We start from the raw sequence: 1,153,433 nt of genomic DNA on the forward strand, positions 1-1,153,433 counted from the left end.
GATAGCCACGTGATCAGTGCATGATCAGTTACATGACCAGTGTATGATCAGCCACTTGATCAGTGCATGATAGCCACGTGATCAGTGCATGATCAGTCACATGATCAGTGCATGATCAGACACGTAGTCAGTGCATGATAGCCACGTTATCAGTGCATGATCAGTTACATGATCAGTGCATGCGCAGTCAAGGAATCTATGCATGATAGCCACGTGATCAGTGCATGATCAGTCACGTGAGCAGTGCATGATCAGCCACGTGATCAGTGCATGATCATCCACATGATCAGTGCCTGTGCAGTCACGTGATCAGTACACGATAGCCGTTTGATCAGTGCATGATCAGTCACGTTATCAGTGTATGATCATCAAAGTGAAGATTGTGTGCTCAGTCACGTGATCAGGGCCTGCTGAGCTGCGTGATTCCTGTCTGAGAGCTGCTTGACAATTGCCAGCTGAGCTGCGTGTTTCCTGCCTTCTCATCTGCTTGATAATTGCCAGCTGAGCTGTGTGATTCCTGCCTGCTCATCTGCTTGATAATTGCCAGTTGAGCTGCGTGATTCCTGCCTGCTCATCTGCTTGATAACTGGCAGCTGAGCTGCGTGACTCCTCCCTGCTCCTCTACTTGATAATTGCCAGCTGAGCTGTGTGATTCCTGCCTGTACATTTGAATATTGCTTCCTGAGGCACATCATCAGTGCATGATAGCCACGTGATCAGCGCATGATCATTCACATGATCAGTGCCATTCAGACATGTGATCACTGCAGCCTCAGTCACGTGATCAGTTCATGATCAGCCACGTTATTAGTGCATGATCAGCAACGTGGTCACTGGATGATCATCCACGTGATCAGTGCATGGGTAGTCACGTGATCAGTGCATGATAGCCACGTGATCAGTGCATGGTCAGTCACATGATCACAGCCATTCAGACACGTGGAGACTGCAGCCTCAGTCACGTGATCAGTTCATGATCAGCCACGTTATTAGTGCATGATCAGCAACGTGGTCACTGGATGATCATCCACGTGATCAGTGCATGGGCAGTCACGTGATCAGTGTATGATCAGCCACGTGAACAGTGTGTGCTCAGTCTCGTGATCAGGGCCTGCTGAGCTGCGTGATTCCTGCCTGTAATCTGCTTGACAATTGCCAAATGAGCTGGGTGATTCCTGCCTGCTCATCTGCTTGACAATTGCTAGCTTAGCTACGTCATCCTACCTTCTCATCTGCTTTATTATTGCCAGCTGAGCAGCATAATTCATCACAGTTGAGCCCCATGATTATTGCCTGCGGATTGCGTGATTGGTGACAGCTCACCTCTTTGATTATTGCCTCCAGAGGCACATCATCAGTGCATGATAGCCACGTGATCAGTGCATGTTCACTCACATGATCAGCACCCTTCAGTCACGTGATCACTGCATGCTCAGTTACCTGATCAGTTCATGATCAGCCACGTGATCGGTGCATAATCAGACACGTGATCAGTGTATGATCAGCCACGTGATCAGTGCATGCTTAGTCAACTGATCACTGCATGATAGCCATGTAATCAGTGCATAATCAGTCACATGATCAGGGCATGATCAGTCACGTGATAAGTGAATGATAGCCACGTGATCAGTGCATGTTCAGTCATGTGATTAGTGCATGATAGCCACGTGATCAGTGTATGATCAGCCACGTGATCATTGCATGCACAATCACGTGATCAGTGTATGATCAGTCACGTGAACAGTGTATGATCATCCACGTGATCAGTGCATGGGCAGTCACGTGATCAATGCATGATAGCCACCTGATCAGTGCATGATAGCCACCTGATCCGTGCATGATCAGCCACGTGATCAGTGCATGATCATCCACGTGATCAGTGCATGATAGCCACGTGATCAGTGCATGATAGCCACCTGATCAATGCATGATCAGCAACGTGATTCGTGCATGATCAGCCACGTGATCAGTGTATGATCAGCCAGGTGATCAGGGCATGATCAACCGGGTGATAAGTGTATGATCAGCCACGTGATCATTGCATGCACAATCACGTGATCAGTGTATGATCAGTCACGTGAACAGTGTATGATCATCCACGTGATCAGTGCATGGGCAGTCACGTGATCAATGCATGATAGCCACCTGATCAGTGCATGATAGCCACCTGATCCGTGCATGATCAGCCACGTGATCAGTGCATGATCATCCACGTGATCAGTGCATGATAGCCACGTGATCAGTGCATGATCAGTCACCTGATCAGTTTATGATCAGCCAAGTGAACAGTGGGTGCTCAGTCACGTGATAAGGGCCTGCTGAGCTGCATGATTCCTGTCTGCTCATCTGCTTGACAATTGCCAGCTGAGCTGTGAGATTCCTGCCTGCTGATCTGCTTGATAATTGCCAGCTGAGGTGTGTGATTCCAGCCTGCTCATCTGCTTGATTATTGCGAGCTGAGCTGCATGATTCCTTCCTGCTCATCTGCTTGAAATTGCCAGCTGAACTGCATGATTCCTGCCTGTAATCTGCTTGAAAATTGCCAGAGGAGCTGCGTGATTCCTGCCTGCTCATCTGCTTGACAATTGCTAGCTGAGCTGCGTGATCCTACCTTACCATCTGCTTTATTATTGCCAGCTGAGCAGCATAATTCATCACAGTTGAGCCCCATGATTATTGCCTGCGGATTGCGTGATTGGTGACAGCTCACCTCTTTGATTATTGCCTCCAGAGGCACATCATCAGTGCATGATAGCCACGTGATCAGTGCATGTTCACTCACATGATCAGCACCCTTCAGTCACGTGATCACTGCATGCTCAGTTATCTGATCAGTTCATGATCAGCCACGTGATCGGTGCATAATCAGACACGTGATCAGTGTATGATCAGCCACGTGATCAGTGCATGCTTAGTCAACTGATCACTGCATGATAGCCATGTAATCAGTGCATAATCAGTCACATGATCAGGGCATGATCAGTCACGTGATAAGTGAATGATAGCCACGTGATCAGTGCATGTTCAGTCATGTGATTAGTGCATGATAGCCACGTGATCAGTGCATGATCAGCCACGTGATCAGGGCATGATCAACCACGTGATAAGTGTATGATCAGCCACGTGATCATTGCATGCACAATCACGTGATCAGTGTATGATCAGTCACGTGAACAGTGTATGATCATCCACGTGATCAGTGCATGGGCAGTCACGTGATCAGTGCATGATAGCCACCTGATCAGTGCATGATAGCCACCTGATCCGTGCATGATCAGCCACGTGATCAGTGCATGATCATCCACGTGATCAGTGCATGATAGCCACGTGATCAGTGCATGATCAGTCACCTGATCAGTTTATGATCAGCCAAGTGAACAGTGGGTGCTCAGTCACGTGATAAGGGCCTGCTGAGCTGCATGATTCCTGTCTGCTCATCTGCTTGACAATTGCCAGCTGAGCTGTGAGATTCCTGCCTGCTGATCTGCTTGATAATTGCCAGCTGAGGTGTGTGATTCCAGCCTGCTCATCTGCTTGATTATTGCGAGCTGAGCTGCATGATTCCTTCCTGCTCATCTGCTTGAAAATTGCCAGCTGAACTGCATGATTCCTGCCTGTAATCTGCTTGAAAATTGCCAGAGGAGCTGCGTGATTCCTGCCTGCTCATCTGCTTGACAATTGCTAGCTGAGCTGCGTGATCCTACCTTACCATCTGCTTTATTATTGCCAGCTGAGCAGCATAATTCATCACAGTTGAGCCCCATGATTATTGCCTGCGGATTGCGTGATTGGTGACAGCTCACCTCTTTGATTATTGCCTCCAGAGGCACATCATCAGTGCATGATAGCCACGTGATCAGTGCATGTTCACTCACATGATCAGCACCCTTCAGTCACGTGATCACTGCATGCTCAGTTACCTGATCAGTTCATGATCAGCCACGTGATCGGTGCATAATCAGACACGTGATCAGTGTATGATCAGCCACGTGATCGGTGCATGCTTAGTCAACTGATCACTGCATGATAGCCATGTAATCAGTGCATAATCAGTCACATGATCAGGGCATGATCAGTCACGTGATAAGTGAATGATAGCCACGTGATCAGTGCATGTTCAGTCATGTGATTAGTGCATGATAGCCACGTGATCAGTGCATGATCAGCCACGTGATCAGGGCATGATCAACCACGTGATAAGTGTATGATCAGCCACGTGATCATTGCATGCACAATCACGTGATCAGTGTATGATCAGTCACGTGAACAGTGTATGATCATCCACGTGATCAGTGCATGGGCAGTCACGTGATCAATGCATGATAGCCACCTGATCAGTGCATGATAGCCACCTGATCCGTGCATGATCAGCCACGTGATCAGTGCATGATCATCCACGTGATCAGTGCATGATAGCCACGTGATCAGTGCATGATCAGTCACCTGATCAGTTTATGATCAGCCAAGTGAACAGTGGGTGCTCAGTCACGTGATAAGGGCCTGCTGAGCTGCATGATTCCTGTCTGCTCATCTGCTTGACAATTGCCAGCTGAGCTGTGAGATTCCTGCCTGCTGATCTGCTTGATAATTGCCAGCTGAGGTGTGTGATTCCAGCCTGCTCATCTGCTTGATTATTGCGAGCTGAGCTGCATGATTCCTTCCTGCTCATCTGCTTGAAAATTGCCAGCTGAACTGCATGATTCCTGCCTGTAATCTGCTTGAAAATTGCCAGAGGAGCTGCGTGATTCCTGCCTGCTCATCTGCTTGACAATTGCTAGCTGAGCTGCGTGATCCTACCTTACCATCTGCTTTATTATTGCCAGCTGAGCAGCATAATTCATCACAGTTGAGCCCCATGATTATTGCCTGCGGATTGCGTGATTGGTGACAGCTCACCTCTTTGATTATTGCCTCCAGAGGCACATCATCAGTGCATGATAGCCACGTGATCAGTGCATGTTCACTCACATGATCAGCACCCTTCAGTCACGTGATCACTGCATGCTCAGTTACCTGACCAGTTCATGATCAGCCACGTGATCAGTGCATAATCAGACACGTGATCAGTGTATGATCAGCCACGTGATCAGTGCATGCTTAGTCACCTGATCACTGCATGATAGCCATGTAATCAGTGCATAATCAGTCACATGATCAGGGCATGATCAGTCACGTGATCAGTGAATGATAGCCACATGATCAGTGCATGATCTATCATGCGATCAGTGCATGACAGCCACGTGATCAGTGCATGATAGCCACCTGATCAGTGCATGATAAGTCACGTGATCAGTGCATGATCAGTCATGTGATCAGTGTATGATCAGCCACGAGATCAGTGCATGATAGCAACGTGATCAATGCATGATAGCCACGTGATCAGTGCATGATAGCCACCTGATCAGGGCATGATCAGTCACGTGATCAGTGCATGATCTTTTCACGTGATCAGTGTATGATCATCCAAGTGATCAGTGCATGCACAGTCACGTGACCAGTGTATGATATCGACTTGATCAGTGCATTATCAGTCACGTGATCAGTGCATGATCATCTAAGTGATTAGTGCATGATAGCCAGGTGATCAGTGCATGGTCAGTCACGTGATCAGTGTATGATCAGCCAAGTGATCAGTGCATCATAGCCACCTGATCAGTGCATGATCAGTCATTTTTTATCAGTGCTTGATCTGTCACGTGATCAGTGTATGATATCCACGTGATCAGTACATGCGCAGTCATGTGATCAGTGCATGATAGCTACGTGAACACTGCATGATCAGCTCCGTGATCAGTGCATGATAGCCACGTGATCAGTGCATGATAGCCACGTTATCAGTGCATGATCGTTTACCTGATCAGTGCATGCGCAGTCACGTGATCAGTGCATGATCATTTACATGATCAGTGCATTCGCAGTCAAGGAATCAATGCATGATACCACGTGATCAGTGCCTGATCAGCCACGTGATCAGTGCATGATAGCCACGTGATCACTGCATGATCAGCCTCCTGATCAGTGCATGATAGCCACCTGATCAATGCATGATCAGCAAAGTGATTCGTGCATGATCAGCCACGTGATGAGTGCATGATCAGTCACGTGATAAGTGTATGACCAGCCACGTGATCAGTGCATGATAGCCACCTGATCAGTGCATGATCAGTCACTTTATCAGTGCATGATCTGTCACGTGATCAGTGTATGACCAGCCACATGATCAATGCATGATAGCCACCTCATCAGTGCATGATAGCCATGTGATCAGTGCATGATCAGTTACATGACCGGTGTATGATCAGCCACTTGATCAGTGCATGATAGCCACGTGATCAGTGCATGATCAGTCACATGATCAGTGCATGATCAGACACGTAGTCAGTGCATGATAGCCACGTTATCAGTGCATGATCAGTTACATGATCAGTGCATGCGCAGTCAAGGAATCTATGCATGATAGCCACGTGATCAGTGCACGATCAGCCAGGTGATCAGTGAATGATAGCCACGTGATCAGTGCATGATCAGTCACGTGATCAGTGCATGATCAGTCATGTGATCAGTGTATGAACAGCCACGTGATCAGGGCATGATCAGTCACGTGAAATTGTATGATAGCCACGTGATCAGTGCATGATCAGCCACTTGATCAGTGCATGATAGCCACCTGATCAATTCATGATCAGCAGCGTGATTCGTGCATGATCAGCCACGTGATCAGTGTATGAGCATCCACATGATCAGTGCATTCGCAGTCAGGTGTCCAGTGCATGATACCGACGTGATCAGTGCATGATCAGTCACGTAATCAATGCATGATCAGCTACGTGATCACTGCATGATAGCCAGGTAATCAGTGCATGATCAGCCAGGTGATCAGTGTATGATCAGCCACGTAATCAGTGCATGATAAGCACGTGATCATTGCATGATCTGTCATGTGATCAGTGTATGATCAGCCACGTGATCAATGCATGATAGCCACCTGCTCAGTGCATGATCAGTCACGTGATCAGTGCATGATCTGTCACATGATCAGTGTATGATTTCCAGGTGATCAGTGCATGCCCAGTCATGTGATCAGTGCCTGTTAGCTACGTGATCAGTGCATGATCAGTCACGTGATCAGTGCATGATCAGCCACGTGATCAGTGCATGCACAGTCACATGATCATTGTATGATCAGCTTCGTGATCAGTGCATGATCAGCCAGGTGATCAGTGCATGATCAGGCACGTGAAGAGTGCATGATCAGTCACGTGATCAGTGTATGATAGCAAGGTTATCAGTGCATGATCAGCCACGTGATAAGTGCATGCACAGTCACGTGATTATTGGATGATCAGCTTCGTGATCAGTGCATGATCAGCCATGTGATCAGTGCATTATCAGTCACGTGATCAGTGCATGATCAGGCACGGGATCAGTGCACGATCAGGCAGGTGATCAGTGCATGATGAGTCACGTGATCAGTGTATGATCAGCCACGTGATCGGTGCATGATAACCACGTGACCAGTGCATGATCAGTCACGTGATCAGTGCATGATCAGCCACGGGATCAGTGCATGATAGCCATGTGATCAGTGCATGATAGCTACGTGATCAGTGCATGCACAGTCACGTGATCATTGTATGATCAGCCACGTGATCAGTGCATGCACAGTCACGTGATCATTGTATGATCAGCTAAGTGATCAGTGCATGATCAGCCACGTGATCAGTGCATGATCATGCACGTGATCAGTGCATGATCAGGCACGTGATCAGTGCATGATCAGCCACGTGATCAGTGCATGCACAGTCACGTGATCATTGTATGATCAGCTTCGTGATCAGTGCATCATCAGCCACGTGATCAGTGCATGCACAGTCACGTGATCAGTGTATGATCAGCTTCGTGATCAGTGCACGGTCAGCCACGTGATCAGTGCATGATCAGGCACCTGATCAGTGCATGATCAGTCACGTGATCAGTGTATGATCAGCCACGTGATAAGTGCATGATCAGCCGCTTGATCAGTGCATGATTAGCCAAATCATCAGTGCATGCAGTCACAGGATCAGTGTATGATCAGGTTCGTGATCAGTGCATGATCAGCCACGGGATTAGTGCATGATCACTCACGTGATCAGTGCATGATCAGTCATGTGATCAGTGTATGATAAGACACGTGATCAGTGCATGATTGCCATGTGATCAGTGCATGATCAGCCACGTGATCAGTGCATGATCAGGCACGTGATCAGTGCATGATCAGTCATGTGATCAGTGTATGATAAGACACGTGATCAGTGCATGATTTCATGTGATCAGTTCATGATCAGCCACGTAATCAGTGCATGATAGCCACCTGACCAATGCATGATCAGCATCGTGATTAGTGCATGATCAGCCACATGATCACTGCATGATCAGCCACGTGATCACTGTATGATCAGCCACGTCATCAGTGCATGTGCAGTCACGTGATCAGTGTATGATCGGCCATGTGATCAGTGCATGATAGCCAAGTTATAAATGCATGAGAGCTACGTGATCAGTGCATGATCAGCCACGTGATCAGTGAATGAGAGCCACCTGATCAGTGCATGATCAGTCACGTGAGCAGTGCATGATCAGCCATGTGATCAGTGCATGATCATCCACGTGATCAGTGAATGAGAGCCACCTGATCAGTGCATGATCAGTCACGTGATCAGTGCATGATCAGCCACGTGATCAGTGCAGGATCAGCCACGTGATCAGTGAATGAGAGCCACCTGATCAGTGCATGATCAGTCACGTGAGCAGTGCATGATCAGCCACGTGATCAGTGCATGATCATCCACATGATCAGTGCCTGTGCAGTCACGTGATCAGTACACGATAGCCGTTTGATCAGTGCATGATCAGTCACGTTATGAGTGTATGATCATCAAAGTGAAGATTGTGTGCTCAGTCACGTGATCAGGGCCTGCTGAGCTGCGTGATTCCTGTCTGAGAGCTGCTTGACAATTGCCAGCTGAGCTGCGTGTTTCCTGCCTTCTCATCTGCTTGATAATTGCCAGCTGAGCTGTGTGATTCCTGCCTGCTCATCTGCTTGATAATTGCCAGTTGAGCTGCGTGATTCCTGCCTGCTCATCTGCTTGATAATTGCCAGCTGAGCTGCGTGATACCTGTTTGCTCATCTGCTTGATTATTGCCAGCTCAGCTGCGTGATTCCTGCCTGCTCATCTGCTTGACAATGGCCAGCTAAGCCGTGTGATTCCTGCCTGCTCAGCTGCTTGATAATTGCCAGTTGAGCTGCGTGATTCCTGCCTGCTCATCTGCTTGATAATTGCCAGTTGAGCTGCGTGATTCCTGCCTGCTCATCTGCTTGATAACTGGCAGCTGAGCTGCGTGACTCCTCCCTGCTCCTCTACTTGATAATTGCCAGCTGAGCTGTGTGATTCCTGCCTGTACATTTGAATATTGCTTCCTGAGGCACATCATCAGTGCATGATAGCCACGTGATCAGCGCATGATCATTCACATGATCAGTGCCATTCAGACATGTGATCACTGCAGCCTCAGTCACGTGATCAGTTCATGATCAGCCACGTTATTAGTGCATGATCAGCAACGTGGTCACTGGATGATCATCCACGTGATCAGTGCATGGGTAGTCACGTGATCAGTGCATGATAGCCACGTGATCAGTGCATGGTCAGTCACTTGATCACAGCCATTCAGACACGTGGAGACTGCAGCCTCAGTCACGTGATCAGTTCATGATCAGCCACGTTATTAGTGCATGATCAGCAACGTGGTCACTGGATGATCATCCACGTGATCAGTGCATGGGCCGTCACGTGATCAGTGTATGATCAGCCACGTGAACAGTGTGTGCTCAGTCTCGTGATCAGGGCCTGCTGAGCTGCGTGATTCCTGCCTGTAATCTGCTTGACAATTGCCAAATGAGCTGGGTGATTCCTGCCTGCTCATCTGCTTGACAATTGCTAGCTTAGCTACGTCATCCTACCTTCTCATCTGCTTTATTATTGCCAGCTGAGCAGCATAATTCATCACAGTTGAGCCCCATGATTATTGCCTGCGGATTGCGTGATTGGTGACAGCTCACCTCTTTGATTATTGCCTCCAGAGGCACATCATCAGTGCATGATAGCCACGTGATCAGTGCATGTTCACTCACATGATCAGCACCCTTCAGTCACGTGATCACTGCATGCTCAGTTACCTGATCAGTTCATGATCAGCCACGTGATTGGTGCATAATCAGACACGTGATCAGTGTATGATCAGCCACGTGATCAGTGCATGCTTAGTCAACTGATCACTGCATGATAGCCATGTAATCAGTGCATAATCAGTCACATGATCAGGGCATGATCAGTCACGTGATAAGTGAATGATAGCCACGTGATCAGTGCATGTTCAGTCATGTGATTAGTGCATGATAGCCACGTGATCAGTGCATGATCAGCCACGTGATCAGGGCATGATCAACCACGTGATAAGTGTATGATCAGCCACGTGATCATTGCATGCACAATCACGTGATCAGTGTATGATCAGTCACGTGAACAGTGTATGATCATCCACGTGATCAGTGCATGGGCAGTCACGTGATCAGTGCATGATAGCCACCTGATCAGTGCATGATAGCCACCTGATCCGTGCATGATCAGCCACGTGATCAGTGCATGATCATCCACGTGATCAGTGCATGATAGCCACGTGATCAGTGCATGATCAGTCACCTGATCAGTTTATGATCAGCCAAGTGAACAGTGGGTGCTCAGTCACGTGATAAGGGCCTGCTGAGCTGCATGATTCCTGTCTGCTCATCTGCTTGACAATTGCCAGCTGAGCTGTGAGATTCCTGCCTGCTGATCTGCTTGATAATTGCCAGCTGAGGTGTGTGATTCCAGCCTGCTCATCTGCTTGATTATTGCGAGCTGAGCTGCATGATTCCTTCCTGCTCATCTGCTTGAAAATTGCCAGCTGAACTGCATGATTCCTGCCTGTAATCTGCTTGAAAATTGCCAGAGGAGCTGCGTGATTCCTGCCTGCTCATCTGCTTGACAATTGCTAGCTGAGCTGCGTGATCCTACCTTACCATCTGCTTTATTATTGCCAGCTGAGCAGCATAATTCATCACAGTTGAGCCCCATGATTATTGCCTGCGGATTGCGTGATTGGTGACAGCTCACCTCTTTGATTATTGCCTCCAGAGGCACATCATCAGTGCATGATAGCCACGTGATCAGTGCATGTTCACTCACATGATCAGCACCCTTCAGTCACGTGATCACTGCATGCTCAGTTACCTGATCAGTTCATGATCAGCCACGTGATCGGTGCATAATCAGACACGTGATCAGTGTATGATCAGCCACGTGATCAGTGCATGCTTAGTCAACTGATCACTGCATGATAGCCATGTAATCAGTGCATAATCAGTCACATGATCAGGGCATGATCAGTCACGTGATAAGTGAATGATAGCCACGTGATCAGTGCATGTTCAGTCATGTGATTAGTGCATGATAGCCACGTGATCAGTGCATGATCAGCCACGTGATCAGGGCATGATCAACCACGTGATAAGTGTATGATCAGCCACGTGATCATTGCATGCACAATCACGTGATCAGTGTATGATCAGTCACGTGAACAGTGTATGATCATCCACGTGATCAGTGCATGGGCAGTCACGTGATCAGTGCATGATAGCCACCTGATCAGTGCATGATAGCCACCTGATCCGTGCATGATCAGCCACGTGATCAGTGCATGATCATCCACGTGATCAGTGCATGATAGCCACGTGATCAGTGCATGATCAGTCACCTGATCAGTTTATGATCAGCCAAGTGAACAGTGGGTGCTCAGTCACGTGATAAGGGCCTGCTGAGCTGCATGATTCCTGTCTGCTCATCTGCTTGACAATTGCCAGCTGAGCTGTGAGATTCCTGCCTGCTGATCTGCTTGATAATTGCCAGCTGAGGTGTGTGATTCCAGCCTGCTCATCTGCTTGATTATTGCAAGCTGAGCTGCATGATTCCTTCCTGCTCATCTGCTTGAAAATTGCCAGCTGAACTGCATGATTCCTGCCTGTAATCTGCTTGAAAATTGCCAGAGGAGCTGCGTGATTCCTGCCTGCTCATCTGCTTGACAATTGCTAGCTGAGCTGCGTGATCCTACCTTCTCATCTGCTTTATTATTGCCCGGTGAGCAGCATAATTCATCACAGTTGAGCCCCATGATTATTGCCTGCGGATTGCGTGATTGGTGACAGCTCACCTCTTTGATTATTGCCTCCAGAGGCACATCATCAGTGCATGATAGCCACGTGATCAGTGCATGTTCACTCACATGATCAGCACCCTTCAGTCACGTGATCACTGCATGCTCAGTTACCTGACCAGTTCATGATCAGCCACGTGATCAGTGCATAATCAGACACGTGATCAGGGTATGATCAGCCACGTGATCAGTGCATGCTTAGTCACCTGATCACTGCATGATAGCCATGTAATCAGTGCATAATCAGTCACATGATCAGGGCATGATCAGTCACGTGATCAGTGAATGATAGCCACATGATCAGTGCATGATCTATCATGCGATCAGTGCATGACAGCCACGTGATCAGTGCATGATAGCCACCTGATCAGTGCATGATAAGTCACGTGATCAGTGCATGATCAGTCATGTGATCAGTGTATGATCAGCCACGAGATCAGTGCATGATAGCAACGTGATCAATGCATGATAGCCACGTGATCAGTGCATGATAGCCACCTGATCAGGGCATGATCAGTCACGTGATCAGTGCATGATCTTTTCACGTGATCAGTGTATGATCATCCAAGTGATCAGTGCATGATCAGTCACGTTATCAGTGTATGATCATCAAAGTGAAGATTGTGTGCTCAGTCACGTGATCAGGGCCTGCTGAGCTGCGTGATTCCTGTCTGAGAGCTGCTTGACAATTGCCAGCTGAGCTGCGTGTTTCCTGCCTTCTCATCTGCTTGATAATTGCCAGCTGAGCTGTGTGATTCCTGCCTGCTCATCTGCTTGATAATTGCCAGTTGAGCTGCGTGATTCCTGCCTGCTCATCTGCTTGATAACTGGCAGCTGAGCTGCGTGACTCCTCCCTGCTCCTCTACTTGATAATTGCCAGCTGAGCTGTGTGATTCCTGCCTGTACATTTGAATATTGCTTCCTGAGGCACATCATCAGTGCATGATAGCCACGTGATCAGCGCATGATCATTCACATGATCAGTGCCATTCAGACATGTGATCACTGCAGCCTCAGTCACGTGATCAGTTCATGATCAGCCACGTTATTAGTGCATGATCAGCAACGTGGTCACTGGATGATCATCCAAGTGATCAGTGCATGGGTAGTCACGTGATCAGTGCATGATAGCCACGTGATCAGTGCATGGTCAGTCACATGATCACAGCCATTCAGACACGTGGAGACTGCAGCCTCAGTCACGTGATCAGTTCATGATCAGCCACGTTATTAGTGCATGATCAGCAACGTGGTCACTGGATGATCATCCACGTGATCAGTGCATGGGCCGTCACGTGATCAGTGTATGATCAGCCACGTGAACAGTGTGTGCTCAGTCTCGTGATCAGGGCCTGCTGAGCTGCGTGATTCCTGCCTGTAATCTGCTTGACAATTGCCAAATGAGCTGGGTGATTCCTGCCTGCTCATCTGCTTGACAATTGCTAGCTTAGCTACGTCATCCTACCTTCTCATCTGCTTTATTATTGCCAGCTGAGCAGCATAATTCATCACAGTTGAGCCCCATGATTATTGCCTGCGGATTGCATGATTGGTGACAGCTCACCTCTTTGATTATTGCCTCCAGAGGCACATCATCAGTGCATGATAGCCACGTGATCAGTGCATGTTCACTCACATGATCAGCACCCTTCAGTCACATGATCACTGCATGCTCAGTTACCTGATCAGTTCATGATCAGCCACGTGATCGGTGCATAATCAGACACGTGATCAGTGTATGATCAGCCACGTGATCAGTGCATGCTTAGTCAACTGATCACTGCATGATAGCCATGTAATCAGTGCATAATCAGTCACATGATCAGGGCATGATCAGTCACGTGATAAGTGAATGATAGCCACGTGATCAGTGCATGTTCAGTCATGTGATTAGTGCATGATAGCCACGTGATCAGTGTATGATCAGCCACGTGATCATTGCATGCACAATCACGTGATCAGTGTATGATCAGTCACGTGAACAGTGTATGATCATCCACGTGATCAGTGCATGGGCAGTCACGTGATCAATGCATGATAGCCACCTGATCAGTGCATGATAGCCACCTGATCCGTGCATGATCAGCCACGTGATCAGTGCATGATCATCCACGTGATCAGTGCATGATAGCCACGTGATCAGTGCATGATAGCCACCTGATCAATGCATGATCAGCAACGTGATTCGTGCATGATCAGCCACGTGATCAGTGTATGATCAGCCAGGTGATCAGGGCATGATCAACCGGGTGATAAGTGTATGATCAGCCACGTGATCATTGCATGCACAATCACGTGATCAGTGTATGATCAGTCACGTGAACAGTGTATGATCATCCACGTGATCAGTGCATGGGCAGTCACGTGATCAATGCATGATAGCCACCTGATCAGTGCATGATAGCCACCTGATCCGTGCATGATCAGCCACGTGATCAGTGCATGATCATCCACGTGATCAGTGCATGATAGCCACGTGATCAGTGCATGATCAGTCACCTGATCAGTTTATGATCAGCCAAGTGAACAGTGGGTGCTCAGTCACGTGATAAGGGCCTGCTGAGCTGCATGATTCCTGTCTGCTCATCTGCTTGACAATTGCCAGCTGAGCTGTGAGATTCCTGCCTGCTGATCTGCTTGATAATTGCCAGCTGAGGTGTGTGATTCCAGCCTGCTCATCTGCTTGATTATTGCGAGCTGAGCTGCATGATTCCTTCCTGCTCATCTGCTTGAAAATTGCCAGCTGAACTGCATGATTCCTGCCTGTAATCTGCTTGAAAATTGCCAGAGGAGCTGCGTGATTCCTGCCTGCTCATCTGCTTGACAATTGCTAGCTGAGCTGCGTGATCCTACCTTCTCATCTGCTTTATTATTGCCCGGTGAGCAGCATAATTCATCACAGTTGAGCCCCATGATTATTGCCTGCGGATTGCGTGATTGGTGACAGCTCACCTCTTTGATTATTGCCTCCAGAGGCACATCATCAGTGCATGATAGCCACGTGATCAGTGCATGTTCACTCACATGATCAGCACCCTTCAGTCACGTGATCACTGCATGCTCAGTTACCTGACCAGTTCATGATCAGCCACGTGATCAGTGCATAATCAGACACGTGATCAGGGTATGATCAGCCACGTGATCAGTGCATGCTTAGTCACCTGATCACTGCATGATAGCCATGTAATCAGTGCATAATCAGTCACATGATCAGGGCATGATCAGTCACGTGATCAGTGAATGATAGCCACATGATCAGTGCATGATCTATCATGCGATCAGTGCATGACAGCCACGTGATCAGTGCATGATAGCCACCTGATCAGTGCATGATAAGTCACGTGATCAGTGCATGATCAGTCATGTGATCAGTGTATGATCAGCCACGAGATCAGTGCATGATAGCAACGTGATCAATGCATGATAGCCACGTGATCAGTGCATGATAGCCACCTGATCAGGGCATGATCAGTCACGTGATCAGTGCATGATCTTTTCACGTGATCAGTGTATGATCATCCAAGTGATCAGTGCATGATCAGTCACGTTATCAGTGTATGATCATCAAAGTGAAGATTGTGTGCTCAGTCACGTGATCAGGGCCTGCTGAGCTGCGTGATTCCTGTCTGAGAGCTGCTTGACAATTGCCAGCTGAGCTGCGTGTTTCCTGCCTTCTCATCTGCTTGATAATTGCCAGCTGAGCTGTGTGATTCCTGCCTGCTCATCTGCTTGATAATTGCCAGTTGAGCTGCGTGATTCCTGCCTGCTCATCTGCTTGATAACTGGCAGCTGAGCTGCGTGACTCCTCCCTGCTCCTCTACTTGATAATTGCCAGCTGAGCTGTGTGATTCCTGCCTGTACATTTGAATATTGCTTCCTGAGGCACATCATCAGTGCATGATAGCCACGTGATCAGCGCATGATCATTCACATGATCAGTGCCATTCAGACATGTGATCACTGCAGCCTCAGTCACGTGATCAGTTCATGATCAGCCACGTTATTAGTGCATGATCAGCAACGTGGTCACTGGATGATCATCCAAGTGATCAGTGCATGGGTAGTCACGTGATCAGTGCATGATAGCCACGTGATCAGTGCATGGTCAGTCACATGATCACAGCCATTCAGACACGTGGAGACTGCAGCCTCAGTCACGTGATCAGTTTCATGATCAGCCACGTTATTAGTGCATGATCAGCAACGTGGTCACTGGATGATCATCCACGTGATCAGTGCATGGGCCGTCACGTGATCAGTGTATGATCAGCCACGTGAACAGTGTGTGCTCAGTCTCGTGATCAGGGCCTGCTGAGCTGCGTGATTCCTGCCTGTAATCTGCTTGACAATTGCCAAATGAGCTGGGTGATTCCTGCCTGCTCATCTGCTTGACAATTGCTAGCTTAGCTACGTCATCCTACCTTCTCATCTGCTTTATTATTGCCAGCTGAGCAGCATAATTCATCACAGTTGAGCCCCATGATTATTGCCTGCGGATTGCATGATTGGTGACAGCTCACCTCTTTGATTATTGCCTCCAGAGGCACATCATCAGTGCATGATAGCCACGTGATCAGTGCATGTTCACTCACATGATCAGCACCCTTCAGTCACATGATCACTGCATGCTCAGTTACCTGATCAGTTCATGATCAGCCACGTGATCGGTGCATAATCAGACACGTGATCAGTGTATGATCAGCCACGTGATCAGTGCATGCTTAGTCAACTGATCACTGCATGATAGCCATGTAATCAGTGCATAATCAGTCACATGATCAGGGCATGATCAGTCACGTGATAAGTGAATGATAGCCACGTGATCAGTGCATGTTCAGTCATGTGATTAGTGCATGATAGCCACGTGATCAGTGTATGATCAGCCACGTGATCATTGCATGCACAATCACGTGATCAGTGTATGATCAGTCACGTGAACAGTGTATGATCATCCACGTGATCAGTGCATGGGCAGTCACGTGATCAATGCATGATAGCCACCTGATCAGTGCATGATAGCCACCTGATCCGTGCATGATCAGCCACGTGATCAGTGCATGATCATCCACGTGATCAGTGCATGATAGCCACGTGATCAGTGCATGATAGCCACCTGATCAATGCATGATCAGCAACGTGATTCGTGCATGATCAGCCACGTGATCAGTGTATGATCAGCCAGGTGATCAGGGCATGATCAACCGGGTGATAAGTGTATGATCAGCCACGTGATCATTGCATGCACAATCACGTGATCAGTGTATGATCAGTCACGTGAACAGTGTATGATCATCCACGTGATCAGTGCATGGGCAGTCACGTGATCAATGCATGATAGCCACCTGATCAGTGCATGATAGCCACCTGATCCGTGCATGATCAGCCACGTGATCAGTGCATGATCATCCACGTGATCAGTGCATGATAGCCACGTGATCAGTGCATGATCAGTCACCTGATCAGTTTATGATCAGCCAAGTGAACAGTGGGTGCTCAGTCACGTGATAAGGGCCTGCTGAGCTGCATGATTCCTGTCTGCTCATCTGCTTGACAATTGCCAGCTGAGCTGTGAGATTCCTGCCTGCTGATCTGCTTGATAATTGCCAGCTGAGGTGTGTGATTCCAGCCTGCTCATCTGCTTGATTATTGCGAGCTGAGCTGCATGATTCCTTCCTGCTCATCTGCTTGAAAATTGCCAGCTGAACTGCATGATTCCTGCCTGTAATCTGCTTGAAAATTGCCAGAGGAGCTGCGTGATTCCTGCCTGCTCATCTGCTTGACAATTGCTAGCTGAGCTGCGTGATCCTACCTTACCATCTGCTTTATTATTGCCAGCTGAGCAGCATAATTCATCACAGTTGAGCCCCATGATTATTGCCTGCGGATTGCGTGATTGGTGACAGCTCACCTCTTTGATTATTGCCTCCAGAGGCACATCATCAGTGCATGATAGCCACGTGATCAGTGCATGTTCACTCACATGATCAGCACCCTTCAGTCACGTGATCACTGCATGCTCAGTTACCTGATCAGTTCATGATCAGCCACGTGATCGGTGCATAATCAGACACGTGATCAGTGTATGATCAGCCACGTGATCAGTGCATGCTTAGTCACCTGATCACTGCATGATAGCCATGTAATCAGTGCATAATCAGTCACATGATCAGGGCATGATCAGTCACGTGATAAGTGAATGAAAGCCACGTGATCAGTGCATGTTCAGTCATGTGATTAGTGCATGATAGCCACGTGATCAGTGCATGATCAGCCACGTGATCAGGGCATGATCAACCACGTGATAAGTGTATGATCAGCCACGTGATCATTGCATGCACAATCACGTGATCAGTGTATGATCAGTCACGTGAACAGTGTATGATCATCCACGTGATCAGTGCATGGGCAGTCACGTGATCAGTGCATGATAGCCACCTGATCAGTGCATGATAGCCACCTGATCCGTGCATGATCAGCCACGTGATCAGTGCATGATCATCCACGTGATCAGTGCATGATAGCCACGTGATCAGTGCATGATCAGTCACCTGATCAGTTTATGATCAGCCAAGTGAACAGTGGGTGCTCAGTCACGTGATAAGGGCCTGCTGAGCTGCATGATTCCTGTCTGCTCATCTGCTTGACAATTGCCAGCTGAGCTGTGAGATTCCTGCCTGCTGATCTGCTTGATAATTGCCAGCTGAGGTGTGTGATTCCAGCCTGCTCATCTGCTTGATTATTGCGAGCTGAGCTGCATGATTCCTTCCTGCTCATCTGCTTGAAAATTGCCAGCTGAACTGCATGATTCCTGCCTGTAATCTGCTTGAAAATTGCCAGAGGAGCTGCGTGATTCCTGCCTGCTCATCTGCTTGACAATTGCTAGCTGAGCTGCGTGATCCTACCTTACCATCTGCTTTATTATTGCCAGCTGAGCAGCATAATTCATCACAGTTGAGCCCCATGATTATTGCCTGCGGATTGCGTGATTGGTGACAGCTCACCTCTTTGATTATTGCCTCCAGAGGCACATCATCAGTGCATGATAGCCACGTGATCAGTGCATGTTCACTCACATGATCAGCACCCTTCAGTCACGTGATCACTGCATGCTCAGTTACCTGACCAGTTCATGATCAGCCACGTGATCAGTGCATAATCAGACACGTGATCAGTGTATGATCAGCCACGTGATCAGTGCATGCTTAGTCACCTGATCACTGCATGATAGCCATGTAATCAGTGCATAATCAGTCACATGATCAGGGCATGATCAGTCACGTGATCAGTGAATGATAGCCACATGATCAGTGCATGATCTATCCTGCGATCAGTGCATGACAGCCACGTGATCAGTGCATGATAGCCACCTGATCAGTGCATGATAAGTCACGTGATCAGTGCATGATCAGTCATGTGATCAGTGTATGATCAGCCACGAGATCAGTGCATGATAGCAACGTGATCAATGCATGATAGCCACGTGATCAGTGCATGATAGCCACCTGATCAGGGCATGATCAGTCACGTGATCAGTGCATGATCTTTTCACGTGATCAGTGTATGATCATCCAAGTGATCAGTGCATGCACAGTCACGTGACCAGTGTATGATATCGACTTGATCAGTGCATTATCAGTCACGTGATCAGTGCATGATCATCTAAGTGATTAGTGCATGATAGCCAGGTGATCAGTGCATGATCACTCACGTGATCATTGTATGATCAGCCAAGTGATCAGTGCATCATAGCCACCTGATCAGTGCATGATCAGTCATTTTTTATCAGTGCTTGATCTGTCACGTGATCAGTGTATGATATCCACGTGATCAGTACATGCGCAGTCATGTGATCAGTGCATGATAGCTACGTGAACACTGCATGATCAGCTCCGTGATCAGTGCATGATAGCCACGTGATCAGTGCATGATAGCCACGTTATCAGTGCATGATCGTTTACCTGATCAGTGCATGCGCAGTCACGTGATCAGTGCATGATCATTTAAATGATCAGTGCATGCACAGTCAAGGAATCAATGCATGATACCACGTGATCAGTGCCTGATCAGCCACGTGATCAGTGCATGATAGCCACGTGATCACTGCATGATCAGCCTCCTGATCAGTGCATGATAGCCACCTGATCAATGCATGATCAGCAAAGTGATTCGTGCATGATCAGCCACGTGATGAGTGCATGATCAGTCACGTGATAAGTGTATGACCAGCCACGTGATCAGTGCATGATAGCCACCTGATCAGTGCATGATCAGTCACTTTATCAGTGCATGATCTGTCACGTGATCAGTGTATGACCAGCCACATGATCAATGCATGATAGCCACCTCATCAGTGCATGATAGCCATGTGATCAGTGCATGATCAGTTACATGACCGGTGTATGATCAGCCACTTGATCAGTGCATGATAGCCACGTGATCAGTGCATGATCAGTCACATGATCAGTGCATGATCAGACACGTAGTCAGTGCATGATAGCCACGTTATCAGTGCATGATCAGTTACATGATCAGTGCATGCGCAGTCAAGGAATCTATGCATGATAGCCACGTGATCAGTGCATGATCAGCCAGGTGATCAGTGAATGATAGCCACGTGATCAGTGCATGATCAGTCACGTGATCAGTGCATGATCAGTCATGTGATCAGTGTATGAACAGCCACGTGATCAGGGCATGATCAGTCACGTGAAATTGTATGATAGCCACGTGATCAGTGCATGATCAGCCACTTGATCAGTGCATGATAGCCACCTGATCAATTCATGATCAGCAGCGTGATTCGTGCATGATCAGCCACGTGATCAGTGTATGAGCATCCACATGATCAGTGCATGCGCAGTCAGGTGTCCAGTGCATGATACCGACGTGATCAGTGCATGATCAGTCACGTAATCAATGCATGATCATCTACGTGATCACTGCATGATAGCCAGGTAATCAGTGCATGATCAGCCAGGTGATCAGTGTATGATCAGCCACGTAATCAGTGCATGATAAGCACGTGATCATTGCATGATCTGTCATGTGATCAGTGTATGATCAGCCACGTGATCAATGCATGATAGCCACCTGCTCAGTGCATGATCAGTCACGTGATCAGTGCATGATCTGTCACATGATCAGTGTATGATTTCCAGGTGATCAGTGCATGCCCAGTCATGTGATCAGTGCCTGTTAGCTACGTGATCAGTGCATGATCAGTCACGTGATCAGTGCATGATCAGCCACGTGATCAGTGCATGCACAGTCACGTGATCATTGTATGATCAGCTTCGTGATCAGTGCATGATCAGCCAGGTGATCAGTGCATGATCAGGCACGTGAAGAGTGCATGATCAGTCACGTGATCAGTGTATGATAGCAAGGTTATCAGTGCATGATCAGCCACGTGATAAGTGCATGCACAGTCACGTGATTATTGGATGATCAGCTTCGTGATCAGTGCATGATCAGCCACGTGATCAGTGCATTATCAGTCACGTGATCAGTGCATGATCAGGCACGGGATCAGTGCACGATCAGGCAGGTGATCAGTGCATGATGAGTCACGTGATCAGTGTATGATCAGCCACGTGATCAGTGCATGATAACCACGTGACCAGTGCATGATCAGTCACGTGATCAGTGCATGATCAGCCACGGGATCAGTGCATGATAGCCATGTGATCAGTGCATGATAGCTACGTGATCAGTGCATGCACAGTCACGTGATCATTGTATGATCAGCCACGTGATCAGTGCATGCACAGTCACGTGATCATTGTATGATCAGCTTCGTGATCAGTGCATGATCAGCCACGTGATCAGTGCATGATCAGGCAGGTGATCAGTGCATGATCAGGCACGTGATCAGTGCATGATCAGCCACGTGATCAGTGCATGCACAGTCATGTGATCATTGTATGATCAGCTTCGTGATCAGTGCATGATCAGCCACGTGATCAGTGCATGATCATGCACGTGATCAGTGCATGATCAGGCACGTGATCAGTGCATGATCAGCCACGTGATCAGTGCATGCACAGTCACGTGATCATTGTATGATCAGCTTCGTGATCAGTGCATCATCAGCCACGTGATCAGTGCATGCACAGTCACGTGATCAGTGTATGATCAGCTTCGTGATCAGTGCACGGTCAGCCACGTGATCAGTGCATGATCAGGCACCTGATCAGTGCATGATCAGTCACGTGATCAGTGTATGATCAGCCACGTGATAAGTGCATGATCAGCCGCTTGATCAGTGCATGATTAGCCAAATCATCAGTGCATGCAGTCACAGGATCAGTGTATGATCAGGTTCGTGATCAGTGCATGATCAGCCACGGGATTAGTGCATGATCACTCACGTGATCAGTGCATGATCAGTCATGTGATCAGTGTATGATAAGACACGTGATCAGTGCATGATTGCCATGTGATCAGTGCATGATCAGCCACGTGATCAGTGCATGATCAGGCACGTGATCAGTGCATGATCAGTCATGTGATCAGTGTATGATAAGACACGTGATCAGTGCATGATTTCATGTGATCAGTTCATGATCAGCCACGTAATCAGTGCATGATAGCCACCTGACCAATGCATGATCAGCATCGTGATTAGTGCATGATCAGCCACATGATCACTGCATGATCAGCCACGTGATCACTGTATGATCAGCCACGTCATCAGTGCATGTGCAGTCACGTGATCAGTGTATGATCGGCCATGTGATCAGTGCATGATAGCCAAGTTATAAATGCATGAGAGCTACGTGATCAGTGCATGATCAGCCACGTGATCAGTGAATGAGAGCCACCTGATCAGTGCATGATCAGTCACGTGAGCAGTGCATGATCAGCCATGTGATCAGTGCATGATCATCCACGTGATCAGTGAATGAGAGCCACCTGATCAGTGCATGATCAGTCACGTGATCAGTGCATGATCAGCCACGTGATCAGTGCAGGATCAGCCACGTGATCAGTGAATGAGAGCCACCTGATCAGTGCATGATCAGTCACGTGAGCAGTGCATGATCAGCCACGTGATCAGTGCATGATCATCCACATGATCAGTGCCTGTGCAGTCACGTGATCAGTACACGATAGCCGTTTGATCAGTGCATGATCAGTCACGTTATGAGTGTATGATCATCAAAGTGAAGATTGTGTGCTCAGTCACGTGATCAGGGCCTGCTGAGCTGCGTGATTCCTGTCTGAGAGCTGCTTGACAATTGCCAGCTGAGCTGCGTGTTTCCTGCCTTCTCATCTGCTTGATAATTGCCAGCTGAGCTGTGTGATTCCTGCCTGCTCATCTGCTTGATAATTGCCAGTTGAGCTGCGTGATTCCTGCCTGCTCATCTGCTTGATAATTGCCAGCTGAGCTGCGTGATACCTGTTTGCTCATCTGCTTGATTATTGCCAGCTCAGCTGCGTGATTCCTGCCTGCTCATCTGCTTGACAATGGCCAGCTAAGCCGTGTGATTCCTGCCTGCTCAGCTGCTTGATAATTGCCAGTTGAGCTGCGTGATTCCTGCCTGCTCATCTGCTTGATAATTGCCAGTTGAGCTGCGTGATTCCTGCCTGCTCATCTGCTTGATAACTGGCAGCTGAGCTGCGTGACTCCTCCCTGCTCCTCTACTTGATAATTGCCAGCTGAGCTGTGTGATTCCTGCCTGTACATTTGAATATTGCTTCCTGAGGCACATCATCAGTGCATGATAGCCACGTGATCAGCGCATGATCATTCACATGATCAGTGCCATTCAGACATGTGATCACTGCAGCCTCAGTCACGTGATCAGTTCATGATCAGCCACGTTATTAGTGCATGATCAGCAACGTGGTCACTGGATGATCATCCACGTGATCAGTGCATGGGTAGTCACGTGATCAGTGCATGATAGCCACGTGATCAGTGCATGGTCAGTCACATGATCACAGCCATTCAGACACGTGGAGACTGCAGCCTCAGTCACGTGATCAGTTCATGATCAGCCACGTTATTAGTGCATGATCAGCAACGTGGTCACTGGATGATCATCCACGTGATCAGTGCATGGGCCGTCACGTGATCAGTGTATGATCAGCCACGTGAACAGTGTGTGCTCAGTCTCGTGATCAGGGCCTGCTGAGCTGCGTGATTCCTGCCTGTAATCTGCTTGACAATTGCCAAATGAGCTGGGTGATTCCTGCCTGCTCATCTGCTTGACAATTGCTAGCTTAGCTACGTCATCCTACCTTCTCATCTGCTTTATTATTGCCAGCTGAGCAGCATAATTCATCACAGTTGAGCCCCATGATTATTGCCTGCGGATTGCGTGATTGGTGACAGCTCACCTCTTTGATTATTGCCTCCAGAGGCACATCATCAGTGCATGATAGCCACGTGATCAGTGCATGTTCACTCACATGATCAGCACCCTTCAGTCACGTGATCACTGCATGCTCAGTTACCTGATCAGTTCATGATCAGCCACGTGATCGGTGCATAATCAGACACGTGATCAGTGTATGATCAGCCACGTGATCAGTGCATGCTTAGTCAACTGATCACTGCATGATAGCCATGTAATCAGTGCATAATCAGTCACATGATCAGGGCATGATCAGTCACGTGATAAGTGAATGATAGCCACGTGATCAGTGCATGTTCAGTCATGTGATTAGTGCATGATAGCCACGTGATCAGTGCATGATCAGCCACGTGATCAGGGCATGATCAACCACGTGATAAGTGTATGATCAGCCACGTGATCATTGCATGCACAATCACGTGATCAGTGTATGATCAGTCACGTGAACAGTGTATGATCATCCACGTGATCAGTGCATGGGCAGTCACGTGATCAGTGCATGATAGCCACCTGATCAGTGCATGATAGCCACCTGATCCGTGCATGATCAGCCACGTGATCAGTGCATGATCATCCACGTGATCAGTGCATGATAGCCACGTGATCAGTGCATGATCAGTCACCTGATCAGTTTATGATCAGCCAAGTGAACAGTGGGTGCTCAGTCACGTGATAAGGGCCTGCTGAGCTGCATGATTCCTGTCTGCTCATCTGCTTGACAATTGCCAGCTGAGCTGTGAGATTCCTGCCTGCTGATCTGCTTGATAATTGCCAGCTGAGGTGTGTGATTCCAGCCTGCTCATCTGCTTGATTATTGCGAGCTGAGCTGCATGATTCCTTCCTGCTCATCTGCTTGAAAATTGCCAGCTGAACTGCATGATTCCTGCCTGTAATCTGCTTGAAAATTGCCAGAGGAGCTGCGTGATTCCTGCCTGCTCATCTGCTTGACAATTGCTAGCTGAGCTGCGTGATCCTACCTTACCATCTGCTTTATTATTGCCAGCTGAGCAGCATAATTCATCACAGTTGAGCCCCATGATTATTGCCTGCGGATTGCGTGATTGGTGACAGCTCACCTCTTTGATTATTGCCTCCAGAGGCACATCATCAGTGCATGATAGCCACGTGATCAGTGCATGTTCACTCACATGATCAGCACCCTTCAGTCACGTGATCACTGCATGCTCAGTTACCTGATCAGTTCATGATCAGCCATGTGATCGGTGCATAATCAGACACGTGATCAGTGTATGATCAGCCACGTGATCAGTGCATGCTTAGTCAACTGATCACTGCATGATAGCCATGTAATCAGTGCATAATCAGTCACATGATCAGGGCATGATCAGTCACGTGATAAGTGAATGATAGCCACGTGATCAGTGCATGTTCAGTCATGTGATTAGTGCATGATAGCCACGTGATCAGTGCATGATCAGCCACGTGATCAGGGCATGATCAACCACGTGATAAGTGTATGATCAGCCACGTGATCATTGCATGCACAATCACGTGATCAGTGTATGATCAGTCACGTGAACAGTGTATGATCATCCACGTGATCAGTGCATGGGCAGTCACGTGATCAATGCATGATAGCCACCTGATCAGTGCATGATAGCCACCTGATCCGTGCATGATCAGCCACGTGATCAGTGCATGATCATCCACGTGATCAGTGCATGATAGCCACGTGATCAGTGCATGATCAGTCACCTGATCAGTTTATGATCAGCCAAGTGAACAGTGGGTGCTCAGTCACGTGATAAGGGCCTGCTGAGCTGCATGATTCCTGTCTGCTCATCTGCTTGACAATTGCCAGCTGAGCTGTGAGATTCCTGCCTGCTGATCTGCTTGATAATTGCCAGCTGAGGTGTGTGATTCCAGCCTGCTCATCTGCTTGATTATTGCGAGCTGAGCTGCATGATTCCTTCCTGCTCATCTGCTTGAAAATTGCCAGCTGAACTGCATGATTCCTGCCTGTAATCTGCTTGAAAATTGCCAGAGGAGCTGCGTGATTCCTGCCTGCTCATCTGCTTGACAATTGCTAGCTGAGCTGCGTGATCCTACCTTACCATCTGCTTTATTATTGCCAGCTGAGCAGCATAATTCATCACAGTTGAGCCCCATGATTATTGCCTGCGGATTGCGTGATTGGTGACAGCTCACCTCTTTGATTATTGCCTCCAGAGGCACATCATCAGTGCATGATAGCCACGTGATCAGTGCATGTTCACTCACATGATCAGCACCCTTCAGTCACGTGATCACTGCATGCTCAGTTACCTGACCAGTTCATGATCAGCCACGTGATCAGTGCATAATCAGACACGTGATCAGTGTATGATCAGCCACGTGATCAGTGCATGCTTAGTCACCTGATCACTGCATGATAGCCATGTAATCAGTGCATAATCAGTCACATGATCAGGGCATGATCAGTCACGTGATCAGTGAATGATAGCCACATGATCAGTGCATGATCTATCCTGCGATCAGTGCATGACAGCCACGTGATCAGTGCATGATAGCCACCTGATCAGTGCATGATAAGTCACGTGATCAGTGCATGATCAGTCATGTGATCAGTGTATGATCAGCCACGAGATCAGTGCATGATAGCAACGTGATCAATGCATGATAGCCACGTGATCAGTGCATGATAGCCACCTGATCAGGGCATGATCAGTCACGTGATCAGTGCATGATCTTTTCACGTGATCAGTGTATGATCATCCAAGTGATCAGTGCATGCACAGTCACGTGACCAGTGTATGATATCGACTTGATCAGTGCATTATCAGTCACGTGATCAGTGCATGATCATCTAAGTGATTAGTGCATGATAGCCAGGTGATCAGTGCATGATCACTCACGTGATCATTGTATGATCAGCCAAGTGATCAGTGCATCATAGCCACCTGATCAGTGCATGATCAGTCATTTTTTATCAGTGCTTGATCTGTCACGTGATCAGTGTATGATATCCACGTGATCAGTACATGCGCAGTCATGTGATCAGTGCATGATAGCTACGTGAACACTGCATGATCAGCTCCGTGATCAGTGCATGATAGCCACGTGATCAGTGCATGATAGCCACGTTATCAGTGCATGATCGGTTACCTGATCAGTGCATGCGCAGTCACGTGATCAGTGCATGATCATTTACATGATCAGTGCATGCACAGTCAAGGAATCAATGCATGATACCACGTGATCAGTGCCTGATCAGCCACGTGATCAGTGCATGATAGCCACGTGATCACTGCATGATCAGCCTCCTGATCAGTGCATGATAGCCACCTGATCAATGCATGATCAGCAAAGTGATTCGTGCATGATCAGCCACGTGATGAGTGCATGATCAGTCACGTGATAAGTGTATGACCAGCCACGTGATCAGTGCATGATAGCCACCTGATCAGTGCATGATCAGTCACTTTATCAGTGCATGATCTGTCACGTGATCAGTGTATGACCAGCCACATGATCAATGCATGATAGCCACCTCATCAGTGCATGATAGCCATGTGATCAGTGCATGATCAGTTACATGACCGGTGTATGATCAGCCACTTGATCAGTGCATGATAGCCACGTGATCAGTGCATGATCAGTCACATGATCAGTGCATGATCAGACACGTAGTCAGTGCATGATAGCCACGTTATCAGTGCATGATCAGTTACATGATCAGTGCATGCGCAGTCAAGGAATCTATGCATGATAGCCACGTGATCAGTGCATGATCAGCCAGGTGATCAGTGAATGATAGCCACGTGATCAGTGCATGATCAGTCACGTGATCAGTGCATGATCAGTCATGTGATCAGTGTATGAACAGCCACGTGATCAGGGCATGATCAGTCACGTGAAATTGTGTGATAGCCACGTGATCAGTGCATGATCAGCCACTTGATCAGTGCATGATAGCCACCTGATCAATTCATGATCAGCAGCGTGATTCGTGCATGATCAGCCACGTGATCAGTGTATGAGCATCCACATGATCAGTGCATGCGCAGTCAGGTGTCCAGTGCATGATACCGACGTGATCAGTGCATGATCAGTCACGTAATCAATGCATGATCATCTACGTGATCACTGCATGATAGCCAGGTAATCAGTGCATGATCAGCCAGGTGATCAGTGTATGATCAGCCACGTAATCAGTGCATGATAAGCACGTGATCATTGCATGATCTGTCATGTGATCAGTGTATGATCAGCCACGTGATCAATGCATGATAGCCACCTGCTCAGTGCATGATCAGTCACGTGATCAGTGCATGATCTGTCACATGATCAGTGTATGATTTCCAGGTGATCAGTGCATGCCCAGTCATGTGATCAGTGCCTGTTAGCTACGTGATCAGTGCATGATCAGTCACGTGATCAGTGCATGATCAGCCACGTGATCAGTGCATGCACAGTCACGTGATCATTGTATGATCAGCTTCGTGATCAGTGCATGATCAGCCAGGTGATCAGTGCATGATCAGGCACGTGAAGAGTGCATGATCAGTCACGTGATCAGTGTATGATAGCAAGGTTATCAGTGCATGATCAGCCACGTGATAAGTGCATGCACAGTCACGTGATTATTGGATGATCAGCTTCGTGATCAGTGCATGATCAGCCACGTGATCAGTGCATTATCAGTCACGTGATCAGTGCATGATCAGGCACGGGATCAGTGCACGATCAGGCAGGTGATCAGTGCATGATGAGTCACGTGATCAGTGTATGATCAGCCACGTGATCAGTGCATGATAACCACGTGACCAGTGCATGATCAGTCACGTGATCAGTGCATGATCAGCCACGGGATCAGTGCATGATAGCCATGTGATCAGTGCATGATAGCTACGTGATCAGTGCATGCACAGTCACGTGATCATTGTATGATCAGCCACGTGATCAGTGCATGCACAGTCACGTGATCATTGTATGATCAGCTTCGTGATCAGTGCATGATCAGCCACGTGATCAGTGCATGATCAGGCAGGTGATCAGTGCATGATCAGGCACGTGATCAGTGCATGATCAGCCACGTGATCAGTGCATGCACAGTCACGTGATCATTGTATGATCAGCTTCGTGATCAGTGCATGATCAGCCACGTGATCAGTGCATGATCAGGCACGTGATCAGTGCATGATCAGCCACGTGATCAGTGCATGCACAGTCACGTGATCATTGTATGATCAGCTTCGTGATCAGTGCATCATCAGCCACGTGATCAGTGCATGCACAGTCACGTGATCAGTGTATGATCAGCTTCGTGATCAGTGCACGGTCAGCCACGTGATCAGTGCATGATCAGGCACCTGATCAGTGCATGATAAGTCACGTGATCAGTGTATGATCAGCCACGTGATAAGTGCATGATCAGCCGCTTGATCAGTGCATGATTAGCCAAATCATCAGTGCATGCAGTCACAGGATCAGTGTATGATCAGGTTCGTGATCAGTGCATGATCAGCCACGGGATTAGTGCATGATCACTCACGTGATCAGTGCATGATCAGTCATGTGATCAGTGTATGATAAGACACGTGATCAGTGCATGATTGCCATGTGATCAGTGCATGATCAGCCACGTGATCAGTGCATGATCAGGCACGTGATCAGTGCATGATCAGTCATGTGATCAGTGTATGATAAGACACGTGATCAGTGCATGATTTCATGTGATCAGTTCATGATCAGCCACGTAATCAGTGCATGATAGCCACCTGACCAATGCATGATCAGCATCGTGATTAGTGCATGATCAGCCACATGATCACTGCATGATCAGCCACGTGATCACTGTATGATCAGCCACGTCATCAGTGCATGTGCAGTCACGTGATCAGTGTATGATCGGCCATGTGATCAGTGCATGATAGCCAAGTTATAAATGCATGAGAGCTACGTGATCAGTGCATGATCAGCCACGTGATCAGTGAATGAGAGCCACCTGATCAGTGCATGATCAGTCACGTGAGCAGTGCATGATCAGCCATGTGATCAGTGCATGATCATCCACGTGATCAGTGAATGAGAGCCACCTGATCAGTGCATGATCAGTCACGTGATCAGTGCATGATCAGCCACGTGATCAGTGCAGGATCAGCCACGTGATCAGTGAATGAGAGCCACCTGATCAGTGCATGATCAGTCACGTGAGCAGTGCATGATCAGCCACGTGATCAGTGCATGATCATCCACATGATCAGTGCCTGTGCAGTCACGTGATCAGTACACGATAGCCGTTTGATCAGTGCATGATCAGTCACGTTATGAGTGTATGATCATCAAAGTGAAGATTGTGTGCTCAGTCACGTGATCAGGGCCTGCTGAGCTGCGTGATTCCTGTCTGAGAGCTGCTTGACAATTGCCAGCTGAGCTGCGTGTTTCCTGCCTTCTCATCTGCTTGATAATTGCCAGCTGAGCTGTGTGATTCCTGCCTGCTCATCTGCTTGATAATTGCCAGTTGAGCTGCGTGATTCCTGCCTGCTCATCTGCTTGATAATTGCCAGCTGAGCTGCGTGATACCTGTTTGCTCATCTGCTTGATTATTGCCAGCTCAGCTGCGTGATTCCTGCCTGCTCATCTGCTTGACAATGGCCAGCTAAGCCGTGTGATTCCTGCCTGCTCAGCTGCTTGATAATTGCCAGTTGAGCTGCGTGATTCCTGCCTGCTCATCTGCTTGATAATTGCCAGTTCAGCTGCGTGATTCCTGCCTGCTCATCTGCTTGATAACTGGCAGCTGAGCTGCGTGACTCCTCCCTGCTCCTCTACTTGATAATTGCCAGCTGAGCTGTGTGATTCCTGCCTGTACATTTGAATATTGCTTCCTGAGGCACATCATCAGTGCATGATAGCCACGTGATCAGCGCATGATCATTCACATGATCAGTGCCATTCAGACATGTGATCACTGCAGCCTCAGTCACGTGATCAGTTCATGATCAGCCACGTTATTAGTGCATGATCAGCAACGTGGTCACTGGATGATCATCCACGTGATCAGTGCATGGGTAGTCACGTGATCAGTGCATGATAGCCACGTGATCAGTGCATGGTCAGTCACATGATCACAGCCATTCAGACACGTGGAGACTGCAGCCTCAGTCACGTGATCAGTTCATGATCAGCCACGTTATTAGTGCATGATCAGCAACGTGGTCACTGGATGATCATCCACGTGATCAGTGCATGGGCCGTCACGTGATCAGTGTATGATCAGCCACGTGAACAGTGTGTGCTCAGTCTCGTGATCAGGGCCTGCTGAGCTGCGTGATTCCTGCCTGTAATCTGCTTGACAATTGCCAAATGAGCTGGGTGATTCCTGCCTGCTCATCTGCTTGACAATTGCTAGCTTAGCTACGTCATCCTACCTTCTCATCTGCTTTATTATTGCCAGCTGAGCAGCATAATTCATCACAGTTGAGCCCCATGATTATTGCCTGCGGATTGCGTGATTGGTGACAGCTCACCTCTTTGATTATTGCCTCCAGAGGCACATCATCAGTGCATGATAGCCACGTGATCAGTGCATGTTCACTCACATGATCAGCACCCTTCAGTCACGTGATCACTGCATGCTCAGTTACCTGATCAGTTCATGATCAGCCACGTGATCGGTGCATAATCAGACACGTGATCAGTGTATGATCAGCCACGTGATCAGTGCATGCTTAGTCAACTGATCACTGCATGATAGCCATGTAATCAGTGCATAATCAGTCACATGATCAGGGCATGATCAGTCACGTGATAAGTGAATGATAGCCACGTGATCAGTGCATGTTCAGTCATGTGATTAGTGCATGATAGCCACGTGATCAGTGCATGATCAGCCACGTGATCAGGGCATGATCAACCACGTGATAAGTGTATGATCAGCCACGTGATCATTGCATGCACAATCACGTGATCAGTGTATGATCAGTCACGTGAACAGTGTATGATCATCCACGTGATCAGTGCATGGGCAGTCACGTGATCAGTGCATGATAGCCACCTGATCAGTGCATGATAGCCACCTGATCCGTGCATGATCAGCCACGTGATCAGTGCATGATCATCCACGTGATCAGTGCATGATAGCCACGTGATCAGTGCATGATCAGTCACCTGATCAGTTTATGATCAGCCAAGTGAACAGTGGGTGCTCAGTCACGTGATAAGGGCCTGCTGAGCTGCATGATTCCTGTCTGCTCATCTGCTTGACAATTGCCAGCTGAGCTGTGAGATTCCTGCCTGCTGATCTGCTTGATAATTGCCAGCTGAGGTGTGTGATTCCAGCCTGCTCATCTGCTTGATTATTGCGAGCTGAGCTGCATGATTCCTTCCTGCTCATCTGCTTGAAAATTGCCAGCTGAACTGCATGATTCCTGCCTGTAATCTGCTTGAAAATTGCCAGAGGAGCTGCGTGATTCCTGCCTGCTCATCTGCTTGACAATTGCTAGCTGAGCTGCGTGATCCTACCTTACCATCTGCTTTATTATTGCCAGCTGAGCAGCATAATTCATCACAGTTGAGCCCCATGATTATTGCCTGCGGATTGCGTGATTGGTGACAGCTCACCTCTTTGATTATTGCCTCCAGAGGCACATCATCAGTGCATGATAGCCACGTGATCAGTGCATGTTCACTCACATGATCAGCACCCTTCAGTCACGTGATCACTGCATGCTCAGTTACCTGATCAGTTCATGATCAGCCATGTGATCGGTGCATAATCAGACACGTGATCAGTGTATGATCAGCCACGTGATCAGTGCATGCTTAGTCAACTGATCACTGCATGATAGCCATGTAATCAGTGCATAATCAGTCACATGATCAGGGCATGATCAGTCACGTGATAAGTGAATGATAGCCACGTGATCAGTGCATGTTCAGTCATGTGATTAGTGCATGATAGCCACGTGATCAGTGCATGATCAGCCACGTGATCAGGGCATGATCAACCACGTGATAAGTGTATGATCAGCCACGTGATCATTGCATGCACAATCACGTGATCAGTGTATGATCAGTCACGTGAACAGTGTATGATCATCCACGTGATCAGTGCATGGGCAGTCACGTGATCAATGCATGATAGCCACCTGATCAGTGCATGATAGCCACCTGATCCGTGCATGATCAGCCACGTGATCAGTGCATGATCATCCACGTGATCAGTGCATGATAGCCACGTGATCAGTGCATGATCAGTCACCTGATCAGTTTATGATCAGCCAAGTGAACAGTGGGTGCTCAGTCACGTGATAAGGGCCTGCTGAGCTGCATGATTCCTGTCTGCTCATCTGCTTGACAATTGCCAGCTGAGCTGTGAGATTCCTGCCTGCTGATCTGCTTGATAATTGCCAGCTGAGGTGTGTGATTCCAGCCTGCTCATCTGCTTGATTATTGCGAGCTGAGCTGCATGATTCCTTCCTGCTCATCTGCTTGAAAATTGCCAGCTGAACTGCATGATTCCTGCCTGTAATCTGCTTGAAAATTGCCAGAGGAGCTGCGTGATTCCTGCCTGCTCATCTGCTTGACAATTGCTAGCTGAGCTGCGTGATCCTACCTTACCATCTGCTTTATTATTGCCAGCTGAGCAGCATAATTCATCACAGTTGAGCCCCATGATTATTGCCTGCGGATTGCGTGATTGGTGACAGCTCACCTCTTTGATTATTGCCTCCAGAGGCACATCATCAGTGCATGATAGCCACGTGATCAGTGCATGTTCACTCACATGATCAGCACCCTTCAGTCACGTGATCACTGCATGCTCAGTTACCTGACCAGTTCATGATCAGCCACGTGATCAGTGCATAATCAGACACGTGATCAGTGTATGATCAGCCACGTGATCAGTGCATGCTTAGTCACCTGATCACTGCATGATAGCCATGTAATCAGTGCATAATCAGTCACATGATCAGGGCATGATCAGTCACGTGATCAGTGAATGATAGCCACATGATCAGTGCATGATCTATCCTGCGATCAGTGCATGACAGCCACGTGATCAGTGCATGATAGCCACCTGATCAGTGCATGATAAGTCACGTGATCAGTGCATGATCAGTCATGTGATCAGTGTATGATCAGCCATGAGATCAGTGCATGATAGCAACGTGATCAATGCATGATAGCCACGTGATCAGTGCATGATAGCCACCTGATCAGGGCATGATCAGTCACGTGATCAGTGCATGATCTTTTCACGTGATCAGTGTATGATCATCCAAGTGATCAGTGCATGCACAGTCACGTGACCAGTGTATGATATCGACTTGATCAGTGCATTATCAGTCACGTGATCAGTGCATGATCATCTAAGTGATTAGTGCATGATAGCCAGGTGATCAGTGCATGATCACTCACGTGATCATTGTATGATCAGCCAAGTGATCAGTGCATCATAGCCACCTGATCAGTGCATGATCAGTCATTTTTTATCAGTGCTTGATCTGTCACGTGATCAGTGTATGATATCCACGTGATCAGTACATGCGCAGTCATGTGATCAGTGCATGATAGCTACGTGAACACTGCATGATCAGCTCCGTGATCAGTGCATGATAGCCACGTGATCAGTGCATGATAGCCACGTTATCAGTGCATGATCGGTTACCTGATCAGTGCATGCGCAGTCACGTGATCAGTGCATGATCATTTAAATGATCAGTGCATGCACAGTCAAGGAATCAATGCATGATACCACGTGATCAGTGCCTGATCAGCCACGTGATCAGTGCATGATAGCCACGTGATCACTGCATGATCAGCCTCCTGATCAGTGCATGATAGCCACCTGATCAATGCATGATCAGCAAAGTGATTCGTGCATGATCAGCCACGTGATGAGTGCATGATCAGTCACGTGATAAGTGTATGACCAGCCACGTGATCAGTGCATGATAGCCACCTGATCAGTGCATGATCAGTCACTTTATCAGTGCATGATCTGTCACGTGATCAGTGTATGACCAGCCACATGATCAATGCATGATAGCCACCTCATCAGTGCATGATAGCCATGTGATCAGTGCATGATCAGTTACATGACCGGTGTATGATCAGCCACTTGATCAGTGCATGATAGCCACGTGATCAGTGCATGATCAGTCACATGATCAGTGCATGATCAGACACGTAGTCAGTGCATGATAGCCACGTTATCAGTGCATGATCAGTTACATGATCAGTGCATGCGCAGTCAAGGAATCTATGCATGATAGCCACGTGATCAGTGCATGATCAGCCAGGTGATCAGTGAATGATAGCCACGTGATCAGTGCATGATCAGTCACGTGATCAGTGCATGATCAGTCATGTGATCAGTGTATGAACAGCCACGTGATCAGGGCATGATCAGTCACGTGAAATTGTGTGATAGCCACGTGATCAGTGCATGATCAGCCACTTGATCAGTGCATGATAGCCACCTGATCAATTCATGATCAGCAGCGTGATTCGTGCATGATCAGCCACGTGATCAGTGTATGAGCATCCACATGATCAGTGCATGCGCAGTCAGGTGTCCAGTGCATGATACCGACGTGATCAGTGCATGATCAGTCACGTAATCAATGCATGATCATCTACGTGATCACTGCATGATAGCCAGGTAATCAGTGCATGATCAGCCAGGTGATCAGTGTATGATCAGCCACGTAATCAGTGCATGATAAGCACGTGATCATTGCATGATCTGTCATGTGATCAGTGTATGATCAGCCACGTGATCAATGCATGATAGCCACCTGCTCAGTGCATGATCAGTCACGTGATCAGTGCATGATCTGTCACATGATCAGTGTATGATTTCCAGGTGATCAGTGCATGCCCAGTCATGTGATCAGTGCCTGTTAGCTACGTGATCAGTGCATGATCAGTCACGTGATCAGTGCATGATCAGCCACGTGATCAGTGCATGCACAGTCACGTGATCATTGTATGATCAGCTTCGTGATCAGTGCATGATCAGCCAGGTGATCAGTGCATGATCAGGCACGTGAAGAGTGCATGATCAGTCACGTGATCAGTGTATGATAGCAAGGTTATCAGTGCATGATCAGCCACGTGATAAGTGCATGCACAGTCACGTGATTATTGGATGATCAGCTTCGTGATCAGTGCATGATCAGCCACGTGATCAGTGCATTATCAGTCACGTGATCAGTGCATGATCAGGCACGGGATCAGTGCACGATCAGGCAGGTGATCAGTGCATGATGAGTCACGTGATCAGTGTATGATCAGCCACGTGATCAGTGCATGATAACCACGTGACCAGTGCATGATCAGTCACGTGATCAGTGCATGATCAGCCACGGGATCAGTGCATGATAGCCATGTGATCAGTGCATGATAGCTACGTGATCAGTGCATGCACAGTCACGTGATCATTGTATGATCAGCCACGTGATCAGTGCATGCACAGTCACGTGATCATTGTATGATCAGCTTCGTGATCAGTGCATGATCAGCCACGTGATCAGTGCATGATCAGGCAGGTGATCAGTGCATGATCAGGCACGTGATCAGTGCATGATCAGCCACGTGATCAGTGCATGCACAGTCACGTGATCATTGTATGATCAGCTTCGTGATCAGTGCATGATCAGCCACGTGATCAGTGCATGATCAGGCACGTGATCAGTGCATGATCAGCCACGTGATCAGTGCATGCACAGTCACGTGATCATTGTATGATCAGCTTCGTGATCAGTGCATCATCAGCCACGTGATCAGTGCATGCACAGTCACGTGATCAGTGTATGATCAGCTTCGTGATCAGTGCACGGTCAGCCACGTGATCAGTGCATGATCAGGCACCTGATCAGTGCATGATCAGTCACGTGATCAGTGTATGATCAGCCACGTGATAAGTGCATGATCAGCCGCTTGATCAGTGCATGATTAGCCAAATCATCAGTGCATGCAGTCACAGGATCAGTGTATGATCAGGTTCGTGATCAGTGCATGATCAGCCACGGGATTAGTGCATGATCACTCACGTGATCAGTGCATGATCAGTCATGTGATCAGTGTATGATAAGACACGTGATCAGTGCATGATTGCCATGTGATCAGTGCATGATCAGCCACGTGATCAGTGCATGATCAGGCACGTGATCAGTGCATGATCAGTCATGTGATCAGTGTATGATAAGACACGTGATCAGTGCATGATTTCATGTGATCAGTTCATGATCAGCCACGTAATCAGTGCATGATAGCCACCTGACCAATGCATGATCAGCATCGTGATTAGTGCATGATCAGCCACATGATCACTGCATGATCAGCCACGTGATCACTGTATGATCAGCCACGTCATCAGTGCATGTGCAGTCACGTGATCAGTGTATGATCGGCCATGTGATCAGTGCATGATAGCCAAGTTATAAATGCATGAGAGCTACGTGATCAGTGCATGATCAGCCACGTGATCAGTGAATGAGAGCCACCTGATCAGTGCATGATCAGTCACGTGAGCAGTGCATGATCAGCCATGTGATCAGTGCATGATCATCCACGTGATCAGTGAATGAGAGCCACCTGATCAGTGCATGATCAGTCACGTGATCAGTGCATGATCAGCCACGTGATCAGTGCAGGATCAGCCACGTGATCAGTGAATGAGAGCCACCTGATCAGTGCATGATCAGTCACGTGAGCAGTGCATGATCAGCCACGTGATCAGTGCATGATCATCCACATGATCAGTGCCTGTGCAGTCACGTGATCAGTACACGATAGCCGTTTGATCAGTGCATGATCAGTCACGTTATGAGTGTATGATCATCAAAGTGAAGATTGTGTGCTCAGTCACGTGATCAGGGCCTGCTGAGCTGCGTGATTCCTGTCTGAGAGCTGCTTGACAATTGCCAGCTGAGCTGCGTGTTTCCTGCCTTCTCATCTGCTTGATAATTGCCAGCTGAGCTGTGTGATTCCTGCCTGCTCATCTGCTTGATAATTGCCAGTTGAGCTGCGTGATTCCTGCCTGCTCATCTGCTTGATAATTGCCAGCTGAGCTGCGTGATACCTGTTTGCTCATCTACTTGATTATTGCCAGCTCAGCTGCGTGATTCCTGCCTGCTCATCTGCTTGACAATGGCCAGCTAAGCCGTGTGATTCCTGCCTGCTCAGCTGCTTGATAATTGCCAGTTGAGCTGCGTGATTCCTGCCTGCTCATCTGCTTGATAATTGCCAGTTCAGCTGCGTGATTCCTGCCTGCTCATCTGCTTGATAACTGGCAGCTGAGCTGCGTGACTCCTCCCTGCTCCTCTACTTGATAATTGCCAGCTGAGCTGTGTGATTCCTGCCTGTACATTTGAATATTGCTTCCTGAGGCACATCATCAGTGCATGATAGCCACGTGATCAGCGCATGATCATTCACATGATCAGTGCCATTCAGACATGTGATCACTGCAGCCTCAGTCACGTGATCAGTTCATGATCAGCCACGTTATTAGTGCATGATCAGCAACGTGGTCACTGGATGATCATCCACGTGATCAGTGCATGGGTAGTCACGTGATCAGTGCATGATAGCCACGTGATCAGTGCATGGTCAGTCACATGATCACAGCCATTCAGACACGTGGAGACTGCAGCCTCAGTCACGTGATCAGTTCATGATCAGCCACGTTATTAGTGCATGATCAGCAACGTGATCGGTGCATGCTTAGTCAACTGATCACTGCATGATAGCCATGTAATCAGTGCATAATCAGTCACATGATCAGGGCATGATCAGTCACGTGATAAGTGAATGATAGCCACGTGATCAGTGCATGTTCAGTCATGTGATTAGTGCATGATAGCCACGTGATCAGTGCATGATCAGCCACGTGATCAGGGCATGATCAACCACGTGATAAGTGTATGATCAGCCACGTGATCATTGCATGCACAATCACGTGATCAGTGTATGATCAGTCACGTGAACAGTGTATGATCATCCACGTGATCAGTGCATGGGCAGTCACGTGATCAGTGCATGATAGCCACCTGATCAGTGCATGATAGCCACCTGATCCGTGCATGATCAGCCACGTGATCAGTGCATGATCATCCACGTGATCAGTGCATGATAGCCACGTGATCAGTGCATGATCAGTCACCTGATCAGTTTATGATCAGCCAAGTGAACAGTGGGTGCTCAGTCACGTGATAAGGGCCTGCTGAGCTGCATGATTCCTGTCTGCTCATCTGCTTGACAATTGCCAGCTGAGCTGTGAGATTCCTGCCTGCTGATCTGCTTGATAATTGCCAGCTGAGGTGTGTGATTCCAGCCTGCTCATCTGCTTGATTATTGCGAGCTGAGCTGCATGATTCCTTCCTGCTCATCTGCTTGAAAATTGCCAGCTGAACTGCATGATTCCTGCCTGTAATCTGCTTGAAAATTGCCAGAGGAGCTGCGTGATTCCTGCCTGCTCATCTGCTTGACAATTGCTAGCTGAGCTGCGTGATCCTACCTTACCATCTGCTTTATTATTGCCAGCTGAGCAGCATAATTCATCACAGTTGAGCCCCATGATTATTGCCTGCGGATTGCGTGATTGGTGACAGCTCACCTCTTTGATTATTGCCTCCAGAGGCACATCATCAGTGCATGATAGCCACGTGATCAGTGCATGTTCACTCACATGATCAGCACCCTTCAGTCACGTGATCACTGCATGCTCAGTTACCTGACCAGTTCATGATCAGCCACGTGATCAGTGCATAATCAGACACGTGATCAGTGTATGATCAGCCACGTGATCAGTGCATGCTTAGTCACCTGATCACTGCATGATAGCCATGTAATCAGTGCATAATCAGTCACATGATCAGGGCATGATCAGTCACGTGATCAGTGAATGATAGCCACATGATCAGTGCATGATCTATCCTGCGATCAGTGCATGACAGCCACGTGATCAGTGCATGATAGCCACCTGATCAGTGCATGATAAGTCACGTGATCAGTGCATGATCAGTCATGTGATCAGTGTATGATCAGCCACGAGATCAGTGCATGATAGCAACGTGATCAATGCATGATAGCCACGTGATCAGTGCATGATAGCCACCTGATCAGGGCATGATCAGTCACGTGATCAGTGCATGATCTTTTCACGTGATCAGTGTATGATCATCCAAGTGATCAGTGCATGCACAGTCACGTGACCAGTGTATGATATCGACTTGATCAGTGCATTATCAGTCACGTGATCAGTGCATGATCATCTAAGTGATTAGTGCATGATAGCCAGGTGATCAGTGCATGATCAGTCACGTGATCAGTGTATGATCAGCCAAGTGATCAGTGCATCATAGCCACCTGATCAGTGCATGATCAGTCATTTTTTATCAGTGCTTGATCTGTCACGTGATCAGTGTATGATATCCACGTGATGAGTACATGCGCAGTCATGTGATCAGTGCATGATAGCTACGTGAACACTGCATGATCAGCTCCGTGATCAGTGCATGATAGCCACGTGATCAGTGCATGATAGCCACGTTATCAGTGCATGATCAGTTACCTGATCAGTGCATGCGCAGTCACGTGATCAGTGCATGATCATTTACATGATCAGTGCATGCGCAGTCAAGGAATCAATGCATGATACCACGTGATCAGTGCCTGATCAGCCACGTGATCAGTGCATGATAGCCACGTGATCACTGCATGATCAGCCTCCTGATCAATGCATGATAGCCACCTGATCAATGCATGATCAGCAAAGTGATTCGTGCATGATCAGCCACGTGATGAGCGCATGATCAGTCACGTGATAAGTGTATGACCAGCCACGTGATCAGTGCATGATAGCCACCTGATCAGTGCATGATCAGTCACTTTATCAGTGCATGATCTGTCACGTGATCAGTGTATGACCAGCCACATGATCAATGCATGATAGCCACCTCATCAGTGCATGATAGCCACGTGATCAGTGCATGATCAGTTACATGACCAGTGTATGATCAGCCACTTGATCAGTGCATGATAGCCACGTGATCAGTGCATGATCAGTCACATGATCAGTGCATGATCAGACACGTAGTCAGTGCATGATAGCCACGTTATCAGTGCATGATCAGTTACATGATCAGTGCATGCGCAGTCAAGGAATCTATGCATGATAGCCACGTGATCAGTGCATGATCAGCCAGGTGATCAGTGAATGATAGCCACGTGATCAGTGCATGATCAGTCACGTGATCAGTGCATGATCAGTCATGTGATCAGTGTATGAACAGCCACGTGATCAGGGCATGATCAGTCACGTGAAATTGTATGATAGCCACGTGATCAGTGCATGATCAGCCACTTGATCAGTGCATGATAGCCACCTGATCAATTCATGATCAGCAGCGTGATTCGTCCATGATCAGCCACGTGATCAGTGTATGATCATCCACATGATCAGTGCATGCGCAGTCAGGTGTCCAGTGCATGATACCGACGTGATCAGTGCATGATCAGTCACGTAATCAATGCATGATCAGCTACGTGATCACTGCATGATAGCCAGGTAATCAGTGCATGATCAGCCAGGTGATCAGTGTATGATCAGCCACGTAATCAGTACATGATAAGCACGTGATCATTGCATGATCTGTCATGTGATCAGTGTATGATCAGCCACGTGATCAATGCATGATAGCCACCTGCTCAGTGCATGATCAGTCACGTGATCAGTGCATGATCTGTCACATGATCAGTGTATGATTTCCAGGTGATCAGTGCATGCCCAGTCATGTGATCAGTGCCTGTTAGCTACGTGATCAGTGCATGATCAGTCACGTGATCAGTGTATGATCAGCCACGTGATCAGTGCATGATAGCCACCTGACCAGTGCATGATCAGCAACGTGATTAGTGCATCATCAGTCACGTGATCAGTGTATGATCAGCCACGTGGTCAGTGCATGATCAGCCACGTGATCACTGTATGATCAGAAACGTGATCAGTGCATGTGCAGTCACGTGATCAGTATACGACTAGCCAGGTAATCAGTGCATGTTAATCACGAGATAAGTGCATGATAGCCAACTGATCAGGGCATGATCAGTCACGTGATCAGTGCATGATCAGTCACGTGATCAGTGTATGAACATCCACGTGATTAGTGCATGATAGCCACGTAATCAGTGCATGATAGCCACCTCATCAGTGCATGATCAGTCACGTGATCACTGCATGATCTGCCATGTGATCAGTGCATGATAGCCACATTATCTGTGCTTGATATCCACCTGATCAGTGCATGATCAGTCACGTGATCAGTGCATGATTAGTCACGTGATCAGTGTATGATCAGCCACGTAATCAGTGCATGATAGCCATGTGATCAGTGCATGGTAGCCACATGATCAGTGCATGATCAGTCACGTGATTAGTGTATGATCAGCCACGTTATCAGTGCATGGGCAGTCACATGATCAGTGCATGATAGCCACCTGATCAGTGTATGATCAGTCACGTGATCAGTGTATGATCAGCCACGTGATCAGTGCATGCTTAGTCAACTGATCACTGCATGATAGCCATGTAATCAGTGCATAATCAGTCACATGATCAGGGCATGATCAGTCACGTGATAAGTGAATGATAGCCACGTGATCAGTGCATGTTCAGTCATGTGATTAGTGCATGATCAGCTACGTGATCAGTGCAGGATAGCCAGGTCATCAGTGCATGATCAGTCAGGTGATCAGTGTATGATCAGCCACGTGATCAATGCATGATAGCCACCTGATCAGTGCATGATCAGTCACTTTATCAGTGCATGATCTGTCACGTGATCAGTGTAGGATATCCACGTGATCAGTCCGTGCACAGTCATGTGATCAGTGCATGATAGCTACGTGAACACTGTATGATCATCCACGTGATCATTGCATGCACAGTCACGTGACCAGTGCATGATATCGACTTCATCAGTGCATTATCAGTCACGTGATCAGTGCATGATCAGCTACGTGATCAGTGCAGGATAGCCAGGTCTTCAGTGCATGATCAGTCAGGTGATCAGTGTATGATCAGCCACGTGATCAATGCATGATAGCCACCTGATCAGTGCATGATCAGTCACTTTATCAGTGCATGATCTGTCACGTGATCAGTGTAGGATATCCACGTGATCAGTCCGTGCACAGTCATGTGATCAGTGCATGATAGCTACGTGAACACTGCATGATCAGCTCCGTGATCAGTGCATGATAGCCACGTGATCGGTGCATGATCAGTCACGTTATCAGTGCATGATCAGCCACGTGATCACTGCGTGATAGCCACATTATCAGTGCATGATCAGTTACCTGATCAGTGCATGCGCAGTCACGTGATCAGTGCATGAGCAGCCACGTGATCAATGTATGATCAGCCACGTGATCAGTGCATTATCAATGACGGGATCACTGTATGATCAGCCAGGTGATCATTGCATGCCCAGTCACGTGATCAGTGTATGATCAGTCAGGTGAACAGTGTATGATCATCCACGTGATCAGTGCATGGGCAGTCACGTGATCAGTGAATGATAGCCACGTAATCAGTGCATGATCATTCACATGATCAGAGTCTGATCAGCCCCGTGATCAGTGCATGTTAGCCACGTGATCAGTGCATGATAGCCACCTGATCAGTGCATGATCAGCCAGGTGATCAGTGTATGATCAGACACCTGAACAGTGCATAATAGCCATGTTATCAGGGCATGATAGCCATCTGATCAGTGCTTGATCAGTCACATGATGAGTGCACGATCTGTTACATGATCAGTGCATTTTAGCCAAATGATCAGGACATGATAGCCACGTGATCAGTGCATCATCAGCCACGTGATCAGTGCATTTTAGCCAAGTGATCAGGACATGATAGCCACGTGATCAGTACTTGACCAGCCACGTGATCAGTGCCTGCACAGTCACGTGAACAGGGACTGCTGGGCTGCGTGATTCCTGCCTGCTCATCTACTTGATAATTGCCAACTGAGCTGCGTGATTCCTGCCTGCTCATCTGCTTGATAATTGCCAACTGAGCTGCGTGATACCTATTTGCTCATCTGCTTGATTATTGCCAGCTCAGCTGTGTGATTCCTGCCTCCTCATCTGCTTGACAATGGCCAGCTGAGCCGTGTGATTCCTGCCTGCTCAGCTGCTTGATTATTGTCAGCTGAGCAGCATGATTCATCACAGATGAAGTCCATGATTATTGCCTACTGATTGCGTGATTCGTGCCTGCTCAGCTCTTTGATTATTGCCTCCTGAGGCACATCATCAGTGCATGATAGCCACGTGATCAGCGCATGATCAGTCACATGATCAGCGACATTCAGACAAGTGATCACTGCATGCTCAGTCACATGATCAGTTCATGATCAGCCATGTGATTAGTGCATGATCAGCCACGTGATCAGTGCATGATTATCCACGTGATCAGTGCATGCACAGTCACGTGGTCAGTGCATGATAGCCAGGTGATCAGTGCATGATCAGTAACGTGATCAGTGTATGATCAGCCACGTGATCAGTGCATGATAGCCAAGTGATCAGTGCATGATAGCCACGTGATCAGTGAATGATCTGTCACGTGATCAGTGTATGACCATCCACGTGATCAGTGCATGGGCAGTCACGTGATAGGTGAATGATAGCCACGTGATCAGTGCATGATCAGTCACGTGATCAGAGTATAATCAGCCACGTGATCAGTGCTTGTTAGCCACTGATCAGTGCATGATCAATCACGTGAGCAGCGTATGATCAGCCAAGTGAACAGTGCGTGCTGAGTCATGTGATCAGGGCCTGCTGAGCTGCGTGATTCCTGTCTGCTCATCTGCTTGACAATTGCCAGCTGAGCTGTGTGATTCCAGCCTGCTCATCTGCTTGATAATTGCCACCTGAGCTGTGTGATTCCTGCCTGCTCATCTGCTTGATAATTGCCAGCTGAGCTGTGTGATTCCAGCCTGCTCATCTGCTTGATAATTGCCAGCTGAGCTGCATGATTCCTGCCTGCTCACCTGCTTGATAATTGCCAGCTGGGCTGCGTGATTCTTGCCTGCTCATCTGGTTGAAAATTGCGAGCTGAGCTGCGTGATTCCTGCCTGCTCAGCTGCTTGATAATTGCCAGATGAGCTGCGTGATTCCTGCCTGCTCATCTGTTTGATAATTGCCAGCCAAGTTGCGTGATTCCTCCCTGCTCATCTGCTTGATTATTGCCAGCTGAGCTGAATCATCCTGCCTTCTCATCTGCTTGATAATTGTCTGCTGAGCTGTGTGATTCCTGCCTGCTCATCTGCTTGATTATTGCCAGCTGAGCTGAGTCATCCTGCCTTCTCATCTGCTTTATAATTGTCTGCTGAGCTGTGTGATTCCTGCCTGCTCATCTGCTTGACAATTGCCAGCTAAATTGTGTGATTCCTGCCTGCTGAGCTGCTTGATTATTGCCGGTTGAGCAGCATGATTCGTCACAGCTGAGCTCCATGATTATTGCCTGCTGATTGCGGGATTCGTGCCTGTTCAGCTCTTTGATTATTGTCTCCTGAGGCACATCATCAGTGCATTATAGCCACGTGAGCAGCGCGTGAAAAGTCACATGATCAGTCCCATTCAGTCACGTGCTCCCTGCATGATAGCCACGTGATCAGTGCATTCCCAGTCACGTAATCAGTACTTGATCAGCCACGTGATCAGTGCATGGTCAGTCACGTGATCAGTGTATGATATGCCATGTAATCAGTGCATGATAGCCACGTGATCAGTGCATGATAGCCACCTGATCAGTGAATGATCAGTCATGTGATCAATGCATGATCTGTCACGTAATCACTGTATGATCATCCACGTTATCTGTGCATTTGCAATCACATGATCAGGGAATGATAGCCACGTGAGCTGTGCATGATCAGTCACGTTTTCAGTGCATGGTCAGCCACGTTATCAGTCATGATAGCCACATGATCAGTGCATGATCAGTCACATGATCAGTTTTTGATAATCCAGGTGATCATTGCATGAGCAGTCACGGGCTCCAGGCATGATAGCCCATGATCGGTGCATGATCAGCTACGTGATCAGTGCATGATAGCCCCTTGATCCGTGCATGATCAGTCACATGAACAGTGTATGATCAGCCACGTGATCCGTGCATGATAGCCACGTGATCAGTGCCTGATCAGTCACGTGATCAGTGCATGATCAATCACGTGATCAGTGTATGATCATCTACGTGATCAGTGCATGGGCAGTCACGTGATCAGGGCCTGTTGAGCGGCGTGATTCCTGCTGCTCATCTCCTTGACAATTGCCAGCTGAGCTTCGTGATTCCTGTCTCTCAGCTGCTTGACAATTGCCAGGTGAGCTGCATGATTCCTGCCTGCTCATCTGCTTGACAACTGCCAGCTTAGCTGCGTAATTCCTGCCTGCTCATTGGCTTGATTATTGCCAGCTGAGCACCATGATTCGTCACAGCTAAGCTCCATGATTATTGCCTGCTGATTGCTTGATTCGTGCCTGTTCAGCTTGTCAATTATTGTCTCCTGAGGCACATCATCAGTGCATTATAGCCACGTGATCAGCGTGTGATAAGTCATATGATCAGTCCTATTCAGTCACGTGCTCCCTGCATGATCACCACGCGATCAGTGCATGCGCAATCACGTAATCAGTACTTGATCAGCCACGTGATCAGTGCATGATCAGTCACGTGATCAGTGTATGATCAGCCACGTAATCAGTGCATGATAGCCAGGTGATCAGTGCATGATAGCCACCTGATCAGTGAATGATCAGTCACGTGATCAGTGCATAATCTGTCTCGTGATCACTGTATGATCATCCACGTTATCTGTGCATGTGCGAGATTCGTGCCTGCTCAGCTCTTTTATTATGGCCTGCTGAGCTGCGAGATTTGTGCCTGTTCAGATCCTTGATTATTGTCTGCTGAGCTGCGTGATTCCTCCCTGCTGAGCTCCATGATTATTGCCTGCTGAGCTGGGTGATTCGTGCCTGCTCAACTCCTTGATTATTGCCTGCTGAGCTGCATGATTCCTGCCTGCTCAGCTCCATGATTATTGCCTGCTGAGCTGTATGATTCCTGCCTGCTCAGCACCTTGCTTATTGCCTGTTGAACTCTGTAATTCGTACCTCCTCGGCTCCTTGATTATTGCCTGCTTAGCTGGGAAATTCCTGTCCTCTCAGTCACGGCTTTAGTGCCTGCAGAGTCACTTGATTAGAGTCTGCTTAGCCACGTCATTACAGTCTGCTCAACTCCATGATTATTGCCTGCTGAACTGCGTGATTCCTGCCTGCTCAGCTCCATGATTATTGCCTAGTGAGCTGCGTGATTCGTGCCTGCTGCGCTCCTTGATTATTGCCAGCTGAACTCCGTGATTCATGCCTGCTCTGCTCCATGATTATTGCCTGCTGAGCTGCATGACTCGTATCTGCTCAGTCACGGGATTAGAGCCTGCTGAGTCACGTGACTAGTGTCTGCTTAGCCACTTCATTACAGTCTGCTCAGCTCCATGATTATTGCCTGCTGAGCTGGGTGATTCGTGCCTGCTCAGTCACGGGTGTAGACCCTGCTGAGTCACGTGATTGGAGTCTGCTTAGCCACATCATTACAGTCTGCTCAGCTCCATGATTATTCCCTGCTGAGCTGGGTGATTCGTGCCTGCTCAGTCACGGGTTTAGACCCTGCTGAGTCACGTGATTAGATTCTGCTTAGCAACGTTATTAGAGTCTGCTCAGCTATATGATTATTGCCTGTTCAGCTGCGTAATTCTTGCCTGCTCAGCTCCATGATTATTGCCTGCTGAGCTGCGTGATTCCTGCTTGTTCAGCTCCTTGATTTTTTCCTGCTGAACTGGGTGATTCATGCCTGCTCAGCTCCATGATTATTGCCTGCTGAGCTGCATGACTTGTATCTGCTCAGTCATGGGTTTAGAGCCTGCTGAGTCACGTGACTCGTGTCTGCTTAGCCACTTCATTACAGTCTGCTCAGCTCCTTGATTATTGCCTGCTCAGCTGCGTGATTCGTGCCTTCTCAGCTCCTTGATTATAACCTGCTCATCTGCGAGATTCGAGCCTGCTCAGCTCCTGGATTATTGCCTGCTGATCTGCGAGATTCGTTCCTGCTCAGCTCTTTTATTATGGCCTGCTGAGCTGCCACATTCGTGCCTGATCAGCTCCTTGATTATTGTCTGCTGAGCTTCGTGATTCGTGTCTGCTCAGTCACGGGTTTAGAGCCTGCTGAGTCACGAGATTAGAGTCTGCTTAGCCACGTCATTACAGTCTGCTCAGCTCCCTGATTATAGCCTGCTGAGCTCGTGATTCCTGCCTTCTGAGCTCTATGATTACTGCCTGCTGAGCTGGGTGATTCGTGCCTGCTCAGCTCCTTGATTATTGCCTGATGAGCTGGGAGATTCGTGCCTGCTCAGCTCCTTGTTTATTGCCAGCTGAGCTGCGTGATTTGTGCGTGCTCAGCTCCATGATTATTGCCTGCTGAGGTGCGTGACTCGTGTCTGTTCAGTACCGGGTTTAGAGCCTGGTGAGTCACGTGACTAGGGTCTGTTTAGCCACTTCATTACAGTCTGCTCAGCTCCATGATTATTGCTTGCTGAGCTGCATGACTCCTCTCTGCTCACTCACGGGTTTAGATCCTGTTGAGTCACGTGATTAGTCTGCTTAGCCACGACATTACAGTCTGCTCAACTCCATGATTATTCCCTGCTGAGCTGCGTGATTCCTGCCTGCTCAAGTCCATGATTATTGCCTGCTGAGCTGCATGATTCCTGCTTGCTCAGCACCTTTATTATTGCCTGTTGAGCTTCATGATTCGTGCCTGCTCAGCTCCTTGATTATTGCCTGCTTAGCTGTGTGATTCATGTCCTCTCACTCAAGCGTTTAGCGCCTGCAGAGTCACGTGATTAGAGTCCTCTTAGCCATGTCATTACGTCTGCTCAGCTCCTTGATTATTGCCTGCTGAGCTGCGTGATTCGTGCCTGCTCAGCTCCTTGATTATTCCCTGCTGATCTGCGAGATTCGTGCCTGCTCAGCTCTTTTATTATGGCCTGCTGAGCTGCGAGATTTGTGCCTGTTCAGATCCTTGATTATTGTCTGCTGAGCTGTGTAATTTGTGTCTGTTCAGTCTCGGGTTTAGAGCCTGCTGAGTCACGTGATTAGAGTCTGCTTAGCCACGTCATTACAGTCTGCTCAGCTCCCTGATTATAGCCTGCTGAGCTGCGAGATTCCTGCCTTCTGAGCTCTATGATTATTGCCTGCTGAGCTGGGTGATTCGTGCCTGCTCAGCTCCTTTATTATTGCCTGCTGAGCTACTTGATTCATGCTTGCTCAGCTCCATGATTATTGCCTGCTTAGCTCCGTCATTCCTGCCTGCTCAGCTCCATGATTATTGCCTGATGAGCTGCGAGATTCGTGCCTGCTCAGCTGCTTTATTATTGCCTGCTGAGCTGGGAGATTAGTGCCTGCTCAGCTCCTTGATTATTGCCTGGTGAGCTGCGTAATTCGGGCCTGCTCAGCTCCTTGTTTATTGCCAGCTGAGCTGCGAGATTCGTGCCTGCTCAGCTGCGTGATTATTGCCTGCTGAGCTGGGAGATTCGGGCCTGCTCAGCTCCTTGATTATTGCCTGGTGATCTGCGTGATTCGTGCCTGCTCAGCTCCTTGATTATTGCCTGCTGAGCTGCGTGACTCCTGTCTGCTCAGTCACGGGTTTATAGCCTGCTGAGTCACGTGACTATAGTCTGCTTAGCCACTTCATTACAGTCTGCTCAGCTCCATGATTATTGCCTGCTGAGCTGCGTGATTCGTGCCTTCTCAGTCAGGGCTTTATACCCTGCTGAGTCAGGTAATTCGAGTCTGCTTAGCCACGTCATTACAGTCTGCTCAGCTCCTTGATTATTGCCTGCTGATCTGCGAGATTCGTGCCTGCTCAGCTCCTGGATTATTGCCTGCTGAGCTGCGTGATTCGTGCCTGCTGAGCTCCTTGATTATTGCCTTCTGAGCTGCGTGATTCATGTCCTCTCAATCCAGGGTTTAGAGCCTACAGAGTCATGTGATTAGAGTCTGCTTAGCCACGTCATTACAGTCTGCTCAACTCCATGATTATTGCCTGCTGAGCTGCCTGATTCCTGCCTGCTCAGCTGCATGATTATTGCCTGCTGAGCTCGATGATTTCTGCCTGCTCAGCTCCTTGATTATTGCCTGCTGACCTGGGAGATTTGTGACTGCTCAGCTCCTTGATTATTGCCTGCTGAGCTGCGTGATTCGTGCCTGTTCAGCTCCTTGATTATTGCCAGCTGAGCTGCGTGATTCGTGGCTGTTCAGCTCCATGATTATTTCCTGCTTAGCTGCATGACTCGTTTATTTTCAGTCACGGGTTTAGAGCCTGCTGAGTCATGTGACTAGACTCTGCTTAGCTACTTCATTACAGTCTGCTCAGCTCCATGATTATTGCCTGCTGAGCTGCGCGATTCGTGTCTGCTCAGTCACTGGTTTAGAGCCTGCTGAGCTGCAGGATTCGTGCCTGCTCAGCTCCCTGATGATTGCCTGCTGAGCTGCGAGATTCGTGCCTGTTCAGCTCCTTGATTATTGCCTGCTAAGCTGCGTGATTCGTTCCTGTTCAGCTCCTTGATTATTGCCTGCTGAGCTTCGAGATTCGTGCCTGCTCAGCTCCTTGATTATTGCCTGCTCAGCTGCGTGATCCGTGCCTGCTCAGCTCCTTTATTATGGCCTGCTGAGCTACGAGATTCGTGACTGCTCAGCTCCTTTATTAATGCCTGCTGAGCTGCGTGATTCCTGCTTGCTCAGCACCTTGATTATTGCCTGTTGAGCTGCGTGACTCCTGCCTGCTCAGTCATGGGTTTAGACCCTGCTGAGTCACGTGATTCGAGTCTGCTTAGACAAGTCATTACAGTCTGCTCAGCTCCATGATTATAGCCTGCTGATCGGCGTGATTCCTGCATGCTCAGCTCCATGATGATTGCCTTTTGAGCTGTGTGATTCGTGCCTGCTCATCTCCTTGATTAGTGCCTGCTGAGCTACGTGATTCGTGCCTGCTCAGCTCCATGATTATTGCATGCTGAGCTGCGTGATTCGTGTCGGCTCAGTCACGGGTTTAGAGCCTGCTGAGTCACGTGATTCGAGTCTGCTTAGCCATGTCATTGCAGTCTGCTAAGCTCCTTGATTATAGCCTGCTGATCAGCGTGATTCGTGCCTGCCCAGCTCCTTGATTATTGCCTGCTGAGCTACATGATTCATGCCTGCTCAGCTCCCTGTTTATTGCCTCCTGAGCTCCGTGATTCCTGCCTGCTCAGCTCCATGATTATTGCCTGCTGAGTTGCATGATTCGTGCCTGCTCAGCTCCTTGATTATTGCCTGCTGAGCTGCCAGATTCGTGCCTGCTCAGCTCCTTGATTATTGCCTGCTGAGCTGCTTAATTCCTGTCTGCTCAATCACGGGTTTAGAACCTGCTGAGTCACGTGTTTAGAGTCTGCTTAGCCACTTCATTACAGTTTGCTCAGCTCCTTGACTATTTCCTGCTCGTCTCCGTAATTAGTGCCTGCTTAGTCAAGTGATTAGTGCCTGCTCAGCTCTTTGATTATTGCCTGCTGAGGCTCGTGATCAGTGCATGATAGCCACGTGATCAGCGCCTCTCAGTCACGTGGTCAGCGCCTGCTCAGTCACGTGATCAGTGCCTGAGAGCCACATCATCAGTGCATGCTCAGTCACCCAGAGCAATCCCCAGCTCTCTGGGGCAACTCAAATGGAAGATTGGACTTCCCTGGGCCAACACAAGAGGCATCCTGAATTCCCCGTCGTAACTCAAATCCCACAGCAACTCGACAAAAACCACGTGGTTCCCCCGTCTTCGCAAGATGAAGCCATTTCCCGCTACAGCGTCTCAGGAGATGTCCCACCTTCTGTCTTGAAGTTCCAAACGGTACTTGGCACCCTTGATGCGACCGAAGAAACTTCCCAGACATACCGGACTCCCTCGAGAGGAACACTGAGGTTCCTGGCACCACTTCCTCTGAGCCCCATCTCCCCTCCTGATCTGGACAGGAGGGTCGATTCCCCTGCCTTGTCTGGAAGGGGTTCACGACCTTCCCGTGGCACCTCAGAATGAGGCCGGTCGCACGAAGAAATTCGAGACGTAGCCTCGTGGGTGGTGCCACATTCCAAAGGACCCCGATGTCCCGGTCCGCTCTTGACAAGAAACCCATGCCCAGACACCTCTTCGAATGCAACCCCATGGATGAAGTCGCAACACGTAGGGGCATTGACACCCCCATGCAACGTCCGGAAAAACCCCCAGGTTCCAAATACAGCTGGACAAGTGGCCTGACACCCCGAGAACACCTCAAGAGGCAAGCGGAGTTCCATGCCTCAACACAAGACGAGGCCTGACTCTCCTGTAACAACTCTGCAGGGACCCTGCGATCGGAGTCAGAAATGGAGAGGAACCCTGAGGTTCCTGCCTCAACTGGAGATGAGGCCCTCTTCCATTGCACCAAACCCAGTGGAGTCCCGAGAGGCCCCTACCAACTCCACATTATTCCTGACTTCTCAGAGGCACCCTGAGAAGCTCCCTGAGCTCACCGGCACAAGTCGAGGGAACCCAGGGTTTCCTGCCCCAACCCGAGAAAGACCTGGAAAGTCCTTCTTCAACGCGTCTTGAAGCCCGATGCCCCTACCATGACTCGAGTGCAATGACGCGCTCTTCCTCGCCACTCGAATGGGTGACCTGACTTCCCTGACGCCACACGAGAGGCTCCCTGAGCTCCCCCTCGTACCTCGTGGGAAAACCCACACTGGCGCCACAGAAGAAGGAAAACCACGGCGGCCCGTCATCACGAGATGAGGTCCTTCGTTTCCTGCATGGCCTGGAGAGTCATCCCGAGACTTCTGTTCAAACTCCACAGGAGGTTTGACTCCCTTTAGGCCACTCAGGGGGCTCCAAGACATACCCGGCGAGACTCGAGAGGAGACCGGAGTTCTTTGTTTCCACTCGAGATAGGCCTGACTCTCCAGGTGAGTCTGGAATGCAACCTCGAGATCCCTGTGGCCCCTGGAGAGGAACATTAGCTTCTGGACACAAGCCTAGATGAGGTCTATTTGCCCTGCAGTGACTCGAGAGCAATCCTCAGCTCTCCCTCGCAACTCGATTGGAAGATTGGACTTCCCTGGGCCAACACAAGAGGCATCGTGAATTCCCCATTGTAACTCAAGAATCCCGCCACAATTCAAGAAAAACCACGTGCTTCCCACACCATCGGAAGATGAAGCCCTTTCCCGCGACTTCGTCTCAAGAGAAGTCCCACGTTCCGTCTTGAAGTTCGAAACGGTACTTGGCAGCCTTGATGTGACCAACAAAGTTCCCCGACATACCGGTCTCCCTCGAGAGGAACACCGAAGATTCCAGGCACCATTTCCTCTGAGCCCATTCTCCCCTCCTGATCTCGACAGGTGTGTCGATTCCCCTGCTTTGTCTGGAAGGGGTTCCCGACCTTCCCGTCACACCTCAGGATGAGGCCGGTCTCACGAAGAAATTCGAGACAGGGCCTCGTGGGTGGTGAAACATTCCGAAGGACCCCGATTTCCTGGTCTGCTCTTGATAAGAACCCTATACCTGGACACCTCTTCGAATGCAAACCTGTGGATGAAGTCACAACACGAAGGGGCACTGACACCCCCGTGCATCATCCAGAAAAAACTGCAGGTTCCAAATACAGCTCGACAAGTGGCCTGTCACCCCGTGAACACCTCGATAGGCAAGTGGAGTTCCATGCCTCAACCCAAGACGAGGCCTGACTCTCCTGTCCCAACTCTGCAGGGACCCTGCCATCGGAGTCTGAAATGGAGAGGAACCCTGAGGTTCCTGCCTCAACTGGAGATGAGGCCCTCTTCCATTGCACCAAACCCAGTGGAGTCCCGAGAGGCCCCTCCCAAATCCAGACTATCCCTGACTTCTCAGAGGCCCCCGGAGAGCTCCCTGAGGTCACCGACACAAGTTGAGGGACCCCAGGGTTTCCTGCCACAACACGGGAAAGCCCTGGAGAGTCCTTCTTCAACGAGTCTTGAGGCCCAATTCCCCTATCATGACTCGAGAGTAATGATGCGCTCCCCCTCGCCCCTCGCATGGAGACCTGACTTCCCTGGTGCCCCACGAGAGGCTCCCTGAGCTCGCCATCGTACCTCGTGAGAAATCCCACACTGGCGCCTCCAATCAAGAAAAACCCAGGGACTCCCCCTTCATCCCGAGATGAGGGCCTTCGTTTCCTGCATGGCCTAGAGAGCAATCCCGAGTCCCTTCTCCAAATGCCACAGGAGGCTTCACTCCCTTTAGTCCACCCCGTGGGCTCCAACAGATACTCGTCGCGACTCGAGAGGAGAGCGGAGTTTTTTTTCCACACGAGACGAGGCCTGCTCCCCGGATGAGTCTGGAACGCAACACCGAGATCCTTGTCGTCCCTGGAGAGGAATATTAGCTTCTGGACATAAGCCTAGATGAGGTCTATTTGCCCTGCAGTGACTCGAGAGCAATCCCCAACTGTCCTTCACCACTCGAATGTAAGACTGGACTTCCCTGGGCCAACACAAGAGGCATCCTGAATTCCTCCCCATCGTAACTCGAGAATCCCACCGCAACTCGAGAAAAACCACGTGGTTCCCCCGCCATCACAAGATGAAGCCCTTTCCCGTGACGGCGTCTCAAGAGAAGTCCCACGTGCTGTCTTGAAGTTCGAAACGGTACTTGGCAGCCTTGATGCGACCCACAAAGTTCCCCGACATACCGGTCTCCCTCGAGAGGAACACCGTGGTTCCCGGCACCACTTCATCTGAGCCCCTGCTCCCCTCCTGATCTCGACAGGAGGGTCCATTTCCCTGGTTTGTCTGGAAGGGGTTCCCAACCATCCCGTCACACCTCAGGATGAGGCCGGTCTGACGAGGAAGTTTGAGACGGATCCTCGTGGGCAGAACCACCTTCCGAAAGATCCCGATTTCCCCGTCCGCTCTTGACAAGAACCCGATGCCCGGACACCTCTTCAAACGCACCCCTGTGGATGAAGTCACAACACGAAGGGGCACTGACACCCCCGTGCATTGTCTGTAAAAACACGCAGGTTCCAAATACAGCTCGACAGGTCGCCTGTCACCCCGAAAACTCCTCAAGAGGCAAGCGCAGTTCCATGCCTCAACCCAAGACGAGGCCTGACTCTCCTGTCCCAACTCTGTAGGGACCCTGGGATATGAGCCTGAAATGGAGAGAAACCCTGAGGTTCCTGCCTCAACTGGTGATGAAGCTCTCTTTCATGGAACCAAACCTAGTGGAGTTCCGAGAGAGCCCTCCCAACTCCACAGTATCCCTGACTTCTCAGAGGCACCCTGAGAAGCTCCCTGAGGTTATCGGCACAAGACGATGGAACCCAGGGTTTCCTGCCGCAACCCGAGAAAGACCTCGAGAGTCCTTCTTCACCGCGTCTCGAGGCCCGATACCCCTACCATGACTCTAGAGCAATGACGCACTCCCCCTCGCCCCTTGCATGGAGACCCGACTTCCTTGGCGCCACACGAGAGGCTCCCTGAGCTCGCCGTCCTACCTCGTGAGAAACCCCACACTGGCGGCGCCGCTCGAGAAAAACCCCGAGACTCCACCGTCATCGCGAGATGAGGGCCTTCGTTTCCTGCTTGGCCTAGAGAGCAATCCCGAGTCCTCTCTCCGAACTCCACAGGAGGCTTGGGTGCCTTTAGGCCATTCAGTGGGCTCCAAGAGATACCCGTCGCGACTCGAGAGGAGAGCGGACATCTTTTCTTCCACGCGAGACGAGGCCTGACTCCCTGGGTGAAACTGGAATGCAACCACGAGATCCCTGTCGCCGCTGGAGAGGAACATTAGCTTCTGGACCCAAGCCTAGATGAGGTCTATTAGCCCTGCAATTACTCGTGAGCAATCCTCAGCTCTCCTGGGCAACACGAATGGGAGATTGGACTTCCCTGGGCCAACACAAGTGGCATACTGAATTCCCCGTCGTAAATCGAGAATCCCGCCACAACTCAAGAAAAACCACGTGGTTCCCCCGTCATCGCAAGATGAAACCCTTTCCCACTACAGCGTCTCAGGAGAAGTCCCACGTTCCTTCTTGAAGGTTGAAACGGTATTGGGCACCCTTGCTGCGACCCAAAAAGTTCCCCGACATATTGGTCTCCCTCGAGAGGAACACCGAGGTTCCCGGCACCAATTCATCTGAGCCCCTGCTCCCCTCCTGATCTCGACAAGAGGGTCTATTCCCCTGCTTTGTATGGAAGGGGTTCCCGACCTTCCTGTCGCATCTCAAGATGAGGCTGGTCTCACAAGGGAATTCGAGACGTGATCTCGTGGGCAGTGCCACGTTCTGAAAGACCCTGATTTACCGGTCTGCTCTTGACAAGAACCTGATGCAGGGACACCTCTTCGAATACAACCATGTGGATGAAGTCAAAACACAAAGGGGCACTGACACCCTCTTGCATCATCCAGAAAAATCTGCAACTTCCAAATACAGCACGACATGTGGCCTGTCACCCCGTGAACACCTCGAGAGTCAAGCGGAATTCCACGCCTCAACCCAAGACGAGGCCTCCCTCTCCTGTCCCAACTCTGCAGGGACCCTGCCATCGGAGTCTGAAATGGAGAGGAAACCTGAGGTTCCTGCCTCAACTGGAGATGAGGCCCTCTTCCATTGCACCAAACCCAGTGGAGTCCCGAGAGGCCCCTCCCAACTCCACAGTATCCCTGACTTCTCAGAGGCACCCTGAGAGGCTCACGGAGGTCACCGGCACAAGTTGAGGGAACCCAGCGTTTCCTGCCGCAACCCGAGAAAAACCTCAAGAGTCCTTCTTCAACGCGTCTCGAGGCCCGATTCCCCTACCATGACTCGAGAGCAATGACGCACTCCCCCTCGCCCCTGGCATGCAGACCCGACTTCCCTGGCGCCACACGACAGGCCACCTGAGCTCACCGTCGTACCTCATGAGAAACCCCACACTTGTGCTGCCGCTTGATAAAAACCCAGAGATTCCCCCGTCATCGCGAGATGAGGGCTTTCGTTTCCTGCGTGGCCTGGAGAGCCATCCCGAGTCTTTCTCCCAAATCCACAGTAGGCTTGACTCTCTTTAGGCCACTCGGGGGGCTCCAAGAGATACCCGTCGCGACTCCAGAGGAGAGCGGAGTTCTTTGCTTCCACTCGGGATGAGGCCTGACTCCCCGGCTGAGTCTGGAATGAAACCCCGAGATCCCTGTCGCCCCTGGAGAGGATCATTAGTTTCTGGACACAAGCCTAGATGAGGTCTATTTGCCCTGCAGTGACTCGTGAGCAATCCCCAGCTCTCCCTCACACCTCGAATGGAAGATTGGACTTCCCTGGGCCAACACAAGAGGCATCCTGAATTCCCCCGTCGTAACTCGAGAATTCCGCCACAGCTCGAGAAAAGCAGGTGGTTACACCGTCATCACAAGATGAAGCCCTTTCCCGCTACAGCGTCTCAGGAGAAGTCCCACATTCCATCTTGAAGGTCGAAACGGTATTTGGCAGCCTTGATGTGAGACAAAAAGTTCCCAAACATACCGGACTCACTCGAGAGGAACACAGGGGTTCCCGGCACCACATCATCTGAGCCCCTGATTCCCTTCTGATCTCGACAGGAGGGTCCATTCCTCTGCTTTGTCTGGAAGGGGTTCCCGACCTTCCCGTCGCACCTCAGGATTAGGCAGGTCTCACGAGGGAATTCGAGACTGAGCTTCGTGGACGGTGCCACCTTCCAAAAGACCCCGATTTCCTGGTCTGCTCTTGACAAATACCCGATGCCTGGACCCCTCTTCGAACGCAACCCTGTGGATGAAGTCGCAACACGAAGGGGCACTGACACCCCTGTGCACCGTCCTGAAAAACCCCCAGGTTCCAAATACAGCTCGACAAGTGGCCTGTAACCCCATGAACAGCTCGAGTGGCAAGCGGAGTTCCATGCCTCAACACAAGACGAGGCCTGCCTCTCCTGTCCCAACTCTGCAGGGACCCTGCGATCAGAGTCAGAAGTGGAAAGGAACCCTGAGGTTCCTGCCTGAATTCGGGACGAGGCCCTCTTCAATTGCACCAAACCCAGTGGAATCCCGAGAGGCCCCTCCCAACTCCACAGTATCCCTGACTTCTCAGAGGCACCCTGAGAAGCTCCCTGAGCTCACCGGCACAAGTCGAGGGAACCCAGGGCTTCCTGCTGCAACCCAAGAAAGACCTCGAGAGTCCTTCTTCAATGCGTATTGAGGCCCGATGCCCCTATCGTGACTCGAGAGCAATGACGCGCTCCCCCTGGCTACTCGCATGGGAGACCTGACTTCCCTGGAGCCACACGAGAGGCTCCTTGAGCTCCCCATCGTACCTCGTGGGAAACCCCACACTGACGCCACAGCTCGAGGAAATGCACGAGGCACCCCCGTCATCGCGAGATGAGGGCCTTCGTTTCCTGCATGGCCTGGAGAGCCATCCCGATTCTTCTCTCCAAACTCCACAGGAGGCTTGACTCCCTTTAGGCCACTCAGGGGGCTTCAAGAGATACCAGTCGCGACTCGAAAGGAGAGCGGAGTTCTTTGCTTCCACTAGAGACGAGGCCTGACTCCCCGGGTGAATCTGGAATGCAACCCCGAGATCCCAGTCGCCCCTGGAGAGGAACATTAGTTTCTGGACACAAGCCTAGATGAGGTCTATTTGCCCTGCAGTCACTCGGGAGCAATTTCCAGCTCTCCCTCGCAACTCGAATGGAAGATTGGACTTCCCTGGCCCAACACAAGAAGCATCCTGAATTCCCCATCATAACTCGATAATCCCGCCGAAACTCGAGAAAAACCAAGTGGTTCCCCAAAATCGCAAGATGAAGGCCTTTCCCGCGAAGGCGTCTCAAGGAAAGTCCCAAGTTCTGTCTTGAAGGTCGAAATGGTACTTGGAAGCCTTGATGCGACCCACAAAGTTCTGCAACATACCGGCCTCCCTCAAGAGGAACACCGACGTTTCCCAGCACCACTTCCTCTGAGCCCCTTCTACCCTCCTGATCTCGACAGGAGGATCGATTCCCCTGCTTTGTCTGGAAGGGGTTTCCGACCTTCCCGTCCCACCTCAGCATGAGGCCGGTCTCACGAAGAAATTTGAGATGGGGCCTCCAGGGTGGTGCCACATTCCGAAGGACCCCGATTTCCCAGTCCACTCTTGATAAGAACCCGATGCCCGGACGTCGCGACTCAAGAGGAGAGCGGAGTTCTTTGCTTCCACTCGAGACGAGGCCTGACTCCCCGGGTGAGTCTGGAATGCAACCCCGAGATCCTTGTCGCCCCTGGAGAGGAATATTAGCTACTGGACACAAGCCCAGATGAGGTAAATTTGCTCTGCATGACTCGAGAGCAATCCCCAGCTCTCCCTCGCAACTCGAATGGAAGATTGCACTTCCCTGGGCCAACACAAGAGGCATCCTGAATTTCCCGTCGTAACTCGAGAATCCCGCCGCAACTCGAGGAAAACCATGTGGTTCCCCCGTCGTCGCAAGATGAAGCCCTTTCCCGCGACAGCGTCTCAGGAGAAGTCCCACGTTCCGTCTAAAAGTTTGAAACGGTACTTGGCACCCTTGATGAGACCCAAAAAGTTCCCTGACATACCAGTCTCCCTCAAGAGGAACACCGAGGTTCCCAGCACCACTTCATTTGAGCCCCTTCTCCCCTCCTGATCTCGACAGGAGGCTCAATTCCCCCGCTTTGTCTGGGAGGGGTTCCCGACATTCCTGTCGCACCTCAGGATGAGGCCTGTCTCACGTGGGAATTCGAGACGGAGCCTCGTGGGCGGTGCCACCTTCCAAAAGACCCCGGTTTCCAGGTCCACTCTTGACAAGAACACCATGCCCGGACACCTATTCGAACACCACCTTGTGGATGAAGTCGCAAAACGAAGGGATAATGACACCCCCATGCATCATCTGGAAAAACCGCAGGTTCCAAATACAGCTCGACAAGTGGCCTCTCACCCCGTGAACACCTTGAGAGGCATGCGGAGTTCCATGCCTCAACCAAAGACGAGGCCGGACTCTCCTGTACCAACTCTGCAGGGACCCTGCGATCCGAGTCTGAAATGGAGAGGAACCCTGAGATTCCTGCCTCAACCGGAGATGAGGCCCTCTTCCATTGCACCAAACCTAGTGGAGTCCCGAGAGGCCCCTCCCAACTCCACAGTATCGCTGACTTCTCAGAGGTACCCTGAGAAGCTCCCTGAGGTCACTGGCGCAAGTCGAGGGACTCCAGGGTTTCCTGCCAGATCCCGAGAAAGACCTCGAGAGTCCTCTTCAACGTGTCTCAGGGCCTGATTCCCCTACCATGACTCGAGAGCAATGACTCGCTCCCCCTCACCCGTCGCATGGAGACCCGACTTCCCTGGCGCCAGACGAGAGGCTCCCTGAGCTCGCCGTCGTACCTCGTGAGAAACCCCACACTGGCGCCGGTGCTCGAGAAAATCCCGAGACTCCCCCTTCATCGCGAGATGTGGGCCTTCGTTTCCTGCATGGCCTAGAGAGTCATCCCTATCTTCTCTCCAAACTCAACAGGAGGCATGACTCCCTTGAGGCCACTCAGGGGGCTCCAAGGTATACCCGTCGCGACTTGACAGGGGAGCAGATTTCTTTGCTTCCACTCGAGACGAGGCCTGACTCCCCGTTGAGTCCGGAATGCAACCCCGAGATCCCTGTCGCCCCTGGAGAGGAACATTAGTTTCTGCACACAAGCCTAGAGGAGGTCTATTTGCCCTGCAGTGACTAGAGAGCAATCCCCAGCTCTCCCTCGCACGTCAAATGGAAGATTGGACTTCCCTGGTCCAACACAAGAGGCATCCTGAATTCCCCATCGGAACTCAAGAATCCCGCCACAACTCGTGAAAATCCACGTGGTTCCCACGCCATCACAAGATGAAGCCCTTTCCCCTGACGGCGTCTCAAGAGAAGTCCAACGTTTTGTCTTGAAGTTCAAAACGGTATTGGCAGCCTTAATGTGACCGACAAAGTTCCCTGACATCCCGGTCTCCCTTGAGAGGAACACCAAGGTTTCCCGGCACCATTTCCTCTGAGCCCCTTCTCCCCGCCTGATCTCGACAGGAGGGTCGATTCCCCTGCTTTGTCTGGAAGGGGTTCCCGACCTTCCCGTCACCCCTCAGGATGAGGTGGGTCTCACAAAGAAATACGAGACCTGGCCTCGTGAGTGGTGCCACATTCCGAAGGACCCCGATTTGCCGGTCTGCTCTTGATAAGAACCTGATGCCTGGACACCTCTTCGAATGCAACCCTGTGGATGAAGTCGCAACACGAAGGGGCACTGAAACCCCCGTGCATGGTCCAAAAAACCCGAAGGTTCCAAATACAGCTCGCCAATGGCCTGTCACCCCGTGAGCACCTCGAGCAGCAAGCGGAGTTCCATGCCTCGACACAAGACGAGGCCTGCCTCTCCTATCCCAACTCTGCAGGGACCCTGCGATCGGAGTCAGAAATGGAGAGGAACCCTGAGGTTCCTGCCTCAACTCGGGACAAGGCCCTCTTCCATTGCAGCAAACCCAGTTGAGTCCTGAAAAGCTCCTCCCAATCCCACAGTATCCCTGAATTCTCAGTGGCACCCTGAGAAGCTCCCTGAGGTCACCGGCACAAGTCGAGGGAACCCAGGGTTTCCTCCTGCAACCCGAGAAAGACCTCGAGAGTCCTTCTTCAGTGCGTCTTGAGGCCCGATTCCCCTACCGAGACTCGAGAGCAATGACGCGCTCCCCCTCGCCACTCGCATGGGAGACCTGACTTCCCTGGAGCCACACGAGAGCCTCCCTGAGCTCGTTGAGTTCCCATCCGTACGTCGTTAGAAAAGACATACTGGCGCCACCGCTCAAGAAAAACCCCGAGACTCACACGTCATCACGAGATGAGGGCCTTCGTTTCCTGCATGGGCTAGAGAGCAATCCCGAGTCCTCTCTCCAAACTCCGGAGGAGGCTTGGCTCCCTTTAGGCCACTCAGTGGGCTCCAAGAGATACCCGTCGCGACTCGAAAGGAGATTGGTGTTCTTTGCTTTCACAAGAGACGAGGCCTGTCTCACCGGGTGATTCAGGAATGCAACCCTGAGATCCCTGTCGCCCCTGGAGAGGAACATTACCTTCTGGACACAAGGCTAGGTGAGGTCTATTTGCCCTGCAGTGACTCGAGAGCAATCCCCAGCTCTCCTTCGCAACTCGAATGGAATACTGGACTTCCCTGGACCAACACAAGAGGCATCCTGAATTCCCCGTTGTAACTCGAGAATCCTGCTGCAACTCGAGAAAAACCACGTGGTTCCCCCGTCATCGCAAGATGAAGCCCTTTCCCGCTACACAGTCTCAAGAGAAGTCCCACGTTCCGTCTTGAAGGTCGAAACAGTATTTGGCACCCTTGATGTGACCCAAAAAGTTCCCCGACATACTGGTCTCACTCTAGAGGAACACCGAGGTTCCTGGCACCACTTAATCTGAGCCCCTGCTCCCCTCCTGATCTCGACAGGAGGGTCTATTCCCCTGCTTTGTATGGAAGGGGTTCCCGACCTTCCCGTCGCACCTCAGGATGAGGCCGGTCTCACGAGGGAATTCGCGATGGAGCCTCGTGGGTGGTGCCACATTCCGAAAGACCCCGATTTCCCGGTCCGCTCTTGACAGCAACCCGATGCTGGGACACTTCTTCTAACACAACCCTGTGAATGAAGTTGCAACACGAAGGGGCACTGACACCCCCGTGCATCGTCCGGAAAAACCCGCATGTTCCAAATACAGCTCGACAAGAGGCCTTTCACCCCATGATCACCTCAAGAGGCAAGCGGAGTTCCATGACTCAACACAAGATGAGGCCTGACTCTCCTGTCCCAATTCTGCAGGGACCCTGCGATCGGAGTTTGAACTGGAGAGGAACCCTGAGCTTCTTGCCTAAATGGAGATGAGACCCTCTTCCGTTGCACCAAACCCAGTGGAGTCCCGAGAGGCTCCTCCCAACACACAGTATCCCTGACTTCTCAGAAGCACCCTGAGAAGCTCCCTGAGGTCACCGGCACAACTCGAGGGAACTAAGGATTTCCTGTCACAACCGGAGAAAGACCTCCACAGTCCTTCTTCAACGCGTCTCGAGGCCCGATACCCCTACCATGACTCGAGAGCAATGACGCACTCCCCCTCGCCCCTCACATGGAGACCCGACTTCCCTGGCGCCCCACGAGAGGCTCCTTGAGCTCGCCGTCGTACCTCGTGAGAAACCCCACACTGGCGCCGCCTGTCGAGAAAAACCTCGAGAAGCCCCCGTTATCGCAAGATGAGGGACTTCGTTTCCTGCATGGCCTAGAGAGCAATCCCGAGTCCTCTCTCCAAATGCCACAGGAGGCTTGACTCCCTTTAGGCAACTCAGTGGGCTCCAAGAGATACCTGTCGCGATTCGAGAGGAGAGCGGAGTTCTTTGCTTCCACTCAAGACAAGACCTGACTCCCCGGGTGAGTGTTGAATGCAACCCCAGATCCCTGTCGCCCCTGGAGAGGAACATTAGCTTCTGGACACAAGCCTAAATGAGGTCTATTTGTCCTGCAGTGACTCGAGAGCAATCCCCAACTCTCCTTACCAACTCGAATGGAGATTGCACTTCTCTAGGGCAACACAGGAGGATCCCTGAATTCCCCGTCGTAACTCGAGAATCCTGCCGCAACTCGAGAAAAACCACGAGGTTCCCCCATCACCGCGAGATAAGGCTCTTTCCTGCTGCAGCGTCTCGAGAGAAATCCCACGTTCTCTCTTGAAATTTGAAACGGTACTTGACACCCTTGACGCAACTCAAAAAGTTCTCCGACATACTGGTCTCCCTCGAGAGGAACACCGAGTTTCCTTGCACAACTTAATCTGAGCCCCTTCTCCCCTCCTGATCTCGACATGAGGGTCGATTCCCCTGCTTTGTCTGGAATGGGATCCCGACCTTCCCGTCGCACCTCAGGAGGAGGCAGGTCTCACATTGACACTCGAGAGGAAGCCTCATGGGTCATGCCACATTTCAAAATACACTGATTTCCCCATCCATTCAAGGTAATTCTTAATGCCAGGACAACTCTTCAAATGACATCCTGGGATGAAGTCACAACACGAAAGAGCACTGACACCCTGGTTGCATCCTCCGGAAAAAGCCGCAGGTTCCAAATACAACTCAACAAGGGGGTGACACCCCATGAACAACTCGAGAGGCAAGTGGAGTTCCGCACCTCAACACAAGGCGAGGCCTGACTCTCCTGTTCCAACTCAGCAGAGACCCCGAAGTCGATGTCAGAAATGGAGAGGAACCCGGAGGTTCCCGCCTCAATTCGAGGTGAGGACCTATTCATCTCTGCAGCAATGTTCGAGGAATCCTGCGGTGCCCCTGCAAAGCCAAAGGAGATCTAACTTCCATGAGGAGACACGAGCAGGTCCCCCAGATCGACACACAACTTGAGAGGAAGCATAAGCTTCCCGCCACAACTCCACGCAAACCATGATATTGTTCCCTGCATGCTTGAGGAGGCCCTTGTACGCTGAAGCATTTCCAAAGAAAGCCCACGTTCCCTCTTGGAACTCAAAAGGGTACTTGCCACGCTTTACGAAACTCTAGAAGTTTCCCCAGATACCCGTCCCCACTCGAGAGGAATGCTGAGTCTCCTGCCACAAGTCAAGAAGAGCCCCGTTTTCCCATACTGAAGTCGAGATGAGGGTCGATTGCCCTGCTTCACCTTGGAAGGAATGCCAACGTCCCCGTCGCACCTCAAGAGGAGGCCCGTATCTACTTGACACTGGAGGGGAACCCTGGGGTCTTGTCACAATTCGAAAGCCACTTATTTCCCCTCCACTCGACATCAGGCCTGATTCCCTTGCACCAATTTCAATGTCAGCCGAGAATCAACTCACAACACAATGGGAGTTCCGATACCCCGGTTGCTAATTCGAAAAGGGCCCCAGGTCCCAAATTCAACTCACCTGGAGGCCTGAAACCCCTTTGACAACTGGAGAGGAAAGCAGATTTCCATGCCTCCACACAAGTTGAGACCTGACTCCCTGTTTGAAATGGCATAAACACCCGGAGACCCACGTCAGAACAGGAGAGGAACCCTGAGGTTCCTGCCTCAACTCGAGAAGAGGCCTTCTTCTATTGCACCGACCCCAGTGGAGTCACGAGAGGCCCCTCCCAACTCCAAAATATTTCTGATTTCCCATAGACACCATAAAAAGCTCCCTGAGTTCACCATCACAAGTTGAGGGAACCCAGGGTTTCCTGCCGCAACTTAAGAAAGACCTTGAGATTCCCCCTTCAACGCGTCTTGAGGCCGGATTCCCCAGCCATGACTTGAGAGAAATGCTGTGCTCCCCCTCACAACTCGAATGGAGACTGGACTTCCCTGGGGCCACACGAGAGGCTCCATGAGTTCCCAGTCATAACTCGAGAGAAACCCCACATGTCGCGCCGCAGCTCGAGAAAAACCACGAGATTTCCCCATCTTTGTGAGATGAGGCCCTTCTTTTCCTGCAGGGCCTAAATAGCAATCCCGAGTCCCTTCTCAAAACTCCACAGCAGCCTTGACTCCCATTAGGCCATTCAATGTGCTCCAAGAGATACCTGCCGGAAGCCAGCGTGAGGAACTCCACCCGTGGCAAAGGTCATGAGGAAGGAGGCTTGGAATGTGCAAAGGCGGGATCGAGCCTCAGGAGTCACCCTGGAAATTCTCGAGCATATACCCCCAAAACCAGAGTTTTTACTGCTTTGTGCTCTCACCTACACCTCTGACTTTATGGGGGGCTCTCCCCCACCACCTCTCTCTGAAAAAGAGTTAACTTACAGTTCCAGTTCATAAAGTTCCTGGGCGTGATAAGAGTGTTTCAACCTACAAACTCCTCTGAAGGTTATTCCAGCCACATGTGATGGTTCACAGCCTCCCAACCGTGAGAGGCATGAGATGTTCTAAACTGTCTAAATACAGATTCATTTGAGCAGTTAAAAGATTGATTAGAAATTGTATTGGTGAAGGGTTTTTCACTTGTTGGGCCAATGTTTGCTGCTAAGTTTCCATATCCCTTACCTACTGTGTCCCTGGCAGTGTATTGATTAATATAATTGGTGTATAGGAATGTAAGTAGTAGCTTTAATGTTTGTAACCTTGGATCCTTGAGTTAATTCTTTTCTTGTTATAGCCCACCACACCTTTGCCCTATAGGAATGCAACTTTATCTAATGCTCTTGGAGGGTGGCGCCTGACTTTAGAATAATCAACTTTAGAGAAAAATAAGTTTTCTGAAGAAAGGATCTTAAAATGTTAACAGGCCTCTTGGCCAGAAGATTATGTAATTCACTTAAACTCTTGTGTATGATAAGTTTGCAGGAAGAAAGCCTGGTTTACTGCTGACTCCACCCCTTCCCCCATTATACTCTATACACAAGTTAAGGTATAAAAACTACTTTGGAAAATAAAGTGTGGGCCTTGTTCACCAAAACTTGGTCTCCCCATGTCGTTCTTTCTCTCACCTTCTGGCTGAATTTCCATCTGGGGCATGGAGGCTCGTCAAGCCTACTAATTTTGCCTGGGCTTTTAAGATCTGACTGGGGAGGTTTTAGCATCTCCTCTCCTTCGGGAGAACGGGAGGACGCCTGCGGCCTACGTAGTTGACATAAATTCCTTATTTTGGAATTTTATTAACTTTCCACGTAAACCAAGTTATTCGGCCTCTTTTCCCCACTGAATTTTCTCACTGAGCTATCCTTATTTACCACTCTTTGTATCTTTAATTCTATCATATCCGGATCGCTGAAGCCGTCTCCCCTTCGAATTCCCTGGATCCACCAGGGCTGGACCCTTGCTAGTGGCACCTGGACAGGCTTTTCAAAGTTAGATCCCCTCGGAGCAATTAGGGTCATCATCCCTATTGCTCCCCCCTAGGAACAATTTGGGTCATCAACCCTGTTGGTCCCCCTCAAAGCAATTAGGGTCATCAGCCCTATTGCTCCCCTCTCTGAACAATCTGAGTCATCATCCCTGGTTGCTCCCCCTCGGAACAGTTAGGGTCATCAGCCCTGTTGTTCCCTTCCCGCCCCCAGAGCAATTAGGATCATCAGCCCTATTGCTCCCCCCTCGGAACAATTAGGGTCATCAGCCCTCTTGTTCTCCCTGTGTTGAGTTTTCAGGACGGCTAGGACCCCACTCAGGGTGCCACGGACCCCCCTGTAGGATAGACAGGGCGAGTAGGAGTGGGAAGTATTGACAGTCTTAAAGGGTTGAGGAAAATCCTATTTCTGAAGACTAAAACTAAATCTTTTACTATACTTAACTTTCTGACATGGGTAACAGTGAATCAAATGAAAGGCAGCTCTTTATAGGAGTAATTTTTCAGCTATTAAGTAAGACAGGAATTAAAGTTAAAAAATCTACTATTCATTCATTTTTTTTTTTCATTTGTGCAAGAACATTGTCCCTGGTTTCCAGAAGAGGACATGGTTAACTTAGACACCTGGGAGAGAGTAGGAAAACAGCTGAAAACTTACCATGCCGAACATGGCTCAGAAAAGGTGCCTAATGACGCTTTTTCCTTATGGAATATCATTAGAGATGATTTAGACCCTGCCCCAGAATCTGAAAAAGTACATTTTAAAGAGGAAAGTGAGGGGAAAACTGCAGTTAAACCTGAGGAGGATGAGAAAGAGGAGGGCCCACCTGACTATCAGCAACTAAGAAAAATGCTAGCCGCTATGACTGCTCAGGAACAAATTAAAGATAGGGAAGAGAAACAAGATCAGCTTTCCCCTCAGGATGAACATTTAGACGAGATAGCAGCTCGATATCACTCTGACAAAGATTGGCCTCTTTTAAATGAAAATGCCCCAAGGAGCTTAAGAGAAACTCCCCCCATCAGGCCATCTGCTCCAAGGAGCTTAAGAGAAATGTCTCCTATTAGGCCATATGCCGCTATGAGCTTACAGAAGACATCCCCAGTTCAGTCATCCATAAAATCTGAACACCAAACAGTCCAACGAGCCCCAGAGTACAGAGCAAGAGACATGAGACCCATACCTTTGCCACCACCTCCTAGAGTGGGGTGTGTGGGACCCATACTTCTGCCATCACCTCCTAGACCAAGCAATATAGGATCCATTCCAAGGGATATGAGACTTACGCCGTTGACATCACCCCTTTATCAAGGAGGAAGAGCTTCATTATCGGCTCCATGAGGAAAGGTTTTTTCTGCCCCTAACGATAAATTTGATCCCCAACTTGAGGCTTGTTTTCCTATAATATTTGAGCCGACTGACAACGGAAGCACTATCAGATGGGAAACCGTTCCTTTAAAACTGGTAAAAGAACTTAAAGGTGCTTGTGCTTTGTATGGGCCTAAAGCCCCATACACAATGCAGCTTGTACAAGCCTTAGCAGGCAAATGGCTGACACCCCATGATTGGAAATCAGCCGCTAAGGCCTGCCTGTCTGGAGGACACTTTATACTTTGGAAAGCTGAGTATGACGATCTTGCTCTCTGGCATGCCAATAATAATCAACAGGGACATTTAAACTATATCACTGAAGGTATGCTAGCTGGAAAATATGATTACCCCACACTTAACGAGCAGATGAAACTAGATAAATACGCTCTACAACTGGTAGCTGATTGTGGTTTTACTACTTGGCACTCATTGCCCAATGGTAGAGAATCAAATTCTGCTCTACCTAATATTAAACAAAAGTCAGAGGAGCCATATGAAGACTTTGTCTCATGGCTTTCAGAGGCTGTCCAGAGAATAATCTCTGATTCTGAGGCAGCCGGAATATTGACAAAACAATTGGCTTTTGAAAATGCTAACTCTACCTGCCAAGCTATTTTATGCCCTATAAGAAGATCTGGAGACCTAATTCATTATATAAGGCAATGTGCAGATGTAGGGCCGTCCATGCTGCAAGGTGTTGCTATAGCTGCAGCAATAAAAGGGAATTCTTATCAGCAGGCAGTCCAATCCTTTGTTACTAACAAGAATAAGCCACCACAAGGTGATCCCAGTAGCCAAGGCGGGAATTATTTGCCCAGAACTTGTTTTTCCTGTGGCCAGGAGAGACACAATTTCCATGCTTGCCTTCAAAGAACACTTGGTTCTTATCCGCCTAAACCTGCCCCACCGGCTGTGTCTGCTCTGCAAAATCCTGCTCCCCCAGCCACGAACCCTAGGTCTCTCTGCTCTCGCTGTCAAAGAGGATATCATTGGGCAAGGGACTGTAGGTCAAGATTCCATAGAAATGGAACCTTTTGGGGCCCCTACCAGCAATCGAGAAACGGATTGAGGGGCCAGCCCCAGGCCCTGACAATGATTGGGGCAGCCTCACTGAACCCATTCATTCCCTTCGTCCCGTCGCAGAATTCATCAGAGCAACCCCAGGCAGTGCAGGACTGGACCTCAGTTCCACCACCTCAACAATATTAACACCAGATAGCCCCACTATAAACATCCCTACAGGAGTTAAAGGTCCATTACCGAAAGGCTTGGTGGGAATTATATTAGGCAGAAGTTCCTTAGCTATGCAAGGTCTTACAATTATCCCTGGAGTAATTGATCAGATTATACAGGAGAAATTCAGATAATGATTTCACTCCCTACTAAAACTTTCCAAATACATCAGGGACAGAGAATAGCCCAACTTTTACTTTTGCCTTACCATACTGCAATTGGGCATTCAGCTACTCAAAATGAAAGGCAGGACAAAGGATTTGGGTCTAGTGATATGGTTTTTTGGGTAACAAATTTCTCAGAAACACCCTATGAAAACTATTTTTGTCAGTGGCAAGTCTATTGTAGGACTATTAGATACAGGAGCAGATGTTTCTTGTATTTCTGGGAAAGACTGGCCCAGCTCCTGGCCCACCCATATTACTGAAAGTGAGTTGGTGGGCATAGGAAGAGCCCATGCAGTAGCTAAAAGTGCAAAGATTTTAGACTGGCAATTTGATGATACCCGTGGAAAATTCCAACCGTATGTAGTTCCTTCGCTCCCCTTTACCCTGTGGGGGAGGGATGTGTTGTCTCAAATGGGAGTGTTACTTTTTAGCCCTGATGATAAAGTGATCTCTCAAATGCTACATATGGGTTATGATCCTTCAAAAGGATTGGGTAAACAGCAGACAGGAATAATTGAGCCAATTTGCCCAACTCCTCGAAAGCTACATACTGGATTGGGGTATCCAAATTTTTAATGGAGGCCATTGTTTTTGCTGCCGATCCCATTACTGGAAATCTTAGGACCCTGTGTGGGTAGAACAATGGCCTCTGCCTAAAGAAAAATTACTGGCAGCTAAAACGTTAATTTTTGAACAACTAGAATTGGGGAATATTGAGCCCTCCAATAGCCCTTGGAATACTCCTATTTTTGTCATTAATAAAAAATCTGGTAAATGGAGACTTTTACAGGATTTAAGAGCCATTAATGCCACCATGGAGGACATGAGGGCCCTACAACCTGGGCTCCCTTCCCCTGTAGCCATTCCAGAGGGACACAATGTAATTATAATTGATTTACAAGATTGCTTTTTCACCATTCCCTTAAATACTGAGGATAAAAAGCGATTTGCTTTTAGTCTGCCATCAGAAAATCTTAAGCAGCCTTATTTACGGTTTCTATGGAAGGTTTTGCCTCAGGGAATGAAAAATAGCCCCACCCTATGTCAAAAATTTGTTAATGCTGCTTTAGAAGATGTTAGAGCTAAATATGAACAAATCTATATGATTCACTATATGGATGACATTTTAATAGCTCATCCTGATAAAGCTCATTTACAAACTGTCCTCCAAGATTTGACCCAGGCAGAGGCTTAAAAATTGCCCCAGAGAAAATTCAGGTAAATCCGCCCATAACTTACTTAGGACAGGTTATCAATTCAGAAACAGTGACTCATGCCCCATTACAATTAAGAAAAGATCACCTTGTTACTTTAAATGATTATCAAAAACTTTTAGGTAATATTAATTGGATTATACCCCATTTAAAATTAACCTCTGCTGAATTAAAGCCTCTTTTTAATATTTTACGTGGTGATCCTGACCCAACTTCTAAAAGAAAATTAACTGCTGAGGCTCGGGAGGCTTTAGACAAAGTAGAAGCAGCCTTATCTGATAGCTATGTAAAAAGAATTGATTTACAAGAAAACTGACAATTCCTTTGCCTAGCTACTCCAACTGCACCTACGGGAGTCTTATGGCAAAACGGCCCCCTAGAATGGGTTCATCTCCCCGTCCAAGCTAAAAAAGTAGTAGCTTCTTATCTAGGATTGATAGCTACGTTGATATTAAAAGGAAGAAAGTGGAGCATTGAATTGTTCAGTAAAGAGCCATCAGAGATTGTAATCCATATAATAAAGAACAACTTGATGCTTTTCTAATGTTTGATGAGGATTTGGAGATTGCCATTGGAAATTATTGTGGTCAAATTTTGCATCATTTACCCTCGCATGTTTTGCTGAATTTTATGTCTAAACATCCAGTTATTTTTCCCGTCATGTGCAAACAGTCTCCTATTCCAAATGCTCAGATAGCCTTTACTGATGGGTCAGCAAACAGTAAAGCCTCCATAGTTACTAAAAATCATCAGAAAGTTTTAGAAACACAGGAAACTTCAGCTCAAAGAGCTGAAATAACAGCAGTCATAGAGGCTTTTGCTATGTTTGCAGATGAGGAATTTAACCTTTATTCTGATTCTCAGTATGTAGTCAGGCTGTTTCCACACATTGAAACTGTGGTTTTGCTTGAAAATAAGACTACCATATTTCATTTGTTAAGTGAATTACAGCAACAAATTTGGAAAAGAAATAAAATATTTTTCACTGGACACATTTGGGCTCATTCCAGATTGCCCGGCCCTTTAAATGCCTTTAATGATTTGGCTGACTCATTAACCAGAAATACAGTGGCTACTGTGATTTAGGAGGCCTGAGCCTCTTATTTACTTCATCACCAAAATGCTACGGCCTTAAGATATCAATTCCAAATTCCCAGAGAGACTGCTCGAGAGATTGTGCATTCTTGCTTACACTGCCCCACTGTTTATAATAGTCTACCTATGGAAGTTAATCCTCACGGTCTCAAACCTAACATACTCTGGCAGATGGATGTAACTCATGTCTCTTCATTTGGAAAACTGTCTTTTGTTCATGTAACTGTTGATACTTTTTCTAACGTTATTATTGCAACTGCTCATACCGGAGAGGCAGTTAAAGATGTGATACAACATCTCTTTACTTGTTTTTCATATTTGGGCCTGCCAAAAGCTCTGAAAACTGATAATGCCCCTGCTTACACTTCTAAGTCTTTTCCGGAATTTTGTATAAAGTTTCAAATTAAACCTAATACTGGCATCCCTTATAATCCCCAGGGACAGGCCATTGTGGAAAGAGCACATCAAACATTAAAAATCCAAATTCAAAAACTAAAAGAAGAGGAGTTTAAGTATAGTTCTCCCCCATCAAATCTTGCAACATGTTCTTTTCGTAATAAATATTTTAAATACTGATTCAGCCGGAACTACTGCAATGCTTCGCCACTGGTTCCCGGAGCAATTGAATGCAAAACCATTAGTTAAACGGAAGGATCTCTTCTCCGACAATGGAAAGGTCCCAACCCATTGTTAACCAGTGGTCGAGGATATGCTTGCAGTTTTCCACAGGACGCAAATTCTCCAATTTGGGTTCCAGACAGATTGATTCGCCATGTCTCAGCCCCTCGGATATCGGATTCCCCGGCCGCCATGACCCCGAAAAAGGAAGGGACCTCCTCTACTTTCGCAACCCCCACCAGCACGAGAAACGCCACCAGCGTCGGGACAACTGACATCAGAGATCCCGGATGAGCAAGGAACGGATCTGCCCACCAAGCAGATGTCTCAACTTCACATACAGGATATTACTCCCCTGGATCCCCTGCCCCACAGGAAGATGCCAGGTCGCCTGACTGGGGTGACTCAGCACGCCCCCATACCCACTTGGGGACAAATGAAAATACTCTGCCACCAGGCACGGGGAATAGCCTCCTTACAAGGATCTCCAGCTTCTCCTGAGAAAATGTTTATTGCCATGCTTGCTTTGCTTTCCTGCCAGGTAAGCACCTCTCCTATTCCAACCAAATATTGGGCATATCTCCCAGTTCCTCCAACTTTCCAAGTTGTTAATTGGAATAATGAGCCTATACGGGTCAACACAGACCAACCTCAGATTTTGGGAGGATCCTATACTTCTTACACTAGAGATAAATATCCTATTAACTTCAATTATACCTTCAGGGGATTAACAGACGATTTCCCTGTTTGCTTTAACTTCCCCAATAATCCTAGAACTTTATTACCACCACCAAAGAAGGATGTGTTGGGGCCTCTAAAAAATTAATTATAACAGATTCCTGGTCTCTACATCATCGGTCAGCTTGGGTATTATTGGCTTGTATGCCCGGGATTCTTGACCCCTATGTAACCCTGCATTTCAAATCTCCAGCAAAATATCCGAATTGTTATAAGGTTGCTCCTTCAGACAAAATATGGAACACCATAGACAGTCGTACAGGATATCCAACTTGGACATCTTGTACTTATGATTCAAGGATTGATTATAGGATACCAGGAGGTGGAGATTATACTATTCAGGACTGGAGCAACCTGAATCCAGGAGAGGATCCATTGGCTGATGATACATTTGAGGGCAGATTCGAGAATTGGGATAGGATTCCTCTTCCTTGGCCAAAACATGCCACTAGATGGCATCATAATCAATTTGTTCCTCCTATGCTGTCTTATACTACTAAGAAACAGACCTATTGGCAACCTGAAATTTGGAGAGCCCTTGCTGCTACTGCTCCTGTTTCCTTATACCTCCCAGATAGCAATTCTACTTATTCTGTTTTAGCTTGTCTACCCTCCCCTTATGTTTTTCTTTTTACTAATGACTCCAAGAGACTTAATGTATGCATGAATTATTCAGGTGGACCTAATATAGTAACTTGTGAACAATGTATGCTTTCATCTTGTTTGACCCCATAATATAATGTCTGCTCTTTTGTGGTGTTACAACGCCCACCCTATCTCATGATACCTGTGACCGTGACTAGCCACTGGTATGACAATTACGGCCTCATCGTGTTACAACAACTGCAAGATTTAATGCGACAACGACGATTTGTGGGCTTACTTATTTTAGGAATATCAGCTTTAATAGCAGCAATTACTTCTGTTACTGCGGCAGCAATATCATTGACTCAACAAGTGCATACTGCCCAATATGTTGATATCATGTCTAAAAATGTTTCTCTAACTCTAGCAACACAGGAAGTTATAGATAGAAAGTTGGAGATGAGGGTAGATGCCTTGGAGGAGGCAATAATGCATATTGGGACTGAGTAACAGGCTTTAAAGGTGAAAATGGCTCTGTCATGCCACGCTGATTACCGGTGGATATGTGTGACATCTTTAAAGGTAAACGAGACAGATTATGAATGGGAAAAAATTAAAAATCATATTTCAGGTGTTTGGAACAGCTCTGACATTGGCCTGGACTTAGGGAAACTTCATAATCAAATACAGACCTTGGAACACTCTTGACTGGATTTTACCACCGCAGGAGCAGCTAATGACTTTTTTCACACTTTCTCTAACTTCATTTCAGGGAAAAAAACATTCTGTCTAATATCTTTAGTTATGTTGAGGTTGGTGCTCTATTTTTGCTACTCATAATCATTCTTCCTTGTATTGTCAGGATTCTTCGGCAGAACATTCAGAAGCTCGTGACTGAGCTGCATTTGGCTGTTTAAAGAAATAAAAAAGGGGGAGATGCCGGGACTCAGCGTGAGGAACTCTGCCCATGGCAAAGGTCATGAGGAAGGAGGCTTGGCATAAGCAAAGCCGGAATCGAGCCTCAGGAGTCCCCCTGAAAATTATCGAGCATATACTCCCAAAACCAGAGTCTGCCTACTTTACTGCGTTGTGCTCTCACCTACACCTCTGACTTTATGGGGGGCTCTCCCCCACCACCTCTCTCTGAAAAAGAGTTAACTTACAGCTCCAGTTGATAAAGCTCCTGGGTGTGATAAGAGTGTTTCAACCTACAAACTCATCTGAAGATTATTCTGGCCACATGTGATTGTTCACAGCCTCCCAACCGTGAGAGGCATGAGATGTTCTATACTGTCTAAATACAGATTCATTTGAGCAGTTAAAAGATTGATTAGAAATTGTATTGGTGAAGGGTTTTTCACTTGTTGGGCAAATGTTTGCTGCTGTTTCCATATCCCTTACCTACTGTGTTCCTGGCAGTGTATTGATTAACAGAGTTGGTGTATAGGAATATAAGTAGTAGCTTTAATGTTTGTAACCTTCTACCCTTGAGTTAATTCTTTTCTTGTTATAGCCCACCACACCTTTGCCCTATAGGAATTCAACTTTATCTAATGCTTTTGGAGCATGGTGTCTGACTTTAGAATAATCAACTTTAGAGAAAAATAAGTTTTCTGAAGAAAGGATCTTAAAATGTTAACAGGCCTCTTGGCCAGAAGATGATGTAATTCACCTAAACTTTTGATTATAATAAGTTTGTAGGAAGAAAGCCTGGATTACTGCTGACTTTACCCCTTCCGCCATTATACTCTATGCACAACTTAAGGTATAAAAACTACTTTGGAAAATAAAGTGTGGGCCTTGTTTATCAAAGCTTGGTCTCCCCATGTCGTTCTTTCTCTCACCTTCTGGCTGAATTTCCATCTGGAGCATAGAGGCTCCTCAAGCTTACTAATTTTGCCTGGGCTTCTAAGATCTGACTGGGGAGGCCTTAGTGTCTCCTCTCCTTTGGGAGAACGGGAGGACGCCTGTGGCCTACGTAGGTGACGTGAATTCCTTATTTTGGAATTTTATTAGCTTTCCACGTAAATCAAGATATTCAGCATCTTTCCTCCACTGAATTTTCTCACTGAGTTATCTTTATTTAACCAATCTTTATATCTTTAATTCTGTTGTATCCTGAACACTGAAGCCGTCTAGCCTTTGAATTCCCTGGATCTGCCGGGGCTGGACCCTGGCAAATGCCCATCACAACTCAAGAGGAGAGCAGAGTTCTTTGCTTCAACTCGAGACAAGGCCTGACTCCCCGGGTGAACCTTGAATGCAACCCTGAGATCCCTGTCACCACTGGAGAGGAACACGGAGTTTCTGGACACAAGCCTAGATGAGGTCTATTTGCCCTGCAGTGACTTGAGAGCAATCCCCAGCTCCCCCTTGCAACTCGAATGGAGATTGGACTTCCCTGGGACAACACGAGAGGCTCCCTGAGTTCCCCATTGTAACTCGAGAATCCTGCTGCAACTCCAGAAAAAACACGAGGTTCCCCCATCATCTCCAGATGAGGCCCTTTCCGACTGCATCATCTTGAGACAAATCCCACTTTTCTTCTTGAAATTTGAAACAGTAATTGACACCCTTGATGTAACTCCAAACGTTCCCCAACATACCAGTCTCACTCGAGAGGAACACTGAGTTCCCCGGAACAACTTAATCTGATCCTTTTCTCTCCTCCTGATCTCGACATGAGGGTCGATTCCCCTGCTTTGTCTAGAAAACGATCCCGACCTTCCCGTCGCACCTCAGGAGGAGGCCGGTCTCACACTGAAACTCGAGAGGAAGCCTCGTGGGTCATGCCACATTCTGAAAGACACCGATTTCCCCGTCCACTCAAGGTAAGTCCTGATGCCCGGGCACCTCTTCGAATGTAACACCGAGGATGAAGTCAGAACACGAAAGGGCACTGACAGCCCAGTTGCATCCTCCGGAAAAAGATGCAGGTTCCAAATACAACTCGACAAATGGCCTGACACCCCATGAACAACTCGAGAGGCAAGCGGAGTTCCATGCCTCAACACAAGACGAGGCCTGACTCCCTTGTTCCAACTCCTCAAAGACCTCGAGGTCAATGTCAGAAATGCAATGGAGAGGAACACTGAGGTTCCCATCTCAACTCGAGATGAGGCCCTATTCATCCCTGAAGCAATGCACGAGGAATCCCGAGGTGGCCCTCGCAATGCCAAAGGAGATTTAACTTCCCTGAGGAGACATGAGTGGGTCCCCCAGGTCGACACGCAACTCGAGAGGAACCCTAAGCTTCCCGCAACAACTCCAAACAACCCATGGAATTCTCCTCTGCATGCTTGAGGAGGCCTTTTTAGGCTGCAGCGTTTCCAAAGAAAGCCTGCGTTCCCTCTGGGAACTCAAAAGGGTACTTGACATGCTTTAGGAAACTCCAGAAATTTCCCCAGATACCCGTCCCCACTCGAGAGGAATGCTGAGTTTCCTACCACAAGTCAAGAAGAGCACTGTTTTCCCCTCCTCAAGTGGAGATGGGGGTCGATTGCCCTGCTTTGAGTGGAAAGGAATGCTGACGTCCCTGTCGCACCTCGAGAGGAAGCTGATATCTACTTGAAAGTGGAGGGGAACCCAGGGGCCTTGTCACAATTCGAAAGCCATGTATTTCCCCATCCACATGAGATCAGGCCTGATTCCCTTGCACCAATTCAAATGTCAGCTGAGAATCAACTCAGAACACGAAGGGAGTTCTGAAGCCCCGGTTGATAACTTGAAAAGAGGCTTAGGTCCCAAACTCAACTCTCCTGGAGGCCTGAAACCCCTTTGACCACTAGAGAGGAAAGCAGAGTTCCATGCCTCCACACAAGTCGAGATCTGACTCCCTGTTTGAAACAGCAAACACACCCCGAGAAACACATCAGAACAGAAGACGAATCGTGAGGTTCCCATATCAATAAGAGATGAGGCCCTCTTCCATTGTGCCGACCCCAGTGGAGCCCCAAGAGGCCCTTCCCAACTCCACAGTATTCCTGACTTCCCATTGACACCGTGAGAAGCTACATGAGATCACTGTCAGAAGTCTAGGGAACCCATGGTTTCCTGCCTCAACTCGAGAAAGACCTCGAGATTCCCCCTTCAACGTGTCTTGAGGCCAGATTCCCATGCCAAGACTCTAGAGCAATGCGGCGTTCCCGCTCCTAACTCGAATGGAGACTGGACTTCACTGGGGCCACACTAGAGGCTCTCTGGGTTCCCCGTCGTAAATCGAGAGAAACCCCACACGTCATGTCACAGCTAGAGAAAAACCACGAGATTCCCCCGTCATCGAGAGATGAGGCCCTTCTTTTCCTGTAGGACCTAGAGAGCAATCCCTTCTCAAAACTGTTTTGAGTCTCTTCTCAAAACTCCAAAGGAGGCCTGACTCCCTTTAGGCTACTCAATGGGCACCAAGAGATACTCGTCGCAACTCGAGAGGAGAGCAGAGTTCTTTGCTTCAACTCGAGACGAGGTGTGAGTCCATGGGTGAATCTTGAATGCAACCCTGAGATCCCTGTCGCCATTGGAGAGGAACACGGAGTTTCTGGACACAAGCCTAGATGAGGTCTATTTGTCCTGCAGTGACTCGAGAGCAATCCCCAGCTCCCCCTCGCAACTCGAATTGAGATTGGACTTCCCTGGGGCATCACAAGAGGCTCCCTGAGTTCCCCGACGTAACTCGAGAATCCCGCCCCACCTCGAGAAAAACCACGAGGTTCCACTGTCATCGTGAGTTGAGGCCCTTTTCCACTGCAGCGTCTCAAGAGAAATCCCACGTTCCCTCTTGAAATTCGGAAGGGTACTTGACACCCTTGATACAACTCAAAAAAGTTCCCCGACATACTCGTCTTACTCGAGAGGAACATCGAGTTTTCCGGCACAACTTAACCTGAGCACCTTCTCCCCTCCAAATCAGGACATGAGGGTTGATTCCCCTGCTTTGTCTGGAAAGGGATCCTGACCTTCCTGTCGCACCTCAGGAGGAGGCCGGTGTCACATTGAAACTCGAGAGGATGCCTCGTGGGTCATGCCTCATTCCAAAAGACACCGATTTCCCCGTCCATTCAAGGTAAGTCCCGATGCCCAGACACCTCTTCGAATGTAATCATGAGGATGAAATCACAACACTAAGAGGCAATGACACCCTGGTTGCAGCCTCTGGAAAAAGCCGCAGGTTCCAAATACAACTCGACAAGTGGCTTGACACCCCATGAAGAACTCGAGAGGCAAGCGGATTTCCACGCATCAGCACAAGACGAGGCCTGACTCCCCTGTTCCAACTCCACAGAGACCCCGAGATTGATGTCAGAAATGGAGAGGAACCCTGAGGTTCCCGCCTCAACTCGAGATGAGGCCCTATTCATCCCTGAAGTGATGCACGAGGAATCCCGAAGTGCCCCTCACAATGCCAAAGAAAATCTGACTTTCCTGAGGAGGCAAGAGCTTGTCCCCCAGGTCGACATGCAACTCGACAGGAACCCTAAGCTTCTTGTCACAATTTCACCCAACCCACAGAATTCTCCCCTGTACGCTTGAGGAGACCCTTTGACGCTGCAGTGTTTCCAAAGAAAGCCAACGTTCAGTCTTGGAACTGGAAGGGGCAATTGACATGCTTTAGGAAACTCCAGAAGTTTCCCCAGATACCCGTCCCCACTCAAGAGGAACGCTGAGTTTCCCGCCACAAGTCAAGAAGAGCCCTGTTTCCCCTCCTTAAGTCGAGATGAAGGTCAATTGCCCTGCTTCGCCTGGAAAAGAATGCCAACGTCCCCGTCACATCTCCAGAGGAGGCTAGTATCTACTTGACACTGGAGTGGAACCCTGGAGTCTTGTCACAATTCGAAAGACACGTGTTTCCCCAAGCACTCAAGATCAGGCCTTGCACCGATTTGAATGTCAGTCGAGAATCAACTCACAACACGAAGGGAGTTCTGATGCCCCGGTTACTAATCCAAAAAGAGCCCCAGGTCCCAAATTCAACTCGCCTGGAGGCCTGAAACCCCTTTGACAACTCGAGAGGAAAGCAGAGTTCCATGCCTCCACACAAGTCGAGAACTGACTTCCTGTTTGAAACGACATACACACCTCGAGACCCACATCAGAACAGGAGAGGAACACTGAGGTTCCCGCCTGAACTGGAGATGAGGCCCTTTTCTATTGCACCAAACCCAGTGGAGTCCCAAGAGCTCCCTCCAAACTCCACAGTATACCTGACTTCCCATAGGCACCATGAGAAGCTCCCTGAGGTCACCGTCACAATTTGAGGGAACCCAGGGTTTCCTGCCACAACTCGAGAACGATCTCGAGTTTCCCCCTTCAATGCGTCTTGAGGCCCGATTCCCCTGCCATGACTCGAGAACAAAGCCGCACTCCCCCTCGCAAGTCGAATGGAGACTGGACTTCCCTGGGGCCACATGAGAGGCTTCCTGAGCTCCCTGACGTAACTCGAGAGAAACCCCAAACGTTGCACTGCAGCTAGAATAAAACCACGAGATTCCCCCTCATTGCGAGATGAGGCCCTTCTCTTCCTGCAGGGCCTAGAGAGCAATCCCGAGTCCCCTCTCAAAACTCCACAAGAGGCTTGACTCCCTTTAGGCCACTCAATGGGATCCAATAGATACTCATCAAAACTCAAGAGGAGAGCGGAGTTCTTTGCTTCAACTCGAGACGAGGCCTGACTCCCCGGGTTAACCTTAAATGCAACCCTGAGATCCCTGTCGCCACTTGAGAGGAACACAGAGTTTCTGGACACAAGCCTAGATGAGGGCTATTTGCCTTGCAGTGACTCGACAGCAATCCCCAGCTCCCCCTCGCAACTCGAATGGAGATTGGACTTCCCTGGGGCAACACGAGAGACTCCCTGAGTTCCCAATCACTACTCGAGAATCGGGCCGCAACTCCAGATAAACCACGAGGTTCCCCCATCATCTCCAGATGAGGCCCTTTCCCGCTGCAGCATCTCGAGACAAATCCCACGTTCCCTCTTGAATTTCTAAACGGTACTTGACACCCTTGATGTAACTCCAAATGTTCCCCAACATACCAGTCTCACTCGAGAGGAACACTGAGTTTCCCAGAACAACTTAATCTGATACACTTCTCTCCTCCTGATCTCGACATGAGGGTCGATTCCCCTGCTTTGTCTGGAAAGGGACCCCGACCTTCCCATCGCACCTCAGGAGGAGGCCGGTCTCACATTGAAACTCGAGAGGAAGCCTCGTGGGTCGTGCCACATTCCGAAAGACACTGATTTCCCCATCCACTCAAGGTAAGTTCTGATGCCCGGGCACCTCTTCAAATGTAACCCAGAGGATGAAGTCAAAACACAAAAGGGCACTGACACCCCAGTTGCATCCTCTGGAAAAAGGCGCAGATTCCAAATAAAACTCGACAAGTGGCCTGACACCCCATGAACAACTCAAGAGGCAAGCGGAGTTCTGTGCCTCAACCCTCTCACCTCCCGCCCACCACCCTCCAACCACCATCCCACAACCCTCGCACCATCATCCCACCACCCACCCACTACCCTCCCAGCTCCCGCCCACCACCCTGCCGCCACTCTCCCACCTCCCCCCACTACCCTCCCACCACCCTCTCACCACCCTGCCACCACCCTCCCTCCTCCCGCCCACCAACCTCCCACCACCCTCCCACCCACTGCCCTCCCACCTCCCTCCACAATCCTCCCACCATCAGCTCACCCCCTTCCCACCACCAGCCCACCTACCGCCCACCACCCTCCCACCACTCTCCCATCTCCTACCCACCTCCCTCCAATCCACCCTCCCATTCATCTTCCCACCCCTGTGGAGTAGGATCGAGTTGGATGAACCTGTTTTCTTATACATAAAGTGGGAGCATCTAGCTCGATCTGTGGTTTATAAACTTGACCTTTTGGACCTCTAGGGTATCTAGGATTTATTGGCTTTCTGTGTTGTGATTCTGGGTGAGATTTCATCCAAAGAATGATAGAGGGACACCATATGGCTTCAATATCTGCACTCTTCTGGAAAAGGGGTCGCTGTGCCATGTTCATTATTGCATCACCAGTGTCTACTGAATCCCACAGTAGACCCTCAATAAATACTATATGGAAGGAAAGACATGAAGGGAGGGAAGCAAAGAGAGGGGTGATGAGAGTGTGGGTGGATAGGAGGAGAGATGGGAGGATGGGTGAGAGGATGGTGGGAAGGTGGATGGGGGGTGGATGGAAGGTGGATGGGAGGATGGTGGGAGGATGATGGGAGCGTGCTGTAAGGATGGTGGAAGGATGGTGGGAAGGTAGATGGGAGAATGAATGAGAGGATGTGAGAGGATGTGAGTGGATGGATGGGAGAATGGATGGGAAAGTGATTGGGAGGGTGGTGGGAGGAAGGTGGGAGGGTAGTAGGAAGATGAATGGGAGGGTGGAATGGAGGGTGGTGGGAAGATGGTGGGAGGGTGGTGGGAGGGTGGACTGAAGGGTGGTGGGAGATTGGTGGGACGGTGGTGGGAGGGTGGTGGGAGGATCGTGGGAGGGATGGTGGTTGCCGTGGGGCTCCTCTTGAGTTGCAACGGGGATCTCAGGGACCGGCTTGTGTTGCCTCAGAGAAGTCAAGTCCCTTTTCGAGTTGCAAGGGGCCCGTTGGGATTCCTTTCGAGTCACTACCTGTGAATAGGTCCGTGTCTAGAGTTCAGTCTGGAAACTCAATGTTCCTCTGCAGCGGCGACTGGGATCTCGGGCTTCCTATCAAGGTTCAACTAGGGAGTCAGGCCTCATCTGGTGTTGAGGCATGGAACTCTGCATTTCTCTTGAGTTGTTAAAGGGCTGTCAGGCCTCCAGTCGAGTTCAGGTGGGGAATTTGGGCTTTTTCAAGAAGATAGGCAAGGTCGACAGTCCTCCCATTGTGTTGTGAGGGGATACTCAGTATTCCACTGGAGCCGGTGCAGGGAAATCAGGACTTATCTGGAGCGGAGGGGGAAATCAGCGTCCTTATTCCTTGCAGCAGGATCCGCGGGATTCCACTAGAGATTCAAGTGGTGATACAGGCCTCTTGTGGTGCGAGGGGAAGTTGGGATTCCTCTTGAGTTGAAGCAGGGGATGGACCCTCATATCCAGATGAGGTGGGACACACGGGGTTCTAGTCGAGTTGTGGCGGGAAACTCGGCTTTCGTCCGGGTTGTGATGGGGATCTCTGGGCCCCCATGAATTGGTTAAAGGGAGTCAAGCATTCTCTCGAGTTTTGAGAGAGCACCTGGGATTGCTCTCACAGTGCTGCAAGAAAAAAGGCCTCATTTTGCGTTGATGGGGGCATCTCGTGGTTTATCTCGAGTTGCAGCTGGAGGCTTGAGATTCCTCTCCAGGTACCACGGGGAACTCAGGGAGCCTCTCGTGTTGCCGCAGCAAACAAGACGAGGCCTGACTACCCTGTTCCAACTCCGCAGAGACGCCAAAATCGATCTCAGAAATGGAGAGGACCCTCGGGTGCCCACCTCAACTCGAGATGAGGCCCTATTCATCCCTGCAATGATGTGCGAAGAATCCCGAGGTTCCCCTTGCAGTGCCAAAGGAGATCTGACTTCCCTGAGGAGACACAAATGGATCCCCCAGGTCGAAGCGCAACTCAAGAGTAACCCTAAGCTTCCTGCCAAAGCTCCACACAAACCACGAAATTCTCCCCTGCAGGGTTGAGGAGGCCCTTTTACACTGCAGTGTTTCCAAAGAAAGCCCACGTTCCCTCTTGGACCTCGAAAGGGTATTTGACAAGCTTTAGGAAACTCCAGAAGTTTCCCCAGAAACCCGTTCCCACTTGAGAGGAAAGCTGAGTTCCCCACCACAAGTCAAGAAGAGCCCCGTTTTCCCCTCCTCAAGTCGAGATGAGGGTCGATTGCCCTGCTTCACCTGGAAAGGAATGCCAACGTCCCCATCGCACCTCGAGAGGGGGCTGGTATCTACTTGTCACTGGAGGGGAACCCGGGGGTCTTGTCACAATTCGAAAGCCACGTATATCCCCATCCACTCGAGATTAGGTCTGATTCCCTTGCACCAATTCAAATGTCAGCCGAGAATCAACTCACAACATGAATGGAGTTCTGGTAACCCAGTTGCTATTTGAAAAATTGCCGCAGGTCCCAAATTCAACTCGCCTGGTGGCCGGAAACCCCTTTGACAACTCGAGAGGAAACTAGAGTTCCATGACTACACACAAGTCAAGACCTGACTCCCTGTTTAAAATGGCATATACACCTCGAGACCCAGGTCAGAACAGGAGAGGAACCCCGAGGTTCCCACCTCAACTCGAGATGAGGCCCACTTCCATTGCACTGACCCCAGTGGAGTCATGAGAGGCCCCTCCCAACTCCACAGTATTCCTGACTTCCCATAGGCACCATGAGAAGCTCCCTGAGGTCACCGTCACAAGTCGAGGGAACCAAGGCTTTCCTGCTGTAACTTGAGAAAGATGTCAAGATTCCCCCTTCAATGTGTCTTGAGGCCCGATTTCCCAGCTGTGACTCGAGAGCAATGCCACGCTCCCCCTCGCAACTCGAATGGAGACTGGACTTCCCTGGGGCCACATAAGATGCTCCCTGAGTTCCCCGTCATAACTCGAGAGAAACACCACACGTTGTGTCGCAGCTCGAGAAAAACTACAAGATTCCCCTGTCATCGTGAGTTGAGGCCCTTCTTTTCCTGCAGGGCCTAGAGAGCAATACCGATTCCCCTCTCAAAACTCCACAGGAGTCTTGACTACATTTAGGACACTCGATGGGCTCTAAGAGATGCCTGTGGCAACTTGAGAAGAGAGCGGAGTTCTTTGCTTCAACTCCAGATGAGGCCTGACTCCCGGGTGAACCTTGAATGCAACCACTAGATCCCTGTCACCACTGGAGAGGAAAAAGGAGTTTCTGGACACAAGCCTAGATGAGGTCTATTTGCCCTGAAGTGACTCGAGAGCAATCCCCAGCTTGCCCTCACGACTGGAATGGAGATTGGACTTTCCTGGCCCACCAGGAGAGGCTCCCTGTGTTCCCCATCATAAATCGAGAATCCCACCACCACTTGAGAAAAACCATGAGATTCCCCCGTCATCGCGAGTTGAGGCCCTTTTCACTGCAGGGTCTCAAGGGAAATCCTACGTTCCGCCTTGAAATTCGAAACGGTACTTGACACCCTTGATGAAAATCAGAAAGTTCCCCGACATACCGGTCTCACTCGAGAGGAATACCGAGTTTCCCGGCACAGTTTCATCTGAGCCCCTTCTCCCCTCCTGATCTTGACATGAGGGTCGATTCCCCTGCTTTGTCTGGAAAGGGATCCTGACCTTCCCGTCGCACCTCAGAAGGAGGCCGGTCTCACAATGAATTTCGAGAGGAAGCCTCGTGGTTCATGCCACATTCTGAAAGACACCGATTTCCCCGTCCATTCAAGGTAAGTCCCGATACCCAGGCACCTCTTCGAATGTAACCCCGAGGATGAAGTCACAACACGAAGGGGCATTGACACCCCAGTTGCATCCTCCATAAAAGGCTGCAGGTTCCAAATACAACTCGAAGGTGGCCTGACACCCCATGAACAACACGAGAGTAAGTGGAGTTCTGTGCCTCAACACAAGACGAGGCCTGACTCCCATTTTCCAACTCCGCAGATACCCCGAGATTGGTGTCAGAAATGGAGAGGAACCCTGAGGTTCCTGCCTCAACTCGAGATGACGGCTGACTCCCTGTGTGAACCTTGAATGCAACCCCGAGATTCCTGTCACCACTGGAGAGGAACACGGAGTTTCTGGACACAAGCCTAGATGAGGTCTATTTGCCCTGTAGTGACTCGAGAGCAATCCCCAGGTCCCCCTCGCAACTCCAGTGGAGACTGGATTTCCCTAGGGCACCACGAGTGGTTCTCTGTGCTCCCCGTCGAAACTCGAGAATCCCGCCGCAACTAGAGAAAAACCACGAGGTTGCCCCATCATCACGAGATGAAGCCCTTTCCCACTGCAGCGTCTCAAGATAAATCCCACGTTCCTTCTTGAAATTCGAAATGATACCTGACACCCTTGATTCAACTCAAAAATTTCCCTGACATACGGGTCTCACTCGAGAGGAACACCGAGTATCACGGCACAATGTAATCCGAGTCCCTTCTGCCCTCCTGATCTTGACATGAACGTGGATTCCCCTGCTTTGTCTTGAAAGGGATCCCGACCTTCCCATCCACCTCAGGAAGAGGCTGGTCTCGCATTGAAACTCGAGAGGAAGCATCGTGGGTCATGCCACATTCCGAAAGATACCAATTTCCCTGTCCACTCAAAGTAAGTCCCGATGCCCAGGCACCTCTTCGAATGTAACCCCAATGATGAAGTCACAAATGAATAGGCACTGACACCCAGGTTGCATCCTCTGGAAAAAGCCGCAGGTTCCACATGCAACTCGACAAGTGGCCTGACACTGCATGAACAACTTTAGAGGCTAGCAGAATTCCGTGCCCCATCAAAAGACGACACCTGACTCCCCTGTTCCAACTCCACAGAGACCCTGAGATCGATGTCAGAAATGGAGAGGAACCCTGAGGTTCCCACCTCAACTAGAGATTAGGCCCTATTCATCCCTGCAGCACTGCACGAGGAATCCCGAGGTGGCCCTCACAACGCCAAAGGAGATCTGACTTCCCTGAGGAGACATGAGTGGGTTCCCCAAGGTTCACACGAAACTCGAAAGGAACTCTAAGCTTCCCACCACAACTCCACACAACCCACGAAATTCTCCCCTGCACGCTTGAGGATGCCGTTTTACGCTGCAGCATTTCCAAAGAAATCCCACGTTCCCTCTTCGAACTTGAAACGGTACTTGACACGCTTTATGAAACTCCAGAAGTTTCCCCAGATACCCGTCCCCACTAGAGAGGAACGCTGAGTTTCCCGCCACAAGTCAAGAAGAGCCTCGTTTTCCTCTCCTCAAGTCGAGATGAGGGTCGATTGCCCTGCTTTGCCTGGAAAGGAATGCTGACATCCCCATCGCACCTCGAGAGGAGGCTGGTATCTACTTGACACTGGAGGGGAACCCGGGGGTCTTGTCACAATTCGAAAGCCACGTATTTCCCCATCCACTCGAGACCAGGCCTGATTCCCTTGAACCAATTTGAATGTCAGCTGAGAATCATCTCATAACATGAAGGGAGTTCTGATACCCTAGTTGCTAATTCAAAAAGAGCACCAGGTCCCAAATTCAACTCACCTGAAGGCCTGAAACCCCTTTGACAACTCGAGAGGAAAGCAGAATTCCATGCCTCCACACAAGTCGAGACCTGACTCCCTGTTTGAAACAGCATACACACCCTGAGACCCACGTCAGAACAGGACAGGAACACTGAGGCTCCTGCCTCAACTCGAGATGAGACGTCTTCCAATACACCAACCCAAGTGGAGTCCCAAGAGGACTCTCCGAACACCACAGTATTCCTGACTTCCCATAGGCACCATGAGAAGGTCCCTGAGGTTACCATCACAAGTCGAGGGAACCCAGGGTCTCCAGCTGCAACTCGAGAAAGACTTTGAGATTTCCCCTTCAACGCATCTTGAGGCCCAATTCCACTGCCATGACTAGAGAAAAATGCTGCTCTCCCCCTCCCAACTCGAATGGAGACTGGACTTCCCTGGGGCCACACGAGAGGCTCCCAGAGTTCCCCATCACAACTCGACAGAAACCCCATACGTTGTGCGGCAGCTCGAGAAAAACCACGAGATTCCCCCATCATCGCGACTTGAGGCCCTTCTTTTCTTGCAGGGCCTAGAGAGCACTCCCGAGTCCCCTCTCCAAACTCCACAGGAGGCTTGACTCCCTTTAGGCCACTCAATGGGCTCCAATAAATACCCGTTGCAATTTGAGAAGAGAGCGAGCACTTTGCTTCCACTCAGGACGAGGCCTGACTCCCCGGGTGAACCTTGAGTGCAACCCCGAGATCCCTGTCCCCCTGTCGAGAAAAACAATGAGGTTCCCCCATCATTGCGAGATGAGGTCCTTTCCCGCTGCAGTGTCTCAAGAGAAATCCCACGTTCCCTCTTGAAATTTGAAATGATACTTGACACCCTTGATGCAACTCAAAAAGTTCCAGGACACACCGGTCTCACTCGAGAGGAGCACCGAGTTTGCTGGCACAACTTAATCTGAGCCCCTTCTCCCCTCCTGATCTTGACATGAGGGTCGATTCCCCTGCTTTGTCTGGAAAGGGGCCCCAAACTTCCTATCACACCTCAGGAGGAGGCCGGTCTCACATTGAACCTCGAGAGGAAGCCTCGTGTGTCATGCCACATTTTGAAAGACACCGATTTCGGCTTCCACTCAAGGTACGTCCTGATGCCCAGGCACCTCTTTGACTGTAACCCCGAGGATGAAGTCACAACATGAAGGGGCACTGTCATTCTGGTTGCATCCTCCAGAAAAAGCTGCAGGTTCCAAATACAACTCGACAAGTGGCCTGACACCCCATGAACAACTTGAGAGGCAACTGGAGTTCCGTGCCTCAACACAAGACGAGGCCTGACTCCCCTATTCCAACTCCACAGAGACCCTGAGATCGATGTCAGAAATGGAGAGGAACCCTGAGGTTCCCACCTCAACTCGAGATGAGGCCGGATTCATCCCTGCAGCGATGTGCAAGGAATCCCTTGGTGACCCTCTCAATGCCAAAGGAGATCTGACTTTCCTGAGGAGAAACGAGCGGGTCCCCCAGGTCGACACGCAACTCGAGAGGAATGCTAAGCTTCCCCCCATAACTCCACACAAACCACGAAATTCTCCCCTGCATGCTTGAGGAGGCCATTATACGCTTCAGCCTTTCCACAGAAAGCCCATGTTCCATTTTGGAACTCGAAAGGGTACTTGTACGCTTTATGAAACTTCAGAAGTTTCCCCAGATACCCTTCCCCACTCTAGAGGATCATTGAGTTTCCCACCACAAGTCAAGAAGAGCCCCGTTTTCCCCTCCTCAAGTCGAGATGAGGATCAATTGCCCTGGTTCGCCAGGAAAGGAATGCCGAAGTCCCCGTCGCACCTCGACTGGAGGCTGGTATCTACTTGACACTGGAGGGGAACCCGGGTGTCTTGTCACAATTTGAAAGCCACGTGTTTTCCCTTCCACTCGAGATCAGGCATGATTTCCTTGCACGGATTCTCATGTCAGCCGAGAATCAACTCACAACACGAAGCGAGTTCTGATGCCCTGGTTGCTAATCCGAAAAGAACCCCATGTCACAAATTCAACTCTCCTGGAGGCCTGAAACCCCTTTGACAACTCCAGAGGAAAGCAGGGTTCCATGCTTCCACACAAGTGGAGACCTCACTCCCTGTTTCAAATGGCATAAACAGCCCGAGACCCAGGTCAGAAGAGGAGAGGAACACTGAGGTTCCCGCCTCAACTCGAGATGAGGTGCTCTTCCATTGCGCCAACCCCAGTGGAGTCCAGAGAGGGCCCTCCCAACTCGACAGTATTCCTGAATTCCCATAGGCACTATTAGAAGCTCCCTGAGGTCACCTTCACAAGTCAAGGGAACCCAGGGTTTCCTGCCGTAACTCAAGAAAGACCTCGAGATCCTCCCTTCAACCAGTCTTGAGGCCCGATTCCCCTACCATGACTCGAGAGCAATGCTGCGCTCCCCTTCACAACTCGAATGGAGACTGGACTTCCCTGGGGCCACATGAGAGGCTCCCTGAGTTCCCCATCGTAACTCGAGAGAAACCCCACACGGCACGTTTCAGCTCGAGAAAAACCATGAGATTCCCCCGTCATCACGAGATGAGGTCCTTCTTTTCCTGCAGGGCCTAGAGAGCAATCCTGAGTCCCCTCTCAAAACCCAACAGGAAGCTTGACTCCCTTTAGGCCACCAATGGGCTCCGAGAGATACCCGTGGCAACTCGAGAGGATAGCGGAGTTCTTTGCTTCCACTCAAGACGAGACTTGACTCCTCGGGTGAACCTTGAATGCAACCCCAAGATCCCTGTCACCACTGGAGAGGAACTGGGCTTTCTAGGTAGAAGACTAGATGAGGTCTACTTGCCCTGCAGTAACTCGAGAGCAATCTCCAGCTCCCCCTCACAACTTGAATGGAGATTGGACTTCCCTGGGGCAACACGAGAGGCTCCCTGAGTTCCCTGTCATAACTGGAGAATCCCACTGCAACACGAGAAAAACCACAAGGTTCCTCGTCATTGCGAGATGAGGCCCTTTACCAGTACAGCATCTCGAGAGAAATCTCACGTTCCCTCTTGAAATTCGAAAAGGTATTTTACACCCTTGATGCAACTCAGCAAGTTCCCTGACATACCGGTCTCACTCGAGAGGCACACCAAGTTTCCCAGCACAGCTTAATCTGAGCCCCTTCTCCCCTCATGATCTCGACATGAGGGTCAATTCCCCTGCTTTGTCTGGAACGGGATCCCGCACTTCCTGTCAAACCTCCGGAGGAGGCCGGTCTCACATTGTAACCCAAGAGGAAGCCTCTTGGGTCGTGCCACATTCAGAAAGACGCCGATTTCTCCCTGTCAACTCATGGTACATCCCGATGCCCGGGTACCTCGTCAAATGTAACCCCTAGGATGAAGTCACACACGAGGCAGCACTGACACCCATGTTGCATCCTCTGGAAAAAGCTGCAGGTGCCAAATACAACTGAACAAGTGGCCTGATATCCCATGAACAACTTGAGAGACAAGCGGACTTCTGTGCTTCAACACAAGACAGGCCTGATTCTCCTGTTCCAACTCCGCAGAGACCCCGAGATCAAAGTCAGAATAGGAGAGGAACCCTGAGGTTCCCATCTCAACTCGAGATGAGCCCCTCTTCCATTGCACCAACCCCAGTGGTGTCCGGAGAGGCCCCTCCCAACTCCACAGTATTCCTGGCTTCCCATAGGCACCATGAGAAGCTCCCTGAGGTCACCGTCCCAAGTCGACGGAATGCAGGGTTTCCTGCCGCAACTCGAGAAAGACCTCGAGATTCCCCCTTCAATGCGTCTTGAGGCCCAATTCCCCTGCCATTAATCAAGAGCAATATCGCGATCCCCCTCGCAACTTGAATGAGATTGGACTTCCCTGGCGCAACACGAGAGGCTTCCTGAGTTACCAGTCATAATTCGAGAATCTTGCCAACACTAGAGAAAAACAACGAGGTACCCCTGTCATCGCGAGATGAGGCTATTTACCACTGCAGAAACTCGAGAGAAATCCCACTTTCCCTCTTGAAATTCGAAATGGTACTTGTCACCCTTGATGCAACTCAAAAATTTCCCCAACATACCAGACTCACTCGAGAAGAACACCAAGTTTCCCGGCACAACTTAATCTGAGCCCCTTCTCCCCTCCTGATCTCGACATGTTGGTTGATTCCGCTGCTATGTCTGGAATGGGATCCCAACCTTCCAGTTGCACCTCAGGAGGAGGCCAGTCTCACATTGAAAATCAAGCAGAAGCCTTGTGGGCAGGCCACATTGCAAAAACACCGATTTCCCCATGAACTCAAGGTAAGTCCCGATGACCGGGCACCTCTTCAAATGTCACCACGAGGATGAAGTCACAACACGAAGGGGCACTAACACCCCGGTTGTATCCTCCGGAAAAAGCCGCAGGTTCCAAATACAACTCAACAAGTGACCTGACATCCCATGAACAACTCGAGAGGCAAGCGGAGTTCCATGCCTCAACACAAGACATTGCCTGACTCCCCTGTTCCAATTCCCAGAGACCCCGAGATCAATGTCAGAAATGGATAGGAACACTGAGGTCCCCACCTCAACTCAAGATGAGGCCCTATTCATCCCTGCAGTGATGCGCGAGAAATCCTGAGTGCCCCTCACAACACCAAAGGATATCTGACTTCCTTAAGAAGACATTAGCGGGTCCCCCAGGTCAACACGCAACTCGAGAAGAACCGTAAGCTTCTCACCACAAATCCAAGCAAACCACGAAATTCTCCCCTGCACCCTTGAGGAGGCCCTTTTATGCTGCAGCATTTCCAAAGAAAGGCCACGATCACTCTTGGACCTCGAAAGGGTACTTGACATGCTTTAGGAAACTCCAGAAGTTTCCCCAGAAACCCGTCCCCACTCGAGAGGAATGCTAAGTTTCCCACCACAAGTAAAGAAGAGCCCCGTTTTCCCCTCCTCTAGTCAAAATGAAGGTCGATTGCCCCGCTTCGCCCAGAAAGGAATGCTGATGTCCCCGTCACACCTTGAGAGGAGGCTCGTATCTTGGTGATACTGGAGGGGAACCCAGGTTCTTGTCACAATTCAAAAGCCACGTATTTCCCCTTCCACTCAAGATCAGACCTGATGCCTTTGCACGGATTCGAATGTCAGCTGAGAATCAACTCACAACACAAAGGGAGTTCTGATGCCCTGGTTGCTAATACGAAAAGAGCCCCAGTTCCAATTTCAACTCAGCTGAAAGCCTGAAACCCCTTTGACAACTCGAGAGAGAAGCAGACTTCCATGCCTCCACACAAGTCGAGACCTGACTCCCTGTTTGAAATGGCATACACAGCCTGAGACCCATGTCAGAACAGGAGAGGAACCCTGAGGATACCGCCTCAACTCTAGATGAGGCCCTCTTCCATTGCACAAACCCCAGTGGAGGCCCCAGAGGCCCCTCGCAACTACACAGTATTCCTGGCTTCCCATAGGCACCATGAGAAGCTCCCTGAGGTCACTGTCACAAGTCGAGGGAATCCAGGGTTTTCTGCCACAACTCGAGAAAGACCTCGAGATTCCTCCTTCAATGCGTCTTGAGGCCTGATTCCCATGCCTTGACTCGAGAGCAATTCTGCGATCCCCCTTGCAAGTGAATGGAGATTGGACTTCCATGGGGCCACACGAGAGGTTCCCTGAGTTCCCCGTTGTAACTCGAGAGAAACAACAGACGTCACGCTGCAGCTCAAGAAAAACCACGAAATTCTCCCGTCGTGGCGAGATGAGGCCCTTCTTTCCTGAATGGCCTAGAAAGCAATCCTGAGTCCCTTCTCAAAACTACACAGGAGTATTGACTCCCTTTAGGCCATTCAATGGGCTCCAAGAGAAACCAGTGGCAACTCGAGAGGAGAGCGGATTTCTTTGCTTTAAATTGAGACGAGGCCTGACTCTCCGGGTGAAACTTGAATGTAACCCTGAGATCCCTGTCGCCCCTGGAGAGGAACACTGAGTTTCTGGACACAAGCCAAGATGAGGTCTATTTGCCCTGCGGTGAATTGAGAGCAATCCCCAGCTCCCCATTACAAATCGAATGGATATTGGACTTCACTGGGGCAACACGAGAGGCTCCCTGAGTTCCCCATTGTAACTCAAGATCCCACCGCAACAGGAGAAAAATCACGAGGTTCCCCTGTCATCGCAAGATGAGGCCCTTTCCCACTGCAGCATCTCGAGAGAAATCCAACTTTCCCTCTTGATATTCGAAACAGTACTTGACACCCTTGATGCAACTCAGAAACTTCCCCGACATATGGGTCACAATTGAGAGGAACACAGAGTTTCCCAGCACAGCTTCATCTGAGCCCCTTCTCCCCACCAGATCTTGACATGAGGTTCAATTCCCCTGCTTTGTCTGGAAAGGTATCCCGACCTTCTCAACGCACCTCAGGAAGAAGCCGGTCTCACATTGAATCTCAAGAGGAAGCCTCGTGGATCGTGCCACATTCCAAAAGACACCGATTTTCCCATCCACTCAAGGTAAGTCCCAATGCCCGGGTACCTCTTCAAATGTCACCGCAAGGATGAAGTCACAACATGAAGGGGCACCGACACCCTGGTTGCATCCTCTGGAAAAAGCTGAAGTTTCCAAATACAACTCGACTGGTGTCCTGAAACCCCTTTAAAAACTCGAGAGGAAAGGAGAGTTCAATGCCTCCACACAAGTCGAGACTTAAGTCCCTGTTTGAAATGGCATAGACAGCCTGAGATCCACGTCAGAACAGGAGAGGAACCCTGAGGTTCCCGCCTCAATTCGAGATGAGGCTCTCTTCCATTGCTCTGATCCCAGTGGAGACACGAGAGGATTCTTTGAAGTCCAAAGTACTCCTGACTTCCCATAGGCACCATGAGAAACTCCCTGAGGTCACCATCACAAGTCGAGGGAACCCAGGGTTTCCTGCTGCAACTCGAGAAAGACCTCGAGTTTCCCCCTTCAATGTAACATGAGGCCCAATTCCCCTGCCATGACTCCAGAGCAATGCCACACTCCCTTCATAATTTGAATGGAAACGACTTCCCTGGAGCCACATGAAAGGATCCATGAGTACCCCATCACAACTCGAGAATCAGGCCGCAATTTGAGAAAAACCACGAGGTTCCCCTGTCATCACGAGATGAGGCCCTTCTTTTCCTGCAGGGCCTAGAGAGCAATCCCGAGTCCCCTATAAAAACTCCACTGGAGGCTTGACTCCCTTTAGGCCACTCAAAGGGCTCCAAGATATACCCGTCGCAACTCGAGGGAAGAGCGGAGTTCTTGAATCAACTCTAGACGAGGCCTGAATCCCCGGGTGAACCTTGAATGCAACCCCGAGATCACTGTCGCCACTGGAGAGGAACACAGAGTTTCTGGAGACAAGACTAGATGAGGTCTATTTTCCCTGCACTGACTCAATAGCAATCCCCAGCTCTCCCTTGCAACTTGTAAGGATATTGGACTTCCCTGGGGCAACACGAGGGGCTCCCTGAGTTCCTTGTCGTAACTCAAGATTCCCGCCCAACCTCGAGAAAAACCACGAGGTTCCCCCATCATCCCGAGATGAGGCCCTTTCACACTGCAGCGTCTTGAGAGAAATCCCGTGTTACCTCTTGAAATTCGAAATGGTACCTAATATCCTTGATGCAACTCACAAAGTTCCCCAACATACCGGTATCACTCGAGAGGAACATCGAGTTTCCTGGCACAACATAATCTGAGCCCCTTCTCCCCTCCTGATCTCGACATGAGGGCAATTCCCCTGCTTTGTCTGGAAAGGGATACCAACCTTCCCGTCGCACCTCAGGAGGAGGCCAGTCTCACATTGAAACTCAAGAGGAAGCTTCATGTGTTGTGCCACATTCTGAAAGACACCGATTTCCTGGTCCATTCAAGGTAAGTCCCGATGTCTGGGCACCTCTTTGAATGTAACCCTGAGGCTGAAGTCACAACACAAATGGGCACTGACACCCTGGTTGCGTTCTCTGGACAAAGCCACAGGTTCCAAATAAAACTCGACAAGTGGCCTGACACTCCATGAACAACCCGAGAGGCAAGTGGAGTTCCATGCCTCAACACAAGACGAGGCCTGACTCCCCTGTTCCAACTCCACAGAGACCCAGAGATCGATGTCAGAAATGGAGAGGAACCCTGAGGTTCTCGCCTCAACTCGAGATGAGGACCTATTCATCCATGCAGGGATGTGCGAGGAATCCCAAAGTGCCCCTCACAATGCCAAAGGAGATCTGGCTTCCCTGAGGAGACACAAGCAGGTCCCCCAGGTCGACACGCAACTCGAGAGGAAGCCTAAGCTTCCCGCCACAACTCCATGCAACTCACGAAATTCTCCACTGCACGCTTGAGGTAGCCCTTTGACGCTGCAGCAATTCCAAAAGGTGACTCTGCACCTTCCTTCTTGGAACTCGAAAGGGTACTTGACATGCTTTATGAAACACCAGAAGTTTCCTCAGATACCTGACCCGACTCGAGAGGAATGTTGAGTTTCCCGCCACATGTCAAGAAGAGCCCTTTTTTCCCCTCCTCAAGTCGAGGTGAGGGTCGATGTCCCTGCATCGCCTGGAAAGGAGTGCCAATGTCCCAGTTGCACCTCGAGAGGAGGCTGGTATCTACTTGACACTGGAGGGGAACCCAGATGTCTTGTCACAATTCAAAAGCCACGTATATCCCCATCAACTCGAGATCAGGCCTGATTCCCTTGTACCGATTCGAATGTCAGCCAAGAATCAACTCACAACACGAAGGGAGTTCTGATGCCCTGGTTGCTAATTGGAAAAGAGCCCCAGGTCCCAAATTCATTTCGCCTGGAGCCCTGAAACCGATTTGACAACTCAAGCTGAACGCAGAGTTCCATGTCTCCACTCAAGTCGAGACCTGACTCTGTTTGAAACAGCATACACACCCTGAGACCCACGTCAGAACAGGAGAGGAACCCTGAGGTTCCTGCCTCAACTCGAGATGAGGCCCTCTTCCATTGCACCGACCCAGTGGAGTCCCGAGAAGCCCCTCACAACTCCACAGTATCCCTGACTTCCCATAGGCACCATGAGAAGCTCCCTGAGGTCACCGTCACAAGTCGAGGGAACCGAGGGTTTCCTGCTGCAACTTGATAAAGACCTCGTGATTCCCCCTTCAAAGCTTCTTGAGGCCCGATTCCCCTGCTGTGACTCGAGAGTACTGCCGCGCTCCCCCTCGCAAATCAAATGGAAACTCGACTTCCCTGGGGACACACGAGAGGCTCCCTGAGTTCCCCATTGTAATTCGAGGGAAATACCGCACGTCCCTCTGCAGCTCGAAAAAAACCACAAGATTGCCCCGTCATCGAGAGATGAGGCCCTTCTTTTCCTGCAGGGCCTAGAGAGCAATTCCGAGTCCCCTCTCAAAACTACACAGGATGCTTGACTCCCTTTAGGCCACTGGATGAGCTCCAAAAGATACCCGTCACAGTTCGAGAGGAGAGCGGAGTTCTTTGCTTCAACTCGAGACGAGGTCTGACTCCCTGGCTGAATCTTGACTGCAACACTGACATCCCTGTCGCCACTGGAGAGGAACATGGAGTTTCTGGACACACGCCTAGATGAGGTCTATTTGCCCTGCAGTGACTCGAGAGAAATTCCCAGCTCCCCCTCGCAACTCGAATGGAGATTGGACTTCCCTGGGGCAGCACGAGAGGCTCCTTGTGTTCCCCATCATAACTCGAGAATCCCGCCACAACTCGAGAAAAACCATGAGGTTCCCCCGTCATTGCAAGATTAGGCCCTTTCCCACTGCAGCATCTCGAGAGAAATCCCACGTTCCCTGTTGAAATTCAAAATGGTACTTGATACCCTTGATGGAACTCAAAAAGTTCCCCGACATACTGGTCTCACTCGAGAGGAACACGGAGTTTCCTGGCACAACTTAATCTGAGCCCCTTCTCCCCTCCTGATCTAGAACTGAGGGCCATTCCCCTGCTTTATCTGGAAAGGGACCCCAACCTTCCCATCGCACCTCAGGAGGAGGCCAGTCTCACATGGAAACTCAAGAGGAAGCCTCGTGGGTCGTGCCACATTCCGAAAGACACCGATTTCCCCGTCCACTCAAGATAAGTCCCGATGCCTGGGCACCTCTTCGAATGTAACCCCGAGAATGAAGTTACAACACGAAGGGGCACTGACACCCTGGTTGTGTTCTCCGGAAAAAGCCGCAGGTTCCAAATAAAACTCAACAAGTGGCCTGACACCCCATGAACAACCGAGAGTCAAGCGGAGTTCCCTGCCTCAACAAAAGATGAGGTCTGACTCCCCTGTTTCAACCCCGCAGAGACTCCGAGATCGTTGTTAGAAATGGAGAGGACCCTGAGGTTCCCGCCTCAACTCGAGATGATGTCCTATTCATCCATGCAGGGATGTACGAGGAATCCCGAGGTGCCCCTGGCAATGACAAAGGAGATATGACTTCCCTGAGGAGACACGAGCGGGTCCTCCAGGTAGACATGCAACTTGAGAGGACGCCTAAGCTTCCCGACAGAACTCCACCCAACTCACGAAATTCTCCCCTGCACGATTGAACAGGCCCGTTGACGCTGCAGCATTTCCAAAGAAAGCCCAACTTCCCCCTTGGAACTCGAAAGGGTACTTGACATGCTTTATGAAACTCCTGAAGTTTCCCCTATACCCAATCCAAAAACGAGAGGAATGCTGAGTTTCCCGCAAAAAGTCACGAAGAGACCCGTTTTCTCCAACTCAAGTCGAGATAAGGGTCGATAGCCCTGCTTCACCTGTAAAGGAATGCTGACATCCCCGTCGCACCTCGAGAGAAGGCTGGTATCTACTTGACACTGGAGGGGATCTCGGGGGTCTTGTCACAATTCAAAAGCCATCTATTTCCCCATCCACTCGAGACCAGGCCTGATTCCCTTGCACTGGTTCAAATGTCATCCGAGAATCAACTCACAACACGAAGGGAGTTCTGATGCCCCGGTTGCTAATTCGAAAAGAGCCCCAGGTCCCAAATTCAACTCACCTGGAGGCCTGAAACCCCTCTGACAACTCGAGAGGAAAGTAGAGTTCCATGCCTCCACACAGGTCGAGACTTGACTCCCTGTTTGAAATGGCATACACACCCCAAAACACACGTCAGAACAGGAGAGGAACCCTGAGGTTCTCGCCTCAACTTGAGATGAGATCCTCTTCCATTCTACTGACCCCAGTGGAGTCCCTAGAGGCCCCTCCCAATTCCAGAGTATTCCTGACTTCCCAAAGGCACCAAGAGAGCTCCCTGAGGTCACCGTCACAAGTCGAGGGAACCCAGGGTTTCCTGCTGCGATTCAAGAAAGACCTCAAGGTTCCACCATCAATGCTTCTTTAGGCCCAATTCCCCTGCCGTGACTCAAGAGCAATGCTGCGCTCCCCCTCGCAACTTGAATGGAGACTGGACTTCCCTGGGGCCACACAAGAGGCTCCCTGAATTTCCTGTCGTAACTTGAGAGAAACCCCACACGTCGCACTGCAGCTCGAGAAGAACCACAAGATGCCCCCATCATTGAGAGATGAGGCCCTTCTCTTCCTGCAGGGCCTAGAGAGCAATCCTGAGTCCACTCTCAAAACTACACAGGAGGCTTTACTCCCTTTAGCCCACTCGATGGGCTCCAAGAGATACCCACTGCAAAGTGAGAGGATAGTGGATTTCTTTGCTTCAGTCGAGAAGAGGCCTTAGTCCCCAGGTGAACCTTGAATGCAACCTCGAAATCCCTGTCGCAACTGGAGAGGAACATGGAGTTTCTGGACACAAGCCAAGATGAGGACTATTTGCCCTTCAGTGACTCGAGAGCAATCCCCAGCTCCCCATCGGAAATCGAATGGAGATTGGAATTCCCTACAGCATCATGAGAGGCTCCCTGTGTTCCCCGTCATAACTGGAGAATCCCTCTGCAACTCGAGAAAAATCAGGAGATTCCCCCGTCATCGCGAGATGAAGCCCTTTCCCACTGCAGCATCTCGAGGGAACCCTCACGTTCCCTCTTGTAATTTGAAATGGTACTTGACACCCTTGATGCAACACAACAAGTTCCCAGACATACCAGTCTCACTCGAAAGAACATCGAGTTTCCTGGCACAACTTCATCTGAGCCACTTCTACCCTTCTGATCTCGACAAGAGGGTCGATTCCCCTGCTTTGTCTGGAAAGGAATCACGACTTTCCCGTCGCACCTCAGGAGGAGGCCGGTCTCACATTGAAACGAGACGAAGTCTCGTGGGTTGTGCCACATTCTGAAAGAAAACGATTTCCCTGTCCACTCAAGGTAAGTCCTGATACCCGGGCATCTCTTCAAATGTAACCCCGAGGATGAAGTCACAACACGAAGAGGCATTGACACCCTGGTTGCATCCTCCGTAAAAAGCTGCAGGTTCTAAATTCAAATAGAATGTGGCCTGACACCCCATGAACAACCCGAGAGGCAAGCAGAGTTCCGTGGCTCAACACAAGACGAGGCCTGACTCCCCTGTTTCAACTCCGCAGAGACCCTGAAATCAATGTCAGAAATGTGGAGGAACCCTGACGTTCCCGCCTCAACTCGAGATGATGGCTGACTCCCCTTGTGAACCTTGAATGCAACCCTGAGATCACTGTCGCCACTGGAGAGGAACACGGAGTTTTTGGAAACAAGCCTAGATGAGGTCTATTTGCCCTGCAGTGACTCATGAGCAATTCCCAGGTCGCCCTCACAACTTGAATGGAGATTGGACTTCCCTGGGGCACCACGAGAGGCTCCCTGTGTTCCACGTCATAACTCGAGAATCCCGCCGCAACTTGAGAAAAACCACGAGGTTCCCCCCTTGTCACCAGATGAAGCCCTTTCCCACTGCAGTGTCTCGAGAGTAATCCCACGTTCCCTCTTGACACCCTTGATGCAACTCAAAAAGTTCCCTGACATACTGGTCTCACTCGAGAGGAACACTGATTTTCCTGGCACAACTTAATCTGAGCCCCTTCGCCCCTCCTTATCTCAACATGAGAGTCGATTCCCCTGCTTTGTCTGGAAAGGGATCGCGACCTTCAAGTCCCACTTCAGGAGGAGGCCGGTCTCACATGGAAACTCGAGAGGAATACTCGTGGGTCGTGCCATATTCTGAAAGACTGATGTCCCCGTCCACTCATTAAAAGTACTGATGTCCGGGCACCTATTCGAATGTAACCCCGAGAATGAAGTCACAACACGAAGGGGCACTGACACCCCGGTTGCATCCTCCAGAAAAAGCTGCCGGTTCTAAATACAATTCAACAAGTGGCCTGATACCCCATGAACAACTAAAGAGGCAATTGGAGTTCCATGCCTCAACAAAAGACGAGGCCTGAGCACCCTGTTCCAAGTCGGAAGAGACCCTGAGATCGATGTCAGAAATGGAGAGGAACCCTGAGGTTCCCGCCTCAACTCGAGATGTGGCCCTGTTCATTCTTGCAGTGATGTGGGATGAATCCTGCATTGTCCTTTGCAACGCCAAAGGAGATCGGACTTCCCTGAGGAGACACGAGCGGATCCCCCAGGTAGACACGCAACTCGAGAGGAAACCTAAGCTTTCCACCACAACTCCACACAAACCACGAAATTCTCCCATGCACGCTTGAGGTGGCACTTTTATGCTGCAGCATTTCCAAAGAAAGCCCCGTTCCCCCTTGGACTCAAAAGGGTACTTGACACACTTTATGAAACTCCAGAAGTTTCACCAGATACTCATCCCCACTCTAGAGGAATGCTGAGTTTCCCAGCACAAGCCAAGAAGAGCCCCGTTTTCCCCTCCTCAACTCGAGATGACAGTCGATTGCCCTGCATCACCTGGAAAGGAATGCTGACATCCCCGTCACACCTTGAGAGGAGGCTGGTATCTATTTGACACTGGAGCGGTAACCAGGGGTCTTGTCACAATTCAAAAGCCATCTATTTCCCCATCCATTCGAAATCAGGCCTGATTCTCTTGCACCGATTCGAATGTCAGCCGAGAATCAACTCACAACACGAAGGGAGTTCTGATGTCCCACTTGCTAATTCGAAAAGAGCCCCACGTCCCAAATTCAACTCTCCTGGAGGCCTGAAACCCCTTTACAACTCGAGAGAATAGCAGATTCCATGCCCCAAACAAGTCGAGACCTGACTCCCTGTTTGAAATGGCATACACAGCCCGAGACTCACGTCAGAACAGGAAAGGAATCCTGAGGTTCCCGCCTCAACTCGAGATGAAGCCCTCTTTCATTGCACCGACCCCAGTGGAGTCCTGAGAGGCCACTCGCAAATCCACAGTATTCTTGAGTTCCCACAAGCATCATGAGAAGCTCGCTGAAGTCACCGTCACAAGTCAAGGGAACCCAGGATTTCCTGCTGCAACTCGAGAAAGACCTCCAGATTCCCCCTTTTACGTGTCTTGAGGCCTGGTTCCCCTGCTGTGGCTCGAGAGCAATGCCACACTCTCCCTCGCAACTCGAATGGAGACTGGACTTCCCTGGGGCCACACAGGAGGCTCCTGATTTTCTCTTCGTAACTCCAGAGAAACTCCACACGTTGTGCCGCACCTCAAGAGAATCCAGGTAATTCTCCCGTCATTGCGAGATGAGGCCCTTCTTTTCCTGCAGGGCCTAGAGAGCAATCCCGAGTCCCCTCTCAAAAATCCACAGGAGGCTTGACTCCCTTTAGGCCAGTAAATGGGCTCCAAGAGATACCCGGCGTATCTCGAGAGTAGTGCAGAGTTCTTTGCTTCAACTTGAGATGAGATGTGACTCCCCTGGTGAACCTTGAATGCAACCCTGAGATCTCTGTCGCCACTGGAGAGGAACACAGAGTTTCTGAACACAAGTCTAGATGAAGTCTATTTGCCCTGCAGAGACTCGAGAGCAACCCCCAGCTCCTCTTTGCAACTCGAATGGAGATTGGATTTCCCTGGGGCAACACGAGAGGGTCCCTGAGGTCCCCGTCGTAACTACAGAATCCCACTGCAACTCGAGAAAAACCACAGGTTTCCTCGTGATCGCGAGATGAGGCCCTTTCTCGCTGCAGCATCTTGAGAGAAATCCCTCGTTTCCTCTTGAAATTCGAAACGGTATGTGACACCCTTGATGCAACTCAAAACGTTCCCTTACATACTGGTCTCACTCGAGAGGCACACCAAGTTTCCTGGCACAGCTTAATCTGAGCCCCTTCTCCCCTCCTGATCTCTACATGAAGGTCGATTCCCCTGCTTTGTATGGAAAGGGATCCCGACCTTCCCATTGCACCTCAAGAGGAGGCCAGTCTCATATTGAAAGTCGAGAGGAAGCCTCGTGGGTCATGCCACATTCAGAAAGACACTGATTTCCCCATCCACTCAAGGTAAGTACCGATGCCCATGCACCTCTGAATGTAACCCCGAGGATGAAGTCACAACACGAAGGGGCACTGACACCATGGTTGCATCCTCCAGAAAGAGCCGCAGATTCCAAATGCAACTTGACAAGTTGCCTGACACCCCATGAACAACTCGAGAGGCAAGCGGAGTTCTGTGCCTCAACACAAGACGAGGCCTGACTCCCATGTTCCAAAAGCACAGAGACCCTGAGACTGATGTCAGATATGGAGAGGAACCCTCAGGTTCCCAACTCAACTGGAGATGAGGCCCTATTCATTCCTGTAGCTGCACGAGGAATCCTGAGGTGCCCCTCTCAACGCCAAAGGAAATCTGACTTCGCTGAGGAAACACGAGCGGGTCCACCAGGTTGACACGCAACTCGAGAGGAACCCTAAGCTTCCCGCCACAACTCCACACAACCCAGGAAATTCTCCCCTGCACGCTTGAGGAGGCCCTTTTACGCTGCAGCGTTTCCAAAGAAAACTCATGTTCCCTCTTGGAACTCAAAAGGGTACTTGACACGCTTTATGAAATTCCAGACGTTTCCCCAAATATCGTCCCCACTCCAGAGGAACGTTGAGCTTCCCACCACAAGTCAAGAAGAGCCCTGTTTTCCCGTCTTCAAGTCGAGATGAGTGTCGATTTCCGTGCTTCGCCTGGAAAGGAATGTGGACGTCCCCGTCACACCTTGAGAGGAGGCTGATATCTACATGACACTGGAGATGAACCCTGGGATCTTGTCACAATTCGAAAGCTACTTATTTCCCCATCCACTCGACATTAGGCCTGAATCCCTTGCACCGTTTCGAATGTCAGCCAAGAATCAACTCAAAACACAAAGGGAGTTCTGATGCTCCACTTGCTATTTCAAAAAGAGCCCAAGTCCAAAATTCAACTCTCCCAGAGGCCTGAAACCCCTTTGACAACTCGAGAGGAAAGCAGAGTTCCATGCCTCCACACAAGTCGAGACCTGACTTCCTGTTTGAAATGGCATACACACCCCGAGACCCATGTCAGAACAGGAGAGGAAGCCTGAGGTTCCCACTTCAACTCGAGATGAGGCCCTCTTCCATTGCACCAACCCCAGTGGATTCGGAGAGGCCACTCGCAAATCCACAGTATTCCTTACTTTCCATAGGCACCATGAGAAGTTCCCTGAGGTCATCATCACAAGTCGAGGGAACCCAGGGTTTCCTGCCACAAATCGAGAAAGACCTTGAGATTCCCCTTTCAACGCGTCTTGAGGCCCGATTCCCCTCCCATAACTTGAGAGCAATTCCGCCTCCCCCTTCCAACTCGAATGGAGACTGGAATTCCCTGGTTACACACGAGAGGCACCTTGAGTTCCCCGTCTTAACTCAAGAGAAACCCCACATGTCGCACTGCAACTCAAGAAAAACCTCGTGATTTCCCCGTCATGGCGAGATGAGGCCGGTCTTTTCCTGCAGGGCCTAGAGAGCAATCCCGAGTCCCCTCTCAAAACTCCTCAGGAGGCTTAACTCCCTTTAGGCCAATCAGTGGGCTCCAATAGATACCCGTTGCAACTCAAGGGATAGCGGAGTTCTTTGCTTCATCTTGAGACAAGGCCTCATTCCCTAGGTGAACCTTGAATGCAACCCAGAGATCCCTTTCACTAAAGGAGAAGAATACGGACTTTCTCAACACACGTTTAGATGAGGTCTATTTGCCCTGCAGTGTCTCAAGAGCAATTCTCACCTCCCCCTCCCAACTCGAATTGAGATTGCACTTCTCTGGGGCAACACAAGAGGCTCCCTGAGTTCCCCGTCATGACTCGAGCATCGTGACGCAACTGAGAAAAACCATGAGGTTCCCCATCATCACTAGATGAGGCCCTTTCCCACTGCAGCAACTCGAGAGAAATCCTACGTTCACCTTTGAAATTCGAAATGGTACTTGACACCCTTGATGCAACTCAAAAAGTTACCCGACATACCGGTCTCACTAGAGAGGAACACTGAATCTCCCGGCACAACTTAATCTGAGCCGCTTCTCCCCTCCTTACCTCGACATGAGGGTGATTCCCCTTATTTGTCTGGAAAGGGATCCCGATCTTCCTGTCGCACCTCAGGAGGAGTCTGGTCTCACATTGTAACTCGAGAGGAAGCCTCAAGGGTTTTGCCACATTCCAAAAGACACCTATTTCCCCCTCCACTCAAGTTAAGCCCCGATGCCAGGGCACCTCTTCGAGTGTTACCCTGAGGATGAAGTCACAACACGAAGGGGCATTGTCACCCTGGTTGCATCCTCCGGAAAAAGATGCAGATTCCAAATACAGCTCGACAAGTGGCATGACACCCCATGAACAACTTGAGAGGCAAGGTGAGTTCCGTGCCTCTACACAAGATGAAGCCTGACACCCCTGTTCCAACTCCACAGAGACCATGAGATTGATATCAGAAATGGAGAGGAACCCTGAGGTTTCCACCTCAACTGGACATTAGGCTCTATTTATCCCTGCAGCGAAGCTCGAGGAATCCTGAGGTGCCCATCTCAATGCCAAAGGACATCTGTCTTCCCTGACGAGACACGAGTGGGTCCCCCAGGTCAACACGCAACTTGAAGGGAACCCTAAGCTTCCAGCCACAACTCCACGCTATCCACGAAATTCTCCCCTGCACGCTTGTGGAGGCCCTTAAACACTGCAGCGTTTCCAAAGAAAGCCCACGTTCCCTCTTGGAACTCGAAAGGGTACTTGACACACGTTATGAAACTCCAGAAGTTTCTCCAGATACCTGTCCCCAATGAGAGGAACGCTGAGTTACCTGCCACAAGTAAAGAAGAACCCTGTTTTATCCTCCTCAAGTCGAGATGAGGGTCGATTGCCCTGCTTTGCCTGAAACGGAATGCTGACATCCCTGTCGCACCTCGAGAAGGGGCTGGTATCTACTTGACACATGAGGGGAACCCGGGGGTCTTGTCACAATTCAAAAGTCATGTATTTCCCCATCTACTCGAGATCAGGCCTGATTCCCTTGCACCGATTCGAATGTCAGCTGAGAATCAACTCAGAACATGAAGGGAGTTCTGTTGCCCCGGTTGCTAATTGGAAAAGAGCCCGAGGTCCCAAATTCAACTCGACTGGAAGCCTGAAACCCCTTTGACAACTCGAGAGGAAAGCAGAGTTCCATGCCTCCACACAAGTCGAGACCTGACTCCCTGTTTGAAATGGAATACACAACCTGAGACCCACGTCAGAACAGGAGAGGAACCATGAGATTCCCGCCTCAACTGGAGATGAGGCCCTATTCATCCATGCAGCGAAGCATGAAGAATACCGAGGTCCCCCTCGCAACACAAAAGGAGATCTGACTTCCCTGAGGAGACACGTGTGGGTCCTCCAGGTCAACACGCAATTCGAGAAGAACCCTAAGTTTCCCGCCACAACTCCACGCAAGCCACAAAATTCTCCCCTGCACCCTTAAGGATGCCCTTTAATGCTTCAGGGTTGCCAAGAAAGCCCACGTTCCCTCTTGGAATTCGAAAGGGTACTTGAGACTCTTTATGAAACTCCAGAAGTTTCCCCAGATACCCTTCCCCACTCGAGAGGAACACTGAGTTTCCCATCACAAGTCAAGAAGAGCCCTGTTTTCCCCTCCTCAAGTCGAGATGAGGGTTGATTGCCCTGCTTGGCCTGGAAAGGAATGCCAACATACCTGTCACACCTCTAGATGAGGCTGGTATCTATTTGACACTGGAGGAGAACCCGGGGGTCTTGTCACAATTCGAAAGCCACATATTTCCCCATCCATTCGAGATCAAGCCTGATTCCCTTGCACCGATTCGAATGTCAGCCGAATATCAACTCACAACATGAAGGGAGTTTTGATGCCCTGATGCTAATTCAAAAAAAGCCCCCTGTCCCAAATTCAACTCGCCTGGAGGCCTGAAACCCCTTTGACAATTCGAGTGGAAAGCAGAGTTCCATGGCTCCACACAAGTCCACACCTGACTCCCTGTTTGAAATGGCATACACACCAGGAGACCAATTCAGAACAGGAGAGGAAAACTGAGGTTCCTGCCTTAACTTGAGATGAGGCCAATTTCCGTTGCACTGACCCAAGTGGAGTCACGAGAGGCCACTCCCAACTCCACAGTATTCCTGAGTTCCCATAGGCACCATGAGAAGCTCCCTGAGGTAACCATCACAAGTTTAAGGAACCCAGGGTTTCCTGACGCAACTCGAGAAAGACCTTGAAATTCCCCCTTCAACGTGTCTTGAGGCCCGATAACCCTGCCGTGACTCGAGGGAAATGCCTCATTCCCCCTCTCAACTCGAATGGAGACTGCACTTCCCTGGGGCCACACGAGAGGCTCCCTTAGTTCCCCATCGTAACTCGAGGAAAACCCCACACGTTGTGCTGCAGCTCAAAAAACACGAGATTCGCCCGTCATCGCGAGAGGAGGCCCTTCTTTTCCTGCAGGGCCTAGAGAGCAATCCCAAGTCCCCTCTCAAAACTCCACAGGAGGCTTGAATCCCTTTAGGCCACTCAATGGGCTCCGAGAGTTACCCGTCGCAGCTTGAGAGGAGAGCGGAGTTCTTTGCTTCCACACGAAACGAGGCCTGACTCCCTGGGTGAATCTTGAATGCAACCCCGAGTTTCCTGTCCCCACTGGAGAGGAACACGTAGTTTCTGGACACAAGCCTAGATGAGGTCTATTTGCCCTGCTGTGACTCGAGAGCAATCCCCAGCTCTCCCTTGCAACTCGAATGGAGATTCGACTTCCCTGGGGCAACAAGACAGGCTCCCTGAGTTCCCCGTCATAACTCGAGAATCCCACTGCAACTCGAGAAAAACCACGAGGTTCCCCAGTCATCGTAAGATGAAGCCCTTTCCCGCTGCAGCGTCTCAAGAGAAATCCCACGTTCCCTCTTGAAATTCGAAACTGTACTTGACACCCCTGATGCAACTCAAACAGTTCCCTGACATACCAGTCTCACTCAAGAAGAACACCGAGTTTCCCAGCACCACTTCCTCTGAGCCCCTTCTCCCCTCCTAATCTCAACATGAGGGTCGATTCCCCTGCTTGGTCTGGAAGGGGATCCCGACCTTCACGTCTCACCTCAGGAGTAGGCCGGTCTCACACTGAAACTCGAGAGGAAGCCTCATGTGTCATGCCACATTCCGAAAGACACCGATTTCCCCGTCCACTCAACAAAGGTCCCGATGCCCGGGCACCTCTTTGAATGTAACCCTGAGGATGAAGTCACAAAACAAAGGGGCACTGACACCCTAGTTACATCGTACGGAAACAGCCGCAGGTTCCAAATACAACTCGACAAATGGCCTGTCACCCCGTGAACAACTCGAGAGGCCAGCGAAATTCCAACCTCATCACAAGACGAGGCCTGACTCTCCTGTTCCAACTCTGAAGAGACCCTGTGATCGAAGCCAGAAATGGAGAGGAACACTGAGTTTCCCGCCTCATCTCAGAATGAGGCCCTATTCATCCCTGCAGCGATGGGCAAGGAATCCCAAGGTGGCCCTCGCAATGCCAAAATAGATCTGACTTCCCTGAGGAAACACGAGCGATCCCCCAGGTCGACAGGCAACTTGAGAGGAACCCTAAGCTTCCGGCCACAACTCCTCACAAACGACGAAATTCTCGCCTGCCCACTTGAGGAGGCCCTTTTATGCTGCAGCGTTTCCAAAGAAAGCCCACCTTCCACTTGGAACTCGAAAGGGTCCCCGACACGTTTTACGAAACTCCAGAAGTTTCCCGAGATACCCGTCCCCACTCGAGAGGAACGCTGAAACTCCTGCTTCAAGTCAAGAAGAGCCCCGTTTTCCCCACATCAAGTCGAGATGAGGGTCGATTGTCCTGCTTCACCTGGAAAGGAATGCCGACATCCCTTTTGCGCCTCAAGAGGAGGCTGGTATCTATTTGACACTGGAGGGGAACCCGTGGGCCTTGTCACAATTCAAAAGCCACTCATTTCCCCATCCACTCGAGATCAGGCCTGATTTCCTTGCACCAAATCGAATCTCAGCCAAGAATCAACTCACAACATGAAGGAGTTCTGATGCCCTGTTTGTTAATCCAAAAAGAGCCCCAGGTCCCAAATTCAACACAGCTGGAGGCCTGAAACCCCTTTGACAATTCGAGTGGAAAGCAGAGTTCCATGGCTCCACACAAGTCCACACCTGACTCCCTGTTTGAAATGGCATACACACCAGGAGACCAATTCAGAACAGGAGAGGAAAACTGAGGTTCCTGCCTTAACTTGAGATGAGGCCAATTTCCGTTGCACTGACCCAAGTGGAGTCACGAGAGGCCACTCCCAACTCCACAGTATTCCTGAGTTCCCATAGGCACCATGAGAAGCTCCCTGAGGTAACCATCACAAGTTTAAGGAACCCAGGGTTTCCTGACGCAACTCGAGAAAGACCTTGAAATTCCCCCTTCAACGTGTCTTGAGGCCCGATAACCCTGCCGTGACTCGAGGGAAATGCCTCATTCCCCCTCTCAACTCGAATGGAGACTGCACTTCCCTGGGGCCACACGAGAGGCTCCCTTAGTTCCCCATCGTAACTCGAGGAAAACCCCACACGTTGTGCTGCAGCTCAAAAAACACGAGATTCGCCCGTCATCGCGAGAGGAGGCCCTTCTTTTCCTGCAGGGCCTAGAGAGCAATCCCAAGTCCCCTCTCAAAACTCCACAGGAGGCTTGAATCCCTTTAGGCCACTCAATGGGCTCCGAGAGTTACCCGTCGCAGCTTGAGAGGAGAGCGGAGTTCTTTGCTTCCACACGAAACGAGGCCTGACTCCCTGGGTGAATCTTGAATGCAACCCCGAGTTTCCTGTCCCCACTGGAGAGGAACACGTAGTTTCTGGACACAAGCCTAGATGAGGTCTATTTGCCCTGCTGTGACTCGAGAGCAATCCCCAGCTCTCCCTTGCAACTCGAATGGAGATTCGACTTCCCTGGGGCAACAAGACAGGCTCCCTGAGTTCCCCGTCATAACTCGAGAATCCCACTGCAACTCGAGAAAAACCACGAGGTTCCCCAGTCATCGTAAGATGAAGCCCTTTCCCGCTGCAGCGTCTCAAGAGAAATCCCACGTTCCCTCTTGAAATTCGAAACTGTACTTGACACCCCTGATGCAACTCAAACAGTTCCCTGACATACCAGTCTCACTCAAGAAGAACACCGAGTTTCCCAGCACCACTTCCTCTGAGCCCCTTCTCCCCTCCTAATCTCAACATGAGGGTCGATTCCCCTGCTTGGTCTGGAAGGGGATCCCGACCTTCACGTCTCACCTCAGGAGTAGGCCGGTCTCACACTGAAACTCGAGAGGAAGCCTCATGTGTCATGCCACATTCCGAAAGACACCGATTTCCCCGTCCACTCAACAAAGGTCCCGATGCCCGGGCACCTCTTTGAATGTAACCCTGAGGATGAAGTCACAAAACAAAGGGGCACTGACACCCTAGTTACATCGTACGGAAACAGCCGCAGGTTCCAAATACAACTCGACAAATGGCCTGTCACCCCGTGAACAACTCGAGAGGCCAGCGAAATTCCAACCTCATCACAAGACGAGGCCTGACTCTCCTGTTCCAACTCTGAAGAGACCCTGTGATCGAAGCCAGAAATGGAGAGGAACACTGAGTTTCCCGCCTCATCTCAGAATGAGGCCCTATTCATCCCTGCAGCGATGGGCAAGGAATCCCAAGGTGGCCCTCGCAATGCCAAAATAGATCTGACTTCCCTGAGGAAACACGAGCGATCCCCCAGGTCGACAGGCAACTTGAGAGGAACCCTAAGCTTCCGGCCACAACTCCTCACAAACGACGAAATTCTCGCCTGCCCACTTGAGGAGGCCCTTTTATGCTGCAGCGTTTCCAAAGAAAGCCCACCTTCCACTTGGAACTCGAAAGGGTCCCCGACACGTTTTACGAAACTCCAGAAGTTTCCCGAGATACCCGTCCCCACTCGAGAGGAACGCTGAAACTCCTGCTTCAAGTCAAGAAGAGCCCCGTTTTCCCCACATCAAGTCGAGATGAGGGTCGATTGTCCTGCTTCACCTGGAAAGGAATGCCGACATCCCTTTTGCGCCTCAAGAGGAGGCTGGTATCTATTTGACACTGGAGGGGAACCCGTGGGCCTTGTCACAATTCAAAAGCCACTCATTTCCCCATCCACTCGAGATCAGGCCTGATTTCCTTGCACCAAATCGAATCTCAGCCAAGAATCAACTCACAACATGAAGGAGTTCTGATGCCCTGTTTGTTAATCCAAAAAGAGCCCCAGGTCCCAAATTCAACACAGCTGGAGGCCTGAAACCCCTTTGACAATTCGAGAGGAAAGCAGAGTTCCTACCTTCATACACGTAAAGACCTACCTCCCTGTTTGGAATGGCATACACAGCACGAGACCCACATTAAAACAGGAGAGGAAACCTGAGGATCCTGCCTCAACTCGAGATAAGGCACTCATCCGTTGCACCAAACCCAGTGGAGTCTGAAAGGCTCCTCCCAAGTCGCCAGTATGCCTGACTTCCAATAGGCACAATGAGAAGCTCCCTGAGGTCACCTTCACAAATCGAGGGAAGCCAGGGTTTCCTGATGCAACCCAAGAAAGACCTCGATATTCCCCCTTCAACGCATTTTGAGGCCCGATTCTCCTGCCGTGACTCGAGAGAAATGCTGTGCTTCCCCTCGCAACTCAAATGGAGACTGAACATCCCTGGGGCCACACGAGAGGCTCCCTGAGTTCCCCGTCGTTATTCGAGAGAAACCCCACACGTCCCGCTGCAGCTCAAAAGAAAAAACCACGAGATTCCCCCGTCATCGCGAGATGAGGCCCTTCTTTTCTTGCAAGGCCTGGAGAGCAATCCCGAGTCCTCTCTCAAAACTCCACAGGAGGCTTGACTCCCTTTAGGCCACTCAATTGGCTCCAAGAGATACCCGTCGCAACTCGAGAGGAGAGCAGAGTTCCTAGCTTCCACTCGAGTGGGGCCTGACTCCCCAGGTGAACCTTGAATGCAACTCTGAGATCCCTGTGGCCACTGGAAAGGAACACGGAATTTGTGGACACATGCCTAGATGAGGTCCATTTGCCCTGCAGTGACTCGAGAGCAATCCCCGGCTCCCACTTGTAACTTGAATGGATATTGGACTTCCCTGCACCAAATCAAGAGGCTCCCTGAGTTCCCCATCATAACTCGAGAATCCCTCAGTAACTCGAGAAAAACCACGAGGTTCCCCTGTAATCGTGAGATGAGGCCCTTTCCCGCTGCAGCGTCTCAAGAGAAATCCCACGTTCCCTTGTAAATTCGAAACGGTACTTGAAACCCTCGATGCAACTCAAAAAGTTTCCCAACATACTGTTCTCATTTGAGAGGAACACCGAGTTTCCCAGCACAACTTAATCTGAGCCCTTCTCCCCTCCTGATCTCCATACGAGAGTCAACTCACCTGCTATGTCTGCAAAGGGATCCAGACCTTACCGTCGCACCTCAGGAAGAGGCAGGTCTCATACTGCAATTCGAGAGGAAGCCTCGTGGGTCATGCCACTTTAAGAAGGACAACGATCTCCCTGTCCGCTCAAGATAAGTCCCGATGCCCGGGCACCTCTTCGAATGTAACCCTGAGGATGAAGTCACAACACCAACGGGGAATGACACCCCCGTTGCATTGTCCGGAAAAAGGTGCAGGTTCCAAATAAAACTCAACAAGTGGCCTGTCACCCGGGGAAGAACTCCAGAGGCAAGCGGAGTTCCATTCCTCAACACAATACGAGGCCTGACTCTCTTGTTCCAATCTGCAGAGACCCTGGGATCGAAGTCAGAAATGGAGAGGAAGCCTGAGGTTCCGGCCTCAACTCGAGATGAGGCCCTATTTATCCATGCAGCGATGCGTGAGGAATCCCGAGGTGCCCCTCGCAATGACAAAGGAGATCTGGCTTTCGTGAGAAGACATGAGCGGTCCCCCAAGTCGAAACGCAACTCGAGAGGAACCCTACTCTTCCCACCACAACTCAAGGCAAACTACGAAATTCTTCCCTGCACGCTTGAGGAGGCCCTTTTATGCTGCAGCATTTCCAAAGGAAGACAACGTTTCCCTTGGAACTCGAAAGGGTCCTCGCTATGCTTTAGGAAACTCCAGAAGTTTCAAGAGATACCCGTCCCAAACGAGAGGAACACTGAGTTTCCCACCACAAGTCAAGAAGAGCCCCTATTTCCATGCCTCAACTTGGGATGAGGCCCTCTTCCTTTGCACCGACACCAGTGGAGTCTCAAGAGACCCCTCCAACTCCACAATATTTCTGCCTGCCCATAAACTCCCTGAGAAGCTCCATGAGGTCATTCTCACATGTCGAGGGAAGCCAGGGTTTCCTGCTGCAACTCCAGAAAGACCTCGATATTCCCCCTTGAACACATCTTGAGGCCCAATTCCCCTGCCGTGACTCAACAGCAATGCCGTGCTCCCCCTCGCTACTTGAATGGAGACTGAACTTCCCTGGGGCCACACAAGAGGCTCCCTGAGTTCCCCATTGTTACTCAAGAGAAACCCCACACGTCCCGCTGCAGCTCAGAAAAACCCACGAGACCCCCATCCATGTCGTAATTCGAGAATCCCGCCATAACTCGAGAAAAACCACGAGGTTCTCCCGTCATCGCGAGATGAGGCCCTTTCCTTCTGCAGCGTCTCAAGTGAAATCCCACATTCCCTCTTGAAATTCGAAACTGTACTTGACACCCTTGATGCACCCAAAAAGTCCCCCAACATAGCGGCCTCACTCGAGAGGAACACGGAGTCCCCGGCACCACTTAATCTGAGCCGCTTCTCCCCTCCTGATCTCGACATGAGCGTTGATTCCCCTGCTTTGTCTGGAAAGGTATCCCAACCTTCCTGTCTCACCTCAGGAGGAGGCTGGTCTCATAAAGAAATTCAAGAGGTAACCCCGTGGGTCATGCCACATTCTGAAAGACACCAATTTACCCGTCCACTCTTGATAAGAACCCGATGCCCGGACACCTCTTCGAATGTAACCCTGTGGATGAGGTCACAACACCGAGGGGCATTGACACCCCAGTTGCATCGTCTGGGAAAACCCGCAGGTTCCAAATACAACTCAACAAGTGGCCTGTCACCCCGTCAACAACTAAGAGGCAAGTAGAGTTCCATTCCTCAACATAAGACGAGGCCTGACTCTCCTGTTCCAACTCTGCAGAGACCCTGCGATCAAAGTCAGAAATGGAGAGGAACGCTGAAGTTCCCGCCTAAACTCGAGATGAGGCCCTCCTCCATTGCACCAAACCCAGTGGAGTCCCGAGAGGCCCCTACCAACTCCACAGTATCCCTGACTTCTCATAGGCACCCTGAGAAGCTCCCTGAGGTCATGGCACAAGTAAAGGGAACCGAGGGTTTCCTGCCGCAACTCGAGAAAGACCTCGCGATTCCTTCTTCAATGCATCTTAAGGCCCGATTCCACTTCCATGACTCGAGAGCAATGCCGCACTCCCCCTCGAAACTCAAATGGAGACTGGACTTCCCTGGCATCACACGAGAGGCTCCCTGAGTTCCCTGTTGTAACGTGTGAGAACCCCACACTCCTGCCGCAGCTCGAAAAAAAAACCCACAAGATTCCCCCGTCATCATGAGATGAGGCCCTTCTTTTCCTACAGGGCCTAGAGAGCAATCCCGAGTTCACTCTCAAAACTCCACAGGAGGCTTGACTCCGTTTAGGGCACTCAATGGGCTCCAAGAGATACCCGTTGCAACTCGAGAGGAGAGTGGAGTTCTTTGCTTGCACTTGAGATGAGGCCTGACTCCCCAGGTGAATCTTGAATGCAACCCGGAGAACCCTGTCGCCACTGGAGAGGAACATGTAGTTTATGGACACAAGCCTAGATGAGGTCTATTTGCACTGCCATGACTCGAGAGCAATCCCCAGCTCTCCTTCGAAACTCGAATGGAGATTGAACTTCCCTGATCGAACACAAGAGGCAACCTGAGTTCCCCGTCTTAACTCGAGAATCCCACTGCAACTCGAGAAAAACCATGGGGTTCCCCCGTTATCGCAAGATGAGGCCCTTTCCCGCTGCAGTGTCTAAAGTGAAATCCCATGTTCTCTCTTGAAATTTTAAAAGGTACTTGATAGCCTTGATGCACCACCAAAAGTTCCCCGACATACTGGTCTCACTCGAGGAACACCGAGTTTCCCGGCACCACTTAATCTGAGTCACTTCTCCCCTCTTGATCTCGACATGAGGGTCAATTCCCCTGCTTTGTCTGGACGGGGATCTCAACCATCACGTCCCACCTCAGGAGGATGCCGGTCTCACACTGAAACTCGAGAGGAAGCCTCGTGTGTCATGCCACATTCCGAAAGACACCGATTTCCCTGTCCACTCAAGAAAGGTCCCGATGCCCGGGCACCTCTTAGTATGTAACCCTGAGGATGAAGTCACAACACGAAGAGGCACTTACACCCCAGTTGCATCGTCCAGAAACAGCCTAAGGTTCTAAATACAACTCGACAAGTGGCCTGTCACCCCGTGAACAACTCGAGAGGCCAGCAGAGTTCCAAACACATCACAAGACGAAGCCTGACTCTCCTGTTCCAACTCTGCAGAAACCCTGCGATCGAAGTCAGAAATGGAGAGGAACGCTGAGGTTCCCGCCTCATCTTGAGATGAGGCCCTATTCATCCCTGAAGTGATGCTCGAGGAATCCCTAGGTGGCCCTTGCAATGCCAAAGCAGATCTGAATTCCCTGAGGAAACACAAGCGGTCCCCCAGGTCGACAGGCAACTCGAGAGGAACCCTAAGCTTCCCGCCACAACTCCACGCAAACAACGAAGTTCTCGCCTGCACGCTTGAGGAGGCCATTTTATGCTGCCGCATTTCCAAAGAAAGCCCACGTTTCCCTTGGAACTCGAAAGGGTTCTTGACACACTTTACAAAACTCCAGAAGTTTCCAGAGATACCCGTCCCCACTAGAGAGGAACGCTGAAATTTCCACCACAAGTCAAGAAGAGCCCCATTGTCCCCAGCTCAAGTCGAGATGAGGGTCGATTGCCGTGCTTCACCTGGAAAGGAATGCCGACATCCCTGGCGCACCTTGAGAAGAGCCTGATATCTACTTGACACTGGAGGGGAACCCGGGGGCCTTGTCACAATTCGAAAGCCACTGATTTCCCTATTCCACTTGAGAACAGGCCTGATTTCCTTGTACCAATTCGAATGTCAGCCGAGAATCAACTCACAACACGAAGGAGTTCTGATGCCCTGGTTGTTAATCTGAAAGGAGCCCCAGGTCCCAAATTCACCTCGGCTGGAAGCCTGAAACCCCTTTGACAACTCGAGAGGAAAGCAGAGTTCCATGCTTTCACACATGTCGAGACCTACCTCCCTGTTTGAAATGGCATACACAGCCCGAGACCCACGTCAGAACAGGAGAGGAAACCTGAGGTTCCCGCCTCCACTCGAGATAAGGCACTCTTCCATTGCACCAAACCCAGGGGATTCCGAGAGGCCTCTCCCAAGTCCACAGTATTACTGACTTCCAATAGGCACAATAAGAAGCTCCATGAGGTCACCGTCACAATTTGAGTAAACCCAGGGTTTCCTGCTGCAACTCGAGAAAGACCTCAAAATTCCCCCTTCAGTGCATCTTGAGGCCGGATTCCCCTGCAGTGAATCCAGAGCAAGGCTGAGCTCCCCCTCACAACTCGAATGGAGACTGGACTTCCCTGGGGCCACACGAGATTCTCACTTAGTTCCCCGTCGTAACTCGAGGAAAACCCCCACACGTTGCACAAACAGCTGGAAAAAAACCACGAGATTTGCCCATCATCGTGAGATGAGGCCCTTCTTTTCCTCCAGGGCCGAGACAGCAATACCAAGTCCTCTCTCAAAACTCCACAGGAGGCTTGACTCCCTTTAGGCGTCTCTACGGGCTCCAAGAGATACCCATCGCAACTGGAGAGGAGAGCGGATTTCTTTGCTTGCACTCGAGACGAGGCCTGACTCCCCGGTTGAACCTTGAATGTAACACTGAGATCCCTTTTGCCATTGGAGACGAACACGGATATTCTGGACAAAAGACTAGATGAGGTCTATTTGCCCTGCAGTGATATCCCCAGCTTCCCCTCACAACTCGAATGGAGATTGGACTTCCCTTTGGCAACACGAGAGGCTCCTTGAGTTCCCCGTCCTAACTTGAGAATTCTGCCGCACCTCGAGAAAAACCACGAGGTTCCCTCATCATCATGATATGAGGACCGTTCCCGCTGTAGAGTCTCAAGAGAAATCCCACGTTCCCTCTTGAAATTCAAAACGGTACTTGACACCTTTGATGAAACCCAAAAAGTTCCCTGACATACCGGTCTCACTCGAGAGGAACACCGAGTTTCCTGGCACCACATAATCTGAGCCCCTTCTCCCCTCCTGATCTCGACACGAAGGTCGATTCCCCTGCTTTGTTTGGAACGGGATCCCGATCTTCCCATCACACCTCAGGAGGAGGTAGGTCTCACAAAGAAATTATACAGGTAGCCTCGTGGGTCATGTCATATTCTGAAGGACACCGATTTCGCCATCCACTCTTGATAAGAACCCGATGCCCGGACACCTCTTCGAATGTAACCTTGTGGATGAAGTCACAACACGAAGGGGCACTGACATCCTGGTTGCATCATCCAGAAAATGCCGAAGGTTCCAAATACAACTCGACAAGTGTCCTGTCACCCCATGAACAACTCTAGAGGAAAGTGGAGTTCCATTCCTCAACCCAAGACGAGGCCTGACTTCCTGTTCCAACTCTGCAGAGACCCTGCGATTGAAGTCAGAAATGGAGAGGAACCCTGAGATTCCCTCCTCAACTCGAGATGAGGCCCTCTTCCATTGCCCCAAACCCAGTGGAGTCCCGAGAGGCCCCTCCCATCTCCACAGTATTCCTGACTTCTCATAGGCACCCTGAGAAGCTCCTTGAGGTCATCGGCCCAAGTCGAGGGAACCCAGGGTTTACTGCCGCAACTGAGAAAGACCACGAGATTCCTTCTTCAACGCCTCTTAAGGCCTGATTCCCCTACCGTGACTCAAGAGCAATGCCGCGCTCCCACCTCGAAACTCGAATGGAGACTGGACTTCCCTGGGGCCACTCAACAGGCTCCCTAAATTCCCCGTAGTAACTTGAGGAAAACCCCACACGTTGTGCCGCAGCTCGAAAAAAACCACGAGATTCGCCCGTTGTCTCGAGATGAGGCCCTTCTTTTGCTGCAGTGCCTAACAGCAATCCCGAGTCCTCTCTCAAAACTCCACAGGAGGCTTGACTCCCTTTAGGCCACTCAATGGGCTTCAAGAGATACCCGTCGCAATTTGAGAGGAGAGCGGAGTTCTTTGCTTCCACTCGAGACGAGGCATGACTCCCCGGGTGAATATAGAATGAAAGCCCGAGATGCCTGTCACCACTGGAAAGGAACACGTACTTTCTGGACAAAAGCCTAGATGAGGTCTATTTGCCCTGCAGTGACCCGAGGGAAATCCCCAGCTCTCCCTCGCAACTCAAATGGAGATCGGACCCCTGGACCAACACGAGAGGCATGCGGAGTTCCCTGTTGTAACTCGAGAATCCCGCTGCAACTCGAGAAAAACCACGAGGTTCCCCTGTCATCGCGAGATGGAGCCCTTTCCTGGCGCAGCGTATCAAGAGAAATCCCAAGTTTCCTCTTGAAATACGAAACGGTACTTGACACCCTTAATGCAACTCAAAAAGTTCCCCAACACACAGGTCTCACTCGAGAGGAATACCGAGTTTCCTGGCACCACTTAATCTGAGCCCCTTCTACCCTGCTAATCTCGACAGGAGGGTCGATTCCCCTGCTGTGTCTGGAAGGGGATGCCGACCTTCACGTCCCAACTCAGGAGGAGGCCGGTCTCACACGGAAACTCGAGAGGAAGCCTCGTGTGTCGTGCCACATTCTGAAAGACACCGATTTCCCCACCCACTCAAGAAAGCTCCCGATGCCCGGGCACCTCTTCGAATATAACCTTGAGGATGAAGTCACAACACGAAGGGGCACTGACACCCCAGTTGCATCGTCTGTAAATAGCCGCAGGTTCCAAATACAACTCAACAAGTGGCCTGTCACCCCGTGAAACTTGAGAGGCAAGCGGAGTTCCATTCCTCAACCCAAGACGAGGCCTGACTCTCCTGTTCCAACTCTTCAGAGACCCTGCAATTGAAGTCAGAAATCGAGAGGAACACTGAGGTTCCCGCCTCATCTAGAGATGAGGCCCTATTCATCCCTGTGGCTATGCGCGAGGAATCCTGAGGTGGCACTTGGAACGCCAAAGGAGATCTAACTTCCTTCAGGAAACAGGAGCGTTCCCCCAGGTCAACTGGCAACTCGAGAGGAACCCTAAGCTTCCCGTCACAACTGCACGCAAATGACAAAATTCTAGCCTGGACGCTTGAGAAGGCCCTTTAACGCTGCAGCATTTCCAAATAAAGCCCACGTTTCCCTTGGAACTCGAAAGGGTCCTCGACACACTTTACGAAGCTCCAGAGGTTTCCCGAGATACCCGTTCCCACTCGAGAGGAATGCTGAAATTCCCACCAAAAGTCAAGAAGAGCCCTATTTTCCCCTCCTCAAGCAGAGATGAGCATTGATTCCCCTGCTTCACCTGAAAAGAAATGCCAACATCCCTGGTGCACCTCGAGAGGAGGTTGGTATCTACTTGACACTGGAGGGGAAGGGGGCCTTGTCACAAATCAAAAGCCACTGATTCCCCCCTCAAGATCAGGCCTCATTTCCTTGCACGGATTCGAATGTCAGCCGAGAATCAACTCACAACACGAAGGAGTTCTGATGCCCTGGTTGTTAATCTGAAAAGAACCCCAGTTCCAAACTCAACTGGGCTGGAGGTCTGAAACCCCTTTGACAACTCGAGAGGAAAGCAGAGTTCCATGCCTTCACACACGTCGAGACCTACCTCCCTGTTTGAAATGGCATACACAGCCTGATACCCACATCAAAACAGGAGAGGAAACCTGAGGTTCCTGCCTCAACTCGAGATGAAGCCCTCTTCCATTGCACCAAACCCAATGGAGACCGAAGGGCCCTCCCAAGTCCACAGGATTCCTGACTTCCAATAGGCACAATGAGAAGCTCCCTTAGGTCACCGTCACAAGTCGAGGAAACCCAGGGTTTCCTGCTGCAACTCGAGAAAGACTCGAAATTCCCTCTTCACCGTGTCTTGAGGCCAGATTCCCCTGCAGTTAATCGAGAGCAATGCTGCGCTCCCCCTCGCAACTCGAATGGAGACTGGACTTCCCTGGGGCACACGAAAGGCTCCCTTAGTTCCCCGTCGTAACTCGAGAAAAACCCCACACGTTGCACTGCAGCTGGAATAAAACCACGAGACGCCCCCGTCATCGCGAGATGAGGGCCTTCTTTTCCTGCAGGGCCTAGAGACCAATCCTGAGTCCTCTCTCCAAACTCCACAGGAGGCATGACTCCCTTTGGCCACTCTATGGGCTCCAAGAGAAACCCGTCGCAACTCGAGAGGAGAGCGAAATTATTTGCTTCCACTCGAGACAAGGCCTGAATCCCCGGGTGAACCGTGAATGTAACACCGAGATCCCTGTTGCTGTTGGAGAGGAACACGGATTTTCTGGACAAAAGCCTACATGAGGTCTATTTGCCCTGCAGTGACTCGAGAGCAATCCCCAGTTCTCCCTCGCAACTCGACTGGAGATTGGACTTCCCTGGGCCAACACGAGAGGCTCCCTGAGAGCCTTGTCATAACTCGAGAATCCTGCTGCAACTCAAGAAAAACCACGAGGTTCCTGGATCATCGTGAGATGACGCCCCTTCCCGCTGCAGCGTCTCAAGAGAAATCCCCTGTTCCCTCTTTAAATTCGAAACGGAACTTGACACCCTTGATGCAACCCAAAAAGTTCCCCGACACACCTGTCTCACTCGAGAGGAACACGAGATTTCCGGCACCATTTAATCTGAGCCCCTTCTCCCCTCCTGATCTCGACATGAGGGTTGATTTCCCTGCTTTGTCTGGAAAGGGATCCCGACCTTCCCGTTGCACCTCAGGAGGAGGCCGGTCTCAGAAAGAAATTCGAAAGGTAGCGTCATGGGTCATGCCACATTCCGAAAGAAACCAATTTCCCCGTCCACTCTTGATAAGAACCCGATGCCCGGACACCTCTTCGAATGTAACCCTGTGGATGAAGTCACAGCACGAAGGGGCATTGACACCCCAGTTGCATCGTCCTGAAAAACCCGCAGGTTCCAAATACAATGCGACAAGTGGCCTGTCACCCTGTGAACAACTCGAGAGGCAAGAGGAGTTCCTTTCCTCAACACAAGATGAGGCCTGACTCTCCTGTTCCAACTCTACAGAAACCCTGTGATTGAAGTCAGAAATGGAGAGGAACCCTGGGGTTCCCGCCTCAACTCGAGATGAGGCGCTCTTCCACTGCACCAAACCCAGTAGAGTTCCGAGAGGCCCCTACCAACTCCACAGTATCCCTGACTTCTCATAGGCACCCTGAGAAGCTCCCTGAGGTCATCGGCACAAGTTGAGTGAACCCAGGGTTTCCTGCCACAACTTGAGAAAGACATCGAGATTCCTTCTTCACCGCGTCTTGAGGCCCGATTCCCCTACCGTGACTTGAGAGCAATGCCGCGCTCCCCCTCGCAACTCAAATGGAGACCTGACTTCCCTGGCGCCACATGAGAGGCTCCCTGAGTTCCCCGTAGTAACTGGTGAGAAACCCCACATTCGCGCTGCACCTCGAAAGAAACCACAAGATTCTCCCGTCGAGAGATGGGGCCCTTCTTTTCCTGCAGGGCCTTAGAGAGCAAACCCGAGTCCTCTCTCAAAATTCCACAGGAGGTTTGACTCCCTTTAGGCCACTCAATGGGCTCCAAGAGATACCTGTCACAACTCGAGAGGAGAGCGGAGTTCTTTGCTTCCTCTAGAGACGAGGATGACTCCCCGGGTGAATCTTGAATTCAACCCCGAGATCCCTGTCACCACAGGAGAGGGAGGGGAACACGGAGTTTCTGGACACAAGCCTAGATGAGGTCTTTTTGCCCTACATTGACTGGGGAGCATTCCCCAGTTCACCTCACAACTCAAAGGAGATTGATCTTCCCTGGGCCAACACAAGAGGCTCCCTGAGTTCCCCGTCGTAACTCGAGAATCCCGCCACAACTCGAGAAAAACCACGAGGTTCCCCCGTTATTGGGAGATGAGGCCCTTTCTCCTTGCAACGTCTCTAGAGAAATCCCACATTCCCTCCTGAAATTCAAAACGGTAGTTGACACCCTTGATTCAAATCAAAAAGTTCCCTGACATACCGGTCTCACTCAAGAGGAACACGGAGTTTCCCGGCACAACTTAATCTGAGCCCCTTCTCCACTCCTGATCTTGACATGAGGGTCGATTCCCCTGATTTGTCTGGAAAGGGATCCCGACCTTCCTGTCGCACCTCAGGAGGATCCTATCTCACACTGAAACTCGAGAGGAAGCCTCGTGGGTCGGGTCACATTCTGAAAGACACCGGTTTCCCTTCCACTCAAGATAAGTCCCGATGCCCAGGCACTTCTTCGTATGTAACCCTGTGGATGAAGTCACAACACGAAGGGGCACTGAAACCCCTCTTGCATAGTATGGAAAAGCCACAGGTTCCATATACAACTCGACAAGGGGCCTGTCACCCCGAAAACAACACGAGAGGCAAGCGGAGTTCCATTCCTCAACACAAGAGAAGGCATGACTCTCCTGTTCCAACTCTGCAGAGGCCCTTTGATCGAAGTCTTAAACAGAGAGGAACCCTCAGGTTCCCACCTGAACTCTAGATGAGGACATATTCATCCCTGCAGCGATGCGCAAGGAATCCCGAGGAGCCCTTACCAACGCCAAAGGATATCTGACTTCCCTGAGGAGACACTAGCAGTCCCCCTGATCGACACGCAACTCGAAACGAACCCTAATCTTCCTGCCACAACTCCACGCAAACTACGAAATTCGCCCCTGCCTGCTTGAGGTGGCCCTATTACGCTGTAGCGTTTCCAAAGAGAGCTCACGTTTCCCTTCGAACTTGAAAGGGTCCTCGACACGCTTTACAGAACTCCAGAAGTTTCCTGAGATACCCGTCCCCACTCGAGAGGAATGCTGAATTTCCCACCACAAGTGAAGAAGAGCCCCGTTTTCCCCGCCTCAAGTCAAGATGAGTGTCGATTGCCCTGCTCACCTGGAAAGGAATGCCGTCATCCCTGTCGCACCTCGAGAGGAGGCTTGGATATAACTGACACTGGAGGGGAACAAGGGGGCCTCGTCCCAATTCGAAATCCACGTATTTCCCCATCCACTAGAGATCAGGCCTGATTTCCTTGCACCGATTCGAATGTCAGCTGACAATCAACTAACAACACGAAGGGAGTTCTGATGCTCTGGTTGCTAATCTGAAAAGAGCCCCAGGTCCCAAATTCAACTCGGCTGGAGGCCTGAAACCCCTTTGACAACTCGAGACGAAAGCAGATTTCCAGGCCTCCACACACGTCCAGACCTGACCCACTGTTTGAAACGGCATACACAGCTCGAGACCCACATCAGAACAAGAGAGGAACCATGAGGTTTCTGCCTCAATTCGAGATGAGGCCCTCTTCCATTTCACCGAACCCAGTGGAGTCCCAAGAGGCCCATCCCAACTCTACAGTATTCCTGACTTCCCATAGGGACCCTGAGAAGCTCCCTGAGGTCATCATCACAAGTCAAGGGAACCCAGGGTTTCCTGCCGCAACTTGAGAAAGAGCTCGAGATTCCCCCTTCAACGCGTCTTGAGGCCCGATTCCCCTGCCATTATTCGAGAGAAATGCTGCGCTCCACTCGCAACTCGAATGGACATTGGACTTACCTGGGGCCACACGAGAGGCTCCCTGAGTTCCCCGTCGTAACTCCATAAAAACCCACACGTCGTGCCACAGCTCGAAAAAAACAACGAGATTCCCCCGTCATCACGAGATGAGGCCCTTCTTTTCCTGCAGGGCCTAGAGAGCAATCCCGAGTTGTCTCTCAAAACTCCACAGGAGGTTTGACTCCCTTTAGGCCACTCAATGGTCTCCAAGAGATACCCGTTACAACTGGAGGGGAGAGCGGAGTTCTTTGCTTCCACCCGAAACAAGGCCTGACTCCCTGGCTGAAGTTTGAATGCAACACTGAGATCCCTGTCGCCATTGGAGAGGAACATGGAGTTTCTGGACACAAGTCTTCCTAAGGTGTATTTGCCTTGTAGTGACTTGAGAGCAATCCCCAGCTCCCCATCGCAACTCGAATGGAGATTGGACTTCCCTGAGGAAACACGAGAGTTTCCCTGAGTTCCCTGTTGTAACTCGAGAATCCTGGCACAACTCAAGAAAAACCACGGGGTTGCCCCGTCATTGTGAGATGAGGCCCTTTCCGGCTGCAGCGTATCAAGGGAAATCCCATGTTCCCTCTTCAAATTCGAAACGGTACTTGACACACTTGTTGCAACTCATAAAGTTCCCGAAATACATTTCTCACTCAAGAGGAACACCAAGTTTCCCGGCACATCTTAATCTGAGCCCCTTCTCCCCTTCTGATCTCGACATGAGGGTCAATTCCCCTGCTTTGTCTGGAAAGGGATCCCGACCTTCCCGTCGCACCTCAGGAAGAGGCCGGTCTTACATTGAAACTCGAGCAGAAGACTCGTGGGTCGTGCCACATTCTGAAAGATACCGATTTCCCCGTCCACTCAAGATAAGTCGTGATGCCCAGGCACCTCTTCGAATGTAACCCTGAGGATGAAGTCAAACACGAAGGGGCACTGACACCCCAGTTGCATCTTCTGGAAAAAGACGCAGGTTCCAAATATACTCAACAAGTAGCCTGTCACCCCGTGAACTACTTAAAAGGCAAGTAAGTTCAATTCCTCAACACAAGATGAGGCCTGACTTTCCTGTTCCAATCTGCAGAGACCCTGCCATCTAAGTCAGTAATGGAGAGGAACCCTGAGGTTCCCGCCTCAATTCGAGATGAGGCCATATTCATCCCTGCAGCGATGCATGAGGAATCCCGAGAGGACCCTCGCAATTCCAAAGGAGATCTGACTTCCCTGAGGAGACGTGAGAGATCACCCAGGACGACACGCAACTCGAGAGGAACCCTAAGATTCCCGCCACAATTCCACGCAAACTATGATATTCTCCCCTGCACGCTTGAGGAGGACCTTTTATGCTCAGCATTTCTAAAGAAAATCCACGTTTCCCTTGGAACTGGGAACAGTCCTGGACTCGCTTTGTGAAAATCCAGAAGTTTCCCGGGATACCCGTCCCCACTCGAGCTGAACGCTGAGTTTCCCGCCACAAGTTAAGAATGACCCCTTTTTCCCTGCCTCAAGTCGAGATGAGGGTCGATTGCCCTGCTTCGCCTGGAAATGAATGCTGACATCCCCATTGCACCTCGAGTGGAGGCTGGTATCTACTTGACACTGGAGGGGAACCCGGGGGCTCTGTCACAATTCGAAAGCCACGTATTTCCCCATCTACACGAGATCAGGCCTGATTTCCTTGCACCGATTCAAATGTCAGCCAGGAATCAACTCACAACACGAAGGGAGTTCTGATGTCCCAGTTGCTATTTCAAAAAGAGCCCCAGGTTCCAAATTCAACTCAGTTAGAAGCCTGAAACCCCTTTGACAACTCGAAAGGAAAGCAGAGTTCCATGCCTCGACACATGTCGAGACCTGACTCCTTGTTATAAATGGCATACACAGCCCTAGACTCACGTCACAACAGGAGAGGAACCCTGAGGTTCCCGCCTCAACTCGAGATGAGGCCCTTTTCCATTATACCAAACCCAGTGGAGGCCTGAGAAGCCCCTCCCAACTCCAGAGTATTCCTGATTTTCACAGGCACCCTGAGAAGCTCCCAGAGGTCACTGTCATAAGTCGAGGGAACACAGGGTTTCCTGCCGCACCTCGAGAAAGACCCCGCGATTCGCCCTTCAATGCATCTTGAGGCCCAATTCAACTGCCGAGACTCGAGAGCAATGCCGTGCTGCCCCTCCCAACTCGAATGGACACTGAACTTCCCTGGGGTCCCACGAGAGGCTCCCTGAGTTCCCCATCGTTATTCGAGAGAAACCCCACACGTCCACTGCAGCTCAAAAAAAAAAAAAGAAAAAAGAAAAAAAACCCACGAGATTCCCCCGTCATCCCAAGATTGGGCCCTTCTTTTCCTGCAGGGCCTAGAGAGCAATCCCGAGTCCTCTCTCAAAACTCCACAGGAGGCTTGACTCCCTTTTGGCCACTCAATTGGCTCCAAGAGATACCCGTCACAACTCGAGAGGAGAGTGGAGTTCTTTGCTTCCACTTAAGCGAGGCCTGACTCCCCGGGTGAACCTTGAAGGCAACCTGGAGATACGTGTCGCCACTGGAAAGGAACACGGAATTTGTGGACACATGCCTAGATGAGGTCTATTTGCCCTGCAGTGACTCGAGAGCCATCCCCGGCTCCCACTGGTAGCTCGAATGGAGATTGGACTTCCCTGCGCCAAATCCAGAGCTCCCTGAGAGGCTCCTCTCGTAACTCGAGAATCCCGCCGTAACTAGAGAAATATCACGAGGTTCTCCCATCATCGCGAGATGAGGCCCTTTCCTGCTGCAGCGTCTCAAGAGAAATCCCATGTTCCCTCATAAATTCGAAAAGGTACTTGAAACCTTCTATGCAACTCAAAAAGGTCTCTGACATACCGTTCTCATTCGAGAGGAACACCAAGTTTCCCCGCACAACTTAATCTGAGCCCCTTCTCCCTTCCTGATCTCTATACGAGGGTCGACTCGCCTGCTATGTCTGAAAAGGGATCCAGACCTTACCGTCGCACCTCAGGAAGAGGCAGGTCTCATGCTGAAATTCGAGAGGAAGCCTCGTGGGTCGTGCCACTTTAAGAAAGTCAACGATCTCCCTGTCCACTCAAGATAAGTCCCGATGCCCGGGCACCTCTTCGAATGTAACCCTGAGGAAGAAGTCACAACACCAAGGGGAATGACACCCCCGTTGCATTGTCCAGAAAAAGGTGCAGGTTCCAAATAAAACTCAACAAGTGGCCTGTCACCCGGGGAAGAACTCCAGAGGCAAGCGGAGTTCCATTCCTCAACACAATACGAGGCCTGACTCTTTTGTTCCAATCTGCAGAGACCCTGGGATCGAAGTCAGAAATGGAGAGGAAGCCTGAGGTTCCGGCCTCAACTCGATATGAGGCCCTATTCATCCCTGCAGTGATACGTGAGGAATCCCAAGGTGCCCCTCGCAACGACAAAGGAGATCTGACTTCCCTGAGGAGACATGAGCGGTCCCCGAGGGTGACACGCAACTCGAGAGGAACCCTACGCTTCCCGCCACAACTCAAGGCAAACTACGAAATTATCCCCTTCATGCTTGAGGAGGCCATTTTACGCTGCAGCCTTTCCAAAGAAAGAGAACATTTGCCTTGGAACTAGAAAGGGTCCTCTACATGCTTTAGGAAACTCCAGAAGTTTCAAGATATACCCGTCCCAACTTGAGAAGAATGCTGAGTTTCCCTCCACAAGTCAAGAAGAGCCCCCCTTTCCCCGCCTCAACTTGAGATGAAGCCCTCTTCCTTTGCACTGACCCCAGTGGAGTCCCAAGAGGCCCCTCCAACTGGACAATATTCCTGACTTCCCATAAACACCCTGAGAACCTCCCTGAGGTCACTGTCACATATTGAGGGAAGCCAGGGTTTCCTGCTGCAACTCCAGAAAGACCTCGATATTCCCCCTTGAACGAATATTGAGGCCCGATTCCCCTGCCGTGACTCGAGAGCAATGCCGTGCTCCCCCTCACAACTCGAATGGAGACTGAACTTCCCTGGGGCCACACAAGAGGCTTCCTGAGTTCCCCGTTGTTACTCAAGAGAAACCACACAAGTCCCGCTGAAGCTCAAAAAAAAACCATGAGATTCCCCCATCATCACAATATGACGCCCTTCTTTTCCTGCAGGGCCTAGAGAGCAATCCCGAGTCCTCTCTCAAAACTCTACAGGAGGCTTGACCCTTTTTAGGCCACTCAATTGGCTCCAAGAGATACCCGTCGCAACTCGAGAGGACAGCGGAGTTCTTTGCTTCCACTCGAACAAGGCCTGACTCCCCGGGTGAACCTTGAATGCAACCCTGAGATCCCTGTCGCCACTGGAAAGGGACACGGAATTTGTGGACACATGCCTAGATGAGGTCTATTTGCCCTGCAGTGACTCGAGAGCCATCCCCGGCTCCCACTCGTAACTCGAATGGAGATTGGACTTTGCTGCGCCAAATCAAGAGGCATCCTGAGTTCTCCATCGTTACTCGAGAATCCCGCCAGATACAGAGAAAAACCTTGAGGTTCCCCCGTCATCGCGAGATGAAGCCCTTTCCCCCTGCAGCATCTCAAGAGAAATCCCACGTTCCCTCTTTAAATTTTAAAAGGTACTTGATACCCTTGATGCACCTCCAAAAGTACCCAAACATACCGTTCTCATTCGAGAGGAACAACGAGTTTCCCAACACAACTTAATCTGAGCCCCTTCTCACCTCCTGATCACAACATGAGGGTCGATTCCCCTGCTTTGTCTGGAAGGGGATCCCAACCTTCACGTCCCACCTCAGGAGGAGGCCAGTCTCCCACTGAAACTCGTGTGTCATGCCACACTCCGAAAGACACCGATTTCCCTGTCCACTCAAGAAAGGTCCCAATGCCCAGGCACCTCTTCGAATGTAACCCTGAGGATGAAGTCACAACACGAAGGGACACTGACACCCCAGTTGCATGGTCCGTAAACAGCTGCAGGTTCCAAATACAACACAACAAGTGGCCTGTTACGTTGTGAACAACTCGAGAGGCAAGCGGGGTTCCAACCTCATCACAAGACAAAGCCTGACTCTCGTGTTCCAATCTGCAGAGACCCTGGGATTGAAGTCAGAAATGTAGAGGAAGCCTGAGGTCCTGGCCTCAACTTGAGAAGAGGCCCTATTCATCCCTGCAGCGATGCACAAGGAATCCCGAGGTGGCCCTCGCAATGTCAAAGGAGATCTGACTTCCCTCAGGAAACACAAGCGTTCCCCCAGGTCGACCGGCAACTCGAGAGGAACCTTAAGCTTCTCGCCACAACTCCAGGCAAACGACAAAATTCTTGCTTGCATGCTTGAGGAGGCCCTTTTACACTGCAGCGTTTCCAAAGAAAGACCACGTTTCCCCTGGAACTCATAAGGGTCCTCGACACGCTTTACGAAACTCCAGAAGTTTCCCGAGATACCCGTCCCCACTCGAGAGGAACGCTGAAATTCCTGCCGCAAGTCAAGAAGAGCCCCGTTGTACCTGCCTCAAGGCGAGATGAGAGTCGATTGTCCTGCTTCCCCTAGAAAGGAATGCCGACATCCCTGTCGCACCTCGAGAAGAGGCTGGTATCTACTTGACACTGGAGGGGAACCCGGGGGCCTTGTCACAATTCGAAAGCCACTGATATCCCCATTCCACTCGAGATCAGGCCTGATTTCCTTGCACCGGTTCGAATGTCAGCTGAGAGTCTCTCACAACACGAAGGAGTTCTGATGCCCTGGTTGTTAATCCAAAAACAGCCCCAGGTCCCAAATTCAACTCGGCTGGAGGCCTGAAATCCCTTTGACAACTCGAGGGGAGAGCAGAGTTCCATGCCTTCACACACGTCGAGACCTACCTCCCTGTTTGAAACGGCATCCACAGCCCGAGACCCATGTCAAAACAGGAGAGGAACCCTGAGGTTCCTGCCTCAACTCGCGATGAGGCGCCCTTCCATTGCACCAAAACCAGGGGAGTCCGAGAGGCCCCTCCAAGTCCACTGTATTCCTGACTTCCAATAGGCACAATGAGAAGCTCCCTGAGGTCACCGTTACAAGTTGAGGAAACCCAGGGTTTCCTGCCGTAATTCGAGAAAGACCTCAAAATTCCCCCTTCAGTGCATCTTGAGGCCGGATTCCCCTGCAGTGAATCAAGAGCAAAACCGCGCTCCCCCTTGCAACTCGAATGGAGACTGGACTTCCCTTGGACCACACGAGAGTCTCCCTTAGTTCCCCATGGTAACTCAAGGAAAACCCCAAACGTTGCACAGCAGCTTGAAAAAAACCACGAGATTTGCCTGTCATCACGAGATGAGGCCCTTCTTTTCCTGCAGGGCCAAGACAGCAATCCTGAGTCCTCTCTTAAAACTCCCAAGGAGGCTGGACTCCCTTTAGGCCACTCTATGGGCTCCAAGAGATACACGTTGCAACTGGAGAGGAGAGCGGATTTCTTTCCTTGCACTCGAGACGAGGCCTGACTCCCCAGTTGAACCCTGAATGTAACACCGAGATCCGTGTTGCCATTGAAGACGAACACGTATATTCTGGACAAAAGCCTAGATGAGGTCTATTTGCCCTGCAGTGATATCCCCAGCACTCCCTCGCAACTCGAATGGAGATTGGACTTCCCTTTGGCAACACGAGAGGCTCCTTGAGTTCCCCGTCCTAACTTGAGAATCCCACCGCACCTCGAGAAAAACCACGAGGTTCCCCCGTCATCCTGAGATTAGGCCCCTTCCCACTGTAGAGTCTCAAGAGAAATCCCACGTTCCCTCTTGAAATACGAAACAGTACTTGACACCCTTGATCCAATTCAATAACTTCCTTGACTTACCGGTCTCACTCGAGAGGAACACCGAATTTCCCTGCACCACTTAATCTGAGCCCCTTCTCCCCTCCTGATCTCGACATGAGGGTTGATTCCCCTGCTTTGTCTGGAAAGGGATCCCGACCTTCCAGTTGCACCTCAGGAGGAGGATGGCCTCACGAAGAAATTCGAGAGGTAGCCTCGTGGCTCATGTCACATTCCGAAAGACACCAATTTCCCCATCCACTCTTGATAAGAACCCGATTCCCAGAAACCTCTTTGAATGTAACCTTGTGGATGAAGTCACAACACGAAGAGGCACTGACACCCCAGTTGCATAGTCCAGGAAAATTTGCAGGTTCCAAATACAACTCGACAAGTGGCCCGTCACCCCGAGAACAACTCGAGAGGCAAAGGGAGTTCCATTCCTCAACACAAGATGATGCCTGACTCTCCTGTTCCAACTCTACAGAGACCCTGCAATCGAAGTCAGAAATGGTGAGGAAACCTGAGGTTCCCACCTCAACTCGAGATGAGGCCCTCGTCCATTGCACCAAACCCAGTGGAGTCCCGAGAGCCCCTCCCAACTCCACAGTATTCCAGACTTCCAATAGGCACCCTGAGAAGCTCCCTGAGGTCACTGTCACAAGTCCAGGGAACACAGGGTTTCCTGCCAAAACTCGAGAAAGACCTCGAGATTCCCCCTTCAAAGCGTCTTGAGCCCTGATTCCCCTGCCGTGACTCGAGAGCAATGCCGCTATCCCCTTCGCAACTCGAATGGAGACTGGACTTCCATGGTGCCACAGGAGAGGCTTCCTGATATTGAAGTCGTTACTCGAGAGAAACCACACACGTTGCGTGGCAGCTCGAAAAAAACTACGAGATTCCCCCGTCATTGTGAGATGAGGCCCTTCTTTTCCTGCAGGGCCTAGAGAGCAATCGCGAGTCCTCTCTCAAAACTCCACAGGAGGCTTGACTCCCTTTAGGCAACTCAATGAGCTCCAAGAGATACCCGTCGCAACTCGAGAGGACAGCTGTGTTGTTTGCTTCCGCTCGAGACGAGGCGTGACTAATGGGTGAAACTTGAATGCAACCCCGAGATGCCTGTCGCCACTGGAGAGGAACACGGAGTTTCTGGACAAAAGCCTAGATGAGGTCTATTTGCCCTGCAGTCATGCGAGAGCAAACCCCAGCTCCCCCTCACAACTCGAATGGAGATTGGACTTCCCTGGGGCAACACGAGAGGCTCCCTGAGGTCACTGTCGTAACTGGAGAATTCCGGCCAACTCTAGAAAAACCATGAGGTTCCCCTGGCATCGCAAGATGAGATCCTTTCACGTGGCAGCGTCTGAAGAGAATTCCCCCGTTCCCTCTTGTATTTCGAAACGGTACTTTACAACCTTGATTCAACTCCAAATGTTCCCCGACACAATGGTCTCACTCGAGAGGAACAGCAAATTTCCTGGCACAACTTAATCTGAGTCCTTTCTCCCCACTGATCTCAATCTGAGCGTCTCTTCCCCTGCTTTGTCTGGAAAGGGATCCTGACGTTCCCGTCACACCTCAGAGGGAGACTGCTCTCACATTGAAACTGGAGAGGAAGCCTCGTGGTGGTTACACATTCCAAAAGATACTGATTTCCCTGTTGACTCAAGATAAGTCCCGATGCCCGGGCACTTCTTCCAATGTAACCCAGAGGATGAAGTCACAACACGAAGGGGCACTGACACCCCAGTTGCATCGTCCAGAAAAACCCACAGGTTCCAAATACAACTCGACAAGTGTCCTGTCAACCAGAGAACAACTGGAGAGGCAAGCGGAGTTCCATTCCTCAACACAAGACGAGGCCTGACTCTCCTGTTCCAACTCTGCAGAGACCCTGCGATCAACGTCAGAAATGGAGAGGAACCCTGAGGTTCCCGCCTTAACTAGAATTGAGGCCCTCTTCCATTGCACCAAAGCCAGTGGAGTACCGAGTGGCTCCTTCCAACTTCATAGTATTCCTGACTTCCCATAGGCACCTTGAAAAGCTCCCTGAGGTCACGGTCAAATGCCAAGGGAATCCAGGGTTTCCTATTGCAACTTGAGAAAGACCTGGAGATACTCCTTTCAACGAGTCTTGAGCCAGATTCCCCTGCCGTGACTCGAGAGCAATGCCGCGCTCTCCCTCGCAACACGAATGGAGACAGGACTTCCCTGGAGCCACACGAGAGGCTCCCTGAGTTCCTCATCATAACTGGAGAGAAACCCCACACGTCGAGCAGCAGCTCGAAAAAAAACACGAGATTCCCCCGTCATCACGAGATGAGGCACTTCATTTCCTGCAGGGCCTAGATAGAAATCCCGAGTGCTCTCTCAAAACTCCACAAAAGGCTTGACTCCCTTTAGGCCACTCAATTGGCTCCAAGAGATACCCGTCACAACTCGAGAGGAGAGCGGAGTTTTTTGCTTCCACTCGAGCGAGGCCTGACTCCCCGGGTGAACCTTGAATGCAACCCCAAGATCCATTACGCCACTGGAGATGAACACAGAGTTTCTGGACACAACTGTACATGAGATCTATTTGCCCTACAGAGACTCAAGAGCAATCCCCAGCTCCCCCTTGCAACTCGAATGGAGATTGGACTTCCCTGGGGCAACATGACAGGCTCCCTGAGTTCCCCGTTGTAACTCGAGAATCCCACCACAACTCGAGAAAAACCATGAGTTTCCCGCATCATTGTGAGATGAGACCCCTTCCCGCTGCAGCGTCTCAAGAGAAATACCACGTTCCCTCTTGAAATTTGAAACAGTACTTGACACTCTTGATGCAACCCAAAAAGTCCCCCGACATACCGGTCTCACTCAAGAGGAACACCGAGTTTCCCGGCACCACTTAATCTGAGCCCCTTCTCCCCTTCTGATCTCGACATGAGGGTTGATTCCCCTGCTTTGTCTGGAAAGGGATCCCGACCTTCCTGTCGCACCTCAGGAGGAGGCCGGTCTCACCTTGAAACTTGAGAGGAAGCCTCATGGGTCGTGCCACTTTCCGAAAGACACTCATTTCCCCATCCACTCAAGATAAGTCCCACTACCGGGGCACCTCTTCAAATGTAACCCTGAAGATGAAGTCAAAACACGAAAGGGCACTGACACCCCCATTTCATTGTCTGGAAAAAGCCATAGGTTTCAAATAAAACTCGGCAAGTGGCCTGTCACCACGTGAACAACTCGAGAGGCAAGCAGAGTTCCATTGCTCAACACAGGACAAGGCCTGAATCTCCTGTTCCAACACTGCAGAGACCCTGTGATCGAAGTCAGAAATGGAGAGGAACGCTGAAGTTCCCGCCTCAACTCGATATGAGGCCCTATTCATCCCTGCAGCGATGCTTGAGGAATCCCGAGGTGCCCCTCACAATGCCAAAGGAGATCTGACTTCCCTGAGGAGACACGAGCGGTCCTCCTGGTGAACACGCAATTCCAGAGGAACCCTAAGCTTCCCACCAAAACTCCTAGAAAACTACGAAATTCTCCCCTGCACACTTAAGCAGATCCTTTTACGCTGCAGCATTTCCAGAGAAAGACCAGGTTTCCCTTGGAATCGAAAGGGTCCTTGAAATGCTTTACAAAATTCCAGAAGTTTCGCAAGATACCCATCCCCATTCGAGAGGAATGCTGAGTTTCCCGTCACAAGTCAGGAAGAGCCCAATTTTCCCCGCCTCAAGTTGAGATGAGGGTCGATTCCCCTGTTTCTCCTGGTTAGGAATGCCGATGTCCCCATCTCACCTCGAGAGGAGGCTGGTATCTACTTGACACCAGGGGGCAACCTGGGGGCCTTGTCACAATTTGAAAGCCACGTATTTCATCATCCACTCGAGATCAGGACTGATTTCCTTACACCGATTCGAATGTCAGCCGAGAATCAACTCAACATGAAGGGAGTTCTGATGCCCCAGTTGCTAATCCGAAAAGAGCCCCAGGTCCCAAATTCAAGTCTGCTGGAGGCCTGAAATCCCTTTGACAACTCGAGAGGAAAGCAGAGTTCCATTCCTCCACACATGTCCAGACCTGACTCCCTGTTTGAAATGGCATACACGGCCCGAGACCCACGTAAGAACAGGAGAGGAAACCTGAGGTTCCTGCCTCAACTCGAGATGAGGCCCTCTTCCATTGCACCAAACCCAGTGGAATCCCAAGAGACCCCTCCCAACCCAACAGTATTCCTGACTTCCCATAGGCACCCTGAGAAGCTCCCTAGGTTACCGTCACAAGTTGAGGGAACCCAGGGTTTCTTGCCGCAACTCGAGAAAGACCTCAAGATTCCACCTTCAATGTGTCTTGAGGCCCGATTCCACTGTCATGACTCGAGAACAATGCCGCCCTCTGGGTCACAAATCAAATGGAGACTGGACATCCCTGGGGCTACACGAGAGGCTCCCTGAGTTCCTCATCTTAACTCGAGAGAAACACCACATGTTGTGCCACAGCTGAAGAAAAACAACAAGCTTCCCCCATCATCGCGAGATGAGGCCCTTCTTTTCCTGCAGTGCCTAGAGAGCAATCCCGAGTCCTCTCTCAAAACTCCACAGGAGGCTTGACTCCCTTTAGGCCACTCAATGGGCTCCAAGAGATACCCGTCGCAACTCGAGAGGAGCACGGAGTTCTTTATTCCACTCGAGACAAGGCCTGACTCGCCAGGTGAACCTTGAATTCAACCCGAGATCCCTGTCGCCACTAGAGAGGAACAAGGAGTTTCTGGACACAAGCCGAGATGAGGTCTATTTGCCCTGTATTGACTCGAGAGCAATCCACAGCTCCCCCTCGCAACTCGAATGGAGACTGGACATCCCTGAGGCCACACGAGAGGTTCCCGGGGTTACCCGTCGTAACTCAGGAATCCCGCCCCAACTCGAGGAAAACCACGAGGTTCCCCCGTCATTGCGAGATGATGCCCTTTCCCAGTGCAGCGTCTCTAGATAAATCCCACGTTCTCTCTTGAAAATCGAAACGGTATTTGACACTTTTGAATCAACTCAAGAAGTTCCCCAACATACCATTCTCCCTCAAGAGGAACACAGAGTTTCCCGGCACAACTTAATCTGAGCCCTTTTTCCCCTCCTGATCTCGACATGAGGGTCGATTCCTCTGCTTTGTCTGAAAAGGGATCCCGACCTTCCCGTCGCACCTCAGGAAGAGGCCGGTCTCATACTGAAACGCGAGAGGAAGACTCGTGGGTCATACCACATTCCGAAAGACACCGATTTCCCCATCCACTCAAGATAAGTCCTGATGCCTGGGCACCTATTCGAATGTAACCCTGAGGATGAAGTCACAACATGAAGGGGCACTGACACCCAAGTTGCATCGTCCCGAAAAAGCCTCGGGTTCTAAATACAACTCGACAAGTGGCCTGTCACCCCGTGATCAACTCCAGAGGCAAGCGGAGCCCCATTCCTCAACACAAAACGAGGCCTGACTCTCCTGTTCCAACTCTGCAGAGACCGTGCTATCAAAGTAAGAAATGCAGAGGAACCCTGAGGTTCCCACCTCAGTCGAGATGAGGCCCTATTCAACCCTGCAGCGATGGGCAAGGAATCCAGAGATGCCCGTCGCAATGCCTAAGGAGATCTGACTTCCCTGAGGAGACACGAGTGGTCCCCCAGGTCGACACACAACTCTAGAGGAACCCTCAGCTCCCTGCCCCAACTCCACACTAACTAAGAAATTCTCCCCTCCTCCTTGAGGAGTCCATTTTACACTGCAGCGTTTCCGAAGAAAGCCCACGTTTCCCTTGGAACTTGAAAGGGTCCTTGGCACACTTTACCAAAAATGAAAGCAGAGTTCCATGCCTCCACACACGTCGAGACCTGACTCACTGTTTGAAGTGGCATACACAGCCCGAAAGCCACATCGGAACAGGCGAGGAACACTGAGATTCCCCCATCAACTCGAGATGAGGCCCTCTTCCATTGCACCAAACCCAGTGGAGTACCGAGAGGCCCCTCCCAACACCACAGTATTCCAGACTTCCCATAGGCACCCTGAGAAGCCCCCTGAGGTCACCGTCACAAGTCTAGGAAACCCAGGGTTTCCTGCTGCAACTCGAAAAAGACCTTGAGATTCCTTCTTCAACGTGTCTTGAGGCCCGATTTCCCTGCTGTGACTCAAGAGCAATGTAGTGCACCCCATCGCAACTGGAATTGAGACTGGACTTCCCTGGGGCCACACGAGAGGCTCCCTGAGGTCCCTGTTGTAACTCAAGAGAAACCCCACACTCGCACCGCAGCTCGAAAAAAACCACGATATTGGCCCGTCATCGTGAGATGAGGCCCTTCTTTTCCTGCAGGTCATAGACAGCAATCCTCAGTCCTCTTTCAAAACTCCACAGGAGGCTTGACATCCTTTAGGCCACTCAAGGGGCTCCAAGAAATACCCATCGCAACTCGAGGAGAGCGGAGTTCTTTGCTTCCACTGGAGACGAGGACTGACTCCCTGAGTGAAGCCTGAATGCAACCACGAGATCCCTGTCATCACTGGGAGGAACATGTAGTTTCTGGACACAACCCTAGAGGAGGCCTATTTGCCCTGCAGTGTTTCGAGACCAATCCCCAGCTCCACCTCGAGACTCGAATGGAGATTGGACTTCCCTGGGGCAACACGTGAGGCTCCCGGAGTTCCCCGTGAAACCTCTGAATCCCACCGCAACTCGAAAAATACCACAAGGGTTCTCCCGTTATCGGGAGATGAGGCCATTTCCTGCTGTAGAGTCTCGAGAGAAATCTCACGTTCCCTCTTGAAATTCAAAACAGTACTTGACACCCTTGATGCACCTCAAAAAGTTCCCCGACATACCGGTCTTTCTCGAGAGGAACACCGAGTTTCCCGGCACCACTTAATCTGAGCCCCTTCTCCCCTCCTGATCTCGACAAGAGGGTCGATTCCCCTGCTTTGTCTGGAAGGGGATCCCGACCTTCACGTCCCACCTCAGGAGGAGGCCGGTCTCACACTGAAACTCGAGAGGTAGCCTCGTGGGTCGTGCCACATTTCAAAAGACACCGATTTCCTCGTCCACTCAAGAAAGGTCACGATACCTGGGCACTTATTCAAATGTAACCCTGAGGATGACCTCACAACACGAAGGTCACTGACACTCCAGTTGCATCATCTGGAAAAACAAGCAAGTTCCAAATACAACTCGACAAGTGGCCTGTCACCACGTAAACAACTCGAGAGGCCAGCGGAGTTCCAACCTCATCACAGGACCAGGCCTGACTTTCCTGTTCCAACTCTTCAGAGACCCTGCAGTCCAAGTCAGAAATGGGGAGGAACACTGAGGTTCACGCCTTATCTCCAGATGAGGCCCTATTCATCCCTGCAGCGATGCGCGAGGAATCCCGAGGTGGCCCTCACAAAGCCAAAGGAGATCTGACTTCCCTGAGGAAACAAAAGCGGTACCCCAGGTCGACAGGCAACTAGAGAGGAACACTAAGCATCCCGCCACAACTCCATGCAAACGACGAAATTCTCGCCTGCACGCTTAAGGAGGCCCTTTTATGCTGCAGTGTTTCCAAAGAAAGCCCACGTTTCCCTAGGAACTCGAAAGGGTCCTCGACATGCTTTACAAAACTCCAGAAGTTTCCCAAGATACCCGTCACCACTCGAGAAGAATGCTGCGTTTCCCGCCACAAGTCAAGAAGGGCCCCGTTTTCCCCATCTCAAGTCGAGATGAGGGTGGTTTGCCCTGCTTTGCGTGGAAAGGAATGCCGATGTCACCATCACACCTCGAGAGGAGGCTGGTATCTACTTGACACTGGAGGGGAACCCGGGGGCTTTGTCACAATTCGAAAGCCACTGATTTCCCCATCCACTCGAGATCAGGCCTGATTTCCTTGCTCCGATTCGAATGTCAGCCGAGTGTCAACTCAAACACGAAGGAGTTCTGATGCCGTGGTTGTTAATCCAAAAACAGCCCCAGGTCCCAAATTCAAGTCGGCTGGAGGCCTGAAACCCCTTTGACAACTAAAGACGAAAGCAGAGTTCCATGCCTTCACACACATAGAGACCCACCTCCCTGTTTGAAAAGGCATACATAGCCCGAGACCCACGTCAAAACAGGAGAGGAAACCTGAGGTTCCTGCCTAAACTCGAAATGAGGCGCTCTTCCATTGCACCAATCACAGTGGAGTCTGAGAGGCCCCTCCCAAGTCCACAGTATTCCTGATTTCCAATAGGCACGAGAAGCTACCTGAGGTCACCGTCACAAGTCGAGGAAACCCAGGTTTTCCTGCCGCAACTCGAGAAAGACCTTGAAATTCCCCCTTTAATGCGTCTTGAGGCCAGATTCCCCTGAAGTGATTCGAGAGCAATCCCCAGCTCCCCCTCTCAACTCGAATGGAGACTGGAATTCCCTGGGGCAACACGAGAGGCTCCCTGAGTTCCCTGTCATAACTGGAAGAAAACCCCACACGTTGAGCCACAGCTCGAAAAAAAACCACGAAATTCGCCCGTCATAGCGAGATGAGGCCTTCTTTTCCTGCAGGGCCTAGAGCGCAATCCCGAGTCCTCTCTGAAAACTCCACAGGAGGCTTGACAACATTTAGGCCACTCTATGGGCTCCAAGAGATACCCATTGCAATGGGACAAGAGAGCGGAATTCTTTGCTTCCACTCGAGACGAGGTCTGACTCCTAGGGTGAATCTTGAATGTAACACCGAGATCCCTGTTGCCATTGGAGAGGAACACAGATTTTCTAAACAAAAGCCTAGATGAGGTTTATTTGCCGTGCAGTGACTGGAGAGCAATCCCCAGCTCCCCCTAGCAACTCGAATGGAGATTGGACATCCTTGGGGCAACACGAGAGGCTCCCTGAGTTCCCCGTCATAACTCGAGAATCCTGCTGCAACTTGAGAAAACCAGGAGGTTCCCCCGTCATCATGAGATGAGGCCTCTTCCCGCTGCAGTGTCTGAAGAGAAATCCCACTTTCCCTCTTGAAATTCGAAATAGTACTTGACACCCTTGATGCAACCCAAAAAGCCCCACAACATACCAATCTCACTCGAGAGGAACACCGCATTTCCCAGGACCACTTAATCTGAACCCCTTCTCCCCTCCTGATCTCGACATGAGGGTCGATTCCCCTGCTTTGTCTGGAAAGGAAGGAGGAGGCCGGTCTCACAAAAAAATTCGAGAAGCAGCCTCGTGGTTCGTGCCACATTCCAAAAGACACCGATTTCCCTGTCCATTCTTGATAAGAACCAGATGCCCGGACACCTTTTTGAATGTAACCCTGTGGATGAAGTCACAACATGAAGGGGCACCGACACCCCAGTTGCATCATCTGGAAAAACCCGCAGGTTCCCAATACAACTCAACAAGTGGATTGTCACCCAGTGAACAACTCGAGAGGCAAGCGGAGTTCCATTCCTCAACAAAAGATGAGGCCTGACTCTCCGGTTCCAACTCTGCAGAGACCCTGCGCTGCAAGTCAGAAATGGAGAGGAACCCTGAGGTTCTCACTTTAAGTCCAGATGAAGCCATCTTCCATTGCACCAAACCCAGTGGAGTCCCGAATGGCACCTCCCAACTCCACAGTATCCCTGATTTCTCATAGCCACCCTGAGAAGTTCCCTGAGGTCACCAGCACAAGTCGAGGGAACCCAGAGTTTCCTGCAGCAACTCAAGAAAGACCTCGAGATTCCTATTTCAATGCCTCTTGAGGCCTGATTCCGCTACCGTGACTCGAGAGCAATGCCGTGCTCCCCCTCGCAATTCGAATGGAGACTGGATTTCCCTGGTGCCACACGAGAGGCTCCCAGAGTTCTCCGTCGTAACTCGTGAGAAACCAAACACTCGCACAGCAGCTCGAAAAATTACCATGAGATTAATCCACTTTCGTGAGATGAGGCCCCTATTTTCCTGCAGGGCCTAGAGAGCAATCCCCAGTCCTTTCTCAAAACTCCACAGGAGGCTTGACACCCTTCAGGCCACTGTATGGGCTCCAAGAGATACCCGTTGTAATTGGAGAAGAGAGCAGAATTCTTTGCTTCCACTCGAGACGAGGCCTGACTCCCCGGGTGAACCTTGAATGTAACACCGAGATCCCTGTTGCAATTGGAAAGGAACACGGATTTTCTGGACAAAAGCCTAGATGAGGTCTATTTGCCCTGCAGTGACACGAGAACAATCCCCAGCTTCCATTGCAACTCGAATGGAGATTGGATTTCCCTGGGCCAACACGAGAGGCATCCTGAGTTCCCTGTCGTAAGTCGAGAATCCGGTCGCAACTTGAGAAAAACCACAAGGTTCGCCCGTCATCGCGAGATGAAGCCCTTTCCTGCTACAGCGTCTCAAGAGAAATCCCACATTCCCTCTTGAAATTCAAAACAGTACTTGACACCCTTGATCCAATTCAAAAAGTTCCCCCAACAAACCGGTCTCACTCGAGAGAAACACCGATTTTCCCGGCACCACTTAATCTGAGCCCCTTCTCCCGTCCTGATCTCAAAATGAGGGTCGATTCCCCTGCTGCATCTGGAAAGGGATCCCGACCTTCCTGTTGCACCTCAGGAAGAGGCCGGTCTCACAAAGAAATTCAAGGTAGCCTCGTGGGTCAGGCCACATTCCGAAAGACACTGGTTTCCCCCTCCACTCTTGATAAAAACCCGATGCCCAGATACCTCTTGAATGTAACCCTGTGGATGAGGTCACAACACAAGGGGCACTGACACCCCAGTTGCATCGTCCGGAAAAACCCACAAGTTCCAAATACAACTCGACAAGTGGCCTGTCACCCTGTGAACAACTCGAGCGGCAAGTGGAGTTCCATTCTTCAACACAAGACGAGGCCTGACTCTCCTGTTCCCACTTTGCAGAGACTCTGCGATCAAAGTCAGAAATGGAGAGGAACCCTGAGGTTCCCGCCTCAACTCGAGATGAGGCCCTCTTCCATTGCACCAAACCCAGTGGCATCCCGAGAAGGCCCTCCCAACTCTACAGTATTCCTGACTTCTCAGAGGCACCCTGAGAAGCTCCCTGAGGTCACCAGCACAAGTGGAGGGAACCCAGGGTTTCCTGCCACAACTCAAGAATGACCTTGAGATTCCTTCTTCAATGCGTCTTGAGGCCGGATTCCACTACCATGACTTGAGAGCAATGCCACGCTCCCCCTCACATCTCAAATGGAGACGGGATTTCCCTCGTGCCACACGAGAGGCTCCCTGAGTTCTCCATCGTACCTCGTGAGAAACCACACACTTGCACAGCAGCTCAAAAAAAAACCCACGAGATTCCTCCCCTTTCGTGAGATGAGGCCCTTCTTTTCCTGCAGGGCCTAGAGAGCAATCCCGAGTCCTCTCTCAAAACTCCACAGGAGGCTTGACTCCCTTTAGGCCACTCTATGAGCTCCAAGAGATACCCGTCACAACTGGAGATGAGAGCGGAATTCTTTGCTTCCTCTTGAGACGAGGCCTGACTCCCCGGGCAAACCTCGAATGTAACACGGAGATCCCTGTTGCCATTGGAGAGGAACACGGATTTTCTGGACAAAAGCCTAGATGAGGTCTATTTGCCCTGCAGTGACACGAGAACAATCCCCAGCTTCCATTGCAACTCGAATGGAGATTGGATTTCCCTGGGCCAACACGAGAGGCATCCTGAGTTCCCTGTCATAAGTCGAGAATCCAGTCGCAACTTGAGAAAAACCACGAGGTTCCCCCATCATCGTGAGATGAAGCCCTTTCCCGCTGCAGCCTCTCAAGAGGAATCCGACGTTCCCTATTGAAATTCGAAACGGTACTTGACACCTTTTATTCAACCAAAAAAGTTCCCGGGACATACTGGGCTCACTTGACAGGAACACAGAGTTTCCTGGTACCACTTAATCTGAGCCCCTTCTCCCCTCCTGATCTCAACTGAGGGTCTATTCCTCTGCTGTGTCTGGAAAGGGATCCTGACCTTCTGGTCGCACATCAGGAGGAGGCTGGTCTCACAAAGTAATTCGAGAGGTAGCCTCATGGGTCGTGCCACATTCCGATAGACACCAATTTCCCCATTCACTCTTGATAAGAACCCGATGCCCAGGCACCTCTTGAAATGTAACTCTGTGGATGAAGTCACAAAAGGAAGGGGCACTGACACCCCAGTTGCATCGTCCGGAAACAGCCGCAGGTTCCAAATACAACTCTACATGGGTCTGTCATCCCGTGAACAACTCTAAAGTCCAGCGGAGTTCCAACCTCATCACAAGACGAGGCCTGACTCTCCTGTTCCAACTCTGCAGAGACCCTGCGATCCAAGTCAGAAATGGAGAGGAAGACTGAGGTTCCCACCTCATCTCGAGATGAGGCTCTATTTATCCTTTCAGTGATGCATGAGGAATCCCGAGGTGGTGCTCGCAATGCCAAAGAAGATCTGAGTTCCCTGAGGAAACACGAGCAGTCCCCCAGGTCGACAAACAACTCAAGAAGAACCCTAATCTTCCCGCCACAACTCCACGCAAACTACGAAATTCTCACCTGCATGCTTGAGGAGGCCCTTTTACGCTGCAACGTTTCCAAAGAAAGCCCACGTTTCCCTTGGAACCCAAAAAGTCCTAGACACGCATTACGAAACTCCAGAAGTTTCCCGAGATACTCGTTCCCACTCGAGAGGAACGCTGAAATTTCTGCCACAAATCAAGAAGTGCACTGTTTTCTCCGCTTCAAATTGAGATGAGGGTCGATTGCCCTGCTTCGACTGGAAAGGAATGTCGACGTCCCATCGCACCTCAAGAGGAGGCTGGTATCTACTTGAACTGGTGGGGAACACGGAGGCCGTGTCACAATTCGAAAGCCACTGATTTCCCCATCCACCCGAGATCAGGCCTGATTTCCTTGCACCGATTTGAATGTCAGCCGAGAATCCACTCAGAACACGAAGGAGTTCTGATGCCCTGGTTGTTAATATGAAAAGAGCCCCAGATACCAAATTCAACTCGGCTGGAGGCCTGAAACCTCTTTGACAACTCGAGAGAAAATCAGAGTTCCATGCCTTCACACACGTGAAGAGACCTACCTTCCTGTTTGAAACAACAAACACAGCCCGAATCCCACATCAAAACAGGAGAGGAAATCTGAGATTTTCGCCTCAACTCGAGATGAGGTGCTCTTCCATTGCAACAAACCCAGTGCAGTCCGAGAGGCCCCTTTCAAATTCACAGTCCTCCTGACTTCCGATAGGCACAATGAGAAGCTCCCTGAGGTCACCGTTACAAGACGAAGAAACCCAGGGTTTGCTGCCGCAACTCGAGAAAGACCTCGAGATTCCCCCGTCATCGCGAGATGGGGCCCTTCTTTCCTGCAGGGCCTAGAGAGCAATCCCGAGTCCTCTCTAAAAATTCCTCAGGAGGCTTGACTCCCTTTAGGCCACTTAGTCGGCTCCAAGAGATCCCCGAGGCGACTCGAGAGGAGAGCGGAGTACTTTGCTTCCACTGGAGACGAGGCCTGACTCCCTGGGTGAGTCTGGAATGCAACCCCGAGATCCCTGTCACCCCTGAGAGGAACTAGTTTCTGGACACAAGCCTAGATGAGTTTTATTTGTCTTGTGGTGACTCAATAGAAATCCCCAGCTCTCCCTCACAACTCGAATGGAAAATTGGACTTCCCTGGGCCAAGATGAGAGACATCCTGAGTTCCCTGTCGTAACTCGAGAATCCCACTGGAATTCGTGAAAAACCATGAGGTTCACCCGCAATCCCAAGACGAAGCCCTTTCCCGCTACAGCATCTCAAGAGAAGTCCCACGTTCTGTCTTGAAGTTCGAAACGATACTTGACAGCCTTGATTCGACCCAAAAAGTTCCCCGACATACCAGTCTCACTCAAGAGGAACACCGAGGTTCCCGGCACCACATCATCTGAGTCCCTTTTCCCCTCCTGATCTCGACAGGAGGGTCGAGTCCACTACTTTGTCTGGAAGGGGATACCGACCTTCCCGTCACACCTCAGGATGAGGCTGGTCTCACAAAGAAATTCGAGTCATAGCCTAGTGGGTGGTGCCACATTCTGAAAGACCGCAATCTCCCGATCCACTCTTGAAAAGAACCCAATGCCCAGACTCCTTGTTGAATGCAACTTTGTGGATGAAGTCACAACACGAAGGAGCACTGATACCCCAGTGCCTCGTCCGGAAAAATCCACAGGTTCCAAATACAGCTCAAAAAGTGGCCTGTCACCCCGTGAACAACTCGAGAGGCAAGCGGATTTCCATTCCCCAACACAAGATGAGGCCTGACTGTCCTGTTCCAACTCTGCAGGGACCCTGCGATTGAGGTCAGAAATGGAAAAGGACCCTGAGGTTCCTGCCTCAACTCGAGATGAGGCCCTCTTCCATTGCACCAAACCCAGTGGAGTTGCGAGAGGCCCCTCCCAACTCCACAGTATCCCTGATTCTCAGAGGAACCCTGTGAAACTCCCTGAGGTCACCGGCACAAGTCGAGGGAACTCAGGGTTTCCTGCCGCAACCCGAGAAAGAACTCGAGAGTCCTTCTTCAATGCGTCTTGAGGCCCGATTCCCCTACCATGACTCTAGAGCAATGCCGCACTCCCCCTTGCAACTCGAATGGAGACTTGAGTTCCCTGGCGCCACACGAGAGGCTCCCTGATTTCCTCGTCGTTCCTCGCGAGAAACCCCACACTGGCGCCGCCGCTTGAGAAAAACCACGAGACTCCCCCGTCATCGTGAGATGAGGCCCTTTCCCAATACAGCGTCTCAAAATAAGTCCCACGTTCCATCTTGAAGTCCGAATCGGTACTTGGCACACTTGATGTGACCCAAAATGTTCCCCGACATACCGGTCTCACTCGAGAGGAACACTGAGGTTCCCGGCGCCACTTCATCTGAGCTCCTTCTCCCCTCCTGATCTCGACAGGAGGGTCGATTCCCCTGCTTTGTCTGAAAGGGGATCCCAGCCTTCCCGTTGCATCTCAGGATGAGGCCGGTCTCATGAAAAAATTTGAGGCGTAGCCTCGTGGGTTGTGCTACATTCCGAAAGACCCTGATTTCCCGTTCCACTCTTGATAAGAATCCGATGCCTGGACACCTCTTCGAATGCAACCCTGTGGATGAAGTCATAACACGAAGGGGCACTGAAAGCCAAGTGCGTCGGCTGGAAAAACCACAGGTTCCAAGTCTGTTCGAAAAGTGGCCTGTCACCCCGTGAACAACTCAGGAGTCAAGGGGAGTTCCATTCCTCAACACAAGAGGAGGCCTGACTCTATTGTTCCAACTCTGCAGGGACCCTGAGATCGAAGTCAGAAATGGAGAGGAACCCTGAGGTTCCTGCCTCAACTCGAGATGAGGCCCTCTTCCATTGCACTAAATGCAGTGGAGTCCCGAAAGGTCCCTCCCAACTCCACAGTATTCCTGACTTCTCAGAGGCACCCTGAGAAGCTCCCTGAAGTCACCCACAAAAGTCGAGGGAAACCAGGGTATCCTACTGCAACCTGTGTAAGACCTCGAGAGTCCTTCTTCAACGTGTCTTGAGGCCTGATTCCCCTACCATGACTCGAGAGCAATGCCGGGCTCTCCCTGGCAACTAGAATGGAGACATGAATTCCCTGGAGCCACACAAGAGACTCCCTGATTTCCCCGTCGTACCTCGTGAGAAACCCCACACTGGCGCCACAGGTCGAAGAGAATCACGAGATTCCCCCGTGATCGCGAGATAGGGCCCTTTTTTTTCCAGCAGGGCCTAGAGGGCAATCCCGAGTCCTCTCTCAAAACTCCACAAGAGGCTTGACTCCCTTTAGGCCACTCAGTGGGCACCAAGAGATACCCGTCACGACTTGAGAGGAGAGTGGAATTCTTTGCTTCCACTTGAGACCAGGCCTGATTCCCCGGTGAGTCTGCAATGCAACCCCGAGATCCCTGTCGTCCCTGGAGAGGAATATTAGTTTCTGGACACAAGCCTAGATGAGGTCTATTTGCCCTGCAGTGACTCGAGAGTAATCCCCAGCTCTCCCTCGCAACTCAAATGGAAGATTGCACTTCCCTGGGGCAACACAAGAGGCATCCTGAGTTCCCCGTCATAACTCGAGAATCCCGCCGAAACTCGAGAACAACCACGAGGTTCCCCTGTCATCGAAAGATGAAGCCCTTTCCCGTTACAGCGTCTCAAGAGAAGTCCTACGTTCCGTCTTGAAGTTCGAAATGGTACTTGGCACCCTTGATGCGACCCAAAAAGTCCCCAACATACAGGTCTCACTCCAGAGGAACACCGAGGTTCCCGGCACCACTTCCTCTGAGCCCCTTCTCCCTTCCTGATCTCGACAGGAGGGTCGATTCCCCTGCTTTGTGTGGAAGGGGATGCCGACCTTCCCGTCGCATCTCAGGATGAGGCCGTTCTCACGAGGGAATTCGAGACGTGGCCTCGTGGGTGGTGCCACATTCCGAAGGTCCCCGATGTCCCAGTCCACTCTTGATAAGAACCCAATGCCCGGACACCTCTTTGAATGCAACACTGTGGATGAAGTCGGAACACAAAGGGGCACTGACAACCCCGTGCATGGTCGGGAAAAACCCGCAGGTTCCAAATACAGCTCGACAACTGGCCTGTCACCCCGTGAACAACTCGAGCAGCAAGCGGAGTTCCATGCCTCAACACAAGACGAGGCCTGCCTCTCCTGTCCCAACTCTGCAGGGACCCTGGCATCGGAGTCAGAAATGCAGAGAAACCCTGAGGTTCCTGCCTCAACTCGTGACGAGGCCCTCTTCCATTGCACCGAACACAGTGGAGTCTGGAGAGGCCCCTCCCAACTTCAGAGTATCCCTGACTTCTCAGAGGCACCCTGAGAAGCTCCCTGAGGTCACCGGCACAAGTCAAGGGAACCCAGGGTTTCCTGCCTCAACCCGAGAAAGACCTCGAGAGTCCTTCTTCAACCTGTTTCGACGCCCGATTCCCCTACCATGACTCGAGAGCAATGACGCGCTTCCCCTTGCCCCTCGCATGGAGACCCGAGTTCCCTGGCGCCCCACGAGAGGCTCCTGAACTCCCCGTCGTACCTCGTGGGAAACCCCACACTGGCGCCGCAGCTCGAGGAAACCCACGAGGCGCCTAGTCATTGCAAGATGAAGGCTTTTCCCCCAAAGGAGTCTCAAGGGAAGTCCCACGTTCCGTCTTAAAGTTCGATACGGTACTTGGCAGCCTTGATGCGACCCACAAAGTTCCCCAACATACCGGTCTCCCTCGAGAGGAACACCGAGGTTTCTCGGCACCACTTCCTCTGAGCCACTTCTCCCCTCCTGATTTCGACAAGAGGGTCGATTCCCCTGCTTTGTCTGGAAGGGGTTCCCGACCTTCCCGTCGCCCTTCAGGATGAGGCCGGTCTCAAGAGGGAATTCGAGACGGAGCCTCGTGTGCGGTGTCACCTTCTGAAACACCCTTATTTCCCGGTCCGTTCTTGACAAGAACCCCATGCCAGTACACCTCTTCAAACGCCACCCTGTGGATGAAGTCGCAACACGTAGGGGCACTGACACCCCTGTGCATCATCTGGAGAAACCCGCAGGTTTCAAATACAGCTAGACAAGTGGCCTGTCACCCCGTGAAAATCTCGAGAGGCAAGCAGAGTTCCATGCCTCAACCCAAGACGAGGCCTGCCTCTCCTGTCCCAACTCTGCAGGGACCCTGCGATCGGAGTCTGAAATGGAGAGGAACCCTGAGGTTCCTGCCTCAACTGGAGATGAGGCCCTCTTCCATTGCACCAAACACGGTGGAGTCCTGAGAGGCCCCTCCCAACTCCATAGTATCCCTAACTTCTCAGAGGCACCCTGAGAAGCTCTCTGAGGTCACCAGCACAGGTGGAGGGAACCCAGGGTTTCCTGACGCAACCGGAGAAAGACCTCGAGAGTCCTTCTTCAACGCGTCTTGAGGCCAGATTCCCCTACCATAACTCGAGAGCAATGACGCGCTCCTGCTCACCACTCCCATGGGAGACCTGACTTCCCTGGCGCCACATGAGAGGCTCCCTGAGCTCCCCGTCGTACCTCGTGAGAAAACCCACAATGGCGCCGAAGCTCGAGAAAAACCACGAGGCGCCCCCATCATCGCGAGATGAGGGCTTTCGTTTCCTGCAAGGCCTGGAGAGCCATCCCGAGTCTATTCTCCAAACTCCACAGGACGCGCTCCCCCTCGCCCCTCACATGGAGACCCCAATTCCCTGGCGGCACACGAGGGGCTCCCTGAGCTCGCCGTTGTACCTCGTGAGAAACCTCACACTGGGGGCGCCGCTGAAGAAAAACCCGGAGACTCCCCCGTCATCGCGAGATGGGGGCCTTCATTTCCTGTATGGCCTAGAGAGCAATCCCGAGTCCTCTCTGCAAACTCCAAAGGAGGCTTGGCTCCCTTTAGGCCCCTCAGGGGGCTCCAAGAGATACTCCTTGCGACTCGAGAGGAGAGCGGAGTTCTTTGTGTCCAGGCGAGACGAGGCCTGAATCCCCAGGTGAGTCTGGAATGCAACCCCGAGATCCCTGTGGCCCCTGGAGAGGGACATTAGCTTCTGCACACAAGCCTAGATGAGGTCTATTTGCCCTGCAGTGACTCGAGAGCAATACCCAGCTCTCCTTCGCAACTCGAATGGAAGATTGGACTTCCCTGGGCCAACACAAGAGGCATCCTGAATTCCCTGTCGTAACTCGAGATCCCACCGCAATTCGAGAAAAAACACGTGGTTCACCCGTCATCGTAAGATGAAGTCCTTTCCCGCTACAGCGTCTCAGGAGAAGTCCCACGTTCCATCTTGAAGGTGGAAACCGTACTTGGCACCCTTGATGCGACCCAAAAAGTTCCCCGACATACCAGACTCAATTGAGAGGAACACCGACGTTCCCAGCACCACTTCATCTGAGCCCCTGCTCCCCTCCTGATCTCGACAGAAGGGTCCATTCCCCTGCTTTGTCTGGAAGGGGTTCCGACCTTCCCATCGCACCTCACTATGAGGCTGGTCTCACGAGGGAATTCGAGACGTGGCCTCCTGGGCGGTGCCACCTTCCGAAAGACCCCGATTTCCCGGTCCACTCTTGACAAGAACCCGATGCCAGGACACCTCTTCGATCGCATCCCTGTGGATGAAGTCGAAAAACAAAGGGGCACTGACACCCCCTTGCATCGTCCAGAAAAACTCGCAGCTTCCAAATACAGCTCAACATGTGGCCTGTCAACCTGTGAACACCTCAAGAGGCAAACGGAATTCCATGCCTCAACCCAAGATGAGGCCTGACTCTCCTGTCCCAACTCTGCAGGGACCCTGTAATCGGAGTCAGAAATGGAGAGGAACCCAGAGGTTCCTGCCTCACTGGAAATGAGGCCCTCTTCCATTGCAACAAACCTAGTGGAGTCCCGAGAGGCCCCTCCCAACTCCACAGTATCCCTCACTTCTCAGAGGCACCCTGAGAAGCTCCTGGAGGTCAACAGCACAAGTCGAGGGAACCCAGCGATTCCTGCCGCAACCCGAAAGACCTCGAGATTCCTTCTTCAACGCGTCTCGAGACCCGATTACCCTACCGTGACTCAAGAGCAATGACGCGCTCCCCCTCGCCCCTCGAATGGAGACCCGACTTCCCTGGCGCCACACGAGAGGCCCGCTGAGCCTGCCATCATTCCTCGTGAGAAACCCCAAACTTGGGCCGCCGCTCGAGAAAAACCCTGAGACTCCCCCATAATCGAGAGATGAGGACTTTTTTTCCTGCCTGGCCTGGAGAGCCATCCCGAGTGTTTTCTCAAAAATCCACAGGAGGCTTGACTCCGTTTAGACCACTCAGGGGGCTCCAAGAGATACACATCGTGGCACGAGAGGAGAGCGGAGTTCTTTGCTTCCACTCGGGATGAGGCCTGACTCCCCAGCTGAGTCTGGAATGAAACCCCGAGATCCCTGTCGCTCCTGGAGAGGAACATTAGTTTCTGGACACAAGCCTAGATGAGGTCTATTTGCCCTGCAGTGACTCGAGAGCAATCCCCAAATCTCCCACCCATCTCAAATGGAAGATTGTACTTCCCTGGGCCAACACAAGAGGCATCATGAATTCCCCGTCGTAACTCGAGAATCCCGCCCCAACTCGAGAAAAGCACGTGCTTACCCCATCATCCCAAGACGAAGCTCTATCCCACTACAGCGTCTCAGGAGAAGACCCACGTTGCGTCTTGAAGGCCAAAACGGTACTTGGCACCCTTGATGCGACCCAAAAAGTTCCCCAACATACCGGACTCAATTGAGAGGAACACAGAGGTTCCCGGAACCACATCATCTGAGCCCCTGATTCCCTTCTGATCTCGACAGGAGGGTCCATTCCCCTGCTTTGTCTGGAAGGGGTTCCCGACCTTCCCGTCCCACCTCAGGATTAGGCCAGTCTCACGAGGGAATTCGAGAAGGAGCCTCGTGGGTGGTGCCACATTCTGAAAGACCCCAATTTCCAGGTCTGCTCTTGAAAGAACCCGAAGTTTGACCCATCTTCGAACACAACCCTGTGGATGAAGTCGAAACACGAAGGGGCACTGACACCCCCGTGCATTGTCCTGAACAACGCCCCGGTTCCAAATACAGCTCGACAAGTGGCCTGTCACCCCGTGAACACCTCGAGCAGCAAGCGGAGTTCCGTGCCTCAAACCAAGACGAGGCCTGACTCTCCGGTCCCAACTCTGCAGGGACCCTGCGATCAGAGTCTGAAATGGAGAGGAACTCTGAGGTTCCTGCTCAACTGGAGATGAGGTCCTCTTCCATTGCACCAAACCCAGAGGAGTCCCGAAAGGCCCCTCCCAACTGCAGAGTATCCCTGACTTCTCAGAGGCACCCTGAGAAGCTCCCGGAGGTCACCAGCACAAGTCGAGGGAACCCAGCGTTTCCTGCCACAACCCGAGAAAGACCTTGAGAGTCCTTCTTCAACGCGTCTCCAGGCCCGATTCCCCTACCATGACTCCAGAGCAATGATGCGCTCCCCCTCATCTCTCACATGGAGACCTGACTTCCCTGGTTCCACAAGAGAGGCTCCCTGAGCTAACCGTCGTACCTCATGAGAAACCCCACACTGGCGCCACCGCTCGAGGAAAAACCCGAGACTCCCCCGTCACCGCGAGATGAGGGCCTTCGTTTCCTGCATGGCCTGGAGAGCCATCCCGAGTCTTCTCTCCAAACTCCACAGGAGGCTTGACTCCATTTAGGACACTCATGGGGCTCCAAGAGATACCCGTCGCGACTCGAGAGGAGAGGGGAGTTCTTTGCTTCCACTTGAGACGAGGCCTGACTCCCCGGGTGCGTCTGGAATGCAACCCCGAGATCACTGTCGCCTCTGGAGAGGAACATTAGTTTCTGGACACAAGCCTAGATGAGGTCTACGTGCCCTGCAGTGACTTGGGAGCAATCCCCAGCTCTCCTTCGCAACTCGAATTGAAGATTGGACTTCCCTGGGCCAACACAAGAGGCATCTTGAATTCCCTGTCGTAACTCGAGAATCCAACCGCAACTCGAGAAACACCACGTGGTTCCCCCGTCATTGCAAGATGAATCCCTTTCCCTCGAAGGCGTCTCAAGAGAAGTCCCACATTCCATCTTGAAGTTCAAAATGGTACTTGGCAGCCTTGATGTGACATACAAAGTTCCCCGACAAAGCGGTCTCCCTCGAGAAGAACACCGAGGTTCCCGGCACCACTTCATCTGAGCCCCTGCTCCCCTCCTGATCTCGACAGGAGGGTCCATTCCCCTGCATTGTCTGGAAGGCTTCCCGACCTTCCCGTCTCACCTCAGGATGAGGCCGGTCTCACGAGGGAATTCGAGACGGAGCCTCGTGGGCGGTGCCACGTTCCAAAAGACCCCGATTTCCCGCTCGGCTCTTGACAAGAACCCGATGCCCAGACACCTCTTCGAAAACAACCCTGTGGATGAAGTAGCAACACGAAGGGGTACTGACACCCCTGTGCAACGTCCGGAAAAACCAGCAGGTTCCAAATACAGCTCGACAAGTGGCCTGTCAACCCACGAAAATCTCGAGTGGCAAGCGGAGTTCCATGCCTCAACCCAAGATGAGGCCTGACTCTCCTGTCCCAACTCTGCAGGGGCCCTGCGATCGGAGTCTGAAATGGAGAGGAACCCTGAGGTTCCTGGCTCAACTCGAGATGAGGCCCTCTTCCATTGCACCAAACCCAGTGGAGTCCCGAGAGGTCCCTCCCAACACCACAGTATCCCTGATTTCTCAGAGGCACCCTGGGAAGCTCCCTGAGGTCACTGGCACAAGTCGAGGGAACCTGGGGTTTCCTGCCGCAACCCGAGAAAGGCCTAGAGAGTCCTTCTTCAATGCATATTGTGGCCCGATGCCCCTACCGTGACTCGAGAGCAATGACGCAATCCCCCTCGCCACTCGCATGGGAGACCTGACTTCCCTAGTGAAACACGAGAGGCTCCCTGAGCTCCCCGTTGACCCTCGTGGGAAACCCCACACTGGCGCCGAACTCGGGAAAAACCACGAGACACCGCCGTCATCGCGAGATGAGGGCCTTCCTTTCCTGCAATACCTGGAGAGCCATCCCGAGTCTTCTCTCCAAACTCCACAGGAGGCTTGACTCCCTTTAGGCCACTCAGGGGCTCCAAAAGATACCCGTTTCGACTCGAGAGGAGAGCGGAGTTCTTTATTCCATTCGAGACGAGGCCTGACTCACCGGGTGAGTCTGGAATACAACCCTAAGAGCCCTGTCGCCCCTGGAGAGGAACATTAGCTCCTGGACACAAGCCCCGATGAGGTCTATTTGACCTGAAGTGACTCGAGAGCAATCCCCAGCCCACCCTTGCACCTCGAATGTAAGATTGGACTTCCCTGGGCCAACACAGGAGGCATCCTGAATTTCCCGTTGTAACTCGAGAATCCCGCCGCTAATCGAGAAAAACCACGTGGTTCCCCAAAACCACGTGGTTCCCCGCCATTCCAAGATGAAGCCCTTTCACGCGACGGCGTCTCAGGTGAAGTCCCACGTTCCTCCTTGAAGGTCGAAACGGTACTTGGCACCCTTGATGTGCGACCCAAAAATTTCCCCGACATACCAGTCTCACTCGAGAGGAACACCGAGTTTCCGGCACCACTTCATCTGAGCCCCTGCTCCCCTCCTGATCTCGACAGGAGGGTCCATTCCCCTGCTTTGTGTCAAAAGGGTTTCCGCCCTTTCCGTCGCACCTCAGGATGAGGCCGGTCTCACGAAGAAATTCGAGACATGGCCTTTTGGTTGATGCCACATTCCGAAGGACCCCGATGTCCCGGTCCGCTCTTGATAAGAACTGGATGCTCGGATACCTCTTCGGATGCAACCCTGTGGATGACGTCGCAACACGAAGGGGCCCTGACACCCCCGTGCATCGTCCAGAAAAACCCGTAGCTTCCAAATACAGCTCGACAAGGGGCCTGTCTCCCCTTGAACAATTCGAGCGGCAAGCGGAGTTCCATGCCTCAACACAAGACCCGGCCTGCCTCTCCGGTCTCAACTCTGCAGGGACCCTGTGATCGGAGTCAGAAATTGAAAGGAACCCTGAGATTCTTGCCTGAACTCAAGACGAGGCCCTCTTCCATTGCACCAATCCCAGTGGAGTCCCGAGAGGCCCCTCCCAACGCCACAGTATCCCTGACCTCTCAGAGGCACCCTGAGAAGCTCTCTGAGCTCACTGGCACAAGTCAAGGGAACCCAGGGTTTCCTGCCACAACCCGAGAAAGACCTCGAGAGTCCTTCTTCAACGCGTCTTGAGGCCCAATTCCCCTACCGTGACTCGAGAGCAATGACACGCTCCCCTCTCGACTCACATGGGAAACCTGACTTATCTGGCACCACATGAGAGGCTCCCAGAGCTCCCTTTCGTACCTCGTGAGAAACCCCACACTGGCGCCGCAGCTCAACAAAAACCACGAGACTCCTCAGTCATTGGGAGAAGAGGGCCTTCGTTTCCTGCATGGCCTAGAGAGCAATCCCGAGTCCTCTCTCCAAACGCCACAGGAGTCTTGACTCCCTTTAGGCCACTCAGGGGGCTCCAAGACATACCCGTTGTGACTCAAGAGGAGAGCAGAGTTATTTGCTTCCACTCAAGATGAGGCTGACTCCTCGGGTAAGTCTGGAATGCAACCCCCTGATCCCTGTCTCCCCTGGAGAGGAACATTAGCTTCTGCACACAAGCCTAGATGAGGTCTATTTGCCCTGCAGTGACTCGAGAGCAATCCCCAACTCTCCTTACCAACTCGAATGGAAGATTGGACTTTTCTGGGCCAACACAAGAGGCATCCTGAATTCCCCTTTGTAACTCGAGAATCCCACCGCAACTCGAGAAAAACCACGTGGTTCCCCTGTAATCGCAAGATGAAGCCCTTTCCCACTACAGCGTCTCAGGAGAAGTCCCACTTTCCCTCTTGAGGGTCGAAACGGTACTTGGCTCCCTTGATGAGACCCAAAAATTTCCCCGACATACCGGTCTCAATCGAGAGGAACACCGAGGTTCCTGGCACCACTTCATCTGAGCCCCTGCTCCCCTCCTGATCTCGACAGGAGGGTCCATTCCCATGCTTTGTCTGAAAGGGTTTCCTGACATTCCCGTCGCACCTCAGGATGAGGCCGTTCTCACGAAGAAATTTGAGACGTGGCCTCGTTGGTGGAGCCACATTCCGCAGGACCCTGATAATCCGGTCGGCTCTTGATAAGAACCCGATGCCCGGACACCTCTTCAAATGCAACCCTGTGCATGAAGTCGCAACACGAAGGGGCACTGACACCCCCATGCATCGTCCGGAAAAACCCCCAGGTTTCAAATACAGCTCGACAAGTGGCCTGATAACCTTTGAACACCTCGAGAGGCAACCGGAGTTCCATGCCTCAACACAAGACGAGGCCTGCCTCTCCTGTCCCAACTCTGCAGGGACCCTGCGATCGGAGTCTGAAATGGATAGGAACCCTGTGGTTCATGCCTCAACTGGAGATGAGGCCCTCTTCCATTGCACCAAACCCAGTGGAGTCCCGAGAGGCTCCTCCCAACTCCACAGTATTCCTGATTTCTCACAGGCACCCTGAGAAGCTCCTTGAGGTCACCGGCACAAGTCGAAGGAACCCACGGTTTCCTGCCACAACCCGAGAAATACTTCAAGAGTCCTTCTTCAACGGGTCTCAAGGCCCGATTCCCCTACCGTGACTCGAGAGCAATGACGCGCTCCCCCTCGACTCTCGCATGGGAGACCTGACTTCCCTGGCACCACACGAGAGGCTCCCTGAGCTCGCCGTCGTACCTCGTGAGAAACCCCACACTGGCGCCGCAGCTCGAGAAAAACCACGAGATGCCCCCGTCATCGCAAGATGTGGGCCTTCGTTTCCTGCATGGCCTAGAGAGCAATCCAGAGTCCTCTCTCCAAACGCCACAGGAGCCTTGACTCCCTTTATGACACTCAGTGGGCTCCAAGATATACCGTCGCTACACGAGAGGAGAGAGTTCTTTGCTTCCACTCGAGTTGAGGCCTGACTCCCCGGGTGAGTGTGGAATGAAACCCCAAGATCCCTGTCGCCCCTGGAGAGGAACATTCGCTTCTGGACACAAGCCTAGATGAGGTCTATTTGCCCTGCAGTGACTCCAGAGAAATCCCCAGCTCTCCCTCGCAACTCAAATGGATGATTGGACTTCCCTGGGCCAACACAGGAGGCATCCTGAATGCCCCGTAGTAACTGAAGAATCCCGCCGCAACTCGAGAAAAACCACGTGGTTCCCCCTCCATTACAAGATGAAGCCCTTTCCTGCGACGGCGTCTTAAGAGAAGTCCCACGTGCCATCTTGAAGTTCGAAACGGTACTTGGCAGCCTTGATGCGACCCACAAAGTTCCCTTACATACCGGTCTCCCTCCAGAGGAACACCGAGGTTTCCCAGCACCACTTCCTCTGAGCCCCTGCTCCCCTCCTTATCTCGACAGGACGGTGGATTCCACTGCTTTGTGTGGAAGGAGTTCTCGACGTTCCCGTCCCACCTCAGGATGAGGCCCGTCTCACGAGGCAATTCGAGACATGGCCCCGTGGATGGTGCCACATTCCGAAGGACCCCTATACCAGGTCCGCTCTTGATAAGAACCTGATGCCGGGACATCTCTTCGAATGCAATCCTGTGGATGAAGTCTCAACACGAAAAGGCACTGACACCCCCGTGCATCATCCGGAAAAACCCTAAGGCTCCAAATACAGCATGACAAGTGGCCTGTCACCCCGTGAACAACTCCAGTGGCATGTGGAGTTCTATGCCTCAACACAAGATGAGGCCTGCCTCTCCTGTCCCAACTTTGCAGGAACCTTGAGATCCGAGTCAGAAATGGAGAGGCACACTGAGGTTCCTGCCTCAACTCAGGACGAGGCCCTCTTCCATTGCACCAATCCCAGTGGAGTCCCGAAAGGCCCCTCCCATCTCCACAGTATCCCTGACTTCTCAGAGGCACCCTGAGAAGCTCCCTGAGGTCACTGGCACAAGTCGAGGGAACCCAGGGTTTCCTGCTGCAACCCGAGAAAGACCTAGAGAGTCCTTCTTCAATGCGTCTTGAGGCCAGATGCCCCTACCGTGACTCGAAAGCAATGACGCGCTCCCCCTCGCCACTGTCAAGGGAGACCTGACTTCCCTGGCACCACACGAGAGGCTCCCTGAGCTCCCCGTCGTACCTCGGGGGAAACCCCACACTGGCACCGCAGCTCGAGCAAAACCACGAGACGCCCCCATCATCGCGAAATGAAGGCCTTCGTTTCCTGCATGGCCTGGAGTGCCAGCCTGAGTCTTCTCTCCAGTTTCCACAGGAGGGTTGACTCCCTTTAGGCCACTCAGGGGGCTCCAAGAGATAGCCGTCGCGACTCGAGAGGACAGCAGAGTTCTTTGCTTCCACTCGAGAGGAGGCCTGACTCCCCGGATGAGACTGGAATGCAACCCCAAGATCCCTGTCGCCCCTGGAGAGGAACATTAGCTTCTGGACACAAGCCTAGATGAGGTCTATTTGCTCTGCAGTGATTCGGGAGCAATCCCCAGCTCTCCCTCGCACCTCGAATGGAAGATTGGACTTCCCTGTGTCAACACAAGAGGCATCCTGAAATCTTCGTTGTAACTCGAGAATCCTGCCGCAACTCGAGAAAAACCACGTGGTTCCCTGGCCATCGCAAGATGAAGCCCTTTCCCTCGACCGCGTCTCTAGAGAAGTCCCACGTGCTGTCTTGAAGTTCGAAACGGTACTTGGCAGCCTTGATGCGACTGACAAATTTCCCCGACATACCGGTCTCCCTGGAGAGGAACACTGAGGTTTCCCGGGACCAATTCCTCTGAGCCCCTTCTCCCCTCCTGATCTCGGCCAGAGGGTCGATTCCCCTGCATTGTCTGGAAGGGATTCCCGACCTTCCCGTCGCACCTCAGGATGAGACCGGTCTCACGAAAAAATTTGAGACGTGGCCTCGCGGGTGGTGCCACATTCCGAAGGAGTCCGATGTCCTGGTCCGCTCTTAATAAGAACCCTATGCCAATAAGAACACCTCTTCCAATGCAACCCTGTGGATGAAGTCGCAAGACAAAGGGGCACTGACACCCCCGTGCATCGTTCAGAGAAACCTGTAGGTTCCAAATACAGCTCGACAAGTGGCCTGTCACCCCGTGAACAACTCAAGCGGCAAGCGGAGTTCCATGCCTCAACATAAGATGAGGCCTGACTCTCCTGTCTCAACTCTGCAGGGACCCTGCGACCGGAGTCTGAAATGGAGAGGAACCCTGAGTTTCCTACCTCAACTAGGGACGAGGCCCTCTTCCATTGCACCAAACCCAGTGGAGTCCTGAGAGGCCCCTCCCAACTCCACAGTATTCCTGACTTCTCAGAGGCACCCTGAGAAGCTCCCTGAGCTCATCGGCACAAGTAGAGGGAATCCAGGTTTTCCTGCCGCAACCCAAGAAAGACCTTGTGAGTCCTTCTTCAACGGGTCTTGAGGCTAGATTCCCCTACTGTGACTCGAGACCAATGACCTGCTCCGCCTCGCCTCTCCCATGGGAGAAATGACTTCCCTGGCGCCACACGAGAGGCTCCATGAGCTCCCCGTCGTACCTCGTGAAAAACCCAACATGGGCTCCGCTGCTCGAGAAAAACCACGAGGCGCCCTTTCATCGTGATATGAGGGCCTTGGTTTCCTGCTTCGCCTGGAGACCCATCCCGAGTCTTCTCTCCAAACTCCCCAGGAGGATTGACTCCCTTTAGGCCACTCAGGGGGCTCCAAGAGATACCCGTCGCAACTCGAGAGGACAGCAGAGTTCTTTACTTCCACACGAGTCGAGGCTTGACTCCCCGGGTGAGTCTGGAATGCAACCCCGAGATCCCTGTCGCCTCTGGAGAGAAACATTAGTTTCTCGACACAAGCCTAGATGAGGTCTCTTTGCCCTGCAGTGACTCGAGAGCAATCCCCAGCTCTCCCTCGCACCTCGAATGGAAGATTGAACTTCCCTGGGCCAACACAAGAGGCATCCTGAATTCCCCGTCGTAACTCGAGAATCCCGCCACAACTCGAGAAAAACCACGTTGTTCCCCCGCCATCGCAAGATGAAGCCCTTTCCCGAGACGGGATCTCAAGAGAAGTCCCACATTCCTTCTTGAAGTTCTAAGTCGTTCTTGGCAGCCTTGATGCGACCCACAAAGTTCCCCGACATACCGGTCTCCCTCGAGAGGAACAAAGAGGTTCCCGGCACCACTTCACCTGAGCCCCTTCTCTCCTCGTCATCTCGATAGGACGGTCGATTCCCCGCTTTATCTTGAAGGGTTTCCCGACATACCCGTCGCACGTCAGGATGAGGCCGGTCTCATGAGGAAATTTGAGATGTGGCCTCGTGGGTGGTGCCACATTCCAAATGACCCTGAAGTCCCGGTCCGCTGTTGATAAGAACCCGATGCCCTGACACCTCTTCGCATGCAAACCTGTGGATGAAATCGCAACACGAAGGGGCACTGACACCCCCGTCCATCGTCCGGAAAAACCCGCAGGTTCCAAATACAGCTCGACAAGTGGCCTGTCACCCCGTGAACAACTCGAGCAGCAAGCGGAGTTCCATGCCTCAACCCAAGACAAGGCCTGACTCTCCTGTCCCAACTCTGCAGGAACCCTGGGATTGGAGTCTGAAATGGAGAGGAACCCTGAGGTTCCTGCCTCAACTAGACATCAGGCCCTCTTCCATTGCACCAAACCCAGTGGAGTCCCGAGAGGCCCCTCCCAACTCCACAGTATCCCTGACTTCTCAGAGGCACCCTGAGAAGCTCCCTGAGGTCACCGGCACAAGTCGAGGGAACTCAGGGTTTCCTGCCGCAACCCGAGAAAGACCTCGAGAGTCCTTCTTCAACCTATCTCAAGGCCCCATTCTCCTAGCATGACTCGAAAGCAATGACGCGCTCCCCCTCATCACTCACATGGAGACCTGCCTTCCGTGGCGCCACACAAAAGGCCCCCTGATCTCCCTGGCCTACCTCGTGAGTAAACCCACACTGGCGCTGCAGCTCCAGAAAAACCACGAGACTCCCCCGTCATGGCGAGATGAGAACTTCGTTGCATGCATGGCTTAGAGAGCTAATTGAGTCCTCTCTCTAAACTCCACAGAAGGCTTGACTCCCTTTATGCCACTCAGTGGGCACCAAGAGACATCCATCCCGACTCGAGAGGAGAGGGGAGTTCTTTGCTTCCACTCGAGACGAGGCCTGACTCCCCGGGTGAGTGTGAAATGCAACCCCGAGATCGCTGTCGCCCCAAAAGAGAAACATTAGCTTCTGGACACAAGCCTCAATGAGGTCTATTTGCCCTGCAGTGACTCGAGAGCAATCCCCAGCTCTCCTTCACACCTGGAATGGAAGATTGGACTTCCCTGGGCCAACACAAGAGGCATCCTGAATTCCCCGTCGTAACTCGAGAATCCCGCCGCAACTAGAGAAAACCACGTGGTTCCCCCTCATCGAAAGATGAAGCCCTTTCCCGCTACAGCATATAAGGAGAAGTCCCACGTTCCGTCTTGAAGGGCTAAACGGTACTTGGCACCCTTAAGGCGACCCAAAAAGATTCCCGATATACCGGTCTCACTCGAGAGGAACACCGAGTTTCCCAGCAGTACTTCATCTGAGCCCGTGCTCCCCTCCTGACCTCGACAGGAGGGTTCATTCCTCTGCGTTGTTTTGAAGTGTTTCCCGACCTTCCCGTCGCACCTCAGGATGAGGCCGGTCTCACGAGAGAATTCGAGACGGAGCCTCGTGGGCTGGGCCACCTTCCAAAAGACCCCGATTTCCCGATCCTCTCTTGACAAGAACCCGATACCCGGACACCTCTTCCAAAGCGGCCCTGTGGATGAAGTTGAAACACGAAAGGGCACTGACACCCCCATGCATCGTCAGGAAAAACCCACAGATTCCAAATACAGCTCGACAAGGGGCCTGTCACCCCGTGAACACCTCCAGAGGCAAGCGGAGTTCCATGCCTCACACAAAACGAGGCCTGCCTCTCCTGTCCCAACTCTGCATGGACCCTGTGATTGGAGTCTGAAATGAAAAGGAACCCTGAGGTTCCTGCCTCAACTCGGGACGAGGCTCTCTTCCATTGCACCAAAACCAGTGGAGTCCCGAGAGGCCCCTCCCAACTCCACAGTATCCCTGACTACTCAGAGGAACCCTGAGAAGCTCCCTGAGCTCACCGGCACAAGACGAGGGAACCCAGGGTTTCCTGCCGAAACCCAAGAAAGACCTCGAGAGTCCTCTTCAACGCGTCTTGAGGCCCGATTCCCCTACCCTGACTGGAGAGCAATGACACGCTTCCCCTCTCCCCTTGCTTGGAGACCCGACTTCACTGGCACTAACCGAGAGGCTCCCTGAGCTCACCGTCTTACCCCGTGAGAAACCCCACACTGGCGTGGCTGCTTGAGAAAAACACCGAGACTCCCCCTTCATCGCAAGGTGAGGGCCTTCGTTTCCTTCATGGCCTGAAGAGACATCCCGAGTCTTCTCTGCAAACTCCACAGGAGGCTTGACTCCCTTTAGGCCACTCAGGGGATCCAAAAGATTTCCATCGCGACTCGAGAGAAGAGCAGAGTTCTTTGCTTCCACTCGAGACAAGGCCTGACTCCCTGGGTGAGTCTGGAATGCAACCCCGAGATCCCTGTCGCCCCTAGAGAGGAACATTAGCTTCTGTAAACAAGCCTAGATGAGGTCTATTTGCCCTGCAGTGACTCGAGAGCAATCCCCACCTCTCCCTCGCAACTCGAATGGAAGATTGGACTTCCCTGGGCCAACAAAAGAGGCATCCTGAGTTCCCCGACGTAACTCGAGAATCCCGCCGAAACTCGACAAAAACCATGTGGTTCCCGTGTCATTGCAAAATGAAGCCCTTTCCCGAGACGGCGTCTCAAGAGAAGTCCAAAGTTCGGTCTTGAAATTCGAAATAGTACTTAGCAGCCTTGATGCAACCCACAAAGTTCCCCAACATACCGGTCTCCCTCGAGAGGAACACCGAGGTTCCCAGCACCACTTTCTCTGAGCCCCTTCTCCCTTCCTGACCTCGACAGGAGGGTCTATTTCCCTACTTTGTCCGGAAGGGGTTCCCAACCTTCCCATCGCACCTCAGGATGAGGCCCGTCTCATGAAGTAATTCGGGACGTGGCCTCGTGGGTGGTGCCACATTCCGAAGGACCCCGAGGTCCAGGTCCATTCTTGATAACTACCTCATGCCCGGACACCTTTTCGAATGCAACACTGTGGAAGAAGTCGCAACACGAAGGGGCACTGACACCCCCGGGCATTGTCCAGAAAAACCTGTAGGTTCCAAATATAGCTCGACAAGTGGCCTGTCACCCCATCAAAAACTCGAGCGGCAAGCGGAGTTCCATGCCTCAACACAGGACGAGGTCTGCCTCTCCTGTCCCAACTCTGCAGGGACCCTGCGAATGGAGTCAGAAATGGAGAGGAACCCTGAGGTTCCTGCCTCAACACGAGATGAGGCCCTCTTCCATTGCACCAAACCCAGTGGAGTCCCGAGAGGCCCCTCCCAACTCCACAGTATCCCTGACTTCTCAGAGGCACCCTGAGAAGCTCCCTGAGGTCACCGGCACAAGTCGAGAGAACGCAGGGTTTCCTGCCGGAACCCGAGAAAGTACTCGAGAGACCTTCTTCATCGCGCCTCCAGGCCCGATTCCCCTACAATAACTCGAGAGCAATGACGCCCTCCCCCTCGACCCTCGCATGGAGACCCGACATCCCTGGCGCCCCAGGAGAGGATCCCTGAGCTAGCCGTCGTACCTCGTGAGAAATCCCACACTGGCGCCGCTGCTCGAGAAAAGCACCGAGACTCCCCCGTCATCTCGAGATGAGGGCCTTCGTTTCTGCATGCCCTAGGGAATAATCCCGAGTTCTCCCTCCAAACTCCACAGGAGGCTTGGCTCCCTTTAGGCCACTCAGGGGGCTCCAAGAGATACCCGTCGCGACTCGAGAGGAGAGCGGAGTTCTTTGCTTCCACTCGAGACGAGGCCTGACTCCCCGGCTGAGTCTGGAATGCAACCCCGAGATCCCTGTCGCCCCTGGAGAGGAAAAATAGTTTCTGGACACAAGCCTAGACGAGGTCTATTTACACTGAAGTGACTGGAGAGCAATCCCCAGCTCTCCCTCGAAACTCGAACGGAAGATTGGACTTCCCTGGGCCAACACAGGAGGCATCCTGATTTCCCCGACGTAACTCGAGAATCCCGCCACAACTCGAGAAAATCCACGTTGTTCCCCTCTATCGCAAGATGAAGCCCTTTCCCGCGATGGGGTCTCATGAGAAGTCCCAAGTTTTGACTTGAGGTTCGAAATGGAACTTGGAAGCCTTGATGCGACCCACAAAGTTCCTTGACATACCGGTCTCCCTGAGAGGAAACCAAGTTTTCCGACACCACTTCCTCTGAGCCCCTTCTCTCCTCCTGAACTCGACAGGAGGGTCCATTCCCCTGCTTTGTCTGGAAGGGGTTCCCGACCTCCCCATCGCACCTCAGGATGAGGCCAGTCTCACGAGGGAATTCGAGACGGAGCCTCGTGGGCGGTGCCACCTTCCAAAAGACCCCGATTTCCCGGTCTGCTCTTGACAAGAATCCGATGCCTGGACACCTCTTGGAACGCAACCCTGTGGATGAAGTCGCAACACGAAGGGGTACTGACACCCCCGTGCATCGTCCAGAAAAACCCGCAGGTTCCAAATACAGCTCGACAAGTGGCCTGTAACCCCGTGAACACCTCCAGCGGCAAGCGAGTTCCATGCCTCAACACAAGATGAGGCCTGCCTCTCCTGTCCCAACTCGGCATGGACCCTGCGATCAGAGTCTGAAATGGAGAGGAACCCTGAGGTTCCTGCCTCAACTGGAGATGAGGCCCTCTTCCATTGCACCAAACCCAGTGGAGTTCCCAGAGGCCCCTCCCAACTCCACAGCATCCCTGACTTCTCAGAGGCACCCTGAGAAGCTCCCTCAGGTCACCGGCACAAGTCGTGGGAACACAGGGTTTCCTGCTTCAACCCGATAAAGACCTCGAGAGTCCTTTTTCAACGCGGCTTGAGGTCCGATGCCCCTACCATGACTCGAGAGCAATGACGCCCTCCCCCTCGCCCCTCCCATGGAGAGCCGACTTCTCTGGCACCCACACGAGAGGCTCCCTGAGCTTGCCGTCATACTTCGTAAGAAACCCCACACTGGCACCACCGCTCGAGTAAAACCCCGAGACTCCCCCGTTACCCCGAGATGAGGGCCTTCGTTTCCTGCATGGCCTAGAGAGCAATCCCAAGTCCTCTCTCCAAACGCCACAGGAGGCTTGACTCCCTTTAGGACACTCAGTGGGCTCCAAGACATACCCGTCACGACTCGAGAGGAGAGCGGAGTTCTTTGCTTCCACTCAAGACGAGGCCTGACTCCCCGGTGAGAATGAAATGCAACCCCGAGATACCTGTCGCCCATGCAGAGGAACATTAGCTTCTGGACACAAGCCTAGATGAGGTCTATTTGCCCAGCAGTGACTCCAGAGCAATCCCCAGCTCTCCTTCGCAACTCGAATGGAAGATTGGACTTCCCTGGGCCAACACAAGAGGCATCCTGAATTCCCCATCGTAACTCGAGATTCCCGCCGCAACACGAGAAAAACCACGTGGTTCCCCCGTCATCGCAAGATGAAGACCTTTCCCGTTACAGCGTCTCAGGAGAAGTCCCACCTTCTGTCTTGAAGGTCGAAACAGTACTTGGCACCCTTGATGCGACCCTGAAAGTTCCGGGACATACCGGTCTCACTCGAGAGGAACACTGAGGTTCCCGGCACCACTTCATCTGAGCCCCTGCTCTCCTCCTGATCTCGACAGGAGGGTCCATTCCCCTGCTTTGTCTGGAAGGGGTTCCCGACGTTCCCGTCCAACCTCACGTGAGGCCGATCTCACGAGGGAATTCGAGACGGAGCCTCGTGGGCGGTGCCACGTTCCAAAAGACCCCGATTTCCCGCTCCGCTATTGACAAGAACCCCATGCCCGGACACCTCTTCTAACGCCACCCTGTGGATGAAGTTGCAACACGAAGGGACACTGGCACCCCGTGCATTGTCCAGAAAAACCCGCGGGTTCCAAATACAGCTTGACAAGTGGACTGTCACCCCGTGAACACCTCGAGAGGCAAGCGGAGTTCCATGCCTCAACCAAGAAGAGGCCTGACTCTCCTGTCCCAACTCTGCAGGGATCCTGCGATCAGAGTCTGAAATGGAGAGGAACCCTGAGGTTCCTGCCTCAACTGAAGATGAGGCCCTCTTCCATTGCACCAAATCCAGTGGAGTCCCGAGAAGCCCCTCCCAACGCCACAGTATCCCTGACTTCTCAGAGGCACCCTGAGAAGCTCCCTGAGGTCACTGAACAAGTCGAGGGAACCCAGGGTTTCCTGCCGCAACCCGAGAAAGACCTCGAGAGTCCTTCAAAGCGTCTCGAGGCCCGATTCCCCTACCATGACTCGAGAGCAATGAAGCGCTCCCCTTCGCCCCTCGCATGGAAACCCGACTTCCATGGCGCCCCACGTGAGGCTCCGTGATATCCAAGTCGTACATGGTGAGAAACCCAACAGTTGCACCGCCGCTTGAGAAAAACCCCGAGACTCCCCCGTCATCGCGAGATGAGTGCCTTCGTTTGCTGCACGGCCTGGAGAGCCATCCCGAGTCCTCTCTCCAAATGTCACAGGCGGCCTGACTCCCTTTATGCCATTCAGTGGGTTCCTAGAGATACATTAGCGACTCCAAAGGAGAGCGGAGTTCTCTGCTTTCACACGAGACAAGGCCTGACTCCGCGGGTGAGTCTGGAATGCAACCCTGAGATACCTGTCGCCCCTGGAGAGGAACATTAGTTTCTGGAGACAAGTCTAGATGAGGTCTATTTGCCCTGCAGTGACTCGAGAGCAATCCCCAGCTCTCCCTCGCAACTCGAATGGAAGATTGGACTTCCCTGGGCAAACACGATAGGCATCCTGAATTCCCCTTCGTAACTCGAGAATCCCGCCGCAACTTCAGAAAAACCACGTGGTTCCCTCGTCATCGCAAGATGAAGCCCTTTCCCGCTACAGTATCTCAGGAGAAGTCCCACGTTCCGTCTTGAAGGTCGAAACGGTATTTGGCAGCCTTGATGTGACCCACAAAGTTCCCCGACATACCGGTCTCCCTCGAGAGGAACACTGAGGTTCCTGGCACCACTTCATCTGAGCTCCTGCTCCCCTCCTGATCTCGATAGGAGGGTCCATTCCCCTGCTTTGTCTGGAACAGGTTCCCGACCTTCCCGTCGCAACTCAGGATGAGGTCGGTCTCACGAAGTAATTCGAGAGGTGGCCTCGTGGGTGGTGCCACATTCCGAAGGACCCCGATTTCCCGGTCCGCTCTTGATAAAACCCCGATGCCCGGACACCTCTTCGAATGCAACCCTGTGGATGAAGTCGGAACACGAAGGGGCACTGACAAGCCCGTGCATGGTCGGGAAAAACCCATAGGTTACAAATAGAGTTCGACAAGTGGCCTGTCACCCCATGAACACCTCGAGAGGCAAGCGGCGTTCCATGCCTCAAGCCAAGACGAGCCTGACTCTCCTGTCCCAACTCTGCAGGGACCCTGTGATCGGAGTCTGAAATGGAGAGGAACCCTGAGGTTCCTGCCTCAACTGGAGATGAGGCCCTCTTCCATTGCACCAAACACGGTGGAGTCCTGAGAGGCCCCTCCCAACTCCACAGTATCCCTGACTTCTCAGAGGCACCCTGAGAAGCTCCCTGAGGTCACCAGAACAAGTTGAGGGAACCCAGGGTTTCCTGTCGCAACCTGAAAAGACCTCGAGAGTCCTTCTTCAATGCGTCTCCAGGTCCGATTCCCCTACCTTGACTAGAGAGCAATGAAACGCTCCCCCTCGCCCCTCGCATGGAAACCCGACTTTCCTGGCGCCCCACGAGAGGCTCCCTGAGCTCGCCATCGTAAATCGTGAGAAACCCCACACTGGCGCCGCCACTCGAGAAAAACCCTGAGACTCGCCCGTCATCGCGAGATGAGGGCCTTCATTTCTTGCATGGCCTAGAGAGCAATCCCGAGTCCTCTCTCCAAACACCACAGGAGGCTTGACTCCCTTTAGGCCACTCAGTGGACTCCAAGAGATACCCGTCGCGACTCGAGAGGAGAGGGGAGTTCTTTGCTTCCACTCGAGACGAGGCCTGACTCCCCGAGTGAGTCTGGAATGCAACCCCGAGATCCCTGCCGCCCCTGTAGAGGAACATTAGTTTCTGGACACAAGCCTAGATGAGGTCTATTTGCCCTGCAGTGACTCGCGAGCAATCCCCAGCTCTCCTGGGCAACTCGAATGGAAGATTGGACTTCCCTGGGTCAACACAAGAGGCATCCTGAATCCCCTGTCAAAACTTGAGAATCCTGCCACCACTCGAGAAAAACCATGTGGTTCCCCCGCAATCGCAAGATGAAGCCCTTTCCCGCGACGGCGTCTCTAGAGAAGTCCATATGCCGTCTTGAAGTTCGAAACGGTATTTGGCAGCCTTGATGTGACCCACAAAGTTCCCCGACACACTGGTCTCCCTCGAGAGGAACATCGAGGTTTCCCGGCTTCACTTCCTCTGAGCCCCTTCTCCCCTCCTGATCTCGACAGGAGGGTTGATTTCCCTGCTTTGACTGGAAGGGGTTCCCGACCTTCCCATCGCACCTCAGGATGAGGCTGGTCTCACAAAGAAATTCGAGACATGGCCTCGTTGGTGGTGTCACATACCGAAGTACCCTGATGCCCCAGTCTGCTCTTGATAAGAACCTGATGCCCGGACACCTCTTCGAATGCAACCCTTTGGATGAAGTCGCAACACGAAGCGGCACTGACACCGCCGCGCATCGTAAGGAAAAAACCCGTAGGTTCCAAATACAGCTCGACAAGTGGCCTGTCACCCCGTGAACAACTCGAGCGGAAAGCGGCATTCCAGTCCTCAACACAAGACGAGTCCTGCCTCTCCAGTCCCAACTCTGCAGGGACCCTGCGATCGGAGTCAGAAATGGAGAGGAAACCTGTGGTTCCTGCCTCAACTCAGGACGAGGCCCTCTTCCATTGCACCGAACCCAGTGGAGTCCCGAGAGGGCCCTCCCCACACCACAGTTATCCTGACTTCGCAGAGGCACCCGGGCTCACTCGAAAGGAACACCAAAGTTCCCGGCACCACTTCATCTCTGCCCATTCTCCCCTACTGATCTCGACAGATACGTGGAGACCGGTATGTCTGGGAACTTTTTGGTTCGCATCAAGGGTGCCAAGTACCGTTTCGAACTTCAAGACGGAACGTGGGACTTCTCTTGAGACGCTGTAGTGGGAAAGGTCTTCATCTTGCGATGACGGGGAACCACGTTTTTTTTTTTGGAGTTGCGGAGCCAGTGTGGAGGTTCTCACGGGGTACATCGGGGAGCTCAGGGAGCCTCTCCTCTGGGACCAGGGAAGTCAGGTCTCCATGCGAGTGGCGAGGGGGAGCACGTCATTGCTTTCGACTCATGGTGGGGAATCGACTCTCCTAGAGATCAGGAAGGGAGAAGGGGCTCAGATGAAGTGGTGCCGGGAACCTCAGTGTTCCTCTGGTTTGAGACCTGTAAGTCGGAGAACTTTTTGGGTCGCATTAAGGGTGCCAAGTACCTTTTCGACCTGCAAGACGGAACGTGGTACTTCACTTGACGCTGTACGTGAAAGGGCTTCATCTTGCGATGATGGGGTAACCACGTGGTTTTTCCTCCAGTTGTGGCGGGATTCTCGAGTTACGATGGGGAATTCTGGATGCCTCTTGTGTTGGCCCTGGGAAGTCCAATCTTCCATTCGAGTTGCGAGGGAGAGCTGGGGATTGCTCTCGAGTCACTGCAGGGCAAATAGACCACATCTAGGCTTGTGTACAGAAACTAATGTTCGCCTCCTGGGGCGACAGGTTCTCGGGGTTGCATTCCAGACTCACCCGGGGAGTCAGGCCTCATCTCGAGTGGAAGCAAAGAACTCCACTCTCCTCTTGAGTCGCGACGGGTATCTCTTGGAGCCCCGTGAGTGGCCGAAAGGCAGTCAAGCCTCCTGTGGAGTTTGAAGAGAAGACTCGGGATGGCTCTCCAGGCATTGCAGGAAAGGAAGGCCCTCATCTTGTGATGACGGGGGTGTCTCGTGGTTTTTCTCGAGCTGTGGGGCCAGTATGGGGTTTCCCACGAGGGTCAACGGGGAGCTCAGGGAGCCTCTCCTGTGGCGCCAGGGAAGTCAGGTCTCCCATGCGAGTGGCGAGGGGGAGCGTGTAATTGTTCTCGAGTCAAGGTAGGGGCATTGGGCCTCAAGACGCTTTGAAGAAGGACTCTCGAGGTCTTTCTCCGGTTGCGGCAGGAAACCCTGGGTTCCCACCACTTGTGCCCAGTGACCTCAGGGAGTAACTCAGGGTGCCTCTGAGAAGTAGGGATACTGTGAAGTTGGGAAGGGCCTCTCGGGGTGCCACTGGGATTGGTGCAATGGAAGAGGACCTCGTCCCGAGTTGAGGCAGGAACCTCAGAGTTCCTCTCCATTTCTGACTCTGATCGCAGTGTCCCTGCAGAGTTTGGACAGGAGAGGCAGGCCTCGTCTTGTGTCGAGGCATGGAACTCCACTTGCCGCTCGAGTTGTTCATGGGGTGACAGGCCACATGTCGAGCCATATTTGGAACCTACGGGTTTTTCAGGACGATGCACGGGGATGTCAGTGTCCCTTCGTGTTTCGACTTCATCCACAGGGTTGCATTTGAAGAGGTGTCCAGGCATCGGGTTCTTATCAACAGCGGACGGGGTAATCGGGGTCCTTCGGAATGTGGCTCCGCCCAGGAGGCTCCGTCTCGAATTCCCTCGTTAGACCAGCCTCATTCTGAGGTGGGACGGGAAGTTCGGGAAACCCTTCCAGACAAATCAGGGAAGTGGACCCTCCTGTCGAGATCAGGAGGGGAGCAGGGGCTCAGATGAAGTGGTGCCAGGAACCTCAGTGTTCCTCTCGAGTGAGACCGGTATGTCGAGGAACTTTTTGGGTCGCATCAAGGGTGCCAAGTAGCGTTTTGACCTTCAAGACGGAACGTGGGACTTCTCTTGAGAAGCCGTCGTGGGAAAGGGCTTCATCTTGCGATGACGGGGGAACCACGTGGTTTTTCTCGAGTTGCGGCGGGATTCTCGAGTTACGATGGGAATTCAGGATGCTTCTTGTTTTGGCCCAGGGAAGTCCAATCTTCCATTCGAGTTGCAAAGGTGAGCTGGCGATTGCTCTCGAGTCACTGCAGGGCACATAGACCTCATCTAGGCTTGTGTCCAGAAGATAATGTTACTCTCCAGTGGCGACAGGGATCTCGGGGTTGAATTTCAGACTCACCCGGGGTGTCAGGCCTCGTCTCGTATGGAAGCAAAGAGCTCCGCTCTTGTCTCAAGTCACGACTGGTATCTCTTGGAGCCCACTGAGGGGCCTAAAGGGAGCCAAGCCTCCTGTGGTTTGGAGAGAGGACTCAGGATTGCTCTCAAGGCCATGCAGGAAACGAAGGCCCTCATCTCGCCATGACGGGGGAGTATGGGGGTTTATCTCGAGCTTCGGCGCCAGTGTGGGGTTTCTCACCAAGTACGATGGGGAGCTCAGAAAGCCTCCCTGGTGGAGCCAGGGAAGTCAGGTCTCCATGGGAGTGGCAAGCGGGAGTGTGTCATTGCTCTCGAGTCATGGTAGGGGAATCGGGCCTCAAGACGCATTAAAGAAGGACTCTCGAGGTCTTTCTCGGGTTGTGGCAGGAAACGCTTGGTTCCCTTGACTTGTACCAGACCTCAGGAAGCTTTTCAGAGTGCCTCTGAGAAGTCAGGGATACTGTGGAGTTGGGAGGGGACTCTCGGGACTCCTCTGGGTTTGGTGCAATGGAAGAGGGCCTCATCTCGAGTTCAGGCAGGAACCTCAGTGTTTCTCTCCATTTCTGACTCCGATCCAAGGGTCCCAGCATAGTTGGGACAGGAGTGTAAGGCCTTGTCTTGGGTTGACGCTGGAAATCCGCTTGGCTCTAGAGTTGCTCACGTTGTGACTGGCCACATGTCGAGCTGTATTTGGAACCTGCGGGTTTTAAGGACGATGCACGGGGGTATCAGTGCCCCTTCGTGTTGTGAATTCATCCACAGTGTTGCATTCGAAGAGGGGTCCGAGCATCGGGTTCTTCTGAAGAGCGGACCGGGAAAATATGAGTCTTTTGGAATGTGGCACCACCCAGGAGGCCACGGCTCGAATTTCTTCGTGACACCGTCCTCATCCTGAGGTGCGACGGGAAGGTCGGGAACCCCTTCCAGACAAAGCAGTGGATTTGATCCTTCTGTCAAGATCAGGAGGGGAGAAGGTGCTCAGAGGAAGTGGTGCGGGGAAACCTCGGAGTTCCTCTCCAGTGAGACCGGTATGTCGCGGAACTTTTTAGGTCGCCTCAAGGGTGCCAAGTTCCGTTTCAACCTTCAAGTCGGAACGTGGGACTTCTCCTGAGATGCTGTGGTGGGAAAGGGCTTCGTCTTGCCACAACGGGGGAACCGCGTGGTTTTTCTCGAGTTACGACAGGAAATGCAGGATGCCTCTTGTGTTGGCCCAAGGAAGTCCAATCTTCCATTCGAGTTGCGAGGGAGAGCTGGGGATTGCTCCCGAGTCACTGCAGGGCAAATAGACCTCATCTAGGCTTGTGTCGAGAAGCTAATGTTCCTCTCCAGGGGCGACAGGGATCTCGGGGTTGCATTCCAGACTCACCCGGGGAGTCAGGCCTCGACTCGAGTGGAAGCAAAGAATTCCACTCTTCTCTTGTGTAGCGATGGTATATCTTGGAACCCACTGAGTGACCTAAAGGGATTCAGGCCTCCTGTGGCATTTGGATAGAGGGCTCGGGATTGCTCTCTAGGCCATGCGGGAAACGAAGGCCCTCATCTCTCTATGAAGGGGGAGGTTTCGGGTTTTTCTCAAGCGACTGCGCCAGTGTGGGGATTCTCACGAGGTACAACGGCAAGCTCAGGGAGCCTCTCGTGGGGTTCCAGGGAAGTCGGGTCTCCATGTGAGGGGCGAGGGGGAGTGCGTCATTGCTCTAGAGTCACGGTAGGGAAATCGTCCCTCGAGACACGTTGAATAAGGACTCTTGAGGTCTTTCTCAGGTTGTGGCAGGAAACCCTGGGTTCCCTCGACTTGTGCTGGTGACCTAAGGGGGCTTCTCATGGTCCCTCTGAGAAGTCAGGGATACGGTGGAGTTGGGAGAGGCCTGTCGGAACTCCACTGGGTTTGGTGCAATGGAAGAGGGCCTCATCTCCAGTTTAGGCAGGAACCTCAGGGTTCCTCTATATTTCAGACTCCGATTGCAGGGTCCCTGCAGAGTTGGGAAAGGGGAGTCAGGCCTCATCTTGGGTTGTGGCATGGAACTCCGCTTGCTGCTCGAGTTGTTCACAGGGTGACAGGCCACTTGTCGAGCTGTATTTGGAACCTGTGGTTTTTTCCGGACGATGCACAGGGGTGTCAGTGCCCCTTCGTGTTGCGACTTCATCCACAGGTTGGCGTTCGAAGAGGTGTCCAGGCATGGGGTTCTTGTCAAGAGCGGACCGGGAAATCAGGGTTTTTGGAAGGTGGCACCGCCCACGAGGCTCCGTCTCGAATTCCCTCGTGAGACGGGCCTCATCCTGAGGTGCGCCGGGAAGGTCGGGAACCTCTTCCAGACAAAGCAGGGGAATGGACCCTCCTGTCGAGATCAGGAGGGGAGCAGCGGCTCGGATGAAGTGGTTCCGGGAACCTCGGTGTTCCTCTCGAGTGAGACCGGTATGTTGGGGAACTTTTTGCGTCGCATCAAGGGTTCCAAGTACGGTTTCGACCTTCAAGATGGAACTTGGGACTTCTCCTGAGATGCTGTAGCGGGAAAGGGATTCATCTTGCGATGACGGGGGAACCACATGGTTTTGCTCGAGTTGCGGCGGGATTCTTGAGTTACGACGTGAATTCAGGATGCCTCTTGTGTTGGCCCAGGGAAGTCCAATCTTCGATTCGAGTTTCGAGTGGGATTGATCTCGAGTCCCTGCAGGGCAAATAGACCTCAACTAGGTTTGTGTCAAGAAGCTAATGTTCCTCTCCAGGTGCGACAGGGATCTCGGGGTTGCATTCCAGACTCAGTCGTGGAGTCAGGCCTCGTCTTGAGTGGAAGCAAAGAACTCCGGGCTCCTCTCGAGTCGCGACGGGAATCTCTTGGAGCCCACTGAGTGGCCTAAAGGGAGTCAAGCCACCTGTGGAGTTTGGTGAGCAGACTCGATTTGCTCTTTAGGCCATGCAGGAAATGAAGGCCCTCATCTTGCCATGACAGGGGAGTCTCTTGGTTTATCTCGAGCTGTGGTACCAGTGTGGGGTTTCTCAGAAGGTACGATGGCGAGCTCAGGGAGCCTCCCTTAAGGAGCCAAGGAAGTCAGGTCTCCATGCGAGTGGCGAGGTGGAGCGCGTAATTGCTCTCGAGACATGGTAGGGGAATCGGGCCTCAAGACTCATTAAAGAAGGACTCTCGAGGTTTTCTCGTGTCGTGGCAGGAAACCCTGGGTTCCCTTGACTTGTGCCAGATCTCAGGGACCTTCTCAGGGTGCCTCTGAGAAGTCAGGGATACTGTGGAGTTGGGAGGGGCCTCTCGGGACTCCACTGGGTTTGGTGCAATGGAAGATGGCCTCATAAGAGTTCAGGCAGGAACCTGAGGGTTCCTTTCCATGTCTGACTCCGATCGCACGGTCCCTGCAGAGTTGGGACAGGAGAGTAAGGCCTCGTCTTGGGTTGAGGCATGGAATTCCGCTTGCCTCTCGAGTTGTTCACGGGGTGACAGGCCACCTGTCGAGCTGTATTTGGAACCTGCGGGATTGATGGAAGATGCACGAGAGTGTCAGTGCCCCTTCGTGTTGTGTCTTCATCCACAGGGTTGCATTGGAGGAGGTGTCCGGGCATCCGGTTTTTCTCAAGAGCAGGGGAAATCGGGGTCTTTCAGAATGTGGCACCACGCACGAGGCAACGTCTCGAATTTCTTCGTGAGACCGGCCTCATCCTGAGGTGGGACGGGAAGGTCGGGAAACCCTTCCAGACAAAGCAGTGGAATCGACCCTCCTGTCGAGATCAGGAGGGGAGAAGGGGCTCAGACGAAATGGTGCCGGGAAACTCGGTGTTCCTCTTGAGTGAGTCCAGTATGTCGGGGAACTTTTTGGGTCTCTTCAAGGGTGCCAAGTAGCGTTTCGACATTCAAGACGGAACGTGGGATTTCTCTTGAGACGCTGTATCAGGAAAGGGCTTCCTCTTGTGATGACGGGGGAACCACGTGGTTTTTCTCGAGTTTCGGCGTGATTCTCGAGGTACGACGGGGAATTCAGGAAGCCTCTTGTGTTGGCCCAGGGAAGTCCAATCTTCCATCCTAGTTGCGAGGGAGAGCTGGGGATTGGTCTCGGGTCACTGCAGGGCAAATAGTCCTCATCTAGGCTTGTGTCCAGAAGCTAATGTTCCTCTCCAGGGGCAATAGGGATCTCGGGATTGCATTCCAGACTCACCCGGAGAGTCAGGCCTTGTCTCAAGTGGAGGCAAAGAACTCCGCTCTCCTCTCGAGTCGCCACGGGTATCTCTTGGAGGCCAGTGAGTGGCCTAAAGGGAGTCAAGCCTCCTGTGGCGTTTGGAGAGAGGACTCGGGATTGCTCTCTAGGCCATGCAGGAAAAGAAGGCCCTCATCTCGAGATGACAGGGGATTCTCGTGGTTTTTCTTGACTGGCGGCGCCAGTGTGGGGTTTCTCACCAGGTACGACGGCGAGCTCAGGGAGCCTCTCGTGGGGTGCCAGAGAAGTCGCGTCTCCATGCTAGGGGCAAGGGGGAGCGAGTTATTGCTCTCGAGTCATGGTAGGGGAATCCGGCCTGGAGACGTGTTGTAGAAGGACTCTAGAGGTCTTTCTCAGGTTGCAGCAGGAAACCCTGGGTTCCCTCGACTTGTGCTGGTGATCTCAGGGAGCTTCTCAGGGTGCCTCTGAGAAGTCAGGGATACTGTGGAGTTGGGAGGGAACTCTCGGGACTCCTCTGGGTTTGGTGCAATGGAAGAGGGCCTCATCTCCAGTTGAGGTAGGAACCTCAGGGTTCCTCTATATTTCAGACTCCGATTGCAGGGCCCCTGCAGAGTTGGGAAAGGGGAATCAGGCCTCGCCTTGGGTTGAGGCATGGAACTCTGCTTGCCTCTCGAGGTGTTCACGGGGTGACAGGCCACTTGTCGAGCTGTATTTGGAACCTGTGGGCTTTTCTGGACGATGCACAGGGGTGTCAGTGCCCATTGGTGTTGCGACTTCATCCACAGTGTGGCGTTCGAAAAGGTGTCCGGGCATGGGGTTCTTGTCAAGAGCGGACCGGGAAATCAGGGTTTTTGGAAGGTGGCACCGCCCACGAGGCTCCGTCTCGAATTCCCTCGTGAGACGGGCCTCATCCTGAGGTGTGACAGGAAGGTCGGGAACCCCTTCCAGACAAAGCAGGGGAATGGACCCTCCTGTCGAGATCAGGAGGGGAGCAGGGGCTCGGATGAAGTGGTCCCGGGGACCTCGGTGTTCCTCTCGAGTGAGACCGGTATGTTGGGGGACACTTTGCGTCGCATCAAGGGTGCCAAGTACCCGAACGACCTTCAACTCGGAACGTGGGACTTCTCCTGAAACGCTTTAGCGGGAAAGGACTTCATCTTGCCATGACGGGGGAACCACGTGGTTTTTCTCGAGTTGCGGCGGGATTCTCGAGTTAGGACTCGGAATTCAGGATGCCTCTTGTGTTGGCCCAGGAAGTCCAATCTTCCATTGTAGTTGCGAGGGAGAGCTGCAGATTGCTCTCTAGTCACTGCAGGGCAAATAGACCTCATCTAGGCTTGTGCCCAGAAGCTAATGTTCCTCTCCAGTGGCGACAGGGATCTCGGGGTTGCATTCCAGACTCACCAGGGAGTCAGGCCTCATCTCGAGTGGAAGCAAAGAACTCCGCTCTTCTCTCGAGTCTCGACGGGTATCTCTTGGAGCCCCCTGAGTGGCCGAAAGGGAGTCAAGCCTCCTGTGGAGTTTGGAGAGAAGACTCGGGATGGCTCTCCAGTCCATGCTGGAAACGAAGGCCCTCATCTCCTGATGACTGCAGCTCCTCGTGGTTTTCCTCGAGCTGTGGCACCAGTGTTGGGTTTCCCACGAGGTACTATGGGGAGCTCACGGAGCCTCTCGTGTGGTGTCAGGGAAGTCAGGTATCCCATGAGAGGGGCGAGGGGGAGCGAGTCATTGCTCTAGAGTCATGGTAGGGGCATCGGGCCTCCAGACGCATTGAAGAAGGAGTCTCGAGGTCTTTCTCGGGTTGCGGTAGGAAACCCTGGGTTCCCACGACATGTGCCGGTGACTTCAGTGAGCTTCTCAGTGTGCCTCTGAGAAGTCAGAGGTACTGTGGAGTTGGGAGGGGCCTCTCGGGACTCTACCGGGTTTGGTGCAATGGAAGAGGGCCTGGTCCCGAGTTGAGGCAGGAACCTCAGGGTGCCTCTCCATTTCTGACTCCGATTGCAGGGTCCCTGCAGAGTTGGGACAGGAGAAGCAGGCCTTGTCTTGTATTGAGGCAAGGAACTCCGCTTGCCGATGGAGTTGTTCATGGGGTGACAGGCCCTTGTCGAGCTGTTTTAGGAACCTACGGGTTTTTCTGGACAATGGACGAGAGTGTCAGTGCCCCTTCGTGTTGCAACTTCATCGATAGGTTTGCATTCAAAGAGGTGTCCAGGCATCGGGTTCTTATCAAGAGTGGTCCGGGAAATCGGGGTCCATCGGAATGTGGCACCACTCATGAGTCCCCGTCTCAAATTTCTTCGTGAGACCAGCCTTATCCTGAGGTGTGACGAGAAAGCCGTGATCCCCTTCCAGACAAAGCAGGGGAATCGACCCTCCTGTCGAAATCAGGAGGGTAGAAGGGACTCAGATGATGTGGTGCCAGGAACCTTGGTGTTCCTCTCGAGTGAGACCAGTACGTTGGGGAACTTTTTGGGTCGCATCAATGGTGCCAAGTACCGTTTCGACCTTCAAGACGGAACGTGCGACTTCTCCTGAGACGCTGTAGCCGGAAAGGGCTTCATCTTGCGATGACTGGGGAACCACGTGGTTTTTCTCAAGTTGCGGTGGGATTCTCGAGTTACAACGGGGAATTCAGGATGCCTCTTGTGTTGGCCCAGGGAAGTCCAATCTTCCATTCGAGTTACGAAGGAGAGCTGGGGATTGCTCTTGAGTCACTGCAGGGCAAATAGACCTCATCTAGGCTTGTGTCCAGAAGCTAATGTTCCTCTCCAGGGGCGACAGGGATCTCGGGGTTGCATTCCAGACTCACCAGAGGAGTCAAGCCTCCTCTTGACTGGAAGCAAAGAACTCCACTCTCCTCTGGAGTTGTGACCGGTATCTGTTGGATCCCACTGAGTGTTCTAAAGGGAGTCAAGCCTCCTGTGATGTTTGGAGAGAGGACTCGGGATTGCTCTCTAGGCCATACAAGAAACGAAGGCCATCATCTCCCAATGAAGGGGGAGTCTCGGGGTTTTTCTCGAGCTGCGGCACCAGTGTGGGCTTTCTCATGAGGTAGGACGGTGAGCTCAGGGAGCCTCTCCTGTGGCGCCAGTGAAGTCGGGTCTCCATGTGAGGGGCGAGGGGGAGCGCGTCATTGCTCTCCAATCATGGTAGGGGAATCGGGCTTCGAGACGCGTTGAAGAAGAATTCTCGAGGTCTTTCTCGGGTTGCAGCAGTAAACCCTGGGTTCCCTCCACTTGTGCTGGTGACCTCAGGGAACTTCTCAGGGTGCCTCTGAGAATTTAGGGATACTGTGGAGTTGGGAGGGGCCTCTCGGGACTCCACTGGGTTTGGTGCAATGGAAGATGGCCTCATCTCCAGTTGAGGCAGGAACCTCAGGGTTCCTCTCCATTTCAGACTCCGATTCCAGGGTCCCTGCAAACTTGGGACAGGAGAGTCAGGCCTCCTCTTGGGTTGAGGCATGGAAATCCGCTTGCCTCTCGAGGTGTTCACACGGTGACAGGACACTTGTCGAGCTGTATTTGGAACCTTCGGTTTTTCCGGACGATGCACGGGGGTGTCAGTGCCTCTTAATGTTTTGACTTCTTCCACAGGGTTGTGTTCGAAGAGGTGTCCAGGCATCAGATTCTTGTCAAGAGCAGACCGGGAAATCAGGGTCTTTCGGAAGGTGGCACGGCCCACGAAGCTGAGTCTCGAATTCCCTCGTGAGACGGGCCTCATCCTGAGGTGGGACGGGAAAGTCGGGAACCCCTTCCCGACAAAGCTGGGGAATCGACCCTCCTGTTGAGATCAGCAGTGGAGAAGGGGCACAGAGGAAATGGTGCCGGGAAACCTCAGTGTTCCTCTCGAAGGAGACCGGTATGTCAGGGAAATTTGTGGGTCGCATCACGGCTGCCAAGTACCGTTTCCAACTTCAAGACGGCACGTGGGAATTCTCTTGAGACGCCGTCGCCGGAAAAGGCTTAACCTTGCCATAACGGGGGAACCACGTTGTTTTTCTCGAGTTGCGGCGGGATTCTCGAGTTACGACGAAAATTCAGGATGCCTCTTGTGTTGGCCCAGGGAAGTCCAATCTTCCAATCGAGGTGCAAGGGAGAGCTGGGGATTGTTCTCGAGTCACTGCAGGGCAAATAGACCTCATCTAGTCTTGTGTCCAGAAACTAATGTTCCTCTCCAGGGGCGACAGGGATCTCGGGGTTGCATTCCAGACTCACCCGTGGAGTCAGGCCTCGTATCGAGTGGAAGCAAAGAACTCCCCTCTCCTCTCGTGTCGCGACGGTATATCTTCAAACCCACTGAGTGGCCTAAAGTGAGTCAAGACTTCTGTGGCATTTGGATAGAGGATTCGGGATTGCTCTCTAGGCCATGCAGGAAATGAAGGCCCTCTTCTCGCAATGACAGGGGAGGCTCAGGGTTTTTCTCGAGCGACAGTGCCAGTGTCGGGTTTCTCACGAGGTACGACGGCAAGCTCAGGGAGCCTCTGGTGGGGCGCCAGGGAAGTCGGGTCTCCATGAGAGGGGTGAGAGGGAGCGCGTCATTGCTCTCGACTCACGGTAGGGGTATCTGGCCTCGAGACTCGAAGAAGGACTCTGGAGGTCTTTCTCAGGTTGCGGCAGGAAACCCTCGGTTCCCTCGACTTGTGCCGGTGACCTCAGGGAGCTTTTCAGGGTGCTTCTGAGAAGTCAGGGACTCTGTGGAGTTGGGAGAAGACTCTCGGGACTCCACTGGGTTTGGTGCAATGGAAGAGGTCCTCATCTTCAGTTGAGGCAGGAACCTCAGGTTTCCTCTCCATTTCAGACTCCGATCGCAGGGTCCCTGCAGAGTTGGGACAGGAGAGTCAGGCCTCGTCTTGGGTTGAGGCATGGAACTCCGTTTCCCTCTCGAGGTGTTCACGGGGTGATGGGCCACTTGTCGAGCTGTATTTGGAAACTGCGGGCTTTTCCGGACGATGCACGGGGGTGTCAGTGCCCTTCGTGTTGCGACTTCATGCACAGGATTGCGTCCGACGATGTGTCCGGGCATTGGATTCTTGTCTAGAGCGGACCGGGAAATGGGGGTCTTTGGGAAGGTGGCACCGCCCACGAGGTTTTGGCTCGAATTCCCTCTTGACACCGGCCTCTTCCTGAGGTGGGACGGGAAGGTCGGGAACCCCTTCCAGACAAAGCAGGGAAATGGACCCTCCTGTCGAGATCAAGAGGGGAGAAGAGGCTCAGAGGAAGTGATGCCGGAAAACCTCGGTGTTCCTTTCGAGGGAGACCAGTATGTCGGGGAACTTTGTGCGTCGCATGACGGCTGCCAAGTACCGTTTGGAACTTCAAGAGGGAGCCTGGGACTTCCCTTGAGATGCCGTCAGGGGAAAGGCTTTCATTTTGCGATGGCGGAGGAACCATGTGGTTTTCTCAAGTTGCGGTGGGATTCTCGAGTTACGACGTGGAATTCTGGATGCCTCTTGTGTTGGCCCAGGGAAGTCCAATATTCCATTCGAGTTGCGAGGGAGAGCTGGGGATTGCTCTCGAGTCACTGCAGGGCAAATAGACCTCATCTAGGCTTGTGTCCAGAAGCTAATGTTCCTGGCCAGGGGCAACAGGGATCTCGGGGTTGCATTCCAGACTCACCCGGGGAGTCAGGCCTCGTCTCGAGTGGAAGCAAAGAACTCCGCTCTCCTATCGAGTCTTGATGGGTATCTTGTAGCCCCCTGAGGGGCCTAAAGGGAGTCAAGCCTCCTGTGGAGTTTGGAGAGAAGACTCTGGATGGCTCTCCTGGCCTTGCAGGAAACGAAGGCCCGCATCTCTCGATGTCGAGAGACTCTCGGGGTTTTTCTCGAGCTGTGGTGCCAGTGTGGGGTTTCTCACGAGGTACGATGGCGAGCTCAGGAAGCCTCTCGTGTGGCGCCAGGGAAGTCGGGTCTCCCATGCGAATGGCAAGGGGAAGGGCGTCACTGTTCTTGAGTCACTGTAGGGGAATCGGGCCTCAAAACATGTTGAAGAAGTATTCTCGAGGTCTTTCTTGGGTTGCGGCAGGAAACCCTAGGTTCCCTCGACTTGTGCCGGTTAGCTCAGGGAGCCTCTCATGGTGCCTCTGAGAAGTCAGGGATACTGCGGTGTTGGGAGGCGCCTCTCGGAACTCCTCTGGGTTTGGTGCAATGGAAGAGGGCCTCGTCCCGTGTTGAGGCAGGAACCTCAGGGTTCCTCTCCATTTCTGACTCCGATTGCAGGGTCCCTGCAGAGTTGGGACAGGAAAGGCAGGCCTCGTCTCGTGTTTAGGCATGGAACTCTGCTTGCCGCTCGAGTTGTTCATGGGGTGACAGGCCACTTGTTGAGCTGTATTTGGAACCTACGTGTTTTTCCAGAAGATGCACGAGGGTGTCAGTGCCCCTTCGTGTTGCGACTTCATCAACAGGGTGGCATTCGAAGAGTTGTCGGGCATTGGGTTCTTATCAAGAGCAGACCTGGACATCGAGGTCCTTCAGAATGTGGCACCACCCACGAGGCCAGAAGAAGAAGTGGTACCAGGAAACCTCGGTGTTCCTCTCGAGGGAGACCCGTATGTCGGCGACCTTTATGGGTCGCATCAAGGCTGCCAAGTAAGGTTTCGAACTTCAAGACTGCACGTGGGACTTCTCTGGAGCCGCCGTCGCGGGAAAGGGCTTCATCTTCCGATGGTGGGGGAACCACGTGGTTTTTCTCGAGTTTCGGTGGGATTCTCGAGTATGACAGGGAATTCAGGATGCCTCTTGTGTTGGCGCAGGGAAGTCAAATCTTCCATTCGAGTTGCGAAGGAGAGCTGGGGATTGCCCTCGAGTCACTGCAGGGCAAATAGACCTCATCTAGGCTTGTGTCCAGAAGCTAATGTTCCTCTCCAGGGGCGACAGGGATATCGGGGTTGCATTCCAGACTCACTCAGTGAGTCAGACCTCGTCTCGAGTGGAAGCAAAGAACTCCGCTCTCCTTTCGAGTCGTGACGGGTATCTCTTGGAGCCCACTGAGTGGCCTAAATGGAGTCAAGCCTCCTGTGGCGTTTGGAGAGAGGACTCGGGATTCCTCTCTAGGCCACGCAGGAAAAGAAGGCCCTCATACGCGATGACGGGGGAGTCTCGGGATTTTTCTCGAGCGGCAGCGCCTGTGTGGGGTTTCTCACGAGGTACAACAGAGAGCTCAGGGAGCCTCTCGTGTGGCGCCAGGGAAGTCGGGTCTCCATGCGAGGGGTGACGGGAGTGCGTCATTGCACTCGAGTCATGGTAGCGGAACCGGGTCTCCAGACGCGTTGAAGAAGGACTCTCGAGGTCTTTCTCGGGTTGTGGCAGGAAACCCTGGCTTCCCTAGACTTGTGCTGTTGACGTCAGGGAGCTTCTCAGGGTGCCTCTGAGAATTCAGGGATACTGTGGAGTTGGGAGGGGCCTCTTGGGACTCCACTGGGTTTGGTGCAATGGAAGAGGGCCTGGTCCCGAGTTGAGGCAGGAACCTCAGGGTGCCTCTCCATTTCTGACTCTGATCGCAGGGTCCCTGCAGAGTTGGGACAGGAGAGGCAGGCCTCGTCTTGGGTTGAAGCATGGAACTCCGCTTGCCGCTCGAGTTGTTCACGGGGTGACAGGCCACTTGTCGAGCTGTGTTTGGAACCTACGTGTTTTTCCAGACGATGCACGGGGGTGTCAGTGCCACTTCGTGTTGTGAATTCATCCACAGGGTTGCATTTGAAGAGGTGTCCGGGCATGGGGTTCTTGTCTAGAGCGGACAGGGAAATCGGGGTCCTTTGGATTGTGGCACCACCCACGAGGCCAAGTCTTGAATTTCTTTGTGAGACCGGTGTCATCCTGAGGTGCGACGGGAAGGTCGGGAACCCCTTCGCGACAAAGCAGGGGAATGGACTCTCCTGTCGAGATCAGGAGGGGAGAAGGGGTTCAGAGGAAGTGATGACGGGAATTTCGGTGTTCCTCTTGAGGGAGACAGGTATGTCGGGGAACTTTGTGGCTCACATCAAGACTGCCAAGTATCATTTCGACCTTCAAGACAGAATGTGGGACTTCTCTTGAGATGCCGTCGGGGGACAGGGTTGCATCCTGCGATGGCGGGGGAACCACGTGATTATTCTCGAATTGTGGCGGGATTCTCGAGTCACGACGGGGAATTCAGGATGCCTCTTGTGTTGGCCCAAGGAAGTCCAATCTTCCATTCGAGTAGCGAAGGAGAGCTAGGAATTACTCTCGAGTCACTGCAGGGCAAATAGACCTCATCTAGGCTTGTGTCCAGAAACTAATGTTCCTCTCCAGGGGTGACAGGGATCTCGGGGTTGCATTCAAGACTCACCCGGGGAGTCAGGCCTCGTCTTGAGTAGAAGCAAAGAACTCCGCTCCACTCTTGAGTCCCGAGGGGTTTCTCTTGGAGCCCCCTGAGTGGCCTAAAGGGAGTCAAGCCTCCCCTGTAATTTAGAGAGAAGACTCGGGATGGGTCTCCAGGCTACGCAGGAAACGAAGGCCCTCATCTGGCGATGACGGGGGCGTCTCGTGGTTTTTCTCAACCTGCGGCGCCAGTGTGAGGTTTCTCCCGACATACGATGGGGAGTTGAGGGAGCTCGTGTTGCCCCAGGGAAGTCAGGTCTCCCATGCGAGTGGCGAGGGGGAGCGCGTCATTGCTCTCGACTCACGGTAGGGGTATCGGGCCTCAAGACGCATTGAAGAAGGACTCTGGAGGTCTTTCTCGGGTTGCGGCAGGAAACCCTGGGTTCCCTCGACTTGTGCCCCGGAGCTCATTGAGCTTCTCAGCGTGCCTCTGAGAAGTCAGGGATACTGTGGAGTTGGGAGGGGCCTCTCAGGACTCCACTGGGTTTAGTGCAATGGAAGAGGGCCTAATCTCCAGTTGAAGCAGGAACCTCAGGGTTCCTCTCCATTTCAGACTCCGATCGCAGGGTCCCTGCAGAGTTGGGAGAGGAGAGTCAGTCCCCGTCTTGGGTTGAGGCATGGAACTCCGCTTGCCTCTCGAGGTGTTCACAGGGTGAGAGGCCACTTGTCAAGCTGTATTTGGAACCTGCGGGTTTTACCAGACGATGAGCGGGGGTGTCAGTGCCCCTTCTTGTTGTGACTTAATCCACAGGGTTGCGTTCGAAGAGGTGTCCGGGCATGGGTTTCTTGTCAAGAGTGTACCGGGAAATCGGGGTATTTCGGAAGGTGGCACCGCCCACGAGGCTCCGTCTCGAATTCCCTCGTGAGACCAGCCTCATCCTGAGATGCGACGGGAAAGGTCAGGAACCCCTTCCAGACAAAGCAAGGGAATCAACTCTCCTGTCGAAATCAGGAGGGGAGAATGGGATCAGATGAAGTGGTGCCAGGAACTTCGGGGTTCCTCTCGAGTGAAACCGGTATGTTGGGAATGTTTTGGGTCGCATCAAGGGTGCCAAGTACCATTACGACCTTCAAGACGGAACGTGGGACGTCTCTTGAGTCTCTGTAGCAGGAAAGGGCTTCATATTGCAATGACGGGGGAACCCGGTGGTTTTCTTCAAGTTGCGATGGGATTCTTGAGTTACGAAGGGGAATTTAGGATGCCTCTTTTTTTGGCCCAGGGAGGTACAATCTTCCATGCGAGTTGCGAAGGAGAGCTGGGTATTGCTCTCGAGTCACCGCAGGGCACATGGACCATATCTAGGCTTGTGTCCAGAAACTAATGTTCCTCTCCAGGGGCGACAGGGATATCGGGGTTGCATGCCAGACTCACCCGGGGAGTCAGGCCTGGTCTCGTGTGGAAGCAAAGAACTCCGCTCTCGTCTCGAGTCGCGATGGGTATCTCTTGGAGCCTCGTGAGTGGTCGAAAGGGAATCAAGCCTCCTGTGGAATTTGGAGAGAACATTCGGGATGGCTCTCCAGGCATTGCAGGAAAGGAAGGCCGTCATCTCGCGATGACAGGATCGTCTCTTGGTTTTTCTCGAGCTGAGGCACCAGGGTGGGTTTTCCCCCGATGTTCGACGGGGAGCTCAGGGAGCCTCTCGTGTGGCGCCAGGGAAGTCAGGTCTCCCATGCGAGTGGCGAGGGGGAGCGCGTCATTGTACTCGAGTCACGGTAGGGGCATCGTGCCTCAAGACGCGTTGAAGAAGGATTCTCCAGGTCTTTCTCGGGTTGTGGCAGGAAACCCTGGGTTCCCTCGACTTGTGCCGGTGACCTCAGGGAGTATCTCAGGGTGCCTCTGAGAAGTCAGGGATACTGTGGAGTTGGGAGGGGGCTCTCGGGATTCCACTGGGTTTGGTGCAATGGAAGAGGGCCTCATCCCGAGTTGAGGCAGGAACCTCAGAGTTCCTCTCCATTTCTGACTCGATCGCAGTGTCCCTGCAGAGTTGGGACAGGAGAGGCAGGCCTTGTCTTGTGTTGAGGCATGGAACTCCGCTTGCCTCTCGAGGTGTTCACAGGGTGACAGGCCACTTGTCGAGCTGTATTTGGAACCTACAGGTTTTAAGGACGACTCACGGGGGTGTCAGTGCCCCTTCGTGTTGCGACTTCATCCACAGGGTTGAATTCAAAGAGGTGTCCGGGCATCGGGTTCTTATCAAGAGCGGACCAGGAAATCGGGGTCCTTCGGAAGGTGGCACCGCCCAAGAGGCTCCGTCTCGAATTCCCTCGTTAGACCGGCCTCATCCTGAGGTGCGACAGGAAGTTTGGGAACCCCTTCCAGACAAAGCAGGGAAATGGACCCTCCTGTCGAGATCAGGAGGGGAGCAGGGGAACAGATGAAGTGGTGCCGGGAAACTCGGTGTTCCTCTCGAGTGAGACCGGTATGTCGGGGAACTTTTTGGGTCGGATCAAGGGTGCCAAGTACCGTTTCGACCTTCCAGTCGGAACGTGGGATTTCTCCTGAGACACCGTCGCAGGAAAGGGCTTCATCTTGCAATGGCGGAGAACCACGTGGTTGTTCTTGAGTTGTGGCAGGATACTCGAGTTACGATGGAGAATTCAGAATGCCTCTTGTGTTGTCCCAGGGAAGTCCAATCTTCCATTTCAGGTGTGAGGGACAGCTGGGGACTGCTCTCGAGTCACTGCAGGGCAAATAAACCTCATCTAGGCTCGTGTCCAGAAACTAATGTTCCTCTCCATGGGCAACAGGGATCTTGGGGTTGCATTCCAGACTCACCCGGGGTGTCAGGTCTCGTCCCGAGTGGAAGCAAAGAACTCCGTTCTCCTCTCGAGTGGAGAAGGGTATCTCTTGGAACCCCCCGAGTGGCCTAAAGGGAGTCAAGCCTCTATGGAGTTTGAAGAGAAGAGTCTGGATGGCTCTCCAGGTCATGCAGGAAACGACGAAGGCCCTCATCTCGCGAGGACGGGGCAGTCTCGGGGATTTTCTCGATCGGCGGCGTCAGTGTGGGGATTCTCACGAGGTACGACGGTGAGCTCAGGGAGGCTCTCGTGGGGTACCAGGGAAGTCTGGTCTCCATGCGAGGGGCGAGGGGGAGCGCGTCATTGCTCTCGAGTCATGGTGGGGAATCGGGCCTTGAGACGAGTTGAAGAAGAACTCTCGAGGTCTTTCTCCGTTTTCGGAAGGAAACCCTGGGTTCCCTCGACTTGTGCCGGTGACCTCAGGGAGCTTCTCAGGGTGCCTCTGACAAGTCAGGGGTACTGTGGAGTTGGGAGGGGCCTCTCGGAACTCCACTGGGTTTGGTGCAATGGAAGAGGGCCACATCTCCAGTTGAGGCAGGAACCTCAGGGTTCCTCTCCATTTCTGACTCCGATCGAAGGGTCCCTACAGAGTTGGGACAGGGAAACAGGCCTGGTCTTGGGTTGAGGCATGGAAATCGGCTTGCCTCTCGAGTTGTTCATGGGGTGACAGGCCACTTGTCGAGTTGTATTTGGAACCTGCGGCTTTTTGCCGACGATACACGTGGATGTCACTGCCCCTTCGTGTTGTGACTTGATCCACAGAGTTGCATTCGAAGGGTCCGGGCATCGGGTTCTTCTCAAGAGCTGAACGGGAAATCGGGGTCTTTTGGAATGTGGCACAACACACGAGGCTACGTCTCGAATTCCCTCGTGAGCCCGGCCTCATCCTGAGGTGGGAAGGGAAGGGCGGGAACCCATTCCACACTAAGCAGGGGAATCGACACTCCTGTCTAGATCAGGAGGGGAGAATGGGATCAGATGAAGTGGTGCCTGGAACTTCGGGGTTCTTCTCGAGTGAGATCGGTATGTCACGGAACTTTTTGGGTCGCATCAAGGGTGCCAAGTACCATTACGACCTTCAAGATGGAACGTGGGACTTCTCTTGAGACTCTGTAGCTGGAAAGGGCTTCATATTGCAATGATGGGGGAACCCCGTGATTTTATTCAAGCTGGGACGGGATTCTCGAGTTAAGATGGGGAATTTAGGATGCCTCTTTTGTTGGCCCAGGGAAGGCCAATCTTACATTCCAGTTGCGAAGGAGAGCTGGGGATTGCTCTCGAGTCACTGCAGGGCACATCGACCATATCTAGGCTTGTGTCCAGAAGCTGATGTTTCTCTCCAGGGACGACAGGGATCTCAGGGTTTCCTTCCAGACTCGCCTGCGGAGTCAGGCCTCGTCTAGATTGGAAGCAAAGAACTACACGCTCCTCTCGAGTCTCGACAGGTATCCCTTGGAGCCCACTGTGTGGCCTAATGGGAGTCAAGCCTCCTGTGAAGTTTGGAGAGAGAACTCAGGATTGCTCTCTAGGCCATGCAGGAAACGAAGACCCTCATCTCGCGATGATGGGGGAGTCTGGGGCTTTATCTCGATCTGCAGCATCTGTGTGGGGTTTCTCACGAGGTACGACAGGGAGCTCAGGGGGCCTCTCGTGTGGAGCCAGGGAAGTCATGTCTCCCATGCGAGTGGTGAGGGGGAGCGCGTCATTGCTCTCGAGTCACCGTAGGTGCATCGGGCCTCAAGGCGCGTTGAAGAAGGACTATCAATGTCATTCTCGGGTTGAGGCAGGAATCCCTGTGTTCCCTCGACTTGTGCCGGTGACTTCAGGTAGCTTCTCAGGGTGTCTCTGAGAAGTCAGGGATACTGTTGAGTTGGGAGGGGCCTCTTGGGACTCCACTTGGTTTGGTGCAATGGAAGAGGGCCTCGTCCCGAGTTGATGCAGGAACCTCAGGGTTCCTCTCCATTTCTGACTCTGATTGCAAGGTCCCTGCAGAGATAGGACAGGAGAGGCAGGCCTCGCCTTGTGTTGAAGAATGGAACTCCGCTTGCCGCCCGAGTTTTTCAATGGGTGACATGCCACTTCTCGAGCTGTATTTGGAACCTGCGGGTTTTTCCGGATGGTGCACGGGGGTGTCAGTGCCCCCTTCGTGTTGCGACTTCATCCACAGGGTTGCATTCGAAGAAGTGTCTGGGCATCGGGTTCTTATCAAGAGCGGACCGGGACATCTTGGTCCTCCGGAATGTGGCACCATTCCGCTCTCCTGTCGAGTCGCGACGGGTATCTCTTAGAGCCCACTGAGTGGCCTAAAGGGAGTTAAGCCTCCTGTGGTGTTTGGAGAGAGGACTCGGGATTGCTCTCTAGGACATCCAGGAAACGAAGGCCCTCATCTCGAGATGACGGGACAGTCTTGGGGTTTTTCTCGAGTGGCGGCTCCCGTTTGGGCTTTCTCATGAGGTACGACGGCGAGCTCAGGGAGCCTCTGGTGGGGCTGCAGGGAAGTCGGGTCTCTATGCGAGGGGCGAGGTGTGTGCGTCATTGCTCTCGAGTTATGGTAGGGGAACGCGTTGAAGAAGGACTCTCGAGGTCTTTCTCAGGTTGCAGCAGGAAACTCTGGGTTCCCTCGAGTTCTGCCGGTGTTACGTCAGGGAGCTTCTCAGGGTGCGTCTGAGAAGTCAGGGATACTGTGGGGGGGGGGCGCTTCCTGGGACTCCACTGGGTTTGGTGCAATGGAAGAGGGCCTCATCTCCAATTGAGGCAGGAACCTCAGGGTTCCTCTCCATTTCAGACTCCAATCACAGGGTCCCTGCAGACTTGGGACAGGAGAGTCAGGCCTCTTCTCGGGTTGAGGCATGGAACTGTGCTTGCATCTCGAGGTGTTCACAGGGTGACAAGCCACTTGTCGAGCTGTATTTGGAACCTGCGGGTTTTTCCAGACAATGCATGAGGGTGTCAGTGCCCCTTCGTGTTGGGACATCATCCACAGGGTTGCATTCGAAGAGGTGTCCGGGCATCAGGTTCTTATCAAGAGCGGACCGGGACATTTTGGTCCTCCGGAATGTGGCACCACCCACGAGGCCACGTCTCGAATTTCTTCGTGAGACTGGCCTCATCCTGAGGTGCTACTGGAAGGTCGGGAATCCCTTCCAGACAATGCAGGGGAATCGACCCTCGTGTCGAGATCAGGAGGGGACAAGGGGCTCAGAGGAAGTGGTGCTGGGAAACCTCTGTGTTCCTCTAGGGAGACCCGTATGTCGGGAAACTTTTTGGGTTGCATCAAGGCTGCCAGGTACCGTTTCGAACTTCAAGACGGAAGTTGGGACTTCAGTTGAGACGCCGTCACGGAAAAGGGCTTCATCTTGCGATGGCGGGGGAACCACTGGTTTTTTCTCGAGTTGCGGCAGGATTCTCGAGTTACAACAGGGAATTCAGGATGCCTCTTGTGTTGGCCCAGGGAAGTCCAATCTTCCATTCGAGTTGCGAAGGAGAGCTGGGGATTGCTCTCGAGTCACTGCAGGGCACATCGACCTCATCTAGGTTTGTGTCAAGAAGCTAATGTTCCTCTCCACGGGCGACAGGGATCTCGGGGTTGCATTCCAGACTCACCCGGGGAGTCAGGCCTCGCCTCCAGGGGAAGCAAAGAACTCCGTTCTCCTCTCGAATCGCGACGGGTATCTCATGGAGCCCACTGAGTGGCCTAAAGGGAGTCAAGCCTCCTGTGGAGTTTGGAGACAAGACTAGGGATTGCTGTCTAGGCCATGCAGGAAACGACGGCCCTCATCTCGGGATGTCGGGGGAGTCTCGGGGTTTTTCTCCAGTGGCAGTGCCAGTGTGGGGTTTCTCACGAGGTACAACTGCGAGCTCAGGGAGCCTCTCTTGGGGCGCCAGGGAAGTCGGGTCTTCATGCGAGGGGCGAGGGGGAGCGCGTCATTGCTCTCGAGTCACAGTAGGGGAATCGGGCCTCAAGACGCGTTGAAGAAGGACTCTGGAGATCTTTCTCGGGTTTTGGCAGGAAACCCTGGGTTCCCTCGACTTGTGCCGGGGACCTCAGGTAGTTTCTCAGGGTGTTTCTGTGAATTCAGGGATACTGTGGTGTTTGGAGGGGCCTCTGGGGACTCCACTGGGTTCGGTGCAATGGAAGAGGGCCTCATCTCCAGTTGAGGTAGAAACCTCAGGGTTCCTCTCCATTTCAGACTCGGATCGCAGGTCCCTGCAGAGTTAGGACGGGAGAGTCAGGCCTCATCTCGGGTTGAGGCATGGAACTCCGTTTGCCTCTCGAGGTGTTCACGGGGTGACAGGCCACTTGCCTCGCTTTATTTGGAACCTGCGGGTTTTTCTGGATGATTCACGGGGGTGTCAGTGCCCCTTCGTGTAGCGACTTCATCCACAGGGTTGCGTTCGAAGAGGTGTCTGGGCATCGGGTTCCTGTCAAGAGCGTACCGGGAAATCGGGGTCTTTCGGAAGGTGGCACCGCCCATGAGGCTCCGTCTCCAATTCCCTCGTGAGACCGGCCTCATCCTGAGGTGGGACGGGAAAGTCGGGAACACCTTCCAGACAAAGTAAGGAAATGGACCCTCCTGTCGAGATCAGAAGGGGAGCAGTGGCTCAGACAAAGTGGTGCCGAGAACCTCGGTCATCCTCTCGAGTGAGACCGGTATGTTGGAGAACTTTTTGGGTCCCATCAAGGGTGCAAAGTACCATTTCGACCATCAAGACGGAACGTGGTACTTTTCTGGAGACACTGTAGAGGGAAAGGGCTTCATCTTGGGATGACGGGGGAACCACGTAGTTTTTCTCGAGTTGCGGTGGGATTCTCGAGTTGCAACGGGGAATTCAGGATGCCTCTTGTGTTGGCCCAGGGAAGTCCAATCTTCCATTCGAGTTGCGAAGGAGAGCTGGGGATTGCTCTCGAGTCACTGCAGGGCAAATAGACCTCATCTAGGCTTGTGTCTGGAAGCTAATGTTCCTCTCCAGGGGCGACGAGGATCTCGGGGTTGCATTCCAGACTCACCAGGGGACTCAGGCCTCATCTCGAGTGGAAGCAAAAAATTCCGCTCTCCTGTCGAGTCGCGACGGGTATCTCTTAGAGCCCACTGAGTGGCCTAAAGGGAGTTAAGCCTCCTGTGGTGTTTGGAGAGAGGACTCGGGATTGCTCTCTAGGACATCCAGGAAACGAAGGCCCTCATCTCGAGATGACGGGGCAGTCTTGGGGTTTTTCTCGAGCGGCGGCTCCCGTTTGGGCTTTCTCATGAGGTACGACGGCGAGCTCAGGGAGCCTCTGGTGGGGCTGCAGGGAAGTCGGGTCTCTATGCGAGGGGCGAGGTGAGTGCGTCATTGCTCTCGAGTTATGGTAGGGGAACGCGTTGAAGAAGGACTCTCGAGGTCTTTCTCAGGTTGCAGCAGGAAACTCTGGGTTCCCTCGAGTTCTGCCGGTGTTACGTCAGGGAGCTTCTCAGGGTGCGTCTGAGAAGTCAGGGATACTGTGGGGGGGGGGGGGGCGCTTCCTGGGACTCCACTGGGTTTGGTGCAATGGAAGAGGGCCTCATCTCCAATTGAGGCAGGAACCTCAGGGTTCCTCTCCATTTCAGACTCCAATCACAGGGTCCCTGCAGACTTGGGACAGGAGAGTCAGGCCTCTTCTCGGGTTGAGGCATGGAACTGTGCTTGCGTCTCGAGGTGTTCACAGGGTGACAAGCCACTTGTCGAGCTGTATTTGGAACCTGCGGGTTTTTCCAGACAATGCATGAGGGTGTCAGTGCCCCTTCGTGTTGGGACATCATCCACAGGGTTGCATTCGAAGAGGTGTCCGGGCATCAGGTTCTTATCAAGAGCGGACCGGGACATTTTGGTCCTCCGGAATGTGGCACCACCCACGAGGCCACGTCTCGAATTTCTTCGTGAGACTGGCCTCATCCTGAGGTGCGACTGGAAGGTCGGGAATCCCTTCCAGACAATGCAGGGGAATCGACCCTCGTGTCGAGATCAGGAGGGGACAAGGGGCTCAGAGGAAGTGGTGCTGGGAAACCTCTGTGTTCCTCTAGGGAGACCCGTATGTCGGGAAACTTTTTGGGTTGCATCAAGGCTGCCAGGTACCGTTTCGAACTTCAAGACAGAAGTTGGGACTTCAGTTGAGCCGCCTTCTCGGAAAAGGGCTTCATCTTGCGATGGCGGGGGAACCACTGGTTTTTTCTCGAGTTGCGACGGGATTCTCGAGTTACAACAGGGAACTCTGGACGCCTCTTGTTTTGGCCCAGGGAAGTCCAATCTTCCATTCGAGTTGCGAAGGAGAGCTGGGGATTGCTCTCGAGTCACTGCAGGGCACATCGACCTCATCTAGGCTTGTGTCCAGAAGCTAATGTTTCTCTCCACGGGCGACAGGGATCTCGGGGTTGCATTCCAGATTCACCCGGGGAGTCAGGCCTCGCCTCCAGGGGAAGCAAAGAACTCCGCTCTCCTCTCGAGTCGCGACGGGTATCTCATGGAGCCCACTGAGTGGCCTAAAGAGAGTCAAGCCTCCTGTGGAGTTTGGAGACAGGACTCGGGATTGCTGTCTAGGCCATGCAGGAAACGACAGCCCTCATCTTCCAATGACGGGGGAGTCTAGGGGTTTTCTCGAGCGGCAGCGCCAGTGTGGGGTTTCTCACGACGTACAACTGCGAGATCAGGGAGCCTCTCTTGGGACACCAGGGAAGTCGGGTCTCCATGCGAGAGTCGAGGGAGAGCACGTCATTGCTCTCGAGTCATGGTAGGAGAACTGGGCCTCGAGACGCGTTGAAGAAGGACTCTTGAGGTCTTTCTCGGGTTGGGGCAGGAAACCCTGGGTTCCCTCGACTTGTGCCGGTGACCTAAGGGAGTATCTCAGGGTGCCTCTGAGAAGTCAGGGATACTGAGGAGTTGGGAGGGGCCTCTCGGTATTCCACTGGGTTTGGTACAATGGAAGAGGGCCTCGTCCCAAGTTGAGACAGGAACCTCAGAGTTCCTCTCCATTTCTGACTCCATCGCAGTGTCCCTGCAGAGTTGGGACAGGAGAGGCAGGCCTCGTCTTGTGTTGAGGCATGGAACTCCGCTTGCCACTCAAGTTATTCTCGGGGTGACAGGCCACTTGTCGAGCTGTATTTGGAACCTATGGGTTTTAAGGACGACTCACGGGGGTGTCAGTGCCCCTTCGTGTTGCGACTTCATCCACAGGGTTGCATTCGAAGAGGTGTCCGGGCATCGGGTTCTTATCAAGAGTGGACCGAGAAATCAGGGTCCTTCGGAAGGTGTCACCACCCACGAGACCACCTCTCGAATTTCGTCGTGAGACCGGCCTCATCCTGAGGTGCGACAGGAAGTTGGGAACCCCTTCCAGACAAATCAGGGGAATCGACCCTCCTGTCGAGATCAGGAGGGGAGCAGGGGAACAGATGAAGTGGTGCCAGGAAACTCGGTGTTCCTCTCGAGTGAGACCGGTATGTCAGGGCACTTTTTGTGTCGCATCAAGGGTGCCAAGTACCGTTTCGACCTTCAAGACGGAACGTGGGACTTCTCCTGAGACGCTGTAGCGGGAAAAGGCTTCATCTTGCGATGACGGTGGAACCACATGGTTTTTCTCGAGTTGCAGCGGGATTCTCGAGTTACGATGGTGAATTCAGGATGCCTCTTCCATTGGCCCAGGGAAGTCCAATCTTCCATTCGAGTTGCAAGGGAGAGCTGGGGATTGCTCCCGAGTCACTGTAGAGCAAGTAGACCTCATCTATGCTTGTGTCCAGAAACTAATGTTCCTCTCCAGGGGTGACAGGTATCTCGGGGTTGCATTCCAGACTCACCCGGGGAGTCAGGCCTCGTCTCGAGTGGAGGAAAAGAAGGCCGCTCTGCTCTCGAGTAACGACGGGTATCTCTTGGAACCCCCTGAGTGGCCTAAAGGCAGTCAAGCCTCCTGTGGAGTTTGGAGATAAGATTCGGGATGGCTCTCCAGGCCATGCAGGAAACGAAGGCCCTCATCTCGAAATGACGGGGCGTCTCCTGGTTTTTATCGACCTGCGGCGTCTGCGTGGGGTTTCTCACGAGGTACGACGGGGAGCTCAGGGAGCCTCTTGTGTGGAGCCAGGGAAGTCAGGTCTCCCATGCGAGTGGCGAGGGAGAGCGCGTCATTGCTCTCGAGTCACGGTAGGGGAATCGGGCCTCGAGACGTGTTGAAGAAGGAATCTCAAATCCTTTCTCGGGTTGGGGCCCAAAACTCTGGGTTCCCGAGACTTGTGCCAGTGACCTCAGGGAGCTTCTCAGGGTGCCTCTGAGAAATCAGGGATACTGTGGAGTTGGGAGGGGCCTCTCGGGACTCTATTAGGTTTGGTGCAATGGAAGAGGGCCTCATCTCCAGTTGAGGCAGGAACCTCAGGGTTCCTGTCCATTTCAGACTCCGATCTCAGGGTCCCTGCAGAGTTGGGACAGGAGAGTCAGGCCCCGTCTTGGGTTGAGGCATGGAACTCTGCTTGCCTCTCGAGGTGTTCATGGGGTGACAGGCCACTTGTTGAGCTATATTTCGAACCTGGGGGGTTTTCCGGTCGATGCTGTCACTGCCTCTTCGTGTTGCGACTTCATCCACAGGTTGGCGTTGGAAGAGGTGTCTGGGCATGGAGTTCTTGTCAAGAGTGGACCGGGAAATCAGGGTCTTTCGGAAGGTGGCACCGCCCACGAGGCTCCGTCTCAAATTCCCTCGAGAGACCGACCTCATCCTGAGGTGCTATGAGAAGGTCGGGAACCCCTTTGAGACAAAGCAGGGGAATGGACCCTCCTGTCAAGATCAGGAGGGAAGCAGGGGCTGGCCGGGAGCTGGTGAGGCATTCCACTCATGACAAAGGTCATGAGGAAGGAGGCTTGGCATATGCAAAGGCGGGATCGAGCCTCAGGATTCCCCCCGGATATTCTTGAGAATCTACCCTCCTAAAACCAAAGTCTGACTACTTTATTGCTTTGTGCTCTCACCTCTGACTTTACTGGGGGCTGTCCCCTTCCACCATCTCGCCCTCTCTGTCAAAGAGTTAACTTACAGCTCCAATTAATAAAGTTCCTGGGCAATTAGGAGTGTTTAAATCCAAACCCCTCAGATGGCTCTCTAACTCACCTGACAAGTTTACCCGGACTCGTACAGTTATGCATACAATTGTTTACAGTCTCCCAGCCTCGGGAGGCATGGGAAGCTTAAGATATTCAAATAGCTTAAAGCCTCTCAGAGAGTTAGAAACTGTCAGAATAAACTAGTAAAGGATTTCATTGATGAGCCAATGCTTGTTGCCAAGTTTTTACATCCCCTGAATTGTATCCTTGAATGTGTATTAATTAAAATAGTTGGTATATAGAAAAAATAAGTAGTGGCCTTGGTGTTAGTAACTTTAGACCCTTAAGGTAATACATTCTTTCCTTTGTTGTAAACCCATTACACATCCACTCTATAGAAATGCAATTTTATTTTTGGAAGATGGCACCAAACCTTAAAATAATTACTCTTAGAGAAAATAAGCCTTTGTTGATAAGTCCTTGTCAAGAGTCATAAAATGTTAATAGGCCTTCTGGCCAGAAGATGATGTAAATCACCTAAACCATTTGTATATGATAAATTTGCAGGAAAGAAACCCTGGTTTTTGATAAGGGTCAAAGACTGCTGACTTTGCATCCCCTATTATCCTCTATGTGTAACTTAGGGTATAAAAGCCCCTGTTGAAAATAAAGCTACGGGCCTTGCTCACCAGCGCTTGGTCTCCCCATGTCATTTTACTTCTTAACTTCCAGCTGAGTCTCCATCTGGAACGCGGATATCCTCTGCGGCCATTTATTTGCCTGGGTTTCTAAGACCCACTCGAGAAGGTGTCTAAGGTGGGGCACCTTCCGCTATTCGAGAGGGCGCCTGTGGCCTCCGTGGTCAGAGTTAACCTGGTGTCACAGGTTATATTGATTTTCCGCGTAAACCAAGCTACTCAGCCTCTTTTCTCCACTGAATTTTCCTACTGAGCTATCCTCATTCTCTTACTCTTTGTATCTCTAATTAACATATAAATAGTCGCCTAGGCCATCTCTCCTTCGAATACCCTGGATCAGCCGGGGCAGGATCCCGGCAGGTGGCGCCCAAGACAGGTGTTTTCGAAGGTAAGCTCCCCAAAGCAATTAGGGTCATCAGCCCTATTGCTTCCCATTCTCGGAACAACTGAGTCATCAGCCCTCTTGTTCCCCCACGGAGCAGTTTGGGTCATCAGCACTACTGCTCCTCCCTTGGAACAGTTTGGGTCATCAGCCTATTGTTCCTCCCTCAGAACAATCTGAGTCATCAGCCCTATTGTTCTTCCAGTGTTCGGGACAGCTAGGACCCCACTCAAGGTTGCCACGGACCCCCCTGTAGGATAGACAGGGCGAGAAGAGTGGGAAGTGTTGACAGTGTTAAAGAGTTAGACCTAGAGAGAGAAAACAGTTTCTGAAGTTAAAAGGCCAAAGAAAAGCCTGATCTTTTGATAGCTTAAAGCAAAATCTTTTACTATACTTAATTTTCTGACATGGGTAACACTGAATCAAATGAAAGACAGCTCTTTATAGAAGTAATCGTACAGTTATTAAATAAAAGAGAAATCAAAGTTAAAAAATCTACCATTCAATCATTTTTAACATTTGTACAAGACCACTGCCCTTGGTTTCTACAACAGGGCACTGTTGACTTAGATATCTGGGGAAAAGTAGGTAAACAGCTAAGAGCTTATTGTGCTCAACAAGGCTTGGAAGAAATCCCTACTTACACCTTTCCTCTGTGGAATATGATTAGAGATGCTTTAGATCCAGCTCATGAATTTGAAAAGATAGCTGTTAAAGAGGAAAGTGAAGTTGCAAAAACACCTTTTAAACAGAAAAGCGAATCTGAAAAGGTACCTGTTTTAAAAGAAAGTAAAAATGAAGAGGCTATACCTAGCTATTGGCAGCTAAACAAATGGCTAACCACTATGACTGCCAATAAGCAATTAGAAGATTGGGATAAAAAGAAAGATCAGCTCTCCCCTCAAGATGAAAAAGATTTAGAGAAAACAGCAGCTCAATACCATTCTGATGACGATTGGTCTTTTTTAGCTAAAGATGCTCCTAAAAGTTTAAGAAAAACATCCCTAATCAGGCCATCCACTCCTAGGAGATTGAGGGAAACATCCCCAATCAGACAGTCCGTAAGATTTAGTCACCAAACAGTTAAAGGATCTCCGGAACAGGAGAGGAGAAATAGGGGACGCTCCCATCCCCCCATGCCTCCTCTTCTGTGTGGGGGTAAAGGGCCTCCACTAGGAGTTTCCCGGAGAAGGATTTTCTCTAGTCCCAAGGATAAATTTCATCCTCACCTTGAGGCTTCTTTTCTAGTCCCCTCTACAGTTTAGATAGGGTAAAGAGGGTACAAAATAAATTAAAATATTCTCAAAAAAAAAAAAAAAAGGTTTCTCTACATCTAAGAATAGACAAATGTTTATTGGCTCTGTGAAATATGATTAGAAATGTCCTGGACCTCCGTCATGAGACTGTTAAATAGCCTATGGGAGAGGCTATAGCGGTAGATGGTGGTGAGTCTCCACTTTCTGCACAGATCATAATTTCTGCTATTGGAAAAAAAACAGGAGGGAGAAAGTGCTTTACCTCCCGAGGAAGGAGAGGGCTTACAGGACGCTGCGGCCGAGTGCCCTGGCAAGCTCCCTCCCCCTCTGTGCAAACCTTTAAAAAACTTATCCACCACTTTCTGATTTAAGGTGATCGCCACCGCCTCCGTTTGTGCCTCCCAGGACCCAGGAGCTCCCCACTTTGCCCCCAAAGCCTCTCAAAGCGTTGCCTAAGCCTGAGGAAGATAAAAAGCTTTTTGAACAGTGGAGCTTTTAAAATGGACTGAGTGCACAATATGCAGAGCGTGCTCCTTGGAGAAAACCCCCTCAGGGGGGTCTCATCCAGGCTAGGAAAAAAGCGAAAGCGGATTTAGCAACAATATTAACCCCTGATGTGCCGCTTACTCCAATTTCAACGGGAGTGGCTGGCCCCCTACCCGAGGACATTGTAAGATTTGTCCTGGGGCGTAGCTCGCTTTCTTTTCAAAAAAGAAAAAAAGAAATTTCGGTGGTGCATGGTGTAGTAGATTCTGATTATATTGGAAAAATTAAAGTCTTGATCTCACCGCCTACCAAAACTGTACAAATTAATAAAGGTCAAAGAGTAACACAGCTTTTGCTTTTACCTTATTATCAGACAAGAAAAAACTTGACTTCTCAAGCTAAGAGCCACAAAGAATTTAGATCTAGTAGTCTAGCCTTTTGGGTGCAGGAAATTACAGCTCCAAGGCCTTTAAAAGATCTTTTAATTCAAGGGAATAAAATGTCAAGACTGAGTTACGAGCAGTTATTTAGGCTTTTCAACATTTAGGAGACCACACCTTTAATCTTTTGACTGACTCCAGATATATTGTAGGGTTATTTCCTCATATTGAAACTGCTAATATTCCAAAAAATAAAACTACTATCTTCTTGTTATCTGATTTACAAAAAGAGATTAAACACAGAGATAAAAAATATATTGTGGAACATATTAGAGCCCATTCCAACTTGCCCAGCCCTTTACATGAAGGAAATGCTTTGGCAGATGCATTGACTAAAGTAATTGTTTTAAACTTACATAAAAAGATTGATAAGGCCAAAAATTCTCGCAAAATTCACCACCAAAATGCAGCTGGTTTAAGGTATAAATTTCATATCCCTGGACAAATAGTTATGTCCAAATTGTAATTAATCACTTAAACGTAAACACAGGGGCAGACTACAATGATGAGACACTAGATGCCTGAATTACAGGCTATGACTCGGCCCCTGGTCAAGTAAAAAGACCTCCTTACTGGAGAGTGGAAAAGGCCAGATGTGTTGCTAACTTGTGGAAGAGGGTATGCTTGTATATTTCTACAGAATGCAGATTCTCCGATTTGGATCTCAGAAAAATTCGTCATGTCACATTCCCCAAAGACCAGGTTCGCGGCGCGCGCACATGCTCGCTCCCCCTCCCCCAGCCAGCTCTTGCCTCTGCGCCACCAGCGGCGCCCCCGCACCCTCCTCGCTGCACCCCATGACATAGAGCAAAGAAGTCTGTGCGGCGAGTGAGGGCCAGAGAGGAAAGCGCACCCGCAGAGTACCGTCTAGACCAGTGTGCTCCCACCGGCGAGAGGGGAAAGCCCCGAGCCCAAGTCGCGGCGGCTAGCCCAAGGCCACGAACCCCGCCCCTCCGCCTGCCATAAGCGCAGCGGCCCACAGCCTGCCATTCGCGTTCTGCCTCCTGATGCTGGGGACACTGCTCCCCTGGGCCGACACCTATAGCTGCTCCCTGGTTCATCTTGTTTAAATCCTCAATATAATGTTTGCTCCTTTGTGGTGGTGTTGTGAACAATGTATGCTCTCATCTTGTTTAAACCCTCAATATAATGTTTGCTCCTTTGTGGTGGTGTTGTGAACAATGTATGCTCTCATCTTGTTTAAACCCTCAATATAATGTTTGCTCCTTTGTAATGTTACAACATCCACCTTATCTTATGATGTAACCACTTATTGAGTTATGCTCTTGCTGTATTACAACAACTACAGGATTTAATGTGAACACGATGGTTTGTGGGCTTACTTATCTTGGGAATAGCAGCTTTGATGAGTGTAATTACTTCTATTACTGTGGCAGCAATATCATTGACTCAACAAGTATATACTGCTCAATATGTTGATTCTATGTCCAAAAATGTTTCTTTAGCATTGGCAACACAGGAAGTTATAGACAGAAAATTAGAGATGAGGGTAGATGCCCTACAGGAAGCAGTAATACATATTGGGACTGAATTGCAGGCTTTAAAGGTGAAAATGGCATTGTCTTGTCATGCTGACTATGGGTGGATATGTGTAACACCCCTGAAAGTAAATGAGAGACTTTGAATGGGAAAAGATTAAAAACCATATTTCAGGTATCTAGAACAGCTCTGACATTGGCTTAGACTTAGGGAAGCTTCACAGTCAAATAGCAACCATGAAACACTCCTGATTAGATTTTACTGCCGCTGGAACAGCAAATGATTTCTTCCATACTTTCTCTAACTACATTTCAGGAAAAAATATTCTGTCTACCTTCCTTGGCTATGCTACGGTGGCTGTTTTAATTCTGCTTATAATAATCATTCTTCCTTGTATTGTCAGGATTCTTCGGCAGAGGAGCATTCAGAGGCTTGCAACTGAGCTACATCTGGCTGTTTTAAGAAATAAAAAAGGGGGAGATGCCAGGAGCCAGTGAGGCATTTCACTCATGACAAAGGTCATGAGGAAGGAGGATCGGCATACACAAAGGCCAGATCGAGCCTCAGGAGTCCCCCCGGATATTCTTGAGAATCTACCCCCAAAAAACCAGAGTCTGCCTACTTTATTGCTTTGTGCTCTCACCTCTGACTTTACTGGGGGCTGTCCCCTTCCACCATCTCGCTCTCTCTGTCAAAGAGTTAACTTACAGCTCCAATTAATAAAGTTCCTGGGCAATTAGGAGTGTTTAAATCCAAACCCCTCAGATGGCTCTCTAACTCACCTGACAAGTTTACCCAGACTCCTACAGCTATGCATACGATTGTTTACAGTCTCCCAGCCTCAGGAGGCACAAGAAGCTTAAGATATTCAAATAGCTTAAAGCCTCTCAGAGAGTTAGAAACTGTCAGAATAAACTAGTAAAGGATTTCATTGATGAGCCAATGCTTGTTGCCAAGTTTTTACATCCCCTGAATTGTATCCTTGAATGTGTATTAATTAAAATAGTTGGTATATAGAAAAAATAAGTAGTGGCCTTGGTGTTAGTAACTTTAGACCCTTAAGGTAATACATTCTTTCCTTTGTTGTAAACCCATTACACATCCACTCTATAGAAATGCAATTTTATTTTTGGAAGATGGCACCAAACCTTAAAATAATTACTCTTAGAGAAAATAAGCTTTTGTTGATAAGTCCTTGTCAAGAGTCATAAAATGTTAATAGGCCTTCTGGCCAGAAGATGATGTAAATCACCTAAACCATTTGTATATGATAAATTTGCAGGAAAGAAACCCTGGTTTTTGATAAGGGTCAAAGACTGCTGACTTTGCATCCCCTATTATCCTCTATGTGTAACTTAGGGTATAAAAGCCCCTGTTGAAAATAAAGCTATGGGCCTTGCTCACCAGCGCTTGGTGTCCCCATGTCATTCTTTTCACATTCTGGCTGAAGTCTCCATCCGGAGCATGGAACCCACCATGCTTACTAATTATGCCTGGGCTTCTAAGACCCACTCGAGAAGGTGTCTAGGGTGGGGCATCTTCCGCTATTCGAGAGGGTGCCTGTGGCCTACGTGAGTGGTGCAAACTTCTATCTTGAAGTTTTATTGGTCTCCCGCGTAAACCAAGCTACTCAGCCTCTTTTCTCCACTGAATTTTCCTACTGAGCTATCCTCATTCTATTACTCTTTGAATCTCTAATTAGCACATAAATAGTCGCCTAGGCCGTCTCTTCTTCCAAAAGCCTGGATCAGCCGGGGCAGGATCCCAGCAGGGGCTCAGATGAAGTGGTGCCGGGAACCTCGGTGTTCCTCTCGAGTGAGACCGGTATGTCAGGGAACTTTTTGGGTTGAATCAAGGGTGCCAAGTACCGTTTGGACCTTCAAGACAGAACATGGGACTTCACCTGAGACGCTGTAGCGGGAAAGGGCTTCATCTTGCCATGACGGGGGAACCACGTGGTTTTTCTGGAGTTGCAGGGGGATTCTCGAGTTACGACAGGGAATTCAGGATGCCTCTTGTGTTGGCCCAGGGAAGTCCAATCTTCCATTCGAATTGCGAAGGAGAGCTGGGGATTTCTGTCTAGTCACTGCAGGGCAAATAGACCTCATCTAGGCTTGTGTCCAGAAGCGAATGTTCCTCTCCAGGGGCGACAGGGATCTCGGGGTTGCATTCCAGACTCACCCGGGGATTCAAGCCTCATCTCGAGTGGAAGCAAAGAACTCCGCTCTCCTCTTGAGTCGCGACAGGTATCTCTTGGAGCCCCCTGAGTGGCCTAAATGGAGTCAAGCCTCCTGCGGCTTTGGAGAGAGAACTTAGGATTGCTCTCTAGGCCATGCAGGAAACCAAGGCCCTCATCTCGCGATGACAGGGGCGTCTAGTGGTTTTTCTCAAGCTGTGGCGCTAGTGTCGGATTTCTCACGAGGTACGAAAGGGAGCTCAGGGAGCCTCTCGTGTGGCACCAGGGAAGTCAGGTTTCCCATGAGAGTGGCGAGGGGGAGTGCATCATTGCTCTTGAGTCACGGTAGGGCCATCGGGCCTCAAGATACGTTGAAGAAGGACTCTCGAGGTCTTTCTTGGGTTGCGGCAGGAAACCCTGGGTTCCCTTGACTTGTGCCAGTGACCTCAGGGAGCTTCTCAGGGTGCCTCTGAGAAGTCAGGGATACTGTGGAGTTGGGAGGGGCCTCTCGGGACTCCACTGGGTTTGGTGCAATGGAAGAGGGCCTCGTCGGGAGTTGAGGCAGGAACCTCAGGGTTCCTCTCCATTTCTGACTCCGATCGCAGGGTCCCTGCAGAGTTGGGACAGGAGAAGCAGGCCTCATCTTGTGTTGAGGTATGGAACTCCGCTTGCCGCTCGAGTTATTCACGGGGTGACAGGCCACTTGTCGAGCTGTATTTGGAACCTACAGGTTTTTATGGACGATGCACGGGGGTGTCAGTGCCCCTTCGTTTTTCGACTTCATCCACACGGTTGTATTTGAAGAGGTGTCCGGGCATCAGGTTCTTATCAAGAGCGGACAGGGAAATCGGGGTCTTTCGGAATGTGGCACCACCCACGAGGCTACATCTCGAGTTTCTTTGTGAGACCGGCCTCATCCTGAGGTGCGACGGGAATGTCGGGAAACCCTTCCAGACAAAGCAGGGGAATCAACCCTCCTGTCGAGATCAGAAGGGGAGCAGGGGCTCAGATAAAGTGGTGCTGGGAACCTCCGTGTTCCTCTCGAGTGAGACCGGAATGTCGGGGAACTTTCTGGGTCGCATCAAGGGTGCCAAGTACCGTTGCGACCTTCAAGACGGAACGTGGGACTTCTATTGAGATGCTGTAGCCAGAAAGTGCTTCATCTTGCAGTGAAGGGGAAACCACGTGGTTTTTCTCGAGTTGAAGCGGGATTCTCGAATTACAATGGGGAATTCAGGATGCCTCTTGTGTTGGCCCAGGGAAGTCCATCCTTCAATTCGAGTTGCGAAGGAGAGCTGGGGATTGATCTCGAGTCACTGCAGGGCAAATAGGCCTCATCTAGGCTTGTGTTCAGAAGCTAGTGTTCCTCTCCAGGGGCGACAGGGATCTCGGGGTTGCATTCCAGACTCACCCGGTTAGTCGGGCCTTGTCTCGAGTGGAAGCAAAGAACTCTGCTCTCCTCTCGAGTAGCGACGGGTATCTCTTGGAGCCCACTGAGTGGCCTAAAGGGAGTCAAGCCTCCTGTGGAATTTGGAGAGAGGACTCGGGATTGCTATCTAGACCATGCAGGAAACGAAGGCCCTCATCTCGCGATGACGGGGGAGTCTCGGGGTTTTTCTCGAGTGGCGGTGCCAGTGTGGGGTTTCTCACAAGGTATGACAGCGAACTCAGGGAGCCTCTCCTGTGGTGCCAGGGAAGTCAGGTCTCCATGCGAGGGGCGAGGGGGAGCGCGTCATTGCTCTCGTGTCATGGTAGGGGAATCAGGCCTCGAGACGTGTTGAAGAAGGACTCTCCAGGCCTTTCTTGTGTTGCAGCCCAAAACCCTGGGTTCCCGCGACTTGTGCAGGTGACCTCAGGGAGCTTCTCAGGGTGCCTCTGAGAAATCAGGGATACTGTGGAGTTGGGAGGGGCCTCTCGGGACTCCACTGGGTTTGGAGCAATGGAAGAGGGCCTCGTCTCCAGTTGAGGCAGGAACCTCAGGGTTCCTCTCAATTTCAGTCTCCAATTGCAGGGTCCCTGCAGAGTTGGGATAGGAGAGGCAGCCCTCGTCTTGTGTTGAGGACTGGAACTCCACTTGCAGCTAGAGTTGTCCATGGGGTGACAGGCCACTTGTCGAGCTGTATTTGGAACCTACGGGTTTTAAGGACGATGCACGGGGATGTCAGTGCCCCTTCGTGTTGCAACTTCGTACACAGGGTTGCATTCGGAGAGGTGTCCGGGCATCAGGTTCTTATCAAGAGCAGACCGAGAAATCGGGGTCCTTCAGAATGTGGCACCACCCACGAAGCTCCATCTCGAATTTTTTCGTGAGACCGGCTTAATCCTGAGGTGCGACGGGAAGGTCGGGAACCCCTTCCAGACAAAGCAGCTGAATCAACCCTCCTGTCGAGATCAGGAGGGGAGAAGGGGCTCAGAGGAAGTGGTGCCGGGAAGCCACGGTGTTCCTCTCCAGGGAGACCAGTATGTCGGGGAACTATGTGGGTCGCGTCAAGGGTGTCAAGTACCGTTTCCAACTTCAAGACGGAACGTGTGGCTTCTCTTGTGACGCTGTAGCGGGAAAGGGCTTCATCCTGTGGTGACGGGGAAACCTCGTAGTTTTTCCCGAGTTGCCGCGAGATTCTCGAGTTATGACTGGGAACTCAGGATGCCTCTCATTTTGGCCTGGGGAAGTCCAATCTTCCATTCGAGTTGCGAGGGCAAGCTGGGGATTGCTCTCGAGGCACTGCAGGGCAGACAGACCTCATCTAGGCTTGTGTCCAGAAACTAATGTTCTTCTCCATGGGCGGCAGGGATCTCGGGGTTGCACTCCAGGCTCACCAGGGGAATCAGTCCTCGTCTCAAGTGGAAGCAAAGAACTCCGCTCTCTTCTCCAGTCGGGACGGGTATCTCTTGGAGCCCACTGAGTGGACTAAAGGGGGCGTCAAGCCTCGTGTGGAGTTTGGAGAGAAGACTCGGGATGGCTCTCCAGGCCATGCAGGAAACAAAGGCCCTCATCTCGCGATGACGGGAGAATCTCGTGGTTTTTCTCAAGCTGCGGCGCCAGGGTGGGGTTTCTCGCAAGGTACGACGGGGAGCTCAGGGAGCCTCTAGTGTGGCGCCAGGGAAGTTAGGTATCCCATGCAAGTGGCAGGGGGAGCACGTCATTTCTCTCCAGTCATGGTAGGGGAATCGGGCCTCAGGACGCGTTGAAGAAGGACTTTCGAGGTCTTTCTCAGGTTGCAGCAGGAAACCCTGGGTTCCCTTGACTTGTGCCGGTGACCTCAGGGAGCTTCTCAGGGTGCCTCTGAGAAGTCAGGGATACTGTCGAGTTGGGAGGGGCTTCTCGGGACTCCACTGGGTTTGGTGCAATGGAAGAGTGCCACGTCCAGAGTTGAGGCAGGAAACTCAGGGTTCCTCTCCATTTCTGACTCCGATCGCAGGGTCCCTGTAGAGTTGAGATAGGAGAGGCCGGCCTCGTCTGGTTTTGAGGCATGGAACTCCGCTTGCCCCTCGAGTTGTTCACGGGGTGACAGGCCACTTGTCGAGCTGTATTAGGAACCTACGGGTTTTTCCGGACGATGCACGGGAGTATCAGGGCCCCTTCGTGTTGCGACTTTATCCACAGGGTGGCATCTGAAGAGGTGTCTGGGCATCTGGTTCTTATCAAGACCGGACCAGGACATCGGGGTCCTTTGGAATGTGGCAACACCCACGAGGCCACGTCTCAAATTTATTCATAAGACTGGCCTCATCCTGAGCGGCCACGGGAAGGTCGGGAACCCCTTCCAGACAAAGCAGAGGAATCGACCCTCCTGTCGAGATCAGGAGGGGAGCAGGTTCTCAGATGAAGTGGAGCCGGGAACCTCGGTGTTCCTCTCGAGTGAGACCGGCATGTGGCGGAACTTTTTGGGTCGCATCAAGGGTGCCAAGTACCGTTTCCACCTTCAAGACGGAACGTGGGACTTGTCCTGAGACACTGTACCGGGAAAGGGCTCATCTTTCGATGACGGGGGAACCACGTTGTTTTTCTCGAGTTGTGGCGGGATTCTTGAGTTACGAAGGGGAATTCAGGATGCCTCTTGTGTTGGCCCAGGGAAGTCCAATCTTCCATTCGAGTTGTGAAGGGGAGCTGGGGATTGATCTCGAGTCACTGCAGGGCAAATAGACCTCCTCTAGGCTTGTGTCCATAAGCTAATGTTCCTCTCCAAGGGCGACAGGGATCTCGGAGTTGCATTCCAGACTCACCCAGGTTGTCAGGCCTCGTCTCGAGTGGAAGCAAAGAACTCCTCTCTTCTCTCGAGTTGCGACGGGTATCTCTTGGAGCCCACTGAGTGGCCTAAAGGGAGTCAAGCCTCCTGTGGCGTTTGGAGAGAGGACTGGGGATTGCTCTCTAAGCCATGCAGGAAACGAAGGCCCTCATCTCGTGATGATGGGGGATTCTCAGGGTTTTTCTCAAGCGACGGCACAGTGTAGGGTTTCTCACGAGGTTCGATGGCGAGCTCAGGGAACCTCTCGTGAGGGCACCAGGGAAGTCGGGTCTCCATGGGAGGGGCGAGGGGGAGCGCATCATTGCTCTTGAGTCATGGTCGGGGAATCGGGCCTCTAGACACATTGAAGAAGTACTCTCCAGGTCTTTCTCGGGTTGTGGCGGGAAACCCTGGGTTCCCTCGACTTGTGCCGGTGACCTCAGGGAGCTTCTCAGGGTGCCTCTGACAAGTCAGGGGTACTGTGGAGTTGGGAGGGGCCTCTCGGGACTCCACTGGGTTTGGTGCAATGGAAGAGGGCCTCGTCCCTAGGTGAGGCAGAAACCTCAGGGTTCCTCTCCATTTCTGACTCCGATTGCAGGATCCCTGCAGAGTTGGGACAGGAGAGGCAGGGCTCGTCTTGTCTTGAGGCATGGAACTCCGCTTGCCACTCGAGTTATTCATGGGGTGACAGGCCACTTGTCGAGCTGTATTTGGAACATGCAGGTCTTTCCGGACGATGCACGGGGGTCTCAGTGCCTGCCTGGGTCCAGCCCCGGTTTATCCAGGATATTCGAAGGTGAGACGGCGTCGGCGACCTATTCAAATGTTAATAGAAGTATAAAGGGTAATAGAATGAGGATAGCTCAGTGGGAAAGTTCAGTGGAGAAAAGAGGCTGATTAGCTTGGTTTACATGGAAAATCAATATAACCTGTGACACCAGGTTAGCTCTGACCACGGAGGCCACAGGCGCCCTCTCGAGTAGCGGAAGGTGCCCCACCTTAGACACCATTTCGAGTGGGTCTTAGAAACCCAGGCAAATAAATGGCCGCAGAGGATATCCGCGTTCCAGATGGAGACTCAGCTGGAAGTTAAGAAGTAAAATGACATGGGGAGACCAAGCGCTGGTGAGCAAGGCCCGTAGCTTTATTTTCAACAGGGGCTTTTATACCCTAAGTTACACATAGAGGATAAGAGGGGATGCAAAGTCAGCAGTTTTTGATCCTTATCAAAAACCAGGGTTTCTTTTCTGTAAATTTATCGTATACAAATGGTTTAGGTGATTTACATCATCTTCTGGCCAGAAGGCCTATTAACATTTTATGACTCTTGACAAAGACTTATCAACCGTAAGACTTATTTTCTCTAAGAGTAGTTATTTTAAGGTTTGGCGCCATCTTCCGAAGATAAAATTACATTCCTATAGGGCGGATGTGTAATGGGTTTACAACAAAGGAAAGAATGTATTACCTTAAGGGTCTAAAGTTACTAACACCAAGGCCACTACTTATTTTTTCTACATACTAACTATATTAATTAATACACATTCAAGGATACAATTCAGGGGATGTGAAAACTTGGCAACAAACATTGGGTCATCAATGAAATCCTTTACTAGTTTATTCTGACAGTTTCTAACTCTCTGAGAGGCTTTAAGCTATCTGAATATCTTAAGCTTCTTGTGCCTCCCGAGGCTGGGAGACTGTAAACAATCGTATGCATAGCTGTAGGAGTACGAGTAAACTTGTCAGGCGAGTTAGAGAGCCATCTGAGGGGTTTGGATTTAAACACTCCTAATTGCCCAGGAACTTTATTAATTGGAGCTGTAAGTTAACTCTTTGACAGAGAGAGCGAGATGGTGTTGGGGGACAGCCCCCTGTAAAGTCAGAGGTGAGAGCACAAAGCAATAAAGTAGGCAGACTCTGATTTTTTGGAGGTAGATGCTCGAGAATATCTGGGGGGACTCCTGAGGCTCGATCCCGCCTTTGTGTATGCTGAGCCTCCTTCCTCATGACCTTTGTCACGAGTGGAATGCCTCACCGGCTCCCGGCATCTCCCCCTTTTTTATTTCTTAAAACAGCCAGATGTAGCTCAGTCGCGAGCCTCTGAATGCTCTGCCAAAGAATCCTGACAATACAAGGAAGAATGATTATGAGAAGCAGAATTAAAGCAGCCACCGTAGCATAGCTTAGGATGGTAGACAGAATATTCTTTCCTGAAATGAAGTTAGAGAAAGTATGGAAGAAGTCATTTGCTGTTCCAGCGGCAGTAAAATCTAATCGGGAGTGTTCCATGGTTGCTATTTGACTGTGAAGTTTCCCTAAGTCTAAACCAATGTCAGAGCTGTTCCAGATACCTGAAATATGGTTTTTAATCTTTTCCCATTCAAAATCTCTCTCATTTACTTTCAGGGGTGTTACACATATCCACCCGTAGTCAGCATGACAAAACAATGCCATTTTCACCTTTAAAGCCTGCAATTCAGTCCCAATATGTATTACTGCTTCCTGTAGGGCATCTACCCTCATCTCTAATTTTCTGTCTATAACTTCCTGTGTTGCCAATGCTAAAGAAACATTTTTGGATATAGAATCAATATATTGAGCAGTACGTACTTGTTGAGTCAATGATATTGCTGCCACAGTAACAGAAGTAATTGCACTTATCAAAGCTGCTATTCCCAAGATAAGTAAGCCCACAAACCATCGTTTTCACATTAAATCCTGTAGTTGTTGTAATACAGCAAGAGCATAATTCAACAAGTGGTTACATCACAAGATAAGGTGGACATTGCAACATTACAAAGAAGCAAACATTATATTGAGGATTTAAACAGGATGAACCAGGGAGCAGCTGTAGGCATCGGCTCCGGGGAGCAGTGTCCCCTGCATCAGGAGGCAGAACGCGAATGGCAGGCTGTGGGCCATGGCCCTTACGGTGGGCAGAGGGTCGGGGTTCGTGGACTTGGGCTAGCTGCCACGGCTTGGGCTCAGGGTGTTCCCCTCTCGCCGGCGGGAGTGCACTGGTCTGGACTGCATTCTGTGGCCATGCTTTCCTCTCTGGCCCTCACTCGCCACACAGACTTCTTTGCTCTAGGTTGCGGGGTGCAGTGATGAGGGTGCAGGGCGCCGCTGGCGGTGCAGAGGCGAGAGCTGGCTGGGGGAGGGGGAGCGAGCGAGTGTGCATGCTGCGAACCTCGTCTTTGGGGAATGTGACATGATGAATTTTTCTGAGATCCAAATCAGAGAATCTGCATTCTGTAGAAATATACAAGCATACCCTCTCCTACAAGTTAGCAACACATCTGGCCTTTTCCACTCTCCAGTAAGGAGGTCTTTTTACTTGACCAGGGGCCGAGTCCTAGCCTGTAATTCAGGCATCTAGTGTCTCATCATTGTAGTCTGCCCCTGTGTGTTTACGTTTAAGTGATTAATTACAATTTGGACATAACTTTACTATTTGTCCAGCTGTTTTCCTAGGGATATGTTAATTTAGGTCTAATGTTTAGTTTAGGTCTCTGTATAAATTTAAGTAATAAATGTATAACCTCCTTATCTCATTTTGGTATACAGATATACCTAAATGTAAAATGTACTTATATATATATATATATATATATATATATATATATGGCAACAAGTATAAACAGATTGACATATATATAAATCAATATACTTGAATCAATCTTTATAATTAATATATTAATTAATATATATTACAGCAATACAACACGCACACAGCTAATACCAACCAACACAAACCAATGTACTGTAATAATACATGTCACACATACGTAATTATACAGTATATAGAACATATATCATCACAGCACATCAATCCATACTAATTAATATCAGCCACACACACATTATATTACTGCAATATATATTTAATTATACAGTATATATATGTGTATATACATATTAATTTATATACAAATTAATTAAGTATAGATCTATAAATAGAATTAGGTATACCTTTACTATAGTTTATTTATACCCATACCTAATTAGGCAAACTGTAATTAGGCAAATATATTTATATTATGTATTTATTAAAATATATAAAGTATTGTTAAATGTACCACCTGTATAGCATCCCCACCCCGCATACCACTTTCTCTAATCCCACCAACTCATTTTCAGTAGTATGTGTTGGTCAGGAGCTGGGCCAGTCTTTCCCAGCAATGTTAAGAGACGTCTGCTCCTGTGTCTAATAGCCCTGGCATTTTATTCTCTTGAATTAAAAGATCTTTTAAAGGCCTTGGAGCTGTAATTTCCTGCACCCAAAAGGCTAGATCACTAGATCCAAATGTTTTGTGGCTCTTAGCTTGAGAAGTCAAGTTTTTTCTTGTCTGATAGTAAGGTAAAAGTAAAAGCTGTGTTACTCTTTGACCTTTATTAATTTGTACAGTTTTGGTAGGCGGTGAGATCAAGGCTTTAATTTCTCAATATAATCAGAATCTACTACACCATGCACCACCGAAATTTCTTTTCTTTCTTTTCTTTTTTTTTTCTTTTTGAAAAGAAAGCAAGCTATGCCCCAGGACAAATCTTACAATGTCCTCGGGAAGGGGGGCAGCCACTCCCATTGGAATTGGAGTAAGCAGCACATCAGGGGTTAATATTGCTGCTCAATCCCCTTGCCGTTTCGCTTTCCTCCTAGCCTGGGTGAGACCCCCCTGAGGGGGTTTTCTCTAAGGAGCACGCTCAGCATATTGTGCACGCAGTCTGTTTTAAAAGCTCCACTGTTCAAAAAGCTTTTTATCTTCCTCAGGCTTAGGCAATGCTTTTGGAGGCTTTGGGGGCAAAGTGGGGAATTCCTGGGCCCCTGGGAGGCACAAACGGAGGCGGTGGTGATCACCTTAAATCAGAAAGTGGTGGATAAGTTTTTTAAAGGTTTGCACAGAGGGGGAGGGAGCTTGCCAGGGCACTCGGCCGCAGCGTCCTGTAAGCCCTCTCCTTCCTCGGGAGGTAAAGCACTTTCTCCCTCCTTTTTTATTTTTTTCAATAGCAGAAATTATGATCTGTGCAGAAAGTGGAGACTCACCACCATCCACCGCTATAGCCTCTCCCATGGGCTATCTAACAGCCTCATGACGGAGGTCCAGGACATTTTTAGTCATATTCCGCAGTCAATAAACATTTGTCTATTCTTAGATGCAGAGAAACCCTTTTTTTTTTAATTTTAGAGACTACTTTTATTTATTTTGTACCCTCTTTACCGTATCTAAACTGTAGAGGGGACTAGAAAAGAAGGCTCAAGGTGAGGATCAAATTCATCCTCGGGACTAGAGAAAACCCTTCTCTGGGAAACTCCTAGAGGAGGCCCTTTACCCCCACATGGAGGAGGAGGCATGGGGGGATGGGAGCGTCCCCTATTTCTCCTCTCCTGTTCCGGAGATCCTTTAACTGTTTGGTGACTAAATCTTACGGATGGTCTGATCGGGGATGTTTTCCTCAGGCTCCTAGGAGCAGATGGTCTGATTAGGGATGTTTTTCTTAAACTTTTAGGAGCATCTTTAGCTAAAAAAAGACCAATCCTCATCAGAATGGTACAGAGCTGCTGTTTCCTCTAAATCTTTTTCATCTTGAAGGAAGAGTTGGTTTTTCTTCTCATCCCTATCTTCTACATGCTCATTGGCAGTCATAGCGGCTAGGCATTTGTTTAGCTGCCAATAGCTAGGTATAGCCTCTTCATTTTCACTTCTCTTTATAATAGGTACCTTTTCAGATTCGCTTTTCTGTTTAACATGTACTTTTCCAACTTTACTTTCCTCTTTAACAGGTACATTTTCAAATTCATGAGCTGGATCTAAAGCATCTCTAATCATATTCCACAGAGGAAAGGTGTAAGTAGGGATTTTCTCCAAGCCATGATGAGCACAATAAGCTTTTAGCTGCTTTCCTGCTTTTTCCCAGATATCTAGGTTAACAGTCCCCTGTTGTAGAAACCAAGGGCAGTGGTCTTGTACAAATGTAAAAAATGATTGAATGGTAGATTTTTAAACTTTGATTTCTCTTTTACTTACTAAGTGTAAAATTACTCCTGTAAAGACTTGTCTTTCATTTGATCCAGTGTTACGCATGTCAGAAAATTAAGTATAGTAAAAGATTTTGCTTTTAGCTATCAAAAGATTAGGCCTTTTTTGTCAGCCTTTTTAGAAACCATTTTTTCTCTCTAACTCTTCAACACTTTCAACACTTCCCACTCCCCTCGCCCTGTCTATTCTATGGGGGGGGGGGGTCTGCAGCACCCTAAGTGGGGTCCTATCAGTCCTGAAAACTCAACACTGGGGGAATGGGGTTGAGGATTTACCTTCAAAACGCCTGTCTCGGGCGCCACATGCCGGGGTCCAGCCCTGGCTGATCCAGGGTATTCGAAGGGGAGATGGTGTCGGCGACCTATTGAAATGTTAATTAGAGATATAAAGAGTAATAGAATGAGGATAGCTCAGTAGGAAAATTCAGTGGAGAAAAGAGGCTGAGTAGCTTGGTTTACGTGGAAAATCAATATAACCTGTGACACCAGGTTAGCTCTGACCACGGAGGCCGCAGGTGCCCTCTCGAATAGCGGAAGGTGCCCCACCTTAGACACGTTCTCGAGTGGGTCTTAGAAGCCCAGGCAAATAAATGGCCGCAGAGGATATCCGCGTTCCAGATGGAGACTCAGCTGGAAGTTAAGAAGTAAAATGACATGGGGAGACCAAGCGCTGGTGAGCAAAGCCCGTAGCTTTATTTTCAACAGGGGCTTTTATACCCTAAGTTACACATAGAGGATAAGAGGGGATGCAAAGTCAGCAGTTTTTGATCCTTATCAAAAACCAGGGTTTCTTTCCTGCAAATTTATCGTATACAAATGGTTTAGGTGATTTACATCATCTTCTGGCCAGAAGGCCTATTAACATTTTATGACTCTTGACAAAGACTTATCAACCGTAAGACTTATTTTCTCTAAGAGTAATTATTTTAAGGTTTGGCGCCATCTTCCGAAGATAAAATTGCATTCCTATAGGGCGGATGTGTAATGGGTTTCAACAAAGGGAAGAATTTATTACCTTAAGGGTCTAAAGTTACTAACACCAAGACCACTACTTATTTTTTCTACATACCAACTATATTAATTAATACACATTCAAGGATACAATTCAGGGGATGTGAAAACTTGGCAACATTGACTCATCAATGAAATCCTTTACTAGTTTATTCTGACAGTTTCTAAGTCTCTGAGAGGCTCTAAGCTATTTGAATATCTTAAGCTTCCCGTGCCTCTCGAGGCTGGGAGACTGTAAACAATCGTATGCATAGCTGTAGGAGTCCGGGTAAATTTGTCAGGCGAGTTAGAGAGCCATCTGAGGGGTTTGGATTTAAACACTCCTAATTGCCCAGGAACTTTATTAATTGGAGCTGTAAGTTAATTCTTTGACAGAGAGAGCGAGATGGTGGTGGTGGACAGCCCCCAGTAAAGTCAGAGGTGGAGCATAAAGCAATAAAGTAGGCAGACTCTGGTTTTTTGGGGGTAGATGCTCGAGATTATCAGGGGGGAATCCTGAGGCTCGATCCCGCCTTTGTGTATGCTGAGCCTCCTTCCTCATGACCTTTGTCACGAGTGGAATGCCTCACCGGCTCCTGGCAAGTGCCCCTTCGTGTTGAGACTTCATCCACAGGGTTGCATTCGAAGAGGTGTCCGGGCATGGGGTTCTTGTCAAGATCGGACCGGGAAATCGGGGTCTTTCGGAAGGTGGCACCGCGCACGAGGCTCCGTCTTGAATTCCCTCGTGAGACCGGCCTCATCCTGAGGTGCGACGGGAATGTCAGGAAACCCTTCCAGACAAAGCAGGGAAATCGACCCTCCTGTCGAGATCAGGAGGGGAGAAGGGGCTCAGATGAAGTGGTGCCGGGAACCTCAGTGTTCCTCTCAATGGAAACCGGTATGTGGGGCAACTTTTTGGGTCGCATCAAGTGTGCCAAGTAAAGTTTCGACCTTCAAGACAGAACGTGGGGCTTCTCTTGAGATGCTGTAGCGGGAAAGGGCTTCATCTTGTGACGACAGGGGAACCACGTGGTTTTTCTGGAGTTGCAGCTGGATTCTCGAGTTACAACGGGGAATTCAGGATGCCTCTTCTGTTGGCCCAGGGAAGTCCAATCTTCCATTCGAGTTGCCCAGGAGAGCTGGGGATTGCTCTCGAGTTACTGCAGGGCAAATAGACCTCATCTAGGTTTGTGTCCAGAAGCTAATGTTCCTCTCTAGGGGTGAGAGGAATCTCGGGGTTGCATTCCAGACTCACCCGGGGAGTCAGGCCTCCTGTCGACTGGGCAAAGAACTCCGCTCTCCTCTCGAGTCGCAACGGGTATCTCTTGGAGCCCACTTACTGGCCTAAAGGAGCGAAGCCTCGTGTGGAGTTTGGAGAGAGGACTCGGGATTGCTCTCTAGGCCATGCAGGAAATGAAGGCCCTCATCTCACGATGACGGGGGACTCTCGGGGTTTTTCTCGAGCAGCAGCGCCAGTGTGGGGTTTCTCACGAGGTATGACGGTGAGCTCAGGGAGCCTCTCATGTGGCGCCAGGGAATTCGGGTCTCCATGCGAGCGGCGAGGGGGAGCGCGTCATTGCTCTCAAATCACGGTAGGGGCATTGGCCTCGAGACACGTTTAGAAGGACTCTCAAGGTATTTCTCGGGCTGGTGCAGGAAACCCTGGATTCCCTCGACTTGTGCCAGTGTCTTCAGGGAGCTTCTGAGGGTGCCTCTGAGAAGTCAGGGATACTGTGGAGATGGGAGTGGCCTCTCGGGACTCCACTGGGTTTGGTGCAATGGAAGAGGGCCTCATCTCCAGTTGAGTCAGGAACCTCAGAGTTCCTGTCCATTTCAGACTCCAATCACAGGGTCCCTGCAGAGTTGGGACAGGAGAGTCAGGCCTCGTCTTGGGTTGAGGCATGGAACTCCGCTTGCCTCTCAAGTTGTTCATGGGGTGACAGGCCACTTGTCGAGCTGTATTTGGAACCTGCGGGTTATTCCAGACAATGCCCGGGGGTGTCAGTGCCCCTTCGTATTGGGACTTCATCCACAGGGTGGCGTTCGAAGAGATGTCCGGGCATGGGGTTCTTGTCAAGATCGGACCGGGAAATTGGGGTCTTTCGGAAGGTGGCACCGTGCACGAGGCTCCGTCTTGAATTCCTTCGTGAGACTGGCCTCATCCTGAGGTGCAACGGGAAGGTCGGGAACCCCTTCCAGACAAAGCAGGGTAATGGACGCTCCTGTCGAGATTAGGAGAGGAGCAGGGGCTCAGATGAAGTGGTGCCGGGAACTTCGGTATTCCTCTCGAGTGAGACCGGTATGTCGGGGAACTTTTTGGGTCTCATCAAGGGTGCCAATTACCGTTTCGACCTTCAAGACAGAACGTTGGACTTCTCTTAAGACGCTGTAGCAGGATAGGGCTTCATCTTGCGATGGCGGGACAACCACGTGGTTTTTCTCGAGTTGCGGTGGGATTCTCGAGTTACGATGGGGAATTCAGGATACCCCTTGTGTTGGCCCAGGGAAGTCCAATCTTCCATTCGAGTTGCCCAGGAGAGCTGGGGATTGCTCTCAAGTCACTGCAGGGCAAATAGACCTCATCTAGGTTTGTGTCCAGAAGCGAATGTTCCTCTCCAGGGGCGACAGGGATCTCGGGGTTGCATTCCAGAGTCACCCGGGGAGTCAGGCCTCCTGTCGACTGGGCAAAGAACTCCGCTCTCCTCTCGAGTCGCAACGGGTATCTCTTGGAGCTCACTTACTGGCCTAAAGGAGCGAAGCCTCGTGTGGAGTTTGGAGAGAGGACTCGGGATTGCTCTCTAGGCCATGCAGGAAACGAAGGCCCTCATCTCGCGATGACGGGGGAGTCTCGGGGTTTTTCTCAAGCGGCAGCGCCAGTGTGGGGTTTCTCACGAGGTACGACGGAGACCTCAGGGAGCCTCTCGTGTGGCGCCAGGGAATTCGGGTCTCCATGCGAGTGGCGAGGGGGAGCGCATCATTGCTCTCGAATCATGGTAGGGGAATTGGCCTCGAGACGGATTTAGAAGGACTCTCGAGGTATTTCTCGGGTTGGTGCAGGAAACCCTGGATTCCCTCGACTTGTGCCAGTGTCTTCAGGGAGCTTCTCAAGATGCCTCTGAGAAATCAGGGATACTGAGGAGTTGGGAGGGGCTTCTCGGGTCTCCAATGGATTTGATGCAATGGAAGAGGAAGAGGGCCTCATCTCCAGTTGAGGCAGGAACCTCAGGGTTCCTCTCCATTTCTGACTCCGATCTCAGGGTCCCTGCAGAGTTGGGACAGGAGAGTCAGGACTTTCTTGGGTCGAGGCATGGAACTCCGCTTGCCTCTTCAGTTGTTCTCGGGGTGACAGGCCACTTGTCAAGCTGTATTTGGAACCTATGGGTTTTTTTGGACGATGCATGGAGGTGTCAGTGCCCCTTTGTGTTTTGACTTCATTCACAGGTTTGCATTGGTAGAGGGGTCCGGGCATCGGATTCTCATCAAGAGCAGACCAGGAAATCGGGGTCTTTCAGAAAGTGGCACCACCCACAAGGCTATGTCTCGAATTTCTTCTTGAGACTGGCCTCATCCTGAGGTGCGACGGGAAGGTCGGGAACCCCTTCCAGACAAAGCAGGGGAATCGACCCTTCTGTCGAGATCAGGAGGGGAGAAGGGGCTCAGATGAAGTGGTGCCGGGAACCTAGGTGTTCCTCTCGAGTGAGACCGGTATATCAGGGAACTTTTTGTGTAGCATCAAGGGTGCCAAGTACCCTTTGGACCTTCAGCATGGAACGTGGGACTTCTCTTGAGGCACTGTAGCTGGGAAGGGCTTCATCTTGTGATGGCGGGGGAACCACGTGGTTTTTCTCGAGTTGTGGCGGGATTCTCGAGTTACGACAGGGAATTCAGGATGCCTCTTGTGTTGGCCCAGGGAAGTCAAATCTTCCATTCGAGTTGCAAAGGAGAGGTGGGGATTGATCTCGAGTCACTGCAGGACAAGTCGACCTCATCTAGGCTTCTGTCCAGAAGCTAATGTTCCTCACCAAGAGGCGACAGGGATCTCGGGGTTGCATTCCAGATTCCCCCATCAGTCCTCGTCTCGAGTGAAAGCAAAGAACTCCGCTCTCCTCTCGAGTCGTGACGGGTATCTTTTGGAGCCAACTGAGTGGCCTGAAGGGAGTCAAGCCCCCTGTGGACTTTTGAGAGAGGACTCTAGGTTGCTCTCTAGGCCCTGCGGGAAATGAAGGGCCTCATCTCGCGATGACGGCGGAGTCTTGTGGTTTTTCTCGAGCTGGGGCGCCAGTGCGGGGTTTCTCACAAGGTATGACGAGGAGCTCAGGGAGCCTCTTGGGTGGCGCCAGGGAAGTCAGGTCTCCATTCGAGTGGTGAGGGGGAGCGAGGCATTGCTCTCGAGTCACAGGAGTGGATTCGGGCCTCAAGACGTGGCGAAGAAGGACTGTTGAGGTCTTTCTCTGGTTGCAGCAGGAAACCCTGTGTTCCCTCGAATTGTGCCGGTGACCTCAGGGAACTTCTCAGGGTGCCTCTGAGAAGTCAGGGATACTGTGGAGTTGGGAGGGGCCTCTTGGGACTCCACTAGGTTTGGTGCAATGGAAGAGGGCCTCATCTCGTTTTGAGGCAAGAACCTCAGGGTTCCTCTCCATCTCTGACTTCGATTGCAGGGTCCCAGCAGAGGGGAGACAGGAGAGTCAGGCCTCGTCTTGCGTTGAGGAATGGAACTCCGCTTGCTTCTCGAGTTGTTCATTTGGTGAAAGGCCACTTGTCGAGCTGTGTTTGGAACCTGCGGGTTTTTCCCGATGATGCACGAGGGTGTCAGTGCCCCTTCGTGTTGTGACTTCATCCACAGGGTTGCTTTCGAAGATGTATCCAGCCATCGGGTTCTTATCAAGAGCGGACTGGGAAATCGGGGTCTTTCAGAATGTGGCAGCCCCCACGAGGCTACTTCTCAAATATTTCTTGAGACCGGCCTCATCCTGAGGTGGGACGGGAATGTCGGGAACCCCTTCCAGACAAAGCAGGGGAATCGACCCAGTATTCCGGCCTGGAGAATTCTATGGACTGTATAGTCCATGGGGTCAAAAAGAGTTGGACATCACTAAGTGACTTTCACTTTCATGGTATTTTAATATAGTTCCTTCTTAACACATGTGATTCTCTGATCCATTGTCATCTCCTTCTCTTACAACCAAATAAAATATGTCTTATATAATTCTGTTGTAATTTTATGTAATAAATGTAACTGTATTTAAACCTTATGACTATTTATTTTAGGAATGCAAATGGCAAAAGCATATGAGTGGGAATAACACATACACACACACACACACACAGGCCCGTTATCGCATCATTTCAAGTTCATGTAATCAGATATCAGGCAGTCAACACTTTGACAATTCTCATAACACTTTATTAATGTTTGTTCTCTATCTATGTTTTCATATTCCATTAAATTTACTATGTCTGTGCCCATCTTCCAGCCCCACAAACCATTGTTTTTGCATTAGTACTTTGATAAATAAAATTGAGTCAACAAATCATTTCAGTTCAGGTGCTCAGTCATGTCCGACTCTTTGTGACCCCATGAATCACAGCACGCCAGGCCTCCCTGTCCATCACCAACTCCCGGAGTTGACTCAAACTCATGTCCATTGAGTTGGTGATACCATCCAGCCATCTCATCCTCTGTTATATCATTCTCCTGCCCCCAATCCCTCCAGCATCAGGGTCTATTCCAGTGAGTTAACTCTTTGCATCAGGTGGCCAAAGTATTGGAGTTTCAGCTTTAGCATCAGTCCTTCCAATGAACACCCAGGACTGATCTCCTTTAGAATGGACTGGTTGGATCTCCTTGCAGTTCAACGGACTCTTAAGAGTCTTCTCCAACACTGCAGTTCAAAAGCAATTCTTCCACACTCAGCTTTCATCACAGTCAAACTCTCACATCCATACATGACCACTGGAAAAACCATAGCCTTGACTAGACGGACCTTTGTTGGCAAAGTAATGTCTCTGCTTTTGAATATGCTATCTAGGTTGGTCATAACTTTCCTTCCAAGGAGTAAGAGTCTTTTAATTTCATGGCTGCAATCACCATCTGTAGTGATTTTGGAGCCCCCAAAAATAAAGTCTGACACTGTTTCCCCTGTTTCCCCATCTATTTCCCATGAAGTGATGGGACCAGATGCCATGATCTTCATTTTCTGAATGTTGAGCTTTAAGCCAACTTTTTCACTATCCTCTTTCACTTTCATCAAGAGGCTTTTGAGTTCCTCTTCACTTTCTGCCATAAGGGTGGTGTCATCTGCATATGTGAGGTTATTGATATTTCTCCTGGCAATCTTGATTCCAGCTTGTGCTTCTTCTTTCTCTCATATTTCTCTATTTCCACTATAATTAGGTTTAAAATTACCTTAAGTGAAAGTTTTATTATAAATACTATTAATATTATTATTATTATTTCACTTATATTTCATTTTATTTTATCATTTAAAAAGTTAAGAAATACATTGGTTAAGTTATTAACTAATTTTCAGATAAAGATCTCAGAATTTCATATTTTTATGTTTTATCCTTTGCATCTTAAACCTCAAATTCAGAACTATTTTAAAATAAAACCATCTAACATCTTAACTTCATAGATTTACATGAAGTTGATGTTTTGACCCTGTAAACCTTTATACTTTTGAGTCAGGAAGTCACTGTCATTCTGGAAGATTCTTCGAAGATCAGCTGCTCTGAAATAGAAAGTAGTCATGCTCACCCTGGGGGACATTTTCTCTTGAGTATCAGTTTAATTTCCAGAAGACTGCTTCTGTTTGCTGATCATCTGGGTTTTAAAACTACTTTTTCTGTAGATGACTTGTCTTCTGCAGCTCCTTCTTAGCATAAGGGTTCCCCTCTCTGGGGATAGAAACTTAGCAGAGAAATGACACTTAATTTTCTCATATCAATAGTGTTTTCTGGGGAAAAAATTAAAACTTTCAATTTATTGCATTTCAGACCATTAGTAATTGCTGTTAATTTGCCTTCCTTAATTTTATTCCCATAATTCATCCAGATCTCATCTTTCACATCTTCAGAAAAATGTGTCATTTACTAAGACACAAACGTGGTATGTTTGTTCTTTCCAATCCATTGCAGGGAAGGTTAGATCCTTTTTCAGCAGTGGAACACTCTGTTCCTAGATTAACTTTTGTGGAAATTAAAGTATGTTGTATCTGCTGACAAAAGTCTGGGTAGTTTTATTCATGTTAGGATATCTAGTTGGTCATCAGCATAGGTATCTAGCAGATTCAAAATGAAAGGCACCCTAAAAATAGCCTAGAGCCTGTTGTGCAGAGTGAAGTAAGTCAGAAAGAGAAAGACAGATATCCTATATTAACACACACACGCACATAAATATGTGTGTGTGTGTGTGTGTGCTTGAGAAAAATGATACTGATAAACCTATTTGCAAGGCAGGAATATAGACGCAGACATAGAGAACAGACTTGTGAGGGAAGGAGAGGGTGGGACAAATTGAAAGATAACATTGAGACATATACACCACCACATGTAAAGCAGATAGCTAGTGGGAAGTTTCTAAGTATATAAAACAGGGAGCTCAACCTGAAGCTCTGTGACAACCTGGGGGCGATGGGGTGGGGTGTGGGAGGGAGGTTAAAGACAGAGGAGATGTATGTACACCTATGACTGATTTACTTTGTTTAATGGCAGAGCCAACACAACATTGTAAAGCAATTATCCTCCAATTAATAATTAAAAAATTTTTAACCCAATTATTTAAGACAGAAAAAAAAAAAAAAAAAAAAACCCTCCTACAAAATGCTTTTTCTATTTCAGCTACTTCCAGGCAGGTATGTAGGTAAAATTGTCAGGAATGAGGTTTCAAGGTCAATATCAACTTCCACTCATAAGCACTTTTTTTTTCTTTCTGTTTAGAGATTCTTTGACAATCTAAAGCACCATCAGTGTTTCTAAAACTGCATTTCTTTTTTTGTATGTTAAATTTGTTTCTCTTTACTACAGCATGTTCCTCATAAATTGGACCTCTGTAATCTTTTTTAGGATTGATGTGGTATCCATGTCATTTAGTGTCATGTTGATTTACAAATGAGAATTGAACTCATTATTTGTTTCAGCTAAGTTTTACTTACAAGATGGAACAAATTGAATGTCCATCACCCATGTGAGTGAACTGATCTAATCCCTAATTCTATTGTTAGGATATCAAATTGAATATTTCTCGGTTCAATTCAATATCATCATTACCTGAAAACAAATCTATACTCTGAGACAATACCTCAAATATATCAGTGTAACAAAATAAAGAAACATTTTACTATCATATTACAGCACACGTTTGCAGTCAGTGATGAAGAAACCCTGGTTGTTTTCATCCAGGGGTCCCACTGTTCCTACTTCTTCTTTGAAGTTTCCTACTTGATCTTCAGCATGCAGAAACATGAGACGCCAAGACAGACAGAACATGAGGAAACAAATACACTATTCAGAGCCTCTATACGTAATAAACACATCACTTCTATCCCCATGTCATTGTAGAAACTAATCACCTGGTCCAATGTAGCTCTGAGAAGGTTAGGGAATGATGTTCACTATATGTAAATAAAACAGATGTATTTGAAGAGCATAAAGCCACACTGTGCCACAGTCCTCATTTTTGGTCACTAAAAAAAAGGGTGTTATAACATGCTGCAACATGTATACCTTTAGACTGAAGACTTAGCATGGCACATAAGGGAATAAGTATTTATGGTATATATCTATGCATATTAATTTGTCTTATAGATATATTTGAGCCGAACAACACAATGTCATTGTTATTTTTATTAGGCTTTGATGCTTAAATTAGCAATAGTATTGAGGCATAATTTACATAACATAAAGTACAACCTTTAAAATTCAAAGTGGTTAACTGAGATACACTTGATTTATAGCATTATATTAACTTCTGCTGTACAACATAAATATATTTTAAATGATCATCACAATGTCTAGTTAATATCCATCACTGCCCAAAGTTATGCGCTTTTTTCTTGCAATGCAATTTTTTAAAAATTTATCTCAGAAACTTTCAAATATACAAAATTATTTAACTATAGTCACCATGCTCTATATTATTTTCTTGGGCACCAAAATCAATGTGAACGGTGAGCAGCCATGAAAGCAAAAGGCATTTATTCCTTGGAAGAAAACCTATGACAAACCTAGATAGTGTATTAAAAATAAGAGACATCACTTTGCTGACAAAGCTATGCAGAGTTAAAGCTATATAGTCACGTATGGCTATCAGAATATAAAGAAAACTGAGGGCCGAAGAAATGATACTTTTAAATGGTGTTGTTGGAGAAGACTCTTGAGGGTCCCTTGGACAGCAAGGAGCTCAAAATGGTTAATCCTAAAGGAAACCAACCTTGAATATTTATGGGAAGGACTGATGCTGAAGCTGAAACTCCAATACTTTGGTTACCTCATGCAAAGAGCCAGCTAATTGGAAAAGACCCTGATGCGGGGAAAGACTGAGACCAAAAGGAGAAGTGGGTGATGGAGGATGAGATGGCATCACTGACTCAATGGACATGAGTTTGAACAAACTCCAGGAGATAGTGAAGGACAGGGAGGCCTGGCATGCTGCAGTTCATGGGGTTGCAGAGTCAGACACAACTTAGTCACTGAACAACACCACCATGCAGTATATTGATTGGATTGCTATACATTTTAATAGTGGTTTTATAAATATGACTAAATTTAAATTTACTGCCTTGCTGTTTGTGTTCTGTTTCTCTTATACATACTTTGTTCACTGTTTGTTTCTTGTTATTCTTTTGTGATTTGAATATACTTTTAGCATTTATGTATCACCTAGACAACATAATAAAAAGCAGATACACTACTTTGCCAACAAAGGTCAGTCTAGTCAAAGCTTTGGTTTTTCCAGTGGTCATGTATGGATATGAGAATTAGACTATAAAGGAACCTTAGAAAGCATTACTACGAGCAAAGTTAGTGGAGGTGATGGAATTCCAGTTGAGCTATTTCAAATCCTGAAAGATGATGCTATGAAAGTGCTGCACACAATATGCCAGCAAATTTGGAACACTCAGCAGTGGCCACAGGACTGGAAAAGGTCAGTTTTCATTCCAATCCCAAAGAAAAGCAATGCCAAACAATGCTCAAACTACTGCACAATTGCACTCATCTCACATGCTAGTAAAGTAATGCTCAAAATTCTCCAAGCCAGGCTTCAACAATACGTAAACCATGAACTGCCAGATGTTCAAGCTGGTTTTAGAAAAGGCAGAGGAACCAGAGATCAAACTACCAGAATCTGCTGGATCATAGAAAAAGCAAGAGAGTTCCAGAAAAACATCTATTTCTGCTTTATTGACTATGCCAAAGCCTTTGACTGTGTGGCTCACAATAAACTGTGGAAAATTCTCAAAGAGATGGGAATACCAGACCATCTGACTTGTCTCTTGAGAAATCTATATGCAATCAGGAAGCAAGAGTTAGAACTGGACATGGAACAACAGACTGGTTCCAAATAGGAAAAGGAGTACGTCAAGGCTGTATATTGTCACCCTGCTTATTTAACTTATATGCAGAGTACATCATGAGAAATGGTGGGCTGGAAGAAGCACAAGCAGGAATCAAGATTGCCAGGAGAAATATCAATAACCTCAGATATGCAGACTACATCACCCTTACAGCAGAAAGTGAAGAGGAATTAAAAACCTCTTGATAAAAGAGAAGGAGGAGAGTGAAAGAGTTGGCTTAAAGCTCAACATTCAGAAAACAAAGATCATGGCATCTGGTCCCATCATTTCATGGGAAATAGATGGGGAAACAGTGGAAACAGTGTCAGACTTTATTTTAGGGGGCTCCAAAATCACTGCAGATGGTGACTGCAGCCATGAAATTAAAAGATGCTTACTCCTTGGAAAGAAAGTTATAACCAACCTAGATAGTATATTCAAAAGCAGAGACATTACTTTGCCAACAAAGGTCCATCTAGTCAAGGTTATGGTTTTTCCAGTGGTCATGTATGGATATGAGAGTTGGATGGTGAAGAAAGCTGAGCACCGAAGAACTGATGCTTTTGAACTGTGTAAATCACTTACTGTTGATTTACAGTGATTTACAGTGTTATCTAGCTTCCATCATACAGCAAAGTGAATCAGTGTTATATATACATACTTTGACTCTTTTTAAGATTCTATTCCCATATAGATTATTAAGTAAAGTTTCTGTGCTATACAGTACATTCTTGCTAGCTATCTATTTTAGACAGGTTAGTGTGTATATTTCAATCCCAAATCTTAGTTTACCCTTTCCCCTCCACCTTTCCCTCTTGGTAACCTTAAGTTTGTTTTCAACATGTGAGATTCTATTTCCATTTTGTAAAGATTTATCTGTACCAATTTTATAGATCCCATATGTAAATGATATGATATTATACTTTTCTTTTTCTGTCACTTCACTCGGTTTAACAATCTCTAGGTCCACCCATATTACTGCAAATGTCATTATTTCTTTTTTATGACAGCATTATTCATATATATATATATATATATATATACACATACATATATATATACACCACATTTATTCTTTAATTTATAAACACCATGATATTTTTTCCAACTGCATTTATTATTTGATGGACATTTTAAAATATGAAAAATGTTAATATTAGTCATCTTATTTTCCATTTTGTGATCTGTTTATTCTTTGTGTTGATCCAAATTATTTCAGTCTGTATTATTTTCTTCTATTTGAAGAACTTCAATGCTTTATTTTTAAAGTTCACTTTCTGTTTTGTGGGATAATCTTATTAGAAAAATAATTATAGTTTGACACTTGTTTTATCCAGCTCTTTAATGATGTAATCTGTTCTTCTATCCTAAAGAGTTTCCAAATTGAAATCTGCAGCAAAAAAAAAAACACATCTGTCCCATTGTTATGATATGTGTTTTCCTCTGGCTACTTCTAGTTTTACCTTCTTTTTTTTTTTTAAGTGTGCATGCATGAAGGAGATATTTGTTGGGCTCTCTATCACACATCACTGATGTCTTTATCGATCACTATCTGAATTCTGCACTATTATAGTAAAGCATGTTGTCCAGTAAAGTAAATCCTTTTGACTGTTCTTCAGGAGTGCCTTGGTTATAATTGGTTGTCGTTATATACACAACCATTTAGAATCAGCTTAAGTCACACGCACATGCCCCTGTACACCAACTCACCCACCCATACAACAAAGGAATTTTATCCTACTTTATGAAATTTCTGTATCATTGAATTGAATTATATCAGGGAAAATTGACATCTTTGAAATATTGAGTTTTCCAGTACACAAAAATATTATAGCTCTCTATTTAGTTCTTTATCTTAAATTTCTCTCAGTTTTATAGTTTACTAAATAAACTTCCTGCAGGGTTTTCATTTCTATTACCTTTAAAATGTTCATATCTTTCTTCTTATTTAAATAACATTTTCAATGTCTACTTATTTTTGCTTTTCAGTGTGGAAATAAGGGCTTGCCAGGTGGCGCTAGTGGTAAAGAACCTGCCTGCCGATGCAGGAGCTATAAGAGATGAGGGTCCGATCCCTAGATCAGAAGAATCCCCTGGAGAAGGGCATGGCAACCCACTCCAGCATTCTTGCCTGTAGAATTCCATGGACAGAGGAGCCAGGCAGGCTACACTCCATAGGGTTGCAGACAGTTGGACATGACTGAAGCGACTTAGCATGCACACACATGTGGAAATAAATTTATTTGTGTTTGTTGACTGTGTATCCAGTACGCATGTTGAATTCATTCATTATGTCTAATAACTTCATTGTAGATTATTAAATATTTTGAACATATTCATATATAACACCTTCCAACAATTAGGTTAATACAACCCTGGTGCCTCAGATGGTAAAGAATCTGCCTGTAATGTGGGAGAACCAGGCTTGATACCTGGGTTGGAAAGATCCCCTGAAGGAGGGAATGGCTACCCTCTCCAGTATTCTTGCCTGGAGATTCCATGGACAGAGGAGCCTGGCGGGCTAGAGTCCATTGGATCGCAAGAGTCAGACACGACTGAGTGACTAACACTTTACAGTGTTTACATATACATTTTATTCTCTCTCTCTCTCTCCCCCCCCCCACCCCCACTGTATAGGCTAGTATCTCTAGTAAAATGACTAAAAACTGTAAGAGAGAAAAATCCCTTTCCTTGGTTCAAATTACAGAAAGACATGTTTCAACATTTTTTAATTTAATTGTGTGTATTAGCACTATTGTTGAGATTTTAAAAAAAAAGTGTCATTCTTTATTAAAGCATTCTTTAACTTATTTCCCAAACTAAGTTAAGCACAATTATAATATTGCAAGTTCAATGTGAATCACTTTACTGTATGATTTATTTTATGCTTTTATGCTAAATTACTTTATTATTTATCTAGTAGCAGTTTGTTCCCCTAGAGTATGAAATATACATGAAAACTGGATTTTTCTTCTCTGTAATACATCATTGTAACTACGCAGTATGGTTATGTGAAGCTCTTTTAGATATGAAAACCAAATCAGTCACCATATGAATTCCCCTTATTGATGACAGTCAATGCTATATGGAAGAGAACACCCATGCAGCTGATCCCTGCCTCAATACTGGACAATGTATGGGATACAATCAAATGATATTACTCTAAACCATAAATTTTGAATATAATTTGTTGTGCAGCAACAGAATAGTTGAAAGTCCTCTGTTTCAATAGTTCTTTGAAACAGAGGACTTTAAACTGGCTATAAAACCAACTTCTATATTTTACTTCCTTTAGTCCTCTGAATGGGAAATATGTAATAGCCACAGTTGTCATCTGTTACTGTCATCTGCACATTATCTCCTCTGAAATGATTGCTTTAATTTTTGTGTGCTTTTTAGATGTCTTTTTTGATGACATGATACCTACTCAAAGAAGAGAACTAGCTGATAGATGAATTATGGTCTTATGAAAAATAAATTATTTAAACACATAGTACAATAAGAGAAAGACAGATTTAAAAAGAAAATATAAAAGAAAAAACCTTCCTCAGATTGCAACATTTCCCAATCAGTTTGACTGAAAATGATCCAGTGTACTGTCTGTAGTTCAACTCTTTCCATCTGAAGAAATCCAAGATCTTTTTAATAGTATTTTTTTTTTTAGTTTAATATAGTGATCTCTCTTATCAAGTATCATCCTTTACAACCAGGAAAACTTGGGAAAATAATGTACTAAATATCCCAAGTATTTTTATTTTAATTTCAACTATCTATTTCACCAAAAGAATTAAAACAAAACAACTATGTGTTATGGAAGAGATGCTGATGATTATTAAAATCAATTTCTGGTAAAAAAAAAAAAAAAAAACACCAAAACAACAACAACAAAAAAGAAATCTTAGAGAATGGGTGACACTATTTGGGCACAAAATGATTAAATCCCATACACCTTATATCTCTGAACAGCAAAGATGCATTCATATTTTTTGCATTAGTAAAAATTAAGGCAACAAATTATCAAGATGCTAGTAGCATGATTTGGCTACATAAACAAAGCATATCTACAAAGAAGAATTCATAGAGAAACAGAGGGTAAATATTTATTGCCACACTATAAACTTTTAGGAGTCATTATGCAGAGTTTTATTTTTAATCTTTACAGAAGGATCAAACTGAAGTCATTGAAAGGTTAAATGTCTAAAGTTAAAAACACATAGATATTTAACAACTGTTCTCCAAACTTTTGCCATCTATATTATCTAAAAACATCATGAAAAGAAAAAAAAAGTGCATGATAGTTATATGAACAGGAAACAAAAATATCAATGGCTTTAGGGGGAAAGGTGGGTAAATGATACTATATTTTCTCGTAAAATTGAAAATCACGAGTAAAATTGCAAACTGAATAAAAGATTGCCTAGATACATAGTTTCTTGTCAGCAAGACACCATAATATGACCCTGATATTAGAAAATCCAGCATAAAGCAATAAGGTCAGGAATGGATGAATAAATATAATAAATCTATTAATCATGTGGAAAAAGCAAACTAACTATTTCTGATTATACAATGGCAAAATTAAATAGGAAAACAGAAAATGAGTTTAAATCAAGCAGCTAATGCTTTACATTAAGGTAGCACTTTTCTCAAGGCTGTCAAGACATCCTTATTTCTCAGAGTGTATATCAGGGGGTTAAACCTCAGGGTGATGATGGTATAGAAAAGTGAGAGAAATTTGTCTGTTCTGGAAGAATTTTGAGATTTATGTCATAAATACGTAATGATCACAGATCCAAAGAATAAAGTCACAACCATGACATGAGATGAGCAGGTGGAGAAAGCCTTTGCTCTTCTCGTTGCTGATGGCAACTTCAGGATGATGGAGGTGATTCTACTGTAGGAGCCAAGTATCAGCAGAAAAGGGACCATGACAAACAGCACAGCAACTATAAAGACCAGCATCTCATTCAGAAACATGTCCCCACAGGCCAGCTTCAGTACTGGCGGAATGTCACAGAAATAGTGATTGACTTGGTTGGACCTACAAAAGGACAGAGAGAAAATTTGGCTTGTCTGCCCTATCTCAATCGGAACACCAGTGACCCAGCAGGCAGCCACCAGCTGAACACAGACCTTGTGGTTCATGACCAGAAGATAGTGCACGGGGCTACAAATGGCCACATAGCGGTCATAGGCCATCACTGTAAGAAACAGGCACTCTATGTTTCCAAATATAAGGACAAAACTCATCTGTGTTGCACAAGCAAACAAAGAAATATGTCTTTTCTGAGTCCAAAGGTTTATGAGCATTCTAGGAAGATTGGCAGACATATGATAGATTTCCAAGAAGGAAAATTACTGAGGAAAAAGTACTTGGGAGTCTGGAGAGTCTGGTCTGTCCTGCTTATGAGACTAATGATGCCATTTCCCATCAGAGTTATCACATAGATAAACAGAAACATCACAAAAAGAAACATTTGAAGATTGGGAATGTCAGAAAATCCCAAAAGAACAAATTCAATCACTGAAGTGAGATTCACATTTGCTAGATATTTTTGAGGTTCCATTTGTAAAAATAGTACAATTAGGCATTTATCTTTTTTTGTTTTGTAATTCTATAAATTAGAGGGATTTAGGGGAATTATTAACAGTACATAAGATTTCTGTTCTCTATTAATGTCTAGTGTTTTATATCTTGGACTCAACACAATTGAAGTCTTATGGAAAATTGTATTCTAAATTCTAAATATAAAGGCATAAGTTGCAATTCAAGGTTTAACTTTAAATAAAAGTGATATGTTTGAGAATTATGCACTTTCATTTTGAATGTTTGTATGCAGAGCAAAATCGATCCATTTTACTTCTCATATTAAAAAACAGAGTTCTTAAGCAGTAACATTTGTATCCCACTTTCTCAGTGGTAGGGCACAACCAAATTCTGTAATGCATTTTTCATGAATTTCCCAACTCTTCCATTGGAACTTTCTCAATAATAAAGCATGCCTTTCCTTCCATATTCTGCAATGATAGTTCTTATTACTTATGCAGGCACTTTATTTGAGACCATTCTGGCTGCCTTTATCTACTAAAATAAGCAACATAACTATAAGGAATTATAAAGCAGGAACTTTTATTTATCCTTTGCAAGCATGCAGCTTATGTTTGACAATGTTCTTCACTTATTGGTTATTTAATTAATAATGACAAACTTGAAGGAATTACATTGATGATATTATTTCTGAAACTCTGCCTAGTAAATCTATTCTCAAATCTCTTACGATGTGCCAGAGGTCACTTCCATTTAAAAATTATCATGTTAATAATATATATAAGATCCAACACATGTCCATCATCAGATGAATGGATAAGAAAGCTATGGTACATATACACAATGGAGTATTACTCAGCCATTAAAAAGAATACATTTGAATCAGTTCTAATGAGGTGGATGAAACTGGAGCCTATTATATAGAGTGAAGTAAGCCAGAAGGAAAAACATCAATACTGTATAATAACACATATATATGGAATTTAGAAAGATGGTAACAATAACCCTGTGTATGAGACAGCAAAAGAGACACTGATGTATAGAACAGTCTTATGGACTCTATGGGAGAGGGAGAGGGTGGGAAGATTTTGGAGAATGGCATTGAAACATGTAAAATATCATGTATGAAACGAGATGCCAGTCCAGGTTTGATGCATGATACTGGATGCTTGGAGCTAGTGCACTGGGATGACCCAGAGGGATGGTATGGGGAGGGAGGAGGGAGGAGGGTTCAGGATGGGGAACACATGTATACCTGTGGCGGATTCATTTTGATATTTGGCAAAACTAATACAATTATGTAAAGTTCAAAAATAAAATAAAATTAAAAAAAATTAAAACTGAAAACTATAAATTATTTAAACTATGGTTAATACAAAGTTGTCAAAAATATCAAAAGCAGAGCATATGTATTTTAGCTAGTAGGTAGGTGAGCAAGTATAGTTTAATGAGTAATTAATGAGACCTATACAGACTCAACAGAGAAGGCAATGGCACTCCACTCCAGTACTCTTGCCTGGAAAATCCCATGGATGGAGGAGCCTGGTAGGCTGTAGTCCATGGGTGATTAAGAGTCAGACACAACTGAGCGACTTCACTTTCACTTTTCACTTTCATGCATTGGAGAAGGAAATGGCAACCCACTCCAGTGTTCTTGCCTAGAGAATCCCAGGGACGGGGGAGCCTGGTGAGCTTCCGTCTATGGGGTTGCAGAGAGTCAGACATGACTGAAGCGACTTAGCAGGTAGCAGCATACAGACTCAAAATTCTCCTGTATTGAGATATACTTGGAAAATATAAGAATTTAAAAAGAAAGGCGATTAGTAAACTGTAGCTTTAAATAGTAACTAGGAAATTGGAAAACACAAATGACTTTAACTGTGCTACTCTTGTGTTAGTAAGCAACTTGCAATAGCATATTATTGAATTGTGTTAATGTCACGTTATATTGATATTATAGATGAAGAAACTAGGGCTCAAAGGTTTACGTGATTCAACTAAGAAGGAAAAAAAAGAAAAAAATAGTTGTTCTCTTTGACTTTCAGGATTCGTGAGCATTGTGAGAAGAGTAACAGATCCACAGCTGTTTCCAAAAGAAAAGAATTGCCAGGGAAAGGATACATGGGAATGTAGGGGTCAGGACCCACTTTTGTTGTTAGAATCATGGTCCTATTGCCCATCAAAATAATTATATACCCGACTAAAAACAACCAAATAGAAGCCACTGGAGATGATGAACATCAGTAAAGCACAAGAGAAGAAATTCTTTCAATTTAGTTAGATTTTATTCTGGTATATTTCTTTTTTGTTCTCTTCTCTTTTTTGTGTTTTCTCATTAGAAAGAGAAGATTTAGCATTTGCTTTCACTCATCCATCCCCAACATTTCTTATTCTTCAGTGCTAAATAAATTATAATTTCTAATTATACAAGTCCAGCATTTTGATACTTAAATTATCAATGTATACCATGAATAAAATTCATGATAAGACAAAGTTTTGCATGTTATTCTAAACAGTGAGTAAATTAGAAAAAACAGCTACTCTGTGTGCTATCACTAAGTTATCTGTACTATACCTCTTTCTTGTAAATGTTTAAGTGCTTATTATTAAGGGAAATAAATATTAATGCTCTAATATTGCTATTTTTGAACTCAAGTCTCCATTAAACAGAAAAATTCAAATGATTAAGAACATGTATGATAATATTCCATATCATATTGCTATTGCTCATATCACTATCTCTACCCTACCTACTTCACTTAGGTCTGTATATTTAATATTAACTAGCAGGTTAAATCATGTAAGTAATTTAAAATCAGTATTGAACTCAAAATTATTTCATTATTTTAAATTTAAAAGGATTTATTTTTTCTTAAAATAGACGTTCCTTGAATTCCCCAGAACTTCCAATTTTATGAATTAGATTATTTGATATTAATTTCAGTTCAGTCACTCAGTTGTGTCCAACTCTGCATGACCCCATAGACTGCAGCACTCCCGGCTTCCCTGTCCATCACCAATTCCCAGAGCCTACTGAAACTCATGTCCATGAGTTAGTGATGCCATCCAACCACCTCATCCTCTGTGGTCCCCTTCTCCTCCTGCCTTCAACTTTCCCAGCATCAGGATCTTTTCTAATGAGTCGGTTTTTCGCATCTGGTGGCCAAAGTATTGGAGCTTCAGCTTCAGCATCAGTCTTTGTTTTATATTAAATCTCTTCTTAAAATATTATCAGGATTCTAATTAATTTAAAAATGCCCATTAAAATATCTTCCCTCAAAACCAAGTTTATTTCAGCATGTTATATATAATGTATCAGTTATTCAAGGTTTTAGCATTTCAAAATAATTTAATATTATTATTAAATATTTTAACTATAAACTATATTTGACATATTCAGAAATACATGAAGTTCCTTTAAAATGGCACTTTGCTATTATATATTAAGTATAAAATTTTAAAATAAAAGTTATAAACTAAAACTTACAAGAATATAAAATAGTTCATATTTACCATTCTTATATAAGATGATGCTGAATTTTTCTCACTGAAGAGAATATAAATAATTATATTAGTTTAAGTGAAATCACAATTTAATCAGGCAATGAACTTACCTTTTTTTTCCCCAAAATAAAGGGTTCTTTAGCAAAGTTTCTCTACCCCATGAGATCTCTTTGACCAGTAACATTTCCAATTAAAAGCATCATTTGGCACTCTATGATTTATTTTATTTTTCCCAGGTAGTTCACACTCCACCTGGAATACGTTCCCTTCAGCCTCTCCATGGACTAGAGTCCACAGCACACTTTCTATTTCTTAGAATTGAATAGGGTGCTGAGCAGCATACCTGGAGACCATCTACAACTGATGCACGCCCAGTTCAAACGCTGTCATGAACACTCTACTGTGAGCTTCTTTCTGTTAACACTGAGCTTGCATCACAATTTCCTGAACATGCTTTTCTTATATCCTCCTATATTATATTCTTAATTGATATTTAGGGTTCTGCACATGTAATTGCCCAGATGATAAATACTATTTTAATCTTATATGTTATTGATTCTTACCCAGGCACCAGGGAAACCTAAGAGATAGCTGTTACATTATTATTCCTAAAATTAAAAAAAAAAAAACATAATTTTAGAACCACTGATAATAGGGGTTTTATTTTCTCAGTTTCAAATTTCTAGTGTGAATGCAGTTGTAAGAGAAAATAATACCAAACTTTGTATAGGACAAAAAATCTTGAATTTTCCAACTGAAATAGTGTAGAAAGATGCCAGCAACACAGCCTGTGTTTTCTGGGCTTCAATTCTGGAAAAACAATTATTCCCAACATCTAGATTGCTTCAGAAATGTTGATTTGGACTTATTTATGTTACTTATTAGTAAGCAATGGCTTCTAATGTTTATGATTGCAAACAGAAAATATTTCCATGAGAGGGAGCTCTGATGGTAGTGTCATAACAGAGAGTGACTGTGAAGGTGATAACAGGCTATCAGAGGCCATGTGGAAGACACCACGAAGGGTGAGTGTGGAGTGGGTGGTGCGAGAAGCCAGCCAGGTCTGAGCTACTGCCCGTGCACATCCAAAGAGCAACGACGCTGAATGGAGTTCCAAAGTCTCATAGTCAGCACAGTGTAGCATTATGTTTGGATAGAGAAAATTTCTGATGCCATAAGAAATAGAATTTAGAAAAAAGACACAAATCTATCGTCCAATACCAAAATACCATAACACGTTTGCAAAATATAGACTTTTAAAATAATGTTATTGGAACAGCATGGTAGCCTTAAAATAGGAAGGCTTTGAATGATGCATAGGTTTAAATAATGTAGAAAGTGAAACAAGAAAAGCTTAACTTTGACTCAAAATTAAAATTCATGATAAAAGCCTGAAAAATAATTAACTGCATAAAAGTAGGTAACTCAACTTGGTAGAAATAAATATGCACAAAAGGTAAAGTTAAACTAGTATGGGTAAAGTTTTGGAAAAGAATATGTCATATCCCCAATAGATTTTTATTTTCCATTATGAAAAGATATTTGTTAATTATTAAGGAAAAGTCTAAAATGAAATTAAAAAATGATACAAATAGTTTAAGGAACACTTCACAGAAAAGAAAGGGAAACAATTGTTTAAAAATGGGAAGATACTCAACTTGTTAACGAACAAGGAATAGAATTTAACTGTACAGAGATCTAGCTGTTAATATTTTACTAGGTAGTGTCCTGAGAAAACACATGGATACACTAATTATATTAAGAAAAACTCTAATAGAAATAAAAATTTATCCTATAATAAAAATAGCATATCAAATTGGCAAAATACGAGCAGTAAAAAAAGAAAAAACTGCTATAGAACTGCTGAGAAAACTTTGAGAAAGTAATATGGATTTTTATTAATACATCATAATAGAATAGGAAAATCTTCTAAGGGTACACACATTTACATATTTCAAAAGTGAAATAGTGAAAGAGTTTTAAGTACATGTTTCTATACTGTTAAAGCAAAGAATTTTTCTCAACTGGCTCAAAATTAGAATGCAGAACACAGAAACTGAAAAAGACTACACAAAAATAATTCTACTTGATACAACCTTGCACTAAAAGTAAAATTAAAATGTTTTAATAAAGATGACAAAATATAATACCTCACCTAAAGTGCTATTTGCTTTTATCAATAACCTCCACTTAAATATGAGGAAGTCAAAATAAATAGTTGAAGTAACAGTTCACAGAAAAGGGAGAAAAATCATCCTTAAAAATATGGGTGAATACTAAATTACATTCAGGAAAAAGGAATAAAAATGTATATTGTGTAGATTTAATACATAAAATAGTCTAAGACACTTCCCCAAGCAATTTCTTGGGAAAATACACTTTTTTATGCTCACGAGAATACAAATGCTCAAACGTGTGGAGAAGATTTGGGCACCTTCACTTACTCTTTGAATCAATAAACATGAATAAGTACGATTTTATGCAGTTTTGTATTTTTCAGCATTGTTTGTAAAGGTGATAAGCCACCCAAGTGTGATCAGGTGGACTCTCTCTGACTTAATGAGCCTTCATTTTTATATTGCTCTGAACTTTTTACTTTTTTCCATAGTTATCTGATTCCTTCAAAATAGGAATTTTGTAATTTTTTATCCAAATTTTTCTAGTGTTTTCAGTAGGAAGAGTGGTTTGTTATGACCCTGTATGTCACAACCAGAAATGAAAGTTATTTCTTTATTGTTTAAATGTTCCTAATTATATTCAGCTTGATTTTACTACATAAAATATTATTTTTGTGTACTTTATAATCCCTCCTGTCAATAGTCTTATTAATTTATTAACATATCTCCTCTATAAACTGCCAGTGAACTCTATCTCCTGTACTCCATCTTAGTGTAGCACTTTAAAATTTAAATATCTACAGTAATCTTTATTTAATGATAATGAAGTCTATGATAGGTACTTTCTTTATTTTATTTTATTTTATTTATTTTATTTTATTTTATTTAACTTTACAATATCGTATTGGTTTTGCCATATATCAAAATGAATCTGCCACAGGTATACATGTGTTCCCCATCCTGAACCCTCCTCCCTCCTCCCTCCCCATACCATCCCTCTGGGTCGCCCCAGTGCACCAGCCCCAAGCATCCAGTATCGTGCATCGAACCTGGACTGGTGACTCGTTTCATATATGATATTATACATATTTCAATGCCATTCTCCCAAATCTTCCCACCCTCTCCCTCTCCCACAGAGTTATTTCATTATACGAATGTTTACAAAATTTTGAGAGACATAAACAAGTTATATTCACAAGTAGAGGAAATTGGATTTCAGAGTAACTAACTCATCAACCCAATAGAATAGCTACTAAATAGACATCATTCCAATTCTGTGCATATTCTTCCACTGAGAGATCATTTTACACCAGAGACCAAAGTAAATTCACATAATCATTTCACCTTGTTGTTCATTGCTTCAGAATCAGGAGCTTTTTTCATCACTTAGAAAAGAAAAAAAAAAAAAAACTCTTGTTATCTTTCTATTGCAGAAGAGAATTAGTGTTTCTTTTTGTCCCTGTGATATCACTTCAAGGACTTCAAGAGCCAGAGAATCTGATATAAGAGTCCAAATGCTTAACACTCAACATATTTTAACTGAGTGAGCAGTTCATTTTCACAGGTAAGATGAAAGGTATTTCATTGATTACAAAATATCTTAGAAGCCATAACCTTTAATCTCATACTAGATTCTGTGCCTTAATATTTAACTCTTAGATAATTTTTTTCTAGTTAATTCAGAATTGAATTAAGGATTGAGTGAGAAAATTTATGGGAACATAATAGGGGAAATACTGTTCATGCTGTTCATGGGGCTCTCAAGGCAAGAATACTAAAATGGTTTGCCATTCTCTTCTCCAGTGGACCACATTCTGTCAGATCTCTCCACCATGACTTGCCTGTCTTGGGTGGCCCCACAGGGCATGGCTTAGTTTCATTGAGTTAGACAAGGCTGTGGTCCTAGTGTGATTAGATTGACTAGCTTTCTGTGATTATGGTTTCAGTGTGTCTGTTTTCTGATGCCCTCTTGCAACACCTACCATCTTACTTGGGTTTCTCTTACCTTGGACATGGGGTATCTCTTCATGGCTGCTCCAGCAAAGCACAGCCACTGCTCCTTACCTTGGACGAGGGGTATCTCTTCACCGCAACCCTCATGATCTTGAAATTGGAGTAGCTCCTCTAGGCCCTCAACATTCAGAAAATGAAGGTCATGGCATCTGGTCCCATCACTTCATGGGAAATAGATGGAGAAACAGTGGAAACAGTGTCAGACTTTTTTTTTTTTTTTGGGGGGGGGGGGGGGCTCCAAAATCACTGTAGATGGTGACTGCAGCCGTGAAATTAAAAGATGCTTACTCCTTGGAAGGAAAGTTATGACCATCCTAGATAGCATATTCAAAAGCAGAGACATTACTTTGCCAACAAAGGTCCGTCTAGTCAAGGCTATGGTTTTTCCAGTGGTCATGTATGGATGTGAGAGCTGGACTGTGAAAAAAGCTGAGCACTGAAGAATTGATGCTTTTGAACTGTGGTATTGGAGAAGACTCTTGAGAGTCCCTTGGACTGCCAGGAGATCCAACCAGTCCATTACTAAAGGAGATCAGTCCTAGGTGTTCTTTGGGAGGAATGATGCTAAAGCTGAAACTCCAGTACTTTGGCCACCTCATGTGAAGAGTTGACTCATTGGAAAAGACTCTGATGCTGGGAGGGATTAGGGGCAGGAGGAGAAGGGGACGACAGAGGATGAAACGGCTGGATGGCATCACTGACACAATGGACGTGAGTCTGAGTGAACTCCTGGAGTTGGTGATGGACAGGGAGGCCTGGCTTGCTGTGATTCGTGGGGTTGCAAAGAGTCGGACATGACTGAGTGACTGAACTGAACTGACTGAATAGGGGAAATAAGAAAGACTTCCTAAATTTTTAGCCCAATGTAGCTATGAATTAGAAAATTGTTTTAATTTCCTAGATGGAAGACAACAGTCAGAAAAAGGGTATATAAAAATGGCTATATTTTAACTTTAGGAAAATTATTAAAATTATTAAATAGAAAGAAAATAATTAATTAACCAGCCATTGAGTATATCCATATGGATGTGAGAGTTGGACTATAAAGAAAGCTGAGCTCTGAAGAACTGATGCTTTTAAACTGTGGTGTTGGAGAAGACTCTTCAGAGTCTCTGGGACTGCAAGGAGATCCAATCAGTCCATCCTAAAGGAGATCAGTCCTGGGTGTTCATTGGAAGGACTCATGTTGAAGCTGAAACTCCAATATTTTGGCTATCTGATGCAAAGAGCTGACTCATTGGAAAAGACTCTGATACTGGGAAAGATTAGAGGCAGGAGGAGAAGGGGACAACAGAAGAGGAGATGGTTGGATGGCATCACCAACACAATGGACATGGGTTTGGGTGGACTCCGGGAGTTGGTGATGGACAGGCAGGCCTGGCATGCTGCGGTTCATGGGGTCACAAAGAGTCAGACACGACTGAGGGACTGAACTGAACTGAACTGAGTATATGCCATTTGAGGATTGCTATTTTTCTCATGGAAGGATATAAATTAGTTTTAAATTTATTTCACAAGTTAGCTGATGGATCTAGAAACTACAGCAAGATTTTCCTGTATATTATTTTATTTTCATAGTTTGCTTAAGCTAGATTTAAAAAATAGATTAAAGAACATAAGAATGTTATTTTGTATTTCTATGGGCAGAGCAATTCCAGAATTGTTACAATTAGCATGTTACAATTAGCCTGTGATGTGGTTAATGGTAATAGCATGGGATCAGGCAACAGATAAATTTGTACTTTAGTCTTGGTGCTGCTAGTAAATTACTGTGTGAGCTCACTAAGTTCATAGGTCTAGCTGATTCTTAACTGCCTAATATATAAAAGAATGCTCATTTATGTGGTTGCAGGTTGCTATATAGATTGCACCAAATAATGCATGTACCACTTCTAACCTCTTGCAGCCACTTTATGATTTCTGGTAGCTGTTAACACAGCTTTGCTTTTCTCAAAGTCAATGTTTATAATGTTATTCATATCATGAGTGCCTATTATTGTGTGTTTCCCAACATTTTGAAAGTTGAGGAACTCATTTGATTTTAGTTTTTCTGAATGATGATTCAGTTCAGTTCAGTTCAGTTGTTCAGTCGTGTCTGACTCTTTGCGACCCCATGAACCGCAGCACGCCAGGCCTCCCTGTCCATCACCAACTCCCCGAGTCCACCCAAACCCATGTCCATTGAGTTGGTGATGCCATCCAACCATCTCCTCTTCTGTCGTCCCCTTCTCCTTCTGCCCTCAATCTTTCCCAGCATCAGGGTCTTTTCCAATGAGTCAGCCCATGGCATCAGATAGCCAAAATATTGGAGCTTCAGCTTCAACATCAGTCCTTCCAATGAACACCCAAGACTGATCTCCTTTAGGATGGACTGGTTGGATCTCTTTGCAGTCCAAGGGACTCTCAAGAGTCTTCTCCAATATCACAGTTCAAAAGCATCAATTCTTCTGTGCTCAGCTTTCTTTATAGTCCAATTCTCATATCCATACATGACTACTGGAAAAACCATAGTCCTGACTAGATGGATCTTTGTTGAAAAAGTAATGTCTCTGCTTTTTAATATGCTGTCTAGGCTGGTCATAGCTTTCCTTCCAAGGAGTAAGCGTCTTTTAATTTCATGGCTGCAATCACCATCTGCAGTGATTTTGGAGCCCAGAAAAGTAAAGTCTGACACTGTTTCCACTGTTTCCTCATCTATTTCCCATGAAGTGATGGGACCAGATGCCATGATCTTAGTTTTCTGAATATTGAGCTTTAAGCCAACTTTTTCACTATCCTCTTTCACTTTCATCAAGAGGCTTTTTAGTTCCTCTTCACTTTCTGCCATAAGGGTGGTGTCATCTGCATATCTGAGGCTATTGATATTTCTCCTGGCAATCTTAATTCCAGCTTGTACTCCCTCCAGCCCAGCGTTCTCATGATGTATTCTGCATATAAGTTAAATAAGCAGGGTGACAATATACAGCCTTGATGTACTCCTTTTCCTATTTGGAACCAGTCTGTTGTTCCATGTCCAGTTCTAACTATTGCTTCCTGACCTGAATGCAGGTTTCTAAAGAGGTAGGTCAGGTTGTCTGGTATTCCCATCTCTTTCAGAATTTTCCACAGTTTATTGTGAGCCACACAGTTAAAGGCTTTGGCATAGTCAATAAAGCAGAAATAGATGTTTTTCTGGCACTCTCTTGCTTTTTCTATGATCCAGCAGATTTTGGCAGTTTGATCTCTGGTTCCTCTGCCTTTTCTAAAACCCACTTGAATTCTGGAAGTTTATGATTCATGTATTGCTGAAGCCTGGCTTGCAGAATTTTAAGCATCACTTTACTAGCTTTTGAGATGAGTGCAATTGTGCAGTAGTTTGAGCGTTCTTTGGCATTGCTTTTCTTTGGGATTGGAATGAAATCTGACCTTTCCAGTCCTGTGGCCACTGTGGAGTTTTCCAAATTTGCTGGCATATTGAGTGTAGCACTTTCACAGCATCGTCTTTCAGGATTTGAAATAGCTCAGCTGAAATTCTGTCACCTCCACTAACTTTATTCATAGTGATGCTGCCTAAGGCCCACTTGACTTCATATTCCAGGATGTCTGGCTCTTGGTGAGTGTGAATGATCACGCCATTGTGATTATCTGGGTCTTGAAGATCTTTTTTGTACAGTTCTTCTCTGTATTCTTGTCACCTTTTCTTAATATTTCCTGCTTCTGTTAGGTCCATACCATGTCTGTTCTTTATCGAGCCCATCTTTGCATTAAATGTTCCCTTGGTAGCTCTAATTTTCTTGATGAGATCTCTAGTCTTTCCCATTCTACTGTTTTCATCTACTTCTTTGCATTGAGTGCTGAGGAAGGCTTTCTTATGTCTCCTTGCTATTCTTTGGAACTTTGCATTCAAATGGGTATATCTTTCCTTTTCTCCTTTGCTTTTCACTTCCATTCTTTTCACAGCTATTTGTAAGGGCTCCACATAGAGCCATTTTGCTTTTTTGTATTTCTTTTTCTTGATGATGGTCTTGATTCCTGTCTGCTGTACAATGTCATGAAACTCTGTCTATCAGTCACTCTGTCTATCAGATCTAGTCCCTTAAGTCTTCCTCTCACTTCCACGATGCTTTGTCAAAAATCTGGGACCCATTTTTCTAGACTCTGTCTTTCAAAGTGAAGTCAGCTAGATGCAAAAATAATAAGTTTCAATTTCTTTAAATATTAGTGAACAGAATTAAATAGAATCCTGGATGAAGTAAATGACCCCATACTTTTTGTCTGTGCATGCTCAGTCATGTCTTACTCTTTGTGACCCCATGGACTGTAGTCCACCTGGATCCTCTGTCCATGGAATTTTCCAGGCAAGAGTACTGGATTGGATTGTCATTTTCCTTTCCAGGATATCTTCCCGACCCAGGGATCAAACTCACGTTTCCTGCACAGGCAGATGGATTCTTTATCACAGGCACCACTTGGGAGGCATTTTTTGTCTATCATTCCTCATATTTCTGCAATGAAATAGGTAATTGCTCTAATGCAGCATGATTAAGAATAATATTTAAGAAACATTAAGAAAAGGTGGCCTTCATTTATATGTTACCTTTATATTAGATCAGAGATATAAAGGTTTATGAGAAAGTTGTAAAGGACAAAATAATAGGGGTATTTAAGTACACATATTATTATTTTATTGATATGCCCCACATCAGAATGCAATGAAAGAGAATTTTTAAGGTGATTGATAGGATTAAATATTGGAATTAAGTAGTTTAATTTCATGAAAATGATATTTTAATATATGTTGTGTCATGTAACACTTGTTGCTGCTGCTGCTGCTGGTAAGTCACTTCAGTCATGTCCGACTCTGTGCGACCCCAGAGATGTCAGCCCACCAAGGCTCCCCCATCCCTGCGATTCTCCAGGCAAGAACACTGGAGTGGGTTGCCATTTCCTTCTCCAATGCATGAAAGTGAAAAGTGAAAGTGAAGTCGCTCAGTTGTGTCTGACTCTTCGTGACCCCATGGACTGCAGCCTACCAGGCTCCTCCATCCATGGGATTTTCCAGGCAAGAGTACTGGAGTGGGCTGCCATTGCCTTCTCTGCATGTAACACTTAAGTTTAACTAAAAGAAGAGATACTTAGATTTTGTTTGGGAGTCCATTCGTTGTCCAATGCTTTGACAAAAATTTGATTTCCTAGCTCCCTATTTATTTTGTTCAAATTAAGAAAAATTTGAAATGAATTATAGTCATATTTGATATGTATGCATCCTTCACATATAATTAATACTTCAATAAAACATTTTAATGCATCTCATAAGTAAGAACTCTGTTGTCATACCATGTTCATGTAGTTGAACAAAATATGCACCAACAGTTTGATCAATTTAATTTTTTCATTTGAAGGATCGGGTTACTTTTACTAAATCACATTAGTGGCTAAATCTGAGATTGTAATATTAAGGTTCTAGAGTTAAATACAGTATTTTTCATCTTCCACGACAGTATTGTCTCAGACACATCAGTAAAATAAAAATTAGTATCATAATGAAGCTAAAGTTTCCCTTGTGAACATTTATTTTTTAAAGAATTCATTTAGACCATCTCTTGATATATTTTTCAAAATTTGCCTGTGTATTCTTATTATTTTTACTATACTTCTTATCTGCCAAACTCCTATTTTAAAATTGATTCTTTCCAATCAATATTTGTGTGTGTAATATATGGATTCTTGAAGGATAAAGATTAATAACAAAGAATTTTAAAAACATGACTGTACCATTTCACAGCAGTCAGAATGGCTGCGATCCAAAAGTCTACAAGCAATAAATGCTGGAGAGGGTGTGGAGAAAAGGGAACCCTCTTACACTGTTGGTGGGAATGCAAACTAGTACAGCCACTATGGAGAACAGTGTGGAGATTCCTTAAAAAACTGGAAATAGAACTGCCTTATGATCCAGCAATCCCACTGCTGGGCATACACACTGAGGAAACCAGAAGGGAAAGAGACATGTGTACCCCAATGTTCATCGCAGCACTGTTTATAATAGCCAGGACATGGAAGCAACCTAGATGTCCATCAGCAGATGAATGGATAAGAAAGCTGTGGTACATATACACAATGGAGTATTACTCAGCCATTAAAAAGAATACATTTGAATCAGTTCTAATGAGGTGGATGAAACTGGAGCCTATTATACAGAGTGAAGTAAGCCAGAAGGAAAAACACCAATACAGTATACTAACGCATATATAGGAATTTAGAAAGATGGTAACAATAACCCAGTGTATGAGACAGCAAAAGAGACACTGATGTATAGAACAGTCTAATGGACTCTGTGGGAGAGGGAGAGGGTGGGAAGATATGGGAGAATGACATTGAAATATGTAAAATATCATGTAAGAAACGAGTTGCCAGTCCAGGTTCTATACATGATACTGGATGCTTGGGGCTAGTGCACTGGGACGACCCAGAGGGATGGTATGGGGAGGGAGGAGGGAGGAGGGTTCAGGATGGGGAACACATGTATACCTGTGGTGGATTCATTTTGATATTTGGCAAAACTAATACAATTATGTAAAGTTTAAAAAAAAAAAAAAAAACATGACTGTACGCCAGTCCAGGTTCGATGCACGATACTGGATGCTTGGGGCTGGTGCACTGGGACGACCCAGAGGGATGGTATGGGGAGGGAGGAGGGACGAGGGCTCAGGATGGGGAACACATGCATACCTGTGGCAGATTCATTTTGATATATGGCAAAAGCAATACAATATTGTAAAGTTAAATAAAATAAAATTTTAAAAAAAGAATAAAGAAAGGAAAAAAATAAAAAATAAAAACATGACTGTATTGTTGATACTCAAATAATACATCTAATATATTTAATATATTTAATGTTAATAAACTTGATGGCTTTATAAGGTATTTTATTAATATAACTGTTCAAGTTAAACTGGAATTTTTATAATACATTTTTGTGTGTTTATGTGTTTCAGGAGCAATATGTGAGATGTTTGAATTAACAAAGAGATGAATATTTGACTTAATTATATATTATATTTGTACTGTATATATTTCTCTAAGGATTAAGTAAGTTCATCCTTTTCGATTTGGTAGCTCCATAGTTGAACAGTTATTTACTCTATGTATCAAGAACATTTTTCATCTTAATCTGAGAGGAACTATCTGGGAAAATAAAGACATGAGGCTTTCTTTTCCTTCAAAAAGTGATTTTAAGCTGACTTGCTCATTCTCTATTTGATATATGGATATCTCATTATAACACAGATATAGTGCATTTCAGGTTAGTAATATAAGCTATTGGTAGGTCACTGAATTCAGCTCAGTCCTACCCACAGCAGATTTTCACTCTTTTAAATCAATGTTGATCTATACAGCACACTGAAGGAAAACAAGAGTCACAATGCCCGAATCTTGGTCCTAAATACAGTAAATGTAATATCTAACTGTTTCAATGATGGAGGCTTCAGATACAGATACTTGTGACCTTTTGACATTTTGCTTGCTTGTTTTGCACTTTGCTTTCTTCATAATTCACTGAATAAGCAACAGTCTGACAGCATTGGGAAATAAAGCCATAGTGAAACACTACATTGTGGTGTTTAGTATTGACATGTGCTTCTTTTAGCAATACCTTTTCTAAAGAATTTTATTATCTGTCATCAGGAGATATTTGCAGTCAGTGCTATTTATATCCAAGGGTTCTATTTCCCTGGATTCAATCAACTCTATATCCCAAGTATTGTAAAATAATAATTTCTAGAGTTGAAAAAGTAAAACAAATTTGCAGCACATCAACAACAATTTTAAAAGTATTTAAACTGTATTTACAACCTTTTAGACAACATTCACATTGTATTGGGTTTTATAAGTAATCTATAGATGAGTTCAAGTATGTGAGAAGAGGTCTGTTGCTTATATTGTAAATATCTCTTTTATCTATTTTATGTAAAGAACTTGAGCATCTTTCATTTTTGTATGGGGAAGGGGGTTTCTGGAGCTACATGCCCCTCCCTCCACCTAGGGAAAACAGTATTTTATAGTAATTATAGAAAATTCGGGTACTAGAATGGCCAAGTGGTTAAGACATTTGACATAAGATCCAATAGATTTATATCCTTGTGGGTTCGAACCCCACTTCCAGTACTAGTAGATCTGCTTGGACCTCCCAGGTGACTCAGATGATAAAGAATCTGCCTGCAATGCAGGAGACCCAGATTTGATCACTGGGTCAGGAAGATCCCCCGAAGGACTGGCTCAACATTCCAGGATTCTTGCCTGGAGAATTCCATGGACAGAGGAGCCTGGCAGGCTGCAGTCCATGGGGTTGCAAAGAGGTGGACACGACTGAGCAATATCACAATAATAATAATCCCATTTCCTAGTAATCTGTGGATATGTTAAAGTTAAGTAATTTTCAGATCCACTTTTAACATTTAAATTCAATATTATCTTCTGATGTAAATGGATTTGCTCCCACTTTACCAATTATAAGCTTCATGCATGCTGTAGAAAATCTAAGATTAGCACTCGGATGTGCACTTTTTACTATAATAATTTTGGGATTAAAACCTCCTATATTCATTTGTCTTTGTGAATTTTAAGATAACACAATATGAAAGTGAGATGTCATGAATTTAACAGAAAATAAACTGGAAGTTAAACCCTGTAAACTGGCACATGAAAATTTAATCAACAGCAATTAATTTATTTTTACAGAGTAATGCATCCACTTGGACTCAACTTTTAATCACTGGACTGTTCCCTCACTGAAAAGGATTTCTAAGAAACAGACATGAGGATGTAATTGCTGGGTTCTATTTTTGCCATATATTGCTTTTAGAACTTAAAAATAAAAGCTGAGATGTCAGGGTCACCATCAGATTTAGATTTATACAGGATTCAGATAAAAAATTGGACTACACTGATGGGCTTTACAGATGATTTTGAGGTGAAAATTTTTCTATTTTTACTATTTCTAGCAATCTATCTTTTTACAATGATAGGAAATTTGGGGTTGGTTTTCTTGGTCATTATGGATTCCTGGCTCCACAACCCCATGTACTATTTTCTGACAACATTATCATTCTTATTCTTCAGTTATCACCCCCAAAATGTTGATCAATTTCCTAACAAAGAATAAAACGATTTCTTTTCTTGGGTGTGCCACACAGATGTTTCTCTTTCTTACTTGTGGAACCACAGAATACTTCATCTTGGCTGCAATGGCCTATGATCGCTATGTAGCCATCTACAACCCTCTCCTGTATTTAGTTAAAATGTCACCCAGAGTCTATGTGTCACTTATAATTTCCTGCTATGTTGTTGGTATCTTGCATGCTACTTTACACACAGTGGCTACTTTTACCCTATCCTTCTATGCATCCAATGAAATCAGACATGTCTTCTGTGACATCCCTCCCCTCCTTGCTATTTCTTGCTCTGATAAGTGCATGAACCAGCTTCTAGTTTTCTATTTTTCAGGCTCTATTGAGATATCCACCATATTGATTTTTCTGATCTCCTATGGTTTCATCCTGTTGGCCATTCTGAGGATCCATTCTGCTGGAGGAAGAAGTCTTTTCAACATGTGGCTCTCACCTAACAGGAGTGTCCATTTTTCATGGTACAGTCCTCTTCATGTACATGAGACCCGGTTCCAGCTATGCCTTGGATCATGATGTGATCGAGTCCGTGTTTTACACTATCATAATTCCCACGCTGAATCTCATCATTTATAGTTTGAGGAACAAAGATGTCAAAGAGGCAATGAAGAAAGTTTTGGGGAAAAATTGGTTTATCAACAAAGTGTATTTTTCACACTAAATATTAAATTGAAAAATATTAAGGCTGATGCTTAGTGTTTTCAAGTCAAAAAGTTGAAAAATAAAATATTTTCTTTTAGTTTACTGGTGCCTATTTATTATTATTAGATATTTAAAATAAAGATTATAGTCAACCCACCACACATGCAGTTTTTGCACATGCAGGAAACTGCAACATCTATATGCATCTATCTCCACATAACATGAGTATATAAAATATATTTTATTATCAGCTTCCCTCATAACTCAATCAGAATCTGCCTGAGAATCTGCCTTCAATGCAGAAGACCCAGATTTGATTCCTGGGTCAAGAAGTTCCCATGGAGAAGGAAATGGTAATCCACTCCAGGATTCTTGCCTGGAAAATCCTATGGACAGAGGAGCTTGTCAGGCTATAGTCCATGGGGTCACAAGAGTTGGACAGGACTTAGAGACTAAACCACCACCACCATATGACTTTATATGTATACATATACATATATGTATCTACAGATAAATACATACATACATATACACAAAGACACACACACACACACACACACACACACACACACACACATATTGATACTGCTTGCATTAGTTTGTTAGAGCTGATGTAACAAAGTACCATAGACTGGTTGCTGAAAAAATAGAACTCTCTTTGTCTGACTTACTCAGTATGACAATCTCTAAGTCTATCTATGTTGCTGCAAATAGCATTATCCCATTCTTTTTTATGGCTGAGTAATGTACCATTGTATGCATTTACATCTTCTTTATTCATTCCTCTGTTGGTGGGCGTTGAGGTTGCTTCCACGTCCTGGCTGTTGTAAATATTTCTGCAATGAACATTGTGGTGCATATATCATTTCAAATTATAGTTTTCTCCATGTATGTGCTTGCAATGGCATTGCTGAATCATATGGTAGTTGTATTTTTATTTTTTAAGGAGCCTCCATACTACACTCTATAGTAGCTGAACCAACTTCCATTGCCACCAACAGTGTAGCAGCATTCCCTTTTCCACACTCTCTCCTGCATTTATTATTTGTAAATATGATATTGCTTAAAAGTGAATAATCTACAAAAAGGGCCCAAATGAACTTACCTACAAAACAGATTTCAGTTCAGTTCAGTTGCTCAGTCGCGTCCGACTCTTTGCGACCCCATGAATCTCAGCACGTCAGGCCTCCCTGTCCATCACCAACTCCCAGAGTTCACTCAGACTCACGTCCATTGAGTCAGTGATGCCATCCAGCCATCTCATCCTCTGTCGTCCCCTTCTCCTCCTGTCCCCAATCCCTCCCAGCATCAGGTCTTTTCCAATGAGTCAACTCTTCGCATGAGGTGGCCAAAGTACTGGAGTTTCAGCTTTAGCATCATTCCTTCCAAAGAAATCCCAGGACTGATCTCCTTCAGAATGGACTGGTTGGATCTCCTTCAGAATGGACTGGTTGGATCTCCAAGGGACTCTCAAGAGTCTTCTCCAATTCCACAGTTCAAAAGCATCAGTTCTTCGGCACTCAGCTTTCTTTACAGTCCAACTCTCACATCCATACATGACCACAGGAAAAACCATAGCCTTGACTAGACAGACCTTTGTTGGCAATGTAATGTCTCTGCTTTTGAATATGCTATCTAGGTTGGTCATAACTTTCCTTCCAAGGAGTAAGCGTCTTTTAATTTCATGGCTGCAGTCACCATCTGTAAAATAGATTTACAAATATAGAAAACAAACTTATGGTTACTGGGGAGTAGGGGAAGTTGGGATTGACATATATATCCTACTACATAAAATATATAATTAATAAGCACAGGGAACTCTACTCAGTACTCTGTAATGGCCTATATAGGAAAATAATGTTTAAAAAAAGTATGTATATATGTATAATAGATTCATTTTGCTGTATAGCTGAAACTAACAACATTGTAAATCAACTATACTGCAATAAATATTTTTTAAAAAGAAATTTATTTTCTCACTATTCTGGGGTTTAGACATTTGAAATCATTGTAACAGCAGGGTTGATTTTTTTTTTTTTCTGATACCTCTCTTCTTCATTTGTAGATGGCAGCTTTTACCCTCTGTCTTCAAGCTATCTTTTTTCTCTGAATTTCAATGCCCTAATCTCTTCTTGCTTGCTTAGTCTCTGAGTTGTGTCCAATACTTTGTGACAACATGTACTGTAGCCCAACAAGCTCTTCGCCCATGGGATTCTCCAGGCAAGAATACTGGAATGGGTTGCCATTTCCTTCTCCATAATCTCTTTTTACATGGTCAACAATTATATTAGATAAGATCTGCCCTAAATGTATCATTTTCAGTTAATTGCCTCCTCAAAGACTTCTCCAAAGCAGTTACATTCTGATCTCTTAGGGCCTAAGACTTCAATAAGCAGATATTGGATTTATTTACATGCACACACAGAGACATATACACATGCAATCGTCATGTTACACGTATATTGTCATCTTCTGTCTCCATATAACTCAAAAATGATAGGTTCCCATCATAATTGTAAGTTATCTGACTAGCTTGAGCAAATACAACTCATGTAGAGCAAAACCACACCTCACATATTCCAATCCATTTTCCATGGAGTCCATGGCAACTAACTTGAAATTAAAACTGTGAAACAGATGAAACTCTGCTTCATCTATACATGTGCAGCAAACTAAACCTAGGAAACTAAACCCAGCCTTAAATTCTGAGAGTGCAGATGATGGAGCGAATTCCTGATGTCACTATATGCTGTTAAAGAGGGTACATTTTTTTTCTTTGCTTTTACTTTATTTTTTTTTCATCCACAGCATGGACACTAAACCCATATTTTATTTCTTCACACCATACAGAAACTGTGCACATGCTTGCAAAGTCGCTTCAGTCCTGTCCTGCTGTTTGCGACCTATGGAGTGTAGCACACCCGGCTCCTATGTCCATGGAATTCTCCAAGCAAAAATACTAGAGTGAGTTGCCATACCCTCCTTCAGAGGATCTTCCCAACCCAGGAATTGAACCAGTGTCTCTTATGTCCTCAGCAGGCAGTCAGGTTCTTTACTACTAGCGCCACCTGCAAAGCCCATACTTCTTGGCATTAGTATTTATCAGTATTTTCAGTTCAGTTTAGTCGATCAGTCATGTCCGACTCTTTGAGACCCCGTGGACTGCAGCATGCCAAGCCTCCCTGTCCATCACAAAATCCCAGAGTTTACTCAAACTCATGTCCATTCATGGGAAATAGATGGGGAAACAGTGGAAACAGTGTCAGACTTTATTTTTCTGGGATCCAAAATCACTACAGATGGTGACTGCAGCCATGAAATTAAAAGACGCTTACTCCTTGGAAGGAAAGTTATGACCAACCTAGATAGCATATTCAAAAGCAGAGACATTACTCTGCCAACAAAGGTCCGTCTAGTCAAGGCTATGGTTTTTCCTGTGGTCATGTATGGATGTGAGAGTTGGACTGTGAAGAAGGCTGAGCGTGGAAGAATTGATGCTTTTGAACTGTGGAATTGGAGAAGACTCTTGAGAGTCCCTTGGACTGCAAGGAGCTCCAACCAGTCCATTCTGAAGGAGATCAGCCCTGGGATTTCTTTGGAAGGAATGATGCTAAAGCTGAAACTCCAGTACTTTGGCCACCTCATACGAAGAGTTGACTCATTGGAAAAGACCCTGATGCTGGGAGGGATTGGGGGCAGGAGGAGAAGGGGATGACAGAGGATGAGATGGCTGGATGGCATCACTGACTCGATGGACGTAAGTCTGAGTGAACTCCGGGAGTTGGTGATGGACAGGGAGGCCTGGCATGCTGCGATTCATGGGGTCACAAAGAGTTGGACACGACTGAGCGACTGATCTGTTCTGATGTCCATTCAGTCGGTAATGCCATCCAACAATCTCATCCTCTGTTGCACCCTTCTCCTCCCACCTTCCATCTTTCCCAGCATCAGGGTCTTTTCAAAAGAGTCAGTTCTTTGCATTAGGTGGCCAAAGTATTGGAGTTTCAGCTGCAGCATCAGTCCTTCCAATGAATATTCAGGATATTTTCGGTTAGGATGGATTGGTTGGATTTCCTTGCAGTCCAAGGGACTCTCAATAGTCTCCAACACCACAGTTCAAAAGTATCAATTCTTCTACATTAAGCTTTCTTTATAGTCAAACTCTCACATCCATTCATGACTACAGGAAAAACCATAGCCTTAACTAGATGGACCTATGTTGGCAAAGTAATGTCTCTGCTTTTCAATATACTGTCAAGCTTGGTAATAACTTTTCTTCCAAGAGTAAGCCTCTTTTAATTTCATGGCTACAATCACCATCTGCAGTGGTTTTGAAGCCCCCAAAAATAAAATCTGCCACTGTTTCCAATGTATCACCTTCCATTTGCCATGAAGTGCTGGGACCAGATGCCAAGATCTAAGTTTTCTGAATGTTGAATTTTAAGCCAACTTTTTCACTCTCCTCTTTAACTTTCATCAACAGGTTCTTTAGTACTTCTTCACTTTCTGCCGTAATGGTGGTGTCATCTGCATATTTGAGGTTATTGATATTTCTCCCAGCAATCTTGATTCCAGCTTGTGCTTCATTCCAGTTAAATAAGTAGGGTGACTATGTACAGTCTTGATGTACTCCTTTTCCTATTCAGAACCAGTCTATTGTTACATGTCCAGTTCTAACTTTTGCTTCCTGAACTGCACACAGATTTCTCAAGAAGCAGGTCAGGTTGTCTGGTATTCCCATCTCTTTTAGAATTTTCAACGGTTTGTTGTGATCCACCCAGTCAAAGCCTCTGGCATAGTCAATAAAGCAGAAATAGATGTTTTTATGGAACTCTTTTACTTTTTCAAAGATGCAGTGGATGTTGGCAATTTGATTTCTGGTTCCTCTTTTTTTCTAAAACCAGCTGGAACATCTGGAAGTTCATAGTTCACATATTGTTGAAGCCTGGTTTTGAGAATTTTAAGCATTACTTTACTAGCATGTGAGATGAGTGCAATTGTGTGGTAGTTTGAACATTCTTTGGCATTGCCTTTCTTTGGATTGAAATGAAAACTGACCTTTTCCTGTCCTGTGGCCACTGCTGAGTTTTCCAAATTTGCTGGCATATTGAGTGCAGCACTTTCACAGCATCATCTTTCAGGATTTGGAATAGCTCAACTGGAATTCCATCACCTCCACTAGCTTTGTTTCTAGTGATGCTTTTTCAGGCCCACTTTACTTCACATTCCAGGATGTCTGGCTCTAGGTGAGTGGTCACACCATCGTGATTATCTGGGTCATGAAAATCTTTTTGTATAGTTCTTCTGTGTATTCTTGCCACCTCTTCTCAATATCTTTTGCTTCTGTTGGGTCCATACCATTTCTTTCCTTATTGAGCCCATCTTTGTATGAAATATTCACTCGGTATCTCCAATGTTCTTGAAGAGATCTATAGCATTTCCCATTCCATTGTTTTCCTCTATTTCTTTGCACTGATCCCCAAGGAAGGCTTTCTTATGTCTCCTTGCTATTCTTTGGAACTCTGCATTCAAATGGGTATATCTTTCCTTTTCTCCTTTGCTTTTTGCTTCTCTTTTTTCACAGCTATTTGTAAGGCCTCCTCAGACAGTCATTTTGCTTTTTTGCATGTTTTTTTTCTTGGGGGTGGTCTTGATTCCTGTCTCCTGTACAATGTCATGAACCTCTTTCCATAGTTCATCACGCACTTTGTCTTCAGATCTAGTCCCTTGAATCTATTTCTCACTTCCACTGTATAATCATAAGGGATTTGATTTAGGTCATACCTGACTGACATAGTGGTTTTCCCTACTTTCTTCAGTTTAAATCTGAATTTGGCAATAAGGAGGTCATGATCAGAGCAACAGTCAGCTCCCAGTCTTGTTTTTGCTGACTGTATAGAGATTCTCAATCTTTGGCTGCAAAAAATGTAAACAATCTGATATCAGTGTTGACCATCTGGTGATGTCCATGTTCTCTCGTGTTGTTGGAAGAGGCTGTTTGCTATGACCAGTGCGTTCTCTTGCCAAAATTCTGTTAGCCTTTGCCTTGCTTCATTCTGTACTCCAAGGTCAAATTTGCATGTTACTCCAGGTGTTTCTTGACTTCTTACATTTGCATTCCAGTCCCCTATAATGAAAGGACATCTTTTTTGGGTGTTAGTTCTAAAAAGTCTTGTAGGTCTTCATAGAGCCATTCAACTTCAGCTTCTTCAGCATTACTGGTCAGGGCATAGACTTGGATTACTGTGATATTGAATGGTTTGCCTTGGAAATGAAGAGAGATCATTCTGTAATTTTTGAAATTGCATCCAAGTACTGCATTTTGGACTCTTTTGTTGACTATGATGGCTACTCCACTCCTTCTCTTAAGAATCTCTGTGGATTCTTGTCCACAGTAGTATATATAATAGTCATCTGTGTTAAATTCACCCATTCCAGTCCATTTTAGTTTGCTGATTCCTAAAATGTCAAAGTTCACTGTTGCCATCTGCTATTTGACAACTTCCAATTTGCCTTGATTCATGGACCTAACATTCCAGATTCCTATGCAGTATTACTTTTTCCAGCATCAGACCTTGCTTCCATCACCAGTCACATCCATAACTGGGTGTTGTTTTTGCTTTCGCTCTGTCTCTTCATTCTTTCTGGAGTTATTTTTCCACTGATCTCTAGTAGCACATTGGACACCTTCTGACTTAAAGCGACCAAAATCGAACTAAAATTATTAAAATAGATAGTCATGGCTCCTCATTACTTCCCAGAAATGAGCCACTTTACAGCCCCAGAAACATTTCAGTGAAGGGGAGTTTGAGTCCTCTAGAGAAGGATGTAAAAATAGCCAGATTTTTATTTGTAATATTTATCCCGCCCTCCCCAAAAGGACTCAAAGATTTTATCAAGGTAAATGCACTTGGAAAAAGGAAATAATCACAATTTTCTGAAACTACTGGACTCTCTCTTTTGGGGGCTCCAAAATCACTGCAGATGGTGACTGCAGACTTGAAATTAAAAGACACTTGCTCCTTGGAAGAAAACCTATGACCTAGCTAGACAGCATGCTAAAAAGCAAAGACATTACTTTGCCAACAAAGGTCTGTCTAGTCAAAGCTATGGTTTTTCCTTTAGCCATGTATCAATGTGAGAGTTGGACTATAAAGAAAGCTGAGCACCGAAGAACTGATGCTTTTGAACTGTGGTGTTGGAGAAGACTCTTGAGAGTTCCTTTGACTGCAAGGAGATCCAACCAGTCCATCCTAAAGTAGATCAGTCCTGAATTTTCATTGGAAGGGCTGATGCTGAAGCTGAAATTCCAATACTTTGGTCAACTGATGTGAAGAACTGCCTCAATGGAAAAGAGCCTGATGCTGGGAAAGTTTGAAAGTGGGTGGAGAAGGGGACAATGTAGGATGAGTTGGTTGGGTGGCATCACTGACTCAATGGCCTTGAGTTTGAGTAAGCTCCAAGAGTTGGTGATGGACAGGGAGGCATGTCGTGCTGCAGTCCATGGGGTCGCAAAGTGTTGGGCACAACTGAGCAACCGAACTGAACTGAACACTGGTTATCAAACGACATTGATTCCAAGAGACCCAAGTTGTCACTGTAGTCATCCAGTCAAAGTAGAACTTTATAGGGGGGGGTCAAATGATCAACATAATTTTAGCTCAGATTCACCTCATAGTGAGTCCAGGGAGTTCTTGAATTCATTCTATAGTTATTTTCCAGTTCCAGAATATATAATTAGAATAGATATTTTTAGCAGTTGGCAGCATCCCCACATAGGTTCCATAAACTGTGAAGTGAGGGGTGTCATGAGGAGAAATTCCAAATGAAAGCCATTAAAACTAACCATTTCTGGGAGAATTTTACAGTAGTACTACATTCCTGGAGGTGTTACAGAGATGGATGCTGTCTGAGAGCATGCATGTGTGCTAAGTCACTTCAGTTGTGTCCTACCCTTTGAAACCCTGTGGACTGTAGCCCATCAGACTCCTCTGTCCATGAGATTCTTGGAATCAATGTCATCCCAACCCAGGGATCGAACCTGCAAATGTTAAGTCTCCTGCAATGGCAGGCAGGTTCTTTACCACCATCACTACCTGGGAAACCCAGGTGCTACAAGGACTTAAATGACACAGTGATGGTAATTCTTCCTATATTCCCATTAAGCTATCCCATTTGAATTATGTAGAAGACAAATATTGAAGAAAAAGAGTAATTAGCATGAGCTTAACCAAGTGGTGTCTTCATTTGCCCCTGATGAACCAGATGTAGTTTCACTGGTTGAGCAAATGACCACATGCCCAGACCCTGGCATGAAACTATTGGTGTTCTTCTCCACATTGTCTCTGAGGCCCACGAGACAGAGTTTGCTTTCTGTTGGCAAGACCAGCAACACATATTCACTTACTCACTTCAAGGATGTATGAGCTCTCCATCTCTCCGTCATAATTTAGTTTGTAGAGCCCTTCATCATCTTTCTCTTCCAAAGAATATAACACGGGTCCTAACACTGATCGTATGATGCTGACTGGACTGAGGGAACAAGAAGCAGCAATTGCTCTGGCTTGTTGGTAAAGTACTTTTCTACTTTTCTTATCCTGGGTAAGAAATAAACATGACTAAATTTCAAGGGTCTTCTGACTCAGTGAAATTTCTAGTGGGCTAGTGAAGTGGAGTATATTGAGATAGCTCTTCTCAGATGAATAGTTATTGCTGCATCTGTTGTCTCCTAGATCAAAGAAAGAAGGGTAAGATATACTAGGCCTTTTTAGATTTGGGAGGCAACATATTCCTTTTATCAAGTGTGTTCCTATGACTCAGTTCCCAAGTGACCCAAAAAGCTGCTAGTTTTGAATGAAGCCTAGAAAAACAGAAGGCTCTGCAATCTGTCCAAGCTATTATCTAAGCCTCTCTATCACTTGGTCCATATTTTTCAGTAGATCCAATGCTGTTTGAGGTGACCATGGCAAATAGGGATGCTGCTTGAAGCCTCTGACAGGTCCCCAAAGGTGAATTACAGTTCAAGCCTTTAGGATTTTTGAGTAAGATTTTTCCATTCTCTTCAAAGTGCTCTTCTTTTTAATATTGAGCTCTTGACTTGCTACTGGACATTAGTAGAAACTGAACACTTGTTCATTACCTACCAAATTACTGTAAGACCTGTGATACCTTTTATGAACTAGTGGTATATAATTAAAATATTAAAATGCTTGTTGTAAAGACACATATGTTTTGAAAATAAAATATAAATTTAATATGTGGTGTTTATTCTTGTATTTACCATACTGTTTTTAGTTTATTTCTGATATGAAATTACCAATAGTGTCATGTTACTACAGGCTAGATATTTGTTTGACATTGTTGGTAGATCAAGACTGATAGTAACCATTACTCTTTGTTTTCTTTTACTGAAAGTTTCTACTTTAAATTCCAATCTTTTAAAAATTTCTTTTTAACATTTTGCTAATGTGTGAAATTGGAGAAGGAAATGGCAACCCACTCCAGTGTTCTTGCCTGGAGAATCCCATGGACAGGGGAGCCAGAGTCAGACATGACTGAAGTGACTTAGCAACAGTAGCAGCAGCAATGTGTGAAAATGAAAGTCGCTTAGTCGTGTCCAACTCTTTGGGACCCTATGGACCATACAATCCATGGAATTCTCCAGCCAGAATACTGGAGTGGGTAGCCATTCCCTTCTCCAGGGCATCTTCCCAACTCAGGTATTGAACTCAGGTCTCCCAACTTCAGGCCTATTCTTTACCAGCTGAGCCACAAGGGAAGCCCAAGAATACTGAAGTGGATAACCTGTCCCTTTTCCAGTGGATCTTCCAGACCCAGAAATTGAACCAGCATCTTCTGTATTGCAGGTGGATTTTTCACCAGCTGAGCTGCCAGAGAAGCCCTAATGCATGAAGTGTAATAAACAGTGAATATTGAAAACTTATAATTAGACATATTTTGCATGTGTGTACACCAGTGAAACCACCATCTCAACCAAGATAAGGAACATGTCTATCATACATAGAAATTTTCTCATGCTTCCTCCCTTCACCATTCCCCACCACTCACAAAGCATCATTTCCATTTAATTCTATTGTGCCCATAGAACATAATCTGCTTTTTTTGTTCCTTTGGTTGGTTTTAGTTTGGTTTGTTTGTTTAGTTTTACAGTTCTTAGACTTTTTTTTCCTTAAAAAAGTAAAGATGCACATACCATTGTGTTGAGAACTGTAGACTTAAAAAAAAAAAATAGGTTGTGCATTTTTATCCTCACTCCCAGTATCTAACAGTGTATGTGCCTTACTCCTTTGTAGTAATACTGAGGTCATTTAAATGACCAGCAGAGAGACTTTTATTTTAGTCCAAAGATATTACCTTTGTGAAGTAAATTTTCAGACATGAAAGTACTTAGAAAATTTTACCATATATGAGTATTCTAAAACAACAATTAAAATGCACATTTCAGTATAGAAAGAGAAATTTTTAACATCAATGAATAATATACAGTTTAAACAACTTGTAAATAATATTGTATAATTGATTCAAAAATCCTTAAAGTAGCAGATTGCAAATCTGTTGAAATTGATTCCATCTTTATATCATTTATACATGGGCTGTAGCTTCTTTCTATGTGCTCCTTAATTGTCCAGGAGTGTAGACTGAACTTTTTAACACAGTGATGAAAAGATTTCCATTGTTAGAAAGGACAAATTCTAATGTCAAAGTGCTATTCATATTTACTAAAGTTTCCTTGCCACAGGTAATCATAGAGCTAAACAAAAGGTCAGTGTAGGAAGGAATGACCAAAAAAACATGGATACAAGAATAAATGATTTATTGAGGACCCATATCATATAGATGTAATGTGTTATTTTTTAGTGACTCCATATTTTTCTATCATATTTATGCACAATATTTATTAAAAGCTTTCTCAATATGAGCATTCATTTTCTTTTTTTTAATTTTGCTTAGAAAAATAGTGCTGCAATAAACATTGATGCTATGCATTATTGTTTTTATAAGTACTTCTCATACTTACACACTTACATATTTAGGCTTTTTTTTTTCCTATGAGGAAATCACTTAGTAATGATTCTGTAGCATCAGAGGGTGTTTTACTTATTTAATAGAGAATATAAACATAGAGTATAGAAAGGCATTGAAAATAAAGGGAAAACAGCATAATTTCAATTATAGCACATCCTGAATATCACACCTTCTTGTTTATTTAGACATCTCTATTTACTAGTTTACAGTGAGGAGAAAACTGATCTTTAAAAATAAAACATTGCTAAGTAAATGAACACAATTGCCATAAACATGAGGACATAACTCTCTACTAAAAGGAAATTACAGCATGAGCTTATTTAAAAATTTAGGACAATGCTGAACAGTAAATTTCAGTTAAGTCTGTGAACAAATTACATACATAAATGCAGCATAATTTCTGTATTATTTCAAATGTCTCATAATCCCGATAATTCAGTTCAGTTCAGTCGCTCAGTCATGTCTTACTGTTTGCGACCCCATGAATCTCAGCATGCCAGGCCTCCCTGTCCATCACCAACTCCCGGAGTCTACTCAAACTCATGTCCATCGAGTCGGTGATGCCATCCAGCCATCTCATCCTCTGTCGTCCCTTTCTCCTCCTGCCCCCAATCCCTCCCAGCATCAGGGTCTTTTCCAATGAGTCAACTATTCACATGAGGTGTCCAAAGTATTGGAGTTTAAGCTTCAGCATCAGTCCTTCCAATGAACACCCAGGACTGATCTCCTTTAGCATGGACTGGTTGGACCTCCTTGCAGTCCAAGGGACCCTCAATAGTCTTCTCCAACACCACAGTTCAAAAGCATCAATTCCTCAGTGCTCAGCTTTCTTCACAGTCCAACTCTCACATCCATACATGACCACAGGAAAAACCATAGCCTTAACTAGACGGTCCTTTGTTGGCAAAGTAGTGTCTCTGCTTTTAATATGCTATCTAGGTTGGTCATAACTTTCCTTCCCAGGAGTAAGCGTCTTTTAATTTCATGGCTGCAAGCACGATCTGAAGTGATTTTGGAGCCCCAAAATATAAAGTCTGACACTGTTTCCAGTGTTTCTCCATCTATTTCCCATGAAGCGATGGGACCAGATGCCATGATCTTTGTTTTCTGAATGTTGAGCTTTAAGCCAACTTTTTCACTCTCATCTTTCACTTAGGGAAGACATTTTCTCATTGCCTTTCTAATGTGTTTGTTCTGCAGAGTATATAAGATAGGATTGAACATTGGAGTCAAAATGGTGTAGAAAAGAGACAGCAGTTTGTCTAGTCCTTCATGTTCATTTGATTTAGGCTTTAAGTAGGTGACAGTGGCTGATCCATAGAATAAAAGTACAACAGTGATGTGGGAAGAGTAAGTGGAGAAAGCTTTGGTCCTTCCTTTGTTTGCTGGCTTCAGGATGGTGGAGCTAATTCTGATATAGAATCCGAGTATCAACAGAAAGGGAGCAAAGTGACAAACAATACAGCAAATATATAGACCACCATCTCATTAACAAAGATGTCTCCACAAGCCAGTTTTAATAATGGTGGAATGTCACAGAAGAAATGATTGACTGTGTTGGAGCCACAGAAAGGCAGAGAGAAAATCTGGCATGTCTGGCCTATCTGGACTGGGGTACCACCAATCCAGGAGGCAACCACCAACTTGACGCAGACCTGGGGGCTCATGACCAGGGGATAGTGCAGAAGGTCACAGATGGCCACGCAGCAGTCAGTGGCTCCCAGCATAAGGAAGAAGCACATTTGTGTAGCACAAGTGAAAAAAGAAATGGTTCCTGTCTGGGCCCAAAGGTCGACGAGCGTCCTGGGAAGAGTGACAGATACCTAACAGATTTCTAGGAAAGAAAAACTGCCAAGGGAAAAATACATGCACATCTGAAGAGTGGCATCTACTCTGGTTATTAAGAATATACCAAAAAGAAACCATCAAAATTGGGGAATATCAGTGAAACCCAGGAGGACAAATTCCATCATGATAGATTTGTTTCTGTAATTTTCAATTGATCTTCTTTCTTTAAATTTACATTTCTTGACTGAATTTTCTTTTTGTACAATTGGACTAGGACATGGGCTTTGGTCTTAATCAGTTCTCAGTTACTTTCTGACACACTTGTGTTATGTGATTTGGGGAAATTTGATTTGAAATCAGGATCTATAAACTCATCTGCAGAAAAAAATCTTAAATGAATTATAAAGTTACATCTACATTCTAATAAAATCTATATGTCTCATCATTTTAATTTAAATTATGGCATGAGAATGGAGAAAGCAGACAAACTACTTCTTACAGTCAAAACATCAACTAACTACTAGTTGTCTAACTTCCATGATTTTTTTCCCCCCAATCAACCTAGTCTATAATATAATAATATCTGGTCTAAAACACCTAACACATTGTTCTATCTTTTTACCCTTAATATTATCTCTAATAACTCATTCTGTAAAGATATGGCATAAGGCTCTACCCTAATTTACTACTTCATAAATGATTCTGAATTAACTTAAAAGTAGAAATTATTATTAGAAGTGGTTATTTTCTAAAAATTGAGAAAGTTAAAACTATAAGAATGTAAGAGAAAAAGCTTTTATATTCAAGATCATAAGCTTCCACCAATTAGAATTCCAAATTACTAAATTAAAATACATCTAATTGCTTAAAAACACAACATTTTGACATTTAACTATTTTTAATCCTATTAATTTTGGACATTTAGTCAAAATTAAATGTTCATAGGGAAAAGAAAGATATATATAAAAGTTTCACAAATGTAGTCAGATATTGTGTCCAATTCCTTCCCTGTTTGCTGTCTGATTTGATTGAGCAACATAAACAATAATAAAAATCAACCAAAAAGGTTAAGCTAAATATTCTTTTTCAGGAAATTATAATTTGGATGCAAAAAATGCTTCATATATTCCCCTATAGAGGAAAGTGCTCAGATGTTCAGTCACATCCAACTCTTTACAACCCTGTAGCCTGCCAGGCTCCTCTGTCCATGGGATTCTCCAGGCAAGAGTATTGGAGTGGGTTGCCATACCCTCATCCAAAGGATCTTCCAGGAGCTGAACCCATGTCTCTTATGTCTTCTGTACTGGCAATCAGATTCTTTACTACTAGTCCCACTCAGGAAGCTCTATAGAAGGAAATTCACTAATAAAAGGTGATTCTTTCTCATTAAAATTATTTTAGTTGTAATGGCAACATTTATTTTATTGACAGTTTAACCAAATATGTTTGATTAATTTGAATGCAATATAACATTCTTTGATTACAGTTTTCTTAATAGATTATTTCTAGAAATGAATAATATTAATATTAGTATTATGTTAACAATAGACAAATTAGAAACATATATTTCAAATGCTTCAAACATATTATTTAACTTTTTAATGCAGAAAGTAAGAAATCTAACTTAAATAAGGCTATCTTAAAGAATAAATAGGTGCTCAACCTATATATACTCACAATTTTAGTTGTTTGACATGTGTATTAGTCGTTCAGTCATGTCGGGCTCTTTGTGACACCATAGAGTGTAACCTATCTACTCTGTGAAATTTTCCAGGGAAGAATACTGGTATGGATAGTCATTCCCTTTTCCAGGGGATCTTCCCAACCCAGGGATTGAATCTGGGTCTCCTGCATTGTAGACAGACTCTTTACTATCTGAGTCACAAGGGAAAGCCCATAGTTGTTTGATATTATTTATTAAATCCTGATCCTGAAATTTAGAAACTATCTTGAATTAAAATAGAATATTAATACATAATAGTTTATATTTACCTTTTTCAAATTTTTCTGGTTACTTTATTCCTGTTGATGAATTTTTATGTATTTTAAACGTTACATTGTTTAAGATCTGTAAGATTTTTAAACAGGAACTTAACATGCTTTTATAAAGCAAGGCTCTTTATAGAGGAAATCCTCACTTCTTCCTCAAGGGAATATTTGTTTTCCCTCTATACATCTAAATTGCTAGTTAAATGCTCCTGTTGGCAATTAAGTTGGTGTTTTTGCAAACAATTCTTCCACAGTAGATCAGATTTTCCTTCAGGCCTTCCACAGAATATAATTTCATGCCTCCTCCATTTCCTAAATTCAGTCAGTGGGCAAAGACGTCCTAGAAGAAGAAACACCTTTAATGGTCCAACAGTACCTGCAGGAACATGTCCAAACTCTTTATCAACTGGTTTCTTACCTGTGTTATTTGATTTTCTTTAATTCCTCTGAATAGTCTTTTTCCGAAAACCATGCATTGTTATCATCTGAACATGCTCTACTTATTCTCGCACCTTTAAGAGAAACTAAGATTATTTTATTCAAAGTATGATTATCTCTCAGACACCCTGGGAACCCCTGAATAGACACATACAGCTCATTAATGAAATCTATAAACAAAGATTAAGAGCAACTATATTATTTGAAGTTTTTTTTTTTAATGTGGATCTTTTTTAAACTCTTTATTAAATTTGTTTCAATATTGCTTCTGTTTCATGTTTTTTGTTGTTGTTGTTGTTGTTTTGGTTTTTTGAGCAGGGATCGAACCTGTGTCCCCTGCACTTGAAGGTGAAGTCTTAACCACTGGACTACCAGGGAAGTCCCAAGAACAACCATTACTTATAGCATTTTCTAAATTAAAAACTCCTGTTTCTTATTGAAACATTTAGTAATTTACATTTCTCAGTTTCAATCCACATGCATGTATTTTGTGGAGAGAAGCACTTCAAGCATGAATCTAATATTTACAGACTAAGTTTTGCTATTGTTCCTGTAACAGAGTCATTTCCCAGTAATTTCTACTCATCTACACTGTATTAGGAGACTATTTCTTTGAATTTTGAGCCTCGGTGTTTTTCCTTAGTCAGGAGGTTTTACTCCCTTGCAATTATTTTACCACACTTCTATAAGGGGACCTTTCGCTTCATTCGTGTCCGACTCTGTGCGACCCCATAGACGGCAGCCCACCAGGCTCCCCTGTCCCTGGGATTCTCTGGGCAAGAACACTGGAGTGGGTTGCCATTTCCTTCTCCAATGCATGAAAGTGAAAAGTGAAAGTAAAGTCGCTCAGTCATGTCAAACCCTGTGCAACCCCGTGGACTGCAGCCTATCAGGCTCCTCCGTCCATGGGATTTTCCAGGCAAGAGTACTGGAATGGGGTGCCATTGCCTTCTCTGTTGAATAAGTTAGGTAATTTCAAATAGTACCTAACACTGACCTCTACCGGCTGGATCCCATTTTCACTGCCAAAAATGTAGAATTGTTCTAAGTAAAAGAATAAAGACTGTATTTTCTGACTCTAACTCATGTGTCCCTATCATCCCCACAGGTTTTAGGGCAAACACTTACCACACAGCATGTGCCATCAGGAACCTTATGACTGTGTTATACACAGAATTTTGACCAGGAACCCTGTGACTCAAACCACGTTATTCCTAGGGAAAAGGTCCCTAAATGCCCAGTGTGCACACAGTGAGAATTTAAGGATCATAACTAGGCTCTGACACGAGCTCCCTGCAGCCAGAAAAGAGAAGATGCATTTTCTCTCTCGCCCCCCTCGCCCCGTGTACACGCACACAACACTCATCGCTGGGAGGAATTCTTACAAAAATCTCCTTCCTGAAGCTGGAAAATATTCTTATTACCAACAAAAGCTGTATTTGTTTATGGAATTTTATGGATGAAGCAGGGAAGCAAGATAAACTACATATGGTACAAGCAAATGTCTAATTCATTTTTTTCCATTTTACTGCTGCTTTAGAAATGCTTTCCTATTTCAAAAGTGTTCTTTGAGAGCTGTCTTTGCTTCTGATTTTGACAGATTTGCTTTATACTCAGAACGCACTCCAGGGGGCGCTAGTGCTAAAGACCCCACCTGCTAGTGCAGGAGACATGAGACACAGGGTTCAATCCCTGGGTTGGGATGATGTCCTGGAGGAGGGCATGGAAACACACTCCAGTTTTCTTACCTGGGAAATCTCGGATGTAGGAACCTGGAGAGCTATAATCCATAAGATCACAAAGAATCCGATGTGACTGAAGCAATTTAGCACACACACACACCCCCCATGCTGAACATACTTGCATGATGACCTCTTTAATATCTAATATACATACATTTTTCTTATACCTTGTTTTCCTGGTGGCTCAGATGGTAAAGCATTCGCCTGCAATGCGGGAGACCCAGGTTCGATCCCTGGGTCCGAAGATCCCCTGGAGGAGGAAATGGCAACCCACTCCAGTACTCTTGCTTGGAAAATTCCGTGGACTGAGGAGCCTGGTGGGCTACAGTCCATGAGATCTCAAAGAGTCGGACACGACTGAGCGACTTCACTTTCTTTCTTTCTTCTTTATACCTTATCTCATTTTTTTCTTCTCTCCATTTTTTGTACATTCAAAAATATTTATTAACAATTTATTATATGGAAATTATCTCAGTCTTTCATTTCTTTTACTTTCAATCACTTTTAGTCTGTTTACTCAAAATGCAGTTCAAGGTGGCTGATATTGAACATATAGCTTTTTAAAATTTTAATGTTTACTTTTCACTTGAACTGCTTAGTCCATATTTAACTTTTTTTTTTCTTTTTGACTATAAATTTCTATTTGTTTCCATTTATTCTTTTGTTTTGCTGCTCTTCTGCCAATTTTGGAATTAATTGTTTTATATTTTACATTTGATATCTTGCTCTTTTTATTATCATTTCAGTGATTGCTTCAGGGCTTACAATTTAAAATGTGCAAGTTATCAATGTTTGCCTACAGTTAAAATTGTTCCACTTTGATCTTTGTTTACAACTTTCCACATTCCACTTCATGTCTCACATCAAGCACTTCACACCTGACATTTCACAAACATCATAGTCTTGTAACAGTATACTGCCAGTTCCTCAGGTTGCATTCTTTGTTATTGATGTCATATATTATACTTGTGTCTATATTATAATCCCAGCTTACCCTGTCAATATTTTAGCTTTAAGTAGTCATTTGTCTAACAGATCAGGACTACTATTGCACCTCCCTGAAATCCTCTGTCTAGCTCCTCTGTGAAGTACCCAGATAATAGCATTTCATGCACATTCCCTGGGTTTCTCAGATGCTAAAGAAGTCAAGTGTTAGTTGCTCAGTCATGTCCTACTCTTTGGGACTGTAGCCCACTAGGCTCCTCTGTCCATGGGATTTTCCAGGAAAGGACACTGGAGTGAGTTTCCATTCGCTTCTCCAGGGAATCTTCCCGACCCAAGGATCAAACCCAGGTCTCCTGCTTTACAGTCAGATTCTTTACCATCTGAGCCATCAGTTCAGTTCAGTTCAGTCACTCAGTCGTGTTTGACTCTTTGTGACCCCATGAATCACAGCACGCCAGGCCTCCCTGTCCATCACCAACTCCCCGAGTTCACTCAAACTCATGTCCATCGAGTGGGTGATGGACATGATCCAACCATGGTGATGGTCCATCCAGCCATCTCATCCTCTGTCATCCCCTTCTCCTCCTGCCCCCAATCCCTCCCAGTATCAGTGTCCTTTCCAATGAGTCAACTCTTCGCATGAGGTGGCCAAAGTATTAGAGTTTCAGCCTCAGCATCAGTCCTTCCAATGAACACCCAGGACTGATCTCCTTTAGGATGGATTGGTTGAATCTCCTTGCAGTCCAAGGGACCCTCAAGAGTCTTCTCCAACACCACAGTTCAAAAGCATCAATTCTTCGGTGCTCAGCTTTCTTCACAGTCCAACTCTCACATGCATACATGACCACTGGAAAAACCATAGGTTTGACTAGACGGACCTTTGTTGGCAAAGTAATATCTCTGCTTTTGAATATGCTATCTAGGTTGGTTATAGCTTTCCTTCCAAGGAGTAAGCGTCTTTTAATTTCATGGATGCAATTACCATCTGCAGTGATTTTGGAGCCCAAAAAAAACAAAGTCTGAAACTGTTTCCAATGTTTCCCCATCTATTTGCCCTAAAGTGATGGGACCAGATGGCATGATCTTAGTTTTCTAAATGTTGAGCTTTAAGCCAACATTTTCACTCCCCTCTTTCACTTTCATCAAGAGTGAAAGAGTCAAAGATTTTAGTTCCTCTTCACTTTCTGCCATAAGGGTGGTGTCATCTGCATATCTGCATTTCTGCCGGCAATCTTGATTCCCGCTTGTGCTTCTCCAGCCCAGCGTTTCTCATGATGTACTCTACATATAAGTTAAATAAGCAAGGTGACAATATACAGCCTTGATGTACTCCTTTTCCTATTTGGAACCAGTCTGTTGTTCCATGTCCCATTCTAACTGTTGCTTCCTGACCTGCATATAGGTTTCTCAAGAGGCAGGTCAGGTGGTGTGGTATTCCCATCTCTTTCAGAATTTTCCACAGTTTACTGTGACCCACACAGTCAAAGGTTTTGACATAGTCAATAAAGCAGAAATAGATGTTTTTCTGGAACTCTCTTGCTTTTTTGATGATCCAGTGAATGTTGGCAATTTGATCTCTGGTTCCTCTGCCTTTTCTAAAACCAGCTTGAAGATCTGGAAGTTCACGATTCACATATTGCTAAAGCCTGGCTTGGAGAATTTTGAGTATTACCACCAGGGAAGTCCTCAAGTGCTAGTAACCACTACCAAGTGGAAGAAATCAACTGCTTGATTTCCAGACCTACTGGCAGCTAATGATTGATAATGTCAGCTGCTCTGCTACCTCAGAATCAACCAAATACATAATTGTACATGAGCTGCTCATGTACACTGGGACCCTCTCCCTCATCTGGTCTTTAAAAATGCTTTGTTTAAACACTTGCAAAAGTACCAAATGTTTTTGGAGTACGAGGCACCTGTTCTTCCATGGCCCTGCAGTCAAGCTTTTTGTGCTCCAAACTGGGATGTTTCAGCTGTGTTTGGCTTCACTGTACATCAGGGACACAATCTTGCATTCTGTAACAGTCTCACTATGGTGTGATAGATTTTATTCTTGTTCATTCTAAAGGGGCTCACTATAATACGTTTATTCATGATTTCCAACAAATTTGAAAATTATTCTATCACTGTAATTATTTCTTTACACTTGGCCTTCAGTTATTAATATTTTAGACAATGCCTGTCCTTGAGGCTGTGACTTTTTTTACATCATTTTTAAAATATTCTTTATGGGTTTTATTTTTTTCCAGAATTTAAATTCAAGTTCACTGGCATTTCTTTGCATATGTCCAAATTGCTGTAAATCTAATCACATTAATTTTTCATCTTACTTACTTTTCATTTATATTTCATTCCCTTTCTTTTTACCTTTCGCTCAAGAATTTCAGTGCATTTTTTACAGGTTTTATGTATTTGTTGAAACTCTCTGTGTGTGAAAGTGAAAGTCATGCAGTCATGTCTGACTCTTTGTTACCTCATGGACTGTAGAATGCCAGGCTCCTCTGTCCACGGAATTCTCCAGACCAGAATACTGGAGAGGGTAGGATTCCCTTCACCAGGGAATCTTCCCAAGACAGGGATCAAACTCAGGTCTCCCTCACTGCAAGATGATTCTTTACCATCTGAACCACCAAGGAAGCCCTGAAACTCTGTGTTTAACTCAAATTTTGTTTAGCTATATTTTATTTCAAGTCCTTGGCTATCCTATTAAGAGATTATGGGAGGCATTGCTAAATCCATCACTTGGGACATCTTGCAGTTATTTTCAATTGATTATTTATTTATTTATTTTTATTGACAGTGGGTTAGTCTTCCTGAGCTTTTCATATTCTAGGTAATTTAAATAGCCTATGATGCATGGGATGAAAACCAAGAGTCCTAGCCACAAAACCACCAGGGGCTAGAATTAAAGTGGCTCTGACTCTTGCCCCTAGCTGAAAGTAAGAATGTTTTAAGAAGAGAAAAACTGTAAAAACAGATACAAATTTTACTATTAGAGATAAAGCTCAATGCATGGGAGATCACACAGAAAAACAGTTTGTTTATCCAACTCAGAAGCAGGGCAGAGATACACCCCCAGAAAGAAAGGGTGAGACATTAGAGACATGAGGAGGAGTACAGTACATCAAAAACTAGGCAGAGATACACACCCTGAGAGGAAGGGGCGGGGGGTGTCCTGAGTGAGGAGGAGTGCACTGTGGAGGTGTGTAAATCACACATATAGGACCGTCCTTCCGGGGTTTTGTTTACCTTTGGCCAGTTATCTTGTTTCTTCCTTCAACCTGACTGGTCCATGGATCCTCCTCAAGAGGAGTGCACAGCCTATGGGTGCATGTTCATGCTTATTACAGGGTGGGGCACCCTCCCTTTTCAACCCCCAAGAAGCCTTCCTGCACATGTGCAGACAGGGAAGTCTTCCTTGACCTCAGGAGTGGGCAACTACCTGTCTCTTGGCTTTAGCAACGCTCAGCTTTTATCACTGGCTTTGTCCTTGGAGTATTGGGGCGAGAACAAAGGCTCAATTCTACTCCACCTGACAACACCTGGTGTCTGGCCTAGAGGCCCACTGTCGCCCACCTCACAAATATACCCAGATGTTGACTGTTCTGGTTGGGAGGCAACTCCTATGACTCTGAGCTATGCTTTATCTCTAGTATCTCCATTCTTTCTGCAACCACATGGCAGTAATTTTCTTAGAAGCCCCCTGTAAACTTCTCTGGGATATGCATATCCCATTGTTCTCCCTGAGACTTTCAGGAAAATTTAATACAGGTCTATTGGTCAGTTTCCAGCCCCAGCCAACACACTTCTCTTATGTTTTGTGCCTTGGTACAGATCTTAGGATCTTTTGTTGAGTTCTGATGTCTGCCCCCTCAGCTCAGTGATATATCTGTGCTATTCTTTCAGTTCTATTTATCCATACTTTGATCAGGAAATTGTCTCCAGGCATAAAACCAGTATGGTCATGAGATTAACATCGTGAATTTTCTTTCATGATGGACAGACTCTTAAGGTGTGTTCTGTGGTCCCTACCTCCTGATAACCATACTTCTGGTCAATACCTTCCAACTGAGTGTAATTGGTCATATACACTACTACTAGTCCAGTCAGGGAAGTAATATAGGATGTCTGCTGCTGCTAAGTCACTTCAGTCATGTCCGACTCTGTGCGACCCCATAGATGGCAGCCCACCAGGCCCCCCTGTCCCTGGGATTCTCCAGGCAAGAACACTGGAGTGGGTTGCCATTTCCTTCTCCAATGCATGAAAGTGAAAAGTGAAAGTGAAGTCACTCAGTCATGCCCGACTCTTTGCAACCCCATGGACTGCAGACCACCAGGCTCCTCAGTCCGTGGGATTTTCCAGGCAAAAGTACTGGAGTGGAGTGCCATTGCCTTCTCCAATTGTGTAAATAAGAATCCATTAGAGAAGCCTGTAACATCCATCTCAGTAGGAGGCTCTTAAAGAAGCAAACTATCATATTAGTTGTTGCTTATGATGAGGACCAGAGAGCCTTAGCCAGTATCTAGCCAGAAGTGGCACTTCCAGTCTAAAAATTGCAATCAATTGAATTATGCCAACAAAACTGGGTCTTTCGCCAGTTAATCCTCAGCTGAGTCAACAACCCTGGATAATACCCTGATTGCAATCTTGTGAGACCCTACACAGAAGAATATGCAACTCCGTGATAAGAGTCCTGGCCTACAGAACTCGGGAATGATTACTGCATGTCTGTATATATGTATCTGTGTGTGTGTGTGTGTGTGTGCGTGTATGTGCGTGTGTTTAAAATTTTGATAATGTGTTATGCAACAAAAAATTAATGTACATTGCAAGGTATCACAACCTTAACTCTGAAGTCTAATTCCTGAGTACAGTAATATGTAACGTTTTTCTCTTTTATCTTGGTGGTTGTGTAATAGGACCCTCAAAATTAAAACTGTTTGACAAGTGATTTTGCTCTTTGTTTTGTTTTTCCCCTCTGTGTTCTCCTGTCATTGCTGAAAACTAAAATTTGCATTCTTTGTTAATGTGCATTCTTTGTTGCTGATTCATGTGCATCGCATTCTCACTGTTTCTATTAGGGGAAACACACTGACTGAAACTGCCCACCCTGGCTAGAAACCTTAGTACATATTTGCATGAATTATTTTACCATGGGAAGTCCTGGTAAGAAACTAACAAGACACCATCAACTGGAAGAATCTGGGAAAGGTCAAAAGGAGACTCTACATGTCCTACCACCTCCCAGAAGCCTTCTTGTTGACATCCACCTTGGCTGAGCAATGAGTGCACCACCAGAAAGGACCCTGAGTCAGAATGATCAGCCAAAGACAATCTGGAAACTAATTCCATCAACATAAATCCCAGCCTGTGAGTCACATGGCAGGGCAATCCTCCTGGGCTCCCTCACCACCCTGGCCTCTGCCTGGGCATCCATTCCCAATAAAGTTTCTTGCTTTGTCAGTGACTGTGTCTCCTCTGACAATTCATTTCTGAGTGTTAGACGAGAGCCCCCTTTTGGGCTCTGGAAGGGGTTCCCCTTCCTGCAGCTTTTCTGCTCCTTCCTCCCGACTTGACCACAGAAACCCAAGGCCATGGTCAGCAAAGCAAGAATTATCAAAAGAGGACTATTTTGACCAGGACCAGGGGACCAAAATAAATGGCTGAAGAAAATGTCATGGAAAAAACTAGCCTTGAGAAGCAATCAACCATAAGTGACAACTATTGTTCAGTCATGTCTGACTCTTTGCAACCCCATGAACTGCAGCACAGCAGGCTTTCCTGTCCTTCACTGTTTCCCTGAGTCTACTCAGCTCATGTCCATTGAGTCAGTGATGCCATCCAACCTCTCATCCTCTGTCACCCCTCTTCTTCCTGCCCTCAATCTTTCCCAGCATCAAGGTCTTTTCCAATGAGTCGGCTCTTCACATCAGGCTGAGTATTGGAGCTTCAGCTTCAGCATCAGTCCTTCCAGTGAATATTCAGGGTCAGCTGCTTTCCAAATAAAGTCATTTTCCTTACCTCAACACTTTGCCTCTCAGATTCATTCATTGGCCTGTTGTGTGGAGAGCAGAGTGAACTTGGACTCAGTACCAAGAGGGCATCTCCTAGAATTCTAGAATTTTGGCTGCAAAACCATAAAATGATGCCAAAAACCATGGAAGTCACCAGTGGAAAATATCAAAGCCACCTGTCCCTGAATGATTTGTTTACAGTGAAGCTTAACCCTAAATTAGGATGTGTATGTGTTTGTCACTCAGTAGCATCCAACTCTTTGCAAATATTCTGCTTTAGAACACTCAGATCTTAGAAATGTAGGACTTTCCTATCTTTATCAGAGTTTAACCAAATTAGCACAGATGTACTACTTATTTTTCTGCTCTCCCTCTGCATAAATTATCTAAGAACATTCTTCACACTTATCTCCTACATTCCACATAGCCACTGCACTAACATGTGAATGCACTTACCTGGCCACAGGTGATTGAGTCCACAGTGTCTGTTATACAAAGATGGTTCCACCAAACTACTGCAGTTGTTTAAATAAGAACCAAGAGAAAGTGTTTATTCCTCTTTGTCTGTAGTGTTTTTTGTTTGTTTGTTTGTTTGTTTTTTAGACTAGGAATTGTTTTCCATATCTTCCTCAGTATTGACTGGAGAAAATTTAAAGTCAGACGTCAGGGAGATAAAGGATAATCAAACAGATGTATAAAAAAGTATGTATGCATTTTTCATCTTTCTGTTTTCCTTTACCCATGAGTTAATGACTGACACACACAATGCGACCATGACTAATAAATTATATTTTTACTTCTTATTTGTTTTATAACAAAGGCAAACATGATAATACAATTTCAGGAGATTTAATGCTTTGAGCCCAATTCACAAATTCAGTTTTTGACATAGCAATGTGTCCACAGATGGGCTAGTATCACAAAGTTTAAAGAGAATGCTAACATAAGTACACATCAATTTCCTATCCAAGGCAGTAAATTATATCTTAGTTTAGCAAAAAATAACCACATTTCTGTTTTCTGGTGCAGCACTTTCCATTTGACATACATCCGATATAGTTTCAATAAAGCTATTTGTTTTAAAATTATTTCGATAAGGCTACAAGTTGGCAATAAAGCTATCTAGTTGTAAGAAGTTATATATATATGCAACCTACTCCAGTATTCTTGCCTGAAGAATCCCTTGGATAGAGGAGCCTGGTGGGCTACAGTGTGTGGGTGGCAAAGAATCAGAAACAACTAAGCAACTAACACTGCCACTACTACTACTTATTTGCAATTAAGTTATGTGCACATTAATCTATACAGCTTACATATTTTCACATAAATTCAGATACTTTATAATGGAATTTTTATTCTTCTACACTTAGCCATTTGCATTTTACCTTCCTGATGTTATACTGTTTATTGTCCTTTTAAACATGATTATCTGAGTATGTGTGCATGTGTCTTTGTGTTTGTGTACTAATATCTGGAAGAGAGTAAGTGAGAGAAGGATAGGAAACGTTTGAGAAGAAAACAAAAATAGAAGAAAAACTATCATAAATTTTTGCATTCAAATCAGACAGCAATTTTTTTTAAATAGCACTCTTTTACACAAACTCATATTTTTTCTTTAACAGATATGTGTGTTTTTCCAGGGTTAAAGGAAATAATATTTGGCATGTTTACTTTTGCAACTAAAAGGATATTCCTGAATTTAGACATAAGCAACTCTGCAGGAAATAATTCCATAAATAAAACTGGAATCCATTTTAAAGTTTTAAAAGTTTGATATATGTTGTATATAACACTCTCTCACAAACTATAAATTGTGGAAAAAAAAAAACATGCATCAGGAAAAAATAAATTGACAATTGCAAATACTCTGTGTGGTTAGTTTCACGTGATATTGTCCATTCGGACTCTAAATACTGAATTGCTTATTTTCATAACCCAAATTTCTTTACAAGTTATCCCTATTTCTGAGAACCCAAAAGAAATATAGTATGATTAGGTGACAATTCCATAGTTTTATATATAACTTTAGTAATTTTACTTATATCTAATTGATACATGTATGTGAAAATGAATGTACCTGATTAATTAGAAAATATTCTAATGAAAAACTAACTTGAATCTAGCTTTCCAAATTTCAGTATACTCTATTTAATGCAGAAAATTCACCAAACAATTTCAGAGGTGAAGGGACTCTTTTCCTAGTAATTACATTCCATAAAGCCTTCTTTACTTCCTTATTCCTGAGGCTGTAGATTAGAAGATTTAACATGGGGATAACCCTGTGTAGAATACAGAAGCCACTTTGTCCTGATTCAAAGAGTAGCTGGAAGTAGGTCTCAGATAAGTATAGATGGAGGTGGAATAGAACAGGATGATGGCTGTCAGGTGACACGCACATGTGGAGGCTTTGCATCTCCTCCCCTGAATGCATATGGAAGATGGAGAAGAGAATGTAGGAGTAGGAGGTGAAGATCACCAGCAGAATTCCGACGATATTCACACCAGCAAACATGGAAAAGATGCTTTCATGCAGGCGTGTGTCAGAACAGGAGAGCTTAAAAAGTGGGGGACTCTCACAGAAGTGATGGATGACATTGGAACTGCAGAATGACAAGCTGGTCACACAATCTGTGTGAACCACAGAGTTCAACAGTCCTGCTGTCAAAGCCCCTGCTGCCATTTTCAGGCAGACCGTCCTGGGCATGATCAAGGCATAAAGGAGAGGGCTGCATATGGCCACATAGCGGTCATGGGCCATTTACCCAAAAGGATGCATTCAGGTGTGGCAAAGGCTATAAAGAAGTACATCTGCAGAAAGCAGCCAGCAAAAGAGATGGTTTTCTTCTCTGACAATAAATTAACCAGCATCTTTGGAGTGATGGTGGATGAATAACAAACATCCACAAAAGACAGGTTAGCCAGGAAGAAGTACACAGGTGTGTGAAGTTGGGAATCAGTCCTGATTAAGAGGATCATCCCAACATTCCCCACAACTCTAAGCATGTAAATCACCAAGAAAAGGCAAAAGAAGATAACCTGTAGCTCCAGTGTGTCTGCCAATCCCAACAGGATGAACTGCGTGAGTGAAGTATAATTTTTTCTGCCCATTGATTACGGATACAGTAAGCTTAAACTTAAATCAGGTGGAAATATTTCCCTTTGCACAATTTACCAGAAATAGAAATATTGATAAAGTAAGTCATATATGAAAAAGAAGCCTGGGACAACAGTGCATGGTAAACAGAGTCAGAGAGAAATTAGTGGGCAAATGAATAGACATTTGATTTTATTAAGCATTTGTCTCTAATAATCTGGACTGAGGGATCCACAAATGACTGGTCTAAATCCACATATATCACCTAAGTTTTTTTTTTCCTGAATGCAACATTTATGTTCTATTCTTTCCCGTCTAGTCCACATTCAAAATGCAAAGTACAGAACTATACTTGCCGAAGATTTTCCCATTCTCTGAGCACGTATTTGAATTTAAGTCACATGCATTTTTTTTTTTTCTCATCAAGACTACTGTCTACATTCTTCAACTCCAAAATTTATTCATGGCCAGTTGGTAATGGCTTGTGTGTTCTCCAAGCAGCAAAAAAATAGCTCAGTTCAATAACTGATATTTTGAAATCTATCATATTCTTAATGATGATATTGTAGTGTATTAAGGTATACAGATAACTGTTCTTCATACAAAGCACTCTATAAGATTAATGCTGTGTTGTAGCACACACTGTACCTGTTTATGGCAGTGAATGACAGAGACTGCACCAAGTACTTAATAGTATTTTTCTCAGTACTAACTTGTCTAGTCTATCATTTCCATTTTTACTAGAATAACTCAGTTGAGGCACAAAAAAAACATAAAGAAGACAATTTTCATGTTTCAAGTGAAATGTAAAGCAGTGAAATTTTGTATTACCTCTTCGTAAAAATCTGAGACACCTTCTGAGTATATGTATGTTGCTCCCCTTTTATTTTATTCTCCCTGAAGAGGGCTGGGTAACCATGGGGATTGAGTTATGGGTTTCAATTGTGTCATGAATCCTCTAAAGGCAGAAACTCCAGTCTCAGAAGTATTTAAATATGACAATCTGTAAGTATATGAAATTAAACTCTAGATGGAACTTAGTGATCTCTGTGTTAAAGCTGTTTGCCAAATTAAAAAAAGGTATCTATTTAACTGCCACTTTCTTTGTAGTTTTAGTTTATTCCTATGGGTACATTCAGTTCAGTTCAGTTCATTCGCTCAGTCGTGTCTGATTCTTTGTGACCCCATGAATTGCAGCACACCAGGCCTCCCTGTCCATGACCAACTCCCGGAGTTCACCCAAACTCATGTCCATCGAGTCAGTGATGCCATCCAGCCGTCTCATCCTCTGTCGTCCCCTTCTCCTCCTGCCCCCAATCCCTCCCAGCATCAGAGTCTTTTCCAATGAGTCAACTCTTTGCATGAGGTGGCCAAAGTACTGGAGTTTCAGCTTTAGCATCATTCCTTCCAAAGAACACCCAGGACTGATCTCCTTTAGAATGGACTGGTTGGATCTCCTTGCAGTCCAAGGGACTCAAGAGTCTTCTCCAACACCACAGTTCAAAAGCATCAATTCTTCGGCGCTCAGCTTTCTTCACAGTCCAACTCTCACATCCATACATGACCCCTGGAAAAACCATACCCTTGACTAGATGGATCTTTGTTGGCAAAGTAATGTCTCTGCTTTTGAATATGCTATCTAGGTTAGTCATAACTTTCCTTCCAGGGAGTAAGCGTCTTTTAATTCCATGGCTGCAATCACCATCTGCAGTGATTTTGGAGCCCCCCAAAATAAAGTCTGATACTGTTTCCACTGCTTCCCCATCTATTTCGCAGGAAGTGATGGGACCAGACGCCAAGATGCCATTCTTAGTTTTCTGAATGTTGAGCTTTAAGCCAACTTTTTCACTCTCCTCCTTCAATTTTATCAAGAGGCTTTTGAGTTCCTCTTCACTTTCTGCCATAAGGGTGGTGTCATCTGCATATCTGAGGTTATTGACATTTCTCCCGGCAATCTTGATTCCAGTTTGTGCTTCTTCCAGCCCAGCGTTTCTCAAGATATACTTTGCATATAAGTTAAATAAGCAGGGTGACAATATACAGCCTTGATGTACTCCTTTTCCTATTTGGAACCAGTTTGTTGTTCCATGTCCCATTCTAACTGTTGCTTCCTGATCTGCATATACACTTTTTAAGAGGCAAGTCAGGTGATCTGGTATTCCCATCTCTTTCAGAATTTTCCACAGTTTATTGTGAGCCACACAGTCAAAGGCTTTGGCATAGTCAATAAAGCAGAAATAGATGTTTTTCTGGAACTCTCTTGCTTTTTCGATGATTCAGCAGATTTGGCAATTTGATCTCTGGTTCCTCTGCCTTTTCTAAAACCAGCTTGAACATCTGGCAGTTCATGGTTCACGTATTGCTGAAGCCTGGCTTGGAGAATTTTGAGAGTTACTTTACTAACATGTGAGATGAGTGCAATTGTGCTATAGATTGAGCATTCTTTGGCATTGCCTTTCTTTGGGATTGGAATGATAACTGACCTTTTCCAGTCCTGTGGCCACTGCTGAGTTTTCCAAATTTGCTGGCATATTGAGTGCAGCACTTTCACAGCATCATCTTTCAGGATTTGAAATAGCTCAACTGGAATTCCATCACTTCCACTAGCTTTGTTCATAGTTATGCTTTCTTTTTTTTATTATTTTATTTTATTTTTAAACTTTACAATATTGTATTAGCTTTGCCAAACATCGAAATGAATCTGCCACAGGTATACCTGTGTTCCCCATCCTGAACCCTCCTCCCTCCTCCCCTCCCCCACACCCTCCCTCTGGGTCGTCCCAGTGCACCAGCCCCAAGCATCCAGTATCGTGCATAGAACCTGGACTGGCGACTCATTTCATACATGATATTATACATGTTTCAATGCCATTCTCCCAAATCTCCCCACCCTCTCCCTCTCCCACAGAGTCCATAAGACTGATCTATATATCAGTGTCTCTTTTGTTGTCTCGTACACAGGGTTATTGTTACCATCTTTCTAAATTCCATATATATGTGTTAGTATACTGCATTGGTGTTTTTCTTTCTGGCTTACTTCACTCTGTATAATAGGTTCAAGTTTCATCCATCTCATTAGAACTGATTCAAATGTATTCTTTTTAATGGCTGAGTAATACTCCATTGTGTATATGTACCACAGCTTTCTTATCCATTCATCTGCTGATGGGCATCTAGGTTGCTTCCATGTCCTGGCTATTATAAACAGTGCTGCGATGAACATTGGGGTACATGTGTCTCTTTTCTAAGGCCCACTTTATTTCACATTCCAGGATGTCTGGCTCTAGGTGAGTGATCACACCATCATGATTATCTTGGTCATGAAGATCTTTTTTGTACAGTTCTTCTGTGTATTCTTGCCACCTCTTCTTAACATCTTCTGCTTCTGTTAGGTCCATAGCATTTCTGTCCTTTATCAAGTTCATCTTTGCATGAAATGCCATATGACCCAGCAATCCCACTGCTGGGCATACACACCGAGGAAACCAGAATTGAAAGAGATACATGTAACCCAATGTTCATCACAGCACTGTTTATAATAGCCAGGACATGGAAGCAACCTAGATGTCCATCAGCAGATGAATAGATAAGAAAGTTGTGGTACATATACACAATAGAATATTACTCAGCCATTAAAAAGAATATATTTGAATCAGTTCTAATGAGGTGGATGAAACTGGAGCCTATTATACAGAGTGAAGTAAGTTAGAAAGAAAAACACCAATACAGTATACTAATGCATGTATATGGAATTTAGAAAGATGGTAATGATAACCCTATATGCAAGATAGCAAAAGAGACACAGATGTATAGAACAGTCTTTTGGACTCTGTGGGAGAGGGCAAGGGTGGGATGATTTGGGAGAATGGCATTGAAACATGTGTATTATCATATGTGAAATGAATCGCCAGTCCAGGTTTGATGCATGAGACAGGGTGCTCAGGACTAATGCACTGGGATGATGGAGAGGGATGGGATGGAGAGGGAAGTGGGAGGGGGGTTCTGGATGGGGAACACATGTATACCCATGGTGGATTCATGTCAATGTATGGCAAAACGACTACAATATTGTAAAGTAATTAGCCTCCAATTAAAATAAATAAATTTATATTTAAAAAATAAACTGTAGCATTAAAAAAAAAAAAGAAAGCATCAGTTCTTCAGTGCTCAGCCTTCTTTATGGTCCAGCTCTCACATCCACACATGACTATTGGAAAAACCATAGCTTTGACTATATGGAACATTGTTGACAAAATATTGTCTCTGTTTTTTAATTTGATATCTACATTTATCATGGCTTTCCTTCCAAGGAGCAAGTATCTTTTAATTTCATGGTTGCAGTCACCTTTCACAGTGATTTTGGAGCACAAGAAAATAAAATTTGTCATTGTTTCCAATTTCCCCCTTCTATTTGTCATGAAGTCATGTAGCCAGTTGCCTTTTTTTTTTTTTTTTTGAATGTTGAGCTTTAAGCCAGCTTTTTCACTCCTCCCTTTCACTCTCATCAAGAGGCTCTTTAGTTCTTCTTCACTTTCTGCCATTAAAGTGGTATCATCCACATTTCTGAGGTTGTTGATGTTTTCCTGGCAACCTTATTCCAGCTTGTAATTCACTGAGCCCAGAATATAGTATGATGGACTCTGCATATATGTTAAATAAGCAGGGTGACACAGCCTTGTTGTATTCCTTTCCCAATTTGAAACCAGTCTGTTGTTCCATGTCTGTATCTAACTGCTGCTTCTTGACTTATATACAGGTTTCTCAGAGACAAGTAAGGTGGTCTGGTATTTCCATTTCTTTAAGAATTTTCAACAGTTTTTGTGATCCATACAGTCAAAAGCTTTAGTGTAGTCAATGAGGCAGAAGTAGTTGTTTTTCTGGAACTCCCTTGCTTTCTCTCCTTCAATTATCCAATGAACGTTGGAAACTTGATCTCTCGTTCCTCTACCTCTTTGAATGTATATACTAGAAATTCAATCTCAGTTATTTCCCCACAGTCATATACAATAACATTTATTATTTTATTTTTGTAAGTTATTTCTTTTTTATGCTGCTTTTTTAATTTCAGCTTTTTATGCTGAACATATTTGATTGCACTTTACTGTTAATATTCAGCTATCATTCTGAGATTTCACCTTATCCATTTCCTGAAGATTCTTTTTACTTTCCCCATTTGGATCTATGGTTTTCTTGCATCTATGGTTTTCCTCTCTCTTGGTTTTGTATTTCAGAGACACATATCTTTATCAGTTTTCTGAGAGAAGTTTATGAGTAGTGTGTGAAGCACGTCTTCATTTGGCTCTTCACTTGATTATTAGTTATGAAACAGTATAGAATTATGGGTTAATATCTTAACATATGACTCTGAAATTTTTTCTTCATTGTTTTCCAGCTTCTAGTGTTGTTTGTAAGAAGTTTTCAGTTCATTTTTATTCCTTATCTATTATATATATATTAGCATTCTTAAAATTTATGATGGGGAGTCTTGTATCAACTGTAATCCATGTCAGTAGATATTCAGTGTATTCTTTCATTCTCGAAAGTCATGCCCTTTGATTCTTGGAAATCAGTGTTTCTGAAGATTCATCCCCCCTCTATTTTCTCTCTTTTATCTTTTTCTGTATCTTATTATTCTTATGTCGAACCTCCTGGATTGGTCTTTTTCTTTTTAAATTCCTTTTTCATTTTTCCTATTTCTTTGTTTCTTTTCTCTTTCTTGTTTCCTTTCTCTTAATTCTGGAAAGTTCTATGTGGTACACTGCATTGTCTACTGATTATGTAGAGTTAGCTCTCTGATGTTTGTTAAAAGGTACAATTTGTCTTACTGGTTTATACCAGTCAATTCTTTTTCTGTTGTCTCCCTTTTTGCTTCTTATTTTCTGTCTTTGTAAAGCATTCAGTTCAGATTTGAAAAAATGTTGACTACCTTTCTTCATATTAGTTTACTTAACATTTAATTAAATTGCATGTATAAAATAACCAGCAAAACTAGACTCAGCAATTTTGAAATTAACCACAGTCAGTATACAACTAGATCGGTTGGGGTTGGGGGGTGGGTGGGAGAAGAAGCTAAAAGTTTCCTGGCCAGGGACCTTGTTAAAATGGTTAATCTTGTAGTTCACTGCCAAAGGAGTCCAATCATAATAAAGAGGGGCAAATGATAATTTGATTAGGCAGTTAGATGATAGTGTACAAGCCCAATGAGCACAACAGAATTCGAAAGGTGCTCAGTGAGTAAAGTGTCATTAGAAATGAGAATCTCTGAATTAAGATCTCTATGACTTAATGATGTGAAGCTTATCATTTATTGGGCATGTAAGAGTGCTCTGCATAACACGAAAACTCATAAATGAAGAGCAACTAAATTCTAAAAAATAAGATCTAATTCTTTATCTGATTTATTTGTCAGAAATGCACCAACTCTGTTTTATGACACAATTTTTCCATTTTATCTCAAATATTAGAATGTTACTAATTTGGAGGTCTAAGGAAAGAGAGTATGGCTATGGGTGCAAAAAGTATTTAGATTGTTGTGTTTGAAATAATTTAGATTACCTGAAAACTTTGGCTGTAACTTTTGACTTCATCTTGAGACCACAAAATAAATACGTTTGGGCTTTGTTTTGTTTTGTTTTGTTTTGTTTAGCCACTAAGTCATGTCTGGCTCTTTGGACCCCCTGGACTATAGCCTGCCAGGATTCTTTATCCATGGGATTTTCCAGATAAGAATACTGGAATGGGTCACCATTTCCTTCTCCAGGGAATCTTCCCAATCCAGGGATGAACCCTCATCTCCTGCATTGGTAAGCAAATTCTTTACTGCTGAGCCATCAGAGAAGCCCTCAGAAAATAAATGTATGTATTATTAAATTTTATAAAAAGAATCAGTGTTTAGATTTGGAAGAAATTATGAAAAACAACCACATGAACAGGTAAATAGGCCTAATTTAATTTTGAAGAGAGAAATGAAAATCTTTCTGGTATATATTTTAGTAATTAATAACAGAGATCAAAATTTGTTGGCAATATAGCAACTGTTATCTACAATATATTTGAATCTAATATTGCAATTTGATTAGAAAGAAACAAAGACTGTAAACTAAGAAGTTACATTCATAAGGTAGGAAAGAAAAGCAGTGATGATCAAAAGATTTTCAAAGAAATAAAGGAAAAATTAGAGTTGATTACAACAAACATAAAATAATGACTATGAAACTGAAGAGAGAGAACAAGAGAGGCAGGCCCAGCTGACCAGCTAGAGTTTGGCCTGGACTTCCTCAGACTTATATGACTTGGACAGGAATAATCAGCTGTGAAGACTGTAATTCATGCATGGAGGAGGATAGACAGAGTTTGACTGCATTCAGAAAGTGCCTCCTACCACCCCTTCAACGAGTCTTGAAGTTGAAGTTGAAGGCAGCAACCTCCCTTTGAAAAAGTATCTCCTATTTTCTCTGACTGATTCTGGGACCATGTAAGGCAGCTTGTAGATGATTCTGTGTACATGGTACACAGTTAGAATGACCAGGGTTCCTCAGAGACTGGTATTTGGAGAATTGAAAAGGCTAAAGAAAGATGACAATAGTTATACAACAAGACACTAGAGTTAATTTAGAGACCAGAAGTGATTCTAGAAAATAAAATAAAAATGGAAATTACAACTGAGTAGATGTTGGAAATTAGTGAAAATCTGGGTCTGTCACGTATATTTTCCAACAGTGCTTTTGTCTGTGGACTTTGATAGCATAGTTGTCTAAAAAATATTTCATTGTCTCAGTCTAACAATAGATTTTATTCCAGAATACAATTGTTATATAGAAAAACTTCAGTATGTTGGAGAAAATGTTGATCAGCATAGTTTTAAGCTTTGTATGTCCTTTGTTTGCAGAGAGTCAAGCATAAATGCGGATTTGTGATTAGACCTTTCTAGTGCATTTCTGGTGTCCTGTGCCTTGGGCATGACACATCAAAGTCTGGTGTTTATCTTTTGTTAACTGCCAGATTCCTCTGGAAAAAGCCTCCACGCAATACATCATCTGCAATGTTTGTTTTGGGTATACATATAAATACATGTTGAATGCATTTGTTACGGATATTGTGGTTTCCAAAGCCAGCTTAAGTAAAACAGTGTGAGATGAATGATGAAGGGGACCTTCTGAAGGAGGTATGAAATTAATAATCAAAATATTATCTACCTAAATATCAACAGCAAAGCTTTTTATCATTCTATGTAAACTATTTGAGTGCCAGAATGAATCAGGACAACATGGTTATACTTGCTTTATGTCTGCATTGGGGAAGTTTGTGAGGAAACTCTCTATGACACATTGAGTATAAAAATGTAATAAAAACTAAATTCTGAATTTGCATTAGGAAAGTGTATTTGATTTGATTAATAATTTAAAATAACTTCATTTGAAGCATAAGTATATTAAAATTTTTAAGCCTATTTTGGTTGTTATTGAGAGCCAAATCTGTTTTTCTCAAAGTTTTTATTTCATTCAAACAAAAAATGCTTTGAGCTTAAGTGATTAAAGGTGAGAAGTCATTTTCAAATTATATTTTAGTGATAATTACTCATCTGCTCTAGAATATCTTAAGCAATTCATTTGCCAACATGTAACATTTCTCATTATTCCTTAACATATCTGTACCCAACTTCAGCTTCTGTTATTCTCACAGATCATTATGAATGTAGACAGGGAGGCATGCTGTAGTCAAGACTTGTAGTATGTGAGTTTTCATTAAAGTTAAGAAAATACCATGTGTGAGGCACAATGGTAGGCCAATGTACTGTGTTTGAAATAGTGGAAAATAGAGAGTAGACTCTTCAATCTAGTGGGGAAGACAGCTAAAAATGTAAGGAAGAATGGGGTCATTGCTGTGTATGATGAGTATAAGCAGCTGGAGATGAGTTATTTCCACAGTAAAACCAGGTTACACTTTGTGAAGAAGGGACCCACTGAGCAGTGGCTGTGATTTATCAAGTAGCATCCTGTTATTGTCAGTGGGATCAAACAATAGAAATATTTGAGTAACAGAACAAATTAATCTGAAATTAAACTTGTAGCTGCAAGTGATGACTTAGAGGAAGAAAATAATTAGTATGCACATTGTTAGCTTTCTGGAATTTTGATTTCTAACTATTTACTTTTATCCTGGATTAGCTTTTACTACACTGAGACTGTGGCAGAACTGTGTTTTCTCCCCCACTTTCCACGATTTTAGTTAAGAATTTCAGATGACCCAGTTTTTTTTTTTAAATCTATAAGTCAGGCTCTCCCCAAGATGAGTGTGGACCAAATGTTGATAGTTCACTCTTAGGAAAACAGAAAAACCAACAATATGTTTTTACAGTACACAGTTTTTACAACAAAAGATATGCTATCTTTTGGGTTAAAATTCCTTGCCAACTGGGATGGAACATTATATTTAATAGATGTAGGAAAAAAAAGTGAGTCTTGGTGTCCCTTGACCTAATTTTTCACTGAATGACCTCCTCTGTGCTCTCCTGCATAGAGTTATATTCTCAGGAAGAGAAAAAATATGGAAGGAGCAAGGAAGATGGTGTGTGACATCCCTTACCAGTTAACTGATGCCTTGAAATGGACAATGATTGTGTTCCATACCAGATACTCTGGTAACGTAAGCAGCAACAGCATGAGGTTAACTGCAAAAACTAAAGGCTCAATAGATTCAGGAGAGCAGATTGTGTGCATAAAGAAAATGCCCAGAATGGTCATGTCCCCAACCTGAACAAATTCATTGTCAGAGTCTTCAGTAAAAATGAACTGTTATTAACCTTAGATATGGTATGATATTCTCTAAAGAATATTTTACTGACATCCCCTATTCCAAACAATGTCATGGAGTCATGTGTTCAGCCAAATTCTTATCAATGAAAAGATATTAGATCAAAAACACATTCTTATTCCTCAAAATAGACCCTATTGGTGTATGAAACTGTGAAATTGAGTAAAATAGCAGCACATCTACTTATCAAAATTAAAATCTATTTATCAAAAACCTTGAGTGTGGTACTGAGTTGGGTGATATGCCAAGTGAGTTGGGTAAGATCTATTATCTGCCCTGTAGATGCTTTATGACTCAATACAGAAAACATCCACATAAGTTGACACAAAAGGCTGATGCTTCCACATTATAATGTGGAAGAGAAATGAATGCCAGATGGGGTGAGACAAGAGGCTCCTCATCTTCTGCAGCCTCTGTGTGTGTTGGCAGTAAGCGTGGCACAGGGGAAGCTGTGGCTGGTGGAGGCCACTGTGCTCAATGCTAGAGACTTACCTTCCACAACTTCCCCTACTTTTCCTGCTTTATCATATTGTCTGTGCAACTTTATAAAGACTTCTTAATTCTGTTTTTATATCTGAAAAGTGCTCTCTCTTTTAGGATTCAAAGATTTGTTTTCAGATTTCAAGGTTTTTAGTTTATTTTATACTTATTTTTATTTGCTCAAATTTACCTTCTTCCAGTTCATTAAGTGCCTCTATCAATGTTAAAAAATTAGGTTTGTGTTTCACAAGCAGTGATTAAGGGTACATTCCCTAAAGTCAAAATGTCTGTGTTTTAATCTCGATTCTACTGCTAATTACCCATGTCATGTGGAGTAAATTATTGGACTTCTTTGTGTTTCATTTGGACATTAATAATACCATATGGAAGAGATTTTGTGATGGGATTACATGCCTTAATACATGTAAAGTGCTTTGCATAGTGCTTACAATACAGTGAGCACAAAACAAAAGTTGTTTATCATACATAATTATATTGCAGACTGAATAATAGTATCTCCTAAGTTTTCATTTTTACAGGCTTGAAGAGTTTTACACTTTTTCTTTACATGACAGAACTTCATTTGCTTTTCTATGTGATAATGATAACAATTGTATGTGATACACATTTATATAAATAAACACACATCTGTTTACTTCTAGCCCATTAACTCTTTCCTAAGGTACAGTGATGAGAACTGTATTTAGAATTCTAGATATAGGTACATTATATTTTTTAAAAGATAGAATGCTTTCTCCTGTCATATTTAAAATATTTTTGATATTTGACCTACAGTTCTATAATGTTCTTGGATCTTATTTGAACAGTTTTCTAAGAATCTATTATCATAAATATACATTATATTATATAATATGCTCAATGCACATTTAAAATTTTTTCAAGTCTTTTCTGCTTTTTAAGCAAATTCGTTGCTTTCCTGCCCATCCACACCTTCAAAAATTGTTTTGATCCTATCTACACAGATAAATATGCTTAGATGCAAAACCTTAAGTTTCCTAAAGATTTCTTTTTTTGGTTCACTTATGGAAAAGCTAAATAAAATTGGTATACTAGCATCAAGCCTGGGGAAATGACTGAATTTTTTTCAGCCTCCTTTGTTATTTAGATTCCTGTTATGAAACTAACATGGTTTTAGACCTTTGGAGAAGGAAATGGCAATCCACTCCAGCATTCTTGCCTGGGAAATCCCAAGGATAGAGGAGCCTGATGGGTTACAGTCCATGGGGTTGCAAGAGTTGGACACAACTTAGTGACTAAACCCTCACCATGCCTTAATAAGATCATTTTTTCCCTTCTCTAAACCTATTGACTAAGTGTGCTTTTCTTTTTTAGAATTTTCTGTTGCAGATTTTTCTTTGCTCCCAAAGTTGCAACTTGCTTTGGGCTTGATGCTGATGTTGCATAATTGCCATCTTGCTGGGAATTGAAGCAAGATTCAGAACTCTTCATATGAGGAACAGCCATATCATTTACATTGTGAAAATTGCTTCACACAGAGGTTTTTTTATAGATAGTTTCTCTATAATTCTTAGGTGGATGTGGATATATATTATATTCCAACTAATGTGCCAACTAGGATCTATGATCAGCTAACTCAGTTCAGTCACTCAGTTGTGTCTGACTCTTTGTGACCCCATGGACTGCAGCACACCAGGCTTCCCTGTCCATCATCAACTCCTGGAATTACACAAACTCGTCCATCAAGTTGGTGATGCCATCCAGCCGTCTCATCCTCTGTCGTCCCCTTCTCCTCCTGCCTTCAATTTTTCCCAGCATCAGGGTTTTTCCCAATGAGTCAGTTCTTCACATACAGTGGCCAAAGTTTTGGAGTTTCAGCTTCAACATCAGTCCTTCCAATGAATATTCAGGACTGATTTCCTTTAGGATAGACTGGTTGGATCTCCTTGCAGTCCAAGGGACTCTCAAGAATTTTCTCCAACACCACAGTTCAAAAGTATCAATTCTTTGGCACTCAGCTTTCCTTATAGTCCAATTCTAATATCCATACATGACTGCTGGGAAAACCATAGCTTTGACTAGATGGACCTTTGTCGGCAAAGTAATATCTCTGCTTTTTAATATGCTGTCTAGGTTGGCCATAACTTTTCTTCCAAGGAGCAAGCATGTTTTAATTTCATGGCTGCAGTCACCATCTGCAGTGATTTGGAAGCTCAAGAAAATAAATTTTCTCACTGTTTCCCCATCTATTTCCCATGAAATGATGGAACCAGATGCCATGATCTAGTTTTCTGAATGTTAAACTTTAAGCCAACTTTTTCACTCCCCTTTTTCACTTTCATCAAGAGGCTCTTTAGTTCTTCTTCACTTTCTACCGTAAGGGTGGTGTCATCTGCATATTGGAGGTTATTGATATTTCTCCCAGTGATCTTGATTCCAACTTGTGCTTCATCCAGCCCAGCATTTTGCATGATGTACTCTCCATATAAGTTTAAAAAGCAGGGTGACAATATACAGCCTTGACATACTCCTTTCCCAATTTGGAACCAATCTGTATGACCTACATACAGATTTCTCAGGAGGCAGGTCAGGTGGTCTGCTATTCCTATCTCTTGAAAAATTTTCCACAGTTTGTTGTGATCCACACAAAGGCTTTGGCATAGTCAATAAAGCAGAAGTAGATATTTTTCTGGAACTCTCTTGCTTTTTTGATGATCAAGTTTGGCAACTTGATCTCTGGTTCCTCGGCCTTTTCTACATTCACTTTGAACATCTGAAAGTTCACGTTTCATGTACTGTTGGAGCCTGGCTTGGAGAATTTTGAGCATTACTTTGCTAGCCTGTGAGATGAATGCAACTGTATGGTAGTTTGAACATTCTTTGGCATTGCCTTTCTTTGGGGTGCAATGAAAACTGACCTTTTGCAGTCCACTGCTGAGTTTTCTAAATTTGCTGGCATTTGAGTGCAGTATTTCACATCATCTTTTAGGATGGAATTCCATCACTCAACTGGAATTCCATCACTGTCACTAGTTTTGTTTGTAGTGATTCTTTGTAAGGCCCACCTGATTTCACATTCCAGGCAGGTGAGTGATCACACCATTGTGGTTGTCTGGGTCATGAAGTTCTTTTGTACAGTTCTTCTGTGTATTCCTGCCACCTCTTCTTAATATCTTCTGCTTCTGTTAGGTGCTTTATTGTGCCCATATTTGCATGAAATGTTCCCTTGGTATCTCTAATTTTCTATAGAGTTCTCTAGTCTTTCCCATTCTATTGTTTTCCTGTATTTCTTTCCACTGATCACTGAGGAAGGCTTTCTTATCTCTCCTTGCTATTCTTTGGAACTCTGCATTCAAATGGGTATATCTTTCCTTTTCTCCTTTGCCTTTCAGTTCTCTTCTTTTTCCAGCTGCTTGTAAGGCCTCATCAGACAACCATTTTGCCTTTTGCATTTCTTTTTCTTGATGACATTCTTGATCACTGCCTATTGTGCAATGTCATGAACCTCTGCCCATAGTTCTTCAGGCACTCTACCAGATCGAATCCCTTGAATCTATTTGTCACCTCCACTGTTGTAAGGGATTTGATTTAGGTCGTACCTGAATGGTGTAGTGGTTTTCCCTACTTTCTTCAATTTAAGTTTGAATTTGGCATTAAGGGGTTCATGATCTGAGCCACAGTCAGTTCCTGGTCTTGTTTTTGCTGACTGTGTTAGAGCTTCTCAATCCTTGGCTGCAAAGAATATAATCAATTTGATTTCAGTATTGACCATCTGGTGATGTCCATGTGTAGAGTCTTCTCTTGCATTGTTGGAAGAGGATGTTTGTTATGACCAGTGCATATCTATGTTATCTTATTGCAAAAGTGTTCAGAATCTATGGTAGCAGAACTGAAAACAATCTGGGTCATCCTTAACACCATAATCTCTTCGCAAATGAGCTTGAGGATAAGATATACGACACTTTTCTAAAGAGCCCATCCTCTTTTACCCCCTTATATTAAGCAAAATTCTAACTCTCTGTAACTTCCAAAAAAATGTATCTGTATTTTCCATGTATGCTTAGTTTCACTTCAAAGGACTGAAATGCCACTTAGGTTGGAATGTGAAGTTCTTTAAAAAGACTCAAATTTTTAGTTGCTTTTTTATAAAGCTACTCAGTACTTAGTATTCTTAAGGACAACATTTTTAGTTTTCACTATTTTTTTCCTGTAAAGTTTGCAAGTAAAATGAAGAAATGAAAGAATGGTTTCAAACAGCATATTGAATTCTACTGCTTTCCATGTGTGAAAACAGATAAATTATTGAATCTTTCAAAGACTCAGCTGCCTCAATAGGAAGATGGTCCCAATGATATGTTTCATTCATGTAACACATGTTTACAGCTTTTTATTATGTATTATGTTTATATTCCATGGAACAATAAGCAATTTATTTATCCTAGAGCTTCTAGACCTAGGACTGACTGATTCTAGGTGTTCATTATTTAAGATGCATGGTGTTAATTAGTATTGACACATTGAATCTAGAAACAATTATTAAAGAACTTATATTACAAAATGAGCCATTATAATAATTATTCACAGTAATACTAAACTATTTTTAAATTTTTTATTTTATTTTAATTGGAAGAGAATTACAATGTTTTGATGATTTCTGCCATTCTTCAACATGAATCAGCCATATGCATACATATGTCTCCTCCCTCTTGAACCTCCATCCCACCTTCCACCCCATCCAACCCCTTAAGGTTGTCACAGAGCACAGGCTTAAGGTTCCCTGAATCATACAGGAAATTCCCACTAGCTATCTATTTTATATATGGTAATGTATATGTTTCAATGCTTTTCTCTCAAATCATCCCACCGTCTCTTTCCCCTACTGTGTCCAAAAGTCTGTTCTTTATGTCAGTGTCTCCTTTGCTGCCCTGCAAATAGGATCGTAAGTTTCATCTTTCTAGATTCCAAATATATATGCAGTAATACATGATATTGTTTGTCTCTTTCTAACTTACTTCACTCTGTATAATAGGTTCTAATTTCATCCACCTCAGTAGAATTGACTCAAATGCATCCCTTTTAATAGCTGTGTAATATATGTACAACATCTTCTTTATGCATTCTTCTGTCACTGGACATCTAGGCTGCTTCTATATCCTAACTACTGTAAATAGTGCTGCAATGAACATTGGGTGTACATGTATTTTTTTTTCAATTATGGTTACCTCAGTGTATATGCTGAGTATTGAGATTGTTGAGTCATATGGTAGTCATGGGGCTTCCAGGTGGCACTAGTGGTAAAGAATCCACCTGCCAATGCAGGAGATGCAAGAGATGCAGATTTGATTCTCGAGTTGGGAAGATCCTCTGGAGTAAGAAATAGCAACCCACTCCATTATTCTTGTCTGGAAAATCCCATGGAAATAGGAGCCTGGCAGTCTACAGTCCATGGGGTCGCAGAGTTGAGCATGACTAAGCGCGCATGCACACACACACACACACACACACACAGTAGTCTTATTCCTAGTTTCCTAAAGCAATAACCATGCTGTTCTCCATACTGGCTGTATCAATTCATATTCCCACCAACAGGGCAAGAGGGTTCCCTTTGCTCTACACTCTTTCCAGCATTAATTGTTTGCAGCTTTTTTAAAATGATGGCCATTCTGACTGGCCGCCTGATGCAAAGAACTGACTCATTGAAAAAGAACCTGATGCTGGAAAAGATTGAAAGCAGGAGAAGGGGATGACAGAGGATCAGATGGTTGGATGGCATCACTGACTCGCTGCAGATGAGTTTGAGCAAGCTCCAGAAGTTGGTGTTGGACAGGGAAGCCTGGCGTGCTGCAGTCCATAGGGTCACAAAGAGCTGGACACGGCTGAGCAACTGAACTGAATTCTGACTGGTGTGAGGTGATAACTTGTAGCTTTGATTTGCATTTCTCTAATAATGAACAATGTTGAGTATCTTTTCATGTGTTTAATAGCCATCTGTATGTCTTCTTTGGAGAAATGTCTGCTTTGGTTTTCTCTCAACTTTTTTATTGTGTTGTTTGTTCTGGAATTGAGCTGCATGAGATGCTTATATAATTTGGAGATTAATCCTTTGTCAGTTGTTTCATTTGCTATTATATTCCCCATTCTGAGGATTGTCTTTTTATCTTGTTTATAGTTTCTTTCATGTGCAAAATCTTTCAAGTTTAATTAGGTCCCATTTGTTAATTTTTTGTTTTTGTTTCCATTACTTTGGGAGGTGGATGATAAAGGATGTTGCTGTGATTTATATCAAAGAGTACTCTGCCTATGTTTTCCTTTAAGAGTTTTACAGTTTTTGGTCATACATTTAAGCCTTTAGTTCATTTTGAGTTTATTTCTGTATATGGTGTTGGGAAGTATTCTAATTTCATTCTTTTACATGTAGCTACCCACTTTCCCCAGTACTGCTTATTGAAGAGACTGTCTTTAATCCATTGTATATTTTGGCCTCCTTTGTGAAAGAGAATGTACCCATAGGTGCGTGGATTTATCTCCCAGCCTTCTGTCTTGTTCCATTGATCTATATTTCTGGTTTTGTTGCCAGTACCATGCTGTCTTCATGAATGTAGCTTTGTAGTATAGTCTAAAATCAGGAAGGTTTATTCCTCCAGCTGTATATTCTTTCTAAAGTTTGCATTGGCTATAAAATATCTTTTTGCTTTCATACAAATTGTGAAATTATTTGTTTTAGTTCTATGAAAAATACCATAGTAGTTTGACAGGGATTTCATTGAATCTTTAGATAGCTTTGGGTAATAGTCATTTTCACAATACTGATTCTTCCAGTCCAAGAAGGTATACCTCTCCATCAGTTTGTATAATCTTTGATTCATCAGTGTCTTATAGTTTTCTGCATATAGATCTTTTGTCTCTTTAGGTATATTTAGATATATAAAAATTTATAATATTTTATTCTTTTTGTTGCATTGGTCAATGGGATTGTTTCCTTAATTTTTACTTATTATTTTTCATTATTAGTATATAGGAATGCAAGAGATTTCTGTGCATTAATTTTATATCCTATAGCTTTACTGTATTCATTGATTACCTTTAGTAGCTTTCTGGTGGCATCTTTAGTGTTTTCATGTCATCTGAAAACAGTGAAAGTTTTACTTCTTATTTATTTTTCTCCTCTGATTGCTGTGTCTAGGACTTCCAAAACTACACTGAATAATAGTGGTGAGAGTGGGTACCCGTGTCTTCTTCCAGATCTTAGCATAAATATTTTCCATTTTTCAACTTTGAGAATAATGTTTGCTGTGGGTTTGTTGTATATGGCCTTTATCATGTAGAGGTATATTCCTTTTATGCTTACTTTCTGGAGAATTTTTTTTTAATCATCAATGGATGTTGTGTTTTGTCAAAAGCTTTCTCTGCATGTATTGAGATGATCATATGGTTTTATATTTCTATTTGTCAATATGATGTATCACATTGATTGATTTGCATATATTGAAGAATCTTTGCATCCCTGGGATAAAGTCTACTTGATCATGACGTATGATCTTTTTAAAGAGTTGTTGGATTTTGTTTGTTAGAATTCTGTTGAGGATTTTTGCATCTATGTTCATCAGTGATATTGACCTTATTATTATTTCTTTGTGGCATCTTTGTCTAGTTTGGCTATTAGGGTGGTGGTGGCCTTGTAGAATGACCTTGGGAGTCTTATTTCCTCTGCAATTTTCTGGAAGAGTTTAATCAGGATAGGTGTTAATTCTTCCTAAACATTTGGTAGAATTCACCTGTGAAGTCATCTGGCCTGGGCTTTTGTTTGAGAATTTTTTAATTACAGTTTTGATTTCTTTGCTTGTGATTTGTCTGTTCAAGTTTTTTATTTCTTCCTGGTTTAATTTTGGAAGGCTATACTTTTCTAAGAATTTGTCCATTTCTTCGAGATTGTCCATTTTATTGGCATATAGTTGCTTGTACTTGTCTGTTATGATCCTTTGTATTGCTATGTTATCTGTTATAATTTCTCCCTTTTCAATTTCTAGCTTTATTGATTTGAGTTTTCTCCCTTTTTTCTTGATGAGTCTGGCTAACAAATTGTCAAATTTGTTTATCTTCTCAAAGAACCAGTGTCTAGTTTTATTGACCTTTGCTATTTTCTCCTTCTTTTCTTTTTTATTTATTTCTGTGCTGATCTTTATTGTTTCTTTCCTTCTACAGACTTTGTGTTTTTTTGTTCTTTTTCTAGTTCCTCTAAGTGTAACATTAGGCTGTTTATTTGTTGTTTCTCTTGTTTCTTGAGGTAGGCTTATATCGCTATAAACTTTCCTCTTAGCACTGTTTTTACTGAATCTCATAGGTTTTGAGTTATTGCATTTTTGTCATTTGCTTCCCTGAACATTTTTATTTCCTTTTTTATTTCTTCAGTAATCTGTTGGTTCTTCAGAAGCATATTGTTTCACATCTATGTCTTTGTGTTTTTTATAGTTCATTTCTGTAGTTCATTTCCAATTTAATCTACCTTGCTGTGGTCAGAAAAGATGCCTGAAATGATTTCAGTTTTTAAAAATTTACCAAGGCTTGATCTGTGACCTAAGATGTGATCTATCCTGCAGAATGTTCCATACGCACTTGAGAAATCTATTTAGAAGATAAACAGATGTGAAATCTATTGTTTTTGGATAAAATGCCATGTAGGTGTCAATTAGGTAAAATTGGTCCAATGTATCATTAAAAGCTTTTTTATTAATTTTCTGTCTGGGTGATCTGTACATTGGTGTCAGTGAGATATTGAAGTCCCCCACTATTACTGTGTTACTGTTGATTTCCCCTTTAATAGTTGTTAACATTTGCCTTATTTATGTTGGGTGCATCTATATTTATAATTGTTAAATCTTCTTCCTGGATCACTCCCTTGATCATTATGTAATGTCCTTCCTTGTCTCTTGTAATGGTCTTTAAAGTCTATTTTACCTGATATGAGTATTACTATTCCTGCTTTCTTTTTATTTCCATTTGCATGGAATCTTTTTCCAGCTCCTAAAGGAATATCCACTACTGAATCAATAACTCCTATAAGTACACATAGGGATATATATAACATGAATTTTTACTATCTATCTGGGTGATCACTAAGCTTTTCTTACTACATGGTATGTATGTATGTATAATCAGGGTCCATCAGAAAAGCAGAATCAAAGGGAGGTTTTATATATATATGTATTTGTGTGTATACATATACATATGTATGTATTTGTGTGTGTGTGTGTGTATCTATACATGTATTAGAAGATTTATTATGGAAATTAGTTTAAGCCATTATGGGTGCTGGTATGTCCATGATCTGTTGTCTTCAAGCTGGAGAACCAGGAAAGTCACTGGCATAATTAAGCCTGAGTTCCAAGACCTTAGACTGGGGGCCACAGGTCTATGTCCAGGAGTCTGAAAGCCTGAGAACCTGTACAAGAGAATAAAATGTGGACATCCAAGCTCAAGAAAGGAAAGAGAATTCACATTCATTGTACACTTTTGTTCTACTAGGGCTCTTCAACAGGTTGGATATTGGCCACACTGGGGAGGGTAGATCTTCTTTATTCAGTCTAGTGATTCAGATGCTATTGTATTCTGGAAAACCCTGTCTTAGTCCATTCAGACTGTATTGGTCTTAGTTTTGTATCCATTCAGCCAATCTATATCTTTTGCTTGGAGTATTTAGTCTATTTGCATTTAAGGTAATTATTGATATATATAATCTTATTGCCATTTCATTTACTGCTCTGGCTTTTTTTTTTTTATGTAGACCTTTTCCTTCTTTTGCATTTTCCTTTCTAGAGAAGCTCCTTTAGCGTTTGTTGTAAAACTGGTATGATGATGCTGGATTCTCTTAATATTTGCTTGTCTGTGAATGTTTTCATTTCCCCTGACTAGTCAGTTTGCCTACTCAGAAAATACTCCAAGATTTTTTCAAAGGTCTCTGGACCTCTTGTGGACTGTGTGGGGTCAGCTCAGTCTCAGATCTTGCCTTGATTCAGCTTGTACTTGCTCTCAAAGTCTACAACTGCCCCTACATTCCACAATCTCAGGCTAATTGTGGGGATTTAATCCACTTCTCTGCTACTGTAAGGGCAGTTTCCCCCTTTTTCCTTTACTCACAGAGTTCCTGGTGTTCCAATTGGGCCCACTTCTGCTATATGTTCCTTTCCAGAGCATGTTCTCTGCCCAGACATGAGGGGGTTTAAGTAGCCTCTTCTTAGGGCCCAATTGCTCAGTTGTAAGTGGAGAGAGGGAGGGGTACAGTAGACACAGTCGGGCTGTGTTGGGATTGTCTGCCATGGCTGGTACCTGAGGGAGGTTGCCACAATCTGAGGCAGGTCTCGCACTTCCCCAGAACAGTTGGTCCTGGGTTATAACAACCTTGGTAGAGCCAAGTCACTTAGGCTCCCAGGAAGACGTGGGCAGTGACCTGCAGCCACTCATAGTTTGGTGGTAGCTGCAATCCCTGGGGCCAAAACAGTAGCAGCCTCCCACCTTCCACCTTTGGCACTCAAGCCTACTTTTCTACCTCTGGAGCTGCAGACCACAGCTGGCTCACCCTCCTTCTTTGGCATCCGCTAAAGTGGAGTCCTTTGTTCTGCTAGCGGGTGGAGTTAGAGTGCAGAGTTAGAGCCTTCCCATGGGAATGGTTTTTTCCTTCTCTTGAGCTCAGGCTTTTCTCTGGTCTGCCTCCACTGTGTCACACTAGCTCCCTCACAGTATCTTCATGGCAATCAACCCCAGTCCTTTTCCTGAAGTCTGACCCCTGAAACCCAAGTCTCTGTACCCATCCCCCACTCTAAAGCAACTGTGAGTGTGTGAGCCGCTTCTCAGCTGGGAAGTGCCATTCAGCAAAATTTCTGTGGTGAATTCTCTTTGTTTTGCCTTCTGAGTACCCACTGTTTTACTGCTCTCTGAGGTTCTGCTGCCCTTCCAAGACTCCCCCTTGTGAGAGGGCTTCTGAGTGTGTGGAAACTTTTCCTCCTTCATGACTCCCTTCCTGGGGAGCAGGTCCCCATCCCCAAATACTTTGTCTTGTCTTTTAATTTCATGGCTGCAAGCATCATCCGCAGTGATTTTGGAGCCCCAAAAAATAAAGTCTGGCACTGTTTCCAATGTTTCCCCATCTATTTCCCATGAAGTGATGGGACCGGATGCCATGATCTTAGTTTTCTGAATGTTGAGCTTTCAGCCAACTTTTTCACTCTCCTCTTTCACTTTTATCAAGAGGCTTTTTAGTTCCTCTTCACTTTCTGCCATAAGGGTGGTGTCATCTGCATATCTGAGGTTATTGATATTTCTCCCAGCAATCTTGATTCCAGCTTGTACTTCTTCCAGCCCAGTATTTCTCATGATGTGCTCTGCATATAAGTTAAATAAGCATGAGCTGCTCGGACCTGGGAAGAGCACAAAACTCAGGCCCAACTGAGTCTGCGCCTCTGAGGACTACCCGAGTGCCTGAACCTGAGCGGCTTGGACCTGGGAGGTACACGCAACCCAGGGCCAGCCTCAGATTGTTCCCGGCGGAACAACCTAGAGCCCGAGCAGTGTGGGCAGGGAGGCTACACGCGCCGTGAGCGGGGGCAGACCCAGTGTGGCTGAGGCACTGCGAGCGCACGCCAGTGTTATTTGTTTGCAGCATCCCTCCCTCCCTCCCCACAGCGCGACTGAACAAAGAGAAGAAATACAGCTTCACCCATCAGAACACCGACACAAGCTTCCCTAACCAGGAAACCTTGACAAGCCACCTGTACAAACCCACACACAGCGAGGAAAAGCCACAATAAAGAGAACTCCACAAACTGCCAGAATACAGAAAGGACACCCCAAACTCAGCAATTTAAACAAGATGAAGAGACAGAGGAATAGCCAGCAGATAAAGGAACAGGAAAAATGCCCACCAAACCAAACAAAAGAGGAAGAGATAGGGAATCTACCTGATAAAGAATTCCGAATAATGATAGTGAAATTGATCCAAAATCTTGAAATTAAAATGGAATCACAGATAAATAGCTTGGAGACAAGGATTGAGAAGATGCAAGAAAGGTTTAACAAGGACCTAGAAGAAATAAAAAAGAGTCAATATATAATGAATAATGCAATAAATGAAATTAAAAACACTCTGGAGGCAACAAATAGTAGAATAACAGAGGCAGAAGATAGGATTAGTGAATTAGAAGATAGAATGGTAGAAATAAATGAATCAGAGAGAATAAAAGAAAAATGAATTAAAAGAAATGAGGACAATCTCAGAGACCTCCAGGACAATATTAAACGCTACAACATTCAAATCATAGGGGTTCCAGAAGAAGAAGACAAAAAGAAAGACCATGAGAAAATACTTGAGGAGATAATAGAATAGTTGAAAACTTCCCTAAACTGGGGAAGGAAATAATCACCCAAGTCCAAGACACCCAGAGAATCCCAAACAGGATAAACCCAAGGTGAAACACCCCAAGACACATATTAATCAAATTAACAAAGATCAAACACAAAGAACAAATATTAAAAGCAGCAAGGGAAAAACAACAAATAACACACAAGGGAATTCCCATAAGGATAACAGCTGATCTTTCAATAGAAACTCTTCAAGCCAGGAGGGAATGGCAAGACATACTTAAAATGATGAAAGAAAATAAACTACAGCCCAGATTATTGTACCCAGCAAGGATCTCATTCAAGTATGAAGGAGAAATCAAAAGCTTTTCAGACAAGCAAAAGCTGAGAGAATTCTGCACCACCAAACCAGCTCTCCAACAAATACTAAAGGATATTCTCTAGACAGGAAACATAAAAATGGTGTAGAAATTCAAACCCAAAACAATAAAGTAAATGGCAACGGGATCATACTTATCAGTAATTACCTTAAATGTAAATGGGTTGAATGCCCCAACCAAAAGACAAAGACTGGCTGAATGGATACAAAAAGAAGACCCCTACATATGTTGTCTACAGGAGACCCACCTCAAAACAGGGGACACATACAGACTGAAAGTGAAGGGCTGGAAAAAGATTTTCCATGCAAATAGGGACCAAAAGAAAGCAGGAGTAGCAATACTCATATCAGATAAAATAGACTTTAAAACAAAGGCTGTGAAAAGAGACAAAGAAAGTCACTACATAATGATCAAAGGATCAATCCAAGAAGAAGCTATAACAATTATAAATATATATGCACCCAACACGGGAGCACCGCAGTATGTAAGACAAATGCTAACAAGTATGAAAGGAGAAATTAACAATAACACAATAATAGTGGGAGACTTTAATACCCCACTCACACCTATGGATAGATCAACTAAACAGAAAATTAACAAGGAAACACAAACTTTAAACGATACAATAGACCAGTTAGACCTAATTGATATCTATAGGACATTTCATCCCAAAACAATGAATTTCACCTTTTTCTCAAGTGCACATGGAACCTTCTCCAGGAGAGATCACATCCTGGGCCATAAAGCTAGCCTTGGTAAATTCAAAAAAATAGAAATCATTCCAAGCATCTTTTCTGACCACAATGCAGTAAGATTAGATCTCAATTACAGGAGAAAAACTATTAAAAATTCCAACATATGGAGGATGAACAACACCCTGCTGAATAACCAACAAATCACAGAAGAAATCAAAAAAGAAATCAAAATTTGCATAGAAACGAATGAAAATGAAAACACAACAACCCAAAACCTGTGGGACACAGTAAAAGCAGTCCTAAGGGGAAAGTTCATAGCAATACAGGCACACCTCAAGAAACAAGAAAAAAGCCAAATAAATAACCTAAGTCTACACCTAAAGCAACTAGAAAAGGAAGAAATGAAGAACCCCAGGGTTAGTAGAAGGAAAGAAATCTTAAAAATTAGAGCAGAAATAAATGCAAAAGAAACAAAAGAGACCATAGCAAAAATCAACAAAGCCAAAAGCTGGTTCTTTGAAAGGATAAATAAAATTGATAAACCATTAGCCAGACTCATCAAAAAACAAAGGGAGAAAAATCAAATCAATAAAATTAGAAAGGAAAATGGAGAGATCACAACAGACAACACAGAAATACAAAGGATCATAAGAGACTATTATCAACAATTATATGCCAATAAAATGGACAACGTGGAAGAAATGGACAACTTCTTAGAAAAGTACAACTTTCCAAAACTCGACCAGGAAGAAATAGAAAACCTAACAGACCCATCACAAGCACGGAAATTGAAACTGTAATAAAAAATCTTCCAGCAAACAAAAGCCCAGGTCCAGGCGGCTTCACAGCTGAATTCTACCAAAAATTTAGAGAAGAGCTAACACCTATCCTGCTCAAACTCTTCCAGAAAATTGCAGAGGAAGGTAAACTTCCAAACTCATTCTATGAGGCCACAATCACCCTAATACCAAAACCTGACAAAGATGCCACACAAAAAAGAAAACTACAGGCCAATATCACTGATGAATATAGATGCAAAAATCCTTAACAAAATTCTAGCAATCAGAATCCAACAACACATTAAAAAGATCATACACCATGACCAAGTGGGCTTTATCCCAGGGATGCAAGGATTCTTCAATATCCGCAAATCAATCAATGTAATACACCACATTAACAAATTGAAAAACAAAAACCATACGATTATCTCAATAGATGCAGAGAAAGCCTTTGACAAAATTCAACACCCATTTATGATAAAAACTCTCCAGAAAGCAGGAATAGAAGGAACATACCTCAACGTAATAAAAGCTATATATGACAAACCCACAGCAAACATTATCCTCAATGGTGAAAAATTGAAAGCATTTCCTCTAAAGTCAGGAACAAGACAAGGGTGCCCACTTTCACCATTACTATTCAACATAGTTTTGGAAGTTTTGGCCACAGCAATCAGAGCAGAAAAAGAAATAAAAGGAATCCAAATTGGAAGAGAAGAAGTAAAACTCTCACTATTTGCAGATGACATGATCCTCTACATAGAAAACCCTAAAGACTCCACCAGAAAATTACTAGAACTAATCAATGATTATAGTAAAGTTGCAGGATATAAAATCAACACACAGAAATCCCTTGCATTCCTATACACTAATAATGAGAAAACAGAAAGAGAAATTAAGGAAACAATTCCATTCACCATTGCAACGAAAAGAATAAAATACTTGGGAATATATCTACCTAAAGAAACTAAAGACTTATATATAGAAAACTATAAAACACTGGTGAAAGAAATCAAAGAGGACACTAATGGATGGAGAAATATACCATGTTCATGGATTGGAAGAATCAATATGGTGAAAATGAGTATACTACCCAAAGCAATTTATGGATTCAGTGCAATCCCTATCAAGCTACCAACGGTGTTCTTCACAGAGCTAGAACAAATAATTTCACAATTTGTATGGAAATACAAAAAACCTCGAATAGCCAAAGCGATCTTGGGAAGGGAAAATGGAACTGGAGGAATCAACCTGCCTGACTTCAGGCTGTACTGCAGAGCCACAGTTATCGAGACAGTGTGGTACTGGCGCAGAGACAGAGATATAGATCAATGGAACAAAGTAGAAAGCCCAGAGATAAATCCACGCACATATGGACACCTTGTCTTTGACAAAGGAAGCAAGAATATACAATGGATTAAAGACAATCTCTTTAACAAGTGGTGCTGGGAAATCTGGTCAACCACTTGTAAAAGAAGGAAACTAGAACACTTTCTAACACCGTACACAAAAATAAACTCAAAATGGATTAAAGATCTCAACGTAAGACCAGAAACTATAAAACTCCTAGAGGAGAACATAGGCAGAGCACTCTATGACATACATCACAGCAGGATCCTCTATGACCCACCTCCCAGAATATTGGAAATGAAAGCAAAAATAAACAAATGGGACCTAATTAAACTTAAAAGCTTCTGCACATCAAAGGAAACTATTAGCAAGGTGAAAGGACAGCCTTCAGAATGGGAGAAAGTAATAGCAGGTGAAGCAACCGACAAACAACTAATCTCAAAAGTATACAAGCAACTCCTACAGCTCAACTCCAGAAAAATAAATGACCCAATCAAAAAATGGGCCAAAGATCTAAATAGACATTTCTCCAAGGAAGACATACAGATGGCTAACAAGCACATGAAAAGATGCTCAACATCACTCATTATCAGAGAAATGCAAATCAAAACCACTATGAGATACCATTTCACACCAGTCAGAATGGCTGCGATCCGAAAGTCTACAAATAATAAATGCTGGAGAGGGTGTGGAGAAGAGGGAGCCCTCTTACACTGTTGGTGGGAATGCAAGCTAGTACGGCCACTATGGAGAACAGTGTGGAGATTCCTTAAAAAACTGGAAATAGAACTGCCTTGTGATCCAGCAATCCCACTGCTGGGCATACACACTGAGGAAACCAGAAGGGAAAGAGACACGTGTACCCCAATGTTCATCGCAGCACTGTTTATAATAGCCAGGACATGGAAGCAACCTAGATGTCCATCAGCAGATGAATGGATAAGAAAGCTGTGGTACATATGCACAATGGAGTATTACTCAGCCATTAAAAAGAATACATTTGAATCAGTTCTAATGAGGTGGATGAAACTGGAGCCTATTATACAGAGTGAAGTAAGCCAGAAGGAAAAACACCAATACAGTATACTAACGCATATATATGGAATTTAGAAAGATGGTAATCATAACCCTGTATACGAGACAGCAAAAGAGACACTGATGTATAGAACAGGCTTATGGACTCTGGGAGAGGGAGAGGGTGGGAAGATTTGGGAGAATGGCATTGAAACATGTGAAATGTCATGCATGAATCGAGATGCCAGTCCAGGTTCAATGCACGATGCTGGATGCTTGGGGCTGGTGCACTGGGACGACCCAGAGGGATGGTATGGGGAGGGAGGAGGGAGGAGGGTTCAGGATGGGGAACACATGTATACCTGTGGTGGATTCATTTTGATATTTGGCAAAACTAATACAATTATGTAAAGTTTAAAAATAAAATAAAAAAAGAAAAAAGAAAATTACCCCAGCTTCAGCCTCTCACAAGGAAAAAAAAAAAAAGTTAAATAAGCAGGGTAGCAATATACAGCCTTGACGTACTCCTTTTCCTATTTGGAACCAGTCTGTTGTTCCATGTCCAGTTCTAACTGTTGCTTCCTGACCTGCATATAGGTTTCTCAAGAGGCAGGTCAGGTGGTCTGGTATTCCCCTCTCTTTCAGAATTTTCCACAGTTTATTGTGAATCAGCCATAGGTGTACACATATCCCCTCCCTTTTGAACCTCCCTCCCATCTCCCTCCCCATCCCACCCCTCTAGGTTGATACAGAGGCCCTGTTTGTGTTTCTTGAGACATATAGCAAATTCCCATTGGCTGTCTATTTTACATATGGTAATGTAAGTTTCCATGTTACTCTCTACATACACCTCACTCTCTCCTCCCCTCTCCCCATTTCCATAAGTATATTCTCTATGTCTGTTTCTCCTTTGCTGCCCTGCAAATAAATTCATCAGTACCATTTTTCTAGATTTCACATATATGCATTAGTATACAATATTTATTTTCTTTCTGATTTACTTCACTCTGTATAATACGCTCTAGGTTCATCCACCTCATTAGAACGAACTCAAATGTGTTCCTTTTTATGACTGAGTAATATTTCATTGTGTATATGTACCACCACTTTACCCATTTATCTGTTGATGGACATCTAAGTTGCTTCCCTGTTCTAGCTATTGTAAATAGTGCTGCAATGAATAGTGGGATACATATGCCTTTTTCAATTTTGGATTCCTCAGTGTATATGCCTAGGAATGGGATTGCTGGGTCATATGGTAGTTTTATTCCTCGTTTTTTAAGGAATCTCCATACCATCTTCCATAGTGGCTGTATCAATTTACATTCCCACCAACAGTACAAGAGCTTTCCCTTTTCTCCATACCTTCTCCAGCATTCATTTATTTATTTATTGTAGACTTCTTGATGATGGCCATTCTGACTGCTGTGGGGTGATATCTCATTGTAGTTTTGATTTGCATTTCTCTAATAATGAGTAGTGTTGAGCATCTTTTCATGTGTTTGTTAGCCATCTGTATGTCTTCTTTGGAGAAATGTCTGTTTAGGTCTTTTTTCCACTTTTTGATTCGGTTATTTGTTTTTCTGACATTGAGTTGTATGATCTTGTATATTTTGGAAATTAATCATTTGTCAGCTGTTTCATTTGTTATTATTTTCTCCCATTCTAGGGGATGTCTTTTCACCTTGCTTATAGTTTCCTTTGCTGTGCAAAAACTTTTAAGTTTAACTAGGTCCCACTTGTTTACTTTTGTTTTTATTTCCATTATTCTAAGAGGTGGGTCATAGAGGATCTTGCTTTGATTTATGTCATCAAATGTTCTGCCTATGTTTTCCTCTCAGAGTTTTACAATTTCTGATCTTACGTTTAGGTCTTTACTCCATTTTGAGTTTATCTTTGTGTGTGGTGTTAGGAAGTGTTCTAATTTCATTCTTTTACATGTAGCTGTCCTGTTTTCCCAGCACCACTTACTGAAGAGGCTGTCTTTGCCCCATTGTATATCTTGCCTCCTTTGCTTTTACTCCTCTCTTTAATGCCTTCTTTTTTATTGACTCCTTTCATTAAGCATTTAAATACTTGTAAGACTTTTCTTCCTAAAAGCAACATAAGCTTTTCTTGGACCGCTATGTATTCTTTCAGTGGCCATCTTCTCTATTTTATTTTCTTATACATTTTAGCTGCACTTCTGCCTATCTCAACTTGGTTCAGTTCAGTTCAGTTCAGTCACTCCATCATGTCTGACTCTTTGCGACCCCATGAGTTCACTGCAGCATGCCAGGCCTCCCTGTCCATCACCAACTCCTGGAGTCAACCCAAACCCATGTCCATTGAGTCGGTGATGCCATCCAACCATCTCATCCTCTGTTGTGCCCCTCTCCTTCTGCCCACAATCTTTCCCAGCATCAGGGTCTTTCCCGATAAGTCAGCTCTTAGCATCAGGTGGCCAAAGGATTAGAGCTTCAGCTTCAACATCAGTCCTTCCAATGAACACCCAGGACTAATCTCCTTTAGGATGGACTGGTTGGATCCCTTGCAGTCCAAGGGACTCTCAAGAGTCTTCTCCAACACCACAGTTCAAGAGTATCAATTCTTTGGCTCTCAGCTTTCTTTATAGTCCAACTCTCACATCCATAAATGACCACTGGAAAAACCATAGCCTTGACTACACGGACCTTTGTTGGCAAAGTAATGTCTCTGCTTTTGAATATGCTATCTAGGTTGGTCATAACTTTCCTTCCAAGGAGTAAGCGTCTTTTAATTTTATGGCTGCAATCACCATCTGCAGTGATTCTGGAGCCCAAAAAAATAAAGTCTGACACTCTTTCCACTGTTTCCCCATCTATTTCCCATGAATTGATGGGACCAAATACCATGATCTTAGTTTTCTGAATGTTGAGCTTTAAGCCAACTTTTTCACTCTCCTCTTTCACTTTAATCAAGAGGCTCTTTGTTTCTTCTTCACTTTCTGTCACAAGGGTGGTATCATCTGCATATCTGAGGTTATTGATATTTCTCCCAGCAATCTTGATTCCAGCTTGTGCTTCCTCCAGCCCAGCATTTCTCATGATGTACTCCGCATATAAGTTAAATAAGCAGGGTGACAATATACAGCCTTGACATACTCCTTTTCCCATTTGGAACCAGTCTGTTGTTCCATGTCCAGTTCTAATTGTTGCTTCTTGACCTGCATACAGATTTCTCAAGAGGTAAGTCAGGTGGTCTGGAATTCCCATCTCTTTAAGAATTTTCCACAGTTTTTTGTGTCCACACAGTCGAAAGCTTTGACATAGTCAATAAAGCAGGAATAGATGTTTTTCTGGAACCCTCTTGCTTTTTTGATGATCCAATGGATGTTGGCAATTTAATCTCTAGTTCCTCTACCTTTTCTAAAATCAGCTTGAGCATCTGGAAGTTCACGGTTCACGTATTGCTGAAGTCTGGCTTGGAGAATTTTGAGCATTACTTTACTAGTGTGTGAGATGCGTGCAATTGTGCAGTAGTTTGAGCATTCTTTGGCATTGCCTTTCTTTGGGATTGGAATGAAAACTGACCTTTTCCAGTCCTGTAATGGACATTTTCAGTGTGCTTATTGTGTATGGACCCAGGACTAAGCACCTCCCATTGCTCTTCATTTTATTGCAGTCTCATTGTTCCTCACATTTTTCCACTGAAACTACTCTTACCAAGGCCCCCAGTAACCTGGTTGCAAAAAAAAAAAAAAAAAAAGAGGAGGGTGCTGAGCAAGTTTTGATACTAACCTTATTTATCATTTCATTAGCAGGCCTATAGATGCTCCCTTCTTTTATGAATAATACAGCTTTTATCTTTTGATGTCAATGAAGCTATCTTGTCCCCATTTATTCTGTCACCTTTTCATTTTTATTTTCTGTCACTCTCTGGAATTCAATTTCTGTATTTAATCATTAAATATCATTTTTCTCAGTTTTATTTTATTCCTCATTTTTTTCAATCTCTGCTCTTTTCCTTTATGATTCTAACTACTGTCAGGGTTTTTCGTTTTTCATTTTGTTTTATAATATCTTTTTGATTCTGACCCATATGGATAATATTTGCTAGGTACTTCCAGAAGACATTAGATTCTATATACACAAAGCAGAACCCAAACCCCCTCAAATCTCCTCTTCATTTGGGTTTCAGAAACCTTACCACTGTATTTGATCCTTCTGTCTCCTTTAACTCCTACATCCAATCACCAATCTACCAAGTCTGCCTCTGAAATATACCTGTAATATGCTCATTTTCCTTCATCTCCCAGCCATTATCCTAGTTTGGACCACTGTAATCTTTACCCTAGATTGCCCAAATGGATATTGGAGGTCTAAGTAGTTCCTAGGCTTGTGACTGCAAATATTCTTAATTATAGAAGGAATACCTAAATATGCACTTGGCTCTTAAGGAATCATGTGATACTTGCTGCTGCTGCTGCTGCTAAGTCGCTTCAGTCGTGTCCGACTCTGTACGACCCCAGAGACAGCAGCCCACCAGGCTCCCCTGTCCCTGGGATTCTCCAGGCAAGAACACTGGAGTGGGTTGCCATTTCCTTCTCCAATGCATGAAAGTGAAAAGTGAAAGTGAGGTCGCTCAGTCGTGTCCGACTCCTAGCGACCCCATGGACTGCAGCCCACCAGGCCCCTCCGTCCATGGGATTTTCCAGGCAAGAGTACTGGAGTGGGTTGCCATTGCCTTCTCTGCATGTGATACTTAGGTTAAACTAATAACTGCCTTAGGGTTTGGAGGAAAAGGCATGTAAATGAAAATAAATCTACTTTAGTGATACTGAGAGTTATTTTACAAAGCCCTAAATGAGATTCCTGAGGCAACTAAACAGTTTACCAATTGTGATAAAGGAGACAATAATTGTGAGTTATTCGAACATGGTATAAAGTTTAATAAAGAGTCTACTTTGACATGGAATGATTCAAAATTGGGAAAGGAGAACGTTAAGGATATAAATTGTCACCCTGCTTTACTTATATGCAGTATACATTATGTGAAATGCTGGACTGGATGAATCACAGCTGGAATGAAAATTGCTGGGAGAAATATCAACAACCTGATATGCAGATGATACCACTCTAATATATGATATGCAGATGATACCACTTTCACTGGCAGAAAGTGAAAAGGAACTAAAGAGCCTCTTGATGAAGGTGAAAAGGGGGAGTGAAAAGGTTGGCTTAAAACTCAACATTCAAGGGCTTCTGACTTGAGATAGTGGAGTAGAAAGATGGGAGTTTATGTCCTCCTATGAGAGCACCAAAATCACAACTAGCTGTTTAACAACCATCAACAAGAATCCATCACACACAAAAAAAAGATACTCCATGTTCAAAGACAAAGAAAAAAGCTTCAGTGATATGATAGGAGGGGCACAATTACAATAAAATCAAATCCCATACCTGATAGGTTGGTGACCCAGAAACTGGAGAACAGTAATACCAAAGAAGTTCTCCCACTGTTGTGCAGGTTCTGAACCCCATGTCAGGCTTCTCAGCCTGGGTATCTGACAAAACGTCTGGGAATCCCCAGAGAATATGACCTTGAAGGCCAGTAGGATTTGATTATAGAAATTCTACAAGATTGGGAGAAACAGAGACTCTAGTCTTAGAGGACACAAACAAAATCTTGCATACACCAAGACCAAGAGAAAAGAAGCAATGACTTCACAGGAGACTGAACCAAAACTACCTGCTGTTTTGAAGGGTCTCCTGTGGAAGCATGGGTCACCAGGTGCTCACCACAGGGATGGGGGCACTGGAAGCAGCAGTCCAGGAATTCCCTCTTGGTGTAAGCCCTCTCTGAGGTCACCAATAACCTATTATAACACCTGTAGAACACAGGGCTGGATTGCCTCAGGCCAAACAACTACCAAGGAAAAAGTGCAACCCCAACCATTAGCAGATAACTAGATTAAAGCTTTACTGTTTAAGGCACTGCCCATCAAAGCAAGTTTGTTAGTTTTTCCCATCACAGGTTCCTCCCATCAGGAAGCTTACACAAGCCTCTTAGCCTCCTCTATCACAGGGCAGACAGAAGAAGCAAGAAGAACCATAGTCCCACAGTGGCTAAAACAAAAACCACATTAACAGAAAGTTAATCAGGATTAAAAAGCAGAAAGTTATGTCCCAGATGAAGAGACAAGATAAAACCCCAGAAAAACAACTAAGTGAAGTGGAGATAGGCAAACTTCCAGGAAAAAGAATTCAGAATAACGATAGAGAAGATGACCCAAGACCTCAGGAAAACAATGAAGAAGATGTTTATCAAAGACCTACAAGAACTAAAGAACAAAGAAAGAGAGGTGAATAATGCACTAGAAAAAAATCAATAACAGAATAACCGAGGCAGAAGAATAGATAAATGACCTGGAGGACAGAACAGTGGGAATCACTGCTGCAGAACATAATAAAGAAAAAGGAATGCAAAGAAATTAAGACAGCCTAAGAGACATTTGGGACAACATTAAATGCAACAACATTCGCATTATACAGGTCCCAGAAACAGAAGAGAGAGAGAAAGGACCTGAGAAAATATTTGAAGAGATAATAGCTGAAAACTTCCCTAACATTGAAAAGGAAACAGTCAATGAAGTCCAGGAAGCACAGAGAGTCCCAGGCAGGATAAACCCAAGGAGGAACACATTGAGCCACATAGTAATCAACCTGACAAAAATTAAAGATAAAGATAAAATATTAAAAGCAACAAGAGAAAAATGACAACATACAAGGGAACTCCCATCAGGCTATCTGCTGATTTCTCAACAGAAACTCTACAAGCCAGAAGGGAATTGAATGATATATTTAAAATTATGAAAGGTAAGAACCTACAACCAAGAACACTCTACCTGGGAAGACTCATTCAGATTTGATGGGAAAATCAAAAGCTTTCCAGATAAGTGAAAGTTAAGAGAATTCAGCACCACCAAACCAGCTTTACAACAAATGCTAAAAAAAAAAAAAAAAAAAAGAGTGAGAGAAAAAAAAAATCTCTAGATAGGAAACACAAGAGAAGGGAAAGACCTACAGAAAATAAACTCATAACAATTTTAAAAATGGTAATAGGATCATTGTTCTTGTTCAATTGCTCAGATGTGTCAGACTCTGTGATATCATGGACTGCAGCATGCCAGGCTTCCCTGTCTTTCACCATTTCTTGGAGTTTGCTCAAATTCATGTCCATTGCATCAATGATGCCATCTAACCATCTCATCCTCTATCACCTCCTTTTCCTCCTGCCCTCAAACATTTCCCATTGGAAAATGTCTTTTCCAATGAGTCCACCTTCCCATCAAGTGGCCAAACTATTGGAGCTTCAGCTTTAGCATCAGGCCTTTCCATGAATATTCAGGGTTGATTTCCTTTAGGATTGACTGGTTTGGTCTTGCTGTCCAAGCGACTCTCAAGAGTCTTCTCCAACACCAGTTTGGAAGCATCAATTCTTTGGCCTTCAGCCTTTTTCATGGTTCAACTCTCAAACCCATACGTATTGATAATTACCTTAAATGTAAATAGATTAAATGAACCAACCAAAAGACATAGACTGGCTGTCTTTGGATGAAAAGACATGTACATGTACATGTACATGTCTGGATGAAAACATGTACATGTATGCACTTCTACTTACATCACTCTGCTTAACCCCCCCCAATCATATGTAATTATTTTATATTGTTAAGTTAATCATATTTTCATTATAGCTTGCAATTGTAATTATCTTTTATCTTTTGTCTACCTATTGATTGTGGAAAATTGTTAAGCATATTTTATTATTGTGATTATGTAACTATTCGATCCACTCCAGTACTCTTGCCTGGAGAATCACATCGACACAGAGGCCTGGAAGGTTACAGTCTGTGGAGTCACAAAGAGTTGGACACGACTGAGAGACCAACACACACACTCTCACTTAATACCATTGTATCAAGATTTGTCAACAGAAAGTTAATAGAGCTCTATATCACCAAAACTACCATTTAATTAAAAAAAAAAAACACCCAGTAATCACTTTTTAAAATCCAGATGCATATCAGAATTATCTTGAAATTTTTTTATTTTTTAATATAAATTTATTTATTATAATTGGAGGCTAATTACTTTACAATATTGTATTGGTTTTGCCATACATCGACATGAATCCACCACAGGTGTACACGTATTCCCCATCCTGACCCATCTCCCTCCCCATACCATGAAAAAATATAAATGCCCAGGTATTGCTTTTCTTTTCATTCTTTTTTTTTCCCAGAGCTCCAAATATATTTCTAATGAGCAGCCATACTTATAAAACAACTGGACTACATGAAAATATTTTACTTTTATCTAATTTGTTTCAGTTTTCCTATTTCATATTCAGTGCTCCCATTTCATTTAGTTTATGTTTTCCAATATCTCCATTTCTTTTTTTTTATGTTCTTTCTCAAGCCTTTGTCAAGCATATTAGAAAAGCTTATATATATATATAAGCTTATATATATATATATGGAGAAGGAAATGGTAACCTATTCTAGTATTCTTGCCTGGTGAATCCCATGGACAGAGGATCCTGGTGGGCTACAGTCCACAGGGTCACAAAGAGTCAGACATGACTGAAGTGACTTGGCACTGGCACATATGTATAATGTATATATTTTAGAAAACTTATGAATTTTTGCCTAACTAAAAAATTTATGACATTTTGATTCCACTTGTTTGACTTGGTATGAATACGATGATAGATTTCTAATTTTAAAAAATATAGATATGCAACAAGCAACAAAGTTTTACTATATAACACAGGGAACTATAGTGGATATCTTGTAATAACCTTGTAATAATAATAATGATAATAAATAAATAATAATAATCTTTTTTCTGTTATTTTGCTATTTGTTTTCTTTTTTAATTAATTAATTTATTTTAATTGGAGGCTACTTACTTTACTATATTGTAGTGGTTTTTGCCATATAATGACATGAATCAGCCATGGGTGTACATGTGTTCCCCATCCTGAACCCCTCCCACCTCCCTCCCCATCCCATCCCTCAGGGTCATCCCAGTGCACCAGCCTGGAGCACCATGTCTCATTCATCGAACCTGGACTGGCAATCTGTTTCACATATGATAATGTTTCAATGCCATTTTTCGAATCATCCCACCCTCGCCTTCTCCCACAGAGTCCAAAAGTCTGTTCTTTACATTTGTGTATCTTTTGCTGTCTCACATATAGGGTCATCATTACCATCTTTCTAAATTCCATATATATGCATTTTTCTTTCTGACTTTACTTTGCTCTGTATAATAGGCTCCAGTTTTGATTCAAATGCATTCTTTTTAATAGCTGAGTAATATTCCATTGTGTATATGTACCACAGCTTTCTTATCCATTCGTCTGCCAATGGTCATCTAGGTTGCTCCCATGTTCTGGCTATTGTAAACAGTGATGCGATGAACATTGGGATACATGTGTCTCTTTCAGTTCTGGTTTCCTTAGTGTGTATGCCCAGCAGTGGGATTACTGGATCATATGGCAGTTCTATTTCCAGTTTTTTAAGGAATCTCCACACTGTTCTCCATAGTGGCTGTACTAGTTTGCATTCCCACCAACAATGTATGAGGGTTCCTTTGTTCCTCTTTTCCTCTCCAGCATTTGTTTGTAGACTTTTTGATAGCAGCCATTCTGACTGGCGTGAGATGGTACCTCATTGTGGTTTTGATTTGCATTTCTCTGATAATGAGTAATGTTGAGCATCTTTTCATGTGTTTGTTAGCCATCTGTGTATCTTCTTTGGAGAAATGTCTGTGTAGTTCTTTGGCCCACTTTTTTATTGGGTTGCTTATTTTCCTGGAATTGAGCTGCATGGGTTGCTCATATATTTTTGAGATTAATTCATCAGTTGCTTCATTTGCTATTATTTTCCCCCATTCTGAAGGCTGTCCTTTCACCTTGCTTATAGTTTCCTTTGTTATGCAAAAGCTTTTAAGTTTACTTAGGTTCCATTTGTTTATTTTTGCTTTTATTGCCATTATTCTGGGAGGTGTAAAGTTTTACCTATAACTTTAATGAGGGCTCAAACTGCCCCTGAGAAAAAGGAACTGTCTCCTTTTGAACTCTCTCTAAGGCAGACTGTTTTTGCACACATAAGCAGATAATAACATAGATTTTGAAGCCCAAGAATTAACTAACTAGGTGACTCAGCTCTCAGCCTTTCAACAGACATTACAAGAACTCTGGAGGTGACTCCTGACCCAGCCTCCACAATAAGTTTAATTGCTGGGTCTGCAGAGAGCTCTGCTCCTCGTCAATTGAAGGCTTCACATGGTGGGTTTCTCTGCTTCAAGGAAAAAACTTTCTTTAACTCTGCAAATACCTTCACCAACAACAATCATATATAACACCTCTTCTTAGTCTAATGACATCTAATAATCCTAAAATGAACTGGTATAACTATGGAGATAATGTAACTTTTCATTTTAATTATGTTTTTTTGTTTCTGCTGTTTGTTCCATCCCTATATCTGTAACTGTGCAGCTGGATTTGTTTCTAGCTACACAAAAACTTTTAGGTTACAAATGGTTGTTCAAGCTGATACAAATGCCACAACCTCTGCCAACTATTATTTGAGGACCCTGGATCAGAGACCCTCAATATAAGAGTAAGGAAAATATGCTGCCGCAACAATTTAGGGCCTATGCCCTTGGCCAGCAGGAAGTACCTATAGAATGAGAGTGACACCACTTTCCCCTCAGCAGCCCTATTCTTCTAAAAGAAAAAGGGGGTAATGAGAGAGCTAATTCTTAAATAGGTTGATAAGGAGTCTGGGGCCCTCAAGTAAGAAGGAGTCCCGGGCCCTTGAGGAGGAGAAAGGGGTCTGGAGCCTTCAGGAGGAGAAAGGGATCCAGGACTCGGAGAATGGGACAAATGTTCTTTTTTTTTTTTCTACATTCTTTTATCTTAGTCACTTAAGAAATCATTTCCTTTAAGCCCAGAGCTAATTACTACACAACTAAACAACTCATCTTGCTCAAAGCTATGTTTTTCCTTAAGCTCTGTACTATTGATTATATAGCAATGTATCTTGCTTGATGACATGTTTCTCTTTCTTACAAGAGCCTTCTGCCTTATCTTGTTATCTTAAGATATATGTTGTGGGAGTGGGTCTGGTAAGACCTTTTTATTGTTAGTTCTAATCTTGTTAATTTAAGACGCATTTTTACTAGACCCCCTCCTTGTGGGAGGGGGTCTAGTAAAAGTATGTAAGGCCTTGATAAGACAAGACTAGTGTGTGGGGCACTCTCCATCCCCCTTCTGATGTTTGTGTCACAAGCTTTCTCTGTCCATTTTCACTATAAGAAAACTTCTGCCAACAAAACCTGAGTGACCTGAAAGGTTGTTGATGACCCACGAAGATGCTGGGATTCTTGGCCTCTGGAAGAGAAGAATTCAATCCAGGGCGAGAGATGAGGCTTGATCACTCAGACCTTTTGTGTAATAAAGTTTTATTAAAGTATAAAGGAGATAGAGAAAGCTTCTGACATAGACATCAGGAGGGAGAAGAAAGAGTATCCACCTGCTAGTCTTCAGCTGGATGTTAAATAGTCACTAGCAGTCTGTTAATGAAAGAAATAAATGTCTTAAAACTCAGAATGGCACCAGGCCCCTCATCCCTAAGATGTATTTTGGGATAATCTTGGCACTAGACAATTCATCCTGGGCTATAAAATGATTGAGTTGAATCTTGTAGAAGGGCAGATTTCCATACAAATAGTTCCATTTACGTAGATTAGGGGAACAATATCTGAGTATAACATACTGGTTTGTCAAGTAGGTTCTGAGCCATTAGGCAGAACCAACTTGAAGACAGAGTCTGGGGTAAATGCATAGTACGTTAACATAGCTTAAGACAAACATTTATATAAGAAAAATGCATTGATTAACTCAAGGTTTGAGAATAGTTAACTTCAGGTAAAACCAGATGTCATTATGGCAACACAGTGTTTTAAGAGAAACCTCCTTTTAAATTTGTATAGAGAAGGAAATAAATATCGCTAGTTTGTTTCCTCCTGCTGCTTAAGAGAGATAAAATTGTCTGACACTTGCAGCCTATTTCCTCCATTTGGAGACCCCTGGCCTTTCTGCCTGTTACCCTCTCATTCCCCCCATTTCTTTTAGGAGAATTATGTTGCCTATGGAAAAGGGGTGTTGTTCTCGTTCCATACCTGCTTCTGAGCTGACAAGGGGCATTGTCCCTAAATTGGTGAAGCAACATATTCTCCTAACCCTCATACTGAGGATTTCTGATCAAGGGGCCCCAAGTAATAGTTGGAAGAAGCTGCAGCAGTAGCAGAAGTTTGAGCAACCATTTGTAACTTAAAAGCTTTCATGTGACTAGAAACAAATCCAGTTATACAGTTACAGATGCAGGGAGCAAACAACAAAAACAAAACAATCAGAATTACTGTAATTAAAATAGTCTTCCACCATGAGGAACTAGCTAACATCTCCCAAAGTGAGGCACTTGAGGCTTCAGGAGTATCCATAGCCCCAATCATCTTGTTCATGTGTTTAGTAAAATGAGTAACATTAGTGCTCATATCAGTTACATATGTACAACATTGGGTATGAATAATGGCACAAGTTCCTCCTTGCACAGCTGTCAGAATATCTAAAGTCAATCTGTTTTGTAAAACCACCTTTCTAATTTGTACTTGTTCAGCTTTAAGAGCTGAAATAGCTTTTTGAGAATATTGTAATGCCTGTTGAGTAAAATTAGTCAAAGCATCCACTCGTAGCATAACATCTGTAGTTCCCAAAGAGGGAACAAACACTGCAGCCAAATAATCATACCAGTGAAATATAGACCTTGCCCACCAAGTTTTAAGGTGGGGTAAATTAGCAGGCTTTTCTGGAAGCTCTGAAAATATAAAGCTGTGAGTAAAGGCTAGACCCAAGAAAGTGGCCGGATTTAATTTCCACAAACTTTAAGCTTAGTTACTGGTCCTTCTAACAACAATGACTGATATTTAAGAAGCCTATTGTCTGTCATCCAAATACTAACCTTATAAAATAAGATTTCACTCACATCATGAGAAGTCAATACAGTAAGGTTTTGTTCATTAATTATTTTTAAAGCTTCAGGTACTAATAAAGCTGCTGCCCAATTACACTTAGGCAATGGGGCCACCCACGTGAAATTACATCTAATTCTCTGCTTAGATAAGCAATAGGTTACTGGTGAGGCCCCCGGGCCTGTGTCAAAACTCCCAAGGCCATACCTTTTCTTTCAGTGACAAACAAATTAAATTCTGACCCTGTGGGCAAGCTCAAAGTGGGAGCTTGCAGGAGGTCAGTCTGAGAACTTTAAAAGCCTTTTGAGTATCTGGAGACAAAACCAGTTTGTCGGTTTGGGCCTGCTGAGTTTCAGCTATAAGTTTATATAAAGGCCGGGCAAGTTCCCCATAACCCGGAATCCAAATGCGACAATAGCCTGTGATTCCCCAAAATCCTCTCAATTGTCTTAAAGTCATAGGTACGGGATGATTTAGTATAGGTTTAATTCTCTGAGGGCCTATGGCCCTAGTCCCTTCTGATATGATTAAGCTCAGATATCTAACAGATTGTTGACAAAGCTGAGCCTTTCTCTTGATGTCTTGTAACCACAGCCTGCCAGAAAGTTTAAGAAATCTACTGAGGCTCATGAACAAGTCTCCTCTGTCTCAGCACAGAGGAAAATATCATCTACATATTGTAACACCACCACTTTAGAGCTATTAAAGTTTTGTAGATCCGGTGACAAACTTTGTCCAAATAAGTGAGGACTTTCATGAAATCCCTGGGGCAAAACTGTCCAGGTTAACTGAGAAGCTGGCTGTGTAGGGTCTTCAAAAGCAAATAAAAATTGACTTTCCTCCACCAAAAACACTGAGTAGAAGACATCTTTCAAATCAATTACTGAGAAATATTTGGCTCGTTCAGGAATTTCAGACAAGAGTATGAGAATTAGGCACGATTGGATGTACAGGAATTACAGCCTTATTTATTATTCATAAATCTTGTACTAGTCCCCATTTACCTTTTGATTTCTTTATACCCAAAATAGGAGTGTTGCATGGACCGTTACAGGGAACTAATAGTCCCTGCTCCTTTAAAATTTCAACGATGGGCTTTAACCCTTCCTTAACCTCAGGTGTCAGTGGATACTGCTTCTTATGTGGAAATAACTTTGAGCTTGACAACTATAGGAATAGTATTTTGTGCTCGACCCACAGATTTTCCATCAGCCCATACTCTAGGATTTACATTTTGTTCAACTAAAGGGAGAAAAAGGGAGGGCTCCATATTCGTGAAAACAGAGGCATGGGCCTTGCTCAGTATATCCCTCCCCAAAAGGGGTGAGGGAGATTCTGGCACGATCCGAAACTCATGTGAAAATAGCTCAGAATCCCAGTTACAACATAAAGAATAACTGAAATAATACCTTTTGGCTCATCCAGACAGTCCCATTACAGAAGCGGATTGGGAAGAAAGTGGGCCAGGGGCTTCAGTAAGCACAGAGTAAGTTGCCCCAGTATCTAAAAGGAAATCGATGGATTGGCCCCCCACAGTTATTAATACCTGGGATTCCTCAGGTGTAATTAGGACTGGAGCTTCTGTGGGGACCCCCAGGCACCTTCAGTTCTGATTGTCTTGAGAGTCTGACCCCTGAGACCTATGCCTCTGGGGGCAGTCTCTCTTCCAGTGTGGTCCTTTGCATACCAGACATGGAACCAGGGGCAGCTAGATGCCTGAGGGCAATCCCGCTTGAGGTGCCCCTCCTTTCCACAATAATAGCAAGCCCATCCCTTTTCACCTGGCTCCCTCTGGACATTTTTCCCAGGCTGTTTAAGAAAGGTTTTCATAGCCATTGTGAAGGCTTCCGCGTGTTCCTTTGTCTTTCTCTGCCTTTCTTTCTTTTCCTCATATTCCCTACCATAATAGACTGTCTAAGCCAGTTGGAACAGATTATCTAAAGGCTGATTTGGTCCATACACCCATTTTAATAGTTTACAGCAGATATCTGGAGTCAACTGAGTGAGAAATCTACCTTTAAGATCACTTTTCCCTCTTCACTTTCAGGATCAGTTTCAGTTAATCTGCAAAGGGCTTCTCTCAGTCTATCTAGGAACTTACCAGGAGCTTCCTTCTCCTCCTGTTCTATATTTGCCAATTTGTCATAGTTTAGAAGCTTAGACCATGCCTGCCTGAGTCCTTCAAGAATCCATCTAACAAAATTACTCTGATCCCATCTTCCTTTACCTGTGTTATAGTCCCAGTCTGGTTCTGTAGTTGGGACTGCCTGATTTCTAGTATGGAGGGCGGTTATCTTGTCCTCCTCTTCCCTACTGATTCATTACCAAGTCATTCATCTCCATAAACAACCGCTTTTCCCAAAAGTCAACTCTTTGAATTGGGAATCAGCGTTTGCCCCAATATATACATCACATCCTTCCAAGTAAGGTCATACAGCAGAGTAACACCTTTAAAAGTTCCAATATATTTTTCTGGGTCCTTTAAATAGTCTCCCAGATCCTCCTTGATTCTTTGTATTTCTTGGTAAGAAAAAGGCTTATTAACTCTCATAGACTGATTATTTCTCCTGGGGGTGTTTCATGAAGAGGCAACAGCTTGTGTAGCTGTTCCTCAGTCTCTCTGGCTGCTCTGTGCATATGATCCCGGGGGTAGATTGGAGAAACCTGCTTTTCTTAATCTCTTTGTCTCCTGTCCTCCATTTCATCTCTTACTTCAATGGTCTGAGTCTCTATTGAAACCAGAGTAGTCTGAGGTAGTACTGAGACAGGAGTTGTTCGAACCTCTACATGTGCAGTTTGAATCTCAGTTTGGGTTTCCACTGAAACCAAGGCAACCCTTCTTGGTGGGGGGCAGGGGGGGTGGTCTCTGGCTTTCAGATTGCTCAGTTTGGAGCCCTGGTTACTGGGGCAAAGTAGGAGGACAGGAGGGAGTTGAAGGTTTCACACCCAAATATATACCCTTAGGACATAAGTCTGGCATATTTTTCAGAGAGAAAAAGGGCAACACATATGCTACTTCGACCTATTTCCCTTGTTTTCTACAGAACCAGTCTAATTGTAAAACAGTATTATACTTAAAAGACCCTACAACTGGCCACCATTAGCCGTCCTCCAGTGGGTACAGCAGCCATGCAGTATCACATAAGAAGACCAGGTATGTCTTCTTTAAGCCCTGAGGATCAAATCTATCCCAGATTTTCAGGATACAGTTCAAAGGAGTGAGGCTGGAATTGTTAGCTCCCATCTGTAAGAGAGGGGAAAAAAGCGACCAGCACCATCTTTCTACTGGAGGCGTCCTTCCCTGCTCTATATGGGGGTGTAGACAGACTTTACACCAAAAGCTTGTCTTTCCTGGTCGGACTTTGTCTGTCCCTTACTGACGCAGGTGTCATACTCATCCTTCCCGGTTCTACCACCAAAAAGGGGTGGGGATGCACCAGGGGTAGACCTGATGGCATCCCAAACTGAAGTCCAGCTCTTCACCATTAAAACCTTGCTTGCCTCTGATGCCACCCAGGGTGCAATCAGAGTAACCTTCTGGAATGCTTCCCAAGCTAAGACCGCTGGGGGAAACATTTGTCACCTGAGTACCTGTGCACGACCCTGAGTATATTCCTGACCACAGTAAGACTGATACAAACATAAAACTGAGATATTCCTTCCAAGCATCACTACACCAGCATAAGAGCCTCCGCTGGTCCACTAAGAGCCAATGTTACCAAAGGAAAAAAACCCATTGTAGTTCCAATCCGAGTAACCTTTAAGCCCAGAGATGTTATTGGAGCTAGAGCTCCATCTAGCTTCCGAACTTTTGATTCCTAGTGAAGCTAGGTGCTTTCTGACTACCAATCCAAGTTTGGGACCTAAGTCACAGTTCACAGTAACAGCATAGATTGTCAGCTACACCTATAATTCCAGCTACTTGATAAACATTTCCAGACAGGTTGATAAGAAGCTGCTGACAAGAATCCCTTGAAGGTCTCCCAAGCCTCTAAACTTCTCTAACTGTCCTACTGTTTAATCTCTCCACTGAATCTCTCCACTGAAAAGTTAATATCTGGTTCTTCAGGCACCCTCTAAAACCCTGCCCTGACTTCCCAGCACCCCAGTAATTATTCTGGGGCATTCTGACTGGCAGTATTCATTAAGGATGCATTAAGCACCATGTGCTCTTGAGCCAATTGCCTGGGTTTGAATCCTATCTCTGTCATCTACTAGTTGTGTGATTTGGGGCTAATTAATCTTTATTTAACTCAGTTTTACTCATCTCTAAAATGGAGATGATAATGTATCTATCTTGGGAAGTTGTTTGAGACTAAAGGCAGAGCATTTAGAAGAGCTTGACACATAGTAAGTAAAATAAAATTATGTTATTTTTATTATTTATGCATGTTAAGTCACTTCAGTCATGTTTGACTCTTTGCAAGCCTATAGACTGTAGCTCACCAGGTTCCTGTGTCCATGGGATTCTCACAGAATGAGAATTGGAATGGGTTGCTATGACCCCCTCCAGGGAATCTTCCTGACCCAAGGATTGAACCTGCATCTCCTGCAGTTCCCACATTGCAGGCAGGTTCTTTACCACTGAGCCACCAGGGAAGCCCTTTATTGCCTGTATTAATGGATAAATATCTTGATTATCATTTCTCAGTAGTGTATTAGCCATCACTGTTGAGGAAAAAATGGGTGATTCCTGTTACTATCATTGTGCCCAGAATGTCTAGTACTGCTGCATATTCTAAACATCATTCCAGTGTTTTTGAGATCGGTGTGTATGGGACCTAGGAACTTTTCTTCTTTACCATCTACTTTATACTTTAAATTGATTGCCAACATTTAAAAAAAATCATAAAATTTCTAGTAAAAATCCAGATTTCTGGCATTCCTTGAAAATTTGGAAAACTGGCATCATGCGGGCCATATTTTGTGATGGCAACTCTTGGCCAGAGCCACATATTGGCTCCTTCTTTGGACTGATGTCAGCTCGGGTGTTCACCATTCAACCCACTGTGTCTCTTTGTTCCTTGCCTAGCACTGAGTCTGCTATCTTGGAACTAGAATAGCCTAACTCTATCACTTTCTTTATAACATGGAAGTCTTCCATAACAACACTTTATTGTCTATACTAGATTGTAATATTCTTTAGGAAAAAGACCATGTTTTATTTATTTTTACATCTTTGATTTTGCCTTACCCATAGTCCTTATTGTTTGGATTAGTGAAACTTAAGCTGATAGTGACTTAAGATGATTTTAATCTTCATTCAGGAAAGAGTTATTAAAACACAGTATAGTTGTAAAAGAATATGTAATTGAACAAGTTGAGTGAACAAATTTTTATGAATCACACAGATAATCTTATAAAATAGAAGTGGAATTTCATCTAGTTTGACTGTCTGCTATGGTGATGTAGGAAGCTCCCCCAAGCTTTAATCATAGTGAATCTGTTTATGCATTGGCAAAACGTAGGTAATAATAAATGTTCCCTGAAAGTTGTTGTATTTAATTAGATGCAAAATATTAATTTTTTATTATGAAAATACTTATTAAATGTTATATACTTTCAGGGTATGATTGTACTTATAACAGTGTTTACATGAAAATGCTAAGGTTCCAGAGGACTTGTACTTAGTAGAAAAGGCAAAATTAGGACTCAAATCACATGAATCTTGCCTAGTACAGTTTTTACTGAAACATTCACATTGTAACTAAATGTAGTTAAGAAGTAAAAGAGAATAAAAATACTTTACTAGAGGTGGGGTAAACCTGGGATCCACAAAATTTGTCTGAGCTATTATAGAAATGATCATTTTCGTATATAAGAGAAAATCAAAGTCCTGAATTAAATGTATTCTTAATTTGAAAAAAAAAAAAGAGAGAGAGAGCATTTATTTTGGAGTCCAGGGGTTTTATTGGTGAAATTTTCAGGCTAGGAACTGGATAAATTGTCCTTGTTTTTCTCCTAATAAATTCCCCTTTTTGGTCTGGTTTGTATAAAGGCAGGTGAATATTACTAAAATAAACTTTCTCTGGGCTTCAGTCTCTGGCATTTAGGAAGCAGGTTGGCATTTTGGAAACCAGAAGACCTGTCTGTACTGTCTCCTTGCAACTCACTTCCATTGCTTTGGACAAGTTTTTCAGGATCTCACTTTTCTCATTTATAAGATGGAGATTCTGCCTCCCTGAAGGTTTTGCTGAGGACATGCGCCTGACAGAGTGCTCAATTTTAGCACATTGTTATTTAGTTGCGATTAGAATTTGAAGCTGAAAGAAATCTTAAGGTTTGTTTCATTTGATTCCTTCAATCTGTATGTGAGAGGATCCCTAATGGATCAAACTAATACTAAAGTTAGCCTACTCAGTTTCCTTTGATACTTATGTAACTAGCCTAGTAAGTAAGTGTTAGTCACTCAGTTGTGCCAGACTATTTCTGACCCCATGTACTGCAGCCCACCAGTCTCCTGTGTCCATGAGATTTTCCAGGCAAGGATACTGGAGTGGGTTGCCATTTCCTTCTCCAGGGGATTTTCCCAACCCAGGGATCAAACCTGGGTCTCCTGCATTGCAGGCAGATTACCAACTGAGCTAGAAGGGAAGCCCCCTTTGTATGTAATTTTCTAAATAAGACTTCTCTGAAATAACCAGAGATGTGAATATATAAAAACATTTACCAAAATTATAATTATATAATGTATATTTCTGGCAATGCAACTTTAGAAGTGGTGAATACATACAAGGCAATGGCACCCCATTCCAGTACTCTTGCCTGGAAAATCCAATGGACGGATGAGCCTGGTGGGCTGCAGTCCATGGGGTCGCTAAGAGTTGGACACCACTGAGCGACTTCACTTTCACTTTTCACTTTCAGGCACTGGAGAAGGAAATGGCAACCCACTCCAGTGTTCTTGCTTGGAGAATCCCAGGGATGGCGGAGCCTGGTGGGCTGCCAGGGAGTCGCACAGAGTTGGACACGACTGAAGCAACTTAGCAGCAGCAGTAGCAGCAGCAAGTCTAGTATATCACGTCAGAATATTATCCAAAGTCTGTAGGGAAAATTTGCACAAGTATTTGAATAAAATTATAAACTACTAGAAAAAAATAAATGGCTATATCTAATAATAAATAGCACATAATCCAATATAAGATCATCTGCAGTGAAATACCACAATTTTCTAAAATATGAGACTTTAAAATCACATACTTTATCCTATGAAGCATATCTTTTTAAAAACATAACAATAATAACAATATATCATAACTACACATAGACACAAAAATTTAAATTCATTTTTCCTGTTTTAACATTTAGAGATTAATTGATATAATTGACAATGGTAAAGATGTTCACCAGCAACAACCCTAGACATATTTGTAACTTGCCTTCAGATATGGAAACTTCAGAAATGGCTCTTCATTCTCTTCAAGAGAAAATGGCTCAAAACATTTTAGAATATAGATTTTTGACACTGACATTCTCTCCTCAAACCACAATGAGGAGTTTGTTTAAAAAAAAAATGTAAAATAGCAGTGTTATCATAATTCTCTCCAGATTTATTCAAGTTGTTGAAAATGGCAAAACTTCATTTTTATGGCTGATAATATTCCATTGTGTATATATGCCATATTATCCTTAGTGAAATAAGTTGGATTAAGACAAGTACTATATAGTTTCTCTTACATGGGGATTTTAAAAAAACAAATGAATAAATACAGCAAAACAGAAACAGACTCACAGATACAGAGAACAACCTACCAAAGTGGGGAGAAGTGGGGAGGGATGGGTGAAATACTAGTAGATGATTAAGTGGTACAAACTACTAAATAAGCTACAAGGATATGATGTGCCGCACAAGAAATATAGTCAATATTTTATAGTAACTTTGTATGGATTATGTGTTATAAAAATATTGAATGTTGTACACCTGAACCTAACATAATATTGTAAGTAAATTATACTTCATTTAAAAAAAAAATATATAAGAATTGACTTGGTAGAAGTAATGACACCTAAACAAAATTTAACATGGCAGAATCTGTAGTTGGTACATTATGATGTGCATAAAGTATCTAGCCTTCTACATAAAAATGGTTGATTCTTTTAGAAATTATTTCAGTGGATTAAAAATCAAGGGGATAATTGAGAAAGTCAACATCAACTTTTAAGTTTTAAAATATATTTATTTAGCTGTATGATGCAGGAAACTCAGACCTGGTGGTCTGTAATGACCTAAAGGGGTGGAATGGAATGGGAGGTGGGAGGGAAGCTCAAGAGGGAAGGGGACATATGTATGCCTATGGCTGATTCATGTTTATGTATGGCAGAAACTAACACAATATTGTAAAGCAATTATCCTCCAATTAAAAATAGAGTAAAAAAGAAAAAGATATATTCTTATTTATTTCAGCTGAGTCCCAAGACTGTAGGGATGATTCTGTCTGCTGATGAGGCAGAGACATCAAAGCTCTGCCTCTGCAGCCCTGCCTCAGTGTCCAGCTCCCTATGGAGAATAGCTCTTGACAACTCTGTCAAAGGATCCTGTCAAAGATTATGCCTAGGGTGTTGAAGTTAGGTTATTTTGTTTTAAAATGTTTTTCTTTGGGCTTCTCCAAGCTATAAAACACTTTGAGCATGACATTGTTTTACATATATAAAACAGTCACAAAATAGCATTGTACAAAAGCATGTGCTTTTTCAAAGCATTCAATAAATATTGATGCCATTAGGATGAGGGTAAGGAGAAGAGAATACTTATGGTCAAAAACATTAGAGATTCTAAAAAGAGAGAAAAATTATAAAAGAGAGCTTTTTAGCTAAAATGGGTTTGGTGAAATTACTTAAGGAAAAAAAATAATATAAAATATCCCAGAGTAAAAAATAATGATAGAAAATCTTGACTAGTTGGGCAACACTTTCATTTATTTCATGATCTTTTCTGTACCAAATATAAAGAAGATAAATAAAATCCATCTTGTCAGCACAATGTTGAGCATCTTAATTTTGAATTATTCAAGTAGATGTGGAAACAACAAAATTTACCTTGTTGTAAAAGTCTCTATAGTCACTTTTATATTTGGCTATCCAATCATTTTTTCCCCTTATACCCATATTTAATTGCATGTGCAATCTATAATTTGACTTTTTGTTTATTAATTATTTTAGGACACAAGAGATGAAGGTAATGAGACTAAGGCCAGCAGTGTGAGTAAATTGATGAGGACAAGAGAGAAAGTCACTAAACTACATATTTTTTCAACTGAAGTAGGAGAAATGGATATATCCAACTCAAAAGGTATCTTGCCATTATAATCCCTCAAGAATATGTTATCAAAGACAATCTCTATCTGGTCTCTTTTTCATAGAACTTTTTTTTTTCTATAGGGGAAGCAAAAAATTAAATAAAACTTACTCCTACATAGGCAACATAAAAGATGAACATATATGTTTACAGTATAAATATATAAAATAATAAAAATATTTAGAATTTAAAGGGAGATAGAACTAAAATAATAGTAGTAGGGAAAAGAGAGAACCGAAGGAACATATGAGTAAAAAGAGAGCATATTTCTTCTCTGAGAATGAGTGCAAAGATCATTACTGAGGGAGGCCACAGTAAAGGAGGGGGTCATGTTTTCATACCACATTTTGGAATTCCAACTAGACTCCAGTGAATTTGAAACAGCATTGAAACTAGGAGTTAGTTTGGACAGCACTCTCAATTCAGGAACAGTAGTGTTCTAAGGTGGAGAAGGAAATGGCAACCCACTCCAGTATTCTTGCCTGGAGAATTCCAGGGACGGGGGAGCCTGGTGGGCTGCCGTCTATGGGGTCGCACAGAGTCGGACACGACTGAAGTGACTTAGCAGCAGCAGCAGTGTTCTAAGGCAGGGGCAGTAAGAATGGTCAGTGCATAACAACAATAAAATGCAGTCAAACTTTTGTAGAGTTTATTACTCTTTTTAAATTCTTTACAGACAATGCATCGCCATATGGCTTACAACTAGGATGAACTACCCCCATGGCCCCTTACTTGATATGTCACTGCCTAGAAATAAATTATTTTCTTAAGTATTCTTCTTTATATCATATTGAAAGACAGTTGAAAACAATTTCTACATGTTTTAACACTTTTCTTACTTTTTTAAAATTGTAAATATAGTTGATTTACAATATTGTGTTAGTTTCAGGTATATAAAAAAGTGACTCAGTTATATACAGTTTTTCTCTCTTTTTTTTGTTTTTTTTTAATTTTATTTTATTTTTAATCTTTACAATATTGTATTAGTTTTGCCAAATATCGAAATGAATCCGCCACAGGCATACCCGCATTCCCCATCCTGAACCCTCCTCCCTCCTCCCTCCCCTCCCCTCCCTCTGGGTCGTCCCAATGCACCAGCCCCAAGCATCCAGTACCATGCATCGAACCTGGACTGGCGACTCGTTTCATACATGATATTATACAGGTTTCAATGCTATTCTCCCAAATCTCCCCACCCTCTCCCTCTCCCACAGAGTCCATAAGACTGATCTATACATCAGTGTCTCTTTTGCTGTCTTGTACACAGGGTTATTGTTACCATTTTTCTAAATTCCATATATATGCGTTAGTATACTGTACTGGTGTTTTTCTTTCCGGCTTACTTCACTCTGTATAATAGGTTCCAGTTTCATCCATCTCATTAGAACTGATTCAAATGTATTCTTTTTAATGGCTGAGTAATACTCCATGGGCCAAAGAACTAAATAGACTTTTCTCCAAAGACATATAGATGGCTAACAAACACATGAAAAGATGCTCAACATCACTCATTATCAGAGAAATGCAAATCAAAACCACTATGAGGTACCATTTCACGCCAGTCAGAATGCCTGCAATCCATAAGTCTACAAGCAATAAATGCTGGAGAGGGTGTGGAGAAAAGGGAACTCTCTTACACTGTTGGTGGGAATGCAAACTAGTACAGCTACTATGGAGAACAGTGTGGAGATTCCTTAAAAAACTGGAAATAGAACTGCCTTATGATCCAGCAATCCCACTGCTGGGCATACACACTGAAGAAACCAGAAAGGAAAGAGACATGTGTACCCCAATGTTCATCGCAGCACTGTTTATAATAGCCAGGACATGGAAGCAACCTAGATGCCCATCAGCAGATGAATGGATAAGAAAGCTGTGGTACATATATACAGTTTTTCAAATTATTTTCCATTATAGTTTATTACAAGATACTGAATATTGTTCCCTGTGTTATATAGTAAGTCCTTGTTGCTTACATATTTTATATATAGTGATATGTATCTATCTGAAGAAGGACATGACAACTCACTCCAGTATTCTTGCCTTGAGAATCTCATGGACAGAGGAGCCTGGCAGGCTATAGTCATGGGATCGCAAAGAGTCAGACACAACTGAAGAGACTTAACACACACATATATGTCTGTTAATCCCATACTCCTATTTTTTTTTCCCTTCCCACTCTCCCTTTCCCCTTTGGTAGCCAAAAGTTTGTTTCTATGAATACCATAAGTCTACTACAGAAAACATAAGGGTGTTTGTGTTTTATATATAGATACATCTTATTTTCTTAGATTCCATGTATAAGTGATAGATATATATATAGATATAGATATATAGATAGATATAGATAGATATCTTTGATTTACTTCACTCAGTAGGATGATCTCTAGGTCCATACATGTTTCTGCAGATAGCAATATTTTTTTTTTTTGGCTGAGTAATATTTCACTGTGTGTGTGTGTGTGTGTGTGTGTGTCCATATATGTGTATATATATATTTCGGAGAAGGCAATGGCAACCCACTCCAGTACTCTTGCCTGGAAAATCCCATGGACAGCAGAGCCTGGTGGGCTGCAGTCCATGGGGTCGTGAAGAGTCGGATACGACTGGGTGACTTCACTTTCACATTTCACTTTAATGCACTGGAGAAGGAAATGGCAACCCACTCCAGTGTTCTTGCCTGGAGAATCCCAGGGATAGAGGAGCCTTGTGGGCTTCCGTCTATAGTGTCACACAGAGTTGGACACGACTGAAGCGACTTAGCAGCAGCAGCAGTGCATATATATGTATATATATATGGTTGGTGCAAAAGTAATCGCGGTTTTGACAGTGTTGAACTTTGCTGTTTGATGTTGGAATACATTCTTAAATAAATGTGGTTATGTTATACATTTTAATGCACTTTTTTTTTGTTAATGACATTACTTGTTGTGTATTTTATATTCATTTTAGACTATGGAAATGATGTTACACAAAAAGCAAATTCAAGAGATTTTCTTATTCAAGTGCAAAATGGGTCATAAAGCAGCAGAAACAACTTGCAGCATCAACTTATTTTGTCCAGAAACTGCAAATGAACGTATTGTGCAGTAGTGGTTCAATTAGTTTTACAAAGGAGATGAGAGCCTTGAATATGAGGGGCATAGTGGCCAGTCATCTGAACTTGACAACGGTGAATTGAGAGAAGTCATGGAAGCTGATCCTCTTAAAACTAGACAAGAATTTTTCAAAGAACTCAAGTTTGACCATTTGCTTCATTCAGGATTTGAAGCAAATTGGAAAGGTGGAAAAGCTCAATAAGTGAGCTGACTGAAAATAAAAACAAATCATCTTTTGAAGTGTCCTCTTCTCTTATTCTACACAAATACAATGAATTATTTCTCGATCAGATTGTGATGTGAGGTGAAAAGTGGATTTTATATGACAGTCAGTGATGACCAGGTTAGCAATTGGACAGAAAAGAAGCTCCAGTGCACTTCCCAAAGCAAAACTCACAGCAAAAAATGTGCTCTGAGATGACCTACTACAGCTTAACAAATCCTGGCAAAACCATTATATCTGAGAAGTATGCTCAGCAAATCAATGAGATGCACCAAAAATTGCAACTCCTGAAGCCAGCATTGGTCAACAGAAAGGCCCCAATTCTTCTCCATGCCAACACCCTAATGCACATCATATAACCACTGCTTCAAAAGTTGGATGAATTAGGTTACGAAGTTTTGCCTCATCCACCATATTCACCTTACCTCTTGCCAACTGACTACTACTTCTTCAAGCATCTCAACAACTTTTTGAAGGTAAAATGCTTCCACAATCCATAAGAAGCAGAAAATGCTTTGCAAGAATTCATCGAATCCCAAAGCATGGGCTTTTGCACTACAGGAATAAACAAACTTATTTCTCATTGACAAAAATGTGTTGATTGTAATGGTTCCTACTTTGATTAATAAAGATGTGTTTGAGTTTAGTTATAATGATTTAAAATTCGTGGTCCAGACCCACAATTACATTTGTACCAACCTACTCATATACCAGTAATACTTTCCAGAGACACTTGGAGGGCACAGACAAAACTTTGTGTACACCAGGACCCAGGGACAGGAGCAGTAACCACAAGAGACTGAACCAGGCCTGCCTGTGAGTGTTTGAAGGTCTCCTTCAGAGGCATGGGACAGCAGTGGCCTGCTGTGGGGCCACAGGCACTGGCTTCAGGAGTCCTGGGAGGAGTGGCGTGTGGCATAAGTCCTCTTGGAGGAGGTTGCCACTAGCCCCACCATAAAGCCACCAGGTGGGCAACCCACAAATTGCAGAAAAATACCAAAGAAGTTCTCACACTGTTGCAAAAGTTCTAGGCCCCACCACAGACTTCCTAACCTGGGAATCCAGCAAAGGACTAAGAATACCAAGGGAATCTGATGTGAAGGTCAGCAGGATTTGATTACAGAACTTCCACAGGACTGAAGAAACAGAGACTATTGGAGGGTACAAACAAAACCTTGTGTGCACCAGGACCTAAGAGAAAAGAGCAATGAACCTACAAGAGACTGAGCCAGATTTGCCTGTGAGTGTTTGGGAGTCTCCAGTGGAGGTGTGGGTTGACAGTGGCCTGCTTCAGGGTCAGGTTCACTGGCAGCAGTATTCCTGGGAAGCATAGTGTGCTGGCATGTCTTTTGGTCAGATCAAGCTACAGGAAGAGGACAACCCCACCAATAAGCAGAAAATTGGATGAATGATTCACTGAGCATGGCCTACCAGAACAAGACCCTCTGCCTACCAGAACAAGACCCTCTGCCTACCAGAACAAGACCCAGTTTTTCCCACAGCCAGTCCTTCTCATCAAGAAGCTTCTAAAAGCCTCTTATCCTCATCCATGAGAGGGCAGAGAGAATGAAAACCACAGTCAGAGAAAACTAACCAAAATGATCATATGCATCACAGATTTGTGTAACTCAATGAAACTATGAGCTATGCCATGTAGGGCCACCCAAGACGAATGGGTAAAAATGAAGAGTTCTGACAAAATGTGGTGCCCTGGAGAAGGGAATGGCAAACCTCTTCAGCATTCTTGCTTTGAGAATCCCATGAATACTATGAAAAACAAAAAGATATGACACAAAGATATGAAAGATGTCAGTAGGTGTCCAATATGCTACTGAAGAAGAGTAGGGAAATAGCTCCATAAGGAATAGAGGCTGAGCCAAAGCAAGCATCCACAATTCCCAGTTGTGAATATATCTGATGGTGAAAGTAAAGTCTGATTCTGTAAAAAGCAATGTTGCAAAGAACCTGGAATGTTAGGTCCATGAATCAAGGAAAATTGGAAGTAGTCAAACAGAAGATAGCAAGAGTGAATCAAAATTTTAGAAATCAGTGAACTAAAATGGATGGGAATTGGTGAATTTAATTCAGATGACCAATACATCTACTACTGTGGTCAAGAATCACTTAGAAGAAATGGAAAAGCCCTCACAGTCAACAAGAGATCCAAAATGCAGTACTTGGGTGCAATCTCAAAAATGACAGAAGGATCTCAGTTCATTTCCAAGGCAGACCATTCATTATCTTCAGTCTTAAGTCTATGCTTCAACCAATGATGCTGAAATGGAATGGTTCTTGAAGACCTACAAGACCTTCTAGAACAAACACCAAAAAAAAAAAAAAATGTCCTTTACATCATAGGGGATTGAAATGCAAATGTAGGAAGTCAAAAGATACCTGTAGTAATAGGCAAGTTTGGCCTTGGAGTACAAAATGAAGCAGATCAAAGGCTAACAGAGTTTTGTCAAGAAAATGCAGTGGTCATGGCAAACACTTTCTTCAAAAAACACAAGGGATGACTTTACACATGGACATCACCAGATGGTCAATACTGAAATCAGATTGATTATATTCTTTGCAGCCAAAGATGTAGAAGCTCTACACAGTCAGCAAAATAAGACTGGGAGCTAACTGCAGCTCAGATCATGAACTCCTTATTGCCAAATTCAGACTTAAATTGAAACAGTAAGGAAACCACCTATTTAGGTCATTCAGATATGACCTAAATCAAATCCCTTATGATTATACAGTTGAAGTGACAAATGGATTCAAGGGATTAGATCAGGTAAACAGAGTGCCAGAAGAACTATGGGTGGAGGCTTGTAACATTGTATAGGAGATGGTGATCAAAACCATTCCCAAGAAAAAGAAATGACACAAGAGAAAATTGTTGTCTGAGGAGGCCTTACAAATAGCTGAGAAAAGGAACGAAACAAAATGCAAAAGAGAAAAGAAAAAGATATACCCATTTGAATGCAGAATTCCAAATAATAAGAAGAAGAGATTTAAAAGCCTTCTTAACTGACCATTGCAAAGAAATAAAGGAAAAACAGTAGAATGGAAAGACTAGAGATTGTTCAAGAAAATCTAGAGCTACCAATGGAACATTTCATGCAAAGATGGGCACAATAAAGGACAGAAATGATATGGACCTAATGGAAGTAGAAGATATTAAAAAGAAGTGGCAAGAATACACAAAACTATACAAAAAAGTTCGCAATGACCCAGATAACCACGATGGTGTGATCACTTATCTAGAGCCAGACATCCTGGAGTGCAAATTCAAGTGTGTCTTAGGAAGCATCACCATGAACAAAGCTTGTCGAGTCGGAGTTGATGAAATAGCTGAGCTATTTCAAATCCTAATGATGATGCTGTGAAAGTGCTGCACTCAATATGCCTGCAAATTTGGAAAACTCAGCAGTGGAAACCAGACTGGAAGAGATCAGTTTTCATTCCAATCCCAAAGAAGGGCAATGCCAAAGAATATTCAAACTACTGCGCCATTACACTCATTTCACATGCTAGCAAGGTAAAGCTCAAAATCTTTCAAGTTAGGCTTCAACAGTACGTGAATTGAGAACTTCCATATATACAAGATGGATTTAGAAAAGACAGAGGAACCAGAGATCAAATTGCCAACATACTTCAGATAACAGAAAAATCAAGAGAATTTCAGAGAAACATCTACTTCTGCTTCAGTGACTACATCAAAGCCTTTGACTGTGTGGGTCACAACAAGCTGTGGAAAATTTTTTTTTTAATTAAAATACCAGACCTCCTTACCTGTCTCCTGAGAAGCTTGTATTCAGGTCAGGAAGCAACAATTAGAACAAGATATGGAATCATGGACTGGTTCAAAATTGGGAAAGGAGTCCATCAAGGTTGTATATTGTCAGTCTGCTTATTTAACATATGCAGAGTACATCATGCAATATAATGGGCTGGATAAATCTCATACTGGAATCAAGATTGCTGGAAGAAATACCAATAACTTCAGATATGCAGGTGACACCACCCTTATGGCAGATAGTGAAGAAGAAGTGAAGAGCCTCTTGACAAAGGTGAAAGAGGAAAATGAAAAAGCTGGCCTAAAACTCAATATTCAAAAAGCTCAGATCATAGTATCTAGTCCCATCACTGCATGGCAAATAGATGGGGTAAAAGTGAAAAAGTGACAGACTTTATATTCTTGGGCTCCAACATCACTACGGATGGTGACTGAAGCCATGAAATTAAAAGACTTTTGCTCTTTGGAAGAAAAGCTATGACAAACCTAGACACTGTTAAAAAGCAGAGACATCACTCTGGTAGCAAAGGTCAAGTATGGATGTGATATTTGGACCATAAAGAAGGCTGAGCACCAAAGTATTTAAGCTTTCAAACTGTGTTGCTGGAGAAGATTCTTGAGAGTCCTTTGGGAAGCAAGGAGATTAAACCAGTCAATCCTAAAGGAAATAAATCCTGAATACTCATTAGAAGGACTGATGCTGAAACTGAAGCTCCAATAATTTGGCCACTTGATGCGAAGATCTGACTCATTGAAAAAGACCATGATGCTGGGAAAGATTTAGGGCAGGAGGAGAAGGGGGTGACAGAGGATGAGATGACTGGATGGCATCATTGAACATGAATTTGAGGAAACTCCACCAGATAGTGAAGGACAGATAATCCTGGAGTGCTACAGTCCATGGGATTACAAAGAGTTGCAACTGAGTGACTGAACAACAGTAACAAATATTCCACTGTATTTATCCCACTCCAGTATTCTTGCCTGCAAACACTCATGAACAGAAGAGCCTTGTTGATACAGTCTATAGTGTCCCAAAAGAGTCAGATATGACTTAGTGACTAAACAACAAAGCAAAGCTTTGGGGGTTTCCCTTGTGGCTCAGTGGTAAAGAATCCACCTGCCAGTGCAGGAGACATGGGCTTGATCTCTGGGTTGGGAAGATCCCATGGGGAAAGAAGTGGAAACCCATTCATTCCAGTATTCTTGCCTGGGAAATCCCAGGAAGAGATGACCCTGGCAGGCTACAGTCCAGGGGGTCAAAAAAGAGTTGGACATAACTTTGCAAATAAGAAACAAACAACAACATATACCACACTTTCTTAAGCTGCTGCTGCTAAGTCACTTCAGTCGTGTCTGACTCTGTGTGACCCCATAGACGGCAGCCCACCAGGGTCCCCCATCACTGGGATTCTCCAGGCAAGAATACTGGAGTGGGTTGCCATTTCCTTCTCCAATGCCTGAAAGGGAAGTTGCTCAGTCGTGTCCAACTTTTTGTGACCCCATGGACTGCAGCCTACCAGGCTCCTCCATGGGATTTTCCAGGCAAGAGTACTGGAGTTGGGTGCCATTGCCTTTTCCATTTCTTAAGCTAGTCATACATTAATGGGCATTTGTGTTGTTTCCATGACTCAGCTCAGTTCAGTTCAGTCACTCAGTTGTGTCCAACTCTTTGAAACTCCATGGACTACAGCACGCCAGGCCTCCCTGTCCATCACCAACTCCCAGAGTTCACTCAAACTCACGTCCATCGAGTCGGTGATGCCATCCAGCCATCTCATCGCCTGTCGTCCCCTTCTCCCCCAACCCCCTTCAATCTTTCCCAGCATCAGGGTCTTTTCAAATGAGTCACTTCTTCACATCGGGTGGCTAAAGTATTGAAGTTTCAGCTTCAGTATCAGTCCTTCCAATGAATATTCAGGATTGATTTCCTTTAGGATAGACTTGTTGGATCTCCTTGCAGTCCAAGGGACTCTCAAGAGTCTTCTCCAACACCACAGTTCAAAAGCATAAAGCTGAGTTCTTTGGCACTCAGCTTTCTTTATAGTCCAACTCTCACATACATACATGACTACTGGAAAAACCATAGCTTTGACTAGATGGACTTTTGCTTGCAAAGCAATGTCTGCTTTTTAATATGCTGTCTAGGTTGGTCATAAATTTTATTCCAAGGAACAAGTGTCTTTTAATTTCATGGCTGTAGTCACCATCTGCAGTGATTTTGGAGCCCCCCAAAATAAAGTCTCTTACTGTTTCCACATGTATTTGCCATGAAGTGATAGGACTAGATGCCACAATCTTACTTTTCTGAATGCTGAGTTTTAAACCAACATTTTCACTCTCCTCTTTCACTTTTGTCAAGAGGCTCTTTAGTTCTTCACTTTCTGCCATAAGGGTGGTGTCATCTGCATATCTGAGGTTATTGATATTTCTCCCAGCAATCTTGACTCTAGCTTGTGCTTCATCCAGCCTAGTATTTCTAATGAGGTACTCTGCACATAAAATAAGCAGGTGACAATATACAGCCTTGACGTACTCCATTCCCAATCTGGAACGAGTCTGTTGTTCCATGTCCAGTTCTAACTGCTGCTTCCTGACCTGCATACAGATTTCTCAAGAGGCAGGTAAGGTGGTCTGGCATTCCCATCTCTTTTATAATTTTCCAGAGTTTGTTTTGGTCCAAACAGTCAAAGGATTTGGCATAGTCAACAGAGCAGAAATAGATGTTTCCTGGAACTCTCTTGCTGTTTCAGTGATCCATCGGATGTTGGCAATTTGATCTCTGGTTTCTCTGCCTTTTCTAAATGCAGCTTGAACATCTGGCAGTTCACAGCTCACATACTGTTGAAGCCTGACTTGAAGAATTTTGAGCATTACTTTGCTAGCATGTAAGATGAGTGCAATTGTGCGGTAGGTTGAGCATTCTTTGGCATTGCATTTCTTTGGGATTGGAATGAAAACTGACCTTTTCCAGTCCTGTGGCCACTGCTGAGTTTTCCAAATTTGCTGGCATATTGAGTGCAGCACTTTCACAGCATCATCTTTCAGGATTTGAAATAGCACAACTGGAATTCCATCACCTCCATTAGCTTTGTTCATAGTGATGCTTCCTAAGGCCCACTTGACTTCACATTCCAGGATGTCTGCCTCTAGGGCAGTGATCACATCATTGTGATTATCTGGGTCATGAAGATCTTTTTTGTATAGTTCTTCTGTGTATCCTTGCCACCTCTTCTTAATATCTTCTGCTTCTGTTAGGTCCATACCATTTCTGTCCTTTATTGTGCCCATCTTTGCATGAAATGTTCCCTTGGTATCTCTAATTTTCTTGAAGAGATCTCTAGACTTTCCCATTCTATTGTTGTTCTCTATTTCTTTGCATTGATCACTGTGGAAGGTTTTCTTATCTCTCCTTGCTATTATTTGGAACTCTGCATTCAGATGGGTATATCTTTCCTTTTCTCCTTTGCCTTAGCTTCTCTTCTATTCACAGCTATTTGTAAGCTTTCCTTAGACAACCATTTTGCCTTTTTGCATTTCTTTTCCTTGTCTAGACTACTGTAAATAGTTCTGTTATGAATACTGTGGTACATGTATCCTTTCAAATTAAAGCTTTCATATATTTTCTGGATATGTGACCAGGAGTGTGATTGTTGGATCATATGGTAGCTCTATTTTTAATTTTTAAAGGAGCTTCCATATAGTTTTCCAATAGTGGCTGCACCCTTTTTCCCACCCATTATTTTCCCACCAACAGTATAAGAGATTCCACACTCTATCAAATATTTATTTGTAGACATTTTGGTGATAGATATTCTGACTGCTGTGATATGATACCTCACTGTTTTTGATTTGCCATAATTGGTGATTATAATCATAATTGGTGATGTTGAGTATCTTTTCATTTGCCTGTTGGCCATGTGGATGTCTCTTTGGAGACATGTCTACTTCATTTTGTGCAAATGGCCATACTACCCAAAGTAATCTGTAGATTTAATCAGAACCTTATCAAATTATCCAGGAAATTTTTCACAGAACCAGAACAAATAACTCTAAAATTTATATGGAACCACAAAAGACTCAGTATTGCCAAAGTCCTGAGGAAAATGTACAAGCTGGAGGTCTAATCCTTCCAGATTCCAGACAATATTGCAGAGCTACAGTAATCAAAATATCATGGTATTGGCACAAAAACAGGCAAACATATCAATGGAACAGAATACAGAGCCTAGAAAGAAACCCACATACCTAAGGTCAATTAATCTTTGTCAAAGGAGGCAAGCCTATACAATGGAAGGGAAAAAAAAAGTCCCTTCAGCAATTGGTGTTGGGAAAGCTGAACAGCTGGATATAAATCAATGAAATTAGAACACTCCCTCACACCATACACAAAAACAAACTCAAAATGGTTTAAAGACCTAAATATAACATGACATAATAAAACACCTAGAAGACATAAATTGTGACAATATTTTATTACATTAGTCAATATTTTCTTTAGAGCAAGGCAAAAGAAATAAAAACAAAAATAAACAAATGGTATCTAATTAAATTTAAAAGCTTTTGCACAGCAAAGGAAACCATCAACAAAACACAAAAGACAATCTATGGAATGGGAGAAAATATTTGCAATGACATGACCAACATGAGATTAATATCCAAAATATTTATACAGCTCAATATCAAGAAAACAACCTAATCAAAAGTGGGCAGAAGGTCTTAACACTTTTTTTTGTTTGTTTCTACAGAAAAGAATAGAAACCTCAGAGTGTGCCACAAACTGGGGGATACCGACAAACCAGTCATGGCGCCTGGCTCTCCTGAATCTCATTTGACACCAGATGACAAGGACTCCAAAGATCAGACAGTAGCAATAAAACCATTGTCCCTTCCAACATTAATCAATGATCCTGGTGATGAATTTCACCCAAACTCCAGTGATACTGGTAAGGACTATGGAACAAACTGTTTTATGGGTATAGCCACTAATCTCAAATTTGTATCTGGGTTAATGATAATGTGATGTTGGATGTTAGCTTGGGAGTCAGAATACTTGTAATTTATACACCTATCACTTTATAAAAATGCTTTAGTTTTCTTTGCCCAGTAGGCTGCTCACCTGAAAAATGAAGAGTTGCAATGGATGATCTCTCAAGTCTTTTCTAAAAGTGAAAATCTGTTATTCTATTTTTTTTTTTTTCTTTTTTAGATTCTATTCCCATGCAGGTCATTGTAGAGTATTGAATAGAGTTTCCTGTGATACACAGTAGGTTCATTAGCTATCTGTTTTATATATAGCAGAGAAGGCAATGGCACCCCACTCCAGTACCCTTGCCTGGAAAATCCCATTGGCGAAGGAGCCTGGTAGGCTGCAGTCCATGGGGTCGCGAAAAGTCGGACACAACTGAGCAACTTCCCTTTCACTTCTCACTTTCATGCATTGGAGAAGGAAATGGCAACCCACTCCAGTATTCTTGCCTGGAGAATCCCAGGGACGGGGGAGCTTGGTGGGCTTCCGTCTATGGGGTCACACAGAGTCGGACACGACTGAAGTGACTTGGCAGCAGCAGCAGCACTGCATATATGTCAATCCCAATCTCCCAAGTTACCCATCCCCCATTCCCTGCTTAATATCTCTGTTTTCTGTATCTGTGACTCAATTTATGCTTTGTTAATAGGATCATTTTTACCATTTTTTTAATGCCTCATATAAGCAATATAATATGATATTTGTTTTTGTCTGACTTACTTCACTCAGTATGACAATTGTTAGATTCATCCATGTTGCTACAAATGGCATTATTGCATTCTTTTTTATAGCTGAATAATTATCATTGTATATATGTGCCACCTCTTTATCAATTCCTCCATGAATAGACATTTAGTATTGCAAGTAGTGCTGCAATGAACCTTGGGGGTGCATGTACCCTTTTGAATTATGTTTTTTTCTGGATATATGGTGTGAAGTGATACCTTATTTTAGTTTTGATTTGCATTTGTCTAATAATTACTGATATTGACCATCCTTCCATGTGCCTCTTGGCCATCTATATGTCTTCTTTGAAGAAATGTCTATTTAGATCTACTTATTATGTGATTAGGTTGTTTGTTTGTTTTTTATATTGAGCTGCATGTGTTTTTTGTATATTTTGGAGATTTGTCCCTTGTTGGTTGCTTCATTTGCAAATATCTTCCCCCATTCAGTGAGTTGTCTTTTCTTTTTGCTTATGGTTTTCTTTAGTGTGCAACAGTTTTTAAGTTTAATTAAGTCTCATTTGTTTATTTTTGTTTTTATTTTCATTACTCTTGGAGGTGGATCAAAAAAGATATTGCTATGTCAGAGAGTGTTCTGCCTATGCTTTTCTCTAAGAGTTTTTTTCAATGTAATTCTGAAAACCCTAGCCACAGCAATCAGAGAGGAAAAAGAAGGAAAAAGAATGCAAATTGGAAAAGAAGTAAAAATGTCAGTTTTTGCTGATGACATAATACTATACTAAGAAAATCCTAAAGATGAAACTATTAAAATTCATGAGTGAATTCAGTAAAATTGAAAGATACAAAATTAATACACAGAAATCTCTCTCATTTCTACACATTAACAATGAAAAATCAGAGAGAGAATTAAGGAAACAATACAATTTACCATCACATCAAACGGAATAAAATACCTTTGAATAAACTTACCTACAAAGACAAAATACCTGTATTCTGAAAACTATAATATACTTATGACAGAAATTGAAGATGACACAACAGATAGAAAGATATAACATGTCCTTGGATTGGAAGAATCAATATTGTCAAAATGACTACTGAAGCCAATCTTCAGATCCAAAGCTGCTGCTGCGCTAAGTCGCTTCAGTCATGTCCGACTCTGTGTGACCCCATAGACGGCAGCCCACCAGGCTCCCCCGTCCCTGGGATTCTCCAGGCAAGAACACTGGAGTGGGTTGCCATTTCCTTCTCCAATGTGTGAAAGTGAAAAGTGAAAGTGAAGTCGCTCAGTCGTGTCCAACTCTTAGCGACCCCATGGACTGCAGCCTACCAGGCTCCTCCGCCCAGGGGATTTTCCATGCAAGAGGACTGGAGTGGGGTGCCATTGCCTTCTCCTCAGATCCAAAGCAACCCCTATCAAATTACCAATAGCATTTTCACAAAATTAGAATGAAAATTTTCACAATTTGTATGGAGACACAAAAGACTCCAAATGGCCAAGGACAATCTTGAGAAAGAAAAAGAGATTCTTCCAAAATCTGTTCCCTGACTTCAGACTATAGTGCTGTATTTGTTTAGTCACTATGTCTTGTCTGACTTGTTTGAAACCCTATGGACTGTAGCCAGCCAGGATCCTGTATCCATGGGATTTCCCAGGCAAGAATACTGGAGTGAGTTGTCGTTTCCTTCTCCATGGGATCTTCTCAACCCAAGGATTGGATCCATGTCTTCTACATTAGCAGGCAGATTCTTTACCACTGAGCCACCAGGGAAGCCCTCAGACATAGTACAAAACTACAAATAAAAACAGTATGTTACTGTCACAAAAACATAGAAATATAGATCAATGGAATTGGATAAAAAGCCCAGAGATAAACCCACATACCTACGGTCATTTAATCTGTGAAAAAGGAGGCAAGAATATACAATGGAGAAAAGATAGACTCTTCAGTAAGGGGTGCTGATAAAGTTGGACAGCTACATGTAAAAGAATGAAATTAGAACCCCACACACAAAAATAAACTCAAAATTGATGAAAGACCTAAAATTAAGGTCAGATACTAGAAATTCTGCTATTCTAAATTTGTGGGTTATCAACAATAACATAGCTATTTTGGCCTATGAGTTTATTGGTCAAAAAATTGGGATCCTTGAGATAGATACTAATTTAAAATAATTTAAAATCTATTTATTCCACATGGGAATTCATGATGAAAAGACTGAAGAAACAAGGTTTGGAAGAGTAGAAATGTATCAGGGTGTGAGGTTAGAAGTACTGTCTACCAGCTGTTCACACTTCTGATACCAGTTTCAAGATGAGATGTTCCCTAAATTTTTTTTTGGTAATTGGCTACAAGAATTCAGAACTCACTGAAAGCTATTATGCTCAAGATTATGGTTTTTTACAGTGAAAAAAATATGCAGATTAAAGTCAATCAATGGAAAATATTCATGATAAAGTGTCCAAGGAACTTCTAAGCATGTAGCTCCCATTTGTTCTCTCCTAATGAAGTCATGGACAGCACTGTTCTCTTGGCAATGACTTGCAACAAAGTAATTGAAGTATTGCCAACCAGGGACGCTGACCTGAGCCTTGGTGTGCCCAGTCTTTATTGGAGCTCCACAGTCAACTCCACAGTCAGCTCCACACAGCTGACCTCAGTCTCCAGGCCCACTGGGGTCAAGTTGATACCACATGACTCAATAATAAATGACATTGCTGGACTTTCTACTTTGGCCACAGACCAAAGACATCCTGTCCTCATCAGACAGGACATCCTAAGGGATTATGTATTACCCACCAGGGCTAAGTGTAAAGGCCAGAGCTCTTCTGGGGCAAGGTAAAATTCTCTATTACATACAAGGCCTAAGGATGACAAAGAGGCAAAGTGTGAACAATATCAGGACTCCATATATATTAGTTTTCTGTTGTCTCTGAACAAATTTATCATTTTAAAAGAACACAATTCATTATATCACAGTTATGTACACTAGAAGTTTGGGCTAGCACAGTTTATTTCTCTACTTTCAAGTATGGCAAGACCAAAGTCAAGGTGTTGTCCATCTCATATTTTAGCCAGAGACTCTAAGAAGCAATACACTTCCAAGACCATTTAGATTGTTGGGAGAACACTGTTCTTTGCAGTCACTGGACTGAGGTTCCCTGTTCCGTGTTGCCTGCCAACTGGTGTGGCTCTTAGCTCCTGGAAGCCTCTGGTTCTATATCTCTGAGCCAGTTGTGCCTCAGATCCTTCTCACACTTGGAATTCCTCTGAACTCTTTGTCTTCCACACATCTTTTCTGCCTACAGCTGACTAAATTTCTCTCCTTTTAAGGGCTCACCTGAACAATCCAAGACAATATTCCTGTTTTAAAGTCCATAACCTTAATTACATCTGCAAAGTCCCATTTTCCCTGCAGTTTAACATATTCTATAAGTTCCGGGGTTTAGGGTATCAACACCTTGGGGAAAATTCATATAATCTCTCATCTCTACAATTCTCTGTGGCTTCATGAATTTCTCCATGAAGCAAAGAACATGAGCACCAACAGCCTCTAAGCATCAATGTCTATTATATTAATACAAATACCACAGAGACCAGGCAGATAATGCCGATGAATGAGATGGGCTGGTGAGAAAGTAGTGAGTGCAGGCTATGAGGAAACTAGAGCAGAGGATGATAAACTGTGGCCAGATGCAAGCTCAGCTTACTGACCAGTTTCAGTAAATAAACTTGTATTTTCTATGTCTCTTTTTAGTCTATAATGACAGAGATGATATGACAACCAACACAGACTGCATGGTTTACAAAGCTGCAAATATTTACTATGTACCCATTTACAGAAAACATTTGCCAACCCATGAATTAGAAGCTGCATACATACCCCATTTGAAGGCCACCCCAGAGTCCCAGCCAATGGTTGTGGTGGAGAAATGTTCACCCAGTGTTCCAAATCTTTCTCTTTCTTCAAGAGAAGCTTGAGCTCAAGATTTTTATATGAAATTTTCTAATATGTATGTCAACTAATTTTTAAAAGTTTCCAAAATCCTAGGAAGGCTAATGAGAAAACATCTGCTGGTCTCATTGGCTTTTCCAAAGTTTGTGGCTTTTGTTTTATGTAGTTTCAGCCATAAGAGAGAAATGGAATTTAGTCTCAATATCTGAGGAGAGAACTGTGTCGTGAGCTCTCTTTGCACCAATCAACTATGACAAGGGGTGTAAATACAATTATTGATTGACTCAATTTGGTTAATTCAGAATCTTCTGCTTTGGCCCAGAGATAGATTTTTTTATAGGCCTTAAGCATGAGAAAGTTCACAACTCCAAACAAACCACCAATAAATAATTTCAAAATAAATATTAAAGTCAATCCTTAAAATAAATGTAAGGAATTTCAACATGATATTTTCTTCTCTGTAATAACTACTTTGAATTTATTAAAAACTATTTTTTCAAGAAGCAATTCCCCCCACTCTGACTTTTTATTGTTTTTATCCTGGTTTTCATGCCAGGTTATCCTGCATTTCCTCTATAAAAGAACAATGATTTAATTTATTAATTCTCTGAGAAGAAGAGAAAGGAAAACACCACCCAGGAGCCACACTGTAAGAAAACAAATGACCCCTGAGCTGGCAAATTTCTGCCTGCTCTTCATCTTACATCTGGGAAGGGCTGACTAAAACATTTAATTGTAACTAGCAAGTATGATTTATTTGAAGAAAAGAAAGTCAGACAATTCAGATTAGTTGATGCCTTGGAAATGAAATTTTATTGAATAAGGCTCTCATATTTGGTAAAAGAATTAAATTTATAAATTAAAAAATTGATACTTAGTATACATATCAATGGAGAAGGCAATGGCAACTCACTCCAGTACTCTTGCCTGGAAAAGCCCATGGATGGAGGAGCCTGGTAGGCTTCAGTCCATGGGGTCATGAAGAGTCAGACATGACTGAGTGACTTCCCTTTCAATTTTCACTTTCATGCATTGGAGAAGGAAATGGCAACCCACTCCAGTGTTCTTGCCTGAAGAATCCCAGGGATGACAGAGCCTGGTGGGCTGCCGTCTATGGGGTCGCACAGAGTTGGACACGACTGAAGTGACTTAGCAGCATACATATCAAAACACGTGATGCCAAATTTTACTTTTTAATTAGACAAGATCAAAGCACACAAGATGCATTAATTAATTAATTATATAACATTAATTATTAAATTATGAAAGAAATAGCCAGTGAGTGCCTGTGATATATCTGTTCTGCTATAGGTACTGGAGATATAGCACTGAGTAAATAAATAAATAGGCAAGCTCTCCTGGAGCTGACATGAAAGTGGGGAAAGACAGTAAACATGTATTAAATAATACGGCAGGTGGTGAAGAAAATGGAAACTGGTCAGTATATTATTATAGGCTAATTTCTGTCTTCTCAAAATTGATATGTTGATGTCTTAATCCCTAGTACCTTAGAAGGTGACTATATTTGAAGACAGAGCGTTAAGAGACATAATTATTGTTGAATAATGTTGAATAAAGTCTGTTTCCCAAGGTTCCAAGTTAGGAAATGAGTACATCAGGATGTATATTGTCACCCTGCTTGTTTAAATTATATCAAGTGTATCATATGAAATGTCATGTGAATGAAGCACAAGATGGAATCAAGATTGCCAAGAAAAATAACAATAACCTCAGACATGCAGATGACACCACCCTTATGGCAGAAAGCAAAGAGAAACTAAGGAGCCTCTTGATGAATGTGAAAAAGGAGAGTGAAAAAGCTGCCTTAAAACTCAGCATTCAAAAAACAAAGATCATGCATCCAGTCCCATCACTTCATGGCAAATAGATGGGGAAACAATGGAAATAGCGACAGACTTTATTTTCTTAGTCTCCAAAATCATGGCAGATGCTGACTGAAGCCATGAAATTAAGACACTTGCTCCTTGGAAGAAAAGCTATGACAACCGAGACAGCATATTAAAAAGCAGAGACATTACTTTGCAGACAAAGGCCCAGCTAGTCAAAGCTATGGTATTTCCAGCAATCATGTGAGAGTTGGACCATAAAGAAGTTTGAGCACTGAAGAACTGATACTTCTGAACTGTGGTGTTGGAGGACTCTTGAGAGTTCCTTGGACTGCAAGGAGATCAAACCAGTCAAGCCTAAAGGAAATCAATCCTGAATATTCATTGGAAGGACTGATGCCAAAGGTGAAGCTCTAATACTTTGGCCACCTGATGTGAAGAGCTGACTCATTATAAAAGACCCTTATGCTGGGCAAAATTGAAGGCAGGAGGAGAAGGGGATGACATAGGATTAGATGGTTGGATCGCATCACCAACTCAATGGACATGAGTTTGAGCAAGCTCTGGGAGATAGTAAGGGAAAGGGAAGCCTGGTGTGCTGCAATCCATAGGGTTGCAAAGAGTAGGACATGACTGAGTGACTGGACAACAATGACAAGATCTGTAGGATGGGCCCTAATCCAATATGTCTATTTTAAAATGCCTATACATTTTATTTTCTTTAAGGGGAATTATTCATTTTGGGCACAACACCCAATAGTTCATAATAGGTTGGAAACACAGCAACTGCTAATTTAGCATAAACAATGTAACTGCTAGAGCTTGTTTGTGTTAAATAGAGGTAGTTATGTTGATGAAAGTGAAAGTGGAGAGTGAAAAAGTTGGCTTAAAGCTCAACATTCAGAAAACAAAGATCATGGCATCCGGTCCCACCACTTCATCGGAAATAGATGGGGAAACAGTGGAAACAGTGTCAGACTTTATTTTTCTGGGCTCCAAAATCACTGCAGATGGTGACTGCAGCCATGAAATTAAAAGACACTTACTCCTTGGAAGGAAAGTTATGACCAACCTAGATAGCATATTCAAAAGCAGAGACATTACTTTGCCAACAAAGGTTCGTCTAGTCAAGGCTATGGTTTTTCCTGTGGTCATGTACAGATGTGAGAGTTGGACTGTGAAGAAAGCTGAGTGCCGAAGAATTGATGCTTTTGAACTGTGGTGTTGGAGAAGACTCTTGAGAGTCCCTTGGACTTCAAGGAGATCCAACCAGTCCATTCTGAAGGAGATCAGCCCTGGGATTTCTTTGGAAGGAATGATACTAAAGCTGAAACTCCAGTACTTTGGCCACCTCATGCGAAGAGTTGACTCATTGGAAAAGACTCTGATGCTGGGAGGGGTTGGGGGCAGGAGGAGAAGGGGACGCCAGAGGATGAGATGGCTGGATGGCATCACTGACTCGATGGATGTGTGTCTGAGTGAACTCCGGGAGTTGGTGATGGACAGGGAGGCCTGGTGTGCTGCGATTCATAGGATTGCAAAGAGTCAGACAGGACTGACCAACTGATCTGATCTGATCTGATCTGATGAAGCCTATGGAGCCTCAGAGAAGTGAAATTTATCAGTGACAAGACAGCATTCCTAATATATTTGCATAGATAGAACAAGTAACTTGTTTTCCACATGCTTCATATACTTAAAATCTACTTAAGCTGTGTTTTTAAACTGTCAGTCTTTTGGTTTAAAAGCCTAACTACATCTCAGAAAATGATATTCAAGCATTGTTTTAAAATTACAGCTGCTCAATGTCAGTGAAATGGCAGCCCACTCCAGTATTCTTGCCTAGAGAATCCTGTGGACAGAGGAGCCTGTTGGGCTGCCATCTTTGGGGTCGCACAGTCAGACACGACTGAAGCGACTTAGCAGCAGCAGCAATGTCAGTGATATGATAGATTGATATATTCAGATTCAGACATGATCATGGTACCATTACCTGAGTTAGAGTAGTTGTGCCAAATTGATAGATTTAAGAAGCATTGATATGGTGCTTATTGTCTACCTGAAACTCTTAAGCAACTTGTTTAATCATCATAACTAGCTCATGAAGTAGGTAATATTGTGTCAGGAAGAAAGCTGAGGCACATAAGAAAGCTGAGATAAGAAAAGTCACCAAGGCAAAGGCAGGGTATGGAGGGAGGCAGATGAGCTTCAGTATTTGTGCCAAATCATTACAATCTGTTGCCTCACCTAAAAGTTCAGACAATATCTCATATTTGTGATGCATGCTGTGGGTCTGAGCTTTCTATATGCTTTACATACATTCAGTTGTTTTATGGTATTGAGCCACCACTGGGAATCAAAAGGTCTGGATTCCAGTTTCAATTTTGGTGAAGGACAAAGAGTGTGATTCAGGGAACCTGGCTGTACTTTTCTGGGATTCAAGCTAATGAATTGGTTAAATTAGATGATTTATCTCCAAAGTCTCTTCTAATTCTAAAGTTTTAGAATTTGTAGACTGTCTTAAAAGTCATGAAATGAATATATATTTTTTAGTTTTCAAGTTTTTTAAACTGAATACTCAGTCTATATTTTTCATCTTCTACACTCTCATTCTTGAAAAAATTTTTATTTAAAATTTATTTACTTATTTTAAGTGAAACAAAGATGATATTTTTAATGATAAAAGGTAAAGAATCTGCCTGCAGTGTCAAAGACCTGGATTTGATCCCTGGGTTGGGAAGATACCTTGGAGAAGGGAAAGGCTACCCACTCCAGTATTCTAGTCTAGAGAATTCCATGGACTATACAGTCCATGGGTTTGAAAAGAGTCGGACATGACTGCATGACTTTCATTTCATTCACAGAGAAAATAGACATGATAAACCATTAGACACCTTAACAACAAGGAAACAAAGACACATAAAAGAAAAATCAGAAGAAATATAAGGGAAAAGAAAAAAATATATAACCATAGTGAGACATATTAACATTTCTCTAAGAACATTTTGTTAAGTGCAGAAAAAATAAGAATAGGAGCCTCTTGAATGTTGTTATTAATAATTTAAATATAATAGATTTATATTTAGCTAATTTATATTAAAATCCTACACAAATATATTTAAAATTTTGTATCTCATACCTTGTTATTAAATGTCCATAGGACATTTAGAAAAACTGGCAAAAAGATAAACATTACTAAATTTCAAAAAGTAGAATTCTTTTTTGTGTGTGATTCAGTTATACATATACATATGTTATTTTTGAACTTATTTTTCATTTTAGGTTATTGCAAGATATTGACTATAGTTCCCTGTGCTATACAGTAACCCTTTGTTGCTTGTTGCATATCTATTTTTTTAATTAGAAATGTAGCGTTCTATTCATAAGTCAAACAAAAAACACTTTTATATTCTCATTTATACAAGTTTTGAATTTAACAAATAGATGCAGATATCTTAGATTCAGATGCTATTATAAAGATATAAAGCCATTTTGCCAAAGAAAAGGAAATAAAAAAGCAAACCAACAGAAAAAAAAATAATAATAATAATTTTACCTTTAATATAACAGGAACTTTTTATTTGGGGAATACTAGTACACATTATTGCTCCCCTAGGATCTAAATGTATACTTTCAGCTCCCAAACAGCATTTATTTACCCAATAGAAATGCAAAGCTAATTATAATTAATACTGTTAATTTTAGTTCTGCCTTGAATAATTACACTTCACAGAACTATCTTTTTTCCTCTTATTGCAATTATGAAATTATGATTTGTTTGATATGAGAAAATTATGACAGAAGACTTAGGAGTAAATATAAAAAGAAAGTTTGATGACTTAAAAAATATCATTAAGTTTTCAAAAATAGTGAAACTCAAAGAAGCTCAAAGTCTTTTCAGTGATACTTATCTATATACATCTTATATGGTGCCAAAGCAGTGAGGGAAATATATTTTAATTTCTGTAAGCAAAGACAGTTTCAGTAAGTATTTCCATATAATACTTCTGTTTATTTAAGCAAATACTCTTAGACTGAACCTCATCCCAAGCGATAATCTCTCAGGCTATTTAGAGACTATGTTCTCAGGAATATGGCAAAGGCAGGCTAAAAAAGGTAAGATCTCCAGCTCTAAGACAAAGACATGGAAACATGATGCTTCTGTTAATGATCATAATGACTAATTCCCTATTCTTTAGCCTCATTTTACATCTCAGTTCATCATGATCTAATGATTCAGATAATTTTTTTATTTTACAGATAACACCAGGGACAACACCCAAGTTCCTACTGCACCTCAACTCTCCTCTAGAATGAAGCACATTAAACAAGAGATGGCCAAAAATCACCTTCAATTTGTGCGATTTGAAGCAACAGACCTCCATGGTGTGTCCAGGTCTAAGAGTATCCCTGCACAATTTTTCCAAGTGAGTTTTGCAAGTAGTTATGTCATTTCATTCAATTCATTTGCAAGAGAATGGTCCTTATTACTCTTTCTAATTTTATTGTACTCTAAACAGCAATTCAAACTGAAAACCTTGTTTGATAGGAGAAAACTATGACAGAAGACTTAGAAGCAAATATAAAAAGAAAGTTTGATGACTTAATAAATATTATTAAGTTTTCAAAAATAGTGATGTTAAGAAATACTGCATTTTCAGATATTTGAGACGAGTTGTTTTTTTGTTTTTAGTTTATGTCATGTGTTTATTTTAATAACTGATTACTGTGTTATTAAAACATTTCTTAGGAAGGGACATCAGTCAGTATTATACAAAAGTATCAAAATTAAGCATCCCCAAAGGTTATTATTTAAATACTACTTTCAATATTAAATTGTAATTTTCTAATTTGCTTTACACTGAGTAAAACTGGAATTTTTCAAAACATTTTTTAAAGAGTTCCAAATAAGTCAAACATGTATCTTAAAAAAATTATTTAGATCTGCCTACACATATACACATGAAATTTATATATACAGGTCTTTGAGTAGGTTGAAAAATTAAACAGTCATTGAATAGTGCTTGACTTATCAACTTTATTACTGGTAAAGGTAGATTCAGATCATACAAGTCAAATGGCATTTGAAAATGTGTAGAGATGGTGGAAAGTGAAGGAGGCAGTGACTCAATACCAAATGCAGAAGAGTCACATCTTCTAGTACCAGCTGCTTCTCAGTAGCCATGCTTTTTGGGATTTAGAGGTAATATAAAAACCAAATTGGTTTGCAAAATTAACCTCACCATGTTCACTGAAATCATGGGAACTGAACTTTATAGTCAGCTTTTTCTCTACCCATTAATGTAAATTTCAACACATGAAACTTTATTGATATTCCTACCACACAATTTCTAGAAAAAATTTTATGTGTCTATTCAACTTCATACTTCATTATTTCCCAGTTGTGTGATATGTAGAAAAGTTAAATAAGAACTAAATACATTGAATCCAACAGGTATTTGACCAGAAAATGCGTTAGCAATCATTTAGTCTAACACTTGTTTCACAGATATGGAGGCTGAGGCATGTATATAGTACCATGACCTGCCTAACTTCACACAAGCAATTAATGACAAAGTTAGGACTAGAAATAGATTTGGTGATACTCAAGTTATGCTGACTTGAAGGCTACAACATTCTGGAAACTATAACTTAGGTGCACATTCATGGGCAAGGTTTTTGGAACTCTGTGCCTATGAGGTAGTTTGCTTATTAGTAAAGGTGAGTGAGGAGAGAAGCGCCATAGTCAGCAACCCTGGCTCCTCTGTCCCATGTGTCCTGTGTGTGATCACAGTCAGCTCTCTGAGAAGGACTGCAGATGGTCTACTGACTCTTTTTGGAGGATTACAATAGAATAAGTTGAAATAAAGCCTTATCTGCAGTATTAGCAACTATGCCATGTGATAAAAAGTGATTTTAAAAAGTACTTTTGGTTATGATCATTTCAAATAATTCCTTTAGATTTCACCTTTTTCATTTGCTATAAAGACATTTTCTTTATTGCTATAGCTTTTATTTATGAGTGCTGTTTGCATGAGCATATAAAGTTTCCAAAGGCTAAAGCCTAAAGCTATTGACTTGTTTATAAATTACCTTTGAGAATATTATTTTAAACTATTTAAAATGTATCTGTAATAAGCTAGTTTCAACTAACAGATGAAGCTTTTTTTTTTTTTTCTCATTAGTAATGATCTCCCACTCCCACTTCCCATCCCCTGACTTTTTTGTTTGGTTTCAAGTCTCAAAAGTTGATTGCTCTGTCCTTTAACTTATTTAGGAAAAAGTGATTCATGGTGTTTACATGCCCCGAGGTTATCTTGAATTGATACCAAATCCTAAGGACAATGAAGTGGATCACATTAGAGCAACGTGTTTTAATAGTGACATAGTCCTGATGCCAGAGCTATCAACCTTCAGAGTTCTGCCGTGGGCCAAGAGAACAGCCAGGGTGATCTGTGACACATTCACCGTGACCGGGGAGCCTCTTCTGACCTCCCCAAGGCACATCGCCAAAAGGCAGCTGAGCCAGCTGCAGGATGCTGGCTTCTCCCTGCTCTCTGCTTTCATCTATGATTTTTGCATTTTTGGTGTACCTGAAATTATCAATTCAAAAACCATATCTCTTCCTGCTTCAGCACTGCTAAATAATCATGACCAGCTGTTCATCCAGGAACTCGTGGATGGTTTGTATCACACTGGGGCCAATGTTGAGAGCTTTTCCTCCTCTACCAGGCCTGGCCAGATGGAAATCTGTTTTCTGCCTGAATTTGGCATCAGTTCAGCTGATAATGCATTTACCCTCAGAATGGCTGTCAAAGAAGTGGCAAGGAAGTATAATTATATCACCAGCTTTTTCATCGAGACTGGATTCTGTAACTCAGGAATTTTGTCTCATAGTCTCTGGGATGTCGATGAGAAGAAAAACATGTTCTGTAGCAATTCTGGAATTGAGCAGCTCACGATTCCTGGGAAAAAATGGTTGGCAGGCCTCTTGAAGCACTCTGCTGCCCTCAGCTGCTTGATGGCCCCTGCTGTTAGCTGCAGGAAGCGCTACTCTAAGGAGAGTAAAGACCTGAAAGAGAGTGTGCCGACAACGTGGGGGTACAATGATAACAGCTGTGCTTTTAACATTAAGTGTCACGGTGAGAAAGGCACTAGAATAGAAAATAAACTGGGCTCAGCCACAGCAAATCCTTACCTGGTGTTGGCCGCCACTGTTGCTGCAGGCTTGGATGGACTTTACAGCGATGATGGTGTTTTGTCTGGTCCAGAGAACAGCACAGACCTTCATCAGTCCAAACCTTCTGAGATCCCTTTGAAACTGGAACATGCCCTCATGGCACTAGAGGAAGATCAATGTCTGAGACAGGCTCTAGGAGAAACTTTTATTCGGTATTTTGTTGCCATGAAAAAATATGAGTTGGAAAATGAAGAAACAGATGCTGAGAGAAATAAATTCTTAGAATATTTTATTTAGAGTGGAACCCTTAACTATTTCTGTAGCAGTGTGAGTTTTTTTTAAGTTGCTGATTTGCCAGAAAGAAAAGATGGAGTTTTCTAATAACAATAAGACTACAAATGCTTTCTCTCTTTTTTGTTCCATGAAATATTTGAAGATGACATGAGGCCACTGGGAGGATTCTAATAGAAACAAACAATAAAGTTGTGGTGCAACAGTGATGTGCAAACCCAACAAATCTTGTCACTCGGTGATCATTGCCTCAGTGTATGTTGGTTGACCTAGACACAAATATTCAGGGCTTTTTTTGGGGGGTGGGGGGTGGGGGGGCAGGCAACAAATATATTTACACAATAAAAAATACTTAAGAGTTAGAAAACAAAATTTAAATGACTAAAAATACAATGAAGTAATTTTCAATTATACACATAGATTGTGACTGCCAGGGAAACAAAGATATTTGCTAATATAATCTCACTCATATTGAGGATCTATTTTTCAAACATCACTGTAATGTTTCCAAATGATTTAATTAAGGTTTTCAAAAATATGTGATGATAACAAATTAGCAGAAGTTTTCACATATGTCCCATATCTTTCTACCCTGCATCACCAGCTCCTGAAAGTCTAAGAATGTTCAAGGCTGTAATGTCCACAAAAAATGGATTTTGAGCTGGGAACAATGAGATCAAACATTTAAAAGCAGTAAAAATCTTTCTTTAAGCCATATCTTATATAGAAACCTAATGCATAGAATACAGATGAAATGGAGAGATGGACTGGGGTAGGTGGGCTCTGCCTGGTTTGTACCACTCTTTGGAAATTCCAAAGATACCTCTAGTGCTTTGTAAAGCACAAGAACAGCTGCCTTGGTAACCAGGGCACTGTTTCCAGCTAAAATTGCCTTTAAATTACTGATTCTCCTACTGTCATAGGCTGGTATCTTCCCAGACAATATTAAATGTTCTAAACATTTGTTTGAATGAGATAATATTGTAACTATCACTAAAGTTTAGCTCCTTTGGGAAGGAAATTAAATATCAACCTACTAACAAACAAAACCCTATTCCACTGCTTAGAATCAAATAGGAAATTTTATGTTCAATTAAAACTATGATCTCATTTTAGTCAGCAAACACACAGTCAGAGGGTTAGAATATGACTCAGATCTTCCTAATTGAAATCCATGAAAATGAAAAGTGTGAAAGTGTTAGTCACTCAGTTGTGTCTGATTCTTTGCCACCCAATGGACTGTAGTGAAACCAGGCTCTTCTGTCCATGGAATTCTCTAGGCAAGATTACCTTCCTTACCCAGGTGTCTAACCATGGTCTTCCATGTTGCGGGCAGATTCTTTACCATCTGTACCACCAGGGAAGCCTCAACCCTTGAAAGTGTCAACTAAAAAATTAGTAGAGGGTTATTTTATTTGGTTGTAATGTTAAGGACTCCAAGCCCAGGAGGCAGTATCTCAGTAGCCCTGAGAAAACTGCTCCAAGGAGGCAGGAGAGGGAGTCAGAATATATACAAATTTGCAACAAAGGGGGCAGGTAGTCTGAATATCAAAGATTATTGTTAAGTAAACAAGTAAGGAAAAACAGGTATCCAGTTAGGGAATTTAGGATTCTTCTATGTATGGGAAGATGCAAGTCTCTGGTCTCACTGAATTTACTCCTTTCATGTGTGCTTCGGCCATCTAGGCCAAATACTGTCTCTTGATTACTTACAGCCCCAATTTCTTGTTCTCCTTGTTCACTCTACAGGGTGGCAGGTGTGGCAGCTGGCTGTTTCTTGCATCCCCTCAAGCTCCTCAGCAAAAAGTGAGGCGGGTGGTAGCATCTGCTGGGTTGCAGGAATTATGTTCCCTTTTGAGGGCTCTCATTCACATTGGAAGCCCCAAATCACTGGTGACTGACATTTCTTGCCCATCGATACAGCAGGAAATATTTCATTTCACAATACTCAGTAACTTGAATAGGAAAGTCAGTTAGTCTTCTAATTGCTCTCCCTCTTTCCTGTGAGCAGGAAAAGTGTGTTTGGATACACAAAAATAAGATATTTTTAGAAAATTAAGAGGAAGAGAGAAAGCTAGTGTAGAGTAGGTGGAGAAGGAAAGGAAAATGCAAGGATGCTCCAGAGAATGAAACCCCACACATTTTGGGTGGGGTAGGGGAGGAGCTTTCTGGTTGTCTCCCTGTCTTTAATTTCCTCTCTGTTCTCAGTAATGACATACAAAGGTGTCTGCTTGGAACACACTATAAAAAATTAAAATGACACTTCTGGAGTTTCATTGTGACTATGTGCAGTCATGTTATTAGGATCAGGCCAAAGAAATATAACTTGAAATGTCATAGAAAGCTCTACAAAACTCCTTCAAGGACAGATTCTCTGTTCCCTGTCCTTTCCCCATGCTTCTGCCCTTATCTTCCTGTTGGCTCCCTTGCAAAGCAAGGAGAGCAATGCCTTTGAGAATGGAGCCACACACAGGGGTAGTAACAGGATGGAAAGGAGCAGAGGATGCATGGTTTGCCAACTTTCAGATTTTTATTTCTATCTCCTCCTGGACAAAATTCATCTTTCTCGCTTGTGTGGGTATGTGTAAGTGTGTTGGGGGGGACATTTGAGGGGTTCAAGGATGAAACAATAAAGGTAAAAGGACTAGTGAAAGACCACTTCTTCGATCTTTCTACTACTAGAGAGGAGAATCTGAACTAGAAGATTTATACATGCAAACAAATTGTATTGTCATTCACCCTAAAAGAGTTGTATAGACCTATAAAATAAAGATCATTTTCCACCCCCAGTTCTACAAGTATCAAGTTTTTAGCACTGCAGTCATTGACTGATGTGCGTGCATGCATGTTTAATTGCTAAGTCATGTCAGACTCTTTGTGATCCCATGAGCTGTAGCTCACCAGACTGCTCTGTCCACGATATTTTCCAAGCAAGAATTCTAGAATGGGCTTCCATTTCCTCCTCCAGGGGATCTTCCCAATCCAAGGATGGAACCTCCATCTCCTGAGCCTCCTGCTTGATTCTTTACACCTGAGCCACCTAGGAAGCCCCCACTGACCAATGGTGTGCCCCAAAAGGAATTCAGGATGAAAAGCAGGATGAAGCACTCCATGCCTTGGAAAACAGACCTTTAGATAGTTAGATGCATATCTGAGGAAGAATTTTAATAAACCAATATTCTCGCATCTTCCCATGCATGCTGCTGCTGCCAAGTGGCTTCAGTCATGTCCGACTCTGTGCAACCCCATGGACTGCAGCCTACCAGGCTTCTCCGTCCATGGGATTCTCCAGGCAAGAACACTGGAGTGGGTTGCCATTTCCTTCTCCAATGCATGAGAAAAAGCACTAAAATCATTAACTGAACTATCTGTTCATTGTGGTAATGAACTAGGTAATCTTTTACTTAATTGTATGCTTGATTGTCTGCACTTATTCTCTAGTCAAAAATCATGTATATTATGTATATACCTCTTTGGAGCAGTTCCTCACAGCTCTCTAAGAGGTTGTGTGGCAGGCTATAGGACTCAGTAAGACGCTAATATAGAATTTATTTATTTATTATGTTTTTATCTGTTTTATTTATTTAATTTTTTTTTACTTTACAATATTGTATTGGTTTTTCCATACACTGACATGAATCTGCCATGGATGTACATGTGTTCCCCATCCTGAACCCCTCCCCAACACCTCCCTCCCCATCCCATTCCTCTGGGTCATCCCAGTGCACCAGCCCCAAGCATCCTGTATGATGCATCGAACCTGGACTGGCGATTCATTTCACATATGATAATTTACATGTTTCAATGCCATTCTCCCATATAATCCCGCCCTTGCCCTCTCCCACAGAGTCCAAAAGACTATACATCAGTCTCTCTTTTGCTGTCTCGTATACAGGGTTATTGTTACCATCTTTCTAAATTCCATATATATGTGTTCAGATCAGAGCAGATTAGATCAGTCGCTCAGTCGTGTCCGACTCTTTGCGACCCCATGAATCGCAGCATGCCAGGCCTCTCTGTCCAACACCAACTCCTGGAGTTCACTGAGACTCACGTCCATTGAGTCAGTGATGCCATCCAGCCATCTCATCCTTTGTCATCCCCTTCTCCTCTTGCCCCCAATCCTTCCCAGCATCTGAGTTTTTCCAATGAGTCAACTCTACACATGAGATGGCCAAAGTACTGGAGTTCCAGCTTTAGCATCATTCCTTCCAAAGAAATCCCAGGGCTGATCTCCTTCAGAATGGACTGCAGTCCTTGCAGTCCAAGGGACTCTCAAGAATCTTCTCCAACACCACAATTCAAAAGCATCAATTCTTCGGCACTCAGCCTTCTTCACTGTCCAACTCTCACATCCATACATGACCACTGGAAAAACCATACCCTTGACTAGACGAATCTTTGTTGGCAAAGTACTGTCTCTGCTTTTGAATATGCTATCTAGGTTGGTCATAACTTTCCTTCCAAGGAGTAAGAGTCTTTTAATCTCATGGCTGCAGTCACCATCTGCAGTGATTTTGGAGCCCAGAAAAATAAAGTCTGACATTGTTTCCACTGTTTCCCCATCTATTTTCCATGAAGTGATGGGACCAGATGCCATGATCTTCATTTTCTGAATGCTGAGCTTTAAGCCAACTTTTTCGCTCTCCACTTTCACTTTCATCAAGAGGCTTTTTAGTTCCTCTTCACTTTCTGCCATAAGGGTGGTGTCATCTGAGGTTATTGATATTTCTCCAGGCAATCTTGATTCCAGCTTGTGTTTCTTAACCTATATGATGTACTCTGCATATAGGTTAAATAAACAGGGTGACAATGTACAGCCTTGACGTACTCCTTTTCCTATTTGGAACCAGTCTGTTGTTCCATGTCCAGTTCTAACTGTTGCTTCCTGGCCTGCATACAGATTTCTCAACAGGCAGATCAGGTGGTCTGGTATTCCCATCTCTTTCAGAATTTTCCACAGTTGATTGTGATCCACACAGTCAAAGGCTTTGGCATAGTCAATAAAGCAGAAATAGATGTTTTTCTGGAACTCTCTTGCTTTTTCCATGATCCAGTGGATGTTGGCAATTTGATCTCTGGTTCCTGATTTCGAAAACCAGGTTGAACATCAGGAAGTTCACGGTTCGCATATTGCTGAAGCCTGGCTTGGAGAATTTTAAGCAATTACTTTACTAGCGTGTGAGATGAGTGCAATTGTGTGGTAGTTTGAGCATTCTTTGGCATTGCCTTTCTTTGAGATTGGAATGAAAACTGACCTTTTCCAGTCCTGTGGCCACTGATGAGTTTTCCAAATATGCTGGCATATTGAGTGCAGCACTTTCACAGCATCATCTTTCAGGATTTGGAATAGCTCAACTGGAATTCCATCACCTCCACTAGCTTTGTTCATAGTGATGCTTTCTAAGGCCCACTTGACTTCACATTCCAGGATGTCTGGCTTTAGGTCAGTGATCACACCATCGTGATTATCTGGGTCATGAAGATCTTTTTTGTACAGTTCTTCTGTGTATTCTTGCCATCTCTTCTTAATATCTTCTGCTTCTGTTGGGTCCATACCATTTCTGTCCTTTATCAAGCCCATCTTTGCAAGAAATGTTCCTTTGGTATCTCTGATTTTCTTGAAGAGATCCCTAGTCTTTCCCATTCTGTTGTTTTCCTCTATTTCTTTGCATTGATCACTGAAGAAGGCTTTCTTATCTCTTCTTGCTATTCTTTGGAAATCTGCATTCAGATGCTTATATCTTTCCTTTTCTTCCTTGCTTTTCACTTCTCTTCTTTTCACAGCTATTTGTAAGGCCTCCCCAGACAGCCATTTTGCTTTTTTGCATTTCTTTTCCATGGGGATGGTATTGATCCCTGTCTCCTGTACAATGTCACAAACCTCGTTCCATAGTTCATCAGGCACTCTGTCTATCAGATCTAGGCCCTTAAATCTATTTCTAACTTCCACTGTATAATCATAAGGGATTTGATTTAGGTCATACCTGAATGGTCTAGTGGTTTTTCCTACTTTCTTCAATTTAAGTCTGAATTTGGCAATAAGGAGTTCATGGTCTGAGCCACAGTCAGCTCCTGGTCTTGTTTTCACTGACTGTATAGAGCTTCTCCATCTTTGGCTGCAAAGAATAAAATCAGTCTGATTTCGGTGTTGACCATCTGGTGATGTCCATGTGTAGAGTCTTCTCTTGTGTTGTTGGAAGAGGGTGTTTGTTATGACGTGTGCATTTTCTTGGCAAAACTCTATTAGTCTTTGCCTGCTTCATTCCATATTCCAAGGCCAAATTTGCCTGTTACTCCAGGTGTTTCTTGACTTCCTACTTTTGCATTCCAGTCCCCTATAATGAAAAGGACATCTTTTTTGGGTGTTCTAAAAGGTCTTGTAGGTCTTCATAGAACCATTCAACTTCAGCTTCTTCAGTGTTACTGGTTGGGGCATAGGCTTGGAAATACTGTGATATTGAATGGTTTGCCTTGGAAACGAACAGAGATCATTCTGTCGCTTTTGAGATTGCATCCAAGTACTGTATAGTGTATTGGTGTTTTTCTTTCTGGCTTAATTCACTTTGTATAATAGGCTGCAGTTTCATCCACCTCATTAGAACTGATTCAAATGTATTCTTTTTAATGGCTGAGTAATATTCCATTGTGTATATGTACCACAGTTTTCTTATCCATTCATCTGCTGATGGACATCTAGGTTGCTTCCATGTCCTGGCAATTATAAACAGTGCTGTGATGAGTATTGGGGTACACGTGTCTATTTCAATTCTGGTTTCCTTAATGTGTATGATCAGCAATGGGATTGCTGGGTCATATGGCAGTTCTATTTCCAGTTTTTTAAGGAATCTCCACACTGTTTTCCATAGTGGCTGTACTAGTTTGCATTCTTACCAACAGTGTAAGAGGGTTCCCTTTTCTCCACACCCTCTCCAGCATTTATTGCTTGTAAACTTTTGGATAGCAGCCGTTCTGACTGGCTTGAAATGGTACCTCATTGTGGTTTTGATTTGCATTTCTCTGATAATGAGTGATGTTGAACATCTTTTCATGTGTTTATTAGCCATCTGTATGTCTTCGTTGGAGAAATGTCTGTTTAGTTCTTTGGCCCACTTTTTGATTGAGTCATTTATTTTCCTGGAATTGAGCTGCAGGGGTTTCTTGTATATTTTTGAGATTAATTATTTGTCAGTTGTTTCATTTGCTATTATTTTCTCCCATTCTGAAGGCTGCCTTTTCACCTTGCTTATGGTTTCCTTTGTTGTGCAGAAGCTTTTAAGTTTAATTGGGTCCCATTTGTTTATTTTTGCTTTTATTTCCAATATTGTGGGAGATAGAGGATCTTGCTGTGATTTATGTCAGAGAGTGTTTTGCCTATGTTCTCCTCTAGGAGTTTATAGTTTCTGGTCTTACATTTAGATCTTCATTCCACTTTGAGTTTATTTTTGTGTATGGTGTTAGAAAGTGTTCTAGGTTCACTCTTTTACAAGTGATTGACCAGTTTTCCCAGCACCACTTGTTCAAGAGATTGTCTTTTCTCCATTCTTGCCTTCTTTGCCAAAGATAAGGTGTCCATAGGTGCTTGTATTTATCTCTGGGCTTTCTATTTTGTTCCATTGATCTATATTTCTGTCTTTGTGCCAGTACCACACTCTCTTGATGACTGTGGCTTTGTAGTAGAGCCTGAAGTCAGGCAGGTTGATTCCTCCAGTTCCATTCTTCTTTCTCAAGATTGTTTTGGATATTCGAGGTTTTTTGTATTTCCATACAAATTCTGAAATTATTTATTCTAGTTATCTAAAAAATACCATTGGTAGCTTGATAGGGATTGCATTGAATCTATAGATTGCTTTGGGTAGTATACTCATTTTCACTATATTGATTCTTCCAATCCATAAACACGATATATTTCTCCATCTGTTTGTGTCCTCTTTGATTTCTGTCACCAGTGTTTTACAGTTTTCTATATTTAGGTCTTTTGTTTCTTTAGGTAGATATGTTCCTAAGTATTTCATTCTTTTCATTGCAATGGTGAATGGAATTGTTTCCTTAATTTCTCTTTCTGTTTTCTCATTGTTCATGTATAGGAATGCAAGGGATTTCTGTGTGTTGATTTTATATCCTGCAACTTTACTATATCCATTGATTAGCTCTAGTCATTTTCTGATGGAGTCTTTAGGGTTTTCTATGTAGTGCATCATGTCATCTGCAAACACGGAGTTTACTTCTTTTCCAATCTGGATTCCTTTTATTTCTTTTCTGCTCTGATTGCTGTGGCCAAAACTATGTTGAATAGTAGTGGTGAGAGTGGGCACCCTTGTCTTGTTCCTGACTTTAGGGGAAATGCTTTCAATTTTTCACCATTGAGGATAATGTTTGCTGTGGCTTTGTCATATATAGCTTTTATTATGTTGAGGTATGTTCCCTCTATTCCTGCTTTCTGGACGGTTTTTTTTTTTTTTTTATCATAAATGGATGTTGAATTTTGTCAAAGGCTTTCTCTGCATCTATTGAGATAATCATATGGTTTTTATTTTTCAATTTGTTAGTGTGGTGTATTACATTGATTGATTTGTAGATATTGAAGAATCCTTGCATCCTTGGGATAAAGCCCACTTGGTCATGATGTATGATCTTTTTAATATGTTGTTGGATTCTGTTTGGTAGAATTCTGTTAAGGATTCTTAGATCTATGTTCATCAGTGATATCATCCTGTAGTTTTCTCTTTTTATTGCATCTTTGTCAGGTTTTGGTATTAGGGTGATAGTGGCCTCATAGGATGAGTTTGGAAGTTTAGCTTCCTCTGCAATTTTCTGGAAGAGTTTGAGTAGGATAGGTGCCCTAAATGGAATATAAACTCACAGTTTTTACACTGTACATTTTTCTTCCAGTCAACATGGGCCCTACCATAGCCCATGGGTTTTCATGAAACCAGTCCAGCTTGGTTTTACCATAATGTGTAAAAGATGGTATAAATCTCTGTTAATCAAGGTGTTTGTAGAGTTTTTTACCCTAGCATATAACATTCGTATAATAACTTAAAAGAACACAATATTTAGGATGGCACTGTAAGAGAGTTATGTAACTGGGAACATTATCATTAGCGTTCAGTACACAATAGTGAGTTGACAGAAAATATTCAGCCATTTGCTACCGATCAGTTTATACCATAAGTTGGTGTGGCAATCTTCACAGAGATTTCCTTTAGGTGTGTACTGATGTATATATTCCATTCTTTCAGTTCAGTTCAGTTCAGTTGCTCAGTCATGTCCGACTCTTTGCGACCCCATGAATCACAGCACACCAGGCCTCCCTGTCCATCACCAACTCCCGGGGTTCACTCAGACTCATGTCCATCGAGTTGGTGATGCCATCCAGCCATCTCATCCTCTGTCGTCCCCTTTTCCTCATACCCCCAATCCCTCCCAGCATCGGGATCTTTTCCAATTAGTCAACTCTTCACATGAGGTGGCCAAAATATTGGAGTTTCAACTCTAGCATCATTCCTTCCAAAGAACACCCAGGGCTGATCTCCTTTAGAATGGACTGGTTGGATCTCCTTGCAGTCCAAGGGACTTTCAAGAATCTTATCCAACACCACAGTTCAAAAGCATCAATTCTTCAGCGCTCAGCTTTCTTCACAGTCCAACTCTCACATTCATACATGACCATTGGAAAAACCATAGCCTTGATTAGATGGACTTTTGTTGGCAAAGTAATGTCTCTGCTTTTGAATATGCTGTCTAGGTTGCTCATAACTTTCCTTCCAATGAGTAAGTGTCTTTTAATTTCATGGCTTCAGTCACCATCTGCAGTGATTTTGGAGCCCAAAAAGATAAAGTCTGACACTGTTTCCAATGTTTCCCCATCTATTTCCCATGAAATGATGGGACCAGATGCCATGATCTTTGTTTTCTGAATGTTGAGCTTTAAGCCAACTTTTTCACTCTCCTCTTTCACTTTCATCAAGAGGCTCTTTAGTTCCTCTTCACTTTCTGCCTTAAGGGTGGTGTCATCTGCATATCTGAGGTTATTGATATTTCTTCCAGCAATCTTGATTCCAGCTTGTGCTTCTTCCAGTCCAGCGTTTCTCATGATGTACTCTGCATAGAAGTTAAATAAGTAGAGTGACAATATACAGCCTTGACATACTCCTTTTCCTATTTGGAACCAGTCTGTTGTTCCATGTCCAGTTCTAACTGTTGCCTCCGGACCTGCATATAGGTTTCTCCAGATGGTATGCTCATCTCTTTCAGAATTTTCCAGTTTATTGTGATCCACACAGTCAAAGGCTTTGGCATACTCAATAAAGCAGAAATAGATATTTTTCTGGAACTCTCTTGCTTTTTCCATGATCCAGCAGATGTTGGCAATTTGATCTCTGGTTCCTCTGCCTTTCCTGAAACCAGCTTGAACATCTGAAGTTCCCAATTCATGTATTACTGAAGCCTGGCTTGGAGAATTTTGAGCATTACTTGACTAGCATGTGAGATGAGTGCAATTGTGCAGTAGTTTGAGCATTCTTTGACATTGCCTTTCTTTGGGATTGGAATGAAAACTGACATTTTCCAGTCCTGTGGCCCTGCTGAGTTTTCCAAATTTGCTGGCATATTGAGTGCAGCACTTTCACAACATCATCTTTCAGGATTTGAAATAGTTCAGCTACCATTCCATCATCTCCACTAGCTTTGTTCACAGTAATGCTTCCTAAGGCCCATTTGACTTCACATTTCAGGATTTCTGGCTCTAGATAAGAGACCACACCATCATTGTTATCTGGGTCATTAAGACCTTTTCTGTACAGTTCTGTTGTGTATTCTTGCCACCTCTTCTTAATCTCTTCTACTTCTGTTACCATTACTTCTGTTCATCTCTTCTACTTACCGTTTCTGGTCTTTATTGTGCCCATCTTTGCATGAAATGTTCCCTTGGTATCTCTAATTTTCTTGAAGAGAACTCTAGTCTCTCCCATTCTATTGTTTTCCCTTATTTCACTCCGTTGTTCCCTTAAGAAGGTTTTTTTTTTTATCTCTCCTTGCTGTTCTTTGGAATTCTGCATTCAGTTAGGTATACCTTTCCCTTTCTTCTTTCCCTTTTGCTTCTCTTCTTTTCTGAGCTATTTGTAAGGCCTCCTCAACCATTTTTGCCTTATTGCATTTCTTTTTCTTTGTGATAGTTTTGGTCACTGTCTCCTGAACAATGAATATATGTAATCATGAATATATGTAAGTGTTAATACATCATGTGTATCTATGTAACTCAGAGAAAATTGAAACCCAATTACACAACATCCGTGAAACTGTATATTGACCTAGAATAGTAAAATCTGCACCTGATTATTACCCATTTGATTGATTTAGTTGGTTAAACCATGATATCTGCTCTGGGGAATTTTTCAATCCTTTCAATTCATATAGTCATTATATTATCCTTTCTAGTGTCCTGCATCCTCTCCAGGGCTTTACATGTCTTTTAGCAGGAAGTCACAAAGTCAAACAGTATCCACTGGGATTAGACAGCTGGACGAATTGAATGTTGGCTATGCAAAAGATGATGACTATGACTACTTGACCCTCTGCACTGACAACTCAGCGGTCGATAACTGGCTACATGACCTGATCTGACTATGTCAACAGTGGCAACTGAAAGTAACACTCATACTCTCAGTTTGGTGAAAGAATGGCCAATTATTAAAGAATATTAAAGTTAAATATTAAATAGAGACCAGACTTGAAATGTACTGAGCAGACAAAAAGAATTAAGCCACATAAGTGAAACAGTTTAACTTCTTCTGCAGTACAAATGAAACTTAACTTAGGCCACTTCTTGTAAATGCCTCGAGGGAAAAGCATAAATAAAAACTAAGCTGAATATGAGGTAACCACATTTAACTAATCTGCTATCACTAGGAAAATTCTAATGCTACAAGAAATAATTGTAAAGAATAAACAACCTTGCATTTTCACTATAAGCTGTCCTATAACAATATATTTTTGAGCTTTATTTCACTGCTGATTTAAGAGCCCCCAGTTTGTGAATTGTTATGTATACCAAAAAGAATCTTACTAATGACTATTTTATTGACTAGTGGTTTTAATTTTGCTATTTCTGTGCTTTTGACAGTGTGTTAGCTGCAAATGACTATTGTCACACCATGTCTTGTGAACAATGGCTGCACCTGCTAAAAAAACTGTGCTTCTCCCTCAGGCTCTCAAGCAGGTGTTCCTTTGGTGGCTTAATCATGCACTTTTACCATCCTAGTTCAATCTCCAATGTTCCAAAGGGCCTTCTTAGACTCTTAGGACACAAAGATGAATAAGGAGGCACCCGACACCAAGAGCATAGCATACCCCACCCATCCGTATATGCACCAGCTGGGCAGCCTCAGTGGGGAGAACGGTGTGCCAGGGACTCTCTCCAAAGGTGGCCAGTGAGGATGCACAGAGTGGGAACTTCACTGTGAGTCTCCTGGCTCTCATCATCAGCTGCAGAGATTTACAAATGGCTTAAACTCTTTGAGTCTGTTCCTTCAGGCAGGTATTTGGGCCTGTCAGGTACAAGAGACTGTGTTGATACTGAGTGAGAGCCCACAGATCTGGTGGGGCTCTTAGAAGCTTAGTGTAGAAGGGAGTTAGGGGTGTGAATACAACAACTATTTCTCAGGATGTGAAGCAGAAGGACTGGATACAGGAAGCGGAAGAGTACTTTCTGCTGGTAAGAGTCAGACAAAGCTTGACAGAAGCCAAGAGCAGCAGAGTCTGGCTAATACCAGCAGGTATGAGGGTGAATGGATGAACCAGGACTAGAGGTAGGGCATCACAGTGGCTTGCTGATAAAGAGGAGAAGAATATTCAGTTATTCCTCTTAACAATTATATATTAAACACTTCCTTGACTCTTTATAGAGGCAAATAAAACAGAAACACATATAGAGAAAAATAAAACAGAAAAAATGATCTGCCTTTATGGTAAGTAAATTATGATAGGAGAAGGAAAATAAACGAAAAAAAATGAGTAAAATAAATAGTATGTTAGAGGATGAAAAATGCTATGCAGATGAAAAAATTAAAACAAAAAGGGAGTATTTGCAGTATTTCACTGCAAAGAGAAAATGAGAATGGAGTGGAAGCTCTTCCTCTGGGATGAAGGAGAGATACCTGGAAGAAGAGCCAGACAAGCCTGTGAGGAAGTGTGCCTGGGAGCCCAGGGGTCCACGACATGTCAGTGATGGTGCAGACGAATGACATGGTCTGCCTTAGTGACAACTGGGTAGACAATTAGTGGAAGGCCAAGGTTGAGCCTGGGAGTCTGGGAAGAAGATCAGACTGGGTTGGGCAACCACACAATGGGGCTCTGGGGGAAGGTGTGTGAGGGTGGCCAGAGTTTGATTCTGGATTGGATCTGGGTGTGAGAGGAAAGACAGACCTAGAAGACTAAAGGTTTTTCTGGCCTGAGATGTCATTGAATGCAAAGGGGACATCTGGTGGAACATGTTTGCAGAGGAAAAGTAAGAGTTCAGCTTTGGGCATTTCATGTGAGATGTGACAATGGAGGAGAAAAACAAAGAAGGTGCTCAGAGCTGAGCAGTGAGGTCCAGGCTGGAGGCACAATGTGGTTGTTACCATGAACAGAAGATGCACAACCCCAGGCAGCAGGAGTAGACAGGAAAGGGAAGAGTTCAGAGACAAGAAGGATCTATCAAGAGAGCCTGAGAAGGAAGGAGCCCCAGGACGAGAGGAGCACAGGAGAGCATGAAGCTGCCATGTGCAGAGGGAAGAAGGGTGGGCAATAACCTGCAGCTCACTGGGATAGGGACCAACGGCTGACTTCTCAATGAGAAGTTCACTGGGGACTTGATTAGATGTGGTGGAGAGGACAGGCGCTTAATTGGAGTAGCTCAGGAAATGGAAGAGCAGCTGGAGGATGATGGCATAAAAAGAGTGTCTAAAATGGGTCAAGCAAATGCATTGTGCACATAAAAAGGTTTTCTTATCTCTCCTTGCTTGCCTCTGAAATTCTGCACTGCTCCTTAGAAAGGAAGCTATGATACACATAGACAGCATATTAAAAAGCAGAGACATCACTTTTCCAACAAAGGTCCATATATTATAGTCAAACCTATGGTTTTTCCAGTAGTCATGTGTGGATGTGAAAGCTGGACCATAAAGAAGGCTGAGCATTGAAGAATTGATGCTTTTGAATTGTGGTGCTGGAGAAGACTCTTGAGAGTCCCTTGGGCTACAAGAAGATCAAACCAGTCAATCCCAAAGGAGATCAATTCTGAATATTCATTGGAAGGACTGACACTGAAGCTGAAGCTCCAGTACTTTGGCCATCTGATGCAAAGAGCTGGAAAAGACCCTGATGCTAGGAAAGATTGAGTGCAGGAGAATAAGGGGGTGACAGAGGATAAGATGGTTGGATGGCATCACTGACTCAGTGGACATGAGTTTGAGGAAACTCCAGGAGATAGTGAAGGACAGGGAAGCGTGGCATGCTGCAGTCCATGGGGTCACAGAGTCGGACATTAGTTAGCAACTGAACAACAACAAATACATACTTTATGGAGACTCCGAAACCACAAAGTGAATAATATGAATTAAAAGCATCCACATAGAATGAAACTGATAATGGTTAAAATCAGAATTATATAAATTCTGGTAAATTTTATGGTGATTTTGCATTTTATCATTGCACATAGTAAGACTGATCACTGACCAAATATTGATTGAAAAAATAAATTTTATTTGCATTTCCTTGATGATTAGTGATTTTGCTGGGGTGGGGGTGGCTTTCAAAATTTTTATCTTCAGAACCTGAAAGAGTTGGTTAACAAAGTTAGCTAGACTGGTACAATCTGAAGGCCAGATTCACAGGCCTCCTAATGAGGGCGGGTGCATGTGGATATGTAGGAGGAGTGGCCAGGACTCTTATTGAAGTCTCTGCACAAACAAGTGGCCATGGGCAGTCCCAGGACAGTGCACATGAAACCCACCTCCCTGCACAAGCAGATCCAGTGGACCAAGGGCTCTCCTCAAGAGGTGAGCTCTTTGTGATGTGACAGCACCAACCTTTACGTGCCCCACATCCTCTGGAGCTATGAGGCAAGGGTACATTGAAGTGGTTCTCAACAAAGGCTTCCCTGGTAGCTCAGCTGGTAAAGAATCCACCTGCAATGCGGGAGACCTGGGTTCAATATCTGAGTTAGGAAGCTCTCCTGGAGGAAGGCATGGCAACCACTCCAGTATTCTTGCCTGGAGAATCCCCATGGACAGAGTCTGGTGGGCTATAGTCCACAGGGTCACAGAGTCGGACACAACTGAGTGACTAAGCACACAGTACAGTTCTCAGCAAGTAAATGGATGTGGAAGTGTTATTGCTGTGTACAGGCTCAGGTCATGACAATGTGTCCCATGATGTGTCATACAATTCTTCTTTATGACTGAGTGGAATAAATCCAAGGAAAATACTGAGAGTTGAAGCTACATGTTGGGGATGGAAAATCGACACACTGAAGGTCGCTGAGTCCCTGAATCTCTGATTAGAGGAAAATCAACAAGCAGAATTATTTGCTACTTGAAAGCTTAAGCCTGTGGTGATGTGTTATATGAAGTAAACAGAAGTTTGTAAAATATTCAAATGCCTAATATCATCATGTATATCTGTTATAGAAGCTAACTGTAAAGTCAATAACAAAAAAAAATATTGTGAAGAAAGATTTTCAAGGAAACATCTATTCTAAAATCTAAAAATAGTAAATATTACTTGAAGTTCTGAAAGAATAAATTTTAAATGCAATTTATAAATTTATTGATTTAAGACAGGTTGTGTTCTCCCTAAATAACTTTTGTGTGTTCATGATGTATCATATTTTAATTCTATGATCCTTACTTTTTTCAGATATTTTAGAGCTGGTATGAGTGTAAATTACTTTCTCATGCATAAAAATATAATTGAATAGAGCCATCAGCATAATGTTTTTCTTTATTTATTTATATTTTGGAGGAATTGCTAAATGAGTGAAAAGCACAGTGATTCCCTTTCTGACCAGCCCCAAGGAATGACAGCTGTATTCCTCTGCTTCAGATAACTATTGCTTTCTTGGAATCACCTCTGGTCCTTAGTACCCAAATGGGAACAAATCTAAAGATTTTCACTTTTGCCTTCTTCTCAGTTATTTGTGGTAGTTTATCAAGGAGAATTTTATTCCGAGAAGAGCTGAAGTTCTCTGTGCCTAATAGGCTAAAGATTCAGTGGAGAATCTGATGAAGGAAATGGGCAGCTCCTTTCTGGGCATGACTGGAGCAGACTATCACCAGTGCCATTAAGAAAGAAGTTGCTGCTGCTAAGTCGCTTCAGTCGTGTCCAACTCTGTGTGACCCCGTAGACAGCAGCCCACCAGGCTCCTCTGTCCCTGGGATTCTCCAGGCAAGAACACTGGCGTGGGTTGCCATTTCCTTCTCCAATGCATGAAAGTGAAAAGTGAAAGGGAAATCGTTCAGTCGTGTCCGACTCTTCACAATCCCATTCACTGCAGCCTACCAGGCTCCTCCATCCATGGGAGCTTCCAGGCAAGAGTACTGGAGTGGGTTGCCTTCATTGCCTTCTCCGAAGAAAGAAGATATGGATTTTAATTTTATGGATCAGAAGACTTGATATTGTTATAATATCAGTTCTCTCCAAATCAATATATACGGACTTCATTGCAATCCCAATCAAATTATAAGCAAGTTTTTTGTCTATACATTGTTTTTTTTTTAATTTATTTTTAATTGGGGGATAATTGCTTTACAATGTTGTGTAATATGTTTCTGCTGTACAACAATGTGAATCAGCCATAAGTATGCATATATCCACTCCCTCTTGAACCTTACTCCCACCACCCCTGCATTCACCCTTCTAGGTTGTCACAGAGCACTGGGTTTAGCTTCCTGTGATATACAGCAACTTCCCACTAGCTATCTATTTTACATATGACAATGCATAGGTTTCAATGCTTTCCTCACAATTTGTCCCATCCTGTCCTTCCTCCGCTGTGTCCACAAGTCTGTTCTCTATGTCTGTTTCTCTATTTCTGCCCTGAAAATACATTCATCACTGCCATTTTTCTGGATTCCATATATATGTGTTAATATACAATATTTGTTTTTCTCTTTCTGACTTACATCACTCTGTATAACAAGCCCTAATTTCTTTCACTCAGTTCAACTGACTTGCATTCATTTTATGGCTGAGTAATATCCCATGGTATATTTGTACCATGACTTCTTTATCTATTCATCTGTCATTGGACATCTAGGTTGCTTCTATGTCTTGACTATTATAAATAGTGCTGCAATGAATATTGGGATCCATGTGTCTTTTTGAATTATGGTTTTCTCTGGGTATGAGCCCAGTAGTGGGATTGCTGGGTAATATGGTAATCTCATTCCTAGTTTTTTAAGGAATCTCCATATTATTCACCAAAGTGGCTGTATCAATTTACATTCCCATCAAAAGTGCAAGTGCAAGAGTTAGTCACTCAGTCGTGTCTGACCCTGTGTGACTCCATGGACTGTAGCCTGACAGGCTCCTCTGTCCATAGGATTTTCTCAGCAATGATATTGGAGAGGATTGCCATTCCCTTCTCCAGATCTTCCCAACCCAGGGATCAAACCCGGGTCTCCTGCATTTCAGGCAGATTCTTTACTGTCTGAGCTACCAGAGTCATAACAGGGCAAGAGGGTTCCCTTTTCTCTACATCCTTTCCAGCATTTCTTGTTTGTAGATTTTTTTGATGATGGTCATTCTCACTGATGTGAGGTGATATGTCATTGTAGTTTTGGTTTGCATTACTCTAATAAAGAGTGATACTTAGCATCTTTTCATGTATTTATTGGTGATCTGTATGTCTTCTTTGGAGAAATGTCTTTTTAGGTCTTCTGCCCATTTTTTGATTGGGCCGTTTGTTTTCCTGATATTGGGATGTATGAGCTGCTTATATTTCTTGGAGATTGACCTGCTTCATTTCCAATTATTTTCTCCCATCTGAGGGTTGTCATTTCATCTTGTTTATAGTTTCCTTTGCTGTGCAAGGCTTTTAAGTTTAATTAGATGGGGTTTATCCCATGGATGCAAGGACTCTTCAATATACACAAATCAATCAATATGAGATACTATATAGGCAGATTGAAAAATAAAAACCATATGATAATCTCAATAGATGCAGAGAAAGCTTTTGACAAAATTCAACACCCATTTATGGTGAAAAAAAAAAAGTCTTCATAAAATGAGCATGGAAAGAAGCTACCTCAACATAATAAAGGCCATATATGACAAACCCACTGCAAACATTAATCTCAGTGGTGAAAAATGGAAAGCATTTCCTGTAAGATGAGGAACAAGATAAGAGCACCCACTCTCACCACTATTATTCAATATAGTTTTTTAAGTTCTTACCCAGCAGAGAAGAAAAAGAAATAAAAGGAATCCAGAATGGAAAGGAAGAAGCAAAACTCATTGTTTGCAGATGACATGATATTATACATAGAAAATCCTAAAGATACCATCAGAAAAGTACTAGAGAAAATCAATGAACTTAGTAAAGTCCTGGGATACACAATCAATACACAGAAATCTCTTGCATTCATATATATTAACAACAAAAAATCAGAAAGAGAAATTAAGAAAACAATTCCATTTGCCATTTCAACGAAAATAATCAAATATCTAGAAATAAACCTACCTAAAGAGACAAAGACCTGTAGGCGGAAAACTATAAGATGCTGATGAAAGAAATCAAAGATAACACAAACAGATGGATAGATAGATCGATAATATATTTATATCATGTCCTTGGACTGGAAGAATCAATACTGTGAAAATGACTACTATACCCAAAGCAACCTACAGATTCAATGCAATTGCTATCAAATTAACAATGGCATTTCTCACAGAACAAAACAAAAAAAAAATTTTATAATTTATATGGAAACACACAAAAAAACAGAACAGCCAAAGCAATCATATGAAAAACAGAGCTGGATGAAGCAACTTTCCTGACTTCAGACTACACTACAGAGATACAGTAATCAAGACACAAAAACTAGAAATATAGATCAATAGAAAAAGATAGAAAATCCAAAGATAAACCAATGCCCTCATGGCACCTTATCTCTGAGAAAAGAGGCAAGAATGTACAATGAAGAAAAGACAACCTTTTCATTATGTGGTGCTGGGAAAACAAAACAGCTATCTGTACAGGAATGAAATTAGAACACTTCCTAACACTATACACAAAAATAAATTCAAAATGGATTACAGATATAAATGTAAGGCCAGAAACTTTAAAACTCTTAAAGAAAAACATAAGCAGAACCCTCTTTGACAACAATTGTAGCAAGACCCTCTTTGACCTACCTCCTAGAGTAGTGGAAATAAAAACAAAAATAAGCAAATGTGATATAATTAAACTTAAAAGCTTTTGCACAGTAAAGGAAACTATAAATATGATGAAAAGACAACCCTCAGAATGGGAGAAAATGATAGTAAATGAAACAACTGACAAAGGGTTGATCTCCAAAATACACAAGCAACTCATGCAACTCAGTATCAAAAAAACAAACAGCCCAACCAAAAACTGGGCAGGAGACCCTAAATAGACATTTCTCTGAAGAAGACATATAGATGATCAATAAATACATGGGAAGATGCTCAATATGAATCATTATTAGAGAAATGCAAGCCAAAACTAAATGAGGTATCACCCCAGACCAGTCAGAATGGCCATCATCAAAATATCTACAAACAATAAATGCTGGAGAGAATGTAGAGAAAAGGAAACCCTCTTGCACAGTTGTGGGAATGTAAAGTGATTCAGCCACTATGGAGAACAATATGGAGATTCTTTTAAAAACTAGAAATAAAACTACCATATGACCCAGCAATCCCACTACTGGGCACATACCCAGAGACAACCATAATTCAAAAAGATTCAAGTATCCCAATATTCTTTGCAGCACTACTTACAATAGCCATGACATGGAAGCAATCTAGATGTCTGTTGACAGATGAACAGATAAAGAAGTTGTGGTGAAAACTGAAAGTGAAAGTTGCTCAGTCTTGTCCAACTCTCTGCAACCCCATGATAGCCCATGGAATTCTCCAGGCAAGAATACTGGAGTGGATTGCCATACCCTTCTCCAGGGGATCGTCCCAACCCAAGGATCAAACTCAGGTCCCCTGCATTGCAGGCAGATTCTTTACCAGCTGAGTCACGAGGGAAGCCCAAGAATACTGGCATGGGTAGCTTATCCCTTCTCCAGCAGATCTTCCCAACCCAGCAATCAAACCGGGGCCTCATGCATTGCAGGCAGATTCTTTACCAGCTGAGCTACCAGGATATTACTTGGCTATAAAAAGGAATGCATTTGAGTCAGTTCTAATGAGGTGAACAAACCTACAGCCTGTTACACAGAGTGCAGTAAGTCAGAAAGAGAAAAATATAGTGTATTAACACATATATATGGAATCTAGAAAATTGGTACTGATGAACGTATTTGCAGAGCAATGTGGAGGTGCAGACATAGAGAACAGACTTGTAGACACACTGGGGGAAAGAGAAGAAGGGACGGATTGAAAGAGTAATATTGAAAGGTATACATTACCATGTGTAAAAGCCAAGTAATTTGCTCTATGACTCCTGAGAGAGCTGAAATCCAGGCTCTGTGACAACCCAGGGGGGTGGAATGGTATGGGAGGCAGGAGAGAGGTTCAAGAGGAAGGAGCCATATGCATATCTATGGCTTATTCATGTTGGTGTTGGCAGATGCTAACACAATATTGTAAAGCAATTATCCTCCAATTAAAAACAACAACAACAAAAAGAACAGGAAATCATTTCCCATGTGTTGTGGCAACTCATCTGTCAAATGCAAAACTGAAAATTATAATTGGAATAAGTTTACTCACTTGAGTTTAAAAGTTTTTTCTTTGTTTTAGGTTCTCAGTTCAGTTCAGTTGCTCAGTCATGTCCAACTCTTTGTGACCCCATGGACTGCAGCATGCCAGGCCTCCCTGTCCATCACCAACTCCCGGAGCATACTCAAACTCATGTCCATTGAGTCGGTGATGCCATCCAACCACCTCATCCTCTGCCATTCCCTTCTCCTCCTGCCTTCAATCTTTCCCAACATCAGGGTCTTTTCCAAAGAGTCAGTTCTTCACATCAGATGGCCAAACTATAGGAGTTTCAGCTTCAACATCAGTCCTTTCAATGAACACCCAGGACTGATCTCCTTTAGGATGGACTGATTGGATCTCCTTGCAGTCCAGGTGACTCTTAAGAGTCTTCACCAACACCACAGTTCAAAAGCATCAATTCTTAGGTGCTTGGCTTTCTTTATAGTCCAATTCTCTCACATCCATACATGACTTCTAGAAAAACCATAGCTTTGACTAGACAGACCTCTGTTGGCAAATATCTCTGTTTTTTAATATGCAGTCTAGGTTGGTCATAACTTTTCTTCCAAGGAGCAAGTGTCTTTTAATCTCATGGCTGCAGTCACATCTGTGGTGATTTTGGAGCCCCCCAAAAATAAAGTCTGACACTGTTTCCATTGTTTCCCCATCTATTTGCCATGAAATGATGGGGCTGGATGCCATGATCTTAGTTCTCTGAATGATGAGTTTTAAGCCAACTTTTTCACTCTCCTCTTTCACTTTCATCAAAAGGCTCTTTAGTTCTTCTTCACTTTCTGCCATAAGGGTGGTGTCATCTGCATATTTGAGGTTATTGATATTTCTCCTAGTACTACTAATCGATTAAGCAAAAGCTGAACAAGCTGAGAAGTATACTGATGGGAAAACATTTTAGAGACTACACATTTACATTTTACATTTGAGGTTATACCAAATTGTTACTCAATCATTGTACATGTCCATTTAGCAGTAGACTTAAAGTTCTATATTTCATGAGCGTTATACTCTGTGATGATTTAACTAGAGATTTCCCTTTTCCTCTTGAACACTGAGGCAAAAATATAACTAGAAGTAGCAATGTCAGCAGTATCTGCATTTTAAGAACTTGATAAGAGTTATATCAAGTTATATCAAGCTTTATCCTAGGAATGCTTTTGTTCTCTCAGGGTCCGAATTTTGTAAAAAAAGAGAAATTTATCAAGCCAGCTTTCTCTAACTGTATATGCCAGAAGACTCAGTTCTGGAATGTCAAAAAAGTTTCATCTTAGTATTTTTCTCCAGTCTAAAGTATATTGTTGCCATGTGGTGTCAATTTTTTGAAAATCATCTTTTGTCTTCGTAGGAGCATAGCTGAAGATTTCCACATTTTGTACACCATAGGGGACTGCGGGATAGAATAAAGGTCTGATTGCCCATTTTGTCAAAATATAAGAACACACATACGTGCACACACACACACTTAAATAACAGTTATGGCCACACAGTTAAGATTTAACAATTCCAATCCCCCTCACAAATGGAGGCGTCTAGACAAACCAAACTGGCCCAGTTCCCAGAAGAGAAGCAACCTGTACTGGTTCAGTTCTTAAAGGAGAATAAGCCCAGATGGAGTGGAGGGTGGGATTCCTCTGTATCCCAGAGCAACCTACACCAAAACAAAACCAAAGGCTTGCTGAGGGTGCTGGTGCCTGTTGGGAATAGTTCCTCCAAGTTCCCCATAGTAAAATGAGGCCTTGGAAGCTGGGAAGGACTTAAGAAAGAGATGCCCCCTGATCAGGGTCAACCTACCATGGGTACAGACTCCTGGCTCACTCACCAGAAATTGTCATCAAACTCAACTTCATGTGCCCATTTCATGGGAGGCCAAACAAATTGAAACTTTGGAGTATGGAGTAGAGAAAAGTTTCTTGATGGAGAGGGCATCAACCAAGAGCATGGAAGACTGAAGTTTGTCTCAGATCCATCTTGCTGGCTGGCTGGGGCTGATCTATTGTTTAAATTGCTATCAGTTCTCCTGGCCCAACTTCTATTTTTTTTGTTACTATATGTTCACATTCTTCCAATCATTAACTCTTTTTTTTGTTTGTTTTTTATTTTATTTTATTTTATTTTAATTTTATTTTATTTTTAAACTTTACAAAATTGTATTAGTTTTGCCAAATATCGAAATGAATCTGCCACAGGTATACATGTGTTCCCCATCCTGAACCCTCCTCCCTCCTCCCTCCCCATACCATCCCTCTGGGTCGTCCCAGTGCACTAGCCCCAAGCATCCAGTATCGTGCATCGAACCTGGACTGGCGACTCGTTTCATACATATTATACATGTTTCAATGCCATTCTCCCAAATCTTCCCACCCTCTCCCTCTCCAACAGAGTCCATAAGACTGTTCTATACATCAGTGTCTCTTTTGCTGTTTCGTACACAGGGTTATTGTTACCATCTTTCTAAATTCCATATATATGCGTTAGTATACTGTATTGGTGTTTTTCTTTCTGGCTTACATCACTCTGTATAATAGGCTCCAGTTTCATCCACCTCATTAGAACTGATTCAAATGTATTCTTTTTAATGGCTGAGTAATATTCCATTGTGTATATGTACCACAGCTTTCTTATCCATTCGTCTGCTGATGGACATCTAGGTTGCTTCCATGTCCTGGCTATTATAAACAGTGCTGCGATGAACATTGGGGTACACGTGTCTCTTTCCCTTCTGGTTTCCTCAGTGGGTATGCCCAGCAGTGGGATTGCTGGGTCATATGGCAGTTCTATTTCCAGTTTTTTAAGGAATCTCCACACTGTTCTCCATAGTGGCCGTACTAGTTTGCATTCCCACCAACAGTGTAAGAGAGTTCCCTTTTCTCCACACCCTCTCCACCATTTATTGCTTGTAGACTTTTGGATCGCAGCCATTCTGACTGGTGTGAAATGGTACCTCATAGTGGTTTTGATTTGCATTTCTCTGAAAATGAGTGATGTTGAGCATCTTTTCATGTGTTTGTTAGCCATCTGTATGTCTTCTTTGGAGAAATGTCTATTTAGTTCTTTGGCCCATTTTTTGATTGGGTCATTTATTTTTCTGGAGTTGAGCTGTAGGAGTTGCTTGTATATTTTTGAGATTAGTTGTTCGTCATTTGCTTCATTTGCTATTATTTTCTTCCATTCTGAAGGCTGCATTTTCACCTTCTTAATGGTTTCCTTTGATGTGCAGAAGCTTTTAAGGTTAATTAGGTCCCATTTGTTTATTTTTGCTTTTATTTCCAATATTCTGGGAGGTGGGTCATAGAGGATCCTGCTGTGATGTATGTCAGAGAGTGTTTTGCCTATGTTCTCCTCTAGGAGTTTCTGGTCTTACGTTTAGATCTTTAATCCATTTTGAGTTTATTTTTGTGTATGGTGTTAGAAAGTGTTCTAGTTTCATTCTTTTACAAGTGGTTGACCAGATTTCCCAGCACCACTTGTTAAAGAGATTGTCTTTAATCCATTGTATATTCTTGCCTCCTTTGTCAAAGATAAGGTGTCCATATGTGTGTGGATTTATCTCTGGGCTTTCTATTTTGTTCCATTGATCTATATTTCTGTCTTTGTGCCAGTACCATACTGTCTTGATAACTGTGGCTTTGTAGTAGAGCCTGAAGTCAGGTAGGTTGATTCCTCCAGTTCCATTCTTCTTTCTCAAGATAGCTTTGGCTATTCGAGGTTTTTTGTATTTCCATACAAATTGTGAAATTATTTGTTCTAGCTCTGTGAAGAATACCGTTGGTAGCTTGATAGGGATTGCATTGAATCTATAAATTGCTTTGGGTAGTATACTCATTTTCTCTATGTTGATTCTTCCAATCCATGAACATGGTATATTTCTCCATCTATTAGTGTCCTCTTTGATTTCTTTCACCAGTGTTTTATAGTTTTCTATATATAGGTCTTTAGTTTCTTTAGGTAGATATGTTCCTAAGTATTTTATTCTTTCCGTTGCAATGGTGAATGGAATTGTTTCCTTAATTTCTCTTTCTGTTTTCTCATTATTAGTGTATAGGAATGCAAGGGATTTCTGTGTGTTGAGTTTATATCTTGCAACTTTACTATAGTCATTGATTAGTTCTATTAATTTTCTGGTGGAGTCTTTAGGGTTTTCTATGTAGAGGATCATGTCATCTGCAAATAGTGAGAGTTTTACTTCTTCTCTTCCAATTTGGATTCCTTTTATTTCTTTTTCTGCTCTGATTGCTGTGGCCAAAACTTCCAAAACTATGTTGAATAGTAATGGTGAAAGTGGGCACCCTTGTCTTGTTCCTGACTTTAGAGGAAATGCTTTCAATTTTTCACCATTGAGGATAATGTTTGCTGTGGGTTTGTCATATATAGCTTTTATTATGTTGAGGTATGTTCCTTCTATTCCTGCTTTCTGGATAGTTTTTATCATAAATGGATGTTGAATTTTGTCAAAGGCTTTCTCTGCATCTATTGAGATAATCATATGGTTTTTATTTTTCAATTTGTTAATGTGGTGTATTACATTGATTGATTTGCGGATATTGAAGAATCCTTGCATCCCTGGGATAAAGCCCACTTGGTCATGGTGTATGATCTTTTTGATGTGTTGTTGGATTCTGATTGCTAGAATTTTGTTAAGGATTTTTGCATCTATGTTCATCAGTGATATTGGCCTGTAGTTTTCTTTTTTTGTGGGATCTTTTTCAGGTTTGGGTATTAGGGTGATGGAATGAGTTGGAATGAGTTCCAAACTCATAGAATGAGTTTGGAAGTTTACCTTCCTCTGCAATTTTCTGGAAGAGTTTGAGCAGGATAGGTGTTAGCTCTTTTCTAAATTTTTGGTAGAATTCAGCTGTGAAGCCGTCTGGACCTGGGCTTTTGTTTGCTGGAAGATTTTTGATTACAGTTTCAATTTCCGTGCTTGTGATGGGTCTGTTAAGATTTTCTATTTCTTCCTGGTCGAGTTTTGGAAAGTTGTACTTTTCTAAGAATTTGTCCATTTCTTCCACGTTGTCCATTTTATTGGCATATAATTGTTGATAGTAGTCTCTTATGATCCTTTGTATTTCTGTGTTGTCTGTTGTGATCTCTCCATTTTCCTTTCTAATCTTATTGATTTGATTTTTCTCCCTTTGTTTTTTGATGAGTCTGGCTAATGGTTTGTCAATTTTATTTATCCTTTCAAAGGACCAGCTTTTGGCTTTGTTGATTTTTGCTATGGTTTCTTTGGTTTCTTTTGCATTTATTTCTGCTCTAATTTTTAAGATTTCTTTCCTTCTGCTAACCCTGGGGTTATTCAATTCTTCATTTTCTAGTTGCTTTAGGTGTAGAGTTAGGTTATTTATTTGACTTTTTTCTTGTTTCTTGAGTTATGTCTGTATTGCTATGAACTTTCCCCTTAGGACTGCTTTTACAGTGTCCCATTCGTTTCTATGCAAATTTTGATTTCTTTTTTGATTTTTTCTGTGATTTGTTGGTTATTCAGCAGGGTGTTGTTCAGCGTCCATATGTTGGAATTTTTAATAGTTTTTCTCCTGTAATTGAGATCTACTCTTACTGCATTGTGGTCAGAGAAGATGCTTGGAATGATTTCTATTTTTTTGAATTTACCAAGGCTAGATTTATGGCCCAGGATGTGATCTATCCTGGAGAAGGTTCCATGTGTGCTTGAGAAAAAGGTGAAATTCATCGTTTTGGGATGAAATGTCCTATAGATATCAATTAGGTCTAACTGGTCTATTGTATCGTTTAAAGTTTGTGTTTCCTTGTTAATTTTCTGTTTAGTTGATCTATCCATAGGTGTGAGTGGGGTATTAAAGTCTCCCACTATTATTGTATTATTGTTAATTTCTCCTTTCATACTTGTTAGCATTTGTCTTACATACTGCGGTGCTCCCATGTTGGGTGCATATATATTTATAATTGTTATAGCTTCTTCTTGGATTGATCCTTTGATCATTATGTAGTGACCATCTTTGTCTCTTTTCATAGCCTTTGTTTTAAAGTCTATTTTATCTGATATGAGTATTGCTACTCCTGCTTTCTTTTGGTCCCTATTTGCATGGAAAATCTTTTTCCAGCCCTTCACTTTCAGTCTGTATGTGTCCCCTGTTTTGAGGTGGGTCTCCTGTAGACAACATATGTAGGGGTCTTCTTTTTGTATCCATTCAGCCAGTCTTTGTCTTTTGGTTGGGGCATTCAACCCATTTACGTTTAAGGTAATTACTGATAAGTATGATCCCGTTGCCATTTACTTTATTGTTTTGGGTTCGAATTTCTACACCATTTTTGTGTTTCCTGTCTAGAGAATATCCTTTAGTATTTGTTGGAGAGCTGGTTTGGTGGTGCAGAATTCTCTCAGCTTTTGCTTGTCTGAAAAGCTTTTGATTTCTCCTTCATACTTGAATGAGATCCTTGCTGGGTACAATAATCTGGGCTGTAGGTTATTTTCTTTCATCATTTTAAGTATGTCTTGCCATTCCCTCCTGGCTTGAAGAGTTTCTATTGAAAGATCAGCTGTTATCCTTATGGGAATTCCCTTGTGTGTTATTTGTTGTTTTTCCCTTGCTGCTTTTAATATTTGTTCTTTGTGCTTGATCTTTGTTAATTTGATTAATATGTGTCTTGGAGTGTTTCGCCTTGGGATTATCCTGTTTGGGACTCTCTGGGTTTCTTGGACTTGGGTGATTATTTCCTTCCCCAGTTTAGGGAAGTTTTCAACTATTATCTCCTCAAGTATTTTCTCATGGTCTTTCTTTTTGTCTTCTTCTTCTGGGACCCCTATGATTCCAATGTTGTAGTGTTTAATATTGTCCTGGAGGTCTCTGAGATTGTCCTCATTTCTTTTAATTTGTTTTTCTTTTATCCTCTCTGATTCATTTATTTCTAATATTCTATCCTCTAATTCACTAATCCTATCTTCTGCCTCTGTTATTCTACTATTTGTTGCCTCCAGAGTGTTTTTAATTTCACTTATTGCATTATTCATTATATATTGACTCTTTTTTATTTCTTCTAGGTCCTTGTTAAAACTTTCTTGCATCTTCTCAATCCTTGTCTCCAGGCTATTTATCTGTGATTCCATTTTGATTTCAAGATTTTGGATCAATTTCACTATCATTATTTGGAATTCTTTATCAGGTAGAGTCCCTATCTCTTCCTCTTTTGTTTGTTTTGGTGGGCATTTATCCTGTTCCTTTATCTGCTGGGTATTCCTCTGTCTCTTCATCTTGTTTAAACTGCTGACTTTGGGGTGTCCTTTCTGTATTCTGGCAGTTTGTGGAGTTCTCTTTATTGTGGTGTTTCCTTGCTGTGTGTGGGTTTGTACAGGTGGCTTGTCAAGGTTTCCTGGTTAGGGAAGCTTGTGTCGGTGTTCTGGTGGGTGGAGCTGGATTTCTTCTCTCTGGAGTGCAATGACGTGTCCAGTAATGAGTTATGAGATGTCTATGGTTTGGGGGTGAGTTTGGGCAGCCTGTATCTTGAAGCTCAGGGCTGTGTTCCTTTGTTGCTGGAGAATTTGCTTGGTATGTCTTGCCCTGGAACTTGTTGGCCCTTATGTGGTGCTTGGTTTCAGTGTAGGTGTGGAGGCGTTTGATGAGCTCCTGCCAATTAATGTTCCTTGGAGTCAGGAGTTCCCTGGAGTCAGGGTTTGGACTTAAACCTCCTACTTCCAGTTATTGGTCTTATATTTACAGTAGTTTCAAAACTTCTCCTTCTATACAGCACCATTGATAAAACATCTACGTTAAAGATGAAAAGTTTCTAGTTTTATAGATAATGTCTCTCTGGGGCTGTGATTGCCCCCTTCTGGTTCTGGCTATTTTATTTGGAGGTTAATTACCTTACAATATTGTATTGGTTTGCTGATGCACTGGGAATCATTAACTCTTGATCCAGCCTTTTGAGACTCAGGGGAGGCCTGAAAGACTAAAGCAAAAGCTTTTACTTCAAAAGATGGGGACCCTGGGGCTTACATGTTGTTTCATTAGGGGAAAGTGATTTTGCCATAGAAAAAAGAGCTAGTATAACAGTAGGAGCACTTTGATCGTCAGACCTGCAAGGCTCTCAAGATGAGTCAGAACGGGATTTTCTGTCATAGGGAGCGGTGAATAAGGCTAGAAAGAACAGAGCCTGTTCTGAGTGGGTGGTGTGATCCCATAGTTGAGTAGTAAATGTTCCCAGGTGGGTATTAAGGAGGGCTGTTTTACACTGCAGTGCTCATAGTGAGCCCATATTGAGGGATCTTGGAGGAAGGCCATTTCCCTGGATTGGTGAGTGAATACAGTCAATTCAGCTAATCACTTATAAGAATGGGAATTTGGAAGGTCTGTGGGTGGCCTCATTCTAGATAAATAATAGGGAGCATCCAGGAGTCTTGCCTAAGTCACATAAGGCAGGTGGGCGGGGGGTAGGGTGGGGGGGAAGGATCAGTAAATCATTTCTAGGAACATAAAGGCAGTTTCCTAACCTTTACAGTTTCCAGGAGCACTGACTTAGGGAAAATTTAACAGCATCACTATGAATTGTTTCAAATTACTTTTATTCAAATATCTTACATAAATTGTTTTAAATAGCATAATGTTTGCTGTTGTTACATGATAAAATTTTATCATCATGTGGAACAACTCAGAGCCACAGAACTGCATCTGGACCAAGCCACCTTTTCCAACTGACTGGACATTCAACAATGATTTAAACTTCTTTTTATTAGCCATTACTTTTGCCAAAAATAATGATTCTAATAAAGATAACTGAAGACTTATCTGGGTTGCCTGTGTATAACAAATTCTGCAATCATATATTAAACCACAAACACCTTTTTTTTTTTTTTTGAGGCCAGACTGCGTGCAAGGGCCTCTCGATAGTCTAATTCCATTAGAGAACTTGCCAACACTTAGTGGCAGCCTCAGAGAGAAACTGAAGAGGGAGAAAGTGATGAAATATGGGCTTCTTTGTGAAAGCTCCTAGAGGGCAGAGCTTAACTGGCTCCTCTTTCATCTGTACACACCTCATGGTGCTATGTATTTATTAGATTAGGCACTTAATTACAAATCTTGTTCTTAATTCACCCACAGAATAAAGTGTCCTCAAAATAGACTTTCCAAAAGGATTTATTTTGCCACCTCTTAGTTCTGTTTCTTCTTACTGGCAAGAAGAAATCAATACTGGTTTCCTGAGCACCAGGGAAGAGAGCCTTCTGAAGCACTTTCAGATTTTGTCCTCCTCCATCTTTCTACAAAGCTTATATCTGAGCAGCAACAATGAGTTGAGGACAAGTTTGCATATATCACAAGTGGTCTGCCCTATGTCAAGTCTAAAAGCACTGTGGAGTCTAGGGGTCTATGAACTGTTCAGTAGTTAAAAGTCTGTTCATAGGCAAAGGCCAGGAGTTCCACCACCATACAGACAGTGGATTTCAACCAAAAACCATTTGTTCTTCAGGCCCACTTTATGTCCTGATTGCTGCTGTTGCTAAGTCACTTCAGTCGTGTCCGACTCTGTGTGACCCCATAGACGGCAGCCCACCAGGCTTCCCCATCCCTGGGATTCTCCAGATGAGAACCTGGAGTGGTTTGCCATTTCCTTCTCCAATGCATGAAAGTGAAAAGTGAAAATGAAGTCGCTCAGTCGTGTCCGACTCTTCACGACCCCATGAACTGGAGCCTACCAGGCTCCTCCGTCCGTGGGATTTTCCAGGCAAGAGTACTGGAGTGGGTGCCATCACCTTCTCCGATAGTGCCTGGTAAATGAATTTAATTGACGACAGTGGGAAAGGAGGCCAACTTCTGTTTGGTCTCAGGAGGCTCCCTCCCAACACCAACAACCCTGGCCCCAGACATCTGTCTACTGCCAGTCTACTGATGTTGCCTTTCACTGGTGAGATCTCTACTCTTTATTTCACCAGTGGCTTCCCTTTTCACAAATGCTTCCCTGGAAGCATTTCCCCCATGAAAGTTTTCTTTGATTTCCTACCACTGCAGAATCACGAAAAAGTGTAAGAAAGAGACAGAAGGTCAGTAAAAACCAGTCCCCTTGCTCATTCACACCACAACATCTGCAACTTATTTTAGTGTCCTTTAGTACTAAATAAAGTCCAGTGTGATGTGGGAAGAAAAACTAAAAACAAGGATTACATTCTAGTGTTCTAATCCTCTTCCTACCTCACTTTGGCATCTGAGACGGTTTGCATCTCTGAGAGAGGAAACACCAAGGAGGGAAAAGGTGGTCTTTTCATAAGTTTACATAAATGAGGTGTTAAAAAAAACAACAACAACAACCCAGCAACATGTGAAGGAAACAAAGGAAAGACTGTGGGAATTTTTGCACTGAAAATTTAAGACTGGAAAAGGATGGAAGATAAATCCAAGACAGTTGAGGTGGGTAGGAAAGGAATGAGCTGTGTGTAGGGCATTTTGGGGCCTGAGAGGAAGAGAGAGCTCAAGAGCCAGCCAGTGCTGATGACAGGGACAGGGATGAAAACAAAAGGATTTGCTTCTCAGAGGTTCTACTGTGGATTGTGTACTCGCTCTTGTTGATTTTCTCTTAAGAGGCTGGTTGGGGAAGCAACTATAATGGGGTCTGTCACCCCTTCCTGGGATTGCACCCCCAGGGCCCTAGGCCCAGAACATTGTCCAGCCCACTAGTTTATCTGCCCCTGTGGGAAGGAGACAGGGTCTTTGCCTGCAGCAGGGAGGGGAGCATGCAGCCCATCACATGGTGTTGACATTAGGAGATCAGAAGATACTGTACACCACAGACCAGACCTGGTTCTTGCTGAGTCTCTCCTCTGTGAATAAAGTATTGTTCAGACCAATGATTTGCTTCTTGAGCTCTCTTTAGCTACCCCAACCCCACAGGGGATGCAGTGGGTGCAGCCTGCAGTGAGCAGACCATTACTAGTGGTGAGCAGCACTGTATACCTCACCTCCATGAACTGGGACCCTCATCAGGGTTTGAGAGCTGGAGCTTCCTACTGGACAAAGCAAGTAAAAATTCACATTTTGTATTCAGATATTTAGATTTAGATTTAGATATTCTCAGTTTCAAGACGGGTTTTACTTGAATGTTTGAAACAGGGTGACCTGAGGTCCTGTGGTTATACAATTGCAACTGCCAAGGGCAAACACAGACCCTCCAACTTCCTGTTCTTCATTTCATGATTGATCAGGAATTAAAACTGTTTCTCATGATTGGCTAAAATAATAACTGACATGTCCCCTTTCAGGAAACAACACCAGTTACAAATCACCTCATCTGTAGTTTGTTTACTCCTCACAGAAAGCAGCAAGTCCACACTTCTGAGATGCTGATTTGTGGATCTGGTGTGTTCTCTTCATTGCAATAACCTAAATAAAATCAGTCTCCCTACTTTGCCCAACATTTGCCTTTGACACAGCAAGGGAGATAGCAGCATGTTTCTGGGACAGCTGGGACTGACCCTCTCCCTTCAACATTCCATTCATTCATCTAGTTTTTTCTTCCAAAGAACCAATATATAAGTTCCTCTGCTTGGCCTATATCTTGCAGGGTCAGACCTGGGGTTCCTTTTCCCTAAGGTCACTCTGCTATGACAGGAACACTCCAACATACCCTTGTCTTGGGGGCTTACTCCCTGTGCACTTGGCTGTTCCTTCCTTCTCTAGAAATTTCCACATCTTGTCGTTCACTGTGTTTCTGTCCAGATGTCCTGTCCCCAACCAACCTAGATAGAACTGCTGACTGCATCTTTCTTCCCAGAGCTCACCACTGCCTGAACAATTATTTAGTCTACTTTCTGCCTCTCTTGAAGATAAACACCATTAGGACAGGTACTTAGAAAATTGTCCAGCACAAAGAACAAACTCAGTAAGTGTCACTCATCTACAGAGAGGAGAGCCCAGCACAGCTAATGCACCAGCAGAGGTGAGGCTTGGTGTTGACACAAGGTCAAGACCATGTAATAACATGGGAAATTTTGATTACATAAAGTAGAGCAAAACCACAAATCTATGCTTATATTTACCTCTAGTTGGGGGCTGATGTTATTGAGAAGGATAGAGAGTAATCTTGCGTTACATGCAGTATTTTTTTTCAAGATGGGTAGTACACACATAGATAATCATTATATTTTCCAAGTTTTTATGCCTGAATTATTTATAGTAATAAAAAGTGAGTGAATTGGAAAATAAAAGATGTAAATAGCACAGAAGAAAATGTTTCCAAAAGTTTTAGGAACTGGGGTGGTGGCTAGAGGAAGATGACTATTTTTAAGATAGTCTTAAATGAAAGTTCCATATGGTCCAAATTTTTTGTTTGTTTTTACTTTCCCAACTTTAGAACCTGGAAACATTGCCTGGAACATAAAAAAAAATTAAATAAATGTCTTTAAATTAACAAATGAATGAATAAATGAAGCCTATGAAGTCATGTCTGTATGTGGGTGGAAATGGTGTGGTAGATGATGCAAAGGAGAGCAGTTTCTTTTTAGAAAAAGTACAACTCCTGAAAAAAATGAGGGTTCAAGATTCAGAGTACACACGAGGCCTTTGATGAAGCCAGAGGCACTGCTATTATTTGATAGGACAGAAATTTGGAACCAGCTGCAGAAACAAATTTTTAAAGTTACTAATGACGATGTTCTTTTTTGAGGATTTCCATGAACTCAGTGGAGTAAAATTGCAAACAGGAGTTGATAAATTGTGAGGTCTTGGAGAAGAGGAGGCATGGAATCTTCCCAGAGCAAAGAAACATGAACTTTCTAAGTGAGCTGCAGCTCCTCCCTCTGACCTATAGGCTCACCTCTCCTTTCTCCATCCTACTTCTGGCCCAGAAGCTGGCCGACATAGGCAACATGAACGGTGTTCAACACCCTGTAATTCTGGTTGGGTTTGGCCAATGGAAATTGCTGGCAGGAGCTAGAAGAAAGGGGGATTGATACTGGTATCTCTTTTCCTCTTTCCTGCAGACTGCAAGTTTGCTGTATCATTTGACCACATATTGTCTGGAGGCCCTCTTCACATAGCTTTCAGTTCAGTTCAGCCGCTCAGTCGTGTCCGACTCTGTGACCCCATAAATCACAGCACGCCAGGCCTCCCTGTCCATCACCAACTCCCAGAGTTCACTCAGACTCACATCCATCAAGTCAGTGATGCCATCTAGCCATCTCATCCTCTGTCGTCTCCTTCTCTTCCTGCCCCTAATCCCTCCCAGCATCAGAGTCTTTTCCAATGAGTCGACTCTTCACATGAGGTGACCAAAGTACTGGAGTTTCAGCTTTAGCATCATTCCTTCCAAAGAAATCCCAGGGCTGATCTTTAGAATGGACTGGTTGGATCTCCTTGCAATCCAAGGGACTCTCAAGAGTCTTCTCCAACACCACAGTTCAAAAGCATCACTTCTTCAGCACTCAGCCTTCTTCACAGTCCAACTCTCACATCCATACATGACCACAGGAAAAACCATAGCCTTGACTAGATGGACCTTTGTTGGCAAAGTAATGTCTCTGCTTTTGAATATGCTATCTAGGTTGCTCATAACTTTCCTTTCAAGGAGTAAGCGTCTTTTAATTTCATGGCTTCAGTCACCATCTGCAGTGATTTTGGAGCCCAGAAAAATAAACTCTGACACTGTTTCCCCATCTATTTCCCATGAAGTGATGGGACCGGATGCCATGATCTTCGTTTTCTGAATGTTGAGCTTTAAGCCAACTTTTTCACTCTCCACTTTCACTTTCATCTAGAGGCTTTTTAGTTCCTCTTCACTTTCTGCCATAAGGTGGTGTCATCTGTATATCTGAGGTTATTGATATTTCTCCTGGCAATCTTGATTCCAGCTTGTGTTTCTTCCAGTCCAGCATTTCTCATGATGTACTCTGCGTATAAGGGAGTGATAATGCTATTTCACCATTACAAGCTACAGGCACCTCACTCCCCTTTGTAGTTTCTTAATACTGTGCCCATATTTTGCAAAGAGTTACTTCATCAAACTCTTCTCATATTTTGCAGTTTTACTGTGCTCTCTCTTCCCTGCCTAATCTATAACCTAAGTGGATCCAGGTTAAAAAAAACTCCCGTAGTAAGAATTGAAACTATTTTCCTCACATTTCTGAAGGAGGCAGGGTTAACCTCCTTTCTGGAGAGAATAGAACCATGCTGCTCATGGCTACAGCAGCACTGCTATCCCTGAAGGTCAGCAGGAGGACAAGACATTGGACCCCAGTGGACTTTGATCACCAAGGTGTCTGGAATCACATGGCTTCTCCTGACAAATAAACAAGGAACAGTATAGGAGCTGAAAGCCAAGGATAATGTCTCCAACTGATAGCATGAGTGGTTGGTCAGAAAGCTTTGAAGGCAACTTGGAAGGAGCCAGCATATATGGTGAGGCCCAGGCCCAGAGCCTGACTATGAGGGTTGGCAGTGATGCTGGTGGGGAAGAAGAGGGACCCTGATAGTGGGGCAAAGATATGTAATTAAACTCAGAGCTACCTGAGAACACTGAACCAAAAAACTCTGACTGGACCTCCCTCAGGACTGTACAGGAGAGCAGCCTCATCATGTAACAACCATTTTGTGGCTGCACTTGAGTTAGTCTCACAATATGATATGAATTTGCCTCAAGACTTATCCCCCAAACCCTTCATTTCTCCAGGGATCTAACAAACTAGTATGTCCTGATAAAGAGGTATAAAGTCTACTTCAAGAAAAACTATCTTGCTTATTGAAAAAGTTCCCACTCTGTGTAGGGAGTACATAGGGAATTGGAGTCTGTGGATAGCACACAATGAAGGATGAAATATAATGCTTCAACAAGTCAACACTTACTTGGAATTTGAAATTACATGTGTTGGGTTGAGCACTTGGAAGAGGTGTATTTTGCTGAAAGTCTTCATTTTGTTTCATGTTTAAAGGGTTTGCTAACAAAATAATCCACTTGTTATATACAAATAAATAAACAAATATTTATTAGAGAAGTATCTAGCTTACGTTAAATATACTAACATTAAAAGAAAAGAGAGATAGAAAGAGCAGAGAATACATCACTAAATTGGGTTTTGACCAACATCCAGAGTGAATCAGCACTGGGAAGTCCCATGTCACAGCACATCTGGAGTCCCAGTTGGGAAAAGGTCCCAGGAAGTGCATCTACTCTGTGGGTGAGACTTCAAAGATTGCAATTCATGTTCCCACTTATAATCCCAAGACAGATATCACCATCAACCTGTGACTAAACTGCAAGCCTGGTTAATGTTTGTTTTGTCTTGTAAAACCTGGAATGTTGTTAAGTCCGGGTTTTGGTTGGCCAGGCCCCCTCCAGGGGCTCAACAATCTCAAAATTCTCCCCCCATCTTATCTATGGTACTACAAGTCTTGCACTCACATCAGGCAGTCTCTCTTGGTCACTTCCAGTCTGGGCAGTGTCCAGACAGGTTAGAAGCAAGATCAGAGGCCTGCTCTGCCCTTTTGCCTGTGAAGCCTGAAAAAGACCACTTCTATTTTATTTCCCTAATGAGGTGTAAATTCTAGGTACAGCTGGTTAGTTCTTGGCATATATACGAAGGAATCCAAAGGCTTGGACTGACTGTGTCTGATCTACCCCACTGCTCCATGCATTCTCTGCAAGAGAATCCAGAGGCCACTTCCTTCATGAAAGCACCAGGTGTGACAAGGCATAAAGGAGGGCACAACATCCTTGAAAACCCCTGTTATGACTGTCCTTTGGAGAGCTGTTGAGAGTCGGGGACACAGTAATGGAAGTGAGTCTTCTTTTCCCAATGGTGATAATGTGATCCCAAGGCAAAAGACATACTTCATTGTGAAGCACTTCATTGTCACAGTCAGGGTGGGCACATTGACCACAGTGAACTTCAGAGACCTATGCCAAAAGGCCAGTTGATTGTAGAGTTCATAGTAATGAATTACATGGGTAGCTTCACACATAAAACTGGATGAAATCTGGATCTGATAAGAAGTATCAAGGATCCTAAGAAGGATTAATGACCTCAGCCATTTCCTAGACCTAAGTGTGTTCTTCAAAGGGAGGCCATATTCCTTTAAGAAAGAATCCTTCAGCACAGCTGAGGACATGCTGGTGATCTCCCTCACATCTTCTTCAGAGGAAGGTGTGGTGAAAGAGCATAGCCATTTGCAGTCCTTTAACAGGAACTTGTCTGCTGATGGATGTGGCTGTGCTCCTGCCCTGTTAGTTGTTTGGCCTGAGGTGATCCAGTCCTAGAGTCTACAAGCTCTATGGCAGGGCTAAAAGCAACCTCTGAAAGGACGTAGACCAATATGCACCTCCCAGAACTGCTGCTGCCAACGCCTGTGACTGGCCACTGCCAACCCACACCTCCAACCTCCAAAGGAGACCCTCAAACACTCACAGGTAGGTCTGGCTCAGTCTCTTATGGGGTCACTGCTCCTTTCCCCTGGGTCCTGATACACACAAGGTTTTGTTTCTGCTCTCCTAGAGTGTCTGCTTTCCCCAGTTATGTGGAGTTTCTGTAATCAAATCTCTCTGTCCTTCAATGTCAGATTCCCTGGGGATTCCCAGTCCCTTTGCCAAATCCCCAGGCTGGGAAGTCTGATGAGGGGCCTAGAACCTTGATAACAGAGCAAGAACTTCTTTGGAATTACTGTTCTCCAAAGTGTGGGTCACCCACTTCTTGGGTATGGGATTTGATTTCAATTTGACTGTTCCCCTCCTACTGTCTTGTTGTGGCTTCTCCTGTGTCCTTGGATATATGGTATCTTTTTTAGTGGTGTTCCAATGTCCTCCTGTCAATAGTTATTCAACAGCTAGTTGTGATTTTGGTGTTCTTGCAAGAGAAGATGAGTGCATGTCCTTCTATTCCACCATCTTGGGCTTCCCCATCACCCATCAGCAGACAATTGTATTAAACATCTACTGAGCATGGCCCTGCCCACAAAAGCAAGACCCAGTTTTCCCCAAAGCCAGTCCCTCCCATCAGGAAGCTTGCACAAGCCTCTTATCCTCATCTATCAGAGGGCAGATGGAAAAAGCAAGAACTACAATCTCACAGCCTCCAGAATGAAAACCACAATCACAGAAATCTAAACAAAATGATCACATGAGCCACAGCTTTCTGTAACTAGTGAAGCCATGAGCCATGACATGCAGGGTTAACCAAGACAAGTAGGTCATGGTGGAGAGTTCTGACAATACATGATCCACTGGAGAAGGGAATGGCAAACCACTCTAGTATTCTTGCCTAGAGAACCACATGAACAGTATAAAAAGGCAAAAAGATATGACACCAGAAGATGAGCCCCCCAAGTCAGAAGTATCCAATATTCTACTGCAGAAGAGCAGAGAAATAGCTCAAGAAAGAATGAAGCAGCTGGACCAAAGAGAAATGACTCCTAGTTGTTGAGTGTCTGGTGGTGAAAGTAAAGTCTGATGCCGTAAAGAACAATATTGCATAAGAACCTGGAATGTGAGGTCTGTGAATCAAGGTAAATTGGATGTAGTCAAGCAGGAGATGGCAAGAGTGAACATTGACATTTTAGGAATCAGTGAACTAAAATGGATGGGGATGGGGGAATTTAATTCAGATGACCATTACATCTACTCCTGTGAGCAAGGATCCCTTAGAAGAAATGGAATAGCCCTATTGTCAACAAGAGAGTATAAAATGCATCACTTGGGTGCAATCTTCAAAACAACAGCATGATCTCGATTCATTTCCAAGGAAAACCATTCAACATCACACTAATCTAAATCTATTCCCCAACCGCTGATACCAAAGAAGCTGAAGTTGAACAGCTCTACGAAGACCTACAGGACCTTCTAGAACTAACACCAAAAAAGATGTCCTTTTCATCACAGGGTCTGTCATTCAATCACCAAATCATATTCAACTCTTCTCAATCCCGTGGATCACAGCATACCAGGCTTCCCTGTCCCTCACCATCTCCCAGAGTTTGCCCAAATTCATGTCCACTGAATCAGTGATGCCATCCAAACATCTCATCCTCTGCTGCCCTCTTCTTCTTCTGCCTTCAATCTTTCCCAGCACCAGGATCTTTTCCAATGAGTTGGTTCATAGCATTGTACAGGAGTCGGTGATCAAAATCATCCCCAATAAAAAGAAATTTAACAATGCAAAATGGTTCTCCTAAGAGGCCTTACAAATAGCTGAGAAGAGAAGTTAAAGGCAAAGGAGAAAGGGAAAGATGCACCCAACTGAATGCAGAGTTCCAGAGAACATCAAGGAGAGAAAAGAAAGCCTTCTTAAGTGAACAATGCAGTGAAATAGGGGGAAGCAATATAATGGGAAAGAATAGAGCTCTCTTCAAGAAAACTAGAGATACCAAGGGAATATTTCATTCAAAATGGGCACAATAAAGGACAGAAACAGTAAGGATCTAACAAGCAGAAGAGATTAAAAAGAGGTAATGGGAATACACAAAACTGTACAAAAAAAAAGGTCTTAATGACCAGGATAACCATGATGATGCAGTTACTCACCTAGAGCTAGACATCCTGGAATGTGAAGTCAAGTGGGCCTTGGAAGTATTACTATGAACAAAGCTAGGTGGAGGTGATGGAATTCCAGCTGAACTATTTCAAATCCTAAAAGATGATGTTGTTAAAGTGTTGCACTGAAAATGCCAGAAAATTTGGAAACTCAGTAGTAGCCACAGAACTGGAAAAGGCCATTGTTCATTCCAATCCCAAAGAAAGGCAATGCCAAAGAATGCTCAAACTACCATACAATTGCACTCATTTCACATGCTAGCAAGGTAATGCTCAAAATCCTTCAAGCTGGGCTTTAGCAGTTAAATAGACAACTTTCAGATATACTAGCTGGATTTAGAAAAGGTAAAGGAACCAGAGACCAAATTGCCAACATCCACTGGATCATAGAAAAGGCAAAGGAATTCCAAAAAAAAAAATGCATCTACTTCTGCTTCAGTGACAACACTTAGACATGACAACATTTAACTTACATGCAGAATACATCAGCGAAATACCCGTCATGATGAATCTCAAGCTGGAATCAAGATTGCCAGGAGAAATATCAAAAACCTCAGATATGCAGATGACACCACTCTAATGGGAGAAACTGAAGAGGAACCTAAGAGCCTCTTAGTGAAGATGAAAGAAGAGGGTGAAAAATTAACATTCAACATTCAAAAAACTAAGATTATGGCATCTGATCTATCACTTCATGGCAAATAGATGGGGAAATAATAGAAACAGTGACATATTTTATTTTCTTGGGCTCCAAAATCACTGCAGATGGTGACTGCAGTCATAAAATTAAAAGGTGCTTGCTCCTCGGAAGAAAAGCTATGACAAACCTAGACAGCATATTAAAAAGCAGAAAAATCACTTTGCGGACAAAGGTCTGTATAGTCAAAGCTATGGTTTTCCTGTAGTCATGTACAGATGTGAGGGTTAGGCCATAAGATGGCTGAGTGCCGAAGAATTGATGCTTTTGAACTGTGGTATTGGAGAAGACTTTTGAGAGTCCTTTGGACTGCAAGGAGATCAAATCAGTCAATCCTAAAGGAAATCAACCTTGAATATCCATTAGAAGGACTGATATTGAAGCTGAAGCTCCAATACTTCAGCCACCTGATGTGAAGAACTGACTCATTGGAAAAGACCCTGATGCCGGGAAAGATTGAGGGCAGGAGGAGAAGGGGGCAACAGAGGATGAGCTGTTTGGATGGCATCACCAACTCAATGTATATGAGTTTGAGCAAACCCTGGGAGATACTGAAGGACAGGGAAGCTTGGCATGATGCATTTCAATGGGTTGCAAATAGTCAGACACCTCTTAGCAACTGAACAAGCACAATAACAGTAATTTATACATTGATGAAAAGAGATTTTCTTTTCTAGTATTAATTTTCTGCAATTCTCAGTGACCCAAAATGACCTCTAGAGTAGCAGCCTACAGAGGTCAAACGGTGGATGCATTCTTGGTCTAAGCTTATATAATACTTGATTCTGTGGAGTAGTAGACCCATCTTGAGGTTATTTCCCCAGCTCCAGAATGAGTCCTGGGATAGATAATATGATAAATAACTGTGAGATTCTCCAAATTTGTTCTCTTTTATATTAGGGAGCTTTCCATACATACCAAAATAGTAAAACCAAAAAAGTACACCATCTCAATTTTTCATTTCTCAATGGAAAATTTAAAGGCTAATATCAAGGTGATTTAAAATTACCCTGCAAAGTGAGAGACAAATTATTGCACTAATCACACACAGAAATTAAAAAGTACAATTCTTGGAGGTCTACTTTCAATCTTGTAGGAATCATATAACACATTGGAGAAGCTACTTCATTACCAGATGACCTCCTGAAGCTGCAAATGTTGAGGGACACTCAAGCAAATAAAGGTCCTTCAGCAGGCCTAGCTGTCAAGCAAGCTGCCTTGCCAATTGGGCCTTCTGCAATGGCATAGCACATTGAAGCAGTCCCAGTGTCTCTGGCTGACCTCAATGGGGAAATCACAATGCAGAGCATGAATGGTTGGATAAGGTCCATACTCTCCCATTCTGACTACTAGTCTTCACTGTAAAAGCAGCTCTTGGCTGCTACTGGGCCCTGCTACAGATCAAAGACCTTGTGGGAAACATTGCCACCAGGCAAAGTTGAACTGTGTGCTGTAAACCAAATATCCTCTAACCAACTGATCCATAAAGTTAGGCATGCACATTGTCTTCTGTTATGTGGTATTTAGGAGACTGGGGCCCAAGATCTGCAAGGCACACACAAATTTCAGGAGAAAGTGGTTCCAATTCCCATGTTAGTTGTGTCTGTTGCTTGGCCACCTGTCCCTCCACCCTTGCCTGCACATGGCCTTAATCTGGATAGAGGTGCCTCTCAAACCTGTACATAGCTACTAATGCAACTCAAGAAGGACATGATCTTCATATGCAGTAGAAGAACACTCTATCTGAATTCAGACTGTAAACGTGTGTCCCCATCATTCTTGGACCTTCAGGGTTTATGCATGAGGCATCACAACAATGTTTAACTCTGTCATTTCAACATTCATAGAAAAGCCATTTGTTCCTTCAGTGCTGTCTCCTTCTATCATTATGAAACAGGATTTAATAGGTACTGGATCGTTTACCTATTAATTCTGGAGACAGTATCAGGAGAATTGACAAACTTGATAGAAAATCTGGTGGCACTTTCATTGTTTCTTTTATTGCAGACATGAACACTTTTTTCATTTGCTGAAGAACAAAAATGATGGACAGAGCTAAGTATCTTCCATCTGCCCATTCAGATCTACTTTCCTTCTACTCGTGCTGTATCCACAGAAGCAGACCTATATGGACAACATCAATAGTTTCTCTACTGAAAACTAAGAGACTAACAAATTCTAAGACCTTTTATCAAGGGGCAGTATGTTTTAAATACATTTAATGTTGCCTTACAAATTGTATGCCCTTCCCAAGAAGGGTATGCATTCAGAGTATAAACAATTTGAATTATTATTTTAACATAAAAAGTGATTGCGTGAAGGAAACCAGTCACCTCAGGAGAAGTGACATTTAAACAACACAAGCCTTTTGTGTCTTTTCCTGTAGAACAGAGCAAGATATATATTGAAATATACACATTTTCCTATAGTAGAATCTTGGGTAAGTTATCTCGTATTTATCACAGTTTGCCAGCTTCACTCAAATAAGAATGTGGATAGCAAAGGTCTCCATTCCAGAGCACCCCCATCGTAAGCACCATTTTTTCTCCAAAGAGTGGTTTTGCGGCAGTTTTCTACTGACATTGATGATGGGTCAAGCTTCCCTTAGTCTTCATACATTGTATATCTACTAATTCCATCCCATCACGATATGAGCAACAAGGAGGTAACACATCCCAACCATGCAGGAGACAACCATCATTGGAAAGCCCAGCCTGAAACACAGAGAAGTGGATTATGGTATCTGGTGTCTGGAGAGTACCGTGAGATCTGAATTTATAATTATGTTATTGTGAAAGAGTGTGGCCTTGAGAGCTTTATATATCCATAAAGGTAATTGTCTCTTATTTCTAGAAATAAAAAGTTGGGTTCAGCTTAGATGATGTGGATGCATGCCTCCATGAGATAGCCACCACTGTATCACCCAAATAAATTTCAGTTCATTTTGGCAGCACTATTTTACAGGCACCACCAATGACTATTTTACCCAGTTCCTGCATCCGAATTGCAGTGGTGCCATAAAAAAAAACAAGCATGCAGGGGCTGGGACCCCAGAGCAAACCCAGCTCCCTCAGAGCAGATTCTCCTTTGCAGGAGCTGGCATGAGCTGTACTCCCCCATCCAGGGACTCCTCTCTGTGCTATGTTCCTGAGAGGCACCTGCTCCCAGGCTTCCCCCAGTCTTCAGTATTCCTGGATCCTTTCAATCATGAATTTTTTCACTAGGTAATGCCATGAAGGATGTCAAACTCTCATTATGCACCCTCATTCTGGACAGTCAAGGCATAAATCCCCATTGGAATGTTCAAAAGAACAACATAAAATACCAATGTCTTGCTGATTATTAAAACATACTTATATTAAATATGTGTGGCTTATTTTTAATTACTTAAGCTTAGGGACTATATCGGAGAAGGCAATGGCACCTCACTCCAGTACTCTTGCCTGGAAAATCCTATGGATGAAGGAGCCTGGTAGGCTGCAGTCCATGGGGTCGCTAAGAGTCGGACACGACTGAAGTGACTTAGCAGCAGCAGGGACTATATAAATTTAGACTATATAGAAAATTTTAATAAATGTTTGAAGCACCTGAAAAACTCCATGAAAGAGAATCCATATCCATGCTGCTCTGCAATTCCTGCACAAACCACATTTGCTGATGCTCCAATCAGTGTCCCGTTACCTAGAATCAAAATTCAAAAAATAAAATAAAATCTCAGTTCATCCTGGAGATAGACTTCTATTCTCTTTTGTTCTGTAATACTTGAACCATCTCACAGGCTTTTGATTTGATGATTACAGTTTATTATGAAAGTGATTGCTTTTGTGAATATCTGCAGGGAACACAAAAAAATCAGCCAACAGAAGATAAATTCACTGCTTGCAAGTATTCATTTTTGAATAGGGCTATTGTTGTTGATGATGCTAAAGCTGAAACTCCAGTACTTTGGCCACCTCATGCGAAGAGTTCACTCACTGGAAAAGACTCTGATGCTGGGAGGGATTGGGGGCAGGAGGAGAAGGGGACGACAGAGGATGAGACGGCTGGATGGCATCGTTGACTCGATGGACATGAGTCTCAGTGAACTCTGGGAGTTGGTGATGGACAGGGAGGCCTGGCGTGCTGCGATTCATGGGGTCGCAAAGAGTCGGACACTACTGAGCGACTGATCTGATCTGATTGTTGTTGAATGTGATAGGAAAGAAGAAATGCTAGGGAGAACTAGCAAGTCACCATGCCATGGTGGCATATATCTTCCAGAGGAAATGAAAGTAGAGTCAACATAAGAAATGCAAGGAGGTTCTCATCTCAAATGAAAACCACCACCTTTAGGACTCCAGGTCAGGACATGTACCAGGAAATCCTTTGTGTGTATGGAAAGATGGATGTAAGCAACCAGGATAATATGATGCTTCTCTGGGTGGGCCTTTTTGACAGAATGCATGATCTTCAGGAGACTAACATGCACACACATACACAAGTGTGGCCTCAGTGAGGGATGTAACTCAAGCCTGACACCAACAGAGAGATGAGATCACGGAAGGGTAGAATCTACTAGGTGAACACCTTTGGGATCTTTTATCCACTAACCACAGAGGTCAGTGTTTGGGGATGGGTGCAGAACCCAGGCTAAGCCAAGTTAGTTCGGTTCTGGCATTGTGCATCGCTGAGGACTATGAATTGTGAAACACAAATCTGCAACTGCCAACAGCCCTTATTGGCCTGAGGGGTAACTTTTTAATACTGGACAGCAGAGCAGGAGGGCAAGGATCAAGGAAGCTGTGCCCCAAGGTGCTGTTGGCCCAGAACTCCACACTGGAATATGGAGGATGGAGAGAAGTAAGGAATAAATAATAAGCTGTGTCACCTATGAGGTTTATCCTGTCCCCCCTCCACTTACTCCTTATACTGTCCTGAAATATACATAGGCATCCAACACAACTACCAGGTCCATAGGCAGGCAGGGCAAAGGCTCACAAAGTTTTACTTCACTCTTTCTGCTTTTATTCCATATAAGAGTTCAACCTAGTTTCCATGAAAACTCCTGAAATAGCACACCACATCCATTTACATGCTTGCTCTAAGGATTAAATATATTTGACATGTCAATAATATAAGACTTTGGATCTTAAGAGCTTAATAAAAATATTCAGGGTCTCCTCAGAGCTCTGAACCCCACAAGCCCAAGCCCAAGCCCCAGTCTGCTGTGCTCACCATGTTTCTGATGGTCTGTTTCATGACAATCCTCCTGTTCCTCAGTGTAATTCAAAGTGTATGGACCCACCCAGAATTTTAGGAAGGGTGCAATAGAGGTGGGAGGTCAGGAGGGGAATGCCCATCACCAAGGGGAGAGGGATAGCTGCCCCATAGCAGGGGAGGGCATGGCAGACCAACATTCAAACTGCTTGGACAGGACAGATTTTAGGGTGGCAACAAAGGAGGCATAGACCCTGGGTGGTGGACAGTCCAGACTATAAGATGTTGCCTTGTTCCAGGTAGTAAAATGATGACACCCCCTAGCCCCATAGAGAAGCCTACACCTTAGTCCTCAGAACATGTGCTTATGTCATTATGTTACTATGTATGGCAAGAAGGTCTTTGCAGAAGTATTTCAGGTTATAGATCTTGAGATGTGGGATTACTCTGAGTTATCTGAGTGGGCACAACTGACTCACATGAACCCTTAAAAGTAGAGAACTTTCTCAAGCTAGAAGCAGAAGAGAAGCCGCAGAGGAAGAGTCATAGAGATCCTGGAGACTCCAGGGAGCTGCAGCAATACAGCGGTAGGAGAGATCATAGAGGAGAGCTGGAGGGAGCCCAGGGTAGAGTTTGAGAGATCCAAGGGGGTGGAAGAATTCCCACCATGAGACTTCCATATAACATTGCTGGTTCTGAGATTTAGGTCCAAAGGCCATAACCAGAGAGGCCTCTAGGAGTTAAGGGCAGCCTCAGCTGACAGCCAGCAAGGGATGGGATATCCAGTCTTACACATCCAAGGAACTGGATTCTGCCAACAACCTGAATGAGTCTGGAAGCTGCTGCTGCTGCTGCTAAGTCGCATCAGTCGTGTCCGACTCTGTGCGACCCCATAGACGGAAGCCCACCAGGCTCCCCCATCCCTGGGATTCTCCAGGCAAGAACACTGGAGTGGGCTGCCATTTCCTTCTCCAATGCATGAAAGTGAAAAGTGAAAGTCAAGTCGTTCAGTCGTGTCCGACTCTTAGCGACCCCATAGACTGCAGCCTACCAGGCTCCTGCATCCACGGGATTTTCCAGGCAAGAGTACTGGAGTGGGGTGCCATTGCCTTCTCCAAGTTTGGAAGTAGACCCATCCTAAAAGTCCCCAAAGTTTATCTATTTTTTACGACCAGAACTGAGTCTGGATTACCATCTTAGTTCTGAGATCTGCCTTGGCTCCCACATTCCCCCGACCCCAGACTTCCATTAGCTTCTTCCTAACTGCCTAACCCTAGGCAGGCTCTCCCTCTCACCCTAGCAGGTCATTCCGCATGGAAATCGGCTCATATTCTTCAGGGGCTCACAGGAAGCCTGTTACCAAAGACACGGCACAATGTAGGAGATGTGCAGCGGGCTTGAGATCAGACAGGCAGAGAGAAAATGCTCAGAGGGTTGAGCACTGAGATCCTCAGTGTCCCCATGAAGAAAGCCAGGCACGGAGAAGCAACATGCTGACATGCAAATGTTCCTCAGAGGGCCTTGCCAGCCTCCATCACAGAGCACACACCTCAGTAGCTGAGTAGCATCTGCTTTGCATCCCAAAAATTGCTACTCCAGGATTTAACATTGAGAACTCTCCTTCTGGACAAAAGAGAATTTCACACATAATTCAGGGTCACATTCAAGAACTTGAGTGAGCTCTAAAAAATAAAAGGCAACACTTTCTTTCTCTCATGTTAAGGATTAATATTCGAAAAATACTCTTTTTGGATCAAAATGGTGGAGTAGGACATGGAACTCACCTCCCCCAGCAAACACATCAAAAATACATCTACATGTAGAACGAATTTCACAGAAAACCAACTGAAAGCTAACACGAGATCTCTTACACAACTGAAGCAGCAGGAATGATTCCCATGTAACCGAGCAGGACGGGGGAAAGGCATTGGAATGAGCCTGGCACCTCTGGAAGGAAGTTGTAAAAGAGGAAAGGTCCACACAGGTGGTCCCTCCCCCTGGGAACCCCCCCTTTCCTTCATAGAGGTCTTCTAGGACAGGAGGGGCATGAACTCTACTTGCAAGGAGTGCATGTGTATCAGCTGCTGTACATGTATCAGTTGCTACCTCATGCCACTTCCCACCCCAAAAAGGCACTGGGCAGGGTTTCTAATGTGCCCTGCCCAGCTAGGCAATGAAACACAGGCTTCAACAGAAGGACCCTGAGAGAGAATATGGTCTAGTTCCAGAGGGCTTGGAGTGTAGTCCAGGCCAAAACTCAGAGTCCATCATTAGCACACACAGAGCTGGGCATAAGTCTGCCATAGGAGCACCACCATTAGCACATGCAGGTTAGAGGATAAGTGCCCACAGGAACGTTACTGTCAGCATGCTCACAGCACTGCACAGCTCCGGTGTTGACAGGCTTGTGACCTTGACCATGGCAAATTTGGCAGCAGTGGACTTTGTTTATGCATAAAGCAGCTGGTTGGTGGCATCACAGAATCACTTATCTACCATGGAGAGTCCCTACAGTGTGGTACAAAGTAATTCCTTTCCCAGTAGGAGCCCTTCAGTTCTGCCCACCTCCAGTACAGCTTAGAGCTAGATCTGGAATAGACAGGTCCTGGAGAGTCCCACCACAGAGGCAGCCTAGGCCCCAGTGGGAAGACCAGCAGTCACAAAACCTTGCCCCCCAGCAACAGCCTAGCAAGAGGTCTGGGATGAATACAACAGAGCAAGAGACACAACCTTGGGCTGCTTCTGGCAGAACTGCAAATGGCTGCACGGGTGGCATATAGACTTGATGTGCACATACAGGGCTCACTCCCCTCGTGCTGACCTCCTTAGGAACAGAGCGCACACTTCAGGGCAATAAAGCCACATGGAACACAACTCTCAGTGCTTCTACTCCAACTGGAAAACAGACCCTCTTCCATGGAAATAACTGTCATGGAACAGAATACAGAAAAACGAATGAAAAGAAATGAAGACACAACATTGTTTGTTTGGTGCATTTCACCAACGTTTGAATAATAGGGATCCCAGAAGACAAAGGTAAAGAGAAAGGGCCTAAGAAAATATTGAAGAGATTATAGTCCAAAAATTCCATACAATGTGAAAGGAAACATCACACAAGACCAGGAAATGAAGATACAGGATAAATCCAAGGAGGAACATACCAGAACACATATTAATTAAACTCAGAAAAACTAAATACAATGAAAAAATATTAAAAGCAACAAATAAAATATAAGGGAATTCCTATAAAGCTATCAGCTGAATTTTCATCAGAAACTCTGCAGGCCAGAAGGGAGTGGCATGATATATTCAGAGTGATGTAAGGGGAAAACCTACAACCTAGAATATTCTACCCAGAAAAGTTATTACTCAAATTCAAGGGAGAAATAAAAAAAAAAAAAAAAACTTTAAAGACAAGCAGAAGCCAAGAGAATTCAGCACCACCAAGGCAAGGAGCTTCTCTAGGCAGGGAAAAAAGGCCACAACTAGAAACAAGAAATCACAAATAGGAAAGCTCACCAGTAAAAGCAAAAAGCCAGAAATCAGCCATACACAAATATAATATCAAAACCAGGAACTATGAAGAAAGTACAAATATAGGAAATGGGAACTCCATTTAAAAATAAGAAACCAGTAACTTAACACACATATATAACATAAATACACACACACACACACACACACACACACATATGTATGTATCAGTCAGTTCAGTTGCTCAGTCATGTCCAACTCTTTGTGATTCCAAGGCTTCCCGGTCTATCACCAACTCCGGGACCTTGCTCAAATGCATGTCGGTGGTACCACTGAATCATCTCATCCTCTGTTGTATCCTTCTCCTCCCACCTTCAATCTTCCCCAGTATCAGGGTCTTTTCCAATGAGTCAGTTCTTCGCATCAGGTGGCCAAAGTATTGGAGTTTCAGCTTCAGCATCAGTCCTTCCAATGTATATTCAGGTCTGATTTTCTTTAAGATTGACTGGTTTGATCTCCTTGCAGTTCAAGGGACTCTCAAGAGTCTTCTGCAGCACCACAGTTCAAAAGCATCAATTCTTTGGCCATCAGCTTTGATTATGATACAACTCTCATATCCATACATGACCACAGGAAAAACCATAGCCTTGACTAGACGGACCTTTGTCAGCAAAGTAATGTCTCTGCTTTGTAATATGCTGTCTAGGTTGGTCATAGCTTTTCTTCCAAGAAGCAAGCATCTTTTAATTTCAGGGCTGCAGTGACCACCTGCAGTGATTTTGGAGCCCCAAAAAATAGTCTCTCACTGTTTCCGTTGTTTCCCCATCTATTTGCCATTGTGTGATGGGACTAGATGCCATGATCTTTGTTTTCTGAATATTGAATTTTAAGCCAGTTTTTCCTTTCTCCTCTTTCACTTTCATCAGTAGGCTCTTCAGTTCCTCTTTGCTTTCTGCCATAAGGGTAATGTCATCTGCATATCTGAGGTTATTGATATTTCTCCCTGAAACCTTGATTCCAACTTGTGCTTCATCCAGTCTGGCATTTCATGTGATGTACCCTGCATGTAAGTTAAATAAGCAGGGTGACACTATACAGCCTTGATGCACTCCTTTCCCAATTTGGAACCAGTGTGTGTGTGTGTGTGTGTGTGTGTGTGTGTGTGTGGAGAGAGAGAGAAAAGAATGAAAAGAAATGAGTATACACATACTGCTATAGCAAAATCTTACAGGAAATGCAAACAAAAAACTATGGTAGAAACACATACATAAAGGAAAAAGCAACTCAAATACAATACTAAACAACATTAAAGATGGTCATCAAACCACAAGAGAAAAGAACAAAAAAGGAACAGAAGAAAAAAAAAACAAACAAACCAAAAACCATTGAAAAAATAAAAATAAGAACATAGATATCGATAATTACCGTAAGTGTAAATGGATTAAATGTTCCAACCAAAAGACTGTCTAAAAGGGATATAACAAAGACCATTATATAGGCTATCTATAAGAGACACACTTCAGGCCTATGGAAACAGACTGAAAGTGAGGGGATGGAAAAAGATATTCCAGGCAAATGGAAATCAAAAGAGGGTTGGAATACCAATATTCGTATCAGAAAAATAAAATAGACTTTAAAATAAAGACTGTTACAAGAGACAGGAAGGACACACATAATTATTATGGAATCAATCCAGGAAGAAGATAAAATAGTGGGAAATATATATGCACACAACACAGGAGCATATCTATAGATAAGGCAACACTAACAGTCATAAAAGGGCAAATTGACAGTAACACAATAATAGGGGATTTGAGAGTTTCACATATGTCAAGGGACAGATCACTCAGACAGAAAATTAATTTTTAAAAAACCCAAGCCTTAAATGACATATTAGACCAGATAGATGTAATAGATAGACTTAATTTATAGGAAATTCCATCCAAAAGCAGCAAAATATAGTCAAGTGTACACAAAACATTCTCCAGGATAGATATCATCTGGATCACAAATCAATCTTTGGTAAATTGAAGAAGATAGAAATCATATAGAGCATCTTCTCTGACCAAAACGCTATGAGATCAGAAATCAATTAAAGGGAGAAAACCTGTTAAAAACACAAACACTTTGAGGCTATACATATGTTAAGTAAGTAAGTGTTAGTGGCTCGGTTGTACCTGACTCTTTGCGACCCCATGGACTGAAGCCCACCAGGCTCCTGTGTCCATGAGATTTTCCAGGCAAGGATACTGGGGTGTGTTGCCATTTCCTTCTCCAGGGGATCTTCCCAACCCAGGGGTCGAACCTGGGTCTCCTGTACTGCAGGCAGATTTTTTACTGACTGAGCTACAAGGGAAGCCCCAATACACATGCTATTAAACTACAAATGGATCATTAAAGAAATCAATCAAATCAACTATATGTCAATAAAAAAAAATTTTTTTAAGCTAAAAAAAGAGGGGGGGGGCGGAGAAGATGGCAGAGATCGGCTGCTCTCCACAAATACATTAAAAAAAAAAAAAAAACTCATCAAAATATGGAATAACTCCTACAGAGCAATTTCTAAATGACCACAGAAGACCCCAGGCCTCCAAAAAGGCAAGCTAATTTCCCTGGAATGAGGTAGGACAAAAGAAACACATTAAAAAAAGAAAGACAGAGGACTTCAAGACAGGAGTTTGTGCCCCCAGGGAGGGAAGGAGTCATGAAGGAGGAAGTTTCCACACACTAGGAAATCCCCTTTCAGGTGGGACCAAGAGGAAGCTGTGGAACCTCAGAGTGCCATGTAGCAGTGGGGCTCAGAAGACAAAATACACAGAAAGCTGCCCAACAGAGCTTCTCAGCCCATAAGCAGCTCACAAGCCTAAGCCCAGACCAGAGGGTAGGGTGGGGAACCGGGATGAGTGGCTAAGAATCTTGGCCTGCAGCAGAGGGTGGATCCCGGGCCAGAGGCTGAGTAAAGATCCCAGGGAGAGGTAGGGGGCTAGCGGCTATGAGGATACACTGAGAGGGCTACTAAAACAAGGCTGAGGAAATAGACATGACTAGCATTGCCAAAGCCAGGAGGGGTGCTACAGGCAGCAGACAAAACACCATGGATGTGGTCCTGATCCCAGATGTTGCAGCTACCTCCAGGCTATAAGCAGGTACAAGTTACTTCCCGCAACTTGCTGGGAGCTTTAACAGCTGAGGTCTTTCTAGGGAACCACAAACTGTGCCCCTTTCCTCTGGAAGAACTCACAATCTATCTTAGACTGTAACTATATCCAACAGAGCAGAACAGCCACGCTCCAGCACAACACATATGTGGCTGTCACACCCTCCCCTTTCTCGAGCCCAAGAGAGTGAAAGAGTCCTAATGAGCCTTGATCTTTGTCCCCTCATGTCCAGGTGGGGAACAGACTGGGGACCTCAGGGGCAACTGTGAACATTAGGAGCAACTGCAAGTTGGAATAAGGCCATATCTGAGATTGAATTAACCCCATGCTGCCCAAAACAGGTCAAAAGACCTTCCTAGAAACATTAGAGGACTTTGGTATAAGCCTTGCTGGGTGTTCTGGGCTGCAGAGTGTTGCCCTCACCAAGAGTACTGGAAACTTGTTTTTTGTGCTGTGTGGCTTGTGAGGTCTTGGAGCTTCAGTATGCATTGAGCCTGGACCCCTGAGATGAGAGACCCAATCCCAATCCCACCAGAGAACTCATGACCTCAGGGAACATTAATAGATGAGGGTCCTCCCAAAGGCCTCCATCTCAACACCAAAACCAAGCCCACCCAAAGGCCAGCAAGCACCAGTGCCCAGATACCCCACACAATCCTTCAATAAAACAGAAACACAACAGTGCACACTAGCAGACAGGCTGCCAAAAGCCATATCTAACCCATAGACACCCCAAAACCTACTTCTAGACACAGTGCTGCCCTTCAGAGAGAGAAGACCCATCTCCATCAATGAGAACAGATCATCAAAACAGAAAATTAATAAGGAAACACAAACATTAAATGAAACATAAGACCAAATGGACCTAATTGATAACTTCAGGACTTTTCATCCAAATACAGAAGAATACACTTCCTTCTAAAGTGTAGATGGAACATTCTCCAGGATAGATCACATCTTGGGTCACAAATCAAGCCTCAGTAAACTTAAGAAAAGTGAAATCATATCAAGCATCTTTTCTGACCAAGATGCTATGAAACTAGATGTCAAATACAGGGGGAAAAACTGTAAAAAACACAAATACATTGAGATTAAACAATACATTTACATTTAATGAATAGGTTACTGAAGAAATAAGAAAATTTTTTAAATTCCTGGAAACAACTAACAACAAAAACATGACAATCCAAAACCTATGAGATGCAGCAAAAGCAGTTCTAAGAGGGAAGTTTATAACAATACTATCCTATCCCAAGAAACAAGAAAAACATCACATAGCTGCTAAAAAAAAACAAAACAAACAAACAAACAAAAAAAAAACCTGAGTGGAAAGAAAGAGATCATAAAGATCAGAGCAGAAATAAATGAAAAAGAAAGGAAGGAAACAATAGTAAAGATTAATGAAACTAAAAGCTTGTTCTATGAGAAGATCAAATTTGACAAACCAATAGCCAGACTCATCAAGCAAAAAAGGGAGAAAGCCAAATCAACAAGATTAGGAATGAAAAAGCAGCAGTTACAACAGACAATGCAAAAATACAAAGGACAATAAGAGACTACTATGAGCAACTATATGCTAATAAAATGGAAAACATAGAGAAAATGGACAGATTCTTAGAAAAGTTCAACTTTCCATGAGTGAATCAGGAAGAAACAGAAATTATGAAAAGCCAATTACAAACAATCAAATCAAAACTGTGATGAAAAAAATTTCCCCAAAACAAAAGCCCAGGGCCTGATGGCTTCACAGGTGAATTCTTTCAAACATTTAAAGAAGAGCTAATACCTATCCTTCTAAAACTCTTCCAAAAGAACAGAAGAGGAGGGAATATTTTCAAACTAATTCTACAAGGTATCACGCTGATTCCAAAGACATCACAAAAAAAGAAAATTACAGGCCAATATCACAATGAACATGATGCAAAAATCCTCAACAAAATTCTAGCAAACAAAATTTTTAATGTGTTCATTAAAAAGATCATGTACCATGATCAAGTCGGGTTTATTTCAGGGATGAAGGATTCTTCAATATATGCAAGTCTATCACAACATTATTAATAAGTTAAAAGATAAAAACCATATGATTATTTCAATAGATTCTGAGAAAGCTGTTGACAAAATTCAACACCCATTTATGATAAAACTCTCCAGAAAGTAGGCATAGAAGGAATATACCTCAACATAATAAAAGCCATATAAGACAAACCCACAGCAAACATTATCCTCAATAGCAAAAATTTGAAAACATTTCCTCTAAAATCAGTAACAAGACATGGCTGCCCTCTCTCACCACTACTATTCAAAATAATTCTGGAGGTCCTAGCAACAGCAATTAGAGAAGAAAAGGAAATGAAAGGAATCCAGATTGGAAAAGAAGTAAAACTTTCACTGTTTGCAGATGACATGATCCTCTACATAGAAAGCCCTAAAGAAGCCACCAGAAAATTACTAGAGCTAAGCAATGAATATAGTAAAGTCACAGGATATAAAATTAACACAGAGAAATTCCTTGCATTCCTATATGCTAACAATGCAAGATCAGAAAAGGAAATTAAGTAAACAATCCTATCCACCATTGCAATGAAAAGAATAAAATACTTAGGAATAAATTTACCTAAAGACACAAAAGACCTGTATATAGAAAATTACAAAACATTGATGAAAGAAACCAAAGATTACACAAATAGATGGAGAAATATACCATATTCTTGGACTGGAAAAGTCAATATAGTGAAAATGAGTATACTACTCAAAGCAATCTATCGATTCAATGTAATCCCTATCAAACTACCAACAGTATTTTTCACAGAACTAAAACAAATAATTTCACAATTTGTATGGAAACACAAAAGGCCCCAAATAGCCAAAGCAATCTTGAGAAAGAAGAATGGAACTGGAGGAATCAATCTTCCTGACTTCAGATTATACTACAAAGCTACAGTCATCGAGATAGTATGGTATTGGCACAAAGACAGAGATATAGATCAGTTGAACAAAATAGAAAGTCTGGAGATAAATCCACACACCTATGTACACCTTATCTTTGACAAAGGAGGCAAAAAATATACAATGGAGAAAAGACAGTATCTTCAACAAGTGGTGCTGGGAAAATGGTCAACTACATGTAAAAGAATGAAACTAGAACACTTTCTAATACCATACACAAAAATAAACTCAAAATGGATAAAGACTTAAATGTAAGATCAGAAACTGTAAAATTATTTGAAGAAAACATAGGCAGAACACACTCTGACACAAATCACAACAAGATCCTGTATGACCTACCTCCCAGCATAATGGAAATAAAAATAAATATAAATAAATGGGACCTAATTAAACTTAAAGGCTTTTGCACAATGAAGGAAACTATAAGCAAGGTGAAAAGGCAGCCTTCAGAAAATGAGAAAACAAAGCAAATGAAACAACCAACAAAGAATTAATCTCCAAAATATACAAGCAGCTCATGCAACTCAATACCAGAAAACAAACACCCAATCAAAAACTGGGCAAAAGACCTAAACAGATATTTCTCCAAAGACGACATATAGATGGCTAATAAACACATGAAAAGATGTTCAACATCACTCACTATCAGAGAAATGCAAATCGAAACGACAATGAAGTATCATCTCACAATGGTCAGAAACGACCATCATCGAAAAGTCTACAAACAATAAATGGAGAGGGTGTGGAGAAAAGGGAACTCTCTTGCACTGTTTGTTGGAAGGCAAACTGGTACAGCCACTATGGAGAAAAGTGTGGAGATTCCTTAAAAAACTGGGAATACAACTGTTCTATGACCCAGCAATCCCACTGCTCAGTATATACATTGAGGAAACCAAAATTGAAACAGACACATATACCACAATGTTAATCGCAGCACTATTTACACTAGCTAGGAAATGGAAGCCACCTAGATGTCCATCAGCAGATGAATGGATAAGGAAGTTGTGATACATATACACAGCAGAATACTACTCAGCTATAAAAGGAACGCATTTGAGTCAGTTCTAATGAGGTGGATGAACCTAGAGCCTATTATACAGAGTGAAGTAAGTGAGAAAGAGAAAGACAACTGATATATATTAATGCATATATATGGAATCTAGCAGAGAAGGCAATGGCACCCCACTCCAGTACTCTTGTCTGGAGAATCCCATGGATGGAGAAGTCTGGTGGGCTGCAGTCCATGGGGTCGCTAAGAGTTGGACACGACTGAGCGACTTCCCTTTCACTTTTCACTTTCATGCATTGGAGAAGGAAATGGCAACCCACTCCAGTGTTCTTGCCTGGAGAATCCCAGGGACGGCGGAGCCTGGTGGGCTGCCGTCTCTGGGGTCGCACAGAGTCGGACATGACTGAAGCGACTTAGCAGCAGCAGCAGCAGCAGCATGGAATCTAGAAGGATGGTCCTGATGATCCTATGTACAGAAGGAGACACAGCAGACATAAAGAACAGACTTCTGGACCCAGTGGGAGAAGGAGAGGGTTAGAATAGCACTGAAACATGTACATTACCATATGTAGAATGGATGACCAGTGTGAGTTGGACGCATGAAGCAGGGCACCCAGGACCAGTGTTCTGTGACAACCTGGAGGCATGGGGTAAGGAGGGGTGTGGGAGGGGGGTTCAGGATGGGGTGGACGCGTGTATGCCTATGGCTGATTCGTGTTGATCTATGCCAAAAGCCATCACAATATTGTAATTATCCTCCAATTAAAATATATAAATATATTTTTAAAAGAAAATACATACATTCAGCAAAAAAATAAAATCTACAACAATAAATGCTGGAGATGGTGTGGAGGAAAGAGAACCCTCTTGCACTGTTAGTGGGAATATAAACTTATCAGCCACTATGGAAGACAGTATGGAGATTCCTTAACAAACGAGGAAGAAAATGACCATATGACCCAACAATCCTACTACTGGGCATATACCCAGGGAAAACCAGAATTTAAAAAGCAACATGTACCTCAACGTTCATTGAAGCACTATTTAAAATAGCTGGGACATGGAAGCAACCTAGATGTCCATCAACAGATGAATGATTAAAGAAGCTATGGTACATATATAAAATATTACTGGAATATTACTCAGTCATAAAAAGGAAAGCATTTGAGCCAGTTCTAATGAGGTGGGTGAACCTAGAGCCTATTATACAGAGTGAAGTAAGTCAGAAATAGAAAACAAATATGGTATATTAACACATATATATGGAATCTAGAAAGATGGTACTGATGAACCTATCTGCAGGTCCGCAGTGGAGACAAAGACATAGAGAACAGAATTGTGGGCACAGGAAAGGAAGGAAGGAGAGGGTGGAATGAATGGAGAGAGTAGCATGGAACTATATACACTACCATATGTAAAATAGATAGCCTGTAGGAATTTTCTATATGACACAGGGAACTCAAATATGAGCTCTGTGACAATTTAGAGAGGTGGGATGGGGTGGGAGGTGGGAAGGGGGTTCATAAGAGGGGGGACATATGTACTCTTATGGTTGTGCATGTTGATGTATGGCAGAAACCAACACAATTTTGTAAAGCAATTATCCTTCAATTAAAAATATATAAATTTTAAAAAGAGTCTCAATCACCAAATGTTTAATCATATTTTGGGTTATTAGCCATGTAAGTGGTCCATGTTAACTTCTTTCCTTGATAATCCCCTCTATTCTATTCATTCTACATGTTCTGGGTGAATAAGAACCAGTCGAGGAGGCTTCTTATTCTTTGAGAAGCAGCCCAAAACTTCCCTCTCTGGAGAGCCATTCCTGACTTTCCTCCAGCCTCCATGGTGCTCCCTGAGCACTCTATGTACATGGCCATGAGAGGATCCATTTATATTGCAATCCTAACTTAGGTGACTGTCTCCCCACTCAGGAAGACAATGTCACCATATAAAAGTAGAAGATGCTCAATAAGGTTTAATGAACAAAATTCCACACAGTGGACATATTTCCTGGTGTCTCTGGATTCTGTTTCTATCACTGATATTAAATGTGGTTGTGAATGCAGTTGATTAAATGTGGTTGTGAATGCAGGTGTTGCTTTTCGTGCTGCTGATCTCAGATGGGGACCATTTTAACAAGTCTAAACTCAGAATTTGAGTCCTCAGTCGCTGAATTAGGTGAACTAGCTGTCTCCAGATTATAACAACTTCATTGAATGGCATTAGTCCCCCTCTATAAACTTGAAGATACACTAAAAACAAAGTTGTTGATTTAATAGTTAAAGACCAATCAAAGAACAAAGAAAGATAGATTATCTAAGCATACCTGGAAGCAAAAACAAAAATTTTAAAGGTATCTATTGTGTTTGTCTAAGATTTTTCACAATCCTCTTGTGTTCCCAAAGATGATTAGGTCTCCTTCCAAATACAATCACATCCAAACCCCCGTGTTTACTCACCAGAGGTTAGTCTCTCCTGACGCTTCTTCTAATTGACTTTTTAATGTCTCCAAAAGACAAAACACTCTCTCAGCCCAAGAAAAAACTTTAAAAAATTTTTCTTATTATTATTACATTAAAGTCTCTACTTCTTAGCTCACACATTCATCACTTTACCCACCATCACCCACAACACACATTCCTTAAAAGAGGGAATAAGAAGTTGCCACTAAGGATGGTTTCTGATTCAAAATCTGCTTCTAAACCTAAGCCACTAAGCCACATCTGCATGCAGTGTGAGAAGACATTAACTTTGAGATGTCAGTAATGACCATCCTCAAGCCACAGGCTTAGAATGTCAGGGGCAGTTCTGCAGAGAATGGAAAGTAACACACTTTGCAGAGAAACTGAGTAGGGCTAGAACTCGCCAGTCAAAGGTGAAGATAGGTTTCCACTTAGGAAATCATGAACTATTCTTACTTTACTTATTCTTACTTTACTTTCAATTTGGCATTCATTAATCATCACTTCACAGACTGGTTCCAAATAGGAAAAGGAGTACATCAAGGTTGTATATTGTCACCCTGCTTATTTAACTTCTATGCAGAGTACATCATGAGAAACATTGGGCTGGAAGAAGCACAAGCTGGAATCAGGATTGCCAGGAGAAATGTCAATGAACTCAGATATGCAGATAACACCACCCTTATGGCAGAAAGTGAAGAGGAGCCTCCTGATGCTCCTAAAAAGCCTCTTAATGAAAGTGAAAGAGGAGAGTGAAAAAGTTGGCTTAAAGCTCAACATTCAGAAAACTAAGATCATGGCATCTGGTCCCATCACTTCATGGGAAACAGATGGGGAAACAGTGGAAACAGTGTCAGACTTTATTTTGGGGGGCTCCAAAATCACTTCAGATGGTGATTGCAGCCATGAAATTAAAAGACGCTTACTCCTTGGAAGGAAACTTATGACCAACCTAGATAGCATATTCAAAAGCAGAGACATTACTTTGCCAACAAAGGTCCGTCTAGTCAAGGCCATGGTTTTTCCAGTGGTCATGTATGGATGCAAGAGTTGGACTGTGAGGAAAGCTGAACACTGAAGAATTGATGCTTTTGAACTGTGGTGTTGGAGAAGACTCTTGAGAGTCCCTTGGACTGCAAGGACATCCAACCAGTCCATTCTAAAGGAGATCAGCCCTGGGATTTCTTTGGAGGGAATGATGCTAAAGCTGAAACTCCAGTACTTTGGCCACCTCATGAGAAGAGTCGACTCATTGGAAAAGACTCTGATGCTGAGAGGGATTGGGGGCAGGAGGAGAAGGGGACGACAGAGGATGAGATGGCTGGATGGCATCACTGACTCGATGGATGTGAGTCTGAGTGAACTCTGGGAGTTGGTGATGGACAGGGAGGCCTGGCATGCTGCAATTCATGGGGTTGCAAAGAGTTGGACACGACTGAGCAACTGAACTAAACTGAACTGAATCATCACTTCAGGCTCACCATAGTGTCTGGGGGCCCTCCCTCAAATCCAATACCCGCTTACCTCCCAGACAGGAACCAAGGGCCAGGGCATACATGAGTGGTGGAGCAGGCAGGCTGACCTCAGGGTCTCTGCTCAGGTTTAGGAGCACGGGAATCTGTGGAGGAAAAGACACTTACCTCATGTCCATGAAAGCCCAGAGGAGTTACCCATTCTGTGACCAACTTGCAAAATCCAAAGCATTTTTTTAGCACTCAAACTGAACAGAGCACAGGACGTTCAAAAGGAAACCTAAGCAAACTTTAGAATCAAAAAACTTGAGCTTGAGCCTATGATTAAGTCTTTGTTTCCAGCCACATGACCAACTGGTCCTCCTCTTCAGCTGCCCCAAGCAATTGTGGATCCTACATGGGGTGAAGTTGCATAGAATCTCACACAGTGCTTGGGACTAAAACATCTAACCAGTATATATTAGCCCTGAAGTGGACCACTTCCTACATTAACTCTATGAATACATCATCTTATTTCATTCTCAAACATCCTCCAGGTGTGATTGCTATTCCCTCAATCGATAGATTGGACATCAAGACTTGGAGAGATGCAGATCTTTTAAATAGCCAAGCTAGACTTGATTTCTGGTTCCAAACTGCATGCAGGTAAACCTTTCTCTGAGAAATTTGTGTTCCATAAACAGGCCCCCTTTTGACTCATGCTGATAATGAAGCCCAGAAGAACACATAATCTCTGGGCCTGTTTCCAGTATGCTCGGGAGATATTGTTCCATGTTATCACTGGTAGATACCTCAGCCCATTAGAATTTAAAGAGGGGCCCCTGGACCTTCTGCCTTGGGGCAGTTGCCTTGTATGGACCTCTGTAAAGAGCATGAGGAGGAGGGCTCCAACAGTAACACATCTGGAAAGGACTACCCAAAATCACAGACAGCAAAAAACCATGTGCATGCATGCAAGTTCGCTTCAGTCATATTTGACTGTGCAATCCTACGGACTGTAGCCTGCCAGGCTCCTCTATCCATGGGACTCTCTAGGCAAGAATATCGGCATGGGTTGCTTTTTCCTTCTCCAGGGGATCTTCCTGAGCCAAGGATTGGACCCACGTCTCTGGCTTGGCAGGTGGGTTGTTTACCAATAAGCCACCTGGGAAGTCCTCCTATCAAAAATTACTTTAGAGGGCAAAGAGCGCGAGAAGATGGAGAGGGTAGGGCGGCGAGTCCGGAGCCAGAGATTGAAGCGATTTGGGATGGGCCGAGCATTTGCGCGTCGCCCTTCAGCCTGAGCAGACCAAGACAATGCTACCAGCGTCATCCTTTATACCAGAAAGCTGGCGGGCACTATGGGGAAAAAACAAAACAAGAAGAAAGTGGAGGAGGTGCTAGAAGAAAAGGAAGAAGAATATGTGGTGGAAAAAGTTCTAGACCGTCGAGTGGTAAAGGCCAAAGTGGAGTATCTCCTAAAGTGGAAGGGGTTCTCAGATGAGGATAACACATGGGAACCAGAAGAGAACCTGGATTGCCCTGACCTCATTGCTGAGTTTCTGCAGTCACAGAAAACAGCACACGAGACAGATAAATCAGAGGGAGGCAAACGCAAAGCTGATTCTGATTCGGAAGATAAGGGGGAGGAGAACAAACCAAAGAAGAAGAAAGAAGAGTCAGAAAAGCCTCGAAGCTTTGCCCGGGGTTTGGAACCAGAGAGGATTATTGGAGCTACGGACTCCAGTGGAGAACTCATGTTCCTAATGAAATGGAAGAACTCTGATGAGGCTGATCTGGTCCCTGCCAAGGAAGCCAATGTCAAGTGCCCGCAGGTTGTCATATCCTTCTATGAGGAAAGGCTGACGTGGCATTCTTACCCCTCAGAGGATGATGACAAAAAAGATGATAAGAATTAACTTTCTTGAATACCAGCCCCTGTCACATCTGACTGTGGGTTTCAAGTGGGGAAAGAAGGAGTTCTCCTTGTCTTGACACCATAAAGGTGGCTTGAGAAGATGTCCTTTGAAGAGCCAGTATAGTTTCTGTGCCCTACAGCAGCCCAAGGGCTTCAAAACCGTTCCATGCTGTACAGTTTGCACACCCATCCCGGTGGAGGGGAAGGAGGGTCAGTGTTTCAAGGCAACCCGTTCTGAACTTTGCTTTAAAAAAAAGCAAAGGGCCTTCTATGAAGGACAAAACGCAGAATGGGATGTGGGAGAGCAAGAGGTACTGTAGATCTTCAAAGATCATCTCAACCCACACAGCCTTCTTCCCGATAGTGTTAACTCTGCATTTTTACAGCGTAGCATGTGTGTAGTTTTTGGCTATTACTGGTGTATTATTTGGGGTGGGTGGGGTGGAGTGGGAAAGGAGGGAGATGGGTTAGGATCATTTTTGTTAAAATTTGGGGAAACGGTGAAACAAAGGAAAGAACAACTAATGATGATTGGGTTCTGTGTCCAGAATATTGTATCCTTTCAAAAAATGTCATTGGCAACCTAAATGAGGACTGTGAGAGACTGTTTAAAATCTGTGAATGCCTGAAACTTAGAAGCCAAGGTATTCCCTGCCTGAGCTTAATGCTGTTCCCAACAAAGGAATAAGAAGCTACCAAAGCTGCCATTTGGGGGATGGAAACTGGTTGAGGAGGATAAGTCTTACTGGAGTGTATACACAGGCAGATCATTCTGTCTTAGAGGTGCTACTCATGAAACTGACAAGAAGACCCTTTCTTTTCCTATTGTGAAGTTACAAATATCAGCTTCTCCATCCAAGCCACTGGTGAAGTATTTAGGGAAGGGCAGAGAGTGGTATAGGAGGTAAGTGAGTAGGGAAAGACAAGGGCCGGTGCTCATAGGGTGGAAAACTCTTGGAGCCTCTGTTTTTTGAACTTTGAAACCATTGGTGGCAGGGTTCAGTCACTGACAGCACAAGTTCAAGAGTTGAATGATTTCAAAAGCCCTGGTCTCAGGAGAAGATAAATATTCATACTGGGGCAGTGGTTCACTTTAAAACAAAACAAATTTTTTAATCCTAAGAACTAACTAAAATCCAAAACGCTGTCTTGAGTCATGAGATCCATCAGTTGTTGACATCATCTTGATCTGCATCTAGAACTCCATTGTAATTTTTAGGCCTGTGTTAGGTTTTTGTGAAAAGTTGTTTAAATGTAAACTTCATATCAACACTGTCAGTTTTTTGTCTTAATAAAACTATATAGATTTATTTTAAAAATTACTTTAAATATAAATGGATTAAATTCTCCAATCAAAAGGCACAGAGTGACTGAAGGAATTGAAAAAAAAAAAAAAAGACCCAACTATATGCTACCACAGGACATATATTGGCTCAAAGTAGAGTGATGGGAAAAGATATCCATACAAGTAGAAAGAGAGCAGAAGTAGCTTTTTCATATCAGACAAGAGACTTTAAGTAAAAAATGGTTAGGAGACAAAAAAAGCCATTATATAAGGGGTCAATTCATCCATAGATTATTACAATTGTGAATATATCTGTACCCTACAACAGAGTACATAATTATATAAAGCAAATATTAAGAAATCAGTGTATTTCAATACTTTATTTTAATCAATAAACAGATCATCCAGACAGAAAATCAACGAGGAACTATGGACCTGAACTACACTTTTAAATAAATGGACCTAGCAGTCATATGGGCTTCCCTGGTAGCTCAGCTAGTAAAGAATACACCTGCAATGCAGGAGACCTCAGTTCAATTCCTGGGTCAGAAAGAACCACTGGAGAAGGGATAGGCTAACCACTCCAGTATTGGGCTTTCCTGGTGGCTCAGCTGGTAAAGAACCCATCTGCAATGAGGGAGACCTGGGTTCAGTCCCTGGGTTGGGAAGATCCCCTGGAGAATGGAATATCTACCCACTCCAGTTTCTTGCCTGGAGAATTCCATGGACTGTATAGTCCATGGGGTCACAAAGAGCTGGACACAACTGAGTGATTTTCACTTTCACATTCAACACTCATATATAGAACATTCCATCCAATAGCAGCAAAATGCATTCTTCTCAAGCACACTCTGAGCATTCTCCGGGACAGATCATATGTTAAGCCACAAAACAAGTCTTAAGAAATTTAAGAAAAGTGAAATCATATCAATTATCTTTTCTAATTACAATGGTGTGAAACTAAATAACAGGAAAAAAGCTGGAAAACTCATAAATACAGAAATGAATGTTGGAAATGAAGCTACATGCTCCTGAAGCATCAGTGGGTCAAAGAAGATCAAAAGGGAAATTTTTAAAATCTAGACAAAAATGGAAACACAGAACACCAAAAGTTTTTAGATACAGAAAAAATGATTCTAAGAGGAAGTTTATAACAACAAATGACTACATTAAGAAAAAAGATGGACTTGGTGCTCAGCAGTAAAGAATCTGCCTGTCACTGTGGGAGACACAGGAGATATAGTTTCGATACCTGGGTCAGGAAGATACCCTAGAGAAGGAAATGACAACACACTCAAGTATCCTTGCTTGGAAAATTTCATGAACAGAGGAGCCTGGCAGGCTATAGCCCGTGGGCTTGCAAAGAGGTGGACTCGACTGAGCACACACATACACACACTCCCTTGTGGTCTGGTGGTTACGAATCCACCTGCCAATGCAGGGGATATAAATTTCATCCCTGCTCTGGGAAAATTCTACATGCCATGGGAATTCTAAGCCCATGTGCCAAAACTACTGAGCCTGTACAAGTCCATGAAATTCTCCAGTCCAGAATACTAGAATGGGTAACCTTTCCATTCTCCAGGGGATCTTCCCAACCCAGGGATTGAACCCAGGTCTCCTGGATTGCAGGTGGATTCTTTATCAGCTGAGCCACAAGGGATGCCCAAGAATAATGAAATGGGTAACCTATCCCTTCTCCAGCAGATCTTCCCAACCCAGAAATCAAACTAGGGTCTCTTGCATTGTAGGAGGATTCTTTACCAACTGAGCTATTAGGAAGCACTTTTCTATGTATGAGAATATGCAAGAGTCTGCACTCACTGAAATCATTTTGTTGATATGCATCTCACCTATCTGGGGCCAGTATCCTGTGTTTTCACAACCTGAGTTTCCTCATGGCTCACCTTAAGGAGTGGCTACAGTCTGATGGCTGCTAAATGACAGATATTCTTTTCTTTCCTGAGTTTCCTCAAAGCTCACTGACTCACACTGATGACTATGACATCCTTGTTTACTGATATGGCAGGAAATATTCCATATCTCAAAATATTTCATTTCAGGAAATATTCAATTTATCATGCATAAATTACCAATTTTTAACTCAACATCCTGAACAGGAATAGTCATATTTTAATTTGAAAATCATCTGAGAATTCTTCTTATTTAAGCAAATGAGGCTGAAAAGATAGGTTTAAGTTGAGAAAGACTGTCAGGGAATTCTCAGTCATTAGCAGTGTATTTTAGTTTTCCCATACAGTCTCTAAGGCAATGCTCTGGGAAGACTAAAATAACTGCTCACAAAAACAAATCTGGGCTCACATGTAGCTCCCACAACTCCCTGACAACTGTAGATAAGAGAAGAGGAGAAAAGGAGAGGTGGGCAGATATCAAAGGGATTTTCTTCTATGGAAATATTTTTAAAACATTGAAATATTTCCACACGAATTGATCAAGAGCCATCATCTGAGACCCTACCCCTCAACCAAGACATTGGCTGGCATTTCCAGTCATTGGAAATGGTGACAATATCTGCCAGTTTTCTAACCCTGTTAAATAAAATTTCCACACTTGTTAAATCTCATGAACATGCATGCTGTTGACCTGAAGAATGATCCTGCCTAAAGCTGTATTCTTACAGCAGAATCAGGTTTAACCGAAACACAGGTAGTTCTGCAAGCCAGGCAGCAGAAGGTCCAGTCACTGCTCCTGTGTTTTCTCTTCATGTATAATAGCCATAAGTGGGCAAACCTATCTCTACCCTTGGATTGATCTGCCATTTCTATAGTATGTTCTTGGGTTTCCTTGTTCAGTCCTCCAGGAAAATAGCAGAAGTGAGAATGTGGGAATTTCACCAAAATAAAAATGCATATAGAAGCCAGACCTTGATCATGCCACTCCTCAAGACTGGTGCAGTAAGAACTAGGTACTCTAAGGGGTGTTTAGTTGGATCTGGCCCCAGAAATAGCTCAAGAAATCATAATTTATAGAGTAGAAGATGCACTACCCTTCTAAGAATGCCCAAACTCTGTAGGTCCATGTAAGACAGCCCAGACCACAAAGATTCCCTAATGCAAAGCATGAGGCATTGGAGTTCTTTCTACTCCAGCCAGAGGTGCAGAGGGACAATGATGCCCACTGATAACTCATACAAAACCCAATTCCCCCTTTCTTCAACCCACCCCAAATTCAGAGGACCTCTCAACTGTGCAGAGTGAAGATGCTCCTAGTTGGAAGAAGGGATGTGAAATGGGCAGGAGTTATCCTCTCAGGCAGGAAACCTAAATCACCTCCCCAGGACACATTCATTTCATTGCATCTGTCAGAGGCAAGAACTAGTGGGAGATATCTATATACACACAGATTTTTAATAAAGACAATTGGGGGGCTGAAATTGAGGAAATCCCATATCCACAAGGTGTGCAGCAAGGAAGGAAAAGTGATGAATACCTATAATCCACAGGGTGGTAGTCAGGAAGTAATATCCAAGGGAAGCAGAGCTTCTGAAACTGACTGAGCAGGACCCTGTGGAGCTCTGGGGCACAAAAACCCTTCTGTCCCATTCCCTGGGTTCCAAAGTGCAGGTTCAAACAGTTGCTAATCAGGGAGGGTAGGGGATATAGAGATAATGGAGGAGCATTCAAGAAATAGTGCAGCCTTGGACCAGGGTTCTGGTTGCCCCTCAAGGGATACACCTAACAACATTTCTTACTTCTTCAGCCAAACTAAAACTCCCACCAAGTGGAAGATGTTAACTACTTTATGTAGTGTTCATTCCAAAGGTCAGTTTGCCCATTATCACTGATGCCAGAAGATCTCTCAGTTAAAGAAATGCAGGTCCTGCAAGCACCATGATCAGCAATACCATCCCTTGACTATAAAACTCCTCCCATACAACCTCCACTGTGTATTGGGACACACAGTTTTCAGGGCATTAGCCTGCTGTTGCCCCCTTTGCTTGACAAAGCAATAAAGACATTTTTTTCTGTAATACTTCACCCAAAACTCTGTCTCTGAGATTTAATTTGGTATTGGGGTACAGAGGCCAGATTCAGCTTCACATCTGCTGAACTTTGCAGTGTCTCCAACACTAACTCATTCATAACATCTGTCTATTCCCAAGGCCTTCTCAGGGCACACCAGAGTTTCCCAGTGCTGACACATTACACCAGCCTCTGGTGTCTTTGGCCCACAATGACAGTGGATACCAGAAAGAAGAATCCAGAGAAGAAACAACCTCCCTCTGGGGGAACATAGAGAGCTATATATTGGTAAAACCAGCTCTTTGGACACTGAAGAAGAGAATTGAGAGGAATAGATATTACCAGCAGCAAAGAATATTGCAGGCAAAGTTACAAGATGCCCAACAACATGCTAAGGAAAGTGCCACCAGCCCAATTAGAGATGGGGTTATGTCTCAGGTGGCAAGGAGGCCTGGCAGAGAGATGGTATGGCAATATTATCTGTGACTCTCAGAAACATAGTGAGCACTGAGATGCTCAGTTCCCTCAATGAAAATAACAGAGAGTTGCTGGAGGATGATACGCCAAGGGAGATGTAAAGAAAGCTTTACTATGGAAAAACTAACCTATTGCAACTTATGTACCTGTTTAGTCATATTAAAACCCTTGCTAAACATCTTCCTTGTACCAGGCACAATGCTAGTAAATAAGACAATGCAGCTTTAGCAGATGACTACTTTAGCAGACTTATGTGTAAACTATTATGGTACCCAAGGACAAGTAAGGCCCTGCACTGGAAATACAGAACGCATTGTAATGAAAGCATTTAAGTAGGTATTAAAGGAGGCTCTGAGGAACTCTTATATTTGGGGAAGTCTGCTTCATGAGCTCTGGGTCCCCAAAGCAGAAGGCAACCTCATTGTCCCCATCCACTTTGTAGATAAATAGGCATGTGACATGGCCTCCTCCAACCAGACACTTTTACTTGAGAGGTAGGCTTGGAGATTTGATCAGTGTAACAAGGTGTGCTCAAAGCAAAGTGACAGAGGTCCAGATACTCAGGATCCAACAATGGGAGAGGAAGTCCAGGCAAAGCAGCAGAACTTACGGGTCTCATGAAGAAAACCCCTACTCATGGTGTCTTTCAGAAAATCCATGATCTGTATACTATTCTTAGATATACTCCTATTTCTCTTAAACTTACTAAAATGGGTGCTATTTGTCAACTGAAAAAAAAAATCACAAAACCTAAAAGTTGAGAATTATCTTTGAAAACTGGAATATTTCTTGCCATATCAGTAAACAAATGATGTCCCAGTCGCCAGTCATCAGCAATCACAGCCCTCGGGGATGAGCCCTCGGGGAACTCAGGAAAGGAAAGAATACCCACCATCTATAAATAGTAGCCCTCAGACTGCAGCCACTCCCTATGGTGAGCCCTAAGAAAACTTGGAGTCTTGTGAAGTCACAGCATACTAGCTCTAGACAGGTGAGGTGCACATCAGACAATTTATTTCAGTGAACCGACTCTCATATCTTCCCATACATAGAAAAGTGCTAAATTCCTTGAGATATGTGATTTCCTTTCACTGACAATGATCTTTTGATGTTCAGACTACCTGCCTTTTGTTGCAAAATTCTATATAACCTAATTCTTCCCCTAGCTTCCTTGAAGCAATTCTCTCAGGGTTACTTGAGATGCTGTCTCCCGGGCTTGGAGTCCTAAAAGTTTTCACTGAATAGAACCTAACTATCAACTTTTAGGCTGTGAATATTTTTTTTTAGTCCACATGTTTTATTCAGTGTATATTCTTAGGATTTCAAGCCCAGGAGGCAGTATCTCAAATAAACCTGTGAAAACTGCTCCAAAGAGGTCAGGAGGGGGAGCCAGGCTATATGAGTTTCACAACAAAGGACAGGTAATCTAAATGTCAAAAAAAAATTATTGTTAAGCAAAGAAAACCAGACATCTCAAGTTAAGGAATTTAACTCTTCTCCATATATAGGAAGATACAAGAGTCTTGACTCATTGAAATCATTCTTTTGATAGGCATTTCAGCTATCTGGGGCCAGTATTCTGTGTTTTCACATCCTGGGTTGTCTCAGGGCTCACAGTTCACTGTGGAGGGCTATAATCACTGATGACTGTCCCTTGTTAATGCCTTTTGTTAACTAATATGGCAGACAATATTTTGTTTCTCATGTTGATTGCAACTGTTGATTGAAATGCAAATACAACTATATGCATTACAAATAGAAAAATTCCCACTAAAAAGACTTAGGAATAAAATCAGCACCATCCAAATCAGTTAGAGGATGAGATTTATCAGTCCAAGAGATATCAGGAAATAACAGGGGAAAAAGAATCAGAAAAGAAAAAGTATAGGGGGGGCGGTCCTAAGACAGAAGAGGAATAGGACGGGAAGACCACTTTCTCCCCCACAAATTCATCAAAAGAACGTTTAAACACCGAGTAAATTTCACAAAACAACTTCTGAATGCCAGCAGAGGACATCAGGCACCCAGAAAAGCAGCCCATTGTCTTCAAAAGGAGGTAGGAAAAAATATAAAAGACAAAAAAAGAAACAAAAGAGGTAGGGACAGAGCTCCGACTGGGAAGGGAGTCTTAAAGAGAGAGAAGTTTCCAAACAGCAGGAAACATTCTCACTGCCGAGTCTGTGGTGAGCCTTGGAAGCACAGAGGGCAACATAACAGGGAGGAAAAATAAATAAATAATTAAAATCCACAGATTATGAGCCCAACGGTAACTACCCCAGTGGAGAAGCAGCGCAGACGCCTGCATCGGCCACTGGCAGGTGGGGGCTGGGCAGGGAGGCGCGGGCTGCATTGCTTAGAGTAAGGATTGAGCCTGAACGCCCCAAGGGTAATCAGAGTGAACTAGCTTGGGCTAGCAAACCAGACTGTGGGATAGCTACCATGCGAAAAGCCCTAAGACACCACCAGCACTGCGCACAGAACAAAGGACTGAACAGAACTAGCAGGCTGCAGACCATCCCCTTCCAGTGACGGGCAGCCAGAGCCGGAAGGGGGCAATCGCAGCCCCAGAGAGACATTATCTACAAAATTGCAAGCAGGCTTCTTTGCTAAGACTTCGTGGGGTTCTGGACAGTCATCATCCACCTGAGAAGGTGCATCAGTTGTACACCCAGAAAACCGAGGGGCAGGGACGGCAGAGGCGATAAGTCGCAGTGACTGGGCTCACCAAACACCTCATCACCTGAGCTGCTCAGACCTGGGAAGGGCACAAAATGCAGGACCTATGGAGTCTGCGCCTCTGAGGACTACCCGAGTGCCTGAACCTGAGCAGCTTAGACCTGGGAGGTGCATGCAGCCCAGAGCCAGCCTTGGACAGTTCCCAGTGGAGCAACCTAGAGCCTGAGCTGTGTGGGCAGGGAGGGCACATGCACCGTGAGCAGGGGCAGGCCCAGTGTGGCTGAGACACTGCGAGCACTCCCCACAGATGCCAGTGCTATTTGTTTGCAGCATCCCTCCCTCCCCACAGCACGACTGAACAAGTGAGCCTTAAAAAAAGTGTCCACCACCACCCCCCTTGTGTCAGGGTGGAAATCAGACACTGAAGAGACCACCAAACAGAAGAAGCTAAAACAGAGGGAACTGCCTTGGAAGTGACAGGTGCAATAGATTAAAACCCTGTACTTAGTACCGACTACATAGGAAGGGGCCTATAGATCTTGAGAAATATAAGCTGGATCAAGGAACTATCCGAAAATGAACTGACACCACACTGCCCACAACACCAGAGAAGGTCCTAGATATATATTTTACTATCATTATTTATTTCTTTTAATTTTTAAGTCCTCTATTACTCCTTTAATTTTCATTTTTATAACCTATTATTACTTTGCAAAAAAAAAAAAAGAGAGACAGAGAGAGACCTATTTTTTTAAAGCAAACTTCATATATATATATATATATATATATATATATTTCTCAAGAGGCAGATCAGGTGGTCTGGTATTCCCATCTCTTTCAGAATTTTCCATAGTTTATTGTGATCCACACAGTCAAAGGCTTTGGCATAGTCAATAAAGCAGAAATAGATGTTTTTCTGGAACTCTCTTGCTTTTTCCATGGTCCAGTGGATGTTGGCAATTTGATCTCTGGTTCCCCTGCCTTTTCTAAAACCAGCTTGAACATCAGGAAGTTCACGGTTCACATATTGCTGAAGCCTGGCTTGGAGAATTTTGAGCATTACTTTACTAGCATGTTAGATGAGTGCAATTGTGTGGTAGTTTGAGCATTCTTTGGCATTGCCTTTCTTTGAGATTGGAATGAAAACTGACCTTTTCCAGTCCTGTGGCCACTGCTGAATTTTCCAAATTTGCTGGCATATTGAGTGCAGCACTTTCACAGCATCACCTTTCAGGATTTGGAATCATTCAACTGGAATTCTATCACCTCCACTAGTTTTGTTCGTAGTAATGCTTTCTAAGGCCCACTTGACTTCACATTCCAGGGTGTCTGGCTCTAGGTCAGTGATCATACGATCGTGATTATCTGGGTCATAAAGATCTTTTTTGTACCCCAGACACATATTAATCAAATTAACAAAGATCGAACACAAATAACAAATATTAAAAGCAGCAAGGGAAAAACAACAAGGGAATTCCCATAAGGATAACAGCTGATCTTTCAACAGAAACTATGGCAAGACATAGTTAAAGTGATGAAAGAAAATAACCTACAGCCCAGATTACTGTACCCAGCAACGATCTCATTCAAATATGAAGGAGAAATCAAAAGCTTTACAGACAAGCAAAATCTAAGAGAATTCAGCACCACCAAACCAGCTCTACAACAAAGGCTAAAGGATCTTCTCTAGACAGGAAACAAAAAAATGGGTGTATAAACTCAAATCCAAAGCAATAAAGTAAATGGCAATGGGATCATACTTATCAATAATTACCTTAAACGTAAATGGGTTGAATGCCCCAACCAAAAGACAAAGACTGGCTGAATGGATACAAAAACAAGACCCTATATATGTTGGCTACAAGAGACTCACCTCAAAACAAGGGACACATACAGACTGAAAGTGAAGGGCTAGAAAAAGATATTCCATACAAATAGAGACCAAAAGAAAGCAGGAGTAGCAATGCTCATATCAGATACAATAGACTTTGAAATAAAGGCCATGAAAAGAGACAAAGAAGGACACTACATAATGATCAAAGGATCAATCCAAGAAGAAGATATAACAATTATAAATATATATGCACCCAACATAGGAGCAAAGCAATATGTAAGACAAATGCTAACAAGTGTGAAAGGGGAAATAATAACACAATAATAGTGGGAGACCTTAATACCCCACTTACAACTATGGATAGATCAACTAAACAGAAAATTAACAAAGAAACCCAAACTTTAAATGATACAATAGACCAGTTAGACCTAATTGATATCTATAGGACATTTCACCCCAAAACAATGAATTTCACCTTTTTCTCAAGCACACATGGAACCTTCTCCAGGATAGATCACATCCTGGGCCATAAATCTAGCCTTGGTAAATTCAAAAAAATTGAAATCATTCCAAGCATATTTTCTGACCATTATGCAGTAAGATTAGATCTCAATTACAGGAGAAAAACTATGAACTTTCCCCTTAGCACAATCTCTTTAACAAGTGGTGCTGGGAAAACTGGTCAACCACTTGTAAAAGAATGAAACTAGAACACTTTCTAACACCATCAGATCAGATCAGTCTCTTAGTCGTGTCCGACTGTTTGCAACCCCATGAACTGCAGCACGCCAGGCCTCCCTATCCATCACCAACTCCCAGAGTTCACTCAGACTCACGTCCATCGAGTCAGTGATGCCATCCAGCCATCTCATCCTCTGTCGTCCCTTTCTCCTCCTGCCCCCAATCCCTCCCAGTATCAGAGTCTTTTCCAATGAGTCAACTCTTCGCATGAGGTGGCCAAAGTACTGGAGTTTCAGCTTTAGCATCATTCCTTCCAAAGAAATCCCAGGGCTGATCTCCTTCAGGATGGACTGGTTGGATGTCCTTGCAGTCCAAGGGACTCTCAAGAGTCTTCTCCGACGCCACAGTTCAAAAGCATCAATTCTTCAGCACTCAGCCTTCTTCACAGTCCAACTCTCACATCCATACATGACCACAGGAAAAACCATAGCCTTGACTAGACGGACATTTGTTGGCAAATTAATGTCTCTGTTTTTGAATATGCTATCTAGGTTGCTCATAAGTTTCCTTCCAAGGAGTAAGCGTCTTTTAATTTCATGGCTGCAGTCACCATCTGCAGTGATTTTTGAGCCCAGAAAAATAAAGTCTGACACTGTTTCCACTTTTTCCCCATCTATTTCCCATAAAGTGGTGGGACCAGATGCCATGATCTTCTAACACCATGCACAAAAATAAACTCAAAATGGATTAAAGATCTAGACATAAGACCAGAAACTATAAAACTCCTAAAGGAGAACATAAGCAAAACAGTCTCCGACATAAATTACACCAGGATACTGTATGACCCACCTCTTTATACAGAGTGAAGTAAGCCAGAAAGAAAAACACCAATACAATATACTAATGCATATATATGGAATTTAGAAAGATGGTAACAATACCCCTGTATACGAGACAGCAAAAGAGACACTGATGTATAGAACAGTCTTTTGGACTATGTGGGAGAGGGAGAGGGTGGGATGATTTGGGAGAATGGCACTGAAATACGTATAATATCATATATGGAATGAGTCGCCAGTCCAGGTTCGATGCACGATACTGGATGCTTGGGGCTGGTGCACTGGGACGACCCAGAGGGATGGTATGGGGAGGGAGGAGGGAGGAGGGTTCAGGATGGGGAACACATATATACTTGTGGCAGATTCATTTTGATATTTGGCAAAACCAATACAATATTATAAAGTTTAAAAATAAAATAAAATTAAAAAAAGAAAAAAGAAGAACTGTAAAAAATAAATAAATAAAAAATAAAAGCAAAAATAAACAAATGGGACCTATGTAAAATTAAAAGCTTCTGCACAACAAAGGAAACTATAAGCAAGGTGAAAAGACAGCCTTCAGAATGGGAGAAAATAATAGCAAATGAAACAACTGACAAAGAATTAATCTCAAAAATATACAAGCAACTCCTGCAGCCCAATTCCAGAAAAATAAACCACCCAATCAAAAAATGGGCCAAAGACCTAAACAGACATATCTCCAAAGAAGACATACAAATGGCTAACAAACATATGAAAAGATGCTCAACATCACTCATTATCAGAGAAATGCAAATCAAAACCACAATGAGGTACCATTTCACGCCAGTCAGAATGGCTGCGATCCAAAAGTGTACAAGCAATAAATGCTGGAGAGGGTGTGGAGAAAAGGGAACCCTCTTACACTGTTGGTGGGAATGAAAACTAGTACAGCCACTATGGAGAACAGTGTGGAGATTCCTTAAAAAACTGGAAATAGAACTGCCATATGACCCAGCAATCCCACTGCTGGGCATACACACTGAGGAAACCAGAATTGAAAGAGACATGTGTACCCCGATGTTCATCGCAGCCCTGTTTATAATAGCCAGGACATGGAAGCAGCCTAGATGTCCATCAGCAGACGAATGGATAAGAAAGCTGTGGTACATGTACACAATGAAATATTACTCAGCCATTAAAAAGAATACATTTAAATCAGTTCTAATGAGATGGATGAAACTGGAGCCTATTATACAGAGTGAAGTAAGCCAGAAAGAAAAACACCAATACAGTATACTAACGCATATATATGGAATTTAGAAAGATGGTAACGACAACCCTGTATGCGAGACAGCAAGAGACACAGGTGTATAGAACAGTCTTTTGGACTCTGTGGGAGAGGGAGAGGGTGGGATGATTTGGGAGAATGGCATTGAAACATGTATAACATCATATGTGAAATGAATCACCAGACCAGGCTCGATGCATGATACAGGATGCTCGGGGCTGGTGCACTGGGATGACCCAGAGGGATGGTATGGGGAGGGAGGAGGGAGGAGGGTTCAGGATGGGGAACACATGTAAACGTGTGGCGGATTCATTTTGATATTTGGCAAAACTAATACAATTATGTAAAGTTTAAAAATAAAATAAAATTTTAAAAAAGAAAAAAGAAAAAAAAAGAGATTTAAAAAATAATTCTTAAAAATGATTGAAAATAATAAGAAAAAGATAAAACAAGCAGGGGATCAGATCAGAGATGAAGAGAGACTCTACACAATATGAAAGAAATGACCATTCAGACAAGACATAGATAAGGAATCTCTAATGCCCAATCCAATGGCATAGTACTCACAGAAACTGTCCTGAATTGTCAGTTTAAGTAGATAAATCCATAAAGTGATCCGTTCTATCGGAATTTACTGTTTAGAGAAGGGATGGTGAATCTAAAGGAGCTCTAACAACAATTGGCACGCTTGTACATGTAGATGTGTAGAACTCTGCTCTCACACATGGCAAACTAGTCACATGCTAGTTCAAAAGGACACTTTGGGGATATCTAAGTATGAAATCCTACAGACCACACCCCTGACCACTCCCAAAATGAGAAAGAAGTGGAAAAAGACAGACAAGTAAAAAAGAGGGAGCAAGGGACAGTTGTGTAAGACCTCAGTGACCACCCAGCTCTCTGTGCCAGATACTACCCAAGCTCCTGCAATTGGGCAGGGCCATGGGATCACTTCCCATGCAAGGACTATAACAGGTCACATCTGATGCTACTTCCAGACTATGGCAGAAACCCAAGTGGCCCTCCTCTGAGGCAGCCACTGAATGCTGAGAGATCTGTGGGATGCAGGAAGCTGTCTGCCAGCTGTTCATGAAGCTGCTGTTTTTTTTCTCTCATAAGTTAGTTTCCATCCCACGTTGACTCACACAAACCACGATCTTTCCATTAATCCTTTCATAGTAATATGCCTCAGATATATGAGCTTAGTCCCCTCAGGAGAGGGAAGGACAGAATAATATTGGGGTTGAGAGAAGGAATAGAGAATATTACATTCATTTATAATATTTTATTTCTTAAAAACAAAACAAACAAGAAAACCTGAGGCAAAGGGAATAAATTTTCCTCATTTTGGGGGGTAAACATACAGATATTTGCTATACTATCCTCTGTTATTCCCTTGACGTATTTTTTTTTTTTTTTTTAGTTTAAATTTCAAGTAACTTAAAATTTAGAGAAGAAAAATACCAAAAGTGTCATATTTTTAGAAAGTAGAGGAATCTAAATTTTCAATGACAGGGACCATTTTGTTCAGTCCAAAAGAGGTTCTGGATCCTGAAACCTGGAAGCCATCCAGATGGTAGGGTGCATTGGCTCTGAGCATACTGGCTTTGAGGAAATACAGGTGAAGTTTTACTGATGAAACCCTCCAGGCTGCAGCTGCAGGTTCGGGATACACCCTATTTCAACTAAGAAAGGAATTCACACACAAACTGATCTGGCACCTCAAAGCCCAGGACCCTGTTGCTTTACCCTGCCTGAGAGGTACTTCTGCCCCTGGCCCTCTGTGGGACCACAGTTATTGATAGCACCCACTGAGCAGGACCAATACATTCAACAACATCCAGATGACTTCTCTATCTCAGGACTTCATGAACAAATAAAAACAATGAGGATTAACTCAGAATTACCAAGCCCAGACCATGGGAGAACAATAGCTTGTTTACTGGAGCATCAACCCAGCAGACACTGTGATTTCAAGCAATATGTGGTAATGAAGAGTCCCAGTCACCCTAAGGTCCTGTGAGAGAGGTGTAGCCCTCAAGGTCACAAGAACAAGAGAGAATACTCTTGTCTAGGATCCAGACATAAGAAGTGTTCACATACACCCAGCACACCTGTGACCCCAGGTGCTGTGACAGGACTCCAGCTTCCTTTTCTCACCTTTACACTGTCATGCCAGGGATTGACAATTCTGCCCTAAGTTGAATATCAGTGATGTCAGAAGACACAGCAGGAGCAGGGCACAACAGCCTTGTAAAAGGCCTGTAATATGGACCCTTGATCTCTGCTTGTGTCGAGATCACACAGAGAATTCAAAATCCTCTCCAGGCCATAGCATCAGAAGCTACCCTGAAAGTGAAAGTGAAAGTGTCAGTCACTTAGTCATGTCCAGCTCATTGCAATCCCATGGACTGCAGCCTGCCAGGCTCCTCTGTCCATGGGATTCTCCAGGCAAGAATACTGGAGTGGGTTGCCATTTCCTTCTCCAAGAAGCCACCCTGGACAGTTAAAATAGATTCTGCCTTTGTACGAAAAAAGATTAACACCTTCAACCAGCCTCTGTCTTTAATGTTTTCCAATTGTTTTTAATGTTTTCCAACTGTTTTTAATGTCTTCTGGTTTTCTTTCAATGTTCAGGTTGGGGCAAGTTGAGTGTGAAGGGAAGGAAGTTTTTATAAGGCAGGGGCAGCGTTGGAGTGAGGGACCAACCTGCTCTTCCTTGAGATCGTATAACTGGTTATGGTCTGGGTATAGATTAGAATACTCCACAAGATGGCAGAGAAGAAGAATGTGCACTTGTCACCTCCTGTGAAAACTCCAAAATTACAACTCACTGCTGAACAACCATTGACAGGAGAATGTTGAAGTGAAGTGAAGTCGCTCAGTCGTGTCCAACTCTTTGTGACCCCATGGACTGTAGCCTATCAGGCTCCTCCGTCCATGGGATCTTCCAGGCAAGAGTGCTGGAGTGGATTGCCATTTCCTTCTCCAGGGGATCTTCCCAACCCAGGAATCAATCCCAGGTCTCCCGCATTGCAGGCAGACGCTTTACCGTCTGAGCCACGGATCCCACCAAAAAAAGATATCCCATGTCCAAGGGCAAAAGAGAAGCCCCAGCAAGACATTAGGAGGGGCAAAATCACATTTAGAATCAAACCCCATACCCGCCAGAGACACTCAGACAAACAAAACGTGCTCACCAGGAGACCCCACAGAGACTGAGACAGACTTGCTTTTGAGTGTTTGAGTATCACCTGCAGAGGTACAGGTCAGCAGTGGCCTGCCGCAGGGGCAGGGGCTCTGGGTGCAGCAGAGCTGGGTGTGATATAAGTCCTCTTGGAGGAGGTCGCCATTAACCCCACCATAGAGCCACCAAAACTTACACAGGACTGGAAAAACAGACTCTTGGAGGGAAAACCTTGTACACAATAGGACCTGAGAGAAAGGATCAGTGACCCTACAAGAGACTGACCCAGATTTGCCTGTGTGTGTCCAGGAGTCTCCAGCAGAGGTGTGGGTTGGTGGTGGTCTGCTGCAGGGTTGAGGGCACTGAGTGAGACAGTACATGTATGGGACCTTTTGAAGGAGGTCGCCATTATCTTCATTACCTCCACAATAGTTTGGTCTCAGGTCAAACAACAGGGAGGAAACACAACCCCACCCATCAACAGAAAATTGGATTAAAGATTTACTGAGCATGGCCCCATCTCACATGCTAGTAAAGTAATGCTCAAAATTCTCCAAGCCAGGCTTCAACAATTCGTGAACGATGAACTTCCTGATGTTCAAGCTGGTTTTAGAAAAGGCAGAGGAACCAGAGATCAAATTGTCAACATCCGCTGGATCATCAAAAAAGCAAGAGAGTTCCAGAAAAACATCTATTTCTGCTTTATTGACTAGCCAAAGACTTTGACTGTGTGGATCACAAGAAACTGTGGAAAATTCTGAAAGAGATGGGAATACCAGACCACCTGACCTGACTCTTGAGAAATCTGTATGCAGGTCAGGAAGCAACAGTTAGAACTGGACATGGAACAACAGACTGGTTCCAAATAGGAAAAGGAGTACATCAAGGCTGTATATTATCACCCTGCTTATTTAACTTATATGCAGAGTACATCATGAGAAACGCTGGACTGGAAGAAGCAAAGCGGGAATTAAGACTGCCGGGAGAAATATCAATAACCTCAGATATGCAGATGACACCACCCTTATGGCAGAAAGTGAAGAGGAACTCAAAAGCCTCTTGATGAAAGTGAAAGTGGAGAGTGAAAAAGTTGGCTTAAAGCTCAACATTCAGAAAACGAAGATCATGACATCCGGTCCCATCACTTCATGGGAAATAGATGGAGAAACAGTGGAAACAGTGTCAGATTTTATTTTTCTGGGCTCCAAAATCACTACAGATGGTGACTGCAGCTATGAAATTAAAAGACACTTACTCCTTGGAAGGAAAGTTATGTCCAACCTAGATAGCATATTCAAAAGCAGAGACATTAATTTGCCAACAAAGGTCTGTCTAGTCAAGGCTATGGTTTTTCCCGTGGTCATGTATGGATGTGAGAGTTGGACTGTGAAGAAGGCTGAGTGCCGAAGAATTGATGCTTTTGAACTGTGGTGTTGGAAAAGACTCTTGAGAGTCCCTTGGACTGCAAGGACATCCAACCAGTCCATCCTGAAGGAGATCAGCCCTGGGATTTCTTTGGAAGGAATGATGCTAAAGCTGAAACTCCAGTACTTTGGCCACCTCATGCGAAGAGTTGACTCATTGGAGAAGACTCTGATGCTGGGAGGGATTGGGGACAGGAGAAGGGGACGACAGAGGATGAGATGGCTGGATGGCATCACTGCCTCGATGGACGTGAGTCTGAGTGAACTCCTGGAGTTGGTGACGGACAGGGAGGCCTGGCATGCTGCGATTTAGGGGGTCGCAAAGAGTCAGACATGACTGGGCGACTGAACTGAACTGAACTGAACTGAGCATGGTCCCACCCATCAGAACAAGACCCAGATTCCCCCACAGTTAGTCTCTCCCATCAGGAGGCTTCAATAAGCCTCTTATCCTTATCCCTCAGAGGGCAGACAGAATGAAAACTACATTCACAGAAAACTAATCAAACTGATTACATGGACCACAGCCTTATCTAACTCAATGAAACTATGAGCCATTCCATAAAGGGCCACCCAAGACGGATGGGTCATGGTGGAGAGTTCTGACAAATTTTGGTCCACTGGAGAAGGGAACGGCAAACCACTTCAGTATTCTTGCCTTGAAAACCCCATGAACAGTATGAAAAGGCAAAAAGATATGACACTGAAAGAACTCTCCAGGTCAGTAGGTCCCCAATATGCTACTGGAGAAGAGTGGAGAAATAAATCCAGAAAGGATAAAGAGACGGAGCCAAAGCAAAAAGAACACCCAATTGTGGATGTGACTGGTGATGGAAGTAAAGTCCAATACTATAAAGAACAATATTGCATAGGAACCTGGAATGTTAGGTCCATGAATCAAGGAAAATTGAAAGTAGTCAAACAGGAGATGGCAAGAGGGAACATTGACATTTTAGGAATCAGTGAGCTAAAATGGACTGGAATGGGCAAATTTAACTCAGATGACCATTATATCTATTACTTTGGGCAAGAATCCCTTAGAAGAAATGGACTAACCCTCATAGTCAACAAAAGAGTCTAAAATGCAGTATTTGGGTGCAATCTCAAAAATAACAGAATGATCTCTGTTTGTTTCCAAGGCAAACCATTCAATATCACAGTAATCCAAGTCTATACCCCAACCAGTAATGCTGAAGAAGTTGAAGTTGGACAGTTCTATAAAGACCTACAAGAAATTCTACAACTAACACCCAAAAAATATGTCCTTTTCATTATAGGGGACTGGAGTGCAAAAGTAGGAAGTCAAGAGATGCCTGAAGTAACGGGCAAATTTCGCCTTGGAGTTCAAAATGAAACAGGACAAAGGCTAGCAGAGTTTTGTCAAGAGCATGCACTGGTCACAACAAACACCCTCTTCCAAAAACACAAGAGAAGACTCTACACATGGACATCACCAGATGATCAATACCAAAATCAGATTGATTATGTTCTCTGCATCCAAAGATGGACAAGCTGTATTCAGTCAGCAATAACAAGACTGGGAGGTAACTGTGGCTCAAATCAGAAACTCCTTATTGCCAGATTCAGACATAAATTGAAGGAAGTAGGGAAAACCACTAGACCATTCAAGTGTGACCTAAATAAAATCCCTTATATTTATGCAGTGGAAGCGATAAATAGATTCAAGAGATTAGATCTGATAGACTGAGTGCCTGAAGAACTATGGATGGAGGTTCATGACATTATACAGGAGGCAGTGACCAAGACCATCCCAAAGGAAATGAAATGCAAAAAGGCCAAATGGTTGTCTGAGGAGGCCTTACAAATAGATGTGAAAAGAAGAGAAGTGAAAAGTAAAGGAGAAAAAGAAAGATATACACATCAAAATGCAGAGTTCCAAAGAATAGCAAGGAGAGATAAAGCCTTCCTCAGTGATCAATGCAAAGAAATAGAGGAAAACAATAGAATAGGAAAGACTAGAGACCTCTTCAAGAAAATTAGAGATACCAAGGGAACATTTCATGCAAAGATGGGCACAATACAGGACAGAAATGGCATGGATCTAACAGAAGCAAAAGATATTAAGAAGAGGTGGCAAGAATACACAGAAGACCAATACAAAAAAGACCAGATAACCACTCACCTAGAGCTAGACATCCTGGAATGCGAAGTCAAGTGGGTCTTAGGAAGCTTCATTATGAACAAAGCTAGTGGAGGTGATGGAATTCTAGTTGAACTAGTTCAAACCCTAAAAGATGATGTTGTGAAAGTGCTGCATTCAATATGCCAGAAAATTTGCAACACTCAGCAGTGGTCACAGGACTCGAAAAGGTCAGTGTTCATTCTAATCCCAAAGAAAGGAAATGCCAAAGAATGCTCAAACTACCACACAATTGCACTGATTTCACATGCTAGCAAAGTAATGCTCAAAATTCTCCAAGCCAGACTTCAACAATACATGAACCATGAACTTCCATATGTTCAAGCTGGATTTAGAAAAGGCAGAGGAACCAGAGACCAAATTGCCAACATCTGTTGGATCATAGAAAAAGCAAGAGAGTTCCAGAAAAAAAACATCTACTTCTGCTTGAGTGACTAAACCAAAGCCTTTGTGTGGATCACAACAAACTGAAAATTCTTAAAGAAATGGTAATACCAGACCACCTTACCTGCCCCCTGAGAAATCTGTATGCAGGTCAAGAAGCAACAGTTAGAACTGGACCTGGAACAAAAGACTGGCTCCAAATCAGGAAATTAGTAGGTCAAGGCTATATATTGTCACACTGCTCATTTTACTTATATGCAGAGTACATCATGCAAAATGCTTGGCTGGCTGAAGTACAAGCTGGAATCAAAATTGCAGGGAGAAACATCATCACCATTATGGCAGAAAGTACAGAAGAACTAAAGAGCCTCTTGATGAAGGTGAAAGAGGAGAGTGAAAAAGCTAGCTTAAAACTCAACATTCTGAAAACCAAGATCATGGCATCTTGTCCCATCACTTCATGGAAAGTAGCGAGAGTTTTCACTTTCTTGTGCTCCAAAATCACTGCAGATGGTGAGTGCAGCCATGAAATTAAGATACTTGCTCCTTGGGAGAAATGCTATGACCAACCTAGACAGTATATTAAAAAGCAGAGACATTACTTTGCCAACAAAGGTCCATCTAGTCAAAGCTATGGCTTTTCCAGTAGTCATGTATGGATGTGAGAGTTAGACCATAAAGAAAGCTGAGTGTCAAAGAACTGATGCTTTTGAACTGTGGTTTTGGAGAAGACTCTTGAGAGTCCCTTGGACTGCAGGAGATCCAACCAGTCCATCCTAAAGGAAATCAGCCCTGAATATTCACTGGAGGGACTGACACTGAAGCTAAAACTCCAATATTTTGGCCACGTGATGGGAAGAGCTGACTCATTGGAAAAGACCCTGATGCTGGGAAAGATTGAGGGCAGGAGGAGAAGGAGATGACAGAGGATGAGATGGTTGGATAGCATCACAGACTTGATGGACATGAGTTTGAGCAAGCTCCAGGAGTTGGTGATGGACAGGGACACCTGGCGTGCTGCAGTCCATGGGGTTGCAAAGATTCAAACATGACTGAGTGACTGAAGTGAAGTTTCTTTAAAGAAACAAAAAAGAAAGACTGTCTTTTCCATGAGAGGTGGCAACTCCCAGTCAGACTGACCCTAAAAAAACCAGCCATCCTGGGATTCACTACCCACAGCAGCTATAAGGCCTTAGCTCCCAGCTGCTGTTTGGGATTCATCACATCTGTCCCCTAAACCTGTGAGCACAGCCTAGGGACAGGGCTCACTCTCAGCTTTTTTTGAAAGGAAGGGTGAGCCCAGGTTGTGTGAAAGTGAAATCTGGGTCCTCATCACATGGAAGATACTTTGACTCACCATAGTAGCAGTGAATGGGATGTTGTCAATCAGGGAGGATGTGATGCCTGAGACCCAGACCACCAGGATGATGGCAGCTGTAAGGCGCTGATCTTCGGGGACCATCTGAAAGCAGCAGATAAAAGTAGGACTGTTTACCATAGCTGCAAAAATCATACACACACACACTGAGGATTTGTTGGTAGGACACGGGGGACTCCAAAGAGATAACAGGGCTCCTGTTCCTTCCTCTTCCACACAGGAAACCAAAGGCGACTCTGGTGTACAAACAGCACTATCTGGACTTTTCCAACACCTACCAGGAGCCTGGGACAGAGTCTATGAGTAATTCAGAGTAGTAACTCCAAACCATGCTCAAACCAACTAACCCTTGGATCAGTGTGGGGTGAGGGGAGTGCGGAAAGCAGAGTGTCCCTGTTCCTGATGACCTGATGGGACACCAGATGCCACACTAGGCACACTGACCTCACTTCCTGGCAAAATCCTTGGGTTAAGAACTCTGTGCATCACTTACTCAGACTACTGTTTCAATTGTTCTCCTTCCTAGAAAGGTTTCAACTAAAGGCTAATAGAAAAATTGTGAGCATCTGTAATTATATATTCCTTGAAAAAAGTCTCTTTTCATCTCTAGCCTACATAGGCTAAAACAGGTTCCCTGTTATATTTTTTACATAATGAATGAGATCTATTCTAATATTTTTTTCTTTTTTTACAAAAATCAAAGGAATGGTGGCTGGAGCACATTATATTTCAGTATTCAATGTACCTTTATTAGCAAAGCAGTCTGTTCTCCAACATATTCTATTAAGTGGAGATGTGCCAATGCCTAGAAGAAATAAATGTATGATGAGAATCAGTTTTAAACTGAGAAGAAATGCAAAGGCTTAAAAACATATCTTTAAAATGAAAGTAAGTGAACATGGGCTCTCATTGCTTATAAAAGATCAAAGACACAGTCTAAATAAGTTACTCTCATATGGATACTGAAGATTCTTCAAGATGAGAGCAGAGTGGCACTGGGAGGAACTTCTGCCAGTTCGCATTAATACAAACATTAATTTGTATTAGAGTCCATGTTAAATTTAAATTTGGATAGAAAGCCATTTCTTTTTAAGACCACTGTGGGGAAGACCTTCAAGAGGGCAGAGTAGTAAGACACGAATATCACCTTTCTCCCCACAAATACATCAAAAATACACCTGCTTGTGGAACACCTCTTACTGAACACCAACTGAGAGCTGGCAGAAGACCTCGGACTTTCAATAAGGACAACTTATCTCCGCAAAACAGGTAGGGTGAAAGAAATGAGAAAAGAGACAAAGGAATCCAGATGGGACCTGTGCCTCTGGGAGGGAGCTATGAAGGAGGAAAAGTTTCTGAACACTTGGAAACCTTCATGGGCAGGCACATAGGAGAGCTTTGGAGCCTCAGAGGTGAGCACAGCAATCGGTGTGCAGAGGGAAAAGGGAGAGAACTCTGCACAGAGGTCAGTGCTGGCCAGTTCCCACTAGTTTGAGATGTTGTCTGCATGTACACAGGGCAGGTGGGGGCTTGGTGCCAGGGCTCAGGCTTCAGAGGTCAGATCCCAGGGATAGAACTGGGGTTGCCTACCACGAAGACAGTCTGAGGGGGCTAGTACTACATAGCTGGGGAAGTCAAGGAAAAAGCCTGGGCCTGCCACAAAGGCAAGAGATCATTATCTCAGGGACCCTCAAATTTCACGAGGTCACAGATGACAGGACCACACCTCTGCAAGTGCCAGAGACAAGTGCCAGCGGCAGTACAAACTGCAACTGTTATCTCTGACCCTAGAAGTGAGTGTTTCAGGCACCGCCATTGCCACTGAGCTGTGAGCAAGCACAGGTCACTGCCCATACCTTCCAGGGAGCTTGTGCAGCTTGGCACTGCCAAGGGACCCATGACCTGGAGCCAACTTCCCTGGGAGAATGCAGTTTGCCTCAGGCTTCTGCCACCACAGGCACTACCAACACTTCCCAATTGTGTCTGCTGTTTCCCTCCCTCCCCTGGCGTGAGTGAGCAAGTGAGCCCTAATCAGCCTCAGCCGCTGCTTTTGCCCCTTTTGTCCGGACAGGGAACAGACAATGGAGGGCGGCCTACAAACAGTAGGACAAACAGAACTTGGACAAAAGCAAAGCTGAGCACCAGGAGCTGTGTGACCAAACAAGATGAAGGGAATTTGCTCATGCAGTGACAAGAGTAGTGGAGTAAATCCTTGCAATTGTCTTGGTAAACTCTGCATCTGTGGAATATCTCAGTAGACAATGAGTGTTCCCATATTTGAAGCTGTGGAATTCAGGGGCAACTGTGAACTTTGGAAGCAAGTACAAGGTAAAATAATGCCAAATCAGAATCTGAGCTGGCCCCACAGTGCCCACAGCAGGTCTAGAGATGTTCCTAGAAATATTGGAGGACGTCCTGAGAAGATAGATTGGCTGGAGCCTCACTGTGGGGGCAAGGAAACTGACAGCTGAGGCCACAGGAAAATTGTCTTCTTACTACCACTCTTTATCTCTCTATGTATATATGTAATTTTTTTCATTTTGTTTTTTATTGTTGATTTTTTAATTATTGTTTTTTACTTTTTACTTTTTATTTTTTTATTTTCTTGCACATTATTTTTAAATAAATGTATTTTATTTTTCCCCTATTTCTACTGTACTTTTTCATTATATTGCATTTTTTCTATGTTTTTATCTTTTTCTTTGTTTTACTTTGTTTTTAATCTTATTTTTAACTATATTTTATATTTCTCTATTTTTACTTTACTTCCTTGTTGTATTTTTCTCTTGTTTTCTTCTCTGTTTTGTTTTTACATTTTTTCTTTTGTTTTATTGGTGTATATGTTTCATGCTTTATTTGCCTTTTTTTAAGTTTACTCTCCACATTTGATTTCATCTTGGTGCTATGTTTTTGCTAATTTATCTTTCAGTGTTTTACATTTATGGGTTTCTTTTTTGGTTCAATAGCTCTCTTCTTTTTTGTTTCCTTTTTTTTCTTTCCTCTTCTTTTTGTGAGTTTGAGTGTGCATTTCTTTGTGTGTTTTTGTTTAGTTTTGTTTAGTTTACTATATTTCTTGTGGTTCTGTCTACATGTTATTTTCTTGTTTGATTGATTTTTTTCTTTTTCTTTATCTTCTGTGCCAAGTAGTTCGTGGAGCCTTGGTGCTCCAGCAATGGGTTGGACTTGAACTTTTAAGGTGAGAGACCTGAATCCAGGATGTTGGACCACAAGAGAACTCCTGACCCCATGGAATATTAACTAGAGAAAGTTCTTCCAAAGGTCTCATCCCAACACTAAGACCTGGCTACACCCAACAGCCAGAAAGTTCCAGTGCTGGACACCTCATGCCAAACAACTAGAAAAAAGGAACACAACCCCACCCAATAGCAAACAGTATAGCTTGAAGCTATACTAAGCTCACAGACACCACCTCCCCTACAGAAAAAAAAAAAAAACACTGGATGCACCACTGCCCATTAGAGGGAACAGATCCAGTTTCACCAATCAGAACATAGGCACCAGTTTCACCCACCAGGAATCTATTCAAGGCACTGATCCAACCCCACCCATTAAGGGAAGACTCCACAAGTAAGAGGAACTACAATCTTACATCCTGTTGAAAGGAGACCCCAAACACAATAAGTTAAACAAAATTAGAAGACAGAAAACTTGCAGCAGATGAAGCAGCAAATTAAAAATCCACAAGACCAAACAAATGAAGAGGAAATAGGCAGTCTACCTGAAAAAAATTCAGAGTAATGATAGTAAAAATGATCCAAAATCTCAGAATGGAGGCACAGATAAGTAGAATTGATGCATGGATGGAAAAGATACAGGAAATGTTTAAAAAGGACCTAGAAATAATGAACAATCAGCAATGAACAACACAGTAACTGAAATAAAAAATACACTAGAGAAAACTAATAGCAGAATAACTGAGGCAGAAGAATAGATAAGTGAGCTGGAAGATAGAATAGTAGAAATAACTGAAGCACAGTAGAATAAAAAAGAAAAAGAAAGGATGAGAAGAAATGACAACAGTCTTAGAAAGCACTGAAACAACTTTAAGTGCACCAACATTTGAATTACAGGAGTCCCAGAGAAAGAAGAGAAAAATAAAGGGCATAAGAAAATATTTGAGGAGACAATAGTCAAGAACTTCTCTAACATGGGAAAGGAAATAGCCACCCAAGTCCAGTAATCCAAAAACAGTCCCATACAGGCAAACTCAAAGAGAAACACACCAAGACACATATTAAGCACAAACAAAAATTAAACACAAACACACAAAAATATCAAAAGCAGCAAGGGAAAAGCAACAACATACAAAGGAACTCCCATAAGGTTAACAGCTGATCTTTCAGTGAAAATTTGTAGGCCAGAAGGAAGTGACAGGCTATACTTAAAGTGCTGAAAGGAAAAAAAAAAAAAAAACTACAACTAAGATTACACTACAAAGCAAGGATCTTGTTCAGATTCAATGGAGAAATCAAAAGCTGTACACATTAGCAAAAGTTAAGAAAATTCAGCACCAGCAAACCAGCTTTACAATAATTGCTAAAGGAACTTCTTTAGGCAGAGAACACAAGAGAAGAAAAACACCTACAAATGCAAACCCAAAACAATAAAGTAAATGGTAATAAGATTGGACATATTAATAGTTACCTTAAATGTTAATGGATTAAACACTCCAACAAAAAGACATAGACTGGCTGAATGGATACAAAAAGCAAGACCTAGATGTATGCTGTCTACAAGAAATTAACTTCAACCTAGGGACACCTACAGACTGAAAGTGAGCCTGGAAAAAGTTATTCCATGCAAATGGGAATCAAAAGATAATTGGAGTACTATAACTCATATCAGATAAAATAAACTTTAAAATAAAGACTATTACAAAAGACAAAGAAGAACACTACATAATGATCAAGGATTCAATCCAAGAAGAAGATATAGCAATTATAAATATATGTGCACCCAACATAGAAGCACCTCAATACATAAGGCAAAAGCTAACAGTTATGAAAAGGGAAATCAACAGTACCACAGTAATAGTAGGGGACTTTAACACTCCACTCACATCAATGGTCAGATCATCCAGAGGAAAAGTTAATAAGGAAATGCAAGCCTTAAATGACCCATTAGACCAAATCAACCTATTGATATTTTCAGGACACTCCATCAAAAGAAGCAGAATACACTTTTTTTCAAGTGCACATGGGAGATTCTCCAGGATATATCACATCTTGGGTCATAAATCAACTATAAATTTAAGAACATTGAAGTCATATCAAACATTTTTTTCTGACCACAAAACTGTAAGATTAAATATCAATTAACAGGAAGACAAACACATGAAGGCTACTCAATACACTCCTAACTAACCAAGAGGTCACTGAAGAAATCAAACAGAAAATAAAACAATATCTATAAACAAATGACAGGGAAAGCATGACAATCTATAACTTATGGGATGAAGCAAAAGCAGTGCTAAGAGGTAAGTTCATAGCAATACAAACCTAACTCAAGGAACAAGAAAAGATCAAATAAATAACCTTACACCTAAAGCAACTAAAAAAAGGAGAAGAGCAACAACAACAACAAAACTAAAAGGTAGTGGAAGGAAAGAAATCAAAGATCGGAGCAGAAATAAATGAAATATACAAAATACCAAGCATTTTTATGACAACAACACTAAGAGATTAAATATAAATTAACGGGAACACAAACACATGAAGACCACCCAATACACTCCTAACTAACCAAGAGGTCATTGAAGAAATCAAACAGGAAAGTAAAAAAATAATCTATAAACAAATGACAGGGAACACATGACAATCTATAACCTATGGGATGAAGCAAAAGCAGTGCTAAGAGGGAAGTTCACACCAATATAAACCTAACTCAAGGAACAAGAAAAAATCAAATAAACAACCTTACACTTAAAGCAACTAGAAAAAGAAGAAGAACAACAACAACAAAGCCCAAAGTTAGTGGAAGGAAAGAAATCAAAGATTAGAGCAAAAATAAATGAAATATATGAAATGTATGTGAAATAAATGAAAAAGTAATAAAGATCAATAAAGCTAAAGCCTAGTTCTTTGAGAAGATAAAACTGACAAACCATTAGTCAGAATCATCAAGAAAAAAAGGACTACACAAATCAATAAAATTAGAAGTGAAAAGGGAGAGGTTACAACAGATAATGCAGAAATGAAAAGGATCATAAGAGACTACTACAAGCAATTATATATGATGGAGAAAAGACAGCCTTTTCAATAAATGGCGCTGGTAAAACTGAACAGCTACTGGTAAAAGAATGAAATTAGAATACTTCCTAACACCATATTAAAAAATAAACTCAAAATGTATTAAAGACTTAAATGTAATGCCAGAAACTATAAAACTAAAACTCTTACTGGGAAACATAGGCAGAACACTCTTTGACATTAATTGCATCATCATCCTCTTTGATCCACCTCCTAGAGTAATAGAAATAAAAACAAAAATAAACAAATGAGGCCCAAAGATTTTTCACAGCAAAGAAAACTATAAAAAACTGAAAAGACAACACTCAGATTTTGAGAAAATATTTTCAAATAAAACAACTGACAAAGTATTAATCTCCAAAATACAGAAGTGGCTTATGCAGATAAACAAACAACTCAATGAAAAATGGGCAGAACATACAAATCTAAAAAAAAAAAAAAGGGGGGCAAAACTTTTCTCCAATGAAGACATACAGATGGCCTACAAAAACCTGAAAAGATGTGTTGCTCATTATTAGAGATACTCAAATCAAAACTACAATGAGGTATCACCTTACACCAGTCAGAATGACCATCATTAAAAAATCTACAAACAATAAATACTGGAGGCTTTGTGGAGAAAAGGGAACTCTATGCACTGTTGGTGGGAAGTGAGGTTGCCACAATGGAGAAGAGAATGGATATTACTTAAAGAACCAGGAAAGAAACTACCATGAAAGTGAAGTCACTCAGTCGTGTCCAACTCTTTGTGACCTTATGGACTGTGGCCCACCAGCCTCCTCTAGTCATGGGATTTTCCAGGCAAGAACACTGGAGTGGGTTGCCATTTCCTTCTCCAAGGGATCCTCTCAATCCAGAGATTTAACTCAGGTCTCCCACATTGTAGGCAGACTCTTTATCATCTGAGCCACCAGTGAATCACATATAATGCAGCAATTACACTACTGGGCATATACCCTGACAAGATCAGAATTCAAAAAGACGTATGTACCCCAATGTTCATTGCAGCACTATTTACAGTATCCAGGACATGGGAGCAACCTATATGTCCATTGACAGAGAAGTGGATAAAGAAGTTGTGTTAAAATAGGCTGGAATATTACTCAACCATGAAAAGGAAGGAGTGCTAATTAGTTGAACTGAGGTGGATGAATGTAGAACCAGTTATAGAGAATAAAGTAAGTCAGAAAGAGAAACACAAATATTGTATATTAAATATATACGGAATCTAGAAAAATGTTAGTGATGAATCTATTTTAGGGCAGGAATAGAGACAGACATGGAGAACAGACTTGCAGACACAGGAGAAAGAGAGCGTGGCAAGAATTGAGAAATTAGTATTGATATACATACACTACCATGTGTAAAAATAGATAGCTAGTGGGAAATTGCTATGTAACACAAAGCTCAGCCAGGTCTGTGACAGACTAGATAAGTTGGATGGGAGCACGTTGGGAAGGAAGCTAAAGAGTGAGGGGATATATATATATATATATATATATATATATATATATATATATATATAATGGTTGATTTGAATTGTTGATGGCAGAATCCAACACAATAATGTAAAGCTATTATCCTCCAATTTTAAAAAACAGAGATGCAAAAGAAGAAAAAACAATGCAGGTCAGATAAACATATTGATATATTCAGCTCAACAGATATTAATTGCTAAAAACAACACAATCATTAAAAAAATAAAAAACGTTTTAAAAAAGATTGCTCTCTGGGAGTACTGTTCACCTGTATATAATGAAATATCTCTCCATATAGAATGTCTTTCTAGTAAGTTGCATTTCAAATTTCTTTTTAAAGTTTAAACCTCACAGAGTTTTAGAAAACTAAAAAGAAAATTCATGGTTTTTATAACTTAAAGAAAAGTCTATTTAAGTGAAGCATGTGACTCTTTTCATAGTACTAGACAGATTCTGAAAATTCTTTACAGAAAAAGGTAGGAAAAAGAATTGGATGAAGGAGATATAAGTGCAGGAGCCGTTCTGCTCAGTCTACCTGCTTTGTCCCAGCCAAAGATGGGATCCTCTGCTGTCCATGACAGATCCTGGACAGGAAACACCAACAGGGAACCAGACACAGGGGTGACATATCTACCTAGTACCTCTCAAATGTGGTCTTTTCACTGTGATGTCATCATGCTGCATAATTTAAAATATTGAAATTATCAGCTTGACTATGTCTAAATATGTTTATAACTTTCCCATCCATATGTACAACTCTTTGTTAGGCTTCATACAAAAACTGTGGAGCAAAAATATTGGGTCTTCAATCACATGATCAATCAAGATTGCTATATCAACTAAATCATAATATAAGCCTATTTAGAGCATGGTTTCTTGATATCAGCCTAAAGAGATGTTAGGAACAAGATCATTCTTTGTTTCAGGATCTGTCCTGTTCATTGATGAATGTTTAACAGTATTCCTGGTCTCTACCCAGTTGATGCCTGTTGTACCTTCTCTGACCCAGTATGACAACCAAAACATCTTCAGACAGTGCCAAAAATGTCACTACAAAATTGCCCCTTGTTAATAATCACTGATTTATAGTAATACAACTTTTACTAAAATAAACAAAAATTTTAATTTGAAAAAGAAAACAATGTAATGGAAAAATTATCTTTATATGCTATTGACTGAAAGAAAATTTAAAGGTCTAAGCCAGATTAAAACTTTTGCTAGATATGAAATAGACATGGTATATATACATACACATACATACATACTGTATTTGGTGTACACCTTAATGTATGCCTAAAGACAACTATCTATTTATAGATTTAGTGTCATATAATTACTCCACAATGGTCTGTGGCAACAGTGTCAGACAAAATAAAGGAAAATTTTCAGAATACTTGAACATGGCATCTAATAATTCATTTATGACTAACTGATCTCTTAATTGAGAAAGTCAAAATATGAGAATACAAAAAGCCAGTAATTCCTTTATAAAATTACGAATGAAATAACTGTAATAATTAATTCTATCAAATTTAAATTTACAAATATATATTTTACACTTCAGCAAACTAAAGTTTATGTATAGTTGAAGACTATATACATCACTTGTCTCCTCCATCAATTTATATAGTGAAAAGATGATTGTGTAATATGATGTAAATCCCTCACAATATGAAATATATTATCCTTCTGTTGCAGTGACAGGTTGCAAAACAACTGGTTCAGTAATAACCTGATATCCCTGCCCCACTGAAATTAGACAAATAACAACAAATCAGTGACACTAAAAAAGCCTCTTGATGAAAGTGAAAGTGGAGAGTGAAAAAGTTGGCTTAAAGTTCAACATTCAGAAAATGAAGATCATGGCATCTGGTCCCATCACTTCATGGGAAATAGATGGGGAAACAGTGGAAACAGTGTCAGACTTTATTTTGGGGGGGGGCTCCAAAATCACTGTAGATGGTGACTGCACCCATGAAATTAAAAGACGCTTACTCCTTAGAAGGAAACTTATGAGCAACCTAGATAGCGTATTCAAAAACAGACATTACTTTGCCAACAAAGGTCCGCCTAGTCAAGGCTATGGTTTTTCCTGTGGTCATGTATGGATGTGAGAGTTGGACTGTGAAGAAAGCTGAGCGCCGAAGAAAAAATGCTTTTGAACTGTGGTGTTGGAGAAGACTCTTGAGAGTCCCTTGGACTGCAAAGAGATCCAACCAGTCCATTCTGAAGGAGATCAGCCCTGGGATTTCTTTGGAAGGAATGATGCTAAAGCCGAAACTCCAGTACTTTGGCCACCTCATGTGAAGAGTTGACTCATTGGAAAAGACTCTGATACTGGGAGGGATTGGGGGCAGGAGAAGAAGGGGACAACAGAGGATGAGATGGCTGGATGGCATCACCGACTTGATGGACGTGAGTCTGGGTGAACTCCGGGAGTTGGTAATGGACAGGGAGGCCTGGCATGCTGCGATTCATGGGGTCGCAGAGTCGGACACGACTAGACGACTGAACTGAACTGAACTGAATTCCTTCCAAATGGGGGACTAAGAGGTCTTAAGCTCCCTTCTGCAGTCAAATAAATAGATATTGGATAAAGTACACTTTAAAGGCTTTACTGGATTAGTGAGACAATGTAATGTTTTCCAAAGAATCTCCTTTTCCAATAAAATGTTTAGTGCAGCTAGCTGGGAGCTGCAGATATGAATGGCAAGGAAGGATGAAATTGCCTTGAGCTGGATGCCAACCAGGGTTTTCCAGGTGGCACTAGTGGTAAAGAACCCATCTGCCAATGCAGTAGATGTAAAGAGCTGCGAGTTTGATCCCTGGGTCAAGAAGATCCCCTCGAAGAAGGCATGGCAACCCACTCTAGTATTCTTGGTTGAGAATCCCCTGGACAGAGGATCCTGGTGGGCTACAGCTCATAGGGTCACCAAGAGTTGGATACAACTGAAGTGACTTAGCACAGAGGCCAACCAGGCACTAAAACCATTGTACTGAAATGTGAGCAGCAGCAATGTTGTAGGTTGAAACCAATGATTCTCACCCTGAACTGAGAGCCTTGAAACAGGCTGAAAATTATCCCCTGGCATCCAGTAGAGGCAAACAGAAGCAGTTCCTGCAAGAAAACACCCCAAATGTAGCCTCTCAGGAGTTCCACAGATTAAGATCAAGTAGTCAAGAGTACAAGTAGTGAAGTAACATGAATGAGAGAATAAATAACCAAAACAGATTTAAATATACCACAAACATGCAATAAGGAGAATCTATAGATACCAGATATAGTAGAGTAATTTTGTTTAAAGAAACTAGAGTTGAAGAGTGTAAAAGTAACAGGTAACATTTGCCTTTTGATGAGTTAAGAATGTAAGTTGTCATTTCTTGAGTAAACCACTAAAAGAGAATATTAATTGCCAAAAAATGGGAAATCAAATTCTACATAATCCTTAATCAACTCAGATAAAGAAGAAAAAAAGATTGAAAATAAAAGTATACAAGGTCAGACTAATAAAAAGATAGCAGATTTAAACTCAAATGTATTAATATAGTCATTAAGAGTAATAGAGTCAGGCACGACTGAGCGACTTCACTTTCACTTTTCACTTTCATGCACTGGAGAAGGAAACGGCAACCCACTCCAGTGTTCTTGCCTGGAGAATCCCAGGGACGGGGGAGCCTGGTGGGCTGCCATCCATGGGGTCGCACAGAGTCGGACATGACTGAGGTGACTTAGTGGCAGCAGCAAGAGTAATAGAATAAATATATTATTAAAAGGCTAAATATTGTCAGACTGGACTAAAAATATGAGTTTTATACCCAAATACATGCTGTCTTCCAAAGACATATTTAAAATATAAGATAAGAAAAGTTGAAAGTTAAAGGATAGGGAAAAAAATGAAAGTTTCTAACTTTCTATCCCTCATGAACAGTTAATAATTCTAAATTTCTATATGCTTAGTAACACAGCCTCAAATATATACAAATCATCCATAGAACTGCAAGGACAATAAGATATATCCACAATTGGGGATTGGCTAGGGAAATTGGCTACTTAAGAAAAAAAGAGCATGATTGAAGAAATCAAATTAAAAATAAGCTTTGAATGAATAAAATACAATCAAAATACATATAATAACTTGGAAGAATGTAGTTAAATCTATGCAAATGAAATTTATGGCATTAAATATCATATTTGAAAATATAAAGCATGAAAAGAAAGCTAAGCATTCGTTTTCAGAAGGTAAAAAATAACAAGTTAACCCAAAGGAAGAAGAAAATGATAAAATAGAAAAAATATTCAATTGAGAGAAAAGACTAACAAAATTTGCGTGCTAATGGAGACTAATAAATAGAAAAGAAGAAAGAGGAGGACAGAGAGAATAGAAGTGACAAGTTACCAATTTAGCAATGAAAACAGCATCTCTAAAGAGACTGCTAAGCAGATAAAGGAATGAAACTACAAAATGGTAAAATTAATTGTAGCACTCTTTTTATTTTTCATACATATATCCAGTTGATTCAGCAACATTTGTTGAAAAGATGTTCCTTTCCGTATTGAATTATTTGGCACTTTTGTTTAAAATTAGTTGTTCATAAATGGGATATGGCCAAGATGGTGGAGTAGGAAGACTCTGAGATCACCTCTTCCCATGGGCACACCATAATTACAACTATTCACAGGGCAACTATCTATGAGAACAACCTGACAACTAATAGAAAATATTTTCCGCAACTAAAGATATAAAGGAACTGCAAGATGGGTAAGAGTAGTACAGTCACAGCACAGTACAGTAGTACAGTCACAGTAAAACACACACCCCAGGATGGCAACTCACAAATGGGAGGATAATCATGAATTCAGAAGTGATTATCCTCCAAGTAATCCCCAAGAAGTGAGGAGTCCAAGCCTCACATTGGGCTCCCCCATTCAGGATCCTGCACCAGAAAGACCAGCTCCCCAAACATCCAGCATTGAAGTCCAATGGGGCTTGCATGTAGCAGAGCCAAAGGGCTATAGGAAAGAGAGACTCCAATCTCAAAAAGTGCACACAAAATCTCACATGCTCTGAGTCCCAGTGAAGAAGGAGTCATTTGTAAAGAGCCTGAGTCAGACCCATTTGCTGACCTTAGAGAGCTTTTCCATTGTAGGAGACAACTTAGACTGCCCCTCGGGACACAGATGCTGGTAGGAGTCATTCTTGGAAGTTTATTCTACCATGAGGATACTGGTGCTCACAACTACCATTTTTGAGTCCTCTTTCTAGCCTATTAGTGCTGGGGGCTTACCCACCTACTAGCAGGCATACACCAAACACAGGGCCCACCAGTCCTGCAGTTAGCTGCACCAGGACATGGCCTTACTCAACAATGCACCAGAACTAGCTCAGGGGATCCTCAGACCCAGATTGACCCATCAGTAGGTCAGCAACCACCACATAAGGCAAGACCTGGTACCCAACCAGGCCAGGGGCCAGGCCCACCTGCCAGCATTCCCACAGAAGTTGGCCTCATCAAAACAGAATGGCCAACACACCCTATATTGAGGGACCCTAGAGCATATAGCTCTGGTCCCCTGATGCTGGGCCCTGTAGGACGTCTCTTACACAAGGCATTCCACCAAGATCAGGAAATGTATCTGACCTACTTAATATATAGAAATAAACAGAAAGAATTAGGCAAAATGAAAAGACAGAAAAATACATTCCCATCTAAACAGAATAAAGGAACAAGATAAAACCTCAGAAGAATTAAATGGACATACTGGCGACCCACTCCAGTACTCTTGCCTGGAAAATCCCATGGACGGAGGAGCCTGGTGGGCTGCAGTCCCTCGGGTCACTAAGAGTCAGACACGACTGAGCGACTTCACTTTCACTTTTCACTTTCATGCATTGGAGAAGGAAATGGCAATCCACTCCAGTGTTCTTGCCTGGAGAATCCCAGGGATGGGGGACCCTGGTGGGCTGCCGTCTATGGGATCACACAGAGTCGGACACGACTGACTCGACTTAGCAGCAGCAGTAGCAGCAAGCAATCTACTCAATAGAGAGCTCAACATATTAAATAGATAACTAATAAGGACCTACTGGATAGCACAGGCAACTCTACTAAATAATCTGTAATGACATATATTGAAACAGTATCTAAAAACAAGTGTATATATGTATACATATAACTAACTGATTCATTTTGCTATATAGAAGAAACTAACTCAAAATTGTAAATCAACCCTACTCCAATAAGTTTTTTTTTTTTTTTTAAAGAATACAAACAACCTGATTGGAAAATAGGCCAAAGTTATTAACAGATACCTCATCAAAGAAGATATACAGATGGTAAACAAACATAAAAATATGTGCGACATCATATGGCAACAGTGAAATTAAAATTAAAATAACAGAGACACAACTACATACCTATTAGAATGGCCAAAATCTAAAACACCAATACCAAGTTCTTCTAGCATGTGGAGTAATAGTAATTCTTATACATTACCGATGAGAATTCAACATGCCACAGTCACTCTGAAAGACAGTTTGGCAAATCCTTACATAACTAAACATACTCTTACCACATGATTCAATAATCACACTCCTTAGTACTTATTCAGAGGATCTGAAAAGTAATGGCCATCAAAAAAACTTAGCACATGGATGCATATAGCATTTTGTTCATAACTACCCAAACTTGGAAACAATCAAGATATCCTTAAATAGATAGATAAATCAACTGCAGTGCATTCAGGCAATAGAATATTATTCAGTGTTGAAAAGAAATCAAGCATGAAGAGCCATGGCAAGCATGCATGCATGCATGTGTGAATAGTCACTCATATCATGTCTGACTCTTTGTGACCCCATGGACTGTAGCCTGGCAGGCTCCTCTGTCATGGGATTTTTCAGGCAAGAATATTGGAGTGGGTTGCCATTTCCTCTTCCAGGGGATAGTCTCAACCCATGGATCAAACCTGCAACTCTTGCATTGGCAGGTGGATTCTTTATGCTCTGGAAGAAATTTTAAATGCATATTACTAAGTGAAAGAAGCCAAACTGAAAAGCTATATATGGTACGATTCAAATTATATTATTCTGGAAATGGAGGAACTATGGAGAATGGTTAAAAGAGCAGTGGGTGATGATTTCAAAGTTCAGTTCAGTCACTCAGTCATGTCCAGCTCTTTGCGACCCCATGGACTGCAGCATGCCAGGCCTCCCTGTCCATCACCAACTCCTGGAGTTTACTCAAACCCATGTCCATTGAGTCGGTGATGCCATCCAAGCATCTCATCCTCTGTTGTCCCCTTCTCTTCCCACCTTCAATCTTCCCCATAATCAGGGTCTTTTCCAATGAGTCAGTTCTTCACATCAGGTGGCCAAAGTATTGGAGTTTCAGCTTCAACATCAGTCCTTCCAATGAATATTCAGGACTGATTTCCTTTAGGATTGACTGGTTGGATCTCCTTACAGTTCAAGGGATTCTCCAAGAGTCTTCTTCAACACCACAGTTCAAAAGCATCAATTCTTCAACACTCAGCTTTCTTTATAGTCCAACTCTCACAATACATACAAATATCAAATCAGTATATTGTACACTTGAAACTAATGTTACATGTCAATTATACTACAGTGAAATGGAAAACATAGAAAATAAAAATAAAGAGTTCAAGGTAATGATCACAAAGATGATAAAAGAAATGATAAGAAAGAATGAACACAGTGGGAAGTTTAACAAAAATATTAGAATATATAAAGAACAAACAAAACTGAAGAATACAAAAAATGATTTTTTTTAAATCCCATTAGAGGGAATCAACCACAGTTGAGATTATATAGAGGAATGGATCAGTGAACTGGAAAATAAAGTATAAGTCATCAAAGTTGAACAGAAAAAAAATATTAAAAGAATGAGGACAGTTTAACTATACTAATATTCGCATTACAAGGATTCCAGAAGGAGAAGAGAAAAAGGGGCAGAGGACATATTTAAAGACATAAGAGCTGAAAACTTTCCTAACCAGGGAAAAGAATATACATCCAGGTCCAGGAATCACAGAGAGTTTCGAACAAGATCAACCAAAAGAGATTCACACGAAGACTCATTGTAACTAAAATGGCAAAAGTAAAATAATCTTAAAAGCAGCAGGGGAAAAACAACCAGTTACATCTGTTGACATTTTTAGTAGAAACTGCGGCAAGAATGAAGTGGCACAACATATACAAAGTGACAAAAGGAAAAAACCAATAACCAAGAATATTCTACCCATCAAGGATTTCACTCATATGTGAAGGAGACATAGCTTTATACACAAGCAAAAGCTGAGTTTAGCACCACCAAAGTGGCTTCACAGGAAATGTTAAAGGGACTACTCTAAGTGGAAAAAACCACAACTAGAAATGTGAAAATTATGAAAGGAAAAAAACTCTCATTGGTGATGGTAAATATACAACAAAGGTAGTACATAAACTATTTATAAAGTTACTAGAAAGGTTAAAAGATGTAGTAAGATCATTCATGTCCACAATAAGTAGATACAGGATTCACAAAACAAGAAAGGCATAAAATATGAGGTCAAATGTATAAAGCATGAGTGAGATGAGAACATGTTAATGTTACTATTCAAATTGAAAAGATCATCAAATTAAAATAATCAGATATAGATAGGTAATTAGATAGATTGATAGTTAGCTATTTATGAACCTCATGATAAGTACAAAGCAAAAACCTGCAATGGCTACATACAAAAAAGAGAGAAGGGCATTCAAGCATGAAACTAAATGTAATCATCAAGTCACAAAAGAATAAACAAAAGAGAAAGAAAAGAACTAAAAAGAACTGCAAGAACAATTAAGACAATGGCAATAAGTACAAACCTATCAGTACTTTAAATGTAAATAGACTAAATCTCCAATCAAGACAGACAATGGCTGAATGAATTTAAAAAACAAACACAAGACCCAGCAAACATATGCTGCCTACAGGAGATTAACTTCAGATCTAAAGACACACACAGACTGAAAGTGAAAGGATAAAAAAAGGTACTCCATTGAAAATAGAAGTGTAAAGGTAGCAATACTTATACCAGACAAAAGAAACTTTAAACAAATATTGTAATAAGAAACTAAGATGGACATTACATAAAGATCATGGGCTCCATCCAAGAAAAAGACATAACAATTGTAAATATAGATGCACCCAGCATGCTGCTGCTGCTGCTAAGTCACTTCAGTCGTGTCCGACTCTGTGTGACCCCATAGACGGAAGCCCACCAGGCTCCCCCATCCCTGGGATTCTCCAAGCAAGAACACTGGAGCGGGTTGCCATTTCCTTCTCCAATGCATGAAAGTGAAAAGTGAAAGGGAAGTCGCTCAGTTGTGTCTGACCCTCAGCGACCCCATGGACTGCAGCCCACCAGGCTCCTCCATCCATGGGATTTTCCAGGCAAGAGTACAGAAACACCTAAATATATAAAGCAAATGTTAACAGGCACAAATTACTAACAGGGAATATTAACAGACCACTTACATCAATAGGCAGAAAATCAATCAGGAAACTCTGGCCTTAAATGACATATTACCAAATACTATATATATATATATATATATATATATATATATATATATATACATATATATATATAAAACACTCCATTTGAAAGTAGCCCAAATACATATTTTTCTCAAATGCACATGAGACATTCTCCAGGATAGATCACATGCTGGACCCCAAAACAAGTCTCAAAAAATTTAAGAGAATAGAAATCACATGAAGCATCTATTCTGACCATATATTCTTCATGAATATGCTCTTTTGACATAGGTTGTTGAATTTTTTGGCATAAAGTTGTTAACAGTAACATTATTATTCTTTTAGTGTTTGTAGTGTCTATGTTGATAGCTCCTTATTACTGATGATATTGGTGGTTTCTGCTGTTTTATTTCTTGATCTATCTAGGTAGAAGTTTGTCAATTTGTAAAAATTCTTGGAACAAGGTTTGGCTTGATTTATTTTATATATATTTTCTGCTTGTTTCCTAATTTGTTGATTCTGACCTTGTCTTTAATTTCCTTACATTTACTTTGGTTTTACTTTGCTCTTTTTTCTCCTCCATTTTCTTAAAATGGAATGTTAGATAGCTGGAATTAGATCTTTCATTTTCCTATTATGAATATTTAATCAATGCGTTTCCCACTCAGAGAGCTTTCAGTTCAGTTCAGTTCAGTCACTCAGTCGTGTCCGACTCTTTGCGACTCCATGAATAGCAGCACGCCAGGCCTCCCTGTCCATCACCAACTCCCGGAGTTCACTCAGACTCACGGCCATTAAGTCAGTGATGCCATCCAGCCACCTCATCCTCTGTTGTCCCCTTCTCCTCCTGCCCCCAATCCCTCCCAGTATCAGAGTATTTTCCAATAAGTCAACTCTTCGCATGAGGTGGCCAAAGTACTGGAGTTTCAGCTTTAGCATCATTCCTTCCAAAGAAATCCCAGGGCTGATCTCCTTCAGAATGGACTGGTTGGGTCTCCTTGCAGTCCAAGGGACTCTCAAGAGTCTTCTCCAACACCACAGTTCAAAAGCATCAATTCTTCAGCCCAGCTTTCTTCACAGTCCAACTCTCACATCCACACATGACCACAGGAAAAACCATAGCCTTGACTAGACGGACCTTTGTTGGCAAAGTAATATCTCTGCTTTTGAATATGCCATCTAGGTTGCTCATAACTTTCCTTCTAAGGAGAAAGCGTCTTTTAATTTCATGGCTGCAGTCACCATCTGTAGTGATTTTTGGAGCCAAAAAAAAAAAAAGTCTGACACTGTTTCCACTTTTTCCCCATCTATTTCCCAGGAAGTGATGGGATCAGATGCCATGATCTTCGTTTTCTGAATGTTGAGCTTTAAGCCAACTTTTTCACTCTCCACTTTCACTTTCATCAAGAGGCTTTTGAGTTCCTCTTCACTTTCTGCCATAAGGGTGGTGTCATCTGCATATCTGAGGTTATTGACATTTCTCCCGGCAATCTTGATTCCAGCTTGTGTTTCTTCCAGTCCAGCGTTTCTCATGATGTACTCTGCATAGAAGTTAAATAAGCAAGGTGACAATATACAGCCTTGACGTACTCCTTTTCCTATTTGGAACCAGTCTGTTGTTCCATGTCCAGTTCTAACTTTGCTTCCTGACCTGCATACAGATTTCTCAAGAGTCAGGTCAGGTGGTCTGGTATTCCCGTCTCTTTCATCATCCAAAATTTTTTGATAAGTTACATTTTCATTGACATTCATTTTAAAATATTTTCCCCTTAGATTTGACTTTGACTCATGATTTGAATAGAAGTATCTTGGTGAATTCCGAAATATTGATTTTCCCAGATCTCTGGTTGTTATTCATTTAAATTTGTTGCTGTCAGAGTATGTAGTTCTTAGACTGAAATTTGTAATCTTAGTAATTTATCATGTGTATATGCAGTAAGATGTAGATTACAAATGGCAATTAAAGTAAAATGGCTGATAATGCTTTCCATACCTCCTATGGCTTTCATGACTTCTTTGTTTAGGTATTCTACCAATTTTGAAAGAAGTGTCATAAAACCTTCCATGATTGTGAAATTATCTATTTTATAATTTAATGAATCAACTATTTTAATGTTTTATTACGTTTATCTCTGTTATATGTTCCTGATAGGCTATCCTATTTATCTTGATTAAATGTCCCCCATTATTTCTAATAATTTCTTCCTTAAAGAAATAGGAATATCAAACCACCTTACCTGTCTTGTGAAAAACCTGTATTCAGGTTAAGTAGCAACAGTTAGAACCTACATGGAAGAAGTGACTGGTTCAAATTTGGGAAAGGAGTACAACAAGGCTGTATATTGTCACTCTGTTTACTTAACTTACATGCAGAGTACATCATGCAAAATATTGGACTGGATGAATCCCAATCTGGGATCAAGATAGCCAGGAGAAATACCAACAACCTCAGATATGCAGATGATACCACTCTACTGACAGAAAGTAAAGAGGAACTAAAGAGCCTCTTAGGAAGGGTGAAAGAGGAGAGTGAAAAATCTGGCTTAAAAGTCAACTAAGATCATGGCATTTGGTCCCATCGCTTCAGGGCAAATAGATGGAGAAAACGTGGAAACAGTGACAGATTTTAATTTCTTGGCTCCAAAATCACTGCAGATGGTGACTGCAGCCAGAAATTAAAAGACATGTGCTCCTTGGAGGAAAAGTTATGACAATATGCTAGACATCAAATTAAAAAGCAGAGACATCACGTTGTCAGCAAAGCTCCATATAGTCAAAGCTATAATTCTGTCAGTCCTGTATGGATGTCAGAGTTGGACCATAAAGAAGGCTGAGTGCCAAATAATTGATGTCTTCAAATTGTGGTGCTGGACAAGACTCTTGAGAGCCCCTTAGACTGCAGGGAGATCAAACCAGTCAATCCTAGAGGAAATCAACCCTGAATACTCATTGGAAGGATTGATGCTGAAGATGAGGTTCCAATACTTTGGCCACCTGATGAGAAGAGCTGACTCACTGGAAAAGACCCTGATGCTGGGAAAGACTGAAGGCAGAAAAAAGGAGGCAGCAGAGGATGAGATGGTTAGATAGCATCACCATCTCATTGGATATGAATCTAAGCAAACTCTGGGAGATAGTGAAGGACAGGAAAGCCTGGCATGCTGCAGTTCATGGGGTCACAAAGACTTGGACATGATTTACGAACTGAAAAACAAACAGTAAACAAGGATGTCATAGTCATCAGTGATTTTAGTCCTCCAATGTGAGTTCCTGAGTCCTAAGGGCACTCAGGAAGGAGAAGAATACCTGTGATCCAACAAGCATCATATTGAAGCCACTCCCTATGTTGAACCCAAGGGACCTCATCATGTGAAAAACACAGAATACTGGCCCCAGGATAGTTGAGATCCATATTAAAGTAATTATTTTGGTGACCCTAGACTCTCACATCTTCATATATACAGAAAAGTGCTTAATTCCTTAAGTGGGATATCTGGTTTTCTTTAATGAACAATAATCTTTTGATATTCAGACTGCCTGCCCATTGTTGTATAACTTCTATATAAGCTGCCTTCTCTCCTCACCTCTCCAAGAATTGCTATCTTCCAGGCTTGAGATGCTATCTTCCAGGCTTGAAGTCCTAAAAATTCCCACCAACTAAAATATAACTCTCAACTTTTAGGTTGTGATTGTTTTTTAAGTCAACAATTATGATAAAGACCCTGAAGTAAACAGCTAGACAAACTCTCAGTGTAGTGCTCAGATTCAGAAATTACCTAATTTTTACCACTAGGGTGCTCCTGCAGAACAATGAACATAATGATAAGAAACAGACATAATAGCTTTTCCTGGTCTCAAGGAAACTGATTTAAGAAGCACAGTGTGGCTCCCCTGAATATCCAAGAAAACAAGAGCCAGTCAGAGAGAATAAAATGTTCTATAAAGAAGATATAAGAAGAGAGTGGTCCCAAGATGGTGGAGGAATAGACAGGGAGACCACTTTCTCTCCCACAGATTTATTGTTTGAATGCTGAGCAAATACCACAAAACAACTTCTGAAAGCTTATGGAGGACACTAGGTACCCATAAAGGCAGCCCATTGTCTTCAAAAGGAGGTAGGACAAAATATAAAAGATAAAAAGAGAGACAAAAGAGTTAGGGACAGAGGCCCATTCTGGGGAAGGAGTCATAAAAGAGGAGAAGTTTCCAAACACCAGGAAACCCTCTCACTGGTGGGTCTGTACTTTTGGAATCTCAAAGGGAAACATAACTGGGAGGAAAAGATAAATAAATAAAACCCACAGATTACACACCAAACTGCAACTCCCAGCAGAGAAGTAGTCCAGACGCTTGCGTCTGCCACCACGAAGCGGGGCTGAACAGGGAGGTGCGGGCTGCATTGCTTAGGGTAAGGACCGGGCCTGAATGCCCTGAGGGCAATCTGAGGGAGCTAATGTGAGATAGCAACCCAAACCGTGGGATAGCCGGGGGCGGGGGGGGGGGGGGGGGAGGAAAGAGAGAGAGAAAACCTTCCCACAAAAAGCTCTAACCTACAGCAGTGCCAGGCCCACTCACAGAACAAAGGACTGAGCAAATAACAGAGGAGAGCTAGCCATTAGCAGACCAGCCCATCCCTCGCCAGAGGCAGGGAGGCAGGCAGTCAACAGCCAGAGCCGGAAGGCAAGGGGCAAACTTGGCCCCAGAGATGGCATCCTCCACCAAACTTTGAGCAGGCTCCGAGTTGTTAACCAAGTCTTCCTGGGGTCTTGGATGGTTGACATCCACCAGGAGGGTCACAGCCAGAGATCAGCTCCCCAGAGGAGACACACAGCACACCTGAGACGGCACTCCCGCTGCGCACCCAGGAAACCAAGAGGCTGGGACGGGGGAGATGATAAGACGCACCGCCCCACCTGGGGAGTGTGCATTCACCAAGCACCTGGTCTCCTGAGCTTCTCGGACCTGGGAAGGGCACAAAGCGCGGGCCCAACCAAGTCTGTGCCTTTGTGGAGTACCTGAGAACCTGAACCTGAGTGGTGTAGACCTGGGACGTGCACGCAAGCCAGGGCCCACTTTAGACAGTTCCCCTGCAGAGCAACCTGGAGCCTGAGCAGTGTAGATCGTGAAAGTACACATGCTGTGAGTGGCGGCAAAAAAGTGTGGCCCAGACACTGCAAGGACTCCCCACACATGCCAGTGATATTTGTTTGCAGTATTCCTCCCTCCCCACAGCACAACTGAACAAGTGAGCCTAAATAAATGATCGCCTTCGCCCCCTTGTGTCAGGGTGGAAATTAGACACTGAAGAGACTTGCAAAGAGAGGAAGTCAAAATAAACAAAGAAGAGGGAACTACTTTGGAAGTGACAGGTGCAACAGATTAAAACCCTGTAGTTAGCATTGACTACATTGGAAGGGGCCTATAGACCTAAGAAGTATAAGCTGGAACAAGGAACTATCTGAAACTGAACTGACCCCACACTGCCCTCAATAACTCCATAGATATTCCTAGATATACTTTACAATTATCATTTTTTAATTTTTTTTTACTTTTTAAGTTCTTTATTACTCCTTAAATTTTCTGTTTTAAAACCTACTATTACCTTGCCAAAAAAAAAAAAAGACCCTATTTGTAAAGTAAATTTCATATATATTTTTTAATAATTTTTGAGATTTTGTTTTGTTTTTTTAATATTGTATTTTTGAGAGTCTAACTTCTACTCTAGATTTTTCATCTTTGCTTTTGGTATTTGTTATCAATTTTGTACCTTTAAGAATTCAATCTTCAGTATCCATTTTTACTTAAGACTGTGATTACTGGCTTGATTGCTCTCTCCCCTTTTGACACTCCTTTTTCTCCCCCAGGTCACCTCTATCTCCTGCCTCGCCCTTCCCTTCTCTACTTAATTCTGTGAATCTCTTTGGGTGTTCTGGGCTGTGGGGAACACTTAGGGAACTGATAACTAGCTAGATTGGTCTCTCTCTTTTTGATTTCCCCCTTTATCCTCCATCTTCTTTCTCCTCGGGACTCCGTGAACCTCTCTGAGTGTTCCAGACTGTGGAGAGCAAATAGGGAATTGTTTAATGGCTAGATTTCTCTCTCCTCTTTGGATTCCCCCTCTTCTCCTGGTCACCTCTATCTCCCTCCTCTCTCTTCTCTTCTCCATGTAACTCTGTGAACCTCTCTGAGTGTGTCCCTCACTGTGGAGAAGCTTTTCACCATTAACCTAGATGTTTTATCATCAGTACTGTATGGATGGAGAAGTCTTGAGGCCACTGTAAGAATAAGGGAGAAAATCAGAGACAGGAGGCTTAAATCCAAAATTTGAGAACACCAGAAAACTCTTGACCCCAGGGAACATTAATTGACAAAAGCACATCGAAAAGCCTCCATACCTACCCTGAAACCAAGCTCCACCCAAGAGCCAACAAGTTTCAGAGCAAGACATACCAAGCTAATTTTCCAACAACACAGGAACATAATCCTAAGCATTAAAATATAGGTGGCCAAAAGTCACATCAAACCCACAGACACCTCAAAACTCACTAATGGACATTTCATTGCACTCCAGAGAGAAGATATCCAGCTCCACCCACCAGAACACTGACATAAGCTTCCCTAACCAGGAAACGTTGACAAGCCACTTGTCCAACACCCCCAACAAGGAGGAACCTCCACAATAAAGAGGAACCACAAACTTCCAGTATACAGAAAGGCCACTCCAAACACAGCAATCTAAACAATATGAAAAGACAGAGAAATATTCAGCTGGTAAAGGAACATGATAAAAGCCCGCCAAGCCAAACAAAAGAGGAGCAGATACGGAGTCTACCTGAAAAAGAATTCAGAATAATGATAATAAAAATGATATAAAATCTTGAAAAGAAAATGGAGTTACAGATAAACAGTCTGGAGACAAGGATTGAGAAGATGCAAGAAAAGTTTAACAAGGACCTAGAAGAAATAAAAAAGAGGCAATCAATAATGAATACTGCAATAACAGATCAAACTCTAGAGGGAACCAACAGTAGACTAACTGAGGCAGAAGATAAGATAGGTGAGGTGGAAGATAGAATGGTGGAAATAAATGAAGCAGAGAGGAAAGAAGAAAAGAGAATTAAAAGAAATGAGGACAACCTCAGACACCTCTGGGACAATGTTAAATGCCAAAACATTCAAATGATATGAATCCCAGAAGAAGACAACAAAAAGAAAGGCCATGAGAAAACACTCGAGGAGATAATAGTTGAAAACTTCCCTAAAATGGCAAAGGAAATAGCCACCCAAGTCCAAGAAACCCAGAGAGTCCCATTCAGGATAAACTCAGGGCAAAACACCACAAGACACATATTAATCAAATTAATGAACATCAACCACAAAGAACAAATATTAAAAGCAGCAAGGGGAAAAAAATAAATAACACACAAGGGGATTCCCATAAGAATAACAACAGATCTTTCAATAGAAACTCTTCAAGCAAGAAGGGAAAGGCAGGACATGCTTAAAGTGATGAAAGAGAAAAATCTACAACCCAGATTACTGTACCCAGCAAGAATCTCATTCAAATATGAAGGAGAAATCAAAAGCTTTACAGACAAACAAAAGCGGAGAGAACCACCAAACCAGCTCTTCAACAAATGCTAAAGGATCTTCTCTAGACAGGAAATACAGACAATGTTTATAAACTCGAACTCAAAACAACAAATGAATGGCAACGGGATCATACTTATCAATAATTACCTTAAATAGAAATGAGTTGAATATCCCAACCAAAAGACAAAGCCTGGCTGAATGGATACAAAAACAAGACTCCTATATATGCTGTCTACAAGAGGCCCACCTCAAAACAAGAGACACATACAGAATGAAAGTGAAGGGCTGGAAAATGATATTTCCCACAAATGGAGACCAAAGAAAGCAGGAGCAGCAATACTCATATCAGATAAAATAGACTTTGAAATTAAGGCCGTGAAAAGAGACAAAGAAGGATACTACATAATAACCACAGGATCAATCCAAGAAGAAGATATAACAATTATAAACATATATGCACCCAACATTGGAGCACTGCAAAATGTAAGGCAAATGCTAACAGGTATGAAAGGGGAAATTAACAGCAACATAATAATAGTGGGAGTCTTTAATATCATACTCACACCTATGGATAGATCAACTAAACAGAAAATTAGCAAGGAAACACAAACTTTAAATTATACAATGGACCTGTTAGACCTAATTGATATCTATAGGACATTTTACAACAAAACAATGAATTTCACCATTTTCTCAAGTGCACACGGAACCTTCTCCAGGATAGATCACATCCTGGGCCATAAATCTAGCCTTCGTAAACTCAAAAAAATTGAAATCATCTGAAGCATCTTTTCTGATTACAATGCGGTAAGATTAGATGTCAACTACAGGAAAAACAAACTTTCAAAAATACAAACATATGGAGGCTGAACAACACACTGCTGAATAACCAACAAATCACAGAAGAAATCAAAAAAGAAATCAAAATATGCATAGAAATGAATGAAAATGAAAACACAGCAACCCAAAACCTATGGGATTCAGTTAAAGCAGTGCTAAGGGGAAGATTCATAGCAATACATGACTACCTCAAGAAACAGGAGAAAAATCAGATAAATAACCTAACTCTACAACTAAGGCAACTAGCAAAAGAAGAAATGAAGAAACCCAGGGTTAGTAGAAGGACAGAAATAACAAAAATTAGAGCAGAAATAAATGAAAAGAAACAAAGGAGACCATAGCCAAAATCAACAAAGCTAACAGCAGGTTCTTTGAGTAGATAAATAAAATAGACAAACCATTAGCCAGACTCTTCAAGAAACAAAATAGAGAAGAATCAAATCAACAAAATTAGAAATGAAAATGGAGAAACCACAACAGACAACACAGAAATACAAAGGATCATAAGAGACTACTGTAAACAACTATATGTCAATAAAATGGACAACTTAGAAGAAATGGACAAATACTTAGAAAAGTGCAACTTTCCAAAACTGAACCAGGAAAAAATAGAAAATCTTAACAAACCCATCAAAAACACAGAAATTGAAACTGTAATAAAAAATCTTCCAACAAATCAAAAGCCCAGGACCAGATGGCTTCAGAGCTGAATTCTACCAAAAATTTAGAGCAGAGCTATCATCTATCTTATTCAAACTCTTCCAGAAAATTTCAGAGGAAGGAAAACTTCCAAACTCATTCTATGAGGCCACCATCACCCTAATACCAAAATCAGACAAAGATGCCACAAAAAAAGAAAACTACAGGCCAATACCACTGATGAACTAAGATGAAAAAATCGTCCACAAGCCTCTAGCAAACAGAATCTAACAACACATTAACAGATGATCAAGTGGGCTTTATCCCAGCGATGCAAGGATTCTTCATTATATAATATCTAATACAACATATTAACATATTGAAAGATAAAAATAAAATGATCATCTAAATAGATGCAGAGAAAGCCTTTGACAAAATTCAACATCCATTTATGATAAAAATCCTCCAGAAAGCAGGCATAGAAGGAACATACCTCAAAATAATAAAAGCCATATATGATAAACCCACAGCAAACATTATCCTCAATGGTGAAAAGTTGAAAGCATTTCCCCTAAAGTCTGGAAGAAGACAAGGGTGCCCACTCTCACCACTACTATTCAACATAGTTTTGGAAGTTTTAGCCACAGCAGTCATAGGAGAAAAGGAAATAAATGGAATCCAGATTGGAAAAGAAGAAGTGAAACTCTCATTGTTTGCAGATGACATGATCCTCTACATAGAAAACCCTAAAGACTCCACCAGAAAATTACTAGAGTGAATCAATGGATATAGTAAAGTTGCAGGATATAACACTAATACACAGAAATCCCTTGCACTCCTATACACTAACAATGAGAAAACAGAAAGAGAAATTAAGGAAACAATTCCATTCACCATTGCAACAAAAAGAATACAATACTTAGGAATAAAGCTACCTAAAGAAACAAAAGACCTGTATATAGAAAACTATAAAACACTGGTGAAAGAAATCAAAGAGGACACAAATAGATGGAGAAATATACCATGTTCATGGATTGGAAGAATCAATATAGTGAAAATGAGTATACGACTCAAAGCAATCTATAGATTCAATGCAATCCCTATCAAGCTACCAACGGTATTCTTCACAGAACTAGAACAAATAATTTCACAATTTGTATGGAATTACAAAAAACCTCGAATAGCCAAAGCAATCTTGAGAAAGAAGAATGGAACTGGAGGAATCAGCCTGCCTGACTTCAGGCTATACTACAAAGCTACAGTCATCAAGACAGTATGGTACTGGCACAAAGACAGAAATATAGATCAGTGGAACAAAATAGAAAGCCCAGGGATATATCCATGCAACTATGGACACCTTATCTTTGACAAAGGAGGCAAGAATATACAATGGAGAAAAAACTCTCTCTTTAACAAGTTGTGCTGGGAAAACTGGTCAACCGCTTGTAAAAGAATGAAACTAGAACACTTTCTAACACCATACACAAAAATAAACTCAAAATGGATTAAAGATCTAAATGTAAGACCAGAAACTATAAAACTCCTAGAGGAGAACATAGGCAAAACACTCTATGACGTAAATCATAGCAGGATCCTCTATTACCCACCTCCCACAGTAATGGAAATGAGAGCAAAAATAAACACATGGGACCTAATTAAAATTAAAAGCTTTTGCACAACGAAGGAAACCATACACAAGGTGAAAAGACAGCCTTCAGAATGGGACAAAATAATAGCAAATGAAGCAAGTGACCAAGAATTAATCTCAAACATATACAAGCAACACTTGCAGCTCAATTCCAGAAAAATAAGCGACCTAATTGAAAAATGGGCCAAAGAACTAAACAGACATTTCTCCAAAGAAGACATACAGATGGCTAACAAACACATGAAAAGATGCTCAACATCACTCATTATCAGAGAAATGCAGATCAAAACCACAATGAGGTACCATCTTAAGCTGGCCAGAATGGCTGCTATCAAAAAGTCTACAAAAAATAAATGCTGGAGAGGGTGCAGAGAAAAAGGAACCCTGTTACACTGTTGGTGGGAATGCAAACTAGTACAGTCACAATGGAGAACAGTGTGGAGATTCCTTAAAAAACTGGAAATAGAACTGCCATACGACCCAACAATCTCACTGCTGGGCATACACACCAAGGAAACCAGAATTGAAAGAGACACATGTACCCTAATGTTCATCATAGTACTGTTTACAATAGCCAGGACATGGAAGCAACCTCGATGTCCATCAGCAGGTGAATGGATAAGAAAGCTGTGGTACATATACTCAATGGAATATTACTCAGCCATTAAAAAGTTGCATTTGAATCAGTTCTAATGAGGTGGATAAAACTGGAGCCTATTATATAGAGTGAAGTAAGCCAGAAAGAAAAACACCAATACAGTATACTAACGCATATATATGGAATTTAGAAAGATGGTAATGATGACCCTATATGTGAGAAAGCAAAAGAGACACAGATATTAAGAACAGACTGTTGGACTCTGTGGGAGAAGGCGAGGGTGGGATGATTTGAGAGAATAGCATTGAAACATGTATATTATCATATGTGAAATAGATCGCCAGTCCAGGTTCAATGTATAATACAGGGTGCTCAGGGCTGGTGCACTGGGATGACCCTGAGGGATGGAATGGGGAGGGAGGTGGGAGGGGGGTTCAAGATGGGGAACACATGTACAACCATGGCTGATTCATGTGAATGTATGGCAAAAACCATCACAGTATTGTAAAGTAATTAGCCCCCAATTAAAATTTAAGAACATATACAAGAAAAAATTAAATGATTAAAAAGTCCAAATGGTCTACAAAAAATTAAATATCCAAGGTGATAAATACTGTATAGCTCTTTTCAAAAAACCATTATTACTCTCATACCCACAATTATGTGAAGAGGTCCAAAGTATAGGGAGGTAAGGTAACACAAGCATGGTCCTAATAGAATCAGCATGGGTGTAGGTTATCAGCAGATGTGGTTCTGCAGTTTCCATCAGTTCCTAGAATAAATGCTGAGTATTTTACCAACTTGGGAGTTCCCTATGTGTTATAATTATTACTCTGGCCTCAAGGAAGTTATAGGAAAATATAAGGAATACCAGGAAATGTTGCCCAGCTAATGTATCCAAACATACAGGAAACAAATGTTACACACCTCCCCGTACTTATGGAACATTTCAGGTCAGTTTTAAAGACCGTGTTAATTGGCTTTATTTTGCTGAAGACCACTTTGTTTTGTCAGAGTAAGATAAATAAACAATGAACTAAAACTCAAAATGGATTAAAGATCTAAATATAAGACCAGAAACTATAAAACTCTTAGAGGAGAACATAGCCAAAATACTCTCCAACATAAATCACAGCAGGATCCTCTATGACCCACCTCCCAGAATATTGTAAATAAAAGCAAAAATAAACAAATGGGACATAATTAAAATTAAAAGCTTCTGAACAACAAAAGAAACTATAGGCAAGGTGAAAAGACAGCCTTCCTTCAGAATGGGAGAAAATAATAGCAAATGAAGCAACTGACAAACAACTAATCTCAAAAATATACAAGAAACTCCTGCATCTCAATTCCAGAAAAATAAATGACCCAATCAAAAAACGGGCCAAAGAACTAAATAGACATTTCTCCAAAGAAGACATACAGATGGCTAACAAACACATGAAAAGATGCTCAACATCACTCATTATCAGAGAAATGCAAATCAAAACTACTATGAGGTACCATTTCACACCAGTCAGAATGGCTGCTATCCAAAAGTCTACAAGCAATAAATGCTGGAAAGGGTGTGGAGAAAAGGGAACCCTCTTACACTGTTGGTGGGAGTGCAAACTAGTACAGCCACTATGGAGAACAGTGTGGAGATTCCTTAAAAAACTGGAAATAGAACTGCCATATGACCCAGCAATCCCACTGCTGGGCATACACACTGAGGAAACCAGAATTGAAAGAGAGACATGTACCCCACTGTTCATCACAGCACTGTTTATAATAGCCAGGACGTGGAAGCAACCTAGATGTCCATCAGCAGATGAATGGATAAGAAAGCTATGGTACATATACACAATGGAGTATTACTCAGCCATTAAAAAGAATACATTTGAATCAGTTCTAATGAGGTGGATGAAACTGGAGCCTATTATACAGAGTGAAGTAAGCCAGAAAGAAAAACACCAATACAGTATACTAATGCATATATATGGAATTTAGAAAGATGGTAACGATAACCCTGTATGCGAGACAGCAAAAGAGACACAGATGTATAGAACAGTCTTTTGAACTCTGTGGGAGAGGGAGAGGGTGGGATGATTTGGGAGAATGGTATTAAAACATGTATAATATCATATAAGAAATGAATCACCAGTCCAGGTTCGATGCAGGATACAGGATGCTTGGGGCTGGTGCACTGGGATGACCCAGACGGATGGTATGGGAAGGGAGGTGGGAGGGGGGTTCAGTATTGGGAACACATGTACACCCGTGGTGGATTCATGTTGATGTATGGCAAAACCAATACAATATTGTAAAGTAATTAGCTTCCAATTAAAATAAATAAATTTTTAAAAATAAATAATAAATCACCATTTAGAAAGTTAAAAAAAAAAAAAAACAATGAATTAATCCTCAAGAAAAACTCAGTTCCTAATATAATTCATGGTGCTTTGGAACTATTACTAGCTTTGGATATCATCAATCATTGACTTGAAATAAAATAAACAAAGAAGCAACAAAAAAGGAATGTGGTGGTACTTTCTTGGTGGTCCAGTAGTTAAGAATCCACCTTCTAATGCACAGGATGCAGGTTTGCTCCCTGGTCAGGGAACTAAGATCCCACATGCCACTGGGCACTAAGCTCACAGGCTGCAACTACTGAGCCCACACACTGTATAGCTCATGCACCACAACTAGAGAGAAGCCTACATGCCACAACTAGAAAGGGCATAGACTCCAACTAGAGAAGCCTATGTGCCTCAATGAAAAGCCCATATGCCACAGCAAACTTTTCACATGTTGCATCCAAGACCCGATGCACCTAAATAAATAAATTAGGAAGGAATGTTGGGGGAGCTTAAGCTTGGAATGGTCAGATGAGGATCTCTGCAGGCCGACTCTCCGGGGCAGGAAACATAAGCGGAGAAAAAAACATTTGTGAAAGTCTCTGAAATTTTCCTTATGGTATATAGCCAGTAAAGAGACATTTATTCAAGAAAATTTGGTAAGAACAAGAATCAGTGACACTTGAACTATAACCCACTTCCATATTGTACTCAATGTAACAAACTGTCTGGGTATGTTCAAGAACAGAGGGCTTCCTTTCTTTCAAATCACAGTCAAGAACTATAGCTCCCTGGGAAGAGAAGTCTACCCTACCACCATTCTTTGTCTCCCCAGTACTGTATTGCAGAGCCTAATTTCTAGGATAGTTTTGCCAAGAAATCAGGCTTCTCTTTCTCCACACAGCCCCCATTTATGGGGTAGAAGTTTTGGGGTGCATCAGAATAAAAACACTGGGACTCTGCCCTCACCTCTGCTCATCTGTAAGAAGTTCCACACCAAGAGAGGCAAACCTAAAAGATTACTGTCCCCACTAGTCCCCAGATTATAAAGCAGAGTTTTCACTCCAAGAGAAAGAGGTCCCTAGCTATTTAGCAGTGCCTCAGAGGGCAATGGCACCCCACTCCAGTACTCTTGCCTGGAAAATCCCATGGACGGAGGAGCCTGGTGGGCTGCAGTCCATGCGGTCGCTAAGAGTTGGACACGACTGAGCGACTTCACTTTCACTTTTCACTTTCATGCTTTGGAGAAGGAAATGGCAACCCACTCCAGTGTTCTTGCCTGGAGAATCCCAGGGACAGGGGAGCCTAGTGGCTGCCGTCTATGGGGTCACACAGAGTCAGACACGACTGAAGTGACTTAGCAGCAGCAGAGGTTTTCTCAAGAGGAGAGGCAGGACACAAGAAAAGAGAGCTGTGAAACTCTCTCCAAATGAAATGTCTTTAGAGTTTTGGGAAGTTCAAGCCTCAGGGTACTCTCAAGATGTAATGTTAAGCATTTAAGAGGAGGCTGATAGCTCCAGGAAAGCAGTAAGATCGGCTGTAGGCCAGCTAGTTTACCAGAGGGAAACAAGGAAAGAATCAGCCTAAAGAATCCTTGAGGTCAGAACAAACCTCAAAGACCAGACTCAGAAACTACCCCTGAAGAAGGAAACAAATTTAACTGAACCAAACTCTATAGAAATTTATGATCCAGTTCAGTTCATTTCAGTTTCTCAGTTGTGTACAACTCTTTGTGATCCCATGGACTGCAGCAAGCAAGGCTTCCCTGTCCATCACCAACTCCTGAAGCTTGCTCAAACTCATGTCCACCGAGCTGATGATGCCATCAAACCATCTCATCCTCTGTCATCCCCTTCTCCTCCTGCCTTCAATCTTCCCCAGCATCAGGGTCTTTTCCAATGAGTCAGTTCTTCTCTTCAGGTGGCGAAAGTATTGTAGTTTCAGCTTCAGCATCAGTCCTTCCAATGAACACTCAGGACTGATTTCCTTTAGGATTGACGGGTTGGATTTCTTTGCAGTCCAAGGGACTCTCAAGAGTCTTCTTCAACACCATAGTTCAAAAGCATCAATTCTTCGGTGCTCAGCTTTCTTTATAGTCCAACCTCACACCCATATATGACTACTGAAAAAACCATAGCTTTGACTAGACAGACCTTTGTTGGCAAAGCAATGTCTCTGCTTTTTAATATGCTCTCTAGGTTGGTCATAACTTTTCTTCCAAGGAGCAAGCATCTTTTAATTTCATCACTTCGGTCACCATCTGCAGTGATTTTGGAGCCCAAAAAGATAAAGTCTCTCACTGTTTCCATTGTTTCCCCATGTATTTGCCATGAAGTGATGGGACCAGATGTTATGATCTTAGTTTTCTGAATGTTGAGTTTTAAGCCAACGTTTTAACTCTCCTCTTTCAGTTTCCAGAGTATTGTAAAAAACAATAGAGCAATAATTTAGGAATTAGTGCAGTCTAACAGCTATGTGTGGTAATAAAGGCAAACACCTTAACAAAGAGAGCAAGAAAATAGACAGTAAAAAATACATATAAAAATAGAAAAATGGTATAATAAACACTACCTTTTCAATATTTATATTAAATATAAGTGGAATAAACACACCAAATAAGAAACAGTGGTGGAATTAATTTTTAATATGATCCAACTATATGCTATCTACAAGCAATTCAGTTTAGATTTAAATACTCAAATATGTTGCATGAAAAAAATGGAAAAACATATATCATACAAAATATAAACTAAAGAGCTGGCATGACTAGGCTAATTTTAGAAAAATTAAGATGAAAATTGTTTCTAGAGACAAAGAAGGACATTGATAATGGTTTCATGTAAATAAAATCAACAATTCCTGAGGGGGATGAATCAGTATCCAGAGTTGCTAAAATATATTAACTAAAATTTCTAGTTTTCAGCAACATAAACAAGAAGCATGATTCACATGCTAGGGGAAAAAAAACAGTAAATAGAAACTGTCTGTGAAGCGGGCATAGATGTTGGACTTAGAAAGACTTCAAAGTAGAATTTAAAGTGTTTTCAGAGAAAATGAAGTTTTCAGAGCAACTTATTCTCTAAATAGAATTTTAAAGAATGATGGCAATTTTAAAGAATTTTAAAATGATGGCAATGATGCATAACTAGAAAATATCATGAAAGTGAAAGTCACTCAGTCGTGTCCAACTCTTTGTAACCCCATGGACTATACAGTCCATGGAATTCTCTAGGCCAGAATACTGGAGTGGGTAGCCTTTCCCTTCTCCGGGGCATCTTCCCAACCCAGGGATCGAACCCAGGTCTCCTGCACTGCACGTGGATTCTTTACCAGCTGAGCCACAAGGAAAGCCCAAGAATACTGGAGTGGGTGAAGTGAAATGAAGTTGCTCAGTCGTGTCTGACTTTTTGCGACCCTGTGGACTGTAGCCCATCAGGCTCCTCCATCCATGGGATTTTCCAGGCAAGAATACTGGAGTGGGTAGCCTATCCCTTCTCCAGGGGATCTTCGCAACCCAGGAATAGAACTGGGGTCTCCTCCATTGGAGGTGGATTCTTTACCAACTGAGCTATCAGAAAGCCCTATCATAAAGAGATAAAAATTATATTGAAGAGAAAAAAATAGAAATTCCAGAATTGAAAAATATGAGTGAAATGAAAACTTTACCAAAGGAAGTCAATGATGTATTTGAGATGATATAATAACTCATTGAAAATAAATGTGTATCAATAGAAATTATCCAGTCTGAAGACAGAAAGAAAAAAAATGGAAAAAAAATATGAAGAAAATATCAAAGAACTGTGGGACGTCTACAATCGAACTAATGTGGGAATATCAGAAAGAGAAATGAATACTATACTTGAAAGGAAAAAAAAGAAGGGAGAAAAATGTAATTGAAGCAATGTTAACCAAAAATTATCCAAATATTCGCTTGATTTAAAAAAAAAAAAATTAATCTACAGATAAGAAAACCTTGGGAGATGTTCGAGATGTCAGAGGACTAAGATGTGAAGCTCACCTTCTCCACACAGAGATATAAAAAAGTCCTCTAAATGCGGAATGACTCCCACAGTACATCTACTAAAGAATGGCAGAAGACATCACACTTCCAAAAGGGCAAAGAAACCTCCACACAACTGTAGAGGGCAAATAAAAAAAGATAAGGAATCAGGATGAGACCTGCACTTCTGGGAGGGAGCAGTGAAGGAGGAAATGTTTTATACCCTCACTGGCAGAGATTGGGGGAAGAACTTCAGTGTCTCAGAAAAGGGTGCAGCAACAGAAATGTGGAAGGCTAAGCAGAGAGTCCTACACAGAAGGGCAGCGCATCAGCACTGCCTAGCCTGAAATGTTTGCCTGCTTACGGTTGTCTGGTGGGGTAACTGGGGGCTGAGAATGGAGGCTCAGGCTTCAGAGGTCAGACACCAGGGAGAGGACCAGGGTTGGCTTCATGAAGACATCCTGAGGAGGCTAGGGCATAATGTGCCACAGCCAAGGGATGAAGTCTGGATCTACCAGACAGGCCAAGGACCATTGTTGTGGTGTGCATGGTGTACATGAGGAGAGGCGTGGGCCGCCATAAGGAGATTCTTTCACCATGCACTCACAGGCATCACAGCACTGCCTACATGAGCTCCAGGGGCAGGTGTAAGCTGCTGCTCCTATCTTGGATCCCCTAGGCAAGTGCAGACCTACTGTGGCCACCACTGCCTCCAAGAGTCCTGTGAGCAAGCACAGTACACTGCTTATATCTTCCCAGCAGCCTGCTCAGTCTGCCACTGCTGAGGGTCCATTGGTCTGGGGACAACTTCCCTGGAAGAGCATACAGCATGCCCCAGGCTGTTATAACTTCCAGCCAGTCTCTACAGCTACAAGCACTCCCTGCACATCCCAATTATGGCTGTCATATTCATCCCTCTCCCTGGCCACAGTGACTAAATATCCTGAAATCATGCTTTTGAGCTCTAGGGGTGGTACAACCAAAGGGGGGAAAAAAAGTGGAATTCTCTTCATGCAGCCACAGAAGCAATAGATTAAATCCCACAATTGGCTTGGTAAACCCTACATATGTGGAATATCTAAATAGAAAATCAGTGTACCCACAATTTGAGGCAGTCTAACATTAATAACTGTGGGCTTCAAGGGCAAGTACACATGGGCATTCTGCCAGGTCAGAGTCTGAGTTGGTCCAACAGTGCACATGACAGGTCCAGAGCCCTACCTAGAGGTAGGTATTGGAGGACTTTCTGAGGAAGTAGAGATTGCCTATTATTCACTGGGGGGGGGGGGGGTGGCAAGGAAATGGACAGATGAGGCCAATATTATCATTATTGTTACTGCTATTCTTGTTTCAATTTGTTCTGTTTTATTCTTCTAATTTTTACCTTTTCTTTTTTATGCTTGTATTTTTAATATATTTTTACTTTACTTTTTTGTTATATTGTAGTTTTTCTTATTTTTGTTTTATCCATGTTCTGTTTTTATCTCCATTTTAAACTACTTTCTATATTTTTTATATTTTTCCTTTTTTTTGTTGTTGTTGTTGTCTTGTGCTTTTTCCTTTTGTTTCCTTCTTTCTTTTCTTCTGTTTTTCTTTTCCTTTACTTTTAGTAAGATTTTTTTAGGCTTTTTGTTCGTTTTCTTAGTTTGGTTTATATTGTTTGGTTTTGGTTTGGGGTTTTTTATTTGTTTGGTTGCCCTCCTCTTTTTGTTCTCACTTCTTTTTTTCTTCTGTGTGTGTGTGTGTGTGTGTGTGTTGCTTTGCCTATTTTTGTCTGTTTGGTTTTGCTTTTACCACTTGTTGGAGTATTTGTTCATTTTCTTTTCTTTTTTTCTAATTATTGTTTTCTTTTTCCTCCATGTCATGTGGCTGGTAAGGTCTAGTTTCTCCACCCATGAGTCAACCCTGAGATTCTGAGGTGTGACCGCCAAGTCCAGGGCCAAGAAACATCAAAAAAGTCCAAGTCCCAGGGAATATTAATTGGCAACAGCTCCTCCAGAGGTCTCCATCTCAACACTAAGACACAGCTACACTCAATGGTCAGAAGGCTCCAGTCCTGGAAACCTCATACCAAGCAACCAAAAAGACAGGAACACAGCACCACTAATTAGCAGACAGGATGCCTAAAGTCATACTAAGGTCACAGATACCTTGAAACACACCACCTGATGTGCCCCTGCCAATACACCCACCAATCCCCCAACCAGGAGGACTACACAAGCAATGGGACCAAGCTCATTTACATGGAGAAGACACCAGAAACAAGAACAACTACAACCTTGCAGGCTGTGGAATGAAGACACCAAATGCAGTAAGTTAAACAAAATGAGAAGATGCAGAAATATGTTGCAGATAAAAGAGCAAGGCAAAACCCCAAAAGACCAAATAAATGAAGAGAAAATCAGCAATATACCTTAAAAATTCAGAATAATAATAGTAAAGATGATCCAAAATATTGAATATAGTACGGAGAAAATACGAGAAAAAATTTAACATGGACCTAGAAGAACTAAAGAACAAATAGTGATGAACACCACAATAATTGACATTAAAAATACATGAGAAGTAATCAGTAGCAGAATAACTGAGGCAGTAGATTGGATAAGTGAGCAGGAAGATAGAATGTTGGAAATAAATGCTCAGAATAAAAAATTAAAAGAACTGAGGAAACTATCACAGACCTCTTGGGCAACATTAAACAACCAACATTCAAATTATAGGGGTCCCAGCCGAAGAAGAAAAATATAAGGAGTCTGAAAGAAGATATGAAGAGATTATATAGTTGAAAACTTCACTAACATGGAAGAGGAAACAATCAACTCCAGGACCCAAAGAGAGTTTCATACAGGATAAATCCAAAGAAAAATACATCCAGATACATATTAGTCAAACTAACAAAAGTTAAACACAAACAAAAAATGTTTAAAACTACAAGGGAAAAGCAACAATGGGAATCCCATAACATTAAAAGCTGATCTCTCAGCATAAAATCTGTAGGTCAGAAGGGAGTTGCAGAATGTACTTAAAGTGATGAAAGGAAAAAACCTTCAACCAAGATTATACTAATGAGAAAGGCTCTCACTCATATTTGATGAAGAAATCAAAAGTTTTACAGACAAGAAAAACATAAGAGAATTCAGCACCACCAAAAGAGCTCTACAACAAATGCTAAAGAAACTTTTCTAGGCAGGGAACACAAGAGAAGAAAAAGACCTTACAAAAAAAAAAAAAAAAAAAAACAATTAAGAAAATGGTAATAGGAATATTCATATCAATAATTACCTTAATACTGCACCCAAAAGACACATATTGGCTGAATGGATACAAAAATAAGACCTGTATATATGATGCCTACAAGAGACCCACTTCAGACCTACAGACACATAAAGACTGAAAGTGAGGGGATGAAAAAAGATACTTTGATGTAAATGGAAATGAAAAGAAAGCTAGAGTAGCAAAAACCATATCAGATAATATAAACTTTAAAATAAAGACATAAAACATAAGGAAGGAAAATATATAACCATAAAGGGATCAATCCAAAAATATATAATAGTTACAAATATTTATGCATACAACATAGGAACACCTCAATAGATAAGGCAAATTCTAACAGCCATAAAAGGGGAAATGGACAATAACACAATAATAATGGGGAACTTTAACAACCCACTTATACCAATGGATAGATTATCCAGACAGAAAATTAAAAAGGAAATACAAGTCCTAAATGAAATAACAGTGCAGAAAAACTTAATTGACACTTATAGGACATTCCATCAAACCAACAGAATATACTTTCTTCTCAGACGCACACTGAACATGCTGTAGGGTAAATCACATCTTGGGTCACAAATCAAGACTAACTAAATTTAAGAAAATTGAATATATTAAGCATCTTCTCTGACCATGACACTATGAAATTACATATGAATTACAAAGGGAAAAAACTTTAAAATACAGACACATGGAGGCTCTACAATATGCTGCTAGTAATCAAATTATCACTGAAGAAATCAAAGAGGACATTTTTAAAAGTACCTAGAAACAAATGAGAGTGGAAAATGCAATAACCAGAAGCCAATGGAAGGCAACAAAAGCAATTCTAAGAGGAAAGTTTATAGCAATACAATCCTACCTCAAGAAACAAGAAAAATCTCAAGTAAACAACCTAACCCTACACCTAAAGCAATTAGAAAAGAATAACAACAACAACAAAAAGTTAGTGGAAGGAAAGGAATCACAAAGATCAGAACAGAAATAAATTTTTTAAAAAGAAGTGAAGAAAACAACAGTAAAGATCACTAAAACTAACAGTTGGTTCCTTGAGAAGATAAACAAAATTGATAATCCATTACCCAGATTCATCAAAGAAAAAAGGGAGAGAATTCAAACTGAAAAAAATTATAAATGAAAAAGAACCTACAACTGACACTGCAGAAATACAAAGGATCAAAAGAGACTACCATAAGCAAATATATGCCAATAAAATGGACAGCCTGGAAGAAATGCACAAATTCTAAGAAAAATACAGCCTTCCAGGACTGAACCAAGAACAAATAGAAAATATTAGTGGTCCAATCAAAATTAGTGAAATTGAAACAGAGGAAAAAATTCGTAGCAAACAACAGCCTAGGACTTGATTGCTTAATAGGCAAATTCAATCAAACATTTACAGAAGAGCTAACACCTCTCCTTCTCCAACTCTTCCAAGAGATGCCCAAGGGAGGAATACTTTAAAATTAGTTCCACAAGGCCACCATCACCCTGATACCAAAACCAGACAGAGATATGAACCAAAAAAAATAAATAAATAAATAAAAGTACAGAGCAAAATCAGTGTTGAATATATATGAAAATATCCTCAAAAAAAAAATATCAAACAGAATCCAACAACATATTAAAAGAATCATACATCATGATCAATTGGGGTTTATCCCAGTGATTCAAGGGTTCAGCAATACATACAAATCAGTATGATACACTATTAACAAATTGTGGGGGAAAATATGATAATCTCAGTCAGTTCAGTTCAGTTGCTCAGTCGTGTCCGACTCTTTGTGATCCTGAGAACCGCAGCATGCCAGGCATCCCTGTCCATCACCAACTCCCAGAGTCCACCCAAACCCCTGTCCACTGAGTCGGTGATGCCATCCAACCATCTCATCCTCTGTCGTCCCCTTCTCCTTCTGCCCCCAATCTTTCCCAGCATCAGGGTCTTTTCAAATGAGTCAGCTCTTCGCATCAGGTGGACAATGTATTGGAGTTTCAGCTTCAAAATCAGTCCTACCAATGAACAGCCAGGACTGATCTCCTTTAGGATGGACTGGTTGCATCTCCTTGCTCTCTCAAGAGTCTTCTCCAACACTACAGTTCAAAGGAATCAATTCTTCAGCACTCAGCTTTCTTTACAGTCCAACTCTCACATTCATATATGACCACTGGAAAAATTATAGCCTTGACTAGACGGACCTTTGTTGGCAAAGTAATGTCTCTGCTTTTGAATATGCTATCTAGGTTGGTCATAACTTTCCTTCCAAGGAGCAAGTGTCTTTTAATTTCATGGCTTCAATCAGCATCTGAAGTGATTTTGGAGCCCCCAAAAATAAAGTCAGCCATGGTTTCCACTGTTTCCCCATCTATTTGCCATGAAGTGATGGGACCGGAGGCCATGATCTTAGTTTTCTGAATGTTGAGCTTTAAGCCAACTTTTTCACTCTCCTCTTTCACTTTCATCAAGAAGCTCCTTAGTTCTTCTTCTCTTTCTGCCATAAGGGTGATGTCATCTGCATATCTGAGGTTATTGATATTTCCCCCAGCAATCTTGATTCCAGCTTGTGCTTCCTCCAGCCCAGGGTTTCTCATGATGTACTCTGCATAGAAGTTAAATAAGCAGCGTGACAATATACAGCCTTGAGGTACTCCTTTTCCTATTTGGAACCAGTCTGTTGTTCCATGTCCAGTTCTAACTGTTGCTTCTTGACCTGCATACAGGTTTCTCAAGAGTCAGGTCAGGTGGTCTGGTATTCCCATCTCTTTCAGAATTTTCCACTCGATAGATGTAGAAAAAGCTTTCAACAAAACCCAAAATTTTGATAATAATTTTTTTTAAAAAACTGTATAAACTGTGCCTAAATTAAACCTACCCCAACAAAATAAAGGCCATATGTACCAAACCCACAGCAAATATTATTCTAAATGAAAATTTGATGGCATTTCCTCTAAGAAACTAGACACGGGTGTCCACTCTCGCCACTATTATTCAACATAGTTCTAGAAGTCCTAACCACAGCAATCAGAGGAGTAAAAGAAATAGCAGGGCTCTAAATTGGAAAAAAAGAAAACTCTCACTGCTTAGAACTGACATAAAAATACATATATAGAAAACGCAAAAGATGCCACCAGGAAACTACTAGAGCTAATCAGTGAACCTGGTAAAGTCACAGTATTCAAAATTAATACACAGAAATCCCTTGCATTCCTATACACTAACAATGAAAAATCAGAAAGAATTTTTTAAAAATCCCATTCACCATTGCAGCAAAAAGAATAAAATACCTAGGAATAAACCTACCCAAGGAGGTAAAAGACTTGTATACAGAAAACTACAAGACACTCAAGAAAGAAATCAAGATGACACAAATATATGGAAATATATACTATACTCTTGTGTTGGAAATTTAAATATTGTGAAGATGACTATGCTACTCAAAGCAATCTACAGATTCAATGCAATCTCTATCAAACTACCAATGGCATTTTTCACAAAACCATGACAAAAAAATTCCAGTTTGCTTGGGAACACAAAAGAATCCAAATAGCCAAAGCAACCCTGAGAAAGAAAAACGGAACTAGAGGAATCAACCTCCCTGAGTTCAGACTCTACTACAAAGCTACAGTCATCAGGACAGTATGGTACTGGCACAAAAATAGTAATGTAGGTCAATGGAACAAGATAGAAAGCCTAGAGAGAAACCCATCACTTATGGTCACCTTATCTTTGACAAAGAGTACACAATGGAGAAAAGAAACCCTCTTCAATAAGTGGTGCTGGCAAAACTGGAGAGCTACATGTAAAAAAATGCAATTATAACACTTTCTAGCACCATACACAAAATTAAACTCAAAATATATTAAAGACCTAAATGTAATACCAGACACTATAAAGCCCTTAGAGGAAAACATAGCCAGAATAATCTTTGCCATAAATTGAAGCAAGATCCTCTTTGACCCATCTCCTAGAGTAATGGAAATAAAAACAAAATAAACAAGCAGGACATACTTAAACAAAAAAAAAATTACACAGAAAAGGAAAACATAAGCAAGACAAAAAGACAGCCCTCTGAATTGTAGGAAATAATTGCAAATGAAGAAACTGACAAAGGGTTAATCACCAAAAAATACAGGCAATTCATACAGTTCATACAATATCAGAAAAACTAACAACCCAATTTTAAAATGGGTGGAAGACATAAACAGACATTTCTACAATAGCTAGTGAGAAGATATTTTATAACACCATAAGCACAGCTTAGTGCTCTGTGATGACCTAGGAGATGGGAAGGAGGCTTAAGAAGGTGGAGATATACATATGCTTATAGCTGATTCACACTCTTGTACAGCAGAAACTGACAAAATATTGCCAAGAAATTATCCTCTAATTTAAAAGAAAGAAAGAAAAGCTCAAAGAAACAAAACTAAAATAAACATAGAGATCCAAGCCCAAATGCACTATAGTCACTGTATTGAGAGACAAATACAAAAAAAAGTCTCAAAAACAGCAACAAAAATGACTCTAAATGCATAGGGGTAAAACAATATGATGAATAGCTGACATCATGAGAAGTAATGGAGACCAGAAGGCAGCAAGACAATAGATTTGGAATGTTAAAAGACAAAAGTTAAAAGACCCAAGAATTCCACACTGATTCATCAAAACTATTTTTGGAAAATAATGCAGGGGTTGGGAAAGGCATTCACATACAAATAAAAACTAAATTTGCTGCTCCTTCAAGCCAACACCAGATGGAAACTTAAATCCATACTAAACAATAAAGAACCATGGAAAAGGTAAATATATACATATATAAAAAGATTGATTGAGTCTTTTGGTTCAAGGTGGCAGAGTAGAAGGATCTGTGCTCATCTCCTCCTGCAAGAGCACCAAACTTGCAACTAGCTGTTGAACAACTATTGACAGGAGGATGCTGAAACCCACCAAAAAAAGATACCTCACACCTAAAGACAAAGAAGAAACCTCAATGAGAAGGTAAAGTGAAAATGTGTCAGTCATGTCCAACTCTTTGTGATCCCATGGACTATACAGTCCATGGAATTCTCCAAGCCAGAATACTGGAGTGGGTAGCCTTTCCCTTCTTCGGGGCATCTTCCCAACCCAGGGATCAAACCCAGGTCTCCCGCATTGCAGGCAGATTCTTTACAGCTGAGCCACAAGGGAAGCCCAAAGAGGGGCGCAATCATGATCAAATCAAACCCTATACCCACCAGGTGGGTGACCCACAGACTGGAGAACAATAATACTAAAGAAGTTCTCCCTCTGTTGTGAAGGTTCTGAATCCCCCATTCTGTCGAACCCAGCCTGGGGGATTCGACAAAGGGACTGTGAATCCCCAGGGAGTCTGGCCTTGAGGGCCAGCAGGGTATCATTACAGGCCTTCCAGAGGACTGAGGGAAACAGAGACTCCAATCTTGGAAAGCACAAACAAAATTTTGTTTGCAGCAAGACCCGGAGGAGAGAAGAAGTGACCCCACAGGAGACTGAACCAAAACTACCTGCTAGTGTCGGAAGGCCGCCTGTGGAGACATGGGTTGGCAGGCATTCACCAAAGGGACGAGGGAACTAGAAGGTCCCCCGTGGTGTAAACCCTCTTGGAGTTGGCCATTAACCCTACATAGAGCCCATAGACACCAGGACTGGGTCACCTCGGACCAAACAACTACCAGGGAGGGAGTGCAACATCACTTATCAGCAGATAATTGGATTAAAGCTTTAATGAGCAAGGCCTGCCCACCAGATCAAGACTCAGTTTTTCCCACATCAGTCCCTTCTATCAAGAAGCTTACACAATCTTCTTAGCCTCATCCATCAAAGGACAGACAGAAGAAGCAAGAAGAAGCACGGTCTCAAAGTGACTAAAACAAAAACAATATTACAGAAAGCTAATCACTATGTAAAAGCAGAAAGGTATGTCCCAGAGGAAAGGATAAGATAAAATCTCAGAAAAACAACTAAACAAAGTGGAGATAGACAACCTTCCAGAAAAATAATTCAGAATATTGATAGTGATGATCCAGGATCTTGGGGAAAGAATGGAAGTAAAGATTGAGAAGAGGCAAGAAATGTTTACCAAAGACCTATAAGAACTAAAGAGCAAACAGGGAAGAATAATACACTAGAAGGAATGAACAACAGAATAACCGAGGCAGAATAATGGATAAATGACAGAATGGTGGAAATCACTGCCACAAAACAGAATATAGAAAAAAGAATGCAAAGAAATGAAGACAGCCTAAGAGACCTCTGGGATTACATTAAACACACCAGCATTTACATTATAGAGGTCCCAGAAGTAGAAGAGAGAGAGAGAAAGCACCTAAGAAAATATTTGAAGAGATAATAGTTGAAAATTCCAGAACATAGGAAATGAAATAGTCAACCAAGTACAGCAAGCACAGAGTCCCAGGCAGGATAAACCCAAGAAGGAATACAGCAAGACACATAATAATCAAACTAACAAAAATTAAAGACAGGTAAAATATTAAAAGCAATAAGGGGAAAATGACAAATGACATACAAGGGAACTCCCATCAAGATATCAGCTGATTTTTCAACAGAAACTCTACAAGCCAGAAGGGAATGGCATGATATATTTAAAGTGATGAACAGGAAGAACCTACAACCAAGAATACTTTACCCAGCAAGACTCTCCTTCAGACTTTATAGAGAAATCAAAAGCTCTCCAGATAAGCAAAAGTTAAGAGAATTCAGCACCACCAAACCAGCTTTACAACAAATGCTAAAGGAACTCCTCTAAGCAAGAAACACAAGAGAAGGAAAAGGCCTACAGAAAATAAACCCAAAACAATTAAGAAAACAGTAATAGGATCATACATAATTACCTTGAATGCAAATGGATTAAATGCACCAACCATAAGACATACACTGGCTGGGTGGATGAAACTATGTGCATGTATGCACTTCCACTTACCACATCATTCTGCTTGACCTCCCCCAAAGTTGTATGTAATTATTTTATATTGTTAAGTTAATCACATTCCCATTATGGCTCAAAATTATAATTATCTTTTTTTTTTTTTTGTCTGGCTACTAATTGTGAAAACTGATAAACATCTTTTCCTCTTGTGATTATGTAACAATTACTCACTTAATACCATTGTATCATGACTGGTCAACAGAAAAAAAAAATAGAACTCTGTATCACCAAAACTAGGATTTAATGGGAAAACCTGTAATCACTTTTTAAAATCCAGATGCATATCAGAATTATATTGGAATTTTTTTTTAAATATCAATGCTCAGGTATTGCTTTTTTTCTCCAGAGCTCCAGATATGTTTCTAATGAGTACTCATGTTTAAAAACAACTGGGTTATATGATGATCTTTCACTTTTATCTAGTTTGTTTCACTTTTCTATTTCATATTCAGTGCTCCCATTTCATTTAGTTTATGTTCTCCAATTTCTTCATCTCTTCTTTTTTTATGTTCTTTCTCAAGTCTTTATCAAGTGTAGCAGAAAAGCTTTTGTATACATATATATATGTATAATATATATATATATTTAAACATTTATGAATTTTTGCCTAATTAAAAGAATTATGACATTTTGATTCCACTTGTTTGACTTAATATACATAGAATGTGAGATTTCTCATTAAAAATAGACATGCAACAAGAAACAAAGATTTACTGTATAGCATAGGGAACCATGGCCCATATCTTATAATAACTTATGAGGAAAATTATTTCTAAAATACTATATGTGTATTTGTATAACTGAATCACCTTGAAACATTTTAAGTAAACTATACTTTAATAATCAGAGAAGGCAATGGCACCCCACTCCAGTACTCTTGCCTGGAAAATTCCATGGATGGAGGAGCCTGGTCAGGTCGCTAAGGGTCCATGTGGTCGCTAAGAGTCGGACACAACTGAGCGACTTCACTTTCACTTTTTCACTTTCATGCATTGGAGAAGGAAATGGCAACCCACTCCAGTGTTCTTGCTTGGAGAATCCCAGGGACGGGGGAGCCTGGTGGGCTGACGTCTATGGGGTCGCACAGAGTTGGACACGACTAAAGTGACTTAGCAGTAACAGTATACTTTAATTATATATATATATATATTTTTTTTTTAAAGACTGTATGAATATATTTTCTTTTCTTTTTTTATTTAAAATGCATATCACAAAACAATAAGGATGGTAAAACTATATGTTAGGCATATAACCTAAAGATATAATGTATATGACAATAGGAGCACAATGGAGGAAGGAAAAACTTGAGCTGTACTGGAAGAAGATTTCTATATTTTACTGGAAGCAAATCACTGTTAACCTGAAGTAAACTGTAATACATTAAGATGCATAGGGAGTCAATATAGTGGAGCAGAAGGACTTGAGTTCACCTCTTCTCATGAAAATACTGAAATCACAACTTACTGCTGAACAACCATTGACAGAAGAGACTTGAACCTACCAAAAAATATATTCAACATCCAAAGACAAACAGGAAACCACATAAGGATTGTAGGAGGGGACACCTCATGATGTAATCAAATCCCATACCCACTGGGTGAGCAACTCACAAACTGGAAAATAGTTAGACCATGTGGACTTAATTGATATTTGTAGAACATACAAGGCATCAGAATACACATTCTTCTCAAGAGCACATGGAACATTTTTCAGGATAGATCGCATGCTAGGCCACAAAGGAGGCCTTGGTAAATTTAAGAAAACTGAAATCATATCAAGCATCTTTTCCAACCACAGTACTACGAGATTAAAAATTATTTAATACACACACATTAAAAAAACTACAAAAAACACAAATATGTGGACGCTGAACAATATGCTACTTTAGTATAACAACTAATGGATCACTGAGGAAATCAAAATATATCTAGAAAAAAAAACGCAAATGAAAACACAAAAATCCAAAACTTATGGGACACAACAAAAGCAGTTCCAAGAGGAAATTTTATAGCAATACAACCTTACCTCATGCAACAAGCAATATCTCAAATAAACAACCTAACTTTACACCTTACATCATATATCAAGGGGCCTCCTCAATGGCTCAGTGGGTAAAGAATCTTCCTGCAATGCAGAAGACACAGGAGATGCAGGTTCAATTTCTGGGTCAGGAAGATTCCCTGAAGGAGGAAATGGCAACCCACTTCAATATTCTTGCATGAAAAATCCCCAGGATGAGGAACTTGGCAGGCTATAGTCCATGCAGTTGCAAAGAGTCAGACAAGACTGAGTGACTAATCACAGCACAGCATAACCTTACACCTAAAGCAACTAGAGAAAGAAGAACAAACAAAACCCAAGTACTGGTAGGAAAGAAATCATAACAATCAAAGCAGAAACAAATGAAATATAGATAAAGAAAACAATATAAAAGATCAATGAAATGAAAAGGACCTACTGTATAGCGTAGGGAAGTCTACTCATTATTCTGTAACAACCTACATAGGAAAAGAATCTGGAAAATAATGGATAAATGTATATGTATAACTGAGCCACTTTGCTATACATCCAAGATTAACACAACATTGTAAACAACTATACTTCAATATAAAATAAAAACTAAATTTAAATCGATGCATAGTTTAACTCATAATATTATAATAATTTTAAAATACGGTGTAAAAAACAAAATGAAAGACAATTTAAATGGTCTACAGTTACATATTTGTTTAGCACAAAGAAAGCAGTAAAGAAGAAGAGAGGTACAAAAGAAAGAAAACATAGCAAAATCAAATAACAAAATGACAGATAAATTCAACCATATGAGTAATTTTATTACATATAAACAAACATTTCAATCAAAAAGAAATTGTCAGACTGAATTTTTTTAATGGTAGCCCCTGCAAAAAACAACAAATGAGAGCTGAAAGTGGCCATATCAATACCAGTCAAAAAAGATTCTAACACAAAAATATTACTAAAAAAAAAAGAGGGAGATATAATAATGATGAAAGTTCTATTCACATGAATGTTATAATAATTATAAAATACATGTGCCTAACAACAGATCTCCAAGACATATGAAACAAAAACTAGTACATGTGAAAAGAAAATATACAATTTAACAGTGATAGGTGAAGACTTCAATACCCCACTATCAACAATTGATATAAATTATACAGAATATAGGTAATGTATAAAACTTAAACAAAACTATTGACAAGCATGATGTATCTGATATTTGTAGAATTCTCCACCAAACAAAAGCAGAATACACATACTTTTCAAGCACAAGTAGAATATTCTCCAGAAAAGACAAAATGCAAGACTATAAACAAAGACTCAATAAAATTACAAGGACTGATATATGAAAAATATATTCTATGACAATTGAACTAAATTAAAAATAAAAAATGGAAAGAAATATAGACAACCCACAAATATTGGTAACTTAAAAAACACACTTCTCAATAACCCATATGTCAAAAACAATACCATATTTAAATACCTCTCAAAAACCACTAACATCAACTTTGCTTCTCTTGCCTATTTTGAAGAACAATCTACTTTGACTATTTTATAGACTTGTCAAGATTGTCTAGGTGAAGATTTACAAACAGTGATAAAAGCAAAATATGTGGCTCTAATGAATCATGTTCTGATTTATGTAGAATGAAAAGAAAAATTAAATAAACCTAGAATCATTTCATAAATGAAAATATTACAAATAAATTGCTAACAAATCTTTAAAAAATAAATTATAAGAAAAAATAGCAAATATTTTGAACAGATGAAAATAAAAGAAGAGTATCAGTAATAAAGGATGCAGAGAAATGATGCTTGGGGGAAATTTGTAGCTAAAATGCTTATGTAAAATAAGAAAGATCTCATTAATAACCTAAGGTTCCACTTTAAGAACACAGGAGGCAAAGAGAGAATATCAAATCAAAAGCCAATAGAAGAAATTAAATAATAAAGATTAGAGGAGAAATCAATGAAATAGAAATCAAAAAATGTACAAAGAAAATTAATGAAAGTAATTTGACCTCCAAGCAGCAGCCATGGAAACCTTATGGTCTGCCTGAAAGCATCTGAATCTATGGAGAGGATCGTTAAAATAAGAAGACTTAGGTGGCAAAGTAGCAAGAGGAAATGAGGAACTGAGAGTCTAGTGAAAAGAAGCTTGTTGGAAATGGATTTTCTTTCTGGCTAGCAGAAAAGCCTGAGAAAAAACTTTTAAAGGTCAAGAATTTTTTAATTTTTATTTATTTTTAACTGAAGGATAATTGCTTTACAGTACTGGGTTGGTTTTTGTCAAACATTAACACGTATCAGAAAGCCTGAGAACTTTAAATACATACACATCTATAAGGGAAGAAGCAAAGAGGATGGTAATGAAAAAATGAAATGTCTTTGTCACTGAGAGAATAGACAGTTTTAGATGAAATGCACTAAACTCTAAAGTTTAGAAAGTAAGATCTTAAGGCTTTCCAACTTTAAAAAATATTTCCAATTCAAGAGTTTATCCAATTACTTAATATGAAAAAATAAAGTCAATGAAATTAATATTTCCTTTTAAAAATAAATATCAAAAAAGTAGACAAACTTTACCTAGGCTAACCAAGAAAAAAGAGAGAAGACACAAATCATCAAAATCAGAAATAGAAAGGGGGATATCTCTAATGATAGCACTGAAATAAAAAAGTATTATAAGGCAATATTACAAACAATTTATGCCAAAAATTAAGAAAATTTGGATGAAATAGACAAATTCATAGAAAACAAAAACTAGTAAAATTTACTCAAGAAGAACTAGAATACCTAAATAGGCCAAAGAAAATGAATTAGGAAAAACAAACAAATATATAAAACTTTTCCACAATTTAATTTCATGCCCAGATGGCTTCACTGGAAACTTTTATTGAATATTTAAAAACAATCTTTCACAAACTCTTCTACACAGAATTCTTTGCAACCCATTCTGTCGCACTCATTCAGTGTGATGCTCATAACAAATCCAGACAAAACATACATGAAAACTATATAGATCAATATCCCTCGTGAATATAGATGTAAAAATTCTCAAAGAATAATAGTAAACTTAACTCAACAACTTATTACAACATGATCAAGTGAGATTTACTTCGGGAATACAAAGCAGACTTAACATCTGAAAATCAGTAAATGTAGTATACCATAATAATAGATTCAAAGTTTAAACAATATATACGGCCATCTTAATAGATACAGATAAAAGTTGAAAAAATCCAATATTAAATTTCACAACAAATAAGGAATATATCCTAATATATTTCTCAGCTTAATAAAGGACATCTATATATAGCCAAAAAAAAAAAAAAAAAAACCCTACAACTAACACTATGCATAATGGTGAAAAACCAAATCCATTTCCCCCAAGATCAGATATAAGATATGAATGTTAATACTCATCACTTCAACATCAAACTAGGGATTCTACCTAACAAGACAGGAAAAAATTAAGAGAAGAGGGAAAGAGGGTATTTGGAGGAAAGGAAGGGGGAAAATGTGAGCTAGTTAAAGGCATCAGATCAGAAAAGAAATTAAAATGTCTTTGCAGATGACATGAAAAGAATTTCCAAAGGATATAAAAACAACTACTAAACTAACGAATGGATTCATCAAGGTCCCAGGATATAATGTTATTATTAAAAAATTTGTATTTCCATGTAATGTTAATATGCAATCAGAATATATTAGGTTGTTGCAAAAGTAATGGTGGTTTTGCACTGTTGAAATTTGCCATTTGATATTGGAATACATTCTTAAATAAACGTGGTTGTGTTGTACATCATTTTAATGCACATTTCTCACTTTATGTTTTTTTGCTAATAACATTACTTGCTGTTTATTTTATATTTATTTTAGACTAGGGAAATGATGTTAAATAAAAAACAAATTTGAGTGATTTTCTTTAGTTCATAAATGTTCATAAAGCAGCAGAGACAACTCACAACATCTGCAATGCATTTGGCCCAGTAAACACTAACAAATGTGCAGTGCAGTGGTGATTCAAGAAGTTTTACAAAGGAGATGAGAAGCTTGAAGGTGAACAGCATAGTGGCCAGCCTTTGGAAGTTGACAATGACAAACTGAGAGCTATCATTGAAGCTGACCCTCTTACAACTACACTAGAAAATGCCCAAGAATTCAATGTCAACTGTTCTATAGTCATTTGGCATTTGAAGCAAATTGGAAAGGCAAAAAAGCTCAATGAGTGGGTGCCTCATGAGTTGACTGAAAATTAAGGGGGGGGGAATGTCGTTTTGAAGTGTTTTCTTCTCTTATTCTATGCAACATCAATGAACCATTTCTCCATCAGATTGTGAGACAAAAAGTGGATTATATACAATTGGCAATGACCAGCTCAGTGGTTGGACTGAGAAGAAGCTCCAAAGCACTTTCCAAAGCCAAACTTGCACCAAAAAATGGTCATAGTCACTGTTTGGTGGTCTGCTGGCCATCTGATCCTTTACAGCTTTCTGAATTCCTGTGAAACAATTACATCTGAGAACTATGCTCAGCAAATCAATGAGCTGCATTGAAATCTGCAACACCTGCAACTGGCATTGGTCAACAGAATGGGCCCCATTCTTCTGCATGACAACACCAGACCACACGTCACACAACCAACACTTCAAAAGTTGAATGAATTGGGCTGTGACGTTTTGCCCCATTTGCCATTCTTCAAGCATCTCAACAACTTTTTGCTTTCCAAGGGTTCATTGAATCCTGAAGCACAGATTTTTATGTAACAAGAATAAACAAACTTATTTCTCATTGGCAAAAATGTGTTAATTATAATGGTTCCTATTTCAATTAATAAAGATGTGTTTGAGCCTAATTATAATGATTTAAAATTTAGGGTCTGAAATCACAATTAGGTTTGCACCAATCTAATAAAATTTAAAAAAAAAATTATATTCACAATATCATCGAAAAGAATATAACACACAGTTATAAATTTTGCCTAAGGGGGCAAACGACCTATACTCCAAAAACTATATACAAGATGTTGAAAAAAGAAATCGAAGATGACACAGATGGAAAGATATACCATGTTCTTAGGTTGGAAGAATTAATATTGTGAAAATGACTATACTACACAAAATAATCTATGGATTCAATGCAATCCTTATCAAATTATCAATGGCATTTTTCACAAAACTAGAATTTTAAAATTTTACATTTGTATGATGATACAAAAGACCTTGAGTACTCAAAGCAATCTTGAGAAAGAAAAACAAACCTGGAGTAAAAAGTTCCCTGGCTTCAGAATATACTACAAAGCCACAGTAATCAAAACAGTATGGTACTGCATAAAAACAGAACTATCGATCAATGAAATAGGACAAAATGCCCAGAAATAAACCCATGCACCTCTGGTTAATTAATCTATGACAAAGGAGGCAAAAATATACAGTGGAGAAAGGACAATCTCTTCAATAAATGGTGTTAGGAAAACTGGACAGCTACATGTAAAAGAATGAAATTAGAATATCCTTTAACACCATACACCAAAAAAACAAACTCCAATCAAAATGGATTAAAGATCTAAGTGTAAGACATTACTGTAAAACTCTTAGAGGAAAACATAGGCAGAACACTCTTTGACATAAATTGCAGCAATGTATCTCTGATCTCTGTCCTAGAGTAGTGGAAATGAAAGAAAAATAAATAAATGGTACCATATTAAACTCAAAAATTTTGCACAGCAAAGGTAACCAGAAACAAAGCAAATATATAATCCATAAAATGGGAGAAAATATGTGCAGCAGATACAACAAAAAAGGGAATAATCTCCAAAGTTTACAAACAGCTCATGCAGCTCAATATAAAAAAAAAAACTAATCAAAAATGAGCAGAAGACCTAAATAGACTTTTCTCCAGAGAAGACACACAAATAGTCAAGAGGCACATGAAAAGATGCTCAACATCACTAATTACTAGAGAAATGAAAATCAAAGCTACAATAAGATATCACCTCACACCAGTCAGAATGGCCATCATCAAAAATGCTGATGATGCCATCACCTATTTGCAGGGCAGCAATGGAGATGCAGAAATAGAGAACAGACTTGAGGAAATGGGGAGGGGAAGGAGAGGGTGGGACAAATGGAGAGAGCAGCATGGAAACATTTATACTACCATATGGAAAACAGATAGTAGGAATTTACTGTATGACTCAGGGAGCTCAAACTGGTGCTCTATGACAACCTAGAAGTGTGGGATTGGGTGGGAGTTGGGAGGGAGGTTCAAGAGGAAGGGGACATTGGTATACCTATGGTTGAGTCATGTTGATGCATGGCAGAAACCAACACAATATTGCAAAGCAATTATCCTTCAATTAAAGACAAATCAATTAAAAGCAAAAAAAAAAAAAATAGAAATAGAGTCACAGATGTAGAAAACAAAATTATGGTTATCAGGAGGTAAGAGTGGAGGGATAAACTGGGAGATTGATATTGACATATACACACCACTATATATAAAACAGATAACTAATATGGACCTACTCTATAACATAGGACATTCTACTCAATATTTTTTAATGGCCTATATGGAAAAAGAATCTAAAAATGAGTGGATATACATATATGTATAACTGATTCACTTTTCTGTACAGCAGAAACTAACAAAACATTGCAAATCAAGTACACTCCATTAAAAAATAATCTTAAAAAAAAATGCTGAAGAGGGTGTGGAGAAAGGGAACCCTCCTACACTATTGGTGGAAATATAAACTGGTACAGCTACTATGGAGAACAGTACGTTCAAAGAATGTTTTCCCATATTGCCTTTTTAAAAAACTAAAAACCATTATACACCTACTAAGAAAACTAAGATCATGGCATTTGGCCCCATCACTTCATGGCAAATAGATGGGGAAACAGTGGAAACAGTGACAGACTTTATTTTGGGGGGCTCCATAATCACTGCAAATGGTGACTGCAGCCATGAAATTAAAAGGCACTGGCTCCTTGGAAGAAAACTTAAGACCAACCTAGACAGCATATTAAAAAGCAGAGATGTTACTTTGCCAACAAAGTTTCATCTAGTCAAAGCTATGGTTTTTCCAGTAGTCATGTATGAATGCAAGAGTTGGACTAAAAGGAAAGCTGAGCACCGAAGAATTGATGCTTTTGAACTGTGGTGCTGAAGAAGACTCTTGAGAGTCCCTTGGACTGCAAGGACATCCAACCAGTCCATTCTAAAGGAGATCAGCCCTGGGATTTCTTTGGAGGGAATGATGCTAAAGCTGAAACTCCAGTACTTTGGCCACCTCATGAGAAGAGTCGACTCATTGGAAAAGACTCTGATGCTGGGAGGGATTGGGGGCAGGAGGAGAAGGGGACGACAGAGGATGAGATGGTTGGATGGCATCACCAACTCAATGGACATGAGTTTGAATAAACTCCAGGAATTGGTGATGGACAGGGAGGCCTGGCATGCTGCAGTCCATGGGGTTGCAAAGAGTCATAAACGACTGAGCGACTGAACTGAACTGACTGATACACCTACTAGAATGTCTATAATCAAAATGAATGACAATATATGACAATGATGATGTAAAGAAACTGGAATCTACTATATTACTGGTAGGAATGTAAAATGGTACAACCACTGTGGAAAACATTTTAGCAGTTTCTTAATAAGTTAAAGCAATGATAAGACCTATTATCTACCTAAAATAAAACATATGTCCACACAAAAATTCATACACAAATATACATAAATTTTTATGAAAATAGGTAAATAAAATATAGTATATCCATATAGCAGAATGTTATTCAGCAATAAAACAAATGAGTCTAAGGTACATGGATGAACCTCAACATCATTATTCTAATTTAAAGAAGCCAACAGAAAATAGTACACAATATATGATTCCCTTTAGATGAAATGTACAGGAAAGGCAGCTCAATAGAAAAAGGATCAGTGATTGCCTAGAGCTGGAGTTGTGAGCTAGAAATGACTATAAGGGATCATGAGGGTCATGGGAATGAAACATTCAAAATTTACTAAAAATTATTGAACTGTAAATGTAAAAGGAATTAATTTTATAATATATAAATTATATCTCAAGTTGTTTTAAATATTCCAGCATTTACCCTATCAGACAAAGAGAAGTATGAAATTGAGAACAATATGCCAAAGCCTAGATGAGATAGCAGTTTACATCTTGAATAAACATACAATTGAGGCAGCGACTTTCAAAAGCCAATCATGAAATAGTAACTAGAATTTCCCCCTCAATAGTCTATATGTTTGTGCATAAAGAAAGCACAGAATAGAAAAGGTGAAGTTTTGAGTAGGAAATTGATGAAGTAGAATATGATTCATATCTCTTTGATGTATTTGGAGGGGCTATGTGAGTTATTACACCTATGTAATCTATTATGAATTAAAGACAGATTTCAATGATACAAGGGACCTGTTTAAAAATAATTAATTAAAAAGTGCTAGTTTTAATCAAGAGAATAGTGAATATTGAATGGATTTGTAATCAACAAGTTAAGGTGATTAATGTGAAACATTTGGTGTGTTTGAAGTAATCCTTTGGGGAACAGTATTTTTTATATAGTAAATCTTTGTATTTGAGGAGGTACATGTTTGTGAATCAACTCCCAAGATAAAAGTTATTGTGAATAACTTTGTGACAACAATTATAACTAAAACAATACATGTTATTCATTCTTTTCTTTGATACAGTCTTTCCCATTATAAGAGATTATTTAAATATTACACAAAAGGAATAGACTATCAAGATATTTCCCTATAAACTTTTTGTAACAAGTCATTTTGCTCTAAGCCCAAATTAGAGTAAATTCTACTTTACAGCAAATGAAATTAGAGAAAGTTTACAAACCACAAAGGTTATTCAAGAAAAAAAAAAAACAGCAACCAAATAAACAAGTTTATTAAATATTATTTAAGTGCCTGAGATAAAAGTTGGTTTAACTTAAAATAGTCTAATTTCAACCCCCATAATTTTCCACTCAGTGAATATGTACAAAGACTTACAAACTTTGGGCTTTTTTCATTCAGTAAATAAAATGTGAAATATAAAAATCGGGTCTTTGAACTATTGCAAAAGTTCAACAAAAGACTTACCTCCATCAGAACAAAGAGTGCTGCAAAGAACAGAAGGGTTGCCCATTCCACTCTGTGTAGAATTATCTCAAAATCATGGATATCAGCTAAAATTAGCAACCAGATGGCACCTAGAATAGCAATCCATCCTGAAAAACAAGTAAACAGACTTATAGTTTAATTGTTAAAATGCTAATTCTTCATCTTCAGATTTCTTTTTTAATTGAAGATAATCGATATTCTGCAAACTGAACACACTTAACATGTATCTTTTGGCTAATATATATACCAAAGAAAACAACAGCCATCAGGATAATGAATATATCCACCATGCCAGCACTTTACTCATGTCCATATTCTTTTCTCCCTCTCCCTCCTCCTGTCACCCCATCCCACCCCCAGGAGACCATTCATTGCTTTCCTTTCATTGTATAGTTTTTATATTTTCTATAAATGCAATCATATAACACGTATTTTTTTTAACAGACTGCTTCCATTCAATACAATTATTTTAAGATTCTTCAACCTTGGTGTGTTCATTCTTCAATTCTTCAGTGTTGGTATTTCATTCTTCTTTTTTGTTAAGTATGGCTATGCCACAGTGCACATAATCATTCACCTTTGATGGACACTTGCATTGCTTCCAGTGTTTGGCTATTACAAATGAATGTGCTATGAACTTTCATATAAATTATATATATGTACATTATGCTTTCAGTTATCTTGGATCAATATCTAGGGACAGAATTGTTGAATTATATGATAGGCTAGTTTATGGAATATTTGTGTTTTAAGAAACTGTGAAACTACTTCCCAAAATGGTTGTAACATTTTACAATTCCACCAGTAGTATATGGGAATGCCCATTTCTCCATATTTTCAACACTTAGATTTTTTTATTTTCCAGTGGGCATAAAATGGTATCTCATTATGGTTTCAAATTGCATCCCTCTAATGACTAATGATGTTGAGCATCTTTTCATGTACTTATTTGCCATTCATATATGCTCTTTCATGAAGTTTTTGTTCAAATAGGCTGAGCACATTTTTTTCTAAGCAAATAAAACTCAAAATAATTAGAAAAAAATGTGCTGGATCAGAAATCAATGAAATGAAGATAGAAAATTATCAGTGAAAAGCAATAATACCAAAACTTGGTTCTTTGAGAAGATCAAGAAGATTGGTAAAGCTTGGTCAATCTAAATAGGATGAAAAGTAAAAAGGAAATAAAAATGTCAATATCAAGAATAAGATCAGCAATATGGCTTTAGATCATACAGACATAAAAAGTACTAGTTTTCTATAGCTGCCATCACAAAGTACTACAAATGTAGTAGCTTGAAATAGCACCTCTTCATTATATCATGGTTTTCATAGATCAGAAGTATGATGAGCTTAGCTGGTCTCTAATTAGGGCCTCAAAACAAAATCAAGGTGTTGGCAGGGCTGCATTTCTTTCTAGAGACTTCAGGACAAAAACTGTTTCCCTACTTATTTCAATTATAGACATAATTCAGTTCCTGCTTATTTTGATTGTAGATATAATTCAATGCAAACTAAAAGTCCCTACTTCCCTACTTGCTATCACCCAGGAGTTTTTCTTAGTTTTAAGAGGCCACCTACATTTCTAGCTCATGACTCACCTCCTCTGTCTTCAAAGCCAACAATGGTGGGTCAAGTCAAGTCACTCTCACAATTCAAATCTCTCCTGCTTCTCCTGCTTCATCTCTCCAATTAACTCTCTTTTCTTCCACTTCCATTTTAAGGGCCAATGTTATTACATTGAGCACACCTGGATAATCTAGGAAAATTTCCCTGTTTTAACATTTGTAACCTTAATTTTACCTGCAAAGTCCCTTCTGCCATGTGACATAACATACACAGGTATTAACATCACATATTAGGATGTAGACACCTTTGAGGGGCCACATATAGGTTAATTTGGGAAGAATTAGCACCTCTATTTATTAAGGTCTCCTTTAGTTTTTCCAAAGAATGTTTTGTAGAAATTCCAGAACTTATGTGGAAATACAAAGGACCTAGAATAACCAACACAAACTTGAAAAAGAAGAGCAAAATTAGAGAACATAAATTACCTAATCAAAACAGTATAGTGTTTTAATATAGTCAAACTGATCAATGGAGAGTCCAGAAATACACCCACAAGTTAAAGATCAGAAAATTTGCAAGAAAAGTTCAACAACAGTTCAGTGAAGAAATTGTAATTATTTTCATGAATGGTGCTGAAACAATTGGATATTCACAAGCAAAAAAATTTCTTACTTTGATCCATTTATCGAATCATACACAAAAGTTAGCTACGTGGACAATGAAAAGGGAAAGTGTTAATCACTCAGTCCTGTCTGACTCTTTGCAACCCCATGGACTGTAGCCCACCAGGCTCCTATGTCTGTGGGATTTCCCAGTCGAGAATACTAGAGTAGGTAGCCATTCCCTTCTCCAAAAGATCTTCCTGACCCAGGGATAGAACCTGTGTCTCCTGCATTGCAGGCAAATTCTTTGCTATCTGAGCCACCAGGAAAACCCACGTAGAAAATAAGGCTAAATGTAAAATCTGTAATTTTAAAACTGCTAGAATAAACATATGCAAAAACTTCTTTGATCTTGGGTTAAGTTTTCTTCAGTTCAGTTCAGTTCAGTTCAGTCGCTCAGTCGTGTCCAGCTCTTTGTGACCCCATGAATCGCAGCACGCCAGGCCTCCCTGTCCATCACCAACTCCCGGAGTTCACCCAAACTCATGTGCATCAAGTCAGTGATGCTATCCAACCATCTCATCTTCTGTCGTCCCCTTCTCCTCCTGCCCCGAATCCCTCCCAGAATCAGGGTCTTTTCCAGTGAGTCAACTCTTCGCATGAGGTGGCCAAAGTATTGGGATTTCAACTTTAGCATCAGTCCTTCCAATGAATATTCAGGACTGATTTCCTTTAGGATGGACTGGTTGGATCTCCTTGCAGTCCAAGGAACTCTCAAGAGTCTTCTCCAACACCACAGTTTAAAAGCATCAATTCTTCGGTGCTCAGCTTTCCTTTTAGTCCAACTCTCACATCCATACATGACTACTGGTAAAACCATAGCTTTGACTAGATGGACCTTTGTTGGCAAAATAATATCTCTGCTTTTTAATATGCTGTCTAGGTTGGTCTTAACTTTTCTTCCAAGGAGCAAGCGTCTTTTAATTTCATGGCTGCAGTCATCATCTGCAGTGATTTTGGAGCCCCCCAAAATAAAATCTCTCACTGTTTCCATTGTTTTCCCGTCTACTTGCCATGAACTGATGGGACCAGATGCCATGATCTGAATGTTGAGTTTTAAGCCAACTTTTTCACTCTCTTCTTTCACTTTCATCAAGAGACTGTTTAGTTCTTCTTCACTTTATACCATATACAAAAATTAAATGAAATATAGACTTAAATATAAGGCCAAAAACTATAAAACTCCCAAAGAAAACTTAAGGGAAAATCTTTATGACATTGAATTTGCCAATATTTTCTTGGCTACGACACCAAGAGCTCAGGCCACAAAAACTGACAAATGAGACTACATGAAACTTTAAAACCTTTGTTTATCAAAGGACATAATCATTAGAGTAAAAAGGCATCCCATAGAATAGGCGAAAATATCTGGAAATCACATATCTGAAAATGAGTTAATATCCAAAATATAAAGAACTCCTCAGTTCAGTTCAGTTCAGTTCCTCAGTCATGTCCGACTCTTTGTGACCCCATGAAATGCAGCACGCCAGGCCTCTCTGTCCATCACCAACTCCTGAAGCCTACCCAAACTCATGTCCATTGAGTCAGTGATGCCATCCAACCATCTCATCCTCTGTTGTCCCCTTCTCCTCCTGCCTTCAATCTTTCCCAGAACTCCTACGACTGAACACAAAAATCAAATAACCTAATTTAAAATGGCCAGAGGAACTTAACAGACATTTCTCCAAAGATGGTATACAAATGGCCAGTAACCAGATGAAAAGATTTCCCAGCATGACTAATCATTGGAGAGATGCATATCAAAATGACAATGAGAAATCATCTTTCACCTGTTATGATGACTACTATCAAAAGGCAGGAAAAAATGTTGGTGGGGATGTGTAGAAATTCAAACACTTATGCACTATTGGTGTTTCTAAAGTGATTCAACAATTATGGAAAATAGTATGGAAGTTCCTCAAAATACTTAAAGTGTAACAACCATTTGATCCAGCAAACTCTCTTTTGGGTGTACATCCAAAAGAACTGAAGCAGGGTCTCAAAAATTATTTGCATACCCACGTTCATAGAACACTATTCATAATAGTCAAGAGGTAGAATCAACCCAAATACCCATTAATGGATGAGTGTATAAACAAAAATGGTATAGTCATATAATAGAATATATAATTCAGACTTAAAAAGGAAGGAATTTGTATCACATTCTACAGCATGGGTGAACCTTGGGAATTTTATGCTAAGTGAAATAAGCCAGTCACTAAAAGATAAGTACTGTATCATTTCACTTTTATTAAGTGTCTAAAGTAGTCAAATTCATAAAAAAAAAAAAACAAAACAGAGTGTAGAATTGTGGTTACCAAGGTATATCATGAATAAAAGTTTCAGATTTGGAAGACAAAAAATTCTGAAGATCCATGTCACAGCAATGTGAATATATACTTAAAAGTACTAAAGTATGCACTTTAAAATGGCTAACACAGTAAAGAAGAATAAAAATAGGAAGAAGAGGGGAGAGAGGGAGAAGGAGGGAGGAGGAGGAAGAGGAAAAGAAAGAAGAAGAGGAGGGGAGGGGAGGGAGGAAAGAGAGGAGGAGAAGGTAGGGAAGGAGGGGGAAAAGAAGAAAAAGAAACCAAAGTCTCAAACTGAAAAGTATAATAACTGAAACAAAGATTCACTAGAGTTCAAAAGAAAATTTTAGCATGCAAAAGAAAGAATTGATGGATTTAAAAATAGGACAATTGAAAGTATTGACTCTGAGGAGCAGAAAGAGTGAAGAAAAGTGAACACAGACTAACAAATGGACAAACATATGGGAGTTCCAGAAGGACAAGAGAAAGGGGAAGAAAGAATATTTGAAGAAATAATGGCAGAAATTTGCAAATAAGAGATTAGAAATAAAATAGAGAATATCAACAAAACCAAAATTTGCTTCTTTATAAAGATCAACTAAATTGACAAACTGTTAGCTATAATCACAAAGAAAAAAGAGAATGCAAAAAAAAAAAATCAGAAATGAAAGTGGAGACATTACTATAAAAAATAGTATAAATATAAAAAATATAAAAAAATAAAAAAATATAAGAGATTACTATTAACAATTATACATCAACAAATTAGATAACCAGATGAAATGAACAAACTTAAAGAAGCACAAATACCTAAACTGTCTCAGAAATAAATATAAATCTTTACAGATCTAAAGCAAGAGATTGAATCACTAATCAAAAACCCCCTAGCAGTGAGTAGTACAGAACCAGATGACTTCACTGGTTGTTGTAGTTGTTATTCTTTAGTCACAAAGTTGTATCTGACTCTTTATGACCCCATGAACTATAGCTTCCAGACTCCTCTGTCCATGGGATTTCCCAGACAAGAATATTGAAGTCACTGGTGTGAATTCTACCAAACATTTAAAGGAGAATTATACCAAATCTTCTCAAATTCTTCCAAAAATATAAGAGGAGGGAATACTTCTAAGAGGCCAGCATTACTCTAATACCAGAGCCAGATAAAGGCATCAGAAGAAAAGCACTTTTGAGACCCATAATTCCTTATGATTATAGATGAAAAATTATCAAAAAATATTAACAAATGAAATCCAACAGCATATTAAAAGGATTGGACCTAAGAACGTGGTCAACATAGGAAAATCAATGTTATACACCACATTTATACTATTCATGGGGATCTCAAGGCAAGAATGCTGACGTGGTTTGCCATTCCCTTCTCCAGTGGACCACGTTTTGTTAGAACTCTCCACCATGACACATCAGTCTTGCCAAAGCAGACACAATGCCCAGTTGTAGATGTGGCTTTGGGTGAAAGTAAAGTCTGTTACTGTAAAGAACAGTATGCATAGGAATGTGGAATATTAGGTCCATGAATCAAGGTAAGTTGGAAGTGGTCAAACAGGAGATGGCAAGAGTGAACGTCGACATTCTAGTAATCAGTGAACTAAAATGGACTGGAATGGGTGAATTTAATTCAGATGACCATTATATATATTACTGTGGGCAAAAATCCCTTAGAAGAAATGGAGTAGCCCTTAGAGTCAACAACAGAGTCTGAAATGCATTACTTGGATGCAATCTCAAAATGACAGAAGGATCTCAGTTCGTTTCCAAGGCAAGCCATTCAACATCATAGTAATCCAAGACTATGCCCCAACCACTGATGCAAAGAAGCTGAAGTTGAATGGTTCTATGGAGACCCACAAGACCTTCTAAAACTAACACCAAAAGAAAGATGTCCTTTTCATCATAGAAGACTGGAATGCAAAAGTAGAAAGTCAAGAGATACCTGGAGTAACAGGCATATTTGGCCTTGGAGTACAAAATGAACCCAGGAAAGGGCTAATAGCATTTTTCAAGACAACACACTGGTCATAGAAAACCCCATCTTCCAACAACGAAAGAGAGGATTCTACACATGGACATCACCAGATGGTTAACACTGAAATCAGATTGATTACATTCTTTGCACCTGAAGATGGAGAAGATCTATACAATCAGCAAAAACAAGACCAGGAGCTGAGTGTGGCTCAGGTCATGAACTCCTTATTGCAAAATTCAGACTTAAATTGAAGAAAGTAGGGAAAACCACTAGGCCATTCATGTATGACCTAAATCAAATTCCTCATGATTATACAATGGAAGCAACAAATATATTCAAGGGATTAGATCTGATAGACAGAATGCCTGAAGAACCATGGAAGGAAGGTCATCACATTGTACAGGAGGCAGTGATCAAAACCACCCCCAAGAAAAAGAAATGCAAAAAGGAAAAATGGTTGCCTGAGGAGGACTTGAAAATAGTTGAGAAAAGAAGAGAAGCAAAAGGCAAAGGAAAAAGGGAATGATATACCCATCTGAAAGCAGTGTCCCAAAGAATAGCAAAGAGAGATAAGAAAGACTTCTTAAGTGAACATGCAAAGAAATAGAGGAAAACAATAGAATAGGGAAGACTATAGAGATCACTTCAAGAAAATTCGAGATTTCAAGGGAACATTTCATGCAAAGTTACACACATAAAGGACAGAATGGTATGAACCTAACAGAAGCAGAAGATATTAAGAAGAGGTGGCAAGAATACAAAGAACTATACCCAAAAAAGGACTTAATGACCTGGATAACCACAGTGGTGTGGTCACTCATCTAAAGCCAGACATCCTGGAGTGTGAAGTAAAGTGGGCCTTAGGAAGCATCACTATGAACAAAGCTAGTGAAGGTGATGGAATTCTAGGTGAGCTACTTCAAATCCTAAGAGGTGCAGCACTCAATATGCCAGCAAATTTGGAAAACTCAGCAGTAGTGACAGGACTGGAAAAGGTCGTTTTTCATTCCAATCCCAAAGAAGGGCAATGCCAAAGAGTGTTCAAACTACCACATAATTGTATTCATTTCACATACTAGCAATGCTCAAAATCCTTTAAGCTAGGCATCAACAGTACCTTAACCGAGAACTTCCAGAGGTACAAGCTGGATTTAGAAAAGGCAGAGGCTAAGATGGTGGAGGAATAGGATAGGGAGACCACTTTCTCCCCTAAAAATTGATAAAAAGATCATTTGAATGCTGAGCAACTTCCACAAAACAACTTCTGAACGCTGATGGAGGACATCAGGCCCAGAAAGGCAGCCCATTCTCTTCGAAAGGAGGTAGGAAAAAATATAAAAGACAAAAAGAGATACAAAAGAGTTAGGGATAGAGACCCATGCTAGGGAGGGAGTTGTGAAGGAGGAGAAATTTCCAAACAGCAGGAAACCCTCTCACCAGCAGGTCTGTGAAGAGTTTTGGAATCTCAGAAGGCAACATAACCGGGAGGAAAAAAGAAAACCCACAGAATATGTACCTAACCGCAACTCCCAGCAGAGAAGTAGCCCAAATTTTAGCAATCGCCACCAACGAGTGGGGTCTGGACAGAGAGGCACGGGTTGCATGCATAGGTTAAGGACCAGGCCTGAATGCCCAGAGGACAATCTGAGGGAGCTAAGGTGAGACAACAACCCAAACTGTGTTGGGAGCCAGAGAGAGAGAAAAAAAGAGAGAGAGCAAGAGAACTTTCCCATGAAAAACTCTAACCTAAGGCTCTAACCTAAGGCGCAGCCTGGCCTGCTCACAGAGGAAAGGATTGAGCAAATACCAAAGGAGAGCTAGGTGGCTGTAGACTGGCCCCTTCCCCCACTGGAGGCAAAGAGGCAGGCGTGGGACAGCCAGAGCCTGTAGGCAAGGGGCAATCTCTGCCCCAGAGACTGGCATCCTCAACCAAACTGTGAGCAGACTCTCAGTTGCTAACCAAGTCTTCCTGGGATCCTGGATGGTTGACATCTGCCAGGAGGGTCACAGCCTGAGATCAGCTCCCCACAGGAGACACATGACACACCTGAGAAGGAGGTCTTGCAGCATACCCAGGACACTGAGCAGCCAGGACCATGGAGGTGATTAAGATGCACAGCCCACCTAGGTGATTAAGATGCACAGTTCACCAAGCACCTGATCGCCTGAGCTGCTCTGACCTGGGAAAGGCACAAAATGCATAACCAAGTCTGTGCCTTTGTGGAGTACCCGAAAACCTGAACCTGAGCAGTGTAGACCAGGGAAGTACATGCCACCATGAGAGCTGGGACAAGCCCAGTGTGATCCATACAGTGCGAGCACTCCCCACATAAGCCAGGGATATTTGTTTGCTGTGTTCCTTCTTCCCCACCACACAACTGAACAAGTGAGCAAAAATAAGTGATCACCTTCACCCCCTTGAGTCACGGTGAAAATTAGACACAGAAGAGAATTGCAAACAGATGAAGCCAAAATAAACAAAGAAGAGGGAACTGCTCTGAAACAGACAGGTGCAGCAGATTAAAACCTTGTAGTTAACGTTGACTAAGCATTGGAAGGGGCCTAGAGACCTTGAGAAGAAGTATAAGCTGGAACAAGGAACTATCTGAAACTGAATTGACCCCACACTGCCCTCAACAGCTCCAAAAAAATTCCTAGATATATTTTTACTACTATCATTTTTAAATTTCTTTTATGTTTAACTTCTTTATTATTCCTTTAATATTCATTTTTATAACCTACTTGCAAAAAAGACCCCTATTTTTAAAACAAATTTCATATATATATATGTGTGTGTGTGTGTGTTTTTAATTTTTGTGATTTTGTTTTGTGTTTCTAATATTGTATTTCTGGGAGTCTCACCTCTACTCTGGATTTTTAATCTTTACTTTTTGGTATTTGTTATCAATTTTGTATGTTTAAGAATCTAATCTTCAGTACCCATTTTTAGTTAGGGGTGTGATTACTGGCTTGATTGCTCTCTCCCCTTTTGATGCTCAATTTTGTCCCCCAGGTCACCTCTATCTCCTTCCTCCCCCTTCTCTTCTCTACTTAACTCTGTGAACCACTCTGGGTGTTCCAAACTGTGGAGAGCACATAAAGAACTGATTACTGGCTAGATTGCTTTCCCCCTTTTTGACTCTCCCTCTTCTCCTCCTGGTCACCTCTATCTCCCTCCTCCCTCTTCTCTTCTCCATGTAACTCTGTGAACCTCTCTGGTGTCCCTCATTGTAGAATTGTTTCACCATTAACCTAAATTTTTATCATCTGTGGTGGATGGATGGAGAGGTCTTGAGGCTACTGTAAGAATAAGACTGAAAGCCAAAAGCAGGAGGCTTAAATCCAAAACTAAAGAACACCAGAAAATTCCTGACCCCAGGGAACATTAATCAACAAGAACTCATCCAAAAGCCTCCATAACTACACTGAAACCAAGCTCCACCCAAGAGCCAACAAGTTCCAGAGCAAGACATACCATGCTAATGCTCTAGCAATCCAGGAACACAGCCCTGAGCATTAAAATAGAGGCTGCCTAAAGTTAAACCAAATCCTTAGACACCCCAAAATTCACTACTGGATGCTTCATTGCACTACAGAAAGAAGAGATCCAGCTCCACCCACCAGAAATCTGTTGCAAGCTTCCCTAACCAGGAAACCTTGACAAGCCACTCATCCAACCCCCCCAACAGGGAGCAATCTCCACAATAAAGAGGAAACACAAACTTCCAGTATACAGAAAGGCCACCCCAAACACAGCAATCTAAACAAAATTAAAAGACAGGCAAATAGTCAGTGGGTAAAGGAACATGATAAATGCTCACCAAACCAAACAAAAGAGGAGCAGATAAGTAGCCTACCTGAAAAAGAATTCAGAATAATGATAATAAAAATGATCCAAAATCTTGAAAACAAAATGGAGTTACAGATAAACGCTCTGGAGACAAGGATTAAGAAGATGCAAGAAAAGTTTAATAAGGACCTAGAAGAAATAAAAAAGAGGCAATCAATAATGAATACTACAATAACTCAGATCAAAAGCACTCTGGAGGGAACCAACAGTAGAATAACTGAGGCAGAAGATAAGATAGGTGAGGTGGAAAGTAGAATGGTGGAAATAAATGAACCAGAGAGGAAAAAACAAAACAGAATTAAAAGAAATGAGGACAACCTCAGACACCTCTGGGACAATATTAAACCCCCCAATATTTGAATGATAGGAGTCCCAGAAGAAGACAAAGAGAAAGGCCATGAGAAGACACTTGAGGAGATAATAGTTGAAAACTTACCTAAAATGGGGAAGGAAATAGCCACCCAAGTCCAAGAAACCCAGAGAGTCCCATTCAGGATAAACCCAACGCAAAACATCCCAAGACACATATTAATCAAATTAATGAATATCAACCACAAAGAACAAATATTAAAAGCAGCAAGGGAAAAAAAAACAACAACAACACACAAGGGGATTCTCACAAGGATAACAGCAGATCTTTCCATAGAAATTCTTCAAGCAAGAAGGGAAAGGCAGGACACACTTAAAGTGATGAAAGAGAAAAATCTACAACCCAGATTACTGTACCCAGCAAGAATCTCATTCAAGTATGAAGGAGAAATCAAAAGCTTTACAGACAAACAAAAGCGGAGAGAACCACCAAACCAGCTCTTCAACAAATGCTAAAGGATCTTCTCTAGACAGGAAATACAGAAAATGTTTATAAACTCGAACTCAAAACAACAAATGAATGGCAACGGGATCATACTTATCAATAATTACCTTAAACATAAATGGGTTGAATATCCCAACCAAAAGACAAAAACTGGCTGAATGGATACAAAAACAAGACTCCTATACATGCTGTCTACAAGAGACCCACCTCCAAACAAGGGACACATACAGACTCAAAGTGAAGGGCTAGAAAAAGATATTTCCCGCAAATGGAGACCAAAAGAAAGCAGGAGGAGCAATACTCATATCAGATAAAATAGACTTTGAAATAAAGGCTGTGAAAAGAGACAAAGAAGGATACTACATAATAATCAAAGGATCAATCCAAGAAGAAGATACAACAATTATAGATATATATGCACCCAACATAGGAGCACCACAATATGTAAGGCAAATGTTAACAGGTATGAAAGGGGAAATTAACAGCAACATAATAATACGGGGAGTCTTTAGTACCCCACTCACACCTATGGATAGATCAACTAAACCGAAAATTAGCAAGGAAACACAAACTTTAAATGATACAAAGGACCCGTTAGACCTAATTGATATCTATAGGACATTTTACAAGTAAACAATGAATTTCACTATTTTCTCAAGTGCACACGGAACCTTCTCCAGGATAGATCACATCCTAGGCCATAAATCTAGCCTTCGTAAACTCAAAATTTTAAATCATCTCAAGCGTCTTTTCTGATTATAATGTGGTAAAATTAGATGTCAACTACAGGAAAAACAAACTATTAAAAATACAAACATATGGAGGCTGAAAAACACACTTCTGAATAACCAACAAATCACAGAAGAAATCAAAAAAGAAATCAAAATATGCATAGAAACAAATGAAAATGAAAACACAGCAACCCAAAACCTATGGGATTCAGTTAAAGCAGTGCTAAGGGGAAGATTCATAGCAATACATGCCTACCTCAAGAAACAGGAGAAAAATCAGATAAAAAACCTAACTCTACATCTAAGGCAACTAGAAAAAGAAGAAATGAAGAAACCCAGGGTTAGTAGAAGGAAAGAAATAATAAAAATTAGAGCAGAAATAAATGAAAAGAAACAAAGGAGACCATAGCCAAAATCAACAAACCTAAAAGTGGGATTTTTAAGTAGATAAATAAAATAGACAAATCATTAGCCAGACTCTTCAAAAAACAAAATAGAGAAGAATCAAATCAACAAAATTAGAAATGAAAATGGAGAAATTACAACAGACAACACAGAAATACAAAGGATCAAAAGAGACTACTGTAAACAACTATATGTCACTAAAATGACATATTATTGAAGAAATGGACAAATACTTAGAAAAGTGTAACTTTCCAAAACTGAACCAGGAAGAAATAGAAAATCTTAACAAACCCATCAAAAACATAGAAATTGAAACTGTAATAAAAAATCTTCCAACAATCAAAAGCCCAGGACCAGATGGCTTCAGAGCTGAATTCTACCAAAAATTTAGAGCAGAGCTAACACCTATCTTATTCAAACTTTTCCAAAAAATTTCAGAGGAAGGAAAACCTCCAAACTCATTTTATGAGGCCACTATCACCCTAATACCAAAACCAGACAAAGATGCCACAAAAAAAGAAAACTACAGGCCAATATCACTAATGAACTAAGATGTAAAACTCCTCAACAAACCTCTAGCAAACAAAATCTAACAGCACATTAACAAGAGGATCAAGTGGGTTTTATCTCAGGGATGCAAGGATTCTTCAATATGTAATATCCAATACAACATATTAACATATTGAAAGATAAAAATAATATGATCATCTAAATAGATGCAGAGAAAGCCTTTGACAAAATTCAACATCCATTTATGATAAAAACCCTCCAGAAAGCAGGAATAGAAGGAACATACCTCAACATAATAAAAGCCATATATGATAAACCCACAGCAAACATTATCCTCAATGGTGAAAAGTTGAAAGCATTTCCCCTAAAGTCTGGAAGAAGACAAGGGTGCCCACTCTCACCACTACTATACAACATAGTTTTGGAAGTTTTAGCCACAGCAGGCAGAGAAGAAAAAGAAATAAAAGGAATACAGATTGGAAGGGAAGAAGTAAAACTCTCACTGTTTGCAGATGACATGATCCTCTACATAGAAAACCCTAAAGACTCCACCAGAAAACTACTAGAGCTAATCAATAAATATAGTAAAGTTGCAGGATATGAAATTAACACACAGAAATCCCTTGCATTCCTATACACTAACATTGAGAAAACAGAAAGAGAAATTAAGGGAACAATTCCATCCACCATTGCAATGAAAAGAATAAAACACTTAGTAATAAGTCTACCTAAAGAAACAAAAGAACTATATATAGATAATTATAAAACACTGATGTAAGAAATCAAAGATGACACAAATAGATGGAGAAATATACCAGGTTCATGGATCATAAGAATAAATATCGTGAAAATGAGTATACTACCCAAAGCAATCTATAGATTCAATGCAATCCCCATCAAGCTACCAACAGTATTTTTCACATAACTAGAACAAATAATTTCACAATTTGTATGGAAACACATAGACAAAAATCTTGAAAGCCAAAGCAATCTTGAGAAAGAAGAATGGAACTGGAGGAATCAACCTGCCTGAATGAGACTATGCTACAAAGCTACAGTCATCAAGACAGTATGGTACTGGCACAAAGACAGAAATATAGATCAATGGAACAAAATGGAAAGCCCAGAGATAAATCCACACACTATAGACACCTTATCCATGACAAAGGAGGCAAGAATATACACTGGAGAAAAGACAATGTCTTTAACAAGTGGTGCTGGGAAACTGGTTGACTACTTGTAAAAGAATGAAACTAGAACACTTTCTAACACCATACACAAAAATAGACTCAAAATGGATTAAAAATCTAAATGTAAGACCAGAAACTATAAAACTCCTAGAGGAAAACATAGGCAAAACACTCTCTGATGTGGATCACAGAGGATCCTCTATGACCCACCTCCAAGAGTAATGGAAATGAAAGCAAAAATAAATGGGACCTAATTAAAATTAAAAGCTTTTGCACAATGAAGCTAACTGCCGGGAGCCAGCACAGGAGTCCCTACCCATGACAAGGTCATGTGGGAGAGTTCTGGTGAGCAAGGTGAGCCAGAACTCAAGGGGTGCCGCTCTGGGCCTGCCTGAGTGTCTACCCCAAAACCAGAGTCTGTCTGTTTTTGCTTCATGACTTTCACCAACTTCTATGACAGTCACAGGGGGTTATCCCCGACCACCTTTTTTCTGAAGGAAATCAACTCTAGCTAATTAGCCTCCTGGGCATAATAGGCGTGTTTAAATCCAAACCCCTCAGACGGCTCTCTAACTTGCCTGACAGGTTTACCCGGACTATGCATATGATTGTTTACTGTCTCCCATGGGAAGCTTAAGATATTCAAATAGTATAGAGCCTCTAGGAGAATTAGAAATTGTTAGAACTAGTAGAAGATTTCATTGTTGAGCCAATGCTTGCTGCCAAGTTTCCACATCCCCTGTATTGTATCCTTAAAAGTGTATTAATATAGTTGGTACATAAAAAAAATAAGTAGCAGCCTTGGTGCTAACAACTTTCAACCCTTTAGGTAATAAATTCTTTCCTTGTTGTAAACCCACTGCACCTCTGCCCTATAGGAATACAACTTTATCTAACACCTTTGGAGGATGGCGCCAAACTTTAAAATAATTAATCTTAGAGAAAATAAGTCTTACGGTTGACAAAACTTTATCAGAGTCATAAAATGTTAACAGGCCTTCTGGCCAGAAGATGATGTAAATCACCTAAACCATTTGTATACGATAAGTTTGCAGAAAAGAAAGCCTGGTCTCGATAAGGATCAAAGACTGCTGACTTTGCATGATTTCACACCCCCTATTATCCTCTATGTACAACTTAAGGTATATAAGCTCCCTTTGAAAATAAAGCTACAGGCCTTGCTCAAAGCTTGGTCTCCCCGTGTCGTTCTTTCTTTCTCTTTCCTTTTCCTTTTCAGTCTGATCCCCTGGAGCACAGGGGCCCTCTGTGTTCACTTTCCTGCCTGGGCTTCTAAGACCCACTCGAGAAGGTGCCTAAGGTGGGGCACCTTCTGTGATTCGAGAGGGCGCCTGAGGCCTACAGAGCAAGTCCTGTGCTGGGGCTTTATTGGCTTTCTGCGTAAACCAAGGAATATCAGCCTCTTTCCTCTCCTTTATTTTCTTAACTGCAAAATTCTTTCCCTGTCTCTTTCTCCTTTTATCTATCATTTATCTTTTAATCGCCAACACCGTCCTCCTGAGGGATCCCTGGCTCCTACCGGGGCTGGACCCTGGTAGGTAATTATAAGCAAGGTGAAAATACAGACTTCAGAATAGGAGAAAATAATAGCAAAAGAAGCAACTGACCAAGAATTAATCTCAAAAATATACAAGTAGCTCCTGAAGCTCAATTCCAGAAAAATAAGCGACCCAATCGAAAAATGAGCCAAAGAACTAAACAGACATTTCTCCAAAGAAGACATACAGATGGTTAAGATGGCTAACAAACACATGAAAAGATGCTCAACATCACTCATTATCAGAGAAATGCAAATCAAAATCAAAATTAGATACCATCTCACGCCATTCAGATGGCTGCTATCAAAAAGTCTACAAACAATAAATGTTCAAGAGGGTGTGGAGAAAAGGGAACCCTCTTACACTGTTGGTGGAATGCAAACTAATACAGTCACTATGGAGAACAGTGTGGAGATTCCTTTAAAAAAAAAAAACTGGAAATAGAACTGCCATACAACCCAGCAATCCCACTGCTGGGCATACATACCGAGGACACCAGAACTGAAAGAGACACATGTACCCCAACGTTAATCAAAGCACTGTTTACAATAGCTAGGACATGGAAGCAATCTAGATGTCCATCAGCAGATGAATGGATAAAAAATCCGTAGTGCATATACACAATGAAATATTACTCAGCTATTAAAAAGAACGCATTCGAATCAGTTCTAATGAGGTGGATCAAACTGGAGCCTATTATACAGAGTGAAGTAAGTCAGAATGAAAAACACCAATACGGTATATTAATGTGCATATATGGAATTTAGAAAGATGGTAACAATATGCAAGACAGGAAAAGAGAAACAGATATAAAGAACAGACTTTTGGACTCTGTGGGATAAGGGGAGGGTGGGATGATTTGAGATAATAGCATTGAAACATGTATATTAACATATGTGAAATAGATCACCAGTCCAGGTTCAATGCATGAGACAGGATGCACTGGGATGACCCTGAGGGATAGGATTGGGAGGGAGATGGAGGGGGGAGGTTCAGAATGGGGGACATATGTACACCTATGGCTGATTCATGTCAATGTATAGCAAAAACCACTACAATATTGTAAAGTAATTAGCCTCCAATTAAAATAACTTAATTAACTTTAAAAATGAAAAGGCAGATGAACCAGAGATCAAATTGCCAACATCTGTTGGATCATAGAAAAAGCAAAGGAATTCCAGAAAAACATCTACTTCTTCTTTACTGATGACACTAAAGCCTTTGACTGTGGATCACAACAAACTGTGGAAAATCCCTAAAAGAGATGAGAATACCAGACCACCTTACCTGTCTCTTGAGAAACCTGTATGCAAGTCAAACAGCAACAGTTAGAACCGGACATAGAACAATGGACTGGTTCAAAATTGGGAAAGGAGTACATCAAGGCTGTATATTGTCACCTTGATTATTTATCTTATATGCAGAGTACATCATGAAAAATGCCAGACTGGATGAAGTTCAAGCTGGAATCAAGATTGCCTGGAGAAATATCAATAACCTCAGATAAGCAAATGACACTGCCCTAATGGCAGAAAGGGAAGAGGAACTAAAAAGCCTCCTGATGAAAATGAAAGAGGAGAGAGAAAAAGCTGGCTTAAAACTCAACATTCAAAAAACAAAGATCATGGCATCCAGTCCCATCACTTCATGGTGAATAGATGGGGAAACAATGGAACCAGTGACAGATTTTAATTTCCTCAGCTCCAAAATCACTTTGGGTGGTGACTACAGCCAGGAAATTAAAAGACTCTCATTTCTTGGAAGAAAAACTATAACAAACATAGACACTGTATTAAAAAGCAGAGATGTCACTTTACCAACATGGGTCCATCTAGTTAAACCTATGGTTTCTCCAGTAGTCATGTACAGATGTGACAGCTGAACCATAAAGAAGGCTTAATACAGAAGAATTGATGCTTCTGAATTGTGGTGATAGAGAAGACTCTTGAGAGTCCCTTGGACTCCAAGGAGATCAAACCAGTCAATCCTAAAGGAAATCAGTCCTGAATACTCACTGGAAGGACTGATGCTGAAGCTGAAACTCCAATACCTTGGCCATCTGATGCGAAGAGCCAACTCATTGGAAAAGACCTTGATGCTGGAAAAGATTGAAGGCAGGAGGAGAAAAGTGCAGCAGAGGATGAGATAGTTGGATGGCATCATTGACTCAATGTACACAAATTTGAGCAAAGTCCAGGAGATAGTGAAGGACAGGGAAGCCTGGCGTGCTACAGTCCATGGGGTCACAAAGAGTTGAACACGACTGAGTGACTGAACAACAACAACACCACATTAATAGAATGAAAGGGAAAAAATTATATGATTATCTCAATTGACACAAAAAAGATATTTGACAAAATCCAGCATCTTAATAATTAAAAATACCCAGAAAAATAAGAATAGAAGGGAATTTTATTCATCAACATGATAAAGGAACTTTACAAAAAATCCACAGCTAACACCATGGAACAACAGACTGGTTCCAAATAGGAAAAGGAGTACGTCAAGGCGTATATTGTCACTCTGCTTATTTTACTTATATGCAGAGTACATCATGAGAAATGCTGGGCTGGAATAAGCACAAGCTGGAATCAAGATTGCTGGGAGAAATATCAATAACCTCAGATACGCAGATGACACCACCCTTATGGCAGAAAGTGAAGAGGAACTAAAAAGCCTCTTGACGAAAGTGAAAGAGGAGAGTGAAACAGTTGGCTTAAAGCTCAACATTCAGAAAACTAAGATCATGGCATCTGGTCCCATCACTTCATGGGAAATAGATGGGGAAACAGTGGAAACAGTGTCAGACTTTATTTTGGGGGGGCTCCAAAATCACTGTAGATGGTGACTGCAATCATGAAATTAAAAGACTCTTACTCCTTGGAAGGAAAGTTATGACCAACCTAGATAGCATATTCAAAAGCAGAGACATTACTTTGCCAAAAAAGGTCCATCTAGTCAAGGCTATGGTTTTTCCAGTGGTCATGTATGGATGTGAGAGTTGGACTGTGAAGAAAGCTGAGCTCTGAAGAATTGATGCTTTTGAACTGTGGTGTTGGAGAAGACTCTTGAGAGTCCCTTGGACTGCAAAGATCCAACCAGTCCATTCTAAAGGAGATCAGTCCTAGATATTCATTGGAAGGACTGATGTTGAAGCTGAAACTCCAGTACTTTGGCCACCTCATGTGAAGAGCTGACTCGTTGGAAAAGACTCTGATGCTGGGAGGGATTGGGGGCAGGAGGAGAAGGGGACAACAGAGGATGAGGTGGCTGGATGGCATCACCGACTCAATGGACATGAGTTTAGGTAAACTCTGGGAGTTGGTGATGGACAGGGAGGCCTGGCATGCTGCGATTCATGGGGTCGCAAAGAGTCGGACACGACTGAGTGACTGAACTGAACTGAACTGAACACCATACTCATTAGTGAAAGGATGAAAGATTTTAGCTTAAGATCATGGATAAAATAAGTATGCCCACTTTTATCACTTCTATTCAACACTGAACTGGAACTTCAATGCAGAAAAAATTATCAAGAAAAAGAAATAAAAGGTCTCTGAGTTGGAAAGGAAGAAATAAAACTAAATACTCACAGATAACATTGTCTTATACATAGAAAATCTGCAGAAAAAGAATCCAGAAAAAAGCAACAAACAATATGCAGGGTATGAAATCAATGCACAAATGTCAGTTGTGTTTCTATATATTTGCAATAAGTTAACTGGAAAAAAATAAGTAAGCAACTGCATTTCAAGAGCATATAGAAGAAAAGAAAAAAAGTAAAAGTGTTAGTCCTCAGTCGTGTCCAATTCTTTACAACCCCATAGACGGAAATGGCAACCCACTCCAGTGTTCTTGCCTGGAGAATCCCAGGGACGGGGAAGCCTGGTGGGCTGCCGTCTATGGGGTCACACAGAGTCGGACACGACTGAAGTGACTTAGCAATAGCAATAGCAGACTGTAGCCAACTGGGCTCTCCTGTCTTGTTATTTTCCAGGCACAAATTATGTAGTGGGATTGCCATTTCCTTCTCCAGAGGATCTTCCCAATCCAGGGATCAAATTCAGGTCTCCTACATTGCGAGCAGATTCTTTACTGTCTGAGCCATCAGCGAAGCACAAGAATAGAATACTAGGGAATAAATAAACTGAAAAGGTAAAGGATTTGTACACTGAAAACTAGAAACATTGCTGGGAAAAAAGTTAACAAAGAGAAATCCTATCTTTGTGAATAGAAAACCTTAATATTTCTAAGATGTTAATATGACCCAAAAAGACCTACAGATTAAGTGTATTTTCTAACAAAAATGCTTTCCTTGCATAAATGGAAAATCCAACTCTCAAAATCATGGGATTGCAAGGGTTCCCAAACAGCCAAAACCATTTGAAAAAGAGCAAAGTCAGAGAACTCATATTTTCTAATTTCAAAAGTTGCTACAAAGCTACAGTAATAAAAACAGTGGGGTATTGGAATAGAATTTAGAGTCCATAAATAAACCCATGTATCTATGACCAGTTGATTTTTGAGAAGACTGTCACATCCATTCAATGGAAAAAGAGTCATCTCTTCAACAAATGGAGCTAGGACAACTGAATTTCCACATGCAAAAGAATAAAGTTGGACCCCTTCATCACACCATATACAAAATTAACCCCGAATGTATCAGTGAAAAATATAACAGTTAAAGCCATAAAAGTCTTAGAAGAAAACATAAAGGTAAATCTTTCTGACCTTGGATTTGGCAATGGATTCTTAGATATGATAGTAAAACACAAACAAAATAGGAAAAAACAAATTGGACTTCATCAAAATTAAAACCTTTTGTGCATCAAAAGACATTATCAGAGAGAAGATAGTGGAGGGGTAACTGAATGTGGAGTACATCTCTCTGCATGGATACATCAGGAATACACCTTCAGACACAGAAGTGCATACAGAACACCAGCTGAGAGTGGACAGGAGTACCTGACCAGTGGAAAAGAATATATAGAACCATGCAAAACTCGGTAGGATGAAGGAACTAGGGGGGAAAACAGGAGTGTTAGTAGGACTGGACCTGCCCTCGGTGGGTGGGGGAACTGAAGCAGGAGTTCTATCCCCACATCAGGGCAATTGTCTGAGTCAGAGGAAGAACATTTAAGGCTGAGAGGGAAACAGCTGATCTGTGGCAGCCTAAGTGGAATGAGAATCAGATAGTCCCTGCCACAGCAATACATATCCCAGACAGGGACACAGGTCCCCTGAAAGGGGCAACAGCTGGGAGCTGGAGCATAGGGTTTGTGGAGCAATCCCAGGGTGAGGGCTGCTGTTGACTGCAAGAGACAGATCAAGGGGATGTGAGGGAGGAGACTGTGGTGGGAAATGCCTGTGGAGGAAAGCCAGGAAGCCATGGAAGCAAGGCGATACTGCTGAGTCATGCATACCAGGTGAAGCCATCACTATAGCCTCTGTCCCCCCACACACCAGCATTGGCAGCTGACCAATAGAGAGGCTGGCCTGATGCACTGAACTAGAGTAGGACCCCACCCATGGTGTTCCTTTATGTGATTGATGCGCTGAACCACAAGAGTAGAACCCCACCAAGGGTGCCCCTTTAAGTGTCTGAGGCCGCCGATCTACAGAGTAGGACCCAAGCCGGGGGGCCCCTCTATATGCCTGACACACCAAACAGAGAAGGACCTCAAGCAAGGGAGCCCTCTAAGTGCCTGAACCTGCAGAGCTACAGAGAAAAACTGGCTAAAGAGGCCTTCTGATTGCCAGCTACAAGAGGCGTGAAAAAAGACTCTGATAGGGCCATAACTCCTGCATCGGAGGCAGTCCATGTCCCTGCACACTTGGCACCGCCAGGGTCCCTGCAAGCCAAGCAGCTGTGCCACCTTCATGCTCAACTCTCACTGGGGCAGAGCTACCACAAGCAAAAAAAAAAAGTCTTGCCTCTATGCACATAGGATTGCTTCAGTAGTGTCCAACTCTTTGCAACCCTGTAGACTGTGGCCTGCCAGGCTTCTCTGTCAGGGAAGGGGGTTCTCCAGGCAAGTATACTGGGGCGTATTGGCCAATACGGGTTGCCATACCCTTCTAGAGCACTATATTTCCTGCTGCCCAAACCGCCAACTCCCCTGAGTACCTGGTGCTGCCAGAACCCCTGCAACCCAAGCAGCTGCACCACCTCCACACCTGACCCTCACAAGGGCAAACCAAGTCCTCCAGGGCAGCCTCAGGAGCAAACCCCAGTAGATGACCTACATGTAGAAGTGGAAATAAAACCACAGTTGAAACCCAGGGGCAGTGTGACTAAGGAAGAAGGCCCAAAACTTCCCACCAGCTATACAAGCTGCAGATTAAATCCACATGATCAGCTAGGCAGACTGTGTCTATGGAATATATAAAAGGTCACTGAGAGCTCCCACAAAAGAAAATGCAGTAGTTCTGATAGCTATGGACATTTGAAGCAAGAACACACAGGTGTAGGACCACATTAGAATCTTAGCTGCCCCCACAACAGGTCCAGAGATCTCAGCTGGTGTTCTGCATGCACTTCTGTGTTGGAAGGTATCCTAGGTAGGTGAGGTGGACTGTGACCTCCAGCAAGGGAAAGTACTCTGACAGCAGTGACCCAAGAAAAGCATTTATTATCCTCATGTTTTGACTTGTTCTGTAGATTCTTTTGGATCTTTTTTTCTCCCCACACCCCCCACATCCCACCGCCTGCCACTGTAGTTATTGTTTTTATTGGCACTATATTGTCACCCTGCTTATTTAACTTCTATGCAGAGTACATCATGAGAAACGCTGGACTGGAAGAAGCACAAGCTGAAATCAAGATTGCCAGGAGAAATATCAATAACCTCAGATATGCAGATGACACCACCCTTATGGCAGAAAGTGAAGAGGAACTAAAAAGCCTCTTGATGAAAGTGAAAGTGGAGAGTGAAAAATCTGGCTTAAAGCTCAACATTCAGAAAATGAAGATCATGGCATCCGGTCCCATCACTTCATGGGAAATAGATGGGGAAAAAGTGGAAACAGTGTCAGACTTTATTTTTCTGGACTCCAAAAACACTGCAGATGGTGACTGCAGCCATGAAATTAAAAGACGCTTACTCCTTGAAAGGAAAGTTATGACCAACCTAGATAGCATATTGAAAAGCAGAGACATTACTTTGCCAACAAAAGTCCGTCTAGTCAAGGCTGTTTTTTCCAGTGGTCATGTATGGATGTGAGAGTTGGACTGTGAAGAAGGCTGAGTACCGAAGAATTGATGCTTTTGAACTGTGGTGTTGGAGAAGACTCTTGAGAGTCCCTTGGGCTGCAAGGAGATCCAACCAGTCCATTCTAAAGGAGATCAGCCCTGGGTGTTCTTTGGAAGGAATGATGCTAAAGCTAAAACTCCACTACTTTGGCCACCTCATGCAAAGAATTGACTCATTGGAAAAGCCTATGATGCTGGGAGGGATTGGGGGCAGGAGGAGAGAGGGACGACAGAGGATGAGATGGCTTGATGGCATCACTGACTCGATGGATGTGAGTCTGGGTGAACTCCAGGTGTTGGTGATGGACAGGGAGGCCTGGCGTGCTGCGATTCATGGGGTCGCAAAGAGTCGGACACGACTGAGTGACTGAACTGAACAGAACTGATGCAATCTAATTAAACTTTTGAGCTTTTTTTTTATCTTTGTCAGTCACATTTTTTATTGTTGTTATAAACCTCTGCCTCTACACTAAGCTTTTGCCATTCTGGGGAGTTTTCCTTTTTTCTTTTTTTAATTTTAATTTTTAATTTTTTAAACCTATTATTATTTTTCTACATTTATTCCTTTGTTTATTTTTCCTACTGTTCTTTTCACCTTGCAATTAATCTTTAATGTATATAAATCTTTTTTATCTACCTCTATTTAACTTTGCATACTTATTCTTTCATTCTTTTCCTTCTTTCCTTTCCTCTCAACATATTTGTTAGTTTTATTTTCACTACTTTATTCCAAAATTGGCATCTTGCTTTCATTTTGTTTTCCAGTCAGTGCTTTAGTTAATTTCGTTCTGGTAGACATAATTTTTGGTTTCCTCTGTTCACCAGGTCAATCTATTTTACTTTATTTTTGTTGGGCTGTTTTGATTTTGCTTATGTGTGTGTATGTATATGTGTATATTCAGTCACACTTTTTATTGTTGTTATAAGCCTCTGTATCTATGTTGAGCTTTTGCAGTTCTGTGGAGTTTTTCGGTTTTTTGTTTGTTTGTTTTTCTTTTTTCTTTCTTCCATTTTTTTCTTTCTTCTTTTTTTTATAATTTTAACTTTTTTAAAGCCTATTTTTTTTCTATATTTATTCATTTGTTTTCCTTTCCTACTGTTTTTTTCCCCTTGCAGTTAATCTTTAATGTATATAAATCTTTTTCATCTACCTCTATTTAACTTTGCATATCTATTCTTTCTTTCTTTACTTTCTTTCTTTTCTTCTCAACATATTTGTTAGTTTTGTTTTCATTGCTTTATTCCCCACTTGGTACCTTGCTTGCTTTAGTTTTGTTTTCTGCCTTGTGTTTTACTTAGTTTTGTTCTTAAGAAGAAAATGCAATTTTTGATTTCCTTTCTTCACCAGGTCAATCTATTGTACTTTATATTGGTTGGACTGTTTTGACTTTGCTCATGGGTGTATATGTATATGTGTATATTCCATTATTTTAAGTATTTGCCTGATTTTGTAACTGGCACTTGTCTGGGGTTCATCTTTGCTTTCTCATTTTTGGATATTTGTTTTAATCTCACTTAATGCCATAAGAAACCACTTGAATCTTCATTTCTGACCAGAGATCAATCCCTGAGACTTTAGAGTGGGAATACTGACTCCAAGACCCTGAACTACCAGAAAATTAACCCTCAGTTCAGTTCAGTCACTCAGCTGTGTCCAACTCTTTGTGACCCCATGAATCGCAGCATGCCAGGCCTCCCTGTCCATCACCAACTCCTGGAGTTCACTCAGACTCATGTCCATCGAGTCAGTGATGCCATCCAGCCATCTCATCCTCTGTTGTCCCTCTCTCCTCCTGCCTCCAATCCCTCCCAGCATCATAGTCTTTTCCAATGAGTCAACTCTTCTCATGAGGTGACCAAAGTATTGGAGTTTCAGCTTCACCATCATTCCCTCCAGAGAAATCCCAGGGCTGATCTCCTTCAGAATGGACTGGTTGGATCTCCTTGCAGTCCAAGGGGCTCTCAAGAGTCTTCTCCAACACCACAGTTCAAAAGCATCAATTCTGCAGTGCTCAGCCTTCTTCACAGTCCAACTCTCACATCCATACATGACCACTGGAAAAACCATAGCCTTGACCAGATGGACCTTTGTTGGCAAAGTAATGTCTCTGCTTTTCAATATGCTATCTAGGTTGGTCATAACTTTCCTTCCAAGGAGTTAGCGTCTTTTAATTTCATGGCTGCAGTCACCATCTGCAGTGTTTTTGGAGCCCAGAAAAATAAAGTCTGACACTGTTTCCACTTTTTCCCCATCTATTTCCCATGAAGTGGTGGGACCAGATGCCATGATCTTTGTTTTCTGAAGGGAGTAGCAAATAGCAAGCACTCACACAAAGAAAACCACCTAAATAAAAGACAACCCAGTATCACCCAACCACCAATAGCACCCTGTGCAGGATGCCTCACCTAAACAACAAACAAAACAAAAATAAAAACCCAATCATCAGCAGACAGGATTACCACCTCACTCAGCTTTGCTTATCAGAGGAAAAACAAACAAACAAAAACTCGAACAAATATCACCCTATAGGAACCTTACACAAACCGCTGGACCAACCACAGGAGGGCGGAAACCAAAAGGAAGAAAGAATTCAACCTTGAAGCCTGGGAAAAGGAGTTCTCAAACACAGTAAGTTAAAAAAAAAATAATCAAAAGGCATAGAAATACTAAACAAATGAAGGAACAAACTAGAAACACAGAAGCCCAAATAAATGAAGAGGAAATAGGCAAACTTCCTGAAAAAGAATTCAGAATAATGATAGTAAATTTGATCAAAAACATTGAAAACAAAATGGTGAAAATGCAAGAATCAATTAACAAAGACCTAGAAGAATTAAAGAATAAACATACAGAGACAAACAACACAATTATTGGAATTAAAAATACTCTAGAAAGAATCAATAGCAGAATATCTGAAGCAAAAGAATGAATCAGTGAGCTGGATGATAAAATGGTGGAAATGACTTCTGAAGATTAGAATAAAGTAAAGAGAATGAGAAGAACTGAGGATAGTCTCAGAGACCTCAGGGACAATATTAAATGCACCAACATTCAAATTATAGGGGTCCCTGAAGAAAAAGAGAAAAAGAAAAGGTATGGAAAAATGTTTGAAGAAATTATAGTTGAAAAATTCCCCAACATGAAAAAGGAAATAGACAATCAAGTCCAAGAGGCACAAAGAGTCCCATACAGGATAAACCCAAGGAGAAACACGCCAAGACACATACTAATCAAACTAACAAACACTAAACACAAAGAAAGAATATTAAAGGCAGCAAAGGAGAAGCAACAAGTACAATACAAGGGAAACCCCATACGCTTAACAACTGATTTTTCAGCAGAAATTCTGCAGGCTAGAAGGAAATGGCAGGATATATTTAAAGTACTGAAAGGGAAAAATCTACAACCAAGATTACTGTATCCAGCAAGGATCTCATTCAAAATTGTTGGAGAAATAAAAAGATTTTCAGACAAGCAAAATTTAAGAGAATTCACTACCACCAAACCAGCTTTACGACAAATAATAAACAGACTTATATAGTCAAGAAATACAAGAGAAGAAAAAGATCTACAAAATCAACCCCAAATAATTAAGAAAATGGCAATAAGAACATATATATTAATGATTACTTTAAATGTAAATGTATTAAATGCTCCAACCAAAAGACACAGACTGGCTGAATGGATACAAAAACAAGATCCATATATATGCTGTCTACAAGAAACCCACTTCAGACCTAAAGACGCATATAGACTGAATGTGAGAGGCTGGAAAAATATATTCCATGCAAATGGGAAGCAAAAGAAAGCTGGAGTAGCAATCCTCATATCAAACAAAATAGACCTTAAAATAAGATTACAAGAGATAAGGAAGGACACTACATAATGATCAAGGGATCAATCCAAGAGGAAGACATAACAATTGTAAATATATATGCACCCAACATAGGAAAACCCAATACATAAGACAAACACTAATAGACATAAAAGGAAAAATTGACAGTAACACAATAATAGTAGGAGACTTTAACACCCCACTCACACTAATGGACAGATCATCAAAACATAAAATTAATAAGGAAACATAAGTCTTAAATGAAACATTAGATAAGATGGATCTCATTGATATCTTCAGGACATTCCATCCAAATATAGAAGAATACACCTTCTCAAGTGCACATGGAACATTCTTCCGGATAGACCACATCTTGGGTCACAAATCAAACCTCAGTAAATTTAAGAAAATTGAGATCATATCAGTCATCTTCTCTGACCACAGCACTATGAGATTAGATGTCAATTACAAGAAAAAAAACCGTAAGAAATGCAAATACATGGAGATTAAACAACATGTTTCTAAATAACCAACAGGTTACTGAAGAAAAAGGGAAATAAAAAAAATTGCTAGAAACAAATGACAATGAAAACATGACAACTCAAAACCTATGCGATGCAGCAAAAGCAGTTCCAAGAGGGAAGTTTATAGCAATACAATCCTTCCTCAAAAAACAAGAAAAACATCAAATAGACAACCTAACTTTACACCTAAAACAACTGGGAAAAAAACAACAACAAAAAAAAAATTAGTAGAAGGAAAGAAATCATACAGATCTGAGCAGAAATAAATGAAAAAGAAATGAAAGAAACAATATTAAAGATTAATAAAACTAAAAGTTAGTTCTTTGAGAAGATAAAAAAAAAAAACTGAGAAATCTTTAGCCAGATTCATCAAGAAAAAAAGAGAGAAGAATCAAGTCAACAAAATTAGAAATGAAAAGGGAGAGGTTATGACAGACAATGCAGAAATACAAAAAATTATAAGAGACTATTATGAGAAACTATATGGCAATGGCACCCCACTCCAGTACTCTTGCCTGGAAAATCCCATTGGCAGAGGAGCCTGGTAGGCTGCAGTCCATGGGGTCGTGAAGAGTCAGACACGACTGAGCGACTTCACTTTCACTTTTCACTTTCATGCATTGGAGAAGGAAATGACAACCCACTGCAGTGTTCTTGCCTGGAGAATCTCAGGGACAGGGAAGCCTGGTGGGCTGCCATCTCTGGGGTCGCACAGAGTCGGACATGACTGAAGCGACTTAGCAGCAGTAGCAGCAGCATATGGCAATAAAATGGATAACCAGGAAGAAATGGACAGATTCTTAGAAAAGTTCAATCTTCCAAGATTGAACCAGGAAGAAATAGAAATTATGAACAACCCAATTACAAGCTCTGAAATTGAAGCTGTGATCAAAAATCTCGCAAAAAACAAAAGCCCAGGACCAGATGGCTTCATGAGAGAATTCTATCAAACATTTAAAGAAATCCTTCTAAAACTCTTTCAAAAAATTGCAGAGGAAAGAACACTTCCAAACTCATTCTATAAGGCCACTATCATCCTGATACCAACACCAGACAAAGACAACACAAAAAAGAAAACTACAGGCCAGTATCACTGATGAATATAGACACAAAAATCCTCAACAAAATTTTACCAAACAGAACTCTGCAACACGTCAAAAAATCTCATACCCCATGATCAAGTTGTGTTTATTCCAAAAATGCAAGGATTCTTCAATATACACAAATCAATCAATGTGGTACACCATATTAACAAATTGAAAGATAAAAAACATATGATAATCTCAACAGATGTTGAAAAAGCCTTTGACAAATTTCAGCACCCATTTATGATTAAAACTCTTCAAAATATAGGCATAGAAGGAACGAACCTACCTCAACATTGTAAATGCCACATATGACAAGCCTACAGAAAACATTATTCTCAATGGTGAAAAACTGAAAGCATTCCCTCTAAGATCAGGAACAAAACAAGGTTGTCCACTTTCATCACTATTATTCAACATAGTCCTAGCTAGAGCAATTAGAGAAGAAAAAGAAATAAAAAGAATGCAGATCAGAAAAGAAGTAAAGGTCTCAATATTTGCAGATGACATGGTATTATACATAGAAAATCCTAAAGATAGTATCAGAAAATTACTAGAGCTAATCAGTAAATTTAGCAAAGTTGCAGGATACAAAATCAATACACAAAAATCACTTGCATTTCTATATACTAACAATGAAAAATCAGAAAGAGAAATTAAGGAATCAATCCCATTCACCATTGCAACAAAAAGAATTAAATATCTAGGAATAAACTTACCTAAGGAGACAAAATAATTCTACACAGAAAATTATAAGACACTGATGAAAGAAATCAAAGAAGACATAAACAGATGGAGAGAGATTCCATGTTCCTGAGTAGAAGAATCAATGTTGTGAAACTGATTATACTACCAAAAGCAATCTACACATTCAATGCAATCCCTATCAAATTACCAATGGCATTTTTCACAGAACTAGAACAAAAAATTTCACAATTCATTTGGAAACAGAAAAGACCCTGAATAGCCAAAGCAGTCTTGAGAAAGAAGAATGGAGAAGGAGGAATCAACCTTCATGGCTTCAGATTATACTACAAAGCTACAGTCATCTAGAAAGTATGGTACTGGCACAAAAACAGAAATATAGACCAATGTAACATAATAGAAAACCCAGAAATAAACCCATGCACCTATTGGTACTTTATTTTTGACAAAGGAGGAAAGAATATATAACGGGGCAAAGACAGCCTCTTTAATAAATGGGAAACCTGGACAGCTATGTATACAAGAACGAAATTAGAACCATACACAAAGATAAACTCAAAATGGATTAAATACCTAAATGTAAGACCAGAAACTATAAAACTCTTAGAGGAAAACATAGGCAGAACACCCGATGACATAAATCAAAGCAAGATCCTCTATGACCCATCTCCTAGAGTAATGGAAATAAAAACAAAAGTAAACAAGTGAGACCTGATTAAACTTTAAAACGTTTGCACAGCAAAGGAAACTACAAGCAAGGTGAAAAGACAACCCTCAGAATGGGAGAAACTAACAGCAAATGAAACAACTGACAAAGGATTGATTTCCAAAATATACAAGCAGCTCATACAGCTCAATACCAGAAAAGCAAACAACCTAATCAAAAAGTGGGAAAAAGACCTAAACAGATATTTCTCTGAAGAAGACTTTCAGATGGCTAACAAACACATGAAAAGATGCTCAACATCGCTCTATTAGAGGAATGCAAATCAAAACCACAATGAGGTATCACCTCACACCAGTCAGAATGGCCCTCATCAAAAAGTCTACAAACAATAAATGCTGGAGAGGGTATGGATAAAAGGTAACACTCTTGCACTTTTCATGGGAATGTAAATTGATACAGCCAATAAGGACAACTGTATGGTGATTCCTTTTAAAACTAGGAATAGAACAACCATATGACCCAGAAATCCCACTCCTAGGCATATACCCTGAGGAAACCAAAATTGAAAAGACACATGTATCCCACTGCTCACTGCACCACTATTAACAATGGCTAGAACATGGAAGCAACCTAGATGTCCATCAACAGATAATGGATAAAGAAGTTGTGGTACATATACACTATGGAATATTACTCAGCTGTTAAAAGGAACCTAGAACCTATTATACAGAGTGAAATGAGTCAGAAAGAGAAAAATAAATATCATATTCTAACACACATATACAGAATCCAGAAAAATGTTACTGAAGAATTGATTTACAGGGAAACAATGGAGAAACAGACATAGAGAACAGACTTATGGGCATGGGTAGAGGGGAGGAGAGAGTAAGATGTATGGAAAGAGTAACATGGAAACTGACATTAACATATGGAATTAGATAGCCAACGGGAATTTGTGGTATGGCTCAGGAAACTCAAACAGGGTTCTGTATCAACCTGGAGGGGTGGGATGGGGAGGGAGATGAGAGGGAGGTTCAAAAGGGAGGGGATATATGTATACCTATGGCTGATTCATGTTGAGCTTTTACAGAAAACAACAAAATTCTGTAAAGCAATTATCCTTCAATTAAAAAAAAAACAAATTAAAAAGGGGAAAAAAAGACATTTTCAGAAAGTGAAAAGACAACCTATAGAATAGTAGACAATATTTGCAAATCATATAACTGCTAATGGTTTAATAAGGAGAATACAAAAATACATAAAAATAACAAAAAGACAAGACTGTTTATCAATAAAAATGGGCAATGGACTTGAGTAGCCATTTCTTTAATGCTCATCATCATTAGTCATTCAGTTCAGTTCAGTTGCTCAGTCGTGTCCAACTCTTTGCAACCCCATGAATTGCAGCATGCCAGGCCTCCCTGTCCATCACCAACTCCCAGAGTTCACCCAGACTCACATCCATCAAGTCAGTGATGCCATCCTGCCATCTCCTTCTCTGTCGTCCCCTTCTCCTCCTGCCCCCAATCCCTCCCAGCATCAGGGTCTTTTCCAATGAGTCAACTCTTCGCATCAGATGGCCAAAGTATTGGTGTTTCAGCTTTAGCATCATTCCTTCCAAAGAATACCCAGGACTGATCTCCTTTAGAATGGACTGGTTGGATCTCCTGGCAGTCCAAGGGACTCTCAAGAGTCTTCTCCAACACCACAGTTCAAAAGCATCAATTCTTCAGCACTCAGCTTTCTTCACAGTCCAACTCTCACATCCATACATGACCACAGGAAAAACCATAGGATGGACCTTTGTTGGCAAAGTAATGTCTCTGCTTTTGAATATGCTATCTAGGTTGGTCATAACTTTCCTTCCAAGGAGTAAGCATCTTTTAATTTCATGGCTGCAGTCACCATCTGCAGTGATTTTGGAGCCCAGAAAAATAAAGTTTGACACTGTTTTCACTGTTTCCCCATCTATTTCCCATGAAATGATAGGACCAGATGCCATGATCTTCATTTTCTGAATGTTGAGCTTTAAGCCAACTTTTTCACTCTCCTCTTTCACTTCCACCAGGAGGCTTTTTAGTTCCTCTTCTGCCATAAGGGTGGTGTCATCTGCATATCTGAGGTTATTGATATTTCTCCTGGCAATCTTGATTTCAGCTTGTGCTTCTTCCAGCCCAGCGTTTCTCATGATGTACTCTGCATAAGAAGTTAAATAAGCAGGGTGACAATATACAGCCTTGACGTACTCCTTTTCCTATTTGGAACCAGTCTGTTGTTCCATGTCCAGTTCTAACTGTTGCTTCCTGACCTGCATATAGGTTTCTCAAGAGGCAGGTCAGGTACTCTGGTATTCCCATCTCTTTCAGAATTTTCCACAGTTTATTGTGATCAACACAGTCAAAGGCTTTAGGAAAATGCAAATCTAAGCCATAGTGTGATACCATTTTACACCTACTAGGATAGTTACAATCAGAGAAAATAGAAATAGCAAGTATCGGAGAGGAGGTAGCAAAATTGGAGCCCTTCTATTTTTCTAGTGAGAATGTAAACCAGTGAAATTGCTGTGGGAAATAGTTTTCCAGATTGTCAAAAAGCTAAACATATGACCCAGCAATTCTATTCGCAGGCATATACTCAAAAGGAAATTAAATTGGGGACTTCACAGCAGTCAAAATCTGGAACAACCCAAATGTCCATCAACAGTTAAACATATAAACAAAATATGGCATATACATAAAACAGAATATTATTTATCCATAAAAAGAATGAAGTTTTGATACATGCGATAGCATCAATGAACCACGAAAACATTATTCTAATTGAGATAAATCAGACACAAAAGAACAATTATGTTATGATTCCACTTATATGAAATATCTAGAATGGACAAATTCATAGAGACAAAAGGCAGATTAGAAGGTACCAAGAGTTGAGGGCTGAGGGGAAGATAATGAGGAATTACTGCTTAATGGTTACAAAGTTTCTATCTGGGGTGATGAAAAATTTTAAAGTAAACTGTGGTAGTGGTTAAATGATATTGTGAATGTGATTAGCACTGCTGAACTGTACTCTTAAAATAGATCAAATGACAAACTTTGTGATATATATTTTGTACCATAATAAAAGAAAGATTTCCTGATTGGGAAGTGCATTATCATTTTCCAAAGGAGGTGGGACCTCATTCTGCAGAAAGAAATCACTGAAGTTTTCTAAGCAAAGTAGCTGGAATGCCTGATTTTTCCATGTATGCAACTTTGCCTGACAAAGTTGCTCTAAATTCTCTAGAGCACCTACCTATCAAACTGCCTGTACATAAATACATCTGATTGGCAATTATTGCCTTCACTGAGGAATCCAAGCAGCACTTTCTAATGCGTCCCCCCAGGCCACTGTCAGTAACATTACATTCTGTTCTCACTCAGAGATAGCTCCTCAATGATAGGTAGTCATAAAGGATGAAGTGGTATCTCTTTTATAGCATGCTGGAAGATAAGACTGCTAATGGGAACAACACAATTTCCAGCTTCACATTCTACTACAAATTCTAACAATGTACCATTGAGAGTCCTAAAAATTAAAAATTTGGTTGGGTAGAGATGGCTAAAGATAAAAAGTAACATTTACCTGGGCTATCTTTATCCTGTTGCTTTTCTATCAACCCCTTCCTTGGGCATTAATCTTTCATCAAGAGCTCTGCCATTCCTTAAAGCAGAATCTATGCTAAGTGGTTCTGTACTTTCTCCCTCAAATTTCCTATAGGGTCAAGCTTCAGTGCAAAACAAGGAGCTAAGTAGGTGACTTTATCCCTGTTCCTAAAGCCCTGGGCAACATGATTCAGAGTAGAGCAGAGCAAGACTTCTACCATTCACTAAGTAGCCTCCTTGGCACAGACATTCTGGTCACCTTGTAGCAACCCTGCTCATGAGGAAACCCTGAAGCTCCCAATAATTAACAGGTTTTCTTCAGGCCACATGGCTTGTTGGGGGCAAAATCAAAATTCAGCCAGTCTGTGAGAATGTCTTTCCCTTGCACCAAGGTAGACTCTTCTCATGTCCTCAGTTTTCTTTTCTTTTTTTTTTTTTCTTTCTAACCTATAACATTTATTGAGGTTTGCTTTTGTAACCCAAATTAGATGCTTTCACTACTTAAAATCACCAGTGAAACCTCTTCCCAAAAGGTGATCTGTCTCATGTGCTCAGAGATACAATTTTACTATGTTCTATCTGAAACCTTGTAGTCTTTTATTAAAAAAACATACTGTATCTGGTCCGGCTCTGAACATTTTTCAAGTGCCTTTGGTCATAAACAATACTGTTCTGATGAATCCACTACCTCAAGTTGGGATGAGATAACCTATAGTCTTAAGCCACTCAGGATGCATCTCTAGAGAATATCTCAACAGTTACATACCTCATGTTCATCCTTCAAACCAGAGAAACTCGTGAATGGACTGTGCATACTGTATAGAGTACAAACCACCCTGTCCGCCTCCTTTGGTGAGGTATCACTAAATTGTTTTGGCCATTGACTACCTAAAACCACATAGATTTATCAGATATAATTAAGGAATTTCAGTTGAAAATAAACACTATGAGTGTCCAGGGGGTAGTTTTAAATCTACCACTAAACCTGTCATTCACTCAAGCATTGAGCTTCCAGGGTACAAGCTTAAGGCTGCTCTTAGGGAGCTCCCAGTACGCAGTTGGTTAGGCAAGCAGGACAGGTAGCATGGGATGAGTTAGACTCGAAGGTGACAATAAGGAGAATCACCAAGGAGTTAAGTTCTACTAACACACACAGGGCCTGAGACCAAAAGGAGGGAGCATGTCATTACCTGTACATATAGTCTGCAAGGTGCCCACTCACGAGAAAAGTCCTATTCTGTCTAGTTTCCCTTTAAAATCCAGCAAAAGCAAGGCCATTTTACATCATCTTGTATTTTCCTGAGTTACTTAGCAATCAGCATAAACTGTTCATTCACATCACACTTAATCCAGCGAAGGTGCACTGTTTCTAAGACTTCTGCCTGCATGAGGTGATTCAGTCCTCTCAGCGTCCTTACAGAGAGCACTGAGGCACCCTGCAGGTGCCCATGGGCATCAAACAACTGCAAATAAAATTTTAAAATAATAATTAAAAAACCTAAGTACTAGAGCTATGCTTTGAGCCAGGGTAATCTGGCCTTAGTTCTGCTCTCTCCCTACTCGATCTAGGGATGTGGCCACAAACATTCAGCAGCAGCTTTGATGTCAAAACTCAGCATGAAGCTTGTGGCTCCATTTCAACATCTGGTAACTTCTGTGTGGCTTCCAATCAGGCTTAGGAAACACCATGATTACAGTGTCATATAGTGAAGCCGCTCAGTCGTGTCCGACTCTTTGCGACCCCATGGACTGTAGCCTATCAAGCTCCTCTGTCCATGGGGTTTTCCAGGCAATAGTCCTGGAGTGGATTGCCATTTCCTTCTCCACAGTGTCAGTAGTTTTTAAATAATTCAGATTGAAAAAAATAAAGGTAATTTAAAAGTAAGTGATTCTATTTCTAGTCATTTTGCTGCAACTAAGCTTTCAATCAATACTGATGGGAAAATGTAAGTGGACAAGACCCTGCTGAGTTGCCCGCCCCTCTTCATGCTCCTCCATCCTCTCTTGCTCTCTTCCTCCACAGATTACATCAAAAGGTTGTCATACCCAGGTTTCCAGGTATGCTCTGCTAAGGGGAGGCCCAGCAGGAGATGGAATCCAGGCATGAGGATTCACAGCATTCATTATTTTGGACTATTCCCTACAGAGTCCTTTCACTGAAGATCACACAGCTCTTGTCAAGGTGGCTTTGTCATTACATCCTTCTAGTTCCTAGAAAGATGCTCTCTCTCACACACACACAGACACATATACACACAAACACTGGCCTGGGATACCACTGTACCCCTCATGGATTCCTCCATCTTGCCCAATAGTGAGTTCACTCAGAAGGAAATAGCAACCCACTCCAGTATTCTTGCCTGGGAAATTCCATGGATAGAGGAGCCTGCTGGGCTACGGTCCATGGGGTCACAAGAGACAGAAACAACTCAGTGACTAAACCACCACCACCAAGTTTCAGTATGCCATCTGAAGGATACAGTGAATATATTCATTAAATTATGTTATAAACATTTTAGTTGAACTATAACATGCATACATAAAAGTGCATCAATTTTAAATAAACCACATAGCTCAATTACAAAGGCAACTCAACAATGTAACCTCCTCCCAGCAGGGCAAGAAACAGGACACTATCAATATACCAAAAGTCCAGTTAGATCTCCTTCCATTCCTTATACTCTCCCTTCAATGCATCATTCCTAACATCCCAAGAAGTAGATTTGCCTGTTTCTGAGTCTTCATACATGGAATCACATGCTACATATGAGTTTCTATCAGACTTCTCTTTTGTTCAACATGTTTGTGAGATTCAGTCACATTGTTACAGTTTCAGTAATACATTTATTTTTATTCTGTGGAGTATTCCATTGTATGATTATTCCACAATTTCTTTATCAGGTCTAGAGTTGATAGATATGTGAATGACTTCCAGCTTGGGGATATTATTAATATAAATAATGCTGCTATGAACATTTTAATACATGTCTTTTGTTATACATACATACATATTTTTCTTGGGCATAAAACTAAAAACAAACTTTCTGGGCTTTACTAAACTTTAGTATTACAGATGGTGACAAATTGTTTTCAAAAGTCTATGGCAAAACCAATACAATATTGTAAAGTTTAAAAATAAAATAAAATAAACAGCAAAAAAAAAAAAAAGTCTGTACAAATTTACAGTCTTATCAACAGCTTATGACACTTCCTGTGGCTCTACATTCTCTAATATTTGGTACTGTCAGACTTTGATTTTAGCCATTTAGATGTGGATATATCCATATCTTTTTGTGGTTTAGATTCACATTTTACTGATGACTAATAAGGTTAAGGACTTTTTCATATGCTTATTGGTAATCTCAGTTATTTTAATATTCTCTTTTGTGAAGAGTCTATTGATGATTTCTATCCATTCTCTTTCACTTAATTTATAGATTTTTTAATATTCAATTGTACTTTCCTTTTAAATTGATTGGCCATAATTTCTATGTGCCTCCTTGTTATCCTGGTCATAATTTTTGGATTAGGAAAGGAAATAAACCCAACCTGGGTCAAACAAACTCTTCACCAGGGAATTTGGGATTCAAAATAGACTTTTTGCTCCACGTGGTTGAAAATGAGATCCTATAATTTGGGAAACTAATGAGATCATCTCCATTCTGCCATGAGCAAAACAAAAAGACAAGAAAATTAAAAGAGAATAAAGTGTTTGGCTGACTGGAGCATGCCCTTTGTCTGAGTGATTTTCCAAACATTTCCTAAGTCTGCTTCCCTCTGCTCCCTTCCACCCTCTCCGCCTCACCCCCACCTTGGAGCACACTGTTCCTTGGAGTCCCTTTCTATGTTTTACTTTATTTATTTGTCTTTCTTTTTGGCCACACCGCATGGCATGTGGGATCTTAGTTTCCCAATCAGAGATCAAATCTGCACCTCCTGTATTGGAAGTGAGGAGTCTTAACCACTGGACAGCTAGGAAGTCCCCAGTATCATTCTAATAATTCCCTTGGTAGCTAAAAAATACTTTAACAAAGACAATAAAATTTCTCTGAGTGACACTGACAACACCAGCAATTTTAAACAATATCAAGGAAATAGTTACAGGAATATCTCCAGAAATGAAATGGAATCAAACTTACTGTGAGAAAACCTAGGGGGATACTGTGAACTAATTATCAAAGAAGGAGAGCTAGAAAATTGTTAATCAAGATTATAAATTTTAAAGACAAAGGTAAAATTTTGAAGCCAGCTCACTGATTCTTATAGTTTTTATACTCAGTTATCCACAATTTTAGAATTTAGATTTTAGAATACTAAAGTTTGAGAAAGCGAATTTTTTACATTTTATGTCAACATACAACAAATTCTGATTTGAACTGAAATGAGGCTATTTGTGGTCATAATTTATCCCATTTGTAGAAAATATTCAAGATTCACTACAGAATTATTAACGCTTGAAGGACAGGGTGCCGTCCCTGAACCCCTCAGAGGTGTTATTAATATATACAATTCAGTGTGTGCTCATGGCTTTGTAAAATATAAACAAAAGGTCAGAATTTTGAAACATATCTGGTGCCCAAGAACTTCATGTGGAGACTATGAACCTGTCTCTGCATAACTGCTTGAGCAATCTGGAATTAATTTCAGTATGTCTTAACAGATAAAAATACTTGCACATTAGGGAACTATTTCTTTGCCAGGTGCATATGAATTGTGACCATGGGCTTTTCTTTCTTCATTATTGTTCACCTCTTGCATACCTTTGGGGTTCTCCTGTCACTCACTGGAAGTCTGTGGCAGTGGCCAGAGAGTAAATATGCTCTCATACCTAGCTGTACCCTGACCAAGTCTGCCCCTGAATCCATGTACCAACACCTGCTTCCCAGCAGGGGCTCCTCTGTTGCATGCCTTTCGTGCATTTATTAGCTACATGTACCTGTAAGTTGGTATTCCATAGGAAAGAACTTGGACTAATGGATGATGGGCACCAATGGGTAATGCTACAGCCCCATGGACAGTCCTGAGACACATCTCATATTTATTCTCAGATAATCCTATGGACCCATAATGTGGTCAGATAATGATTCAGCCTTGTTTTGACTCAATCCTTTCACTACTCTGCTTCTCTGTCCCTTACATCTCTTCCCTGGTATCATTTCCCCAATGAAGGATCCCCACAAGAGGCTTTTGCTCCCTAGAGAGCCGAGGATGACTCAACCACACATGAAATTCTCACAATAATGAAATTGGAATCTATAAGAAGTTTGTACATGCATCCTATTAACCTATATCTTATATCTACTAGTGTATCAGGCATTAACACAAGGCACTGAGTAGAGAAAAGCTTAGATGGCATGTACCATACCCTTGAATCTAGCTGGGGTAGGGGATACCAGGCGACAGGGAAGTAAACAAAGATTATAATAACACATGAGTTCTAGATTTAAGACGTAGTCTACATCACCTCCTCTGACTGCTAATGAAGATAACAGAGCTGCTGTAATTCCCATACACTACTGTGAAAGTGCAAAGTACTACAGTCACTCTGGAAAATGGTGCAGCAGTTGCTTTTAAGGCTAAACACACACTCACAATATGATCCAGCAGTCCTACTCTTAGGTAATTACCCAAAAGAAATAAAAACTTAAGTTTACACAAAACCATGTACATGTATGTTTGAAGTAGCTTTACTCACAATTACCAAAAACTAGAAACAACCCAAATGTCCTTCAATGGGCCAGTGGATAAACAAACTGGTATCTCCATACCATGGAAGACTACTGAGCAACAAAAAGAAAGAACTATTGATACCCACAATAACATGGATGAATATGAAAGAGAAAAGTCAGTCCCAAAGGTTGTCTGAGTTCGTGTGTATGACATTCTACAAAAGACAAAAATATAGTGATAGAGAACATATGATGAATCACCAGGATTAAGGCAAAGGGTGATACAAAAGAATAATACAAAGAAATTTTGGGGGGGGTGATAGAACTATTCTGTATTCTGATTATAGTGGCAGTTACATAAATATACATCTTTGTTAAATTTCATAGAATTTTGAATTTGAAAAGAAAAATCAATTTTTCTCTATGATAATTTAAAAAATAAAATTAGCGAGAAAAAGAGAATGATAATCACTGTTGAGTTTAGGTTATGATGTTTAAATAAAGGAATGTGTTATAAGATGTCATGTTTTATTACATGACATGACACAGTGTTATATGACACCACATTGTATTATGTGATATCACACTGTGTTACATGGTACACCTTATGTGATACCATCTTGTCATGTGGCATCACACTGTGTTATATTATGTCACATGTTACATGATATACACTGTGAAATGTGATAGCACATCATGTTACATGGCATTACATTGTATTATGCTTCAACTTACCCAGCATGTCATGTTCAATACAGCACTTCACCAAGGACAAATGATCTGTCCACTGAAGCCCTGGGAAGATCCTGTATTAATTTTGCCTCTGTTCCCATCAAGAGAGTTACTGAAGCTCTAAGAAAACTGTATTCCATTTTAAATATTTGCTAATCAAACTTTTCTCCAGGTCAACCTCTTTCCTATTTCAGCGAACATGCAAATATACAGATTATGTATTCTAGAATCCCCAGATAAAAGAATTTATCCACAATCCAAAAACACAAGATTTAAAAGCAGAAACAAAATAAACCCTTCCACCTCATAGATATGGTAAAAGATGTGACTAAGTTTTTAAAGTATTGTTATTTATACCACTGTCAAATGTTAACAAAATTGCATGCAAATTTCAATATATTTTTTCAGTCTTTAAAATACATGATATGTTCTTTTAAAATGGGATCTCAAACAAAATTAGAAACAAAACAATGCCCTACTGTATTGCCCAGGGAATGATATTCAATATCCTGTGAAAAACCATAATGGAAAATAATATGAAAAAAACTATATATATATATATATATATATATATATATATATGTAAAATTGAGTCACTTTGCTCTACAGCAGTAACATAACATTGTAATTCAACTATACTTTAATTAAAAATTATAAGAAAACAATTGAAGGTATGACAGTAAAGTTTAAATAGAGTTTTACAACCTGTTTAAATTTGAAAGCTTCTGTAGCCGAGACAATAACTTTCCTTCAAGCCTAGTAAATTTTGCAAACATGAAGAAAAAAGGAAAAGAAACAAAATAATCTGTGAACACCTAAAGAATTAGCTAATGGAATCCTGCCCACAAACTACCAGTTTTGTAGTATTTGTCTAATCTTTAGAGATTTAGAGAGTCTTAGTGGTAGCCAAGAACCAAAGGAGCAATGCTGTGGTTTGAATAACTAAGTCTTCCCATGATATTCATCTATTTTACACAGTTAAGAGTTCTTGCTTTCTACAGAAGTTATATTCTTCAAATGTTGTAGTAAATTAAATTTTATAAAAACATTTTAGAAGAGCTAATTTTTGAAGGAAAGCCATAGGTAAAAATTTTATTTGAGGTGAGTTTTGGAAATGGTTTTATTTTGTTTTAAATAAAGATACAATAAGCAATAGAGATAACTATTAAATCAATTAGAAAGACCTAAGAAGCATGAAAAACGTTGATGAACAGTGGAAGAATGTCAGGGTAAACAAGATATCTGGTGAGTTCATTCTGCAAGATGGCCATGTGTCAGGTGGAGATGGGCCATACAACCTAGACCTTAAGAAAGTACAAAGTAAGAGCCATAGGATTGTGAAAGCAAGAGAAGAGAAACTCACAGGAGCAGGTGGGAGATCAGAGTTCTGATGCACAGGGAAAATGGATGAACCTGCGAGTAAGAAGAAGGACCAGTGTAGACTTCTTATAATTCTCTGGCCCTTTCACTAACAGTCTCTAATCTAATCATCAGATCGGGTTGTACAATCTGCAGGACTGTGGCCTTGCTGAAATAACCTCTTATCTTTTCTGGAGGTGCTTCTGAGGTAACAATTTGAAGATCAGATCCAATTAAGTATGATAGAGATGATGCTATCTACCTTGCTCTCTATCCCTTCTAATGTTCAACCTAGAGGAGCTGAGGACCCACGGCACTAAGATGTCTCTCTCTACTTTCCTCCTCTTCCTCTCCTCCAGAAAACTGTCCCTCTCAGCCCTCACCAATGTCTGGAAACAAGCTTTGAAACCTTCCAGATTGTGATATCACTTGAAAAGCCCATCAACAAAAGCTAAGCAAAAAAATTAGACTCACCAAGATCAAGATGAACACCAGGGATAAATGAATTGAGAAAAAACATGAAGATAACAAATACCAACACTGTCAGGCATTTGGCGAGCAGAATCTTATCTGATATCCTGTGCTGTAAGAGAGGAAAACACAACTCATGTACTCAATGCAACCTAATTTCTGCAATGTGTCCACAACCCTACATGATTCGAATCACTACAAATTTCTCCTTGTGATGAAATATAAAACATCTTGAACTTGAAAGATTATAAATTCATGGGTACAGATTCAAGACTGCCACATTACAGAATCTTGAAGTCAAAATCTATGAACAATTAACACAATAAATTTAAAATATAGTAAAACCCTTTTATATGACACATGACTAAATAGATTTTTCAACATGACACAGAGATGCTAAGCTGTTCCCAGCCCCACTGCCAGCATTAGATGAGATAAAGCCACTGGGGAGCCAACACATAACCTCCAAAGACTTGGCCCTTCAAGAGTTCACCTTTCTGTTTACTATGCAAAGCCCCACTACTGATGAATGCACTTAGCAGTCCCCTAGTCACCAAATGACACATATGGATCCTGCTCCCAGCATTCAGTGGGTAAGGGGAAGTGCACTGTAGCACCTTCATTAGGTTTGGAATTGAAGACCTCCTTCCAGTGAGCCTGAGCCAGAGGGCAAGACAGGGCAAGGTTCCCAAAGCGCTCTGTGTTCTGAGGGCCATGGCTGTGTAGAACTGGGGCAGGGAGTAAGGTCCCAACAAGCAGACACAGATGCTTGTACACAAGGCACATCTAACCAGGTCCCAATGTGAATCACACTTCACTGTGTGAACCAACAACTGCACTGTGTATTTTCTTCAGTGTGGTCCCAGCAGCACCTCTGTTTGTTGGTCTATGCCTAGGATATCCAAGTCTAGATGTAAATATAAATAAGGTTATCAATACAGATCTTGGTATAGGTAGATACAGACAGAGCTATGCATAAGATATGGGCATAGATAAAGATACAGAGATATACATAGACACAGAAATGAGTATAGACAAGGGTATAGACATGGACAAGGACAGACACAGACCTGAGTGTAAGTATGGGTATAGACAGAGACAGAGATAGATTTCCTCTCTTGATTTCCTGTGGTCACACAGTTAAAGCTGCTGCCACAAAAATCATAAGCATATCCCTCTGTGTCACAGTGGCTTTGGCAGCAGATCCTGGCCCCCTGGTCATGGGCTTAGGGGTTGCCTTGGGAGCCACTATCTTCCTTCCCCACCTACTGCCAAGATTTGCAGTTTGGCTGGCCCCCACTCGTCTTTCCATTCACCCTCCAAGGAAGCCAATCTTGCTAAATCAGTCTGTGATGCAGAATCAGGAGGAAAGGAGCCTGGCATCTCACTGGGCCAAGCTAACCATAGAAACTGGGTATTACCATGCCAACTCCAATGCCAGAAATAAGGGATCAGGGAAGTCAGTGTCATTCAGCCGGTATAAGATAATCAAAAGTTTTTGCTTTGTTATTTTTGGATATCGATCAAATTTTACCATTTGATTATCTGGGGTCATCAGAATGAAAAGTTTGAGAAATAATGAGGGTAGCTCTCCAGTCCTTGTTCGCCAGGTATGCACAGAGGTAGTCTCATCCCTAACTTGTGGCCAGAACCACACAGGGTCTGTTTAAACCTGAGGCAAGAAAAGTGTCACAGCCACACCTGCCTTCCCTAATCCTGACCATCTGAGTAGGACAAATGATGGGAGGAGAGACTCAAGGAACATGTTAGCCACAGGTCCCAACGTTTAAATTTTGTTTAGCAAAGGATCAAATGTTCCTATCATAACTAGGGGGTGGATATTTTACCTCTCCCTAGGAAACAAGCCACCTGGATTTGAAATTTCATGAAGATATTACAAATTACTTCCATCAGATCTTGGGCAGAGCTCTCTTAGGGCACTGTGTGTCCTCAGGTGGGTTGAGAAATTCCACCAAGGCAGGAAAATGACAAAAGAACTCAAAATAACATTTGCTTCCCCAAGTCAGAGCTGTACGACAGAAGACATACACTCCATTTCTACCCCCAGAGGTGTTCCGTCTCAAGCACCACACCTCTCTTGTCTTGGCTTCCACCTCTTAACCTGCACAGTGGGAACCACAGACTTGCTTTTCAAGGTCAGGTGGAGCCAAGAGCCAGTCAACCTTCCCTACATCCACATTAACCACAGAAAGTGTTGCCCTATCTTAAAGGAAATACAAGAAGTTTAACTTTTCAATTCCTGGACAAAATGAGCTTACCATGTCTGGAAAATTATCTTTCCCATTAATTCAAAGAAATAGCCGTCTTATGTACAATTACAGGAATAAAAGAGAGGTGACTTTCAGTTGCAACTTCACATGAAGCAAAGAAAAGGAATTTACTCTATTCTTCAAGAAATCCCTAAGAAAAGAAACCATAATACCTTTCTCTGTAGCTCCTGGATATTGGTCTCCCAATTTTTATCTTCCTGTGAGATCTGTCTAAAAGAGAAAAGTGCAGACATCATTTTCCTGCTGTCATTGAGCAGTGAGGCTGGCAGGATGGCAGTCAGCAGTAGCACACAGAATGATCCCCTGGCCTGGACGCTGTCCACTGCATGACACCAGGTGCAGCCATAGAATGGGGCAGCTCTTGTCATATAGGGCACCCAGTAGGGCTGGGTTCATGGACTAGGAAAGATGCTCACTCAAAACATTCCCAAGAAAAGTAACACATGCAATGACCAGACTGTTCAATGAGGTATGTATGAGTACAGCACAGGAAACATCAGAATACTGGCCTAAATGTAAATAGGCAGGTTTCCGTAATGGCTCAGATGGAAAAGAATCCACCTGTAATGCAGGACACCTGGGTTTGATCCCTGGGTCGGGACAATCCCCTGGAGAAGGACATGGCAACACACTTCAGTGTTCTTGCTTGGAGAATCCCCATGGACAGAGGAGCGTAGCAGGTACAGTCCATAGGGTCACACAGAGTTGGACACAACTGAAGTGACAGGGAATGAGACAGTAAGTCATCTCTTTTTACTTCTGAATTTTCTGAATTTTTTTCAAAATGAGGCTGTGTTATAATTTAATTAAAGGAGAAAACAGTAAAAGAAGTGCCACTTGCTTTAGTGGTGATTTCTATCAATTGGAAATATACCTTGAAGCACTTATGTCTGTTGCCCTCCCCTCTAGTCATGGTACCCACCTTATCTCCATTTCTATTTCAGTCACTTCTATTTGTTCCCACTTGCCTTTCTTTTTTAACCTTTCCTATCAACTTATTTTTCTGCTTTATTTCCTCCCTCATCAATTAGGAAAAAGATTTGTGGGGGCGAATTTAGTCTTCATGAGCTCTCACATGTCATAATATTAATGGAGGTTGGCCACGCAGCCAGTACAGACCCTAGAGGAAATCACAGCTGACCCAAGTGAATGGTTCTAAGGAAATTTTAAAAATAAAATGTAGAAATAAGACCTGTAGAGCTAGTACATGACTTAGATCACCCTCGTTACTATTTGCTTCTCAGTGACTGTGAGGCCTTAGAAAGGCCACTGCAGTCTCTCCGCCTCAGTTTCCCTTTCTGTGATCAAAATAGGATGAGCTGATGGAAACTTGATGAATCTCTGAATCCACGTGTCTCTTCCCATTTTAACCCTGAGATACACTGACTATGTTTAATGCCCATGTCAGAAGGAGCATGAAGAAATTGAAGGTCAGGAGATTTAATACATTCAGAAAAACTTACTGCTGCATCTTTAATTTACAAAGGTTTTCCTTTTAAGATCTATGCCTGTTGCTGAAGTTGGTTACTCTGTCCCCAGTCGGCAACTCAGGACCTTCCTGTAAACTGGAGACACCGGGTCCTGCTTCTCCAGTGCCACGAGGTTCTGGGCTGAGATAGAACTAAGGATGCTGAGACAGAGCTTCTCCCTGGGCTTCATCTCTGGACAGAGTGAATCTCCACATACTCACCTGTGGAATTCTCACCCCAATACCCAGACTCAGCTGCAACCACTCTAGATGACCCCCAGAGGTTGGTCTTGGCACTGTGCCCAGCTCCTGTCCTCAGACTCTTGCCTACTCTCTGGGAACACAGGGCTGGTCTCACCAAATTGCCACCTGTAAGATCATTCTCACTACCTTCACAAGGACTCAGTACCCCTTGCTGTGACAGACCTCATCTCCACCCAATACCTGATCCTGCTGCAGGACTGCTTCTACATTCCTGAGGGGCGGGAGGGGGGGGGCAGGCTTTTGCACTTCTTGGCAGTACTTCCAGAGTAAAGACAGGTTGGAACTCAGCATGTCATCCAAGTGAGGAGGAAAGATTCAGCACCTCATTGTTACCCATTAGATCTCAGCTTTGATTAAAAATAAATTCAAGGGATTTCACTCGTGGTCCAGTAGTTAGGACTCCATGCTTCCAATTCAGGGGCAAAGGTTCGATCCCTGGCTGAGGAACTAAGATTCCATGTGACACTTGGCAAGGCCAAACAAACAAACAAACTCCAAGAAATGAATTAAGACTTAGGTATTCTTTGAGCTCCCTGAAAATAAGCTACTGGGAGAACATTTCATTAGATTACTTTGTTAAATTGTTTTTTTTATTCTTGTTATGCAAAGTGTTAGGTCTGAAATATGACAGGCATGTGAACTCAATCCCAGACATCACTCTTTTCTGGATGTATAACCCTGGGCAAGTTGCTCAAATTTTCTGACCCTCAGTTTTCTCATCCTTAAACTGGGACTAATATCAGCACACATTCCAGAGAGCTAAGTGAGGGTTCGGAGAAGGCAATGGCACCCCACTCCAGTACTCTTGCCTGGAAAATCCCATGGATGGAGGAGCCTGGTGGGCTACAGTCCATGGGGTCGAGAAGAGTCGGACACGACTGAGCGACTTCACTTTCACTTTTCACTTTCTTGCATTGGAGAAGGAAATGGCAACCCACTCCAGTGTTCTTGCCTGGAGAATCCCAGGGACGGGGGAGCCTGGTGGGCTGCCATCTATGGTGTCGCACAGAGTCGGACACGACTGAAGCAATTTAGCAGCAACAGCAAGTGAGGGTTAAATAAAAGCATGCACCATAACAGGCTTAACACAGTGTATGGTGCCCAAAACCTACCTAGTAGCCTGCGGTTAGTGTTACTCTTTTGCAGAACCATGGATGACTCTACACAATCATTTTAGCTCACATTTTGCAGTTGACATTTGAACACTCTTAGGGCGGTCATATAAAGGTTATTGACAATTCAACCATTGAGCATAATTGGTAAAGATGAGGACCACAGTTGTAAACCAAGAGTGGTCTGAGCACGGTCTGACTTGGTACCTGTGGAAGCTGTGTAGCCTCTGGGCCAGCAGGTGCTCCAGTGTCAGCACCTTCTCCAGGAGCATACCTCGAACTGCTGTCTCCTCCCTGCTGGCTGGGCTGATGTGCTGTGCAGTAAGACGCCAGACATGGATCTCATGCTTCAGTTCTGCAGGAAAGGAAAGTTGAGGCTTCAGTAGCCTGCAACTTCAGATGTCAATACCTACTCCCCTCAGCATCCTCCAAGAACAAGAAACACACATTGATGATGCAGATATTCAGGGACCAAACCAAAAGAGTGGCTTCTTAGCTTTCATGTTATTATGATGAAAACAGAAGACAAAGCTGACTTTGAAAAATTACAGTGGATGTGAAGTAATATAATTTCAACTCTTTGTGTTAAGAAAAAAATTATTGAATAGGCATATCAAAGCTAGTACCCAACAATTTTTTTCCCAGACCAGCTTATGGGACCCTCTCCATCTCTGTGTTTGCAGAAGTAGAAACTGTGAATCTAGCCTTCCAGGTCCCCAGGGCTCCTTTCTGCAGTTGTCTTTTCCAGTGGCAGCTTCAACCCCTCACACACACCCTGAGTCTAGATGTCTTCTAACCCATCAAATCGAACAGGATGGGTTACTCTTCCCAGATCACCCAATGGGTTAATGCTCAGCTAGTCCACTTTTGTTCTCCTAGTTGGGAAATGAAATAAATATGTCATTGATCATGGGAAAATTTGGTTAAGAGACATTTTGCCAAGGAAAAGGGAGCTCACTGCCTGCACTCTCTTCCCTCTTTCTTAGTTTTTATATGACATCATTAATCTTCCAGGTACATGAACCTGAAATGTCATTTTGGTCCTATCAATGACATTCTCCTCTACATTTCTGCATTGAACATGCAGTAAGTGCCAGATATGATGCTAGATGCTAAAGGAGAGAATGAATTTGACATTATAGGGACAGGCCTCCAACAAGATAGAGAAATAAGATACATTACAAATTAACAGTACTGAGCCATGAGAGCAGTTCCGAATAAAATGATATGGATCCTGCAGGATCCACTTGTTCCTGCCTCAGTTCACCAGGTTATCCAGGTTTCATCTCCCCACCTTTGCCAATTCTGATTGCTCTCAGTAAACTTTGACTGAAGCCACTTCTTACCAACCCACTGCTGATTAATCTTAAAACACTGCTTATTCTATCAATCTATCTGTCATCTACAGAAACTATATATTAATCTATTGATAGATAAATTCAGTTAGATTGATATATAGAAACAAGGACTCTATCTTCCTATGTACCTGTCTTCTAAGAGGATAATACTATCTAGGCTGATCAATCTAAGAAGATAAATGACAGACAGATACATAGGTTTCTTCTTTCAAATATCCAGTGGTTCCTCATGACCCTCAAAGATCTTTAGGGAAGACTCAAGATCCTCAAATGGTGAGTGCCATTGTCAGCTTTGTTCCCACTGTATAAGTTTTAGCTGTTGCTTTTGGCTGACTGGCCCTGACCAGGACACAGTATCAGATGCCTTATCTCTGCCTCTCTGATTACCACCAGTCCCTAGGAGCTTCTCAACCAACCTCAGGCAAAGATATTACCATGTGGGATTTGCTCTCTCACAGGAGGTGGCTCTAATTCAGGAGTCTCAGGGTAAGACACTGAGGCCAGAAGTTGATAAGTGAACTTAAACTATTGTAAGATTCTTATACTTCACGTTAAGTAGTATAGTATCACTTGAAGTTAGTTATATAATTATAAATAAAATCACAATTAGAAAAATGCAACATAATGATACCATTAAATCCAGCCATGTCACTAATAAAATTAAATATCAGTGACCTAAACATATCAATTAAAAGGCAGATTATCAGATTAGATAAAAATCAAGACCCAACTGTACGTTATTTGCAAGAAATGCACTTTAAATATACACAAAAATGTTAAAAGTGAAAGGATGGCTTTAAAAAATACATCAGACTAACAGCAGTCAAGAAAAAGCTGGAATTGCTGCATTAAGATCAAATTAGATTTCAAAGCAAGAATATTACTATGGATAGGGAAGGTCACTTCATAATAATAAAGGTGTTAATTCTTCAAGAAGACACAGTAACCCTAAATGTTTATGTACCCTAGTAATAAAATTCTCCACTGATCTCAAGTAGCATATTGGGGACCTATCAACTTGGGGAGTTCATCGTTCAGTGTCTTATCTTTCTGCCTTTTCATACTGTTCATCTCAAGGCAAGAATACTGAAGTGGTTTGCCATCCCCTTCTCCAGTGGGCCGCATTCTGTCAGACTTCTCCACCATGACTCCTCCATCTTGGGTGGCCCCACATGGTATGGCTTAGTTTCATTGAGTTAGACAAGCTGTATGCAGGTCAAGAAACAACAGTTAGAACTGGACATGGAACAGCAGACTGGTTCCAAATAGGAAAAGGAGTACATCAAGGCTGTATATTGTCACCCTGCTTATTTAATTTCTATGCAGAGTACATCATGAGAAACGCTAGGCTAGAGGAAGCACAAGCTGGAATCAAGATTGCAGGGAGAAATATCAATCACCTCAGATATGCAGATGACATCACCCTTATGGAAGAAAGTGAGTAAGAACTATAGAGCCTCTTGATGAAAGTGAAAGAGGAGAGTGAAACAGTTGGCTTAAAGCTCAACATTCAGAAAACTAAGATCATGGCATCTGGTCCCATCACTTCATGGGAAATAGATGCGAAAACAGTGGCTGACTTTATTATTTGGGGCTCCAAAATCACTGCAGATGGTGATTGTAGCCATGAAATTAAAAGATGCTCACTCCTTGGAAGGAAAGTTATGACCAACCTAGACAGCATATTAAAAAGCAGAGACATTACTTTGTCAACAAAGGTCCATCTAGTCAAGGCCATGGTTTTTCCAGTAGTCAGGTATGGATGTGAGAGTTGGACTATAAAGAAGGCTGAGCACCAAAGAATTGATTCTTTTGAACTGTGGTGTTGGAGAAGACTCTTGGAGAGTCCCTGGGATTGCAAGGAGATCCAACCAGTCCATCCTAAAGGAGATCACTCCTGGGTGTTCATTAGAAGGACTGATGTTGAAACTGAAACTCCAATATTTTGGCCACCTGATGAGAAGAGCTGACTCATTTGAAAAGACCCTGATGCTGGGAAAGATTGAGGGTGGGAGGAGAAGGGGACGACAGAAGATGAGGTGGTTGGATGGCATCACCGACTCAATGGACTTGAGTTTGGGTAAACTCTGGGAGTTGATGATGGACAAGGATGCCTGGCGTGCTGCGGCTCATGGGGTCACAAAAAGTCAGATACGACTGAGTAACTGAACTGAACTGAATAAAATTCTGAAATATGTAAAGCAAAAATCTTAGAATTACAAAGATAAAAAGACAAATTCACAGTCATAATCAAAGATTTCTATATATACCTCTCAATAACCGATAGAACAAGTGGACAGAAAATCAGCAAGAATATGGATGATCAAAATAACAGTATCAGCCAATTTGACCTAATTGGTCATATTGACATAACTCCAAACAACAATGGCAGAAAACATATTCTTTTCTAGTACAAGTAGAATAGTAGAATATTTATGATAATAGGCCACATTTTACCATAAAAACGTTTCAATAAATTCAAAAATAATCAAATTTTACAAAATATATTATCTGACCATTGTGAAATTACATTGCTGTTGTTGCTTTAGTCTCTAAGTCATGTCTAACTCTTTGCAACCCTATGGACTATAGCTTGCCAGGCTCCTCTGTCTATGGAATTTCTCAGGCAAGAATACCAGAGTGGGTTGCCATTTCCTTCTCCACAGGATCTTCCCAACACAGGGACCAAACCCACGTCTCCTGCTTGGCAGGTGGATTCTTTACCATTATACCACCTGGGAAGCTCATGCAATTCAATTAGGTAAAGAAGTCCCCAAATTTAATGTAAGTAAAGACATTTAAAATATCCAAAGATCAATGGAGCTGGAGGAATCAACCTGCCTGACTTCAGGCCCTACTACAAAGCCACAGTCATCTAGACAGTATGGTACTGGCACAAAGACAGAAATATAGATCAATGGAACAAAATAGAAAGCCCAGAGATAAATCCATGCACCTATGCACACCTTATCTTTGACAAAGGAGGCAAGAATATACAATGGAGAAAAGACAATCTCTTTAACAAGTGGTGCTGGGAAAACTGGTCAACCACTTGTAAAAGAAGGAAACTAGAACACTTTCTAACACCATACACAAAAATAAACTCAAAATGGATTAAAGATCTAAACATAAGGCCAGAAACTATAAAACTCTTGGAGGAGAACATAGGAAAAACACTCTCCAACATAAATCACAGCAGGATCCTCTATGACCCATCTCCCAGAATATTGGAAATAAAAGCAAAAATAAACAAATGGGACCTAAGTAAAATTAAAAGCTTCTGCACAACAAAGGAAACTATGAGCAAGGTGAAAAGACAGCCTTCAGAATGGGAGAAAATAATAGCAAATGAAGCAACTGACAAAGAACTACTCTCAAAAAAATACAAGCAACTCCTGCAGCTCAGTTCCAGAAAAATAAACGACCCAATCAAAAAATGGGCCAAAGAACTAAATAGACATTTCTCCAAAGAAGACATACAGATGGCTAACAAACACATGAAAAGATGCTCAACATCGCTCATTATCAGAGAAATGCAAATCAAAACCACAATGAGGTACCATTTCACGCCAGTCAGAATGGCTGCTATCCAAAAGTCTACAAGCATTAAATGCTGGAGAGGGTGTGGAGAAAAGGGAACCCTCTTACACTGTTGGTGGGAATGCAAACTAGTACAGCCACTATGGAGAACAGTGTGGAGATTCCTTAAAAAACTGGAAATAGAACTGCCTTGTGACCCAGCAATCCCACTGCTAGGCATACACACCAAGAAAACCAGAATAGAAAGAGACACGTGTACCCCAATGTTCATCGCAGCACTGTTTATAATAGCCAGGACATGGAAGCAACCTAGATGTCCTTCAGTAGACGAATGGATAAGAAAGCTGTGGTACATATACACAATGGAGTATTACTCAGCCATTAAAAAAGAATACACTTTGAATCGGTTCTAATGAGGTGGATGAAACTGGAGCCTATTATACAGAGTGAAATAAGCCAGAAAGAAAAACACCTATACAGAATACTAACGCATATATATGTAATTTAGAAAGGTGGTAACGATAACCCTGTATGTGAGACAGCAAAAGAGACACAGATGTATAGAACAGTTTTTTGGACTCTGTGGGAGAGGGAGAGGGTGGGATGATTTGAGAGAATGGAATTGAAACATGTATAATATCATATATGAAATGAGTCGCCAGTCCAGGTTCTATGCAGGATACAGGATGCTCGGGGCTGGTGCACTGGGATGACCCAGAGGGATGGTATGGGGAGGGAGGTGGGAGGGGGTTCAGGATGGGGAGCACGTGTACACCCATGGTGGATTCATGTTGATGTATGGCAAAACCAATACAATGTTGTAAAGTAATTAGCCTCCAATTAAAATAAATAAATTTAAATAAAAATAAAATAAAATATCCAAAGATCAAAGAAGAAATAAAAATGGAAATTAGAGACTAATTTGAATTGAATCAATTTCCACTAAAACCAATAACCTCAACTCTAACGTTAAGAAACAATAAGGGGGGAACGCAAGAAGATGGAGGAAGAATAAGAGGAGGAGATCACCTTCCTCCCCACAAGTACATAAAAAAATTCGTCTAAATATAAAACAGCTCCTACAGAACAACTTCTGAACAACAGTAGAAGACCCCAAATTTTCAAAAAGGCAAGCCAATATCCTTAGAAAGAGGTAGGGAAAAAGATAAAGACAAAACAAGACAAAGGATTTCGGAATGGGACTTGCACCCCAGGGAGGGAGTCATGAAAGAGGGAAAAGTTATGGACACTAGGAAACCCTCTCACAGGCAGAGTCAGGGAGGGAGCTTTGGAACCTCAGAGGGGAGTGTGATGGTGGCAGGGGGCTCAGGAGACAAAACAGAGAAAATTCACTACAGAAATTACTGCCAAACAGCACTTCTCAGCTGAGAAGCAGCTCACACGCCTCTGCCCGCAACAGAGGGTGGGGGCAGGGTGCCAAGGCACAGGCTCAAGTATCAGATCCCAGGAAGAGGATCGGGGTTGGCTTCCATGAGGATACTCTGAGAGGGCTACTTCGACACAGTGGACAGAGTCCAGAGAAAATACTGGGCATCCTAGAGCAGCAAGAAGTTGTTGTTTCTGGGACACTTAACACCACACTCATAGACAGTTTTGGTGGCTGCCAAATCTGGCAAAACCAGTCAGAGTGTCATCTGTGGAATTAAACACAATTGCCACTGCCAAACCCAGGGAAAGTGCCTGAGAGAGCAGGCAAAACACCGCTGATGCAGTCCTGACCCCAGAGGTGGTCACAACTGCCCGGTTATGAGCAGGCACAGGTTACTTTCCACACCTTGCCAGAAGCTTAATCACCTTGACTCTTTCTAGGGACCCATAATCTGAGGCCAATTCCTCTGGGAAAGCATACAACCCACCTCAGACTGTACCAATGTCCATCAAGTCTCTATTGTCACAGGCACTCCCTGGTGCATCCAAATTGTGGCTGCCATGTCCTCCCCACTTCTCAGCCTGAGTGAACAAATGAGCCTCAATAAGCCTTGGCCTTCGCTGCTTTGAGGCTAGGCAGGGAACAGACAGTGAACTTTCGGAGTAAGTACTAACTGAAGTAAGGCCACATCTGAGACTGAGCTGACCACATACTGCCCACAACAGGTCCAGAGACCTTCCTAGAAATATTGGAGGACTTTGGTATGAGTCTCACTGGGTGTTCTGGGCTGCTGAGTGTTGCCTTCAGCAAAAGTCTCGGGGTTTGGTCGTCTATGCTGTGTGGCTTGTGAGGTCTTGGAGTTCCAGTAAGGGGTCAGGCCTGAACCCCTGAGGTGGGAGACTCAACTCCAGGATTTTGATCCACCAGAGAACTCCTGACCCCAGGAAACATTAACAGGCAAGAGCCTGTTATGGGCCTCTCAACACTAAGGCCAAGGCCAGTAAACTTCAGTGCCAGATGCCCCACACCACATCTTAAGCAAAATAGGAATATAACTATGCACATTTATAGACAGGCTGCCCAGAGCCATACCAAACCCACAGATACCCCAAAACTCACTACTGGATATGGCACTGCCCTTCAGAGAGACAAGATCGAGCTCCATTCACCAGAACACAGGCATGTCTCCCAACCAGGAAATCTCCACAAGGTACTGGTACAACCCCACCCACGGGGGCAGACTCCACAGTTAAGAGAAATTATGTCCTTCCAGCCTACAGAAAGGAGACCCCAAACATAGTAAATTAAACAAAATGAAAAGACAGAGAAAGATGCAGCAGATGAAAGAACATGGTAAAAATCCACAGGACCAAACAAATGAAGACAAACTGGCAGTCTACAACAAAAATAATTCATAGTAATGATAGTAAAGATGATCCAGAATCTTGAAAATAAAATGGAGGCATGGATACATAGACTGGAGGCACAGATCAGGAAGATACAAGAAATGTTTAACAAAGACCTAAAAGAATTAAAGAATAAACAATTAACAAAAACAAACAAACAAACAAACCAAAAAAGAATTAAATAATAAACAATAACCCGGTGTACGAGACAGCAAAAGAGACACTGATGTATAGAACAGTCTTATGGACTCTGTGGGAGAGGGAGAGGGTGGGAAGATTTGGGAGAATGACATTGAAACGTAAAATATCATGTAAGAAACGAGTTGCCAGTCCAGGTTCGATGCACAATACTGGATGCTTGGGGCTAGTGCACTGGGACGACCCAGAGGGATGGTATGGGGAGGGAGGAGGGAGGAGGGTTCAGGATGGGGAACACATGTATACCTGTGGCGGATTCATTTTGATATTTGGCAAAACTAATACAATTATGTAAAGTTTAAAAATAAAAAAAATTTTAAAAAATAAATAAATAAACAATGAACAACACAGTAACTGAGATTAGAAATACACTGTCGGGGAGCTAACTGTAGAGTAATTGAGGCAGAAGAACTGGAAGGTAAAATGCTGAAAACAGCTGAAGCAGAAAAAAATAAAAAGAAATGAGAACAGTCTCAGAGACCTCTGGGACAACATTAAGTATAACAACATTAGAATCATAGGGGTCCCAGAAGAAGAAGACAAAAGGAAAGGGCATGAGAAAATATTTGAGGCTATTATAGTCAAAAAATTCCCTACAATGAGAAAGGAAATAGCTACCTAAGTCCAGGAAGCCCAGAGAGTCCCACACAGAATAAACCCAACGAGAAACATGCCAAAACACATATTAATCAAACTAACAAAAATTAAACACAAAAAACAAATACTGAAAGCAGCAAGGGAAAAGCAACATATAACATACAAGGGGATCCCCATAAAGCTAAGAGCTGATCGATCTTTCAACAGAAACTCTGCAGGCCAGACAGGAATGGCAGGATATACTTAAAGTGATGAAAGGGAAAAACCTACAACCAAGCAAGGATCAAATTCAGATTTAAAGGAGAAATCAAAAGCTTTCCAGACAAGCTAAAGTTAAGAGAATTCAGCACCACCAAACCAACTCCAAAACAAACGCTAAAGGAACTTCTCTAGACAGGAAACATAAGAAGGAAAGGCATACAAAACAAACACAAAACAACAAAGTAATGGATGAAAGCATTGGTTTTCAGTTGTGTCCTACTCTTTGTGACTGCGTGAAATGTAGACCACCAGGCTCCTGTATCCATGGGATTTCCCAGGCAAGAATACTGAAGTGGGTTGCCATTGCCTTCTCCAGTGGATCTTCCTAACCCAATGATTGAACCCAGGTCTCCTGCATTGTAGACAGATTCTTTACAGTCTGAACCACAAGGGAAGATTCAGAATCATATATATAAATAAATTGGCTAAACACTCCAACCAAAGGATTCAGATTGGATAAATGGATACAAAACCAAGATATGTGCTATGTACAAGAGACCCAACTCAAACCTAAGGACACATACAGACTGAAAGTGAGGATCTAAAAAAAGGTATTCCATGCAAATGGAAATCAACAGGAAGGGGAAATAGCAATACTCATGCTAGATAAAATAGACTATAAAAAAGACTGTTTCAAGAGACAAAGAAGGACATTACATAATGATCAAGGCATCAACCCAAGAAAAGGATAAAATGATTATTAAGTATATGTACCCAAAATAAGAGCACCCAACACATAAGGAAAATGCCAGCAACTATTAAAATGGTAAACCAACAGTAACACAATAATAGTGGGGGGACTTTAATACCCCATTCACACCAGTTGACAGATTACCCAGAAAGAAAATTCATAAAGAAATACAAGCTTTATTTTTTTTTGCTCCGTATACTTTTAATATTAAAACTTTTAAAAATTGAATATAGCTCATTATTATATTAGTTTCAGGTATACAACATAGTGATTCAATGTTTTTGTACTCTTTAGTTAAAGTTATTAAAAACAATGGCTATATTTCCGTATACTGTACAATATATCATTGTTGCTTATTTATTTTATACAGAGTTCAATTCATTTTAGTTGTTCAATTGTGTCTGACTCTTTGTAACCCCATGGACTGCAGCATGCCAGGCCTCCCTGTCCGTCATCATCTACAGTGATTTTGGAGCCCCCCAAAATAAAGTCTGCCACTGTTTGCCCATCTATGTGCCATGAAGTGATGGGACCAGAAGCCATGATCTTAGTTTTCTGAATGTTGAGCTTTTAAGCCAACTTTTTCACTCTCTTCTTTCACTTTCATTGAGGCTCTTTAGTTCTTCTTTAAATGATGCATTTGACAAGTTTGACCAATTGACATTTACAGGCATTTCATTCAAAATCAATAGATATCACTTTTTCTCAATTGCACATGGAACATTCTCCAGCATAGATCAGATCTTGGGACACAAATCAAGCCATGGTAAATTTTTAAAAATTGAAATAATTCTAATCATCTTTTCTGACCACAACACTATAAGATTAGATAACAACATCAGGAGAAAAATCTATTAATCAAAAAAAAAAAAAAAACACCAACACATGGAAGCTAAACAATACTTTTCTGAATAACCAACAAGTCACTGAAGAAATCAAAAAGCAAATCAAAATATGGATAGAAGCAAAAGACGGTGAAAACATGACAACTCAAACGTACTGGACACAGTAAAAGCAGTGATAAGAGGGAAGTTTATAGCAATATAAGCATACCTCAAGAAATAAGAAATATCAAATAAACAAGCTAATCTTACACCTAAAGCAATTAGGAAAAGAACAACAACAACAAAAATTCCGAAGTTAGTAGAAGGAAAGAAGTCATAAAGAATCAGAGCAGAAATAAATGAAGGAGACAATAGCAAAGATCAATAAAACTAAAAACTGGCTTTGGGGAAAAGATAAAATTTACAAACTGTTAACCAGACCCATCAAAAGGGAGAAGACTCAAATCAATAAAATCAGAAATTCAAAAGGAGAAGTTACAGCAGAAAACACAGAAATACAAAGGCTCACAAGAGACTACTATGAGCAACTATATACCAATAATATGGACAACCTGGAAAAACGGACAAATTCTTAGAAAAGTAGAACCTTCTAAAACTGAACCAAAGAAATAAAAAATATGAATAGACCAATCAGAAACATGGAAATCAAAACTAAAATCAAAAATCTTTCAACAAAAAGTCCAGGGCCAGATGGCTTGACAGGCAAATTCTGCCAAAAGTTTAGAGAAAAGCTAACATCTATCCTGCTCAAACTGTTCCAGAAAATTGCAGGAGAAAGAAAACTCCCAAACTCATTCTACAAGGCCACCATAACCCTAACACCAAAACTAAACAAAGATGCCACAAAAAAAGAAAATTACAGGCCAATATCACTGATGAACATTGATATAAAAATCCTCAACAAAATTCCAGTAAACAGAATCCAACAACACATTAACAAGATGATCAAGCCGGCTTTATCCCAGAGATGCATGGATTCTTCAATATATGCTATCTGATACACCATATAACATATTGAAAGGTAAAAATAATATGATCATCTTAATAGATGCAGAGAAAGCCTTTGACAAGATTCAACACTCATTTCTGATAAAAGCTTTCCAGAAAGTAGGCATAGAAGGAACATACCCCAACATCATAAAAGCCATATACAGTGAACCCACAGCAATCATTATCTTCAATGGTAAAAGATCAAAAACCATGTCCTCCATAATCAAGAATAAGACAAGGGTGCCTATTCTCACCACTTTTATTCAACATAGTTTTGGAAGTCCTAGCCACAGCAATCAGAAAAGAAAGAGAAATAAAAGGAATCCAGACTGGAAATGAAGTAAAACTCTCATTGATTGCAGATGACATGATTTTCTACATTGAAAACCATAATGATGCCACCAGAAAATTACTAGAGTTAATAAATATTATAAAAACCACAGGATATAAAATTAATACACATAAATTCCTTGCATTCCTATATACTAACAATGAAAAATCAGAAAGTGAAATTAAGGAAGCGATCCTATGCATCTCTGCAACAAAAAGAATAAAATACCCAGCAATAAACCTACCTAAAAGACAAAAGTTTTGTATGCAGAAAACTCTAAGACACTGATGAAAGAGCTCAAACACACCACAAACAAATGGAGAGATATACAATGTTGGAAGAATCAATATACAAGGTTGGAATCAACATACAAGGTTGTGAAAATGACTATACATACTACAAAATGCTATCTACAGATACAATGTGATCCCTATCAAATTACTAACGGTATTCTTCACAGAACTAGAACAAAAATTTTCACAATTTGTATGGAAGCACAAAAGAACTCGAATAGCCAAAGCAATCTTGATAAAGAAGAATGGAGATGGAGGAATCAACCTTTCTGAACAGATTATACTACAAAGCTACAGTCATCATGACAGTATGGTACTGCCACAAAAACAGAAATATAGACCAACTGAACAAGATAGAAAGCCCAGAGATAAACTTAGTCCCAAGTACCTTACCTTTGACAAGGAAGGCAAGAATATACAATGGAGAGAGACAGCCTCTTCAATAAGTGGTATGGGATAACTGGACAGCTGCACGTGAAAGGATGAAACTAGAACACCTCCTAATCCCACACACAAAGATAAACTCAAAATGGGCTAAAGGCTTAAATATAAGGCTGGACACTATAAAGCTCTTAGAAAAAAAGCATAAGCAGTACATTCTGACATATATCACAGCAAGTTCCTCTTTGACCCACCTCCTAGAAAATGGAAATAAAAACAGAAATAAACAAAAGGAACTTAATTAAATTTAAGAACTGCACAATGAAGGTAACAGTTAGCAAGATTGAAAGACAACCCTCAAAACAGGAGAAAATAATTTCAAATGAAACAACTGACAAAGAGTTAATATCCAGACTATATAAGCAGCTCATAGAGGTCAAATTGCCAAGATCTGTTGAATCATAGAAAAAGCAAGAGAATTCCAGAAAAATATCTACTTCTGCTTCATTGACTATGCTAAAATCTTTGATTCTGTGGATCACAACAAACTGTGGAAAATTATTCAAGAGATGGGAATACTAGATCACCTTACCCTCCTCCTAAGAAATCTGTATGGAGGTCAAGAAGCAAGAGTTAGAACTATACATGGGACAATGGACTGAATCAAAATTGGGAAAGGGGTATGTAAAGGCTGTATATTGTCAGCCTGCTTATTTAACTTATATGCAGAGTACATAATGCAAAGTGTCAGGCTGGATGAAGCACAGGCCGAAATCAAGACTGTTGGAAGAAATATCAATAAACTCAGATATGCAGACGACATTACCCTTATGGCAGAAAGCATAGAGGAACTAAAGAGCCTCTTGATGAAGGTGAAAGAGGAGAGTGAAAAAGCTGGCTTAAAACTCAACATTCAAAGATCATGGTTCTGGTCCTATCACTTCATGGCAAATAGATGGAGAAACAGTGGAAACAGTGATGGACTTAATTTTCTTGGGCTCCAAAATCATTGCAGATGGTAACAGCAGCCATGAAATTAACAGACATTTGCTCCTTAGAAGAAAATCTACAACAAGCCTAGACAGAGAATTAAAAACCAAAGACATTACTTTTCCAGCAAAGGTCCGCCTAGTCAAAGCTATGGTTTTTCCAGTAGTCATGTATGGATGTGAGAGTTGGACCATAAGGAAAGCTGAGCACCAACGAATTGATGCTTTTGAACCGTGATGTTGGAGAAGACTCTCAAGAGTCCCTTGGACTGCAAGGAGATCAAATTAGTCAATTCTAAAGGAAATCAGACATGAATATTCATTGGAAGGACTGATGCTGAAGCTGAAGCTCCAATACTTTGGCCACCTGATGTGAAGATCTGATTCATTAGGAAAGACCCTTATGCTGGAAAAGTCTGAAGGGAGGAGGAGAAGGGAATGACAGAGGATGAGATGATTGGAAGGCATCACCGACTCAATGGACATGAGTTTGAGCAAGCTCCAGGAGATGGTGAAGGACATGTAAGCCTGGCATGCTACAGTCCATGGGGTCACAAAAAGTTGGACACAACTGAGCAACTAAACAACAATGTGATCCAGCAATCCCATTCTTGGACATATATCTAGAAGAGATGAAAACTCTAATTCTAAAAGATATATGCATAACCAAGGCCTGGAAACAATCCAAGTGTGTATCAACAGATAATTGGTAAGAAGATGTGGAGTATATATATTTATAATCGTATATTACTCAGCCATAAAAGAGAATGAAATATTGCCATTTGCAGCAACATGGACATAGAGAATATTGTACTAAGTGAAGAAAGATAAAGAAAAAATATTATACAATATTTGTGAAATCTTGAGAGTCCCTTGTACTGCAAGGAGATCCAACCAGTCCATTCTGAAGGAGATCAGTCCTGGGTGTTCTTTGGAAGGAATGATGCTGAAGCTGAAACTCCAGTACTTTGGCCACCTCATGCGAAGAGTTGACTCATTGGAAAACACTCTGATGCTGGGAGGGATTGGGGACAGGAGGAGAAGGGGACGACAGAGGATGAGATGGCTGGATGGCATCACCGACTCCATGGATGTGAGTTTGAGTGAACTCCAGGAGTTGGTGATGGACAGGGAAGCCTGGCGTGCTGCAATTCATGGGGTCGCAAAGAGTCAGACACAACTGAGTGACTGAACTGAACTAAACTGAACTGAAATATTATTTGTAGAAACTAAAAATAATACAAATAAATCTATATGCAAATCAAACAGATTCAGACATAGAAAATAAACTTATGGTCATCAAAAGAGAAGAGGAGGGGGAGACATAAATTAGGAGTATGGGATTAACAGATACACACTACTATGCATAAAAGAGATAAGGAACTGTATCTGTTTAATACAGGGAACTACACTCCATATCTTATAATAAACTAATGGAAAATAATCTGAGTATATATATATATATATATTTCCATATGTAACTGAATCACTTTCCTGTTAACTGAAACTATACACAATATTGCAAATCAGCTATACTTCAATTTTAAAAGTTCTATAGCTATTAAAGGATAATTAAAAACTATTATAAACAATTTTAGAATAATTCTTTCAACAACTGAGTTTGAACAGGGACAAATTCCTTTAAAGGTGGAAACCACCAGTGAGCCCTCATGAAGAAACAGATAACATTAATAGCTAGCCTATATCTGTTAAAGAATCAGTATTTGTAGTTAAAAACTAGAAGGGAAGGAAAAAGGGAGAGAGGGAAGAAGAAATCAAGGGAGATAGGGGTGTAAGAATGGAGGGAAGGAGGTTCAACTCTAAAATATCCTGGCAAACGTTTAAGGTAAAATGTAATAGCAATTTTATACCATCTCTTCCCAAAAGCTAAAGAGGAGGGTATACTTATATATTCCTCATTTGCTGTCATTTTGAGGACAGCAAAAAGTATACATTTTAAGAGAGGATATTACACACAAATATCCCTAATGTACACAAATATAAAAAATTCTATATACAATATCAGAAAAGCATCATGAGTTGATATTTGATTACCAGAGGGGCATACTCTGGTGATTATTTGTGCTTTTCAACAAATAAGTCAAATTCTCTCCCATGTTGATCACTTGGCAGGCTGACTCAACCCAGCCCCTGCAACTGGTGGAGCCTAGTGACAGTCAGGACAGTCAGGAGGAGTCATTCAGTGGCAGAGTGGAACATATGGTTCTCTCTTTGGTCTCTATGATGACAAGCAGTTCACAGCGCTAAGAACCACTGATCAGCAAGGCACTGTAATCCCACACCAGACATTAGGCCATCAGTAGAGTTACTAAGATTTCAGGGCTACCTTTTCTTGTAGTATTAATTCACTTCAGTTCAGTAGCTCAAACGTGTCCAACTCTTTGTGACCCAGACCCCTTGGACTGCAGCACAGCCAGGCTTCACTGTCCATCACCAACTCCCAGAGCTTGCTCAAACTCATGCCCATTGAGTCAGTGATGGCATCCAACCATTTCATCCTCTGTCATCCCCTTCTCCTCCTGCCTTCAGTCTTTCCCAGCATCAGGGTCTTTTCCAATGAGTCAGTTATTGCATCAGATGGCTTGGAGCTTCAAGCTTCAGCATGAGTCCTTCCAATGAATATTCAGGAATGATTTCCTTTAGGATGGACTGGTTGGATCTCCTTGCAGTCCAAGGGACCCTCAAGAGTCTTCTCCAACACCACAGTTCAAAAGCACCAATTCTTTGGTGCTCAGCTGTCTTTATAATCTAACTCTCATATCCATATGTGACTACCAGAAAAACTATGGATTTGACTAGATGGATCTTTGTCAGCTAAGTAGTATCTCTGCTTTTTAAAATGCCGTCTAGGTTGGTCATAGCTTTTCTTCCAAGGAGCGAATGTCTTTTAATTTCATGGCTGCAGTCACCACCCGCAGTGATTTTGGAGCCCAAGAAAATAAAGTCTCTCACTGTTTCCATTCTTTCCCCATCTATTTGTCATAAAGCGATGGGAATAAATGCCATGATCTTAATTTTTTGAATGTTGAATTTTAAGCCAACTTTTTCACTCTCCTCTTTCACTTTCATCAAGAGGCTAATTAGTTCTTCACTTTATGCCATAAGGGTGGTGTCATCTATATATCTGAGGTCATTGATATTTTTCCTGGCAATTTTGATCCCAGCTTGTGCTTCATCCAGCCCAGCATTTCACATGATGCACTCTGCATATAAAGTAAATAAGCAGAGTAACAATATACAGACTTTACATACTTCTTTATCAATTTGGAGCCAGTCCATTGTTCCATGTCCAGTTCTAACTGTTGCTTCTTGACCTGCATACATATTTCTCAGGAGGCAGGTAAAGTGGTCTGGTGGTATTCCCATCTCTTGAAGAATTTTCCACTGTTTGTTGTGATCCACACAACAAATGGTGTAATCACTAAAGCAAAAGTAGATGTTTTTCTGGAACTCTCTTGCTTTTTCGATGATCCAACAGATGCTGGCAATTTGATCTCTGGTTCCTCTGCCTTTTCTAAATCCACCTTGAAATCTGGAAGTTTGTGGTTCACGTACTGTTGATGTCTTGCTTGGAGAATTTTGAGCCTTACTTTTCTAGTCTATGCAGGAGAGTTTTGAGCATTACTTTGCTAGTCTATACAATCAGCAAAACAAGACCAGGAGCTGACTGTGGTTCAGATCATGAGCTCCTTATTGCAAAATTCAGACTTAAATTGAATAAAGTAGGGAAAACCACTAGACCATTCAGTTCAGTTCAGTTCAGTCGCTCAGTCGTGTCCGATTCTTTGCGACCCCATGAATTGCAGCACGCCACGCCTCCCTGTCCATTCACCAACTCCTGGAGTTCACTCAGACTCATATCCAGCAAGTCAGTGATGCCATCCAGCCATCTCATCCTCTGTCGTCCCCTTCTCCTCCTGCCCCCAATCCCTCCCAGCATCAGAATCTTTTCCAATGAGTCAACTCTTCACATCAGGTGGCCAAAGTACTGGAGTTTCAGCTTTAGCATCATTCCTTCCAAAGAAATCCCAGGGCTGATCTCCTTCAGAATGGACTGGTTGGATCTCCTTGCAGTCCAAGGGACTCTCAAGAGTCTTCTCCATTCAGGTATGTCCTAAATCAAATCCCTTATGATTATATAGTGGAAGTGACAAATAGATTCAAGGGATTAGATCTGATAGAGTGCCTGAAGAACTATGGATGGAGGTTCAGGACATTGTACAGGAGGCAGTTATCAAGACCATGCCCAAGAAAAAGAAATACAAAAAGGCAAAATGGTTGTCTGAGGAGGCCTTACAAATAGCTGAGAAAAGAAGAGAAGTGAAAGACAAAGGAGAAAAGGAAAGATATACTCATTTGAATGCAGAGTTCCAAAGAATAGCAAGGAAAGATAAGAAAGCCTTCCTCAGTGATCAATGCAAAGAAGAAGAGGAAAACAATAGAATGGGAAAGACTAGAGACCTCTTCAAGAAAATTAGAGATACCACGGGAACATTTCATGCAAAGAAGAGCACAATAAAGGACAGAAACTAACAGAGGCAGACAATATTAAGAGGTGGAGAGAATACACAGAAGAACTATACAAAAAAGAGCTTCATGACCCAGATAACCACAATGGTGTGATCACTCAACTAGAGCCAGACATCTTGGAATGCGAAGTCAAGTGGGCCTTAGGAAGCATCACTATGAACCAAGCTAATGGAGGTGATGGAATTCCAGTTGAGCTATTTCAAATCCTAAAAGATAATGTTGTTAAAGTGCTGCACTCAATAAGCCAGCAAATTTGGAAAACTCAGCAGTGGCCACAGGACTGGAAAAGGTCAGTTTTCATTCCAGTCCCAAAGAAAGGCCATGCCAAAGAATATTCAAGCTGTAGCATAGCCAAGATATTCTGACATGTTTTGGACTAATCACAGACCTGCTGAATCTGTAGTTATACCAAGCAATTCAAAATCAGAGATCCCTATACCCAATGGAGGCTCAGAGCGATTGCTCTGGATCTGCGCAGTTCACTGTGTGCTGATGTACAGCCTGTGTTGCCCTTACCATAGGGTTCCAGCATTATCCATATTCCAACCATTATATCCCACTTCCCTCGAAGCTTCCCTCAGCTCCTTATCCATGATGAGTAAAGGAATCAATACACAGATTTGTTTTCTATGTTTCTAAATCAGTATGTCCAAGTTAATCTCAAGATAAGACTTTCCAGAAGAGTTTATTCATAGCACAGATTTCCTGGGGTGGGCCTGATAATCTGTATATGTAACAATTATTTTTGAGTAATTCTGATCACCAGCAAGGTGGAAGGATGTTGGAGAGGAAGGAGGTGCAACTGTGCCCACACAAGCTTCTAAAGATAGATTAGCCATTGTGATTGATTAGTTTCCCTAGCTCTCCATTGGTATGACCCTTTCCATTAGAAAACTAAAGCTACATATTAAGTTACCCCACTTTACATATACTTGTTGATGATAAAACATTTTGAATACCTCTTACTGATTGCTATGGTTTGAATTGTGTCCCCCTGAAATTCATGTGTTGAAGTCCTAACCTCTAGTACCTCAGAATGTGATCTTTTTTGGAAATAGGGTCACTGCAGATATAATTAGTTAAGGTGAAGTCATTAGGATGGCCCCAAATCCAAGATGACTGGTGTCCTCACAAATGAGGAAATGTGGACACAGACACACATAGGAAGAATGCCATGTTAACATGAATATGCATACATGCTCAGTCGCTCAGTCGTGTCCGACTCTTTGCAAATCTATGGACTGTAGTCCACCAGGCTCCTCTGTCCATGGAATTTTCCAGGCAAGAATACTGGAATGGGTTGCCATTTCCTAAGCCAGAGAATCTTCCTGACCCAGGAATTGAACCCATGTCACTTGAGTCTCCTGTATTGGCAGGTGGATTCTTTACCACTGGCACCACCTGGGAAGCCATGAATATGAATATGGTTTTTTTCTCAAGAAAATCACATACTCTGCTCTGCAAACCACCAGGGTGAGTAATTATCACTGTTATTAAGAAAACACATTCTTCCTAAAGGAAGTAAACTATGTTACATGGCAGGAATCTTCCATGGCCCAGGAAGCAGCCAAAAAGACTATTCCATTTGGCCCCCAGCATCTGTGCCTATGTCCCCTTCCTTCCCTCCAGCCCCCATACTGGAACCACCCGCCACAGTTTTGGGCTTCTTTGGTGAGGCCCATTCCTATGTCTACACAAGCTGCCCACTTGTCTTACACCTATACAGCCTTCACTAAGGGCTAGGCCAAGAGGCTGCCCGGAAATCCCTGTTGATTGCTTGAATAAGTACCACTTTTATATCTACAAGGGCACTCCAATTTTTGTGCAATCAATAAATATTGTCTAGAATAGAAATTTCTGCTTATCGTTCCATTTATCTGGTAGAAGTGGGTGATTCAATTCTACTAGGAACAAGCTGGTTTTATATAGATGACTTGAGAAGATGTATATGACATTTTCCTAGTTAGAACAAAAACAGTTAAATTCTGAACACAAAAGTCACCCAGGAAAGAAAGGCAGATCTACCACGTAAAGTCACCATCTAATGAGCAGGAAGGCTGGTGAGAACACACTTAGATTCCCAGCCATTGATACAGAAATGGGAATTGATTGCATTTATTTCACATGCTAGCAAGATTATGCTCAAAATCCTTCAAGCTAGGCTTCAGCAGTACCTGAACCGAGAACTTCCAGATGTACAAGCTGGATTTAGAAAAATTTCAAAATAACATTTACTTCTGCTTCATTGACTACAATAAGGCCTTTGACTGGGTGGATCACAACAACTGTGAAATATTCTTAAAGAGATGAGAATACCAGACCACCTTACCTGCCTCATGAGAAGCCCATATGCAGCACAAAATGCAACAGTTAGAACCAGACATGAAGCAACAGAGTGGTTCAAAAATATAGACTACAATCAATATGCTCTGCTATTTGTATTAAATACAGGTGGTTCGATGCTATCATGACATGCAAACTGTATCCAGTGGACATTGCTTCCTACATGTAACCACATTTCATTCTATAGAAAACTAAAGAGGCACAGTTCATGGATTTAAAGCCCCTGAAAGTGCCTACAAGGAGGCAGACAGGGACATCCTAGTGTGCAGCATCCCAATCATGGATACTTCCCTGGTATTCTGCATGGCATTAACGTCCTGTCTTTTTGTGGCAACCTCCCCCAGAAAAAAATAATATTGTGTTAGTAAACTCTGAAGCTGTATGAGGAGGTGCTTCTACTCACCAACAATCTCACTGGGTTCCTTGTTATAGAGCTTTTTGTTCCAGTAAAGGAGTCTGAGGAGTGGAAAGGAGAACAAGAGAACGAAGCAAATCCCAGCAAACATGTGTGCTGTAAACCCAGCGAAGTCCAGACCCTGGAAACAGGAAAAGAGATGTGAAACCACAGGCAGCACAGGCACAACCTCATGGCAGGGCCCAGGAAAGTCTGAGATCAAGGGCTGGGGAACCTACACAAAGCCCACAGAATAGGTACTCTTCACTGCAGTTTTGCAAACATTCAAGATTTGTTTCTTTCATAATAAAAAACCAATTATTACCTGAATGACAAGCAACCTTAGAAGGAAACAAAAACAGGTCATCACATCTTATCCCAACCTTAGCTGGTTCTACTTCACCACTATACTGACATGTCCCCTGGGATCCGGTGAAACAGGACTGAGGGAGACAAAACATAAAGCTATCATTGCTATATATAAAATAGATAACCAACAAGAACTTATTGTTATAACACCAGGAACTATGCTTGGTATTTTATAATAACTTATAAGGCAAAAGAACCTGAAGCAATATATATGTATATATAACTGAACCATGTTGCTATACACCTGGAACTTACACAATGTTGTAAATGAACTATACTTCAATTTAAAAGAAAAAAAAAGACTATGAGGCAATATTCATCTATTTGAAGGTAAACTGCACTTTCTTAAACACTTCATTTAAGTCACTGCTATCGATACGAAAGAGCATCGCCATGCCTGGAAAGCACAGTCCTCCACAGGTCACCTAGTGGCCATCAGGGCTGAAGAACCCCAAGCTGTCCCAACCAGCCTCAAGGGTCCCAGGCAGGAGCCCTCTCCTTCCCCTCGCAATTCCTTTGCCTGTCTCTGGGCTCTTTTCCACAGTCAGCTGCTGAGGATATTTTTGTTGTTGGATGAAATCTCCACTAGGTTGATTTGTAAGGGAATAAGTCAGCAACAATATTGGTCAGTTTTTTCCTTTTGTTTTCACTGTGCTTAAACATTCAGCAAATACATGTGACACCCTCTGAGACCCTTGCAGGACAGATGAGGTTGTTGTCCCCATGAACTGGGCTATGAGAACCAGTTTCTCACTGGCAGGAACTCCTGGACCACTGATCCACAAAACAGGGTCAGAGGCACAATGGCAGAACATTGGGGGAGACTCCCAGGCAGGACCAGTGGGGTGAATGGGGTGTAAAGAAAGTAGGTCCCAGGGACACTAGTGACAAACTTGAGAAACCATTCCCAAGGCAGCAGTCAGGAAGGTCATCTTCTAAAGGCCTGTGTTGGAAGGAGTGAATTAAATATTAATTATTGTTGCTGGGAAATATTGAGGGCAAGAGGAGAAGAGTGCAACAGAGGATGAGATGGTTGGGTAGCATCACTGCCTCAATGGACATTAGTTTGAGCAAACTCCAGGAGATGGTGAAGGACAGGGAAGCCTGGCATGCTATAGTTCATGGAGTCTCAAAGAGTCAGACACTGAACAACAAATTATTGTTTATTAAAACTTACTTTATATTTGACCTGAAACCATTTATAACATTGCTAAAGATAAAACACAACTTAGAAACCATTATCACAACTTACAACCATGAGTAAGCTGTGTCAAAATTTAGGCTTGCCAGTGTACAATGATCTGAAGTTCTTAATCTCTTGCAGTTTATCTGCACATCCAGTGGTTGCCCTTGAAAATAGCATCTGAATGACAGATGGAATTATGTGAGGCTGATCATATACAGATAGCAGGGAAATCTATGAAGAGCTGGGACTCATGGCATGCTTTCAATGGCCATTAGAATTCACTGCGTTTCTGAGGATATCACCGTGGATATTGTGTCTTTAGAATGCATGCCCCAAATATCTTTTTTTAAAGAGGTCCAAAACACTTTTTAAATGAAAATCATTTCATTTGTTTTAAAATCAGGAACAAAATAGGAAAGAAGATAGCTTAAAATATATTAATGTATTTCTTGTGTATGAATTCAGTCATGAAATGTAATTAATATTTTTTGAAGGGAGGAGCTCATGAAGGCCAAAGTACTTATATCCTGAATAATTATGGGTCCCTTTGGAACACAATACATGTGTTCCCCACTTTTTGAAATTTCACTTTATGCCACTTTGCTTTTACAAAAGACCTACATTAGTACCTGTTTTCACTAAGGAAGAAATCTGAAGAGGATTTTTGCTTTTAGGAAAACAAATGATTGTTTTCTCATCAATTCTTTGGTGCTTAGCTTTCTTTGTAGTCCAGCTCTCACATCCATACATGACTACTGGAAAAACCATAGATTTGACTAGACGGATCTTTGTCAGCAAAGGAATATGCTTTTCAATATGCTGTCTAGGCTGGTCATAGCTTTTCTTTCAAGGAGCAAACGTCTTTTAATTTCATGGCTGCACTCACCAACTGCAGTGATTTCAGAGCCCAAAAAAATAGTCTGACACTGTTTCCATTCTTTCCCCATCTATTTGCCATGAAGCAATGGGACCATTGCTAAGAATGCCATGATCTTAGTTTTCTGAATGTTGAGTTTTAAGCCAACTTTTTCACTCTCCTCTTTCACTTTCATCAAGAGGCTCTTTAGTCCTTCTTCGCTTTCTGCCATAAGGGTGCTGTCATCTGCATATCTGAGGTTATTGATATTTCTCCTGGCAATCTTGATTCCAGCTTGTGCTTCTTCCAGCCCAGCATTTCTCATGATGCACTCTGCATATAAGTTAAATAAGCAGGGTAACAATATACAGCCTTGACATACCTCTTTCCCAATTTGGAACCAGTCCATTGTTCCATGTCCAGTTCTAACTGTTGCTTCTTGACCTGCATACAGATTTCTCAGGAGGCAGGCCAGGTGGTCTGGTACTCCCAACTCTTTCAGAATTTTCTGCAGTTTGTTGTGATCCACACAGTCAAAGGCTTTGGTGTAATCACTAAAGCAGAAGTAGATTTTTTTTTTTTTTGAATGCTCTTGCTTTTTCTATGATCCAGTGGAAATTGGAAATTTGACCTCAGATTTCTCTGCCCTTTCTAAATCCAGCTTAAACATCTGGAAGTTCACAGTTTATGTATGGTTGAAGTCTGGCTTGGAGAATTTTGAGCACTGCTTTGCTAGCCTATGAGATGAGTGCAATTGTGTGGTAGTTTGAACATTTTTTTGCATTGCCCTTCTTAGGGATTGCAATGAAAACTAAACTTTTCCAGTCCTGTGGCCACTGCTGAGTTTTCCAAATTTGCTGGCATATTGAGTGCAGCACTTTAAAAGCATAATCTTTTAGGATCTCAAATAGCTCAACTGGAATTCCATCACCTCCACTAGCTTTGTTCATAGTGATGCTTCCTAAGGCCCACTTGACTTCACATTCCAGGATCACATTCTAGGAAAGTGATCACACTGTCATGTGTGATCATGAAGATCTTTTTTGATAGTTCTGTGTATTCTTGCCACCTCTTCTTAATATCTTCTGCTTCTGTTAGGTTCATGCCATTTCTGTCCTTTATTCTGTCCATTTCTACCCATCTTTGCATGAAATGTTCCCTTGGTATTACTAATTTTCTTGAAGTGATCTCTAGTCTTTCCCATTCTATTGTTTTCCTCTATTTCTTTGCACTGACCACTGAGGAAGGCTTTCTTATCTCTCTTTCTATTCTTTGGAACTCTGCATTCAAATGAGTATATCTTTCCTTTTCTCCTTTGCCTTTCACTTTTGTTCTCTCAGCTATTTGTAAGGCCTCCTCAGACAACCATTTTGCCTTTTTCCATTTTGCCTTTTGCACGAATTCCACCCATAGTTCTTCAGGCACTCTGTCTATCAGATCTAATCCCTTGAATCTATTTGTCATTTCCACTACATAATCATAAGAGATTTGATTTAGGTTGTATCTGAATGGTGTAGTGTTTTTCCCTACTTTCTTCAGTTTAAGTCTGAATTTTGCAATAAGGACTTCATGCCACAGTCAATTCCTGGTCTTGACTTTGCTGACTGCATAGAACTTCTCCATCTTTGGCTGCAAAAAATATAATCAATCTGATTTTGGCATTGACCATCTGGTGATGTCCGTGAGTAGTCTTTTTCCTATACCCTCTCTAAAATTTACCGTTTGTAGGCTTTTCGATGATGGCTATTCTAAACTGTGTAAGGTGATATCTCATGGCAGTTTTGAGTTTCTCTAATAATTAACGAGCATCTTTTCAGTCCCTATTAGTCATCTGTAATGTCTTCTTCGGAGAAATGTTGTTTAGGTCTTCTGTCCATTTTTTGACTGGATTGTTTGCTTTTTTTGATATTGATCAGCATGAGCTACCTGTAAATTTTTTATTAATCACTTGATGTTGCTTAGTCACTAAGTCATGTCCGATTCTTTGTGACCCCATGAACTGCAGCACGCCAGGCTTCCTTGTCCTTCACTATCTCCTGGAGTTCACTCAAACTCAAGTCCACTGAGTTAGTGATGCTCTCTAATCATCTCATTCCCTGCCACCCCATTCTCCTCCTGTTGATTGTATCATTTACAAACATTTTCTACCATTCAGTGTCTTTTCATTGTCTTTTCATTATGCTTATGGTTTCCTTTGCTGTGAAAAAAAAAAAAAAAACTTTTAAGTTTAATTAGGTCTCATTTCTTTACTTTTGCTTTTATTTCCATTACTCTAGGAAACAAATCAAAAAAGATACTGCTGCAATTTATGTCAGAGAGTGTTCTGCCTATATTTTCCTTTAAGAGTTTTATAGCATTCAATTAAAGCATTCAAAATCTTTAATACATTTTAGGTTTATTGTTGTATATAGTGTTCAACAAAGTTCTAATTTCATTTTTCACATTTAGCTGTTCAATTTTCCAAGCACCACTTACTAAAGAGACTGTCTTTTCTCCATGGCAGTCTTGCCTTCTTTGTTGTAGGTTAATTGACCATAGGTGTGTGGGTTTATTTCTTGACTCTTTATCTTGTTTTATTTATCTATATTTCTGTTTTTGTGCCAGTACCATACTGTCTTGATTACTATAACTTTTTAGCATAATCAGAAGTCAGGAAGTCTGATTCTGCCAGCTCCATTTTTCTTTCTCAGGATTGCTTTGACTATTTGGGGATTTTTGTGTTTCTATACAAACTTAAAATTTTTTTGGTCTAGTTCTGTGAAAAATACTACAGCAAATTTGATAGGGATTTCATTGAATCTGTAGATTGCTTTGGGTAGAATAGTCATTTTGACAATATTGAATCTTCCAATCCAGGAATATGGGCTATCTTTCCATCTGTTAGTGTCATCTTCAATTTCTTTTATCTGTATCTTATAGTTTTCAAAGCACATGTCTTCTGCCTCCTCAGAAAGGTTTATTCCTAGATATTTTATTCATTTTCATGTGATGGCAAGTGAGACTGTTTCCTTGATTTCTCTTCCTGATTTTTCATTGTTAGTGTATAAGAAATGCAACAGACTTGGGTGTATTTATTTTGTATACCACAACTTCACAAATTCATTGATGAGCTCTAGTATTCTGCTAGCATCTTAAGGATTTTGTATGTGCAGTATCATGTCATCTGCAAATAATGACAGTTTTACATCTTCTTTTACAATTTGGATTCCTTTTATTTCCTTTTAACCTCTGATTGCCATGGTTAGGACTTCCCAAACTATGTTGAATAAAATTGAAAACAGTGGATATCCTTGTCTTGTTCCTGATCTTAGAGGAAATGCTTTCAGCTTTTCTCATTTGAGAATGATGTTTGCTGTGGGGTAGTCATATACGGCCTTTGTTATATTGAGGTATGTTCTCTCTATATGCCCATTTTCTTGAGAGTTTTTGTCATAAATGGGTGTTGAACTTTATCAAAAGCTTTTTCTGCGCCTATTGAGATGGTTGTATGACTTTTATTCTTCAATGGTTAATGTTAAATCAGTTAAACCACACTGATCGATTTGCAGATATTGAGAAATCCTTGAATTCCTGAGATAAATCCTACTTGATGATCGTGTGTGGTTCTTTAAATGTATTGTTAGATTCTGTTTGCTAGTATTCTGTTGAGGATTTTTGATCTATGTTCATCAGTGATATTGGCCTATAATTTCTTTTTTGTGGTATCTTTGTCTAGTTTTGGTATCAGAGTGATAGTGGCCTCACAGAATGAGTTCCAGTGTTCCTTCTGCAATTTTTTGGAAGAGTTTCAGAAGAATAGGTATTAAGTCTATACGTGTTTGGTAGAATTTGCCTGTGAAGTCATCTGGTCCTGGACTTTTATTAGTTGGGATTTTTTAAATCATAGCTTCAATCCCAATACTTATGATTGGTCTATTCATATTTTTTTATTTCTTCCACATTCAGTCTTGGAAAATTATACCTAAGAATTTATCCATTTCTTTTACTTTATTCATTTTATTGGCATACAGTTACTTGTAGTAGTCTCTTATCATTTGTATTTCTGTGGTGTCATTTATAACTTTTCTTTCTTCATTTCCGATTTTGTTGATTTGAGCCCTATCCCAACTTCTCTTAATGAGTCTGGCTAAAGGTTTATCAATTTTGTTTATCTTTTCAAAGAACCAGCTTTTAGTTTCATTGATCTTTTCTATTATTTTCTTTGTCTATATTTCATTTACTTCTGCTTTGGTCTTTATGATTTCTCTCCTGCTACTAACATTGGATTTTGTTTGTTCTTTCTCTAATTGCTTTAGATATAAGGGACAGGTTATGTTGTTTTTAGGTGATTTAACAGATTTTTCTTGTTTCCTGAGGTAAGGTTGTATTGCTATAAACTTCCCTCTTTGAACTGCCTTTGCTGTGTCCCACAGATTTTGGATCATTGCGTTTTCATTTTCATGTCTCTAGGCATTTTTTTTTCCTCCTCTCTTTGATATCTTCAGTGATCCATTGGTTGTTTAGTAGCATATTGTTTAGCCCCCATGTGCTTGTGATTTTTTCAGTTTTTTCTTGTAGTTGATTTATAATCTCATAGCTTGAATTTGGAAAAGATGCTTGCTATGATTTCAATTTTCTTAAATTTGCCAAGGATTGATTTGTGGCCCAAATGTGATCTATCCTGGAGAATGTTCCATGTGCACTTGATAAGAATGTATATTCTGCTGCTTTTGGATGGAATGCTCTAAAAATATCAATTAAGTCCAACTGGTCTAGTGAGTCATATAAAAACTGTTTCCTCACTGATTTTCTATCTGGATGATCTGTCCATTGATAAAAACGGGGTGTTAAAACTCCCCACTATTTTTGTGTTACTGTCAATTTCTCCTTTTATGGCTTTGCCTTTATGGCTTCTCCTTTTATGTATTTGCCTTATACAAAAAAGGTCTTAATGACTTGGATAGCCACAAAGATGTGGTCACTCACCTAGAGCCAGACATGTTGGAGTGTGAAGTCAAGTGGGCCTTAGGAAACATTACTACAAACAAAGCCAGTGGAGGTGATGGAATTCTGGCTGAGCTATTTAAAATCCTAAAAGATGATGCTATTAAAGTGCTGCATGCAATATATCAGCGAATTTGGGAAACTCTGTGGTGGCCAAAAAAAGAATGGAAAAGGTCAGTTTTCATTCCAATCCCAAAGAAGGGAATGTCAAAGATTTTCAAACTACTGTATAATTATACCCATTTCACATGCTAGCTAGGTTATGCTCAAAATCCTTCCAGCTATATTTCAACAGTACATGAACTGTGAACTTCCAGATGTACAAGCTGCATTTCAAAGAGGCTGAGGAACCAGAGATCAAATGGCCAACATTTGTTGGATCATGGAGAAAGCAAGGGAGTTCCATAAAAAATTTACTTCTGCTTCATTGACTATGCTAAAACCTTGACTATGAGGATCACAACAAACTGAAAATTCTTTAAAAGATGAGAATACCAGACCACCTTACCTGTCTTCTGAGAAACCTGTATGTGGGTCAAGAAGCAACAGTTAGTACCGGACATGGAACGACGGACTGGTTCCAAATTGGGAAAGGAGGACATCAGGGCTGTATATTGTCACCCTGCTTATTTAACTTCTACGCAAAGTACATCACACAAAACGCCAGGCTGGTTGAATCACAAGCTGGAATCAAGACTGCCAGGGGAACTATCAACAACCTCAGATATACATATGATACCATTCTAAAGGCAGAAAGTGAAAAGGAACTAAAGAGCCTCTTGATGAGGGTGAAGGAAAATGAAAAAGCTGGCTTGAAACTCAACATTAAAAAAACTAAGATCCTGGCCTGTCCCATGACAAATAGATGGAGGGAAAGTGGAAACAATGATAGATTTTATTTCCTTGGGCTCCAAAATCACTGTGGACAGTGACTACAGCCTTGAAATTAAAAAATGCTTGCTCCTTGGGAGGAACATTATGATAAACCAAGCAAGGCAGCATATTAAAAAGCAAGATATCATTTTGCTAACATAGATCCATGTAGTCAAAGCCATGGTTTTTCCAGTAGTCATGTAGAGATGTGAGAGTCGAACTATAAATAAGGCTGAGAACCAAAGAGTTGATGCTTTCCAACTGTGGTGCTGGAGAAGACTATTGAGAGTCCCTTGGACTGAAAGGAGATTAAACCAGTCAATTCTAAAGAAAATCAACCCTGAATATTCATTGGAAGGACTTTTGCTGAAGTTGAAGCTTCAGTTGAAGTGCCAATCAACTTCAGCAATACTCCGACTCTGGATTACTCATTGGAAGGACTATTGCTGAAGTTGATGTGAAGAGCCAACTCATTGGAAAAGACCCTGATGCTGGGAAAGAGTGAAAGGATGACAGAGGATAAGATGGTTAGATAGCATTACCAACTCAATGCACAGGAAACTCCAGGAGATAATGAAGGACAGGGAAGCCTGACGTGCTACAGTCCATGGTGTTGCAAAGAGTCAAACACGACTTAGCGACTGAACAACGAAATTTGCCTTATATACTCCTATGCTAGGATGCTCCTAGCTCCTATGCTAGGTGTATACATATTTACAACTGTTACACTATTTTCTTGGATTGTTCCTTTGATTATTATGTAGTGTCTTTTTTGTCTCTGGTAACAGGTCTTTATTTTGTCTGATATGAATATTTACTTGAGGTTTCTTTTTATTTCAATTTACATGGTATACATTTTCCATCCCCTCACTTTCATTTTTTTATGCCTCCTTAGATCTGAAGTGGGCCTCTTATAGACAGCATATATATGGGTCTATATATGGGTCTTATTTTGCATCCATTCTATAGGAGGATGTCTTCTGGTTGAAGCATTTAATCTATTTATAATGAAGCAATTATCAACATATATTTTATTGTCATTTTAATTGTTTTGGATTTGTTTTTATAAGTCTTTTTTCTTCCCTTCCTCTTTTGCTCTTTTCTCTTATGACCTAATGACTAACTGTAGTGTTGTTTTTGGATTCTTTTTTCTTTTTTGTCCTATATCTATTGTGTATATTTGGTTTGTAGTTATGAGGTTTTGATATCACAGTCTATATATATTCAAGATTATTTTAAGTTGCTGGTCTTTTCATTTCAAATGCATTTCCTATATCCTGCATTTGTAGTCTCTTCTCACAGTGGCTGGTTTTGATATATTTGTGTGTGGATGATTTCCTACTTTGCTATTTGTTTGCCTTTACTGGTGAACTTTTCCATTCATAATTTTCTTGTTTCTAGTTGTATCTTTTCTTTTTCTTCTTAGATACTTCTCTCACATTTGTTGTAAAGCTGATTTGGTGCTTTTAAATTCTCTTAGCATTTGCTTGTCTATAAAGTTTTTAATTTCTCTGTCAAATCTGAAAGAGAGCCTTGCTGCATATTCTTGATTGTAGGCTTTTCACTTTCATCACTTAAAATATTAATATAACATGCCTCTTCCTTCTGGCCTCAAAAGTTTCTGCTGAAAAATCACTTGATTACCTTATGGGGATTCCTTTGTATGTTATTTGCTGCTTTTCCCTTGTTGCTTTTAGTATTTTCTCTTTGTCTTTAATTTTTGTCAGTTTGAGTAATATGCATCTTAGCATGTTCCTCCTTGGGTTTATCCTGCCTGGGATTCTCTGAGTGCCTGATCTTGGGTGACTATCTCCTTTCCCATGTTAGGGACATTTCCAGCTATTATCAATATCTTTTCAAATATTTCCTCAGGCCCTTTCTCTCTCTCTCTTCCTCTTCTGGGGCCCGCTGTAATGCAACATTTAATATTGCCCCAGAGGTCTCTTAAACTGTTCTCATTCTTTTTTCTTTATTCTAGTCTGTGGCAGTATTTCAACCATTCTGTCTTCTAGCTCATGTATCTGTTCTTCTGTTTCACTTATTCTGCTAAGGATTCCTTATAGTGTATTTTTCACTTCAGTTATTGCATTGTTCATCTCTCTTTGTTTATTCTTTATATCGCCTAGCTCCTTGTTAAACATTTCTTGTATCTTCTCAATCCATACCTCCATTCTTTTTCCAAGATTCTGGATCATCTTTACTATCATTATTCTGAATACTTCAGGGGGTAGATTGCTTATCTCTACTTCACTTAGTTATTCTTCTGGGTTTTTTTTTTTTCTTGTTCACCTAAAATATACTCCTTTGCTATCTCATTTTGTGTAACTTTCTGTGATTGCATTTTCTATTCCAAAGGCTGCAGGGTTACAGCTCCTCTTGCTTTTGGTGCCTCCCTTCTTGGTGAGTAAGCCTGACTTGAAAGGCTTGTACAGACTTCCTGGTGGAAGGGACTGATGCCTTCCCACTGACAGATGGAGCTGGGTCTTGTCCCTCTGGTGAGTAGGGCCATGTCAAGGGTATGTTTACTTTTTTATTTTTACTTTGAAATACTGTTGATTTACAATGCTGTGCCAATCTCTGCTGTACAACAAAGTGACTCAGTTATACATATATATATATATATATATATATATATATATTCTTTTTAAAAATATCTTTTCCATTATGGCTTATGCCAGGAGATTGGCTATAGTTCTCTGTGCTATACAGTAGGACCTTGTTTATCCATTCTAGATATAATAATTTGCCTCTACCAACCTCTAATTCCCAGCCTATCCCTCTCCTTCCCCACCCCTTTGACAACCACAAATCTGATCTCTATGTCTGTGAGTCTGTTTCTGTTTTATAGATAGAAGTAGAATGTTTCGAGGTGGCTGTATGTAGCCTTAGGAAGATTTTAGGTAGCTTGTCTGATGATGGGTATGGCTATATTCCTGTGTTACTGGTTGTCTGGCTTGAAGTGGCCTAGCAGTAGAGCCTACAGGATGTTGGGTGGTGCCAGGTCTTGGTGACAAAGTGGTGACCTCCAGGAGAGCTCAGGCCAATGAGCGCTCCATGGTACCCCTACCACCAGTGTCTTTGTTCCCACAGTGAATCACAGCTGCCCCTTGCCTCCCCCAGGAGACCCTCCAAGACAAGGAGGTAGTTCTGGCCCAGGCTTCTATTTAGTCACGGCTTTTCCCTGGGTCCCAGTGCACACAAAATCTTGTGTGTGTCCTCCAAGAAAGGAGTTTCTATTTCTTCCAGTCCTGTGGGGTTCCTGTCATCAAGTCTTACTGGCTTTCAAAGCCAAATGCTCTGGGAGATCCTTGCCCTGATGCCAGGATCCCAGGCTGTGAAGCCTGACATGGAGCTCAGAACTCTCACTCCCATGGGAACACCTCTGCAATACAATTGTTTTCTGGTTTGTGGATTGCCCACCCAGTGGGTATAGGCTTTGATTTTATCATGATTGCACCCCTCCTACTGTTTCACTGTGGCTTCTTCTTTGTCTTTGGATGTAGAATATCTTTTTTGGTACATTCCAGTCCGTTTTGCTAGTGATTTTTCATCAGTTAGTTGCAATTATGGTGTTTTTGTGAGAGGAGCTATGCACAAGTCCTCCCCCTCCACCATCTTGTTTCCAGCCCTTCAGCACTTTCTCCAGCTTAGTACTGTTTTTCAATTATTACTCTGAATTACACATTAAGTATTAAATCTCTCTGTGAATATTTTAAATTAACTTCAAATTTTATTTTAATTTGATAATCATTCTCCCTATTCCAGTAATGAACCTATTAATACCAAATAACTGTGTCCATCATGTGATTCAAATGTATAGCTGTGCTGTCATTATTGATAATGAGAATTTATATGTTAATCTCTGCTAAATACACTCCCTGGAACTATGTTTTCATTTGTGGCTACATATAAGTAGTGAAAAATGTTAGTTGCTCAGTCATGTCCAACTCTTTATGACCCCATGTACTGTAGGGTCAGAGGAACCTGACCCCTTCTAGGTTCCACTGTTCATGGAATTCTCCAGGCAAGAATAATGGAGTGGGTAGCCATTCTCTTCTCCAGGGAATCTTCCCTGATGCAGGGATTGAACCTGGGTCTCCTGCATTGCAGGCAGATTCTTTACCATCTGAGCCACCAAGGAAGCTTAGCAAAGCTCACTCCATGTAAATAAATATACCCTTATCTCTGAACTACTATAAAATGAATTACAACCACTCTTGGTTATCCACAAAAAGATATTAATTAGATACCTTTTCTGAAAGATATGCTGCTGCTGCTGCTAAGTCACTTCAGTCATGTCCGACTCTGTGCAACCCCATAGACGGAAGCCCACCAGGCTCCTCCATCCCTGGGATTCTCCAGGCAAGAACACTGGAGTGGGTTGCCATTTCCTTCTCCAATGCATGCAAGTGAAAAGTGAAAGGGAAGTCACTCAATCATGTCCAAATCTTAGCGACCCCACGGACTGCAGCCTGCCAGGCTCTGCCGTCCATGGGATTTTCCAGGCAAGAGTACTGGAGTGGGATGCCATCGCCTTCTCCACTGAAAGATATAGTTTAACCCAAAAAAAGGAGGGAAAGTCATTGAGGGGAAGACAAGGAATGTCATCTTTAATAAAACAGGACAGCCCTAAATCCACATCCCCAGGGGATGTCATTTTGGCACAAAGCTGGGTAAGGAGCCAAGGCTTAGCTTTAGTGCAATCAGAGAGGGTGCTCACCTCCAGGGCCCTTTAGGTGTTTTTACAAAACCTTACCTTTATCCCTTACTGTTAGGTTTAAACTCTGGATATTCACAACACCATGTCAGAATGCCATGGAAGAATGTGGGAATAGTTTAACAGACTGCTCTTTCCCTTCATCTTTCTATGTGACTTGGTAAAGGCCCAGGACCCAGGCCCTATTTGGGTAACATCCTACAGATTAGTCAGAGCATTCAGATCTAGGACTCTAGGAAGAGGTTTAAAAGAATGTAGAGTTAGCTCAATTTGTGTCCAAGAGAGACATTATGCCTAGTTCTTGTTGTTCTGTTGCTCAGTCGTGTCCAACTCTTTGCAGCCCCATGGAATGCAGCACACCAAGCTTCCATGTCCTTCACCATATCCCAGAGTTTGCTCATGTGAATTGAGTCGGTGATATCAACCAACCATTTCATCCTCTGCCATATCTTTCTCCTCTTGCCTTCAATCTTTCCCTGCATCAGGGTCTTTTCCAGTGAATCAGCTCTTTGCATGAGGTGGTCAAAGTATTGGAGCCTCAGCTTCAGCATCAGTCAATCAAATGAATATTCAGGGTTGATTTCTGTTAAAATCATATTGACTGGTTTGATCTCCTTGCAGTCCAAGGGACTCTCAAGAGTCTTCTCCAACACCACAGTTCAAACACATCAATTCTTTGGTGCTCAGACTTCTTTATGGTCCAACTCTCACATCCATACATGACTACTAGAAAAATCATAGCTTTGACTAGATGGATCTTTGTCAGCAAAGTAATGTCTCTACTTTTTAAAAAACTGTCTAGGTTTGTCATAGCTTTTCTTCCAAGGAGCAAGTGTCTTTTAAGCTTGTGGCTGCAGTCACTGCCCTCTGTGATTTTGGAGCCCAAGAAAATAAAGTCTGTCACTGTTTCTATTGTTTCCCTATCTATTTGCCATGAAATGATGGGACTGGATGCCATGATCTTAGTTTTTTTAATGTTGAATTATGTCTAGAGTCTTACATTAAAACTAATGTAGGGGAACAAAATGGCGGAGGAGTAGGTGAATGTGTAGTATATCTCTCTCCATGGATACATCAGGAATACCCCTTCAGACACAGAAGTGCATGCAGAACACCAGCTGAGACCAGACAGGAGTACCTGACCAGTGGAAAAGAATATATAGAACCATGCAAAACTCAGTATGACGAAGGAACTAGGGGGAAAAACAGGGAGTGTTCAGTAGAACTGGACCTGCCCTCAGAAGGTGGGGGAACTGAAGCAGGGGTTCAATCTCCACATCAGGGCAATTATCTGAGTCAGAGGAGAAATATTTAAGGCTGACAGGGAAACAGCTGATCTGTGGCAGCCTAAATGGAATGAGAATCAGACGGTCCCTGCCTCAGCCCTACATACCCTGGACAGGGACCCAGGACCCTGGAAGGCACAGTGGCTGGGACTGGAGTTTAGGGGTTGTGGAACAATCCTAGGGCGAGGGCTGCTGTTGACTATGGAGAGACAGATCGAGGGGATGTGAGGGAGAAGACTGTGGTGGGAAATGCCTGTGGAGGAAAGCCAGGCAGCCATGGAAGCAAGGCAATACTGCTCAGTCATGTAGGGGGTGGAGCCATCACCATAGCCTCTGTCTCCCCACACGCCAGCATCACTAGCTGAACAACAGAGAGAATGGCTCATCAAATGCCTGATGCACTGAACTACAGATTAGGACCCCACCCAGGGTGCCCCTTTAAGTGCATGACACACTGATCTACAGAGCAGGACCCCACCCAGGGGGCCTCTCTATGTGCCTGATGCACCAAACAACAGAGAAGGACCCGAGGCAAGGGAGCGCTTTAAGTGTCTGAACATGCGGAGCTATGGAGAAAGATTGGCCAAAGAGGTGATCTGATCACCAGCTAAAAGAGGGTCAAAAAAAGACTCTGACAGGGCCATAACTTCTGCATCAGAGGCAGTCCATGTCCCTGCACACTTGGCACTGCCGGGGTCCCCACAAGCCAAGAAGCTGCAACACCTTCACATTCAACACTCACTGGGGCAGAGCTGTCACAGCAAAAAAAAAAAAAAAGTCTTGCATCTATGCGCACAGGGTCACTTCAGTCATGTCCAGACTCTGTGACCCTGTAGACTGTGACCTGCCAGGTTTCCCTGTCAGAGAAGGGGTTCTTCAGGCAAGAATACTGAAGCTATTGGCCAAGACTAGTGGCCATACCCTTCTAGAGAACTGTATTTCCTGCCACCCTAGCTGGCAACTCCTCTGAGTACCGTGCTGTCAGAACTCCTGCAGTCCAAGCAGCTGCACCAGCTCCACACCTGAACCTCACAGGGGCAAACCCAAGGCCTCCAGGGCAGCCTTGGGAGCAAACCCCAGTGGAGGACCCACCTGTAGAGGTAGAAATAAAACCACAATCAAAATCCAGGGCCAAGCTGGCTAAGGAAGAAGACCCAAAACTTTCCCACCAGCTATACAAGCAGCAAACTAAATCCACACAATTAACTAGGAAGACTCTGTGTGTGTAGAATATATAAAAGGTCACTGAGAGCTCCCACAAAAGAAAATGCACTAATTCTGATAGCTGTGGACATTGGAGGAGAGAACACACAGGAGTAGGACCAGATTAGAATCTAAGCTGCCCCCAGAGCTGGTACAGAGATCAGAACAGTGTTGAAGGGCATCCTGGGGAGGGGAGGTGGACTGTGATTCCCAGCAAGGGAAAGGACTCTGACAGCAGTGACTCAAGAAAAACATTTATTATCCTTCTGTTTTGACTTGTTTTTATGTTTTGACTGTACCCAGCAAAGATCTCATTCAAAATTGATGGTATTTCAGACAAGCAAAAGTTTTCAGACAGGCAAAATTTAAGAGAATTCACTACCACCAAACCAGCTTTACAACAAATGTTAAAGGGACTTAATAGTCAAGAAATACAAGAGAAGAAAAAGATCTACAAAATCAACCCCAAACAATTAAGAAAATGGCAATAGGAACATATATATAAATAATTACTTTAAATGTAAATGTATTAAATGCTCCAATAAAAAGACACAGACTGGATGAATGGATACAAAAACAAGATCCATATATATGCTGTCTACAAGAAACCCACTTCAGACCTAAAGACACATGTAGACTGAACGTGAGAGGCTGGAAAAATATATTCCATGCAAATGGGAAGCAAAAGAAAGCTGGAGTAGTAATCCTCATATCAGACAAAATAGATGTTAAAATAAAGAATATTACAAGAGATAAGAAAGGACACTACATGATTGTAAAGTTAAAAAATAAAATATATGGCAAAACCAATACAATATTGTAAAGTTAAAAAATAAAATAAATAAATAAAAATAATAATAAAATAAAATAATTTTTAAAAAAAGAAATAATGAGAAACAAAAATGAAAGGACACTACATAATGATCAAGGGATCAATCCAAGAGGAAGACATAACAGTTGTAAATATATATGCACCCAACATAGGAAAACCCAATACATAAGACAAACACTAACAGACTAAATGGAGACAGTAACACAATAATAGTAGGAGACTTTAACACCCCACTCACACCAATGTACAGATCATCAAAACAGAAAATTAATAAGGAAACACAAATCTTAAATGATACATTAGATGAGCTAGATCTCATTGATATCTTCAGGACATTCCATCCAAATGCAGAAGAATATACCTTCTTAAGTGTGCAGGGAACATTCTCCAGGATAGACCACATCCTGGGTCATAAATCAAACCTAATAAATTTAAGAAAATTGAGATCATATCAAGCATCTTGTCCAACCACAACACTATGAGGCTAGATACCAATTACAAGAAAAAACTGTAAGAAACACAAACACATGGAGATTAAAAAAACCTGTTTCTAAATAAACAACAGGTTACTGAAGAAATCAAAAGGGAAGTAAAAAATTTTCTAGAAATGAATGACAATGAAAAAACAACAACTCAAAACCTATGGGATGCAGCAAAAGCAGTTCTAAGAGGAAAGTTTATAGCAACACAATCCTACCTCAAGAAACAAGAAAAACATCGAATAGACAACCTAACTTACACATAAAAACAAGTGGAAAAAGAAGAACAAAAAAAAAATTAGTAGGAGAAAAGAAATCATAAGAATCTGGGCAGAAATAAATGAAAAAGAAAAGAAAGAAACAATAGAAAAGATTAATAAAACTAAAAGCTGATTCTTTGAGAAGATAAACAAATTGACAAAACTTTAGCCAGATTCATCAAGAAAAAAAGATAGAAGAATCAAATCAACAAAATTAGAAATGAAAAAGAAGAGATTACAATAGACAATGCAGAAATACAAAGGATTGTAAGAGACTATTATGAAAAACTATACGGCAATAAATTGGATAACCTGGAAAAAAATGGACAGATTCTTAGAAAACTTCAATCTTCCAAGACTGAACCAGGAAGAAATAGAAATTATGAACAACCCAATTACAAGCTCTGACATTGAAGCTGTGGTCAAAAAACAAAAGCCCAGGACCAGATGGCTTCACAGGAGAATTCTATCAAACTTTTAGAGAAGAGTTAATGCCTATCCTAAAACTTTTTCAAAAAATTTCAGAGGAAAGAACACTTCCAAACTCATTCTATGAGGTCACCATCACCCTGATACCAACACCAGACAAAGACAACACAAAAAAAGAAAACTACAGGCCAATATTACTGATGAACATAGATGCAAAAATCCTCACATACAGGGTTATCATTACCATCTTTCTAAATTCCATATATATGTGTTAGTATACTGTATTGGTGTTTTTCTGTTGGGCTTACTTCACTCTGTATAATAGGCTCCAGTTTCATCCACCTCATTAGAACTGATTCAAATGTATTCTTTTTAATGGCTGAGTAATACGCCATTGTGTATATGTACCACAGCTTTCTTATCCATTCATCTGCTGATGGACATCTAGGTTGTTTCCATGTCCTGGCTATTATAAACAGTGCTGCGATGAACATTGGGGTACACGTATCTCTTTCAATTCTGGTTTCCTTGGTGTGTATGCCCAGCAGTGCAACCCAGAGGGATGGTACGGGGAGGAAGGTGGGAAGGGGTTTTAGGATGGGGAACGCATGTACACCCGTGGCAGATTCATGTTGATGTATGGCAAAACCAATACAATATTGTAAGGTAATTAGCCTCCAATTAAAATAAATAAATTTAAATTTAAAAACAGAAAAAAAATCCTCAATAAAATTTTAGCAGACAGAATTCAGCAATACATCAAAAAGTTCATACACCATAATCAAGTTCGGTTTATTCCAAGAATGCAAGGATTCTTCAATATACACAAATCAATCAATGTGGTACACCATATTAACAAATTGAAAGATAAAAACCATATGATAATCTCAATTGATGCAGAAAAAGCCTTTGACAAATTTCAGCACCCATTTATGATTAAAACTCTTCAAAATATGGGCATAGAAGGAAACTACCTCAACACAGTAAAGACCATATATGATACGCCTAGAGCAAATATTATTCTCAATGGTGAAAAACTGAAAGCATTCCCCCTAAGATCAGGAATAAGACAAGGATGTCCACTTTCACCACTATTATACAACATAGTTCTGGAAGTTCTAGCTAGAGCAATAAAAGAAGAAAAAGAAATAAAAGGAATCCAGATCAGAAAAGAAAAAGTAAAGGTCTCACTGTTTGCAGATGACATGATACTGTACATAGAAAACCTGAAAGATAGTATCAGAAAATTACTAGAGCTAATCAGTGAATTTAGCAAAGTTGCAGGATACAAAATTAATACATAGAAATCACTTGCATTTCTATATACTAACAATGAAAAATCAGAAAGAGAAATTAAGGAATCAATCCCATTCACCATCACAACAAAAAGAATTAAATATCTAGGGATAAACTTACCTAAGGAGACAAAATAACTCTACACATAAAATTATAAGACACTGATGAAAGAAATCAAATATGACATATACAGATGGAGAGATATTCCATGTTCCTGGGTAGGAAAAATAGGAAGAATTAATATTGTAAAAATGACTATACTACCAAAAGCCATCTACACATTCAATGCAATCCCTATCAATTACCAATGGCATTTTTCACAGAACTAGAACAAAAAATTTCACAATTCATATGGAAACACAAAAGACCCCAAATAGCCAAAGCAGTCTTGAGAAAGAAGAATGGAGCTGGAGGAATTAACCTTCCTGGCTTCGATTATACTACAAAGCTGCAGTCAACAGAAATATAGACCAATGGAACAAGAGAGAAAGCCCAGAAATAAAACCATGCACCTTATGGGTACCTTATTTTTGACAAAAGAGGCAAGAACATACAATGGGGCAAAGACAGCCTCTTCAATAAATGATGCTGGAAAAACTGGACAGTATCACTGACTCGATGGACATGAGTCTGGGTGAACTCCGGGAGTTGGTGATGGACAGGGAGGCCTGGTATGCTGCGATTCATGGGGTCGCAGAGAGTCGGACATGACTGAGCGACTGAACTGAACTGAACATGTAAAAGAATGAAATGAGAACACTTCCTAACACCATACACAAAGATTAACTCAAAATGGACCTAAATATAAGACCAGAAACTATAAAACTCTTAGAGGAAAACAGAGACAGAACACTTGATGACATAAATCAAAGCAAGATCCTCTATGACCCACCTCTTAGAGTTACAGAAATAAAAACAAAAATAAACAAGTGTGACCTGATTAAACTTAAAAACTTTTGCACAGCAAAGGAAACTATAAGCAAGGTGAAAAGACAACCCTCATAATGGGAGAAAATAATAGCAAATTAAACAACTGCCAGGGAGAAGGCAATGGCACCTTACTCCAGTACTGTTGCCCGGAAAATCCCATGGACAGAGGAGCCTGGTAGGCTGCAGTCGATGGGGTCGCTAAGAGTCAGACACTGAGTGACTTCACTTTCACTTTCCACTTTCATGCATTGGAGAAGGAAATGGCAACCTACTCCAGTACTGTTGCCCGGAAAATCCCATGGATGGAGAAGCCTGGTAGGCTGCAGTCCATGGGGTCGCACAGAGTCGGACACAACTGAAGCGACTTGGCAGCAAACAACTGACAAAGGATTAATTTCCAAAATATACAAACAGTTCATACAACTCAATATCAGAAAAACAAACAACTGAATCAAAAAGTTAGAAAAATACCTAAACAGACATTCCTCCAAGGAAGACATACAGATGGCTAACAAACACATCGAAAAGATGCTCAACATCTCTCATTATTAGAGAAATGCAAATCAAAACTACAATGAGATAGCACTTCATGCCAGTCGGAACGGTCATCATCAAAAAGTCTACAAACCATAAAAGCTGGAGAAGGTGTGGAGAAAAGAGAATGCTCTTACACTGTTGGTGGGAATGTAAATTGATACAGCCACTGTGGAGGACGGTATGGAGATTCCTTAAAAAACTAAGAATAAAACCAGCAATCCCACTCCTAAGCATATCCCCTGAGGAAACCAAAATTGAAAAAAGACACATGTAACACATTGTTCATTACAGCACTATTTACAACAGCTAGAACAACCTAGATGTCCACCGACAGAATGGATAAAGAAGTTGTGGTACATATACACAACAGAATATTACTCTGCCATAAAAGGAATGCATTTGAGTCCATTCTAATGGGGCGGATGAACCTAGAACCTATTATAGAGAGTTGAAGTCAGAAAGAGAAAGATAAATATCATATTGTAACACATATATACAGAATCTAGAAAAATGGTACTGAAGAATTTATTTGCAGGGCAGCAATAGAATAGACTCACAGACATGGGGAGAGGGGAGGGGAGATGTATGGAAAGAGTAATATGGAAACTTACATTACCATACATAAAATAGATAGGCAACGGAAATTTGCTGTATGGCTCAGGAAACCCAATCAGGGGCTCTGTATCAACCTAGAGGGGTGGGATGGGGAGGGAGATGGGAGGGAGTTTCAAAAGGGAGAGGATATATAAATACCTATGACTGATTCATGTTGTGCTTTGACAAAAAAAAACAAAAACAAAATTCTGTAAAGCAATTATCCTTGAATAAATAAGTAAATAAATACTAATGTGATGCCAGCCAGAGGCAGCTAAACTGTTGCAGCATTCATTAATATATTGCCATAAAAAGAAGAGACAAATAACAGAAACAGAAAGCCAAGTTCTAAACTTAGTCTAATAAATTACAGTAACCATGCTCTCACTTGAACTACTTCTATATCTATTCTACTGTAAATTATCTTTTCTACTAAGAATTTTAAAGTTTTGGCCTTTATATTCATGTCTATAATCCACATTTCAGCTAATCTTTTGATAAAGTAGAAGATGTGGACTGAAATTCATTTCTCCTGCATATGCATGTTCATTCATTCCAGGACTCTTTGTGAAAAAATTATCCTTTCTCCACTTAATTGGCTTTGCACCTTTGTCAAAAATCACTTTGTCAAAAGTCATGTATGTGAGGATTTATATCTGAAATTTGTATCTGGTATTTATATCCTTTGTTCTATTTATCTTCCACTTATCTTGATGCTAACCACACTGTTTTTGTTATTTGTGGCTTTATAATAAGTTGTGAAATTAGGTAGTACTAGCCCTCCCAATTTGTTCTGCACTTTAAGACTTGTTTTTGACCATTCTGGGTACTTTGAATTTCCATATAAATTTTAAAATCAGTTTGTCAATTTCTACAAAAAGAAAAATTTGCTGTTTTTTTATAGAAATTGCATGACTCTATAGATCAATCTAGGGAGAACTCATACTTTAATGATGTTGAGTTTTCTGATCCATGACCAAAATATATCGCCCCATTTATTTTTATCTTCTTTAATTATTCTCTGCAATATTTTGTTGTTTTCTTGCATATGTTTGGTCAGATTTAACCTATTTTATATATTGATGCTATTGTAAATGGCATTTTTATTTCAGCTTCCAATTGTTGTTAGAATATAGAAAACCATTAATTTTTCTATATTGATCCTGTATTGTACATTTGTTAATTTTAGTTATGATTTTCAGAAGTTTTTGTTTTGTTTTTTTCTTTTGTAGATTCCTTCAGATTTTACACATGAACAATCATGTAATATGCAAACAGACTTAATTCTTCCTTGCCAGTGTGGATGCCTTGTATTTCTTTTCTTGACTTATTGTGCCAACAAGAGCCTCGAGTAAAATGCATTTAAGTGGTAAGAACAGACATCTTTGTCTTGTTTCTGATCTGAGGAAAATATTCAGTTTTCCTCTTTTAACTATGATGCTGGCCATAATATTTTCATAGATGCTCTTTATCAGGCTGATGAAGCTCACTTTTTCCCTACTTTATTGAGTGATGTGATCAGTAATGGATGTTGACTTTTCCTAATATTTTTCTATATCTATTGAGATAATCATATGGATTTTCTCACTTAGTTTGCTAGTAAACTGCATTGGTTGATATTTTCAAATATAGCATCAATCTTCCATTTCTAGGATAAATTCCACTTGATTATTATGTATTATTCATTTTATAAGTTGTTAAATTGGATTAGCTAATTTTTAAATATATTATTTGTGCTCATAAAAAGTATTTGTCAACAGTTTCCTTATCCTGGTTTTATCTGCTTTAGGCATCAGGCCTTTATAGAGTAAGTTGAGAAGTAGTCTCTTCTCTTCAATTTGCTATAAAATTTTGTGTAGAATTGGTATTGTAGTATTATTGCTTCCTTAAACATTTGGTAGAATTCACGAAAGCTATCTTAGCCTGAGTTTTTTGTTTGCTTTGCTTTGTTCTTTCTGGGAAGGTTTTTCATTACAAATTCAATTTCTTTAATAGATATAGGGCTACTCAGGTTATCTAGTTCCTCTTGAGTGAGGTTTGGTAGAGTACGTCTTTCAAGGGAATTGTCCATTTAATCTAAATTGTGAAAGTTATTGACATAGAGTTGTTCACAATACTCCCTAACAATATCTTTAATGTCTGTGTGCTCTGTAGTGATGTAATTCTCTTATTCCTGATACTGGTAATTTATGTCTTCTCTCTTATTTTCTTCATCAGTTTGGCCAGAAGTTTGTCAGAATCATTTATCCTATCAAAGAACTAGCTTTTTCTTTCATTGATTTTCTCTGTTGTTTTTCCTGTCCTCCATGCTGTGTTTCTTCAGCTTACTTTCAGTTTAATTTGCTCTTTCTTATCTAGTTTCTTCAGACTGAAGCTGAGGTCACTAATTTGAGACATTTCTTCTTTTTTAATTGGTATTTAATGGTATATAATCCCTTCTAAATACTGTTTTAGAGCAGGGACCAGAAAACTACACTTGCAGGCTAGAATATAGACATGCACATTCATTCGTGTGTTGTCTGGGGCTGTCTTCCTGCAACAGTGGCAGAGTTGAGAGATTGCAACAGGAACCATAAGGCCCATATGCCTGTAATAGTAATTATATGGCCTTTTAAGAAGTTTGCTGACTCCTGCTTGAAAGGAACCCTAAAAATTTTGTTTCCATAATTCAATTCAAAATATTTTGCAATTTCACTTTCTTCCTTGATTCTTGGAATATTTTACATAGGTTTTTCAATTTTATGCTGTTAAAAATAGCTGTTTTATATAGATCTTTTAAATATCTACTTTTAAAATAACTATTTCTTATAATATCCAAAATGAAATATCCAAGTCAAAGTATAGGTCTTGAAAAAGTAAATAACCCATTATGCCTTTTTTTAAATCAAAGTATCATCAGTTTATAATATTATTTAAGTTTCATGTGTATAACAATTATGACATGGTTTAGTGTAGTTTCTTCATGTTTCTTGTGCTCTGAATTCATTGGACTTCCTGAATCTCTGAGATTATATCTTTCATAAAATTTGAAATTTTAGACCATGTTTTCTTAAAATGTCTTTCTCTGTTCCCCTCTCCTTCAGAGATAAGAATTATAAATATATTAGGCCACTTGGAGTTTCCCTTCAGCTCGTAAATGTCTTTCATTACTTTTCACTTTGTTTTATTTTGGACCTATGTCCTTAACATTGGAAAAGACTCTGATGCTGGGAGGGATTGGGGGCAGGAGGAAAAGGGGACAACAGAGGATGAGATGGCTGGATGGCATCACCAACTCAATCCACGTGAGTTTGAGTGAACCCCAGGAGTTGGTGATGGACAGGGACGCCTGGCGTGCTTCAGTTCATGGAGTTGCAAAGAGTTGGACACGACTGAGTGACTGAACTGAACTGAACTGATGTCCTTAATTTCACTAATCTTTTCTTATGAAATTCTTAATTTGCTGTTTTAATCCTAACAGGAGATTTTTATCTCATACATTACAGTTTTCATTTTTAGAAGTTTGATTTGGGCCTTTAAAAAAAATATCTTTCATGTTTCTTTTTAACTTAATGAACATCTGGAATACAGTAAAAATTTAAAAAAAAAAAAAACGGTTTTAGTGCACTTGTCTGTTAATTATAACACCTGTGTCTATTCTGGGTTGATTCCAAATGGTTCATACTCTCCTCATGATAGATCAAATTTTCTTGCTTTTTGGCATGCCTGGTAATCTTTGATTGGATGTCAGACATTGTGATTTTTACCTTGTGTGTTGTTGGGTATTTTTGCACAGAAGGGGACGACAGAGGATGAGATGGCTGGATGGCATCACTGACTCGATGGACATGAGTCTCAGTGAACTCTGGGAGTTGGTGATGGACAAGGAGGCCTGGCGTGCTGCGATTCATGGGGTCGCAAGGAGTCGGACACAACTGAGCGACTGATCTGATCTGATCTGATCTGATAAATATTCTTGATGTTTGTTTTTGGATGTAGTTAAACTATTTAAAAACAATTTGATTATTTGAGGTCTTTAAAATTTATTAGGTGGAATCAGGGCCAATACCTCATGAATTAAGAGGTTTACAGTCTTCCTGGCAGAAACAGACATTATTCTTGGCCCTCAGTATATCAAGCACTCTTCCCTCTAATCTTTTGGGTTTTTCTTCCCCTGGACACAGGTAGTTTCCCTCTGCAAGTACTCAGAGGTTCTCTCTGTGTCCAACTCTCCCCTCTCTGGTTCTCTGTCTTGTTCCCTCCAGAGTAAGTTCTACCTCCTTGACTCTAGAAATATGGTGGGCTCCACATGGGTTCTCTCTCCCTGAACTGCATCCTGGAAAATCTCTCAAGGCAGTGAGCTGGGGCAACCATAAGTTCATTTCATTTGTTTCCCATTTCTCAGGGATCACTGCCCTTTTTTACCTGATATCTAGTACCTTGATTATCACTCTCTGGTTTTGGTTTGTTTCTGGTTTTGTTTTTTGGATTTTGGTTTATTTTCTTTTTGGATGTCTCAAGCAAGAGGGTAAATACAGTCCCTGTTACTCCATCTTGGTCAGAGCAGCTTTTATTATATCCACATACAAACATTCATGCAGACTACATGCACCAAAATAAGCGCCCTTGTAGCTCAGTTGGTAAAGAATATGCCTACAGTGCAGGAGACCTGGGTTCAGTCTCTGGGTCTTGAAGATCCTCTGGAGAAAGAAACAGCAACCCACTCTGGTATTCTTGCCTAGAGAATTGCAGGGACAGAGGATCCTGCCTGGCCACAGTCCATAGGGTTGCAAGAGTCAGACACGACTTAGTGACTAAACCAAGCAACTAAACAAAATATTGAGAAGATTTATTTCTGGATGATGGGATTATGACAATTTTTTATTTCTGATATGTGTGTGTGTGTGATTTACATTCTCTAAAATAAATGTATTACTATAAAATAAAAATAATAAAACATTATTTTCCTGTGAAAATAGGTCTCTCTCTCATGTGTATGCAACCTATCCTGGGTGACAGATTACAAAGCAAATTACAGGGTTCACACACTTTCTGGTGTGCTCATGTGACATGGTCAGGAGGGGCCTGCTGCTCAGCTCATGCAGCAAGACTGGTGAAGTGTCACAGTTGGCTTTCAGAGCAATCAGGGAGTATTAAATTTAGCCAAAGTATCTAAGTTGTACCCTGAATCTCTAGAACACAGTAGGCCCACAAAATGCCCTTCAACACCTTGGAGCCATGAACTCTCAAAGGCTTAAATATTTTTATGAAAGACAGCAAATATACACAAACATACTAACACACTTCAGAGACACACAGGCATAAATGTATCACCTATAATAAGTGATACAAATTTGAAAGCATTTTTATTGATACTTCAGAGAAGAGATATTGAGAAAATTCTAATGATCAAAGAATGACAAATAAAAATTAATTGTATACTTTAACCTTAACTCTGCTGCTGCTGCTGCTAAGTCGCTCCAGTCGTATCCGACTCTGTGTGACCCTATAGACGGCAGCCCACCAGGCTCCACCGTCCCTGGGATTCTCCAGGCAAGAACACTGGAGTGGGTTGCCATTTCCTTCTCCAATGCAGGAAAGTGAAAAGTGAAAGTGAAGTCGCTCAGTCGTGTCCGACTCCCAGCGACCCCATGGACTGTAGCCCACCAGCCTCCTCTGTCCATGGGATTTTCCAGGCAAGAGTACTGGAGTGGGGTGCCATTGCCTTCTCCGAACCTTAACTCTAAGATATGTAAAATACTATTTGCACTCTCTTTAATACTTTGTTTTTATTTTTGTTTACAAGAAATTATATATTAATAAGAGCTTACCAAAAATCCAGAAAGACTTTCATTTTCTCACCCTTATTTTAAAAAACTTAAGTTCTTCATCAATGAAGAACTTATTCATCCACCTCAGTTGAAAAATGAGAGGGAGCAGACCATTTTGTTATTAATATTGTTGGAAGAAACCTCAATTCCCATTAATATATTATAGCAGACTATGACTAAATAGAAAATGTAATCATTTTCTTAAAATTTTATCAGAATGAGAATGAAGTCAATTCAGACCACTACATTAGAGGATCAGTCACCTAACCTCCCACTCTCAAGATGACCAAGAACACTCCATAAGAGGAAGTGATATCCATGTTGGTAAAATGTTACTAAATGTGCAAGTAAGCTGGGTTCTATATTTATTGGAAACAATCTGATTATAGTGATACATACCATCTTCCTCAACTCCTGGTTGGAAACAATAAGGACATTTGGTGGGTCCCCAATGGCAGTGGCAGCTCCCCCAATGTTTGTGAAGATCACTTCTGCAATCAGGACTTGTCTTGGATCAAGGTTGAGCACCTCACACAATCTGTCATAAATGAAGGAAAATGAAAACAGTCCCACTATCCATATTGTGAAAGGCATATGTGTGACCTAAATATTTTCAAAGCACTTGCAGGTATAAGAAGCATGCACACACACACACACACACACACACACACACACATCTATGAGAAAGGCAATGCTGAGGGGTAAACAATGACAACAGTGCTATAGAGCTACAGGATAAAGTTGACTCTCAGCACTTCTCTGAAAGTTAACACAATCCATCTGAACCATCCATGTGAAAATACATTCCTGCCTCACCCCCACAGGTCTGGAGGAAGCACTTGGTGTACAGGCTCCCTTGCAGGGCAGGAAGTGGCCCAGATGAACGCATCTTTGCCACCAGACCCCTCTGAGTCAAGGTGGGGCTGGAGCAAAAAGCACTGTTGCCCAGTAGCTCACACCACACCTGCCAACCTAGCTCCTTACCCACCTTACCTTATCAAATGCTGAGGCACTGTGCTTAATTCTAACAAGGAGTACACATTCTATAGCAGTGGCTTTCCATCTTAGCTAAACATTAGATTTGTCTGGGGATCTTGACAGTCTTGCTACCCAGCTCATGATAGAACAACCCCTGGAGATGGGCCTAAGCAGCAGCATTTATAGCTCCCCAAGTGGTCCACTGAGCACACAGTTGAGAAAGGCTGCTCTAAAGAAAGTTCAGGGAAAACCTCACGGCGTCTCCTCCACCCACCCATTACATTGCCCACTTTCTTACAGAAGCCAGGCCTGAGTCTGGATGCTGGCAGCAAGGGGAGCCCCTGCTGCACTCAAGGACCTTTTTTGGTGGGGGTGCCCTGTGGCATGAGGGATCTTGGTTCCTTACGAGGGAGTGATTCCATACCCCCTGCAATGGAAGCTCAGAGTCTTAACCACCCGACCACCAGGGAAGTGCCTCAAGGGTCCTTTCTACTATCTTCCAGCTCAGAGTATAGCCAGCAGCTTTTCTGAGTAGGATTGGCCTACAGAGCTGTGTAGAAGTTGAGAAGGGAGTTCAAAAAAGAGGATCAGACTCCAATCAGCAGCAGCAGCTTTCAACTAAGGAAGCCCCAGGCTCTGCTTTTAGCAAGAAAAGGATTCGTGTGTGCTAATCAACAACGCCAGATTTGGATGTCTAACTGTAAAGATGGTGTGCTGTGCTGTGCTTGGTTGCTCAGTCATGTCCGACTCTTTGCCCATGGACTGTAGCCCACCAGGCTCCTCTGTCCATGGGGATTCTCCAGGCAAGAATACTGGAATGAGTATCTCCTCCAGGGGATCTTCTTAACGTAGCAATCGAAGCCAGGTCTCTTGCATTGCAGGAGGATTCTTTACCATCTAAACTACCATGGAAGCCCAACTCTAAAGACTAATGTTACTCAATCCAGACAGAGGCAGAAGAAATGTGATTAAGCTTAGAGAGTCATAAAGAATATAATAGTATAATATAAACAGTGAATCTGAGCACACCAATACTTTAATCATGAAAGATGCAATTTGTATACTAATAAATGGAATTGCTATTCCCACATAGCAATTATAGTGTGCTCACTCACCTAGAGCCAGACATCCTGAAGTGTGAGGTCAAGTGGGCCTTAGGAAGCATTACTACAAACAAAGCTAGAGGAGGTGATGGAATACCAGCTGAGCTAGTTCAAATCCTAAAAGATGATGCTGCTAAAGTGCTGCACTCAATAAGCTAGAAAATTTGGAAAACTCAGCAGTGGCCAAAGGACTAGAAAAAGTCAGTTTTCATTCCAATCCCAAAGAAAGGCAATGCCAAAGAATGCTCAAACTACCACACAATTGCACTCAACTCACACACTAGTAAAGTAATGCTCAAAATTTTCCAAGCTAGGCTTCAATAGTATGTGAACCGAGAACTTCCAGATGTTCATGTTGGATTCAGAAAAAAACAAAGGAACCAGAGATCAAATCGTCAACATCTGCTGGATCATAGAAAAAGCAAGAGAATCCCAGAAAAACATCTACTTCTGCTTTATTGACTACGCCAAAGCCTTTGACTGTGTCAGAACAAACTGTGGAAAATTCTTCAAGAGGTAGGAATACCAAACCACCTTACCTACCTCCTGAGAAATCTGTATGCAGGTCAAGAAGCAACATTTAGAACTGGACATGGAACAACAGACTGCTTCCAAATTGGGACAGGAGTACATCAAGGCTGTATTGTCACTCTGCTTATTTAATTTATATGCAGAGTACATCATGTGAAATGCGGGGTTGGATAAAGCACAAGCCAGAATCAAGACTGTCAAGAGAAATATCAATAACCTCAGATATGCAGATGACACCACTCTTAGGCAGAAAGTGAAGAGGAACTAAAGAGCCTCTTGATGAAAGTGAAAGAGGAGAGTGAAAACTGGCTTTAAAATTCAGCATTCAAAAAACGAAGATCATGGCATTTGGTCCCATCACATCAAAGCAAATAGATGGGGAAACAAGGGAAACAGTGACAGACTTTATTTTCTTGGCCTCCAAAATCACTGCAGATGGTGACTGCAGTCATGAAATTAAAAGACACTTACTCCTTGGAAGAAAAGCTATGACAAACCTAGGCAGCATATTAAAAAGCAGAGATGTTAATTTGCTGACAAAGGTCCATCTAGTCAAAGCTACATTTTTTCCAGTAGTCATGTGTGGATGGACCATAAAGAAAGCTGGGCACCAAAGAATTGATGCTTTTGAGCTGTGGTGTTGGAGAAGACTCTTGAGAGTCCCTTGGACTGCAAGGAGATCCAACCAGTCCATTCTGAAGGAGATCAGTCCTGAATATACATTGGAAGGACTGATGCTAAAGTTGAAGCTCCAATACTTTGGCCACCTGATGCAAAGAACTGACTCATTGGAAAATACCCTGATGCTGGTGAGAGGGTAACAGACAGGAAGGCTAGGGGGTCTCCAAATGGAGAAAATAGACTGCAAGGGTCGCATGTTTCTTATCTCTCTCTTAAGTGGCAGGAGGAAACAAACTACAAGTGTCAGATTTTTTTCCCCTTCTCTATACAAAATGAAAAGGAGGTTTCTCTTAAAATTCTGTGTTGCCATGACAATACCTGGCTCCACCTAAACTTAACTTTTCTCAAACCTTGAGCTAATCAATGCATTTTTCTTATGGAAATGCTTTTCTTAAGCTATGTTAATCAACTATGTATTTACCCTAGACTCTCTCTTCAAGTCAGTTCTGCTTAAGACTCAGAACCTATAAGGGCTTAACAAACCTGTATGTTTTACTTATACATTGTTCTCCTAATCTATGTTAATGAACTATATATTTACTTGGAAACCTGCCTTTCTTCAACATTCATGTCGATCGTTTTATGGCCTGGGATGATTCACCTGGTGCCAATGTTATCTCAAAATGTATGTTGTGGTTGAGGGACCTGGTGCCACTTTGAGTTTTGAATCATCTCCTTTCTCTAATTAACAACTCACTGATAGGTATAGACTAGCAGGCAGGTACTCTTTCTACCCCCTTCTGATGTCTATGTCAAAAGCTTTCTCTATCTCTTTTATACTTTAATAAAGCTTTATTAAATACACAAAAGCTCTGAGCGATCAAGCCTTGTTACTGACCCCGGATTGAATTCTTCTCCAGAGACCATGAATCCCGGCGTCTTTCATGGCTCAGCAACAATCTTTCAGTGGGAAAGATTCAAGGCGGGAGGAGAAGGGGATGACAGAGGATGAGGTGGTTGGATGGCATCACTGACTCGATGCACATGAGTTTGAGCAAGCTCCAGGAGTTGGTGATGGACAGGAAAGCCTGGCATGCTACAATCCATGGGATAGCAAAGAATCAGACATGACTGTGCAACTGAACTGAACTGATTCTTACATAAAATTACAAAGCCAGTTCCTAGCAGAGTGAGGATGTAAACAAATCCCAGCAAGGCTGAGACAACCCTCAGCTGTGCAAGCTGTACAGGGATGTTGAGAATCAGGGTGCCATCATCAGGGTGTGTAGTGACTTGCTGGAGTCTGGCACATTGTGAGATGGTTTCAAACCACTGTCAGCAGCAGAGTTGCCCTGGTTGGAGGGTGGTAGGTGTGAACTGCCTCTTGCCCACTGAGGTGTCCAGGGGCAGGGTTGGTTTTAGCATATGCTTTATCCACCATTTACCCTCAGAAGAACTATACCTCTGGGTATTGGGAGGTGCTGCACCTCCTGTGCAAGAAGGCTAAATCTAGCATCCTGCCCCTCAAATCCATACTTGCACGTGGACCATGACAATGCAGCCAGACTTGCAGAAGCTTGGGCAACAGATTAACTCATAACACTGCAGGCCAATCCACGAGATGCTACTAACTCTCTGTTCCTCTCTACCCTTCCTTCTCCTCTCCCTACTCCACATTCTAACTTACTCCTCCTCTGAGGGTCACTACTCTCCCAAACACCAAAGGCATCACCCAGAATTAGTCCTGAGCTCTGTAAGAAGCCCCTTGTTGGTGACATTGAACTTGCTGTGTCTCATGCCTCATAAGCAGGAGAATCTCTTATCTGGTAGAATCCTCAGAACACTAGCTTATTTTAATTTCTTTGATGGAACAACCCAGATCAGTGCAGCTGAAGTGAGTTGTCCTCAGCTGAAGTGAGGACATTTAGACAAATGTCCTTACTACCTAGCTTCCCAGAAGCCACCAGGCATACCTATAACCCCTCAGTCTCTCTAGAACCAGCCAGCACCAGCACATGTTGAGTCTAAGCAGGGGAAGACCATGATATGCTAGGAACCATCTTTAAAATAAAGGACATAAAGTCTAGATAAAAGTGTAGGTCCATGACCTTGGAAGGGGCTGCACAATCACAGGCTGAAGCCCAAGCCCCAGGAGGCCCCATGCAATCAGTCCCACAAATGAAATGGGTGGAATTAAAAAGAGCAAAATGGAATCAAACTGAATTTCTCTTTCCCAAAGTCATCTTGCAAGGCCTTGCCAGGCCAGGTCATGCAACCCTCCAGTAATCCCACAAGGATCCTGCCAGAGCAAGACAGTAGCCCCACCTCCTGCTCTCTGGCTGAGAACCCCATAGAGCCCATGCAGTAGAACTCCTGGCCCCTGATGCTCTGTCCCACAGGCATAAAGGTTTGTGTGTCCTGATTCCTGTAGGCACTTCTGCAACCACTGCTACTGCCATCACAGCTGTGCAGTCAGAGCTACAGTCCCAGTGGATGTTCAGGTCAGACCCAATCATGTGGGAGGAGGGCAAGGTCAGACCCGATCATGTGGGAGGAAGGCAGCCAGCACAAGGGCACATCAGCTGCCCTGATGTCCACACAAGGCCACTTTGCATACCTTATGGTCACGGGAGTGAAGAGGAGCACTGTTGTGACATTGTCCAGGAAGGCAGAAAGGACAGCAGCAACGAGACACAGCATGAAGATCATGGTCCACACTCTTCCTCGGGACAATTGGTATACCTGGAATGCAATACAGAACAAGCTAGGACCAATGGGGCCAGAAAACAGATGCAACTTTTCATTAGGGACTCTGAGAACTAAGGGTCTAAATAAACACTACATGGCGGATTAAAACTTAGACCTACAAACTCCTAAACCTGCTGAGATGAGGCAGTAATGGCTGGACCTGAACCTGTAAACCTGTGCGGGCCTACACTTCTTCCCTCCAATTCTCATTTCAGTACCTTGAGATGGTCTATCTCTCATAAGGTGACAACCTGTCATGTCTGTATCTTTTTACACACTCCTTTTGGTTGGACAGCCTGGGCTGTGACTTTGGGATTCACCTGACCCTAGAGTCTGCCGATCTTTGGGGATCTAGGGGTTGCTTTTAGTACCAAGGTATTGGGAGGAAGAGGCAAGATAGCTACCTGGGAGGTGCAAGATAGTGCACAAAATTGGCAAAAATCACGATATGGTTCTATCTTTCAAAGTTTGAAAAGGGCTTCTTAAATAACTAATTTTTCTGTATACGAGACAGCAAAAGAGACACTGATGTATAGAACAATCTTTCGGACTCTGTGGGAGAGGGAGAGGGTGGGATGATTTGGGAGAATGGTGTTGAAACATGTATAATATCATATATGAAATGAGACACCAGTCCAGGTTCGATGCACGATACTGGATGCTTGGGGCTGGTGCACTGGGACAACCCAGAGGGATGGTATGGGGAGGGGGCAGGGAGAAGGGTTCAGGATGGGGAACACGTGTATACCTGTGGCAGATTCATGTTGATATATGGCAAAACCAATACAATATTGTAAAGTTAAAAAAAAAAAAAAAAGAATAAAGTTCCCTAGACAACAAAAATAAATAAATAAATAAAAGAACTTTTCAGTTTCAAAAAGAATTCAAGCCCAGCCCTAGTCTACATTAGTCTTTTCCTCCCAACTCTGATGATAGGATCAACACAAATTCTACCAGTCAGAAAATGGTGAAGGATTCCCCAGGGTCCCAGTTATAAAAATGAATGCTTATATGTTCAATGTCGTAAAGTAATCATTGAAATTATTTCACCTAAAAGCAGAGTAATCAGAACTGATGACTTAAAATATTTAGATACTCTGAAGTGCAAAACAGTTTTGGTGCATAGTTCTCAACCTGCCAAGTTGAACGCCATCACACAAATATTCAACTTGAATACTAGTCTCCTTGATCCTCTTCTTTGGTTATTTGTTGAGAATCTGAAAGTGATGTTCAAAGACACCTTACTTAGCATAGCAATTATACCCAGGTTTGCAGCAGTGATTTTGAAAAGGAGGACAGAATTTTAAAATATTTGCTTTAAAACAGTTTTATTCACTAAATATGTAATGGTAGAAAAAAAGTATCAATTGATACATAACTATTAAATGCCACATCATACATACCTTTACAGCACAATAATCAAAAAATCCAGTTTCTGAAAATATGGCTACTAAGATCATCTATAGGGAAAAGAGAAAAAGGAGACAAAGAATGTTTCAGAGCACCATCCTGAAATGATATCAGTGACCACTTACACATCTGAGCTCTGGCCTCTATATGAAACCTACCACCTCATCAAACGTCTCACTCTTTGGTTGAGTGTGATCCACTTACTAACTCTCTGAATCAAGCCCCTTACTAGAGGATTTGCACCTTTACATTTGTCCAAGAGTATGTGCCCAAAGTACATTATCATTCCACCTGAACTTCACAGTAAACATCTGCGTTATAATTACTCTGACTTATAGACCAGGAAACTGTCAGGCAGAGAGGAAAAGTGACTTGCTCAGAGTCACAAAGCTAGAAACAGGGCAGGAAATAGGATAGAATGTGGCCTTTTGCACCTAGGTGTTCACACAAGCAACAATTAAAAGTTTTAAGACTTTTAAACTGACTTAAATTACATTTATTTTTTTTTAAACTAGCTTAAATTTTATAAGCGTAGTTACATTGAAATGAAGACTGCTGGGAGAAATATTAACAACCTCAGAAATGCAGATGACACCACTCTAATGGCAGAAAGTGAAGAGGAACTAAAGGGCTTCTTGATGAGTGAAAGAGGAGAGTGAAAAAACTGGCTTAAAATACAACATCCAAAAAACTAAGATCATGGCATCCAGTCCCATCACTTCAGGGCAAATAGATAGGGAAAAAATGGAAATAGTGGCAGATTTTATTTTCTTGGGCTTCAAAATCACAGAGGACAGTGACTTCAGCTACAAAATTAAAAGACACTTGTTCCTTGGAAGAAAAGCTATGACCAACCTAGACAGCATATTAAAAAGCAGAGACATTATTTTATTGACAAAAGTCCATATAGTCAAAGCTATAGTTTTTCCAGTAGTCATATACAGATGTGAAAACTGGACCATAAAGAAGGCTGAGTGCTGAAGAATTGATGCTTTCTAACTGTAGTGCTGAAGAAGACTCTTCAGAATCCCTTGGACTGCAAGGAGATCAAACCAGTCAGTCCTAACGGAAATCAACCCTGAATATTCATTGGAAGGACTGATGCTGAAGCTGAAACTCCAATACTTTGGCCACCTGATGCGAAGAACTGACTCACTGGAAAAGACCCTGATGCTGGGAAGGATTGAGGGAATGAGGAGAATGGGGCAACAGCGGATGAGATGGTTGGATGGCAACACTGACTCACTGGACGTGAATTTGAGCAAACTCCGGGATTTGGTGGTGGACAGGGAAGCCTGGCATGCTGCTGTCCATGGGGTTGCAAACAGTCAAACAGAGCCTTGAGCAAAAAAAAAAAATTATTTAATTCTCTGTACTTTGGTTTTCTCACCTTACTTCTGTATGTCTTACTCCCTCGTAAGGTTGTTGTGAATTATGTAAACTAAAGTACTTTAGAAAATAGTGGGCCCAAAACTGTGTTTCACAAAAACAGTGCAAAACAGTACAAATCTCTGCCTCATCTATAATGACCATCATTGTTCATCCTATCCAAATGGCCACTGTGAGGCCACTTATAGAGTGTGATGCTTCACACCAATGGAAGCTACACATGAATGACCACATGTGTAGGTGAACTACACAGGGTAGGTCCCGTGTGGTCTTCCACTGTTGTGGTGAAACTGTTACACATGTCTGCTGCCAGAACCACCCAAGAGAGACTGGAACTCAGGGACTGGGTGAGTGGTCCCATGGGTGGATGACTGGAAATAAACAGGGTAAAAAAGACAGGGGTCTGGTTATACAGACTGTCTCTGGACCACACACACCCCAAAGTTCTATATAGAACCTTCTTGAACTGATTCCAACTGAGAAAAAATTAAGCCATTCATTGTTAAAATCCAATATAACTGTATTAAGAGGATAATTAAATTAAAGTGAAGCCCTAATCCAATATGCCTATTGACCTTATAAGAAGAGAGGAGGACATAGACACGCCCAGAGGGACAATCATGTGAGGACTTGAGCGGATGATCATCTATAAGCCTCAGAAGAAACCAACACTGCACACATCTTGATCTTGGACGTTAGCCTCCAGAACTATGAGGAAATACATTTCTGTTGTTTAAGTCACCCAGTGTATGGTACTTTATAATGGCGGTCCCAGCAAACTAATACACCAATCATTTAAACTTTTTTTTATAACAAAAACTTATGAGATATCTGGTACGCTTTCCTTTTTCCTTCCATATGTCCAAACCCTATATACTTTTCAGAACCCAATACAAAAATTAGTTTCTCTATAAAGCCTGAATTCAGAGCACTGACCTGAATCCCACACCGCATCCACAAAGCAGACAGTTATTTTGGATCACATTGACACCTAGAGCAGCACAGCCCTCCTTCAGATCACTCAGCCACTGTGGGGTCTGTTCAAGGACACATGAGCCATTCCCACTGCTGTCCAGACCCTTGTCAAATTCCCCTTATTCCAACTAAATCTGTTTATGACTCATGTTCCACACTAACTCACTGCTGCTGCTGCTGCTAAGTCGCTTCAGTCATGTCCAAGTCTGTGAGACCCCATAGACGGCAGCCCACCAGGCTCCACCGTCCCTGGGATTCTCCAGGCAAGAACACTGGAGTGAGCTGCCATTTCCTTCTCCAATGCATGAAAGTGAAAAGTGAAAGTGAAGTCGCTCAGTCGTATCCAACTCTCAGCAACCTCATGGACTGCAGGCCTACCAGGCTCCTCCGTCCATGGGATTTTCCAGGCAAGAGTACTGGAGTGGGGTGCCATTGCCTTCTCCCACTAACTCACTAGTGTGCCTTAAAATTCCCTTCCTACAGGTTGATTTGGTGACACTCTCCATAGCATGCAGTAGAGTGGTCACTTGAAAATATGGTAAATTAACAAACTATCACTTAGGGACAATTTCTTCCTTTCTTCCTTTATCCATATAATTAAAGGTACTTTTTCAATCACTGAAAAATTTATATGGTTTATTTATTTAAGATATAGCATTTTATATTTTAAGGACAGTAACTCAAAAAACTGCTGAATTTTCTCAATGGCAAGATTATTTCTCTGTTAGAGAGGCCTTAGGCTAAAATTTTCCAGCTAACCAACCAGAGCACCAATCACTCCATTCTTCATCAGGAGAAATTAGCTAGACCTGCAAACACTTCTCAATCAAGCCCTAACAGTCAAGCAGCATGGTGTCCTTAAGAATTAGCAGTGACAGCAGTAAAAGAGAAAGTCCCAGGTTACAGCAAACTTGGGGCCCAGTCCCACTGGGAGGACTGTCATTACCATGCCAAACAGCAGGGCCAGAGTCTCAAAATCAATCCACTCCACCACATGGGTCAGGCTGGGTCTCTGCAATCAAACCACAAATTAGCCAATTAGTCCTGGGCCTCATCCTCCTGGTGATAAGCTGTAAACATGTGCACTTTACAGAAAACCCACTCATGGCCAGAGCTGAAAATCACAAAAATCACACCATCCACTTGCCTTTGAAATCCTATTATATCATTACTGAAAAACAGTCGTGACCCAAAGCATCGTAACATCAAAACTATGCACTTGTCAATGAGAAAGGCAGACTTCTTAAGCCCTGTCCCTGTCCCTAAGGAAAGGTAGGATCATGGGGAACTGGGAGCCCAGACTGGGAAGTGAGGGCACTTGGAGAGCCTCGTTGTTGGAAAAGGACTTCACAGTGGTCCAGAGATTTTCCTGCAGCACAAGGCATATGCCATATCAATTATTTCCAAAATTAAATAACTACTACTACACTACTCCTTAACAATTAATCAAAGTAACAGAGGTTTATGTGTAAGTTTTAGGATTCTGGGACATTTTACCCTGAGAGTGAGTGTTTGTTTATACCAATTCTAGCCATAAAAGAGAAAAATAAATAAATAACAAGGTCTCACATATTATTTTTACTCTTTGGTTGACTGGCCTTTAGAAACATTTTTCAGAACAATCTGTGAAATTCTACAGAGTTTTTTTCGAATCCCAAGTTCCATGTGTGGCCACCTTGGTCAGTGCAGCACTGCTCCTCAAACAACCCCAGGCCTCCATCTCCAGAGTATTTGGCCTCTCTTGCTTCTCTACATTCATTCCAGTGTCTCTGCAGGATGGAACATGCTCAGATCCTGAGGGGACAGTATCACCTCACAGACATGCACTTCCAGGGACCTCCTGATGTCTGTCCCCAACCTCACTATCTCCCACCTCTCTGCTCCAGCTAGGATGGCCTCCCCTGGTCTCCAAGGGCTGACAGTGCATATGGCTGGCTCTAACATTGCTCAGGTGCATGGCCTGAATGAGTACTTGACCATCATGAGCCTTTCCTCAGCTAAGATGGGGTGTGTGTGATAAAATCAAATGTTAATTGCTCATCAATGGTATAAAGTTCATTAGTTCATGCCTTAACAGGAAACGTGAAATAGTATATTAAAATAACACCTAATTATTGGACTGCCTTTGAAGCTGACATTCTATCAAATGCTAAGCCTTTGACTCAAAATGTTACAACTTACGTCACCAATCACAGCCAGCGCTGCTAATGCTGAAAGGGACCCCAACATGGCTGCTAGTGTTCTGTGAACAATCTGGAAAGAAGCATAGAACATTACTTCACTCTAGTCCACAGGATTTTAAAACACACAGAAGCTTGTATTGGTATAAGTATTTGTGAAGATTGGCCATTCTATACCATACCTATTGAAAGTGAAAGTGAAAGTTGTGTCCGACTCTTTGCGATCCCATGGACTACACAATCCATGGAATTCTCCCAGCCAGGATAGTGGAGCGGTAGCCATGCCCTTCTCCAGGGGATTTTCCCAACCCAGAGATCAAACCCAGGTCTTCCACATTACAGGTGGATTCTTTACAAGCTGAGCCACCAGGGAATTTAGGACAATAGATAAATCATGGGTTTCAAAGTCTGGATGCCCTAGACGCACACACAGCTATCACCAGTCTGCTTTCTAAAGAAAGGTGATTTAAGGTGATTATCTATATGTATGATCCTATTAAAATTTTTTCAATTGTTTTGGGTTTATTTTCTCTTGGCAGGTCTTATTCCTTTTCTTGTGTTTCCTGCCTAGAGAAGTTACTTTAGTATTTGTTGTAAAGCTGGTTTGATGGTATTGAATTCTCTTAACTTTTGCTTATCTGGAAAGCTTTTGATTTCTCCATCAAGTCTGAAGGAGAGTCTTGCTGGGTAGAGTATTCTTGGTTGTAGGCTCTTCCTTTTCATAATTTTAAATATATCTGGCTTGTAGAATTTGTGTTGCTGCTGCTGCTAAGTCACTTCAGTCGTGTCCGACTCTGTGCGACCCCATAGACAGCAGCCCACCAGGCTCTACCATCCCTGGGATTCTCCAGGCAAGAACACTGGAGTGGATTGCCATTTCCTTCTCCAATGCATGAAAGTGAAAAGTGAAAGTGAAGTCACTCAGTCGTGTCCAACTCTTTACAACCCCATGGACTGCAGCCTATCAGGCTCCTCCGTCCATGGGATTTTCCAGGCAAGAATACTGGAGTGGGTTGCCATTGGTCAGCTAATACCTTGATGGGAGTTCCCTTGTATGTTACTTGTTGTTTTTCTCTTGTTGCTTTTAATATTTTATCTCTGTCTTTAATTTTTGTCAGTTTGATTACTATGTGTCTCAGTGTGTTCCTTCTTGGGTTCATCCTGCCTGGGACTCTCTGTGATTCCTGGACTTGGTTCACTATTTCCTATCTCATATATGGGAATTTTCAGGTCTTATCTCTTCAAATATTTTCTCAGGTCCTTTCTCTCTCTCTCTTCTCCTTCTGGGACCCCTATAATGCAAATGTTGGTGCATTTAATGTTGTCTCAGAGGTCTCTTAGGCTGTCTTCATTTCTTTTCATTCTTTTTTCTATATTCTGTTCTATGCCAGTGATTTCTACCATTCTGTCCTCCAGGTCATTTGTCCATTCTGCCTCAGTTATTCTGCTAGTGTTTGCTTCTCAGTACAGTTCAGTCGCTCAGTCGTGTCCGACTCTTTGTGACCCATGAATCGCAGCATGCCAGGCCTCCCTGTCCATCACCAACTCCTGGAGTTCACCCAAACTCATGCCCATCTAGTCAGTGATGCCATCCAGCCATTTCATCCTATGCCATCCCCTTCTCCTGCCCCCAGTCCCTCCCAGCATCAGAGTCTTTTCCAATGAGTCAATTCTTCACATCAGGTGGCCAAAGTATTGGAGTTTCAGCTTCCACATCAGTCCTTCAAATGAACACACAGGACTGATCTCCTTTAGGATGGACTAGTCGGACCTCCTTACAGTCCAAAGGACTCTCAAGAGTCTTCTAAAACACCACAGTTCAAAAGCATCAATTCTTCGCCGCTTCCCTTTCTTCACAGTCCAACTCTCACATCCATACACGACCACTGGAAAAACCATAGCCTTGACTAGACGGACCTTTGTTGGCAAAGTAATGTCTCTGCTTTTCAATATACTATCTAGGTTGGTCATAACTTTCCTTCCAAGGAGTAAGCATCTTTTAATTTCATGGCTGCAGTCACCATCTGCAGTGATTTTGGAGCCCCAAAAAGTAAAGTCTGACACTGTTTCCCCATCTATTTCCCATGAAGTGATGGGACCAGATGCCATGATCTCAGTTTCCTGAATGTGAAACAGTTTCACTCTCCTCTTTCACTTTCAAGAGGCTTTTTAGTTCCTCTTCACTTTCTGCCATAAGGGTGGTGTCATCTGCATCTCTGAGGTTATTGATATTTCTCCCAGCAATCTTGATTCCAGCTTGTGCTTCTTCCAGTCCAGCGTTTCTCATGATGTACTCTGCATAGAAGTTAAATAAGCAGGGTGACAATATACAGCCTTGACGAACTCCTTTTCCTATTTGGAACCAGTCTGTTGTTCCATGTCCAGTTCTAACTGTTGCTTCCTGACCTGCATATAGATTTCTCAGGAGGCAGGTCAGGTGGTCTGATATTCCCATCTCTTTCAGAATTTTCCACAGTTTATTGTGATCCACACAGTCAAAGGCTTTGGCATAGCCAATAAAGCAGAAATAGATGTTTTTCTGGAACTCTCTTGCTTTTTCAATGATCCAGTGGTAGTTGGCAATTTGATCTCTGGTTCCTCTGCCTTTTCTAAAACCAGCTTGAACATCAGGAAGTTCACAGTTCACATATTGCTGAAGCCTGGCTTGGAGAATTTTGAGCATTACTTTACTAGCGTGTGAGATGACTGCCATTGTGCGGTAGCTTGAGCATTCTTTGGCATTGCCTTTCTTTGGGATTGGAGTGAAAACTGACCTTTTCCAGTCCTGTGGCCACTGCTGAGTTTTCCAAATTTGCTGGCATATTGAGTGCAGCACTTTCACAGCATCATCTTTCAGGATTTGAAATAGTTCAACTGGAATGCCATCACCTCCACTAGCTTTGTTCATAGTGATGCTTTCTAAGGCCCACTTGACTTCACATTCCAGGATGTCTGGCTCTAGGTGAGTGATCACACCATCGTGATTACCTAGGTTGTGAAGATCTTTTATGTAGAGTTCTTCTGTGTATTCTTGCCACCTCTTCTTAATATCTTCTGGTTCTGTTAGGTCCGTACCATTTCTGTCCTTTATTGAGCCCATCTTTGCATGAAGTGTTCCCTTGGTATCTCTAATTTTCTTGAAGAGATCTCTAGTCTTTCCCATTCTGTTGTTTTCCTCTATTTCTTTGCATTGATCACTGAGGAAGGCTTTCTTATCTCTCTTTGCTATTCTTTGGAACTCTGCATTCAAATGAGAATATTTTTCCTTTTCTCCTTTGCTTTTTGCTTCTCTTCTTTTCACAGCTATTTGTAAGGCCTCCTCAGACAACCATTTTGCTTTTTTGCATTTCTTTTCCATGGGGATGGTCTTGATCCCTGCTTCTGGTGTATTATTTATTTATATTTGTTTGTTCTTTAGTTCTTCTAGGTCTTTGGTAAACATTTCTTGCATCTTCTCAATCTTTGCCTCCATTTCCCCTTGCCCCCACCCCCAGGGTCCTGAATCATCTTCACTATCATTATTCTGAATTCTTTTTCTGGAAGGTTGCCAATCTCTACTTCATTTAGTTGTTTGTCTGGGGTTTCATCTTGTCCCTTCATCTGGGACATAACCTTCTGCTTTCTTCTTGTTAATTACCTTTCTGTAATGTGGTTTTAGCTTTAGTCACTGTAAGACTGTAGTTCTTGCTTCTTTTGTCTGCCCCATGATGGAAGAGGCGAGAAGGCTTATGTAAACTTCCTGATGGAAGGGACTTGTGGTGGGAAAAACTGAGTCTTGCTCTGGTTGGCAGGGCCTTTCTCAGTAAAGCTTTAATCCAGTTATCTGCTGATGGGTGGGGTTGCCCTCCCTCCCTGGTAGTTTTTTGACTTGAGAAGACCCAGCCCTCAAGTCTATGGGCCCTATGGTCCAGTCAATGGTGACCTCCAAGAGGGTCACCATTAGACCTTAGGCGGACCTTTCCAGACTGCCACTGCCAATACCTCCATCACTGTGGTGAGCCCCTTCTGACCCATGCCTCCACAGGAGGCCCTCCAAATCTAGCAGGTTGTTTTGGTTCAATCACCTGTGGAGTCACTGCTCCTTTCCTCTGAGTCTTGATGTGCATAAGGTTTTGTTTGTGCCCTTCAAGACCAGAATCTCTGGTTCCCCCAGTCCTGTGGAAGTCTTGTAATCAAATCCCGCTGGCCTTCAAGGTAAATTCCCTGGGAATTCCCAGTCCCTTTGTCAGATCCCCAAGCTGGAAAGCCTGACGTGGGGTTCAGAACCTTCACAACAGTGGGAGAACCTCTTTGGTATTACTCTTCTCCAGTTTGTGGGTCACGCATCTGGCAGGTATGGGATTTGATTTTACTGTGACTGTGCCCCTCTCACTGTCTTGCTGCAGTTTCTTCTTTGTTTTTGGATATGGGGCATCTTTTTTTTTTCCTTTGGTAGGTTCCAGTGCCCTTCTGTGGATGGTTATTCAACAGCTAGTTGTGATTTGGTGCTCTTGCAGGAGGACATGAGTGCCCACCCTTCTACTCTGCCATTCTAAACTGGAAGCTCAGCGATTACTTCTTTAAATTAACTTTCTTCCCCCTTCTCTCACTTGTCTCCTTCTGGAATCCAGTTATCCTACATGAACATCTGACAGACAATGAAGGTTTTCTTTGCTCTTTTTCATTTTCTTCTTTGGTCTCCTCTGATTGGGTTATTCAAAACTCCTTTCCTCATGATCACTTATTATTTTATCTTCCATTTGGTCTGCTCTGCTGTTGATGTTCTATTGCATTTTCCATCTTCCTCACTGAGCTCTTTAGCTCCAGAATTTCTGTTTGTTTCTGTTTCATGATTTCTATTCATTTGTTAATTTTCTCATTTTGTTCATGTGTTGTTTTCCTGATTTCACTGAATTATCTTTTTGTCTTTCCTTGTAGCTCATTGAGTATCCTCAGTATAACTATTTTAATTAATTTATTTATTTTAATTGGAGGCTAATTACTTTACAGTTTTAAAAGTTACACTCCATTAATAGTTATTACAAAATGTTGGCAATAGTCCCCATATTGTACAATACATTCTTGTAGCCTATCTTAACACCCAATACTTTGTACCTCCCACTCTTCCACCCTTATATTTTGCCTCCACCTCCTCCCTGCAGGTAACCAGTACTTTGTTCTCTGCATCGGTATAGCTACTTTTGATACTTTATCAGCAAGATAGCAACATTCTGTGCCTTTGAGTTAACTTATTGAATGACTGTTGTTATCTTTGGTGATGATTTATTTCCTTGATTTTTCATATTCCTTGTAGCTTTACATTGATGCTTTCTCATTTGAAGTAGCAGTCAGTCAGTCAGTTCAGTCGCTCAGTCATGTCCAACTCTTTGCGACCCCGTGGAATGCAGCACGCCAGGCTTCACTGTCCATCACCAACTCCCGGGGCTTGCTCAAACTCATGTCCATTGAGTCAGTGATGCCAACCAACCACCTCATCCTGTTGTCCCCTTCTCCTCCTGCCTTCAATCTTTCCCAGCATCAGGGTCTTTTCCAATGAGTTAGTTCTTTGTATCAGGTGGCCAAAGTATTGGAGATTCAGCTTTAGCATCTGTCCTTTCAATGAATATTCTGGACTGATTTCCTTTAGGATGGACTGGTTAGATCTCCTTGCAGTCCAAGGGACTCTCAAGAGTCTTCTCTGACACCACAGTTCAAAAGCATCAATTCTTCGGCATTCAGCCTTCTTTATGGTCCAGTTCTCACATTTGTACATGACTACTGGAAAAACTATAGCTTTAACTACATGGACCTTTGTCAGCAAAGTAACAGACGTCTCCTCAAATCTTTATTAGTTGTATTCAGATGGGATATACTGTTTGTTTGTTCTGTTACGCCTGATACTTTCTCTGACCTCCTGTGGACACACCTGCTGCACTCTTCTTGCTCCTTCTTGTGACAGAATGTGTATGCTTTTATGTGTTCTCTGGCTCTGCAGCTCACCAGGCTGGCTGCTGGAAAAGCCCCTTTTGTTGGCAGTAGGCGGTGCTATAGCTCCAGTTCTCCTTTGCCCACAGCCAGTCTGTTTTCTGGCAGCACTCCATCTACTGTTGACCAACAGTGCTCTCACCACCACACAGAGAGCATGTACTAGGAGCCACTACAAAGGCAGTGGGGGGAGACAGGGAGAGGTTGGCATTAGGGATGCCTGCAGGCCTTGGGGGGATCCTAGGATGAGCTTCTCCAGATCAATAATCAGATTTCCTGCTGAAGTGCTGAGTGCAGTCAGCAGAAAATGTATTCCTTTAATGCCCTTTGATAGTTTCACTTGACTCTTTCCTGACCTCCCTCCCTGCAAGCATGGATGCCCTGCCTGAGTACTCGGGTTCTGGCAGAGATAAGTTGGTTTTCTTCCTGCATCCTGCACAGCTGGGGAAGCCAAGCACTTACTCCCTATCAGTTAGTTCAGCCCAGCGGAATGTGGCCTTAGGAGAGGGGCAGTGCTGACCAAGGTCCTATGACCCTCTCCAGTGTGTCCTAACTTGTACTGTTTTCCTTCAGTGACATGCTGTAATTTCCTCTCAGAAAGGCTGGGCTTCTACAAACTCTCTGCTGTTCCTGGGTATCTGCTCAGGTCAGCACTGTCTAGGTTTTCCCTGATAGCAGCCAAGAGAGATTAGGTTGTCATTGCTGGCTCCTGCTGGTTTCACAGCTTAGGCTAGGGTATGTTTGCTTATTACTGGGTGCACAGGCAGGAGAGGCTCCTCCTAGGTCCTTTGAATCTCACTGCTCCTACAGAGGTACTTTTTCTTTGTGGATGGATGCCTAGTTAGCTATCAGAAAAGGGGGACAAAAAGGAGGGATATCTCAAGCTGCCATGATGCTGACATCATCTCCCAGTTTACATTTAAATGATCAGAACGTGAGATGGTTGACTAATCTTCTTCCTTGGGCTACTTTGGTAAATGCAAGGATAAAGGAAGTGCAGGGAGACTCATTAGAAGAATGAGATACCTAAATATCTGCAGATATGTGGAACTCCCATGGCTGCCATTTCTGCCCATGTGGTGTGCTGGCTGCTGTACACTGTCCGCAAGCAGCTGTATGCCACTGCATGTGTGCCTTGCTCTCTAGGGACCCCACATGAGCTCTGGGAGCCTTTGCTTTGTGTCATCTCATATAAATTCTCCTAGATTGGGGAGCATTGGGCAGCAGGAGCACCTCTGTTTAGGGAGGGGCTGCTCATGGAGGGAGGTACCTGTGCCTTCTTGAGCCCCTTCCCTCCCAGTACAGGAGGGCAACAGCAGGAGCCAACTGATCCACAGTGACAGCAGAAACACTGGTGGTGGGTTTCCTAGACATTCCTCGGTTCTGAATCCTGTGTTTCTAAAAATTCCCAGGCCAGTGTACAAGTGGTACAGTTCCGGGCCTTGAATTCAGTACCACTCTGCATTTCATAGGCATTTTAGCACTTACAGTGTGCGTCCAGTTGAAGGCCGTGTTTCCAATTGTTTCTTCCTGCCATGATGTAGTAGGGTGATTATGGGCTTTTAGATGCTAAGTAAATTCTCCACATTTCACTTTCTTCATCTGCAAAACTTAGAGAACTTTTTGGTTTGTAGGGCATGAACTGGCTGTCCCTTGAGGTGACACCCTGCCTCTCTGTGCTCTGGTGTAAGACCTGGGCCAGCTCCAATTTTCCTGGGCTGGGTCCTGTCTGCCTACAAGGTAGTAACACTGCTCTGTTTGCTGCACTACCTTCCAGGTGGGTCCTCTTTATACCCTCCCTTATCTCCTAGGAAGAGGGTGCTTTGGCCTCTTTGAAAGTGTGGGCCTTGCCTGCCTGTTCTTCCATGTGAATGCTTTCTTGTCCTTGTGCATGGTGAACTGCCTACCCTTCCCTCTGAAGTCAGATTTGGTTGTAAACTGTGTTCTGCTTGTTGGGATATGAGAAGAGAGACTCCCCCTTCTTCTTGCCTCAGTGGTGCCCAGGTGAGAAGCAGCCTGGGTCTCTTATGAATTACAGTGAGCAGAGGCCTGTTGACCACATGTGCAGATGCTGAGAGGCTGACTGGAAGCAGGAGGTGACCATACCCCTACAGGGAGGGGTGGTGCCTTCTCCTTCCGGTGCCAGAGCCCACTGAGCCTGGTTCTCACATAGCTGGAGAGAATCTCATAACTCTTGCTGAGCTCGGGACCTACCTTGGGGGAGCACCGACTGCTGCACTTCTCACTGCACTGCCACTGGAGGGAATTTCTGGCATCCATTGCTATTCTGGAGTCTCCTTTGAGAATGTCACCATGAACCATCTCATTTCATCAAGGGGTCCAGTTTGCCTAAGAAGCTTCATAAGGAATGAAAGAGGGTTCACCTGCTGGCCAGTGGTTTGGGAGGGCCTGGCAACAAGGGCCTCTGCTCTTTCTCCCCCAACCCCTACTGCTCTTGTGAGCATTTCTCTTGCCCAGGGCCTTCTGTGTGTAGGAGAGGCAGGGGCCATATCTGAGGGGTGGGCCAGCTGCCACCTCACTGGGGTAGTCAGTGATGGGGGTAGTCTCATCACTGTCTTTGAGGTCTGAGTGTCAAAGGCACTTCACATAAGAGCCAGCACACCCACTTTCTTCTTAAACTCATCTGTTATGTTCCCACCTGTGATGGTTTGGCAGGGTCTGTATGTTACCAAACAAACTGCCTCAGCATGGGTGTGTCCATGTGTCTGTGAGGGAAGGGTGGTTTGGGGATGGCACCCAAGCTAGGCTGTGTTGGCGTTTCTGATTCCAGACTAACCCACAGTGCTGTCTGTCCTCTGTGTGTGCTAAGTCACTCAGTCGTGTCTGACTCTGTGGGACCCCATGGACTGTAGCCTGCCAGGCTCCTCTGTCCATAGGATTCTCCAGGCAAGAATACTGGAGTGGGTTGTCATGCCCTCCTCCAAGGGATCTTCCTGACCCAGGGATTGAACCCACATGTCTTATGTCTTTTGTATTGGCAGGCATGTTCTTTACCACAAGAGCCACCTGCAAAGGCAAGGTAGCAGGAGAGGGAGGGTAGGAACAGCTGAGACCACCTGTGCACATCTGGATTCTTTGAGAGTTAGGAGAAACAGTCATGCCTAATGTGATATTTTCTTATTTTTTTTCTTTTCTTTTTTAACTGGAGGAAAATTGCTTTACAATGTTGTGTTGGCTTCTGCTGTACAATAACACAAATTAGTCATTATATATAGATATAGATACAGATATATATCTCCTCTGCCTCTTGAGCTTCCCTTCTCTCCCCCATCACACCATTCTAGGTCATTACGGAGGGCCAGGCTGGGCTCACTGTGATATATAGCAGCTTCCCACTAGCTATCTGTTTAACACATGATAGTGTGTATGTGTCAATGCTACTTCCTCAATGCATCCCACCCACTCCTTCCCCTGCTCTGTCCACAAGTCCCTTCTCTATGTCTGCAACTCCATTCCTTCCCTACAAATAGATTCATCAGTATCATTTTTCTAGATCCCATTTATATACATTAATATATGATATTTGTCTTTCTCTTTCTGACTTACTACAACAGATTCACATTCGTTCCTTTATATTCAGCTGAGTAATATACCACATCTTCTTTATCCATTTCTCTGTTGATGGACAACAAGGTTGCTTCCATGACCTGGCTAATGGAAATAGTGCTGCAATGAGCACTGGGGTCCATGTGTCTTTTTGAATTGTGGTTTTCTCAGGGTACATACCCGGTAGTGGGATTGCTGGGTCACGTGGTAGATTTATTCCTAGTCTTTAAGGAATCTCCATGCTGTTCTCCATAATGGCTGTATCAGTTTACATTCCCACCAATGGTGCAGGAGGATTCCCTTTTCTTCCCATCCTGTCCAGCATTTATTGTTCATAGGTTTTTTGATGATAGCCATTCTGATTGGTGTGAGGTGATACTTCGTTGTAGTTTTGATTTGCATTTCTCTAATAATGAGTGATGTTGAGCATCTTTTCATGTGTTTATTTGCCATCTCTATGTCTTCTTTGGAGAAATATCTGTTTAGGCCTTCTGCTAATTTTTTGATTGAGTTGCTTATTTTTCTGATATTGAGCTATATGAGCTGCTTATATATTTTGGAGATTAATCCTTGGCCAGTTGCTTCATTTGAAATTGTCTCCCATTCTGAGAGCTGTCTTTTCACCTTGTTTACAGTTTCCTGTAAATAATCCAACCAGTCCATCTTAAAGGAGATCAGTCCTGGGTGTTCATTGGAATGACTGATGTTGAAGCTGAAACTCCAATACTTTGGCCACCTGATGCGAAGAGCTGACTTATTGGAAAAGACCCTCATGCTGGGAAAGATTGAGGGCAGGAGGAGAAGAGGACAACAGAGGATGAGATGGTTGGATTGCATCATCAACTTGATGGACATGGGTTTGGGTGGACTCCAGGAGTTGGTGATGGACAGGGAGGCCTGGCATGCTGCAGTTTATGGGGTCGGAAAGAGTTGGACATGACTGAACAACTGAACTGAACTGAACAGTTTCCTTTGCTGTGCAAAAGCTTTTAAGTTTAATTAGGTTCCATTTGTTTTTATTTTGACTACTCTAGGTGGTGGGTGTTGGAGGACATTGCTGTGATTTATGTCAGAGTGTACTACCTATGTTTTCCTCTAAGAACTTTATAGTTTCTGGCCTTATATTTTAGTCTTTAATCAATTTTGAGTTTATTTTTGTGTTCTGTGTTAGGAAGTGTTCTAGTTTCATGATTTTACATGTAGTTGTCCAGTTTTTGCATGCTACTTATTGAAGAGATAGTCTTTCCTCCATTGTATATTCTTGCCTCCATTGCCAAAGATAAGATTCCCATAGGTACATGGGTTTATCTCTGGGTTTTCTGTCTTGTTCCATTGGTCTATATTTTTGTTTTTGTGCCTGTACCATACTGTCTTGATGACTGTAACTTTGTAGTATAGTCTGAAATCAGGAAAGCTGGTTTCTCCAGTTCCATGTTTTTCTCTCAAGGTTGCTTTGGCTATTTGGGGTCTTTTGTTTTTCCATACAAATTGTAAAATTTTTTGTTCCAGTTCTCTGAAAAAATGCCATTGGTAATTTGATAGTGATTGCATTGAATCTTTAGATTGCTTTGGGTAGTATGGTCATTTTCACAATACAGATTCTCCCAATGCAAGAACATGGTGTATCTCTTCATCTGTCCATGTTCTTTGATTTCTTTTATCAGTGTCTTATAGCTTTTTGCATACAGATCTTTTGTCTCTTTAAGTAGGTTTATTCATGAGTTTAAGTGAACTCCAGGAGTTGGTGATGGACAGGGAGGCCTGGCGTGCTGCAATTCATGGGGTTGCAAAGAATTGGACACGACTGAGTGACTGAACTGAACTGAACTGATTCTTAGATATTTTATACTATTTGTTGTGATGGTGAATGGGATTGTTTCCTTAATTTCTCTTTTTGATTTTTCATTGTTAGTGTACTGGAATGCAAGGGATTTCTGTGTATTAATTTTGTGATTATAAAATCACATCAACAAAAACCTTGGGCTCTACATCTCAAGCAGCCTGCCCTTAAACAATGCCGTTGGAGGAAGTAATATGTTCTCTGTGGCTCCTTGAGGAGAAAACTGCTAAGAAACTTGCTCCTGGACTCCTCCAGACTCTGCCTGATCACAGAGTTTTGTGTGTGGTCATAGGAACCCTGAAACAATAATAATATTGATTGGGGTAGGGTGGGGGGAGGACAGAATAGAGCCGCCCCAGAATAAATGAGACAGAGCAACTAAACCCATGGATGGACCTTATTGGACAACTATGGGCTCAACCTGCTGAAGCCAGCATTCCTCACAGACAGATCAGACAGCCTCAGGGAATTTCGGGAATTTTCCTGGCCACTCCCCCCTCAGATTACCTCCTTGAAGCTCCAGGGCACTTTTCATATTTTGAGAAGACACATCCCTTTACCTTCACCTTCACCTCCTGATCCTCCAGGCTCAGCCCAGTGGGGCCAAAAGTCCCATCTGTGTGTTGCTGTAAATCTGGTTTCACAACTAAAACAACAATGGACCTGCCCAGTCAGGCAGTATCTGTACTTTGTTTAATGCTATTGAAGGTATAGCCACACTTAAAATTTTCCAGAAACACTGAATTGATGGGACATGAAATCATTGGGCTCATTAGCTGAGTTGATAAACATAACAGATAATCCTTCCCCACACATAGCCCAAGGTCTCCAAGGTCCTCATTGTGCACACAATCCTATGAAAAAATAGGGGGTATTTTAACACGCCCATTTTACAGACAAAGACCCCGATTCTCAGAAAGTTTCAACACTTGTCTCTTCAGGGGCATTCTGTGTGAGCAGCAAATCGAGGGTGAGAAAATCATGTGCACATTCAGTTTTCTCAATAAACTTTTTCTAGTGCCTGGCAAAACTCATCTTGCATATGGCAACTGCCAAGATTCAGCAAATATTCCAGTACAGAGCAATTTTCTACCTAGAATGAGGGAAATGTTACTTTTTAGGAAAGACACTATTTCAATTCAATTAAAATGCAAGACTGAGCCCATCCCTAGCACCCAACATGTTAAAATACACTTACCTGTGGGCACAGATAAACCCAGGAGAGCAGGCATGCAAGTTACCTCAAATATAATTAGCACGTAGACCCCAGCGAGGATGACCGCAGCAATGGTCACTTGTGCTTCAACACTTGCGCGGAGGTACTGATGAGTCATCAGAAGAGGAACAATCTGGGTCTGCTGGAGGGAGGCGCGGATGCTGATGGAAACAGGCTCTCTGAAGAATGAAGCAAATATCTTACCACTGGTTAAGGAAACAGACCTGACATCAACCATCAGCACTTGCTCCCTCAGCTTTCTTCCCAACACCAGTCGCCCATGGCTATAACCAGAGCCTGAACCGATCTCAGAGTGCCTAACCTGCCAGATGAGGAGCCCTGAGCACAGGCAAGCCACGTGAATACATGCACAGCCTCCCCATAGCCAGGCCCCTCTGACATAGCTCCTCAGCCTCCATCAGGCATTGCCTGCCTCATAACAGGCCACCAGTCCAGCAATGAACAGGAGCAAGGATGTTCACAGTGGTTTAAACCGTTTAATTTTCCATCTTCCTCCTCACCACACATCTGATTGCTTTGTGCACATGCTAAGTCACTTCAGTCGTGTCTGACTCTATGCAACCCAGGCTTCTATGTCCATGGGATTCTCCAGGCAAGAATACTGGAGTGGGTTGCCATGCCTTCCTCCAGGGATCTTCCTGACCCAGGGGTCGAACCTGTGTCTCTTATGACTCTGGTATTGGCAGGTGGGTTCTTTACCACTAGTACCACCTGAGAAGCCCATGCTAACAAATAGCAAATCCAACAATTCTCGCATGTGAGACATTTGGAAAAGGGTCATGTGCAACCTGAGAACAGGTAGTCAGGTTGTCACTAATGGTGGGAAAACACCAGGAACAAGAAGCATGAAGATCAATAGTATGTGGCCTGGTGAAAATAGACTCTAAAATTTCAGTAACTGCTCTGAGCTGAATTATGTCCCCTCAAAATTCATATCTGGACATCCTAGTTCTCCATACTTCAGGATGTGACTGTATTTGGGGATAAGGTCTTCACAAAGGTGATTAAGTGAAAAACAGTGACACCAACATGACTGGTGTCCTTGTAAGAAAAGGAATTTGGCCCACAGAGATGCAGAGGGTTGACAGCATCCACACACCAAGGAGAGGAGGCTCAGGAGGGACATACCCTTCTGCCAGCTTGAGGAAATAGATGTCTACTGTTTAAGCCACCTGTCTGTGGTGTTTATACAGCAGGCCTAGCAAACTTATATAGTAATCAAAAGCACTGACTCAACATGGAGTGGCGTTACAGAAAAAAGAATTCTAAGATATACCAGAATTCCCCATTGCGTAGCTTCATGATATTAATGAATTTAAAGTATCAGCTGTAAAACATAGTTTGCTTCAAAATGGGTTCTGCAGTCTTACTTCCTGACACCTGTGGTTTTGACGCCCACCACAGACTCATGCTCACTGGCTACACAAAAGGAGCAACTCCAAGCCCATAACTTGCTAGCTATTCATAACTGGAGTCCCAAGGGTCATACTTCTCTAGGGAACATGTCCCAGAGGAGCTTCCCTGAGACTTCAGTCACCAAGACCTACCTGCTAAGAACCTCAAAGGTCCTGCTCACCACCACGTGCTCACTTCCACTTGGATTTAAAAATATCGTCCAATTATGAGTGACCTGCAAAAGTCGAAGCATGAAATCCTGGTAAGGCTTTGAGTCTGGGCCATCAGCTGGGGTCCAGCAATGTTCAGGGTAGGTGCTTGTCTAGAATAAGAAGAAAGAAAAGAGCACAAGTCTTTTTCACACAGAGATGTTAGAGACAGCCAGGTGATGTGCAGCTGGAAACATCCATAATTTGGAGGGCTGTGTTTAAGAAAAAGAATACGGAAATACAAATACAGAATTCATGTACAAAGACACAAAAATACAGAAGTAAATAAAACCCATTAAGAGAAAAGGAAATCACTGCATGTTACTGGAGACAGTCTTCTGAACCCACTGAGGCAACTGACCAGAAAGATTGCTTTCTGTTTGCAAACTGGAAGCAGGAAACTCTCCACACCCGGGTCCCAGAAGCCTATGGGAGGAGGGCCTGAGGATGAGCTTCTAGTTTCACAGGCCAAGCTGCCCTTGTCAAGGGCAGGGGAGTGGAAAAGCCAGATGAAAGGGGCCAGATGTGTGCAGAGATGGAGGTGCTGGTGGGGCAAAGGCGGGAGGCCTGGCTATGGCTGCTGGGGAAATTTCAGTGGGAGGACAGAAGTCTTGCCACCCACAAATTATAAAGAAAATCGAAAAAGGAACTCTGAAATTGGTCAAAGCCTGAATGAGAGATCACAACTTCTCTTAAAACTTTCGTGTTTGGAAAGACTGTATCAGGAAAAAGAAAAAAACCCTTCAGTAAAAATCTCCTGTGTTGTGTTTCTGGAGCTGGGAAGCTCAGTACAGACCCAAGGGTAGGCAACTACTGATGTGTCAGCAGGCTACAAAAGGTCATAGCCTCCTCCACACAAGGTCACAGAGGAAACCATCAGCAGATTAAATGTGCCCATCTCATCTTTACTGTGGAACCCTTGCCAGCGAACTATGCAATGCATACAGGGAAGCCAAGTTCATGTCCTAAGACCATGGCCAGAGCAACCAGTTTAGAACATCAGTGCTACATCAGCCATTGTCCATGAAACCGCAGCCTTCTTCATAATCAGACTCTGGCTCTGGGGACACTGCTCTGTATGGCAGAAAAATGTGATGGGTGCTGTACCCACCATTACTGCAGTCATACTCCATTCTGGATGACACAGCCTCATATACCAAAAGCGTTTCCTTCTATTAGTTATAACAGGGAAAATCTGTGAACTAGGGATATGACTTCATATGAAAGTCATCATGAAAATCCAGGGGAGTCCCTGAGGCCAGGATTTGGGGAACGAGAGAGCGAGACTAGGCCTTGTCTGGGCTCTGGGACATGGTGGCTGGGACTGCTGACTCTCCTAACCTTTGCAGGATGTGCAATAATAAAGTCCCTGCCTTAGATGCTGAGTACAAGGTCATATTGGTACAGAAGCAGAAGCTCGGGGAAAGCAGACACAAACTTAGCTAAGAGTCCACAAACTCAAGGGAACCATAGTGTTGAACTATCTTCTGTACCATGAGGTAAGGCTCAGATTTAACTGCACTTTCAAAAATATGTTTCCCTGAATTATCAAAAAAAAAAAAACACTCTAAATTGAAAAATAAAGAAACCTCAAAAGCCTGACTTTACTGAAATTGTGAGAGTTTTATAACTGCCTTAGAGAAAAGAGAATTTCCATGACAAAGTAAAACATAACAGCTTGCCTAATAATGGTGTCATTGCCCTAGGGCTCCCATCAAATCCATTCAAGAAGAAATTCAATTTATAAAGAAATAAAATGATTTTTTACAATTCTTTTCAAGTAACTTTTAGGTGTAACCTGCTGTGGCCGCCGCCGCCTGGAGCCTGGAGTGTTGGCCTGGGTCACCTCCACCATCACGTGCTCTTCTCTCCCGAGATGACTGGGGCTGCCGGCCACCAGGGCCCCTGCCAGGCCCACCTGGAGCAGCATGGAGTCTGCGTGGCTGCTGAGGTTCACAGCTGGGGGAGTGTCAAGGCAAACTACAGCACAAGAGGGACAGGCCTGGACTACACCCCCTCGCCCCAACCCTCCCAGGGAACACCCATCTCGGGAGGCACACAAGGAAAGGAACGTCCAGGCCATCCCTTCCATCTACCCTGCCTGCTCCTGCTTCTTCAGCCCCTCACTCCTGACACACGCTATTGGTTTTGTTTTCTTTAATTGTGTTTTGAATCATCTGCTTTAACATCTAGCTGGTGTCTCGCATCCTACAATCATCTCTGCTACCACTCTTGCCAGCCAGAATAAAACCCCTGTCCCAGTTCCTGGACTCATGGTGAGCAACAGACAGGATGGCCTCCTGAATGAACAGATGAACTAATCCACAGCCATGCCCAAATCCTAAGGTGGCTGGTGAGAAATCACAGGGAGAACTGAACAAGAAATCCTAAACCGGCTAAACCAATGAAGTCCATTGCCTTGAGAGGAGGGAAATCCCTTCGAAGCTTGTGAACGACTGAATCAGGGAAGTTATAGGGAAAAGATGCTCCTTCCTCTCAACATGTAACCCTCATGCTCTTGCATCCCCACCACAACCTGGCCCCTTCACTCCTACACCCTGCACTGGTGTGCTGCACAGATGGAAGGGTCTGTGCTCTCAGGCTCCCTCTCTCTGTGCCAGCTGACTCTCACCTCTGCTGCAAGGTCTGGGGCCCACGCCAGGGATTCTAAACAGGAGCTAGCCCAGATATCTTGCTCCAAAAGAGAAAGCTGCTGTAGGTGCAAAAAAATGATTCTCAAAATGATCTATGTTTTATGTGAGGTTTCAAAAGTCTTAGCAGCAGCTCACTGATTGCAGGACAATTCAGTGACCAATTCCTTTACTCTTCCTTAAAACCCTTAAAGAAACAGGTGGTTTATGGAGCTGACTTGGGAGAAGGCAGAACTTCACTGTTGCCAGGGTGTTTACGGGATTTAAACAGACTGTTGGGGAGTGCCAGTGAATAGTTAACCCTTTTTTAAAATTCCCCTAGCAAGACGCACTGTTTGTTTGTTTGTTTAAGTACAAAAATATCCTGACAAATAAAGTGTTTTTCACTCTCTGACATAAATCACAGCAGGATCCTCTATGACCTACCTCCCAGAGTAATGGAAATGAAAGCAAAAATAAACAAATGGGACCTAATTAAAACTAAAAGCTTTTGCACAACAAAGGAAACTATAAGCAAGGTGAAAAGACAGCCTTCCAAATGGCAGAGCAAACAAAGCAACTGACAAAGAATTAATCTCAAAAATATATAAGCAGTTCATGCAGCTCAATTGCAGAAAACTAAATGACCCAATCAAAAAGTGGGCCAAAGAACTAAACAGACATTTCTCTAAAGAAGACATACAGATGGCTAACAAACACATGAAAAGATGCTCAACATCACTCATTATCAGAGAAATGCAAGTCAGAACCACAATGAGGTACCATCTCACGCCAGTCAGAATGGCTGCTATCAAAAAGTCTACAAACAATAAATGCTGGAGAGGGTGTGGAGAAAAAGGAACCCTCTTACACTGTTGGTGGGAATGAAAACTAGTACAGCCCACTATGGAGAACAGTGTGGAGATTCCTTAAAAACTGGAAATAGAACTGCCACATGACCCAGTAATCCCACTGCTGGGCATACACACTGAGGAAACCAGAATTGAAAGAGACACGGGTACCCCAGTGTTCATCACAGCACTGTTTACAATAGCTAGGACATGGAAGCAACCAAGATGTCCTCCAGCAGACGAATGGATAAGAAAGCTGTGGTACATATACACAATTGAATATTATTCAACCATTAAAAATAATACATTTGAATCAGTTCTAATGAGATGGATGAAGCTCAAGCCTAATATACAGAGTGAAGTAAGTCAGAAAGAAAAATACCAATTCAGTATACTAACTAATATATACTATACTATACTATAATTCCATATATATGGAATTTAGAAAGATGGTAATGATAACCCTCTATGCGAGACAGCAAAAGAGACACAGATGTAAAGAAGAGACTTTTGGACTCTGTGGGAGAAGGCGAGGGAGGGATGATTTGAGAGAATAGCACTGAAACATGTATATTACCATATGTGAGATAGACTGCCAGTCCAGGTTTGATGTATCAGACAGGGAGCTCAGGGCTGGTGTATTGGGATGACCCTGAGGGATGGTATGGGGGGAGGTAGGAGGGGGGTTCAGCATGGGGGACACATGTACACCCATGGCTGACTCATGTCAATGTATGGCAAAAACCACTACAATATTGTAAAGTAATTAGCCTCCAATTAAAATTAATATTTTTTAAAAAAAGGAAGTGTTTTTTTTTTCCAGCACTGTTTCCTATATTAGAGCTGAGAATGGGCAGCCAGCTCTCGGCTAGAAAGCATCTACCCACAGCTATGCTGCTACATGGCTTCCAAAAAGGACAAAAGGCAAACAGAAGTCACAGATGAGGCAGGATATAGTAGGGAAAGGCCCAAAGAGACACTGATGATTCTGCCACACTGAAATTATTCCTGTCTTGGTCTTTCCCCAAGGCAGACACATGATATGTATGGAGTGGGAAAAGATATTTCAGCACAGAAGAAACTTTAGAGACCTTGCAGAAACCCAGGAGATGGATCAGCACCCTCGAAGGCTAATATCAGAGAAGCAGAGGCTTCTTCTAATAATGTAATGAATGTTTATAGGGCTTCCCTGGTAGCTCAGCTGGTAAAGGATCTGCCTGCAATGCAGGAGACCCCTGTTCAGTTCCTGGGTGGGGAAGATCCCCTGGAGGAGGGCATGGCAACCTACTCCAATATCCTTGCCTGGAGAATCCCCATGAACAGAGATGCCTGGTGGGGTACAATCTTTGGGGTTGCAAAGAGTCAAACTGAGCGACTAATCAGAGCATAGCACATTGCAAACAAAGAGCAAGGAGGATGGAACAAGGTCTTTGTCCTTGTGGGGGTGTCACTCCCTAGAAGGAAGATTAAAACACACTATGATTAACCACCACTCAAATGGAGTGCACATAAAATCCAAGGGACACTGGACCACATGTACCTCTGCCCTCCTCTCCCTCTGTTTTTCCAGATGCCCACATTGTGCCTGGGAGTCAAAGCCCACTGCAATGTTCTGGTGTCAGCAGTGACTTATGGATCCCAGCAACTTGGACCTGTGGTCAAACCCACCCTGCAGGCAGCTTTGATCCTTGCCTTCCAGCCATTCTGAAAGGTCTGCTCTGCTAAAGTCATATCTTGTCTTTGCCTCAGAGGCCTCCCCCAAACCTAGAGAACCCCACTATCTTTTAAGATATTGCTCAAGCTCTCCTCTCCTTAAACCCTTCCTTGTTATCCACAGCTTGAGAGGATCCTCACTCCTGCCTGTGTCCTCTGTAGATCAGGCTTACTCTGTTAAAGTGCTCACTCACAACATACTCTTCTCTGTTTTAGATTTTTCTCCCCCCGGTCTAGCTCCTCAAGTGAAGAAACTACATGCTATTCATTTCTCTACTTCTCTGGAGACCAACATGATTCTAACCACATTTTATGTCCCCAAAACATCTTGGTCTAACTAATAAATATCCGTTTTCAGTATCATCCTTCAAGTCCTTTGAACTTATACCAGAGTCCTAGCCAGACCAAATCATGGAAGAGAGAAGACAAAGAAATCATCTTCTTCCTCTGTTGTATCCAATCATGGTCCTCTTGCTTTTCCCATTACTCAAATCCATGACTCAAATTTAAGCCGTCTTTCCAGCAAGTAATGCTCAAAATTCTTCAAGCCAGGCTTCAGTGATATGTGAACCGTGAACTTCCTAATGTTCAAGCTGGTTTTAGAAAAAGCAGAGGAACCAGAGATCAAATTGCCAACATCCACTGGATCATCGAAAAAGCAAGAGAGTTCCAGAAAAACATCTATTTCTGCTTTATTGACTATGCCAAAGCCTTTGACTGTAGGTATCACAATAAACTGTGGAAAATTCTGAAAGAGATGGGAATACCAGACCACCTGACCTGCCTCTTGAGAAATTTGTATGCAGGTCAGGAAGCAATAGTTAGAACTGGACATGGAACAACAGACTGGTTCCAAATAGGAAAAGGAGTACATCAAGGCTGTATATTGTCACCCTGTTTATTTAACTTCTATGCAGAGTACATCATGAGAAACGCTGGACTGGAAGAAACACAAGCTGGAATCAAGATTGCCGGGAGAAATATCAATAACCTCAGATATGCAGATGACACCACCCTTATGGCAGAAAGTGAAGAGGAACTAAAAAGCCTCTTGATGAAAGTGAAAGTGGAGAGTGAAAAAGTTGGCTTAAAGCTCAACATTCAGAAAACGAAGATCATGGCATCCAGTCCCATCACTTCATGGGAAATAGATGGGGAAACAGTGGAAACAGTGTCAGACTTTATTTTTCTGGGCTCCAAAATCACTACAGATGGTGACTGCAGCCATGAAATTAAAAGATGCTTACTCCTTGGAAGGAAAGTTATGACCAACCTAGATAGCATATTCAAAAGCAGAGACATTACTTTGCCAACAAAGGTCCGTCTAGTCAAGGCTATGGTTTTTCCAGTGGTCATGTATGGATGTGAGAGTTGGACTGTGAAGAAGGCTGAGCACCGAAGAATTGATGCTTTTGAACTGTGGTGTTGGAGAAGACTCTTGAGAGTCCCTTGGACTGCAAAGAGATCCAACCAGTCCATTCCGAAGGAGATCAGCCCTGGGATTTCTTTGGAAAGAATGATGCTAAAGCTGAAACTCCAGTACTTGGCCACCTCATGCGAAGAGTTGACTCATTGGAAAAGACTCTGATGCTGGGAGGGATTAAGGGCAAGAGGAGAAGGGGACGACAGAGGATGAGATGGCTGGATGATGGACGTGAGTCTCAGGGAACTCCGGGAGTTGGTGATGGACAGGGAGGCCTGGCGTGCTGCGATTCATGGGGTCGCAAAGAGTCGGACATGACTGAGCGACTGATCTGATCTGATCTGATCGAGCTTGACTTGACCCAACCCCACTGTGAGCACCAGGGCCACTCTCCTGGGAGTTCCCAGCTCACGGTCTTCGTACTGTTCTTCTAACAAGCATGACCATCTACTCTGGTCTGGTGTTCTCAGAACAGAGAACTATATCCTGAAGGCCCATGCATGATGGAAAGAAAGACACACAAGCAAAGTTCTTCTGAACTGCCAGCAATGTGCTGCTGCAGTGCACGGAACAAATCTGTAAGGTTCACCTAAACTGTGGAGACTCTCAGGCTTCTCCTTCAGTTTGCTTCAGAGCTCATCTAATATTGGGCTCAGAAGCACTGTCCAGAACCTCCTCCTTGACCAAACTTGAGTCAGGATCTTCTGAGCCCTCTTCTCAACTAGGCCTTGACCTTGGCCTGGTGAGCCACCGAATAGGGATGCTAACATCTTCTAGGCTCTTCTTCTTCCATGAACTCCAGCAAGTTCTCACAGGGACAATGAGTGGAATGGGGAGATCCCTAAGAAAGCCTGAATTTAACAGGGAAGCACATCAAATCTGGAGCCCAAGAGTACAGCAGAACCCTAAGAGCTGGGGGCAGGTAAAATGAGAAAGCAGCCCTACCCCTGAAGAATGGGTAGGAACAGTGCAGGGCCTGGCAGGCAGATGAAAGAAGGCTGAGAAATTCCAGGTGTCTGGGGCACTGATGGTTACCATGGCAACCATAGACCACAAGACAGCCAACATTTAATTGGATTTACATAACTCCCCCTGGCCCATAGAAGTTAAGGTGAGTTCACCTTCAAGCTTAAAACTTCATCTCTGCTATGGACTGAATGTCCATGTCCTCCTCCAAGGGATCTTCCTGACTCAGGGATGGAATCCATGTCTTCTGCGTCTCCTGCATCGGCAGGCAGATTCTTTACCACTGAGGCACCTGGGAAGCCTGGGTCTCTAAGGAAATAGCTGAAAGTAAATGAGGTCATAGGTTGAGGCCCAGATTTGATAGTATCAGTGTTCTTGTAAGAGACAGAGAGCTCTCACTCTTTACACACACACACACACACATATACACAAACATAGGAGACATAGCAAGAAGGCGGCCGTCTGAAAGCCAGAAACAGAGTGCTCACTAGAAACCAAATCAGCCCATCCTGACCTTGGATGTCCAGCCTCTAGAACTGTGAGAAATAAATGTCTGTTGCTTAAGTCATCCAGGTTATGGTTCTGTTGTAGCAGCTGAGACCTACAAAATGGTAAGAGATCCCAGAGGATAGGAAACCAAGCAATCATCAAGCTCAGATGACACTGCCAAGGAAAGAACCAATGAACTTAAAGTTAGGTAAAGAGGAACCATTTAAGCTAAGACATAAGAGGTCAGGGGCTGGGGGTGGGGTTGGGGGGACAGAAAGAGCATCCAACAGCCACAGAAAGCTGGGCCTTAACTAAAATACACTGTTTGCTGTCACCTTTCCATGGGGAATCTTCCCACCACCCATCCACTGCTGTCTCACTAAAGCCCCCTCCCTTTATGTTCTGAAGCCTTATCTTTCAACAAACATCCTGGAGGAACAAAAAACACATGGGGAGTAATCATGATTGCTTATGCTGTGACCTTGAGCAAACCATCATAACAGTTCTCAGGTCTTTTCACTTTGTGACTCAACCACGGGTGACCGTCCATCTCAAAAAAGGTTCAGATACAGTAGCTTTCCAGCGGTGACACAGCCAGCAATTGCCAGAGCTTTCCTTGATCTGGATACAGGCTAAATAAAATCTGCAACAATCAGAAACATTTAATGATAGATTTGTGGTGTGACAGCAATAGGATTTAATAACTTTGATAAGAGCTGAAAATAGGGTTATGATAATTGTGCTGCTTGATGTATCCAAAATTTACCTACTTACTCTGAATAGTTTTTCTGAGATATTAAAAGATAAAATTCTGATCCATTAAACTATTTTTTTTTGCTACAATGGGCCTTGATTATTGATATTTGACAGTTTTAAGGATTGACTGCTGCTGCTGCTGCTAAGTTGCATCAGTCATGTCTGACTCTGTGTGACCCCATAGATGGCAGCCCAGCAGGCTCCCCTGTCCCTGGGATTCTCCAGGCAAGAACACTGGAGTGGATTGCCATTTCCTTCTCCAATGCATGAAAGTGAAAAGTGAAAGTGAAGTTGCTCAGTCGTGTCCGACTCTTCGCGACCCCATGGACTGCAGCCTACCAGGCTCCTCTGTCCATGGGATTTTCCAGGCAAGAGTACTGGAGTGGGGTGCCATTGCCTTCTCCAAGGATTGACTACTGCTGCTGTTGCTAAGTTGCTTCAGTCGTGTCCGACTCTGTGCGACCCCATAGATGGCAGCCCACCAGGCTCCCCCGTCCCTGGGATTCTCCAGGCAAGAACACTGGAGTGGGTTGCCATTTCCTTCTCCAGTGCATGAAAGTGAAAATGGAAATGAAGTCGCTCAGTCATGTCTGACTCAACAGTCCCATGAACTGCAGCCTACCAGGCTCCTCCGTCCATGGGATTTTCCAGCCAAGAGTACTGGAGTGGGTTGCCATTGCCTTCTCCATGAAGGACTGACTACCCAGCCCTAAAATTAAATTGTCAGAGGAGGGCAAATGTGGTTTTCCTGTATGGAAGAGTAGGGAATACAACCCATATGATGGCAAGAGTTCACACTGTGGAATTTTCAGAGCACCTTATACACCCTCAGAAACTAAATTAAAGTGATGGTGAGATAAAAGATTACAGAGGTTCAAAACAAATTCCTCAAACTCTGTTTTGGTTGTGTCCACAAAACACCAATATTTCAATTACCAGAAGAGTGAAGACCAGACATAGAGTTCAGGTGAGCTCACAGGGATCAGGGGAGACTTGGCCCAACCATACCTCCCAGTACACCCTTGAAAATCCAGTACACCCACCCACCAGGCTGTGCTAAGCAACTGGGTCTTCAGAAACACACAGTTGTTTGAATAGGAAGTAGAGAGGCAAATTGGTAGCCAAAAAAGTAAACTCATGAAGTTTTCAGTTCATTGTAATTGTTTTTAGCCTAGATTTCCTTTCTGTAGACCCCTCCTCTCCCCCATTATGGGTTATTAAAGAGTTGCCTGTATTCAATTCAATTCAGCCAATATTGACTTCGTGCCCACTTGCTGTCTGAGATGCAACATTGTTCTCTACACATCACACTGAGAAGAGTCTTGTCATGCACTATTCTCACATGCATAGAACCCCAGTCCTCGTGCCCACACACACAGATAATGAAGACCATGTATTTACAGCTACACATGGTCACACACGTGCAGTTTCCAATCACAAAGGGCACCCAGCACAGCTGTCACCACCGGCTGCCTGCTGAGAAGAACCATAACCACACCAGTCCTGGAGTCCACAGGCCACAGGTATGGAAACACTACTCACCCACCCCTTCCTTGCTCACAATCTCATATCCTGTCACATCCTGGGGTCTCTCAAAAATGGCCCACACAAAGTATCCTATGCCAATGCTAAAATTAGATAATAATTATTAACTGCAAAAATAACTCCCTAGGCACACACACAAGCTCAAAATGGTCACAGACCACAAAAGACCTACTTGTCCCACAGAGGACTGCACACACACAAACACACAGGCAGACATGGATCCTCATATCCACATGCACACACACAGATTGGGTGGGGGGAGGCTCACAGTTGCTCATTCAGCAAATGCATTTTAAGTGCCTATAATGTGATCTTGGCTAGTGCCACATCAGGGCACATACCACACAAATGCTGGCAATGACACTCATGACACCTCAAGTCAGAGGAGCACTCAGGTTGCCTCCAGGGTTCTAGCTCTGCAACCATCCCTGGGGATGCAGGGCAAGTAAAATCAGAGCAGTCTCCAGGGAAGAGGCAGACACAGAACTTCACTCTCTCCCAAACAGCTGGGCGCCACTCCAAATGGGCACTGAGACATTCCTAGGGGCAACCATGACTGCTGGACATGTCCCAACACAAATAAAGAGTGCTTACTGCATGTAGTTGAAAAGAGAATTTGGCAAGCCACTTAAGGTAGGGATTAAGACCCCGGGGCAAGCTGCCTTCTACAGACCACAGCCAGATCCTCATGGTTTCCACTGTACAAAGTAGGACAAAAGTAGAGGAATATTGCTAGGGGCGGGACTCCCCAGCCACCTCCAGACTGCCATCTCACATCCCCTCAGCATCTCCTCCTAAGAAATGTGTGTGTGTCCCACACTTCAGGTGCCCTGCTACCCAGCCCGAAACACCCAGGGACTCTGCTAAACAGACCCCAAGGCTCAGCATGCCATGGTACTCACAGAGCACAGCACCACAAAGACAAATAAGCCTGTGACTTTTAGCCACTGTACACAGCACCTGCAAGAGAAAAGACAGGTCCCAGATCACGCTGATGGCAGTCTTATTTGCATGCACCCACAAAGGTCAAACCTCAGATATCTGCTGAAGCCTTGGGTAATGTCCATCTCAAAGAATTCCACATAGAATTCTTTGAGAATTCTTTCTATAACATGATATGAAGGAGGATACTGCTGAGAACACCAATGACCTGTTGTAAACATACAGCTTCATGAGAAGCAGTTCAGAGGAGGTTACAGGAGGAAACAAAATTAAACCTGAATGTCTGAACACATCTTCTTGTCAGAGATGCTGAAGTTCAAGATTTGGGCCTCTTCACTAGCTTTTTAAAGGCTCTGGTTTTCTGGAAACAAGCTTTATCTTGGCTCTCAGATTCATATTTATCAATTATTTTCCCTTAAGTTTTCTGGAAGGTAAGAATATGGATTTGATCATTGAATAAACATTGACTGAGACATAACCAAACAATTCAAGAAAGAATTTGCAGTGTTGTAACTGGTTGTACCAGCAGAATCCTTTAAGAATTCCTTAAGAGATAATTCAACAGACAATCCAGCCCTCTGTGGACCCCTGATAGTCATCATTACACACTTCTTAATTGTGACCCTCAGGCCTTTGGGCAAATATGGTCCTGGCAGCCATTCCTGGCTTACCTCTGCTCCTTTCACCTCCTCAGGGCCCACCAGACCCCATCTCCTGAAGATATTATCACTGCCCAGTTGCTGGAGAGTGCTCTCCCCTGGTTGCTTCCCTAGGGCAGGCACTGGGGTATTTGTGCTCAGCCCCTGCCAACGTGATCAGCCCCTGCCAAAGATAAGGTGCTGGTATACAGCCTGTGCTTGACACATGTTTGTAGAATGAGAGAAGAAAGTCTATATTGGAACATCTTTTTCGAAATCTTTCTGATCCTTTCAAAATGGCAAAACCTTGTTCTGCATTCTTTTAGATTTAATGAATTTGATGAATAATTATATCATACTTCCAAATTATGATCAATAGTTCCTATTCAAATGGGAATAAAAAATATTTCTTTTTAAAGCATGAAGCATTAATTGAACTATCCTAAACACAAATGTCTTTCTACATAACTGACACATACAGCAGAGCTGACCATCCAAAATAGCTTTTACAAGTTTCAACAATAATGTGTAGTACTTTCGAGACATGTTAAAAAGAATGTCACTAAATCTTTCAGTTAAATGGAAAGTTGGAGGCAACTACTCTATGAATCATAGAAGATAAAACAACTACTGAATGTGAAGGCTTAAATGTACTGATCCCATTTTCCATGCCACAGGATACTTGAAGAACCTCACATCCTCTGGAGTTGTGAGCCAGCATGCTGGAGAAGGCTGTAAACAGTATCAGGGCTTAGCATCACGGTGAATGACAGGGACCAGGAACCTGTTCACATGCTTTCACATAATTCAAATGATTTTAAAGAAGATTAAACTGGATGAATATTTTCCACACCTATAGCTAAGACCAGTCATGGTAAAGAAACTACACATGGCTAGAAGTGAAACCGTTAGGTGTCTTTTCAGGGGGCTCCAAAGAGCTCCTCGTCCTTTATGTCTCAGTGCAGAAAGAATTCAGCGAGAGATAAAGTAATAGATATAAGTGATGTATTAGAATAGGACATTTGTGAGGCTTATAAGTGAGTGGGTGAGACAGTGTCACACGCTGCGAACTCAGTGGGCCATAGTTTTATAATCAAAGGTAAAGTGAGGAAGGGGAGAAGACATCTTTGTCTTTCTTGAGTAAATGTCAAGCTTCCACCATCCTCCTCCAGGTTGAGCAGGGGAGTTTTTCTTGTCTGTATATGATCAAGCTAAATTCACAAATTATTATATTTTTATGTGTGCAGAGAGCATGTTATTGAACTCACTAGGCAGGATGGTGTCTCATGCCACCATTGTTTTATTGTTTTGAGGCATGTCTTGTGCTTCTGTTGCATGGTTTGTTGCTAAAAAGGTCTGCTAGGTTTTGGTTTTGTGGTTAAGCAAACATGCTTTCTTGAGTAATCATTAAAGTACAGGAGTCTCTCACATTTTTTCCACTACATTCCCCAAGTGGGATTTAATTACCTACATCGTCCCTTCACTCTATCCCTATCAGGAGGCATGGTCGAAAAGACATCTCTAAGCATTGGTGGGGGACCTGGGGTCACATTCCTGCCCCTATCCCTCTGCTTCTCTCAAAAACCTGCAAGAAAGTGAAAGTGAAAGACACTCAGTCATGTTTGACTCTTTGTGACCCCATGGACTATACAGTCCATGGAATTCTCCAGGCAAGAATACTGGAGTGGGTAGCCTTTCCCTTCTCCAAAGTATCTTCCCAACCCAGGGATCAAACCCAGGTCTCCCACATTGCGGGTGGATTCTTTACCAACTGAGCCACAAGGGAAGCCCATGCATGACCTCAGGCAAAATCCTTACTTTCTCCGAGGTACCTTCCTTTATCTACCTCTCAGGATTGCCTGTAACATCAACAGGACAAATGAGAGTGGGCCTCTCTGGCTAAAGACAGATACACTTTGGGATGCAGGCTGGTACACTTCTAATCAGCCCTTCAAACAGCTTCAGAAAAGATGGGCCCCCTTATGTAGAGAAATAATAACACTAATATTTGACAGCTTCATGGTGTCCTCTCACCTATCCATGGGTTTTCGCATAGATCATCTTAGTGGAAGCCACAAAAGGCTGTGGAGCAAAGGGAATGCCTTTGTGGCGCAAAGGCAACAAGGAGATAGTTGCATGGACATGCCTGGCCCCTGCTGGCTCCTTAGCTACCTCTGAGCAGATACAGAATGGGGACCTTGGTGGTCCTGGTCCACAAGCTTTATTCTGTTTCTAACACTGCCACTTTCAAACATACGGTTTTCAATAGAACACTTCTTTCTTTTTTTTTTTTTTAATTCTTCTTTCTTTTTTTTTTTAATTTTATTTTTAAACTTTACAATATTGTATTAGTTTTGCCAAACATCGAAATGAATCTGCCACAGGTATACCCGTGCTCCGCATCCTGAACCCTCCTCCCTTCTCCCTCCCCATACTCTCCCTCTGGGCCATCCCAGTACACCAGCCCCAAGCATCCAGCATCGTGCATCGAATCTGGACTGGTGACTCGTCTCATACATGATATTACACATGTTTCAATGCCATTCTGCCAAATCTCCCCACCCTCTCCCTCTCCCACAGAGTCCACAAGACTGATCTATACATCAGTGTCTCTTTTGCTGTCTCGTACACAGGGTTATTGTTACCATCTTTCTAAATTCCATATATATGCATTAGTATACTGTATTGGTATTTTTCTTTCTGGCTTACTTCACACTGTATAATAGGCTCCAGTTTCATCCACCTCATTAGAACTGATTCAAATGTATTCTTTTTAATGGCTGAGTAACACTCCATTGTGTATATGTACCACAGCTTTCTTATCCATTCATCTGCTGATGGGCATCTAGGTTGCTTCCATGTCCTGGCTATTATAAACACTGCTGCGATGAACATTGGGGTACACGTGCCTCTTTCCCTTCTGGTTTCCTCAGTGTGTATGCCCAGCAGTGGGATTGCTGGATCATAAGGCAGTTCTATTTCCAGTTTTTAAGGAATCTCCACACTGTTCTCCATAGTGGCTGTACTAGTTTGCATTCCCACCAACAGTGTAAGAGGGTTCCCTTTTCTCCACACCCTCTCCAGCATTTATTATTTGTAGACTTTTGGATCGCAGCCATTCTGACTGGCATGAAATGGTACCTCATAGTGGTTTTGATTTGCATTTCTCTGATAATGAGTGATGTTGAGCAGAAAAGAACACTTCTTTCAAGTGAATGCTCATGCAGAAGCCCCAGCACACAAAGCAGGGAGAGCACTCCTCCTCTGACCCCTGCAGGTGGTCCTGCGAAATGCCCTCACATCCCCCATGCATGTGCATGCTGTGCCTTCCTACATATGCATGGAGGGCTTGGCCTCTCTCAGACCCACCCAATCCCTTGCCCCTTGTGAGGAAATTAACGAGATGCCACCAGTCTCTCGTCCCATGCTCTCACATCCCATGTTCTGTAAACAATGGCTTTGCATGGGTATGTAACAGCTGAGATCACTTAGAGCACTGCACATATGCCTCACGAGGTACTCGCTTGGCCACGGGCTACTTTTTTCAGGAAATACATATATAAGCTTCACCTGGAAAAGCCCTGAAGGGTTGTGTGCAGTTATGTTATATCTGCTGCTATGGCTGCTGTGCCAGCCAGGAGACACCTTTCCTACAACTCTTCACATTTTCTTCCAGCCTCTTAGCTCGTGCCTTGCCTACCATGGGTTCAGTGAACAGTACACACAGTCAGATTCAGCAAGACAATTGGTGTCACAAACAGGATCAGGGAGAGACCCCTAAAAACACTCTGCTGCATGTGCAGAAACCTTAGTCTCTGGTTATAAATGATAATATCAGCTTCTAGAACACCACAGGGACTATTCTCATCTGCAAACCCTCATGGGCATCAAGACCCCAGCCACACAATAGAAAGGAGTATGGAATGTTAGTCATTAAGGTCCATAATTGGGTTTTCCTGCATCCTTAAAAGCTCCATGCTGGTTCAAATGTGCCCTTATCTATCTTCCAAAGCCTGAAGGAAAAGCAGACTACTTTCCAGGAAAGTACCACCTAGCCTTCCTTCCCTGTCCTTGGGAAGGATGTCCTGAGGGCAAGACCCACTTCCCTGCCCCAGCCCAGTCCCAGGGCATGCGCTGTGTGACCACCACCCCGTGCCAGTGGTGGCGCTCCCAGTCTTCCTACCTCAGCTTGGCAAGACGGAACCTGATGTGAGCACTGTCCAGAAGCTCCCCCTTCTCTAAGAAAGCGGATTCAGAGGAACCTGCCAATTCTCTGCTTAGCAGGGATCTTCCCTCCCACTCAGTTGAGCTGTCCTCCCAAGATTCTTCACCAGTAATGAACTCTGGGTGGCAAACGGGCATGCACCATGACCTGGAAATTGAGGCTTTGTGGTTATTTTCACAGCAACAGTAGCATCTCCAAAACAGTTCATCTCAAAGGTGAGCATAAAATGTGAAATCAACCCTGGTTTTTAAAAGGACCATAAACATTGTAACAGTGTCAAGCTGGTAGGAACAGATCTTTCTTGACATCACAGACCCTTGACTTCAGGGAAATCTTCTGGGGTCACACAATCTTCAAAATAAACTGTGGCCCCTCAAGAAACATCAACTTGTTCTGAGTTTGGAATTTTCCAGTAAACCTTTTTCTGGCTCAGACCACCTCTAGTGCATTTCAATTTTTGCTTTCTCTTTGACTGTGCTGGAGTTCCCAACACCTGGTTCTGTTATACTCATCCTGAAGCACAATGAGTGATGTTAGCCTTCCCTCCTCTGTACTAGGCATCTTTCTGTAATGGAGCTGTAGAGAAGATTGTCTACATTGTTTTCCTGCCCAACATCTACAGGAGCAGGAATGAGGAACATCAGTGCTGGATTAGATGGACCCAAGAACAAGACCTCTACCTAGAAGGATGGATCAAGGGGGATCATAAATTTTTACCAAAATTACATGTGGATACATTGTTTACTTTTATTGAATCCTTGAGCTTCTAAACAAGTCCTTCAGTACAGATTCTCAGTCAGCACTTGCCTCTAGTAAGGCTGCTCCAAAGCCCTGAATTCCCCTGTATTGCATGGAATACTTGTGGGATGGCAATATTGACACAATAGCCACAACTATTATGTTATGCCTCTCAAACCCAGCTAGCTCAATTGGGCATTGTGATTCTCCTGAACCCTTATCACTGCTTTAGGACTTGTTCACAACAAGAAAAAAAGTTTTATTCATAAGGAGAAGCTCAAAGATGCAAACTAGGCTATGTGAAACCCATATGTAATATCCATATTCTGCTTCCCAACTGTGATGTGAGACAGAGCTCAGCACCCCAAGGCCTCTGTGTTCCAAGACCAGGATAAAAGCTTTCATGTTCTTGAGTTCTTGGTTTTCTAGAGAATCACGAGTTGAAAATGTCTCAGGCCTTAACAGTTTACCAAGTAATTCAAAGGAAAGCATTAAAGGGAATGGATGGGTGAAGTGTTCATTTTCAAAGTTACTCATTAGGAGAGATGAGAGTTGTTATCTCCCTGGTGGCAGAGGCCTTGCTAGGTGCTGGGATGGGATGAAGAGGACTCAGGCTGGCAGGCATAATCACAGGTAACACAAGGACAAGTTCCAAAGTCAGGACATGCATTTGGTGTTTGAGAGCAAAGAAGGAGCATTGACTCTTGAATGAGCTGTGGAGGAACCAAGGTTTTACAAAGGAGGTGACATTTGAGCCCCCTTAAACTTGAGTGGGCCTGACCTGGAGAACCAAGGAGGACAGGAGTTCCCTCTCATAAAATGGACTCAGTGGGAACTTTTTCAGGGAAACACAACTTGTCATCAAGAGTTTCCTGGAAGAAGCCAGATTGGCTCTGCATTGGAAGGTGACAATCAAGATTCCTATACCCTATCAAGTTCCCATGAACTTGAGTCTTTGGACAATGAGACCAGGAACCCACATGGCATATGAGCACCCTCAAATTCTGATGCACCCTAAATGGTGAAGGCTCCCAAACAGTTACAGACAGAGCTAGGGAGAAGGTGGGAAGTTCCTCAGAGGCTGTGGGAGGGAGGCTGAGTGCAAGGGTCAGTGGGCAGGAAAAGAAGGTCCAGGACAATGTCCCAAGATTGTAATGTGTGAGCAATCAGAGAACACCAATGAGGTGACTCAGGTTTCTGGAAGTTTGCCTGCAGAAGGAAGGGGAGATGAATTGGAGGACTGAGTTAGGGTTCTTCACCCTAAGGGAGACAGTCTGTAACTCATCCTACAGAGCAGCTCTGCTTATTGGTTTCAGAACCAGGCAGGTTTATCTTCAAAAGGAACTTATAAGAAGTAGAGTTTTCTTTCAAATCATACATTTTAAACTTAATAATTATTGACATTGAGTTAGGTAATTCTTTATTGTGGGGAGGTGTTCTGCGCATTGCAGTATGTTTAGCAGCATTCCTGCCCTCTACCATAAATGCTAGTAGTACTGCTTCCCCATTTATGACAACAGAAACATCTCCTGACAGCGCCAACCTCAGCCACAGTTGAGAAGCCCTGACCTCTTGATACAGCCTGTCAGAGCTATGTGCATGCATGAGTGTGTACATATGCTATGCACTCATGGCAGGGTTATGCTCAAGGTTATTTGGAAATTCATTAGGCACAGAATACAACTACTAGAATCATGAACACATACTGAATTGACAAGGATCTAGCAGAGACCAAACATGTCAGGTAAAAACTCATCTTATTCTCCAGCATGAGTGTAATGAGCATAAGGGTAATGCTCAGAGATTTCTTAATTTCATAAGAAGAAAGAAAAGGGAAAAAAAAAAAAAAAAAAACTCACCCTTTTTCTTGTGAGAAATTCCTCAGCAAAGGAGTGTTTTCTGTAAAGCAGGGTTCTTTAGACCTGGAGCTGAAGACTTGGGAGAAAGGAGGGTGAGACCTGAAAGACACAGTGAAGGAAGGGATCATTAACAAAAACTGAAGGATGTGTTCACTGGTGGTTACAGCTAGATCCAAGAATGTGCCCCAAGAATCAGTGGTAAACTTCACATGTTATATCTGAGTTGTAAAAAGTTGGAGTTTAAGATAATTAGAGACAATTTTCTACCCCAGGCTAAACCACACTAGAAATACAAACAGAAATTCACACAGACTAGATGCTGTGGGGTCAATACTTTTGGGCTCACTTTAGTGTTATAATAGAGTCCAGTCATGTTTGCCATTCCATGCAGTTTTTCCTCACAAAAGCCATGTTGCCAAGGGTTCCCAGCGCATTTGCCAAAACTGCTTACCCAAGTTGACCAACTCTGCCAGAGTACATGGTCGATATGTCATGAATCAGTCACACTGGGGGCCCCTTGAGGATGACCCCCTGGGCCACAGCAGTGTGCATATACATGAGCTCCACCCCTAGAAAGCACTGACATACTAGTGCTGCATCATGGCTGTGTCCATTAAGTCAGGCACAAGAGGAGAGAATATAGCATGTCTCCTGCTATGGCTACTGCACCAGCCATGGGAGAATACTGCTGTGCTTCACTTTCTGCAGCATAATGGATCTCACTGCCAAGCAGGGACCCAAGGTCTCATAACGTTCATCATCTCTGTCAGTTACTGCCTCTCTGTCAGAGATGCTGGGTTCTTCAGAGCCACAGGGTTCTTGCTGTAGTGCCAATATACATTGCTCTAGTTCTTACAAGTGTCTTTGCACATTGAGCACTGGTGCAACATCGCATAGGGCACAATTCATATTCGCCTTCAGGACAGTCAGGAAAATCCACCCCATGGTACCAGTGATAGTCCATGCTGCCTTGTTCAGCTAATGGGAGTTCAACCATACACTCAGGTAGAGTTGGTCAATTTGAGTAAACAGTTTTGGCAAATGCATCGGGAACGCTTGGCAACATGGCTTTTGTGACTTTGGGACACAGGGATGGGCCCAGCATCTGTGGGGGTTTTGTGGGTCCTTATTGAGAGAAGTAGAGGGATGGCATGAAAGATGCCATTTTGAAAGTCAAAAGACTCCCAAAGGAGGCCTGAGCTGGCAGGAGTCCCATCCAGTTTACAAGGATGCAAAAGTGGACTGATTTGTGCAGAGGTATACTGTAAAGGCTGTGTCTTATGTAGAACAGTGTACAGTCAAGGCTGTCTCCTGTGATGTAGGTTTAGTAGAACAGTGTACTATAAAGGCTGTGTCCTGTCATGTAGGGTTAAGAGAACAGTGTACTGTAGAGGCTGTGTGCTGTGCTCTACGTTTAGTAGAACAGTGCACTGTACAGGCTGTATCCTGTGATGTAGGTTGGTAGAACAGTGTACTATAAAGGCTGTGTGTTGTCATGTAGGTTTAGTAGAACAGTGTTCTGTCAAGGCTGTGTCCTGTGATGTAGGTTTAGTAGAACAGTGTACTGTAAAGGCTGTGTGCTGTGATGTAGGTTTAGTAGAACCCTGTGCTGTACAGGCTATGTCTTGTGATGTAGGTTTAGTAGAAGAGTGTACCATAACCACTGTTGTCTGTGATGTAGATTTAGTACAACAGTGTACTGTAAAGGCTGTCTCCTGTGATGTAGGTTTATTAGAACAGTTTGCTGCAAAGGCTGTCTTGTGAAGTAGGTTTCATAGAACAGTGTACTGTACAGGCTGTGTCCTGTGATGTAGGTTTAGTAGAACAGTGTACTGTAAATGCTGTCTCCTGTGATGTAGGTTTTGTAGAACACTGTGCTGTAAAGGTTGTTTCCTGTGACGTAGGTTTAGTAGAACAGTGTACCATAGGGCTGTTTCCTGTGATGTAGATTTAGAACTGTGTACTCTAAAGGCTGAGTCCTGTGATGTAGATTAGTAGAACAGTGTATTGTAAATGATGTGTCCTGTGATATAGGTTTAGTAGAACAGTGTAGTGTACAGGCTGTGTGCTGTGATGTAGGTTTAGTAGAACCCTGTGCTGCACAGGCTGTGTCCTGTGATGTAGGTTTCATAGAACAGTGTACTGTAAAGGCTGTGTGCTGTGATGTATGTTTAGTAGAACACTGTGCTGTAAGGGCTCTGTCCTGTGATGTAGGTTTAGGAGAACAATGTGCTGTAAAGGCTGTGTCCTGTGATGTAGGGTTAGGAGAACAGTGTGCCGTAAAGGCTGTGTGTCATGATGTATGTTTAATAGATCAGTGAACTGTACAGGCCGTGTCCTGTGATTATAGGTTTAGTAGAACAGTGTACTGTACAGGCCGTGTCCTGTGATGTAGGGTTAGGACAACAGTGTGCTGTAAAGGCTGTGTGCTGTGATGTATGTTTAATAGATCAGTGTACTGTACAGGCCATGTCTTGTGATGTAGGTTTAGTAGAATAGTGTGCTGTCAAGGCTGTGTCATGTGATATAGGTTTAGCAGGACTGTGTACTGTAAAGGCTGAGTGCTATGATGTAGGTTTAGTAGAACACTATACTATAAAGGCTGTGTCCTGTGAGGTAGGTTTAGGAGAACAGTGTGCTGTAAAGGCTGTGTCCTGTGATATAGGGTTAGGAGAACAGTGTGCCATAAAGGCTGTGTGCTGTGATGTATGTTTAATAGATCAGTGTACTGTACAGGCCACGTCCTGTGATATAGGTTTAGTAGAACAGTGTGCTGTCAAGGCTATATCATGTGATATATGTTTAGTAGGACTGTGTACTGTACAGGCTGTGTGCTGTGATGTGCTACTACCCTCTGATTCTCTTGCAGATTTAAAACAGTGTGAAAGTATTCGGAACCTTTGGGTGGGCTGTGAATGCCACTAAAATCTCCACCTTGAAGCAGTTGGTGCAGCACCTGTAGGGGGTTTTATGGGTCCTTAATAAAATTCCGCAGGAGTGGAGTTGCCCCTGTAGAGGTTTTCCCGCAATTTCACAAGGACAGATGGTGGAATGGACCTGGCTGCATAAAATAAAGGTGCTCCACATGTGGTGACTGGCTTTTCCAGCCCCATGAGGGCAAGGACTTCAACATGAGTTCCAGGTGATACCTGGCATTGGGTTTTGTTTTGTATCAGGGGTGTAACTGATTGTTGTTGTAGTTTCTGCTGTAGCAAGATGTAAATCCAAGGGTCAGTGTTACTTGCCAAGGGAACATCACAGAAGATGGACTGCACATAGAATGTGAAGCGAGAGCAAATTGGCCAAGAAGGCTTGTTCAGGCTTTCATCCCATGTTTTGTAAATAGTGACTATGCTGACTCATTGGAAAAGACCCTGATGCTGGGAAAGATTGAGGGCAGGAGGAGAAGGGGACGACAGAGGATGAGATGGTTGGATGGCATCACTGACTCGATCAACATGGATTTGAGTGGACTCCGGGAGCTGGTGATGGACAGGGAGGCCTGGCATGCTGCAGTTCATGGGGTCTCAAAGAGTAGGACACGACTGGGCAACTGAACTGAACTGACTATGTAACAGTTGAGATCGTTTATGTACCTCACATCACGAGGTACTTGCTTGGTCACAGGTTGTGTGAGGTAGACATATACATGAGCTCAATCTCTGGGTCAAGAAGATTCCCTTGAGTAGGAAATGGCAACCTACTCCAGTATTCTTGCCTGGAAAATTTCATGGACAGAGGAGCCTGACGGGTTATAGTCCATGGGGTTGCAAAGAGCTGGACATAACTGAGCATGCACACACTTCACATGCACATAACAGAGAGCTACCACCAGCTCTGAAAAACTCTAGACTCTGTAGCCAGAGACCCCAGGATTCAGCTTGGCCCACCAGTGGACTGACACCAGCTCTGGGACCCCCAGGGTCCTAGAACCAAAGACTCCAGCACCCTGGTCTACCCACTAGCAGTCCAGCACTAGCCCTGGGACTCCCTAGGCCTAAGTGCCACCCACCAGCAAAATAACACTAGCTCCACTAGCCCCACCAGCCCAGACCAGCCATCAATAAGCCAACACTAGATCCAGGATCTTTGATCTTTTTTTAAAAGAGAAGTTAGTCTTTAATTTCTTGTTTCATAAATAAACTGGCTAAATTGATTGCTTTTTGATGATTAGTTAAAGAGACCAAATCCCATGTCTTCATCCAAATACTCCAACTCTTTCTTTGGTTCAACTTTGTGGCTTTGGCAGCAGCAGAAACAACAGTAGTTACAGCACTAGCCCTGTGACACTTTGGAGCTCTTCAGCCATCTACCATGTGACCCAGCCACACCCATCAACTTCCAGGGCAGGGCCTGGCAATCAGCAGACCAGAGGCCAACCACACCTACCAGACCAACCACAGTAGTCATCTCATTACAACAGAAGGACTCACACAGCCCACCCTGGGAGCATCCATAGTGCATTTGGCTCTGGTGACCAGAACGAGTAGACTTCTGGGACACATAAGCATATCTCCTACATAAAGCCACTTCTCTAAGACACAAAAGTGTAAGCATTCTACTTAATGCTTTGAAATAAAAGTATAGAATTAATAAAAATGAAATAACAGAGGAATATATTCCAAAATGATGGAACAAGATAAAACGCCAGAAGAACAAAGCAAAGTGGAGATAACCAATCTACCTAATAGAGTTTCCATGAAAATGACCATAAACATGCTCAACACATTTAGAAGAATGGATGAACACAGTGAGAAGTTTAAGAAAAACAGAAATTATAAAGAAAAATCAACCATAATTGAAGGATAACTTAAACAAAAATACACCAAAAGAAATTTTGCAATATATTAGGTGATACAGAGGAGCAGATAAGTGAACTGAAAGAGTAGTGAGAATCATGCAAGCTGAATATAAAAAAGAAAAAAGAATTTTAAAAATGGAGAGACTTCTGGGACAGCATCAACATACTAACGTTCACATTATAGGATTCCAAGAAGGAGAGAGAAAGTGGCAGAGAACTTATTTGAAGACATAGTAATTGAAAACATTTCTAACCTGGAAAAGGAAACAGACATTCAAGTCCAAGAAGCCCAGAAAGTTCCAAATAGGATCAACCCAAAGAGATCCAACCAAGACACATTGTAATTAAAATGACAAAAATTAAAGATGAGTCGAGAATATTAAAAATAGCAAAGGAAAAACAACTAGTAATGTATGAGGAAACTCACACAAGACCATCAGCTGATTTTTTAGCAGAAGCTATGCGGTCCAAAAGAGAATGACTTGATATATTCAAAGTGATGAAAGTGAAAAACCACAACCAAGAATACTCTACCTGGCAAGGCTTTCATTCAGATTTGATGGAGAGATCAAAAAATTTACAGACAAGCAAAATCTAGAGGAGTTCGGCACCATCAAACCAGCCTTACAAGAATTATTTAAGGGACTTCTCTAAACAAAAAGGAAAGGCCACAACTAGAAATATGAAAATTACTGAAGGATAAATCTCATTGGCTAAGGCAAATATACACTTAATGTAATAGATCAACTACTTATAAAGATAGTAATAGTTTAAAAGACAAAAGTAATAAAATCATCAATGTCCACAATTAGTTAAAGGATACACAAAGCTAAAGGATACAAAATATGATGTCAAAATGTAAAAGTTGAGAGGAGAGTAAAAATGCAGTGTTGTTAAAAACATTCAAACTTAAGAGATTAATAAACTAAAGTAACCATGTATATATAGATAGATTGCTCCATATAAAACTCCATAAATAACCAAAAATCTACAATAGATACATAAAAGATAAAAAAACAAAAACACCATATATAGTCATCAGATCAAAAGTAAAGAGTTTTAAAAAAGAAAAGAACAAAAAGAACCACAAAAATGACCCCAAAACAATTAACATCATAAAAGTGTAATAAGTACATACCTATCAATAACTACTTAAAAAATAAATGGATTAAATGTTCCAATCTAAGAATGTAAAGAGCCTGAATGTATATTAAAACAAGACCCATATATATTCTGCCTACCAGAGACTCATTTCTAAAGACACACAAAGACTGAAAGGGAACAGGAAAAAAAGTATCCTATGCAAATGGAAACAAAAAGAAAACCAAGGTAGGAAAACTTAAACAAAATAGACTTCAAAACAAAGAGCTGTCATAAAAGACAAAGAATGATATTACATAATGATCAAGGAATTAACCCAAGAAGAAAATGTAGCAATTGTAAATATATGCATTCAACGTAAGGTTGCCTAAATACATACATCAAATATTAACAGATATAAAGGGAGATACTGACAGTAACACAATAATACTAGAGAACATTAACACCCCACTTAGATCAATGAACAGACCATCCAGACAGATTATCAATAAGGAAATGCTGGCCTTAAACAACATATTAAACCAAATGGATTTAATAGATATCCATAGGACATTCCATCCCAAAGCACCAGAATATACATTCTTTTCAAGTGCACATGGGACTTTCTCCAGGATAGTTCACATGCTAGGTCACAAAACAATTTCAGTAAATGTAAGAAGACTGAAATCATCTTTGCCAACCACAGCACTATGAGACTAGAAATCAACTACAAGGAGAAAAAGAACAAAAAACCTGCAAGAAATACAAACACATAGAAACTAACCAATATGTTACTAAATAACCAATGGATCACTGGAAAAATCAAAGAGCAAATAAAAAAATACCTGGAGACAAATGAAAACAGAAACACAATGATCCAATATCCATGAGATGCAGCAAAAGCCATTATAAGAGTGAAGTTTATAAAGAGAGATGCCTACTTCAGTATAGCAGAAAAGTCCCAAATAAACAATATAAGCTTATGCTTAATGGAACTAGAAAAATATGTACAAAACCCAATGTTAGTAAAAGGAAGGAAATAATAAAGATCAATGCAGAAATAAATGAAATAAAAAACAAAATAAGCCAATAAAAAGATCAATGAAATTAAGAACTGGTTCTTTGAAAAGATTACAAAATTGACAAACCTTTAGCCAAACTTATCAAGAAAACAAAGAGAGGGCCAAAGTCAATAAAATCAGAAATGAGAAAAGAAGTGACAGAAATACAGAAGATCATAAGAGATTACTACAAACAATGAAACAACCTAGAAGAAATGGACAAATTCCTATAAGTGTACAATCTCCAAAGACTGAATGAATAAGAAATATGAACAGATAAATTATCAGTAATGAAACTGAATTAGTAATTTTAAAAAATTCCCAAAAAACAAAATCCCATGACCAGATGGCTTCACAGGCCAATTCTACCAAAGATTTAAGGAAGAATTAACATCTATCCTCTCAAATTATTCTTTAAAACTGCAGAGGAAGAAAACGTCTGGACTCTTTCTACAAGGCCAACATCACTCTGATACCAAAACTAGGCAATGATAGCTTTTAAAATTAAAATAAGAAAATTAAAAGCCAATATCACTAGTGAACAGAGATACAAAATCCTCAAAAAAATATTAACAAACCAAATTCAAAAATACATTAATAAGATCATGCATGATAATCAAGTGAGTATCCCAGGAATGCAAGGATGGAAAAATCAATCATACATCAATTATACATCACATTAACAAACTGAAGAATAAAAATTATATGACCACATCAATAGATGCAGGAAAAAGCTTTTGACAAAATTCAACATCTATTCATGATAAAAACTCTGAACAAAGTGAGTATGGAGGAAACATACATAAACATAGAAAAGGCCATATATGAAAAGCCCACAGCTAATATCTTTCTCAATGGTAAAAGCTGAGAGCATTACTTCTAACTTCAGGAACAAGACAAGGATGCCCCCTTGAACCTCTTTTATTCAACACAGTGTTGAAATTCATAGCTACAGCAACCAGACAAGAAAAAAATTTTTAATGCAAATGGAAAATGTAGAAAGAAAACTGTCACTGCAGAAGACATGATACCATAAATAGAAAATCCTACATATGCCATCAAAAAACTACTGGAACTCATCAATGAATTTGATAAAGTGGCAAGATATAAAATTAATATACAGGAATCTGTTCATTTCTATATACTAACAACAAACTATAAAGAAGGCAGAGTGCTGAAGAATTTATTCTTCTGAACTGTGGTGCTAGAGAAACTCTTGAGAGTCCCTTGGACAACAAGGAGATCAAACCAGTCAATCCTAAAGGAAATCAACCCTGAATATTCATTGGAAGGACTGATGCTGAAGCTGAAGCTCCAATACTTTGGCTACCTAATGTGAAGAGCCTACTCATTGGAAAAGATCCTTATGCTGGGAAAGACTGAAGGCAAAAGGAGAAGAGGGTAGAATAAGATGATATGGTTGGATGGCCATTGATCAACAACTCAATGGATAAGAGTTTGAGCAAACTCAGGGAAATAGTGAAGGACAGGGAAGCCTGGTGTGCTGTAGTCCATGGGGTCACAAAGAGTCAGACACAACTTAGCGACAGAACAATGACCAACAACAAACTATCAGAAAGAGAAAACAAGAAAACAATACCATTTACAATTGAATCAAAAAGACTAAAACATCTAGGAATGACTCTAGCCAAGAAGGTAAAAGACCCACACTTATTAATGAAAGATATTCAAGATGACACAAACAAATGGAAAGATATATTGTGCTCATGGATTGGAAAAAATAATATTGCTAAAATGACCCAAGTATTAATGTTAATATTACCCAAGGCAATCTACAGATTCAATGTAAGACCTATCAAAATACCAATAGTATTTCCCATAGAATTTGAACAAATAATTCTAAAATTTGGATGGAAACATAAAAACCCCTCAATAGCCAAAACAAACTCTAAAAAGAGCAAAACTGGTGTATCACACTTCTTGGCTTCAAACTATACTACAAACCTACAAAAATCAAAACAGCATGGTACTAGCACACACACACACACACAAAAGATACATAGCTCAATCAAACAGAAGAAATGAAAAGCTCAAATGGGCAATTAATCTATTATAAAAGAAGCAAGAGTATACAATGGGGAAAAGATAACCTCTTCAATAAATAATAGTGGGAAAACTGTACCTCTACAAGCAAAAAAAAAAAAAAAAAATCAAACGACTACTTCCTCATTCCTAGTACAAAAAAAAAAAAAAAAAATGAATTAAAGACTAAAATCCAGGGCCTGAAATCATAAAATTCTAGAAGAAAACATAAGCAGTATGCTCACTGACATCTGTCTTGGCAATGTTTGGGGGATATGTCTTCTCAGACAAGGGAAACAAAAGGAAAAAATAAATGTACACATCAAAGCTTTTGCACAGTGAAAGAATCTATCAACAAAACAAAAAGGCCACCTACTTAATGGGAGAAGATATTTGCAAATGATACATCCAAAAAGGAGTTAATATCCAAAATATAAAAAGAATTCACCAGCTCAACATCAAAAAACCAAACAATCTGATTAAAAAATGAGCAGAGTACCTGAATAGATAATTTTCCAAAGAAGACATACAGATGCCCAACAGACACGTGAAAAGATGCTCAACATCACTCATCATCAGGGAAATGCAAATCGAAACCACAAAATGAGATATCATCTCAGGCTTGTCAGAACGGCTGTCATCAAAAGTCTGCAAATATCAATTGTTGGTAAGGATGTAGAGAAAAGGGAACCCGCATACACTGTTGGTGGGAATGTAAAATGATAGAGCCATTATGGAAAACAGTATGGAATTTGCTTTATTAAACTAAACTAAAAATGTGTGTGTGTGTGTGTGTGGGTGTGTGCTCCATTGTGTCCAACTGTCTGCAGTCCAATGGACTGTAGCCCACCAGGCTCCTCTGTCCATGGACTTTTCCAGAAGAGAGTACTGGAGTGGGTTGCCATTTCCTATCCCACAGGATCTTCCTGACCCAGGGATCAAACTCATGTCTCTTGTGTCTTCTATGTGGGCAGGCAGATTCATCCACTTTTGTGACATACTCCATGTGTTCACGTCCGTGTGTGATCCCATCCCCTACATTGTGGGCGCAACCTAGTGACTCATCCTAACAGAACACAGCAAGAATGATGGGGAGTTACTTCTATGATTAGGTTACAAAGGACTGTCTCTCATGCTAGCCTTGATGGAGCAGGCCACCTGGCAAGGGACTGAGGACCTTAGACCATCTGCCCAGGAAGAACTAAGTCCAGCCAACAATGATGAGTTTGGAAGCAGACCCTACCCACTTGAACGACGGTCAGCCTCTGCTGACAACTTATTCTCAGCCTGTGAAAGACCCTTAGGTGGAGGATCCAGCTAAGCAATGCTCAGATTTCTGACTCACAAAACTGTAAGGAAACAAATGTGTCATTTTAAGATGCTGAATTTTGGAATATGTAGACCCAGGTTCAATCCTTGGGTGGAGAACATCCCCAGGAGAAGGGAATGGCAACCCACTCCAGTATTCTTGCCTGGAGAATTCCATGGGCAGAGGAGCCTGGCGGGCTATAGTTCATGGGGTTGCAAAGAGTCAGACATGACTGAGTGACTAATAGGTTATCTGATACTAGATAACTAACATACTCTTCTTTCCTGTATATCTATATCCTAGTGTTAATAGCTCTTAAGAAAATACTTACTAACCAGTTTGTACACAGTTGATGAGACCGATCTGATTTCTATCTTTATTACCTTTTGGATTTACATTAGCCACATTTTAGAAACAGCATTCATTCAAAACACGCCAGGAAAGTGATCTAGTGCTGGAATGAGTCTTGCAGAACATCTGGAAATTTTTCCCACAAAAAAATGTAAGGGAACTATGCTCATGGAAATCCAGTATTTGTGAATTCCACATTTATAAGATAAAACTGTTTTAAACTCACCTCCGCTCCTTGAGGAATGAGCCAAAATCCTGGTCCACAGTAGCCCAGCAGCTCTGCCCAGCAGCCCCATTGTGGTAGGGGCTCAGGGAATCTGCCCTGCCAACTCCTTGCTGTGGCCTGCGGTTGCTGGTGTTGAGTTCCACCAGCCCTGAGCCTCCCAGGCCAGCACTCGTGGGAGCAGATGTCTGATGTAGCTCCATCTCCAGCCTGCCAGAGGCCAGCCTGCCATCTTTGTTCTCTAGGTGCATGTTTCTGTTGCAACTCTTCTCACTGGGGTCAAACAGAAAGAAACTGCTGTTGATAAAAAGCAAACTGGGAATATCATTTGCACCTTGAGGAATTTATACTACTGAATGGTATAGTAAAAAGACCTCTTATAACAAGAACTTTATCATGTTTCAGCATTCTAATATCTAATATTATATTCCAATGTATGCTCATCTCCAAGGATGAATATTTTAGCATATTTCACACTAGCAGTGACCTAACTATTCAACAACAGAGTATTAATTAGGGTAAATTGTGATACTTTCAGAGAAGGCAATGGCAACCCACTCCAGTACTCTTGCCTGGCAAATTCCATGGACAGAGGAGCCTGGTAGGCTGCAGTCCATGGGGTCGCTAAGAGTCAGACACGACTGAGCAACTTCACTTTCACTTTTCACTTTCATGCATTGGAGGAGGAAATGGCAACCCACTCCAGTGTTCTTGCCTGGAGAATCCCATGGACAGAGGAGCCTGGAGGGCTGCCGTCTATGGAGTCGCACAGAGTTGGACATGACTGAAGCGACTTAGCAGCAGCAGCATCAGTGATACTTTCACAGTATAAAACACTATTCAAAAATAAACATCCTCTAAAGATGTTGATCATGGGAAATGTTTAAAATGTGGTAAACACCACTGGTATAATGGGATATATCTCTTGGAATAAATAAGTTGCAGAGAGGAGGCCAATTCTTACTCCACATTGGAAATTTCCTTTGACTTGCTTTTCATTGCTTTTGTTATTATAATCATACATAATTGCCGAGGACCAGCCCCGGCTGATTCAGGGTATTCGAAGGAGAGACGGCATAGGCGAAGATCAGGAAACAATTGCTTAATTAAATGTTAATTAAGGATATAAAGAGTAATAGAATGAGGATAGCTCAGTAGGAAAATTCAGTGGAGAAAAGAGGCTGAAATAAGGATAGCTCAGTGAGGAAATTCAGTGGAGAAAAGAGGCTGAATAATTCAGCCAGAAGGTAAGAGAAAGAACGACATGGTGAGACCAAGTTTCGGTGAACAAGGCCCGCACTTTATTATCCAAAGTAGTTTTTATACCTTAAGTTATGCATAGAGGATAATGGGGGAAGGGGTAGAGTCTTGCAGCAAACCAGGCTTTCTTCCTGCAAACTTATCATATGCAAAAGCTTAGGTGATTTGCATCATCTTCTGGCCCAGAGGCCTGTTAACATTTTAAGACCTTTTCTTCAGAAAACTTATTTTTCTCTAAAGGTGATTGGTCAGGAGCCACTCTCCAAAAGCATTAGATAAAGTTGCATTCCTACAGCGCAAAGGTGTGGTGGGCTATAACAAGAAAAAGAATTAACTCAAGGGTCCCAGGTTACAAACATTAAAGCTACTACTTACACCAATTATATTAATCAATACACTGCCAGGGACACAGCAGGTAAGGGATATGGAAACTTAGCAGCAAACATTGGCCCAACAAGTGAAAATCCCTTCACCAATACAATTTCTAATCAATCTTTTAACTACTCAAAAGAATCTGTGTTTACACAGTTTAGAACATCTCCTGCCTCTCACAGTTGGGAGGCTCTGAACAATCACATGTGGCCGGAAAAACCTATTCAGGCAGGCTAGAGGATTTCCAAAGGAGTTTGTAGGTTAAACACTGTCACACCCAGGAATTATTAACTGGAGCTGTAAGCTAACTTTTTTCAGAGAGGTAGTGGGGGACAGCCCCCCATAAAGTCAGAGGTGTAGGTGAAAGCACAAAGCAGAAAGTAGGCAGACTCTGGTTTTGGGGGTAGATTGCTCGAGAATTTCCAGGGAGACTCCTGAGGCTTGATCCCGCCTTTGCGTATGCCAAGCCTCTTTCCTCATGACCTTTGCCAGAGGCGGAGCTTGCTCCCCGCACATAATGGCTTGCCTCAAAGAACCCTGCCTGACTGTAAACTAAAGTGCCTTTGTTCGGCTCATGAGAGACATCTGTCCCTGCCCACCTGTGAATAGGAGATTAACACACCCCTTCCTCTCCCCTAGAGATGTTTTGCAAGATTGAATACCCTTTCATTTTACTCCCTCACTGCCTTTCCCTCTTTATTCTGCCTTTCAACTTTATTTCCTCATTGCTTTTTCTCTCTGACTCTACAAAAGAACCCAACAAGTTGGTTATTTTGAGGCACGAGCCTGCCATCTTCCCAGTCAGCTGGCTCCCTGAATAAAGTGTCTTCCTTGTCTTAACATCTTGCTTGTATTTATTGGCCCATCATGAGGCAAGTTTTGCCAAGTCCAAGCTTGGTAAAACCTAGAATATACATAGAACAGAAGACCAGAAGGTCATAGCCTCCAAAGTATGGCTACTTCTGTGTGATAGAGATACAGATGATTAGGGCTTTGTTGTCTTTATCTAGGATGTGACTTTAACAATTTTGCATCTAGCAAATTAATACTCTTGCAGTAAGAAAACAATAATGAAGTAGGAGATAGAAGGTCTCCAGGTTAGAAATTTATAGCCAGCCTTCTGCTTGCATTCTTGAGATAAGAGATAGGTGGGCTTCAGTTGAGGTATTTACAATTAGCCAGCCTCCTCTTTGCATTTCTTGAGATAAGAGATAGATAGTCTCCAGTTGCAGAAGTTACAGCCAGCAGAAGAAACAAGGTAAATAGCCAATCTTTGTCTCTTACCTCAAGGGAATAATCACGGCAAGGACAAAGAAAGGAAACAACCCTGTCTGATAAGGGAGACACTACACAGACACTACCCTGGAGAAGGAAATGGCAACCCACTCCAGTATTCTTGCCTGGAGAATCCCATGGACGGAGGAGCCTGGGGGGCTACAGTCCACTGGTTCCCAAAGAGTCGGACACGACTGAGTGACTTCACTCACACATGTAAAAGGCTCCTTGGAGTCAAAAGTCAGAGGATTAATTCCAGGCCATAATGAGTCTTGCTCCTCCCAGAAGCCTTCACTTCAAGACCCATCTTGGCTAGGGTGTGCATGCGCACCCCAGGGGAGAGTCCTTCAACAAATTAACCAAGGGGAACAAAGCAAGGTGATTGGCCTGAGCAAAGACAAAGACCCAGAGAACTGCCTGTTTATAAAGGATTCAAATTTCCCAAAGGTGTGACTCTCTTGAGTTTGCCCATGCACATTTCCTCATGTACTTTTCTCTTCAATAAACTTTTTACTTTACTCTTTATCTTCTGCCTCCTCACCTGAATTAGTTCTTGACTGGGCAGGCAAGACTAGGGATCTTAGCCCTAACTGCTGGCTCCTGTGGTCCAGTGGTAAGGACTCCCAGACTAGGAAACTAAGACCCTGCTTCCAGCTACCACTTGCTGCTGCTTGCTGCAAGCTGCTGCTTAGTCCTACACACATCTGGAATCAATAATACCTACCATAAAAATGAGAAAAATCACTATACTTGCAAGGTTATGGTGTCTTACTTTGGGGATTATGTTTTAACCTTTTATCAATCTACTTGTTTATATAATAGTTGGCAGCATCCCACAACCCCACAATTACCTGTGGTTGGCAGCAGAATGGTTTGCTATCAAAGGTTGCTCTTGTCAACTACAAATTGGCACTTGCCTGTCAACTACAAATTGGCACTTGCTGAGAACATTTGCCAGCAACTGAACAAGGCATTTGTCATCTGCCTCTGCAGAGATCGAACCCTGTGCTGCTATAGCTGTTGACCTTCAACACCCCCTGAGAGAGTTCAGGGTGGAGTGAGGCACTCTGTGTTCCAGGGGATCTGGTGGAACAGGTATTTAGACAATTAGGTATTTCCAGGAACTGATTTCATGATCCCAATCCTTGTATCTCTTCATAGCTAGAAAATCACCAAATCCCTTCATGGGGAACATCAGCTCCTCGTTGATAGGGCCCACATGGGGTCTCATTGATAAGATGGCTTGTTGTGTAGACCTCGAAAAGAATAAATCACAGTGATCTGTGAGACTGACCAAATTGCCCAAAAGGCATGCTGTTATCTCACTGGCTCCTATCTTCTCAAAGCTGCAAGACCACCAGATTCCAGACCTCCGGCTACATGACCATCCCTTCAGAGAATTTTTCATTGGTGGGGTATTAAGGACTCTGTCAAAAGGGAGAACACTGGTTCTCTTTAAGGGCCAGTCACCTGCTCTTTTCCGTCTAATAAACTTCCCTTTCCTTGCCTGACTGCCCAGCTCGCTTGCTCTCTTTACTGCACACTCATCTTATACTCGGGACTAGCAGAAACCTTTTGTAAAGTAAGCACTTGGTGGTGGTGGTGGTTTAGTTACTAAGTCATGTCCAACTCTTGCAACCCCGTGAGTAGCCTGCCAGGCTCCTCTGTCCATGGGATTCTCCAGGCAAGAATACTAGAGTGGGTCACCATTTCCTTCTCTAATAAATGGAGCTTAATGGCATCGACCTCACTGGGCCATAAAGGGGCTCAAGACAAAGACTCCTAAAGTTCTCGACACAAGGCCTGGTACCCAGGCAGTTTTCTATGCAGAGTAAGTTCACTGTGAGCAATGACCAGGAACACTCCTGGGGGCCTGCAGGGTTCCCTGAGGGAAAGGAGCAGAGTGCCCACCTCCCTAGTCTGACAGAGGGCCAGAAAACACTGGCACACATGCTCCCCTCGAGGAAGTGAACTCTCCCTTCACCAAAATCTTATATATTGACCTTCCCTGACTGCCTCTTAGGAGCAGTGTCTCAGAGCTCTCTGAGTTGCTGTCTCCCAGGCTGTAGTTCTCCTTCTGCTCCAAATAAAACTTAACGTGCAGCTTTCAAATTATGCATATTTTTAATTGACACTTTGAAGCCAAAATCACTGTGAGCTACTGTTGAGTTGGATTTGAAGCACTGGGAAGCAATGTACACACCTGTAGGTGGAATGAGAGCAATTCATGGGTCCACCACTCCTTGTCACTCAATTCACAGAGGCTTGCAATGCCCTATGATCACAAATTCTGGAGGACCCAGGATGTGTGGCAGTTCCAAGCAAGTATAAAGTAAGTGTATTTTGTCTAAAACTGAGTAAGTGGAGTGATGACAACCCAAGGGTCCATACATTCTGGTGGAACAAAAATTTACAAGTACAGAAAGGCAACAACTTTTGAAGAAACCCAAATGACCATGGAAGTTTTAGTATTTTCTTATTGCTATGATTTCCCTGCTTTCACCCAACACTTACATTGAAAAGATGACTTACTCATCAGTAAGCAGAAGGCAGAGTGTTGATAGAATGTACTTGTATCAAAAGGCAAAATAAAAATATTAGAGGAGTTAGTTTGACACAATGTTTCCTTGTCTGGTAAAAACAAACTCCATATGCACATTTAAGTCAGGAAACACAAATTATGCAACTTCTGTGATTCCATCTACAAGTTAAATACTCTCACATTTGTATTTTAAACCGATGCTGTACAAGATGAACAATAAAATTTATGCTAATAATTTACAATTTTAATTTTTCTTTAGACTCATAATACCAAATAGCAATTTAAAACACCATGACAAATTGACAGACTATGGAAGAAAAGAAAAATCTTTATATTTTAATACTATTAATGGCATTTTTTCCCATTTTTTGAACAAGGGGCCCACATTTCATCACGCACTGGGTCTCACTCTCTCCCCTTCAGAGAATTATCCTCTTAGCTCTCCACTGCCTTCTTCTTTCCTCCCTAAAGTACTCCAGGTGCCATTGCAATACAGCATCCACCCTTATCTCATGGCTACTGTCTTCCTGGCATGTCCCTTCATTTTTTGAAGATCTGAGACCTAGCTGTGATCACTGTCTCTCATTCTCTCTTCCACCACTTCCCCTCCATGACTACACTTGCTGCTATTTTTTGGAGTAACCATCCACTTCCTGGACTCTCAGCTACTTGAGTGCCTCACCAGCAGGAAGCTTACCTGCTCCCACATCAGCCAACATCACCACGTTCTCACTCCCCTTTCCCAACTGAGATTTTGTGGTCCAGCCAACACCCTCCTTTTACTTGCTTTCTCTTGTATTCTGTCAAGCTCACCTGTTATATGAGTTTTCTATTACTGCCTAATAAATTACCACAATAATAGTAGCTTAAAGCAACACACATTTATAATCTCAGCATCTCAGTGAGTCAGGGGCAAGGCTTAGTTCAATCTTCTGCTTTGGAACTCAAGAGTCATTCAGTTGGGAATCAGCTTCCAAGATCACTCAGTGTTGGCAGAATTCACTTCCTGGTAGCTGTAAGACTGAGGACCTAGCTTCTTGCTGGCTATCGACTGGAGGCCACACTTACTTCCCACAGGCCTCCCACAGCCATGGAGTAACAGCCCATCCATCACCTCTGCCATATTCCACTGCTTGGAATCCAGTTACAGGTCCCACACTCACTCAAGGGCAAGGGGTCATCACACAAGAGTGTGAACACCAGGCAGTGGGGATCATGGAGGTCATCCCAGAGTCTATCTGCCACCCATGGCAAGACCTCAAACTTGGCTCATCCACCCTGAGCCACGGGTTAAATGGCTGAATGTGGCCATAGAGAACCCTGGGTCCTGCTGTTGGTCTCATCTGACCTCCACATGCAGGATTCTCAATGGGCTCAGCAATTCCCAGCAATCCTAGTGCATCTCCCAAGGCAATTTTCACTGCTGTTCTCCTCTATCTCCTTCTTTAAACCCATATATACCTTCCCGTCTCTCTAGTCTCAGCCACTGATTTTGCCTCATCCTTTCCTCACTGAGGGAGTCAGCCAGGATCCAGTAAGGAAAGCTGTTCTGTGTACATAAACACAGAAGTTGCTTACATAGGAAGTGGACATGCTGAAAAGCTAACCAGAGGCCAGAGATTAGCACCAGCAGGAGACCTCCACCACCATGGCTGAGAGACAGAGGGAGAAGATGAATGCAGGGACCATGGAGGGGTGCTTTCTGGTAGGAGCTGGAGCCCCAGAAGAGATGCCTCCTAAAGCAGGGTGGCACAAAGCAAAGTATTGGCCTCTCCCTTCCTCCCTTCCCCAATCCCCCAGTAGACTCTCCTATAGGCCAAACTCAGCAGAAAGTTGCTGACCACAGAGCCTGAGCCAGAGCCAGACACTGAGATTCAGAGAAGAACACAGCAAGGGCAAGGAATGTCTCCAAGAGAAAAAAGTTCCACACTGACAAAATGAAGCAATTAAAATAAAGTACCCAGCCTTCCAAGGACATGTCTGCCTGCCGCCCTACCAGGTACACTAGAGACCTCCCACTCTCACCTGCTTCAATTGCTTTGTTACATTTCTATTCCTTGTCTCCTGAATCATTCAGGCCAGGATGTAAACATAGTGTCTACACTAAAAAATTACATCTGAGGATTTGTGCTTCCAGGAACACAGAGTGGAACTATTTTTCCCTCTTCTTCCTATGAAGTATAAAGAAAAATCTGACATTTTATATAAAACAACTTGCTAAGAAGTTTTCTTATTTCAGTAAGAAAACTCTGAAAGGTGGGCAGAAGAAGGCAAACAAGTTAGTTAGGGACCCAAGAAATGGCACAGCAGTGAGACTGTGTCCTTGGATTTTTATCATGTCTCATATATCCCAAGCAAGGTGCTGAAGAAGTCAGCAACCTAGAAACACCAACAGATGTAGATCAAAAAAAGCCCTAAGAAAAGCCTGTCCTCTCTAGCCAAAGAAATATGAATGCAGCAGCCTAGTAGGTTAGAATGCTTTTAGACAATAACTACTGCAGCCAAACACTGCAAACCCACATTCAATGAGAGAGCAAAGGCCAAGTGGTAAACCTAAACTCCCACCCTCACCAGGCTGTAATAAGCAGACCAGTCTCCCATCCCCACTGGAGAGGTGTCTAAGAAAGCACACAGGGAGATGGCACATTCATCTGTCCTGGGTACTAGGAAGTCCAACCTCTTCCACATGCATGCCCCCTCATGTAGGTGGAGACCACAAATGGGGAACTTGAACTTCAGTCCCACTTTGCAATAAGGGAAACTCTTTGCCCTTGTTTTGAGGTGTCAGAGGAGGCCAAGTGGAAAGTCAGAACTTTCACCACTGCAATAATGAGGCCACCTCACAACTATGTCCCTGGAGGCCACATGCGGAGCAATAATGAGGTGGCCTAATCCCTCCCAGCTAAGAAGGTATCAGTAGGGGCTCAGTAGGGAGCTCCCACACCACCATCCAGAAATAGCAGGGAATCCTTCCCTACCTTGATATCAACGTAGGCTAACTGGGGAACTTGGATTTCTAATCTTACCTGGCAGGAATGAGGCAGTACCTTCTGCTGAAATGTTATCAGAGGAAACCAGCTAAACAGAAGGTTTAAATAGGAACTGGAGCTTCATAATACTCAAAATGAGCAAGTTTCTGTCAAAATCACCTGTCACAGTGACAACCAAGAAAATATCAACTTGAAAGAAAATAGATGATAATACCAAGATGATGAACAGGGACACCTGGTGTGCTGCAGTCCATGGGGTCCTAAAGAGTCGGACATGACTAAGCAACTGAACTGAACTGAACCAAGATGATAGGGATGTTGAAATTATCTGACAATGATTTTTAAGACAACCAAAATGCAAGATGAAAATGTTTCAAAAGGCAATAACAGACACAATTGGAACAAAAGCAAAATTTAAAAATTCAGTAGATGGGTTCAAGAGCAAAGTGGAGGAAAGAGAAAAGAACCACTGAACTGGGAATTAGAACAATAGAAATTATTTAATACAGACAACAGAGAAAAAAATTAACAGATCCTCAGACCTGTGGGTCTATAACAAAAGGTATAATCTTCATGTAATCAAAATTCCAGAAAGAAATGAGAAATACTATGTAGCTGAAAAAGTACTTGAAGAAATAAAGGCTGACAAGGCTTCTTCCAGCCATGTGGGTCCTGTAAAGCCTTCTCTGGCCTCGTGGGTCCTGGCAGCCCAAGTGCCACTCCAGAAGGGGCTCCTCTGGCCAACGGTCCAGCTGGGCCAAGGGCCACCCCCCTCCAAGGCTTCCTCCACCTGCACCAGCCTCTGTGGGTATGTTTATGAAGACTTATGCCCTGTTGGTCTCCATGGACACGTGTAATCTGGACCAGCTCCAGGAACAGACACTGGTGAGAGGAACACACAAGAGGTTGGTCTCACATAGTGGGCTCAGAAACTACTTAGAGTAGTTTCTACTACTGAGAAGGTGTGGGTAGACTGCAGCTCACCACAGTGGCAAGGACACTGACAAGAGGAGGTACCAGGAAATTTTTTTTAATGGCAAGAGTTTGACATTTTATTAAGAAACATCTTTTTTTTTTAATGGTAATACAAAAATTGTATATATAATGTAGATTTGTACAGGTATACATACACATAAATGCTCACACATACACACAAACTTGCTCATCAGAATCAAACCCTATTTTGTTAAAATCCTAAATAAAAAAGAGAAGCATATTTGTTCTCCTAAAACATACTGTATATAAAGCTGTCAGACAACTTGTAAAACTGAAACTGTTTTGAGAAGAAGGCAGGCACCCCACTTATCCTTTCTCTGGCCTAACACAAATGGTCTTGGCAGAAGGACAGTACACAGGGCAAAGCCAGAGAAGGGAGCTGCTATCATTACTATCAATAGAGCAAGATACCTGAAAACCAGTGAGGAAGCACATGATACAGAGTGTGACCTAGATTCTCAGGAAAAAAACACTTAATAAACAGAAAATATGTGGTAGGGAAGGAGGGGAATAGAAAGAGGAAAAACAAGGTCCATAAATTAGAAGTGACCTACTGATTAAGTTCCAGTGCCTGGGAAAGGCTCAATGAAATAAGAACAAAGGAGTCACAGAAGCAGAAGTAGTTAGAGGGGAAGAGGGGGCGAGAGAGACAGGGAATCGCAGTTTCCTGCCATTAAGAAGCCAAATTGCTCTGTAGTAAGAGTCTAGAGTTTACGGATATCACCTCACCTCCTAATATTGGAGGGGCTTGGAAAAAAAAAGCAGCACCAGAGTTTCAAAGCTACTTAAGTCGAACTCACACGTTTTTGCTCCTGGTCTCTTGTTAAATATACTGGCACAGGAAATAGAGCACTAACTTAGAAGGGGAAAATATCACATAAAATGGAAATAGATAAGAGTTTAGAGCAGCACATAGGTGTTCTTGATACATATTCCATTCTAAAGTTCCTTTTCTGGCCATACAGAGATGTCTACACAAGGAGTAGAGAACAGGAGGCCATTCTCCAGTAAATTTGGATGAAAACCAATTCCCACTCAAAATTAAACTTCTAGGACTAGTTCTCTTGGTAACCATGCCAGGGGTCAGGCCTGCAGTTCTATGGAGGGATCACCAAATACAAGCTGTTGGACTAACAGAGAATTTCATGTGCCAGTGAATATTTATCAGTGTGAGGTCTCCTGGAGATCCTCGTGTAGGCACCAAGACCTGACTCCACCCACCTGCTTGCAAATTCCTATGTTGGACACTTCAGACAAAACAACCTGCAAGACAGAAGCACAGCCTCACCCATCAAGAAAAATGAGACAGCAAAAAACATGTTACATAAAAAGGAGCAAGATAAACACCTACAAAATAAAATAAGTGAGGAGAAGATAGGCAACCTATCTGAAAAAATATTCAGAATAATGATAGTATGCTGCTGCTGCTGCTGCTAAGTTGCTTCAGTTGTGTCCGACTCTGTGCGACCCCATAGATGGCAGCCCACTAGGCTCCTCTGTCCCTGGGATTCTCCAGGCAAGAACACTGGAGTGCGTTGCCATTTCCTTCTCCAATGCATGAGAGTGAAAAGTGAAAGTGAAGTCGCTCAGTCATGCCCGACTCTTATCGACCCCATGGACTATAGCCTACGAGGCTCCTCCATCCATGGGATTTTCCAGGCAAGAGTACTGGAGTGTGGTGCCATTGCCTTCTCTGAATGATACTATAGATGATCCAAAATATCAGAAATAGAATGGAGGCACAGAGGCAGAAAATACAAGAAATTTTAACAAGGACTTAGAAAAACTAAAGAGCAAACACTGATAAACAACACAATAAATAAAATGAAAAATACACAAAATTACCTTAAATGTAAATGGATTAAATGTTCCAACCAAAAGACACAGACTGGCTTAATGTATACAAAAACAAGGCCCATATATGTTTTCTACAAGAAACTCACTTGAAACCCAGAGACACATACAAACTGAAAGTGAGGGGATAGAAAAATATTCTGTGGAAATCAAAAGAAAGCTGGGGTAGTAATACTCATATCAGATAAATGAGACTTTAAAATAAAAACCATTAAAAGAGAGTAATGATCAAGGGATCAATCCAAGAAGAGGATATAACAATTACAAATATTTATGCACTCAACATAAGAACACCTTAACACATAAGGCAAATGATAATAGCTATAAAAGAGGAAATTGACAGTAACATGATAATACTGAGGGACTGTAACACCCCATTTATACCAATGGATAGATCATCCAGACAGAAAATAAATAAGGAAACATAGGTTTGAATGATATACTAGACCAGATAGACCAGTTGATATTTATAGGACATTCTATCAGAAAGCAGTAAAATACATTTTCTTCCCAAGAGCACATGGAACATTCTCCAGGATAGATCACAGCTTGGGCCACAAATCAAGCAATGGCAAATTTAAGAAAACTGAAATCATATCAACCACCTTTTCCAACAACAATGCTATGAGATTAGAAATCAATTAAAGGAAAAAATTTAAAAAAAAAATGGGAGCTAAACAACATGCTATTAAATAACCAAGAGATCACTAAAGAAATCAAACAAGAAATTTAAAAAATCTATCAAAAAATGATAGTGAAAACATCATGGCCCCAAACCTATCAGTTCAGTCGCTCAGTCATGTCTGACTCTTTGTGGCCCCATGAACCGCAGCACATCAGGCCTCCCTGTCTATCACCAACTCCTGGAGTCCACCCAAACCCATGTCCATTGAGTTGGTGATGCCATCCAACCATCTCATCGTCTGTTCTCCCCTTCTCCTCCTGCCTTCAATCTTTCCCACCATCAGGGTCTTTTCAAAGGAGTCAGCTCTTGACATCAGGTGGCCAAAGTTTTGGAGTTTCAGCCTCAATATCAGTCTTTCCAATGAAAACCCAGGACTGATCTCCTTTAGGGTGGACTGGTTGGATCTCCTTGCAGTCCAAGGGACTCTAAAGACTACCACCACAGTTGAAAAGCATCAATTCTCCGGCGCTCAGCTTTCTTCACAGTCCAACTCTCACATCCATACATGACTACTGGAAAAACCACAGTATTGACTAGATGGACCTTTGACAAAGTGAAATCTCTGCTTTTTAATATGCTGTCTAGGTTGGTCATAACTTTTCTTCCAAGAAGTAAGCATCTTTTAATTTCATGGCTGCAGTCACCATCTGCAGTAATTTTGGAGTGAAAAAAAAATAAATCAGCCACTGTTTCCACTGTTTCCCTATCTATTTGCCATGAAGTGATGGGACAAGATGCCATAATCTGAATGTTGAGCTTTAAATCAACTTTTTCACTCTCCTCTTTCACTTTTATCAAGAGGCCCTTTAGTTCTTCTTCACTCTCTGCCATAATGGTGGTGTCCTCTGCTTATCTGAGGTTATTGATATTTCTCCCAGCAATCTTGATTCCAACCTGTGCTTCCTCCAGCCCAGCGTTTGGGATGCAGCAAAAGCAGTCTTAAGAGAGAAGTTTGTGACAATGTAATCCTACCTCAAGAAACAAGGAAAATATCAAATAAACAATTTAGCCTTATACATGAAGCAACTAAAGAAAGAAGAACAAGCAAAACCCAAAGTTAGTAGAAGGAAATATATCATAAAGATCAGAGAAAAATAAATGAAATAGAAATGAAGAAAACAATAACAAAAATCAATGAAACAAAAAGCTGGTTCTGTGGGAACAAAAACAATATTGATAAACCTTTAGCAAAACTCATCAAGAAAAAAGGAGAATATTAAAATCAATAAAATTAGAAATGAAAAAGGAGAAATTACAACTGACTCCACAGAAATACAAATTATCATTTAAGACTGCTACAAACAACTATATGCCAATAAGATGGATAACCTAGAAAAAAATGGACAAATTCTTAGAAAAGTACAACCTTCCAAGACTGAACCAAAGGAAATAGAAAATATGAACAGATTAACCACAAGTAATGAAATTAAAACTATGATGAAAAATCTTCCAAAAAATGAAAGTCCAGGACATGATGGCTTTGCAGGCAAATTCTGTAACATTTAAAGAAGAGCTAACACTCATCCTTCTCTAACTCTTCAAAAAAATTGCAGAGGAAGGAATACTCTCAAGCTCATTTTACAAGGCCACCATCACCGAGTTAACAAAACTAGACAAAGATATCACAGAAAAGAAAATTACAAGTCAATTTCACTAATGAACATAGATACAAAAATTCTCAAAAAATACTAGCAAACAGAATCCAACAACACACTGAAAGGATCATACACCATGAAAAAGTGGGATTTATTCCAGGAATACAAGGATTCTTCAATATATGTAAATCAATCAATGAGATACACCACAGTAACAAATTGAAGAATAAAAACCATGTGATAACCTGAATAGATGCAGAAAAAGCTTTTGACAAAATTCAACTCATTTGTTTTATATATATAACATATTATATATATATATATATATATATATAAACTCCAGAAAGTGGGTATAAGAAGAATCTACCTCAATATAATAAGGGTCATATATGACAAATCCACAGCAAACATCTTTCTCAGTGGTGAAAAACTGATAGCATTCTCAATAAGATAAGGGATAAAACAAGTATGACCACTGTCACCACTACTATTCAACAATAGTTTTAGAAGTCCTAGCCATAGCCATCAGAGAATAAAAAAATAAAAAGGAATCCAAACTGGAAAAGAAGATGTAATCTGTCACTATTTGCAGATTATATGATACTATACATAGGAAATCATAAAGATAACACCAGAAAACTACTAGATCTAATCAATGAATCTGATAAGGTTGCATGATACAAAAGTAATGCACAGAAATCTCCTCCATTCCTATACAGTAAAAAATGAAAGATAATAAAAAATTAAGGAAATGAGCCCATTTACCATCATATCAAAAGGAATAAAATATCTAAAATAAACCTATCTAAGGAGATAAAACACCTGTACTCAGAAAACTATAAGACACTGATGAAAAAAATCGAAGATGACACAAACATGTTTTTGGATTAGAAGAATCAATATTGTGAAAATAGTAATACTACCCAAAGAAGTCTACAAATATCAAGAGAGTACGGAAATGCCACAAAAGCAGAAATACAGATCAATGAGACAGGACAGAAAGCCCAAAGATAAACCCACACACTTATGGTCCCTTAATCCATAACAAAAAAGGGCAAGTCTATACAATGGAAAAAACAGTGGCTTCAATAAACGGTGCTGGGGAAACTGACAGCTACATGTTAAAGAATGAAATGAGACCACTACACAACACCAGACACAAAAATAAATTCAAAATAGAAAAAAGACCTAAATGTAAAATCGGACACTAAAAATTCTTATAGGAAAACATAGGAAGAACATTCATTGGCATAAACCACAGAAAGATCATTGTTACCTAACTACTAGAGTAATACACCATCAGTATTCTGGCTCAGATGGTAAATAATCTGCCTGCAGGGCAGGAGACCTGGGTTCGATCCCTGGGTGGGAAGATCCCCTGGAGAAGGAATGGAAATCCATTCCAGTATTCTTGCCTGGAGAAGTGCATGGACAGAGGATCCTGGTGGGCTACAGTTCATGGGGCCGCAAAAAGTCAGATATTCAGATATGACTGAGTGACTAGCACTTTCACTTTACTCTCCTAGAGTAATAAAAATAAAAATAGAAATAAATAAATAGGACCTAATTAAACTTAAAACCTCTTGCACAGCAAAGAAAAACATAAATGAGACAAAAAGACAACCCTCAGAATGGGAGAAAATGTTTGCAAATGAGGCAACTGCAAAGGGATTAATCTGCAAAATATACAAATAGCACAAGCAGCTCAATATAAAAAGAAAAATTATCAAATGACCTAAACAGACATCTCTCCAAAGACATACAAATCGCCAACAAACATAAGAAAAGATGCTCGGCCCTGCACATTATTAAAGAAATGAACATCAAAACTACAATGAGGTATCACATCACACCGGTCAGAATGATCTTCATCAAAAAATTAACAAACAATAAAGATGAAGAGGGTAACTCTTGCACTGTGGTGGGAATGTAAATTGACATAGCCATGATGAAGAACAGTATGACAGTTCCTTAAAAAACTGAAAATAGGACTATTACATGACCAAGCTATCCCACTAGTGTGCATATACCCTAAGAAAACCATAAATGAGAAAGACACATGCACCCCAGTATTCACTGCAGCACTATTCACAGTAGCCAGGACATGGAAGCAACCTAAATGTCCATTGACAGATGCATGGTTAAAGAAGATGTGGTACATATATAAAATGGAATATTATTCAGTCATATAAAGGAATAAATTGGGTAATTTGTAAAGACGTGGATAGACACACAGAGTCTGTCATACAGAGTGAAATAAGTCAAAAAGAGAAAAACAACAATCATATATTAACGCATATATGTGCTGTATGCAGGTAAAGAAGAATAGAACTGGACATGGAACAACAGACTAGATCCAAATTGTGAAAGGAGTACATCAAAGCTGTATATTATCACCCTGCTTATTTAAATTATATGCAGAGTACATTATGCAAACTGCAAGGCTAGATGAAGCACAAGCTGGGATCAAGATTGCCAGGGAAAATATCAATAACCTTAGGTATGCAGATAACACCACCTTTATGGCAGAAAGCAAAGAAGAACTAAACAGCCTCTTGATGAAAGTGAAAGAAGAGAATGAAAAACTCAACATTCAAAAAAACTAAGATCATGGCATCTGGTCCCATCACTTCATGGCAAATAGATGGGGAAAAAATGAGAGACTTTATTTCTTTGAGCTCCAAAACCACTGCAGATGGTGACTGTAGCCATGAAATTAAAAGATGCTTGCTCCTTGGAAGGAAAGTTATGACCAAACTAGACAGCATATTAAAAAGCAGAGACATTATCTTGCTGACAAAGGTCTGTCTAGTCAAAACTATGGTTTTTCCAGTAGTCATGTATGAATGTGAGAGTTGTACTATAAAGAAAGCTGAGCACCAAAGAATTGATGATTTTTAAATTTGGTGTTGGAAAAGACTCTTCAAAGTTCCTGGGACTGCAAGGAGATCAAACCAGTCAATCCTGAATATTCATTGGAAGGACTGATGCTGAAGCTGAAGCTCCAATATTTTAGCCACATGATGCGAAGAACTGACTCACTTGAAAAGACCCTGATGCTAGGAAAGATTGAAGGCAGGAGGAGAAGGGAACGACAGAGGATGAGATGGTTGGATGGCATCACCGACTCAATGGACAGAGTTAGAGCAAGCTCCAGGAGTTGGTGATGGACAGGGAAGCCTGACATGCTGCAGTCCTTGTGGTCGCAAAAAGTCAGACACGACTGAGAGACTGAACTGATATGTGGAATGTAGAAAAATGATACAGATTAACCTATTTGCAGGCCAGGAATAGAGATGCAGGTATAGATAATGGATGTGTGGGCACAGTGAGGGGAGTCAATCAGATAAACTGGGACACTAGGATTGATGTATGGGCACTGCCATGTGTAAAACAGACAGTTGGTGGGAACCTTCTGTGCAGCCTAAGGCTTTCAGCTTGGTGTTCTCTGGTGATCTAGATGGGTGGGAATTGAGGATGAGAGGAGATCCAAGAGGGAGTGGATATATGTATATATATAATTAATTCACTTTGTTGTACAACATTATAAAGCAACTATATCCCATTAAAAAAAAAAAGAAAGAATGGTTGAAAATTTCCCAAGTTTGAGAAAGTACATCTACCTACACATTGAAGACATTTGTAAATTCCAAAGAAGATAAACCCAAAGAAATCTATACCAAGATATACTGTAGTCAAACTATTGAAATCTAAATCTTTCTCTTGAAACCATTAAGAGAAAACTGAAGATGTCACTACATGGGAAAAAATTCAAATACAAAACCCACAGTGGCCAGAAGAAGTGGCATCATAGTTTTCAAGTAATGAAAAGAAAGAACTGTCAACCCAGAATCCTCTATCTAGAGAATATATCCTTTAGGAATGTAGGGGAAATCAAGACCTTAGGTGAGAGAAAACTGCAAGAATTTGTTGCCAGTAGACCTATCCTAAAAGAATGGCTAAAGAAAGTTCCTCTAAACAAAAAAAGGAAAGATAAGTTTTGGAGCAGCAGCAAGGTAAAAACAACAATGAAAACACGAAAAATATGGGTAAAAACAATGTATTTTCTCTCTCTGGAATTTTCTACATTATGCTTGATTTTTGAAGGGAAAATTGTTAACACTCTCTGATCTGGTTATCAATGTATGTTGTTATGGTTCAGTTGCTAAGTCATGTCCATCTGTTTTTGATCCCATGGACTGCAGCATGCCAGGCTTCCCTATCCCTCACTATCCCCTGAGTTTGCTCAAACTCATGTCCACTGAGTCAGTGATACCATCTATACATCTTATCCTCTGTCACCCCGTTCTCCTCTTGCCCTCAATCTTTCCCAGCATCAGGGTCTTTTCCAATGAGTTGACTCTTCACACCAGGTGGCCAAAGTATTGGAGGTTCAGCTTCAGTATCAGGCCTTCCATTGAATAGTCAGGGTTGATTAGGAAAATCTTTACCATCTGAGCCACCAGGGAAGCCCTATAATATATGCATGCATGCTAAGTCCCTTCAGTCGTGTCCAACTCTTTGCAACCCTACAGGCTAAAAAGCACAACTAAAGAATCTGCCTGCAATGCAGGAGACCCAAGTCTGATCCCTGGATCGGGATGATCCCATGGAGAAGGGAATGGCAACCCACTTCAGTATTCTTTCCTAGAGAATCCCATGAACAGAGGAGACTGGCATGCTACAGTCCATGTGATTGCAGAGTCAGACACAACTGAGCCACTAACACAGAGTGTGGGCAATCTACACGAAATTCACTACAAAATAACAAGATAGGTAGACTAAAAGTAAAAAGATGGAGAAAGATATATCATTCAAGCATTAATCAAAAAAAAAAAAATGAGTGACTGTATTAGTACAAGATATGGTAGACTTCCATGAACCATGAACTTCCAGAGAGCTGGAGAAATATCAATAACCTCAGATATGCAGATGACACCACCCTTATGGCAGAAAGTGAAGAGGAACTAAAAAGCCTCTTGATGAAAGTGAAAGTGGAGAGTGAAAAAGTTGGCTTAAAGCTCAACATTCAGAAAACTAAGATCATGGCATCCGGTCTCATCACTTCATGGAAAATAGATGGGGAAAACAGTGGAAACACTGGCTGACTTTATTCTTCTGGGCTCCAAAATTACTGCAGATGGTAATTGAAGCCATGAAATTAAAAGACGCTTACTCCTTGGAAGGAAAGTTATGACCAACCTAGAAAGCATATTCAAAAGCAGAGACATTACTTTGCCAACAAAGGTCCGTCAAAGCTATGGTTTTTCCAGTGGTCATGTATGGATGTGAGAGTTGGACTGTGAAGAAAGCTGAGTGCTGAAAAATTGATGCTTTTGAATGGTGGTGTTGGAGAAGACTCTTGAGAGTCCCTTGGACTGCAAGGAGATCCAACCAGTCCATTCTGAAGGAGATCAGTCCTGGGTGTTCATTGAAAGAACTAACGTTCAAGCCAAAACTCCAATACTTTGGACACCTGATGCGAAGAGCTGACTCATTGGAAAAGACCCTGGTGCTGGGAAAGATTGAGGGCAGGAGGAGAAGGGGACAACAGAGGATGAGCTGGTTGGATGGCATCAGTGACTCAATGGACATGGGTTTAGGTGGACTTCGGGAGTTTGTGATGGACAGGGAGGCCGGGCGTGCTGCAGTTCATGGGGTCACAAAGAGTCGGACACGAATTAGTGACTGAACTGAACTGAACATTCGCACTCATGCTTTCCTTAAGCCTGTGTAGCAATGTATCTTGCCCTAGAACTGGTTTTTCTTTAGGTTGGGAGCTAATAATTACGTAGCCACGGGATGTCTCTTTTGCTGTTCTTTTCAAGCCTTTATCAATTCAGTAGAAAAAGTTTTATGTATACATATATAAATAGTAAGTGAAAGTTGCTCAGTCATGTCTGACTCTTTGCGACTCCATTGACTGTAGCCCACCAGGCTCCCCTGTCCACGGAATTCTCCAGGCGAGAATACTAGAGTGGGTTGCCATTTTCTCCTCCAGGGGATCTTCCTGACCCTGGGATCAAACTGGCTTCTCCTGAGGCTCCTGCATTGCAGGCAGGCTTTTTACCCCTGAGCCACCAGGAAAGTCATGTATAAATAGTAAGTATAATATAACATATATATTTTGAAAAACTTAAGAATTTTGCCTAGCTAAATAAATTTATGACATTTTAGTTCCACTTGTTTGACTAGAATGCGATGTTTCTAATTTACATTCAGTCAAAACTTTGATATAGTTCCATTTATTCTGACATTTAGTGTTACTGCTAAAGTCTAGAAAGGTTATTTTAGTGATTTTAAAAAAATTGTGAATGAGTCATGAAAATCCTAATCCAATTCTGAGAATATAAAGATATACTATGTTATTAAAAAGAAAAACAATAGGAAATAACATGTGATACAGTATTATTAACTAAAATACAGATTTCGTTCAAATTCTCACAAGTTTGTTCTAGTGTCTATTTATTTTCACACCTTATTTAACTGCACTGAGCAGCTTCAGCTGCATGCAACAAATTCTGGTAAATTCTCTTCATGTTTATTCTATCACAAGTATTTTCTACTTTTTCTTGTTATGGCTTCTTAGATATACCCATCATTTAAAGGTGAACGTTTAATTTCCAAATACATAGTTTTTTAAAGTTATCTTGTATATTAATTTCTCATTTAAATTTAACTTTCTTCTCTGCAATCACTCTCTGTGGTTTTTCAGCCTTCTAACTTTATTGAGGCTTTCAATGGCTAAGTCAAAGATCTCTCTTGGTAAATCTCTCTCTTCACACTGTACTTCAAAATACGTGAGCTATTTTCAAATATAGTTTGACATTGATTTCTAACATAATTCCACAGTTAACAGAGAACAGACTCTGTATGACTTCAATACTTTTAGACCATGAAATTTTTCCACCTTGTTTTATGTCCCTGGATCTATTCCAGTGTCTCCTAGTTAATAGTCTATGGGAACTTGAGTAGAATTTATATCCTATTGTTGTGTGAAAACTGTATAAATCTTAATTATGTTGAATTGGCTCATGGTGTTTTTCAGGTCTACCATATCCTTCTGCTTCTCTGTATAATCATTCTATTAACTTTTGAATGTTTGACATTGAAACTCAAACCAAAAATATTAATTTATCTACTTTAAAAATAATTTTAATAATGAAACTATATGTAACTTTGTTATGTGTTTTCCAAGTCTCCTGTAAATGTGTAAAATCATACATTTTGTAATTTAAAAAATATAACTGTGATACAAGTATACAATTTACAGCACAGGGGATATGGCCAATATTTTAGAATAACTTTATATCAGTATAATCTACCAAAATATTGAATCACTATATTGTACACCTGGACTAAATATAGTATAAATCAATTATAATAAAAGAAAGAAAAATATTATTAATAACAATAAATGACATTTGCTGGAAAAAAAGGAAAGAAATGGGTGTTATCAAAACATCATTTTCTGCTTAAATATGTATAATACTTGTCTATTTGTTAATTATACTTTAATAAAGTTAAAAAAAGAACTGAAAGAAAAAGCATGTGAGTGGTTAAACAAATGATATTATCATGGGACATTTATACTCACAAGCCACTGAAACATGCAACAACTTGCATGAATGCACTTTCACAGAGATAAGCTATTCACAAAAGGTTACATATCATATGATTCTATGTGTGAAACATTACTGAAATGACAAAATTATAGAAACAGGACCAGCTTAGCTGTTTCCCCCGGTTAAGTGTGGGGTGGGGTGGATGGAATGTAAGTGTTGAAAAAGGGCAACACGATGGTCCTTTGGTGATGGGACACCCTATATCTTGGCATCCTGGCAGCCATGTTGTACTATAATTTTGCATGAGTTTTGCCACTGGAGGAAACTTTGTAAAGGGTTCAGGGCATCTCACTACTATTTCTTACAATTGCATGTATATATACAATTGCCTCAAAATAAAAAATTGAATCTCCCTGTCTTCCCAGAGTCATTCAGCCACTACCCAGTTCCTCTCCTGTTCTATATAGCACAACTTCCCAAGACTATATTCATCTCTCCTTTATTGAACCCACTTCACCCAAGCTTATGTCCCCCAGTTTGATGAAAAACAACCTTGCCAAGGTCACTGGTAAACTCTCAACTCTGTCCCTCTCTGGGGTTCTCAGCATCCTACTGTGCAAGCACCCTTCCTTCTGGTCCCACGACTCCCTGGCCCTCTGGTTCTTCTTCTCATTCTCCTTTGCTGACTCCCTCCCCTCTTCCCAGCCTTTGTCTTGAGCCCTCCCTCCCTAGATTTCAGTCTCAGGTCTTCCCAGCCTTTGTCTTGAGCCCTCCCTCCCTAGATTTCAGTCTCAGGGCTTAAGACACAGGCCACTCTGAAGATGTTTATCTCCCATTCCAACCTTCCCTGAGCTCAGGCTCCCACCACAGCCTCCTCTGCATCCCTGCTCATCACTGACCAGTGACTCTGTTCTTGCTCAGCTCACTTTCTCAGGGTGACTGAGGGTTCTGCTCACCCAGAGGTCCCTCTCTTTCTCTTATGTTCCTCATCCTGTTCCTCTAAACATATCCCAAATCCTCCTGCTTGCACCTCTTACACATGTGATTGGAAAACCCCAGCCCACAGCATGTCCACTGGGAACACTCGCCAGCACCCCTGCCCCTGGCTGAACTTCCACTGAACCCAAAGCCTAAGTCTGGTCTCATCCCACTGAACCCCATGCAACTGATCTATTGAAAGATGTCTAGTGCTCACCCTGAGAACTCCACAGAAGAGGGCCTGGTCAAAATATGAGGGTAAGCTTGGGCTGGGACAGACACCTGCAGTGAGCAGGAGAGGTGCCATCCCTGGCACCCTGACCATCTGGAGCAGGAACCCTCCAGTCAGTCAGATTTCCACACCAAAATAACCAAGTTTCCACCAATTTAGGAAAAAAAAAAAAATGATGGTCATGGCTGACATTTCAGACCCATTGGAATGTCACAGTCACACCTGTCCTTTTAAATACATCCACCTATGCTATCTGTTCTGCCCTCTGGCTCTGACTCCTCCCAACTAGCCTAGTTTCGGTGCCCAGAGGATGTGCCCAGAGGCTGATGGGAGGGACCCATCAGTTGACAACACTGGGTACAAGGGCGGCCAGGGGACAGTGCCCAGGGGGAGATGACTGGGCATGCCCTGCTGGGAGGGCAGTGGGTTCTACCCCTGTGTCTTTCCCCTGACCTGGTCCAGCAGCTGTTGTTCACTGTTCCAGGCCTGAGGGGAAGCTCAACGATGGAGGCATTAAGAAAGGAGGATCAATAAGTGGGATTTATCCCAGGGATGCAAGGATTATTCAATATATGCAAATCAATCATTGTGATACAGCATATCAACAAACTGAAAGATATAAACCATATGATCATCTCTACAGAGGCAGAAAAAGTTTTCAACAAATTAAACACTCATTTATGATAAAAATTCTCCAGAAAGTAGGCATAGAAGAAAACTACCTCAATATAATAAAGGCCATATACAACAAACCCACAGAAAACATTATTCTCAATGGTGAAGAACTCAAAGCATTTCCTCTAAGATGAGGGACAAGAAAACGGTGCCCATTCCCACCACTGTTATTCAACATAGTTTGGAAAAAATCAGAAAGAGAATTAAGGAAACAATCCCATTTGCCATTGCAACAAAAAGAATAAAATACCCAGGGATAAACCTACCTAAAGATGCAAAAGACCTGTATGCAGAAAACTATAAGACACTGATGAAAGAAATCAAAGATGACACAAACAGATGGAGAGATATTCCATGTTCTTGGATTGGAAGAATCAATATTGGAAAAGTGACTACACTGCCCAAAGCAATCTATGGATTCAATGCAATCCCTATCAAAGTACCTGCCTCCTGAGAAACCTGTATGCAGGTTAAGAGGCAACAGTTAGAACCAGATATGGAACAAAAGACTGGTTCAAAATTGGGAAAGGAGTATGTCAAGGTTGTATATTGTCACCCTGCTTATTTGTTTATATGCTGAGTACATCATGTAAAATGCCAGGCTGAATGAAGCACAAGCTGGAATCAAGATTTCCAGGAAAAATTCAATCATGTCAGATATGCAGATGATACTACCCAAATTGCATAAAGCAAAGAGGAACTGAAGAGCCTCTTGATAAAGATGAAAGAGAACAAAAAAGCTGGCTAAAACTCAACATCAAAAAACTAAGATCACAGCATCCAGTCCCATCACTTCATGGCAAATTAGTTCAGTTCAGTTAGTTCAGTTCAGTTCAGTTCAGTCGCTCAATCATGTCTGACTCTTTGTGACCCCAAGGACCGCAGCACGCCAAGCCTCCCTGTCCATCACCAACTCCCGGAGTTTACTCAAACTCATGTCCATTGAGTCGGCGATGCCATCCAACCATCTCATCCTCTGTCGTCCCCTTCTCCTCCTGCCTTCAATCTTTCCCACCATCAGGGTCTTTTCAAATGAATCAGCTCTTCGCATCACGTAGCCAAAGTATTGGAGTTTCAGCTTCAACAACAGTCCTTCCAATGAATATTCAGGACTGATTTCCTTTAGGAAATCATGGCAAATAGATGGGGGAAAAATGGAAACTGTAACAGACTTTATTTTCTTGGGCTCCAAAAGCACTGCAGATGGTGACTGCAGCCATGAAATTAAAAGACACCTGCTCCTTGGAAGAAAAGCTATGACAAACCTAGATAGCATTTTAAAAAGCAGAGACATCACTTTGCCAACAAAAGTCCTTGTAGTCAAAGCTATGATTTTTTCCAGTAGTCATTTTGTATGGATGTGAGAGTTGGACCATAAAAAAGGCTGAACACCAAAGGATTGATGCTTTTTACCTGTGGCACTGGAGAAGACTCTTGAGAGTCCCATGGACTGCAAGGAGATCAAACCAGTCAACACTAAAAGAAATCAACCTTGAATATTCATCAGAAGGACTGATGCTGAAACTGAAACTCCAATACTTTGGCCACCTGATGTGAAGAGCTGACTCACTGGAAAAGACCCTGATGATGGGAAAGATTGAGGTCAGTAAGAGAAGGGGATGACAGAAAGTGAGATGCTTGGATGGCATCCCCGATTCAATGGACATGAGTTTGAGCAAACTCTGGGAGATTGTGAAGGACAGGGAAGCCTGGTATGCTGCAGTCTAAGGGGTTGCAATGAGTCTGATACAACTGAATGAGTGAATGACAACAATCAAACTACTAATGGTATTTTTCACAGCACTAGAACAAAAAATTTCACAATTTGTATGGAAACACAAAAGATCACAAATAGCTGAAGTAATCTTGAAAAAGAAGATAGGAGTTGGAGGAATCAACTTTCCTGACTTCAGACTATACTACAAAACTACAGTCAGTAAGACAGTATGGTATTGGCACAAAAACAGAAATATAGATCAATGGAACAAGACAGAAAGTCCAGAGATAAACCCACATATCTATGGGCACCTTATCTTGACAGAGGAGGCAAGAAAATACAGTGGAGAAAAGACAGCCTCTTCAATAAGTGGTGCTGGGACAAAATGGACAGCTACATGTAAAAGAATGAAGCTAGAACACTTTTCAACACCACACACAAAAATAAACTCAAAATGGATTAAAGATTTAAATGTAAGGCCAGAAGCTATAAAGCTCTTAGAGAAAAACATAGGTGATATTCTCTTTGACATACATCACAGCAAGATCCTCTTTGACCCACTTCCTAGAGTAATGGAAATAGAAACAAAAGTAAACAGATGGGACTTAATTAACCTTAAAAGATTTTTCACAGAAAAAAAAACACTAAACAAGATTAAAAGACAACCCTCAGAATGGGAACTGCAAATAAACAGTTCATTCAGCTCAATAGCAGAAAAACAAACAACCCAATCAAAAAATGGCTGAAAGACCCAAACAGATATTTCTCCAAAGAAGACATACAGATGGCCAACAAACACATGATGCTAAACATCACTCATCATTCAGTTCATTTCAGTCGCTCAGTCATGTCCAACTCTTTGCGACCCCATGAATCGCAGCATGGCAGGCCTCCCTGTCCATCACCAACTCCCAGAGTTCACTCAGACTCACGTCCATCAAGTCAGTGATGCCATCCAGCCATCTCATCCTCTGTCGTCCCCTTCTCTTGCCCCCAATCCCTCCCAGCATCAGAGTCTTTTCCAATGAGTCAACTCTTCGCATGAGGTGGCCAAAGTACTGGAGTTTCAGCTTTAACATCATTCCTTCCAAAGAAATCCCTGGGCTGATCTCCTTCAGAATGGACTGGTTGGATCTCTTTGCAGTCCAAGGGACTCTCAAGAGTCTTCTCCAACACCACATTTCAAAAGCACCAATTCTTCGGCGCTCAGCTTTCTTCACAGTCCAACTCTCACATCCATACATGACCACTGGAAAAACCATAGCTTTGACTAGATGGACATTTATTGGCAAAGTAATGTCTCTCCTTTTCAATATGCTATCTAGGTTGGTCATATCTTTCCTTCCAAGGAGTAAGTGTCTTTTAATTTCATGGCTGCAGTCACTATCTGCAGTGATTTTGGAGCCCCCAAAAATAAAGTCTGACACTGTTTCCACTGTTTCCCCATCTATTTCCCATGAAGTGATTGGACTAGATGCCATGATCTTCATTTTCTGAATGTTGAGCTTTAAGCCAACTTTTTCACTCTCCTCTTTCACTTTCATCAAGAGGCTTTTTAGTTCCTCTTCACTTTCTGCCATAAGGGTGGTGTCATCTGCATATCTGAGGTGATTGATATTTCTCCCGGCAATCTTGATTCCAGCTTGTGCTTCTTCCAGCCCAGCGTTTCTCATTATGTACTCTGCATAGAAGTTAAATAAGCAGGGTGACAATATACAGCCTTGACATACTCCTTTTCCTATTTGGAACCAGTCTGTTGTTCCATGTCCAGTTCTAACTGTTGCTTCCTGACCTGCATATAGGTTTCTCAAGAGGCAGGTCAGGTGGTCTGGGATTCCCATCTCTTTCAGAATTTTCCACAGTTTATGGTGATCCATATAGTCAAAGGCTTTGGCATAGTCAATAAAGCAGAAATAGATGTTTTTCTGGAACTCTGTTGCTTTTTTGATGATCCAGCAGATGTTGGCAATTTGGTCTCTGGTTCCTCTGCCCTTTCTAAAACCAGCTTGAACATCTGGAAGTTCACGGTTCACGTATTGCTGAAGCCTGGCTTGGAGAATTTTGAGCATTACTCTACTCGCCTGTGAGATGAGTGCAATTGTGTGGTAGTTTGAGCATTCTTTCACATTGCCTTTCTTTGGGATTGGAATGATAACCGACGTTTTCCAATCTTGTAGCCACTGCTGAGTTTTCCAAATTTGCTGGCATATTGAGTGCAGCACTTTCACAGCATCATCTTTCAGGATTTGAAATAGCTCAACTGGAATTCCATCACCTCCACTAGCTTTGTTCGTAGTGATGCTTTCTAAGGCCCACTTGACTTCACATTCCAGGATGTCTGGCTCTAGGTTAGTGATCACATCATTATTATTATCTTGGTCGTGAAGATTTTTTTGCACAGTTCTTTTGTGTATTCCTGCTACCTCTTCTTAATATCTTCTGGTTCTGTTAGGTCCATACCATTTCTGTCCTTTATCGAGCCCATCTTTGCATGAAATGTTCCCTTGGTATCTCTAATTTTCTTAATCACTCATCATTAGAGAAATGCAAACCAAAACTACAACAAGGTATCACCTCACACCAGTCAGAATGGCCATCATTAAAAAGTCTATAAACAATAAATGCTGGAGAGAATGTGGAGAAAAGGGTACCGTCTTGCACTGTTGGTGGGAATGTAAGTTGATACAGCCACTATGGAGAACAGTATAGAGATTCTTTTAAAAAACTGGGAATAGAACTATCATATGACCCAAATGCCAACACTAGGTACTTACCCTGAGAAAGCCATAATTGAAAGAGACACATGTACCCCAATGTTCGTTGCAGCACTTTTTACAATAGATAGGAAATAGAAGCAACCTAGATGTCCCTTGACAGATTAATGGATACGGTAGCTGTGGTACATATATAAAATGGAATGTTACTCAGCTACAAAAAAGAAAAGAATGCATCTGAGTCAGTCCTAATGAGGTGGATGAACCTAGTCTATTATACAGAGTGAAGTAAGTCAGAAAAAGGAAGAAAAATATTGTATGTTACTGCATTCATATGGAATCTAGACAAAATGGTACTGATGAACCTATCTGCAGGGGAACAGTGGAGATGCAAACATAGAGAACAGACTTGTGAACACAGTGGGGGAAGGAGAAGGAGGGACAAATTCAAAGAGCAGCATGGAAGCATATACTTTGTGTGCTAAGTTACTTTGGTCATGTCCGACTCTGTGCGACTCTATGGACGGTAGCCTGCCAGGCTCCTCTGCTCATAGGATTCTCCAGGCAAGGATACTGGAGTGGGTTGCCATGCCCTCCTCCAGGAGATCTTTCTGACTCAGGAATCAAACCTGTGTCTCTTACGTCTCCTGCACGGACAGGCAGATTCTTTACCACTAGCACCACTTACCGTATATAAAACAGACTGCAAGTGGGAATCTGCTGTGTGACACAAGGACCTCAACCTAGTGCTCTGTGACAAACTAGAGGGGTGGGATGGGGTGGGAAATAGGAAAGGGTTTAAGGAGGGAGGGGATTATATATATCTGTGGCTGATTCATGTTAATGTATGGCAGAGGCCAACACAATATTGTAAAGCAATTACCCTCCAATTAAAAAATAGAGGGGAAAAAAGAATCAAAAATAAAAAAGAAAAGGGGATTAAGAGAGCTGTGTTCTCTATGCTCCAGCTGGGGCCAGATACCCACAGCCCTTCCATGATGGCAGTGAGAGCAGAATTTGGCTAGGATTTTATGGGCATGATAGAATTTCTTTGCATTCTAGGTTTGGTGCCAATGAGCCAGCAGAGACATAAGAACAGGAAGTGGAACTCAGAGTGGCAAGTCCTAGGAACCTGCCCTGAGTAGCCTTCAGCCCAGCAAGACTACACCTAAACAAGCACCTCCGTGGTACACTGTGCATGTTGTGGTGCTGTTATAGTTGTCTTTGGGATGTGGTCCCCTCTTCTGCACAGACAGGCCAATTGAATAAAGTGAATGACTTAATACAATGCTGCTGCTGCTGCTAAGTCGCTTCAGTCATGTCCAACTCTGTGTGACCCCATAGACGGCAGCCCTCCAGGCTCCCCCATCCCTGGGATTCTCCAGGCAAGAATACTGGAGTGGGTTGCCATTTCCTTCTCCAATGCATGAACGTGAAAAGAGAAAGTGAAGTCGCTCAGTCGTGTCCAACTCTTTGTGACCCATGGACTGCAGCCTACCAGGTTCCTCCGTCCATGGGATTTTCCAGGCAAGAGTACTGGAGTGGGGTGCCATTGCCTTCTCCTAGCCTGGTGCTTTTACAGTAGTACATAAACCAGCAGTAGCAATACACATTATGTGGAAAACAGTTTCTTTGTAAATTTTAAGAACACTTTTCTCCATGTTCTTTCATCATTTGACATAATGCAATAATGAAAACAGACGACAGACTAAAAGCACATTAGCTGCTGCGAAAACTTTATTATTAAATAGAAATCATTCCACAGGCAATTCCTTCCTCCTATAGACAATGTCTAAGTCCTGAGAACACACCCAGTTATATAATGTCCCTCTCCACAAAACCATTCAGGACCAAAGTTTCCTTCTTGATGTAGAACTGTCCAGGTAGCTACATCCCTGTGGATGTGACTGGGTCTTCTGCATTTGGTGCAGTCTTTCTAGGTGATGAAGCCCAAAGAAGGTGCAGGAATCGACTCTGGGATTGTAGAGGCCACCAGGAATTGGCCCACCCAGTACACAGAGACAGGCCTTTCCCAGTGACGGCAGTGTGGGTGCCTTTTCCCTTATCCCACTCCAGGCCAGGACCGAGACTGTGAAGTCTGATCCTTAATCCCTTCAGATGGCTCTTGCAATGAATGAACTGGGTTAAAAGCCCCCTTTTATGTTCTCTCTTTTTAATTTTACATCTTTAATTATCTTTGGCTGCACTGGGTCTTTGTGGCTGTGCATGGGCTTACTCTAGTTGTAGGGAGGGGAGGCTATTCTCTAGTCACGGTGTGAGGGCTTCTCACTGAGGTGGCCTCTCCTGCTGTGGAGCAAAGACTCTAGAGCACAGGCTCAGTAGGTGTGGCACAGTGGCTGAGCTGCCCTGAGACACGGGGGATCTTCCCAGAGGAGGGATCAAACCATTGTCCCCTGAGTTGCAAGGTGGATTCTTAACCACTGGCCCACCAGGGAAGCCCTCTGTTCTCTTTGTAAAGTGGGGACAAAGAATATTGCCTACTGTATCAGTAAACAAAGGACGCTGTGACAATGAAGCCAGCAGCCCCTATAGCCACCGCCAACTGCACCCTGAGGAGGTTCAGGGTGGAGGAAGCAGGTGGGATGCAGGCCCTGGAGAGCTGAGATGCATATCAAAGGAGTGATTTCAGTGGGCCCAGATGCTAGCATCTTCTCCTACAAAGAAAAGCACTAAATTCCTTGGGCTATCTGGTTCCTTTCAATTAACAGTTATCTTTTGATGCTCTGACTACCTGGTTTCTGCCGCAAAAATTCCTATATATCTTGGCTACTCTCTTACATCTTTAAAGCAATCCCTCAGAAATATCTGAAAGGCTATCTTCTGGGGCTTGAGTCCTCAGAAAACCCCCTGAATAAAATATAATTTTCAACTTTTAGTTCAGACAAAAGAGCTGTCTTCCTCTGAGCCTTGAGAAGAACTTGGTGTGCATGTGTCAAGTTGCTTCAGTGGTGTCAGACTCTGCGACCCCATGGACTGTGACCTGCCAGCCTCCTCTGTCCATGGGTTTCTCCAGGCATGAATACTGGAGTGGATTGCCATGCCCTCCTCCAGAGGATCTTCCTGATCCAAGGATCAAACCCAAGTCTCTTTTGTCTCCTGCCTTGGCAGGCGGGTTCTTTACCACTAGTGCCACCTGGGAAGCCCCAGGTGAGGAAGAACTTGGAGGTCCCACTCTGTGCTCAGGCCTCTCTCTCTCTCTCCCCATCGTAGGAGACAGAGCTCTCCCTCCCCGAAAAGAGACTTGCGCTGCAGTTGAGTCCTGCTACTCCCCTTGCCAAGTGCAACTCCTTGTACTTGGGGTCTCAGGTGCCTTAGCATGGGGGCATCCTGCCCAGGCAAGCAGTTCCCCGAACAGTAGGCAAGCACCTCCACATATCCCGCAGTACAGCACAACTGAAAGCACAAAACTGTAAAATCTAACCAGCAAGTGAGGTTCTCACTCATGGACATGTGATTCACCAGTCCCCTTCTGCAGCCCAGACCACTGTGTTCCAGCTGCCTTCTTATCTACCCCAGTGTCTCCAAGGTGCCCAAACACCTCTGCAGAAGTCCCAAAACCTGTTCCTTCCCCTGGGGTCCTATGACCATTCAGGTACACACAACCAGGAGCACCTCTGATGACTCCCTCTGACTCTGCAGACCCTCACCTAAGCAGAGCCTCCCTGACCTGACTGCAGTCACCTCTCAGCTGGCAGGACTCTACAGTGGCTTTCTAGAACCTCCTAGCTGCTCCCCATCATCTAATCACGGCGATCTTTCCAACATGCACATGATGCCCTGGACTCAGGCTTAAAACCTTCCTCAGGCATTGAGGCACCCAGATCTGTAGCAGCAGCTAGAGTCTCCCCCTACCCCATGATTCCTGATGATCTCAGATCTCACTTAACCCCAAGAGTGTCATGGCTTCTCAGAGAACAAGAATGGTATCAGCATTTGCTTTTCATCAGTGCCATAAATATTTAGAGACTTATATTCCTAAATCACCCCAACATTATACCTGATTTGAACAATGGCACTCAAGCATTTGTAAACTAAATCTACAATAAGAGGTAGTTTTTGTGCAATCCTTTACAATTTGGCTCAGATGGTAAAGAATCTGCATGCAATGCGGGAGACCTGGGTTCAACCCCTGAGTTGAGAAGATACCCTGGAGGAGGGCATGGCAACCCACTCCAGTATTCTTGCCTGGAGAATCCCCACGAACAGAGGAGCCTGGTGGCTATACTCCATAGGATCACAAAGCGACTAAACAGAGTTACAGTTTACCTAGAGCTCTCATCTGACTAGTGTTTACGTGGGTTAAGTCAGCAGTGAGAGCAGATGTCATCCCACAGTTCAGGCAGAACATTTCCTCCGTATCCCCACGGCCCTCCTGGGCTGGGGACGCCCTTTGTCTTGGGAACTTGCCTCCCAATGAGCCATTATATCCAGAAAATAACTTGTTGTGGTGTCAAGCCCGAGTGCTCATACCAGCTATTCAGTCTTAGACTTCGCACATTTTCCCTGAGAGGAATTTTCCTTGCTCCTAAAAGCAACAATTTAGCACAGGCTTATTAAAACCCCATCTGCTCCCTAGAACAGGTTAGCTCCTCATCTCCTCTCTCCCAACTAACCTGAGATTTAATCCTTAATAGCAATTATGTGAGAGGGTTTCCCTGATGGCTCAGATGGTAAAGAATCTGCCTGCAATCTGGGAAACCTGGGTTCGACCCCTGATTTAAGAAGATCCCCTGGAGGAGGGCATGGCAAACCACTCCAGTATTCTTGCCTGGAGAATCCCCATGGACAGACAGCCTGGCGGCTACAGTCCATGGGTTCACATGGAATCAGATACATCTGAGTGACTAAGCACAGCACAGCACAAGTATCCCTAGACGTATTCAATCTCCCAGGCCCTCCAAGCCCAGGCAGGCCTTGCCCCAGGGGCCTGGACAGCAGACCTCATGCTCACCCCCTAGCTCACCTCATGCACACCTCGGGGATGGCATTTCCTAGATGATTTAGGTTACAGGGCACTGCCTTGTAAATACAAGGATATAGAAGCCGCCCACCCTGCTCACAGCCTCCTGTTGGCTCTTCCTCAAAATCACTGCAGGTTGTAGAGTTATCACATTCCTTAAATCAGCGCTCAAACATTTTCCTTGGGTAGCTTCACAGCTAGCCAGGCCAGTGTGGTAGGAGCTCCAGATACCTACCCTGTCAAACCCAAGCACATCCACACCCAGGGATGCCTGTGCTTGACATCCATTCTTTGGAAAGAGTGGGCAACCTTAAATTCATTTACTCCACTGTGTGTGGTCAGAGTGCAGAGAAGCAGCTCTGAGGGATTTAATGTTTTCACCCTGGCGCATTCCATTCCACAAAAACGCCTGACTAGTGTTCACGTGGATTAAGTCATTCCTCAGTTCAGGCAGAACATTTGCTGCCTGAACTGTTCCAAATTCTCTTCCTCCGTGTGCCCACGGCCCTCCCGGGCTGGGGACGACGCCCTTTGTCTTGGGAACTTGCCTCCCAATGAGCCATTATATCCAGAAAATAACTTGTTGTGGTGTCAAGCCCGAGTGCTCACACCAGCTATTCAGTCTTAGACTTTGCACATTTCCCCTGAGAGGAATTTTCCTTGCTCCTAAAAGCAACAATTCAGCACAGGCTTATTAAAACCCCGCCTGCTCCCTAGAACAGGTTAGTTCCTCATCTCCTCTCTCCCAACTAACCTGAAGACTTGATCTTCTTCCAGGAGCAAGTTTACAGTTGAAGATGAGAGCGCTGAATGACGATGGAGGTAGTCCCGGGAGGCAGGCGAGCTCCCAGCTGCTCCACGGTCCTCCTGCCGGCCTGGCCACACCCACAGACGTCACGACGGGCATCCCCTCCGCCCCCAACCACTCCACCCCATTGCTGCTCCCACCCCTGCTGCCTTACCCTAGCAGCTGCAAGAGACAGTCAAAAAATGAAGACAATATGTAAAATAGATAGCCATTGAGAATTTGCTGTATAACTCAGGGAACTCAAACCCAGGCTGTGTAACAAACCTGGAGGGGTGGGATGGAGTGGGAGGTGAGAGGGAGGTTCAAGAGGGTGCGGACATAATGTATACCTATGACTGATTCAAGCTGATGTTTGGCAGAAACCAACACAATTCTGTAAAGCAATTATCCTTAGATTAAAAAAATAAATTAAAAAAATAAATTAAAAAAATTTTTAATAAAAAAGAAATGAAGAAAATATGCTCCTGGTCAGAGACCAGAGCTCACTCTCTTTTTTAATTGGAGTATAGCTGCTTTACAATGTTTTGTTAGTTTCTGCTGTACAGCAAAATGAATCAGCTATATATGTATATATCCTATCTTTGGGGGATTTCCTTCCTATTTAGGTCACCAAAGAGCACTGAGTAGATTTCCCTGTGCTGTACAGCAGGTTCTCATTAGTTATCTATTTTATACATTATATATATATATATATATATTTCTCAACCCCAAGCTCCCAATTCATCCTACCCACCCACTCACTTCCCCCTTGGTATCCAGATGTTTGTTCTCTACATCTTTGTCTCTATTTCTGCTTTGCAGATCATCTTTACCATACAATATTTGATTTTTCTCTTTCTGCTTACTTCATTCTGTATGACAGTCTCAAGTAATATTTCACAGTATATTTCTACCACATCTTCTATTGATGGACATTCCATGTCCTGGCTATTGTAAATAGTGCTGTGTGATGAACATTGGGGTACAGGTATCTTTTTGAATTATGCTTTTCTCTGGGTATATGCCCAGTAGTGGGATTGCTGAGTCATATGGTAGTTCCATTTTTAGTTTTTTAAGGAAACTCCATACCGTTCTCCATTGTGGCTGTACCGATTTACATTCCCACCAACAGTGTAAGAGGGTTCCATTTCTTCAAACCCTCCCAGCATTTATTCTTTGTAAATTTTATATAATCATGGCCATTCTGACTGGTATGAAGTGATACCTCATTGTAGTTTTGATTTACATTTCTCTAATGAGTGATGTTGAGCATTTTTTAATGTACTTGTTGGCCATCTATATGTTTGTATTTCTGTATTTCTTCTTTGGAGAAATGTCTGTTTAGGTCTTCCACTCATTTTTTGACTGGGTTGTTTGTTTTTCTGATGAGCTGCATGGACTGTTTGTATATTTTGCAGTTTAATTCTTTGTCAATTGCTTTGTTTGCAAATATTTCTCCCATTCTGACAGTTGTCTTTTTGCTTTATGGCCTTTTTCCTTTGCTGTGCAAACGGTTTTAAGCTTAATTAGGTCCCATTTGTTTCTTTTGTTTTTATTTTCATTACTCTAGGATGTGGGTCAAAAAAGATCTTGCTGAAATTTATGTGAAAGAGTGTTCTGCCTATGGTTTCCTCTAAGAGTTTTGAAAATACAAAGCACTTTACGAATTTACATGTCATCCTTGCTCAGGGGCCATGCTAATCTTCTCTGCATGGTTCCAATTTTGGTATGTGCCACAGTGAGTGCCAGGGGCAGAGCCCTCTCTGAACACTAGGTGCAGCCAGCACTTACTGTGCCCCATGCAGCTCTGCTTGATAGAAGGTAGCCAAGTACTGATACTTGTAACAGTTTTTTCCCTATGAACAAGAATTGGGAAAATGTGAAATTAGTAAATATTCTGCCTACTTTTTTCTGTTTTGCTCTTGAAGAGTTCTCTACTACAGCTGATAAACCTGATCAGCATTCATCTTATTTCCTTATGCTTTCCCGCCTCCAGCCTAGGGCTGTGAAGGTTACACTTGTGGAAAGCACTGTATCATACAACATACACACACACACAAACAACACACAGACACACCCACATACAGATGCACACTTGGACACACATGGACACATAAACACATAAGGAAATACAAACGGACACACCGAGACAGGTAAACTATTCACAGAGACACAAACATACACACACATATCACAGACATTACACACACAGAGATGCAGAAGCACACCCAAAAATATAAACAGGCACACAGAGAGACACATAAATAACTACACGCAGCCCAACACACAGACATATGTATAGGCACAAACACACAGGCGCACACACACACAGACACACAGGCTTGCTGTGGACTGGGAAGCCCCACTGGGGCTTTAATCTACTGGGCACTGCAGGAAGTCCAAAGCTCTTCGCTCACCTACAGTGTAAGAGGCAGAACTCAAAAAGTTATCCTTATGAGAGTGTCTTCTCCAAGCCTCTCTGAGAGAACTATGAAGCCCTCTAGGTGTTCGAAGGTACACACTTATAACACGTATGCTGTAGAATCGATGCTTTTGAACTGTGGTGTTGAAGAAGAGTCCCTTGGACTGCAAGGAGATCCAACCAGTCCATCCTAAAGGAGATCAGTCCTGGGTGTTCATTGGAAGGACTGAGGTTGAAGCTGAAACTCCAATACTTTGGCCACCTGATGCAAAGAGCTGACTCCTTTGAAAAGACCCTGATTCTGGGAAAGATTGAGGGCAGGAGGAGAAGGGGACGACAGAGGATGAGGTGGTTGGATGGCATCACCGACTCAGTGGACGTGAGTTTGAGTAAACTCTGGGAGTTGGTGATGGACAGGGAGGCCTGGCGTGCTGCAGTCCATGGGGTTGCAAAGAGTCAGACACGACTGAGTCACTGAACTGAACTGAACTGTACAAAGCAGGGTGTGGTGGGGGCTGCCCAGGAGCAAGGACCAGGGATGCAAGGTCGTCAGGCCTCCCAGAGCACAGTGGGCACTGCCACAGAGCAGTTCCAGTGCTGGCACACCAGCTAGAGACCCCAGCGTCCCCAAGAGAAGGCCAAGTGCCACATTAGTAGTTGTCTGTATTCAGACTGCCACTCGCAGCCAGTGTGGACACAGCAACAACCCTATTCACGTGGAGTGGAGGCCACCTTGGCCAAGTCTTCCTCCAGCACTTTGAGAACTCTGATACATGGGAAAGTGGTAAGGGGGCCCCAGAGCATGAATGTGTAGGCATCTGGGGCAGACAGAAGGTTCCAGGCTGCCCTGCCCTTACTGAATGCCCTCCATACAGTGGGAGGCTGACTGTGAGTGCCAACGTGACCAGAGAAGGGTCACAACGCACCAGCAGGGCAATCGTGGCTACCACATGGCTCTCCATGCCTCATGCCCATGTCCCTAGCATCTACGTGCTGACCCCAAGCCTGTCTAGTCTCTGTCTCTTGAGTAGCTGCTAAACATTTGTAGTGAAATCACTCCTATTCCTGCTCCAGGGGGTGAACTTGCATGGCCTAAATTATGGAAGAAATCTCACCCTTGCAAGGAATTGGCAAACCCACATGGTAGTGAAGGCCCTTCAGAGCAGGGGAGTCTCCAAGGCCATGTACCACGTTGGACCAAACCATGAGCTATCTCAGATCCTGGTTTATTGCCAGCCCTCCCTCTTGGTTGCTGAAACCAGGTCCAGATCGGGGTTCCCTTCTTGGCAGCTGGGAACAAGAATTGGATACAGAAGCATCACTAGAAACCTGTAGTGTAATTCATATGGCCCTGCTTTCCCGTGAAAGGGGACTGGACTTCTTCAGCCAGAGTGGTTGGGGACAGTTCAGGAAATACATGGTGATTTTACCAAGATATCACCATAAAGTCACACTTTTCTTGGATGGCTCAGGAAATTCCAAAATAGGAGGTCTCTAAGTTTTCTCAGCAAAGAGCAGCATTGGAATCTGACACAAAGGCCAACAGTGTGTATTTTGAAGTACATGGTACTGTGTACCCTGGAACAATATGAGTTTGAACTGTGTAGGTCCATTTACACATGGATTTTCAGCTGTGCATCCCGAGCTCCCATGTTGATCAAGGGCCAACCATACTTGAATGTACATGCAAATTTCAGCATTTCTGCAATAAAATCCTTTTGCTTATATTATATACAGTGGTGGGTTTGTGTGAATGTGTGCTTATGCATATTTTATGTATTTGTGGGTGATCCTGTGAAGACGCCCCTGACCTCAGATCCTCAATTGACAGGTATAACTCAGAGTGACCCCCTGCCCTGCCCTTCAGCCACGTCTTCAGTGGAAACCTGACTGTGGCTTCCCTTTATGAACTCCACCCTTTATGAAGACCACTGGCTCTTCAGGCTTCTGTGGACCCCGGCCTTTGTCTGCTCTGACCACAAAGCCCCTGTGTTCTGCTCACCCACTGGTGCCCACAGATGGTCAGATCAGCCAAACCTGCATATTGATCGTTTATAGGTATGGGAAAGGAAGGGATACTGGGGCAGATGGCCAGAGCAGTTTCCTTCTACCACTTGGCCCACCTCAGAAAGTAGACAAATCAAACACAAACTCAGACACGTCTTTATCTATTTCTGTAACAAACCACCCCAAGTTTGGTGACAAAAATAGTGACCATCTATCATGCTCCCAGATTCTTTTGGTCAGAATGGAATTCAAAAAGGCACCATGGAGATAGCTCATCTATATACCAAGACAGTCAGGGTGACACAAAGGTGGGAAGTAACTTGAGTCTGGAGGCTGGAAGCATCTGGAGGTGCACTAACTTACCTCTGGTGTGGGTCTACTGCCATTGCCACATGGCCTGTTCCTTAATGCTTGGACTGCCTCACAGCATGGTGGCTGGGACCCAAGAGTCAGGAAATGGAAGCGAGGTCCATGAGGCCTGACCCAAGATAGGCAGGTGCCACCTCTGCCATATTCCATTTAGCGAGCAGTCACAGAGGCCAGGTCCAGGGGAAGGACACAGCTCCCAGCTCTTGATGGAAGAAATGTCAAAACCATTATAGCCAAGTTTTAAATTGCATAAATGGCTCTCTCGCCAAGGATAGCCTAACTGAACAATGAAGGCTTAATGCAAGCAATGGGAGGAATTCTGTACTAAATTCTGCAGTTTAAAGGCATTTAGTAGGGAGGAGACAAAATGGCAGAGTAGAAGGACATGAATTCATCCCTTCTTACAGAAACCAACATCTACTAACATATCTACTAAATCACAACTAACTACTGAATAACCACTGACAAAAAACACAAACAGATGGAAAGACAGACCATGTTCTTGGATTGCAAGAATCAATAGTGTGACAATGACTGTACTACAACAGGCAATCTGCAGATTCAATGAGATTGCTATCAACTTACCAATGGAATTTTTCACAGAACTAGAACAAAAAATTTTTTAATTTGTATAGATCACAAAAGACCCCAAACAGACTAAGCAATCTTGAGAGAGAAATATAGAGCTGGAGGAATCAGGCTCCTGACTTCAGGTTATACTACAAAGCTACAGTCATCAAAACAGAAATATAGATTAATGGCACAGGATAGAAAGACCAGAAATAAAAACACATATCTATGATCAATTAATCTACAACAAATAAGGCAGGGTTACAGTGGAGAAAAGACAGTATCTTCAATAAATGGTACTGAGAAAGCTGGACAGATATATGTAAATGAATGAAATTAGAACACTCCCTAACACCATACAGAAAAATAAACTCAAAATGGATTAAAGACCTGAGTGTAAGACCAGATACTATAAAACTCTTAGAGGAAAATAAAGGCAGAACACTCTTTGACATAAATCACAGCAATATCTTTTTCAATCTGTCTCCTAGAGTAATGGAAATGAAAGCAAAATAAATAAATGGGATCAAATTAAACTTAACATCTTTTGCTCACTAAAGGAACCCATAAACAAAATGCACATCTCAATCCACAGAATGGAAGAAAATATTTGCAAATGATGTGACCAACAAGGGATTAATCTCCAAAATATACAAACAGCTCATAGAGCTATTTGCTCAATATAAAAAAGAAAATTGACTTAATCAAAAACATGGGTAGATGACCTAAATAGACATTTCTCCAAAGGAAGACATACAGATAGCCAAAAGTTACATGAAATGATGCTCAATATTGCTAATTATTCAAGAAATGCAAATTATAACTACAATAAGATATCACCTCACACCAGTCAGAACGGCCATCATCAAGAAAATCCACAAACAATAAATGCTAGAGAGGGTGTGGAGAGAAGCTAACTCACTTGCACTTCTGGTGGGAATGTAGATTGATATAGCCACTATGGACAACAGTATGGGGGTTCTGTAAGAAATTAAAAATAGAGCTACCATGTGACCCTGCAATCCCACTACTGGGCATATAGCCGGAGAATAACATGGTTTGAAAGGATATATGCACCCTGATGTTCACTGCAGCATTTTTTACAATAGAGAAGACATGAAAAGCACCTAAATGTCCATCGACAGATGAACAGATAAAGGAGATACATACAAACAAGGAATATTCAGTTCAGTCACTCAGTCGTGTCCGACTCTTTGCAACCCCATGAATCACAGCACACCAGGCCTCCCTGACCATCACCAACTCCCAGAGTCCACCCAAACCCATGTCCATTGTGTCAGTGATGCCATCTAACCATCTCATCCTCTGTTGTCCCCTTCTTGGGATGTCGCCTTCACTCTTTCCCAGCATCAGGGTCTTTTCAAATGAGTCACCTCTCCGCATCAGGTGGCCAAAGTATTGGAGTTTCAGCTTCAACATCAGTCCTTCCAATGAACACCCAGGACTGATCTCCTTTAGGATGGACGGGTTGGATCTCCTTGCAGTCCAAGGGACTCTCAAGAGTCTTCTCCAACACCACAGTTCAAAAGCATCAATGCTTCAGCGTTGAGATTTTTTTATAGTCCAACTTTCACATCCATACATGACCACTGGAAAAACCATAGCTTTGACTAGACAGACCTTTGTTGGCAAAGTGATGTCTCTGCTTTTTAATATGCAGTCTAGGTTGGTCATAACTTTCCTTCCAAGGAGCAAGCATCTTTTAATTTCATGGCTGCAATCACCATCTGCAGTGATTTTGGAGCCCCCAAAAATTAAGTCAGCCACTGTTTCCACTTTTTCCCCATCTATCTGCCATGAAGTGATGGGACCAGATGCCATGATCATAGTTTTCTGAATGTTGAGCTTTAAGCCAACTTTTTCATCTCCTCTTTCACTTTCATCAAAAGGCTCTTTAATTCTTCTTCACTTTCTGCCATAAGGGTGGTGTCATCTGCGTATCTGAGGTTATTGATATTTCTCCCAGCAATCTTGATTCCAGCTTGTGCTTCCTCCAGCCCAGCGTTTCTCATGATGTACTCTGCATATAAGTTAAATAAGCAGGGTGACAATATACAGCCTTGACGTACTCCTTTTCCTATTTAGAACCAGTCTGTTGTTCCATGTCCAGTTCTAACTGTTGCTTCCTGACCTGCATACAGGTTTCTCAAGAGGCAGGTCAGGTGGTCGGCTATTCCCACCTCATTCAGAATTTTCCACAGTTTATTGTGATCCACACAGTCAAAGTCTCTGGTATAGTCAATAAAGCAGAAATAGATGTTTTTCTGGAACTCTCTTGCTTTTTCCATGATCCAGCAGATGGCAGTTTGATTTCTGGTTCCTCTGCCTTTTCTAAAACCAGCTTCAACATCTGGAATTTCATGGTTCACATATTGCTGAAGCCTGGCTTGGAGAATTTTGAGCATTACTTTACTAGTGTGTGAGATGAGTGCAATTGTGCGGTAGTTTGAGCATTCTTTGGCATTACCTTTCTTTGGGATTGGAATGAAAACTGACCTCTTCCAGTCTTGTGGCCACTGCTGAGTTTTCCAAATTTGCTGACATATTGAGTGCAGCACTTTCACAGCATCATCTTTTAGGGTTTGAAATAGCTCAACTGGAATTCCATCACCTCCACTAGCTTTGTTCGTGTGATGCTTCTTAAGGCCCACCTGACTTCTCATTCCAGGATGTCCTTAATGGAATATTATGTAATGGAATAGTGGCATATTAGTCAGTCATTAAAAAGAATCAATGCCATTTGCAGTAACATGGATGGATCTGGAGATCATCACACTGAGTGAATTAAGTCAGACAGAGAAAGACAAATATCATATGATATCACATATGCAAAATCTTTAAAAATGACACAAACAAACTTATTTACAAAATAGAATCAGACTCAAAGACTTAGAGAACAAACCTATAGTTAGCGGGGGAGAGGAGTAGAGGAGAGGGATAGATGGATTGACATGTACACACTGCTGTATATTAATACATATATATGAAATATAGAAAAACTGGTACTGGTGAACCTATTTGCAGGGCAGGAATAGAGATGCAGACATAGAAAAGGGACTTGTGGCCATGGCAGCAGGGAGAGGGTGGGACGAACTGACAGTAGCATTGAAACATATACATTACCATGTGTAACCCATGGTGTTTGTGTAAATGTACTTTGAACTTTTGAATAAGTGCCAGGAAACACAATTGCTGAATGGAATGGTAAGAGTATATTTAGTGATGGTCAGAGAAGCCTGGAGTGTTGCAGTCCATGGGTCACAAGAGCTGACTCATTGGGAAAGATCCTCATGCCAGGAAAGACTGAAGGTAAAAGGAGAAGGGGATGGCAGAGGATGAGATGGTTAGATCATGGTCTCAATGGACATGAATTTGAGCAAACTCTTGGAGATAGACGAGGGCAGAGGTGCTTGGCATGGTGCAGTCCATGGGGTTGCAAAGAACTGGAAACGACTTAGCGACTGAACAACAACAGGATTTTTAGGGCAGTGACACTATTCTGTGTGACACTAAAGTGATGAAACACTTCATTATATATTTGTCCAAACCGTTAGAATCTAACACCACCAGGAGTAAGCCTTAATGTGAACTGTGGATGTTGAGTGACAGTGAGGACTTGATGTAGGTTTATCAATTGTAGCAAATGTACCACTCTGTTGCAGAGGTTGATAGTGGGAATGCTATGCATCTGCAGGCACAAGGGGCATGTGTGAATTCTCTATACTTTCTGCTCCATTTTGCTATGAATCTGAGACTGCTTTAACAGTCTTTTTTTTTTTCTTTTAATGTAATGAGCCAGAGGAAAACTCATCGTGCAGACCTCCTCAGAAGAGTCTCATTTGTGTATAAGGGGAAAAAAACTTTGAAAAGTGGCTGAGATGAGGCCCACCTGGCTGAGCTCCCTACAATGGAGAGGGCCTACCCCTCACTTAGGTGGAGGGCGCCCCTGCAGCATGCCAGCAGCACCACTCAGCCCATCATTAAAGAGAAGGGGCCTGGTCCCAGGACTAGGACACAGTGTCCAGCACTCCCCACTCTAGAGCCAGCATGTCAACTGCAGTTTCCAGCGTCCCACACTAGGGCTGGCTGTCACTGCTTGGAGAAATCATCATACCTCCAAAGGCTCTTTCCATCCAAGCCACCTAAAAGAGACAGCAGGGGATCAGGTGCTGTTGGCTTCCACTGGGCATGCACTTGCACCATGGAGGCAAAGTTGGCACTTGGGGTCACATCAGTGCCACCAGAAGAGGAAATAGATAATCCTTCAGGGCTTCTGAAACTAAAAAAAGAAAGAAAGAAAAAGAGCTCATAGTGAGTATGCTTTGTGCAAAAGCTTGTGGACAGGGCCATAACACTGGAAGTGAGCTGGTGTGGGGGCAGCTGTCCTCCCCAGGAAGCAGCAGTTTGGGTCTCAAGACATTTTTCACTCCTAAAGCTTTTAAGATCCTCAATGATTTTTATCTGAATTATATTTATCAAGTTACTATATTAGAAAATTAAAACTGAAAAAAAAATTTTTTTAATAGTCCCACAAGGTGAGGATAGGGTAAACAGCGAAAATGTTAGTATGTAAAAGTGAAAAAAAATTTTTTTTTATGTCACTGAAGTTTTATTGTTTTTTTTTAAATTTTATTTAATTTTTAAACTTTACATAATTGTATTAGTTTTGCCAAATATCAAAATGAATCTACCACAGGTATACATGTGTTCCCCATCCTGAACCCTCCTCCCTCCTCCCTCCCCATACCATCCCTCTGGGTCGTCCCAGTGCACTAGCCCCAAGCATCCGGTATCGTGCATCGAACCTGGACTGGCATCTTATTTCATACATGATATTTTACATGTTTCAATGCCATTCTCCCAAATCTTCCCACCCTCTTCCTCTCCCACAGAGTCCATAAGACTGTTCTATACATCACTGTCTCTTTTGCTGTCTCGTACACAGGGTTATTGTTACCATCTTTCTAAATTCCACATATATGCATTAGTATACTGTATTGGTGTTTTTCATTCTGGCTTACTTCACTCTGTATAATAAGCTCCAGTTGCATCCACCTCATTAGAACTGATTCAAATGTTTTCTTTTTAATGGCTGAGTAATACTCCATTGTGTATATGTACCACAGCTTTCTTATCCATTCATCTGCTGATGGGCATCTAGGTTGCTTCCATGTCCTGGCTATTATAAACAGTGCTGCGATGAACATTGGGGTACACGTGTCTCTTTCCCTTCTGGTTTCCTCAGTGTGTATGCCCAGCAGTGGGATTGCTGGATCATAAGGCAGTTCTATTTCCAGTTTTTTAAGGAATCTCCACACTGTTCTAAATTATCCATTTTAAACTAAAAATAAGGCAATTTTTATTAACACGAATACTATTTTGAGAAATTATTTTCCAAAACAAAAAAATTAGTGAATCGCATTTATATTTTTATCAGTCTCTTTACTCTGGCTTAAGATAACCAAATTCTCATTTTTGCCTCTGCAGCCCAAAAGTGCAACAGTCAGCCCTCCACCATTGGTTCCACCAGTGCAGATTCAACCAACCTCAGATCAAAAATATTCAGGAAAAATAATCCCAGAAAGTTCCTAAAAGCAAAATTTGAGTGTGCTGACAATTTACATAGTATTTACACTGCATTAGGTATTACAAATATGTATTGTAAGTATTATAAGTATATATTATAGGTATATTAAAGTGTATGAGAGGATATACAAATGTTATATGCAAATGTTGCACTATTTTACATAAGGGACTTGAGCATCCAGTTTAGTAGCCTTAGGGTACCTGGAACCAATTTTCTGCAGATATCAAGGGACAATCTTAATAATTTTATTGTAATAAAGTTTTTACAATATTGTATTGGTTTCTGCTGTACAACACTGTGAATCAGCCATATGTATACATATATCCCCTCCCTCGTGAGCCTCCTCCCACCACCAACCCCACCCCACCCTTCGAGGCCATCACAGAGCACCAAGCTGACCTCCCGGTGCTATGCTATACAGCAACTTCCCACTAGGTGTCTGTTTCACACATGGTCACGTATATGTCAATGCGACTCTCTCAATTCATTCCCACCTTTGCTTTCCCCCCATTTCCACAAGTCTGTTCTCTACATCTGCACCTCAACTCCTGTCTGCAATTAGGTTCACCAGTGCCATTTTTCTAGATTCTATATATATACATTTAACATACAATATTTGTTTTTTCTTACTTCACTCTGTATGACAGGCTCTAGGTTCATCCACATCACTTGAGTGGTTGTTGACTTACTCAATTTCATTCCTTTCAATGGCTGAGTAATATTCCATTGTGGGCTTCCCTGATGCCTACAGTGGAGATACTGGTTTGACTCCTGGGTTGGGAAGGTCCCCCAGAGAAGGAAATGGCAGCCCACTCCAGTATTCTTGCCTGGGAAATCCCATGGGCAGAGGAGCCTGGCTGGCTACAGTCCATGGGGTCGTAAGAGAGTCAGACATGACTTAAAAGACCAAACAACAAATATTCCATTGGATATATGTACCACAACTTCTTTATCCACTCATCTATTTGTGGACACGTAGACTGCTTCCATGTCCTGGATATTTTAAATAGTGCTTCAATGAATATTGGAGTACATGTATCTTTTTGAGTTATGGTTTTCTCAGGGTATATGACAAGTCATATGGTAATTCTATGTTTAGCTTTAATACTCTCATTGTGCCTATGTTTAACATAAGCTACATAAGATTATAATACATTATATAGATATAAATTTAAGATTTATGATTATAAATTATATCTGATGCAAATTGATCAGCAAGGAAAGTTAATTTTTTTGATTTTTAAAAATTTACTAACTGGAGGAAAACTGTTTCACAATGTTTGGTTTCTGCCATACAATATAATTCAGCCAAAATTATACATGTGTATTTAGCTTTTTAAGAAACCTCCATATTGTTCTCCACAGTGGTTGCACCAGTTTACATTCCCACCAACAGTGCAGGAAGGGTACCTTTTCTCCACACCCTCTCCAGCATGTATTGTTTGTAGATTTCTTGATGATGGCTATTCTGGCTGGTGTGAGGTGGTACCTCACTGTAGTTTTGATTTGGCATTTCTCTAATGAGTCCCCTGCACTGGCAGGCAGATTCTTTACCAGTGATGTTGAGCATCTTTTCCTGTGTTTGTTGGCCATCTTCTTTGGAGAGATGTCTGTTTAGGTCTTCTGCCCATTTTTCAATTGGATTGCTTGTTTGATATTGAACTCCATAAGCTGTTTGTATATTTTGGAAATTAATCCTTTGTTGCTTGTTTGCAACTATTTTCTCACATTCTGAAGGTTCTTTTCATCTTGTTTATGGTTTCCTTTGCTGAGCAAATGCTTTTAAGTTTAATTAGGTCTCAACTATTATTGTTTTTATTTTCATTACTTTAGGAGGTGGGTCAAAAAAGATCTTTCTGTCATCAATAAATTTGGTTAAGTTGCAGGATACAAACTAAGGCAGAGAAATATCTTGTATTCCTATACACTTAACAATGAAAGAGCAGAAAAAGAAATTAACAATCCCATTTACCACTGCAACAAAAAGAATAGAATATCTAGGAATACATCTACCTAAGGGACAAAAGACCTGTACTCAGAAAACTATAAAGTACTGATGAAGGGAAACAAAGAGGACACAAGCAAATAGAAAACTATACCATGTTCTTAGATTGGAAGAATCAATATAATGAAAATTAATATACTACCCAAAGCAATCAACAGATTCGATGCAACCCCTGTGAAATTACCTTCAAAGAACCAGAACAAAGAATTTTACAATTTGTAGGGAAATACAAAAGACTCTGAATAGCCAAAGTAATCTTGAGAAAGAAAAATGGAGCTGAGGAATCAGGGCTCCCTGACTTCAGACTATACTACAAAACTATGGTCATCTAAACAGTATGGCACAGGCACAAAAACAGAAATACAGATCAACTGAACAGGAGAGAGGGCCCAAAAATAAACTCATGCACCTATGGTCACCTCATTTTTGACAAAGGAGGCAACAATACATATTGGAGAAAAGACAGCCTCTTCTACTAATTGGTGCTAGGAAATCTGGACAGCTACATGTGTAAGAATGAAATTAGAACATTCCCTAATACCATGTTGTTTAGTGGTTGTTTAGTCACTAAATCATAGCCAGCCAGGCTCCTCTGTCCGTGGGATTTCTCAGGCAAGAATACTAGAGTGAGTTGCCATTTCCTTCTCCAGGGGATCTTCTCAACCCTGGGATGGAACCCATGTCTCCTGCAACCCCTAACACCATACATAACAATAAAATGGATTTTATAGTTTTAAGAGTTTTACACTATAAAACTCTTGGAGGAAAACAGGAAAAATACCCGTATAATGTCTTGACTGAAGGATATGAAGATAATTTGGCCTCATGCAGATATGTAGTTGGAAAAGATGACTTTCTGGACACCTTGACAAGGACTCAGGCCTGAGTGCAGGCTATACCTGTTCTTACTTGCTCTCCTACCTTGAGTCATCAGAAGGGCATGTGAAGCAGAGCCCTACCAATTCACAGTCCAGAACCATGCAGCCAAAACTAGCCCACTCAGATGCAGAGAGAGAGAAATAAGTATTTATTTAAAAAAAAAAAAAAAACCTTTATTTTTGGCTGCTCTGGGGTTTTGTTGCTGCTCCAGCTTTTCTCTAGTTGTGTGAGTGACAGCTACGTTCTGGTTATGGTGCACGGGCTTATTTTGGTGGTGTCTCTTTTGTAGAGCACAGGGTCTAGGGCACGTGAGCTTCAGTAGTAGTGGCGTACAGGCTTAGCTGCCCCCCAGCGTGTGGAACCCTCCTAGACTAGGGATCGAACCCATGTCCCCTGTACTAGCAGGCAGATTCTTAACTGCAGGACCAGTAGGGAAGTTCAATAAATACTTACTGTGTCCACTGACTGACAAACAACAAAAAGGATGGTGATTAAAAAACGAATCTCACAGCTTATGGAAACTTTAATACAAGCTGAAAAATGTTATAACAATCTTGGTCAAGAATAATTGCCCAGAAGGAAATTTCTCTTTGGATCTTTTAATGTAACACATTGGATGCCTGAGCAGTCTCCCAACATAAAACACTTACCTCTGGCCTCCATCTGGTACCATTTACCCTAAGTTCCACTGCATCAGGCCTGTTGACCAATCTTCCTACTGCAATCTCAGTCTTTCTCACTGCAGAGCGTACTAGACACATGATCCCGAAACAAGCAGCTCAAATCCTACCCGATGGCCAACTGGGCCAGAAACACTCCCTCGCCCCCAGGCCTACGGGAGCCACGGTTGCCCAGGTGGACGGCATGGAGGGCAGGAGAGGCTCCTAACCCCAGCCACTCCCCTAAACCTCTCCCGGCTCCTGATGACCACTCCCCCCGTCACTGTAATGAGTTTGGTTCTGTAACCAAAAAAGTCTAATTAGACTGGAATCATTTTAACTTGTGCTGCATCAAACACTAATCTATACTTTGGTGGTAGTATATCCACCAGTGCTAGTTTTAACCATATAGAAAGATCAGCTTGCAATTTTGTGACAAATGTTTTATTTATAGAGAATTAAAATTTAGGCATAAACATGACACAAACATTATATATAGCGCTGTCCATGACAGAAGTGACGACACTGCTCATGGAGAGGACTTGGCTCCAGTCACACACCGCAAATGCTGGCGTGAGCACCTGGGGAGGAGAGGGGAGCTGGCAGCCTTTTCGTTTGGTTTGGTTTAAATAACTTCTGGATGCGTTCAAGTAATACTGATCATTTAATGTTCAAAAAACTTTTAATAACAAATTTCGAGTAAAATTAATTGAAATATTTATAATAGGATTTCATTGTTACACAGTATTTCCAATGTACAATCAAGGCAATGCACAACATTTAAAAGGAAGGGGAAAATATCTATTGCACCCACAAGGGAAAAGGCTTTTTATTCATTTTCGGGGATGCTGCAATTCAATATTCATGTTAAAACCTTTACGCACTTTAGTAAACACGTCCTACATGTAATGCAGCACTGTGGGTTAGAAGACCCTTTTAACAGTTTCCAAGTGCAAGGCTAACTCTCCAATTGATATCCCACACACTAGGGGACAAACCCATCTCCTGGCACATATCACACCCTGAACTCTAAACTGTAGCACTCTGCCGTCTCAGTCAGTCTCGTGGGGTCTTGTGGTGGATGGCATTTATCCAGCTCAGTGTCCTGTTAGATAATCCTGGGTAGAATCTGAGGCAAATGAATCCACATCCTCATTCTCCGAGTCGTCACTGCTGTCATCTGCAGCCGGCTCCCCTGTGAGGGCTATGCGAGCATAATCATCTGTGTCTATCGACTTGCAAAAGTGGATGGCGTATTTCAGTTTCTCCTCCAGCACCTGCTTACAGGAATACCTGGGCAACTTCAACAAGAAGAAGCATGTGTAGGATTCAGGAAGGAAATGGTCAGGTGGGTTGTATTTATCCAATACCTGTTAATGAAAAATGTTAAATAATCAGAGACCATGTACAGGACAGGTAAAACTGCAATCTGTTTTATTACGTTCATTAGAGTTGACTCTCATTCACATACAGCATGATGTTTTTGGCTAAGAATAACAAAATATCAGAAAAAATATCATCTAGTCAATTTCAGAAATAAAAAGGAACAACTCATTAATTCTTAGGACTTTCAGTAAAAAATAGCAATTGGTTGCTGTGATTTCACCCCCAGGGGCTGGCAGGTAAACAGAGCCTGATTCTGACCAGTAAGAACTCAAGGCAGAACTCTTATCCTCAATCGAATGGGCACTCTGATTTTTCTCAGTAAGGAGCATTATTTATTAATTCGCCTAATTCAACCAGAGACTCAAACAAATGCTTTTTTACATGATGTATGTGCTCAGAATCTAGAATATGCTGACTTAATAGCAGCATATTCTGGGGGTGGCCAGATACATTTTTTAGAAGTAGGTAGTGGTACCCAACACCTGTAGTCATAAAATTCTGAGCTCTCATATCAGAGAAGTTAAGTGTTTTTCATTTTGTTTCCAGAGGGTAGGAAAACCATGTAACAGGAAAGAATTGTTTTCTCATCTGTGGCAGAGCTCTGTGTGAGGGGCATGACTCTCAGTTGATCCCAAAGGACATGCAGGAGCCACACCTGGATGACGAAGTCTCTGCCCCGAAAGTCAGCGATGGTCCTGGGCAGCCTTGTGCGGCCCCACACGAAGCGAAGGAAGAGGGAGCGCTCAGTGTTGGAGAAGGACTCCATCACCTCCCAGAACCACTGGATCAGGGGCGCAGAGGGCTCCACCCCCTTGTACGTTGCCACAGACTTTAAAAGATGCAGAGGGATGTCTGGGCTGCCACACACCTGTGGAGGGACACACTTCACATCAGCATACCACAGCTTTCTACCAGGGCTGGGGTGGGGAGGGTCAGGTGAGAGCGGCTGGAGGGGAGGGGTGGGAGGCAGCGAATACTCGCTTCCTGAGCACGTCTTACTTCACTCAAAAGGCATGAGCACATCTCAGACCTCCAAGAGCGAGATTTAACTGAGAGGTTAACTGGTGGTGCTGATTCAGTGGATTACCACGAGAAGGGCACTGCAGGGAAGCACAGCGAAGGGGTGGGCATACCATCGTCTCCAATTCGTATCCGGTGAACAGAGAGAGAAGAGGGACAGGCACGACTCGGGCCATCCCCTCACGAACGGCAGCTACCTGCTCATCAAATTCGTGGAGTCTGAAAGAAAACATCCACTTTGCATTTCATGCAGATCATGACCTACTCATGCCAAGTCTCATTATGCTGATGGGCAAGGTGTGCGCTTTGCAGACACAGAGTCTCAAAGCTTCTCACGGACTGAGAAGCGAGACTGGCCCACAGAATTCTACTTCAAAAATGAGCCACAGCTATACCCATTACAAGACACAATTCTCCATCTTTCCCTCCTTCCCAGGAAGGAGCCAGAATTAGACATGCAGAGTCAGAGAGTCAGGTCCCACAACAGCCGAGCTAAGAACTTTCTGAAAGTCAATGCTGTATCCAAGGTCCTCGTGACTGGCGAGTTAGGGCATGAGACAGAAATGAACACAGGTGGACGACACAGGATACCTGCAAGGACTGCCCCCAGCCAGAGTCCAGCAAGCAAAGCCCACGTGATACACTGGGCCTCATCCCAACACCCAGTTGGATGATTCTGGAGGACAAGGCTTCCAAAGACCACACTGAGGGGACAGTGGGCAGAGGTCATGGATGGTGCCGCCGGTCTGCAATGCAGCAAACACAACTGAGCGGTAGTGCGAGGGCCCCGTGAGGGGTGGAGACCATCCGAACACAGCCCTGCCCCGGGAAAGGCGGCACACAGAGGCCCCGGGACCTCTGCTGGCAGAGCCCAACAGGGCACTTCTCACCCCGGTGTTCCAGCCAGAGCCAGGAATCTCAGGTGAGAACAGTAAGTACTCTGACCCTGACTACAAAGGAAGCTTTGATGATTGCAGGCAGCAATTGCTGGAGCCAACTCCATTAAATTTTACTTATGGAAAAAAAGCTGCCACCCAAGCAAACCATTTTCTGCTATTTTTGCTATTTATTGAGTTGAAACTCTGGAAAGCAGACTGTCACACACCTGTAGTTTATTGCGAGCCGGACATACTCTGCACGGTTGTCCAGAGTGATGTGTGTGTACTTGGAGCTCAGCTGGATGTCCTGGCCGCTGGCACTAGGCACTGTGAAGGGCAGGCTCATGGCCTCAAACTCCTCTGAGGTCGCTTCATTATCACGGATGTACATGAGTCCAGGGATAAAATCTTTGTCGACCTTTTAAGGGAAGAAAGGAGTTCATCTACTGAGCCAGGGTTGTTCCTCTGCCCCAGGCCCCTGTTCACATCCCATACATGGTCATGCCGGGTCTCGATCTGCCTGGAGCCTGTGGCAAGGCTGTGGCATGTGCCAGGAAATAAAGCAGCAGCAGGGAAATGTTTTCACCCATGGAGCTGAAGAAAGAGTTTGCAACAAGGAAGTCCTTAAAATCACTTGCTGAGAGTGACTGTGTTGGTCAGAGGTGAGTCCCACCTGCACTGAGGGAACCACACCCTGGAGAGGTCCCAGGAGCCTAAACTGCCCCCCAGCTGCCTGCCCACGCGCTCAGTTGTGCCACAGGAAAGACAGCAAGCTTTCTCATCTGACGAGACTGTACAAGTGGCAAAGCCCACAAAGCAGGTATCAAGTTCTAGAAACAGGTTGGCCTGTGTCCACACCACCACTCTGCTACCCGATGGCCAGCAGACTGATCATCATGAGTCTGTTGGGATCTCAGGGCAGGCTATGCCTCTTAACCAGACCGCAGGTGACCCCCACCATGCTTTGCACTGGACACACAGAGTCCCATTTCTCTGTCCTCTCCCTCCTGGAGGTTACCTCGCTGAGGTCTGCAATGGTGAGGCTCATCCCAGCCAGCTGCTTCCAGACAGGCTCAGCAAGGTTCAGACTCAGGGGACTTCCAGTCCGAATGGCAATACCCAGTAACACACCTGCTCATTCAAAGCACAGAAGACAGGATATACTTGGTGCTGATGACAAAGTGCCCAGTCCACTCAAGCACACAGTGGAGATGAGCTCGGCACTGGGGCCTCAGTGCCTTCCAAACCAACGCTGCCCCAATTCACAGAGACTTAGGTCTGTCCGTGCAGCCTTATGCCGTACACTAAGGTTCATCACTTGCTTCTGTTCCTATGGACTGAGTCTATAACTCTTCCGCTCTTTCCACCAACAGTTGTAGCCACAGTGGCTAATCCTTGTTCCTTATATGGCAAAGCAGACAGCTGGAGCTTCTCAAGGTAGTTGAAGGCAGTGCCATGAGTGATGGAAGCTGACCCTCACCAGGAGGGAGGGCCTGGCCAAATGTAAAGACTCTCTAAGATGTGATCCCAAGTTTTGGATATGTTTACGATGCAGAAACACAGTATCTCAGATCCTCTAAGCGACAAAGGCACCGTCTGGTCCTTAGCACACAGCTGCTAATGGTCCAGCTTTGCATGTCCCTGCAGCTACACACTGAGGAAGCTAAGGGAGGTATTTACAACAGCCACCACCAGTCCCAGGACAGCAGCCATTACACTAAGCAGAGCACATGGAGCTGCACACCTGCAGCACTGCATCCACACGAGAGGCCTACCCAAGAACCGGAACATGTTGGTGTGCACAGGCGCCCTGGCAGCTGGGCTGAACAGGTAGCAGTCCCGGTTGGCCCCCGACTCGTCCCTCCCATTGGGTGTTACGATCAGAAGTGGGGTGAGTCCATTCTGCAGCTCCTCACATATCTCAGCTATGGACTCACTGTAGCCACCACCACAGTCATCCACAGATTCACCTAGGGAAAAGGAGGGTCAGCAGCTCACAGTCACTGACTCCATCAGAGCCCCCTGGGGAGCATCTGGGGGGTCTCCCAGTTCTCCTCTCACACCAACACCCCTCCACACACGCGAGCTCTCACCCACAAACTTGACCTTCCAGACGCGGTGTGGGAGGAGGAGGCTGTCAGGACTGAACGAGGTCATCTTAGCGCACATCTGCCCAAAGACAGACTTGGTCCCATCAGGGCCTGCGAGGCCCCCTTTACTTCTTGAACGCTTGACCTAGAGACAGAAAGAAGGAAAATACATAACAAAGTCCACAGCAGAAAGCACATGGGTGCCATCTTCACAAACTGACCAGCCCTGGAACCCCTGCATCCAAAGCAGTGCTCTGCAGCTGATCATCCCTCCTCCTACCCTCGCCTGCCCTGTCCTGGTCACAGTGGGGGTGACGGTGGGGTCCCTCTACAGACAACAAACAGCACTCAGATTCCTGGTGTCACCCCTACAACCTCAGGCCACTGTGAGCACCCAGCAAACTCAAGTACAACCACCTGAGCATGCCTGTGCAAACATGAAGGGCAGCTGGACCTCCCAAGAGTAACTCCTGTCCTCGTCTCCTCACCCACACCTGCTGAGGACCCCAAGGATCAGCTTTGAGCTCCTCTCTCTCCCGCCCTTGACACAGGCTGCCTGCTAGACAGCTGTGTCAGCCAGGCCAGGGCCCGCTCACCAGCACACACAGCCCATCAGGACGGGTGGCGTCTATCAAGAGAGCACAGACCACAGGGAAAGCTGCAAGCAGCTCAAGTAGGCATTAACTGCAACCTGGTTTATCCTCACACTGTATTTAACCTTACCCATCGTCTCCATGCAGAGAAGGCAATGGCACCCCACTCCAGTACTCTTGCCTGGAAAATCCCATGGACGGAGGAGCCTGGTGGGCTGCAGTCCATGGGGTCGCTAAGAGTTGGACACGACTGAGCGACTTCACTTTCACTTTTCACTTTTATGCATTGGAGAAGGAAACAGCAACCTACTCCAGTGTTCTCGCCTGGAGAATCTCAGGGATGGGGGAGCCTGGTGGGCTGCTGTCTATGGGGTCGCACAGAGTCGGACACAACTGAAGCGATTTAGCAGCAGCAGAAGCAGCAGCAGCATTGTCTCCATGACGAAGAGACAGGATACCTGAAAGCAGCCTCTAAACAGACCATCAGCCCTGGGAGGATCACATCCAGTGGCTCTGAGACCAGACCTGGATGCACCAGCTTGGCCAGAACAGAATCTTCCTTCTGTCCTTTTTTTCACCTGCACAGATTCTATTCAACCCTTGGGGTCACTGTGTCTCCAAGTATGAGCACTTATCCCACCTGAGTTTCTTATCATAAGCTATCCAGATTGATGTAAAAGTAGCTGTGGTTTTGCACTGTTGAAATTTGCCATTTGACACTGGAATACATTCTTAAATAAATGTGGTTATGTTATACTTCATTTTAACGTGCATTTCTTGCTTTATGTTTTTTGCTAATGATTTATTACTTGCTGCTTATTTTATATTTATTTTAAACGAGAGTACGTTATCGCTTCCCTGGTGGCTTAGATGGTAAAGCGTCTGCCTGCAATGCGGGAGACCCAGGTTCGATCCCTGGGTTGCGAAGATCTCCTGGAAAAGGAAATGGCAACCCACTCCAGTATTCTTGCCTGGAGAATCCCCACAGATGGAGGAGCATGGTAGGCTACAGTCCATGGGGTCACAAAAAGTCAGACACGACTGACTGAGAGTACATCATGAGAAACGCTGGGCTGGAGGAAGCACAAGCTGGAATCAAGATTGCCAGGAGAAATATCAATAACCTCAGATATGCAGATGACACCACCCTTATGGCAGAAAGTGAAGAACTAAAGAGCCTCTTGATGAAAGTGAAAGAGAGTGAAAAGTTGGCTTAAAGCTCAACATTCAGAAAACTAAGATCATGGCATCCGGTCCCATCATTTCATGGCAGATAGATGGGGAAACAATGGAAACAGTGGCTAACTTTATTTTTTGGGGCTCCAAAATCACTGCAGATGGTGACTGCAGCCATGAACTTAAAAAACACTTACTCCTGGAAGGAAAGTTATGACCAACCTAGAGAGCACATTAAAAAGCAGAGAGATTACTTTGCCAACAAAAGTCTGTGGTTTTTCCTGTGGTCCTGTATGGATGTGAGAGTTGGACTCTAAAGAAAGCTGAGTGCCAAAGAATTGATGCTTTTGAACTGTGGTGTTGGAGAAGACTCTTGAGAGTCCCTTGGACTGCAAGGAGATCCAACCAGTCCATCCTAAAGGAGATCAGTCCTGGGTGTTCATTGGAAGGACTGATGTGGAAGCTGAAACTCCAATACTTTGGCCACCTGATGCGAAGAGCTGACTCAATGGAAAAGACCCTGATGCTGGGAAAGATTGAGGGCAGGAGGAGAAGGGGATGACAGAGGATGAGAAGGTTGGATGGCATCACTGACTTGATGGACATGGGTTTGAGTGAACTCCGGGAGTTGGTGAGGGACAGGGAGGCCTGTCGTGCTGCATGTGGTTCATGGGGTCGCAAAGAGTCAGATACAACTGAGCGAATGAACTGAACTGATGGAAATGATGTTAGACCAAAAGCAAATTCAAGTGATTTTCTTATTCAAGTTCAAAATGGGTTGTAAAGCAGCAGAAACAACGCACAACATCAGCAACGCATTTGGCCCAGGAACTGCTAACGAATGTACACTGCAGTGGTCGTTCAAAAAGTTATGCAAAGGAGACGAGCCTTGAAGATGAGGAGCATAGGGGCTGGTCATCGGAAGTTGACAATGACCAACTGAGAGCAATCATCAAAGCTGATCCTCTCATAACTACACAAAAAGTTGCCCAAGAACTCAGTATCAACCATTCTACAGTCATTTTGCATTTGAAGCAAATTGGAAAGGTGAAAATACTCAGTAAGTGGGTGCCTCATGAGCTGACTGAAAATCAAAAAATGGTCATTTTGAAGTGTCATCTTCTCTTACTTTATGCACCAACAAACTATTTCTCGATTGGATTGTGATGTGAGATGAAAAGTGGATTATATGACAACCAGTGATGACCAGTTCAGTGGTTGGACCAAGAAGCAGCTCCAAAGCACTTCCCAAAGCCAAACTTGCACCAAAAAACAGGGTCACGGTCACTGGTGGTCTGCTGTTGGTCCGATCCACTACCACTTTCTGATTCCTGGAAAAATCATTACATCTGAGAACCATGCTCAGCAAATTGATGAGATGCACTGAAAACTGCAACGCCTACAGCCAGCACTGGTCAACTGAATGGGCCCAATTCTCCGTGACAACGCGCAACCGTATGTTGCACAACCAATGCTTCAAACGTTGAACAAACTGGGCTATGAAGTTCTGCCTCACTGCCATATTCACCTGACCTCTCGGCAACTGATACCACTTCTTCAAGCATCTCAACAACTTTGAGCAAAGGGAAAACACTTCCACAACCAGCAGAAGGCAGAAAATGCTTCCCAAAAGCTTGTCAAATCCTGAGGAATGGATTTTTATGCTACAGGAATAAACAAACTTATTTCTCATCGGCAAAAATGTGTTGATAGTAATGGTTTCTATTCTGATTAATAAAGATGTGTTTTGAGTCTAGTTATACTGATTTAAAATTCAGGGTCTGAAACTGCAATTATTTTTGCACCAACCTAGTAAGATGCCTCAACAGATCAGAACAATGGCCTCAAGCCCTTACTCAGCTACTCAGTGGACTAAGTAACCCTGCAGCCTGCATCTCAGGCTGTGCTTCAGAATCACCCAGGAAGCTCAGTCTGAAGTGATGGCAAAATGAGAAGTTAAGGAAAAATGATTCTGAAAATGTACTTTTACACTGACTCCTCTGGCTAAACTCTCATCATCCTCAACTTCTTTGTGAGTTCTCAGCTGAGTTTAACAACTAATTTTCCTTATTGCAGAAATTATCAATCTTAAGACTAAAAGAACAATGACAATAATAATAACAACAGTTTCCCGTGGAGTGAGTTTTCCTACACGCCACACATTCAGCTGCACGTTCTCATATGTCATTTCATTTAGCTTCAGCAGCTCTCTAAGGCATACAATACCTGGGGGGGAAGTGAGCTACACAAAGGAAGAGGATGTGTTCCTCTGTGAGGGTAAGTAAGACACAGACTTGCTTCCCACTTGAAAGATCACATCACCTCCATTTACAGTGCGAGTTAACACAACCTGATACTCTCAGCCGCTACGAAGGAGCATGGCTCTATGAATACAGCCAGGACACTGAAAGGACAGGGTTGTGTACCTGCTATCTCTGAACAGCAGGAATATAGGTAGTTTTAATTGTCTTTAAATTTTCTAAATTTTTGGAAATGTGCTCATTCATTATCTATAATAAAATTTTAATATACACTGATTTTTAGACCCTGTTACAAAACTAAATCAAATTCAAACAGAAATACCCTCCAAGAACACAGCCTACTTTTAGTGTCTCTAGGGCACTTTTAACATAAAGTAAGAAAATCTCTCCACAGGCATCCCCACAAAAGTTGCAGCCCTGGGAGAGTACAGGGAAGAGGCCACCTACACCACCTTTCTGGGTGACTACTGGTGTCTGCGTTCAACTTGGACTCACAGACTGTCCCCTCCACCGCTCTGCTCTATTTTATCTCCATCTTTGTGGAAGTTCTTCCTAATTTTAAGAGTGGGTATGAAAGCCTGAATTGAGGAGAACCTGGCTCCGGCGCCTGAGGGTCTCTGTAGCTGGAGTGGCTGCTCCGACATCAACGAGCACTGTACACTGCACCGAAGGGTATTTATACGTCTTTTAAAAAATGTGCAATAAAATCTGTTTGCCCTCTTATCTATTCTTATCTAGTCACGTCTGTTCAGACATGCACCCAAAAGACTCATAACTCAAGGTACTAGGGATATAAAGACGAGAAAGAAAGAGTCATCAAGCACACAATGACTGAAAAATGTGCCTAGTGCAGATTCCAGGTTATCCAGGTTCCCAGACGACCAGGGCCCCTGGGCCTGGACACCCACATTAGGCCACTGGCCCCAACATGGTGCCCGTGCACGTCTGAGGCAAGCCTGAGACCCAAGAACACCCAACTGCCTAAATTAGACGATCTGCAGCCATCAGCCTTCTGCACTTATGAACTGAAGTATTTAAAACCTAATAATGTAGAGAAAACCAAAATGATTCTCCAAGGGGGGACATAAAAGCTTTGTCATTAATCTAATTAAATAGCCCATTTGTTTGTGGAATGGGCTGACTGACCTCCAGCTTCACATTAAACATTATGACGTCAGTGAATTAATCACTTCCATCAGCATGGTCACATGTGTTCTCCAACAAAGGACAAGAGTTGTTGGAGAACTCTTCTCCAACAAAGGAGAAGAGTTGTTGCCTTAATTAAAAATGCCCCCCAAGAACAACTCTGGAAGAATTTCTAGTCATATAACCAACATCAGGGTAAAAATCATGTGCTAACAAGGAAGTTCAGGAACAAAGCACTTGTTCTTCATGGCTCGCTTTTGCTTCAGAGGTGGGGCCAATTTCATCTGCATGGTAAATGTCAAGTACACACACTGTCATCATTAGTGCCTTTTGTTTTAATTCTTTTAATGTGAAGCTTATATACATTCGACAGCAGTATAAGTCCAGAGATAGTCTCCTTTTCATTTCTTTGATTACTACTGTGATGCAAAGTCTTAGTATTAGTGATTCTGGCCTATTAAACTGGCAAAGTAAGCCATCAGAATTGGAAAGGGTGTGAGGCTGGTGTGAATACGAAACCTGCTCTGCATCTCAGAACCTAACCCAAGTGGGTGACTGAAGACACACACGTAGCTAGAGCCACACCAGCTGGCCCTGCTGTATCCCAGAAAAGCAAGCCCAACTTTCCAGCCCACAGCAGAGAAATCAGCATGTGCTGCTGGTTAGCAGAAACAATCGCACAGACCCACGGCACATGACAGAGATATGGGTGCTTACAATGCATTAAGGGGAACATAGAGCAAGTTACCAAAGTCTAGTTCAGGTTATAACATACCCCACAAACATTAGCAGCAGTTGTCAACATGTGGTGGAAATATGGGTCATTTTTATTTTTCCCTTTTTGCTTATCTGGATTTGTGCTCCCAGGTTATCTGAAATAAGCTTTCCTTCTTCGTGTTATAAAGAAAACCATTTACTTGGCCACCTGGCAGTCTCAGCACCACAAGCCATCCCACACACATGGCACCTTGCTCTCAAACCAAGGGCACAAGAGGAGTCTTGCTGTGAGCACTTGCCCCAGGCTGCAGGGACGCAACTCACAACCACAAAATCATCGCATCTGTGAACAGAGAACATCTCCATTTTGTTACCTGGATGCGGTTCAACTCCACCACAGGGCCGTGCTGGCGATCTCGCACCATAGTGGCTTGTACTACTTTTCGGAAGGCTGCTTCCTAAAACACACCACAACAAAATTTAGAATGTTATACATTAAGTATTACCCATAGATATTCCACGTCATAAAACTCCCTTTTTCAGGTCTGAGGTGGCCCAGGGGATTAGCCTGGCATCAATACACAAGTCCCTGCAGAGGCTGAGGCAGCCAGCAGGGCCAGTGCTTGGCACTGCTCCCTGACTGCCATCTGGGGGTAGGAGGCACCCAACATGCCCTGGACACAGAAAGGAGAGGGCCAGAACCTGAGGAGCAGCTGCTCTAACTCAGGTCTCAGGCCAGGCTCAGGGCTAAGGAGAAACCTGAGGTTTCCCAGCCAACTGCAAGTCCAGTACTGGCAGACTGAGGCACCAACTACACCGCAGCACTGCTGTCCCGACAGAGACGCCAGACACAAGGCGGCAGCAGGGAGCCAGGGGAGGGGCCAGGGCCGGGGTGGGGTGGGGAGACACCTGCACCCTACACTGAGAGAAACCTGGAAAACCCAGGGTGAAGACGACAGGGAAGCGGAGTGGGTGCCAACTCCACCCGGGGAAGCATGCCTGTGTGGGATGGGGAGCACATGGGGAGACTGTGCGGTGCTGTGCGCGTGCCTGAGGACAGGACCAGACCCCAGAGGCCCTCAAAGGAGACAGGGTCACTGGCAGACACGGGTCCCCACAAGTGGACCCCGTGTTCTTTTCTGGAGAAAGGGTGGCTAAGAGAGACGTAGAGGGCAGGGCACACTGCTCTTAAGTCAGAGCCCTAGAACTCTCACCTGTGGAGGAGGCGAAGGCAGAGGTGCTCCCATCTGCACAGAGGGGGCCACAGACACACACTCCACACCACACAGGAGACTGCAGAGCAGGCCCCTCCCCACACAATCCTGCACACCAACCAGCTACCTTTGCCCTCACCCTTCCTGACCTCTGCTCTCCCCCTGCTCTGGGCAAGCGTTCCCTTCCCCACAGAGTAGCCCCCCTAGTCCCACCCTCCTGAGATGCGCTCTCTTCTGGGCTCTGCTGACTCCAGTCACCAACAAAAACTACTTGCCAAAACTCCCAGCAGAAGCAGTCCTTTCTAACTAGGACCAAACAGGCTGATCCTCTCTTGCTGAGGGAACCTTTCAGCCTCCCTGAGGCCCCCATACCCCACTCAGTTACAGGAGACTCACACACTGTGTGAGATGCTGCCTCTCTGCTCTCCCCACAAGGAGAGGCTTTCTCCCTTTTATTGCGCATTATCACCTCCACTCTGAGGGATTAAAGTAATGATGAAAGGAATCAATTTGCCATTTTTATTACTTAAAAATGGTTGAAGATTCAAATTTGATTTTACCTGTCCACAATTTTTTCCTGCTCCCCATTATCAGAGAAATTTTTCCATTACCACAATCCCCATCATTGCCTACATGTCTCTGCTGCTGCTGCTAAGTCACATCAGTTGTGTCTGACTCTGTGCAACCCCATAGACGGCAGCCCACCAGGCTCCCCGTCCCCAGGATTCTCCAGGCAAGAACACTGGAGTGGGTTGCCATTTTCTTCTCCAATGCATGAAAGTGAAAAGTGAAAGTGAAGTTGCTCAGTCACATCGGACTCTTCAAGATCCCATGGACTGCAGCCTACCAGGTTCCTCCGTCCATGGGATTTTTCAGGCAGGAGTACTAGAGTAGGGTGCCATCACCTTCTTCGACATGTCTCTAAGCCACACATAAAATGTGTGCACCAGTCTTTTGTGGCTAGGAATTTTAGGAAATAAAGCTAATCCTGAAAAATAATCTGTTTGGACAGTACTCCAAAACATCTAAATTTTATTATCATTAAAAACAGGCCATGACCTTGGATTAAAAACCCTATTATGTCACAGAATCAGAACCCTCAGGGCAAGGACTCCTTAACCTAACCTCTATACTTTTTTCCCTGTATAAACACCCCCTAGCATACAGCAACTGAGCCTCTTCTAGGCCGTCCTGCCAAGATGCTTGCCAGAAACTTGATGACTTCAGATATCTCAATTCTAGACAGCTCAAATTATTACAAATGTCAGTGGGTCAAAATCTGTCTGACACCTTTCAGAAGCCCTCATTCCTGATTCTTTCCAGAGTCTGATAAATTACCTTCAATCAGGAATTTCTACATATCCTAGTATAATACTTTTATCTAAGCAATCTATAACTTCTGGGTCCTCTGCTAGACATACCTGGAGAAGAAATTATCTCATTTTTTTTTCCTTCCTGCTGCCAGTAGGAATTTGCCATAAAGCCTCAACTCCAGGATAGCAGAGAGCACTGTAAGAATGGAAGCTTAGTTTTGCCAACCCCCTCCTGAGGGGTGGGGTAGTGGGAAAGAGATTACCAGGAGAAATCATAGCACCTAACCATTTTAATATAAGCTCCAAAAAAGAAGGGATTTGTGTCTGTCTGTCACCAATGCACTCTAAGAACCCAGGACAGAGCCTGGTACATAGTAGGTGCTCTGTGAACATTTGCTAAATGACCTGTTTTCAGTATATTTCTGGTTTAGAAATTTTTGTTGGATTAAAACTTACTAAGGATAACAACATCACCTACAGTAAAAATTGTTACCAGAGCAGTACCTTTCCCTGGGATATCAGAATTCCTCGAAGAGTGTCAAACCCCACAGATGGCCCAAGTCCAGTTTCATCGAGAGAGCCCTCAAGGTCAAACATGGGGATGCAGGGGCAAAAGAGCTCTGAGATGTGATGCAGGAGCAGCAGCCGGTTCCTCAGCGCTATGATAGGGATTTCCTGTAAATGATTGTACTCCATGGGAACCTGAAACATGGAAACTTGTTATGTCAATTTAGATGTCAAATGCACAGTTAAGCCACAGTATAGCAGTTGGGTTGAAAATACTGTTCTTGAAAACAAAGAAGCACTATGACTTCTGAGTTTGGTTTGAAAAATCTTGCCATTTTAAAAATAATATTCTGGCCATTTTGCCTGAGCCAAGAAATGTTAACCAAGGAGAATGCTAAAAAAAAAAAATTAGCTTATAGAATTATATTTACTACAGAAAACATACAATCTGTACTAGCAGAATAGTTTATAAAATTTTTAATAAAGGTGACACACTGATATACACAGAATGTTGACAAGTGTGAATAATTAAGGTTCTTATATGTGTGAGTGCTCAGTTGTATATGACTCTTTGCGACCGCAGGGACTGTGCCCACCAGGCTCCTCTGTTCATGGAGTGTTCCAGGCAAGAATACTGGAGTGGGTAGCCATTTCCTACTCCATGGGATTTTCCTGACCCAGGGATTGAACCTGGTAATTAAGGTTCTTAAAATACTGTTTTTATCATTATGAATCAGGGGAAAGGAAGTGTGTGCATGCTTGTACACCCATAACTTAGTACATAGAGCATAACTTTGTCACAACATGCATGCCTGCTAGCCCACTTGGCTCAACCAACTGACCTGTACAGGGAGCTTCCCAGCACTGGCGGGCTTGCTGGTTGACCAGGCGAGAGTGTGTGCTGAGCCACAGGCCACACGGTTGACCTTCTTACCCTGAAGAGCAGCTACCAGCCGAGGCCTCTGGATGGCATTTGTTGTTCCGTCTCCCAACTGTCCCTCATCATTGTCACCCCATGTATAAACTTCACCTAAAGCAGCAGATTGAGAACAAGGACTTGCAGACAAGAACCAATAAATGCACAACCACCACATCTTCCCACGTATACAGTTCTCACTACCCTCCAACTGACTGTTGGAGGTCATCTGTGCAAAATGTTACACTTATGGTGACCTAGATGTCTTGGATCACAATACTTAAAAGGCAGCAGGATTCCCAGGATTCTTGACAGCCTCTGCTGGCTAAAACTCCTTTTCCAAGTGTGTCTGTTCACCAGACTAAGCATGTACCTGGAAGCAGCTCTTAATCCAAACAAGTAACATCAAAACAGATGGTAAAAACAATCCAAATTGATTTTGTATGTTAAAGGAAGAGAAAGTCAGTTTTTAACTAAACAAAATCCATGTCTTAAAGGAACATGTGCTCTTCTAATGGTTATTCCTATCCTAAACTCAAGATTCAAACACTGATGAGAATCACGCTTTTCAGCACACCATGCGAGACTCCAATCACAAAACACCACTGTATGGTTACGATGGTGATTAGAACAGAAGTGAATTTAGTTCTGCAGAGATGTCACAAGCCTTGCCAGATTCACAAAGACTCCTCAGGATGCCATGCAGCCATAAGCACCACTCTACAAAGTACAAGGCCTGCACAATGAAGGGCAGGGTGCTTGTGTCCTTCCCCTTCCTGTTCTGGATAGCTTAGTCCGAAAGCCACTGGGTAGGTGTCAGAGTGCAAACAAGAGGAAGAGAGCCTCTCTGCAGAGGCACAGCTGGGTGAAAAGACTCAGAATGCACAGGGGCAAGGGCTTCCACAAAGAGGGTAAGCCCAGTAGGAGAGGTAGGCCAAAGCAGGGAGCTGTATACCCATGAGAGGGCACAATCCTGATTGCCGGGGCAGTCACAACCGAGTGAGGTAAGGATCCACACGGGTGAGAAGTCAAAGGCAATGATGGGACAGCAGCCACTACAGGAAGAGTAAGTTGCTACATTAGAGGACCAGGTTTCTTACAAAAGAGAAAGGAGTTACAAGGATGGGGAGAGAGAAAACTAGAATGAATCGGTGGTTTAGAACTAGATGGTATGGGGAGGGAGGAGGGAGCAGGGTTCAGGATAGGGAACACATGTATACCTGTGGCAGATTCATTTTGATATATGGCAAAACCAATACAATATTGTAAAGTTAAATAAAATAAAAAATAACTAGAGCTTGGGGTACTTGTGTGAACAAGTTGTGTTCACTGTATATATATACATACAGAAACAAACACAGATGTAATTTTGTATATTATTTACACATATATTCCCTAGCTCTGTCCTCTATGAAGGTCTGACAGCAGTGATAGCATTTTAGCAATGAGCGCCTGTAGACCAGATCTTGTCTTTTAAATGCCATTTTCTCCAAAGGTACCAGGACTCCTTGGGGAAACATCAAATTCTAGGTCTGAGACATAAAGACTGAGGATAAGGACAGAATGTCTTACTGTGCCAGAAAGCACAGAAGTACTCAAGGAATAACGTGGGGATACTCCAGGAGATGAAATAGGGCATGATTTAAGCATCAAGGTAAGTAATAGCAACAGCTTATATTTTTGTTGTTGTTCAGTCACTAAGTTGTGTCCAACTGTTTGTATCCCCATTGAGTGCAGCATGCCAGGCTCCTCTGTCCTCCACTATTTCCCGGAGTTGCTCAAACTCATGTGTCCATTGAGTCGGTGATGTTATCTAACCCTCTCTTCCTCTGCCACACCCTTCTCCTTTTGCAGCATCAGTCTTTTTCAATGAGTTAGCTCTTCACATCAGGTGACCAAAGTATTGGAGCTTCAACTTTATCATCAGTACTTCAAATGAATATTCATAGGGTTGATTTCCTTTAGGATTGACTGGTGTGATCTCCTTGAAGTCCAAAGGACTCTCAAGAGTATTCTCTAGCACCATAGTCTGAAAGGATCAATTCTTCGGTGCTCAGCTTTCTTTACGGTCCAACTCTCACATCCATACATGACTGCTAGAAACCATAGCTTTGACTGTACAGACCTTTGTTGGCAAAGTGATGGCTCTGCTTTTTATATACACTGTCTAGGTTTATCATAGCTTCCTTCCAAGGATCAAGCGTCTTTTAATTTCATAGTTGAAGTCATCATCCACACTGACTGTGGAGCCCAAAAAAATAAAGTCTGACACTGTTTCCACTGTTTCCCCATCTATTTGCGATGAAGTGATGGGACCAGATGCCATAATCTTCTTTTTTTGAATGTTGAGTTTTAAGCCAGCTTTTTCACTCTCCTCTTTCACTTTCATTAAGAGGCTCTTTAGTTCCTCTTCACTTTCTGCCATTAGAGTGGTATTATATGCAAATCTGAGGTGGTTGATATTTCTCCTAGTAATCTTGACTCCAGCTTGTGATTTATCCAGGCTGGCATTTTGCATAATGTACTCTGCATAGAAGTTAACCAACAACGTGACAATATAGTCTTGTCGTACTCCTTTCCCAATTTGGAACCAGTCAGTTGTTCCATGTCTGGTCCTAACTGCTGCTTCTTGACCCACATACAGGTTACTCAGGAGGCACATAAGGTGTGGTACTCCCATCTCTTTAAGAATTTTCCACAATTTGTTGTGATCCACACAGTCAAAGGCTTTAGCATAGTCAATGAAGCAGATGTTTTTCTGGAATTCCCTTGCTTTCTCTATGATCCAACAGATGTCGGCAGTTTGATATCTGATTCCCCTGCCTTTTCTAAACCCAGCTTGTATATTTGGAAGTTCTTAGTTCACGTACTGCTAAAGCCTAGCTTGTAGGGTCTGAGCATAACTCTGCTAACATGTGAAATGAGCGCCACAGATGGTAGTCTGAACAATTTTTGGCATTGCCTTTCTTTGCAACTGGAATGAAAACTGACCTTTTCCAGTCCTGTGGTCACTGCTGAATTTTCTAGATGCGCTGACATATTGAGTGCAGCACTTTAACAGCATCATCCTTTAGGATTTGAAATAGCTCAGCTGGAATTCCATCACCTCCACTAGCTTTGTTTGTAGTAATGTTTCCTAGGGCCCACTTGACGTCACACTCCAGAATGTCTGGCTCAAGGTGAGTGGCCACAAACAATCGTGGTTATCTGGGTCATTTAAGACCTTTCTTGTATAGTTCTTCTGTGTATTCTTAATCTTCTTAATCTCTTCTGCTTCTGTTAAGTCCTTACCCTGTCTGTCCTTTATTGTGCCCATCCTTGCATGAAACAAGCTTACATATATATAACTCATTAAATAAATTAGGAAACCATGAGTCCAACAAGATGAAAACAAAAAAATTTTAAATATCTGATGAGAATAAGTAAATAAAATGTTCAAGAACTCAGCATATCTTACTCAGAGCCACTGTTCATTACAGGGACACAAAGCAAAATCAGCAAACGGCACATGGATGAAGTGCAGAGAAAACCAGGAGCGAGCTCCCAACAGTCCCCCTGCAGGGCTGTCACACGGACATATTTAGTTCCCTGAGTAACAAGCTGTGGCCACGTGTGATGTGCTGTCCACCAGGGAAGCTCATTAGAAACTCAGTGCTCAGGACTTTGAGTGGGGCAGATCATGCAGGCACCTCTGTTCAGCATGTACCCAAGTTCCAGATTCCCGCCCAGAAGGAAGCAGGATTCAGCAGAGACCACACTCTTTTCAAACATTCTAACAAGGCCTCTTTCAATTGGGGTAGTGGGTTAGCCTGAAATCCAGGTTCCCAGAAGCCAGCTGAAGGCCAACCTCACAAGCAGGCCTTTCTAAAAATAGCCATCAAAGTGTGGGGCAAGTGTGGGCATATACAACTATGTGTAAACAGACAGCTAGTGGGAAACGGCCGCATGGCACAGGAAGCTTAGCTCGGTGCTTTGTGATGACCAGATGAATAGGATGGGGGTTGGGAGGGAAGGAGGCTCAAGAGGGAGGGGATATTTGGCCACCTGATGCCAAAGAACTGACTAATTTGAAAAGACCCTGATGCTGGGAAAGATTGAAGGTGGGAGGAGAAGGGGACAACAGAGGATGAGATGGTTGGATGGCATCACAGACTCAATGGACATGAGTTTGAGTAAACTCCAGGAGTTGGTGATGGACAGGGAGGCCTGGTGTGCTGCAGTCCATGGGGTCACAAAGAGTCAGAACGACTGAGCGACTGAACTGACCTGATACACACATACATACATATATAGCTGATTTACTTCATCATATAGCAGAAACTAATACATTGTAAAGCAGTTATACTGCAATTAAGAAAAAATAAATAAAAACAGCCATATCAGCCCTGCTCTGCTCTTTTCTGCCACGAAACACAATATATTCACAGGTATTAACACCAGAGGCCAACACCACAAATGTCTTTTCAGAATACAGTAATGAATCCCTCCATACCCACCCCCCACCACCTTACAGCTGTGTATTCATCCCTGACCTCTCAGATCACACACCTCCAAGTTACAAAATCGCTTCCACCTACCGTCCTCAGAGCAGCACACACAGTGTAGGGAGCCAGTGGCAATGGCAATGACTTTCTTCCCCTGCAGCCCTTGGACTTGCCGAGGTCTTCTAACATGGTCATCAGATCCATGACCCAGCCTATGATAATCACCTTTGCCCCTGCACACAAGAACATGGAACTTATGAGTACAATGCCATCTCATTCACCATGCTGCCCCACCCTTCTGCAAACACCTACAGGAAGACAGAAATTGCAGCCTGCCACAAAAGTTACATTTCAGTCTACAGAAAGACAGTTAATGTAACTTCAAATTAACAATCATTGGTTTTGGTGGAATTAAATAAACAGAATCTTGCATACCAAGTGTAAACAGCACCAGATTTGGTAAGGGCGACAGAAAACTGGGATCCACATTCCACTTTAACCACTCCAAGGCCTGTAAGAGAGTCAATCTAGAAGGGAAACGGTTCAATTAGACTGATTGAATCAAGGATTTTGCTGATGGCAGCACCCATATACTGAACTAAATCTAATAAAGAACTCTGAAAACCCTTACTTCTATGCCAAATATTTATTACAACTTAAAATCCTGCTCCATGTAACCAAGTACTCTCAAAAGGCTCTGAGGGTACAGAGGCCACAAGCAGGCAGAGACCCATGAGACCTGCCGCGTAAATGAACACACTGCTTGTCCCCAGAATTTACTCTCCCGACTCAGTTTCTCTTTATGGAAGCCCCACTCTCTAGCAAGCCCTGCACTTCACATCTGCCCTCCAGCCTTCCGAGACGTAGAAGCCCACAGGGGAGGAGGAGCAGGTAACAGGGAGGAGTAGCCAAGACAAACAGGGTTCTGTTACCAGCAATCCATCTGCCCAGGTTATTCCAATTAAAAACAATGGTGATCACGCCAGTATTAGAACCCACTCCCAGCCCCGCCTGCTCAAGGGTCCAGAACCTTCATAGCCAGCACCCAGACGTCTTGTTGGGATTCATTTACCTAGCTATCATCTTTCTTCACCTATCCATTTATGCTCCTTATTACTTGTTTCTGATCCCAGACTCAAGTTCTCATACTTAATTATAAATTTAAATTAGTAATAACTTAATTCTTTTAGTTTTTTCCTCACCCTACCCCCATCACAATGATATCAGTTAATATCCTCCAGTGCCCCCTCTCCCCAAGTACTTGACATTTCAATCCTGGTTAAGTCTAAAGCTTTCTCAGCATAAAAAAGTCAACAATTTTTTCATAAATGTGGAAACCATAAGCAACCTGTCACGTGGTTAAAATTCCATATAACTATAAGGGAAAAGAGAAAGTGGTGATTAGGACAAGGAGGCAGCCTTGAGTCCCAGATTTTCCAGCAGCACCTGCCAAGGAGGCCCTGAGCAGCCACAGCCTCATGGCAGAGGTGCAGGTGCCGTCTCCTTCATCATGCCCTGCCTCTAGCCAGCACCTGCCAATGCCACACCACATGATAATGAAGCCTGTGGTGTCCACACTGCCCAGCATGGAAGCACATCAGCTCCTGAAATGTGGATACTGTTAAGCGAGGGAGTCAACTATAATTTTACTTACTAGCTCTGATTTAAGCTAACATTTTAGTAGTCATGTATGGCCAGTGGCTATTGTACTGAGCAGCACAGCTCTGAGAAGAACAGCTTGGCAGTCCCAGCTCAGGTTCATATTCTGACTGGCCTTGAGTGGCTTCCCAGCCCCTCCCAGGCTGCCCATGCACCGTGCTGGCCTCTATTCCACACGGGCAGTCTCAGTACACCAGCAAGACAGGATGCCAAGCAGAGACAGCTTCTAGCTTTCTTTCACAGCACCTACACTCCCAAGTCCACAGCAAATCACAGCTGCAGGCTGCTAGGCAGTCAGCAAGTGACCCAAGTACGCCAATGACGAAAAACCTCTGCCAACTACATATTCACAAAGGCAAAATACAGTTGTGACACAAATGTTAATAAACTACCCAGAGCCACTCAGCTCAAGTGAAGCCTCTTCTCTTGGCTTCTCACAAGATGTCCATCTAACAGTTTCTGACTAAGTCAGATGCAGCCTTTCAGCAAGTACTAGTACACTGCACAGCTACAGACCTCAGTAACCTGAAGAGTGTGAATGAATTGGTGGTTTTTCCTCAAACAGGGCTACATACTAATTAAAACCACAGACTATGTGATTCCTCACGTTCCAAGAGAGCACAAAACAGCACTTATATCTTTATACCTCTGGATCTTCCACTCACTTTTCACCCAATAACCCATTATATTTTTTCCAAAGAAGTTAAAGATGAAGTTAATGCGGTATAGGACAGGACATGAGCCCAGTAGGGCCCTGGGCTCATGCACACGGATGGTGCCATGAGCAACCTGAGCTACAGAGACCTCACACCCGAGGGCCCCAGAAACGTCAAGAGAAATACCTTCATGGGCACCTTGCAGCCATCACTGCCTCCTCTGCCCAGCTTGCCGTAGTCCCCATCCCCCCAGGACCAGACAGTGTCGTCATCCGTGAGGCAGAGGGTCTGGGCGTCTCCACTGCCACAGGCAACGTCGACCACACGGTGGCCCTGCAACGCCTCCACCTGCAGAGAAAAGGGACTTAGGGGTTATCTGACCACAACAGGAAGGAGAATCTCCCTGAGAGAGGCTGAGGATTTTTTTTTTGTTTTTGGGATGCCTTTTTTAATTCTTCCCAAAAAACAGGTAATCTTAATAATCCTATAAGACAAGATAGAAGATACCCCTCACATATTCAAACTACAGGCATCTCAGCTATAAGAGGCAGGTCTCAGTGTCCAATGCTCAGTTCTGCCACCCTATGGCCTCACCCAAAAAAACTGGGCCTTCTAGGAGACAAAAGTCTCTAGGTAGATGCCAAAGCAATATTTACTAGTGTAGATAAAATTTCAACACTATCCTGTTTAAATGACCTATGGAAAATATACCAAGATGGTTTTTATTCCCACCAAAAATAAAACTGTTAACTCTGAAACTAAAATGAATCTGCAACAGGAAATACTTTTTATTTTTAAAAAAGGATAATGACAACGGCAAGCTGTCCCTCCAGACCTCCCAAGCAAAGCTTCTCCTCACCAGCTTCGGCTTTAACTGGTCCTCACTGTCACTGTGCCCCAGACGGCCATAGCGGCCTTTGCCCCAGGTGTACAGGTCCCCAGCTGCAGTGACACAAGCACTGTGGGCTCCACCGGCAGCAACATCAACCACCTCAGTTCCTCTCAGAGACTCAATGACGCGAGGACGGTCACACGGACTGCAAAAAACATCACCAAATATAGCAGAAAGAGTTTAATTCCTGAATATTTTTAAATTATTTAATATTAGGCTTCTGGTTTGCTGTTCACTTATTCAATGCACACCTCTCAATCTACATCAAGTCAATCATTAAAAAAAAGAAAATCAATCTGGAGGAATCCTTCAGGCCTGAACTCTAAATTACATAATACCCTACCTACCTTCTTTTATACAAACTGCCAAATGCCAGAGAAGAGATGTACAGTCTAAATCAAGGGGTAGCACTTACAGGTTGACTAAGTCTGGACTATAACCTGTTTTTGAAAGGCCAGTGAACTAAGAATGGATTTTACATTTTTTAAGGGCTGTAAAACAAACAAACAAAACAAGAAAGAAGCATAGACAACAAAGATGGTATGTGACTAACAAAATATTTATTAGTATCTGGCCTTTTAGAGAAACAGGTTATCCACCCTTGCTATAAATCAACTTTTTATTTACAGACTCAAATAGTCTACAACGTGACCAAGCACTTTCTTTTTCTTGAGTTTTGAAAGCTCTTTTTAATGATTTCAGATACAAGACCTTAGTCAAATATATGATGGCAAATGTTTTCCCAGTCTGTAGCATGTCCATCTTAACACTGTCTTTATAAAAATTGTGAATTTCTTCAAAGAGAAGTTCACAATTTTTAAGAAGTCCAATTTATCCTATTTTTCTTTATTGAATTGTGCTTTTGGAGTTCTAGCTAAAAAATCTTTGTCTGACTTAAGGTCACAAAAGTTTTCCCCATGTTTTCTTCTAGAAGTTTTTAATTTTAGGTATATGAATTAATCTTGGATATGATGCAAGATAATTCAGGTTCAAAGATCGAGGTATTCCCTTAGGCAAGGCTGAAGATTTCAGGCTATGGTATGTGGAATTCAGGCTATAGTCCTTATTTCTGGATGGATTACTGGACATGTTGCACAGTCCATGCTTTAAACCAGATCTGAACAGAAGAACGGCTAGTTGGCCTAGGTAGAAAGTGAAGGATTTGGCTTAATTTTGTATATTAATGGTACAAGATAAGAATTTAAGTTCACTGTTTACCATATGGTTATTGAATTGTTCACAACCATTCACTGAAAAGACTATCTTTTCTCCAAAAACTTGTCTTTGAACATCTGTAAATTTTTCAATGCAAACTGTGAGGGACAAATCAAATTTCATTCTTCCATATTTATTGTGTCAGTATCTGCAAGTGCATTTTTGGACTGCCCATCCTGTTCTGCTCCACTGACATATTTCTCTCTTTACAGTACCTCACAGTCTTGATTACTGTATCTTTATAATGAGACTTGAAGTTAGGTGGTATCAGCTCTCCAACTTTGCTCATTTTCAAAGTTTGTTTTTACTATTATAAGTACTTTGCATTTCCACATGAATTTTATAATCAGCTTGTCAATTTCTACACAAATTTTGAATGGGAAGGGGTTGAGTCGATACGTTAATTTGAGAAAAACAACAAATTAACAATATTGAGTCTTCCAATCCATGACACAGTATACTCCTCCATAATTTTAGGTCTTTTACAATTTCTCAGTAACATTTTTATAGGTTTTTTTTGTTGTCTATAAGTTATCCTATCTTTGGGTCAAATTTATTCCTTACTATTTCAATTTTAGGGGAAGGGTGCCATAAGTAGTATTTTAAAATTTCAATTTCTGATTGCATATTTAATATGTATAAAGACACACAATTGACTTTTTTTGATACAGGAATGTTTCCTTTGTCTACAACTGACTTTTATTTACTTATCTTCTATCCTGCAACTTTGCTAATCTCACCTCTTAATTCCAATAGCTTTTCTGTAGATACCATCAGATTTTCTACATAAATAATTATATTATGTGTAAATGGACAGTTTTAATTCTGAATAGTCACTGGAAGGACTGATGCTGAATCTCCAATACTTTGGCCACCTGATGAAAACAGCTGACTCATTAGAAAAGAGCCTGATGCTGAGAAAGATGGAAAGCAGGAGGAAAAGGAGATGACAGAGGACAAGATGGTTGGACGGCATCACCAACTCAATGGACATGAGTTTGAGCAAGCTCCAGGAGATAGTGAAGGACAGGGGAGTCAGGTGTGCTGCAGTCCATGGGGTCACAAGGAGTTGGACTGAGCGACTGAACAACAACAAATTCTCTTTCCAATCTGAATGCCTTTTATCTCTCTGCATTGTTGTATTGCACTTGCTAAACCTGCTAAACAATGCTGAATACAACTGAATACAACAAGACAGGGATGTCCCTGTCTTGTTCCTGGAGACAGGAAAAGTGCTAGGTCTGCCACTATCAGGCACTATGTTAGTCCTAGGTTTAACAGAGATGTCCTGTATCAAGTTTAGGAAGATTTCCTTCCTTCCTATATTGCTGAAAGTTTTTTTTTTTTATCAGAAACAAAGGTTAATCTGCCAAATGCTTTTCTGCCTTTCATCCATTGAGATAATCAAAATAATTTTTCTTTTTTATACTGATCAATTTTTTAATGTTAAAACAATTATTCAATTTCTGGCATAAACCTCACTTGGCCATACTACTTTATCCTTTTACATACTGTTAAGACTCAATTTTCTAAACTATTAAGAATTTTTACATCTATGTCAATGAAGGATATTAGTCTGTATTTTCCTAATAATATCTGAGTCTCATTTTGATATAAGAATATAACTGTCCCCACAAAATACTAAATTGGGGCAAATTCCCTTCTTCACTATTCTGAAATAGTTTGTGCAGAACTTGTATTATCTGTTACTTACATGTGTGGTAGAAATCACTAGTCATCTATATGGTCTTGAAGACTTATCTGTGGAAAATTTAGTTTTTTAAATAGACACAGGGCTATTCAAGTCATCCTTCCTGAGTGAGCATTAAAGAATACGTGTCCTTTGAGGAACACGTCCATTTCACCTCAACAGTTAAATCCGTTTGCATAAAGTTATTCAACACACTTCATCTTTCAGTAACTACACATCTTCAGTGATGAAAACTCCCTCATTCCTGATAGTCCTACACACTCGTGTGTGTGTGTGTGTAGAGATAGATCAGTTTAAATGGAGGTTTTCATTGATTACACTTTCTCAAAGAACTGATTTATGTTTTCTTTCATTTTCTTCCATTTTTCTGTTTTCTATTTCATGGATTCTTGCTCTGATCTTTCTTTCTTATTTCTTTCCTTCTGCTCACTTTATCTCTCTTATTCTAGTTTCTTAAAGTAGAAGCTGAGGTCATTGTTAGGGACCATTTTTCTTTTATAAAAAGGCATTTTATGCTATAAGTTTCCTTCTAAGTACTGCTTTTTCTCGATCCTACATATTTTTACATGCTGTTTTCACTTTCACTCAGTTCAAAATTGTTTCTAATTTAGCTCTGCTTCTTTCTTTGACCTATCAGTTATTTTAACATGTTTTACTTACTTTCCAAATTAATGGAGGATTATACATTATTGATTTACTCAATTTCTAATCAATTCCATTGTGGTCAGAGAAAATCTTTTATATAACTTGAATCTTTTTGATTTATGAGATTAGTTTTCTGGCCCAAATTATGATCTTAGCAGCTGTTCCATGTGTACTTAAAAAGAATGTCTTATTAAGTAAGTAGTACTCTATTGTTATCAAGTTGGTCGATAAAGTTGTTCAAGTCTCCTGACAGATTTCTATCCACCAACTCTAGCAGTTATTGAGTTGTTGTTCAGCTGCTAAGTCATGGCCAACTCTCTGCAACCCCGTGGACTGTAGCACTCCAGGCTTTCTTGCCTCTCAGTCTCCCCACAAGTGAGTGTCAGTGCTCACCTCTGGAGATCACTGAACACACTTTATCGCCTGTTACTCAATGCCTTGAGGGCTGCTGTTTCATGTGTCTTGCCTGGTGCTTTAGTTATTTCAGATGCAAAGGTCCTGTGACTCCAATGTGGCCTTTAGTTCCCATTAATTTTTAAAAATTACTGAGTGTGGTTGTTTTGTGTAAAAAACTGTGTCATCTGTGTGTTCCTTTCCCCGCACTGCCATTTGCTCTGTATTATAGGTATTTATAGGTTTAGCATCTGCATGTTCACAAAATGCCAGCTATTTGTGGAGAACTAGAACCAAGGTAAGCAGCCTCAGGGGAAAGGACAAGATGAAGCTCACCATACTTGGTAATCAGAAATCAAACTTCAGATTTGATGTCCCCCAACAGAGAGGTCATGTAGACGAGCCTAAATAATGTTACATGAATTATTTCTGCTAAATAAGTCACTAGGTTTGAGTAGATTATTACAGATGTTGTCCTTAAAAACAAACTGCCAATATACTATACAAGCATTAGCACAAATAAAATCAAGAAAAGGAAAACATAACACTGAAAATGATGTTTTCACAAAATACCTTCTGTTGCCATGCCCCAACTTCCCATCTTCTGCTTCACCCCAAGAGTAAACTTCTCCTTCTGAAGAGAGGGCAAGACAGTGTTTTCCTCCTGAGTTCACAGCTACTTTCTTAATGAACACATGCTGAATGGATTCAAGTAATGTGGGGGTGGACACCGATTCTGTCCCTCCAACTCCTAGTCTGCCGCCCGCACCATACCCAGTGGCATATAGCTACAAGATAAAATAATACAGGCATCATATTTTTATCTAAGGATCCTATATTTTAATACTCAATAAATCAAATCAATGCCCTAGGTATTTTTACCACAGAAAAATGAAATTTAAAATTAAGACTTTATTTTTGCTTTATCAGAACTCTAAAAATTTAAGAAAAAATTACAATGAATAGAAACCCCAAATTCAGAAAATGTATTTTGAACATACGTCTTTTCCCTGAAAGTACTTCTATTTTTGTCTAGAATAGCAATTACAATTAATACCAAGAAAAGCAAAAACAATTTAATTATCTACTATATGCAACCCCGGAGAAGGAAATGGCAACCCACTCCAGAATTCTTGCCTGGAGAATCCCATGGACAGAGGAGCCTGGCAGCCCATGGTCCACAGGGCTGCAGAGAGTCGGACACAACTGAAGCGACTAAGCACACGTGCACACACTACATGCAAATGCCAAATAACACCTACACAAATACCCACAGGAAAAGTATACATATATCAATATTTCAGCAAAGCAGTATATAAATCACATAGTAGAATATACTATTTTTTCATTCATTCTAGGTGGGTAATTCATTTAGGATATAAAACATCTTTATCATTAAAAAAAAAAGTCAAGACTGCCATTTCCAAATGCATGTCAAACACCCCTCCTGTAACAATTTAAAGGCTGCTTCACATTGTTTCAACTGGTCTGCTGCACTGACACAACAGGAAGGAAACTTGAAGGCCCAAAACAAGAAGTAAAACCAAGAATTCAGACAGATAAAGGAGCCCAAAGTCAGTTTCCCCTGGGAATGTTTTGAGGATCTCAAGTGCACAGGGTGTGGGGGGTTAGGAGTCAAGCCCAAAGGGAAACTGTGCAAAAAGAACAGGCTGAGAAGGGCTTCCTCTCACTCAGACTGAATGAGAACTAAGAAGAAAACAAAGAAAGTTGTCTTTCTCAACCTTAGGATTGAATGAAAGGGTGGAAAATCTCTCCTGAGAATTCATAACCACAAAAGCTGGTCACTGAGTTGGTTTTCAGTCTGAATTAATGCTACCTATGGTCTAAATTCTGTAGGTAGAGAATTTAATTTACAATGGCTTAGACTTGGAGTATCCTAAACTCTCTTTTGATTAGTGACTTTAGACCAGACCTCTAACACCACAAACTTCTTAATCAGCAGAGGCAGGAGAGAACACTACGTGAAAAAGCAAACAAAAGTGCTGGCTTCTCTTTTTCTCTTCATTTAGATACTGCCTGATCCCTCAGGCTCTGCCTGGAAACTTTCATGGAGCTATTTCCAGGCAGTTTTCTATGCTTCAAAAAGCTGTCCCATCCTTTCAGAGTCCTACTTCTTGCAGATATTTAACTAAGATGTTAATAGATTCTAATAGTTTTGGATATCATCTAAATAAAAACAACAACAACAAAAAAAACTAGGCCTCATCTCAAAGAATTTCTACATAAAATTTTCCAAGGAAAATAGTCAGATCATAGTTTTAAAAATTCCCATTATCTAAGAGTGAAAAGAAACAAAGTCCAATATCATGTTTAAAGAAATAAAAACTTGAAAGTATCCCCAAGGAATGAGAGACTAAGATAACACAAAGCAGAACTTCCAGAAATTAAAAAAATAGAGTTTAAATTAAAAGCCCTGATGCATAAAAGAGTTATAAGCAGGTGAAGAAATATTAGAAAACTAGTATATGGCTCTAAGGAAATTATCCAGCATATGGCAAAGAAACACGGAAAGAAGAGGCAACAGAAAAGAAGAGAGAACTGGGAATAGATCTCCTCACTGAACATCAATTAGAACTCGGAGTTTTAAGTACAGATCATAGAGAAAATATGGCTGAGAGGCAATATTTGAAAAAATAATGTCTGAGAATTTATCAGAATGTTAAAAGACCAGTTCCCTAGAACCAGGAAGCCCATCCCTCATCCCTCACCACCTGGTTAAAAAAAAAAACAATAAAAAAGGACAGGAAAAATAAAAAGAAATTGACATCTAAATATATCATAGTGAAAGTATAAGTCACTAAAGAAAGATTTTAGAAGCAGATGTTATACAAAGGAAGGATTTAACTTTCATTTGGGTAAAAATTAATCTGACTGCTGACATCCTAGGTCATGATCAATGAGGGCCAAAAACCAGAAGAACAAAACTTTTAATAGACTGACTAAAAATAATGGTCAGCCGAAAATTTTATACTCTGGGACATGGCTTGGATTGCTACCCACAGGCCAAATCAGGCCCACCACCTGTTTTTTATTAAAAAAAGAAAAGTTTTATTAGAGCACAGGCACACTCACTCATTTTCATATTCACCACAAGCTGCTTTCATAATTGTAACAGAGATCAGATTGTATGATTCCCATAGCCAAAAAACACTATGGCAACCTTCAAAGAAAAAGTTTGCAACACTGACCTAGAAAAAGGACAAAATTAAGATATTAAAAAAAACAATCAGGAGATTAACCAACAACAGACCCTCACTAAAAGAAACTGAAAATACATGTTTAAAGTATCAGTAGAAGGACTGACCACCTGCCCTGCCTCTTGAGAAATCTGTATGCAGGTCAAGAGGCAACAGTGAGAACCGGACATGGAACAACAGACTGGTTCCAAATAGGAAAAGGCTGTATATTGTCACCCATTTAACTTATATGCAGAGTGCATTATGAGAAACGCTGGGCTGGAATAAAGACTGCCGGGAGAAATATTAATAATCTCAGATATGCAGATGACACCACCCTTATTATACAGTGAAGAAGATATGCAGATGACACCACCCTTATTATAAAGCAAAGAAGAACTAAAGAGCCTCTTGAAAGTGAAAGAGGAGAGTGGAAAAGTTGGCTTAAAGCTCAACATTCAGAAAACTAAGATCATGGTATCTGGTCCCATCACTTCATGGCAAATAGATGGGGAAACACTGGAAACGGTGACAGACTTTATTTTGGGGGGCTCCAAAATCATTGTAGATGGTGATGCAGCTATGAAATTAAAAGATGCTTGCTCCTTGGAAGAAAAGTTATGACCAACCTAGACAGCGTATTAAAAAGCAGAGACACTATTTTGTCAGCAAAGGTCTGTCTAGTCAAAGCTATGGTTTTTCCAGTAGTCATATGGATGCGAGAGTTGGACTATAAAGAAAGCTGAGCACCAAAGAATTGATGCTTTTTCACTGTGGTATTGGAGAAGACTCTTGAGAGTCCCTTGGACTGTAAGGAGATCCAACCAGTCCATCCTAAAGGAAGTCAGTCCTGAATATTCATTGGAAGGACGGACGCTGAAGCTGAAGCTGCAATCCTTTGGCCACCTGATGTGAAGAACTGACTCATTTGAAAAGACCCTGATACTGGGAAAGATTGAAGGCAGGAGGAGAAAGGGATGACAGAGGATGAGATGGTTGGATGGCATCACTGACTCAATGGACATGAATTTGAGTAAACACCGGGAGTTGGTGATGGACAGGGAGGCCTGGCATGCTGCAGTCCATGGGGTCGCAAAGAGTCAGACACAACTGAGCGATTGAACTGAACTGAGAAGGAAAATTATCCCAGATAATTGAGGACATAAGAAATAACTGGTGAGAAAAGATGTGTATAACATTTGGGTAAATCCAGAAAACTATATGGTCTATATAAAAAAACAATAATAATAATGTTTATTATTAGGGACACAGGTTAGGGCCAAAACGCAGAATAACAAAGGATCAGCCTTTCTTATTTGGGAGGAGTACAGAAATACTGACTAACTTTAGATTTTAGATATGTTAAAACAACCAGAAAACTCCAGAAAACAGAAAAAGAGTGCCGGGAGCCGGCATATTGCATACTGAGTGCATATTGCATATTGAGTGCAGCACTTTCCACAGCATCATCTTTCAGGATCTGGAATAGCTCAACTAGAATTCTATCACTGCCGGGAGCCAGTGTGAGGAGCTCCACCCATGACAAAGGTCATGAGGAAGGAGGCTCGGCATACGCAAAGGCGGGATCGAGCCTCAGGAGTCCCCCTGGAAATTCTCGAGCATCTACCCCCAAAACCAGAGTCTGCCTACTTTCTGCTTTGTGCTCTCACCTACACCTCTGACTTTACGGGGGGCTGTCCCCCACTACCTCTCTCTGAAAAAAGTTAGCTTACAGCTCCAGGTAATAATTCCTGGGTGTGACAGTGTTTAACCTACAAACTCCTTTGGAAATCCTCTAGCCTGCCTGAATAGGTTTTTCCGGCCACATGTGATTGTTCAGAGCCTCCCAACTGTGAGAGGCAGGAGATGTTCTAAACTGTCTAAACACAGATTCCTTTGAGTAGTTAAGATTGATTAGAAATTGTATTGGTGAAGGGTTTTTCACTTATTGGGCCAATGTTTGCTGCTAAGTCTCCATACCCCTTACCTACTGTGTCCTTGGCAGTGTATTGATTGATATAATGGGAGTATAGAAATGTAAGTAGTAGCCTCAATGTTTGTAACCTTGGACCCTTGAGTTAATTCTTTTCTTGATTGAGCCCACCTCACCTTTGCCCTATAGGAATGCAGCTTTGTCCAATGCTTTTTTGGAGGCTGGTGCCTGACTTTGGAATAATCACCTTTAGAGAAAGATAAGTTTCTTAAAATGTTAACAGGCCTCCTGGCCAGAAGATGATGTAATTCACCTGAACTTTTGCATATGATAAGTTTGAAAGCCTGGCTTTGATTAGGACCAGGAACTGCTGTCCTTGCATGACTCCACCCCTTCCCCCATTATCCTCTATGCACAACTTAAGGTATAAAAACTACTTTGGAAAATAAAGTGCGGGCCTTGTTCACTGAAACTTGGTCTCCCCATGTCGCTCTCTCCCCCAAATTCTGGCTGAGTCTCCATCTGGAGCGCGGAACCCGCCATGCTTGCTAATTATGCCTGGGCTTCTAAGATCTGACCGGGGAGGCCTCAGTGTCTCCTCTCCTTCGGGAGAACGGAAGGATGCCTGCGGCCTATGTAAGTGGTGCAAACTTCTTGTCTTGAAGTTTTATTGGTCTCCCGCATAAACCAAGCTACTCAGCCTCTTTTCTCCACTGAATTTTCCTACTGAGCTATCCTCATCCTATTACTCTTTATATCTTTGATAAAATATTTAAATAAATAGGTCACCGATGCCATCCCCGCTTCAAATACCCTGGATCAGCCGGGGCTGGTCCCTGGCAAAAGAGAGCTACACTTCAACCCTTGATACTTCTAGGTAGCATGACCTTGATACTTCTGGCGGGTAGCCTCTGATTTGCTTCCCAGAGTCCCTGCTTGCAGGATTCCCACCCCTATGTAATCCCTCCTTAGATGTGGGCTGAGCCCAGTGACACTCTCCTAATGGATAGAATATAGCAACAGGGATGACATGTCACTTCTGCATTAGCTTGCACAAGACTGTGACTTCTGTCTTGCTTGCAGGCTCTCCTGCTTTGACAAAGCCAGCTGACATGTTGTAAGATGGCAAAGAGCTGAAGGCAACCTCAGCCAATAGGTCATGGCAAGCTGAATCTTCCTCAGGCCAGTCCTGCAGCAACTGCAGCCTGATGAGCGAGTCTAGGTTGGAGGACCAACCTAAGCCACCCAGACAGACTGTGACATAATAAATTTGTATTGTTTTATGTAAACTGTTGTAAGTTAAATAGATAATATAGTATCATAACCTGACGTGCAATGGATAAGACAAATAAATACATTATGATGATCACACTCATGACCCTGGGTGTCCCTAAAATTCCAAACACAAACCAATATGTGTGTGTGTGTGTGTGTGTGTGTGTGTGTGTATACACAAGTGGGTGTGTATATATATATAAATATTTATAAATATATAAATAAAACAGAACCTAACCAAGGTTTCTTCAGTGAATCCAAGACCGTTTGATACAGGAAAAGCAGTCAATCTAATACACTATATTAATCTTTGGCCCCCTGATGCAAAGAGCTGACTCACTGGGAAAGACCCTGAAGGCAGGAGAAGGGGGTGACAGAGGATGAGACGGCTGGACAGCATCACTGACTCAGTGGACATGACTGAGTTTTGAAGAAACTCCAGGAAATAGTGAAGGACAGGAATGCTGCAGTCTATACAGTTGCAAAGAGTTGGCCATGACTTAGCGACTAAACAACACGAGGAGAAAAACATCTGTATGTTAGTGTTTTAAATGTAGAAAGATGTTTGACAAAAGTCAATATCCATTCATAACTAGAAAAAGATGCAAACTTCCTTAATTTGATAAAGGGCATCTGTCAGGAAGCATTTAACAGGAGGCTTCCTGTGTGCTGTTTTGGATCTGTCATGAATCCTCTGTCCCTTAGCAAACTACTCCCAGGGGCTTAGGAATGCATGCATTTCCTTTGTTAGTTTTTCCATACGGTGATAAGTAACTATTTACGACCCTCTTCCTTTTTATGAACCATACAGTAAAAGTGATTATTTACGACCCTCTCTCTTTCATATAGATGACCTCATGTTTCCTTGATAACTTGTAAGTTTTGATTTTATCTCTGCTGGAAATAGCTACCTTGTAAGAGAGTATAAATACCCACAAAATGTTGAATAAGACACCTTTGCTCCATCAGAGCTTTGGGCCCCGTGTCTTCTTTCTCTCTCTCTCTCTCTCCCTCTCTCTTTCTCTCTCTCTCTTTCAGGCTAATTCTCTGGAGTACAGAGGCCCTCTGGGTTCACTTTCCTGCCTGGGCTTTTAAGATCCTCTCCAGAAGGTGCTCTGCCCCTTCACCCCTTCGAGAGGGCGCCTGAGGCCTTCGTGAACAGAGCAAGCCCTGTGTCAGGGACTTCACTGGTTTTCTGTGTAAACCAAGGAATATCAGCCTCTTTCTCTCTCCTTTACTTTCTTATTGCCGACTCCAGACCACCAGGTTCCAGTCCATTAAAGGACTTCAACAGGCATCTATCAAAATCTCACAGTGTGTGAAGGATCCCATCACAGTGTTTCTTTTGCAGCCTAAATTAAGACAAAAAGAAGGTCCATTACCACCACCCCTGTTCAGTATTATACTGCAATTCCCACCCAGCCTAATTAGCTCCATTTCTCTGTAAAAGACAGGTGAACTGAAAAGGAATGAACAAAATTTATCTCAGAACATGAATTTATAAAGATGATACAAAACAGTTTAAGATACTAAGAAAGAAGAATATAATAAAGTCACTAGACATATGGGCCACCCTTTGGATGAGGGCTTCCCTTGCGGCTCAGTTGGTAAAGAATCCATCTGCAATGCAGGAGACCTGGGTTTGATCCCTGGGTTGGGAAGCTGTTCCGGAGGAGGGAACAGCTACTCACTCCAGTATTCTGGCCATGGAGAATTCCATGGACTGTATGGGATTGCAAAGAGTTGGACATGACCGAGCAACTTTCACTTTCACTAGACATACAGTCAATATATAAATATCAACTATTTGAACGTATCAGTAGCAATTTTTTAAAAGACAGCATTATGGGAGAACTTCCAAGACGGTGATAGAATAAGATGGGAAAGTCACCTTCCTCTCCACAAATACATCAAAAATACATCTACATATGGAACAACTCCTAAAGAACACCTTCTGAATGCTGGCAGAAGACGCAGACTTTCAAACAGGCAAGCCAATCTCCTTAGAATGAGGTAGGTCAAAAGATAAAGGTTAAAAAAATGAGACAAAGGATTTCAGGATGGGGACCTGAGCTCTGGGGAGACAGCTGTAAAGGAGGAAAAGTTTCCACATACTCAGAAACTCCTCATGGAAGGTGGGGCAGGGGGGGAGCTTCAGAACCTCAGAGGGGAACACAATGGCGGGGGCTCGGAAGGCAAAATGGAGAGAACTCACCACAAAGATAGCTGCCAAACATTACTTCCCAGGTGAGAAGCTGCTCATACTGCTGGCCTAGAACAAATCGGGGCTGAGTGCTGAGGCTCAAGCTTTGAATCTCAGGGAGAGGTCCTGATTTGGCCAACTGTGAGAATACTCTGAGGACATTAGTAGGACACAGCTGAGGGAGTCCAGGGAAAAAACTGAGCATCCCAGAGAGACAAAATATCGTTGCCACTGGAACACTCCAACTCCTACTCCATGCATTTGCAGACAGCAGTGTGTGCCCAGGTGGTGGCTGTCAAAACCAGCAAAACTGGTAGGAGCGCCAGAGGCAGAAGTGACACGACTGCAGTTTACGTAAACATAAGTGACTAGACACTGCCAAAACCAGGGCAAGGGCCTGAGGCAGCAGACAAAAAGCCGTCACTGCAGTCCCGACCCCAGAGGCGGCAGCTGCCAACGGCTGTGAGCAGGCACAGGTTACTGCCCAACCCACGTTGGGAGTCTATGCAGCTTGGTTCTTCCTAGGGACCCACAAATTGAGGTATATTCCTCTGGGAGAGCACATGACCCGCCTCAGACTATGACAACATCTGGCAAGTCTAACGCCGCAGGCACTACTTAGTACATCCTAACTGTGGCTGCCACATTCCACCCTCTCCACAGCCCAAGGGAACAAGTGGGCCCTAATAAGCCTTGGCCTTCTCCACCTCTTGCCTGGCTAAGGAACAAACACTGGAGGATAGCCTATAAGCAGAGCTAATCGATCAAAATCACTAGAGTTGATCAACGAATATAACAGTCATAGGATATATTAATAAAATTAATATACAGAAATTCCTTGCATTCCTATACACTAACAATGAAAAATCAAAAAGAGACATTAAGGAAACAATCCCATTCACCACTGCAACAAAAAGAAAATACCTAGGAATAAACTGACTTAAAAAGACAAAAGACTTGTATGCAGAGAACTATAAGACACTGATGAAAGAAATCAAAGATGACACAGAAAGATGGAGAGCTATTCCATGTTCTTGGAAGAATCAACATCATGAAACTGACTATACTACTCAAAGCAGATTCAATGCAATCCCTATCAAACTACCAATGGCATCTGTCACAGAACTGGAACACAAAATTTCACAATTTTTATGTAAACACAAAAGACCCCAAATAGACAAAGCAACCTTGAGAAAGAAAAAAAAGCTATAAGAATCAACCTTCCTGACTTCCGGCTATACTACAAAGCTACAGTCATCAAGATAGTATGGTTGGCACAAAAAACAAAAATATAGACCAATGGAATAAGATAGAAAGCACAGAGATAAACCCACGCATCTATGGGCATCTATCTTTGACAAATGACACAAGAACATACAATGGAGAAAAGACAGCCTCTTCAGTAAGTGGTGCTGGGAAAACTGGACGGCTACACGTGAAAGAACAAAACTAGAACACCTCCTAAGACATACACAAAAATAAACTCAAAATGGATTAAAGATCAGAAACTATAAAGCTCCTAGAGGAAAACACAGGCAGCACACTCCTTGACATACATCACAGTAAGATCCTCTATGACCCACCTCCTAGAATAATGGAAATTAAAACAAAATAAACAAGTAGGACCTAATTAAACTTTTAAGTTTTTGTACATCCAAGGAAACTATAAACAAGGATAAAATAATTGCAATTATTTTCTCCAAACTCTCAGAATGGAAGAAAACAGCTGCAATCCAAAATATACAAGTAGCTCATGCAGCTCAATATCAGAAAAACAAAGAACCCAATCAAAAAATTGGTGGAATATCTAAACAGACACTTCTCCAAAGACATACAGATGGCCAACAAACACATGAAAAGATGCTCAACACTGTTCATTATTAGAGAAATGCAAATCAAAACTACAATGAGTTATCACCTCATAACAGTCAGAATGGCGATCAGCAAAACATTTACCAACAACAAATGCTGGAGAGGGTGTGGAGAAAAGGGAACCCTCTTGCACTGTTGGTGGGAATGTAAATTGATACAGCCATTATGGAAGATAGTATGGAGATTCCTTAACAAGCTAGTCTTAGTTCAACTACCATATAACCCAGCAATCGCACTACTAGACATATACCCTGAGAAAACCATAATTGAAGAAGACACATGTGTTCACTGCAGTACTATTTATAGTAGCTAGGACATGGAACCAACCTAGATGTCCACTGACAGGTGAATGGATAAAGAAGCTATGGTACATATATATAATGGATTATTACTCAGCTACAAAAAAAGAACGTATTTGAGTCAGTTTTAATGAAGGGGATGAACCTAGAGCCTATTATACAGAGAGAAGTAAGTCAGAGAAAAACAAATATTGTATATTAACACATATATATGAAATCTTTAAAGACGGTACTGATGAACCTATCTGCAGGGGAGCAATGGAGAGGCAAACATAGAGATCAGACTCGTGGGCACAGTGGGGGAAGGAGAGGGAGGGATGAACTCAAACAGTAACACTGAGGCATATACAGCACCATATGTAAAACAGATGGCCAGTGCAAATGTATGATGCAGGGAGCTCAAACCCGGTGCGCTGTGACAATCTAGAGCAGTGGGATGTGGTGGGAGGTGGGAGGGAGGTCCAAGAAGGAGGGGACATATGTATACCTATGGATGATCATGTTGATGGACAGCAGAAACTAACACAATAATATAAAGCAATTACCGTCCAATTAAAAAATTTTTTAAAAGACAGCATTATGATAGCAGACAAAAAAGTAATACATCAAATGAACTGATATGCAAATAACTATAATACACTTTTGTATGTATGCTGCATTTCAAAGTAAAAAATTCTAAAATCATAGAATACATTAAAGATTATACAGAAACACTATAGAATTTATGGCATACTGCTTTCAGTATACCATGAATACTATTAATCTTGAGATAATGTTTTAGTACACAATCCTTATACACACTATGAACTCAACTGCCCTCTAGCCACAGCTGTCTCGCAGTTTCGATGTCAGTGTGACAGAAAATACACCTTCTTACCTTCCCATCAGCTGTCACTGCAAAGAGCGTCTGCTCTCCTCCAATTAGTTGCACAGGTCTGAGGGCTGCAAGGGCTTCACATGGTGTAGGGACTTTAACTTTTGCACCTTCAATGCCCCCAAGCTGACCCCTATGATTATGACCCCATCCATAAATTGTTCCACTGCCACCAGCAGAAAGAGTCCAGTCATCTGGTCGCCTGTAACAAACATTAAAAAACAATTGACATGGGAAGAACTCCATGTTAAGCACCATCTTCCCAGAGACAATATTAATTCTTGTTTTGGCTATAGTCAACCTGTTCATCCACTGCACAAGCTGTTCATCTTGCTCTCTTCTAAAAATGCTGTGACTCTCATGGAGAACGTCCATGTTTTCGCCATCTGCCATTAGTTCACGAATTTTCTTAGCCACCTGGACAATGTTATTATGAGATTATAAATCAAGCACTCATCTCTCAGGAATAAAACAAATAATACTAAGGCAAGAAGACAGGAGAGGAGGTCTTCCCAACCAAGAAAATGAGGGAATGCCAACATTGTGATTTTAGGGTTAATAATCAAAACCAAGACTATATTACATTGAAGATATTTTAAAACGTCTAGGCAGTATCATTATATCTTTACTAAAAACAAACTTTAACTGAAATTCAGTGTTATTCATTTTCAACTATGTGCTTCTTTTTTTATGATATTCCTTGCCAAGACAGATGTTACTATCTTGTAACACTGGCATCTTTTTACACTATAAAAGAAGACACTTTGCATCCCTAAAGAGGTTCCAAAATAAGGTACAATACCTCATCGAGAAACAGACGGGGCAGCGACGTTCTCTTGTCCAGGGCCACAGCAACACGGGAGGCCATGCAGTACCTCCGGAACCAAGCCCACTTGTGTGTTTCAGCACAGCAAGGGAGCGTGTCTAATTCCAGGTCACAAGCAAGAGCTACTAGTACCTGCAGCCAGCAAAAATTAACAACACAGGGATACTCAGACACAGCGAACATTCTACTTCACCAGCACTGCATGCCAAAGACAGCCCCCATGCAGGCTCTCTGTGGGTCTTCCTTCACAATTCCTCACTCCAGATAACTGCCACATGCCCAGCAAGGGGCGTGGCATCACCAATGATGTGGATTATTCCTACCCAGTTCCTAGTGATACACCTGACAACAGGAACCCAGATCAGACCACGGCTACAATACTTGCCACCTAAGTAAAAGCATCTAAAAGCACACTGTTATTAAAGCACAAGAGCTTAGACCACACAGTCTTGAAACTGTTTCACATTCACCTTCAGTACCTATACCTGTCCTCAGGGATGCCTGATATTTGATGTACTGTACTTGACAGCTCTCTGTGGTTCTCTTACCACCTCAAAACAAGCCAAGAATTACCTTAAAGAATGGGCTGTGCAGTAGCTGCTTGCCACCTCTCACAATAGGATCTTCATATTCAAACTGCCTTTGCAAAGCTTCTGGAAGGCCTTTCACCAAAGCAGCAAGAGCACTGCCTGAAAAACTCTTTTAAGAAAACAACAAAATTATAGCCCATACTAGGAAACCAATTTCAGGAGAGTTGAGTTGAGTGTTTTGTTTCTATGAGTCAAATGTTTAATTACACTGATACTATTCTCCCCTAAAACAAGTGATTGATATTTATAAATGGGGGAAAAAATCTAAAAAGACACAATGAATACTGAAATTAAAAAGAAGAGCATGAAAATTCACTTCAGAATATTTGGTCTTAATTTCAGTATAACAAAAACAGTTCTCCCAGGGAACCAGAAAGGAATTTCTGCTTCAGAAACCTCCATCTCCAACATGGTTAAGATAAGCATTCTTTTAACAATAACTACTTCATCCAGCAAAACAAAGGGGATGTGGTGAGTTAGACTCATAAAGCTATTCTCATAGCCATCTACATGGGGCTGTTTCTATAATCAAAGTCCAGCCTGCACTCAGTATAATAGCAACATAAAGGGAGTCTGAATGCAAGAAAGGCTGTCTTAGTCCTATGTGAAATTTCCCAACTCTTCTGTGATTAAGAAGTTAAAATAATTAAAGCAACATTTTAGTCCCAAAGGGTCACACAACTAGAAACTATAATGTAATGTTTCATACCAGAGCTCTTGTTTCCCCATCATTATCTCCAAGTAGCCTGTTTATGTTAATTGATTGTCCAAATTCAGTTGTAAGAAGCTTCCTCAGTCTTTGAAGGGCCCACATTCTGTGACTGGCAGCTGAAACGAGAAGACAGAAAAGTCAGAGGATGACCATTCTTCTCAAGAAGTAAGACAGGCCTGACAACAGAGGTGCCACTTACCCAAGGCACTCAGCTGTGCACAAGCTGCCAGGGACGCTGCAAGGCGGGGGATGATGCTTCTGTTTGAGGCAAGGTTGAGCCGGAAGTCCAACAAACAAGTTACCAAGTCCATGGACGGGCACGAGAGGACACAGCGATCAGAAAGTAGGTCTTTAGGGCCTGAAGAAAGGTAATTATAAATGTCCCCTTGTTGGGCAGGGCAACAGCTACCCCACAAGGAGATTCACCCAAAGTTGAGTGCGTCATCCACATGGATGCCATGGCTAGAGGGCTGCACCACTGTCGTGTCACGTGACTACGCTCCGCACACTGACATTTCACCTGAGATCTCACACAGCTGAAGAACCGCAACCAGCAACAGCTGGAAGACTTTGGGTGAAAACAGAGAGCCACATCCCAACAGCCAGAAAGTGAAGCAGCTCATGCAGTTCTGAGCCTTGATGTGGTGGGGCCTTGGGCAGTGTTGGGTCCCAACACAACAGAAGGTAGACTACAAGCACCAAGTGAAAATTCGTGTGTATTTCCCCTGCTTGGATCACCAACCCCCCTCCTCACCTGCAGCTGGCATGATGGGGTAGACTGTGAAGCGCCAGCCCCACCCATTCACAGACCCATCACTGATGAACTTCCACTTCAACTCATCCCCCGGGATGCGCAGTTCGCTGGACCAGTCAGACCACTCCCGGCCTGGGGGACAAAAGCACACTGGTGGTGGGTTTACCCCTCATCAGATCAACATCAACTTCCTTAGATACAAAGTCACTCACATCCTGTCTGAACGACAGCTGGCTCCTCCAGCCCACTGCCCAGGTGCGTCCACACCAAGGCCTTCAGCTCACACTGCAGCAAGCAACTGGGAAGCAGAGGACAGGTAGGCAGTGCCCCAACAGAAGACACTCAAACACGACCACAATGCTATGTGAGAGGCCCACAGAGCCAGTTCGTGCTCACACCAGGGTCAGGGCCTACAGAAGTTTCTTTGAGAGGGTCTGATGCAATGGTTAGTACCCAGGCAGCCAAAGAGAAAGCCTCCATCTTCCTCAAAGGGGAAGCAAGTGTTCAGAGACACAGGGCCCCCACTGAAGCACAGGGGCGGTTCAGCACACATGAGACACTCTCCAGAAAGAGGAGAGTAGCCTGCCAGAGTTTGGGGTGCCCTGGAGAGGAGCTGGGGAGACAAGCTTACAGTGTGCCACCCCAAATGAGCTTCCACTTAGAGGAGCCATCAGGCAGCAGTGTGGGAGTAGCCTGGAAGGGATCCTGTTGGAAGCAGAGAAACTGGAAACATGTCAGAACACTACTGCATACTACAGTGACATCTGTCAAACTGTCAGAAAAAAAAAAATCCATGCTCATCTGTGATACCACTTCATCCAAAGTAACCTCTTGTGAGTAAAATTCTACTGGCACACAGCCAGGCCCATCATTTATATTTGGTCTGTGACTGCCTTTGCTACAAAGGCAGAGGGGAGTAGTTATGTTAGGAAACATTTGTTGACCCTGGCTCCAGACGAAGAATAAAGATACCTTAAGAGATCTGCACACACAGACACACATACACCTGCACTGATGATTCTAAAAAACACAGTGAAGGGCATTTATCAAGCCCCCAGACAGAGTGATTCACTCTTGCTCAATCTCACGGAGCACATCAGAGCAGGGAGAGGCCCAAAGGAGACCCCTCCCATCTACTCCAGTACTGTCCACCACGCGCACACAACACTTACTCAGAGGGGAGCCTAACTCCTCACAGCAATCAATTAAAAAATAAAACCTTTAAGAAGCCTTGTAGTATGTCAACCTTTACCGTGCATGAGTCTGACAATCCCAAACATCTTACAGCACCATCTCCACTGTCTAGGTGAGACTGGACCCTCCCGACAACCAGTGCCCCCAAGAAGGACCAGCAGTCATACTGGACACCAGTAGTCCCACCCATTGGTGGGGAGGTACATGCATCACTTAATAAATCATCTTACTGAAAGCACAGGGGAAAACAGATAAAACCTACTGTATTTTGCAGTTAGGTCACTTATTGTTCTCTCGTGAAGTCGCACGTGAGAATGAAGCAGTAATGTGCTAATGGTTTCTACAAAAGCAAGCTCAACTCCTCTTCCTACCTGACCGCACGGAGACAATCCTGTTGACACCATCCATAACTGTGAGAGGGTCATGGCGCCTTTCGGTGGAGCACTGCCGGTCAAACTCCACCCTGAGTCCCTCTGCACCTGGAGGACAAGTAGGTACAAAAACAAGGTAACGCTCCCAGTCAACATACCACAGACAGGGCCAAAACCATACCACACAGAAGCAGTGAGTCTAAAATGATGTGCAACAGCCAACGAAAAGCAGAAAGGAAGAACTAACCTCAAAAAAGAAGGATTCCTCTCACTCCAACTCTGCCTCCCACAAAATATTTCACCCATGATGAAACAATTGAAGACACTCTCACTTGGCCAACTAGTTTTGTGGTCTCACTTCTGGAAAGATTTTCATGCTATAGCCCTAACAAGACGACCAAGCTTTATTATCCTGCTCCCCCACATTTTAAAAGCCATATAAAATCATGTCCACCAAGAATTTAGCATTAGATCTAGAGTCTTCTCTGGGACAAATTAGCTTAGAAAAGAATCAGTGAAGGCTATGACCTGGGTTACGGTGGAGGGAAAAGGTTGGCAAAACAACTATAAAATCACTCAAAATAGTAAGAAACAATGATTCCAGGGCTCTTCAAATCAATTCAAGGCGAACAACAAGCCGAGAAGAGTTCATTCACGGAAAAACTGCCCAACTCAGGTAGGGACAGTGAGAGCCTATGTGTTCTCGCCTAGGATTGCCCTGTGCGGCTGCAGCTCAGCTTTACCAGGATGGGACTCTGTCTCCAGTGACATGCTAACTGGTGCAAAGCAGGCGCAGTGCCTGGGCAGAGATCCTAAAAGTCAGAGAGTGGGGAGGGTAACTGAGGACATACAGAAAAGCTTGCGTCTTTGCTGGCTTAAGAATCTGGTGTGGCTGGGCGGGTGCCAGACATGAGAACTAGCCAGAAATCTAACAAGAAGATTCTGGAAGTCAGAGAACAGAGAAGGGCTCAATGAGGACGTCATCGAGGCCTGGATGACTTGAGGCACATATCCTCAAGAAAACGGAGAGTTGGGTGTGCATGTGCATGTGTGTGTGCATGTGTGCATGCACTTGCGCGCACGCACACACACACACAGGAAAACTGCCAAAACACTGACTTCCATGCCCTCCCTTGCTTCCACCCACAGAGATCCATCCACAGATGGGGAAATGAGCAGGCTAAATCAAGCAGATGGAACAAACCCTAAAAGTCAGGCTAGAGAACAAAAATCAGAATTATAAAGTAAGCTAGGATATCAGTGAATATGTGACGCAGGGAAGAGATTTTAGAGAGTAATTCCAGGCACCTTACAAAATAAATACACAAAACCACCATAGAAACCCAGCAACAATTACAAGTCTTTTTTAAAAACTCAGAAACCAAGTGTCACAACAGAATCTAAAATGTCTAAGTTTTCAACAAAATATAATGAGATATGCAAAAACACTGAAAAATGTGAGCCATACGCGGGAAGAAAATCAGACAACAGAAACTGACCCTAATGGGCCAGATGCTGAACCGAGTAGGCAATGACTTCAAAACTATAATAAATATGTTCAAAGAATTCACAAAAACAGTGAAAACATGATAACAAAGGAAAATATGATAACAATGACTCTGGGTCCTTAGACCTTTTTGTATAGTTCTGTGTATTCTTGTTGTCTCCTGTTAGCCTCTTCTGCTTCTTTTAGGTCTGAACAAAGCCCCAAAACACACGACAAAAAAACAAATATAAATTAAAAAAGTAAGCAAATCCACGATTACAACTGGGGATTTCAAAATTTAGCCTTCAACAACTGACAGGACAGATAGAGAGAAAAATCTGTAAAGATACAGAAGATTTCAACAAGACTACCTACCATCTTGAACTCTTATATACCTCTTTATCTGGCTGTTCATCTGTATTCTTTCTCATGTCCTTTATAATAAACTCCATGGAGTGGCAAAGAGTCGGACATGACTGAGCGACTGAACTGAACTGAACTTACAATAAACTAATAAACATAAGTAAATGCTTCTGTGAGTTCTGTGAGGTGCTATAGCAAATCAATTGAACTTCACTTCTGACTGGCATTTGAAGTGGGTGCCATCTTGGTGGGACTTAAGCCATTAACCTAGTGTCAGGACTGAGTTAAACTGCAGGACACCAGCTGATTTTGCACAGCTGCATGATGTGTGGAAACCCTCACATGTCTAATGTCAGAAGTAGAGTGCTATAGCAGTGAGAATAGAGGAGATACAAATGAGGGAGTTTTCATTTTTACTTTTGCTATATTTTATACAGAAAACATATTCTGTAAATATGTTTTCATGTTTATGGAAGAAGAATACCTACCCTACAAAAACTCTTTCAGAGAGTAGAGAAGGGAACATGCTGCAATTCAATCTGTAAAGCCAGTATTACTCTAATATCAAAATGAGATCAAGATATTACAAGAAAGGAAAGCTACATAAATAAATTTTAGTTTTTAATAAAAAAATAAAAAGAAAGGAAAGCCACAAACTGACACTATTCATGAAAATAGGTCAAAAAATCCTTAACAAAATATTAGCAAGCCAAATCCAGCAACATATACTATAGATTATACATTGTGGACAATTATGATTTGTCTAGAAATGCAATACAAGTTTAATATCCAGAAACTGATTCATATAACATGCCATACTAATAAAGGATTAATATAGAAAACAGTATGTCAATACACAGAAAAATCATTTGACAAAATCCAACACGCTCTCATGATAAAATTTCCCCCACAAACTAGGAAGAGAAAGTTTCCTCAACTTGATAAAGGCATGTATGAAAAACCTATTGTTAACATACCTAATGCTAAGAGAATGATATGTATTCACTCTACTGGAACAAGGTAAGGATTTCCACTCTCATCCCTTGTATATAACATTAACTCCAGCTAGTCCCTATTCTAGCATAAGACAGAAACAGGTGATGTCTGTTAAATGTCACAAAGTATAACTGATTTGAAGAAGGACATCTACGAAACAAAATTTGGAAAAGGCTGTTCTAGTGTTGCAAGGAAAGGATTCCCTCCACAAGGGAGATATGATCAGAAACCCGTAACTAACTGCCTACGAGAATAGTACTTCAGGCAGATGGCAAGTACAAAGTGAGACAAATGGCCTATTCCTGGAACATATTTAAGGGCCACCATAAAAGATGATGTGGAGGGCCCAGGAGAGACAGGTGAAGAGGAAGGGAATGCTGTTGGAGAGGCAAACAAGGTTCATGGGAAGTTGCACAGGCCATCATCAAGGATCTGAGTCTTATTTTAAGGTTACAGGAGTGCACTGGCAGATTTTAAGCAGAGCACCAGTATATTCTGACTCACTTTAAAAGAATCTCTCTCTCTGGTTGTCATGTAAGGAGCTGATTCTGGGAGACACAGAAGGTGAGAAGTAGAAGCAGAACATTTATATTATACTAGTATATGAGTTAGTATAATAAACAAGGTGAAACTAGATGATTAGGCCCAGAATGATTCAGAATGGTGATAAATGGCTGAATCTGAAATACACTTTTAGAGTAGAAATGTTAGGACTTGCAGGCAGACTGGATATCAAGTAAGAGAAACAGAAACAGGAAGAGGTACACTAGACTTTGTCTTAGGTAACTGCTGAGTGGAATTACCTTTTGTTTAATTTCTACTATGAGAGAGTAAGAGTTCAAAGTTAAAGAAGCTTTTATAAATCCCATCTCATTCTAAAAGTTTAAGAAAATTAATTTCACATAAAAATAATCAGGATAAAATTATCAAGGTCAAATACAATATAAAGTTATTATTACAAAAGAGAGAAAAAGAGTAGAATAACATTCTCCTATAGACAATGAAGGCAAGCCAGAAAGATGTGCCCACAAAACACATGAAAAATGTAATCTATTATTTCAAACCAAGCTAAAAGAAATTAGGAAAATGATACATGATATGAAAGAAAAATATAAATAGGAATTAGAAGAAAACACTAAATGATAAAGTTTAGTAAACAATTTTTTAAATTTCAGAAATGAAAATTAAATTACAAAGAACATAGGGGCAAATAAACACAACAGATATGCTTTGAGACAAACAGGAGGAAAGGAAGTAGCCAATATTGACTCTAAAGGCATCCAACACAAGATAACAATCACATATCCATGAAAAAGAAAATTGAAACAAGGTTGCAAACAAATACCACAAACTGTAATGCAAAAAAAACTGTCCTGAAAGACAAGACTCAAAACTATTCAACATTTTAAAGGGGCACAAACCCTTATCTGAGAATGTCACTTATAACACTTTCAACAACAAACTTTTACAGGAGGAAAATATGCTATTCAATAAAACTAACTTTCAAATGTGGGCAACCAACTTTTAGAACAAGCTGACTCATGTCAGGACTGTCATCCTCTGAGCCTTGCTGAGGAATTGACAAGAGAGTGAGCTTCAGACAATCATAGTAAGAAAGGAGACAACTAGAACTAAATGAAGATTAACAGGAAGAAAGCAGACTATGCAATAGCTGTTATGCTCTGGGATTTATAGTATGACCAAGCTAATCAAATTTCAACAATGAAGAGAGCAAGAAACCAAGACAAAGTTTTGTTAACTATTTTCAGTAACCATATACATATCTGGTAGTGTTAGACTAGTACCCTGAGTCTTTTGTGCCTGTGATGTGGGATAAAGCAAGTACATAATTATAAGATATTCTAATTCTATCATTCCTCTGTCTTAGAACCAGGATTTGGGGGGAGAAAAGAAACAAAGACGGAACAGAAGAGGTTAAGTATAAATAGAAACGTGTAGTTCTGAATTTGGATCTATCATACCATTATGAACTCAAAAGAAAGTCGGTCAGTCAGTCAGTGAGACTGTCCACTCATTTACCCTATCTCTATTCGCTGAAAAAGTCTAGAAACAACAACAGCCCAGTGATCTAAAATGCCATCTCCACTAAAAGACACCAGGGTAGACTCCAGGTGGAGAGGAGAAACTACATGACAAGCCTGAAGCATCTTGTCTTATCAGACTACAAGGAAGTTACCACTGGACCATAAGAAGCACTGCCAAGAGCCAAATACAACAGGGAGCTCAACGTCTGGAGACGCGATAATCTGAGCTTCAACAGGACAATAGTCACAATGGATTAAAGCCCATCACACATGTGCAAATCCATGGGTTCATGATATAAAAGAAAAAACAGGTAATTTTCTGACTATCTAGTGTTAAGGACTTGGTGCTTTCCCCATCTGTCAGTCTGGGTTCAGTCTCTGGTCAGGAAACTAAGATCCCACAAGCTATGAGGCACAGCCAAAAAAAAAACCCCAAAATAACTGGTCACCTTCAAAGAATGATGTGTTCATTCTCATGAAAATGTGAAAAGAAGAGAAGAATCAAGCTTTTATCCTGCCTTTCTTATACAAACAGTACTCCTGGGTAACCAACCAAAGGATCAGGGAAAATGTCCCTATATAATGTAATCTAAATAATAAATAAGAAATGAAATAATTAGAATAGCACCATTTTGCAACCACCAATGGACTTAATGGCCTCAGGTAATGAGCATCAGTAGCCGCTGCCATCACAAAAGTAAAGACAAGCAGATACTAGATGCTTCCAGATGCTGGATCGCAAACACTAATGGTCCAGCCAGAGGGCCTGGCTGAACTAATCAGGCTGATGAATCAGGGGTAATCTGTAGAAAGACGGGACGGAGGAACAGGTGAAAGTGCAGAAGGGATGAATTATTGAAAAAAAAGGAAGAAACTACTGGTTAAAAGATACTTAAAAGATGGAAACTGTTTAATTAAGAGAGTTAAGATGAGAATGCACACTTGGGTAATAGAAACTGTCCAGAAATACAAGCCAGGACAGTGTCACATTAGAGGGGGCGACACATGGAGGGCTTCTGGGCACAGGCACAAGACTGCTTCTAGATCTGAGTTTCAGCAACTAAGGTATCCACCTAATAAGCATTAAGCTAAACATCTACTCTGCATAGTTTCCTGTATCATGTTTTGGGTAAGTGAGGTTTCTAGAAAAGGTGGGGAAAGTGACTCTAAAGCAATTTTGTCCCTTTTTTTTTTTAATGTAAAACAAGGATGGCTACTTCGACTGATGCAATGGCAGAAATGGAGCTGTTCTACAGGCAGCTTTTATATGACCCCTGTGTCCTCCCTGGGGCCAGCCCTCAGTACCTGGTATCTTCACTGTGCCGCTGGACGAAGTGTCATCAGTGTAGGGATGGCTACTCTCCACCACCACAGGCTGAGAGGACAGGCGGCCACTCTGTGAGTCTGTAGCCACATCCTCCAACTCGGTGACACAGAGCTCCAACAACATATCTGCCACCTGTGGGGGGAAGCAGGGGACAAAGCAGGAAGACATCAGGATGCCTGCCCGGTTCAGTTCTTTCCACAGGGACGGGGGCACGGAGAGCTTGGGAGTTTGAGAAATCTAGTGTAAATCAGGGCTCGGTTTCCTCACCAATAAAATCATGATAGCAGAGCTCACAGGGGTGCTGTGAAGCTTGGAGAGATCTATGTACAAGTAATAAGGAAGCACCTACACACAAAACACCCAATACGCCAAGTGATGAAATGCCCGTGATCTCAGCACTTTCTCTTCACGTCAAGGCAAGGGTACGTCCTAGTGAGGAAAATCTGCCCAGGAACAAAACTTTCAAGCAAGCAGCAGAAGGTGTAAAAATGACCAAAATCCTAGAAGGCATGGGGGTCAAGCAAGAGGGACAGGAATGGAGAGGAACGACCCAGCTGTCCAGGCTGAACGGTGGTAGACAGCACCGGACATGAGACAACCGGGGGTGTCTCCTGACCCAAGACATTTAGGCTCAGCCCCCATACCATACAGCCCAACAATCCATAATGTTCGGATTTCATTTCAAAATTTTAGTGACTCACACCATTTAAATGGTCAATACTAGTGATTATATTTTGATTACTATTTTAAAAACAAACAATACACTGTTACAGTAATTAACTTCCAAAGTTTTTAAACTGAGAAAAACTTAATGAGACCATTCTCTATTCTTTCAGAAATGATTATTTTAATCTATTTTTCCTTGTATTTAGATAATAAAGGTTATCTTAGTAAGAAGTTTCATTAATGACAAACTATAATCATTGCCATAATTTAGGTTTTATAATTATGAAAACAAAAGTTTCTCTTGTTTAAAAAGTCTCAAATACTAGATCAGGATGGGGCATAAGAGTAGCATCCTGCCACTGGCCAGGGAAGTTGGAAGAAAACCCCCATCTCTGTTTCTGTCTCCCCTTGAATTTGAGATGTTGATGTCATCTAACTCCTAATGCACAGCCTAGCAGGGGTTTTCTGGGCTTTAACACCTTCTTCTGCAAAGACAGCCAATACCCCAGGAGAGCCAAATAAACTCTGAGAAGAGGGTGACAGAGGGGTCATAGATGTGGTTCTGTCCTCAAGAGTTTACAATCATCTCTCCCATCCACCAGACACCTGAGTGTCTTTGAGGGAGTAACGACCACTGAGAGCTTCAGTTTTCTTATCTGTAAACAAAGGGAAAGCCTGTGCTCTGTACTAAGAGAATGCACCAAGAACAGGGCCTGGAAGATATGTTTACAACAAATTCTACGTATTATTACTTTAAATCCACATTCTCATTCCATCCTTTCCTCTCACAAATGCAATACACTTGTAAAAACATTAATATTTTCCTTATGGAAATTCACCTTGATTTAATCTCTCAGAATTATGCCAAGTAACTTGCCTCAAAAAACTACGAAGCAGGAAACCTATAACCTTTCAGTTCTTCCTGAATATGATTAACAAACAACAAGCCCCTAAAGTATCTACCAAATCATTTACTAGGATTTCAAGAACGCTCACCCATTCCTAAGCACACTATGGTTTTGGTGGTGGTATGGAAATCAAACCCAGGCGACACAACTGCACAGGGCATATGGCGTCACTCCTGACACAGCCCGCTCTGAAGAGGCGGAGGGGGGCTGCTGGTAAGCAACAGGTGTCCCCAAGGATGCCCAAGGGCTTCAGAACTGATGAGTTCTACTTCTAAGGTACACTGATATGATATTGACTTGATACCATACATTAGCCACATGCAGTTGTTCGAACTTAAAGTGAAATACAATGAAAACATCAGTGCCTCAGGTGCACTAGCTACACTTCAAGAGCTCAAGAGCCATACGTGGCTAGGAGTCACCACACTGGATGGCTCAGGTACAGATCATCATCATGGCAGAAAATACTGCAGAACCCATGCTACCAAACAGTAAAACCTACTTTAAATAGTTAATAGTTAAAATACTCTGATATTAAAGCATAAAAACTAGCATAATGGAACCAAAAAAAGTCTATAAAGGACCCAAATAAGTACAGTTTACACTACAATAAGAGTGGTCTTCAAGTCACTGGGAAGAAGATGGATTTAGTCAATAAACTGTGTTGTTGCAACATGTTTGCCGTCTAGGAAAAAGTAAAGCTGAATCCCTACTTTATCCCCTATATCAAGATAAATTTCAGATGGTTCAAAAAGGTAAATATAATAACAAATGAAGCTCAGCTTGGTGCTCTGTGGTGACCTAGAGAGGTGGGATGAGGTGGTGGGAGGGAAGCTCAAGAGGGAGAGGACATATATATAAATATATATCCCTGATTCATGATGTTTGTGTAACAAAAATACAACATTGTAAAGCAATTATATTCCAATAAAAAAATAACGAAAACAAAAATGATTAAAAGAAACCTGAGAGGATTTCTTAAACAATGTCATGCTCGTACCGTATTTACAGCATAATACAAAATCCAGAAGCCATAAATGAGAAAATTTGGCAGATCTGACTTTGCAAAAACTAGAAATTTCTAAATTCTAAAATATTAAAACAATGTTATAAGGCAAACTGAGGAGCAACTCAGCACAGATGGCAGAGAAGGGACTCATTTTCACCAGAATTCCTTGCAGCACAAGACGGCTGCAGCGCCTCCAGCCCACGCCCCTGCAGCTCAGCCCACGCCCCTGCAGCTCACCTGTGGGTAGGCGGTGCCCATGCCGGACAGCACCGCTGAAAGCACGTCCCGGCCCTTGTCCCCCGCCCGGCCACACACAGACAGCTTGAGCAGGTCCACCAAGACACGCGTGTCGTCCACAACCAACAAACTAGTGAATTCATCCAAGGACTGAAGTTCTGGGCCTGACACTTTATTCTGGCTTTCAACATCCTAAAAAAGTTCAACAATTAAAATGAGGAATCATATATTAAGAGACAAACAGTCAAGAACTCAAAGGATACATGATTACTAATGACGAATAAGGAACCTTCTAAGCTATTTACAACCATGAAATACTAGAATAAGAAATAAGAAGCCCCTAAATCTACACCACCTTGTACTATGCTTTCAAAATCAATCAACTATTTTACAAATTACCAACAGCAGCTGTCAAAAGGAATGCCTAAACTATAAAGAAACGACAATATATACTGTGACCAACTTCATATCTGAGGTCGTGTTTCAAGGGGAGACTTCAAATGAAATCTCACCATGTAAAATCTACCAACACAGGGTATGTTTCGGAGTCTTCTATCAACTGCATCTGTACACTATACTTTTACATCTTTTGCCTAGATCCTCTTCATAATTCTTTCTCAGAATATTACGTAACAGACTTTTTGACATATAAACATTGCTCATAATCTCTTGTTCCTTAGGTACTGTTAAGAAGAAAATAAACAGTCTTCTCAGTACTCCCCTTTTACTTCTCATTCACAGAATGTCAGTTAAAACAAACCACACCTGTGATTATTTACCTCTTTCCACATCAGCAGAAAAAGGAATTGCTTGTTTGCCTGTGACAGCATCACTGACCCGTCACAATCCCACGTCATGAGGGTTTCCTGCCCAGGACAATCACCCCACAACCTGCTGCCACCACAGAGGAGCCTCTTGAAGGCTGGCAGTGGGGTCTGGCTTACATAAAGTAACAGAGAGATCCAACAGCTGCTAAGCTTAGAGGGAGTGGGTATCAGAGACCCGAGCCCTTTCTGTTTCTTAGGCAGAGGCCAGCTCTCCAGGGAAAGAACAAGATGCCACAAGTGTCTCTTCTCTTCTCTCTTGCTTTCTGGATCTCAGCGAAATCACTGTCAGTGGTTTTCAGAAACAGAAATAAGCCAGGGAAAGCACAAGCCCCACTTAGGAATCTTTAGGGGAATGTGATCCGAACAATTGTTTGGGAATTGTGCAGATTCCATCAATGCTCAAGTTGGCCCTGGAAACCATAGCTCTGAGGCAGGAGCATGGTTTCTCCCTTAAAAGAAACAGACCTTACTCCCACCTTCAAGTGAAGACACAGGGAATCAGCAAGTGAAGTGCATCAGAAACGAAGACACTCCAGAATCTCATTCACTGAAGGCCAGCAAAAACATTCAGTAGAATATATTAATCATATATAACATCTTTGGTCTTATTTGAAACAATACCAAACATTTTTTTGGTGGGGTTGTTTAAAAAAAAAAATAGAGAACAAATCCAAAGGAACTGCTGAAAATATAATCACTAGTACTAGCTACATAACCTTGCTGTTGTTTAGTCACTAGGTCATGTCTGACTCTTTTGTGACCCCATGGACTGTATAGCCTGACAGGCTCCTCTGTCCATGGGATTTCCCAGGCAAGAATAGTGGAGTGGGTTGCCATGTAGTCTTTCAGGGAATCTTCCCAACCCAGGGATCAAATCCTCATCTCTTGTGTCTTCTGCATTAGCAGGCGGATTCCGTGCCCAAAACTAACATGAAAATTACTTTCCTGTTATTAATGACTCAAACAAAATTGAAATGATAGTAATTTCAGGCTATAATCTGTATAATGCCTATGCCTCATAAATAAATTTGTAAGAAAGAAATTATATCATCTTTCTTCTACCTAAAAGAAAAAATTTTGAATAATTCAGATTAATTTCTGCATTAAAACCTCACCTTAGGAGATTGCCAAATATCACAAGTTGAGTCCAGACATCTAATTTACAAATATCAACTTTCTTATTACTACAGGTTATGAATATTTTCCATAGCATTTATTTTTGACACTAGTGACAGCATAATAAATCAAGAGTTCCAAATGTAATTGAAAATATATGCTTGGAATATGCTGGAGACCATGTGAGCAGGATGAGATGGCCTGGGATAAGGAGCACCTGAGTAGGCTTGGGAGGTCGTCCACAATGGGAGGGTTAGGCAGGGGAGGCCGCAATGTGACACAGCCAAGCCAAGTGGAAAGTGTTCCTGCTTTGGGCCAGCTGGCATTGGGGACAGGAGTGGGTCAAGCAGGATGAAAGGTCATCCCTGCACAGGCAGACTGGTTTTGAGTGCCAGAAGCTATGCAGGGGAAGGAGGATATCCATATGCGTGAGGAGAGACAGCCAAATGAGAAGGCAGCTAACTGAGGGGAAGTTATTAAACTGTCAATAGCAGGAGCCAGATTCCTCACTGAGAGAAGAGCATGATCAATACAGAAAAGGAAGGAACTAGAATGAACCCTGTGCAGTTATTAGTACTGACTGTCCTGCTGTGAATCAGTGGTTTTCAATATATGTAGGTATATACCAAAGTAAATATTAAATGCGTAACTTATTGAAAGCATATACACACACGTATTTTCTAGCTCTGCCCAGTAAGAAAGGAGATGAACTGCACTTCCCGCCATAAAAAACCAAAGATATTTCAGATCTTGGCTTTGAAATACCATTCTCCAAGAAAAAGAACCATGATTTTTTGGAGAAATAGGATTTCTGTGGTGCAGCACAAAACATCTTGATGAACCTAGAATTCTGTGTTGTGCAGGAAACAACAAAATAAAAGAATAATGAGAGTATGTTCAAAGAGAGAAAATTGTACCAAATATTTAAAGAATTGACACCAATCTTTCACAAACTCTCCCAACAAACAGAAGAGGAACACTGCCTAACTCATCTAGGAGGCCAGTATTATGCTTTAATGCAAATCAGGAGAAGATATAGGTGCAAAAGTCCTTCACAAAATAGCAAAGCAATCCAACAGGCAAGTTAGGCCCTGGAATACAAAAAAGGGTAACAGAGTTTTGCCAAGAGAATGTACTGGTCATTGCAAATACCCTCTTCCAACAACACCAGAGCTGACTCTACACATGGACATCACCCAGATAATCAATACCAAAATCAGACGGACATCACCATTTGGCTACATTCCTTGCAGCCAAAGACAGAGAAGCGCTCTACAGTCAGCAAAAACAAGATGGGGAGCTGACTGTGGCTCAGATCATGAACTCCTTATTGCAAAATTCAGACTTAAACTGAAGAAAGTAGAAAAAACCACTAGATCATTCAGATAAGATCTAAATCAAATCCCTTATGATTAAACAGTGGAAGTGACAAATAGATTCAAGGGATTAGATCTGACAGACGGACTGCCTGAACTATGGAAGGAGGTTTGTAACACTGTACAGGAAGCCATGATCAAAACCATCCCCAAGAAAAAGAAATGTAAAAAGGCAAAACAGTGTCTGAGGAAGCTTTACAAATAGCTGATAAAAGAAGAGAAATGAAAGGCAAAGGAGGAAAAAAAATATATATATACCCATCTGAATGCAGAGTTCCAAAGAATAGCAAAGAGAGATAAGAAAGCCTTCCTCAGTGATCAATGCAAAGAAATGGAAGAAAACAATAGAATGGGGGAATGACTAGAGATCTCTTGAAGAAAATCAGAGATACCAAGGGAACATTTCAGGCAAAGATGGGCTCAATAAAGAAAAATAACACTATGGATCTAACAGAAGCAGAAGCTATTAAGATGAGGTGGCAAGAATACACAGAAGAACTATACAAAAAGATCTTAATGACCCAAATAACCATGATGGTGTGATCACTGACCTAGAGCCAGACATCTTTGAGTGAGAACCCAAGTGGACCTTAGGAAGCATCATTATGAACAAAGCTAGTGGAGGTGATGGACTTCCAGTTGAGCTAGTTAAAATCCTAAAAGATGATGCTGTTAAAGTGCCGCACTCAGTATGCCAACAAATTTGGAAAACTCAGCAGTGGCCAAGACTAGAAAAAGGTCAGTTTTCAGTTTTCATGCCAATCCCAAAGAAAGGCAATGCCAAATAATGTTCAAACTACTGCACAACTGCACTCATCTCACATGCTAGCAAAGTAATACACAATATTCTCTAAGCTAGGCTTCAACAGTACATGAACTGAGAACTTCAAGATGTACAGGCTGGATTTAGAAAAGGCAGAGGAAGCAGGGATCAAATTGCCACATCTGCTAGATCTTAGAATTGAAGAAAATCATCTACTTCTGCTTCACTGACTATGCTAAAACCTTTGATGTGTGGATCACAAGAAACTGGAAAATTCTTAAGGAGATGGGAATACCAGACCACCTCACCTGCCTCCTGAGAAATCTGTATGCAGGTCATGAAGCAACAGTTAGAACTGGACATGGAACAACGGACTGGTTCCAAATTGGGAAGGGAGTATGTCAAGGCTGTATATTGTCACCCTGCTTATTTAACTTAAATGCAGAGTACATGATGCAAAATGTTGGACTGGATGAAGCACAAGCTGGAATCAAGATTGCCGGAAGAAATATCAAAAACCTCAGATATGCAGATGACACCATCTTTATGGCAGAAAGCAAAGAAGAACTAAGAGCCTCTTGATGAAAGTGAAAGAGAAGAGTGAAAAGGCTGACTTAAAATTCAACATTCAAAAAATGAAGATCATGGCATCGGTCCCATCACTTCATGGCAAATAGATGGGAAACAATGGAAACTGTGAGAGACTATTTTTGGGGGCCCTGTATCACCGCAGATAGTGACTGCAATCATGAAATTAAAAAACGCTTGCTCCTTGGAAAAAAGTCATGACCAACCTAGATAGCATATTAAAAAACAGAGACATTACTTTGCCAACAAAGGTCCACCTAGTCAAAGCTATGGTTTTTCCAGTAGTCATGTATAGATGTGAGAGTTGACCATAAAGAAAGCTGAGCACCGAAGAATTGATGCTTTGAACTGTGGTGTTGGAGAAGACTCTCTGCGAGTCCTTTGGACTGCAAAGAGATTCAATCCTAAAAGAAACCAGTCCTGAATATTCACTGGAAGGACTGATAGTGAAGCTGAAGCTCCAATACTCTGACCACCTGATGTGAAGAACTGACTCACTGGAAAAGATCCTGATGGTGGAAAGACTGAAGGCAGGAGAAGGAGACGACAGAGGATAAGATAGTTGGATGGTATCACCACTCAATGGACATGAGTTTGAGCAAGCTCCAGGTATTGGTGATGGCCAGGGAAGCCTGGAGTCATGCAGTTCATGGGGTTGCAAAGAGTCAGACAGGCCTGAGCGACTGAGCTAAACTGACTGTGCTATAAAGTAAAGTGCTCAAAGAAATATGGGGGCACATCAGAAAGACAAACCAGATGGAAAGGCCTACCGAAGGCCAAGTCTGGGACAATTTGGGTGTCAAATGATGATAGTAATATAAGTCATTATTTGAGTAAAATAGAATTCCATGAATATATACCCACAGAAAGATGAGATGAAGAGGGAAAGTTCTTCCCTACTGAAGAGTAGCAACAATGGTATTCCAAAAGGAATGATGAAATCTGAAAAATCACCATTTGACAATTATCACAGTAGTAATGGACCCAGATGGAATTATCAAGAGATACTAAAAACTGGCAGATGAAAACATAATGAGGGATAAGCTAGTAACATAGTCCCAAAGTAAATTATCTCCCCAGGAATACCTATAAACATGCTTTTTTTTTAAAATTTATTAACTTCCAATAGCGAAATCTTGTAGACAAACTTAACAAATAAGAATTAATATCACCTGTGATGCAGCAAATCAACAATGCACACACCTCAAAAGAATGCACTGAAAAGAACTCTGCATCATTCTTGTGGCATTTCTTATAAAAAGAGGAACTTAAGGATGGTTCCATATTGAATACAAAAAGAGGTAACCCTCACACCTGGGCAGGATCTAGACCCGTAATGAGCAAAATCTGAGTCGGTCTCTGGAGCAGAAAATAGTCCCTGATCAGTGGCAATGTCCTGATACTTAGGAAGCACACTCTGAAGCTTTAAGGAAGGCTGGGATTATGCCATGCAGCTCTCCCACCAACAGTTTAGAAACACTCACAATTGGAGAATCCAGGTAGACAGTACAAAGGAGTATGCCATGCTCTATGTCTAGGAAATATTTCTGCAACTTGAGTGTACATTTAAGATTATTTCAAAATAAACCATTAAAGAAGAAAACCCCCTGACCTCTTTGGTTTTGGTCATGGTTTCTGCAATGATGCTGGCAGCTCCTGGGTCATCTGTTACTGGGATAAACGGCCGAGAAGAAGCTGAGCAAGCTGATGGGGTCACTGCAGAAGGGGTCACAGCATCCTCAGAAGAGATAATCTAGTTTGAAAATGAAGAAGAAAAACGAGAAACTTGGCAACATGGCACACTTCCCTTCTAACTCCAAAAGGCTTACTTACCCCTTAGGTCATCTGGAATATGCAAGATTTTACAGAGATAACAAGACATTTATATTACCAGCTACCACCTCCAGTGCAATCTGGGACAGCCCTGCAAAGTTAAGCATATTCATGTTCCCAGGAAAACCTATTAATATTCACAAGCAATCACATGAAAACAACTAAAATGAGCTCACATCTCTCCAAGCTGGGCTTTTCCCCAAAATAAATACAAAAACCTTTAGTTTTCACAGTGTTCAAGTTTCAGCATTATAGATGAACAACTGCGTGGTGTACTTAGCAACTTTTTAAAAGAATATTCCCATCTATACACTACAAGACTCCTTTTAAACAGAATACTAATTCAAGCCAAAAATCATAGTAGTAGACACAAAAACATTCTGAATTAAATTAAAGAATGACTTGTACTTTATAAGACACAAATGAGCTACCTTTCACTTCCTAATCAAACACTGCTTTACTGCTTTACCATTTTTTACCTCTCCTCTCTTTTCTTGCCATGGATTTGGACTCAATCTGTCTTCAATATCAACAGCCAGCACACACTCCTCTCCATTCATGGGACTGGCCATGGCAGATACGTCAGAAGCAGGTGCAGAGGAGGAGAAGGAAGGACACTCCACCGGGGCAACCATGCCAGCCGGCATCAGGGCCCCAACCACGGTGTCTCTGTCAGGAGAGAAAGCCAGGCCTGTGGTGAACTGAATCTACCTCTGCAGGATGGCAGAGTCAGGGGGCAGGGCAACTGTTTACTGAAGGATTCCCTCATTATTACAGAATAACTATAAAAAGAGAGTTTTAGAAAAATATTGAATGTTATTACTATGTATCTATTGCCTAAAATATTTACTCCTAATCTTATTTACTGAACGACCACAGTGATAACAGGTGAAAAACTGCCAACATAAAAATCAGACCAGAATAAGCCTCTGGATTTCTCTGAGAAATCTTGGTTGTTAAAGAGTCTAAGGATAATTTGGGTTTTTTTGTTGTTAGGTCACTAAGTCATATCCAACTCTTTGCGACCCCATGGCCAGCAGGCACACCAGGCTTCCCTGTCTCTCACTATCTCCTGGAGTTTGCCCAAGGTCACATCCATTGAATCAGTGATACCATCCAACCATCTCATCCTCTGTTGCACTCTTCTCCTTCTGCCTTCAAGCTTTCCTAGCACCAGAGTCTTTTCCAGTGAGCTGGAATTCACATTAGACGGCCAAAGTATTAAAGCTTCAGCATTAGTCCTTCCAATGATTATTCAGAATGTATTTCCTTTAAGATTAACGGGTTTGATCTCCTTGCTCTCCAAGGGGTTCTCAAGTCTTCTCAAGCACCACAGTTCAAAAGCATTAATTCTTCAGTGCTCTGCCTTCTTTACGGTCCAGCTCTCACATCTGTACATGACTACTGGAAAGACTCTGACTATAGCCTTGACTATATGGACCTTTGTTGGCAAAGTGATGTCTCTGTTTTTTAATATACTGTCTAGGTTTGCCATAGCTTTCCTGCCAAGAAGCAATCATCTTCTAACTTCATGGCTGCAGTCACCATCCACAGTGATTTTGTGTTTATTGCAAGCCAGATACCAAAGGTGCCTCACACAAGGCAGTGAAGATTAAATATCCTCTCAACGACTAAGTTAGCCTTTAGTCTAAATTAATGTCCCTAAGTATTTATTTCTATTCATCATGTACATAACCACAATACAATGATTGATGGGCCATTTATGTAGTCTGCATGAAAATAGCAGCAAAATGGAGGAAAAGACAACACTATCAAATCTCTGCCTTAACAAGAGTGAAGGAGATGACAACTATCTTAAACATTACTGTATATAAGCATCAACTAATTCTTCCTCCCAAAACAGGTATAAAGCTTATTGGCCATAAAGAATAATGAAAATGTTCTTCAACTTGATTTTCTAATTCATATTTCAACCTCCATTAAAGAAAAGCATAAAGATACCATCATTCACTATCAAAGGGTGTATGACCTAAAACTCACAGTATTTAAAAACAGTAACAAACATTCTCCGTCAAAAAAGGACAAAAACCTAAAGTTTACATAATTGTGGGATTTCAAAAGCTAGCAAACAAGCTTACCTGGCATACATGATTTGCAATGCTGTAAGTATATGAGATAAGGCCTGTTGTTTGGCCAGATTTCCATCTAATGATAGGAGAATCTTGGCAAGAGAAGGGCGATTTGGTTTAGAATTATTTGCACCATTGATTTTATTACTGGCAGGAGAAGAGTCAGCATCAGAAGGCACACCTGGAAAAGTAAAATAAAACTGGCTTCAATTTTTAAGATCAGAGTTTGCTCTATTTCTATAATTTGACCTTTCCATTTCATTTCAAAGCACACTGCAATCTGCATTTTGCTATTTCACAGATTAAATATTAGTTTCACCAATAATCTCACATAGTTTAAAAACAAACATCTATAGCGAAGGTTTGCTATAACTACAAAAAAATGTAAATGCTTTTGCAAAATGTACTTACAACAATTTACGCTATACATATATAAGCCATGACAATACTATGATAACTATCTATATTTACTTATTGATGAAATGTAAAGCAAAAACAAAAAAAATCCACAACAATGGTGAGAAGATAGTATATTCACCATATACAGTATTAGCAAGTTCCAGCCCACTGCCCTGAGAGTTCCCAGGCCTGATTACAGGGAGAGAACCAGATGGAGCCCAGTGGTCTCTGTGAGAAGAGGAGGTTGAGCTCAGCACCAGGGAATCCAATGTGGGCAAAGTTCACAGGACAGGATAAGAGGGAAAAGTTGCACAGAGAGTGCCCTGGAGATATGCAGGCATTCTCACTCATCCAGATAAGACGCCTTCATAAATGGGCATGACTCAGAGACAAAGAAAGAACTTGTATGAAAGGACTAGGAGAACACAGAGGTCCCAGCTACTGCCTGTTCCCATCAGCTAGAGGGAAGACCTCATCATTCACAAGGCACTGGGTGAAATACTCAGTGGTAGGGAATTATTAGTCCCACAATAGTATCAGCTCTGAATCCATTTAACAAATCCAAAACAAAGGTCCAAAGGGATCAAACTGTTTTGAGAGTAATTTAACTGTACGTAAGCTCAAGAAGATTCACTAGACGCATAAAAATCTCCAGCAACATTCACAATGTATGGCATCAAACTAAAAGTTACCATGTTGGAAGAAAGGCAGGAAAATACCACTCAACTCAAGAAGAAAAATCGATCTAAACAATCCAGAACTGACACAGATATTACCATCAGCAGACAACTTAAGTTGAAATACTTATATCTGTATTCCATATGTTCAAAAGAAAATCAGAGACATAAAAGATAAAAAAAATATGCAAATCAAATTTCTAGAAAAGTAGCTAAGATGTCTGATTACCTTCTTATATCTGTATTACATATGTTCAAAAGAGAATCAGAGACGTAAAAAAAAAAAAAATCAAATTTCTAGAAAAGTAGCTAAGATGTCTGAGATTTAAATAGTAACATTAACAGCATATGAAAATGAAGCAAAGACGAGTGCATGTGAAGATACAGCAACAGAAACTATTCATGTGAAACAGAAAGAACAGTTTAAAAATGAACAATGTCATTTATCTGTGGAACAACTTGAGGAGTCCTAATACACATGGAACTAGACTTCCCAAAGGTACAGCGAAAAAAATTTTTTTGAAGAACAGTGACCGACAATTTTACAAAATGGATGAAAACTTAAAACTCAAGAGATCTAAGAGGCACCATGAACCACAAGTGCTTGAACCATGAAAATAAAAACCAGGGAAATAAAAAGAAAATCCTAAAAGCAGTCTTAGATAAAAGACATGCTATGTACAGAAGAACAAAGATAAGAATGACAGCAAATTCTCAATGAAAACAATGTCAACCAAAAATTATATAGTCAGCTAAAATATGGTGCAAACATGAAGCAAAATAATGCCTAGTTTAGCCATAAGAAGCTGAAAGGAAGAATCGCACATCTGAGCTGACAAGACATAAAAAAGGAATTTCTTCAAGCAGAAGAAAAGTGATTCAGATGGAAAAAGGATCTCCACAAAGAAATGAAGAACACTGGAAAGAGTAACTGTGTGAGTAAATACAGAGATACTCTTTTAACTCATTTAAATAGATAACCTGATGTTTAAAAAAACTGATTTAAACAACTGTAACATTTACAACATACAGAGAAAGGCATAACAAAGTAGCACTGAGGCCGGGAGGGCAGAAGCAGAGATGTATCACCGCGAGAGGCACACACTGCACATGAAACAGTGTGACCCCACCTGCAGGTGGCACTGGTGCAGTCGCTCAGTTGAGTCCAGCTCTTGCGACCCCACGGACTGTAGCCCGCCAGGCTCCTCTGTCCATGGAATTCTCCAGCCAAGAATACTGGAGTGGGTTGCCATTTCCTTCTCCAGGGGATCTTTCCCACCCAGGAATCGAACCTGAGTCTCCTGCATTGCAGTCGATTCTTTACCTACTGAGCTACAAGGGAATCAGCTAAAGGCAGACTATGATACATTAAAGGTGCATAATTCCTAAAACAACCACTAAAGTAACACAAAAAGTTAAAGCTCAAAGAAAACAAAGAAGAAAATACAACATCAAAAAGAACAATTAATTCAAAGAAAGGCAGAAAAAGAGCAGAAAAAACAATAAACAGCTAGGACTAATATAATACAAAACAAACAGCAGGATACTGATTGAAAACAAATACATTCATAATCACATTAAATGTGAGTGAAGTAAACACCCCAATTAGAGAGTCCCAGAGAAAAAATTAAAAAGTAAAATCCAACTATATGTTGCCTACCAGGAACTTTTTTTTAGTAGGTTAACAGTAAAAAGAATGGAAAAAATATATCATAGTTTCTCTTGTACCTATATTCTTAACAGTCAAACTTTATTTCAAAGCAAGAATTTCAAAGCAAAGGATGAGAGGATAATCTGTCATTAATGATGTCAGTGTCAATTACTCAAGGAGAGTAAACAGACGTTTACACTAGAAAAGTGGGAAGACCCTAAGCCAAAGACCTAAGCTTCTTAGAAGAAAAGAATAGCCTCTCACTTCCTGAGTGGTGGCGGGGGCGGGGGTGGGGGGGGGGTGGAGGGGCTGCAGGAGGTGGCGGGCACGGAGCCTGAGCTGGTTCTGCTGAGGATTAGGTCTGCCTGCCCTTGCTTCCCATTTCCTGTGGAGGAAGTCCCAGCCACTAGGAAGACCTTCCCCAGTGAGCCCTGGGGAAGCAGCAGTGACCTGTCAGGGCTCCAGCCCAGAAGGCCAGGGGCCTTTTGTTATTTTATTTTTTTTAAAAAAAAAAAAAAGAAGAAAAGAATAAAGATTAAAGATCAGTGAAACAGAAAACAGAAAAACAACGAAGGAAAATCAAGGAAACCATTGGCTTATTCTTTGAAAAAACTTAATAAAACTGATAAAGCTATAGACAAACTGGAAAGAGAAGACACAATTACCAATATAAGCAATGAGTAACAACACCACTATAGAGTCTACAAATATTAAAAGAAAAATAAGCAAACACTGAGACAACTTTATGCCATTAAGTTAAACTTGCATCAAAGACACAAATCTTACCATTAAAGAAACAGCTAGCCCTAAATCTTAAAGGAATTAAATTTATGGTTTAAAAATACTACACAGAGAGGTGAAAGTTCTTAACTAGCTTTTTTTTTAAAGCAACTAGAACACAAAAAGGAACAAAAAGAATAATTCATATGTCAAAAATAAAGCTGAAAAACATATAAAACTGGGCTGTCATGGTGGGCTGGCCCCAGAAGACCACTGGCCTTGTGGGACTAGCTTATGTTTAAGAGTCCACATGAAAAGCTAAGAACATGGTATACAAAGATTCTTGGATGTTCTTGGACGAATCCCTAAAAATACACCATATAGAAGGTATATAGTATAGATTACAAATAAGAAGCTGGGTATAGTTAAAATGGAACCAGAGGTTATAAAATTAAAAGAGCAACTTCAGAGTGGTTAATAGAAGAGATGATTTTTTTAGGCTGAAAATGAATTAAGTCTGCAAGAAAAATGGTGGAGTGGAAAACATGGGAGTCCTCAGTGGAAGAGCCTCCTGCCAACCAATGGAAATGGATAATATAAACATTAAGTGACTAGTATCTTCATGAGAAACTATATAGTCAAAAATAGTTATATTAAAAATATTTTCATATTCATCTTATGATCAAGAAAACTGATACAGAACATATTTAGGACACTTGATAAAATGGATGATTATGGTACCAGGGGCTTGTGAATCAATTTTTGATTTATAGAGTAGCTATCCAAATTACTGAAGAAGCTGAAGTTGAACGGTTCTATGAAGACCTATAAGACCTTTGAGAACTAACATCCAAAAAAGATGTCCTTTTCATTATAGGGACTGGAATGCAAAGGTGGGAAGTCAAGAAACACCTGGAGTAACGGGCAGATTTGGCCTTGGAATACAGAATGAAGCAGGGCAAAAGCTAATAACAGTTTTGCCAAGAGAACGCACTTGGCATAGCAAACATTCTCTTCCAACAACACAAGAGAAGACTCTATACATGGACATCAGCAGATGGCCAACACCAAAATCAGATTGATTATATTCTTTGCAGCCAAAGATGGAGCTCTATATAGTCAGCAAAAAACAAGACCAGGAGCAGACTGTGGCTCAGATCACAAATTCCTTATTGTCAAATTCAGGCTTGAACTGAAGAAAGAAGGGAAAACCACTAACCCATTCAGGTATGACATAAATCAAATCCCTTATGATTATATAGTGGAAGTAAGAAATAGATTTAAGGGACTAGATCCGATAGAGTGCCTGATGAACTATGGACAGCGGTTCGTGACACTGTACAGGAGACAGGGATCAAGACCATCCCCAAGAAAAAGAAATGCAAAAAAGAAAAATGGCTATCTGAGAAGGCCTTACAAATAGCCGTGAAAAGAAGAGAAGAAAAAAGCAAAGGAGAAAAGGAAAGAAATACCTATTTAAATGCAGACTTCCAAAGAATAGCAAAGAGAGAAAAGAAAGCCTTCCTCAGCGATCAATACAAAGAAATAGAGGAAAACAACAGAATGGGAAAGACTAGAGATCTCCTCAAGAAAACTAGAGATACCAAGGGAACATTTCATGCAAAGATGGGCTCAATAAAGGACAGATGGTATGGACCTGACAGAAGCAGAAGATATTGAAAAGAGGTCACAAGAATACACAGAACTGTACAAAAAAGATCTTCACGACCTAGATAATCACAATGATGTGATCACTCACCTAGAGCCAGACATCTTGGAATGTGAGGTCAAGTGGGCCTTAGGAAGCATCACTACAAACAAAGCTAGTGGAGGTGATGGAATTCCAGTTGAGCTTTTTCAAATTCTGAAAGATGATGCTGTGAAAGTGCCGCAATCAATATGCCAGCAAATTTGGAAAACTCAGCAGTGGCCACAGGACTGGAAAAGGTCAGTTTTCATTCCAATCCCAAAGAAAGGCAACGCCAAAGAATGCTCAAACTACCACACAATTGCACTCATCTCACAGGCGAGTAAAGTAATGCTCAAAATTCTCCAAGCCAGGCTTCAGCAATACGTGAACCGTGAACTTCCAGATGTTCAAGCTGGTTTTAGAAAAGGCAGAAGAACCAGAGATCAAATTGCCAACATCCACTGGATCACCAAAAAAGCAAGAGAGTTCCAGAAAAACATCTATTTCTGCTTTACTGACTACGCCAAAGCCTTTGACTGTGTGGATCACAATAAACTGTGGAAAATTCTGAAAGAGATGGGAATAACAGACCAGCTGACCTGCCTCTTGAGAAATTTATATGCAGGTCAGGAAGCAACAGTTAGAACTGGACATGGAACAACACACTGGTTCCAAGTAGGAAAAGGAGTACGTCAAGGCTGTATATTGTCACCCTGCTTATTTAACTTCTATGCATAGTACATCATGAGAAACGCTGGGCTGGAAGAAGCACAAGCTGGAATCAAACTGGGAGAAATATCAATAACCTCAGATATGCAGATGACACCACCCTTATGGCAGAAAGTGAAGAGGAACTAAAAAGCCTCTTGATGAAGGTCAAAGAGGAGAGTGAAAAAGTTGGCTTAAAACTCCACATTCAGAAAACGAAGATTTGGCATCCGGTCCCATCACTTCATGGGAAACAGATGGGGAAACAGTGTCAGACTTATTTTTTGGGGCTCCAAAATCACGGCAGATGGTGATTGAAGCCATGAAATTAAAAGACGCTTACTCCTTGGAAGGAAAGTTATGACCAACCTAGACAGCATATTCAAAAGCAGAGACATTACTTTGCCAACAAAGGTCCATCTAGTCAAGGCTATGGTTTTTCCTGTGGTCATGTATGGATGTGAGAGTTGGACTGTGAAGAAGGCTGAGCGCTGAAGAATTGATGCTTTTGACTGTGGTGTTGGAGAAGACTCTTGAGAGTCCCTTAGACTGCAAGGAGATCCAACCAGTCCATTCTGAAGGAGATCAGCCCTGGGATTTCTTTGGAAGGAATGATGCTGAAGCTGAAACTCCAGTACTTTGACCACCTCATGCGAAGTGTGGACTCATTGGAAAAGACTCTGATGCTGGGAGGGATTGGGGGCAGGAGGAGAAGGGGACGACAGAGGATGAGATGGCTGGATGGCATCACTGACTCGATGGACATGAGTCTGAGTGAACTCTGGGAGTTGGTGATGGACAGGGAGGCCTGGCGTGCTGCAAGTCATGGGGTCGCAAAGAGTCGGACACGACTGAGCGAGTGAACTGAACTGAACTGAGCACTACACATCTACAGAATGGCTAAAATTAAAAACTGACTACATCAAATACAAACAAAAATATGGAGATGCTGGAGTTACAGAATAACCACTTTGCAAAACAGTTTGCAGTTCTTAAGAAAATAAACTTGTATCTACCATACCAGCCAATCATTCCTCTCCTAAGTACTTACCCTAGAGAAATGTAAGTGTATGTGTCCATATAAAGACTATACACAAATGTTCAGAGCAAGTATTTGTATAGTCAAAATTAAGAAGCAACACCAAAGTCCATCAACAGGCAAACTGATGTATCAACTGCAGTATACCCATAAATAAAATGCTAGCCAACAATTAAAAAAGAATGAAATACTGATACATGCAACATGGATGAATCTCAAAATAATTATGGTGCGTGAAAAAAGTTAGATTAGAAAAAAAGCACATACTATATGATTCCATTAATATAAAACTCTAAAATGGCAAACTGATCTACAGTGACAGACATGAAGTCAGTGGTTGTGGAAAGCTGGGAGGGGTCTACTCAAGGGTAGTATACACATTTGTTCATTATGTCGACTGTGATGATGCTCTCACAGGTGCACACATATCAAAGCTGATAAAAATTAGTCTACACAGGTTGGATTGTGTTAATATGTAGATTGTATTATTCATATATGTATTCATTTCTGAATACATATATGAATTCAGCTCTGAATAGAGCTGATGAAAACACCAAATGCCTAAACTTTAAAGTCCCTCTGTCTGCACATGTGCACAGCATTGCCAGAGCTGTCCTGATCTCAAGAACCAGCACTGTACTTCTTCTAGTTTTCATTCCAGCATAAATCATAGCACAGAGCACCATGACGACTCTGGGGCTATGGTTCAGAACATAGGTAACTCGGTGCTACAAACTCTAACCTAGTAGCAGTATTAAACATTCCATCTATGACATTCTATCTATGCAGAAGGATCTCGTATAAAACACATATCTCGGTTACCTAAATAGGAAGCACCTAAAGGGTCTCTTGCAGTCTGGAAGAGGACAGGCTCGTGAACAGAGGGTGTTGCCACATCAACAGTTGTCCACGCCACACTGTGAGAAGACCCGCAAGCTACTCGTGTGATCTTCTGGCCTTCTAAGCCTTGCACAAGTGTGGGCTTCCTATTAACTGTGGTTGTGCCATTGCCCTGTTGGCCATGGTCATTGTCACCCCAAGCGTATACCTGTTAAGGGGATAAAAATAATTTTTCAACATTTCAGAACTTTCTTTAAGTTTACTTCAAAATTCTTGCTGAGTGCTTCCCGGATAGCTCCCGCTGGTAAAGAATCTGCTTACAATGCAGGAGACCCTAGTTCAATTACTGGGTCAGGAAGGGACCTGCTGGAGAAGGGATAAGCTACCCACTCCAGTATTCTTGGGCTTCCCTTGTGACTCAGCTGGTAAAGAAATCTGCCTGCAATGCAGGAGACCTGGGTTCGATCGCCTGGGTTGGGAAGATCCCCTGGAGAAGGGAAAGGCTACCCGCTCCAGTATTCTGGCCTGGAGAATTCCATGGACTGTATAGTCCATGGGGTCACAAAGAGTCGGACATGACTGAGAAACTTTCACTTTCATTTCCTTAATATCAACCCAATAAACTCATCTATATACTGTTCTTAGAAGCAGGAAGTTCTCCTCTTTAACTAAATATTGTAACATTTTTTCCTTAATTTTGAAAAGAGAAAATGATCCAAAAAATATGTTTACTTTTCAAGGAATTTTATGCTTTACAGAATTAGGAAGTATAATTCATTTTTATTTCATTCTGATTGAAGTACAATATGCTGATTTATTGTCATACATTTCAAATTGTCATAATTTCAAATTATATTATCTCTGAGCCTGTCACAGGATAGCCTCTTATTGGAGGAACAAACAACTCTTATCAAGGATAACTTTAGTTCAGAAATGAAATACATACATTTCCCTATCAGACATTACAGTGGGAAAGCTCACTACTTTATAACGTGCATTACTCAGCAGTCTTTCCTGGATGCCCTCACTCATGCTGACAGTTAGGCAAATGTACACAGGAACACAGTGGACACAGCCCACCCTTCTGGTTTTTCAAGTACCAAGACTCACTTTATTTTGTCACAAGTTATACTATCAACATAAGATCTTGTCCCGAGCTCCCTTACCTGTCCTGCATCAGTGACCGCCAAGCAGTGCAGGGCCCCAACAGCCACATGCACAATCTTCTTCCCTCTCAGCCCTTCCACTACCTGTGGTTTCCGCACATGCACATCCGAGCCATGGCCCAGTCTGAAATAGTCCCCCTTCCCCCTGTAAGGAATCAACAGTGAGTATTTTAATACATGATTATGGTCTGGCAATACCCCACAGCAAAATATTCACTGCCACAGCACAAGAGTCAGCTCAATGACAACAGACACAATGCCCAAGGTCTTAGAAATTATAAAATAGTATACCATTAATTCAAAATAATACATTAATTCTGCTAGCAAGATCCTTAATGTGTTTAACGGTACTTAAATTACTGATGTAGATTTCATAGAGACTGAAAACATGACACGCAACCTCAAATGGCTCTTTAAAGATCTCTGTAGTGATTCTTCCCCAAGCTGCCTCTGAGTCATGACACTAAGACCAAGGCCATCACACTGTCTGCCCATGGTCAGCTGAATATTCCACCTCTCTCTGATTTAATAATCTTTCACTGGAAACACACATGAACTTTTTCAGGGATCAAAGAAATCAGAAATCTGTCTTCCACACGTGTGATCACTAGGCTCCTTGCATGGCAAAAAAAGCAGAAAAAAGCCTCTACACATACTTTATCTAAATAAGAAAGACAAGCTAGGCTAAAATTTCTCCAGTGTTCTTTTCTAAACAACCCAGTTATAATTGGATATTTCTTCTTATAATATTGTCACTAATCCCAACTCAGAATAAATAAAAGGACAAAGATGCCTGGATGAGCAAGAAAATAAAGGCGAACCCCTCCCTGGAAGGCCCTGAACAGACACACTGGTGGGTGACAGGCATTTACGTACCATGTCCAAACTACACCCGACTTAGTGAGGGCCAGGGAGAACTGTGCTCCACATTCGATCTGGCACACCCCTTGTCCATTAAGTCTCTCGATGTTCTGGGGGATGTTACAGCCTTCACTTCCTCCCCGGCCCAATTTTCCAAAGTCACCATCACCCCAGGAAAATACCAAACCTAGGTTTAAAAATATAGACATCAGGCCAGCATCTCACAACATTCCTCCCCTGAAACGTGGAGTCAGACAGGACTTACCTTCATCAGTCAGAGCCAGGGTCTGTGCATCTCTACTTCCACATGCCACTTGGATTACTCTGTGACCAAGAAGGACTTTCACCTACTCAATTACAAATTTAAAAACAGAAATCAAGCACAGGCACCAAGAAAGCAAGGGAAATTTTTCCCCACAAAATGAAAGCCAATACTGCACATATCTTTATTAACTGTCCTAGACTCGGAGCTTATCTTCTCTGGAAATCAGCAGATGGGGAGCTTTCTGTAAGCAACAAAAATAGGTATAATCACCATTTTGGGCTTCAGTTGTGTTGTGTTATCCCCATGTCCCAAGCGGCCGTACTCTCCGAGACCCCAGGTGTACAGTTCACCACTGGACGTGAGGGCTGCACTGTGTGAGCTCCCACAGGCAATATCCCGGATTCGCTTGGTTTTCAGGGCCTCTATCAGCCGTGGCTTGTCACAGTTCCTAAAGCAAGATTAAATAATATTACCTATCATCAATCTAGCCTCTTTAAAGAAGGGGGAAAAAAGGACATCTACACTGATCCACATTTAATCAAAACAGTATCTTTAGATTCACTGAACTATCAAACCTTAGAGCATGTGAGGCAAATCACATTCAGAGATATTTTTTAAATGTATTTTTAAGTTTCTTTTGTATAAATAACCCATCCTATTCAATTTTTTACAAAAATTATCCAAAAGCATTCATTATTATTAACAGTTTCTTATTAGCAAAAATGAAGAAAATATTCTTACATTCTACTAAAGTGTCCAAGTTTGCCATCATCACCTTCACCCCAGGAAAACACTTTGCCATCGACAGTTAAAGCGGTAGCGTGCCGTCCACCTGCAATAGTCACATAGGTAGAGGCTGCCAAAGTTGGGTTAAAAGAAGTTAACAGCATAACTACCTTTTTTGCTTGGCACACAGTATGTGTGAGTATCTGTCAAATGAGTAACTGGGATCAACATTTAAGGATGACAATTATATAAAATAAATGAACATTTCTACAAAGTTCAAGTCCTATAAAGGATTTTACTTGCAAAGAACCAGCAAAATAATGCTATTTTTAGCATTATTAACTTTAATGGGGTTGCTATATTAAATATATAAAAGATCAAAATTCAGATGGAAAAAGTAAAACTAAGTTCATTTGCAATTAGACAAATTAGCAAGTGTAATGGTATTCAGGCTTTTGTGAAATGCATCTCAACAATGAAATTACTAAAGCAAAAGTACCATCAATTGCAATAAAGGCATTATGCTCACTCTTCCCAAAACAATCAGCTCACACTCTTTCCTCACCACGGCCCACTCTTTCACTCCATCTATCCCAGCTCAGAACTGAAGAGTGTTTCCTCTCTGTCACCAGCTTCTAGGATCCAAGACCCACTTACCAACAGAGCCCACATGATCCAAGGCAATGTGCTCAGCTAAAAACAATGTTTCCCATACTCCCTCGCCCAGAGAGGATGGTGACAAAGATGATTGATGAGTGAGGCTTCCAGAAAAGCTCTCTGAAGGGGCAGAGTGGGCTTGAGGAAATGCTTATGTGCTCACCTGTAGCTGCAACGGGGATGGACAGCAACCCAGTGTCCCTCACGGGTACTGTAGCTGCAACACTGTCCCTCCCCCTCACCTCCAGATTTTTACAGAGGAGAATGGTAAAACACGATATTGCTCAAGGCACTACTGTTCAGATTTTCTGTTATATGGGGTTAAATCTAACCCTATTCAGTATAAATACAAACTCAGTTTGTATCTAATTCGGTTTCATTCCTCAGAAGCCAAGCACAGTGCTTTAAAATAATGCTCTATATATTTCTTGAATTGAAGCACTGTGACTTTTTAAAAAATGATCCTTTCTTATGGCTAGAATTTATAGACACTTGAAATCTGATGAAACTTACAGGCTCTCTTCCCAAAAAATAACACATATTGAGGCACAGAACATGATTACTGCAATCTTTTATGAACCTGAGACAACAGTTCAAAATTAAAAATCCCCTCCTTTGGAGGGGTACGCCCCACATGGCAGAATACCAACAAACCCTGATCTCCAAAAAGTCTTATGTAACAAAAATAATTAAAACTCTAGACCATCTGAAGTTTTATATTACCCAATTTTTACTTCTAATAATGAGTAGAACTTGACACAATGCAAGGACACTCTAGGGGAAACTGTTTAAAGCCCCGGGTAATTACAGAGCCTGAGCAGCAGGCTTGTCTGAGCACAAGTGTCAATTCTGGCCTGTACCTGAGTGAACAGCCACCTTCTTGACCACGTAACTGCTGAGAGCTGTGATCTGTCGCGGGATGGGCACAGTCCCACTGGAGATGCCCAGCCCCAGCCGGCCATTCGTGGCTTCTCCACAGGCATATACTTTTCCTTCCACTGTCACTGTAAGAAACAGGAGTGAGGAAGAGACTCACTTTTTGTGACACAACAACTATATATTTAGGCTTTAACATCATTTAAAACTTTTACATTATTTGAATAATCATACCTGCAAACAAACTTTTAGAACCACCAGCCACCTGTACTACATTCAAAGCAGACAGTGTCTCAGAGAATGACGGAACTTTTATCTAAAACAAAATTTTTAAAAAAAAGCAAAAGAAAAAAGAAAATTTTATTTACACTTTTAAAATTACAAGTAATCATATTTAATAGTACAAAGAATTTACATGGTTACACTCTCCAAAGAATCTCTTGTCTATTACAGATGCATAAGCATTTTAAGAATGAAATGATATACTGGAATTTACTTTAAAATACGTAGGGGTGAGGCTATGTAGAAAATAAAGATAAAAATGTGACCATCCACAACTGCTAAAGCTGGTACAGTGACAAAAGGAGCAAGTCTCTATTCTGCCTACCAGGGAGGTACATCTGAACATCTCCATAATAAAAGGTGAAAAGAAAAAAAAAAAAATACACATACTGTAAAGTTATAAACAAACATTTGGTAAACTATATTTTATTTCAGGTCATGTCCTCCTCATTCTTGTTAATTCCGACTTCTTTAAGAAACTATTAATATATGCGCAAATTTCCCATTAGAGATGAATGTGATTTCATTTAAAATTACTAAAGCCCTTATCTAAAAAGTCTTTTATGATGCCCATACGTCATGAAGTATCAAACAGGCAATGCTACCATGGAAGAAGGATGCTCTTCATCCCAACTATGAAGCACCCATCTGCCTTTCGTGTGCAAACACCCATGTGCACACAGGGCCCTCTAGAGAGCCCACAGTAATAAGAGAAGCGCCCAGATCTCCTGGGCCCCACACATCTCCAAAGGCAGTGCAGCAGCCTCAAAAACAAAGGGAACCCAAGGCTGCTGAATTATATAGGATCATTTTCATCATACTAGAACCATGGTCTCAAAATGAATGAGTTCTAACTTTCCGTTTCAGTGTCTCAACAATGCAAATAACAGGGATCTTACAATGAGTGAGGTCTCGTGAAATACTAAGTTGTGTCTGTGCTAAGTTGCTTCAGTCATGTTCAATTCTCTGTGACCTTATGGACTGAAGCTGCCAAGCTCCTCTGTCTGTGGGATTCTTCAGGCAAGAATACTGGAGTGTGCTGCTATGGCTTCCTCCAGGGGATCTTCCCGACCCAGGGATTGAACCTGCATCTCTTGGGTCTCCGGCATTGGCAGGTAGGTTCCTTACCAATAGCACAACCTGAGAAACCCAAGTAACACAGATGCTCAGTCAAAAAGAAACTGTTTTCAGACACTAAACCTTGGAGGAATCTATTCTGTGGCACCTTAGTTGAGAGCCACAGGTGAATTCAACTCGAGTTCAAATGCATACCTTGTCGTTCCTACTCTTTAAAATATAATCACAGTCTACAATTTTCACCTCTACACTTGTCAAATGTTTTCGGAAGTGTATCTTCTAGTTTATAAAACAGCAATAATGCAACTATAGCTAACATGCACTGCTTTCCAAGGACAGAGGCGTCTTAGAACCTAAAATGATAATGTCTATGAGTTCATGTCAAGAATTACTTAAGAAAAGTCCATTTTAAAAACAACATATAAAAGGTATGATGTATAGTAGAAATCAAACCAATATTGTAAAGCAATATTAAACCCTTCAATTAAAAATAAATAAATTTAAAACACACACACACACATAAAAGGGAAAATCATTATAAGAATTTTAAGAGGCCTGGCTAACTCTGGGCCTGTGTGGGCCCAAGCAGTGTGGGGTGGCGAGCGCATGGGGTGTCAGGCACACACCTTGGAACCCTTCAGACCTCCCAGCTGGTCCTTGTCATTCAGGCCCCACACAAATACTTTGGTTCTTATTGTAGCTGCTGATTCCAGACCTGCTGCCTTCTTTCTAATAAGGCTAATCAAAGTAAAAAAATAAAACAGAAACAGAGGTTTTTTTAAATAATTTTTTAAATAATTTTTTTAAATAATTTTTTAAATAAAGAGGAAACAACCTAAAGCACACAGTCTGATGGTTACTACCAAACACTCTTAAAATTTTGCTATAACTAAACAAAATCCGAAGTATACACAAAAGTTAGTGGTACAGAGGGTCAAAATGTCTACAAACCAACATACTACCTTTCAATACTAGAATTTAACTTTAGCTATTTATCCTGGTGGAAATCTTTCTAGGAGTTGTTATTGTTGTTTAGTCGGTAAGTCCTATCTGACTCTCTGCAATCCCACAGATTACAAAGGCTTCCCTGTCCTTTACTATCTCCCAGAGCTTACTCAAACTCATATCCATTGAGTCAGGGATGCCATCCAACCATCTCATCTTCTATCATCTCCTTTTCATCCTACCCTCAATCTCTCCCAGCATCAGGGTCTTTTCATATGAGTCAGCTCTTCAGATCAGGTGGTCAAACTACTGCAGCTTGAGTTTCAGCATCAATCCTTCCAATGAATAGGTTGATTTCCTTTAGGATTGACTGGTTTAATCTCCTTGTACTCCAAGGGACACGCAAGAGTCTTCTCTAGCACCACAGTTGGAAAGCACGGATTCTTATGCACTCAGCCTTCTTTATGGTCCAACCTGCACATCTGTACATGACTACTGGAAAAACTATAGCTTTGAATAGATGGACCTTTGTCAGCAAAGCGATGTATCTGCTTTTTAATATGCTGTCTATGTTTGTTGCTTCTATCTTTTAAATTCATGACTTCACTCACTATCAGCAGTGATTTTGGAGCCCAAGAAAATAAAATCTGTCACTGTTTCCACTTTTCCCTATCTATTTGCTATGAAGTGATGGAACTTGAAGTGACAGAACTTAATGTCATGATCTTTGTTTTTTGAATGCTGAGCTTAAAGCTAGGTTTTTCACTCTCCTCTTTCACCCTCATTAAGAGGCTTTTTCGTTCCTCTTAGCTTTCTGGCATTAGAGTGGTATCCTCTGCATAGCTGAAGTCGCTAACATTTGTCCCAGTAATCTTGATTCTAACTGTGACTCATCCAGCCCGGCACTTTGCTTGATGTACTCTGCATATAAGGTAAGTAAGAAGGGTGACAATATACAGCCTTGTCATACTCCTTTTCCAATTCTGAACCAGTCTGCTGTTCCCTGTCTGGTTCTACCTGCTGCTTCTTGACCTGCATAAGTGTTTCTCAGAAGACAGGTAAGGTGGTCTGATATCCCCATCTCTTTAAGAATTTTCCAGTTTGTTGTGGATCCACACAGTCAAAGGCTTTAGCGTAGTCAATGAAACAGAAGTAAACATTTGTCTGAAATTTCCTTGCTTTCTCTATGACCCAGTGAATGTTGGCAATTTGATCTCTGGGTCCTCTGCCTTTTCTAAACCCAGCCTGTACATCTGAAAGTTCTTGGTTCACATACTGTTGATGCTTAGCTTGAAGGATTTTGACCATTACCTTGCTAGCATGTGAAATGCAACTTTATGGCAATTAGAACATTCTTTGGTGCTGCCCTTCTTTGGGATTCGAATGAAAACTGACCTTTTCCAGTCCTGGTGCCACTTCTGAGTTCTCCAAATTTGTGGGCATATTGAGTGGACACTTTCATAGCATCATTTTTTAGGATTTGAAACAGCTCAGCTGGAATTTCATCACTTCCACTAGTTTTGTTTATAGTGATGCTTCCTAAGGTCCACTTGACGTCACACTCCAGGATGTTCACCTCCAAGTAAGTAACCACACCACCAGGGTTATCTGGATCATTAAGGTAGTTTTTGGATAGTTGTGCATTCTTGCCACCTCTTCTTAATCTCTCCTGCTTCTGTTAAGTCCTTACCCTTTCTGTTCTTTATCATGCCCATCCCTGTATGAAATGTTCCCTTGGTTCTTCAATTTTCTTGAAGAGATTTCTAGTCTTTCCCATTCTGTTGTTTTCCTCTATTTCTTTACATGAGTACATGAGTTAGTCACTCAGTCGTGCCCGACTCTTTGCGACCCCATGGACTGCAGCCCACCAAGCTCCTCTGTCCATGAGATTTTCCAGGCCAAGGATACTGGAGTGGAAATGCACTGGAGTGCATTTCCTCCTCCAGGGTATCTTCCCAACCCAGGGATCGAAACCAGGTCTCCTGCACTGCAGGCAGATTCTTTACCGAGTGAGCTACAAGAGAAGCCCCTATTTCTTTACAGGATTCACTTAAGAAGGCTTTCTTATCTCTCCTTGCTATTCTCTGGCACTCTGCATTCAGTTGGGTATACTTCCGTTTCTTGCTTGCCTTTCACTTCTCTTCTATTCTCAGCAGTTTGTAAAACCTTCTCAGACAACCACTTTGTCTTCTAGTATTTTTTTCTTTGGGATGGGTATTGGTCACTGCCTCCTATACAATGTAACAAACCTCTGCCCATAGATCTTCAGGCACTTTTTCTACCAGATCTAATCCCTTGAACCTATTCATCACCTCCACTGTCTAATCATAAGGGATTTGATTTAGGTCATACCTGAATGGTCTAGTGGTTTTCCCTACTTTCTTCAATTTAAACCTGAATTTTGAAATAAGGAACTCATGATCTGAGGCACAATCAGTTCCAGTTCTTGTACCTTGCTAATGGGATATAGCTTCTCCATCTTTGGCTGTAAAGAATATAATCCATTTGATTTCAGTATCGATCATTGGGTGATGTCCATATGCAGAGTTGTCTCTTGTTATTGGAAGAGGGTGTTTGCTATGACCAGTGTGTTCTCCTGACAACACGTTAGCTTTTGCTCTGCTTCACTTTGTAGGACTTCCCTGGTAGCTCAGATGGTGAGGAATCCACCGGGGAATCAGGAGACTAGGGATCCATCCCTGGACTGGAAAGATCCCCTGGAGAAGGGAATGGCTACCCACTCCAGTATTCTTGCCTGAAGAATTTGATTGACAGAAGAGCCTGGTGAGCTAAAGTCCATGGGATTACAAAGAGTCAGACACAACTGAGTGACTAACACTTTCAGAACTCTCCCCTGTGTTGTTGAAGAGGATGTTTGCTGTGACCACTGTTTCTCTTGACAAAACTATTAGCTTTTGCCGTGCTTCATTTTGTAGTCCAAGGGCAAACTTGCCCTGTTACTACAGGTATTTCTTGACTTCCTAATTTTGCATTCAAATCCTTTATGATAAAAAGAGTAAATTTTTTGCTGTTAGTTCTATAAAGTGTTGTAGGTCCTCACAGAACCAGTCAATTTCGGCATCAGTGGTTGGAGCACAGACTTGGATTACTGTGATATTGAATGGTTTTGCCTTGGAAACGAACCAAGAGCATTTTGTTGATTTGGAGATTGCACCCAAGTACTGCATTTCCAACTCTTACTTACTATGAGGGCTACTCCATTTCTAAGGGATTCTTGCCCGTATTAGTAGGTATAAGGGTTACCCGAATTGAATTTACCCAAAGACTCTTGAGAGTCCCTTGGACTGCAAGGAGATCCAACCAGTCCATTCTGAAGGAGATCAGCCCTGGGATTTCTTTAGAAGGAATGATGCTAAAGCTGAAACTCCAGTACTTTGGCCACCTTATGCGAAGAGTTGACTCACTGGAAAAGACTCTGATGCTGGGAGGGATTGGGGGCAAGAGGAGAAGGGGATGACAGAGGATGAGATGGCTGGATGGCATCACTGACTCGATGGATGTGAGTCTGAGTGAACTCTGGGAGTTGGTGATGGACAGGGAGGCCTGGCGTGCTGCGATTCATGGGGTCGCAAAGAGTCGGACATGACTGAGCGACTGATCTGATCTGATCTGATTCCCACTCATTTTATTTTACAGATTCCTAAGATGTCGATGCTCACTCTTGCCATCTCCTGCCCAACCACATCTAACTGACGGTGATTCATGGACCTAACATTCCCGGTTCCCATGCAATATTGTTCTTTATAACATCAGACTTTACTTTCACCACCAAACAAATCCACAACTGAAAGTCATTTCTGCTTTGGCCCAGTCTCTTCATTCTTCCTGGAGCTATTTTCCGCTCTTCCCCAGCAGGAGTGGACACGTTCTGACCTGGGGGGCTCATCTTCTGCTGTCATTATCTTTTTGCCTTTCATACTGTTCATGCAGTTCGCGAAGCAAGAATACTGGAAGGGTTTGCCATTCCCACCTCCAGTGGACCATGTTTCGTCAGAACTCTTTGATATGACCTGTTTGTCTTGAGAGGTCCTGCACAACATGGCTCTTAGCTTCATTGATTGATGCAAGCCCCTTAGCTAGGACAAGGTTATGATCCATGAAGGGGCTTCCTTTGAAACACTAGGAACTAGGAGACACTCTAATTTTCTTGTACACCAAGTTGACCATGACGTATTTTAAAGCAATTACCACTCATCACCTTAATATAGCTACTATAGATGTAACTGGAGAGAATGCTGGTTAAACAGCTCTAAGAATCACCACCAGTACTGGCACTGTGGCCATGTCCCTAAATCCAGACCTCTGTTTGGTCATACTTTTTCCCAAAACAAATAATAAAATGGATTCAGTCATATGACCTCCAACGTGCTCTAATACAAGCACATGAACCAAGGCAAAATGCAATTTTCTTACTTTATACCCTCTGTCCACTGTGTGGTCAGCTATGCTAGAAGTCCCAACCTCCATTCTACCAGGGGAGGCCTGCCCTAAATTCCAGGGCTCCTGAAGCACAGGCAGCTGGCTCCTGCCACCTGACTCATTCTATCTTCTGACCTGCCCTCAACAGGTTAAAAGTTTGAACAACAAAGCCACAAATTCTTCAAAATATAATGAAAATAAAATTGAAAAAAATACTACAAAATAAGTATAATAGCAAAACCAGCAAGTGATGTCCATGAGTTAGGTGTTAACTATACTGTTAAAAAAACTTAAAAGTGGATATTGTTACTTCCAATTCGTTGTATATCATAAATCAGTTCAGTTCAGTTCAGTCGCTCTTGTGTCCAACTCTGCGACCCCATGAACCGCAGCACGCCAAGCCTCCCTGTCCATCACCAACTCCCGGAGTCCACCCAAACCCATGTCCATTGAGTCAGTGATGCCATTCAACCATCTCCTCCTCTGACATCCCCTTCTCTTCCTGCCCTCAATCTTTCCTAGCATAAGAGTCTTTTCAAATGAATCAGCTCTTTGCATCAGGTGACCAAAGTATTGGAGTTTCAGCTTCAACATCAGTCCTTCCAATGAACACCCAGGACTGATCTCCTTTAGGATGGACTGGTTGGATCTCCTTGCAGTCCAGGGACTCTCAAGAGTCTACTTCAACACCACAGTTAAAAGCATCAATTCTTTGGCACTCAGCTTTCTTCACAGTCCAACTCTCACATCCATACATGAACACTGGGAAAACCATTGCCTTGACTAGACGGACCTTTGTTGGCAAAGTAATGTCTCTGCTTTTGAATATGCTGTCTAGGTTGGTCATAACTTTCCTTCCAAGGAGTAAGTGTCTTTTAATTTCAAGGCTGCGAGTCACCATCTGCAGTGATCGTGGAGCCCAAAAAAATAAAGTCAGCCACAGTTTCCCCATCTATTTGCCATGAAGTGATGGGACCAGATGCCATGATCTTCGTTTTCTGAATGTTGAGCTCTAAGCCAACTTTTTCACTCTCCTCTTTCACTTTCATCAAGAGGCTTTTTAGTTCCTATTCACTTTCTGCCATAAAAGTGGTGTCATCTGCATATCTGAGGTTATTGATATTTCTCCTGGCAATCTCGATTCCAGCTTACGCTTCTTCCAGCCCAGTGTTTCTCATGATATACTCTACATATAAGTTAAATAAGCAGGGTGACAATATATACAGCCTTGACGTACTCCATTTCTTATTTGGAACCAGTCTGTTTTTCCATGTCCAGTTCTAACTGTTGCTTCCTGACCTGCATACAGGTTTCTCAAGAGGCGGGTCAGGTAGTCTGATATTCCCATCTCTTTCAGAATTTTCCACAGTTTATTGTGATCCACACAGTCAAAGGCTTTGGCATAGCCAATAAATATAAATATAAATCATAAATAGACTGAGTCAATTAAAAAATTATACAACAGAAGACAAAGGATACATATATTCTAAAAATGGATGTTGCTTCTAGCTTCCAAATAATATAAACTATTTAATGCCACTGAACAATACACTTAACAACTGGTTAAAATGGTAAGTCTTATGTATATTCTACTATAATAAAAACTTTCAATTTACATGTTAACAATAAAATACGTAACATAAAAAAGGCTTTAAAATATATACCACCACATACTATCTCCACAGGAAAACACAATTAGGGACAAATAAATAAGAAAACCATAAGAATATACACCAAAATATTAACAGCGATATTTCAGGCACAAAAGTTAAACATTTGTGTTTTTTCTTTTAAAAAAATTTTTCTAAATACAATGTTTCCGTATTAAATTTTTCCTAAAATTAAATTAAATTACAATTTTGGAAAACTTAACTAATATTTACCAAATAGTCCTATGAGCAATAATACATATGGTCTGTATAATACATATAGACTATATAATACAATAATCCTAATGTATTCTCACTATGAGATACACTCTAATTAAATATTGGCTTTTGAAAGTGAGAGTGTGGGCATAAGCAAATAGCTCTCACCTCCCACTGTTGCCTTTTTCATCTTCTTCTTCTTCATTATCTGAAGCTAAGAAAGGAACTGCAGCCATATCTTCCTCCTCTGCACGTATCCGTCCCAGCAGAATGAGACCATGGATTTTACAATCAATTCCTGAGCTTCTGCACTGCTTTATGGCAATTTCAATATACCTGTGATACTAGACACAAACACAGTAAGCTGCAGAGCTTTCAGAGGCAAACACTTTAACTAGAGAGAAGGATATACGAAACATGCAGTATGTGGCAAGTCACAAGCCTTCATAACACTTAAAGTATAGAGAATTTGACATCAACATGCACACACTGCTATATTTAAAACAGATAACCAAAAGGACCTACTGTATAGCACAGAGAACACTGCTCAGTGTTATGTGGTAGCCTGGATAGGAGGGGAATTTGAGGGAGAATGGGTACATTATATGTATGGCTAACTCACTCTGCTATGCTTGAAACTACACCATTGTTAAGCAGCTACACTTTAATATAAAATAAAAATTTAACAAAAAAATTTGACTACATACAAATTAGAAAAAACTATACAAAGAACTCATAACCCCACCAACTAGCCCAACAATTATCAATGTATGATTGATTTTGTTCATGTAGGGATTATCATAAGAAAATTCCTGACAACATGTTGTTTCAAAACTTCAGTAGGTATCAGCGAAATATCAGCATTTAACAAATACATCCACAGTACTCTTATGATAGCTAAAACAATAGTCTTATGTCATCTAAATGCTGCTGCTGCTGCTAAGTCGCCCCAGTCGTGTCCGACTCTGTGCGACCCCATAGACAGCAGCCCACCAGGCTCCACTGTCCCTGGGATTCTCCAGGCAAGAACACTGGAGTGGGTTGCCATTTCCTTTTCCAATGCAGGAAAGTGAAAAGTGAAAGTGAAGTCACTCAGTCGTGTCAGACTTTTAGCGATCCCATGGACTGCAGCCTACCAGGCTCCTCTGTCTATGGGACTTTCCAGGCAAGAGTACTGGAGTGGGGTGCCATTGCCTTCTCCGCATCTAAATGCTACCAGTGATCAAATTTTCTATCTGTCTTGTAAACATCTTTCTATTCTGGACTTGTTCAAATCTAGGTCAAACGCTGTAACGTCTTCACCATTCATTATTTTAAAGTTGGCCCTCTGTCCTGTGGTACGCCCACATCCCATACATGGCGTTTCTAAATGTAGTTTATCCCTCTAGCCCTATATTTCATGTGAACAAAGACTGACTGCTTCCAGGGGACCTATCAAACCTTAAGATCTATAATATCTATGATGTCACAGGAAGAACAATTTGAATAAAACAAACAAAGAGAGAAATGAAAGATTCTATAGGAAAAAAAAAAGATAGTTTCTTTCTTTAGCAAGGAAAAAACAAAAGGGTTAAGATTTTAATGCAGTGCAAAGGGCAGACACTGTCTGACTCACGAATCATAGAAAGCAAATGCAAAGAACATTTATGGGATAACTGGGAAATTTTAAACACTGACTGGATATTGTATCATATTAAAGACAAAATTTTAGGTGTGATTTTATTGTGGTTACATTTTTAAAGTCCTTGTCAGAAACTAATAATAGAAGTATTCACTACTGAAATAATGTCATGGCTAGAACTTGCTTTAAAACACTCAAAAAAATGGGGTGTAACACAGGAAGAGAGTTAGTGAAACACGACTGGCAAAAATGTTGATAATCATTGAAACTGGGTGGTAGGTTCATGGAGGATTCAGTATACTTTCTATTTTCAGTTATGTTAGAAAAATTCTGTTAACAAGCCATTTTTAGAGGAAAGGCAATGCTAGAGAGTTCCATAGCTTTAGGAATGATAATGCTCTACTTTGTAAGTTGGTCTGATGGGTGGAGACTGGGCCATGAATTTTCTGAGTACTCACAATGCTTAATATTTCTCATATATGTGGTATAAGCTATTTTGTGCTCATCAAATAATACATAATAAATTGTTTTCAACTGAAAATTTGTTAAAGTCAATATATCTTTTATGAATAATAACCTCAGTTTTTTATTAAATAAATTAATCCTTGGTTATTGATCTACTTAAAATACAAAGCAAAATTCAAACAAAAAATATTCAGTAGTATAATTCAGACATAAGACAAACTGCATTTTCCATTACCCTGGAATAAGTTATTACAATAAAATGCACTAAATGCATTATCTTTTCTCAAAAAAACCCAATAATATATTACATTTTCATCATTGGCCACTTTATTATTACCACCATTGATAGTAACTGTTAATTACATGGTATTCCACAAAATAGTTTAATGACACTCAAGAATGAATGGTGTTCTACAATTTTATTCATTGAAGACTGGAAGAAAATTTTAAAAAATCTTCCGGTGTACACAAAGGCCAAATAATCAACTCTTGGATCTGGCAGGGGAAGTGCTAGTACGGTCCCATAGTCTCTAGACACAAGTTACCAACTTTCCACTCTTAAAAAAAATTAATCTATGACTGGCTGTGTACCAGGTTCTTTGATATAACACACTAGGACCCCATGAAACTTGTCTGTCCTTATGTGGGCATGTGTGTTAGTTGCTCAGTCGTGTCTGACTCTGTGACTCATGGACTATAGCCCACCAGGCTCCTCTGTCTATGGAATTCTCCAGGGAAGAACAATGTAGTGTGTTGCCATTCCCTTCTCCAGGAGATCTTCCTGACATAAGGATTGAACCTTGGTCTCTCACACAGCAGGGAGATTCTCTACCATGCGAGCTTCTTGGGAAGCCCTTTGTGGGAATACCAAAATAATAAAGCAATGACTGACAAACAGCACTTAATAATTTAAAAATAAACTCACTTACGATGAATTTTAGATGAACAGAAAGTCAAATGTTTGACATCTTTATCCACTATCATACCAATTAAACAATTTCTCATGAGACAATGTATATATAAGCAGTAAAAAAAAATTGCCTTAATTTGCATTATTTTAAATATATATAATTTACCAAAATAGTGTAGATTTACTGAAAGATTTATGTGGCAGTCTCACTAATCTATAATATGTTCTATTTAAAAGAACCTTCACTGATTCTATCAGAATTTTTTAGAGATAAAATTAACTTGGATTCATTTTGCAAATGTCCTTATTACCAAATTAAAGGTATGAAAACAAAAACAATTTCAGTGTCATATATATGGTTAAAAAGAACCACTGCTTACTAGTACATATTTAATGGAAATACCATGATGCTAGATGCCCAAAGAAGCCCAAGGTGTATGGCAATGACTTCTGCCTAGAGATTTTTACCTGCTTTTAACCAAAGACAATGAGGAAGGAATTTGTTTTGTTTTGAAACTGATCTGGTAAGCAACAAATTCAAGTTGTACACATGTCAAATTTTAAAATAAATACAATTATTTAATTAAGGGGAGAAAATGGGCTCAATATTATTATAGAGATGATGAGAAAAGGAACCTCTCTTGCCATTTGCAAACCATCAAAGGAATACTATCAGAGTGGTCAAGATGGCAGAGTAGAATAACCCTCAGCTCATCTCTTCTCACAAGCACAACAAAATCACAACAATCTGCAAAAGAACCATCACCGAAAGACTGAAACCACCAGGAAAGATCCTCTAAAGATGGACCACAACAAGAATGGCAGAAGGTGTGAACTCCTGATATAATCAAATCCCATACCCTCCAGGGTTCAGTTCAGTTCACTTGCTCAGTCGTGTCCGACTCTTTGTGACCCCATGAATCGCAGCACGCCAGGCCTCCCTGTCCATCACCAACTTCCGCCAAAGATGCTTTTGTTTTGTTTTGTTTTGTTTTTTTCCAAAGATGCTTTTGAACTGTCGTGTTGGAGAAGACTCTTGAAAGTCCCTCCAGGGTTGGCGACCCACAAATTGGAGAATAATTATATTCAAGAGTTTTTCTCATGTCACTCTCCCCAGCCTGGGGGTCTGGCACAGGAAAGAGAACCTTAAGAACATTTGTCCTTGAAGGTCATAGGGGCCTGACTAGATGAGCTCTAGAAGGAGGATGGGTTGGGGTGGGGGGATACTTCACTCATACAGGGCACCTGCAAAACCTCATACGTGCCAGGACCAAGAGCAAAAGCAGTAATCGGATAGGTGCTGGGGCCACACCTACCTGCTGGTCTTAAGAGGGTCTCCTCAAAGGGGAGGCAGGGGGTGGCTGTGGCCCCGCCTGTGTGTGTGGACAATGGTGGCAGATACACTGGGGAAATATTCAGCTGCATGAGCTATCATGGAAGACAACATTCTGACACCAAGACCTGGCTCCAAACATCAGACTCTAGACTCCAGTGCTACAAGGCCTCAGCCCAAACAACAAACAGGGTGGGGACACAGCCCTACCCATCAACTTCAACTGACTCTAGACAAGGCCCTGCCCACCAGAGGATCAAGACCCAACTTCACCTACCAGAGGACAGGCACCAGCCCCTCCCACCAGGAATCTCAACTATAAAAAATATCAACAACTTCAGATATGCAGATGATACCACTCTAATGGCAGAAACTGAAGAGGAATTAAAGAGCCTCTTGATGAGGGTGAAAGAGGAGAGTGAAAAACCTGGCTCAAACTCAATATTCAAAAAAACAAGAACCATGGCACCCAGTCAGATCACATCATCGCAAATAGATGCGGACAAAATGGAAACAGTGACAGATTTTATTTCACTGCAGACGGTGCTCCAAAATCACTGCAGATGGTGATTGCAGCCACAAAATTAAAAGACACTTGCTTCTTGGAAGAAAAGCTATGACAAACCTAGATAGCATATTAAAAAGCAGAGATATCATTTTGGTCTGTAGAGTCAAAGGTATGATTTTTCCAGTAGTAATGTACGGATGTGAGAATTGGATCACAAAGACGGCTGAGCACCCAAGAACTGATGCTTGTGAATTGTGGTGCCAGAGAACACTCTTTAGTGCCCCTTGGAGTACAAGGAGATCAAACCAGTCAATCCTAAAGGAAATCAACCCTGATATACACTGGAAGGACTGCTGCTGAAGCTCAAATACTTTGGCCACCTGATGTGAAGAGCCGACTCATTGGAAAAGACCTTGGTGCTGGGAAAGATTGAAGGCAGGAGGAGAAGGGGTTAACAGAGGATCAGATAGATGGTTGGATGGCATCACTGATACAATGGACATGAATTTGAGCAAATTCTGGGAGATACTGAAGGACAGGAAAGTCTGGTGTGCTGCAGTCCATGGGATCACAAAGAGTAGGAAAGGACTTAGCAAATGAACAATAATAATGCCTGCCAGAAGTAAGAAAACTATTAATCCTGTAGCCAACACATCAAGTCTGTAAATGCAGACCAGATCCTATCCTGAAACCAGCAGGCCCCTGGCCCTTTCTTCAGTGATGAAAGGAAGTTCACTGCTGGATTGCATAGGACCTCTCTTATAGAGGGCCACTTCTCCAAGGCTGAGAAATAGAACCAACCTACCACGTACACAAAAACACAAGAAGCAATTTTGACAAACTCAAACAATAGAATATGCTTCAGATGAAGGAGCAGGATAAAACATCAGAAGGAAAACAAACTGATGCGGTCGATTCTCAGGCAATCTACCAGGGAAAGAGTTCACAGTAATTATGGTAAAGATGATCAAAGAACTCAAGAGGAGCATGGATACCCAGAGAGAGAAATTAGAAGCGTTTTAAGAAAAAAATAGAAAATATACAGAACCACACAATTAATAAATACAATAAGCGAAATGAACAATACATTAGAAGGAATGAATAGTAAACTAAATCTGACAGAAGAATGGATTCATGAGCTGGAAGACAGAATAGCGGAAATCACCACCACCACACAGAAAAAAAGAACAAAAAGAAATAAGGGCAGTTTAAGAGATCTTTAGGGCAATATCAAGCACACAGAAAGTCATATTATAAAGGTCCAAGAAAAAGAGAAAAGGTGTTTGATAAAATATTTGAGGAGATAATAGCTGAAAACTTCCCTAACTTGAGAAAGGAAAAAGTCAACCAAGTCCAGGAGGTGCATAGAGTCCCATAAAGGATTAACCTGCAGAGGAATATGTGCAGACATATTATAAACTAAATGAAAAAAAAAATGAACAAAAAGAGAGAATGTTAAAAGTAACAGAGGAAAAGTAAAAAATAACATACAAGGGATCTGCAATAATGCTATTAGCGGATTTTTTTTTTTTTTTGAGGAAAGAACTCTGCAGACTAGAAGAGACTGGCATAAAATACTCTAAGTGATGAAAAAGAAAAATCTACACCCAAGAATACTCAGCAAAAGCTCTCACTGAAATTTGATGGAGAAAACAAAAGCTTTACAGACAAGTAAACATTTTTTAAGAACAACTCAGGAACACCAAACAAGTTTTATGATAAACTCTAAAGGAACTTCTCTAGGTGCAAAAGAAAAGGCCACAACTAGAAGCAAGACAGAAAATCATCCAAACATAAAGCTAGTAGGGAGGTTAAAAGACAAAAGTAGTAAAAATCCCACATTAAGGGTTTAAGGGTTATACAAAATAATTAGATGTGAGGCATGAATTGAAAAACAATGACCATGAGGGGAGTAGAGTACAAATGCACGGTATCTAAAATGTTTAAAATTAAGAGATAAGCAACTTAAAACAAGCACATATATAACTAGACTGTTGTACAAAAAACTCACATTAACCAGAAAACAAAAATCTATAATAGAAATACGCACAAAAAAGGAAATGAAATGCAAACTTACACTAAAGTTAGTCAAGTTACAAGAGAAGAGAACAAAGGAAAAAGGGAAAAAAAGACCTATGAAAACAAACTCAAAACAGCAAAATGGCAATATAAACATACTTATGGATAAACACACTAAATGTAAATGGACTAAATGTATCCAAAGATGCTACCAGAAAACTACCTAGAGCTTATCAATGAATTCAGTAAATTTGCAGAATACAAAATTAATACACAAAAATCTGTTGCATTTCTATACACTAACAATGAAAGAAAGAGATTAAATCAGAAAGAGAAACAATGATCGGAAAAAGAAATTAAGGAAACGATCCCCTTAATGATCACATCAAAAAGTATAAAATAACTAGACTAAACCTACCTAAGGAGGCAAAAAACCTGCATTTCAAAAGCTTTAGACACTAATGAAGGAAAAAGAAGACAATACAAACACATGGAAAGATAGACCTTGTTCTTGGATTGGAAGAACTGATATTGTGTGAACTATACTATCCCAGGCAATTTATAGATTCAATGCAATCACTATCAAGTTATCAATGGCATTTTTCAGAGAACAAGAAGAAAAAAATTTTTTAATTTGTATGGAGACACAAAGTACCCCAAAAAGCCAAAGCACTCTTTGAGAAAGAAATATAGAGCTGGAGGAAATCAGGCTCCTGACTTCAGGCTATACTACAAAGCTACAGTTATCAAAACAGTATGGAAATGGCACAAAACCTGAAATATAGATCAACAGAATGAAAGCCCAGAAATAAACACATACATCAATGGTTAATCAATCTACAACAAATGAGGCAAGATCATACAACAGAGAAAAGATGGTTTCTTCAGTAAATGGTGCTGGGAAAGCTAGACAGTTATATGAAAATTAAAGAAATTAGAACAATCCCTAATACTATACACAAAAATAAACTCAAAAGGGATTAAAGACCTAAATGGAAGACCAGATACTATAAAACTATTAGAGGAAAATATAGGCAGAATACTCTTTGACATAAGTAGCAGCAAGATCTTCTTTGACCCACCTTCCAGAGTTATGGAAATATGAACAACAATAAACAAATGGGACTTAATTAAACTTAAAGCTTTTGCACAGCAAAGGAAACTATAAACAAGATGAAATGAATGAAGAAAACAATCGCAAACAAAGCAACTGACAAAGGATTAATCTCAAAATATACAAGCAACTCATGAACAAACAAATCAAAAAACTGGCAGAAGACCTAAATAGATACTTCTCCAAATAAGACATACAGATGGCCAACAGGCACATGAAAAGATGACCAATTATTAGACGAATGCAACTGAAAACTATGATGATGTATCACTTCATACCAGTCACAATGGACATCATCAAAAAGGCTACAAATAATAAATGCTGGAGAGGGTGTGGAGAAAAGGGATCCCTCCTGCACTGTTGGTAGGAATGTAAATTGGTGCAGTGACCAGGGAGAACAGTACCGAGGTTCCTTAGAAAATCAAAATAAAGTTGTCATATGATCCAGCAATCCCACTGCTAAGCATATATCTGAACAAAACTCTAATTCTAAAGATACATACAAGTCTTATGGATTCTGTGGGAGAGGGCAAGGGTGGGATGATTTGGGAGAATGGCACTGAAACATGTATAATATCGTATGTGAAATGAATCGCCAGTCCAGGTTCAATGCATGATACATGATGCTCGGGGCTGGTGCACTGGGATGACCCAGAGGGATGGTATGGGGAGGGAGGTGGGAGGGGGGTTCAGGATGGAGAACACGTGTACACCTGTGGCAGATTCATGTTGATGTATGGCAAAACCAATACAATATTGTAATTAGCCTCCAATTAAAATAAATAAATTAAAAAAAAATAAAGATACATACACCTCAATGTTCACAGCAGCACTAGTTACAATGGCTAAAACAAGGAGGCAACCTAAATATCCATCAACAGAAAGATAAAAAAATGTGGTACCTATATACAATGAACTATTACTCTGCCATTAAAAAAAAAATGAAATAATACCATTTGCAGTACCATGGATGAATGCAGATATTTCATATTAAGTAAGTCAGACAGAAAAAAAAAAATCATATGAAATCATTTATCTGTGAAATCTAACAAAATGACACAAATGAACTTACTTACAAAACAGAAATATACTCAGAAAACAAATTCATGATTACAAAAGGGGACGAGGGTGGGAGACAGGGGTTAGGAGTTTGGGATTAATCTCTACATATTACTATATAGGCAGAAAGAGAAGAGGCCAAGAGAGGAAGGATGAGATGGTTGGTGGCATCACCAATTCAATGAACATGAACTTGGGAAAACTCCAAGAGACAGTGAGGGACAGGGAGGCCTGCCATGCTGCAGTCCGTGGGGTCGTAAAGAGTTGAGCACAGGGAACTATATTCAAGATCTTTTAATAACCTTTAATGGAAAAGAATTTGAAAAAGAATACATATACACACACACACATTATATATAACGTATACACACAGTATTCTTGGGGTTCCATTGCAGCTCAGCTGGTAAAGAATCTGCCTGCAATGCGGGAGACCTGGGTTTGATTCCTGGGTTGAGACGATCTCCTGGAAAAGGGAAAGGCTACCCACTCCATTATTCTGGCCATGGAGAAGTCCATGGGATCGCAAAGAGTCGAACACAACTGAGCAACTTTTCCACACACACCCATGTAGGTATAACTGAATCACTTAGCAACTGAAAACACTGTAAATTAACTATATATCAATAAAAAATTTATATAATTATACCTTAAAAAAGAGGAACACTATCTAATCTACTCACCTCTGTGCAGTCATTCAGAAGAGATACCGTTGTGTCAGTGGGGTTGATGTTGATTGTCTTTAATTCAATTAGGTTATTTAGTGAATTTCCACCTAGGAAATAAAGGGACAGGAGCATAAAGGAATCAGACAAAGAAGTTTTCATTATATAATAGAAGATACTTTTTTGAGTAAAGTAACTCAATTACCTGACACAACAACCAGGGAAGGCATGTAGCTACTGTCAGCAGGATCTACAATCATTTTTAATCTATGAACAAGAACATCTGGGAAAATCTCCAAACGAATCCAATGCTTTAAAAGAAAAAGAAATAAGTATTCTACTCCATTACTTGTTTATTAGAAGAAAGCCTCCCTCTATGCCCCAGAAATGATGTGTTTATAGCCTTTTGACATAGGGTGGTCCATTAATATCCATCAATGGGTGGGTTACAGAAAACATTAGAATCAAAGTAGAGGAAAAGCACCATTCTCCAAGTCTAACCTTCATGGCTAGATGAGGCACACCCAAATATAAGTGCAATTAAAATAACATTCTAAAAAATAAACATATATTTATTAGGGTATATTAGAAAATCTTCTAACAAGAAGCAGAATCTGAACTCATACATTTTATGTGGGGGAGTAAAACAAAACAAAGCCCTATTTAACCCTCTATCAGTTAGATAAAATCCATCATTTATATTTTTTAAAATCTCTGACAATGAAAACTAAATGGCATATTACTCTGTACCATTAAAATAATTATGAACTAAAATATAAAATGAGTACTGACAGGTGACATCCCAGTATACCTTCATAGGATTTTCAAAGTTTGTGTTCAAGCTCTAAAACGTAACACTTCTAAACAAAGTGTCTTTGGACATGCCCCCATGGCACACTACCTTTCCTTGTGAACCAGAGGACTGCCAGCAGGGCTCACTGCCATCAATAAGACGAGAGGCTTGGTTCACAGAGGATGACACGTTTAGACTCTTCACCATCCGTGCCCAGCTATCCAGCAGCATTCCCGGCTGACTGTTGTGACAGCGTTTCAGCTGTTTTCCAGAACGGCCACAAAATATTGCAGACTGTCCTATTTAATGATGGCCAAACAGTGTTAATACTTGTAGAACAGAAACTTCACAACCAAGAAATAAAGAATTTTTTATTGAGGTCCTTACTTCAAGAAAACAGTAAGTTTCCAAATTAGAAGGAGCTATTACATAATACTTAAACGGCTTCAAAAAACCTAGCCAAGGTATTTTATCCCAATTTATGAGATGAAGTTCATATAATACTATGATTTATTCCACTTGACTCCCTCAAGTAACAACAGAGTGATGTATCTCCAGATAGAAGGACATATAAAAGCGGGGTATGAAGTTCAGTAACTGTGCTTACAGAAGACATTTTTTAAAAAGTTTTCATAAATGCAATAAAACAAACTTGAAGAGTTTCTACTTTCTTAAATGGCAAATCTGGGAATTGATCTATCTCTTCCATTGAGGACAAGTAGAAGAGGCAGACAAAACATTTAAAGATGAATAAATCTTGAAAATATCAGAGTAAACAAGCTGATAAAGAATTGTGGGACCAGAATTGGAGGAAGGCTAAGATGAAAGGCATCAGAATGAGCTGCTCTGTGGATCAAAAAATGCTTTTCCCCAGTGGTATTTGTCAGTTTCTAAAGGGAGCCTTAAACAGGACACACAGCACAGCCCATCACGAAAGAAGAAACACAAAGAAAAACTCACACTCTGAGCTAGGGTCTCAATGGGAAGAACCACAGAGGAAGAGAAGAGTTAACTCTACAAAGTTGTCTGTTTGTTTCCAGATTGCAGTTCTGCATGAAATCATCTCCATCAACGAAACTGGACTGAGGTGAGCCCAGATGTTAATTCTTACACCAATTACCTAGAATTCCCAAATGGCACTAGTGGTAAAGAACCTGCCTGCAGACGAAGGAGATATGAGAGAGAGGGGTTCAATCCCTGGGCATCAGGAAGATCCCCTGACCCCCGAGGAGGGTATGGCAACCTCCACCAGTATTCTCACCAGGAGAATCCCATGGACAGAAGACCCTGGCAGACTACATCAATAGGGTTGCAAAAAAGTCTGACTCAACTGAAGTAACTTACAAAACACACATGCACCAATTACCGAGAAGATCAACCCTCTCTCCCTCCATCTCTGGAGAAAGGTAGCTTCATAGGCCTCAAATTGATTCAAGAAGTAACTTTTGTTACCATATGTCCAGTACATGATGGAAAATGAGGAGACAAGGGAACATGACTACAACCTATGACAAATGACAGACAATAGAGAGAGACTCACAGAGGCTCCAGATAGAATTATAAAGTACAAATTTTATAATAACTATACTTAGTATGTTTGAAAAGATAAGACACTGAATATTTCAGCAGAGAATTGAAAATTATTTTTTAAAAGATGAGAACTGCTTAATACAACAATTAAAATAAAAAACTCAATGAATAGGTTTACCAGCAGACTAGATTCAGATGAAAAAGAGAACTAGCAAAAATTATCTAGAATGAAGAACTGAAGAGCATAAGTTTAGAAAACATAAATGATGTGAAAAATTTAATAAACAGAAATAAGATCTATCTTATCAGAAAGAAGAATCCCAAAAAAGAAGGAAAAGAAAATAGGGCAGAGATTAATAATAGAAAAAATACTGGATGACGGGAAATTGTCCAAAACAAACAAAAGATATCAAAGCACAGATTTTAAAAGCCCTACTTTGAAAGCTGGGGAAAAAAAACCTGAAATTTTTTTACCACACACACCAAAAAACGGGTAGTTATAATGAGAAGTGATGGATGTGTTAACTACCAACCTTGCTGCAGTAATCATTTTGCAATATATGTGTACCAAAGCATCCCACTGAACACTTTATACTTATACAATGTCATATGTCAATTATAGCTCAAAAAAGCTGGAAAATTAATTAATTAAAAGCATTACTAACTGCAAGAAAGATAAATACAAAGAAATATGTATATATGCATATGTAAGATTTGTGTAAGATAAATCTTACACAAATCTTTGTTTGAGATATAAGAGTATCTCAAAAGCAGATCTCCTTCATAAAGATAAAAAGGTATTATAAATTAGAGGACTATAAAAGAACATTCTCAACATGATAAAAGCTATTTATGAAAAACCTTCAGCTAACATTGTACACAATACTTAAAAACTGAAAGCTCCCCCTATGATAAGTCAAAAAACAAGACAAAGATGCCCATTTTTGCCACTCGTATTCAGCTTTGTACTGAAACACTTAGCTGAAGCAGTAAGGCAGGAAAAAGAAATATAAGGTATCCAAATTGGAAAGGAAGAAAAAGACTATCCCAGATCACAGACAACATATATATCTTACACATAGAAAACTAATGAAGACTACAAAAAAAGCCAAAACAAAACAAACTCAGTCAGAGAAAATAAATTCTTCTAAGTTGTTAGATATAAATTCAACAAGCAAAATGTGTTGAAACTATGTACTGAACATGTGTAGTGTGTATTTCTATGCACTGGCAATAGATATTTCAAGGAGGAATTTTAAAATAATAATTTAATATAGCATGAAAAATAAACACTTAGGAATAAATTTAACCAAGAACACACAAGACTTATACACTAATCACAAAACACTGATGAAAGAAACTAAAGAAGATCTAAGCAAAGACAACTGACAATACTGTCCAAAGTGATATACAGAGTACATGCAATTCCTATCAAAATACTATTTTTCATAGAAGTAGAATCCATCCCCAAATTTATATTGACTTCCAAGGGACACCAAATAGTTAAAACCCTTCTTGAAAAAGAAGAAGGCTGAAAGATTCACATTTCCCAATTTCAAGACTTACTACAAAAGCTACAATAATCACAGTGTCACGGTGTGGTACTTATGTAAGGATAGGCAAAAAGACCAACCGAGTAGACGAGAGAACCCAGGAAAAAACTCTCACATCTATGGTCAACTGATTTTCAGAAAGGGTGCCAAGACCATTCAATAGTGAAAGGACAGTCTTCTCAACAAATAGTTTTGGAAAAACTGGATACACATACTTAAAAGGATGAAATTACATATTATACTATGTATAGAAATTAACTCAAAGTGGTTCAAACTATAAACCTCTTATAAACACAGGGACGGATTTTCACAACTTTGGGTTTAGCAGTGATTTCTGAAGTGGACCCAGAAATAAGTATGACATCAAATGGCACAGACAAACAAAAGAAACAATAAATTAAAATTCATTAAAATGTAAACTTTTATCACAGAATCCTATCAAGAGGGTGAAAAGAAAACCAACAGAATAGGGTAGAATATTTGCAAATCACATATCTGATTTGATGCCCACAATACATAAAGAATTCCTGCAAACTAACATCAAAAGTTTTGAAACTGAGCTGACACACCCCTTTGCCAAAGATATATAAAGAGCAAAAAGCACATGAAAAGAGGCTCAAAGCCATTTATCACTAGGGAAACTCAAAAATCAAAATCACAATGAGATAACTACTTCTCACCATTAGCATGGCTTCAAAAAAGAAGAAAGAAAATAAAATGGTGAGCATGTGGAAAAACCAGCATCCTCATATACTGCTGGTGAAAAAAAAGTGAAATTGAAGTCGTTCAGTCGAGTCTGACTCTTTGCGACCCCATGGACTGTAGCCTACCAGGCTCCTCAGTCCATGGAATTTTCCAGGCAAGAGTACTGGAGTGGGTTGCCATTTCCTTCTCCAGGGTATATTCCCAAACCAGGGATCAAACCCAGGTCTCCCGCACTGCAGGCAGACGCTTTACCGTCTGAGCCACCAGGGAAGCCCACTGCTGGTAGGAACGTAAAATGCTGCAGTCACCGTGGAAAACATTTTGATGGTTCCTTAAAAAGTTAAAGAACTACAGAATGGCCCTGCAATTCTACTCCTAGTTTTGAAATAGGGACACATTTGTCTATCAGTGTTCATAGCAACATTATTCACAATAGCTGAAAGGTATAAACAACCCAAATATCCATTAATAGAGGACTAGATAAGCAAAATGTGATATATACATACAATGGACTATTAGTCAGTCATAAGATGAAATTAAATTCTGATACACACTATGTAACATGAACCCTAGAAACATAATCTAAGGTGAAATAAGTTAGATACACAAAAACACAAATTTTGTGTGGTTACACTTATAAATGAGGTACCTGTCTGTCTAATTCAGAGACAGAAAGTGGATAAGAGGTCGCCAGGGATTGGGGAAGGGAAGAATGGGCATTACTGCTTAATTGGTACACTCCTATATTGGAATGGTGAAAAAGTCTTAAAAATACTGACTGTTGACAGTGTGCAATATTCTCATAATTATACACTTAGAAGTGATTAAAATGGCAAATTTTATGTTGCACATATTTTACCATAATAAAAAAAATATATATATATATATACTAAAAGACATACAAATAAGTCTATCCAATTCTACATCCCATCCAACAAAACATTTATTAGTTTCTTGAGTTCATTTACTCTTTATGAAAATACAAGCAAACAACACTGTTATTCTAGTTCCATGGACTACTCATTACTTGGAAAAAAAAAAACAAAACAGCAATTCATCAAGTGGGCAGGACCACCTTTCCTGTCTCACTGTGTACACAGTATAGTGCTCACCAATATGAACTTTAAAGAGGAAAATTAAGTATCCACAATAATTATCTAATAATAGTCTGTTGAAAGAGAAGATAACCAGTCTACTATACCTGGTTCATTTATTCTGCCAAATGTATGTCTGGTGTTGTGTTTTCTGGTTTTGAAGCAAGCTTCACAAAAATCAAAGTCATCACAGTTTCTGCATTTGAATCTAGATCCATTGATGGGAAACATCTGACAGCCATCACACCTATTTTTAAAATAGCCATTGAGTTGATAAGAAAAACATGAGGTCAGCTATCAAATTTAATTCCAAAGAAAACCATTCCTCCCAAACAAATCTGGCAATATAAAAATAAAACTCACGTAACCCCAGGGTGAACACTAGGTACCAATTCCATTTCTGATAACAGCCCAGTCCAGTGAGACTGCTGAGGAAAGTCGACAATAACATCTTTTCCATTGGCACTGAAAGCTAGGACAGACAGAAATTGTTTGAAACATCTCTGTCACCAACAAAAACCTAAAATTAAATCTATACCTAGCTATGTGACACTGTATTATAGTTGTTTTTGTTTTACAAAGAGTACTTCTCTTTTAGAGAGGCATACTAAGACACTTTTGGATGAACTAACGCATGATGTCAATTGGGAATTAGCTTCAAAATAATGGAGGGAGAGGATCATGGATGAACAACTTTGGCCAGTAGTTGTCAACTGTTGATGCCAGGTGATGAGTATACAGAAGTTCTTTATACTATAGTCTCTATTTTTGTATACGTTTAAAATTTTCTACAGTAAGAAGGTTCATTTAATTACACCAAGCAAAAACTCCATTCAGTATCTTAGGGAATAAAAATTACATTAATAATATATCTACTGCCCTTTGGTGAAAGCTACTCTAAATATTAACTTCTAAATCAAGTTATTCTTTAAATTTATCTTTGCTTTGATTTGTAAAGCTTTGAAGAATCGCTTCAGAAAACTGTTAAACAAAACTGAAAACTGTTAAAGTAAAATATTAAATAATTGTTCTTATGTAATCGAAGAAACACTAATACCCCTGGGCCCACTGGGAAAGTACCACCACTGTGGCCATTTTTAATCTAAGCTGTACAGTAAGAGGTTTTCCTACAAGGATAAAGGAAGACAAAACAAAGAAAAATGGCACTGAGAGCAAATTTAAGATAAAATAAAACCACACAAATACTTAATCATTTCTCATGCAACTGTTAAAATGGATATGTATACCATTTAAAGGGTGCCATGTTTGATTTGAAATCTCAAGAATATCACATTAAACATAAAGTGAGGAAAATTTTGTGTTTCCAGTTGCCAACTTCTATCATTTGCACAAATCTATTTCTTAAATTTATTAAAAGAGAGAAAAACACTGAAGGAGCTAGCCATTTGGCAGGATTGACAGAACTTCAAAGAACCCCAACACAAGGCCACCCTGAGACTGTGACAGACTGAGGTAAAAACAAAACCACTCTTTTAACATATCTGGTCACATTCAATCTAATCCAAACCACAAGCCCATCCTGATTAGTATAAACAACTGCTTCCTTGCCAAGCATAAGCTCATCATGAGTCCATTATCTCTTCCTTCTAAATAGTATTTATTAAGATATCCATTCTTAGAATTACCCCAATTTCCTAAACCCTCCCCAAAAATACCAAATGCAAATTCCATTAGTCTTTGTTACACCACTTATGAAGACATCCCATTTCCAGGGTATGCATTCTCCCATCTGCAATGAGTTAATACACCCGACTCTGTCCAATAACAGGTGTGCTGCAGCTCTACAGAGTACTGAAAAGCAAAAGAATACTATGTATATATCATAAGGCTTGTTTTTCCTGCCCTTGAATGAAAAAAAGAGTTTACATTAGTTGATGAAAAGCTAAGCCCTTGGGAGTTTTCTTGCCTAGGTAATACTACCTTTCACAACCCCCACACTTTGATGAGTCACAGATCCCCACTTGTACTTCGGTGTTGTGACTGAGGCTTTGACACGAACTTTATCACCAATTTTGATGTGAGAAGGAGAACTTGGTGGAGGATAGCCTAGAGATTCCAATAAAAAAACATATAATTAGCATTCATTTTGGGGAACTCTGAATCTAATTAAGAAAGTCAAAAGAACTTAATAAAGAATGTTCTCACCTATAAGTTCCACATGAATATACCTAACCCAGTAAGTGCCTCCTTTCTGCTGCCAATCACACTGCACATTGAGGTCATGTAATCCATCCCTATCCAATTTGATGACTTTGCCCACATCTCCTTCACACACCTCTTCATATGTTCGACAGCATCTAACCATCATTCCCACCTAAAATTAAGTTAAAAATACAGTCCAATGTATAGGTGAAACGATCAATTGTAAAGCAGCATTACTCTATCCTAAGAAAGAATTTCCTCTAGCACCCAGCATGCTCTCAATAATTTTACACAAAATGGCACCAGAACTCTTAAGAAAACTGCCTGGCTTGATGTTTGGGGCAGGAAATACATAAGATGAATTTGGATCAATTTGTGCCAGAAAGCAAGGGAGCTATCAAAGATTAATGGGTTCCCTCAAAAGAACAACCTGACCAAGAGGAAAAATGACTGAAACACATCAAATCCATAACAGCCAATAAACTCATCATATAAGCAAATTAAAGGTTTCTTGGTCATCTTTTTATAGTATAGGATTACCAATTCACAACTGAAAATTCATAATACAAGCAAACAAAAAGCAACCATCTATTCTGCCTTTCCTATACAAACTATTTTAGAGTGACAAGAGTGGATAAAGTTTTTTTCAATGTACAGAACTCTAGATAATAAATTTGGAAGGAATGACAAATTTAGAAAATCACTATTATGCATAATAGATAATAACATTATTATTTAGATAATAACATTATCTAGATAATAACATTAATCACTACTAAAGCTCCAAGATGGACAATTAATAAAGACTGGATGGTACAGATGACAACACTGCATGGTGGGCCATAATACAATAGTCTTTCCCAAGATGCAGCCAAGGTCCAATCAACCTCCAGCCCTCATTCGGACTTTACAGGAGATGCAGACGACAGGGAGGAAGATGTGGGGCAACATAATTTTAGTCACAAATAAATGGCATGAAAAGAAAAAAAAAAAAAGAGTAAAAAATGGTTCTAGGTTAAAAATACACATCACCCAAATGTGGGTGTAATCTTATTTGTATCTAAATCTTAAAAAATTATTGTAACAAGCTATTTTTGGAAAAAACTGGGAAAATCTGAGCCAGAATTAGATAATGAGATAATAGTAAGGAATTACTGTTTACTTTGTTAGGCAATGTTAAGTAACAGTACTGTCAGTAAGTTAAAAATAAAATCCTTTATTTAGAGATACATGTTGTTGACTTATTTAGAGGAGAAATGAGACCATTTCCGGGATTTTCACTGAAGTATACTAATGGGTCGGGAAGATCTGCTGGAGAAGGGATAGGCTACCCTCTCCAGTATTCTTGGGCTTCCCTGGTGGCTCAGGCAATGGCACCCCACTCCAGTACTCCTGCCTGGAAAATCCCATGGACGGAGGGACCTGGTAGGCTGCAGTCTACGGGGTCGCGAAGAGTCAGACACGACTGAGCGACTTCCCTTTCACTTTTCACTTTCATGCACTGGAGAAGGAAATGGCAACCCACGACTTCCCTTTCACTTTTCACTTTCATGCATTGGAGAAGGAAATGGCAACCCACTCCAGTGTTCTTGCCTGGAGAATCCCAGGGACGGGGGAGCCTGGTGGGCTGCTGTCTATGAGGTCACACAGAGTCGGACACGACTGAAGTGACTTAGCAGCAGCAGCAATGCAGGAGACCTGGGTTCGATCCCTGGGTTGGGAAGATCTCCAGGAGAAGGGAAAGGCTACCCACTCCAATATTCTGGCTTGGAGAATTCCATGGACTATATAATCCATGGGATCACCAGAGAAACCAAGCAACTTTCACTTTAACACTAACTAGAGAGGAGGGCATGGCAACTCACTCCAGTATTCTTGCCTGGAAAATCCCATGGACAGAGGAGCCTGGTGGGCTACAGTCCATGGGGTTGCAAAGAGTCAGACACAACTAAAGCCACTTAGCACACACACACATTCTAACTATAACAAAAGAACTAAAACAGGAAAAGAAAGAATTTAAGATTGAAAAGGACTACACAAAAAGCATAGCGAAAATTTACAATTAGATGGCAAGAAGAGTAATATTTAAAAAAAAAAAAAGCAAAAATAGATTATAAAAGTGTCCAGAATAGGGATAATCAGGAAGCACGGGTGTGTGTGCCACATCACTGTGGACAAGCCACTTTCTGCACATCTTCTGCTCCTCTGTCCTCTGCTCCAGTCATTGTTCCTCCCCTGGTTTGTGCTGGGCCCTCCCTCTCTGACTTTCTGAGATGCTCAAACATTTGCTGAATGAAAACCTAAGCAATCAAGGTTCTAGCCCAATACCATTACTCACCTGAATATTCTCTCTCACATACACAGCATAATCATCGTTGCTTAAGAAATCAGCTCGCTTTTTATAAGTCTGGCTCTCTGTTACAACAGCACCAGTGGACTACAAAAGATAAATACTTTTTTTTAAATGGTGAACCAGATAAACCTACTTAAAAAGAAAGTAGTAAGTGAAATCCATGATATTAAAAAAGTAATAATATTCTATGTTTTCACTATAAAATTCTTCACTTAAAAAAAGACTAATAGCAACAGCACTGTAAGCAGAATAAATCTCAAAAGCTGAAAGTACAGAAAATTTCTGAGGCAATTCCAAATCAGTCCCATAAAACAACTTACTCAAATCAGAAGTAAATATGTCATGTAAATAATGATTTTTTTTAAGATCTTCTCTAATGGCGGCCCAACATCAACAGATGTTAAAGCTAAAAGTAATTAAGGCACAGAAATCCCAGGCAGCACTTAGTAGCTTTGCCACATGCCCAGCAGAACCACAGATAGGCCCCATGGAGTAGTGCAGAGGAATCCAGAACTCAGAACAGACAGGCACAAGGGAAGCACAGACCATAGCATAGGCCGTGTCATCCACATCCTCCACCACCTCCTCGTCTGAACATTCCTCAGACCCTGTGTCTGCATCCGAGAGATCCGTGACCTGCACATCAGCATGGTCCAGCAGCCACCCAACCAAGGCTTCCACGCCTAGGAGCAAGCACACACAGCACAACCACAATGAGGACCACAGCGATTGCGTGCCCGAGGGGCCTCTGACATTAGTATTTCAAGGGAAGCCTACGAACAGAAGGGTAGGCACATTAAGTCAAACAACCATAAGGAAAATACAGTACCTGGCAAGCCAGCAGCATTCCCAGAGGCACCAGTGAGTGACTTGAGTGCAAACTCTATGTTCCTTCTAGGAAATCCCATTTCCATGAGCTGAACTACAATAGGCAGAACAGGACCAGGAGACTGCTTGTGCTTCTTCGCTCTGACTGGGCGAATATGCTGCACAGGGACGGGGGTCGTGGCCTCACTGGAGCTGCAGTCTTCAAACACAGGGCTCAATGGGTGGGTAGACTCCACAGCCAGACACTGACACACAGCCAAGGCAGCAGCCTGGGCAAATGAAAGCAGAGTTTGTAAATCAGAGGACTAAGAAGTCTAGAGAAATGGAAAGTACAGACTACTACAACAAACTGCAGTGCAGAAATATAGAAACCTAGGCTTACATGTGTATTTTTAAACGAATGGATAAAACATGTTTAAAAAAAGACAACTTTCACAGTTTAATGCAGTGGAAAGATTCAATGGCCCAATAACTTCAGCTTCAGTACACACAGTCTACCTGATAAATTACCAAATTAGCAATGTCCACTAAGGAAACTTCACAGAAGCACTGAGCTATGAGTGAGCAACAAGCCAAGGTGAGAGGTTTGATGGGGTGGGAGAAACAGACCCTTGCCGTTCCCAAAGACAAGTCAGTATTTGCCATAAAGTAATGGGGCTAGATGCCATGATCCTAGTTTAATACTGAGTTTTAAGTTTTTTTCTCCTCCTTTACACTTATCAAGAGGTTCTTTAGTTCCTCTTCACTTTCCACCATTAGAGGAAACCGCCCATCTGAGGTTGTTGATGTTTCTCCCGTCTATCTTGATTCCAGCTTGTAACTCATCCAGTCTGACATTTCTCTTGGGATGTGCTCAGCATAATGGTTAAATAAACAGAGAGACAACAGACAGCCCTGTCGGACTCCTTTCTCAATCCTAAACCAATCAGTTGTTCCATACAGGGTTCTAACTGTTGCTTCTTGACCCGCATACAGGTTTCTCAGGAGAGAAACAAGATGGCCTGGTATTCCCATCTTCTTAAGAGCTTTCCCAGTTTGTTATGATCCACACAGTCAAAGGTTTTAGCGTAGTCGATGAAGCAGAGGTGCATATTTTTCTGGAATTCCCTTGCTTTCTCTATGACCCAACGAAGTCTGGCAATTTGATCTCTGATTCCTCTGCCTTTACTAAACCCAGCTTGGATATCTGGAAGTTCTTGGTTGGCATAATGCTAAAGCCTAGCAGGCAAGACTTTAAATATGATCTTACTAGCTTGGGAGATGAGTGCAATTTTCCGATGGTTAGGACATTTTTTGGTACTACCCTTCTTGGGAATCAGGATAAGGACTGACCTTTTCCAGTCCTGTGGCCACTGCTGGGTCTTCCAGATTTGGTAATAATTATGAATTTTGGTCAAAATATTCTTAAAAACTGTTTGAAGACCCTGGAGAAAACAGGAATAGGGGCAACCTTGAGCACAAGGGAAGCCCACAGGGAAGCCACTAACAGGGACAGTGTCACTGGGCAGCAGCCTGCTCGAGCAAGGACGGGTGAGGGAGAACCACAAAATGTGCGACCTCAAATCCTGGGCTGACTGCAAAGCTGACCATGTGTGAGACTGAGGGGCCCAGCCAGAAGAAACTGCTGGGAGACCCAGTGCTAAGAAGATGGCATGCCATCCCAGTCGAATGAAGTTTCAGCATTTTGGTCAAGACACAAAGGTTTCCACTGGAAGAGGTCCTAAATCTCACAGAACTAGAGACTAGGAGCCAGCCCTAAGGGGAAAATGATAAATCATCACCAAAAATTCTAGAACCAACCTCCTTAAGACTGAAGAAAACTACCACATACTGAACCATCTAAAAAAGAAAATAAAAGACACTTCATATAGAACAATAAAATGTCACATGAATTTCCATCAGGATCAAGGGAGAGGGGATTCCCTGGTGGTGCAGTGGTTAAGAATCCACCTTGCAATGTGGGACACCAACTGGATCCCTGGTCCAAGAAGATCCCACATGCCATGGGGCAACTAAGTCCATAGGCCACAACTGCTGAGCCAGGGCACGAGCGCCTGCAAGGCACAACTACGGAAGCCCTCGCACCTACAGCCTGTGCTCCCCAACAAGAAGAGTCATCACAATGAGAAGCCCACGAACCAAAACCAGAGAAAGCCCACGTGTAGAAATGACCCACCACAGCCAAATAATGAATAAATAAATCTTTAAAAAAAAAAAGAATCAAGGGAGACAAAACAATCGTGGCTCTCTCTCTGGTACAAAAGCCCTTCCTGATTCATAAAGGACAACTCTAGGTCTACTTGTTTCTCCAAGTCTTATTTTTCCCTCAACTCTGGGCATCTCCCAACATGGCTCTGGGCTGCATCTGCTCAACACCCTTTTCATTGATTAGTTCCTCATTCCTCCGCATCCTGTTTTTATCTGACAAATGACTGGCAACATAGCCTTGCAACAACTTTAACCCAATCTCTCATCTCAGGTTTTCAGACCTAAGGAGCAGATGTCATTCGGACTTGGTCTGAGAAAGCCTGGCACCCTCCTCTCTCTGCTGCCCCCATGCCCAGTATTTCCTGAAGAATCCCTTTACACCCAACTGGCTTCCCAACTCACTCTGGATCCTGGCTCCCCACAGGGTCTTAGTCTCTGAGGATTTCTACTAGGGTATTTTCCACCTGCCAAACTGTCTGCTCAAGATTTTACTCCTGTCTTTGATTTTTTTTTCAGAATGTTTAATATAGTACACAGCAAGAAAGATTTTTTAAAATATCTAGTCTTCCATGTAGTGGGCCATGGAGTTTCCATCATACTCAGTCCTGATCAGGTCTCTTCTATGGGAACACGCCCACAGGCCCCCTCCCCGCAGTCCACAGCGCGTGCAGTGCAGGGCACATGCTCCAAAACAGGGCGTTGGCTGAGAGCCTGGGCATGTTCAAGAAAGGCTTTGGAGTGAGTGAAACAAACGAGCAAGCACCATACAGTGCTCCTAGGTCTAACAGCACTCTTTCAATAATCCTGGAAAAAGATCCCTCCATGAATACTTGAGCATTAACTCATGATGAATCTAGTTAATTTTTACAAACAATTTACAGAAACTCAAAATAAGATTAAACTTTTAACTCATTCATTGTCTGACTAGTACTGCAGTGCTCTATGACAGATATGGTTAAAACCTACCTAGTCCTAAGAATTATTTTGGCATATCATTTAAAATTCAAACCATATCCTTAAAAGAATACACTTCTGGCACACACACAAAATAAAGCTGTTTATAGTTTAATGCAGCAGATTAAAACTACCAGGTCTACTGACTATACCTCAAGCTCTTGTTTGTCAAATATGGCCTTCACAGGAGACGGCTGGGTGGCCGAGGCCAATAATTGCTGCAAGAGGATCATGGGGGGCTGCGGCCCTTCAGGAGACATGTCCACAAGGTCAGGGGATACAGCTGCGCCATCATCTGAATTTAAAAACAAAATATGGATATATTCAACCACATACACCTCTTTACTATGAAAGACAGTGCACTAATCATGTTAAACCAGATATGATTTCTACCTAATCAAGCATTAGACAAGCAAAATCTTCAAGGCTTTTTCACTCCCTACATTCTGGCCTCAGTCCTTCTTTAGTTCATCTGTCTGTGTCTTTAAAGCCAACCAAAGCTACTTCCCAGATTACTGCCCTTAGTCCAGTTCTTTGCCTTTGCCATTTTGGTGTACACTCATTTCTGCAGAAACCTCTTCTATGAAACCCCCAAGTTTGTATCTCCAGCCCTAGCTTTTGTTAACCCTTGTTCAGACTATAAACTGACACCTAACCCAAATATGTCTAGGGGTTGTAAATCTTCTCAAAGTGCCAGAGAGTAAATAGTTTAGGCTTACTGACCATAGGATCTGTCACAGCTACTCAACTCTGCCACTGAAATGTAAAAGAAGCCAGAGATGACATGTAAACCAGCTGGTGCAGCTAGCAGCAATGTTACCATAAAATTTTGTAAGACAGGTGGCTGTGGTGTTTTCCTTAAAGCCCTGTTCTAGACAGCTCCATCTGGAGCCCCTGTTCTGCCCCAAGTGCAGGATGGTAATCCTGATTCAGTGCTGCCATAGTTCCTCAGGGGGATAACCACAGAGCAGTCAATCCAATTTCCTGGGCTCTGGTTTCCTGATCCTCTACAGTTGTGGATTATCTTCAAGGTCCCTAATGTCTAATACAGAATGAATCTGCACTTTTATTAGATTTACTTCATACTCAGCATGCTGTAATTAAATTCGTTAAGTCGAGGAAACGTAACTCTTAAGTCAAGGAAAAACACCACATACTCCATTGGACTTTCTAATTTTGTCAATAGCACTTCTCCCTGTCTTCCCTATAACTTGAGCTTGAAACATTAGCCACCTTTGACTTGCCACTGATTTTCCAAAAGGTCATCATCTAAAAAGACTATAGCATCACAGTCTCTACTGGTACTTTCTTTCCATTTTTTCATGCCTTCCCTTGGAAGACACTTTATCACTTGACAGGATTTCCCCAACTCCATGATCTCCCAGTTTCAAATGCTCCTATAACTCACTAGCATATTTGTCATCCTGAATATCCTCCTTATCATGTGAAGCCCTGCCACATATTCCCAGTCAGCCTTACATTTCACCCTGGTAGCCATTGCACTCTATCACATGATTCAGCTGACCTCTCCCCAGCTTTAGCCCCATATTCATCAATAAATCCTGAGCTCCTTGCAAAGGTCAGTACCCAAATATTCACTGCTTATGCCTCTGCTCCTACTGTCTCCTCCCCCAGGATGGAAAGTCCTTACCCCTGCAGCCAGGGCTGCCACACACCTCAAAGGCTGCTTGCTCTCCCCAGACCTCAGCTCCAGCACCCCAGGGCGCCTGTGAAACTGTGCTCACACGTCTTATAGCACAGAGGCCCATACCTTGGACAGTGCCATCTACTCTCATTTTCTCTCCCCACCCTGACTCCAGACAGTAAATCATAAACAAAGACGATCTTGTTTTCCATAATATTTACCACAATGTCTTTTAATAGGAGATAATAAAAACATATTTCATATTTTTTTTTTCCTATTCAAAATGAAATGAGCTCACTCCAGAAAACTGAGATAATACAGAAAAGTACAAAGAAAATAGTCAGATGAAATTCTACTATCACTATTCTGGTAAGCAGATGAATGCAAATCTACAAACAGATGTATACAGCAATATCTTTTTATCATTTTGCTATTCCCATGGTATTACACCTATATATGTATCATCATTTGTGAATGGTGCATGGTATTCCACTATATAGGTACACCATCTAATAATGGGCATTCAGGTGTCAGCACAAAAATAATATCAACAAAAAAAGCTATAATGAGCATCTGGAAACATGTGTCACGTGTTTCCAGATGAGATGTAAAAAGATGTCAGCACCACGACATCTTTTCATGTGATAAATTCCCACAAGACAACTTATTAATCAGTGAATATACAAATGTATGTATTTTAAAGTCTAACATTTACTCAAATGACTGTTAGATGGTTCTACCAACTTAAATTCCCACTAGCATAGCAAAGTGTTAGGGTGGTGCCACTCTATGCACATGTGAACCACTTTACCGCCTTATTAAAGGATACAGATCCGGATTTTTTAGCTCTGCGGTGCAGCCTGAGAGTCCACATTTCTACATGTTCCTCATATGTGTCATCAATGCTACTGGTACTCAGACCACACCTTATATACGGAGGCAAGAGAACACTGTTTCCCTCCTCCCCACCAAACCCCGTCAGGTTTGTCTATCACTTTTCATCAGATACTGGCCCAACTGCACATGTAGAAGCCATCTGTATTTTCCCTCTCATGTTCCTTGCCTGTTTTCTATTTCTGCCTTTCTTACAGATCCAAAAGAGCTCCTTAAAAAGATACCTGTATGAGCAGCTGCAGCCTCCTGAACAGCTGGCTGAGACAAGATCTGCCTGAGCTGGTCCTGGTGGGAAAGCAGAGCACGGCCCGCCTTCAGAATATACAGTTTTAATTGCTGGCACCTCAGCAGATCCAAGTCTACTTGTCCTGTGGGAAAAAAAGGACTGAGCAGGAAAGGCACATGCTGCTTGGGCGTACCACCTCAGCTGCTGCTCAGCCCTGAGGAGGTCCTGCCCTGAGGGACTCAGCTGATCATGTCAAAGTCTGTCTGCAATCAAAGACTTGCCTTTCCCAGTGTTGTGGGAAAGCACGCTCTTCCTCCCCCAGGTCTTCTCCCTTTCTTGCTCCCCATGCATTACTTTGGGTAGGGGTGACGATTATGGCTTAACATAGTTAGAATCAAGTTAGCTATTGCTGCATGCATGCTCAGCCACTCTGTTGTGTCCAACTCTTTGCAATCCCATGGACGGTAGCCCACCAGGTTCCTTTCGCCATGGGATTATTCAAGCAAGAACATTGGAATGGGCTGCCATTTCCTTTTCCATAACTATCGCTAGTATAATCAAATATTTCCTAAACTGCTAAAATTTCAACCCCATACCTACATCACAAATAAAATACTTTCTTGTCATGCCAAGACATCTATGAGACAATTTTGTCAGAGACTTACAACATACAGTTCTGTAACTCATCAAAATCATGGCACTCTCTAGAATCTTGGGGCTTCCCTGATAGCTCTCGAATTTTATCTAATCCAACAACTGCAGTAATGTCCCTGAGTTGACTGAGGAACAGCCTAGGGAAGACACTACAAAGATATAGGCAGCCCACAAGAAGAGTACAGAGAAGGCAATGGCACCCCACTCCAGTACTCCTGCCTGGAAAATCCCATGGACGGAGGAGCCTGGTAGGCTGCAGTCCATGGGGTCGCTACGAGTCAGATACGACTGAGCGACTTCACTTTCACTTTTCACTTTCATGCATTGGAGAAGGAAATGGCAACCCACTCCAGTGTTCTTGCCTGGAGAATCCCAGGGACGGGGGAGCCTGGTGAGCTGCTGTCTATGGGGTCGCACAGAGTCGGACACGACTGGAATAACTTAGCAGCAGCAGCAGCAGCAGCAAGAGGAGTGAGACTACAATCATAGCTGCAGCATTCCAAAGCAAGACATGCTGGAGGTCATGGACGGCAGCTTGGAGCTGTGGGAATGTGGGTAGGAGGGCACAGGGAGAGTGAGGGGTGGCGCTAGGGCAGCAAGCGCCAGTACCTGGCAGGCAGGAAACACTGGCTAAGGGACACAGTTAGTTGAATTGTGGACATGCCATGGTTTACTTGCACCTGACCCTCTAGCCAGATATGTGAACTGGAGATCCAGAGTTAAAAGTGTTCATCATCATTAATCCTACAGCAGCAATTACAGGGATGGGAGAAATGGGTGAGAAAACTCAAGAAGAGTGGACCTAAAGAGCTAGAAATTATGGATGAAACCTCAAGGATTTCCAATGTGCAAAGAATAGTCAGGGAGAAGAACTCTCAAAGAACATATGAGCAGCAATGTAAAGAAAATCAAGACAGCAGTGGAAGAGGAATATTTTAAGCATGAGTGGCCTTGGTCTTTCATGGGCGGCCTGCATCCAAATACCACGTGAAGCAGGACAAAGCACACAGGCCCTGCTGGGTATGTCTGTCATGAGGCCAGGAGCAGAGGTCCCAAAGTGTGATTAAGACAGGGGGTTGATGGGCAGTGAGACAGAAAACAGACTCCTCTTCAAAAGGTGTGCTCAGAATATACGCTGGCCGGTGTTCTTCAGGTGCCACCCTACCCCAGCATCATTCTTTGTATCGCACACTCTCATCACCACTCCCATCATCGCTCAACCAATGGCCAATCCATCTGAATGCAAAGGCTTCAGCAATGCAAGAACTTACTCTGACAAAAGAACAAACACTGCTCAAACACTAGTTAAGACTGTAGCTGTTTCATCATGAAGCACATGTACTGACCTGCAAAACCCTGTTTAGGTGATTTCTTTATTTTGTGCTTTTCCAATTTGCTTCCAGCGAGGTTCACCAACTGAGCCCACACAGACAGCATGGGCTCTGTGAAGGGCAGGTTAGTGACACTGAACGCCACGGCGGGGAGCTAAAGAAAGAGCATAGAAACCTTCAAAGTGTGTCCATTGAAAAGAACAAACAAATGTTCTGAAAAGTTAGCATAATCAGGAATCTTAACTCTAAAATAACACATGTATTCAAAACTGTTTTTACATCTGAAAATAATTTTGACAGATGACCCTGAAGGTAAGATAAAGACTTACATGTATAGTAAATATAACCTAATTTTTTCTTGTCAACTTTTTAACAATGATTACATGATGGTGGTTGTTATTCTCAAGTATTTTCTATACATTTCAAATTTTCTATGACATGCATATCCTATAATCATCAAAAACAGTACTGTATTGAAACATACAGTAAAAGTGCACTTTTTCACTTTCACTTGCACTTAGGTTACACAAAGTACATAATTCACTCACTTTCCGAATGGACCCCCAGTTCACAGATTTAAGATGACAGTACCTGCTAAATATAGTCATGTCACTCAACACAGTAATTAAGCATTTTCTACATGAACAAAGATCATCATTTTAAAGGAATCATTTTTAGGTTTTTTGAAAGTTGAATTGTTCTATAAAAAATAAATTTCATAAATTCACATTCTAAAATAAATACAACTAATACACTTACACAAGATCTTCTAAATAACTAACACCCTTTCATGTCTTTAAAGGCTAAAATAAGACACATGAACTGCTAATCTATACAACCCTGTGAGACCTGATTAACCACAGGAATGGAATGCAAACAGAGAAAGAAAGGCAGTTTTCCTCAAGGTGGATAGCTACCTAGAAGGCAGACCCAAACCACAAGAATCAAGCTCCTTCTGGTTCTAATATAAAAGCCCTTCACCTTACTACCTAGCAACCTGAACATAAGTTCACTTACTGGCTTCAGCTGATTCAGTGGGCAAACACGACAGGTTCGCAAGTCACAGAACTGCACAGTGATTTTGCCCTTCGGAGTGATGCGAGTCACGGTGCCTTCTCCAAAGTCATCATGCATGACTTGTCCCCCTAGTCGCAACCGGCCGTCAATGCCTCCAATGACAGCCAGGACTGCCATGAGGCTCCCCACCTCAGGGTTCTCACAGTCAGGAAAGTAGTCATCTAACAGAGCCTAGTGCAGACAGACAGCAAACTTGAGGAGAGCCCAGAGAGGTAACCTACTTCTTATACATTACAATTAAGCCAAATTTACTTTTTATATTAGTTTCCTCAATAATTTTTTCCAGTAAAAAATATTTTTAAATATATCCATGAACAAAATACATGGCATTTAAAAAGACAATCTGAAAGTTAAATCAACATTCTACAGAGAAACACTACCAGATGTGCAAAGCGCATGCAGCACCCACCCCTTCAGCCGGCTTTCCTGCACAGCTGCGAGTAACCGAGTGGAGCTGTGAGTTGATGTACTTGTTGATGAGCCCGTTCCACTGGCCCAGGGAGTGCAGGGTGCGGAGCAGCGCCACCACCTCCTCCGCCAGCGTGCTGCTGTGCGTAGCAGTCAGGGAAGCCTGCGGGCGGGCCCTCCGCCTCCTCAGAGTGGATTCTGTAGAACACACACAAAGGAAGGGCTACATGACGCCCTGCTTGCTCACCCAGGACACCAGGAAGGGGGAGAGATGCCCACCTCTGAGGAATGGGACATCTGAAGAGCAGGTGGTGAGCAAGCTGCCCAGGAAACCAAAGAGCTTTTCCACAAGGCACTCCATGTCCCTGGCCCGCTCTGTCTTGTCCCATGACGGCAGTACTGCTTGCAGCAAATGTACAGCTAAGATCTGATAAAGGTAATTTAAAACAGCAAGTATTAAAGAAAGCCATTATCTGAAAAATTATGAGGTAAAAGATTTTAATTTTTGTTCCTGTAATGCAATTAATCGTGTGAAAATTCTAACTATTTTACAGCCACATAATTACCTCAAAGTTGATTAATAATATGAATTATCAGGTTAAAAATAAGCTACATTACACATGCAGATACTCATTTAATTAAAAAATAATTTCTTTAGTTTAATTCTTCTCAAGACAAGTATACCACAACTATGGTGAAGATGAGAGCAGCTGATCATAGAAAAGCAAGTCATCTAAGGCTTAACAACTTCATCAATTTAAAATAATCAATATCTTTAGCCTCTTGTCTCAGGGCTTCCGAGGTGGCCCTAGTGGTAAAGAACCCGCCTGCTAATGCAGGAGACGTAAGAGATGCAGGTTCAATCCCTGGGTCGGGAAGATCCCCCAGAGTAGGAAGTGGCAACCAGTCCAGTATTCTTGCCTGGAGAATCTCTATGGACAGAGGAGCCTGGCAGGCTACAGTTCAAGGGTCATAAAGCATTGAAACAACTGAGGAGACTTAGTATGCACTGGTACCTAGAAAATCCACCCTGTGTTAGTTCTTTTCTGCACTCAGGAACCTAATTACAATGGCCAGCCTGATGCCAACGCTGATGGGGCTCCCAATCCCAAAACTCACAGTGAGCGTAGATCAGTGTGGCAGCACAGTTAGTTACCTGCCGCTGTAGGGAGGCAGCGGTGAAAGGCGAGTGTCCCTCCACAACCTTCACAAGCAGTGAGATCCAGGGCGGGGAGCTGAGGGCCGCGCACATATGCGGCGTGAGGGCGATGCTGCGCACAAAGCCCAGGGTGCACCAGCTCCGGTGCTGCTCCCGGCACACCAGCCTGCTGGGGGAGGCTGGCAGAGCAAGACAGACCAGCTTGGCACTCACGCTCTAAAAACAAGCACTCAGAACCACCTTTACTTTCAACTTACCTAAGTCACACATTTTCAATAACAAGCTCCTTTACAAATATACTACAACGTCACTGACTCTAAGTGAGAAGAACGGGAGAATACTTGCAAGTTAGCTCAAGGAACACTTCACATTTTAAAATCTCTAAAGTACATGGAGATGGAGTAATTCAAACTCGTTAAGGAATTTCATCTATGTACTGTCTCTAAGCAGTAGGAAAACAATCTACAATTCAAATAGCGGTTATCTGTGGGAGGGCAAATACCATAGTTTATAAATTTCACATGTTTTAAGTATCTCCCATGAGCTTGTTTATATTTAATCTGCATCATAAATTCCCAGCCCAAGTTTTAAGAAGGCTGTATTCCTAGAAAAAGAGTAAGAGGTTTTCATGAGACAGTGACCCTGACTGCTCCTCCAGGGTCTGCACTCATGGACACCTGGGGTGTCCACACCCTCCTGGCTGGCAGAGACTCTGAGGTGGGGGCATGCCACGTGACCTGCTCAGACACCAGACTAGCTCCCTTCCCCAGCTTCCACAGTCCAGCTCCCTGTTCACCAGGGACACTGCTCTTCAGAAACACGCTCATGCCACTCACTCAGTCACACTTAACAACACATGTGCACAGGCCCTGGCACCCCACCTCAGACGCCACTCTCACAGTCACTCGCACAGTCAAACTCTCCACATACCCAACTACACACATGCACACTCAATCTCACTCAAATTCACACATGCATACACATACACACTTGCACACACACACATACACATTTGCTCCAATCACTTCTTCAACTTCTCCCACACTTACACATACTCATATTCACATACTCAAACACTTTGGTAGACTGAATTGTACCCTCAAAATTCATGTTCACCCAGAGTCAGATGTGGAGATAAATTCTTCACAGAGATAATTATGATAAAGATTGAGATGACATTATACTGGATTTGGGTGAACCCCAAATAGAACGAAGGTACTTATAATAAGAGGCAGAAAAGAAGAGGGGAGGCATTCAACTAAAGATGAGGCAGAAACTGGAATGATGTGACCATACACCACACTTTTGAAGCCTGGAGGTACAAAAGCTAAAATTCAGGGTCTTCCCCCAGAGTGTCAGAAGGAGTATGCCTTGATTTTGGACTTCTGCCATCTAGAATTCTGAGAGAGTGAAGTTCTTGTTTTAAGCCTCTGTTAAGAGTTGAATTATGTTCCGCGACAATTCACATGTTGGAGTCCTAGTCCTTAGTACCTCAGAATGCAACCTTGTTTGGAAACTGATGCACTAAGTTTAGATGAAGTTAAACTAGATTAGGGTGCATCCTTAATACAATGTAACTGACATTCTTATAAAAAGAAATCTGGAGACAGACACATACAGGGAGGATGCCATGTGAAGATGAGGGATGCCAAAGGGAAGATGAGGGAAGCCAAGGAACGCCAAAAGATTGCCAGCAAACCATCAGATGTTACAGAGGGCCATGAACAGATTCTGCCCTCAGATTCATAAAAAAGAACTCAATATGCTCATTCTTTGATCTTGAATTTCTAGCCTTCAGAACTGTGAAGAAGTAAATTTCTGAAATTGAGACGGCCCAGGCTATGGTACTTTGATGTGGCAGGTTGTGTCTGTGGTGCCTTGTACACCCGCAGAGTGTGCAACACCCAGAGTGAGCTCTACTGTGAACTACCAGCTGTGGGCGCTAATGATAAATCAGTGCAGGCTCAACAACTGTGACAAACGTACCACTGTGAAGGGTGGTGCTGATAACGGAGAATGCAGCTACCATGTCTGTGGTAATTCATCACAGCAGCCTTACCACACTGACACACACACACCCACAATCACCCACATACACACACACCCAAACTGATAGCCCAGTTCTGACTCTCTGGCCCACAACTCCCCACTGCATACATGTCTTGTCTGTTGTTCCACTCTCCACCAACATTCGCAGCAGCCCACAGAGAGTCTTCGTGGCTTCGCTCTGCATAACTTCAGCATGGACTCCAGCAGAAAGACAAAGAGTTTGCAGTAAATTAACAGTGCTGGTAAGCATCATTGCAGTGGGGTGAATATTCCTTTCAATTTGTTCAGCTTCTGAAAAAAAGAATCAAAATAAGGAACTACACTTCCAAAAAAAAAAAAGGAAAATGTCTCTACATGTTAACTTAAGGGATTTAATATCACATACTTCTTCTCTTACTGTAGACAGGGAAGCAGTTCTTTACATTAAAGATGGAATTCAGGATGCACTGAACACTCACCCTAACTGAAGGGAATAAGACTTTTCCATTACAGTTTAATTTTTTAAAGCAATCTCATCCTACAGCTCAGAAACACCAGAACAATTCCAAGGATTCATTCCTTAGAAAAACAACTTCAACGTCAGAAGCTGGCTGCTGCTAAGGTGGCTGTGCCCTGGACAAGTATTAGGTGGGTGCTTCCATGGAAGGGAGCCACATGCTCACATGTACGGATCACTGGATCTTTGATAAGGAATACACGTGGAACCGGACCATCTTTCTGTCACTTGGCCAGCCCTGCTCAGGCCCCAACTTCACAACGGAAACCCCCTGGCAGAGAGGTAGGAGTAGGGACAATTGGCCTAGACACTGTCAGATCCAGTAGTAACAAATCAGCATTGACTACCTAGGTGGGGCCACACAGCTTCCCGTGTGCTACTCCTAAAGTGCCCCAGACAGGCATCATCGGTTTATATCTGATATGCGTGGAGTGGCCTACACACACCATGGGCACAGAACACCTAGCCCACCTTCCACACCACCCTTTCTCTAGTGAACTCAGTCTCTCGGGTTTTCTCTCCTAACCATAAAAGTGATCTTGGGAGCCTGTCATGCCATGTATACAGCAGACACCTGAGCCCCAAATCAGTGCCAGCCTCCTGGACAGTCTCACCAAGACTGGTATCCCAAGGTCTTTCAGACATGTCTGACAAATGTCATGAAGCCCTCCTCCTACAATTCTGCCTCTTAATACATAGGGTTTAACTTTCTGAGGTCATCAAATTCTCATCTTCATTTTACCAAAGGCAGTAAAGTACTAACTCTGCACTGTGTGACACATTCTGAGAGAAGGTGAAAGAAGGAAAAACACATGCTTCAGGGCATGGCAAGGCTATGTCCACTACACAAGGCACTGGCTCAGGGATCCCCGAAAATCCACCTGCCTCCACAACACTATCTCCAAGAGGGACAGGAACTATCCTGCCCCTGGGCCTGCTTCAACCAGACCTTCATGGAAAGCTTCACCTACGGAGTGCCACTCTCACTCCCAAAAGAAAGGACAAACAGCACATGCACACAGCTTGCCAGGGCCCCAAACACCCACCAGAGTCATCCTCTGTGTCTGAGTCCTCTGCCGAAGGCTGTGTAGAGACTGGGAGCTCTGCCAACTTCAAGTCATACTTCCCCTCCTTCCCCATCCTGTAAGAGTTGGTGCTGCCTGTGTCCCACTGGACCCTGATCCACCCATCCTCTCCAAGTTCACCAATCACACGGCCAAGGCCAGGAGGAGGTCCATCCTGAGGAAGCCAAAACAAAGACTGGTTAAGAGAGTGCAGGCCTCTCACTGGAACACTGCCTATAAGGGTGGCTGCACAGACTTCAAGTCAGCAGAGGGCTCCAAATCCACCTATACTCAGAGCTCACTTCATCACTGTAGTGAACACCAGGACTAATCTGCCCACACTCCTAACAAAAGAGGTAAGTGGGGGAAGAACCACCTCACTTAGCATCCTCTATAAGCCAATGCAGACACCAGACTTTCCAGCCTGGTTCTGCCACCCTGCTCACTGGCCCCCCCTTATCCCACATGGGGCTTCACAAGGTTGGGAACCTCAAACAAGCACCAGAATCTCCTCACTCCCTTTCACTCTTCAATTTTCCCTCAAACCTTAAGACTGAAACTCTACTTCTAATTTCTACGAGTAGAAGATGTTTTCAGGATGCTGCTATTTGTCCTGGACACACTGATTTCTGAGATGATTCTCAGGAGGTACATGCTTAAGAATGAAGCTGAGAAAACCTGGACAAGACAAGAACGCTCTACATCATAGTAGGGTGAGCACTGGCCTAGCTAGTTGCTCCAGTAATGGTGTAGAGCCCAGTCCCAACATCTACTCAGGGAGACCCGACAGACACGTGAGCAAGGTGCTGGGGGAAGAAGGGGAAAGACGGACACTGCCCAAGCAGGTGCCTGTAGCTGCTGGGTCAGGATACCTAACTGGCACCTGGCCATCAGCTCACAGAGGCAGGGTCAGAGCTTTCACGACATGATTATTCAGATGCAGTTTACTCTCTCCTGCTCACCCTTACTCTTGGTCCAGGCTGAGCCTCAAGTCAAGCCTAGGCCAGGAGTGTCCCAAAACAAGCAGCTACTCCTCTAAGATGTGGTCCTGTTCAAGGGCCCTGGAGCAGGCTGCTGCCCTTCTCTACTGGTGCTGAGATTCTATTTGCCCACCCAGGAATCGGTAACTACATCGCCTGTCAACCACACCTGTCTTTTGAGTGTAGGTATTTATTCCAGTCTCCACCCACTCATTGCATGCAGGTCAGGATGCGCAGAGGGTGACTAATGTGTGGCTAAAGCGTTTAACTCAAATCTCTAAGGACCTGATCTCCCCATTTCCAGTCCACGCCTCTCATGACCCTGGTTCCAATCTTCATCATGGCGGCCAACTCCGGCCCTGAAACTGGCAGCTGTACCGGGGCTGTTTCCTTCCGTGTCTCTTCCAAAACTGTAGCAGAAGCTCCTCGGGCAGAAGCATTCATGTCTTCTTCAACATTATCACAACTAGGGCCTATCAGAGCATCAGAAAAAGCAGATGAACCAATAAGCAGTTAAGTATTAATGAAGATGATAATTTTAAATAATCTATAGTGTAGTTTTTACCAATACAACAAATACCATCAAAGATTTACTGATGAGAACTAAGACATTTAAAAGGTAAGGAGAGGATAAAATATATAAATATGTATTAGAAATATGTAGAAGATTTTAGAAACTCTCAGAAAAGATATTTACTCTATTTCCAGGAATTATGATCCACTCCAAAAAGCAAAAATGATTAGAGAGACACTCATTACTCATATTATTAGAACAGGAAAACAAATGATATACAAAACCACCTAAATGTTTAACACTGTGAGAAATTAACAACCTTTAATTATGGTAATGTGAAGAAAAGAGCTGATAAGGAAGGCCTGATACTGCTGTCCCCAGAAAAGCCTGTTTATAGGGTTGGCCCTCAGCTGGCCTTCGGGAACCTGGATTTCGTGAAGGCTCCCACCAGTCCTTAACTGCCAAGAAGCCATTCCTGTGCCTACACTGCACAAACAACATGGTCTCTGCTAAAACCTGCTTCTTTCTGGGGGGTGTGAAGCTTACTCAAGTGCCGGGCAGAGATGCCTACATGACCTGCCCCAGTGAAAGCCCAGGGCACCAAGTCTCCATACTTTGCATGTAAAGACAACACTTCACATGTGTGGTCACAACTCTTTGCTAGGGGAACTAAGTGCACTCTGTGTGTCTCCCCCAGGAGAGGATTTGTGTCCGGTCTCTCACACTTTACCTATGTGCCACGGCTGATTCTGCTTCCTACTCTTTCACTGTAACAAACTTTAGCCCTAAGTGTGACTATATCTGGAGTCTTGTGAGGCCTGCGAGCAAATTATTAAAACGGGAGGTGGTCTTGGGAACCCTGACACAGGGGTGGCAGCAACAGGATTTGTTAGAACAATGCGAACTCACTCAAATATTGCAAAACCACTGTCTGGTACAAGGGAAAATGAAGGAGTAGGGACATGATGAAAATATGGTCCCTGGCGGCCATGGAACCCCTCACAGTATAAAACAGAAGGTGAGCTGTAATCCGTGAGAAGGAAAATTTACCAATGTATTCGAAATAGGAAATTTAACCCCAGGAACCAGCACGCTGGCCTGAGGGAGGGGTATGCACACTGGTAACCCTGTGGTTTTTATTCTCTCTCCAGGACAGAAAAGGCCCCAAACATTCCTTTTTGGGCTTGGTCGGGTGAAAATGTTAAAGTTTGTGTTCTGCTCACCTTCAAGAAGGAGGGAAAAAACATTGCTCAATTCCCAGGTCAGGAGTAAAGCTTTAAATAAACTGGAGGGAAAATAGTCTTTTTCTCAACCTGGGAGTGCCTCTGTGAGGCCCCAGAAGGGGCGGGGGTTCCATCTAGCTGGTACCTCCCCAGGCAGCTATAACGTTAACACTGTAAACGCTGAATTTGCTGCCAAGGGTTTGAATACATTTTGCGATAAGGAAAAAAGGAGAATCTTTTTTTAAGTGATTTGTATTTTGTGGCTATTGTATGTGAATATATACAGAAAATTTAATATAAAATATTGTATGCTTATGATTTCTTATATGAAGGAGAATCACCTTGATTAGAGAAAGCAACAAAGAGAGATATGTATTCATTGGACACAACTCCTTGGCTTTTCACAGTCAGTACTGTTAACAGAGGAAGCCCCCATAATTAACAATTTGTGCTCTTTTACCTATTGGAGTCTCTGGAAAAAAAGGGAGACAACAGGAAAATAGAGGCAACTTTAGATGGAGATATATTTTTAAGATTTTTAAAAGCAATTTTTAGTTGTTAATGAGGTCCACAGAAATCAGATGCTGACTCAGAGTCTGGTGCATATTTCTGAATGGGTCCTGTGGGCACAAAGACTAGCAAAATCAAATTGCTTAGGAAAGCTTTGCTCTTTGATTTGGATTTAGAACACTGGCTCTGCAGTATCTAAACATTTCAGCAAAGAACAACATTATAAATGAATCAGATTTACCAGACATGAAGAGACATTCTATACACAACCAGCAGAAAACACACTCTTCTCAAGTGTTCACAGGGAACACCCTCCAGGAGAGGTCACAAAATGATAAACTGAAATAAACTAAAATCATATAAATTATATTCTCTGATCACAGTGGAATGAAACTAGAAATTACAACAAAAGCTAGGAATGTCATAAATATGTGAAAACTGAACAACACACAAGTATGTGAAAACTCAACGGGACAAAGAAAGAAAAACCACAACAAAAAGTAATACTTTGAAACAAATGAAAACAAAAACACAATATAGCAAAGCTTAAGAGATGCAGCAAAAACAGTACTAAGGAGGAAATTTAAATCTATAAATGCATACTTAAGATCTCAAAACAACTAAACAACTTAACTATACCTGGGGGAACTAGAAAAATAAGAACTAAGTAAACCTAAAGGTAGCAGAAGGGAAATAACAAACATTAGAACAGAGATAAATAGAACAATAGAATCAACAGTGAACAGTATGTGATGGCTGGATGGCATCATATCCATCTCTTACATCACATACATCTCTTCTTAAACTGGTAAAGTCTACCAAACACTAAAGAAGAATCAATACCAATTCTAACTCTTTCAAAGACAGAACAAGAGGGAACTACTCGCTAACTTACTCAATGAGGCCAGCATTACCCTGATAACAACAACAACAAAAATCTATAAAATATTGCTCAAAGAAATGAAAGAAGACCTAAACAAATATAAAATAATCTCATATTCATGGAATAAAAGACTTAATATTGTTAAGAGGGCAGTACTCTCCAAAAGGACCTACGTACAGATTCAATACAATCCTTGAAAATTTCAATGGCCCTTTAGCAAACACGGAAAAGCCAGACCTGGAAGTCATATGGAAATGCAAGGGACCAGAAATAACTAAAATAATCACAAGAAAGAAAAAGCTGAAAGACAATTTTAAAACTTAACACAAAGCTTTTATCAGTGTTCAAAACAGTGTGGGATTAGCGCAATGACAGACACACAGAACAACACAAACAAAACTGAGATTCTAGAAGGAAACTTAAATAGCTACAGTCAAGATGATTTCTGACAAGGGTGCTAAGAATTTGAGAAGTCTTTCCAAAAAATGATACTGAAACAACTGGATAACCAAAAAATTAATAAAGTGAACCCTCATCTCACATCATATTAAAAAAATCATCTTAAAGTGGATCACAAAACTAAATACAAGACTTGATGAAGAAAATATAATGGGTAATCCTCATGACCTTGGATTTGCCAAGTATTTCTTAGACATAACATCAAAAGCACAAGCAACAGAAGAATAATAAGAATACTAATAAATAGACATTTTATAATTTCTGTAAACCAAAGTAAAATAAAACCCAGAATGGAAAAAAAAAAAAAAAGTCCTCCAATCATATCACTGTTAACAGTCTAGTATCTAGAATGTCAAAGGACCTCTACAACTCAACAACACACACAACTGAATTTTTAAATGAGCAAAGGACCTGAATAGACATTATTTCCTAGATATACAAATGGCCAAGAAGTATGGGTACAGAGACTAATGTCATTCAGTATTGTTGTTGTTTGGCCACTAAGTTATGTCTGCCTCTTTGTAACTCCATGGACTGTAGCATGCCAGGCTCCTCTATCCTCCACTGTCTCCCAGAGTTTGCTCAAATTAATGTCTATTGAGTCAGTGATGCTATCTAACCATCTCATCCTCTGCCGCCCTATCTCCTTTTGCCTTCAATATTTCCTTGCATCAGGGTCTTTTCCAATGAGTTGGCTGGCCGCATCAGGTGGCCAAAGTATGGGAGTTTCAGCATCAGTCCTTCAAATGAATATTCAGGGTTCATTTCCTTTAGGATTTACTGGTTTGATCTCCTTGCAATCCAAGAGACTCTCCACAGTCTTCTTCAGCACCACAATTTGAAAGCATCAATTCTCTGGCACTCAGCCTTCTTTATGGTCCAACTCTCACATGCGTACATGATTACAGTAAGTTTGCTGGCAAAGTGACATTTCTGCTTTAAAATATGCTCTCTAGTTTTCTCATAGCTTTCCTTCCAAGGAGCAAGAGTCTTTTAATTTAATGGCTACAGTCACCATTCACAGTGATTTTTGAGCCCAATAAAATTGATCACTGCTTCTACTTTTTCCCTTTCTATTTGCCATGAAGTGATAGGACCAGATGCCATGACCTTATTTTTTTTTTTAACGTTGAGTTTCAAGCCAGCTTTTTCCCCTCTCCTCTTTCACCCTCTCCAAGAGGCTCTTTAGTTCCTCTTCACTTCCTGCCATTAAAGCGGCATCATCCGCATATCTGAGATTATTGATATTTCTCCCAGCAATCTTTGATTCCTCCAACTCAGTATTTCACATGATGTACTCTACAAGAAAGTTAAATAAGCAGGGTGACAATATACAGCCTTCTCATACTCTTCTATCAATTTTGAACCAATCCATTGTTCCATGTCCGGTTCTAACTTTTTCTTCTTGACCCACTTACAGGTTTCTCAGGAGAAAGGTAAGGTGGTTTGGTATTCCCATCTCTTTAAGAATTTTCCACAGTCAAAGACTTTAGCAATGAAGCAGAATTAAGATGTTTTCTGGAACTCCCTTGCTCTCACCATGATGCAACAAATGTTGGCAATCTGATCTCTGCTTCCTCTGCCTCTTGAAACCCAGCTTGTACATATGGAAGTTCTTGGTTGAAGTCCTGGTAATGGACTTCCCTGGTGGCTCAGATAATAAAGTGTCTGCCTACAATGCGGGAAACCCAAGTTCATTCCCTGAGTCAGGAAGATCTCCTGGAGAGGGAAATGGCAACCCACTCCAGTACTCTTGCCTGGAAAATCCCATGGCCGGAGAAGCCTGGTAGGCGACACTCACTCCACAGGGTCGCAAAGACTCGCACACGACTGAGCAACTTCACATTGTTTCTTTCTTTCTTTCTTACCAATATGCAAAATGAGTGCAACAGTACAGTAGTTTGAATATTTGTTGGCATTGCTTCTTCTTTGGGATTGGAGTGAAAACTGACCTTTTCCAGTCCTGTAGCCATTGAGTTTTCTAAATTTGCTGACATACTGACTGCAGCACTTTGACAGCATTATCTTTTAGGAATTTAAATAGCTCAGCTGGATTTCCATCACCTCCTCTTATTTTGTTCATAGTAATGATTCCTAAAGCCCACTTGACTTCATACTCCAGGATGTCTTGCTCCAGGTGAGTGAAAACACCATTCTGGTCATGCCGCCAGTCACTAATACCTTCATTGTATACCTCTGTGTATTCACGCCACCTCTTCTTTCCAGTCTCTTCTGCTTCTGTTAAGTGGGTGTCCTTTCTGTCCTTTATCATACCCATCCTTGTATGAAATGTTCCCTTGATAATATATCTCCAACTTTCTGGAAGAGATCTCTTGTCTTTTCCCATTCTGTTGCTTTCCTCCATTTCTTTGCACTGTTCATTTAATAAGGCGTTGCCAGTCTGTGGAACTCTGCATTCAGTTGGATATATCTTTCCCTTTCTCCCTTGCCTTTCACTTCTTTTCACAGCTATTTGTAATGCCTCCTCAGACAACCACTTTGCCTTCTGCATGTCTTTTTCTTTGAGATGGTTTTGGTCACTGCCTCCTGTACAATGTTATGTACCTCTGTTCATAGTTCTTCAGGCACTCTGTCTACCAGATCTAATCCCTTGAATCTATTTGTCATCGCCACCATACAATCATTAAGGGATTTGATTTAGGTTATAACTGAATGGTCTAGTGGTTTTCCCTACTTTCTTCAATTTAAGCCTGAATTTTGCTACACGGAGCTCATGATCTGAGCCACAGTCAGCTCTAGGTCTTGTTTTTACTGACTATATAGAGCTTTTCCATCTTTGGCTACAAAGAACATAATTAATCTGATTTCAGTATTGACCATCTGATGATGTCCATGTGTGGAGTTGTCTCTTGGGTTTGTTGGGGAAAGGGTGTTTGCTATGACCAGTGTGTTCTCTTGACAAAACTCCAACCCCATATTTGCCTGTCATTCTGAGTATATTTTCACTTCCCATTTTTGCATTCCAATCCCCTATGGACATCACTTTTTGGTGTGAGTTCAAGAATGCGTCATCAGCTCAGTTCAGTCGCGCAGTCACGTCTGACTCTTTGTGACCCCTTGAATCACAGAACACCAGGCCTCCCTGTCCATCACCAACTCCCAGAGTTCACTTAAACTCATGTCCATCGAGTCGGTGATGCCATCCAACCATCTCATCCTGGGTCGTCACCTTCTCCTCCTGCCCCCAATCCCTCCCAGCATCAGGGTCTTCGCATCAGATGGCCAAAGTATTGGAGTTTTAGCTTCCACATCAGTCCTTCCAATGAACACCCAGGACGATCTCCTTTAGGATGGACTGGTTGGATCTCCTTGCAGTCCAAGGGGCTCTCAAGAGTCTTCTCCAACACCACAGGTCTTCACAAAACTGGTCAACTTCAGCTTCTTCAGCCTCAGTGGTTGGGGCATAGACTTGGATTATTACTATGATGCTGAAAGGTTTGCCTTGGAAATATATCAAGATCATTCTGTCTTTTTTAGATTGCACCCAAACACTGCATTTCAGGCTCTTTCATAGCCTTCTGTGAAGGCTACTTCATTTCTTTTAAGGGATTCTTGGCCACAATAGTAGACATAATGCTCATTTGAATTAAATTCACCCATTCCCATCCATTTTAGCTCATTGACTGCTAAGATGTCAATGTTCATTCTTGCTATCTCCTGCTTCACCACGTCCATCTTACCATGATTCAAGGACCTAACATTTCAGGTTCCTATGCAAAATTGTTCTTTACAGTATTGACTTTACTTTCACCACCAGACACTCCATACCTGAGCATTGTTTTCACTTCTCCCTAGCCACTTCATTCTTTCTGGAGCTATTAGTAACTGCTCTCCTCTCTTCCCCAGTAGCATACTGGATACCTTCCAACCTGGGGAGCTCATCTTCTGCTATCTTATTTTTTTGCCTTTTCATACTGTCCATGGGGTTCTCCAGGCAAGAACACTGCAGTGGTTTGCTATTCCCTCCTCCAGTGGACCACAGTCTGTCAGTACTCTTCACTGTGACATTCTGGGTGGCCCTGCCCAGCATGGCTCATCACTTCACTGAGTTATGCAAGACCCTTCACCACAAGGCTGAGACCCATGAAAGAACACTCAGTATTAGAGAAGCATAAAACAAATCATAATGAAATATCACTTCACACTAACTTGAGTAGCCTAAATTAAAAACAAAAAAAATCAGAAAATAGCTTGCGTTGGCAAGGACATGGAGAAGCTGCAACTCTTGGCCCACTGTGGGTGAAAATGTAAGATGATATAGTGCTGTGGAATGGTCTGGCAATTTCTGAGCAAGCTGAACATAGGAATACCATATGACCCTGCAATTCTACTCCTATGTATATAACAAAGGGACTGCTAACAAGTTTGCAAATAAAAACCTGTACACAGATTTCCTAGCAATACTATTTAGCATGGCCAAAAGGTAGATATAAGCCAATAGCCATCAAAGGATGAACAGAACATAGTATATTCATATAATATTTATTAGCCATAAAAAGAAATGAAGTATTGATATTAATGCATGCTAAATAAGCCAGATACAAAAGCCTGAAATTTGTTTGTATGATTTCATTTGTATGAAATATCCAAACAAGTAAGTCCACAAAGATAGAAAGCAGATTTGCTACTGCCAATAATTAGGGGAGTGGGAAGTCAGGAGTCACTGGTAAATGGACATGTGTTTGCATTTCAGGTGATAAACAGTTATAGACAACAGCATTAATGCTTGCACAACATTGTGGATGTGATTACTGACAATGAATTATAAAATTACTTAGAATGGTAAATTTTATGTTATTTGTACTTATCCACCAAAAAAAAAAAAGTTTATAGAGAGATCAAGACAAACCAATGAAATTTTCACAAGTGACTTAGGGCAATGCCAACCCACCAATGAGACGAAGTGCTGTCTGTGTAAGAGCGAGCGTGCCAGAATTCAGCAGAAGGCTCAGATTGTGGGCACCGTGCTGCAGGGTGAGCATACTGAGCATTACCAGGAGAAAGCGAGCTTGTGGGGTCGTCCCCAGGCTTGGTCCTGATGGGTTCTCATTTGTAATTGTTTGCAAGGGGACAGGCTGGATACCTAAAAGGCATTGGCACTCAAATAAATTTCTTGTGCATTGATCCAAGAACATACACAAAGCAGAAATCATTAGCAATTTTTTTTAGTAAGTCTGTCTTTTTCATCAGATATCCAGAGTGTGGACATTGGGCAGTTCCATATTACTCTGCAATAATCATACCACCGTCACTTCACATGTAGCTGTCTCCATGTATCTACAAAACTTGTAACTCTGCTCTTCTAAATATCCCTAGTGACTCACTCCTTTCATGTCAATTACAAGAGAGAGATTTCACTTGTCTTCCACAAACCAATCCTCCCTCTTCTCTGTAGATGCTTAAATTGTTAAGGAAATTATGTACTAATAAAAAATACATTTTAAGGTATACTGTGTGATACACTTGAAAATGTTAAAATACAAAAGCTTTGTATTAGGATAGTACAATATTACATCTTCTGTCAAATTCTGAAAGTTTAGTTTAGAATATGAGAAAGTTTAAAGCAGCTTAGATTATCATTCTAATGTACAAAGTTATGAAAGTCTTCAAAGCAAAAATTAGCATTTCAAAGTTTCCAGAATATATAATTAAGAGACAAACTAAGAAATAATGCTGATATCATTGACATCAATAGCAATTTTAATATAGCCTTTTAACCACCAGATTTTTAACTCACCAAGTTCTTTAAATTTGGTATTTGCATCTATCAAAACATTTCGAATATTCTGAACAGCCCAAGTATACAGCTTGCCAAAAGTAACTTCAAGCAGCATCCGATTAAAAGGTGGGATCAAATCAACATCCTTTAAACAGTCGGTAAGGGGTTCCCTTCAAACAAAGATGAAGAAGTTTACTCAGAATATTGCAGACTTTTAACTTCAATAAAACAACGCTCTGTTGTCACAGCTTCCCTTAATTAAGAAAAAACATAAAGTTTTACCCTATATCAATCCCTTCTGGAATAAGTCTTTGCCATCCACAGAACATAGCATACTGCACAGATGGAAGTAAGAAATTTTTGGCTGCCAGTTTTAAAATTGTATCTATCCCTTCCAGGCGAACTTCTGCTCTCTCCAACTGTGAAAAAAATCAATGCATACTGTTAAGTGTTTACGTATTATCCAAGACAGAGAAGAATGGTCTTACCAAGTTTACCTGTTTCAGTAAGCACTTTCTCATTTTTTCCACGTCCACTGGCTCTTCTTTAAGGGCAAATTCAGCAATTGTGCTGAGGAGTGCAGACTGAGGATACAAACCCTGAACATTCTGCTTCAACCACTTGTATCTGTGAACACCTGTAACCGTACTCAACAGTGGCTGCCACTTATCCTGACAAACGAAAACCATTTTCACCATCAGTTAACCCTATTCATATTAAGATGTGCTCTAAAACAATTACTCAAAGAAAATATAAATAAATGCCACTAGGTTTAAATTGGTAACATATTTTAACTTTAGGAACCAATGATAAAAACAACCATGTCGTAAACAGTCTTACAAATCAATGTAATCTGTATACTTATGTACTTTGGAACTGGCTAACTTGACAAAGTTAAATTATCATCCATGTTAACAGTTTTTGGAGCAAAGGATACATTCAATGAATGAGTGAATAAATGAATGAATGAGTAAAATGGTGAACAAATAATGACACAGTATACAGCTAAGAGTAAAAGAAAACACTTCTCCAGCTATTGATTTGACCAGGGCACCATAAGTAAAGTGCATTTAAGCATCGCTGGGGCAGTTATTCATGCTGTTGGTAACTACCATAGTCTCTACTCATATTCAAAAACAAAGCAACAATACTTGTGGATTCCCTTCCAATGTGCTGTGCTTCTATATAGTCAGTCTTAGAATCACAAAAAATACTTCACCTTGGGTGATTTAATTGTAATGGGTCTTTTGTCCACATTTATAGGACTGTGAGGCAAAATGCAAGCTTCTTCTAAATCACTCTCTCCATTTCCAATTTTTTCTTCTTCCTCAGTAGATTCTGGTTTCTTAGGAACTATGTTTAAAAACATCATTCATTACAAAAATGCTTAAACATGATTTTACATTAAGAAATGTTTAAATTTGCATGAAGGTAGAGGATATGAATATTCTTTTCAAAGAAACATGTAAATATCATTGTCAAGTGCTCAAATTACAAAAAGTAAAGACTATCATAATTATTCTCACATGACATTCAGTAATAACTCCCTGCCACTGCATGTCAGGGACAGAAAGATAGTGACAATGTTACAATGGAGAGAAGCCCTAAAGAATGAGAAGCCCAGAGGCTGACAAACTTTTTCATAAAGGGACAGAGAATGAATAGAGTGAATATTTTAGTCTTTGCAGGCTATTCAATCTACTGCAAATACTCTACTGCTGCAGCATGAAAAGTAGCTAACTTTATTTGTGAACGCTGTTAAACTTCAAATAATTTTCATGTGTCATGTTCTTCTTTGTTTTTTATAAAATAACTTAAATGGAAAACCCAGCATTAGCTCACAGGGAGTACACAGTAAATGGCAGGCTACATTTGTCAACAGATCCTACTCTGCCCACTCAGGACTAGTATATTGGTTCTGTCACCGGGGTACAACTGAATCAATTAGATGCCTTTGGCTATGTTAGTCATCTTGTTTTTTAGCTATGTTTAGTCTTTTTTTTTTTTTGGCTGTGCTAGGTCTTCATTGCAGCTCTTGGACGCTTTCTTGCCACGTGCAGGCTTCCACGAGTTGTAGTATGTGTGCTTCTTTTTGTGGAGCATGGGCCCTAGAATGTAGGGGCTCAGCTGCTGTGGCTCACAGGCTTAGCTGCCCCACAGCATGTGGAATCTCAGTTCCCTGACCAGGTATCAAACCTGCATCCCCTGAATTGGGAGGCAGATTCTTAACCTCCTGGCCACCAGTGAAGTCCCTTAAGTTAGTCTTTTAAATGAGAGATTGAATTTGCAATTTAATATGTGGTGTTGCTTCTCTACTTTTGGTACTCTTCAAGGCTTTTAATCTAATTCTTCTACTTTATAATATAATTAACAGACAACACAATAAAACACTAACATATCAAGTCTGGGTTGCTCAAACCCTGCAAATTCCCAAGAAAGGCCTGTATCATCTGCACTGGCCCTTGCCCAACTCCTATGAATTGAGCTCTGAAACCTGGACATGCTCTCACTGAGAAGAATGTGCCTCAGGCATAGGACCACCTCAACCAGAGTGAACAGAGAGTTTGTGACTTATGTCAACTGTTCTACTCTGGATGGAGTCTGGGAAGCTGAGAGCAATCATGCAAGCCCCACGTGGCCATGTGACTGACAATCAACAACAACCCTGGACACCAAGGTTCAGGCAAGCGTCCCTGACAGATAGCTTTGTCATATGTCACTGCTGAGAGAACCAAGCAGGACTCTGTGATTCACTAGAGCGAACACTGGAAGGAAGCCTGGGCCCGGTTTCCTCTGGAATTTCCTCCCTGTGTCAATTTTTGCTAATCTTCCTCTGTTCTTTTTCATAGTAATAACCAAGAGTACAATAGCTCTTCTGAGTCCTATAGTACCCTACCAGTGAATCAAAAAATTAGCATAAGACCAGTAATATTAATTATTTAAAAACTGCAATTAAATATATAACCCACATCAAGACATTTTAAGAGGTGACCATGTGAGCTCAGAGTCCAGGGAGGCAACAGCCACATGGGGATGGGACTGTTCTCCTTCCAGCTGAGATCCTATCTCCTGAGTCTCCTGGCCTCCTGGGTTAAAGGTGTCTCAGAAGTGCTCTTGCCCTATTTCCTAATTCAAAGCATTTCCAGGATCCAGATAAGCTATGGTTCAAGCCCAGGAACAAATAGTCTTCCATGACATTATTGTTTGTAATATTCATCAAAAACTCACTAATTAATATTGCTTAAAAGGCTGATCTGGGCATAAATCAATATAATTCATAAGAGTATAATCAGATACCTTGGTAGGTTTGTTTATAATCACAAATGACCAAATTATAAAGCTTTTTAAGTATTTTCACTCAAACTTTGGTTAATACAAAAACTCTTTTTCCTATCCCTACACAGCTGCTTCCTGAAAATAGCAGTAACTCTTTTGGTTCCTATTATAACAATCCTCCATGCTTCAGAATATTCAATATTTCCAAATAAAAACATTTATTCACAAGAATGGCAAGAATAATTGCCACTGGAAAGATTAAATCCATTACCGGATTAATTAAATCTCATTACTGGGACAACTGACTTAAAAAACACTTCACCTTTACCATCAATTTAATAAAGTTCACAGTATTTTTCAGTATCAGTTTACTAGTTACCAAATCATAACACATTCAGTCCCAAAGCTGCAACATTATCTCATGTCTTGGTTAAATAAGCAGCATTTGTATACTTAATCATAAATACACATAAAAACATTATAGCAGTTGTGAAAATGCCCATGTGGTGAGCAACAGCCAACAGCCTCACGCAAACCACAGACAGGAGGGGGACACAGGTGAAAGCATCCCCCTATACCCTTTACCTTCTTACCTCTCTTCTTCCTTCGTTCTCGAATTATCTTCTGAGCTATCCTTTTCCAACGGGGCAAAGAACTTAAGAGTTTAAATTTGGACATTATAGAGAGGTCATTACAAACTGCAGGTCTCAGTTCATTAAAGAGGAACCTCAATCGTTCAATGACTGGGGCACAGACTTCCTTGTAAGAACGGCCCTGTTCTTGATGTGTCTACAAAGTTAAATATGAAAGGACAACTTAACAACAATACCCCACCAACTGTCCACAAAGCATAGAAGAAAGAGAATCAAAATCTACTTACCTTAATGAGTGAGCATTTTGCTTGATAAACAACTCTACAAACATCCACCACTGATTTAGGCAACGTTCTATGCTTTACTTGCTCAATACCAAGTGTACCTGCATGAACTAAAGATAATGCCACGTGACCTGTGAAAGATATTTAAAATAAAGTGAATATTAGTTATGACTGTGAAATATGTCAGTTGTAAGATCTATAGTACCGATAAAATACTGAGATTCATACCTAAATCTTCATGTTTTAAGAGGCAACATAACAGTAAGCGGCCAACCTCCTCCACAGGATGCTCAGGGGGAAAGGTGATGGGTGTGGTCAAGTGGCACTGCCTACAGTATCTTTCAATCTGACACAGAAAGTCCTGCAACAGAAACAGCTGGAGGTAACTTCAAAGCCAACCTTGCAACATCGTCATAAATTCTAAGTGCTGCAACTTCTGATGCACTTGTGATCAGCGATGCTTCTAAAACTTCACTGGACACCGAAGTGAACCAGCCTCTTAACATCCCTCGAAATAAGATGCAAATGAAGCCTGTGCTAAGCTGTTCACAAGTCAAAGTCCTAAGGTAAACAGAAGGCACAGTGTGGGAAGGCCTCACTCACCTTCACATTGTGATCCTGAATGTTATTATCAGCGATGGCTTGCAGGAATGCCTGGGCATGGTCCCCCAGGGCCTGTCTGTGGGAGCAGAGCCGGGACTTGCTGGCAGGAGTGCCCCCAGGAGAGCTACAGTGGTCCTCATCTTTCTCCTCATTGTAGCTGTAGTGGATCTGGCTAGTCTGCAGGCCGCCCGAGAAGATGGATGACTGAAGCCACTCTAGAGAGTGCATATACAAAGGTTAAAACAAAATCTGAGTGCACCATTCAGAAATAAACACTAGGGGAAAAAGAAAACTAAGTACTTCATTTAGGAGGTGAAATTCAGGATCACTCATATGCAAGTCTCATCTAACATATTTATATAGATTGGCTTATAATTCCTATGTCTAGCTGAAAAAAGGTAACACCTTCCAGTTACTCAACACATCTTAAGTATGGAATCAAAACCCAAAATAATAGTTCCGATCCAACATTTACTGGATACCTGTTCAAGTATAGAGCTGTCCAGTTTCACAGATACCATGTGAAACTGAGTCTGTTTCTAACAGGGAAAAGAAAATGAGATACCACTTACACAAGTAATCCCCAACTTCAGTTGGGGTAACTATACACTACAAAGTCTATGGTGGGAATGTGTGGAAGCAAACACCCCATTATTTGGAGGGCTCATACAGAATTTTTTTGTGATCTGGATGAAGACCAAGACACTGAGCATATAGGTAGGAGAACAGCACATGTGAAGGGTTCCAAGGAGAAAAACATGTTCAGGGTAATACATCTCCCTAAAGCATTAATCAAAAGACTAGTTCCAAATTGGGAAAGGAGTACATCAAGGCTGTATACTGTCACCCTGCTTATTTAACTTAGATGCAGAATACATCATGCAAAATGCTGGGCTAGATGAAGCACAAGCTGGAATCAAGATTGCCAGGAGAAATATCAATAACCTCAGATATGCAGATGACATCACCCTTACGGCAGAAACTGAAGAGGAAATAAAGAGCCTCTTGATTAAAGTGAAAGAGAAGAATGAAAAAGCTGGCTTAAAACTCAACATTCAAATAACGAAGATCATGGAATCTGGTCCCATCACTTCATGGCAAATAGATGGGGAAACAATGGAAACAGTGACAGACTATTTTTGGGGGCTCCAAAATCGCTACAGATGGTGACTTGCAGCCATGAAATTATAAGACGCTTGCTCCTTGGAAGAAAAGCTATGACCAACCTAGACAGCATATTAAAAAGCAGTTTAATATGTGACAGTGATTAATTTGTTGACAAAGGTCCATCTAGTCAAAGCTACGGCTTTTCCAGTAGTCATGAGTGGATGTAAGAGTTGGACCATAAACAAAGCTGAGCGTCAAAGAATTGATGCTTTTGAACTGTGGTGTTGGAGAAGACTCTTGAGAGCCCCTTAGGCTGCAAGGAGATCAAACCAATCAATCCTAAAGGAAATCAGTTCTGAATATTTATTGGAAGGACCGATGTTGAAGCTGAAGCTCTAATACCCTGGCTACCTGATGCAAAGAACTTGTTCACTGGAAAAGACCATGATGCTGGGAGAGACTGAAGGCAGGAGGAGAAGAGGCAACAGAGGATGAGATGGTTGGATGGCATTACCAACTTAATGGACATGAGTTTGAGCAAGCTCTGGGAGTTGGGGATGAACAAGGAAGCCTGGCATGCTGCAGTCCATGGGGTTGCAAAGAGTCAGACACAACTGAGCGACTGAACTGAGAGCATTAATCAAATAATAATAATGAGAGACTACTGAATATACAAGACAAGAACTTAAGTAAGGGATGGATGCTTGGAAACCTGAGATCCAGTATGTTGTAAAGGAGATCTGTGTGATGCACAGGCCAAGCACCATAAAAGCAAGTCCTCTATCAGTGCCAATGGGAATGCCCATGTAACTGCTATGATGACTAAACTGAGATTCACCTCAAAGAATCAGCTTTTATAACTACAGATTTTTTTTCAATAACTTGTGCTATCAGAGTATTTCTCCAAAACTCAAGCAATCAAAACTGGGTTGACTCAATGTTCTTTTACTGGAAATTTAGATATTAAAGTATTCAGAGCATTCTCCAAAGTGCCACATTAATTCTTCCAAAACACAATCGTGACCATACCTTCCCTGAACCTCTCCATTTAGAACTCCCTCTTGTCTCTCTGCTCCAGTGGTGGCTTCTGATGTCCTAGAATGGAGAGACCCCCACACCACAAGCCCGCAGTACCTACTGCTCCCCTCTACTCTGACACCTTGCAGTTCCTAGTTGATTTAGAAGAAGACAAGATCACCATCTTAGACGCTCTGAGGCAGCAAAGTGTACAGCACCTGCACCAAAGGTTTGTCCAGAAGGCAGGATGAGTAGGCACCATGGCAATCCTTGCCCGCTAGCTTTCTCCCCTAACCCTCCACATGCACCAGCCCAAAGCTGATTTTCTCAATGTTGCCCTCATACACCCAGTCTGCTAGGACTCCAATTTCACGATAGTTCCACCTCCATGAAATCTTTCCCTCCACCCACTCCTTACCTCCCAAACCACTTATAAATGACTCAATTTTATCTTCTACCACCATCCAACCTGACCTGTTTATGACGTCTAGGTACAGGAAGTAACTAAGGGCAGCTGCTGCTGCTCCTGCTAAGTTGCTTCAGTCATGTCTGACTCTGTGCAACCCCATAGATGGCAGCCCACCAGGCGCCTCTGTCCCCAGGATTCTCCAGGCAAGAATACTGGAGTGGGTTGCCATTTCCTTCTCCAAGCTAAGGGCAGGGTGCATCTAATTCTATACCTGCTTACATCCTCAGTGCCTAACATGGTAACTTCCATGAGAAATTACTCAAGAGATGTGCACGGGACAGTCAGTGGAGAAACAGATAGAGAAATACATAAATATGTTGAGTCATTCAAATGTATTATATGGGATATGGAGAAAATGTAATATTCTAGGTGGTTACGAATGTTGCCCTCTCAAAATACACTGGATTGGAGTCTGGTAAAAACACAATCCTCAAACAGAACACCATCCTGAGACACCGTCAGTCCACAACATGTAGACTTCTAGGCAGCAGGGAGCTGAGCCAATCTGTCAAGAGGATGTGGAAGTGAGACCACACACAAGCTCAACCTTCCTGCACACCTCAGCTTGCTTCCTGTGATGCCACAGATCGCACAAATGAAAGCCACTCACAGCTATTTCTATGAACTGGTTTAGTCTCACTATCCTTATATTTCCTCATCAACAACTGTGCTCATTCTTCTTCACTATCCTTAACGGCACTTACAGCTCCAGCTAAACTAACCTGCTAATCCGTTAACAGAAAACAAAATTTTTCTTACTGGCGCATTCGACCTCAACTGGAGACAGTGGTGTGCTCATAGCTAAATAGGAAGCATGTAATCCAAGGAGCAGGCCCAGATTCCTTTCAGTGTCTATAAGAGGTGAAGACAGACTTCCCAAATCTGGTATGGTAACAACTTCTTGGTCAGGCTGGGAAAGATAAATTTCATTATCAGTATGAAATGAAAATAGAATTAATTAACAACATTCAATCAAGAATTCCAACAGCTTTTATCCTTAAACAAGATATACTGCCATAATAAAGACTACGTCCTATAATAGTGAGCTCAGGCTGCCCCACAATAACAGAAGATTTTAATAACTGAGAGCAGACAGTACACATAGGTCTACTGGTAGCAAATCCAAAGCAATGATAAACGACTTAACTAGAAAATTCCTGAGGAAGTCAAACAGAAGGTAGAACAGAAAGGGTTCAAATGAAAATAATCTTCAACGCTGCTAGTCATATGACAACTTATAAACAAAATTAATTTTTCCCTTCATAAGATCCTTTAAACATTACCCTTGAGGCATAAATTAATACATTTTGTCACTTCTATATCCACATCTGGAAAGTCAATCTCAACATATAAATCCCAATGCTTATGAATATACAGAATGGGCATATTTCTATTCTAAAACACTATGCTATGAAATAGCTACTCCCAAAAAATACCTATCAAGATGTTAAGGCCTTCCAAATTTCTACATAGAATTACAATAAAATTGTAAAGATAAACAGTTAACGTTTTTGTGTGTGTGTGTGGTTCAGGGTTTGTATTTCTTACAAATTAACAATTTTAAAATAGTTTTTCAAGATCAGTACATCATAAATCTTAACAGGAATAAATGGAAATTGGCTTATTTAAAAAATCTTAAAAGATCTTTGCTTTTCATTTAATGACCCCTTCCTCTAAAAGATCCAGCTATCAATACTTCAGGGTAAAAACCACTTATCAGAAATATCCAGAGAGGGTCCCCACTGATGTCCACCTTGCTCACCACACACACAGCCTCACCTCCAGATACTGACCAACACAGAAAGCATGCATTGATTCCCGTGTGTCTTCAAACTGCAAAGCAGCTTCCAAAGCCACCACTGGGTCTTCCCCTACAAACTGAGCTGAAATAAAACAGAAAAAAGTAACATGACTTCAGTACAGTTTGCCTAGCCATTTATTACATAAACAGGAAATAGACTGTGCAGGTTAACTCCAAAGTAATATGATCTCTCACCCTCTGCCAGGGCTGTCTGGGTCAACTCAGAACCTGGAACAAGTTCCAACAAGTGTTGGAACAAAAACTGCATAATTATAAGAAATTCTTTAAATATGTCTGAATTTGCTGTGATAGAAAGTCACTGATAGACTAAAATGTATGAGACCTGGAGCAGTTACTAAACTGATCATTTTAAACCAAATGGTCTACTTAAGATGACACATTCACAACCTTTATCCATAAAGTAAAAGGCAATGCCTTACCAAGAATACTATTTCCTGTTAATGACTGCGTCTGGAAGTCCTTTATATCATACACTTTTCCATCAATCACAGTCCAGAAGCCTCCATCTTTATTGTGGTTCTCCAAATCAGCTTTGCGTATAAGTGTTACTTCCTCATTATTTCTACAGTTCTGACCTGTAAAAAATGACTCTGTGTATACAGAAACCAAAATCAATGAATCAATAGATCAATAGATAAAACGACTTGAACAAATTGCGTGAAAGAACTACAAGGTGAAATAGACAAATCCACAAACACAATAAGAAATTAACATACATCTTACTATAACTAACACCACAAACAAAAATTCAACAAGGATACAGAACGATTTAAAAACAAAAACACAACGTGATAGGATGAACATTAAGTCTGGCCGTATACCAAGCATCAAGCAAACCTCAAAAATTTCAAATAAGTCAAGTTACAGAGCATGTAAAATGACTACAATGCAGTTAAGTTAAAAACAGCTAAGGGAATTCCCTGGTAATCCAGTGGTTAGGACTCTGTGCATTCACTGTCAAGGGCCTGGGTTCAATCCCTGGTCAGGGAACTAAGATCCTGTAAGCTGTATGGTGTGGCCACAAATAAATAAATAAAACAAGTAAAAAAAAATTAAAATCCCTACATTTGAAATTATGCTGTCATTATATATATATGTCATCCAAAATTCCCAGGAAAAAAATGACTGTGGAAATCAGAAAACTGTAACAAACAATAATGAAAATACTGCAAATCAACACTTGTGACATATAGCTAAGTATACTTTTGAAGCCATTTCTATCTTTAAATGTACATATTAGGAAAAAATAAAAGCTAAAAAGTTAATAAACATAAAATCAATAAAATTCAATGAGTTAAAATAATACTTCAAAAAAAGAGAAAACTTCACTAGTCAGCTTTGGAAGCATTAGGACTCCAACTTACTGTTACAAAAAGCAGTTCAGGTGGGCTGGGGGTGATGCTAGGATCGTGTCTTTCCTGTGCAAACTGTGCCTCGTGCCACCAGTTGAGGGCAGGGATGCTAGAGGACTGTAGAGCGGACACACTATATGAACCCCCTGGCCCACGTGACAGGACTGAAGGCGGGCCACCCAGCACCACGGGCAGAACAGAAAGCACACAGCATGACCTCAGCAACACTCTGACCCAACAAAACAGAAACCAAATCTCAGCAAACCTATCGGCAGTTTATAGAAAATATCACTGACAAAAGATGTTACGACTCGAAGAAGAGAATGCAATAAACCAAGTTCAGAAAATGTGAAATTCTCCAGAACAAACAGCCTACTTCTTTAAAAAACAAACAAAAAAAATAAACAGTACAACCAAAGTGAGGGAGGAGAGCCTGGAGATACGCTGCTGGGTAAAAAAAACAAGAAGTATATATGACCTTGACGACAGAGGACCTGTCTACATCCTGACTCAACATAACCACTAATAAAAAGAGTAATGAATCTGTTCATCTTAGAACAATGAGACTGTAGTTTCATTCTCCCAAAAAAGTTTTTATTGTTAACAGGTAAAGCATGTAAAAATCTTTAAAGACAGAAATTTGTTTTAAAATAATACAGTCAATCAGATAAAAAGCATAGGAGAGCTTGGGGAATGTGAGGTTTTTGGTTTTTTTTTTTGCCACACCATGCAGCATGTAGGATCTTAGTTTCTGACTAAGGATTGAACCTGTGCCCCCTGCAGTGGAAGCCTGGAGTCCTAACCACCAGACTACCTGGGAAGTCCTTGGGAATGTAAATACTTGATTGTGCATTCATTATATTATTTTCTCTACTTTTATCTGTTGGAACATTTTCATAATAAACATTATAAAAATATCACTATGCTAACTAGCATAATTTCTCAAAAAGTTAGAAAAATTTCAGATTAAACCCTAAGGAAAAAATAAAAAAGTAAAGAACAGTGTAGTACCAGCACAATGACATTTAGAGCAATAGAACAGAAGAACCCAGAAATAAATCTTCACAATATATAGGCAATATTTTTTTTTTTTTTACAAGAACGGCAAGACCATTCAATGGGGAAAGGACAGTCTTTTCAAGAAATGGTGCTGCAAAAACTGAATATTCAAATGCAGATAAATCAAGTTGGACCTGTACCTTTTACCATACACAAAAATTAACTCAAAATAGATTAAAAACCTAAACATAAGAGCTAAAACTATAAATAAAACTCTTAGAAAAAAACAGGAGGAAAGCTTCATAACTCTGGATCTGTCAATCATTTTTTTAGACAAGACACCAAAAGCACAGACAACCTTCATTTAAAAAAAAAAAAAAATCAAAGGACACTATCAACAGAATGAAAAGGCAACCCACAGAATAAGAAAGGATTTGCAAGTCATACATATATTCTCAGAACATGTAACAAACTTCTTCAACTCAACAATGACAACAAGAAATTTGATTTAAAAATAAGAAAAATACTTGAAGAGACATTTCTCCAAAGATACGTACATGGTCAACAGGCTCATAAACAGATGCACACCACCACTAATCATTAGGAAAACCAAATCAAAACTACAATGCAATACCACTTGATCCTAATAGGATGGCTACTATTTTTTAACTTTTTATTTTGTATTAGGGTATAGTCAATTAACAAGGCTGATAGTTTCAGATGAACAGTGAAGGGACTCAGCCAAACATATCCACTCTCCCCAAAACTTCCCTCTCATCCAGGCTGCCAAATAACACTGAAGAGAGTTCCACATGCTATACAATAGGTCCCTATTGTTTATCCATTTTAAATATAGCAGTGTGTACATGTTCATCCTAAACTCCTTAACTATCTTATTCCCCATCCTTCCCCCTGCAATCTTAAGCTTGTTCTCTAAGACCGTGAGTCTCTGTTTCATAAGTTATTTCATTTGTATCATTTCTTTTTAGATTTCACATATATGGGCTGTCATATGGTATTTCTCCTGTCTGTCTGACTTACTTCACTCAGTATGACAATCTCCAGGTAGGATGGCTATTATTTAAAAAACAAACAAGTGTTGGCCAAGTAGGTGGAAAAACTAGAACTGTTCCTTTGTGCAATGCCTGTGGGAACTTCAAATGGCACAGCTACTGTGGTAAACAGAATGGCAATTCCTTAAGAAATTAAAAATGGAATTATCAAGTGCACTGGTGCTGAGTCACTCAGTTGTGTCCGACTCTTTGGCCCCATGGACTGCAGCCTGCCAAGCTCTTCTGTCTAGGGAACTGTCCAAGCAAGAATTCTGAACCAACTTTTGGCTATATACCCCAAAGAAGTGAAAGCAGGGACTCAGACATCTACACACCCATATTCACAGCAGCATTAATCACAGCAGCCAAAAGGTGGAAACAATCCACTATCCATTAACAGATGAATGTTACATCGTTATAGACAAAGAAGACATGAGATATATATACACACACAAATATGCAATAAAATACCACCCAGTCATAAACAAGAATGAAATTTGTCATCTGCAACATGAATAGAAAAAACTGTATAATCATCAAGAGATGCAGAAAAAAGTATTTGAGGAAGTTGGTGATGGACAGGGAGGCCTGGTGTGCTGTGATTCATGGGGTCGCAAAGAGTTGGACACAACTGAGCAACTGATCTGATCTGATCTAAATGTCCATTCAGAAATGAAAGGAAACATCCTTAATATTTTAAGGTATCTACAAAGAAAAAACAACAAATATCATAGTTCATACATGAACTTTGGCAAGTTTTTCCTCTGCTCCTAGGAGCAAGACAAGAGTGCCCATTATCACCATTTCTATTCCACAGTGCACTAGAGGTGCCAGCAAGTATAGTATGTTCTGGCAGGAAGTCACACTCAGAAGCAGACACAGGCAGAGAGTCACTGATTTAGTCAAAGGTGGTACTCCAGAGGACAGACCACAACAGTCCTTCCAGCGAGTGCTGGCACAATGATCCTACAGACAAAACGCCTATGGAAAAAAATGGCGTATGCTAGGCATGGAGGTGGAACACTGAGTACTTCCCACTTCGTAGAGATGAAGACCAGTACAATCACTGTGGAAATCTGGCATTCTGTACTAAAGCACGCCTTACAAACCACCAAGAAACAGACGAACATTTAAGCAATTAATTTGTTATGGGTCACATGCCTATCTGATAAAACGATCAACAGAAGCAGGGGAACGGCAAGCACAAAAGCCCGGAGAAACCTTTCAGTAAGACAGAGACAGTGTTTGGGAAGGTTCTGCTTAATAAATGGTTTCCCCTGTGATTAGTCCCAAAGTTGACTTTGGTAATTTTGTGTATATGTTACACTTCACAATAAAAAAAAGTCTATGTCTGAACTGCTGATCAAATTATAAGCTCTCAACCACATATAGTAAAACAGACAAAAATCACAAATGACCATTTAAGTTCACCAAAGTAGATGAATTGTGTTGAAAATATTAGCTATAATAAAGAAATAAAAAATAATGTTCAATATCCTAAGGCTGGTTATTTTCCTTGGGACACTTGTTACTTTTTGTGTTAAGTAATACATATAAAAATGACAGTCTACAATGGTAGAAAGGCCTACCTTGCTTCAGCTTTCCTATAAAATGAAAGGTAAAGCACAATTAATTCTGTAAGTCCAGGAAGTCATAATGCTTAGACTTAGATTCAAGTGTCAAAGTTTAAAACTTTGAAAAGATAAGTTTCATTCCAATTTGGTAAGCACTAGAGACAGAAAGGATGGGAAGTGCCCAGTAGACTGTGGAAATTCCATAACTCATTAACATCACATAAGGCCACTGAGTTTAAGAAAGCCTTCCCATATCAATGTCTGCCTCCAAAGCAGGATGATAACTAACCATTTCAACTATATCTTCTGGAGACAATTCCCAAGAAAGGATTTTCCAGAATGCTCTAAAATAATCCAATTCAGGATGTAACAACCATTACTGACAGAAAAACTTTTCTTAAATATAACCCAAAACTATTCTGATGTTTCTTATCTTTGTTTTCCACTTACACTACCATCAAAGTGCTCAGTCGCTTCAGTCGTGTCTGACTCTGCAGCCCCATGGACCGCAGCCTGCCAGTTTCCTCTGTCCAAGAGACACTCCAGGCAAGGATACTGGAGTGGGTTGCCACCTCCTTCTCCACACTACAATCAGTGAAAATGGCAATAACTGGTGTTCCTTTGTCAAATTAGTCTTTCAAATGAAAGAGCAGACTAGGACAAAACTTTCCCCAGTGCAAGTCCTTAAGTGAAGGTGCCATACCCATGATGCCAGGCCAGGCTAACTCTTCAAGGTCATCCCTCTCCTTTCCTGGTGCCAGGTGGTTGAACCGATCCAGATGTTCTAACAAGCCACCCAGTAGAGGGACAGCTCCAGCCTCCTGCATGAGACCAGCATTTTTACTGAGCAGAAGCACTATAGACACTACTAGTTCTGGAAGGAGAATACCTACATTTAAAAAGAAAAAGAAAAAAAGGTATAAGACTTAAAACAAAAGTCTTTATCTTATAAAATCACTTTACAAGCTTGGGCTATGTTTAAATCCTGATAAATCACAAGATAAGGAACACTTGTCCTTCAGTATACTCTACAGGATTATTTTATCTTTCATTTTGAAAGAAACAAACATAGGTATCAAACAGAACCCTTTGAGTTATAAAAATACTTTTTTGAAAACACCGTTTCAACACAAAAGGAGTAGCTAGAGTTTTTTATTCAGAAAAACTAAGTGTTTTCAACTAAGTTAATCATCAGAAAAAAAGCACTCAATCATAATCATCTACTGTCACAGAATTAACTTGAAAAAATATTAAGGTCCTTAAAGGGGCAACTAATTCTTATGTTGCTGAAATAAAATTAGACAATTACCATTTATTTCATTATTGAAGTGCTAATAACGGTGGTATGACTCTAAAGCACCAATTCTATTTACACCAGGTTGATTAACTCTAGAATTGCAACTAAAAAAGCAAAAGGTTAAAGACTAGGACTAGATATAGCCTAGTCTACAGTACTAGACATGTAGTTTACTCTACAGGACTAGATATATGAGGTAAAGGCATGCAAGTTTATCACAAAATGATACATTTTAAATCATATCAATCTTCAAAAATAAATACATGCCGACATTTAGGAAACAAGGTAAGTACCAGTGAAGTCCCCTTCCACAATGCAGGCCACCTCTGCAAAGTGCCGCCAGCTGGTGGAAGCAATGCTGGCTGCCACAGGCAGTATGTCTCCAATGTGTGTGCACAGAAGGGCTGTGTACTTCTTCAGCAAGGACCCAACCCCCATCAGTTCAGGACCTGGAGGGGAGATGTAGAGAATTTCATTTGCACTATCAAAATTTACCTTGTAAATAAACTTCACTGCTTCACTATTCTATCTTTATCTATTACATCTTTTATCTATAATAATTTTTTCAAACAGGAGTGGTTATTAACCCTTACTTAGTCCTTGGCTCCTTTTACAGCACATAATTTGAAAAACAGTGAGTTTGGATATATCAATTTTTAAACACTGAACTACACAGTGTTTAAAAACACTAAACCAAAGTTATAACTTAAGAGTTCTAAAACCTTATACGCAACATACATGTTTTTCAAGTCCAAATCTTAAGGCCTGAAAATTACTCTCAATGAACAGTTATGCCGTTTTCGATGTCATAAAAAATCTTCAACTTTTCCTGGTTCAACTTTTCCTGCTACATGACTCTTAATAGTCCTTGTGAGTTTATGACATCTCTTTCAGACTGAAATAGTTCACTGATTTCAACCTGAAATTTTCCATCTTCTACAGGTGCCTAACTATTTTCAGGAAGTAATCAAATTGTGTTAGAATACACCAGCTATAAAAACACTAAAAAAAAGTAGAAGACCCTTCCATTCCTGGCACAGAACTATCCCATAAAGACCCAACCACTCCTCTGGAGTTTGTGCAAGTGCTCTACTCTACACTGTACACAGAACTGAGCTCTTTCTTACATATCATCCTAATTCTCACAGGCACCCTCAAGTCTCATCCTAAGTCTGATAGGTGAGGAATCAACAACTCCCAGGAGACTTTGTCCTATATCCAGCCGCTAACAAGCTAAAGCTGTAACTGAGATTCTCTTCCTCCAACAATGATGCATTTCTCCTACTACACTCATCTAGCTTACCAGGGTGACATACAAATATTAGGTCACAATTCTGTCCCCATATTATGTCAGTCTCTAACAGTCTGTAACTAACATGTGGAATAAGTCTAACAGACCTTCTATAAGACTGCTTCCGCTGCTGCTGCTAAGTCGCTTCAGTCTTGTCCGACTCTGTGCGACCCCATAGATGGCAGACCACCAGGCTCCCCCGTCCCTGGGATTCTCCAGGCCAAGAACACTGGAGTGGCTTGCCATTTCCTTCTCCAATGCATGAAAGTGAAAGTGAAGGGGAAGTTGCTCAGTCGTGTCCTACTCTTAGCAACCCCATGGACTGCAGCCTACCAGGCTCCTCTGCCCATGGGATTTTCCAGGCAAGAGTACTGGAGTTGGGTGCCATTGCCTTCTCCTAACCTGAACATAAAGGATGCTATTTCTCATCTCTAAGGAATTTAAATGTTAACACAATGAAATAAAAATACTGATGAGTTTAAAACAGAAATATCTGTCCAAAATAAAAAGTAGATGTAAAATAAAGTCCTCCAAAATTGGTACATCTAATAGTATAAAACCTACACATGTAGGCCATGCAGAATAGGTATGTCAAAAAGCCTAAATAAAAAAGTCAAAATATATACAAGACACTTTAACACTTAAAGTAACTTACTAGAAATTTCTGAAGTCTGACCAACACTTTCTCCTGGATAAAGTTTACTGATAAGTAAGCGCTGAAAACGCAGCAACAAATCCAATGAAGCAGATCTTTCACGACTATGTTGCTCAAAGTCTAGACATGATGATATCCGACGGGCAACATCTTTCAATCTGGCTACTGTCTGAGAAGCAATGTTTCTATGTAGGAGAAAGAAAATTGCAAAATTAAGCAAGTTATGTTTGTATTTAAAGGGGGGAGGGATGTAAAAAAAAATCACAACATAAATTAAAATCAGAAATAAAGACCATACACCCTCGTGACCTGCGGCTGGCTTCCTTCCCCAATGTGTCAGGTGTACATGCAATAAGCATACCTCATTCAAAACTAAGCAGAGGCGTGCAGAAGACACTCAAAGGTAGAATGATACCCCTTGCCTTACAAATGTGCTTTTAAGGAGTTGCATGGAATAGTCCAAAATAATAGAAAACTCCTCTATAAACCTTTGGAAGGAAAAGTAACTGTTATATAATTTTTTATCCAAAGCTGCATTTCAAATACAAATGTGATACTATTCTTAAAGATAAGATCCACTCGCACTTCATTTCAAATACAAATGCAACACTATTCTTAAAGATAAGATCCACTCACATTTCTGCATCTGCCTCACAAGTCTACCTTCAGATCTACTCAATTAAGCACCAGAGTGGGCCATGTGAAGGATACCCAGGGTTCAGAAAGTACAAGAAGGAAGACCAGAGTGGGTACAAATAAAAAACGTCACAGTTAAAAGGTGCTCAAAGAACACAGAAACAAGGAAAGGAGAAGAGGGTCTGATACCAACTGCAGGATCCAACTTGAGTAATGAACCATCAGTAGATAATTGGGGAGAAAAGAGAAAGTATAATTAGAACAGTACTAAATGTTCCATGAGCAGAATGCAAAGGAACAAGGGCACAGAGGTCAAGACAAAGAAGGGGAGTGGACACAGTGGACACTGTAGGTGACAGAGTGCCAGGCTGCTGGGAATAAATTCTGCAGTGCTCAGCCACCAAGTTTTGAAAGAAATGTGCTATCCTTTTTGTGTCCAAGAAGGTAACTCAAGTGAGTGTGAAGGCAGATTAGAAGGCACGGAGAACACCAGATCAGACCCGACCACTCAGGGACAGCCCAGCACCAAGCGGACGAGGCCTGCCCTGTGGTCCTGAGAAGAGGAAGAGAAAGTAAGTCAGAGAAAGAGAAGAGCCAAAGCAGAGCCTGGCTGGGAACTTCTGTCAATGTAGCCCCACCACACCAGCCCTATTCCAGCCAAGAGCGCCTGGCATGGTCACTGAGCAGAAAAGTCCAGAACCTCTGCACAACACCAGGCCATGGAGAAGCATTCTGGTCCACTTCTTTGATTTCTTACACAATAGCAAGTTTAAGCAGAACCTCCAACAACCATACCTGCCCCCAGGCCTCAGTCCAGGAACTCATTCTGTCCTCACTCTACTCTACCTATAGCCGTGGAGTGAGGACAGAAGCAGAAGACACACATCAACATACACAGACAGGGTTGCAAACAAAAGGCAACAGGGAACCCTGGCTTGTGCTCAGCACTCCCAGCCACACAAAATGCAAGTGGGTGCTCAGGGCTTTGTTTTCGGTTCACCTCATCTTCCTGCTCCATGACCTGATAACCTGACCTGATAACCTGCCCTGATAACCGTATCACTAAAAGAAACAGTCTAGAATCTCGCTTTTATGCCATACATGATGGAGCAAAATATATTAACAGAACACAATACAAATGTTATTTCCCTAATAAAAAATTCAGAACCACAGTCAAAGTGTATAATTCTGACAGAGTTTCATTGACTTAAAAATCTTCATAGCTCTCTATTTCCAAATATAAATGGTTTTCTGTGGCTCTTTGTCAGGATAGGAGTTACTCTGAAATCTGTTTCATGGCTTGCTTTGGGCAAACTACAATTTCTCCAACCTGTTGTCCAAATAATAAAATGCATCAGATGTCTCCAAAATCTCCAAACTGTAAACCTTCAGATTATTTTTCAACAACTCCATCAGCCAAGTCAATACATGAGTCTCATTTAGTCACAAAACCTTAAGGTTGGAAATAAATGTTAAAGTCTATCTCTCTAAGAGGAAAGGCAAATTATCTATGCTTATGAAAAGAGCAGAGATCACAGGCATTCTGTCAGTGAGAAAGTCATTCATACATTATTCTTTTTCTCTTTTCCAAAAAACTTTAAGGTACTATTTACTTCCATGATTCAGTTTTTGTTTTGTGTTTTCCAAATAAGTACATCTTCATTATAAACTTGCTGTGGGGCCAACTCCTGCCTGTATGCCAAAGGAACCAAAAGTAAAGAGGAAGGGTCAGAAGACAATGTGAGAATGGTATAGAGAACATGGTGCAACAGGAAACGTCTGCCAGGGACTTACACACGTAATTTAGAATGTCTACCAGTCACACAAATAAAGGTAAAAAGAACATGTAAAATCAGTGTTAATAATGTATTTATTACCATATACTTAAAATATTATCATTTCAATGTAAAACCAATAAAAAACACTGAGAGTTTTATATCAGTTCTTTTTTACATAAAGTCTTCAAAAGCCATTGTGTATTCTGTATATTTTGTACATTTGTATATTTTGTGTATTTTGTACATTTCAATTCAGATAACTAAATTTTCATTGCAAATACCTGATCTGCACTTAAGGCTCATAAGAACGAAGAGATGAAAAGGTAAATTCATATGGCTTATTCCAAACATAAGTTTTCTAATAGTTGAATCAGGTCTAAGTTTTTAATTTGAATTTTAATTAATAAAAAAATAAAATCTCAGTGTCTTGGCTACATTGTGGACACATTTCAAATGTTCATCACATCAATGTGGCAAATGACTGCCAGACTAAATAGCACAGGTGCAGGCAGGTTAAGAGGGACAGGTCTCTACACACCGAGGGAAGAGACGGTCTGAACAGGCAGGAGAGCAAGAGAGCTGGCCTCTCATGAGGATGGTAACCTACCACAGGATGGAGAACAGGGAGCCCTCTGGTTGGCAGTGAGACCAGTGGGCCTAGGCACAGCCTCCTCAGCAAAGGAAGGCATAGTTAAGAACACAGAAAAGCACGTCTTGAGTTACATGCTTTTGCTTTAAAACTTCTGCATAACAATGACCATTTTCTCACTTGATCCTTAACTAACTCTGCAATGTAAACACTACTGTTATTACTCCCACAGTTACCACACTGGGCAGAGTTTCAGCTGCCAACTTTACACAAGCAGTCACAACTGAAATTTTCCAGGAAAAATTCTCAAGCTCTTTTCATTACCACCAAATACACTGAGTTAATTCACTTTATTTCAAATTGTGATTCTGAAGATTACAATGTACAAACATTGATTTTTAAAAAACCATCATCAGATCATTTTTTTAAAATAAGAAAAAGCTTTTTAATTAGCATTTACTAAAATCTATAAAAGGAATTAGCTATAAAACATCCTCTTTTAAAAGCCACAGTGTGCCTGGTAAACTCTGGTGTTTCCTCATGTGGAGGGCAGGCCAACCCACACAAGCACACCCACCACTGCTCTGGATCTAGGGCTCACTTTCCTTTCTATATAAAAAATAAACCAGGAGCCAGGTTTACACGGAGTGGAGTTGTGTTACATAAAGGAGAATAATTTTTCAATGTCTAACAAATGCCTTTCAGAAACCACCCTGCTCTTTCACTTTTTTTGAAGGGCACAGTGACACAGGCTGACATTTTTCAGCAAACAGTGAGTAACTACTTCAGCCCTCATCTATGTTAGTCTCTGTTTATATTCTGATTCTCACTGGATCTTACCTCCTTCTGATTAAGTCCTTCAAATACAATGCTCACCATTCTTTTATTTAGTTCAGCTTTTAAAAGTTGTCTTAGAAATAAATATATATAAATCTATGATAGACAGAATGGCCAATGACACAACCAACTATTAAAAAAAATCTTACCATGATGATTTTCATTTGTATCTACCTACTTAATAATGAAGATAAGAATCTCACCCTACACTTATCACACACTCCAATTTTCTCCTGTGAGAAAACCTTTGGAATCTCTACTTCATACATTCTAACCTCTCATTTCACCTATATTTAAGAGTCTGCTCTAAAGTCTGTCTGAGGTACTTTTTGGAGTATCTCCTCAACAACTGAAGACATTTTTGAGTCCCCAGCACTCAATCTATCTTATTATGAAAATCAATAATTCTATTAAAATACATCTAATACGATTTACCTAAGAAGCTGTTGAATAAGCTGAACCAGAGGCAAGCACTGTTTTCCAGAAGATTCATAGATTCCCGTATTAATAAGATCTTTATCCAATGGAGTCCTACTTCTATGAAATGTCGAGGCATTTGCTTCCTGTTCATCAATTTCTTTTTCCTTCTGTGCTTCTTTTTTGGCTTCAATATCCTGTAATTCATGAAATACAAATTGGTTACCAGTAATCTTAGAAGCAGGCGTGGAGGCACCGTGGGCTGAGCCTGGACCCCACAGCCTAGCTGTGTGCTGACCCATGCACCTGGGGACACTGGCTCACAGCCAAGCACTGAAAATCACACTGCTCAGCTGCTCTGTCGGAGAAGGCAATGGCACCCCAGTCCAGTACTCTTGCCTAGAAAATCCCATGGACGGAGGAGCTTGGTAAGCTGCAGTCCATGGCGTCGCTAAGAGTTGGACACGACTGAGCGACTTCACTTTCACTTTTCACTTTCATACATTGGAGAAGGAAATGGCAACCCACTCCAGTGTTCTTGCCTGGAGAATCCCAGGGACAGGGGAGTCTGGTGGGCTGCCGTCTATGGGGTCGCACAGAGTCGGACACGACTGAAGCGACTTAACAGCAGCAGCAGCTGCTCTGTTTGTAAACAGACAATTTGTCCTACAAACCCAACTGTCCAGGCTGCCAGTGCAAATGCTCTCCAGCCTCTGTGAAGCTCTTAGAATCTTTACTCCTGCTACTGGCCCTCACAACACCCAATGTGATCACCTAGGCAGAATCTATCTGCTTTGTAAACATGAAGCAATAAACCACTGAATGAGAGGATATATCCACAAGTTCTGTATCTGACATGGGACCTAAAAAATAGAGAAAGAACTCTTACAACTCAAAAATTAAAAGATAAATTACCTAGTTGTAAAGTAAGCAAAAAATGAATGGACATATCTTCAAAGAAGATATATAAATAGCTAATGAGCACATGAAAAGATATTCTACATCATTAGTCATCAGGGAATTTCACATCTGTCAGGACAGTAGAACAAAAAAGATGAATAGTATTAACAGCAAGCACTAGCAAGGATATGGAGAAACTGGAACTGACATACAATGTTACTGGGCATGTAGAATGGTACCGTCACTTAAGAAAACACTCTGACTATACCTTGAAACATTACACACAGAGTTACCATAAAACTCAGCAACTCTACTCCAAGGCATATGCCCATAAGGAATAAACACATATGTCCACAAAAAAACCTACACACAAATATTCATAACAGCATTATTCATAATAACTTAAAAGAGGGAATAATCTAAATGTCCATCAGCTGATAAATAGGTAAACAAAATGTGCTATATCCATACAAGAGAATACTGTCTAGCAATTTTAAAAAATTAAGTACAATATGAAGGTCACAACCTCACTGAACTTTGAAAACACTGTTAACTGGAAAAAGCCAAATACAAAAAGCCACACACTGTGCAAATTCACTTATATGAAGTGTCCAAAACAGAGAAATCTTTACAAACATAAAGTGGATTAGTGGTAGTCAGTGGCTGCAAGGAGTGGGGAATGGGCAGAAACGATTAAGGAGCACAAACTTTCTTTCTGGAGTGAGATAAGTCAGGAAATTAGACATTAGTGACAATGGCTGAAAAATTCTTCAAATATACAAAAAAAAATCACTTTAAAAAACTGAATTTTATACTAGGTGAAGTAGAACTCAATAAGTTATTATTTTAAACAAGTTCTGAAGGAGGTATCTTTTGCCAGTCAAATGCAACCAATGTTCCTGAAAATGTACTATATACCAAGCATTCCTCTAGCAGTCAAATTTACTGCAAAAAAAGCATACAACTTCTTTCCTTCTGGTCTTTATTTTCTAACAGTGAACACCAGAATAAGTCTAAACACAACAGTCTGCTCCATCCTGAGAAGTGGCTGGACTAGAATTGTGCCACCCACAATTAAGGTAAGAAGGCGACATGGGTTGGAAAGCTTAAAACTGTGTGTGCTTTTGACCAAATTTTATTACTAAAACTTTTTCATAATCAGTTCAGTTCAGTTGCTCAGTGATGACCAACTCTTTGCGACACCATGGACTGCAGCACACCAGGCCTGCCCGTGTATCACTAACTCCCGAGCTTGTTCAAAATAGTATCCATTGAGTCCGTGATGTCATCCAACCATCTCATCCTCTATCAGCCCATTCTCCTCCTGCCTTCAAACTTTCTAAGTATCAGGGTCTTTTCTAATGATTCAGTTCTTCACATCAAGTGGCCAAATTGTTGGGAGCTTTGGCTTCAGCATCAGTACTTCCAATGAATGTTTAGGACTGATTTCCTTTAGGATGGACTGGTTTGATCTCCTTGTAGTGCAAGGGACTCTCAAAGAGTTATCTGCAACACCACAGTTAAAAAGCATCAATTCATCAGCACTCAGCCTTCATTATGGTCCAAATCTCACATCCATACGTGACTACTGGAAAAACCATAGCTTTCACTAGACAGACCTTTGTCCGCAAAGGGCTGTCTCTGCTTTTTAATATGCTGTCTACGTTTGTCATAGCTTTTCTTCCAAAGAGAAAGCGTCTTTCAATTTCAAGGCTGCAGTGACCATTTGCAGTGATTTTGGAGTCCAAGAAAGTAAAGTCTGTCACTGTTTCCATTGTTTCCCATCTATTTGCCATAAACTGATGGGACTGGATGCCATGATCTTGAATTTCTGAATGTTGAGTTTTAAGCCAGCTTTTCCACTCTCCTCTTTCACTTTCATCAAGAGGCTCTTTAGTTCCTCTTTGCTTTCTTCCATAAGGGTGATGTCATCTGCATCTTTGAGGTTATTGATATTTCTCCCGGCAATCTTGATTTCAGCTTGTGCTTCATCCAGCCCAGCATTTTGCATGATGTACGCTGCATATAAGTTAAATAAGCAAGGTAACAATATGCAGCCTTGACGTACTCCTTTCCCAACTTGGAACCAGTCTACTGTTCCATGTCAGATCTCACTGTTGCTTCTTTTCTTTTTATTTTTTAATTGAAGGATAATTGCTTTACAGAATTTTGCTGTTTTCTGTTAACCGTTGCTTCTTGACCTGCATACAGATTCCTCAGGATGCAGGTAAGGTGGCCTGATATTCCCATCTCTTTAAGAATCTCCCCCAGTTTGTTGTGATCCACATAGACAAAGACTTTAGGCAGTGAATGAAGCACAAGTAGATGTTTTTCTGGAACGTCTTGCTTTTTCTATGATCCAACGAATGTTGGCAACTTCCTCTCTGGTTCCTCTGCATTTTCTAAATCCAGATTGAACATCTGAAAGTTCTTGGTTCATGTACTGTCGAAGACTACCTTGGAGAATTTTGAGCATTACTTTACTAGCATGTGAGGTGAGTGCAATTATGTGTGAGTTTGAACATTCTTTAGCATTGCCTTTCTTTGGGAATGAAATGAAAATTGACCTTTTCCAGTCCTGTGGCCACTGCTGAGTTTTCCAAATTTGCTGGCATTTTGAGTGCAATACTTCAAAAGATCATCATTTAGGATCTGAAATAGCTCAGCTGGAATTCCATCACCTCCACTAGCTTTGTCCTAGTGATGCTTCCTAAGGCCCACTTGACTTCACATTCCAGGATGTATGGCTCTAGGTGAGTGATCACACCATCATGATTATCTGGGTCATTAAGATCTTTTTTGGATAGTTTGTCTATGTATTCTTGCTACCTCTTCTTAATATCTTCTGCTTCTGTTAGGTCCATACCATTTCTGTCCTTTATTTGCCCATCTTTGCATGAACTGTTCCCTTGGTACCTCTAATTTTCTTGAAGAGATATCTAGTCTTTCCCATTCTATTGCTTTCTTCTATTTTTTTGCACTGATCACTTAGGCTTTCTTACCTCTCCTTGCTATTCTTTGGAACTCTGCATTCAGATGGGTGTATCTTTCCTCTTCTCCTTTGCCTTTTGCTTCTCTTCTTTTCTCAGCTATTTGTAAGGCCTCCACAGACAACCACTTTGCCTTTTTTCATTTCTTTTTCTTGGAGATGGCTTTGTTCACCACCTCCTGTACAATGTTACGAACCTCCGTCCATAGTTCTTCAGGAACTCTATCAGAACTAATCCTTTGAGTCTATTTGTCACTTCCCGTGTATAATTCTAAGGGATTTGATTTAGGTCACACCTGAATGGTATAGTGGTTTTCCCTACTTTTTCCAATCTAAGTCTGAAGTTTGCAATAAGGAGTTCATGATCTGAGCCACTCAGCTCCCAGTTTTGTTGTTGCTGACTGTATAGAGCTTCTCCATCTTTGGCTGCAAAGAATATAATCAATCTGATTACAGTGTTGACCATCTAGTGATGTCCATTTGTAGAGTCACCAGTTGTGTTGTTGCAAGAGGGAGTTTGCTATGACCACTATGTTCTCTTGGTAAAACTCTGATAGCCTTTGCCCTGCTTCATTCTGTACTCCAAGGCCAAACATACCTGTTACTCCAGGTATCTCTTGAGGTCCTACTTTTGCATTCCAATCCTCTATGATGAAAAGGACATCTTTTTTTGGTGTTAGTTCTAGAAGATCTGTTGTTTTCCTCTATTTCTTTGCATTGATTGCTGAGGAAGGCTTTCTTATCTCTTCTTGCTATTCTTTGGAACTATCCATTCAGATGCTTATATCTTTCCTTTTCTCCTGTGCTTCTCACTTCTCTTCTTTTCACAGCTATTTGTAAGGCCTCCCCAGACAGCCATCTTGCTTTTTTGCATTTCTTTTCCATGGGGATGGTCTTGATCCCTGTCTCCTGTACAATGTCACGAACCTCATTCCATAGTTCATCAGGCACTCTATCAGATCTAGTCCCTTAAATCTATTTCTCACTTCCACTGTATAATCATAAGGGATTTGATTTAGGTCATATCTGAATGGTCTAGTGGTTTTCCCTACTTTCTTCAATTTCAGTCTGAATTTGGCAATAAGGAGTTCATGATCTGAGCCACAATCAGCTCCCAGTCCTGTTTTTGCTGAATGTATAGAGCTTCTCCATCTTTGGCTGCAAAGAATATAATCAATCTGATTTCAGTTTTGACCATGTGGTGATGTCCATGTGTAGAGTCTTCTCTTGTGTTGTTGGAAGAGGGTGTTTGCTATGACCAGTGCGTTCTCTTGGCAAAATTCTATTAGTCTTTGCCCTGCTTCATTCCGTATTCCAAGGCCAAATCTGCCTGTTACTCCAGGTGTTTCTTGACTTCCTACTTTTGAATTCTAGTCCCCTATAATGAAAAGGACGTCTTTTTTGGGTGTTAGTTCTAAAAGGTCTTGTAGATCTTCATAGAACCGTTCAACTTCAGCTTCTTCAGCGTTACTGGTTGGGGCATAGACTTGGACTACTGTGATATGGAATGGTTTGCCTTGGAAACGAACAGAGATCATTCTGTACTCCTTGGAAGAAAAGTTATGACCATCCTAGATAGCATACTGAAAAGCAGAGACATTACTTTGCCATTACAAAGGTCCGTCTAGTAAAGGCTATGGTATTTCCAGTGGTCATGTATGGATATGAGAGTTGGACTGTGAAAAAAGCTGAGAGCCAAAAAATTGATGCTTTTGAACTGTGGTGGTGGAGAAGACTCTTGAGAGTCCCTTGGACTGCAAGGAGATCCAACCAGTCCATTCTAAAGATCAGCCCTGGGTGTTCTTTGGAAGGACTGATGCTAAAGCTGAAACTCCAGTACTTTGGCCACCTCATGCCAAGAGTTGACTCATTGGAAAAGACTCTGATGCTGGGAGGGATTGGGGGCAGGAGGAGAAGGGGATGACAGAGGATGAGCTGGCTGAACAGCATCACCGACTCAATGGACATGAGTTTGAGTGAACTCCGGGAGATGGTGATGGACAGCGAGGCCTGGCATGCTGCGATTCATGGGGTCGCAAAGTGTCGGACACGACTGAGCAACTGAAATGAAGTGAACTGAACTGAACTAGAAGGTCTTGTAGGTCATCATAGAATCATTCAACTTCATCTTCTTCAGCATTACTAGTCAGGTCATAGACTTGGATTACTGTGATGTTGAATGGTTTGCCTTGGAAATGAACAGAGATCAGTCCATCCTTTTCGAGACTGCACCCAAGTACTGCATTTTGGACTCTTGTTGACTACAAGGGCTACTCCATTTCTTCTAAGAGATTCTTGCCCACAAGAGTAAATATAATGGTCATCTGAGTTAAATTCACCCACGCCAGTCCGCTGATTCCTAAAATGTCGATGTTCACTCTTGCCATCTCCTGTTTGACCTCTTCCAGTCTAACTTGATTCATGGACCTAACATTCCAGGTTCCTATGCAATATTGTTCTTTCCAGCATTGAACTTTACTTCCATCACCAGTCACATCCACCCCTGGGTGTTGTTTTCTCTTTGGCTCCATCTCTTCATTCTTTCTGGAGTTATTTCTCTACTCTTCTCCAGTAGCAGATTGAACATGTACTGACCTGGGAAGTTCATCTTTCACTGTCATATTTTGTTACCTTTTCATACTGTTCATGGGGTTCTCAAGGCAAGAATACTGAAGTAGTTTCCTATTCCCTTCTCCAGTGGACCATGGTTTGTGGACCCATCCAGTGGACCCAATCCATCTTGGGTGGTCCTAGATGGCATGGCTCTTAGTTTCATTAGGTTAGACAAGTTTGTGACCCATGTGATCAGTTTGGTTGAAAGTTAAAGTGAAGTCGCTCAGTCGTGTCCAACTCTTTGCAACCCCGTGGACTGTAGCCTAACACGCTTCTCCATCCATGGGATTTTCCAGGCAAGAGTACTGGAATGGGTTGCCATTTCTTTCTCCAGAGGATCTTCCTGACCCAGGGACTGAACCCGGGTCCGGCATTGTAGGCAGATGCTCTACCGTCTAAGCCACCAGAGATCAGTTTGGTTAGATTTCTGCAATTGTGGTTTTCATTCTGTCTGCCCTCTGATGGATAAGAATAAGAGGCTTTTGGAAGCTTCCTGATGGGAGGGCCTGGCTGTCTAGCTCTGATGGGTGGGGCCATGCTCAGTAAATCTTTAATCCATTTTTCTGTTGATGGGTGGGGCTGTCTTCCTTCCCTGTAGTTTGGTCTGAGGCCAAAACATGGTATGGGTAATGGCAGCCTCCTTCAAAAGGAATTATGCTAGTATGCTGCAGCGCCCAGGACTGTCGCATTCAGTGTGCCTTACCCTGTGCCAGGACTGTTACAGGCAAGTCTGGCTCAGTCTCTGGTGGCGACACTGCTTCTTTCTCCTGGGTCCTGGTGCACAAGGTTTTGTTTGTGCCCTATCCAAGAGCCTGTTTCCCCAGTCCTATGGAAGTTATGTAATCAAATCCCCTGGCCTCCAAAGTCAACTTCCTTCGGGTTCTCAGTCCCTTTGCTGGAATCCCAGGTTGGGAAATCTGTTGTGGGCCCTTGAACTTTTGTAACAGTGCAAGAACGTCTTTGGTGTAATTGTTCTCCAGTTTGTGGGTCGACTGCTCGGTGGCTCTATGGTGAGGCTAATGGTGACCTCCTCAAGAGGACTTATGCTACACACCGTGCCTCCTAGGTCTGCTGCAGCCAGAGCCCCTGTCCCCACGGCAGGCTACTGTTGACCCATGCCTCCACAGGAGACACTCCAACAATCAAAGGCAGGTCTGGCTGTCTCTGTGGGGTCCCTGGGTCCTGGTGTGCACAAAGTTTTGTTTGAGCCCTCTGAGTGTGTCTGGCTGATATGGGGTTTGATTCTAAATGCAACTCCGCCTTTCCTACCATCTTGTTGGGCCTTCTCCTTTGCTGTTGGATGTAGGGTATCTTTTTTTGGTGGGATCCAACAGTCTCCTGTTAATGGTTGTTCAGCAGTGAGTTGCAATTTTGGAGTTCTTGCAGAAGATGAACACACATCCTTCTACTCTGCCATCTTTACCATCTTTTTCCTAATTATCATTTACAACCAATAACTTATAATCTTTAAGAATATAATTAAAAATTACTTATAGTAATGTTGTTGTGCAGTTACTAAGTCATGTCCGACTCTTTCCAACCTATGGACTGCAGCATACCAGGCTTCCCTGTCCAGCACTATTTCCCAGAGTTTGTTCAAATTCATGTCCGTTGAGTTGGTGATGCCATCAACCATCTCATCCTCTGCCGCTCCCTTCTCCTTCTGCCTTCAATCTTTTCCAGCAAGGGAATGTTTTCCAGTGAGTTGCCTCTTCACATCTGGTGGCTGAAGTACTGGAGCTTCAATTTCAGCATCAGGGCTTCCAATTAATAATTCAAGGTTGATTTACTTTAGGACTGACTAGCTTAATCTCCCTGCAGTCCAAGGGACTCTCCAGATTCTTCTCCAACACCACAATTCAAAAGCATTACTTTGGTGTGAAGCCTTCTTTATGATACAACTCTCATATCTGTACGTAACTACCAGAAAAAAAACATAGCTTTGACTAGACAAACCTTTGCTAGCAAAGGGATGTTTCTGCTTTTTAATATGCTATCTAGGTTTGTCACAGCTTTCCTTCCAAAGAGCAAGTATCTTTTTCTTTCATGATTGCAGTCATTGTTTGCAGTGACTTTGGAATCCAAGAAAAAAAGAATCTGTCACTGCTTCCACTCCTTCCTCATCTATTTGCCATGATGTGATGGGACTGGCTTCTTTTTTTGAAAGCTGAGTTTCAAGCCAGCTTTTTCACTCTGATCTTTTACCCTCATCAAGAGGCTCTTTAGTTCCTCTTCACTTTCTGCCATTAAAGTGGTATTATCTGCATATCTGAAGTTGTTGATATTTCTCCTGGCAATCTTGATTCCAGCTTGCACTTCATCCAGCCCGGCATTTTGCATGATGTACTCTGCATATAAGTTAAATAAGCAGGATGACAATATACAGCCTTGATGTTACTCCTTTCCGAATTTGGAACCAGTCCGTTGTTCCTAACTGTTGCTTCTTGATAAAGGTTCTTGATAACCTTCTGCATAAAGGTTTCTGAGGAGACAGGTAAGGTGGTCCGGTATTCCCATCTCTAAGAATTTTCCAGTTTGTTGTGATCCATACAAAGGCTTTCTCATAGTCAATGAAACAGAAGCAGATTTGGGGCGGGGGGGACTTCCTTGCTTTTTCTGTGATCCAATCAACGTTAGCAATTTGCTGTCTGCTTCCTCTGCCTTTTCTAAACCCAGCTAGTATATCTGGAAGTTCTCAGTTCACATACTGTTGAAGCCTCACTTGAAGAATTTTGAGCATAACTGTACTAACATGTGAAATGAGCACAACCATACGATAGTTTGAACATTCTTTGGCACTACCCTTCTTTGGAAGTAGAATTAATATTTATAGTAGTACAACAACAACAACAACAACAAAAAATATTTATAGTAGTAAAAATATCTAAAACCTAAATGGTCAACAATCAGAAATTGTTTTTAAAAAAGGAAACATTAGTCCTTTTCCTTACGACAGACTTCCCCAAAGCCAACAGAACAAATGGACATAGCAGAAAGGTATTCAATATAGATGACATGGCAACCTGATGAGTGAAAAAGATACAAGCCACTAAGACCAATTCTAACATTATAATTACTACTGTTAGTAAATATTTGCATTTTTGAAAGCCTGGAAGACTACACACAAAAAAATATTAACAATGATTAATCCCACATGATGAGGTTTTTTATTTATGCCTTTCTGTAGCTTCAAAGTATTTTTGTCTTAAAACAAATGGCCTTTTGGCTATTTTTTTATGAACCTTAATTATTATCTAAGGATCAGCACCTGTATACTCTATAGCCTCTCTTCCCCTCCCAAGGTTCCACTCTCCAGCAGGAAGCACAAAATCAACATATGCTTACTAAATTAACAGGCTCTAAAAACACTGCTTGAGTCTAGTCCCCATATCACAGCTCCCATCAGGTGAGCTGTTACATTGAGCCACAGGAGACTCAGCAAGAGAAGGAAGCAGCCTAGAATCAACAAACTGCCACTCACTACTTACAATACCTTAGCACCACTATTAACTTCTGTAGTACTTCTGTGTCCATGCCCTAAAATGAAATTTTAAGACAACTTTTTTCACTAGTGAAAAAAACTCACATTTTCTGGCAATACAAGAAAACTTTAAACAGAAAAATTTTCTCTGTCCTATGGCCTTTCTCTCCTCGCTGTGCATGTTGTATTCACATTAGTAAAAGTGAAGTCACTCAGCCGCGTGCAAATCTTTGCAACCCCATGGACTGTAGCTTTCCAGACTCCTATGTCCATGGGATTTTCCAGGCAAGTGTACTGGAATGGGTTACCATTTTCTTCTCCAGGGGATTTTCCCAGCCCAGGGATCGAACCTGGGTCTCCCGCATTGCAGGCAGACACTTTACCGTCTGAGCCACCAGGGAAGCCCCTGTGTATTCACATTGTGCATGAACTAAACCTCCTCATCAGCAGATATACCTGCTCAACCAAAGAGAAACATTCTACCAGGATCAACATGTAATACCTTAAAAGAAAACCCTCCTTCTTGATTTTCTAAGAGGCCATGAGGAGGCTTAGATCTGGACTATGTAAACTGTCAATAATAACATCATTTAATGTACAGCCCTCTATCTCAAAAAACTTATATAACTGTGCCTTGACTTGTAATGGGTGCAATAGTTCTCAGAAATTTCTGAGATGCTGTTCCTGGGGTATAATCCTATATTTGACCTGAATAAAATTTTCTATCCCTTTTTTAGATCCACTGATTTTTTTTGTCGACATCAACATGGCTGACAAAGTTAAAAGAGAGAATGAAAGTAAAGTACACAGCACAGCATCTGAGGGAGAAAAGGCACACAGTGCATCATACTTGCTACTAACATCATTACATGTTGACTGCTTCTAATTTTTTTCAATTTAAGCAAAGTAGGTATATTTTCAAAACATTTTTAATACACTCACATCATCTGATTTTATCAGTTTAAGTTTTTTAATTGAAAACTATTATGACAAGAGCAACAAAAGTAGCTATGAATGACAAATATGCACATGCAAATAAAATTAACACCCCACCCTACTGTTTGACTGCTTCTAATTTTTTTCAATTTAAGCAAAGTAGGTATATTTTCAAAACATTTTTAATACACTCACATCATCCGATTTTATCAGTGTAAGTTTTTAAATTGAAAACTATTATGACAACAAGAGCAACAAAAGTAGCTATGAATGACAAGTATGCACATGCAAATACAAATTAACACCCCACCCTACTCCCAGAATAGCTATAGTCTTTAAAAAAAGACTGACATGCCTCATGTTAATGAGGTCAAGAAAGGGCTAGAACTCGCATACTGGCTGTTTAAATGTGCAATAAATGGCACAATCACGTTGAGAAATTGTATACACTCACCCTAGGATCCAGCAAATTCTAATTCAGAGTGTTTACCCAAAAGAAAAAAACAAGTGTTCACTACAGGACTTGTACACAGCATGATCACAGCAGCTCTAAGAATCAAAAATCATCATATGTCTACCAACAGGAGAATGGATACATCAACAGTGCCATAATCACACACGGAAACACTTCTCACTAGCAAAAATTAATAACGCATCCAGCATATCTGAATCTAAAAATCATTATCAAGGCAAAATAAAGCTAACACAAATCAGTACTTATTGTATGATATCATTTATGTGAAAATCAAAACTGGCAAAAAAATTTCTTTTAATTTTTACTTATTTACTGATTTGGTGTTGGCTGCACTGGTCTTTGTTGCTGTACATGTGCTTTCTCTAGTTGTGACAAGCAGGACTACTCTCCAGTTGCAGTGTGTGGGCTTCTGAGCGCAGTGGCTTCTCTTGTTATGAAGCACACCAGCTTTGGTAGTTATGCCACTCAGTAGTTGGGGTGCCCAGGTTTAGTTATTCCTCTGCATGTGGAATCTTCCTGCACCAGGGATTGAACTCAGGTCCCCTGCATTGGCAGGCAGATTCTTAACCACTGCAAGTCCCTTAACCAATAAAGTCCCCCAAACTGGCCAACATCTTCTGAGAGAGGCAGGAAAAGTATGCTAACTTAACATGCACAAAGGCACTTTCTGGGGTGATGGCAATGATTTATATTATGATTGGGGTACCTGTCAAATTCACTTATTAATAAATAGACACAAAGTGGGTATATTTTATCATACTTAACAACTCAGTTCTTTTAAACTACTAGAAAAGTTTTAATTGCAGAAATATTTAGATGTTACTAAAAGTCTTATGTTTCAAAGTTTTTTTAATTCTGGCAAAGTTTCAATCTCAGCTCACTGGTAACTAAAATTGCTTCCATCAGCTTACACACACACGTGCACACACACATATTCCTAGGACCATACCTGGATTTCTGCAGTAATGGCTGCATTTAAGGCTGATTCTAAGCCTCCATCAGCCATTAAGCTGCCCACGAGAAGATCAATCATGAATCGACGACCTGGACTTATGTTAACTTCATTACCTGAAACTGGAAAAGGGCAAGTGTTTTCGCCAGTGTGTGGTAAGCACCATCCCGTCAGCACTCCTCCTGTGCCAGCCCCACACCACCCCTGTTCCTGGCCCAAGCCCACCTGCACAGGGTAGGAGAGCAGAGAGTGCCCGTGCCCGTTCCTCGGCAGTGGGCAGCAGCACTGACCATCCGCTCTGCAACACAGCCTGGGCAGCCGCCTGCACAGTACTCAACACGCCTGCACTGCTGGCCAGAGCCACCACGGTCTGCTTCAGGCTGTTGAGGAGGACGCTGCCCAGACCTAAACCAAGGAATTCTGGGTCAACCTGGTGACTAATGGCAGCATGCAACTGAAAGGAGAAAAACAATTTTTACTTAGAAGCCCTTAAAATGAATGCTTTTCAAATTTTTATTAAAATAATATCTCAAATTGAGTTTTATTCAAATAGTAAAGGAAAAACTTCCAGTATAGGTATTTTTTTAACTAAAAAATGTTTATCCATAGTAATTGAGAATCTGAGGTAAAGTATTTCCATAAGAGGAATTTTTTAAACCTAACTATAAGTACATATACAGAAAAGCTCAATATCAACAAAGTCATTAAACCCTGTGGAAACAGCACCTCCACCCCACTCTCAACCACCTGTACCATAGAAATAAGGACTATAAAACAATCAAAAAAGTATTAGAAGAGTAGATAGTCAAGCTGAGGGTATATAAAGAAATGCCTCAAGAGCTAAACCAGGACTCACACAGACACATACACAACAGGAGCTAAGGGGTTCTGGGCTCTGAGAGCACACCAAAGCCTTTTGAGACACAGGAAGGCCCACTGAACAGGAGCTGCCTGTCAGTCAGCCAGGACCTGGGGGGCAACACACTACGCACACAAAGCTTTGGGCACAGAGAACCCACAGGAAATCAGAGACTCAGCCTGCCTTACAAGCAGATGTGAAATCAAAGTTATATCAATCTAAGTATGGATATCACAAGTCAAGAATTGAACACTAAAACTCATCTAGAGCCGGAGGAACTCAATGGAACCTCACAGACAAAAGTATAAAACTGCCCTCTGAGGACATGTCCAAAGCTAAGAATAAATCCTAGACATAATATATTAAAATCACAAAACAAGGGCAAAAATCCAATAAGTCACCAAAGGGAAAGACAAATTAGCTACAAAGAAACAACAACTGCACCAGTAATGATTTCTCACTGGCAACAAGGTCAGAAGACAGTAGAAAATCTTCATGGCAACCCACTCCAGTGTTCTTGCCTGGAGAATCCCAGGGACGGGGGAGTCTGATGGGCTGCCGTCTATGGGGTCGCACAGAGTCGGACACGACTGAAGCGACTTAGCAGCAGCAGCAGCTGATAAAACAACATACAACCTAAAAAATTAAGCCTTATTAAATTATCTCAAGAGATGTTGAAGCTAATAAAGTTTTTCAGACGTTATAACTCACAGACCTTAATGAAGAAACTTACTGAAGGAGATATCCAGGAGAGAGGTGATATAAGTAACAATAGCAAAACAAACTGATTTAAAAAAAAAAAAGGACTACATATCAGAGTTAAGTATGACCTCTCAAAATTATAATAATTAATTGAAGGAAAGTTTAAAAATAATTATATTTCACAAATTCTAGGAGGTATTTTCTTTCATGTTTTAACAACCCTAAAATCAGAATATCTTATCTATTGCAATTGGGAGTGTTCTTCTATTAGCTGCACACACACACAAAAAGTCCCTGGAGTCAATGTAACAGACTACCAAATAATTCAAATACTAATGGTGGAAAGAGACATTTAGGTTTAAGGCATCCTATAACCCCTGTATTTTTCAGGAAGAGAAATACTGATTAACTTAACATGTTGGGAAATTCACAAATAGTTAAAATTTTTTCTATAATATGAGTAATGTCCAGAAATCAAAATTTCAAAACTTGGGAACAATTAAAGCGATCTGAAAGGAAAAAATCTGAGAAACTTGACCAAAAGATAATAAAATGATGAACAAACTTACACAAAACATCAGTAATCACAAATATAAAAGATTAAATCCACATATTGAATAAATACTCTCAAACTGAATTCTTTTTACGAATTAAGCTATGTGAGTTAATTTTTTAAGACAGGACTAAAAGACCTTGAAAGACAAAACAAAGCAATGGGAAAACACAGCATTAGGTACATACGCCCTAATGGAACCAAGCCTAGGACCTGTACAAGGTCTTTCTCCACAGCTGTGGCAAAAGCAACGGAGTCACTAAAGACCATGGGAAGCAACAGGAAACAAGGACACCACACCACTGGTGCGCTTGTGAACGAGCTTCTGTAAAAGACTCCTGGGGAAGGGAGGCAATTTCTAACCTTCTGCTAATTCCATGTTGCAATTAAAAGTTACATTCACTTTCCTGCTTTTTGAAAGCCAAGACAAAAAGGGGAGAGAACAAAAAGGGGACATGAAGGGTCACATAGAAACCCTCACATTATAAAGGAGGAAAATTATTTTGCTCAGAAATATTGTTCTCTTGACATTAAGTCATAGGCGTTTTATTACAAAGAAAAACATGATCAAAGATTTTAGTTACAGTTTTACTTTTTAAAAAAGTTAAGGAAAAAAACTTTGTAGCTTTATTTTTTTATTGAAGGATAATTGCTCTACAGAATTGTGCTGTTTTCTGTCAAACCTCAACATGAATCAGCCACAGGTATACACATATCCCCTCCCTTTTGAACCTCCCTCCCATCTCCCGCCCCATCCCACCCCTCTAGGTTGATACAGAGCCCCTGTTTGAGTCTCCTGAGACACACAGCAAATTCCCAGCAAATTCCCCTTGGCTATCTATTTTACATATGGTAACGTTAAGTGTAGCTTTTCTTACACTGGCATTTATCCTTAACGTCTCCTGTGAGGAAGTGGAGGTACTACTGGAGGAAGCAGAACTTCCGGAATGAAGTTCTCCTCTCAGGCCAGAGAAGAGACTGGCAACCACATCCAGCTGATCATCTACTGTCATACCCAGTTACATCTTTACATACAGTAACCATAAATTCAAGACTGACTGTCTGATGAATGCCAACAAGCTGAATTCAGCCGTAATAACACAATCAATATATATATTCTTACCTGCATGCAGAGACTGACTTACAGGATAAACACAAAATAACCAGATTGATTTTTTTAAGCCTCATAAACATTATACTCCCTCACAATCTTACTTTAAGACACTTCAAAATTTTCAATAGTAGTTCATTTAACAGGCTAAACCCCATGCCCTGTAATATGCATAAACATCATTATAAATACCTAAGACACTTATGTAATGGGGAAAAGGAAAGAAAAAGCATTAATACCTGAAGTCGTAGAAGATTGAGTGTTGCCACAGTCATACACTCTTTCTCTTGAGGTGGGGGCCAGTCAGCAGTGCCATCCATCCCCTCACTCACTTGCCGAAGTAGGAGATCTAACTGCTCAAAAGTCATTGAGCAGATGTCCACCACAAAAGGGACACGAAGGCCAATGGACCACTCAGAACAGGAAGACCAAGCAAAACTCTATGGAAGAAACACAAGAACCTAAAATGAATCTACACAATCAGTTATCAGCCTGTTCCACAAGAGATTCACCATTAGGAATGACAAAGATGCCCTAAATTACTACTTTTTCATCCCTCTAACTGTCCCAAAGGCGCAAGCATTTTCAGTTATCTAATTCACATACTAACAGCTTCCAATTTCCTCTCAATTCAGTACTCCATCTTGTTTTCAAAACTCTGTTTGCTACCAAAATTAAGCAACTGAGTAAAACTGAAAACTAAAATCTATTCAAATAACCCCAAAGAAGTCAGGAAACAATAAAGGAACAAAAAGAAGAAAGCAAACAAAAAAATTAATAAATGACAGACAAGGGTCTGAACATAAAAACAGAAAGAGAGAGATCATCAGGATACAGCAAAACCAAAACCTAACTATACAGTATCTATAAGAAATTTACCTTAAATATCAAGATAAAAGGTGGCTTAGTAAAGGGATGGGGAGTGGCTTTAGGAACCTGGAATCTTAGGTTCATGCATCAAGGTAAATTAGAAGTGATCAAGCAGGAAATGGCAAGAGTGAACACAGGCATTTTAGGAATCAGAAAACTAAAATGGATGAGAATGAGTGAATTCAATTCAATGACCATGTGGAAAGAATCCCTTAGAAGAAATGGAGTAGGCCTCACAGTCAACCAAAGAGTCTGAAATGCAGTACCTGGGTGGAATCTCAAAAGCAACAAAATGATCTCAGTTGGTTTCTAAGGCAAACCTATTCAACATCCCAGTCATTCAAATCTATGCCCCAACCACTAATGCCGAAGAAGCTGAAGTTGAATGGTTCCATAAAGTTCCACAAGACCTTCTAGAACACCAAAAAAGAAAAAAAAAAAAAGATGTCCTTTTCATCATAGAAAATTGGAATGCAAAAGCTGGAAGTCAACAGATACCTGGAACAATAGGCACATTTGGCCTTGGAGTATTAAAATGAAGCAGGGCAAAGGCTAACAGACTTCTGTCAAGAGAACACACTAGTCAAAGCAAACACCCTCTTCCAACAACACAAGAGATGACTTCAAACATGGACATCACCATGTCAGGTCAATACTGAAACAAAATTGATCATATCCTTTGCACCTCACGATGGAAAATCTCTGCAGTCAGAAAAAACCAGACCTGGACCTGACTGTGATTCAGATCATGAGCTCCTGATTGCAAAATTCAGGCTTAAACTGAAGAATGTAGGGAAAATGCCATTCAGGCACGACCTAAATCAAATCCATTACAATCGTACGGTAGATGTGACAAATAGCTTCAAGAGATTAGAGCTGGTAGGAAGAGTGCCTGAAGAACTATGGACAGAGGTTTATAACGTTGTATAGGAGGCACTGATCAAAATCATCCCAAAAGAAATCCAAGGAGGTAAAGTGCATGTGTGAGGGGTCGTTACAAATAGCTGAGGAAAGAGAAGCAAAAATCAAAGGAGAAAGAGAAAGATATATCCAACTGAATGCAGAGTTCTAGACAATAGTAAGGATAGATATGAAAGCATTCTTACATGAACAATGTAAAGAAATATAGGAAAACAGTAGAATAGGATAGGAAAGATCAGAGATCTCTTCAAGACATTTGGAGATAATCAAGGGAATATTTAATGCAAAGATGGACACAGTAAAGGATAGAAAGCATAAGGATTAAATAGAAGCAGAGAGTTTAAGAAGAGGTGAGAAGAATACGCAAAAGTATATAAGAAAGGTCTTAATGACATGGATAACCATGATTATGGTCATTCACCCAGAGGAGAACATCCTGAAGCTGAAGTCAAGTGGGCCTAAGGAAACATTACTACCAACAAAGCTAGTGAAGGTGATGGTATTCTAGCTGTTTAAAATCCTAAATGATGATGCTGTTAAAGTGCTACACTCAATATGTCAGCAAGTATGGAAAACTCAGCAATGGCCACAGAACTGGAAAAGGTCAGTTTTCATTCCAATCCCAAAGAAAGGCAATACCAAAGAATGTTCAAACTACCATACAATTGTGCTTATTTCACATTCCAGCAAGATAATGATCAAAATTCTTCAAGCATGGCTTCAAGAGTACATGAACTGAAAACTTCCAGATGTAGTTACTGGGTTTAGAAAAGGAAGAGGGACCAGAGATCGAACTGCCAACATTTGTTGGATCATAGAAAAAGCAAGGGAATTCCAGAAAACATCTACTTTTGCTTCACTGACTACGCTAAACCCTGACTGTGTGGGTCACACCATTCACAACAAACTAGAAAATTCTTAAAGAGATGGGAATATACCTGTTTCCTGAGAAACCCTTATGCAGGTCAAGAAGCAACAGTTAGAACTGGACATGAACAATGGACTGGTTCCAAATTTGGAAAGGAGTATGTCAAGCCTGTATACTGTCACCCTATTTAACTTACATGCAGAGTACATCATGCAAAATGTGGGCTGAATGAATCACAAACTAGATTCAAGATTGCCGGGAGAAATATCAAGAACTTCAAATATGCAGATGATACCATTCTAACAGTAGAAACAGAACAGGAATTAAAGAACCTCTTGAAAAAGGTCAAAGAGGAGAATGAAAAAAAATGGCTTAAAACTCAATATTCAATAAACTAAGATCATCGAATCTGGTCCCATTACTTCATGGCAAAGAGATGGGGAAAAAAGAAAAAAAGGAACAGGAACAGATTTTATTTTCTTGGCTCCAAAATCACTGGGGGCAGTAACTGCAGCCATGAAATTCAAAGATGCTTGTTCCTTGGAAGAAAAGCCATAAGAAACCTAGGCAGCATATTAAAAAGCAAAGACGTCACTTTGCTTCAAAGGGTCATATAGTCAAAGCTATGGTTTTTCCAGTAGTCATGTATGGATGCGAGAGTTGGACTATAAAGAAAGCTGAGTGCTGAAGAATTTGATGCTTTTGAACTGTGGTGCTGTAGAAGACTCTTGAGAATCCTTGAACTGCAAGGAGATCAAACCAGTCAACCTTAAAGGACATCAGTCCTTAACATTCACTGGAAGAACTGATGCTGAAGATGAAGCTCTAATACTCTGGCCACCTGATGTGATGAGCCAACTCACTGGAAAAGACCCTGATGCTGGGAAAGATTGAGGGCAGAAGAAATGGTGACAGAGGATGAGATGGTTGGATGGCATCACCGACTCAATGGACATGAGTTTGAGCAAACTGTGGGAGACACTGAAGGACAGGGGAGCCTGATGTGCTGCAGTCCATGAAGTCACAAAGAGTTGGACAGGACTTGGCCACTAAACAATAAAACAACAATCCTCTTTGATCCACCTCCTACAGTAATTTAAGTAAAAAAAAATGGGATTTAATTAAACTTAAAAGCTTTTATCAGCAATTATTCAGTCACTACAGCATGTCCAACTCTTTGGCAATTCCACAGACTGTAGCCCACCATGCTCCCCTGGCCATAGGATTTCCCAAGCAAGAATACTGCAATGGGGTGCCATTTCCTTCTGCAGGGGATCTTCTGAGCCAGGGATGAATCCACATCTCCTGCTTTGGCAAGTGGATTCTTTACCACTGAGCCACCAGGGAAGCCCCATGCATAGCAAGGAAACTCTGAACAAGGTGAAGACAACCCCCAGAATGGCAGGAAAAAGTTATTGCAAATGTAACAACTGACAAAGGATTAATTTCTAAAATATACAAGCAGTTCATGTAGCTCAACAGCAGAAAAACAAATACCCCAATCAAAAAACGGGCAGAAGACCTAAACATTTCTCAAAAGAAGACGTATAGATGGCTAAAAAACACACGCAAAGATGATCAACATCACTCATAATTATTAGAGAAATGCACATCAAAATTACAATGAGGTATCACCTCACACCAGCCAGAATGGCCATCAGCAAAAAAAAATCTACAAACAATAAATGAGTGTGGAAAAAAACCATCTTGCACTGCTGGTGGGCATATAAACTGATACAGCCACTCTAAAGAACAGTATGGTGATTCCTTTAAAAACTAGGAATAAAACTACCATATAGTCCAGTAATTCCCACTACTGGGCATATACCCTAAGAAACCATAACTGAAAAAGGCACATGTACCCCAATGTTCATCACAGCACTATTTATAATAGCCAGGACCTGGAAGCAACCTAGATGTCCATCAACAGAGGAATGGATAAAGAAGTTGTGGTACATGTATACAATGGAGTATTACTCAGCCATAAAAAGGAACACATATGAGTCAGTTCTAGTGAGGTGGATGAACCTAGAGCCTGTTGTACAGAGTGAAGTAAGTCAGAAAGAGAAAAGCAAATATTGTGTGTTAATGCATATATATGTAAAATCTAGAAAACTGATACTGATAAACCTATTTTCACGCAGGAATAGAGATGCAGACATAGAGAAGACTTGTGGACACAGCAGGGGAAGTAGAGGTGGGACGAACTGAGAGAGCAGCAGTGAAACATATACACTACCATATGCAAAATAGATAGCTAATGGGAAGTTGCTCTATGACACAGGGAGCTCAACACAGTGTTCTGTGATAACCTAGAGGGGTGGGGGGTGGTGTTGGGAGGGAGGACAAGAGGGACAGACATGTATATACTTATGGTTGATTCATGTTGTACAACAGAAGCCAATACAATATTGTAAAGCAATTATCTCTGTAGCTCAGACGGTAAAGAACCTGCCTGCAATGCAGGAGACCCAAATTGAATTCCTGGATTGGGAAGATCCTCTGGAGAAGGGAATGGCAACCCACTCCAGTATTCTTGCCTGGAAAATTCTATGGACAGAGGAGCCTGGAAAGCTACAGTCCGCAAAGCAAAGAGTTGGACACAACTGAGCAACTAACATTCCACTCCAGATTATCCTCAAATTGAAAATAAATGTTTTAAAAAGATATAGATTTAACAAAACAGGATTTATATGCTGAAAACCCTGATAAATGAAATCAACAAAAATGCAAATAAACATTTAAACATAATATTTTAATAGACTAGAAACCTCAATGTAGCAAAAATGTCAATTCTTCACAAACTGGTAATAGGCTGAACACAATCTCTACCAAAACCTAAGCAAGGTATTTCTGCAAACACAGACATGATTATTCTAAATTTTAATGGATAGGCAGAGGAACTAAAATATAGACTTCTTAAATTTTTTTCAAACAAGGCTGGAAGAGTTATAATACACAATTACTAAGAAAATTAAAATGGAGTACCTACATTAAAAAAGAAACTTCAGAGCAAGGAAAAACAAGGATCAAGTGGGGCACTGAAAAACAACCGAAAGGTCAATTCACCAAGACAACCAAACATTCAAAATGTGTATGTATCAAACAAAAATTTCAAAATACATAGAACAAAATTGATAGATTTATCCTAAAATGCCAATGAAATCTCAAGGTATCCCAAATAACCAAAGGAATCTTGAAAAGGAATAACCAAGTTGGGAAAAGATTAATTCCTAATTCAAAACTTAACAAAAAACTACATTAATCAAAACAGTGTGGTCTGGTACAAAGTCAGATTCAAAGACCAATGAAGCAGACTACAGTAAACATTGCCTATATGGTCAAATGATATTCGACACGTGCCAAGACTATTCAGTGGGGAAAGAACAAAGGTTTTTCTATAAACAGTGCTGGGAAAACTGCAGAAGAATCCATTTGATCCTTATCTTACATCATATATGAAACAATGGATCAAAGACCATAAAACATAAGACTTCAAACTATGAAACTATTAGAAGACTGGAAAATCTACATGATCATGTATTTCTTGGATATGTATATGACACTGAAAGCAGTGAAAACAGAAGAAAAATTAAAACTTTTGTGCATCAAAGAACATTATCAACAGAATAAAAAGAAAACCATAGAATGATGGAAAAACAGTTGTAAATCATCTTCCTGATAAGGGATTAATAACCACAATATATCAAGAACTGCTACAACTTAAAAAAGAAATCTAATTCAAATATGGGCAAAGAACTTGAATACATTTCTCCAAAAAAGATATACAAATGGTCAATAAGCACTGACCATTTCATTAGGGAAGTGCAAATCAAAACCACAGTGTGATACCACTTCATACTCACTGTGATGGCCTTTAAACAAAAAAAGAAACAAAGAAAATAACCAGTTGACAAGAATGTGGAAAACATGAAACCCTTGTGCATAACTAGGGGAGTGTAAAAATCATGCAGCTGTTGTAGAAAAACAGTAAGGTAGTGTCTCAAAAATTTAAACATAGTTACCATAATGATCCAGCAATTCCAGTCCTAGATATATACTGAAAAAAACTGAAAAGCAGGGACTCACACAGAAATTTCTACACTAATATCTGCTTTTCTTTTTGGTCACCACAGGCAGGATCTTAGTTCCCTGTCCAGGGATCACACCCACACCCACTTCAGTAGAAGGCCCTATAGCTACATTATTCACAACAGCCAGAGACAAACAACCCATGTGTTCACTGAAGGAGGAATGGATAAACAAAATGTGGGAGATACACACACATGAATGTTATCAAACCTTTAGAAAATAAAATTCTGATACATGCTACAACATACATCAATCCTGAACACATCATAATCAAATATGAAATAACCCAGACATAAAAGATCAAATTTTATGTGGTTCTATATATATGAGATACCTCAAACAGGCAAATTCAGAGAGTAAATTTCAGGTCACCAGGGGAGGAGAAATGGAGTTATTGTTTAATGGGTACAGAGTTTCTGTATGAGATGATGAAAAAGTTCTGAAGATGAACAGTAGTGATGGTAACACAACACTGGAGATATACTTAATGCCACTGTATGGTTTACCATAAATTTTTAATGATCAAAAGCACTAATATAAAAAAAACCTGATAGAACCAAAAAGAGAAATTAACAAATCCACAATTATTCTTAGAGATACCCAGAAACATTTGTCCTTGTTGACAGAACAAGCAAACAGAAAATCAGCAAGGATCTAGAAAAACTGAGTAATACTATCAATGAACTAGATCTAACTGACATTTACAGAACACTTCAACAATGGTGAAACACGTCAACAGCAAAATAGACACTGTTTTTAAGCACATATGCAGACCATTCACAAACAGAACACATTCTAAGATAAAAAAAACAAATCAAGAAATGAAATCATACAGAGTTTCTTCACTAACCACAATGGTTAACTAAATAATCAGTAACAAAGATAAAGAATGATCTCCAAAAATTTTGAAACTAAACAACACACTTAATCCATAGGGCAAAGAGCAATTCTCAAAAGAAATCAGAGCCAAACAAAAATGAAAATATATCAAGATTTGTAGATCCAACTGAAGCACTACTTAAGAGCAAAAATTATAGTATCAAGTGCTTACATACTACAAAAGAAAATGTCTAAAAATCAACCACCTAAGCTTTCTCCTAAACAAACTAAGAAAACAGTAAAGTGACACCAAAGCAAACCAAAAGGGGAAAAGGGACAAGAGGAGAAACCGATGAAACTGAAAGCAAAAGAACAAGGGGAAATTTAATGAAACTAAAAGCTAGTTCTTTGAAAAGATGAAAAAAATGGGTAAACCTATAACAAAACTGGCAAAGAGAAAAGGCACAAATTACTCATGTCAGGACTGAACGAAGATATCACTGCAGACCCAAAAACTTCAAAAGGTCAGTAAGAAAACGCTAGTAAAGAAAATGCTACACACAGAAACTGGGTAACTTAGACAGAATGGAGCAATACCTTGAGTATCATAAACCATCAACACTCACCGAAGAGGAAATAATCTGAGCAATTCCAGATTAAAAAATTGAATTTGTGGTTAAAAATCTTTGGAGAAAGAAATCTCTAGGGTCATATAAATTCATAGGAAAACATTAAAAAAGAAATGACACTAATTCTACTTAACCCATTCCAGAAAACAGAACAGGACAGAACACTTGCCGATGCCATGAGGCCAGTTTCACCCTGATGAAAAGGCAAGAAAGTGTTGTTTAAGAAAGCCACAAACTAGTATCTCTGAAGAGGACTGACAGGAAAACTCTCAACAGTGTATTAGCAAATCAAATCCAACAATATAAAAAAAGAAGACCAAGTGGAGATTATCTCAAAAACACAAGGTTCACCCAGTATTAGAAAATCAATGCATTCCACTATATTAAACAGACTAAAGGAAAACATGATCACATCATTTGAGAAGAAAAAGCATTTGACAAAGGACTACACATACAAGTCAACTATGTTTCTACATACTACCAACAAATGACAGGAAATTAAAAATTCTATCAAATACCAAGCTATCTACTTTGTACCTGGGCAGGTCCACAGGCAATCCCGACTATATGTTTGGTATCCAGTCCAGGCAGCGCAGAGGGTTCCGGCTTGGTCACACGCAATGTGTCAAAGTGCTGACATTGGTCATTGCTCCCCCAGCTGTGGACCTCACTGTCCTCAGTCAAGGCCAGGCAGTGGGTAGACCCTGCAGCCACATCAATCACCTTCTTCCCTGGGGGCAAAGGAGGATGCAGATATAGCTTTATATCTATGACTTGTGTTGCAATGAAGATATTTACTCTAAGACACTCAGGTCAGAAGGCATTTAATGTAATTGCTTTAATATTATTCACAATTTACCTGCTTTACATACATTATTAAAACTTCCGCTGTGTTTTACTAGCTACAATCTATTAAGACCTATAGCCTACAAATAAAATAATACTGTGAAATGAAAAGGATCTATTCATTTTCCTCATCCTTGTTCAAAAAAGACACCTGTACTTTGAATTAACTAGAGATCATATTTTCTTATCCCAATGTATAACCATGCAAAGTGTACTCCTCTTTAAAAGACTATGTTTTTGGAACAGTTATAGGTTCACAGTGAAACTGAGGAGAAGGCACATATCTGCGATATATTACTGATCCCAATGGACACTAAGCCTCTCCCCATTATTAATGAGTCATTTTTTTACACACAGACATCCAGTTCTTCTGACATCATTTGTTGAACTGACAATCTTTGCTCCACTGTATTGCCTTTACTCCTCTGCCAAGGATCGGTTAACTATATTTATGTAGATCTATTTCCAAGCTCTCTCTTCTTCTCTCCTTTTCTTGTCATCATACTTTGTGTTTAGTCACTTAGTCGTGTCTGACTCTTTGCAACCCTTTGGACTTTACCCTGCCAGACTCCTCTGTCATGGGATTTTTCATGCAAGAATGCTGGAGTGGGTTGCCATCCTTCAACCCACTCCACTGGATCCTTCCACTGGATCCTTCCAACAGGGATCAAACATGCATCTCATGGCTCTTCTGCACTGCAGGTAGACTCTTTACCTGCTGAGCCATCAGGAAAGCCCATAAAGATCATATTTTAGCCAATACCAAACTGTTCTGATCACTGCAGCTTTACAGTTAAGTCTTGAAGTTGGACAGTATCAGTCTTACAATTTGCTCTTCTCCTTTAATACTGTGTTGGCTATTTTGCCTTTCGATATAAACTTTAGACTCGGTTTGTTGATATTCAGAAAATAACTTTCTGGGATTTTGATTGGAATTGCATTAAATCTATAAAACAAGTTGGAAAGAACTGACATCTTAACAATATTCAGTGCTTCTATCAATGAACTTAGAATATCTTTCCATTTAGTTATTTGATTTCATTCATCAGTTTTCCTCATACAGATCTCATATATATATATAGAGAGAGAGATAGATAGATATAGATATAGACAGATAGATTTATATATATATAGATTTATATATATCTATATATAGATTTATACTTATGTATTTCGTTCTTAGGTTGCTACTGCAAACGGCATTGTATATCTAATTTCAAATTCTACTTGTTAGTTGCCAGTATGTAAGAAAGAAATTAACTTTGGCATATTAACCTTGTATGTCACAACCTTGTTAGTCAGGAGGGTTTTGGGTCAATTCTTCCAAATTTTCAACATAAACAATCAAGTTATCTGTGAACAAAGTTTTATTTATTCCTTCTCAATCTGTATAGCTTTTATTTCCTTTTCTTGTTTTATTGCATTAGCTAAACTTCCAGTAATAATTTGGACAGAAAACGATGAAATGGAACATCCTTTCTCCATGACAACGCCCAACCAGATGTCGTACAACCAATGCATCACAAGTTGAACAAACTGGGTTATGAAGTTTTGCCTCACCTGCCATATTCACCTGACCTCTCGCCATCCAACTACCACTTCTTCAAGCATGCCAACAACTTTTGCAGGGAAAACACTTCCTCAACCAGCAGGAGGCAGAAAATGCTTTCCAAGAGTTCGTTGAATCCCAAAGCATAGATTTTTAAGCTACAGGAATACACAAACTTATTTCTCATTAGCGAAAATTGTTGATTACTATGGTTCCTATTTTGATTAATAAAAATGTGTTTGAACCTAGTTATAATGATTTAAAATTCATGGTCGGAAACCACAATTATGATTGCATGAACCTAATAGTCTTTATCACGTTGAGGAAGTTTCCTCTATTCCTAATTTATTAAGTTTTTTTTTTAAATCATGAATGGGTATTGAAATTTTGTCAAAAGCTTTTTTTGCACTTATTGATAGGATCATGTGATTTTTCTTCTTTCATCTGTCAACTTGATGGATTAACTGATTTAACACTGAACCAGCCTTTCATATGTCTTGAGTTCATACATATACTTATTATTATATATTTTTTTCTTTATATGTCACCCATCAATGGACACTACAGTTAGATACATGTCTTAGCTATTGTAAATAATGCTGCAATAAACATGGGGATGCAGATTTTTTTTTGAGTTAGTGTCTTTGATATCCAGAAGTAGAACTGCTGGCAGTTCTATTTTTATTTTTTGAGGAACCTCCATACTGTTTTCCAGAGTGGCTCCACCAGTTTACAGTCCCACCAATGGTGCACAAAGTTTCCCTTATCTCTACATCCTTGCCAGCTCTTATTATTTCTTGTCTTTTGATAACAGACATTCTAAGAGGTAAGAGGTGATATCTCAATGTTTTGAAATTATTTCATTGACGATTAGTGATGTTGAACATCTTTTCACGTACCTGCTAGCCATAATACGTTTTCTTTGGAAAAATGACTATTCAGATCATTTTTTTTTTTTTTGCTCTTGAGTTATATGAGATTTATATATTTTGAATATTAACTCCTTATCAAATATATGACTTACAAATATTTCCGGCCATTTCATAGTTTGCCGTTTCATTTCTTTGATGGTTTCCTTTGCTAGGCAGAAAGATTATTGATTTTAGATCTCTCTTCTTATATATTTGAAGCTATAAATTTCCATCTAAGCTTTCGCTGTATGCCACAAATTTTTAAAAGTTGTATTTTCATTTAGTTTAAAATATTTTAAAGTTTCTCTTGAGATGTCTTCATTGACCTATGTTTTATCTGGAAGTAAACTATTTTATCTCTATGTATTTGGGGATTTTCCAGCTAACTTTCTGTTACTGATTTCTGGTTAATTCCATTGTAGTCTGAGAGGAGACACTGATTTCTCTTCTTTTAAATTGTTAAGGTGTGTTTTATGGCCTGGTCTATCTTGGTGACAGTCAAAGTACACTGTTTATTTAGAAAGTTTTCTAAAACAAAATCTGTTTTTTATTTTTCCCCAAAGTTAAAAGATATAAATATAAAATATATTTTTCTATTTAATAGTGTTAGCAAAGTATTATAATTTTGCCTATTAGTATATTTAACATGACACAAACATGTTATGTCATGTTAAGAGGTCATGCTTAACATGAGGCCATGCTTTCAGACGTATCAACATACAAAAAAATTCAGCTGAAAAAACTCTACTACAGTGAAGAAGACAATTCTATCCTAAGAGCCTCTCCTAAGAACAAATGACTATATCAACAATCACCTATACTTACTATACTCTCATAGTAAGCTATCCCTGTATCTAACTAATGTGGCTGAGGAACTTGATTTCATCTAGTAAATGAAGGGAATATAAACACAAAGGCAAATAAAATTCAAATACAGCTCCTTAGTAAACAACCAACCTTATTAACTCTAGAACTTACCTCAGACACTTAGAAAATAATAAACACCATGTGAACACACAAAACTTCTAATCACCAAAGTATTAACATGTTTTAAAATAAAAATGATGGGGAAATGAACTGGCAAGTCCCACTTAAAATTCTCACTTCTAAACTCAAAGCAAAAACATAAAGATGAATCCAGGTAAGTAACCCAACAAACTGTATCCCTTATGCCAAATGCAGCACAAGGCCTGTTTCTGTGAATCAAAGTGTACTGGAACACAGGTCCATTTGTTTTCCTATTGTCTATGACTGCTTTAAGGTTACAATAGCAAGGCTGAGTAGTTAGGACAGACGGCATAAGGTCCTCAAACCTAAAATCATACAGAGAGCCTGATCCAAAAAAAAACAGCCTGCCCACCTTATGTAGTGTAGCAACAGAGCACTACAGGTCCCACTTGATACATTTATCACCACCCTCTCCCATACTTCAGAAGGTATTTGCAAAGCACAGCTACATGCGTTGGCTCTCATTCCTCCCATCTACTGAGAATGCATACTGGACACCTTGAAACCAAAAAAAGAGGATTCATCCATCAAGCATCAGTTCAAACAAGACCACTCCAGGCTGACCGAATCCTATCTCCCTTTGTGCTACATACATATCCATAGTCTTAGCAAGATCTACAGTATAACTACAGATGACCTCACCAAACAGAAGCTAATCTCACCAAGGCCAATTTAATGAGTAATGAAATGAGTACTTGCCCCCCGATCCCATACACACACACAAAAAAAACTCTCCAATAAAATAGAAAAAAACAACAAAAAACAACTCTCCAAAATTGGAAAAATTTAAAGTTTCAAATTAAATTTGCTGAGAATAATTCTAGGTCACTTTTTAATACCGACAAACCACGTTCCATTTATTATCTGTATCTATTAAAATGTGGGTAAAAGCTTCTAATTTCATGGGTCATTCACAGAATGTCATGTAAAGGAAAATACCTGCAAACTTTAAAAGATTACTGAAGAAAACTTCTCAAATGGTTTTAAAAGTTTACATTTTGCACTCACCTTGCAATCCTTCCAAGAGTTTGGGATAACGAACATGTTCCTCTGTTCCATGCCCAAGTCTCTGGTTGTCACCCTTTCCCCATGAATAAACTTGGCCGTCTTTTGTCAAGGCAACAGAAAACTGGCTTCCACATCGGACTTTGACAACATCCAAGTCTTGCAGCTTTTCAATCAGCTTTGGCGTTTTGCAGCCATCACTGCCACCTCTGCCCAGCTTCCCATAGTCGCCATCTCCCCAGGACCACACCTGACCTAAAAAGCACAAACTATCTAAGTAAAAATAGCTGTACATCTAAATAAGCCTTTTAAATGTCTGAAAATAATCCATATAGCCAAAAGCACACAAAAATCTAGATCACTAATGTATACAGTTGACACAAATGAAATCTAGTTTCTATTTCAGGTTGTTATAGAAGCAATTAAGAAATGGAGAGACTTCCCTGGTAGTTAAGAATCTACTTGCCAATGCAGGGGACAGAGTTCAATCCTGGTACGGGAACTAAGATCCCACATACCTCAGGGGAACTAAGCCTGGCACTGCAACTACTGAGCCCACACACCTCCACTAGAAAAGCTCTCACGCCACAACAAAGGATCCCCACGCCGCAACCAAGACCTGACTCAGCCAAAAACATTAATTTAAAAAATTTAAAAGAAAGGTAAGAAGTAGAAAGCTGACTTTTCATTTTGTTTTAACTGAATGAATAGTAAAGTCCTGTGTGTGCTAAGTCGCTTCAGTCATATCCGGCTCTTTGCGATCCTATGGACTGTAGCCCTCCAGGCTCCTCTGTCCTTGGGATTATTCAGCAAGAATACTGAAGGTACTGAAGGGGGTTGCCATGCTCTCCTCCAGGGTATCTTCTGGACCCAGGGATTGAACCAGCATCTCCTGCATTGGCAGGTGGGTTCTTTACCACTACTGCCACCTGGGGAAGCAATAAGCCCTAAGCCTTACTAGTCTGGCCTCATGAAACAGCTTCCACTAAGTACTAAACACAGAACAAAAGCTCTACTGCCTCCACAGAACACAGTGACGGGACCCACGGCACACTGCACACTGTCTCAGGTCTGCCTGCCAACACTCTTGTTATGCTGACCACATGTCAGACATACAACAGTATTTACTTCCAATAAAAATTTTAGTGCAATTTAATTAAATATGACATAAAGGGATAAAATAAAGTTGCTATCTGTGGGAGAGCAAGGCTGACAGGCTCCCAACTAATGCTGACAGACAGACCCCACAATTCAAAGGACAGACTCCCACAATACTGAAAGACAAATACTATTTTAAAAATATTGGGAATTCCCTGGCAGTCCAGTGGTTAGGACTCTGCACTCTCACTGCTGAGGGCCCAGGTTCAATTCCTGGTCAGGGAACTAAAAACCCCGCAAGCCACACAGTGCAGTTAAAAAAAAGAAAAAAACTCAACATCAAACCTGGTAAGTATATCCACAAAAAGTGTCACACGAGTACAATCTCACTGCTGCTGCTACTGCTGCTGCTAAGTCACTTCAGTCGTGTCCGACTCTGTGTGACCCCATAGACAGCAGCCCACCAGGCTCCCCCATCCCTGGGATTCTCCAGGCAAGAACACTGGAGTGGGTTGCCATTTCCTTCTCCAATGCATGAAAGTGAAAAGTGAAAGTGAAGTCGCTCAGTCGTGTCCAACCCTCAGCGACCCCATGGACGGCAGCATTCCAGGCTCCTCCGTCCATGGGAGTTTCCAGGCAAGAGTACTGGAGTGGGATGCCATTGCCTTCTCCACAATCTCACTAATGAACACAAATATAAAACTGAAATTAAAAGCAAGTATCATACTGTGAATACACAAAGACTAACAATAAGCAGGATTTACAACAGAGTATCAAGGGTGGCTCAACATTAGGAAAAGTAGTCATAATAATAGAAATAATACATCAATTATTCCATTTATTTTCATTTCTTTGTTAAAAAATAAAATGCCCAACTAGGAAGGCTGGCCCTGGGCAATGGAAACTACGAGTCTCATAACATCTCCACCTCTTCCAAACACACTGAGGTGCATATGCACTTAGAGCCTCCAAAGCTCACTCCCTCTAGGGAAGTGGCCCTCCTCATCCTGAGAGCTCTCCCAAGGCAGCATGTGCTGCACATACCATTCTCTGTCACGGCCAGGGTCTGAGCATCACCACTTCCACAAGCCACATCAATGACCTTCAGTCCTTTGAGCCCCGCAACCAGCATGGGAATGGCCTCATCTTCACTGGAGCCTTCAAACAGACAGGACTATTGTTACTGCAAGTATTTGAGAAAGCAGCGGCCTTACGCAGCGTGCCCAAGCTGGCTCAGAGCAGACGTACCGTGGCCCAGTCGGCCATAGTTCCCCCTGCCCCAGGTGTACAGCTCCCCTTCGGCTGTGATGGCTGCACTGTATGTGCTTCCACATGCAATGTGCACCACATGCTTCCCGGCCTGCTTTCCAGAGAAAGCAGAGATCACCTTAGGTTCCTCAAGAGGCCTGTGGAGACAAAAGGAGCAAACATGAATGCACTTCTGAGCCTTTCCTACTAGTGACACTCCCAGGAATGAACTATCAGAGCATTGAGATAACTTTGCCTTTCAGGCGTCTTATGAAATAATTAAGAAATACAGAATCCAAACACTTACATGATTTTTTGTTAAGTGGGCACCTAATGCCAAGCGTCACACCCAGCATACTGTTAAAGACACAGATGATCAAACCCATGGCAGCTTTGGTCACAGTGGTCTGAGCAATGGCCTATTCACAGACGGCACAAGTGCAGCAATATGAAAGGAAGAAGCTCAGGAACTGCACCGAGTAACACAGCCAGAAACAAAATACTCCAAAGTGGCAAAAACCAGCAGCCAGAGGTGGGGAGCAGGGGTTGGCTGCAGAAGGGTCCAAAGAAGCCGGGGTGAGGGGTGCTAATAGAAGCACTCCGTATCTGTTACAATGGCTCCCAACCTCAAGCATTTGTGAAGCTCACCAAACTGTACATAGAAAGCTGGTGAATTTGTAAATCTCATGCACATGGCTGAAATTTATATATATTTGTTAAACAAACAGGGAAGAAATGATGGGCAAGGTTTACTAATCACACTACAATCTATTTTTCAGAAATGAAAAGTAGGAAGCAGCAAGGATTAATTGGGTAGAAGAGACCACTAGCTGATTCACTTTCAAAATTAGCAAATGCCCAATGCTTGTAATCTAAAATACGGCTGCCATGATCACTAACACTCATTCTAGCCTCTCCAAAGACACAGCTCACTTATTTTGTGGCACACTATTCTGCAAAATAAGCACACAGAGGGAGGGGCACACGGTAAGAGGAACAAAGGAATTACTCCAGCACCACCTCCCCATTCAGCTCAAGTTTCAACCCCCCACCCCGAAGTTTCTCTGCACCTTCTGCATGTGCACCATTCTACTTTCTTTCCCTTAACTCCTCAGGCAATAGACACGTTACTCAACTAGCACTCAATCTCAACTGAGTGTTATTTAATTACAAACTATTTTATGCATGGTAATTACATCCAACATTTAAAAAGTAAAAAGACTAATGCCTCTAACCCAAACCTCAACTCTTTCAAGTCCTGTGAGCCCCAAGCCAATCCCTGTCTCCCTGTTACCTGAGATTAACAATAATTCTAAGTTCTGTGCTTGTAATTCCTTTTCTTCACTATCATTTTACTAGATTTGTCTGAAACTCCTACAACACTATCAAGTTTAGGACACCAAGTCTGCTGAATGCTAACACCCAGAGTGCATGACTCTTTTTCCACAATTTGGGATCCTTCCTGGATATGTCTACTTCCACCCAGTGAGAACGGGCCAGTCTCCTCTCAACTCTGCGGCCGCCCACTCCCTGCTCATGGCTCTGACAACCTCGAAATGGGCTGCATCTTCAAACTCGACCTAAAACTAATGTTTTCTCCACCAACCTCCACTCACAACAGTAACATGAAAGGCTTCCTGTGACTGCAAGGCAGCCATCAGAACTCTTTATTTTCATGACTCCACATTTAGAACAACCATTCTGTTTTGTTTCTGGTCTCTTACAATAGTCAAAATAACACATTAGAAAACTCGTCATTTTTGTAGCTGTGAAAATCATAGTATGGCTCAAGGAAATGAGGACGTTATCTGATAGAGATGTGCTGAGGTAACAAATGAAGGAAGAAGAGGGTGGAATTCAGTTTAGAAAACTCTGCAGTGAGGATGCAGTATGTGTATCAACAGGAGTAGCAAAAGCCAGGGGAGAAGAACACAACGGCCCACTGCCATCACTGTCTATGCAGCATGCAGAAACCCCCATGTCACAAGGGCAGATCCATCTAGGGGGGCAGCTCTCTCCATCGCAGCCCTGCACGTCTGAGCAGCTGCACAACCCTCACCACACTTTTCTTTGCCACCTTATTTTGGTTACAGCAACACAAAAGCAGAGTGTATCAGGTACAGGAACAGGCTGCACATACACGGTGTCTCCGTGGCCCAGACGTCCGCCGTCCCCGCAGCCCCAGGAATATACCTCTCCAGTGGCTGCCAAGGCCAGGTAATGGTGACCGTCTGAATGGGCAGCAATTTTTACAATGTTTCTGGAGGCAAGCCCCTGGACCAACTGGGGGGCCTAAAAAAGGTAAAAACAGGAGGAAAATTAGTAAGCAATCCAAGGACAAGAAAACTGCATGACTTGCCTCACTCGTGTGTCTTACTCTAGTAAGCCCACTTAGACTAAACCTCTCTGGTGGCTGTACAGCTGGCCTGCCCAGACCTACAGAGCAGCACCAGGCAGGTGCCATGTGCCGCATGGCATGTCTAGACCACTTCTGCACAGGAAATGTGCAACTACAGGTGAAGAGCGCCCATCTGCCATCATCCCCACGAGTTTCTCATCTGTTACTTCCTGGTCCCAAATACAGTTTGTAAATGGGAATAATAGTTGACAATAATTGACACTATAAGGAGTTCCTGAGCTTAAGAACTAAGAAATTCTGCCCCAAAATCTTGACAATAATGATTTCAAAAGACTTTTAAATACAATTAATAATATACAATGAGCTGCTGCTTATAAATCTTCAGAAATCAACCGACATAAAAAAAGACAAGATATGTAGCATACATAGCAGAGAGCCCCCTCCACCAACCCACCCCAGGACCTACAAGTGTGTCACTGTTGTAGGCTTGCGTGTATACACGGCCATTCCTCGACAAGATCAGGAAGCGCTTCTCTGCACAGGCAATCTGCGTGACCCCCAGGTTGGCAAGGCCTTCACACTGAATGGGACCGATCACATTGGCATAGTACTTCCATCCTATTAACCCCCATCCTATGACTTCTTGTAATGATCCCTGTCAAATAATGAAGTAAGTAAATATTTTCTTCATATCACCAAGAAAATTTCCTTCTTAGAAAAAAATTAAGAATAATTCATAAAAGGAGTAACAAACAGATATAATAAGATAAAAATAAAGCAAGTAAAGAAGGAAGCTGATTCAAAACATTAAAATAACTCAGAACACCCCATACAGCCTCCGTTAGCAGGTAAGATAAGTAAATGGACAGGTTACTTTTCCAGAGCATTTCATTTAACAGAGCACATTAAAAAGTAGAACAAGTAGATCTTAAATATATTTTCAAATGCTCAGAACATAGGTTACCACTCTGCCGTAACAGGTAGGGACCCAGAGGTCTGCACGCCTGCAGGTAAGCATCCCTGCTGTTAGTGGGGTTAAAGGAGTCAAGCCGCATGACAGCAACTGGGGGATAACCAGCTCCCATGTCCTCCACACCAGGTACATCACAGCTGCACACGTGTGCACCTGCGTGTACACACAGAGAAGAACAAAGGTCGTGTACACACAGAGAAGAACAAAGGTACGAGGGTAGCCATCGCAATACCACCTACACAGCAAACTTCTAGCAACACGAGTGTTCACCAACAGGAAACTGATTTTAAAAAATCATGACACATTCACACGTGGACCACTAAGCCGTTTTTTAAAATAAAGCGAGAAGCTCTTCACTCATATAGAGTATCCTGATTAATGAAAAGACAAGCTACAGAAGGGCTATAACATACTACCACTGAGAGAACACTGAGAGGGCACATGAAGACCCACAAAGTGAGAAGCAGCAGGTGGAAAACTGGGTGAGACCAGGCAGAGAGACAGGACGTGTCAATGCACCCTCGCATTTAGCTTTTACTTTTGAACCATGTAAATGTATTATTTGGAAAACATAAATTACTGTAAAATAAAATAAATACTCTTCAAATTGAAAGTTAGACTGAATTCCCTGGTAGTCCAGTGAACAAGACTCTACATTCTCACTGCCAGTGATCCAGATTCAATACCTGGTCTGGGAACTAAGATCCTACAAACCTCATGATGCAGTCCCCACCTTTCCCCCAAAATTAAAAGTCAGAAAAATCTGCATTTTGCTGCATAGGAGAAACTAACATATTTCAAATCAACTACACTCCAATAAAAATTAATTTTAAGTACTTATACTATCAAGAACAAAGTTTAAAAACTCTGGATTAAAATCAGGATTCTTTGTGTGACCTTTGCGAAGTTCACTCCAAATGCAGCCTTCTCATCCATATGATGGGACAACACTGCAATGATTGGGTGTGACTGTATGAGGTTCTCGGTGAGCCTGTATCAGCAGATCCTCACACGTGTAGATTAGTGTCGGACACACCACTATGTTCCTGCTAAGGAAGACAGCACAGCATGCGGCTATGTGAACACAGGAGACCTCTCTGGGGACATACCTGCTGAATCTGGAACCTGGGATGGGTCCTGAACCTCTGTGTATCAGTCTGCTCACAGTGACAGCTAGTGACTAACACCTCCAAGTGTACACGTTCGGAAGCTGAAAGCAAACTTCAGCCCAACCCCAGAGAAAGTGAGTCTCCACACAGGCACAGAATGAGACTCTAGGAACAAATACAGAAAGAATAAACCTTGCTATCCCACTTACCTTATGAGATGTTGGAGAGCTACAGAGAGGCGGCATACACGGGGTGGCCAGGCGATCTAAGTGTGCCATGACAACAACTGCAGTCTGTCGCAAGTCTATAGCAAGCTCATTGTCTTGTGGAAGAGTAAGGTACCTCAGGAAACTCTCATTGGGGCTCAGAGGGCCAGAGAGAAGCTAAAGAAGAAAAGTAAAAAAAACAGCTTCAGAAATGGGAGAAAATTAAAGTAACACAAGTAGTCTTTCACCGCTCTTTATATTTTGATACCCACAGTCAGACATGACCTGTAAACCTCCCTCTCTTTGGCTGTCACATAAGAAGTACTGCTGATGCACTGAGATCTACACACTCACTGCACACGGAGGTGCCCATACATCCACACACCCATCAGCTGTGTGCCAACTCCACACAGGTCAGGGACACTGCCCCATCTTCCTCAGGTTCACCATCCCAAGGACCTTCAGAAGAATGCAGAGCTATCTACTTGGGAACAAAAGCACTGTACCTCAACTTGGCTTTGAAAACAGAACAATAACCATTATTTTAATCTAAAGCTTGCCCACTCATCAGAAAAGTAACAATTTTGTTTGTACATTAATAATTCTAATTCTGCTAATACCAGAACAGCCTTATTATCATCAAAGACTGTAAAGTAATAGAATAACTAGGCTGGAACTTCATATCAGAACTGCTAAGTTTTTCCAGAAAAGACCTGCAAACTCAAACTTGTGCCTTTCAAAAGCAGCAGTCCCAGGGGTTTGGAACTAGGCAGGCCTGCTCTGCCACCAGCCTGTTTCCTAGGACTGAACACAGTGATGGCTGAGGTAACATTTTCTGCACAGAGCTCCACGCTCAGGAAGGGCCAACAGATTGAGTCACTATTTTCAATGCTGTTTTTCGAACATTCTTCTAAAAATGTGTATTTCAGACCTGGCTCCTTGCTGCCAACGTAGCAGATGCAGGCTAAAGGAGGTGTGGTCCGTAAATGGCACGTGAAGCAAGACAGAGGAGGAAGAGAAGATTTGCCTAGTGCCCCTGGGAGGGTCAAAACCAATCCACAGTAACTGCTCTCAACAGACAGAGTGAGGCATTGTTGCTCCTTCCCACTCTAGCTGAGCCTAGACTCCCTGCCCCACTGCCCATGGCTTGCTGCAAGTACCATCAGAACACACTTGACTCTCACACGTTTTCCTGAAATAGCATCAGGATTTTTAATACATCTTTATTCCGCTACTATTACCTTGCTCCCACATGGAGGTGAGCATGCCTTCTTTACACGTTCCACAGCCCCATCACAGCCAAAGCACAACACAAGTGGTTGCTGGGAACACACAAGCACTAAACATACAAACACAAAGGGCTCAATGACTCATGCAGCAGGAAGAAAACTCCGTGGCCAACAAGGCAGCCGCAGACAGATCTCTCTAAAAGCACAAACTGATTATGTCAAGAAGCGTGCTCCTAATACACAATCCAGAACAACATCTACGAAACACAGCTGGCTCTGATCCCTCCTTAGTTGCTGCAAAGAATCCAAATGTGACCATGTCAACTTCTGCTGCATCAACTGTGACCCAACCATGACCTCCCATACCTATCCCACACCTGACTCACTGTTGTAACTGCCAAAAACACACCCCCGCCAAGAAGCAACTACTATCACAGATATGTGCTCTGGGCTTGTTCATAAAAGGTTAAATCCTTTAGGATAAGCAAAATGAAGACAGCTATTTAGGTGCCACGTCTCATGATGATACCTACGTGAGTGTCCACCTCGGCACAGGGGCCGTCTTTGCTGCAGACGATGCTCCGGAATCTCCGCAGCAGCGGAAGGAGAGGGGCACTGGTGCCCTGGGCAGACCGCTCATTGTCAGTCTCCCGTGTCCCACTATCCCACAGGTGCAGCAGCAGCAGGACAGCAGATAACATCTGACTGGAAGAGAAAATATCCTCATGCTCTAGTAAAGACAGATTAATTTTTTTGGCCACAGTCTATAAAAAATAAAAGTAGATAGCTAAATAAAATTGAAGAAATACTTTAAATATGAAAGGTAACTAAAACAAGGCCATGAAAAATGAAAACAAATCTAGGCAGTAAAATCGCTAAACAAATAATTTAGCACAAGACATCCATCTTCTGTGGATAAGAAATACAAAACCAGTTAGGAAGTTCAAACAGCACTTTCTACAGGGAATTTCTAGGACCTTAAATTAATGGAATAAAAATAACAATTTGAAGAAAATTAAGAGAGAGAGACAAAGGGAAAAAAACAGTTTCTAGACTACTAGAAAGTTGATCATAAAAAGGAAAACTTAAAAGTGCAGCCAGATCTGAAAGAAGGGTCCTGGGACATGGCTCTTTGATCACAGATCCTCACACGTTTGCTGCAATCACAAATAGTTCAAGGAAATGCAACAGCTGCTCAATACAGAGGCGTTTCCCAACCACACGTCCAGTCTGTGGCACGCCTCACCTCAGCGCGCCTCTCTGCACAGCCAGTTCTAGCAGGATGGCCAGGGCCAGGTGCTGGTCCTGCAGGGGGATGCTTCCTGGCCCTTTGGTTCCAGGCGTTCCATGAACATCCCTGAAATGACAGCGGAGGATGCAGGGACAAAGTGATAACAGAGCTTAAAGAGAACATGCTTACAATAGGCATGCTATTAATGTTAAACTAATTATACTCCCTCTCCCATGAAGAAGTGTTTTTAGTATTTAGAATCAAGTTTCTGAGACTTGCTTACTCAAATTTAATCAGATACTCTAAGGATACAATTAACTTATAAGACAAGATTTTATTATAAGTATTGATTCAGACACTATAAGATGATTACATTATAAGACATTCCAAGTTGCTACAGCATAAAACTACTTATATCATTATTCAAATCATGAGGAGAAAAATGTTTGTTTAGACATGTTTCCAGTTTCAGTGACATGTAAGGCTATTATAGTATCAACATTCATCTACAAAAGTGGAGAAGAATCCATTTATAAAACCATCTGAAAACCTACAGGCAAAATGTCAGTTTACTTTTATTTCTGACCAAAGAAATAATTTTAACTTTTCCTTGTTCTCCAAAAATAAATAAGTCTTCTTAACCCAAGATGAGGGAGGGAGGATCTTCCAACATCACTCATGAAGTCACTCAGTCATGTCTGACTCTTTGTGACCCCATGGACTGTAGGCCACCAGGCTCCTCCATCCATGGAATTTTCTAGGCAAGAGTACTGGAGTGGGTTGCCATTTCCTTCTCCAAGGGATCTTCCCAACTCAGGGATCGAACCCGGGTCTCCTGCATTGCTTTACCGTCTGAGCCACCAGGGAATCGCCCAAGCCTATTTTCAGGGCCTCCCAATCCTAAACTCCATGGCAATGACATCAGAAACTCTGAATAGCTAAACCCACAGCACACTGGCATGGAGACCACGGGTGTCTTCCTTGCTGCAAGGGACACAGCAGGTGAAGAGAATGAGAATAAACTCTCTTCCCCTGTCTCTGCTGTTTAATTTTGTATTGAGTATACACATTTTCCTTAAACTTAAAAACTATTAACAAACATGCAGAGCACCTAAGACCAGAGTTCATGGCTTTCCTTAAAGAAAAATGATTTACATTCATATCTTTTCACACTGAGAAGACCTGCTGTAGGTTTAAACATTTCGTTCTGAATCAGTTGTTTAGTCCCACATCGTCTATTAGGACAATACCCACCACTCAGAATGGTGGCACCTGCATTCACTGAGAGATGCATAACAGGTGCTCAAACACTTTAGGAAATACTGATATCCAAATCATAAAATTTCTGAAAAAAATAAGTAACAAAAGCATGATTCATTTTCCACTCCATTGAGTATGACAGCCTACTAGGTGTAATCACAATATCGAAAGTCAAACATTTGAAAAGCTGAGAACCAAAGATCTGGAATCACAGGGCTGACGGTATGCAGGAAACATGCCAGGAATCAATCTACTAAGTTTCTTATCTCTAAACAGAAGAAGAGACAAGACTCTGAAGCGGGCTGGAACCATTCACACAGTAAGACATGAAAAGGAACAACTCACCCAGTCACGACGGACCTGAGGAACCGGGTTGCTCTTTCTACCACCTCCAGCCACACAGAGGATACCGTGCTCTCATCAAAAAGGGAGGCCTCAGGCAGCGCTCTCAGAGCATCCAGAGACTCCTGCAACAGCTCACTGCAGAGGTCCGCGTCCTCTCCTGGGCACACACACACACACACACACACACATATGGCAGATGAGGCCGTCCGTCCCCCAGCAGCACACACACTGAGCACTCCCCACTCTCCCAGGTGGGTTTTCTAGTCCCAGAGTGAGAGAATGACACTGGCACATTTTGTATTTCCCACTTTCCTCTCAATTAGAAACCCCAAGAACTCAGAGATTAAAAGTTAACAGTTGCTCCAAAGTCAATTCTTTATTTTATGACTCTTATATGGGCAACTCTACTTTCTGGTTGTCCTAGAAAACATATCAGTACTGAGGCACTGCAGTGGTTTACCTGGAATGTGTGTGTGCATACACACATTTTTAGGCCTAAAAATCAAACTGACTATGAAGTCTCTCATTTTACCAACAAGGAAAATGAGGCATAGAGAGCACATAGACCATCCTAGGGATATGTGTTGGCAGAAGTGAGCCAAGAATCCACATCTTCTGACGTGGCAGGAAAAGAGAACATGCTGGGCACATACCTGAGCGCCAGGCCCTGCGCAGAAATGCAAAGGCGAAGGAGAGAGCTGCCCTGGACCCGACTCTTGCCAGACCTTCCACGCCTTTGCCTGCAGGCCGGGAACTGCAAACAACACACATGGGGTGGGGGAGAGTGGGAACTGTCAGTCAAGAGGCATGTGCAAATGCTAAAATAAAGCATGCAGTACAAAAGGATTTGTTCCAAAACGTGATCAGTGGGTTTCTTTAGATAGAAGATCACAAACAACTTTTAGTTTGACACTTTAAAAACTTTTACCAAATGTCCTTTGTAAAGGAAAAGCTTTCTCTTTGAGCAAAAGAAAGATATTTACAAAGAATTTTAAATGACTTGCAAAAACACAAAAATAATCTCAAGGAACTAGTATTATTAGCTGGATAAACAGTAAGTACATAAAAGGGGGGAATAACCTCATGCAATAAAGAAAAGGCAGGCGACAGGTGAGGAGCACACAGAAGACAACGCATCCAGGCCAGGAGTCTGCTTTGGCTCTCTCCCTGCCTGGGTAAATGTGACCACTGGGTCTGCAGGCCCCATACTCATGCTCTTCTCCTTCATCCCGCCTCCTGAGAGGTTACCCTCTCCTGAATTTAGTGCTTATCATTCTCGGATGTCTTTTTAAGCTTTTTATTACTTACATATGTTAATGTAACAAGACATGGTTTCGTTGTACATCTATTAAGAAGTCATACAAACCATAAAAATCATCCTTGAAAAAAAAAACTAGAATACAAAAAAGTGTGTACAATATAAACTTAATCATAAACAGCAATTTTATTTTCAACTTTATACTACCATGGTTTTTGTACCATATATTTTATTCCCTTTCATAATCAGTTAGAAATGCTATTAAAAATGGGCAAGATATGGAATGATCTCCTCAAGACACAATCAAGTCAAATTAGCAGTGAAGAATGTGAGGACCCAACAGAGACGGCTGGTAGGCACAAGTTGGTAAATCCTGAAGAGAACACAACATGTGCCTGGGGAGCTCTGAGGAAACACAAACAACTGCAGTTAGTGGCTGCCTCCTACGAGGCAACTGGGCGCCTGCAAGACAGGAATAAGGAGATTTATACCGAATAAGAATTATAACCTTAAAGGATAAAGATGTATAATAAGACATGTGGTCTTTAAAACAATAAATACACAGAGAAAGTCAATTCAGATGAAGTGGGAGGAGCACCCCACACAGGGAACCCTTTAAGAAACACATTCCAGGAGAAACATGAGTCTAGGGCTCTCCTGAGCCAATCGTGACCTTATCCACGGAAAAAGAGCCCAGTAGTCCTAAACTGGCATGGTGCAAGAACTGCTAAATCTTCAACAAGTGGCTCTCTATTTTATAGATATTTAAGCAAACAGAAACAGAAACAGTTTGGACACACTCCCATCTACACTGATCAACTATTTAACCCAGAGCTAGTTCTGTGAAAAAGGTAAAAACTCACTACTATCCAAATAGGTTGAGAAATTAGGAAATCTATAAATATTTAGGAGATAACACAATACATCTAACAAAATGGCTACAGTAAATAAGTGACAATACCAAAAGCTGACAAGGATAGGAAAAAACCACCACTCATACTTGGCTGATGAGAATGTAAAATTGTACAGTTATTCTGGACATAGTATGAAAATGCCTTACAAACCCAAACTTAAGACCCAGCAATTGCACTCTAAGTTATTCATTCCAGAGAAACTGAAAATTATGTTCACAGAAAAACCTGTAGAAAATATTCACAGCAACTTTATTCAAAATACTCAAAAATTATAAACAACTGAGATACCTTCAAAAGGTGAGTGGTTAAAAAAATATGGTACACCTATACATGGAATCCTGTTCAACAGTAATGACACATGCATATACCTGGAAGAACCTCAAAGGAATAATACTGAGCGAAAAAGCCAACCTCATAAAGTTACATAATAGACATGGAAAACAGGTTAATAGTTACAGCTATAAAAAAGGGTCCCCTGACTGGGGCAGTTCTGACAGAAACCTACACCTGTGATAAAATCACCTGGAAAAACATACACACAGGACTGAGAGCACCTAAAACAGGAAATATGAGTGACACAGGTAAAATGTACCAACGTCAACATGCTAACTGTGATTTTGCGTTACAGTTTCCAAGTGGCTAACCCTGGAGAACCCGGCCAAAGGGTATAAGGAATCCCTGTATCATTTCTTACAACCACAAGTGAGTTCATAAAAGCACCTCTTTAATTAAAGAATGAGTAAATCACATTAAGAAGAAAAAAAAATGAAGCATCTAAACTAGTTAAGCACTACTGCAATATGATAATTTCCTATCCAATACCAAAATTAAACAAAAAGAACATAATGTTCAGATCAGATTATCAAATCTTGACATGCTGATCTAAACTTCTGACCGGTTTTTACTGCTACTGACAGAAAAGTGTCTTTAATGGGACAGGTTACAGCATGGCCTGATACTTCATAAGCAAACTGGGAAAGCCATTCTCCAAATTATATAAAACATACAAAAAGGGAAACCAAGAATAAAATTTCAAAAAAAGGAAAAAGCAGACTACATTGTAAGTCTTAATTAAACTTTCCTTATTAAACAAACCAGCCTGAGTTTTACATTTAGCTGTTATCAGGATACTTTCTTAATTATATTATTACCTTTTTTTGTCCACAGGAGGCAAAGAAATGTTGCTGCTTTTCCACTTAACTTTGACATTCTCCTGGAAAACGGTTCTATTCAAGGCAATGAAATATCGTTCCAAAACAATGAGCCTCTGCTTGAGTCTCAGAGCTGAAAGGGTGGTGGTCGCTGACTGGATGGCCAGAGCTTGCTGCTCTTTAACCAACACAGAAAGACACTCCTTCAATTCATTCACATCTAGAAAACAACATAGAATATCCAACCTCTGAATATCATGGGCACAGTTTGTTTTAAGGTTGATAGGTAATAATAATAGGTAACACTTGAGTGCTTAATATGTGCCACAAATGATTTTGAGCACTTAACACACATTAGGTAATCCTCACAGGCCCCATAGAGAGGCAGTACTGGGAGGGCATTCTATGGAAGAGGCAACTCAGCTCAGAGTACCTGCCCAATGTCACCCAAATGAGTGTGGCATTCTGTCCTTCTGTAAACATGGTATAAGGTTAAAAAAGTTTTTAACACAACACTATGAAGTCAATACTTATTAGCAATACATTTCCTAGACAGAAAGAAAAACCATATTCAGTATTTTTATGTTATGAAAACAAATTCATAATGAAAATAATGCTTCAATAAATTGCCCAGCATACAATACTCATGAAAGTTGATACATTTACTGGAATGTTTCAGAGGAAGATGAAATTAACTAGTCAGAATGTGCTACGGATAACGGGTATTTCATTACACTACTCCTTCTACCATGTATGTTTGAAATTTTCCACAGTTTAGGACTTTTTTTAGGTACCTAGAAGAAAGTTACATGAATGAAAATAATTAAAAGGAGTCTCATCTAGCAATTAATCATAAAGCTGTCTAAAGTTGAAATATAAGTTACCTTCCACCAATCCCTTATAACAGTACAGTACCCAGTGGTGACCAGAGCAGGGGTGTCCTGTTCTTTTTGTTCTATCGCTAATGCTGATTAGTTATGAGGCTAAATCAATCAACACCCTGATAGCTTTATATCCCAAGAGACAACAGCCACATACCTAGTGAATGTCCCTATATGGAAGATACCTACTTCTCAGCTACCCATGACCTCAACATGCTTTTCCCATGAGAAAGGAGATCACAGAAGGCATCAGATGGACACACCTCACCTCTCTTTAGGGAGGCCACCAGGACAAAGCTTCTCTCACCAAGCACAGGCATTATGGCACAGAGACACACATTCAGACACCAGAGGCTGGATTCCAAGTATGGAAAGTTCCACTAGCTAAAACAGCCCATCATTACAAAATCTAGATGAAAAATACTTTAAAAAACATATATATCTTTTAAACTCCACATTAGGCTCAAGATGAAGTAGAAAGGTTTGTATGTGAGGTACTATCCCTAGCCTTCACAGGCATCCTTGCAGAATCACTGTTGGCCCACCGAGAGATGCCTGATTCCCTGTAGACACACAGGAGACGTCACTGAAATGGCATTGCCAAGGACAGCTCATCAGAATTTCTTCCAGAGATCAGGTCTAACAAATGGCACCTTCCAGAACAGTCATTGCATTCTCTACCATGCAATGATAAAGTCTCTCATCTGCTTAGCTACAAAATCCAGAGATAACTGTGAAACTTAGAGAAAGCACATATGCTCTTGAGCATCTGCCTGCTCTCCTTCCTGACTGTTCTACATCTGCTTGCCCTGTCCAACTCCTAATGCCAAGAAATCAGTCAGTTTTTGCAGGATACTTTGAAACAAGTTGGTGAGTGTTTACATACACACACAGAAATAAATCATGAGACCATGTGGGGAGCCAGCAGAACTCCAATCCCCTCCTGACATTAACAAAGTACAGCACCTTCTTGCTCTGTCAGAATGGTGTCACAGAAAGCCAGTGTAATAGTCTCAGGATATAACATGAAGATGCCTGTGTTTCAACAGAAAGTTACTCACCACATCACGAACCAGGAAGATCTCAAAATTAATTTTCAAAAGACAATCAACAGATGGAAAAACCAAGATGACAGAGACATTAGAATACTCTGAAAAAGATTTTAAAGAAGCCACAGATTAAAAATGCCTCAAAACCAAAAACACACTTGAAACGTGAGAAAATAGAAAACCTAAGTCAAAAAAGATGTCTTTAAAAAAAAAAAAAAAAAAAAAGAACCAAATGGAAATTTTGGAACCAAAATAAAAAGTTCAGTGAAAAGGCTCAACAGTAGAATGGAAAAAAAAAATTAAAAGCTGGAAGTTGCCCAATCTGAATCAAGACCAAAAATACACTGCAAAAAATAAAACCGCGCTGAACTATGCTAGAAGGATTCACCAGCACATTACATGAAGCAGCAGAAAGGCTCAGTGAACTCAAAGACAGGGTAATTCACCTAATCAGAGCAACAAAAAGAAAAAAGAATGAAAAAAATGCAGAAACAGCTTAAGGGATACATGACACAACATCAAGCAGCTAACATTTGCAGGGCCCCAGAAGGAGAAGAAGCGGAGAAAGGCGCAGAGAAGCGATGCAATGTAACACAGGTACAAACCTGCCAAACGGGGAGGAAGCAGACACTGAAATCTAGCAAGTCCAGGGAGTCTGAGATGGACATGGGCACACTGCTATACTTACAATGGATAACCCACAAGGACCTACTGTAGGTATGTCACACGGGACCTACTCGATGTTATGTAGCAGCCCAGATAGGAAGTGAGTCTGAGGAGAATGCATACACGTGCATGCATGACTGAGCCTCTTTGCTAGTCACCTGAAACTGTCACAACACTGTTAATCAGCTATACCCCAATACAAAATAAAGTTTTTTAAAATAAATAAGTAAGAGTCACCTATATTCTACCTACAAAAGACTATCTTCAGACAAGGACAACACACAGACTGAAAATGAAGGGATGGAAAAAGATACTCCATGCAAATGAAAACCTAAAGAAACCTGGGGTACCTACACTTAGATTAGATAAATAAATTTTAAAACAGAACTGTAACAGGAGACAAAGAAGAGCATTACGTAATGATAAAGAGGTGAGTCTAACAAAAGGACTAACATTTGTAAAATAGTTATACATCTAACATAGGCATAACCATATACAAAGCAAATCTTAACAGACCTAAAAAGAGAAATCAATTGCTATACAATAATAGTACAGGACTCACTTACATCAACAGATAAATCATTCAGACAGAAAAATCAGTAAAATAACATCAGACTTAAATGACAACGTAAGACCTGACGGCCTTAACAGTTAATATACAGTTCATTCCATCCAAAAGTAACAGAATACACGTTCTTCTCAAGCGCACATGAAACATTCTCCATAACAAAAAACATATTAGGCCACAATAAACTTCATTAGACTGAAATCACATCAAGAATCTTTCCAAACTATTAAGTTATGAAATTGGAAATCAATTACAAAAAGAAAACTGGAAAATTCACAACACATGGAGATACAACAACATGCCACTGAAGAATAATGGGTCAGTGAAGAAATCAAAAGAGAAATTTTTAAAAATACCTTCAGACAAAGAAAAACAGAACTGCAACCTACCAAACTTACCAGATACAGCAAGAGCAGTTCTAACAGGGAAATTCAGAAAGATAAACGTCTACCCCAAAAAAAGAAAAAGAAAAAAAGAAAAATCTCAAACAAGAAACTAAATAACCTAAGTAAACACCTCAATAAACTCAAAAAAAAAAAAAAAAAAAAGAAATGAAAAGAAAGAACAAATGAAGCCCGAAGTTATCAGATGGAAGGAAACAATAAAGATAAGAGTGGGAACAATTCAAAGAGAATAAAAAGATGATATAAAAGATCAATAAAACCAACAGCTGTTTTTTGAAAAGATAAAACTGACAAACTGTTAGCTAGAATCACCAAGAAACAGAGAGGGCCCAAATAAATAAAATCATAAATATAAAAGGAACTGTTACAACTGGCACCAGAGAAATACAACTATACACCAACTGAAGACTAGATGAAATAAATTCCTAGAAACATATAAAATTTCAAGACTGAATCATTAAGAAATAGAAAATATGACCAGACCAATAACCTGTTAAGGAGACTGAATTATTCATCAAAAACCTCCCAACAAACAAACTCCAGGACCAAAGGACTTCACTGGGGAATTATGCAAAACCTTCAAAGAAGAATTAATTCTAATTCTTCTCAAATTCTTCCAAGGATAAAGGAAAAAACGAAAAAAAAAGGACGGAATACTTCCAAACTCATTTTATAAGACCAGGATTACCCTGATACCAAAAACAGACAGGACAACCACCAGAAAAGAAAATTTCAGCACAATTACCCTGATGTTCACAAATGCAAAAATATTCAACAAAATATTCATCAAAAAAATCAACAATACATTAAAAGAATCATGAGTGAGTGAAGTCGCTCAGTCGTGTCCGACTCTTTGCGACCCCATGGACTGTAGCCTACCAGGCTCCTCTCTCCATGGGATTCTCCAGACAAGAGTACTGGAGTGGGTTGCCATTTCCTTCTCCAGGGGATCTTCCCGACCCAGGGATCGAACCCGGGTCTCCTGAATTCCAGGCAGACGCTTTCCACGGATACAAAAATAGATCAACATCCACAAATCAATCAATGTGCTATACAATAGTAACAAACTGAAGGATAAATATCATATAATCACCTCAATAGATGCAGAAAAAGCATTTGCCATAACTCAATACACATTTATCATAAATACTCTCAATATAGTGGGTAAAGAGGGAACATACGTCAATGTAATAAAGGCTATATATGATAAGCCCAGAGCTAACACCATACTCCGGAGAAGGCAATGGCACCCCACTCCAGTACTCTTGCCTGGAAAATCCCATGGACAGAGGAGCCTGGTAGGCTGCAGTCCTTGGGGTCGCGAACAGTCTGATACGACTGAGCGACTTCACTTTCACTTTTCACTTTCACGCACTGGAGAAGGAAATGGCAACCCACTCCAGTGTTCTTGCCTGGAGAATCCCAGGGACGGGGGAACCTGGTGGGCTGCCATCCATTGGGTCGCACAGAGTTGGACACGACTGAAGCGACTTAGCAGCAGCAGCAGCACCACCATACTCAATGCTGAAAAGCTGAAACATTTCCTCTAATGTAAGGTACAAGGATACCCACTCTCACAACATTTTTTCAACACTGTATTTGAAGTTCTAGCCACAGCAAAGAAGAAAAAGTAATCTAAACTGTAAAGGAATAAGTAAAACCGTCACTGCTTGTAATGTCATGACATAAAATCCTGAAGACACTCAAAAGAATTATCAGAACTCGTCAATGAATTTGGTAAAGTTTTAGGATACAAAATTAATAAACACAAACCTGTTGCATTTCTATTCACAATGAACTATCAGAATGAGAAATCAGGAAAAAGGGTCCTAATGACAACTGCATCAAAAAGAATAAAATAGCTAGGAATAAATCTAAGGAGGTAAAAGAACTGTAGTTAAAAAACTGTAAGACACTGATAAAGGAACCTGACAATGTAAGACATACTGTGCTCATATAATGAAAGAATTAATATTACTTAAATGACCATACCACCCATCTACAGATTCAATGCAATTCCTATCAAAATTTCAATGACATTTTTTAAAGAACTAGAACAAATAATCCTAAAATTTGTACAGAAACATAAACAAAAAATCTCAAATATTTAAAATATTTTTGAGATAGAACAAAGCTAGAGGTATCATGCTCCCTGATTTTAAACTATAAGACTTATATGAAAGACCTGAAACCATGAAACTTCTAGAAAAACTAGGCAATATGCGCTTTGACACTGGTCCTAGCAATATCTTTCTGGATATGTTTCCTCAGGCAAGGGACACAAAAGCAAAAATAAACTAATGGGACCTCATCAAACTAAAAAGCTTTTGCACAGTGAAGAAAACTATCAACAAAATGATAAAGCTGCCCACTGAATAGATGATATTTATAAACAATATATCCAATAAGGATTAACGTACAAAATCTCACTCAACATTAAAACAACAAACCAATTCAATTTAAAAATGGGCAGAGAAAACCACAATTCTAAAAGACACATGCGCCCCAATGTTTGTCGCAACACTACTTACAATGGCCAGGACATGGAAGCAACCTAGATGTCCACTGACAGATGAATGGATAAAGAAGTATATATGGGCAACAGTACATATATACAAAGGAATATCACTCAGCCATAAAAAGGAACAAATGTGACTCGGGTGAACTGAGGTGGATGAACCTAGAGCCTATTATACAGAGTGAAGTTAAGTCAGAAAGAGAAAAACAAATATCATGTATTAACCTTGGACAGTTAGGAGATCAAACCAGTCAATTCAAAAGGAAATCAACCCTGAATATTCACTGGAAGGACAGATGCTGAAGCTGAAACTCCAATACTTTGGCCCTCTGATACAAACAGCTGATTCACTGGAAAAGACCCTGATGCCGGGAAGGATTGAAAGCAGCAGAAGAGGCCGACAGAGGATGAGATGGCTGGATGGCAACCATCTTAAATGAGGTAACTAGACTAGTCAAAATCCTAAAGACAGAAAGTGATTTCCAAGGCAAGGAAGGGAAGTTTCCGTTTCGGAAGATAAAGAGGCTCTGGAAATGGATGGTATACAACAGCGTGAATGTATTTAATGTCACTAAACGGTACGCTTAAAACTGACTGAAATGGTAAAATGTATGCTATGCACAGTCTACTAAAATATAAACTTGGAGGAGGAAATGCAAACCCACTCCAGTACTCTTTCCAGGAAAATCCCATGGACAGAGGAGCCTGGTGGGCTACAGTCCATACAGTGGCAAAGAGTCAGATACAACCAAGTGACTGAGCGCACTACTAAAATATAAAAATTTAAGTTTAATTTTTAAAAATCCCATGACAAAAATAAAGTCCATCTACTTTATCTAGAAAATGAATGCCAAGCCATTCATTTCAAAGAACTAGAATTTGAGTAGATCTTCATACCTGGTTGCTTACCCCATACCCAGCTCTCTAGGATTGACTTGGCCCTATATGCAGGTGCAGGAGTTTCTTCCTCTTCTTTTTTCTCTTTGTCATTCAGATCTTCTTTCTTTGTTCCAATCTGAGTATCAACACCATCATCTGGAAAATTTTTTATAAATTTAAGTATATAAATTGCTTTTTAAAATGTAACATAACACTTGCCAGTCTCTTTGCAAATTTTCACCCAAAAAATGGAAAAGTTAAGTTGCAACACACATCATTAGCTGACCATTTGACAATTGGGAAGAAAAAATTACATGACTCATCAACATAATATACAGTGTGATTTAAGAAGTAATGAATGGCCCAGTGACTCTTTTCATTTGAAAAATCAAAATATCATTCAAACTGTTCTTTGACGTATGTCTTCCAAAACATACTATCGATTTCCTACTATATTTCTCAACTAAAAATCTTAAGTCTTTGATATTAACATTAATTGTTTTTATCCAGTGATTTCCAATTGCAGTGTGTCCACAGTAAGGGAGGACATGGAATGGGAATATGATTCAAAAATCATCTTCAACTCTATACACTGCCCTACCCCACACCAACTGAGAACCAATGTTACACAGGGCCACTACCAACTGAAATAGTAATTCAGCAATGCTGCAATACGAAGTAAACTGAGTACCACAACTTTAGGCCACTGACTAGTTGGCCTAAGAAAAATTGTTATGAAACTCCTTACTTAGCAAGTTAAGAGAGAACTAATATTCACCTTGAAGTGTGAATGTATCCTATCCTAGAAGACCGCTACTAAATGAACTATTTTCTAAATAATAGAAACTATTTCCTAAATAGTAATTAGAAATAGACAGTTGACTCTTGAACATGTGCAGTCAAAAATCCACAGTTCTTCCATATCCAGCAATTCAAACCACCGATCATGCAGTACCATAGTACTTACTACTGAAAAAAAATCTGCTCATATGTGGACCTGCATAGTTCAAACCTGTGTTGTTATTTAGCATCCACTATTACATCTACATCTGTGAAAAAAGTATCATATCACAGATAGTAAAGAGTATCTAAAACCAACAAGGTATAAAAGAAACTCCGACATTCTATAAGAAAAATATCAAATGTCCAACAGAAGCAACCCCAAAAAGCTAATGCTATGAAAAGATACTAAATTCATACTTAGAAAAAGTATAAATTAAAACAATGAAACAGTACTTTACACTCAGCAAACTCACAACTGTTAGAAAGCTAAAATAAAAGCTCCAAGGCAGACCTTTTATTCCTTTTCCATCTGGTTTTGCTCTGTTTCCCAAGGGCCTAGAACAACAGAGGCCAGGGATTAAGCCCTCGATGATGAGGGCTATTATTATTTAGTTCAATAACTAAATAATGCCAAGTGTCAGGAGAAATGTGGAGCTGCAGGCACAAATCTTCAGACGCAGCTGTGGAGGAGTCGCGCCCACAGCCCACCTGAAGAGCAATCTAGGGCACGGGAGGTCCAGCAGTCGCCTCCAGGCACATGCCCACAGAGCTCTGGGACAGGCCTGTGACGGGAGACATGGAGACAAAGGCTCACAGCAATCTAACGCACCTCAGACATAGCATAATGTGTGAACACTGTACACGAGTATGTTTTAAATACCAGTGTATTTAAAATAAAAACACACAAAAAAATAAAATAAAATAAAAACACAAAAACAAATTCATTAGACAGAAAAACACTTAAAAATATCGATTTGGAAATAGTGTGTCAGGAACTGACAAGTATAATTAACTCAACGTTCTGCCCCTGAGGCCAAAGAAAAAGCCCTTGTCACATTATACTACTTATGTCCCATTCCCTCAACGTCATGCCATAGCTATGGTTAACGGTACCTCTTTTATTTACAGAAATATCAAGGATTCCCTGGCAGTCCAGTGGTTGGGACTCTGCACTCTCACCATCAAGGGTTTGGGTTCAGTCCCTGGTTGGGAAATGAGATCCTGCAAGCCATACAACGTGGCCCATAAAGAAAAAAGGGAATAAAAAATAAATCCAACAAAACATAGATTATTTTTGTAATGTAACTAAAGAGCCTCTTAATGAGGTGAAAGAGCAGAGCGAAAAAGCTGACTTAAAATTCAACATTCAAAAAACTAAGATCATGGCATCCAGTCTCATCATTTCATGGCAAATAAATGGGGAAAAAATGGAAACAGTGATAGACTATTTTCTTGGGCTCCAAAATCACTGCTGACAGTGACTGCAGCCATGAAATTAAAGCTGCTTCTTCCGTGGAAGGAAAGCTATAACAAACCTAGACAGCAAATTAAAAAGCACAGACGTTACTTTGCCAAAAAGGTCCATACAGTCAAAGCTATTATGTTTCCAGTAGTCATGTATGGACGTCAGAGCTGGACCATAAAGAAGGCTGAGAGCCTAAGAATTGATGCTTTTGAATTGTCGTGTTGGAGAAGACTCCCCTCGACTGCAAGGAGATCAAACCTGTCAATCCTAAAGGAAATCAATCCTGAATAGGCATTGAAAGGACTGATACTAATGCTGAAGCTCCAATACTTTGGCCACCTGATGCAAAGAGCTGACTCATTAGAAAAGACCCTAATGCTGGGAAAGATTGAAGGGAGAAGGGGACAACAGAGGAAGAGATGGTTGGATGGTATCATTCACTCAATGGACATGAGTTTGAGCAAGCTCCAGGAGGTGGTGAAGGACAGGGAACCCTGGTGTGCTGCAGTCTATGGGGTCGCAAAGAGTCAGACAGGACTGAGCAGCAGCAACAACTTAAAAACAATGTTCCAATATCCAAAAAAGGTAGGTGAGAGAAACAGAAAACAGAGCAGAAACAGAAAACAAATAGTAAGACGAGAAGTCTTAAAATCTAAACATATCATGAATTATACTATAAATGATCTGAACACAAAAGATGGACTGTCACAATGGATTTTCTAAAAATGACCCAACTACATGCAATCTCTACAAAACTCACTTGGAATATAAAAATATAAGGAGATTAGAAGTAAATAAATGGAAAATATATATATACCAAACAATACTAATCAAAAGAAAGTTGAAATGACTATTTTAATATCATATAAAACGGATGCCAGAGAAAAGAAAATTACTGGAGATAAAGCAGAATATAACATAATAATAAAGCAGTAAATTCACCAAAGAAAACATAACAACCTTACATGTGTATGAAGTCAAAATAAAGCCCCAAAACATACAAAACAACAACTAAAAGGAAAAATGGACAAATCCACAATTATGTTAGAGACACCAATACTACCCTGTCAGTAACAAAACAAGCAGAGAGAAAACCAGCACTGATAAGGAACTGAAAATCATAAGCATAAACCAGAATTAAAAATCATAAGCATAAACCAAACAGATGTGATCAACACTTTATACAACAAGCTATCCAATAAGAGTAGAACATGCCTTCTTTTTAAAGTATACATTGAATATTCACCAAGACAGATCACATTTCAAAAAAGCAGGTCTGAAGAAGGGGGACAAAAATGAAACAGCACAAGAAAAGTGAAAATAAGCTGAAGTGTACAATACAAAGTACCTGGCCATACAGCAGAGCATTATTCTTTTTAATCCTTACAAAAAATTCTTCCAGCAGGCAGGCTTCTGTCTCCTGTTCACAGATGCAAAAGATACTGCACCTCACAGTACAGTTCAGGCAAAGAGCTTGGGCTAGAACGCAGTGTAGGCTGTAACTGCTGGGCCCTACACGCCCATAGGGTCTGCCTACAAGGCTGGGGGCAAACTCCAGCCTGAAGCTGGCTCATGTACGGTCTGAAAGCTAAGAAAAGATTTCACATCTTAAATGGCTGGAAAGTAATCAAAAGAATATTTTCTAATGAAAACATTATAAAAACTTTACATTTCAACGTGAAGTTTTGTGTATGGCTGCTTTGGCACAACTGCAGGGTCCCAAAAGTGGGTCCCCTGGCCGTTTAGAGTAAGTCTGTCAACCTCTGATGCAAATCTCATTGTAAATATTACAAATAAAAACACAAAATGCTAAGATAACATCAGCAATATAATCTTTCATCACCAGGAAGCAGACAAGAAGCATCACTAAACACAACTCAAGTTTTACTCTCAGGAGCATAAACAAGAACGTTTACAATAGCAAACGCAGGAGGCAGTCACTTGAGGATACAAAAACAACCAAGAAGAGCTCCACAACAAGCTCTGAGACAAAAGGTTAAGTATGTCATTTCTTCTTTCCATTAACACAGGGCTCAAAAGTTTACAGAGAGCAAACAAACAGAACATAAACTATTATGGAACACACACACACCACAGATAATGGAAAGATGGGGATACAGGAGTCGGGGAGTTGATCTTCCTAACGTTCCAGGGTAACACCCTGAAGGGGAAGAGCAGATTTCAGGAGATGAAATGAGGACTAGAAGACTTTAACACTCTCCTGTTCTAGTACAGTAAGAAGATTTTTCACAACCACCCAATGAGATTTCCTCTCAAAGCACTGTCAGAAGGTGCTAGGTATAGGACCTACAGAAAGAGGAGTTGTTCTTGCTTAGTCGCTGTGCTTGAGGTCCAGAGTAAGCAGAAGGCTAGAGGTACAGGCAACCCCTTTGTGCAGTTCTCCCCACACAGGCAGGACCACAGCTGGAGCAGCACTCCTAAAACGGCCCAGGGCCACCAGAGACTCCTGCATTCTACTGCGCAACGTAAGTTCAACTGTGTTTTATTTTCACTTTAATCACTACCTTGAAGAAAGCTTGTTCACTAATACAGACTTCTCAATTAAAAAAAAAATAGACTGTAAATAAAAAAAAAAGAACTACAGGTATCTAAGAACATTCCCCTTCATGGATCACAGCCTTGTTGTTGCAAAGGAGCTTGCATAACACAACGAAATCTATGACCAAAACCATGCCAGGTCACCCAAGACAGATGGGTCATAGTGAAGGGTTCTGACAAAACATGGTCCACTGGAGGAAGAAATGGCAACCGACTCTAGTATTCTTGCCTGGAGAACTCCACGGAGAATATGAAAAGGCAAAAAGATATGACGCCAAAAGATGAGCCCCCCGGGTGGGAAGATGTCTAATATACTACGAAAGATGACCCCCTAGGATGGAAGATGTCCAATACACTACTGGGAAGAACAGATGGCACTTACTAATAGCTCCAGAAAGAATGAAACGGCGGGGCCTCAGTGGAACAATGCTCATCTGTAGAGGTGACTGGAGGTGAAAGTAAAGTCTGATGCTGTAAAGAACAATATTGCATAGGGGCGGATTCATTTTGATATTTGGCAAAACTAATACAATTATGTAAAGTTTAAAAATAAAATTTAAAAAAAAAGAAAGAAAAATATTGCATAGGAACTTGGAAGTGGTCAAGCAGGAGATGGAAAGGTTGAACATTAACACCTTACGAATCAGTGAACTAAACTGGACAGGAATGGGAGAATTTAACTGAGATGGCCATTATATCTAATACAGTGGGCAAGAATCCCTTAGAAGAAATGGAGTAGCCCTCACAGTCAATAAAGAGAGTCCAAAATGCAGTATTTGGGTGCAATCTCAACAATGACAGAATGATCTTGGTTCATTTCCAAGGCAAACCATCCAACATGACAGTAATGCAAGTCTACTCCCCAAACACTGATGCCGAAGAAGGCAAAGTTGAGCAGTCTTACGAAAACCCACAACACCTTCTAAAACTAACACCAAAAAAAGATGTCCATTTCATCATAGGGGATTGGAATGCAAAAGCAGGAAGTCAAGAGATACCCAGAATAACAGGCAAGGTTGGCCTCAGAGGATAAATTGAAGCAGGGCAAAGGCTAACAGTTTTGTCAAGAGAACACGCCGATCACAGCAAACACCCTATTCCAACACTCTAAGAGACTACTCTACATATGGACATCACCAGATAGTCAACATCGAAATCCAACTGATTATGTTCTTTGCAGCCAAAAATGAAAACGCCAGGAGAAATATCAACAACCTTGATACGCAGATGATACCACTCTAATGGCTGAAAGTGAAGAGAAACTAAAGAGCCTCTTGAGGGTGAAAGAGCAGAGTGGAAAAAGCTGGCTTAAAACTCAACATTCAAACAACTAAGATCATGACATCTGGGCACATCACTTCACAGCAAATAGATGGAAGAAAAATGGAAACAGTGAGATTTTATTTTCTTGGGCTCCAAAATCACTGCAGATGATGACTGCAGCCATGAAATTCAAAGATGCTTGCTCCCTGTAAGCTATGACAAACCTAGACAGTGTGTTGCCAACAATGGTCCATACAGTCAAAGCTATGGTTTTTCCATTAGTCGTGTAATGATGTGAGAGTTGGACCATGAAGAAGGCTGAGCATGGAAGAATTGATATTTTTGAACTGTAGAGCTGGAGAAGACTCTTGAGAGTTCCTTGGTCAGCAAGGAGATCAAACCAATCAATCCTAAAGGAAATTAACCTGAATATTCACTGGAAGAACTTCTGCTGAAGCTCCAATACTTTGGCCATGTGATGGGAAGAGCCGATGCACTGGAAAAGAATCTGATGCTGGGAAAGATCTAGGGCAGGAGGAGAAGGGGGCAACAGAGAATGAGATGGTTAAACGGCATCACCAACTCAGTGGACATGAATTAAGCAAAGTCCAGGAGAAAGCAGAGGACAGAGAAGCCTGTTGTCCATGGGTTGCAAAGTCATACATGACTTAGTGACTGAACAACAATCTAAATTTATCACTGAAAATTCTCCACAAAAACGGAAAAGGAATGGGCTGGGGGGGGGGGTGGGGGCGGTGATTATACGTGTGTTGGTGGCAGGGGGAGACTGATTTATTTTAAGGAATTGGCTTCCACAATGGTGGAAATTCAACTCCAAAAACTGCAAAGAAAGCAAGAAAGGTGGGGACCAAGGAACAGTTGATGTTACAGTTTTGAGTCCAAAGGCAATCTGGACGGAAAATTTCTTCTTGCTGGAAGACAGTTAGTCTTTTCTCTACTCAGACTCTTCACGTGACTGGATGAGGCCCACCCCCATTATGAAGTGTAATTTGCTTTACTCAAAGTCCATGGATTTACATGTGAATTTCATTCAAAATTCACTTTCATAGAAACATCCAGAATAATATTTAATCAAACAAATATCTAGACAACATGGCTTGGCAAAGTTGATACATAAGATAAACCATTACACTAAAGATCTCAATTAATAAAATTAATTAAAACTAAAAGGAGATACTTCAAGATGGTGGAGGAATAGGATAGGGAGACCACTTTCTCCCCCACAAATTCATCAAATGATCATCTGAATGCTGAGCAACTTCCACCAAACAACATCTGAACACTGGCAGAGGACACCAGGCACCCAGAAAGGCAGCCCAATCTCTTCGAAAAGGAGGTAGGACAAAATACAAAAGACAAAAAGAGATACAAAAGAGTTAGGGACAGAGACCTGTCCTGGGGAGGGAGTCCTGAAGTTTCCACACAGTAGGAAACCCTCTCACAGACAGGTGTGTGGGGGCTTTTGGAATCTCAGAAGGCAACATACCCAGAAGAAAAAAAAAAAAAAAAACCCAGAGAATACACACCTAACTACAAATGCAGAAATGGGAACATTCCCAAGAAAGGCTCTAACCTAACAACCTAACGAGTAGCCTGGCCTGCTCACAGAACAAAGGAATGAGGGAATACCAAAGGAGAATGCCTGGAGGCGGAGGCAGGCTTGCAACAGCCAGAGCTGGAAGGCAAGGGACTGCTACAATCTCACCCCCAGAGACAACATCTTCCACCAAACTGTGAGGAGGCTCCCAGCTGCTAATGCTGACTTCCTGAGACCCTGGACGGCTGACATCGGCCAGGAGGGTCTAGGGTGAGACCAGCTCTCCAGAAGAGACACACAGCACACCTGATATGGTACTCTCATGGTGCCCCTGGGAAACTGAGCAGCTGGGACCAGGAGGTGATTGAGACACACAGCCCCCTCGGGACAGCATGCTCACCAAGCACCTGGGGGCCTGAGCTGCTCAGACAGGAGAAGGGCACAAAATGTACACCCAACCCACAGAGACCGAGCCAGAACTGTGTCTGAGTGTCTCCTGTGGAGGGACGGGTCAGCAGTGGCCTGCCACAGGGGCTCTGGGTGCAGCAGACCTGGGTATGGCAAAAACCTTGGTGGAGGTCACCATTAACCCCACCATAGAGCCACCAGAACTTACACAGGACTGGGCAAACAGACTCTTAGAGGGCACAAACAAAACCTTCCACGCACCAGGAATCAGGAGAAAGGAGCAGTGACCTCACAAGTTACTGACCCAGACATGCCCGTCACTGTCCAGCAGTCTCCAGCAGAGGCTAGGTTCGGCAGTGGCCTGCTGCAGGGTCAGGGGCAATGAGTGCAGCAGTGTGTGCATGGGGCCTTTTGAAGGAGGTCACCATTATCTTCATTACCTCCACCACAGATTGGCCTCAGGTCAAGCAACCAGGAGGAACACAGCTATGCCCACTAACAGAAAACTGGACTAAAGATTTACCGAACATGGCCCCACCCATAAGAAGAAGACCCAGTTTCCCCTGAGTCAGTCTCTCCCATCAGGAAGCTTCCATAAGCCTCTTATCCCTATCTATCAGAGGGCAGACAGAATGAAAACCACGATCACAGAAAACTAACCAAATGGATCACATGGATGACAGCTTTGTCTAGCTCCATGAAACTATGAGTCATGCTGTGTGGGGTCACCCAAGATGGACGGGTCATTGTGCAGTGTTCTGACAAAACGTGGTCCACTGGAGAAGGGAATGGCAAACCACTTCAGTATTCTTGCTTTGAGAACCCCATCAACAAAATGAAAAGGCAAAAAGGTATGACACTGAAAGATGAACTCCCAGGTCGGTAGGTGTCCTATATGCTACTGGAGAAGAGTAGAGAAATAACTCCACAAAAAATGAAGACACAGAGCTAAAGCAAAAACAACACCCAGTTGGGGATGTGACAGGGATAGAAGTAAAGTCTGATGCTATAAAAAGCAATATTGCACAGGAACCTGGAATGTTAGGTCCATGAATCAAGGCAAATTGGAAGCAGTCAAACAGGAGATGGCAAGAGTGAACATCAACATTTTAGGAATCAGTGAACTAAAATGGACAGGAATGGGAGAATTTAACTGAGATGGCCATTATATCTACTCCTGTGGGCAAGAATCCCTTAGAAGAAATGGAGTAGCCATCACAGCCAACATAAGAGTCTGAAATGCAATACTTGGATGCAATCTCAAAAAAAACAGAATGATCTCTGTTCGTTTCCAAGGCAAACCATTCAATATCACAGTAATACAAGTCTATAACCTGACCAATAATGCTGAAGAAGCTGAACTTGAACAGTTGTATGAAGATCTACAAGACCTTCTAGAACTAACACTCAAAAAAGATGTCCTCTTCATTATAGAGGACTGGAATGCAAAAGCAGGAAGTCAAGAGACACCTGGAGTAACAGACAGATTTCGCCTTGGAGTACAAAACAAAGCAGGTAAAAGGCTAACAGAGTTTTTCCGAGAACGCACTGGTGGTAGCAAACACCCTCTTGCAACAACACAAGAGAAGACTCTACATATGGACATCACTAGATGGTCAATACCAAAATCAGATTGACTATATTTTTGCAGCCAAAGATGAAGAACCTCTATTCAGTTCAGTTCAGTTCAGTCGCTCAGTTGTGTCTGAGTCTTTGCAACCCCATGAGCTGCAGCATGCCAGGCCTCCCTGTCCAACAACAAGTCCCAGAACCTACCCTAACTCATGTCCATTGAGTTGGTGATGCAATCCAACCATCTCATCCTCTGTCGTCCCCTTCTCCTCCTGCCCTCAATCTTTCCCAGCATCAGGGTCTTTTCAAATAAGTCAGCTCTTCACATCAGGTGGCCATGGTATTGGACTTTCAGCTTCAGCATCAGTCCTTCCAATGAATATTCAGGACTGATTTCCTTTAGAACTCACTGGTTTGATCTCTTTGCAGTCCAAGGGACTCTCAAGAGCCTCCTCCAACACCACAATGAAAAAGTATCAATTCTTTGGCGCTCAGCTTTCTTTATGTCCAACTCTCACATCTATACATGACTACTAGAAAAACCATAGCCCTGACTAGACAGACTTTTGTTGGCAAAGTAATGTCTGCTTTTTAATATGCTGTCTAGGTTGGTCATAACTTTCCTTCCAAGGAGTAAGCGTCTTTTAATTTCATGGCTGCAGTCACCATCTGCAGTGATTTTGGAGCCCAAAAAAATAGTCTGACACTGTTTCCACTGTTTCCCCATCTATTTCCCATGAAGTGATGGGACCGGATGCCATGATCTTCATTTTCTGAATGTTGAGCTTTAAGCCAACTTTTTCACTCTCCTCTTTCACTTTCATCAAGAGGCTTTTTAGTTCCTCTTCACTTTCTGCCATAAGGGTAGTGACCTAAATCAAATCCCTTACGATTAAACAGAGGAAGTGACAAATAGATTCAAGGGATTAGATCTGATAGACAGTGTCTGAAGAACTACGGATGGAGGTTCATGACACTGTACAGGAGGCAGTGATCAAGACCATCCCCAAGAAAAAGAAATGCAAAAAGGCAAAACAGTTGTCTGAGGAGGCCTTAAAAATAGCTGAGAAAAGAAGAGAAGAGAAAGGCAAAGGAGAAAAGGAAAAATATACCCATTTAAATGCAGAGTTCCAAAGAACAGCAAAAAGATACAAGAAAGCCTTCCTCAGCGACCAGTGCAAAGAAATAGAGGAAAACAACAGAATGGGAAAGACTAGAGATGTCTTCAAGAAAATTAGAGATAACAAGGGAACATTTCAAGCAAAGATGAGCACAATAAAGGACAGATACGGTCCTTAACAGAAGCAGAAGATATTAAGAGGTGGCAATAATACACAGAAGAACTATACAAAAAGACCTTAATGACCCAGATAACCACAATGGTGTGATCACTCACCTAGAGCCAGACATCCTAAAATGCAAAATCAAGTAGGCTTTAGAATCATCACTAAGAACAAAGATAGTGGAGATGATGGAATTCCAGCTAAGCTATTTCAAATCCTGAAAGATGATGCTTTTAAAGTGCTGCACTCAATATGCCAGCAAATTTGGAAAACTCAGCAATGGCCACAGGACTGGAATAGGTCAGTTTTCATTCCATTCCAAAGAAAGGCAATGCCAAAGAATGTTCAAACTACTGCACAATTGCACTCATCTCACACACCAGCAAAGTAATGCTCAAAATTCTTGAAGTTAGGCTTCAACAGTACATGAACCATGAATTTCCAGATGTTAAAGTTGGATTCAGAAAAGGCAGAGGAACCAGAGATCAAACTGCCATCATCTGCTGGATGATAGAAAAAGCAAGAAAATTCCAGAAAAACATCTACTTCGGCTTCAATGATTACAGCAAAGCCTCTGACTGTGTGGATCGCAACAAACTGGAAAATTCTTCAAGAGATGGGAATACCAGACCACCTTACCTGCCTCCTGCAAAACATGTTTGCAGGTCAAGAAGCAACAGTTAAAACTGGACATGGAACAAAAGACTGGTTCCAAATCAGGAAAGGAGTATGTCAAGGCTGTATATTTTCACCCTGCTTGTTTAACTTCTATGCAGAGTACATCAAGCAAAATGCTGGGCTGGATGAAGCACAAGCTGGAATTAAGACTGCCAGGAGAAATATCAATAACCTCAGATACGCAGATGACAACACCCTTATGACAGAAAGCAAAGAGGAACTAAACAGCCTCTTGATGAAAGTGAAAGAGGAGAGTGAAAAAGCTGGCTTAAAACTCAACATTCAAAAAACAAAGATCATGGTATCAAGTTAAATCACTTCATGGCAAATAGACAGGGGAAAAATGGAAACAGTGACAGACTATTTTCTTGGGCTCCAAAATTTCTGCATATGTTGACTGTACCCATGAAATTAAAAGACACTTGCTCTTTGGAAGAAAAGCTATGATAAACCTAGACAGCATATTAAAAAGCAGTTTGTGATTACATTGCTGACAAATGTCTGCATAGTCAAAGCTATCTTTTCTCTGGTAATCACATATGGATGTGAGAGTTGGGACTATAAAGAAAGCTGAGCACCAAAGAATTGATGCTTTTGAACTGTGGTGTTGGAAAAGATTCTTGAGAGTCCCTTGGACTGCAAGGAAATCCAACCAGTCCATCCTAAAGGAAATCAGTCCTGAATATTCATAGGAAGGACTGATGCTGAAGCTGAAACTCTAGTACTTTGGCCACCTGATGTGAAGACTTATTGGAAAAGACTCTGATGCTGGGAAAGATTGAAGACGGGAGGAGAAGAGGACAACAGAGATGGTTGGGTGGCAACACCAACTCGATGGACATGAGTTTGAGCAAGCTCCAGGAGTTGGGGATGGACACGGAAGCCTGGCATACTGCAGTCCATAGGGTCGCAAAGAGTTGGACACGACTGAACTGACTTCCTGAATTTGTGAAATCCTGTACAAATGCTAAGAGAGACTACTAGATCATCAGTCACCACGCTCAAGTTAACAAATAAATGTACACATGCCTTTGCCTCTTCATGCTACTGTATGCCAAGATGCAAAATCAACTTTACACTTCTTAATCATTAGCACATTCTTTTTGCTTATTAAACATATTAAATGGGACTCATAATGTGGACTCCAGAGTTCTGCTAAAATGTTTAACACCAATATCATACTTTTTAATCTGTGGTATAATAAAAATATTTATTTGGTCTTTGGTCTAGATTCCTGGTACAGAGCTTCTAAAACCCTTGCAATTTACTCAGGAGTGTCTTTTGATATTCACAACAAGCTCCTTTCCACTATACCTGAGCTTATGCTAAGGAACTGACTCAGGATGGGGCCTCTAGATAGCTAGCTCCATGATGTGAGCTGGTCACCAGAAAGACCCAATAGTGATTAAAGGGGAAAACTATCAGGACCATCTCCTGACCTCTAGAGAGAGAGAGGTTGGAGATTAAATAAAATCTCTTGAGCACAAAAACTGGGGGATATTTCAGGTTGGTGAATACACAGATGTGCTGGGAGGTTGGAGGGCCAAGAAAAGGCATGGAGGCTCTGAGCCCCTTCCCCACACCTTGCCTCTGCGTCTCTTCCACTTGGCTGTTTTGAGCTGTCTTCTTTATAATAAACCAACAAAGTGTTTTCCTGAACTTTGTGAGTTTTTCTAGGCAATTATTGAACCTGAGAGGGTTATGGAAACCTCTAAATTTGTAGTCAGTCAGGCAAATGTGAGAGTAACCTGGGAATTCCAGCTGAGTCTGGCATCTGAAGTGGAGGCAGCCTTGGAGAACTGAGCCCTTCACTTGTGAGGACCGAACTCCAGTAGTTAAGTGTCAGAACTGGACTGAATTATCAGACATTCAGTTGGTGCTGGAGAATCACAGAATTAGTGTACAACCACACTCTGAATTTGTTGTTGTTTAGTCGCTAAGTCATGTCCGACTGTTTTGTGATCCCATGTACTACAGCCCACCAGGCTTCTCTGTCCATGGGATTCTCCAGTCAAGAATACTGAAGTGGGTTGCCATTTCCTTCTCCAGAGGATCCTCCTGACCCAGGGATCAAACCTGTGTCTCCTGCACTGACAGGTAGATTCCTTACCAATGAGCCACCAGGGAAGCCCACTATCTGAATTAGAGGCTACTTAATTCAGATCAAAGTCATAATCTCAACCACATGAATGGCTGAGATTAAACAAGAAAGAATGCTGGCAGAGAAACATAAATATATAAGCAAGATGCTAAAGATTACTATCAAGGAAGAAAGATAGTAATTTCTGTCTTAAAGAAAAATGTCCAGTTATACAAAAACATGAAACAAGATGGTAAGAGATAAGTTGGCAGATACATTAAGTAACAGAAGATCTGAGGTAAACTTTATCTGCCTTAGTTAACAAAACCTACAAAAAATGTGTCAGAATTGACAAAGTTGATCAATAAAGAAAGGTGTGAACCCTTTACTACCACCCTGGGCTTTCTCTCTGTGATTATAGCACAGCCATCCTCTCTCGAGCCCAGATCAACTTCCTCTGAAAGCTGTTTGATGCCATCTTCCCAGGATCAGCTCTCTTCCTGTCTCTGAAACTCTCAAGGTAGTAGACTTTGGCTGTACAGACACAACACACTTTGAAAAGAAAACATCATCAGCAGAACTTGGAACCATGTCAGAAATGCAAATTCCCAAGTCCTACCCAAATCCAAGAAATCATAAATTCTAAGGGTGGGGCCAGACACTGGTCAGGCCAGTATCTGACCAAGACTCCAGGTGAGTTTGAGAACCCTTGGGCTACAGAATCAGGATTCAACTGAGTTCTCACTGTTAGCAGGACTGAGTCCTGACTACTCTTCCTAACACTCACAGCCCTTTGTGCAATAGCGTCTAGCCTTGAGTTTATAAATGTGCCCCCCCAGAATGTGTCCACTGCATCAGCAGCTGCATTCTCCTAGATTTAGATGCGGCTGAGCACTCAAGCAGTCCATGTCCCTCCAGGCTGGCCCACACCTATCTGCTGCTCCCTGTCCACCATACATACCACTGCTCTTCACAGTCCTCCACCTGGAGGATCCCAGCTGCACCACCACCCTTGGGCCCAGGCCAGGTCTCCTTGACAAACCGCAGGAATCAGGCCACTCCTGAACTCCACCAGCCCTGGTTGTGGGTAACATCATGGGGTTTTTATGATCCTGTTAAACACTTCTGTATGCAAATACATTTTCTGCCCAAATAATCATGAATTATTTGGGAAGAAAAGCCACATCCAATATTTTATATCCTCCACAGAGAAACTATAAAACCAGGAGAAAAGTTGTCACGTTCTTTAAAAAAAAAAAAAAAAAATTAAAAACTCATCTCTGGACGCTTAAAATTGAAACACATGTAACTAAAGAGCACTGACTAAAAAAAAAAAAAAAGGCACTGACTAGACCAAGAGAAAAGAAAACCTTAAAAACAATGCACAATACAAAGTCAGAAAAAGCCAAGATAAACTCCATAAGAACTATATAAAAACTATAAAAAGTTAGTACTGATGTCCATAAATGACATTATTAATGTAACAGAAATAGCAATAAAATTTTTTAAGAGGCCTGACTACGCAAACAACTGGCTAGTATATTTCTACTATCTGCACAGACTGAGAAGGTTTACAATATATGAAACAGTTCTTCACACAAAGGTCAGCCCCTGACAAAAATTTAAAAATCAAGTTTAGTGTATCTGTTATTAGCCTCTTAACTCTCCCTTCTTTACATCCTATTCCCTCCTCTATTTTCCCTCAAAATAATAAATACTGTAACTCTAAACAGGGTTGTAAGAAACACTCACTTGAAAAAAAAGTGTAAGATTATAATCTAGCCTGTCTTTTGTAGGGCAGGCCCCAAAAAGGAAACACAAAGCTTACTACCTAGATGGAAGCACTCTTTCATCAGTAGGATCAAAAAGTTCTAAAAGAAGAAAAGAAGGTTTATTCCAAGGTAAGCTCCAATTATTAAAAGCCACTATGTCCACAAATGAATGAAGAAAACAAGCTAAGCCAGAGTAAGAACCCATCCTGAATCGCCATGTGTGCAGGAGAAAACGGTCATCCCCAGGAAGCAGAGGAAAGGAAACGGCGCCTCTAAGGCTTCTGCTCTGATCTGTGTTTTCCTCAGAATCAGCCACACTACAGTTACATACAATGCACACAGTTTTCTGAGGAGAGGTGAGGTGGTCTGGTATTTCTATCTCTTTGAGAATTTTCCAGTTTCTTGTGATCCAGACAGTCAAAGAGTCTGCACAGTCAATGAAGCAAATGTTTTTCTGGAATTCCCTTGCTTTCTCTATGATTCAATGAATTATGGCAATTTGATCTCTGGTTCCTCTGCTTTTTCTAAATTCAGCTTGTACATCTATCTGGAAGTTCTAGATTCACATACTGCTGAAGCAGAGCTTGAAGGATTTTGAGCACACCCTTACTAGATGTGAAATGAGCACAACTGTACGACAGTCTGAACATTCTTTGGCATTATCCTTCTTTAGGATTAGAATGAAAATAGACCTTTTCCAGTCCTGGGGCCACTGCTGAGTTTTCCAAATTTGCTAACATACTGAGTGCAGCAATTTGACAGCATCACCTTTTAGAATTTTAAACAGCTCAACTGAAATTCCATCACCTCCACTAGGTTTGTTTGTAGTTATGCTTCCTAAGGCCCACTTGACTTCAGTCCAGGATGTATGGTTCTAGACACGTGATCACACCATCATGGTTATCCAGGTCACTAAGACCTTTCCTGTATAGTTCCTCTGTGTATTCCTGTCACCTCTTCTTAATCTCTTCTGCTTCTGTTAAGTTCTTGCTATTTCTGTTCTTTTTTGTTGCCCATTTCTGCATGAAATGTTCCCGTGGTATCTCCAATTTTTTTGAAGAGATCTCTAGTCTTTCCCATTCTATTGTTTTCCTTTACTTTTTTGCATTGTTCGTTAAAGAAGGCTTTCTTATCTCTCACTGCTATTCTCTGGAACTAAGCATTCAGTTCGGTATATCTCTTCCTTTCTCAGCCTCCTCAAACAACCATTTTTGCCTTTGTGTATTTTTCTTTGGGATGGTTTTGATTACTTCCTCCTGTACAATATTACGAACCTCTGGCCATCATTCTTCAGGCACTCTGTCTACCAGATCTAATTCCTTGAATCAATTTGTCACCTCCACTGTATAATCATAAGGGATTTAATTTGGGTCATTAACAGACTGGCCTAGTGGTTTTCCCTACGTTCTTCAATTTAAGCCTGAATTTGCAATAGGGAGCTCATGATCTGAGCCACAGTCAGCTCCAGGTCTTTTTTCTGTGGACTGCACAGAAATTCTCCATCTTTGCCTACAAAGGACATAATCAATCTGATTTCGGTATTGACCTCTAGTGACGTCCATGTGTAGAGTCATCTCTTGTGTCACTGAAAAAAGGGTGTTTACTATGACCAGTGTGTTAGTGTTTGCTCTGATTCATTTTATATTCCAAGGCCAAACCTGACTGTTATTCTGGGTATCCCTTGACTTCCTGCTTTTGAATTCCAATCTTCTATGTGAAAAGGACAAAATAAGGAATCTTTTTTTGATGTTAGTTATAGAAGGTCTTGTAGGTCTTCAAAGTACCAGTCAACTTCAGCTTCTCTGGCATCAAGGAGGCTGGGACATAGACTTCCGTTTACTGTGATGTTGAACGGTTTGCCTTGGAAAATAAACCGAGATCATTCTGTCATTTTTGAGACTGAATCGAAATACTGCATTTTGGACTCTTTTGTTGACTATGAGGGCTACTCCCTTTGTTCTAAAGGATTCTTGCCCACAGTAGTAGATATAATAATCATCTGAATTAAATTCACCCATTCCCATTCATTTTAGCTCACTGATTGCTGAGATATCAATGTTCGTTCTTGCCATCTCCTGCTTAAGGACCTCCAAGTTACCCTGATTCACAGATCTAACATTCCAGGTTACAATGCAATATTGTTCTTTACAGCACCGGACTTTACTTTCACCACCAGATACATCCACAGTTGAAATGAAAGTCATTTCAGCTTTGGCCCAAATGCTTCATTCTTTCTAGAGCTACTACTAATTGCCTTCTGCTCTTGCCCAGTAGCATACTGGACACCTTCCAACCTAGGGGCTCATCTTCCAGTGTCATATCTTTTTGCTTTTTCATACTGTTCATGGGGTTCTTGCGGCAAAAATACTGGAGTGGTTAGCCATTCCCCTGCTTGAGTGGACCACATTTTGTCAGAATTCTTCATTATGACCTGCCTGTCTCATGTGGCCCTGAACCACATGGCTTACAGCTTCACTGAGGCATGCAAGTCCCTTCACCACGAAAAGGTTATGATCCACAAAGGGGGAATATCAGACCACCTTACCTGGATCCTGAGAAACCTGTACATGGGTGAAACACAATTGGACAAGGAACTGGTTTAAAATTGGGAAAGGAGTAAAACAAGGCTATATACTGTCACCCTGTTTATTTAACTTTTATGCAGAGTACATTAAGCAAAATGCTGGGCTGGATGAATCACAGAATGGAATTAAGATTGCTGGGAGAAATATCTACAATCTCAGCTGTCCGAATGATATCACTCTAACAGCAGAAAGTGAAGAGGAACTGAAGAGCCTCTTGATGAAGGTGAAAGAACAGAGTGACAAAGCTAGCTTGAAACTCAACATTCAAAAAACTAAGATCATAGCATCCAGTCCTGTAACTTCACAGCCAACAGAAGGGGAAAGGGTAGAAGCAGTGACAAATTTTATTTTCCTGGGCTCCAAAATTACTATGGATGGTGACTGCAGCCATGAAATTCAAAGATGTTTGTTCCCTAGAAGGAAAGCAATGTCAAACCTAGACAGCATATTAAAAAGCAGAGATATCACTTAAGCTCTGTAAAGTCAAAGCCATGGTTTTTCTAGTAGTCATGTATGGATGTGAGAGTTGGCCCATTAAGAAGGCTGAGTGCCAAAGAATGGATGCTTTCGAATTGTGGTTCTAGAGAAGGCTCTGGAGAGTCCCTTGGACTGCAAGGAGATCCAACCAGTCAATCCTGCTGCTGTTGCTGCTGCTGCTGCTGCTAAGTCGCTTCAGTCGTGTCCGACTCTGTGCGACCCCAGAGACGGAAGCCCACCAGGCTCCCCTGTCCTTGGGATTCTCCAGGCAAGAACACTGGAGTGAGTTGCCATTTCCTTCTCCAATGAATAAAAGTGAAAAGTGAAAGGGAAGTCACTCAGTCGTGTCCGACTCTTAGCGACCCCATGGACTACAGCCTACCAGACTCCTCCATCCATGGGATTTTCCAGGCAAGAGTATTGGAGTGGGGTGCCATTGCCTAGGATATCAATCCTGAATATTCATTGGAAGGATTGATGCTTAAGCTTCAAAACTTTGGCCACCTGATGCAAAGAGCCAACTCATTGGAAAAGACCCTGATGCTGGGAAAGACTGAATTCAACAGGAAGAGGGCAGCAGAAGATGAGATGCTTAAGACAGCTTAACTAACTCAATAGACGTGAATCGGAGCAAACTCTGGGAGATAGATGAAGGGCAGGGAAACCTGACATGCTGCAATCCATGGGGTTGCAAAGAGTCATCAGACGGGTCTTACTGACTGAACAACAACAAAATAATGTACACGCTCTTGGGAATTCCCTGAAAGTCCAGTGGTTAAGACTCTGCAGTTTCCCTGCCAGGGGCCTTGGTTTGAAACCTGGTTGGAGAACTGAGGTCCCACAAGCTGCTATATAATGCAGCCACCCCCCCCCAAAAAAAAGACCATGGTCTTAAAAATGAAATTAGGTGTATAAATCTATCTATTAAAAAAAGTATTTTTTCATAACAAAAAGCATATATCATGTCTTATTAAAAACAATAACTTTTACTGTGTCAAGAAAAAATATTAATTTGGGACCTACATAAAGAACAATTACACTTTGCTTTCTTTTATTTTTTTAAATTTATTTACTTTTGGCCCTTCTGGGTCCTTGTTGCTGTCCTCAGGCTTTCTCTGGATGCGGAGAGTGGGCACTACTCTCCAGTTTCAGTGTGCAGGCTTCTCATCTTAGCGGCTTCTCTTGTTGTGGAGCCTAGGCTCTAGGGCATGAAGGCTTCAGTAGCTGCAGCTCCCAGGCTCTAGTTTTGGTGCACAGGCTTAGTTGCTCTGTGGCATATGGGATCTTCTCGGACATGGGATCAAACCCGTGTCTCCTGCATTGGCAGAAGGATTCTTTACCACTGATCCATCAGGGAGGCCCTACACTTTGCTTTCTAACCACATATTTTTTAATCTAACCACTATTAGTCATCAAATGCAATGAATAAGAAATAGACTTTGAATTTTTCCATGTAATTAGTTTTTCTCAGAATATCTTTTAGAACTAATATTTCACAAAAAACGTTTTAAAAAGTATGTTTTAATGCATTAATACTGGAAGGACAGGACGAAAAGGCACAAAAACTTCAAAAGTATACAGAATGAACTACTAAAACTAATAAATCATTACAAACTGAAACAAACATGTAACGTGATTACATGATACTATTTACATGAAAGTGTAGAACAGGCAAAACCAATCCACAACAGAAAAAGATCAGATCAGTGGTTGCCTATGAGTAGAGAGGGCAGGACGGAGCCAGTAAGGGGCACGTGAGAACCTTCAAAGTAGGAGTTCCAATAAGTGGTTGGTTACACCAATTATGTCTGTTGAAACTTATGGAACAGGAAACTCAAAACATATTTTATTATGGGTAAGTTCTGCCCTAAAGACAAAAAGCTACACTGAAGTCAATCTTGTTAATAATATGCATGAAGTGTCTAAGGAAGTCAGGTAAGACGCACCAGTGGACAGAGGATAGATTAGTATGATCCGGGGGATGAGTGTGCACCTGCTCACTGTACAGACCTGTCCGTTGTTGTGGGTGCATGGAAGTTTTCACAATAAAATATCAGGAAAAAAAATGAGCTCACTCTGCTAGACACTGTAACTGAAAAGATATATTGTTTTTCCAATGTATTTTCAAGTGGACACTATTCTAATTCATTCTACGAAAAGTTACTTTCTTTTTTCTTTTTTTAATGTGGACCATTTTTAAAGCCTTTCTTTAATTTGTTACAATTATTGCTTCCCTTTTATGCTTTGGTTTTTGGCTGCAGGCATGTAGCTCTCCAACCAGGGACTGAACCCGCACCCCCTGCATCAGAAGGTGAAGTCCTATCCACTGGACAGCCGGGGAAGTCCCACTTCTTTCTAAAATAACTTTATCCATCCTGATGATTTTCAAATAGGAGGACTATAAACTTCAGCAGTGGGTCTCAAGTAGGGTTGTTCAGATTCTACAGGTTTGGGGTGGGTATAGGCATCCATTTCTTTTTAAAGTCTAAACAGTGATTCTGATTCACAGCCAAAGTCAAGAACAACAGACTTCACTGCGTTTTCATAATCCTATCCCCAACAAGACTGTTCACTGATACTTCCCTGCACAGACAAATACAATAAAAGTCCACAGGCCAAAGGCTTCCAAAAAGTGTTTTATACACTCCCACAGGATAGTCACAGGGGTTTCCCAGGTAGTGTAGTGGAGAAGACTGCCTGGCAATGCATGAAACGCAAAAGACAGGCTTCAATCCCTGGGTCAGGAAGACCCCCTGGAGGAAACAATGGTAACCCATTCCAGTCTTCTCACCTAGAAAATCCCATGGACAGAGGAGAATCCCAGGCTACAGCCCATGGAGTTGCAGAGTCAGACACGACTGAACGCGCGTGCGCACGCACGCGCACACACACACACACACGCACACACACGCACACACACGCACAGGGTAGTCATGTTGGAAAATTTCAGAATACTATTTCCACTCAACCTCATAAAAACCACAATTTATAGTTAGCCAAAGCAAGGTATATTTCAAAACTTAGAGGAAAAAACAATAAGTGGAGTTCCCAGAAGCTGCAAATGAGACATCAGAGGAAGGACACCACAGCAGGTGGCTCTGCAATTAAAAAGCCTTCAATTTGAGTAGAACAACAAAATTCAGGAAGCGCCTAATATTAATTATCATTTAGGCATTTCCAAAGTGAAAGCAAAACTTCAGAGTTATACTCAGCCACACTCCTGTCCATACAGCACATTCTAAAATTTCTATAGAATTCAATTTATAAAGGTCTTCAAAAAATGAAAAATATTAGTTAAAGGCCCTTACCTTTTCTAGGAGGAAGCTCTCCATTTTGTGATAGTTCTGTCCCAGTATATACAATTTCTCCATCTTTAACCATTTCATTCCACAGACCACAGAGTCCATCTCTTGTGAATGCAAGCTGGTAATGACAAAAAAAATAAATTCAGAGTGATCATACTCACAATGCAATTTTTAAAGAATAATGTGAAAAAAAAAATCTCACTTATTATTCAGTCATTCAGCATTTAACGAAAACTGTCCCAAGGTACACAGTTAAGTGAACAAGGTACCATACACAGTATTTTACATACTAAGTTTTACTTAAGATACAAGATAAAAGACACATGTGGGCACATGCTCTGGAAAGATAAGCCAGTCACAAATAATGTGATCACTTATAGGAAGGGGAACATGGGTAGAAGGCAGGAGAGGTGAATGAAAGCAAGATTTTGAGTTTACCTTACATGCAAGTTAACCTGTTTATTAAGAAAACTACACTTCACCCTTGAATAACCTGGAGGTTTATCCAAATATAACTTTGATAGTGAGCCAGGAATACTTAGGTTTGCACCAAAAAAGCTGCTCAAAGCCTGATAGGAACTCCTCCACAGGCCAAACTGAGAATAATTTTGAACAGCAAAATATATAACAACTATATTAGACTGAAATAGTAAATAAAAACATGAGTCCATACTGATATTCAAAGACAAAATAACATTCTCACAAAAAGTGCTCTTGGCTGTCCACATTTGGGAGTCAGAAAAGGTTTCCCAGAGCAAGCAGTCATTGACCAAGGGTCGGGGCACAGTGAACACCCACAGAAAGCATTCATTCTGAAAGCTGCAGGTACAGTAGAAACCCTCTTCTCAGACAGACAATACACTTTACACTAAAACAAACACATCTGTTTGCCCACCTTTCAATGGAAGGCCAGGGCCTTTTCTTGGCTCACAAGTCCACTAGCTTGTTCCTTGCCATCAGTCCCGCATACACCACTCTCATGAAGCACTCACTATTTCCAGACTCACCAAGAACTGAAGGGCACTTTGTGAACAATCTTAGTACACAATTCTTCTACAAGACATCTCCCCCAATCCTTATCAATTCTCTCTTTCCTAACCTGCACAAGTAATTTTTTCAGCATCTCAGTTTTACCCAAGCAATGTGTAGTAGGCAAATCTAAGATGCCCTAAAGAGTCTTACCCCCTGGCACACACACACCCTGGGTAATCCTCTCTCTGAGTTTAGGCAGGACCTCCGAACACAGGAGAGGACATCACAACTGGACTAGGTTTTGTTTCTTTCTGTGGCAAAGGTGAAGGAATTTCCCATATACAATTAAGGTCTCACATCAGCTAATATCTAGTCAATCAAAAGGAAAATTATCCTAGGGTCATGTGAGGTAAAAGCCCTTAAGAGAATGGGACCCTCCAGAAGAGACGCTCTCCACAGCCACTGCCATGAGCTGCCTATGAAGAGGGGTGTCTCCTAGGAGGCCACAACTCAGTCCCACAGTCCCACAAACTGAATCCCGCCAACAAGGACACCAATAAAACCCTAGATGAGAATGCAAACTGGTCAGCACCCTGACTGCAGCCTGTGAGTCCTAAAGCAGAAGACCCAGCTAAGCCATGGTCAGACTCCTGATCCACAGAGAAAAGGAGCAGAGAGTACACTGAGTTGTTTCAACTGAACATTTTCTGGTCAGTGACTTGTTACACAGCAATAGAAAACCAAATTGACAACCGACTTAGTTCTCATAGAAGCAACAACTTTCTCTCAGCACTCATATTTGTTCACATCACTGAATGAGACAACTGCCATAAACATGCTTAAGACCAAAATACACGACTGCTGGCAAAAGTATCAACTAGCAGAGGGGGAAGTAAATACTTCCTAAAAAGTGAGCCACAAACATTCAGGACCCCTGCTGTTTTAACACATGATGGAAAGGTCTGGCTCACCTGCTGACCTGGATAAGAGGAGGGACCTAAGACCTCTCCCTGGGCTCAGTCCAGGCCCACGTGGCCACACAGGCTGGGAATCAAACAATGACCAGACTAAACAGCCCCACGTGTGCTGCACTTGAGCAGTTACCTGCCACCTTTGGGGGCTCCAGGAAATAAATGACCACACATCCGGTCGTAACTCAGTGTCAGAGCAGTGGACCAGGACAGAGGAAGAAACCAAACACAGAGAATACAGGATGAGAGCTTAAGTCAAGACAAAAAAGAGTATTTAAGACATTTCAGATCAAATGGGACAGACCAGATGTGAAAAACAGGGTAGAGAACAGACAAAATGACAGAATTCGCTCAGTTTTAACCACTGACACTTGCACCAACTACTGAACATAAACATGGAGATCCTCTCCCCGTGCACACACATACACATACACACAATACACATACACTGCAAACACAAATCCCGATCTTAGCAGAGGGTTCAGGGCTAGAGATCCAAACCTGGAAGGCATCAGCAAATGGGCTGCAGACCTGGAGAAGATGCCCACACCCAAGGAGGGAGGGTCCTCAGCCCTGACGGCCCACTAGGATTACCCCAGGGTGGCTGGGGATGATACAATTATTAAAGAACAGGCCGAGGAAGCCCCATTTACATGAAGACAAGAATCATCACTATCGTCCTTTCTTTCTCTCATCACTTTAGTAGTGTTGGGAAGGATGGGGGTAGGGCAGAAGCTGTGTGGAAGGTAGAAACTGGGTGTCTGGAGGGATACCCACTGTAAAAGCCTCCTAGGAGCCGGGGACATGAACTCAAGTAACCACCACACAAACTACAATGATTCAGGCATCTGAAAGGATTCAAGGAAGGAGGGAACATTGCTAAGGTAACAAAGCAAGCTTCCCTGGAGGAAGCCTTGAAAGAGTTGGACTGTGAAAGGCAGAGATGAAGTCCCTGGGAGAGCATTCCAAGGCACTGGAGGAAAGCACAGGATCCCAAGGAGAAAGAAACTGGGAAACAATCATGGCACTGGAAAAAGAGCATGCACAAGCAATACAATTCACTTAAATTTGTCAGTTTAAGAGTATTTGTACAACAGTCTACAAATAGTTTGTTTTGGGGCTTCCCTGTTGGCTCCGTGGTAAAGAATCCCTACATGGGAGACATGGGTTTAATTCCTGACCCAGGAAGACCCTACATCATGCGGAGCAACTAAGCCCATGCACCGCAACTACTGAGCTCGTGCTCTAGAGCCCAGAAGCAGCAACTACCGAGTGCATCGACAGCCCGTGCTCCAAAACAGAAGCCACCACCACGAGATGCCCAAACACCCCAACCAGAGAGTAAACCCCACCTGCCACAACTGGAGAGAAGCCCGAGAGCAGTGAAGATCCAGCACAACCAAAAATAAATTTTTAAAAAATCCTGACCTTATTAGTAGCTAATTTACAAAAACATTCCCAATGGCTAACAATACAGTTCTTAAATTTTAACTTTTTTCATACAGAATCCAGATATCTCTAATTAGTATTATTCATTCTGAGGATCCTTTACCAATTTGCTCTTATATTCTTAACTCATACCTCTAAAATGACATAACAGGTAAAGGCATTTTCATCCTGAAAAGAAGCCAACAAGGCAGGGGGTAGTAACAGGGCCAATTTTGAGAGACAGTAACTAAAACTTAGCAGTTCAATTACCTGACCAAGGTCACCAAGATCACCAAGGTCATCAGTTTGGGGGAAGAAGCCAAACTCTCCAGCTTGTTTTCTTCTCATCAACATGAACCAACAGGTGCAGTAAGGAGGCCTGGGGGAGCCACTGAAGGGGCCACAATATTTGAAAACCAAACAGAATCGGGCAAGAGGTCTTTTAAGGTATCTATTAACATGATCACTCAGAACTGTGTAATTATGCAATATAATTCAAAATAGAATGTGCCCAATGAAATGGCATTAACTTATAGTTTAGATATTTATTTTTTCTATCTTTAAAATATTTTTGAAATGTGATTTGTTCAAATATTTGCAGATGACTATAAAGATATCTAGCTTTTTTCTTAGCTGTGCAGAAAAATACCTTCTAAACACCTGTTGAACACAGGATAACCTATCAATTCCAAACAAATTTAAGAATGACAAATTCTAGAAAGAAAGAAATTCTGGGAAAGTCACAAGAAAACATAAAGTACATCAGTTTGAAGATATCCAAGCAGCAAGGAAGAACAAACCTAAGACCCAAGAGAGAGCAGCCCAAGGCGCTGAAGACTGCCTCCTGAGGCACATGCCAACTCTGCAAGTAGAGCTGAGACCAAGCAGACCTCACTGGAGCTGCTGAGAAAGGACGGAGCCCTGGTCCTCACAGGGGAGAAGCCTGGTAAACACGCCATACCTTGAACAGAACCTCCAAGGGCCACATACACAGAAGCACAGGTAAAGTGCAAGCAGACTGACAGGAGCCCAGCTCTGAATCATCACAGCTCCATATTGCTCTGCAGTAACCTGGAGTCACTAGTGTTACTAGCTTGACAGATTCTCTCTGGAGAAGAGATCATTATCCAGGGCCTCAAATGACCACAACAATTTTTCACATACAATACCTAGAACTCAAAAATAATAATAAGATAAGACTACTGCTACTGCTGCTGCTGCTGTTGCTAAGTCACTTCAGTCGTGTTTGACCCTGTGCAACCCCATAGACAGCAGCCCACCAGGCTCTGCCGTCCCTGGGATTCTCCAGGCAAGAACACTGGAGTGGGTTGCCATTTCCTTCTCCGATGCATGAAAGTGAAAAGTGAAAGTAAAGTCGCTCAGTCACACCTGACTCTTAGCAACCCCATGGACTACAGCCTACCAGGCTCCTCCATCCACCGGGTTTACCAGGCAAGAGTACTGGAGTGGGGTGCCACGGCCTTCTCTGAAGATAAGACTACATAACTAAAAAAATGGAAAAAAATAAATAAATAAAAATGGAAGTCAGCATAAACAAATCAAGAGTAGATCAAGAAAACAGAAACAGAGACATACCCTTTCCCTAAAAAGGAAAGCCTAAGTAATGGACTAAAGCAGTGACACTTTCTCTGGAAGGTACCAGCCCAGGGCAGTGAGGGGACATAGCAAGTTACTACACAAGTCAGCAAATTAAGGCCCAGCTAAGAGGCCAAATCTAGCCCACAATCCGATTTTATGATTCTTAGCCCTCAAGCTAAGAGGGGTTTTACATGTCTCAGTGGTTGAAACAATCAAGAGAAGAAAAATATATTTCATGACACATGAAAATTATGACATTCAAATTTCAGTATCCATAAAGTTTCTGGGCCTACCACCACACACTTGTTTCACATACTATCTGTATCTACTTTCACATGACAACGGCAGAGGTGAGCAGTTGTTACAGACAACATATGGCCCATAGAAATATTCACGATTTGGGCCTTTAGAGAAAAGTTTGCTGACTCCTGTTTTACCACACTAGTCCCCACTCCAAGATGTGCTGCAGGCACTTTCACTAGGCAGTGGGGCTCTTAACCAAAGTGCAAGAAGAAACCACAGAACCATCCAAAGAGGGGAAAAAAGGGGGGAGAGGGAGATTAAAATAGCCAGTTCCCTTACCTCTCTTTACCAAGTGGTGCGTGTTCACCTCATGGAAAATGAGCTTCTGCTCTCCCCCACTTTCCAGACTTTGTCACCTACAGCTCCATGGCAGGTGGCTGGGAAGCCACAACCTACGCCTTGTTGTGTGACATTACATCTAAGAGCAGGAATAGAAGGGTGGCCCACAGGCATGCTGGGGTATCAATCCAGAGGGAAAGGAAGATGCAGTGGAGGAATCAAAAAAGGCTGCACAAGGTTTGATGCGTCCAAGCAATTAAAAGATCATGTTAACAATCTCAACAGAGAACTAGAAACTACAGAAAAGTCCCTAATGTGGCAGTTAAGCAAACTGCCAAAACACTTCAAACTCAACATTACAAGAGATGCATTTTAAGGTTTTCCTGGTGGTCCAGTGGTTAAGAATCCACCTGCCAATGCATGGGACATGGGTTCAATCAGTTCGATCTCTGCTCAGGAAAGACCCCATGTGCCACGAAGCAACTAAGTCCATGTGCCACAACTACTGAGCCCGTGCTCTGGAGTCCGAGAGCCACAACCACTGAGCCCGCGTGACTAGAGCCTGTGCTCTGCAACAAGTGAAGTCACCAAAATGAGAAGCCCATGCACTGCAACCAAGAGCAGCCCCTGCTTGCTGCAACTAGAGAAGGCATGTGCACAGCAACCAGGAACCAGACTTGTCAAAAAATAAGTAAGTAAATCTTTTAAATAGATGCATTTTACTAAATATAATTAATTACACCTCAATAAAATGCAGTCATACGAAAATGTGGCAATTCTAAAACAAAAAATACAAATCTAAAATTAAAATGTCAATAAATGAGATCAGATTGGGAAGGCCTGTTCTCCCACCTGTGAAGAATTAACTTCTTTAGTAATTACATCTCTGGTAGAAAGCCAGACCGAATATATCAAACAACTGTTTTCCAACACTGGGCAAAAGATCCAGTGTGATCTGTGATTCCCATGAAGGGCAATAATGAAGTAAGAGTCCAAGCTTAATGCCTAGAAGCAGCTTCCAGACTGTAGCACAGGAAAGAGGAACCCAAATAGAACCCAGAAGTCTTGCTGAAAGGAGGAGCAGATTGCCTGTAAGCAGGTCAAAATGACAAGAATATAGGAGAGGAAGTTGGCTGCAGAGAGAATAATCTCTGGAGCTGGACAGAGGGGCCCCCTTGAGACTCTAGCTGGGTATTGATCTGGGTACAGGTTGAGAACACTACCAAGAATAGGCAAAGCAGCACTAAAAAAGAGCAGGCAGAACCCCAATCAATATTCACAGTCTAGGAAAAGCCTGTTTCCACCAACCAGAACAGAAAGACCTCCCAACACACCAAGCATCAGACAGAGTCCTAAGAAGGACACTGCCTTAATGAGGCAGATAAATAGCCCAAGGTTAAAGGCTGTGCTAGATCAGCCCAAACAAACTTTAGGCTCAATCTTGGAAAGACCAAATTGATTCCAAGTAACTTACAAGCATGTCAGACAAAACTACAGCTCTTCAAGAGAATAAAACAAAATCTAGCACAGAATAACATATTTATTTACAAACTGCTGCTTCAGTCGTGTCTGACTCTGTGCGACCCCACAGACAGCAGCCCAACAGGCTCCTCTGTCCCTGGGATTCTCCAGCCAAGAATACTGGAGTGGGCTGCCATTTCCTTCTCCAATGTATGAAAGTGAAAAGTGAAAGTGAAGTCACTCAGTCATGTCTGACTCTTAGCGACATTCAATAAAAAAATTAACAAGCATGCCAACATATCCTATAACCAGAGCAATAAATCAACAAAAATGATGAAATCAATCAAAATAAACACAGAAACAATAGGGGTGATGGAATTAGCAGACAAGAATGTTAAAAGCTCCACTATAGAGATGTATCATATATTGACAGAGAAAAATATGAACATGATAACAAGTAAAATGGAAGATAGCAATCAGGACTGGAATGGAACCTCTAGAGATGAAAAATAGAGGATCTAAAGTAAAAACTTCAATGCACAGGATTAACTAGACACTGTAGAACAGTTCTAGTCTAATCCACTATGTCTAAGCATACAACTGTTACATGCTATGTTCCATCCTTTATAAAATTCATTTACTCTGGGTCCTATCCGTAACTATAGGTCTGACACCAACCACCAGTCTTTATGTTAATCTACAGTCATTCAGTCATCTAAACATCTTTAGTCTCTATTCACTTCCTCAGGAAGGACTCATGGAAACAATATTTTCTGAGCTCCTACTCATTGATTTTCTTTTCTTGGGTGCCTTAAATATGTTACTCAGCTTTCTTCCAACATAAGGCCTGTTGTCACGTCTGATAATAAACTCATTTTCTTTCCTTTATAATTATTATTAGTCTTTTCCAAGACCCAAAGCTACAAGAAAAAGACTAATTAAATATATAAATCTGACAAAATAATCCAAAATACAGAAAAGATACAAATAACCAAAGTGAAGTCGCTCAGTCGTGTCCGACTCTTTGCGACCCCATGAACTGCAGCCTCCCAAACTCATGAATAAAAAAATGAGGAATGCTACCAATTCTACAGAACGAAAATAAATACAAAAAGTCATTATGAAAATCAAGTAAGTTACCTTTCAATCAAGCAAATACCTTGTATTTACAACACTCTTTTTTTAATTTGGCCAAGCCATATGGCATGTGGGATCTTAGTTCCCCAACCAGGGATCAAACCTGTGACCTCTGCATTGGAAGCACAGTCTTAACTAGAGCACTAGGGAAGTCCCTACAACATTCTTTTATTTCTACGTATCATCTGTCAACTGAAAAATGTGAGATTAGAAATTACCAAGATGTTCATGTTTACATTTTTTAATCTACTAGTATTTCCAAGCATAAAGTGACAAGTTTAATTTTAAAAGCTAATTTTTATGCTGAATCATTTTAAATTGATGATTAGAAGAAAAGAAAAGTTTAATCTGAGTTGAATTACTGATATACTTAACAAATTTGATGGGCCTCAAAAGCATTATACCAAATGAACAAACCTAATTTCACAAGGTCACATACCACATGACATTCTCAAAATGACAAAATTATGGAGATGGAGAACAAATTAGTGCTTGCCAGGGGTCAGAGATGGTAGAGGAAGTGTGAATACAGAGGGACAGCAGGAGGGAGATGTTTGTAGTGATGGAACACTTCTGGATCTCAATTTTAATGGTTACATAAATAGACACATATGATAAAATGGCATAGAACTAGGCACACATTACACCAATGTCAGTTTCCTGGTTTTAACACTGTACCTAAGACTGCAACACTGAGGGAGTCTGGGAGAAGAGTATACAGTGACCTCTGTACTTCATTTGCAACTTTCTGTGAGTCTATTAATATTTCAAAATAAAAAGTTTTAAAAATTGCCTCACACATATCTAATTTCATGTTTCACCTCAAAGAACCCAAAAATAGAAACTGGAGGAGATTCATTTGAGTACAGTTTATGCAAAAAAGAGCAGGATAATGCCATTCCTGACCCCATGCTCCAAGACACACCTTTAACCTTACATCAAGACTAGCAAATAAGTGTGCACATATCTTTCAAAAATAAAATGTTTTTAAGGGATTATGTACTATTTTTACAGTTCTTTCCCTTAATTGACTTTTTGGTTCACCAAAAAAACTACCAATCACAAAAGACAGGATTTTACTGTAAATATAAAAATGGTAATGGCAATGATTGATGTAACAAATGTAACAAATACTTCTGAGCTCTCTATTTTGTTGCGTCCTCAACAGAATTGTGAAGGAAAATATGACAAATAACGGAACTCCACACAACAACCAGGAAAGAGAACTGAAGAAACAAGAAGCATTATATGTGTAAAAACCAGATATGTGCCTGCCATATAATGGGCACTCCATTAGAGGCAACTGGTTGCAAGGCTTGAGGCATCTAAATATCTCTGATGCAGAAAGTCTAGGATTAGTGTCTATATCCTCCATAATATATACATATTAAAATTTTTAAGTCTCCAAAAACTTTTCCTTTCAAAAATCACTAAAAACCTCAAGGGCATTTCAAATAAAAATAGCCATAGAAAATGTATTTGCTAAACCTTATGACTAAGAAACACGTTTCTACCCCACATACTGTTCATTAACCTGGTATCAATCCTGTTCCCAATACAAAAGCCTACCTAAGGAACGGGACACTTCTCACTCCAGGTGGAAGAGACATCCCCAACTAGATAAGGGTAAAACCTGTCAGCATAAGGCCTGCATCTTATAGGCCTGTCAGCAATAGACAGCATTTGTCTTCAGGAAGGATTCCAAAGAGTAAACTACGTCTAAGTTACTCCTTCAGTTCAGTCGCTCAGTCGTGTCCAACTCTGAACTGCGCAGCACGCCAGGCCTCCCTGACCATCACCAACTCCCAGAGTCTACCCAAACCTACGTCCATCAAGTCAGTGATGCCACCCAACCATCTCATCCTCTGTCGTCCCTTTTCCTCCTGCCCTCAATCTTTCCCAGCATCAGTCTTTCCAAATTCCTTAGGGTAAAACAAGATTCACTCCTCACACTTAGTAAGCAACACTGGAAAAACTGTATAAAACCAAGGTCAGCAATCACTTTTTTCACACTATTTTCACATTTTTCTCACAACTTCAGTAACCATACCACATTTTGCCTCTGATGCACAATCCAAAACCTAAGTCTTGTCACTTATTCCTAGGAGTTTGGAAGACTTTTGTATAGTACTCAAACGTCTAAGAAGCACCAAACACTTTATATTACACTAAATAAATCAAAAGTTAAATGGTAAGCACTTGAAGGTATAAGTGGTATTTTTTTTAACTCATCATAGGCACTCAACTCGACATTAAACTCATTTTAGATCAACATGCTAAAATTCATATTAAGCAGTTACTCGATTATGATTGCTAACAAAATAGAAACTTCATCAGGTAAAGTTCTTTACTTCAATTAAATTTTATATAAAGATAATTCTTAAAGTCAGTTTGTCTGGATGTCATCAATAAAAAATTATCTATCTCTCACCTCCCCCAATCCTGCTGGGGAAAAAAAGTTACTACTATGCCAATTCTTAACTCAATTCTTCTTGATTTTCTTATCTAACATTATGCCATTAATAACAATTTCATCATCCACAACACAGTTCTTAACATTTATTTAGCTCTGCCACCAACTAATACTCAATACTTAAAAAAAAATGTAGGGACCTCCTTGGGGGTCCAGTGTCTAAGACTCTGCACTGCCAATGCAGGGGGCCCCAGTTTGATCCCTGGTCAGAGAACTAGATCCCACATGTTGGAACAAAAGAATTAACATGCTGCAACTAAAAGTCCCACATACCACAACTAAGACCTAGGGCAGTCAAATAAATAATCAATATTATAAATAAATAAATATTTTTTAAAAGAGGGGTAATAATGCTTCAAGTGTCTAAGATCAACTGCTTACAGAATACATGACTTGCATCATACAGTTCAGAAGACTGTATTTAAACAAAGTTAAGATTACTTGAGAAATACTTTAAATAGTTAACCTCAAGGAAGAGGGAAAGAACACAAATACACTGCAAAATTATTTCAGCGATTTCTGAGGGCAATAGCAAGTTACAAAAGCAGTTTTTCCATTTGCAAACAAAACTAATGGGATAAAAAATAGACTACAGAAACATTACTGTTACTGTTTATTGATCATTTCTCAGCAAGTTTGCAATTACCTTAAAAAATAATATTAGAAAATCTATGGTTAACATTTTGTTTTCACACGCTCTTGATACAAAAATCTAAGTACTCCTCTTAAGAACAGTGACAAATAAAAACAAACAGCTCAACTGAATTCATCTCTCCAGAAACACAAACACAGAATGCCATAAAAATGAGTTGAGTTTCTGCAGGACACAATAAATTACTGTATGTCACTTTTCTCCACATAATTAACTGAACATCTCAAAAAGTATCACTAATCTGTCACCAAGGTATGGCTAAGAATGATACAGACCTTGTGAAAAAAAAAAAAAGAAAAAAATGTTTGCATAACTTTTATCTCGTTTCTTGCATTTATAAATAACTGTAATTAAAATGTAGATACACTCTATGAAAACAATAACAAGTACATTTTGAGTTACAGAAAATAAACCTGCTTCTCTAATATGACAAGATCAGATCTGCATGCCCTTATATAACCTTGGAAAGGGTTAACCAGAAATATAACTCTGTAGGTAGGAAGACAAGAGAAAAAAGGCTGTCAAAACCCCACCTGTATATCTGTTTTCAACCATTTGGAGTCAAGTCGAGCCTGAGCAGCCAAACAAAAAGAATCAGAAGGCATCTTTCCCCTGATTTCCTCCCAGTCGTGAAACCTGCAAGCAAGGAATATTACTCAGCCATAAAAAGAACAAAACAATGCCATTTGCAGCAACATAGATGGACCTAGAGATTCTGATACGGAGTGAAGTCAGAGGAAGACAAATATCATATATTGCTTATATGTGTAATCTTAAAGCTACAAATGAACTTATCTACAGAACCGAAATAGAGTTATAGGTATTGAAAATAAACTTATGGGGGACAGGGGTGATAAATTGGGAGATTGGGATTGAGTAGTACACATAAAATAGACAATTAATAAGGACCTAATGTAAAGCACAGGGAACTCTACTCAACTGTAATGGCCTGTATGTGAAAAGAATCTAAAAATAGACTGCACATGTGTATATACCTAACTGATTCACTTTGTGTAGACCTGAAACGAACACAAACACCACCGTAAATCAATTACACCCCACTAAAAATTTTTTAAAACCTGCAATATTGAAGACCTAAACCTCTTCAGAATTTTACAAAGTCCCTCCCGCAAGGTTTAATACAGCAAAAAGAACAGAAATGGAGAAGGGGAGCACTAGGGAGAGGGGAGTCAGAGGAGGAGGGAGAAAGACAGAGGGAGGGAGGAAAAAGCCTACTTCGAGTCCAGGTAAGCGACTCACAGACAGGGTTCGCCCGCGTCTATACTACATGGGCGAGACCTTGAGAATGGACGGTCACAGAGACCAAATCACAATGTCATTTCCTTCCCTTAAATCCAAAAGGTTAACACACAAACTGCAGGAACCCCACGCCTCCACGACAAATGACACCAGCATGCATTATCCGCTTTACCTCAGAGCAGCAACTGGTGCGTGAAATAAATTAATCAAAATTCACGTCTGCAGAAAAATCCAAAACAATAATCACTTGGAAATGAAAAGACAGCCTGAGACGCGCGCCGAAGGCGGTCAGCGCAGGCCCGGGCCCAGCGGCTGTGCCAACGCCCGCCGTGGCCCGGCTTGGCCCGGCCCCGGCCCGCACCGCCCCAGCGGCCGGCCGCCCTCGCCGCACCCCCGCCACCCGGAGTACGAAGACCGTACGGCACAGGCCCCCAGCCGCTTAGCTCCAGCTCGTGCTAACACAGACCAGCCGCCACTGGCTCCGCCGGTGCTCGCAATCCCGGCGTCTCTTGCGGCCGGAGGGGCGGGTCGACGCGGGGCTAAGGCCCACGATGCTCAGCCAATTGCATTGAGGCGTCGCCGCGGGCCCAGCCAATGGGAAAGAGGAACCTCCTCGCCCCTCCTCCCGATTCTCCAATTTTCTTCTATCCTGCTCGTCTTCTCCTTAAGCTCACCCCTCTGCGGTCAGGGCCAACCGAAGACGCCGAGAGGCGGGATTTCCGCCGAATGCACGCACACACGCACGCGCTCCTGACCCGGATTTCGCACTGCGCTCTCAGAAAGCCGTCAAGTGTGGTGGGCGTCCAAGACACCGGACTAGTACAGGGACGTGCGGCCTGGACGGGCGCTGGGGCTAAAAATGAGATTGGGGTCTGCAAGAGCCTCTTTCTGCCTGTCGCACTGAGTGCTGCTGAAACCCTGGGCAGAATACGTGGAGCAGCTGGTGGCAGGGGAATCGGAAAAGGAAGTGAGAGCTTTTAGGTCCACAACCAGCAGCCGAAAAACTAATTCTTAAGAAGTGCAAAACAAATTTATGTAAAGTATGTTATCAGATCATAATGTACTTAACTACAAATCATTAAAAGATACATGCCATGTGATAAACCATAATGGAAAAGAATGTGAAAAAGAATGCGTATATATATATAACTCAGTCCCTTTACTGTACAGCAGGAGACGCAGGAAACGGAATTTCAATTTCTGGATGGGGAAGATACCCTGGAGGAGGAAATGGCAACCCACTCCAGTATTCTTGCGGGGAAAATCCCATGGACAAGAGAAGCCTGATGGGCTAGAACTACTGAGACTACACCACAAAGCTCAGATACTCACAGACGCAATCCAAAGTTACAGTGCCTTGATGCTGAGATGCTGAATTTAGTTCCCAGGGAAGGAACTCTATAGTGCCATTTGCTACTTGGGGTGCAGTCTACCTCTGTAGCAGCTCACAAGCAAAACAAATGCTGAACGCTATTTTCACTCTGCCTGTTTTTCATAAAAGCAAAAATTCTCTGCGATTTCTTTTGGTTAGCGAAAACGGGTAGTAATATAGGGCTTTTCATAAAAGTAACGTGGAGTAAAATAAACTTATGAAAAGGGGTTCCCTCTACCTGAAACAATTGTATACATACAAATTTGACCATTTATATGAAATGGGTTAATTCCATGAAAGTTGTACACTCAAAAAGAAATTGATAACCTGAACAGGACTATACCTATTAAATTGAATTCACAGTTAAAAAATCTTCCAAAAAAGAAACCTCCAGGACCAAATTATTTCATTGGTGGATTCTGGTTCTACTAAATATTTAATAAAGAAGTAACACAAGCTCTTCCAAAAAATTGAAGAGTAGTAAACATTTTCATTATATAAGCCTAATATTATCCTAATAACAAAACCAGAAAAAGGCATTACAAGAAAACTCAAAAGACCAATATGCAAACATATTACTAGATGCAAAAAAAATTTTAGACAGCTTTTTGCAAATGGATTCCACCAACATACAGAAAGAATAACACAGCCTAAGTGGAGTAATTCACCATGAGATGATCTCAACAGCAAAAAAAAAAAAATGCTTTTGACAAAATCCAACATTTCATTATAAAAACTCAGCAACATAGAAAGAGAACTCCACCTGATAATGAACACTTATGAAAACCTGCATGCAAGCCAAAACAGTCTTGTAAAAGAACAAAGGTGGAGGACTCACACCATCTGATATGAAAACCTACTACAAAACTATATAAACAAAACTTTTAATACTTCCAAAAGGATAAAAATATACATCAATGGATTAGAATACAGAATAAACATTCATAATCTGGTCAGTTGATTTCTGACAAGACTACTCAGTAATGAAAGGACAGCCTTTTCTATAAACGATTCTGGGAAAACTGAATATCCACATGCAAAAGAATGAAGTTGGACCCTTGCCTTATATATTCCATATATAAAAATTAACTCAAAATTAATCAAATCTAAAAGTAAGAACTAGAAATATAAAACTCTTAGAAAAACACATGGGAGAAAACGTCACCTTCATGACATTGAATTTAGCAATGATTTCTTAGACAATGACACCAAAAGCACAAGCAACAACAGCAACAAATAGACACGTTGAATAAACTTAAAGCTTTGCTTATCCCTAATGTTATTTAGGTTCCTACTTCTCATCCTTTTCCCCCACCTAAACCCTTTGGAACTTATAGACTATCATCCACAACATCTTCAATTGATTTTTTAATATTCTCCTCATGTTACTTTTCTAATGAAAAATTTGTTGTCCCCTGTAGAAAAAATCAGTCACTTTTTATTCTTGCACATATGTACTTCTTAGGGCATGAAGTTGTTCCTGTCACTTTTAAACTGTTTTTCCTTCTGCTTCACTTAAGAAAACAAAACCCAAACTTCTTTGAAAGTGAAAGTTACTCAGGCATGTCCGACTCTCTGCAACTCCATGGACTTTACAATCCGTGGAATTCTTCAGGCCAGGGGATCTTCCCAACCCAGGTCTCCTGCATTGCAGGCAGATTCTTTACCAGCTGAGCCACAAGGAAAGCCCAAGAATACTGGAGTGGGTAGCCTATCCCTTCTCCCGGGGATCTTCCTCACTCAGGAATCAAACCAGGGTCTCCAGCATTGCAGGTGGATTCTTTACAAACTGAGCCATAAGGGAAGCCCTTACTATAAGACTATACTATCGTCTGCTTCTGATTGCAATAATCCACACTCCTTTTCATCACCTCTCATGTTCGCTGAAGAACAGGAATCACTCATCCAGTTCCCTAACCTCTCAGGACCACCCTTTCTTCCTGCTCCACCTGAGCCATTAACCACCCTGATCAGTTCCATTCACCAAATCTCCTTGAACATCACAACTGTGGGCCTCTGACTCTTTGATCACCACATCTTGTCTTTCTAGTTCACTTCCTCTAGTAACTATGCCAACAATCTTCAACCCCTTTAGGAGTCCTGAGTCACAGTCTCACTTTTTTTTTTTTTTTTTTTTGCCAAGTTAAATTTTGCAGCCCAGAATATCACTTGCCCATAATCTCTAACCACTTGCACCCCTCTCCCTCCATTGCACTTCCGTGGGAAACCTCAGCACTGGATGACTCTGCTCCACTCACTTGGAATGTGGCTGAATTCCTGAGGTACACTACCGAGTATCCACTCAATAGTTCTTTCCATTCGCCTGGTGCTCCTGGTACCCAGAATACAATAGGCCTGAGGATGAAAAGCCAGATAGGACTTCCCTGGTGGCATGGGGAATAAGAACCTGCCTGCCAACGCACGGCACATGGGTTCAATCCCTGATCTGGGAAGATTCCACATGCCTTGGAGCAACTAAGCCCATGTGCCACAGCTCCTGAGCCCACATGCCACAACTAATGAAGCCCATGCACCTGGAGCCTGTGCTCCACAACAAGAGAAACCACCGGATGAGAAGCTCATGCACCACAATGAAGAACAGCCCTTGCTTGCCACAACTAGAGAAAGCCTGCACACAGCAAGGAAGACCCAGTGCAGCCAAAAATAAAAGAATTAAAAACCAGCCAGCAGGGGTAGCAGAGTCGAGGGATGGTAAGCGACCATAGAAGACATACATGTACCACTCACCAATCTTGAGCCCATTCACCCCAAGACTTACTAAGGGTAGAAAAAATTAACAACCAGATATTACTGCAGTCAGAAGCACTCTAATTGGTGAAACTTCTCGCCATGAAAATTACCATCATAATTTCTGTCTGTAGTTTCTTTCTTTCTTCTGTTACTGTGGATAAAGCTTCCCATGTCTTATAGATAGACAATCCCCCTGCTAGGGCTCTGGATCCACATCCTCAGCTATCAGTGACTCCATTCAGGAATTAGTCCTTGCCTCCTCTCCCCTCCATCATTCCCTCTCTGCTGTATCTGTTCTATCAACTTATAAATATGCCTGGATCCTAGCTTTAAAGACCCTCCTTTGAATTCTGCATGTTCCTTCAGAAACTTCCTCATTTCTCTCTTACTTTCTGTTTAGCAATTTTTTTTCAAGTGGTCTCTACTTTCTACCTTTATTTCTCCATCCCATTCTCACTTGACCACACCAGTCAGGCTTTGTTCCCACCACTTATGAGGACACTCTTGGAGAGGTTACAAATGACCTTCACTTGGCCAAATCTCATATCAGTCATCAATCCTCACCATTTGTGATCTCCCAGTAAGTTCATCGGAGAAGGCAATGGCAACCCACTCCAGTACTCTTGCCTGGAAAATCCCATGGACGGAGGAGCCTGGTGGGCTGCAGTCCATGGGGTCATGAAGAGTCGGACACGACTGAGTGACTTCACTTTCACTTTTCACTTTCATGCATTGGAGAAGGAAATGGCAACCCACTCCAGTGTTCTTGCCTGAAGAATCCCAGGGACAGTGGAGCCTGGTGGGCTGCCGTCTATGGGGTCGCACAGAGTTGGACATGACTGAAGCGACTCAGCAGCAGCAGCAGCAGTAAGTTCATAGTTGCTCGCATTTTCATTATTGAAATTTGTTCTTCACATTTACCCATGTTTCTTCCTACATGACTGGAAATTCTTCATCAGGCTCCTTATTTTCCTGACCTTTCTATATTGAAATGACCCAAGTTTATTCCTCATCTCTTTTCTTTATGAATGCTTATTCCCTGGGTAATGTCATCTAATCCTGTGACTTTCAATATGCTAATAACTCCCAAGTTTGACATCTTTCATCAAATCTAATATGCCTTGATGTCATTATTTTCTTGATTTTACTAAAAGATGTCAAAGAAGATGTCATAACTGAATCACAATTTCCACTTGTCTGACATCTGTTGACAACAGGATGCATCCTTATTTCAGAGATATTAAAACATGGAAAATGTGTACCTCAGAATTGAGGAAATAAGATTTATAGATTTCCATTTCTAAATTCCAGTCCTACATCCAATCACCCATTTGGAAGAATAATATGTATCTCAAATTTAGCATGTCCAAAAGTGAATATAGGCTCTCCCCTCCCCACCTCCTGTTCTTCTCAGTAAGTAGGCTACATTTCGCCCAGTTTCTCAGGCCAAAAACTTTGGAATCATCCATAACTCCTCTCTTTCTCTCATGTGCAACATCCAACCCAAGAATAAATCCCATTGGCTCGATCTTGAGTTAGATCATTTCACATCATCTCCACAACAACATGGTCCAAAATGCCTTAATCTCTCACCTGGACCTATGCAAGATGCTCTTAACTCCTCCCCCTACTTCCAATTTTGTGCACCACCATCTATTTTCCACCCAAGCAACCTCATGATACTTTTCAAATATGCTTCAGATTATCTCTCCCTAACCACACCCTCTAATGGCTTCTCATCATACTTTGAATAAAATCCAAGATCACTATCATGTCTGCAAGCTATACCTGGTTCACTCCCCACTCCTCTGTGCTTTCTTCCTTCTACTTTCTTCTTTACCCACTGCACTCCAGGTACCCTGGTCTTCCTGCTGCTTTAACATGCCAAATGTGTTTTTGTTCCAGGGCCTTTGCCCTTATTGTTCTCCCTACTTGGAAAGATCTTTCCTTAGAAACTTACCTGCTTTTCCTCTATTTATACATAGCTTAAAGACTCATCAACATCTGACTCCACACCCCAACTCACAGTGTCCAAGAGAGGAAACCTCCTTGACTATTTGCAGGCAATGGAGAGGATCACTCTCTCTTGAGGAAGTTATCCATCCTTGGGTCAATCATCAGAGCCAAGAGGAGAGTCATACGATATAAAACACCTACTTAAATCCAGTCCTTTGGCAGAAGCTATAGGTTCGATGTATTTTCAAATAAGATGCATGAGTTGGGTAGGCACTCATATAACAAGTCTATTTACAATTTCTTTACCTTTTTGATTGGTCAAGTTTCCAATAATTAAGAGGAAGAGCTTTGCAGACAGACTGTCTCTGTTAAATTTTGTTTCTGCTTCTCACTAGCTATGTGACTTTTGGCGAGTCATTCAGTCTCATTTTATTTAATTGTCCATTTTAATATTTTCTTCATCATGCCACACAGCATATGGGATCTTAGTTCCCTGACCAGGGAGTGAACTGCACCCATTGCATTGGAAGCACAGAGTTTTAACCACTGGACTGCCAGAGAAGTCCCTAGTCTTATTTTTAAATAAGGATAATAAACATATCCACCTCATAGAATTACTTTGAGGATTGACATAACTGATACAATGTGCCTAGAACAGTGCCTAGTAAGATCTTAATTTATGTTAGCAATTATCATCATCATTATCATCATCATCATCATTCCCCTTGGCCTCACTCTAGCTCCAGTTAGTTATTTGGAGCTGAAGGAGACCCCAAAGACAAAGGAGAAAAAAAGGTAATTTATCCCACCAGAAGATTCCTGTATGTGCTATAGAGTCATAGAGGTTTGAATTCTGAGTTAGCTGCTTCTATGTGAACTTGTGGAAGTTGTTTAACCTCAGTTCCTTTACTTGTGACGCAAGAGCCTCACTGCCTAGCTCTTGAAATGTTCCGCCGGTCAGAGACAATGTGTGTGAGGTGTCATGCAGTCTGTAACTAACAACCAGCCGTAGCATCAGAGACAGTTCCTCTTTGTTTCCAAGCATACATGAAGACTGTATTTCCTTTTGAAGTGAGGTAGAGTCATACCAGTAGGTAATGGGTAGAAATGGCATACATCAGTTCTGAGCTAGAGCATTAGTTGCTGATGTGAGATCCTCTAGCATTCTCTTCCTCTACATAACAATTATAGGATTGTATAACAAATGTAGAAGTAATGGCAAAATTAGGGAAGCACTGTTTTGCAAATCCTAATAACACTGACTCAGGCAACTCGTAGTAAAACCATTAGGTGAATGATTGATGTCCTACAGTAATGCTACCCAAAAGGCTTTCTAGTCACAAGGGGAAAACCTTAATTGTCCTGAATGATATCATCCTAATTCTGTGACCACTGTTAGTAACTCTGATGAAAGGTCAACTAGATATTTTGAGTCTTCTGACATAATACAAAATATCCAGTATTACCCATGATACACTCTAGTTTTTAAAAAAACAAGAATTTTTCATTAAATCTATGCTTTCATTAAATCTTTTCTTTTTAAATGTTTTCATTAAATCTATCAAGTCTTTAGACTCTTATAACTTTTGAGTTACATGACACATAGGTATTAGAGATACAAGGTGAAATCATCACAAGTAATCTGACCTAGTCTCATCAAGTCAATGGTGTGAAGAAAGGGTCTGAATTAGATAAAAAGAGAATTTAGATACTTATGTGATTTAAGAGATCAAATATAAATGCAGAGTCCTGAGTTGAATACTTTTGACAATTTCCATTTAAAAGTCATTTGGAGGATAATAAGATAAATCTGAATAAGATCTGGGTTTTAAATTATGTGGATATATACTGAAATTTTAAAAGTGAATATCATTGATGGAGAAAAAGCAAATTGAAAAACAATGTACGGGATGAAAATATTTTGCAAAACAGTGTGTGTATGTGGACGCACACATTGAAAAAGATCTAGGAATATACATTCTAAGGGATTAATAGTGATAAAATTTGGACAATGAAAAAAGATGTGATTATTTTCTTAGTTATGCTTATCTGTATTTTCTAGTTTTCTAAACATATAAAGGTTAAATTGTACTCTAAAAATAAGTAAATATAATAAGTGCGTGCATGCTCAGTCATGTCCGACTCTTTGCAGCCCCATGGACTGTAGCCTACCAGGCTCCTCTGTCCCTGGAATTATCCAGGCAAGAATACTGGAGTGGGTTGCATTTCCTACTCCAAAATATAACAAGACTTCACTGCAAAAAAGTGAAATGTAAACTTTTTTTTTAGTTAGCTGGAAAAATTTTATTTCTGGAAATATAGTTTCTGAGAAAAAAAAAATCTTACCACTTAAAAACACCTCGACATATTAGAAATTATATTACAGTCTAAATGTAACCAAGTTTTAAAACCTCAAGAATGTTTCTAGATATAATGCAAATAGAAACTGAGAGCTAAAGCAATGATAGAGTAAGAAAGCCTTTGTAACATGAAAGTAGTTGCCCATACGTGGAACCTAGACACCTGGAATCCCAAATCTGAGGGACAATCTTGGAGCACTGGGAATAAGTGTTCATACAGGGAGCCTGAGTTAGAGACCTACAAGCAGGAGAGATGAGGATATTCACCCTGGGGAAGTTAACCATATTCAGAACTTAGATGTTTGTCATCTACCAAGGAGAAGAAATGGGATTGTTGCCCAGAGAGTAAAGGTTCATTCTTAGAGCTTACAGACTTGGGGTGCAACAAGTAGAGGAGACAGGGCCTTGACACCCTGGAAGTAGGTAACTCTATGTGGAACCTAGACAGGTGGGACCCTTATAATCTGAACTTGCGGAATTGGATTCAAGCAAGGAACAAAGACAGCTTTGGTGGCCTGGTAATAGTAACCCATACTGGGAATAGGAACCTGAGATCCAAAAGGATAGGACACATGGCTTTTGTGCCTGGATGTAGATTATACTCAGAACTTGGAGAACTGGGGTACGACAGTGACGAAACAAAGCCTTAGTTCCCTGGGCATAAACACACTGGATCCCACAAGCAGAAGAAACAAAGTCTTAAGGCCCTTAAACCATGTGCACGTACTTAGTATTTCTGCTCATGAGATCAAACAAGCAGTCGAGACAGGCTTTAGAACCCTAAAAGTAGTAGTCAATACCCAGATTTTATACTAGGAATCCAAAAGGCAGAAGGGCCTCTGCCTCAGTGCTAGGATACTTTCCCGTCATCAAAACCTGATATCCATAGCAAGAAACTAAAATGATATTTTAAAGCAACTATCAACTCAGTTCAATTGCTCAGTCCTGTGACTCTTTATGACTCCATGGACTGCAGCACGCCAGGCTTCGCTGTCCATCACCAACTCCTGGAGCTTACTCAAACTCATATTCATTGAATCAGTGATGCCATCCAACCATCTCATCCTCTGTCATCCCCTTCTCCTCATGCCTTCAATCTTTCCCAAAATCACAGTCTTTTCCACTGAGTCAGTTTTTCGCATCAGGTGGCCAAAGTATTGGAGTTTCAGCTTCAGCATCTGTCCTTCCAATGAATATTCAGGACTGATTTCCTTTAGGATTGACTGGTTTGATCTCCTTGCAGTCCAAAGGACTCGCAAGAGTCTTCTCCAACACCACCATTCAAAAACATCAATTCTTCAGCACTCAGCTTTCTTTTAGTCCAACTCTCACAATAATTTTTTTTTAATAACCCAAGATCCAACAAGCAAGGAAGAAACATTGCCCTAGGTGTACTTGCCAGCTCCCAGATTCTAGAGACTTGGAATCCACAAAGCAGAATATCTGAGACCTTCTTTCATGGGGAAATTTTGCCACTATTGGAAACATACAGACCTGGAATCCAACAAGCATAGGACATAAGGCCTTACCCTGGGAGTAGCTGCTGATCTGCTGAACTTGGAGGTCTGGATTCCTTCAAGCTGGGGAGCCAGGATCTTTTCACCTTGGGAATAGTTGCTTATACCCAGATCATAGAGATCTGAACTTTGCTAAGGAGAAAAGGAAAAAATCATGAATGCTCTTGGTGTTATTGCCCATTCTAGGATCCTAGAGAATTGGATTCCAACAAGCAGAGGAGCCTGTGCCTCTGTGCCTGGAGATTACTTGCTTTAGCGATTATTATTGTTTAGTGGATAAGTTGTATTTGACTCTTCTGCAACCCCATGGACTATAGCCTACCAGACTACTCTGTCCATGTGATTTCCCAAGCAACAATACTGGAGTGAATTACCATTTCTTTCTCCAGGGGATCTTCCCAACCCAGATAACAAACCTGTGGCTCCTGTATTGCAGGTGAATTCTTTACCACTGAGCCACCACTCAGACCTTAATGATAAGAGATCCAACAAGCAGAGAAAAATGGACATGGTGCCATAGGAGCTTGTAAAAATTTTGGACTCAAAAGATCAGGGACCCATAAAGTAGAATATATGAGAGCTTTTTTTTTGCCCAAGTAGAAGTTGCCCCAACTCAACACAGAAATCTGAACTCCAACAAGCAGGCTCCAACTACTCTGAAAGTAGCTGCCTATATTCAGATTAGAGATCTGGGGTGCAATAGCAAAGAATACAATGCTTTGGTGACAAGAGAGTAGTTTCTAGAAAATTGGGAATTATCAATCAGGGAAACAAGGTCCTGTGCCTTAGAAGGTATACATACTCTAGACTTAGATATGTGGAAAACAAAGAGCAAAGAAGGTTAATTTTTGGTGTTCTGGGAGTAGTTCCTTATAACCTGAACTCAGTATTCCAATAAGCAGGAGAGATGTAGGCTTGGTAACTGTAAGATTATGTGCCCATATTCAAAACAGAAAGATCTGGAATCTAACCAGTAAAAGATGTGAGGTGATGATACCCTGAACATAGTTATCATACTCAGAACATAGTTGCTGCTAAGTCACTTCAGTCGTGTCCAACTCTGTGCGACCCCACAGATGGCAGCCCACCAGGCTCCCCCATCCCTGGGATTCTCCAGGCAAGAATACTGGAGTGGGTTGCTATTTCCTTCTCCACAGAACATAGTTACCTGGGATTTAATAAGGTCAGGAGACAAGACATGATGTCCTCACAGCAGCTACCATACCCAGAACTACAGACCTGAGACTCAATAAGGAGAAGAAAACAGAGCTTACTGCCTTGGAAGTCTATTCTTTCACTCAAACCCTAAAATGTGGGATTCAACAAGCAAGTAAAAAAAGTTTTGATGTTTTGTGCATAGTGGATTATACTCAGAAACTAGAGGCTCATTTTTTTAAATATTTATTTATTTGCCTACACTGAATCTTATTTGCAACACAAGGGATCTTCAATCTTCACTGTAGCACATGTGATCTAGTTCCCTGACCAGAGATAGAACCTGGGCCCCCAGCATTGGGAGTGCAGAGTCTTAACCACTGGATCACCAGGAAAGTCCCAAGGCTCATTTTTAATAAAGGTATTTGACCAGGTCTTGGTGCCCAGAGAGTATTCTCCCAAACTTGAATAGAGACCTGAGATTGAATACAAAGGAGACAAGGTCCTGTTTCTACTTCTGCTTTATTGACTATGCCAAAGTCTTTGACTGTGTGGATCACAATAAACTGTGGAAAATTCTGAAAGAGATGGGAACACCAGACCACCTGCCCTGCCTCTTGAGAAACCGGTATGCAGGTCAGGAAGCAACAGTTAGAACTGGACATGGAACAACAGACTGGTTCCAAATCAGGCAAGGAGTACGTCAAGGCTGTGTATTGTCACCCTGCTTATTGAACTTATATGCAGAGTACATCATGAGAATGCTGGGCTGGAAGAAACACAAGCTGGAATCAAGATTGCCGGGAGAAATATCAATAACCTCAGATATGCAGATGACACCACCATTATGACAGAAAGCTAAGAAGGACTAAAGAGCCTTTTGATGAAAGCGAAAGAGGAGAGTGAAAAAGTTGGCTTAAAACTCAACATTCAAAAAACTAAGATCATGGCATCTGGTCCCATCTCTTCATGGCAAATAGATGGGGAAGCAATGGAAACAGTGACAGACTTTATTTTGGGGGGCTCCAAAATCACTGCAGATGGTGACTGCAGCCATGAAATTAAAAGACGCTTGCTCTTTGGAGGAAAAGCTATGACCAACCTAGACAGCATATTGAAAAGCAGAGACATTACTTTGCCAACAAAGGTCCATCTAGTCAAGGCTATGGTTTTTCCAGTAGTCATGTATGGATGTGAGAGTTGGACTATAAAGAAAGCTGAGTGCCAAAGAATTGCTGCTTTTGAACTGTGGTGTTGGAGCAGACTCTTGAGATCCTTGGACTGCAAGGAGATCCAACCAGTCCATCCTAAAGGAAATCAGTCCTGAATATTCATTGGAAGGACTGATGCTGAACCTGAAGATCCTATACTTTGGCCACCTGATGTGAAGAACTGACTCATTTGAAAAGTGATTTTGGGAAAGATTGAAGGCAGGAGGAGAAGGGGATGACAGAGGATGAGATGGTTGGATGGCATCACCGACTCACTGGACATGAATCTGAGCAAGCTCCGGGGGTTGGTGATGGACAGGGAAGCCTGGCTTGCTGCAGTCCACGGAGTCACAAAGAATCGGACATGACTGAGCAACTGAACTGAAGGCCCTGTTTCCCACGATTGGTTCTTAAACACCAGGGATCCAACAAGCAGAATAGAATAGGCTTTGCTGAGTTGAAAGAAGTAGAGAATAATTCATTATTATTATGAATCTAAATTCTTTCTACTGAAGAATAGACAAGGCCTTAGTCTTAGAATAGTTGCCAGTACCTGAAACCAACAAGCAAGGGGGACCAATAAACAACAAGCAAGAATGACCAGTTTTTGTGTATTATGGTTTGCTCTCTACTGTGAACCTAGATTTTGGTGCCAATAAGAGAGGAAGTCAGCCTTAGGCACCGAGTGAGTAGTTGTCTATGCTTTGAACCTAGAGAATTTGTATCCAACAAGTATAGATACTCATACTTGAAATCTTGACATCTTGTTTTGTGGCAGTCTCAACCAATCTATAGTGGTGCTGTTAGCTGGGAATGTCTGGGGCACTCATCTAGACCCATACTGCTTGTGGCAGCTCCGCAGACATTTCCCCAGTGGTATGGCTGAACTAGCCCTTGTGGTTTTTATTATGATTGCAAGATGCACATCAGCAACAAACATCATGGAACTTTGAAAAAGCAAGTTTTATTACTCATAGGTCCTAGAGGATACACTGCATGCCTGAGGCAAGATAGCAAGGTTATGGAGAGAGAGAGAGTGCATACAGATGGAGGGTTCTGCCTAGGGATTTAAGGGTTCACTATTGGTGAATTTATCACTTGAGTTAATGGTAAATCAGTGCTCATGTATGGTTGTGAGAGCGGAACCATAAAGAATGCAAAACACCAAAGAATTTATGCCTTTGAACTATGGTGCTGGAGAAGACTCCTGAAAATCCCTTGGACAGCACAGAGATCAAACCAGTCAATCTTAAGAGAGATAAACCCTGACTATCTGGAAGGACTGATGCTAAAACTGAAGCTCTTAAAGATGACTCATTGGGAAAGTCCCTGATTCTAGGAAAGTTTGAGGGCAGAAGAGGACGTCAGAGGGGAGAGATGGCTGGATGGCTTCACCAATGCAATGAACGTGAACTTGGGCAAACTCTGGGAAATGGTGAGAGACAGGGAGGCCTGTCAGGCTGCAGTCCATGGGGTTGCAAAGAACTGGACATGACTGGTAACTGAACAACAGCCACAACTGGTGAATTTAAAACATAAGAGCAAGGATTAAAGTGCACAAAGGGGAAAGTGGAAAGCAGGGTTGGTCAGTTATCTGGTCTTCATGGATTTTCTGTAAAGGGGAAATTTATGAATGGGTTATCTCTTCATCTAGTTTGGTAGCTAGGAATATGTTTATTCAAGATGGACTTCTCTGAAATGTGTATGTGTGCTTAGTTGCTCACTCATGTCCGACTCTTTGCAACCCCATGGACTACAGCCTGCTGGACTCCTATGCCTGTGGGGTTCTCCAAGCAAAAATACTGGAGTGGGTTGCCATGCCCTCCTCCAGGGGGTCTTCCCAACCCAGGGATCGAACTCAGGTCTCCTGTATTGCAGGAGGATTCTCTACTGTCTGAGCCACCAGGGAAGCCCTCTTTGAAATGAGGGCTTCTGCAATCAAAAGCTTAGTGTCAGGCACTCACCTTCACATATGGGATGCAACAAGCCATGGAAACAAGTTTTGGTTGTTGTTACTGTTCATTTGCTAAGTGGTGTGATGACATGTACTGTAGCACACCAGGCTCCTCTAGGAGTTTGCTCAAATTCATGTCCTTTGAGTCAGTGATGCTATCTAGGCATCTAATTCTCTACTTCCCCCTTCTCCTTTTGCCTTCAATCCTTCCCAGCATCAGGGTCTTTTCCAGTAAGTCAGCTCTTCTCATCAGATGGCCAAAGTACTGAAGCTTCAGCTTCAGAGACAGTTCGTTCTTCCAAAGAATAATCAGGATTGATTTCCTTTAGGATTGACTTGTTTGATCTCTTTGTAGTCCAAGACTTTCAGTAGTCTTCTCCATCACCACGATTCAAAAGCATCAATTCTTCAGCACTCAGCCTTCTTTATGGACCAACTCTCACATCTGTACATGATTAATGGAAAACCATAGCTTTGACTATATGACCTTTGTTGGTAAAGTGATGTCTCTGCTTTTTAATATGCTGTCTAGGTTTGTCATAGCTTTCCTTCAAAGGAGCAAGTGTCTTTTAATTTCATGGCTGCATTTACCATCCACAGTAATTTTTGGGAGCTAAGAAAATAAAATTTGTTACTGCTTTTACTTTTTTCCCATTATATTTGCCATGAAGTGATGGGACCAGATGCCATGATCTTTGTTTTTTGAATGTTGAGTTTAAAGCCAGCTCTCACTCTTTATTTTCACCCTCATCAAGAGGCTCTTTAGTTCCTCTTCACTTTCTGCCATTAGAGTGGTATCATTTGCATATCTGCGATTATAGATATTTCTCCCAGCAATCTTGATTCCAGCTTGTGATTCATCCAGCCTGGCATTTCGTATGATGCATTTGGCATATAAGTTAAATAAACAGGATGAGAGTATACAGCCTTGTCTTACTCTTTGCCCAATTTTGAAGCACTTTGTTGTTCCATGTCTGGTTCTAACTGTTGTTTCTTGACCCACATACAGGTTTCTCAGGAGACAGTTAAGGTGGTCTGGTACCCTCATCTTTTCGAGAATTTTCCACTAATTGTTGTGATCCATACAGTCAAAGGCTTTTAGCATAGTCAATGAAGCAGAAGTAGATGTTTTTCTGGAATTCTCTTGCTTTTCTAAGATCCAACAGATGTTGGCAGCTTGATCTCTGGTTCTTCTGCCTCTTCAAAACCCAGGTTTTACATCTGGAAGTTCTTGGTTCACATACTGCTGAAGTCTAGATTGAAGGATTTTGAGCATTACCTTGCTAGCATATGAAATGAGTGCAACTGTATGGTACTTTGAATATTCTTTGGCATTGCCTTTCTTTTGGATTGAAATTCAGTTCAGTTCAGTTGCTCAATCGTGTCCGACTCTTTGCGACCCCATTAATCACAGCACGCCAGGCCTCCCTGTCCATCACCATCTCCTGGAGTTCACTCAGACTCACATCCATTGAGTCGGTGATGCCATCCAGCTATCTCATCCTTTGTTGTCCCCTTCTCCTCCTGCCCCCATTACCTCCCAGCATCAGAGTTTTTTCCAATGAGTCAACTCTTCGCATGAGGTGGCCAAAGTACTGGAGTTTCAGCTTCAGCATCAGTCCTTCCAATGAACACCCAGGACTGATCTCCTTTAGGATGGACTGGTTGGATCTCCTTGCAGTCCAAGGGACTCTCGAGAGTCTTCTCCAACACCACAGTTCAAAAGCATCAATTCTTCAGTGCTCAGCTTTCTTCACAGTCCAACTCTCACATCCATACATGACCACGGGAAAAACCATAGCCTTGACTAGACAGACCTTTGTTGGCAAAGTAACGTCTCTGCTTTTGAATATGCTGTCTAGGTTGGTCATAACTTTCTTTCCAAGGAGTAAGCGTCTTTTAATTTCATGGCTGCAATCACCATCTGCAGTGATTTTGGAGCCCCCCAAAATAAAGTGTGACACTGTTTCCACTGTTTCCCCATCTATTTCCCATGAAGTGATGGGACCGGATGCCATGATCTTCGTTTTCTGAATGTTGAGCTTTAAGCCAACTTTTTCACTCTCCTCTTTCACTCTCATCAAGAGGCTTTTTAGTTCCTCTTCACTTTCAGCCACAAGGGTGGTGTCATCTGCATATCTGAGGTTATTGATATTTCTCCCGGCAATCTTGATTCCAGCTTGTGCTTCTTCCAGCCCAGAGTTTCTCATGATGATCTCTGCATATAAGTTAAATAAGCAGGCTGGCGTGCTGCAATTCATGGAGTTGCAAAGAGTTGGATACACCTGAGAGATTGAACTGAACTGAACTAAGAATAGATTGAAAGAATGTCTCAAGGTTTTAAAGGTATTACCAGACCCATTCCCACAACATACATCTTGAATGCAAACTAGTACAGCCACTATGGAGAACAGTGTAGAAGATTCCTTAAAAAACTGGAAATAGAACTGCCTTATGATCCAGCAATCCCACTGCTGGGCATACACACTGAGGAAACTAGAATTGAAAGAGACATGTGTACCCCAATGTTCATCGCAGCACTGTTTACAATAGCCAGGACATGGAAGCAACCTAGATGTTCATCAGCAGATGAATGGATAAGAAAGCCATGGTACATATACACAATGGAGTATTACTCAGCCATTAAAAAGAATACATTTAAATCAGTTCTAATGAGGTGGATGAAACTGGAGCCTATTATACAGAGTGAAGTAAGCCAGAAAGAAAAACACCAACACAGTATACTAACACATATGTATGGAATTTATAAAGATGGTAACAATAACCCTGTATACGAGACAGCAAAAGAGACACTGGTGTATAGACAGTCCTTTGGACTTTGTGGGAGAGAGAGAGGGTGGGATAATTTGGGAGAATGGCATTGAAATATGTATAATATCACATATGAAACGAGTCTCCAGTCCAGGTTTGATGCACGATACTGGATGCTTGGGGCTGGTGCACTGGGATGACCCAGAGGGATGGTATGGGGAGGGAGGAGGGAGGAGGGTTCAGGATGGGGAACACATGTATACCTGTGGCAGATTCATTTTGATATATGGCAAAACCAATACAATATTTTAAAGTTAAATAAAATAAAATTTAAAAAAGAAAAAAAGAAGGAGAAAAAAAAAACAGGCTTAGTCAGAAGTTTCTTGCTAAGATGGAGAAACATTTCCTCAAGCAAGATACAATGTTGTTGTATAATCATTAGTACAGAGCTTAAGGAAAAACATACCCTTGAGCAAGATGAGTTGTTTTGTTGCATAATCATTAGTTCTGGGCTTAAGGAAAGTCTAAGAATAAATAGATTGTTGCCATAACAACTCAGAAGTTAAGAAAAAAAATATCTTATGTGACAATAGGAAGGAATATATACTAAAAAAAAAAAAAAAAACTTGTTCTTTTTCCTCCTGGGGGGTCCTGGACCCCTTATCAACCTAAGAATCAACTCTCTCACTTACAATTAATATTCAGAGCTGGTTTCCTCTAGGATTGACTCGTTTGATCTCCTTGGAGTCCAAGAATTCTCGAGAGTCCCCTCCAGCACCACAATTCAAAAGCATCAATTATTTGGTGCTCAGCCTTCCTTGTTATCCCACTCTCACATCTGTACATGACTACTGGAAAAAACATAGCTTTGACTATATAGACCTTTGTTGGCAAGGTGATGTCTCTGCTTTTTAGTAGACTGTCTATGTTTGTCACAGCTTTCCTTCCAAGGAGCAAGCATCTTTTAATTTCACAGCTGCAGTCACTGTCCACAGTGATTTTGGAGCCTGAGAAAATAAAGTCTGTCACTGTTTCCATTTTCCCCCATCTATTTTCCATGAAGTTATGGGGTTAATTAAGAGAAATAAATTACAAAAGTGAGCCAAGTAGAAATTCTGGTGTTGAATAGTACAATAACTGAAATGAAAAATCTCCTGGAGGGGCAAAATAGTAAATTGAAGCAGGAAAAATAAAAATAAAAATCAATGACTTGAAATTATGTCAATTGAGATTATCTTGCCTTAGAAATAGAATAAAAAAAAAAAAGAGCAAGGAAAACAGTCTCAGAGGTGTCTAGAACACCTATCTACTGTACAACTATACACATAATGGGAGTTGCAGAAGAGACATAAAATGGGCCACACCCACCTAGGAAGAATATGTGTTCTGCTGCTGTTGGGTGGAATATTCTAGAGAAAAGCAGGAGAGTAGTTCTCTCTAGGCCAGGAGGCAGTGCTGTGAGACAGAAGGAGAAGGTAAGTTCTTCTGTTACTGAGCCAGGCTTACTCTGTTCGCCATACAATAGGCCAATAAATCCAGGAGATGAGGTGTTGAGGCAAGGACTAAGACTTTATTTGGAGAGCTAACTGATGGAGAAGATGGCAGACTATCATTTCAGAACAAGCAAAAGCTGAGAGAATTCAGCACCACAAAACCAGCTCTCCAACAAATGCTAAAGGATCTTCTCTAGACAGGAAACACAGAAAAGGTGTATAAACTCGAACCCAAACAACAAAGTAAATGGCAACAGGATCATACTTATCAATAATTACCTTAAATGTAAATGGGTTGAATGCCCCAACCAAAAGACAAAGACTGGCTGAATGGATACAAAAACAAGACCCCTATATATGTTGTCTACGATAGACCCACTTCGAAACAAGGGACACATATAGACTGAAAGTGAACAGCTGGAAAAAGATATTCCACGCAAATAGAGACCAAGAGAAAGCAGAAGTAGCAATACTCATATCAGATAAAATAGACTTTAAAACAAAGGCTGTGAAAAGAGATAAAGAAGGACACTACATAATGATCAAAGGATCAGTCCAAGAAGAAGATATAACAATTATAAATATATATGCACCCAACATAGGAGCACTGCAATATGTAAGGCAAATGTTAACAAGTATGAAGTGAAGTGAAGTTGCTCAGTTGTGTCCAACTCTTTGCAACCTCGTGGACTGTAGCCCACCAGGCTCCTCTGTCCATGGGATTCTCCAGGCAAGAATACTGGACTGGGTTGCCATTTCCTTCTCCAAGTGTGAAAGGGGAAATTAATAATAACACAATAATAGTGGGAGACTTTAATACCCCACTCACACCTATGGATAGATCAACTAAACAGAAAATTAACAAGGAAACAAAAACTCTAAATGATACAATGGACCGATTAGACCTAATTGATGCCTATAGGACATTTCACCCCAAAACAATGAATTTCACCTTTTTCTCAAGTGCACATGGAAACTTTTCCAGGATAGATCACATCCTGGGCTATAAATCTAGCCTCGGTAAATTTAAAAAAAATTGAAATCATTCCAAGCATCTTTTCTGGCCACAATGCAGTAAGATTAGATGTCAATTACAGGAGAAAAACTATTAAAATTTCCAACATATGGAGGCTGAACAACACATTTCTGAATAACCAACAAATCACAGAAGAAATAAAAAAAGAAATAAAAATATGCATAGAAATGAATGAAAATGAAAATACAACAACCCAAAACCTATGCTGCTGCTGCTGCTAAGTCACTTTAGTCATGTCCAACTCTGTGCGACCCCATAGATGGAAGCCCACCAGGCTCCTCTGTCCATGGGATTCTCTAGGCAAGAATACTGGAGTGGGTTGCCATTTCCTTCTCCAACCCAAAACCTATGGGACACTGTAAAAGCAGTGCTAAGGGGAAGGTTCATAGCGATACAGGCTTACCTCAAGAAACAAGAAAAAAGTCAAATAAATAACCTAACTCTAGGCCTAAAGCAAGTAGAAAAGGAAGAAATGAAGAACCCCAGGGTTAGTAGAAGGAAAGAAATCTTAAAAATTAGGGCAGAAATAAATGCAAAAGAAACAAAAGAGACCATAGCAAAAATCAACAAAGCTAAAAGCTGGTTCTTTGAGAAGATAAATAAAATTGACAAACCACTAGCCAGACCCATCAAGAAACAAAGGGAGAAGAATCAAATCAACAAAATTAGAAATGAAAATGGAGAAATCACAACAGACAACACAGAAATACAAAGGATCATAAGAGACTACTATCAGCAACCATATGCCAATAAAATGGACAACTTGGAAGAAATGGACAAATTCTTAGAAAAGTATAATTTTCCAAAATGGAACCAGCAAGAAATAGAAAATCTTAACAGACTCATCACAAGCATGGAAATCGAAACTGTAATCAGAAATCTTCCAGCAAACAAAAGCCCAGACGGCTTCACAGCTGAATTCTACCAAAAATTTAGAGAAGAGCTAACACCTATCCTACTCAAACTCTTCCAGAAAATTGCAGAGGAAGGCAAACTTCCAAATTCATTCTATCATTTCAAAATAACCATCTTGTCAGAGCCTGGATGCCAGGTTCTTTTATAGATCAGAGATGCAGTGAGGTGAGGAAACAAAGTAAAAATACCATTTAATTCTTGCAAATATCTCCTAGATTGGCAAGCCTCAGGCAGGGGATGTGTTAATTTTTTCTTCCTTCAATCTACAGGTGGACAGCTTATGAACAAAGGCACTTTAGTTAACAGTCAGTCAGAGCAGGGCAGAGTTCCCTGGGGCAGGCCATTATGTATGCTTATAAAAAAAAAAAAGTGGCAAAACAAGCAATAAACTTTGAGGAACAGATTCAACATGGAGTCAAATTAACCCTTCCTGGTTACACTTCTTGGCTGCTGCCAACAATCTAGATTTTGGCCTGGGAGGTGGTTAGCTAAAAATTAGCTGGGAATTGACTGTATACTACTTTATTTCACTGTGTCTTTGATTACTTTCCTATGTGTTTTATAGTTCACAATTTGCTGTGAGTCACTTTAGTAGTTTCCTCCTCTTTGCGACCTTGTGGACTGTATCCCACAGACCTTATGGACTATGGGATTCTCCAGGCAAGAATACTGGAGTGGGTTTCCTCCTCCAGAGGATCTTGCTGACCCAAGGAGTCTCTTATGTCTCCTGCATTGGCAGGCAGGTTCTTTACCTAGTGCCACCTGGGAAGCCCATAGTTAACAATAAGTGAAGTATAAAAACAGAAAGAATTGATAGCTATGCACAATTAAACGCATTTAAATTTCACTTCCCACAAATAATTTTTTCTTGTCCTTATCTCAATAGTTTCCTCTGTAGAAAAGCTGGAAGAGTTTTGGAGGTGGGAAGTTGTTTCTTTTTTTCTTAAAGTTTTTAGTAGTGGATCTAGCTCAAAACTCCATTTTGAATTACCCATATCACCTTAAGGTATAATCATCCTTCTTTATCCTATGTGAAAGATAAGACATTGCCTGCCATATTGATAAACAAACAGTGTTGTAGGAATCAAGCCACTACAGCTAACTCTGATAGTGAACCTTAAGGGAATTCAGGGTGGAGATGAATGGACTACCCACTGCCCAGCCCTCAGCCGCTACAACCACCCCCAGTGGTGCACCCTGAGAGAACTCAGGATGGAAAAGAAGAGATTACTGGCCCTAGATAGCTAAAGTGCATATCAAAGAAATGCTTTCAGTGAGTCCAGATTCTTACATCTTCTCATACAGAGAAAAATACTAAATTCCTTAACTTATCTGGTTCTTTTTAATCACCTGTAGTCTTTTGGTGGTCTGACTACTTGGTTATTGTTGCAAAAACCCCTATATATTCTGGCTTCTTCCTTACCTCTTCAGAGCAGTCTCTCAGAGTATCTGAGAGGCTGCCTCCTAGGTTTAAGTCTTCAGAATGTCTGCCAAATAAAACATAATTCTCAAATTTTAAGTTGTGCGTAGTTTTCTGTCCACACCTATGTTGACCGAAAAAGATGCACAACTTGAGAGTTGCAAATTAAGTTTTGTTTGGGGCAAAATGAGGACTGCAGCCTGGGAGACATCACTTCAAGTTAGTCCTGAGAGACTCCTCCAAAGAGGCAGTGGGGGAAGGTCAATACATAAGATTTTGGTGAAGGGGGAGTTCAGTACAATTAAGCACTCATTTTAAAAAGATTTTCTGCTAGTCATGAGGAGCTGATGTCATCATAAAGGGATTTAGTGCTTTTCTAGATATGAAGAGATCCAAGGATTGAAATCATGAAATCAGTTCCTGAAAATATTTAACTATCTAAAGGCCTGTTCCACTAGACTTCCTGAAGCACAGAGTGCCTCACTCCATCCTGAACTCTCCCAGAGGGTGTTGAAGGTCAACAGCTACTGCAGCACAGGGTTCAGTCTCCACAGAAGCAGATGGAAAATGCCCTTGTTGCTCAGTCACTGACAGTGCTCTTGGCTGCCAATTTGTAGTTGACACCTACTTAAAGCTTTCTCCAAAAAATACCACTGCACTTAATGAAATCTAATCCACTCGAAACAGGTTGCTGCTGGCTGCTATGGTGCCTCCAGCTTGGTCTGAAAGCCCTTCTGAGCTTTAAAAATCTATTATTTACTAGTTGGTGTATGGGTCAGCATTTCTGGATGTGGTTAGAAATTATACAGTAGGCACCCAAGACTCAGCATAGGCCTGTGCTGGGAGGGCTTTGCCTCCTTCAGGGTCAGAGCTGCCAGGCTTCCCTGTGTTTGTTCTGAGCTGGCTGACTCAGCCCAGAATTACATACCCCCAAAACTTGCATGAGTGTAAGCAGTTGTTTACAGAAAACTGCCCTCACAGGAAGCCACTTTTCTTGTTAAAGGTATATCATAACTAACTTTTAAACTAGGCACCACCATTGGTAAGGATAATTATGACAACTAAATAGCTCAGAAATCCCACTGGGGATTTTAGATAAAGAGGGAACTTCAGGGGAGACCACAGTTAGTTAATGATCACTCAAGAAAGCAGGTTTGCTTAACCACAGAACCAACAGGCTTGCTTAGCAACAAAACCATGCAACAGAAGCATAAGATTTGCCTCAAAACAATAAAACAATGATGGCACATTCTACCCAGTGACTCAGTAAGTTAATGATTCCTAGGACATGCTTTCTGCACACTTAAAAAACAAAAATTTACTGAAAGATGAAACTTCAAAGTGAAAGACCCTCATTGTACTGAAACCTGAAATAATTTTTTCACAGTGCCATGACAGTTCTGGCTTGATCATGTAGGAACAAAAAAACTCTTCTGCCCAACCTGGAGGGCTTCCAAGATGGTGCTAGAGGTAAAGAACCCACCTGCCAATGCAGGAGATGGAGGAGATGCAGGTTTGATCCCTGGGTTGGGAAGATCCCCTGGAGAAGGGCATGGCAACCCACTCCAGTATCTTGCCTGGAGAATCCCATGGACAGAAGAGCCTGGCAGCCTACAGTCCATAGGGTCACAAAGAATCAGACATGACTGAAGTGACTTAGCATGCAAAGCACACCCAACCTGGAGGAGGAGCTGGCAATGGAAGTGTGATCTCTTCTCAAAATGAGGAAGAAGGTGGTCTTTTCCCGCTTCTCAGTTTTCCTTTGATTAGAAAACTGTAGCCTGCTAAGTTTTCAGCATACTGCACCCTCTCACTTGTCTGCTTGTAAGCCTCACAAGTGTCCTATTCTAACAAAGCACTTCTTATGTATCATTTTGCCTCTGGCTAAAATCTTCCTGCACTGAGACATAAAGAACTGGAGCTCTTTGGGGGTCCCTAATACTCTACCTAGTAGTTTCACCATCGTCTACTCTTCTCCCAGCCAAGCACACCACTCAAATCTTTTAATCACACAATACTTTGCCTAAATTGTCAGTTCTGTAGGTCAAAGAAATAAAAATGAAGAATAAATAATTAACAGACAACCAGATTTCTTCCCTAGCCTCCTCTTCAGCAATCTCCTGAACAAACTATTGAGGCAGAAGTTGTTAGGCAGTTAGTGTAGGAACTCTGAGACCTCAGCCTGTTTCAGGAAAAATCCCTCTTCATTAACCTAGTCAAGGCTATGGTTTTTCCTGTGGTCATGTATGGATGTGAGAGTTGGACTGTGAAGAAAGCTGAGCACCAAAGAATTGATGCTTTTGAACTGTGGTGTTGGAGAAGACTCTTGAGAGTCCCTTGGACTGCAAGGAGATCCAACCAGTCCATTCTGAAGGAGATCAGCCCTGGGATTTCTTTGGAAGGAATGATGCTAAAGCTGAAACTCCAGTACTTTGGCCACCTCATGCGAAGAGTTGACTCACTGGAAAAGACTCTGATGCTGGGAGGGATTGGGGGCAGGAGGAGAAGGGGACGCCAGAGGATGAGATGGCTGGATGACATCATTGACTCGATGGACGTGAGTCTGAGTGAACTCCGGGAGTTGGTGATGGACAGGGAGGCCTGGCCTGTTGCGATTCATGGGGTCACAAAGAGTTGGACACGACTGAGCGACTGATCTGATCTGATACCCTATGTCCTGAATTACTGGCTCTCAGAGTCCTTGGTCTGATTAAATTATCAGCACTCAGATCCAGGAAAGGGTAGTAATTAACTTCTGTTCCATATGCCTGAGGGAAAAACAATTGGTGATCATTAATCTTTAGACTATATATCTGATCCATTGTAAAATGGACACGGGTCATGAAAAAAGTCATGGGATGGCGACTTAATGTCTATGAAAACTAACAATCTGAGGATCAAAAGAAGACATAAAGATGTCAAGTTAAACATTGTGACCTTTAAACTGATTGTTAGAAATGACACATGTTAAAAGTAAGAACCAATCAAAAGTGTACAAATCAATGCTAGTAAGGATATAAACTGCTGTAAGTCCCACCTTTTCAGGGCACTTCATCCCCTCGCAGTGTCTATGCTAACAGCTTTGTACTTTCTTTCTCTCTGAAATAAATCCTGTTTGCTTGCTACTGTGAGTGGTTGTGTGTTTGTGCAGTTCATTCTTTGTCTCTGTGAACAAAAGTTCAGATTCACTTTTCACTGTGTGACCAAAACTGTTTGAACAAGATAATTCTAGATGAAGATCACAAGAGGTCAACAAGCCTGTACACAAGGTTGTACACAATAGAGGATGGTGATGACTCCCTATCTCAATGATTAACTGAGCTTACTTTCATGTTTCCCTTTAAAAGTTTCAGGGCCAAGCAGAATCTTCAAAGGTGGTTTTTTGGGACACTGAGTCTACCAACTCCTTGAATTTCTGGCATCCTGATTAAGGTCATTTTTCTTTTCTAGTATTTGTGAGTATGTAATTGCTTTTGTAAGTTGCAAGCAGCAGGACTCAGTGCATTCAGTAACATGAGCACTCTTTCAGATGGGGCTAAACACTGACTTCTCAAGGCCTTTTGGCTCCACCACAGACCCTGGGGCCTGCTGGCATCACTACTGTGGACTCCTTGTCCCAGACAAGAAGGCTTTCCCTAGACAGCCTCACTTCAGTCCCGAGAACTAGAGGCCCAAAGACTCTGACCAGAGGGCTTCTTCCTTCAAGAACCCCTTGTCAGCCTCAGCTCTTTTCATGGGACTCATCCAACAGAGCTAGGAAGAAGACATTGCTTTAAACCATGTTCAGTGAATCAATACACCAAGGACCTATGGATTTCATAATTCCTGAAAGAGAAGCCAAGGGGCTGGCCTCTTCATGGAGGATGGGGCAGAAGACACTGCTTTCTGCTCACCTTACTCTTTCTCTGGCCTAGCAAGGTCAGGAGAGATCAGCATGCCCAGAAGAAGCCTCCTCCATCCCTTCTCTTTCTTCTGTGACTGGAGTGTATGAGACATGTGCCTCACTGGGACGGTTCTGCAAACTTCCTTCTCCAAGTTGGCTGTATCATGGTTTTTAGTACCAGAATTAGATGAACAAAACTGGTACTTTACTGAATATTACTTGGGAATGTGCATACTACTTTGGATATTTCCATTGTTTTATCTCTGTTACAAGTTAAATGTTGTGTTATACTGAGTATTGGTAAATGTGTGGTGGTATCAGGACTGTCAAACAATGTTTGCGGGAGTAGAGAGTAGTAAAATCACATTACAAAGTTGTTTTGTGAACATATTCCTACCCTCAGAAATTCCACCCCTAGGTTTTTACACAAGAGAAATGAGTGCATATGTCCGCAAGGAGATTTGTATAACAGTGTTCATAACCATTTAAAAAATTATTTGTTTTGTTTTTGGCTGCACTGGGTCTCTGTTGCTGCACACGGGCTTTCTCTAGCGAGGCTAGTCACTATGGTGGCTTCTCTTGCTGAGGACCACAGGTTCTAGAGCATGCAGGCTTCAGTAGTTGTGGCACTCAGCCTTGGTTGCCCCAAGCCATGTGGAATCTTCCTGGACCAGGGATTGAATCTGAGTCCCCTGCACTGGCAGGCAGAGTCTTAACAACTGGACCACCAGGAAATCCCATAGCCATTTTTCTTCATAATAGTCCCCAAGTTCATACAATCTAAATGCCTATCAACCAGAGAATGGATAAATCCTGTGATACTCACTTAATGGAGTACTACACACACACACACACACACACACACACACACACAGAATGAGGCGGTAGAACATTCAATAATATGGACTAATCTCACAGATATTAGGTTGAATTAAGAAATGAGGTACAAGGGAATATTCACTATATGATTTCACTTATAGAAATTCAAGGGCTTCCCTGGTAGCTCAGTTGGTCAGGAATATGCTTGAATTTCAGGAGACCAGGGATTGGTCCCTAGGTCAGGAAGATCTCCTGGAGAAGGAAATGGCACCCCACTTCAGTATTCTTGCCTGGAAAATCTCAGGGACAGTCCTGGCACGCTACAGTCCATGAAGTCGCAAGGGTCAGAGATGACATAGTGACTACACCACCACCATATGGAGTTCAAGAAAGCAAACTAAATGATAAAATGAAAAGGAATCTTCTGGGGTCTTAGGAATTTTGTATATCTTGATCTGGGCAGCAGTTAGATAGATAGATAGACCAAGCTGCACACTTAAGATTCCAATTAGTAAATGTAGAAAAGCTGACTGATTTATAAAAATCACCATTTCACCATATTAATTTATTCAGGCAATGAATGAAACTATTAGTTGAAAGGATGAAGGGAGAGTTTAGAGTGGAGGGATCAGGTTCTTATCACCCGAACCCACTGACCTTATCAGGCATTGGGTGCCTCCATATTTGATACAATAGAAATAAAATCATTAGCACTATCTATGTCATATTTTTAACATTAAAAAGTAGAACCGGAATCTAATTACACATGTAAAAGTAACATCCAATGTATAGAAAATATGAATAGAAGAACAAATAAAATATTGTCACACACAAAAAAACTAGCAGACTTCATTAGTTATCTATTGCTGTATGACAAAATTAGAGGCTTAAAAAATATTTATCATCTTATAGTTTCTGTGTGTAAGGACTCAGCATGGCTTAGCTGGTTCTCTCCTTAGGGTCTCACAAGGCTGAAATCAAGATATTGACTGAGACTCTTTTTAACATTAAAAGACTCATCTACTTGGAATTTATTTGGCTGTAAGTTGTAATAAATGGATCCAATGTAATGTTCTTTCTTTGATCACCAAGTTGTGCTCAGCTTATCCATTAACATTTCCACCACACAATAGTTAAGCAGTTCCAATAAAGTTTACAACTTTTCTAGTTCTGTGTGTAGTTGTGTGTGTACAAGCTCAGTCGTGTCTGATGCTGTGACCCCGTGGATTGTAGCCCGCCAGGCTCCTCTCCCCATAGAATTCTCCAGGAAAGAATATTGGAGTGGATTGCCATTCCCTCCTCTAGGGGATCTTCCCAACCTAGGGATTGAACCTGCATCTCTTAATTCTCTTGTATTGGCAGACTGATTCTTTACCAATTGAGCCACCTGGGAAGCTTTGTGTGTAAAAATGAGTAAATAGTTTTTTCTGAGTAAGACTTGGGTTCCTCCTGCTTTTAAAATTAATAGAATCAATCTGTTGGCTTTGTGATACTTGGTTAATCTACTCAGATACCTTTTATGAGCGTACTTCCCTTACTATAACTGATGTATGGAGGAAACTCTTACTGCAAATACACAAGAGAAAAAAGAAAGAAAGAAAGGGAAGAAAAAGACAGACACACAGACAGATAGATAGATAGGTAGATAAACTGTCCTGAGAGAGGCCTGCTTGCAAAGTTTTCCATTGGGTGACCTCTGGGAACTTGGATTTAGTTAGGCCTCTGACAGTTTCCCTGGTGGCTCAGACGGTAAAGCGTCTGCCTGCAATGCCGGAGACCCAGGTTCGATTCCTGGGTCAGGAAGATCCCCTGGAGAACGAAATGGCAATCCACTCCAGCACTCTTGCCTGGAAAATCCTATGGACGGAAGAGCTTGATAGGCTACAGTCCATGGGGTCACAAAGAGTTGGACACGACTGAGCGACTTCACTTTCTTTCTGACAGCTTCATTATTATCTTTTCCCCTAACTGATAAGAAGGTTCACTGTGCCTGTTTATTGTGCAAACAAATAGGGGTTATGTTGAACCCTTGCTTTCCTGTAGGAGGTTCTTGAATTTCGGTGTATGACTGACCATGGAGAAAATCTTTAGACTCTTGGGGTCAGGCAAGTTTTCATGGCAGATTGCACTTCATACATGTTGTCACAGCTCATTGTTGAAGAAATTAAGCACATACTGTGTGACCTTTGAAAGAGAACTCTTGGAAGCTGACTCTTGGTTTCATCCAGACTTCAACCCATGGACCTTTCCCTTTGCTGATTTTGCTTTACAGCCTTGCACTGTAAAAGCCAATGTCAGGAGTATGACTATATGCTGAGTCCTTATGAGTCTTGCTAGTGAATCATCAAACCACTGAGTGGTCTTGGGAACCCCTGACACAGATGCTTAATAAGAACATAGAACAATGAAAGCAGAACTCAGACACTGGATAACAAGACAATGGATAAAATGAAAAAGAAAATTTCAGAGCTAAGGAAATAGAACACCACCATTATCCTATTAGCAGTTTTATCCTATTAGTTGTTGTTCAGCCACCAAGTTGTGTCCGACTCTTCGAGATTCCAAAGTCAGCAGCACACCAGGCTTCCCTGTCCCTTACCATCTCCTGGAGTTTGCCCAAGTTCATGTCCATTGAATTGGAGATACCATCCAATTTCTGTCGCCCTCTTCTGCCTTCAGTCTTTCTCAGCATCAGGGTCTCTTCCAATGATATATATGGAGATAATTAAGAAAATACAGATAAAATATTATTCAACACAAAGAGAACTGGAGTCTTTAAAAGAGAATTTACCTGATAGAACCTAAGAAGAAGGACAGTTTGAGGATATTTAAAAAACAGTGGTAGGGACTTTACTGGTGATCCAGTAGTTAGGAATCCACCTGTCAATGCAGGGAACATGGGTTTGATTCCTGGTCAGGGAAATGGATCCTGCAGGCTGCAACTAAAAGATCCTATATGCCCAAATAAATTTTAAAAATATATTAAAAAAAAAACCCACAGTGGTAAAGAATTGCCTGAAAGAAGGAAAAACAATCTACAAAAGAAAGGATATACTAGGAAGGATATGCGCTAGGAAGAATGATATAGATTGAGCAATACTGTAATATACCCTGATTGAGCTATTGTGCTTCAAGAATAAATAATTCTGGAGGCACTAAGCAGAAGAGAGGTGAAATAAAGAGTCTCTCCTACTACCTATTTCCTTAAAACATTTGACGCAAATAGCAAAAAACCAGGATTAGACAGATTTGGAAGAATGAATTCATAGATTTTAAAAAGTGTTATTCTCAGTACTTTTATATACACTTGAAATACTTTATGATGAAGGAAGACAACAGCTTTTTCAATCTTTCCTGACTTCTCATTTGCATTTTTTATTTGCATCCCTGACCACGAGGGACCAATGCCCACTATTGAAGCTGACCTTGCTCTGCCTCTTTTGCATGTGAGTAAAGGGTTCCATCCAGTTTCCATCCATGAGCCGTGTCTCTCCTGGCAACTCTGACATCTACAAACCATGAAGAGAGTAGATATCCTGGGACTGCTAGTCTTGCTGGCAGGCATTCCTATGCTATTTGCTATTCTCCATGCAGTAGGACTTTTCCCTGAGGGTGGTTACAGGTGCTGTTTGCTTGACAAATCCATTTCCATACAGGCTCACACACTCTTTTTTATTTTCCTTGTGAAATTAAAAAAAAATCAAATCTGCAGTGTAATTATTTCATCTGTAAATACTTTCATAGTTGTCTGTAATAGTCAAGATATTAGTATAGTCACAATTTTATTATTGTACCCAAGAAAATTAACAACCATTCCTCAACATTATTTATACCATATTTGGGTTCAATTTCCCCTGACTTTGGACTCAGACTTAAAATAACATTAAATGTCAGAAGTCAATGGGACAATACCTGCAAAGTTTTAGGAAAATAAAGTATAGCCTGGAAATATAAGACATGTCCATTTTGTAGTTCAAGCAAACTCTCTGTAAATAAAAAAGCTCAAAGACTGTAGAACCCATAGTTGTTTATTTTTAATATAAAGTCATTGAAAAATTTCCAGTGGATCAAAGATGAATGGGAAACCTTGGTAAAAGGATGATATGAACAATGACTCACTTTCACATATATTTAAGAGACCTCTGGGATCATATCAAATGCCCCAACATTCGAATTATAGGAGCCCAGAAGAAGAAGAGAAAAAGAAATGGTATGAGAAAATTTTTGAAGAGATTATAGTTGAAAATTTCCCCAACACGGAAAAGGAAATAGTCAATAAAGTCCAAGAGGCACAAAGAATCCCATACAGGATAAATCCAAGGAGAAACACACCAAGACACATACTAATCAAACTAACAAAGACCAAACACAAAGAAAGAATATTAAAAGCAGCCAGGGAGAAGCAACAAGTACCATACAAGGGAAACCCCATATGCTTTACAGCTGATCTTTCAGCAGAAACTCTGCAGGCCAGAAGGGAATGGCAGGATATATTTAAAGTACTGAAAGGGAAAAATCTACAACCAAGATTACTGTACCCAGCAAGGATTCCACTAAAAATTGATGGAGAAATAAAGAGCTTTTCAGACGAGCAAAAGGTAAGACAATTCAGTACCACCCAACCAGCTTTACAACAAATGTTAAATGGACTTATACAGTCAGGAAATACAATAGAAGGAAAAAGATGTACGAAATCAACCCCAAACAATTAGAAGATGGCAATAGTAACATATATCAATAATTACTTTAAATGTAAATGGATTAAATGCTCCAACCAAAAGACACAGACTGGCTGATTGGATACAAAAACAAGACCCATATATACACTGTCTACAACAAACCCACATCACACCTAAAGACACATATAGACCAAAAGTGAGAGAATGGAAAAACATATTCCACGCAAACAGGAAGCAAAGGAAAGCTGGAGTAGCAATCCTCCTAACAGACAAGTGAAGATGCTCAGTCGTGTCCGACTCTTTGCGACCCTGTGGACTGTAGCCTACCAGGCTCCTCCGTTCATGGGATTCTCCAGGCAAGGATACTGGAGTGGGTTGCCATTTCCTTCTCCAATAGACAAAATAGACCTTAACATAAAGAAGATTACAAGAGATAAGGAAGGACACTACATAATGATCAAGGGATCAATCCAAGAGAAACACATAACAATTGTAAATATCTATGCACCCAAAGTAGGAGCACCTCAATTCACATATATTTAATTCACAATTCACAATTCACCTATCTTAAATAGGTATGAATAAAGAATAGTCTCCAAGTGTTGTATGTCTCAACATATAAAACATTTCAAGGAGTCAGAAAGTAAGCTGATTTCCTCACTTCTCATTGACACTAAGTTTGAAATGTGGAGTTAAGAAAAACATAATAACTACCATCTCTTACTGCTTTTCATTTAAATTTTAGTGGTATCTTTAAGGAACTAATATCTCTTATGGCATATTAGTGTTTATCTCATCTTGGGTAGTTACTTTAGTTTCTTTTCAGTTTTCTAAATGTCAAATCCAAGTTATGTACATGTGCCTTCCCATTGGATAAAATGTCTACCTATATATCCATATCCTGGAAAACTGTCTGGAGTGGAGTTCTCAATGGTAATAAGTTACTTTAGCAAGATGAAATTGAGATGATGTTATATTCTCTAAATTTATTGAGTTTTTTTTTAAACTTAGCATGCCTCTTTTTCCAAAAGCGCTTTAGTCTTTTTCTTAAAAGAAATGTAAAAGTAGCATTATTAGAAAGGTAAAACATTATGATTATGGTAATGCTGTTGCTGCTGTGTCCACTTGCTTCTGCTGAGATTTAAGATACAAGATGTTGTTTATGTTTTCAAAAAACATCATTGATGTTCAGTTCAGTTCAGTTGCTTAGTCATGTCCGACCCTTTGCGACCCCATGAATCGCAGCACACCAGGCCTCCCTGTCCATCACCAACTCCCGGAGTTCACTCAAACTCACATCCATCGAGTCAGTGATGCCATCCAGCCATCTCATCCTCTGGCGTCCCCTTCTCCTCCTGCCCCCAATCCCTCCCAGCATCAGAGTCTTTTCCAGTGAGTCAACTCTTCGCATGAGGTGGCCAAAGTATTGGAGTTTCAGCTTTAGCATCATTCCTTCCAAAGAAATCCCAGGGCTGATCTCCTTCAGAATGGACTGGTTGGATCTCCTTGCAGTCCAAGGGACTCTCAAGAGTCTTCTCCAACACCACAGTTCAAAAGCATCAATTCTTCGGTGCTCAGCCTTCTTCACAGTCCAACTCTCACATCCATACATGACCACAGGGAAAACCATAGCCTTGACTAGATGGACCTTAGTTGGCAAAGTAATGTTTCTGCTTTTCAATATGCTATCTAGGTTGGTCATAACTTTTCTTCCAAGGAGTAAGTGTCTTTTAATTTCATGGCTGCAGTCACCATCTGCCATGATTTTGGAGCCCCCCAAAATAAAGTGTGACACTGTTTCCACTGTTTCCCTATATATTTCCTATGAAGTGATGGGACCAGATGCCATGATTTTTGTTTTCTGAATGTTGAGCTTTAAGCCAACTTTTTCACTCTCCTCTTTCACTTTCATCAAGAGGCTTTTGAGTTCCTCTTCACTTTCTGCCATAAGGGTGGTGTCATCTGCGTATCTGAGGTGATTGATATTTCTCCCAGCAATCTTGATTCCAGCTTGTGTTTCTTCCAGCCCAGCGTTTCTCATGATGTACTCTGCATAGAAGTTAAATAAGCAGGGTGACAATGTACAGCCTTGATGTACTCCTTTTCCTATTTGGAACCAGTCTGTTGTTCCATGTCCAGTTCTAACTGGTGCTTCCTGATCTGCATATAGGTTTCTCAAGAGGCAAGTCAGGTGGTCTGGTATTCCCATCTCTTTCAGAATGATTTCATTACTGAATGATGTTCAGTAGTATATTTAAAAAGAATAAGCAACCACTTCATACCTACTAGAATGGCTATGGGAAAAAGACTATGGGAAAATAAGAAGTATTGGTGATAATTTGGAGAAATTGGAACCCTCATGTGTTACTGGTGGGGACATAAAATGGTATAGTGGCTGTGGAAAAGTTTGGTGGTTCTTCAAAAAGCTAAATATAGAACTTACCACATGACTCAGCAATTCCACTCTTAGGTGTATACCCCAAAGAATTTAAGTCAGAGACTCCAATAGATACTTTCATGAAAATGATCACTATAACGACATTCACAACAGCCAAAAGGTGGAAACAACCGAATTGTCCATCAAACGATGACTAAGTAAACAAAATGTTACAACACATGCATGGATAAATGCTAAAACATGCATGAATCTCAAAAATGTTATACTGAGAGACACAAGCCAGTAACAGAAGGACAAATATAGTTCAATTCCACTTATATGAAATTTATAAAATAGGCCAATTCACAGAGGCAGAAAGTTAGCTGGTTAGCAGGGACTAGGGGGAGGGAAATGGGATAAGCTTTATGGTTACAGTTTCTGTTTATAATAATGGAAAACTTTTGGAAATAGTAATAAGGGTTGCTCAACATTGTCAATGTAATTAGTGCCACTGAATTGTATATTTAAAAATGGTTAAAATGGTAAGTTTTATGTTACGCATACATTACCACAACAAGAAAGAAAAAGCAGAAGACTAAATTCATTCAGCATAAAAGTTTTCATACAGAAATAGTATTTGATTTTTATATTCCTTCACAAACAGTGATGTATATAGGTATAGATTGATACTCTTCAGTATTTTTAAAACTTAGGAAAATGGTCACTTATAATAGAAAAACAAACAAACTAGTAGCAACTTTACTGTTGAAGCAGTCTGAGCTCAGGTTGGAAAAGAATTTCCAGACAGAGTATTTCAGAAGGGAATGAGTTTATTAGGAGCAAGAAGCAGAGATAATGAAGGTGCCGTAAGTGCAGCAGGCCAAACTCCTGACAAACCAGGGAGAGTCAGTATTTTTGTGGCTTAGTAGCCAATCTTTATAGCTTCAAGACAAAACAAAATTCCTGCTGGAAGGTTGGCATTAGGTGATTGGTTGAGGTGCCATAGGGTGTTTACTGGAGTGGGCATCTTTGCCTAACTTGGAGTTAGGAGTTTGGAGTTAGTGATGATCAGGGGCTTTTGCCAAACGTTATAAAGGGGTTCAGTTAGTTTCTTGGGTGAGGTTGATTCTGGGCTCTGCTTCTGTGGCCTTGGTACAAGTCCTTGTACCTATGGCCTGGGGCAGGACTCAACACTAACAACCAACAGCCAAACAGTTACACAGATTATGGTAATTAACTTTAAGGGAGATTATACTATCATTTCTGTATTTCTGTACGAGAACTTTAATGCTAAGAAGGAAATGGCAACCCACTCCAGCATTCCTGCCTGGAGAATCCCATGGACAGAGGAGCCTGGTAGGTTCCCAGTCCATAGGGTTGCAAGACTCGGACATGACTTAGCGACTAAACCACCAACACTATACTATCATTAAAACAATCATTGTCCAGAAACGTTAAAACTGATTATGGCATATTAAATAAAAAGGCTATTTTGCATATGGCAATTAAATTGTACTTAAGGTAGGAAAACATTTTAAATAATAACTATTAGGCTGGGATAGTGGCCACGGGACTGGAAAAGGTCAGTTTTCATTCCAATCCCAAAGAAAGGCAATGCCAAAGAATGCTCAAACTACCACACAATTGTACTCATCTCACATGCTAGTAAAGTAATGCTCAAAATTCTCCAAGCCAGGCTTCACCAATATGTGAACCATGAACTTCCTGATGTTCAAGCTGGTTTTAGAAAAGGCAGAGGAACCAGAGATCAAATTGCCAACATCCGCTGGATCATCGAAAAAGCAAGAGAGTTCCAGAAAAACATCTATTTCTGCTTTATTCACTATGCCAAAACCTTTGACTGCGTGGATCACTATAAACTGTGGAAAATTCTGAAAGAGATGAGAACACCAGACCACCTGACCTGCCTCTTGAGAAATCTGTATGCAGGTCAGGAAGCAACAGTTAGAACTGGACATGGAACAACAGACTGGTTCCAAATAGGAAAAGGAGTACATCAGGGCTTGTATATTGTCACCCTGCTTACTTAACTTATATGCAGAGTACATCATGAGAAACGCTAGGCTAGATGAAGCACAAGCTGGAATCAAGATTGCTAGGAGAAATATCAATCACCTCAGATATGCAGATGACACCACCCTTATGGCAGAAAGTGAAGAGGAACTCAAAAGCCTCTTGATGAAAGTGAAAGTGGAGAGTGAAAAAGTTGGCTTAAAGCTCAACATTCAGAAAACGAAGATCATGGCTTCCGGTCCCATCACTTCATAGGAAATAGATGGGGAAACAGTGGAAACAGTGTCACACTTTATTTTTGGGGGCTCCAAAATCACAGCAGATGGTGACTGCAGCCATGAAATTAAAAGACGCTTACTCTTTGGAAGGAAAGTTATGACCAACCTAGATAGCATATTGAAAAGCAGAGACATTACTTTGCCAACTAAGGTCCATCTAGTCAAGGCTATGGTTTTTCCTGTGGTCATGTATGGATGTGAGAGTTGGACTGTGAAGAAGGCTGAGCACCGAAGAATTGATGCTTTTGAACTGTGGTGTTGGAGAAGACTCTTGAGAGTCCCTTGGACTGCAAGGAGATCCAACCAGTCCATTCTGAAGATCAGCCCTGGGATTTCTTTGGAAGGAATGATGCTAAAGCTGAAACTCCAATACTTTGGCCACCTCATGCGAAGAGTTGACTCACTGGAAAAGACTCTGATGCTGGGAGGGATTGGGGGCAGGAGAAGGGGACGCCAGAGGATGAGATGGCTGGATGGCATCACTGACTCGATGGACGTGAGTCTGAGTGAACTCCGGGAGTTGGTGATGGCCAGGGAGGCCTGGCGTGCTGCGATTCATGGGGTCGCAAAGAGTCGGACACGACTGAACGACTGAACTGAACTGAGTGCGCTTGAGTAATTTTAAAATACTGTTCCGTGTTTTCTGAAATTTGGTATGTTTTATCAAAAATAAATTGGGATAGACAGTATGATCACAAGCTCACTGCTCCAGTGCGGAGGCAGATGACTTCACTTAGTGGTCCCATTTGAGTTTCCATAGCTGGCTTGGCTTCAGGCCCCAGGGGCGGCTCCCTGCTGATCCCGGACCAGCTTTGTGGGAGTCCATGATCCCAGTTAGGACTGCGTCTTCTTGGCGCTTTATCAGTCCCGAATATTGCATGGGACAACCACTAAAAATTATGTGTTTATCTGAGATGCAAACTTAACTGGGGATCCTGTATATGCAGTTGCCAAATCTGGAAACTCTGCCTCTACACCCACCCACCTACCGTATCGCTCCATCCCTCACCATCGCGGCCTCTTAAGGCGCTCCGAACCCTCATTCGCTTCCTCTCGGCGCTCACCCTCCTCCCAGAACTCGGGATCCACCCTCCGCCTGACCTCCACGAGGAGCCCAGACTCCACCCTGCCTCCGTGCCGCCCAAGGTCCCCCCGCCCCACAGCCCAGTTGCTCTGCCGAGGAGCCGGCCTCCGCCTTCTGGCCGGGCTGGCGAGCGCGCAGGCGCAGAGGGCGGGCACGGGCGGAATGGGGACTGCGGCTGCTGCAGCGGCGGCGGCCGGGGAGGGGGCGCGCAGCCCGAGCCCCGCCGCCGTGTCGCTCGGTCTGGGCGTGGCCGTAGTGTCGAGCCTGGTGAACGGGTCCACGTTCGTGCTTCAGAAGAAGGGCATCGTGCGCGCCAAGCGGCGAGGTAGGGCGGGCAGCGGCCCTGCTCGGGGTGGGGGCGGGGGGTGTGGGGGGAGCAGCCGCCGGGTGTTGGGAGAGGAGCTGCCTCAAGTAGGGGAGTGTTCGGGTCGTCAGACCGAGCGGGGCACCTCCGAAGGGCGAGCTGCGCGGGCGAGAGACCCCTGAGCCCACCCAAAGCGCTAGCACAGACGCTGCCCCGCGCGCCAGGAGCGTCTCTGCAAGCATAGCTGCCGGGGAAATCAGCCGCCCGCCCTGAGCGATGGTAGTGGTGTCGCCGCCACTGTTTTCTCTTTCTTCCCAGCGGCTGCCAAGGCCGTCTTCAGTTTTATAAGATTTTTCCAGCAGACTTCTTTCCTACCTCGCAGACCCAATCCCTTTGCAGCCCTGCAGCCCGCCGACCTGCCCTCTGGTTGTCTCCCAGTGTCCCTGTCACCTGCATTCGCCGGCTGCTTAGGGAAAGCTTCTTGTCTACAGTATTCCTGGAATGGTCAGAGTCCACTGCCGGACCGGGAGGTGCGACAGGCCTCCCACCTTTGCTTTGACTCGGGCCTGGGGTGCACTTGGAGGGCAGGGTCCGCTGACCTCTCTCCCCGCAGGGGCCATATCAGTGCAGAAGAAAAAATGTGCGCTAGGCAGGCCAGGGTGGGACTTGTGGGCCAAGAAGGCGCTTGTCCTCGGGGTCTGTGCTTTTCTGCGTCTTCTGTTCCTGAGGTCCTCGGCTTGAACCGTCTTTGGTTTAGATTTGACCTATTTGACTACAATGTATGGATGTGAGAGTTGGACTGTGAAGAAGGCTGAGCACTGAAGAATTGATGCTTTTGAACTGTGGTGTTGGAGAAGACTCTTGAGAGTCCCTTGGACTGCAAGGAGATCCAACCAGTCCATCCTAAAGAAGATCAGTCCTGGGTGTTCATTGGAAGGACTGATGCTGAAGCTGAAACTCCATACTTTGGCCACCTCATGCAAAGAGTTGACTCATGGGAAAAGACCCTGATGCTGGGAGGGATTGGGGGCAGGAGGAGAAGGGGACGTCAGAGGATGAGATGGCTGGATGGCATCCCTGACTCAATGGACGTGAGTTTGAGTGAACTCCGGGAGTTGGTGATGGACAGGGAGGCCTGGCTTGCTGTGATTCATGGGGTCGCAGAGTTGGACATGACTGAGCAACTGAACTGAACTGATTTGACTACAAATGATTTTCAGTGTGAAGAACACGAAAGACAGATTAAAATAATCAAGAATGGGCCGACTGAATATTGCTTGAGGTGGACACTGCTTATCAGTATGGAAAGTGGGAGATGTGGCCGAGTTTTTTGCCAGTGTTCCTGTGTGCTAAGAGAGGTTGAGACTGTTTACTGAAGGCAAGATGTAGCATGCTTTAAACTGCTAATGAACCTGTCCAGAAGGACTGAGAAGGTCTTGTGGTTGTTCATTGTGTTCTACAAGAATAGTGTTAGGAGCTTTCTGGGAAGGAGGAAGCCACCAGGTCATGGGTTTAAGAATAAGTTAACTCATTTAATAGTTCTAATTCTAGAATGCAAGTGAAACTCTCTTGAGTGCCCTGGATGTTCAGCCATGAGTGAATTGAGGAAAGAGATAAAGGGACCTACAACCTCAAGAGAAAATATGAAATCATAGATATTTGTTAAAGAATTCAGCTTCAAAGGGAAAACATTGCAGTCTATGCTGCTAAGTCGCTTCAGTCGTATCCGACTCTGTGTGACCCCATAGACGGCAGCCCACCAGGCTCCCCCGTCCCTGGGATTCTCCAGACAAGAACACTGGAATGGCTTGCCATTTCCTTCTCCAATGCATGAAAGTGAAAAGTGAAAGTGAAGTCGCTCAGTCATGTCCAACTCTTAGCGATCCCATGGACTGCAGCCCACCAGGCTCCTCCGTCCATGCGATCTTCCAGGCAAGAGTTGGGGTGGGGTGCCATTTCCCTCTCCAATTGCAGTCTATACATAAGATCTAAATGAAATCTAATGTAGTTTCCCTTGGATGTGGCTGTAAACCCTAAGGTAGGAATTAGCCATCTGGCAGCTGCACACTTTTCAGAGAGCACCTGTCAGTTTGAGGGGCTTTAGGGTGAAGTATTTGCTGTAATTCAAAAATAAACAACATATATGCCCTTGATAGGATGGGTACATGATCTCCCGAACCCAGTCTAACCGTGGGAAAAACACCACACAAAGCTGAATTCAGAAATAGCCCGCAAAATATCTGCAGCCCTCCTGTCAAGGTTGTAAAGTCTGAGAGACTGTCAGAGCCAGGAGTAGCCTGAGGACACGTGACCATATGACATTAGGTAAAATCTAAGGAAACCTGAATATAGACTTAACAGAAAACAATGATTATTGAGTAAAACTAAATGTGTTGTTTCAGCTCAGCTTATGTGTTCAAGGGAGTTAGTGAATAAGAAAAAACCCCACAGAAACCTGAAAAAAAATTATTGATGTTTTTTTTTATGCTTGCACACTATGTCCTTAAATTAATGAGTGAAAATGTAATATTTGCTAATTTCATTCTTCCCCAGTTACTATCCACCATTACTAATTCAAGCTAGCTGGGTTCCTCATAATGGTAGAGTATGGACATATAGTCTTGTTTTGATAAATTAGTTTTTATTTGTTCAGCAGATGTTCATGAAAGTCTTATTATATGTCAGACACTGTTGTAGGTACCCAGGACACGTAGTTTCAAAATCGACTCCTCCTGAATCCTTTTTCTGCCTTTTCTGACAAGCAGCATAGTTGGCCATTATGAAATGACTGAAATGGAGGAGATGGGAGGACAGAGGAGGTGGCTGAAAACTGGGGAGTCAAGTTCTTGTGTTAAGGAATGGTTTCTAACTGCAAAAAGCTGTCTCACTGAAAGTTTCAACTTTATTGCATTGCCATGCCCCAGCATTTCTTTCTCACTGAAAGTTTCAACTTTATTGCATTGCCATGCACCAGCATTTCTTTTGAGTCTCAGCTTCAGGAGAGCCACCGTTCTGGTTACAGCCCTTCTATTGGCTGGGAGAGGTTGGGGTACAGCTTCCTCTGTTACTAGCTTTCACTCACTCTTGAAAGGACCTTGAATAGAATACCATGCGTGGAATGAAAATGGGTAGGCTAGGAGCACCATCAACAACACAGGCTTAAGGTGAACTGCCTCGCTTCTGGGGTGGCTTTGAAGGACTCTGAAGATGGGAAGAGGTCCGGGAGCACCTGGGGCTACAGGACATTGATAATATGTTTAGTGTTAGAACCCACTTGAAGCAGAGCTTTTAAAAGAGAAACAAGGTAATCATCGAGTGTAAAGATGTTTGTTGAAAGCCAGTTGCAATATTAGAATTCCTGTGCTGGTAGATAGGCTAGGATGGAGCCTCTTAGCTAGGGGAATGATGTCCTACCCTCAGACAGACACTGTAGAGACAGCCTCAGGAAAGTCATATGTATGGATTTGCTGGAGGCTTTGGAGATCTACACAGATGAATAACTCTATTAGAATGTCCTAGGCCTGGAAGAACCATGAACTTTTAAAAAATTCCCTTTCATCAAAACCAGATCAGTTCAGTTCAGTCACTCAGTCGTGTCCGACTCTTTGCGACCCCATGAATCGCAGCACGCCAGGCCTCCCTGTCCATCACCAACTCCCGTCGAGTCGGTGATACCATCCAACCATCTCATCCTCTGTCGTCCCCTTCTCCTCCTGCCCCCAATCCCTCCCAGCATCAGGGTCTTTTCCAATGAGTCAACTCTTCGCATGAGGTGACCAAAGTATTGGAGTTTCAGCTTCAGCATCAGTCCTTCCAATGAACACCCAGGACTGATCTTCTTTAGGATGGACTGGTTGGATCTCCTTGCAGTCCAAGGGACTCTCAAGAGTCTTCTCCAACACCACAGTTCAAAAGCATCAATTCTTCAGTGCTCAGCTTTCTTCACAGTCCAACTCTCACATGCATACATGACCACTGGAAAAACCATAGCCTTGACTAGACAGACCTTTGTTGGCAAAGTAATATCTCTGCTTTTGAATATGTTATCTAGGTTGGTCATAACTTTCCTTCCAAGGAGTAGGTGTCTTTGAGTTTCATGGCTGCAGTCACCATCTGCAGTGATTTTGGAGCCCAAAACCAGGAGATACCTCCTAATGCCTGTTAGGATGGTTGTTGTTTTAAAAAGAAGTAGGAGGTAATAAGCATTGGTGAGGATGTTGAGAAATTGGAACCCTTGTGCACTGTTCTTGAGAATATAAAATGGTACACCTGCTGTGCAAATCAATATGGAGGTTCTTCAAAAAATAAATGTAGAATTACCATATAAGCCAGCAGTTCCATTTCTGAGTATATATATCCAGAAGAAATAAAAGCAGGGACTTGGATAGATATCCGCACACCCTTGTCCATAGGAGCATTATTCACAATAGAGAAAGTGTGGAAACAACCCAAATATCCATTGATGGATAAATAGATAAACGAATTGTGGTATATACATTTAAAAGGAATATTGTTTAGTCTTAAAAAGGAAGGAAATCCTTACACATGCTGCATAATAGATGAGCCTTGAGACATTATGCTAAGTGAAATAAATCAGTCACAGAAGGACAAACCTTACATGATTCTACCCATATGAGGTATCTAGAGTAGTCAAATTATAGAGACAGAAAGTAGAATGGTATCACAGGGGCTGTAAGAAGGAGGCGTGGAAAATTAATGTTTAATGGGCACAGAGTTTCTTTTTTGTTGTTGTTAAATATTCTCTTTTACCCAGAGTTTCTGCTTTGTAAGATGGGATAGTTCTGGAGATGGATGATGGTGCTTGTACAACAGAGTGAATGTACTTAATGCCATGGAACTGTACACCTAAAAATGGTTAAAATGGTGACTTTTATATGTATTTTTCCACAATAAAAAAATCCTCTTCAGATTTCATAGTCTCTTTTCCTGAGAAGAGTACAGCCTAAGTGTGTAGTTAAACTGTTAGATGCTCAGAAGGTGAGTGAGTTGTCCCATGAGAGTGAAAACTGGGATCCAAGTATCCCGCCTGCTAGTCTCAAGCCTCCTGTACTGACTTGAAGGGCACGTGCTCTCTGGCTTTCGAAAGTACACTTTTTTCCTTGCCTCTCTTGTCATTCCCAGACACACACCTAGGTGCATGTACCCCCACAGCCAGGGATGAGATGGACACATGTTGTCTTCACCCCCGCCGCCCTCTGGGCCTGCGATTAGTTTCTCAGCTTCTGTGAGTCCTCCATACCCTAACAGATGGAGTTGGCTCCTCCTGCTGTATGTCTTCTTTGTGTCTGTCCTCAACCCTTTTCTGCTCCTGAAACCTGTGGTCTAATGGCTTGTTCACTTATCTGTGTGCCCCCTGGATCGTGGCTGTTCAAGGCAGGGGACATGTCCTGTCAACGGGGAGCCATATGGTGGGCACTCAATATAACATCTAACTGGCCATGAGTATCCGTGTAGTAAAGAGGGTAAAACTGAACCTTATATTTTATTTGTAAGCTTTCTTCAAATTATTCAGAGCTGACCTCATTTATCTGTGGCCTTTGCTAAGCAACAGAAACCAGAGTTACTGCCGGATCTGAAAACCTCTAACCCTGATCCCTGTCCAGCTCCAAGGGGAGACCATTGATGAGGAACACGGGGAGAACAGTGCAGTTGTTAAGAGCATCAAGTGTCTCCATAGCCTGTACATATCTGGTTTACTTGGTAGTATTTCCAGAAGAAGAGAAGGTAAAGAAGGCTGCTACTTATACAAGACTCATGATGTCCCAGCCTCATGCCTCTGTCTGGACTCAGATAGGCCCTGCTTCCTTGGGGTCTTCCAGTGGGTTGCAGTCAGACGGTGGCTGGGGCTGGAGCCACCTGAGATGATTTCTTCACTTGCTTGTTCGGGACAGCTGAAACAGCTAGGGGGAGTCCTGAGCCCCCTCTCTATTTCTCTCTCCCCCTTCCTCCCTACCTCTGTCACTATTGCAGTCTCTTCACACGTGGCTGCCTTGGGCTTTCTCACACCATAGTGGTCTCAGGGAAGTCATACCCCTTATGTGCTGCATAGCTTCATCGAGGCCGAATCTTCCAAAGACTAAAGTGATTGCTGAACGATCTTTGTGACCTGTTTTGGAAGTCTTAAAATACTACCACTGCCACATTCTAGTGGTATACTCAGAGCCAGCCCAAGTTCAGAGTGTGAGGGGACAGTATAGGGACATGGATCCCAGGAGGTGTGTTGTAGGAGAGAAGTTGAGGCTCGCACTCGATACAGGACTGGTGGTACCATGATCTGAACCCAGCTCAGGCTGACTTTGAAGGTGGTCTTTCTCTCCTGCTGCCTGTAGGAAAAGTGAAGGGGAAGATATTAACACATAAATTCACCTACAAGTAGGACTTTTCCAATGAGTTTCATAATTTATTTGAAAAAAGTTCATAATATGATACTGGTTTATTATAAATAAGTATATATAATTAATACCCTAAAACATTAAGGTAAATAATTTCTAATCTTTTTCATTATGACAAACATGGGACTAGATCACTAATACACATTCCTGCATGAAATACCACTTGATCTTATTGAACTTCTGTTGGACAGAGTGTATTTTTTCTTCAAAAATGTTTATTGATACAGTATAAATATAATGTAATTTATATTTCCAATACTTTAAGTCCTCAATGAGTAAATAGCCCTTTTTAGAAAAATTTTAAAGATGAGCAACTAGGAAAAAACAGTTTTCAAGGAGAATATGCTCAATCCCACATTCCCTATGTATCTGTGCCATTCCCTAATGTTTCCAAATCTGTGACTGTAAACTGATTCTTTTGGATATTGCCTGCATCAGCCAGGGAGGGTGGGCAGGCAGAGGGTTTACTTCGCTGGTCCATGCCCAATCAGAGCTCTGCTAAACAATCATATCGTTCCAGAGAACTCTGGGCATTGTCATATTTTTAAAAGAGCATCTTCTTCCTGATTATAGAAATGTGGCCATTTTTTAAAATCTGGGAAGTACATATGAATAGGAAAATAAAAAGTATTCATCTCTTCACTTTGAGGTAACTACTGTTACAGTTAGGTGTATTTCTCTTAGTCACATTCAATACTTATATTTCAACATTGAATTTTAATGAATAAATCCTGTGTACCAAATATATATAATACATAGGGTATAGAGAAAAATGAAATAAATACCCCCAGTCAGATATGGTATATCTCTTCATCATGTACCTTGAAAACTGTGTGCCAGGTTACGTCCCGTTGTTGTGCTCATCCCCATGCTGTTAAATATCCTTTGAAAAAATATCCAGTGGTTGCATGAATGTTGTTGTTGTCGTTCAGTCTCTCAGTAGTGTCCAACTCTTTGCAACCCCGTGGACTTCAGCATGCCAAACTTCCCTGTCCTTCACCATCTCCCAGAGTTTGCTCAAACTCAGGTCCCTTGAGTTGGTGATGCCATCCAACCATCTCATCCTCTGTCGTCCCCTTCTCCTCCTGCCTTAAATCTGTCCCAGCATCAGGGTCTTTTACAGTGAGTTGGCTCTTCATATCAGGTGGCCAAAGTATTGGAGCTTCAGCTTCAGCATCAATCCTTCCAATGTATATTCAGGAGTGATTTCCTTTAGGATTAACTGGTTTGATCTCCTTGTGGTCCAAGGGACTTTCAAGAGTCTTCTCCTACACCACAGTTCAAAAGCACCAGTTCTTTGGAGCTCAGCCCTCTTGATGGTCCAACTCTCATATCCATACGTAACTACTGGAAAAACCATAGCTTTGACTAGACAGAGCTTTGTTGGCAAAGTCCCTGCTTTTTAATATGCTCTCTAGGTTTGTTGTAGGTTTTTTTTCCAAGGAGCAAGATTTTGGAGCCCAAGAAAATAAAGTCTGTCACTGTTTCCATTGTTTCCCCATCTATTTGCCATGAAGTCATGGGACCGGTTGCCATGATCTTAGTTTTTTGAATGTTGAGTTTTAAACCCGCTTTTTCACCCTTTAACCTTCCTCAAGAGGCTCTTTAGTTTCTCTTCACTTTCTCCTATAAGGGTGGTGTCATCTGCGTATCTGAGGTTATTGATATTTCTCTTGGCAGTCTTGATTGGAGCTTGTGCTTCACCCAGCCTGGCATTTCACATGATGTACTCTGCATATGAGTTAAATAAGCAGGGTGACAATATACAGCTTTGACGTACTCCTTTCCCAATTTTGAACCAGTATGTTGTTCCATCATCTTTTAGGATTTAAAATAGCTCAGCTGGAATTCTGTCACCTCTTCTAGCTTTGTTTGCAGTGATGCTTCCTAAGATCCACTTGACTTCATACTCCAGGATGTCTGGCTCTAGGTGAGTGAGCACACCGTTGTGGTTATCTGGATCATTAAGATCTTTTTGCAAGCCATCTTGAATTAATTTTTGTATACGACTAAGGTATGAGTCAAGGTATGCCACATTTGTGGCAGAAAGTGAAGAAGTGAAGAAGAACTAAAGAGCCTCTTGATGAAAGTGAAAGAGGAGAGTGAAAAAGTTGGCTTAAAACTCAACGTTCAGAAAACTAAGATCATGGCATCTGGTCCCATCACTTCATGACAAATAGATGCAGAAACAATGGAAACAGTGAGAGACTTTATTTTGGGGGGCTCCAAAATCACTGCAGATGTGACTGCAGCCATGAAATTAAAAGACACTTGCTCCTTGGAAGAAAAGTTATGACCAACCTAGACTGCATATTAAAAAGCAGAGACATTACTTTGCCAACAGAGGTCCGTCTAGTCAAATCTATGGCTTTTCCAGTAGTCAACGTGTGGATGTGAGAGAGTTGGACCATAAAGAAAGCTGAGCACCTAAGAATTGATGCTTTTGTACTTTGGTGTTGGAGAAGACTCTTGAGAGTCCCTTGAACTGCAAAGAGATCCAACCAGTCCATCCTAAAGGAAATCAGTCCTAAATATTCATTGGAAGGACTGATACTGAAGCTGAAACTGCAATACTTTGGCCACCTGATGTGAAGAACTGACTCACTGGAAAAGACCTTGATGCTGGGAAAGATTGAAGGCAGAGGAGAAGGGAATGACAGAGGATGAGATGGTTGGATGGCATCATCAACTCAATGGACATGAGTTTGAGTAAGCTCCGGGAGTTGGTGGAGGACAGGGAAGCCTGGCATGCTGCGGTTCATGGGATCACAGAGCTGGACACTACTGAGCGACTGAACTGAACTGAAGTGAAGGTATGAGTCAAGGTTCAGTGTTGTCCCTCCTGGTAGACATTTGGTTCTGCATCATTTGTTGACTGAATTATACTGCTGCTTTAGTCCATGATCTGAGTGTACATGTGTGAGTGTATTTCTGAATTGTATTCTGTTTTTATTATATGCTCAGTCCCTCAACTGTGTCCCGACTCTTTGCGACCCCATGGACTGCAGCATGCCAGGCTTCCCTGTCCTTCATCATTCCCGGAGTTTTCTCAAATTCATGTCCATTGCGTCTGTGATGCTATCCAACCATCTTGTCCTCTGTTGTCGCCTTCTCCCCCTGCCTTTGATCTTTCCCAGCATCAGTGTCTCTTCCAATGAGTTGGCTCTTTGCATCAGGTGGCCAAAGTATTAGAGCTTTAGCTTTTTATTGTTTATGCCTATACTTATGTCAGTCTGTCTTGATTATGTTGTTTTATAATCTTAAAATCAGATAGTATAAGTCATACAGGTTTTTTCTTCTTTTTCAAAATTGCCTAGCTATTTCTTTAGGAAAGTAGATTCTACATATCTAATAAGAATCATACAGGTACTAACTGTACTAATAAGAACTTCAGGTACTAACTCCATTCATACATTGGTGAATACCAAGTACCCAAATTGAGTCTAGTTAATGCTCTCATTTAGCTAGTTGGTGTCAGGAAAGAAATTTTCTTGATAGTTCTTTTTTTTAAAGAACTCTGTAAAAACTATGTAGCGTCTTTTAAGTTAAGGCATTAATTAGCTAGTAAAGGACTTAATGATCCACTTCTGCTTTGCTGTTTGTAGCAACTTCTGTTCTTCCTCTTGGGAGCACACGTGAATGGAAGTAATTTTCCTGTGGTATGATCAGGAGGTACATACACTAGATGACTGTCTGTATTTTTGTGCTAGAAAGTAATATTTTAAGGACATTTCTGACACATGTTTATAACTAAATGGAAGGTTTTAAAAGCCAATAGTCCATCATCACTGCCAATTGATATTATCCTATCAATATCAGTAGACAATAGACTATCAATAGACAACATCACTGCCAATTGGTATTATCATCCTGAGAAGGTTCTTTTGTGTTTGCACAACAGTTCTTTGTCTTATGGTTCAGCTATTATAAACAACCATTGAACTCTCAGCATCCAGGGTTTCCAGTATGAGGGGAGAAAAAAATTCTAGACTTTAGATATTGCTGCCTTTGGAACCCATACTTAGGAGTGGAGGGGAGGAGGCATGAGTGCAGTCAAATAAACAAACAGAAAATCATCAGTGTTCTACAGTTCTGAGCTCCTTGTTCTTGCTGAGGCCAGAGAACTTGAAGAGTCCCAAACATCAGCCTGGAAGAGGATGAGCATGAACATAAGCTTGAACAAGGGCCCCCTGAGGGTGTCAGCTAAGTAACTAAGATGTTTAGGGACAGTGATGAAGGTGAAACTATGAAGAAACTGTCATTTTAGAACATAAGAAAATAATGTCTATAGCAGGGCCAAGGCCTAACGTGGAAGGCAGGCTCCTAAGAGTTTCTGGCTGCAAGAGGATGGAACCTGGGGCAGCTACTGCACAGGTGGATGAGCAGAAAGAGCAGTGGGTTTTCTTCCATGAGCACTGGGGGTACTGCTGAACTGGGGTCCTTGGGGCCCATGTGGAGAAGTACCACTTTGATACATAGTTAGAAGTGTAACTTAATGCCTATTAAAGCAGAAAAATTTTACCTAATATTGACTTAAAAGGTGCAGGTGATTGCAATACTTTTGCATTTCAGCAAATTCAATCTCCTCTTGGGGAGTATGAGTGGGGGGACCCTAAACACTTGCAGCTGACTTGTACCCTTTGACTAAAGGGAGACCAAAATCTTGTTATTTCTCCATTCCTAGTATCCCAGGTCCTTCCCCATTTTAGTGAGAATCCATTTGAAACCAGCAAAAGCATACGCTCTATAGTAGTGTTGTACGATAGTGAAAGCTGTGAAAGAGGAGAGTCTCAGTGGGTCCCCTTGTACTGGCATCCTTGAACTGCAGGAGGATTGCCCACATTCTAGCTGCTGCTGTAGCAGTGGTCCCATGCCCTCAGCATAGACCCCCAACAGAAAAGGTTGTGACTGATTCCTTGATTTCTAAGTTCCTGAAATCTGCTGAATATCATATATAGAATTTTGAAAAGCTGTTGAGTAAATTAGTGTGTTCACTTGCTGTAAAACAATCTTCAAGATCTAGAATGATATTCAGAGCTATTTTAAATAATAAGCAAGAATATTTATTTATACACACAAGAGAGCAGGAGTGGCCATGCTTATATTAAACAGAATAAACTTTAAGACAAAAATTGTTACTAGAGACAAAGAAGGACATTTTATAATGATGAAATGGTTCAATCTTCAGGAAGATACAACATTTCTAAATACATGTGGACTTGGCAACAACACCCAGTTTTGCTTCAGCAAAACTGACAGAATAAAGGGAGAGAGAGACAATTAAAAGAGGTGGCTGGATCGGACTTCCCGGGTGGTCCAGTGGTGAAGAATCTGCCTTCCAATGGAGGGGACGCTGGTTTGATCCCTGGTTGGGGAACTAGGATCCCACATGCCATGGGGCAACCATAGCTAAGACCTGATGCAACCAAATAAATAAAAATTTAAAAAAAAAATAGTAGTTGGAGATGTTAGTATCCTACATTCAAATGGATGGAAAAACAAGGCTGAAGATCAGCAAAGAAGTAGAAGACTTGAACAATACTATAAATCAATTGGCATTTACTGTTTTAATTTTTACAGTTGGATTTATGCCATTTACTCTTTTTCTATGCATCTTGTAGATTTTGTTTCTCTACTCATTTATGGCTTTATTTGCATTATGTGAATTTCTCTAGTGTAACCTTTTAATTCCTCTAATGATTTTTCACCATATTTTTTAGTTATTTGCTCTAGGATTTACCATTATATTTTAGCTAATGGAATCTACTTCAGACTTATACTAATTTAAATCCAGGTAGATATAGAAATATTACTCCTATACAGCTGCATTGCTGCTTTTTTTTTTTTTTGTAATTTTTTTTTTTTAAACACCAGAAACCTTTTGTAGTGAGGTATAGCCAATTAACAATATTGTGATAGTTTCAGGTGAGTAGCAAAGGGAGTCAGCCATACATATACATGTAACTTCTTTCTTTATTATTGTTATATATGTTACATTTTTTATGTTACAAACCCAACAATGTATTGTTGTAGCTTATAATAAAGATAATGTATACTTTATATTATTTTATATCCCAAAGAGGCTTAGAAAATGAAGTCAAATACAGATTTATAGTGTCTGTTATGTTTCTTTTTAAAGAAATTATTTGGCTGTGCTTGGTCTTAGTTGCAGCACCTAGGATCTTCAGTCTTCTTTGTGGCATGCTGGATTTTAGCTGTGGCATGCAAACTCTTAATTGTAGCACTGAAAAAAAGTGAAGTCACTCAGTTGTGTCCGACTCTTTTTTGACCCCATGGACTGTAGCCTGCCAGGCTCCTCCATTCATGGGATTTTCCAGGCAAGAATACCATAGTGGGTTGCCATTTCCTTCTCCAGGGGATCTTCCTAACCCAGGGATCAAACCCAGGTCTCCTGCACTAGAGGCAGACTCTTTACTGTGTGAGCCACCAGGGAGGCCCCCAGACCAGGGGTCAACCCCAGGCCTCCTGCATTGGAAATGTGGAGTCTTAGCCACTGGTCCACAGAGAAGTCCTTGTTATGTTACTTTCTTATTTACCATTTCTTATCTTCTTCATTTGTTCCTGTGGATCAAGTTACCATCAAGTTATCATGTTCTTGCTTGGTAAAACTTTGCTCACACACATATCCTTTGTGCTGCCCTTATCAAATTTATTACTATATGTTATATATGTGTGTATTTATAATGTATACTATATAATGTTTAATGCTGTATGTTATTGATCCGACAATACAATAATATACATTCAGTACCTTTTCAAATCATCTAAGATGAGAAAGCAATGGCACCCCACTCCAGTACTCTTGCCTGGAAAATCCCATGGGCGGAGGAGCCTGGTAGGCTGCTGTCCATGGGGTCGCTAAGAGTCGGACACGACTGAGCGACTTCACTTTCACTTTTCACTTTCATGCATTGGAGAAGGAAATGGCAACTCACTCCAGTATTCTTGCCTGGAGAACCCCAGGGACGGGGGAGCCTAGTGGGCTGCTGTCTATGGGGTCGCACAGAGTTGGACACGACTGAAGCGACTTAGCAGCAGCAGCAGCAGCAAGATGAGAAAGGACAATATATTTTCACTTCCACTGACTTTTATAATGACTCAGTTACCTCTGTCATTACTGGAGTGTGTGTGTGTATATGTGTATGTATTCAAAGTACCGTCTGAATTTACTTGCTTTCACCTGAAGAACTTCATTTAATGTTTATTGTAAGCTCTGTTTGTTCTCAATTCTCTTCAGTTTTACTTATCTGAGAATGTTTTTGTTTTGCCTTCATATTTGAAAGATAGTTTTGCTGGATGTAAGATTTCTCCTTTAAGAACTTTGACTGTATTATTCCACTGCTTTCTGGCCTCCACTATTTTGCTGAGAAGTCAGTTGTTAATCTTATTGGAATTCCCTTGTTGTCAGTTGTTTTTCTCTTGCTTCTTTCACAATTTTGTCTTTGAGCGTTTTACCATCATGTGACTGGGTGTGGATATCTTTGTGTTTGTCTCATTGGAGTTTTTTGAGCTTCCTGGATGTGTAGATTTTTTTTTAAAATCACATTTGGTAAGTTTCAGCTATTTTTCCTTGAATATTTTTTCTGATACTTTCTTTTCCTCTGATAATTACATTATATCTATTGATATTCTTAATGATGTCCCACATTTCTCTGAGGTGCTGTTAATTTTTATTTGTACCTCTCTCTCTTTAGTTTTTGTTCTCTGTTAATGTTTTCCAGAATGTATAATCTTTATCAATATGTCTTCAAGTTCACTGATTCTTTCTTCTGCCAGGAGGTTAAAATCTGCTATTGATTTTTTCATTCTAGTCATTTTACCTTTCAACCCCAGAATTTACAGTTGGCTTTTCATTTTTTTAAAATAATTTATGTCTGAAAGTGAAGTCTCAGTCGTGTCCGACTCTTTGTGACCCCATGGACTGTAGCCCACCAGGCTCCTCCGTCCATGGGATTCTCCGGGCAAGAATACTGGAGTGGGTTGCCATTTCCTTCTCCAGGGGAGTCTTCCCGACCCAGGGATCGAACCCAGGTCTCCCGCATTGCAGGCAGACGCTTTAACCTCTGAACCATCAGGGAAGCCCAATTTATGTCTATTGATACTCTATTTGATGATGAGTTGTCATCATATCTTTACTTCTTTAAGCATGATTTCCTTTAGTTATTTGAACATATTTTAAATAACTGGTTTGAAGTTTTTGTTATATCTAAAATCTGGATACTCTCATGGGCAATTTTGTTGCTTGCATTCCCCCCTTTAAATGATATTTGTAATATACTGCATGTTTTCTTGTTTGTTTGGTGCATCTTATAATTTTTTTCAGTTAAAAATTATTTTTTTTATTATTACCAATCAGGTAATAATCATCGTTTCAATAGTTCTTTTCCAGAACATTTATAGTTAGTGCAACAAAGACAAATACTACTAAAGCACTGATACAGTAGATTTTGTAGTGCTTGCTGTTTCATGCATAACAAAAGGGAATATATACATTATATTTTATCAATTTATCTATTCATCCATTGATAGACATGTGGATTCTAATGGCTTTTTGGCTATTGTGAATAATGCTACTAAGAACATAAGTGTGCACATACTTGTTCAAATTTGTGCTTTCAGTTTTTATGGATATATACCCAGAAGGGGGATTGCTGGATCATATGCTAAGTCTATATTTAACTTTCTGAGGAACTGCCATTCTGTTATCCACAGCAAGTACACCATTTTCCATTCTCACCAGCAATCAGCAAGGGTTTCTTTGAATTTCTCTGTATCTTTACCAACACTTGCTGTTTTTCTGGATTTTTTTTGTTTGTTTTGATAGTAGCCTTTCTAATGGGTGTAGGTGGTATCTCATCATTGTTACAATTTGCATTTCCCTAAAGATTAGTGATTTTGAGCATCTCTATATGTGCTTATTGGCTATTTGTATATCTTCTCTGGAGAAACATCTATTCCAATCTTTTCCCCATTTTTGAAATGGTTTTTGTTGTTGTTACCTCATGATATTTTTGTTGATACCGATACAATATTTTTGTTGATATTAAGTAATATGTGGTAGCAACTCTAGATGCATATTCTCCTACCCCCACCTCCAACCTATTGTTTGTTTATTTGTTTAGTGACTTAGAGTACCTTGATAAAGTATATTTATCCATTTATCATTCCCCTGCAATGTGAAGTCTCTGATGTCACTCCTCAGAGGGGATAGCCTTGGATATGTGCACCTTTACCCTGGGATGACAGTGGTCATCCAACTGGCAACTGGCAATCTTCGATCATCTCTTACCCTGATTTCTTTGTTGTCTGCCTCATTGGGTACTACACCCAGATCTACTAATTGCTGGCTAGTTGCTCTACTGCTTTTGACAATGCTGCAGTGCATAGATTGCTTTACAACCATATCCTATTAAATTCAGGCAGATTTACTTGTTGAGAACAGTTAGTGGGTGGGGGTAGTAGCCTCTGATCTTCTCTTCTTGCCTCTCCAGATATAGGATATTCACCCTACATTTATCTTCATGCTTGGGACAGGATGATTAGGACCTGCCATGCCTAGGGTAGAGTCTGTACCCTAAAAGTAGGGACTGAGTGAAGGAAGTGAGCCTCCAACCCTTGGATGGATTAACCAGATATTTAATCTCTTCAACTTGAAGTTGGAAGGGATTGGAAGTGCTGGAGGCCTGCTCTTCTGGTGACTGAGAGCTGAGAGGGGAAGGAGCCCTCTCTTTTGGTCACACCAGCCTGGAGTGGCACGTCTGTCCAGCTGAGCTGCAGCAGGGAGAGAAGTGGGTCTTGGCTCATGTGCTAAAGACTCACTGTTCTTACTGAGATTTTGTTGATTTTCTTGAAAAAAATGTTTCTTCATTTGCTGTATCCTCTTGGGACAATTTCCAGAGACTTTATTTTATTTTTACTGCTTTATTTACCAATTATGGTTGTTTTGCTAGGGAACTATCCATGAGGCTCCTCATACACTGTGTTTGAAAGTGGGCTTTATGACTTTTCATTTTTAAATAAACAGCATATAAAAATATTTATTTATTTATTTAGGCTGTGCCAAGTCTTAGTTGCAGCCCGTGGCGTCTTCAGTCTCTGTGGGGCATGCAGGGTCTTTGGCTGTGGCATGGGAATGCTTGGTTGCGTCACGTGGTGTTTTTTGGGTTTTGTTTCTGACTGTACCTCATGGCACATGGGCTCTTAGTTCTCCGACCACGGATTGAACCTGGACCTCCTGCACTGGGAATGTGGAGTCTGTAGCCACTGGACCACCAGGAGAGACCCTAAATTTGTTGTTGTCGTTGTTATTTTTAATTTTATATATGTATGTGTGTGAGCTTCCCTGATGGCTCAGCAGGGAAAGAATCTGCCTGCAGTGCAGGAATTACAGGAAATGCGGGTTCAATACCTGAGTTGGGAAGGTTCCCTGGAGGAGGGCATGGTAACTCACTCCAGCATTTTTGCCTGGAGGATCCCATGGACAGAGGAGCCTGGCGGGCTGCAGTCCGTGGCGTCACCAAGCAGCAGACTCGACTGAAGCACCTGAGCATGCATGCATGTACGTATGTATGTCACCTGGTGAACTGGTAGTCTTCCCTTAATGAGGTAAATGCAGATGAATGACTGATTTTTAAATTGCATTTTTATTGAAGTATAGTTGATGTACAATATTAGTTACACGTGTACAACAGTGATTCACAAAAAAAATTTTTTTTTTTAAGTGGGTGCATAGTATTCTTTTTTAAAAAAACATCAAAATAAAATTGATGTATAACATTAGTTTCAGTTGTACTGTGTAATTAGTTGATATATGTATACATTGTGAAATGATCACCACAATAAATCTAGTTAACATTTATCACCACACATGGTAACAATTTTCCCCTGTGATAAGACTCTTTAAGACCTACTCTTGCTGCTGCTGCTGCTGCTGCTGCTGCTGCTGCTGCTGCTGCTAAGTCGCTTCAGTCATATCCGACTCTGTGCGACCCCATAGACGGCAGCCCACCAGGCTCCGCCGTCCCTAGGATTCTCCAGGCAAGAACACTGGAGTGGGTTGCCATTGCCTTCTCCGAATATCTACTCTTAGCAGCATTCATATACAATATAGTATTATCACCTATAGTCACCATGCTATACAGTGTGTCCCTAGGACTTATTTATTTTATGGCTGGAATTTTGTACCTTTTGACCCCCTTCACCCATTTCCTCCACCCCTTGCCTATGGCCACCACCAATCTTTTTGTATATATGAGTTTGATTTTGTTAATATTTTAAAAAATCCTAATGTAGTTGATTTATAATATTATATTAATTTCAAGTATTCAGCAAAGTGGTTCAGTTTTATATATATATTGTATTTTTCAGATTATTTTACATTATATTACATAATAAGATATTATATATACTTATAAGTACATAAGGTTATTACAAGATACTGAGTATTATTCTCTGTTACACAGTAAATTCTTGTTGTTTATCTGTTTTATATATAGTACTGTCTGTCTGTTAATCCCATACTCCTTGTTTATCTGCCCCTCCCTTTCCTCTTTGGTAACCATCAGTTTGTTTTCTATGTCTGTGTGTCTGTTTCTGTTTTGTTTATAGATTCATTTGTATTATTTTTAGATTCCACATATAAGTGATATATAAGATAATTGTTTATCTTTCTCTATCTGACTTACTTCACTTAGTATGATAATCTCTAGGCCCACGTGTTGCTGCAAATGGCAATATTTCATTCTTTTTAATGGCTGAGTAATATTCCAGACACAAACACATGTATTCCCATACACTGCACATCTTTATCCGTTCATCTGTTGATGGATACTTAGGTTGCTTTCATGTCTTGGCTATTGTAAATAGTGCTGTTGTGAACGTTGGGGTGAATGTATCTTTTCAGATTAGAGTTTACATCTTTCCCAGTATATAACTAAGAATAGGATTGCTGGATCATATGATAGCTCTATTTTTAGTTCTTTAAGGAATTGCCATACTGTTTTCCATAATGGCTGTACCAATTTACATTCCCACCAACAGTGTAGGAGAGTTCTCTTTTCTCCACATCCTTTCTAGCATTTATTGTTTATAGACTTTTTGATGATAACCATTCTGACTGGTTTGAGGCCATACTTCATTGTGGTTTTGACTTGAATTTTTCTAATAATTAGTGATGTTGAGCATCTTTTCATGTGCATGTTAGCCATCTGTATGTCTTCTTTGGAGACTTGTCTATTTAGATTTTCTGCCCATTTTTTCATTAGGTTGTTTTTGATATTGAGTTGTATAAGCTGTATATTTTGGATATCAGTCTTTTTTTGGTTGTATCATTTGCAAATATTTTCTCCCATTCCATAGGTTGTCTTTTTGTTTTGTTGATGGTTTCCTTTGCTGTGCAAAAGTTTTTAAGTTGGATTCAGTACAGTTTGTTTATTTCTTTTACCTTGGGAGCCTGAGCCAAGAAACTATTTTTACGATTTATATCAGAGAATGTTTTGTCTGTGTTCTCTTTCAGGAGTTTTATGGTGTCATGCCTTATATTAAGGCTTTTTTTTTTTTTTTTAATTTTGGTCATGCCACACAGCATGTGGGATCCTATTTCTCTGACCAGGGATTGAACCCACACTGCCTGTGTTGAAAGCACAGTCTTAACCACTGGACCACCAGGGAAATCTCTTTAAGCCATTTTGAGTTTATTTTTTGTATATGATGTGAGGGAGTGTTTTACTTTGATTGATTTATGTGAGGCTGTCCAGCTTTCCAAGCACAATTTGCTGAAGAGAATGTCTTTTTTCATGGTATATTCTTGCCTCTTTAGTTGAAGGTTGATTGACCCTGAGTCTGTAGGTTTATGTCTGGACTCTGGTCCTCTTTCATCGATCTGTCTGTGTTTGTGCCAGTACCACACTGTCCTAGTTACTGTAGCTTTGCAGTATTGTCTGAGGTCTAGGAGGATTGTGCCTACGGCTTAGTTTTTTTTCTTCAGGATTGCTTTGACAATTCTGTCTTTTTCTCTTTCTTTCTTTAAGATTTCACATGTAAGTAAGGACAGGCTCTAAAATAGCCACAGCACTTTCGGGAAATTCAACCAGGATTCTGTATTAATAGTTGATAGTTGTTCTGCAGTGTTCACTGCAGGGCATTCTTAGGCTCAGCTATATTTTCAGACATGTAGGACACCATGGGCCACATTCACATCAGGCACATTCAGAAGGACATGGGACAGGAGCCAGTGTCAGGCCCTCTGTTTTGGAGCCTGATAGCAGAGGCAGAGCTATAGGGTGCTCTTTAAGGGTGCAGTTTCAGGGCTTAGAGGCAGAACTGCAGCAGGCGGTGCTCAACTGCCCATCCTTATAAGCCTCATGCCCCCCAGTATAAAGTTGTAGATGCAGAACTCCCAGACCCTCAAAGAGCTGTGCCTGTTCCCAGAGGTATTGCGCTAAGGGGGAGCTTAAGTGATAATCTCCTGAAGGTGTGCATGCACCTCCAGTTAGGTGCCACTTGCCCATCAGGGGTCATTTTCATCCTATTAGCCCTCAAAAAGTGGACCATAAGTCACATTCTCATGTAGTAAGTGAAGAGGTTTTGTTACTCTGCTATCTACAGCAGTCCAGCTGGTTTTGCCAGTTACCCCACACTGTCCTCTGTAGCAGCCTTTTTTCCATCTAACATCATGTGTTGTGTTTAGTCACATCTCTTTTAATTTCCTGTCATCTGAAACAGTTGTCTTTCATGACATTGCTGATTTCAAAGAGTCCAGGCCAACTGAAATATGGACCATTTCACAATTTCCTTGTGATCAGATCAGGTGATGCACTCTGGTAGGAGCTCTGAAGACATAATGTTGTACCCTTCTTGGTACACCCACAGGAGGACACAGTGTGGCTAGTCCTGCTGCTGATTATGTTAAACTTGACTTTGACCATTAGGTTAAGGTAATGTTCATCAGAGTCTTGCATGCTGTGTGCGCAGGTTGCTTCAGTCATGTCTGACTCTTACGAGCCTACGGACTGTAGCCTGTCAGGCTCCTCTGTCCATGGGATTCTCCAGGCAAGAATGCTGGAGTGGGTTGCCATTCCCTTCTCCAGGGGATCTTCCCGACCCAGGGATCAAACCCACATCTCTTATGTCTCCTGCATTGGCAAGCAAGTTCTTTACCACTGGTGCCACCTGGGAAGCCCAAAGATAACTTTATCTCTTGTGATTATAAAACTGGTGGAGGTGATCCATGGAGACTATGTGACAATCCTATCCCTCAACAAGCTTTCATTCACCCATTTATTATCCATCGATGGTTCTTGCCTGAATAAGTTTTTACTGTGATGTTGCCAAATGGTGCTATTTGAACTAGACCATTCCTTCTACTTTATCATTACTTATTGATCTCATTTTTTAAAGGTACTTTTTAAATACCTGGAGCTCTGCTTCTCAGTGAAACAGGTTGGCTTCCTACGTTCATTATACCAAATTACTGAAAATTAAAACATCCGAATAGAATTAGGTATTTTAATCGGAACTGAAAAAAGCCTCTTGGACTAGGAGCATTTTGACATACCTGAAGAAGGACAAAAGGAGGGCTGGATGTGACAAGGGCCTGGACAGCTGCTCCCATCTCTGCCTGCCCTGGCATGCGTGGGAACATAGGAGGGTAATCTCAGGAAGTAAAAGAGAAACACTGTGTACAGTGTCAGTCGTTGAGTGAGTGTAAGGGTCTGTTTCAGCCATTTTCACATGGTTTCAAAAAGAGCCATGTCACAGAACTTCTACATTATGAACATTGAGTAACCTGTTTAAGTAGCAAGTTGTTAAACCCTATGCTAGTAAAATTATCATATACATGGGTTTCTGTCAATGCATGAGAGAATTGTACTTTGAAGATCAAATCTTATTTGAAATCAACATATAAAATGTTACTCCAAAGAATATTTGTCTCTAGGTGACATGTTGAGCCAAAAAACCCTACAGTTTATAAAGATTTTGTTTGGATTGACTTCCTCTTTTCAGTATGTAGCTTGTAAGCCTCTCGCTTCATACCTTCCTGACACGTTTATCTCACTCTTTACAGGTACCTCCTACTTAACAGACATTGTATGGTGGGCAGGAACAATTGCAAGTAAGTACTCTTTTTGGTGAAAAGCTTGGTCTTTTGTAAGATCAGTCATTTGTCTGGCAGGGCTGGGTCGAGGTTGTGGGTTGAGCTTAGCTTGTTCTTTGGAATGAGGACCAAGAGGGTGGGGAGCAATGGAGGGAGAGGGTAGAGGTTCCTGCTGCCTGAAATTAGCCCTGAATTTTATCCAGGTCAGATTGCCCTGGGTCTGAAGAAATTAAAGCACCTCTTGCTTCCTCATCTGTGGTTTGTCTGTGGGCATCTGGTGAACTTTTGCTCAGTGTCATTGGTTTACAAAAGAGAGTTTCTTCACTCAGCCTTAACAGAGGTCATGTGTTATATAAAGTTAGACTTCAGAACATTAAATATGTAAAGAAAAATTTTGTTAGATATTTCAGATGTATCTTGAGGTCTATTTGTCACATGTTGTATTTAGGCAAGAAATTTTCTGGCAGATGTTGCTTTATTGAAGAGCTCATGTTTGAGCTTTATCTTGATGCAGCCTCAGACACAGTCCTGTGCAGGCAATAGTGTTTCCACCGGACGTGCCAGCAGTGTGTCACTGGAATGTATCCCAGGCCGCTTGAAGGGCCATGGAAGCTCTATATGATCTGTCTTAAAACAGGGATATGTTTAGAAGAAAGTGGAAATACACTTTTATTGCATCCACTGTCAATCACTGTTGGTTAAGTCGGGAATTTTCATAGCAAGTTGAAGCTACTCCCTTGACTAATTAGGGCAGTGATAGATACTTCTGGGCCTGCTGTCCTCTGCCCTCAGGACTCTTAAACATGCAAACAGTGTCCCATATAGCCTTCCTCACCTGGAATGGAAAAGAAGCCCTTTCAGAGCACAGTCTTGCAGAATTCAACTCTGGGATGTTGCTCAAAGAGAGTTTTGTAATTGCCGTGATATCCTTGTGATTCTCTTGACAGTGGCTGTTGGCCAGATTGGAAACTTCCTGGCTTACACAGCGGTCCCCACGGTCCTGGTGACTCCTCTTGGTGCCCTTGGAGTGCCATTTGGGTGAGAACTGGGATTCTGTGTTTTGGTTTTTAATGTGTAGTTTAGGTATAAGAAAAGTTTTCATTTTAAATGTTTTTGTTAAAATAATAAAAGTAAAAGTTACTGAAGTTAGGTCTTTAGTATTGCATTTCTGGGCTTAATTTTATCCCTTCAGATTTAGTTGTGTGAATTATTAACCTTCTCTTAGACATTTGCTTTAGTATATTTCAAATTCTAACTTATTCAAGATTACAAACATGATGCTATTACTCTCCTGGTCTTTCTCTGGAGGACTTCCTAGAGATTGGAATCATCCAGCTCCTTGGCAAGTGATTCTGAGATATCAGTGAGCAAAACTGTCAGTTGGTGTTTTCTTTGTTTTATTGGTGTTTTATTTGCCATCTCCTACTGGATGCTAGGCAGTCCCCTGCCTCAGGAAGTTATGGAGGTTGGGACAAATGACACCTGGGCTCCAGTGGGTATGAAAAGGATTTGTTACTCACAACAGTCAATAGTAAATGTATCATTCAAGGAAAATGGCTCTGGTTTGATCTGGAGTAGAACAGGAACACTTCAGGGCTTTGAGTTTTTATTACAGTTAGGAGGTAAGCCAGGTAGGGAGTCCCATGCTCAGGCTAGGGTTTGCATACTTTGAAAGTTTAGTGCCAAGGGACTGAGTATGCTGGGGCCTAACATTATAAGCTCTCCTTTTTATGAGGTTGTCCAGATATGGGACAAAAGGGAAAAGACAGGATTGGGAACATGAAAGCTACCAGCCACCACAAATGGGGTCTTTCTCTTTTGAAAATGATTTTGTGAGACAGTTATTAAATACATTACAGGATCCCCAACCCCCATGCCACAGACTGGTAGCAGTCCTTGGCCTGTTAGGAACCTGGCTGCATAGCGTGAAGTATGCAGTGAGTGAGCAAGCGAAGCTTCATATGCTGCACCCCATTGCTCCCCATAACTTGCATCATCACCTGCACCACCATCCTGCCTGTCAACTCCCATTACTGCCTGACCAATCATTCTCCACCCCACCGCCCACCCCCGTCCATTGAAAAATTGTCTTCTGTGAAACCGGGCCTTGGTGCTAAAAAGGTTGAAGACTACTATATTAACACATATCCTTTAGTGAACCTATTTATATTATTTTACCTTTGAAGAAATTGTTAATAAACAGAGATAAAATAGAAGTGAAATAGAATCCAAGTTTCTAACTCATTGATATATTGGTATGCTGCTATGTTCCAGACAGAGCTACAAATACTTGTAGAGAAATGTATCTGTGATAGATGTAGTTAATTTAAAGTCACTTAGGCTTTAAGATTCTATAGCTTAAAAAATACAAAAGCATTTTCCAACATGTCAACCTTTGAAAATGCATTTGTATTTTTCTAATGCAAACATATTCTTAGTATTACATGTGGTTTAATATCACTTTTCATTTCGGATGACCCTGAAAAGCTTGGATTACATGAGTGGTGCTATCATTGGGGAATCACTGCTTCAGCCTTTCAGAGCCCAGCCTCTCTCTCTGTTTCCTGAAAAATGATCAGGCAAATAAACAACCCAGCTATGTGATCTTTGCATATTTAAGGTGCATATATTAAAATGCCTTTCCTCATTAATTTCCAAAGAACTATTCTTATGGACTTTGATAATTAGGTCTCCTAACCAGAAATGTTCATTACTCTGAGTCTTCAGGAGATGTTTCCCAAAGAAGTGTGTGAAATGGCATTCTGAATTGAAAGAGTGCTTTCAAATCAGGATCCCAATAAAAGATTTTTTTTAAAATAAGAAAACTAAAACTAATTTGGAAAAACCAAATATAACAATATATAGGTACATATATATATATTTTAAAAACAGTTCTATTTTTGTTAATGGAATGAGGTTGCTAGAATTATATAGAAATAGAGATGAAAAGAATGTGGCACTGGGAAAAAAGATGTCTGTCATGCATGAAATAGAATAGAGAGCCCCCAAAGAGGTCCACTTTTCTCTGCAGTGGTTTAATGTATGATAAAGTAATCATCTCAGCATCAGTTCAGTTCATTTCAGTCGCTCAGTCATATCCGACTCTTTGTGACCCCATGAATCACGGCACGCCGGGCCTCCCTGTCCATCACCAACTCCCGGAGTTCACTCAAACTTATGTCCATCGAGTCAGTGATGCCATCCAGCCATCTCATCCTCTGTCCTCCCCTTTTCCTCCTGCCCCCAATCCCTCCCAGCATCAGGGTCTGTTCCACTGAGTCAGCTCTTCGCATGAGGTGGTCAAAGTACTGGAGTTTCAGCTTTAGCATCATTCCTTCTAAAGAAATCCCAGGGCTGATCTCCTTCAGAATGGACTGGTTGGATCTCCTTGCAGTCCAAGGGACTCTCAAGGGTCTTCTCCAACACCCCAGTTCAAAAGCATCAATTCTTCGGCGCTCAGCTTTCTTCACAGTCCAACTCTCACATCCATACATGACCACTGGAAAAACCATAGCCTTGACTAGACGGACCTTTGTTGGCAACGTAATGTCTCTGCTTTTGAATATGCTATCTAGGTTGGTCATAACTTTCCTTCCAAGAACTAAGCGTCTTTTAATTTCATGGCTGCAGTCACCATCTGCAGTGATTTTGGAGCCCAAAAAAATAAAGTCTGACACTGTTTCCACTGTTACTCCATCTATTTCCCATAAAGTGATGGGCCCAGATGCCACGATCTTCTTTTTCTGAATCAGCGTTGAGCTTTAAGCCAACTTTTTCACTCTCCTCTTTCACTTTCATCAAGAGGCTTTTTAGTTCCTCTTCACTTTCTGCCATAAGGGTGGTGTCATCTGCATATCTGAGGTGATTGATATTTCTCTTGGCAATCTTGATTCCAGCTTGTGCTTCTTCCAGCCCAGTGCTTCTCATGATGTATTCTGCATAGAAGTTAAATAAGCAGGGTGACAATGTACAGCCTTGACGTACTCCTTTTCCTATTTGGAACCAGTCTGTTGTTCCATGTCCAGTTCTAACTATTGTTTCCTGACCTGCATATAGGTTTCTCAAGAAGCAGGTCAGGTGGTCTGGTATTCCCATCTCTTTCAGAATTTTCCGCAGTTTATCGTGATCCACACCGTCAAAGGCTTTGGCACAGTCAATAAAGCAGAAATAAATGTTTTTCTGGAACTGTCTTGCTTTTTCGATGATCCTCTGGATGTTGGCAATTTGATCTCTGGTTCCTCTGCCTTTTCTAAAACAGCATAGTACTTTTTAAAAGGCTTTTAAAAATGCTTTATTTGGAATTAATTTCCAAATTATAGGAAAATACAAGGTTAAGAACAATAATCAAAACAATATTCATATTGGGTCCCCCAGACACAGATTACCAAATTCTATCCCACTTTCTCCATCATTTGCTTTCTCTATATTAGCATTTTTCAGCCTTGATATTATCGACCTAGGGGCCAGGTAATTCTTTGCTTTGAGGGTCCAGTCTGTGCTTTGTAGGGTGTTTAGCAGCATTCCTGGCTTCCACCCACCAGATACCGGTAGCTCCTCTTCCCCAAAATGTCTTTGGACATAAGCAAATGTCACTTTGTGGGGCAAATCACCCCTGTTTGAGAAACACTGTTCTATTATGAATGTGATGTTTGTTTTGATTTTTGGATTTTGTTTTTGATCCTTATGAGATCAGTTATGTTTGTCATGATCTTTTACCCTTAAACTCTTTGACTTGTGTTTTCTGAGACTAGAAACATCTTCTTCATCAGTTCAGTCAGTCAGTTCAGTCGCTCAGTCATGTCCAACTCTTTGTGACCCCATGAATCGCAGCATGCCAGGCCTCCCTGTCCATCACCAACTCCCGGAGTTCACTCAAACTTATGTCCATCGAGTCAGTGATGCCATCCAGCCATCTCATCCTCTGTCCTCCCCTTTTCCTCCTGCCCCCAATCCCTCCCAGCATCAGGGTCTGTTCCAATGAGTCAACTCTTTGCATGAGGTGGCCAAAGTCCTGGAGTTTCAGCTTTAGCATCATTCCTTCCAAAGAAATCCCAGGGCTAATCTCCTTCAGAATGGACTGGTTGGATCTCCTTGCAGTCCAAAGGACTCTCAAGAGTCTTCTCCAACACCACAGTTCAAAAGCATCAATTCTTCGGTGCTCAGCTTTCTTCACAGTCCAACTCTCACATCCATACATGACCACAGGAAAAACCATAGCCTTGACTAGGCGGACTTTTGTTGGCAAGTAATGTCTCTGCTTTTGAATATGCCGTCACAGTTAGTCATAACTTTCCTTCCAAGGAGTAAGCGTCTTTTTTTTTTTTTTTTTCAGAAAAATACTATATTTAAAATAAAAATGAAAGTATCAGTAATATTTTGAATGCCTGATGAAGTGCTTTCACAGCAATACAAACAATTACTGTCTCCTACCACCTATGGATTCTTTTTTTTTTTTTTTTCTTTTTTTAATTTCATGGCTGCAGTCACCACCCGCAGTGATTTTGGAGCCCCCCAAAATAAAGTCGGACACTGTTTCCCCATCTATTTGCCATGAAGTGATGGGACCAGATGCCATGATCTTCGTTTTCTTAATGTTGAACTTTAAGCCAACTTTTTCACTCTCCTCTTTCACTTTCATCAAGAGGCTTTTGAGTTCCTCTTCGCTTTCTGCCATAAGGGTGGTGTCATCTGCATATCTGAGGTGATTGATATTTCTCCCGGCAATCTTGATTCCAGCTTGTGCTTCTTCCAGCCCAGCATTTCTCATGATGTACTCTGCATATAAGTTAATGGTATAATCATGAATTTTGGTAGATTTCACTTTATTTAATGTTAAATGTATCTTTCTGATCTGCCCTCCCCATTCCAATTTTGTTCATTGAGCCATTGTACCGTTATTCTATGCCATTATGCTTTATACCATTATTTTTCCGTCTAGGGAATGATCTAGTATAGCAAGAGCTGCATATAGTTGTCATATCTCAAGTTTAAAAAAGAGAGTTTCTTATTCTTTAAAAAAAAAATAGTGTTGGGAAAACTGGTAAACAATTTGTAGGGACATCAACTTAAATCCTAATCATAGCAGCATCAAAATATGATCTAACTGAACTAAGCATGGCCATCAAGTATGAAATACAACATTGAATGGTTTGTTGATACTACATTCAGGGACTGATTTGTGTGGTCACATGTTGTGTGATCAGTGTGTTGTGGTGTGTTATCTCACTCAGCAGTGCAGGTGTGCTGAGTAAAGCTGCAGTGAACTCATTGTGTTAACTAGCATCTCCATTAATACCTGCCTGTCTGTGACATGTAGCTACCAGTAATTTCTGTCTGATTTTCACTGAATAAACCTGCATCTCTAGCACAACCCAGAGTAAGTTATGTAGAGATTTAATTTGTGAAGGAGGAGAAAAAAAGTTTAGCTATGTACCTAGAGTTTATAGCCTATGTTTAAGAAAACTTCTAATGTGTTTTGTATCTTAGAAGGTTAAGAAGTTTCAAACATTTGAAGCAATAAAAATGAAAAGGTTAATTTTCTACACTGAGAGGTAAAATAAGAAGGATAAGAAAAAGATTTCAACAAATATGACAATAGTTAAAATGTGATATAAAGAATTTCTTAAATTGACTAAAATAATATGAGAATCCCAATAGATAAAATGACAAAGGTTGAAAAGTGCCACTTTTATACATATGAAAATAAATTTATTCCACTAATGTTAAACCACATTTTCAACAAAATGCACATAGCAAACATATAAACATCAAAAACATATATGTAGTGAAAGGAAGAAGAGTAACATAATATCTCACTGTAGTAAAGTTAGTATCAATTTGACATGTATTCTGATAAGCCTTAGAGAAAGCCTTAGGAAAATAACTTTTAAAAAACTATAGTGAAAAAAATCATTAAAGGAATTAAAATGTCACACTGTAAATATTCACTTAATGGAGAAGAGAGTAATGAAGAATAGGAAACAAAAAAAGACATGAAACATAGAAAACAAAAACTAAGATAATCTATCAGTAAAAACATTGAATGTCAGTGGACTAAACAATCCAATTAAAAGGCAAAGGTTGTCAGGCAGGTTTAAAAAAACAAGATCCAATTATATGCTTTCTACTTCGGACATAGTGTATATTCAGAGATACAAATCGATTGAATATAAGAGAAAGGAAGAAGATATATTATGCCAGTAGTAACCATAAGAAAGTTGGAGAGGCTGTGGATCAGATGAAATAGATTATAAAACAAAACAAATGTAAATGTAAAAGCTAAAATTGTAGAACTCTTAAGAGAAAACAGATGTAAATTTTTGTAATCTTGGATTAGGCAATGGTTTCTTAGATAAGAGACAGCCTACCCATGGGCATCACCAGAAGGTCAATACCAAAATCAGATTGATTATATTCATTGCAGCTGAAGATGGAGAAGCTCTATACAGTCAGCAAAAACAAGACCAGGAGCTGACTGTGGCTCAGATCATGAACTCCTTATTGCCAAATTCAGACTTAAATTGAAGAAAGTAGGGAAAATCACAAGACCATTCAGGTATGACCTAAATCAAATCCCTTACGATTATACAGTAGAAGTGACAAATAGATTCAAGGGATTAGATCTGATAGACAGAGTGCCTGAAGAACTATGGATAGAGGTTCGTGACATTGTACAGGATGGTGATCAAGACCATCCTCAAGAAAAAGAAATACAAAAAGGCAAAATGGTTGTCTGATGAGGCCTTACAAATAGCTGAGATAAGAGAAGTAAAAGGCAAAGGTGAAAAGGAAAGATATACCCATTTGAATGCAGAGTTCCAAAGAATAGCAAAGAGAGATAAGAAAGCCTTCCTAAATGATCAATGCAAAGAAATAGAGGAAAACAATAGAATGGGAAAGACTAGAGATTACTTCAAGAGAATTAGAGTTACCAAGGAAACATTTCATGAATGGATGGACACATTGAAGGACAGAAACGATATGGACCTAACAGAAGAAGAAGAAATTAAGGAGTGGTGGCACGAATATACAGAAGGACTCTCCAAAAAAGATCTTCATGACCCAGATAACCACAATGGTGTAATCACTTACCTAGAGCCAGACATCCTGGAATGTGAAGTCAAGTGGGCCTTAGAAATCATCACTGTGAACAAAGTTAATGTTCACATTTCCAGTTCAGCTCTCTCAAATCCGAAAAGATGATGTTGTTAAAGTGCTGCACTCAGTATGCCAGCAAAGTTGGAAAACTCAGCAGTGGCCACAGGACTGGAAAAGGTCAGTTTTCATTCCAATCCCAAAGAAGGGCAGTGCCAAAGAATGCTCAAACTACCGCACAATTACACTCATTTCACACACTAGCGAAGTTACGCTCAAACTTCTTCAAGCTAGGCTTCAATAGTACGTGTCCAGATGTTCAAGCTGGATTTAGAAAAGGCAGAGAAACCAGAGATCAAATTGCCAACATCTGCTGGATCATCAAAAAAGCAAGAGAATTCCAGAAAAACATCTACTTCTGCTTCATTGAGTACGCCAAAGCCTTTGACTGTGTGGATCACAACAAACGGTGGAAAATTCTTCAAGAGATGGGAATACCAGACCACCTTACCTGCCTCCTGCAAAACATGTATGCAGGTCAAGAAGCAACAGTTAGAACTGGACATGGAACAACAGACTGGTTCAAAATTGGGAAAGGAGTACGTCAAGGTTGTATATTGTCACCCTGCTTGTTTAACTTCTATGCAGAGTACATCATGTGACATGCTGGACTGGATGAATCACCAGCTGAAATCAAGATTGCTAGGAGAAATATCAATAACCTCAGATATGGAGGTGACACCACCCTTATGGCAGAAAATGAAGAGGAACTAAAGAGCCTCTAGATGAAGGTGAAAATGGATAGTGAAAAAGCAGGCTTAAAACTCAACGTTCAAAAAACAATGATCATGGCTCTGGTCCCATTACTTAAAGGCGAATAGATGGGGAAACAATGGAAACAGTGACAGACTTTATTTTTGTGGGCTCCATAATCCCTGAGAAAGGTGACTGCAGCGTGAAATTAATTAATTAAATTTAATTAATAATAATTAAAGGTGACACTTGCTTCTATGCCAAACATAGTGTATTAAAAAGCACAGACATTACTTTGCCAACAAAGGTCTGTGTGGTCAAAGCTATCATTTTTCTAGTAGTCATGTATGGATGTGAGACTTGGACCATCAAAAAGGCTGGGTGCCAAAGAATTGATGCTTTTGAACTGTGGTGTTGGAGAAGATTCTTTTTTTGAGTCCCTTGGACTGCAAGGAGATCACACCATTCAATCCTAAAGGAAATCAGTCCTGAATATTCATTGGAAGGACTGATGCTGAAGCTCCAATACTTTGGCCACCTGATGTGAAGAACTGACTCATTGGAAAAGACCCCGATGCTGGGAAAGACTGAAGGCAGGAGGAGAAGGGGATGACAGAGGATGAGATGGTTGGATGGCATCACCAACTTGATGGACATGAGTTTGAGCAGTCTCTTTTAGTTGGTGATGGACAGGGAAGCCTGGCAAAGAAGCTGCAGTCCACTGGGTTGCAGAGTCAGCCAGAACTGAGCAACTGAACTGAACTGAACTGAACTGAAAGCACAAGCAACAGAAGAAAAATAGATCAACTGGACATCATAATAATTAGAAGCTTTCGTGATTTAAAGGATAACATCAAGAAAATGAAAACTCAGGAAAAAAAGGTGACACCAAAGAGTGATGTCAGAAAACATCTCCCTACAACAATCAAGAATGTTGTTCCCCTAGCTAGAAAATGAAGAATAGATTAAGTAACCAGTTTCCCCAAGACTTTCAGAGCACCATGAGAAAGTCTCACCTAGACTGGCATAACAGAAGTGTATTAAGATGGCTAGGAACAAGGAAGAAAAGCAAGAGAAATCATTGGCAGCCATACAGTGGGAGTGACTGTGGTTTGGCTCTGTGAGTGCAGACACTAGCCTGTATCCCCACACCTGACCCTCACCAGCATGTGCTTCCTTGAAGCTAGCCCCTTCTGCTGTGCCTTGCCACGTTGCAAGCCTCCTCTGCAATATGCATGTTGGGAGTGGGTGGACTGACAGCCCCAGGAGAGCACTCTGAGAACCAGCCCTCCACAGCTACACTTTAGTCTGGATTGGGTCCTGTATGCATTTATGTATATAAATTTCTCTCTGTGTACCTATTTAACTGAATCCCAAATGCTTTGGCATGTTATTGCTTCATTTTTGTTCATTTCAAAGTGATTTCTAATTTCCCTTGCGATTTCTTTACTGATCCATTGATCATTTAGTAGTAAGTTTTCTCTTACCTATAAAGTCTGGAAAAGGTGACTGCTTCTTCAAATGTGCAGACACTTATGCAAAGCTATAGGAATCACAAAGAATCAGAAGACATGACTCCACCAAGAGAACCTCCAGTAACACCCAAAGAAATGAAGATCATGAATTTCCTAACAAATAATTCACAGTGATTGTGCTGAAGATTCTTAGCTTCAAAATAACATATAAACATTTAATTATTTCTTAATTATTTTTTGTCAGGAAAATAGTACAAGAACAAAATGAAAAGTTTAATGAAGAGACAGAAAATATAAAGAAGAACCAAACAGAAATTTTAGAGATGATGAATGAAATGACAGAACTGAAGAATTCAATAGAGAGCTTTAACAGTAGATAGCCAAACAGAAAAATCAGTAAGCTTGAAGACAGATCAATTGAAATTATCCAGTGTGAGGATCAAAAAGAAAAAAGAATGAAAAAGAATGAAGAAAGCTCGTAGTATTTAAATGGCATCGTTAAGAGAAACAATGTAGGCTTCATTGGAATCCCAGGAAAAGAAGCAGAGACAGGAGTAGAAAGCTTATGTAAAGAAATAGTGGCTGAGACCCTCCCAAACATGGGGAGAGATTTGGACAACCAGGTTTTTGAAGGCCATCAGTTCAGTTCAGTTCAGTCGCTCAGTCATGTCCGACTCTTTGCAACCCCATGAATTGCAGCACGCCAGGCCTCCCTGTCCATCACCAACTCCTGAAGTTCACTCAGACTCACGTCCATTGAGTCAGTGATGCCATCCAGCCATCTCATCCTCTGTCGTCCCCTTCTCCTCCTGCCCCCAATCCCTCCCAGCATCAGGGTCTTTTCCAATGAGTCAACTCTTTGCATGAGGTGGCCAAAGTACTGGAGTTTCAGCTTTAGCATCATTCCTTCCAAAGAAATCCCAGGACTGATTTCCTTCAGAATGGACTGGTTGGATCTCCTTGCAGTCCAAGGGACTCTCAAGAGTCTTCTCCAGCACTTCAGTTCAAAAGCATCAATTCTTCAGCGCTCAGCTTTCTTCACAGTCCAACTCTCACATCCACACATGACCACAGAAAAACCATAGCCTTGACTAGACGGACCTTTGTTGGCAAAGTAATGTCTCTGCTTTTGAATATGCTATCTAGGTTGGTCATAACTTTCCTTCCAAGAAGTAAACGTCTTTTAATAAGTTTCGTTAAAATTTCAGTCTGAAATGATCTTGTTCAATACACATAATAAAGCTATCTAAGATTAAAGTCAAAGGGAGAATTTTGAAAGAAGCAACGGAAAAAATTCATAGAAGGAAACCCTTATAAGATTATCAGTGTATTTCTGAGCAGAGATCGTTCAGGCCAGGAGAAAAGAGGATGATACTTCTGGAACCAAGAACTTCCAGATGTTCAAGCTGGATTTAGAAAAGATAGGGGAACCGAGATCAAATTGCCAACATCTGCTGGATCATCAAAAAAGCAAGAGAATTCCAGAAAAACATTTATTTCTGCTTTATTGATTATGCCAAAGCCTTTGACTGTGTGGATCACAACAAACAGTGGAAAATTCTTCAAGAGATGGGAATACTAGCCCACCTTACCTGCCTCCTGCAAAACATGTATGCAGGTCAAGAAGCCACAGTTAGAACTGGACATGGAACAACAGACTGGTTCAAAATTGGGGAAGGAGTACGTCAAGGCTGTATATTGTCACCCTGCTTGTTTAACTTCTATGCAGAGTACATCATGTGACATGCTGGACTGGATGAATCACCAGCTGAAATCAAGATTGCTAGGAGAAATATCAATAACCTCAGATATGGAGGTGACACCACCCTTATGGCAGAAAATGAAGAGGAACTAAAGAGCCTCTTGATGAAGGTGAAAATGAAGAGTGAAAAAAAGCGGGCTTAAAACTCAACGTTCAAAAAACAACGATCGTGGCATCTGGTCCCATTACTTCAGGGCTAATAGATGGGGAAACAATGGAAACAGTGACAGACTTTATTTCTGTGGGCTCCAAAATCATTGCAGATGGTGACTGCAGCGTGAAATTAAAACATGCTTTCTCCTCAGAAGAAAATCTATGCCAAAGCTAGACAGCGTATTAAAAAGCAAAGCCATTGCCAACAAAGGTCTGTGTAGTCAAAGCTTATCGTTTTTCCAGTAGTCATGTATGGATATGAGAGTTGGACCATCAAAAAGGCTGGATGCTGAAGAATTGATGCTGTTGAACTGTGGTATTGAGGAACATTCTTGAGAGTCCCTTGGACTGCAAGGAGATCACATCAGTCAATCCTAAAGGAAGTCAATCCTGAATATTCATTGGAAATGTTGTTGCTGAAGTTCCAATATTTTGGCCAACTGATGCAAAGAGCCGAGTCATTAGAAAAGACCCTGATTATGGGAAAGATTGAAGGCAGGAGGATAAGGGACTATAGAAGTTGGGAGGCATCACTGACTCAATGGACGTGAGTTTGAGCAAGCTCTGGGAGATAGTGAAGGACAGGGAAGCCTGGCATGCTGCAGTCCATAGGGTCTCAAAGCATTAGACATGATTGAGTGACTGAACAGCAACATATACAGACTATCCAGTCCAACAGCAGCATAGTACACATTCTTCTCAAGTGTGCAGGAGACATTTTCCAGGATACAACCTATTAGAGCTTACAGACAAGTCTTATCAAATTTAAGAAGATTGAAATCATGCCTTGTATCTTTTCTGACCAGAGTGGAATGAAACTACAAATCAACAACAGGAGAAAAGCTGGAAAATTCACAAACATGTGAATATTTGATATACACTCTTGAACAGTGTGTCAAAGAAGAAATCAAATAGGATATCCAAAAATATCTTGAAACAAAAGAAAATGGAAATCTAATATATCAAAACCTGTGGGATGCTACAAAAGCAGATCCAAGAGGGAAGTTTACATCAATAAACACGTTCGTTAAGACAAAAGAAATATATCAAATAAACAAGTTAATTTTTCCTCTCAAGAAACTAGGAAAAGAGCAAACTATCCCCAATGTATGCAGAAGGAAGGAAATAAAAAGCGAAACAGAAATAAATGATAGTGTCCATAAAAACAGTAGAGATGCTTTACAAAACTAAGAGCTCCCTTTTTTTGATAAAATTGAGAAACTTTTAGCTAGATTACCTAATGAATAGGAGAGAAGATTCAAATAAATAAAGTCAGAAATGAAAAATGAGGCTTTACAACTGAACTACAGACATAGAAAGATCATAAGATACTACTATGAACAATTACATACCAATAAATTGGATAATCTTGGAAATAACCGATAAATTTCTAAAGCATGTATCTTAACATGACTAGATCATGAAGAAACAGAAAATCTAAACAGGCTAAGAAAATTGAATCAGTAATTTAAAACATCCCAACACAGAAAAGTTTGTGGAAGAGATGGCTACACAAGTGAATTCTCTCCAATCTTTAGCTACACAAGTGAGTTCTAGCCAATCTTTAAAGGAGAATTAATACCTTCTCAAATCTTCCCAAAAACTGAAGAGGAGGGAACACTTCCAAACTCATTTTACAAAACTAGCATTACTATCGGAGAAGGCAATGGCACCCCACTCCAGTACTCTTGCCTGGAAAATCCCATGGACGGAGGAGCCTGGTAGGCTGCTGTCCATGGGGTCGCTAAGAGTTGGACACAACTGAGCAACTTCACTTTCACTTTTCACTTTCATGCTTTGGAGAAGGAAAGGGCAACCTACTCCAGTGTTCTTGCCTGGAGAATCCCAGGGACGGGGGAGCCTGGAGGGCTGCCGTCTATGGGGTCGCACAGAGTCGGACACAACTGAAGCGACTTAGCAGCAGCAGCAGCATTACTATAATTCCAACCAGAAAAGTACACTCCAAAAAGGAAATAACTTACCAATATCATTGAAGAATATTGATGCAAAAATTTGTAATATTAGTAAACTTAATTCAACAATACACTAGAAAATCATAAACCATGACCAAATGGGATTTGTATCAGGGATGCAGGGATGGTTCAACATCCATAAATCAACCAACCTGCTATGCCACATTAACAGAATGAAGGATGAGAATCATATGATCATCTCGGTAGATGCAGAAAAAGCATTTGGCAAAATTCCATATCTAGTCATGATAAAAACTCTGAACAAACTGGGTACAAAGGGAACATACTGCAATGTAATAAAGATCATATATGACAGTTTCACAGCTGGCTTCATACTTAACAGTGAAAAGCCAAATGCTTTCTCTCTAAGATCATTAATAAGACAAGGATGCCTACTCTTGCCACTTTTGTTCAACATAATACTGAAAATTAAACCAGAGGAAGGCAAGAAAATGCAATAAAATGCATCTACATGGGAAAGAAAGAAGTAAAATTGTTCCCATTTGGAGATAACTTAATATAGAAAATCCTAAAGACTCTAACAAAAAACTATTGAACTAGTAAATAAATCTAATGAAGTTCAAGATACAAACATCAGTGTATAAAAATCAGTTACATTTTTACAGTCTAAGAATGAGCTATCAGAGAAAGAAGTTAAAACAATTTACAGTTGCATCAAAAACAATAAAATACCTAGGAATAAATTTAACTAAGAAAGCAAAACTTGTACACTAAAAACCATTGACATCGATGAAAAAAATTGAAGAAGACACAAATAAAGGCAAAGGTCTTCCATGCTTATACATTGAAGAATTAATGTTGTTAAAATGTCCATGCTGTCCAATGCAACTTCAGATTCAGTGCAATCCCTATCAAGATTCCAGTGGCATTTTTTTCATAGAAAGAGGACTGTCAACCTTAAAATTTGTGTGGACCTGCAAAAGACAAAGATAGACAAAGCAATCTTGAGAAAGAACGAAGCTGGAGGCATCACATTTCCTGACTTCAAATTATATTGTCAGCTATAGTAATCCAAACAATATGGTATTGGCATACAAATGGACATATAGATCAGTGAAACAGAATGGAGAACCCAGATAAAACCCACACATGTATGGGCGATTAAGACAAAAGTATCAAGAATATGTGATGGAGAAAGGATAGTCTCTTCCTGATAACTGGTAAAGTCCACATATAAAAGAATGAAACTAGATCACTATTTTACTTTGTACACAAAAATCAACTCAAAACCTAAGACCTGAAACCATACCAAAAAAAACCCCAAAAAAACTCCTGGAAGAAAAGTATAAGGAGTAAGCTCCTTGATATTGGTGTTACACATTTTTTGGGTCTGATATCAAAAGCAAAGGCAGCAAATGCAAAAAAGTAAGTAAGAAGGACTACACCAAACTAAAGTGCTTCACCACAGCAATGAAAACCATGAACAAAATAAAAAGGCAATTTATAGAATGGGAAAGAATTTACAAATCATAATAGGATAAGGGGTTAATATCCAAATTATATAAAGAACTCAATAGCAAAATGCCCATAAAAAATCTGATGTAAAAATTAAGCAGAAGAAGTGAACAAATATTTTTCCGAAGAAGACATACATATGGGCAATAGGTACATGAAAATGATAGCTTTCGGTTAATGGTGTCAGATTCGTGATCTCCGAAGAAGATGATTTAACTTCAGGACCAGGGACCGGGCTTGATCACTCAAGAGCTTTTGTATAGCAGAGTTTTATTAAAGTCGAAAGGGACAAGGAAAGCTTCTGACACAGACATCAAAAGCGGGCCGGAGAGTGCCCCCCTTGCTAGTTTTAGCAAGCTGTTTTATGTCTGTTAGAAAGCTATGAATCAGATAAGAGAGACACCTCAAGGGTGACGGAGTTTCACCAGGCCCCTCTCCCACAGTATGCGTTTTTGAGATTGAATGGCACGAGGTATGTCATCTCTCAGCCGTAAAATAATTGATATGAATACTGGTTTGTTGAGCTATTATCAGCTAAAAGTTAGTCTTAGGTGAAACTATTTTGAAGAAAGGCAAATTCCAAAGCAAATACATAGTTTGATTAACATAGCTTAAGAAAAACATTTCCCTAAGAAAAATGCATTGGTTAGCTCAAGGTTTGAGACAAGTTAGGTTCAGGTGGAACCAGGTGTTTTGGCAACACAGAATTTTACAAGAAAAAATGTGACACTTGTAGTTTGTTTCCTATTGCAGCTTAAGGGAGAGAGAAAAATTGTCTGACACTTGCAGCATATTTCCTCCGTTTGGAGACCCCTGGCCTTCCTGCCTGTTACCCTCTCAGAAAAATGCACAATATCATTAGTCATCAGGGAAATCCATATCAAAACCACAGTGAGATACACCTCACACCTGTTAGAATGACCCATAAAAAATAAGCAAGAAGTATATTCAAAAGCAGAGACATTACTTTGCCAACAAAGGTCCATCTAGTCAAGGCTATGGTTTTTCCTGTGGTCATGTATGGATGTGAGAGTTGGACTGTGAAGAAGGCTGAGCGCCGAAGAATTGATGCTTTTGAACTGTGGTGTTGGAGAAGACTCTTGAGAGTCCCTTGGACTGCAAGGAGATCCAACCAGTCCATTCTGAAGGAGATCAGTCCTGGGATTTCTTTGGAAGGAATGATGCTAAAGCTGAAACTCCAGTACTTTGGCCACCTCATGCGAAGAGTTGACTCGTTGGAAAAGACCCTGATGCTGGGAGGGATTGGGGGCAGGAGGAGAAGGGGATGACAGAGGATGAGATGGCTGGATGGCATCGCCAACTCGATGGACGTGAGTCTGAGTGAACTCTGGGAGTCGGTGATGGACAGGGAGGCCTGGCATGCTGCGATTCATGGGGTCGCAAAGAGTCGGACATGACTGAGCGACTGAACTGAACTGAAGTACTGACAAGGATGTGGAGAGAAGGGTACCCTTGTGCCCTCTGTGCTCTGTCTACTTGTTCATGCATCCACCAGTAGACACTTGATTTGCCTCTACATTTTCACTATTGTTAGTAATGCTGCTATGAACAAGAGTGTACAGATTTATTTTCAAGACCTTGCTGTCAATTGTACAGCATGTTTTTGTTTGCTTTCTATTACTATAAGTTTATTAAGAGTTTATTGACTCTTTCTTGGCATTAAGTTTCTTTCCCTTTCTTTCCTTTTATCACACTTCTCCTTACTCCACCCTCCCATCCTTGCTCCACTCCCCGGAGCCCTCTGGTAGGATACTGCTCCTCTGTGTTGTGGCCCTGATGCCAACACGTAACTTGTGCCTCCATCTCAGGCCAACTGTCCAAGTAGATGTGTGCTTAGTTCTGTAGATCATTTAACTTTGGGAGTGGCCACCTTTTTCTGTACAGGGCCAGATGGTGAACATTTTAGGCTTTGTGGGCCTTGTGGCCTCTTTTAGCTGCTTGCCTCTGCCATCATGGTAGAAAGTAGCCACAGAGCTGACTAACTGTATGGATGTGGTTGTGATCCAGTAAGATGTTATTTACAAAAACAGGTGAAGGGCTGGCTGCCTTGGGCCTTCAGCCATAGTCTGTTGACTCCTGACTTAAGTCAAAGAGCTTCTGTATGCTTTTTGTTTAATCTTGGCTCAAAAGGTAGTAAGCTGAAGTTACTGCAGCCCAGGAAGAGAGGAGAAAGGGTATCCCTCCAATTTTCTGTTAGACACTGTTTTGTAAAAGCACTGTTTAACTGTACTCTGGTGTAATACTAAGAGTGGACTAAAAGATGAGTTGGCCTCATGGTCCAGGATTGTCCCTGCCCCTTTCTTTCATGCATGGCAGCCCCTTCCCCTCTTGCCATCGTAGGCCCACCCATTGTCTCAGGCTGACGCCAGGCTCTTTCTTTCTACTTGGAGCTTCCCACTCCTGTGGTTTCCACCTCTCTGTGCAGCTATTTGGAGCCCCCCAATTTAATATCCAGTTTTGTATTATAGTGGGGCTTCCCAGGTGGCACAGAGGTTAAAGCATCTATCTGCAATGTGGGAGATCTGGGTTCGACCCCTGGGTCTGGAAGATCCCCTGGAGAAGGAAATGGCAACCCACTCCAGTATTCTTGCCTGGAGAATGCCATGGACGGAGGAGCCTGGTGGGCTACAGTCCACGGGGTCGCAAAGAGTCGGACATGACTGAGCGACATCACTTTCACTTTGCGTATTATAATATCCCATATGGTTTCTTCAAATATGTTGCTTATTTTTCTCAACTACACTGCTGGGTCTCCTTGGGGACCAGGGACATAAAGTGCTGTAAGGGAAAAATGGAAGTTTTGACCTCTCCATGGCTTCACCTCTTGTTAGCTTTGTGGCTTTGGGTTAAATGCTGATCATTTCTGAGGCTTGGTTTCCTTATCTGTGAAATGATTATTGGAAATAGTCCTGTATATATCTGGGTCTTGTGTGTCCTCCCTATAAGATGTTCCTATTCTCTGAGTGCCTTTGGCATGGACAGTAGCAAATTGACAATGACCAATCCCATGATTTAGAAAAAGCCCAGGTTTCCCAATTCAAATTATATACAGGGAACTAAGAAACACTATTACCAGCTTTAGAAAGTGAAGCAGAACTAAAGAGCCTCTTGATGAAGGTGAAAGAAGAGAGTGAAAAAGCTGGCTTAAAACCGAGCATTCAAAAAATAAGATCAGGGAGGGGCCATGGGTAAACCTATGGCTGTTTCATGTTGATGTTTGGTAGAAGCCAATGCAATACCATGAAGCAATTATCCTTCAAATTAATTAAAACAAACAAAAAACTAAAAATAAGATCATGGCATCCAGTCCCATCACTTCTTGGCAAACAGAAGGGGAAATAGTGGAAGCAGTGACAGATTTTATTTTCTTGGGCTCCAAAATCATTGAGGAAGGTGACTACAGCCATGAAATTAAAAGATGTTTGCTCCGTGAAAGGAAAGCTGTGACAAACCTAGACAGCATATTAAAAAGCAGAGACATTACTTGGCCAACAAAGGTCTGTATAGTCAAAGGTATAGTTTTTCCAGTGATCATATGCAGATGTGAGAGTTGGACCATAAAGCAGGCTGAGTGCCGAAGAATGGATGCTTCAAATTGTGGTGCTGGAGAAGGCTCTTGAGAGTCCCTTGGACTGCAAGGAGATCCAACCAGTCCATCCTAAAGGAGATCAACCCTGAATATTTATTGGAAGGACTGATGCTGAAGCTGAAGCTCCAATCGTTTGGGCACCTGATGTGAAGAGCCAGCTCACTGGAAAAGACCCTGATGCTGGGAAGGATTGAAGGCAAAATGAAAGGTGGGCGGCAGAGTATGAGATGGTTAGATAACATCACTGCCTCAATAGACATGAATTTGTGCCAACTCCAGGAAATAGTGAAGAATAGGGAAGCCTGGCATGTTGCAGTCCATTGGGTTGCAAAGAGTTAGACACAACTTGTCAACTGAACAACTACAAATCACCAGCCTTAAAATTATAGATGTTTTATGAGGAATGTTTTTTCTTGCATTAAAGAAGTAATGTGATCACATTTTAAAAGTAATCACCCAGATTCTTTCTATCATAATTGAATTTGTTAGCATTTTGATTTTTTCCTTTTTGTGCACTTTCTTAATTTACTTCATTTTAACATAAGTGTTTTGATCATAAATTACTCGTAATTATTTTAACAACTTTAATATCCTACTTAACATAGTTTTTTTGGACTGTTTACTTTTAAAAATATGGAAGCAATATTGTAATTTTTGGCCAATCATAAAACTTATTTTTCTGTCCTGGTATATTTCATATCTACTGAAATAATACCGTGGTATGACTTAAGAGTATCATTATATATTGGCTGTGCATGGAATTGGTATGAAAATCCTGTTTGCACTGAAATAGCAGCTTCAATAAATTCCTAATCCTTCTACACTTAAAAACTAATTTAAAAATAAAACGTGACTATAAAGAAAAGGTAGCTTTAATAACATCTGCAATGAGAAGAAACAGGTCAGATAGTTTGATTTAATCATTTCTTATTTTAAAATTGAAGGTCCATTTTAGCTTCTTATCTTCTGAAAGAAAAGCTCAACATCTTGGGCAAGTTGGGGTGTCTGCTAAGCTGTGCGGGTTCTGTCGTGCTGATTATCCATTCCCCGAAATCTGAGAGTGTGACTACTCAGGCTGAGTTGGAGGAGAAGCTGACCAATCCAGGTAACTCAGGCCTCACTGCCAGAGAGCTTGCTGCCTCCATCGTGGCTCTCCCCAGGGGAGCTGTACCCTCTGCCCTGCCCTGCTGTGTGGTCTGTCCTCCAGGCCCTTGGTTCCTCTTTGCTCCCCACTGTCCACGGCTGTCCCCTGGGGCTGCCCTGCTGACCTGGCCCCTTTGCTGCCTCTTGGGACTGGACCTTGTACGTTGACATTGCCTCCCTGTCCATAGCACAACGGGTGCCAGTTCTGCGGCTCTCCCACATGTTGTTTCCCTTAGGACCACCATGTGTCCAGGCCTTGGTTCCTCCTTCTGTTGTGAAGCTCTCTGAGAGCCAAGGCCTGATTTAATTCATCTTTAGAGACCCTATAGAGCTCTGTATGTGTTTTTTGTTTGTTCTTTGGTATATATTTTTTACCTAGGTTCTCTTTCATTCCTTTTTTGATAACTGCAATCACCATCCTCCCACCCCCCAACACCCATCCCCATGAGATTCAAAAGACGAAACTCCTGCACATTCAATGTTAGTTGCTCAGTCATGTTCTACTCTTTGTGACCCACGGACTGTAGCCCATGAAGCTTCTCTGTTCATGGGATTCTCCAGGCAAGATTACGGGAGGAGGTAGCCATTCCTTCTCCAGTGGATCTTCCCGACCCAGGGATTGAACCAGGTCTCCTGCATTGCAGGCAGATTCTTTACCATCTGAACCACCAGGGAAATCTGCTACACATTCAGGCTCAGCTGCTTTTTCTGATTTTTCCACAAACACAGCCCATGCTTTTGCAATATTTTATAACACCCTTGTGCACACTGCTCTCTCTGCCCTTCACTACCTCTTCCCCTGTTTATAGGTCAGGCTCCCAGACAGCTTTCAGCTGTAGTGTCTTCCCGAATCCTCTCTTGCAGCAGACCTCCAAGGTCCTTTTCCTTACCCTTGGGGAAGAGGGGACTCCCACCACCTGTTTGCTGGCATGTCCAGGCTGTACCCAGCCCTCTCAGGCCCAGTGCCTAGCACCCACTTTACAATCTGGGAATGAAATTCATGGAAAATACAACTTCCTTGTACATATAAATAGCAGTCAACATAATGCCCTAAGAATAATACTTTGGAATAAAATAGAATGCTCAAGTATAGCCACAGGAATAGATACATTAAAGCCAGCAGACCCCATAGCATATGTGGAGTTGCTGACAATCTGGCAGGTGCAAAACAGATGATGTGGAGGTGTTATCTTATTGACTCACTTGGGATTTTGCCATCATCAGTGGGATCTTCTTCTTCTTTCATTATTTTTCTTTGGCTGGACCACACAGCTTGCAGGATCTCAGTTCCCTGACCTGGGGTTAAACCCTGACTCTGTCGGTGAAAGCCTGGAATCCTAACTACCTGGCCACAAGGGAACTCCCAGCAGTGGGATCTTCTGAAATGGAAAATAACTCTTGAAGTACTGAAAAATTCAATATATATTAAATGCTTGCCAAATTACTTTGTTTTATACATAAAACAGGTTCTAGGCTCTGATTATTATAAACATTTTTCAGTTACCTGTCCAAGGTGACATTCAGAAGTTGTGAGGAGAATCTGATGATTTTTTGTTGTGTGAAACTCTCTACACACCTGAGGACCCTTGGCCTCTGCGTGTAGCCCTCAGTCCCTGCCACAGCCAGAGACACCCCACAGTTTTCCCTCATGTTCTTTAAGACCCCACATGACTCTCCTTCCCTGCCCTCCCCCAACAGGAATACTCTGCCTAGGGTTTGTTGAATTGACCATCTTGTGGACTGGCTTAAAAAAAATTCTTGAGACTTCCCAGGCAGTCCAGTGGTTGGGACTCTGTGTTTCCGCTGCTTGCGGCATGGGTCTGATCCCTGCTGGGGATAGTTCTGTGTGCCATGCCATGTGCGCAAAAAAGAAAAAGAAAAAATCTCATAGTGTATATGTTGACTTTTAATGTTATAAAATATTACTAATAGAAGACTTATTTATTGACTTGTAATATGTAGGAGCTATGAATTTTTTAATGGTGAAAATAGTGATGGGAAAACATTTTTGTGGAATGAGCTCAGTGGGTGTGGTTAAGCACACCTGGAGCAGTGGAGTGTCCTGGTGACGAGGGCAGGGGCAGGTGGTGGGGCATATGATGGGGGCTGCTCTGCTAGCCCCCCAGTCACTGTGTGCCCCCTCTTTTCCAGTGTTTGTGGGCTATCTGTGCATCGTGCTGCTCATGCTGCTGCTGCTCATCTTCTGGATCGCACCGGCCCACGGGCCCACCAACATCATGGTCTACATCAGCATCTGCTCCTTGCTGGGGAGTTTCACCGTGCCTTCCACCAAGGGCATTGGGCTGGCTGCCCAAGACATCTTCCACAACAACCCATCTAGTCAGCGGGCCCTCTGCCTGTGCCTGGTGCTCCTGGCCGTGCTTGGCTGCAGTATCATCGTCCAGTTCAGGTACATCAACAAGGCCCTCGAGTGCTTCGACTCCTCTGTGTTTGGGGCCATCTACTACGTGGTGTTCACCACACTGGTCTTGCTGGCCTCAGCCATCCTCTTCCGAGAGTGGAGCAACGTGGGTCTGGTGGACTTCTTGGGCATGGCCTGTGGGTTCACCACTGTCTCCGTTGGAATTGTCCTTATACAGGTGTTCAAAGAGTTCAACTTCAACCTGGGGGAGATGAACAAATCTAATGTGAAAACGGACTAGGATGTGACAAGGAATTGTATGGCTTGAGGAACAGAAAGAAGATATGGTTTCTGGTCCTAATTTGATGTGAAGTAGAAGAGTAAATTTACACAAGTAAATGGCTTGTGTTGGAGTTGCTTGTATATGATGAATAGGCTGGTGGAGAATGAGGATGCGTTGCTTAGCACTGGAGTGTGGACTCAGCCTTCTGTTCTCTGAAGTTGCTCTATGGTTGCCTGAGTGCCATCTCTCTCAGATGAGACGAATCTTATGTTCATTGCCATTAACCTGGAAGCTTTGATGAATACTCTTTGCTTTTAAAACACTATCATTATTTAAATAGAACGGGCCTATTCTGGTTAGTGTTTGCAGGGGAACAGATATTCTTATTTAGAAGCTTACTTTGGAAATGGGAGAAGGTGTTGTCTTGAAATCTGACTCTACAGTAAATGTGTCTTTAGTCTTGTTATTTTGCATTAAGCATGTGTAACATTCAGGTGTTCCATCCAAATCAGAGGTATATACATTTAATTGTTTTTAATCCTCTGATGTGTTGACTCTCCTACCCCTGACTCCTAGACATTTTAATTGGAAACAGAGAAGAGTGAATGGATACCATATACTGTTCCATTTGCAGGATGATTTTCAGTAGCTCAAATCAATTTCAGTGCCTTTATCACTTGAACTATTCACTTAATTTGACTATTACTGTGTGTGTGTTCTCTTAAATTAGAATAATGCAACTTCCATGATTATACTTTAGTATTTCACTATTCAAACTATAAATGTTCAAAGCAGTTATAAATTATAGTATATTATTTATTGGAAGAGAATCAAGATGAAAGACACGCTGGAGTAAGTTGACCCTTTCAGCATGTGTTATAATCCAATGAAAGACAATTGACTAAGTAGCATGAGGTATTTTATTTGTATTCAGTCTAATATAACTGGGATCCAGTATTAAATTTACCCATGTTCTCATTCAGCAAGCATTGTGTCCACTAAGAAGAAATTATTTAAGTTGATAATAAGGCTGTTAAATGAGATAGTACCTGTTCAGTGGCACATATGAGTTCAGGAACAAGTTAAAGGACACAATTAAGCTTAAGTTTGTTGTTGTTTTTTTTTTGCTACAAATTGGAACACACATAGTTTTAGAAAGAATTTCTAGCAAAAATGAAAACAGTTTAACCATCTCCCTGTTGTTTGAGATGACAAAGCACTCTGCAGTCCCTCACCCAGTCTCTCATTAAACTTCTGAAATGCAAAATAGCCATGAATTATCCCAGCATTTGGATCAAAAGAGGTCATTTGCCTGTCTATAGTAATCTTCCATGTGTATGAAATAGTAACAAGGCACAGAGTGACGCAAATATTCATCAAGATATCTATATACTTCATCTGCAATATTGTTCACCCCATCCCACCCTGCGAGACTTGTGGGATTTCCCTACCAGGGATTGAAACGGTGCCCCATGCAGTGGAAGTGCAGTCTTAACCACTGGTCCACCAGGGAAAGTCCTCAGGGCAGTGTTTTGTCTAAATAGGGAACTAAGCCAAGTTGAAAAATGAGATTGAGTAAAGTGATGGGATTGACTTGGTGAAGTAGAACATGGAATTTAATAATACCCAGTTAAAATGACTAAGGAATGTCAATAGAAAAAAATGTATTTTTTTTTTTTTAGATAAAAAGAACATCTCTAAAGACCTAAGGGATAGTTCCCTAAAGTGTTGAATAAAGAGGCTAAATAAAACAAGGATAGAGCAAAAAACACCCTTATGAATTAAAAGTACATTGGATGATCATGAGTTGTCAGTGAGCTGTGAACTAACAGCAGCAAGATTATTTAAAAATTTTTCTAAATCTTATAGTAATTGATAGTTAATAAATGCTCAGAAATCCATTACTCTTTTTATCAACTCTTGAAGGTTTGTTTTTTATCATCAGTATTTTTAGGAATACAGGCCTTAATTTATTGAACTGAATTTTCTAAAAATGTAGGTGTATAAATAGTTTCCTAGGTAAGGAGTTGAGATATTCAAAAAATACATGTGGCTATACAAGTATCATAAGAAAGTTCATGGAAATTACCTTTTTTTTTGGTTGCAATTCACATGTGAAGCTTAGTTTATTTAAATCAATCTATTGATGTTCCTGATTGCAGTTAATCCGTGGTTATTCCATAGATACTTAGAGGTGATATTTTCTGGATTATCTCCCTATGATTTTTTTTTTTTTTAGTAAAATAAAAACTCGAAGTATAAACAACTTGTCGTCTCTTGAAGGTGGTAAGTTATAGTGAATAGTTAGACTCTTCCAAATTTATATCTGTTTAGCAGATTACTTTGGTAGGATGCACAGCTTTTCTTCCAGTGGAATGCAGTTCATATCATCCATTGTATTCCAAGTGTGACTGTAGCCTGGAAGTAATTGACATGACCAGCAGTCTAACAGCCTACTTTTCAAGTTTGACATACAGCATATAACTTCTGACTTACAGTATTTATTTTACAAATCTGTGTTTTTATAATTTATTTGGAATTAAAAAAAATAAAAGCTTTAAAGAGAAAGGGAATAGGTCTTACAGTGATCTTTCCAAAAGTAAACATTTTCATTATTATGCTATTCTCTGGGTTTTATCTTTGATAAAACTAAGGAAAAAATTGTCCATTTGTTTTCAAGCCTCCTGTAAAATCTTATGTTTGTGATTAAAACTTGCACATTTACCTGGATAGATATCTAAATAGGCCATGTCTCTCCTCTCTTACTTGGACAATGCCTTGTTTTCTCCTCTGAATCTTTGCATTTAAAAAGATTGCTTCCTGTTCTGCTCAGTGGTCAAGTGTAGGGCCTATTAAGGATTCTAACCCAAACCCAGCACCGAGATCACCCTGAGTACTTTGCTGTTCTATAGGACTGCTCCATCTCTGCAAAGAAGAATCCGGAGAGGAAGGGCAGTCTCTCCGCTGCCACATGGGGAGCAAGAACTCCCCACAGGTGGGTCTTCAGGGGGTATCATCACTCAGATGTTATTATGGTCTTTTCACATTAGAAAGTTAGTGAAATACACTTTGCTGCTCTTGATTCAGCAATAAGAAATATTCTTTCAATTCCTACTTTTCAAGCCAATTTGTTATCTGCAGTTTTATTTCCAGAAGTTGATTCTAGGTGTAGTCAATAGATTGATCTTTGGGTTTTTCTTTGGGTTTCTCATCTGATAGAAGAAAGTACTATTAAAGTAGGCAGTCACCTCTCATCTTCCTTCTTCATTGACCTCTCAGCTCTTTGTAAATACTGTGCTCACTTCTAGAGGCCAGTTCCTAGACATCTGTAAAGTGCTTGAGATGCACCGTCTGTAGGCGTGGATGAGTCCACGGAGACTGAGGTGTTTGTTGGTCACAGGCTACTGTCGGGCTGCCTAATTCTTATTGGGAGATGATACCTCTCTTTTCTGAGCTTCTCAACTAACGCAGAAGAGCAATCTGCAGAGCTCTGCCCATCACTCTTCTTTGATGCCTGCTTGATCCTGACTTAGAATTCCTGGGACTGAGTAGGAACCTGCAGAGAGAAGAAGCTTTAGTTTAGATCTGTTCATGACTGATCAGTTGGCTCCAGTGGTCTGATGAAGTTGTCCTTAACTGTGTCTGACACCATGGAAATAGTTCACCCATCAAGCAGGATTTGATGGAATCTTGGTGTTCTACCTTCTCAGGGACCAAAAATGTAACATTAACTCCTTAGCATTGACCTTCCTCTCAAAGACATGTCTGTGTTATTAATAGTTTTTCATATGTTTTACTCATAATCATAGCTAGAGGTCTGTTAGTTTGAGTTGGGAAGAGAAAGACCAGTTTGTACACCAGTCACACCATAAAACAGTTTATCATATAAAATACCTCAACTTTCTGTATTCCTCACCTCCGCCTCAAAGTTGTACTGGTGATAATTTTGAGGGTCTATCCTTTAGCTTATAGGTGAGTTTTCACATCTGGCCAGATTCTTATACCTCCATCATATACTTGAATAGATTAAGAAATATAGGAATGGGAACAAGAATTTGGCCCAATTTCACAACTCATTTATTTTCATACATATTTCTCACATGCTGTTAAATGCAACAAAAGAATTATATTTTAAAAAAGTGTAACTTTCTGTTACATCAAAAAATACTGTCTAGTGAAAAGTTGATACTCAGTAGAACAATGATCATGTAAATAAACATCTATTTCAAATGTACCCAATATGATAAAAAGCATAGTCTAGGCCCCAGAGCATGAGCCGGGAGGATTTATTTGTTATTTTCTCTATTTTCCTCTGAATTGTGCAACTGTAGGTGAGTCACTTAACCTTTCTGTGCCTCAGTTTCTCTACCTCTAAAGGGTGGGATGGGTCTCCATATCTGTGTAAGAGCACTTGCATGTTTAGCATATGCTGGTCACCTCAGACCAGAGCGCATGTACAGGACTCCTTGGGAGTGATGGACTGGGCATCCTGTCTGCTCAGGACCATGCAACTTCGAGCACTGAGTAAGCAAAGGAAGCACTGGGTGTAAAGCTTGCATGATTCTATGAAGCTTTAATTTTCCTTTATTTTTTTGTTTTAAAAAGAAGGGTTTTATATATTCTGTTGTAAAATATGGAAATTAAACAAGGACTTTAAAGAGCTGCACTGAGAGATCACATTCTGATGGTGTGATGAGCTTCTTTGACATTTCACAAAGGTGTATGTTCTGCAGAAGAATCAATGACCTGTAAACCAGATGAATTCTGTTGTGTTTACTTTGTAATGGGTGATGCTGAACTTCCTGCTTCCGAGCGGCTCAACCCTGACCATGAACTACCTGACACCAGGTGGATGTCAGGAACTCCCAGACCATTAGTGCCAAGGGTCACACTGAAAAGCGCAGAATCTCTTTATTTGTCAGACCATAAAAATTTGCCCCCAACCCCAACCTCATGTCAGTGTTTTTACACTTTGGAAAAATTTAAGAGTACTGTTTTTCAGTAGAATTCCTGAGTGTTTTTGCCTCTTTAAATAATTTTCTTGTAAAATGGAATATAATTGTGAAAGAGGAATAAAACTAGATAAAAACTGTAAAATGTTGGTTGGTTGCATAAAATTTTTTTCATGTAAATGTATCAGGAGAGCTTCCAATTGGCACACACACATATTTGTCAATGACTAATACTTGCTTATATTCTGCTTTATAGAAGTAGTCATAGCATGTTGTAATTGCCTTATGTAAATAAAAGGCTATTTATTAAGTTTTCCAATAATATTTATTAATATGTATGTGTTTTAAAATAAAATAACTTATTTCTAGCTGAACACTCGTTGCTTTTTTGCCCTTTACATGAGAAGTTTGTGTGGTCTCAGGTTCCATATCATCTTAATTTCTCAATCAGATGCTTCCCATTTTCATCATAGAAACAAATAGCCCAGGTCTCCATCAGGATGTAAAATGTCCACTCATGCATATCTTAGGACGCAAATCTATGATGTGTGAAGGAATTCACCACCCAGTGACTACCTTCTGATACAATGAAATGATGTATTAAAGAAAACCATTTGTATTTTAATATGTTAATGTCTTTTACATGTTTTTGAGGTATATAACACATTTTAAATACATTGAAAATTTGAGAATCATAACACATTTTAATAGTCATCAAAAATCTTGTCACTAATCTTTATTAGTATCCTAATTTTATTGAATGAAAAAAAATATTTGAGCAAAATACTTTTCCTTAGGCTCTATCCAAAAAGATTTAATTACTCACATTTTGATCACAGTATATCTGTATAGAAATCAGGAAAAAACATTTTAAGAAACCACCAAATGGATAACTGTTTCTACATAGGGTTCTGGGATGAAATGTGTAAGTGCCAAATTCTTCAAAAACTTGCCTGGGTTGGTTACTATTACAAAACTGTTAGTTGTAGCTGGTAGCCAAGTATACTACTATTGAACCTGAGCTCTATATCTGAATTTGAGTAGAGAAAATTAGATGTGCTCCCCAGTTTCCACTTCCTCTGTTGATGAGTTATATTCCTGTCAGCTGACCTTTAGACATCACATGCCAGCATCTTTGATGTAATATTAATCACACCATATTTTTAACCTCATATCATAGGTAGTTTCAAAAAGACTTTTTGTTTTGGAAAGCTGAGGCACAGTCAAGAAATAGAGAAATAAACAGATACCTGTATCTATATTAGCAGTTCAAAGAAAAAAGGTATTAATTCCAGCTGAAGAAATTTCTAAGTGTGGGGTTTGGAATTGTGCCATGGCAAGCAGGATAGGAGAGATGCCAATCAAGTAACAAACACAACAGATCCATGTAAAATAATTGAGATAACGGGCTGGAAGGTGGAGGAAGCTCAAATTAGGTTGTCTGTTTATAAAATGGAATCGTTTTATTTTGGGTGAAGATGTCTGGAGGATCTCAGTGTTCTTTCCCTATTTTGGCGTGTTTATTCACTGTTGGTTTTCTATTGCTGCTCTAACAAATTACCCCAAACTGTGATTTACAGCTACACAACCTTACTGTCTTATAGTTGTGAGGGTCAGAAGTCCAACACAAGTTTAACTGGGCTCAAGTCAAGATGTTGGCAGGATTACATTCCTTTTTGAGGCACTTGAGGAGACCTATTCTCTGCCTTTTGCAGTTTCCAGAGATCATGCACATTCTTTGGCTTGTTTCCCTTTCTCCATCTTCAAAGTTGTTCTCTTCTTCCACTGTCATATCTCATTCTTTGACTCTGATACCCCCGCCTCCCTCTTACAAGGACCCTTGTGATTATTTTGGGCCCACCTGGACAATCCAGGATTAGCTTAAGATGCTTAACTTAATCATACTCACAAGGTTCTGAGGATGAGGACTGTAGATATCTTTGGGGGGCCATAATACTCCCCACCTGATCCACTCAACATTTCATCAAGTGAAGCAACTGTTAAAAGCCAACATCTGATGGCAACCCACTCCAGTATTCTTGCCTGGGAAATCCCATGGACAGAGGAGCATGGTGGGCTACAGTCCATGGGGTTGCAAGAGAGTCAAACATGACTTAGCAACCGAGCACACACACAGATGTGTACAAGTTTTGAAGGATTCTGTGGTTATTTCTTAACAGTGTCATATGCTCATTAAAATAATTAAATATAAAAAAGCCAACATCTGGCTTTTAATAAATATCCTAGTGTTCTACCCAAAAATTCAAGTTATTACTTTTTCAGAGAGCGATCCCCTCTTCGTCCAACAAATGTATTAGAAAATGCCTACTACATGTGTCAGTTATCTATGGCCTTGGGTAAACTAATATTAATTGAAAAATGTATATAATAATAAACTATTAAAATGCTAGAGAATGTCATTATTTACTTTTCAGTGTAAAAGGTAAAATTACTAATAGGGGGTTGAGCTAAATTTACAAGATTATCTGAAATGCTAGTCTCATGTTTCTGACTGACATCTATGGTAACAAAACCGAAACACAGGAGAGTAATTGAAGGATAATTTATATATGAGAAGTAATTTTGATTTACTAATTCATGATTTTTAAAAAATAGTACTTAATAAATCTTGCCTATACTTCTTTAACAATGACAAAAGTAGATTTTAATGGTTTTATTGAGGTATGATTGACATGCAATAAACTTCACATATATAAAATACACAACTTGGAATGTTTTAATATATATGATGTCATATGATGAAAGCATCACAAGCAAAACAGTGAACATACCTATCACCCTCAAAGTTTCCTTTTACCCCACTGTAATCTGTCTGCCGTCCCTGCCCCCTCTACTCCCAACCATTCATCTGCTTTCTATTGCTATATATTACCATCCAGTTCCTGGAATTTTATATGAATGTAATAATCTATATATACTCTCTCTTTGGTCTGGCTTCTTTCACTTATCCAGAATTACTTTGACATGCCACCATATTATAGCATGTATCAACATTTCATTCCCTTTTATTGCTCAGTAGTATTCCACTATATGGACATACCATAGTTGCTTATCCATTCATGTATTGACAGACGTTTAGATTGTTTCTATTTTTTTTATTATAAATAAAACTTATTGAATGTTCATTTATATTCACATTATATCTTTTAATGGTATATGCTTTCATTTCTCTTGGGTAAAATTACCTAGAAGTTGAACAGCTGGATCATTGGATCATATGGTTGGTGTATGTTTAATTTTTTAAGAAACTGCCAAAGTGTTTTATAAGGAGGTTGTGCCATTTTACAATCCTACTAGCAGTATATGAAAACGCATTCAACTTTTAAAAGTTTAAAAATATCTCATCATCAATGCTTGAACACTTCTGGTATGTAAGATGTGCATCATCAGGTGCTGAAGAAGTTATCTGGGCATTTAAGGTGCTTGTATCACATTAGCAGGGAATATTACATATACTTATAAAAATAATACACCCTGCAGACAATAAGTGTCAGGTGCGTGGTGACTTCAGATAATGAATTTGAGATTAGTCTGTGAGCTACAGTGATGAGAGAGAGATGACTAGATTAGGCAGGATTTAGTTGGTATGATTACAATACTGGCAGAAAAGAGGCGTGAGCAAATTTGTTAGGTCGACATAGTTTCAAAGTGTTTTTGCTCATATGAACTAGCCACTGCTTCCATTACAGCCACCTACCTCTTAGAGGTACCTGTTGGAATTTACGTTATTGCTACATACTTATTCATGTCAAAAAGAGTGGCTTAATAGAAGATTCCTTTATTCTTTCTCATGTATCTACGGGTCAACAGGACAGTTTTGTGTACCTCAACCAACGTGGCCCTATGTCTATTCTCTGGGTCAGTTAGGTGGCTTTGCAAGGTGCTCTGCTCCACCTGGTCTCCTCCAGCCAACTAATCCACACTTCTTATCATGATTTAGGCTGGCAACCACCACATTTTCTTGGCTAAGGCAGAGTTGGGATGGAGTAGAACTGCAAAGCCACTCTGCAAAATGTGTGGGCACATGGATGGGTACAGAATTATAGCCATTTTTAACACTCTACTGCATCATTAGAGACCAGCTGGTCAACTATCTTTCAATAGTCAATGTAATTGCTTATTTGACCATGTCCTCTAGATACAACAGGTGAGACCAAAAAAGTAAACAAATTGGCTCAGTTCCTCTGAGCCAATTCTAAAAAGGACAGTTGTCTGGTTGCCAAGTTTAGGGAAGATTAAAAGCTTTTAAATTAGAAGCTGCATAGTTACCAAAACCTGAGTAGTCAGGGACTGTGCAGTCTAAATAATAGTCCAATGAGACTACAGTCCTAAACAAGCAAATTACATTTGGCATTTTCTGGCTAAATAAGCACAGACTTCATTTTAGAAAGATTCCTACCCAAAATTATTTAAATTTGGTATAATAGTGTTCCCGTATCTAGTCAAAAACCGGAAAAATATCCCCAGAGGAATTGCACCTGTAACCAAGGTATTATTGTTTTATTAGCAGGTCTCACTCCAGATCCAGCTAGTTGCTCTTCTGGTTTCTAATAAATAAATGAGCCCTCTTCGTCCTTTTTCGACGAAACCATGATCATGGGTCCCAGGAACTTCCTACGTTCCAGAAGAAGCCAAGGCAGGGCAGCTTAACAGTGGGTTTCCCGTGCATCTCATGAAAAATAAATCTCCCAAGTGTAGGGAGGTCGGCTTTTTAGCAAACAATGAACCCTCCCAAAGAACGTAACGAATAGTTTCGGATTCGGTTAGTTACCATCTGGGAAGAGGAGGCCTTACCCGGAGAAGGCCAAACTCCGCCCCGTCCCCAGCACTTGGTTTCACCCCTTGGCCTCCTCCTACTCGCCCGGGCCTCAGGGTCTCACTCTAGTCCCGCTCTTGCCCTCTCGGAGCACCTTTCCCTAGGATAGCTTAGACACATAGCTTCATGTGCTAACCGCGCGTGGGAATTCACCATACATGGTACTTCTTGACGTTGATTTGATTTGATTTTGATCACTTGGTCAGCCAACAATCCAGACCACTTTCCTCTGTCCCGCCCCTTCTCCGGAAGGCGCGCCGGGGGCGGGGCGTTTGCCGCGCCTCACTGCGCGTGCGCGCGCTGCCTCTTGCGTCACTCGGCCGCGCCCAGGCTCTCTTTAGCTGTCTCTTTAGGTCCTGGTGGTGGCGGTGGCGGCGGCGGTGGCGGCGGCGGTGGTGGGGGCTGGAGGTCGTCTGGGACAAGATCCCCCGGGCGCTCCCCCATGGAGGAAGCGGTGCGCACGGCTGCAGCCCTGGATGCTCACACCTCCCACTGGACGGAGACGAAGGCGGTGGCAGCGCGAGCTCAGGAGTGGGTAGCCGGAGCGGCCTGTGTGGGGGTGTGAGCAGAGGTGACCCGGGCCGGATAGCGGAGGGGAAGCTGCGCGGCGGGCGTGCCAACTTCGGTGAGGTCTCCACTTTTCTTCATTTCAGGCAAGCGCGAAGGGGCTAACTGTGGGCAGGCCTGCCCCTTTTGGGTCGGGGAGGACTCCTCAGGGACGCCTCTTTTCTCTGGAGACACTGAGCCACGCGTGTTCTGAGATGGAAGTAATTTCCCCCGTAATCGAGTTTCCAACATGATTTGGATTGCCAATAAATCCCATGGAAACCTGGCCTGGCATTTTCGGGCCGCCTGTTCATTAAAATAGTTTCACTTTGTTATGAGTTCTAAAAGATTGTTTCAGCTACCACGGAGATATTGACAGTGGAACAAGCCTTAGATGTCGCTGTAACGTTTTGAGCATGGCCATTTCCTAACTTTTATAAAGTCAGTGAACCCTCTCTCCCTCACCATACAACTGAACAAAATTCATTATACCTTTGATTTTGTGTTTGTCTCTTGAATCTCTTTTCTAGATTTTTCAATTCATTTACTACACGCTATGTTTTAGTTTTGTTTCTAGAAATTCCCTATGTACCATGAACCCAGTTAGTACATTTTTTTGTACTAACAATAAATATGAGAGAATAGAGATCTTTGTTTCATACCCGTAAGCTGTCTGTTGAAGCAGTATGTTATGCTCAGTTGAGTAGGTTTTATGTTAGTTGGTAAGTAAAATGAGTATGGAGGCTAGTAGCTAAATTTAAAAAAGTATTCAGTAACTATTCATTCCTTTTGCTACTTCTGTATTTTCTTCTTTCCAGGCTGGAGCCACTCTGCCAGGGCTTAAAACTTTAAATGAGAATAAAGGGTTTTATTTACGAGGAAATGAGAATGAATAAGTCATCTCTAACCTCTTCCAGCCTTTTATTCATAAGAGACCATATTAAACTTACATGTAAGTTAAAATTTTAATTTATAATTACTGTTGCTAAATAGGATTGGAAAGTTAGGTTCCATAGTATTTATAGTTACTACGTTTAAAAATAATTAGCCCAAGGAGAGGCTGGAAAAAATTAAAGCAATGGAAACCAAGCAGAAGTAAATAATGAGAACTCTTAGATGTGGGTAGTCTGTATAGAAGTTGAGTCCAGTGGACAGTTAGGTTTCATTTCAGGCTGTGCAACTTTTATGTGATCCTCTATTTGATATTTAACCTCTGGGAGGTTTGGTTTCTTTAACTAAAAGGTGGGGGGTAATGATAGCTTTTTCTCATTATTGTGTGGATTAGAGTTAATGTGTATCCAAAAAAAAAAAAAGAATGTGTATCAATCACACCAGAGTGGTAGTTATTACTATTAGGGAGACATAATAATAAGAAACAATTATACTCTTGAGGATATTTCTAGTGTATAAAAACACCTTGCTGAGGTATCCCACCTACCCTCCTTCAGTTTTTGTTGTTTAGTCACTAAACAGCGTTGGACTCTTTTACTACTGCGTGAACTGTAGCCCGCCAAGCAGTGGGTTGCCATCTCCTTCTCTAGGGGATCTTTCTGAGCCAGGGGTCGAACCCACATCTCTTGCTAGACAGGCCAGTTCTTTACCACTGAGCCACCTGGGAAGCCCTCTGATTCAGTTAGTGTCAGTTATAGTAGCCTTTGTTTTCCTAAGAAACTACGTGCTTGCTCATGCCTTAGTGCCTTTGCACTTGCTTCTTTCTATGCTTTGTTCTTTTACTATTTCTTTCAAGCCTCTCAATGTTACATTGTCCAATAGGCCTCCTAACCAACTTAGTTAAAATAGAAGCCCCTGAACCCAATTACTTTATATTACCCAATATCTTTAAGATTACTCAATATTTTTAACATGCTTTACTTTTCACTGTATCATTCACCACTTTCCAAATTAACGTTATTTGCCAACAGAAGGTAAACTCTTAAGGGCAGGGTTTTGGTCTGCTGTATTCACTGTGTAGCCGTGTTTTTGAACATAGTATGTATTCATTTACTGTAAATCAGTTATTTGTTGACTGAGTAAATGAAATAAGCATACCATTGTCCATAGGGAGCCACAGTGAGGGGGGTATAAGTCATGTACATTAGTAATCATAATAGAGGCTGGAAAAGTGTCCGCAGAAAGATTCAGAATAAAGGTTAGCACATTCAGAAAAAAATTGGTTTATGGAATTCAAGCAGGGCTTCATTGTGGAGGTGCTTTTTTGAAGTAGGTCTTTAAAGATGAAAGGAGTAATGTAAAAAAGATACAGAGGAGTGAAAGGAATAAGTAAGAATGGCAGCAGTGTGTTCACCTAGGGTGGAGCCATAGTATATGAAATACAGTATTGGGAAGCAGAGATTTAAAATACAGGTTTGGAGCAAATGTGAAAGGTCTTAGATATTGGGTTACAAAATTTGGAATTCTTTTTGTAAATAGTGGGTAGCCAGCCACTGGCTGGCTTCTCTCAGAGAGAGAATCCATCTGGCACCCTTGGCCGTTGTAAGGCAATTTGGGTGATGAAGGATGGTGAAGCCACAGTTCGAACACGAGAAGCAGGTTGGGCATGAAGACTGACCTACACTGAGAACCTGGTTTGAGTTGCCCCTTGATTGTGTTCCAGCCTGGGGACTAAAAGGAAACTAATGGAAAACGCAAAAGGCTGAGGATGAGGAGACTCATTTTCTAATCCCAGGTCTGCTACTCACCAGCTGCATGAGAAGTTACTTAACATTATCACATGTAAGCTCTTGTGAAAATAAAATGTCAAAAGTGCTGTGACAAGTTTAAAACTGTTAAATAAATAGGTGTGATTTTTAAAGTTAGCTAACTTTGAAATTGATGATGTCATTTTGCAAAGTAAATATTTTTCTTTTTTTCATGGTTTTTTTTGGCGGGGGGTGGGGTGGGTTGTGCTGCAGCTTGTAAGATCTTTCCCTGTGCAGGGATTGAACCTGGGACCAGGGCGTGAAAGCACTGTGTCCTAATCTCTAGACTGCCAGGGAATTCCCAAAACAAATCTTACTTCAGGCTTTTCATATAGGTGTTAGAATACCGGTCCATGTTTTCCTCTTCCTTAAATTGTATGTTCTCTGTGCTTCAGAAGGAAGTGGACCAGTTTCATAATTTTTTTTCTTTGAGCTGTATTAATTTCACTTTTGACATAATTTCATTTGATGAAAGTTAACAGTGTAAGTGTTCATAGATATTAATGAAATCAATTATGAAAATCAAGTGCCTGTTAGAACAAGCTGAAAATTCTAAAAGTTATTAAAATTTGGAAGTGTGTTTAAAATTTGAATAGTTTATTTTCAGAATTCTTACTTAGCTGTGGAATCCTTGAGGACAGGAACTTTTGGTCATCTTTATAACGCCAGTGCCTGGGACGTGTGCTGCTTAGTGTATGTTTATTGAACAGATTACCACAAAAGTTAAACTGTAACAGTCAGGGGTAGCGGACTGGGACCTTTCACCTGAGTCCCTCTGAGAGGTAAGATGGGCAGGTTACCACCTGGGACTCGTCATTTCTGGCTTGGGAACCTAGTTGAAGTGAAACTTAGCAAGTTTCCTTGTTTAACTGTTTTTAAATCTGGCTCTGCCTGAAGCAGATCCTTGAGAAATAAAAAATAATCTCTGTTTCAGGCTCTCCTGGCTGTGATTGACCTTTAGTTACACAGAGTGGGAACAGAACATTACCAGGTCTGAGAATAGTGAAGCAAATATTCCTTTCAGGACATTCATGCTGATGTCCATTTTCTTTCCTTCCTTTTCTTTTTAATTGAACAAAAAATAATATTTTTATATAAACTATTGGATACCTAAATACAACATGGTTTTTAAAATGAAAGCAGTTATATATAGTTGTATTCATAAATTCAGTAGTCAAAAACTATACAACATAAACAACAAATCCAAATGAAGATAGTCTTCTGAATTTCATGCTTCATTGAGCATCAAAACCCACCCATCTTTTAGTCCTATTCTTCATTATTCTGTATCCACCTTCTTTGCATCGGATTAGACCCCTTAATTTTGTTTCATTTTCTGTGTAACATTCTCCACAGATCTATATCATTGGCTGCTGCTTTGGGAGTTGAACATCCTTCTGGGTGTTCATTGTTGTCCCCACGTAGCACGGAGGAACTTCTCTGCGCTTCAAAACAGATTCTGACTCATTGCTGTGTAAGTCACATGAGGTGATTCATTTACTTAGTTTAGTGGCTGAAGGCTGCTTTATAGCTTGATGGTATGCAACTTTTATGTTACTTGGCATCCTTCCCCACCCATGTACACACTGGTGTATTCAGTAAGTGAACAAACACATACAACAAATAACCTTAATTTTAGAAAAGCTTATGAATCAGATTTGCCAGTATAAGTGAGTGCCTTTTTCTGGGGAGACCACCACGAATAACTAGTCATTGTCTTTAAGAAACTTAGAATTTATCTTCAAAGATAGAATAGTAATTGGGAAATAAATTTTATGAACCTGTCTGTAAATAAAATAATTGCACAGGAGAGAAAATGCCTATGGGCTGTAGCTACGGGACAAGTCTTTATAGCACAACTTGAAGTGTGACCTGGCCTGAAGTGAAGAGCATCCTCTTACATAGTGGAAAGAAGGTTGTGAGGAGCTGTGGTATGTCCTGGTAGTGATGACTTGTATGAAGGGAGCCATGATTCTGTGTTTGGAAATGAATTTGGGATAAGGGGTACAGCTCTCCAAAGCCATGTGCATAATAAGATTGACCCAACTGATCAAAAACATCCTTCTTTGCTTTTGTATGCTTGAAGCTTTCCACAATAAGTCAGTAACAATAAAAAGAAAAGAGGGGAAAAGATTTTAAATAGCAACGTGCAACTTTATGTAAAATATAGAGAAAATTTATATATAGACACAGTAGAGTTAAGAACAGTGGACTTTCAGTGATCATAGGATAAAATAAGATTCCGACTTAATGTGTTGGTTTAGTCATCTCTTCTTCACCTCGTTGCTGGAGAAGATTTCCTCCCCATGACATTAGACACTGGGCACGTGAGAGCAGTTTCTTAGACAACAGTTCATTAGTCACTTTTACATGTCTAGGAGGAGTACACCACATACTACACAGGGCCACACACATGCTGCAGAGTGAAAAACCAGGACCTCTGTGAGGCAAGCAGGAGGTTGAGGGGCCCCTCAGTTCCTGCAGGAGGATGTGATTGGCTTGCTTTAATAATTCTGCAGTCTGTCAAGGCAGTGAAGCTCACTACTCAGGGATAAGCAGGAGGTGTGCCTGGTCTCCGTGATAAGGAGGGCTGTTTGACTTTGGGACCTATCCATGAAAGCAGAGTAGGGGAGGACCGAAACTTGTGGTTAAGTCACCCCAGTTTTACCAGGTGTCATGGCAGCATAATATATTGGATCTTAATTTTAGACCTTACATTACTTGTAATTTGCCATTTAGTGGAAAGTTAACTTTGCTGCTGCTGCTAAGTCACTTCAGTCGTGTCTGACTCTGTGCGACCCCATAGACGGCAGCCCACCAGGCTCCCCCGTCCCTGGGATTCTCCAGGCAAGAACACTGGAGTGGGTTGCCATTTCCTTCTCCAATGCATGAAAGTGAAAAGTGAAAGTGAAGTCGCTCAACTTTAAGCAGTAGTAAATATTAGTAAGTTGGTAGCTACACATTTGGTATTTGAAGGTCAGTTTTATAAAGTCTCAATTTGGATTTGTGAGGCTATCCTTATAATGGGATTGGAATTATAGATATGCTTGGCTTGTTTCTGAGTATGGTCCTTGCAGATAACAAGGTTTTGTTTTATTGATTCTAGGATATTCAGACTCTAAGTTGGCTTGTTTTAGTCAAACCTTCAAAAGGGAGATTTTCAAAGATTTAATTAGTTACTTCCTCAGTAGAACTTGAATGGTAATTAAGAACGTTGTTCCATGAACATAGTGGTTAAAGGAGGATGGTTCATTTCAGTTAGATGACTCTTGCTTATTAGAAGAATATATCTGCCAAGTAGGCTGAAGTGTTTAGCGGTGGCTGGGTTTCTTTACTCTCATTTTCCAGCCATTGTTACTGTCATCTTTGCATGTTCATTTGTATGTGGTACTATCACTTCCCAGCTTACTTTGACAACTTTTTATAGTTTTTCAGTTTATAGGCTATGTTTTACAGTGGTTACGTTTTAGAATGCTAAGCTGAATGACGCAGTGGTTTTCTTACTCATAAATAGCCAGCTTTATTTTTTAGGGCCAATCATATGATTCCATTCGTCAGTATTCACCCAGAATACATCTGACATAGTTTGAGATTGCTGGATACTTGGCACACAGGATAAGTAAAGGTGACTCTTGTGCAGGAGCCCGGAAGCTGGCCTTCTGCTGAGGGTAACTGAGTCATAAACATGGATAAACAAATTGTAGGGTATGGTGGGAACCTGTAAACACACTTTTTATTTTGTTATAATCTTTTTTTCTTTTGTTAATAGAGTAGTTTAATTATAGGTTTAGAACTTCTCTTTCATTTTCGTATATTTATTAATAAGAAGGAGAAATAAGGGAATTGATTCAAACTAAGCCACTAGATGTGAAAAACTATAGCCGAGGGTTTCATTCTTTTGTGTTTAAGAAAATTGTCAAACTTTATTGTGCAATTACAGTAAGTACTGTTTTTAAGGTATTTTTTTCATAACTGGAAGTTTAGTATTGAAAGTTTTTTTTTTTTTTTAACTGTATAATTGACCCACAATGCTATGTTCCAAGTGCAAAATATTAAAAAAAAAAAAATTGAACCACTTTTATGTTGGCTCATTTGCTTAAGGATGCAATTAGTTCACAATTTCAGCAGCCTGGGACCTTAGAAATTCATTTCAGGATTAATTATATTTTTATATGTTACAAAATGATCACCTTGATGAACCTAGTTACCCTCTATCACCATAAAAAGATATTACATTGGTATTGACTATGTTCCCCATATTGTATGTTTCATCTCAGTGAGTCATTTATTTGTACCTAAAAGTTTGTACCTCTTAATCTCCCTCACCTATTTCACTTACCTCCCAACCCCCTGTTATAATCTTTCCCTTGTCTGTCTCCCCACTGAAGTCTAAAAGCTATTACCATTTTATCCAAACAGCTGATCATACTGCTTAGTGCACAGAATGTATGTTCAATAAAACCTGTTTGCGTGGATGGATAAGGTAATTGAGGGGCAGGTAGATAGGAAATTAAGTTGCTTTTGTTAAAGGCCAGTGTCCTGTAACCTGAAGAATGGAAAAATCTGGCTGGTCGGTGAGGGTTAATGACTAAGGATCCTGACTGAATTGTAGATTAATTCTGGGATTCAGTTGTTAAATTGTGGGACTAAAAACATCTCAAGACATATCAGAAAGTTGGGCTGGCAGTTTGTTATAACCAGTAGTAAACCTTGCAGCCGAGTAAGTGCTTTTTCCTCTGCTTTTCTACCCAATTTAGTTCATTTGCCAATAGAGTTCTGAGTTTGGGCTGTTTGAAAAAAACTGTCGTCTTTGGTAAGCCATTGCATCCTTTCTGGTCTTATAGCTTGAGTCTTCTAGGTTCCATGACCCTCCTGTTTGCTAAAAGGGCCAAGAGTACCACACACATACCCTGACAAACATCTGTCTGCTAGACTTCATTCTCTACTATAACAAAATAATGTGACATCTGCCTTCTCCTTACACATTCCTGAATGGGCTACATAAGAAATAAATTACCATATACTTACATCTACATAGATTTCTAAGAAGAAAATGTATGCTTGAGAAAATTTTTTGTTTCTTTGTATAGCGTATTCAGAAAGACACATTTGTAAAACTGGTAAATGTTTTTGTAAACTAGATTTGTGTATTTTTATGCCTCATTTTCATTCTGAGGAGTTTTTTTTTCTTAGGAAAGTTTGTTAACTATGGACTGTGCAGCTAAGACAGGAAACATTTTTAAAATACGAAACCAGAGTTTATAAAATCAATTTAAATATGGTTTTACTTTTTATTTTTTCCCCAGTTTTATTGAATTGTAGTTGATATGTAACATTGTATTAGTTTAAGGTGTACCGCGTAAGGTATATATTATAAAATAATTACCACAGTAAGTTTAGTTAACGTTCATCGATGACCACACATAGCTAAATGGGTTTTTATTTTTTTTTTGTAGTGAGAATTAAGATCTACTGTCTAGCCACATTCACTAGCCTACGCAATACAGTATTGTTAACTATGTCACTTATTAATCTTATAACTGGAAGGTTGTACCTTTTGACCACCTTCACTCCCTTTCCCTACCCCTTAACCCCCACCTTTCAGAGTTTTCTGTTTCTATGAGTTCAGTGTTTTTTCTTTTTTGGCTGCACCGCACAGCATGTAGCATCTTAGTTTCCTGATCAGGGATTGAACCATTGCCCCCTGCAGTGGAAGCATGGAGTTTTAACCCCCGGACTGCCAGGGAAGTCCCAGTTTTTAAGTTTGGTTTTATATCACAATCCCATCTTTTTCCATAATTGGCGGATATATAATTAGATTAGTGCTAAATACAAATGGTGAATATATTTATGTTATTAATAGTAGTAATAAAAAGTATTATTTTATGAGAAAAGAAACAGTAAAATTTTGCAGTGATCATGCATCCTGTCATTCTGTGAAAATTTCATTTTGTTTTCCCTCTTTAGATTTGAAGACTGCATCATCCTGCCTCCAGCACCAACAGTTTCTGTGCTCTTGATCAATGTGATTCACAGTAGCTTTTTAAGTAACAAGCGAAATGAGCCAGGGGCATGGAAAGTATGACTTTTATATTGGTCTGGGATTGGCTATGAGCTCCAGTATTTTCATTGGAGGGAGTTTCATTTTGAAAAAAAAAGGCCTTCTACGACTTGCCAGAAAAGGCTCCACGAGAGCAGGTAAGTTATTTATGCCCTGTGTAACTTTGAAATGGCATCATTGTGTTCCTCTGTGGAACACATGATATTTGGGTCCAAATATCCATTGATATTTGGGTTCTTTGACTGTAGAAGACTATATCTTCATTCCTGGTGACTATATTCAAAACTTTGGACTTTGTAAGAATTGTAAATGTTTATAGAGAATCACTTTTGTAATAAGAAAAATAAAAAGTCAAAATAAGTTAACTACTCACTCTTGCAGTTATTATCAAAGTGGGAATAGGGACCAATACCCAGTTAGCATCCAGCCCTTTCTTTAAATTTTGATATGTCTGCAGAGAAGGAAATGAGCTTATATGGATAGAATCAGAATCTTATCAAAGGCTAGGCTCTTTTGTCTATGATAGTAAGTTTGTTTTTTCCTTAGACATTTTCCTTCCTGATCTCAAATTGGCAGGAAGGAGAGCTGGCTTCTTTGGGTTGAGGTGTACTCAGTTGAGTGAAATTCTGATTGGTGGTATAGGTTGATCCCCAGAAACTACTGACAAGCCATGAGCCCCTGGAAAATGCCTGATGTGATTGAATGCCCTCTAACTTTGGTGTATCATAACAGCTTCCAGCTTTATGTTGCATTCTGGCCATGTTCTGTCATTCAACCTCTGCTTCAGTTTTAGACCCAGTTGTGTTCTCATAGGAAAATCTGCTTTGGCAGTAAAAAAAAATTACCTCCTCCTTCTTTTCTGTGCCATTTCTATAGCCATACCTAATCAAGCTCTTAAAATAATGACCTCAATTGGATTTCGTGCAGAAAGGAGAAAGTATTGGCATATACTATTTGAACAAGTATATCCTCATTCCTAAGTCAGGTACTCACACTTTCCATGTGGATATGCTTATCAAAGGGTTCATTCACATTGACCTTTTCTTTTGAATAATGGGTTAAGTACTGATTGCTTCTGAATTTTGTTAGTTTGGTCTAGAGGAAAGCGAAGGATGGTCTAGAGGAAAAGGCAGGATGAATATCCTGGAAGCTCCAGACTGTGAGCAGTGCTCAAACTTTTTATGTTCTGGTCAATAAAGGACCCTTTTCTCCAGGGTTACTACCTCATAAGTGGGGCCAACCCACACCTAAATAGCTTCTCCACTATCTCATGCACTAGAAGTTGGGCTGTTTCTGATTGGTTCACTTTGTTTATTGAAGGTAAGTTCACAAAACAAAAGCATGAACTATGAACTGAAATAGAAGGATTGATTTAACTCCTTCATTCACATTCTTGTGATCCTCACATCCCCTGTTTTAAGATAATCATAAAAATATTATCTAAGAAATCCCCTTTGTAATTATGCTTCTGCTGCTGCTGCTAAGTCACTTCAGTCGTGTCTGACTCTGTGCAACCCCATAGACACAGTCCACCGGCTCCTCCATCCCTGGGATTCTCCAGGCAAGAACACTGGAGTGGGTTGCCATTTCCTTCTCCAATGCATGAAAGTGAAAAGTGAAAGTGAAGTCGTGTCCCACTCTTAGCGACCCCATGGACTGCAGCCTACCAGGCTTCTCCGTCCATGGGATTTGCCAGGCAAGCATACTGGAGTGGGGTGCCATTGCCTTCTCCGGTGTAATCATGATGAAACCTTTATTCAATATAGTAATAAGCAAATGATATTTTAAAATCTGTCATTACTAATTGTTGTCATAAATATATTGAAGTCTGATAATCTTCCAAAAAAGTGAAATATGTTTTCATTGACAGGTCAAGGTGGCCATGCGTATCTCAAAGAATGGTTATGGTGGGCCGGACTGCTATCAAGTATGTATAGAGGATGTTTCAAGAAAATACTATAGGTGTATATTGAAATATTTATGTATACTATTTTACATATTACCATATTTATATTACCAGCAAATTTTAAAACTTTAAATTCTGGGTTTTTTTGATGAACAGAACTCAAAATATGTAAAATTTAAGCCTGTATAAGTCACTTAACAGTTTAATAGTTTATTTAATTTGGATGAGAAAACTTTTGTCTATCTGATTAAAACATGCCTGACATATATATGTATTTTTAAAAGTTATGCTCAGTTTAAGGTGATCTTAAGTGAAAGATCATAGAAAGCATTCCTGTCCTTCCTTTGATTTTCATTCCAAATTAGAAAGGAGGTATGCATTTGCTAAGACTTCCGTGCATACTTTGATGATTACATTTTGTGTATTTATGTATTATTTTTTTGATAGGCAAGAAGTAGGTTTATTACTGTAGGATGCTTGTGAGGGGTGCAAGGGGGCAGGCGAGGGGGCTCTGATGATTGTCTTTTAAAAGGTACATAGAAAGAGGGATCCTTAAGACACTGAGCTTTCAAAATATTCCGGATTGAATCATGTAAAATTTTTTTCTAAGGGCAGTTGAAATAACAAAGAGACAATTTAACTCTTCATTCAGGAAGTACGTCTTGATCATTTTGTGTGTCAGGTGTTCTAGGTGCTTCTTATCCACAGGAGACTTGACTTTCCAGGTGGACAACAGTAAAGAAGATAAACTAAACTGTGTGTTAGTGACAAACGCTGACATTTGCCAGTAGTACGCAGAGAAGGGGTGTAGTGAAAGGAAGGATAGATAGTTTATGTTCTAGTCGAGGGGCCAGGGCAGGCCTCATTGGAAAGATAATATTTGAGTAAAAGATAAAGGAAGTGAGGGGTATTTGGGTGAAGAACCATATGGGTATTTGGGTGAAGAACATTTTAAGCAGGAGGAAATAATAAACATGAAGGCAGTGAGCAGGACCATGCCTGGCGGGTTAAAATGTGGTAGGCAGAACCCAAGATAGCCCGCAAAGCTTCTTGCTCCCTGGTAGTCACAACTTTGTATTATCTCCTCTCACACTGAATTAATGCGTTATGATCAAAGTATACAACAGAGTTGATGACTTGTGACTTAAGTCATCAGAGGCATTAAGGTTTTGCCTTAATTGATTGGATTGGTCATTCTGAAGCCAACTTCTGTGCTGGAGGACAGTCAGCCTGAGGAGAGGTCCCCAGGCTACACTCAAGTTACTGCCTTAACAGTCACATGAGTTACCTTGGATGTGAGTCCTCCAGGTTGTGGCAAGGCACAGGCTCCAGATAGTATCTCGACTGCAACGTTTTGAAAGACGCTGATTGAGAAGTACCTGCTGATCATCAGAAACTATGAGAAATCATTGTCTTGGCCAACAGAAAACACGGCTGACATTTGTTGTTTTAAGCTGCCAGTTTTGGGGGTGCTTGGTTGTACAGCACTGGATTACTAAAACCTCAGGAACCATTAAAGAGATAAGGATAGTAACGGAGTGGGAGTGCAGGGCAGTGGTTGAGGTTAAGTTTAGAGAAGTAATGAGGACCTAGATTACATGGGGCTTTGTACGTCACAGAAAAGACTTTGACTTTTATGTTTGATGGGGGATTATTGGAGGCTTGAACAAAGGGGTAACATGTACAGACTCAGGTTTTAATAGGAACTCTTGGGCTGCTGTGTGGAGGCATAGACTGTATAGGGGCAAAAGCAGAGAAACCAGTAAGAAGCTATTGAAATAATTTGGTAAGAGGTGATAATGGCATGGACCCAGAGTAATGGCAGTTAGTGTGGTGAGTAGTGGTAGAATTCTGGATGTTTTGAAGATGAAACTAATAATAAGATTCGCTGAAAACAAGTTGAAAGACTGGACAGGATATAAAAAAGCATCCTCTTAAAAGCATTAAAGAGCCAACATGATAGTTAAGAATTACCTAGCCAGGAAACGCATAAAGCTCAGGATGAGCTGGAGATACTTCTGCCCTAGAGGTAACTACAGACTCCATAGCAGGCCCCTTTTGAAAGAGAGAACTTGTGAAGGGTGATACCACTCGGGTGGTGGATATATAGCTGTCATTTATATTTTATTCTGTTTTTCTGAATATTTGAAGTATTACATTATTAATATTTAAACTCTTGAAAGTCTTTTAAAATGTGGTATATTTATTTTTTAACTTATTTTTAAATTTATTTTTAATTGAAAGATAATTGCTTTGCAGTATTGTGTTGGTGTCTACGAAACATCAACATGAATCAGCCTCAGGTATATTTAAATCCAGGTCTGTCAACTACTGTGCATGAAATGGCCCAGTTAAAGACAAAGATTATTCTATTGGAATTATAAAAACAAATTATAAACTTCATGCCTGTTGTCAGGTACACTGTAAAATATGAGGATATAAAATGGCTGAAAGAGAAGGATGGAAAAACATGCCTAAAGAAACTTGACATTTCTGTTATTGTTTTAGAAAAAATAAACTTCATACCAAAACAACACTGGAGAATAGAGGATTATTTCTTAAAAACAAAGGGTTCAACTCAGGAGGTTTTATCAGTCCTGACTGATAAAATATATATAAATAATATGGCCTTGAGGATTTCCCTGGTGGCACAGTGGATGAGAATCTGCCTGCCATTGCAGGGGACATGGGTTTGATCCCTGGTTTGGGAAGATCCCACATGCCTTGGAGCAGTTTAGCCCATATATCAGCACCTGCTAAGCCTTACCCCGTGCTCTGCAACAAGAGGCCACTACAAGGAGAAACCTGTGCACCGCCACAAAGAGTAGCCCCCGCGCACCGAAAACTGAAGAATGTTTGCACAGGCAAACAGCGAAGACCCAGTACAGCCATAAATAAATACATAAAACGAATAATGTGGCCTTGAAACTCAGAACAGCACGGAGAAATACACAAATCCAGGTTCATATAGTGAGATTTTAATATGACACTGAGCAGTTGATGGGACAGGCAGAGGAAAATTCTTAAGGTGATAGAAAATATGAACAGCAGATTTAACTTAACTCACTGAACTCAGCAACTTCAGGTCTCCGTTATTTTCAAGTGCATATGGAATATTGATGCAGATGAACTATTTGCTGGACCATAAAGCCAGTCTTGAAATTTTTCAAAGGATTTAATGAAGTTTTTCACAGATCATTATCATTATATTAGAAATCAGTAACAAAAATACAACATGAAAAATACATGTAGAAATTTAGAAATACGCTTTTATGTAACCCATGGTTCAAAGAAGTCAGAATGGAAATTAAAATATTTTAAAAGTATGTTTAATTTAAACAATACTTCAGTATGTTGATACAGAATACAAAATATCATAACTTAGGGAATAAAACTGAAGTAGAGTAAAATTTATAGTTTCAAATAAATATAATTGAAAAGAAAGATGAGGCATCTAGTTGAAAATAGAAAAAGAATTGTAGAATAAACCATAGAAGGAGTAAAGAGAAGAGCTAAAAGTATTTAAATAGAAAAAAGTATTAAAGCGAGATTTGGGTCAATGCTCAGAATAATGAACTTGACAAACCTTTTGTTGAAACTGATCAAGAAAAGGAAAAGATAGAATAGCTAGGTGATGTAATTAAGGTTTCATAGATATTAACAGGATATTATGAAAAACATCCAGTTGATAAAAAATAATAGATAAAATTTATGGAAAGGTAAAGTGTATCAATACTCATGAGGAAATAGAAAACTGGAATACTTCTCTAGCTTAACCCAGTTGAAGCTGTAGTTTTAAAACCTTTGCATGTACTAAGTCCTGAGCCCAGATGGTTTCATAGGTAAATTACACAGTCATTTAAAGAAGAAATAATTGTAGTCTTAAGAAGTTTCTTAATAGAAAAAGGGGTTCCCTCATTCTTCTTAAAAAGCTAGTATAATCCTAATACGAAAACCTGATCAGGACAGAATAAGAAGGGAAAAATAAAGTCTAGTCTCATTCACAAACCTAAATGTAAAAATCACAAACAAAATAATATGAGCAAGTTAGATTTATTCTGCAGATGCAAAATTGGCATAATCTTGGAAAACAAGTCACTGTAATTTACTGTGTTAAATTGAAGGAGAAAATTATATGATTATTTCAGTAAAATTCAGCTATTCATGACTAAAACCATTTCAAATTAGTAATTTAGGTGAATTAAAGATGATAAGATGATAAAGGATTTCTAAGCCAAAAAAATGCCAGAACTGACAATTGCTTGATGCTAAGTCTTTAGTCATGTTTGACTCTGCCACCTTGTGGACTGAAGCCCGCCAGGCTCCTCTGTCCTTGGGATTCTCCAGGCAAGAATACTGGAGTGGGTTGCCATGCCCTCCTCCAAGGAGTCTTCCCAACCCAGGGATCTCTTCCATCTCCTGCATTAGCAGGTGGGTTCTTTACCACTGGAGCCAACCTGGGAAGCCCATAGTAAACACCAAAATGGGGAAATAGCAAAGACTTTTTTTGAAGCTGAGAAAATATTCGTGTTCAAAATATATGAAGGATTACTTAAAATCAATAAGAGAAAACAAATACCCTAATAGACAAACTGGTAAAAAACCCAAACTACTTCACTAAAAGATTTAACTTGGCTAATAAACATATGAAAAAGGGGAATGCAAATTCAAAGCATAATAAAATAATCCTGTTTCCCATTAACAGATTAGCAAACGTTGGGAAGAGTGAGAAATAGGAAACTCTCATACACTACTAGGTGTATAACCATTTTGGAAAACCGTAGCCAAGAGTGATTTTATGTGATCACATGTCCCTCCCCTGCTAAAATTCCTCAGTGGCTTCAGCTCAGATGAAATCCATTGAGAGACTCACAAAGGTCCTGTTCTCCCTGGCCACTCCCCGCATGCTGGCTCTGTATGAGCCACTCTGGCTTCCTTGCTGCTCAGACATGCCAGATATGGTCTTGAATCAAAATTTTGTACTTGTTCTTCCTGCTTGGGATGTCTCCCCATTTCCCCCCCACACGTAGCTGCTGGTAAACCCCTCACTCCATATCTGACTGATCAAAACTTTCTGTCCAAGCACCCTTGCCTGGCAACATTATCTGCCTGGCACCAGCTCTTCATTCCTTTCCCTTGCTTTGTTTTCTGAGTAGCACACTTTACTTCATTTTTATGTTTTGTCTGTTTCCCTTCACTAAAATGTCTTATTTTATTTTTCCTCATCCTAGAACATCTGATGCATAGTAGCAACCCAAGAATATCTTCTGAATGTAAGAGTTGGGTTTTAAAAAAGAAAAGAGCTAGTAAAAAAGGCTTTTATATCTATTTAAGCTGATTTTTTGTTTGTCATAGGATATAAATACTAAATTTTTGATTTAAAAAACCCATACACAGGGGAATTGCCTGGCAGCCCAGTGATTCGGACTCAGTGCTGTCACTGCTGAGGACCCTGGTTCGATCCCTGGTTGGGGAACTAGGATCCCACAAGCCACGCAGCCCAACCAGAAAAAAAAAAAACCCACATAGAAATTAGATATTTTCCATTAAAATTATAGGTTTGTATTGTTTCTAATTGGTTTGAATTCTATTCTAATGTTGATAATTTACAGGAGAACCCTTATGAATAACAATTTAAATAGTGTGTTAAAAAATGTATGTAAAATGCAGCCTTTTCTGTTTTGACTAAATACCTGAGCATTTCCTTTTGTTGTCTTTCTCCAAGTGGGAGCTGGCGAGGTGGCCAACTTTGCTGCATATGCATTTGCACCAGCCACCCTAGTGACTCCCTTAGGAGCACTCAGTGTCCTAGTAAGGTGAGGACCCTTCTCTTCACGTGTAGAAACAGCAGTTAATGTTTCATCTCTAAGGCATTCAGTACCTGCTAATTACACATGCTCAGTTTAATTATATTTAAACAACCTTGAGACTTTTTTTATGCTGTGTAGTAGTTTGCTTTTGAAATGTTATTCTCTGTGCATAGGCCAGCTAACAAGTTGTGGGAGAAAATGCTTTTATGCTTTGTCTTGTTTGTGTTTAGAGTCAACACTAGTTCTACTTTAATTGCAGTATTTTAAAATTCCAAGTTGCATTAGTTACAGTATTTATCATTTGACACATGTATACTTTGGTAGGTGGTGACTGGTGATGAATAGATCTCTATAACTTCTCTAGAAAGTAATTGATTGGAGCAAGGTTGAAGACTGGCCTGGGACACTTTTTTGGAAGGAACAAGTCCAAGACTTGTCCTGTTTCTGTTGTTTTAATCATTAGCCGAAACAGCTAAGCCCATATTGAAGTCTGGATTTTGGCTAGTATTCCCAAAGATGGTTGATTGATAGGTATTTTTATCCTTTTTTTAACATTAATATTTACATAAATCTATATTGTATGCAAAATTATATAATTTTCAAGAAACTGTATAATGTATAAAGATACAAGATGCTATTTGTGTATTATGTGTAATAAATATGTATTATGGTAATGTCTTTTATTCTTAATTTTCTGTTATGCCATTATTTATAGGTTTATACTTTTTTTAAGATTTCAATAAAACTAGCTGTAAAATATTAAAACTTGATCATTAATAGGCAAGTTATGTGGAATTAAATGAAAATATATGATGGATTCATCACTCAGTAAGGATAAAGTTGAGCAAATAAGTCCAAATGGACCTAGATTCTTAAATTTGTATCATAGCTCTGTTTATTGTAAAATTTCATATTGATGTCCTACAGTAGAAAGATGGTAACTATTCTGGTTTAAGAGTATGATGAAGCAGGTGGTTCCCAGAAACTTTCATTTTATGATTGAATGTGCATTTTTTTTTTACCTTGGCTGAAAGCTAGAATCTTTATAAGCTCAGTGTTTTAGTTTGAGTTCAGTAATTTAAATTCTTAAGTTGTGTTGATATTTAAAAATGAGAAAAGTAGCTGATTAATAGTCCTCCATCTTTCCCTCCATTTTAGTGCCATTCTTTCTTCATACTTTCTAAATGAAAGACTTAATCTTCATGGAAAAATTGGATGTTTGCTAAGTATTCTGGGATCTACAGTTATGGTTATTCATGCTCCAAAAGAAGAGGAGATTGAGACCTTAAATGAAATGTCTCACAAGCTAGGAGATCCAGGTATGAAAAAATAAAAACTTTATTAGTCTTACTGTATTTTATTCTTTTTCAAAATAACTTTTTATTTCTCTCTGGCTATGCTGGGTCTTCATTGCTTTGTGTGGTCTTTCTCTAGCTACCTCAGGGTACTTCCTTTTACTTCAGATTTTGACTGCTTTGATTCCTCTCATTTCATTATTGTCTTTGAAGTTTCCCTCTGTCTACGTTGAACTAACAAAGACTTCTTCTGTTTGTTTTGGCCCCTCTCTAGTGACCCTTGACTGCCTTGAGAGTTGAGCTGGTCAGATTCCCAGCCAAGTTTCCTATCTGGCTTGCCAGCATCTAGGATTTGAGTGGGGAAGAGGAGATGGCTACCATCATAGACATATGCCTTCCTCCAGGGCCCCATTTTAGTGAGGCCCCCACGCACTCAGCTGGTCTGGCAAGGGGACGGGTCACTGAGATATTCAGAACTGGGCCGGGATCTGACGTGGTCTCAGTGCTCTTTGAAGAGACTTTAGCTAGGCCTCCTGTTTTTAGTCTCTTCTTCAACCCACTTCTAGAGGTAGTTTGTATCTTCAGAGCATTCTTTGTAGCACACCGAGTCACTTTCTAATTTTTGATCACTGCTGATGTGGGATTCAGCTTTCTTGAATCTGCTGTTATCAGTGACTATCTTCTGGTTTTTGGCTTTCATGTTTCTATCATCTCCTTACAAATTCTTATTTTTGTGTTTCCTTCTCTAAAAATCATATTACTAGAATTCAAGGAGTTAAAAGATTAAACAACTGCTCTGTTTCCTCATCTTAAAATTGCAAATGACAGTGTCTGTATTACAGGGTAGTTGTGAGAATTTAATGACTTAATTGATGCAAATTGCTAAGAAAAGTGTCTGATCTGTAGTGCCACACAGTCATTAGCTATTATCATGTTGGCTTCCAGTCTCCTATCTAACTTGGATCCCGACAGTTATTGTCAAGTTCTCTTATTGATTTTTTACGCCAGTGGTTGGTCCCTAAATATTTAAAAAATTTGCTCCTATTAGACAAATGTTCTTTAGCATCTACAGATCATTGAGCATTCAAGGTCATCTCATAATTTCTCTCCACTGGTTTCTGATTGTTCTGATTGTATTATACCTATTCTTGGAATGAGAGCACCCCAGTGGGTGGAAGTAGGGCAGTGTTCTTGGACGGATGGCTGTGAGTCAGCCTGATACTGTTTTCTTTGACATATATACATTTGACCCTTCAACAACACAGAGCTTAGGGATATCTGAGAACACCCACTTACAGTCCATCCTGTATGTCTGAGGTTCCACATCCACAGGTTCAGCCTTCAGATTGTATTGTACTGTATTTATTGGGGAAAAAAAATCCATGTATAATTGGATCCATGCAACTCAATCCCATGTTAATCAAGGGATATCTGTATAATTATGAGGCCCAAGATACTACTTTAAAAATGTTAGTAGTATAATAATTTGTGAATATAAAGCGTAATCTTCCAGTGTGTACATCTAACTAAATTATTATGACTGTGTTTTTGTTGGGGCAGCATAAGAAAGCTAATTTTTATTTTAGGACCACAGCTTTTCTCCTTCTTATCAAGTACTTAAACATTTAACTAAATATAATTTTTCTTTGCCTCCTCCAGGTTTTGTGGTCTTTGCAACACTTGTGGTCATTGTGTCCTTGATATTAATCTTTGTGGTGGGACCTCGCCATGGACAGACAAACATTCTTGTGTATATCACAATCTGCTCTGTAATTGGGGCAGTTTCAGTCTCCTGTGCTAAAGGCCTGGGCATTGCTATCAAAGAGCTGTTTGCTGGAAAACCTGTGCTACAACATCCCCTGACCTGGATCCTGCTGCTGAGCCTTATAGTCTGTGTGAGCACACAGATTAACTACCTAAACAGGGCCCTGGACATATTCAACACTTCTATCGTGACTCCAATATATTACGTGTTCTTCACAACATCAGTTATAACTTGTTCAGCTATTCTTTTTAAGGAATGGCAAGATATGCCTGTTGATGATGTCATTGGTACTCTGAGTGGCTTCTTTACAATCATTGTGGGAATATTCTTGTTGCATGCCTTTAAAGACGTCAGCTTTAGTCTCTCAAGTCTGCCTGTGTCTTTTCGGAAAGACGAAAAAGCAGTGAACGGCAGTCTTTCTAGTATGTATGAAGTTCTTAATAATAATGAAGAGAGCTTAACCTGTGGAATCGAACAACACACTGCTGAAAATATCTCCCGAAGAAATGGAAATCTGACAGCTTTTTAGAAGAAAGATGTAATTAATCTATAACTGTTATAAAAAAGTGAATCTGAGTATCAGAATGTGTCTGAAAAAGCATTGTTCTCAAATGATGTTCTCTAGAGACAATCCTTTTTTTTTTTTAAGGTTTCACTAATTTGGACCAAGAGATTACTTATGTTTAAATGACGACTCAATACATGGCCCATTTCTATTAACATTGTATTATTGTAGAGTTATTTTAAATTTTCCTTCACCAAAATCTAAATGCACTAATGACAGTTTTAGGTCTATAAAAAGGCTTTTTCCCCCCACTGGTGATGAAAGTCTGAAATGTACATTTTTCATGCTCATTCTTATCAATTCCTGATCATTTTAAGGCTTTTTGATTAAAACAAAAACAAAATTAATACATTATCCTGTAATTTATCTTACCTATAAAAATGACTCCTATTTAATGAATTATTTAAATTTTGAACTATTAAGAGACCCCTAAATTATTAAATGAAGGAAACTTACAAACAAAAAAAGGTAGGAAGTCACTGCACCGAAGTACTTCTCAGGCTGGGAGTTGCCACCATGAACATTTGATGGCCTTCCTAGATGACACTTTGTTAAATCAGCACATCCTTTGTCAGACTACAGCCTGGCTGGTTTTCTTCTTCAGTTACTCTAATCCTTTGATGGCTGGACCCTTGATTACCATTTTACATCAGCTCTTGTACTTTTCCATATATTTTTGTAATGAGTTACATTATCATTTAGCTCTTCTAACAACGCTGGAAAATAGAAGACTAGGGTAAATTCTTAAATTTAGCTCATGTTGAAATAAAACTGAAAGATCTCTTCTAAATCTGAATGTTTAGAACAAACAGGGTGTTTGTAAAATATAATTTCTTTGTAGCACTTATTTTTGCTTAAGAGTTTGGACCACTATTTTGGTTTTGTTAAAATGTCCATGAAAAAAATGTTTACAGAAAACATCAAACCTGTGCAAAAAATAACTGTAATGAACCTCTGTCCAGCTTCAAAACCTGTCATCAATTGGCCTCAAAAATACAACTCATCCCCACCTAGGTAGGAAGAGCTTGGGCCTGTTTCCATTTTGTTGCTCCTGCCCACAGTCACTAAGCTTGGGCTGCTGTCTAAGGAGCCATCCATGGGAGGTTCACTGTTCACTGGCCTTATCAGGGCAGAGTTGACACTTTCCAGGTCTCTGAAACACGTTCCATTTTCCCAATATTTTATTATTGATCTTCTAAGGAACCTCTGTAGACATTTTTTTCCTAACTGCCTCTCTCCATGTAATTTTAATACCACAGATATACTCTATATTTGCTTATGTACGAAACCGTAACTATATCTGTGCTTGTACACAACAGATGAAAACCAATTTTCACCCCTTTGGGTGTGATATTGCCCTCATTGAGAATGCATAGCTTTATAGTAATAAATTTGTAATTATTTAACATCTTACAGCACTTAAAATTCTTATTTAGTTTATAATTGTTATAAAAACTCATGAATTATTTAAGTTTACTCATCATATTCTATACTTCCATTATAGGGTGAGCACGGATACTACCTCTTAATCTGCAGGAGAATACTGGCCCCAGGGTTGTTATTTCACTACCACAAGCAACATTTTTAGGTTACTTTTTCTAAAACAGTTCTGTTTTATGTTAAGGTTAAACAGTAAAACCAAGTAGTTCACAGACTTTATTTTTGGTGCCATAGATAATGCACCTGGACTTTGCTATTAATGTTTTTAAAACCATATAGAAGTTACCACCATAATCTTGTCCCTTCCTTCATGGCTGCAGGTGACCTGGACTTGTAGCCTGGTTTGTGCACTCGAGCAAGTAGGGAAAGTACCTGACCAAAGCCAGGGCGCACAGGGTCACAGTAAATGAATGAACACAAACAGGTTTCATTATTTTTATTTCTGTAACCTTTAAATCCTGTCACAAACTAGATTTTGTTACAGCTGGATTTAGTAGAAACAGAGAAATCAAGTTCACTACTTTTTGAAAGACACAAAAAGGGAAAGGGAAATGACTTAGAAAAGGTTTTCATTAAAAAAACAAAAATCCCTCAACAAAAGCTAATCATTAAGTTTATTCTAATTGGTAATGGGTTTTATTACAATTAGCTGGTATTAAGTTTCTTGCTTAAATTCACAGATCTTTCCTTAAATGTTAGTTACAGGATAAATGGATGAACTCAGCAGCACTTCCTGACACAGCTAGCTGTTGGAACATTCCACAAAAAAATGGAAAATGATTTTGTAAGAACATGAAGGCAACAATCTGCAGTCAACATTCTCAGATTTTGCAATTACTAAAAGTATATACAATTTTAGTGTAGAAAAATAAGTCAATTTTGTAAAATCAAGCTTTTAGATTGAAAAGCACCCCCTTATTTTAACAGGCACAGAGATACTGAAAAATAGTTCTCAAAAATCCCACTAAATAGTTTATGGAAAGAAAAACATGCCCTTCTAGATCTTAAATGCAGTCAGTACTGGAACTCTTGAAAAACAGGTGACACACACTCCCTCAGCTGCTGGCCAGGGACTGGTGGATGGGTGGCTGAAAGCAGCGGACGTGCTCCACTGGTGTGCTCTCTCCATCACCTGACTTCAAGTACTTGTCCAAGATGGTGATTATCTCATCATTTAGAATCTGGAACTTGCGAATTCTTTCCACCATCTTCTTCAAAGGCTACAACAATTAAAATTAGGATAGCTGTCATTTATTCTTCATGCTTCAAAATACCTCAGCATTTTCATATTAGAAAAATTACAGCCAACTATTGACACATACCATCTCTACTGCAACATTTCTCTGTTGGCTTCATGCTACTGTAGATTCACGTGTAAAACTTAAAGACCTGTTTATTCAACAGACTGGTATCGAGAACTATGGTGTCCTAAGAGCTAGAAATGTGAAGATGAAGCCCAGTAACCAACACAACACAAGTAATTTCCAGTTATTGTGGACAGGGTGCTTTGATAGACCCTTCTGCTATAATTGGAGAAGGAAACAGCAACCCACTCCAGTATTCTTGCCTGGAGAATCCCATGGACAGAGGAGCTTGGTGGGCTACAGTCCACGGGTCGCAGAGTCTGATACGACTTCACTTTCACTTTCTGCTATAATGAGCTTCCCTCATTAAAGAATCTGCCTGCAATGCAGGAGACCTAGGTTCAATCCCTGGGTTGGGAAGATCCCCTGGAGAAGGGAAAGGCTACCCATTCCAGTATTCTGGCCTGGAGAATTCCATGGACTATTGGGGTTGCAAATAGTCGGACATGACTGGGCGACTTTCACGTCATGTCACTTCCTGCTATAATAGAACTATGTTAAAAAAACACACAAAAACGAAAACAGAACAAACTTTAAAGTCTATTCCAGTTTAAAGCACTGCTGGTTTTGCCTATGCAAGAAGTGAGGGAAAAGCCAGGCTCCTCAGAGACAGATGCTACCAGCAGGGGTGGGATGAAGAGACAGGCTGGGCTTTAAGCAAAGTGGACTGCACTCCAAGGCTCTCCACCAAGCCTGGACCTCTTAGGAAGTTAAAAGTGGTTCCACATTGGTAATAACTCTGGGAGATGAACAGTAAATGGAAATCCAGGGAGAAAGGCATCCCAAATTAAGTTCAACCAAACAAAAGCTGCCAAATAGAAATCCAATAAACAATGAAACATTTCAGAGTTTTAGATACCCCGTGAGGTCTCGGAACTGAAAAGTAAAGACTATGTGATGACATTTCTTTATGCATTTAGACTAGATGTATACAGAAACAAAAATGGAAAAAATTCTGTGAAGATAAAATTATCAATTACTACCAAGATTTGGAGAAGGAAATCAACATGTTAAATATAAACTAGTGACTTTGAAAAGTTAAAAACACAGCAGATCACACTGAGGTGAAATCAGTTAAGTCAGTACTTGGGTACAGCCAGACAGCCAAGGACATGGAGGTATGGGAGGTAGAGTGGCCCCTAAGATGTCCATGTTCCAGTCCCTGGAGCCTGTAAATGTATTATTTTCCAATAGCAAAGGGGACCTTGCAAATATAGTTAGGTGGTTACAGACTTTAAATAGGAAAAGTAGGATGGATTACCCAGCTGGATCCAATCTAATCATACTGAGCAGAGAACTTTCTCCAGCTGAAGACAGCAGAGGCGCGGCACAAAATTAGATTAGTAGTGTGAGAGGGACTTGATCATGTTGGCTGGAAGGGGCCATGTGGAAAGCATGAGAAGGGATGTGAGCTAAATAACCAGCAAGGAAATGGAGACCTTAGCTCTCCAATGGAACGGAGCTGAATGGAGCCAACCACCTGAATGAGTCTGGAAGTAGATCCATAACTAGAGGCTCCAGAAGAGAACACAGCCCTACAGACACACTGCCAGTGGCCTTGTGAAACAGTAAATGGAAGACCCAGCTGAGCCACGCTGTTCCCGACCTCTGACGCAGAAAACTGAGAGATGTTAAGTACTACACAATCGCACTCATCTCACACGCTAGCAAAGTAATGCTCAAAATTCTCCAAGCCAGGCTTCAGCAATATGTGAACCGTGAACTACCAGATGTTCAAGCTGGTTTTAGAAAAGGCAGAGGAACCAGAGATCAAATTGCCAACATGTGCTAGATCATTGAAAAAGCAAGAGAGTTCCAGAAAAACCTCTATTTCTGCTTTATTGACTATGCCAAAGCCTTTGACTGTGTGGATCACAATAAATTGTGGAAACTTCTGAGAGAGATGGGAAAACCAGACCACCTGACCTGCCTCTTGAGAAACCTGTATGCAGGTCAGGAAGCAACAGTTAGAACTGGACATGGAACAGACTGCTTCCAAATAGGAAAAGGAGTACGCCAAGGCTGTATATTATCACCCTGCTTATTTAACTTATATGCAGAGTACATCATGAGAAAGGCTGGGCTGGATGAAGCACAAGCTGGAATCAAGATTGCCAGGAGAAATATCAATAACCTCCGATATGCAGATGATAGCACCCTTATGGCAGAAAGTGAAGAGGAACTAAAGAGCCTCTTGATGAAAGTGAGAGAAGAGTGAAAAAGTTGGCTTAAAGCTCAACATTCAGAAAATTAAGATCATGGCATCCGGTCCCATCACTTCATGGCAAATAGATGGGGAAACAGTGGAAACAGTGGCTGACTTTATTTTTGGGGGTTCCAAAATCACGGCAGATGGTGATTGCAGCCATGAAATTAAAAGACACTTAAACTCCTTGAAAGGAAAGTTATGACCAACGTAGACAGCGTATTCAAAAGCAGAGACATTACTTTGTCAACAAAGGTCCGTCAAGGCTATGGTTCTTCCAGCAGTTATGTATGGATGTGAGAGCTGGACTATAAAGAAACCTGAGCACCGAAGAATTGATGCTGTTGAACTGTGGTGTTGGAGAAGACTCTTGAGAGTCCCTTGGACTGCAAGGAGATCCAACCAGTCCATCCTAAAGGAGATCAGTCCTGAGTGTTCATAGGACTGATGTTGAAGCAAAAACTCCAATATTTTGGCCACCTGATGCGAAGAGCTGACTCATTTGAGAAGTCCCTGATGTTGGGAAAGATTGAAGGCAGGAGAAGTGGAGACAGAGGATGAGATGGTTGGATGGCATCACCGACTCAATGGACATGGGTTTGGGTGGACTCTGGGAGTTGGTGATGGACAGGGAGGCCTGGCGTGCTGCAGTCCATGGGGTTGCAAAGAGTTGGACACGACTTAGTGCCTAAACTGAAGTATAGACATGTCTGATGAAGTCCCCAAATGGAAGAAAAACTAAAATATTTGAAAAGATAGTAAGTATTTTCTGGAATTCAATTACAAAGAATCCATAAAATGACAAACACAAGAAGATCTACATACCTTGAAAATAGAAGGAAAATGGCATCAGACTCCTTTGCTCACTAATTCTATTTGGACTCATTTGGGTGAAAAGAAAGTTTCATTTGGTGGCACCTTTTGTCCTCAGATGAGAAACATTCACAGGGAAAAAAAACAACTTTAAATAAATAGAAAATGTCTGTCTTTGTGAAGCTTCCACATACCACATTTTTGATGATTTCGTCTTTGCCATCGTGTTTCTGGACTTTGAGCAGATGGTAGCAGAAATCCAGCACAGCAAAGCGGCGCTGCTGCCCAAGCAGCGCAATGATCATGCAGCCAGCCCAGTGGAGCCCATCGCCAAAGCACTGCCTGGAGACAAGAAGCAGGAGGTGGAACGGGCAACCAGATGCCAGTTGCCAAACCACCTATGTGCCCCGCAGGATATGATGAGCAGAGCTGTGTCCCTGGTTTGGTAAACACCTCTTTGGGGTTCCTGTGGCAAACTGTTTCTGAACCTCTTTTTAGATCAAGGCCCTGCCATGAAGAATGAGTTCATGAAGTGCTGGTGGTCCTCCTGTCTAGCAAAATACACAACTGACTTGCATAAGTCTCCATGAGTTCAGAAAACTCCAGAAGCCCAGCCCTGAGGCATTTCCTAGGCATCAGGTAACAGCCCCTATTTAAGCCGCTTTATTGCAGCTCAGCAATATGGGGATCCATTTCCAGAGGAAAGTGGTTCTCTGCATGAGCCTAACGCCGGCTTCTCTCCCATTTCCCTTCCCTGAGCACTCACTTACTCGACTGTAAACTCGTGTGTTCCCACAGGAATGCAGTAGACAAACTGCATGGCACTCCAGAGTCTGTGAAACTCAACACAGTCATCTACGTGCATGACCCCATTGCTGGGCAGAGGCCCGCGCCAGATGGAGTCATCCAGAAAGGTCCGGATGCGGGTCAGGATGACTTCAAACATGGACAGGCCACAGCAGAGACGCTCCTTTGTCAGCAGGTCCCCCTCTCTTGCTATTGCAATTTGCTGTAAAAGGACAAAATGTCACAGGCATGGCAGGCAGCTAGAATGCTGAAGTCGAAGTACTCCAGTATTGTTTTTGACTCACTGGAAACTATCACACCTTGCAGAAGAGGGTTTTTAAAAATAAACATCAACAAAATACGTCAGCTATTACTTATATGTCTTATCAGACTAAATAGAACTGTCAAGCACAGTTGTTCTTAAGGGAGAGGTTTACCTCATGAGGACATTTGGCAACATATGGAGATACTTGGTTTTCATAGCTTCTGGGTCTAGTGGCATCTAGTGGGTAGAGGCCAGGGATGCTGCTAAATGTCCTACAATTCATAGGACAGTCCCCCCAGCAAAGAATTATCTCATCCAAAATGGCAACAGGTTGAGAGACTCTGATGTAGCTAGCTTAAGTTCCTCCCTGCCTCCTGTTCTTAAAAACCAATGAGAAAGCTTTCTTCATGAAGGGGTGGACAACAAAAACAGCGATGTTTACTGTGCACGCCTCACCTGCCACATGATGTTCCACGTCCTTTCACGTGTTAGCTCATTCACACTTCCCAGCCACCCTGTGACAAGGTCCTATTATAAAACTCACTTGGAAAACTCAGGCCTGAGTAGCTGAGCAGGCCCATGCAATCTCTTGATGCCTGAGGACTAGGTCTCACCCAGAGTCCATCCACCCTGCCAAGGACCAGCCCAGCTGGGCGCCCAGCTCACAGCAGCATGTTGCATTACCTGTGGAGTTCCCAGTCTTTCGATCAGAGGGACAAGGTGCAGTGGGGCATACTTTGATTCTAGTCTTTTCATTTTGGCATCAAGTCTCTCTCCCTCTACGGTGGAAAAAAATATTTTATACTCTATTCCTTGTATGAATAACAATTGCATAAGTTTAATTTTGTAAAAAAAAAAAAAAAACCCAAATGAAAAATATTTAACATTATGCATAGAGGTTCTCTTTGAAAATTCTTTTATGGAACTGGCTCATCTGCTATTTTAACTCAAACAGAGAACTGAGTCTTTGCTCAGTATTCAAACTTTTAAAAACTTAATGTAGTCAAAAACAGCACAGTACAATGAATCCTCTGTGACTATCTGTTGCTACAATCATGAGCTCATGGCATTCTTCTTTCATATATACCTAATACCCCTGCTCCCATGCTATTCTGAAACAATCAAGATACAGCATTTCCATCCTAAGTACTTCCTTTATTCAGTATTCATTTAACTATATTATATTACTTCCAGGATGTGACTGAACAGGAAGCAAACTCAAAGCTGGCTTTTTAACTAAAGAGAACTCTCTGGCAACACAGACATGTGTCCCTACCCTGGTCAGAGGACTGGCTCACCTTTCACATGGACCCTTGGCAAGATGTTCTGGAAAGGGGCTGCGTGCAGCAGGTCACATACTTCTTCTAGAGACTAGAACAATGAAAAAGAAGGCTGCATGAAGAATCTCATCTCACAGTAGAGATGGACAAAGAAATCGGATGCTGAGAACAAGGCACATCTTTGTCATTTTGTGTAAAATAAACACTGCAAGCAGACTGCCCAACAGGAGTCTCTGCGCTGGTGGAGCTGTCCCTTGCTGTTCTGGCCAGGTAGCTACCAGCAACATGTGGGGATTAAGTACCTGGAATGTGGCTAAGGAACTGAATTTTCATTTTTAGTTACTCAATTTTCATTTTGATTAATTTAAACACAGACCAGAGATCAAACTGAAAAAGCAAGAAAATTCCAGAGAAACAACTACTTCTGCTTTATTGACTATGCCAGAAGCCTTTGACTATGTGGATCACAAGAAACTGTGGAATTCTTAAAGAGATGGGAATACCAGACGACCTTAACTGCCTCCTGAGAAATCTGTATGCAGGTCAAGAAGCAACAGTTAGAACTGGGCATGGAACAATGGACTGGTTCAAAATTGGGAAAGGAGTATGTCAAGTCTGAATATTGTCACCCTGCTTATTTAACTTATATGCAGAGTACAACATGCAAAATGACAGGCTGGATGAAGCACAAGCTGGAATCAAGATTGCCTGGAGAAGTATCAATAACCTCAGATATGCAGATGACATCACCCTTATGGAAAAAAGCAAAAAGGAACTAAACAGCCTCTTGATGAGAATGAAAGAGGAGAGTGAAAAAGCTGGCTTAAAACTCAACATTCAAAACACTAAGATTATGGCATCTGGACCTATCACTTCGTGGCAAACAGATGAAGAAACAGTGTCAGACTTTATTTTCTTGAGCTCCAAAATCACTGCAGATGGTGACTGCAGTCATGAAATTCAAAGACTCTTGCTCCTTGCAGGAAAACCTACACAGCATATTAAAAAGCAGATTGTGATTACTTTACTGACAAAGGTCCGTCTAGTCAAGGCTGTAGTTTTTCCAGTAGTCATCTATGGATGTGAGAGTTGTACTGTGAAGAAAGCTGAGCACTGAAGAATTGATACTTTTGAACTGTGGTTTTGGAGAAGACTCTTGAGAGTCCCTTGAACTGCAAGGAGATCCAACCAGTCCATCCTAAGGGAAATCAGTCCTGAATATTCACTAGAAGGACTGATGTTGAAGCTGAAACTCCAATACTTTGGCCACCTGATGCGAAGAGCTGATTCACTGGAAAAGACCCTGATGCTGGGAAACACTGAAGGAAGGAGAAGGGGACAACAGAGGATGAGATGGTTGGATGGCATCACTGACTGGATGGACATGAGTTTGAGCCAGCTCCTGGAGTTGGGGATGGACAGGGAAGCCTGGAGTGCTGCAGTCCATGCGACTGCAGAGTCGGACACGACTGAACGACTGGACTGAAACACTGACAGGACTGAGCACAGTGCCTTTGTCTTTAGGGTCCCTCAGCCGTCCCTGCAGAGCCAGGAAGCAGGTGCCTCCTTTGTAAACAAAGAGCAGGAGGCAGAAGGAAGGGGCACCGTTGGCCATTCCCCACTGAGCCTAAAACAAGAGTCTGAGCAGTCACTCTGAACCTGTTGTTGGATCACAAATTCCTTTAAACAGGCAATAAAACCCCACACTACATAAAACCTGTTCTCCAAACAATGCAGTGTAGGAAGAAAGCTTACTTCCAATATCACAGGGGTTTCACAACATCTAAAACTCCACCACGAACCCAAATATGGTCAGGAAGGGTGCCCTTCCCTCGCTGGAGGGCCCATAAACAAGGGAAAGTCCTTAGCAGTGTGCTCAGCGCAGGGCAAAAAGACCAGAAGTGAGAATGGGCTCTCCTGCCTCCTACTGTACATCCACCCTAAAATCTTGAGAAAGCAAACTGCTAAACAAAGAAATAGTTATCAGAGAATCAAAACATACTGACTGATAAGAGTTTCCTTTCTGAGGATCTCCACAAAGATGACAGCAAAACTAAGACCAAGAGGAGGAATAGAAGGCTTTCTGTACCATCATGTAAAAGTCCTGTTATCCCCTAACATAAGCCTGGAAGAGCAGTCAGTCAGAGACCTGCTCCTTCAGAACCCTCCAGAAGGAGACCGACCCCGTCCTCCACACCTCCTGTGCCCAAGTCCAGAAAGAACACAAGCTCTTCACACAGAAGGCAGGCATCAGACGGTGAAGGACTACCACGCAGACACAGACTAGCGAGTAACGTCTGTGGGTTATCACGCAGCTGAAAAAGGCTGATGACTGTCAACACTTACTAATGTGGAATGATCTCCAGATTTACTGTAAAGTGAAAAAGGGAACGCGGAGATGGGTGTGGATACACACGGATGAGATACTGCACTTTATGTATGTGTTCAGGAGAAGTCATACGTGAAGGGACTTTTCCTGTATTAAATATTGAAAATTCATGACGAGTGATTACTATTTACAGGAATTTCCCTCACTTATCTTGTGTATTTAGGTGAAAGATCCAGTTCTCCCTCAGCTGTTCCTGGAGCAAGGCTGCCCTGGACACCAGCTTCTTGGGGAGCTGCCTGTTGGCCCAGCAGCACCAGTCCTGCTGCAGGGAGCAGCTGGGCTGAGTCGCAGGCAGGGGACAGCAAGGGCCTGGGGGCTGCCCGCCTTTGGCACCACATGGAAAAGGTCTTCTGCGAGCAGAGTGGCAGAGTAGAGTCTGGAAGATGCAGGTCCTGACCAGAGACTGTACCCTGCACCCGAACTTGGGCTCCCTGACACGAGAGCCAACATATCTTTTTCGAGTAAGCAGGTGTTAGGTGCCTAGCCCGCTGGCTCAGCCCCTCAAGCCTGCAGTCTGCCTGCCACGCCCTGCACAGTGTATGCAACACCTGGCCCAGGTCGTTGCAAAGCACACCGTGCCTCTGCCAAGGTGCCAAGGCTCCAGAGAGAGAAGAGACTGCTTTAAAGAAGTAACAGAGCAAAGATCTCCCCAGACAGAGCTAGAAATGTAACACAACTCCCACTGAAATATCAGTGTGCTTTTTCAGTGTATTTGGCCCAAGGTGATTCTCATACTTTCAGAGCAGAGCAAAGATCCACAAAGAGGTAGCATGTGCTTGAAGAAGAATACGGTAAGGAGCACGTCCTACCGGGGGTTAACACTTTAGTTAGAGCTACCATGAGTAAGACAACATGTTAGAAGCCGTGGACAGACACAGACTAGTAGAATGAGGAGGAAAACCAGGAGACAGACTAGCACATCCACAGAAAGCGGAAGGGTGACAGAGGGATCCTGCTGACCAACAAGGAAAGGAGTCTTCCTTCAGTCACTGGAGAAGGGACAACTGGTGACCCATGAGGAAAAAAGAATCTTCATCCACATCTCACATTACACACAAAAACCAACTCCAGAAGGATTATAAACTTTAATGTAGAAACAAAACCTAAAATCTTTAGAAGAAAATATTAAAGAACGTCTTTATGATTCCTAGAGAGGAAAGGACTTCTTTGAAGAGATACAAGAAGTGCTTGTACACAAGAACCGTAGAAAAGAGACTCTAGTCAAATTAGGAGTATCAGTTTCTCAAACATCGCTACTATTAGAGTGAAAAGATAAGCTAAAATCAGGGCTTCCTTGGTGGCTCAGCAATAAGAATCCACCTGCCGATGCAGGAGACACAAGTTCGATACCTGGGTCGAAAAGATCCCCTGGAGAAGTAAATGGCAACCCACTGCAGTATTCTTGCCTGGAGAATCCCATGGACAGGGGAGCCTGGTGGGCTGTAGTCCAAGGGGTCACAAAAAAGAATCGGACACGATCAAGCGATATACAACAATACTAGCATTTGCATGTAACACACAGAAGATACACAAGTTGTAGTAAAATGGACAAGATACAAACGGAACATTTAACAGAAGGAGAGCCCAGCAGCAGCGAAGATGCCCAGTTCCGCAGTCCTCACTGAAAAGCAGAGTGAGGCCACCTCAAGAGGGCTCTGGGTGCAGAGCGGTAGTCAGCTGACAACCTACAGGGACAGAGGGAGAGGCCGAAGGACACCCCCAGCAGGCAGGCAGTGGGACTGCGCGTGCCCACGCATGATTTCTTGGTGTTGCTGGGCTCCCAGCGCTTGCTTTCTTATGCTGTCCACCTCAGCAGGCATGGGCCATGTGTACCTATTTCAATGTAAAAAGTTAAAATTCAATGACATTTAAAACTCTGTTCTTTAGTCACATGGAGCCCCACTCTGAGGTCTCAACAGCCTCAGCTATGGAATTTTCCATCTCAAACAGTTCTCCCGGGCAGCAGCTTTATACATTATGTGTATGTCATATATGTTAATCTAGATGCAGTAAATCTATAATAAAACATTCTTACAATATTCACACAGTAAAACATTCTTAAATGAACTACTGCATTTTTGTTTTTCAATCGTAGGGAACAAATTCAGAAGTCTAAATAACGATGAAAAAAAGAAAAGTGCTTTACAACATTTGCTCTCCTTCCCCCATTAAATAACGCCAGTAAATCAAGCGCCTAGAGAATGGCCTCTTCTGTCATCCATGAGGAGGAAGGGCCTTGGCAGCACGCGGGCCACGGCAGTGCTGGGCACTCACCAGGCTCTGCTCTATGAGCAGGCAGAAGAGCACAGCGTTGCCCACCTCCCGCAGGTTCTGGAAGCACACCGTTTTCAGCTCCGCATACTCAACTATGTCCTTCAGCTGGTGGTGGAAGAACTCCAGGATGCCTGAAGTGGGAGAGAATGAGTGTGGGGCTGGGAGAGGCTAGAGGGAGGGAGCGTGACAGTGCACAGCCTGGGTCCACGGCCGGAAGCACCCGTGCTGACAGAAGACTCTGACACTGCCATCCTGCCCACCAAGGAGATGGCTGTGTCCCCTGTTCCACCGCCTGCATCCTTGTCCTCAGCTCCAAAGCCTGCCAACCCAGTCCAGGCACAGCTTGTTCTTCTGTGCTGTGCAGATATTGTGTTATTTTCACAGACTGAAGGTCTGTGGCACTCCTGTGTCAAACAAATCTATAGGTGCCATTTTCCCCATAGCATCTGTTCACTTCATGTTTCTATATCAGATTTTGATAATTCCCGCAATATTTTAAGTTTTTTCATCATTATATTTGTCATGGTGATCCGGGATCTTTGATGTTATTATTGCAAAAAGGTCACAACTTGCTAAAGGTTCAGATGATGGTTAGCATTTTTTAGCAATGACGTGTTTTAAATTAAGATACTTAGTTGTATTTATTTATTTATGGCTGTGCTGGGTCTTCATTGCTGCACTCAGGCTTTCTCTAGTTGTGGCGAGCAGGGAATACTCCTCATTGCAGCGTGCAGACTTCTCATTCTGGTGGCTTTTCTTTTTCTGGAGCACGGGCCCCAGAGTGAGGGCTCAGCAGCGTGCCGCACTGTCTTAGTTGCTTCAGGGCATGTGGGATCTTCCTGGGCCAGGGATCAAATCTGTGTCCCCTGCACTGGCAGGCGGATTCTTTACCACTGGACCACCAGGGAAGTCCAAGATATGGATGTTTTAAAAGGCGTATCTTGTGTTACTGCACACTTAATAGACTATGCTGCTGCTGCTGCTAAGTCGCTTCAGTCGTGCCTGACTCTGTGCGACCCCATGGACTGCAGCCCACCAGGCTCCCCCGTCCCTGGGATTCTCCAGGCAAGAACACTGGAGTGGCTTGCCATTTCCTTCTCCAATGCATGAAAGTGAAAAGTGAAAATAAAGTCGCTCAATCGCATCCAACTCTTAGCGACCCCATGGACTGCAGCCCACCAGGCTCCTCCGTCCATGGGATTTTCCAGGCAAGAGTACTGGAGTGGGGTGCCATTGCCTTCTCCGTAATAGACTATAGTATAGTACAAACATAACTTTATATGCATCAGAAAATAAAAAAATTCATATGGCTTGCTTTATTGTGATAATTTGCAGCTGGCTGGAACCAGATATGCAACATCTCTGAGGTCTGTGTATACCTTCAGAGGAGGCATCATGTTGCAATAAATGAGCAAGACCACAGTCATCTCCAGCAGAGGTAGAAAAGGTATTTGATAAAATTCAAAATCCCTTCACAGGCATAGAAAGGAACGTGTTTAATCTAATAAAGGACATCTACAAAAACCCTGTAGCTAACATCATACTCAGTGGTGAATCTGCATGCCTTCTCCCAGAGCTTCAGAGAAAGAGAGCATCTTCACCACTCTCCTGGAGGTTCTGGATGTTGTCATAAGGTAGGAAAAGACACAAAGCATAAAGTCTAGGAAGCACTCTATCCATTCACTGCTGAAACAGTCAAAATCCCCGAGCTGACTCTAGAATTTATAGTCATACAGAAGACCCAGAACAGGCAAAACAACACTGAGAAAAATGCTGGATACTTAAAGAGATTTCATACCTCTCATCCCATCAGGTCAGGCCCTGAGTGCTGTTCCACAATGACCCCACAGCCCTGCCTGCCTGAGAGACCATCGTTTCCTCTTGGTGGTCCACCCCACAATGAGCATGAGTACAGGGGTACTTCCAGCAACATGGCACTACCTCCACAGTGGTGCCATGCCAGCTGGGTGAGGACATGTGGAAACCAGCCCAGAAGTCCACAGCTCTCCTGCAGACCAGCTCTGGATTTGGCTTAAATGGCTTTGTCTTTGACATTTAAAATATCCACCTCTAATAAGGATCTGAGCACCAGTTTTATTATCCCAACATTACCCGTCTACTTTCTGAGATTTTCCCTAAGCCAGGACAGACCAATGGTTATTCCCTTCCCAGTGGCCAAATGGGTCACCTCACTGTCTCCTCCAACACCAACAGCAGCCTTGGGTGGTGCCAGGAACACCCAGGGGCTCAACCACACCAGCCAACTGCCTATCAGGACAGTATCTCACTGGTGACCAACAAGATAGTTTTCCAGCTTTCAATAAAGTATTAACAGATAAGAGATAACAGGCAGCTTTGTTAAGAGACAAAGGTTCTTGTAGTTCAATTTTATCACAAACAAAGCTCTCTGAGGTCATGAATGTTATCCATGTAGAAAGCCCCAAATCCACTCTGGTCAGGTCACATAGGTTCGTCTGGCACCCCAAAGACCACATCTGCCTGAGGGCCCTGCAGCTGGCCAGTCAGTAAGATAGGAGGCTGCCGGGCAGAGACAGACAAGCTGCACTGTCGGGGCAGTGACCCCCTCCACGGGCTCCCCTGCAGCCTGGGCTGCTGAAGACTAGCTGGCAGTTGGACCAGGCAGTGGTGCTCCCTGCCTCCCCCACCAGTGATTTGCAAGATCCTGGTATTACAGGAGAGCCAAGGTGCACAGGGTTCACAGCACTGTCACCCTCCACCCAGCTCTCCCACCCTTGCACACCTGCTCTTGGTTGAAAGGCAGGTTTGTTCTGTTAGAAACAATCAGGTTCTGGCTTCCCACCTTCTCCCACTTGGGGAAGGCAGATCTGATCCTTACCAGTAATTTCCAACTTGATTTCCCTTAACTGACCTAGGGCTGACACTGCCCCTCCCTGTACGCCCCAGAGGGACGCTGTGCTCACCCGGGGAGCCGTACTCATGTCGCGGCAGCCGGCAGACCTTGGGCATCACCTCCATCAGCGTCTTCACATACTGTAGGATTGTGCCTTGCAGCTGTGAGAGATGGTCTGTGTCAACCACCAGCCACATTACCCTGCAGGCTGTCGGTGCGATGGGGACTTTTGAAAATGAATTTGTTAGTAAAATGCACGGTAATGACCCAGGACTGAGAATCACTTTGGCTAGAAAGGAAATCTCACACATAGAAGGAAAGCAACCTCAATGGGAGTGGGCAGCCCCTCGCCACACAGGAACTGGGTGCAGAATCCTCCCCCCAACCCTGGGAAGGAAGCCCACCAGAGGGAAACATACCAGGCTTTTGACCACCTTCAGCAGCTCTTCCATGACCACTGCAATGCCCTGGTAGCCAAGCAGCCGGCAAATGACCTGGAAGTGTGGGGGCCCCACAAAGTTCCGGTAGCTCCCATAGATGCTCGAATAGGCCAGGTTTAAAGCCTGGGGGCAAAGAACATTAGTGCTTGATGAAGCTGCCGGGTCTTCAGTGTAGCCCCATGCACACATGAAAATGAAGAATCCACATGTACATGCATTAGCACACAGTGGATCCAGAGAACCTGTCAGACTGCCCTTCATTGGTATCTAGGTTTTCAACCTGAAGACATGAAAACAAGCTCGCTAAAACAGAAGGAAGAAAACAAAACCATTTGGTCTTCCAACATTTATTAAACTGCCAGTCCTACAGAAGATATTTTGAGGTCCTGGAATGAGCAATGAATGTATCTGAGAAGCTCACTGCTGCCCCCGTATTACTGCTCCCCGTCTCCTAAGGGAGACACTCGGCAATAGGTTCTGATGGGACAGTGGGTACCAGGGAGCTGGAGACCGCAGCCCCCGCATGGTGGGCAGGCAAGAAAGGTAGGCAGGGTAGTTTCTGGTAAGATCAGGCCTCCAAGTTTGTCTAAGGACGCAGGTGCACACCCATCGGGGAAACTCCTCATGTTAAGCGTTCAGTGCTATGTACTTTGCTCTCAGCTCTTCTTTAGCTGCACCCTGCAAATTCTGATTTACTTCCTTTGAGACTTCCTCTTGCCCTAAGGATCATTTAGAAATATGTTAATTTCAGTGTCTGGAGATTTTCTTGTCATCTCTTTGTTACTGATTTCAAGTTTGAGTTCACTGTGGTCAGATAACACTGTAATATTTTGATTCTTTGAATTCTGTTGAGGTTGTTTTAATGCCCAGTATATGCCAAGGTTGCTTTAATGCCCAGGATATGGTCTATCTTGAGAATGCTCCATGGGTACTTGAAAAGAATGTGTGTTCTGCTGTTGTTGGGTGAAGTGTTCTACACGTGTCCATGAGATCCTGTTGGTTGATGGTGTTCATTCTTCTTTGTTGCTGATTTTCTGTATACTTATTCTTTTGATTACTAAGTGAGAGGAAAGTTGACCTCCCCAACTACAACTATGGAGTTGTTCATTTCTCCTTTCACTTATGTCAGTTTTTGCTTCAAGTATTTTGAAACTGTTGTTTGCAATTCGGATTGCTATATCTTCTTGGTTGCTTGACCTTCTTCTCATTATGTTATGTCCATTCCTCTTTGCCCCTGATGTGTGGTACATCTTTTTCCATCCTTTTACTTTTAATTTACTTATATCGTTGACTTGAAGTGAGTTTCTTATGCAGTCGTACTTTTTAATCCACAGTCAATCTCTGCCTTTGAACTGTCTTTAGACTACTTACATTTAATACATTTACAAATAATGCAATTATTGATTTTTAAGTAGGCTCTTTCTTCTTCTCTTCCTGTGGGTCACTTAGACATTTTCTGGAATTCTGTTGTGACATAACTGTGGTATTTTTGAGAGCATCTCTTTGCACAGGTCTTTCAGTGATGTTCCAAGTTTTACATTATATGTTATGTGAGTTAACCTGTGAGCTTCCCTGGTGGTTCAGACAGTAAAGAATCTGCCTGCAATGCAGGAGAGCCAGGTTCGATCCCTGGGTTGGGAAATCCCCTGGAGAAGGGGATGGCTACCTAATCCAGTATTATTGCCTGGAGAATTCCACGGACAGAGGATATAATGTATATGTTGTATTATACATTATGTAAGTTATAGGTTATAGAAGTTACCACTTTTGAATGAAGTGTTTTAGGATTTCTCCTTTTAGGTCTCTGTATTCTTTCCCCTTCCCCTCTTATAATTGTCTTAAATATTTCCTCTACAAACACAGAGAACTACATCAGGACAAGAAGATTCTGAATACCTGGACTAGCAAGTCTGGTTGTTCAGCTCTGAATACATATCCTCAGGAGTTTTGTTGTTCAGTTGCTAAGTAGTGTCCAACTCTTTGTGACCCCCATCGAGTGTAGCACACCAGGCTTCTCTGTCCTTCACTATCTCTGAGAGTTTGCTCAAATTCATGTCTACTGGTGCCATCTAACTGTCTCATCCTCTGCCTCCGTCTCATACTCTCCTTTTGCCTTCAATCTTTCCAAGTATCAAGGACTTTTCCAATGAGTCAGCCTCTTCACATCAGGTGGCCAAAGTATTGGAACTTAATCTTCAGCATCAGTCCTTCCAATGAATATTCAGGGTTGATTTCCTTTAGGATCTCCTTGGAGTCCAAGGGAATCTCAAGAGTCTTCTCCAGCACCGCAGTTCAAAAGAATCAACACTTCAGCTCTCAGCCTTCTTTATGATCCAACTCACACTTGTACATAACTACTGGAAAAACCATAGCTTTAACTATATGGACTTTTTTCGGCAAAGTAATGTCTTTGCTTTTCAATATGCTGTCTAGATTTGTCATAGCTTTCCTTCCAAGGAGGAAGTGTGAAACCTCATCAGTCATCAACTCTCAGGGGATCATCCTATCCTCAAGGCTTATGGAGGCTGTTCTAGGTGTTTCCTCTTTCTTCTGAGCAATGAACTCTGCATTCCGAGCCATGAACATCTAGAATCTCACTGCCTCTCAAAAGAACCTGTTCTAGAGTGACTACACTTTAACCAAAAGGAAAACTGGGATATCACACCTTGTTTCTTATATGAGTAGAAAGCTGGAAACCCACTGACATGTAAAATCAGGCTTTTCCTGGCTCTGTTCCTAGAGGCTGGCTTTTCCTGGAGCGCCAGAGATTGGTGGCACAACCTTCATTTTTCTTTTCTTTTTTTGGCTGCAACATCTGGCATGTGGGATCCTAGTTCCCTGATCAGGGATTGAACCAGTGCTCTCTGCAGTGGAAGTGCAGTCTTAACCACTGGACTACCAAGGAAGTCCCAGAACTTTCTCTCTGCTCTTCTCTGATGTGAATTCCAGAAGCAGTCATCCTCATGGAGTAAATGACAATAATAAATATCCCATCAAAAAAACAAGGGTTTTGTGACAATGACATGTGTTCTATCTGCTTTGCATCACATAAAATGTGTTTCTGATAGCCGTGAACTGTCCCAGAAGAGGAATACTCAAATACTTTGCAGCTATAGTAAAAGCATATTAAAAAATAAATACATTCCCTATTCTTCACAATCCTTAAAGTATAAGCCCTGTTAGTTTTACCAGTGATGATGTACAGTAAACTTACTCTCCTGAAGTATTGTTTTCATTATGCTGGCAAGTGGAAAATTATAGTTAGAAAGTTGCTTTCCACTTGAAATGTATGAGACAGCTGCCAAATTAATTTCCTGTGTGTTACTTCCTAATGTTATGGTGCAGGTCTTTTTTGTTTCTCATCCTGCATATTGCATATTCTCCCCACCCCATCTCCTTCAATACACCCAAACTGTACAGTTAGTGTATAAAGTACATAAAGTACAGGGAACACTCCTTGGGAGGCAAGTGTTGAAGATGGCAGAGGACCAATTTGGCAAAGAAGCGGGATCTGTCACTCGCCACTTTGAAAAAAACCTACTCAAGCCAAAACACCTATGTGATTCCTCTTCTAGGAAGCCTGATTCTTCTTGTCTTCTGCTCACCTTTGTTGTTGTTATTCAGTCATGAAATCATGTCTGACTCTCTACAACCCCATGTAGCCCACCAGTCTCCTCTGCCCTCTACTATCTCCTGAAATTTGCACAAATTCATGTCCATTGAATCGGTGATGCTAGAATTTTGTCAGAATCACACTGTTGTTGCTATGTTGCTACTCTTTGCGACCTCATGGACTGCAGCACACCAGGCTCCTCTGTCCTCCACTATGTCTTGGAGTTTGCTCAAATTTATATCCATTGAATTGGTGATGCTCTCTAATCGTCTCATCCTCTGTTGGCCCCTTCTCCTCCTGCCTTCAGTCTTTCCCAGCATCAGGGTCTTTTCTAATGAGATGGCTCTTCACATCAGGTGGCCAAAGTATTGGATGTTCAGCTTCAGTATCAGTCCTTCCAATGAATATTAAGGGTTGATTTCCTTTAGGACTGACTGGTTTGATCTTCTTGCAGTCCAGGCGAATCACATAGCATGTTAAAGTCTGAGAGCACCGCTGTAGAATTGTTTCACACAGATATTCTATTTTCTTCTTTTTCCTGAATTTGCCCCAAACAAAGCATGGCGGTGTCATTTCATTACCCAAAGATGATGACACCATCTTGAATCATTTGAAACTTGTGAGTTCAGCTCACTGGCACTAAAGATAATCAAGCTATAATTCCTGATTTCATCTCTGGCAGCTGAACATATTCTCATCAGCAAGGGGTGGCCGTGGACTGGTTTCCAAGGTTGGGAGGGAGTGCAAACATGAGCACAGTTTTGTTGTTTAGTCACTAAGTTGTGTCTGACTCTTTTGTGACTCCCATGTTCTATAGCCCACCAGGTTCCTCTGTCCATGGAATTTCACAGGCAAGAATACTGGAGCGGGCTGCCACTTCCTTCTCCAGAAATTTCTATCTTAATCACCAAAGTTTCTAGTTCTGTCTTCAAAAATTACATAAAACTTCTTTTAGTTCCAAGGGGGTTAAACACTGTATTTTAATTCCAAAAGGAGGTGCATTAGAGGATTTATTCTCGTCCTTTTTAAGTTATCCACTTCATGCCCTTACCAAGTGGTGGAGGAGGAAGGCTGAACCCACACATGAGCCCAGACTGTATTATCTACCCATTTCCAAGGTGGAAACACTGCTGCACATCTGAGTTCTGCTACATCTGCAGTGAGAGGATGGAAATGAAAGGCTCACACTCTAAGGAGGCTCCCAACCTCCCAATTTAAAGGGTGGGCTGGGTACCCAGCTTCACTCCACCAGCAGCTCAGACACCGAGACAATGCTTTCCTGTGCAGTCCCAGAGCATGGACGTCACCTGGGCGTGGGGAAGAGGCAGAGTCTTGGGCCTCATGTCCCACCCCACCCGTCACCTGTCCTACCTGCACAGCTGCTCAGCAGCAGTACTGAGAAGGGGGCTTTCATCTCTAACCCCCCAGCCCCGAACCTGTGAGGCAGGTGCTGTGGTCAGTTAGTCTGCTGCCATGCTTTTTATGACGATGATGTATTATTGCCCCTGTAACATACTTTACTTTGTACTTGTCTGACTTATTTCCTTAGGAGTCTGACTTCCTACAAGCAAGAATATTTAAATACTGATGAATACAGACGGCCTCCTAGGATTCTGTGTACTCCTACAGCCACACTTAAGGCAGCACGACATTACAATTTAGAAAGGTGCTAACTGAAGGATACAATCACGTTTCGTATGTGGCATGATGTGTGTGTACTTAGTCACTCAGTCATGTCTTTGCTCCTCTATGGACTGTAGCCTGCCAGGCTTCTCTGTCCATGGGATTCTCCACATAAGAATACTGGAGTGGGTTGCCATTTTTTCCTCCAGAGGATCTTCCCAACCAAGAGATCAAACCCGCATCTCCTGCATTGGCAGGCAGATTCTTTACCACTGAGCCACCTGGAAAGCCCTATGTGGCATACATTTAAATTACTGCAACTAAACTTAATCAAACTAAACTTCAAAATACACTTCACTGTGAACTTAAAAATCATAATATAATATAAACACAAAAGAACTTACCTTTGATCCATGCAAATACTGAGGTTGTGCATTTGGCTGTTTATCTCTTTGAAATTCTTGAGAAAACGGTAATACTGTCCGAACAAATCTAAACAAGATTTTAAAAGAGAAAGAAAATAACAAATTTAACGGTACTTCTTTAAAATTGAGAACTTTTCTATTACTCATCAATTAACTCTTCCTCCCAATTAATCATCACAGAGGAAATCAAAACCCATAGTAAGAATGAGCTATAAATGCGAAGAATTGACTCACTGGAAAAGACTCTGATGCTGGGAGGGATTGGGGGCAGGAGGAGAAGAGGACGACAGAGGATGAGATGGCTGGACGGCATCACTGACTCGATGGACGTGAGTCTGAGTGAACTCCGGGAGTTGGTGATAGACAGGGAGGCCTGGTGTGCTGCAATTCATGGGATCGCAAAGAGTCGGACATGACTGAGCAACTGAACTGAACTGATAAATACTCTCAAGTTTGATAAATGTACTCAAAGTTCAAAGAAACAGAATGAGAACACCAGGGCCCTTCTAGAACATAAAGAGAGTCTGCAGAGTGGGCGCCAGAACCATTTCAGGCCTCACTCATCTTCTGAAAAGGGGCCTGTGGACACAGCAATGACGCCAGGGGACAGGAGTAGGAAGGCAGATTTGAGCAGTGATGTCACTTAGGTCACTGGGTATGAACTAACAGAAGATGAGTCCAAAAACACACTTGTGAAGCCAAGAGACTGTGGCTTCATAATGTATTAAGAGCCACTGAAAATGAAACAGTTGGATCTTAAAGCAGAAATATCAAAATTGACTAAGTTTCATCAGAAGGGGTCATTTAAACATATTAAATTCTCACAAAGAACCATGATAAAAAACAAGTCATAGATACTAAAAAACTATAGTCATCAAGACAGTATGGTACTGGCACAAAAACAGAAATATAGACCAATGGAACAAGATGGAAAGCCCAGAAATAAACCCATGCACCTATGGGTACCTTATTTTTGACAAAGGAGGCAAGAATATACAATGGGGCAAAAACAGACTCTTCAATAAATGATGCTGGGAAAACTGGACAGCTACACGTAAAAGAATGAAATTAGGACACTTCCTAACACCGTATACAGAGATAAACTCAAAATGGATTAAAGACCTAAATGTAAGACCAGAAACTATAAAACTCCTAGAGGAAAACATAGGAAGAACACCTGATGACATAAATCAAAGCAAGATTCTCTATGACCCATCTCCTAGAGTAATGGAAATAAAAACAAATGTAAGCAAGTGGGACCTGATTAAACTTAAAAGCTTTTTCACAGCAAAGGAAAGTATAAGCAAGGTTAAAAGACAACCCTCAGAATGGGAGAAAACAATAGCAAATCAAACAACTGACAAAGGATTAATTTCCAAAATATATAAGCAGCTCATACAACTCAATACCAGAAAAACAAACAACTCAATCAAAAAGTGGGGAAAAGACCTAAACAGACAATTCTCCAAAGAAGACATACAGATGGCTAACAAACACATGAAAAGATGCTCAACATCGCTTTTTAACAGATACATGTAAATCAAAACTACAATGAGATATCACCTAATGCCAATCAGATGGCCATCATCAAAAAGTCTACGAAGAATAAATGCTGGAGAGGGTGTGGAGAAAAGGGAACGCTCTTGCATTGTTGGTTGGGATGTAAATTGATACAGCCACTATGGAAGACAGTATGGAGATTCCTTAAAAAACTAGGAATAAACCACCATATGACCCAGAAATCCCACTCCTAGACATAAACCCTGAGGAAACCAAAACTGAAAAAGACACATGTACCCACTGTTCATTACAGCACTATGTACAACAGCTAGAACATGAGAGCAGATGTCCTAGATGTCCATCGACAGATGAATTTATCACAAGTTGTGGTACATATACACAACGGAGTATTAGCCATAAAAAGGAATGCATTTGAGTCAGTTCTGATGAGGTGGATGAACCTAGAGCCTACTATACAGAGTGAAGTAAGTCAGAGAGAGAAAGATAAATATTGTATACTAACATATATATATGGAATCTAGAAAAATGATACTGAAGAATTTATTTTCAGGGGAGCAATGGAGAAACAGACATAGGGAATAGACTTATGGACATGAGGAGAGGGGAGGAGAAGGTGAGATATATGGAGACAGTAACATGGAAATTTTGTTACTCTGTTTCACGGAAACATGTAAAATTTGCTGTATGTCTCAGGAAACTCAAAACAGGGGCTCTGTATCAACTTAGAGAGGTGGGAAGGGGAGGCGGATGGGAGGGGGCTTCAAGAGGGAGGGGATATATGTATATCTATGACTGATTCACGTTGAGGTTTGACAGAAAACAACAAATTCTGTAAAGTAATTATCCTTCAACCAAAATATAAATTTTTTTAAAAGTCCTGGATTTGTTAATTATTAAATTCTAAGAACCTGATTAACATATAAAAAGAGTGTAACTGTCAAAACACTACCAGCTCATGAAACAAACACTTGCAACCAAGGGAAGGAGCGGCCCGTGGCTCTGAGCACATTGACGTGGAAACACCACAGTGTTGAGTGGCTGGATTTTGTCCTTAACTTTTAAAGAATGCTGAATTTTGGGGGGTAGATGGTCTGTTAGGGTGTAAAGTAGCCACTGGGCTTGCCAGGTAGCTCAGCTGGTAAAGAATCCACCTGCAACTCAGGAGACCCCAGTTCGATTCCTGGGTCAGGAAGTTCCCCTGGAGAAGAGATAGGCTACCCACTCTTGGGCTTCCCTGGTGGCTCAGATGGTAAAAAATCCACCTGAGGGACTTCCTTGGTAGTTCAGTGGCTAAGACTCCAGGCTCCAAATTCAGGGGCCCCAAGTTCAATCCCTGGTCAGGGAACTAGATTCCCACATGCTGCAACCAAGACCTGGTGCAGTCAAATAAAGAAATCAATATTTTTTAAAAAATCCACCTGAAATGTGGGAGACCTGGGTTGGGAAGATCCTCTGGAGGGCATGGCAACCTACTCTAGTATTCTTGCCTGGAGAATCCCCACGGACAGAGGAGCCTGGTGGGTTAGAGTTCATAGGGTCACAAAGAGTCGGACACGACTGAGTGACTAAGCACAGCACACAGAGTAGTCACTACCCTAGTGCTGGCACTAAGACAGGCCCTGCTGGCAACTCTATCGAATACCTGAGTATCCAGAGAGCTTTCCCCACTCTTACAGGCAGCCTCAAATGACTCCTAGTCCTGGTGAGCTGTGGAAACAATTCCATCTACAGTTCCCTGGCAGCTGTTCTTCTACCAGCCTTGGGGCGTTCCACTCAGCTCACACAGTTTAATACTCAAGAACGGGGACTTCCCTGGTGGTCCAGTGGTTACCACCCTGTGCTACCATTGCAGCAGATACAGGTTACATAGGTGGTCAGGGAACTAAGATCCTGAATGCTGTGGGTACAGCCAAAAAAAAAACACCACCAAACCAATGTGCACACACACACACAAAACACAAAATACATATTCAAGCAAAGACTGGGCTTCCTGGTGGCTCAGATGATAAAGAATCTGCCTGTAATGCAGGACACCCGGGTTTGATCCCTGGGTTGGAAGATCCCCTGGAGAAGGAAATGGCAACCCACACCAGTATTCTTGCCTGGAGAATCCCATGGACAGAGGATTCTGGGAGGCTATAGTCCATGGGGTCGCACAGAGTCCGGACACAACTGAGTGACCAACAGACACAAAGGGCTCCTAAGCTGGTGTCAGGAGCTCTTCCTCTGATATTGCTCTCCTTTCCCATACTCTGCCGTGCACATCCAGCCATCTCAGCTTCTTTGTCTCCTCCACCAAGCAAGACCTCCAAAGTGCTTTCAGGTAGGAAGCCAAGGAGCCACACAGCTCCATCCTTCATTTCCTTTCCCTCCAGGAAACATCTGATGAAAACAGTTGTTTCATAAATGCTGTCCAGTTTTTCACTTGTTTAAGGTGAAAGAGTAAATTCAAACCCTGTTACTCCATTATCTCAAATAACTTTTAAACACCACATTTTGATTATACACATTTCTCAATCTAAAGACAAAAAAATGGGAACAAGCGCTGAATTCTAGTTAATAGGTTTGTGCTTCACAGTCAGAAGGCTAAGTAATTCTGAAACTACTTTCTTCATGTCCCGGAATTAAGCAAATGAATAAATACATTAAGAATGACAAAATAAGAATTCTCAATATAGAAGGAAGTTAAAAAATGGAAATGAAGCCTGTGTCATTGACCTGGAATTGAAGACAAAGCTATGAAAATTCATGGTTTCAATATAGAGAGAGCTAGGTACAAGTAACATGTGAGTGAATTGAAAGTCACTCAGTCATGTCCGACTCTTTGCGACCCCATGGACTATACAGTCCATGGAATTCTCCAGGCCAGAATACAGGAGTGGGTAGCCTTTCCCTTCTCCAGGGGATCTTCCCAATCCAGGGATTGGACCCAGGTCTCCCGCATTGCAGGCAGATTCTTTACCAGCTGAGCCACAAGGAAAGCCGAATAAGTAGTATGCATGCATGCTAAGTCTCTTCAGTCATGTCTGACTCTTTGTGACCCTATGGACTGTAGCCTGCCAGGCTCCTCTCTCCATGGGAGTCTCCAGGCATAGAATACTGGAGTGGGTTGCCATGCTCTCCTCCAGGGGATCTTCCCAACCAAAGGACTGAACCTGTGTCTCTTTTATCTCTTGCATTAGCAGGCAGGTTCCTTAACCACTAGCACCACCTGGGAAGCCTGGATACAAGTAGACACACTCATACACATTATGGGTTTGTGTCCCCTAGAAGATAACTTGAAGTCTGAATTACTAGCACCTCAGAATGTGCTCTTATTCAGAAACACGGTTGTTGCAGATGTAATTAATTAAGATGAAGTCATGCTAGAGCAGAGTGAGCCCTTAATTCAATGTAACATGATTCATTTCCTCACAGAAGAGGGGAGAGACACGTGAGGAAAATGCCACAGGCCAACAAAGATGGAGACGAGCCGTGCAGCTGCAGGCCAAGGGCGGCTTGCTACACCAGAGGCAGGAGAAACCAAGAGAGGGCCCCAACCGGCCTCAGAGGGAGCACAGCCCTGCCGACACCTTGGTTTTGGACGTTTTGCATCCAGAACTGTGAGAGAATAACTTTCTGCTGTTTTAACCCCCCAGTTTGTGATAACTGGTTCTGGCAGCCCCAGGAATCTGGTACAGCACAGGAGCAAGTCCTTCCCAGCTCTGACCACTGAGAGGAGGTGAGACCAGGGACACCCCAGCAGCAGTGAGTGCACCTAACACTCAGACTTGGCTTAATTTTAAAATACCCTCCATGAAAAGGAATCACTGACTCACAGATTACAAGAATAAAGAAGGATAATTCTAAGATGAACCTGGGACTTCTTGTGTTACACACAATGGGAGGCTTAAGAATAATGGGACAGCCAAGAAGACAGAGAAATGGGGCAGAAGGGGCTCCCACGAGCCAAGACAGACGTGAGCCACGAAAACGAAAACCAAGTCATGACAGTAACAGATTATAACCCTGTATTAAAATCCCCATAAAAACTGCTAACACGTACAGCAGAATGCCAAAGAATAACTATAGATGGAATGACAAGGTTGGAAAATCACCACTGTTCAAACACCACAGGGATAATTATTTGGGTAATTTGGCAGGCTACAGTCCATGGGGTCACAGCGTCAGACAAAACTGAAGTAAGTTAGCATAAGCAGCACCCTAACGAGGGGATGGATGTTACAACAGCCAGTGATGGGACACCCTGTGGTTCACTGCACTCTGGACGCTCCCTCCTCAGCAGTCTTGCTGCCAAAGAGGCACACTTCCCAACAGCTGGCTTACTTTGAGGGCTATCATACTGTCAAAATCAGTAGCTGTACAGGTTAAATTTAAGTCACATGTCACCCCATGTGACCTCCCAGAGTCACCAGGCATAAATTATTAAGCAGAAATAAGCAGCAAAATAAGTAGGTATGACAAGAAACAAATGGAGTGTGGATTTCCTGCAAGCAGCTCTCAGAAAACCCTCAGTATAGAATTAAGATACTGGATGGCATAGTTTTGTCTGTCTTCTCAGGTTTCCACATGCAAGGTGGAGATATAAAATCCTATTTTTCACTGTCTTTTCCAGATAATGAAGCTCTAGGGGATCTACTAGAAGACTGTTAAAAATACAGAAGTAATTGGCTTTGCCTATGCTAAGAAAGGTGAAGGCCACCAGAGCTGCTCTGGTGAAGATGGTATCTCTGAACTGCACACGGGTTTCTCGGCCCAAGAAGGCTGAGGTCACTTTATGCTGGCCCCTGCCAGACTGCAGCTCCTATGCATGTGAAACTGTATTTCCTTGCGATCACCAAGCCTGTTGAAGGCAGCACAGGCTTCAAGAGCCTGGGGCAGAGCCGCGTATCAGCACCTCCTGGGAGGCAGGAACACATACCGCCAAGTGAAGGCAGCCTCCACTTGAGGCTGTCCGCATGAGCTCTCACATGGAACGGGCTAAGGGGACTGAGGGCAGAGGGGCCTCAAGTCAGTTCATACGCCCTGTGCTGCAGCGTCCTCCACACCCACAGCTCGACAGCCTGGAGCTGGCCCCACTCCTGCTAAGGCCACTGGCACCACTTCCTGACCTGAGTCCTGGCAACCTTGTCTCTGATAACAAGACTCCTGCTGCTACCAGGACATGTGGCCTGGCTGGTGGCTTGTTCCCCAGAATCAGCCTCCATCAGGCAAGGGTACCCACGTGAGCCCAGCTGGGCAAGCAAGGCCTCAGCGTAGATCTCTTTTCCTAACTTCACACTCACAGCTCATCATGCCTGGAGGGTTTTCAGAAAACACAGTGACTCAAAAGCAGGGTTTACATGAATTTCCACCATCAGGTAAGTTTCACTTGACCCACTCACCCAGCTCCCACCGCCCCCCCCAACGCCCTTTCACACAGCTTCTGTTGTTTCTGAGCCCTCAACCCGCTGGGCTGTCCAGAACAGGCCAGTGCTGTACACATGCAGTGCAGGGGGCACAAAGGGGGTCCAGGGAACATTTTCAATTGTTCCTTTTGCAAGATCTTTGGGAATTCTTTAAAGGGCTACAAAATGCTAGATGATCAAAAATGCAATCTAAAATAAAGAAAAAAATTACAACTCCTTATGTTGCCTGATTCTAACCCTCTCGCCCCTGCCACCACTGTAACATGTTTTCTCAGTTTGTCTGTAACAGGGTTCTGATGCATTTCACTTTGGGAGATGCCAGTTCTAAGCACTAGGCAAAATAATTTTAGGGATATAATGAAAGTGAACTCTTTGTGACTCTATGGACTATATAGTCCATGGAATTTTCTAGGCCAGAATACTGGAGTAGGGAGCCGTTCCCTTCTCCAGGGGATGTTCCCAACCTAGGGATCAAACCCAGGTCTCCCACATTGCAGGCAGATTCTTTACCAGCTGAGCCCCGAGGGAAGCCCAAGAACACTGGAGTGGGGAGCCCGTCCCTTCTCCAGGGGCAGGCAGATTCTTTACCAGCTGAGCCCCAAGGGAAGCCCAAGAATGCTGGAGTGGGGAGTCAGTCCCTTCTCCAGGGGCAGGCAGATTCTTTACCAGCTGAGCCCCAAGGGAAGCCTGTTAACAGACACAACAGAAACTAACTCCCAAAGTTCCAAACGGACCAACCAAAGCAAAGAAAATCTTGTAAATTGCCATGAATTCGATTTTCAAATGCACAATAAGCATGTACGCACCCTCATGAGCATAGAATACCCCTCATTGTGACATATGACGTGAAAAAAAGAATGTGAATTTAACAGTATGCCTCCATTTTTGCAAAATAAAAACTACACATGTATATTTGCCTGTATGGCAAAAACTCTAAAAGACAGACATTTTACAAGGGAAATCTCTAGGGATTTAATTATTTTCCCCATTATATCCCATACACACATACACACACACAAACACACACATGACTTCCAGCTTTTCCACAACTATGATGCATTACTTGTGTAATAAAAATGTTTTTCTAGTTAATTCAAACCCCCAAAAAAACTTAAGTTTGGTTTCAGTGGATTGCACCCAGTTGGGCACAGGGCCCCTGACCCGAAGCGGCCAACCAGGGCTCCTTCACCAGTGGCTCTCGTGGCCATGGCCACATGCCCCCTGCTGCTACATGGGGTTGAGAAGATGGCCCTAAGGGCACACCTCCATGTACCAGCAACAGGCCTGTATTCCCACAAGGAAACCAAACCTGGTGTCCCAAACAGACAATGGCAACAGCAGGTATGGTCACGCCAAAGGAGGGCCTCCCTTCTGCCCTTGGAGTTGAACCTCAGCACCCCGGATTAAGACACAAAAATCTAGGATGAAAAGTCAGTAGTGATTAAGCTTACACTTAATGGGATGGGATGTTCAGATGCAGTAGGGAAGCAAAGTAAAAGCAAAAGACATTTGCTTTAAAAAAGTGGTCATCACGCTCAAACACACATAGTCTCTCACACACACCCTCATTCGCCCGCACTCCTATTTCTCACACCCACCACGTTTTCTCTTTCACAAACACACACGTTCCCATGAGTCCCTGGCATGTGCTGACACAGCAGAAATGAAGCTCTGCACAGAGCTGGAAGTGACACAGGACCATCCCAGGATGCGGATGTACCCTGAGGCTGGACCACGTGACACTGCAGCCAGCAGCCACGCCGCTACCCAGCAGGCCACTCTGTGCATTCAACACAGTAGTGAAATGGTAGATGGGTGGAGGGAGGCTAACTGGACCCTCATGTGCTCCAGCACCCCAGAATGGAAGCATGCAAAGTGTCGAGTCAGCCAGCACATCCCAACATCAACAGACGTAAAAGCATGGAGGTGGTGTAGATCCAGCAACTGCACCACAGATTTGACCCTGGGCCCCACGGGAGTGCCCTCGATAGGAACCCTGACCTGCATGTGTTCTGCACATGGAAGCCATGACCACAGAACCAAGGGCTGGCCCTGGGCTGCACTGTTTAGAGGAGATCACGAGGGCCTGCATATCCTGGACACGGGGAAAGATGGGCCCAGAGACCATCCTTTCTTGATGCCCAATGACAGGGGCACCCAGAGCTGTCTGTGAGGCGACATGCTTACCGGTTGGTGGAGCCATTGTAGCAGTAGTTGGGCAGGAAGTCATAGTTGAGCTCCCAGAAGACATGGAGGGTGATTCTCCCGTAGGGTGCAGACACATTGTGGTTGGCCTCCCGGAACATGGCATCAAAGCTGTCCAGAGTGAGGTACTTGCTCAGCAGCTTGTGTGTCATGCGGTTGATTTCTAAGAGACCATCCAGCTCCTACGGGACCATAAAGTCAGGCACATGAGAAGAGTCAGGTGTGGCATGGTGGCCTCCACCCTCCACACGGGCAGGGCCGTGGTGGGGGCTGGAGGCGGATGGGGCGGACAGGACACAGACAGGAAGGCGCTGCACCGAGGTGGGGTCAGCGTACGAGGCAAAGACCCACGTGGTGGGGGTCTGTGGGGACCCGGCGTGAGGACCTCCACCCGTGGCAAAGGTCATGAGGAAGGAGGCTCAACATATGCAAAGGCAGGATCGAGCCTCAGGAGTCCCCCTGGAAATTCTCGAGCATCTACCCCCAAAAAACCAGAGTCTGCCTACTTTACTGCTTTGTGCTCTCACCTCTGACTTTAGTGGGGGCTGTCCCCCACCACCATCTCGCTCTCTCTGATAAAGAGTTAACTTACAGCTCCAGTTAATAAGTTCCTGGGCATTAGGAGTGTTTAAATCCAAACCCCTTAGATAGCTCTCTAACTCACCTGACAAGTTTACTCGGATTCCTACAGCTATGCATATGATTGTTTACAGTATCCCAGCCTCGAGAGGCACGGGAAGCTTAAAAGATATTCAAATAGCTTAGAGCCTCTCAGAGAGTTAGAAACTGTCAGAATAAAACTAGTAAAGGATTTCACTGATGAGCCAATGCTTGCTGCCAAGTTTCCACATCCCCTGTATTGTATCCTTGAATGTGTATTAATTAATATACTTGGTATGCAGACAAAATAAGTAGTGGCCTTGGTGTTAGCAACTTTAGACCCTTAAGGTAATAAATTCTTTCCTTTGTTGTAAACCCACTGCACCTCTGCCCTATAGGAATGCAACTTTATCTAACACCTTCGGAGGATGGCGCCAAACCTTAAAATAATTACTCTTAGAGAAAATAAGTCTTACAGTTGACAAACCTTTGTCAAGAGTCATAAAATGTTAACAGGCCTTCTGGCTAGAAGATGATGTAAATCACCTAAACCATGTATAAGATAAGTTTGCAGAAAAGAAACCCTGGTTCAATAAGGATCAAAGACTGCTGACTTTGTATGATTTCACATCCCGTATTATCCTCTATGTGCAACTTAGGGTATAAAAGCCCCTGTTGAAAATAAAGCTGCGGGCCTTGCTCACCAAAGCTTGGTCTCCCCATGTCATTCTTTCTTTTCACATTCCGGCTGAAGTTTCCATCTGGAGTGTGGAGGTCCTCTGCGACCATTTATTTGCCGGGGCTTCTAAGACCCACTCAAGAAAGTGTCTAAGGTGGGGCACCTTCCGCTATTCGAGAGGGCGCCTGCGGCCTCCGTGGTCAGAGCTAACCTGATATCACAGGTTACATTGATTTTCCGCGTAAACCAAGCTACTCAGCCTCTTTTCTCTGCTGAATTTTCCTACTGAGCTATCCTTATTCTGTTACTCTTTATATCTCTAATTAATATTTAAATAAAGCTATAAGCTATTGTATCCAGTGAACTCGCCAAAGCCGTCTCCCCTTCCAATACCCTGGATCAGCCGAGGCTGGACCTCGGCAGGGGTCTGACAGGTGATGCGAGCTTACTTCTCACACCTAAATTCATCACGCCCTCTCCAGTGTTCTTAAAATGCCCCTCCTTTCCACGGTCGTCCCCCCACAGCCACTGTCCATTCTCCACGGTAGTGACCCCCTACTGGCCGACGCTATCCTCCAAACCCTTCACGGGGCAGAGAACACGGAGACGTGTCCACCGCACTGATGACAGACTGTGTGTGCTCGGGTGTCAGTTTCAGCCAGCTTCCCTGAAACACCTTAGGAAATCCAAAGCTGTGTGGCAACACTGGCAGCACGCGCAGAGGCGGCCTTCCAGGCTCTCACACGGCCCCCTCATAGACCTGCCCGGGTCCGTTCCATCCACTGCGGCAGCCACTGACCACATACGGCAATGAACACGGCTGGCCTGAACCGAGCTGTGCCGTGTGTGTGAGATACGTACAGATTTCAGAAACCAAATGTGAAAACAAAGAATATAAAACATCCACACCAATAACATTCTTTAACGATTATATGTTAAAATGTCGACTTTTGGATATATTGGGTTAAATAAAATAAAAATAGATTATTAAAATTAATTCCCCCTATTTCTTTCTCCTTTTCTAATGTGACTACAAGTAAATTTGAAATGGTCTCTGTGACTTGCATTCTGTTTATACTGGTCAAAGACTCCACTAGGGCACGAAAGACCAAGGGCATGAAAACACTATGGCCAAGTCCAAGCAGGCTGAAGGGAAGGCCACTTTAGGCTTCGCGTCCCAAGACAGCCTGGATCCTGAGGAAGGATGGGGAAGCATGCTCACTCCTGTGGAGATGCTCTGCTCAGAGGTGAGCCCAGGGGACAAGCCCCACCCACTACTGATTCTAAGGACAAATGCTCAGAGGTGAGCCCAGGGGACAAGCCCCACCCACTACTGATTCTAAGGACAAAGAGTTTTCCTGGAGTTATCACAAGTTCAGTAGCATGTGCCTGCAGCCATTATTCCTGGAAGACAGATTTGGCAAAAAGATCCTTATGTTGCACCTCCTTTTCTGCCAGCTCAGGTCTGAGGACAACTGGATTTTTCTTTCCCTAATCACTCTGCTCAGATAGCCACAGGACTTTTCCTTTTCTTCAAAAGTCCAATACTACAATGTTCACTACAATGGTCCTTGGTCAAGTTTTCCCTGGTATGTGGTATTTGCTTCTAATAAGCATTTATACTGTGTTTTTTATTTCATCAAAGTTTTCTTGAAATAGCATTTTTAATGTTTGTTCCATCTCATTGTTTGGTTTTTGTCTTCAGGGGCTCTATGACACATTATGTTGAATCTTCATTATCTCATCTTCTACATGATTTTCTCTCAAATCCTTTCTGTCTGTCTTCATTTCTTTTTAATTTAAACTTTTCACCTTTTACTCTTTTACCATATCTTATGCAATAGTGAGATGTAACTATATGTTCTCTGAAGTTGATTTGGAATTGCGAACACTGAGAGCAAATGCCTAGGCAGGCCCAGCTCAGTGAGTGCACACTTTTGGAGTTCTGTGCAAAAACTTCAGCTACAATCAGGTCAATTCATCAATAATGATGAAAGCAGTAGCAGCTCCAATCCTTGCAACCAGTCCTCCCCCGCGTGTGCTGCACCTGAAAGGAGGGTGCACTTACAACTATCGACGTCAGGTCTTCACTCTCAAATCGCCCAATTGCCAGTTCCAGGGACTTGTACATGGCAGCGGAGACGCGCTGGGTAATCAGACGATTGAGGTCGATGGACCTGCCCAGAAGCTGGGCACAGAGGGTAGAAAGTGTGAGCAACAAAAAACAAACAAGCAAGAGAATATGTATCTACTCCCAGAAAGCTATTCCAAAGGATAAGGCAAATAACATACAAAATTTAGAAGGCGGTACAATCAAATATCCTATTTTCCTAGAGCTGAAATTCTGCAAGTCAAAGCTGTAAAGTACTTTTTATAGCATTCATTGCAGCGAATTTGCACTTGTATCACAGCAGAGATGCCAAGCCTCCTGGAGAGCCTGGGCCTGTCACTTAGTGCACCCCTTGTGATGGGCTCAGGGCCACCTCCCAGCAGAGTGGCTTGTGTGTGCCTTTCCTCCACTGTGTCACAGGGATGGACAGGAGAAAACCCCTCCATCTCTACTGCAGAGTAGTAACAACAAGGGTATACCTCAGTATCGTTTCAATACCATAAAGATACAGACAAAACCCTGGTGAAAATGCCCCAAAATATGAATGGTGGTTATCTGTGGATTGGAGAAGGGAATGGCAACTCACGCCAGTATTCTTGCCTGGAGAATTCCATGGACAGAGGAGTCTGCAGGGCTATACAGTTCATGGGGCCGCTAAGAGTCAGACATGACTGAGTGACTAACACTATCTGTAGATAGAATGACATGAAACTTTCCCTACAACTTTCTGTATTTTCCTTTTGATTATATATACATATGTTATTTTTAAAGAAACAAAACAAGCACTGTATTCTTACTCTTCATGCTGGCCAAGAAAAAGCTCCTCCCCACCACTCTGAAAGTCTTAATCAGTTGTGTCCGACTCTTTGAGACTTCATGTACTAGGTTCCACTGTCCATGGAATTTTCCAGGCAAGAATACTGGAGTGGTTAGGCCATTCCCTTCTCCAGAGTATCTTCCCAATCCAGGGACTGAACCCAGGCCTCCTGAATTACAAGCAGATTCTTTACCACAGAATCTGAGCCACAGCGGTAAAGATCCCCTGGAGGAGGCATGGCAACCCACTCCAGTATTTCTGCCTGAAAAACCCTATGGACAGAAGAGCCTGGCAAGCTACCGTCCATGGGGTAGCAAAGAGTCGGACATGACTGAAGCTACTGAGCACACCACTGTAACAAGTGCCGAATCTTCTTTCACTCAAGTTCTGGTTTTTGGGCTCCTGGAGAGGACCCGCGCTTGGGCCAAGCCCCCGGGAGCTGCGCTGGGCAGCATCCCCAGTGTGTCAGGTTCCCCAGGAGAAACTGTTTATCTTTAAAATCCCAGCTATTGACAGGGATGTTCCCACAGCCAACACATACTGACGTCCATTAAAATCTGAGAAGCTCTAAGAAAAACCCCACGTTTCCATGGCCGGCTCCGTGTCTCACTGCACCCAGGAGTGGCCTGGCTCACCTGCACGTGCCTCTGCTTCAGCAGTGTCTCATAGCGGTTGGATGGCGGGAGATGGATGGTTGCGCCCTGATTCTTGCATTCTGATCGTAACCGTTTATCAAGAAGCAAACTAGCATGGAGGGAAGAGAGGACAATTTCTCATGCACTATGAATTTTAATGGAAATGTCAGATCAAATTGCCCAAGATTTTGTACCCAAATTGCAAACCACATACTTACCTTCCTGCCATAACCTTATAATATGCAAATATCTGGTCTGCCAGCTTATAAACAAATTGGTCAAAACAGAGATTCACCTGAAGAAAAAAAAAGCATGCATTGAATTCTGCTTCCCTAGGGACTCCCCTGGCAGTCCAGTGGTTAGGACTCTACGCTTTCACTGCTGAAGGCACAGGTTCCATCCCCGGCAGGGGAATTAAGATCCCACAAGTTGCACTCTCGCCCCAAATTTTGCTTTTCTGAATTAAGATGAAATTTTTTAAAAAAACTTAAAAATTTTTTTGATTGAGCAATTCAACTTCTAAGTATTAATCTAAAGGAAATGGAAACACTAATTCAAGATCTATACCCTGAAGTTCACTGCAGCACTAGTCACAATAGCCAAGACACAGAAACAACCTAAGTGTTCACTGACGGATGAATGGGTAAGGAAGTTGTGGTGTGTACACACGCACACACACAGTGGAATACTGCTCTGCCATAAAAGATAAGAAAACCCTGCCAATTTTCAACAACATAGATGGACCTTGAGGGTGCTAGGCTAAGTGAAGTAAGTCAGACAAAGACAAATACTGCATGATCTCACTTATATGTGGAATCTTAAAAGAATAAAAACAAACTCATAAATTCAATGAACAGATTGGTAGTTGAAGAGGTGAAGCATAGGATAAATGGGTGAAGGTTGTCAAAAGGTACAAACTTCCAGTTATAAAATAAGTTAAGTCCTAGGGATAAAAAAAAAGCCTAAAACCACAGAACCTCAACCCTTCCACAAAATCTCAACTCTTTGTTAAGGCAACTAAAAGAGGTTCTCATGAGAAAGGATACAACTTTACCATCCAATGATAGAAGATTAAATCCATTTCAGTGTGACCAGGAGTAACCACCACACTACCACTGAAAATTATGTCAGAACCTTTCTTAATGATGGAGAAAAATACTTCAATTCTCCTAAATGTAAAGAAATATTAAAAAGTCTCTCTTTATCATGTACTCCCAGGGGGCTAATGTGCACTGCATTTGGGCTCCTCCAGGGGGTATAGTCAAGGCTATGGTTTTTCCAGTAGTTATGTATGGATGTGAGAGCTGGACTATAAAGAAAGCTGAGTGCCGAAGAATTGATGCTTTTGAACTGTGGTGTTGGAGAAGACTCTTGAGAGTCCCTTGGACTGCAAGGAGATCCAACCAGTCCATCCTAAAGGAGATCAGTCCTGGGTGTTCATTGGAAGGATTGATGTTGAAGCTGAAACTCCAATATTTTGGCCACCTGATGTGAAGAGCTGACTCATTTAAAAAGACCCTAATGCTGGGAAAGATTGAGGGCAGGAGGAGAAGGGGACGACAGAGGATGAGATGGTTGGATGCATCACTGACTCAATGGACATGGGTTTGGATGGACTCCGGGAGTTGGTGATGGACAGGGAGGCCTGGCGTGCTGCAGTCCATGGGGTCACAAAGAGTAGGACACGACTGAGCGACTAAATTGAACTGAACTGAACTGAGGGGGTATACCCCTGCCTCCAAGCTGTATGTCCCAAGGGCATCTGCTCATGGCCTCTCCTGGGCTGCCAAGATTAGTCAGGGACTTCACCCTCAAGACTGTATTCTCACTTGCAAATGGGATTAGCTCATATCCCCAAACCGTGATGAAGACACACTGTGCTCAGAGTGGAGCTGCCCCAAGGACCCATGGGTCTCTCTCCCCAGCCTACCCTGCCTCACCAAGGAATCCAGAGCATCTCCCTGAGGAAGTGTTTCCTGTGGTTTTCGTGAGGATACAGGGAATAAGGCCATTCTGGCATGACCTAAAACAAATCCCTTATGATTATACAGTAGCAGTGACAAATAGATTAAAGAGATTAGAGCTGACAGAGAGAGTGCCTGAAGAGCTATGGACGGAGGTTCGTAACACTGTACAGGAGGTGGTGACCAAAACTATTCCCAAGAAATAGAAATGCATTAAGGCAAAATGGTTGTCTGAGGAGGCCTTACAAACAGGTGTGATCACACATCTAGAGCCAGACATCCTGAAGCGTGACGTCAAGTGGGCTTTAGGAAGCATTACTACAAACTAGTAGAGGTGATGGAATTCCAGTTGAGCTATTTCAAATCCTAAAAGATGACGTTGTGAAAGTGCTGTACTCAATATGCAGCAAATTTGGAAAACTCAGCAATGCCCACAGGACTGGAAAATGTTAGTTTTCATTCCAATTCCAAAGAACAGTGATGCCAGAGAATGTTCAAACTACTGCACAACTGCACTCATCCCACACACTAGTAAAGTAATGCTCAAAATTCTCCAAGTTTGGCTTCAACAGTATGTGAACCGAGAACTTCCAGATATTCAAGCTGGATTTAGAAAAGGCAGAGGAATCAGAGATTAAATTGCCAGCATCCTCTGGATCATAGAAAAAGCAAGAGAATTCCAGAAAAACATTTATTTCTGCTTCATTGACTATGGTAAAGCCCTTGACTGTGTGGATCACCACCAACTGTGGAAAGTTCTTAAAGAGATGGGAATACCAGACCAACTTACCTGCCTCCTGAGAAATCTGTATGCAGGTCAAGAAGGAATAGTTAGAACAATGGACTGGTTCAAAACTGGGAAAGGAGTATGTCAAGGCTGTATATCGTCACCCTGGTTATTTAACTTATATGCAGAACACATCACGCAAAATGCCTGCTGGATGAAGCGTAAGCTGGAATCAAGATGGCCAGGAAAATCAATAACCTCAGATATGCAGATGACACCACCCTGATGGCAGAAAGCAAGGAGGAACTAAAGAGCCTCTTGATGAAGGTGAAAATGGAGAGTGAAAAAGCTGGCTTAAAACCCAGCATTCAAAAAACTAAGATCGTGGCACCAAGTCCAATCACTTCACAGCAAATAGATGAGGAAAAAATGGAAACAGGGACAGACTTTATTTTCTTGGGCTTCAAAATCACTGTGGACAGTGACTGTAGCCATGAAATTAAAAGATGTTTGCTCTGTGGAAGAAAAGCTATGACAATCATAGCATATTAAAAGGCAGAGTCATCACTTTGCCGACAAAGGTCCGTAGAGTCAAAGGGATGGCTTTTCTGTAGTCATGTGTGGATGTGCCAGCTGGGCCATAAAGAAGGCTGAGTGCCAAAGGATTGACGCTTTTCAACTACGGTGCCAGAAAAGACTCTTGAGAGTTCACTGGACTGCAAAGAGATTAGACCAATCAATCCTAAAGGAAATCAACCCTGAATATTCACTGGGAGGACTGATGCTGAAGCTGAAGTTCTAATACGTTGGCTACCTGATGCGTAGAGCCAACTCATTGGAAAAAACCCTGATGCTGGGAAAGATTGAGGGCAGGAGAAGGGGGCGACACAGGATGAGATGGTTGGATGGCATCACTGACTCAATGGACATGGGTTTGAGCAAACCGCAGGAGATAGTGAAGGACAGGGAAGCCTGGCATGCTGCAGTTCATGGGGTCACAAAGAGTCAGACACAACTAAACAACTGAACAACAACAATGGGGAATGAGACCCGTATGTATAATGTAATGTTAAGGTTAAATTCTCGTATATCTTGAGCCAGAAAATCAGATTTATCTTACTAATTCCACTTGGAGGAATTTTCCTCAAGAATAACCCAAAACAACTAAAAAGTTATGTGCAAGGAAGTTCATTAAAGCATTATTTATAATGAGTAAAAAATAAAAAGCTAAAACTAGAGAAATAAAATAGAGATTGGTTCACTCCATCTATTTCATATAATGTCCCTGTTCTAGACTGTGTTCATGCAAGAGAACAGGCAAGATATGCGGTGCTTACAACATGGGGTCATGTGAGACATGGGATCACGTGAAAAAAATGTCACCGAACAGCTGATGGGTGCTTTGAAGCTGGTTTGAAGACACCAACCATCCTGTGTGGATGCACAGAAAAAAGTACTGATAGAAGGGTGCATCCTAAAATGTTTATTTCAAAATTCATTCCATTGTTTAAACCTCTTTGTATTAAAAAGAAAAGTTTGCTTCCTCTAATATTCAGAGGAAAAGGGAAATTAAAGAAAGTCTGCTAAAAGTGCCTGGGCCCTTACCTCCGCCTCAATTTCATCATAGAGAAACTGCTTGTTGAACCTGGTGAGGGCGTAGTGGGCGCTATCATTGTATAGGTCCAGTGAATAGAGGACGTACCTGCAGAAGGGGAGACAGGTCAGCCCGGCTGCCCACACGGGCTTTCTTGGCTTTCACACCCTCCCCTCCACCAGCAATGTAACACTCACTGTTCTCCTTTCTCATGAGGAAAAATAATCAAATGCCAAATTTGGTTCCTGTGAGTGCCCTGACAAAACAGCCCCAGCAGGCAGGCTGGGCTTTTGGCAGGATACGCATGGTTCAGTCAACTCCCAGGGCACCTGGGAGGTCCATGACAGCCTCCTGCAACTTCATCTTCTCACTTACCATGTTTTAAAGATTTTCATGCCAATTTGCAATTTTTTAATAACCACAAGAATGAGTCACTTTCTTATTTTTAAGAATAAACTGTCTGACCTAAAAAGAAAAACATACAAAGGTCCCAGGCCCCATAATGTACCAAGAGCAAATCCGATGTGGCCAAAGCCCCTCTGACCCTGGATAAAAGGTGGTAGCTAGCAGTCTGGAGAAGGCAATGGCAACCCACTCCAGTACTCTTGCCTGGAAAATCCCATGGACGGAGGAGCCTGGCAGGCTGCAGTCCATGGGTTCTCAAAGAGTCAGACACGACTGAGCGACTTCACTTTCACTTTTCACTTTCATGCATTGGAGAAGGAAATGGCAACCCACTCCAGTATTCCTGCCTTGAGAATCCCAGGGATGGGGGAGCCTGGTGGGCTGCTGTCTATGGGGTCGCACAGGGTCGGACACGACTGAAGCGACTTAGCAGCAGTAGCAGCAGCAGCAGTCTGCAGAGGTAAGGTCTCATTGAGGGCTTGAGGCACATGAGCAGCAGGCCCAACGCAGCCCTCAGAGAGCACACAGGTTCATCAAGACCTCATGCTGTGGATGCCACTGCTGCTGCAGAGGAAGGGAAGGCTGCTCTCCTGGTGTGCACAGGCCAGGAGGACAGGGAGGACGGCCAGGTGGGGACCCCATCTGCTCACCACACGAGACCCTGTTTGCAGTTACTTTCCCTCCATGGATTTCGTATTTTCTGACCCCTTCATAGTCTCTGACCCCCAGCCCTGACCCTGAGCCTCACACTAAACACTTCCTCTCCCAAATCCATCTGGGTCTGAGGCCATGCCACACTAGAGGTCAGGCTACCTCTCCCCTTGCCAAGTTCCCAGGACCTTGCAGGCACCTGGACACAGAGAACTTATTCATCAGTTTTACTGCTTGGGCACCAGATTTCAATCCAAAGCCAAGACACCTGTTCCTTGTATTGATCTCTGAAGTCTCACCCCAAGAATCATGACTTCAAATGAAGCAATGAGAATAATCGGCCCCTCCTCCACCTCCCAAACACCACCAAGGACTATAAACATTATGGACAGGAGGCTGGGACAGGCCTCCAGAACACTTACTCCATCATTGACGCTTCTTTGGTTTCCAAGATGTGGTCTGTCAGGATCCAGGGCATGGACATCTCAATAGGGAATTGAATTCTTCTGCCCATTGTCAACTCCAGAAAGAACTCTCGGAACCACAACTGCGAAAGGTCACAGCACTGCTGGAGCGTCTCTTAAGGGATTCAAAAGACACCACATTAATTTTCTGTAACCAGAAAGGACTCCACAGGGCGAGGCAAGGGGGCACGTGCCAGGCTTTCAGCCCTGGGCCTTGGCGAGTGGACATGAGTATGTGCCTTGCACACAGTGTGGCCATAGACAAAGCCACTTGGATGTGCTGATTCTCATTCACCAACAGGAGAGTCAGCGTCCAGCACCACAAGCCCAGCAACACCCATCAACAGGACATGGTTAACACTGTGCACCTTCTGACAGTTTACTTGGGATACAGACACAGTACTGTATTCATACTTAGTACATGTCTATCTAATGCAAAACAGATTGGAAAAAAATGTTTCCGTTCTTTTATGAAGAGAAAAAGAAAAGCCTAACGATTACTATAAACCTATAGCACTTGCAGCCAAGATAGAGGCTTTGTACCCTGAATCACAGCTACAGCACAGAAATAAACATGTACAGCTCCATGAAGACCAAGGGCACCCACATGCACATGGTCACCCCAGGATGGCATGTGCAGTATGCACCTCAGCTCACCCGCTACTTTCTACACTTAGCCTGGGAGTGGTTTCTGGTATTTATCACCACCTGGATCTGAAGCCAGGTGACAGTTACACCGGCCTGAGTTGCTGACCCAGTGTAGGTTACAAAGACTTTGTATCCAGGTCACTGGGCCAACCCCAGCCCGATGGGCCTCACCCTTCTAAGGGCCATGCCACATGGAGGAAGTCCCTGGCCAGCCATGCATTTAAAGCAACAGGCGAGGAAATGCCCCGAGGGTTACAACATGTGTCACTGCCTGAGAGGACGAAGGGACCACAGCAGGGGCAGCCAGCCAGGCAGGAGCTTTCTAGACATTGTTAGTGGTGTTAGAATATGCTGGAGCAGACACTGGTCAGCAGTAGGTCTTACCACTGAAATTTATCAAGTGGGTGTAGAAGAATGACTCTCGATGAAACTTTTCTATGTCCAATATGGTGGGCCCCTCAAGGCTACTTCTCAAGGTTTTCTTGGAACCACTTTTGTCTGCAATGAGGGACTCTAGCATGGTTCTCACCATGTAAAGCTGCATTATCCAAGGAAACATTTGTAGGGGAGAAAATATACATGGCACATTAGTTACAACAAACAAAGATAAACCACGAGAAGGGCTGCCCACTGACACTGTGCTGGCTCCTTGCAAGGGCAGCACCAATCCACACGGCCAAGTCGTTGCTGCTTGGGACAAAGAACTCAGAGCAGACCCTCATGTCATAAACGTCAACAAGAAAAACAAATGATGTCTTACCACCAAAGGTTAAAAGGGGCGGATAGACGTAGGACTGCCTCAGAAACGCGTTAACCACATGCAAGAGTCTTTCCGCGCCCACAGACTTGAGCTGCCTGAGCAGCTCGGCAGAGCTCAAGGACTCCACCATGGTGCGCACCAGGTACAGCTAAACACGGACAGACAGGAGAGCGTTAGTCACGGGGGCACGCGGATGAGCAGGGATGTGCACGCTGGCAGACGGGAGGGACAGGCCCCGGACGGCACCCTCACCCTCCGCCCAAGTACCCCAAGATTTTATACAGAGCCAGCAACACGCTCTGCTGGCAATTCTCTGAAAGGCTGACAGAAGAGATTCAAAAAGCCCATAGCACAGAGCTGACGAGAACAAAGTTCCAGACAGGAGGGGAAAAAGCAGAGGGCAATTAAATCAGATGTGAGGATCAGAGGAAAGCTGCTTGAAGGGGCAGGAGGGAGCTGAGTGTGCCAGGAGAAAGACCAGCAGTGAAAGCTGAAGACCAGGGATATAGCAAAGCTATGTTTTCAAATTTCCAAAAATTTTATCTTTAGGAATAATCATTTTTTAGACCCTACATAAAAATTATAACCACACATTTAAACACCAGGAAACACAGTGTAAATATGGACACATAGACTTTCACCCACATTTTGGGAATAGGAGTTGATGCAGTCAAATTAAGTTCTGCACGCAAATGACCAAACCTGGGAATCATGGGGTGTCTATACCCTAGATTCGCTTGGACAAGCAATAAAGGAGCAAAAAAGACCCAGACTGTACTTGGCCACAGTGAGGTCGTTTCACTCCCAGCCTCCCACCACCTCCCCAGCTCACGGTCACCCCACTCAGTAGAGCAAGGAACGAGAACCTGGGTGCTGGAGGGTCCTACAGCGCGCCGTGGCACTTTAATGTCGAAGCCACTCTTTGGGTCCTTCTCGCCCCGCAGGGCTGGGTCGTTGAAGGGCTCATGCCCTGTCTCCCAGTCACACACAGTCTTCCTGATGGCCTGCAGGACACTAAACCACCAGTCAAGTTGTTAGGGCGGGACAAAGTCTTGACATCCTCAGCACTTTTACAATCACAGTATCTCCTGACAACCCACAGCCAACTCTGACACCCTTGGGGGCAGTGGGAGGATGTGCTAATGAGACAGTTCAACGTTAAACTTTCAAAATAGACCATTTTCTTGGGGACGTTACCACCCTCAGAAAACCTAATGTGCTTGCATTTGCATTTTGCATCAATTAGCCCAGAAGTGGTGTTTGCTTTCTTAAATATTGAGTCACGCTAAGGGCAGCAAGAAGACAAACCCCAAACATCCACTCAGAGCTCAAACAACCTTCTCGAGACTTATCCCATTTTCTCATTTGAATATGGTCACCAACACAATCCTGGGGACGCTGTCCACACCTCATTTGGACATCTGGCTTCTGCCACTCCCAACAGGGCTCCACCATGTAGAGTTCCCCACAGGTGCCACATTCAGGGCAGACACACCCACATGCCCACTCTGGTCACTTTGAGCTAGACTACATGCACATTTCCCATACAGTAGTAGTGGGGTTCCCTGCAGCAATACTGAGGCTCAGTGAAAACATGAAAATTTTCACTAAGCCCTCCAGGTGAGAGAACAAAAACTAGGAAGCCTGACAGTGTAATAAGATCTTATTAGTGCTAAAGTCATACAAGACCAGGCAAAACTAATACAATATTGTAAAGTTTAAAAAAAAAAAAAAGACCAGGTGACAATTATATCACCTATAAAGCAACAAAACGAAAGTACTATCCATGTAAGCCCCTCTGAGCTTCATTTTATACAAATGTCTCTGAAAGATGACCTTATCTAAAATGCTAAACATTAACAGAAACCTAGCTTAAGTTTGCTGTAGGATCTCTGCAATACATATGAGGTTTATAACTAGTTTGTAGGACAGGCCATATGAATAGAAGCAAAAACACTGAAGATAATAAACTTTAAAACGGGAGATGAGATGCTGAGCTGTGTGTCCCTACTGTCCTGGTAAGCAGAACTGTTGCACAGATTTTGAGACACACCCAGGTCTGAGATAACCAAACCCTTGTTCCTGGGTCTCCAGACTGCATAGACTTTTGTATCTGACTTATTGTGGGTTGTTCAGGTTAACAATTGGATCCATTACATTACATTTAGAGGAAATTCACCAAACAGGTGTCTGGAGGTTGAATATAAGTGTATTGAGCATATGTATAAAAATGTAACTCTACAGCTGTTCAAACCTAAGCTGATCCTTCCACTGTGGATGATTGTGTAGGGAGGTGTGTGCAGCAGGGCTGACCTCTGGATGACATTCTTCTTCTTCTTGATGGCCTGCCTGAGTGGCTCCCTGAGGGTGACCTGGGAGAAGTCCTGTAGCGCAGCGTAGACAGTGTGGCGGATGGCATGGTTGAACACACTCTCCATCCTGCCCATCAGCACCTGCAGGCCTTTGATCATGGCGATCACCTGCAGGAGGACATAGGACCTTCAGTGTGTGGAGGCTGGCAGGTGAGCCGGGCACATGCCAGGTGTCCGCCTCCCCAGAGCGCAGGCCCTCGCCCCCGGCCTTCTGTTTTTCTACTGTACACCTGCATCTGTCCCTGTTTCTGGGTCTGACCCCACCGGACTACAAGTACCTGAGGGCAGGGACATATCTGCTTGGCCTGGAGCTAACAGGAGCGTTTGGTAACTGACTCAAAACACCTCTCAATCTACTAGGGTACACCTCTCTGTGAAAGACTTCCAACAAAAAAGAAAAAGATTCAGGAAAGCAAATTTGTTATTATCTGGAAAAGAAAAAAGAAATTACAAGTATGTAACCCAAATCCCATCTGTTAACAATGGCACAGTAAATTGATCTGCATAGAAAGTCAGAAGAAAATGCAGTGAACTGCTTAAAGTTCATTTTTGTGATGGTACCAGAGACAGGATTCTGCCCTCATTTCACATGCCTGTTTTCTCTGTTTGCTTGCAGGATTTATATAATAAACCCAGGCTGCTTTTCTAATGAGGAAACAAAGGGAAATTTTCTATTTAAAAAAGCAAATTCTCCAAATGAAGTTGAACTGAATTCAAGCTCACAGCAATCTAAAGGAAATCTAATCCTAAAGGAAATCAACCCTGTATATTCACTGGAAGGACTGATGCTGAAGCTCCAATATTTTGCCACCTGATGCAAAGAGCTGATTCATTGGAAAAGACCCTCATGCTGGAAAAAGTTGAGGGCAAGAAAAGAAGGGGATGACAGAGGATGAGATGGTTGGATGGCATCACTGACTCAATGATATGAGTTTGAGGAAACTCAGGGAGATAGTGATGGACAGAGAAGCCTGGCATGCTACAATTCATGGGGTTGCAAAGAGTCAGACACGACTTAGTGACTGAACAACAGTAACAACATATTCAAACAATGGAATGTAGGAAAGGTGTGCTGAAAGGTAAATCTAGAGCTTTGGCCTAAATATAATAACAACAATACTCATCACTAATTTATAAAAAGATAAAAATACCCCCCCCAAGTAGAAGGAAATGAATATCTAAAAGCAAAAATTAATGGAACAGAAAATAAGCATATACTAGAAAGTGATCAACTAAGAAAAAGCTGTTTTATAAACAAACAAATATTCAGGAAGACTGATCAAGGAAAAAAAAACAGACAAGCATTATGGATAAAGAGGGGACATTACCACACAATCCACAGATACTAAGAGATTATGAGACTGTATTGGAACAGGATAAACATACAGATTGACAGAATAGAATTAAGAGTCCAGAAATAAGTCCTTATATTTATAACCAATTTGCTCTCAACAAGGGTGTGAAACAATTCGACAGGGAAAATACTGTCTTTTCAACAAACGTGCGTGTGCTGTCACATCCGACTCTTTGCGACCCCGACAGATAACACTGAGGCACAACTAGACATCCTCACGCAGAAGAATCAAGCCGGACTCTCGTGTAGGAAAGGGTCAGTAGGCTGGGATGAACAAGCCCTGCACATTCCCAGGAAGTCGGCCTGCGGCTGGCTCCTCGGAAACGACTCTAAGCCACTGGAATACTCAGCCCGAAGAATATGTGTCTGAGGCTTTGGGCCACTTCAATAGCAGTTTCACCAGATATTTTATGCTAACAATGTGATTTATAAGAAACAGCTGTTTTTCTTCTAGGTCTACAGTCTGAGTAGCTGAGTGCTATAGCAATTGTGCTACATGCCAACTGACCCTCAATAAAAACTGGACACCAAGGCTCAGGTGAGCTTCCCTGGTTGGCAAAACTCTGCATCTGTGGTCACCCACCACTGCCAGGAGAAATAAACACATTCCCTGCAGCTCCAATAAGGAGAGGGACATCTGGAATTTGCACCTGGCTTCTCCTGGACTTAACCCAGTGTCTTTTCCCTTTGTTGATTTTAATCTATGTCATTTCTCTATAATAAATCATAACCTTGAACAGAACAGCTACTTAGTTCTAGGTAGCTTAGTCTAGCTAATCTAGGCTAAGGGTAGTCTTGGGGACCTCTGATATAACACCCTATCTCACAGCATTAAAAAATTAACTCAAAATGGACCATATACATTTAAAAATCTGTAAGACAAAACAAACAAACAAAAATAAACAAGACAAATCTTTGTGGCTTGGGTTAGGTGGTGATTTCTTAAGATATGACACTAAAAGCACAAGCAACCAAAGAAAAAAATTGAAAAACTGAACTTTATTAAAATGAAAGACTTTTATGCTTCAAAAGATCCCGTTAAGAAAGCAAAAAGTAAATGGGAGAAAATGCTGCAAATCATATGTCTGGTAAGAACTGGTACCTAGAATATATAAAGAACTCAATAATAAAAAGACAAATGATTCAATTAAAAAATGGGCAAAGAATCTGACAATTCTCCAAAAATATACAAACTGTCAACTGTGTCACTCAACTGTGTCAGACTCTTGCGACCTCATGGACTGTAGCCCATCCGGCTCCTCTGTCCATGGAATTCTCCAGGCAAGAATACTGGAGTGGGTCGTCATTTCCCCCTCTAGGGGATTTTCCTGACCCAGGGATCGATCCCAGGTCCCCTGCACTGGCAGATTCTCTACCACTGCACCACCTGGGGAGCCCACAAACTGTCAATAAGCACATGAAAATATGCTCAACAGCGTTAGCTGTTATAAAAATTCATATCAAAACCACAATGAGATACTACTTCACATCTAGTAGGATGGCCAGAATCAAGACAGACATCAGCAACTGGCAAGGAGTTGAGAAAGTGGACTCTCATGCACTGTTGGCAGGAATGTAAAGAAGTGTTGCCATTTTGCAAACTATCTGGTAGTTTCTCAAAACGTTAAAGGCAGAGATACCATATGACCCAGCAACTCTACTCCTAGATGTATTATCAAAAGGAAGGAAAACAAGTCCACACAAAAACCTACACACACAAGTTCATAGCAGCATTATTCATAAGTGAAAAGGTAGAACAACCCAAGTGTCTGTCAGCTAATATGGATAAATAAAATATGATATATACATACAATGGAATATTATTTGGCACGGAAAAGAATGAAATATTGATGATATATGTAGGAACCTTGAAAATATTATTAAGTGAAAGAAACCAATCACAATCACATATTGTATGAAATGCCCAGAATAAGCAAATCTACAGAGTCAGACCGCAGATTGTTAGCTGCCACGGGATGAAGGCAGGGGAAAATGAGGGGTGACTCCTAATGGGTATGAGTTTCTTTTTGAGACAACAAAAATGTTCCAAATTTGTTTGTGATTATACAATTCTGTGAGTATATCCCCTCAAAGCACTGAATTTTACACTTTAAATGGGTGAACTGTAGGTATGTGGGGAAAAGCTGTTACCAAAAAAGATGAAAACTTATCATAAAAAATCTATGTCAAAAATAAGAAAATTTAGAAAGATGCTTAGAAAAATCTTTGAAAATACAACTTACCAAACCTGATACAAGTAACAGAAAATCTGAATACTTCTATATCTCACAAAGAAACTGAAAGTTTCAGAAGCCATCCCATACAGGAAAAGCTTCACAAGTAAATGCTGGAAACCATTTAAAGAAAAAATATCTTACACAAACCACTACAGACAACAGAAAAGATGGGAGTGTCATCAACCATTTCATGAAGCCAGAATCCAAAAATTAGAATGGAAGGTTGTCAAGGTGTGGGCTAAGCACAACCTCCTCCCTAAAAGCACCTGTGAAAGGGAGTATTGGTAGTTGGTGCAGGGAACCTCACAACAGACACACCTGGACACGCTCAGCCAAACAACCAAGGTCAACACCAGCACTGAGGAATCAATAACACTGACAGCATGGGCCTTTGATGTGATGTTATGAAAATGGCATTTCAGCTCTGTGCTCCTCCTTTGCAAAAGCTACAACCCCAGTCTAATCATGAAAAACACATCAGATAAATTCCAGTTGAGGGCTATTCTAAAGACCAGCACTCCTCAAAACTGTCATGGTCATCACAAACAAGGAAAGTCTGAGACAGTGTCATGACCCAGAAGAATCAAAGGGTACATGATGACTACATGTGATCTGAGATCCTAGGATCAGAGGAAGAGTGTTATACAACAAGTGAGGATATGTGAAGAAAGCATGGTCTTTAGCTAATAATAATGTATTTACACTGGCTTATTAAAACATAACAATACTAAAATAAGATGTTAGTAATAAATGAAAAAGGGCATGGGGTATATGGGAATCCACTGTACTATCTTTGCAATTTTTCTGCAAATCTAAAAGTGTTTTAAAACCAAACATTAAAAGAAAAAAGTATTATTAAAAGCCACTCTTACTCATGAACTTCAATGCAAAAATCCATATAAAAATCTTAGCAACCTGTATCTTGCAATATATAAAAAGGATAAAATATCATGATCAAGTTGAGTTTATATCAGGAATGCAAGGCTAGCTTAATATTAAACCTGATCCAAAAAACCCTATCAATATAAATCTAGCACATTGATAGATAAAAGAATCATAAAACTATCTTAATGGATGAAAATTTTTTTATAAAACTGGCATCTATCCATGATAAAATCTCTTAGCAAATATGGAATAGAAGGCAATTTCCCTGATTTGAGGAAGGGTAGTTACAAGGAACCTATAACAAATACGTTGTATGGCGAAATGTTGAGAGCTTTCCCTTTGGGATGGGAAACAAGACATAAATGCCTGGAGTCTCCTTCTATTTAATGAGTAGGAATCCTACCCAGTCTGATTAAAAAAAAAAATAAATAGAAGGAGGAGAAATAAGACTGTCATTATTTCCAGATGTTATGATCATATAAGTAGAAAATACAGAATAATCTATGGACAATTCATTACAATTAATAAGTTGAGTTTAGACAAGTTGGTAGATACAATGAAAACTGAAAAAAAAAAACCTGATTTTAAACACCAGTGATAAACATTTAGAAAAAAAATAAAGCCAACAAAAGATGTGCAACAGTTTTACAGATGAAAAGAGGTATTAGAGAATCTTAAGGAATGGACAGACATATCAGATTCATGAAAGATTTAATATTATAAATTTGTTAATTCTTCCAAAAATGGTCTATAGGTTTATTCAAACCCTTATAATAAATTTTAACAGGATTCACTGGGACATAAATAGATGGTTCTAAAATGTATATGAAAATGCAAAGGGTGAGAACAGCTAAGAATTCTTGAAGAGAGAAAGATGTACTTTACAAGACACACTTAACTACTGTAATTAAGACAGAGGGATTAGGAAAGGACAGACAGATTGACCAATGGATTGGAACATGAGCAGAAACACACCTGCCTGAGTATGGTTACCTGACGCACAACAGAGGTGGCAGGCAGAGCAGCTGGGAGGGTTGGAGGGGGTATTTCGGACCTAAATGTGAAAGGCAGAATAAGACATCCAGAAGACAATGTAGAAGACTATCTTCATGACCTTGGGGGTATGCAAAGATTTCTCAAACAAGGTAGGAAACGTACAGCTAAAAAACATACATCCAGAAACTAGATGGCACAGAAATTAAGACCTGCTCATCACAAGAGTCCTGAACATCATGCAGAGCTGGGGACCACACAGCTGTGAGTGGGGTTCCTCTCCCTCCAACATCCAGGTCTCAACTCGCTCCTCTTGTGTGTGCCACCAAAAAGCTGCTGAGGCTCCCAAGCTCTTCCCAGAACACGCCCTGATCTGGCTCAGGGGAGTGTCTATGCAGAGACCAGGAACCCACAACCTATTTTAATCTCTATTCTGACATTTGTGACAGATTCAAAGAGCCGCCCTACACAGACGCAACTGCATAAAACCAGTAGTTCATTCATGTTTTTGCCTTTCTTTGTAAAGCAAAGACAGTTTGAGGTCAGAATCAAAGAAGGAGAAGAAAGCAGACAAGCCGTACCTCCACCAGGGCAAACTTCTCCTCACTGGTGTAGTTGTAGCGGGTGGCACGCTCATACTCCTCAGCATTGTCAGGGCAGTCCTTGTTAGAGTACTTGTCCGTTGGATGCACAAGTTTCCATGAATACTGGCGTGATCAAAAAAAGTGGGGCGACAGCCACAGTGAATGCAAAATGTTTACCTGCTGGTCTGACTTACAGGACTACTGCCAAAAGCTACCAAAGGTAAAAGGTCAGCCTTCTATTGTTCACTGAGTCTGAGAGTCACACACAGGCATGAGTGCTTGCATGCACACACGCACACACACAATGCATGCACACATGTGCACACGCACACTCCATATGCATGCACACACAGTCCATCTCCATAAAACTGCAAAACATTCTGGAAATGTGACTTCAGTCTCAAGTAATACATCAAAAACTTAAGAAATACATCAGGTAAAATGGTCTGGATATTTTATGTGGAATATCTAAGACTATAAGCACTTTATCACCATTTCTAAAAGAATTAGCCTTTCAAACAATCAAGTACCCATCCAAATATAAAAATCCTTGTCTGAGCAAAATAAACAATGAAACAGAAAAATCTTCTGACTTATGAGTATCCAAACCTTTTTATGCATCATAAACCACTTTACTAATCCTAAACAAAAGAAACTGATGGCTAGAAATACAGAGTGTTGTTTTTAAAAAAATGAGAAGTAAAAATCATCATAACAATACAAATGTAATTCTACCAATGTGTTTTAAAAGATAAGGACCTTTAATTCTAATATATGTAAATGAAATGTACATTGAGCCATCTTAGAAACATTTAAATTAATATATACTCTTATTTCTAGTGCCAAAGATAAAAAGCTAATTTGTTTTTGATCCAATGGCCAAAGTTAAAGCAGAAAAAATATAGTTTAGTCGGTTTATTGACAAGTTTAGGAAGAAAAGCACTTCTAATTAACTAGGGGGTGCATTTCCAAATAAAAGTGAGAGGGCCCACCACTTCCATCACATGAGCACTCCACTGGGACAGCAGCTGAAGACCTTGAAGAGCCAAGTCAAAGAGCTTCCGGTATTCAGCATCCGTCTTCTGAGCCTCCTGGCGGCCTGAGCCCGTGACCACCTAGAGATAATAGAGCATTAAGAGGTCACCAGTGTCCAGGAAACCACGTATCAAACCCATTCTAGGAGCCTACTCCAAATGTACACTGGCAAAAGTAGTTCTAAAAAACTAGCTATTACTTTAGTTGTGCTAGGGAATTAATTATTTTAACAACTGATATACAGAGCAAAGGAATCCAGCTCTGGAAGTAGCAAGGAGCTGAGGACCACCAGGCTGAGCCCTAGTCATGCCTCAAGACAGTGGATGCAGCTGTCCGTATCCCAGACAATCAGCTGGATCCCTCAGCAGACCTCAGCATGGCTGCCCAGGGACCAAGTGGGCCTGGAGAACGGGAGCTGTGTTTGCCGGGGCCTCTAATCTGGCAGTGTACAGGACACACAGGGGAAAGAGGTCATGGCAAATGACGGCACAGAAAGTGAGGGCGGACATAGGCATGAGAAGGGGGATGTTCATGTCAACCAACTGCAGCTTATACAACTTATTTGGAGACTGGGGCACAAAAACCTGGAAAAATAAATCATTGCTGATAATGAGCAAATAGGGTAAATGTGAACAAAGACCAGCTATTTACTGTTGAGGAATACATACTTGGCTGTTTAGGTGTGATGGAATTATGGTTATGTTTTAAGAGGGTTCTTTATTTATTAGAGATGCGTGGGGAATATATTCAGAGGGAGTGCTATGTTATTTTGCAATTGCTTCACGCTAACCTGGAGGAGTAACTGAAAAGGGGTAGGTGATGAAGCCTCGTGTGGCATCTGAGGAGTCAGGACTGGTCTCTTCATTTGTGTGCTTGAAAATTTATGTAATGGAGAACTAAAACACAAATAATAAAAATGGAACCCTCCTACACTGTTGGTGGGAATGTAAGTTGGTGCAGTGACTATGGAAAACAGTATGGAGATTCCTTACAAAAACTAAAAATAGATTTCCAAACGATCTAGCAATCCCACTCCTGGGCATATACTTGGACAAAACTGTAATTCAAAAAGATACATGCAGGGTACTTCCCTGGAAGTCCAGTGGTTGAGAGTCCGCACTTTCAATGCAGGCGGCACAGGTATAATCCCTGATCAGGGAAGATCCCACATGCCTCGCTGCATGGCAAAAAAAAGATACATGTACTCCTATGTTCACAGCAGCAGTATTCACAACAGCTAAAACATACAATTATACTACTCAGCCATAAAAAAGAACACAGTGCCATTTGCATCAACATGATGCAACTAGAGGTTATCATACTAGTGAATTAAGTCAAACAGAGAAAGACAAACACCATATGATACACTTATATGTGGAATCTAAAATACGGCACAAATGAACGTATCTACAAAACAGAAACAGGCTCTCAGACACAGAGAACAGATCTGTGATGGCCCAAGCGGGAGGTGGGTGGGCCTGGGAGTTTGGGATTAGCACGTATAAACTATTATTTATAGGATGGATGAACAACAAGGTCCTACTGTATAGCACAGGGAACTATATTCAACATCAAGTAATAAACCATAATGGAAAAGAATATTAAAAAAGGAATGTCTATATGTGTATAACTGAGTCACTTTGCAGTACAGCAGAGATTGGCACAGCATTGTAAATCAACTATACTTCAATTAAAAGAAGCAAGTGTGGTACTGGCATAAGGACAGACATAAAGGTCAATGGTACAGAACTGAGAGTCCAAAAATGAAGCCTCAGGATTATAATCAATTGATTCTCCTCCACCTAATTATTGAGATATTAGCATCCACCTACAATGCGGAGGACCTGGGTTCGATGGCATGGAAACCCATTCCAGTATTCTTGCCTGGAGAATTCCATGGACAGAGGAACCCAATGGACTACAGTCCATGGGGTCACAAAAAGTCAGACATGATTAAGCGACTGAGACAAGTGCATATCCTGTGAAATGACTACACAATAAGTTAACATCTACCAACTCACAGTTACAATTTTTTTTTCCCTGTGATGAGAACTTTCAGGATTTACTCTCCAAGGAACTTTCAAATATATAATACTGTACTATTTAACTAGAGTCACCATGCTGCATATTACAGCCCCAGAAATTATTTATCTTATAACTGAAAGTTTGTACCTTTTGGCCGTCTTTTCTCACTTCTTTTACCTCTTGCCTCAGGCAACCACCAATCTGTTCTCCGTATTCATGAGTTTAGTTTCTCAGATGCCACATAAAAGTGATATCATACAGTATTTTTCTGTCTGACTTATTCACTTAGTGTAATCCCCTTAAGGGCCATCTATGTTGTCACAAATGGCAGGATTTCCTTATTTTGTATGACTGAATAATGTTCCATTGTGTAATATATATCACATTTTCTTTATTCATTCATTTATCTGTAGACACTTAGGCTGTTTCTTTGGTTTGAGTATCATAAATAATGTTGCAATGAACACAGAAGTGGTACAGTCAATTGATTTTTGATGAAGGTGCCTTCAGTGGAGAAAGAATAGTCTTTAAAAAACCATACTGGCAAAACTGGATATCCACATACAAAAGAATGAACTTGAACCCTTAAATTATATCATATTTAAAAAGTAACTTAAAACGGATCATAGACCTAAATATAAGAGCTAAAACTTTTACAAAACTCTTAGAAGAAAACAAGAGGTAAATCTTTGTGACTTGGGTTAGGCAACGGTTTCTTCATTATGACCAAAAGCACAAACAACCAAAGAAAAAATAGATAAAAGTGGACTACACCAGGGCTTTCCTGGTGGCTCAGCACTAAGGAGTCTGCCTGCCAATGCAGGGGACAGGAGTTTGATCCCTCGGCCAGGAGGATCCCACATGCCATAGAGCAACTAAGCCCGTGCACCATAATTTCTGAGCTTGTGCTGTAGCGCCTGGGAGCCACGGCTACAGAGCCACGTGCCAAAACTACTGCAGCCTGCGTGCCCTGGCTTCTGTGCTCCACAACAAGGGAGCTCACCACAATGAGGGTGGCAGACTTGAGAGAAGCCCCGCCTGCCACAGCTAGAGAAAAAGCCTGGACAGCAATGAAGACCCAGCACAGCCAAAAGCAAATAAATAAAACAAACTGGACCACATCAAAAATAAAAAAGTGTGCTTCAAAGAACATCACTGAGACAGCAAAAAAGACAGGAGATAGAACTCCAAAAGAACAGAAGAAAATATATGAAAATCACATAACAGATAACAGAATATAAGAACTCAATAGTAAAAAAAAAAAAAAAAGGTAATGCAATTTAAAAATGGGCAAATACTTCAAGAGACATTTTTTTAAAATTGGCCAACGAGTACATGGAAAAATACTCAGTTTCATTAGCCATTAAGGATATAAATCCAAACCACAACCAGGTACCACTTCACATTAACTAGGATGGTTAGAATAAAAAAAAAAACAGAAACAAGGGCTGGCGAGGATGCAGAGAAATCAGAGTCCTCATGGACTGCTGGCAAGAATGTAAAATAGTGCAGCTGCTTTGAAAACAGCTTGGCAGTTCCTCAAAATGTTCAACACGGAGTGCCATATGACTCAGCAGTTCCATTCCTAGATATCTACCTAAGAGAACTGAAAACTCACGTCCACACACTTGTACACGGATGTTCATAGCAGCATTATTCATAATGAACCAACAAAATGTGGTGTGTCCAAGCAACACAGTATTATTCTGACATAAAATTATTTTAAATATTATAAGCCATAAAATTATTGATACAGGCTATAACATGGATGAACCTTCCAGTAGGTAAATCCATAGATAGAAAGTAGACTGCCAAGTGCCAGAAGGAAGGGGAATGGGGAGTGCCTACTAATGGGTGCAGAGTTGCTCTGGGGATGTTGACAATGTTCAACAAGTCTGTGGTGACAGTCACACAACTCACTAAATATACTAAAAATCTTTGAACTGTATAATTTAAATGGGTGAATTGTCTGATATGTGTATTATGTCCTCATAAATCTGTTTAAAAATAAACTGAGCAAAGCTTTCAAAGGTAGATCTCTTTTCTCTTATTAAAACCATTCTCTGATTATAAGGACACTATGGCAGAACTCAGAAGGCAGACAGGAACCATGCATGCTGTGAAATGCTCCTATTTGGAAAGGCAGACATTAGCTCTCCGTGCTGTTTGAAAGCTCCTCATGAACTCAGTTTACAACTACATGAAGAAGTCCAGGGGGCTGGCCCCCGTCTCTACTCGGTCGGCCACCCACCTGTGGTCTGCAAGGAGGTAACAGGCCCTGAGGGTTTGGGCTCTCTTTCAGTCATTTTGGTTACATACTGACTAGTGCTTGTGGCTGAGAGATGCAGTGCTCATTGTCTGCAATGGGCAGAACAGCGCACGGAGTTCTTCCTCCAAATGTAATGGTCCTCCTGGGAACCCCAAGGTACTACAACCTCAAAAACCAGACCTATATATGTTGCCCCAAGTCCCTAGGTCCCTCTAGACCATTTCCAGCACCCATCCATGCCACTGACCACTGCTCTGACCCTGACCTTGGTGTCTCGTCTGCTGCTGCTGCTGCTGCTAAGTCGCTTCAGTCGTGTCCGACTCTGTGCAACCCCATAGACGGCAGCCCACCAGGCTCCCCCATCCCTGGGATTCTCCAGGCAAGAACACTGGACTGGGTTGCCATTTCCTTCTCCAATGCATGAAAGTCTAGGATGTGAGAAATGACCCTCCCATTGCTGCTTTTCCTCTCTTAGACCCCTGACCCACCGACCCCATATGAGTAACGCTGGCTTGGAGCCAGGCACGCAGCAGGTATGGGCAATGTGACTGGCCCAAACAAGGACACAGAAAACCCAGCTGCAAAGCCAGAAGGAAGTAACAAGGCCCGTGGCCCAAGAGAGAGCACTACCTCCTACACCCTTCTTCAGGCCTTTTTCTGGGCACTTGATGTATCTTCCCATCAACTTGGAAGCTCTTGTACTTCCTCCCTCTAGACAGGAAAGGGCACAAGTCAAAACCACCCCTTCTGCTCCTGATGTCTTCTACTCTCCTCTCCTTTCTCCTAGCAGTTTGGAACAATGGAACTAGACTAGAAATGCACTTAATTCATGGTCTCAACTCAGTCATTTTTTGGGGATCACTGCTAATATTTTTCCCCAAAAAAAGAAGATGCTTTTTGTACAGCGGAACAGATCTAAACAAACTCCATTATATCATATCTGCACTGCCTCATCCGTTATAATGAGAGCTTGTTAAGTACACAGTACTTAAACTATGCTTCTCAAAGTAAATGAAGGGTGTAAAATTCAAAGTAAATTTGGGTGCAGAGAATACAAGGACCACATCAGACATGGTGTTGCCAGGTGTGCACTGCAGGCAGAAGCCACTCACCTCGCTATTGCTGTAGCGTGCCAGCTCCGAGATGAAGCGCATATGGTCCTCCCGAATCTGGACCATCTGCTCGCAGATGTTGTACTGTGGGCTGCTGCTGGAGGACGTGCAGGTCCATCTGGGGGTAAAGGGGAAACATGCATGACCTGAGGGACACCTGGCCAAGGATACGTGCAAGGCAGGCCCACTCCCAGCCCAGCAGGCCCACTGCAGCCGAGGTCGAGGTGCAGAGCAAATGTGGCATTCTCTGCATGGTAACAGCTGGGTCTGCCTCAGCTCCGTGTCGGGTCTGTGTCTACCTTCTCATATCTGTATTCTAGAAAAGGAACTGTTAATTTCTCCTTAATCAGTAAACTACTTTCCACAAAGCTGAGAGTTGCTGGATTCAAGATACTGCATAACCTTTCCAGAGCCCCTTGACACATTACTGCACAGTTGGAAGGAACTAGTATTTCCTTATTATTCACATGTGAAAATATAAACTATAGTACAAAACAAGTCAGCCAAAGACTCAGGAACAAAAGTTATCTTTGATGGGAGAGTTGAAACTGACATAACTTGGAAATTAGACAGTGTTGCCATAACTAACTACGTGTACAACACGCCATTTCAGCAGCAAACAGATATAGTCAAGAGAGTGGGGAAAAAGGGTATCAAAACTTAAATTGGAAAAAAAAAAAGGATTAAATCTGTTGGCATTCTTGGGCAGAAAGCATGGGTCTTCGGGCTCAGAGCAGTTCCCTTGGTTTCCTCACATTCAGCACCAACTTGCACCATGTTTCTAACAAGTTCGCCCCTTTGCCAGAAGGAAAGGATGCAGATTACCAATTTTCAAGATGATCAGTACACTATCTCAAGCAGCATCACTTTTAACTTTGATTCCACTATAAGATGGCATGATGATCACAGAGGCACTGGCCAAGGCAGCTCCTTGAGTCTACAGCAGGCACACAAGGCCAGGCCCTGCACCAGGGTCCACTCTCAACACACTGGCCTTCCCTGCAGGCCCCGACAGCATGTCCCCCTCAGGAGAGGCATATGTGTTACCAGATTTAATGGCAGATGTGTTAGGAAATAAGCTGGCACAAGAGCCAGATGCCAACATCTGCCACTTGCACCAACCCCCAGGGGCCAGACACAGGTGCTAGACTGCTGGGCTGAGCTCTTAGAGCTGACTGCTACAGGTTTAGGCATCTGCCTCAGTGGCTATGAAACACAGAAATTAACTGGTAATAATGGCCAATGACTTACACAAATCCCTGTGACTTTTAGTGACTTTACACTTACACTAAAAACAAAGTATGCAAAACTCCTTGCTTCCTGACTCTTTTATTGATTTCACCATTACTTATGCTATACAGATGATTGAGTTTGTTACAGCAGGAGGTGTACGCTGCTAACTTGTATTTAGGCATTTCTATTTATACCATGGAAATCAGTACACCCTCCAATCAGAGCTCAAGCCGATGCTGAAATGAAGAGAGGGTTCAGTTTAGTGAATGTGATTTTGAGGAAGGTCATCACATATCAGATTTAATGACAGATGTATTAGGAAATAAGCTGGCACAGAGGCTGGCAAGCTGTATACAGCACAGACCCAACGTGACCAGTTTTTATGTGCCCCCGAGCCACATAAATGGTTTTTACAGATTTAAAGAGTAATTAAAAAAAAAAGTAAAAAATAAGAATATGTGACATATGTGGCTAGAAAGACATAATAATATATTTATAAATTGGCCTTCACAGAAAAAGACTGCTAACCTCTGAGTAGCCAGATTGAGGTACAACTGTATTTTTCAAAACCATGGCTGAATGGAGACCATGGATCTGGCAAAAGTCAACAGAAGCATCCTATGAGACTCAAGTGACTATGTGAAAGGTGCATTAAAAAGAATTACGTATTTACTATCACTTGTAACCATAAGCTGCAGATTCTTTGTAACAGGGATTGGTCAACTGTCTTAGCACAGGCCCAGAAAGTAAGCACTTTAAAATTTGGAGGCTACACTGCCTCTGTCACATCAGCCGTAGAGCCATTATCTTAAGAAAAAGAAACAAAAACAAAAAACCACCTCTTTAAAAATGTAAAGACCATTCTCAACAACTAAGACCTTGCAAAAATAAGCCTGGTCAGGTTCTGACCCTCGGGTGATAGTTCTATAACCTCTGTAAGTTGCATACAAACATCCAGCCCCTTCCCAGCAGACTGGTTGTTCAGCTTTTATCAGCACCCAGACAATTTTATACTTCCATATATGTGACCAACACTGTCTAACAGAACTCTTTGGGATGATGAAAAAGTTCTATATCTGTGCTGACCAAAACAGTAGACCCTATCTATTCAGATCAGATCAGTTGCTCAGTCATGTCCGACTCTTTGCGACCCCGTGAATCGCAGCACGCCAGGCATCTCTGTCCATCACCAACTCCCGGAGTTCACTGAGACTCATGTCCATCGAGTCAGTGATGCCATCCAGCCATCTCATCCTCTGTCGTCCCCTTTTCCTCTTGCTCCCAATCCCTTCCAGCATCAGAGTCTTTTCCAATGAGTCGACTCTTCACATGAGGTGGCCAAAGTACTGGAGTTTCAGCTTAGCATCATTCCTTCCAAAGAAATCCCAGGGCTAATCTCCTTCAGAATGGACTGGTTGGATCTCCTTGCAGTCCAAGGGACTCTCAAGAGTCTTCTCCAACACCCCAGTTCAAAAGCATCAATTCTTCGGCACTCAGCCTTCTTCACATTCCAACTCTCACATCCATACATGACCACTGGAAAAACCATAGCCTTGACTAGACGAACCTTTGTTGGCAAAGTAATGTCTCTGCTTTTGAATATGCTATCTAGGTTGGTCATAACTTGCTTTCCAAGGAGTAAGGGTCTTTTAATTTCATGGCTGCAGTCACCATCTGTAGTGATTTTGGAGCCCAGAAAAATAAAGTCTGACACTGTTTCCACTGTTTCCCCATCTATTTCCAATGAAGTGATGGGACCAGATGCCATGATCTTTGTTTTTTGAATGTTGAGCTTTAAGCCAACTTTTTCACTCTCCACTTTCACTTTCATCAAGAGGCTTTTGAGTTCCTCTTCACTTTCTGCCATAAGGGTGGTGTCATCTGCATATCTGAGGTTATTGATATTTCTCCCAGCAATCTTGATTCCAGCTTGTGCTTCTTCCAGCCCAGCATTTCTCATGATGTACTCTGCATATAAGTTAAATAAGCAGGGTGACAATATACAGCCTTGACGAACTCCTTTTCCTATTTGGAACCAGTCTGTTGTTCCATGTCCAGTTCTAACTGTTGCTTCCTGACCTGCATACAGATTTCTCAAGAGGCAGGTCAGGTAGTCTGGTGTTCCCATCTCTTTCAGAATTTTCCACAGTTCATTGTGAGCCACACAGTCAAAGGCTTTGGCATAGTCAATAAAGCAGAAATAGATGCTTTTCTGGAACTCTCTTGCTTTTTCGATGATCCAGTGGATGTTGGCAATTTGATCTCTGGTTCCTCTGCCTTCTCTAAAACCAGCTTGAACATCAGGAAGTTCACAGTTCACATATTGCTGAAGCCTGGCTTGGAGAATTTTGAGCATTACTTTGCTAGCGTGTGAGATGAGTGCAATTGTGTGGTAGTTTGAGCATTCTTTGGCATTGCATTTCTTTGGGACTGGAATGAAAACTGACCTTTTCCAGTCTGGTGGCCACTGCTGAGTTTTCCAAATTTGCTGGCATATTGAGTGCAGCACTTTCACAGCATCATCTTTCAGGACTTGAAATAGCTCAACTGGAATTCCATCACCTCCACTAGATTCGTTCGTAGTGATGCTTTCTAAGGCCCACTTGACTTCACATTCCAGGATGTCTGGCTCTAGGTCAGTGATCATACCATCGTGATTATCTGGGTCGTGAAGATCTTTTTTGTACAGTTCTTCTGTGTATTCTTGCCACCTCTTCTTAATATCTTCTGCTTCTGTTAGGTCCATACCATTTTTGTCCTTTATCGAGCCCATCTTTGCATGAAATGTTCCCTTGGTATCTGTGATTTTCTTGACGAGATCTCTAGTCTTTCCCATTCTGTTGTTTTCCTCTATTTCTTTGCATTGATCGCTGAAGAAGGCTTTCTTATCTCTTCTTGCTATTCTTTGGAACTCTGCATTCAGATGTTTATATCTTTCCTTTTCTCCTTTTCTTTTCGCTTCTCTTCTTTTCACAGCTATTTGTAAGGCCTCCCCAGACAGCCATTTTGCTTTTTTGCATTTCTTTTCCATGGGGATGGTCTTGATCCCTGTCTCCTGTACAGTGTCACGAACCTCATTCCATAGTTCATCAGGCACTCTATCTATCGGATCTAGGCCCTTAAATCTATTTCTCACTTCCACTGTATAATCATAAGGGATTTGATTTAGGTCATACCTGAATGGTCTAGTGGTTTTCCCTACTTTCTTCAATTTAAGTCTGAATTTGCCAATAAGGAGTTCATGGTCTGAGCCACAGTCAGCTCCTGGTCTTGTTTTTGCTGACTGCATAGAGCTTCTCCATCTTTGGCTGCAAAGAATATAATCAATCTGATTTCGGTGTTGACCATCTGGTGATGTCCATGTATAGAGTCTTCTCTTGTGTTGTTGGAAGAGGGTGCTTGTTACAATCAGTGCATTTTCTTGGCCAAACTCTATTAGTCTTTGCCCTGCTTCATTCCATATTCCAAGGCCAAATTTGCCTGTTACTCCAGGTGTTTCTTGACTTCCTACTTTTGCATGCCAGTCCCATATAATGAAAAGGACATCTTTTTTGGGTGTTAGTTCTAAAAGGTCTTGTAGGTCTTCATAGAACCGTTCAACTTCAGCTTCTTCAGTGTTACTGGTTGGGGCATAGACTTGGATTACTGTGATATTGAATGGTTTGCCTTGGAAACGAACAGAGATCATTCTGTCGTTTTTGAGATTGCATCCAAGGACTGCATTTTGGACTCTTTTGTTGACCATGATGGCCACTCCATTTCTTCTGAGGGATTCCTGCCCGCAGTAGTAGATATAATGGTCATTGAGTTAAATTCACCCATTCCAGTCCATTTCAGTTCGCTGATTCCTAGAATGTTGACATTCACTCTTGTCATCTCGTTTGACCACTTCCAATTTGCCTTGATTCATGGACCTGACATTCCAGGTTCCTATGCAATATTGCTCTTTACAGCATCGGATCTTGCTTCTATCACCAGTCACATCCACAGCTGGGTATTCTTTTTGCTTTGGGTCCATCCCTTCATTCTTTTTGGAGTTATTTCTCCACTGATCTCCAGTAGCAAACTGGGCACCTTCTGTCCTGGGGAGTTTCTCTTTCAGTATTGTATCATTTTGCCTTTTCATATTGTTAATGGGGTTCTCAAGGCAAGAATACTGAAGTGGTTTGCCATTCCCTTCTCCAGTGGACCACATTCTGTCAGATCTCTCCAACATGACCCACCCATCTTGGGTTGCCCCATGGGCATGGCTTAGTTTCATTGAGTTAGACAAGGCTGTGGTCCTAGTGTGATTAGATTGACTAGTTTTCTGTGAGTATGGTTTCAGTGTGTTTGCCCTCTGATGCCCTCTTGCAACACCTACCGTCTTACTTGGGTTTCTCTTACCTTGGGCGTGCGGTATCTCTTCACGGCTGCTCCAGCAAAGCGCAGCCATTGCTCCTTACCTTGGACGAGGGGTATCTCCTCACCACCACCTTTCCTGACCTTCAATGTGGGATAGCTCCTCTAGGACCCTATCTATTAGATATCTGAAATGTGGCCATTCTACTAAGAAAATAAATTGCACTTATAAATGAATTTAAATGTAAACATCTACACATGGAATAGACTACCATATCAGGATTTGATTGAAAATGTCAAAGGTGGCGTCTCTGGATAGGTAAGCAGCCTGTCAGGAACCACAGTGAGAACACTGAAGAATGCTCTGACCGGGCAACTCACTCTCTGCCTACCGAGATTTATTTTCCTCATAGTGGGCGCTGGTCTTGATGTATCTTGCCAGTTCTATTTGCATGTCTCCAAATAGCGGAACCACCTGGAGCTGCTGTATTCAAAGAATAAAAATAAAAAACCCAGGGTCATTATGTATTGTATTTAGTCACCAAATACAATCTAAGAAGAATGAGGAATGCTAATAATTACTGAAGGCTGAATGCTATTTCTGCAAATTACTTACTGTAAAAAAGTTGTAAACAACTTCTACATTCACTTAAAGAACGAATTCAAACATTAAAATTAACCTACCTTCTTGCTAGAACCATGGTCATTAAAAAAAAACAAACTGCATTTCTATATACAAAAAACAATTAGGATAAATAACTAAAGAGAAAAAAATTGCAATAGCATCAAAAAATAAAAGTATGTAGTATTAAATCTAACAAAATATGTTAAGACTTCAAAACAAAATATTACCAAAAATTCTAGAAAAATTTTTAAAGTTCTAAGTGAATAGAGAATTATGTTAGGTTCATGTATTGGAAAACATGGTATTTTTAAAATATCAATTTTCCCTAAATCGATCTACAGATTCAACAGAATCCCAAACAATATTCCAAGAGGAAAAATGGTTTATGAGTAGTATGTGCATGTGTGTGTATGTCTGTGTGTAAATCAGCAAGTCAATTCTAAAATATATTTCAAAAGATAGAGGGACAATGCTCAAGACAACCATGGAGAACATAACTTGATGACCTGCTGGAGACTTACAGCAACTAAGCCAGCACAGGTGCAGACCAGTGGGGCAGAGCAACTTAAGGCAGAGTCATTCACATAGAGACACCTGCTTTATGACCCAGGTGACTCTTTAGAGCAATGAAGGGAAAAAAGAGTCAACTAGATATCCACAGGGGGAAAAAAAAAATCCAAGACTGTCGACCCTCTCTCTCACAGCATACATTACATCAATTCCAGGGGGATTATAAAGCTAGACAGAAAAGGAAACAATGATGCTACTAGAAGGTAATGCAAAAGAAAATTCTCAAGAGTCTGTTTTATCAAAGAGTTCTTAAAGTGGACATCAAAGATGAATATATCGGACCACATTAAAATTAAGAACCTCAGTTCACCGATGACTCTTCAAGAAAGTGAAAAATAAGAGCTACAGAGGGGAAATGCATGTATTTTAGGACATATGTGTCCGACAAAGGATACATACCCAGAATACGTAAAGAACTACAAACCAACAGGGAAAAAAAAGAATGAGAGACTTGAAAGGACACTTCACAAAGAGAACACACAAAGGACTAATAATACCGTGAAAAGCAATCAGGGAAACATCAACTAAACCACAAGGAAACTAGCCAATAAAATCTCAAAGACACACAGGCACACCCCTCAGGATGCCCCCTTGGTGATGATATGAAGCCCCAAGAATGCTCACTGACTGCTGGTGGTGATGCAAGTCAGCACAGCCATGTGGGGGAACTGAGGCTGTATCTACTGCACTGAAAATGTCCATTCTATAGATGAATACGCAATCCACCACTGGGTGCTCACCCAGTAAAAGTGTGCACAATGTGCACACATCAGAGCAGCACTGTTCACACAAGCCAAACGCAGAAACAATCTCATGTTCATCACAGAATGGATACGTAAATTGCAGGTTAGTCATAAAATGTAGGGCCACACCACAGTGAAAAAGTAAAAACTATAGTTGCAGGTTCCCATAGGGACGATCTGACAAAGTGGGGGTAGCCAGACACAAAAGAATACATATGGCATGATTCCTTTAGACAAGGTTCAAATTCAGGTAAAACTGCTGTAAGAGCAGGAGACAGTCTACTCACATCCACCCACCTGCCAACACTGCATTTCCTACTTTGGACCAAAGTCACAGAGGTTGACCTCCCAAAGCGCAAACTGCATACACTTCAATAAAAAGGTTTATCTAGAAACTGCAACTCACCTTGAAGTATTTGTCGATTTTGGATAAGTTTATTCTTTTCTTGGCATCTAGTTTATAAATGTTGCTGACACTTCCATCCATCAAATATAGACCAAACCCCATGACCTGAAAAATCACAAAATGGCACATAAAGCTTAGACCTGCAGGTTTAATTATCCATAAACACACTGCTATAGTTCATAACTTTGAAATGACAATTCATTCTTATTTCAAAAAGCACTTTTTAAAAAAACTGTAGCTGACCTACAACCCTATGTTAGTTCCAAGCACACAACACAGTGAGTTGATATTTCTATACATTCAAAAATGATCACAATAATAAGTCCAGTTACCACTGGTCTGCCACGCAAAGACAGACAATATTGACGACAGTATTTCCAAAGCAGTATATTTCATCCTCTGGCCTCACTTACTTTGTAGCCAGAAGTCTACACTTCTTAATCTGACCTATTTCATTCACTCCTCCATACCACAATTGGGAACCTCCTGTCCTCTGTATCTATGAGTCTGTTTCTGTTTTATGTTTGTTCATTTATTTTTTTAGATTCTACATATAAGTGAAATCATATGGTATTTGTCTTTCTCTGCCTGACTTATTTCACATAGCATAATACTAAGTACATTCACAAATGGCAAGATTTCATTTTTTATGCCTGAACAACATTCCATTATATCTAAATATATAGCTATATAGATATCTATAAGGCAATGGCACCCCACTCCAGTACTCTTGCCTGGAAAATCCCATGGATGGAGGAGCCTGGTAGGCTGCAGTCCATGCGGTCACAAAGAGTCGGACACGAATGAGCGATTTCACTTTCACTTTTCCCTTTCATGCATTGGAGAAGGAAATGGCAACCCACTCCAGTGTTCTTGCCTGGAGAATCCCAGAGACGGTGGAGCCTGGTGGGCTGCCGTCTATGGGGTCGCACAGAATCGGACACGACTGAAGTGACTTAGCAGCAGCAGTAGCAACCTTCTTATGCATCTATCAATGTACACTTAGGCTTTCACGTCTTGGCTATTGTTAACAATGCTGCATATATCTTTTTAAATTAGTATTTCTCTTCATATAACTATCCCGAAGTGGAATTGCTGGATCTTAACAGTAATTTTTTTCATTCTTTGAAGAACCACCATATTGTTTTCAGTCATGGCTGTGGCAATTTACATTCCCACCAGATTTCAAACTGTACCAGCAATTCCCTTTTCTCCACTTGCTTGCTAGCAATTGTCATCTCTAGTCTTCTTGACAACATCCATTCTGACAAGTGTGAGATGATACTTCACTGTGGTTTTGATTTGCATCTCCCTGATGATGAGTAATATTGAGCATCTTTTCATGTAGCTCTTGGTCATCTCTATGTCTTTGTAATTAATGCCTATTCATATCCTCTGTCCATTTTTAAATTTTTTTTCACATTGAGTTGTTCAAGTTCTTTCTACATCTCAGATATTAACCCTTCATTGAAAATACCGTCTTCATTCAGTACATGGTCTTTTCATTTTGCTGATAGTTTCCTTCAAAGTTTTTGAATTTGATGTGGTCCCATTTGTTTATTTTTTCCTTTGCTTCCCTTTTCTGAGGTGACAGATCAAAAAATATACATATGTTGCTAAAACTAATAATGTCAAAGAGTTTTCTTCCAGGAATTTTATGGTTTCAGGTCTTAACAATTAAATCTTTAATCCATTTTGAGCTTGTTTTTGTATATGGTGTGCGAGAGTAGTCCAGTTTTCCCAGAACCACTTATTAAGAGGCTGTCTTTTCTGTCACATATTCTTGTTTCTTTTGTCATAGATTAATTGCCCATTAAGTGTGAGTTTATTTCTGAGCTCTCCGTTTCACTGATTTATGTGTCTGTTTTTGTGCCCTATCATCCTGTTCTGAGGACTTCCCTGGTGGCTCAGATGGTAAAGCATCTGCCTACAATGTGGGAGACTCGGGTTCAATCCCTGGGTTGGGAAGATCTCCTGGAGAAGGAAATGGCAACCCACTCCAGTATTCTTGCCTGGAAAATCCCATGGATGGAGGAGCCTGGTAGGTTACAGTCTATGAGATCGCAAAGAGTCGGACATGACTGAGCGACTTATGATGACTATGATCCTGTTCTGAATTTGTGGTGTAGTTTGAAATCAATTACATCAAACTGGAGTGTGATACCTCCAGTTTTGTTCTTAAAGCTTTCTCTCATAAGATTGTTTTAATTGGGGTCTTTTATGTTTCCTTACAAATGTTATAATGATTTGTTCTAGTTCTGTGAAAAATGCCAATAGTACTTTGATAGGGGTTGCACCAAAACTGTAGATTGCCTTGGGTAGTATGGGAATTTTAATGACGTTAATTTTTCCAATCCCCGAAACAAAACAGATCTTTCCATTTGTTCATGTTGTCTTCAATTTCTTTCAACAATGTCTTATAATTTTTCAGAGGCCAGGTCTTTTACCTCCTTGGTTAGATTCATTCCAAGGTATTTTATTCTTTTTGATACAAATGGGATTTAAAAAAAAATTATCTTTCGGATAGTTTGTGGTTGGTATATAGAACCACAATGGATTCCTATATATTATTTTACATCCAGCAACTTTACTGAATTCATGTATTAGTTCCAAAAGCTTTTTGTGGGTATCTTTGGGATTGTCCACGTATAGTACCATGGCATCTGCAAACAGTAACAATTTTACTTCTTCCTTTCCAATTTGGATTCCTGTAATTTCTTTTCTCTCTCTGACTGATGTGGCCAGGACCGCCAATATTATGCTGAATAAAGGTGGTGAGAGTGACCAGGCATTCTTGTTCTGTGCCTAATCTTAGAGAGAATACACTTTCACTGCTGAATATGATGCTAGCTGTGGGCTTGTCATATGCAGCCTTTATCATGCTGAGGTATGTTCCCTCTATATCCACTTTGTTAAGATTCTTTATCATAAATGGATCCTGAATTTTGTCAAGTTTTCCCCACATCTATTGAGGTAGTCATATGATTTTTATTTTTCAATTTGCTAATGTGTTATCACATTAATTGATTTACAATTATTGAATTATTCTTGCATCCCTGGAATAAATCCCAGTTGATCATGGCGTATGATCTCTTTAACGTACTGAATTTGGCTTGCAAACATTTTGTTGAGGATTTTTGCATCTATGTTCATCCATGATATTGGACTGTAATTTTTGTGTGTGTGATATCTTTGTCTGGTTTGATATCAGAGTGATGACGCCTCACAGAATGAGGTCAGAGCTTTCCTTCTTCTTCATTTTTTGTGGTGGGTGGGGATATTTTGAAGATAGTTGTTAACTCTTCCTTAAATGTCTGGTAGAATTCACCAGTAAAGCCATCTGGTTCTAGGCTTTCATTTGTTGGAAGTTTTTTGATTACTGATTCAATTTCATTAGTGGTAATCAGTCTGTTCATATTTATTTTCTGTTTCTTCCTGATACATCTTGGTAGAATGTACGTTTCCAGCACTTTATCCATTTCTAGGCTGTCCATTTTATTGGCATATAATTGTTCACAGTAATCTCTTATAACCTTTTGTATTTCTGTGGTGTTGGCTGTAACTTCTTTTTCATTTCTGATTTTATTGATTTGGGCCCTCTTGCTACTTTTCTTGAGGAGTCTAACTAAAGGTTTATTGATGTGTCTACTTTTTGAAAAGCGAGCTCTTAGTTTTACTCTTTTCTATTATTTTTAGTCACTATTTCATCTATTTTTCACTCCAATCTTTTATTATTTCCTTCTACTAACTTGGGGTTCTGCTTATTCTTTTGCTAGTTCCTCTAGGGGTAAGTTTAGATTGGTTATATGAAATTTTTCTTGTTTCCTGAACTGCTTTTGCAATGTCCCACAGATTATGGAACACTGTGTTTCCATTTTCATTTGTCTCCAGGTATTATTAAATTTCTTCTTTGATTTCATTAGGGACTCCTTAGTTCTTTAGTAGCATATTGCTTAGCCTCCACGTGGTTGTGTTTTTTTGGATTTTTTTTTTTTCTTATAGTTGATTCCTAGTCTCATAGAAGATGAAGCTCCAACACTTTCGCCACCTGACGTGAAGAACTGACTCATTGGAAGACACCCAAGCAGGAAGAGAAGGGGACGACAGGGGATGAGATGGTTCAATGGCATCACTGACTCAATGGACACGAGTTTGAGCAAGCTCCAGGAGCCGGTGATGAACAGGGAAGCCTGGCGTGCTGCAATCCATGGTGTCGCAGAGTTGAATACAACTGAGCAGCTGAACTGAACTTGCTTCTTTATAGCCTGGCATCAACTTTTCCTCCTTACTGATGTAACTTTGGTCTGGCATCCACTTCCAGTACAGTCCTGTCTCATCTACATTACAAACCTGCTCTGGTAAATATAAGCCTTCATCAGTAATTTCTCAAAGCATTTCAGGAAATTCCAAGGCAGCTACCCTATCTGCACTAGCTATCTTGCCATTTGCTTTTATGTTGTAAAGGCTGACTAGCCTTGAACTGATGAAACTAGCCACGGCTGGCATTAAAAGATGCACCCTCTGATTCTTTACTGTGGTTCTTTCTCCAGTCTTCACAAAGGCTTTTAGCTTTCTTTTGAATCAGCATTGAGTGGTTGACCCTGCATCTACACACTGAGAAGTTCCTCAATCTCCTCTATCATTTTTCTATACTTCTTCAACATTATTGCTGACATCACAGGCACAGCAAACTTCCACGTTTCATGATTTTGTCCTTGTTCTTTAGAATTGTGCTGTTAAGTCTTGTAGTCTATTTTGTCTGATATAAGTATTGCCACCCTAGCTTTCTTTCCACTTCCATGAAATATCATTTTCCATCCCCTCACTTTCAGTCTATGTGTCTTTAGATCTAAAGTGAGTCTCCTGAAGGCAGCATACATATGGGTCTTTTTAACCCATTCAGCTACTGTGTGTTTTCTATTGGAGCATTTAATCCACTCACATTTAAATTAATTATTGATAGGTACTTCCCTAGTGGCTCAGCAGTAAAGAATCTGCCTGCCAATACAGGAGACACGGGTTCAATTTCTGTGTCAGAAAGATCCCCTGGTGAAGGAAATGGCAACCCACTCCAATATTTTTGTCTGGGAATTCCCATAAGCCCACAGTCCATGGAGTCACAATGAATCAGAGACAATTAGCAACTAAACAACAACGTGCTTATTGCCATTTTATTCATTGTTAAGTTCATAGTTCCTTTTCATTCCTTTCTCCTCCTTTTGCTTTCTTCCCTTGTGATTTGATGACTATCTTTAGTGTTAGGTTTAGATTTGTCTTTTTTGTGAATCTATTATAAATTTTTGGTTGTGGTTATCATGAGGTTGATATATAACAACCCATATATATGTATATGTATGATTAAGTTACAATCTCTTAAGTTTGGATTCATTCTACTAACTCTGCATTTTTACTCCCCTACCAGCGCTTAATGTTTTTTTACATCATGTTTTATATCTTTTTTGTATCCCTTAATTATTTATTATGAATATAGGTGATTTTACTACTTCTGTCTTTTAACCTTGCTACAAGTGGATCTTCTACTTTTACTATTTATCTTTTCCAATGAGATTTTTCTTTTTGTAATTTTAATATTTCTAGGCTTGGTAAAAAGTATTTTTAAAAGCCCCTCAGAAATTAATAGCTAGCCCTTCACGTGAAGCCATTTTATGTGACTTCTTGTTTTCTCTTACATGTATACACATCAGCTCCACCTCTTCTGAAGCACAATGCAATAATAAATGTGAATTTCCAAAAGCACCTATTGCCAGGGGGTTCTTGTACCAACAGGTGCAAACAGAATGTTTCTAATATCATAAAGCACTCCACTGGACAGTGCCCATTTTCTCTGATCCCTCCATGCAGTTCTCCTACATGGAAGAAATCTTGGAGCTGGGCCCACTTGCTTTGGGCCAGCAGGACATCCAGTACAGGGTCCCACAGAGCTGCCCTCTATGAAGGTAGAGAGCAGAGTGAAGAGAATAGCAGAACCATCTCCTCAGAGCTACTCAGTTTTCCTGGGTTCTCTCCAATGTATATATTATTAAACTTTCATTTGATTAAAGAAAAAAAAACTTCTCATTTTCCCAATGAGAAACATCATTGAAAACCTCCCCAATTTGAAACAGAGTAATAATGAGGAATATGTTAAATGGCATGATTCTTGAACAACGAAAGTCTACTATAATCATGGTGACGTGCATGTGTGCTAAGTCATTTCAGTCATGTCCAACTCTTTGCAATGCTATGGATTATTGTAGCATGCCAGGTTCCTCTATTCATGAGATTCTCCAGACAAGAATACTGGAGTGGGTTGCCATGCCTTCCTCCAGGGGCTCTTCCCAACCCAGAGATCAAACCCACGTCTCTTATGTCTCCTGCACTGGCAGGCAGATTCTTTACCACTAGAATAACCTGGGAAGCCCAATCGTGGTGACACAGTATACTAAATCTCTAGGAACTACATCCCTGCCAAGTAAAATCTGGCATAATCTCTGCTACAAGAAGCTTTATGCTGAGAAAAGTCCTTGACCAAAACCTCCTTATCTATAAGCACCTTCTCCAGGGATGGGCATGAGATCTATCTGACACTGGGCTCAAGCTTGGGACACACTCATGGGAATATGTCAAGGATTTGTAGTGCAATCTGCATGTAAGGTGGAAGATGCTGTATGTACACACACACACACACACACACACACACACACAAGCATGAGAGAAAAGGTTGGCAAAACAATCATCAAGTTCAGCCTATTGATGAAAAGAAGGCTGCCCCTTTCTCATGGTGCTGTTGGCAGTCTTCCCTCAACACACGTACTTTGAGAAGCATGTGTTTCTCACTGGGCGTCAGGTACATTCTATTCTCATAGTAATCCACACAGAGATTCACAATGTCTGCTAAGAGCTCTTCATAACCAGATATCACTTCAAGCTGCTGCTGCAGAGACTGAAACACAAAGATCTATGTCACTGACCACTCTCTGCCCCTCAGCCCCCTGGCAATGTGCCCCATCAGCCAGAGTGTGAGTTACTTGTGTGATCTTGTTGTGGTTGGCCAGGAACATGGACAGATTCTGTGATTCCTGGATGGACTGTGGATCTGCCATTTTACGTAAAAACTGAGCAGCCCTATAAAACAGGGGGAAAAAAGGGTTAATCAACCAACATGCTTAATGACATTAAACAAAAAAAACAGCCTGGCAAAATCAAAATTACTTTACTACTGCCACAGTTATCTGTACAAGTGTGCATCATAGACGCTGGTTTCAATTTCAGCCTCCTCCAGCTTCTCCCCTGAACTCCAGTTAAGTCTCTCTGCAATGTGGACAGCTCATGACCCCACTGTCCATAGCTGATGGACTTCCTCAGAGAAGTGGCACCACCACTCACAGGTTTTCCTGAAGGGCACTAACACAATGGCCTCTCACATTGGCTCCCCATCCCCAAGTCTGAAAAAGGCTGACACTCCCTCCGTGAGTCCAGTGCTGAGTGACACGGATGGCCAGCACCATTTAGGTTCTCTGTTGGGAAACTTTTGGGCAGCCAAACCTCCCATCAGTCAGGGACCACACCACACACAGTTCTGTGCCAAAGGTATGAGACAAAATCCTGCTTCCACCACCAATGTGCAGCTCCATCTTGGACAAACCTAAAGATCTGGTACCAAGTCTAATATGAGAAGTGGGTTTTCCCACACCATCAAGCAATATTCTAACACCAGCTGGGTGGCCTGCAATGAACTAAATTCTGACACTGCTGGAAGACAGCATCAGATCCCATGAGTAGGGCAATGTATGGGAAAAGAATGGGGCTTCCACGGCCTCTCCAATCACCACTCCACCAAACTTCCACATATTCACCAACCTGGAAGCTCTCCGAACCCTGTCCTTTGGGGTTTTTAATCAAGATTCCTCATAGAAAAGTGTTTGATTAGATTACTGACGCTGGCAATGGGTTCAACCCCCAACCCCTCTCTCCCCACTGAGGTCAGAAGGGTAGGACTAAAAGTTCCAACCCTCCAGTCCCGGGGCTGATTCCTCTGGTGACCAGCACCATCCTGAGGGTACCTAGGGGCTTTCCAAAATCACACTAACATAACAAAAGAAATTTTATTGCTTTCATCACAGGAAATTCCAAGGGTTTTAGGAGTTGTGCCAGAAATGAGGATGAATATACACTTCTTGTTATATATCAATACATACCCCCTGAACTCTCCTGACTCTCACCATATCTGAAAAACAAGACCTATATGACCTACTCATGGGCTGACAAGGGAACAGTGGACACAGAAGGACCTGTATGCTGAGGTCCAACAATCCTGCACAACACGGGCTGAGTCTCTAGTTTTTACAAAGCAGTATGAAAGCACATAAGAGGACTCTGCACTTCTAGGGCTTCCCCAAAAAAGTTTAGGACCTGTCTGTACAACCTAGAACCTTGAGGGTCGTACTAAAGAAAAGCTTTCATGGCAAAGACTGGTAACCTATCCCAACTGTCATTTCCTTTCCTTCCTGCTTCAAAATAAGCCCTGAATTTCTGTAGTGCAGCAACGAACCTCATCTCCACATTGGGATCAACTGCTCAGCCATGAAAAATAAGGCAAAGCTTTGTAAGGCACTTGAAAGTTTACTTATAAGAGATATTGTAGGGCCTTCAACTCTCCTTCCTTTCTGCTGACCTGAATGCAGAGATGACACCTGGAGCTCAACTAGCCATTCTGGGCTACAAGGCAACACATAAAGACAGCAGGAGCCCTGGTTCCTGAATGGTCGGGAACCCACTTAGCTGCAGGCCACCTAAATCAGGACATTCCAGGTGAGAAATAAACTGTAATCTTGCTTATTTCTGTAAGTTTTTTTTTTTTTTTAATATATGCAGTAAAATAATATTAACTGGTACATTTACATTCTTTTTTAAAGAATGTATAGTGTCCACTTTATTGATTTGAGTGATTGTTGAAGCTGCAAGAATGGAAATTAAGAAAAGGACCAAAAATACCTATTTTTATTTTCCTTAAGCCTCACCATGACAATATGGGTTATCGGGAACTTACACTTAGAAGAAGTTGTAACTACCAGCTACATTCAAATAAAGTGTTTTTTGGTTATTTTTTTTTTTAATAAAAAGTGTTTTGAATGTTGACTGTGGGTGTAAGGGCTGGGGATGAGTAAGGGTTATTGTCTGGGAAAGTGAACCAACAGATTGTCCACAACAGAGATCACAACAAGAGAATGCTGGAAGGATGAAGATTGCCTCAGCCATCTTCTGTGCTCAGGGGAGCCTGGAGGGCGGCAAAGATGGTGGGCAACTTTGGAAGGGGGTGCCCAGGGGCCCTCCAATGGCCTTCCACAGAGCAGTCCCATCTTTAAACTGTTTTCCAGACTGGGCTTTGAAATAAAGGTGCTACTGCTAAGAGAGAGAGAAAAGAAACCTTTTTAAAATGAAAAACCACTGGTGCTGTCTACCTCCCCATTCCTCTGATAGAGTCAGAAAGGCTGACAAAGCTGATCAAAAATCATGCAACAAGTGATTTGTGCCATCAGGAGCAGAAGCTATTCTCCTGGACTGGGAAGCTCAGAAGCCCCATGCTCCACCAAGAGTCTCACACACTTGAAATCCCCGAACACTGGCATCAAATGGAGACAACTCCAGACTCTCCTACTGGAGAGGAGTTAACGGGACCATTCAAAAGATGTTGTCATTCTGAAGATCTACGCTTGCATGCAGAGCCGACTCTTGGTGATGAATGGAACACCTGAACTTATTTCACATGAACAATGAGTTCATGTGAGGTCTAGCTGGGAGATCTAGCTCCACCCCCACTGCTGACCCAAGCTCAGATCTGTTTCGTGCGGCATCTCAAGTTGACTTCATTTTAAAGACACAGCAGTGGTTGCATGATTTTAGATGTGTATTAGGGTTCAGGGTAGGCTGCTCCCAAATATGCCACTGTGGCATACTGATTTATTCTGAATTAGTTACTTAAACAGCTGCAGCAAGTACATTCTGACCTCCTCTGTGCCCCTGAAAGCAGGAAAGAAACCTCCCACATGAAAGGTAACCTCCCTGTACCAGGAGGTCAGGAGGCGTCCTCATCACCAGAGGCTGTGTGAACAACCTTCCTACCTCCTCACTCACTGACCATGCCAACGCAAACTTCTTATCAATTCTTCACAGGCTACTTTTTCTTTGTTTAAAAGGTTACTTCTTTGGGTGTCATATCTTGGGACCCCCCGCCATATTTATTAAATTAAATTTGTTTTGCTCTTATTAATTTCTGCTTTCTTAAAGGCAGTTCTCAGGCAAGAACCTAGAAGAGCACAGGAGAAATCACTTTGCTTTCTCTACAAATGAAACCACAGCCTATTCAGATGCAAAGTAAATCTCTTCTAATTCACTTGTATAGCTAAGTTTCATTGTCTAACAAAGGAAACAGAAGTCAGCATCTCATTCCAGCCAACTTGTTTTAACAGTCTAGGGCACAGACTTTCCCTAGAGAGTTGGTTACAGGACAGCTGCTCTGATCTACCTGCCACCAACATACGCAGTCTTACAGACACACTGCTGTGACATGCCCACCTAGACCAGACGCGCAGGCTCAAGGCAGCACATCATCCTCTAGGGTGATGGGAGCCCAGAGCTCCCTCCACACATAGGACTACAAGAATGCTTTGTGGGGCTCGTGATCTGTCTCAGGCCCAGAATGGCCCTTGTGGGTGCCGCACCCCCCACACAAAGGCGCCCGGGAACCCAGGTGCGCTCACCTCTTGTAGGCTGAGTGGTCATTCTTCACACTGCACTTCATGTTCTTCAGCTCGTCCAGCACAGCAAACATGTTGATGAACTTGCCCAGGGTGATCAGGTAGGCTTCGGACACGAAGTCCTTCCTTCTCTCCGCATGGCACAGGCGCCTCACCTCCCCACAAAAACGCTCAATGGCATTTCTCTGTACAGAGGAAGCAGGGACAAATACACTGCTTTCAGGGACGGGCCAACCCCAGACTCAGCTCCAAGCACAGAGTCCAGACTCACATTACTCGCTGAGGAAATGCCCAACCAACAGGTGCATATTTACAGCTCAGGTAAAGAGACATTTTCTAGAAAGTGATTTCCACATGTCTTTGCTCTATAACAATCATCATCGATTTTGCACTTTACCAACTATGTCCCCAAAGTAAAAGAATTTTGTTGACTATTCCGGCAAAGTTACTGAGCAAAATGCTGCAAAAGAACATCTGTAAAGCAGATTGCTTTAGCTTTCAGAGTTGAAAAAGGGAGTGGGAGGATTTCCACATGACAATTTTTTAAGATAAAACAAAACTCATCATCTAAGGAGTTTTATCTTCTCTGTTTGCTAAAGGAATCTATAATAAAAAACTCACACACATTTAAGTATGTCTTTAAAAATCCAGGAAGGCCCCTCCCGTAGCCACCCTGCCTAACCCAAGGGCCAGAAGGAGTCAAGACCAGGGTGAGGCCCACCAGAGCAGACAATGGGATGAAAACACGTGAAAACCAGATGAATCGAAAGTACAAGCATACTGATAGAAAGCAGTCTTCATGCAGGAAATACAAAGTCACTCTCAAGGGAAGGAGAGAAGTGAAACATAAAAGCAGCATTTATTCTGAAGCAGCCAGTCAAGCTTCAGCCTGTCAAAGGTTTAGTTCCCTTTGGCCTCAAAGCTGTTGTGACCGTCTGAATTTACATGCAGTTTGTTTAGTCAGGACATGGTGCCAGCGCCCCACTCTCTGCACTAAACCCCTGGGATTATTTCACCGTTTTACCTGGAAGTACATAAAATTCATCAGTTTCGTGACCTCAGGCTCAAGGACCTCCACGGTTTTCTCATAAATTTCAACTCTGTTAGGCTGTTCATTACATTTCACCTGGAAGTAAACAAGCACGACCGAGAGAGGCTTCAACCCACAGAATGTGAGGAGTTGCTGGAGGAGGGCAGACCAGAGGTGGGGTGTGGTGTGACTGGGCAGGAAAGCCTGGAAGGGATGAGGCCTAGTCTGTCTGGAGTGGGGTGTGCCCAGTAGGGGTGGGGTGGAGTCTGGCTGGGACCGGCACCTGTGGGATGGCCCGAGAGCAGCTTCTCCAGGTGTACAGCATGACAGCATATTCTTGGCCTTCCTCCAGCATCTCATTCTGCAAGGGTATACCGGGCAAATCAAAGGCAAGCAGAACAGTCACCAAGTGCTAACATATACAGCCATAAACCAGAGGGAGAGGCGGGGAAGCTGACTACAGTCTGAAATATTTTTAAGATGCGTTAAAATGTTCACAAGGTTTGATCTAATAACTTCACTTGTACAAATCTAGCCGGGGAGAATAATTATATATTTAGGAAGATATTCATCATAGAACTTATTATAAGAAAGCAAGGCAAACTAAGTAAACATGCTTCATCTGGTTTAATGTAATGACATACCAAAATGTTCATTAAATTATTAATATACATAGTTATAACAGCAATGCAATTCACTTCTGCGATCTAAATCCCATATGGGTGTGTGGCTGGTATGCTTGACCACAAGTATAAACAAGGGAGAGTGGGCTTGCTGATGGTGACAAAGGTTTTCTCTGGGCCACAGAAGCCAGATTTTCAGAAAGAGCATGCACTGTTCTTAGTAATAGAATAATACCAAAAAAAAAAAAGACATTTGCCATTCAGATGTGTCAACCCCCTGCCCTCCCACTGAGGAAAACATGTAGTTACCATGCTAGAATGGACGGTTGCTTGTTCAATGTATCTTGCAATGCCGGTAACAAATGCATTTCTGTCTTCAAAATTAGTGTTGAAATTTGGCTGGAAGGAAAAAGAAAACCATCACATGGAGGTCAGCATCACGGGTCACGTGTCCTGCAGCTGTCCAGCACCCACCTGGTAGAGCAGTGAGGACGGTGGGGGCTCGATGCAGGGCTGCTGGTCAGGCAGAGGCAGCTCTTCCAAGAGGTCCACATTGGACAAGGCATCCTCCAGCGTCACTTGGGCCGCCATCCTGGCCTACGACCAAACACAAAGCCCCCTGTGCTGTGAGGAAGGGCATGACAGTCCCTCCAGGGTGGGGTACTTAGGGTCCTGCTCCCCTGTGCCTTCTTCTTAGGGAGCTGGGGCTGGCAAAGGCATCTTAGACTGTCCCTGGGGCCTGGCATCTCTCTCGGGCCTCATCAGCAGGGGAGTCACAACACAACTGCTGCTGGTCATGGTACAGGGCACAAGGGCAACACACGTGCCACGGCTTCCTGCCACCCTCCCACCTCAGGGCCATCATCCTGGAGGGCTCTCCGAGAGGGTCTGACAACCCCTTCACTGAGCTGGGGGCAGGAATAGTTCCTCCAGTACTATGTGTGTCCTCAGGAGGCCAGCACAGCCTCGGATGGGCAACAGTGCTTCCAACCAATGACGCTTTCCAGGGGCTTCCTCCAAGCAGGGCCACACGGTCCAGATGGAGATGCACAAAGCCAGTGCCCTGACTCCAAGAATGCAGGACAGCCTGCACGGCCCAATAGTGAGGGCCTATAGCTAAGGAAAGGAAATAGGGAGAGGGCTACTGGCAGAGGACTGAGAGCCTGAACTCTGTGACTGCCATACAGAAGCACAGAAAAGGAGATGGACTTCATCTGATACATCTATGCTGGCTCCAGAAGGGAGGAGTCAACATACTCCAGCTTGCCTCCCGCTGAATGTTGCTGTGATCCTGCATGGGACTCAGGGAGCAACTCTAACTCCAGATGGACATGTGAAGCAGCCCTGACCCCAGCAGGATACGTGGGGCAGCTACATGGACAGCTATGTTCATTCTGAGATTGAAAAGCAGCAGGCAGGCTGGGCAAGAACACTGAAAGAAAAGGAAGAGGTACCCAGCTGCTCTACTTAGCACTGGGCACCAGACAGGCATGGGTGTGGAAGTATTTGGTGAGGCAGGTTTCCAAAGCCTCAGCATGCTGGTCAGAGGACCAAAAAGGGAAGCCCAGGGCACTGGAAAGCCCCAGGGACAATGTGGAGAGGAAGAAGCTTGGAAGACCAAGCCCACAAAGTTGGTCAGAAATGTCACCAGGCTCACCCTCAAGCTGCACATGCGTGGATCTGATCCTCACATCCCAAGCCCTGAGACCAGAGCCAGGTCCCAGACGGCCATAGGAGGCACACACAGGACAGATCCAAAAGGCACTGCTGAGCTCCAAAGACAGCAGTGACACTGCACCACAGTCCAGAGAGGACAGGTCAGAACTGGCGCTTAAATCAAAGCAGGTTGTTTGCCAGCTAAAACAAAAACAGCATTTCCTAGGATTTCGACAAGACCCAGAGTCTCATACTATAATATCCAAAATGTCCAGCTGCAATCCAAACTACTCAGTAAAGAACCAGTAATGTCTTAGCTCCCACAGGAAAAGATGAGCAACAGATATGCCAAAATAATACAGATACTACAATTATCTACCAGACTTAAAGTACCTACTATAACAATGCTCTAAACAAACATGGCACTCCTGAAGTGAACAAAAAAACTGAAAGTCACAAATAAATACATAAATAACCGAATGGAAAATTAGAACTAAAAAATACATCATCAAAAAATCTACAAATAATAAATGCTGGAGAGGATGTGGAGAAAAGGGAACTCTCTTGCACTGTTGGTGGGAATGTAAATTGATACAGCTACTATGAAAAAGAGTATGGAGAATCCTTAAAAAACTAGGAATAAAACTGCTATATGGCCAAGCAATCCCACTACTGGGCATATACCCTGAGAAAATCATAATTTAAAAAGACACTTGTACCCCAGTGTTCACAGCAGCACTATTTACAATAGCTAGGACATGCAAGCGACCTAGATGTCCATCGACAGATGAAGGGATAAAGAAGCCGTGGTACATATACACAATGGAATATTACTCAGCCATAAAAAGGAACAAATACGAATCAGTTGAACTGAGGTAGATGAGCCTAGAACCTATTATACAGAGTGAAGTAAGTCAGAAAAACAAATTATCATATATTAACACATATATATGGAATCTAGAAAGATGGTACTGATGAACCTATCTGGAGGGCAAGAATGGAGACACAGACATAGAGAACAGATTGTGGAGATATAGGGGAAGGGCAGGGTGGAACAAATTGAGAGAAGAGCACTGCCACAGATACACTATCGGGTAAAGAGGAAGCTAGCGGGAAGCAGCTGCTCAGCACAGGCAGCTCCGCTGGGTGCTCCGTGATGACTTAGAGTGCTGCGTGGGGGTGGGGGGTGGCAGGGCAAGTAGGAAGGCATGCATGTATACACATGGCTGATTCATGATGTTGTATTCCAGAAACCAATACAACACTGCAGAGCAATTAGCCTCCAATTAAACATAAATTTAAAAAATACAATAATGAAATTTAATGAACTCCCCACAGGAGCTTAAAAGCAGAGAAAAGATTCAGTGAATTTGAAAACAGAGCAACAGAAATAAGCTGAATTGAATGACAGAGGGAAAAAAAGATTGAAAAAAATGAAGAACGTTGAGGCCCGAAAAAAATGAAGAACCTTGAGGACCTCTAGAACAAGAGAAAACTATCAAACACTGTCTCATAAAAATACAAGAACAAGAACAAAGTGTCTCAGCTGGATAAACAGTTGAAAACAAGACTGAAAACTTTGCAAATGTGTGTACAGATTCAAGAAGCTCAGCAGACCCCAAACAAGACAAACCTAAAGAAATCCCTACCCAGACAGATCGCAGTCACACGGCTGAAAAATAAAGACAATGAAAAAATATCCTAAAAATAGCCTGACCAAAGTGGTTCATGACCTAGAGAACAATAATTTGTGAGAAATAAATTTCCATTGTTTATAAGCCAAAAAGAGAGAGACGGAGAGGGAGGGATCTAAGAGGAGTTAAAAAATAAAATGCAGACCTAAATCCAAACATATCAATAATTAGGTTTATCAAAATAAGCTGAAACACACCAATTAAAGACAGAGATTGTCAGAATGGATTTAAAAACTCCTGACCCAAGCCTACGCCAGCTGTAAGAAACTCATTTCAGACATAATGACACAGGTAGCTGATAGTAAACGGGGAAAAGAGAAACCAAGCAGGACTAGTCAAAGGAAGCTGGACTACTCAAGTGTCAGAGAGAGCTGGCTTCCGAGCAGGAAATGCCCAGGGATAATGAGAGGGGTGCACAACGGAAGATCATTCAGAAAGGAAACAACCACGCTCAGTGTGAATGACTAACGAGAGAGGGTCAAACCAGGCAAACCCCGGCAGCCCCGAAAGGAGAAGTAACTCCGCCCTGGAGACAGTGACAGCTCTCAGCCAGCAACAAGATCAGCAGGACGGGGAGGACAGACACCGAGGGAGCCGAGGCCTGAACTCCTCCCCCAGCCCAACAACAGCACAAGATCCATTCTGCATGGTTCCCACCATCCACGTTAATGCTAAATATAGCAGATATTCTTCACAGCAATGAAAAAATCTCCCTTTCATTACCAACTTCCTTCTCTCATCACAACTTCCTATTCCACACACTCAGGAAAGGAGGACATCCAGGACAGGGGTGCACAGAGCCAAGTCTTCCTCCCGGTCACTGCCCTGCAGAGCCAGCGCAGGGGCCCCAGCGGTGCCCATACAGGGCACCTCAAAGCTGACGGGCTCCAAGGAGCCAGGCTGCCCAACAAGGTCCCTGTGGTCCCTCAGGGCTGCCTGGCCTTACCTCTGTGCCTCTCACCTCCACAGGTCAAGCCAACCACCCAGGAACCACCATGCAGCCCACATGACCAGTTGCCCTAGCTTTCCACTAAGTGCCCATGGGACCTGCTTCCTCCCCACTCTCTGCCCAGGACAGGCCTGGATCACCCACTGACAGGAGAGGTGGTGCAAGAGAGCTGCAGAAAGGCTCTGTGACACGCTTGGGTCACACCCTAGGACAAATGTCAAATGTTCAACTTATTTCAAATCAGTGTTTAAGGACATTTTTGTTTGCTGTGGTTTATATATACAATGGAATATTATTTGGTCTTAATAAGGAAGGAAATTCTGACACATGCAACAACACAAATGAGCCCACAAGTCATGCTAACTGAAATAAGCCAGTCACAAATGGAAGAGCACTGCACGATTCCATTCAGAGGAGAGGAGCCAAACTCAGAGAAAAAGTAAAACGGTGGTTACCCAGGGGCTGGAGAAGAGGAAACTGGGGAATTACTGTCTAATGGGCACAGAGTTCCAGTTTGGGAAGATGGGAAAAGTTCTGGAGATGGATGGTGGTGACGGTTACACGACAGTGTGAATATTTAAAATGGTAAATTTTATGTTCTGCATATTTTACTACAATTAAAAATTAGGATAAAAAAATTATCAATATTTATGGCAGATAAATCAGAAAATAAAGAAAAAGTAAAGGAAATTATCCATAATCCTCTGATCCCTCACAGAAACAAGACGATATCAGTTATTCTGTAAGCTGCTTTTCCCTTCCAACTTCCATAAAAACACTGAAGTTGTTGAACATTCTCTCACAGCATCCTTTAATCTTTGTGTGAACTACCAGTCAAGGCTCTCTTATCACACACAGAGGCTCTTTCCTAACTGTTGCATTTTCTTCTCCGTGCTTTTCGACCACGAACACACCCTACAAACATCCAATTCCAGGGCCACGGGCGCCTCCATGACTGGAGCTCCAGCCTTGTGCTTCTTCCACAAAGAAGAAGCAGGTGTCTGCCTCATCTGTTCAGGAAACCTGAAACCGTCAGTTCTGAATTCAAGTCCCCAGTCTCCATCTCACCGGTTTCTTTGACACCTCCCAATTTCACCTCAAGATTCCGTTTAAATCCACTTACTTTTCTCCATTTCTAGCAGCCACTCCCTTCTCAGGGGTGGCCCATTGCCCCAGGAATAAAATCCACGCTCCCTGTCCCTGGTCCAGCCACCCCAAATCCAGAATCCTGCCAGCCTCACCCCCTTCAGCTCACTGGGGTTTCTTCTCAGCACAACACAGGGGCCTTGTGTGCCTGGCCACCCACCGCACGGCCCTGGGACAGAGCCTCAACTGCACCTTAAGGACTGACACGCCTTTGCAGTGTCAAAAGCCACAGTGCCAAAGCCCAAGAGTGTAACAAAAATAACACATCTGGAACACACTCAAAACCTCCCCTGCTGCCATGCAAGACTTCACAGTTTAACAACTCAATTACATTTCTGTCTCCCTTGGCTCAGCTCAAATGAGCTCAATCCCCTCCACAGCTTGGGGCCTGGTCACAGCAGGATGGCATGTGACCACAGGTACAGAGGGAAGGCCATGTGAGGACATGGTGAGAAGGCGGCCGTCTGCAAGTCAAGGAGAGGCACCTCGAAGGGAACCAGCCCTGCTCACACCTTGATCTCAGACTTCTAGCCTCCAGAGCTAGGATAGAATACTTTTCTATTGCCTAAGCTGCTTGCCAACAAAGGTCCGTCTAGTCAAGGCTATGGTTTTTCCAGGAGTCATGTATGGATGTGAGAGCTGGACTATAAAGCAAGCTGAGCACCAAAGAATTAATGCTTTTGAACTGTGTTGTTGGAGAAGACTCTTGAGAGTCCCTTGGACTGCAAGGATATCAAACCAATCAATCCTAAAGGAAATCAGTCCTGAATATTCATTGGAAGGACTGATGTTGAAGCTGAAACTCCGATACTTTGGCCACCTGATGTGGAGAGTTGACTCATTTGAAAAGACCCTGATGCTGGGAAAGATTGAGGGCAGGAGGAGAAGGGGACGACAGAGGATGAGATGGTTGGATGGCATCACCGACTCAATGGACATGGGTTTGGGTAGGCTCCAGGAGTTGGTGATGGACAGGGAGGCCTGGCATGCTACCAGTTCATGGGGTCGCAAAGAGTCAGACACGACTGAGTGACTGAACTGAACTGAAAGCTGCCTAGGGTATGGTTTTGTTTCAGTTTGGCTTCTCAGGTGGCACTAGAGGTAAAAAAAACAAAAAACAAAACTCGCTTGCCAACACAGGAGACATAAGAGGTGAGGGGGGTGACCCCTAGCTTGGGAAGATCCCACTCCAGTACTCTTGCCTGGAGAATCCCACAGACAGAAGAGCCTGGAGGGCTATAGTCCACAGGGTCACAAAGAGCTGGACAGGACTGAAACAACTTAGCATACATACAGCCTGAGCAGACTAACACAGCTAAGACTGAGTAGAGCGGAATTGCCCAGACAGGGTACCTACCCCCTCGTGCTGACTGGCCACTAAAACCACCCTCATGCTGGCATTTTTCTGACACATACATACTTGATGCACAAAAAGCAGACTGCTGGGAGCAAAGCAAAGACTACCTGACCCACCAGAGCCTCGGTCTCACAGCCCAGCACCAGCACCCCCAGTCTGTGACCCATCCCTCCCGCCCCCAGCTCGCCCCCCACCCATCGCATCCTTCCTTCCGATGGGGGTGAAACAACAGAGCAAACATGTTGTCCAGGGTTTCTGTCCTCCAACAACATAAAAGCCAGGTATTTTCCTTCCTTGATTGATTTCTTTCAACAGCAGTTTTCAACCCTGTTTCTGATTCCTATAGTTTGCCAAGTTATAAAAATGAATTTAAATATGTCAGGGGAACTGTCTTTTAACAAGCTATCAACTAATTTATTTTGCAAGTTTAAGTTTTTAAAACAGATTTCAGCTGGGGCGCCCCTAACAGTCCAGGGGTTAAGACTCTGTGCCTCCCACTGCAGGGGCCCAGGTTCACCCTGGTCAGAAAAACAAGATCCTGCATTTGGCCAGAAAAGAAAAGACATGCTGATTTCACTGAGCTGCTGTTTGAGTGTCCCTGACTCAGGGAACTCTGGGGCCCAGGGGACTTCTCAGGATCCTCCCCACGGGTAGGGTGGGTAAGCGCAAAGCCAGAACTGCGAGCTGGTAAACCTCATGCACACTGCACCACCACCCGCCCTGCTTGTTCAGTTATCGGCACGCCCTGGGCTCCCACAGCTGGGCCCTCGCACTCGGACAGTGGGCCTACACCCACGAGCTCGAGAAGAGGAGAGTGGGCAAGATTACCGGCAAGGCCGAGGTCCAGGATGCTCTTCTGTGAGACCTTACAACACTTGGAGCCAGTGAGACCCAACTGCTTCCTCCTGCTACACTCCCTGCCCCCTACCCTTGGGTGTGGGGCCCCTAGGGCCCAGGGGCCTCTTCTGACTCGGCAGACACACCTTCATGCACCTAGACTCAGGCTCAGTTCTGTGCAGGGCAGGGTTTAAAATCTTGCCTCCATAAGACGGCCTTCCCTCTCCTGCCATGACACGAACCACTGTGTGGAGCTGCACCAACCCCACTCTCCCAGGACCAGCACCGCGACGGTACTTCTGGCGAGGCTCACAAGCAGAGCCAGCTAGTGACCCTTCCTCTAGTCCCTCACCTGGACTTGGAATCTACAAATGACCAGAACTAGGGCCCAATGAACGTGCCCTAGGAACCTCAGATGGCCACCACAGGTAGGCATCAGATGACCCCAAGTGGGACCAGGAGACCCCAAATAGGGGCAAGCAACCTCAAGTAGGTAGGAGGCCAAGGTTCCTGGTGCCAGGCTAGAAACCCCCTGGCTGCTGACCCTCACATGATACTGTCCGCCCCTCAGCCTAGCTTACCCTACATCTTCTCAACAAGTCATCCTCACAGTTACACTTAAGGTGGGGTCATCACGCTCTGACAGCAGAGCAGAGAAAAGCATGGAGCTCACAGCCACACGTCAGGGACAGAGTCAGTGTGACCTCAGCAGCAGTGATTTTCACAGGCATGGTATCAGTGGCAGAGGAGCCAGCCAGGTCTGAGGGCAGGAGAGGGGCAGCAAGAGCATAAACCCCCAACCAGCAGTTGGGGCCGAGGGGGCAGTTTTGGGGACGGGGACAGGGAGACACTAAAAGGATTTCTGTGACTCACAGCAACCACCACACACTTCAAAACCAGGAACGGTGGATAACAGAACTTGTGTGGTTTAGTAAGTATGGTTTGACTATTTCCCCTGTCTCTGGACAGCATGAGAGTAGGTGGGCTGGCAGTAACAGACAACGAATCCTTCCCTATATAACTCATCACTTTTTAAAAAGAACACGTAGGCTAGGCTGCAAAGCACTAATTGAAATTAAAGGGGAGAGACTAATTTTCAACCTGGTAGCAAGGGTGGCACCAAAATATTAAAAGGAAAAGAGAAACAAAGTGTTTACATGTTTTCAATGAGCCACCGTGTGGGAGAGAACACAGGCTTCCCCGTCAGAACAAGGGCTGCAGAGACAAGACGAAACAAAGGAGCAAGACTGAGACAGACGCCTCAGGAGACGGACACTAGAGGGGAGGCACAGGAAAGTGCGGAGGCAGGGGAATGCCTGCCCGCGGCCAGGAGCTGTGGAGCGCAGTCCGTGCTGGTCCAGCCAGACAGGGCAGGGCAGGAGGAGGCTGCGTCGGCCCCAGACACAGGGAGGGATGGCGTCCAGCACAGACAGGGCACAGGGTCAGATGCAAAGAGAAGTGAGGCTGCATCCTAGCCGAAAGCCAGGGAGCGGGTGCTTTGCATAGGCTTTAAAATAGAACTGCCAAGGCAGCTTGATGCCAAGGTTGCAAAACATGGTGAAACAACAGGAGGGAAAATGCAGAACGGATGGTTCCTGCCCATCTAAACATACTGCCTTGGGGCACCCCTGCCTGTTTGCCCATGTGACCCTTCAAGCCCATGTAACCTGAGGCAAGAGGATGGTTGGCTGGAAAGAGGGCCTCCCCCACAGCTCCAAACCTGTACTTCTGAAATTTTACAACTGGACAGTGTTTCACTTGTCAAACGGCAGAGCATAACCAAACCACAGCAAACTACAAGATCTTTCTAACTGATTTTCTTCCTCTTCTATATACAAATAATGGTACCTCCCAGAAAATTACATCCAAATTTTTGTGCAGTCTGTTCACATGTAAAATAAATCATCTGAGGAAGAGAAGTATACTTTATTCAACTGAGCCTTTCTATCTTGCATTTTAAAACAATGTGTTTTTCCAATTCCAGCTTTTTTTCCCAGACTAAGTGGGATGGGGAAAAAGAACAGGGCTACTATAATCCCTAGGCAAAAAACTTCATAATTAAAACACAAACACCATCTTCTGCCCAAGAAGAAGAATATAGTAAATTTCTTTACTACTGAAGAAATTCAATTGCACAAAATATTAACTTCCATTCTCAAAAGCCGCACTGGTCTCTTCTGCAATTACCTCAAAGGAATCACTGCATCAACAGAGAAACAAAAACCAAGTTTGCTTGAAAATCACAGTAAGGTGAAGTCTAAGACAGAGCCCCCAGAGGAGTCGAGTCTGTCAGTGCTTAGGTCCTGACACTGCTCTCCTGCCTTTCATACTCAGTCTGCAGACCTGGGACAGGGTTTTCTCAAGACAGAGTAGTCTCTCTGCCTCCTGAATGCTTTCTCCCCAGGTTTCCTGTCGCTGCTCTACTCAGCTTGACTGGCCCCTTCCCAACCTAGAGCACTCATATGCCACACTCAAGCCTGCCACACTCCTTTTTAATTCCTTTTAACTATGCAAGCAGTACTCTGACCCTGTGGCTCTCCTGCTTACATGCTTATAGCTGTGGGTTTCAAACCACGTGCCCTGGAATTCTGGGGTGCCCCACGATGGCAAGGGAGAGCAGCGCTGCATTTATCCATTTATGAACTGGGATGCCACCTGAGATTTTATGAAAAACTAATCTGAGGCCAATATAAATCAATCAACAAAACGCAGGACTGGGTGTACAATTCCACAGAATCAAGTCTCAATTGCTGAGATAAAGAGGGTCCTTGCAGCGTGCAGTGCCCACACCGGGCCCAGACAGAGGCCCTGTGCTGAGCTCTACCACCCCTGCCACCTCCAGTGGGTCCTTGGGGGAAAAATGGAAATGTTCTGCAGCTTCTGCACCAGTACACCAAGCACAGAGGTGAGCCCAGTGAGACCAGTTCATTGCAGTGGGATGAGGCTGGGACAGTGGGAGGTTGATCTCCTCCATGGTCTGGACCCTCGTTCACCAATGCCTGACCATTTCTTTGTGATTGTGGTGGCCTTCATCTTTATACAGACTCCAGTGCATGTTTAAGACACTAGAGAAGATGCCAGAAGCAACTCAGCATGTTCTTTCTAGGCTGGAGTCAAGCTCGGCAGTCTCTGGCACTGGGGGTGGTCACACCATAGAGGTGCCACCAAACTTCCAACCAGGCTGGAGGCTCCCCGAAAGGAGAGAGAGCCCGCCACAAGCCTGGCAACCATCCTGAGGGCCCACCTGCCAGGTGCAGGGACATCCGCACTTACCACAGGGCAGGCTTGCCCCACAAATGTGGACCTAGATGCTTCCTATCCAGGCTCCAGCCATCCCTCCACACTGGAAGGTGGCTCAACCTTGCTCACACAACCCCATAAATGCTCCCCAAGAACTCTGACCCAGTAGTACTTCTGAACTTTCCCTTCATGTGAGCCATTTTATTAATAACAGATTTTTACCTTCTAGATAAAAGTCTAAGATGACCACATCTGGGCAGAAAAGTCCAGTATAATCAGTCCTCCATATCCACAGATGCAAAACCTGGGGATACAGAGGACTGACTGTATTCATGGTACAACTTTTATTTTATATACATGACTTAAGCATCTGTGTGTTTCAGTATCCACAGAAGTTTCCGGAATCAACCTTTGGTGGATACCAAGGGGTGTCTGTGTTTTCAGATGACTTTCTTGGCAGCACACCCCAAGAGGCGATTCTTGTTTTTTTTTAAATTGAACGATAATTGCTTTATAATATTGTGTTGGTTTCTGGCATACATCAACATGAATTAGCCATAGGTATACATATATCCTGGAGAAGGCATTGGCAACCCACTCCAGTACTCTTGCCTGGAAAATCCCATGGACAGAGGAGCCTGGTGGGCTGCAGTCCATGGGGTCATGAAGAGTCGGACACAACTGAGCGACTTCACTTTCACTTTTCACTTTCATGCATTGGAGAAGGAAATGGCAACCCACTCCAGTGTTCTTGCCTGGAGAATCTCAGGGACGGCGGAGCCTGGTGGGCTGCCGTCTATGGGGTCGCACAGAGTCGGACACGACTGAAGCGACTTGGCAGAAGCAGCAGCAGCATACATATATCCCCTTCTTCCAAGAGGGGATTCTTAAATCCCGTGAATGTCTGTCTTCAAAGCTGCAGGAGATGATCCATCAATCCTACTTTTGGCCATTTATCCAAAGGAAACAAAATCACTACTATCGGGACTTCCCTGGTGGTCCAGTGACTAAGACTCTGCGCTCCCAGTGCAGCGTGCCGGACTTCGATCCCTGGTCAGAAAACTAGATTCCATATGCCACAACTGAGGCCCAGCACAGACAACAAAAAAAGATATCTGTACCCCATGTTCACTGTAGTATTGTTGACAGTAGCCAAGATATATGTGATGCTAAGTGACAAGTTAGAGAAAGACACCCTATGATCTTACTTGCATGTGGAATCTTAAAAAGAAAACAAAGCTCACAGGTAGATAATAGATTGGTGGTGGCCAGAGGTATGGAGTGGGACAACTGGGTAAGGGGGTCAGAAGCTACAAACCTCTAGCTACAAAAATAAACAAACAAGTCATGCAGATGTAATGTATAGCGTGGTGACTGTAGTTAATAATACTGTATTGTGTTATTTGAAGGTTGCTAAGAAAATAGATTCTTTAAAGTTCTCATCACAAGAAAAAAAATTTTTTGTGACTGTAAAGGTAATACATGTTAACTAGACCTACTGTGGTGATCATTTCACAATAGATACAAATTTCAAATCATTATAGTGTATCCCTGAAACTAATATAATGCTGCATGTCAATTATTTCTCAATTTTTAAAAGCTGCAGGTGGATTCAGGTGAGGACCCGCACAGGGTCCCGAAGATACCAGCATGGACAGCATCCAGGGATCACTTTCATGTTTACAGTTTACTAAGTGGAGCCAAATAAAGGACAGAAATGGTATGGACCTAACAGAAGCAGAAGATATCAAGAAGAGGTGGCAAGAATACACAGAAGAACTGTACAAAAAAGATCTTCACGACCCAGGTATCATGATGGTGTCATCACTGACCTAGAGCCAGATATCCTGGAATGTGAAGTCAAGTGGGCCTTAGAAAGTATCACTACGAACAAAGCTAGTGGAGGTGATGGAATTCCAGTTAAGCTATTCCAAATCCTGAAAGATGATGCTGTGAAAGTGCTGCACTCAATATGCCAGCAAATTTGGAAAACTCAGCAGTGGCCAGAGAACTGGAAAAGGGCAGTTTTCATTCCAATCCCAAAGAAAGGCAATGCCAAAGAATGCTCAAACTACCGCACAATTGCACTCATCTCACACATTAGTAAGTAACGCTCAAAATTCTCCAAGACAGGCTTCAGCAATATGTGAACTGTGAACTTCCTGATGTTAAAGTTGGTTTTAGAAAAGGCAGAGGAACCAGAGATCAAATTGCCAACATCCGCTGGATCATCGAAAAAGCAAGAGAGTTCCAGAAAAACATCGATTTCTGCTTTATTGACTATGCCAAAGCCTTTGACTGTGTGGATCACAATGAACCGTGGGAAATTCCGAAAGAGATGGGAATACCAGACCACCTGACCTCCCTCTTGAGAAGTCTGTATGCAGGCCAGTAAGCAACAGTTAGAACTGGACATGGAACAACAGACTGGTTCCAAATAGGAAAAGGAGTTCGTCAAGGCTGTAATATTGTCACCCTGCTTATTTAACTTACATGCAGAGTATATCATGAGAAACGCTGGACTGGAAGAAGCACAAGCTGGAATCAAGATTGCCAGGAGAAATATCAATAACCTCAGATATGCAGATGACACCACCCTTATGGCAGAAAGTGAAGAGGAACTCAAAAGCCTCTTGATGAAAGTGAAAGTGGGGAGTGAAAAAGTTGGCTTAAAGCTCAACATTCAGAAAACGAAGATCATGGCATCTGGTCCTATCACTTCATGGGAAATAGATGGGCAAACAGTGGAAACAGTGTCAGACTTTACTTTTGGGGGCTCCAAAACCACTGCAGATGGTGACTGCAGCCATGAAATTAAAAGACACTTACTCCTTGGAAGGAAAGCTATGTCCAACCTAGATAGCATATTCAAAAGCAGAGACATTACTTTGCCAATAAAGGTTCGTCTAGTCAAGGCTATGGTTTTTCCAGTGGTCATGTATGGATGTGAAAGTTGAACTGTGAAGAAGGCTGAGCGCTGAAGAATTGATGCTTTTGAACTGGGGTGTTGGAGAAGACTCTTGAGAGTCCCTTGGACTGCAAGGAGATCCAACCGGTCCATTCTGAAGGAGATCAGCCCTAGGATTTCTTTGGAAGGAATGATGCTAAAGCTGAAACTCCAGTACTCTGGCCACCTCATGTGAAGAGTTGACTCACTGGAAAAGACTCTGATGCTGGGAGGGATTGGGGGCAGGAGGAGAAGGGGATGACAGAGGATGAGATGGCTGGATGGCATCACTGACTCGATGGACATGAGTCTCAGTGAACTCTGGGAGTTGGTGATGGACAGAGAGGCCTAGCGTGCTATGATTCATGGGGTCGCAAAGAGTCGGACACAACTGAGCGACTGAACTGAACTGAACTGAACTGAAGTGGAGCCGCATCTAAATGTGCTTATATACAGAACAGATGATAAATAAGCCCCCGCTGCTGCACAGCACACTCTAACAGCCTACAGGGGAAAAGAATGCAGAAAAAAGAGGAGATATATGTCCCTGTGTAACTGACTCACTTTGCTGTATACCTGAAACTGACACAACATTATAAATCAACTACACTCCAATAAAAATTTAAAAATAGAAATAAATACTAAAAACTGGAATATTAAAAAAATAAAATAAACGTTCTTTGAATTTGTATTACTTTTATTCCTATGAAGGAATTTGAACAAATTTTTACAGGGTAACCCATTTTTTTTTTCTTCTGTGACTTGCCAGTTTGTTTTCTTGTTATTTTTGTCCTTTGAAACCTCACTATTTTCCTCATCAATGGCAAGTACTCACTATACCTCTACCTCTGATACTAGAGACATTAAAACTGTGTGAAAGTTGCTACAAAAATGTTTCCCAGTCAGACTACTTGCCTTCTTAAGTCACTTACTTTTTTCTTTGAAAACTCAGTTTAAAATATTTTTACCATTATCCACTTTTCAGCCTTTTCCCTTTGGAATCTTTCACTTACAAATTTATCAAGTAGGAAGAACTCTACCAGCCCCATGATGCCATTAGGGAATGAAGCAGTTTCTAACTCACAGTCCCTACTTGAGCAAACTGCTGACCTCTGTCAGACGTCAAACAGTTGCCCATCTGAGAAACATTTCGGAGACAGCCGGTAATCTCAAAGATTTAACTTGAAAGTAACACTGAGATTCAGAGAAACAGTTCCTAGACTCTGGCCCACTCTCACTTCGTTATGTTAAAATGAGGGCATAAAGACAGGTGAATCACCATCCACAACAAAAGCTAGGGTCCTGACTGTTATATACAGCAAATCTCACCTGGGCATAAAGCCCCTGCTTTTTTGTGTATATAAGCTGCACTTCACCTATATATATTCTCAGAAAAGTACTTTTAAAATTCAGTCTTTACAAAAGAGTATCATGCTGTTCTAACTGTCTGATTTATTTTCTTCACTATTACTAAAAGGATCCACACACTGTCACATACTGCTCTGAACCACTGTTTGGACAGATATACACTATTTCACTGAATGAACGAATCGATCTGGGTGCCGTCTCCTGAGGTTCCCTAAACAGGGTCTTTGTTACGGTAAACTGTGAAGAAAATTCCTGCACACTAATACGTGCAATGGGTTCTCTAGGACAGGATCAGTAAACTTTTTCTATAAAGGGCCAGAGTTGGTAATTGTTCTGTGGGTTTGCAAAAGAATATCCTTACCCTGAGGAAACACACTCAGGTATTGAGGTATTTTTATTTTTGCAATTTTTGTAAGTGTGAATTTATTTTAGAACAGTAAAAAATGGAATATCCCTCTGAAAATTTCTTGTGAACGTAAAGGAAAGAGAATGAAAAATGTTGAAAACACCTGCAGAGTGACTCCTCACTGCTGTGACCCAAAGCAGGTTATACATTTGAACACAGTTCAGTTCAGTTGCTCAGTCATGTCCAACTCTTTGGAATCCATTAGACTGCAGCACGTCAGGCTTCCCTGTCCATCACCAACTCCCAGGAGCTTCCTCAAACTCATGTCCATCAAGCTGGTGACGCCATCCAACCATCTCATCCTCTGTCGTCTCTTTCTCATTCTGCCTTCAATCTTTTGCAGCATCAGGTGGCCAAAGTATTGGAGCTCCAGCATCAGTCCTTCTAATGAAAATTCAGGACTGATTTCCTTTGGGGTTGACTGGTTTGATCTCATTGCAGTCCAAGAGGCTCTCAAGAGTCTTCTCCAACACCACAGTTTAAAAGCAAACAATTCTTCGGCGCTCAGCGTTCTTTATAGTCCAACTCACACATCCATACGTGACCACTGGAAAAACCATAGCCTTGACTAGACGGATCTTTGTTGGCAAAGTAATGTCTCTGCTTCTTAATATGCTGCCTAGGTTGGTCATAGCTTTTCTTCCAAGGAGCAAGCGTCTTTTAATTTCATGGCTGCAGTCACCATCTGCAGTGATTTTAAAGCCCAAAGAAATAAAGTCTGTCACTGTTTCCATTGTTTCCCTATCTATTTGGAGGAAGTGATGGGACCAGATGCCATGATCTTAGTTTCCTGAACGTTGTTTTAAGCCAGCTTTTTCACTTTCCTCTTTCACTTTTATCAAGAGGCTCTTTAGTTCCTCTTCACTTTCTGCCATAAGGGTGGTGTCATCTGCATATCTGAGGTTATTGGTATTTCTCCCAGCAATCTTGATTTCGGCTTGTGCTTCATCTAGCCTGGCATTTCCCATAATATACTCTACATATAATTTAAATAAGCAGGGTGACAATATATAGCATTGTTGTACTCCTTTCCCACTTTGGAACCAGTCTGTTGTTCCATGTCTGGATTCAAACTGTTGCTTCTTGACCTGCATACAGACTTCTCAAGAGGCAGGTAAGGTGGTCTGGTATTCTCATCTCTTGAAGAATTTCCCACAGTTTGTTGTGATCCACACAGTCAAAGGCTTTGGCATAGTCAATAAAGCAGAAGTTGATGTTTTTCTGGAATTCTCTTTGTTTTTTCTATGATCCAACGGATGTTGGCAATTTGATCTCTGGTTCCTCTGCCCTTTCTAAACCCAGCTTGAACATCTGGAAGTTCACGTACTGTTGAAGCCTGGCTTGGAGAATTTTGAGCATTACTTTGCTAGCATGTGAGATGAGTGCAATTGTGTGGTAGTTTGAACATCCTTTGGCATTGCCCTTCTTTGGGATTGGAATGAAAACTGACCTTTTCCAGTCCTGTGGCCACTGCTGAATTTTCCAAAATTGCTGGCATATTGAGTGCGGCACTTAAACAGCATCATCTTTTAGGATCTGAAATAACCCAACTGGAATTCCATCACCTCCACTAGCTTTGTTTGTAGTGATGCTTCCTAAGGCCCACTTGACTTCACATTCCAGGATGTCTGGCTCTAGGTGAGTGATCACACCATCGTGGTTATCTGGGTCATTAAGATATTTTTTGGATAGTGCTTCTGTGTATTCTTGCCACCTCTTCTTAACATCTTCTGCTTCTGTTAGGTCCATACCATTTCTGTCCTTTATTGTGCCCATCTTTGCAGAAAATGTTCCCTTGGTATTTCTAATTTTTTTAAGAGATCTCTAGTCTTTCACATTCTATTGTTTTCCTCTATTTCTTAGCATTGATCACTTAGGAAAGCTTTCTTTTCTCTACTTGATATTCTTTGGAACTCTGCATTCAGATGGATATATCTTTCCTTTTCTCCTTTGCCTTTAGCTTCTCTTCTTTTCTCAGCCATTTGTAATGCCTCCTCAGAAACCATTTTGCCTTTTTGCATTTCTTTTTCTTGGGGATGATTTTATTTTTATTTTTTTTATTTTTTGGGGGGATGATTTTAATCACTGTCTCCTGTACTATGTCACAAACCTCCGTCCATAGTTCTTCAGGCACTCTGTCTATCAGATCTAATCCCTTGAAACCATTTGTCACTTTCACTGTATAATCGTAAGGGATTTAATTTAGGTCATACCTGAATGGTCTAGTGGTTTTCCTTACTTTCTTCAATTTAAATCTGAATTTTGCAATAAGGGTTCAAGATCTGAGCCACAATCAGCTCCAAGTCTTGTTTTTGCTGACTGTATAGACCTTCTCCATCTTGGGCTGCAAAGAATATAATCTGATTTTGGTATTGACCATCTGGTGATGTCCACATGTAAAGTCATCTCTTCAGAGTAAAACACATCTTCCCAGTCCAAGTATCTGCCTTGGAAATCCCTGTTGTCTGCCCAGAGTCCCGCACTCTTGAAGAAAGCTTCTGATCCAACGGAAATCTGAGCTGAGGACCACACATCCTCAGGCAATTCAGCCCTCAGCAGTGATTATTTTCATTCTATAATCAAGTGTTTCAGAGTAGTGCAACTGCAGAGTAGTGGGCTTTGTTTAAAATATATATACACTCCAAATGTTTAGCTTCAATTACTTAAAATTTGACACTTCCCAGATTTTTACAATCTGAAGAAACCAGCTTATACAAAATAGCAAGAGATCCTAAAAGTAGAAAACCATTTCCACTTCTGGCCCAGAAAAACAGCAGCAAAACTCTGAGATATGTACCAAAATGCTTATGACCGAGATAAGATGCTGCTTCTGGGACTTCCTTCACAACAGCACAGTGTGGGGCAGGGGTTACAGCAGAGCTCAGACCACTATTGAGAGTTCATAATACTATTCCATGCCTCTGCACATTAAGGAATTGCCTTCAACGAACAGTTTAATATACATACATGTGAGATTACAGGTTTCAGACTGAGCTAGAATGTGCAATCACTGCTTCATCCCTGCAGGTCATGTAGCAGCTAGGGCTCTGCCTGTAGCCACTGGGCCCTGAGGCCACCTTATTTAAAGTTCCTTCCTGTATAGTTCTAATTGTCTACATCTTCTTTTCCCGTATATCTCGGGAGATATTGCAAGTTCAGTTCCAGACCATCACAATAAAGCAGATACTGCAATAAAGGGAGTCACACAATGTTTTCGGTTTCCCAGAGCATCTAAAGTTATGTTTACACTATACTGTAGCCTATTAAGTGTGTGATAGCATTATTTTTTTAAAAATAATGTATGTGGGTGCTCAGTTGTGTCCAACTCTTTTTAAGACCCCATGGACTATAGCCCACCAGGCACCTCTGTCCATGGGATTATCCTGGCAAGAATACTGGAGTGGGTTGTCATTTCTCTTCCAGAGGATCTTCCCCATCCAGGGATCAAACCCATGTCTCCTGCGGTTCCTGCATTGGTAGGCAGATTCTTTTACCACTGAGCCACCTGGGAAGCCCAAAACTAATGTACAGACTTGGTCTAAATAATAGTGGCTGATACACAAACATGCTGAATGTGACTGACTCACGCTGCCCTGCCTCAAATGTCCCATACCTCTTTTGCCACCATTCTAACTTGACCATACTTTTAAGTAAAACAGTAGAATATTTTTATTTAACCTTGTGCACAAGAAATTCAAGACTGTATTTTTGACAACAATACTTACTAAGACCAGAAATTCACTGTACTTTAGTTTTACTTGTGAGTTGGAAATAATGTATAGGGTTCCCCTGTGATAGCAGAAGGGACAGGCCACCAGTCCCATAGGAATGTCAACCAAGTGTATTAGAAGACAATACTGGAGGGGAAATAATGAGGGTGCTAGAAATGTATTTTTAAAAGCATGCCATTGTGGTAATGTAAAAGCAGCTCAGAATCTTAGTATTGAGAGACTACATAATGGTTGTCTCTCTTCAAAAAGTAAAGACAAAGTATATACCTTAATTTCAAAATATGTTACTGCTAAAAAAGATAACCACTATCTGAGCCTGCAGCAATAATAACATAACACAGCATAATCATAACGTCAAAAATCATTGATCATAGCAACTTTCCCGGTGGTCCAGTGCACTTCCAATGCAGGGGGCGCAGGTTGGATCCCGGGTTAGGGAACTAAGATATCACATGCTGCGTGGCCAAAATAAATAAATAAAATTTTTTTAAAAGATCACTGATCACAGATCAACCTAACAAATATAAAAATAATTTAAAAGTTTAAAATATTGCAAGAACTGCCAAAATGTGACACAAACACATGAAGTAAGCAAATGCTGAAGGAAAAATGGCACCAACAGATTTGCTTTGTGTAGGATCACCACAAACTTTCCATTTGTAAAAAATACACTATCTGAGAAGTGCAATAAAGCAAAGAGCAATTATATGATGTCTGTCTGTACCTTATTCAGAGCACCATAAAACCCTGGAAGTGGGCTCCTCCTGCCCAGTACCCCAGGATGCTTAGGGAACTAGGGCACGAACTGGCTGGAACTAAAAGAGACGATAATTGCCAGGGAGACCCGGTGCAAATGCCAACTCTCACACCTTGCCCTGACTAGGTGAGCTGGGTGACCAGGCATGCACCCACATACACCTCTTGATTCTGAGGTTGGAGTCTCTTGCCCACACTTAAGAGAAAGTGTGGCCAGGGCGACAGCACGATGGGTGGCTGCTCCCTACCCACCCCTTCCTGGGAGCTGCCAGCTGCAGGGGCTAAAGGCTGGGAAACAGTGAGGGGCTGCAATCAGGAGGGAACCAGCCAGTTCTGAGGCCGTCTTAGGGTAGCAGTCTCCAGCGTAAGAGTATACCATGTAATCCTTCGAAGTGACAGAATAAAATGCTGGAGTGCCTGTAATTTTGCCTCACAAAGAGGAACAAAGTCTCCCTGATAGCAACACATCTGCCTCCGCCTCCTTGCCAGATCCTTGCAGGAGCCAATGGCTCCCGAGGCTCATAGACACTCCATCACTGTAATTAAATGAGCTGCTTGGGGTTGAACTGCTTTGAGCCCTGAACTTGAAAGGGCTGTTCCCCTTTCAAGTCCTAACTCTTCATACCTCAGACTGACTGTATTTGGAGATGGGTCTTTACAGACGCAATTAAAGCAAAATGAGGTTATAGGGTGGGTCCTAACGCAATGTGACTGGTGTCTTTTATAAGAAGGGGAGATCAGGACACAGACAGGCACAGAGGGAAGGCCATGTGAAAACATGGTGAGAATGTGGCCACCCACATGCCAAGGACAGAGGCCTCGAGAAGGGGCAGGGCCCTCTGGCAGAGCCAGCGGGACTGCTGCAGGACACAGTCCCCAGTCACTCTAAACTGCAACACGAGCTCCTGAGGTACAGAGCTCCTTAAAAGCACATTCAAAAACGGTTCAGGGACACTCACAAGCGCAGGGCAGGAAGTCACGCCTTCCAAGGGAGCTGCCCCAGACCTTGGCCATCCTGGCAGAGGCTTCCCAGAGAGGACTAACCCTTCTCTGTCCACCGCTGGTGTCTGTCCGAGCCTCTCAGAGCTTGTGTGCAACGTTGGTCAGTGACACATTCCCAGTGGAGGAAGGGTGGGCAGTGGTGGTTTTTCCCTCCCTCAGCGGGCAGTTCCAGACGGCAAGGACCGTCCCCCTCCCCTCCCACCCTTTGCATGGTGCTTACCTTGAAGTCAATCTTTGCAGGAGGAGGCAACTGTCTGAAACGAAAATTACAGGGACTTTCCTGGTAGTCCAGTGGCTAAGACTCTGCAAAGATTCCATGTGCCGCAACTAAAACCCACTGGCAACTAAGACGCAGCGCAGCCAAATAAAGTGCAAACTTAAAATACAAAGTAAAAACTATTCCCTATGACGAGTTCTAGGTACAATACGGTTTTTGGTCAAACATCAGTCTAGATGTTGCTGTGCAGCTATTTCTTAGGTGTGATTTACATTTAAATACGCAGACTTGGAGTAAAGCAGGTGACCCTCCATAACATGGGTGGGCCTCATCCAAACAGCTGATGACCTTAAAAGAAGAAAATGAGATTCTCCAAAGAGGAAGGAATTCTGCCTTCAGAGGACCTTTGGACTTGAGCTGTAACATCAACTCTCCCGGAGTCTCAGCCTGCCTACTCTCCGAATTCAGAATTGCCAACCTCCACAATCATGTGAGTCAAATCCTTAAAATCAATCTTTCCATATACCCTATGGCTCTGTTTCTATGGAGAATCCTGACTCATACAAACACCCCCACCCCAATTAAAGCAAAGGAAGAAACACAGCTGCCATGTACAAAACTCTTAGGAATGTGGTCTCCAGGGCAGAAGCAAAACTGACTTCAGAATATGAAAATATCATGCACATGCACAAGTCTGCTTGATTTAACACACTTAGTTATTCCACGACCCCTGGGACAGACAACCCCAATGAGTCAAGAGTCCAGGTGGTTGTAATGCTAGTTGGTTTTGTGGAGACTGGTTCTTCCAGGCAGGATTTGTGGGAAAAGAAGAAAACTCTTTAACATGGAACAGCTTGAGTAACTCAAGCTTTAGGTAGGGATTTAAATATAATGTAAATCCTCATCACCACTTCTGACCTGGGCCTGTGCGGTTCTTCACAGCAAAGTATCTTCTTCTGTGAATATCTTCAAAGATGAAGCATCGCACACCTCCACTCTCCTAGTCAGGACAAATGGGCACAAGGAATAACCATGCTAGCTCAGGACATAAAATTCTGGTTATCAAATCAAGTTCCAAGATGGAACTCACTGCTCTCTAAGCACTGGTTTTTCTCTCCCATGGAGCAAAACTCCCCCAAAAGAGAGTAAAGAACAGGACCTGACAACCTTGGCTAGTCCAGTTCTGAGATATAAATACAAAGCACAAATATGCTTGTTTCAAGTCACAGTAACTATCACTGTCCATTTGTCTTATTCACAATTAAAAAATCTGAATGCCACAGTTCAAGGTCTGGCTTGTGGGTTCTGTCTCCACAGTCTTGCATGAAAGTAAGGCAGTCATGACGAAGTTTGGCGGGGTGGAGTGCGTAAATGAATGCTCAACAGCACAAGTTACACCAGGCTCAAACCAACACAAATGTAAAAAAATACATCCCTGTATTCTTAAGACCAAGTTCTGAGAGGCCTTTAACACAAAAAATTCATATAAATGCAAATCTTACCCCCAGAGTGCTCTGGAATCTTTTTTTTTTTTTAAGTCTCTCAGTCGTGTCTGACTCTTTGTGACCCCATGGACTATACAGTCCCTGGAATTCTCCAAGCCAGAATACTAGAGTCTTATTAGGTAGCCTGAACTCAGGCCATTCACGGTGCTAGGTTCTCTACTGGCTCCTACACAGCTGCTGTGTCTAAGCTCCTCACTATGGCCAAAGGGTCTCCAGATATAAGATATACAGAGAACAAATAACAAAACAGCATATGTAAATCCTAAGATATAAGTATCTGCATTAAGTGAAAATGGAGTAGACAATCAAAAGGCAGACAATGATAGAATGGGGAAAAAAAAAAAAACCATGAACCAAGTATACGCCACCTGCTGCTGCTCAGTCGCATCTGACTCTTTGTGACCCCATGGCTTACAGCCCGCCAGGCTCCTCTGTCCATGGAACTCTCCAGGCAAGAATACTGGAGTGGATTGCCATTTTCTTCTCCAGGGGATCTTCCCAACCCAGGGATCAAACCCATGTTTCTTGCATTTCTTGCATTGGCAGGCGGATTCTTTACCACTGCACCACTTGGGAATGCTACCCATGAAAGACAAATTTTAAATTCAAAGACACAAGGAGATGAAATCAAAAGGATGGAAAAAGATATACCATGCAAAGAGAAACCAAAAGTGGTCAGAGCAGCTATATTAATATTAGACGTATAGACTTGAAACAGAAAATTGTTACTAGAAACATTATAATAGAATAGTCACTCCATCAGAGAGATGTAACAACTATAAACCTATTCAACTAACAACAGAACTTTGGAATATATGAAACCACAGAGAACATGATCTTCTATGTAGAGATTTCACAGAAGATTTCACAAAAAACCTGTAAGAGCTAATAGATTAACTCAGCAAAGCTACAGGATACAAAAGCAACACATAAAAATCAGCTGCATGTCTATACATTAGCAATAAATGTTCCAAAAAGAATATTAAGAAAACAATTCCATTTACAATAGCATCAAAAAGAAAATAAATTTAAGAATAAATTTAACTACGGAGGTGAGTGATTCATACACTAAAAATTACAAAACACTGATTAAATAAATTAAAGACACAAATAAATGGAAAGATATTCCATGTTCATGAACTGGAAGACTTAATACTGTTGAGATAACAATATACAAAATTCCCTGGTGGCCCAGAGGTTGGGAGTCCTTGTTCTCCCTGACAGGGACTTGGGTTTGATCCCTGGTTTGGGGAACTAAGATCCTCCAAGCAGCATGGAGCAACCGAAAAAAAAAAAAAAAGATGTCACTATAACCCAAGCTATCCTCAAATTCAATGTTAGTTAAGTCGCTCAGTCGTGTCCGACTCTTTGCTACCCTGTGGACTGTGTAGTGTACTCCATCCATGGGATTCTCCAGGCAAGAATACTGGAGTGAGTTCCCATTTCCTTCTCCAGGAAATTCAATGTAATCCCCATCAAAATTCTAACAGCATTTTTTTTTTTTGCAATAGAAAAACTCATCTTAAAATAATATGGAATCTCAAAAAAACCCCAGAATAGCCAAAACAAATTTTGATAGAGGACAGCAAACCTGAAAGTCTTTTACTGATTTCAAAACTTACCATAAAGTTATAATAATCAAAACTGTGATACTGGCATAAAGACTGACACATTGACCAATGAAACTGAATAAACAGCCCAGAAATAAACCCTTGCTTGTGTATATGATCAAATGATTTTCAACAAGGGTGTCAAGACCATTCACTGAAAAAAGGACCTTCTCTTTTCTTTTTTTTAATTTTTGGCGGTGCTGGGTCTTCGCTGCTGCACAGAATTCTTCTCTAGTTACAGAAAATGAGTCAATTCTCTAGTTGTGGTGGGAGGGATTCTCATTGCTGTGACTTCTCTTGTTGTGGAACAGGGGCTCTAGAGCGTGCAGGCTTCAACAGCTGCAGCACGTGCGGTCAGTAGTTGCGGCTCCCATGGGCTCTAGGGCACAGGCTAAATAGTTGTGCCACATGGGCTTAGCTGCTCTGCAGCATGTGGGACCTTCCTGGACCTGGGATCGAATCCATGTCTCCTCCACTGGCAGGAGAATTCTTTACCACTGAGCCACCAAGGAAGCCCAAGACTGTTTTGAACAAATTGTGCTGGAAAAACTGGATATCCACATGCAAAAGAATTAAACTGGACCATCACCTCACACTATATACAAAAATTAACTCAAATGAACAAAACACCTACACAGAAGAACAAAAATTTTAAAACTTTAAGAAAAAAACATATAAGAAAAGCTTCATGACACTCAATTTGGCAATGATTTCTTGGATATGACACCAAAAGCACTAGCAACAAAAGAAAAAGTAGATAAAACTAGACTAGACATGAAAATTTTAAATTTTTGTGCAGCAAGGACACTATCAAGAAAGTTAAAAGACCTACAGAATGGGAGAAAATATTTGCAAATCATGTATCTGACAAGGGACTGCTATCCAAAATATATAAGGAACTCCTACAACTCAACATGAAAAAAAAGTAACAACATGATTAAAAAATGGACAAAGGATTTGAACAGATATTTCTCTAAAGAAGATATGCAAATGGAAAATAAATACATGAAGAGATACTCAACACCATTAATTGTTAGGGAAATGCAAATCAAAACTGGAATGAGACACTATTTCATGACCATTAAGGTGGATATTCGGAGAAGGCGATGGCACCCCACTCCAGTACTCTTGCCTGGAAAATCCCATGGGCGGAGGAGCCTGGTAGGCGGCAGTCCATGGGGTCGCTAAGAGTCAGGCACGACTGAGGGACTTCACTTTCACTTTTCACTTTCATGCATTGGAGAAGGAAATGGCAACCCACTCCAGTATTCTTGCCTGAAGAATCCCAGGGACAGAGGAGCCTAGTGGGCTGCTGTCTATGGAGTCGCACAGAGTTGGACACGACTGAAGCAACTTAGCAGTAGCAGCAAAGTGGATATTATTTTTTTAAAAAAGGAAAATAACAAGTGTTGGAGAGGATGTGAAGAAATTGGAATCCTTGTGCATTGCTGGTACACAGAAATGCTGGCAAAGCTGCGAAGGAAAATAATATGACAAGTGTTCAAAGAAATTAAACATTTAATTACCACATAACCCAGCAATACCAGTTCTGGGTATGTAACCAAAAGAACTGAAAACAGCATCTCAATAACATATACCAATGTTCATAGTTATAGTAAGCCAGAGCAGTGCTTAATTGGTGTCTGGAATAGTCAAGTTCATAGACAGGAAGTAGAATGGTTGCTACTAGGAGCTAGAGGAATGAGAAAATGGAGTTAGTATTTAAATGGGTAAAGACGTAGAAAACAAACTTATGGTTACTAAAGGGTAAGGGGGGAAGAGAGAAATTAGGAATTTGAGATGAACAGATACACATTACTAGATATAAAATAAACAAGGACCTACTGTATAGCACAGGGAAATATATTAAACATCTTATAATAATCTTTATCAATTGAAAAATCTAAAAAAAAAATAGACCTGCATATGTATGTACACACATGTATGTGTGTATATATATATGTATATACATATACATGATTCCACACAAAAAAAGTGATTCCATCTTTTAAAAGATGGAATCACTTTGTATATCAGAAACATTGTAAATAACTATACTTCAATAAAATAAATAAGTAAGTGCAGAGGTTCAATTTAGGATGAAGACAGAGTTTAGGGGATGGATGGTGGTGATGGCTGTACAACCATGTAAATGTACCTAATGTTACTAAACTGTACATTTAAAATGATTAAAACAGTAAATTTTAGGCTACTTATATTTTATTATAGTAAAAAAAAAAAATCGGACAATATCTCCCCAATTTATTTTTTTAAACATTTTTTCAGCTACTGCAGTTTATTTCCCCCTTCATAGAAATGTTAGAGTCAGTTTGTCTTTTATCTATAAAAACAATCTGCTGTGACTTCTAATAATTAAACAAAAGTATCTTATGACCCAGCAAGAACACTTCTAGATTTCTATCAAAAAGATATTATAACATAGGCCTGCATAAAGACTTGAACATGAGTCTTCATAGCAGCAGTTATTCATAACAGGCAAAAAAAAAAAATGAACTTAATGAATGGTTAAACAAAATGTAATATATCCATTCAATGGAATACAAAGCAACAAAAAAGGAATGAAATGCTGGTACATACTAGACCAGAAATAAACTCCAAAAACATTATGCTAAGTGAAGAAAGTTACACATAAAGAACACAAATTGTACACTTTCATTTATATTAAATGTCCAGAAATGGCAGATCTATAAAAGAAAGCAAATTAGTGATTAGCAGGAATAGGGGCTAGGAATGGAGATTAACTGTAAAAGGTCATGAGCAACCTTTTTGGAGTGATATGTATGTTATGATGGTGCTGTTCAACTCCATAAATCTACTAAAAATCACTGCACACTTAAAGGAGGTAATTTTACGGTATGTACATTGTACCTCAATATAAAGTTGAGATATTTTTTTCCTGCAATATTTTACTGGAATTGTGTTAAACCTATAGATCAACTTGGAGGGAAGTGACAACTTTACTATGTTGAGTATTTCAACTCATGCCCATACATGCCTCTTCATTTATTTACATGATCTTTAATTCATTCATTAGCATTTTGCAGTTTTCAGCTTATTGATCCTGTATGTGTTTTATTAAAATTTATATCTAAGTATTTGATTTTTTGAAGCTGCTGAAAATGGTTATTTTTAAACATTTTACTTTCTAATTGCACACTGTTGGTATATAGAAATAAGACTAACTTACATGTGTTAACTGTATTTTGTGACCTTATTAACTTCACATACTAATTCTGATAGTTTTTTCATAGATTTCTTGGATTTTCTATGTCGATAATACCATCTGCAAAAAGGGACAATTTTCTCATTCCAATCTGCCTTTTATTTATTTTTCTGATCTTATTGCCCTGTCTAAAATAAAGTTTTTTAATTATTATATATATGTTATTAATCCATGCTCTATTCCTTTGGTTGCAAAAATTATGAAGACCTAGGTAGGACAAGATATATAAAAGCTTTAGAAGCCAAAGTATGAATATTAACAATACATTCCTATATATACTATCTCCTTTGATTTCGTAACAATCTAATAGGTGCTTTTTCCATGTTACCAAAGAAGAAAAATGGTCAAAGGTAGTCCAACCAACATACCTATCAGGGCTCAGGTGATCATATTATAGCAGACATATATAGTAGCTTTGCCAGGACCCAACTTGATCTCATTTGCCAAAGTCCCAGGCACTGACTGAGGTGACCCCTCTATAAACTAGTAGTATTAAAACACAGATCAAAAGCCAAGACACAAGACTGTCACACACTGAGAGGGGTTGAAGGAACACTGGCCCAACAGAGGAGTAGAGGCAGTGATCCTGGAGTGATACCTGAGCAAGCACAGTGCCTTCAAAAAATCATAGGTGAGTGATTCAGTAAGTGTATGAGGGTCAGGTCCCAAGGTCTAATATTTTGGAGAAAGCATCTTTGGCAGCTTCTTTCTAGTTTTTAACTTACTAGTCAGAAGGCTCGATTCAAAGTCTGGCTCTTATCAGGCATGCTAACTTTAAAAAAAAATTATTTATTTATTTATTTGGCTGTGTTGGGTCTTATTAATAGTTGTGGCATGTGAACTCTTAGTTGAAGTATATAGGATCTAGTTTCCTGACCAGGGATCGAACCCTGGGCCCCTGCATTGGGAGCGAGGAGTCAGCCACTGGACCACCAGAGAAGTCCCCAGACATTTAACAGGCACACACTTAACCTCTTTGTCATTTTCCTCATCCATAAAGTGAGAATAATAATTGCACCCATCTTTGAGGGTTGTGAGAATAGTTGGTATGGAGATGGCACCCCACTCCAGTACTCTTGCATGGCAAATCCCATGGACAGAGGAGCCTGGTAGGCTGCAGTCCATGGGGTCGCTAAGAGTTGGACACGACTGAGCGACTTCACTTTCACAAAGTACTCAAGAGTTAGCCAACTACAGCCTACGGTTTGTTCCATAAGTAAAGTTTTACTGAAATACAGCCACAATCATTCATTACAAATTGTCCATGCTGACTTCATGCTACAGGAGTGAAACTGGGGAGGCTGTGACAGAAACCATATGACCTGCAAAGCTGGACATAATCACTATTGGACCTTTACAGGAAAAGTAATCCTGGCCTACAACAATGCTGGGGCTTCCCAGATGGCGCTAGAGGTAAAGAACCCGCCTGCCAATGCAAAAGACGTAAGAAACACGGGTTCCATTCCTGGGTTGGAAAGGAAGTGGCAACCCACTCCAGTATTCTTACCTGGACAATTCCATGGACAGAGGAGCCTGGCAGGCTACAGTCCATGGGTTGCAAAGAGTCAGATGTGACAGAAGTGCCTTAACATGCACGCACACAAAACAACACTGAAGCAAAGTAAGTACTCAAGAAATGTTGCTGTTGTTCAGTCGCTAAATCATGTTCGACTCTCTGTGATCCCATGGACTGAAGCATGCCAGGCTGCCCTGTCCTTCACTATCTCCCAGAGTTTGCTCAAACTCATGTCCAGTGAGTCAATAATGCCATCCAACCATCTCATCCTCTGTTGTCCCCTTCTCCTCCTGCCCTCAATCTTTCCCAACATCAGTCTTTTCCAATCAGTAGGCTCTTTACATCAGGTGGCCAAAGTACTGGAGCTTCAATTTCAGCATCAGTCCTTCCAACGAGTATCAGGATTGATTTCCTTTAGGACTGACTGGTCTGGTCTCCTTGCTGTTCAAGGGACACTCAAGAGTCTTCTCCAGCACATTTCAAAAGCATCAGTTCTTCAGTGCTCAGCCTTCTTTATGGTCCAGTTCTCACAACTGTACATGACTACTGGAAAAACCACAGCTTTGCTTCTGTCAGCAAAGTGATATCTCTGCTTTTTTTTTTTAAATACTCTGTCCAGGTTTGTCATAGTTTTTCTTCCAAGGAGCAAGCGTCTTTTAATTTCATGGCTGCAGTCACCATCTTAAGTGATTTTGGAGCCCAAGAAAAGAAAATCTGCCACTGTTTCCAATTTTCCCTCCATCTATTAGCCATGAAGTGATGGGACCAGATGCCATGATCTTAGTTTTCTGAATGCTGAGTTTTAAGCCAACTTAAAAGATACATTAGCTTTTATTTAAACCCTCATTCACTTCCAGAATGATAAATCTGAGTATATACATAAAGATATAGACACAAGCACTGAATATGGTAGTTCAGTTCAGTTGTTCAGTCATGTCTGACTCTTTGTGACCCCATGGACTGCAGCACGCCAGGCTTCCCTGTCCATCAACTCCCAGAGCTTGCTCAAACTCATCATGTCCATCAAGTCAGCGATGCCATCCAATCATCTCATCCTCTGTCATCCCCTTCTCCTCCTGCCCTCAATCTTTCCCAGAATATGATGGTGACAAATGCAAACTAATGTCAGTTAACTAGGGGCTGATTAAATAAATGATCATACATCTAACCATAAAGCACTATACTATAGTCATTAAAAGGAATGAAGACTATCTGTGTGTGTATATAGTATATATGCCAATATAATATATATGCCAACATGTTAATATTTCCAAGATCTTTAAATAATCCAAGAACATTAAGTGAAAAGGTACAATACATGCAATATAATCTTGCTGTCAGAAAAAGAACATACACAAAAATAAAACCTATGCACAGAAAAGGCTACATACTAAGAGAGACTTAGGGAATTGCACTTTTAGTATATGTAGTGGAGCACTGTTTGACTTTTTAATAAGCTTAAGTGTTGTAATTCTTCTCATGAATTAAAAGTGTTATTTGAATAGCTCAGGTTGTATCCTAGAGGCACACGTTTTAAACTTTAATGTCTTTACCCCTCAGGGACAAACTAGAGTACGGATGAATCGCAAATGCATTATGCTGAGTGAAATAACCAAACTCAAAAACCACATATGACATTCTGTAAAAAGCAAAACTGTAGGAATGGAGAACAGATCAAGGGTCAGGAGTGGAAAATGGAGTTGCCTACAAAAGGACAGAAAGGAGTTTAGGGGGTGATAAAACTGCTCTGTATCTTGACTGTGGTTATAAGTCACCAGACACTTAAGCATTTGTTAAAATTCAGACTGTTTATCATAAAGTCAATATTACTACATGTCAACTTAAAATAAATTTAAATAAACACACAAAAACACTTGGCGAGTAACTTTTCTTTGAGGGACGTATGAGCATACAAATGTATGTTTTAATACCGGAAATGTTTTCCACATTTCCCTGTTCACCTCTGGCATAGAGACGCCGCTGCGTGAAGACAGTGTTTGGCACCATCTTCCTAAGTGAATTCCCACAAATGCAAACTTGCCGTGGCCCACATTCATTTAAAACTTGATTATTTTCTTCAGGCTCAGCACGGGTAGATCTGCGCTTTACTCGAAAAACCACTGAAGGCCTTCAGGAAGAAGAGACGGCAGGCACCGGCGCGCGGCTTCACAGGCCGAGCGCCCGAGCGGCCGAGCAGGATTTTCCTGCACGAGCCCGGAGCCGCTAGAGCTGCTGGTGAATTGTCAAGCAAGCAACCTGAGCTACAACACCGAGAACGCTGCTGCTTCAATCACGGGTCATTGACGGAATCACGTTGACAACGGCCAAGAAATACCACCCAACTCACCAAGCTCTGACAAAACAACTGAGCGGCGCGGCGCACAGCACCCTCTCTCTACTCCTGGAAAAGGAAACTCCCAAGTCTCGGACTCCCACAGCAGCGTAGACCGTCCAACACCCGGCTTCATAAGCAATCGCCATCCGGCCGTTCAGACATAACGCTAGGGTGGACGTGCTCCGGACGCCTCTCTCGGCTTAGAAAGCGCTTCTTAAACCCCATTTCCAAATTATTCTCCCACCCACTAAGGGCTGCGAATTAGGAGCACGCATTTGAGGCTTAAAATATACAACTCAATCTGGCTGTGTTGAACCGCACTGCCCACGTAACAATCCGGGCTCCTTAACAAAGCCCCAAACTCCTCTCTCCAAGAATCTGCAAAATGGTCTCGCTTGGTCAGTCTCTCCTCCCCTCAGAGAGGGGCACAAAGCGCGACCTCAGTACAAACCGCCTGCTCGGTACTTTCAAACAATAACTGCAAAATCCCAATGGACCCTCCCCATTGGAACTCCGTCGCGGCCAGGGGCGCTGGGGAATGGCTTCGCCACTCCGAGGCCGGAGTGATCCCGGAGGCCGCGCCGCCCGGGGCGCCGCGGAGGTCCAAGTCCCGGCTGCCTGAGGGGCCCCGGTGCGACACCGCCACCTCCCAGCTCCCGGCTGGCCAGGCTCCGAGGGCGGGCCGCGATCCCAACGGGGGCGCGGGGCGGGAAGGGGGCTGCAGCGCTCCTCACCTGGGTCCGCGGCGGCTGCTTGGGGGTCCCGGGCGGGCCCTGGGAGTTTCCTAACCGAGTGAGTCACTCGGGCGGGCCGGGAATGCGCCAGGAAACACCCGGCCTCCTCCCCTTCCTCCCGGGGCGGGGGCTCTCCCGGCTCGGCCCCTTCCTCCTGGCGCTCCTCCCTCCACCCCCGGCCCTCGGCCAGTCGGCTAGCCCTTGTGCGCTGTGCTCCCTCCCTCGACCCCGGGGGCCACAGGCCCCTCTGGCTGTCGAAAATGCTCCTCCGGGAAGGGAACCTCGAGGGCCACCTGCCGGCCTAGGAGACCCCAGCTAGTCCTTGGGACCGCGGGAAAGGGGGGAGGGGGGGAGGGGCTTCCCAGTGGGACTCGCCCAGCTTGGGCCGTAAAAAGAGCGCGGAGGGCGCACCCTGTCCCGGGCCTCAGTGAGATAAGGGCAGCAAGTGAGATGAGCCGCAGAACGAACTTAGGGGGACACCCAGGCGCGATGGCCTGGCGCCCCGCAACCAAGGAGGAGGTACTCGTTCACACCTGAGCGCCGCGGACGGGATCCTGCAAGCGGCCAGGTGCGGGGTGCGACTGGGACTCGCTGCCAGAACCCGGCCAACCGGGAGAAAACGATCCTGTTTGGCCTCTGAAGTGATCGCGTGTCCTCTCTGAGCCAGGAGCAAAGGCGTGCGCAGATTTGTGGGAATGGCTGAGAGCAGAAATCTGACGAACTAGCCCCCAAACAAAATCTTGAGAGAGGCCAAGTGGAGTAAGTTTGTCACAAGCATGTTTGGGAGAAATTTTTCCCTAAACTACCGCCGCTCCCCATCACCACCACCACCTCCCCAACCTGTCGTAAGGGAGAGCAATAAAGATGAGCAGCAGGTATCAGGCCATTAGCCTTTGAAAACCACAAGAAGTTTCATTACCTCCTGGCTGTCTTCTAGATGATGCAAAGTTACAGCAAATGAATCCTGACTAAACCAAAATCCACCAGTTGTCTAAATATTCAGAGACCACTTTTTCTAGAAGCTCCTGGAGGTCCCTCACTCCAACATGGGTTTTGAGTGACTTTCTGGTTCCCGGCTAGTCCACACATTTTCAGCCCAGGGCTGAGTCTCAAAGTTAAATTCCCAAGGGCTGTTTTTTGTTTGTTTTATACTGAAAGTGAAGTGGTGAAATACATATTCAAGGTATAGTGTATTTATTTAAAAATACTGTAACCCCCTAGAGCAATTAATGAAAAATAAGCAATTAAAAAATCCAAGATAGGAAATTAAATGGAATGCTAAAATATAAATCGAAGAAAGCAAAGAAGGAGCAAAAAGCACATAAGTAACAAAGAGCAAGCTGTTAGACTTAAATCCAACTGTATTAGTAAAATTACATTAAACGTAAATGAACTAAACACTCCAAAGAACTTGTCACATTGGATAAAAACAGAGCCTAAATACATGGCTGTTTAAAAGAAACATACCTTAAATATGAGGACACAGAGAGGTTGAAATTTTAAAAGATGAAAAACCATCTACCATGCCCATGCTAATCAAAAAAGTCAGTGACTATATTAATATTAAAGTAGACCTAAAGACAAGGAGCATGACCAAAAATTAAAGGGGACACTGGGTAAAGATAAATGGGTCAATTAATTCAGAAAAAAAAAATGACAATTTTTAGAGTGTATGCACCAAATAAACTGTGAAAAATTGATAGTCAGAAGAAGAAATAGGCATACAGATACTCACAATTAGAGATTTAACACCCCTCTCTTAGGATTTGATGTGACAGGCAGTCACCAAAATAAGTACAGATACAGAAAAATTTTAAAGCAGTTGACTGATTTACCCTTAAGCCTCACAAAACAAAACACAAAATATGTTGTATTTGATGACAGATGTTCAAAATATTTATGCTGAACCCTTAAGGTAATTACTGAGAAGGATTAAAATTTTCAAATATTATGCACAAAGTATATTTTAGGAAGTAAAACAAATCTCAGAAGATGTCAAAGTGTTGATATCATACAGAACTTTCTCTGACCATCACGAAATTGAACGATAACGCAATAAAAATAAAACCTTAAAAATATATTTTATTTATTTATTTTATTTTTTAGCTGTGCTGGGCCTTCCTTGCAATTCATGGGCTTCTCATTGCAGTGGCTTCTCTTGTTGCGGAACATGGGCTCTAGGCACTTGGGCTTCAGTGGCTGCAGCACACAAACTCAGTGTTTGCAGCTTGGCTCTAGAGTAGGCTCAGTAGTTGTGGTGCATGGGCTTTATTACTCTGGGGCATGTGGAATCTTCACGGACCAGGGATCAAACCCATGCCCCCTGCATTGCCAGGTGGATTCTTATCCACTGTACCACCAGAGAAGTCCAAGATAACTTTTTAATGCCCAAATATTAGATAACTAAATAATACACTTCTGAATATTCTTTTGATCAAAAAAGAAATCACAATGGAAATTGGAAAATATATTGAACTAAATAATGATGAAAAAAATAAAAATTTGTGAGATGCAGCTAAATGAATGCTCAGAAGGAAAGTTAATATATCAAATACACATAGTAAAAAACAAGAAAAGTTTAAAATCAATTACCTTAACTTCTACCTCAGAAAAGTTAGAAAAACAGAAGCAAATTAAATTCAAAGAAAGTATAAGTAAAAAAATAATAAAGATAAGAACAGAAGTCAATAAACTAGAAAACAGATGAACAAATAAGAATATCCACCCCCGCCCCCACAGGGATAAATCAGGAGTTTGGGATTAACAGGGGCTTCCCTAATAGCTTCCCTTCTGTGGCTCAGAAGGTAAAGCGTCTGCCTACAATGCAGGAGACCCCGGTTCGATCCCTGGGTTGGGAAGATCCTCTGGAGAAGGAAATGGCAATCCACTCCAGTAATCTTGCCTGGAAAATCCCATGGATGGAGGAGCATGGTAGGCTACAGTCCATGGGGTCACAAAGAGTCGGACACGACTGAGCGACTTCACTTGGTCCCTAATAGCTCAGTTGGTAAAGAATCTGCCAGCAATGCAGGAGACCCTGGTTCCATTTCTGGGTTCGGAAGATCTCCTGGAGAAGGGATAGGCTACCCACTCCAGTATTCTTGGGCTTCCCTTGTGGCTCAGCTGGTAAAGAATCCATCTGCAATGTGAGAGGATTCAATCCCTTCTGCACTGGTAGAAGAAAACAATTGAATCTGTAATTTAAAACCATCCCATAAAGAAAATCTCCAAGGGTGTATAGCTCCACTGGTGAATTCTATAAAACATTTAAGAAAGAAGCAACACCAGTTTTACAAAGCCACAGGAATAGTATAGTATTGACTTGATGCACAAATAAAGCAATGGAACAGAATAGTAAGAAAAATCCCTGCTATAGACTGAATGTTTGTAAAACTTCTAGATGTCATTTCAGGGGATTCCCAGGGGTTCCAGTTCTTTATGTATCAGCACAGAAAGAATTCAGTGAGAGGCAAAGTAGTAGATAAGAAGTGATATTTTAGAATTGGAGACTTGTGAGGCTTATAAGCAGATGAGCGAGAGGGTGCTGCACCCAGAGAACTTAGTGGGCTACAGTTTTATAATCAGAGGAAAGTAAGGGAGGGAGACCACATTCTTCCTTATTCTTGAGTAGATGTCAAACTTCCATCGTTAGCTCCTTCTCCATGTTGGGCAAAAAAGTTTTCTTGTCCCTACATGGTCAAGCCAGGACTGTCATGGCACTGCTGCTAAGTTATTTCAGTCATATCCGACTCTGTGCAACCCCATAGACGGCAGCCAACCAGGCTCCGCCATCCCTGGGATTCTCCAGGCAAGAACACTGGAGTGGGTTGCCATTTCCTTCTCCAATGCATGAAAAGTGAAAGTGAAGTCGCTCAGTCGTGCTGGACCTTAGCGACCCCATGGACTGCAGCCTACCAGGCTCCTCCGTCCATGGGATTTTCCAGGCAAGAGTACTGGAGTGGGGTGCCATTGCCTTCTCTGGTCATGGCACTAGGGAATATCATTTCAGGTCTGAGTACAATAATGGTGTTTCACTTTGAAATCTCACTTTTCCATAACTTTTTTTTTAAATTTGTGCAAAGAGCGTGTTTTAAGGATCATTAACTTACTGAGCTCACAGGACAAAATGTGGGTCTCATGCCATCATTTTTTTATTGTTTTTGTCTCATGCTTCTATTGCGTGATTTTGCTGCTTAAGAAGCCTGCTTGGTTTTGTGGTTAAGGAAACCTGTTTCTTGAGTGATCATTAACTTACAGAGGGGCTTCCCTGGTGGCTCAGATGGTAAAGAATCTGCCTGCAGTGTGGGAGACCTGGGTTAGGTCCCTGGGTTGGGAGGATCCCCTAGAGAAGGGAATGGCTACCCACTCCAGTATTCTGTCTGGAGAATTCCATGGACAGAGGAGCCTGACAGGCCACAGTCCATGGGGTCACAAAGAGTCAGACACAACCGAGCGACTTTCACTTTTCACTTAACTTGCAGGGGTCTCCCATGCTTTTTTCTTTACTTACAGTCCTCTAGTGGGATTAACTATTTCATTACTTACTTTGTCCCTATCATTTGTGTCTCCTCAAAATTCATATGTTGAAACTTAATACCCCAATGTGTTGGTATTTGGAAAGTGAATATGTAAAGAGAATAGGGCCCTCACAAATAGCATTAGTTCCTGTAGAAAAGAAACCCCAGAAAGATTCTTCATCTCTTCCTCTATATGAGGTTACAGGTCTGTGAAGCAGAAAGCAGGCTCTCACCAGTCACCAAATCTTCCAGCACCTTGCTTTTGGACTTCCCAGCCTCCAGACTCTGTGAGAAATAAATTTCTGTAGTTTGTAAGCTACCCAGTCTATGATATTCTTCCCAAACACATTGACAAGCCCACACCTCTATAGTCAGTTGATTTTTAATAAACATACCAAAGGAATTCAGTGGACAAAGGGAACTATTTTTAATGGTGCTAAGTAATTGTATAACTATGTGGAAAAAGTTGATCTCCTTGCCCACATCATACACAAAAATTAATTTGATACAGATCATAGACCTAAACATGAAAGCTAAAGATACAAAGTTTCTAGAAGGAAACTAAAGAGTAATTTTACAACCTTAGAATGTAGGTGGGAAAAGATGTCTTAGAAGAGAAAATGTACTAACCTCTTTGGTCAGTACCTTTAAAAAAAAGTGATAACTGATTTGGTCAGAAATTTTAAAACTTCTTACCAAAAGACAATGTTAAGACAGTGAAATGCCAGACTTGAAGACAGTCTTGGCACACAGACAACTGATCCCAGAATATGCAAAGAACCCCTACAAATCAACAATGAAATGCCAACCCAACAAAAATAGGACACTTCAAAGAAGAAACTACTTTGGAAGTCTCTTATCAAGTTATATATTTATATATATATATATATATATGCCACATAGCATATACATATGGTATATAGCATAATCCTACTTGTATATATTTACCCAAGAAAAGAAAATTTATATCTACACAATGGCTTGTACATGAGTAATCAATCATAAAAGCAAAAAACTAGAAACAACTCAAAGAATACAATTAGAAAAGTGGATAAACAAATTGTTGTATATTTGTACAATGGAATATTAATATTAAATGGGAAAGAATTACTGTCCAAGTATTATCACACAAAAATTTTACCAGGTACAAAAGATAATATTGGTTGATGTGATCAAGAAAGAAGAGTAGGAAGCTCCAGGTCCTCATTTCCTCACAGAAACATCAAGTAAACATCATTCTGACCTCAGTAGCTTTATGAGAACTCTAGAAACCAGTTAAAGGATCTGCAGCAGCCAAATGAATGCCCAAGCAGGAAACAGCAGCACTCAAAACATTCCAGACAAAAATTTCATGGCATTTGCAATCACCCTTGCCCACCCCCAACAAAGGCATGCTACAGATAAAGGAAGTCACTTAATTCCTGATCCCTCCCTTAGAGTGAAAGGAAGTTGTCTACAATGTTTCAACTTCTCTGGGGGTTATTGGAAGGACTGGTTTTTGTGTCAGAGTGCTGACTCAGAGTGCTGACAGGAATAGTGGATTAACTTGGGTATGGGACTGAAGGCTCATGACAGCAGTGTGGTGCCAGGGCATGGTGGAATGCTGCAGGGGCATTTCTGACCTATATGCACCTGTGGGTAGAGAAGTACGACTGAACATCCAAGGCCCTAAGAAGAAGGCCAAGACTCTTAGGGACATAAGATACTTTGAAAAGCAGCTGTATATGTAGAGGAATTAAGGGTAGGGGAAAGCACACACGCAGGCCCAAGGAAGGTGCAGCACCCAAAAGCTCCGAGAAGACCCTAGCTCTCATACTGCATTGATTAGGGGACTGACTCCTGCACAGCCAGGCTGCAAAGGCTAGGAGAGGTTTCTGATTGTCCAATGCTTGATTTTCAACAGACATATGACCCATTCAAAGAAGCAATATAAATCTTTAGAAAATGAACCCAAAGAAAGCCTTCCAGTTCACTTGACAAACACTTTGAAACAATTTTCTTAATCATTCAGCTTGATGACTTAAGGTGTAACACATACAGAAAACTAAGGAAATCAGGAAGTCAATATATGAACCAAATGAAAATATCTATGAGAGAGAAATTATGGAGATCCAGTTTCTGGTCCAGCATGTCTGGAGCATGAAAATTGTCAGTGTTCTAACAAGCTAAATGGACCACAAATCAGCAAATCTTCTTCGATCCATTAAAGAAGTGAGGTCACAGGGCATATTGCTGACCCATAAATCAGAGAGACAAACCAGTAGACTTAGGGAGTCAAAACACACCAAAGCAGAAACCCACAAACAGAAACTTCTGTGGGAGCTAGTATCAAAGTAGTAAACCTAAACGGAAACTGATGAATTGCTGGAGGCTCAGTGTGGAAAAGTTTGAGAGTTAAAAACTCCAGAGGGGACCATTCTTAGATGGTGTGCTTGTAATTTTTTGAGTTTTATCTCCAGGAGCCTTCCCAGTTACTTACAGTAAGACTTAGAGAAAAAAAGTCCTCTTGTGATTTCAGCAGAGGGACGGGGAGAGGAACTATTTTGAAATAAACCAGAGCATTCTGTTCCTAACAAAGCCTGCCCTAAAGAGAGCTATCTCAACAACACCTCAACAACTGTCTCAACAACCCTAACTTCCTGGAGTTTTTCAGAGCATAAGCCACCTGGATGAAGGGAAATAATGCCAGCCCCTCCAGACACCCTCTCCCATCTAAAGGAGGGGAAAAGCTGAGAAACACTTGTGAAGTTCACAGCTCAGGGGAACAGTCTCCCTAAAAGACTGAGGACTTGTATTTCATGGTCTGTGGAATCCTACCCCTCCATCTACACCTTACCACCACATCAGTAAATGCCTGTTTACCACAGATTGTTTTATCTAGTACATTGTTTTTGTCTTTCAGCAAAAATCACAAGGTATACTATTAGAAATAAAATATTACCTGCCATATCAGTAAACAAAGGATGTCACAGTCATCAACAATTGCAGTCCCCCCACAGTGCGCTGGTGGGCCCTGGGGGAACTCAGGGAGGAAAGCATGCCTGCCATCTAACAGCCATTGCACTGCAGTCACTCAGATGCTGAGCCCTGAGGAACCGCGGATGTGAAAACAGGATCCTGGCCCTAGACAGCTGAGGCGCGTATCAAAGGAATGACTTCAGTGAGCTCAGACTCTTGCATCTGCTCATGTGTAGAAAAGCACTAAATTCCTTAACTTGAGATACCTAGTTTTCTTTTATTAACAGTAGTCTTTTGTTCTTACTACCTACCCTTTGCTGCAAAACTCCTGTATATCCTAGCTCACCTCTGTTCTCCTTGGAGCAGTTTTCTCGGGGTTACTTGAAATGCTGCCTGTCAGAGTTGAAGTCCTCAGTATGACTGCTGAATAAAGCGTAATTCTCATCTTTTAGGTGCATATGTATATATATATACACACACACACGCACAAGTAAAAGGTAAAAAACAAACAAAAAGACAAAATAGTTTGAAGAGATCAAGCAAGCATCAGAACAAGACTCAGATATGGAAAGAATGTTGGAATTATCCGATCCGGAGCTTTTTAAAAGCTGTGATTAACATGTTAAAGACATATTGTTAAAGTACTCTATTTCCTTATTTGGTCAAATATCATTTGACCATGTATGTGAGGGCTTATTAATGGGATTTTTATTCTGTTCCAGTGCTCTGTTTGTCTTTCTTTATGCCAGGACCACAGTGTTGTGATTTACTGTATGTCATAATTACTGCAGCTTTGTAACAAGTTTTTAAAAAATTTTTATTCAAAAAAATTTTTAACTTTTATTTATTTATTTTTGCACTGAGTCTCCATTGGTTTGCATGCGCTTTCTCTAGTTACAGTGAGTAGGAGCTACTCTTCATTGCAGTGCTTCTCTCGTTGCGGAGCACAAGCTCTAGGATCAAGACCTTCCAGAGTTGTGGCACATGGGCTTCGTTGCTCTGAGGCATTGTGGAATTTTCCCAGACCAGGTATTTAACCCGTGTCCCATGCATTGGTAGGCAGATTCTTATCCACTGTACCACCAGGGAAGTTCTGCAACAAGTTTTTGAAGTCAACTGTATCTGAAAGAAATATACAGAACACTCCAGTCAACAACAGCAGAACACACATTTTTCTCAAGTGTACAGGAAACTTTCTTGAGGATAAACCACTTTCATCACTTCTGTTTAACATAGGAAGGCTTATTCAGAGCAGTTAGGCAGGAAAAAAGTATCCAAAATGGAAAAGAGGTAAAATCATCTGTTGTAGATGACATGATCTTACTTGTAGAAAATCTAAGATGTCATTAAAAAAAAAAACAAAAACTGTTAGAAGTAATAAACCAAGTCAGGAAAGTTGTAGGATATAAAATCAACACATTAAAAAGTCAGTTGTATTTACATACACTAACATTCCAGTAAGGAAATTAAGAAAACAATTACAGGTACAATAGGATGAAAAAGAATAAAATACTTAGGAATAATCTAAACAAAAAAAAAGACAAAAAGTTTGTATATTTGGAATCACAAAACTTTGCCTAAAGACAGAAATATATGAAAAGAACTCTCACTTTCATGGACTGACAGGCAATTTTCTTTTCAGTTTTACTGAGATATAACTGACATGTGTGTGTGCTCAGTCGTGTCTGACTCTTTGCAACACCATGGCTCCTCTGTCCATGGGATATTTCAGGCAAGAGCCCTGGAATGGTTGCCATTTCCTCCTCCAGGGCTTCTTCCTGACCCAGGGATCAAGCCCGAGTCTCCTGTGTCTCCTGCATTGGCAGCCAGATTCTTTACCACTGCTCCACCTGGGAAGCCCATAACTGACGTTCAGCTTTGTGTGTGTTTAAAGTGTAACTCGTAACGGCTTAACACAAACGTACTGCAAAATGATACCTCAATAGATTTAGTTAATATCCATCTCCTCACACAGCTGCAAAAAAGAAAAAAAAAGGTCCTTCTGATGGAATTTTTAGGATTTACTCTTGCAGCAAACATACCAAACAGCAGTGTTAACTGTTGTACATTACATCCCCAGTACTTATGTATCTTAAGTACCTTTGGATCACTTCCATCCAACTGCTCTACCTCCAGGTTCCTGCCTCTAGTAACCACAAATCTGATCTTTTTCTGTTTGTTGCTTGTATTTTTTGTTTCTTTTTGATTTCACATATAATAGAGATCATAACGGAGAAGGCAATGGCACCCCACTCCAGTACTCTTGCCTGGAAAATCCCATGGACGCAGGAGCCTGGTAGGCTTCAGTCCATGGGGTCGCTAAGAGTCGGACACGACTGAGCGACTTCCCTTTCACTTTTCACTTTCCTGCATTGGAGAAGGAAATGGCAACACACTCCAGTGTTCTTGCCTGAAGAATCCCAGGGACGGGGGAGCCTGGTGGGCTGCTGTCTATGGGGTCGAACAGAGTCGGACACAACTGAAGCGACTTAGCAGTAGCAGCAGCAGAGATCATAAAATATTTGTCTTTTTCATTCTGATTTATTTCACTTAGCATAATGATCTCAGGTTTTACCCATGTTGTTGCAAAGAGCAGGACTTCTTTCTTTTTTTTGTTGCTGAACAATATTTCATTATATATATATTATATATAATGTACATATATATATAATTTCCTTTATCCATTGATCTTTTGATGTACACTTAGGTTGTTTCCATGTCTTGGCTATTATAGATGCCTCTTTGACATAGTAATTTGATTTCTTTGAATATAAACCCATAAGTAGAATTGCTGAATAATGTAGTAGTTGTGTTTTTAATTTTTTGACGAACCTCCACACTGTTTTCTATATTGGCTGTACCAATTTACATTTCCATCAACAGTGCACCAGGGTTTCCTTTTCTCTGAGTCCTTCCCAACAATTGTTATCTCTTTCCTTTTTGATGCTAGTCATTTTAACAGGCATGAGGTGAGATCTAATTCTAGTTTTGATTTGCATTTCCCTAATGATGAGTGACGGAGAAGGCAATGGCACCCCACTCCAGTACTTTTGCCTGGAGAATCCCATGGACGGAGGAGCCTGGTGGGCTGCAGTTCATGGGGTCGCTAGAGTTGGACACGACTGAGCGACTTGACTTTCACTTTTCACTTTCATGCATTGGAGAAGGAAATGGCAACCCACTCCAGTGTTCTTGCCTGGAGAATCCCAGGGACGGGAAGCCTGGTTGGCTGCCGTCTATGGGGTCGCACAGAGTCGGACACAACTGAAGCCACGCAGCAGCAGCAATGAGTAGTGATGCTGAGTACCTTTTCAAGTACCCATTGGCCATTTAAATATCACCTTTGGAAAAAGGCCCAGAAGCCTTAATATTCTTTTTTTGGCCAAGCCAAGTGGCATGCAGGATCTTAGTTCCCCAACCAGGGATTAAGCCTGTGCCCCCTCCAGTGGAAGCACAGGGTCTTAACCATGGGACTGTCAGGGAAGTCCCAAGACAGTAATTTTAAGATGTCAATACTACCCCCAAGTGATCTGCATATTCAATGTAATTCCTATCAAAATCTCAGCAGTGTTTTTTGCAGAAATACAAAACTCCATCCTAAAGTTAATATGAAATTTAAAGAGACCCCAAATAGCCAAAATAATCCTGAAAAAGCAGAACAAAGCTGGATGATCCAAACCTCCTGTTTCAAAACTTATTACAAAGCTTATAGTAATCACATCAATGTGTTACTTGCATATAGACAGACATACAGACCAAAGGAATAGAGTATAGAGCCTATAAATAAACCCTCATATATATGGTCAAGTGATTCTTAACAAG

At 42.5% G+C, this 1,153,433-nt stretch overlaps 6 protein-coding genes, 3 non-coding genes and 7 pseudogenes across 36 annotated transcripts; 7 read left to right on the forward strand and 9 right to left on the reverse strand.

Moving 5' to 3' along the window:
• On the reverse strand, window positions 228,480-229,417 carry OR10AG84P (olfactory receptor family 10 subfamily AG member 84, pseudogene; annotated as a pseudogene).
• On the forward strand, window positions 245,959-246,854 carry OR5T24P (olfactory receptor family 5 subfamily T member 24, pseudogene; annotated as a pseudogene).
• Window positions 259,037-259,857, reverse strand: OR10AG85P (olfactory receptor family 10 subfamily AG member 85, pseudogene; annotated as a pseudogene).
• Window positions 272,948-273,909, reverse strand: OR5F2EP (olfactory receptor family 5 subfamily F member 2E, pseudogene; annotated as a pseudogene).
• On the forward strand, window positions 281,999-349,419 carry LGSN (lengsin, lens protein with glutamine synthetase domain). 2 transcript variants are annotated; one of them, NM_001191136.3, is made up of 5 exons: window positions 282,002-282,059; window positions 322,960-323,089; window positions 334,952-335,149; window positions 345,983-346,149; window positions 348,000-349,419. In NM_001191136.3, the coding sequence occupies exons 1-5, from the start codon at window positions 282,030-282,032 to the stop codon at window positions 349,197-349,199; spliced, it is 1,725 nt and encodes a 574-aa protein (NP_001178065.1). In that variant the 5' UTR covers window positions 282,002-282,029; the 3' UTR covers window positions 349,200-349,419. The 2 variants fall into 2 exon arrangements, with proteins under 2 accessions (XP_059731842.1, NP_001178065.1); XM_059875859.1 differs by lacking the exon at window positions 322,960-323,089 and having other exon boundaries at window positions 281,999-282,059; window positions 348,000-349,415.
• Window positions 349,420-391,300: 41,881 nt separating this feature from the next.
• OCA2 (OCA2 melanosomal transmembrane protein) lies at window positions 391,301-671,825 on the reverse strand. Of its 4 annotated transcripts, XM_024979496.2 has the most exons (24): window positions 671,666-671,819; window positions 638,484-638,753; window positions 627,613-627,711; window positions 624,974-625,162; window positions 620,113-620,170; window positions 617,480-617,552; window positions 610,636-610,796; window positions 608,781-608,863; window positions 607,238-607,391; window positions 594,627-594,698; window positions 593,392-593,457; window positions 590,075-590,131; window positions 588,541-588,665; window positions 583,090-583,228; window positions 556,060-556,192; window positions 535,700-535,847; window positions 532,801-532,858; window positions 530,361-530,469; window positions 488,813-488,940; window positions 433,243-433,302; window positions 432,477-432,581; window positions 409,095-409,188; window positions 392,910-393,003; window positions 391,301-392,036 (listed from the first exon to the last, which is right to left on the reverse strand). In XM_024979496.2, exons 2-24 carry the CDS (start codon window positions 638,729-638,731, stop codon window positions 391,952-391,954), a joined length of 2,538 nt encoding a protein of 845 aa, XP_024835264.1. In that variant the 5' UTR covers window positions 638,732-638,753; window positions 671,666-671,819; the 3' UTR covers window positions 391,301-391,951. The 4 variants fall into 4 exon arrangements, with proteins under 4 accessions (XP_024835264.1, XP_024835265.1, XP_059733629.1 ...); XM_024979497.2 differs by lacking the exon at window positions 593,392-593,457; XM_059877646.1 differs by lacking the exons at window positions 432,477-432,581; window positions 433,243-433,302 and having other exon boundaries at window positions 671,666-671,822.
• On the forward strand, window positions 410,368-411,222 carry LOC783772 (heterochromatin protein 1-beta-like pseudogene; annotated as a pseudogene).
• A 1,517-nt stretch (window positions 671,826-673,342) lies between the features above and the next one.
• LOC112443600 (U6 spliceosomal RNA) lies at window positions 673,343-673,445 on the reverse strand. The gene has a single exon (XR_003031989.1). It is a non-coding gene; the product is annotated as a U6 spliceosomal RNA (small nuclear RNA).
• A 13,204-nt stretch (window positions 673,446-686,649) lies between these two features.
• HERC2 (HECT and RLD domain containing E3 ubiquitin protein ligase 2) lies at window positions 686,650-919,813 on the reverse strand. Of its 6 annotated transcripts, none has more exons than XM_010801779.4 (94): window positions 919,763-919,813; window positions 919,469-919,515; window positions 918,570-918,672; window positions 906,765-906,879; window positions 884,992-885,129; window positions 878,009-878,228; window positions 875,339-875,439; window positions 874,686-874,842; window positions 873,096-873,206; window positions 872,383-872,554; window positions 870,624-870,797; window positions 868,799-868,987; window positions 868,114-868,265; window positions 865,974-866,131; window positions 865,770-865,883; window positions 863,631-863,882; window positions 858,846-859,039; window positions 850,349-850,549; window positions 847,110-847,338; window positions 846,882-847,006; window positions 834,557-834,735; window positions 830,282-830,466; window positions 828,629-828,784; window positions 827,742-827,927; window positions 822,481-822,651; window positions 822,019-822,122; window positions 820,999-821,149; window positions 817,647-817,861; window positions 817,272-817,404; window positions 817,047-817,174; window positions 816,760-816,955; window positions 814,110-814,243; window positions 813,388-813,561; window positions 813,173-813,309; window positions 812,909-813,060; window positions 812,063-812,254; window positions 803,847-804,034; window positions 802,564-802,756; window positions 801,130-801,312; window positions 798,970-799,151; window positions 798,093-798,240; window positions 797,815-798,011; window positions 797,346-797,576; window positions 796,344-796,482; window positions 794,342-794,485; window positions 791,731-791,873; window positions 788,418-788,685; window positions 788,135-788,271; window positions 787,574-787,672; window positions 785,239-785,407; window positions 785,014-785,139; window positions 783,436-783,544; window positions 783,180-783,319; window positions 778,299-778,489; window positions 777,603-777,708; window positions 777,416-777,507; window positions 767,875-768,050; window positions 761,080-761,191; window positions 759,329-759,410; window positions 759,079-759,222; window positions 757,577-757,667; window positions 757,106-757,283; window positions 756,836-756,917; window positions 756,586-756,757; window positions 755,710-755,854; window positions 754,526-754,751; window positions 746,829-747,000; window positions 745,209-745,398; window positions 744,509-744,649; window positions 738,227-738,418; window positions 735,385-735,538; window positions 729,190-729,297; window positions 727,625-727,756; window positions 727,070-727,228; window positions 726,868-726,986; window positions 726,142-726,267; window positions 725,545-725,700; window positions 725,044-725,159; window positions 724,746-724,944; window positions 713,663-713,877; window positions 709,093-709,270; window positions 708,420-708,581; window positions 706,354-706,445; window positions 706,012-706,151; window positions 701,361-701,548; window positions 700,516-700,713; window positions 697,859-697,942; window positions 691,595-691,736; window positions 691,277-691,471; window positions 690,520-690,632; window positions 689,729-689,919; window positions 688,737-688,842; window positions 688,259-688,471; window positions 686,863-687,587 (listed from the first exon to the last, which is right to left on the reverse strand). In XM_010801779.4, exons 3-94 carry the CDS (start codon window positions 918,639-918,641, stop codon window positions 687,315-687,317), a joined length of 14,514 nt encoding a protein of 4,837 aa, XP_010800081.1. In that variant the 5' UTR covers window positions 918,642-918,672; window positions 919,469-919,515; window positions 919,763-919,813; the 3' UTR covers window positions 686,863-687,314. The 6 variants fall into 6 exon arrangements, with proteins under 6 accessions (NP_001193010.1, XP_010800081.1, XP_015329797.1 ...); XM_015474311.3 differs by having other exon boundaries at window positions 919,717-919,813; XM_010801781.3 differs by having other exon boundaries at window positions 822,481-822,636; window positions 919,469-919,813.
• LOC104971093 (NADH dehydrogenase [ubiquinone] 1 alpha subcomplex subunit 5-like) lies at window positions 750,515-751,072 on the forward strand (annotated as a pseudogene).
• On the forward strand, window positions 864,938-865,010 carry TRNAE-CUC (transfer RNA glutamic acid (anticodon CUC)). Its single transcript has one exon. It is a non-coding gene; the product is annotated as a tRNA-Glu (tRNA).
• Window positions 919,814-956,481: 36,668 nt separating the features above from the next.
• NIPA1 (NIPA magnesium transporter 1) lies at window positions 956,482-1,006,604 on the forward strand. Its single transcript, XM_002685192.7, has 5 exons — window positions 956,482-956,687; window positions 978,165-978,212; window positions 979,142-979,232; window positions 998,435-998,595; window positions 1,000,785-1,006,604. The coding sequence occupies exons 1-5, from the start codon at window positions 956,525-956,527 to the stop codon at window positions 1,001,294-1,001,296; spliced, it is 975 nt and encodes a 324-aa protein (XP_002685238.3). The 5' UTR covers window positions 956,482-956,524; the 3' UTR covers window positions 1,001,297-1,006,604.
• A 4,802-nt stretch (window positions 1,006,605-1,011,406) lies between these two features.
• On the forward strand, window positions 1,011,407-1,033,127 carry NIPA2 (NIPA magnesium transporter 2). 19 transcript variants are annotated; one of them, XM_059892413.1, is made up of 11 exons: window positions 1,011,407-1,011,692; window positions 1,012,432-1,012,565; window positions 1,014,228-1,014,346; window positions 1,014,920-1,015,094; window positions 1,015,247-1,015,303; window positions 1,015,669-1,015,786; window positions 1,020,280-1,020,510; window positions 1,022,244-1,022,300; window positions 1,028,005-1,028,095; window positions 1,029,248-1,029,408; window positions 1,031,044-1,033,127. In XM_059892413.1, exons 7-11 carry the CDS (start codon window positions 1,020,372-1,020,374, stop codon window positions 1,031,676-1,031,678), a joined length of 1,083 nt encoding a protein of 360 aa, XP_059748396.1. In that variant the 5' UTR covers window positions 1,011,407-1,011,692; window positions 1,012,432-1,012,565; window positions 1,014,228-1,014,346; window positions 1,014,920-1,015,094; window positions 1,015,247-1,015,303; window positions 1,015,669-1,015,786; window positions 1,020,280-1,020,371; the 3' UTR covers window positions 1,031,679-1,033,127.
• Window positions 1,015,423-1,015,721, reverse strand: LOC107132230 (DNA-directed RNA polymerases I, II, and III subunit RPABC4-like; annotated as a pseudogene).
• Window positions 1,033,128-1,033,573: 446 nt separating the features above from the next.
• CYFIP1 (cytoplasmic FMR1 interacting protein 1) lies at window positions 1,033,574-1,142,209 on the reverse strand. Its single transcript, NM_001205515.2, has 31 exons — window positions 1,142,137-1,142,209; window positions 1,110,361-1,110,483; window positions 1,110,196-1,110,285; window positions 1,109,547-1,109,624; window positions 1,109,258-1,109,359; window positions 1,108,237-1,108,418; window positions 1,104,505-1,104,601; window positions 1,104,291-1,104,419; window positions 1,097,477-1,097,581; window positions 1,095,525-1,095,616; window positions 1,089,559-1,089,676; window positions 1,084,110-1,084,232; window positions 1,083,115-1,083,240; window positions 1,077,006-1,077,172; window positions 1,075,559-1,075,706; window positions 1,074,317-1,074,470; window positions 1,073,243-1,073,399; window positions 1,071,776-1,071,872; window positions 1,067,698-1,067,774; window positions 1,067,480-1,067,588; window positions 1,065,986-1,066,105; window positions 1,062,621-1,062,820; window positions 1,053,484-1,053,571; window positions 1,047,823-1,047,966; window positions 1,047,474-1,047,564; window positions 1,044,532-1,044,662; window positions 1,039,887-1,039,959; window positions 1,039,273-1,039,367; window positions 1,038,308-1,038,546; window positions 1,037,732-1,037,879; window positions 1,033,574-1,034,374 (listed from the first exon to the last, which is right to left on the reverse strand). Exons 2-31 carry the CDS (start codon window positions 1,110,475-1,110,477, stop codon window positions 1,034,210-1,034,212), a joined length of 3,762 nt encoding a protein of 1,253 aa, NP_001192444.1. The 5' UTR covers window positions 1,110,478-1,110,483; window positions 1,142,137-1,142,209; the 3' UTR covers window positions 1,033,574-1,034,209.
• On the reverse strand, window positions 1,062,120-1,062,175 carry MIR12062 (microRNA mir-12062). The gene has a single exon (NR_162438.1). It is a non-coding gene; the product is annotated as a microRNA mir-12062 (primary transcript).
• Window positions 1,142,210-1,153,433: the final 11,224 nt, after the last annotated feature.

Source organism: Bos taurus, chromosome 2, assembly GCF_002263795.3.
Source record: "Bos taurus isolate L1 Dominette 01449 registration number 42190680 breed Hereford chromosome 2, ARS-UCD2.0, whole genome shotgun sequence".
NCBI lineage: Eukaryota > Metazoa > Chordata > Mammalia > Artiodactyla > Bovidae > Bos > Bos taurus.

Bases quoted from the DNA above. Each gene is read 5' to 3' on its own strand.
- NIPA1 (XM_002685192.7), top strand. From the start codon at position 956,525: ATGGGGACTGCGGCTGCTGCAGCGGCGGCGGCCGGGGAGGGGGCGCGC. The intron at 956,688-978,164 runs GTAGGGCGGGCA...CACTCTTTACAG, and splicing joins CGTGCGCGCCAAGCGGCGAG to GTACCTCCTACTTAACAGAC. The intron at 978,213-979,141 runs GTAAGTACTCTT...TTCTCTTGACAG, and splicing joins GTGGGCAGGAACAATTGCAA to TGGCTGTTGGCCAGATTGGA.
- NIPA2 (XM_059892398.1), top strand. From the start codon at position 1,020,372: ATGAGCCAGGGGCATGGAAAGTATGACTTTTATATTGGTCTGGGATTG. The intron at 1,022,301-1,028,004 runs GTATGTATAGAG...TCTTTCTCCAAG, and splicing joins GTGGGCCGGACTGCTATCAA to TGGGAGCTGGCGAGGTGGCC. The intron at 1,029,409-1,031,043 runs GTATGAAAAAAT...TGCCTCCTCCAG, and splicing joins TCACAAGCTAGGAGATCCAG to GTTTTGTGGTCTTTGCAACA.
- LGSN (NM_001191136.3), top strand. From the start codon at position 282,030: ATGAATGATGAAGGGGACCTTCTGAAGGAG. The intron at 282,060-322,959 runs GTATGAAATTAA...TAATTATTTTAG, and splicing joins AAGGGGACCTTCTGAAGGAG to GACACAAGAGATGAAGGTAA. The intron at 346,150-347,999 runs GTGAGTTTTGCA...TAACTTATTTAG, and splicing joins TCCCTGCACAATTTTTCCAA to GAAAAAGTGATTCATGGTGT.
- HERC2 (NM_001206081.2), bottom strand. From the start codon at position 918,641: ATGCCTTCTGATTCTTTTTGTTTGGCTGCTCAGGCTCGACTTGACTCC. The intron at 755,855-756,585 runs GTACGTAAATGC...GATTCCTTACAG, and splicing joins TCGGGTGTAGTTTGGACATG to GGGGAAGGGGGACTATTTCA. The intron at 744,650-745,208 runs GTAAAAAATGGT...TTTTCAAACTAG, and splicing joins GGCAAGAAAAGAGAGGAGAG to ATTATCTCTTCTGAGGATGC.
- CYFIP1 (NM_001205515.2), bottom strand. From the start codon at position 1,110,477: ATGGCGGCCCAAGTGACGCTGGAGGATGCCTTGTCCAATGTGGACCTC. The intron at 1,108,419-1,109,257 runs GTAAAACGGTGA...TCCTCTGTACAG, and splicing joins TGAATTTTATGTACTTCCAG to AGAAATGCCATTGAGCGTTT. The intron at 1,104,420-1,104,504 runs GTAACTCACACT...TTTGTGTTTCAG, and splicing joins ACCACAACAAGATCACACAA to TCTCTGCAGCAGCAGCTTGA.
- OCA2 (XM_024979496.2), bottom strand. From the start codon at position 638,731: ATGCACCTAGAGAACAAAGATGGCAGGCTGGCCTCTGGCAGGCTGGAG. The intron at 608,864-610,635 runs GTTACACCTAAA...CGACTTTTGCAG, and splicing joins GGCGGCGGCGGCCACAGCAG to GTCACTCATAATTGGACGAT. The intron at 535,848-556,059 runs GTGAGTAGAAGC...CCTTTCCTGCAG, and splicing joins GGAACCCAGTGAGATTGTTG to AACTGAAGCATGAGATCCAT.